This window comes from Ambystoma mexicanum, chromosome 2p (genome assembly GCF_040938575.1).
Source record: "Ambystoma mexicanum isolate Mex_15411 chromosome 2p, UKY_AmexF1_1, whole genome shotgun sequence".
In the NCBI taxonomy this organism is placed as follows: domain Eukaryota; kingdom Metazoa; phylum Chordata; class Amphibia; order Caudata; family Ambystomatidae; genus Ambystoma; species Ambystoma mexicanum.
The window spans coordinates 1469110973-1470264405 of record NC_090923.1 but is presented as its reverse complement, the minus strand read 5'-3'; the positions used below and the strand labels follow the sequence as shown (position 1 = coordinate 1470264405).

At 46.2% G+C, this 1153433-nt stretch overlaps 3 protein-coding genes across 8 annotated transcripts; 1 reads left to right on the top strand and 2 right to left on the bottom strand.

Moving 5' to 3' along the window:
• Positions 1–35184: 35184 nt before the first annotated feature.
• On the bottom strand, positions 35185–37215 carry LOC138567634 (hemoglobin subunit alpha-2-like). Its single transcript, XM_069646069.1, has 3 exons — positions 37060–37215; positions 36351–36555; positions 35185–35439 (listed from the first exon to the last, which is right to left on the bottom strand). The coding sequence occupies exons 1-3, from the start codon at positions 37155–37157 to the stop codon at positions 35311–35313; spliced, it is 432 nt and encodes a 143-aa protein (XP_069502170.1). The 5' UTR covers positions 37158–37215; the 3' UTR covers positions 35185–35310.
• A 278410-nt stretch (positions 37216–315625) lies between these two features.
• Positions 315626–1004491, bottom strand: LOC138567633 (zinc finger protein 10-like). Of its 6 annotated transcripts, none has more exons than XM_069646068.1 (10): positions 1004326–1004491; positions 997998–998124; positions 854103–854213; positions 813414–813506; positions 678920–679033; positions 621969–622082; positions 603305–603418; positions 479846–479956; positions 379949–380062; positions 315626–316156 (listed from the first exon to the last, which is right to left on the bottom strand). In XM_069646068.1, the coding sequence occupies exons 1-10, from the start codon at positions 1004365–1004367 to the stop codon at positions 316107–316109; spliced, it is 990 nt and encodes a 329-aa protein (XP_069502169.1). In that variant the 5' UTR covers positions 1004368–1004491; the 3' UTR covers positions 315626–316106. The 6 variants fall into 6 exon arrangements, with proteins under 6 accessions (XP_069502169.1, XP_069502163.1, XP_069502165.1 ...); XM_069646062.1 differs by lacking the exon at positions 315626–316156 and adding an exon at positions 355588–359478; XM_069646064.1 differs by lacking the exon at positions 315626–316156 and adding an exon at positions 355588–359478 and having other exon boundaries at positions 379949–380059.
• LOC138567632 (hemoglobin subunit beta-2-like) lies at positions 320784–322363 on the top strand. Its single transcript, XM_069646061.1, has 3 exons — positions 320784–320944; positions 321084–321306; positions 322103–322363. The coding sequence occupies exons 1-3, from the start codon at positions 320853–320855 to the stop codon at positions 322229–322231; spliced, it is 444 nt and encodes a 147-aa protein (XP_069502162.1). The 5' UTR covers positions 320784–320852; the 3' UTR covers positions 322232–322363.
• Positions 1004492–1153433: the final 148942 nt, after the last annotated feature.

Genomic DNA, 1153433 nt, shown 5'->3' with positions numbered 1-1153433 from the left:
GCACACTTTGAGCAAGCCAGAACGCACAAGAAAACAGCCATTCCGGACTGGCATTTCAAACGGAGGAGAAAGGCGGCAAGACCTGAAGGGATGACGAGGAGGCACCTTGCCCTTTTCAACTCAGACCCGCAAAGCCTCCGAAAGGGAAATCATAAGACCCGGAAGTGCAGCTGGCATGTGGTGTGACAGTTGCGCTGATAGCCAAAGTGGGGAGAAGCGCTTGCCGCCGTAGGGCCGTCCTTGACTCCTGAGACAAGAAGCTCCAACAGTTCAGCACAGGCGGTGAGTGGGATAAGACTGATAATAAACCGAACTGTGCTGGGCCCAAGGTTGCAGGTAGCAACATTGTTGAACAAAGAACTTGTGTAATTGAACTTAGAAGAAACCATAGTAAAAGGTCCATAATCAGAGTTTGTTTGTTTGTTTGTTTGTTTGTTTGTTGATACCCAAGGGTATCTGGGCACTTTTCATAGTACATAGTTACAAAAGTATGCAACAGTAGTAAGTGATACAATACACAATACAAGGTAGGTACAGAGATATAAAGAATTATACAGGTGCAGAATATGTACATAAATTACAGGATCAAGATATAGTTAGGGTATGATATTTGCAACAGGTCGAGGTGACCTGTAGGCATGCCTAAACTATGGGCAAAGTCAGTGAGGATGCTAGATCATGGTCATGATGGTGCAAAGTGGTCCTTAGTTCGATTGCAAGAACACCCAAGCTTTCACTTTGTTCCAAAAGGGTAGGAACAGGAATGCAGACCTAAGTGCCAGAGGTAGCTTGTTCCAGGTTTCAGCTGCAAGCACCGGAAAACTGGATCCACCTGCTTTGATAAGTTTAAATGTAGGGATGTTAAGGCAATGGGCATAGTTAGATATGGTAAGTCTAGTAGGTTCCTTTCTAGAAAATGTGTTCATCAGGTACTTCAGGGCTGATTTGTTAAGGCACTTGTGAGTGATCATAAGTGTTCTGAAAGTGATCCTATCTTGTTTAAGGAGCTAGTTGGTGTTTCGTCACGTTTGTGATATGCGGCTGCAACGGGGGATATTGAGAGCAGATCGAAGAGCATTATTTTGCAAGTCTTGTAGTTTGTGGAGGTTCTTCTGGCTGGTGCCCAGATAAAGAGTATTGCAGTAATCCAATTTGGACAATGTGAGGGCTCTTGCAAAGGTGATACAACTGTCAATAGCCAAGAAAGGTCTGCAGACATTTACACGTAGCATAAATCTGTCTTTGCAGAGTTAAGGCAGAATCAAGATAGAAGCCTAGGGTTTTTGCCTCTTTGTCAACTTTGATGAGGTTGACATCGATATTGAAGGGGGCATATTTGGGGCCTAGTTTGTTGAGTCTTAACTTAGATCCGATGAGAAGGAGCTCTGTTTTGTCATCGTTGAGCCAAAGGCCATGTTTGGCCATCCAGATTTGGATTTTGCTGTAGATTTAGTTTAGGAGAGTGGCATCTGATTGATAATCACCCGACAGAGTGATAAGTATTTGCGTATCAGCTGTGTAATTTGTGTATGATATGCCTAATTTGTCTAGGTGGTCAAATAAGAGCTTGGTGAATATATTGTAAAGGGTGGGAGATACACAGGAGCCCTGAGGGACTCCACATGTGATAGGGGAGGGAGTGGCTGATGCAGTGGGGGAAAATACCCTCATGGATCTATCCGCCAGGAAGGAATTGACCCATGCTGCGGCTTTATTAGAGATGGAGGCGGCTGTGGTGAGGTGGTTGGTTAGGATTTTATGCTCGACCAAGTCGAATCCTGCCGACAGATCCAGTAGCAGGAGAAGAGCAGGTTTTCCATTTATCCTAACCTTGTCCATTTGGAGTTTCAGATCCAGGAGGGCTGTTTCTGTCCCATGCCTTGGTCTAAAACCTGATTGTCTGAGGCCTAGGAGATTATTAGTCTCGAGATAATCTTGAATTTGGATATATGTGGCCTTGTCTAGAATTTTTAGGAAAAAAGGCACAGTGGTGATTGGGCTGAAATACGTAGGGATATTAGGATCTAGGTTGGATTTTTGGATAAGGGGCATGACCCAAGCGTCTTTAAGATTTTTGGGAACGGTACATGAGGCAAAGGACACATTTATAAAGGAGGTGATAAAAGGGGCACATTCTTTTGCTCTTTCTTTTATGATGGAGGCTGGGCAAATGTCTCCTTGGCACCTGGAAGCATTGAGACTTATGATGATGGACTCAATCTCTAAAGTGGTGACCGGGGTAAATTCGAATGCTTTGATTTGAGTGTTGGGTGTGGTATTTTGGGAGTTTAGATTAGGTTGTTTAGTGTTGGTATTACAGGTTTTGGCTGTAGTTGACAGGTTGGCTCTTTTAGCTTCCATTTTAGATTGAATTAGTGTAATTCTGTTGAGTAGAGCCTTTTGGATCCTGGTACATCAAAGGGCATCTTTCTTGCAGGAGTTTGGAGGGGTATTAGGAGATTCCATTTCTTTGAGGATGGTAAAAAGCTCCTTAGTGCTAGATTTGGCATTGCAGATTCTAGTATTGTAGTTTTCCCTTTTTGTTTATAGGATGGCTGTTTTGTAGGTAGAGGCGGCAATTGTAAAGTGTCCTTATTTTGCGTGGATGTTTTTTTTTTCCAGGACGCCTCTGCGTCTCTTTTAGCATTGAGTAACATTTTTAGTTCAGGAGTGAACCATTTATTAAGGTGTGCTAGCGGCACATCAGAAGCAGGCCGAAAATAGACTCCAAGAAAATGTTACTAGATTAATTGAATTGCAAGTGAGACCCTTACTACCACAGGGCGTACTTCAACCAAATCCTGAAGGCAAAGATTTAGGAAAATAAATTCTAAACTTCAAACACCGGGCCGAACAACCGGGATGGGAAGAGAACCATAAAAAATGCTTTTTGGGTCACTTGTTGAAAAGCAAACTACAAACTTCCTATCAACTACTTAACCTCGCACAGGGAGCCACCTTTCTATCCATCAAGGAAGGGTTGTTAAAAAGTGTGGGACATACCTGGAATTTTTATCAGCAGAAATTACAAGCCATTCAGTTAAACCTGGGAGAAACTCCTTTAGAGCTGGGTGAACGTGTCAAAAACACAGTGGCCCTATGGACTAATAACAAATCCCTAGAAGAACTGACGGCGATGATTACCCTAAAACAATTTACCAATTCCTTACCCCCTTTTTTGCAAAAATCCATTCTTCAGTTAAATTGACCTACCCTAGCCATGGGTATTGAGACTGCACAAAACCACTCTGATGCAGCTAAACACATCCACTTGGCCCCCCCATAGGAAGAACGGAAAGATCATAAGCCCATCCATCGACCTCAACCTCAGGGAATAGATAAACAAGGCGGGTCACATAGGATCAAGGAAGGGATGCCATGAGAGAGACAGTAAAAATCAGGAAAACTGATCCGAAGGCCAAGAAGGAAAGCAAAAGGGAGGAATTCAACGGAAGCAGACCACCTCCTCTGGTCTGGTTTTCCTGTAGAGAAACAGGACATTTAGCTAGGCACTGTACAAAGAACATAAATGATGAACCTATGGAAATAGGCTTTGTGAAGGGCAAAGAGTGTGAAGAACCAGAGGAAGAGCTAAAGACCTTTAGTATCTGTTTATGTCAAACTTCTAACGATTTTACATATGAAAAGGATTGGGTGAATGGGAGGCAAGTAAGGGCCTTGATCGACTCAGGTAGTAAGTAAACCACTCTACGGGCCGATTTAGTTACAACTAAAGACCTAGACAATGTGGCCCTAGTTAGAGTGACATGTGTACATGGAGACAAAGAAGTATACCCCAAAATACCAGAACACTTTGAAATCCAGGGTGAATCCTGTGTAATATCATCACCCATAATTCCCGGGCTTCCCGAAGAAGTTATTCTAGGGTGGGACTTCCCCATCTTCTCTACTCTCTTACAAGAATCTCCACCTCCCTTTTGAGATTTTCTACACCAGAGATCCTGGCAAGCAAACTACTACTCACAAAACTCTCCAATATGGGACTGGGAAAACTCTGAGTCTATGAAACCCAAAACAGCCCTTGAAACCCAATTCATAGGTTATTGTAGAGAGACCGGTAAAATCACACGACCTCTACCTACATTGACTAAAATCAACCAGTGGAATATGCGAGAGTTCCTGGACATCTCTCGTCTTTGTTCTCTTCTAGATCTTAACAACAGGGAACCTGGACAAAGTACATGCATGTTCACCTCGCATAGGGTAAGGGTTTGTGAGAAACCTTAAGGTGTCTCACTTATTAGTCCCCGAGGATCTGTCATCCAGGTGGCCAGGACATGGCCATCGCTATTGGATCCAGTTCCTATGGGTGGACCAGTGCGAGAGGATCACCTGGATGGGGGGTCCTCAGGGAGTGGAAGTGGGACGCTGATGGGCGAGACGCAGTACCCCTTCCTTACAACACCTTTTCCCCATCCTCCCCCATAGAATATTTAGAAGGTGTACCTCCCCCTTTTCCAACACAAATATTTTCTTACACCGTGAAAGACAAAGGACTAACATCAGAGCCGTTTACCTGACATGTCCCAACACAAGGGTCAGCCAGAGTGAGGCAATTGACAGTAACTACGCACACCTGACAGCCCTTTCCCTTCCCCACAGGGATAAAAGACAGAGCACGAGAGCACATTTTGAGCAAGGCCAAACGCATGAGGAAACAACCATTCCTATTTTTCTATCGGAGCAACGCAAAACTGACAGTGTTTGGCTTTCGGCAGCAGTCTCCCTTCACCCACAAGGAGCACTGTGCATTATTTGGCAGCAGAGGCAGCGGAGCAGTCTGCCTTCCATATTCATTGACACCACCACTCCTGCTTACACCCGCCTACATATCCACCATTGTATGTGGAGCATGGCTGAGTGTATAACAGTGTCTGGTGTCCGGAGTCGGGAGCCTGGATTGGCTGGACACTTATGACAACGAAGCAAGGGTGGTCCAATAATGAATTCTGGTTGGAACCCCTGATCATCACACCGAAGTGACTCCCACTTACCAAGTTCCATTGAACTACCCACAGACTGCGCACACTTTCGAGGATTGTCAACTTGTGGCTGTGTGGTTGGATGCTCCTATTCGAGTGACAAGGAATCCCAAGGTAAGAACGGGTAAGAATACACCTTACCTTGCATAGCGCGATACTTGTGAAGTGCCAAATGAAAAAAAGAGAAAATAATGCTGGTAGTGGTACTGCAGCAAACTCTACGAACTCGCAGAGTGAGCACCCCTTCCGCTCGATCCCAGAACAAGGGGCGAAGAGAAGCATACCATCACTAGACGACCTGGCTGATGGAAATCTACCTAAGAACCTGATTCCCGTGGGTAACGAGGGGGAGATGGAGAGTCACAGCGCGGAATGCGTTGCTAGTACAATGCCCCTAATTACAGACATTGGGAGGTCTGCAGCTCAGATTGAACAGCTTTAACAGGGGATCCATGCCGGAACCTGGGAATACCGCAAGTCCCCTTAATCCCAAATGGCCCGAGTCAAAACCTATTGCCCACGTCATTGTTGGTGCAGACAATGGAGACACCCTCAGAACAACAAAACGATAGGCTGATAGTGCCGGGAGCGTCTGGCCCTGGGGTGCTCCAGTACTCAGAATACCTGGATGGGTATAAGGAAAGGAGGGAAGGGAAGGAAACCTTCTCACAATCAATGTTCTCCCAGATGAAGACCTTGCTTACTGGGATGATGTTTTTGTTAGACCGGACTCCCCAGAATCTGCCTGCATAATGCAAAGCATAAATTTAAACAACTTGGAACTGCAACATTCGGCACTGGTGGCACGCCTCTCGCATGACATTGTGGATATCAAAACCATGATTGACTGGCAAAAAAGACTCAGTGGCGCCACCCATAAGAGATGCTCTGGTCCCATGGGTGATAAGCTAGCATCTTGAAAGATCAATTCTGCGCATGAAACTACAACAGAGGCTGAGGAGGTTAGGATAACTTTGGTTCAAATTCTACCAAAAAGAGGCTCTGAAGGCTTGGATCCAGACAGGGACCTGTCAAGAGAAAAAGCCCCCTAACTCCGTGATCCTTACTATCTTCATCATCGTCCTCCCTTCGAAGGAGGACCGCCTCCATGGCCAGTAGAGGCCATAATGACTTCCCTGCACCCCTGTCCCTGAGTCAAATCCAAAATGTGATCATGGCAGGCAAGGCAATGACATTGAATTGGATGCCTCCACACTTCCATCCGGAGACCCTGCAATGCTCACTTGCATTTATCAACTGCAGGTAAGCACTCCCTGGGCTCGATGGATCGGCGCATGATGCCACCGCGGCTGACATTTGAATTTGCTCTAATTAGTGGTGTGACATTAACAATATACCTCATGCAATTTTGGTGAATTTATTTTTGCAGAATCATGAACTGCTGTTTGTGCATAATGTGTTGGCCTATTCCTGCTCCACGAGGCTTGGCCATCTCAAGATGGCCCCTTCCTTTGTTTTTGCACCAATGTGCCTTCTTTTCTTGCTTCTGTTGAGGCCTGGGATTGGCCTGGCCTGGCCCACTACATCTGGGCCAATGAAAAGGCTGGCAGGCTTGGCTGGCCCTCCTCACAAGGCCCACTCCTAAGGCCCTGTCTACCCCTGTCCACCACGGGACACCACTAGGCACCCCTTTCTGTGTCTCGTATATTCCCTCACCCCCCCTGACCCCCACCAGTGTTTCCTCATCCCACCTTCCCCCACCAGTGTTTCCTCGTCCCCCTTACCCCCACCAGTGTTTCCTCATCGCTCCCCCCCCACCAGTGTTTCCTCATCCCCCAGTCCCAGTCAGTGTTTCCTTGTCCCCCCTGCCCCACCAATGTTTCCTCATGCCCCCTACCCCCACCAGTGTTTCCTCGTCCTCCCTATCCCTCTCCAGGTCTCTAGTCCCATCCCGCCACCCTGCCCTTTTAGTGTCCCTTTACCCCCTGCAATTGTCTCTTGCCCCCCTCTCCCCTTTCTTCCCTTTACATCCTGTTGCCACCCCTCCTTTTTTCCTCCATCTCCCTCACCCTATCCTCCCCTCCTTCCCTTTCTTTCCCTCCTTTCTGTCAAATTTTGGCACTACCCCAATTGCCATCAGGCATGGTAATTCATAGCCACCTGTCTTTGTAGTGCTCTTGTCCCCCTCGCCCCCCTCCACCTTTAAACGTTTTTCTTTGCACTTACTCTTATCATCGGTCCTTGACCTCTGATAACAGCTTGTCCGCCCCCCCCCCACCTTTCCCTCTGGTCCTCTCCACCCACTCCCTTCCCAGCACTATCTTGAACAGTCATTGACCTTTAATGGATAGTCACTTGTTTTGTTCCTCACCTTACCCCTTCTCTTCCCTCCACCTCCCCTTCCCCTCCTCCCCCCTCCTTTTGTCACTCTTGCACTGCAAGAATTGTCATCAGGCATAGTAATGTTACTGCTAGTTTTGTCTCCCCCCCCCTCTCCCTTATTGTTCCCTGCACGTGTATTATCTATTATGATATGATAGTTATTTTACACTTTCTGATCTGTTTCAAGGACTTGTTAGAATGTATCTGTTTTCTCCCATGCTCCCTCCCTCCTTGAAGGGCTTTGAAACACATTGTGTATAGGTGCTATACAAATAAACAATCAATCAATCAATCTATACCAAACAATGTGAAACCTTGAACGACGCCTTGAAAGACCAGGTGCCTCTTCTGGATATGATTGATACCAAATTAATATACCTAGAATCGGGTATGGCGGCAACACAAAAGATATTGGACAGAGAGGCGGATTTAACATCTCAGTGGCAAGGCCTCCTGTATGACAGAGCCAGAGGGGAAGATGCAGATAAAACTGTTTTAATGGCTGCAGTATTGGAGGCACTTAAATGGTCAAGGACCAACATACAAAGAGAGGGTATGTACCGGGAGGATAACATGGAAATAACCCCTGTAACCCTGAAGTCATGCAAATAATTGCAACATGGCAAGGGGAGATGAGGACTGCTGGTCAACTCAACAACCTGCCCTCCCAGTGAGATTGACAACCCGTCTGAGCTGGCAATCAGATATCAGATGCGGGCAATCAAACATCAGATGCATATACTGCAATCATACAGTACTACGGTTCCCACAATACACCACTGAGAATCCCATGAGACAAACCTAGTAACAATTGCAACGTGACTATGAGTTTTAATGCAAAACTCTTTACAAGTGATTTTCAGGCAAATTCTAACTCTTCAGAACTGTAACCAACACAGTACTAGGGTTCCCACAATACACCACTGAGAATCCCATGAGACAAACCTAGTAACAATTGAAACGTGACTATGAGTTTTAATGCATTTCGAGCTTCAAATACTCCTGTATGAATCAAAAATGGTAACACAAGATTCACACACAGCTAAGGAATAGAACGCTGTGATTAGCACTCAGTTCGTGTCTCCCATGAAGAGGTTATCACAAAGTACATTACAACATGGCCGACTCTAAACCTGTAGACAAACAGACAGTCGGCAATGACACAAACAAGGGACTTAGTTGCCAAGTCATCCCCTCATTACATGGCAACAAGCAGGGACCACAGCAATACTTCGCTTGAACGCGGGACGCGGCAATGATATTTGCAGGTAAGCCCTGGGGTCCTTGACAGACCACCCGCTCTCAGGACCAACCGCATCAGGATGCGCTTAATTCCAGCACATAGACGAATTATTACAAAGAGCAGCACTTGTTGAATCAGCTACAGTTATTGCCACATGTGATGTAAAAATCGGGTCTAAGCTATTTAAATCAACTGACAGCACACACGCCATTTGTGGCTTTCAATGTACAACCGCAAATATTAATATTAATACAAAGAGTAACACTTGTTTAATCAGTTACAGCTATTGCCACATGTGATGTAAAAATCGGGTCTAAGCTATTTAAATCAACTGACAGAACACATGCCATTTGTGGCTTTTAATGTACAACCGCAAATATTAGCAAATTAGTCTTAACTTCTATTAAAATGGAACCAACGGCAGCACAAGCCTTTTATCATGATGCAACCCGCATTAAAAGTAAAAGCGCCTTTTTGCAACATTTGCTGACAATGTGCATAGAAGTGTTCACAAACCGCCACCTTCTTTCCTTTCTCTCCCACGCCCTTACCTCACAGTTGGGATTGATCCCCGTTATTACACTTCCAGTAATGATCAAGAGAAATAAAGTTGGGTAAGAAATCTTTTCTCACATTACAGCACATTTAGCACGAGTTCGTTCAATCACAACCACTCACCAATTATTAATTTCTAATGTGTTTTCCTTTTTTTCCTTTTGACTTTTCCAAACCTAAACATCCATCCCTTATCCCCTACCCTCTCTCTCTGTGAATGGGAAACTGAAATGGAAATGCATACTTTTAAAAAATGCCATTTGCTTTTGTTTTCTTCTCAATAATGTTTGGTTGAATTGCTTAACTTTCTTTTCTGGATATTCCGTTTTACCTTGATTTTACGATGTGGTTTGGTACATGGGGATTGGATGGTGCATTTATTATTTTCACTTATGATGGGTCATAATTAGATAAGCCCTGATTTGAGAAAGGCACCTTGCCGAAACACGTGTAATCCATAGGGCAGATCAATTAAACTTTCTTATCACACAACAGCAATTGGACTTAGTCTCCAGCTTAATTTTTTTTCTGGCGCAGTAATAAGGTGTGACCACAGCAGCCTGGTTTCCTAATTAAACAAACAGAGTTGAGGAACTCGAAGTCTCCGTTCTATGGCACACCAATGCGACAATCAGGTCGCGGGGGTTCTAAGTGATATCAACCCGAAAGTTCCTTCAAAATCTGTCCACTATTATAAGCTGTTTGCAGGTCGCGATAATGTACACAAGAAGGGGGACCCAAAGACTAATAAGAAATGGCTGATTGACTTTGACAGGGACTATATTATAGTTCTGATTAAAAAGCTAAACTTATTGCGGGCAGCAGGCCCGGACAGTCCCAACAATGATATCATCAAACAGACACAGGAAGCATGGACAGATGTGTGTTGTTTTCTATTAAATCGAATACTAATGGAAAGAGCAGTGCTCACGTTGTGGAAATCAGCACTAATTGTCCCGATTCATAAGAAGGGAGATTGAGCCAACCCAATCAACTATAGACCAATCGCCCTTCTTGATTCACTGGGGAAATGTTTTGCATCAATTCTACTAAAGCCGCTAAACAAATGGGCCAAAGTAGCGAGACATATGGATGATAGGCAAACAGGTTTTCTGAAAGGGGTGGGCACAAGCCTGAACCTGTACTTGCTAAATACATTGAAACTAAGGGCCATTAGGAACAAACGCTAAATATACTTGGCATTTGTTTATCTCAAACAGGCCTTTGACAGCATTCCCAGAGACCGGCTCTGGGACAAATTAACAGACTGGGACTTCCCCACGGATCTCTTGGAGGCTGTCAAGGCTTTGTATGCTTCAACCTCCGTTCAGATTAGATTATCCATGGAGGGGGCCCTCTCAGACAAAATTCCAACATACAACGAGCTAAAACAAGGCTGCCCATTGGCAGTGACCCTTTTTAATCTGTACCTGTCGGTCATGGTGAGGGATCAGGTGGGGATCCACGCCTTTCCTCCAGAGATGTATGGGAAGCAATTACCATGGGTCATGTACTCGGACGATCTGGTCATAATGGACCAGACTCCTTTTGGGCTTCAGGGCCGCTTAGATCAATTGACAACATATTTCGCGAGAAATGGGCTAAGCATAAACATCATGAAAATCAAAATAATGGTGCTATCAAACGCTTGAGGAAAGAAAGCCCCAAGATTTAAATGGTATGTTGGTGTAAGGAGAGACTTGATTGTGTGGATTCGATGGTTTACCTGGGTGTCCCTATTAATTGCAGCATAATTGAAAAAAACTGGATGGAGACAATAAGGCTAAAATGTAAGAGACTTGCCTTGCAAGCCGTAATCTTTCAGAAAAAAAATGGGACGTTTTCCATAGCCCCTACCATAACATTCTACAAGCAGAAAGTAATTCCAATTCTCACTTATGGAGCAGAAGCAGCGCTGAAACTCCCTCTGGCATTTTGAGAGGTTATAGTGGGATACTTCTGGAAAAGGATGCTTTGTCTTCCTAACAGTTTGCCAATAGCCCTAATTTGATATGAACTGAGGTTGCAGTCTATCCACTCAACCATCCAATGGAAAACCGTGGTGCTCTATTGGAAATGTGTGCAAAAGGGGCCCATGTCAACTGTTGGCCATTCTGAAAAATAAACACATACGATTTAGTGATGACATCATTGACCAATGGAAGAAAGACTGTAAAATCTGACTAACAGGCCTGGATGTACCAGCGGATACCTTAATATTGAATCCAGGAAAAGTGAATACCCAAGTAGCAAGATTTGATTGGATTGAGACGCAATGCAAAAGATTATTATATTGCTCAGCCTTACCACTGACACATGAGAATAGAGCTATCAACCAACTCCGGGCATACCTGGTTAAATTCTGCAGCTTAAAGCATCAGCAAATGTTTCTGAAATTGAGACTAAATATACTGCCAACAAGAGAGATCTTGAAAAACAGAAGACTAGACGAGAACCAGGGACCATTCTGCAGACACTGTAAGGTCAAGGACATAATTGAATCCTCCAAACATCTGATGGTAAAATGTCTATCCCTTAGACTGCTAAGAGCCAAATTCCTGGGGACCTTTGCCTCGCAGTTTAAAACGTTGACACCAGACTAGTGGTGGGACATGTTCTCAATTGGGGAAAACCCTTCTATGATGCTTGCTGCCTTGAAACTCACGGAAGAGGCCTTGACGAAGCAGTTTATATAAGAGAAGAGCCCTTTTGGTTTCTTATCTGAGGCGATGAGGTCTTGACATATTAACGACGGATGATGCAATGATGTATGAATGAATGTAACTAAACAAAGGGAGACGTGATCACCTCCGGTATTTGATTCTACTGACTGAGTAGCGGAAGAGGCAAATAGGTTCTGATGAAATGATGCAAGGTAAAGATTGGAAGACCCAATGAGGAATGAGGTAGTAAGGATACCCTGATGAAATTACTTTCAATTCTATGTAGTGATGTACTGTAAAGCATGGAAGACCTAACTTGTTCTTAGATGAAAGGTTTGTAATAAACCAGTCATAATAAATTAAAAAAATACAAAATAAACAGCCATTCCGGACTGGCAGTTCAAACGGAGCAGAAAGGCGGCGAGACCTGGAGGGACGATGAGGGAATTGTCCTTGCCCTTTACAACTCAGAACCGCGAAGCCTTCGAAATGGAAATCATAATACCGGGAAGTCCAGCTGGTATTTGGTTTGACAGGTGTCAAAAGCACACAGGGCCCTCCCGTGCTGATACCCAAAGCAGGGAGAAGCAATTGCCGCCATCCTTAACTCCCGAGACAAAAAGCTCCAACAGTTCAGCACAGCCGGTGAGTCGGAAAAGACTGATAGTAAACTGAACTGTGCTGGGCGCCCAAGGTTGCATGCGGCAAAATTGTTGAACAAAGACATCTGGGGTCATTATGACCCTAGCGGTAGCAGTGCCAGAGTCATGAATTTTCTGGCGCCAGGGAATGGGCAATTACCGGGGCATTACAGCCCCGGCAGAACTCAGTAATTGCCCATTCCCGGGCACCGGAAAATATTACTCACCATTCCCATTTGAGTCCCACTGGACTCAATTGGAATGGGGAGGACGGATGCACCGGCACCATTCATGAATGGTGCTGGTGCATCCGTCAAGGTCTGCGAGCAGGTGCCGTTCCGCCTGCCAGGTCAGACCTGGCGGGCTGCAAGGCTCCTGCTCGCAGAACTCGTAGTTTGCCGGTCTGGAAACAATGGTACCGGTATGCTTGCCGGTACCGTTGTTTCCGGTCCGGCAAACTTATAATAAGTCCCATTGTGTAATTGAACTTTGAAGAAACCGTGGTAAAAGGTCCAGAAGCAGAGTGATCTGGCGTCAGGGGGGAGGCTCATTTCAAGGACTCTGACTGGAGCCTTTTTTTGTTGTGTTCTCTTGTTGAAACTACAAGAATCAAGAGGCCTTAGGAGAGGCCGGCGTAAAGAGTCAAAGTGGTCCTACAAGGGTTTCGTAAAACCCCTCGTACACTCGAAAGTCTCTGACATATTGAGGAAAACTGAGTGAACTGGGAAATTAGCAAACGTGAACCCGACTGAGGGATGCCTACAAATCAGGTTAACCAGTGACACACCCGAGAACAAGGTATTAATAGAACTGTGTGAAGCCTGGTTGTGGGCTTTAAGGGAAGCCTGGCTGGGGGCTTTAAAGGAGCCTGACTGGGGGCTGAGACTCGAACTTAGGTAAAGGGAAGAACCTAAGGGGTCTTGTGAACTGTGGCAAGTGTGAACCCAATGGAGGGAAGCCAGGAGAAAGCTAGGGGAAGGTAACCCCCAGTTTCTGATGAGATTGTGTACTTTGATATGGGCAATAGTGAACCCGATTGAGGGATGCCTTCGAAGACATTGAGACTTTTTTAATGTTACATTTTGAGTGAAAGGCCATAGTGAACCCGACTGAGGGAGGCTAACCGTGCAAGTGGGATCCAAGCCCAGCTGAGGGGATCCAAGGGGCGAAAAGCAATCGCTCAATGTGAAAGATTAGCAAAGGACCTTTTGCATGTTTATTGTTTATGGTCCAGGATGCCTTCTAATGCAAGAGACTTTACAGAAAAGAGACTTGGCCCCAGAAGGTCCTGGCATCGTTGAAAGGAACTGTAACCTTCTGCTGGCGAGGCCCAGGAGTGTGATGTGCTTAAAGGTCCTGCCTTGTCCTGTGCTACAAACATGGGCAAGGGAGACCCCAGCCATACCAACCTGACATATCATTCAAATAACACTTCTTTCTTTTCTTGTGAACATTATCCCACACTATTTTGTAACTTAGTTGTTAGGGTTGGCAATCGTTTTTCTTTTTTACTATAGGCTCTTTTTATTTGACAAGACGTCACTAGGGCTGCCTTATTCTTATTATTTGATGGTAATAGCTTTCTTCCATATTAGATTTAGGTTTTTCTCACCCATTATGTAATTTAATAAACACCCTTGAACTGTGATCACTTGTTTCTGTCTTTACTGTTGCCACCATGAGTTCCTTACACAACACATCACTCTTCCTCGTCAGAGTCCCCCATGAACACCTACTCACTGTTCTTCATCACAGTTCACCACTACCACCATGTCACTATCTCTTCCTCATCACAGTACCCCACTATCACCAACTCAGTGTTCTTCTTCACAGTCCTCCATTACCACCATGTCACTCTTCCCTGTCACAATACCCCACTAACACCAACTCACTCTCCCTATACACAGTCCCCCGCACCATCTCATCACTCTTTATCATCATAGCCCCCAACTTAAACCACCTCACTCTTCTTCATCAAATTCCCCCACTACAACCATGTCACTCTTCCTTATCACAGTGCCCCACTTTCACCAATTAATTTTTCCCTTCAACAAAATCCACTAACACCAACTCACTGTTCTTCTTCACAGCCCCCACTCACTCCACCTCACTCTACCTCTTCATTGTCCTGTACTACCAACAACTAACTATTCCTCATCACAGTCCCTAATACCACCATTTTACTCTTCCTCAACACATTCCCCCATTACCATCAACTCCCTCTTCACAGTCCCCTACTATCTCCACCGCACCAACACATCACATTTCCTCATCACAGTATCCCAAAAACACCTTCTCACTCTTCCTCATCACAGTACCCAACTACCATCAAATCACTGTTTCTCGTCCCAGTCCCCCACTACCACCATTTTACTCTTCCATGTCACAGTCCCCCACTACCACCATGTCACTCTCCCTCTTCTCAGTACCCCATTACCACTATCTCACTGTTCGGCATCACAGTCACCCGCTGCCACCACATCATTTTCCTCAACACAGTACCCCCACTACTACCACCTAAGTCTTCATCATCACAGACAATCACTACAACAAACTCACTCTTCCCTTTCAAAGTCACCCACTCCCACCTCATCACTCTTCCTTGTCACAGTAACCCATGACGACAACCTCATTAGTCCTCATCACAGTTCACCCTTACCATTAACTCTCTCTTCCACATCACAGTACCCCTCTACAACAACATCAGCCTTACTTGTCTCTATCCCAACTACCATCATGTCACTCGTTCTCATCACAGTACCCCCCTATCACCACCTCAGTCTATTTCTTCACAGTCCTCCATTACATCATGTCACTCTTCCCTGTCACACTACCCCACTAACACCAGCTCACTCTTATTCTCCACAGTCCCCCACTTCCAACAATTTACTCACCCTGGTCACAAAATCCACTAACACCAAATCACTCTTCCTCTTCACAGTCACAAACTACCACCAACTCACATATTCCCATCACAATCCCCCCTCTACCTCCACCTCACTCTTCCTCATGATCCTCATGATCCTCCTGCACTACCACCAACTAACTCTTCCTCATCACAGCACCTGCTAACACTGCTTCACTCTTCCTCAATACATTCCCCCACTATCACAAACTCACTCTTCCTGTTCACAGTGCCCGACTATCACCACCGCACTCTTACTCTTTACAGTCCCCCACGACCACCACGTCACATTTCCTCACCACAGTGTCCCAATAACACCTTCTCACTCTTCCTCATCACATTACCTCACTACCATCAATTCACTGTTTCTCGCCACAGTACATCACTACTACCATTTCACTCTTCCATGTCACAGTCCCGCACTACAACCATCTCACTATTCCATGTCACAGTCCCCCACTACCACACTGTCACTCTCCCTCTTCTATCCCAATACCACTATCTCACTGTTCAGCATCACAGTCACCCGCTGCCACCACATCATTTTCCTCAACATAGTACCCCCACTACTACCACCTAAGTCTTCATCATCACAGACAATCACTACAACAAACTCACTCTTCCCTTTCAAAGTCACCGACTCCTACCACATCACTCTTTCTTGTCACAGTAACCCATGACGACAACCTCATTAGTCCTCATCACAGTTCCCCCTTACCATTAACTCTCTTCCTCATCGTAGTACGCCACTGCCACCACCTTACTCTTCCACATCACAGTACCCCTCTAAAACAACATCAGCATTACTTGTCTCTATCCCAACTACCATCATGTCACTCATTCCCATCACAGTACCCCCCTACCACCACCTCAGTCTATTTCTTCACAGTCCTCCATCACATCATGTCACTCTTCCCTGTCACACTACCCCACTAACACCAGCTCACTCTTCCTCTCCACAGTCCCCCACTTCCAACAATTGACTCATCCCGGTCACAAAATCCACTAACACCAAATCACTCTTCCTTTTCACAGTCACGAACTACCACCATCTCACATATTCCCATCACAATCCCCCCTCTACCTCCACCTCACTCTTCCTCATGATCCTCCTGCACTACCACCAACTAACTCTTCCTCATCACAGCACCTACTACCACTACTTCACTCTTCCTCAACACATTCCCCCACTATCACAAACTCACTCTTCCTGTTCACAGTGCCCTACTATCACCACCGCACTCTTACTCTTTACAGTCCCCCACGACCACCACGTCACATTTCCTCATCACAGTGTCCCAATAACACCTTCTCACTCTTCCTCATCACAGTACCCCACTACCATCAATTCACTGTTTCTCGCCACAGTACATCACTACCACCATTTCACTCTACCATGTCACAGTCCTGCACTACAACCATCTCACCATTCCATGTCACAGTCCCCACTACCACACCGTCACTCTCCCTCTTCTATCCCAATACCACTATCTCACTGTTTGGCATCACATTTACCGGCTGCCACCACATAATTTTCCTCATTACAGTACCCTACTACCACCACCTAACTCTTCCTCATCAAAGACAATCACTACAACAAACTCACTATTCCTCTTCAAAGTCACCCACTAACACAACATCACTCTTCCTTGTCAGAGCCCCCATGACCACCACCTCATTATTCTGCATCACAGTACCTAACTACCACCACCACACTCTTCCTTATCACAGTCCCCATCTAACACCACACCACTATTTCTCATCGCAGAACCATCACTGCCATCAACCCACTCTTCCTCATCACTGTACCCAACTACCACCACCACACTCTTCCTCTTCACAGTCCCTGTCTAACACCACACCACTATTTCATCGCAGTACCCCCACTGCCATCAACCCACTCTTCCTCAACACTGAATCTAACTACCACCACCTTGCTCCTGCCTCTCCTGGCCATAGTCTCACACTTCTTCAACCTCCTTTTTTCTCGTCACTGTCCTGCACTTCCACAACCTCACTCTTCCTCATCATCGTCCTGCACTATGACCAACTCACTCTCCTCATCACAGAATAACTGAGTTGTTAGATGCTGCAGAGATGCAGGCTTGGATGCGAGCTCTCTTTTTAGTGTGGACAGAAAGTTGGTACTGCCTTTGGAGCAGGCAGCAGGCCAGTTTGTCAGAGGGTGCACAAGATGCCTGCCATTTCCGCTCAGCCACCCTGCACTTGCATTTAAGGGTGTCGAGGTCTGAGTCGTACCAAGAGTTGCACTTGCCTTTGGGCTTCAAGCGGATCCTCGTGACAGGGGCAAGTACATCAAGAGTGTCAAAGATAGAAGAATTGAGGTTGCAAAGGGCTGTGTTAGGATGTGAGTCAGCCAGAGGTGCACGAGGGGGAGAGAAAGTGGTGGCAAAAGCCTCAGCTGACACATGCTTTATGGGTCGGATGACCGAGTAGGTTGGCGGCATTGCAGGGTTTGGCTCGGCCTGAGGAGTGGTGAGAGGGTTAGAGAGTGGGAGGTCTGAGGAGATCGGAACTTCTAGGGTGTGCCCTGCAGAGTGAGTCGGGCCAGTGGGAAGAATAAAGAGGGAAAGAGAATCGCAGAGGTTGCGAAAGAGTCCAGAGGAGGGACAGGAAGCATCCAGGTATATGTTGAGATCTCCAATGAGGAGGTGTTGAGTGGTCCAGGCCAGGAGGGAGGAGGAGAGGTCTGCCCACTCGGAGAGGAAGGAGGTTACCACAGTGAGAGAGCGGCCAGGAGAGAGAGAGAACCTGCATACCAGGCATTCAAAGGAGGAATACACCTGCATAAGAATGATAGCGGCAGGGATACATTCCGGGAAGATCAAGGTGACACTCCTTCCAGGACAGTTGGATTTGGGTGCAGAGAGGATCTTGTAGTCATCAGAGAGGAGGCTGTCAAAACTCGTGACAGATCTGGCTGTGAACCATGTCTCGGTAAGACTGAAAACATCAAGGTCGAGTTCTTCCAGGAGACGGCAGATGTTGGAGGAGTGTTTGACAGCTGAGCGAGAGTTGACAATGGCAATGTGTAGAAGGTTTCCACCCTTGAAAGACTTCCATTTAGGGGTACAGGTCAGAGGTACGCCCTGCTGAAGTGTAGAAGGAGCCTGAGGGAGGGCAGAAGAGGAAGGAGGAGAGGGCAAGGTAGCCAAGGAGGAGGATGAAGGCACCAGAGAGGTGGCAGAGGAGGGAGGCAACAGGGCAGCCAGAGAAGAAGTAGGGGAAGTCAGAGAGGTGACAGAGGGTGGATGCAAGGGAGCCGGAAAAGGGAAAGAAGGGACAGCAGGAGAAGAAAGGAAGTTGATGAGATGCGGGAAGCGTCTATCAAAGAGGAGGAGGTAGGCCTGAGGGCCTTGGACCAAGACGGTGCCATTTAGGTAAACATTAATGATGGTCTTAGAGGAGAGGTAAGGGGGCCAGGAGGCCCTCCCATCAGGCAACCATTAATGGGAGAGGAGGAAAAAGGAGAGAGCACAGAGACTATATGTGGTGTCCATAGGTCTGGCGAAGTAGCGACGAAGAGGATGTCGGTGAGGGTCTGTCTGGAGGAAGTGCTGTGTAGGTGTCAGCGATAGGGAGGCCTGGGTTGGAGACCAGGATATCCTTTTTGAACTTCTTCCTACTTAGTAAGAAGTGCAGGATAGTCAATAGAGAAGCAGTTACAGAAGATAGGAGAGACAAAAAGCACCATAGAGGATGCAGAGGTAGGGAGAAGAGGAGGAAGGAGGAGAAGGGGAGGTAAGGGGAGGGGGAACAAAGGCAGGGTGGGAGGAGATCCTAAGGACGGGCACAAGAGGAGGGGTGCAAGCAGATGAGACAAGAACAAATGCATTACAATACACAATGAGACAAAAGAGAAGAGCAGTCAAGTAGATGTGAAAAGGAAGCCAGCTAACAGAGTAAGAACACGGGAACCAGAAAGAAAAAGGAACCCAATAGGGGACAACCAGGTAGAGCAACGGCAAGTAATAGAACAATGATCAAGGGAACCTTAGGAGAAGAGTGAGAAACATACAGAAGTAGGCAGTACAAGCTACTGCAGTCAAAGATAGCAAACACAAGAACAATATAGTCAAGCAAAAAGCATACGCGATCAAGGCTTGCGAGGGAGCCACGCAGGCAGAGGAAGCGCAGGCATGAGTTGCGCTAAGGGTGGAAGGTGTGACGCGGAACACACACGATCAAAGAGTGCGAGGGAACCACGCAATCAAGGATTGTGAGGGAACCGAGCGGGCGGGGGATGCAAAGGCACGGGCATAGCAGGATGGAGGGGGAGAGGAGCACACGCAATCAAAGATTGCGTGGGAGCCACGCGGGCGGGGACACGCAAGAGCGAGCACTCTTTTCTCACTTTTATCAATTCACTTGTCCCTGCAACAAAATTCACTAACACAACTCACTCTTCTTCTTCACAGTCCCCAACTACCACCACCTCACATTTCATCTTCACAGTCCCCACTACCTCCACCTCACTCTTCCTCATCATCGTACTGTACTACCACCAACTAACTCTTCCTCATCATAGTCCCTACTACCAGCATATTACTCTTCCCCAACACATTCCCCCACTACCACCAACTCACTCTCCCTCTTCACAGTCTCCTACCATCACCACCGCACTGTTCTTCTTTACAGTCCCCCATGACCACCACATCACATTTCCTCATCACAGTTCCTAATAACACTATTTCACTCTTCCAAGCCACTGTCTACCACTACCACCATCTCACTCTTCCATGTCACAGTCCCCCACTATCACCATGTGTCACATCCCGTTATGGGCAGTGGTCATGGTGGCGCCATGGCAGGTGCTGGTATACTATTGTTTTCACTCATTCTGTAATGGCCGCCAGAAAGTCCTGCTCCTGCAATACAGTTCTGCCCGTTTCAGCTTCTCCCGAGTCTCCGCTGCTATGCAGTCACATGACAGGATATAGACAGATCTTTCTCATGTTCCTGTGCGTCGCTACTCTCAGCAAAGACGCTTCGTAAGTGCGCCTACTAGGTATTCTTCTTCTTTGTTCGTACTAGCCACTTTACTAACACCCTTGTCATTTCCTAGATCCCACACAGTTTAGGACGGCTCCTTCGTTCGAGATAACCCACAGCTGCAACCTGCATCAGACCGCGCTTCCCCGCTTTCTGGCTCAGGGTTTCTCTCCCACCTCCCCGGACTATGTTATTCATGGTAGGACTCTTTTGAGTTCCATTCTATCTATCGATCACGTCTTTCCATACCGAGATAGTTTACACTGTGCTTACTTTTAAAGCTTAGCAGAGAATTCCGTGATCACGGACCAGGTGGCTTCCGACTCCGAACCGGCCGGTACAGACCGCAGAACCTTCACTCCTGACACACATACTTCATCAAGTAGGTGAATAGGAAGAATAAAAGACATATGCACCATACTATGAGTCGAGTATTCATTAATTCATTGTTTCATTATCCTTCTCTTAGTCTTGTTATGGTTTCCTGCAAACCCATCGGAATGTCCTCTAACCAGTCACAAGCTTCTCTCAGCCACCTCTCTTAACTACTACAGGTGCAGCTCCATCTATTTATTTCCTTCTCTGTGCCTTACTACCCCTTGATACTTACCTGTATCATTCTTACTATTAGGACTCGCTCAACCATCATGCCAGAGGGATTTCAGACTGTTAATCCTCGGATCACTACGTGAGACCCCACCACAGACCAGTGCTCTCAATTCAGCACAGGGTTTTATTCCCCAGGGGGTTTCCCTGGGGGTTTTGTCTTTCTCCAATCTCCTGTGCTCTATCAGGTGGAGGCAGGCACTAACTCTTCCTCATCACAGACAAGCACTATAATAAACTCACTCTTCCTCTTCATAGTCGCCCACTACCACCACATCACTCTTCCTTGTCACAGTAAAATATAACAACCACCTCATTAGTCCACATCACAGTTCCCCATTACCATTAACTCACTCTTCCTCATCACAGTATTGCACTAACACCAACTCTCTCTTCCTCATCCCATTACCCAACTACCACCCCCTCACTCTTCCTCATCACAGTCCCCCAATAGAACCATGTTGCTCTTTCTCTGTGCAGTGCCCCACTACCACCTACTCACTCTTCCTAAACACAGTTCCCTACTACCAGCATCTTACTCATCCACATCACAGTCCCCCTCTACAACGACATCAGTCTTACTTGTTTCTATAACCAACTACCACCATGGACTCTTTCTCATCACAGTACCTCACTACCACCAACTAACTCTTTTTCTTTACCCTTTTACCCTGTTCCATTACCACCACCCCACTCTTCCATGTCACAATCCACAGTCCCCACTGCCACCCTGTCATTTTCCTCATCACAATCGATCACTACCACCACCTAATACTTCCTCATCACAGTCAATCAGTACAACAAACTCACTCTTCCTCTTCAACGTCCCCCACTACCACCACACCACTCTTCTTCGTCAGAGTCCCCCATGGCGACCACCTCATTATTCCTTATCACACTCCCCCACTACAACCATGTCACTCTTTCTCTGTGCATTGCCACACTACCACCTACTCACTCTTCTTCATCACAGTCCTCCACTACCTCCATCTCACTCCTCCACATCACAAACCCCCACTACCACAAGGTCACTCTTCCTGGTCACTGTCCCCAACAACCACCATGCCACCCTTTCTCATCACAATACCCCACTACCACCAACTCAGTCATCTTCTTCTTCACAGTCCTCCATTACCACCATGTCCCTCTTCTCTGTGACAATACCCCACTAACGCCAATTCACTCTTCCTCTCCACAGTCCCCCATACAAGCAAATCACTCTTAATCATTGTAGCTCCAACATAAACCACCACACTTCATCACAATCCATCCCCCACTCCAACTATGCCACTCTTCCTCAGCACAGTACCCCACATCCAATAATTCACTCTTCCCTGTCACCAAATACACTAACACCAACTCACTCAACCTCTTCACAGTCCCCAGCTACCACCATCTCACATATCCTCATCATAGTCCCCCTCTACCTCCACCTCACTCTTCCTTATCATAGTCCTACATAACCACCAACTAACTCCAACCCATCACAGAACCTACTACCACCATTTCATTCTTCCTCAATACATTCCCACACTACCACCAACTCACACTTTTTCTTCACAGTGCCCTACTATCACCACTGCACTCTCCCATTTCATAGTCCCCCACGACCACCACGTCACATATCATCATCATCACAGTATCCCAATTAAACTTGTGAAATCTTCCTCATCACAGTACCCCACTACCTTTAACTCACTCTTTCACGCCACAGTCCATCATTACCACCATTACACTCTTCCATATCACAGTTCCCCACTACCACCATCTCACCTTTCCTTGTCACAGTCCCACACTACCGCCTGTGAGAAACCAAAAGGTCTCACCCACTAGTACCCAGGTATTGTCATCCAGGTGGCCAGGACACGGCCATCGCTTTTGGATCCAGTTCCTGGGGGTGGACCAGTGTGGGCATTTCACCTGGATGAGGGGTCTTCAGGGAGTAGGACGCCGGATTGTGAGATGTGGTATTCCCTTCCCTGTAACACCTTTACCCCACCCGACCAGGTAGGATATGTAGGGACTCTACCCCCCCACCCACCCTTTTCTTACACAAAAACGTTCACATGGACAGCCTGCTCTGGGAAAAAACAGACACCCGAGCAGTATACATGACATGCCTGAATAAAATGGTGAGGCGAGGTCAGGCAACTACTAACCATCACACACACCTGACTTCCATTAAACGTCCCCACATGGATAAAAGGCAGAGCACAAAAACACACTCTGAGTGAGGAAAAACACACAAGGAATTAGAAGCTTCAAGACGGCAGCTGAACAAAAGATGGTGAAGTACGAGGGGTTTGCAAGGAGGGAAATTCCCTTGACCTTTCCGTCAAGAAACCATTACTTTCATGAGACCTCCAGATTGGACAGTTTAAGGCCACGAAACCAGTCCGGAAAATCCTGCATTGGGTGTCGTGGGTACCCGCTCTCCTCCTACATGACTAATCGAGTCAGGGAGAAGCTGCTAATGCTGTGGTGTGGTCCTTGGCTCCAAGAACAAAGTAGCGACAACAAAATTAACACAGCTGGTGAGTTGGAGAGACAGATAACAGACAGGTCTGTGTTGAAGCCAAGCAGCAACATTGTATAACGTGCACTGGAATGAACATTGTTATAACTCATGTGATGATGGACGCGAGTAAAGGTAAACTGCTGATGAATGCTTGAACGTTGAAAGGAAAGATACAATATTGTTGACAGAGTGGTCCGGCACTGAGTGTGTGCTCAATCGAAGGTCTCAAGCCGTGAAGTGGCAGAAGTGAAAGTTAAAGAGTTGTAAGGAGAAAGAGTGAATCGAAGTGGTTGTGCGACAGGTCAAGGAAAACCCTGCGCACAGTTGAAAGTGTTCGATTTTTGATACAGAATGGAAATATTGGAAAATGAGATAAAGTGGTCAGGAGCCCGATCGTGGGAGGCCAATTGAGAAGAAAGGAAAGATTGGAAAATTAGATAAAGTGGTCCAAGACCGATTGAGGGAGGCCAATTGAAAAGAAAGGAACTGTTAAAATGGGTCTGAGCTCGACGCAGGGGGGCCGGGGTGAACAGTGAATCACCTGAGAAATGTTATATGTGGAAATCCTGAGAAGAAAGGAACATTAATGTTTGTTTGTCACATGGGGCCCTCAGTAATAAGAGATTTTGAATGGGAAAGAGACTTTGGCACAGAAGGTCCTGATAATTAGGTTTTGAACTGCATCCTCGTGCTAGAGAAGCCAGAGTTTGTGCTAAGTACGAGTGTGCCGCCTTGTTCCGTGCTGAAAACGTGGGGAAAAGGAAGCCACTGGCTCAACTATCCGGAAATATAATTTCTTGTTTCCCACACCATTTGTATTGAAAAGTAAGTATTGGCAATAGGCTTATTAGTGTAGGCCTTTTTATTTTGACAAGGCTCTACTAGGACTGCGTTATTATTATTTGATGGTCGAAGTTTGCTCCCATCTTTAAATTTAGGATTAGACAGGTGTTTTTCCAACCCATTTTGAAAGTTCAATAAACACCCTTGAACTGTGATCACTTGTGTCTGTCTTCACTGTTTGATACCATGCCTTCCTTACATGTGGTGTCAGGCGCAGGATATGTTTCAATTGATAAAAATTGACAATCTCTGATAATAATCATTGACCCACCAGAAGGGGAAAATAGGATTGTTGAACTCCTTGATTCTGATCATGTATTCACTCTTAAAGAGGTTTTTTTCCCCAGCTTTACATCCCAACTGGTCAACAAGATATGTTTTTCAAAACTCAGCTTTTATTAGATCCACTTTTACTCTCCTACTACACTCTTTTTCTTTACAGTCCTCCATTACCACCACACCACTCTCCCACATTACAATACAACAATTAGATGAACTAACTCTTCCTCTTCACATTCTCCCAGTACCATCACATCACTCTTCCTCATCATAGTCCCCAACTAAAACATCCTCAATCTTCTTCATCACAATCCCCCACTAACATTGTGTTACTTTTCCTCGTCACATTCCCTCACTACCACCAACTCACTCTTATTCTTCAGTCCCCCAGTACCACCATGTCACTCTTCCTCATCATAGTCCTTATCATAGTCCCCAACTACCACCACCTCATGTTTCCTCATCACAGTCCCCTATACCTCCACCTCCTTATTCCTCATCATCATCCAGCAATACCACCAGCTCAGCCTTCCTCATCTCAGAACCCAATACTAACATTTCACTCTTCCTCAACATCTTCCCCCACTATCACCAGCTTACGCTTAATCTTCACAGTTCCCTACTACCAACACCTCACTCTTCTACATCAGAGTGCCCCTCTACAACAATGTCACTCTTTCTCTGTGCAGTGCCATACTACCAGCTACTCACTTTTCCTCTTCAGAGTATCCCACTACCACCAAATCACTCTTCTGTGTCACAGTACCCTGCTACCAATACCTCAATCTTGCTCATCACAGTCCCCCACTACCACCATCTCACAGTTAAACACCAGTCCCCCACTACCTCGCCGTCATTCTTCCATGTCACAGTCACCAGCTACCACCATGTTACAATTCCTCATAACACTGCACCCCACCACCAGTGAACTCTTCTTCTTCAGTCCTCCACTAGCACGTCACTCTTCATCATCAGAGTACCCGACTACCTCTACCTCATTATCCTTCATCACAGTACCCAACTACCACCACCACACTCTTCCTCGTCACAGTTCCCATCTAACACCACACCACTCTTTCTGATCGCAGTACCCCCACTGCCACAAACCAACTCTTCCTCATCACAGTATTTCACTACTACCACCTCACTCTTCCATGGCACAGTCCCCAACTACCACCACCTTGAACCAGACTCTCCTGACCATAGTCTCACACTACTACATTTCCCTTTTTCTTGTCACTGTCCTGCAATACTACATCCAATGCCCCATTAACACCAACTCACTTTTCCTCTTCACAGTCCACCAGTACAACCACCTCACTCTTCCTCATCACAGTTCCCCACTAGCTCCACCTCACTCTTCCTTGTAATTGTCCTGCACTATGACCAACTCACACTCCCTTGTCTGTGTGCCCCTTACCACCAGCGTATTCTTCCTCATCACAGTCTCACACTACCACCAACTCACTCTTCCTCTTAACAGTCTCCCACGACCACTGTGTCACATTTTTTTCATCATAGTATCCCACAAACACCAAGTCACTCTTCCTCATCATAGACCATAACTACCATCACTTCACTTTTCCTCATCACAGTACCCCAATAACACCAACTCACTTGCTGAATCACAGTCCCTGACTACCACCATCTACCTCACTACCTCACTCTTCCACAGCAAAGTCCCACACTATGACTACATCACTGTTTCATGTTGCAGTGCCCCACTATAAACTACTCACTCTTCCTCTTCACAGTACTTCATGACCACCAACTCCCTGTCCCTCATTAGAGTCCCCCAGTACCACCATCTCATTTGTCCATGTTACAGTACCCCACTACCCCATCTCACTCTTCCTCATCAGAGTATCCCACCAACACTAAATCTTCCTCTTCACAGCCCTCCACTACATCCACATCACTCTTCCTCGTCACAGTACCCCACTACCACCACCTCACTATTCCTCATCACAGTCTTGCTCTACCACCATCTCCCTCTCTATATCACTCATCCACATCACAGTTCCCACTACTATGACATCACTCTTCTTTATCACAGTACCCTACTACCGCCACCTCACTCTCATTCTTCCTCATCACATTAACCTGCTAACACCAATTCATTCTTACTTGCTACAGTCGCCACTACCACCATCTCACTCTTCCATCTCACAGTCCCCCACTACCACCATGTAATTCATCCTCATCTCAGTACCCTACTACTACTATCTCATTGTTCTGAATCACAGTCCCCCACTATCACCACATCACTCTTCCTCATCATAGTCCCACATGACCACCTCATTATTCCTTATAACAGTTTGCCACTACCACCAATAGTCTCTTCCACATCACAGTACCCCACTACCACCACTACAATCACATCACTCTTTCCTGTAGGGGCCAACTACCACCCAAGCTCTCTACGCCAATATCCCCACTCTGTCTACCCCCACTCACCCAACCCTTGCTTTCTCTACCCCCAACCACCCGCCCTGAATGCACCCTCTCTACCCCATCCACTCTACCCCACCCTTTCCAAACCCACCCACCTACCCTACCCCAACTCTCTCTACCCTCAACCTCCTACCCCCACTCTCTCTACCCACTCCTTAGCTACCCCCATCCTCTCTAACCCCACCCTACCCAACCCCCACCCACTTTGTACCCCACCAACCCACCCTATCCCCATTCTCTCTACCTCCGCCCACCCTACATATACACTTTCTACCTCCACCCCCCATACTCCCACTCACCAACCTACTCCCACCCTCTCCACCCCAACCTACTCTACCCCCACTCTTTACACATACCCTCTCCACCTCCACCCCCATACTCCCACTGACCAACCTACTCCCGACCTCTCTACCCCAACCTACGCTGCCCCCACTCGCTCCACCCATCCAACCCACCCTATCCCCAGTCTCTCTACCTCCACCCACCCCACACATGCCCTCTCTACCCACACCCTCTCTACCCACACCCACCCTATCCCCACTCTCTCTACCCCAACTACCTACCCTACCCCATTCTCTCTACTCCTACCAACCCTACCCCAACACTCTCTACCCCATACACCCTAAACCCACTTTCTCTACCCACACACTCTCCCCAAACCACCCACCCACCCTACCCCCAATTTCTGGACCCCAACCCACCCTACCCCCACTCTCTCCTCCCCCAGCCACCCTAACCCCACTCTCTCTACCCAAACACTCCCCCACCCACCTACCCTAGCCCCACTTTATGGACCCCCCACCAACCTACACAACCCCCACTATCTCTACCCCTGCAACCCATGCTTTCCCCATTCTCTCTACCACCTCTCACCCACCCTACCCCCACTCTACCCCACTAACCCACCATATTCCCATTCTCTCTACCTCCACCCTCCCTACACACACCCTTTCTACCTCCACCCTCCATACCCCCACTCACCAACATATTCCCACCTTCTCTACCCCAACCTACCCGACACCCACTCTCTCTACCCTGTCAACCCACCCTACACATACCCTCTATAGCCCCACCCTCCCTACCCCCACTCTCTCTACTCCTACCCACCCTATCCACAGTCTCTCTACCTTCACCCACCCTACACATGCCCTCTCTACCCACACCCTCTCTACCCCCACCCACCCTATCTCCACCCTCTGTACCCCAACTACCTACCCTACCACCCACTCCCTCTACTCCTATCCAGCCTATCCCACACTATCTACCCCATCCACCCTAACCCCACCTTCTCTACCCACACCCTCTCCCCCAAACCACCCACCTGTCCTACCCCCAGTTTCTGAGCACCACCCACCCTACCCCCACTTTCTCCTCCCCCAGCCACCCTAACCCCACTCTCTCTACCCAAATACCCCAACACCCACCCTACCCCACTCTATGGACCCCTACCCACCTACCCAACCCCCACTATCTCTACCCCTACAACCTATGCTTTCCCCACTCTCTCTACCACCTACCACCACTCTCTATCCCACCCTTTCTACCCCACCCACCAACCCTATCCCCAACCGCTCTACCCCAACCACTGACATCACCCCCACTCTCTCTACCCACACCCACCCTATCCCCACTCTCTCTGACCCCACCTGCACTACCCCACCCTCTTTACCCACACCCTTGATAACACAACCCACCTGACCCCCACTCTCAAATCCATCTACCTACCCTACCTCCTCTCTCCCTACCCCCACCAACCCTAACCCCACTCTCTTCACCCCACCCACATAACCACCCTACCCCCACTCTCTTTACCACCCCCAACCCACCCTCTCCTGTGCTCTCTACTGACACCCACTCACCCTGCCCCCTTTCTCTCTACCCAACAACCATACCACCACTCTCTATACACCAATCCACCCTACACCGATCCACCCCAACCCACCCTGCCCCCTTTGGCCATTAGATTCATCTGATTAACATATATGCGACTTATTTTTGTGTCTGGTTCTCTTAATCATCGGGGTCAGCTCGCAGACCTGGTAAAGCAATCCTTTCAGTTATCGATAATGTGTGACTTGAGATTCGTTACAATGTGCCAGGTCAACAGAGGGGTAGCCAGGATTGTCTAGCAAATGGGGCCTGATGCTAATGTAGTTGGGCCCACTGCACTGACAAACATATCTGTAAATACCCACACACTGCTGCTGAGTGGGCATTTACAGATTTTGGGTGGGCATTGCCCCTCGGGACCTACCCTGCACACGCCTCTGCAGGTCAACGGTAAAAAGCACAATTTCTTTTTTTTTAAATACATTTATTTATATTTTAAATACATAAGTAAATAGTAACAAGATATGAGATAAGAAAAATGAAATACAACAGTTTGTTACAAATGTAATAATACATCACATAAAAACAAAAGCCCCCACCGCCACAACAGAAAAAGAGAAGAAAAAAAAGAAGAAAAAAAGGGGATTGGGGGTTCGAACAAATTATAACAAATCGTTAAACTTTCCCCAAATTCTATCATACACAGTCAACTTATTCTTCAGTTTATAGTTAATCTATTCCATTTTTGAAAGTGTGTGCATCTCCTCCACCCATTCGTCAAACAAAGGAGCGATACTCGTCTTCCACCCTCGGAGAATCAATCGTTTGCCCACAATCGAACCCCTGAAAATCAGTTTCTTCTGGCCAGTACTGAGTTCATCTAATTCAAAGTCATCTCCCAATATCACTGTTTTGAAGTCCAAGTTCAGATCCAGATCTAAAATCTTCACAAAAGCTTTGCACACATCAGTCCAAAAATCATGAACACGAATACAACTCCATAGGATGTGTTGCAAGGTACCGATTTCTTGTAAGCAGCCCCAACAATCATCACTGTTAGAAAGACCTCTTTTTTAAAAATCTTTCTGGGCACCAATAAACTCTGTTTACAATTTTTATTTAACGAGATCTCTCACCCAAATTAACCCGAACAGAGTAATATTTTTGCAAATATCTTGCCAAAGCTCCTGCGAGATATCAAGATCAATCCTTCTGCTCCATTCCTCCCTTAATTGGTCATTACCTTTAAAATGTGTCACCATCATTTTATACAATCGTCTTGCAAGCTCAACCTCACTCTTCTTTGGATGAGCAAGAAAGATGTCCAAATCCACAGTACTAGTCCATTCAACCTCCCCCACTGACTTTTTCAATCGCCTGTAGGGGGAATCAGATAAATTCTCAACATCCCACTTATGCCTAACCTCATTCGCCATCATCCAACGACCATCTATACCCAGATCACACATTTTGTAATACCACAGAGAAACCAGTCAGGCCAAAAAAGTGTATTGGAATTATCTCTGATCTTTGGATTCAACCAAATGGATGCCCTTTGGCATTTAAACGCATCTGTGCCCATTCGCTCTAACAGCTCACACCATACAGTACGTAAATATCCTGTCACAATAGATTTACTGCCACAATCTTTTGAATTTGTAGATAGTAAAGCTTCAGGACCAAGAGGACCAAAGGCACTAGATTCTGCAACAGCCCAAGTATCTGGAACTTCATGTAGGAATGGAATAAAAAATGGTGCAAAAAAGGCAAAGTGATATGTCTTAAAATTAGGCACCCCTAATCCCCCTTGATCTATTGGAAGTTGTAATTTCCAGATTTTAAGCCTAGGAGGCTTCCTGTCCCACAGGAATTCCTGAATAATACAATCTAAGTCTTGCCAGTATTGATTTTTAATTTTTAGAGGAATCATACCAGTAATATAATTTATTTCTGGAGCTAAATTCATTTTAAGGGCGTTGACCTTGCCCCACATTGACAGGTTAAGAAGTGACCACCTTTCCAAATCCATTTTACAATCACTGCAGACCACACGCATATTCTCTTCTACCAAATTAGAAACCGAAGGCATCAACCAAATGCCTAAATAGCGTAATTTGACATCACCCCATCTAAAACCCAAGCCAGTGACTAGAGTTTTATCACATCTGATAGTAAGTGACATGACCTCTGACTTAAGGCAATTAACTTTGTAACCTGAAGTAATCTGAAAGTTGGTTAAAATCTGCATTAGGCATGATAGAGAAAAGCGCAATTTCTTTGTTTATCCTTGGTAACTGAGTCGTTGGTAGAGTTAATAGAAGGGCAGATATTCACCAACAGGACAGTGGTGGGGGGGACAAAAGGGGCGGTTGCCCCCCTGATTTCAACCCTGGTGCCTGGTCCCCCGTGCACCTCCCTTTGGGGCTGGCTTCCGCAGGGCGGAAGGCGCTCCATTTGGAGAGTCGGTCCGACGAGAAGTTGCACAATGCAAATGCATTAAACAAAATGTTTAACTCGGCACACTAAGACGTGCTGTGGCGCGTTACTGCGGCAGCCCTTGCCTTGGCCCGGGACGATTGTTTTGAGTTACTTTCACTTTGGTTCTGAAGATCGCACTTTGCGCCAGATGCGGAAAACGGAAAGGTGCCCTCCCCTTCCCCATGCCAGCTAACACACACCTTTTTGCCAGTTAGTTTCGGCCTAGGCAGGCCAACTGCAGACTCCATGTGCGCCAGATTGGGGGGGGGGGGGGGGACGGAAAGAAGATGACAAGCAGGTGTACATGACAACGGTGGGTCCCAGATCCCTGGGACCAACCCACATCCCCTCTCTACCCACACTCTCTCTACCCCACCCACCCTATCCCACTCTTTCTACCCCAACTACCTACCCTACCCTACCCCACACTCTCTACCCCAGCCACCCTAGCCCCACTCTCTCTACCCAAACACTCCCCCACCGATCCATCCTATCCCCACTCTATGGACTCCTACCCACCTACCCAACCCCCACTATCTCTACCCCTGCAACCCATGCTTTCCCCACTCTCTCTACCACCTCTCACCCACCCAATCTCCATTCTCTCTACCTCCACATGCCCTACACATACCCTCTCTACTTCCACCCTCCATACTGCCACTTACCAACCTACTCCCACCCTCTCTACCCCAACCTACCCTACCCCCACTCTCTCTACCCTGCCAACCCACACTATCCCTAGCCTCTCTACATCCACCCACCCTACACATGCCCTCTCTGCCCCCACCTACCCTATCCCCACTCTCTCTACCAAAACTACCTACCCTACCCCCACTCTTTCTGCTCCCACCCACCCTACCGCCACTCTCTCTATCCCACCCTTTCTACCCCACCCGCCAACCCTATCCTCACTCGCTCTACCCCAACCACTGACATCACCCCACTCTCTCTACCACACCCACCCACACTAGCCCACCCTCTTTACCCACACCCTTAAAAAACCCACCCACCTGACCCCCACTCTCGAATTCACCTACCTACCCTACCTCCTCTCTCCCTACCCCCACCAACCTTAACCCCACTCTCTCTACCCCACCCACATACCCATCCTACCACCATTCTACCAACCCACCCTCTCCTGCGCTCTCTACTGAGACCCACTCACCCTGCCCCCTTTCTCTCTACCCCACATACCTACCACCACTCTCTATACCCCGACCCGCCCTGGCCGGGTGCAATACTGTCTTATTTATGCTCACTCTTTGCTTATATCACCTCACTATATTACTAACCAGCATGCATTTGTGGACCTCTCTGCACGCACACACGCACGCACCCTGCTCCCTAGCGTGTTAGTGTATTCTACGGTCGGTACACATCATTCAGGCACCTATAAAACAAGGCGCTATTTCTGAAGCTGCTTATGTACTATCAGAGGCCTGTTCACATCCCGCTGGGATATAATGACAGCGAGTTACGGAAATCAGCCGGGGCTTTCCTCCTTAGGAAAGCAGCTTTATTCTGGGGGTAAATCTGTGTTTAGAGGTCGGGATCCTCGCGGGGTGACCAAGGGGCACACAGGCTCCCCCCGAGGATAATTGCCGATATAAATGAGGGCTCGGCAGGGGCCGGGACTTCTATACTGGGGTGTTTATGCTCCTGCAATCTACTCTATGTGGCCACCAGATCATACCCCCAAACTCAATCTCCCACATATTATGAATTGGCACCATTGCCTTCAGAGGTACCACCAGGAAAGGGTGTGGGCAGGGGGCAAAACACCTGGGGCAAGAAAATTGTTGGGGGGGGGGTTGATCTGAGTGATAAACAAGAGCCCCCACCCCGCTACCTGCGAATCATATCCAGGGGTTCTTGTGACTAGTAGCATGAAGTCTGGGCGCCCCAATAAGGCCTCAGGCTGGACCCTGTGCAAAGTAAGGGGTGTAAAGGAGATCCTTATGAGGGCAGCCCAATATCACTTAGAAACAGGGTCACAAAAGAGATCCATAGATCCAGCAACAAAGGGATCCACTGCCAGGTCCACGATCAAGCGTGTATCTGTAACTATCCCAAGATAAAAATGCAAATAGCACTAATAATCCTGGAATAATGGGCAGTGGGTAACATGTGACCTACACACAGCACATGGCGACAGCACAAGAAAACACAGCGACCAATGAACACAGGATATAAATGCCACATAAAATAGAGGAAGGGCTGTCAATGGCCCAGTCTGGAGGCGCCAGAAAATACCAAACCACGCGGAAGTGCTGAGCTCCCACTCAAACCTGTGGGTGAATTATAGGATGTTTTTATATAGCACCTGTACCGCTGTAAATAATAGCTGTTACCATTACCCCATTTACCGGTAGCTGCCAGTAAAGGATAAAATGCTGAGTCCATCCTGCCACGAGACTCGCCTGTCATCATGAGCTGAACAAGTGCTTCACTCACTGAGCTGTAGGTTCAGCTGTCAGCGTCTCCAATGAGAAGCCCCAATGGGATCAGACCATACATTGCAAGGATCAAACCTCCAAAGACCAGTGACTTGTTCTTGTTTGCCGTGCTGATGGATGAATTCACATCTCTAGATTTCATTGTCACAATGAAATTACATTCTCATTGGACGTTCCCTCCCTAACAAGCGTGTGGTGTGTAACCGATCATAGATGTGGCTTGTAGTGTAAAGATTTATAAATTAAATATATACTGGGTCAACAGTTCCTAGTGATACCCACAAAATTAAGCAAATTGTAGTGCCACTTCGCCCCCCTGGCTGCGCCACTGCCTCAGGATGTATCCTGGGAAGGTGCGCCTTTAGCCAGGACCTCTTCACCTTCTCAAACAAGCCCGAAATTCGGGAGAGGTGCAGCCTGTGCAGAGGCCGCTACCAACTCGGTGAGCCAGCACAGCTAGCATTGGGGGGGAGAGATGCATGCAGGGAAAAAGAATACCTAGAAGGCACTGGTGTCTCTGGACGTCGGGTCTCCCGTGAACAAAAGGCAATCGCATCTCTGATGAGGACTCGTGGGTGAAAATGTCGCATTAACAAAATAGGGACAGTCAAATAGCAGGGCACTTGTGGTAGAATGTCGGGATGACACTTCCAGTCCTCCAGTGCACAGAGTAGTTAGGGTGTGGTGGATCCAGTGACATGTGTCACATTGATGTAGAATGCATCCCCGTATGCGCACATGGGCAACCCTTCTCCAGCATGGGGTTCTTAATCCGACCACAGCTCTCATGTTTTTCTAAATGAAAAGACTTCAGCATTGCACGATTTAGTCTGCATACGAGGTGAAATTGATATCATATATTCTCTAAGCACGGTTAATTATGGCGGCAAAGAGAATGTGTTTTCAAAGAGGTGCCCATGAGCACAAAACGAAGCTCAGGGGTGGTGGTGGGGGGGGGGGGGGGGTTAGAAACCAGGGCCTCTTGTTTAAGTGACTTCCCTTTGAGTGCAGGACTCCCTTCTCCTTTCCTACTTCTTTCCGGTCACTAAATGTTTAAATGTATCTTGTAAACTTTGGGAGCAAGAGTGAAAGAGTAAACTGGAGGCCAGCTATATGGTGCTAAATGAGTGAACACGTGACTTCTCTTATATTGCAGCAATGGCAATCACTTGTATGTCCGCATTCTGGAACGTTAAGGGCTGTACTTGCGTTAAACACTGATTATGTTAAAAACAACAGAATGTTTTGGGGCACAAAATCGCCACGACATGACGTCAGTGGTTTCGTGAATGCCCAAGCACCCACCTTCCGCCCTCCCCGACTCACACGCAAATAAAGCAGTAACACGTTTCAGTATCTGTTCAGTAAACCAGCCAAAGCTGTATTTATTTCACAAATGTGGCATGTCTAGGTATGACGTTGTTTTTCTCTTTACATTTAAGATGGGGCAGTTGTCGGGCCCTCAACTCCGAGGTCAGTTTTAACGGTATTTGCTAATCAAACAACGCATCACTGTATGCAAGAACTTGTCCAAAGAGCGGTGGTTTGCAGGTGTGAAGAGCTGGGGCAGGTGCATGGCAAGGACTGCCAGGATATGATGATTAAGAAGCTGAAAGACAAAAGATAACAAAAATGGCATTACGTAGGCATATTGTGCCACATGGCAAACAGTGTGTCTCTACAGAGTTCACCTGCAACAGGGAGTGGCAGACTTGCCCAAAGGAGAGTGTGTATCATTTCGTTAGCACCAGCCCAGCAAGACGTTTCCCTGCACGCTGCCCTACTATAAACGAACAGCAGAGGCACTAACTCTACTGTATGCATCCAATCATATCCTTTGAAATCTTCGGTATAGGACAAGCAGACACAGATGGCAAAACCTTCCTCTTTGCCTCCGCTTTCTCCCTCCCCTCTCCTAAATATTACTGAATCTGCTTCTGGGCCACCCACCAATCTCGGTCCTTGGCCCAGCCACTCTCCCCTGCACTGCCTCCCTGGCAACCCCTGCACTGCAGGACTGTGTCTGTATATCCCTACAGCCCCCTTCCCAGCACTTGTCTACACTTACCTTGCACTTGCCACCAGCTGGCCCTTGTTCTTTATCTTGTATGCTAATAATGCTGTACTGCACTTTCCCCTCTCCCTTCCACTTTACCCCCCCCCCCTTCCCATGCACTTGCGCGATCTGAATGACACCTGGCCTAGTAAGATCGTTGTGTCTCCCCTGTTCTCCCCCCCCCCCCCTGGGGGTTTGGATTGTGTGTTGGAGGGGGTGTGGCGATGGGGTTTGTGGGGAGCGGGGGAAGGCAAGCAGGAAACACAGTTCCACTACTTCTTTTCGACACTTCGACCACTGCTTGAAACACTTACGTATAGGCGCGTTACAAATGCCATATCATATCGTATCCTGTCATATCAATGGACATGTTTAAGAAAACGGCAATCGAACAAATACAAAGTATAGCTGTCATGTGACATCCTGTCGTTGAATGTGAGGCTAAGCGAAGGGCAGGGACTTACAACAAAGTTTGCAGGATCCACCATGAGGTCATGGGCATGTTTGTCGATCAGCTTGCTGAGGGCAGCCTCAAGGTCGTCGATATGGGCGACGGCGTTAGTTAAGGCACTCATCACCTTCTTTCCGTGACTGTGCAGAAAGGCCGAGCCTTCGTTCAGGTCCTTGCCTGGAAAGTAGGTCTGAGTCTGGCAGTCGATCTTAAAACACCTGTGAAGAACACATTAAAAAAATGAATAGCACATGTTCAGTGAAGGTCCACATCAGCCAGATACACAAGATCAATGCTGTCGTGGTTATTTAGCAGCCCCATCCTTCTTACGGCCTAATGGAAGGAGGTGTGGTCAAGAAAGGACTTTGTGACTATGGCAAACAGGGGTTTTACGTGTAACTCCTGTCCTCTCCACTTGAATGAATGATTTGATCCAGAAATGCACTTCGTCTGTACAAGGCTCGCTTTACTCAGTTCCCTTCTAGTGACTCCCCCACATAGTCTGAAGGCAATAAATAAAAAATAAAATCACCCGACCTCTCTCCCCAGGTTATCAGTTACGTTACTTGGAACTAAATACATGTATTAATGCTTTTAAAGCATCTCGTTAAGGCTATGCGTTTTGCGACCGCAATTTGAAACTTGTACGGCTCCATTGATCAGAGCACGCACTTGCGTAAACAAACGACTAAGGAGAGTTCATGCTCCGGTGTGATCCTTACCTGTGTAACGCATCTGCGCCGAAAGCCTCCTCGTGGCCCTTCACATGGTCCCAGACCGCTTTCACGTTCGTCTTGTCCCCTGCCGAGAGCGGCACCATGGTTGCAGTGTGCTTGATAGCGTGATGGTGCAATACATCAACCGAAGCCTAGCGCTGCCCTGTTTATACCATTTCCAAAAGGGCGGGCCAAGATACGATTGGCCAAGCCCAGCCCCTGGAACCTAATTGGCTATCCGTTCACCAAGGAGCGCGCTCCTAAACAGAGCCCTCCCTCGCCCCTCGCGCCCCCTCCTGCCTAGTCACTGGATTATCTTCAACTGTACAGTGCAGCAGAAATTACGCCGTTTACTTGATTGTATACAATTGTTTACATTTGACTCTTTCCATAAATGTTCCAAGTTTCCCCCACTTGGATATATTAAGGCATCCGTTAGAACAATTAACCCGTTTTATGTTGTACGGACGCCATATTGTGACATTGAACTAAACATACCTAATTCCCAGCGTTGCCTTTGTGGCAATGGACTGTTGAAGATGAAGAAATTCATGTCAAAACAGCCCTTTCACTGAAGCAATGCATTGCGACCAATAAAATGCTGCAAAACTGTCAAAAGGGTCAGTAAGAAAAGCATGTATCATTGCATTGGACAAGCAGCGACACGACGCCTTTGGACACGCCTTCACACTAACAACGCATCCGAGCTGACAAGCATCTTTTCAAATATTGTACTTTAGAATATCAATTTAATCTAGGACGAAGCACCAACAGACAACCTTTGAAAAAAAAAACCCTGCAACACAGCTGCTGAAAAGGGGCAGCGCCTGCCGCAGAGACCCTCCTTACATTACCTGCACACGTCAATTCAATGTTATTATTGAGTTGGGTCATTTATAGAATGGTGCATATGCTGGAGTACCTGCGAATAAGTAACAATACTTGTACAGAGCTCTCTATACCAGAAAATACGACGATTAGTAACAGGGCACTGCAAGCGGCGGTGGTTGATTTGAGCCCCAAGTCACAGTTACATTCTTTTAGTTTCTTTTCTGTGCAATGGTTCGTTTGAGTCGTGCTGCACCTGATATGACTTTCTTGGGTTTATATACTGAAACAAAGAAGGCCAGCCACGGCTTGCAGGGGGCACTGGCTTTCATTAGACTGAAGGGAAAAGTCAATCAATCCGACCCAAGAAGGCTGGTGGCAGAATCGACGACGAAGGTTGGTTTATTGCATGGCAACATGGAAGTCAATGCTTGAGGAACACATGTGTCATACGAGCTCACCCTCGCTTCTTCATAGAGTCTTGTTGTCAGACGTACACAGCTCCTGCTTTCAAAATGCAAATTAACACTGTGCAGCAAGTAAACAGCACAGCAGTGTCATAATACCATGACTAGGTGAAACATGAATGCATCATTGAGTACCTACATACATGCGTGAGTGCTTTCACTGTGAACAGTTCATGCAGTATGTGAAATATACATTAGTTGAAACGCATGGGAAGTCACAGGGGTTGTGCTAACATCTAACATTTTCAACAAGTGCATGGGCGGCTACAATTTCCTTTGACCAACTGTTGTCAAGGCAACACCAATACATATACATAGAGATACTTACATACACACATCGATTTAAAAGGTCGAACTGCATCACGTGTCTACCTACCCTTAAATGGACACCTCAGACGTCACAATGTTCAAAATGACTAGTACTTGTGTGAATCGATTGCATACAGCTAGCTCCTGAAATCACTTCCGGCCCAATGTAAAGTGCAATGCATAAACATCCCAACTATGACGTGCTCAATCTAGACCCGTTTGACCACACAGAGGCCCCAAACAACTCTACATTGCTTTATCAGATTCAAACCAGAGGGCCTTTTGCTGTGCAATATGCAGACAGGACACGGAGGTGTATTATTACTACCCAAACTGTTCTTTTTCTCATAGCAGCAAGTGAAACAAGCATTGGCAAAGTAAATAGTTTTGGTGTTTACAGATGCTCTTTGTATTTTGCTTTCATCGGTACCAGGGTGCAAGGAGGAGAGTGCAAAGTTTTAAAGGCGGATGCGATAAGGCGTGCAGGTGTGTAAGATCATGATGAGGGGAATAGAGCAAGGGAGGAAGCCATTGATAGAGGTTGCCATTAATGATGAGCAAGAGGAGATATGAGCGAGGAACTGTGAGCGTGAGAAGTTAAGAAATAAAGTGAGAGTGTGAGAGGAAGGATGAGAGGTGGTAGAAAGAGGAGTTAGGGTGGGAGAGTGGGGAGTTGGAGGGGGCAGGGTGGGGTAGAGTTGGCGGGTGAGGGGATAGCGGGTGGGGGTATGGTGCATGGGCTGGGTAAGGAGAGAGGGCTAGATTTGAGTAGAGAATGTGAGAGCGGGTAGGGTTAGATAGAGAGTTAGATGGTTAGGGTGGGAGGAGGTAGTTACAGGGGTATAGTGTCTGTAGGTAGCGGGAGAGAGGGTAGGGTGGGTAGGGGTAGAGGGAGTGGTGGTGGGGAGGGTGGTGTTAGAGGGAGGGGTAGTGGTTTGGGGTAGAGAGAGTTTGGTAGGATGTAAGGGTGGGGGTAGATAAAGTGGGGGTAGGGCTAGCGAGAGTGGGGGTAGGGTGGGTGAGTAGGACCAGAGAGAGTGGGGGTAGGGCTGGTGGTGGTAGAGTGAGTGGGGTTAGGGTGGTTGAATGAGGTGTAGAAAGTGGAGTTAGTGTGGGTGGGGTAGAGGGAAATTTGCTAGGGTAGGTTGGTGTGAGTAGAGAAAGGAATAGAGTGGCTGGGAGGTTGGAGAGAGACTGGGGTAGGGTGGGCTGTGGGCAGAGAGAGTGGAGGTAGGATGGGTGGGGCATAGAGAGAGTGGGATTCAGAGAGAATCGGTTTAGGGTGGGTAAATGGAGTAGAGAGAGTGGAGTTAGGGTGGATGGGAGGTTGTAGAGAGAGTGCAAGTAAGGTGGTTGGGTCGGGGTGGAGAGCATGGGGGTAGGGTAGGCGGTGGTAGACAGAGTTGTGTAGCATGAGTGGGTTGGGGTAGAGAGTGGGGCTAGGGTGTGGTGTGGAGGGTACAGAAAGGGTGTATAGTGTGGGTGGGGTAAAGAGAGAGTGAGGCAGGGTGGGTGAATTGGGGATATAATCAGTGGTTGGGGGTATAGATAGAGTGGGATTAGGTTGGCGGTGTGGGGGGCACAGAGACTGGGGTATTGGGTAGAGTGTGGGTAGTGTGGGTGTGTGGGAGGTAGAGAGAGTGGGGTTAGGGTGGGGGTAGAGATAGTTGGGTTAGGGTGGGTGAATTGGGTATAGAGAGTGGGGTTAGGGTGGGTGGGTGATGGCAGAGGGAATGGGATTAAGGTGGGTGGGGGTAGAGTGAAGGGGTAGAGTGGGTGGCATGTTGGAGAGGTGGGTGTAAGGTAGGTAGTGGTGAGTGAGTGGGCATAGGGTAGGGTGGGTGGGTGGGTTTAATAGAGTTAGGTTAGGGTGCGTGGGTGTAGGTAGAGTGAGTGGGATTAGGTTGGGTGGCAGGGGTGGACTGGCAAGGGGGGCAAAGGGGCCATTGCCCCCAAAGCTGGCTGGGCTGCTGCCCAATGGGCCAGAGCTCCAAAATGTAAAAATAATAATGGAAAGAGACAAAATGCTTCAGAATCTAGACTGCCACAAAGGAACCAAGTGCTGCAAAGCCTGCTCAGATTCTGTGTAAAAGGGGTGAGACATACGTCTTGATGTCAGCCATGTTGTAGACGTGCCTGGATGGCTCCCACACATGGCCCTTCAGAGTGAGAGAGGCATCTAGGCTGCAGAGGCATGTTCATACTGCCCAATGCCAAAGTATGCATTTAAATAACAGATTCTGTGTCCCTGGATGGTAATGTTGGCATGACTGCTTCCCATACACCATTGGGCAGTTACATGCCACAGAAGCTTATCACTCCTATTTGCTGAGGAAGTAAGGGTCCATATCTTATTTGAGTTTGTCCTTGGTTTGATTCTGTACGAATGCTTCCCCTATGTTCTGGTGAATTTCTTGATCACCAGTGTGTTCATACAAAAAGAGTTAAATAGAACCTTGAATAGCACCCATGGATGTTACTTACATATGTATTTAGTGAAATGTCATTCTGGTTGTATTGTACTAACACCTGCAACATGCACTTGTTCATAGCCCTCTATAGCATATGGCAAAAAATTGAACTAAAGCTGGGCCCCTTGATTTGAATAATGTATGCACTGTAAGGCGAAGTAAGGCATGCCACAGTGGGACTTGTTACTGGCATACTATAAACATCTGTCTATTTCATGATCTGGATGCGACTAGACTTGTAAATATGTATAGCATTGCTCAATAGGTATAAGTTTGCTTGGCACTTGAGTAACTGCTGAACCCATTTGCATGCATTAGTAATGGCCGAACCCCGAACCCTCACCCATAATGATAGGCTCACAACTTGTTTCAAGTGTTGGCAATAAAAAGGCCGTAGGATTTTATTGTACAGATATGGGTTATGACAATAACAATATCACATATCATGATGGTATCATACTTTTGGGCACCGGGTCCTGAGGTTACCCCCTCGGACCCGTGCCACCTTCTTGTGTCCCACGACTTGTTGTGGGCACCGTACAGTGCCTTGTACTTCTTTTTGTTCTTCTCCCCTTTTGTAGGGTGGGTGGGTTCTGTGGTAAAGAAGCAAGAAGATTTGGAAGACACTGAGTAAACAGTGAACCTCCTGTTTGCTTGGGTCCCCGTTCAGGGTCCACAAGCAGATTGTGTTTACTCTGAGCATGCTGCTCTCATTTATAGGACCCAGGGAGGCCCTGGGTCTTTGTTGTGTATGTGGTGGGGGCTGCTGTTGTCGGAGCCCCCGGCCGGATAGCCGACTGTCTGACACCCTGGTGGGGGCAGATCTTTTGAACCTGGGCCCTGCCTGACGGTTGTTTCCTTGTGGCGCTTTAGCACCATGCTGTTTGGAGGAAGGGTGCGATGACTGTTCGCACCTTACCCTTCTGTGGCTTTTGTGCTGCCGAGACTGCGTGTCTCCATAGCTGGGGGGGGGGGGGGAGCAGGCGCGGGGGGTTGGGGCTGCCCCTCTCACAGCTGCCGATGGTAACCGCAGTTACCCTGCCTCGCTTGTGGGATGCCCATGCAGCATTGCCCAGTAAAGATGGTAATATTGTTTATTCTCGATTTTTATATTTTATTTGAACATTTGATATATTATTATCTGTGTATTTAAATTTTTTTAATATCATTTGTTGATTATTGTGTTTATTGTTCTTAATGCTATTGCTATTGTTATTAACGAACAAATAGTTATTATGTGTAAAGTTTGAATTTTCTTTCATACTATATCACATTAAAGTTTAAATTAAAAAATTAAATTAAAATATGTATTTATTGATTTATTTATTACATTTATGTAATTCTCAGACCTGCGGGTATCACAGCGCTGGAATTGAGAACTGGTAGATGTGAGAGATCATAAAGGTTTAGTCGTATTTGCTGAACAGCCAGGTGTTTACCAATTGTTTGAAGGTTGTGTGGGACTGTTCTTTTCTAATAGAAGATGGTAAAGAATTTCAATGCGTGGGCACTGTCACACAGAAGCTGAGGCCACCTGCTCGCTACTTTCTTTTAAAAAAAATTGTTGTATTACCATTTCACAAATATACATAACTATGCCCCCGCCCTGCCCTCCCTTTCCCCGATCCACACCTCTCCTGTCCCTCGATCAGCAGTTCCTTTAGTACTAAAATAACATTAGTAACTATCCATCATTCTATTGTAAGTTAGAAAGGCCTTAGGTAATGTCCAAAATGCAAAGGTTTTGAGGGTACATTTGGATTCGATAGTCATCGTTTAAGTATTCAAATCATGTACCCCAATCTGTCCGAAAATTTCGCTCCTCCCCCTGTAGATTGTGCGTAACCCATTCCATGGCTAAGACATGCTAAAGTTTGTGTAGCCACGCGTGGTGGGTTGGGGTCACCTCTTTCTTCCAGTTCAGAGTGATCATGATTAGGGCTTCCAACATCAAAACCATAAATGCCTTTTAGGTGCCCTTCCTCATGGAGCCATACCCTTTGTCCAGAAGCCCAGAAGGCACTCCCCTACCCCCACAGGTATATTTGCCCCTACCACCTCCAGCAGTGTTTCAAACACCTGGCCCCAGAATAATTTCAGAGCTGGACAGGACCATCAAATATGGAGCCCATCCCCCTGCTCCTTGCACTTATGCCAAAAATCCAGTGATGTCTCCGTAAACATCGTTCAGAGCCTCACCAGAGTATAGTGCCATTGAGTGAAGTTTTTTTACCACATTCCCCTTAGTTGGATGGATCGAGTTAGCTTTGGAATATTGTACCAAACTGTCTCCCACTCCTCCTCAGATATTTGACTATCTAAGGTACCTTCCCATTTGCACATGTATGACCACTTTTCCCAGGGACCCACTTCAGATAGCAGAGCATACTATGTTGAGATAAGATGTGTGTGCCCTGTATAGCACGTGATATATTTCTCGAAAGCAGAGAGTTGTCTACCAGTCGAAAGTCTATTGAGGGGGTGTAAAACCCAGTGCTGAAGTTGGTAGTAGCAAAACCAATGCCTTTCCGTAAGGCCAAAAGATTGTTTGCATTGTTCGAACGTTTTAATTTATTGGTCATGCATTAAATCTTTAAGCCTTTCACAGCCTGCCTGTCTCCCTTTCCTAAAAGCTCTCGCCTCCATCCCAGGCGTGAACTGGGGGTTCCCAAATAATGGTGTAAAAGGACTCAGAATAGTTGAAATGTGTTTCTGCTTCACTGCTTCGTCCCATACCTCGCCCATAAGTGCGGTTATTCGCGAGGCCTTCGTCCTAGCTGGGCGATCTGCCCTGGAGAACCATAAGACCTCATCCAATGGACCACCCGCCTCTGCTCTATCCATAGCAACTCAATGCTTATTGTTTTCTCCTGAGAGCCATTCTTTCAGTACCCTCAACTGAGCCACCCAGCAATACATTCTGAAATCAGGGGCGGCCATGCCTCCCCTATTCCTTGGGGCCATTAAAGTCCGGAGAGCCACCTGCAGTATTTTATTTTGCCATGTGAAAGCGGTTAAAAAGGCTATTAAGTGACTTAAAAAAGCTCCTCAGGATAGAGACCGGCAACGCCTGAAAATAATAAAGAAAGCGTGGTAGGGTCACAATTTTTACCAAAGGCATACGACCCAACCCCGATATACAAAGAGTATTCCACCGTTTCAAATCCCCTCAGAGCTTTGAACAGCTGAGGATAGTTTGCCTCATAAAGCATAGCTACAGATTGTGTAATGTAGACCCCTAAATATGAAATTTTCTATTTTTCCCACAGACATTTGGTGTATTCCCTCTATAGTATCCCTTGATAATGTGAGAATAAGTATCTCAGATTTACGTGGATTAATTTTTAATCCTGAAACTTTCCCAAAAGATGCAAGTTCTGTGACAACCACTACAAGGATTCTGCAGGCTCTGATATATCCAGTAACATATCATCGGTGAACGCCATTATTCTATGTTCCGACCCCCAAAAGTGGACCCCTTTCACTCCTGGTGCTTCCCGTATACGCTGCAGGACAGGATCCAGATACATAGCGTAAAGCAAGAGAGATAACGGACATCCTTGCTTGGTTCCCCTCTCTAATCTAATCAGACCCAAAAGCTGTACATTGATGGTCAGGTTGAGGGTTGGGGTCTGGTAATTCGCTTGTATCCTATGAATAAAGCATTCGCCAAACCCCATTTTCTTCATTGTCTGAAAGAGAAAGGGCCATTCTACCCAATCAAATGCCTTTTTGCCATCTAATGTGAGGAGTACCACTGGGATCCCAAGCCATTCAACCTTCTCAATTAGGTGACCTACCCTCCTTATATTATAAAAGTTTTAGTGTTGTTTAATAAACCCTGCATGATCAGGCCCTATTAATATATGGAATCTGTGCTCCAGTTGAGAAGCTAATATCTCAGTATACATTTTAGCGTCAATGTTGATTAGTGCTATTGGGTGATACGACCCACACTGTGTCGGGTCTTTGCCCGGTTCCGGGAATACGACTAGTTTGGCCTCATCCAATGAGGCTGCAATGTGCCCAGTTTTTTCAAAGGAGTTATACAGTGGGGAGTCAGAATTTGCTGATATTTCTTATAGAAATCAGCTGTAAAGCTGTCTGGACCCGGACCCTTTTTCAGGGGAAGTTTTCCAAGGGAAGGTTTCTTATGGCAGAATTTACTTCCTCCTCTGTAATGTCCCCCTCAAGATCTTCCCTATCTGGTCTAGATAGGTTTGGAAGAGATACTTCTGCCAGATATGATTTCAGCGGCCCGTCCCGTATCCCATCGGAAGAGTACAACGTGCCATAGAACCGTTTGAAACACCTTATAATTCCCTCCATATCTGTCACATTTTCCCCTTCCCCTTCCCTGATTTTTAAGATTGTTTGGGCAGCTGTCCTCTGTCTTAGTTGCTGTATTAATAGTCTACACGCTCTATTCCCCTCTAGATAGTAATGTTGTTTGGCTCTGAGTAGGGTCCTTTCTGTCTTTTTTGCCCTTAGTAATTCAAGCTGTCCTCTAATTGCTCTACATGTTTTCATTGTAACCCTCATGGGGTAGTTACCCATTTTTGGTATTATATTCTTGAGTTGTATCTCTAAACCCTCTTCTAGTCGCCGATTCATCTTTTCCCTCAGGGCTTTGTGTGCAATCAGTTTCCCCCTGATTACCGCTTTAAAGGTGTCCCACCATATCCCCAGTGAGGTGTCTGCCATTACACTTTCCCCAGAATAGGCCTGAATTATTTAGTCTATCTCTACCGAGAAGACCGTGTCTGTGAGGATCCATTCCAGTTAAAACCCAATTCCAAAGCCCCCTATTATATGATACCCATATATAGTCTATTTGCAACTGAGTCCCATGAAGGTGCGAGTAAAACGAGAATCCCATATTAACTCGCCACACATCGACTAACCCCAACCATGTCAATTTGTCTTTAAGTTGTTGTGATGGTGTGCCCCGTGGCATGTGTCCTACTCGGCTACTATTAATCTTCGCTTCCCATATCATGTTGAAATCTCCAGTCAATATGACATGCCCCTCCGCAATACCTTCAAATGCCATCAGCGTTGCCTTCCGAAAACCTTCCTGACCCGAATTTGGTGCATACACCGTCGCTACAGTGAATATTTCCCTCTGTATGTGAAGTTTCACAAATAGGTATCTCCCCTGTTTATCATTCACTTATATTTGCCTGAAATATCTGTGGATAGCCTTGTAATGTAATACACGATTTGTCTTTCCTAGATATGTGGGTTTCTTGGTGCGTGAGAACATCCGGTTTCTCACGCCTCAGGAAGGATCCCAGCTTGCATCACTTTGCCAGCGAATTTAACCTTCAAATGTTATATGTGAGTATTTTGAGAGCCATGGTGAGTGCCTTGTTCATCCAGTCCCCTAGCCCTTTGCAGGGCCTTTACCCTTTGGGGTCCCAAAGAATCGAGACTGACCCTGTCCTCTCTGAGATAAAATGCATACATTTGGACAATTGAATTACATATATTCTTGCCCGGCTCCCCCTGCCATGTTTCCGCTTTAGTCCTGCTGATCTCCTTCTCATTCCTCCCTTCCCCCTCCCCCATTGCACCATCCCCTTCTCTCCCCTAATCCCTCCCCCAAACTTTGACCCAGGCTGGTACATGGGTCCTAGGGACAACCACAGGTAAACCCCGTCCATGGACCGGTAAACTACCTGGAACTAACCAACTGCAGATAGATAAACTAACCCTCTCCCAGAGATCCCAATCCGGTCCCCTGCTTTGACCCCAAAACATGTCCCAACCCACCATCCCCAACTCTGTTCTGCCTCAGAGGCAGACCCTCCCCTTTTGCTTCCTGATGGCCCACCTATACTCCTCAGTGTACCTGGTTTACCTGGTCTCCCTACCTTCATCCCTCAGAATGTGGTGTGTCCTTCAATTTGTCCCATGCTTTCGGAGCATAAGCTTTCTTGTCTCACTTTGCTGTGGACCACTCCTATTGCTGCCTCTGCTGGGAGGTCCTGCCTCCCGCTTCCGAAGTCCCAGGCTTAGCTCCACTTTCAGGTGCTACGATGTCCAAACCTTCTTCACACAATGTTATTCAAAACTGTCTACCCTTCCAGGAAAATAGCAAGCCACAAGGAAAAGTCCACCTGTAACAAACCAAAGAGTCTGAATCGAATGCTTCAGATCCTTGTCTGTGATCTCCTCTGGGACATTCTTAATGCAAATGTTTGAGCGCCTTGATCTGTTCTCGAGATCTTCGCACTGAATTTCAAGGTTGTGTGTCATCCATGTTTTTTTGTGCCAAAGTTTCATCTTTTTTCCGGGAGTCTACTGCCAATTCTTGTAGAGCTCGTTCAGCAGTGTCCACGCGCTCTCCTAATTTAGAAATGTTCCCTTTTATTTTGTGAACCGCTGATTTTGTGTTCATTCTTAAAGCAGTGAACTGTTCTTGAAAAGATTCTTGGAGCGTTTCTTTTAAGTGCTGTTGATGATCTGCCAAGCATTGCATAAATTCCTCTTTGGAGATAGTGATCGCGTCCCCTTGTTCTGTAATCTCAGTGTCTGGTGACCATGGTGTTGGAGATCGGGTCTCACTGGGCGTTCCCTTCACCTCTATTTGCCAGCACTTGCTGATCGTCCCCTTTACCCTCTGAGTATTCACCTTGGGGGGTGCCAGGTTGCCTTTATTACGCCCTCAACCTTTATCACTCAGCATATGCTTCCCTAGGTGCTTTCTACTCACTCTGTTGATTGCTTTAATCATAGAAGATCCCAACTCATAGTTGCCCTGCATCGCACCATGGTGTCTGCTTTCACATGCTGTGTTAATGCCCACTGGTTGCGTCAACAAAGTTCTGATCTGAACAGAGCAGAGTGCCGATGCCCTTCAGTCTGTTACCCTTCACTCCACTCTTAGACGGATTGCATACACCACAGTACTACCAAATCGAAATAAGGTTGCTTGTTATGTTGTGTCGTGTTTTCACCTAGGGCCATGTAACCTCCAAAACTGCCCCAGCCCACCCGAATACCCGCAGTAATGAGGGTCTTCCCCCTCTGATGGTGCTTTTAGGGGTTTGATAGGGATTGCATGGTTATCTGCCAAATTATAAAGTCCCAGTGGATGCCACACCTCTCATATATCCAGCACGTTTTAATCCTTAATTGTCCCAAACTCCAGTTCCTCCTCACCTTCACTACTCGCCTCTGTGCCGCTGGCCTTGGGGCCTAGTAGGCGCAGCTTTTTACACCCTACTCAGTCTTAACTCTGTTTTTATGATAAATATCGGTGTGTCTAGGTGCCGCCCCCTTCTTTCTGTGTATGTCGCCAGTTTAGAGGGGTTAAATACTGTTTTAGTCTCTGGAGGTCTGCCGTCTCTACCCCCCTTCCATACCCTGGAGGACACTGCACCTTTATGTCTCCTCCGTTAGGTGTTAAGCTCCACCTCCACTATTGGGTGTCTGCCTCCTGTCAAACTCATGCTCTTCGGGGGAAGGTGCTTCCTCTGCTGTCACTCCTCATCGACTTTCTTCTCTCAGCAGCTCAGTAAGCACTGCATTCCACACCAGCAAGCTTTCATCATGTCGATGCTCCACGTGAAGTGCCACGCCCTGCTCCTTCCTTGATCTGGCGTCCCGCCGCAGAAATACTTCACCTTCGGGTTGCCAGACTGATCACCCCTTTACCATTCTGGTGAAGGCTTCTTACTGTATTCGGACCCGCAAGTGGGGGGCGAAAGAGCATAGCAATCCACTTTTCAATTGGGGCTGGAGATGAGCGGTGATCAGCACGTCCTCCCTCTGCAGGTGGCCATCTTGGAATCCCCCTGCTCTCTACTTTCTGTAGCGAGAAATGCGTAATGCGGTATTGGAAGCTGCTCTTAGTCAGCGCACATGATGTTGCATGGTGATAATGTTGTTGAGGTATTTTGGAGCTTGTTTGTAGATGCAGCAGTGTGTGATAGTAAGTGTTTTAAAGTCAATACAGGCTTTAATGGGTAGCCAGTGGATCTCTTGTCTGGTTTCGGAAATGTGTTCTGATCTGTTTAGGGCCAGAGCAACGTGCATGGCTTTGTTCTGGAGGAGTTGCAGTTTAGAAAAATGTGTTGCAATGGTACCCATTAGTAGAATGTTGCCATAGCTCAGTTTGCTGAGGCTGAGTGCTCTGGCGGCTGTAAGGCATTTGCTGGGAGAGACAAATTGTCTGCTCAGGGATTTGAGTTTGGAGGTAAGGGCTGTGGCTGATGCTAGTGCATTAATATGTCTGGTCGTGGACAGCTCTGCACCTAGGGTACTACTGTACTTTAGGACTGTTATGTCACAGCCATTGATGCAGAAGGTGGAGAATGCCGCGACCCTACAATGAGCAACTCTGTTTTGTCATTGTTCAGATAAAGATTCTAGGAAGCCATCCAGTTCTGTATGCAACTGTAAATTCTGTTTATATAGAGGGGGTCGCAAGTGTGATTGCCTGAGATAGGAATGAGGATTTGTGTGTCATCTGGAACGTTAGTGTAAATGATTCTGAGGGAGTCAAGCAAACCAAAGAGTGGCTTTGTGTAGGTGTTGTAGAGAGAGGGGCAGAGACAGGAGCCTTAGGGGACGTAGAAGGGAAACAAGTTGAGATGGGCGGCAGCCTCACTAATGAATACCCTTGAGGTGCAATCACTGAGGAAGGATTTAATCCCGGTTGTGGCCTCAGGCGAAAAGTGGAAGTGAGCACTGAGGTGCTGGCAGAGGATGTCACGGCCCACAAGTCCAAATACTGCAGAGAGATCCGAAAGTAGAATGATGGCTAGATTCCCCAGGGCGCGGATGTTATTCATTTGGATTTTTAGATCAAGCAGTGCTGTTTCAGTCTGTTTCGGTCTGAAGCCAGATTATCTAGCACCTAGCAGGTGTTGTTGTTCTAGGTACGTTTGTACTTGGAAGTAGGATAGCCGGTCTAGAATTTGAAGGGGACCATGGTGATGGGATATAGTAGTCAAAGAGATGGCTGTTGGACTGTTTGTGGTACTTAACTTCGGACACAGTTGGAAACACACAGCGATGATGTAATGTTCAGGTATTAATAATTAGAAACAAACTGAGGGGATATTCAGTGTTGGACAGATTTTTTAATACCGCTGAAGAAAGTTACCAGCTCCGACCGTGGTACTTCTGAAAATCTGCCCTACTCAAAATGTACCACCAGAAAAGGTAGTATTTCTGGAATACCACCAATGATATTTGAGTAATGCCACCTTTGATGGTGGTAATGTAAAACTTTTTTTACATTTGTTTTCAGCCATTTTCAGCATCAATGTAAAGGGAGAAATGTATCATGTACAGGACTGGCTCATATCACTACTGTTGATTTTCATTATGCACATAAGGGTCAAGTCTAGCCCTTTTATTCATTACATGGGTAAGGTGGTGAGAGGAGGCAATTAGAGAAGCCCACCTTTTTACCACCTCAACATGGCCATTTGTAAAAACCTTTTTCACTCTATTGAAAGGAGGCACCTGTGCTTCCATTATGTACAGTAAAAGGATTTTAAAACTGTGGGGCCAGTTTGAATTGTTTACCTCCACCATCAAGTTGGAGGTAAAGATATGCGAATTTTCTGCAAAACGTCTGCCTAAAATACCACCGCCATTATTCCCATGCAATACCACTGATAGTATTTGATCAAACCCTGAATTGAGTGGTCGGTAAAATCCAGGATATTTGCCAAATACTGACGATTTTACTTTTACCACCCAACTCTGAATGCCCCCCTAAGTCTGTGATCGTTATTCATTGTCTTGTCCAGAACCCTTTTCTCTTATGTGGCCAACAAAAGACACATGTGCAAATCAACACCAGATTCAGATATATAGATACAAAGTCACATTAACACAGATACAGCCTTATATCTATACTTTACACATCACACATACTCTCAAACACATTAACCCAGTCACAGAAACTGAAAGAAACACACACGCACACACTCTCCACAAATATAATAGGTCACTCTTGTTCCCTCTCCATCACCAGGGTCAAGGCATATTCCCCTTGCAGTTCTCTCTGCTTCCATTAGTTGAAATATACAGTCGACTTTCTGAGAAAGTGCAACTTGGGAGCACAAAAAAACAGACTCCACTTGTTGTCTTTTTCTTTGCATTATCCAAGTGCGGACCCCATAGCCACAATTACCAGCAAGACACCAACTATGGGTTGTTGTCGTGTTAGGCAGAGGCTGACTGGCAAATCAAGGTGGTCCACTGTCTAGTTAGACCACCTTACCTGTCATTATCTTCTGTTGCCCTGGCTTATAAGGGCAACATAAGGCGGTGAGTGGCAAGGGATAAGCTTGGTGTGATGGACAATTAAAGCGCGTGAGTGGGACAGAATTGGTGACTGAGCAATGTGGGCAAGAGAAGGAGGTGTGTGCAAGATAAGGAAAGGGGACTGAATTAATAGTTAAAGGATGGAGCAAAAAGGGAATGGATGTCTGAAAGGTAATTGTAAGAAACAGGGGGCAATGAGAATGTGGTGCAAAGGAAGGACACCAGAGGGTGATGGCCAAGGAAAATAGGGTAAATGTGATGGAGGTACACATCTGGAATGGTAGGTCAGCAGGTTGAATGTTGCTAAGATCTATGTCTGATGTGCATGCCACTGCACCTGATTGTGGGATTGGATTGACCCCCTTTCTTTGTTGTGACTGGCTTTATGAATATGTTTCAGTTACTACTTCTCTTATATTATTTCAGGTTGCTTTATCATGTGACTTGGTGCTTTGAAATCACACCTTTGTACAGATTAAAATTATAATTATAGTACATGTTCATTATAAGTATAATATAATCTGTTCCCCAGATGTATTTACCTCTGGATACAGACGATTGATATGCTTTCCCCTTGTGGTTATATAGGTGCCCTGAAAACCAGATTTATTGAACAGTATACTAGTTTAGTCCTTGAATAACAACTTTGTAGAAAGCATTTGTTTTGTTTCTAATACTGAAGATGGAATAGGAGAAGATAAAGTCTCCCCTGCTTTCTGAATTGGATACTGTGGAACCAGAAACAAAGGGCTCAGATCCCCAGCTTCCACGCTTCATACATTGGGATCCTTTGCACATCACTTTTGATCACTGTGCCTTATTTTCCTTAACTATCTGTTGCGAAAGCCTCACTCATATGGGTCTATACTATATAGTGTTAACCTATAAATAATTGGACAATATATGTTAAACATACTAGTGAGGAGGCAGGATGACAATTGAGGGTCAATTGAGGTTATTTTGTGGGGGGGTGGGTACACAGGGTGCCGGTATGTGTCTACTTATACTGTCAAATGTTCCTTTTGGGCCTGACCATAGTTAGCCTTCTGGCTCCAGCAAGGCACTGAACACAAAAGGAGTGATTAGATCAATTAGCACCCTGCTGACTGCTGAAGTGCTACTGAATACAAACATTTGGGATGCTAATGTCACACTTTCTACGTATGGTACTGAGTAGGGATTAGACATGTGAAAAATGTCTTTTCATGAATAGATAATATGTTTCTTTCTTTTTTGGTTTGGGTATGCTTGTGGTGTTTTGGGGCATGGTAAAAGACACCAGACAAAAATATATAGGGAATGCAGAGTCTTCCATGGTTCTCAGCTAACCCCATAGGGAAAGAGCAGTGCTGATTTTCAGATCTTTAACTAGCATGTGCATGTTTATTTTACTTGCATGTTTATTTTACTTCTTTGTCTCACTTGAGCATCCATTTGATCCAATGTTTCTATCTTTATTACACAAGTATCCCTCTTTTTTAATTCTCTAATGTTGGGAGGAATATTGCTGCTGCCACAGACTGGGGCATTTTGGTTAACAAAATATTGCCACATTCTTTAGTAAAATCTGTCACTTTTACCTAATTGAAAGGGGTTCATGTTGGCAACATGAGAAAGTTGGAGTGCAGGAATTGTAACCTATGTTTTGATAAAATAAGCACATCTCTGCCACAGGCACACTTCTCACTGAGCCATCTTTTTAACCTTGGCCTGCAGGCTGAATACAGTTCTTTGCTGCAGGCCCACTATCCCCTGAACTATTTTACTTAGGGTTTGGACCTTCCTGGGATCTCTTCAACAGCTATATTAATCCACAAAATTCTATTATTTGGATTGGAAATTGTTGGGATTGGAACCTGTAACTTTCAGATTCCTCACACAGGTCATCAGCAAATCAATAAGCTTCTACAGAAAATATCATTTTCTGTAGCGACTTCATGAACTACTGTTCCAGCTCAGTGGTTTTTAACTGCAAAATACAGGGGAGTTCAGAAATAGATTCAAAATATTGAGAGTTTTGCTTCAGCCCACCCACCACCCAGCAAACCACAAGATGAAAGTCTGTCCCGCACAAAAAGGGCAGTGACTTTCTGCACACTTTCATACCTCCGCTCTGCCTGTAATCAGTCAAAAAAGTGACAGCAGCACTTGTTGAATGATCCTTTTAAAGGATAAACATGACATGCCTGAATGATTCCAGGCATACAGTAAAAGGAGCACTTAATGTATTATGTAGAGGAAACTATTCAGCTTCCAGTTATAATTAATAAAGTAGTCAACCAAAGACAAATATATCATATGGCTCAACATAATAGCATGTATTGTATTGTAGAAGTGCTCTTTTAACACTTCTAAATGAGAAAAAAAATATGTGTATCTACTATTTCTATAATAAGACCAATAGAAAATGCAAATCTGTACACTTAGCTTTTTCCAAACAATAAGGACTAAATATGTTGCTGGTATGATCTAGTCCTATTTATTTATTTTTTTATTTTACACATATCTAAAGTACATTTGCCACAATCAGTTGCAGTCTATGCAATGGTCTCTTTGCTTGCTGTTAAACTAAATTAAAGGTATTTCTATGATATTATATGTTTATATTTTTTATTTTAGATTTCATAATGTAATAAATGGTACAATGTGATTCTTAACATGCACCACATTTAGAAGTCTGAAGTTTGGCTTGCGTCACATCCAGATAGAAATGTGTTTGTTAACATGTGCCCCACTTAGAATTCTAAACTTTAGCTTGCATCGCATCTAGATAGAAATGTGATAGCATATGCCACACTCGTTTGGAATTCTGTACTTTAGCTTGCATCGCACCTAGATAGAAATGTGATTCTTAACATGCACCACTTTTAGAATTCTGAACTTTGACTTGTGTCGCATCTAGAAGAAATGTGATTGTTAGCATGCACCACTTTTAGAATTCTGAACTTTGGCCTACGTCACATCTGGATGGAGACGTGAATGTCAGCATACACCGCACCTAGATGGAATCCCATATTTGCAAGGAAAGCAATGCCAACTAACCAGTCTACTAACAATTGAATCCCTCTGCTTACACCTCTCAAACTCTAACCAAACACAACCACAAGCCTAAAACGCAGCAATCCGCACATACTTCACAACACTGCAACAACAAAACAAACCACACATAGACTTGCACAACAGCACACGATGGCTACCGACCGTAAAACATCTCAAGCCCAGCCAACGGACCCACCGGGCTGAGGCTGCCAACAGCACATCAGTGCTCTCTTGCACTTTTCCAGCTTATTCCCACTAACCCACCCCACTCCCCCCCTTTTTCAGAGCTGCCAGAGCGGCAGGGGACTACTCCGGTGGTGATAGCGTACTGTACAAATATCCTTTAACATTAACATTAACATTAACAAATGAATGCTCGACAAGTACTCATATCATACGAGTGTACCCTTTCATTATTCTATGTCATGTTCTTATTATTAGGTATACAGAAATAACATATTTACCTACATAATGAGTGATGTGATCAGTGTTGTCATCAGTGATGTACTCTCTGATGTTATTATAGTGGTCATACGCTGTGCAACAGGTGGTGCGTAGTTAAGATGACTTTGCTTGAGATGTCTGCCAATTTCAGACGGTTTGTTGCGTTAAATTTTCACCTTAACGTCTCTTTAACTAAGGTTTTTTCACTGCATTTCAAAGGTTGTGTTGCAATATATTGTTCACCTTAACTGTTATTTAACTAATGGTTTTGTCAGTAAATATATATAGGTATTTAAATGTAAGCATTTCTTTGCCTGAAGTTGCCTGTACAATGGGTGCAGTGTCATGCTTACAAGATAAGATTCAATACCACCCCAGAATGACAAGTATGATAAAATGATTACCATTTGAATCTCGCACCAAATGTTTTTATTAAAAAAACACCCTGTATGAACATTCAAGATATAGGCTTATTTTATTATCTGGTGGCAGCAGATGCTGACATGAAGTATCTTGTTCAAACCTAAACATGTCAAGGCAACAGGAACCATTCGACAGAAAAAACTGTCCCACGCATCTCACGGCATGTTATCATTTCCATATGTTCACATTTATCGAAAATCTAGTTTATTGACAACTAAAATTATTATTATTATAGAGCGCCAATCGTCCAAATTATTAAAGCTAGCCTTTTAAACAAATGAAAGACGAGTTTAACAAAACCGAAGGAATCTCAATGCGTTTTGCTAATTTCTCGATTAATATGATGGCATCAGATGCTCGTTTTTAAAGTTTTGTAACCACTACCAGTGCTATTCAATGTTTGTCCTTGGTATTATTATATTTATTCACCGTTTCTGGCTCCACTTTTCAGTTAAGAAGCTGTTTTATTTAGTAACTGTCCGTTCAAAGAACGGCAGATTTCATAGCTGTATTTCCAGGTCCTCTCAATGCAGTGTCATATCATGTCCACTTCTTTTGGCGTAAACTTCAGCTAAAGAAAAATGTTGCCACTGATACTGTGTTTATCCCTTTCAGACATAGTATCTTTCAATTCACCCAGTGAATACATATTTAATTCTCCTAACATCGTTTGTGCTCAAACCAATTGCTCGCCAATTTCGAACTGACCCAAAGCTGTATTTTTCATTATGGATATGAGCTCAACACCGAAAATAAGGCCCACAGAATTGAACACAATACTTAGAATAGTTCTCCTAAGCTTCATGTCACTCTATAGGGCATCTCTGCATTGGCCACATTACCACATATATGCCACCAGGAATTATAATAAATACTCGAAAGGAGTACACAAGAACTAGACCCAACACTCCAGATGGCATCTCCAGTAACAAACACAATACTCTGGAGAAATGAACTTAATATTCTACAAAAGACAAACAGAACATGAAAAAATATCCCGAATCAGAGTTGCAGAAATTAACGCAGTACTCCATCCAGACAAAGGGCCTCATTACACGGATGGCGGAGAACCATGGCGCTATTAAAATACCGGCACCGCCTTGGCGGAAAGGGGAATTACCGCCCCATTCCAAAGTTGGCGGGGGGTAATTCCCCCTTCCACCATTGCCCTTCCCCATTCTCATTTTAGCCCCATAGGGCATAATGGGAATGGGGAAGGCGCTATTTACGGTACCGCAAATTGCGGTCCCGTAATTAGCTCCCTGGGTCCCTTTGCGGGTTGGTTTTTAACGCCTGCAAAAAGCAGGCATTAAATCCCCCAACCCGCAAAGGGACCTCGAAGTAAGGCGGTAAGGATTTACCGGTACCGGTATTTTACCGGTACCGGTAAATCCTTACCGACATCCATGTAATGAGGCCCAAAGTCTCCAGAAAGGACCCACTTCTCCAAATGAAATCCCCTGCACTGGCTGCAATATCTAAGCTACTACACACCCTTACATCTTCTGATAGCATGCCTCTTCGACTTCGGCATACCAGCCTTACTGTTTCTCTTCTCACATCCCTGATTCACCACGTTGCTGTCATTCATTATGATTTCCTGTTAAGTGGCATCCCATCTCTGTTTATCAAGACTTTTCTGCACTAAAAGCATGCACTTGCTTTTTGCCAATGAACTTAAACAGTCATAGTCTAATTCATCTATTATTTTTAATTAGTTCATAGTTGTTCACATCGCTTTCCGATATCAAACCTTTTTTTAAGAAATGTGTAATGAACCTTTTTCTGCAATATCAGTTGTGAATGCGTGGAAGAGAATCATAGTGGTAACCAGCAGGGGCCTGTTTTTTCAACAACATATGTTATTGTTATTATGCATTATATTTAACAAACTCAGCCCGTAGTAAGTAATGCTTATTTTTGCAGTTTACACTAATGGCGACTTTTAGATCGGAATTAAGTAGGCAGCCAGGTAAAATGACGTTATGTTGTGTTAAGTTGACTTACAGCATGCACCATTATCATTTGTATGGTCTCCAGGCGCTCATATGGTACTGTAAGAACGAGGTTTGGGTAGGTTAGTGAGGGAAGAGAGAGTTGGAAAGAGGTTGTCCTTTTCTGTTGGTGTAGCATTTGTCGACTTTCTAGGTGTGTTTGGTTTGTGCACACAAGAGTTATTGTTACTGGAAGGGCAACATCCAGTGACTATGATGTTTGTTTGTGTCAGTTAGTTTGCGTGGTGGATGTGTGGGTTGTGTGTTTCTGTGAGGAGAGATTGATCCATTAGATCGTGTGAGGTATATGTGGGGTATGCTGGAGAGGAGTGAGTAGCGGGGAAGGTTCGTGGGTGGTGCGGTGTGTTTGTTTTATAGTTGGTTCCAGAATTCGTTCTGTCATTGGATTACCTCAGGTTCCCGGTAATATTGCTGGCAGCACCCGTTTTTATGCTAGTCACTGAGTTCTGTAGATGAGGTTGTCTTCTGTCATTCTTAACTCCTTCGAGATTGAGTTCCATAGTTTTGCAATTAGACGTGAGAATGCTGTTCCTCTGAATTTCCTTTTTTTGTATTGTTTTGTTTAGATTTGGAGGTAGTCACTTGATTCTAGGTTTCTTCCTGGTTGGTAGCGGTTGATCTTGGCTTGGAGGAATTTGACTCCATATCCGTGTAGTGATTCGTGGAATATTTTTTTTAACTGGTAGTCAGTGTAGGTTTCTCAGGGCTTGTGTGGTGTGGTCTTTTCTGTTTAATCTCACGAGTATCCTTGCTGCAGTATTTTGGATGCAGTGGAGTTTTCTAGTGAGCCGTTCTGGCATTCCAAGGTAGAGGCTGTTCATGTAGGCTGTTCATGTAGTGGATTCTTGATAGTACTAGGGAGATGATTGCAAGTGTTCTGTATGAGAAGGAGATGTAGGCGTGAGTATCCCTCTAAGTAGTCGCAGGTGGTAGAAGCATTTCTTTGCTATAGCGTTGACCCATGGTTCTAGTGAGAGTCTGTTGTCAATAAGTATGCCCAGATTTTTTATTACAGCCGATGATTCCGGTTGGGTTCCCATGCTAGGCGTCCAGTTCAGTTGTATGTCTGTGGTGTTATCCTCTGGGGATGAGATTGTTATTTCTGTTTTGGTCAGGTTTAGCTTTCTACATTGGTGAGGCAATTGTTGAGGGTGTTGTTTGGGACTTGGGTTGTGGCTATCCTGACAATGATTTGGGTATCATCTCTGAAGTTGTAGATGACTGGCCGTGGTTTCAAATGATTTTCATTAAGGGGGATGTGAAAAGAGTGGGAGAGGCTTGAGCCTTGTGGTAAGTTCTTTCAGTTCAGTTTGTGCGGAAACATTTCCTCCAGTACTTTCAGTTCAGTTTGTGCGGAAAAATTTCCTCCAGTCTCTCAGTTAGTGTTGTTTGGCTGATTGCGTCGAACGTGGCTGATCTGTCTAGTAGTATGAGGGCAGCTCATGTACTGTTGTCTGCAATTAATTTTAGGTTGTCCCGTATGGATAGACGTGCTGATTCTGTTCCTCTCATTGGTCTGAAGCCATCTGGTCTGACATCTTAGTTTCTATGTGATTTTCTTAATAATCAGCAATTCTTTCAGAATTACTTCTGGGATCAAAGATGTATTACTTCTAGGTAAGTAGTATTTCACATCTAGAACACATTTACTTGCTTCTCTGTCGTGGGTCAATGCCAGTTGTTGTTACCTTTTGCTCAATATTCGTCACCAACCCAATATCTTGTCAGGTCTGCAGGTGGGTTCCAATTGCCCCCTTGTGTAGGAGCACCATTGTGTTCATCCTGAGATTACCACAAAGTCCTAATTCCTGACCCCCCAGGTATTCTTTACCCCCCCACCTCTTAGTTACATCTTAACCTCTCATCTGCTTGCCTCTAACCTGCCTCTGTCTCTCACTTCCTCTGCGTCTATTCTAGCACTTCACCTAGTATGGTCACTTGGCAAGCACAGCTGGCCGTACTGGCTCCCTGCACTTAAAAATGTCCAATGTTGGTTGTCCATAATCTATGTATTTCCACTTATGTATTGTCCCCAGTGACAGTTGCATTTACTCACTGTTTTCTGTCAAATCTGATTTCTTATCTATTGTATGCTCTTTTATGATCAAAAGAACATTGTTCCTCCAGTTTATAAATAAACAAATAAATATGATCTACCCATACTTCTCTGTGTTGTGTTAAAAGGGTTGTATTTACCCTTAGAATGAACATTGATCTCTGTCATGCCTCTGGAGTGCCCACTGATGCCCGCAAAGTCCCCACCTGTTCCTTCAATTCACATAATCTAAACACACGCAAAGGCCTTTCTGAAGTTTTGATGATATAAGGTGCTGCTCTGTCTGATAGATGTACCTTGTCATGTATGAAATTCTCTGGGTGCCTTCTGCTGGTGAAGGGATGTCTAATGAAATTTAGGGCTTTATTTCTAGTAATGTTTCTTGTAAATGCATTCATCTAGGCTACTCTAGATCTGTCTCCTTCAAAGCTCTACTGGTAAGTGGATTGAGTGCTTTGGCAATAAGACATGGGAGGGTTTGAATGTGAGAGTGCTAGGAGCTATTTAGCTCCTGATTGTGGCCAAGAAGAGCCAGCCTTGGTAGCTGGACACCAACAGCTACTAGGAGTTACTTTTTCGCTCCCCAGGCCAACTGATGTCAAACAAACACACCTATATGAATTTCACCCTTTTTATTTGGAACAAACAATAAATAAATATTAAGACACATTTATATGACATTTAAAGAATGGTGGGTCATAAATAAAGGACAAAATGGTAAGTTTGCATCGTATGTGCAAGTTAGATTTGCAGAACGCTATGAACTAGCTCCTGGTTCTCCATTGGTAGCTCCAGGTCACAAGTTAATGCTGGATACCCAAGAGCTGGTTTTAGCTCCTGTTTATCCAATATCAATTTTGGTCCCTGCATGGACATTATTACTGACCAAAATACCTGTGCATCCTCCAGCCAACGAGTTAATGCTGTTATGGAATTACTCACCTTTTGCAGCAGTTATCACAGGAGGAATTCCACAAAACACACAGCAGAAGGTATGTTTCAACACCTTTGTTTCATTTGAGCTGCAGCAATTGCAGCAATTGCAGGAACACATATTAGAAGGGATAAATAAGGTCCATTGAAGGGCTTGTTCTAAGCACCTATTGTCCCGAATTCAATGGCCACTTTCTATGCTAAATCACAAACTCCCAGGCGTCCATACCCAGAACATTGTCAATGATAATACACAGAATTAGGGTTGCTGGAAGTGCCCAATTGCACTTCTTCATCTCAGTCAAGCCAGACCATCTCGATGTCAAGAAGTCTTCTGGGATGCTTTGACTTTTGAACTCCTACCAAGGTAAACCCCATGCCATTACCCCTCTTGTCCTAGGGGATCTCTTGATGCTTTACTGAATCAATACTTGTGTCCCCTCTTACCCACTGACTTCTCTGGTGCGTTACTGAGGTAAGAACTGGATCTTCTCCTCTTGTACCAGGTGTTCAGGTGTTCTTCTGAGTCGAATTTTATTTCCGTGGCTAGGTGTTTGCAGGCTTCATTAATTATGATCCCCCAGAAAAGTCTTTTTTTTCAGATTACTTTATTTGGCACTTTTGGGGTTGAGCTGTCAGCAGTATCTGGGGTAAATCCCAGGAGGCTATTCTCTAGCTTCTTCTCTGAATGCCTGATTTGTGCCAACCTCCAGGCCAATGCTATCAGCAGGTGCTTTATTCTCACCTTCCCCCTAAAATGTGGTTCTGCAGAGTGGCTTTCTTTTCTTAGCTATCTCCTATTTTGTATCTACCTTAGTATGCTACATTTCTGGCTCGGCCACTCCAGGTTCAGTCTCTCTAGATGTATTCCCCCTCTTCCTTTCTCTGCTGTACAACTGGTACTCTGGAGCCCTGAAAGACAGGAGGTTTGTGGATATTTTTGCAGTAAGGTTTTGCCAATGACTGCCTCAATGAGTGCACTATTTGGTGGTTGTGATTTCCCATTAAAGTGGGTTTTTGTGATTGGTGCATTACTAATAGTTTGACTTCCTGCCCCTTACATTCAATTGGTTTTATTTGTTATGCATGTTTCAATAAAAGCACTCAGAACTTGTGTAGCCCCTGGATTCCCGGCCCTGGTCCGTCTTCCCTTCCTCAGAGGAGAGACAGTTCCCATTAATACCACCCCCTGCCTGCTGGGTAGAGAGGGGCTGTAAACAGGAGATGGGCTACACCTTGAGTTCTTTGTTGATTAACAGACGCCAGAGTGAACATTTATAGGGATCCCAATGAGAACCCCTCTTTATTAAACATACCCATTCTTAAAATCTAGGCATTAGGACTCCCCTGACGTAAGCTCCATCTAAGCGAGGACTGGCTACGTCAGCTCACCCATCCTTGGAGGGCTCTCAGGGATCCTAAGGATGAGCTTGCGGCAACCAATCGCTTTCCTAAACTCAGGTGACGCCCACATGGACAGTGAGGCCAGAGGATGGCCTCTGTTTATGTGCCCATCATGCAAGACTGCCTTGGGCAGGCCGCCAACCTACCCCCCTTTCTCACGCCAGGGTACCTCCCCTCTACCCCAAGTAATAACAATGGCCATCTACATAATATCCTATCTATCCCTACTTAACAATTCCCTAACACCCCAGCTTCATAGCTCCCCCTACTTAACATTTAACCTACATAACATTAATCACATATCCACATAACTCCTCAAACATATATGCATAGACTCACAACATATATACAACATAAAACACTTTATTCCAATGGGTGACTGCTTCAGTCAGTCACCCCTTCACAGTACCTTGCAGGTTTGTCCTTGTGCAGGGCTGATTGCTCTTGATGACCCTGATGATAGGACCTGACCCCCTCCTCATCTTACAGGGTGGCCCTGTCCACCACGTGGGGCCACCACACAACACAAGCCCTTTATATTATCCTGGGCAGCCTCCTATGCACATGGGAGCCGCCCCCACTCACCGCTGCGACCCGCGGTATATATCTTAATTTAGGGTTGGCCCGTTGGCTGAGGGGCCCACCCGACATCACTGCTGAGACCTGCAGCATATATATTATTTTAGGGTGGGCCCCATTGACTGGGGTGCCCACCCGACATCACTATTGCAGCATCCTTTAAGACCATGGGTGGGCCCCGTTGGCTGGGGGGCCCACCAGAAGTCACGGCATGGCCCATTAACATGTTCTATTTTGGCAGCGTCCCCATTGCTATGGGGATAGCGCCATGCTCACGCTCCGGCCCTCTCCTGGTGTCTTCACCCAGGTCGCTCTGCTGGGCATCACGGGCTTCCTTCACCCGGGCCACTCAACGGAGCAACCCGGTACTTCACCACAGCCTCAATCTTCACCACTTCACCCTTCGGGGTGGAGAGGGCTTCGCTTCTGCGTGGCGTATTTATGCATTCCCTCCCAGGCTGCTCCTGACATACACAGCCCGGGAGGATTTCATTGATGACAGGCCCACCTCGCTGGCCATGAGACAGGTCTTTGGGGGCACAGCCGGGCAGCCCGGTCGGGGCTGCCCCCCACAAGTGGTCCTGGCTGGGCTGTTCTTGATGGGCCCGGACAGCCACTGCCACGCTGCCCGCGCCAAGAATGTCTCTGGGGCCCATCTGGTCTGGCTCCTGGGCGGACCTACAGGCGCCACGGCCCAGGGATGGCCAAGCTGCCTCTGACATAGCAGCTCGGCCCCCCTGCTCATAGTCCCTGAAGGGAGCGCAATGCGCCGCTCAGCGTTCATAAGAAGATTAAGGCCTCAGAGAGCTGCTCGAGGCAGCAACCCCCAGGTAAATCTCTCTCTTTCTTCTTCCTTTCTCTTAACTGTCTCCTCAACGGTCTCCTTTTTAAATCCTTCTGGCTTATGTTCTCTCCCCTGCCTAGCCCATTTCTGGGCAGGGGAGTTCCTTTCTATTGTTACTTTTTCTTGACATTCTTGCAAAACACAAACACAGACAAAGCACACACACACACACACACACACACACACACACACGCACACGCACACACACACTACACTTTTAATTAAACCTTTTAGTATTACACTGGTCTCTGTGTCTTTCTTTCCTGTGTGTTCCCTAAAAGGGCCAGCATGTAGCCCAACTAGCCGGGGCCCGTGAGGCCACGGGCTACACATGCCCCATCCCTTTGGCCTGGGGTCTGAAATAGTCAGTACACTCTCTTGGGATCAGGCAGTGGTGTCATTGGGTCATACGATCTAGCACTTGTGCAGGACATCCGGCAGTTACAATTATTCTTTCTTAGCTGGAGTTTGCGAGCAGAGCTCATATCATGTGTTCTTTGCTTTTCACAACTGTTCTTTCTTTCTCACTTACCCACTCCACACTAGGGCATTCATACCTGAGATGCCATTGAATTTGTGGTTGGCACCCAGTTTTGCCTGCATTCTGTTTATGTTCGATTTACGCTTAGAAAACTCACTTCAGGAAGGATTTTCTAGGAGTTGCCCCACCCCTTCATCTTCCTCATTGAATAGCTCAAGGGAAACGTGCTCGCCTTGGAAGCAAGACGACACGGAGCACCACAAATTCGATCCCCGGGTCCGCGCTTAGAAACCTCTGGGTATTAATAAAACCTATCAAAATCAAATCAAGTCTGAGCACCCTCCCTCTCTCCTCATTAAAAACATTTCCTTTTGGGGGGACACTCAGACTCCTAACAGGCAAGGATCACTGTGAGGTAAACAACCAGACTGCAGATGTAAGACTAGAAGAGCTCTGGGGGATCTCTGTATACACCCGACATTGGTTTCATGACAGAGCTGGTGGATTCCAATGGCCTCCGGAGTGCCCCAGTAGCCCCTGATGTTTCATATAATATCTGATATAAGGTTTGCAAGCATTTTCAAGCAGTGATCACATGTTATGTTATGTTATGTTATTTTGCATTTATATAGGGCCTTATATACCATTGGTATGGTCAGGCAGTTTCCAACACTCCTGGGGTGCGGCATAGTCTTATCCTTAGTATACCAAGCCAAGTGCCCTTAACATTCAAAACAGGAAGTTTGTTTGATCTGTATAACCTAAAAACCCTTGGATGGACTGAAATCAGAATTTGCATTACGTATTTTTGTGGTTTGCCAATTGTAAAGTGGATTAAAGAAAAAGTGTTCAATGAAGCAATTTTAGCTACATGATAATAATTGATGATCCAATGCCATTCTAGTGCTTTTGTCTTGAGAGATCTTAAAGATAGACCTTCACCTTCGTTCCAGTCTGACCAAAGAAATGCTCATTAGAAAGCTTAAATTCCAACAAAGCAGGGCTCACACTATTCACAATCCCATCCCTTAAAATTGCCAATACTTTGTTGGCCTCAGAACACATAATCATAACATATAGTTTTCCTCTGTTCATTTTATTATTATTATTTATTTATTTATTTGTTTTGATTCACTTAAGAACCTTTACAAAATTTAAACAGACATAATTAATAATTTACCAAAAGATTCATACAAATATTTAAAAACGTTTAAAAACATTTAGCATCCACAGCGTTTAACATGTTCACTTAAGAACCTATACAAAATGAAAACAGATATAATTCATAATTTACCAAAAGATTCAAACAAACGTTTAAAAACGTTTAAAAACATTTAGCATTCACAGCGTTTAACATTAAGACATATATAATACATTTAAAAACATATGACATTTAAAACATTTCAAGCATATTCACCATTTCTTCCCACGTCACATAATAAATCAATTAACATCAGTCGTTAGTGATCAGTGGTCTATGTAGTCAGTGTGAGCATACGGTGTACAGCTTAGGTGTAACTGTGGTTAGACCCTCAAGATACCCCACAGTGCACTACAGATTTTAAATAGCGCCAAATGAACTCCCCCCTCCAGTCGTTGTTCAGACAGTAGGCCCAAAATTCTTCAGACTTGATAGCATCGTAATGCCCCACAAACTGCCCCAGCACAGTCATATAAAGGGGTTTCAACATTAGTTTCAAGCATCCACATACTACATATTCTATTTTTTTCAGTGATATTCACGCGGCCCTCCTGCAGTGCCAGCACAGAAAGCTGATTGGTCCGGAGGCATAATCTGAAATCATGTACAGCAGGGCTAGGACAGTTCAATAAATAATACCGAGTCTTCAGGTATCAATGTACAATATTCTCAGGATACTTGAAGTTATGCAATGATGCTAGATGAGTATCATTTTGTATCCAGTCCCATTGCTGTAACTTATTCTTAAACAATACTTTCAGTGTTTTGAACCGTGTGCCCCGTGCAAAGTCAGGATGCCAATCAATTGGGGTAAAGCATGCCTCATTAAATTTGTTGTAATCGTCCCCGCTGCTGTTGCCTGTCCGATTAACCCCAGTTTTATTGCCCATAATGTGCAGAATCGGCCACTTAGGATCAGTTCTCATCTTGATGAAGAGTATGCCTCTTCTGATCAACACTTGGCTAGATAAGGACACCAGGCCCAACTCCAAACAGAGGTAAGCCATTGATGTTGATGGGGGCAGCATCAGGAGCGTTCTCCAGAAGAGGCCCTCAATTATGTCCATCCATGATAGATTGGGCAGTGCGAGGGCTTCTAGACCATATAATATTGCTGGGGCAAAGCTTTGTATAGTCTTATAATCCCTTCCATAGAGTAGCCCGAAGTGTGATGAGCAAATATATTAATAACAAATGTAAGCTGCCTGGCTTTACTCGGTTTACCATCAATACGTGGTCTATAGTCACCATCTGCTTGGAGAGGCATACCCAAATACAAATAGGTTGTGACATATTCAATGATTTGGATACCAGTGGCAGTGCTTACTTTACTGAATGACCTGTTAGTGACGACCATCATCTTTGTTTTCGTTATGTTAATAACCAGCCCGTTTTCTTTGCATATTCTGTGATGGCTGTGAGCTTGTTTTTTGCTCCACATATAGTGTGTTCCAACAAAATGAGGTTGTCTGCGTAAAGTAAACTAGAAATAGCGTTGTCACCTATTTTTACAGAACAGACTGATATGGCAAGCAAACATGCTGGGAGATCAGCCAGATATAATTGAAACAATTGGGGAGCCAGGACACACCATTGCCTGACACCCCTGTTGATCTCCACAGCCACAGACAGTAGACCCTCACTTGTTAGCCTTATTTGCACGCAACTGTTTTTATGAAGAAGTCTCAAGATTGAAATCAGCCATTCTGGGCAACCGTAGTTGCAAAGTTTCTGCCATAATCGCAAGCGACTTACAGTGCCAAATGCGGCACTTAAGTCCACATATATTATGTATAAACCCAGATTTCCTTTAGTAGAGCCTTCCCTAATCAGCAAATCCATAACTCTAATGTTATGTGCTGTTGCCGAACCTGGTCGGAAACCTTTCTGGGTACAGTATAGTATACTATTTTCATCTACCCAATGCTGCAGGACTTGCAATTCAAAATTACAGAAAAGTTTCCCAGCGGGGAAAGAAGCCTGTAATTTTCTGGGCATAGCCTATCTCCCTTTTTATATAATGGTAGCAAAATCGCCTGCTGCCATAAAGCAGGTACTCTCTTCGCCACACACACACCTTATCAAACAGCAGTTTTAACACTGTAGCCCATGCATCAGGGTCTTCTTTCAACATTGAATTAGACACACCCCTCGGGCGGGCCTTGTGTCCGAGAGCCCTTCAAACCCACGATGGCCTCACGTATGTCCAACCAGCTAGGATGTAGAGACCATGGCACATATGCTATTTTTCCAATATCTGTTTCCCCCACAGTAGTGTATTTGGAACCCATAAAAAGAACACCCTTCTTTTTCCTGATTTGCCCCACACTAGTTGGACCTTTAACAGCCTCATCCTGTGTCACACCTAGTGTAAAACATGCAGGATTCATGGGGTCAGGTATTTCAGCAATGACTGGCAAATTGTTACCACAAGCCCTCCTACGTAGCCTGGCCCGCTTGGCCAGTCACCTAGTTTTCTGGTCTTACACGGTAAGAGCACCATTAAATCATCTAATTGATCTTCCGCCTCCAACACATCCACCGGCACCTCCGTAGAGGAGCCACTTCCCACCAAGGATGTAGGAATGGCCGGGACAACATACATTGGTTCATTGGTGTTAAGTCAGCTCCGGGGGCTTGCAATCTTTTGTCCATTGTGGCTATAACCACCCCTTGATTTTTAACTTCTTCCAAAATTAAACCACATAATTTAAGTAACATTTTTATGGCGAAGTGTATCACTCCATCTGCAGGCTCAGAGGTGCCAGACAGGGAGCTTGCATCAGGAATGGGTTCATATTGAAAACTGGACTGTTGAGCACCAGACAGTCCCTGTGTGCCCGACAAGTCAATGGGTAAAAGTACTGGGATGGTTGAAAGTCGTTGTAGAATTGTCTTTGCTTCTTATGTGTTAATAGACGTGTCTGCTGTAGAGACTTCCGGGATCTCAGATAAGGAGTCAAACCCCCTTGTGCACGTAGACAATAGGCCCACAGACGGGCCTACTGTAGATTTCATAGCTTCACTTGTGTCAGACCTAGTAGGGGTGGAGACAATGTTCACAGGGGGCAGAGATACACATGCTGCCGCTGCTCCTTTCAGTGAATAACATTACCCCAGGAGGGAATTGTTGTCGATGTCTCTATAGTTACTTATAGAGGCCTCATTTGTCTTTGCTGCCCCCCCCCCCCCATGGAGTCATGTTGGCCATTAACTAACTGACCATTAGTAGCTCCCTTGTCGGTTGGCTGGAAATAGTCAGTCATTTTTGTGCTTGGGGGCAGAAGGGCGTGATTGTTGTTACTTCTGTTAGTTGCAATTACTGCGCGGGTCAAAACACAGGAGGCGGGGGCAGGTTGTAGAAGGGAGGGAGTGAGGCACAATGGCAATGGACCTTGAGAGTTTGTTTGTTTTTCCCAAGGTTTTTGGGGCATTTTTTAACAAATTATTATCTTTCCTTTGACCCTATACTTGGACGACACCTTGCCCGGCATGATAGTATTCATGGAGGGATAGGTGATGGATTTTGCAACAGGCGTCTTGTAGAGGAGGTCCCAAAGAAGACCTGCTCTCCAATCGTCCATTTTGAAGTACCAGGAACGTTCACACTGAGATATGTGACGTATGACGAGCAAATAAACCAGTTGTCATGGCCATTGGACAAAGGTCCAGGCCTTCCTCACCCCCAAGGTCCAAATGGACCCAGTCCTGGCGCCTCTGGCGCCAGGCTCATGGAAAAATGTGCTTTGCACACTCTGTGCCTAGGGCACATACATCAGGGCGTGGCCATAGAACATCATTGAAAGGCACGTGCAAGAGTCCCTGGGAGAGGCAAGGTGGAGCCACAAGGCGGGGCCAAAGGGAGGGCCCAGGGCCAGCCTATTTAAGGTCAACCCAGCCACATGTCTCTGCTTCGTGTTATTCTGCTTTCAGCAGCATAACACTTACCGTTGTCCTTACCTGTTCTTCATTTCGTCGTGCATCCACTCTATTCCAGCTGTTCCATCGCAGAAGACCATCTTATCTGATCCCGCTACTTCATCGCGGAAGGCGCATTTTACCAGATTCCAGCAACTCCATTGCTGAAGGCGCACCTTACCTGATTCCAGCTACTTCATCGCAGAAGGCGCTTCTTACCTGATTCCAGCTTCTCCATCGCTGAAGGCGCCTCTTACCTGAATCCAGCTACTCAATCGCTGAAGGCGCTCCTTACCTGATTCCAGCTACTCCATCGCTGAAGGCGCACCTTACCTGATTCCAGCCTCTCCATCGCTCTGCGTGCATCTTACCCGCATCCCATCGCTATCAGAGTCGGAGCCTTTCCTCACCGGATCCAGGCGTCCAGCAACACGGGAGCGCCACTTCTTTTCTTCATCTTCGCTGTACCTTCATCCAGCAGCCACGGAACTGCTCCCGAACATCCAGACTCAGCTCTACACCCCCAGCCTTCTCCTGCAAGGGAAAAAAACACAACAGGTTAGAAGCCATATAAATAACGAACGCTTGGCCGCGCCATACCTGAGTCTAGAGTTCCATTACAAAGGCCAACTTACCAGCTAATTCGGGTACTCCATCATCTTCAGGGAATCCCCGGACTCGCTCCACGACTCCGATCTGCCATCTTCACATCTATTGGGAAGAGATAAGACATTGCAAGAATTACTATTAATGATCAAGGCAAAGACATTATAATATAACAAACATTAATCATAACCAAAAGACTTACCTTCTAAGTGGATTGGTCGCAGCCAGTCTGGATCACCACTTTCATGGACTACTGAAGCAACTAGGTCCACTCTACATGCCCCTGCTACAAGAAGCAGGACAGAGAGCTCAACCTTACAAAACCATAGGTGAGTTTGCATGGGAAAACGCTTGCCCACTTCATTTTGGCACGAGAGGGTTGAGGGACTTCACGACACCACCACGCCATTCTCATTGCCTCTCATCTTCTCTCAGGGGCAATACCAGTATCCAGAACAGCAGGCTCAGCAGCAGCTGGGGGAGAGAGTCTATCCAGGGGAGCCAAGTCGAGGGAGGGCTCCAACCGTGTCCCAACGCCCCCGCAGAGACCAGGTGAGCTTAACACCAGCAGAGAGCCGCAGTAGGACTGTGCCCAGTGCCTATTAGAAGAACAGCACCTATTGAAGTACCGATACTCAGAAAACCATGGACAGTAAGGCATCCATTAAGAAAACCCTATCAACAAATGAAACTTAATGAAGATCGCCTAAGTACAGTCCCTGAAGAAACCAAAAAGGCCTTAATAGAAGACGAATGGTGACGTCACGAGGGCCCGGACTGCTTCACAGATAGAAGAAATGACAACCAGAGAATGATGCAAAGAGACGAAACGCCATGAACAAGGATATCGTGAACCTAAAGTGAAAAGAGGATGTCAAAATGCAAGAAGTTTAAGCTATAAGCAAGATGAAGATATTCGACCAGTTTACACCTGTAAATATGCTTGGAACCACAAAGAAGCTAAGAAAACAGTGCGGCTTGCTATGCTTATTAGAAGAATAATGCGGCAAGCGCCACTATACATAATCTACATCAAACAAAGCACTTCATTATAAGTTTATTTGTACTTTGCACAAGAAGCAGAATCAACCCAGGTTACTACAGGCCACACGAGAAAGCTTCATATTTAGCAAAAATGAGAAGAGACGGCTGAAACGAAACTCAGCAGAGGCAACTCGCGCCAGGAGAGCCAAGGTCATACCAATAGAAGAAACGAACAGTAGCTACATCTAGTTGAAACGAAGAACAGAATATCCTGCCTCTGAAAGGTCGAGATAAGAAGGCGAAGGCAGGTGGCGGGTGAAACGAATATCAAATACACAAATTGATGGAAAAGAGGCAAATTCACGGTGTCTGAATCACGTGACCAGCCGAGCAAGAAAGACTGAGGGTTCACACCTACGCATGGCACCAGGCCAGATGAAGATATCAAAACCTTTTCCAGACAGAAGATGCAGTTTCGAAGCCAACCACAGAGAACTAATTGACACATGGCTACTAAAGTTATGATTGATTGTAACAAGGACTGGAGGAAGGCCGGGTAACTAAGAGGCACCTCGCACCTGGCCGACCATTCTGCGTGCTGCTAAGCAAAGTAGAAAAGTATGCCTGGGGTTGGTGTCAACCCAATCGCAGTGGACCAAATAATCTAGGGTCCTGTAGTTAGTAGAACCAATGGGATGTCGTACTTTTAGTGACGTCTTTACTTTACTTTACTTTATTGCATTTGTACTGCGCAACAATGAACCCGTGGGCATGATGGCGCGGACAAGACTAGACAACAAAAAACATATATGCGCAGATAAAGCTGGGGGAGAGAACCCCTCTGCAGTAGTCATTTTTGAAGGAGAGGCTTACATACCCACCTGACAGTGTTTACCCAATCCCCTCACTCCATTACCATATACAGATATAGTACCTATAGTAAAGTTACCTTTTCCTAACCAATAGAATTGCATGTCAACTTTTGAGTGTTACGTGTCAATGATGACGAGTTTTGAGTATAAATGTTACAACTTGTATGAAGTTCATTGGAGTTGAAGCGAGAAGGAAGATCGCATCCCTGCTGACATCCATAACTCCCCGTTTTTGTACTTGTCATTAAACGGACTCCCTTTGCCAAACCGTTTGAGTTGTCCTTATTTATTGGTGTTGGAGTAATAAATATGCACCCCCATCCATCTCACGGTGCTGCTATCTTGTCTTAAAGTACTTCTGAGCAAACTCCAACTCTATGGGCCGGTCGGGGGTCTCGGAGTACAGTCTGTCACTGTCAAAGTACCACACAGGCAGTAGCTGCGTCTATTCTGTTTACCAGCAGCTTCAAACAGCAAGCATCACAATCAGAGGGGAGTTCAAAGGCAAATCCTGCCGTGGTCACTCCCGCCCTCAAACCGTTCATATCGTACGGTGTTCAGCAGATATTGACCAGTATAGGTTACCTTTAGTGCAGCAACTTGATCAATCAGCTGCCGGCTGCCGGCGAACACTGAACACTCGGCTCATTCCGCCATGCTCCGCTTCCAAGGGAGCTTTTGTAGGCGGGCTCCCGATAAGCACGAACATGAATAAAATCCTTCCAGTTAATGCTGCAGCAGTCACAGGAGCAGGTAAAGAGTATATGCCACCAAACACTCGTTTCACTTTTTTGGCGTTATTAGTGATAACAGACCAAACTCAAGATTCACAGCTTCTACTGGAGTCGCTCTTCGCAGGCCCTAAATACAACGCCAGATAATACCCTCCAAATGATTGGGCCATATATTAAAATCTGCAAGGGAGCATTCTAGGGCATAGGTTATGCTCGCAACCAACTTTTGCTTATATAGAGAGATTATACCACTGACGCTGTAGCCCGAATCACTCGTAACAAAGTTCTTAATTAACTGCTTAATATCCACAGCCTTTGTGTGTCACTTCTGCAACAACTCTACTTCCCCTTTGTGGGCATAGATCTGATAGCCCAAATAGCAATAATGCTCCCCTCTATCTATTTGGCAAAATTCTCTGCTTATCCCTCAGGACTTTACCAAATCTCCTAAACTTTGATTTTGACATGTTCACGTTTATAACATCAGCCTCTACCTACTCCATAATTGCCATAGGACTTGAGATTCCGATGTAGGTGGAATCAAAGATCGCTGGGTCGTCTGCATAGGCGATGTAAGAGATTGTAAGATTATCTAAGCATGGTGGCAAAGTACCCTTTTCTCAGAGAGAATAGCTAAGGTGAGCCATAATCAGATTTTAAAAAACTGGGGCGAGGCCGCACCCCTGCTTCACATCGATCTCAATTGGAACTGGGTTCGATAACTAGCCCTGTGCATTTAGTCTGACCCTCAACACATTATTTTTGTGCAGCAATTGACAAGCATCCAACAAATGACCTGGCATTCTGAGGATGTCTAATTTGGCACAGAGTATGAACCGATCAATGCCATCAAAAACCGAAGGTAAGTCTATAAACAAAACGTATAGTGGTACAGCAGCTTTTTCTCTCGATTACTGTATCAGCCTATTCGCTAGACATAGTGGACATCTCCCTCTGGAGCTTGTCTGAAAGCAACTCGAAATGTCGTTTTCAGCGATCCAGTTATTCATTTTTTGAAGCAACAGGGCTGCAAAGATTGTACTTGCAACACCAGCAGCGAAAGTACACTGGTGCAATTCCCATCCATTAAGTTACATTTTAAGGTTTCTCGGACCCACTCAGTAGACACATACATTGGCTCTATAATGGAATAGGTTGTATAAGCGTCAGTGTGTAATAGGAAAGACTGTGCAAGTCATGCATAAGCACTAGAGTGGATAGCCCAGAGACTGTAACGTTTCTGTTTTAGACTGATACCAAGTCAATCGTGAAGGTCGGTTTGACTGTCATTTTTCAGTAAGTGGTCCCCCAACCTCATGTATTACCTGACTAGGCCACAAATGTTTTGCAACTCTTACATGGTAGTGGGACTTGGTCCGTTCTTGACTGTAGGCACCTTTTACGGCCAGGGATGTACTAGACTATTTTCTGTGTAAATTGCAAAATGTTTTATTCTGGATTGGGTTAGGTGACACCTGGTTGGCTTTATAAGGCCTGGCTCACAAGATATAGCTGATGCATATGATCTTCCCTGATTGCATTATGAATCTTAATGTCATCTAAACAGGTTGCTGCAAATGACCAATGCAACCTCAGCACAGGGTCCGTAAGTAGCTGGAAAGTGGCAAGAGTCCTGTTCATCACAAAGGGTGGGGGGGAGGGAGGGGCAGTGAATTCAAAACATCTCTTGGGTTACGGGCCCATGTTCTCTTTATCCTTCAGAGCTGGGAGATCCTGCCGTTAGACTTGTGCGAGGCGGCCTATGATTGATATTTCTGTGAGAGGTCTGATTCACGCAATCAGTCTAACCATCCTGGGATAGTATAAACATCAAACAGTGACAACGCGTTGACCTTGTGAAAGTTCATGACAAACTCTCATTGGGTTTTTGTACTAAACCCATGGGAGAGGCCTACTGGCAATGGGATTGTTCTGCAACTTCAATGTCCGTCTACAAGCCTTTGAATCCGCAGGTTCTAAGTCAAACAGTTATTCCTGGGGAAACCATACTCGCCAATTCTGAGAAGACGTCATTGAAATGATTTGCACATTTTCTTAGGTCTTTACTTTATTAAACCGTAATTCAGCGCCACCTTCCCTCGTGTACTTTGAAACAGTCAACACTGTGACAGTGTATGGCAAGTAAATGACGCGCTCATCAGAGCTTCACGCCGCACAGAGCCAAGGCGCCACCACCAGCCTACAAGTGACCACAACAGAGAAAAAGGAATTTATGGTACCTAGGAAAACCGCACGTGCACGAGGAAAGAGCAGTTTAGGCAGAGGGAGCTGAGGGTGCTCAATGAAGAGCTTCCAACGTACTACATCAGGCGGTAAAGTCCAAATAAAGCCAAGGGTTTGAATTCTGAGAGGGAGAAAGTGTAGTCTGAGATAGCAAGTACAGTGAATGCCGCCAGTGATATTGTTCAATCAAAAGGCAATGTACATAATGGTGGAACGTGGGATCAAACTACACTGGGAGCTATCCATGACAGGTGGAAACACACCTTGCCCCAACCTTCTAGGAACCTCTGGGCACCATTACAAGGGAACAACTGATGAGGGTAAGTGATGTGACAATGAATTATTATATAAGTACAATGTCATTGAATGGATGAGATACACATTTTGATTAGCGCATTGCAGGTGTCACTGTAGATGCCAGCAATAGCATAGAAAAACATGCTACTTGTCTGTGCTGGCCATTTGTCAGTAGGCATCATGGACACATTTGCCATTTGATGGTATAGGATGGATTCGTGCATAACACACATGCCCTGGCCTACAAAGTGTGAGAGGCAACTTTAAGCCACTGTTTGTTAAATAACACGTACAATACTGTATCAATGGCAGCATAGTGCTACACTTTAGGCCATGAGAAATAACTGCAGGCTCACCAGTCCACGGGCTGTCATCAAAACCTCCACCCAAGTAAACACGTGATGTCACGTGAAGGAGGGAATGGATGGTGCAAATTGGGAGTTAGGGTTTGAAAGGGAAAATAGTCATGCAATACTTACTGAGCCCTGTGAGCACATCAACAAATGTGTGACCTCCGGATGACAATGTACGACATAGCGACATGGGGCCACATGAAATGCTAGGGCCAAAAAGGATTTTGTTTGGTTGAGGTATCGCATCAAGAGGTACGGTCTTAAAGGGTACCCACTTTCACATGTATGGGAAAACTGTTCATGGCTAGCGTTTAATTGTTAAATGTACAGTGTATCAACGTTATTTACAATGTAGTTATCCACACACACTTATGAGGCCTTATGATTGTGGGTGATGATTGTCAAATGTGTTATGGGTCTGCAGGGCACACCCACCCACAGCAGGTTACTATTTGTGCAGCGTGTCCAGACATATTATACCAAGACATCTTTCTAACTTGATACTTAGGAGCCATAACTGAAAAAACTGTCCAGCCTCCAGTTGGCCACACACTCTGCTTTTTTAAAATATGTATGAGCCATTCGTATATCCTGGCATCCAGATAGTGGTCCTGGTAAAGACCATGGGCCTCATCACAAGTGGGGCGGTGTGGTAAAAATGCGGCGGTAATAGCGTTATGTCGCATTACGGCACCGCCCACTCTTGAGTTTGAGTGAAAGTTGAAGCATTTACCTCCAGCTGTCAGCTGGAGGTGAAAGCGCCTAATGTCCAAGTCCAACCATTTTCAGCTCACTTACCGTAGCGCAATTACTGCCGCGGTAGTTGCACCAAAAATTCCCTATTGAGTCCTATGGACTAAAAAATAAATGGGGACTTACACTGCCACCGCCATTTGTAATCCGGCGGTAATAATGCCGGACCAAAAGGCAATAAAAGTAATTGCATTGGATGGTATTCTGGTGGATTTATCGCTGGGATACTGCCCAACTTGTTTGGGGTTTGCAGATTAGTTCGATATTGATTCTGTGGATGCCCTGATAATTTACATAAACATCTAGGATTTTTCAATGTGCATACATTAGTGTGATGAGAAATTCTGTACATGCCATGGAAAGCTTGCATTGGAATATGCTGCCCACCCTATGTGTGGCATGCGCACATGGTGCCACTGCTTGTGGGTGATGGCTTCTACCACTGTGTGGACGATGGTGCTGGAGGCATATTGTGATACACCTGCAAATTGTGCTGCTGTGGCCTGGAAACCGCCAGATGCCAATATGTGGTGGGTAATGGTTTGTTTAGGAAGTGGAAGAACCTCCTAAACAAGAACAAACAGGAAGTGAGCACGGTGTGTGGAACATTTGCGTCCCCCACACACCTTCTGCTACTGGGTACCAGTCAATATTTTATGTTTACAGGCAATTTTTCCTATAGAACGCTAGCTCTTCCTACCTTGCACCGTTTAAGCTCCAGCCAGTACCAGATTGTATGCATAAACCGCCTTATGTAAAGAATGGGACCCCTCTGGCAAAAACCACGCTCCTGTATAATTCAGTGGAGATAGATACTCTAAATGAAAGTAGAAAGTTATTCCAAATTAGGTGGCTCCTCGCTAGCATGAGTTCGGAAGACAGTCTAGTGTCCCTATAACTCCTTCAGATCTGTAAAATCCCTTACTTGCTCACCTGTGCAGATCAGCCACCTCTAAATTTCCACCTGGGCTGCCACCGAATGGAGCCCATAAGGTCTGTACCTATTTAAATGCCTGCAGGGTGGGGGCGCACCCTGATGACATCAGTGCTTGGGGTTCACTGAATGACAAATGATCTTGTGTGAATATTAAACTATTCATGTGTGCTGCCTCTTCTCTCCTCACCCAGTAGGGGCACGGAGTATGCAAACCCTTTACATTTGAAAAAACGAATGTATTCCCTGAAGGGCATGTAGAGCCTGGACACAGTATTATTTTAACTGTAAACAAACACAACGTGATGACATCATCACGTGTGCGGTGGAGTCCCGCATGTAAATTAAACACCAAATAGTGTAAGCACCAGGAGGTTTTAGAGTGTGAACGTAAGTATAAAGATTCTGACCGTGCAGTGCACGCATCGTTGTACACACACATTTATTCTGCATGCTCTATCCGTACCCCTACTGAGTGCAGAAGGCTCAAACCCCTAAGGGGCATGGTGTGAGTCACTGTCTCTGCCTCAAATAGATACACAGTCCGCATGAGGAACAAAACAACAAAACAAGCAACTGCGAGTTGGAAGATGAGAGGTAGGGTCGGTGTGGAAACTCAGACACTACCATAGCCTGTCTTATTGGAGGCAAGAACTTAAGGTCCAGTGGAAGCGCAGCTTAAAATTTCAGGACCGCTGTCACCCATTTCACATTCCTTAGTATGTTCGTTAGCTGGCTGAGAAATGGCTGAAACCTTATTCTAACATGGTATGGAGCTATCTATGTTCAGTGGCCTGCTGGGAATATTGCCTGTAAACGTGAAACGCGCACAACCTAACAGGTAAATCTCCTTCACCTCTTGGTATTGTGGGTAGAGGGCAGGCTTTACTCTTAAGGAGGGATGTAAGATAGCAAAGAAGCATTGAAAACAACAACTGGAACTGTGGTAGCAAAATAAAGGAAATGTCCAGTAAAGATTCTCCCTAAAATATGAGACTTTAAAGTAAAAAATACAAGTAACCAATAAAAAATTAAATAACCCACCCCTGTAAAAGAAGAGACAGAATCTGCAGAATTTGGAAAGAAAGGGGCACAACTGGGGGGATGACAGTCGAAGTTAGGCAAATAGTTTCTGCAGCAAATGTTCAAGTCCTATGTATTAAGTTAAACATGGTAATGGGTGTGGTCTTAAATGCCACTGGTACCTTTTAAACAGGTTAGGTGGACAGAACCACACAAAAAGGTCTAGGCATATTCTTGATTCTGAACAGTGTGTCGATACGTTTTCTGGCACTTTTCAGCAGTTCGTACGCCAACCCTGCCCAAATGTGCTACAGTGGTAAAGTTCCCGGGGGCCTGCAGCAGCTCAAAATGACTTGAAACAGATTGGAAGATGGATCAAGAGCTCAGAGCTGTCCCTTGGCATTTATGTTTCTGTGAGACTAAGTCCAGGGGCAAGGTGAGTATTATTTCTGCCCTTCCCAACCAGGAATGTTTCCAGAGAGCATTTGCAGGACCTTCCACATCCAGTGATCAGGAACCTGGTTACCAGTGTTCAGGTGGCAGCAGGTCTTCTCCAACAGTAGCTCACCCCAAATGGTCTTTTGGGATTGCTGTGGAGAGACTTGCTCCCTCCTTGGAGTTTTTATCTTCACCTCTATGACAGATGCCTTTGGGCAGACTGTTGCCCAGGTAAAGTTCCAAGCGAAACGTTCTCCTTATCTCCAATGATGACTAAATGATAGGGGGAGGCCTGTCTGTCACAGCATATTGGTCCATTTCAACCCTTCTAAAAGGATCCAATCCTGTCAGTTGTTATCAGTGTCCTTGCTTGTTTGTTTATTTATTTATATAGCGCTCCTCACCCAAAGGTATCTGAGTGCATTTACAAGAGTTTTTGAGTACAAGTTGAATAAAAGGATAGGGTTTTATCAGTGTCAAAGTGCTTCATCTGCAGGAAATGGGGAGGGTACATAGAAAGTGAGTGACCTTCGAGAGTGAAAAGCAGTTGGACCCCTCTCTTGACTGCAACTCCTCTCCTGGCCACGCTAACTCTGCACTCTCTTCTGCTTGTCCTGTAGTAAAGAGTCCCTGGTATGGTCCGTTCCTTTTACATTGGGGTATTTCTTATCCACTGGGGAAGAGGACTGAAGGGACTTCTAGGGCTGAACCCAAATGGTTTGTTTGATGTGGCCCACTGTCCAAGGTGGCTGATACACAAAGGCCCTGTCAGTGGAATGGGTCACTAGAAACCAGAATGATAATAAAATAGCATCAAAATGTGTTGACCGTATAATTGTACATTTCTAAGAGCCAACATATCAAACCAGACATGGTGTATATATAAAACTGTCAATAGTCCTGCAAAGTACACAGTTATGTAGAATTTAGATCAGGCTGCTGTGGAGACTTCTTGGATTAAGACACAGACAACAGATTCTGAATGAAACAATACAAGTTTATTAACTTAAAAGTCAGGATGGAAAAACGTCTATCTTGCCCTATCCTAAGGTGGGACTTCCATACCAAACCAAAACCAAGGAAAGTCAAAGTCCAAAAGTTCAGTTTAGGAATCTGTCAGTGTCCAAAACCTATATTTGCCCCCATAACTGATCTATACAATGTGTAGCGATGTCAGCAACCAACACAACAATGTTCAACACAAAGTTTGGAGCTCTGTCCTGCTCACAGCTTTCTTTCAGCTCCCTTACCCAATTATAAAGCAGTTCAAATAAATGTACCAGGATTGCCTTAAGTCCAGATATAAAGTTAAACAATACTCAGGGTTCTCTTCCCCACGTTCCAAAGCACAGTTCCAACCACAAAAGCACATTACACCTCAGGGTTCCCTTCCCCAAGAATTGCTTGCAATATAGAAAGATATTTTCCAGCTTTCTTAAAGGTCCACACCACACTTGCGCCCTATGAATGTGGTTAGTCTTGGTATAACAATATCATTTGGCAGAAAGTTGTAGTTCAAAAATGTTTTAGAGTTCATCTCCAACGTTCCATTCACTCTGCAGCCCAAAGTATTATTGGTTCACTTTGTTAATTTTTCTTTAAAGTTCACTTGTAAGTTCAAAGAGAAATTGTGCTTGTAAAGCTTACCTGAAAGTTGCATTCACAAAAAAAGTATTTTGATGCGGTTTTCATTTATGTCTATGATGTCATCGGTATTAAAGATCTTCATTCAGTTTGCCTTGGTGTTATGTTTCACTGTCTAATGTTTTGAAGAATGTGCCCAGTACTCAGAGATGATCGTAGTAATTAGCAGAGTTTTCATTTATTTCACACTGGCGTTATAAGTCTCTGTATGGTGCTCTGTATAGTGCCCAGCACTCGAAGACCTTTGTTACAATTAAAGAGGGTGTCATTCATTTCGTTTCCTTGTTAGAAGCTTGTGAAAGTTTTCTTTGTAACGTACAGTGCACTCAGAGACTTTCGATAACGTGCCTCTTGTGCACGCAACTACTCCGATATAAAGTATACTTATTAGTTCAAAGATTAATGAGGATTTCTTTCAGAGACCTTCAACAACATAACCTCTGTACGCGACCACTCCGATGTATAGTAATCCTCTGTGGAACATCAAATACTCGCACACAGGGTTTCCTTTCGCATAGAATCTCAGTAGTTGCTTCTTTCGGCGTTTCCACAGCGCAGACTTCTTGGCCCTTTGTCCTCAGCTTCAGGGCTACTCCTTCTGCCCCTCAAGCACTTTTGGGTCACCATCTGATTTCAGGAGCACGAGCACTGTGAACATCACACAAATGGACAGCCTCCAGGCACGGCTCCCCTTTGAATTTTTGCTCGGTCCCCTGGAGCCCCAGAACCCGGGATGAATGCCCGTGAACCGGTAGTGTGCTGCATGCATAGATATTCCCACTGCTTTCTCTGACATCTCCGCTGCTGCTCCCTCAACACCACAGCTTCTTGATCTGATTTTGAGGGATTTATATTGCGCTCATAACGGACCGAATCGTGGAGTGGCACAGCTGACATCAGAAATAGCCGAGCGGAATTGTATAAAAAAGGCATCCTCAGACATATACAGACATTCAAAACAGACAGGGCCTCATTACACGGTAGGCGGTAAGGGTTTACTGGTACTGGTAAGGGCACCGGTACCGGTAAACCCTTACCGCCTTACTACGAGGTCCCTTTGCGGGACCCGACCTTAACGGCTGGTTTTACCAGCCGTTAAGGAACGGGCCCGCAAAGGGACCTTGGTGCTAATTACGGTACCGCAATTTGCGGTACCGTAATTAGCTCCTTCCCCATTCCCATTGAGCCCTATCGGAGCAAAAATGGGAATGGGGAAGTGCCTTGGTGAATGGGGAATTACCGCCCCTGCTCACCTTGGAGTAGGGCGGTAATTCCGCCATCCACCAAGGCGGACACGGTAAAATACCGGCGGCAACCATGGCGCTAATAGCGCCATGGTTACCGCCTACCGTGTAATGAGGCCCAGAGAGTAGTACAAGTTTTGTCTGAACAGAAATGTTTTTAAGGCCTTGCGAAACTGGCAGAGAGAGTCAATAGTTCTAATCTCTCTGGGAATGCTGTTTCAAAGCCTTGGGCCAAAAACAGAAAATCTTCTGTCCCCCTTTGATACAAACATAGATGACGGAATAGTCAATAGATGTTTATTCTGTGAGCGTTAGCATTTAGAAGGCTGATAATAGCTGATCTTGTCCTTCAGCAATTCCAGTGCCAAGCCATTCAGGCATTTGAACACTAGGCATGCTACTTTAAACTTAATGAGGTGGTACTTTTGGATTTCTGCGGTAAGTGCCTGCGAGACAAAGATATAATCCAGGGTTGCCATCGACTGGCCTCTTTCCCAGGTCGGAATATGGTGGTCTCCGCCCAGAGTCCATTCCGCATTATATAGCCCTCTTGCTGCCATTAAGTTCATCCAGGCTTGCCCTCTGTGTTCAGCTTGCGTACTGGGAGCGTTTGCAAAAGCTTGTTGGTTAGGGTGGATACAATTAGCGTTAAGATCTCCGCAAATTATTGCAAAGGGAGTGTTCCAATCCAGCATAATGTCATCTATGGTTTCAGCCATGGTTTGGCAGAAATATGCTGATGTTGTTATTTGCGGGTTCCAATACGTAGTTATCAATGCTAGAGGGTGCCTGGGACGGGTCTTACTATGTAGGCCGGAACTGTCGGTCGCATAATTCCAATCGATACGGACAGCCAGGTCCCGTATGCCTTCTTCATCGTCTTGATTATTCTCTGGTTCGGCCCTGAACGTACCTCAATCAGAAGGCCAGCAGACGGGTGGCCCAGCAGGCCCTTTATAGCTGGAGAGATCTCCATTTCAAATCCATCCATGGACTGTTTCTCTTGGAGCCAAGTCCCTTGGAGACAGAAAATATCAAACAAGGCTAAATCGACAGTGCTGGCTTCAGCTAAGTGGGCGTGTCCTCTCGTATTCCATGATGCCAGCGTTAACTTCTTTTGGACACACATATCGCTGGCTTCAGAAGAATATACATTTATTTACAGAGTCAGTTTGAAAACATTACACTAGCAAGAGCAGCTCAATATCACACACTAATAAACCACAAATACATAACCGAAAAAGTAAATGAACAAGTTTAGCTCCCCTGAAGTGGGAGCAAAATGGCACTTCAGATACTTTTAAAAGGGGTAAAAAGACAAGGTTATAAGAATCAATAGCACAAATACTTGCATAGGCAGGGCAAAGGGTTTCAACCAGTAGGGGACGGTGTCCAAGCGGCTTACAAGTTGGTTGTTCCCACCAAACTCAAGGGAAGAAGTTAACCTTGAATGACTTCTCTGTCGATGAAGTTTCAGGCAATTCGGACCTGCAGCAGGGCTTCACCGGTCATCCAGGAGTTGTAGCAGTCCTCTTCCTTCAGCTTGTCTTCGGTTCTTTCGTTCCAGTGGTCGACTCTGCTTTCCAAGTCCGGAGACTGCTTTTAAACACTTTTCCCCCATTAATTCCAGCCTCGCTGTCACTCACACAGCAGGGTGGCTGTCCTTGCCAGACAGCCAGCCGACCAATCACGCCAGAGTGCATTCAGGTCTCCTAGGAGAATAAGCAGAGGGAGTTTCGGGCACCTCCCTCATATCCTGTCCACCCCAGACACCTGCCGCCAGAGGAGGGCTTCAGCACTGAAGCCCGCCAAAGGCCAATGAACAAAGTAACCAAACCTGGTTTGGCACGCATAGACGAACACAAGAAGGACCTTTCCTAAAAGAAATGGTGAAAAAAGTTGACCGGAGTCTGTTTTTACAGATAGGTCCTGGGCGCCATATTGAAAAGCATGGCTGACCCGATTTTTAGCTACCAATGTTCGCGGTCGGGAAAAATCATGGTAGTTTGATCTAAACCACTGCCACCAGCCATTTAAAGTAGGAAAGGGTAACATTTGACTGTTACATGAGTGTTTTGACTCAGGGCAAGCTAGGCAACCCCTCCAGCACTCTATAGGAAGATAGTGTGTGCTGGGTCAGTAAATTTAAAGAGACTAGTAAGAGACTAGTAAAGCCACATGCCTAGGTAGTCAGTCCCAGAGAAGGTATTTAAACCTTGGGAAGTCTGAAAGACATCCCTGTGCCACTGCACTGAAGGTGCTGTGTGACACACAGAAAAAGATGATGCCTATGGAGTTGTTTTAAAACTCCATAACCAAAGAAAACAAAAGTAAAACACACATCAAAAAAAGGCTCACACTTCCCAGGTAAATAATCAAATCCTAGAAATCCAGCAAAGTTGCTGGGGGTCTCAAACGGTAAAGGAAATTAGCACATTTTGTGAATTCGCTCCTACACTGGTGGTGGGCTGTTTTATCCCCCAGAGCCATATGTCTTCCTCTGGGCTCAGACGGTGACCAGAGATTTTTATTAGTCCCTTTGAACTTTGCAATTTGCTCTTTGAAGTGGGTGCAGGAAGGGCTCACACCTCCTGGTCATGCTTCAGCCACACTTTACTTTTTTTGAAATCTCTGAGCTCCTGCCTTCAAGTCTGCAGAACAGGGAACTATGACTCCCTCAGCAGCATCACATTTTATTGCGGGATGGTTATACGGTATGTGTGCTATCCTGCGGGAAGTGGGGCTTTGTCATTATGAAGTTCCAGCCTTCAGCCCGAACTGGTTTTTCCTGCAGTAAGTGTCTCTTCAAAGGTGACTGGAGTTTTGTGGGTTGGAACATAATGTACATTGCTTTGGTCAACTCCCCACACCATATTTCCCTGACATTTTCTCCGTGAGCAGTGCTAGCTTTCCACTGTGACTTTTTAAAGCTGTTTTCTTCTCACAATCCTGTCTTGCAGGTGACAGGATTCTTTTTTTTTTAAGGTTTTTATTTTTCAACTTCCACATGCAAGTACCTTACATCATATAGCTCTTTTGTTTTTACATAACAGTGTACTCAGGCCATTAACCCATGACCTGTAACATTTATACAACATACATTTCTCATTTCTTATTAACTTATCGAACGGATGACAATGACATCTCTAATCATTAAGGTCCTCATCCTCGATGATATTGTCGGCTAGATATTGCTTGTATCTTGCCCAAATGTCTCTTGGTCTTGAGGTATGGTGTAGTTGCTCAATATATGCTTCTTCATTTTCGTTTGCCCATATCATGTCTCTCTCCCATTCCTCTTTCGTAGGAGGATTCTTACTCTTCCAGTTTAACAATATTACCCTTTTCGCCAGGAGGAAACCAAAGTTCAACAGCTTCCTCCACCCCGGGTTAATTTTCCCTATATCTTCCAGTAAGCAGATCATTTGGGGACCATTTTATAGGTTGGTCTGCCATTGCATCCATTACATTCCTTATTTCTGACCAGAACCCCGTCAAGCGTGCACACGACCAGAACATGTGCAGTGTGTCTGCTTCTTCTGATCCGCATCTAGGGCAGCGATTATCTGCAGTGGGGTATATGCGTCTTAGCTTGGCCGGTGTATAGTGTGTCCTATGTATAATCTTATAGTGTATTAATCTATAGTGAGCATTACAGGATACTTCTTTAGTAAGGCTGCATATCCGTTCCCATTGGTTGTTCGTTATCGTATGACCCAGTTCCACTTCCCATTTTTCTTTCGCTCCATGAGTGGTAGGGGGGTGGGTGGTTATTATCAGTTTGTATAGCGTGGAGGCTTTTATTTTACCCTTTCCTGCCATAAACATGTATCCCAACTCTGGGTGCATCTTGGGTTCTGCAGGAAATGACAGGTCACACGATTCTTTGATTTCTCCTTTTTGAGTGAGTTTGCATTTGCTGTGGGTCCATTGATAATGAGGGGTAGGCCCCCTCCACATTGTTCTTTAATTTGACATGAACAAAAAGAAAAAGCCAAGCCGTTTTTCGTTTGCAGTGTTTAACGTGCTGCTGTTCAAGTGAAAGGGAAAGCAAAAGCCGTTTCTGGTTGTAGTGTTGAAATTCTTGCCCCTTATGTGCAATACAATTAAAGCAAGGCCATCTATGCATGCAGTGTATAACTTCTTGTCATTCAGGTGAAATAAAAGCAAAGCAGGGCCGTTTTTGGATGCAGTATATAACTTCTTGTCATTCAAGTGAAATAAACGCAAAGCAGGGCTGTTTTTGGGTTGCAGTGTTCAAATGCTGCTTTTCATGTGAAATAAAAGCAAAGCAGTGTTCAAATGTTTGGCACTCATGTGACAAGGAAAGCGAAGCAGGCCGTTTTTTGGTGGCAGTGTTTAAATGCTGCTTTTCAGGTGATTTCTGTTTGGGGCCTTTAAATGCACCCACAACAGAGCGTGGCTTAAGAGGTCGATTTTATTTAAAAATGACAACAACCATCTAGCATTAACTTCCTAGTAATATTAACAATCTACCATTGTTTCACTATGTCATTTCAGATTATATTATTGTAGCTTTTATGTATTGCTTTTTACCACAGGGTAATATAGAGGATTACTGCTGGCAAGATTCCTGTAGGATCGAATGCAAGTTTTGTTTGTGTGTGTTATTTATGTCATGAACTGTCTATATATTTTAACATTTGTATGCCTAATGATTTTATAACGATAAAAGGCTAATACATGAAAATTGATATAAGCTATTCTTGAGTTCAAGGTATTGTGGCTAATATCTCTCCCATAATTATCAAAACCACATAAAATTGAGCTCATACATGTGTCAGCATTACGAGCAAAGGCCAACTATTGAACGATTATGTGTATATGTGTATTCAGGTCAGACCGCCTTTTCTTGCCTACTTGCACGGCAGGAGATTGAATTACTTGGCCTCTTCTTTGATACTTGGTGAGGCCTTGTAACGCCTCTCTTCAGCAGGACAGCTTCCCAGCAGGAGCTGTCCTGGTAAACAGTAATCGAAGGTCATACTCCTCCCAAAAAGACTAGCTTCACACCAAGGTGCTGCTTACCAAAAGGGCCTTTGATGACAAGCGACAAGCGCAGAGCTAGTGTACACAGAGGTAGCACAACATAGCCAGAGACGTAGACAGGTTGGGGCCTTAGCGGGCACGGCCCTCACAAAATCTGTAAATGCCCAATCAGCAGCACTGTGTGGGCATTTATAGATGTTAATCTCACTGTGGTGGGCCCAACAAGATCAGCTGCAGGCCCCACTTGCTAGACAATCCTGGCTACGCTCCTGAACATAGCTAGAAGAAGATTCTGCTATTTTGTTTTGCTCTGTCCCTATCTTTTCTTCCTCTCTCCTCTACTTCCTTTAGCACAAAGCACTTGGGGTATGATGTCAGAAGACAAGGACCACTTGTCTCAAAAACAGGGATTGAACCCCAAAAAGCAGGCTTCCTTAGCCCAATCACCTGTGGATTTTTGCCTTCAAAAGAAGGGTTCTCCCACCTCTTCTCTGATTTACTCTTTAACAAACACATGAGGAAGAAGGAATTGGACCTCTGTTGGGAGAGTTGACTTTCCAAAGCTCTCTGCCAGCTAGGTGAATACTGAGAATCCAAAGCAGAGGTTAGATCTGCACCCTACCCAAACCCAGGGCCATTAGAGGTGGCATGCTGCTGGAACAAGACCTGCATCTCTGCAGGCCACACTGCTGTCCAGGTCCTCACTATGTTCACAGGCCCCTGAAGGGTTGTGATAGCCTGCTCTGAGCTTGGAAGCCTAAGAGCAGGGATAGCCTGAGACCCTGGAGTGAGACTGCCAGGATCCCAGTGTTTTTGCCAACAAATGACTGGGAACCATGATCAGAGCCAGTATGATCCCCATTGAACCAACAGCACTGTCTGGAGTTTCATTTGGTAATCAACCAATCTTTGAGCCACTGTTGCATGCTCTCAAACCAGTTTTCCAATGCACCATGCCAGATGAGGTCGTCATTGACTTAGCTCGAATTTGAAACTCTTCATTGCATCAAGGATGCTTGAACCACTTTTCAAAACATCAGCATCTTCATTGCCAATCTTCATCAACAGTTGAATCATCACTGATGGACTTCCCAAACCGTGACCTTCATAAGCTATATCGAATTGCCCAACACGAAATGTGCATCTAGTCATCAGCATCTTCACCATCGATCTGACTGTTGGCTCAACCATGGTGGCCTTCACAGTCCAACTTCTTCAAATGCTGCTTCGAACTGCAGCGATCTTCAGCTCGACACTGCTACCTGTTTGGAACAATGTGACTTCCATATACAAGCCTACTTTGAACCACACAAACAGCACCGAAAACCTTGGTTCACTGTTGTCGAACTGCCAAGACCAGCAAAAGGTATTATTGACTGACAACTTTCTGTTGGTCCATCTCTAGGCCCCTTAGACTGGTTAGGACACCTTTAATTCCTTTTTCGAACCAGAACATTTACAAATATTGTGGTTATTTATTGAACTTTTCCCCCTGTTTTGTTACCCAGTGGGCTGCTGCCTCTTTCTATCTAATCATAATATGTGTCCCTTCCACAGTTATGGATTTTGTGTAGTGTTTTTCATTTGTATTGCCTGTCAAGAGGTCAAAGAGGAGTTGTGTGTTGCAGACCATATGAGCCACCTCCCGACAGTTGGAAGTTATACAAGTATTCAGCTGGCTCTATGAAAATGTGAAGACCACTGTCCCCTAGAAGTTCTGCAAAACCCCAGAACATTACCCCAGGAGCTTTAAGGGGTTCAAAAAGAAGGAGAGTCAAACCTTTGAGGCAGTTGTTCATCAATCCTTGAAATATCTGAATGGTTGTGTCACAGGTAACAAACTTGACACTTTTGAGAGCATGTTTAATTTGATTGCTTGCAAGAGTATCCTTAAAAAGTGTGAGATGGAGTTAACCAGCATTTAGTGGACACAGAATCACAGAACCTAGAGAGTTAGCTAAGCCTGTTCATAGGCATTTGAGTTTTCGAGTCCACAAAAGGCTCAGTCAGCCTTATCGAAGCCAGGTAACAGGGGGCATGATACAAATAAACCCAAGGAATGTAAATAGAAAGGTTCTCATAGTTCTGTTAAGAAAGGGCCCCAAAAACATGAGTGTAAATTCCATCCACCTACATCTTCCACTCCCACAGAAAGGAAGAGTGAAGGCACCCCTAGCACTGGGGCACCCACATTCATAGATCCACAGGGCTGCCTTGTGTGTAGAGATTGGAGACATAGGAAGAGAGATAGTGCCTGCAATTGTAGACCCAAGCCGGCTGTAGTTAGTGTTACCCTGAGTGAGGAATAGAAGGTGATTAAAAGTGTGGGCATTTTAGCTGATGAATTCCTATAAGCCAGGGGCTGGCCAAACGTATCCTAGTGTCTCTGAGTTGGAAAGGTACCGGGTCTCCAAGCAAGGCCTCAATTACTTCTAATTCAGAGATATATTCTTGGAAAATATGTTCATAAATGGTACTACAGCCAAGTACTTTGATACTGCTGCAAGTGGGTGCAAAAGGACCAGATCATCCCTGAGCCTGAAAGGCAGCTAGGGGGTTCTATGGCAGTTCAGTTTGAGGGGGAAAACCTCTCAGCTCTGTCTGACTGCCTCGATGCAGTTCCGGTGGACTGTCTGCTAGGGAATGATTTGCCAGATAAATAAATGATTGCCACTATCACAATGTCTAGAGCCAAGGAAGGAACCATGGTGGCTATGAGTCCACAGGCACTTCTGTTAGGAGATGGTAAGAGATGAGCATCTTTGGTACTACCCAGTCCATATCTAGGGTCCACAGATGCGCCTACACCTGCTGAAGATGGTCCAGTGATCACTGAGGTGATGTGAATTTAACCTCTGTTGACCATAATCGCCTGCCCGAAAAGAAACTAACTTCCATTCAATGCTAAGATTACAAAATCCTTATCATAACCAGAGTGCCTATTTTCGCACTCAACCTGTCAGACTTATCAGAGAGGTTTGCTCAGTGAATGGTCTCTCATTGATGGCATGCACAATGTAGCTTATCCAGCTGTAAAAAAAAAAAAGAAGCAGAAAGCTTGCTTGAATCAGTGATTTGATCTCTAATTCCTTAAATCTTATATCACTTATTTCTTTATTTTTGCATGTGTTGCAACACACTGAACCCTTGGGTATCTAGGCGTTAGCTACATTGGGTGATGAGACACATAAAGTACAGTGGGGAGGGGAGGCAGGTCCATTAGACACGGATACAAATAAAGGCGGTGGTTTGTCCGTTTGGGAGAGGTTGCATAACCGAAATGTCTTAGATTACGGTGCCTTAGGTGAAAAGTCAGGTTTCCAGGTTTTTCCTGAAGGTCACGTAGGAAGGTTCTTTTCTCCGGGCGATGGGGAGATTGTTCCACAGCCTTGCCGGCAATGAGAGGAAAACTCAATCATCCTGCAGTCTTTCAAGTGAAGTTAGGTACTCTGAGGAAGTGGCAGTTCGTGGATCTTGGTAAGCGTGGGAGGGTGTATTTTTCCACACGATGTGAGAGGTAAACTGGGGCAGTGTTGGTGAGGCCCCTGTGTGTGATGGATAGAGTCTTGAATTTGATTAACACACAGATCGGAAGCCAGTGGGCATCTTTTCCTGCTTCTGAGACATGGTCGTGCTTGGACAAGCCTAGTGTGGCCCGGAGGGCATTGTTTTGTATAATTTGTAGCTTGCGCAAGTTTCGGTCAGAGGTACGTGCAAAGAGAGCATTGCAGTAGTCCAATTTGGCTCCGGTTATAGCTCTGGCAAGATGGTTAGGTGTAGTGAGGAAGGGCTTGCTGGCATTGAGTAGTTTGATGGTGTAGGCAGAAGAAGAGGCAATGGCATTTACTTGGCGTGCGAGGTCAAGGGTCGTGTCTAGGTAGCTGTCTATGGTTCTTGTTGCAGATGAGGTTCGGATCAGGTTTATGTCTATGTTGAAAGCTTTGTAAGCTGGATCCATGTTGCGGAGTGTGGTGTACAAGCCCACGGTTTTGTCGTCGTTTAGACATAGCAGGTGGGTCTTCATCCAGTTTTGAATAATGTCATAGACTAAATTGATGGCCGCAACATCTTGGTGGTAGATGCCTGAGAGAGGGAGGAGGATTTGGGTGTCATTAATGTAATTCGTGTCAAATATGCCAAGGACATACAAGTGGTCAAAGAAGGGTTTCGTATAAATGCCATACAGAGTGAGGGAGATGCACGATCCTTGTGGGACACAGCAGGCTACTGGCATGGGTGAGGCAACATGATCATCCATGAAGACCCGAGAGGATCTGTCTGCCAAGAAGGACCTGATCCAGCCTGCCAATGGTAATACTGTAGGTGCAATTAACGTTGACTGCCAAAATCACAAATTGTTATTACTGCCATATTACAAATTGGGATATGGAAAGTGGGCGGTAATAGCACCAAAGGTACAGTGCATTTACCTCCACCTAAAAGGTGGAGGCAAATGCATACATTTGATGAAAATTAAGCCACAGGTTCACCCAGCCCACACAGGAAGGGTTCATAAGGCCTACACCTTCCCCAAATACACTTTCCAACACCATCACTGGCTTGTGTGCACTTGGACGTGCAGCTGCTCCAGTTCCATATTGATCTGCAGAGGCTGGAAGAGTAGGACTCAGAGGAGAGGAGGAGGGGGAGGAGGAGGAGGCGCCATGTAAGGAGAGCGCACATACCCTGGGTCAGTCCCTCACCCTGGACCTTGACTGACAATCAGCTAATCACCCAGTACCGGCTGAACAGGAAGACCATCGCTAAGCTGCTCACCCTAATCCAGGATGACACAGAGAGCAGGATCAACATCAGCACAGGCGTATCCCCACTGCTGAAGCTTGCGTTAGTCCTGCATTTCTTGGCAGCAGGCATCTTCCAGCACACTGTCGGCATGCTGCACGGCCTTCCCCAGCCCACATTTCCAAATCTGCTCATGCAGGTGCTGGAAGCACCCCTGCACCATGACTCCCAGCACATCTCCCTGACCACCACCCTGGCACAGGAGAACACCATTAAGGCTCATGCCCAACATGACTGCTGCTCAGGACTGCACCTATGTGGAGTTGGTGGCACCCCAAGAATCTGAAGAAGTATACCGCAACTGAAAGGTGTACCACTCCATGAATGTCTAGGTCACCTGTGATCCTGACCTCCTCATTACACATTGCTGTGCCCGCTTCCCTGGTTCCACCCACAATGCCATGGTCCTGTGGAACAGCACATTACCTGGATACATGGAGAGGCAAAGAGGGCAACTGACCTAGATTTTGGGTGAGTACAAGTGCCAAACACACTATTTTTGCAACACAAGTACAATGCCATGTGAGGGTTGGATTACTACGACTGAAGAATGCATACCCTGTCGAGGCCCTGTACATGCCCTCCCCTCTCACTCCGCACATGACAGACTACAACCCACAGGATTAGGACATGAGTGATAATGCTGCAGTAAATCGCCAATGCATATACGCCCAACAGGTAACAACAACATACACATAGGACTACAGGAACCACAATATAACATCACACATCCATATATATGGAACTACACGTTTCAACATGACAACAAAGGAATACAACACTGGCATCAGTAATGCCATGTACTCAGGTGACCATGGATGTGAAGCCATCCAGGAATAGACGCAGGCAACCTGTACAAGTATAACTAAACACCCATCAGAGCAATGCACAGGCCCAGCACATGCACAATGGCATGTTGCCTTGTCAATCACAGACCCTGAAAGTGATGAGTGCTGGATGTGAACTCTGTGCATGATGTTCCAAGACTGAGAAAATGTACCCCCTGAGTGAATTACCCCATATGCATGTGCTGGCATCATAAATCGTTGTGTGACACTACTTTGAAATGCATGCACATTCACAATGCTCTGTGACTGACACCTATGACCTTTCTCCTTGCAGGTGACTCTGGATACCCTCAGCTACCAGGAGTTGGCCTTTAATGAGGCCCATTTCCAGACCAAGCCCTGCATCAAGCAGACCTTTGGCCTGTTGAAGGCTTGTTTCAACGCCTACACCGGTCTGGAGGGGCCCTAATTAATGTACAGGACAGAGAAGGTCGAACAAATTGTCCTTGTCTGTGCCATACTACACAACCTTTGCCTCCGGTGGAATGTTCCTCTGCCCCTTGATGAGGTCATGCCAGCCCCAGAAGTGGAGCCCACACTACCTGTGGGTGCTGGGCAGAGGCTAGAGATGGGTGTGTGGTTTGTCAAATAACTGATTAACAATTTCTTTTGAGGCCAATTGACATGCACTTGCTACACACCTCTTTATGCAGTCACATTATTAATTAAAAATGAACATGCAATAAACAATGTCCTAGCATTGTTTTAAGAATCCTCCCAGAACACCATCCCCAGTAAGCCGTGTAAACCGTAAATGCAGGTGCATTCTCTGGTGCATATTTACAGCTCGGTACAGCTCAGTATTTAGAGCCGAGGAGCCTCTTTCGTCTCCCTCTCACTTTTCTGTGTTTTTCATCTTTTTTTCATTCTCAAGTTAGGCTGGTTACCAGGCTATAGCCTGGGGTAGGGGCAGGAATGAATAAGGGTAATGTTTTGCCCATTGGAGGGGACACAGGCCTAATGCAGGGTCCCGTTAGCCACCTGCCCATGGTTTTGGAAAGGGTGGTGCCCCTGAAACAGTCACCAGTACGGACACCCCGCAGGAGTAACAACTGTCTGTCTGATGTTTTAGCAATGAGTGCTAAACGCAGACTGAAGTTACAACAAGAACAACTTGTTTGCTCTGAACTTGTGAATACCAGCAACGATTCCCAGAATGAGCCTAATTCTGAAGAACATGCTGTTGCTTCTTCGATATTAACGCCCAGGCCCACACAGCCCTTGACTGCTAAGGTTTTAGAGCCTTGGCGTCTTCTTCAAGAACAGTTATTGCAGAAGCTCAGGGCGTGTTTGAATATTATGGACTTCTAGAGATGGGTGGCATTAGTGGGTTCCAATGGTTTTACCTCCCATTTGCACAACCCAGAGAAGTCCAGTACGTGGGAAACTGTTAGTAAGGAAAGTCAAACAGTCCCTATTGAGACAAGTATTGCAGGTGGGCCCATGCAGGTGAAGTCTTTCCCCACAACAATTGGCCAAGGGGAAAACATATCACGAGCGGTTTCTACGCCACTGAGCAAGTCAGCTCCGCTAGCTACCTTTTCACTTGGTAAGGATTTCCGACAAAGGAAAGTGAAAATGGCCAATATTACGGATCCCATATTAAGGAGTTTTGGCTTGGACCCGCAAAATGTCAATATTACCAATGTTCCTAAACCCAATCAATACGAATCCAGAGAAGCCCTGAAAAATTTAATCTTGCCATGGTTCAACTCCAAACTAGGGACTAACTGTGTGAGAACACAAGACTTAAAAGTGCTGCGCAGACTTCAAATCACTAACTGATGTCAGAGTGGCAACACTGATTGTATCATCTTGGGATGTGGGTTTAGTAGTTTGCCGATGTACTTAAATAGAATTTCTCTTTCTCAGCAAGCAGGCTCACCTACAGCTTTGAAAATTGTATTGAATTGAAACAATGTTTAACTCTTTTGCTCCCTTAGTTGGTTTATATTTTTTAGTGGTACCGCTTTGATCCATCCTTCTTAGTTAGGTCTGTGCCACTATACAATTAAGTCTTTGTAATGTTATGTTTTCTCGATTTGTTTGTCTCAGTTGTCTGTTGCTATTATGTCCTGATCTTTCGTTATATGTATGATTTATGTAAACGCGCTTTGATGCCCTAGAGCTTTGGGGCTATATAAATATACAAATAAATAATAAAACACCATCCCTGCAGCACCTTGCCCACCCCAAAAACCCTCCCCAAAATCCTCCCAGAACACCATCCCTTCAACACCTCTCCCTCCCTAAAACCCTCCCAGAACACCATCTCCAAAGCACCATCCCTTTAACACCTCCCCCTCCCCATAAACCCTCCCTAAAACTCTCCCAGAACACCATCCCCAAAACACCATCAAATCAACACCTCTCCCTCCCCAAAAACTCTCCCAGACCACCATCCATAAAACACCCTTGCAACATCACAGAAATAGTCAGTTGTGATGCCTCTTGGACATATGAAGCCTGCTCCAGCACCTTATCTTTTGGGTTTTTCTTTTTGTTATAATGCGCCTAATTCCTTGCCTGAGTTCGGGTTCTAAGAGCAGATCCAGGATTCAAACCTCAGTTGCTCCGTGTGGTCTTGCTTCCAAGACCAGCGCGTTGCCCGTGTGCTGTCCTCTTATCCTGCTATCCTGCTATCCTGTGCTGACAGGTGAGTCAGGTGACGCTGTGAGTGGTGCCTTGGGGGCTAGGTTGTGAACCTCTGTGGGTAACAGAGGTGGAGGGCACTGTCCCTTGGCCCCAGATATGCTGCAGGGTCAGCAGCATGCATACACTGATGGACTCAGCAAAGGCTGACATAGCCTCTGTGTGTTTGCACATTCTCTGCCCAACTGGCCTGGCCGAGGGAACGGGGCTTCTGGCACCAACACCCCTGCTTGCCTGCATATGTTGTACCTGCTGGCCAACCAGTGTCTCAAGTGCTGCCTGCCGCCGCTCAATGGCATCTATTTGTGACCATATGGCTGACATATTGTGCATGGGCAGAGGTGGGGGGCTGTGTGGAGGGTTTGAGCTGAAACACAGGGAGTGGAAGCCCATGTCCTGCTCCTCCTCCTCCTTGTCCGCCTTCTTGTTGGTGGTGCGGATGCTGCCCGTGCCACAATGGTGTTGGGGCTGCACTACCCATGATGGTGAGGAGGGTATGCTGTGGTGTGGCTGTCACAGCTTCAGTGGCAGCTGTGCCACCTGCATGGCCAATTGAGCGGCCACTGGGCACCGCTGTGAGGATGGTGCTATCCAACGTACCTGCCAGAGGTTCCACTATTGTGGAATGTGGTGGCCTTGCTCTGCCACTTACTCCCGCTCCCTACTATTACGGCCTGTGCAGGGATGGAGGTGGATGGTGTGGCAGCAGTGGAGTGCCCAGCCTCTTCACTGTCCGTGAACTGTGTACCTGTTGGGAATACAATGTCATGCTGTCAGTTATCTTCCAGACATGTCAGCGGGCTTGCAACACACTCAGGTGACACTGTGTGTGTTCTACACACACACATTTTGTATATTTGGCATGGGTAGTATTAGCACAATGAGTAATGCTACTACTAGGTGGTGGTAGTGCCTTCTGAGGGTGTACACAGTGCATGCATGTGCATGTTGCCTGTTGGCCTGCCTCGCTCTCTTGTTTTTGTGTCTGTGATGGGGTTTCACTTTCCAACATGGACTGTCATGGCACACATGGGTGCTTGCCATGTTTCCATTTGTTGGCATGCACATTTCACTTACAGTGCACGTGCATTACTACATTTCCCTGCATTTGCTGTGATTGCCATGCATTTGCCCTTTCCTTTGTCTATTGTGCTCATCTATGCTGGGGGACACATTCTATTTGCCACTCCATCTAAATGTACGTGGGGTCTGATGGCCTTAGTGCCATTGTGGTGGCTTTCTACACTGGCCTCTGGGCTCCCGATACCCTCAATGCCATTCATGTGGAGGATGGAGCTGGCCTTCTCCTCCCACTTCATGAGGGTTAGGGGTTCCACTATGCCACCTCCTGCGGCAGCACTCTCCCTCCTGTGGCGTGAGATCAGGCTGCGCACCCAGGTCTTCAAGTTGTTCAAACCTTTGCAGCAGTCCTCTGCATCCTGTGGAATGGTGCCCACAGCTGTCACCTAGTCCTTCTCCCGAACAACTCATCAGTGTGGTCAATAGCAACATCAGCCAGCTCATTAAGCTCTGATTCAGTGAACTGAGGCTTACACAGCCTAACTTCTGGGAGGCAAGCCTTTCCCTTTTCCTGAGACATGATGATTCCCAAGTATGGTGTCCGGATGGCAACAGGAAATGGAAGATTTAGATTGCGTTGAGTTTTTCAAGATGGCCACTGCGCCGTGCTTCTCGTTCTGGCAGTGATGTTATTTCTGCCAGTGGTAATACCACTGGCACACGTAATACTGTTGCATTTGGGTGGTATTACTGCCAGATGACCATTGTTGGCGGTAATACCACCAGACGGTATTACCGTTACCGCCGGATGTTATTACTGTTACTAACAGGTCCGTCAGGTTATGATACAGCAGTAATTCCGCCAGTCTTTCCATCAGTAATGGTAATAAATCCGGGGTGGAATTATCACTGTATTTGCGCCAAACTCGTGATGAGGCCGAAAGAATCTCCACCTTTCAAGAATGTATTCTTCACAATAAAATACTATACAATAGTATTTGCAATTGTATTTCTAATTTGTTGTCATTTAAAACATTTCCTTTGTGCATTATTTGATTAAGGGAATAGTGTTGCAAAAAAGCATGCCTCCTTGTGCTGTGTTCACACGAAACAAATCACTTGTTCATCTGGCTGGTCTTGCCTGAACCATGCTGCTAATTGACTCCCAACTTATTTCTCTGAATTTATTTATCGGTTTCAATCAAATATTAAATAGAGGCTCATTTTATTCCTTTCATATAACTTTTTTAGGGGGCTAATTAGACGTAATATGAAGTGCAAATTGGTGTATTGTTTTGTTTAAGACTTACATTAGCTCACCGTACATCTACTTTGCGCCAGCGTGCAGTTTGCTTTTGACTAATTTTGCTGCTGGGCCTATGTTGTTTACCTTAATCGTAATTTGGCCTTACGTTAATTCCTTTGAACCAATTGGGTTTTTATCCATGTTCAATCTGCTGGACGGCTTGCTCCGAATGCTTCTTGAGCTTAGAGAAGAGAATTTCTTTAAAAGAGATTCGTGCCTTTAAGTAACATCAAATGCAGAATGACTGTAGGCCTTTCATTTGTGAAATGTCTTAAATCATACATCAAACATCAAATTACATCAAATTTTATGTATCGAATTCATATTTTCAATAAGAAAACCCTTTTTTTATAAGTGCTTTAGAAAGGGATACATGTGTGCCATGAATGCATTTAGCTACCAGAGGCCTTATGTCGGTGTTACAGAAAAGGTGATTGCATAACCTTAGTATATTACTAAATATATTAACCCCATTGCTTAAACTGGTTCTTGCCAATCCATACATATGAGAATATATACGAGGTGTCATTTGTATGCTGTCCATAATTCTAAGTTCTCAGATATTTTGTATCTCTATGTAGTTGTACATAAACCAAAAATGGGGACCTGGTAAGCTACTCCCCCACAGGGATTCTACACATTCATTCAAAACGCCAATCAGGGCTAGTAATGTCTCAATGTACTGCTCATAATTATTCTTTTTCAACAGGGAATGCTGGAACACCAGTAATTGTATTTAAAATAAATATCTCTGCTTTTCATCATATTTAAAAGTTATTAAAACATGATTGCAAACCAGTAATATCAAATTACATGTTCAAAACAAGTATCGTATCAAGAGTACAATTGTGGAGGGGGTTAGTATCAAGGTGACCAATTCAAAGAAAGACATGCATAAATCATTCCTCTGAATTCATGTCAGACTTGAACTGAACAAAAAACAATCTATCCTTTTTCTCACAGGTCTGTTTCTGAAGGCATGATTTATGTCTGCTGCCCTATTTTTTCACTGCCTTATAATTTTCGGCCCAATGAAGGCCAATGATAGAATGCAGGTGGTACCTGTCCCTAGATTGAATGACCAAAACACGGTTGTGACACAAGCATCATTTAGTGTGACCTCATAAACTGTGATGCTGATCGAGAATACCAGTGCGTGGGTTTCCATTTAACATTTGAGAGGCACTACCCTTGGGTATCTAGGCGTTAGCTACATTGGGTGATGAGACACATAAAGTACAGTGGGGAGGGGAGGCAGGTCCATTAGACACGGATACAAATAAAGGCGGTGGTTTGTCCGTTTGGGAGAGGTTGCATAACCGAAATGTCTTAGATTACGGTGCCTTAGGTGAAAAGTCAGGTTTCCAGGTTTTTCCTGAAGGTCACGTAGGAAGGTTCTTTTCTCCGGGCGATGGGGAGATTGTTCCACAGCCTTGCCGGCAATGAGAGGAAAACTCAATCATCCTGCAGTCTTTCAAGTGAAGTTAGGTACTCTGAGGAAGTGGCAGTTCGTGGATCTTGGTAAGCGTGGGAGGGTGTATTTTTCCACACGATGTGAGAGGTAAACTGGGGCAGTGTTGGTGAGGCCCCTGTGTGTGATGGATAGAGTCTTGAATTTGATTAACACACAGATCGGAAGCCAGTGGGCATCTTTTCCTGATTCTGAGACATGGTCGTGCTTGGACAAGCCTAGTGTGGCCCGGAGGGCATTGTTTTGTATAATTTGTAGCTTGCGCAAGTTTCGGGCAGAGGTACGTGCAAAGAGAGCATTGCAGTAGTCCAATTTGGCTCCGGTTATAGCTCTGGCAAGATGGTTAGGTGTAGTGAGGAAGGGCTTGCTGGCATTGAGTAGTTTGATGGTGTAGGCAGAAGAAGAGGCAATGGCATTTACTTGGCGTGCGAGGTCAAGGGTCGTGTCTAGGTAGCTGTCTATGGTTCTTGTTGCAGATGAGGTTCGGATCAGGTTTATGTCTATGTTGAAGGCTTTGTAAGCTGGATCCATGTTGCGGAGTGTGGTGTACAAGCCCACGGTTTTGTCGTCGTTTAGACATAGCAGGTGGGTCTTCATCCAGTTTTGAATAATGTCATAGACTAAATTGATGGCCGCAACATCTTGGTGGTAGATGCCTGAGAGAGGGAGGAGGATTTGGGTGTCATTAATGTAATTCGTGTAAAATATGCCAAGGACATACAAGTGGTCAAAGAAGGGTTTCGTATAAATGCCATACAGAGTGAGGGAGATGCACGATCCTTGTGGGACACAGCAGGCTACTGGCATGGGTGAGGCAACATGATCATCCATGAAGACCCGAGAGGATCTGTCTGCCAAGAAGGACCTGATCCAGCCTGCCAATGGTAATACTGTAGGTGCAATTAACGTTGACTGCCAAAATCACAAATTGTTATTACTGCCATATTACAAATTGGGATATGGAAAGTGGGCGGTAATAGCACCAAAGGTACAGTGCATTTACCTCCACCTAAAAGGTGGAGGCAAATGCATACATTTGATGAAAATTAAGCCACAGGTTCACCCAGCCCACACAGGAAGGGTTCATAAGGCCTACACCTTCCCCAAATATACTTTCCAACACCATCACTGGCTTGTGTGCACTTGGACGTGCAGCTGCTCCAGTTCCATATTGATCTGCAGAGGCTGGAAGAGTAGGACTCAGAGGAGAGGAGGAGGGGGAGGAGGAGGAGGCGCCATGTAAGGAGAGCGCACATACCCTGGGTCAGTCCCTCCCCCTGGACCTTGACTGACAATCAGCTAATCACCCAGTACCGGCTGAACAGGAAGACCATCGCTAAGCTGCTCACCCTAATCCAGGATGACACAGAGAGCAGGATCAACATCAGCACAGGCGTATCCCCACTGCTGAAGCTTGCGTTAGTCCTGCATTTCTTGGCAGCAGGCATCTTCCAGCACACTGTCGGCATGCTGCACGGCCTTCCCCAGCCCACATTTCCAAATCTGCTCATGCAGGTGCTGGAAGCACCCCTGCACCATGACTCCCAGCACATCTCCCTGACCACCACCCTGGCACAGGAGAACACCATTAAGGCTCATGCCCAACATGACTGCTGCTCAGGACTGCACCTATGTGGAGTTGGTGGCACCCCAAGAATCTGAAGAAGTATACCGCAACTGAAAGGTGTACCACTCCATGAATGTCTAGGTCACCTGTGATCCTGACCTCCTCATTACACATTGCTGTGCCCGCTTCCCTGGTTCCACCGACAATGCCATGGTCCTGTGGAACAGCACATTACCTGGATACATGGAGAGGCAAAGAGGGCAACTGACCTAGATTTTGGGTGAGTACAAGTGCCAAACACACTATTTTTGAAACACAAGTACAATGCCATGTGAGGGTTGGATTACTACGACTGAAGAATGCATACCCTGTCGAGGCCCTGTACATGCCCTCCCCTCTCACTCCGCACATGACAGACTACAACCCACAGGATTAGGACATGAGTGATAATGCTGCAGTAAATCGCCAATGCATATACGCCCAACAGGTAACAACAACATACACATAGGACTACAGGAACCACAATATAACATCACACATCCATATATATGGAACTACACGTTTCAACATGACAACAAAGGAATACAACACTGGCATCAGTAATGCCATGTACTCAGGTGACCATGGATGTGAAGCCATCCAGGAATAGACGCAGGCAACCTGTACAAGTATAACTAAACACCCATCAGAGCAATGCACAGGCCCAGCACATGCACAATGGCATGTTGCCTTGTCAATCACAGACCCTGAAAGTGATGAGTGCTGGATGTGAACTCTGTGCATGATGTTCCAAGACTGAGAAAATGTACCCCCTGAGTGAATTACCCCATATGCATGTGCTGGCATCATAAATCGTTGTGTGACACTACTTTGAAATGCATGCACATTCACAATGCTCTGTGACTGACACCTATGACCTTTCTCCTTGCAGGTGACTCTGGATACCCTCAGCTACCAGGAGTTGGCCTTTAATGAGGCCCATTTCCAGACCAAGCCCTGCATCAAGCAGACCTTTGGCCTGTTGAAGGCTTGTTTCAACGCCTACACCGGTCTGGAGGGGCCCTAATTAATGTACAGGACAGAGAAGGTCGAACAAATTGTCCTTGTCTGTGCCATACTACACAACCTTTGCCTCCGGTGGAATGTTCCTCTGCCCCTTGATGAGGTCATGCCAGCCCCAGAAGTGGAGCCCACACTACCTGTGGGTGCTGGGCAGAGGCTAGGGATGGGTGTGTGGTTTGTCAAATAACTGATTAACAATTTCTTTTGAGGCCAATTGACATGCACTTGCTACACACCTCTTTATGCAGTCACATTATTAATTAAAAATGTGCATGCAATAAACAATGTCCTAGCATTGTTTTAAGAATCCTCCCAGAACACCATCCCCAGTAAGCCGTGTAAACCGTAAATGCAGGTGCATTCTCTGGTGCATATTTACAGCTCGGTACAGCTCAGTATTTAGAGCCGAGGAGCCTCTTTCGTCTCCCTCTCACTTTTCTGTGTTTTTCATCTTTTTTTCATTCTCAAGTTAGGCTGGTTACCAGGCTATAGCCTGGGGTAGGGGCAGGAATGAATAAGGGTAATGTTTTGCCCATTGGAGGGGACACAGGCCTAATGCAGGGTCCCGTTAGCCACCTGCCCATGGTTTTGGAAAGGGTGGTGCCCCTGAAACAGTCACCAGTACGGACACCCCGCAGGAGTAACAACTGTCTGTCTGATGTTTTAGCAATGAGTGCTAAACGCAGACTGAAGTTACAACAAGAACAACTTGTTTGCTCTGAACTTGTGAATACCAGCAACGATTCCCAGAATGAGCCTAATTCTGAAGAACATGCTGTTGCTTCTTCGATATTAACGCCCAGGCCCACACAGCCCTTGACTGCTAAGGTTTTAGAGCCTTGGCGTCTTCTTCAAGAACAGTTATTGCAGAAGCTCAGGGCGTGTTTGAATATTATGGACTTCTAGAGATGGGTGGCATTAGTGGGTTCCAATGGTTTTACCTCCCATTTGCACGACCCAGAGAAGTCCAGTACGTGGGAAACTGTTAGTAAGGAAAGTCAAACAGTCCCTATTGAGACAAGTATTGCAGGTGGGCCCATGCAGGTGAAGTCTTTCCCCACAACAATTGGCCAAGGGGAAAACATATCACGAGCGGTTTCTACGCCACTGAGCAAGTCAGCTCCGCTAGCTACCTTTTCACTTGGTAAGGATTTCCGACAAAGGAAAGTGAAAATGGCCAATATTACGGATCCCATATTAAGGAGTTTTGGCTTGGACCCGCAAAATGTCAATATTACCAATGTTCCTAAACCCAATCAATACGAATCCAGAGAAGCCCTGAAAAATTTAATCTTGCCATGGTTCAACTCCAAACTAGGGACTAACTGTGTGAGAACACAAGACTTAAAAGTGCTGCGCAGACTTCAAATCACTAACTGATGTCAGAGTGGCAACACTTATTGTATCATCTTGGGATGTGGGTTTAGTAGTTTGCCGATGTACTTAAATAGAATTTCTCTTTCTCAGCAAGCAGGCTCACCTACAGCTTTGAAAATTGTATTGAATTGAAACAATGTTTAACTCTTTTGCTCCCTTAGTTGGTTTATATTTTTTAGTGGTACCGCTTTGATCCATCCTTCTTAGTTAGGTCTGTGCCACTATACAATTAAGTCTTTGTAATGTTATGTTTTCTCGATTTTTTTGTCTCAGTTGTCTGTTGCTATTATGTCCTGATCTTTCGTTATATGTATGATTTATGTAAACGCGCTTTGATGCCCTAGAGCTTTGGGGCTATATAAATATACAAATAAATAATAAAACACCATCCCTGCAGCACCTTGCCCACCCCAAAAACCCTCCCCAAAATCCTCCCAGAACACCATCCCTTCAACACCTCTCCCTCCCTAAAACCCTCCCAGAACACCATCTCCAAAGCACCATCCCTTTAACACCTCCCCCTCCCCATAAACCCTCCCTAAAACTCTCCCAGAACACCATCCCCAAAACACCATCAAATCAACAGCTCTCCCTCCCCAAAAACTCTCCCAGACCACCATCCATAAAACACCCTTGCAACATCACAGAAATAGTCAGTTGTGATGCCTCTTGGACATATGAAGCCTGCTCCAGCACCTTATCTTTTGGGTTTTTCTTTTTGTTATAATGCGCCTAATTCCTTGCCTGAGTTCGGGTTCTAAGAGCAGATCCAGGATTCAAACCTCAGTTGCTCCGTGTGGTCTTGCTTCCAAGACCAGCGCGTTGCCCGTGTGCTGTCCTCTTATCCTGCTATCCTGCTATCCTGTGCTGACAGGTGAGTCAGGTGACGCTGTGAGTGGTGCCTTGGGGGCTAGGTTGTGAACCTCTGTGGGTAACAGAGGTGGAGGGCACTGTCCCTTGGCCCCAGATATGCTGCAGGGTCAGCAGCATGCATACACTGATGGACTCAGCAAAGGCTGACATAGCCTCTGTGTGTTTGCACATTCTCTGCCCAACTGGCCTGGCCGAGGGAACGGGGCTTCTGGCACCAACACCCATGCTTGCCTGCATATGTTGTACCTGCTGGCCAACCAGTGTCTCAAGTGCTGCCTGCCGCCGCTCAATGGCATCTATTTGTGACCATATGGCTGACATATTGTGCATGGGCAGAGGTGGGGGGCTGTGTGGAGGGTTTGAGCTGAAACACAGGGAGTGGAAGCCCATGTCCTGCTCCTCCTCCTCCTTGTCCGCCTTCTTGTTGGTGGTGCGGATGCTGCCCGTGCCACAATGGTGTTGGGGCTGCACTACCCATGATGGTGAGGAGGGTATGCTGTGGTGTGGCTGTCACAGCTTCAGTGGCAGCTGTGCCACCTGCATGGCCAATTGAGCGGCCACTGGGCACCGCTGTGAGGATGGTGCTATCCAACGTACCTGCCAGAGGTTCCACTATTGTGGAATGTGGTGGCCTTGCTCTGCCACTTACTCCCGCTCCCTACTATTACGGCCTGTGCAGGGATGGAGGTGGATGGTGTGGCAGCAGTTGAGTGCCCAGCCTCTTCACTGTCCGTGAACTGTGTACCTGTTGGGAATACAATGTCATGCTGTCAGTTATCTTCCAGACATGTCAGCGGGCTTGCAACACACTCAGGTGACACTGTGTGTGTTCTACACACACACATTTTGTATAATTGGCATGGGTAGTATTAGCACAATGAGTAATGCTACTACTAGGTGGTGGTAGTGCCTTCTGAGGGTGTACACATTGCATGCATGTGCATGTTGCCTGTTGGCCTGCCTCGCTCTCTTGTTTTTGTGTCTGTGATGGGGTTTCACTTTCCAACATGGACTGTCATGGCACACATGGGTGCTTGCCATGTTTCCATTTGTTGGCATGCACATTTCACTTACAGTGCACGTGCATTACTACATTTCCCTGCATTTGCTGTGATTGCCATGCATTTGCCCTTTCCTTTGTCTATTGTGCTCATCTATGCTGGGGGACACATTCTATTGGCCACTCCATCTAAATGTACGTGGGGTCTGATGGCCTTAGTGCCATTGTGGTGGCTTTCTACACTGGCCTCTGGGCTCCCGATACCCTCAATGCCATTCATGTGGAGGATGGAGCTGGCCTTCTCCTCCCACTTCATGAGGGTTAGGGGTTCCACTATGCCACCTCCTGCGGCAGCACTCTCCCTCCTGTGGCGTGAGATCAGGCTGCGGACCCAGGTCTTCAAGTTGTTCAAACCTTTGCAGCAGTCCTCTGCATCCTGTGGAATGGTGCCCACAGCTGTCACCTAGTCCTTCTCCCGAACAACTCATCAGTGTGGTCAATAGCAACATCAGCCAGCTCATTAAGCTCTGATTCAGTGAACTGAGGCTTACACAGCCTAACTTCTGGGAGGCAAGCCTTTCCCTTTTCCTAAGACATGATGATTCCCAAGTATGGTGTCCGGATGGCAACAGGAAATGGAAGATTTAGATTGCGTTGAGTTTTTCAAGATGGCCACTGCGCCGTGCTTCTCGTTCTGGCAGTGATGTTATTTCTGCCGGTGGTAATACCACTGGCACACGTAATACTGTTGCATTTGGGTGGTATTACTGCCAGATGACCATTGTTGGCGGTAATACCACCAGACGGTATTACCGTTACCGCCGGATGTTATTACTGTTACTAACAGGTCCGTCAGGTTATGATACAGCAGTAATTCCGCCAGTCTTTCCATCAGTAATGGTAATAAATCCGGGGTGGAATTATCACTGTATTTGCGCCAAACTCGTGATGAGGCCGAAAGAATCTCCACCTTTCAAGAATGTATTCTTCACAATAAAATACTATACAATAGTATTTGCAATTGTATTTCTAATTTGTTGTCATTTAAAACATTTCCTTTGTGCATTATTTGATTAAGGGAATAGTGTTGCAAAAAAGCATGCCTCCTTGTGCTGTGTTCACACGAAACAAATCACTTGTTCATCTGGCTGGTCTTGCCTGAACCATGCTGCTAATGGACTCCCAACTTATTTCTCTGACATTATTTATCGGTTTCAATCAAATATTAAATAGAGGCTCATTTTATTCCTTTCATATAACTTTTTTAGGGGGCTAATTAGACGTAATATGAAGTGCAAATTGGTGTATTGTTTTGTTTAAGACTTACATTAGCTCACCGTACATCTACTTTGCGCCAGCGTGCAGTTTGCTTTTGACTAATTTTGCTGCTGGGCCTATGTTGTTTACCTTAATCGTAATTTGGCCTTACGTTAATTCCTTTGAACCAATTGGGTTTTTATCCATGTTCAATCTGCTGGACGGCTTGCTCCGAATGCTTCTTGAGCTTAGAGAAGAGAATATCTTTAAAAGAGATTCGTGCCTTTAAGTAACATCAAATGCAGAATGACTGTAGGCCTTTCATTTGTGAAATGTCTTAAATCATACATCAAACATCAAATTACATCAAATTTTATGTATCGAATTCATATTTTCAATAAGAAAACCCTTTTTTTATAAGTGCTTTAGAAAGGGATACATGTGTGCCATGAATGCATTTAGCTACCAGAGGCCTTATGTCGGTGTTACAGAAAAGGTGATTGCATAACCTTAGTATATTACTAAATATATTAACCCCATTGCTTAAACTGGTTCTTGCCAATCCATACATATGAGAATATATACGAGGTGTCATTTGTATGCTGTCCATAATTCTAAGTTCTCAGATATTTTGTATCTCTATGTAGTTGTACATAAACCAAAAATGGGGACCTGGTAAGCTACTCCCCCACAGGGATTCTACACATTCATTCAAAACGCCAATCAGGGCTAGTAATGTCTCAATGTACTGCTCATAATTATTCTTTTTCAACAGGGAATGCTGGAACACCAGTAATTGTATTTAAAATAAATATCTCTGCTTTTCATCATATTTAAAAGTTATTAAAACATGATTGCAAACCAGTAATATCAAATTACATGTTCAAAACAAGTATCGTATCAAGAGTACAATTGTGGAGGGGGTTAGTATCAAGGTGACCAATTCAAAGAAAGACATGCATAAATCATTCCTCTGAATTCATGTCAGACTTGAACTGAACAAAAAACAATCTATCCCTTTTCTCACAGGTCTGTTTCTGAAGGCATGATTTATGTCTGCTGCCCTATTTTTTCACTGCCTTATAATTTTCGGCCCAATGAAGGCCAATGATAGAATGCAGGTGGTACCTGTCCCTAGATTGAATGACCAAAACACGGTTGTGACACAAGCATCATTTAGTGTGACCTCATAAACTGTGATGCTGATCGAGAATACCAGTGCGTGGGTTTCCATTTAACATTTGAGAGGCACTGCCACTTTGCGTCTTTTCTTAGGCGTCTAGGACTTGAGATAGAGGTCAGTAAGGTTATCAGATAATCAGATGTTCTTCAGAACCAAGGAGGTTTCTGATCATGATGTGTGACGTGAATTTAGAGGAATGATTTATGCATGCCTTTCTTTGATTTGGTCACATTGATACTAGCCCCTGTCACAATTGTACTCCTGATGTGGTAATTGCTTTGAACATGTGATTTGATATTAGTGTTTTGCAATCATATTTTTAATAACTTTTAAATATGATGAATAAAGGAGATACTTTTTTAAAATATGGATACTGGTGTCTCAGCATTTCCTGTTGAAAAAGTAACATTATGAGCAGTACATTGAAACATTATTACTCCTGTTAGATGCTTTGAATGAATCACTATGTAGCTGGTCGAACTGCAGAATGTTGGGATTATAAGACTGTCTACTGTAAAATAAGCTAAATACATGACAGCCCCCAACATCGGCTTTTGAAACCCAACAAAGGCATTTAGGAACAGTCTTAGACATTATCCCCCTTAGCGATACTAAATATAAAGAAAAACATTCATAAACAACATGCATGAATTGTGCTAAGCATTACTAATAAGCAAACGTCAAGTAAAATCTTTGACTACGAAAAGACGTGTATTTGTCTGTCCCTTTTCTGCTGAGTGGTTCCTGCTTAAAAGACAACAAGGAGATGATACACCACAGTTTCTTTTTCAAGTTACTGTTTTTTATGTGTTTAATTATTTTCTTTATCTTGGCACATACACCAATTGCCAAATGGACAGTGAAAGGAAATGTGATCTCAAATGTGTTGAAATGCTACTGAACGGTTTTGGGTTAAATTTTGGAGACATTTATGAGGTAAATGAGATATGTTTTTACGCATAGTATTTCAGGTGAATTGTGTCTTTGCATTTTATAAGAATCTAATATAACTTTCAGGTAAGCCCTGGGGTCTCTATAAACCCGGTAAACATTACATTTTATTTCAGTTTCTTGGAATGCAACTTTTTTTTAATAAAAACAAGGATGGTGCTCAAATATTTCTCGACTAGGGACAATATATAAGTCAAAAAGCAGGATCGTGATTCACGTGTGTTCTTACACATAATATTTAAGAACAAAGTTTCGGAGTATTGGACCAATGTTGATCAAAAAAGCGACAACTCCTATTCCTTGGGATTCGAAAGACTATATCTGATTGTAGGTTCCATTCCTCAAGTACTTTTGTAATACTAGATCCCTTCTAGTGTTTTAAGGATAGTGATCCATCAAGTAAAAGATGACCTAACAGGAACATCCTTAAAAACAGGCAGAATTATACAAGACAACCACCAACAACACAGAGTCCCCTTTGTGAAAACTCTTTAGTTATGAATCTCTCGAAAGTCGTTCTCACACAGGAGCAACAGACACTTTTGGAAAAGGGCCTTTCATTTGTACCTACTTCACAACATGCCCCTTTTCAAAAAAGGATTGAGGCAGCTCAACTTATCCGCAAGATAAGACTAAAATAATATTTCGGTACCCTTCCAACTACAGGAACCGAGGATATGGTTGAGAAGAGTGCCACAAATCTGAGAAATAAGTCTATCTGTTACCCACCGCCTAAAGGGATCTCTCCGGAATTTATCACATTCGAAAAAGCGCTCTTCAAAAGTATAGAAAAACTTGAAAAGGAACAACATCAAACCTTTCACAACTTCACAAAAAAAGCAAAAATAGCCCTTAGAGCTCTGGCAGACAATGACCAAATTACCATGAAACCGGCAGATAAGGGCGGAGCAATCGTCATTCAAGATGCGAAGGACTACAACAAAATGGTCCTAACCCTTCTTGAAGACCGAACAAGCTATAGGCAATTGGGGAAATACCCCACTGAGGAAATTCAGAAACTGATCTTACCAGTTCTTGAAGAAGTCATATTTGAAGGTCATATCAGTCTAAAGGAATACACATTTTTGAGTCCAAAAACACAGAGGAGACTAACATTCTATGCCCTGCCAAAAGTCCATAAAGGGAGAACACCCATCCCGGGAAGACCAATTGTATCAGGTATAGGATCCGTCCTGGAACCTTTATCAGAATTTGTGGATTTATTTTTGAGACCAAGAGTGTGCAAAATGCAATCTTATCTAAAGGACACAACAGCTGCACTGCTACTTTTGAAGGATCGTAGTTTCAATCCTGAAACCCATATATTAGTAACTCTGGACATTGAATCACTGTATACTCATATCCCCCAGATGGCTACCCTTCAAGTCATTGACACAACTCTGGGAAATGTGGATCCATCTTTAGACACTCCAGTCAATCTAGTCATGCAGCTGGCGGAAATAGCACTTACAAAAAATTACTTTCTGTATGAACAAACGTTCTTTGAGCAAACATCCGGGACTGCCATGGGTGCGACCTTCGCACCAAGCCTCACCAATTTATATGTGGCTGCCTTTGAAGAAGACACTATATACCCCGACACAAATCCGTGGAAACTTCAAATAGAACTCTGGAAACGCTCAATAGACAAATTCTTGATGATCTTCAAAGGCACAGAAATAGAACTAACAACCTTCATGGCCTGGCTTAATGAACAAAACAGTTACCTGAAATTTACCGAAATACATAGCACATCTCAGGTACATTTTTTAGATCTGCAACACGAAGTACATAACAACATGATAACAACTGTAGTAGTCAACAAGCCTACAGATAGGAATTCTTTGTTAAACTTCTCGAGATTCCACCCAGCAAGCCTCAAAAACAACCTACCTTTTGGGCAATTCCTAAGGTACAGAATAAATTGCTCCAATACCCTTGACTTCGAAAGACAATCAGAACAACTGGCCAATAAACTGAAGAAAAGAGGATACCCGAGACGGACCATAAAACAGGCTAAAAAGAGAGCATGCAATGTACCATGCGAAAGCACACTGGAGCAACATGAAAAACAGAAGAACTCAGAAGATAAGATAACTGCAATTTTCACTTATTCTCCCCTTACAAACAAAATAAAAAAGAAGTTCTAAAACTATGGCCAATCCTGAATGTAGGTGAAACCAATCTGGCCCTGCCAAGATTTGCGATGAAAAGGAGCAAGAACCTGAGGGACTCACTTGTACACACCTACAAGGATAAAAAAAAAACCTGAGACATTGTGGAATCAAGAGAAACCGACAGGACATTGCCCCGTGTGGTTCATGTAGTGCTTGCCCCGGGACGAAAAGAACTAAGACCATAGACATTGGATGGCGTTACCCCTGGACGTAAAATGACATGAACAATTGCAACACTAGGAATGTCACTTATCTTATCATGTGCCCATGTGCCTTGAGATATGTGGGTATGACTACTCGTCCTATTAGAGTAAGGCTGGCAGAGCACTGCTCCTGTATACGGACCAAGAAAATTGCAGCACCAATGGTGGACAATATTTAGAAAAGAAACACAGCCCGACAGAAATCCAATGGACAATCCTTGAGAAGGTGAAGATTCCAACAGAGGCGACATTATCCACAAACTACTATTCAGACGGGAACAAATGTTGACTCAGAACAGACACGAAAGGCCTGAATAAATCCATGTGTTGGCAAACTCTTGCAACTCTGTAACCTCTTCTGCATTTGTTTTGAGCCATCTGAGAATTTTATAAGTGTAAATTGCTGCCCCCCTTCTTTCCTTTTTCCTTTTTCCTTTTTATTTTTCCTCTTTTACTCCTCTTTTACTCTTTGTGCATCAGTATGTTTGGAACTTCTAATTTGGATCTTTATGCACTTTTCTGTGATCCCATCTATACATAAGATTTGTTTTTTTCTCCCTTGCCATCAATATAGGGGAAAACCAACCAGCCCACAGTCTAGCATGTCCTCTAGAATACCCCCGGTGGTAGTTTCTTTTACAAAACTATAGCAGTGATAACATTGTCCCATTGGGTATTTGCATTCTGCCTTTACTTTCCCTCACTTTAGCTGGTGCAACTGGCATGGAATCACACTCTATGACTCACCTCGGCACATTCTCACTCTTGTCCCTCATACATTGATGTCAATACATAACAGTCCGACATTCTCCTCCCAGATCATATTAGGTCCTGTTTCATGATTTATCACATAGTGATTTTGAATGTTGGTAATAAGCAATAGTATTCTTAATACCATATTGTGTACATCTGTATAAGCGGCAGCAGTTTGGTAACTAACTAGTTGTCACCGGCGTTCGAGTATATGAACTCTCATTTGTTAGACATTTCGGAATGGTAGCACGGACTGTTTTGCACACTGAGTCCTGTACCCCCAAACCACACTAACATGTCCCCCCCCCCCCAGTTTCTCAAGTATCTGCACCGATCCTGCTACTCCCTCCTCAGTTTCGCTGACATTTTCAGCAATACGGTCGTAAACATCACCCATCACGTGACTGCGAGCCTAAATAGACACATATTTTTCCGGGATTTTCAGACCCGAATCGTGATTTACCAGGCAGCAAGACGAACCCAGAGGTAAGTGCCCAATTCAGTAAAACATTGCACTTTGAAAGCACAGATGTAACAGTGCATGAACGAGCGGCCTCATTCATGCACCGCGCACTAGGCGCATGTTATATTTCGACTCTGCTTTAGCTTTGACCTGCTTTGGATCGCATTTGGCTTTGGTCCTTTTCTGAATGGACTGCAGCCTCCTGTGCTGACCAAGAGAATGCATTGAGAGAAATTTCCTGCCAGAGCCCTGAGCTAGCTTTCTTTCCCAATAGTGTTCTCCTCCAAATATTGTTCTCTGTCCTAATTTCCACACAATTTCCTAATGGGCCACCTAGAATTGCCATTTACAGTTTTTCAGCACCCCTAGAGTTACAAAACAGACATATTGTTATTGCTTTGGTAATGTTTTGGACCAGCCCTTTGGTCTGATGTGTCTCTATAGGCCGAACCCTCAGAGTCGACCATTTTTTTAATTATCCAGCTTGTGTTTTTAATGGTGTTGAAATTAGGCCACATGCCAGAGGGCATGTTGTTCAATTCCCAAAATGTGCATCTCTCTCAGGAACTTATAGATACTACGCTTTGTCTGTAGGTTCCGAAGGATTGTATGAAAGTATACACGACATTGCAAAATAAGCCTGCAAGTATCATACGTGTGTCAATTAAGGACCATTCTACAGGGGAGCTCTCACGACTTAATAGGTAACACTCAGAACCATTTTCTGGCATTCCACCTTTGATGGGACTATGTGTATTTGTTTCTAACGGAAGCCTGCCTTTGTCTTCCCATCAATACCACATGTCCCACTCTCCCAATATACAGGGTGGCCTCCTATTGACTCTTCTAGATTCATCTCGACCTTAAGAAGCAATCTGACCACACACAAATTGGTGTGGTTTCCATTAGCCCTGAAAAGGGTGGTTCTACCTACTTGTTCACCACCACTGAAACCGGTCGGCTGTTTGTGTGCCCTGACTGTAAAAATAAGGTGGAGTGAGATCCACGAGCCAGGCCACACTTGGTTTCCCTTCTTAAAACACTAGAAGGAATATAGTATTGCAAAAGAACTTGAGGAATGGAACCTACAATCAGATATAGTCTTCCGAATCCCACGGAATAGGAGTTGTCGCTTTTTTGATCAACATTGGTCCAATACTCCTAAATATTACGTGTAAGAACACACGTGAATCACAATCCTGCTTTTTCGACTTATATATTGGCCCTAGTCGAGAAACATTTGAGTACCATCCTTGTTTTTATTAAAAAAGTTGCATTCCAAGAAACCAAAATAAAATGTAATGTTTACCTGGAAAACAACGATAAAAATCTACATCACACGGAAGAAATAGAAAAATGGGAATTTCAAAATATGGATACATTCCGCAACAGGAGTAATGTGAAAATAGAATTTACTTGAATCCAATTGTGTTACGATATGACGAAGGTAAGATCCTAGTATTAGAACCCCTTTCTGGTTCCGTTTTTGTAGATAAAAAAAAGTCTCTATAAACCCACCTTTAACTTCAACCAATAAGATTGCAATGCGTGAAAGTTGAGTTTTAGGAATGTTAATATGCAAGAACACGAATACCGCACCATGTAGCCCAAGCTTTTTTAAAGCATGGTTGATCTTATTTTAAGCACGCATGCCCGTAGGCGGGAAGTTGCTAAATACAAACTGCATTAATAATATCGTTGTACTAGCTGCAACCACGCTACGATTTACTTCCAAGCAACAATGCTTCTCCGCCGAAATGTATCTATATGCACGGTTCAAAATAAAACAAACATAACTTTACTCAAATTCGAAATTGTGAGCCAAAGGAATCGTTATTGCGATTTTTACAAGCTATTTTGAGTGGGGCGTTTGAATTTATATACGCATCACAAGATGACAGACAAATCGATAGGAAACATAAATTAATGTTTATTGCATCACAGGTGATATTTAACCCATGACTACCAACCATATTACAACTACGCAGAGAGACCTTCTTTGACAAGAACAAGGGTAAGAACAATCTGTAACATTATCATTCATCAAATAATCTCACACTACCAAGAAACGTACATCTTGCACTCAAACATTGCAGTCACGTTTTGGGGTCCCCCTTGATCTTGGATATATCGGCTTAAATACACCTTACGCATGCTAACGCAATATAACCAGTTGTTTTGCACTTGCACCTGGCTCTAACCCAGTATATATTAGCAAACGTATTCCTTAAAAATGTTTGTAAAAGTGAGCTAAATCGTTCTTGAATATTTGAATAAGCACATGATGTGACAATATGCTTACCATTTTCTTTCTATTTTTTTCCATCTACCATGTGTCTTGGTTTGAACAAAACCCTAATTGACCCTTCCTGATCCCCTATCCCGAATCTCTGTGTGTTCTTTTGGTTATTATTCTTTATGGTCTTTCATTATTATTGTGTATTGCTTTTGTTTGCTTTAATACGTACAATTGATCATAACGGGGCAATGGACCCATGGATATTCGTTTTGTATTCAACTTTTTTTCATGGTTTTATGTGTTTGACTTTTATACATACCACATTGTATGTCTTATCTGGATGGGTCGCAGAATATAGAGTGACAATTCTAAGGATAATCATGAGTACAACATAATCCCACCACCTTCATTGACTGCCACCTATAGAACATGCTAATTCCCCCTAACAGTCTCTTGACCGATTGGCCACATCTAATCTAAACCCATTCCCCTAGACACGTGGTCCCCTACTTCGTCACTATCGAACCCATGTATTTAATTAAAGGTTTCTCTTCATTGATAGGTTCATAAATTGAGACCATCACGTAATGTGCACCCACCTGTCTCAGATACGAGGCCAACTCTGCTTCGATAAGACTATAGTATTTCTCATGAACCCAGACACCATGGTGCACACAGGCTGAACACTCAACCTTGTACCAACTTTATTGACATCACCTCCGCTCCTACTCTCCCGAATCACAAGATGTTCCAGACACAGGTACCCCCTTATCTCCTTCCAAACCCACGTGCCCAAGTATGACTTGACCAGGGCCCCGCTCTTGAGTCTGAATTTCAGGGATTTGTTTGCTTAGGTTGTGGGTCTAGGTGCAGTTTGTGTGGGGTAGCCATTCTGGGCAGAGGGCAGTGGTGTTCTAAATCTTCGATGGGCCATTGGCATCACAGACCCTCATTCCCAATTCTCATGGATTTATCCCTCAAAGGGCACATCCCTTCCTGCTTGTCTTCCAACTAACATTCCATTCCCACTGCTTTCAGGCCTGCAACTGGATAAAATTAGTGCTTATGTGCGCACCATGGGTGCCTCTGACCTCAGCTTCTCTCATGGAGAACGGGAAAAGATGATTCTTTTTTTAGCTGAACTACCAGAACCACAGCTCCAAACCAAGGCCTGCATTCTCTTCTGTTCATCGTGTGCTGGGCCTTAACATTGAAAATGGCGACACTTCTGCCAAGTTAATGCCCTGACCTTGCTTCTAGAGGGGGACATAAGAACGTGTATTGATTACGGGCCCTAAATCAAGTCACCATAAAAAATAAGTACCCGTTACCTCTGATACCAGTACTCATAGACCAGGTGAGACAAGCAAAGATTTTCACCAAGCTAGACTTACGCGGCGCATATCACCTGGTACGCATGAAGAAAGGGGACGAGTGGAAGACTGCGTTCCGTACCCGCTATGGCTTGTACAAATACCAGGTCTTGTCCTTTGGGCTTTGCAATGCCCCAGCTGCGTTCCAGCCTTTTATGAATGTTGTGTTACGGGAACTCCTCGATGTCTGCGCAGTCGTCTACAACGATGACATTCTGATCTACTCCACCACTCCCCAAGAGCACGTACCCACTGTGCGACCTTTTCTCTTCAAACTGTGTGAAAACCAACTGTACTCAAAGCTAGTAAAATGCTCCTTCCACGTCACCGAAGTGGAGTTTCTGGGATATGTACTGACACTGCAGGGGATCAAGATGGACAATAGAAAATTGCAGGCAATCCTCACTTGGTCCTCACCCACATCTGTAAAGGGAGTACAGAGTTTCCTAGGGTTTGCAGACTTTTATCAACGCTTCATACCAGGATTCTCACATATTGTACATCCAATAAAGTCCTTGCTGCGCAAACACCGAAAGTTCAAATGGACACCAGCATCGGAAGAAGCTTTCTGAGCTCTCAAGGAAAAATTCACCTCAGCCCCAATTCTGCAACACCCACAGCCGATTTACCGTACATCGTAGAAACAGATGCTTCAAGCATTGCCATGGGGGCCGTATTGTCTCAACAAAATCCTGAAACCGGATGCCTTCATCCCATTGCCTTTTGGTCAAGGACATTTTCCCCAGCAGAATTAAACTGTGCAATTTCTGAGAAAGAACTCCTAGCAATCAAAAGCACACTGTGTGAATGGCGACATTACTTACTAGGAGCAAAACACACCATCACAATAATAACAGATCATCGGAACGTGCAATACTTATGCTCAGCAAAAACTCAGTCTTCTAGGCAGCTCCGTTGGGCCCTATCCTTAATGGAATATGACTTTGTAATCACCAACCACCCCGGAGTTAAGAACGGGAAAGCGGATGCGTTATCCCGCATTGGCAAAGGAGAGGAAGTCTACAATGCCCCTAACCTGGTGGAGATCATACCCAGCAATAAAATTCTCTGTCTCTCCATCGGCCCATCTCCGTTAAATACTCTGCAGGAAACAATAAAAGAAAATATCTCTGAAGAAGACCTACAGGCTTGGGACACGAAGGGAGATCAGTTCACCATTCAAGACAAACTACCATACTACCAAAAACACCTCTACGTTCCAACTAAGGATCTGCAACAAGCAATCATATCAGACTACCACGACTCGCTATTAGAAGACGATCCGGGTATAGCCAAAACCATGAAGAAAGTAAGCAAATATTATTGGTGGCCAACTTGGCGAGAAGATATTGCCACCTACATAGGTACCTGTGAGGTGTATGCACAATACAAAACGTCCAGGCAAAAACCAGCCGGCCTCCTTCAGCCAATCACCATTACGCCAGCGCCCTGGCACACAGTATTAATGGACTTCATCACTGATCTACCTCCTAACTCAGGTTATAATACCATCCTCGTAGTAGTGGACCACTTCTCCAAAATGGCCAATTTCATAGCTCTAAAAGGTATTCCCTCAGCTCAGTCCCTGGCGCAGGTTTTTCTAGACCGAATTGTCAAGTTACATGGATTCCCTACCATAATCGTTTCTGACAGAGGCAAAAATGTTGTGCCCTGGCAAGAGTAGAAGTCCGTCTATCTTCTAGTCACCACCCTCAAACGAACGGCCAAACCGAGCGCACAAACCAGACCATGGAACAGTATTTGCGCTGTCTATTACACCAAACAAGCCAAAGCTGGACAGAAATTGTATGGATGGCAGAGTATGCCTACAACAACTCAACACATTCATCAACCCAAGCAACACCCTTCTTTACTATATTACTATATATGGTCGAAACCCCAGAACATCGGTCTACGATCCGCCAGAAAAGATTGAAACGCCCGCAGTAAAGAATCTACATGCCAGCATCATGAAAGCAGCCAGAGAAGCCAGCAGGAACCTACAGCAAGTGAAAGAAACACAGAAAAGAAACGCTGATCCCCATCAACGAAAAGCCCCAGATTATCAAGTGGGAGACTCGGTCTGGCAGGCAACTAGACACATTGCTTTAAAGGGTCGCAAGAAATTTCAGCCTAGATACATCGGCCCGTATACAATAGAAAAAGTTATTAATGCAGCAGCCATGAGACTGGCGTTACCGCAACATATGCGTATACATCTCGTATTTCACGTGTCACTATTAAAACCAGCACACCCAGGAACCCGAACTTCCACACCTCCTGCACCCATACAAGTGGGTGAAGAAGCACCAGAATATGAAGTAAAGAACATATTAGATTCCAAACAAGTACGAAAGACCCTGTATTATTTGATTGACTGGAAGGGGTACGGACCCCAGGGAAGATCATGGGAACCCAGCACGCACGTGCATGCCCCCCGATTGGTATTGAAATTCCATCGGGACCATCCTGAGAAACCAAAGCCCTCATACACACCATTGGGAGGGGTCTTGAGGGGGAAGACTGTCATGGGTATCAGGCAGGTAGTTGGGGCAAGCTGGGTGGAGGCTTGGCAGGCCTGGCATAGACACACAAAGAACCCATAACAAATCCCTCCTTTCATTCCTTCCTAGTGTTTGTAGTAACTTCCTGGTTACCACTTCCTGTTGCCAAACAGGAAGTGCATGATAACTCATGAGCTCTCTAGTGTTTGGGTGTGGCTGGCTATATAAGCCACACCCAAGATTCTTCCAGTGCTTCGTGTTGCTTACTGTGAGCTGTATCAGCAACACACTTGTCGTGCTCTGGATCAGCCAGCATCTGCTTACCTGCTCCGATCATCCTGTTTCTGCTTACCTGCTCCGGATCATCCTGTTTCTGCTTACCTGCTCCGGATCATCCTGCTTCTGCTTACCTGCTCCGGATCATCCTGTTTCTGCTTACCTGCTCCGGATCATCCTGCTTCTGCTTACCTGCTCCGTATCATCCTGTTTCTGCTTTAACTGCTCCGGATCATCCTGCTTCTGCTTACCTGCTCCGGATCATCCTGCTTCTGCTTACCTGCTCCGGATCATCCTACTTCTGCTTACCCGCTCTGGATCATTCAGCTTCAGCTTACTTGGTTCTTATTCCACGCCGCAGCTATCTCCAGTCAAGAGGGGACTTCTACACCGGCACCTGTAAGAACAAAGAAGAAAAGCGTTAACGCGCGCACATCAGTAACGCTGCGCATACTCACTGAATCTTCCCGCGATGCTGGAATCCAGGTTAGTTGCACGAGCGCACAAACCCCTGTAAGAAAGAAGAGACATTATTCATTGTGCTCGCTCCAATAATGCTGACACTTATTTTACTGCGCTCTCTCTTTCTATGAGGTGCATACTTACCAAAAGCCTCTGTGCAAACTTACCTAACCACCAAGTCTCAAGTAGCGCTGAACCCGGACTCGAGGCGCTAATACCACATAATTTCTCCTGCAAGGAAAAGGGAGAGACATTACCAGGCGTGCTCGGATTGAAGGCGCTGCGCAAACCTACCAGCAGCTAGCTTCTACACGCAGCGCTAATCACCCACAAAAATACCAGCAAAGACAATACGGACACTTTTGGACACAACATTCTCTGCCCAACTTTCCCTTGTGGGAAGGACTTTCTAGCCAGTGAAGAAACTGGCGCCTTGAACTCTCGGCCTCGCTGTGAAGGCATAAAACAGCGTTTGGCATCTGAACTCAGCCTACAGACATTGGTACAAATCACATGAGTGAATCGCGCCGATGCAAATGCAGAATGGAGTACACACCCTACTAAAGATCAAGGTAAGACCATAGGGGGACATCACAGCACACAGTAAAGAGAAAGGAAGGGCCCAGAGGAATCGGGTGAATTCAGGTCTGAGTGTACACCTTGTATTTGACAGGTATTCCTCTGGGTGAAACAGGGGAAGTGAAGACTCTAGGTCAAAGGAGGCTCGTCCATCGCTCCTGCAGAGAAACAGGTGAGTGTGACAGTTCATAGACAGGGATTCCCTTTCCAGGCTATTAATCACTACTCTCCTTCAACCCTAGGCATGGATAAACAGCACACCTAACCTATTCTTCAATACCTCTTTTCTCAACCCGGACCTTCCTCCTCCCACTCAGGTTATCATAACACCAGTTGTTGTTTTCTGTTTTCCCATTGTTGATTGGAAATAACCTGTCTTTCTTTCTTTTACAGCCTGGGTCCTTCGTGGTGTTGCTACATGCTCTTTCGTTTGATCGACTCCTCTACCTGGTCAGTCCCAAATCCAGCAGATGTCAAGGAGTTCCCTCCTTCTCACCTGAGTCCGTTCTTTACCGGCGTCGTTGGTTGATGCCTTCTTACGGATGGAGCGGGTTTTGAAGAAGGTGGCCCGTGTCTCTGCCGAATCTAGAATGCGTTCAGTTTTCCAGGAGGCCGAACCCAGGAATCCAGGAGGCAATGCAAGTTCGCTAGTACTCAAATCGAGGAGGTAGATGAAGGGGGAGGACAAGGAAGGGAAAGCGGTAATGGAAAAGGAGAATAACCGCGAGCTACATAGCACATGTCTGGTCGCTACTCGGAATAGCATTGAGACGCGCGGAGCCGTGGAAGGCGTGGTCTAGAAATAGAGAAGGGCCACATCCAGCGCATGGAGCGAGAAGGGAATACGCTGAACGGCCATATTGGAAGTATTAATGTGAACAAGCCCGTTGTGACAGGGACCATGAAGCCCAAAAGGGGCGCACCCTGCGGTTCATGACAGCATGCCTCCTCCGAAGACCCTTCCCTCCTGGTTTGCCCATGTGGATGAGGTGGAACCTTCTGAGCAGCCGTGGGGCCTTGATGTTTGAGACAGGCTCCCAGGTTCTTTTGCTAGGAGGATATCCTTTCCATTCAACCAGGTATTGAAGCTGGCCCCTTCTATACCTGGAATCACAAATCCGAGATACCTCATATTCCAATTGGTCATCGACCAGTATAGGAGGAGGTCTGGAGGATTTTCGGGAGGATGGATAGTAGGGTTTCAGTAAAGATGTGTGAAAAACCTGGTGTATCTTCTTCCAGGATTCTGGCAATTTGATCCGATAAGAAACAGGATTTATAATTTCTTTAATGGAAAATGGACCATAGTACCGAGGGGCCAGTTTACTAGGCCGTAGATGCCGGGGTAGTAATTTTGAGGATAACCCGATCTGATCACCGACTGCATAAGAAGGGCCAGGTCTTCTTGTGGAATCTGCATATTTCTTGGTCTGTTTCCTGACCTTCTCCAAGAATTCCTTGGCTTCCTTATGTATGTTGACAAGGGTTTCGATCCAGGAGTCAACTGTAGGTACTTGTGTAGATTGAGGAAGAACAGAAGGCAGGACCGATGGATGAAATCCTTGACTGCAATAAAAGGGGCTGATCATAAGTACCGAATGGTCAGAATTGTTGTAGGCGAATTCAGCCACGGGTATCAGGAGTGACCAGTCATCCTGGACCTTTGTGGCGAAGCATCGAAGATACTGTTCCAGGGTTTGATGGACACGTTCTGTGATTCCGTTGGTTTGAGGGTGATAACCTGACGAAAGGGATCTTTGGATCCCTAAGCATTGACAGAGATGTTTCCAGAATTGTGAGATGTATTGAGGTCCGCGATCCGATATAATCTTGGAAGGGAGTCCATGCAAACAGAATATGTGTTCCAGGAAGATTCCTGCTAGTTCAGAAGAGGATGGTAATTTACGCAGGGGCGTAAAATGAGCCATATGAGTGAATAAGTCTATGGTAACCATGATGGTGGTGTACCCACGGGAAGGTGGCAGTTCCACAATGAAGTCCGTAGCGATAATCTCCCAAGGCCTTGTTGGCAGTGTAGGTTGTAGTAGAAGGCCCGCTGGTTTCTTGTTATCGTGTTTATTTTGGCTACAGACAACACAGGATTGAATGTACTGCCGTACGTCGGGTCTCATCCCAGGCCACCAGAATTGCCTTTGTATCAGACGGAGGGTATTGGTGACACCACGATGTCCGGAGTGTAGGGTATCATGACAGAGATTCATTATTCTCTGTTGTGGTTTTTTTGTAGGGATGACCAATACATTGTCCTTGAACAAATAACCTTCCCGGACCTTTATAGTCCATTGATTTCTTTTGGATGTGTCCTTCCGCAGATCAGAGGATTGGGTGTGGGCTTGGATTTCTTCAAGGAGGTTGACTGCCAGGCCCACAAAGATCGTGGGGGAAAACTGTCATGATGCATACCCCAGGGCATCCAGACCACGTCCATCAGCCCCGGAAGCAGGCATCATGTCGCCTTGAGAAAACCCAGCAATCCCTGCTAGGGGCTGTCTGGGTTCAGTCCTGGCGCCTATGGCGCCAGGCTCATATGGGACATCAGTCCTTGCGCCATAGGCACCAGGCTCATAGGTGCACACTTACCTGATGCAGACCATGCTGCAAGAAGATCCAAGCCCATGTGAGGCCTGGAAGGGACTACTTTACCGTAGGGACTATTTTGTTACTCGGGTGTGGTCGGGGAGGAATACCTACCTGGGACTACTTTGGAGGCTATTTAAACCACGCCCGAAGAGCAGCACACGCTTCGTGTTATTCTGCATCCAGCAGCGTAACGTTCACCGTGCCAGCAGCAGCATCCAGCCTTCTGCCACGCCCGCCTCGAACCTGGAGCACCTAGAAAGAAGGAAAGAAGCAAAGGTTAGAACAAGAGTATTACCTGATTTCTTACCTGATTCCGGATTCATCGCATCTTCAAACCAGAGGAAAGACTTTGTTTTAAACGCGTCGCATTGCCAGCAGCAGCACCACGCCATACTCACAGTACCACGCAGCATCTCTTCGATCCGGCGCTGTCTCCATCTTTACATCGCCGAATCCCGGCACCTAAGGGGGACAAGAAACAACAAGGTGAGCAGAAAGAACAGACAGAGACAATTTCTTTAGCCGCCATATGCTTACCTGATTTTACCGCCGGAGGTATAATTCATCAGCACGCCACATCTTCTTTTGCCACACCTGTAAGATAAGGAGAAAGCAGCAAGTTTAACCCTTGGCATTATTTACCGGACAGTGTTGGGTAACACAGACTTTTACCAGAGCGCTTTCAGCTGTCAATCTTCTTATTGGGTCAAAGCTGCACGATAAAAGAGGAATTGGACAGGAGTGAATTCCAGACATTTTGAACTCTTACAAACTATATACTTACGGTTCTTCGCCAGGACCCTTTGGAGTCAGGATTCGTCTACAACTCTTCCAATATCTTCAGGCCAGTGAAGTAACTGGTCATCAACGCGCCCCTGTGTGCTTCGCAGGATGGATGGCTCATCCTTCAAGAATATAAGGTGAGATTGCTGAGAGGGCGCTTCAGAGGTGATCAGTGGGGAGGACAGTGGGGGTGCTATCACTTGAATCCACAAGTGGCTAAATCCATCCCTCCACTTGTAGGGGAATATTTCTATGGGTCAAGCTGACAAGATTAGGAGGGCCGATCCAGTCAGTCATCGCTGCACTACGCATCACATGGGTGGAGGCCGCAGCAGTCCGGGTCCGACCGACTGCCCTGTGGGAGCCAGGTGAGCGTAACAAAAACATCTGAGGATATGCCTTGTCTTCAGTGGGCTCGTAGTCAGGTCATCGAGATAAGGCGTCAGCAATTAGGTTTTGTGATCTTGGAACATGAGTGATAAGAAACTGGCACTGGGCAAAGAAATATGCCCAACGCGCCTGGCGACTGTTCCTACACTCCAAAGACTGCAGAATCTGGAGGTTCTGGTGGTCCGTACGGACCTGAACTGGATGTTTAGCTCCCAGAAGTAAATGTCGCCACTGTGTGAAGGCTTGGCGAATGGCTAACAATTCTTTTTCCAGGACTGAATAATGTGTTTCACTGGGAGTCAGGGTTCGTGGGAGGTAAGCAATTGGGTGTTCCAGTTTATCTCCTAATTCTTGTTTCAGGACTGCGCCAATGGTGTAATTTGAAGCATCGTTTCTACCAGGAAGGGACGGCTAGTATCGGGTTGAGCCAAGATAGGAGCTTGTGTAAACTCTGCCTTTAAAAGCTGGAACGCCATATCTTGTGGTGTTGACCAGAGGAAGGGAGCGTCTTTCTTCAGGAGAGCAGCAATCGGTTGTACAATCTCAGAGAAATTAGATATGAATTTCCGGTAGAAATTGGCAAGTCCCAGAAAAGATTGAACTTGTTTCACGGAAGTAGGAGCAGGCCAGGTCAATATGGCTTTTACCTTTGAAGGATCCATACCAATTCCTTCTGAGCTAAGAATAAACCCTAGGTAATGAACGGAGGTAACATGAAACAAGCATTTTTCAGGTTTGGACAGGAGTTTATGATCTCGGAGTCTCTGCAACACTGCCTTCACGTGCTCTTCATGTTGTATAGGGTCCTTGGAGAAGATCAGTTTGTCATCCAGATATACAATAACAAAGAGAAACAGCATGTTAGAAAACACCATGTCCATAAAGCGTTGGAAAATTGCCGGGGCATTAGCCAGTCCGAAGGGCATGACTAGATACTCATAATGGCCAAAGGGTGTTCTGAAGGCGGTTTTCCATTCGTCCCCTTCCCTGACACGGATCAAATGATAGGCGCCCCTGAGATCCAACTTGGTGAATATTACTGCACCTCTCACGGCTTCCAGGATATCCAAAATCAGGGGTAACGTGTACCGATCTTTGAGGGTACATTGATTTAGCCCGCGATAATCAAGGCAGGGTCTGAGTTCCTTAGTATCCTTCTTGGGAACAAAGAATAGAGAAGCACCAGCAGGAGCTTTCGAAGGTCTTATGGTGCCATTTTCAAGGTTGGTATCCAGGTATTCTCTTAGGGCCTTCTTCTCGGGTTCGGAAAGAATGAACATCCTGCCAAAGGGAATCACTGCAGAGGGTTCCGTATCTATTGTGCAGTCTTCAGGTCTGTGTGGGGGTAAGGCCTGGACAATGGCAGTCGAAAACACATCAGCATATGCTTGGTAGGCCTCAGGAACTTGCATGACATTGGATACCATTAGTGGTGTCTATTGTTCCTTTGTTGGTTCCTTTGGGTGTGTTAATGGAGGTTGTAGGGATAGACAGTGAGACATGCAAAACTCAGAGCCTAGGAATAGAGAACCCGCAGACCAGTTGATATATGGGTTGTGTTTCTGTAGCCAGGGCATGCCCAATACCAAGGGGTAATGAGCTGACTTAATAATGTCAAACCTGATCAGCTCCTGATGGTGATTTATTGAAAGCCGATCTCCTTGGTCTGCAGGCTTATGGGCCCTGATGTGAGGGGTCTTCCGTCGATAGCTTTCACAGGTTGCATGGTACTTCGTGTTTCGTAGGGAATCCGATGTTTAACAACCCACTCATGATCGATGAATATTCCCATAGCTCCGCAGTCTACCAGGGCCAAAATGGAATAGTTTGTATTCTTGGATGGTGATAAAAAGGCCTGTAGTACCACCAAATTGTTTTGTCCAGGAGAGTTCAAGGATGGAATGGATGTGGAGCAAACATCTCTCTCCCGAAGCTCTGCTCCATCTAGGATCGTGAGCTGGCATTTCCCGAACGCCGAGGGGGTGCTGTAGGACATTCCCTAACCAAATGCTTACCTGAGGCACAGTACATGCACAAGCCCGTATGAATTCTCCTCATTCTCTCTTGTGGAGATATGGGTCCACGAAAGGCCCCATCTGCAAGGGCTCGGATTCCGTGACTGGGCTTGGGTTGATGTCCGGTCTGGGAGTACCCTCAAATGATACCTTGGAAGGAGTTCCCCTGGATTTTTTCTTTTCTGACTTCCTTTCCTGGATGCGGAAGTCAATCTGCATGGCAAGATCCATTAGTGCCTGGAACGAGCTTGGTCATGCCACTCTGGCCAGCTCATCCTTAATTTCTTCGTTCAATCCTCTCCTGAACAGGGTAAAACTCGCCTCAGTGGACCAGTCAGCTTCCTTTGCCAGTTGTTTAAATCGGGTCACATACGTGAGCATATTCTGGGTCCCTTGCTGAAAATCTAACAAGCGTTCTTGTGCGCTGAAAACCTGCTGAGGCCGGTCAAACATGCCTTTAAGGGCCCGTATAAACCCATCATAACCGTTCAAGAGGGCATCACTAGAGTTAACGAGGGGAGTGGCCCAAGTTAAGGCATTCCCAGAAAGGTGAGAGATTATAAAACCCACCTTGGCCCTGGGGGTCGCAAAGTAGTAAGGCTTGAAGGTAAAGTGAACCAAGCACGAATCCAGGAATGCACGAAGGGTTTTTGCTGAGCCGTCGTATTTATCCACGACGCCGCCCAGTATAACACTTTCTTTTGTAGCAGAATCCCGGGATAGGACCAATTGTTTGAGAGCGGCGTTCTCCGCTTTCAGATTCTGTACCTCGGTTGATAGTTGCTGCATACGACGCATCAGGTACTGCACGGCAGCCTCCATGTCGATATTGCTTTCGATCGGGTGGCATCTCAAACTGTCAAGGAGTTCCCTCCTTCTCACCTGAGTCCGTTCTTACCGGCGTCCTTGGTTGATGCCTTCTTACGGATGGAGCGGGTTTTGAAGAAGGCGGCCCGTGTCTCTGCCGAATCCAGAATGCGTTCAGTTTTCCAGGAGGCCGAACCCAGGAATCCAGGAGGTAGATGAAGGGGGAGGACAAGGAAGGGAAAGCGGGAATGGAAAAGGAGAAGAACCCCGAGCTACGGAGCACACGTCTGGTCGTTACTTCGCAATAGCATTGAGACGCGCGGAGCCGCGGAAGGCATGGTCTAGAAATAGAGAAGGGCTACGTCCAGCGCATGGAGCGAGAAGGGAATACGCTGGACGGCCATATTGGAAGTATTAATGTGAACAAGCCCGTTGTGACAGGGACCATGACGCCCAAAAGGGGTGCACCCTGCGGTTCATGACAGCAGAGGGGTATATCTAGAGGAAGAGTTCCTTCGAGAGAGGAGGCCTGGGCTAAGGAATAGCCCAGGCTCTACTATCAAGGTGGTCAGATCGAGAAGGCTGCTGAAAACAACCGATCACCAGCTCTTGGATAGTCAGTGAGTGACACCTGCTGATGATATTATCAGTCCCAAATATGCAATCTTTTTCTGACAATATTGAATTTTCTCCTTGTCTACCTTGTATCCTTTGCCTGCCAGCAATGTCAGTGGTGTAAATGAATCTGCTCTACACATCTCTTCTGTGGTGCTACATGCTAGAAGAGGTCCGCTACATTCTGAATGATCATGCTTGGTACAATGTATGTTGCCCAAATCCATGTGTAGTACTCTGTTAAAAATACTAGGGGATTTCACAGTACCCATGAGGGAGTCTTGTGTTTTGAAGTCTCTACCCATGGTAAATAAATGTGGTAAAATATTGACAATGGGGGTGTTATGCGATAGAAAAGAATTAATTTTTCAAATTGATGACAGTGAAATGCATGGCCTCTTTTGGTATGTTCAAAAGAATTGTGCCTGGATTCAGTACAAGTGAGAACTCAGCTTCCACTGTGCTATTCAATTAGCCTAAATCTTGTATGAACCTCTGACTTTACACCTTTGCTTTTTTGACAGGGTATTTGGCAATATTACATGGGCACTCTGAGGGCACTATAATATCCTGATACCATACCGCAACAATTGTCTCAGGTATCCCTTAATCTGCTTTTCTTGACAGTGGGTACTTTCATACTCTGGGCAACACTGCTCATTGGTTCAACTTAATGTGTGCTGCTCCTATGCGCTTTAAAATCCCTATGTCATGGGGGTTGTCTGTCCATAAAGTTCTTGGGACATGTAGCAGGTTCCCTTGTGTAAGTGTGCAGGCATGCTTTTAGCAATGAGTACAGGGCATGGGACATTCATATGCTGAATCATTATTTGACACATTATTTAAAATCCCTACGTCTTGGGGGTTGTCTGTCCATAAAGTTCTTGGGACATGTAGCAGCTTCTCTTGGATACGTTTGCAGACACACTTTTAGCAATGATTACAGGCCACGGGACAATCCTGTGCTGAATCATTATTTGACACAGAACCACACCTCTATAATCATCTCACGGCTGTTGTCAGCACCCTCAAACAACTGACTGTCTGATGCCCCACTCAGTGGTTGAGCAGGGTCAATACTCGAAACTGTTCATCACTTGCCTCCTTCTTCATCAGTCCCTATGAATACAATTTTATAATCTGCAATCAACACTCCCTTCAAATCTAGTGTAATAATGGTACCTGGGACATGGTCTTGGCGTACTGCTGGTCTAAATAGAAATTCTGACGACACTCTCCATGGCTTATTTTAGATACCTGGCACCCAACTCAACAACACTGTTAGTCCATACATAAATCAATCCAGGTGCATGTCTAGTCCCCTAGTAGTGCCATCACTGAATAATGCTCTTGTTACCGCTGGTGTGGAACACACTTCCTTTTTTTCTGAGAATGAAATGGTCATGTTCAATTTACTTAGCAAATCCCTTCCCAGCAAGTTTACCGGTATCGCCTTTGAGAACAATAATGGTGCTAATACCTCTTTGTTACCTACCTTGACGGGTACGTTTTCTGTGAATGGAACAAAATGTATTGCCCCAGAAAGTCCCTGCATGTCCATTACTTTACCTGATAGGGGCAAGTGCCCTTCCTTTATGCATGATTTTGTTGCACCTGTGTCAACCATAAAAATAAATGATTTGTTGCCTAGCAGGGTTTCCTCTTCCGGGTCAGCTGTGACTGGCAAGACTGGGCACATCAGGGCTCTCTGTGGGCTATCCAAATCAGGATAGGTGTTTGATCCTGGGAATACAAAGGGGTTACCACCCACCACACTTGCCCCTGTGTATATTGTCACTGTACCATGCGGCAAAGCATTTTTGTACCAAACTTGTGGAGCTGGCTGTTGTGTCTGCTGCTGGGCATATTCTGATGCAGTATTGGGAATTGGAGGCTGCATCTGCTGGGGTGCGTGTCTTTGATATTGATAGTGGGGCTGTTGTACCTGCTGTGGCGCTTCCCAAGCATCGCGCCATATGGGACACTTGGGGGTATCATCCCATACTGTTGTTCTTACGCAACTGGAGCTACCGGTCCACTGGAATACATGCAAGGTTTTCATGCATACGTTTACCTGCTCCTACACTCTCACAAAAAACGGCCCATCTTCCCACATGACCAACACAGTCCAGGTCTGTCAAATCTCAGCCCCATCCCACCAAATCCTCCTCGTCTACCTCTGCGTCTTCCTTGAAATCCCTCTCTTCGCCACGGGTAGTATAACCCACCCTGCTAACCACCCTGATACACTCAGTTGTCTGGATACCCTTGGTGCCTTTCTGTTTACTCCGGTGCCTTTCTTGCTTCTACCAGAGCCGTCCTTTGTTCCATCTGTACAGGTGAACCTGTAATCACTGCATCTTCTATACTCAACTTTGTCAACTTCTTCTGTACTAACTTCGCCTCCTGAGTGTTATCCGCTCATTCCTTTTCCTTTTCCTGACACTGCGTGCAATGATACACTTTAATTGCCTGAATCTCTGCCCATCCCTTAGTTTCATTCCATACTACCTTATCCAAATCCTTCTACATCTCTTTTGGAAGTCCTTTCTTTAACAGGTGGTTAAATATTGTTATTGTCTTGTCCCATGAATCTCCTGTCTCTGCTCTCCACATCTACTGAATCTGTAATACATACTGTGCTGGAGCTTCACCTTCCTTCATAGTACACGCCATAATTGAATGTATGTCCGGTGTATCAGGGTATGCCGTTCTCAATGTAGCCCACACTCCTGCCCGTTATTGCAAAAACATTGCTAAATCTCAGATCCTTGCCGAATCTGACATTCCCATCAGGTGAATTACTAACAATTAAGCGAGCTAGCAAAGCATCCCGAACTACAACTATCCACCTCATATATAGACCCCCAGGTCCTCTATCTTCCTTTGAGGAAGACATCTCCTTACTTCTCACCACAAATATTAAACCTGGGTTGCAAATTAATCGGCTAGGAGACCTCAACCTAGGACTGCATGACCTGAACAATGCCAATGCATCTGCGATTGCCAACACCATCTCAGAACTAGGCTTTGCACGACCCATCTCTCAACCTACCCACAACGAAGGGAGAGCTTTAGATTGGATCATAAACATTAACTGTGACATCAGTGTGTTCTCTGACCACCATGTGCGTGGTATGACCACCGCATCATTCTATTCACCAAACAGGAGTGTAGCTACCTTAACCACTGTAATCCTATCGCACCTCCTTCACTCTCTAGGAACAACTGCAACTTAACATTAGAAAATCTACTTCCCCTGTTACAACCCATTATTAATTACCCTAACACAAACACTGACCCATCTACACTAGTTGACATTTATAATGACACTCTCCTCAATGCTATTAACGCAATATCACCTTTGAAGATGCGAAAAGCTAAAGCTCGCTCTCATATAAATACATGGTTTACCCCTCACCTAAAACTCTGCGTAAAATTAAAAGAAATGCTGAAATACTCTGGAAATGTCTCCCTTCAGCATATAACAAAGACAATTTCGTAAAAGCCTCCCTCAGCTATAAAGCAGCTATCCACCAAGCCAAAAGTGACTCTTACAAGGAAAAATCAAGCACTAAAGAACTATTTAGTATCCTCAGAGAGTTGTAATCTCTCATACCACCACCTGAGACGGCCATTAAAGACAAAGCTTGGTGCACCAAGATTCAGAAAGCCCTCTCAGACAAAATTGAACTCCTCCAAGCCAAAATTGAGTCAAAAAAACATAGCCATTCTGCCGACCTCGCTTACCTGACCCCACCATCCTTACCTGACCCACTTAATCTGTTTAAATTCTCTCCTCTCTCTACTAAGGATGTTGAGAACATAATATTGAACATAAAACCCTCAAGATGTAAGGAAGATATCTGCCCAGCAAATATCATTAAAGAGGCAGCAAGTGAGCTTGCACCCTTTATCACCTCATTAATAAATGCCTCATTCGAAACATCCGCATTCCCCACCACTCTAAAGGATGCCAGGGTCCTTCCCTTATTAAAAAAAAACCACCCTCGAACATAACAGCCCTACCAATTTCAGACCAATCACTACAGTACCGTTCCTTTTAAAAATTCTTGATAGGGCAGCCTACCGTCAGATTCAGGAATACCTAGAAAATAATAATCTCCTAGGCCTTGACAGTCAGGCTTCAGGCCCAGACACGGTACTGAAATTAGACTTAAAAACACAAATGGATAACATAAAAGACAATGGCAACTTAGCCCTCTTATTGCTATTAGACCGATCACCTGCATTCGACTTAGTAAATCACAAAGTCTTTTGCAGCTACCTCTTATCTGCAGCTCACTTCTCTGACAAAGCGACCGCTTTGATCCGGTCATTCCTGGACAATAGAACTACAAGAGTATTCGCACTAACAGCATCAGCTAATCCTGCTCCAGTCAATTGTGGAGTCCCCCAGGGTTCATGCTTCTCCCACGACGTTATATAATATTTTCACAAAGCCCCTTTTTTGATGACCTAGACCATTTGGGTGTCTCCTACAATAACTATGCGGATGACACCCAAATACTCATCCTATCACAGGCGACTACCTCATCGACTCTAAACCTGTTAACAATATATACACACTGATACAAGCCTGGATAATTAAACATGGACTCTGTCTTAACGCCGAGAAGACAGAGTTACTCCTCATAGGCTCACAAACCAGACTCAGTAGATTAGATAAACAGTTCAACTCGTTTAACATTGCTGGCAACAAGATTAATATATCCAAGGAAGTTAAAACATTAGCCATATATCTCGACTCTGCACTAACTTTGACTAGACAAGTCAAAGCAATAGCCTCAGCCTCTGCATACACATGCAAATTAATCACTGCTTGCAGACCTTTCTTGTCTACCACCAACTGCATCATGATAGCTAGAGCTCTCATCCTATCGAAGCTTGACTATTGTAACGCCTTATAACTAGGAACTTCACGACGCAATATAAAAACAGCTCCAAATTCTTCAAAATAACGTGCTCAAAGCTGCAATGAACATCCCTAGATTGCACCATATTTCTGAGATACAACGCAACGTGCACTGTCACAGTCAGTCAGAGAATCACATTAAAATCCTTATTGCTTACCCATAAATGTCTTGGCAACTTAGCTCCCAAATACCTGAGTGACAAATTCTCCATACATCTCTCAGACCGACCAACAAGATCATTTCAACTTCATTTCCTCAAGATTCCTAGGTACAAGCTACAGAGAGCAGGGGGTAGCAGGTTCCCTGTCCTCACAGCCAAAACTTGGAACACACTACTGGTAGCCTTAAGAACAGAACTATCTTATAGCAACTTCAGGAAAAACACCAAAAGTTGGCTCATCTCACAAGAAACACAATCATTTGTTCTACTGTCGACAATTGTAATGCACTTCTTTCTTATCTCCTGTATTGTATCTACCTTATGTAATTGCGATATTAACTATGTTAATATGTATGTAAATATGTAACTGATGTAGCTCTAAGAAATGCGCCCAGATACCCAAGGTTTAGGCGCGCTATATAGATAAAATAGATACAAATACAAATAACACCCCTGTGGGGGTTGCAGGGTTGTGGGTGTTGTGGGTGCTTCACAGAGCACAGGCATTACACTGGGTCTGGGAGTGACACAAGGTACTTGTATTACTATTTCTCCCCTTTTGGGATCCTCTGGGACCTCTTCCAAATCCTCTGCCACCTTCCAAAGCTCAATCATACTCGTCCTATTTCTCAATTTCTTCCCCTTATATATTGACTCCAAATACATATATATTTGGGCCAAAACCTCCTTATTATTTATTTCTTCTTTGGGCCAAGGCTTTTACATTCCTCCCCTCTTGTCTGCGACCCACTCATTGTGGTATTTCATAATCTTTTCCTGGTACAGAGGAAGTGCTGTACACATATAATCGAGTGGTGTTGAGGGACTCATGGTGTATCCGAGCCTACCCTTGTAACACTATTTCACTGTTTTGACACTGAACCAGTGGTATCGATCTCCCTCGCCCTCCAACTATTGTCCACATTTCCCATTACCCCTCCCTTCCCTCATCGCCCCACAAACCACACACTAAATACCCCACACAACTCTTCACACAATTTAACATTCACCACTTCACACCACAACAATTCAATAAACACCTCAAACCACAAATCAATAAAACACACTCATATATACAATGGTTTAGACCCTTCCTCAATCTTCACTTCGAGATAAGGGAATTGACCTTCCTTACACCCCCTTGTTCTGGGCGAAGGGATCCCGGAACCCACCATATAATGGGCGCACACAACAAAATCGCACTTATTTACAAATGATGTAGACCCTTCCTCAATCCCCTTATCTCGGGATGGGAGTATTCACCTCCTCTCACTCCCTTTTGCCGAGTGGAGAGATCCCAGGATCCCAGGATCCCAGGTCCTCCATATAATGGACCTCAACTCTTTTTTAATGCTGCAGCACTGCCTTTCTTCACACAATCAGAGAAGTTCCCGTTTACTCTCTCTTCATCTCTTTCCTCATAATATATTGTTGAGTGAAAGATGAATATGTCATCCATAAGTATTGCCCCACCCCTGTACAATACTGTACAGGTGAGAAGTGCTACTCCTTAAGATAACACTACACCCCCCATCCCATGCAGGTACAACAAGGGATGCACAATCTAATCTGAAGGGTATCAGATAATATTATCCCCATAAATAATATCGTCATATATATTGTTGCCGGGAAACAGCATTGGTGATATTATTTATGGAGATAATTTATGTGGTAAATGGGAGCAGGGATCGCGGGGGGTGCCCCGCTCCGAAAAAAAGAAATATGGGGATTGCGGGGGTGTGCCCCCACTGATTCCATGGTTTAATATTGCTGCAAAAAAAGGCGCCATTTTTGTATGGTGACCTTTTTGTGGGGATATTAACACATGGAACCATCTGAAGATGGCGAGAACAACTACAACTGATAATGGAACCTTACATATGAATCCACGAAACATGAAGCACACATGCACTCAACATGAAGAGAACACACTAGGTCAAATATGCATTTATACATGAAGAATATTAACATTGCTACCATAAAGGCATGAAGAATACTAACATAAGCAGTATATAAGCTGAATGCAACATGAACAACATTCAAGTACAGTTCACTAACATAGAAACATAACAGTAATGGGCAGACATCTTTTCCGAAATGAAAGCTGCAACATGCTTCTGAGTAAATGAGAGGCCTTAAGGCGTCACGAGAATTCAAAATGCCAAATTATAGAAATGCAGATCCATGCAGGGCCCAGACAGTAGTTTGAAGCCAAGCCAAGGTTACCGAGAACTTGGGGTGGGGTTGAACGTTACAAAGAAGGCACGAGATAAAAATTCCCAGGACACAAGACGTATACTCCCAAATAAATTTAAGTCTGGAAAAAAACCTGTTGAATATTGTGAGCCAAGTGCAGGATAATTATAAATCAGAAGACTCCATGAAATGTAAGCTTAAATGAGACCCCAGTGGTAGAGGAGACCATAACACTCACATTAATATTAGGTAAAATACTCATAAATGCAGGGTAAAATTATTCCAAATGCAGTCCTCTCACAAGTGACCTGTAATTCCAGAACACTGTCTATTCATTAGCAATGAACATGGATAGGACACCTGCCTTAACTCCGTATGCATATTCCCAGACCCGAGGCACCACACAAGGCTAACTACAAAGGCAATCACTGTGGCTCATGGCGTAGAAATAAGGGATGGTATCTTTTTTAATTGAAAGAATGCTGCCCGTGGACCTCTCTCCCCCTACTCCTGTCTGGCTCATGTCTTGACGACCTGTTAGTTGTCAAAAGGTTGGTCAGTAGAATGCCAACCAATCGAAACCCCTGATGCTACGTCGCCCAGTACGTATTGCACCAACCAATAGTCAATTGAATACATTATGTTTTATTATTGTTATCAATTTAGAGGTGGTCACAAGAGGAGCCATCAGATAGGTATTGTTCAATCAGAAGTTTAACCCTTATAGATTATGTTTATAGCCAATTCCCCTAACTAATCCCCTCATCCCCATTTGATCTCAGCTTCTCTTCTGGGGAACTACAAAAGGAGATTTGATTTTTGGAGCAGCACTACCAGAACTGCAGCTCCACACAATGGCGTGCATTCTCTTCCGTTCATCGTGTGCTGGGCCTTAACATCCAAAATGGCAACACTTATGCCAAGTTAAACATTTAATTAAATTCAACTTTATTTGGAAATGAATCTGTAAAATGTACAAAAATATGCTGACCTTGCTTCTACCACACTACTTTGTTGACATCAACCTTTGCTTATTTCAATCATTCCTGCACATCACACTACGCTATGTCACTATCACTACAACAATTAAACACTGGGCCTCTGCAGCCACAGCATTAATACATTTGTTGCCCTTTCTGTGTTCTATAAGTATCTAATATGTGTCAAACCTACCTAAAACAAAATATCACTGCTGCAGATTTCTACCTTCTCCCATTATGTTGCTTCCTAACAGGTTTTCCTCAGTCTGAATCTTTTTGCCTGGCCGGGATGCTCTACATGCATCCCAACACCTTCAAGCTGCACATACACACAGCAGGAAAAACACAAATGGCTTCTTAGCAACTTTCTCTCCTGAAGAAAATCAGCCCTTCATCACAGAAAACAACTTCAGATCTGCTGTCCAAGCCTGGGTTCCCTCCCGCCTGGAGGGTGGTAATGCCCTTCTGAAAGGCCTTCCAGCGACTATCCTGGCACTCTTGATATGTGATCTACAAGCACATGCTGCAGCACAACTAATCAAAAGACTATACAAATCCGGTCACATCACTTTGTCCTAGGCTACGTTGCTAAGCATCCCAGCATCTCTGGAGATCTATGATCTACCAAAAGTAAGTACATGTGCTGACTTGAACTCTGTTTGTGCAGGAAGAAATAAACCAGAAGATATACATTTTTTGTCTATTGCCCAAGACTCTGGAGCCTCCTTCCCATAAGCTAGACTCACCGCCTCGCGTCTGTATTCCAGGAAGGCATTCAGGACCCTCCTCTTCAAAGAATGGCTCATCCATATCATCTAGGTCCACACACTTCCGCTTCCACCTGAACTGATGTGCTCACCATTGTCTCCTCCTCTGGTTGCTTACATATCCCTTGCTGCCAAATTGCCTGCCTTCCTCCCCTGTTGTTAGCTCCCCAATCCCTTGTATCATTGCTTCTGTCACAGTGTCCTCCCCCTATAACTTGTGGTGAAGAGCTCTGTTGCTTCCCTAAGATAGGTCCATGCTCATTAAATACCCTAATATTAATTGGTGTTTGTGTTGTAAAATGTTTTCAGCAATCAGATTGGTTAGTTGAGAAACATCTGATGTGACTGGTTGGGGGTAAGAAAAATGTGTCAAATGATCATCTTTGTTGTCCATGTACTCTTGCAGTTTCCTGCAGACCCGGCTCTGCAAACATTTTGAAAAGGAACATATTACAGCACTCTGGATCACCCCCAAGCAAAGGATAAATAGGTCCTAGATGGTTGTAATATGCCCCAAAGCTGGAATAAATAACCAATATTAATGCAGGGATTGCAGGCCCATGAGGCAGGTCTCAGACCCAGCCTCCTAACCCAGACATTACCTGTGGATTTCCTGGCCAGGGCCATGGCTAAAGGCCATGTCCAAGACAACATGAAAAGTGGCCCACGTACCCAAAATAAGGTATAGTAGAGAATACGCCTGGCCAGATGCATAGGCCAGTGGCCAGAAAACTGTAATAGGGGTACAATGGCCATTGGCCAGACCTAGTGAAACCTTTGGGTGGTTTGGGGGGGCCCAGGGCATGGCTGAAGGCCATTTCCTGGACACAGGGCCACAGGCCATGCCCATAGGCCATTACCACACTGGCCCTCAATGGGGGTAAAGTTGCCACTGGGCCTAGCCACAGGCAAGACCCAGTGGCTACTTTGGGTGGCTTAGCAGAGCATTGGACACATGCCGCAGGCAAAGTAGGCAGTGGTCCATAGAAACACAGTCATTAAAGTGGCCACTGTCCCTAACTGTCGATCCAGCTCAGTAGCTACTCTAGGTGGCTTTGTAGGAACTTGGGGTTGGCCAAAGGCCATGCCTCAAGTAATGTGACCACTGTCTAGGACCAGTGACTAATAGAACTGCAATGAGTGTTAGTGTGACCACTGGACCTGGTCACCGGCCATGACCAGTTGACCACAAGTCCCAAATGTGGGTAAAGTGGCCACTTGGCCTGGCCACAGGCACAATGTCTACTTCAGGTGATTGGTGTGGCATGCCCCAGGCAAAGTGGTCAATGGCCATGGCTTGTGGCCAATGAACCTGCAATGGGGAAAATGGCCACTGGGATGGCGCGCAGACAAGGATCAGTGGCTACGTCAGTTACTTAATAGGGTCATTGGTATGGATGAAAGCCATTACCCTGGCAAAATTGACATTAGTCCATGTTACCGGAATGGTTGGTAAAGGGAACCCCGCAAACAAACAGACACACACACACACACAGATACATTACAGCATTATCCCACTTGTTATATTTTATTTGCAATGCACATAAGAATATCACTTTTTGGGTAGCATGTAACTGGTGCTGTTCTACGAATTCACTTCCTTTAAAAAAAAAGAACACACATATGTTTTCTCTGTTTCATATTGTGTGATGAAGGTGGGGGCAAAATTATAGGGGCACCCAAAATGTATAGGGGGTCCAAAATATATACATGGGGTCCCAAAATGTGGGGGCAATAATTCCCTTAAATCGGAAAGAGAGGTGCACTGAAAAGGGATGCTGTGAAGACCCCGCTCAGGACCCCAGATTTTACCCGTGGACTTGCAAATCCTGGGACATGGCTCTGCCAATCCCCTTATTCCAGTCGTGCACTTCAAATAGGAAACCATATTCTCTTGATGAACATCACCATTCTCACAAAATGATGAAAATTATTAAAAATAAATATTTTCCCTGGGTCACCACAACCTCTCCAAACTTCCCAAATCCTACTGTTTAGGCTCCCACCATACTGCCTAGAGACAAACACCCCATCACCATTCCGGATGAGATTTTCAGAATGTTTTAACTTGTCATTCTGGTGACAATATTTGACAGAACGCCTCAGTTAACAAAAAAATGGCAGCTGTTTGTTTTTTATTTATTTATTTATCTATTGTCCATTTATGTGGCCCTTATACAACAAGTAAATTGTGTTTCAAAGCACCCACATGGCAACAGGGAGGGAACATGGGATTGAAAAACAATATATTCCCTGGAGGCTAAAGACAAACCTACCATGCCTTGTGAGTATTCAGAATGTGCAAGTGCAGAGAGGGAGGAAGGGAAAGAGGGGGGGGGGTAGGTGCTGAGAAAGCGGGAGTGCGGGTAGGTGCTGGAGTGTCTGTGCTCGTGGGTGAGCAGCAGATATAAGTGCCAAGTATAGTAAGTGCTTGGGAGCATTGAGCTGCAATAAGCGGGTATGTGCAGGTTTACAATGGCATAGGCAAGTTGCTGCCGAGACAAGTGCTGTGTGGAAGAAGAAGTTGAGGCGATTGGGTGTGGGAGGCCAGGGCTCGAGCACACATAACAAAAACATCAGCCTAACAAAAACATTGCCTCAAACAACACAAAAGAGAAACCTTTGTCTCAGGTTGCGCACAGCTGCTGCCACGACAAGGATTAATGTTGCGCCCCTCAGCCCACCTGCAGATACCATTGATACCAAGGCAAATGCACAGCTGCCTTCCATTAACACTAGTAACTGTACCTATAACTGTAATGTTGGTATAACCTCGACTATAGTATGCTCTGCTGCTAGCCCTCACCCCAGCCACATGGCAAGTCCTAAACACAATACTCCCCCACCCCTTCACAACCAATGGCAATGGCAAGCAGAGTGACAACCCTAAGCCTACACATGGAATGACAAGCCATCCTATCACCTCTCTACCAAGTAATTCCCACTCTCTTGCTGACTACAATGGTAACTCCAACAAGGAAAAGACAGCGGTCACACCACACAGTAGCCATCCCAACTGCCCCTCACCGAGATACCAGCCACCTCACATCCCAATTCACCAACCCCCTCCAAAAGAGGGCACACCCATAGACCCATTCACCTTAACAACAGACACTCTGCCCTTCCTGACTTGCACCCTCATCAATGGTTTCTCCCTTCCTGCCCATGCACTGGATATCAATGATCTCATCACCAAACACAACCTTGACGCACTAGCCATATCTGAGACCTGGCTTCATGAGGCTTCTGGCCCTGCCTTATCCCTAGACATCCCCCCTGCATATACTATCTTCCAGAATGACAGGCCCACCTCCAGAGGGGCGGCATCACCCTGATAGCTAGAGACTCCCTTCCACTAGGCGACTTAACACCTCCATCGATGGCAACACAGACCTATTATCTCTCAAGCTCTCACCTCACCCACATGCACCATCACCATCCACGTCATCGACCGCTCACCCGGCACCTCGCAAAATTTTGAGGTGAACTTCCTCCATATACTTCAGGATAACATAAAAACCTTCTCCAAAATTGTCTTATTAGGAGACCTAAAATTGGGCCTTCATAACCCTAACACCCACCTAGCAAATTTTGCTAACCAATGCCCTTGAAACTCTAGGCTTCGCAAAGTGCATCACCAACCCCACACACACGAAAGAACACATACTAGACTGGATTGCCGACCACAACTTTGAGATCTCTACCAGCGCCAACAACCCCTGTGCATGGTTGGACCACCACATTATCAACTTCTCCATCCCACAGCCTAAAGAAAACAAACCGTGCCCAATCCATACCTTCAGCAGTTACGCCTAGCTCCCGCAAGCTCACCAGAGATAACATCTTGCCTCTTGTGTGCACCCTATGCCTCCAGCCCCCTAGCAAATTTTGCTAACCAATGCCCTTGAAACTCTAGGCTTCGCAAAGTGCATCACCAACCCCACACACACGAAAGAACACATACTAGACTGGATTGCCGACCACAACTTTGAGATCTCTACCAGCGCCAACAACCCCTGTGCATGGTTGGACCACCACATTATCAACTTCTCCATCCCACAGCCTAAAGAAAACAAACCGTGCCCAATCCATACCTTCAGCAGTTACGCCTAGCTCCCGCAAGCTCACCAGAGATAACATCTTGCCTCTTGTGTGCACCCTATGCCTCCAGCCCCCTAGCAAATTTTGCTAACCAATGCCCTTGAAACTCTAGGCTTCGCAAAGTGCATCACCAACCCCACACACACGAAAGAACACATACTAGACTGGATTGCCGACCACAACTTTGAGATCTCTACCAGCGCCAACAACCCCTGTGCATGGTTGGACCACCACATTATCAACTTCTCCATCCCACAGCCTAAAGAAAACAAACCGTGCCCAATCCATACCTTCAGCAGTTACGCCTAGCTCCCGCAAGCTCACCAGAGATAACATCTTGCCTCTTGTGTGCACCCTATGCCTCCAGCCCCCTTTCACCACATACCCCAAGTCATTAGTGTATATATACACCTCAACCCTCTCAAAAGTAGTGAACACCATTGCCCTCTTAGTTCCTCACAAAACCAAAGCCATCAGACACTACAACTCTTGTTTATGATAGGTTATTTATAACGCGCTTAATACCCAGAGGTTTCTAAATGCGAACCCGGGGATCGAACCTGTGTTGCTATGTATCGTCTTGCTTCGAAGGCGAGCACATTGCCCCTGAGCTATCCTCCCGAGGTTTACCCCTGATCTTCTAAAACTATGCAATCAGAAACGCCAAGCCCAGCTAACCTTGCTAAAGAATCCCACTGACACCCTGAAAGAAGACTTCACCAAAATCTACAAACTTTATAAATCTGCAATAATCACTGCGAAATCGAATTCCTTCAATGCCAATTCTGGCTCTAAAGAGATCTTTACCATCTATACGGAACTGGAATGTCCAGCCTCAGCCCCTTTACCCTCACTTAAAACGAAACATGGTGCTCGGACATCCAATCAGCATTACTAGATAAAATGGACACCCTGAACAAGAACATTCTTTTACAACAAGCCAAATTCCACAAAGACCCCAAAGCCACAGGAACCAGTTTTGGGCCCCCCAATCTCTCCATACCCCAGTTCATCTCCAGAGACCTATCAGAAATAGAAGTCATAAACTTAATTAAAAATCTGAAACCCTTAAAATGCAGGTGATATATGCCCCACATCCCTCATCAAACACTGTGTTAGATACTAGCCCCCTTCCTCACAGCCTTCATAAATGCCTTCTTCACCAAAAGCACTGTTCCAGCCAGCCTCAAAGAAGCTTGGGTCCTCTCACTCCTAAAAGAAAACATCATTGGACCCAGCTATTCCCTCCAACTACAGGCCATTCACCACTGTCCTCTTCCTACTAATAATACTGGATCGGGTAGCCCAGAGGCGTTGCTAGGGAGGTCTGAGGGGGCTGTAGCTCTGGGTCTTTTGGTTGTAGCCCCAGATAGAAGCTCAGGGAGTACAACCAAAAGGCTATAGCTAGCCCCGAATCACGCCAGTCCCGACATCAGCTTAGCTCCTGATCTTTTCCAGACCTAGCAACACCCCTGGGGTAGCCTACCTGCAAGTTCAGCAGTTCCTTGAGAACGACCAAATGTTAGGAATGCAGCAATTGGGCTTCTGCCCCGGGCACGGCACCAAATCTGCCATTCTCGAACTAAAAAATCAGCTAGATTAGATTAGGGATAAGGGCAACTCTGCTCTTCTTCTCCTCCTAGACTTATCTGCGGCATTCAACTTGGTCGACCACCAAATCCTTGGCCACCACCTCACCAACTATGCCAGCTTCTCCCCATCAGCCACTGCTGGATTGCATCCTTTTTGGAAGGAAGAGTCATTAGGGTTTTCTTGGAGATGCCCAACGCCTCACCATGTCCCATCCCATGTGGTGTATCGCAGGGGTCATGTATCTCCCAGCCCTATACAACATCTTTACCAGGCCCTTATTCAACACTCGGGACTCGCTCGGCATAGCCTACACCAGCTATGCCGAAGACACCCAAATCCTGATCCCACTCTCAGGCAATTATGCAGATGATTCTGACAACCTCAATGACGTTTACTCCACAACGCAGGCCTGGATGGCAGCCAATCACTGAAACAGCGATAAAACTGAAATTGTAATTGTCGATCCACCGATTGCCCTAAAAACTCTCAGCAACCAATACACTGCCCTCCGGATTGACAACTGCTCAATTTCCGTCTCAACTATGGTAAAAACTCTGGGGGTTTACCTCGACGCCTCACTCACCATGTCCAGACAAGTGAGCACTATTGCCTCCCAGCAGCCTACGCCACCAAGGTCTTAAATCAGGCCAGACACATCCTCTATAAAAAATAGTTGCCTAACCATTGCCTGTGCAATCATCAGATCCAGGGTTGATTATTGCAATGCTCTATCCGTAGGCACCTCCTCTGGTAACATCCACAAACTCCAAGTCATCCAAAATAACACACTTAGAGCAGCCCTTAATATCCCGAAAAGAGAACATATCTCCAAAGCAAGAAGAGAAGGACATTGGCCCCCCATCCAGGAGCGCATCACCTTCAAAACTCTGTCCATTGGCTCTCAAACAGAGCCCTCCTGTATCTCTCTCAAAGAATTACCAAAATGTACTCCTCAAGACCCACCAGGACCCCCTATACTGATCGACTAATCTTGCCCAAAGTAAAGAGATCCAAAGCCAGTGGTTCAGGTTTCCCCTACCTAGCTGCTAAATTTTGGAATTGACCCCCCACAACCCCCCCCTCTCTGAGGGGAGAAAACCCCTGCTGGGTCTTCCGCAAAGTACTCAAAACACAGCTCTTCTCCTAACCCATAACTCCCCCAGACCCGTATTCGTACCTTGCCAGAAAGATCAACCACGTTACACTACTATTCTGTGTGATAATGTCACTTTGTTAAAATGGACCTGTGTTACCCCATTGTATTGTTTGACGAAATCCTGATTAGAAATTGTACCTGTAAAGGTGCCTCGATGCATCCAGGTTGTATGAGCACTATATAAATGAAATAAATAAATAGATATGGGCCCTTGTCACCAATCACAGTGACTGGTGACCAGTCTCACTCACTGAGATGAACAATTGCATATATATGAAATATTTTGCTGGTATGTTCTTTACAAATATCTACTGAGCGAATTTGCAAGAAAGTACCAAAAAGCATATCTGCTCTAGTTTCTGTCGGACTTGTTTCAAATTTGGAGCTAATCTGTCTAGCGCTTTCGCATGTTCAATGAATGGGCGTTTTTCCTACCAGAAAACCAATAAAAATCACTCCTTTTAACTTTTAAACGGTCGCACAACTATACACTAATCTTTCCAAATTCAAGGTATGTCAAACGAATCAAAGATTTATTAGAAATAACATTTTCGCAAAGTGATGTTACCATTTGTTTGCCTGAAGTGGCCTGTAGTCTGGGTGCGGTTTTAACTGAAAGTTCGTTTTGCCCACCCACATGCTTACAAAGTAAGATTAAATAGCACCCCAGAATGGAAAGTATGATAAAATGATTGGCATATGCATATGAAACTCGCACCCAATAATTTATAAAAGAAACACCCCGTCTGAGCCGTCAAGATTATTTTGTTATCGGGTTGCAGCACTTGCTGCCTTGAATCATCGTGTTCAGACCACAACATGTCAAAGCACAGGGCAACCAGTCGCCCGTCTCATGGCATAGTGTCCTTTCCATATTTTCGCGTTGTTGAATTCTAGTTTATTGATATGTAAGACAGTCACAATCATCCTACCTGCTAATGCTAGCCTTTTAAACAAATGAAAGACGAATTTAACAAAACAGAACGCCCCTCAATCCGTTTGGTTAATTTATCGATTAATATAAGACTGGCCGCATAGCCACTCCCAATGCTGTTAAATGTCCGGCCTGGGCATTATTACAAGTCTTCACCGTTTCTGACTCTACATTTTATTTAGGAAGCTGTTTTAGTTTCTGTCCCTCACAGAAGGCCAGAGTTCATAACTGCATTCCCAAATCGGTCCAATCTCATACGGGCACTTTTTGATAGTAACGGTCAGCTACAAGAATATTCGGCGCTGATGCTGTGCTTCTCCTTTTCAGATGTGTCATCTTTCAATTCAGGGTGTGTGTATAGAGCCCCCTCCCATGGTTCGTGCCCAAACCATTTTGTCCCCAGTGTCTAAACCGCCATAATTTGTATTTATCATTATGGATAGGAGCTCAGTACCGAACATGTGTTGAATAAAATACTATACTCAAGATAGGCCGCCTAAGCTGCGTGCACTGGGCACATTAGCACAGGTATGAGACCAGGAATTGCAATACATGTTCAAAATGAGTCTACTAGGACACGACGCAACACTCCAGACAGCACCTCCAGCAAGAGACACAATACTCCGAAGGAGCACTACAGAAATGGACACAATGTTCTTTCTACAAAAGAAAGATAAAACATGAACAATTATTACGAATGAGAGCTGCAGAACCTGGCGCAATACTCGGGCAATACTCCAACCAAAGCCTCCAGAAATGACACACTTCTACAAGTTAAGGGCCTAATTCACACTGTGTTTCCCAATGTGGTGTTGCCATTATAAACAAGCACAGGCAACAGCAGTTTGATTTGTCTCACTTTCCTGCTTGGTTCAGGGATGAGACGAGTTCTCCCACACATTTGTGTGCTAACTTGTATATTTTAGATCACCCTGCTTTATAATTCTCAATCTTGGTAATGCTAAAGGTACTTGTAACGCACACTGTTACCACCGGAGTGGTCCCCAGGCACTCTGGCAGATCTGAAAGGGAGAGTGAGAAAAAAGGGGGTTTGTGTGTAGTAGGAATTGGAAAGTAAGGTATGTGATGTTCTGTTGGCAGCTTCCGTTCGGTGTACACAGTTCGCTGAGCTTAAGTGTGGTTTTAGGGTCGGTGCAAACTCCCATGTGCTGTTGTCCGGGTTATGTGTTGTTTGTATGTTGTTGCAGTGTGGTGAAGTACGTGTCAATTGCTTTGCAGAGAAGTGGTTGTGTGAGTTTTCTGTATGAAGGGTGTATGTGGAAAATTGCGGTTTTATAGTTGGGTTATCAGGTTATTTCTTACCTCTTGGCTTTGCATTTCTGCGTTCAATATCTATGATTATCCTGTGTGATTGGAATTGTTGTTTGGCCACCTAGTTGGCAGGCATGTCGCAGGGTGGGAGTTTTCCTCTGTAGTACTCTAGTGGTATGTCTACATGGTTGCTGGAGGCCTGTTCCTCCCGCCTGGGGTTGGCGATGGATAGATCAGAGGATTCTGACCCCTCCACGCCCATCCTGGTGGGGTCCTTGCCTACCTAAGTTTCCTCTGTGGATTAGCGGTATGTGGACATGGGTGGTCGGGACGTCCTCCCCCGGCCCTCCAGTTAGGGAAGATTAAGGTAGGGGTCATGGGTTGCATCTCTGGGATTCTTATTTCCCGCTGAGTCTATGCTTCCTAGTCGTTTCCTTCTGGTTCTTGAGTAAAGTGCCACGTTTTTAGTAGTTTTCTGAATTCCAGATGATCCCTTGTGTTGCGTATGTTTTTTGGTAGGTCATTCCAGGTTATTGCTGCCAGCTGAGAGAAAGATGATCCTCTGAATTTTCTTTTGTTTTATGGTTTCAGTTCTAGGTGAATGTCGCTGCATGATCTGAGTGGTCTTGTTGGATGGTAGATGGTTATTTTGTCTTTTAGGAACTGTGCTCCTTGGCAGTGGATTGCTCTATGTGTTATGCACATCATTTTGAACTTTATTTGCTGTTTTACTGGTAGCCAGTGTAGCATTCTCAGTGCAGGGGTAGTGTGTTCTCTTCGTGGTCGTTTGAGCAGGAGTCTGGCCGCCGCATTTTAAATGCGCAGACGTTTTTTTAACAGTCGTTCCGGCGTTCCTAGGTATAGGCTTTTGGTGTAGTCTACTCTAGACATGAGTGCGATGATGGTGAGTGTTTTGTAATATATTAGTACGAATAAGTAACAGGTCAACCATAGAGAGAGTCGAAGCTAAGCATATTTCAACCCACACTGAGAAACTGAAGCTCAATGCGCTGAGCTATTTTGCCAGCACAGAAACACGAAGGAGCTGCTTTGTATAGCAGCTGGACTCTAAAGCCCCGTGAAAGGAACAGGAGACACAGTCTGTCACACCACCCTTCGCAAATCAGTGATAATTAGGTGCCTCTAACTGTAAGCCAGCACACATTTGTAACACAGACCCAAATTAGAATTAACGAGTGCACAAACACATGTGTTTAGTTTAAGAAGGGCTCAGGAGCCTCATGGAACAAACCTGGGTTCCCGGCTGTGATCACAAATTTTTGTACACAAAGAAACGAGGTGGGAATCTATGGCTCAATCTATGGCTCAAGTTTGTTTTACAGAATGCTCGCTCTGTCACCAGCCTGCCCCTCTTCTTTGGGGGACTACGGGTGTAAATGCAAAACTGAAGGGAAACCTCCAGATTGGAAACTACGGCCAACCTTCAGACTGATTGCACCTATTTCGGGGAGGTGAAGATCAATATACTATCACTCACAGGTTGACGTTGCTCTCTGTGCTCCCCTGCGTAAAGGGATGGGATGTGTGAGCAACAGTAGCTTAGCACGGCCTCCTGACTGCATCTCCCCTGCTTGCGTTCGAGGTTAGAGGCATTTCCAGTGGGATACTTTGTGGTATTTTGGGAGAATAATCCTTAATCTAAAAACAAAGAATGCTCTGTTCTGAGTCATTAGTAGCAGGTCAAAGTTCCGTCTTGCTTGAACTAGTCACAGGCACATATGAGGAAAAGACCAAGGTTATTTGTTATTCAAAGGAGTCTGACTTCATAGTAGTGTGTTGCAGTTATGTTACACCTGAAAACAATACATAAGCAACAAGTATACAGGCCACTTGTAAGTACTTGCCCATGATTTGTCAACATGATGCTCAGCCGCTCCTATTCCGTTCCGTTAGCAGCTCAGTCTGTATGGTGACATGCCAGGACTCGCTTTTTCAGGAATGGCCATGTTCATTTTTTATAGCTAGCCATGTTTCTATAACATCATCAAACTAGAATGATACTCTCTGCTATGCAGCGTAAAGGTGCCGTGTTTCACTGGGTCACATTAGTAGTGTCCTTGTCTCAATTTGAAGCAAATAAATAACATGTGGTTATGACTGCAAAAATGTATGATGTTAAATGTAGTGATTCTTGGAAGAATGAGTGGTGAGTCAGGCCTTTCTGGATTGGAAGATTGCCATCGGAGTGTTGGTGAGATTTTTTCTTTTTATGCCAAATCCCCTCTACCTGTGAGAAGTCCCGCACTTTTTAACTGGAATTCTGGACCTGTTCCTTATTCTCCTGAATGAGGGGAGCATTTTCCCCACATTCATTATTCGTCCTTTGACCATGGGAACCCTGTTCACTGTGTTTTTATGTGGTCTATGGAGTCTTGCTTTCCTCTATACTTTTTAAGGTATCTGTGTTTCACTTTTTCAGCACACAGCACCTTTTGTGCAGGGCTGCTGGGAGCTGTTTGGGCTCTCCTTTATATATTCTTTTATTTTCCTTAGGAACTACTTTTCTCAAGGTTAGGGGGATACTTTTTATCCTTCTTAGCTTTTCCTTTTGAGAGATCAGCACACACCACCCTATGTGGAGTGCTGAAGGGTTACCTTGTATACCCTTTCTCTCTGCCTCTGTAACATGTATTTTAAAGTGACAAGCATACAGTTATGGCTGGTGGCAGTGGACGTGTTCTTCTGATATTTGTGCAATTACTGCTCGCAGGCTGTCTTTACACCTGTGGCTGTGCACAGAAGGGTCCTCATTCACTCAAAATGCTGGCTTCTCTGCTTTATCACCATTTCTTGTGTGATTGTCCCTTCTTGGTCCTTCTTCAGCCATCCTTGGTGTGGAAGGCCCTGGTTTGAGTTTTGCCTTTGGCGGAAACCCTTTGTGTAGCCCACTGAGGCACCAGTGTGTCTACGAGAACAGGAAGCATAGGAGGATCACGAAACTCCACTGTTCTTTGTCTTCTGGTGTGCCTGAAAGGAACCAGTTCCCTCTGGGGAGATGGCTGTCCTGTTTGGACAGCCACTTGCCCTTTCTGTTAACTGCAGGGAGGGTTTGCAGAGAATGAGTGTGAAATCTTGATAAATCATGAGGCTTCTGTGGCAGAAGACAAGTTGACCACTGGAACAGAATAACCAAAGAAGACAACCAGAAACACCAGAAACACCAGCAATCGCAAAGAGACCACTGCTGCCCTGACCCCATTTTCTAATCGACAGAGGAGCTCCAAAGAGGACAACTCCTATCCCTTTGGCAGGTGGGATAGATCAGCCATAAGACGACCTGCAAGACGAGCCATCCCATGATGTGCTGTGACCTTCCTGGGCTGCAAACCACCAACACCCTGAGACTTCCAACCATATTTCAAAGCATTATCTTCCCGTGAACAAATCCTCCCAGAACTTTGGAGAGCTCCGGTTCGACCTCCAGAGACAGAATCCCCTTCCTCAAAGCCCCCTTACCAGATGGCAGGACCTAAGAATCATCATGGATTGACCGAGCGATAAACATTCCCTCTTGATGTCACTGAAAAGGCGCAAAAACTGCAGACCGACATTGCAGCACAAAGAATCCTTTGCCGGTAGTCCTTTCTCTTGACTGCTGCTGCTCCATCCCTTCCAGAGTCCCTCCTTTCATCATCACGACCAGGGAACAGGAGAATGGGTCCACTGCTGCTGCACCATGAAAGAATCCAGCTGCATCTTCTTCACAACTCACTACTCCTCAGGTATTTTGGGACTTGTGGTAGTACATACCTATAGTCATTCTGCCGCTCCTTTGCTTCTGGACTGCGGATTCCCGTGTTTGGGTGTTCACCCCATACTGTTCGTCAAGGCCTAATGCTTGTGCGCCTATAGGGAGCCTTTCCCAAATTCCCTGAAAGCATTTTGACCCACTGTTTACTAACCTGTAATAGATGAATCCTCTGAAACTTTGCCTTTTCTGCTGGTGTGCCTTACCTACTTTACCTCCAATCTGACTTTGAAGAACTCATACCTAGAAAGGGAGATTGGGCCTCATTACAAGTTAGCCGGTCTGGATTTAATGGTGCCGGTAAAGCCGTACCGGCAGCGTTTTCCCAACAGATTAACTACGAGATCTGTGGACGTGTGGTGTTACACCCGCCAGGTATGACCTGGCGAGCATAATGCCACCGGCCGCAGACGGACACGGAAACACCGGCACCATTACCACATGGTGCCAGTGTTTTCACTTCCCCATTCCCATGGAGTCCTATAGACCTTCATGGGAATGGGGATTTACAGAATGCTGGCTCCGGAATTACTGGATCAGTGGGGCTGTAATGCCCTGGTAATTCCGGCAAGTCCGGAGCCAGTAAATCCCTACGGGTCTGGCGGCAGCCTGCCAGGTTTACCCGCACGGATACCTCCGGACTCGTAATGAGGGCCATTGACTCTTTGTTGTACCTGTATCCAGATAGTTAATCCACAAGGCCGGTTTTACCTTAAACAGTAACTACTGTAGAACTCTAACATGGAAAACCTTAAAGCAGAGGCACTTTCAACTCTTATAGAAGAGACGCGTAAAGAGGTGTAAATCAAGAGGCCACAGTTGTAAATGGAAAAAAAGTGAATTGATCCAAACCTTCTTGAATCACCAAACCTCAGTGAGTAGGCCTATCACCCAAACTCTGAATATATTGATATGTGTGAAGATAATGCAGGTCAAGATATAGGTTACAGTCCTCACCTACGCGAGGGTGAAGAACCAGTGGAGGAGGAAGAGATAGCAATTCCAAGTAGTCCCCCTCCATCTCTTCCACCCCTAACAACTGTACCTTCTAACATGCCCTCAGAAGTTCTTCTGAAAATTGAGAAGATGAAACTCCACGTGGAATTCAGAAAACTGGAAATGCAGTCTGAAATAAGAGAAAAATAACTACAAAAAGATCTTAGACTCAGAGAAAAGGGGATGAGGCATGAGTATGACATGAAAAGGTTATCTCTTGACTCTTCCTCCCTTTCAGGGTCCTCTATGTCACAAGCCTCCAGGACCAGGAAGCCACGTTTGCATAAAGACTTGGTAAGTGTGCATGATCTGAAGACTGATATTCTTGACTGGTTAGAAACATTTGAGTTTACATGTAAGGTGCAAGGTATTTGTGACATTGAGTTAGTCCCATAGGTCATCTCTAGGCTTCCCCATAACAGTTGTGATGCTGTGATGGAGTTGAATGATGCTGATAGAGACGATTACCAGTTGGTTAAATTAGCTCTCATAGCCAGGTTTGGGAAGACCCCTTCCCAACATCTGAAAATATTTAGAGACCATAGAAAAAAGCATGTTGTGTTGTGGACAACTTGGGTGTGTGAGATAGGTGGATTAAGGTCCATAAAGTGAATATTGATGGCATGAGGAATTTTGCCATGCTAGAAAGCCCTTTAGATGCCTGTTCCCCAGAGCTGAGATAGCATATGGCTGACACTAAAGAACTTGACCACAAGAAGTTAGCACTAGCTGCTGACTTGTGGGTAGCCAACAGGGCTACTCACAAGGATTCTGGGCTCCTCACAAGAAGGAGGTGGAGAAGAAGCTTTAGAAAGATGAGAAGGATCATTCCACTACTCCCCCACCAAAAGAGACCCCCAAGTATCATAATGGTAAATTCCCCCATAAACCTCATAGGACTAGCGAACCCTCTGGAGCCAAACCAGAGGGTGGGTACCAGAAACCCACATTCCAAAGAACCTTTGGCAAATGTGTGGTCTGTTGGTCTGGTGACCATGTGAAGGGGGGGCCCAGATGTGCAGGTAATCCTTCAGGGATCCCACCTGTCTCTGTGGCCTACACCTAAGAGGGAGAAGCTACAATGACAGATGCCAACCTTCACACTGCAGCTGAATAACCCATTAGTGTTCAAACTAGAGTGTCTTTAGTGTCCGTGAGTCAGTGGAAACAACAGAATATAGATTTCTATAACTCCATACCTGATAACACTAAAGAATACTACAAGGACAGTGCACTTGTAAATGGGCAGAACACCCCTGCCACCAGAGACACTGGGGCCAGCATTACTGTGGTGAATTAAAGTTTTTCAAAGCTGAGGACGTAGCTAAGGCATCGAAAAGGCCCACCAAGCTTAAAGGAAGCCCGGTCCGAATGTGTCCCATAATGCCAGCCATCATTAAGTGTAATGATATGACTGTTGATATTCTTGTCAGTGTTCAGTCTAAAATGCCTGGTAGCATACTGTTAGGAAATGATCTGAAGACCCTGGGTGTAGTCTCCAGCACACACAAGTCCTCTAGCAAGAAGAAAGGGGAGCTGACCAGAAAGGCCATCGAGGCAACCTTAAGAGACCTTCCCACTGAGATCAAGGAGGAATCCAGTATATCGCCAGTGAAGAAAAGCCTATCACCCACATCTTCCAAAAAGGAGACCGAGGGGAAATCCAGGGTCTCCAAAGGAATGAAGGGCCACAAGCCCAAAACTTCCTCCAAGAAAAGAGCTTCTATTAACGAAACATTCCAGGTCACCCCACTGACCCCACCTGCAACTCAGCTGAGGCTGAGTTGGTGGAAGAAGAGTCACCCGAAAAGCCCCCTATTGGTGAAACAGAGATGGAGGAGATTCTACCCTGCCTAGAAGATCTGGATCCTAGAGACCATCCTGAGATGCAGACTTTACTTGCAAAAGGTGGACCCTCAAGGACAGACTTCTGTAGGGGGCAGAGAGATTGTCTCTCTCTTGAAGGTCTGCGTCAGCAGGCAGCTTCCCAGCTTGAAGGGCAAGAGTCAAGGAAGCATACACTTTACTGGGAGGATGGTCTTCTCGACAGTGAGCCTATGGAATTTACTCCAGGGGATCTTAGGAGGCTGGTGTACCCCAGGAAGTAATTTCTGCAACTAGCCCATGAGGTCCCTCTGGCTGGCCGTTCGAGTGCCGAAAGGACCAAAGAGAGATTCTCACTGTATTTCTAATGGCAAAAGTAGAAGCAAAAATGATGGCACCATCAGCACCCCTCCCAGTTTTTGGAGTCTCTTTTGAGAGGGTGGATATTGACATTGTTGGCCCCCTTGATCCACTAACCTCCTCAGGCAACCGGTTTACACTGGTTGTAGTAAAACATGCCACTTGATACTGTAGGGCAGACCACCAGACAACCAGATACGATAAAAACAATCTTCTAAGGAAAAGGGCTTGGTGCCCCTCCTGCAAGGATAACAAGGTTTATTTGGTGTGCAAAAATGTAGCAAGTGTCAGAGGGTGCTGTAGAACCCGACTGCCACAGAGATCTCTGGGTTAGTTCAAGGCAAACAACACATTATAAAGGACAGCGTCATCAATAATAGCGCAAACGGTATACGTTATTCATCACCCACTCTCATTAGCTACCCGTGTATGCATACTACCAGTCTCCCATAGTACCTTGACAGAATGGCTGCATTTAATCATTTCCAACCCCCGACACATGGTCTTCTGCCCTACCACCTTGAATTCTGTTGACCTAATTGGCGGGCATCTGAGAATGTTACCCTCCCCATGAGACTATCCGTGTGATGTGCACCTAGCTGCGGACAAAAGCTCAGTGGATACTTTCTAGGTCAAAATGGCCCTCTGGAATAAAGAACTGCTTCTCATGATCCCAGACATGTAGGTGCCCCCGGCATGCCCCTGAGTCGCAAAGCTGTATTTGTTGGCCTCACACCTTTCACCGCATATACAAATCACAGGACATTGTGCCCTGTGCTTCCCCATTTGGCAGATACCCCTCCCAGGGCTTCACCTGGGCCTTTTCAGGACCACACTGATCAGCCAGATTATAAAGGATTTAGATGGTCAATTGTGGGCATCTGCCAGTTCAAATAGGATGATTATCATTCTAGGAATGCTAGAACCCTAAATCTGAGTTGGATAATTTGGCAGCTCAGGACCCCTGCCCTAGCTCTCATGGATCCGTCCTTTGGGACGGCACAGCTCTACCCATGCTTAGCCATTGACATTCCTTTCTAGTTTCGCAGGCCTGTAACACAATACAGTTGGATATTATCTATCAGACCTGCAGCTTTCCTTGCTCTGCTTTCTCGCTGGGGCAGTGGCTTTGAATTCAGCACAGTGTGCTACTATTTCCCCCCACGGCCAGTAAACAAGTAGGCCTTACTCTAAAATGGCAGTGCTTCAGTATTCCCTGCAGTGGGACTTGGGGCTGGTTTGTCACATTATTCTGCCATATAGTTACTGTCATGGTACAAACTCCCAAACCTCTGGAGCTTATGGGCCTACCCCAGTCACTGTCACCCTTAGGGGCTTATCAAGCCCCATAAGTTTTTCCTAGGATTTTCTGGACTCAGTCCTGGCACCGTTGGCGCCAGGCTCATAACATGTGCTAATTGCATGGGACTACATTCACAGCCTAATAGGGCTGAGCCTTTCTGTATACCATGGGTGTGGCTGAGGGACTAGTTTACCTGAGATTGCACGGTGTGGCTGAGGGACTATTTTACCTGGAACTACTTACAAAGCTATTTAAGCCACACCCTACAGGCAGAACAGGCTTCACATTATTCTGCACTCCTGCAGCGTAACGCTCACCGTGTCTGCTCAGTACTCGAACTTCTACAGCCACGCCCGTCCTGAGATCCCGGTCCAGCGGCATCTGAGAGAAGGAAAAGAAGAGAACAGGAGTTAGTACAGCAACGAAGGCCTTACCTGCAGTGTTCCATCCAATCATCCGCGCCTTCAGCTGCTCGCCGGGCCGCCGCACCTGCAGAGAAGAAGGTATCTGTACGGACACCCAATATTCACCCGGGGTCTGCATTCTTCAGGAATTTCGTTGAAGCGGTTCTTCCCATCGCCGTCCCGGAGCCGCGCCGCGCCTGCAGAAAAGGAAAAGAAAACAGCAGGTTACTCGCGCACAGAAAAGAAACAGTTATACAGACATTCAGCGCCACTCAACCGCGATGATACTCACCTGCAGGAAATCTGCTCAGCATCTTAGGAAGAGTCAAATCTTCATCTGAGAACCGCTCAAGAACGCGCCTGGAGGAAAAGAGAAACACAAGTTAAAACTAGGGCAATAAGGACATTAAGCACCTATACCAAGCATCCATTGGCATAGAGACTTACCTGCTTAATCCAGCTATTCAAAACACTGCAACAGCCCCGCAGGATCAGTGAAGTAACTTGGTCCTGGGAAAGACTGTGCATACCGCGCCGCTGCTAGAGATTGCAGGACGGAGAGCCTACCATAAATAACTCCAAGGCAAACGCCTCCTGGGGTGATAACGAGGGAGAAGACGCAGTCAGGCATCATCACTCAAGCTGTGCAACACCAGTGCAGACATCATTTGTGCGGCTACGTGCTACGCCCCCGTGGAGACCAGGTGAGCATGACAGTTACTCTCTTCTACTCAAGCACACACACCCCATACTTGGGTCTGCTTAAGATTCTACACCCCACTACATGGATGCTCCACTTGTCACCGTTCTCTTACATGCTCACTCCCCGGCAGTCACACGCATCCATTTTCACGTGTGCTCTAATTTATCTTCCTCAACCTAAATCGCTTGGGACGACAGGGGAGTTGGACATGCATCCCAACATACCCCTCTTAGTTAATCCCATATTAACTAACTCAGCTGCTTCTCTGGCCCTCCAGGTACCTCCCATGGAAAACCATGCCTTAGACACATCAAGTAAGCCCCCCTCTTGGGCATATTGCTCCAGAGCGCCTGTAAGATAGATGCACCCACACAACCTGCTAAGTCGACCCAGTGCTCTGTGTAATTCTCTGGGTCTGGTGGGGGTGAGGTCAGAGTTCCTGGAGGATCTATAGCCCTTTTGATTCTCACCATGCAAGGTTTAGTTGGATCATCTGTTTGAGCATGCACATCTTTTGTACTAGGAGGTGCAATACTTGCCCCTATCGAAATCATCATCATATCACTGTTTGGGAGTGTCTTTATGCAGCACCAGAGCATCACTTGAAATGTGCAAGACATCACCAGCAGGATTACCATAATTGGGACCAACATCTTCACCACTGCTCCGAGCCATGTTAGCACCCACGAGAACATAATATTGAACCAATCTTCATATTCAACCCCTGCTTCACTTTCCATGCCTGTCTTTAGCTTATGAAGGGCCTCTATGATGTGTGACAGGGACCCACTTTCTGCATCGTTTGGGGGGACGTATGTGCAACATGACAACACTATCTTCTCGAACATGCCCTTGCATGGGTGTCAGCAAGTCCAACACATATCGATTCTGGAGAGTCATCAACTGCATCACACTCATTTCACTCTTGATCACGTTCAATCCTTTCTCTGTGTCATTCACCAACTTGATCATTTCCCACCCAATTATCTGGAGCCAATTTATATTGACTGTGGCCTAGACGCTTGATAGCAAAAAGGATGTGAAGAAGACCTCTGCCTTGGTATGCAGGCGATATTTGTCTGGAATTTCTTTCAACTGTTTGCAAGTCTTCAGAGAGGCCATTTGATCTCCTCTTCTGTCTTTTTATTCAGCGTTTCTTTCTTCTCACTTGCAGGGTCTGTGATGGGGATTGCTTTGACTGGGCTGTGGCAGGTCTTGATGCTATGGTTAAGTGAGCTTCAGGAACTATGAGAATGACTGAATGCAACGTTGCCAATGAATATGTCCCTCTCCATGATGGTGGGAGATGCATGTATGCTTGTTGGCCACACACCCAGTTTATGTCCATAAGCGCTGCTGTGCGCTTGCTTAGGTCAGGAATATATAGTGTCTTGTTGCATTTGCTATTGGTTCCCACTGGAACCGTTCCATGGCCTTGAAAACAGAATGATTACTGTTCTGCAACTTGTACTCTCACTGGTGTCTCTTTCGTTTCAATCCATGTCATTTTCGAGATGTATGTGGCCCATATAGTGAAACAGTTCTTGTTGGCATTCCATATTACTTCTTCATCAAGCCCCAACAACCCCCCTGCCGTGCAGCTCACTAACACCTGTTTGAGTCAAACAATACACTGTCTATTTTTAGCAGTGGCTGTGCCTTACACCGTGGGTCTTTGTTGTTGTTCACGCACTTGTTTACATCTTTGTCCATCAGCACAACTCGTACTCCATGCACCTGGAACAGGCTACGAACCAAACACTGGGCATCCAGGGATGGAATTTCTTGGCATACTAACATGTTTGGTGATCCCGACACATGGGGGATCAGAGAGCAAACATAGCAGCCACCATTAGCCCTCTGTTTCCCCACTGAGTGCATGTGGCTGTACCACACTTGAGTACATTCCGTATTGTGGACATCAAGCATTGTTCCAACTACATCCCCTTTATATGGGTCATATTCCCCCTCGTGATCCACCCCCATTTTCCCTCTATGTCTCCATTGCCAGGGGACTGTGTCAATCACCTGTGTTCGTTGTACATTTATGAACCTGTCCGAGGAATTCTCAGTGTGAACTGTGCCATACCCAAAAAGGTAATTGTCATCACTTTTTATACACCCCCTATATTACCTCATCTTTATATGCCTCAAACACATAACCTGGCTGAGAATGAAAATGCTAGAGCCTACTATAAAGCCAAAACATACATATATGAACATATTGATCACTCAGTGGAAATGAGGAGAAAGTTGTAGAGAGTGATAGATATTAGTCAAAAAATAAATTCGTATGGTGCTCATTATACATATTTGACTACAGCAATAATTGCATGACAACATTCGGTGAACATTGTAGAAGAAGAAATCCACAAACGTTGATGGCACGGTAGTATCTGCTGAACACAATGAGGTAGATGTACCTTGTTGAAGCAGTATGGTTGAGTTAATAGGATTGAAAATACTACAATGGAAAGGAATACTGTCTAAGTGGTAGAAATGGTACAAACAATGCAGAAAGCAAACAATTGAAAAGGAGAGTTTTTTGCATTGTGAAGAGAACAATAATGACGTCAATTAATACTGTACTGCAGTTTCAGGTGCAGGAGGTGCTGTATGGGGGGACCGTCGAACGTCCAATAGGTGCAGCCAGTACCTCAGATCCTTCAGTTTGACCGCAAATGGAGTGGCATAGATGGCAGTGAATGGGCCATTGTACTGTGGTTCATTCCACCTGCAGACAAAATTCCAAATGAAACCAAGGATGGGCAACCCCTACAATGTGGACCCGGGGAGAAAAAGCAAACCAGGTAAACAACCCAGGGAGGGATGGGTCACACGGAACAAAAACCTAACTCAAAAGAGGGATAAATATGACTTAAATCATAAGCACCAAGGAGGAGATAGGCCAAGTCAAGGAAAATATTAAAAAAGCATAGTTTATTAATCACATATCAAAAAAGCCATTAGAAAAATTAGCACATAATGCATAATAAACGTGCATGTAAATACACAATTCATATTAATACACAATTGAAATTAGATACGAAAAATTAAAGTACATGCCTCACAGTAACCCCTACTGAAGTTAGGGGTAGAAAACAGCGTAAAAATTATTGTGTACTGCTGTTCGAAAAAAGAGAGGGAGTTTTCTAAAAACACAAGGACTGACTTTACCAACCAACGCATTGTATATGCTACTACTTTTAGTACACATCACAAAGAAATTCAAAAAATAATTCACAGACATTGGCATCTTCTCCAACTTAATAATCGTGAATTAAAACAACCTTTGTTTGCTTTTAAAAAAGGCGACATTTTTAAAAATAGGCTTTCGCAGGCTGATCGAGCTAAACCTGTCCCCACACAGACAACCGTTAATTCTCAATGGGGCTTCCAACCTATAGCGAGACATTTCCCATGTGGATTTTGCAGTTCATGCAATTCCACCACAGCCTGCTCTACTGTTACCATCCATGGAAGAGTGTGGTCTCTTAAACACCATACCACATGTAATTTCACCAATGTGATTTATGTTATTGTTTGTCCATGTGAGAAATCCTATATAGGCAAAACATCCAGACCCATTAAAACTAGGAATTCTGAACATAAATCCAGGAAAGCCTCCCACCAGGTGCCACCATTAATGGGAGAAGAGGAAAAAGGAGAGAGAACAGAGAACATATTGGCTTTCCATAGGCCTGGTGATGGAATGACAAAGAGTATGTCAGTAAGGGTCTGTCTGGAGGAAGCACTGGTGTAAGTATCAGCGATACGGAGGCCTGGGTTGGAGAACAGGATGTCCATTTGAGCTGCTTCCTGCCAGAGAGGGATAGGATAGTCAATAGAAAAGCAGTTTGAGAATATAGGTGAGACAGACAGCACCACAGGGGGTGCAGGGAGGAAAGTGGGGTGAGAGAGAGGGGAGCCCAAGCAGGGGAGGAAGGAGTTATGCAGGGGGGCAGACAGGTGGTAGGCACAAGGTGGGACATGAAAGGAGGGGAAGTACAACAAAGAACACAAAAAGTGGACCTCCAAATCAGATGAATACAGAACCAACAGCAAAGCACAGAGCACAATAGAGAACCTAGAAGTAAAGAATGCAATTGCAATACAGAACCAAATGCAAAACACAGAGATAACCGGGAAGCTAGAAGTGAAGAATGCAGGCAATGTAATGTAATGCCACAAACTATGGAGAACAACACAATATCAGAACCGTAGAGAACAACACAAAGTCAATACCATCAACAAGACACAGAACACAAACAGGAATCTAGAAGAAAGAAACAGTGGAGCACAACACAGTGTCAAAAACAGTATGCAATAGATAGAGGAAGGGCAGAGCTAGGATGCAAGAGGAAGGAGGGGGCAGCGGGGGGCAGACTAGGATGCAGGGACCTACGATGCGAGGGAGCGCATGTGGATAGAGAAGCAGGGGAGCGCACGCGGCTAAGTTGTAAGGGAGCGCACGCATGTGAACAGGATGCGGGGACCTAGGATGCGAGGAAGCGCACGTGGCTAGAGAAGCAGGGGAGTGCACATGGCCAAGCTGCGAGGGGGCACATGCATGTGAACAGGATGCGAGACCTACGATGTGAGGAAGCGCACGTGGCTAGCGAAGCAAGGGAGCACACACAGCCAAGTTGCGAGGGAGTGCACGCACTCAAACAGGATGCAGGGACCTACAATGCGGGAAGCACACGTGGCTAGAGAAGCAGGGGAGCGGACTTAAGAGGGGGAAGACGAGAGCGCGTGGGGGAGGGGATATGAGGATCGGTTGCAGGGGCGCAACAGGTATGAAGAGGGAAAAAGTGCCAAAGGTCACGGGGTTGCATGGAGAGAAGCAAAGTTGACCCTCCTCGCACCTTATTATCTTGCAGCCGCATAGAAGAGGGTGAGGTAATCTGCACTCACAATCTGTGCCACTACGCCATTGCCACCAAACACCTGTGTCGCTCAACACTGTTGCCTTGTCCTGTGAAGGCTCTGCCGCAGAGGGTCTGAACCTTGGTTCTTATAGGCACAGAAGCGTGGACGTAGCGAAGCATGCTACGTATAATTGGGCAGTGTCTCGTGCGCACCAGATTCCCTCAACACTGTGGCCTTGTCCTGCAAGAGCTTTGCCGCAGAGGTTCCGAACCTCGGTTCTTATAGGCATGGAAGCATGGAAGTAGCGAAGCTTGCTATGTATTATCGGACAGCGTCTCCTGCGCACCTCTGTCGCCCAACACCGGGGCCTTGTCCTGCAAGGCTTTGCCGCAGAGGGTCCGAACCTCGGTTCTTATAGACATGGACGCGTGGATGCAGCAAAGCGTGCTACGTATAATTGGGCAGCGTATCCTGTGCACCTGCGTTGGTCAACACCGCAGACTTGTCCTGCGAGGGCTTTACCACAGAGGGTCCGAGCCTCGGTTCTTGTAGGCACAGAAGCATGGACGTTGCGGGGTGTGATAAGTATAATTGGGCAGCATCTCCTACACAACTGCATTTTTCAACACTGCAGCCTTGTCCTGAGAGGGCTTTGCCGCAGAGGGTTTGCACCTCGGTTCTTATAGGCACGGAAGCAAGGACGTAGGGAAGCGTGCTATGTATAATCGGGCAGCGTCTCCTGCGCCCCTGCATCGCTCAACACTGCGGCCTTGTCCTGTGAGGGCTTTTCTGCAGAGGGTCCGAACTTCAGTTCTTATAGGCACGGAAGGATGGAAGTAGCTACATCAGACAGCATCTCCTGTGCACCTGCATCGCTCAACACTGCAGCCTTGTCCAGCCTTGTCCTGCGAGGGCTTTGAGAACCTTCTGTACCTCCTTGGTAAGTCCTTTATTGACCACGAAATAGAAAAATGGGATTGATCGGTCCGATGGCTCACCCGTTTATGCCCTCCACATCTCTTGAGCCTGTAAAATATACTGGGCGGGATCATTATCATCCTGCATTCTGTGCTGCACTATTGACTGAAAGTCTGGAGTGTCCAGGTAGGCGCACTGCAGCACCGCCCACACTTGGGCCCTAATGTCATTAAAGTGGGCCCCATTGTGAATGTCATCCCCCAATCGCACCCGGGGGTACACTGCTTTTGCCCAAATGTAATCTGCCTGATCTCCTAGCATTGCAACAAATAAACTTCTCAAGTGACCCACGGCCAGAGTGAAAGCCGGTTGTCTGTTTTTCAAATGCGTAGATCCATTTCCCCTGCGCTGTAAAGGATGGCAGTACCTTAATCAAATTATATTTACCCACGTGCGGCCATGGTACATACTGTGCCCTCCGGGTCCTTTGTGTAACAGTGGGAACTGCGCTCCCACCATCTTTTTCACCTTCCTTTTTTCCAGCATCTTTCCCTTGGCCACCGCCATGCACCCATACCGGTTTCTCATCTGAGCCCTCATAAGCTCTCCACCCTTGGTGATATCACAGGCAGATCTTATTCCTCTTCCACCTCGTCCACTGTAACCCCCTCCTCATTCTCTGGTCCTCCTCCTCCCATCTCCTCTGATTGCACTGTCCCGTAGTCTAGACATCCTGCCTGCTGTCTTCCTCGTCTCCTATCCCAATTTTCAATATGAAAATCTCTCATTGGCAGTACTATCAAGTGTGAACAGAATATCTCCCACCCTCCATTTGTCCATCGCAACAGGTGACTTCTGTCTGCGCCTCCAATCCACTCTTAGGGCCTCATTACAAGTCTCACGGTAACCCTCCTGGTGCTACCGGTGAGTTGCCACTGTACTCATAACATTTTACTTGCGTCCGACTTCCCGGTGCCACTAGGAGATTCCAAGTCGAGCGGGCCCCGGAGGTCAGGCACTGGAAATTGTAAGTGCCTATTCTCATAGAGTCCGATAGGACTCTATGAGAGTGGGGACACAGAAGCACCGGCACTGTTGCTAACAGTGCCGGTGCTTCCATGACCGGTCTGCCTCCTGTGGCCACTGCGCCCGGCAGGGTCAGACCTGTCAGGCACAGCGGTGGCGGCAGGCAGACTCAGAGTTTGCCGATCCGGAAACAAGAGTGCCAGTGAGCTTACTGGAACCCTTGTTTCCAGACCGGCAAACTTATAATGAGGCCCTTAGTATTGCTAATTCTTCTTGAGTCCTCCTTAATGCTTTCTTCCAACTCCTTTTGTGGCTTACAATTTTGGCCCCCCTATGGTCGCTTGAGTGACTACAGCTGCTATAGTTTTTGGGAGGTTCTGATTCTGCACCTGTGACGAAGGAGGGGGTGGAGCAGTGGTGGGCAGAGGGACATAGTTTAGATTTGTGGATTTTGCAGGGTGATCCCAGGCCCAATCAATATATGGAGCCTCTACCCTTGTTCCTCTTTTCCTCTTAGTAATACAGCGCTGTCTTCTTCCCCCAATTTGGAAAGATCCTGTTACACCTTTCTCCTCTTTACTCCGTTTAATAATAATAATAAACAAAAATTAAGTCTAAGAACAAAATGCTATGTCGCATTCCAGCTTAACACTCACACCTCAGCCACCGTGTCACTACTCCCCTCCACATCCACCACCAGTCATGCTTTCCCCTTCCCCATCTATCCTAATTTCTCACGCAAAAGGTGAGCTTACATCTACAAGCTCTTCTGAATTCCTCCGTCATGGGGTCCCAACAACAGCCTGCTCAATCCGGAGCGGCGCCCCGCTCCATAGAACAGACAGGAATGTGTGGCCAGGAATCCTCTGTCCCTGAAAAGAGTCTGGGATCACATCGGGGTCACCAAATTCTGTAGGGCAGACCACCAGACAACCAGGCAGGATAAAAACAATCCTCTAAGGAAAAAGTCTTGGTGCACCTCTTGCAAAAATAACAAGGTTTATTGTGTATACAAAAAGGTAGCAAGTGTCAGAGGGTGCTGTAGAACCCAACTGCCACAGAAATCTCTGGGTTAGATCAATGCAAACAACACATTATAAAGGACAGTGTCATCATGCATAACGCAAACAGTATACAGTATTAATTACTCACACTCATTGGCTACCCCTATATACATACTACCAGTCGCCTATAGTAACTCAACTGATTGGCTGCATTTAATGAGTTCCAAAATAAGCACTTCTTATGATCCCAGAGAGGTAGGCACCCCCGCCATACCTCCCCATTGCAGAGATGGATTTTTTGCCTCACCCCTTGCACCTTATTGTACAAATCACAGGACATCGTTCTCTGTGCTCTAACCTTTGGTAGCTACCCCTCTCAGGGCTTCACCTGGGCCTTTGCAGGACCCCACAAATCAGTCAGATTGGGAAGGATTTAGATGGTTAGTTGTGGGCATCTGGCATTTCAAATATGGCGATCATCATTCTAGGGGCGCTAGTGCCCTAAATCTCAATTGGATTGTTTGGCAGCTCAGGACCTCGCCCACAGCTCTCATGGATCTGTTCTTTGGGATGGGCGCAACCCTACCACTGCTTGGGCCTTCACTTTCATTTCTAGTTCTGCAGGCCTGCAACACAATTCAATTAGCTATTATCTATCAGGATGGGAAAGTGGGAAAGTGGCTCGAAACTCATTATCTTAGTGTCCTGCTATTTTCCGCCTCGGCCTGTAACCAAGTAGGCCTTACTATAAAATGGTGGTGCTTCAGTATTGCCTGCAGTGGGACTTGGGGCTGGTTTGTCACGTTATTCTGCCCTTTCGTTACTTTCTTATACTCACAGAATCATACACACAGACACACACACACATCATACTTGTGTCTACTTAAAATACGGCACCCCACTACACGGATGCCCCACTGTCACCCTTCCCTTACATGTTACACCCACCTGCAGTCACATGCATCCATTTTCGTGTGCGCTTCATTATATTTTCCTCAACCTAAATCACTTGGGGGCACAGGGGAGATGGACATGCATCCCACCAATACCTTGAGTCCATACCAATGAGAACTGTTACTGGTCAGGCAGTTGCTAAGGCCCTTCCTGGTATTTTTACCAGAGTAGGTTTTCCTAAGGAAGTAGCTTCCAACACGGGGTCAAACTTTATGTCCCACTACATGCAAGCCATGTGGAACAACTATGGGGTCACCTACAACTTCTCAATATCCTATCATCCCCAAAGCAATGGGTTCATGGAGAGGTTTAACAGAACCATGAGAGCATGATAGGTGCTTTAGAGAAAACCCTTAGAAGAAAGTAGGATCTTTTACTGCCATGCCTTCTTTTTGCTTACAGAGAGGTGTCTCAAGCTGGAGTGGGCTTTAGCCTCTTTGAGCTCCTCTATGGTCATCCAGTCAGAGGCCCTCTCATGACCACTGTGAGGGGGCACAAGTTGTGCCACAAGCAGACTCCCACCAGGACCCTGAGGGCCTTAAAACCACTGCAAAGGGGCTCCTGGAGTCAGACCTGGCGCATTTGGAACCAAGCTCATATGTAGGAAGGAAGGGATGTTCAAACTAGGTCCCATGTATGTACATGGGCCTTTAAATCCAACATGGAAGCACCCACACAGTCTAGTTCTAAGAACCCAGCCATGCGATCTAGTGTTTTGGGTGTGGCAGGCCTGTAACTACTTTCCCTGGTACTACTTTACCTGGGCTATATAAACCACACCCTGCCTGCAGAACATGCTTCGTGTTATTCTGCAACCAGCAGCGTGACGCTCACCGTGTCCAGCTCCTGGTCTTCAGCATCTTCCTGTAATCCTGCAAGAACAAGATTATTCTGTCTTACCTGAGAAAACACCATCCAGCCCTCAGCATCTCAACTGGGCTGCAATCTGTGGAAACCGAGAGAAGAAGAAACATCACTCACTTGTGAGTACTAGCTTAAGGACTTCAGGCAAACCGCTACCACAGCTGCTGTTCGAACATTGCGACCTGCTATAACGAGAAAGGGAAAAACAATATTAGAACGCACACTTCAAAAACATCGAATTCCAAGAGTATTACCTGAATTCCATCGCACTATGCCACGCTTCCATCCGGAGCACCACAGCAACATCTGCAAAGAAAAAGAGACATATTCAGGTTCGCTTTCAATATTAAACAACCGCACAGCGCTCTACTACCTTAACTGATTCCGGGGGCCTGTTTTTCGATCGCGCTCTCATTCACTCGCAGGACCACATCGGCCTGTGAGGAGAAGAAGAAGAAAACACAGGTTAGCTTCAAAAGACAATAAATGCGCTGCGCTTCGCGCTTTTTCTTACCTGGAAACGTGCCTCTCAATCCAGCACGCCAGCATCAAGACCTTCACACCCGAAAAGAAGGAGACAAAGACATTAATGAATTCCCACCATAAACAGAACAAAGACTTACAATTAACAAACCTACCTGCCTACCAGCAGATTTGGGGTCACAGCAGGCCTGGGCCCAAGGAAGGCATACTGCACTAGTGGAGCAACTCGGGCAGCTCGTCAGCAAACGTCAAGCGCCCCTGCACAAGAAACGCTGGATGGATAGCTCACCCTACAAATAACTAAGGTGAGAAAAGAACCCAGTGGGAAGGCAATCGGTCAGAGGGTGGTGGGAGATTCACCCTCTAGAGACAGTTATCACAAATCCTCCCTTCTGTAATTGCAGATTCATTATTCAGCACTGGACAACTACGCATCCAGGGTTCCAGATCTCAGAGCCTTCCAGACAGCCCCGGGGATATCAGGTGAGCGTAACAGCCCTCTGGCTCTGATTAAGGAAGGGCTGGAGAGTGTTCCACTCTCAAAGCCAGTACAAATTACTGACTATGTGCTAGGCCTCAGGCAGAGTATGGCACACATGTTGACTGAAGCTTCAGAAAATATGAAGGCTGGTCAAGCCCTGGTCAAGCATTGGCATGACCAGAAAGCTAACATGCTGGAGTTTACTCCAGACCAGCTAGTTCTAGATATGGCCCAAATAAAACAAAGTGTTTTACAGGACAAATGGACAGGACCCTTCAAGGTTGTAGCCAAAATTAGAGAGGTCAATTATCTGGTGGACTTGGACAATCCCAAGGAGGCCCCTAGGATCTTTTACACCAACCACCTTAAGGCTCATGTTGTATAGGGTCCTTGGAGAAGATCAGTTTGTCATCCAGATATACAATAACAAAGAGAAACAGCATGTTAGAAAACACCATGTCCATAAAGCGTTGGAAAATTGCCGGGGCATTAGCCAGTCCGAAGGGCATGACTAGATACTCATAATGGCCAAAGGGTGTTCTGAAGGCGGTTTTCCATTCGTCCCCTTCCCTGACACGGATCAAATGATAGGCGCCCCTGAGATCCAACTTGATGAATATTACTGCACCTCTCACGGCTTCCAGGATATCCAAAATCAGGGGTAACATGTACCGATCTTTGAGGGTACATTGATTTAGCCCGCGATAATCAAGGCAGGGTCTGAGTTCCTTGGTATCCTTCTTGGGAACAAAGAATAGAGAAGCACCAGCAGGAGATTTCGAAGGTCTTATGGTGCCATTTTCAAGGTTGGTATCCAGGTATTCTCTTAGGGCCTTCTTCTCGGGTTCGGAAAGAATGAACATCCTGCCAAAGGGAATCACTGCAGAGGGTTCCGTATCTATTGTGCAGTCTTCAGGTCTGTGTGGGGGTAAGGCCTGGACAATGGCAGTCGAAAACACAGCATATGCTTGGTAGGCCTCAGGAACTTGCATGACATTGGATACCATTAGTGGTGTCTATTGTTCCTTTGTTGGTTCCTTTGGGTGTGTTAATGGAGGTTGTAGGGATAGACAGTGAGACATGCAAAACTCAGAGCCTAGGAATAGAGAACCCGCAGACCAGTTGATATATGGGTTGTGTTTCTATAGCCAGGGCATGCCCAATACCAAGGGGTAATGAGCTGACTTAATAATGTCAAACCTGATCAGCTCCTGATGGTGATTTATTGAAAGCCGATCTCCTTGGTCTGCAGGCTTATGGGCCCTGATGTGAGGGGTCTTCCGTCGATAGCTTTCACAGGTTGCATGGTAATTCGTGTTTCGTAGGGAATCCGATGTTTAACAACCCACTCATGATCGATGAATATTCCCATAGCTCCGCAGTCTACCAGGGCCAAAATGGAATAGTTTGTATTCTTGGATGGTGATAAAAAGGCCTGTAGTACCACCAAATTGTTTTGTCCAGGAGAGTTCAAGGATGGAATGGATGTGGAGCAAACATCTCTCTCCCGAAGCTCTGCTCCATCTAGGATCGTGAGCTGGCATTTCCCGAACGCCGAGGGGGTGCTGTAGGACATTCCCTAACCAAATGCTTACCTGAGGCACAGTACATGCACAAGCCCGTATGAATTCTCCTCATTCTCTCTTGTGGAGATATGGGTCCACGAAAGGCCCCAATCTGCAAGGGCTCGGATTCCGTGACTGGGCTTGGGTTGATGTCCGGTCTGGGAGTACCCTCAAATGATACCTTGGAAGGAGTTCCCCTGGATTTTTTATTTTCTGACTTCCTTTCCTGGATGCGGAAGTCAATCTGCATGGCAAGATCCATTAGTGCCTGGAACGAGCTTGGTCGTGCCACTCTGGCCAGCTCATCCTTAATTTCTTCGTTCAATCCTCTCCTGAACAGGGTAAAACTCGCCTCAGTGGACCAGTCAGCTTCCTTTGCCAGTTGTTTAAATCGGGTCACATACGTGAGCATATTCTGGGTCCCTTGCTGAAAATCTAACAAGCGTTCTTGTGCGCTGAAAACCTGCTGAGGCCGGTCAAACATGCCTTTAAGGGCCCGTATAAACCCATCATAACCGTTCAAGAGGGCATCACTAGAGTTAACGAGGGGAGTGGCCCAAGTTAAGGCATTCCCTGAAAGGTGAGAGATTATAAAACCCACCTTGGCCCTGGGGGTCGCAAAGTAGTAAGGCTTGAAGGTAAAGTGAACCAAGCACGAATCCAGGAATGCACGAAGGGTTTTTGCTGAGCTGTCGTATTTATCCACGACGCCGCCCAGTATAACACTTTCTTTTGTAGCAGAATCCCGGGATAGGACCAATTGTTTGAGAGCGGCGTTCTCTGCTTTCAGATTCTGTACCTCGGTTGATAGTTGCTGCATACGACGCATCAGGTCCTGCACGGCAGCCTCCATGTCGATATTGCTTTCGATCGGGTGGCATCTCAAACTGTCAAGGAGTTCCCTCCTTCTCACCTGAGTCCGTTCTTACCGGCGTCCTTGGTTGATGCCTTCTTACGGATGGAGCGGGTTTTGAAGAAGGCGGCCCGTGTCTCTGCCGAATCCAGAATGCGTTCAGTTTTCCAGGAGGCCGAACCCAGGAATCCAGGAGGAAGATGAAGGGGGAGGACAAGGAAGGGAAAGCGGGAATGGAAAAGGAGAAGAACCCCGAGCTACGGAGCACACGTCTGGTCGTTACTTCGCAATAGCATTGAGACGCGCGGAGCCGCGGAAGGCATGGTCTAGAAATAGAGAAGGGCTACGTCCAGCGCATGGAGCGAGAAGGGAATACGCTGGACGGCCATATTGGAAGTATTAATGTGAACAAGCCCGTTGTGACAGGGACCATGACGCCCAAAAGGGGTGCACCCTGCGGTTCATGACAGCAGAGGGGTATATCTAGAGGAAGAGTTCCTTCGAGAGAGGAGGCCTGGGCTAAGGAATAGCCCAGGCTCTACTATTAAGGTGGTCAGATCGAGAAGGCTGCTGAAAACAAGCGATCACCAGCTCTTGGATAGTCAGAGAGTGACACCTGCTGATGATATTATCAGTCCCAAATATGCAATCTTTTTCTGTCAATATTGAATTTTCTCCTTGTCTACCTTGTATCCTTTGCCTGCCAGCAATGTCAGTGGTGTAAATGAATCTGCTCTACACATCTCTTCTGTGGTGCTACATGCTAGAAGAGGTCCGCTACATTCTGAATGATCATGCTTGGTACAATGTATGTTGCCCAAATCCATGTGTAGTACTCTGTTAAAAATACTAGGGGATTTCACAGTACCCATGAGGGAGTCTTGTGTTTTGAAGTCTCTACCCATGGTAAATAAATGTGGTAAAATATTGACAATGGGGGTGTTATGCGATAGAAAAGAATTAATTTTTCAAATTGATGACAGTGAAATGCATGGCCTCTTTTGGTATGTTCAAAAGAATTGTGCCTGGATTCAGTACAAGTGAGAACTCAGCTTCCACTGTGCTATTCAATTAGCGTAAATCTTGTATGAACCTCTGACTTTACACCTTTGCTTTTTTGACAGGGTATTTGGCAATATTACATGGGGACTCTGAGTGCACTATAATACCCTGATACCATACCGCAACAATTGTCTCAGGTATCCCTTAATCTGCTATTCTTGACAGTGGGTAGTTTCATACTCTGGGCAACACTGCTCATTGGTTCAACTTAATGTGTGCTGCTCCTATGCGCTTTAAAATCCCTATGTCATGGGGGTTGTCTGTCCATAAAGTTCTTGGGACATGTAGCAGGTTCCCTTGTGTAAGTGTGCAGGCATGCTTTTAGCAATGAGTACAGGGCATGGGACATTCCTATGCTGAATCATTATTTGACACATTATTTAAAATCCCTACGTCTTGGGGGTTGTCTGTCCATAAAGTTCTTGGGACATGTAGCAGCTTCTCTTGGATACGTTTGCAGACACACTTTTAGCAATGATTACAGGGCATGGGACAATCCTGTGCTGAATCATTATTTGACACAGAACCACACCTCTATAATCATCTCACGGCTGTTGTCAGCACCCTCAAACAACTGACTGTCTGATGCCCCACTCAGTGGTTGAGCAGGGTCAATACTCGAAACTGTTCATCACTTGCCTCCTTCTTCATCAGTCCCTATGAATACAATTTTATAATCTGCAATCAACACTCCCTTCAAATCTAGTGTAATAATGGTACCTGGGACATGGTCTTGGCGTACTGCTGGTCTAAATAGAAATTCTGACGACACTCTCCATGGCTTATTTTAGATACCTGGCACCCAACTCAACAACACTGTTAGTCCATACATAAATCAATCCAGGTGCATGTCTAGTCCCCTAGTAGTGCCATCACTGAATAATGCTCTTGTTACCGCTGGTGTGGAACACACTTCCTTTTTTTCTGAGAATGAAATGGTCATGTTCAATTTACTTAGCAAATCCCTTCCCAGCAAGTTTACCGGTATCGCCTTTGAGAACAATAATGGTGCTAATACCTCTTTGTTACCTACCTTGACGGGTACGTTTTCTGTGAATGGAACAAAATGTATTGCCCCAGAAAGTCCCTGCATGTCCATTACTTTACCTGATAGGGGCAAGTGCCCTTCCTTTATGCATGATTTTGTTGCACCTGTGTCAACCATAAAAATAAATGATTTGTTGCCTAGCAGGGTTTCCTCTTCCGGGTCAGCTGTGACTGGCAAGACTGGGCACATCAGGGCTCTCTGTGGGCTATCCAAATCAGGATAGGTGTTTGATCCTGGGAATACAAAGGGGTTACCACCCACCACACTTGCCCCTGTGTATATTGTCACTGTACCATGCGGCAAAGCATTTTTGTACCAAACTTGTGGAGCTGGCTGTTGTGTCTGCTGCTGGGCATATTCTGATGCAGTATTGGGAATTGGAGGCTGCATCTGCTGGGGTGCGTGTCTTTGATATTGATAGTGGGGCTGTTGTACCTGCTGTGGCGCTTCCCAAGCATCGCGCCATATGGGAAACTTGTGGGTATCTTCCCATATTGTTGTTCTTACGCAACTGGAGCTACCGGTCCACTGGAATACATGCAAGGTTTTCATGCATACGTTTACCTGCTCCTACACTCTCACAAAAAATGGCCCATCTTTCCACATGACCAACACAGTCCAGGTCTGTCAAATCTCAGCCCCATCCCACCAAATCCTCCTTGTCTACCTCTGCGTCTTCCTTGAAATCCCTCTCTTCGCCACGGGTAGTATAACCCACCCTGCTAACCACCCTGATACACTCAGTTGTCTGGATACCCTTGGTGCCTTTCTGTTTACTCCGGTGCCTTTCTTGCTTCTACCAGAGCCGTCCTTTGTTCCATCTGTACAGGTGAACCTGTAATCACTGCATCTTCTATACTCAACTTTGTCAACTTCTTCTGTACTAACTTCGCCTCCTGAGTGTTATCCGCTCATTCCTTTTCCTTTTCCTGACACTGCGTGCAATGATACACTTTAATTGCCTGAATCTCTGCCCATCCCTTAGTTTCATTCCATACTACCTTATCCAAATCCTTCTACATCTCTTTTGGAAGTCCTTTCTTTAACAGGTGGTTAAATATTGCTATTGTCTTGTCCCATGAATCTCCTGTCTCTGCTCTCCACATCTACTGAATCTGTAATACATACTGTGCTGAAGCTTCATCTTCCTTCATAGTACACGCCATAATTGAATGTATGTCCGGTGTATCAGGGTGTGCCGTTCTCAATGTAGCCCACACTCCTGCCCGTTATTGCAAAAACATCGCTAAATCTCAGATCCTTGCCGAATCTGACATTCCCATCAGGTGAATTACTAACAATTAAGCGAGCTAGCAAAGCATCCCGAACTACAACTATCCACCTCATATATAGACCCCCAGGTCCTCTATCTTCCTTTGAGGAAGACATCTCCTTACTTCTCACAACAAATATTAAACCTGGGTTTCAAATTAATCGGCTAGGAGACCTCAACCTAGGACTGCATGACCTGAACAATGCCAATGCATCTGCGATTGCCAACATCATCTCAGAACTAGGCTTTGCACGACCCATCTCTCAACCTACCCACAACAAAGGGAGAGCTTTAGATTGGATCATAAACATTAACTGTGACATCAGTGTGTTCTCTGACCACCATGTGCGTGGTATGATCACCGCATCATTCTATTCACCAAACAGGAGTGTAGCTACCATAACCACTGTAATCCTATCGCACCTCCTTCAATCTCTAGGAACAACTGCAACTTAACATTAGAAAATCTACTTCCCCTGTTACAACCCATTATTAATTACCCTAACACAAACACTGACCCATCTACACTAGTTGACATTTATAATGACACTCTCCTCAATGCTATTAACGCAATATCACCTTTGAAGATGCGAAAAGCTAAAGCTCGCTCTCATATAAATACATGGTTTACCCCTCACCTAAGAACTCTGCGTAAAATTAAAAGAAATGCTGAAATACTCTGGAAAAGTCTCCCTTCAGCATATAACAAAGACAATTTCGTAAAAGCCTCCCTCAGCTATAAAGCAGCTATCCACCAAGCCAAAAGTGACTCTTACAAGGAAAAATCAAGCACTAAAGAACTATTTAGTATCCTCAGAGAGTTGTAATCTCTCATACCACCACCTGAGACGGCCATTAAAGACAAAGCTTGGTGCACCAAGATTCAGAAAGCCCTCTCAGACAAAATTGAACTCCTCCAAGCCAAAATTGAGTCAAAAAAACATAGTCATTCTGCCGACCTCGCTTACCTGACCCCACCATCCTTACCTGACCCACTTAATCTGTTTAAATTCTCTCCTCTCTCTACTAAGGATGTTGAGAACATAATATTGAACATAAAACCCTCAAGATGTAAGGAAGATATCTGCCCAGCAAATATCATTAAAGAGGCAGCAAGTGAGCTTGCACCCTTTATCACCTCATTAATAAATGCCTCATTCGAAACATGCACATTCCCCACCACTCTAAAGGATGCCAGGGTCCTTCCCTTATTAAAAAAAAACCACCCTCGAACATAACAGCCCTACCAATTTCAGACCAATCACTACAGTACCGTTCCTTTTAAAAATTCTTGATAGGGCAGCCTACCGTCAGATTCAGGAATACCTAGAAAATAATAATCTCCTAGGCCTTGACAGTCAGGCTTCAGGCCCAGACACGGTACTGAAATTAGACTTAAAAACACAAATGGATAACATAAAAGACAATGGCAACTTAGCCCTCTTATTGCTATTAGACCGATCAGCTGCATTCGACTTAGTAAATCACAAAGTCTTTTGCAGCTACCTCTTATCTGCAGCTCACTTCTCTGACAAAGCGACCGCTTGGATCCGGTCATTCCTGGACAATAGAACTACAAGAGTATTCGCACTAACAGCATCAGCTAATCCTGCTCCAGTCACTTGTGGTGATGAGTATTTGGGTGATGACACCCAAATACTCATCCTATCACAGGCGACTACCTCATCGACTCTAAACTTGTTAACAATATATACACACTGATACAAGCCTGGGTAATTAAACATGGACTCTGTCTTAACGCCGAGAAGACAGAGTTACTCCTCATAGGCTCACAAACCAGACTCAGTAGATTAGATAAACAGTTCAACTCGTTTAACATTGATGGCAACAAGATTAATATATCCAAGGAAGTTAAAACATTAGCCATATATCTCGACTCTGCACTAACTTTGACTAGACAAGTCAAAGCAATAGCCTCAGCCTCTGCATACACATGCAAATTAATCACTGCTTGCAGACCTTTCTTGTCTACCACCAACTGCATCATGATAGCTAGAGCTCTCATCCTATCGAAGCTTGACTATTGTAACGCCTTATAACTAGGAACTTCACGACGCAATATAAAAAAAGCTCCAAATTCTTCAAAATAACGTGCTCAAAGCTGCAATGAACATCCCTAGATTGCACCATATTTCTGAGATACAACGCAGCGTGCACTGTCACAGTCAGTCAGAGAATCACATTAAAATCCTTATTGCTTACCCATAAATGTCTTGGCAACTTAGCTCCCAAATACCTGAATGACAAATTCTCCATACATCTCTCAGACCGACCAACAAGATCATTTCAACTTAATTTCCTCAAGATTCCTAGGTACAAGCTACAGAGAGCAGGGGGTAGCAGGTTCCCTGTCCGCACAGCCAAAACTTGGAACACACTACTGGTAGCCTTAAGAACAGAACTATCTTATAGCAACTTCAGGAAAAACACCAAAAGTTGGCTCATCTCACAAGAAACACAATCATTTGTTCTACTGTCGACAATTGTAATGCACTTCTTTCTTATCTCCTGTATTGTATCTACCTTATGTAATTGCGATATTAACTATGTTAATATGTATGTAAATATGTAACTGATGTAGCTATAAGAAATGCGCCCAGATACCCAAGGTTTAGGCGCGCTATATAAATAAAATAGATACAAATACAAATAACACCCCTGTGGGGGTTGCAGGGTTGTGGGTGTTGTGGGTGCTTCACAGGGCACAGGCATTACACTGGGTCTGGGAGTGACACAAGGTACTTGTATTACTATTTCTCCCCTTTTGGGATCCTCTGGGACCTCTTCCAAATCCTCTGCCACCTTCCAAAGCTCAATCATACTTGTCCTATTTCTCAATTTCTTCCCCTTATATATTGACTCCAAACACATATATATTTGGGCCAAAACCTCCTTATTATTTATTTCTTCTTTGGGCCAAGGCTTTTACATTCCTCCCCTCTTGTCTGCGACCTACTCATTGTGGTATTTCATAATCTTTTCCTGGTACAGAGGAAGTGCTGTACACATATAATCGAGTGGTGTTGAGGGACTCATGGTGTATCCGAGCCTACCCTTGTAACACTATTTCACTGTTTTGACACTGAACCAGTGGTATCGATCTCCCTCGCCCTCCCACTATTGTCCACATTTCCCATTACCCCTCCCTTCCCTCATCGCCCCACAAACCACACACTAAATACCCCACACACCTCTTCACACAATTTAACATTCACCACTTCATACCACAACAATTCAATAAACACCTCAAACCACAAATCAATAAAACACACTCATATATACAATGGTTTAGACCCTTCCTCAATCTTCACTTTGAGATAAGGGAATTGACCTTCCTTACACCCCCTTGTTCTGGGCGAAGGGATCCCGGAACCCACCATATAATGGGCGCACACAACAAAATCGCACTTATTTACAAATGGTGTAGACCCTTCCTCAATCCCCTTATCTCGGGATGGGAGTATTCACCTCCTCTCACTCCCTTTTGCCGAGTGGAGAGATCCCAGGATCCCAGGATCCCAGGTCCTCCATATAATGGACCTCAACTCTTTTTTAATGCTGCAGCACTGCTTTTCTTCACACAATCAGAGAAGTTCCCGTTTACTCTCTCTTCATCTCTTTCCTCATAATATATTGTTGAGTGAAAGATGAATATGTCATCCATAAGTATTGCCCCACCCCTGTACAATACTGTACAGGTGAGAAGTGCTACACCTTAAGATAACACTATACCCCCCATCCCATCCAGGTACAACAAGGGATGCACAATCTAATCTGAAGGGTATCAGATAATATTATCCCCATAAATAATATCGTCATATATATTGTTGCCGGGAAACAGCATTGGTGATATTATTTATGGAGATAATTTATGTGGTAAATGGGAGCAGGGATTGCGGGGGGTGCCCCGCTCCGTAAAAAAGAAATATGGGGGTTGCGGGGGTGTGCCCCCACTGATTCCATGGTTTAATATTGCTGCAAAAAAAGGCGCCATTTTTGTATGGTGACATTTTTGTGGGGATATTAACACATGGAACCATCTGAAGATGGCGAGAACGACTAAAACTGATAATGGAACCTTACATATGAATCCACTAAACATGAAGCACACATGCACTCAACATGAAGAGAACACACTAGGTCAAATATGCATTTATACATGAAGAATATTAACATTGCTACCATAAAGGCATGAAGAATACTAACATAAGCAGTATATAAGCTGAATGCAACATGAACAACATTCAAGTACAGTTCACTAACATAGAAACATAACAGTAATGGGCAGACATCTTTTCCGAAATGAAAGCTGCAACATGCTTCTGAGTAAATGAGAGGCCTTAAGGCGTCACGAGAATTCAAAATGCCAAATTATAGAAATGCAGATCCATGCAGGGCCCAGACAGTAGTTTGAAGCCAAGCCAAGGTTACCGAGAACTTGGGGTGGGGTTGAACGTTACAAAGAAGGCACGAGATAAAAATTCCCAGGACACAAGACGTATACTCCCAAATAAATTTAAGTCTGGAAAAAAACCTGTTGAATATTGTGAGCCAAGTGCAGGATAATTATAAATCAGAAGACTCCATGAAATGTAAGCTTAAATGAGACCCCAGTGGTAGAGGAGACCATAACACTCACATTAATATTAGGTAAAATACTCATAAATGCAGGGTAAAATTATTCCAAATGCAGTCCTCTCACAAGTGACCTGTAATTCCAGAACACTGTCTATTCATTAGCAATGAACATGGATAGGACACCTGCCTTAACTCCGTATGCATATTCCCAGACCCGAGGCACCACACAAGGCTAACTACAAAGGCAATCGCTGTGGCTCATGGCGTAGAAATAAGGGATGGTATCTTTTTTAATTGAAAGAATGCTGCCCGTGGACCTCTCTCCCCCTACTCCTGTCTGGCTCATGTCTTGACGACCTGTTAGTTGTCAAAAGGTTGGTCAGTAGAATGCCAACCAATCGAAACCCCTGATGCTACGTCGCCCAATACGTATTGCACCAACCAATAGTCAATTGAATACATTATGTTTTATTATTGTTATCAATTTAGAGGTGGTCACAAGAGGAGCCATCAGATAGGTATTGTTCAATCAGAAGTTTAACCCTTATAGATTATGTTTATAGCCAATTCCCCTAACCAATCCCCTCATCCCCATTTGATCTCAGCTTCTCTCCTGGGGAACTACAAAAGGAGATTTGATTTTTGGAGCAGCACTACCAGAACTGCAGCTCCACACAAAGGCGTGCATTCTCTTCCGTTCATCGTGTGCTGGGCCTTAACATCCAAAATGGCAACACTTATGCCAAGTTAAACATTTAATTAAATTCAACTTTATTTGGAAATGAATCCGTAAAATGTACAAAAATATGCTGACCTTGCTTCTACCACACTACTTTGTTGACATCAACCTTTGCTTATTTCAATCATTCCTGCACATCACACTACGCTATGTCACTATCACTACAACAATTAAACACTGGGCCTCTGCAGCCACAGCATTAATACATTTGTTGCCCTTTCTGTGTTCTATAAGTATCTAATATGTGTCAAACCTATCTAAAACAAAATATCACTGCTGCAGATTTCTACCTTCTCCCATTATGTTGCTTCCTAACAGGTTTTCCTCAGTCTGAATCTTTTTGCCTGGCCGGGATGCTCTACATGCATCCCAACACCTTCAAGCTGCACATACACACAGCAGGAAAAACACAAATGGCTTCTTAGCAACTTTCTCTCCTGAAGAAAATCTGCCCTTCATCACAGAAAACAACTTCAGATCTGCTGTCCAAGCCTGGGTTCCCTCCCGCCTGGAGGGTGGTAATGCCCTTCTGAAAGGCCTTCCAGCGACTATCCTGGCACTCTTGATATGTGATCTACAAGCACATGCTGCAGCACAACTAATCAAAAGACTCTACAAATCCGGTCACATCACATTGTCCTAGGCTACGTTGCTAAGCATCCCAGCATCTCTGGAGATCTATGATCTACCAAAAGTAAGTACATGTGCTGACTTGAACTCTGTTTGTGCAGGAAGAAATAAACCAGAAAATATACATTTTTTGTCTATTGCCCAAGACTCTGGAGCCTCCTTCCCATAAGCTAGACTCACCCGCCTCGCGTCTGTATTCCAGGAAGGCATTCAGGACCCTCCTCTTCAAAGAATGGCTCATCCATATCATCTAGGTCCACACACCTTCCGCTTCCACCTGAACTGATGTGCTCACCATTGTCTCCTCCTCTGGTTGCTTACATATCCCTTGCTGCCAAATTGCCTGCCTTCCTCCCCTGTTGTTAGCTCCCCAATCCCTTGTATCATTGCTTCTGTCAAGGGTGTCCTCCCCCTATAACTTGTGAAGAGCTCTGTTGCTTCCCTAAGCTAGGTCCATGCTCATTAAATACCCTAATATTAATTGGTGTTTGTGTTGTAAAATGTTTTCAGCAATCAGATTGGTTAGTTGAGAAACATCTGATGTGACTGGTTGGGGGTAAGAAAAATGTGTCAAATGATCATCTTTGTTGTCCATGTACTCTTGCAGTTTCCTGCAGACATTTTGAAAAGGAACACATTACAGCACTCTGGATCACCCCCAAGCAAAGGATAAATAGGTCCTAGATGGTTGTAATATGCCCCAAAGCTGGAATAAATAACCAATATTAATGCAGGGATTGCAGGCCCATGAGGCAGGTCTCAGACCCAGCCTCCTAACCCAGACATTACCTGTGGATTTCCTGGGCCAGGGCCATGGCTAAAGGCCATGTCCAAGACAACATGAAAAGTGGCCCACGTACCCAAAATAAGGTATAGTAGAGAATAAGCCTGGCCAGATGCATAGGCCAGTGGCCAGAAAACTGTAATAGGGGTACAATGGCCATTGGCCAGACCTAGTGAAACCTTTGGGTGGTTTGGTGGGGCCCAGGGCATGGCTGAAGGCCATTTCCTGGACACAGGGCCACAGGCCATGCCCATAGGCCATTACCACACTGGCCCTCAATGGGGGTAAAGTTGCCACTGGGCCTAGCCACAGGCAAGACCCAGTGGCTACTTTGGGTGGCTTAGCAGAGCATTGGACACATGCCGCAGGCAAAGTAGGCAGTGGTCCATAGAAACACAGTCATTAAAGTGGCCACTGTCCCTAACTGTCGATCCAGCTCAGTAGCTACTCTAGGTGGCTTTGTAGGAACTTGGGGTTGGCCAAAGGCCATGCCTCAAGTAATGTGACCACTGTCTAGGACCAGTGACTAATAGAACTGCAATGAGTGTTAGTGTGACCACTGGACCTGGTCACCGGCCATGACCAGTTGACCACAAGTCCCAAATGTGGGTAAAGTGGCCACTTGGCCTGGCCACAGGCACAATGTCTACTTCAGGTGATTGGTGTGGCATGCCCCAGGCAAAGTGGTCAATGGCCATGGCTTGTGGCCAATGAACCTGCAATGGGGAAAATGGCCACTGGGATGGCGTGCAGACAAGGACCAGTGGCTACGTCAGTTACTTAATAGGGTCATTGGTATGGATGAAAGCCATTACCCTGGCAAAATTGACATTAGTCCATGTTACCGGAATGGTTGGTAAAGGGAACCCCGCAAACAAACAGACACACACACACACACAGATACATTACAGCATTATCCCACTTGTTATATTTTATTTGCAATGCACATAAGAATATCACTTTTTGGGTAGCATGTAACTGGTGCTGTTCTACGAATTCACTTCCTTTAAAAAAAAAAGAACACACATATGTTTTCTCTGTTTCATATTGTGTGATGAAGGTGGGGGCAAAGTTATAGGGGCACCCAAAATGTATAGGGGGTCCCAAATATATACATGGGGTCCCAAAATGTGGGGGCAATAATTCCCTTAAATCGGAAAGAGAGGTGCACTGAAAAGGGATGCTGTGAAGACCCCGCTCAGGACCCCAGATTTTACCCGTGGACTTGCAAATCCTGGGACATGGCTCTGCCAATCCCCTTATTCCAGTCGTGCACTTCAAAAAGGAAACCATATTCTCTTGATGAACATCACCATTCTCACAAAATGATGAAAATTATTAAAAATAAATATTTTCCCTGGGTCACCACAACCTCTCCAAACTTCCCAAATCCTACTGTTTAGGCTCCCACCATACTGCCTAGAGACAAACACCCCATCACCATTCCGGATGAGATTTTCAGAATGTTTTAATTTGTCATTCTGGTGACAATATTTGACAGAACGCCTCAGTTAACAAAAAAATGGCAGCTGTTCGTTTTTTATTTATTTATTTATCTATTGTCCATTTATGTGGCCCTTATACAACAAGTAAATTGTGTTTCAAAGCACCCACATGGCAACAGGGAGGGAACATGGGATTGAAAAACAATATATTCCCTGGAGGCTAAAGACAAACCTACCATGCCTTGTGAGTATTCAGAATGTGCAAGTGCAGAGAGGGAGGAAGGGAAAGAGGGGGGGGGTAGGTGCTGAGAAAGCGGGAGTGGGGGTAGGTGCTGGAGTGTCTGTGCTCGTGGGTGAGCAGCAGATATAAGTGCCAAGTATAGTAAGTGCTTGGGAGCATTGAGCTGCAATAAGCGGGTATGTGCAGGTTTACAATGGCATAGGCAAGTTGCTGCCGAGACAAGTGCTGTGTGGAAGAAGAAGTTGAGGCGATTGGGTGTGGGAGGCCAGGGCTCGAGCACACATAACAAAAACATCAGCCTAACAAAAACATTGCCTCAAACAACACAAAAGAGAAACCTTTGTCTCAGGTTGCGCACAGCTGCTGCCACGACAAGGATTAATGTTGCACCCCTCAGCCCACCTGCAGATACCATCGATACCAAGGCAAATGCACAGCTGCCTTCCATTAACACTAGTAACTGTACCTATAACTGTAATGTTGGAATAACCTCGACTATAGTATGCTCTGCTGCTAGCCCTCACCCCAGCCACATGGCAAGTCCTAAACACAATACTCCCCCCACCCCTTCACAACCAATGGCAATGGCAAGCAGAGTGACAACCCTAAGCCTACACATGGAATGACAAGCCATCCCATCACCTCTCCACCAAGTAATTCCCACTCTCTTGCTGACTACAATGGTAACTCCAACAAGGAAAAGACAGCGGTCACACCACACAGTAGCCATCCCAACTGCCCCTCACCGAGATACCAGCCACCTCACATCCCAATTCACCAACCCCCTCCAAAAGAGGGCACACCCATAGACCCATTCACCTTAACAACAGACACTCTGCCCTTCCTGACTTGCACCCTCATCAATGGTTTCTCCCTTCCTGCCCATGCACTGGATATCAATGATCTCATCACCAAACACAACCTTGACGCACTAGCCATATCTGAGACCTGGCTTCATGAGGCTTCTGGCCCTGCCTTATCCCTAGACATCCCCCCTGCATATACTATCTTCCAGAATGACAGGCCCACCTCCAGAGGGGCGCATCACCCTGATAGCTAGAGACTCCCTTCCACTAGGCGACTTAACACCTCCATCGATGGCAACACAGACCTATTATCTCTCAAGCTCTCACCTCACCCACATGCACCATCACCATCCACGTCATCGACCGCTCACCCGGCACCTCGCAAAATTTTGAGGTGAACTTCCTCCATATACTTCAGGATAACATAAAAACCTTCTCCAAAATTGTCTTATTAGGAGACCTAAAATTGGGCCTTCATAACCCTAACACCCCCCTAGCAAATTTTGCTAACCAATGCCCTTGAAACTCTAGGCTTCGCAAAGTGCATCACCAACCCCACACACACGAAAGAACACATACTAGACTGGATTGCCGACCACAACTCTGAGATCTCTACCAGCGCCAACAACCCCTGTGCATGGTTGGACCACCACATTATCAACCTCTCCATCCCACAGCCTAAAGAAAAGAAACCGTGCCCAATCCATACCTTCAGCAGTTACGCCTAGCTCCCGCAAGCTCACCAGAGATAACATCTTGCCTCTTGTGTGCACCCTATGCCTCCAGCCCCCTTTCACCACATACCCCAAGTCATTAGTGTATATATACACCTCAACCCTCTCAAAAGTAGTGAACACCATTGCCCTCTTAGTTCCTCACAAAACCAAAGCCATCAGACACTACAACTCTTGTTTATGATAGGTTATTTATAACGCGCTTAATACCCAGAGGTTTCTAAATGCGAACCCGGGGATCGAACCTGTGTTGCTATGTATCGTCTTGCTTCGAAGGCGAGCACATTGCCCCTGAGCTATCCTCCCGAGGTTTACCCCTGATCTTCTAAAACTATGCAATCAGAAACGCCAAGCCCAGCTAACCTTGCTAAAGAATCCCACTGACACCCTGAAAGAAGACTTCACCAAAATCTACAAACTTTATAAATCTGCAATAATCACTGCGAAATCGAATTCCTTCAATGCCAGAATCAGCAATGCCAATTCTGGCTCTAAAGAGATCTTTACCATCTATACGGAACTGGAATGTCCAGCCTCACCCCCTTTACCCTCACCTAAGACGAAACATGGTGCTCGGACATCCAATCAGCATTACTAGATAAAATGGACACCCTGAACAAGAACATTCTTTTACAACAAGCCAAATTCCACAAAGACCCCAAAGCCACAGGAACCAGTTTTGGGCCCCCCAATCTCTCCATACCCCAGTTCATCTCCAGAGACCTATCAGAAATAGAAGTCATAAACTTAATTAAAAATCTGAAACCCTTAAAATGCAAAGGTGATATATGCCCCACATCCCTCATCAAACACTGTGTTAGATACTAGCCCCCTTCCTCACAGCCTTCATAAATGCCTTCTTCACCAAAAGCACTGTTCCAGCCAGCCTCAAAGAAGCTTGGGTCCTCTCACTCCTAAAAGAAAACATCATTGGACCCAGCTATTCCCTCCAACTACAGGCCATTCACCACTGTCCTCTTCCTACTAATAATACTGGATCGGGTAGCCCAGAGGCGTTGCTAGGGAGGTCTGAGGGGGCTGTAGCTCTGGGTCTTTTGGTTGTAGCCCCGGTTAGAAGCTCAGGGAGTACAACCAAAAGGCTATAGCTAGCCCCGAATCACGCCAGTCCCGACATTAGCTTAGCTCCTGATCTTTTCCAGACCTAGCAACACCCCTGGGGTAGCCTACCTGCAAGTTCAGCAGTTCCTTGAGAACGACCAAATGTTAGGAATGCAGCAATTGGGCTTCCGCCCCGGGCACGGCACCAAATCTGCCCTTCTCGAACTAAAAAATCAGCTAGATTAGATTAGGGATAAGGGCAACTCTGCTCTTCTTCTCCTCCTAGACTTATCTGCGGCATTCAACTTGGTCGACCACCAAATCCTTGGCCACCACCTCACCAACTATGCCAGCTTCTCCCCATTAGCCACTGCTGGATTGCATCCTTTTTGGAAGGAAGAGTCATGAGGGTTTTCTTGGAGATGCCCAACGCCTCACCATGTCCCATCCCATGTGGTGTATCGCAGGGGTCATGTATCTCCCAGCCCTATACAACATCTTTACCAGGCCCTTATTCAACACTCGGGACTCGCGCGGCATAGCCTACACCAGCTATGCCGATGACACCCAAATCCTGATCCCACTCTCAGGCAATTATGCAGATGATTCTGACAACCTCAATGACGTTTACTCCACAACGCAGGCCTGGATGGCAGCCAATCACTGAAACAGCGATAAAACTGAAATTGTAATTGTCGATCCACCGAGTGCCCTAAAAACTCTCAGCAACCAATACACTGCCCTCCGGATTGACAACTGCTCAATTTCCGTCTCAACTATGGTAAAGACTCTGGGGGTTTACCTCGACGCCTCACTCACCATGTCCAGACAAGTGAGCACTATTGCCTCCCAGCAGCCTACGCCACCAAGGTCTTAAATCAGGCCAGACACATCCTCTATAAAAAATAGTTGCCTAACCATTGCCTGTGCAATCATCAGATCCAGGGTTGATTATTGCAATGCTCTATCCGTAGGCACCTCCTCTGGTAACATCCACAAACTCCAAGTCATCCAAAATAACACCCTTAGAGCAGCCCTTAATATCCCGAAAAGAGAACATATCTCCAAAGCAAGAAGAAAAGGACATTGGCCCCCCCAACCAGGAGCGCATCACCTTCAAAACTCTGTCCATTGTCTCTCAAACAGAGCCCTCCTGTATCTCTCTCAAAGAATTACCAAAATGTACTCCTCAAGACCCACCAGGACCCCCTATACTGATCGACTAATCTTGCCCAAAGTAAAGAGATCCAAAGCCAGTGGTTCAGGTTTCCCCTACCTAGCTGCTAAATTTTGGAATTGACCCCCCACAATCCCCCCCTCTCTGAGGGGAGAAAACCCCTACTGGGTCTTCCGCAAAGTACTCAAAACACAGCTCTTCTCCTAACCCCTAACTCCCCCAGACCCGTATTCGTACCTTGCCAGAAAGATCAACCACGTTACACTACTATTCTGTGTGATAATGTCACTTTGTTAAAATGGACCTGTGTTACCCCGTTGTATTGTTTGACGAAATCCTGATTAGAAATTGTACCTGTAAAGGTGCCTCAATGCATCCAGGTTGTATGAGCACTATATAAATGAAATAAATAAATAGATATGGGCCCTGGTCACCAATCACAGTGACTGGTGACCAGTCTCACTCACTGAGATGAACAATTGCATATATATGAAATATTTTGCTGGTATGTTCTTTACAAATATCTACTGAGCGAATTTGCAAGAAAGTACCAAAAAGCATATCTGCTCTAGTTTCTGTCGGACTTGTTTCAAATTTGGAGCTAATCTGTCTAGCGCTTTCGCATGTTCAATGAATGAGCGTTTTTCCTACCAGAAAACCAATAAAAATCACTCCTTTTAACTTTTAAACGGTCGCACAACTATACACTAATCTTTCCAAATTCAAGGTATGTCAAACGAATCAAAGATTTATTAGAAATAACATTTTCGCAAAGTGATGTTACCATTTGTTTGCCTGAAGTGGCCTGTAGTCTGGGTGCGGTTTTAACTGAAAGTTCGTTTTGCCCACCCACATGCTTACAAAGTAAGATTAAATAGCACCCCAGAATGGAAAGTATGATAAAATGATTGGCATATGCATATGAAACTCGCACCCAATAATTTATAAAAGAAACACCCCGTCTGAGCCGTCAAGATTATTTTGTTATCGGGTTGCAGCACTTGCTGCCTTGAATCATCGTGTTCAGACCACAACATGTCAAAGCACAGGGCAACCAGTCGCCCGTCTCATGGCATAGTGTCCTTTCCATATTTTCGCGTTGTTGAATTCTAGTTTATTGATATGTAAGACAGTCACAATCATCCTACCTGCTAATGCTAGCCTTTTAAACAAATGAAAGACGAATTTGACAAAACAGAACGCCCCTCAATCCGTTTGGTTAATTTACCGATTAATATAAGACTGGCCGCATAGCCACTCCCAATGCTGTTAAATGTCCGGCCTGGGCATCATTACAAGTCTTCACCGTTTCTGACTCTACATTTTATTTAGGAAGCTGTTTTAGTTTCTGTCCCTCACAGAAGGCCAGAGTTCATAACTGCATTCCCAAATCGGTCCAATCTCATACGGGCACTTTTTGAGAGTAACGGTCAGCTACAAGAATATTCGGCGCTGATGCTGTGCTTCTCCTTTTCAGATGTGTCATCTTTCAATTCAGGGTGTGTGTATAGTGCCCCCTCCCATGGTTCGTGCCCAAACCATTTTGTCCCCAGTGTCTAAACCGCCCTAATTTGTATCTATCATTATGGATAGGAGCTCAGTACCGAACATGTGTTGAATAAAATACTATACTCAAGATAGGCCGCCTAAGCTGCGTGCACTGGGCACATTAGCACAGGTATGAGACCAGGAATTGCAATACATGTTCAAAATGAGTCTACTAGGACACGACGCAACACTCCAGGCAGCACCTCCAGCAAGAGACACAATACTCCGAAGGAGCACTACAGAAATGGACACAATGTTCTTTCTACAAAAGAAAGATAAAACATGAACAATTATTACGAATGAGAGCTGCAGAACCTGGCGCAATACTCGGGCAATACTCCGGGCAATACTCCAACCAAAGCCTCCAGAAATGACACACTTCTACAAGTTAAGGGCCTAATTCACACTGTGTTTCCCAATGTGGTGTTGCCATTATAAACAAGCACAGGCAACAGCAGTTTGATTTGTCTCATTTTCCTGCTTCGGTTCAGGGATGAGACGAGTTCTCCCAAACATTTGTTTGCTAACTTGTATATTTTAGATCACCCTGCTTTATAATTCTCAATCTTGGTAATGCTAAAGGTACTTGTAACGCACACTGTTACCACCGGAGTGGTCCCCAGGCACTCTGGCAGATCTGAAAGGGAGAGTGAGAAAAAAGGGGGTTTGTGGTGTAGTAGGAATTGGAAAGTAAGGTATGTGATGTTCTGTTGGCAGCTTCAGTTCGGTGTACACAGTTCGCTGAGCTTAAGTGTGGTTTTAGGGTCGGTGCAAACTCCCATGTGCTGTTGTCCGGGTTATGTGTTGTTTGTATGTTGTTGCAGTGTGGTGAAGTACGTGTCAATTGCTTTGCAGAGAAGTGGTTGTGTGAGTTTTCTGTATGAAGGGTGTATGTGGAAAATTGCGGTTTTATAGTTGGGTTAGCAGGTTATTTCTTACCTCTTGGCTTTGCATTTCTGCGTTCAATATCTATGATTATCCTGTGTGATTGGAATTGTTGTTTGGCCACCTAGTTGGCAGGCATGTCGCAGGGTGGGAGTTTTCCTCTGTAGTACTCTAGTGGTATGTCTACATGGTTGCTGGAGGCCTGTTCCTCCCGCCTGGGGTTGGCGATGAATAGATCAGAGGATTCTGACCCCTCCACGCCCATCCTGGTGGGGTCCTTGCCTACCTAAGTTTCCTCTGTGGATTAGCGGTATGTGGACATGGGTGGTCGGGACGTCCTCCCCCGGCCCTCCAGTTAGGGAAGATTAAGGTAGGGGTCATTGGTTGCATCTCTGGGATTCTTATTTCCCGCTGAGTCTATGCTTCCTAGTTGTTTCCTTCTGGTTTTGGAGTAAAGTGCCACGTTTTTAGTAGTTTTCTGAATTCCAGATGATCCCTTGTGTTGCGTATGTTTTTTGGTAGGCCATTCCAGGTTATTGCTGCCAGCTGAGAGAAAGATGATCCTCTGAATTTTCTTTTGTTTTATGGTTTCAGTTCTAGGTGAATGTCGCTGCATGATCTGAGTGGTCTTGTTGGATGGTAGATGGTTATTTTGTCTTTTAGTACTGTGCTCCTTGGCAGTGGATTGCTCTATGTGTTATGCACATCATTTTGAACTTTATTTGCTGTTTTACTGGTAGCCAGTGTAGCATTCTCAGTGAAGGGGTAGTGTGTTCTCTTCGTGGTAGTTTGAGCAGGAGTCTGGCCGCCGCATTTTAAATGCGCAGACGTTTTTTTAACAGTCGTTCCGGCGTTCCTAGGTATAGGCTTTTGGTGTAGTCTACTCTAGACATGAGTGCGATGATGGTGAGTGTTTTGTAATATATTAGTACGAATAAGTAACAGGTCAACCATAGAGAGAGTCGAAGCTAAGCAAATTTCAACCCACACTGAGAAACTGAAACTCAATGCGCTGAGCTATTTTGCCAGCACAGAAACACGAAGGAGCTGCTTTGTATAGCAGCTGGACTCTAAAGCCCTGTGAAAGGAACAGGAGACACAGTCTGTCACACCACCCTTCGCAAATCAGTGATAATTAGGTGCCTCTAACTGTAAGCCAGCACACATTTGTAACACAGACCCAAATTAGAATTAACGAGTGCACAAACACATGTGTTTAGTTTAAGAAGGGCTCAGGAACCTCATGGAACAAACCTGGGTTCCCGGCTGTGATCACAAATTTTTGTACACAAAGAAACGAGGTGGGAATCTATGGCTCAATCTATGGCTCAAGTTTGTTTTACAGAATGCTCGCTCTGTCACCAGCCTGCCCCTCTTCTTTGGGGGACTACGGGTGTAAATGCAAAACTGAAGGGAAACCTCCAGATTGGAAACTACTGCCAACCTTCAGACTGATTGCACCTATTTCGGGGAGGTGAAGATCAATATACTATCACTCACAGGTTGACGTTGCTCTCTGTGCTCCCCTGCGTAAAGGGATGGGATGTGTGAGCAACAGTAGCTTAGCACGGCCTCCTGACTGCATCTCCCCTGCTTGCGTTCGACGTTAGAGGCATTTCCAGTGGGATACTTTGTGGTATTTTGGGAGAATAATCCTTAATCTAAAAACAAAGAATGCTCTGATCTGAGTCATTAGTAGCAGGTCAAAGTTCCGTCTTGCTTGAACTAGTCACAGGCACATATGAGGAAAAGACCAAGGTTATTTGTTATTCAAAGGAGTCTGACTTCATAGTAGTGTGTTGCAGTTATGTTACACCTGAAAACAATACATAAGCAACAAGTATACAGGCCACTTGTAAGTACTTGCCCATGATTTGTCAACATGATGCTCAGCCGCTCCTATTCCGTTCCGTTAGCAGCTCAGTCTGTATGGTGACATGCCAGTACTCGCTTTTTCAGGAATGGCCATGTTCATTTTTTTATAGCTAGCCATGTTGCTATAACATCATCAAACTAGAATGATACTCTCTGCTATGCAGCGTAAAGGTGCCGTGTTTCACTGGGTCACATTAGTAGTGTCCTTGTCTCAATTTGAAGTAAATAAATGACATGTGGTTATGACTGCAAAAATGTATGATGTTAAATGTAGTGATTCTTGGAAGAATGAGTGGTGAGTCAGGCCTTTCTGGATTGGAAGATTGCCATCGGAGTGTTGGTGAGATTTTTCCTTTTTATGCCAAATCCCCTCTACCTGTGAGAAGTCCCGCACTTTTTAACTGGAATTCTGGACCTGTTCCTTATTCTCCTGAATGAGGGGAGCATTTTCCCCACATTCATTAATCGTGCTTTGACCATGGGAACCCTCTTCACTGTGTTTTTATGTGGTCTATGGAGTCTTGCTTTCCTCTATACTTTTTAAGGTATCTGTGTTTCACTTTTTCAGCACACAGCATCTTTTGTGCAGGGCTGCTGGGAGCTGTTTGGGCTCTCCTTTATATATTCTTTTATTTTCCTTAGGAACTACTTTTCTCAAGGTTAGGGGGATACTTTTTATCCTTCTTAGCTTTTCCTTTTGAGAGATCAGCACACACCACCATATGTGGAGTGCTGAAGGGTTACCTTGTATACCCTTTCTCTCTGCCTCTGTAACATGTATTTTACAGTGACAAGCATACAGTTATGGCTGGTGGCAGTGGACGTTTTCTTCTGATATTTGTGCAATTACTGCTCGCAGGCTGTCTTTACACCTGTGGCTGTGCACAGAAGGGTCCTCATTCACCCAAAATGCTGGCTTCTCTGCTTTATCACCATTTCTTGTGTGATTGTCCCTTCTTGGTCCTTCTTCAGCCATCCTTGATGTGGAAGGCCCTGGTTTGAGTTTTGCCTTTGGCGGAAACCCTTTGTGTAGCCCACTGAGGCACCAGTGTGTCTACGAGAACAGGAAGCATAGGAGGATCACGAAACTCCACTATCCTTTGTCTTCTGGTGTGCCTGAAAGGAACCAGTTCCCTCTGGGGAGATGGCTGTCCTGATTGGACAGCCACTTGCCCTTTCTGTTAACTGCAGGGAGGGTTTGCAGAGAATGAGTGTGAAATCTTGATAAATCATGAGGCTTCTGTGGCAGAAGACAAGTTGACCACTGGAACAGAATAACCAAAGAAGACAACCAGAAACACCTGCAGTCCCTTCCAGCAATCGCAAAGAGACCACTGCTGTCCTGACCCCATTTTCTAATCGACAGAGGAGCTCCAAAGAGGACAACTCCTATCCCTTTGGCAGGTGGGATAGATCAGCCATAAAACGACCTGCAAGACGAGCCATACCATGATGTGCTGTGACCTTCCTGGGCTGCAAACCACCAACACCCTGAGACTTCCAACCATATTTCAATGCATCATCTTCCCGTGAACGAATCCTCCCAGAACTTTGGAGAGCTCCAGTTCGACCTCCAGAGACAGAATCCCCTTCCTCAAAGCCCCCTTACCAGATGGCAGGACCTAAGAATCATCATGGATTGACCGAGCGATAAACATTCCCTCTTGATGTCACTGAAAAGGCGCAAAAACTGCAGACCGACATTGCAGCACAAAGAATCCTTTGCCGGTAGTCCTTTCTCTTGACTGCTGCTGCTCCATCCCTTCCAGAGTCCCTCATTTCATCACCACGACCAGGGAACAGGAGAATGGGTCCACCGCTGCTGCACCATGAAAGAATCCAGCTGCATCTTCTTCACAACTCACAACTCCTCAGGTATTTTGGGACTTGTGGTAGTACATACCTATAGTCATTCTGCCGCTCCTTTGCTTCTGGACTGCGGATTCCCGTGTTTGGGTGTTCACCCCATACTGTTCGTCAAGGCCTAATGCTTGTGCGCCTATAGGGAGCCTTTCCCAAATTCCCTGAAAGCATTTTGACCCACTGTTTACTAACCTGTAATAGATGAATCCTCTGAAACTTTGCCTTTTCTGCTGCTGTGCCTTACCTGCTTTATCTCCAATCTGACTTTGAAGAACTCATACCTAGAAAGGGACATTGGGCCTCATTACAAGTTAGCTGGTCTGGATTTAACGGTGCCGGTAAAGCCGTACCGGCACCGTTTTCCCGACAGATTAACTACGAGATCTGTGGCCGTGTGGTGTTACACCCACCAGGTATGACCTGGCGAGCATAATGCCACCGGCCGCAGACGGACACGGAAACACCGGCACCATTACCACATGGTGCCGGTGTTTCCACTTCCCCATTCCCATGGAGTCCTATAGACCTTCATGGGAATGGGGATTTACAGAATGCTGGCTCCGGAATTACTGGATCACTGGGGCTGTAATGCCCTGGTAATTCCGGCAAGTCCGGAGCCAGTAAATCCCTATGGGTCTGGCGGCAGCCTGCCAGGTTTACCCGCACGGATACCGCCGGACTCGTAATGAGGGCCATTGACTCTTGGTTGTACCTGTATCCAGATAGTTAATCCACAAGGCCGGTTTTACCTTAAACAGTAACTACTGTAGAACTCTAACATGGAAAACCTTAAAGCAGAGGCGCTTTCAACTTTTATAGAAGAGACGCATAAAGAGGTGTAAATCAGGAGGCCACAGTTGTAAATGGAAAAAAAGTGAATTGATCCAAACCTTCTTGAATCACCAAACCTCAGTGAGTAGGCCTATCACCCAAACTCTGAATATATTGATATGTGTGAAGATAATGCAGGTCAAGATATAGGTTACAGTCCTCACCTACGCGAGGGTGAAGAACCAGAGGAGGAGGAAGAGATAGCAATTCCAAGTAGTCCCCTTCCATCTCTTCCACCCCTAACAACTGTACCTTCTAACATGCCCTCAGAAGTTCTTCTGAAAATTGAGAAGATGAAACTCCACGTGGAATTCAGAAAACTGGAAATGCAGTCTGAAATAAGAGAAAAATAACTACAAAAAGATCTTAGACTCAGAGAAAAGGGGATGAGGCATGAGTATGACATGAAAAGGTTATCTCTTGACTCTTCCTCCCTTCAGGGTCCTCTATGTCACAAGCCTCCAGGACCAGGAAGCCACGTTTGCATAAAGACTTGGTAAGTGTGCATGATCTGAAGACTGATATTCTTGACTGGTTAGAAACATTTGAGTTTACATGTAAGGTGCAAGGTATTTGTGACATTGAGTTAGTCCCATGGGTCATCTCTAGGCTTCCCCATAACAGTTGTGATGCTGTGATGGAGTTGAATGATGCTGATAGAGACGATTACCAGTTGGTTAAATTAGCTCTCATAGCCAGGTTTGGGAAGACCCCTTCCCAACACCTGAAAAGATTTAGAGACCATAGAAAAAAGCATGTTGTGTTGTGGACAACTTGGGTGTGTGAGAGCCTAACAATCTTAGATAGGTGGATTAAGGTCCATAAAGTGAATATTGATGGCATGAGGAATTTTGCCATGCTAGAAAGCCCTTTAGATGCCTGTTCCCCAGAGCTGAGATAGCATATGGCTGACACTAAAGAACTTGACCACAAGAAGTTAGCACTTGCTGCTGACTTGTGGGTAGCCAACGGTGCTACTCACAAGGATTCTGGGCTCCTCACAAGAAGGAGGTGGAGAAGAAGCTTAAGAAAGATGAGAAGGATCATTCCACTACTCCCCCACCAAAAGAGACCCCCAAGCATCATAATGGTAAATTCCCCCATAAACCTCATAGGACTAGTGAACCCTCTGGAGCCAAACCAGAGGGTGGGTACCAGAAACCCTCATTCCAAAGAACCTTTGGCAAATGTGTGGTATGTTGGTCTGGTGACCATGTGAAGGGGGGGCCCAGATGTGCAGGTAATCCTTCAGGGATCCCACCTGTCTCTGTGGCCTACACCTAAGAGGGAGAAACTACAATGACAGGTGCCAACCTTCACACTGCAGCTGAATAACCCATTAGTGTTCAAACTAGAGTGTCTTTAGTGTCCGTGAGTCAGTGGAAACAACAGAATATAGATTTCTATAACTCCATACCTGATAACACTAAAGAATACTACAAGGACAGTGCACTTGTAAATGGGCAGAACACCCCTGCCACCAGAGACACTGGGGCCAGCATTACTGTAGTGAATTGAAGTTTTTCAAAGCTGAGGATGTAGCTAAGGCATCGAAAAGGCCCACCAAGCTTAAAGGAAGCCCGGTCCGAATGTGCCCCATAATGCCAGCCATCATTAAGTGTAATGATATGACTGTTGATATTCTTGTCAGTGTTCAGTCTGAAATGCCTGGTAGCATACTGTTAGGAAATTATCTGAAGACCCTGGGTGTAGTCTCCAGCACACACAAGTCCTCTAGCAAGAAGAAAGGGGAGCTGACCAGAAAGGCCATCGAGGCAACCTTAAGAGACCTTCCCACTGAGATCAAGGAGGAATCCAGTATATCGCCAGTGAAGAAAAGCCTATCACCCACATCTTCCAAAAAGGAGACCGAGGGGAAATCCAGGGTCTCCAAAGGAATGAAGGGCCACAAGCCCAAAACTTCCTCCAAGAAAAGAGCTTCTATTAACGAAACATTCCAGGTCACCCCACTGACCCCACCTGCAGCTCAGCTGAGGCTGAGTTGGTGGAAGAAGAGTCACCCGAAAAGCCCCCTATTGGTGAAACAGAGATGGAGGAGATTCTACCCTGCCTAGAAGATCTGGATCCTAGAGACCATCCTGAGATGCAGACTTTACTTGCAAAAGGTGGACCCTCAAGGACAGACTTCTGTAGGGGGCAGAGAGATTGTCTCTCTCTTGAAGGTCTGCATCAGCAGGCAGCTTCCCAGCTTGAAGGGCAAGAGTCAAGGAAGCATACACTTTACTGGGAGGATGGTCTTCTCTACAGTGAGCCTATGGAATTTACTGCAGGGGATCTTAAGAGGCTGGTGTACCCCAGGAAGTAATTTCTGCAACTAGCCCATGAGGTATCTGTGGCTGGCCGTTCGAGTGCCGAAAGGACCAAAGGGAGATTCTCACTGTATTTCTAATGGCAAAAGTAGAAGCAAAAATGATGGCACCATCAGCACCCCTCCTAGTTTTTGGAGTCTCTTTTGAGAGGATGGATATTGACATTGTTGGCCCCCTTGACCCACTAACCTCCTCAGGCAACCGGTTTACACTGGTTGTAGTAAAACATGCCACTTGATACTGTAGGGCAGACCACCAGACAACCAGATACGATAAAAACAATCTTCTAAGGAAAAGGGCTTGGTGCCCCTCCTGCAAGGATAACAAGGTTTATTTGGTGTGCAAAAATGTAGCAAGTGTCAGAGGGTGCTGTAGAACCCGACTGCCACAGAGATCTCTGGGTTAGTTCAAGGCAAACAACACATTATAAAGGACAGCGTCATCAATAATAGCGCAAACGGTATACGTTATTCATCACCCACTCTCATTAGCTACCCGTGTATGCATACTACCAGTCTCCCATAGTACCTTGACAGAATGGCTGCATTTAATCATTTCCAACCCCCGACACATGGTCTTCTGCCCTACCACCTTGAATTCTGTTGACCTAATTGGCGGGCATCTGAGAATGTTACCCTCCCCATGAGACTATCCATGTGATGTGCACCTAGCTGCGGACACAAGCTCAGTGGATACTTTCTAGGTCAAAATGGCCCTCTGGAATAAAGAACTGCTTCTCATGATCCCAGACATGTAGGTGCCCCCGGCATGCCCCCGAGTCGCAAAGCTGTATTTGTTGGCCTCACACCTTTCACCGCATATACAAATCACAGGACATTGTGCCCTGCGCTTCCCCATTTGGCAGCTACCCCTCCCAGGGCTTCACCTGGGCCTTTTCAGGACCACACTAATCAGCCAGATTATAAAGGATTTAGATGGTCAATTGTGGGCATCTGGCAGTTCAAATAGGATGATTATCATTCTAGGAATGCTAGAACCCTAAATCTGAGTTGGATAATTTGGCAGCTCAGGACCCCTGCCCTAGCTCTCATGGATCCGTCCTTTGGGACTGCACAGCTCTACCCATGCTTAGCCATTGACATTCCTTTCTAGTTTCGCAGGCCTGTAACACAATACAGTTGGATATTATCTATCAGACCTGCAGCTTTCCTTGCTCTGCTTTCTCGCTGGGGCAGGGGATGAGAAAGTGGCTTTGAATTCAGCACAGTGTGCTACTATTTCCCCCCACGGCCAGTAAACAAGTAGGCCTTACTCTAAAATGGCAGTGCTTCAGTATTCCCTGCAGTGGGACTTGGGGCTGGTTTGTCACATTATTCTGCCATATAGTTACTGTCATGGTACAAACTCCCAAACCTCTGGAGCTTATGGGCCTACCCCAGTCACTGGCACCCTTAGGGGCTTATCAAGCCCCATAAGTTTTTCCTAGGATTTTCTGGACTCAGTCCTGGCACCGTTGGCGCCAGGCTCATAACATGTGCTAATTGCATGCGACTACATTCACAGCCTAATAGGGCTGAGCCTTTCTGTATACCATGGGTGTGGCTGAGGGACTAGTTTACCTGAGATTGCACGGTGTGGCTGAGGGACTATTTTACCTGGAACTACTTACAAGGCTATTTAAGCCACACCCTACAGGCAGAACAGGCTTCACATTATTCTGCACTCCTGCAGCATAACGCTCACCGTGTCTGCTCAGTACTCGAACTTCTACAGCCACGCCCGTCCTGAGATCCCGATCCAGCGGCATCTGAGAGAAGGAAAAGAAGAGAACAGGAGTTAGTACAGCAACAAAGGCCTTACCTGCAGTGTTCCATCCAATCGTCCGCGCCTTCAGCTGCTCGCCGGGCCGCCGCACCTGCAGAGAAGAAGGTATCTGTACGGACACCCAATATTCACCCGGGGTCTGCATTCTTCAGGAATTTCGTTGAAGCGGTTCTTCCCATCGCCGTCCCGGAGCCGCGCTGCGCCTGCAGAAAAGGAAAAGAAAACAGCAGGTTACTCGCGCACAGAAAAGAAACAGTTATACAGACATTCAGCGCCACTCACCCACGATGATACTCACCTGCAGGAAATCTGCTCAGCATATTAGGAAGAGTCAAATCTTCATCTGAGAACCGCTCAAGAACGCGCCTGGAGGAAAAGAGAAACACAAGTTAAAACTAGGGCAATAAAGACATTAAGCACCTATACCAAGCATCCATTGGCATAGAGACTTACCTGCTTAATCCAGCTATTCAAAACACTGCAACAGCCCCGCAGGATCAGTGAAGTAACTTGGTCCTGGGAAAGACTGTGCATACCGCGCCGCTGCTAGAGATTGCAGGACGGAGAGCCTACCATTAAGAACTCCAAGGCAAACGTCTCCTGAGGTGATAACGAGGGAGAAGACGCGGTCAGGCATCATCACTCAAGCTGTGCAACACCAGTGCAGACATCATTCGTGCGGCTACGTGCTACGCCCCCGTGGAGACCAGGTGAGCATGACAGTTACTCTCTTCTACTCAAGCACACACACCCCATACTTGGGTCTGCTTAAGATTCTACACCCCACTACATGGATGCTCCACTCGTCACCCTTCTCTTACATGCTCACTCCCCGGCAGTCACACGCATCCATTTTCACATGTGCTCTAATTTATCTTCCTCAACCTAAATCGCTTGGGGCGACAGGGGAGTTGGACATGCATCCCAACATACCCCTCTTAGTTAATCCCATATTAACTAACTCAGCTGCTTCTCTGGCCCTCCAGGTACCTCCCATGGAAAACCATGCCTTAGACACATCAAGTAAGCCCCCCTCTTGGGCATATTGCTCCAGAGTGCCTGTAAGATAGATGCACCCCCACAACCTGCTAAGTCGACCCAGTGCTCTGTGTAATTCTCTGGGTCTGGTGGGGGTGAGGTCAGAGTTCCTGGGGGATCTATAGCCCTTTTGATTCTCACCATGCAAGGTTTAGTTGGATCATCTGTTTGAGCATGCACATCTTTTGTACTAGGAGGTGCAATACTTGCCCCTATCGAAATCATCATCATATCACTGTTCGGGAGTGTCTTTATGCAGCACCAGAGCATAACTTGAAATGTGCAGGACATCACCAGCAGGATTACCATAATTGGGACCAACATCTTCACCACTGCTCTGAGCCATGTTAGCACCCACGAGAACATAATATTGAACCAATCTTCATATTCAACCCCTGCTTCACTTTCCATGCCTGTCTTTAGCTTATGAAGGGCCCCTATGATGTGTGACAGGGACCCACTTTCTGCATCGTTTGGGGGGACGTATGTGCAACATGACAACACTATCTTCTCGAACATGCCCTTGCATGGGTGTCAGCATGTCCAACACATATCGATTCTGGAGAGTCATCAACTGCATCACACTCATTTCACTCTTGATCACGTTCAATCCTTTCTCTGTGTCATTCACCAACTTGATCATTTCCCACCCAATTATCTTGAGCCAATTTATATTGACTGTGGCCTAGACGCTTGATAGCAAAAAGGATGTGAAGAAGACCTCTGCCTTGGTATACAGGCGATATTTGTCTGGAATTTCTTTCAACTGTTTGCAAGTCTTCAGAGAGGCCATTTGATCTCCTCTTCTGTCTTTTTATTCAGCGTTTCTTTCTTCTCACTTGCAGGGTCTGTGATGGGGATTGCTTTGACTGGGCTGTGGCAGGTCTTGATGCTATGGTTAAGTGAGCTTCAGGAACTATGAGAATGACTGAATGCAACGTTGCCAATGAATATGTCCCTCTCCATGATGGTGGGAGATGCATGTATGCTTGTTGGCCACACACCCAGTATATGTCCATAAGCGCTGCTGTGCGCTTGCTTAGGTCAGGAATATATAGTGTCTTGTTGCATTTGCTATTGGTTCCCACTGGAACCGTTCCATGGCCTTGAAAACAGAATGATTACTGTTCTGCAACTTGTACTCTCACTGGTGTCTCGTTTCAATCCATGTCATTTTCGAGATGTATGTGGCCCATATAGTGAAACAGTTCTTGTTGGCATTCCATATTACTTCTTCATCAAGCCCCAACAACCCCCCTGCCGTGCAGCTCACTAACACCTGTTTGAGTCAAACAATACACTGTCTATTTTTAGCAGTGGCTGTGCCTTACACCGTGGGTCTTTGTTGTTGTTCACGCACTTGTTTACATCTTTGTCCATCAGCACAACTCGTACTCCATGCACCTGGAACAGGCTACGAACCAAACACTGGGCATCCAGGGATGGAATTTCTTGGCATACTAACATGTTTGGTGATCCCGACACATGGGGGATCAGAGAGCAAACATAGCAGCCACCATTAGCCCTCTGTTTCCCCACTGAGTGCATGTGGCTGTACCACACTTGAGTACATTCCGTATTGTGGACATCAAGCATTCCAACTACATCCCCTTTATATGGGTCATATTCCCCCTCGTGATCCACCCCCATTTTCCCTCTATGTCTCCATTGCCAGGGGACTGTGTCAATCACCTGTGTTCGTTGTACATTTATGAACCTGTCCGAGGAATTCTCAGTGTGAACTGTGCCATACCCAAAAAGGTAATTGTCATCACTTTTTATACACCCCCTATATTACCTCATCTTTATATGCCTCAAACACATAACCTGGCTGAGAATGAAAATGCTAGAGCCTACTATAAAGCCAAAACATACATATATGAACATATTGATCACTCAGTGGAAATGAGGAGAAAGTTGTAGAGAGTGATAGATATTAGTCAAAAAATAAATTCGTATGGTGCTCATTATACATATTTGACTACAGCAATAATTGCATGACAACATTCGGTGAACATTGTAGAAGAAGAAATCCACAAACGTTGATGGCACGGTAGTATCTGCTGAACACAATGAGGTAGATGTACCTTGTTGAAGCAGTATGGTTGAGTTAATAGGATTGAAAATACTACAATGGAAAGGAATACTGTCTAAGTGGTAGAAATGGTACAAACAATGCAGAAAGCAAACAATTGAAAAGGAGAGTTTTTTGCATTGTGAAGAGAACAATAATGACGTCAATTAATACTGTACTGCAGTTTCAGGTGCAGGAGGTGCTGTATGGGGGGACCGTCGAGCGTCCAATAGGTGCAGCCAGTACCTCAGATCCTTCAGTTTGACCGCAAATGGAGTGGCATAGATGGCAGTGAATGGGCCATTGTACTGTGGTTCATTCCACCTGCAGACAAAATTCCAAATGAAACCAAGGATGGGCAACCCCTACAATGTGGACCCGGGGAGAAAAAGCAAACCAGGTAAACAACCCAGGGAGGGATGGGTCACACGGAACAAAAACCTAACTCAAAAGAGGGATAAATATGACTTAAATCATAAGCACCAAGGAGGAGATAGGCCAAGTCAAGGAAAATATTAAAAAAGCATAGTTTATTAATCACATATCAAAAAAGCCATTAGAAAAATTAGCACATAATGCATAATAAACGTGCATGTAAATACACAATTCATATTAATACACAATTGAAATTAGATACGAAAAATTAAAGTACATGCCTCACAGTAACCCCTACTGAAGTTAGGGGTAGAAAACAGCGTAAAAATTATTGTGTACTGCTGTTCGAAAAAAGAGAGGGAGTTTTCTAAAAACACAAGGACTGACTTTACCAACCAACGCATTGTATATGCTACTACTTTTAGTACACATCACAAAGAAATTCAAAAAATAATTCACAGACATTGGCATCTTCTCCAACTTAATAATCGTGAATTAAAACAACCTTTGTTTGCTTTTAAAAAAGGCGACATTTTTAAAAATAGGCTTTCGCAGGCTGATCGAGCTAAACCTGTCCCCACACAGACAACCGTTAATTCTCAATGGGGCTTCCAACCTATAGCGAGACATTTCCCATGTGGATTTTGCAGTTCATGCAATTCCACCACAGCCTGCTCTACTGTTACCATCCATGGAAGAGTGTGGTCTCTTAAACACCATACCACATGTAATTTCACCAATGTGATTTATGTTATTGTTTGTCCATGTGAGAAATCCTATATAGGCAAAACATCCAGACCCATTAAAACTAGGAATTCTTAACATAAATCCAGGAAAGCCTCCCACCAGGTGCCACCATTAATGGGAGAAGAGGAAAAAGGAGAGAGAACAGAGAACATATTGGCTTTCCATAGGCCTGGTGATGGAATGACAAAGAGTATGTCAGTAAGGGTCTGTCTGGAGGAAGCACTGGTGTAAGTATCAGCGATACGGAGGCCTGGGTTGGAGAACAGGATGTCCATTTGAGCTGCTTCCTGCCAGAGAGGGATAGGATAGTCAATAGAAAAGCAGTTTGAGAATATAGGTGAGACAGACAGCACCACAGGGGGTGCAGGGAGGAAAGTGGGGTGAGAGAGAGGGGAGCCCAAGCAGGGGAGGAAGGAGTTATGCAGGGGGGCAGACAGGTGGTAGGCACAAGGTGGGACATGAAAGGAGGGGAAGTACAACAAAGAACACAAAAAGTGGACCTCCAAATCAGATGAATACAGAACCAACAGCAAAGCACAGAGCACAATAGAGAACCTAGAAGTAAAGAATGCAATTGCAATACAGAACCAAATGCAAAACACAGAGATAACCGGGAAGCTAGAAGTGAAGAATGCAGGCAATGTAATGTAATGCCACAAACTATGGAGAACAACACAATATCAGAACCGTAGAGACACAGAACACAAACAGGAATCTAGAAGAAAGAAACAGTGGAGCACAACACAGTGTCAAAAACAGTATGCAATAGATAGAGGAAGGGCAGAGCTAGGATGCAAGAGGAAGGAGGGGGTAGCGGGGGGCAGAGTAGGATGCAGGGACCTACGATGCGAGGGAGCACATGTGGATAGAGAAGCAGGGGAGCGCACGCGGCTAAGTTGTAAGGGAGCGCACGCACGTGAACAGGATGCGGGGACCTAGGATGCGAGGAAGCGCACGTGGCTAGAGAAGCAGGGGAGTGCACATGGCCAAGCTGCGAGGGGGCACATGCACGTGAACAGGATGCGAGACCTACGATGTGAGGAAGCGCACGTGGCTAGCGAAGCAAGGGAGCACACACAGCCAAGTTGCGAGGGAGTGCACGCACTCAAACAGGATGCAGGGACCTACAATGCGGAAAGCGCACGTGGCTAGAGAAGCAGGGGAGCGGACTTAAGAGGGGGAAGACGAGAGCGCGTGGGGGAGGGGATATGAGGATCTGTTGCAGGGGCGCAACAGGTATGAAGAGGGAAAAAGTGCCAAAGGTCACAGGGTTGCATGGAGTGTAGCAAAGTTGACCCTCCTCGCACCTTATTATCTTGCAGCCGCATAGAAGAGGGTGAGGTAATCTGCACTCACAATCTGTGCCACTACCCCATTGCCACCAAACACCTGTGTCGCTCAACACTGTTGCCTTGTCCTGTGAAGGCTTTGCCGCAGAGGGTCTGAACCTTGGTTCTTATAGGCACAGAAGCGTGGACGTAGCGAAGCATGCTACGTATAATTGGGCAGTGTCTCGTGCGCACCAGATTCCCTCAACACTGTGGCCTTGTCCTGCAAGAGCTTTGCCGCAGAGGTTCCGAACCTCGGTTCTTATAGGCATGGAAGCATGGAAGTAGCGAAGCTTGCTATGTATTATCGGACAGCGTCTCCTGCGCACCTCTGTCGCCCAACACCGCGGCATTGTCCTGCAAGGCTTTGCCGCAGAGGGTCCGAACCTCGGTTCTTATAGACACGGACGCGTGGATGCAGCGAAGCGTGCTACGTATAATTGGGCAGCGTATCCTGTGCACCTGCGTTGGTCAACACCGCAGACTTGTCCTGCGAGGGCTTTACCACAGAGGGTCCGAGCCTCGGTTCTTGTAGGCACAGAAGCATGGACGTTGCGGGGTGTGATAAGTATAATCGGGCAGCATCTCCTACACAACTGCATTTTTCAACACTGCAGCCTTGTCCTGAGAGGGCTTTGCCGCAGAGGGTTTGAACCTCGGTTCTTATAGGCACGGAAGCAAGGACGTAGGGAAGCGTGCTATGTATAATCGGGCAGCGTCTCCTGCGCCCCTGCTTCGCTCAACACTGCGGCCTTGTCCTGTGAGGGCTTTTCTGCAGAGGGTCCGAACTTCAGTTCTTATAGGCACGGAAGGATGGACGTAGCTACATCAGACAGCATCTCCTGTGCATCGCTCAACATTGCAGCCTTGTCCAGCCTTGTCCTGCGAGGGCTTTGAGAACCTTCTGTACCTCCTTGGTAAGTCCTTTATTGACCACGAAATAGAAAAATGGGATTGATCGGTCCCATGGCTCACCCGTTTATGCCCTCCACATCTCTTGAGCCTGTAAAATATACTGGGCGGGATCATTATCATCCTGCATTCTGTGCTGCACTATTGACTGAAAGTCTGGAGTGTCCAGGTAGGCGCACTGCAGCACCGCCCACACTTCGGCCCTAATGTCATTAAAGTGGGCCCCATTGTGAATGTCATCCCCCAATCGCAACCTGGGGTACACTGCTTTTGCCCAAATGTAATCTGCCTGATCTCCTAGCATTGCAACAAATAAACTTCTCAAGTGACCCACGGCCAGAGTGACGCCGGTTGTCTGTTTTTCCAATGCGTAGATCCATTTCCCCTCCGCTGTAAGGGATGGCAGTACCTTAATCAAATTATATTTACCCACGTGCAGCCATGGTACATACTGTGCCCTCCGGGTCCTTTGTGTAACAGTGGGAACTGCGCTCCCACCATCTTTTTCACCTTCCTTTTTTCCAGCATCTTTCCCTTGGCCACCGCCATGCACCCATACCGGTTTCTCATCTGAGCCCTCATAAGCGCTCCACCCTTGGTGATATCACAGGCAGATCTTATTCCTCTTCCACCTCGTCCACTGTAACCCCCTCCTCATTCTCTGGTCCTCCTCCTCCCATCTCCTCTGATTGCACTGTCCCGTAGTCTAGACATCCTGCCTGCTGTCTTCCTCGTCTCCTATCCCAATTTTCAATATGAAAATCTCTCATTGGCAGTACTATCAAGTGTGAACAGAATATCTCCCACCCTTCATTTGTCCATCGCAACAGGTGACTTCTGTCTGCGCCTCCAATCCACTCTTAGGGCCTCATTACAAGTCTCACGGTAACCCTCCTGGTGCTACCGGTGAGTTGCCACCGTACTCATAACATTTTACTTGCGTCCGACTTCCCGGTGCCACTAGGAGATTCCAAGTCGAGCGGGCCCCGGAAGTCAGGCACCGGAAATTGTAAGTGCCTATTCCCATAGAGTCCCATAGGACTCTATGAGAGTGGGGACACAGAAGCACCGGCACTGTTGCTAACAGTGCCGGTGCTTCCATGACCGGTCTGCCTCCTGTGGCCACTGCGCCCGGCAGGGTCAGACCTGTCAGGCACAGCGGTGGCGGCAGGCAGACTCAGCGTTTGCCGATCCGGAAACAAGAGTGCCAGTGAGCTTACTGGCACCCTTGTTTCCAGACCGGCAAACTTATAATGAGGCCCTTAGTATTGCTAATTCTTCTTGAGTCCTCCTTAATGCTTTCTTCCAACTCCTTTTGTGGCTTACAATTTTGGCCCCCATATGATCGCTTGAGTGACTACAGCTGCTATAGTTTTTGGGAGCTTCTGATTCTGCACCTGTGACGAAGGAGGGGGTGGAGCAGTGGTGGGCAGAGGGACATAGTTTAGATTTGTGGATTTTGCAGGGTGATCCCAGGCCCAATCAATATATGGAGCCTCTACCCTTGTTCCTCTTTTCCTCTTAGTAATACAGCGCTGTCTTCTTCCCCCAATTGGGAAAGATCCTGTCACACCTTTATCCTCTTTACTCCGTATAATAATAATAATAATAATAAACAAAAATTAAGTCTAAGAACAAAATGCTATGTCGCATTCCAGCTTAACACTCACACCTCAGCCACCGTGTCACTACTCCCCTCCACATCCACCACCAGTCATGCTTTCCCCTTCCCCATCTATCCTAATTTCTCACGCAAAAGGTGAGCTTACATCTACATGCTCTTCTGAATTCCTCCGTCATGGGGTCCCAACAACAGCCTGCTCAATCCGGAGCGGCGCCCCGCTCCATAGAACAGACAGGAATGTGTGGTCAGGAATCCTCTGTCCCTGCGAAGAGTCTGGGATCACATCGGGGTCACCAAATTCTGTAGGGCAGACCACCAGACAACCAGGCAGGATAAAAACAATCCTCTAAGGAAAAAGTCTTGGTGCACCTCTTGCAAAAATAACAAGGTTTATTGTGTATACAAAAAGGTAGCAAGTGTCAGAGGGTGCTGTAGAACCCAACTGCCACAGAAATCTCTGGGTTAGATCAATGCAAACAACACAATATAAAGGACAGTGTCATCATGCATAACGCAAACAGTATACAGTATTAATTACTCACACTAATTGGCTACCCCTATATACATACTACCAGTCGCCTATAGTAGCTCAACCGATTGGCTGCATTTAATGAGTTCCAAAATAAGCACTTCTTATGATCCCAGAGAGGTAGGCACCCCCGCCATACCTCCCCATTGCAGAGATGGATTTTTTGCCTCACCCCTTGCACCTTATTGTACAAATCACAGGACATCGTTCTCTGTGCTCTAACCTTTGGTAGCTACCCCTCTCAGGGCTTCACCTGGGCCTTTGCAGGACCCCACAAATCAGTCAGATTGGGAAGGATTTAGATGGTTAGTTGTGGGCATCTTGCATTTCAAATATGGCGATCATCATTCTAGGGGCGCCAGTGCCCTAAATCTCAATTGGATTGTTTGGCAGCTCAGGACCTCGCCCACAGCTCTCATGGATCTGTCCTTTGGGATGGGCGCAACCCTACCACTGCTTGGGCCTTCACTTTCATTTCTAGTTCTGCAGGCCTGCAACACAATTCAATTAGCTATTATCTATCAGGATGGGAAAGTGGGAAAGTGGCTCGAAACTCATTATCTTAGTGTCCTGATATTTTCCGCCTCAGCCTGTAACCAAGTAGGCCTTACTATAAAATGGTGGTGCTTCAGTATTGCCTGCAGTGGGACTTGGGGCTGGTTTGTCACGTTATTCTGCTGTAACGCTCACCTGATTCCCGCAGAGGCGCCGGTCTTGACTGGGTGAATGCCGTATCTTCAAAGGTGATGTGTAACACACGGTTGGCTCTTTGTGCTGGACCTCTGTGCACTGTAGGTCTGACTCGAAGAGTAAGATGTCTGCAGATAGAAAATATGGGATTAATGAACTGGGGTTATTGGGTGCCTCTCTCCTCTTCCCTTTCTCTTCTCCTGTAGAACCCCAAAGGTTAACGCCCTCACCTTAGGTAAGTGAACGCCGAGCTCTCCATCTGCCTCGGGGCAGGGTGCCGTAACCAGTTTCTTCACTGGATAAGGGTGCAGGCCTCTTGACCTCAGAGGACCGCTGTCTGTCGTTAACTGCACGAACGGTAAGTTCTGGGCACTTCAAATGTCTTAAAAGTCTTTTGTAATGATATCTCTTGTTTTGCAGGGTTCCGGCGATGGCGGATGGCGGGCTGATGAGAGTTGAGGATCGAACCCGCGTGAGGAATAGAAGCGCCTGGAAGCACGTAAGTAAGTGCTTGTAGCCTGCTTCACGATGCGCACTAACTGTCCCTTTTATCTTGCAGGTACAAGTTCGGAGCTTTAGAGAAGCTGAAGGGTGCTGGAATACCCACTGGATTCGGCGTGGGAAGGAGTAATGGCACGTGAGTAATAAAGTTGCCCAATGTCTTTAAACGCACCTTCTTTTGTCTTTCAGATGTGGGATGCAGCGCCGAAGGCCTCCGGAGCGTGCGAAGAGCTGGTAAGCTTTTGTCTTTCAGATGCCGGAATGCAGTGCGAAGACCTCCGGAGCATGCGAAGAGTAGGTAAGCCTTTGTCTTTCAGATGCCGGAATGCAGCGCGAGGCGTTGGTGACAGCCGATGGACCAGGTAAGAGATGCGCTGCCACTGAAGACCGTAGTGCTAACCTGTTCTTTCTTTGTCTTTACAGGTGCTGCTGAAGACTGGATTCCAGGATGGTAAGCCTTTGTTCCCTTAGGCCCAGGATCAGAAGCAGAAGACACGATGAGCGTTCTGCTGCAAAGAATGCAGAATAACGCAAAGCAAGATTCTTCCATCGGGTGTGGTTTAAATAGCCTCCTGTAGTGCTTAGGTGTCTCCTTCCACAGCCACGCCTAGGTAAGAAAAGAGTTCCTGCTTTCCAGAAGAGTTCCAGTGTTCTGAACCTAGGGAGTGGCTCCTGCCCCACCCAACAGGAAAAGTAGTCCCAAACAGAAGAGGATCAGGGGTTCAACTGGCAGGTAAGTAAGCAGCATGGTCTGCTGCAGGTAAGTCCACCCAAGCATTATGAGCCCGGCGCTTCCAGCGCTGGGACTGGGCATCTTTATGAGCCTGGTGCCACTGGCGCCAGGACAGGGTCCAAAAGGTCCCAATTGGGACTGGCTGGCACTCGGAACCGGGGTTATGGGTCTGCTTCCAAGGGAGTCGGGCAAGTCCTGATCTTTTGGAAGCAGAGATCATGACAGCACCCCCCCTCAAGGCCCCTCCCAAACCGGGCTTCTCCGGGGGTTTGGGCTTGTTAGGAAATGTTCGATGAAATCTTTTGATTAGACGAGGCGCGCGGACATATTCTGCAGGTTCCCAGGATCTTACTTGGGGACCGTAGCCTTTCCAGTCAATCAGGTAAAATAGTTTAGATTTGGAGATCTTGGAATCCAGGATGCTTTTGACTTCAAACTCGAGTTCTCCATCAACTAGAATAGGTTTTGGAGATGTAGTTAGTCGGGTTTGAGGTTGCACGGGTTTTAATAGAGAGACGTGGAAGACCGGATGTATCTTCATGTGAGGGGGCAAGTCCAACTTGACCGCTACTGGATTTACTATGGTAGTGATGGAATAGGGACCAAGGTATCTTGGGTTGAATGTGCGTGGTCCTTTTAGAGGTAGATATTTGGTGGATAACCAGACTTGATCTCCTACTTGATATTGGGGGGCTTCCTTCCGATGTTGGTCTGCTCCTTTCTTGTATTGTTCTTTAGCCCTTTGAAGGTGAGAAACGGCTTCCTTAAAGGCTTGGGTGATTGTAGAATGCAGGTGGTCTACTGCTGGTGTTCCAAGATCTTGGAGTGGATCCAACTCCGAGGTTCGAGGGTGACTACCGTATAAAAGAAAAAACGGGGTCTTCCCAGTTCCCGAGTGGACAGAGTTATTGTAGGCATATTCGGCTATCCAAAGGATATCTTTCCAAGTTTTTTCAGTTTGTTGTAGCATGCAGCGCAAATACTGTTCCAGAGTTTGATTGGTCCTCTCGGTTTGTCCGTCGGTTTGAGGGTGGTGGCTGGTCGAAAGTCTCACATCAATTTGAGCCGACCGACAGCAACTTCGCCAAAAATGAGAAATAAATTGACTACCTCGATCCGAAATTAGAACTGAAGGAAAACCGTGCAGTTGGATGATGTTTTCGAGAAATTCTCGGGCCAGAGTTGCTGCTGTTGGTAAGCCTTTGAGTGGAATGAAATGCGCCATCTTGGAGAATAGGTCCACGATTACTAGGATCGTATTGTATCCGGAGCATGGAGGTAGATCGGTGATGAGGTCCATAGAAAGCGTATGCCAAGGGCGAGGCGGGATGTCAATAGGGCGTAAGAGGCCGGCTGGTTTTTCCTTTTGACTCTTGTTTTGGGCGCATACTCCACAGGACATTATAAAGTCTCTGATATCTTTTTTCCAAGACGGCCACCAGAAGTAGCGCTTGATCTTTTCCGAGGTCTTGGTCATACCGGGATGTCCTTCCATTAAAGAATCGTGATAACAAGAGATTACCTTTTTCTGTAAATCTGTGCTGGGCAGGTATAACCGTTCTTGGAAATATAATAGGTTGTCCTTCACCGTAAAGTCCTTTCCCTGCAGATGCCAATTCTGTATGTCTGCTGGAGTTACCAGTAGCCTGGCTTTATCCTTAACTTCCTCTATGGATTGTGTGGCGATTACACCTAAAATTCTTTGTTCGGGAATGATAGGTACAGGTTTAGGATTGATCAAATGTTCTTCCACTCCCATCCGAGAAAGGGCATCAGCTTTACCGTTTTTTGTACCAGGTCGATAGGTAATTATGAAGTCAAACTCGGCAAAGAATAGTGCCCAACGGAGTTGCCTAGAGGATTGAGCTTTTGCGGTTTTCAAATATTGCAGGTTTCGGTGATCTGTAATCACAGTAACGGTGTGTCGGGCCCCCAGAAGATAATGCCGCCAAGCCTTAAAGGCGGACTTGATAGCTAGAAGTTCCTTATCAGTAATAGTGTAATTGATTTCAGGAGGCGAGAATTTGCGGGACCAAAATGCCACGGGATGCAACTGATTGGTTACTGGGTCCTTTTGTGATAGAACTGCCCCCATGGCAAGGCTCGAAGCATCAGTTTCAACGATGTAGGGGAGTTCTGGGCGAGGATGTTTTAAGATCGGTGCAGAGATAAATCTAGTCTTCAAATTCTGGAAAGCTTGTTCCGCCTCGGTAGACCATTCAAAACGTTTGTTTTTCTTTAACAAGGCGGTGATGGGCTGGACTATTCGAGAGAATTTGGGGATAAACCTGCGGTAAAAGTTAGCGAAGCCTAACATGCTTTGAACACCTTTTACGGAGGATGGCGATGGCCATTTGAGAATTGCATCGACCTTCTTTGAATCCATACGCACTCCGCTAGGTGATAATATGAACCCCAAGAATTCAACTTCAGTCACTTTGAAAACACATTTTTCCAATTTAGCGAAAAGTTTGTGTTGACGCAATCTCTCGAGGACCATTTTCACGTGTTTCCGATTTTCAGTTTCCGATGAAGAATAAACGAGGATGTCGTCAATGTAAACAACAACACACACATCTATGAGCTCTCTGAGGACATTGTTCATAAAATATTGAAAGGCGGCCGGGGCATTGCAAAGTCCGAAGGGCATGACCTGATATTCAAATAGCCCATACTTGGTGCGGAAGGCCGTCTTCCATTCATCGCCCTCTTTTACTCGTACCAAGTGGTAGGCTCCTCTAAGATCCAGCTTTGTATATATGCATGCTTTTCTGACTTGGTCCAGGAGTTCAGGGATCAAAGGTAACGGATATCTATTCTTAACGGTGATCTGGTTCAGGGCGCGATAATCTATACAAGTTCTAAGGTCCCCTTCTTTTTTTGGAACGAAGAACAAAGCTGAGGAAGCAGGGGACTTGGAAGGACGAATAAACCCATTCGCTAGGTATTGATCCAGGTATTGTCGGAGGTGAAGATTCTCAGGCTCGGTGAGGGCATAAATTCTACTACAAGGAGGAGTAGATCCAGGTATCAGGTCTATCTGGCAGTCATAAGACCTATGAGGAGGTAGAGAGTTAGCCTGATCCTTCCGGAAAACATCTTGGAATTCTAGGTATTCAGGAGGTAACTGGGGAGCCTCTGAGGAAATTGCTGCCAGTGCAACACCAGGTCAAGGGTGACAAGTAGAGACACATTCTGGAAACTGAACCGTTCTTGCTCGCCAATCGATCTGAGGATTGTGCTTCTCTAACCAAGGAATTCCTAGAATAATCTGGAACTGAGGGGCCTTGATCACATCGAACACGATCTTCTCATGGTGTCCATCTTGACTTACTAGCGTCACTTCTTGGGTGGTATGCGTTACTGGTCCGGAGGCTATCTCCGTACCATCCACTGTAGTAATGACGTCCTTTACAGCCTTTGGACAAAGAGTCAGATTCATCCTCAAAACCATTTCATGATCCACATAATTGCCGATGGCACCGCTGTCGACGTAAGCTTCAATCGCATGTAATCGATCCGGATGTTCAGGGCTAATGAGGACCATACGTATCACGAAATGCGAGGTCACGGAACTGGTTTTAACGCTCGGCAAGAGGACCTCTATTCTTGTCGGGCGAGGTCGTTTCCCTGCTCAGAGTTTGTGACCCTGGTAACTGCAGCTCCTACTGCCTTCTTGGCTGGTTTCACCGGACAGTCTCGAAGAAAGTGCCCCGAGTTTCCGCAATAGAGGCATAATTGCAGCTGTTTTCTCCTTTCCCGCTCCTTTTGTGTTAGTGGTCCTTTCAGGCCCCCTATTTGCATGGGTTCCCCGGAGTCTACTCCTTTGGTAGGAGTTGGTGGTTTGGAAAATACTCGAGCATCAAACTTGGAACGATCGGCCTTCCTGTTCTGCAGTCTGTGGTCAATTTGAATGACTAAGTCAATATAGTCCGAACAGTCTTGCGGGGGATTCACTACTTGGGCTAACACATCTTTGAGCTCTCCACGTAGACCTCTATAAAACAGCGTAATCCTTTTGTCCTCAGGCCATCGAGTTTCCACTATCAGTCTCTTGAAAGACGCAATATAAGCCAAAAGGTCTTGATTACCCTGTCGCAATGAAAGGAGCTCATTGTCCAAGGCCTGCCCCTGTGAATGTCTTGCAAACAGTTTTTCCATACTGAGCTGAAAAGCTTGAAAATCATGGAGAACCGGATCATCTTGATTAACTAGAGGGATCGACCAGTCTGCCGCATTGCCACTAAGGTACGAAAGCACGAAAGCTACCTTAGCTTGATCAGTTGGAAAGGCTGCTGGCTGGCATAAGAAGTGCAACCGGCACTGATTAATAAATACTGCAAACCTCTTTGGGTCACCAGAAAATCGTTCGGGCGGAGCCAGAGGTACATTCCCAGGTAGGTTGATCTGCACTAGGTTCGTAGAGGATGTTGAAGGAAGATTTGCCCCTGATGCGGGTAACGGAGTTTGTCCGGCTTGTGACTGTAGCAATTGTCTAGCGAGATCGTCTGTTCGCTCCTTGGAAATAATCAGTTCCCTTCTTAGAGCATTCGTTTCCTGACGGGCTGCATGCACTTCTGCTCTTAGTTCCCCAAGTAACTGGGCTAGCTGGTCGGTATCCGAGGTTTCCATAGCGCCTGGGTGGGAGTTTTGCGGTAGGCTTTGCGTTCTGTAACGCTCACCTGATTCCCGCAGAGGCGCCGGTCTTGACTGGGTGAATACCGTATCTTCAAAGGTGATGTGTAACACACGGTTGGCTCTTTGGGCTGGACCTCTGTGCACTGTATGTCTGACTCGAAGAGTAAGATGTCTGCAGATAGAAAATATGGGATTAATGAACTGGGGTTATTGGGTGCCTCTCTCCTCTTCCCTTTCTCTTCTCCTGTAGAACCCCAAAGGTTAACGCCCTCACCTTAGGTAAGTGAACGCCGAGCTCTCCATCTGCCTCGGGGCAGGGTGCCGTAACCAGTTTCTTCACTGGATAAGGGTGCAGGCCTCTTGACCTCAGAGGACTGCTGTCCGTCGTTAACTGCACGAACGGTAAGTTCTGGGCACTTCAAATGTCTTAAAAGTCTTTTGTAATGATATCTCTTGTTTTGCAGGGTTCCGGCGATGGCGGATGGCGGGCTGATGAGAGTTGAGGATCGAACCCGCGTGAGGAATAGAAGCGCCTGGAAGCACGTAAGTAAGTGCTTGTAGCCTGCTTCACGATGCGCACTAACTGTCCCTTTTATCTTGCAGGTACAAGTTCGGAGCTTTAGAGAAGCTGAAGGGTGCTGGAATACCCACTGGATTCGGCGTGGGAAGGAGTAATGGCACGTGAGTAATAAAGTTGCCCAATGTCTTTAAACGCACCTTCTTTTGTCTTTCAGATGCGGGATGCAGCGCCGAAGGCCTCCGGAGCGTGCGAAGAGCTGGTAAGCTTTTGTCTTTCAGATGCCGGAATGCAGTGCGAAGACCTCCGGAGCATGCGAAGAGTAGGTAAGCCTTTGTCTTTCAGATGCCGGAATGCAGCGCGAGGCGTTGGTGACAGCCGATGGACCAGGTAAGAGATGCGCTGCCACTGAAGACCGTAGTGCTAACCTGTTCTTTCTTTGTCTTTACAGGTGCTGCTGAAGACTGGATTCCAGGATGGTAAGCCTTTGTTCCCTTAGGCCCAGGATCAGAAGCAGAAGACACGATGAGCGTTCTGCTGCAGAGAATGCAGAATAACGCAAAGCAAGATTCATCCATCGGGTGTGGTTTAAATAGCCTCCTGTAGTGCTTAGGTGTCTCCTTCCACAGCCACGCCTAGGTAAGAAAAGAGTTCCTGCTTTCCAGAAGAGTTCCAGTGTTCTGAACCTACGGAGTGGCTCCTGCCCCACCCAACAGGAAAAGTAGTCCCAAACAGAAGAGGATCAGGGGTTCAACTGGCAGGTAAGTAAGCAGCATGGTCTGCTGCAGGTAAATCCACCCAAGCATTATGAGCCTGGCGCTTCCAGCGCTGGGACTGGGCATCTTTATGAGCCTGGTGCCACTGGCGCCAGGACAGGGTCCAAAAGGTCCCAATTGGGACTGGCTGGCACTCGGAACCGGGGTTATGGGTCTGCTTCCAAGGGAGTCGGGCAAGTCCTGATCTTTTGGAAGCAGAGATCATGACATCTGCCCTTTCGTTACTTTCTTGTTTGTTTATTTATTTGGTAATGCGCTCCGAGCCCGTGGGCATCTGGGCGCAGCAGTACAAGAGGACTCGAAACTTAGTTACAAAGCCTGACACAGGCTATTACAGAAAAACAGAATCATACACACAGACACACACACACATCATACTTGTGTCTACTTAAAATACTGCACCCCACTACACGGATGCCCCACTGTCACCCTTCCCTTACATGTTACACCCCCCTGCAGTCACATGCATCCATTTTCGTGTGCGCTTCATTATATTTTCCTCAACCTAAATCACTTGGGGGCACAGGGGAGATGGACATGCATCCCACCAATACCTTGAGTCCATACCAATGAGAACTTTTACTGGTCAGGCAGTTGCTAAGGCCCTTCCTGGTATTTTTACCAGAGTAGGTTTTCCTAAGGAAGTAGCTTCCAACAGGGGGTCAAACTTTATGTCCCACTACATGCAAGCCATATGGAACAACTATGGGGTCACCTACAACTTCTCAATATCATACCATCCCCAAAGCAATGGGTTCATGGAGAGGTTTAACAGAACCATGAGAGCATGATAGGTGCTTTAGAGGAAACCCTTAAAAGAAAGTAGGATCTTTTACTGACATGCCTTCTTTTTGCTTACAGAGAGGTGCCTCAAGCTGGAGTGGGCTTTAGCCTCTTTGAGCTCCTCTATGGTCATCCAGTCAGAGGCCCTCTCATGACCACTGTGAGGGGGCACAAGTTGTGCCACAAGCAGACTCCCACCAGGACCCTGAGGGCCTTAAAACCACTGCAAAGGGGCTCCTGGAGTCAGACCTGGCGCCTTTGGAACCAGGCTCATATGTAGGAAGGAAGGGATGTTCAAACTAGGTCCCATGTATGTACATGGGCCTTTAAATCCAACATGGAAGCACCCACACAGTCTAGTTCTAAGAACCGAGCCATGCGATCTAGTGTTTTGGGTGTGGCAGGCCTGGAACTACTTTCCCTGGTACTACTTTACCTGGGCTATATAAACCACACCCTGCCTGCAGAACATGCTTCGTGTTATTCTGCAACCAGCAGCGTGACGCTCACCGTGTCCAGCTCCTGGTCTTCAGCATCTTCCTGTAATCCTGCAAGAACAAGATTATTCTGTCTTACCTGAGAAAACACCATCCAGCACTCAGCATCTCAACTGGGCTGCAATCTGTGGAAACCGAGAGAAGAAGAAACATCACTCACCTGTGAGTACTAGTTTAAGGACTTCCGGCAAACCGCTACCACAGCTGCTGTTCGAACATTGCGACCTGCAATAACGAGAAAGGGAAAAACAATATTAGAACGCACACTTCAAAAACATCGAATTCCAAGAGTATTACCTGAATTCCATCGCACTATGCCACGCTTCCATCCGGAGCACCACAGCAACATCTGCAAAGAAAAAGAGACATATTCAGGTTCGCTTTCAATATTAAACAACCGCACAGAGCTGTACTACCTTAACTGATTCCGGGGGCCTGTTTTTCATCACGCTCTCATTCACTCGCAGCACCACATCGGCCTGTGAGGAGAAGAAGAAGAAAACACAGGTTAGCTTCAAAAGACAATAAAGGCGCTGCGTTTCGTGCTTTTTCTTACCTAGAAACGTGCCTCTCCATCCAGCACGCCAGCATCAAGACCTTCGCACCCGAAAAGAAGGAGACAAAGACATTAATTAATTCCCACCATAAACAGAACAAAGACTTACAATTAACAAACCTACCTGCCTACCAGCAGATTTGGGGTCACAGCAGGCCTGGGCCCAAGGAAGGCATACTGCACTAGTGGAGCAACTCGGGCAGCTCGTCAGCAAACGTCAAGCGCCCCTGCACAAGACACGCTGGATGGATAGCTCACCCTACAAATAACTAAGGTGAGAAAAGAACCCAGTGGGAAGGCAATCGGTCAGAGGGTGGTGGGAGATTCACCCTCTAGAGACAGTTATCACAAATCCTCTCTTCTGTAATTGCAGATTCATTATTCAGCACTGGACAACTACGCATCCAGGGTTCCAGATCTCAGAGCCTTCCAGACGCCCCCGGGGATATCAGGTGAGCGTAACAGCCCTCTGGCTCTGATTAAGGAAGGGCTGGAGAGTGTTCCACTCTCAAAGCCAGTACAAATTATTGACTATGTGCTAGGCCTCAGGCAGAGTATGGCACACAAGTTGACTGAAGCTTCAGAAAATATAAAGGCTGGTCAAGCCCTGGTCAAGCATTGGCATGACCAGAAAGCTAACATGCTGGAGTTTACTCCAGACCAGCTAGTTCTAGATATGGCCCAAATAAAACAAAGTATTTTACAGGACAAATGGACAGGACCCTTCAAGGTTGTAGCCAAAATTAGAGAGGTCAATTATCTGGTGGACTTGGACAATCCCAAGGAGGCCCCTAGGATCTTTCACACCAACCACCTGAAGGCTTATGTCCCCAGATCAGAGTAGTAGAAAATAAAGCTTTATTTCGGTCTCAAAACAATATACAATAATAGTTATTCATTAAACATTGTTAAAACATAATAAAACCCTAAAAATATTATGAGATGGTTGCAAAAACATTACTATTAGTATATACAAAAAAAAAGTATTGAGGAGAGCCCTACGCACAGCCTCGATAAATCACAACAACAATATCACTTGCCTTTAACAGAAAAAAACGGTTTAAACTTAAGCAGTTATCACCGCATGCATTCATTGACTGCTCTTGCCCTCAAAAATCATGATCTGTAAATATAACGAGCTGTGGCAAATACAACAAAGGCACTTTGAGGGTTACTTAGATATAGCAATGCCTCACTTGTATTACGAATCCCAGCTGATGTTAAAATTGGTCTAAAATATCTGCGTCTCAACATCAAAGTGTTTGGCAGAGCAGCATGAAATGCATTACATATTCTATGGTGATCTTACAAAACGGGCAAATAGCAGACACCTGAGATCTCCAACGGTTAGTGCCGCGTGCAACCGCAAGTGTCCCTAATCTAAAGCGGAAATATAAGCATTTTTCATAAACCAGATTAATTAGATCGATATGTATGATACCAGCTTTAGACAGTTTGCTACTAATATAATCTGGTCCAACAGTCCATTTCGAGGCATCACAGATTAAATAATGTCTTAACTGTCTGGTAATGGCTAGATTTACAATCTTTCTTCCAACTGCCTGACACGAAGTTAGTTCATTCCAGAGATTACTCAAATTAAGATTAAATAGACACTTTTTAACAGGCTTAAGAAACATATGAACACCTCACAATAAGAAGTTAAGCCTTCCTGGCTCCACAATCTTATCCAGTATCTAGCTGGATCAAACTTCACCTTGATCACCACAGGTAAAATGCCTAACTCAAGTTATGTTAAGGGGGATGGGGTACTTGGTGGTAACAGTAACCACTTTTTAAATAATTTTCTCTCACAAGATTGCAAATTGTTAGAAATGGTATAACCCCATGCCTCTGTGCCAGAGGAAGCAGCTCGAGATGATTGTTTCTCGAATAAATTAAGAGTTGGAGAAACTGCTCCGCTACCATGGCGCACAAAGAAATAATTAATATATTTTTCCATATTAGTACTCGATTTTGCTATTTGTGGCGCCCAACTCCTCAATTCTTGTAATCGAATTCCCAGGTAATCGAAATGATTTACCCGTTCAAGCAGGGCATTATCAATTCTAAAAGAAGCTGACTCATATTTAGCTCCTATTTTGGATCTATTAATTTCAGCTCAAATGTTAGGAGGGCCTTTTCTAGACCTGCTGCGGTTGTTGATAAGAAAAGAGCCGACTATTTCACTGGTCCCATTTGTGGGCAATCGTGGCACTCCTTTAGCAAAACGTCAATAAGGTCTTTGATGTATATATTGAAAAGCAGGTGTGCCAGGACACAGCCCTTCCTCACTCCCCTCCTTACATTTAAGGCTTTCGTACACTCCCCTCAACCCCCCAGAATGAATCAAACTTTTGCCTGATTTAAAGAGTGCAATGAGGATATAAATGAAATTAGGTTTGAGGGAGCTTTGCAAGCTTCAAGTATCTGCCAAGGTATAATCCTCGAAGCGGAGTCAAATGCGGTCTTGAGATCTAAAAAGGCAACGTATAGTTTCATCTTAAATAGAGTAACATATTTTTTAATTAAGAGGAATAGAAGCAAACATTGGACAATACTGCCTCTGTTTTACCTGAAGTCTGCCTGATGAGTGCTTACTACATGATTAGAGTCAGACCAAACTGTAAATGGCCAAGAATAGTGTTGGCAAAAATTATCCCAGCCCCATCAAATAGTGAGATTGGACGATAATTCAACGGTAGATTTCCACAACCCTTTTTATATAGATGGATAATTTCTGCATGTCACAATCTGAAAGGAATTAGCCCTGTTGAAAGAATGGTATTAAAAACTCTACATAGAACCGGAACCCACACAGTTTCCTCTTCTCTGTAGAGATCAATTGGAATCCGATCGGGGCCTGCAGCATTGTCATTCTTCATGAATCTCAGTGCTACACCGACTTCAAACATACTCAAGCTTAACAGGCCGATTCATGGAATTAATGTGCGCTGAAAATTCCTGCGCAAGCGTGCGAAAGCGTGCGAATCGCAGCGCAAGTGCGAAAATCGCAGCGAAACCCACGCACAGCAATTCATGGAAGTTCGTGCGCATGTAAATCCATGGATGTGTGCCAAAATCCTGCGTGGCGCACACATCTTCAAACAGCATGCACTACGCGCACAGCGAAAGTGCACATAGCGAAGCGCACACAACAAAAGTAGGCGTAACACGGGACGTAACACGCGGAATGGGGAACAGCTCGTGAAAATGTGGGCGTCACGGGGGAAGTACAGGAGGCAAATGCGCGGAACGCCCACACGCGCGCCTACAACACGTATTCATGGAATCGAACGTGGCTAACGCATGCACCAAAAAGGACGAGCTAATCCGGAAACACGTACGCCAGCAGGAAGTAGGCGTACATGGACCCGCGCAACATAAAAGTGCGCGCAAACAACAAACAAGTTCAGACGCCAAGATGAATATACCGTTCCTCGCAGCAGTGGTCTTGGGATACCGCAGGAGGAGGAGGAGGATAGTTAGGCCCAGAATTTTTACACCCAGAACCAGCCTTTTTGCGATGCCTGATGACCAGGTGTATGGGAGGTACAGGTTCCCACCTCACATAATACTCGACATGGTGAGTGAGTGGGAGGATGACCTCACATCACCCACCCTGTGCTCCCAAGCACTGAGCCCCTTGGAAAATTTGCTCAATGTACTGCACTTCTTGGCCACTGGTTCATTTCAGCGGACTACTGCCATAGTGGGGGGGGGTCTCACAGGCCACACAGTCACGCTGCCTGCACCAGGTGTTGGCCATCATGACTGCACGCCCATCAGTCCGCAGGCACATATACCTGCCCAGAACACCTGAGGAAAGGCAGGCTGTCGTCCAGGATTTTTACGGGGTGGCGCACTTCCCCAAAGTGCTAGGTGCCATTGACTGCACCCATGTGGCTCTACGTCCTCCCAGGGCAACTGAGCACATCTACAGAAACCGCAAGCACTGACATTCCATCAACGTGCAGGTAGTATGTGATGCCAAGGGAATCATCACCTCAGTCTATGCCAACTATCCAGGGTCCACCCATGACAGTTTCATTTACAAAATGTGAACCCTAAACCGTGACCTAGAAGCTGGGCGGCATGGCGATACATGGCTGCTTGGTGAGTATAAATGCCCCTGCACATGCATGCATGTCAGATACTGAGTAATGTCACAACCCCACTAATGATACCCATCATCACCTCCCCAGGGGACGGTGCCTACCCACTGATCACCCACATGATGACGCCAATTCGGAACCCCACCACACCACCCGAGGTAAGATACAACACAGCCCATATTGCAACCCGGGGCATAGTGGAGCGCACATTCGGAGTGCTCAAGTCCCACTTTCGCTCCCTTGACCGCTCTGGTGGGCAGCTGCTATACACGCCCCCAGTAGTGTGCAGGATCATAGTGGCAGCATGTGTCCTGCACAACGTTGCAACACGCCGGGGCCTGCCCGTGAACATGGTGGTGCCCCCACACCCCCAACCACAAGCACGCCTGCTGCGCAAAAGGGAGGGGAAAGGGCACGTGGTGAGGCAGCCCGTACGCAGCTGGTGGCTAATTACTTCACCTAAAATCACACCCCTGTGGAGTGCACACAGCCCTGGCACATACCAGCTGACAATCAATGATGATGACATAAGGGACAGTCAACTGTCACAACCGTACCAGCCTGAGATTGGTCACCTGGAATTGTTACATTGTGTGCATCCCTACCTGCTGAAATACAACCAATGCTGTGTCACAAAAAAACACACATTTATGCTGCATGAATGACTACCCCCTTGCAAAATACAACATGAAAATAGCGCCATGTCACCCAACCCCTCCCCAGCTCTGCCACCCAACACACCATGGCATGTCATGCAATGTGAAAGCAAACAAAGCAATGCACAAGACCTGACACAAGTGTCACAAAGTGCACTGTCCCAAATGGAAACTGCCCACAGACAATATGCTCCCAGTAATCAATAACAAACAGCACACATGAACAAATACTTACCACCAACACAATACAGCAACACACCATGAAACATTGCAAACACATGACAGTACTAAGTCAAAGTAGTGGTAGTCTTACAACCTGAATAAGCCAGCACATCGACCCCTTCCAACTGTAGAGTGTTGCTGCCACGCAAATGTGTCAGTGTACTGCATACAACATGAACTCCATCTGCAAAGGAGACGGCCTTCTGAAGACATGAGGAAGGAACCTGCAAATTAGGAGGAAGACATGGATGCACAAGCAGATATCAATACACCATGCAGTGTACAATACAACAACAATACCCACTAGGGATGTACACACAGTATTGACTACAGACTGCCCACACAGCTCATGGGAGCCCAATGTCACTGTGTAAATCAGTGTCACTTGGTCACACCCTTTGCAAGCCCATGGAAACGGGAAGCAAGAGGGGTGTGTGTGTCACGAACCCAAACATCTAACCCAAACTCAGGACAAGCCTGCATGTGCCCAGCCGGAATACAGTGGATGCCCACGGGAGCCACAGAAGGCAACACACTGTAAAAAAAAGAAATATATATCAAAAATGCCCATGTGGGGGCCAGGGGGGGAGGCCACCCAGGAGGTTCGAGGACAGGGTACGCACCAACACCCACCTGCGTGGATGTTGTGAAAAAAAAAATACCTCCATGGGCTCATGGCCTGCACGGCTATGCCATTGTGGGAGAACTGCTGTCGGTCTCTTCACCCTCTGCTGCTGCATCAGGAGGTGGTGGCACTATGGGAGGCAGCCCATGCAAAGCCCTGGTATGGTCCTCCATGGCAGCAAGCATGCAGGTATGGAAGGTCTGATTCTGGAGGATTAAAGTGCGGAGATCCCCATGCAGCATGTCACGGGTTGCCTGCACTTCTGCATGCATGGCCTTTCGGGATGCCCGGATCTCCTCACATGTTGCCTGTAGCTCAGCTGAGAACAAACGTATGAGCTGCTCCAGCTGCTGTTCTGCCCTAACATTTCGGGAAGCCTCAAGTTCAAGCAGACTCTGCCTGAGGTTATGGAGTTCCACCCTCAGGGCTTCCTGTGTCAGTGAATGAGTACTGTCACACATCCATGTCACATGGACATGATGAGAAGAATAATGCAGAATAGTGTTGCCAAATATGCATGTGCCGCACACTGCAACACAACCAGTGTACAATTAGACAGTGATTGTAGGCAGACATACACATCAATGGTTGGTCACTTCAACATGACAGGAAACAACTATCATGTTCCACATGCAAACAGGCCCTAAAAATAAATTTCAGCAGGCCAATACTCCCTCGCCCTGAATGGTTTAAACATTCACATAACCAGGTAACTAAAGTGGCACAATGTGGGGTGTAAACAATGACAGAAGCATGTCACATATGTGGCATTAGGGATGAAAAAAGCATATGAAAAATGGGTTAATCTAAACAATCAGCCTGAATGAACACAGAAAAAATCAGAATAATGTTGTTGCAAGATGATAGTTCAAGTGCAACAGCAGTAATGTGGGGCAAATTGGCTACTGTGGGCAGAAGGGATACTGTCATACCCAAATCAAAGGCACATGAATGGATTGGAGGAAGCACATGGGTGACCCATTACACTCAGGAGTACACACCTTCACCTGGCACTCAACCAGAACCCGTCACCCAAACAACATACACATGGATTACACACATATGCATGGGCACTCACCGGACAATGCCTCGTAATCAGGGAGCTCTCCCACACCTTGGATCTGTTCCTCTGTAATGAAGGTCCCAGCAACAGACTCATGTTCAGTGAGTCTGTTGTCCTCTGGTGGAGACCCACTGCCAGTCACCAGAGTAGCGGCATGATTTGAGGCCAGCTTGTTCTTTGCTCTGCGTTTCAGGTCATTCCACCGCTTGTAGCAATCATCAGCTGTGCGCCTCACAATTCCAAGGGCACTTATGCGTTCCGCAATGGTCCGCCAGTGTGCCCTACGTTGACCAGGTGTGGTCTTGCACCCTGCAGTCACCACCATTTCGCGGCTATGTGCCGACACATACGTCACAAGTGCATCAAGTTCGGGGTCATTAAAGCTAGGCTTACTTGACATGCCGGACTGTGTAGCCGTGTCTGGGGTCTCAGCCTGTAGTGCCAGAGCACCCTTCTTCCTCTTTTTCAAAGGTGGAGCAGAGCCTGAGTGGCTTGCGCCGAACTGGTCAGTAGGGGCAGAAGCGCAGGTGGACTGGGTACTGGGAGTGTGCAAAGGCACAATGACCATAGGTCTTGGTGTAGGCATTGGCTGAAGTGTGATGTTGGCAGGGGCAAGGTCAGTTTGATGGACCAGGACCGACACTGTCCCGGCTGGGAGACTCAGAGCTGGGGTGGATAGAGCTGCAGCTGCCCCTGTAGCCTCCCCACCCTGCCTACTTGGGGCAGCAGATGACATCGCTGCCCCAGATCCACGTGGCCTGGTGACACCAACTTGCACTGGCACACGTGGCTTAAACTTGCTGACCTGGACGTCAGCCTGGGAGTCATCCTGTGCCGGGTCAGGTGCCACAATGGGCTGGTCCAACAAGGGCTGAGCTGGGATGGTGTCAGCCACGTTTCCCTCAACCATGGGGGGGGCATGGGTGTCCCTGATGGTTCCTCCACACATGGGGGTCTAAGGGCACCCTGCAAATCCTGGACACATCCCCTACCGCGCCCACCATGCCCATCTTTTGGAGGTCGGCCACCTTTGCCTCCCTTACCGCTTGGTCGCCTCCCAACCATGGCACTGATGTTGTTGTGCGTATGGGAGTTGTAGTAAACAATTGTCCTGGGCAATTGGGGGTCAAAGGGGTAGGGTGCTAGATGGAATTCGTACCCTAGTGCTCTAGCAAGGCTGACTGTGACCCCTGGGGGAAGGTGACAGGTCACGCAACGCACAGGCACCCCGAAAACAAAAAGTAACGTGCACGCAACCCCTCGTAGACCACGTGCGTGGAAAAATGAACCCGCACTACGCTGTGGCACCCAGAAACACAAAAATAAACGTATGCGTGTTACACGCAGCCTACAATGACCTCTGAAGGGGTACGCAACACATGGCCAAGCACAGTTGGTAAATGCCTGCGTGACTCACCGTCTGCCTGGAAAAAGAACGTGAAAAAAAGCACGTGTGTGCGTTGGCAACACCCCCACCAAAAGAAGAATTGTACGCTGTCTGAGGAGACAAGACAAAAGAAGAAGTGAATGCTGTTTGAGGAAAAAGGCCCAAAAAAAAATGAACGCTGTCAGAGGTAACAGGGAGTACGAACTTGAAACGATGTGAAGTAATCGCATGTGAACCAACAAGAAGTACAGAATTCACCCACTCGCTCTCCACGAAAAGCACGTACAAGGAAATGGGGTCCTACACGTACCTTTTAAAGCGGCCCACACGTACAGCGTCACTTACGCGTATACGCGCTAAGGCCCTTTCCTCCAATTACACGAGCTGACACTCGGACGTGGAGTTTTTGGACATGTACGATGAACATGCACCCGTGTTGATGGAAACGCCCACGTGCGTCACGTCACTTACGCGCATAGGCCCTTTCCTTGGATAACACGCATTCACATGCGGACGTGCAGTTTTTCATGCACGCTGTCACGTCCCAGAAGCGCTTACGCACTAAGGGCCTTTGGTCCAATGAAACCGCGTATGTGTGCTGACGCACTTACGCGCGAAGGGCCTTTCCTCGAATTACACGCTGATGTGCAAGATTTTCACTTGCCAAAACACTCCGTATCAAGCTGGCCACGCAACAACACACAGAAGACCACGCTCCTGCCCAGAAGGCCGAATTACTGCCCCCAGAGCCCCGAGCACGCTCCCACCTGCCATCTGCTGCTGCCTGCCTGCCTGCTGCCCACATGCCCTGGTATTTGGTGCCTGCACATCAGCCAGGGTTCCAGTTGCTGTGTCCACCCCTGCTGAAACAGAAGACTCCCGACTGGGATACCATCGCTCAACAGCCCAGCCCCAGGACCCAGTTGCCCACCCACGCCTGCCTCGGGGGTCGCCATGTCGGGGCAAACACCATCTGAGACCACTGGCGACCCCCAGCCAGAGAGGCAGAGGGCCACCAGCTTCAGTGTGAAGGAAGTTGGTGTCCTGGTGGAGCATGTCCTGGGGCAGTATGATGCCCTCTTCGGAACATCACGCGCCAACAAGGAAGGACGGGAGAGGATCTGGGACGACGTAGTGGTTGCCATCAATGCGGAGGGGGTGGCAACCCGCGACATCAAGCACATCAAGAAGGGAGGACTTCAGGTCCAGGACCCTCCACAAGGCCCGGCGCCTCGCGGAGGGGGGCCGGGTCAGCATGAGTGACATCCAGATGAGGGTCCTGGAACACGTATGACCAGCGCTCCACGCCCAGATCCTTCGGAGGAAGACCCGCCTGGAGTTGAGCGGTAAGTGGCCAAGCATTGTTGTGTGAGATAGGGCATGTTGCAGTGTGCTGGTAGTCTGATACTTGCCTGTATGTGTGACATGGGCCATGTATGGATGTGTGTGTGCAGGGACATCATGTTCATGCATGTGAGACCAGTAATGTGCGAACCACATGGTTGGTGCATGAGTTCCAATGCAACATGGGGAACTGTATGGCAAATGCACACATGAAAGCATGCCAGTGTCTGTTCTTGCACATGGTGGGGGTGTGAGGGATTGGTGCTGCTGTCATGTACATGTATGGTGCACATGTGTGTGTGTCTGAGAAGTGTGTCTGTGACTTTGATACGCCATGGATTCATGACACATGTCCGTGATGATGTGTACATTCACTCATGCAGTGCGGTCACCGTTGTATGCACTGTGTCTATCCAATGTGTCTGTGGTGTACAAGGCATGATGCATGACCCTCCGGTGATGTGTGTGCATGGGATCAGTGTGAGCCATGATGCATGTGAGTTTGAAGGCAACATTTGGATTAATAGAGGCCCTTGTACATGGATGCTGATGTTGTTTGCAGGCGCTGTGCCTGTTTATGCATGTGTGTTGCGTACATTCACCCATGTGTTGTGGAGGGACAGGATGGAAGTGACATTAGACACTGCCACTCATGTGTTATTGCTTACTGTCTAGGCAAATATTGTACTGTACCCTGATGCTTGTGTTCTATGTCTCCCTCTACGCAGCGTCAAGTGAAGAAGAGGGCAGAGACGGTGCTGTGGAGCCAAGCAGCGGGGATGCCTCCACTGGGCGGCGACGCAAGGCCCAGCCACCCTCCCAGGACTTGCCATCATCTGGGAGCGAGGGGGCTGGTGCTGCATCTGCCACTATGGCTGTGGCGGAAGGGCCGGAAGAGCCCCCACAGGGGCTTGCAATGGCGGAAGACGGTACGGAGACATCCAGGTTGGTGGTCTCCACAGAGGAGGAGGAGCCCGCTACCGAGCCGGACATGGGGCCTGGTGGGGGTAGTACCACTGGTGCAAGTGGTGCAGTCCAGGGCCAGGGTCAGGAGGCAGCACAGGTCACCACGGAGGGGCCTGTTCATGTCCCTGTCCTTGACCCTGCGACTGCACCACCATGCACCAGCAGGGATGCCCAGTCCCAGGTAGGGGAGAGTGCCATGTCATCTGCCTCTCCACTACCTGCGGACGAGGGGTCCAATGAACGTATGGGCTCCGTCCTGATTGGTGTAGCGTTGCGCACGCGTGACATTCGTGATGACGCGCGTTCTTCCTGGGTGGAGAACGCATGCCATCACGAACAGCAGCGTTGCGACGTGGCACTGTTGGGAGGGGCCCTGGTTGGTGGGTTCCTACATGTGACGCGCACTCTGGCGGACCTCTCCCCCTCTGTGGAGAATATGCACCAGTCATTCTCCCTGCCGTCTTCCGGCCCAGATTCCACCAGGGCCCCCTGTGCCCTGGCCTGACCAAGACAGCCAGCTTGGTGGAGATCCCATCCCTGCCACAGTCGGGAGTCAGCGGTCCAGCAGGGGTGGACACCACAACTGGAGACCAGCTGATGGAGGATGTGCAGGCATCATCGGACAGGGCACATGGACAGTAGCAGCAGCAGCAGGCTCTAGGTGGGAGCAATGATGGCTCGGGGCCATCGACATCAGGGGGGCAGGCATCGGCCAGAGTGCAGGAGAACCCTGGAATGGATGTGGCTTCCGTGTGGCTGCGGTTGGGCCAGCGTATAGGTGCGGAGCGGCGGCGGGCGGAAGAGGCGCGGCTCACCATGGTCAGGGCGGAGTTCTCCATGCGTCGGGCGTTGAGGCGGGCAGAGTGCCTCGAGGCGACTCGCAGGGAGTTGGAACAGGCCATGAGTGCCTCCCTGCGAGACCTCGGGGCCAGGGCAGCGGCCCGCTTCCAGCAAATAGACATGGAGTTCAATGATGCCCTGGCCGGAAACATCACTGAGTGAGCCGCAGGACTTGCCAGTCGCCATTGTAAATAGTTTATAGTGTTAGGTTTCCTTTTTTTCTTTATTTTGGGGCTTTCGGACTATGCCCCACACTTTTGTAAATAGTTTTTTGTTAGGTAGGTTATTAGATAGGTTTCATTTGTTTCGTTGGGCTCATGGACCCTTGGAAATTTGATTGTACATAGTTGGACGTTGGATTGATTTTGATTTTGTACATGGATTAATGGATTTTTCTTTTGGACAATGGATTGTACATAGTTGGACAATGGATTATTTTGAACTTTTTCTTTTGATTTCACCATGGGTCAATGGATTTTTTTTTACGTTTCCTTTGGATTTGCGTTGGTGGAGGGAGAGTTTGGACTATTTTTATTTTGGATTTCTTTGTATTGGTTATACTTTTCATGTACTCTTCTTTTGCACATGCTTTTCATTTCATGTTTGCTATTTTTTATGCTTTCATTTGATTGATTTATTTTTGTACATAATACATGTTCATATTTTAGTTCCATGTGTGGGATTTGCTCATTGGGTTAATGCATGTGAAAATGTGGGTTTACACAATCAATGCCAACGAGTGTGTGTGTGTGTGTGTGACGGACATGTGTTGATGTACATAGTTGACTTTTGGTTTGTGTCTTGAGATGGGCATGTCAGTGTGGGTTTGATTGGGAAATCATTGCATCTCAGTAATGGGGTGGCGTGCTGTGGTATTTTGGTGTAGAAGTGGGCCATGATTGTGCATCTTTATTTCATGTAGGGGGGACATGAGTGGGGGCCTGCTGGCAGGTGCCCCTCACTGCTGGGGGGTGGGGGTGCTGGGGGACATGAGTGGGGGCCTGCTGGCAGGTGCCCCTCACTGCTGGGGGGTGGGGGTGCTGGGAGACATGAGTGGGGGCCTGCTAGCAGGTGACCCTCACTGCTGGGGGGTGGGGTTCTGGGGGACATGAGTGGGGGCCTGCTGGCAGGTGACCCTGACTGCTGGGGGGTGGGGGCGCTGGGGGACATGAGTGGGACATGAGTGGGGGCCTGCTGACAGGTTCCCCTCACTGCTGGGGGGTGGGGGTGCTGGGGGACATGAGTGGGGGCCTGCTGGCAGGTGACCCTCACTGCTGGGGGTGGGGGTGCTGGGGGACATGAGTGGCGGCCTGCTGGCAGGTGACCCTCACTGCTGGGGGGTGGGGGTGCAGGGGGACATGAGTGGGGGCCTGCTGGCAGGTGCCCCTCACTGCTGGGGGGTGGGGGTGCTGGGGGACATGAGTGGGGGCCTGCTGGCAGGTGCCCCTCACTGCTGGGGGGTGGGGGTGCTGGGAGACATGAGTGGGGGCCTGCTAGCAGGTGACCCTCACTGCTGGGGGGTGGGGGTGCTGGGGGACATGAGTGGGGGCCTGCTGGCAGGTGACCCTGACTGCTGGGGGGTGGGGGCGCTGGGGGACATGAGTGGGGGCCTGCTGACAGGTGCCCCTCACTGCTGGGGGGTGGGGGTGCTGGGGGACATGAGTGGGGGCCTGCTGGCAGGTGACCCTCACTGCTGGGGGTGGGGGTGCTGGGGGACATGAGTGGCGGCCTGCTGGCAGGTGACCCTCACTGCTGGGGGGTGGGGGTGCAGGGGGACATGAGTGGGGGCCTGCTGGCAGGTGCCCCTCACTGCTGGGGGGGTGCTGGGGGACATGAGTGGGACATGAGAGGGGGCCTGCTGGCAGGTGACCCTCACTGCTGGGGGTTGGGGGTGCTGGGGGACATGAGTGGGGGCCTGCTGACAGGTGCCCCTCACTGCTGGGGGTGGGGGTGCTGGGGGACATGAGTGGGACATGAGTGGGGGCCTGCTGGCAGGTGACCCTCACTGCTGGGTGTGGGGGTGCTGGGGGACATGAGTGGAGGCCTGCTGGCAGGTGACCCTTACTGCTGGGGGGTGGGGGTGCTGGGGGACATGAGTGGGACATGAGTGGGTGCCTGCTGGCAGGTGCCCCTCACTCCTGGGGGGGTGGGGGTGCTGGGGGACATGAGTGGGGCCTGCTGGCAGGTGCCCCTCACTGCTGGGGGGTGGGGGTGCTGGGGGACATGAGTGGTACATGAGTGGGGGCCTGCTGGCAGGTGACCCTCACTGCGGGGGGTGTGGGTGCTGGGGGACATGAGTGGGGGCCTGCTGGCAGGTGCCCCTCACTGCTGGGGGGTGGGGGTCCTGGGGGACATGAGTGGTACATGAGTGCGGGCCTGCTGGCAGGTGACCCTCACTGCTGGGGGTGGGGGTGCTGGGGGACATGAGTGGGGGCCTGCTGGCAGGTGCCCCGCACTACTGGGGCGTGGGGGTGCTGGGGGACATGAGTTGGTGATCACTAGTGCAACGTGACACGTGGCCTGGCTGGGGGGCATGGCCATGGTGGACAGGCTGCCTGCGGGACATGTCCAGGGGTGGTGCAGGGTAGTCCCCTGTGGTGTGGGCTGCCTGCAGGGGCCATGGAGGGGGTAGAGGGGACACCTGGGAGGACCCACACTGCCAATTCACATGTAGGACTCCCCGCGCGCCACACTGGATACACATAACCCGCTCTGACAGCAAATTCGCGTGTGAAAGTTCCTGCGCACCCCAGTAACACACGTACCCCACTCGCACAGGGCCAATCGTGTGTGAAAGTTCCCGCGCACCCCAGTAATATACGTACCCCGCTCGCACAGGGCCAATCGCGTGTGAAAGTACCCGCGCACCCCAGTAACACACATACCCCGCTCGCAGAGGGCCAATCGCGTGTGAAAGTTCTCGCGCACCCCAGTAACACACGTACCCCGCTCGCACAGGGCCAATCGCGTGGGAAAGTTCCCACACACCCCAGTAACACACGTAACCCGCTCTCACAGTGCCAATCGCGTGGGAAAGTTCCTGCGCACCCCAGTAACACACGTAACCCGCTCGCACAGGGCCAATCGCGTGTGAAAGTTCCCACGCACCCCAGTAACACACCTACCCCACTCGCACAGGGCCAATCGCGTGGGAAAGTTCCCACGCACCCCAGTAACACACGTACCCCGCTCACACAGGGCCAATCGCGTGTGAAAGTACCCACGCACCCCAGTAACACACGTACCCCGCTCACACAGGGCCAATCGCGTGTGAAATAACCCACGCACCCCAGTAACACACGTACCCCGCTCGCACAGGGCCAATCGCGTGTGAAAGTACCCGCGCACCCCAGTAACACACGTACCCCGCTCGCACAGGGCCAATCGCGTGTGATAGTTCCCGCGCACCCCAGTAACACACGTACCCCGCTCGCACAGTGCCAATCGTGTGTGAAAGTTCCCACGCACCCCAGTAAAACACGTACCCCGCTCGCACAGGGCCAATCGCGTGGGAAACTCCATGTACATGTATTCGGAGGGGTGCGTGGGGAGTTTTACTGGCGTTTTCGTGGTTCGGGGCCTGTGCGATATGTACGGGATTTGTGCGCTGTGCATGACGCACGGGGAGGGGTTGGGGGCGTAACTGGCGCTGCTGCAGGGTCGCTGCGCCACGGCTGGTTTCGGAGGCTAAAATCCATGAATACGCGGTGCGCGGAAATGGATTTTAGCGCACGCGGCTGGCACAGAAAGTCGCACGCGCACACTGTGCGCCAGCCGCGTGCGCCACTTGTGCGCTGAATTCTATGAATTACCCTGTAAATTTGGTTCATACACATCATCTGTAAGTACCACATGACTCCCATTCAGTTCATCTCCTGGATGGGACTTGTAAAGATTGGAAAAATGAGACTCCCATTCATCAGCCAAAATGCAATAATGCAGTGCCTGGGCTCCATTCATCTCCTTACCTGCCACCATCCTCCAGAAAAGGGTATTAACCCCAGTTCTAGAGCATTATACATGGCTGACCATTTTTGACGGAGAAGCTCCCTTTTTTAAGTGATTTGTTCTTTGCAGCCTGCTCTCAGAGCGTGCAGCTCATCTTTAACAACCCCTACACTGGTTTTAACACAAGTTATAATTGTTTCTTTAGCTACGTAACAATCTCTATCATACCAATTTGAGTTTTACAGTAGCCGGTCTTCTGATTACAGCCGAGGGTGCAGTGACAAATGGGACAAGGATGGACTACATTTTTTCAAAATCGGTCAACACAGATGGAGATAAACTCTCCACTCCACAAATTGATTTCAATTTGCTCAAAATCGATTGATATATAACAGGTTTTAGCCCTCATTCAATTACCCTTACCCATTTTACGTGTTCCCGTGCATGACCAGATATCATAATATGCCTGGACCAGATTTAAATTCTGGGCTCATTCGAATAACAGCAGACAGGGGATAATGGTCACTCTCTGATCTAGCCCCAATTTCAAAGTCAACAACGTTATCCCATTGGTCACCCAAAACAAGAATATAATCTATCAATGAAGAACCATTTGGGTGTGCAAATGATTTCCTGGATGGCTGATCCTTAAGGAATCGATCATTGAAAGCTCTCAAACTCAAATTATGAAGCGTTCTCGCCACTTTAATTTCCAAGGGATGTGTGCTCTTCAGAACTGCGGCTTTCACCGCAGGAATGGAATTTCCCATGCCATATCCTGCTCTTCCCAGAGATCTGCAAGATCTTTTAATGGTTCCACTTGCATGTTTAGGTCACATGCTACTATGGCAATGACACTTTTACCCTTTCCCAGTCGTGTACTGGTTGTGTCATATAGCATATTGACTGTTGACATGCTATGCCGGCCTGGTGGTCTGTTGTATATGCTAAATAGCATCAATTGCTCACCACCTTTCATCTGCATCATCAGGGGCTGTAAGTCTACATATACAGAGATGTTCTACCACTTCCCCCCCCAGGGTGGAATCCGGGCATATCACCAACCCACCACTAGGTCTACCTTTTGGCCTATTGGTAGCTGGCACAGAAAAAGACCTACAGCCCTGGAATGAGAGAGAACTCACAGCCCACGTTTCCTGGAAGAGAACTATTTGGTGCCTTCTTATGAATTCACACCATCCAGGGATATACAACGACCTGCACAGGGCTGCAACATTCCACGATAACAAATTATGGCCAATACCATCATGCTCTCTGGGGCTTTCCCCGTGAAGTCAATCAACTTCATCGAGGTTCTGTGCTTCCCACCATGTGCCCAAAAGCCTAGTTTGTATATGACCTGCTCCCTGCCCTTTTACTACAGATGTTTGATACATAGTGTTATAACTCACACTAGTGCAGTATCTAGCATGCCCAAAGGGCAGGTTTTGCAAAGAGATATTACAAACAGGGAACAACGCAGTTTGAAAGGCTGAAACCACAAAACCCAACTCATATACATGTTTGGCATTTTTACAAATTAAATCAGCTACAATGCGAGAGCCCAGGGAGACCAAAACCCAGTTTGTTAAACTAGATGCTTTTGGCAATTCAAGGCTTACAACATCTCCAGATGAACTACAACACAAATCAGGAATATAATGCAACAATTCAAGTAGGCAGGAGCGATTCAGAAAAGGACTTGCATGGATAGATTATCTGGGGAGAGGGAGAGGTGCACTGGAAAGGAACCACCTTGCCTCTTGTATACTGCAAGTAACAACCTGCTACAAACAAAAAACCATGTGACGTAGCTCCTTCTGGGTTGAGGACGAGTCTGTTTTTGGGAGGAAAGTACTAGGAGATTAGAACGATTTATGGAGAGGGCCCTGTATCAAGGCCTTTCTCGTGGATCCATTGCTTAAATCATTGGAGATGATAAAATGTCCAGCGGGTAGCAAAGAGGCATCACAAACAGCAGTTTCTTGGATCGCTTTCTTTTTGTGAGACCTGAAAAATTCAACACGTTTGTTTTGCATAGACTGGCGGGGAGCTCGTTTACTGATTTTTTCCTGCTTGTTTTTGGGGGTTTAATCTGACACTGCAGCAACAGCAGGAGTAAAAAGCCCTGTTAAGTCAGTTTGCCCCTCTGTTCTCACTGACACCAGGTCTGACTCCTTGGGGTCAGCATGACATTGACACTGGTGACAATGTCCCCATGAAAAACAGGGTCTACAGACTGTCAGACCATGTGAGAAATCACATCAAAGATGAGGTCAACAAAATTATTGAACTTGAAGTTATTTAACTCTCCACAAGTCTATGGGCTAGTCCAGTTGTACTAGTGCCAAAAGCAGGAACCAATGAATTAAGGTTCTGCATGGACTATAGTGCCTTGAATTCAGTTACCAAGACTGATGCCCATCCTTTGCCAAGAACAGATGACCTTGTGGATATGCTTGGATCAGCTAAATTCCTCAGTACATTTGAGTTGACATCTGGTTATTGATAAATTGCCATGACTGACCATGCCAAGGAAAAAACAGCGTTTTGTACACCAGAAGGCCTATATCAATTTAAGGTCATGCCTTTTGGACTGAAAATGGCACCTGCCACTTTTCAGAGAATGTTGAACCATTTTCAGAATGGGTTAGAGAACTTCTGCATGGCATACTTGGATGACATAGCAGTGTTCAGCCCCACTTGGGAAGAACACTTTCCCCATATGGAACACGGGTTGCAGGCTATCCAACAGGCACATCTGACCATAAAGGTAAGCAAATGTCAAATTTGTCAGAGTAAAGTGGCCTACCTTGGGCATGCGATAGAAGGGGGTGAAATAAAGCCCTTACCCAACAAAGTACAGGCTGTACCACACTGGGCCACCCCAACTACTCAAACACAAGTGAGAGCCTTCTTAGGCCTCACAGACTCCTACAAGCATTTCATAGAAAACTATAGCTTCTCCTTTGAATACCATATCTTCTCCAAAATACCCCAAGAGGGTGAAGTGTAATGAAGACTGCGATAATGCATTTCCGGGGGTGAGATATGTCCTCTGTAAAGCTCCAGTGCTGAGAACTCCAGAATCACTCAGGCCTTCTGAGCACAGACTGATGCATCCAATTGAAGCAATCTTGAGCCAAATATATGACAAAGGCAGGGACTACCCCATCTGTTTATCAGTAGAAAATTAAAAGACAGAGGGTCTCCTCAGGAGTCCAGCGGTACTACTTCCAGAATAACTCTAGCGCAAATAGTGTTACCGCTACTCGGTCTGGCGCTATTAGCACTGTATCACGAGCAGTGGTACAGCAGTAAGTTTCATTCCCCATTGGGTCCATTGGATGTAATGGGTTTGGGGGCGCTCTTGCCGGCAGTAATTCCACCACAGTATTAGTGGCAAAAACATCTGAAAACAGGCGGTCAGGGGACATTTTTACCTCCAGCAAAAAGTGGGAAGTAAAACTCCCACTTACTGATCAACTCATGATTGAGCCAACCCTTAAATGAGGCGGAAATAGCGTTACTGCTGCATTTAAGGGTTAAGGCCCAACTCATGATGAGGCCCAGGGAAACAAAGTGGCAACAATTGAGCGTGAGTGCTTTGCCATTTTGTGGGCATTGAAGAAGTTTAGATCATACTTGTTTAGATCTACTTTCAGAATTCAAACTGACTACCCCGCCTTGGGATGGTTAATGCAGATGAAATCCAAAATTGCTCAGGTAGTCCGTTAGCCTTCAAGGTTTTGAGTTCACTAAAGAGCATCAGTCAGGTACCCAGCATAATAATGCTGACGGTCTCTCCAGAAAGTATGACCGACTGGAACCAGAGATCCATCCAGGAGTGGATTAGATTCTCCTGTCCCTTAGTCTGGGGGTAGGGGGCGAGGGTTAGGGAGATGTTTCATGTTTATGCCAAATCCCCTATAATTGTAAAACCCCCAGAAATGTTTGCTGGAACTTTTTCTTGTTCTCCTGAATGAGGGAAGCCTTTTCCCCCCCATTCATTATTTGTGCTCTGACCATGGAAACCCTATTCACTGTGTTTTTACTTTGGTTTATGAAGTCTTGCTTTCCTCCATACTTTTTAAGGCATCTCTGCTTCACTTTTGCAGCACACAGCACCTTTTGTGCAGGGTTGCTGGGAGCCCTTTGGAATCTCCTTTTTATATTCCTTTATTTTCCTTAAGAACTACTGGTCTCGAGGATAAGGGGATACTTTTTATCCTTCTTCGATTTTCTTTTGAGAGATCAGCAGACACCACCTTATGCGGAGTACTGTGGGGTTACCTTGCATCGCCTTTCTCTCTGCTGAGACAAGCATGCAGTTATAGTCTCGGGAGGATAGCTTCAGGGCAACGCGCTCGCCTTAGAAGCAAGGCAACATGAAGCAACACAGGTTCAGTCCCTGAGTCCATGCTTAGAAACCTCTGGGTATTAAGTGCGCTATTAATAACCAATTACAATTACAATAGCTGGTGGCAGTGGACATGTCCTACCAACGTTTGTGCAATTCTTGCTCGCAGACTGTCTTCACATCTGCTGCTCTGCACAGAAGGGTCACCAATGACCCATAATGGTGGCTTCTTTCTTTTATCTCTGTTTCTTATGTGGCTGTCCTTTCATGGTTCTTCTTCTGATGTCCTGGGGAGGGGAGGTCCTGGTTTAAGTTTTGTCTTCAGTGGGAACCCTTTGTGTAACCCACCGAGGCTCCAGTCTGTTTGTGATGACAGGAAGCATGGGAGAATTCCAAAACTCTGCTATCCTTTGCCTTCTGGTGTGCCCGAAAGGAACTAGTTCCCACTGGGAGGCTGCCTGTCCTGATTGGTGATCAGTGTGAATTCCTGATAAAAGGCGAGGATTCTGAGTCAGAAGACAAGCCAACCATTGAAAGAGAAAAACCAAAGAAGATGAGCATAGACACCTGCAGCCCCTTCCAGCAACCCGCGAAGAGACCACTGCTGTCTGACCCCGTTTTCTAATCGTCAGAGGAGCTCTGAAGAGGACGACTCTGTCCCTTTGGCTGGTGAGACCAATCAGCCATAAGATGACCTGCAAGACAAGCCATCGCATGTTGTGCTGTGGCCTTCCTGGGCTGCAAATGGCCAATACCCTGGGACTTTCAACCATATTGCAGTGCATCATCTTCATGTGAACGAATCGTGCCAGAATTTGGTGAGCTCCAGTTGGACCTCCAGAGACTGGATCTCCTTCTTCAAAGTCCCCTCACCATAGTGCAACACCAAAGAATTGAGGCGGATTGACCGGCAGTATATGTTCCATCTTGGTGTCTCTGAAAAGGTACCAAAACAGCAGTCCTATGTTGGAGCATGATGAATCATTAGCTGGGAGTCCTTTATATCGATCCCTATGTGACATCCCTTTCAGAATCCCTCCTTTCATCAGCACGACCAAGGAACAGGAGATCAGGTCCAGCACTGCTGCACCACAAAAGAAACCAGCTGCATCTTCTTCACAACTCCTCAGGTACTGTTACGCTCACCTGGCTCCCACAGGGGCGTCGATCGGACCCGGACAGCTGCGGTCTCCTCCAACGTGAAGCGTAGTGCAGAGATGACAGACTGGACTGGCCCGCCTAATCTCGTCTGCTTGACCCGTAGAAGTATTCTCCTTATGTATTTGAAGGATGAGCTCTCCATCCTGCGTGGAATGCAGGGGCGCGTATATACCAGTTACTTCACTGGTTCGAAAGCGTTGGAAGAGTTCCGGATGAATATTGACTCCGAGGTTCCTGGCGAGAACCCGTAAGTATAAAGTCCAAAGAGTTCAATATGTCCGATGTTCATTCTTGTCCCATTCCCTTCTTGTGTTGCAGCTGGGACCAAGAGAAGATTGTCTTGTGGCAGCTGATGGCGTTCAGGTAAGAGTCTGTATTACCCAACACTGTCCGGTAAAAGATGCGTGTATTTAACTTGTTGTTTTCTCTCTCCTTACAGGTGCGGCGTAAGAAGTTGCAGAATGTTAAAGAATAATGCCTCCGGTGGTAAATCAGGTAAGTCTATGGTGGTAAAAAGAGAGTGTATTTGTTGGCTCTCTCGGCTCACCTTACATTTCTTTTGTCCCCTAGATGCTGGAGTTCAGCGAGGAAAATGATGGAGGCAGCACCGAATCGAAAAATGCTGTGAGGACTGGTGAATATGGCGCGGCGCTGCAGCTGGCGATGCGACGCATGCAGAAATAATGTCCTTTCCAAGTTCGAAGACGTGATGGATCCGGAATCAGGTAAGGAATTAAAATAAAGTCTGTGTTCTAACCTTTCCTTCTTCTTTCCTCTTTTTCTAGGAGCTCTGGATTCGAGGCAGGCGTGGCAGAAGACTGGATGCTGGCTGCAGGCACGGTGAGCGTTACGCTGCTGGATGCAGAATAACGCGAAGCATGTGCTGCTGTTCGGGCGTGGTTTAAAGAGCCTTCAAAGTAGTCCCGGGTAAGAAGTTCCCCCTGAACCACACCCGAGTAAAAAAATAGTCCCTGAAGTAAAGTAGTCCCATTCAGGGCTCACTTTGGCTTGACTTCAATGCAGCATGTTCTGCATGAGGTAAGTAATGTACATGAGCCTGGCGCCTATGGCGCCAGGACTGATTTCCTCTATGAGCCTGGTGCCAATGGCGCCAGGACTGTACCCAGACAGCCCCTACCTGGGTTGCTGGGTTTTTAGTAAGCACCTGAATGCCTGCTCCCGGGGCTGATGAGCTTGGTCCGGATGCCCGAGGGTAGGCATCATGACAGCACTCCCCCCCAAGGCCCCTCCTAAAGGTGTTCTTCCCCTTGGTCCTGGTTTGTCTGGGAAGTTCCGATGGAATTTTTTCACCAACCGTGGTGCATGAACGTGGTCACTAGGCTCCCATGACCTTTCTTGTGGTCCGTAACCCTTCCAGTCGATTAAATAAAAAAGTCTTGATTTAACCATTTTAGAGTTCAGGATATTTTTAACTTCGAATTCGGGTTCCTCATCTATGAGGATGGGGTGGAGTGGTTTGGCTAGTCTTGTCCCGGGTTGAACTGGTTTCAGGAGTGAAACATGAAAGACGGGATGAATCCGCATATTAGAGGGTAATTCCAATTTGACGGCCACCGGGTTGATAGTGGCCTTTTATAGTGTAAGGTCCCAAATATCTAGGATTAAAAGTCTGAGTCCCTTTAAGAGGTATGTGTTTTGTAGCCAGCCAAACTTGATCCCCAATCTGGTATTGTGGAGCATCACTTCTATGTTAATCAGCATGTTTCTTGTATTTCTCTTTTGCTTGTTTCAAATGTTCTGTTGCTTCCTTAAAGGCTTGTGTAATAGTAGAGTGCAGATGATTCACTGCGGGCATTTCTAAGTGTTGAGGCAAATCGAGTTGTGAGGTTCAAGGATGATGTCCATATATGGTATAAAAGGGGCTTTGTCCGGTTCCTGAATGTACAGTGTTATTGTATGCGTATTCGGAAATCCATAAAATATCCTTCCAATTTCTTTCGGTTTGGTGTAGCATGCAACATAGGTACTGTTCAAGAGTCTGGTTGGTCCTCTCCGTCTGACCATCGCTCTAGGGATGGTGACTGGTTGATAACCTCACGTCGATTTGCGCTAATTGACAACATCTCTTCCAAAATTGCGAAATGAATTGACTTCCTCGGTCAGAGACCAATACAGAAGGAAATCCATGTAGTCAAACAATGTTTTTGAGAAATTCCTTGGCCAAAATTGAAGCGGAAGGTAATCCCTTTAAAGGAATAAAGTGGGCCATCTTGGAAAAAAGATCCACAATAACTAGAATGGTGTTAAATCCATTACATGGAGGTAGATCAGTAATAAAATCTAAAGACAAAGTATGCCATGGTGTAGGTGGAATATCCAAAGGTTGTAAAAGACCAGCTGTTTTTTTCTTCTGACGTTTGTTTTGGGCGCAGATACCACAAGATAGCAAAAATGACTTTACGTCTTTTTGCCAGGTGGGCCACCAGAATTGTCTTTTAATTTTAGCTTCAGTTTTTGCGATACCTGGGTGTCCTTCCATCAGAGCATCATGATAATTGGAGATAACTAGTTCTTGTAGTTCCTTGTGTGGTAGAAATAGATGCCCTTGATAGTAAGGTAGGTCATTGCTGACTGAATAATCTTTGCCTTTCTTTACCCAGTCCTGCAGGGCTGCAGGATCGAAAAGTTGTTGGATTTTTAAATGAATATCTTCTAAAGTCTGTAGAGTAGTTATACCAAGAATTCTTTGTTCTGAAATTATAGGCACCGGTTCCATGTTTGAATATGCTTCTCCCATCCCTATTCGGGATAAGGCATCTGCCTTGCTGTTTTTACAACCTGGTTGATAAGTGATCACGAAATCGAATTCGGCAAAGAATAATGCCCATCGAAGTTGACGCGATGATTGGGCCTTGGCTGTCTTCAAATACTGCAAATTCCTGTGATCAGTGATTACAGTGATGGTATGCCTGGCACCGAGAAGATAATGCCGCCAAGCCTTGAAGGCAGATTTGATGGCTAATAACTCTTTATCAGTAACTGCATAGTTTAACTCGGGTGCCGAGAACTTTCTTGACCAGAATGCTACTGGATGAAGTTGACCGGTTTCAGGATCCTTCTGGGACAGGACAGCTCCAATGGCTAAACTGGATGCATCGGTTTCAACAATGTATGGAAGCTCAGGGTGTGGATGCTTTAAGACAGGTGCAGACGTGAATTTCAATTTCAGCTCTTGGAAGGCTCTTTCAGCCTCTTCGGTCCACAAGAAGCGTTTGTTTTTTCGCAAAAGTGCTGTTATGGGGTGTACAATATGTGAGAATTCAGGAATAAATCTGTGATAGAAGTTAGCAAATCCAAGCATGCTTTGTACCCCTTTAACTGAACTGGGTGATGGCCACTTGAGGATTGCGTCCACCTTTCGAGAGTCCATTCGAACTCCTTTTGGAGTCAGGATAAATCAGAGGAATTCAACTTCTGTAGAATGAAAAACACATTTCTCCAATTTTACGTATAACTTGTGCTGGCGTAGTTTCTCAAAGACTGCACGAACGTGCTTAACATGGTCTGATTCTGAGGAGGAGTACACTAGAATATCGTCTATGTATACGACAACGCAGACGTCAATGAGTTCACGAAAGACATTGTTCATAAAATACTGGAAGGCTGCTGGTGCATTGCACAACCCGAAGGGCATCACCTGGTATTCGAATAACCCGTACTTGGTGCAAAAAGCCGTCTTCCATTCATCGCCTTTCTTTACACGTACCAGATGATATGCCCCTCGGAGATCTAACTTAGTGTAGATACAAGCATCCTTTACTTGGTCTAGTAATTCGGGGATCAGAGGCAATGGGTATCGTTTTTTTACCGTAATCTGATTTAATGCGCGGTAGTCTATGCACGTTCTAAGGTCACCTTCCTTTTTAGGCACAAAGAATAAAGCTGAGGTTGCAGGAGACTTGGATGGCCGAATTAAGCCATTAGCAAGGTATTCTTCCAAGTATTGTCGTAGGTGAAGATTTTCAGGTTCCGTAAGGACGTAGATCCTACTGCATGGAGGTTGTGCACCGGGTACGAGGTCGATTTGACAATTGTATGATCTGTGAGGTGGTAAGGTGTTTGCCTGTTCTTTTTGAAAAACATCCTGAAATTCTTGATATTCTTGAGGTAACTGCACGACTGGATTAGTGACTGTGGCCAGGCCTTTGTTCAAGGTTTTTTCCGGGTAACAGGTATGTGCACAATACGGGAAGGTCACTCTCTTCTCTCGCCATTTAATACAAGGATTATGTGTTTCCAACCATGGCATTCCCAGAATTATTTGGAATTGCGGGGCCTTGATTAAATCAAACACAATAGTTTCTCGATGCCCATCTTGACCCAACAGTGTCATCTCAGTAGCGGAATGAGTTACAAGCCCAGAGGCAATTTCAGTTCCATCGACTGTGGTGATGACATCCGAAGCGGTCTTTTTGCAAAGGGGTAGATTCATCCTTGAGGCCAATTCGTGGTCCATGTAGTTTCCTACGGCCCCACTATCAATGTATGCCCTTACTGCGTGCATACGTGATGGCTGCCTTGGATCAATAAGGGCCATTGGTATGATTAGGTGTCTGAGTGTCCTTCTTTAAGCTCGGAAAGCGGACCTCTACGCTTGACGGGCGTGGTTGTTTCCCGAATCAGGCTCTATTCGGCTTTTGTCAGCAACTCCTACTACTTTCTTGGGTGGTTTAATAGGGCAATCCCGTAGAAAATGTCCTGCGGTTCCACAGTACAGACACAATTGCATCTACCGTCTCTTTTCTCTTTCGTTTTGAGTTAAGGGTCCTTTAACCCCCCCCCCCCCGATCTGCATAGGCTCTGATGCATCTGTTCCTTTGGGGGTAACGTTGGGTTTAACACATACCCGATTCTCAAACTTTGCTCGATCAGCCTTTCTATTCTGAAATCGGTGGTCTAACTGGACCACTAAGTCTATATATTCTGCACAATCCTGAGGTGGGTTCACAACTTGAGCCAAAACATCTTTGAGTTCTCCCAGAAGTCCACGAAGAAATAATGTACTTTGTTTCTCCTCAGGCCATCCGGTTTCCACCACCAACCTATTGAAGGTTGCGATATAGGTTAGCAGATCCTGGTTACCCTGTCGTAGGGATAAAAGTTTGTTATCCAGGGCCTGTCCCTGTGAATGTCTGGCGAATAGTCTTTCCATGCTCCTTTGAAAACCCTGAAAATCCCGAAGAAGAGGGTCATCCTGGTTGACTAGTGGAATTGACCAATCAGCTACGCTGCCACTAAAATATGATATTACAAGGGCTACTTTGGCTTGGTCATTTGGAAAAGCTCCAGGTCTGCATAAAAAGTGCAAGCGGCATTAGTTCATAAACACTGCAAACCTTTTTGGGTCCCCAGCAAAGCGTTCGGGAGGAGCTAAAGGAATAGTCCCTGGTAGAATTACTTGCACAGGATTGCTCGATGAAACAGGAGTTGGGATCCCCCTGAGTCCAGGTAGGGGTGTTTGCCCAGCTTGGTTTTGCAGCAGTTGTCTAGCAAGATAATCAGTGTGTTCCTTTGACACAATCAGTTCTCTCCTGAGGGCATTAGTTTCTTGGCGTGCGGAGTGCACTTCCGCCCTAAATTCCCCTTATAATTGGGCTAGTTGGTCGGTTTCTGAGGTTTCCATAACGCCCGGGTGGGGATTTGTAGATAGGCTTTGCGTTCTGTTACGCTCACCTGGCTCCCACAGGGGCGTCGATCGGACCGGACAGCTGCGGTCTCCTCCAACGTGAAGGGTAGTGCAGAGATGACAGACTGGACTGGCCCGCCTAATCTCGTCTGCTTGACCCGTAGAAGTATTCACCTTATGTATTTGAAGGATGAGCTCTCCATCCTGCGTGGAATGCAGGGGCGCGTATAAACCAATTACTTCACTGGTTCGAAGGCGTTGTAAGAGTTCCGGATGAATATTGACTCTGAGGTTCCTGGCGAGAACCCGTAAGTATAAAGTCCAAAGAGTTCAATATGTCCGATGTTCACTCTTGTCCCATTCCCTTCTTGTGTTGCAGCTGGGACCAAGAGAAGATTGTCTTGTGGCAGCTGATGGCGTTCAGGTAAGAGTCTGTATTACCCAACACTGTCCAGTAAAAGATGCGTGTATTTAACTTGTTGTTTTCTCTCTCCTTACAGGTGCGGCGTAAGAAGTTGCGGAATGTTAAAGAATAATGCCTCCGGTGGTAAATCAGGTAAGTCTATGGTGGTAAAAAGAGATTGTATTTGTTGGCTCTCTCGGCTCACCTTATATTTCTTTTGTCCCCTAGATGCTGGAGTTCGGCGAGGAAAATGATGGAGGCAGCGCCGAATCGAAAAATGCTGTGAGGACTGGTGAGTATGGCGCGGCGCTGCAGCTAGCGATGCGACGCGTGCAGAAATAATGTCCTTTCCAAGTTTGAAGACATGATGGATCCGGAATCAGGTAAGGAATTAAAATAAAGTCTGTGTTCTAACCTTTCCTTCTTCTTTCCTCTTTTTCTAGGAGCTCTGGATTCGAGGTGGGCGTGGCAGAAGACTGGATGTTGACTGCAGGCACGGTGAGAGTTACGCTGCTGGATGCAGAATAACGCGAAGCATGTGCTGCTGTTCGGCCATGGTTTAAATAGCCTTCAAAGTAGTCCCAGGTAAGAAGTTCCCCCAGAACCACACCCGAGTAAAAAAATAGTCCCTGAAGTAAAGTAGTCCCATTCAGGGCTCACGTTAGCTTGACTTCAATGCAGCATGGTCTGCATGAGGTAAGTAATGTACATGAGCCTGGCGCCTATGGCGCCAGGACTGATTTCCTCTATGAGCCTGGTGCCAATGGCGCCAGGACTGTACCCAGACAGCCTCTAGCCGGGATTGCTGGGTTTTTAGTAAGCACCTGAATGCCTGCTCCCGGGGTTGATGGGCTTGGTCCGGATGCCTGGGGGTAGGCATCATGACAGGTACAGTGAGACCCGTCATAGTGCATACCTCAAGTCATTCTGTCGCTCCTTTGCTGCTGGAGTGCCGATTGCAGTATTTTGGTGTTTGCCCATACCCTTTGCCCAGGCCTAGGGCTAAAGCTTATAGGGAGCCCAACACTTATAGGGAGCCTTTCCCAAGATCCCTGAAACCTTTTTGACCCACAAAGCACTAATAATAAAAGAATTCTCTGGAACTTTGCCTTTTCTGCTACGGTGCCTTGTCTGCTTTACCTCCAATCTGACGTTGAAGAACTCACACTTAGATACGGATGGACTGCTAAAGCCTTAAGACCTCTGAAAAGTATTACATGTTTTTTAAAGTATTGAACTGCTATTGTTGGTGTCGAATAACCCTTTTTATTCCTACAACAGAACATTTTCTGAGTTGCTATAACAAATGATTTTACTTTCCGTTGAATGTATTTACTGAGTTCATTGTATTTACCTACAGCTCACTTCTCTCTCCTAGGAAAAGCCTGACTGCTCTGCAATACTACCCAAACTTTGAGTATTGCAGTCTTATACTTGAAGTTTGGGCCTGTATACCAAGTGATAGTTTTATAAAGTCTTCGACCACGTAGACCTTAGGAAAAAAGAAACTAAGACATTTCCCGTACCTTTTAATCATGCAATATCCCGTAGGATGGGAATAGATGGATGGAAGTGAAATTACTTGAAGACCTGCTCTTTTACTGCTTATGCTTGCCTACAACTAACCAGATTCAATGCCAGTTTTGACTCCGGGTGATTACCTCATATTGTTTCTTTTACTGCTTATGCTTGCCTACAACTAACCAGATTCAATGCCAGTTTTGACTCCGGGTGATTACCTCATATTGTTTCTTTTACTGCTTATGCTTGCCTACAACTAACCAGATTCAATGCCAGTTTTGACTCCGGGTGATTACCTCATATTGTTTCTTTTACTGCTTATGCTTGCCTACAACTAACCAGATTCAATGCCAGTTTTGACTCCGGGTGATTACCTCATATTGTTTCTTTTACTGCTTATGCTTGCCTACAACTAACCAGATTCAATGCCAGTTTTGACTCCGGGTGATTACCTCATATTGTTTCTTTTACTGCTTATGCTTGCCTACAACTAACCAGATTCAATGCCAGTTTTGACTCCGGGTGATTACCTCATATTGTTTCTTTTACTGCTTATGCTTGCCTACAACTAACCAGATTCAATGCCAGTTTTGACTCCGGGTGATTACCTCATATTGTTTCTTTTACTGCTTATGCTTGCCTACAACTAACCAGATTCAATGCCAGTTTTGACTCCGGGTGATTACCTCATATTGTTTTGTTTCTTACACCTCATTTAGATCATTTAAAGATGTCGACAGCCACAGGTACTGCTATGTTTTCTGACATTATAGAATTGCCACAAACGGACCGGCTCTCAACAGATCTTAATGCTATATTTCCTTTTGTTTTAGATTCTGACATTATATTGATGTCAGCACAGAGGTTTCCCTGAAGATGGACCCACACTGTTATATTAGTGCTGTCCTCTTCAGTTCAGAATATGAAACTTCTGTCCACTTTTTTATATCATGGAATGTTGTTTTGTGATGTTACACAGGCTGTTGTTCTCTTGAATTGTGTAAAGAGATGGCAAAGTTCCACTACGCTCATAGAGCATCCATGCTGAAGACAGAGTTCCCTAGTACTTGGGTTCCAGCATATATAATGCTGTATTAATCACTGTATTGCCCAGGGTCTCGACGCAGTGCTGCTGAGAAATGCATTCGACCTTGTTTGATTAAATCTAAATCTTTTGAAATATTAAGGGTGGTGCTCTCCGTCTCCAGCCTCCAGTCATTAATGTACTGCCCTTTCTCCCTTACAGGCGTTCTGTTGTCATAGTGACGAGTGTATTGTATGGTTGCGATAGGAAATGGAAATGTGATGCTGAAGTGGAATCTAATGGTGGGGGTGTGTGCATTGGCGTAACATGGTCATTTGCCGAGGCACCACGCCACTTGTCACCACGTGTTAGCACGTTCTACCCCATGCATCTTGGCTGCAGATCCGTGTGTGAAGCATCTGAATGTTTCTGTGAAAGGGTCTCTGTGAATGACGGCCACATGATGTCTCTAGTCTGGTGATATTATGAACCTGGGCAATACAGTGTGCTCATTGACCTTCTACATCAGTCCTGGCGCTGCATGATTGCCATCTCCCATATCAAAATGACATGGTTCTTTCTTTTGACAATATCAAGAAAGGAGTATAAGGCTGGATCCATCAAGTAATTGGTAGTTATCTCAGTCTGAAGAAGTATCCACTTCAAGGCAAATGTCAAGAAGGCAGCTACAACATATCCCAATAATGAGGTTTTAAAAGACTTAACTAAGATCGTGTCTAGCTCTTTGGAAGAGATCAACTTGAAATTACTCATGGGAAATGACAATCAGAAGTTTTGGTATAAGAACTTGGATAGCCTGGGAACAAAGAGCAGATTTATCACTTATAGCGTACAAGGGATGATTGTCAATAAGCCTTGCAAATATTTGTTAAAAGTGATTAATAGGGAGGTCAGTAAATTCATCATGCTTTTAAGGTTCAATATGCTACCTTGCCTTGAGTATGTAGGCTCTTGGAAGAGAATACCCAGAGAAACAAGACTTTGTAGACTATGTAAAATGGAGGTGGAAACCACGACGCATCTGCTCACGGCCTGTGATAAATTGCGTAGTTGGTATGAAGTAGGGTATAAAGATTTAGTATGGGACAAAAGAATGATTGAATCAGACCAGTTCTGGTCTTGCATATTCATGGCAGATCCATTGGTGTATATAGGCGCCGCTTTCTATATATGGAAGAGAATCATAACAGAGTGGGAAACATTGGAAGTAAACTGATGAGGAAATGAATTGTTTATAATGATTATATATGGTCTTTTAGCTCCGTCCCTTTAGACGTATAAATGTACCTTATTTGATCTGATTTTATTTCTATGAAGATATTTGAATCTTAAAATACCAGATTGCACTAAATAGAATGTATTGTAAAGCTTAAATTTAGACAATGATAATACAAAAGTTTGATATGCTTTATTGGAACTATTGTATGATGTATCTGGTTGTACTATGTATATATATATCTTTGAAAGTGTTTACGTTTTTTTATTAACTAAATGACACTATAAATAAAGAAAACAAATACCCCAACCACCTCATGCACAGCTTCCATTTTCACTAAAACGACATCAATCCAGTGTACTGCCCTGGCACCAGCAATGGACCTGCAAACACCTATTAGTGTGAGGCTTCAAGTAACATTGCCCTATGTGCTATTGTCATGAGAGACATCAGCGTGGCTGCCAGTAGGATATACTAGCAAACGAATAACATGACGGGAGCATGCACCGAGAGGAAATGGCACAAAGTAAATGAATGGACGCACTGTTACAACGTGTAGCCGTACATTTCAATCATGTCTAGGCACACAACAATAATCTGCTGGAAGTCCAGACGACCAATACACATGCATCACAGAATGTTCTCTGGGAGATTTATGTGCACAGCTTCTGCTGTACCTACCACATGTGGACTAGAACTGGGACAGAGAGTCACATCCACCAGATTGTCCAATGAAGGTGCAGTTGATTAGCGTACCTGGTAGATGGCACTTAGCAAATGCTGTTTCACCCTGGTGCCAGGGTTCTATTGGGTCAACATCGTCAAGGACCATAGGGATTTGGACCTCTCAACCTCTGACACGTGACCCTTAAATCCTTAGAGGACTTAGGTACGCTCCATGTCAGGCTGCACACAACTGAATGAGACACATACATGATGGCTTTGGAACCAAGCCACCTATGGAGTAAGGCAGTCTAACAGACCATGGCATGTTTACTTGCTACATATAATGCTTGTGTGATATGGGTCATGGTTTTAGCGCTGGTGTCAGTTAGGCAGGAGTAGGGTGACGGAGCACGTTGGGTGATTAGGGGAGGTTGGATTAGTGGGTATGTTGGGGCGAGTGAGGGAGACTGGATGACTCAATATGTTGGGGATAGTGGGTGGGGGTTGTATGACTGTTTATGTTGGGGGAACCGGGCTTCAATGGATATATTGGGTTTGGGTGTTGTTGCATTACACAGTTCAATACAATTACACAGCCGTTGCAAATCATGATATAATCTCAGATTCATATTTTAATTAAATGCATGAGCTGTATATTACATGATGTGACTGTTACCCCAATACAAAGGAGTAATTTCGCTGAAAGGGTGGAGGGGACGTACTAGCTGATGGAAAGTTGTGAGGCGGGTAAATGGTGGAATAAAGTATTTCATTTAGTGTGTTTCTCGCCAAAGTCTTTCTGGCGCCAGTCGTTGTATTAGACCTCAAATGATCGTTGGCAGAACAAGATAGCTCAGTGGGTTCCGCACATGTGATTAACATGCAGGTACAGCAATGGCCTCAAACCCAAAAATGAGTGGGGACTTGGCAGTGGTGGTGGACAATGTGAGGGGCCGGCACTGGTGCACTGCTAGATGATGTAAGGAGCTGTCACTGGGGGGACAGCATGTTGCACGTGCAATGGTGGAGACTGTGAGGAACTGGTGGTGGTGGGACTTCTGTCACTAGCCTCGTCAGTGCATTAGTTCTGCTGGCCCACAGCCACCTGCAATTGCACAGGTCGTCGTTTTGAATAGGACGTGCGTACTACTGAACATTATGCAGTTCATTCTCTGTGGCATTTTAAGATACCCACTTTTTGGAGAACGCAGCCCTATTTCTTCTTTCCCACCCGCAGATGTGCACGCTCAAAGATACATTGGCATCTTTTTTCAGATTGGCCCTGAATGACAATAGGATGTGTCCATGGAAGTGCCCCACAATCCGTTTTTGTCAGTAACTGTTGGGGAGGAATTGATGAATTGCAGTCGACATCTTTTGGAGGAATTAGGCGATCTCATTCTGTGAATAAGGTGTCCTGCTTATTCAGAGAATGTCTGTGCAAACACCACCAAACTCAGGTAATTCCCGCATCACTCGGTATGGGGAATTTACCACTGGATTATGAGGGTGGTAACAGCAGTGACAGTCCTCATTTTTGGAGCCGAAATAACTCCATTGAGATTTTGGCTGATTTACCAAAGGTGGTAATTCTGGCTGCGGTAAAAACAAAAAAATTGGCTGCAAATGGAAGGATTGTACATGCCTGGGGTAAATCCTCCTCTTTTCTACAAAATGCAGAATTTACTGTACCACCAAACTTGGGATAATCCGCAATGTATTTTATTGAAAATGTTACTCTGGGTAACATTACAGTGTGAAGAACTCCCTGCTCGTCTTTGTATTTTGGTTTCAAGAAAACATATTCAGTCAAGAAAATGTAATCAAAATGTTTCCACACTAACACAAGGGTCATACAATGTAGCTACTGGAGAGACACTGAATGCAAGCTAGCAAAATGTTACTTGAATGCCATTGCACAAAACATCATACATCATATCACAAATTACTATGCAATTAAAAAATGTGCAACTTGAAATATTAAATTAAAATCTCTACTTCTGTAACTGGTACAGCAAAATTTGAGGGGAAATAAACGAACACCTGCACTGTAGATGTGACTGACAGTGATATAATGCAAAGGTATTGTACTGTGGGATTATGGATGTATAGCAAGGCACTAAGGCTAGTTAAGGGTCCAGAAGTATGAACATACGCCGTTCAAATAAATGTCATTTCTTTTCTTGTAATATGAGATATTGCAAGGAGGAGCAGGTACAATGTTTCAATCTTCATGCTTCTAGAATTGCACAAAAATGTGTTTTTAATATGACATGTTTTTTAAAAAAAATATTCTCTAACCGTCAGCATTTTTGTGACATGCAATTCACTCGAAAGTGCTGTGCTGTGCCGATTAGAGTGGGGCGTGGGGCTTGGCCCACCCATGGACATTTCATAGCAAGATTAAATTACACCCAGGCCGCATATTTGATAATATGGTTACCATGAAGAAACCGAGCCAATTCCTTACTAAATGGCAGTACCAGCTAGCTCCCTCGATGTGCTGCAGAGTGATTGGCTTGCGTGTTTTATATCAGGAAACCCCGTCTGCAGAGTTCAGTGTCTGGCTCCACTTGATCTTCTCTTTACGAACAATTGCGCATTTTAAGTGATTGCTGAGCAACATAACTATCTAACATGTTCTCTTTCTCGCGTCGCTTTCTGTCCTGGAAACAGGTGTTTAATTGCTAGGGTGTGTTATATATGTGTAACATTTCCAACAACGTTGTTTCAGAGCGCAGCAGGTACCACCGACCCAAATGAAAAAGTGCAGCTCTGCAGAAAAAGGGCTGGACGCAATACGAATCTCACTACATTTCCTTCAAGTGCACTGCCTAATCTATCAAACACGAAGTGCACTTTTATAGCAACACAGGGGTCTTCTGCATTACATATACACCCATAGCTTAAACAGCAACCTGACTGATGTATCACGTGCTCCTAATCAGTCATTACTGGTCAATACTTGGATTGCAGGACGCCAGGGAGGTGACATGAACTTTCCATGCACTTCAATTCCATAAACTAAGCACGAATTCAAATACTGTATCACATTCAGATGCAAAATGTACCTTTAATAACACTTATTCGGTATTAAAAGTATTCGGTGTTCTTGAGTCGAATATTGCGTGCAGTAAAGTTTCCACATATTCCAAGGAGCACCGAACAAGTCTACGTGTACTGCTCCAAAAGCAGTGACACGACTGTGCACAAGGGTTACCTTTATAAAATGTACGTCGTGAGGTAATTAATGTTACCACAGGTGCACAATTCAAAAAATGGGTTTGCAGTAATTTTAAAAATACAAACCTCCCCGCCTTCTGAAAGCAACACTCCCCCAATAGAGATCTATTTGAACCAACAGCCGAGTGTTGTTCAATAGTACATTGCGCATTTAACCCTATGCTATGCGAAGGTGAATGTGCCTTTAGGAGGCCAACAATCTCCCTACAATTAAACGGTTCCCAAATAGGCCCCATGAAAAATATTTCCAAGTCTTGTAGGTAAAGGTCCTGTAATGGCAACCCCAATGATCATCTCCCCATGCACTCTCACCAGGAAGGGGGAAGCCGATGTCCAGATACCCAGCACCTCTAGCAGCTCACAAGGCCCGGTATAGGCCCCGCTGTCACGCCTCACCACCCAGGAGGCTCTCAGAGGTGGTCGGGCAATGAGCTAAGCCACAACTGGAATCACGACTCATCAGGTGCCACTGGGTGTGTTTGATGCGCTCCAGGCTTTCCTGTACTGGGAGAAGCATGGATATCAATAGAGCCTCATCCTACTACATTCCGCCATGTGCTGATGTGGGGCACACTGATGCGAGAGGGTGAGATCCAGGTTACCACTATTTGAATAAAGATGATGATGATGATGGTGTGGAGCTTATCCTTCGCACTCCAGAGGTCACTGACAAGGAAGGGGGCATGGCAGAAGGTGCTCACTTCTGTGGACCTGCTGTAGATATATCTTTCAATTCTCCAAAAACCCATCAGGCCATCCTGTGTCACGTGCAGACAGACGACTGAGGCACAGCTGAGTGCGCAAAGAAGAAAAGGGCAGGCATCAGGATGTTGCAAAGAGTAGCGGCCATGTGGCTCTTGCCACCGACAAGATGATTATGGATATATCCACAGAGGGGCAGGAGCTGGAACCAGGCCCTCATCTAGCTATTTGACATCATTGTGTGAAAGAACAGTGGTGTTTGTGAAGCCCGCGCAGACACCACAGAGGAATGTATAATCTTGCCCCAGACTTTAGATGCACTGGATCATTCCCCCACTCTCTTCTCTATGGTTTGGCAAGGGATCCAGGCACTCCCTTAACAACAAAGTCCACCTCTGTCTTCCGTAGGAGCATCTGCAGGAATATGTTTCTAAATCCAAACTCCACCCCCTCACCAAATAGGCCCGGAAAGCATCTATGTTATGCAACCACAACGCCTTGGTCCAGTACTGCAGCCTTAGTAACAGTGCCAAGCATCGACTGAAATGCCCCAGAGAACAGGTGTGCTCCTTTCTCTCTACGAAGCTCTTATACTCCATGTCCCCATGTCTGTCTAAAAGGAAAACAACAGAGCCTTCAGAATACCTCTACAATCCCGCTGATTCAGTTGACAACAGCTGAACACCATTACAAGTCAGGGCGAAACTAAGCAACTTGTTCCAAGCCCAGCTGGCAGAGGGGCCGTTCTCAATAACATTGACCAGACAAACCCTTTCTCATTACACTCTCACGAACATCCCACACACCAGGCCTTAGCCAAGCATCTAGGAGATAGGGTCTTTCTAGTTGGTCTCCATTCTCCACATAAATCAAGAACCTTCATAAAATACGGCAAATGCATATTCCAATGGCACAAGTAAAATCCAGAACAAACTTAAGCACCAAGAACCAACCTCAACCAACAAACCACCCATCCTTGGTAACATTAAACAGCCAGAACCTTCCTATGCCTGCTCCCAGAAACCAACATGAGCCCACACAATATGGCAGCCAAGCAATATCAGATACATTGGGTTCGGTCTCCCTGAAGCCCACGAATGAAGCCAGAATGGCAAGAGCTGTCATCACTGATGAGTACTGAGTAATTCCCTGGCACATGTAGAGCACGAAGGTGAGCCTGAGCGCATGCGACGAACCTCAAGCTGCAAACCCGCTATTCTCAGTGAACTCCACCAGATGGACCCTTTCTCGGCATTCGCACACGAGGAAGCCGCAAGCTGGCATGCAACGTGTCAATCAAGGAATGAAAGCGAGCAGACACTTTGAGATCAGTCTCCACGCACCCCTTAAATGATGCCGAAACACTCCTCATCACAGGCACAACACTACCAGAAAAAGCCTTTACTTTTTATTCCTGTATTGTGCTACGGTTTAGAAAACAAAATCCAAACCTTTCAAAGACAGTATTACTAAAAGACAATACATCCATACAAGCCCATAGAGAAATAATCATTTTTTAATGCAAGGTTTCACTCTTGCTTAAATGCGCTCCCAATCCCCACGGACAGAGACATGTTTCCTCGCTCACCACCTTACAACCCTCACACAGCAAACATGCACCAATATGAATTGACTTCTGAATGACTGTATATTATTATTTCAGCACCCTCCCTGAATGCTGTCAACCACATACACGGTTCTGCATGACTGTACTAGGTCTGGGCTTAAAAATACACATGTATGCGCCACCATAAAGTTATAAAACATTATGCTGCGTGGTCAACTGTAATCCGTCTCATGTGACATTATGTGCCCTTACAGGGAAAATAAATAGTAACGTTTGGTTAACACTTGGGTGCCATATATGTTGAATGTGTTGTACTTTTCACTGTATCGTTTAATTGTATTTTTATTTAATGTATCCAAGATTCATCCTTTGATTGACGTGGGGCTATGGTGATGTTAAATCATGTTTTGATGCTGTCATGTGTATTAATGGTCGCTTCATCCTTACCAACCTTTACCTTGACTGTAGAGATAGTATGCCTCACCCCAGCCACCCAGCATGAAGCCTTCATGCTGGATGAGGGGAAACCAGGCTTTAGCAGCGCTTGCTAGGGTTTAGCCCCCAAAGCCAGCACGCTGAAGCTAGGCGATAACTGGTGAACCCATATGCATGCATTAGAATTGGCCGACCCCCAAGCCCTCACCCGTAATAATTGGCTCACAACTTGTGTCAAGTGTTGGCAATAAAAGGCCGTAGGATTTTATTGTACAGATATGATTATGGAAGTACACAATATCACATATCATAATAGTATCATACTTTTGGGCACCGGGTCCTGAGGTTACCCCCACTGGCCCGTGCCCGCCTTCTTGTGTCCCATGACTTGTTGTGGGCACCGTACAGTGCCCTGTACTTCTTTTTGTTCTTCTCCCTTTTTTCTTTTTTTTGTTGTAGGGTGGGAGGGTTCTGTGGTAAAGAAGCAAAAAGATTTGGAAGACACTGAGTAAACAGTAAACCTCCTGTTTGTTTGGGTCCCTGTTCAGGGTCCACAAACCGATTGTGTTTACTCTGAGCATGCTGCTCTCATTTATAGGACCCAGGGAGGCCCTGGGTCTTTGTTATGTATGTAGTGGGGGCTGCTGTTGACACAGCCCCAGGCCAGATAGCCGACTGTCTGGCCCCCTGATGGGGGCAGGTCTTTGAACCTGGGCCCTGCCTGACTGTTGGTTTCCTTGTGGCGCTTTAGCACCTTGTTGTTTGGAGGAAGGGTGAGGTGACTGTTCACACCTCACCCTTCCTTGGCTTTGTGCTGCAGAGACTGTGTGTCTCTGTAGCTGGGGGGAGGAGAGGAGCAGGCTGAGATAAGGTTGGGGCTGCCCCTCTACCAGGCTGCTGATGGTAACAGCAGTTACCCTGCCTCGCTTTTGGGATGCCCTGCAGTGTCAAGTGTTGGCAATAAAAGGCAGTAGGATTTTATTATACAGATATGGTTATGGCAGTACACAATATCACATATCATTATAGTATCATACTTTTGGGCACCGGGTCCTGAGGTTACCCCTGCTGGCCTGTGCCGCCACACGCGGGCAGGTTGTGCGGCTGGCCGTGTTCCCCCAGAAATATGCCCTAAAGACAACCCCTGGAGGTGAGGGTGGCAGTGATTTCTCAAAGGAAATGCTCTATGCCCTGGTTAGATAAATGGGTGCGGTCGTGGAGAAAGAGGTCTGGGTTGCCTAATATAATGGCTGGGTGTTTTATGAAGCCCAGTCCTCTTGTCGTACAGAATCTCTCTATCCCCCTGTTCAATTTTCTTCTGGAGATGTCTACAGATTTGTAGCAGTTGGCCCCTAGCCATTTCTTTCTGGGTAGGATGGCTGAGAAGTATATTTCTGTACCCCTCCAATTGTGTGAAATGCCTGCTAGGGAGGAGCAGATTTCCTCGCATAGAATTCCTCTACCCGTGTTGACTAGGTCATTGCCCCCTAGATGGATGATCAGGAATTCTGGGGGGTCCCTATATGCCACTAGTTCTGCTAGTGGTTCGTGGATGTCGGCCCACCGTAGGCCTCTGTATCCCTACCATGAAGCAATGGTGTTTCTGAAAGGTGGTCCTTCTTTGGTCTCTTCCGCCCATCTGCCTGTCCTGAAAACGAATGAGTGGCCAACTATACATGCTGAACGGAGTGTGGTCCTCAGTTCGCCTGTTGTTTCTGTGGTGGGGAGGGGGAGGGAAAAGAAAAGAAAATTGAGGGAGGATGGCTATATCATTTGTGGTCTGATATATCTTTTATAACAGTCTGACTTCCATCCCTCTATGTTTTTTAGTTGTTGCGGTGCTGGGCCTCCCTGCCATGCTGCAGTGGCGGCACCTATTCTGAAGGAATGGTTGCCAAAGCATTTGGGTTCCGACCCTGCTTTGCTGATTGCTTTCATCAGCACCCCTTTAAATTGGTAGCGGCTTAGTGCCGATGCATCCTTGTGGATTAAGTAACTCCCCCCCACTTTGGGTCGTTGTGCGTAATAGAGGTTGGTGATGCAAACCGGACAGTTTGTTGCTTCATCAATGCAACAAATGTTGATGGTTCTTTTAGCACCCGTTTTTGACTGTTGCATTTCTATGTTAACACTCTCCTGTCTCACCCTGACCTCCATGACACCCAGGCCGTTTGTGGCCTTGGTGTTGGAGGCGATGAGTTCTCCTACCCGGAAAGGCCCAAAGTAAGCTAGGAAAAAGGCTGTTTTGAATAACATTATCTCGTATGGGTGCCAACATATGGCTTCCAACTGGCTTGCTATCTGCACAAGTTTGCTGAAATCAAGGGGTCGGCGGGTGTCCACTTGAGGACCCTCCATTCTGCCCCATCCTTTCATTGCATAAGAGATGAGGACGTTCTGGGTGGGGTCTGAATCGCCCCGTATTTTTGCAAAATATGAAATTGCCACCAGGTGTCTTTTTGCCCAATCTCTTTTGAACCCTTGTTCCCGAGCCCATTTAAAAAATACTTCTATGTCTTTAATCGTTATTAACTCTACATTGTTTAAACCTGTGTCATTAAATACTGTCTGTAAGCACTTACTGTACTGTGTTGCAGTAGTGCTTGCCACTGCACTCTCTGCCATTTCCGTTAGGAAGCCTGTGAGGTTGTTGGCACCTGTTGATGATGTGCCTGATTCTTGTTGGGCATCCCGGCTTGGGCTCTCTGGCGCTGTCGTTGATGCCAATGTGTTGTTGGCACCCGTTTTAGAGGTGCCTGTTTTCTGTTGGTCATCCTGGCCTGCACTCTCTGGTGCTGGCGTTGATGCCAATGTGTTGTTGGCACCCGCTTTAGAAGTGCCTGGTTTCCATTGGGCATCCTGGCCTGAGCTCTCTGGCGCTGGCGTTGATGCCATTATTCTTGTCTTCTCATTATTGCCCAGCATTCTGCTGGTATTGGCGTCATCTGTTCTTGGGCGTGTGGCGCTAGCTCTCGGAATCTTGTCCACTGGAAGCGAGATAAAGCATCAGAAATGTTATTATCTGCCCCGAAATGTGCTTCGCTTTGACTAAAATGTTTTCTTGTGGTGCGACTGTTGTAATGGCTCATAATACTTTCAGTACTAAAGGGCATTTTGTAGACCTTCTGTTTATGGAGCCCACTACAGCCATGTTAGTGCACCAGATCAAAAGTTCAGTGTTCGCTAGTTGGCTGCCCCAGATGTGTAATGTTAGCCAGATGGGAAATATTTCTAGGAGGGTGATGTTTTTTGTCCACCCTGCTGCCTGCCATGAATTGGGCCAGTGTCCTGCCACCCATTCAGAGTCTAGTATGGCTCCAAACCCCTTGCTCCCGGCTGCATCGGTGTATAGGACCCTGTTTGACCAGGTATTTAAAGGTGTTTGCCAAAGTAAAGACCCGTTGAAATCCCTGAGGAATTTTGCCCATGTTTCCAGGTCTTGTTTAACCTCCTTGCCTAGCCGGATATGCAAGTGGGGTTTGGTGAATGATTTGATTTTGAACTCTAGGTTTCTGGAAAATATCCTCCCTTGAGGTATTATTCTGGATGCGAAATTGAGACTGCCCGCTAGGGATTGTATTTCTTTTACTGTCCCCTTATCTTTCGTTATCAGGTTTTGTATTTTAAACAAGAGTTCTGTTATTTTTGTTTTGGGGATTCTGCAGAGCCCCTTTACTGAGTCTATTTCGAAGCCCAGGAAAATTATGTGAGTGTCTGGTTTGGTGGTTTTCTCCTTCGCCAGGGGAATTCCCCATTGGGCGGCCATGGGCTCCAGTTTTGCTAAAGCCCTGCCGCATTCTCCAGAGTTTGGTGGCCCCATAACCATGAAATCATCTAGGTAATGTACTATTTTTGTCCCTGGTCTCTGCTTTTGGAAAGCCCATTGAAAAAAGCAACTGAATTGCTCAAATAGTGCATAGGATACTGCGCACCCCATGGGGATGCATCTGTCTACATAGAATTTGTTGTTAAAAGTGAAACCTAGCCACTGCTGTGAATCTGGGTGGACTGGCAAAAGTCTAAAAGCAGATTCGATGTCCAGCTTGGCCATCAGGGCGTTTCTGCCACATTCTTGTATGAGACTTACCGCCTCTTGGAAGTGTGTGTAAGATACGGCAGATTCTGTGTGTGGGATGCCGTCATTTAAAGACTGGCCTTTGGGGTAGGAAAGGTGATGGATAAGCCTAATTTTCCTGGGTTCTTTTTTGGGGACCAGGCCTACTGGAGATATCAAATCGTTCTTTAAAGGCATGCAGTCCCAGGGACCTGCTATCCTGCCTAGTTGCAATTCTTTCTTGATTTTGGTTTTTACTATCTGGGGGTTGTCCCTGGCTGACTTCAGGTTCATCAGGACGGTCTGTGACCCAGGGCCCTTAAATGGGATGGAAAAACCCTTGGTGAAACCCTGCCATATTGTTATGCTGGTTTCCTTGTCTGGGTAGTTGTTAAGGGCTTCTCTAGTTGCCCGGGTTGATGGGTGTTCGTCCTGGTTCTAGCACTGGGGTATCATTCCTTCTTGGCTGGTAGTCTGGTGCAGTTGCTTGCTGCATGGTCACCATTGCAGTTTGTGCAGGTGTGTTTGTACCAGCATTCTGTGCCCCATGTACACTGGTTTTTCCCAAATTTCCTCCATGGGGTGTTGGATTTGGCAGCTTGATGTTTGTTCTGTCTGTGGGCATTATTTTTAGCCGCCCAAGGCTGGTTCTTCTGAAAGGGCTGCTCCCCTTTCTAGGATTTATCATTGTCTTTGGACTTGTTTCCCTGAGACTTTTTGCTATTTTTGGAAGAAGAATGCGTGGTATCTTCTTCCAGGGGAGGTTCCGCGTTGAGGGTGTATAAATCATTCTGGACTTCATCCCACTCAATGGCAGGCCTTTCTGACATGCTCCTCCTAAATCTGATGTCATATGCTAGCCATGTCTTCCCCCTCTGTGTTACTTTTACTTCCCTTATCAACGTATGCCCAGATTTTCCTACCATCCATGGGGAATTTTTCTTCGTATATTGTTGCTAAAATGGCCAAGGCTTGTAACCAGTTGTCCCAGTTTTGTTCCACCTGGGCGTTTCTGGCGATAGCTTTTTCTTCTATCTTTTTGGGGTCTCTGAAAGCATCTTTCCCTTTGCGCTGGGCTTCTATTAAAGAAAAGATTTCTATGAATTCCTTGGCCCATATGGCTTCTTTGATTGTGGTATCAATGTTCCATGTCAGGCATCTTTTGTATCTGTTTAATATCTCTGTTTGGAAAGATTTCATTTTTTGGTCTAACTGTGCATTACAGATTGTTACAATGTCTGTTGTACTGCTGCCGGGTGTCCATGTCACGCCCGTGTTGTCTGCGCTAGGAGTAGCCCATGCTTTTAGAGCACCTGCTGGGTCTGTTGCTGGAGCTGATGGGGCTGTTGCATTTATAGCTGTGGGTGCTACTGGCCACTGCTGTACTTGTTGTGGCGGGATTGCTTTAGATGGTGTTACGGGGGGTTGACTATCGTTGTTGTAGGTTCTAATGCAATGGTAGGGTTTGAGGCCCCAGGTTCCCTTGTCGGCGGTGTCTGTTTCCCCCTTACTTCTAGCATTAATTTCTGTAATTCCGCTACATTCTCGCATAGTTTTGACAATTTTTTGTTACCTTTTTTGGTGCCTTCTTATAGTTTTCTCCTTTTTGATGGTGCAATGCCCTCCTCTTGGCTGGGTGGGCTGACAATTCCTTCCCTGGGTAGGCCGTACATGTTTTCTCTAACCCAAGCCCATCCGTAGTGCTCTGCTGCTTCAATGGCTGCTAACAAATGTGGTGATTTGGGCTTTTGTACCGGTGTTGCGGGTGCCTATGCTTTCCGTTTGGGCCCCATAGACCTTTTTGTCTTGTTATAGGGAAAGGAGAGAGAAAACAAAAGAAGAAAACGTTTTATCAGGGAGTTAGGGCTGTTGCTATCGGTGTGCTCTTTTGAGCCTGTTCTATGTGTTGCCCGTGTTGGGTAACTGGTGGCAGGTGCCCTCTTGTTGCAACCTATGCTTTCCACTAGCTCTTTTGCTAAAGGAGATGCATCTCCTTTTGTTAAAACTATGGAGGGTTCCTGAAAAATGTCTCCTAGTGTCCACCATGTGTGGTTGTTTATTTTACTAAATGGGCAGCCCCCAGACTTGTTTCACTGATATTTAAATAATTGGTTTTGCTGTGAGGGCGCCCATGCAAATTTATAGAAATTATTTCTACTCTGCCGTATTTGGGTCCGCTGAGTTTGAACTTGCGTCCGCAAGCTCTGCGTGGATGTCAAAAAACAAGCTCCCTTCTCGCCGTGCCACCTGGCTGGCTGTGACTCTGCCTGAATTTAAAGCAGACTTGTGTTATCTTGCACCGCCTGCCTTGCAACGCGGATGTTCCGATCAAATGCAAACAAAATTGTATCTCTTCCCGGACACAAGTGTCTATTTTTTCTCCCTCGTAGTCCCAGCGCGGCGGCTTACCTGGAAGTTGTTGTAACTGACACCGTCTGTACTGGGCTGCCCGGGTGCCTCTCTCTCCGTCGTTCGAACTGGATTAGAAAGCTTCACGCGGCACGCGTCTTTGTTTGTTTTGTTTGGAAACGCTCGCCGCTCGCTTTTCCTTTATGCTGAAATGTTGAAATTGACGCTGTCCGCGCTGGCTGCTCGGATGCCTCTTCTTCCTTCGTTAAGGCTGCAATGCAATTGCTTTGAACAGTATAATGTTCAGGAAGGAAAAAGACGCTGCGAAGTACAGCGAACTTCAAGATTTGCTAAAGAAGCAAAAAGATTTGGAAGACACTGAGTAAACAGTGAACCTCCTGTTTGCTTTGGTCCCCGTTCAGGGTCCACAAACAGATTGTGTTTACTCAGAGCATGCTGCTCTTATTTATAGAAACGTAACTGGAGGGACTGCTCAAAGGAAGTGGTAGGACTTGAGAGCTGTAGGGATATGAAACAAAGGGGTGGCGTCCTGCCACATATATTTCTAACAATTGTTCTTTACATTTCTATTTGTTGCAAAGATGTTCACATTTCGCACGCTAAGTATCAGAGGAGCTATGTACTCATAGTAGTTTAAAGGGAGGGATACAAGAAAAAATGTCACAGGTGACTATTGGCTTATTTATTCAGCTAATGTCACAAAAGATCTGGGTTTAGTTTCCCATGGTGTTTAGATAGTTTTTTTGGACAACACTTGCCTAGCAGTTGGCAAACATGTAGAAAAGAGAACAAATAAAGAGCAGACTGAAGCCACAATTCAAATTTCTCAAATTTTTTGCTGATTAATGTGTACATTGGGGTAGAAGATAGGGATAAAGCATATTGGGAACAGCACTGATCCATGTAATGTTGCTCTTTTTACTCCAAACATATAAAACAAAAATCGAGACATGATGATGATTTACTGACAGTTCCTCAAGAGGGTGAAATCCCAGTGCACAGCCATGTCTATCACAAGTACACTGGTTCTGTTCCTGATAGTGCTTAGCCTGGGACTGTACAAGATAGCAATGATACCAACTCCATTGCTTTATGGAGCCTGGTCCAGTAGGTTATGGGACACTACATATTGCTGCAGCTTGAAGATTGCTGTACATTCTGCCAGTTTAGAAATGTGTGGAATATTGGAAATAGCCTGAACGTTGGACATCTCAGCAGGGTAAGCTGAATGCTTTTTGGTGGTCTGTTAATAACTGTGTTAAAAGTTTAAAATTAACTATGGCACAATAAATAAAAAAAAATAAAAAAGAATGCTTTTCCAATAAAGGTGTGACATTTGCTGAATTAAATGATTCTCAGACAGAACACGAGTCTAATGAATGGATGAGGCAGAGTATGTTTTACCATCACTGTTGAACACAGGTTGGTGGGAAACCTGGTGTAGCGGCTATTGGTAAGGTGATAGTCTGTAAAGTGCTCTTTTATAGTTCACCTCTGCCATTTTGGCAGTGTTGTTGGAAGCCTTTCTGCAGAACAAAGTGGGTCTGCTCTGTTAGTGGTATATAGGGGGAGGCAGATGTGATTCCTGAGGTCTTGATTCGTGCAGGCCGAACTATCCGAGTCCTGGGAACTAGTATGTTTCTATGTGGTTTGTTACCATGACACTTGAGCACGTTTCTTATCTGGAGGGTAGAGCCAAAGGTTAATCAATTGGAAGTCAGGGCTGCAAGACTGGGTTAGACACTGGCATGGGACATACGTATGATAGAGCTAAAGATGTGAGCAGAAGCATCACTCCATGAATGTTAATCTGCTGTTTATAGGCAGAAAGCATGTGGTGTGAGGCTGACCGTGGAAGTACTGCAAGATGGTAAAAGATGGGCAGTTGCGAGGCAGCTGTTATTTGTAAGGATGCTAGTCATAGGACTTATTATACCAAAGTGAACAATGTAAGTTACAGTTTGTTGTTGCCCTGGTTTTGGGAATATGTCATGCTGTTGCTCATCAGGATGCAAGGTTCTTACCATTTGATTCTCCTCTTATGGGAAGGTCAAAGGAGACTGACTCAATTGAGTCTGACTTCTCCCGTTCTTGACTTGTGAGCAGAGAAGAGAATTGATTGCTCCTTGTCTAGTCTAGGATATCAGAATCACTACCAGTTGAGGCTTTGAATGCATATGTAGCATTTCAAAGGGATTTAGAACTGCCAGAGCGAATGGTTCCACTTTAATGTTTACTTTTTTTGTTTTTCCAATTGTATCTTTCAGAATAGTTTGCAATATTGTTTCAATGTTTTCCAATTAGCAAGTCTGCTTAATTGTCATAGTCTCTGGATCTTGCAGTTCCTTTACATTTGTACACACTTCTTTATTAGGAGTGTTTTAGGACTTTGTGGCATTTCAAATTAGTCTTGTATTTCATTGTTAATAACTTCTAAGCAGCAGCAGCTCATCTATAGCCACCCATTATGGAGAGGCTGTTACCAACGTAAACGCGGGGAAAGCGACGGAAACAGGAAAACTCTCTTTCCATGCAGGAATACTGATCTATCGTGCATGTCCACTAGGCCATAACTGACTGGTGGGTACATCAAGACCGGTATGGTAAATGGACATGCTGCCTGGGTCCCGGCAGGCAAGGGGTGCTCTTTTGGGCACCCTCCTCACTGAGCAGCTAATTGTAAGAATCAGGGTGTTACAGTTTCAGAGGCCCTGAGCATGGGCAACAACGGCATGCACAGGGCTATGAAACTTGATTCTCTACCCCTTCCTGGTCTCTTCCTGTTGTGTGTTGTGCTCAATTGGATCAGATGGAGGTTGAGCAGAAGCCTGAAGGTCAGAGTAGAACAGGCAGGTATATAAAAAAACAAAAATGTGTATGTGTGTGTGTGGTGCAGGTGTCTGTAAGCATGTGTGTGTGCTTGTGCATGTGCGTGTGTGCGTGTGTGTGTGTGTGTGTGTTTATTCATATTTGCAGGTTTGTTTGGGTGTGCCTGTTTTTTTATGCTGGTAGAAAAGCAGACATAATTCTCTAAATATATAGTTAGTGAAAGTGCTGAGCATCATAGAAGTATTTCCCAGTGGCAATGATAGCATATATTTTGGGCATGGGCACAAGACTCATGAAAGTGTTTTATATTGGCAATGGTGACAGATATTGTTGGCACCAGCATCATGAAATGTTTAAATGTTTTACAGTGTCAACGATGATGTATATTGTAGGCAACTGTAGTAGGTGGCAATACTGATATATATATTTTAGGCATGAACACCTTGAACGTGTTTTACAGTTGCAAGGATGACATATATTGTGGTCACCAGCATCATGCCCATTTTTACAGTGACAACAATGGCATACTTTTTGGACACAATACCTGTTTTACAGTGGCAATGCTGGCATGGTGGGTACAGGCATCATGAACATGTGTATTACAATGGCATTGTTGGCATTTATTCTGGAAACATGTATCCAGATAATATGTGTTACGTGGCAAAGCTGGCTAACATTGTGGGCCCTGGCATCATGGAAGCCTTTTACAGGCAGGTGCTAGCATACACTGCAGGAAAACATATAATGAAAAGGTATTGTAAAGGCTTCAGTGTGCTGTTGATAACCCTGCATTAACAGGATTTTTTCATGTGCCGCTCTACATAACTGATTCTAAACTGAACTGTGTTTTATCAATTTTCTTGCATAGAAATGTGCTGTGAAAAGGTGCCATTTCAGCCCATATTTAAAAAATATTCATGAGCAGAACCTCCCCCTTCTCCCATTCCTTCCCAGATATATTCAGGCCCCACCATTATGATCAATCACTCATGCCAGTTTGAGATAAATATGTATGTCTCTGTACTGAAACAATATACAAGCTGCCAAACAGGTTCCATGAAACTATGTGCCAGCTCTGACCAAGGCTTATATGTGTTGTGTGTCTGGCAGTGTGTTTAGTAGCTCTGTATTTATATATCCAAAGTGTAGATTGCTAACCTCTACATGTTTCCTTTGACGATTAGGTGTGTTTTGTAAAGTGGTTTTTAACTGCTCTCTCAGTGATTGTGTTGTTGACTGGAAGCTGAATGATTAGTCTGATAAAGGGGAGAGGGGCTGCAGTATTCATAGTATAATGTGGACTAAAGATTGCATGTGGGTATACCTAACTTAATGTTTGGCTCCCGCAACTCTTTGGTCATCATGGTTGAAATATGTTTTAATACAAAATGTCATCCAATAATATGTGTATGTGTGTGTGGTGAGGGTGTCTGCAAGCATGTGTGTGTGAGTTGGGATCTCAAGGGAAATGTGTACTTAGGAAGTAATGCCTGGGTTATTCATTCATTATCCCACAAAGTACTTTCTATTTATGTAAATAGCCCATGGAATATCAATTTGTAATTAGACAGTCTTTTAAAAATAGAAGGTATTTACAATATAATACTACATATTTGTTACTGTTTACTCCAGACTCCTAATGAAGCCCTTTGTATTAAGTGAGGATCCTCAGTCTGACATAAAATGTCAAGGATGTATCTGGTTTTTATGGCTGATATAATCAGAGAAATTGTTCAGAATATGGAAGCGAATCCTCACATTTATCATGTGCATTACCGCCCATAGATTTAGAGAAAGGTTGCCACGCTGACTACATGGTGCAGTTTGTCAGGTTGGTTCTGTAGCCTTGAAGCAGGAATAACTCATTAAATAAGGAACCACACTCCTCAGAGATCAAAGTCGGAGCAAGGAAAACTATATCTATATTCTCAATTAATCAGTGCAAGCGGCCACTATCAAGATTAAAGCATACTTTAAATGGGTACAACAGAAATCGACCTCCACCTTTATTGGAAAATTGAACAAATACACCTGCAGAGTGTGGCACCTGAAGTCCCATGCACCCCTCCACTACTCATATTCCTCTATGGAGCTTCATGCCCCCACACCTGGCAGAGTGCCTGCATGGACCTTCACATGAACTGAGAGACTGGAAGTGGGACAGAAAGGGGATACCCTCCAGCAGGTGCTGAGCACTTCAGAGTTAAGCCACCCTCACTGTCTCATCATCCATCCCAGCACTGCCACATTTTTAGTGTCAGCTGATTAAAGTATTGCTGGAATCAGGTGTGGGGCAATGGATTCATGCACCACAGTGGCGACTAGCCTTCCGGTGAAGTCCCACATTGTTGAGCAGTTTTCTGTTGCAGCAAATGCCCCACGACTCTGACTCTTTGGCCTGCACCGCCCCCCGCAAGCTGCTGCACATCGCCTTTCCAGACAGACAGACAGACATGGCTGGTCTTTGTGTCAGGCAGCACAGGCGGCTGCCTGACGTCAGTCAGCCTCTAGGGGGCGCTCGCCTGAGCCACAAGCCAGTGCAAAGCCAGCCAGGCCCATAGGCGCATGTGCCCTCCTCCAGGCCAAGCGTGCGCGCACACAGAAGTGCACTGCTACTCTGACACGGATTGGAATTGGGGGCTGCTGGCGTTGGCGACGGCATGCGGTTGAAAAACCCTTTTTTTGCAAAGAGGAGTGGCTCGTGCAACCGTGCGTGCAGGTAAGTGTTTGGGGCGGGGGGCAGGGAGGCGAGCTAGCAGGCTGACCTACTTTCCCGGCACCCGGCGGTCATTAAGTTAAACAGTGGCACGAGGGAAAGGTAGAAAGAATTGATTGGAGGGGGGTGGACAGTGATTGATGGTCACGGACTGCAGACACCCGCATTTTCTTTCCAGACTGTGATTTCCTCTCCGGCCCACTTTCTCTTTCCATTTTCGCGACTCCTATTTATTTTCCGTTAAATTCCCTTCTTTTATCCGCTTTACTATCACCTCCTCTGCTCTCTCGCCCTTGGGCTATCTGCACTAGTGCATTGTGTAATATCACATACATTTCATTGCTGATGGTGGAGAGGCGTTATCCACTCCTGAAGCATAAAGTCATATTAAATATGATACGATAGGTTATTTATAACGCGCTTAAATACCCAGAGGTTTCTAAGCACCAACGCAGGGATCGAACCTGTGTTTGCTCGGTGTCGTTTTGCTTCCAAGGCAAGTACTTTGGCCCTCCTCCCGAGACATAGGCTCTTATTGCATGCTTTCTGTGATCAATTGGGGGTCTCCGCGCACCATCAGAATGGAGTGCCATGGAAAAAAATAATTGTGCTTCAAAAAATGCATCCAATGTATGGAGATCTGACCCCCACCTTGAAAACATAACGAGTGATTAGATTTTTGGAAAACCAGACGTGGACACACTTAATATACAATAAAGCGATATACAGAAATGCCATTGGGACTGCAAACCAACCTCTAAGTACATTCAGAAAAGAAAGTGTGTAAGAGCTCCAGAAACAGGTTCAGCCATACTACACACCACTCTGGGGTCCTCTGCACCCTAAACCCTCGTATGCTTAGCCCTAGCCCCATCACGTTGCCCCTCAGATCATGAAGGTTAGTGTCGAAGAGTGACTGGCCGACCGGCTTATTGGCATCTCAACACCGTACCAAGTACTCAACCTGTGACAAAATCTCCTGAAATTGTCATCGCTTAATTGGTTGCAATAATGACGAGTACAACAACAACAACTCTGTCGATAACATTCACAACTCAATGTCATAAATTGTGAAAACAGCAGTGACCCGGCTCTAATCTCTCAAGTGGTTCCCTGTAAACCAGTCTAATTCCTCAACACTATCACTCTGCGGGGACCCTGTGCCTCTCACCGCTATCACCTACCTCACACTACTCTACCCATGAGGTATACCAAGCATCAACTCACACTCAACAAACTCAGCCTCCTCTTGATCTTCACACCTCACACTCGGCCAACATGCCAGTCAACTCTGCTTGATTATGCTCAAGCATGAGGGAACTTTGGGCGGGGTTCTTTGGTATGGCCGTTTGTGAGGTAACAGTTACTGTAAGGCACTTGGGGGAACATCTGTCCGAGATGCAGCAAAACGGGTGTGAAAGGGCAGGCAGATTTTTCGCAGACGCAGATAATTGTATAAAATGTTTTCTACTCTGATTTCTCTAGTTGTTGTTTCTGTTCGGCACTGCACGCTGTTGCATTGTGTTGCTGCTAGTCCAGAATATCATTGGGTTCTCTCTTATTCTATGTCCCTGGGCTCTTTCTTTCTTTCTTTCTTTCTTTCTTTCTTTCTTTCTTTCTTTCTTTCTTTCTTTCTTTCTTTCTTTCTTTCTTTCTTTCTTTCTTTCTTTCTTTCCCCCTCATCCCCCTGTCCTCTTCGTGTTGCTGCTGTACATAGCTGGGTTTTCATCACGGGGGTCGGTGGTCATAGTGGGGGTTCTTCTAAGTCACCAACTGTACCCACTCTACAACGGGCCAAGGAAAATAAGACTGCGCAGGCCAGGGTTGGGTTGGGCGGGATTTAAATGTGTCCAGGCGCCGATGAAAAGTGAGCTACAATCGCAAAATTTCTTTTAGATACTTTTGGGGACAGACTTTTGGAGTGCTATTTACCTAGGGAGCGTTGTGACATATTGTGCATTTTAAAGTATATTTAAACAGACCCGTTTTGGCCCCCCAAAAAACTGCCCAACAGTAAGATGCTAAGCCAGCGCTTTTGGGCATTTATTGACCAATAGGCCAATTTGAGCCCCTGAAGACAGGTTTGGTGCCAAAAGTGCTGTACGCTAGTGGTGCCTACATTGGCCCGTTGATACTGGTCTAGCCAGTGGCCACCAAGCTCGCAAAGGCAGCCCTTGTCCCAAGATTTACCCCAGATAATAGTGGTGCCCACGGATATATAGAAGTGGCCCTCAGAACCCGCAGTGTGCCAGTACGGACAGTTTGAAACTGCATTCAGGCAAGGCCTTCCCGAAGAGCAGGTGACAGAAAAAACATTTACTTGGGCAGCAACAGCTGTGTTTTCACATTAGAATTCTTCTCTAAAGTACTTGAATTACAATGTAATGAAACTAGCTTCATTTATATAGCAATTATTTATTCATTTTGAGGAGGGGTTTTGTCGCACAACAGAGGTGTAGTTTGGGATTGACGTGAGCCAGTCGGGGGAGGAGGGGCGCATTCTAATGAATGGGGGGGGCACCAACGATGCTTCCCACCTGGGGTGCAATCTGGTGTAAGACCGGCCCTGCAGACAGATATGTCAGGTGTGCCATGCCCACATTACTCCCGCAGTCTCCAGATGCCCCAAGTGTCCTCTGGCAAAGGTGGAGGCCACCCGTTGCCATCTATCTGAAAGCAGTGGTTGGATTGGAATTAGGGCCCAGTAGTCAGGACACACGCCTTCTGATTTCATTGGGTACAAAAAGGCAGCGACTGCTCTCACTGGTGCCACCAGGCAATTCAGTTTGATGGTACGGCATTAATGAAGCATTGCTTTGGGAAACCAATCAAAATAGTACAGGGGCCAAAACAAATGTTATATCAGATTGCAGCGCTTCTCAGATTCCACTGAAGATGGCATCACAGTCCTCACCAAACTTACCAGTACCTATGCATTTGGCATGATGAGTTACCAACTCAGCAGGGTCCAACTAATAGTACATTGGCATGACCCCAAAATTTATGAAACACTCTCGAGGCACTGAGCTAAACCAGTTGAACACTTTCGAAAATTCACTGAATCTGGCAAACGTGAATACAAGGAAGAAGTACGAGGGGTATTGAAAAAAACATCCCTCCACAGGTACGCAGGAGGGTGAAGAGCAACCACGGCACCCTGAAAGGCATGAGAAGTATATGGCACAAAGGAGTGAGTGCACGCCAGTGTTGCAGGTGTGATCGCGTATTGACTATCACTAATCACTAGGCAAAACTGAATGCTCGAATTCATCCGAGGGCAGTGGCTCCCCTAGACATTTTTCATAGGGGTGGCCTGATGAGGTCACTGAAAATCTTGCGGTGGCACACAAAGTTGCATTCATTAGAGGCAAACGGGCCGGAGGGGGTATCCAGTGTTTTATAAGGGTGGCCGTGGCCCCCCTTGGCCGCGCTTCTGTCACAGGGGGACATTTTGCCAAAGGCTGCAACTTCAAATGTTGAAGGATAGTTGCAGCTGTTAAATATGACTCATGTCTAACAAGTGGCTGACCACACTTTCGTATTAAAAAATACCTAACCAAACGGTATGTTCTCAATGACTGGTAAACAGGTAAAGCTACTGGTCCATTCTCGGTCAGACCACATCATGATTCCAGAACATGGCCATCAGAAATTTGTATTTTTATTTTTTTATTTTTTTACATTTATAAAGCGCACAACAGCCCTTGCACATCGCGGCGCTGTTACAGAAGGCTTACTTAGTTTCATAAGTGCTTGAAAAAGATACATGTTGCCCAACCCCATGTTGCAGGGCGGCGGCAGCATAAAATGCAGAGTCAGTTTAGGTGGCACAAACATGTTGCCCAACCCCATGAAGCAGGGAGGCAGCAGCATACAAATGCAAAGTCAGTTTAGGTGGCACAAACATGTTGCCCAACCCACAATCGGGGGGCTCACACAGCCCACAGCGACCATGAAACTTTGTTTCAAGAACCCCAAGGCTCTACTACTGGGCATTTCTCGTGGAGCCTAGACAGGACACAACATACCCCAGGAAGACCACAGATTTAGTAACATAGTCTTTGAGCAAAGAAGTGGCAGGCCAGAGGCAACGTCTATGTCTCTATTAAAGGTGCATTTGTTCTGGGCTGGGGCAAAAAACATCTACTAAAAATCTAACTGGCTCTCTTTGCACCTGAGCAAGTTCTTACAGCACCTGATGAAATATGTGTCTGTCTTTTGTGAATGTCCAAGCATGCTGAAATAGTATTACATCCAGAGTCGAACCCGATCATGCACAAAATGTGTCGCATTCAGTCAACTGTTTGCAAAAACTCTCCAATCTGCTGCAATCACCGGTGGAAGATCATATCATTCAGCCGGTGGAAGACACGGAATAGCTCAGCCCAATAGTACTTATCTGAAAATCGTACCCTGTCTGATTGATCTCTTTATTATTATTATTATTATAATCATTGTATTCATTCAGTGCGGACCCAGCTTCGAGAAGCATTGTGCGCTTTACAGAGGTATACAACAAAACAGAGCACTTTACAAAGGTAACAACAGAAAAGATATACAGCGGGGGGTAGGATACAGAGGGGCACAGAGGAGGGGTTTAGCTGTACCGGGTAGCAGGGAGGAGAGAGGTGGGCAGCATCTACCGTTGTGAGGGGTGATGGCCTAGGCGTTGAGGAGGAGAGATTCCTTGAAGAGGTGGGTCTTGAGTTGTTTTCTGCATTGTATGAGTGTGGGGGTGAGTCTGATGCTGATGAGCTTCCATGCAGTGGCGTCACTAGGGTTGGTGACACCCGGTGCGCTAACTCATTGTGTCACCCTCTCTCCAAGAGGGATCAGGGGGGCGGTGGTCATGCCATGAGTAAGCGCATCGGGTGTCACCAACGTGTTTCCTTCCCCTAGTGTTGCCACTGGTTGGGCTAGGCCACTTTCTCCTCAATTATCTTTTGGAGACCAGAGCATACCACTTAAGGTTGTGGGGGTAAGTATCCCTGCACTTCTCTGTCAGCAGCAATAGCATCAGCAGAAGGCGTGAGGTAAATCACGTACCCATAGGCAGGCACTCCACTAGAATAACACCTTATAGTTTAGCTGTTGTCACTGGCGTAACAGGGGCCCCTGCACCCCGCACGGTGCGGGGGGCCCCGTAACATGTTCTGGAAGGGGGCCCCACTTGGAGTAAAACAAAAAAAAAAATATTTTGCAACATTTTATTTTTTACATTTTCTTTTTGAATTCACTCTGCATTTCTAAAGAAATGATTTCTGTAACAGAAATAATTTCTTTATGAAGGCAGAGTGAATACAAAAATTCCAGTGGCTACCCCCACCCCATGACAGGAAGACCCTAGGCTGGAGGCCTCCATGTCATTGGGTGGGGGAAGCCCTATGACTTAAAAAATAAATAGTTAATTTATGAAGTCACTCTGCCTTCATAAAGAAATTATTTCCGTTATGGTTCAGTCCTTAATGGAAATAATTTCTTTATGAAGTCAAAGGGACTTAAAAAAGAAACAAGTGGCCTCATTACGAGCATGGCGGTAGCCGTGCCTGTATGGCAGGCACAGCTACCGCCATGCTCGCTACGGCACCGCCTCGCGCGATTGGGCAATAACTGCCCCATTACGAGATGAATGGGCCTCTAACTGCCCATTCGTGGTGGCGGTATTGCCGGGCTCCCGATCCCCATTCTGCCCTATAGAGCAAAATGGGGGTGAGGAGCATGGTTGCGCCGGCACTGTTGATAACGTTGCCGGCGCTATTACGAGTTATGCTGGCGGGTGGCGCACAGCCCGCCAGGTTAGACCCGGCGGGCTGTCAGGAAGCCGTGAGCAGAACTCGTAATGCGGCGGGACGGTATGAACAGTGCCAGTGCCTTACCGGCACCATTCATACCATCACCGCCAGGGTCCTAATGAGGCCCAATGTATTTTTGAAGTATTATGGCTCCCACTCAACCCATGATGTGTGCATGTGTGAATGTATGGTGAAAGAGTGCACACAAATGAATGGGTGGCTGGGTATGCATGTGTGCGTGTACGGTGAAAGGATGCACACTTAAACGTATAGGTGGCTGTCTGGGTGTGCCTGTTTGGTGAAAGTGTCCATACTTAAATGTATAGGTGACTGTCTGTGTGAGGGTATGGTAAAAAGGTGCACACTTAAATGTATAGGTGGCTGCCTGTGTGAGTGTATGGTGAAAAGGTGCACACAAATGTATGGGTGGCTGGGTGTGCATGTACGGTGAAAGGATGCACACTTAAATGTATGGGTGGCTGCCTGGGTGTGCCTGTATGGTGAAAGGGTGCACACTTAAATGTATGGGTAGGTGCCTGGGTGTGTGTGCCTGTGTGGTGAAAGGTTGCACACTTAAATGTACTGGTGGCTGCCTGGGTGTACCTGTATGGTGAAAGGGTGCACACTTAAATGTATGGGTGGCTACCTGCATGTGCCTGTATGGTGAAAGAGTGCACTCTTAAATATATGGATGGCTGGGTGTGCATGTCTATATATGGTGAATGGTGTGTGTGCGTGTGTTCAGGGGTGCAACAAAACCTACATTTCAGGGGGTAACCCTTCAAATGTTGGGAGAGGTGCTAAATTCACGTGTGGTGGGGAGGAGAAAACTTATTTGTGTAGGGGCATCTAACTTCTTTACGCATTTTAATGAGACTATTCTAGTGCAGCTTCAATGTTACAAGCAGTTAACTCTCTCCTTTAGGTCTGAAAGCACCCACTTATGGGCTGCTGTGAGAATGACTGGTCTCCTGTTTCCGCTCTACCCTTCCAATCACTGCCCTGGCATGCAAGTACTAAACCCACATCATAATTTCAATTGCTTAAAAGATTTGGCATTTGAATGCAGGTACTAACAGTGAAAGGCTGTACATTAGTAATTGCTGGGCCGGGCCCTTGTTAACAGCAAAACCCAGGTGCCATTTAACATCTGTGCCCTTTTCTGTCCGGCAACTGCTCTGTAGGTCATCCAGGTCAAGTCAACATAGCCTACAATTTCAGTGAGAGGGGGAGTGCTGAAGCCCAGTCAGCTCAATGGTGTTGCACCACTACTTGTGTTTAATGCCTATTATAGGTAATCTTCTTTACACCTAGCCCTACTCTTCCTCATCCCAGTACTTGTCTATGAGGCAGTACTTGTGTATGAGGCACTATGCCTCATACACAAGTACTGGGATAAGGTAGAAGTACATGAAGGTAATGCCTGACTTAGCTACCTATAATCTTCATTATTCCTAGTCCCACTCTTCCTCATCCCAGTACTTACCAGTGAGCCTCATACGTAAGCACTGGGACAAGGAAGAGGGACGTGGAGGTAATTCTGGGCCAATGAGCTGATTTTGGAGGTTGAGGTAGTGGATGGGAGGGAGAAGGGATGTGTGGGGGTGGGGTTGTGCAATAAATCATAATGGTCGTCCATGTCCATGCTAAGCAGGCATGATATGTGGTATTAGTGGCTAGAGAGGCATTTTGGTGCAGCCAGTCTAGTCGTTCCTCAGTTTGGTATGACTTTTTTTAACTGGGCATTTCTGATAAAGCGGTCCTGCTAATTGTAATTACCTGGCTAGACTGGCATTTGGGTTCTGCCAGTCTAGCCGTTTCTTACTGCAGCACTGAATATTTTTCTGGGCATCTGTGATAAAATGATATGTTATGATATGATAAGTCATATATAACGCACCTGTACACAAGTGTTTTTAGGCACAACAAGGGAAGGGAAGGAAAACTGAGGGAGAACAAGACAAATGTTTTTTTCCGTTTTATTGTGTTAGTTGACACATCAACTTTTTCAATATTATCTTACATTAACATATGGTATTATAATACCTTAGCACAACCGTTACAGCATAAGAGCACTTCCACAGAGAATAGGCTTAATAAGCATATTTTAACAATATAAAACCCAAATTAAGACACATAAATAAAAGCATCAATCACAGCAATTTAGAATAAAATTCAACTATTATATCATCAACAAGACTAGTTTATCATAAATTAAGTTTCAAAATAAAATTTACAGTCGCAATTACTAATGAGACAGACGTAGCATTAAAAATCTCATGCCATAGTTGATCTTTTGTTAACAAGAGTCTTTCTTTAAAATAGCTAAAAAAATAGTTCTTCCTCAGGTCTATCAAGCCAATACATTCCGAGATTAAATGAGCACTAGTCTCAGGATGATTCAAAAGTTTACAGAATCTGCATTCAGTAGACAGAGCCAGATCTTTGGCATAAAGTGCCTTTTGAGATTTAGTAGGTAATAGATTTAAGCTGAAACGTAGAAAAGTGTCTGCGTAGGATCTATCTGGAAATATTTGGATATATAAAATTAATGATATATCATTCAGTGCTTTGCATGAAAAAGATCCAGCCTTGTATGCTTTATAATTTAGGCATCTATTTTCAGTATTAATCCAGTCAGTCCTATAAAGTTTTAATTTTGCTTTATCTGGAAATTGAATTAAACTTTCTAGTTTAATATCAGCTGCTGCTAGAAGAGCATCGCATTGCAGTTCCCATTTTGACAAGGGAGTATTCACAGTATTATTTAACAGATTTTTTAGTACTGGGAACAGATTTTTAGACAAATCCGAGGATAGCTGGATTTTCCTATACAGTGCTAACATTGCCCAGTGCACAGCTACTTCTAAGGATATTAACCCCATTTCATAGCGGATAAGAGGGATTGGGATACTTGTAGGAACAGGCAAGATCATTTTCCAAAAGATTCCTTCTACCCACTTGATATCTTTGTCCAGTAATTTAGACTGGGCACCATAAGTAATGATGGGGATGCTTTTTGTAAATAATATATTTGTGCAGGAAGCAAGGAGAATTTACCATACTTCCTCTGTAATGCCTTAGCTTGGATAGCCACCATTCGCATTCTAAGGTACAGTTCTTCTTTGTATGGTTTCTCACCTGAATGAGAGTTAACATTCACTCCCAAATATTTGTATGAGGTGACACATACCAGTGGGTGCTTAGCAAGGGTCCAGATGAATTTACTTTTGGATCTTTTATTAACATGACTAAATATCAGGACATTTGACTTTTTGGCATTAATCTCCATCTTATTTTGTTCAGCAAATGCAGACAGGGCTGATAACTTTCCTTGCAGCCCTATTGGAGTTAAGTCAAAAAGAACTAGATCTTCTGCATAGAGTAAATACTGAATATGATAGGCGCCCAATTTAGGCAAAAAAGTCTGGATATTCTTAAGAGCATTATACAAGTCACTGATATAAAAATTGAATAAAATCACAGCGAATGGACAACCTTACTTTTGTCTCAATAGATTCTGATAAAAGACCTTTAGTCGAGAGTTTAATTTTAATCGAGGTATTGGAATAAAATTGGTGGATTAAAAATATAATATCCAACGGACATTTAGCAGCTAGAAGTATGTTCCATAAAATAGTTCTCTGAACTGAACCAAAAGCTTGTTTTAAATCCACAAACGCTACGAAAACCGGTTGTCTGTTTTTTTATTGCTTGTGCTTTAATTGCAGCAATTAATATTAAATTTAATACTGTACCAATGCTGGCGACAAACCTCGATTGATGAGGATCCATTAGATTTTCTTTAATCAGCCATTTGGTAAAATCTCTGATTAAGAGTCTTGCTAGGATTTTGCCAGGTGCATCTAGCAGAGCAATAGGACGGTAGTTACAGGGATTTGTTCTGTCCCCCTGTTTGAAAATTGGTAATACTATAGCAGTCTGCCAGGAGGGTGGAATTGTCTTGGTCTTAATTATGATTTGAAAAATTTGATTTAGGATCTCAGCCCAGGCTTCCGGATGTGCTTTCAATATCAAAATGTGTGAGCACATCCAGGCCCGGAGCCCTTGATGAACTAAGCTTTTTAGTTATTAGCAGGATATCGAGAGGATCGAACTTAAATTGAGCAAGTTAGGAAAGATCGCAATCAATGGATAGTAGCTTTAAGTCTTGTTTAAACAGAAGCGATTGATAGTGGTCTTTCTAAGTTCTTTCATCGATACCATTTAGTTGTGTAGATTTACAACAATTCCCCGAAACAGAATGAATAGTCTTCCAAATCTCAGTGGCAGATTTTAGAAGCAAGGCATCAAGCATTAATTCAGCTTCTCTCTGTTTCACCATGTGAATTATCTGTTTAATTTTATTTCGATTGCCTTTTTTCAGGGCTTTTTTTGCATCTAGTTTACATTTTTAGGCAGCTTACGAAGGGCTTTACGTAAATCTTTTTTTAATTCATTGATGGATGAGTTCCATTTATATTTATGGTTGAAAGTTGGTTTAATGCCTTTACATGACTGGGCAATGATCTGGATACAGTCATTGTAAAAGGTAGGGGAATTCATTAATTTATTTCCAGCCAAGAGTTCAACTTTTGTTGTAAGCAAGAGATTGTATTAATATTCCATCTGATTCGATTCTGCGCATTATTTATTTCAAAGTCACCAATAAAGTTTGTGACTGGATCAACTGAGTGAGGAATCCAAATTACTTCCAGCATCTCATGATCACCGGCCTGAGTAGGAATCTCTTCAAATACAGAAACTAGATTGTTAGCATGTTTTGAAATATATACATAGTCCAAAACTGATTGAGAATTGGCTCTAGACCAGGTTGGGCGGGGAGGAGTATCTTTTATATGAGATCCATTCAAATATGTAAATTGTCTCAGTTTCAATAGCCGAGACCACTTATCCACTCTATTATCTGATTTGGGCGTAGTATTTGGCAGATTCATATTAAAATCCCCAGCAATAATGGTAAACGTATTGTTCGGGTCTAGCAGAAATTGATCCAAAGAGCTTCAATTTTACTTATGAACAGTGGTTCTGTTGGAGACAGCGGATTCCAGTATATATTCAAGACCATTATCATTGGAAAAAAAGGATGGTTTCTGTTTGGAGTACGTATAATGACTGGTTGTATCCCATAGTCAGGAGATGGCAACTGGATGTATAGCTGGGCATCAATACGGACTGCCATAAAAGACCTGCAGCTGGTCAGCCTCTGGCCGCCTTTGAGGCTGGAACCAGGGTTACCAGATGGTCAGGCCAAACTGGAGTTTGCATCAACCAGGTTTCTTGTAGCAGTATTAGATCATACTTGTTCAGTAGCTTAGAATTAGATGATAGTAAGTGCGAGAATCCCAGCGTGTTTCAGGAGACCATAGAACATTCGCGAAACAAGGCAGGGGCAGTAAGGTAGTGCTTTGTCGAAACAGCCCCCACATTCTTGGTTAACCAAGCCCATTTTGAGGGGACCAATTGAGGAGGAATAGGTGGACCAGAATTACATGAGTAGCATTTTTGGGGATCTTCTCTACCGGCATTGGGAATGATAGTACAGTCTGCTCTCGCTATCTGCGGATTTCTAGAAGGTGGAATTTCTTGAGGTTCAACAATCTCTAGATCTAAGCCTTTCTCTAGAAGTAGATGTCTCTGCTGCCATACATAGTTTTAAACTATTATCGATGGTATAATTATATTGACAGTATCTTGGTAAGCAGGCTTAGGGTAGGATACTCTACTTATATCGTCAGAATTAATATGTTGTAAAGCTGGAATTAGATGGAAAACAGCAAGAAGGGTAGCTCTAAATGGGAAAGGATCTGAGTAGACTCTATCTATCATAGTAATTCTAATGACTTCCTCTTGCAGATTCTCCAGACCACAAACATCCCCCTTGTCTGTACAGGCAGGAGATTCAGCACTAGACGTAGATAGGTCAGAGCCAGCAGCATTAAGCTGCAAAGGCTCAGATGAAGTGCTATCACCAGATTTTGAAACAGGAGACGTTATGAATGGTACTCTAGTAATTAGATAATTACGTTTTTGTTCAAGTGTTCTAAAAGCCAATCGATTGTAGCCTAAGTTGACACAGAACTTGGGGCTTGAGGGCTGGGGGTTATCAGTGTTTTCATTTAAACTTTGATGAACAGCATCAGGCAGAATTGAATTATTGTGAGACTAAACAGATACATTCATCAACTAATCTCTAGAAGGAGAAGCCTCTGCTAGGTCAGACACAACAGTTGCTAAATTAGCATTTACCGGGGGCTAGCAACCTTGTCCAGAGATCTCTCCTCAGACCGAGGTGGTCTTGGTGACAGGTACACATCCTCAGTGCCGGTAGGGGGTGAAATTTTATCTGCAACAATGATTTGGCTCGAGTCAGGAGGAGAGTTTGACTCTGAGAGATTAGCTACAAATGCTTTAGTTTTTTATTTCATTTTTTTATTTTTTTTTAGGGATCGGGAGATTTTTCCTTTTTTTCTTTTTGGAATGCTCCGTAGAAGAGTTAGAATCCATACCTCTGTCAGAGGTTCTTTTCCTGTTTCTTTTTCTCTTTCTCTGATTTTGCAAAGGATGACAAAACACCTCATATAATTGAATCTCAGGACCCGACTGGTCAGGGCATTGGTCAACAGCCACCTCCATATGTTCAGAGTCATTAACCTCAACTACAACCATATCTTTAGCCATTGTGGATGGTGAAATTACCATAACCTGCTTGGCCTGAGGAGAAAAGATCACCGGTGGCATATTTATTGCGACAGCATGACATGCACAATGATTTACGTTGTCCAACATCTGCGGTAAATTCATCGCTAACCAGTCTATTTTATTTGTCAGTAAAGTGATAGCTTTTTCCTGAACAGAAGCTCTAGTTTCAATTATTTCAAATAATTTTGTAAGTGTAAAAATAGAAGTGTTAATTGCAGTAAGAGCCAAGTCCAGAGCAAGGTTGTTAACTGCAGGAAAGCCAAAAGAAGGACGGGTCACAGGTTTAGCAAAGGAACAAATAGAAGAACCGTTAGAAGCTGTAGGAGAAATGATATCCTCTGGGCCATCAGTAGGATACAGTTCAGGTGAAATAGAAAGTCTCTGGTCATTGAAAGGCAGACATGACTCCTCCACCCCAAGGACAGGAGGAGCGGCCAATTTTTGAGTCGAGTGAGCTAATGGAAAATTACCATTTAGCTGATCTATTTGTTGTTGGGAATCAGGAATAGCAGACCTAAGCGCCAAATGTTGTGCCGACCGTTGCCCGGATAGGACCTGAGAATATAAAGGTTATAATTTGGGCTTACTTTCATCAGCCAACACAGAGGCGGCCGTCACGGCACGGACCCCCGCGTCTGGAAGGACCGGCATGACGCTAGAGGCAGATTGGTGCATAGTAAAGTCCGAGAGGAATTGAGTTAGGGTAACATCATTGGGGGGAACTGAAGCTAAGGAATTAGGCAACCTTTGATTCAGAGTGCAAGGCATGCCAAGCACCGGGCCACGAGATAGAAGTTCCATAGGCCCAGCTATATGAAGGCCCGGCCTAACAGTTAGAGGCATGCGGTACGGATGGCATAGGGGCATACCAGTTGTAAGTCTCATCATCATTTTGTTTTTTTGTTTTTTTTCTTATTTTCCCTTTTTTCTTCCCTTCCCTCCCTCGGTTTTATCACTCGCCTTTTCTTTTTATATCCCCCAATTTATAACTAAATTAGGTTAGCAGCAAATCCTGACTGACAATGACTTATAGGTACACAGCGCTTTATCCGCTGAATGTCAGCCAACAGTTTCACTTACAAAACAAATACATACTCCGCGCTAAAAGGCAGCCATTAGCAGAAAACCTTGCTCTTAAGACACATTATAAGTATATTATTTGTTGTGACGGGTAGAGCGCCCAACAAAAGTTAAATTACATTAAGGTGCTATAACAAAGTATAATCTAGCAGAGACATAAGCACCAATTTGTTTTACAATAAAGAAAACAAATAGCCACACTCACCGCTCATCCGCTCACCCAAACACCTGAACACCATACACTTGTCACACTAGATGCGCGCACTGATGCGCATGTGCAGGGGTAGATGAGGAGTGCTGGAGAGAGGAGGGCGGGGCGAAGAGAAGCAAAGGATCTAAATGGAGAAAAAAAAGAAAAGCAAAACTGAGCAAGCGTTTCGTTGGACAAGTGGGCTTCAACGTAATCCAGAGGAGGTTAAGCCGCGTCCAATCAGTTCATCAGCCCACAACACAGACCACTACCAGAGTCCAGCCCACTACCAGAAGCCAGCCCACAACCCACTGCACGTGTAGAAAGGTACTCGTAAAAGTACTTGCGTAGCTGGTTAAAAACACACTAATTACTTTGGGTCCAATAGTCCTCCGCACAGCGTTTCGCCACTTCTTATAGCTGGTGCTTCCTCTTGGCCATACACACGTCCGGGGGTGTTATGGAAAATCCCGTTGAACAGCAAAGCGGCAGCTCCAGTGTTAGTGAGAGGCTCCTCTCAACCTCAACACCTAACACTTGTCACACTTGATGCGCGTGCTGATGAGCATGTGCTGGGGTAGATGAGGAGTGCTGGGAGAGAGGGCGGGGCGAAGAGCAGCAAAGGATTTTGGGTCCAATAGTCCTCCGCACAGCGTTTCGCCACTTCTTATAGCTGGTGCTTCCTCTTGGCCATACACACGTCCGGGGGTGTTATGGAAAATCCCGTTGAACAGCAAAGCAGCAGCTCCAGTGTTAGTGAGAGGCTCCTCTCAACCTCAACACCTAACACTTGTCACACTGATACTCAAAATACAAACGCGTGGCAGAGTGCAGCATGCGTGTTATTATGTGTCTACACTGGTCTACATTGTGCAGCCAGTTGGACATGTTTTCATTGTGGCATGGCATTTTTAATAGCAAAGCATTAATGTTCATGTGCACTGTTGGTGACTTGCATGTATTGGATTGCTATTACCCTATACAACAATAGCAAACACTGTGGCTTTTTAGTAAATTATTCTCAGAAAATGTGCTTTTTATTGCATTAAACCACATATTTATATCTTTCTCCTAGTGCAGTGTGTGCCATACCCCTTCAGCAACACGTTTGTGCGTATTGCGCAAGCGTGGTAATCCCAGGCGGCCCAGAGTGTGGCGCGACTCGTGATTTGTTGCTGAGTTGGGGGGGGGGCCCTCAGCATGGTTTGCAGGGGGTGCCCCAGATCTTGTGTTATGCCACTGGCCGTCGTCTGTTAAATTCTAAGTAACTGCAACTGTACACCATCTACAAACTTTCAAATGAACAGTTTAGCCACTTAGAGGATTAAATAAAATGAAAATGAGTTATTCGTATTTTGGGACAAAGATTTAAAATAACATGCATTTGTTTAACGTAAAGTCTACTTAAACTCTCAACCATAAACATGAACATCGTTAGAACTTTAAACGTCTGCCTTCTTCCGAACTCTCACCCTTCCTGGCACCTGCCCCTCTGGGTAACCCCAACACTGCTGCTCTTATCCTTTTCTTCAGTCCACCACGCAGGCTGGAAGCCACCCCGCCATCGTCCACGTCTGTGTGTATCAGAGGGAGAGGGGAAAGCTAAAAAGCGCACATGGAGGGTGCTATCTAACCCTCCAATAGGCAGACCCCGGTCCTGCTCCTCTCCCTCCTTCTCCCCGGTGGCTGGACTTCCCACTAGTCCAGCCTATAATAGGCTGCACCTTTTAGCAATTAGGCTTCCTTATGCGTTTGATTGTCTCAAAGGTGCAGCCTATACAGTGGCATCACTAGAGGGGTGGCGAGGAGTACTCGGCGCCCCTGGTGTCACCCTCTTGTGAGTGGTGTCCCCCAGTGCGGTCTGCACCCCCGGCACCTCCCCTAGTGACGCCAAAGGTTCCATAGTCTCGGGGCATAGGCAGAGAAGGCTTGTTTTCTGGTCCTTTCCTTTTTGCAGCAGCGGATTTCAAGTCTGCACTTGTCCTGGCTTCTGGAGGTGCGCTGTCTGCCGGAGATGCTGAGTTTCTCCGCGCGGTAGCTGGGTGACTTGAGGGCGACAGTCACAACAGCAATAAAGGAAAGTTTTCCACTCCCTAGCTTTGCAGAATTAGTACTTCTTCATGGCAAAAAATCTTTACAAACCTTGACTAAAAAGTGTACGCTACTGGATTGGATTGTACTGGATTCGCCTGTACCCCCGCTTCAAGGCTCTAACGGCGTTTGTTAAGACAAGGGGGTACTCAAAACACCACAATGCCTTTTGTGCCCTCATCAGCTGTATCAGCTTTCCAAAGCTGACTACTTATCGATTTTCAGGTGCCATCTCCTTGTATACGATCACTCTGAAGTGTTACATAATGCCTCTTTGCACACAGTGCTTCCATGGATAGAATACAGTAACATTTCCCATTGTATCAAGTAGTGCAAATTCCTGCAAGAAAAATAGGATACCTAGCTTCTAAACGGTTATTCAATGCTGCCTTACCAAAAGTAACCCTGGTCAAGTCTATTGCGAATCCCCCCACACCACAAAGGATCAACTCCAATCATTCATGGAGCTCTCAGGAGTATTACTTTAAATTCCCATAAAACCTGAACCACTCCACACGTTCATGAAGAAGGGTCTCCGGCTATGCACTATGCATTCAGTGCATAATATCGGGCATTCTCAATGCCCTGTGTCTGTGACTGTTCAAGCAAGATGCCCTCGCCATAGTAGCCGTTGGTGCTGGCATCTACCGGTTGCAGGCTGTCATGCGGGGGAAAGCCTAGGCGCCTGACTCCCTTATGGATTTGGAAATAAAAACACTTTGTGACAGAGAATGAGATACACGCATGCCCTTGAGCCACAGAGTGTTTCCAACATATGCATGGGGTAAAATAATGTCACATGTGCACGGACCACAAACCCCTGGATATATATGGGTCCGTAATGGTACCATTTACGCCGGGGGACCCAGTGAAAATAAAGCTCAGCTAGAAATGCAGATTTTCTGCCTCTATATTCAGACAACGGCTCAGCATGATACATCTGATACACCATCCCAAGGTTGTGGAAGAATGGAAACTTATCCAGAGTAGCCTTATATCAATCAGAGAGCAATGCAGAGAACATGATGCCATGCCGTCCACTCAGGGCTAGGCTGAACCTTTAGCGAGTGCACATGAAAACCACAGACAACTCTAAGAAAGTACACTCTAGACGAGTGGCATTCAAGCTTGTTTATGCTGAGCCTGCCCCCAGAGCAAAAATATGGTTGCCCAACCTCTCCCCCGCCCTCCGAGATATCCATGGCTGGCTGCACTGTGCTCTGCTCTCCTGTGTTCTGCCTGAAACGCCGCCATCGGGAAGAGGAAGTTCACGTTCATTGGAAACGTGCCGTTTCAGGAAAACAGACTCTCTTCTGCTTTACGGCTGGCTCCGTCTCCTGCCTACCCAGCAACCCTATAACTACTAGCCTCCTCGAGCAACCACGCGCGCACCCGAAGGGGATCCTAAGTAGCTGTTTGGCTGCACTGCGTTCTGCTCTCATGTGTTTTGCCTGAAACGCCGTGGGGAAGAGGAAGTTCACGTTCATTGGAAACGCGCCTTGTCAGGAAAACGGACTGTAATTATCTACCCACATTCTCTAATCTGTAGAGTGGACTTTGTGCCCAGGTCTCTTATGGTGGAATTTCAGCTTTTTTTCGCCGCTTACCTCCTCTGTAGCTCTTCTGCTTTACGGCAGGATCCGCCTCCTGCCTACCCAGCAACCCTATAACTACTAGCCTCCTTGCGCACCCGCGCGTGCACCCAAAGTGGATCCTAAGTGGCTGTTTGGCTGTTCAGGTGTGCGGGCGTGGGTGCGGAGGTCCCCCACTGTTCTTCATGGTCTTCAGCAATGCGAAAGATATTGCCTTGCGTTATTATGATCTGACATGGCAATAAGGCAACAAGCTGCGCGTTTATGCATAATTTGGTTGGGAGCGGTATTTGGTGGACACTGCGAAGCTAACTCAGGGTTGCAAAGAGGAAGGTCTTATTAGTCAATTGATCTCAGGGCACGTATATAATACATTCAAACGAGTAAGTAATCTTCCACCTTGCACTGGTGAGTAGGACTGATTTGGTTTATTTAGATACTGCCCCCGTGCTATTGGGAGGAAAGAGTCCTACACCTAACCCCCTAATGAGTATAGCAAGCTCTTTAAGAAGTGGTAAATTGCGAACCACCTTGTCTCCAAAAAATGAAATGCTTAAGAATGATATTGATGAAACTGATGACGTGAGGAATATAAATTCACTGGATTATCCCATTGATAACACTCTTGGGCTCCAAAATGTTGACCCTATTCCTTGCATACTTTCGCCCAACTCTATATAAAAATAGAGCCTGCACAGTCCTTTAACGAAAGTATACCCTCTTGTGGGGAGCTACCTCATATCACTGTACAGCCCTCTGTGGTGCAACTAGAAAAGGGGATTATGAATACATTTCCCCTAGCATACGGTTTTGGACCCGAATTTATCTATTCATCGGAGTTTCCTAAGTGTAACTTAGGCCCCTTACCTGAAATTAGAGATATCTCCCCTAACCTTTCAATGATGGCCCCAGTAATAACTGCTGAATTGGATGAGCGGATTCGGTTTTCATTTGGTCCATCTACTCCAATACAGCAGAGGGGTGGTGGTATTGATAATGTGCATTTCCATAAATATAACTTGGGGAATACATCTTTGACCCCCCGACCTGGCCTTCCGGTCCTACAACAGTTAGGAAACTCTCTAAGAAAGAATCTTGGGCTGGAGGCACAAAAAGAATCCCTTCCGAAACTGGACCTAGAAGAACCAGATTTTAGAAAGCAATTGCAATCTTCTTCTAGTCCCCTTCAAATACATCCCTTTACAAACCCGCAGATACCATAAAGGGCGACCTCCTCATTGGAAGAAACATTCTTGCTAGAGCATCAGGAATCGGAAAGTACATTCCCGGTCCTGACGCATATTTTAAATCTCCTGGATAAGGGGCATGAACGTACCCATCAAGAAATCAAAGAGTTAAATCTGAGGCTAGTGGGCGTACTAACAATAGTAAGTAAACTGGAGGGCCTCACCTCTATTCAAGAACTCTTAAAAACTATTAGGGCTGTCCATGCTTTTATGTTTTCTATTCTGAAAATCTCTTTTAAATTTTGTAAAGGTTTGTTTTCAAACCAAACACAAATTAAAAAATAATAATAATTTTAAAAAAAATGATATATGGTTGTCCGACCGCTCCCCTGCAATCCGAGAATCCATATCTGCTTATATTTTCTATTAAAAGCAGACACCATGCTCCATTTCTGAAGGGCCTTGCAGCCCCCCAGTACCCAGGCATCCTTCATTGTGGGGCTAGCCCTGCAATTTGAAGACCACTGCTCTAGACAACCCCAGAGTAATCTCATAGCCCAACATCTTGATGGAGAAATAAACAGAAGTGAACAGTAAAGCGTCACGCAGAAAGATTGCAAAGAGCAAAAGCAAAGAGGCAGAATTTTGGAGCAAGCACTTAGACTCATCGAAACTCTCATAAGGAAGACTCCATCAATGTATACATGTTTTAAACTTATTAACTTCCCTGCTGCATAAAAGGAGATGAGGTAGCACCTCAGCACCTGTACTCTTCCCACCACTTCCCTGTGCATGCAACCCCATGCAGAGTTACATTTCAAAATCCTGCAGAGCACATTCATGGAGCATCACATTGTGATGAATTGGATTCTGCCTCAGAGGAGTACAAGGGTGAGCAGGGAGAAAATGGCTTGCTCAGCCCTCACACTTCTACAAACCAAAACACAATTCAATTATAAATGTAGGCGATATACCTCCTTCGTCCTTTTGTGCTAACGCAGGCCGAGGGCAGTCTATACTCCTAAGGGGGTTGTGAAGGTGAACCAGTAGTGACCCAAGCAACACATTATCACGGTGGTAGTTAAGGCACTACCAAAAAGGATATCTTGTTGAAGACAGGGACAAGCGTGATCTAACCAGTCTCTACGGCCCAAGTCGACCAGTGGGTAGTTCAGTGTCACAGTATCTGAATTTGGTTCTTGGTGGGCTGATGCATCACACCCGGGTTGAACATTTAATGTTGATGCAAGCTGATCAGGGTCAGCATGTAGGATGGCGGAGTCCCTGGCTGCAAGCAGGCATTGAGGAGGGTTGAATGTGGGTGGTCAGTGCGGTCAAACAGCAGTGGTTCAAGTGCTGCAGGCCAGGCCAGTCCCAAGAATGGTTCAACGTTGGTCCAGCCGAGTCAGGCTTTAGCCGCTGGAATAGGTCAGCGGGTGATGCTTCACTGGGTCTTGTCCGTGGTCAGCAGTCGTGAAGTGGTGATTAAGGGAGCGTTGAGGTGCAAGCAATGAGGTGGCGGTTCTCAGGCTACCTGGGCCAGGCCGTGTGGTAACCTCTGGGTAGGATAGGCATGCATTAAGCAGATGCTTCGGGCCTGGCAGTTGACAGGCTCTGCTAGGACACAATGCTGTGTCAGGCTGATGGAGATGCAGTGCAGTATCAGCACTTTCCCTCTCATTCCGGATGCAGGGAACACAGAGCGACTGCTTCGGTGTGGGTGAACAAAGCTCTTCGGCTGGTCTGCCCCTCTGGGTTGCAGTGAGGCCTTTGTAAAGGTCTCGAGGAGAGAATACTCAACTTCAGGGTCTTCTCTTCTGGTGCAAGGATCTGTTACAGATTGGTTGGTCCCGGTCCACAGCACTGGTCACTCATGTTAGTCCCTGGGAGTGGTTGGGGGACAAAACTTTATTCTGTCTTGAGCGGCTCCTTCTTCAACTCTGGCGGAGTGCTTTGTACAGTGCAACTGTCCCAAATGAAGTCTCTCGGTGAGAGCCCCCAGAACGTCTTTTCGGCTATAAAGGATCCTTGAAGAACTGAAGGTATTCTGTTGAAGGGGTGCTGGATTTCTTCTTTTCAGGGTATACGTTCTCAGGAGATTGGTCTGAAGCTAGCCTGCTTTAGGACACCAATCCCTTCTCCTGGCAGGAGTGGACTTTGCCATCTTGTTCTTCCACCCAAACTGCTTTGCTCCAGGGCAAGCAAAGGACACAGGAGAGGGAAAGAGAGACAGTGAGAAACAAGTTGGTGGAAGGGTTCTTTCATTGTCCAGAGCACTTCTGCCTACCCTACACCTGCCCCGTTGCTTTCTACTGACAACAAAAGACCTTCACACACGCAGCACCGTGGTGTGAGGCTACTCCTCCTGAACGGGTGTTCTCCTTTGATACCTGGGCCCAGGATTGCTGCCTGCTGTGCGGCAGCCTCTGTGGGAGGGCGTTACCGGTCTTCACAAAGAGAATCAAAGAGAGGGTGGGCCATCTGGGAGTCGGTCCTGCCAGGTGGCAGTATCGGCCTGTCTGACCCAAATACACATTAACTTCCACAGCAGAGCTAATTCACAGGAGCTGACACATGTGCAATATCAGTTGGTTTGTGGCACCACAATCATAAGTATTACAATCCACTATGCCTAAACTCAGGCATAGCTTATTCTTAGATATGACCCCCTGCCACCAGCAAGGGGTACTCATGTTTGTTGTAGTTTGGGAACAGGGGCCATATTTCAAATTTTACCCCTGTACTGCAGTGACTTTGCTGTCAATGGGGCGGTCGAGTTGGCTGCTTGTGACCTTTGAACCAGCTCTGCACCATGAGCAGAGTGGGTGCTGTGGATCAGGCTACTGATGCACCAGGGTACATGTGCACTATGCTTTTGGCATGGAGTTGCGACAAAGGGGGATCTGTTTAGTAGATTACCCCTTTGGAGAAGGAATCACCCACATCATTTCAGGTACTCAAAATAAAAAAGCCAGATGTCAATTCCTCACATGACCCCCAGACAAAAATGTTGATGCTAGCCCTGCTAAGGGTTTTGCTCATCCTCCTGCCGAAAGTACCTAGTGAGGCCATCTGCATTGAAGTGTAGCAGCCCTGTGTTGCGCTGGATATCCATGTCCAATCCCTGTAGCTGCAGCGATATTGCCCAATACAGTGGGCCTCATTATAAGGTTGCCGTCCGGTAACAATGGTACCGGTAAGCTTGCCGGTACTGTTGTTACCGGACCGACAAACTACGAGGTCTGCTCACGGGTGCCATTTCACCCGCCAGGTCTTACCTGCGGGCGGACCGGCACCCGTGAGCAGACCATGTCGGATGCACTGGCATCATTCAGAATGGTTCCAGTGCATCCGGCCTCCCCATTCCCATTGAGCCCTATGGGGCTCGAATGGGAATAGGAAGAATTTTTTGGGCAATTACCTGGTCTGCCGGGGCTGTAATGCCCCGGTAATTGCCCAATCCCGGACGCTAGAAAAAAAATGACTCCGGCGGCAGCCTTGCTGGTTTTACCACCACGGCTACCGCCGGAGTCATAATGAGGCTGAGTAACTTGGGGTTTTCTCCCTACATGACCATAAGTCACCTCAGAGGTTTGCTGTCCTTTTGGACAGTGAAGTGAGACCCACAATGTGCCGCCCAAACTACAGCAAACGCCTCCTTTTCAAGGGTTGCACAGTTGCGCTCTCGCTTGGTCAAGCTCCTCCTCAGGCACGCACATGGTTGTTCTACCCACTCATAGTTCAGGTGTGCTTAGACTGCACCGATGCCAAATTCGCAAAGCATCTGCCTATATAGTACATTCTTTGCTGAAATCCAGGATCTTAAGAACTGGGGCCTGGCACACTTCCTCCTTCAAGCTCTGGAAATACCTACTGAGGCCATCTGCATTGGAGTGCTGCATCCAAATGACCTTTTTTGGCAGCTTCTTGGAAGTTACATCGTTCAGGGGAATGGCAAGAGTCCCATACCCCTTAATAAATGGCCGGTACTAACCTGTGAGGTCCAGAAGGCCCTCACTTGAGTCTGGCTGGTGGGTACATTCCAGTCCATCACTGCCTGGACCTTGGCCTGGAGAGGCTGTTTCTTACCACCACAACCTGGTGTTCGAGGAAAGTTACAGTCGCCTGTGCTATCTCGCAATTGGACGCCTTGATAGTTCAGCCAGACTGCTGCATGGCATAAAGCACCTGTTCCAGGTAAGATAGATGATCTTCCTAGGCGTTGCTGAATACAGCAACTTCATCGGGGTATGAGACGCTGAAGTCTTCCAGCCTCATTAGGTCCTGGTTTACCATCCTCTGGTGGGCTCTGTGTGTAACAGACCAGGCAGAGAATCTGTCTCCTCCTCTGTCTCATCATCCATAACCTGAATCATCACCAAGTAATCCTGATTTCAGCCAGTTGACGTGAAAGATCTGATGCATCTGTAACTGGGCCTTCATATCAATGAGGTGGTTAATCTCACTGATCAATTCAGGTACCACGAAGGGCACAGCTCACCTTTTGTGCAAGGAATTGGGCTTCACAGGTTCCATGATCCAAACCAGCTGGCCTGGTGGGTATTCTGTCATGGTCACCTTCTGGTCAGGCCAGTGCTTCACAAGCTCCTGGCTGGCCATCAGGTTCTGCGTGAGCTGTTCCCTGTACATGGACACCTAGGATTGGAGGCCAAGCACATAGTCCACTATGTCATGTGAAGGAGTTCAGGGATTATTCTCCCATCCTTCCAACACCAGACTTAGTGGACCCCTAACGGGAAGACTAAACAAGAGCTTGAAGAGACTGAACTCGACACTTGCTGTGGCACCTCCCAGTAGGAGAACAGGAGGCATAGCAAGAGAATACCCCATTTTCTCCTAGTTGGTTCTTCCAGGCCATCTATCATGCCCTTGACGGTCTTGTCCAAGCACTCAATAAGCCTGTTAGTTTGTGGGTGAAAGGCTGTGGAGAACTTATAGGTAACTTCACTTTTATCCCACATCGCCTTCATATAGGTGGATATGAATGTGGATCCTGTAGCATTAATGATGAGACATAAACTTTAGGGTTTATTAATATATTTAAGTATTATGAATATGTATTTAAAGGGGATATAAAAGGAGTCTCTGAAAGGAGATGCTTCAGTCTTTCCAACTGTCTTTTCAGTGTTCTCCTCTCCACCTCCACATTCTCCTTCCAGAACCCCTGCAGATTCCACACCAATGTAGCAGCAGATGTTACCATGCTACACATCCCTCTTCTTTCTAGACAAATCTTTACTCTCCATAGTCTGTTAAGTATATCGGTCTCTGGTACTTTCTTCCAAACCTTGATACTGACGTTTTCATCACAGTTGGTACATATATGGAATTTACTGGTAAGGAAACTTTCTGGTTCTCTCTACTTTCACCAACATCAATTTTGTCCATACTCTCACCATTAGCTTTCCTATTCACTCCCATAACTCTTCCATTGTTCCATACCCTTCCATCACTTGTTCGTACAGCATGTTTAAACACTTCAATAACTTGGATAGGATCAGACCACTTAATGCCTTTCACTCTCAAAGCTTCCGGCAACTTCACTCTCACAAAACAACCTACTTCCAGTGTTTCATTACACCTAAATCTTTTCTTCTCATGCCATATTTTATTCCTATTTTGTCTCTGCCTAATCATATCTACAGCATTACTAGTTACTAGAGGTTTGGCGCTTGTTGGAAAGCCTTTTTTGGAAAAGAGTTCTGAGACTACCTTCATCCATTCCCATTGAATGTGTGAGAAAAGAACTGGGGTTAACCTCACTTTACATTGCAATGGTTTGGAAATCGCTAACTCTTTACAGCAAATGCCTGGACCCTCCGGAAAGAAGTGGATTTCGGGCCATAAATGAGGCCCTGTCTGGTGGATCGATTCCAGCCTTAAACGCATGGCAGACAACCTGTAAAGGCATTTTGGACACGATTGCTCAAAGCACAGACAGTTTAATGCAACACCCATTTAAGGTAAAGAAAAAGCTTCTAGACTGGGACTGGATTGCCACGATGGATAGGCTTAGTGCTCTTCCGTCTATAGCTGTGGGGAAGGAGGAACACTATAGCCGAGGTACAGTGCTTCCATACTTAGATAAATTCCCCTCTCACATGGAAAGACAGTCCTTTCTGAGATTCCGCCTAAACCTCCTCCCCACAAGGGAGGTATTGGGCTGAAGGATCAAAAAGAGAGAAGATCGGATTGTCGTGTGTCGCTGCTGTGGCCAGGAGGTAGAGACTCTCCAGCATTTGGTAATGAGTTGTGCAGCTCTTTCAGTCTACAGAGAAAAATGGCTGGGGAAGCACTTTGAGAATCCTGACCTTAAACTTCCTCAGGAGAGGTCGTCCATTTTAAAATGGGGAGGAAAGGTATCGTTAACCTTGGCCTTACTGAACTTTGTCAGAGAGATTTTTTCGATGTTGGACATGTAGAATTCTCTGATCTTCCTTTCCTCCCTATATAGTCATTGCATTTTACATTTATTCTTTTCTTGCGTTGAGTTTGTTCTGCATTTAAAGTTTTTCTGGAAACTGATTGATGCAATAAACATTTTTTTTTTTAAATGACTAGTTACTACTCCCATATTTATCACTTCACCCATCCAACCAGGACATAACTTGGTAGTTGCTTTTCTACCTCTGCTCTGTTCAAATGGTGATATACCTGTAGAACTGTGCAAAGTAAACCTGTGTGCCATAATGACATTTCTGACTGATTCTTTCCAACTCATTCCATTGGCCCATGCCCATCTAATGGCATCTTTGAGAATCCCGTTGTATCTTTCTACTACACCATTAGTTTGTGGGTGATAAACTGCACTAGTCACATGCTTAATCGATTTCTTCTCTAAATATTCTTCCATCTCTTTTGAGACAAATTGAGGACCATTATCAGATAGAATAACTCCAGGATATCCTTCCCTACCACATACCTCCTCCATGAAATTGATAATATTTTTAGTTGTGACACTAGGCATCATTTTCACTTCTGCCCATCTTGTTAAAATATCGATCATTACCACACAAAACGTTTGACTTCCTTCACTCCATATCAGACCCATTATATCAATCCCAACTTTCATCCATGGTCTACTTGGCACATCAGTCATAACCATCGGGTACTCACTACTCACACAACTCTTATCAGACTTATTACAAAGGATACAGTTTCTTATGATCCTCTCGATTTCCGCATCACATCCCAGCCACCAGTATGTATTCCTTATCCTGCACTTGGTTTTGGATATGCCTTGGTGGCCTTCATGTCCCAGCTCAATTATTTTCTTCCTGACATCTTCATGTGGAATTAATCTGTCTCCTCTAAGCAAATATCCATCTTGTACACTCAACTCATCTCTGATGCTCCATAGTCCTTGCACATCTGCCTCCTTGATTTTATTGAGAGGAACATGTTTATTGTTTATATTTTCCATCATAAACTGTAATTTTACGTCTTTACTCATACCTTCCAACCATTCTTCCTTAGCAATGGCTGTGTCCTGCAACATACATATAATTTCTTGTTGATTTTCTTCATCTTCACTCCCACTTACTTCTTGGACATTCGTAAGCCTAGATAAACAGTCTGCAGCATAATTCCTCACTCCTGGAATATACTTAACCACTACATTGAACTCCTGCATTCTATGAACCCATCTCCGTATCCTTGCCGATACTTTGTCCAGTCCCTTCTTCATGAATAGTTCCACAAGTGGTTTGTGATCCGTGTTTATCTCAAATTGTGTTCCCCAGACAAAACTCCTGAATTTGTTCACTGCCCATACAATGGCTAAGGCTTCCTTTTCAAGAGTTGCATATGACTTTTCTGCTCCCTTTAACAGCCGTGAAGCAAACGCAATTACTTTTTCCTCTCCATCATGTAGTTGCGCCAACACCGCACCTAGGCCCACATTACTGGCATCCGTTGTGATCACTGCATGCTGTCCTCTTACAAAGTTCTTCAGTGCCGACGCAGTTGTCAGGGCATTCTTTATGTAATTGAATTCCTTCTCACAATTTTCATTCCATTCATATTTGACATTCATTCTGGTGAGATCCCTCAACACCGCTGTGTGATCAGCAAACCTTCTAACATATTTAGAATAATACTCAGCCATCCCCAAGAATGTCCGCAATTGTTCTTTGTTGCTAGGTGTAGCCATATTATTGATTGCAGACATCAAGTCTGGCTTGGGCATAATCCCCTGCTCCGATATAACATGGCCTAGATATTCAATTTGCTTCCTATGAATCTTTGACTTCTCTCTGCTCAATGTCATTCCCATTTTATGCAATTTCCTCAATGCTCCATCCAAAATTATATCATGCTCCGCCTGATCTTTAGCAAATACAAGGATATCATCTTGAAAAAAAATAATGCCCTCATCACCATCAAAAATGTGATGCATGGTCTTCTGAAACACTGAAGCTGCTGATATAAGACCAAATGGCATTCTCTTATATTGATACAAACCCTCCGGGGTTATAAACGCTGTCAGATGCCTTGAGCCCTTGTGCAGCCGAATTTGGTGATATGCAAAAGTAAGGTCTAGGGTCGAAAACACTTTTGCTGACCCCATTGTTGATAACAACTCTTGAATGTTGGGAAGTGGATGTCTCTCATGGATGATACACTTGTTCAGTTCTCTGAGGTCAATACACACTCTCACCTTACCAGAACTCTTCCTCACTACTACCAACGGTGATACCCATTCCGAAGCATCAATCCTTTCAATTATGCCCTGCTCTTCCAGTTTCTTCAATTCACTTTTGACCACATTTCTCATGGCTAAGGGCACATTTCTCAGCTTCTGTGCAACCGGTTTACAATTCTCTCTGAGCTGTATCCTGTGCATAATCCCTTTTGCACAGCCTATTTCATCCTTGAATACCTCCTTCTTCACTGCCTCTGTAGACATCTCTTTGGATTCAATCACATATGTAGACTCCTCAGTACTTGCATCCAATCTGACCTTCAGCCATGCCTGATGCGTCCAGCTAAGTAGAGGCATTGTTCCTTTTCTTGATACATAGACTTTTCCTTTGGCAATTCCATCCTTGAAAGCTAATTTTGCCTCAAACCATCCAATAATATCTATTTTCACGCCACCATAAGACTGATTCATTAAGCCATCTTGGACCAATTCTTCTCCATATCTTTTCGGGCAGTAACGTATACTTCGCTCCTGAATCAGTCATCATTCTTACTGGAGCATCATTTATCATAATGATGGTCTTGGGACTCTCTAGTTCCGTGCCATTCGCAGTATCGCTAACAGCAAAGACACATTATTCCTCTTCATAGTCTTCTGGACCTCCAATCCAATTCATGCTTCTTTTATCAGCCCTACAACATTTGGCCATATGGCCCCTTCCATTGCAGTTTTTGCATATAATGTGGATAGCTGGACACTCAGGACTTGTTAGCCCAGTGCATGGGACTGTCGCACCTAAAGCATGTCCTAATCCTTCCTCTGCCTCTCTGACTCATTTGACTCATTTGAGGCCGTCTATTACTCATGAACCATCCTCTGTTGTATCCTACATATCCACGTGCAAATCCTCTACTTTTTACATCATTACTGTATCTGTAAGTGCTTTGCATCTTGGGTTCCTCCTACCATTTCACCACAGCATTTTCATTGTTCCCATTGTCAACTTTTGTCATTTGAATTGCATTGATAGGATTTTCTGGCTTTAGAGTAGTATTCTTCACCCTATCCTCAAGCGTCTTGACACAATTCTCCATATGTTCAACCTCTTTGGCTATACGCAGTACTACATCCAAATCAGGATCGTCCTCAGCCAAAGTCTCTCTCTAATTTTAGCGCTATTACACTCCAGCATGAATTGATCTCTGAGCCTTTCATCTAATTGTGGCCCGAATTTGCAATTCTTTGCTAACTTTCTCAGGACAGTTATAAATTGTTCCACGCTCTCTCCACTTTCTTGCGACCTCTCACCAAACTTATACCTTTCCAAGATTGTACTCAATTTCTTTTCATAGTGTTTATTCAATTTGGCAACACATTTCTCGTATTCATTCATATCCCCTTCATCATCATCAGGTAAGTTCGGCAAGTCCTCATACTTTTCTTGTTCTGCTGGTCCCAAACAGTGAAGTAACAGTGACTTTTTTCTCTCCACACTGTAACATGTTCCACAAACCACTGAAGCATAATGCTCAAATGACTTTAACAACCTTTTCCATGGTAGGTTTGGTTCTCCAGCTTCGAGTAAAAACATGGCCGGTGGTGTAACTGTGTGCATTGTCATGTTTCTGGCCACCGGTTGATCACCTGCCCCTCTGTTGTCTATGATTGCTGCAGACACACTTGTATAGACAATGGACAGTTCCTCTTTATTGAGAACAAAATATTATGTATTGCTTGTCCAATCTCTGTCTTGGTATGAGAATAATTTTTTTTATAATTTTTTTTTTATACTTGTAACATATACAGATACTGGGACGAGTAGGAGCAGATCCCTCGATCTTTGTTAGCTTCCTTTACTTTTATTTATTTCTTCCTCTTTTTTTATATATATATGAACACCGCGTGCAATAACATGCACAGATGTTACTGCAGTCTTTCACTGTATGGCGAGGCACATTTGCACAATTTACTTTTTTCAAATGACAGCTTTCGGACGCTGACACAGCGACCGTCGTAACTGCAATGGCTTTGTTATGCCGTTGCCACAGTTACCTGACCCAAAATGGCCGCACGCATGCACTTGCGTCACAACGTTACGGGTGCTTTCTTCAAAAGCGAAGTGATAAGCTTCCCTTCACACAGCGAGCTCGCGGTCAGCTCCAACAATGTTTAGATGCAATGCACAGCTCGAGGGGCTAGCGCGCATGGCAAACGGGAACCGTGAGTCACCAACTAAGCATATGCACATACAAAGCAAATGCTTTTCGTTCTTTGCAGCTACACGCTTGCTCAGTCCTTATTGAAGATGCACAACAGGGTTGTTTCACGCTCACCTGCCACTTTGACTTCTCAGCACGATCCGGTGACTGCTGTTCCTGACAATCAGTTCCTCTTACTTCCAAAGCACTTCCTCGTTGCCAAATCTAGCATTAATGATGAGACATAAACTTTAGGGTTTATTAATATATTTAAGTATTATGAATATGCATTTAAAGGGGATGCAAAAGGAGTCTCTGAAGGGAGATGCTTCAGTCTCTCCAACTGTCTTTTCTGTGTTCTCCTCTCCACCTCCACATTCTCCTTCCAAAATCCCTGCAGATTCCACACCAATGTAGCAGCAGATGTTACCATGCTACAGATCCCCAGTCAGAAATAACTTTCTTAGGAACTCCAACACAAGAGACTATCCAAATGAGAGCCTTGACGACCACGGGGACCTTGTTGATTCTCAGAATAAGGCCTCGGGTTACCGTGTGGCATGATCAACTATGACCAATATATACCGGTTTTTGGGTGAGGTTTTCGGATCCAAAGGACCCACAATGTCCATACCTATTCTCTTGAAAGGCCGCCCAACCATGGGTAGTGGAATTAAGGGGGCCTTGGTGGCTTCACCCGCCTTGCAGGAGACTTGGCAAGGTTGGCACAGACCAGGCAAACGCTTTTATTTTTTACCCCATCTGGGGCCAGTAGAAATGAGCTGACAGCAGTATGGCTGTTTTTGTCATCCCAATGTAACCTGCCAATGAAATGTCATGAGCCAACTCCAAGATGAGCCTTCTGTGGCACTGGCCTCCACTTCAGAAGTCTTGGGCTCACTGTACAAGAGTCTGTTCTCCCAATGTACCTTAAACATCCAAGGGGTTTCCCCCAGGGCTTGCTTCTCTGCCTGCTCAAGCAGATCTGCCAAAGGTGGACAGTCTCACAGCACTTGGCAAATGTCAGCCTGGCTTGAGCCCCTAGATAAAAACAAGTCACTTAGCTCAGGGAGACTCACAAGGTCTGAAGCTACAGTGTACCCCACCTCAGGTTTTGGTTCTATGCCTACAGGCAACCCTGAGGTCACTGAGTCATGTGCCGTTGCAGTAGGCACTTCAGTGGCCACTAGACTCTCTCTGGCAGGACCAGGGGTCTCTGTGGACTCTGGATCTGGACTGGTAATACCATTGGAGCTGGTGTTCTGCATCTTCAGCTGGAAGTGATCCTGGACCCATCACTGCGAGGTCTGCTTCCCGAGCTGCTTCCTTGGCCCTCAATCGTGTGACCTAACAGACAGTTTACCAAAATAGCACCCTTTACAGCAACGCAGAGTTGAAAGGCTTCCCCCCTTCAACTAAACTCAATGATAGCCAGTATACATTGGATGATCCCATCAAATCACCTGACCTGTCTGGGAGGACCAGGGATGATCTGGTCCCCTTGCACCCACCGTCCTCAGACAGAAGTGATACTTGTAGTAGTATCACAGAGTGCTGGGGCTTTGCCTCCATTAATGAACATGTGGTCCAACAAGATCTCTGTATTAGTGGGAACTGGAGCCTCAGTGGGAGACCCAGTACTTTTCCCACTGAGGGATACAAGGGTGCATTCAGCCAACCACAAGGATGCAAATCCCTGTAGCTCCAAATGCAATCCTGCACCTACAATGTGATCTCTGCCCAATTGAAGAACATGTTTTTCTCAAGCAACTTCAGTTTTGGTCGCATCTCTGGACATCACCAGATGTGCACAAGTACAGAGAAATGTCGCCCAGCTTTATGACATTGGAAAGTAGCAGTTCTACACCTTGGTTAAAACATGTCAAATGTTGGTCAAACAAACTTACCCCTTGCTGCTTTGTGGGACCAACCATCTGCCATGGAGAAAGGGTCCTCTGAACTGATGAATAAGGCAGGCATCGAGGCATACAGACGGGCCATCGAGGAGGCATACCTTAAATATTCATGCGGGTGGTCGTATCTGAGAATCAAAGACTTTTGCTTTGAGGAATACTTAGAAACTATTAAATCAGGTTATCCACGGTCACTTTAGCTTGATTTAAGGGCAGACACATTGGTGGTTGCTGTTTACAAAAAGAACTGGAACACATTGAATAGCCCAGAGTGCCCAGCCTGTGGAGCACCCCTCGAAACCATTCTCCATTTTATGCTGTTGTGTCATGGTTATAATGTTTTTAAGAGCTACATTTTTATTTACAATTTTGAGACTGACGGGCATTCGTAGGACAGCCGATGTATTGGGCCTTTGTAAAAACACTGGTGAGCGTGGTGTGGCATACCCTGTGGCTAAATATCTTCATACGGCACGGCTACAGTGGTCCAGAGGGAAAAACGCTTGGAAAACCTTTACATAAGATAATTTTCTTAATTTTATTAGCCTAAGAGTAATTTTAGTTACATTATTAACTGGACTTTTCGGCTGGTGTATTAATCATAAGATGAACATGAACAAGATGGACTATTGTGCATTTTGATAAATAAGTGTTTTAATGGGTAAAATTTTGCAATTATGTATTGGAATTATTTTTATTTTGTTTGTATGGCATGCGTTTTGATGGTACGAATACCGAATAAAGCTGGAAATCAAATCAAAGCCCTAGATTTTTTTATTTTTAGTATGTAAAATGATGCAGTTGATTTATTTTCCAAATGGGTAATCTAATAACCAGATTCCCCTTTGACGCACCTCCATGCCAAAAGCAAAATACACTTGTGCCCTGCTGCATCGGTAGACTGATATGCAGCACCTGCTCTGCTCGTGGTGCAGAGCAGGTTCAAAGGTCACAAGATGTCCACTAAACTCCAGCGGTGACAGCAAAATCCCTGTAGCACAGGTAACCAGAGTTTAGACATGGTGCTTGGTGATACCTTTTATCATGGTGCCCCAAACCGATAGGTATTGAACATGTGTCAGCTCCTGTGAGTGAGCTCTGCTGTGGGAGGGAATGTGCACTAGGGTCAGACAGGTTGATACTGCCTAAAGGATCCATCCTTCCTTTGATTCTCTTTGGGAGGCCGGTAAACCCATCCCCCAGAGACCCCAGCACAGCAAGCAGCAGCCCTGGAACCAGGTGTCAAAGGAGCATCCTCTACTCCCTCAAACATTGTCCACAATTCAAATATCCTTTGTCTACTCTTCAGTTTCTTTCCCTTGTGTATGGACAATAGATTGTTATACATATGTTCTAAAACGTCTTTTGCATGCATGCATGCCCTCTGCGGACCAGGATTTAAAGAAATGTCCTGCTGCTCCTTGTACCCACTCTGCGCGGTATTTTAATATTAATATTTTATTTCTATACTGCGGGAGTGCATCATAAATGTGTTGTAATGCGATATCCATGATGTTAGTAAAATTCCACTCCACTCTACTCAAAACCTATTGACAATAATCCAGCAGCAACGTATAATTGCAAACGTCTATGTCCTACCCAAAAATAAATGGACAAAACATTTTTTACCATCAAAACCTCAATACGTACCAACAATACATCGTCTCTACCAAAATACAATACAAAAAAAGTCCATTATAAAAGTCCATTCCTTTTCTTCTCAAAGGCACCAACACACACATCAAACTTAACTCTTCTTATACCAAACATTCCTCATATTCACCAAGTCGTTCCACATCCAAACCCAACAAAAACTCTGAAAACAGCATTCTAAACAAACACTAACTAACTTTCAACAAATAACATTTAAAACAATAGCTTCCTCTTGCCCCACCCATAGAGGGACTGATGGATCTCTTTCTACTTCTAAACAGTGCAGTCTTTCCACTTATAAGAGGAGATCCCACATTAATTCAAAATTCTACTCTACCTATAAAGTCATCTTTACACACAATGGAGGACATACCTTCAATATCTCATTAAAATATACAAATTTACTAACCAATTAAACAACAAACTAACCAACAACAATAAACAAAAACATCTACAACTCTGCGTTTTCATGCAAGAGTGCGCTTACATGATATGGGAACTCTGAGTCCCCTCAAAGCTGAGTCTCCCCTCTCAACTGCCTGCCTCAGCCGGATTGGGGGCCCACCTAAGGGATCAGGCAGACTTTCAGACAACTTGGCATTTGCTCACCTCCTTGGTTGTGCGCACACAAACTGGTTTATGCAGGCCTGTGCCACGCCCCCAAGGTGTGCAGCGGAGAGCACTCAGGTCTATGGGGGTACTGGAGATTTCGCTGAGGCCTCCAAATGTAAAGGTTTGGTCGCCCAAAGCAATCCAAGGAAATAACAATACAGTGCACAACTTGCAAGAATAAACAGCCCTTTATTCACAAAACTATGGCAGGGAGAATGTCAGACAGCTCCGTAGAACTGAACTGTAAATAAAACCAACACGCCCATTCAGGACTGCAATATTTAAGGCAGAAAACCACAGAATTTCAATATTGTACAAATGCAACATTAATTACAATGTAAGCGTTTTTCGTTGCTTAATCATCATTGACCACCCTAAAGAACACTATACATTGAAAGGTGTTATTGGGGGTCTTCCTCTTTCACGTGGCATTTAAAATACCACCCTGTTAGGAAAGATTTCGTAATTGTAGGTAATTTTCCTTCCATGTGGCAACCCCTAAACTTTTTGCTGTTGTTTTTCACCTTGTTCTCGACTTTGCCAGAGAAGTGCAGCCTTCTGCCGCACTCCTCTGGGCTTTCGCTCCTTTCTTACGGGGAAACTGACATGCCCTTAAGACAGTCAGTACCGGGGAATGCTGTTTCCCGTAGTTTCTTTTATCATGTTGCGGCTTTCGTGCAACATGACACAAGAGGGCACTGTAAGCTAAGTTACAGCTCTCTTGGGTCTCTAGCCTTCTACAGGCTCTAGATACTCGTTTAGGATTGTATCTGATCGGTGCAAGTGATTCAGGGACAGGAATGGTGGCAGCGATCGTTTCTTTGTATTTTGAGCTCCTTTTGGCGTTCTAAGCGCGTTTTCTGCGCTTAACCCAAAATGGTGGCCTGGCTCCCAAAATGGCCAGACCACGAGGCTCCTTTGTCCTGTCCGCTGACCGTCTTGCTCCCTTCACCTTCCCCAGGTCGAGCCGACCCGGGGCCTTCCTTATTTGGGCATGTACTTTCCCGCGAAACACAGATGCTTTCGTGGGCTTCTACATGTCTTGTGTGTGCCTCCAGGGTGTGGGCTGGGATGTCTGGTCCCAATACACATCCTGGGTGCCAGAGAGTCTAGGGTGGTGTGAATGCCTGGGACCACCGTGGTCCGTGATTGGTCCACGAATGGTGTGTGTGTTGATGAGCGGATCTCCCATTGGGTCCCCTCCGTTTTGGCGCGAAGGGAGCCGTGGATAAGAGGGGGCTGGAAACACCACTACCATGTCGATCTCCTGAGTTCTCACGAACGAAGGAATACAGGAGCCAAGTATCCTGCAACCAAGAGGCTGAACCGAGGAATCGCTGGTGACCCGCTGAAGGACTTCTCCTCTGCACTGCTGTCGTCTTGTGAAACCCTTTTCACCTTTGATCGAACCAGAAGGCCTGTACTGGTACTTCGACCCTTGGAATAGCGGGGACAGCTATTCTCGGCATCTTCATCATCTCCTGCCAGTAAGCCTTCGGAAGCGTCTCTGGGCCATCCAGCTGACTGACCAGCTTACACGGGAGTCTTGCTCTGTAACCGCTGCCAGGTTGTGTAGTATTTCGAGTCCTTGTCACTCTCACACGCTTCGTACACTTGGCGTTCCCAGGTCTGAAGTGAGTAGTGTACATTTGGCTCAGATACACACAGCCGCTCCGTTGCCCTGCTGTGGTAACAAACTGTGCAGGTTTCTTCGATTGGGACGTCTTTTTACTCAACACGACGACGAGGCGTTCCCTGCTCTTCTGAACCTGGCAGCTGCTGAAATTGACGCGGAGAAGCCTGGGTCTGCTTGCATCGGGGACCGGTGAGTAGCATAGCTAGGATCAGTTCGCCCTCCTGCAGAAGCCCATTGCTTTTCCCCGCTGTGTTAAACAGCACCCTTTTCCGTACTCGCACTCTGCTTCTGCCCACTGTGGAGGCTGCGCTTGAGTCGCGGAACTTGTTCTCCTTCATTTGTGCACTGAACTGAACTGCCTAATTTCCTTAGAAGAGACTCCCCTTTTGCCCATTGGAACCAGCGTGTGCAGGTACTTTTGAGCACAAGGCTCCACTCTTCGCAGGGCTCGGACTTCCATCTAGTTAGGTGCCTCTGAAGGCGAACTGGGTCTAAGCATTATTTCGCACTGCCTGTTTTCCTTCCCTTTTAGGTGGACTACATATTTTGTGCATATAACGCTTGAGACTTGTTGTATTTGTATATATATTGTATTGGTATGGTATGTGTTGGTTTACTTTTGTTATATTGTGATTTTCTCGCTACGGTCATTGTTTTAAAGGCCTTGAAATAAATGTGTATATATTTTTAATATAACAACTGTTTGGAGTAGTTTGTAAGTGTTCTTGCTTTGTGTGCTCATTGCGGGTTTTCAGTCACCCTCACCCCTCTTGAGACCTAGTCTTGACCGCCGCGATCGCTACCTTGATTGGTCTGGCTCGCCCTGTTCCAAGTAATTAGGTTGGCCTTCTGAACTTCTGCGCCACCAGGACAGAGTTCAGAAATCCGTCTTAACACACCCCTCATGATGACCTAATTTAATAGCCAACTAAAAATTTTGCACTCTCATTGGTTGCCAGTCTTCACAACACAATTGATTAAAAAAAAGCTCTGCCCTAACTAGATGGTGATACCTGAGACAGCTTGGGCCATAGCATCCCACTAAGACGGACCGATAATATTGTGAGTAGAAATCAGTGAGGTCAAAACTTTGTTGCATTCCCAGGAAACAATCCCTTCCCCATGATTGTCCCTTCGGCCTTCCTCCCCTGGCACCTGCAACTCCTGTCTCGAGACATGTTGCCAACTCTGGATGTGACCTCATTACCTTGTTCACAATGATGAGCTGCATGAAAAAATGGGTGTGCGGCCCTACTCCTGGAAATTAATTTCTTCTACTCATCTGCTTTAACATGGGAATTTTACCTACAGACCAAATGCTCTGTTCTCAGTGGGGACGCTGTGCTCTCGTCCTAATTCTTCCATTTGTCAATGCCACTGTGTGGACTTTCTTGTGTGTCTCACTGTGTCCTTCACAACCATTATATATTAATTCAGCTATCCTCTGGGAAGGCACCTGCTGCCTCAAGTCCCATTTAAGCTTTCTGGGAACTATCCACCTCGCACCAATTCACTGAACACTATTTGGCACCCTGTACCATTCTAACCTTGGTTGCTTACAACCTCCTGCCCAGCAGCAAAATGAAATTTCAAATAAATAACCAGAGCTCCAAAATGAGGCCCAGCATCCTAGAATGGCAGGATCTGTGGCCTGTAACAACCGTGTGCTGCAATATGGCAGGCCTCTAGCTCAATACAACACTTATACTTACTAAATATTTAATCTACACATACCAATTAAACACAACTTACATAACATCATCTAATAATATGAATGCAATAACAAGAAGTCAATGGGCCTCATTACACGGACGGCGGTAAGGGTTAAAGGTCACTGTTAATGGTACCGGTGACCGTTAACCCTTACCGCCTTACTACGAGGTCCCTTTGCGGGTTGGAGACTTTAATGCCTGCTTTTTGCAGGCGTTAAAAACCAACCCGCAAAGAGACCAGGGAGCAAATTACGGTACCGCAATTTGCGGTGCCGTAATTAGCACCTTCCCCATTCCCATTATGCCCTATGGGGCAAAAATGGGAATGCGGAAGGGCAATGGGGGAAGGGAGAATTACCGCCCCACCAATCTTGGAATAGGGCGGTAATTCCCCTTTCCACCAAGGCGGTGCCGGTGACCATGGTGCTAATAGCACCTTGGTCCACCGCCGTCCGTGTAACGAGGCCCAATGTATTTAAAAGGAGTTTTCTGCATGCATGTTCTTCTTTGCAGCACGCAGCCTAAAAACTCCCTGAAGTGTGGCAAAACTACATCTACTCTTCATACAATGTCACACTAAAAACAGCATGTGACATCTACGTCACCACCAGAAGTCTAATAATTTGCTAGAAAGTTTTCCTTATCTTATACTTATGCAGACCTGTAGGAACGTAGGGCCTACATATTTGCAGTGTTCTTGGGCTTCTTCCTGCTTTGCAGTGGTTTTTCTGTGTTCAGTTGCACTCATTTCATCTGTAAATGTTGTGGCATGCATGTTTATGTGTCTGCTTCAAAGGTTTTGCTCTACTTTTGAGCACATTTCTTGGTTGCATTTGTGTGGATTTGTACACCGTAATGAGGTGCAAAATGGCACAGGTACATCTTTGCATCATTGTACATATCATTGAGGTGCATGTGTTTTTGAGACTGTAGCCCTATATATTTTAGTTCCCACAAAAGCCACTCATCTGGGAATTTAGTGTCTTCAGCTTCAAATGTCGGTTCAAATGTGAAGACTGTGACTAGAGGTAACTATGCTGACCTTTTCAACTCAGACCCACAAAAGGAGGAGGCACGCTGGCTACCATTATACCATCCTTGACTCCAGAAGCAAGACAAGCCAATGAGTTCAACACAGCGAGTGAGTCGGAGGAAGTTGATATCAAACCGAACTGTCTTGAGCCCAAGGTTGCAAGTGGCAACATTATATGAACGCAAGGAACTTGAGAAGAAAGAACTTATGTGTGTGTTTGAACTTTTGGGAAAAGCCAAGACAAAGATCAGCTGCAGAGTGGTCAGGTGCTGCAGAAGTGCTCATTTGAAGGACTCTCACTGGCCCCTTTTGTGTTGAAACTGCAAGTACCAGAAGGCCCTAGGAAAGGACGACGTGAGATCTCAGAGTGGTACTACAAGGGTCACGTCAAATCCCTTGTGCAAACGAAAGTCTCTGACCCATTGCTGAGAGAAAGCTGGGGAATGGAAACCCACTTTCTGATAAGATTGTGAACTGTGGAATAAGGCAAGCGTGAACCTGATAGAAGGATTCAAAATAATAAAACATGAAAAGGGAACCCGCGCTTTCTGATGGAAATGAGCAAATCATGAACTGTGTTAGAAATTAATGAACTGTGTTAAAGAAGACCGTAGTAAACCCGACCGAGGAGGGCCACTTTGCAAAGAGGATCCGAGCCCAGTGGAGGGAGGTCCAAGGGGTGAAGAGCAATCGCCCAAGGTGCAAGACCACCAAAGGAACTTTTGTTTGTTTATTTGGATCCAGCAGGCCTTCTAAGGCATGAGACTTTGAGGAAAGAAACTTGACCCTTGAAGGTTCTGGTATCATGAAATAGACTTGTGTACCTCGTGTTGAAGAGGCCGAGGAGTGTGCTGTGCTCAGGAGCCCCGCCTTGTCCCATGCTAAAAACATGGGGAAGGCAGACAACGCCATAGCATCGTGACTTATCATTTTATGAACACTTCTTTCTTTTTGGGTGAATATTATCTCACACTTTTTTTGTAACTTAGTGGTAAGGATTGGCAACAGTTTTTTTTGTATAGGCCCTTTTTTGACAAGATGTTACTAGGACTGCCCTATTATTATTTTATGGTCATAGCTTGCCCCATCTTAGCTTTAGGTTTAGTTCAGGTGCTTTTCTCACCCCTGCATACAGTTTAAAAAAAACCCTTGAACTGTGTTCACGTGTGTCTGTCTTGACTGTTGCTACTATGGGTTCCTCACATGTGGTATCAGCAATGGAATGTGACTCAATTGAAACAAATTGGTGAACCCTACAATTTCAAAAACATAGTCATTGAGCTTCTATTGCCACAAGAGAATCAATAGGTTTTGATATTTGTAGCAGTAGGGAAGCTGTCATTCCCCCTGGGAAAAGAGGAATGATTCCTACCGATTTGGACCAATTTGGTTCTTATACCCCCTCCAGGGTGTTACATCAGATTAGCCCCAAAATCTGGCCTACCATGGAAGTTTGGTATAGACTTTTTTGAGCAGGCGTCATCAACCCCGACTTCTGAGGGGACATAAAGCTTCTGTTAAAGAATCATGGCGAAATCCCTTTTGAAGTACATCGTGGGGATCAAATTGCTCAAGTAATTTTTGAAAGACCACTGTTCCCTCAGTTTAAAGAAAATGAACCAGACAAAACAGAAGGAGGTGCATTGGGCTTTGGGGGAGCTGATAAACCTTCTAACATCGAAGAAACTAAGGGAGAGGAGCCTACCCTCTATCCTGATCTAGCTTTTGCCCAGCAAAATGATCCCACTCTCGCTGAATCCTTTCTACAGGTTATTCTGGAAGGAGAAGGTAGAAGAAAAGGGTGCCCCTGTTTCTTCTTAAGTCAGGGATTATTGTCTAGGAGGGATACATCGACCGATGGGTTAATAAAAACACAGTTGGTGATCCCCAAAACTCACCGAAAGGTTATACTGGAGATTGCCCATTCCCATCTTACTGGGGGCCACCTAGGACAAGCCAAAACCCAAGCACACATCAGTGGGAAGATTTACTGGCCAGGTATCCATGCCGATATAAAGACCTTTATCCAGACGTGTGAAATATGTCAAAAAACTAGCACACATGTCCCATTGTCTGCCCCTTTGAATCCGTTACCAATCATAGACATTCCTTTTTCAAGAATTGGAATGGACATTATCGGACCTCTAGAAACATCCAGATTAGGCAACAAATACATCCTTGTGGTCGTTGATTACGCCACTAGATACCCCAAAGCATTCCCAATGCGAAATAATACCACACAGCAAATCCTTTACCGCCTCCTACCATATTTTTCTGGGGTTGGCTTTCCCAAGGAAATACTGACCGATCAGTGCTCAAATTCTGTGAGCAGGCTCATGGCAGAGTTCAAAGAGCTACCCCAAATTACCACCTCACAAACTTCTGTGTACCATCCCCAAACTGATGGCTTGCTAGAAAGATTTAACATAACCCTAAAATTTATCCTGCGAAAATTGGTAGACAAGCACGGGAAAGACTAGGACCAAATGATCCCATGGGCACTATTTGCAGTGAGGAAACCCCCAGAGGCCTCTACAGGATTCTCTCCTTTTGAACTACTTTATGGCAAATACCCCCATAGATGGCCTGTACATGCTCTCGGAAACCTGGGAAGAACGAGAAGAGTCACCCATTCCCATCTCACAAACTGCTACCCGAATGCGAGAACATATGTAACTTTAAAAGAAATATTTTTTTTTTTAATTACATTTCTAAACAACAAACACAACACAAACTGGGAATATCAGCAAATGCAATATCATCAAACTGGCATTTCAACCCCTCCCACACTATTACCCCGCCCCACCCCAGTCTAGCCTGTGTAACCTATTCCTTTATACATTCGCAATCACAGTGCATCCACCTCGGCTGCCTCCTCACTGTATCTATTGGTAAACAATGTCACAGTTAGCGCTATCCAAGGTTGAATCTCTACTCCTACCTCGGCTTTTTGTTCCTTTAGTGCCCTCTCCTATGCCCCTGTCGCCGATCTAACCCATTTCTCCAACTCCCTCCACCATTTGGTTATGCACGGCTCCTTGGTGTCTTTCCATCTCATTGCTATGCTACGTTTAGTCAGTGTGTACATCAAATCTTTGATTTCAGTCAGCGGTTTGTCTTTGACATTCCTCTTGTATCGGCCTAGCATGCAAGCCTCTGGTGTCTGGATATATAGTTCTATCCCACCTTGGATGGCTCTGTTTGCAACTTCCCTCCAAAAACACTATAACTTGGGGCATCCCCAAAACATGTGTATCGGGCAAACCTCAGCCTCCATGCATTTGGGACTTTCCTGTCTGCTTGCACCCTTAAACGTCACAATGACAGCAGGTGTAAGGTATGCTCTCTGCGTAATTTACAATTGTATAAGTTACAGCCTGGCATTCCTGGAAACATTCTTATGGCACCTCACTACTTTCTCCCAATCACCATCCTCAAATGTTTTCCCCAATTCCCCCTCCCACTTCTCCCTGTATTTCAGTTCTGTTCACGAGGTGTGATCTTTCAATATGTTGTGAATCCTAGAGATGGCATGTCAAAAACTGCCCAGTAGGTATGCCCGTCCCTTCTTGCAATTCGGAAAATGACATCAACCCTCCTTCGTTCCGCACATCCCCCACCGTGGCTACCCCGCACTCTTCTCATATTGCTCTCACTGCTGCCCCGCCGTATGGTGTCCTATCAAGTATTGCCAATTGGGATTTGTGGCGAAAGCGGGTTCCGCTGCCCCATAATTTTGCAGGTCTTCCTCCATATTTGTATGCCCAGTTCCACCAAATATGAATGCCTCGCTTGTGCCTTTGTGGGGATCCAAAGGAGGTCTCTCAGATATCTACTCATGATAACCGGCTTCAGTAGTGCTGTTTCTGCCGTGGGATCATCCGCTATCCACTGTACTACATTTTGGAACTGACACGACAGGAAACACAAATCGAAATTTGGTACCTTTAGACCCTCTAGTTTGTATGGTCATTGCAGCGTGCCCAGGGCCACCCTGTTCCTCCCTGCTTGCCATAGGAACCCCCTGCACATACCTTCTAGTTCTCGGAAGAACCTGCACTGTATATTATACGGGACGTTCCAGAAACAATGCGTAGATCTCGGCGGCACCACCATCTTTAGTAGCGCTGCTCTGCCCATAACTGATAGGAACAGCTTGCTCCAAAATTCCATGGACTTTCCCAATCCCTGTCTGGCTTGCACTGTGTTACATTCATATTCTTTTTTGGGGTCATGGGGAATATATCTAAAGGAGTGTTTACTCCAAGGTAATGGTAGCACTGGCAGGTCCTCCTCCTCCTCCCTAGCCAGTGCAGTGAGTGGGTAAAAACAGGACTTACTCTTGTTTATTTTGATTCCTGTCAGTCTCCTCGAGTTATCTAGTACCTCCAATATGTATGGCAGATTTGTCGCAGGATTGCTCAGATACAACAGCACGTCATCCGCATACATGGACACCACATGCCTCACCCCGCCTATGTCTATACCCACATCGCAACATCGCCATACTCCTGCCGCAAATAGGCCGCCATGGGCTCGGCCGCTATGATATATAGCATTGGGGACAATGGGCACCCCTGTCTTGTGCCCCTATACAGTTGCCATGTCTCTGAGTATGTGATCCCCGTTCGGACTTTGGCCATTGGCTCAGTGTATATCAGCCAAACCCATCTCATGTAATATGGTCCGATCCCCATCTTTATTATTGTGGCGTATAGCCAATCCCAGCGTACCGAATCAAATGCCTTTGTTGCATCTAGGGAGGCCACTGCGCACTCCCTGGTGTGACCTTCTGTGCTGTAAATTATATGGTGCAACCTTCTAAGGTTCTCCGAAATGTTTCTCCATGGTACATACCTCGTCTGATCTGGATGGATCAGCACGTGTATAACCTTGCAGAGTCGATTTGCCAAGATGGCTGTCAGGATTTTGCTGTCTTGATTCAGCAGCGACAGTGGCCTGTAGAAACCACAGTCAGAGACCATTTTATCTGGTTTAAGTAAAGGGACTATCAAGGCCTCCCTCATGCTCCCTGGTAGCATGTTATCTGTGTATGCCTCATTGTATACCTTGGCCATCAGCGGTGCTAGCATATCAACGTAGGTTTTGTAGAATTCACTAGGGAGCCCACCCGTTCCCGGCACTTTCCCCATTGGTCGTGTCTTAATGGTGGCTGCTACCTCTTCTGGGGTTATTGGGGCCTCCAGCGCCTCTGCTTGGAGTGCGTCCAACTGGGGTAGGGTCATGAGGTCCAGAAAATCCTGTATGTCTTCCACCTCACTTCCTAGGGGATCTACGTAGAGTGCTTTGTAATATTCCGAGAACACCTCATGTATGCCTGTTTGTGTATTGACCTCTTCTAGCTCTCTGTTCCGGATGGAGCATATGGGAGCTCTAGCATCTTGACTTTTGTGCAGCCGGGCTAACATTCTAACAGGTTTATCCTTTTGTGCATGGCTCCTTTCCAGGTACTTCGCATAACTAAACTACCCCAACCTGTCCCACTGTGCCAGATATGCTTGTTTCAGTTCAATAACTTTATCCATGTGCTCTTTGTTTACTTTTGCTTCCCCTTCTAGCATCCTCAGCTTCTCTTCTATTTTCTCGAGGTCTCTGACGATGACCTTCTGCACACCTCCAGATTCCGCTATCATTACCCCCCAGATAACCACTTTGTACACCTCCCAGATTGTGCACACTTTCTGCACACTCTCCTCATTTACTGCCATGTATTCAATTGTGCTCTTCCGTATTTGCTCAGCGAAAGCGTTATCTAACAGTGATTCCCTCCTCAGCCACCATGTAGGAATGGGTGGGCTTGGAGCTGCCACCGTCCACCTCGCCACAAATGGGGAGGGATCCGACAAGACCCTGGCTAGGTACTCCAATTTAGTAAAGTCCATTTCATGTTCCACCCCAGTGTACATGTAGTCTATTCTAATGTATACTTTGTGCGGGACCGAATAGTGAGAGTATTTCTTTTCTTCTCCGTGCTTTACTCTCCATAGGTCTACGAGTTGGAAATGCTTCAATAGTGAGTTTAGTATCTTAGCTGGAGGAGACAGCCGTTTGTTTTGCATCTGATCTGTCCAAGGTCGCGTCAAGCATACAGTTAAAATCTCCACCCCAGATTAATGTGCATCCATGTAGGGTCACAGCCTCGTCTGCAGTGATCTAAAAAATGCTGTTGCATCATGATTTGTGGCATAAGTATTCACAATACAAACCTCCTGGTTTTCAATTACCCCATGTAATAATACTATCCAGCCTTATTGAAAGACTTCGTTGTCAACACTTTAAGTGGTATAGTGGGGTCCACCCAAATAAGGACTCCTCTTGCATATGTAGATTATCTGGAGCCCACCAATACACCTCCCCACGGTCCCACTAGGTTCTTCTGTTTTTGAACATCTAAGTGTGTTTCCTGAAACAGTGCTATCCCAACCTTATTCCTTTTGATATATGTATACACCCTTCTCCATTTCACATAAGCATTAAGCCCTCTGACATTCCATGTCATGACTCTAATCGTACTGGCCATCATCATACTCTTTCTGGAGTGTCAATGTGGTCTCCATCCCGTTGCCAAAATCGATAAGAGTTTGATGCAAGGTGTGAACGTACAAGCTAGGCTTTTTTCTACTAAACCCTCCCCACCCCCCAACCCCCCTCCACACAAACCCCAAACCAAACTTGTCCAGCTCTGCTACGCATGCTAGGACTTCCCCGTTTTCTGCTCCATTCAACCTAGTTGGTAGACTAGTCTCATGGTGCCCTATGAGCGGGTGCTACAAATAGCCCAAAAACTACTTCTCGGGGGGGGGGGGGGTTTGGGTCCGCTTCGGCTTTCCCTCTACCGGGTTTCCGTTGCTCTCTGTTCCGCTCTTGCAACTTACAGACATATCTTATCGCTTTCTATTTACCCTCTGCTCCTAGTGTTTTATAACTTGACCCCCACATTGCTCTATTATATACATTATTCATAGTCCATGTTCCTGAAGTAGACCGCTCCTAGAACTTCCCCCTTCACTTAGTCATCTTGGCTCTGTTCTGGAGCCTCTGGTATCTGAACCATGTCCATCCACTCCTGCGTTTGGTCCGAGGTCTCGAAGGAGAGGGCTTTGCCTTTATGTATCACCTTTAGTTTTGCCGGGTACAGTAGCATATATCTCAGGCCCGCCTTCTTGAGTCTGGCTTTCGTCACAATGAATTGGGCTCTCCTCCTCTGGAATTGAAAGGTGTAGTCGAAATATTAGCTGATGCCCTCTGTATCGTCCCATCTGCCCTGGAGAAGACCAGGATCTTCTCGTGGTCTCTGTAGTATAGTACCTTAGCAATCACAGGTCTTGGTGGTGAACCTGGCTGTGGCCGTCTGACCAGGGCACTATGTCCTCTCAATTGTGAACCCTTTTGTAAGTTCACCAGCCCCTATTTCTTGTATCAACATGTCTTCCATGTAGGTGGTGGGATCCGACCCTTCAGCTCCTTCCGGCAGCCCCACAATTCGAATGTTGTTTCTACGCCCCCTACCTTCCGCCTCCCTCGCCCTATATTCGAGCAGCTTGACCTTCTGCAGGAGGATGTCCACATCCTGGATCGTTCTCGCCCTTACTTCCGTGTTTTCCTTGACTTGCTCCTCCAGATTCCCTGTGCGCTCTGCTATGGAACGCAAATCTTTCAACAGTAGTCCCACATCAATGATCACTGCATGTATCTTGCTTTATAGTGTCATGTGTCGTGCCACAATGGCCTCAAGTAGCTGCTGATTGCCCACCACTGCTACATCTGCTGGTGGGGGTTATTTGCTCCTTAGATTTGACTCTGCACTCCTCCACCTGGCGACAGGTTGAGCACTTTGGAAAGATTTCCCATGTGGATTTCTTATGTTTTGACTTCTGGAAGGACACACTACCAGTGGCGCCCCCAGACATTTTTCATAGGGGTGGCCACACTTGAAGTCTTGGGGTGGCACACCAAAACAAACATACATAAACAAATCGGCCGGTGGGGGGGCAGTGTTTTTATAAGGGTGGCCATGGCCCCGCCTGGCCACCCCTTGGAGGCGCCCCTGCACACTACTCTCACAACCGCTGGTGCACAGTCTATTTTATTATAATGTCCTGGTATCTCTATAGTGGCCTGCTGAAAGATCCCTGCCCTTTGCCGTCTGCTCACTTGCTGTAACTTGTCAGTCAGGGCTACCACGGTGTGGGGTCTTCGCCAAGTCTGCCTCGTGGCACGCGTTGGCCTTTATTCTACAGAGTGCCTTTAATACTAAGGCGGACGCTGTATCTGTTCCCCCTTCCCGTTTCACAGTCCCTTTTGCAAAAAAGTATCAGAGCATTGGCTATTTTAGCCTGGTCTTCACCCGACCTGTGAAGGCGTTCCTCAGTGTCTCATCACTCTATCCTCCAATTTGCCCGCCAATGACTCAATCCTGGGGATCGCCTGACGTGGAAGTTTGTCCTTGCTTCCTCCTTTGCTCTACTCCTCAGCACAGGCTGCACACTGTCTTCCAGTATTCCTCCACCACCATGTGCACGGGGTTGTTGTTGTCCCCTACTCAGGGTTAGTGGGTCCAAGTATGGCCATGCACTGCAGCTTCTCTTCCCTGATTTCTTCACGTGGGGTCCGAGTCCTGTGCTCTTTCAGCTTGCTTAAGTCCCCAACTGTGGCTCCAGCTCAATGACGTACGTGCCTAAGATTGCATGCTCATTTCCTCCTTCTTTATTCGTGTCAACCCCTGTATGGTGAGGTGTCCCCAGCCTGGAGGGTATTTCCTTCCAGGAGCTGGTGCATGTGCGGATATGCTGTTGTGCTTAAAAACCCTGTGGGGTCTGTTTGGAGGCTGTGTCTCACATAGTTCGGTGCGCTCCTCATTCCATGTACAGAGCCTCCTCCCTTACTCCCCCGTCCCGCTATTGTCCAAGGAGCGGGGGGGATTTCACTGCCCTCCTTGTGGCGTTAAGTAACTCATATTGCCAGCCCGCTTCCAGCGTTGGAGCTTCCCAATGTCTTAAGGGTGGGGGGGGGGTTCCTATGTGGATGTGTTTGTAACTCTTGTATTGGCCTCCCTCCCTCCACTCCTTCCCGTTCACTCCAAAATGTCCAGGACTCCTGTGCGGGCTCCGTTTGTGAGCCGCCTCAATCACTGCCGGGGGGAATCTGTCATTTCCTCACCTCAGCAGCTTGATCTTACCCGCTGCAGATCACAGCATATTGTTGTTTCCGTCCAGCCCACATGATGCTCGGAGCTTCTGTTGGTGCTATTACAGGTGCGCTTCCAGGTCTGACCTCTTCCAGCTCTGCATACGCGACGTTGGTGTCAACTCGGTCCTGCTGCTTTGTGTGTCGGTTGCCAGGTCCTTTGTTCCTTGGTTCCCGTCACCGAGCCTTGACACAGCTTCCACACACAGGGGGTCCTTATTTGCTGTGACCGGATTCCCAAGCAGGTCCTATCTGCTGGACAGCTACAATTCGCCGTCAGCCGATTCCGCAGTGACGCTCCGGCACCTTCCTCTCTCTGCTTGCCTTAGTCCGCCATCGCCATTTTCTATTCCCCACTGCTATCTCCGCTCTCCATCTCTTGACGGAAACTTGCTGAGGGTGATATCTTGATGCTTCTCCTCTGACCCTTCACTTCACAGGTATTAGCTGCACCACCTGCGTTTTCAGTTGATTCTGGCTTCTTTTGAGTGGTAACCTGAACTTTTGTCATCGGATCTGCAGGCGCTTGGAGAGAGATCACTTCCTCCTCACATGGCTGTCGGCCACGTCCCCCTCACGAGAACATATGAGACTTGTTTGAGAACTAGGGGATAGAGAGGCTAGGGGTTTGTCTAGAAAACACTGGTGCCCTAATCTCACCACCTTTAAGTTTAATGTAACAAATTGTTGAAGAAAGACGGCCTGCTGTGTTATTTCTTCCACTGGGATCCCTCTAACAGAGCCCAGATCAATTACACAGTTATAGGATTGTTTTTTGGAAGTAGGGTACAACGCGCACTGCCTGTGGTTTGTTGTTGACAGTCAAAATTATCATCACAGATACAGTTCTATTGAGTAACCTGCCATGCGGTTAAAAAATGGAAATACGAACCCAGTCTGATAAATAGGTGTACAATTCCAATGTATGCAATAATAGCGCCGAATCGTAGGTACAGTTAAAGGTCATGTATTCAATAAAGGCGCCAATGCGCATAGGTAACCCAGTATAGTGCCTCAGTTGGCATTTGCGAGTATATTCAGAGTCCAGAAAGTAAAGGGTTCGATCCCAGCAAAGCGGCAACATTGGATACATTGGAATCACTCCTGATTTTCAATACTGTTACAAACGCCAATAAAGGCATGACCCTTAACTGTAACTGCGATTTGGCGGTATTATTGCATACATTGGAATTGTACGCGCACCGATTTACCAGTCTGGTTTCGCATTTCCCTTTTTTAACCGCATGCCATATTGAAACTGATGACCGATGGTTCAGAGATTTCAGCTCCACCATTTACTTCGCCAACATTGATCGACACAAGTATTTTACTTAGCCAAGCCGTTAGCCTTGAAAACGACCCACGTGGTCGAAACACGCGTCGGCTGTTCACTCCATCATTAAATCTACTTTTTGCTACTAAATAGAACAGTATCTGTGATGATAATTTTGTTCGAGATCTAGTCAGCACTCATATGGAAAAGGCCCAGAGCCAACAAAAATCTTACTACAACAGGAAAGTGAACTTGAGATCATTTTCTATAGGACAAAAAGTATTGGTCCTATTACTCACCTCTGAAAACAAGCTTGTTTCTAAGTGGCATGGGCCCTATGAAATATTAGACCGAACAGGAACCTGCACTTATGAAGTAGCCCAACTGGACAGAAAACAGAAGGTCCACTTATATCATGTAAATCTCTTAAAGGAGTTTAAAGAGAACCCGTCAGCCCCCCATGCCAAAGTACTACCATATTTGGTTCCGGAAGATATCGACAACTTTGAACTAATTCCTTGCGAGTTGCTTGCTCAACAACGAAAAGCTCTATGAGATGTAACTACATAAATCCCTGATGTATTTTCTGCTAAATCAGGAAGAATCAAAGGCACTTACCACTATATTAGATCTCCAAAGAGAAACATGGTACATTTAAAACTATATAGACTCCCAGTGGTCAGTTAACAGATAGTGATCGAAGAAGTAAAGAAAATGCTGCAAGCAAAAATTATCGAGACTTCTTCGAGCCCATGGTCCTCCCCTATCTAATTGGTCAATAAACCTGACAGTTCCAGGAGGTTCTGTATAGACTTCTGTCAAGTTAATGCGATTTCCGACATTGATGCCTATCCCATGCCACGCATCGATGACCTAATTTATAAACTTGGAGCGGCCACTTTTCTATCCACCCTAGACTTAACAAAACGGTACTGGCAGGTACCAGTATATGGGCCAGATAAAGAAAAAACTATATTTTAAACTCCCTTGTTTCAATTCAAAGTCCTCCTTACACGGCGCACCAGCCACTTTCCAACACCTAATGGATTAAACCTTATGTCCCTATTCTGATTTCTGTGGAGCTTATATTGACGATATCGTCATTTATAGTAAAACCTGGGAAGACCACCTTTTCCATCTTCATACTATCATCAGAGTCCTCAGATAGGCTGGCCTAACTGCTAATCCATCTAAATTCAGATTGGCACAGTCAGCCATAAAATATTTCTGTTTTTTTGTAGGGAAGGGAAACGTACAACACCAACATGAGAAAGTGAGAGCTGTGCTAGATACAGCTACACACAAGACTAAAAGGGATCTTAGAGCTTTTTAGGGTTAATAGGATATTACTGTAGGCTTATCCCAAATTTTTCAGACAAAACAGCTCGTCAGACAGATAAACTTAAGAATGCAGAACCCCAGAAACGTCATTGATCTGATGAGGATGATATATGTTATAACACCTTAAAGCAAACTCTTTGCCAGATCCCAATCCTGAAGGTAGTAGACTTGGTATTATACGATCGGACCGCAAAAAAAGGTCTGACCGTACAATACGACCGAAAAATGCTACCACCAAAGGTTCGAACACCAAAAGTTCGAGCCTTTGGTGGTAGCATTGCAGGTAAGTTAAAAAAAAAGACTGCGGGGGCTGCGGGGGTGTCACCCGCAACACCCCGCTCACTATACTGTGTGGTATAGTGAGCGGGGTGTTGCAGGGGACACCCCCGCAGCACACTGAAAAAAGAAAATTCAAATTAAAAAAATATGAAAAAGAAGCAGGGGCTGCAGGGGTATGCCTGCAACACCCTGCTCACTATACTTTATAGTATAGTGAGCGGGGTTTGCAGGGGAAACCCCTGCAGCTCATGTAGTATGTAAGTGTGTTCGCATGAGAAAGGTGCAAACTTTTGGTAGTTCGCACCTTTCTCATGCGAACTTTCTGGCCACGGCAAAATCAGCCGCAGTCGGATCACTTAGAATCATAGACTTCTCCAAAGAGTTTATATTGCAGATGGACGCCTCCCTTACCGGTTTAGGAGCAGTCCTATCTCAAGTTTGCTATGGATTAGAACATCCTATCTTGTTTACAAGGCGCAAGCTCTTCCCATGTGAAAGAAATTACTCTGTGCTGGAATTAGAGGCCCTGGCCATCAAGTGGGCCATTATCCATCTTGGATACTACCTCTTAGGCAGAAAGTTTACATTAGTCACTAACCATTCTCCCTTAGTTTGGATTAGCCAATGCAAAGACTCAAACTCACTTGTCATCTGATGGTTTCTAGACCTGCAGCCCTACTGCTTCACAGTGGAACACCGGAAAGGAAAAGAACAGGGAAATGTAGACTTCCTGTCCCAGTTGCACCGTGAGACAGATGCGGCAACATTGCATGGAGGAAGGGTACATGAGAAACCTGAAGGTGTCTCACCCGCTAGTCCCCAGAGATATGTCATCCAGGTGGCCAACACACAGCCATCGCTATTGGATCCAGTTCCTGGGGGTGGAATAGTGGGGGAGGATCACCTCGATGAGGGGTCTTTGGGGAGTGGAAGTGGGACACCGACGGGTGAGATGCGGAACCCCCTTCCTTGTAGCACCTTTTCCCCATCCTACCCTGTAGGACTTTTAGAAGCTCCATCTCCCACCCCATTTTCTGCCACAAAAACGTTCTTACATCGTAACAGACAACAGACTAACACCAGAGCCGTTTGCCTGACATCTCCCAACACACGGGTCAGGCAGAGTCAGGCAATTGACAATAACCATGCACACCTGGCAGCCCTTTACCTTCCACACAGGGAAGGCAAAGCATGAGAGCACTCTACGAGCAAGGTCAAACGCACATGGACACAGCTATACTGGACCGCCAGTGGAAACGGAAGAGAAAGGCGGCGAGACCTGGGGGGAAAACGAAGGGAGAACTGCCCTTGCCCTTTCAACTCAGACCTGCAAAGCCTCAGAAAGGAAAATCATAAGACCGGGAGTCACAGCTGGCGTGTGGAGGTACAGATGTCAACGGTGCATGGAGGCCTCCCGCATTGATAACACAGGCAGGGAGGCACGCTGGCTACCGTGGTACCGTCCTTTATTATTTATTTATTTATTTATTTGTAATGTGCTGGTAACTCGCGAGTATCGGGGCGCAGAAACAAGGACACAAGAGACAGAACGTATATGTGACAGGACAATTCAACTAGAGATATCTCAAGATCAGTGAGTCAAAGGTGGCGTTATCAGTCGAAGAAGTAGGTTTTCACTAGCTTACGAACCCTAAATCCAGAAGCAAGACAAGCCAATGGGTCCAACACAGCCGGTGAGTCAGTGGAAGCTGATAGCAAACCAAACTGTGTTGAGCCCAAGGTTTCAAATGGCAACATTATATGAACGCAAGGAACTTGAGAAGAAATAACTTGTGTGTGTGTGTTTGAACTTTTGGGAAAAGCCCAGACAAAGGCCAGCTGCAGAGTGGTCAGGTGCCACAGGAGGACTCTCGAAGCACTCTCGTCGGCCCCTTTTGTTTTGTGCTGAAACTGCAAGTACCAGAAGGCCCTAGGAAACGGTGGCATGAGATGTCAGAGTGGTCCTACATGGGTCACGTCAAATCCCTTGTACAATCAAAAGTCTCTGACCCATTACCGAGAGAAAGTTAGGGGAAGGGAACCCCGCTTTCTGATAAGATTGTAAACTGTGGAATAAGGCAAGTGTGAACCTGACAGAGGGATGCTGAAAGAAAGCTAGGAGAAGGCAACCCATGCTTTCTGATGAAAATGAGCAAATCATGAACTGTGTTAGAAATTCATGAACTGTGTTTAAGAAGGCCGTAGTGAACTCGAGGGAGGGAGGCCCATTTTTCAAAGATGAGCCGAGCCCAGCAGAGGGAAGTCCTAGGGGCAAAGAGCAATCGCCCAAGGTGCAACAACACTGAAGACACTTTTGTTTGTTTGTTGTTTGGATCCAGCAGGCCTTCTAATGCAAGAGACTTTGAGGAAAGAGTCTTGACCTTTGAAGGTTCTGATATCGTGAAATAGACTTAAGAACCTCGTGTTGGAGAGGCCCAGGAATGTGCTGTGCTCAGGAGTCCCGCCTTGTCCCGTGCTAAAAACATGGGGAAGGGAGACGCTGCAATACCATCCTGACTTATCATTTTGTGAACACTTCTTTCTTTTCTGGTGAACAAAATGTCACACTCTTTTTGTAACTTAGTGATAAGGATTGGCAATTGTTTCTTTTTAGTATAGGCCCTTTTTATTTGACAAGACGCTACTAGGACTGCCTTATATTATTTGATGGCCGAGCTTGCTCCCATCTTCGCTCTAGGTTTAGCTTAGGCGATTTTCTCACCCCTGCATAATACAGTTTAATAAACACTCTTGAACTGTGATCACTTGTGTCTGTCTTTACTGTTGCCACCATGTGTTTCTTACACCCAGCATTTACATACATGCTGAGTCGATACTGCATCTTTATAAATGATATAATATTGGAACAACAGCATCTACTATTGACTTTTTCTTTTGGTGCATTAAACTATATTTCTCATCTTGTGGACTAATACACATTTCGATTTAAATATGTGTATACTGACAAGCATTAGATAACTAGTCTTTGATGGATGTTTTTAATAGATACATTATGTGATGAAATGTGGACCATTGCATCATAATCTTTAAAGGTTTTTCTTAGCAAAATAAAACAAACTCGCATGAGCATAATCATTAGGTCCTTAGATAACATTGTTATGGTAATTATTTGTAATGTGCCCTGTGCATGTATAAAATCTTTTATTCATTCATGTGTTTTATATATTTACTTGTGCTTATATAGAGCTTTATGCCAAAGTGCTTAACAAGGTAAGGAACACCGGGATAAGTTAGTCAACGGAAAAAACATATGTAAAAATGTGATGTATTTATATAGAGGAAATAAATCGATTTTAAGAGGGAATTAAATAATGGAAATGAGTCAGGAGTGCGAATTGATAGAGGCAGAATTTAGGAACCAGTAAGGAGAAAGAGCAAAAATGTGATTGAGCACAAGGAGGACAAGGAACAAAAAGGAGGAAAAGGGATTGGGAACGGAGAAGGCGTGGTGAATAGTAACAGGAAACGAGAGATAAGGATGAGCCATACCATGAAGGCACTTAAAAACAATAGAAAGAAAATGATATTGAAGATGATGTTCAAATGAGAACCAATGGAGAGAGTTAATAGCAGTAGAAATAGAACTATGAGACGGAAGGGTACATACAGATAAGATGGACTGATAAATGATAAGTAGACTAAAATGACCAAGAGTGGAGACAGAAAGACCAAGAAGTAAAGAAAAGCGGTAATCAAGTCGAGCCAAGATGAAGCTAGAAACAAAGGTTTTGGTTGCTCTAAAGGTTAAGGAGGTTAAGGTGCGAGCTTTACTTATATTGAAAAGATGGAAACAGCAATCCAGGGCAGTAGCAAGGATGTGAGAGGAGAAAGACAAAGAGGGGTCAAATATAATGCCGAGATTCTGAGAGGAATTAGATATAGGTAGCAGTGATGGGGAAGAGAATAGAAGGGGGCGAATTGGAGACGGAATAAGAGAGGAAGGAAATAATTGAATTTCTGTCTTAGATGAGGTCAGACGTAGAAAGTGGAAAGACATCCAGGACTGGATAGAGGAATTCAAGCAGAACGTTTTTGAGTGCAGAGAGTTGGAAAAGGAGGAACGGGAGGATCAAATGTGAGTGTCATCTGCATCCAAATGGATTAGAAAGATTATAAGAAGAAAGAAATAATAGCTGATAGAGGAATTGTGTATAGAGAGAAAAGGAAAGGGCTGAGAACGGATCCTTTGGGAACCCCAAAGTGCCAAAGTGAAGAGAGAGAGAGTGTGAGAGAGAGAGAGAGAGAGAGAGAGAGAGAGAGAGAGAGAGAGAGAGAGAGAGAGAGAGAGAGAGAGAGAGATATGACAGCCCAGCCCAGGATACAGAACACGTTAATTGCGATAAATAGGAGCAAAACCAACTGTGAGCAGTGTTAGAGATACCAAGTTAAAAGAGTCTAGAGAAAAAACAGATTACAGAGGAGGAAGTAAATGGTGATGATTTAGAAAAGAAGAAACTTAAGAGTAAACAATTCTTTAAAGAATGTTGTAGCATTATAAATACAATTATTGTATAACAGTATACTAACAGTATACTAAGCATCACAATTCGTTTTTATCGCATATGTATTGTGTCTTGGATTTGTATCTTTTTTTAAACATGAGTGCACAGCAGAATGACAGTGCACAAATCACTTGTGTGCAGTGCCATGCAATATAGGAGATATTTTGGGACCAGAAATAATGGAACAAATAATAACATGGTTTGCATCGAACAAAAAAGAACATTATACAATTATATTATTAGACATTTGTACTGTGAACAAAAAATAAAAATGAAACTAAAATTCATATTTGGGAGTATAAGAAATTAAATTAACCATATTTTATATGCAGCTTGATTTGCCTGTATGTCAAAGAATCCTTTCTATTCACCAGTCACACTTGGAAACTCCTCCCTTATTGCATGTACAACACATGCTGGTATAGCTCTATGTACTCTTACTCCCAGTCATCCATGTGAAACCACCAACTATAGGTTCTTGATGCCAAAAGCTTTTACCATCTGTTTTTAAAAAAAAAAATCAAAATGTGTTCAATTGAACAATGAAGAATCATTTTTACATTTCTTTTTACATTTTAAACTCTGCTAGACCTGGGCAAGGCAAAAGTACTGAACATCAGGGTTCAAACACAAACAGATATAAAATAAGCAACATAACATGTAAATATGATGTATAAATCAGGAGAGGAGAGTATAAAAAGGAATATATTTTTCAGAACATAATGTTTTGTTGGGATTTTGTTTGTGAACAGAGACTTTGTAAGCTTATTGTAAAAGTAATGACATATAAACAATGATGACTGTAATAAATATATTATAAATATTAGATACCAAAGATAGAAAAAACGTCATATTGTTGGGCATGTAGATTGTAAAGTAATTTGAAAGCAATTGCAAGTCCGTTAATCAGTAAAATAAATAGGTACCCTACTTATTCTTTATTTATGATACATGGACGAACAGTGCCACTAAGTTCATGCACAAGGGCCATCACCATTCAAAGAATTGTGTGTGTAAGGCATGCTGCCCTGATGTCACCTTGCTGTGTTAAGCATAGTTGTAGAGTATTGTCTTCAGACATGTAGACCATGCAGGTGGAGTTTTCTCTGCAACATGTATTTTCTTCCAAAGTTGCCATCAATTGACACTGAGGCAGTGACACCAAGTGGAAGCGTCTTCCATTCTACCAGGTTCTGGATTGGGAGAATCTTCCTATGTATCAGTGATCACCTTAATTTTCTCTGGGCTTTGTCTTGATTGGATTTCTTCATCCATGTATTTTGCTTCATACATGAACCTATGAATACCAGGCATGTTTGTTGATGACAGAAACAAGAAAAAACAAAACTGTTGAAAAAGAAAAAAACAGGGTATTTTATTTAAAGTCAACATAATATTTTCAATAGGCGTTAAATAAAATGAAGCACAGTTAACTGTGTGTTTAAAAAAGCTTTGAGTTAGAAAGAGGCAGGGTAGGAAAAATGTATGAAAAAAAGAATTTTGGCAACAATAAACTTTGAACATAACACATAAGACATGATTGCATTGCATGGGGCACTTGACCTTAGGATCATCGCACTGCAGATTGCATTATCTCAAGGTTGGGGATGGAAAAAGGTGTGATTCATAGATATCCATTTTTCTGTTATGCTCCACAAAAAAAAAGTTTAATACATCGATATATGGTGTGACGTGGATGTCGCACCAATTTGTAAAATCAAACACGTGGGGGGCCCTTTCCTTTAGATCTATATAGGCATAATCCTGTAAAAAGGTTTGCATATTCATTGTCAGTGTGAAAACTGTCCCTTCTGTGATCCCAGCGCATCACTTATGGTCAGCCTTCTCCCCACTCAGTTCATGCGAGCCGAGCGTTTGGGGAGAAGCGAACCACAAGTTGTCAATACTTCTGCGCTGCAAGAAAGGCTTGAGTCGTTGTAGCCAATTTTCAGAGAAATCAGGTTCACACATCAATTTTGGGTGGTGACAAACAGAGACAGCTGTAATCGTTGACTTGAAAGTCTAGGAAAAATGGCAACCTACATCTATCAGGAACTGACCGCTCTAGCCTAACCTGCCCTCCAGACCTCAAACCTCTCTGTAGGTCACAGGTCACCTGACCACTTTGAAACCTAAGAACATTCTTGAACCCACCAGTAGACCTTTCCGGCAAATGTATCCTGCTGCCCATCAATTACAATAGATCCTTTCATTCATACTTAGTTGTTTCTCAATGACCACTTCCTACTACATCAAATGATGATTTCCTATCCATTGATTCCCGCTGAGGGTCGTAGGCATCTCTCCCACCAAATTAATTATTATTAGTTATGATGACTTCTGCTCCATAATAAGCAGTCAATTGTTCATACTGTATCTAATTATTCCAAGTAATGATGTGGATTTAAACGTCTGCAGCTCCAATTCTTACAGAACACCACCTTTCCAGTACTGTCACCTGCACATGCTCAAATTCCACGGAAAACAAGGGCAAAGTCAGACCTTCTACAATACATTAAAACCCAAGAGTCCGCTAGGAGTGAAAGATAATTCTAAGGACTTTACAAATTAGAGTGGGGGCTAAAGTGCATTTTCATTTGAGTATTCAATTATTGTTTGTTTATTTATGCTTTTATTTTTCTCCACCTTCCCCACACACAAAACAAGAACTAACGGTATTTTGAAGAGAAACTGTCCCCCTGGTCCACTTTAAGGGGCCTTAGGGACATTTAAGCCCCAACTTCGTTGTCTTTGCTAACCTTTCCATGAACATCGACATTGCTCCTAAGGCTTATTGGCTCAGAGTGCTCTGTTCTCACCAAAGACCACATTCTCTGTGTTTCTCTTACAGATATGGGTTTTTAGTGTTTTGAATTAGTTGGTTGGATTGATTGTTTTATTAAAGTTGCTATTTTTCTAGAACTTTGCTTGGCCATTACTTTATTGTGTATCCATTGTACTAAAGCCGGTTGCTACTGTTATCAGCACACATGCCTCCTGCGGATATAGACGGCCTTCGGCCTGCACAGATGAAGAACGTATGCCTAAGGGGCTGCGTCTGTTTCACCTTTCTGATTGGCATCACTGCTGGGTTAGTGGTACTTTGGTGAATAGAAGGCAATTATGTTTGTTCTCCTCCCTGTACTCCTGCAGAGCATTAGTCATTTCCTCACAGGGGTAATGTCCAGATTACTAAGGGACTAAGGGACAATCTTTGTTACGCCTCGCCCTATTCTTCCTTGCCCCAGAACTCATGGCTGCCTCATCCTCCCTGGATTAGGGAGCACTCCGTCGGCTTCCTAAGAACTTATATGAGGATGACTGTGTGTTAATACCTATTGATACCTATTTACAATTGGAGAAGGAAACTATGTAAGGAGGGCAGGCAGCCTTTGTGACTGCTAATAATACTCAGGCAATGAAGAACAGTACTTGGTGTAATGTGCAGATATTTCATTAAAATGGCACACTTATTCATTGGCGCTCACTAAGGGGGTTAAGAGTGTTATGACAGTGTGGGCCGGATTCATAGAAGCGCTTTATAATGGCACTATCCCATTGGAAAACGCTCTGTGATTCAGGCCCTTTGGCTCTAAAAGGTCCCACTGATAGGAACCTCATTATAAATTGTATATAGAAAATAAACATGACCATAAACACCCAATTAGATCAATATATGGCATTTAAAATGAATCTTACAAGAAATAAAAGCCTAGGTGTATGTTTGTCAGATGCAGTCATGTGCAGGAGAGACTGCCTGCTTTGCCTGTTGCCACCACTAAGGGGAGCTGTTGCCTATAGGCACATAGTGGTCCTACTGTGTTAAGGAAAACCTATTACTTAGTATGTATTATTATATCATTAATATTCTTCATGTATGTTTTAAACTTTATTTGACTTCATATTATGATCGATCTCATGTCTACTTTACTGTTTATATTTTTTATTCTTTATTTTGAAGAAAAAAAATGCTATTGGGCGTACATTCATGTTTTCGGCAATTTGCGTGACAACATTTCTGCCGGATACATGATTTTCATGTTACCAACGCTGGCGTGTTTAAAAATGTCATTTACCCGTTCGCACCACTGATGTGCGACTTTTGAGTTTTCGTCAAATAGTGTGGCGACTTCCAGAGTGAAATACATTTCTAACAGGAAAGTGTCGAGAATTTGTGTATTTCGAGTAATACAGATGGGCACTGTCTCAGAAGTAGTGGATATTGTATAGCGTTTTGTTTATAGTAATTTATTTGATGCGTTCTGAAAAAGCTATCACTGTTTACTTTAAAACATAGATTGTAATGTTTGTCTTCATAAATACAGATCCTGCGTTTTATTGTGCGTGTTATGTGTTGTGTTTTTGATTTAAAAAATAATTTTTAATAACAATAATTTTAAAAAAAAAGAGAGACTTTCGACCCAGTTTACTTCCTTCAGTGTGTGAACTTGGAGGTTGAGAACCCAACTGTTGGTTCAATAATTAGAATGTATCTCGCGTGTTACACAACACCCGTTCTGCCGGCCAAACCTGCACATATCCGTGCCATATGTAGAAACTGAAATGGCCTTATAGAGAAAAACGTGAAGGACCGAGCGCATGGCCGTCCCACAAAGCGTACATTCAATCTCAAAATGGCCGAAGCGTTCTGGTGTAATGTATTTTTTACTTGTCATTAATTGCGGGATCCTTGACATTTCGCCATCTAATCAAAACGAGTTGCCTGTTGCAATGTCTCGATCACGTTTCCCCTACACATTTTAGTTTTTCTGCTATATTGTCCCAAGCCCATTCCCTTGATTTTCTTGACATTTGCCACTAGGAGTGTTTTCCTGCACGGCGCCCAGCTGTGAACAGAACGTGTAATGAAAACGCGCAAAAGATAACAACCCTGCTTTCTTCCAGCAGAATAAGCCCCTCTCACCCCAATCAAAGGCATTATCAACGTCAATAACAACCAGTTATTGTTTAAATCGTTGACGAAGATGGTGCCAGAACAATGTTTCCCCGTACTGTAGCAGACCTCGTATTGTGAACCACTCTTCATAAGGACCCACCGAGTCCACAAATAGAATAGAGACATTAGAAAACGCGGTCCAAATGATTGCCCATTAGTACCTACGCCTGTCCCAACCCTGCTTGAGCCCACAGCAGTACGTGGCTTACTTTGAGACAAGTATAGAATCGTGTCGAAAGATTATTTTCCAACATGTTAAATGAGGGACCGGGCAGCTAAATAGGCGGATGTGTATGTCTGACTTCCTCCGGGTATCGAGTAAAGTGCCTGTTCTAATTGCTGTTTTAAAGAGCTGAGCTAGGAGGTGTCTCCATATTGCCGCCCTGGCGCGTCAGACGGAAAAAAAGCACGGGCCACGAAGTCAGATCCATCCGCCGTGTTAGTTTTCGCCTTCGCACGCTTTCTTTATATTACGTTGATGGTTTTGTAAACACTTCCTCCCAAAAAAGTAGATTGCGACTATGAAAATCAGCAAATAATCTCTTCTCTGTACACCATAAAGAACTTCACGTCAAGAATGACCGCGTGCTGTCAAAAAAAACAGCACTGGTAATAACCGGGATTGAGCCTTTAATAAATCCCGCGGGACTGTGATATGACTGGAAATGTAGCCCTAAAGTGGCGCCTACACAGTGCGCATCATGGGCGTAATTTTAGAGGGGGGCAGGGGTGTTTGTCCACCCCCCCCCCAACTTTAATGCCTGACCATTTTGTCTCACTCATTTGGCATGGGCCCCTTTCATTTAGATGTCATGCCCCCCCACCCCCCAACCAATATTAGCATGCTACTAATAAGCAATTAATTAATGGATGCAAGCAATTGTGATGGGTGAACATGGTATTATCGCGTAGAAGCAGATGCCGAGCAATGGCACGCCCCTTGTTCTCTGTTTCGTGCCAACTTCAGTCAGCGAGCAAAGTGGGTGTGGCTGCAAGTCGAGTATTTAAGCCTCGGAGCGCAGGCAGTCGGAGCATGCCCGAATTTGGAAGACGACTTCGCTATAATTTAACAACAGCGGATCCGCCATGGTTCACCTGACAGCCGAAGAACGCAAGGACGTCGGTGCGATTTTAGGCAAAGTTAATGTAGACGCTCTCGGAGGTCAATGCCTTGCAAGGTAAGCAAAGGGTGTGATGCCGGACCGCTCCTATCTTTATCTCACATGGAAAACGCCTATCAATGTGTAGAGATTAACCATTTGAAAAATGTAAAGCATGTTTTGATGAGCGCCATATCGTCTTTGCTTACCCGAATAGGCTGATGTGTGTGTATCCCTGGTCACGGAGATACTTCCCGGATTTCGGTGACATGTCCACCTGTGATGCTATCTGCCATAACGCGAGGGTCCTCGCCCATGGCGCCAAAGTGATGAGATCCGTCTGTGAGGCCACCAAGCACCTGGACAACCTCCAAGAATACTATGCCGACCTGAGTAGCACTCATTGCCTGAAGCTCTTTGTGGACCCGCAAAACTTCAAGGTGAATATACTATACACCTAGTGACCTATGCAGTGTGTACATCTCCCCGAGACAGCGTTCCTTATCTATATGCCACTGAGGCTTTTTTCTACGGGCTTCAATGTTATAGAATCCAGAATGTTCTCAGTATGTGAAATAAGAAAGTAAGTGTATGTACACACATACGGCTAATGCACGACACAACACACGGGTAATAGACAGTCGTGGGTACAAATCAGTGATTAAACTGGAAAAATACCCATATATTTGAATGTGAAAGTTTGAAACTTTCCCACCCGAGTGCATATTTAAGGTTCTGTATCAGTGTTAGCAATTGAGCACATACTTCAAACATGAGAAAAAGGTGATTTGGTGACAGAAATCGCATCATGTTCGATTGTTCCACATCCATTTAAACACAAGAGAAACGTGTTTGGGGAGGGGGGGTGGTGTCATCTGCATGGGATCCCCTAGAGGGGTGCACATTTAAGCATCAACCACATCTAGATATGTTACGGTGCCACAAAAAACAAAACAGTAAGTGTTGCACTAGGTACTGTCCAAAGGCACACGGGCCACACAGGGACCAGGGGCATTTCCTGGCACCCCTCTTTCATGAGTGGCCTGCGCGACCTCTGCACAGGTGATCGTGTGAGGGCGACTTACATTCTGAGCAATAGGTTGGAGGGATGCGCATGCGCTGCAAGTCTGGCGCAATATCGCTGTAGCTCTGACCCTTGTAGGATAAAAACTCGAAGCTAGATTTTACTTTCAGTACTGTATACTTTGAATAAACGTGTGTGTTTGTTTCTTTCAGCTTTTTGGCCGCATTGTGGTCGTGTGCCTGGCCCAAACCTTGCAGACCGAATTTACATGGCATAAGCAGCTGGCCTTCGAAAAGTTGATGCGGGCCGTGGCACATGCTCTGAGCCACAGCTACCACTGATGTAGTCGAGGGGGCGTGCATAGCAATCGAATGGCATTCGCATCATTGTGCCCGGCGATCGCATCATTGATTGTAACCATTGCTTTCACGTCGCAGCAAAACTGAACCCCAAATAAACTGACAACTGACTTATCTTTGGCTTTGTGTTTCCTTTAAGGTGCACGCTGTGGGTTAGACACGGCGCGTTCCCAGATCAGCAACTCCCCCCAGGTCGCCTCGCATAGCCCCAAACCGCGCATTGTACACATTCACAAAGCCCAGGGGGGAGACCCACCCTGCCCGCTTGTAGGGATACAACGAGGGGCAATAGATTATCGTTCAGCGTTGTTAATCCCTGATGCGTTTCCCATAAATATCAACAAAAGTCAAAGCAATATCTATGGATCACAACGAAAACGCTTGTTACGACTTAACTTCGATTTTGTCTTTGAACTGTCACTGAATTTCAGATGCCAGCATTTGCCTAGGTGCCCGCACCATTTGGCAGCTGTTGCCATTTTATGGCGAGGTAGTACACTCATTTCCCACTAATGACATCACATCCCTGGTAGTTCACCATGTAGGAGGCATAGTCCAGGAGTCGCCTCCATATGCCAAGAGTACCTTTAAACGTCCCAATGGTGCCACCATGTGCTATGTTTACTTCAGAACCTGGCCTCCCAGGGATGAAAGTGCAGGGACAAAATAACGGCCAGCTGGGAGACCCCAGACCTCCGAGGAGCCACACGACTGCCTACCGGCCCTCCAAATCGGAATGTGTTGCGTGTATTGACAGCTTGTGGCAAAGCAAAACGAGCTTGTTCTAGGGCATCCCGAGGGTTCTCAAATGGGCCAGGCCTGCACCCACATGTGCAGATGCTGCCAAAATATGTCAAGCGAGTGTTCAGATGCCTTACACATGCAATCCTATGGCTGCTATAGTTACCATATGTGTTGGTATATTCTCCCAGGTGCTGCCAATGTTCGTTAAGTAAGTGCAGTATCAAATGCCAAAAGGGGGGGCCGAGCCTGGTATCGTCACCATACGTGAGGTACACCGTCACATGCGGGCATGTTGCCATTGTAGGGCAAATGCCCCTAATAATCAAAATCATTGGCACTTGTAATATTATTTTGAGGCTTTAGTGGGGAAAGGAAGGCTTCACCAAGCGTTTTTCTTCTATGTCTAACTGGAGTGGAATATGTTTATTCAATACAAAAAAATACAAATTCCAGCAGCCGGGCGCCGTCAACCAGGAGAGGATTTCGTTTTTGCCACACCAGACGACTGGCAGCTTCTCGTTGTGGTTTCCTGTGCCTGTTTAGAAAGGTTCAGGGTGCGGGACTGCTGCTGGTGGCAGAGAAGGAGGCGATTTCGTGGCAGGTGGCGTCGAGTAAGGAACAAGGTAGTATGGAAAGGCGAGCGGGGAACGTTCGGGAACAGAGGCCAAGGTAGGAGCGTATGCAGTGAATGAATGCTAAACTGCTGAATCCTTACGCCCTCTGTGAGGGGGAAGGGGCCTCGGGCTTTATTGGATACCTCCTGCCAATTTGCGTTGCGGGGAATTAGCGGGTTAACCGCGCTATTTTAAAGCTGCGCTCAGATGGCCATGGGCATGCTAAGTGTTTTGATACTTGGGTTTTCACATGTACACGCGCGTTAGCCGCGTGTACATGTGAAAACCACATGCACATGCTGGGGGTGTGGTTGTGCATGACCTGGGGGCCGTGCGTTGCCGTTGTTGATTTTACTGTTCAATTGATGGCGAGTGGCCCATGGGACCTGAACAGTTCAACGAGTAGAGCATCAGTGCGCGGGTTCAAGCAACCTCTCGGGTATGTGAATACCCACCTCCCTTGGGTATCTTGACTTATCTACTGGCATTTCCGCTCAGCTGCGCAATTGTATCCATGCGGCAGCGGCCATTGCAGGAATAAACTGTGAATAGACGTTTTTTGCAGGCCATTCCCCATACTGGCTGGCGACTTGTTATGAACATGATGGCCGTTGTGATTAAGTCTCCCTGGCAAAGGAACCACATGATGTGCTGGAACTGCAGTCTTTTAGTGAGAAAGATCCCCCTTGGTTAGGTTACACGCACGGGGCAGGGAGGCATGCACAGCCCCACATAGGCATTACTATGTCTTGGTGTAAATTATTCCCGCTTGTTTTCCGCGGCGGGTGTGTGGGGGTTGGTGGAGTGGGCATCCCTCGGCCGTAGCTGCCAGCAGGCAGAATGGAGTTGGGTTTTAGGTCTGTTTGGGGATGCAACAGAGCGCAAGGGGAATTTGGGCACTGTTAAGGACAAACGGGATAAGAGTGTATTAACTGGTACGGGTTGCTCGCAACCATGCCACTAGTACAGAGATGGTCTAGTAGACAGGGGGACCGGGAATTTGCGGCCAAGGTGATCGTGATCGGCGGGGCGAGATAGCGCGGGCCAGGTCTAGCACACGCAATCCAAAGGGGGATGGTGGTGAGCTCTTAGCAAGCGGAAGAATGGTGCTAGCAATGAGATTGCATAAACTGGGAACGTGGACAGGGGGACGGGCGACAAGTTGGGAGGAGGGTTACTCCTTTACTCCCTAGCACATGCTCTGGTAATGCGCACAGGTCTGAATATGGATAGAACGAGGAATGGGCAATGTTTCTAATGGGGGGACTCGGTAAAACGTAACATTGCAATGTTTTTGCAGGATTTGTCCTAGAATACTATGTTAGGAAAGACTAGCAAGTGGGGTGGAGGAATAAAACACCAGTCCTCCTGGACGGTGTTTCACTTTGCTTGTTGTTCAGACTAGTAGGTCGCAATATGGCCAACATTGCCCCAAATAAGTCGTAAGGCCCGAGGTGGTGCACCACTAAGGTCGATCACTTCGGGTTCAGCTGTCGCTGGAGGATAGAACACGGCAACGTGTTTGCCTTCGACACAAAGCAACACAGGTTCGGTCCGCGCTTTGAAACCTCTGGGTATTTAAGCGCGTGCCAAATAATGAATTTAATTCCTGGAATTCCGTGGGTTGGGAAGCGCTTTAAAAACATAAATTAATAAATTAGCAGGTTAAGCGCTCGCTAGTGTGATCTGCAGGCCGCAGGTTCGGATCCCTGCAAGGCCAACTCAGTCTTTCATTATTACGAGGCCTAAGTACCAATTTCGGTGGGGTAATATGTGATGTAAGGATGTGCTTGGTGAAGAGCTTCGGATTAAGGCGCTATATAAATGACGCAGCATTATCATTATAGAAGTTTGCCCTGTTTTTTGAGCTCGAGTGCTAGTCACCTGGCGACGGTAAGGGTGTTTGAGACAGGCAACTTACGAACGAAGCAGTCGGGTGTCCGGATAGTACAACTGGTCGGGTGGCACAACCGGTTAAGGCATGTGGTAGAGTCCTGTAAGGTTGGGGGGGGTTTGGACCCCTCCTGCCACAGCATGAATGTTAATTCTATTAGGGGTTTCAAGATGGTGACTCACAGGGTGATGCACTACGGCAAAGGGTGCTGTGCGTCAATAGTTGGCGCAGGGAAAGGCACTGCGGGCAATCAATACTGGTCCTGTGATTCCAGCAAATGACTCTTACGGAATTCACGTGGGGCCCGTGAAGAGATGTTGCTGTAGCCAACTTTTCAGCGCAGCAGGCTTTTAAGCGAAGTTCCACGACAGGGAGGTGGTGGGTCTGGATCACGACAGGGTGGCGCAGGTCACGGTACAGTAGGTGAGGACAGGGTTGGTTCCCGGGCTAAGCAAGGGGGAGGCAATGGAAGGATAGCTTTTTTCCTCGGAGGGCCCCCGCAGGAAGGTTGGAACTTCCAGAAAATAGCGCCCCTCACAGGACTCAAAGGAGTTTGCTGCAGGAAGAACAACAGATAGGATGATAAGTTTGCTCGGCAGGATAGTCAGTACTACATTTCTGGTTCAACTGCACTGAGTTACGAGTGCGGCATGGCTGTAGTTCTTTGAATGAATGAGCATAGTGTCGGCTCGGAGTGTGTTAAACTAGGATACACTGATGCTAGCTTAGCATACCATGGCTTGTCATTAAGGGGTTGATCAGGGTCACACAACGTGACAGGAGTGGCTATGCTTTGCAAATTGGGAGGAAGAGTGAACATACCTAAGTGAATCGGTTTAATCAGGGAATGTTCAAAGCGTAGAGGGGAGGATAGCTCAGGGGGAGCAGGTTTGCCTTGGAAGCAAGACAACACAGAACAACACTAGTTCGATCCCTTGTCAGCGTTTGGAAACCTCGGGGTATTAAGCGCATTATACAAAACCTATCCTCATAACAACATTCCAAATGATATAAAGCAGGTTAGGAGAGGATGGGAGAACAGGCCGGGGAGGCAATAAGGGCACGGAGATAGATGGATACCCTTGTAGGCAACCATATCGGGGCAGATTCTAGTTTTCACGGTATGGGGCATATCTGAATTGGCCAGGTTGTGAAGGTTGCTGGGGCGCTCAGGTCAGTGGCTGATCCACCGAGGTGGATGCACAAGAGGGCATACCATACAAGGCAGGTCGACCAGGTTGCGGGCATGGTGGGGTACCTTATCACTGCATGGCCTGGTAGTTGCAAGGGCACTGATGCGGGGGAGAGGGCTCAGGCAATCCATTGGGCTGCAGAGGTGGCCACGAAGGATACTAATACACAACACAATTTATTGGGGCTCGTGCACGTGGGTCAGTTAAGTTGAGACAATAAAACACCAGTAGTATGAGGGAAAAAGTGGGATAAGTTTCGACCCCGAATACAAGTCAGTATGTACAGTAGCCTGGTGTATAGACTCCACTACTTGGGAGTCGGACCAGCGCCTCTTGGGAGCCTAAAACGGCAGGGGCGTCTGGTGGTGGCAACGAGGGCTCCGCTTCCTCAAACAAATGGCGTTCTCTCAGCCCAAAAGCACCTGCAAGGGCAGGGTGATATCAGGCACGGAGGGTTGAGAGAGTCGTGTCTACCAAGGAGATGGTTGGGCAAGGAACAGAGTCTGACCAGCGCCCCTTGGGAGCCTGAAACGGCAGGGGCGTCTGGTGGTGGCAACGAGGGCTCCGCTTCCTCGAACAAATGGCGCTCTCTCAACCCAAAAACACCTGCAGGGGCAGGGTGGTATCAGGCACGGAGGGTTGAGAGAGTTGTGTCTACGAAGGAGATGGTTGGACAAGGCAAGGAACGGAGTCGGACCAGCGCCTCTTGGGAGCCTAAAACGGCAGGGCCGTCTGGTGGGGGCAGCAAGGGCTCCGCTTCCTCGAGCAAATTGCGCTCTCTCAGTCCAAAACACCTGCAGGGGCAGGTGGGTATCAGGCATGGAGGGTTGAGAGAGTTGGGTCTACCAAGGGATGGTTGGAAGAAAGGGGAGGCAGTTGGCCTCAAAGCAGTGGTCGAACCGGGAGCCGGTTGTGCGAGAGCAGGTCAAGGTATGATGGAAAGGTGGAGGGGACTGAAGTATCCCTAGATCAGGCACAACCGGCAAAGGTCAAATCCCTGGTCAAAGGAGGATAGACAGAGTTGCACTGGGCAGCAAGGTGTACTCAGAACTGCTAGAACTACAAAATAGGAAAAGGGGGAGCCACGGTGGGCGGTAACCCACCTTTGGCGTGGCAGTGTTGTGGCGACCAATGAGAAGAGAAAGACTCCGAATGAGCCATTGCTAAACCGGAAGGGGCTTCGCCCTGTCTGGACAGCGCCTCCTGGGAGCCTAAACGGCGGGGGTGTCTGACGGTAGCAATTGGGGCTGAGCTTCCCGTCAACAAACGGCGCTCCCCCAGTCCGCAAATACCTGCAGGGGCAGATGGTTCTCAGACTCGAAGGTCTTGGGGGAGTTGGGCCTGCAATGGACATGGATGAAAAGGGGGAAGCAGGACAAGGAGCAGTCGCTACATCTTTGGAACTATTTTCAAGATCACTTTGCTGTGGTTGTATATATGTGAAAATAAATCTGCGGCCTTGTTACGCCAAACCAAAAGAAAATGTCTCATTCAGCACCTTACTAGAGGGGAAAGGAAAGGGGCTGGCAAGAATGAGAAATGGGTGATACACATGGCCTAACTAATGGACAAATGCCCAGGTTATGAAGGTGACGACGGAAATACAGAGAGAAAATGGAGGAGGCACCCCGATAACCGGGGCAGGGGCCTTCCTCCTTCTGCTCTCTCGTCCCCCCTCCTCCCTCGGGGGCAGTGGAGAGGGCGGCAAGAGTTCCAAAAGAGCGCCAAGCGCAACAGTAAGCCCGCGAAGGGCAACAATGGAAAGGGGAGGAGCAAGGGCTTCATATGCAGCGGGCGCCCGGCACAGGAGCACTTGCAGCTCTTCCAGCAGCCGGGCGCCCGTCAACCAGGAGAGGATTTAGTTTTTACACCCACCCACCCTACAGCTACGGCAGAGCATGGACGTCGTTGTCGCAGGATGACAGTGCGGTGTTGTGGCGACCAATGAGAAGAGAAAGACTCCGAATGAGCCATTGCTAAACCGGAAGGGGCTTCGCCCCGTCTGGACAGCGCCTCCTGGGAGCCTAAACGGCGGGGGTGTCTGGCGGTAGCAATTGGGGCTCAGCTTCCCCCCAACAAACGGCGCTCCCCTAGTCCGCAAATACCTGCAGGGGCAGGCGGTTCTCAGACTCGAAGGTCTTGGGGGAGTTGGGCCTGCAATGGACATGGATAAAAAGGGGGAAGCAGGACAAGGAGCAGTCGCTACATCTTTGGAACTATTTTCAAGATCTGTTTGCTGTGGTTGTATATATGTGAAAATAAATCTGCGGCCTTGTTACGCCAAACCAAAAAAAAATGTCTCATTCAGCACCTTACTAGAGGGGGAAGGAAAGGGGCTGGCAAGAATGAGAAATGGGTGATACACATGGCCTAACTAATGGACAAATGCCCAGGTTATGAAGAAGCATACAAATGAGACTGTGATAAACGTACAAGCGTACATACACTGAGCAAACACCTTCTAGAAAGTTCTGCCAATTAGCAACATTTGCACTGGCACATGTCACATGGAATGGATGTGTCTTTGACTTTGTGGGTGTATCAGGGTATCTAACTTACATGTTATTCACAAAGAATACTCAAGGTGCATAACTTTCAGCTAACCGTAGTTTGGGAGGTGAAAATGAGTGTGTGGAAATTAAGTGGGCACGTGTTTGAGAAACATTTTCTTTTAATGTGAGGCAATGGTTTAAGGCATTTTTTAGTTAAAAAAAATCCTTCCACCTCTGGCAAAATATACATCTGCATATGTTTCATTCATGGTTTGCAGGCATATGTACGCCATATTAGTGAATCAGACAGAATGTCCACCTCTTTTTCCAACAGTAGGAAGTTCTGTGTAGATTCACTCCGATGCTTAGTGAATAGTAGTTCCAGAAATAAGCCACGCAGCCCCATAGTACTGCCAGGTGCCACTAGTGCCAGCCAATTGTATTTTGACAGACTGACATCTGCTGAGGGTGTCAAAGCCCTGGCTTATTAATATAAAATGATATGTGTAATTTTGTTTCTGAAAAGGGAGTATGCTAATCTAACTCCCATTTCACAAAGCTCCATGCCAAAAACATAGTGCATCCATGTACCTATGATGCACCAGCCTCAAGATCTCTGCAGCTCATGCTTTCCAGTGGCACTGGGTGGGTTTGAAGGCCACATGTACATTCCTGACAGCTGATATGACCCAAAGTTATTGCAGCCAGAGGTTGCATATTAATTTTTGAACCGCCAAACTCAAATTGAATTTTTGTTGCCTTATCAGTCTGGTGCCAAAGTATTCTCTAAGAATAAGCCACATGCCGTTATGGTATGGTGACTGATAAAATCACCCAATTCATAAAGCCACAACAATTTGATATCAAACCAGTGTCAACCCTGTGAAGCCAGATAAGTGATGTCAAGGCAATGTTTCTTCATGGATAGCCTATTTGTCACCAATGCTCCTAGTAGGCAATAGCCATAATGCTGCCTTCCTTTGGTTCCCTGGGAGGAAGGGTAACAGGCCACATGAGGTCTCACTAGGAGATCTCCTGGTGAATCTGCTTCAAAGGGGCACTCACATAGCAAAGGCCAGCTTCACACCAGGGTGTTGCACTACAGTGGGAATTTAAAGTCAGCAGGCATAGGAAAGGGGCAGAATTAAAGTAGTCAGAGAGGTAAAGGTTGACCGGAAAAGTGTTTCCACCATCGTGCTTTTCTCTTAGAGTTTCTCTTTTGAACTTTCAAGAAGACAAGAACAAGTAATTGGACATCTATTGGAAGAGCAGTGCATTGCAAGGTCCTCCAACAGTGAGATTAAGATGAGAGGCATCCAAGGCAGAGGACAGCTCTGTCCCTTAACCAGGCATGTCATTTAGGGGTCACAATTGCGACCCATGAGGTCTCCCTTGCTGCCCCCGTGGTCTCCCTTGCTACACCTAAAAAAAAAATTAAAAAAACGTTTTTCTTTTTTTTCTTCTTTTTTTCTTCTTTTTTCAAATGCATCTTCCTGGGCTGTGGCCAGCACCACGTGGCTCTTTGCTTCAGGAGTGTCTGGCTTTCTTGCCCAGGCCTCTAACATTAAAAAAAAAACAGGGGTTCAGCAAGTTTAACACTTTCAGCAGTGACCCTAAATAAGAAAGAATAGGAATAACAAATAATTTGTCTTTCTGGAATTCTATACAATAATTGATAAACTCATTAAAGGTTTATTTCAGGAACACATTAGGGGGTCAGTCACTGATTTAGTCTGTTCTTAAACACATCAACTCAACCTTTCATTCGTCTGAAGTCGATAAATGAGTATCAACACAGGTTGGGTGACATTGTATGTATATTTGTTCTATATAAAGCGCTTAAGCGTAAGTGTTACATAATAACACATCATTAACATTTGGCCATGGACGTCTGCTTGCATTCACAGTCATTTGGTAATATGGGCCTATACACACTGATATTAACAATACATATGATGATCCATTCTTGTATGAAATGTATATCACATTATAGTGATATCATAACCATATTTTGAGTAATGTGATTAGGAACAATGCTATGTGATGCAACTTCCTGTTTTGTCAAGGGTTGAAAGGTCGTGTTCCATCGCTTCCCGAGAAATCACTTCGGAGTGGGGTCAAATGACATCATGTGATGTCACTTCTGCTACCCTTGGCATTTTGGTGAAATTATGTTCCTGCCCTTAACCATCCCTAGATTATGGTGGTGGTAATGGCTGCCCCTCTGTCTGCTGCACCTGAACCAGTCTCCTCACTGAATGGGCCAGCCAAAATGCATGGAGTGGGAGAGAAGAAGAAAAAGACTTACCAAGTCATTTAAACCACTGGATTGAGATTCCCAGTAACCAGAACGCCCACAGGCAGCTGTAATCCTGTTAACACAACTTTATACCCCATTTGACGCCCTTCAACCTGACCAGTATCTGCGGTGCTGATTTTGGAACCTTGCAACTTCGAACTGCTTGCCATCGCTTCAAGCCGGCTTTATGCCGCATCACAGCAGTAGCGTTGTTCGCTGCCACAACTCAAACATTTGCTCACCTTTGCAAAAGCCTTTGACTTACTGCTTTTTCAAGCACTGCATCAAACCAACAGGACCTCACTTTTACCCGACTTGAAAACAAACAGATTAGAACTCCTGGAAGCCATTGTGTCATGCGCTCACTCAACTCAATGGTAACATCGTCTCAAACTGACTCAACTCATCCTTTGAACAGCTAAATTGATGTAAATGCTTGTCTGAACACCCCCACTCAAGTAGCCAGATTGCCATGTAGTACTATCTGCATCTTCTGTGTTCTTTCTATGGGTTTTAATGGCAGCCCCAGGATCCCATTAACTAAAAGGCCATGTTAAGGCCCTAATGTGCTGAAGTACATTCTTGTCATGTAAAGGCACACTGGCAGATGGAAAGTCCAGCCTCAAAACATCAACACTGTTAAGGTGCCAAGTGGACTCAAAAATTCACCAACAAAATAGGGCTTGCATGCGAAATTCAAGGCCAAAAAAAAATAAAAGGCTTATTCTACATATGAATTGGAATTTGCCAACCCAGAAACTGTGATGTCCAAAAGTGTGTGTATTTTGCAGCCGGAAATAAATACAATGAGAAAAATGTACTCTTGCCAAAATGTACATATCATGAGAAGAGCCTTGAACAGTGATGGTGAGATGTAATTAATAAAAAAATAAATAGAAGGCCTCATTTGTAAAGATAAATGTAATATTCTAAGTGTGAGATTTCTGTGCACAGAAAAGGAAGGATCAAAGCAGGAGACATTGTCACCTTGCCCCATCAGGGAATAACAAATCTGTTCAACCTCTCCATCTGAAAGACAAGAGTGTTGAAGTTTCAGGGCCTGAGAGGATCTGCTTTCATGGATGACAGAACCATTTATTGATGTGCCAGATAAACAGAGAGACTTCAATTAAGTGGGCTGAACTTTGTAAAATTCCCAAAATTCAAGACATTTTCTTGAACATCTTTTGGGCTGGGGTGGCCTGCAAATCAAGATTGTTACATGGTGCCAGAGACCCATCTACCAGGGAGATAAGATCCCTTCAGCATCCATTAGCCCTGCATTTGACTTCGCAAGAATGATTGATCATTTTACACCAGGCTAATGTCAACAGAAAGCAAAGAGGCCTGGAACACATGTTTCAAGAGGAATGAAACCAAGATGACAAAGGAACTGAAAAATATGCATATAATTAAGAGAGGCCAATATGAGTATATGCAGAATTATACTTTAGGGTTTCTTTCAGCAATGATAAGTCACACAGAGACCATTCAAGGGTAATTTTAAAGCATATTCCAAGGCTGGTCTGCTGCCCCAACTTTCAACAAAATAGGAATTTCAGAACTCAAGTTACAATCAGAAATGTGATGGTAGCTTCTTAGAAAATGTAATGAGAATGAAACTCAGGGAGGTGGTAGATTTGGGAATCATGTAACTGTCTATCAAGTTTGGTGACACTAACTTTTATTAATTGTGTGTAAATGGCAAAAAACACAGTTCGCACATGCAACATCCTGCTGATACAGGTTATGCCATGAGTAGAGCAATAAACAATATCTAGGCTGTGATGTTTTGTGTAAAATGAATAAAGTTGTTATGAAGTGACTTTTTAGGTGAAACATTTAAGGTGTAAAAAAAATGTCAAATGAAAATGCTAGTAGGTGTGTACCTCTGTCCCATCAATTAAACTTCAGAACTCCAGGGGCCTATCCTTAGAGAGGGACTTTGCCTTGGGGGAGGAGAAGGTGATACATCTCCAATGAAAAGGCAGAACCAATAAACGTGCACCTTCTAATTTTAATATTTCAGAGGTGTAGCTTAGAGGGTGAAAAGGCCTCGCACCATGGGGGAAACGCAAGATCCCTGTGGAACCCCGCACGTGATGGGGATTGGGTCAGCGGAGGCTGAAGTAGAGAAGACACGCATGGACCTGTTGTTGGGGAAGGATTCATTCCAGGCGATAGCCTCTTGTGAGAAGTGAGCTGCTGAGTCTAGGTGTTTACAAAGGATTTTGTGGTCTACTAAATCAAATGCTGCAGATAAGTCGAGTAGAAGTAGTAGAGCAGTTTTCCCGTTATCTCTGAGGGTATCGATCTGAGCTTTAAGATCGATAAGTGCAGTCTCTGTCCCGTGTTGGGGTCTGAAGCCTTACTGATGGATTCCCAGGAGGTATTTTTTTTAGGTACTGTTGTATTTGTAGATAGGCTGTCTTATCTATTATTTTAAGCAAGAAGGGGACGGTGGTGATGGGTCTGTAGTTCGTGGGTATTGATGGGTCTAAAGAGGGTTTTTTGAGTAGTGGGAGGACCCATGACTCTTTGAGATTGCTGGGGATGGTCCCTGAGGTGAAGGAGGTGTTACTAACTTAGTGATGAAGGGTGAAAGGTCGCTGGCAGCGTCTTTGATAATTCGTGAGGGGCAAGGGTCGCCTTGGCAGTTTGAGGGTTTGAGGCTGAGAATGATGTTTTCCACCTCTAATGTGGAGACTTTGGAGAAGCTAAAGCAGAGGGGAGGTTTAGGTGTGGGATTTTGGGGGGGATGGGTGTTGGGTCCTAGGGCTGTGCAGTTGAGAGATGCTTTCTTATTATTGATTTTGGTTTGTAGTCATATGACTTTATTGGAGAGGGCATTTTGGACATTGGTGCACCATTGCTTGTCTTTCACGCAGGTGTCAAGGATTGGAGTGGGTGTTTCCAGCTCTTTGATGATGGTAAACAATTCTTTTATGCTCGAGTTAGCCTGTGATAGTCTCAAATTGTAGGACGCTTGTTTGGCCATAATAATTACTTTTTTGTAAAGCGCAGATATTTTGTTGAGGTTCAGCTTATTGTTGATAGAGGGTGATTGTCTCCAGACTTGTTCTCTTTTACGTTTCTTGAGTCTGAGAGATTTCAGGTGGGGTGAGAACCATGTGTTCAGGTGTTTTTTAGGTTTACTTTTTCTAAGTTTAAGTGGTGCGATGGAATCTAGAACTGAACTCATGATTTTGTTATAGTCATTTACAAGGGAGTGAGGGTTGGATGTAGAAGAGAGTGAGTTCAAAGTTGGGAGAATAAGTGGTATGAGATTTTCTGTTGTGATTTTTTTCTTATTTCTAGTTAGGATGGCTGGGGCTAGTGAATTGCTGGTAGTAGTGGTTAAGGCATTGAGGGTACAGGTAACGAGATGGTGCTCGGACCACGGCTGGGGTGAGATAGAGGTGATGGATGTAGAAGACAGTGAGTTCAAAGTTGGGAGAATAAGCGGTATGAGATTTTCTGTTGTGATTTTTTTCTTCTTTCTAGTTAGGATGGCTGGGGCTAGTGAATTGCTGGTAGTAGTGGTTAAGGCATTGAGGGTACAGGTAATGAGATGGTGGTCGGACCACGGCTGGTGTGAGATGGAGGTGATGGAGGTCGAGCAATTATAGTCTGCAACCCAGTCAAGAGTTCTTCCCTTGTTGTGAGTGGGGAGGGTCACTCTTTGGATGAATCCTAGCTTGGTTAGGGTGTTGTCAATAAGGATGGTCTGAGAGTCTTTGGGATCTTTAAAGCCTAGGTTGAAGTCACCAAGGAGTAGGCTCTGGGAAGTGTTCTTTGGAGAGGGTAGTTGTAAGGTGCTCCTCGAAGGAGCCTAGCGGGCCAGGGGGTCTGTAGAGCAGGTGTATGGTAAGTGTTTGTGAGTTGGCGATGGACAGTTAGCTATTAAGGATTTGCATGATGTGGAGTTAGTAGAAGAGGCGATTCTCAGGTTAAGGTGAGTATTGGCGATTATGGCAAGGCCACCACCCCTAGATACTATTCTGTCTGCTCTAAGGATGGTATAGTTGTCTGGGATGGCTAACATGAGGGCTGGGCCGGCAGCTGCATGGAGCCAGGACTCAGTGATGGCTAAAAAATCCAAGTTTCCTTCTAATATGGTGTCTGCTATGTCTGTAGCATGGGCTACTAGGGAGCGTGCATTTATTAGGGCGCCTCTGATGGGAGGTGCAGGTGTTTTAACGAGCGTTGGTGGAGTGGCTAAGTTGTGGGGGTTAGGCTTTGCAGCGGGGTTGGTTAGGTTATGCGTGAGTCTCTGCATATGCTGGATGGTGGGTGAGACTATGTGTTTGGGATGCTTCTCGTTGGTCTGCTTAGGAAACGGGGTGTCCCTGGCACGAGGTTCATAGAGTTTGGGTAGCCTGGCACGAAGCCTAAGATTCCTAGATGGGGGATTGCAAGGGAGAGATAGGTAGGGAAGTGTGGGTGGAGGGGTAGGCGGTGACGGAAAATAAGTGTGATTCATGGTATTGGGGGTGGGATGACTCTCGGGGCAAGACTAAGGGTGTGGCTAGGGTGGCTAGATACGTGAATGAGGTGAAGAATTACTCTCAGCAGGGCTGAGTAGATGCCTGGAAGGTACATTCCGTAGCTAAATAGGAAGTACCTGGGAAAAAACCAGGCCTAGCACTAGGGCGCATCAGATGAGGTTGTTCAGCTATAGTTTCCCTAGGCAGCGGAGTATAAAGCAATCAGGTATAAGCACAATACTCAGAAACTAGTTGTAGAGGCTTAGAACTAGGGAACATCAAGCAAGGTTGTTCAGCTATATCCTTCTGAGCACTGAGGTCTAGTCGTTTCAGTATAGGTACTAGTGCAATAGTAGAACAATGCGAAATCAGATGGAAACCGTACATGACAATTGGCAATCGAGGTAATTCAAAAAAGAACAGTTGAATTGGGTTTTGGCAGTAAGCGAGAGAGCGTTATGGTGGCTGCTTCTTTCAGCGTATAGGTAGGGCACAGTCTATTTGTGAAGCACATAGAAAAAAAGATGGGTATTAGGTGGTGCACAAGTCTATGTCATTACAGTGGAGGAATATTTCTGTACCTTGGAGATATGAGGAGATGTCCTTGACCTCAGAAATGGGTTAGGCGGTGAGCTATGCGTGGAGCACGGCGAGGCTTTTCTCCTGGGCGGCGTTTCCGCCTGGCGGCAACTGTTTGTTGAATGGGATTTGGTTGCCTAGTAATCTGACGACGAGGCTAGAGCTTCACTTTCATCCCACGCTGCGCCCGCCATGAAGCGGTCAGGCAGAAGATTGGACAAAGTCAGGCAGGCAGGAGTGCCGCTAGTCCAGGCAGGAGTAGCAGTAGGGGTGTTGGGTCAGGTCAAATCGCCACGAGAAGAGGGTTTGGGTGGTGGGGAGACACTCATGGGATTTGTTAGGAGCTCATGTGTCGAAGGGGGTGGCACGTAGGCACGTCCTGTTATGGACAGGCACCGACAGGCATGTGCCTTAAGAAGAGTGCCTTGCAAAGGAGGGCTGGCTCGCGCCTTCCGGCGGGGCCTCTCCAAACAAAAAGAAACGTTGCTCCAATGGGATTACAGTCTGGTTGCTAGGCAACCGAGTAAACAATGGCCCTACTGCGCATGATACAGTTACTGTATACTGGCAATGCAGCGAAAGTCAAACTAAATCCCACAGGAGAGCTTTCAAGGAGTATACCTTTGGACAAAGGAGTTCGCCAGGGCTGCGTTCTTGACGTAACTTTATTTAATCTCTATTTAGCAGATTTGTGGGATGAAAGCAAGACCTGCAGGGATACGCCCTGTTGAGAACTGGTGGGCAGGGGTGGAGTCTAGACACAGACCAGCTATGAGCCACTTGTTGTAGACACGAGGTAGGCTTTATTTACATATACACAGTTCCTGTTACTCTTGAGATATTTACATGACAGAGAGACATAGTACAGACCACCCACCAGCCATCCTCTAGCACACCCAGCTGAGGCCCAACGGACACTCTCAGAACACTCACACACAGCAACACTCACCAACATTCTACTGAGCTGCCAATCATTCCTACCACCAACATTCTCTCAGCATTCATAGGTGGCCAGCAGGGACAGGACAACATAAACACATCTCAAGTGTGTCATCTCAACAAGAGCGGACACACTTCCCTCTTCGCTCCATGGATAAGACACTGATTGGCTAATCACCTTGCGTCATGTCTGCAGACATGTGAGGTATTCACTGATTGGTTAGGGTAAAGCGTGAGGTGCATCACATTGTTTCGATGCGCCCGCCATATTGGATCCGCGGACAGCAAGTGAGCATAAATCCAATTTTAGGGAGTGTGTTTGTGTGTAGGAGTGCTTGGAGAGCGTGGGGGAGTAAGAGATGGGTCAAATGCTGTATTTGTTTAGGTGGGAGAAGGCCTTGATGGGTTTGTGGTGTCCACGGTCACTGCGGTTGTCCGCAGACATAATAAACACTGGGCGCACTACTGGCTATTTTACTTTAGTATGATGTTGGTTTTGGGTCGTTAGTAGAGCATTGGGTGAAGAGGGTATGTATTGAAGAGTTTGTGCGTTGGTTGTAATTATTTTTTAGAATGTTAATTGAAGTGGATAGGTTTTGAGGTGGATGTATTATGTTTTTGGGTTGTGGTCATTTGGTAGGTGTTTGCTTCTATGGGTGTGTTATGCTGCGGTGGTTGTGGCCAGGGCCTATAGTCCTGGATGCATGGCCTAATGGCCAACACACCCATGCTACCATATATTTTCACTGTGCTACGTGGGCTGCTTAGGGGATATGTTTTCAAAAATGTGTGCACTGATTGGCAGTAGTGTAATAGTGTTTATAGGATAGTGAGATGATGTGGGTTAGTTTGTTTGTTGGATTGTGTTCAGAATGCTGGTAGGACTCTAAGCATTTTGGGTTGTATTTATTGGTGAGGTGTTCATGTGCATGGCTGTGTTATGTTGCAATGTTTGTGAGTCTAATTATTATTATATACTTACTGTTTCCTTTGTTGAGGCTGTATGTAGAGATTTGACCAGGCCATGCAGTCAAGATTGTAGGGTTTGGCAACAAGCACTGCATCATAAGATACCCATGGAAGCAAACATTTTGGATTGTGGTCTATGGTCAGGTGTTTGCTTGAATGGGTGTGTTGTGCTGTGGTGTTTGTGAGTCCAATCATTATATACTTACTGTTTGACTTTTTGTGGTTGTATTCAGTTTTTCTATGACATGGGTAATTGGAGCAGACATACTTTTTCAATCTCTGTGATAAAAGAAAAGATCATATGTTAGTGTAGGTAGTTAATAATGAGTTATTGCATTGCATAGTAGACATTTCTGTATTTTGTCAACACTCATAGTTAGTACTTTAGAAGTACTATAGTTCAAACCAGTGTACTCTGCAATTTTCTCAGTTCCTGTGTTTGTTTATTAAATCATTGGGTCTGTGGGAAATAAACCATGCTGGATTAAAAAAAAACCTTTCTATGTTTTGGTACAATATATTTCTTTCATTGTTTTCAGTAGGAGGAATTGAATAGGTGTATGGTTTTTGATTTGGAAGTGGTGGTAGTATTGTTACAATTAGATAGCAATTGGTGTATTCTATTTGTTTATTTCCTTTTCCATTTTAGTGGTATTCATCTATCTGTTGGCTTGTTGCAGATTTTTGGGGCACTTAGATACCTGTTGGCATATTCTAACTGTATATTCCTTGTTTGATTTTAGTGGTAATCATTTATCGGTTTGCTTGTTGCAGAATCTTGGGGCAGTTAGATACATGTTGGCGTATTCTAACTGTTCATAGTTTTGAAGTTGAAGTTTTGATTATGTTCATACACAGATTAGTTATTACATTTTTGTTTTAAGAATATTAAGTAAAAGTTTACAAGCTTTGCTGGTAATCTCTGTTTTAGAGTAATGGTAGTTTCATTACATTTGAACCATCCACAATTCTTTTTTATATATGCAGTGTAGTGACCTGCATTGGCTGTGGCTCCTGCGTGGGAGATTATACCTATTGTGCAGGTTTTCTTACCAAGTGATACTTGACCATGTGTGAATCCAGTCAGCTTGCAGTGTTTTTGGTACCATCTACATAGTAACGTAAAAGCATTACTATTACGTATTTACTATGTGTCTGTATTTGTAAGGTCAAACGATTATCGGAATTGCAGGTAGTACATAATCTGCCATGGTTTGCATTTCATACAAGTTGCTGAAATGGAATGGATTCACAGTTAGGTATGGATACATACACAATGCGTTAATTAGGAACTTCTTCTTGTGCGACATGGCTGCATAGAGTGCATGTATGTTTCCACATGTATGAAATCTGGAAGATTTCATTTATAGGTATGTTTTTGTTTTCTAGTACTTGTAGTAAGTACATTGGACATTCTTGTGCGTTGATAGTGAATTTGACCATTCCAGCACAGTAGTCCAATTCCTGCCTTATTCCAGAAACACTGTAAGTTTTGTCAGGATTGTTGGTTGCATTTCTGTTAAGTACTAACATTTGCAAACACAATTGGTCTGTCCTGTGTAAGTAAATGTTGTCAATAATTGGTGGAAATTGGAATATAATATTGATTGCTACATTTGCGTAGCAATTTACACCAGTTGTATTTGAAAATATGAATGGACCTGACAGTTCTGTGTCCAAGTCATTTGTTCGGAGTGTGCGTTGCTTCTTTGAAGAGGTAGTTGAGTTAGTTTGAGCAGTAGATTTTTCTTTGGTTGGGGTCCTTGATAAAGTATTAGCTTCTTCTACTTTTTTTGGAAGAATTGTTGTGAGATCCTGCATAGTTTGAGTCTGAAGTAGTTTTCTTTTACTTTTTGCAGAACAGGATAGGTTTTTAGATGGGGGTGTAGAGCGAACGCAGTCTATTGTATTCTAGAATGCAAGGAATATCAGCATTTACTTTACTTGCATCAAAGTTGATTAGAAATAGTCTGTCAAGTGTACGTAAGCATGATAGTGCTACATAGCTCATGCCTTCTTTAAAGACTGTGCTACCAATATCTATCAATGCTTTATCTATGGTAAGACCTTGTGATTTGGGAATGGTGACTGTGTATGCTAGAGTTAGAGAACATTTTTCTCTGCGTACATACATGTCTTTGAACAGAAGGAAAGAGGTCGTGTCCTTATCCACGATGGCCACCAACGCCTCCCCCACCCTTTCCAACGAGGACTTCGTGGGGGTCTTCTCGATGGGCCTGAAAGACGACTCCCTCCGCGGTGGCAGGGAGACTCTGGTACCTGAGGGTGCCTCTACTGGTGTAGCCTCCACAGGCTGTGCCAGGGCCGCGGCGACATCCTCAATCGAGGTCTTAGCAGGGTGAATTAAGGCCAACGTCACCTTCTGTACGCCTGGGGCCTTCACCTTGGGGGGAGGGTCCGAGCCTTGCTCCCCCTCTGCCGGAATCTTCGAGATCGACCGGGGCCTCTCCAGAAGCTTCGCCGGGTTCTCGGACTTCCTCTTACCCGAGCCAGAGCGTTGGCTCGTGGTCGATGGCGCCGGGGAGGATGCGCCCTGCCTGGCAGCCAAGAAGCCCGACTGTTCGGCGCTCCCGGTGCCCGCGGACTCGCGGTGCTTAGCCTTTTGTTGGGCCCCCGTCGCCGGAGCACCCTCACAGGACTTAGTAGACCGCTCGGACTTCTTTTTCTTCTTCTCGCCTGGCGGGCTCTTACCTTCCAGCCAGTTGGCGAGACGGAGGTGGCGATCCTTCATGGTCCTCTCCGACATGTTCCCACAAAACTCGCAGTCCTTTTCCTTGTGCTTCTTGTCCTCATGTAGACAGTAGATGCATAACGAATGCTCGTCCTCCTTGAAAACGTTCTGAAGCTGGCATACAGGGCAGGTCCTGAACAGCTTCCCGGGCGTCAAGCTCCCTTTCTCCTGGGCCATGTCCGGGGTAGGCCTCGGAACTTCTGGAATCCTCCAAAAGCGTAACTCGACGAAATCTTCACCCTTGAGGGGCGTAGAAACTCCGAAACAGATCCCCGTTGATCGGAAGTAGAAACAGTGGAGCTTGAGGCTCTATTTAACCGAAAAAATGAGAAAATCTCCTGAAAAAAGCGTGAAAACGCAGCAAAAGCTCAAGAGCTACAGCACGAGGACTCCCAACACTTGAACGTGCGGTAAACATCTGAGGATGGCTGCCAGGGGTGGGGCTTAGGGAGAGGGCAGTCATTGGCTGGGGGCAGTATGACCCAGAGACCAGTGATTGGTTACTAATGAGAAAGACAGATCAGAAACAAAACTGATACTGATTTTTTCTATACCGAGGATTCCCGGCCTGACGACGGGGAATATTCATGAGCATGTGAATCCATGCCAGCCCCATGCTGGAGAACTTTAGCCATTTAGGATTTTTTTTTTTTACAAACATCTAGATTCGACTTTTATTATTTTTTAAACTCAATTTTTATTGTGTTTTCAAACATACCAAGAAGAAACAGCATACAAAAACATCACAACATTCTAGATGTTTCTATCTCAGTTACCCCTCCTTCTCCCCCCAATAACTGGTATGAAAAAAGACCACTAAAAACTATTGGCAGAACACGTTAGGATCCAGGGAACAAGACTTTCGCAATTATTCTCAACACTTCACCTTAACTGAAAGTCCACTCTCTGACTTTGTTCATATTTTTAAACAACACCAGAAGGGAGCCAGACTTCCTCTCCTCAAGAGCCTACACACATGAGGATCAACCGTCATTGTACTTACTACAAAATTCCCTGCGTTCTGTTTCTAATCCCCTTGGTCATGGAGAGCGGCCGTTATCCTTTCCATTACATATATATTTTTTGCCACACTGACCTATTCCCTCTTTGCCGGCAAGGCATCTCTCTTCCAGTGCATAGCCAGTCAAGCTCTAGCTGCCAACACCAAATAATGTACCAAATTAGATGAATTCAAATACTCCCCCTCCACTTCATCAAGGCCAAAGAGCACCAGCAACAGTGTCTGTTACTGTGTCACACCGTCTAACTTTCTTATCCATGTCAACACCTCCTCCCAGGTGGTATGGACCCTAGCGCATCCCAAGCACATGTGCCAATAATCTGCACGTATCCCACATCCATGCCAGCAAAGGGGACTCACTCCTGGGAACATTTTAGATAAACAAGACAGCGTCATATTGCCAGCGGTGTAATAATTGGGTGGCATGAAGCTTGTTGTGCCATGAGATAGACACCTTAAAAGCTCTCCTGCACATTTACTGCCATAACACACCATCTACTGCCCTCCCCAGATCGCTTTGCATCTTCCCTGCAACTTCTCTGTGCTTCCCCGGCCTGCTTCTACCAAGGCACCATACATTAACCAGATTATCCCCTTCATTTCGGTGTGTGAGTCCATGATCTTCTCTATGGGGGTCAGTTCCCGCTGTATCTTCTCCTTCCACCTGTCTGCCCCAATTACCCCCTTCAATTGTAGAAAAGAGAACACAGACAGGGGTCCAATTCCCAGGGCTTCCTCTAGCTCCCCCAAGGAAATAAACTGCCGATTCCACCACAGTTGACCCACTTGCGTCAATCCTGCCTCAAGCCAAGTCTGGAATCTTTCTAGATTTGGGATATATTTCCTCACTCCGGAAGCCCAAATGTGGCTCAATGGAGAGGGACAACTAGTCGCTCACCCCCTTAGACCATACTTACCAAATAGTACCCAACATGGGGTGCTCCCTTATCCTCTGAGGGATATCCTCCCACGGTTCCCAGAGCAACTCCCCCACAGTACCTGGATGAAGAAAATAGTTATTTATGCACACCCACTGACAATCTACCCGTTCCCTCAGGTGCGGCATCACCACTCTGATCTATGCAGCTTTATACTACAACTGGAGGTGCGGGAGACCCAATCCCCCTCTTTCATTCGGGAGCACTAACACATCATATGCCACACTCGCTTATTTCCCCTGCCATAAGAAAGTCGTCCCTTCACTTCCCTAAACATGGAGTCAGGGACATCTACTGGAAGGACCTGGAATAAGTATAACAACCTCGGGAGGAGGTTCATCTTTAAGGCATTTAACCGGCCTATCCAAGGCATAGTAAGCTTGTTACACTTGGTCATGTCACCGTATAACCGTTCCAGGAGAGGTGTGTAAACTCATATAGCCCTTCCATATCCCTCATAAGGTTAACCCCCATGTACCGCAAATTGTTCTCTGCCAGCTCCTTCCCTATTTGGCTGAACCTCAGCCTGTCCTCTCTCGTCAAACAGCCAAGCGGAAACAATACTGACTTGCCCTTATTAACCTTGAATCCCGAATAAACCCCAAATTGCTTGATTAACTCGAGCACTGCCGGAACTGATAGCAATGGGTTTCCAGTATGTAAAAGGATATCATTCACATACAAACCTAATTTATATTCTCGCCCACGCATTCTTATGCCCTGCACTGGAGTGTCTTCCCTCAACTTCTGGGCCAATTGCTCCAGCGATATGGTGAAAAGAAGCAGGGAAACGGGACAACCCTGTCTTGTGGCCCAGGCTAGATTAAACCATCTAGAGAACCTCCCATTCACTGCTACACACGCCCTGGGGCCCGAATACAGAACCAAAGTTCCCAGCAAATCTTAGGACCTAGTCCAAATTTGCACAACACTGTCTCCGGGAAGGCCCAATCAACTCTATCGAATGCCTTCTCTGCATCTATTGACAATAGCATAGGATCGTCCCCATTATTCCGTGCCCAATCAATTAGATGTAAAGTTTTTCTCATCGTATCCGCCCCCTGCCGTCCCCTTATAAATCCCACTTGGTCCGGGTGTACCAATCTAGGCAAATGCCCTTCTAGACGCGTCGCCATAATCCGTGTGAAGATCTTGGCATCAACACTAAGCAGGAAAATGGGTCTATATGAACCACATAAGGAGGGATCCTTGCCCTCCTTGGGTATCACTGTGATGAGAGGCCTTTCAAAAGACCCCAGAGCCCGCCCAGACATCAAAATATGGTTAAACAGTTTCACCATATGTGGCACTGACACCGATGCCAAAGTTCTGTAGAAGCCCGGCATATACCCATCCTCTCCTGGGGCCTTTCCCAATTGTAGGCGTCCCAGAGCATTCACTACCTCTTCCCCTGTTATAGGCCCATCCATAGCCGCAGCGTCATCGTGTGTCAAGGCTGGGAGGGAGACCCCATCAAGGTAAGCCCTCCTCCCGTCAGCGTCTACCTCCCACTATTCAGCAAATAGGTTCTCGTAAAAGTAGGCAAATCTGTCCACTACCACCTCAGCATTTGCCATTACAGTCCCATCCAACCCCTTCACCAAAGGCTCTCTGTCCCCAAAGGCGGGCCGCCAACAATGCATCGGCCTTGTCTCCTTTTTCATAATACCTCTGCTGTAGAAATTGAGGCTTTCTCACAATCCCACCCACATCAAGCAGTGGCAATTCCTCCCTCTTCACCTTTTTTTAAAACAGTTTTTATTATTTTTAACAACACACCAAACTTAACCAACATATAGGACATTTCCATATATTTGCTTCACATCATTACATTTGCATGTTACACATCAGTCCTCCCCCCTCCCACCTCCTTAGCTCGAGCAGCTACTTCAATACCCCAGAATTAGTTACTTAGGGTTTATCTCCTTCATTGTTCCCAAACGTGTCATCTTCACTTAGTTCGGCATGGGAGAGTCCTGACATCGTGGCCATCGTTTGTCTCCATGCTATCAGGGGTCCCGCTTCCTCCTCCCCTCCCCTACTGACTGCTTCATACCATGCTACCGTCTCAGCTCAGGCCCACTTCAGCAGGTCAGTCCACCACACCTCTAATCTAGGTCTTTGGGCTGCTTTCCAGCCCATAGCGATTCTCCCGTTTGGCCAAGATGTAGGCTAGGTCTTTCAGTTTACTAATGTGCTTTAGGTTACGTGGTCTAGCAAAACCCCCCAACATGCATGCCCATACTGAATCCACCTCCAACTTAATCCCCTTTTGAGACAGACGTTGTTTAACCTCCATCCAGAATCTTCCCACCTCCGCACACATGTGAATCATCCCGGCATCCACCTCCCCACACTTGGGGCATTTCTGTGTCACTAAGCTTCCAAACCTGGCGATTTTGCTGGGGGTCATATATGCCCTGTGGGTGACATATAACTGGATCTGCTGTAGCCTTGAATTCCGGGACACCTTCTTATGATACCTCTGGGCTCTTTCCCGTTCTCCATCTTGCATAGGTTCTCCCACCTCCACATCCCAGTCCCGCCTCAGTTAGAACAACTCCTTGCCCACTCTGGACATCAGTAATTCATAAATTCGGGATATTTCATGCCCGCCCTCCGAGATATCGTACATCGTTTCAATGACTGTATCTGGTTGTTACGCTAGTACTACCTCAGACCACTTTTCTCCCACTCCTTTGATGATTCTAGTTTAGTTAATGTATTGTCCTTTATGTACCCCGGTGTCCTCCATTATCTTCTGGAAGTCTAGTACCTCCCCCTCTTGCCATATGTCTCCCAGGGTCGCGAGGCCCATCGGTTCCCAGAATTTACGGATCCCCTTTATCATTTGCGCGTCCTCACCACAAGTGGCACCTGCGGGGAGCAAGGGGTCGGGTTTCCCACTACTTGGCATGCTTTGCACCATGTTTTCCAACCTAGTTCCAGCAATCTCACTCTTCCTTGCATCTCTGGTTTAGGTAGCCATACCAGTTGTTTTAGAAAGAATGGGGCGCAATCCGTCCTCAATAATCTGGCTTCTCTCGTCTCTTCTTCGGACAACCATCTGGCCACATACTGAAGCTGCCCCGCCAGGTAGTATATCTTGAAATTCGGTAGGTTTATGTCCCCTTTATCATACGGGTTTTGCAACTTCCATAGGGCGACCTTGTTTCTGGAATTATGCCATATGAAGCCCCTGCATAAGCTTTGGAGTTTCATGAAAAAGCGTTTGGGGGGCATGTGTGGGATATTCAAGAAAAAGTGTAACAGCCTGGGCAGAACCACCATCTTGAGCAAAGCTGCCCTTCCCACCATGGCCAGGGGGAGCTTTGCCCAGAATCCCATGCTGTTCTTGATGCATTCCACTGACCTCTCCGTGTTTTATTTATATTCGTCTGCAGCTGTGTGATATATGTTAATCCCCAAGTATCTGAATGTTCTGGCCTGCCAGGGTATCGGCAATATAGGTAGGTTCCCATGCGGGGCACCCCTATATCTCCCCAGGGGGAACATGCATGACTTCTTGGGGTTTACCGCTATGCTAGAAAGGGTCACATAACGTTCCATCACTTCCAGGACATACTGCAAGTTTTCCTCTGGGAAGCGCAGGTATAACAACATATCATCGGCGAACAATGATATCAAGTGCGGTCCCCCCTTCGTGTGGATCCCTATCTCTCCGTACTGTTGTCTGAGACAGATCACTTGTGGTTCTAATGCAAGAATATGTAGCATGGGGGACCAGGGGCAGCCCTGTCTTGTGCCCCTGCTAAATTACCATTTATCTGAGATTATCATGCCCGTTTTAACCCTAGCTATTGGGGAGCTGTATACCATCTTAACCCACCTCAAATACCCTGGTCCCATCCCGTATTCTTTCAACGCCGCCAACATCCACGGCCACCTCACGGAGTCAAAGGCTTTTATTGCATCCAGCGAGACTATTGCCATTTCGCCAAGGTCGCTCTCTGTCTGTTCTATGATATGGTGGAGTCTCCTGTGGTTGTCGGATATATTCCTGCCCAGGACGTAGCCTGTTTGATCATAGTGTATGAGTTTGCTAATTACCCTTTTGAGTCTGTTTGCCAACACTGCCGTGAGAATTTTGCTATAGATAGGGGTCTGTATGACCCACAATCTGTGCTTGACTTACCAGGTTTTAGGTAGCAGAATAATCACTGCCTCCCTTAGAGATTCCGGCAACCTTCCCCTCTAGAACGCCTCATTTAGCATGGCCAGCAGCGGGGGGAGTAGTTCTTGCCTATACGTTTTGTAAAATTCACTAGGGAGCCCATTCGACCCCGGGGCTTTGCATGTGGGTAGGTGCAGAACCACCGTCTCTAGTTCCTCTATTGTAATTGGGGCCTCCAGGTTCTCCCGTTCTTCATCGTTTAATTTGGGTAATCCTATATCTTCCAATGTTTCCTGAGTCTCCCAACCTGCCCCCTCCCCTGTGTCTTCATAGAGGCGTTTGTAGAATCTAAGGAACCCCTCGTTCACTCCCTCTTGGGTGTTCCAGCTCTGACCTTCTTCTCCCTTTATCTCTCTGACTACTGGTCTTGGTGTCTCATTTTTATATAACCATGCTAGCAGCCTCCCTCTGCGTGTTGCCTTTCGATATATTTTTTATAGTTCAGTTTACATAGCCTTTCCCAATGCTCCCTGCTAGTTTGTTGTAGTACGTTCACCTGTTCGGCATCCTCCTGTGAGGTGCCCCCCCTCTGCATCATTTCTTCCAGTTTATCTCTGTCTCTTGTAGCTCTCACTGTATGCCCCCTTGGAGCCCTCTGGAGTTAGATATAGCCGCACCTTTTACTACCACTTTAAACGCCTCCCATAAGGTTTCTTCTGACTGCACGCTCCCTGTGTTAGTGTCAAAGTACTCAATAATCTCCTCCCTTAAATCCTCTCGGAATACCGAGTCCTGCAGGGCCTCGGCTCTGAGCCTCCATGTCAGGATTCTTGCTCTGGGGGGCTGGTGTCTCCACTCCAAGACCAGGGGGGAGTGGTCCGATAATATTCTCGCCTTATATTCTGAGCCTATCATTTCCCCTTCGAGTTCAGAGGCGACAAACATATAATCCAGTTCCATACAGGTTATGCGGGGCGGCGTAGTGTTAATAGTGCCTATCATTCGGGTGTTGCTGTCTCCAGATATCCTCTAGCCCAAAATCTCTCAGCAGGGCCTGTAATGCTTTCGCGGCAGGGGTGGGTTTATCTAGTTTCATATCTGATCCGACCATTTTGGGGTATAGCGTGCAGTTAAAATCCCCTCCCAATATAATCGTGTCACCCAAGAGGGGGCTGATTTTACCATATAGAGTCCTGAAGTAGGCTGCCGTGTCTTGGTTGGGAGCATATGTATTTATGATACTCAATTCTCTATTCTCAAGCAGCCCGCGCATCAATATCATCCTCCCATATGGTTCCACCGTGGGCTGAAGCATCTGGAATGGCACATGAGGTGCCAGCCAGGTAACCACCCCCTAGCGTAAGCAGAATATGTCGCTCCCATAGTGGTCCCTCTCCACTTTTTTTTGACCACCTCTAATTTCTCTTTAGTGAGGTTGGTTTCCTGTAGTAATGCTATGTCCACTTTCAGCCTTCTCAAATACATAATTACTTTGTTCCTCTTCAGGTAACTGTTAAGGCCTCTCACATTCCAAGTTACAATTCTAAGACTTCCCATTGCCATCCATATTTTATCCCCCCCTCCCTCCCTCCCTCCCTCCCTCTTTGTTCTTCCCTCCGATCTTGTTTGGCATGAATGTGGGCTTGTTCCCCATCTAATTTCAACATTAACTCCCCAACTAGCCCCCACACCCCTTCTTCCCCCTCTATGTTCACTGCACACATTCCCTCCCCTCCCTCCTCCCTACTCATCCCCAACTGATGCCCAGCTCCATCCCTGGATCTTAGGCTCCCCCGCATTTGGTCCTATCTCTGCGTGCCGAGATCAGGAACCCAGGAGGGTGTTACCGATCTACCAGTAATCTAACTAGTCTATTCGCGAGGGTGTGAGAGCAGGTTCCATTAGGCTCTTACAGTTTGCACTATATTTCCATGCTTGAGGAATCATATTTATGCAGCCCATGTAACACCTGTCCCAACTGTCTTTGCCCTGTCTTATATTCTAGTCCCAGTGTCTGAGTCTGCAGCACTGTGAGTACTGCAGCCTCTGTTTTACTTATTTGCGCCGTCTTCGTTCTGGATACCAGTTTCCGATGGGCAGTTCTGTGTGTCAAGCCACTCTGACGCATCCTCTGGAGTGTCGAAGAACAATGCTCTGTTTTTGTGGTACACCTTCAGTTTCGCCGGGTATATTAACATGTACTTGTAGCCTGCTTCTCGCAATCTTCTTTTCACTGCTCCATAGTTCATACGACGTCTTTGTACTGACAGTGTGTAATCCAGGTATGCTGTAATGTTCGCTGATGCCCTTTGTATCGTTCCTCCTTTCCGGAAATGCTCTAGGATTTTTTCCCTGTCTCGATAGTTCAGGATCTTGGCAATTATTGGATTTGGGCTGGCTCATGGCGGTGGCCTCCTTGTCAAGACTCTGTGCGCTCGTTCCACGGTAAATCCTTGAGTCAGCACCCCTCCCATTATTTCTTGCAACAACATTGTTTCAATGTAATCCGTGGGGTTTGGTCCCTCTGCACCTACTGGCAATACCACGATGCGTAGGTTGTTTCTCCAGACGCCTGCCTCCGCTTCTTCTGCCCTATTTTCCAAGTTGCTCACGCTTTGTTCTAAGATGTGAATCTCCGATTTGTGAGACGCACATGCAGCTGTGTTCGGGGCCACTTCCTTTTCCAATTCGCCTCTGCCTTCTGCTAGCGTTCTGACACCCTGCCTGAGGAGATTCACCTCTTCCTGCACTGCACCTGCTTTAAGCTCCAGTGCCGCCTTCAATTCGACCATAGCCAATTCCAATTTAGTTTCCCACGCTATTTTCAAGTCCGCAATCGCTTCTTTGCTGATCTTTGCTCACTGTAACGGTGTCCGTGGTGGGGGGTCCTCTCCTTGCTCCTGGCCCCTTCTGCCATTTGCAGTGTTCTGGTGTATTCTTCCAGTGTGGGTTGTTTGCCTTTTCCCTTGGACTGTTTGTTTGCCATCTCAATGCTGCTGTGCATTTCTCTTCGGGCGATCCGGAGTTTGGTCTTTAGCGCCTCATGGTTAGTCCGTACTCGACCAGGTTTGTTGTGCAGGTAACTGTGGCGCCTGGGGAAGGCTTGGGTTTGGGTCCACTTATACTGTTTGTATAATCCCTCGAATGGGTTGTGCTCTCCCACGTCTCCTAGCCACTGCCACCGCTATTGCCTCTGTGTGCCGGCCTTCACTTGGCTGCGTCAACTTGTCCGCCCTTCAGGGTTCGAGGTCCCGTGTTGGCCTTGTGTCTGACCTGTCGTTTCTTTGAGTGCCGCAAGGCCTCTTTTTGGTGTGACTACCAGTGCCTCACATTGGCATCCTTATGTCCTTGTGCATGGATCAGCTCCCAGCCTCAGCACAGCATGCTCCATAATTGTCTCGCCTCTTGGCCCTACTGTGGCACGTCTGCCTGTGTCCTTCGTTAGGACCCTTATGTTTGTGCCTCTGAGCGCGCTTACAACTTCAGCTCGCCATGCTTCATTGTTGTGTGCCGGTCACTTTATTTACCAACGCTGGCTGCTTGCCTCCAGTTGGTTTCGGGACGTGCTGCGTGCTTGCCTTGTGTGATTTTTATTGTAGATCTCCTGGCAGCAGGTACATTATTTGTGTCCCCTTGTGTGCTATGTTGTGCAGCGTTCCAGGGCTTTGTTCCTCCTGTCACATGAGTTATTTTCTCAGCTTCCCCTTTTGCATTCGGTTATGCTGCAGTATTTGGGCTCTCCCCAGTGCCATGTACTCCCTTCTTGTGGCGTGTTATGTCTATGTGTACTTTGCCTACGGGGTCTGAGGGCTACACTGTGCCCTTATGCATGCTGCAGTCTTGTGGGCAATTGCGTGTTCTGGTCACATTTTAGTATTAGCCCAATCTTGTGGGGACTTCTGCCCTCTTCCACCGGCGGTCTGCACTGCGCGCTTGCTTGTAATTATAGTGCAGTTTACTAGATTGTGCTAGTCCAGCACCAGAGCAGCCCACCCTGCTCTTAAGTAGTGGGGCTCGACCTGTTGCCCCCCTACGGTCGGGTCGCCTCCGAGCCTCAAACAGCTACAGCCGCCGTGAGCTTCCGACGTGGTTTCCTGCTCGCGTCTGTGTAATAAAGTTATAAAATGGCACAATAAAAATACAAAATAAGTAAAGTTGTAGCTTTGCATTATTATTTTACAATGGAGCTGTGACAAAGTCACATTGGCTCAAACATCTGTGGCAATGAAATGGACTCTTGAAGAGCTTAGATGCCCACAAGTTAACTAAAGTGCTGCTTGAAGGCGAATATGAAACTGGGGGTTCCACCAAAGTACGTCCACCATTTCAAACACGTCAGCATGTTCTTTCTCAAGGAAAATGTCTCTTGATACTGTATAGCATAATCTACAATTACGGAAATGTGTCTGTTTTCCTGCTTTGGAAGTACTCAAGAGCCCCAAAATAGCCATGCCTAGCCTGGAAAATTGTATGTTGACGGGTTGTATTGGGTCTCACCCTACATCGACTCAAGCCATCTTTGACAAAAAGCCCATTCATCACACAATTTCATGAAATGATGGTAAATTCTGGTCAAGAAAAACCTGCTAAGAATGTGGTCTTGGTTCTCGGGGCAGCTTTTCAGTGTGAATGTGCTAGCTCTAGGACAGTATTCCTAGAGGGCGTGAAGGTGGTACTAAGAGCTGGTATTGACTCTGGCCATCCCTCTTGACCTTCTAAGCATGATAGAGCAAGCCTTATTTGTGGGCCCTTCCCACCCTAGCTCGCTTTCAGTAAAGTGGCTTGCATAAAAGCGGGTCAAAGGGAAGGGGCATATCTTTTTGCTATAGAACATTCAGTTCTCAGGGGAAGGGTGTCTTCTGGATCTACTTGTGGGGGCTGTACTCCATCTGGGGATGGGGTAGCCAGAATAGTTTATCCCGCCAGCCCCGAGACTCTCAGCCAACTCTATGATGTCCAACAATTTTGGCATGAACAACATTTCACAAACTAAACTGGGTCACTGGATCTGCAATATAAGCATATCAGTGCACCACTCAGAGTAGGTCCTTCCCTAAGCACAGTAATCTTCACCCACTACTGAACCCCGACATCTAAACCATATTTTATTGCCACCTCTGAATCATCTGCACACTGCTGATATGTCTCACTGGGCGACTGAACTTTCAAACCATTAGGTATTGGGACTTGGCCACTTGCTTTACACCCACATTATCTAGATCAAAGGCAGCCCAACATGGGATTGCTTTGAAGGGGAGAATCATCCTTCTGAAGGTCCTTACCACCTTCAATGGTGGGATGATGGTATGTTAGGGCCTCACACCAAATGTAATCTGCATAGTAGATCAATATGAAGCCAAGAAGACCCACATGTGTATTCAAACAAACATTTAATATGGATCTTTTATTGGGTTGTGCCAAAATATGTAAAGCCAACACACAACTTCAATTCCAGGATGGCTTTCTCTTGGCTTAGCCTGTTTTAGTCTTTAGTTTGCAAATCCCAATGTTGGTCTCCTCCATGGCTAGGTGCTGATCATAAATTCACAGACTCCTGGGGCTTCCAGTATCCCCACACTTTTTTCTTGTCTCCTTGTGTATAGGTCTTTGTAATTCTTGTTGTGCTCATCGCTGGGAAGAACCACCGGTTCCTGGGTCCATAGGCACCCACACAATAGACCCATAGATTGGTAGTTGCTGGGCTGAACTCCATCGCATCCACCTGGTGGCTGGTAACCTGAGCCATCTTATTAGCTCAACCTCCACTTCTCTGCCACCTGCCTATCTTACCGTCCTGGCTTTGTCCTCCATGTGACTGTCTCTTCTCCTTGGTGGGTCGCAACAGTTTCCTGCCTACAGGAACCTCTGCTTCACCTCCTCTCCACTTCTTTTGGTGCCCCCCCCCTCTTCCTCACCACAATCTTTACTCTATGAGGCGAGTCCTCACCTAGATGCTTTACCAGGTCAATAAAAACTTTGTTTCGTTTGTCACAATTGCTTTTTTATTTTTTTAAACCAAACTTCCTCCCTTCAGCTTTGCATAAAGCACCTCGGACTCACTGAGGTTTCATTACAAAGTGGTTTAAAACCACAAACGATATCAGGAGGGTGGGACCTCAAGGACTGACTGTGAAGTCTGAAAGTCGCAGAAAGAAATATTGGTAAGTAATCGGACTAGCACTCCAGTTTTCCCAGGTTTACTTCACTTCTCCACCATTTTAAATGGAATTGGTCATTTGGAACTATGCTAGATTGCCCGCTCAAAGCAACAACATATGGTGCTCCTTCACAACTGGTCAGGCTTGGTACTGACCAGTTAGGGGAGTTCATATGTATTACTTAAAGACCTTGAGAACAAGAAAACAGATGGCATTCTTTGGCAGAATTTGGTTTTAAAAGGCTCGGGGCTTTGTCGACAAAAATGAGTTGTTCCTTGAAAGAGTAAAATGGGAAGAAACAACTAGCAGACCCAACAGAGGTGTCGATCTCCTGGAATCCTCATTATAATGATTTGAACAGATGTATAACCTGTTCACGGTTGTAGCGTTTACCTGGTACGACATTACAAGCAGGTACCTCCCTGATTTTTTTTTTATAAAGCTTTTACTCAAATCTGACTTTGAAATAATGCATGCAGACCTTTCCTGTGACCGATGTGAACCCATGCATGCGGGATACTAGTTTTACTTGAAAATGGATGAGAGTGTGGCATGTAAAATAGATATTCTGTTAGGAGGTGGAAATGTCAGTTGGCTGTAGTGTCACTGCGAGAAAGGAATGTTCTACAAAGTACACACCGGGTCCTAGGATAGGGAAACCATGCAATACCAGTCAGGCGTTGCAATATGTAAGGTATTAGTTTGAACTACAACAGGAGGAAATCTGTAATATCTATTGGGCCTTATGCCATATTATAGAAATTAGTCAGGTACAACCCTGGAGGGGTGGGTGGAGGGAAGATTCCCACTTACCTTTTACTTAACCCAGAGTTTTGAAGGGTTTCTTCAAGTGGGTTCAAAGCACTGGCAGAACCCCCGTTAGGAAACACGGGACAGGCGAGTGAGCAATTGTTAGAATGGGAAAGTTGTACATTTTACAAAGTGCAAATAAAATAAATAAAATGAAAGAATGGTACAGTATACAGTTAAAACATTATGTTCCATTGCTTTTTCTGTGGTTGCACAGGAGGACTCTTCTATTTTGTGAGGATTCTGCAGCCACTTTGTTTCTTGTGTTATGTTGTTGTCAGGCTAAGAACAGATGCACACCACAGTAAAGTTCACTTTAAAGGAGCGGGACCATTTTTCCTACCAGGTCAATACTCTAGTTTACTTCGCTACAACCTGAATCCACACCATTTCCCCCTGGATTAGATGCAAAACATGTCTGAAGTCCATGAGTAAGTACTTGGCATTAAATGGATCTGCTGAGCAAAGTACGAATGACTGAGTGTCAGAGCAAAATGGTATTTTTCTGATCAACATCCTTCCCATGAACATGTGGACGTTTGCTTCTGAGTAGTAACAGAATCACAGTCTCTGAGGGGAGGCCTTGGGGTGAAAATACGGCCTGGCTGGAAGGAATTCCACAGAGCAGGTGCAGCCTAGCCTCCCAACTTCTGTGGATGGAGCCTGCGCGGCGAAACGATTCACGATTGCCCCATTGGTTCGTGCCTCGTAGCATCCATTAGGAAATTCTACTGTGGATGACGCAGTTGCCCCCAGAGCTCCAGTATGCCAACCGGGCAGGACAGATGAGCATGGAAAGCCTCCGGAGCAGTGCAGCATCGCAAGGTAGGCAGGACTGCAGACCCTAAGTAGGTGGCCATAGTACAGAGAGTTGGAAAAACAGAAATCTAGTTCATATTACAGAATGAACGTTTCAGGTCACACAAGGTCAAAGATGGAACTGCCAGAGGAACCTGAAAGTAGCCAATGCCACTATATGAAGCAATAAGAAAGAAAATCAGAAAACCGTTGCATAATGCTAAAAGGCTGTGTACTATGCCTGACACAAGTGATTAAACACCAAGCTGGATTCCCTCAAATTCTGAGAGTGAACGGAAATGAGCCTATCTGCCCAGTGGCAATGGAATGCTAGTCAATGCAACTTCTAAAATACGCAGAGTTAGCACCGGGGGAGGGGGGAGGGGGAGGAGATATAACAAGATAAGGACTGTGACAGCTGTATACCCTGGAATGAGGGACTACTGTTTTTGGAAGACAAATTCCCTGGACCAAATCAACTACTACATGGCACATTGAAGGACCGCAGACACTAGGTTGTGCACATCATTTGTACTTTATACAATTTCTGTTGTCAATGCAAATTAAATTTAGTGATATTAATTCTGTATTGAAAGGGAGTCGCATATCTAATCACATTTAACACCGAACCAGATAACTGTCATTTACAGAAACAAATAACACAATTACAAGCCAATTCCAATTAAATGAACACACACGTAAGATAAATAAACAACTTGTACTGTACACCAACAACGTAAATAAAGACATTTAGGAAAAAGCAAATTTGGGTAAAATTGTGCACTACTTTACAATGCACAGTCAACATTTAAACACTGATTAATAATAGCTCATACATATTCATATTAATATAAAAAGCTCCCTTTGCACTCCCAAATTTATGAACTGTATTGTTACAGGGTATTAAGAACATACTCTAATTCAATACATGTCCTATTTTATGACAAAAGCAAAAGCTTTGTTATACAGCATCTTTGAGGATTTAAGGGTAATGGATTATAATCTTCTGGGTGATAGAATGTCTGTATTTCTAATGTCAGAGAGCCATGAAATATAGCAAAGCATCTTGGAAACAAAGCATCCTGGACTCTGTTCTATTTATGGGCACACAAGCATCCATAATTCTCAGTAGTCCTGATTTGTAAGGATGCTGCTATGTTAGGAGGGAGGAAAACTGGCATCTTGCTATATGCCGATGATACAGTCCTAATTAGTAAGACCAGAGGAGGTATTCAGTAGGTGTTAAACTTGTTTGCCTCAATATCAACCAGGTTGGGTCTTGTAATTAATCTCAACAAAACAAAGGCTATGCTTTGGTCTAAAAGATGCTGGACATTTCTCGCCCCAATCTGCCTGGGGACAGTTGAGATCGAGAGACTCACATTTTATGACTATCTGGGAGTTTGTCTTGATGTAAGAAGATCTTGGGGAAGACAGAAAAATCCTTACTTAACTATTCAAGGCAAGGGGCGGCGGTGCGAGGTTTCATTAATTATTATGGGGTAATTTAGTGTCTCAGGCCCTGGAGGTTCTAAGGACTTGCGCAAACACGCCCCCTATGCATGGCGCTGAAATATGGGGCCACTCTGATCTTGATAGGATGGAGCAGAGGGAAATGGCAATGCTGAAAAAACTCCTTGCCCTCCCAAGGAGTGCACCATCTCTTCCATTAAGATTAGAGCTGGGCGTGGATGGCCTTGCTTTCGACGCTAAGCTCCGACCCTTAATGTACTGCTATGAATTGTGCCCCTCACTCGCCCTTCAAACCTATAAGAAAGCCATCTTTGATGTACTTGCGCAAGAAGTCACTCTCCTGTCCTCTCCTGTCACTTATATTTCAAAACCAAGCATTGTTTCTCAGGGAAGTGCCCCGGAACTTGAGTTATTAAGGATGAAGATTGCTTTTGAATGCTGGAGCTCTCCCATGGGTTAGTTATGTCTCCAACCTATGTCTCGGGAGGATAGCTCAGAGGCAACGTGCTCGCCTGGGAAGCAAGACGACACGGAGCAACACAGGTTCGATCCCCAGGTCCGCGCTTAGAAACCTCTGGGTATTAAGTGTGTTATAAATAAGCTATCATATATCATAACCTCACCAGAAAACTCGGCCTCCCCTCTATGATCTCATTTGAATCCCTGGAAGATATGGTAGCAAAAGACTGCAGCAAGCAGAGATACAGGGACTGGTACTACAAGATTAAACTCTCAGAGATTGGCTTGGTAGGTAAAAAAGCGGAATACATCAAGCAGAAGCACTTGTTCGGCCGACAAAATTATTTATCCCGTCCTGATGATAAGGAAGCAGGTACCTTGTTTTTAAAAGCACGGCTGGCTATACTTCCATTGGCAGCAGTTGTAAGCTTCTCGATCAAAGGCAGCCTACCCTTGTGTAAAATGTACGGGCGGGGAGACGAAGACCCTGAGCACTTCTTATTTATGTGCCCCCGATATAGGAGCATCTGCTATAAGTGGCTTGTCCCAACTTATAAAAAGTATAATTTAAGAGGCACGAAAGAGTCGTTGGAATTTTCCTATGTAACCAAAACCATGCTGAACTCAACTCATTTGGCCTTTTTGAAAAATGCCTGGCGCCTGAGAATTAAATGCATTTTGTAAATGTAAATGTTATGCCATTTAAATCACCCCCTTTTAACAGTGTTTTACGATTCAACCCTGTATTTTAAATGTTGTTTTACCTGATTCCTTGATATTCCTGTTTTTATGGTTATGCTGCCGAAATAAAGATTGTAGTACTGATTTGTAAACCTTAGTATCTGAAATTTTACTAGCCCAAAAGCTACTATTAATCGTCATGACAGGTGCCTGCTAATAGACCGTTAAGCACACAGAGTGTGTAATAACAAAGGTTTTGCTGTATGGAGTTCCAATAGGGATAAGTATTTTTGTTCATACTCTATTACTTTCTATGCATTTTGGTCCTACAATATTTTAAGCCTGATCAAGTATTTATTGGCAATCTTGGATATATTCCAACAAAGATAGTGCTTTCCTCTGCACCTGCAAAATATGATCCTAATGGACATTGTTGTGTAGATTAACCCTGGGGCATTTTTAATTAATTACTATAATAGAGTTATTCTAGACCATTATAGGAATTCAAAGTTGACCTATCTCCATGTGTATTCTTTGGGGACACTTGAAACCTGTAATGCACTCTTATACATTCGCAGAGGGATAGGTTCTTCAAGTTGGGGTTCTTTATGCAGACTTTATGATACAAGTAAAAACCATCAAAGAATCAGGGCAGTGTTCGGACAATATTTTGCAATACTTTTTCAATGTGCTTCTGAAGTGTTAATTTTAGCACGACCAGTGAGTCAAAAGCAACGTTTTTCATGCGCTCTTATTGAATCATTTACCGTTTCTATGTTGGCATAGAAATATTTCTGCATATGCCTAGTTTCAACTGAACTGACTGGCACTTTTCAGTCTTTGAATCCAAATGTTTTTACTTTTGACATGATATATTCACTTGCCTCTTCAGGTTGGATTACGTTTAGCAAAGGAAACCAGTACTCCTTTTGCACTTGAACCATGGGTGTGTTCATTTTGCCACAATCTCAAACTGTATTGCAACTAACAATTCATATGACAGTAATGCTATATGCACCCTAATTTCAGTGTGCTGTTCCATTCTGTTTGGGCGGTGGTCTTGTTTTCTCCCCTGTGCGGAACAGGGGCTTTGCCCAGCTTAGAACAGATCATTCTGCCAACTCTGATGTACTTGTGCATGTATTTTCTGGTGCCCAAGATAGTGGTCTTTTCGGTTGAATCCTTTTCCACATATATTGCACTGGTAGGGTTTTTCACCAGTGTGCATTTTCTGGTGTCTAAGAAGAACTTCTTTTCGATTGAAGCTTTTGCCACAAAAAGCACAATGAAAAGGTCTCTCCCCTGTATGTATTCGTTCATGTCTTACAAGGCTCGGAGCAGCAGTAAAGTTTTTTCCACACTCCGCACATGAGAATGCTCCTTTTACTTTATGTTGCCGCTCAAGTTGAGTAGGGCTGATCTTCTGGTAGGTTTTCCAACTTTCAGCATAAGTGTACGTTTTGCAACTTTGCAGTTGGTTTGAGTCGCATAGATTCATGGTGTCATTTGTTGTTGCGCGGTCAATGGTATTGTATTTTTCGGAGGTTCCTACATGCGGTGTTATCCGATGTATTTTGAAAAGTGTTGGTTGATTGCATGTGCTATTCCACTGTGCACCTTTCTCCTCAATCAGTTCCTGGTCACTTCCAGATATGCTCACACACCTTTTCTTCTCATGCAGACGTTGCACCATACTGAGTTTCAGCTTGTTTGCTGTGGGTTTGCACTGTGTTGCTTTATCATTACATTGTAGAGAATTACCAATATCTTTCCCTCTTTTCATGCTCTTGTTACCTGTTGGATTATAAATAAATTAACATTATTAATTTCCTACAAGTGAAATTGTGCACAACAACAATATTTTCACACCTCATAGATTGTAGTGTTCTACATTGCTATCAAGAAGATGATGATTCTGAGCCTGCAGTGTGTGCTCTACAGGTATAGGGAAGAAACAGGTTACTTACCTGTAACTGTTGTTCTCCAGCATGGGTCTGGCATGGATTCACATGCTCATAAATATTCCCCGTCGTCAGGCTAGGAGTCCTCAGTAAAAGAAAAAGAGTTTCACTTTCACTTACAAACTGTATTTCTCCTTTAAACCAATCACTGTCCTCTGGGCCATACTGCCCCCATCCAGTGACAGTCCTCTAGCTAAGTCCCTCCTCTGGCAGCCATCCTCAGATTTGGTAAGCACGTAAAGTGGCAGTTTGACCAAGAAGAGCCGAGGGAGGGGACGGTGGGAGGGTTCGCATGTGAATCCATACCAGACCCATGCTGGAGAACAAGTTACATGTACATAACTTGTTCCTTCTCAAGCATGGGGTCTGGCATAGATTCACATGCTCATGAATAACGAATACATAACAGTACAATATTACACAACCACAGGAGATGGCAAGGCTCAACAGAAGCAATTAACTCTTACCCCTGGAACAGACTCACCTCAAGCGAACAGGTTGCGTAGCGCTGCTTGGCCGACTCTGGAATCCTCCCTGGAATCCCTGTTGACGCAGTAGAATTTCATAAAGGTGTGCGTGGACCTCCACATAGCCGCCCAGCAGATGTCCATCAGATGTCCAGCAGGGGCACACCAGACAGGAATGCAGCCGTCGCAGCGATCGCTCTGGTGGAGTGGGTCTTCAGGATGGCCTGGCAGTGGTCGGTTCGCCAACCGATGACAGTGCATGATATAGCTGCAGAGGCCACCTTGAGATGGAAGCCTTGGACAAGGCATTACCATGGTTCACAGGACCAAAGTTCATAAACAGTTGAGAAGTCGTTCGAAAACTCTTTGTGCGTGTCACGCAGAACTTCAGAGCACAGCAACGTCCAGCAAGTGCAAGGCCCCTTCAGCTTGCAACGAAGGCTTTGGGAAATAAATAGGTAACACCAAAGTCTTTTTGAGGTGGGATTCCGACGGAACCTTTGGCATAAAAGAGGGGTGCGTCCGCAGCACCACCCTCTATTTGTGGAAGTCAGGTATGGCTGTTTGCAGGATAGGGCCTGGATGTCACCTACCCTCTTGGCAGAGGTGATGGCCACAAGGAAAGCCTTTTTCCATGAGAGGAACTTGAGGGGGGCCTGATGCATAGGCTTGAAGGGGGCCCCCATGAGCCTGGTAAGCACCACGTTCATCGAAACAGTCCCCTGCTGTACTTTAGAAAGACTTTTGTTCCATTTTTCTCATGGACTCAGCATCCCATTGGCACCTTCTCCCAAGGGGGCGGGGGGGTTCATCCTCAGAGGGAATCGTCAAGTGAAACCAAGAAACTCTGCCACTTTACCTGCCAAGTCACCGAAGGTACTGTGACGAGGAAGATCATCTTTTAGCATCAGGAGTCACCCAGGGGTCCCAGATTCGTCTTGGATCCTGTTCTTCTGTGGCCTCGGAGGTACTTTGGGGTACCTTTTAAAGAAAGCAGAAGGTTATTGAACATTAATGGACTGGGCTGTAAAAGGCAAGATAAGTTACTCAATAACTTTTCCATTACAGGTTGCCCAGGTGGGCGGATCTTCACACAGATTTGTATATCTAGTCTAAAGAAAGCATTTTACCACTGTTGACAACTAACCTGCCTTTCTTCCCTATTCTATGCCGATACACCTCACTTAAGTATTCACATGCCTATTTAAAACGGTTGAATAAGTATTTCCAGGCACAAAGTGTTATTTATATGTATATAATTTGATAGCAACCTTATTTTATATAAATACACTGTGTTATCACCTAACATAGTGTGTGGGCATTCCTTTGTGGGGGCTTGGGGATTCACTGTACTTTAGAACCTGCCTGCATCACCTCCTGAGAGCTTAAGTCTTGGTTGCTCGCCCATTCTATCAAATAGAGAACATTGGCTGGCGTTGCTCTGTGCCTTTGTCCCAACCATATAGAGGACAGAAGTACAGATACCCTCCTCCAGTCTTTACACTGGTGGCAGCAGTGGGATCACTGGTTTTAAGGCACAGTGTTTAACCTAGATACTACAAGATATCCACACTTCTTTAGTGATTTAGAGTTTTAACAGTGTATACTGATAACTACACTACAAGCAATGGAAACTATTGCAAATGGTCAATTGACCAGGATGAGCTTAAAGGCTCTCCGGAGTGCTTGTGAAGTGAGAGGAATAGATTCTGAAGATAAGTCTGGGGCAGAACTTATAGCTTCCCTTGTGGATTTCCAGGCAGATTGTGATACTCATGATGTAAATGGGGGTGCAGGACTTCTGATGGGGTCCTTACCACTGGTGAAGTCACAGATATTAACTGGGATTGCCACCTCTCCTGTCACTTATATTCCAAAACCATGCATTGTTTCTCAGGGAAGTGCCCCGGAACTAAAGGATGAAGATTGCTTTTGAATGCAAAATGTTAGAGACTGTAGCTGAGTTGAAGAATGAGGAGTTGGCACAACAAGTAATACTCAAAGAAAGAGATCTTAAACTCAAACACAGAGACACTGAATGTCAGAGAATCCACCTAGAAAAAGCTAAGGTGGAGACTTCAGTCAAACCAGTTGAGAGTGTCACGTCTCCAGCAACCAAGTTTATGAAAAATCTGGTTGGTATGTATGTGGAGAGTTCAGATATCCTCCAATGGATAGAAGCATTTGAGATGGCTTGTGGTATCCATGATGTTGACCATAGAGACTGGGCTAAGTGTTTGTTAAGTAGAGTTCCTCAGACTGGTTATGACTGTATTCAGTAACTGAGTATGGAAGAAAGAAGCCAGTATGAGTGTATGAAAGCTGATTTGTTTGCCAAGTGTGGCAAGACACCTGTCAAGTACCTTAAGAGGTTCAGGGATTATAAAATATGATGGGATGGGTTGATGGTTACAAAGTGAAGTCTTTTGTTGAATTGTATCACCTTCGTTCTTTTGGCTTGTTCACCAGAGCTGCATCAGTAAATTGCTGACGAGAATATCTTGGATCCCTTTAAGTTGGCCAAGTTGCCTGATAAGTGGGTCTGCCACAGGGTGTCCCCTAAGGATCCCAGTGGGAAGGACAAGTACAAAGAGAAAGGGACCACTCAGAAGTTTAAGGAGTCCAAGAAGCAGCCACATCCGAATAAACAAACATTCTCCCTCTAAGGTCCAAAGTTCTAGTGGTGATAGGTCTCATGGGGGTGGGAGTAAGAGTAGTGGTGCTCCTGCTGCAAGGCAAGCTCCCAGTGGATACAATTCAGTTTCCCGCATTCCTGGCACCTGTTGGGACTGTGGGGGCTTGGACCACAGAAAGGGTGACCCCAAGTGTAAAGGTAAGGCCCTTGTGTCGAGGGTGTCAGTCTGACTCTATGCCTGAGGTGGGGGTCACTATCCTCCCCTCCTCGCCAGGTATCACCTTCGGTGCTCCTGTAGAGGTTTCCTTAGTGTCTCTTGGGGATTGGGGCCAGTACTCAGAAGTACTGGCTACTGTTTCACAGAATACTAGAAGATTTTGGAGAAGTGTTCTCATAAATGGCCAGCCTTCCACTGGTTTGAGAGACACTGGGGCTAGCATGACAGTGGTGGACAGCCCACTGCTTAGGACAGAGGACTATGTAGGTGCTCCTCTGAGAACCACCAGGTTAGATGGTGGGTCTCCCAAACTTTCCCCTGTAGCCCTAGTCACCATTCAGATTGATGACAAGACAGCAAGGCTTCCAGTCCTGGTTCAGGGCAATGTGCCTGCCAACATCTTGTTGGGTAATGACTTGGTAGAGATGGGGTTAATTTCTGATAGGTCACCCCTGACTGCTGCTGCAGTCACTAGGTCACAGGTACAACAGGGTCTGACCGATAGCCAGTTACCAAAGCCAAAGGAGAGACCCAAGGATAAGAGGAAGAGTAAGAAGACCACCTCTGTGAAGGGGGCTCCTTCTCTTCTAGCTGTTTCAACAGCACCTACTATGGTCCCAGCTCCTGAGGGACTAGGCCCAGTGGTAACCCTTGACTCAACTCTTGAGGGAGAAGAGCCAGAGGACCCTCCTCAAGGAGAGGATCTCACCCCAGAAGGTCACCCCTCTGGTGCTTATTGGCTGAAGGTGGGCCCTCTAGGGTGGATTTCTGTAAGGGTCAAAGAGAGTGCCACTCTCTTGAGGGTCTAAGAAAACAGGCCCGGGTCCAGGCACACAGTGAAGTGCTTAGGTCTTTTAAGATTTGTTGGAAGGGGGAGCTCATTTACAATGAGCCCACTCAGCCTGAGCCTGGAGCAGTCAATAGGTTGGTTGTACTCCAGGTATATAGGCCCTTCCTTTTGTAGTTGGCATATGAGGTACCCTTAGCTTGTCATCTTGGGACCAAGAAGACTAAGAAAAGGCTTTTGTATTGGCCCATAATAGAAGTAGAAGTGGAAGCTCACTGCAATACCTGTCCCAGTGGTCAGTTGTCTGGCAAGACGGGAGGCAGTGTCATTGCCCCACTGCAGCCTTTGCCAGTGGTTGGCACACCATTTGCGAGGATGGACATCAACACTGTTGGCCCCTTAGCGCCTCCAACATCAGGTGGACGCAGGTTCATCCTGGTACTGGTAGATCATGCCACCAGGTACCCTGAGGGTATACCACTTCAGACCATAACATCTATGGTGGTTGAAAGGGCTCTCCTGATAACTTTTACCAGAGTTGAATTTCCTAAAAAGGCGATCTCTGACAGAGGAACCAACTTCATGTCTAGTTACATGCAAGCTATGTAGAAGGAATGGGGTGGAACCTATACATTCTCCACCTCCTACATCCTCAGACCAATGGTCTGATTGAGAGATTTAATAAGGCTCTCAAGGGCAAGTTAGGTGCTTTGGAAGAGCTTGGATCTCCTCCTACCATGCCAGCTGTTTGCTTACCGAGAAGTGCCTAAAGAGGGTGTTGGTTTCCACCCCTTTGGGCTCCTCTTTGGACATCCAGTGAGGGGGCCCCTTGCCTTAGTATGAGAAGGTTTGGAAGCCACCCCTCCAGTTCCTGCAAGCAAGTGGGGGACTATGTGTTAGGCCTCAGAAGGAGGGTGGCACAGATGATGCGCCAGGCAACAGCAAACCTTAAGACAAACCAAGAATTGAACAATACTGGCATGACCTTAAGGCCTCACAAATGGATTGGACTTGTGCGCAGGAGATCCTTGTGATGGAGCCTACCAAGCCTCGAGCTTTAGCAGATAAGTGGACATGACCCTTCAAGATAATCTCCAGGATGGGTGAAGTCAACTATCTGGTGGACATGGGTGTTCCTGGGGTAGCCCCTCAAGTCTTCCATGTCAACAGGCTCAAGCCTTTCCACAGGGGAGGATGAGTCTCATGCCTCTTGCTAGCTTCAGAGCAAGAAGAGAATGAGAGTGTGCCCCTTTCTGATTTACTGCATAGCAACCCTCAAGATGGCTCAGTGGAGGGAGTGCAACTCTCTCCGGATCTGACACCATAGCAGTAGAGGACCTGCAGGACTTTGCTCCAGCAGTATGCCCCTCTGTTTTCAATTATACCAGGCCTCACCCCATGGTGTAGGCATGATACTGACACTGGTGACAGAGTACATGTCATAAGCAGATGCTACAGGATGTCAGACACTGTTAAGAACCACATTCAGGCAGAGGTTGCCAAGATGTTGGACGTGGCTGCTATTGAACCCCCAACCAGCCCATGGTCCAGCCAAGTGGTCCATGTCCCCAAGGAAAGTTCCCAGGCAGGTACCAATTAATGGATGTTCTGTGTGGACTACAGAGGGGTCAATGCAGTCACCAAGACTGATAAACACCCATTGCCAGGGCTGATGAGCTTGCGGACAAAATAGGTGCTGCCAAGTTTGTAAGCACTTTTGACCTCACATCAGGCTATTTGCAAATAGCTCTGTCTGACCAGACCAAGGAGAAAAAGGCGTTCTCAACACCAGAAGGGCTTTCCAAGTTTAGGGTTATGCCTTTTGGGTAGAAGAATGCCCTTGCCACCTTCCAAAGGTTAGTCAATCATGCTCTCAATGGACTGGAGGCCTTCTTTGTGGCCTACCTGGATGAAATTGCTGTCTACAGTTCTACCTGGGAAGAGCATTTAGCACACTTGGATAAGGTGCTGCAGGCCATGAAAAGGGCCAACATCACTATCAAGGTAACCAAGTGACAGATAGCACAGGGGAAGGTTACCTACCTTGGTAAGGAGGTAGGAGGGGGTCAAACCCAACCTTTCCCTAGTAATGTACAAGCTGTACAAGGACTGGGAGACTCCCTCTACTCAAATCCAGATGAAAGCTTTTTTGGGCCTCACAGGGTACTACAGAAGGTTCATGATAGACTATGGCACCATAACTGCCCCTCTAACAGCTCTGACATCACCCAAGCAGCCTACAAAGGTTCTTTGGAGTGAAGATTGTCAAAGGGCCTTCGATGGCTTGAAGGAAGTCTGTGCAGGGCACCTGCCGTGTGTGCCCCTGACTACAGCAAACTATTTATTGTGCAAACTGATGCCTGTGACATTGGAACTGGAACTGTCTTGTCTCAGTTAGACGACAAATGGAGAGAACACTGCATCATTTTCATCAGTAGGCAACTCAAGGGTAGGGAATTTAGGTGGGCCACTATTGAAAAGCAGTGTTTAGTATAATTTGGACAGTTAGGCATTTTAGACCTTAGCTTACAGGGTCTGCCTTTAAGGTCCAAACTGACCATAAGCAATTAAAGTGGCTTATGCAGATGAAGGGTGAAACCCCCAAACTGCTCAGGTGGTCCATTAGCCTGCAAGTGCTAGACTTCACCATTGAGCATAGGCCCGGGAAGAGTCATGACAATGCAGATGGCCTTTCCAGAAGGTATGTTGACCGTCCAGATGGGGTACCGATCTCGTGGGAGATCAGTTGCCCTAACTTCAGTCTGGTGGGTGGGGGTGTATGTGATGCTGGAAATGTCTTATGGGGGGACAGAACCTCATAGTCCTTGTCCTACCACTTCTCTGTGTGTATTTTCTCTCTGTTTTCTGCCATTGAGATCCAGCCTGGACCTCTGGCAGTGCTGCTCTTCATTTTTCTTTTTATCTTTTATCTTTTGGTGAACAACACCCAAAGGGGTAAACTTATGGCACTGATGGGTGGGGGTACACCCTTGTACCCCCTATGTGTGTTTCTGGGCACCTGTGTGTTTCCACAGAGCAGTGGGCTGGGGGCCGCTACATGCTGACTTGGCAGTGGCTCTGAGTGTCCTCCATTTTTGGGATTCCTACACGAAGGCAAGATAGCCCCTGTGGCCTCTTGGTTTCTATTGCCTTTTACATTGTTTCCCAAAGCCATGGGAAGCCCAGACTCTGTCCCTTCCCCTGAATGGCTGTTGAGTGGAAATACCATATATTTCTCTGTTCCCTTTCCCCCTGACTGGCTGTTGGGTGGAAATACCATATATGGCTCTTGGGCTGCCTCCTGTCAGACTGACTGGAGCCTTCCCAGGGGCTTTGTGTTGTGGGTACACCGTAGGGGTGGGACCTGTGTGAATGGAGCTGGGAGACAACTCACATTCTCTGTTGCGGGTGCCTGGTTTCTGCGTGTGTGACACAATGAATGAGACAGCCCTGACTGGAACTGAAATGAATGCAGTGCAGTGTGCTAAAAGTGTGCTAAAAGGCTGGGTACTTGACCCAATTCACATTCTTTGTTATGGGTGTCTGGGTGGAGTGAATGGCCTGCATGCCTGTGAGCCTGATTGGCTGCCACCCTGCATGAATGCCCTTCTGCGTGATTGGCTGACTGAGCCTGGCTCAGCCAGAGTGACTGGAGTACAGATGTGTATATCTAGAGACCTCTCACTTACCAATTTGTTCAGAAGCTGAAGTTGAAACTGAAGCAAGTAGAAGCTGTTCCTTGAAGCCCAGCTGGAGGAGAAGTCTACTGCTGCATTTGTTCAACGCAATCCGAAAGCTGTTGTGTCTCCAAGGACTGATCCAGAGAGGACCTGCAAAGGAGATCTCTCACCGAGCTACGAGGGACCATTGTGCAAACTGCTGCTCTTCATCGAAGTACTCTGGAAGCCAGTCCTGTGTGCCTGACATCTGGAGAAGGGGTCTTTGTGAGTCCTGAAGAGAAGTGCCTGGATATCTTGAGGTGTAGAAGTCCATTGGTGTCGCCCAGGGTCCGGAGGTGCGTTTTGTGACCACTGGAAGTCGTTTCTGTCTAGCACCCAGAAGAGGGAGTACCCAGGAATAGTGAGGCTGAGCACCCGGAGCTGTGAAAGTTCCAGACTGCCTAAGAACATTTCAAGGGACATCTCACCATCATCACTGACCACTTTTCCCTGCCGAAGAGAGTCCGGAGTCGCTGAGTGCCAAGGAAGGTACGTCAGTGGGTTTCCCGCCACCAGAAGCTAACAAAAACGTACCGAGGATCCAGACTTGGTGAGGATCCGAGGTCAACTCCAGTGGCCGAGTCCAGGTTGCCAGAAGACGTCCACAAGAGCACGGTTGCGGCAGCAGCACTGACAGACCAAAAGTCAGAAAACCGCGATACCCTGAAACCCGACACCAAAAATGACCTATGCACTCGTCGCCACCAGAAGTCATCGAAGGATCCCAGGAGCCTTACCTTCATCTGCAAAGCCTTTAAGGAGTCCACAGCAAGTTTAATCTTCACAGGAATTCTACAGTCTGAGAAATCGTCGACTAAAGGAGAGCACTGAGAAGAGCCAAACTGCTGCACTTCAGAAAGACTTTGGTTTCTGTTTATTCTTGGACTCAGCATCCCAGTGGCTCCTTCTTCCAAAGGGGGTCGATCCATCATCGAAGGGAATCGTCGAGTAAAGCCGAGAAACTCTGCTACTTTGCCCGTCAAGGCACCAAAGGTACTGTGACGAGGAAGAGCATCTTGTAGCCTCATGTGTCGTCCAGGGGTCCCAGATACGTCTTGGATCCTGCTCTCTTTTTTTTTTAATTAATAACACATTTTTATTGATTTTATAACATACAACCGCTGGGCTTCCTGTGGCCAGCCTTTAGACAATGACATTACTAACGGTAATAGAAATAAAAGTAACATTGGATGGAAAAAGAAAAACTCTCATATGGAACACATACTACATGCTTGCATTTAACCTCGGATACACAGCGTAATGGGTTTCGGCACAGTAACAAGTTACTTGCTGTAATGTCCACAACACCTGATACCTGATATCACGATATTAGCGGTGCCAAACTTTATCCGCTTTTTCAGGACAGCCCCTGGCCCTGTAAACCCTGCTTTCTATCGCGATGCAGATTTCTACATCATTTATCCACTGCTCCACTTGCGGAGGTTCCGCAGCTCCCCATAAGCGTGCTATGTTCCTTTTGCATATTGCTGTTGTAGTCATGAGACAGAGTTTCTCATATTTCGACAAGTCTATCTCGCTGTCTACTCCCAGTATCAGGAGTTTGGGCTCTCTGGGAATCGTCTGGTGCAGTACCCTTGACAGTACATCGCAGCATTGCTGCCAGTATTGACAGATCACCGGGCATTCCCACCGTATATGAAAGAAGGTTCCTGCTTCCTCCCGGCATCGTAGACAGTTGGGTTCAGCTATTTTGCCCCGCCGGTATAGAGCTGCTCTCGGATAATAAATCCTGTGTAGTATCTTCAATTGTACTAGGCGTAGTCTGGTTGATATGGTGACTTCCCTGGGGTACATTAGGATCTGGACCCAGTCTTCAGGCATAATTTCACCAACGTCAGCCTCCCATCTCAACTTTAGTCGCTCCAGTTCTGGCGTGGCAAAGGAGGTGATGACACTATACATGACAGTAGTGACTTTGGCTGGGATATGGTCTACCACTATGTTCCTCTCCAGCGGGGTAGAGTCTGCCATGTCGGAGAGGGCTGGGAGGTGCTGCTGTAGAGCATGCTGAAGCTGTGTGTAGTGGTATCTCTCTGTTTCCGGAAGGCCGAAGGTCGAGACTAGTTCACCAAAAGGTGTTACGACTCCCTCCTTCAGAATGTCCTGTATTTTGTCTATACCGTGTCTCTTCCACGCTGGCCATTTCGGTAGTTTAGTTACTTCAGAGAGGTTCCTGTTATTCCACAGTGGCTGCAGTGGAGTGATTTTGTCTCCCCAGCCTATAAAGGTATGTGAGTCTGCCCAGATGCGTGGTATATGTGAGGTCATGTCTCTGGGGGGTGTTCTACGTGTTCCTGCGTACAGTTCCATGGGGTGGGGCGCTCTCACATGTGGTAGTGTTGGGTTGCTGTGTAAAGCATTGTTTATTATCGCCATCTGGCTGGCCCAATAGTACGTCTGCAACCTTGGTAGACCGATGCCTCCTTCCCAAATCGACCTTTGTAATGTTTGAAGGGCTATTCTCGGGTGTCCGCCTCCCCACAGTAGTTGCCTAAGCACACAATCTATCTCCTGGAATGTCCTGGTCGGTATGTGCAGTGGAGCAGCCTGTAGTACATACAAGTACCGTGGGAGTGTTAGCATCTTGAACAGTGCAGCGCGCCCTAAAAGGGTCAAGGGTAGGGACTTCCAATGTTGCACGTCCCTTGTGAACCTGTCTGTAATAGGTTGCAGGTTGTTTAGTATGTAGTCATCAAGATTTCTTGTGATCTGGACACCCAGATATCGGAACTGTTCATGCGCGATTTTGTATGGGCAGGGCTCAGGGGTCTCGTTTCCAAGATGATTCAACGCGAACAATGTAGATTTAGATCGGTTCACCCTCAGGCCACTAAATGTTCCGTATTCCTGCAGTAGCTTAGTTACCACTGGGCATGCTGTTTTAGGATGTTGGAAGTATATCAGTAGGTCATCCGCATATAGTGAGACTCTATCTTCCCATTCTGTTCCTCCAGGATTGCCATCCCAAGTTTGCATATCCCGTAGCCGTTGGGCGAGTGGTTCCATGGCCAGTGTGAAAAGGAGGGCCGAAAGTGGACAGCCTTGTCGCGTCCCTTTCCCTAGCACAAAGGATCGCAATGTCCAACCATACACCCTCACCTCTGCCATCGGTGCCTCATATAGCAGTTGGACCCAGGTGATGAAGCGTTCGCCAATCCCCATTTTACGCATGATCGCCCAGAGCGCCTCCCAGTGGACCGAGTCGAAGGCCTTCTCAAAGTCCACTGCGAGTACACCCACAGGAGCATCCAGTGTCCGGGCACGTTCAATGGCCAGGTGCAGTCTGCGTATGTTCATTCTTTTGGATCTGCCCGGCATAAAGCCACATTGATCTGGGTGTATTAGGGATGTTATGACCTGCTGCAGTCGTGTGGCCAGCAGCTTCGCTAGTACCTTTGTCTCGCTGTTTATCAGAGATATTGGCCGATAGGAGCTGCAGTCGTCCGGAGGTTTGTCTGCTTTGGGTAAAACAATTATTGTCGCCTTCCTTAAATCTGCTGGTAAGCTCCCTTCGTCTCGGGCCCGTAGATACAATTTAAGTAGATGTGGGGCCACCTCAGTTGCACCTATCTTCTTCCAAGTTTCAATGGGGAAGCCGTTCGGACCAGGTGTCTTTCCTGATTGAAGGTGCATCATAGCTGCCACTATCTCGTCTTCTGTGATGTCCACTTCCAGCATGGCTGTTTGTTCTGCAGTGAGAGAAGGGAGGACGATCCCATCCAGCACAGAAGTTTTGTAAGCTTCCCACATAGTGATGGGGGAGTCCACGGTGCCTTCATTCACTTCAAAGTATGTCGTGCTAGCGTTTTGTAGTCGTTCCACCAGTTCCGGGGATCCCAGATAGTAATTGTTCAATCTCCATACTGGGGGTGGGAGTGGTTTGTATGTTGCAATGGACATGAGCAGGGGGGAGTGGTCCGAGATGCCTCTTGGGAGGTATTCTGCCTGTGTCGCTGTATGAATTATTGATGCCGGTATAAAAAAGTAGTCCAGGCGTGACAGGGACGCATGTACCCCAGAGTGGTAGGAGAATTCCCTGCCTTCCGGGTGAAGATCCCGCCACACGTCTCTGATTCCAAAGGCTTCTACAAAGCTGGCTAGGTTAGTCCGTTGATTCGGATCTCTACTGCGCAAGAGTGTGCGATCTTGAGCATTATCCATTACATCGTTGAAATCTCCTCCCATGATCAGGATGTCTGCCGTGTCCATCGTCAGCAGTGGTGTTATGTCTGCTATCAGCGTGGCTTGTAGTGCGGGTGGGGCATAGATCGCCAGTAGGGAGATCGTTTTTTTCCATAGCGTGCCCGTGACATACGTATATCTGCCACCCGTGTCTTGATTCGTGCTCGTGAGTATGAGGGGAAGCCTTTTGTGAATCAGGATTATTACCCCTCTGGCTCCCTTTGTGAATCCTGCCTGTATTGCTGTACGGTAATTGGATCGTTTGAATAGAGCATTGGTTGTGCCAGCCAGGTGGGTTTCCGTTAAGAACGCTATGTCTGGGCTATGTCTGTTGAGAAATTGCCGCACTAATCGTCTTTTCAGACTGCTTCCCAGACCATTAACGTTCCAGGTGAGGAATTTTAAAGTCCGAGTTTTAGTGGTTTGTGAGTTCATTTAAGCGTTCATGGATAAGTGGCAACGGCGTTCCACTGGTACTGATCCTTGTGTGCATGCGCGCCGTGACATAGAGCGACTGTCCATTTCTTTCTACAGTCTGTGTTCTGAGTATTTTGATGTTCCATTGAGTTTGTCCATCCTTCAAACATAAAAACAAATACCCAACTCCCCCCTCCCTATACTTCACCCCCAACTGAAGCATCTGTCGCCCAATAGTAACTCAAACTAGCTTCTAAATGAGTTTTAGGAGAGGGTCCTTTTCAGGGGGGAGGGGGGGGTAGCCCCTCTTGCTTGCACCGAATGTTAGTGTTTTGCATAGTGAGGTGGTTCACATGCTACAGCTCATGGTGTAGCAACAGAGCGTTTATATAGTTTCGTGGGGCATTCCGTTCCTTCACTGCAGATTGTTGCTTTGTTCAGTGCACTACCGGTTCTGCAGCAGGGTCTGGAGCCTCTTGTTCGTTTCGTTCCGGATTTCTCCTTGGGGAGGCCCGTTGTGGTCCAGGCCTGGGTCTTCCTCTTCTTGTTCCTGGTCTTATGGACCAGTCTCCTTCGATATGGGTCTCGGCCCATTTCCAGGCCTCCTGCGGGTCCGTGAAGTGAACTGTCGATCCCTTATGATAGATCTTGAGTTGGGCTGGGAAAAGCAGGCCGTATTTCACTTTCATCTGCGCCAATTGTCTCTTCAGTGGCTCAAAGGATTGTCTTGCGCGTTGCATCTCTCGGGTATAGTCTGGGAAAAAGGCTATTCGTGATCCATTGTGTGTGACTGACCCATGTGAGCGCGACATTTGGAGGAGAGCGTCTCTGTCGCGGTAGTTTAGAAACCTAGCTATTATGTCCGAGGCGGGGTACCTGGGGCCGGTTTGCCAGATGGCATTCTGTGGGCTCTCTCTATAGAGAAAAACCTCGAGAAAGAGTGGGGGTCAAAAATGTCAGTCAACCACTGTTCAAGAAATAACTCCAGGCACGGCCCTTCTTCCCCTTCCGGCAGGCCCAAGATGCGGACGTTGTTGCGACGAGACCTTCCTTCTCCTTCATCCACTGTGGTTTCCAGGGTTTTCAAGCGGGACATGGCTTGGGATAGCTGTCTGTTTATCCCACTGATGTTGTCTTCCGCTTCTGAAATACGGTGCTCGGCTTCAACGGTTCTGGATATTAATTTCTGTAAGTCATGTCGCAGGAAGGAGACATCCGCTGTGATGCTATCCATCTTGATTTCCATGGCAGAGCGGGAGCTAGCGATGGCAGCCATGACGTCTCGTAAAGAGAGGGGTGCTTTGTCTAGCAGGGCGGTCGATTGTGCAACCACTCCCGTCTGAGACGGTGTGGCAGCGACCGCAAATTGGTCCATGCTGCTTTGGGTTGATGTTTTCTTTTGTCTGCCTTTGCCCATCTCAGCGTGCGTTTGGCGTTGCGGTGGAGGGATCAATACCGCATGGACAGTCCCAGCGTAGTCGCCGGCCTCCAGCTGGGATCGGTGTCCGCACTGGTGCCTCCACCCCGCGGTCTCTCCTTCGTTATGCAGTGTGTTTGTGACTTGTCTTTCACCGGGAGTAGCCGGTAGGTGGGGTCTGTATTACAGGAGCACCACTCATCTGGGATTGTAAGTGACCTCTGTAATGGGTCCGACGTCCACCCCAGACGGCGCGGCGTATCACTAGTCTTTCAGCCGGGCCCAGCCCTTACTACTGTGCTGTAGGGCCCCTCTGCTTCCCACACCTCCTCCTTCGTAGGGAGAGAACACCCCCTTTCGCTGGGTATTGATCCTTCAGGCGGTTCGAGAGGGTCTAAGGGGGGGGAGAGGAGGTCCCACTTACTTGCTGGGCCTTTGGGTTGTCTCCAGTGTACTCGCCGATCTTCACCCACAAACCGTTCTCCACGTGGTAGCGCAGGGGAGGAGGGTAGGGCTAGCCACGGGATCGCCTCCAGGCCTTGGCCGCCAACCCGTGGGCCAGCGGTTCACAGCGTGTGTTTCTATGCGCCTTCTATTCCCACGGCGTGTTATAGGTGCTCAATCAGTCAATGGTACCAGTTGTTTTGCGTATGGCTTGTGGGTCCCAGGCGGGCGGTTTTGTTGCTGGGAAGGGAGAAAGCACCGACCGCCACAGTCGGATTCCGCCAGGAGGATACTTCTCACCTCCGGTTTCCACCTCTGTCCCTCCAGCAACCAGGGCCGCAGTCCACAACGATCACGGCCGATGCCGCTCTCTACAGCTACCACGGCCCGACAGGCAGAACCGGTTCCCAGCCGGCGAGGATGACTTCGCCTCCGCTCCTCGGGCGCACTGCTCCTCCGGTCCCACAGGCCGCCACTGGAGGTCTTCGCCTTCCGAATCCAGGGAGGCCCCGGTCGCAGCCTCAGCGCGCTTCTCTTCCAGCGTACAGGCACGGAGGAGTTGGCTCCGCACGCCGCGCATCAGCCGCCGGTCGGAGGTAGCAGCTGCCGTTCGTTCCGTTTCACTGCGACACAGCACAGGCAGTCTCCTCTACTGTAGGTGCCAAGGGGTTCCGTCCGTTAGCAGAGACGCGTCGTGGCGGCCATCTTGGAGGCGGTCTTTGCGCTCCCCGCGCTGAGACTATTACTCGCTTTAAAACCATAAGACATAGGTTTTGCGGGCCGAAACTTCACCCGGAGCTGCTTCACATATTCACCCAAATATACTGCAAAATTCAGGTCGTTACGACCCGACAGACAGGATAGTGTTGTCAGGATGTTGTCGGCGGCAAGAGGAGCTTACGGGACTCACGTCCTCCGAGCTCGCATGCTGGCCACGCCCCCTTGGATCCTGCTCTCTTAAGTAATGTGTGGTACCACATAGAACGTATATATTTACCATTCTTTGAGTTAATATTCCAAGTACAAAGTGTTATTATTTATATGTATGTTTGGTATAGGTAGTAAACCTTCTTTTATATAAAGAAGCTGTGTTATCACCTAACATAGTGTGTGGAGATACCTTTGTGGGGGTGTTGCAGAAACACTGTACTTAAGAACCTGCCTGACTCCCCTCCAGAAAGCTTAAGCCTGGCTGCTTTTTTACAAAATTGAGAGCCTTGCTGGGGTGTTCTGTGTCTTTATCCTTCCATATAGAGGGCAGAAGTTCACATACCCCTCTCCAGTCTTTACACCTAACACTAGAAAAGTGCTGTAAAATCTGAAGCTAGCCACCAGGGGTGGAGCTGAGAAGGACGAATGTCATTAGGTGAGGGCAGTATGACCCAAAGGACACTGACAGGCTATAGAGGAGAAAAAAGTTTAAAACAAAACTGCTTTCTGTTTACAGAGAATTCTCAACCTGACAACGGGGAATATTCATGAGCAAGTGAATCCATGCAAGACCCCAGGCTGGAGTAGTAGAAATTCCTTCAAGATATTCTTCATTCCACAATTGGATTGGCAGAAAGCTTGACATAACATGCTGCATCACTGAGTTGTTAATTGGCCTCTCGTATATAGTCTCACCTGTTAATAATAAATATGTTCCTGCCTTTATCTGAAGGATTTATAATGCAATTAGGTAGATTTTGTAATTCAGCTAGCACCTTTCGTTCTTTTTTACTCAAATGTTCCTTCATGCCATATGTTCTAGATCAGATTTTAATAAAATCTTGAATGACTAGACTTTTGAAACTTCGATGTAACCGTTGGGTTGCAAAGGCAGATTAAATTTTGATTTTCATTGTGACCTACTTTTTTGTTTCAATCAACATAGTTGCCTAATTTGTCACAATTAATTGGAACAGTGGTGTCATCCGTGCCTAGTTGTTGTTCCAAATAAACCAGGTCTCTTAAGATGTGAATGTCATTGATAGCAATACCTTGTTTACCAGTTTGAGGTTCTCGTCATTGCTCATTATGAGGATTGGCACGAAGGACATCTCTAAGGTAATCTTGCACATGTAGAGATAAAAATCAATGCATGTTTGTTCATAGTTGTAGTGAGCTGTAGATGAGAAGTTTAGACCCCAACTTAGAACTTTGTGTTGTTCCTCAGAGGAAACATGATTTGACAAATTAATGATCTTCATCCGAGTCAGGTCTTCTACTTCCTGCCCATCCGTTTCCCATAACGTGTGGATCCCTCAGAGGTGTTGCTGACCTCTTTTTTGCTCTCTTTGCCACCGCCTGGCTTCATTCATTCGTCAGTTTCTTGACCTCAAACTCATCCTCTTATCTTCTTGTTTTGTCTACGATCTATGCATAATAGATGCATCTCTTCTAAAAACGTTCAATTTCACCACTGGTTCTTCACTTTCTCTTTTACCACGCTGAAGCGCAAGCAAGACCGGAGATGCTGGAGAGAACTGGTGAGTTAACCAGAAGCAAGTGGGGACCCCAGGGCATTCTGGCAACCACACCAATGACAATTTGAATGTAATGCTATTGTTAATACAGAGAACTCAAGCAGCTTGCTTGAATGCAGAAAAGGCAAAGTACCCCAATCAGATATGGATGCATGAGATGCAAGTGTGGGGCCAAGCTTGAACAAACATTACAGCAGAAAGATATACCGAGCCAAAAGCGGTATATGAAGTTTTGGTGATGTGATACAGAACTGTGAAACGCATAAGAAGTCCTGGCAAGGAAATGATACCAGGCAACTGAAACAAATAAGAAGTCCTGGCAAAGGAAAGATACCCGGCAACTGAAACACATAAGAAATTCTTGCAAGAGAAGGATACCAGGCAAGTGAAACCACAAGAGAAGTCCTGGCAGGAGAGTACACCAGGCAGTTGGAATTGCACAAAAAGTCCTGGCAGGGGAGTATACCAGGAGAGTTGCAAAGATACAAGAAATACTAAAAGAGGAACAGTGTTTGCTAGACAAAAGAGACACTTGTGTTAAAGAAACACTGTTGCAGAACATGTTGCCTAACAGGAACATTGTGAATCCAGGAGAATCACAAAAGGAAATGTTAGTAAAAGAGACATTGCCATCCATTTCAAATCCAGGGGAAGGGAGTCAGCCTCTCTTTGGGTCCAAGGTCTTTCACATTGGAGAACATTTTTATTGAAGTTATTCTAATCTTCAGTTGTGAACACTGTTTTGCCAATATCAGGTTAAAGACATTTCCTTGCACACTTTATTGTTTGTAGTGTGAGGGTCAGGATAGAAAGTTTTGGACACAAGGACCGCTTTTCAGTTATTGACATCCTGGCACAGACAGATACTTAGTTTTCGATTTTTATGTAGGAAAACTCCTCTATAGGGTCAGAGAGGCATTTTCCCAACTCATTTTCATTTCAATAAATGCCTTTAACTAAAAACATGACAACTTTGTGTCTGGCTTTCATTTCTGATCTCTCACGGTATACCTGGATACCTGGGCATTTTGAAGGGCAGAATCCAATATCCTTATTGTCGACCACCACCAAAAGTCTAAGCTGAAGGAAGCCAACCCTAATAGAAGTTAAAACGACTGTGTTGTAGGGAAGGTGGAAAACGAGAGAGAAACTCTTGTGCTGAGATTCTGTGAATAAACAGTACACCTAAAAGGGGCTCCTGTCATACTTCCCACATCTCACAGCAAACCAGAAAGGGCTGAGATAGTAGACTTACGAAGCAGGTGGGTAACTCCTCTCAAAAAAACCTGGTAAACTATTAGGTGAAATGCACCAGCGAATTCCCAAGAGAAGAAGATATATGAACATAGTCACTAGCTAGTTTCAGGGGCATGTAGTAGCACCTTCCGGTTCTCCAAGATATATATTATGCAGAAAGGCATCCCTTTTGTGCAGGAAAAAGACGTGCAGGAGGAGGAACTTGAAAAGTATGCCTGGGCATATTGACAATCATTCACCCCCTCATAGTTCCCACGGTCCTTTAAATTTCATCCCCTGACCTTGATTGTCCGAGACATTTCCCTCCTGTCAGAGCCAGCCCCTTCCATGGTGTTGTCCAATACCTGTTGTTGCTGCCGAGCCATGTGTGTGGTGGGAAGCCCCGTCCCACAGTGTCTGCCATGTTCCCATCTCCAGAACACAGCCATGGCGTGTTCGCAGGCCGCCGTCCTGACCAAGGACTCTCCCGTGATCGTTGTGGCCCTAAACAGTGCCTTCTGCCTCTGGTGAACAGGGTCCTTCAGCGATAACCGGGACAGCCCAGTGCCCCGCAACCTCCCTGGGAGTTTCCTGACACCAGAGACCGTGCAACGGCATCCTACTTGTGTCTCCCCAAGGCATTTCTCCCACCACCCTGCTGGTAAGTCTGGGGTTGCTGCCGCTGGAGTTTGTCACCCGGCCACACTTGCCAGGGATTTCTAGTGTTTATTAAATTGACAATATCCCTAAGACTGTTGATGGACTGTGGAGCTTGGTGATTCGCTGTATACTCTGTGCAGGGCCTGTATCCGAGTCCGGGTGGCGAATCTGCCCCAGGGTCAGAGTAATCTTTTCGCCCAATCTCCAACATGGCACTTCGTCACAATACACACATACATAAACAAATAACCACAGGCCCTTTACAGAAATAAAAAGTGTGATCTAATACCATCCTCTCAGTGTCATGAGTGTTGAAAGAGGAGGGGAAGCCCTGCACATATAATGCTTCCTCACAGAGGAAATCATCCCAATAATTTGTCTTTGAAGTATGTTACATTGAAGTCATCATTAAAAATAATGTTTCTTGTTTCTCTGAAAAGCTCTGTTATCTATCACTGTAATAGACTTTCAACACCTGGTTTATAAAATGCTAATGATGTATCAATTGTTACTTTCACAGTTGTAGTGTATGGTTCTACCAGTGTTCTTGCGCAATGTTCAACTTATCCACTGAGAACTATATACTTGGATTCAAGAAATGTGCAATTGCTACCAATAGGCAATTGAACAATAACAGATGACATATTTTAATCAAACAAAATGTTTTACTTAAGCAATATGCCCCGAGCGGCAGGGGCATTACCAAGTCAGGTAATGCCCCCGCCGTGAGGGGCATATTGCTATTAGTACCCCGGCCCGCAAGATCTGCGTGACCGGGGTACTAAAAGCAGTTTTATCTGTCCCGAAACGCTGCAGCATTTCGGGACAACAAAAAAAAAAGACCAAGAAAATGGGCACTGGGAAAAGGAAAACGGATTCTGTTTTCCCTTTCCATGGTGGCCATTGAGAGCGGACACGCTGGGAACAGAAGTGTTCCCAGCGCGTTTGCTCCCGAAAGACGACAGAGAAGAAGGTAAGTGGGGTTGGGAGGGTGGGGGAGAGGGAGGGAAAAGAAAAAAAAATAGACGTACCTGAATCCCCGGTGGGGGACGAAGGCAGCCTCCAGCCGTGTGGAGGCCCCGCTCCGAGCCTCTACACGGCTGGAGGCTGCCAAGCCGCCCGCCGTAGACAAAGGAGGCAGAAGGTAAGTGGGGTGGGGTGGGGAGGGCGGGGAGGTGGGAGGAAAGGGAAAAAAACACATACCTGAGTCCCCAGCAGAGGGCGAAGGCAACTTCTCAGCCACGTGGAGGCTCGGAGCGAGGATAGACTTGCTTCAAGCCTTCTCATTGGCTGAGGGGTTGCCACGCCCCCGCTGGGAACAATGGACGTGGAATCCCAGTCGAGGGATTCCCGGCCAGGTAATTGCCCGGCGAGGGCAATCAGAATGCTTGTTTCATTCTGATTGAGGGCTCGCCAGGTACTAATTTTTAATAAGGAACCAAAACAAAAATGTGCGGAAATGCCTAGACAATGTTTATCGTTTTCAATGCCACAGCTCCATTGGGGACCCAGAGTGCACGGCCTAATTATGTAATGCCTTGTGGGAAATCAAAAACACCTTTTGAGGGTGACAGCACTGAAAGATATGGGTTTTAGTGAGGTGATTCTAAGAGGTTTAAAGTAATCAACGCACCTTCATGACCAGTGACGTTTTCTCTTTTCTTACAGTCTTGAATGTCAATTGCATAGGTTTCTCCATCTTCATTAATACCGATTGCTGCAACAGGTGTAGCAACTTCAAGCCCTGCTAAGTAAACACATTTCAAAGCATTTCTTTACAAGTCAATTGAAATCTATAATAGTGTTTATAATGCAAATGTTCCCCCAAATATTTTCTTACATTTCAATAGATTTGCCATCAAATGTCCAATTTCATTGTCTAAAATAGATATCCCTGCTATACAACAGAACAAAAATTGTGATGACAACAGACTACAGAAATTACTACATCAGTAGATTGAACCCATTGTGAGTGGATCTGGCAAAAGTAGAGTTTATTAAAGTAGAAAGCATGTAAGGACAGGTGCTGGTCACACTGGCATCATACTAAGGACATTTAAAAGGATGTAGATGAGAAGAACGCATTCCCATTTTATGCCAGCATTGTTCCAGTTAAAATGCATTTGTAAACTGTGGCTGAAGTAAGGAGTACACTGTATGCAATTGGCACAGTGTAAACATGCAAGTTGGGATGGGCAGATGAACTTAGATGAATGACACAGCACTCCAAACATGGACACCTTCCGGAGTTCTAAAATTTTGCAAACTAGTAGTTGCTAACACAGAAGATTGTAAACAGTTGCTGACAAATGTGAAATTAATATATAACAGAATCACTGGAAAATGGAGACAGAAATCCCACAGTTGTGATTTGTCCCTAAACATCTACTTCCTACCTCTGAGTCTTCATATTCATGGTTCTTTAATTGCTTACGGTAAGAGAAACCGCACGGCAGTACAAATTGGAATATAATCAAATAATCATGGATTTTTACTGCCTACTCTCGCTATAGCATATGACATTTCTGGTCATTACTAGGCCAATCAAGATGTTTATTTTAGTACGCATACCATGCTTCATCGGGTCTAGATATTGCCATCACAATAAAACTCCTTTCTAAACTGAGCTGTACTGTCCTGAGTCCTTCACGAATGCTTACCAATAACTAATCACATTTAAGAAACATGCATCTCTACTTAGAAACCGTATCCCCTCATGTTCATTCTAATTGTTTTTCCGCTCTGATGTTGGTCATTCTATTGTCTCATTTCTCTTTCCGATCACCTCCTCCCGAACTCTCCCCTTCCTTTCCACAAAGTAAGGGCTGGCAACACACTGGCAGGGTCACAATATGCCACCTTTCGGAGAAGGTCACGCATTGTAAAACCACATTACAGTGGTGATGGGCAGAGCATAAATATTGGATTACATAACATATTCTACCTCCCTCTTTCTTAATGTCTATCTCTCTCTCCAAGCTTTTGTCCACTCATTGGGCCTCATTACGTATGGCAGTCCGGAAACAAGGGTGCCAGTGGCAACGTACTGCCACCCTTTCTGAATGCCAGTAGGAGTACGGATCCCCCGGCAAGCCTGACCTGCCAGGAAGTCAGGCCCCTACTGGCATGTCTCTCACTGAAGCACCGGCACCATTAGCAACAGTGCAGGTGCTTCAGTGTTCCCTTTCCCATGGAGTCCTATAGGGATTTACCGTTCTGCTACCACTTGTGATATCCCAGTGCCATCGGGATATCAGGTGGCGGAATCAGTGTTACAGGGTTGGCAGCAAGCTGCTGGTAGCACCAGCGGGTTACTGCCAACCTCGGACCATTGTTTTGGAAATTATCTTGTGTACTGAATTTCTAGAGAGGTTGGCCCAAAGGCGGGGTCTGTAACCTTTGGCTCTCCAGATGTTTCGCACTACAACTCCCATGAACTCTTACATTGACTATACGGGTTAGGACTGATGGGAGCTGTAGTCCAATTCTGAAATCTAGACATGTGTAATGAAAGACTCACACAGTTTCTTCCATACACACACATACACTGAACCAAATGCAACCAGGAAACTTACATTTGTTTGTGAATAATCAATGTTTTAAGTTCATTACATTATGTAAAAAAGTACATGGGTTTACAAATCCTACAATTGAATATGAAAACATGCAAATAAAATTAAGATCAAGATCACCTCTTTACAAACAAAAATGTTCGCAAATTCCTCGCCATGTTCAATAAACATCCTGAACAAAATCTGAATAGCTGATTTCACTAGTTTTATTTCCAGCTTTCCCCATATTGATATCTCAGGCATGAGTAATTGTGCAAATTCTGTCTTTCTAGTTTACTTGGTCGATATTGAAAATGCACTTTTCATTCTTCATTTGCCTGTTGGTACGTCCCGGGGGTTCCCACCATCACTGGGCCAACTCTCCGGTGTCTCAATGCGTTTCCGAACCGTGGCACGTTGCTGCGGCGATGTCATAGCTCGGGAATGACCTCTGCTGCTTTGCAGACCCTCTTTCAGATCTCCTGCCGGCCTCGCACTCACTTGCCGGTAAAGTTGCTGCTGTTCGCACATGTCTGCGTCCTCGACAGCCTCGCTGCTGCTGCCAGTTTCTTCGCGGCTCTTCCCTGGAGCCTGCCATGCTCCCCTGGTCCTCCCATTTCTCCGGTAAGAATTACTGACAAGTAGAAGCTTGAAAGCACCTGCCTGTTTCAGCACAGCTCGTTCCCATGCGTCTGCCCTCACTTGTGGTTCTGCTTCCTGGTTCAAACACATTGCTTCTCTTCTCTTTGCCTCCTGCTTGAAGGTGAAAATCATCTTTAAATGTCCTGCGCTGCTGATCTACATTGCAAACACTGGTCTGTGTTGTTTAGCTCAGGGTTTCTTGCAATCCAAACAAACTCATTTTTCCCCTTCTTCGTCTCAGTACTTGAGGCATTATGGGAGTTGGAGTCCATAGGAATGTTACTTAGAACAAAAACATCAGAGACAAAAGATGTTAAATGTGAGTTATGTGTATTTGAGGAATGGATGGTTTTTTGCTCAGAATGGCAAAATGCCATCAGCAGTTTAGGTGTTATAGTGCTGCCTTCAAAAGGGGGGGGGATACTGTGTCTCTCCTAAGGGAGTCATCACCTCCACCCAGTAATCATCCCCTCCCACATGATCCTCCCTCATAATACACAACCAGGGTTGGATCAAGTAGCGGCTGCCGTCCCCTGGCCATGTGGGAGGAGCGCATCACCAGGGAATCAGTGATGACACCATAGGATTCATCAACTGCTTATTCCTCGTGATGATTTATACTGGAGTGAATCAGTTTCAGATAAAGTGAGTACATCCATTAGTTACATTCTGCTTGTAATATTTTGATGAAACACAATGATAGCAATCATTAGTATTTTGCATCATAGAGCAGAGTGGGGACAAACATAATCTGGTAAGTGCTGTTCTCTTTTTTTTTTCTTTAAGTTTTATTGATTTTAAAACATAAGGGAAGTACATACAGGTATGTGCAAGTTATATTCACATTGTCACATTATTACATTGTGGTTGAACAGAAACAGCACTGTCGGCTAAATTGTCTATCCCTCCCCGTTTGGGTTAAGTTATCGTAATCCCTTTCCTCCTCTCCTCCCTCCCCAAGACGGCTTTTCTGTTTCTTACAGTTTGTTGGCAAAAATTCAGTTTGTGAGTAATGCAGGATGGGACATTTATCTCAGGTGGTCTGCTTAAGTTCAGGGCTTGCAACGGGCTTGTTTGCTTGTAACATGTCGGGTGGCATTCGCTTCAAGTTGGAGAGTGCAGTTTATGGGGATTCTTGATCTTTTGGGTTGTTTTGTTTCTGGCTTGTGATATGCTGGTTAGCGAAGTCGCACCAGGTTTCTTTGTGCCGTGCCGCCTTATCATGGAGGGCTGCCATAATTTTCTCCATTGTATAAATGTTTGTTGCAATATTAATCCATTCCTTTTTAACTGGGAGGTGTGGAGATTTCCATTTGATGACCAGGCCGGCTCTCGCAGCTAATAACAGTGGGGATGTCAGCCCCTTTATCCTGATTAGTTTGTCATCTTCCTCTTTCACGCCAAACAAAGTCAGGAGGGGCGATGGGTTTCTTTCGATGCCGTCTATTTGTTTAATCCATCCTAGCACTTCGTCCCAGTATATACAGACTTTAGGGCAACCCCACCACATGTGCCAGTAATTGGCGTCCATACCACATTGTCTCCAGCATTTTGGGCTGTTGGTCTGATACATTTTCGATAGTCTGTGAAGGTCGTACTGCCATCTGTGGAGTAACTTTATTGCATGTAGCTTGTATTGTGCAGCGATTGATATTCGAGATGGTGTTTTGCAAATTGTGTCCCATGCCTGCTGATCAAATTCTCTGTCGAAGTCCTTGTCCCATTTTTCTTTAAGGCGGAGGCTCGAGACTTGGTCTTTACAGATCAGGGCGTTGCTCATACGTGCTATCAGGCCTTTATTCGTGGTGGTCGTGTCTAGGATTTTCTCAAAGGGAGTGAGTCCTCTTCGTATCTTAGTCTTCCATTCCCTTTTGGATAAAACGCCTTTCAAACGTATATAGAGGAAGATCGGGATTGGATGCAATTGGAGAGCTTCTTCTAATTCTGCGATTGGTACGAATTTGTCTTCTCTCCATAGCTGACCGACCCTTTCTAGTCCTGTATCGAACCACGTTTGGTATCTGGGGTGTTCTGGGATTTCCTCTCTGATCCCAGGGGCCCAGAGATGGCTCAGGGGGGATGGCCATGTGGTCCCGCCCATCATCCCTTTCCCTTCCTTCCATATATTCCATATTGTCCCCAATATTGGGTGATTGCGTAGTCTTCTTGTGAGCTGTGGTCTGGGGACCCATAGCCATTCTGCAAGGGTTGCTGGGGTCAGGTTGTCATTGTCTAACTGGACCCGTTGCAGTTCCTTCCTGTCTCTTAGATGTGGGATGAGGATTCTTAGTTGGGCTGCCTGGTAGTATCGCTCGATGTCGGAGAGGCCGACCCCCCCCTTGATCTTTGGGTAGTATCAGTTTTATACTGTATTCTAGGTCCCTGCCATAAAAATCCAGTTATTGCCCTTTTCACTTGTTGAAAGAAGTGTTCTAGAACTGTCACGGGGAGTACCAGAAAGGGGTATAAGAAGCGTGGGAGACTAACCATCTTGATGGCATTCAGGCGTCCAATCCAGGAAATTGTGAGGGTTTGCCATTTTGTGAGGTCTGCGTTGAGGGCGGTGAGAAGTTGAGGGAAGTTTGCCTCATATAGGTCCGTGACATCTCTCGTTAGGTTGACCCGTAGGTATCTTAGTGTCGGGCCTCCGATGGTAAGTCCCAGTTGCCCGAATTCAGCTCATTGGTCCGGGGTGGGTTCATGAAGCGGGAAGAGGATGGATTTGGTTCTATTCATTTTGAAGCCTAACAATGCGCCGTATTCTTCGATGAGATGGATCGCTTGGGGGATTGATGTCATCGGGTTCTGCACACAGGGCAAGCTTATATTCTCTACGCCGTTGTTCGTTCTGAGCGTTTGTGCCAGTGGTTCCAGCGATAGTGCAAATAATATTGCTGAGAGAGGGCATCCCTGTCTTGTTCCTCTACTCAGGGGGAACCAGTGCGAGTACTGGGAGTTCACTGCAACGGACGCCCGTGGAGCGGTGTAGACAGCCTTGATTCCTCGTCGGAGAGCAGGGCCCAAACCTATTTTCTGTAGCGTAGCTTCCAGGAAGTGCCATTCAACTCTATCGAACGCCTTCTCTGCATCGATTGGGAATAGTGCGGGTGTGTTTGGAATTTTCTTGGCTTTGTGTATAAGGTGGAGGGTCTTACGAGTGGAGTCCGCTCCCTGTCTGCCGAGGATGAATCCCACTTGATCATTGTGAATTATGGCGGGCATATGCGTCTCCACCCATGCAGTGAGGACCCTCGTGTAGATTTTGGCATCCGTTTAGGAGAGAAATCGGGCAGTAGGATGCGTATAGTTTGGGGTCCTTGCCTTCTTTGGGGATGACCGTTATTAGAGCCTCAGAGAAGAATTCTGGGGCAGAGCCTGATTGAAGGATGTTATTGAAGAGCTCGGCCATGAATGGAAGGAGGGTATCCATGAAGGTCTTGTAGACCCTGCCGTGTAGCCGTCATTTCCGGGGGCTTTCCCTGTTGGGAGCCTTTTGATCGCTTCTTCTATCTCCTCTCCTGTGATGGGGACGACAATGGCTTGTGCTATGTCCAGGGGTAAGCTTGGAAGAGATATTTTATTCATGTATTCTGTAATCGCCTCCTCATGTGGTGTGGCGTCTGAGGTGTACAGTTTCTCATAGTAGTTGGCAAAGGTCTCTGGAATATTGGCGGGGTGGCCTCCGTGGCACTCTGTCTCACTTTCTATAGCTGAGACCCATCTTTCTCTATGTTGTCCACGGAGTCTGGTGGCGAGTAGGGCGTCTGCCTTGTCCCCTTTTCGTATTGTTTTTGTTTCAGATGTTGAAGTTTGCGCACAATTTGGTCGGTTTCCAATTGCCGTAATTCCTCTCTCTTGCTGTTCGCTTACTCTATTTTTTGGGTTCCATCAGGGCTGGCGGATTGGACGCTGCGATCCAGTTGAGTTATTTCGTTTCTGAGCTTGTTTTTTATGAGTTGGCGTTCTCTTTTCTTTGCTTCCCCTTCTTTGATGAGTATCCCTCTCCACGTGGCTTTCCCTGCTTCCCATACTGTGTTTACAGAAATTTTGCCTGTGTTGTTCTGCTCGAAGTACCGGTCGATGTCCTTCACAAGTTGATCTCAGAATATCGGGTCCCTCCAGAGTGTCTCGTTGCAATGCCATTTTGAGCTTCTGTGGGGGAGTGCCAGCCGACAGAGAGGCTGTGACCATGTCATGGTCTGACCACGTTATAGGGGATATACTGGATGTGGACATCGCCTCCATGAGTTCTGGGGTGAGGTATATATAATCGATTCTGGTATATGCGGCGTGCGGCGCGGAGTAGAATGTAAAGCCTGTCAGCCGTGGGTTCATGTGGCGCCATGCGTCTTTGAGTTTGTAGGCGTCCATCATGTCTGCTACCTGTGAGCGGCCTGATTCTGGTGGAGTAGTCGCCAGTGGGTTGCCGGTTTGTCTGTCCAATGCTGGATCTGTCCACATATTGAGATTGCCTCCTAAAATCACTTCGCCTTCTGCTTCAACCATGACTTTGGGGACTGTATGTTGTAAGAACCTGGAGTGTCCAGAGTTGGGGGCGTATATGGATGCAAGTGTGATGGCAGTGCCCTGTATTTTGCCAATCAGTATGAGTGCTCTGCCGCTTAGGTCGGCCCAGATTTTCAGAATTTCAAATCGAAGCTCTTTACTTATTAGGATGCCAATGCTTGCTTTCTTGAGTGGGCCAGAGCCTCAGTGTTCGGAGCCTGTCTTGGCATATAGAACCCTCCTTTCCTCCCCACTTCTGTATCTGGTTTCCTGCAAGAAGAGTATATCGGGCTTCGCCCTCTTGAATTCTCTGGACGCTAGTGACCTTTTGGTTGGGGAATTGAGTCCCTTGACGTTCAATGTGCCAATTTTGATTGTGCCTAGCCTGTTGCTTGCCGTGTCATGACTATCAACCATTTATATGTTTTCTTTGTTTGCGCATCAAGTCCCAACGTTCGTCGCTGGGTGCCGACGTAGTAGAAGTGTTCTGGTGAGTGCTCATGGCCATCTTGAGCTTTGGTGTTTTTGCCTGCCCTCCCTCCCCTTCGAGGTATACAACGTGATACCCCTTGCCCTCTGTTCATTTTCTTCGTCTTTCCCCTTATCGACAAGGGCTTGCATCTTTGCTTGGTGGTGTCCGGATTGGACTGGATGAAAACGGTCAGTCCAATGTCGGACCACCGGTGGGGACCGTTGCCTCACGGTCCTTATCATAAATACTGTCAATTGAATGTTTTGAGCCCCCTTCCTGCCCCCCTAACCCTGCAACACATTAGAACTCAACAATAACTGTTATAAACAAAAATATGGTGATACATGCGGTTTCACGGTTCTTCGTCAGCCGACTGTTCCACCCTTCACTTCAAGGGGGGGCCCTTCTATGAATCGGGCCCAGTGTCGGAGATGCGTGGGTCGCCTGGATCTTGACAATCGCCCATGCAGTGTTATCCGGTTCTCCATTTTTGGGATGTGGAACATTGGGGTGGGTTTTCATTTGTCGCTGTCTGGTGTGTTGTTGGTTCGCCTGTACTTTCTTGACCCCTTCACTCTTTTTCTCCTTGGTCCCTGAAGCTCCCATTGCATTCTATTCTGTTCAGGTTCCTCTTGATCTCCTTCCTTTGGACCTGTTCTGAGGAGGTCTGTGATACAGTATCGGATCTCTTCTTCATGGGTACATGGGTTTACAAATCCTACAATTGAATATGAAAACATGCAAATAAAATTAAGATCAAGATCACCTCTTTACAAACAAAAATGTTCCCAAATTCCTCGCCATGTTCAATAAACATCCTGAACAAATTCTGAATAGCTGATTTCACTAGTTTTATTTCCAGCTTTCCCCATATTGATATCTCAGGCATGAGTAATTGTGCAAATTCTGTCTTTCTAGTTTACTTGGTCGATATTGAAAATGCACTTTTCATTCTTCATTTGCCTGTTGGTACGTCCCGGGGGTTCCCACCATCACTGGGCCAACTCTCCAGTGTCTCAATGCGTTTCCGAACCGTGGCACGTTGCTGCGGCGATGTCATAGCTCGGGAATGACCTCTGCTGCTTTGCAGACCCTCTTTCAGATCTCCTGCCGGCCTCGCACTCACTTGCCGGTAAAGTTGCTGCTGTTCGCACATGTCTGCGTCCTCGACAGCCTCGCTGCTGCTGCCAGTTTCTTCGCGGCTCTTCCCTGGAGCCTGCCATGCTCCCCTGGTCCTCCCATTTCTCCGGTAAGAATTACTGACAAGTAGAAGCTTGAAAGCACCTGCCTGTTTCAGCACAGCTCGTTCCCATGCGTCTGCCCTCACTTGTGGTTCTGCTTCCTGGTTCAAACACATTGCTTCTCTTCTCTTTGCCTCCTGCTTGAAGGTGAAAATCATCTTTAAATGTCCTGCGCTGCTGATCTACATTGCAAACACTGGTCTGTGTTGTTTAGCTCAGGGTTTCTTGCAATCCAAACAAACTCATTTTTCCCCTTCTTCGTCTCAGTACTTGAGGCATTATGGGAGTTGGAGTCCATAGGAATGTTACTTAGAACAAAAACATCAGAGACAAAAGATGTTAAATGTGAGTTATGTGTATTTGAGGAATGGATGGTTTTTTGCTCAGAATGGCAAAATGCCATCAGCAGTTTAGGTGTTATAGTGCTGCCTTCAAAAGGGGGGGGGATACTGTGTCTCTCCTAAGGGAGTCATCACCTCCACCCAGTAATCATCCCCTCCCACATGATCCTCCCTCATAATACACAACCAGGGTTGGATCAAGTAGCGGCTGCCGTCCCCTGGCCATGTGGGAGGAGCGCATCACCAGGGAATCAGTGATGACACCACAGGATTCATCAACTGCTTATTCCTCGTGATGATTTATACTGGAGTGAATCAGTTTCAGATAAAGTGAGTACATCCATTAGTTACATTCTGCTTGTAATATTTTGATGAAACACAATGATAGCAATCATTAGTATTTTGCATCATAGAGCAGAGTGGGGACAAACATAATCTGGTAAGTGCTGTTCTCTTTTTTTTTTCTTTAAGTTTTATTGATTTTAAAACATAAGGGAAGTACATACAGGTATGTGCAAGTTATATTCACATTGTCACATTATTACATTGTGGTTGAACAGAAACAGCACTGTCGGCTAAATTGTCTATCCCTCCCCGTTTGGGTTAAGTTATCGTAATCCCTTTCCTCCTCTCCTCCCTCCCCAAGACGGCTTTTCTGTTTCTTACAGTTTGTTGGCAAAAATTCAGTTTGTGAGTAATGCAGGATGGGACATTTATCTCAGGTGGTCTGCTTAAGTTCAGGGCTTGCAACGGGCTTGTTTGCTTGTAACATGTCGGGTGGCATTCGCTTCAAGTTGGAGAGTGCAGTTTATGGGGATTCTTGATCTTTTGGGTTGTTTTGTTTCTGGCTTGTGATATGCTGGTTAGCGAAGTCGCATCAGGTTTCTTTGTGCCGTGCTGCCTTATCATGGAGGGCTGCCATAATTTTCTCCATTGTATAAATGTTTGTTGCAATATTAATCCATTCCTTTTTAACTGGGAGGTGTGGAGATTTCCATTTGATGACCAGGCCGGCTCTCGCAGCTAATAACAGTGGGGATGTCAGCCCCTTTATCCTGATTAGTTTGTCATCTTCCTCTTTCACGCCAAACAAAGTCAGGAGGGGCGATGGGTTTCTTTCGATGCCGTCTATTTGTTTAATCCATCCTAGCACTTCGTCCCAGTATATACAGACTTTAGGGCAACCCCACCACATGTGCCAGTAATTGGCGTCCATACCACATTGTCTCCAGCATTTTGGGCTGTTGGTCTGATACATTTTCGATAGTCTGTGAAGGTCGTACTGCCATCTGTGGAGTAACTTTATTGCATGTAGCTTGTATTGTGCAGCGATTGATATTCGAGATGGTGTTTTGCAAATTGTGTCCCATGCCTGCTGATCAAATTCTCTGTCGAAGTCCTTGTCCCATTTTTCTTTAAGGCGGAGGCTCGAGACTTGGTCTTTACAGATCAGGGCGTTGCTCATACGTGCTATCAGGCCTTTATTCGTGGTGGTCGTGTCTAGGATTTTCTCAAAGGGAGTGAGTCCTCTTCGTATCTTAGTCTTCCATTCCCTTTTGGATAAAACGCCTTTCAAACGTATATAGAGGAAGATCGGGATTGGATGCAATTGGAGAGCTTCTTCTAATTCTGCGATTGGTACGAATTTGTCTTCTCTCCATAGCTGACCGACCCTTTCTAGTCCTGTATCGAACCACGTTTGGTATCTGGGGTGTTCTGGGATTTCCTCTCTGATCCCAGGGGCCCAGAGATGGCTCAGGGGGGATGGCCATGTGGTCCCGCCCATCATCCCTTTCCCTTCCTTCCATATATTCCATATTGTCCCCAATATTGGGTGATTGCGTAGTCTTCTTGTGAGCTGTGGTCTGGGGACCCATAGCCATTCTGCAAGGGTTGCTGGGGTCAGGTTGTCATTGTCTAACTGGACCCGTTGCAGTTCCTTCCTGTCTCTTAGATGTGGGATGAGGATTCTTAGTTGGGCTGCCTGGTAGTATCGCTCGATGTCGGAGAGGCCGACCCCCCCCTTGATCTTTGGGTAGTATCAGTTTTATACTGTATTCTAGGTCCCTGCCATAAAAATCCAGTTATTGCCCTTTTCACTTGTTGAAAGAAGTGTTCTAGAACTGTCACGGGGAGTACCAGAAAGGGGTATAAGAAGCGTGGGAGACTAACCATCTTGATGGCATTCAGGCGTCCAATCCAGGAAATTGTGAGGGTTTGCCATTTTGTGAGGTCTGCCTTGAGGGCGGTGAGAAGTTGAGGGAAGTTTGCCTCATATAGGTCCGTGACATCTCTCGTTAGGTTGACCCGTAGGTATCTTAGTGTCGGGCCTCCGATGGTAAGTCCCAGTTGCCCGAATTCAGCTCATTGGTCCGGGGTGGGTTCATGAAGCGGGAAGAGGATGGATTTGGTTCTATTCATTTTGAAGCCTAACAATGCGCCGTATTCTTCGATGAGATGGATCGCTTGGGGGATTGATGTCATCGGGTTCTGCACACAGGGCAAGCTTATATTCTCTACGCCGTTGTTCGTTCTGAGCGTTTGTGCCAGTGGTTCCAGCGATAGTGCAAATAATATTGCTGAGAGAGGGCATCCCTGTCTTGTTCCTCTACTCAGGGGGAACCAGTGCGAGTACTGGGAGTTCACTGCAACGGACGCCCGTGGAGCGGTGTAGACAGCCTTGATTCCTCGTCGGAGAGCAGGGCCCAAACCTATTTTCTGTAGCGTAGCTTCCAGGAAGTGCCATTCAACTCTATCGAACGCCTTCTCTGCATCGATTGGGAATAGTGCAGGTGTGTTTGGAATTTTCTTGGCTTTGTGTATAAGGTGGAGGGTCTTACGAGTGGAGTCCGCTCCCTGTCTGCCGAGGATGAATCCCACTTGATCATTGTGAATTATGGCGGGCATATGCGTCTCCACCCATGCAGTGAGGACCCTCGTGTAGATTTTGGCATCCGTTTAGGAGAGAAATCGGGCAGTAGGATGCGTATAGTTTGGGGTCCTTGCCTTCTTTGGGGATGACCGTTATTAGAGCCTCAGAGAAGAATTCTGGGGCAGAGCCTGATTGAAGGATGTTATTGAAGAGCTCGGCCATGAATGGAAGGAGGGTATCCATGAAGGTCTTGTAGACCCTGCCGTGTAGCCGTCATTTCCGGGGGCTTTCCCTGTTGGGAGCCTTTTGATCGCTTCTTCTATCTCCTCTGCTGTGATGGGGACGACAATGGCTTGTGCTATGTCCAGGGGTAAGCTTGGAAGAGATATTTTATTCATGTATTCTGTAATCGCCTCCTCATGTGGTGTGGCGTCTGAGGTGTACAGTTTCTCATAGTAGTTGGCAAAGGTCTCTGGAATATTGGCGGGGTGGCCTTCGTGGCACTCTGTCTCACTTTCTATAGCTGAGACCCATCTTTCTCTACGTTGTCCACGGAGTCTGGTGGCGAGTAGGGCGTCTGCCTTGTCCCCTTTTCGTATTGTTTTTGTTTCAGATGTTGAAGTTTGCGCACAATTTGGTCGGTTTCCAATTGCCGTAATTCCTCTCTCTTGCTGTTCGCTTACTCTATTTTTTGGGTTCCATCAGGGCTGGCGGATTGGACGCTGCGATCCAGTTGAGTTATTTCGTTTCTGAGCTTGTTTTTTATGAGTTGGCGTTCTCTTTTCTTTGCTTCCCCTTCTTTGATGAGTATCCCTCTCCACGTGGCTTTCCCTGCTTCCCATACTGTGTTTACAGAAATTTTGCCTGTGTTGTTCTGCTCGAAGTACCGGTCGATGTCCTTCACAAGTTGATCTCAGAATATCGGGTCCCTCCAGAGTGTCTCGTTGCAATGCCATTTTGAGCTTCTGTGGGGGAGTGCCAGCCGACAGAGAGGCTGTGACCATGTCATGGTCTGACTACGTTATAGGGGATATACTGGATGTGGACATCGCCTCCATGAGTTCTGGGGTGAGGTATATATAATCGATTCTGGTATATGCGGCGTGCGGCGCGGAGTAGAATGTAAAGCCTGTCAGCCGTGGGTTCATGTGGCGCCATGCGTCTTTGAGTTTGTAGGCGTCCATCATGTCTGCTACCTGTGAGCGGCCTGATTCTGGTGGAGTAGTCGCCAGTGGGTTGCCGGTTTGTCTGTCCAATGCTGGATCTGTCCACATATTGAGATTGCCTCCTAAAATCACTTCGCCTTCTGCTTCAACCATGACTTTGGGGACTGTATGTTGTAAGAACCTGGAGTGTCCAGAGTTGGGGGCGTATATGGATGCAAGTGTGATGGCAGTGCCCTGTATTTTGCCAATCAGTATGAGTGCTCTGCCGCTTAGGTCGGCCCAGATTTTCAGAATTTCAAATCGAAGCTCTTTACTTATTAGGATGCCAATGCTTGCTTTCTTGAGTGGGCCAGAGCCTCAGTGTTCGGAGCCTGTCTTGGCATATAGAACCCTCCTTTCCTCCCCACTTCTGTATCTGGTTTCCTGCAAGAAGAGTATATCGGGCTTCGCCCTCTTGAATTCTCTGGACGCTAGTGACCTTTTGGTTGGGGAATTGAGTCCCTTGACGTTCAATGTGCCAATTTTGATTGTGCCTAGCCTGTTGCTTGCCGTGTCATGACTATCAACCATTTATATGTTTTCTATGTTTGCGCATCAAGTCCCAACGTTCGTCGCTGGGTGCCGACGTAGTAGAAGTGTTCTGGTGAGTGCTCATGGCCATCTTGAGCTTTGGTGTTTTTGCCTGCCCTCCCTCCCCTTCGAGGTATACAACGTGATACCCCTTGCCCTCTGTTCATTTTCTTCGTCTTTCCCCTTATCGACAAGGGCTTGCATCTTTGCTTGGTGGTGTCCGGATTGGACTGGATGAAAACGGTCAGTCCAATGTCGGACCACCGGTGGGGACCGTTGCCTCACGGTCCTTATCATAAATACTGTCAATTGAATGTTTTGAGCCCCCTTCCTGCCCCCCTAACCCTGCAACACATTAGAACTCAACAATAACTGTTATAAACAAAAATATGGTGATACATGCGGTTTCACGGTTCTTCGTCAGCCGACTGTTCCACCCTTCACTTCAAGGGGGGGCCCTTCTATGAATCGGGCCCAGTGTCGGAGATGCGTGGGTCGCCTGGATCTTGACAATCGCCCATGCAGTGTTATCCGGTTCTCCATTTTTGGGATGTGGAACATTGGGGTGGGTTTTCATTTGTCGCTGTCTGGTGTGTTGTTGGTTCGCCTGTACTTTCTTGACCCCTTCACTCTTTTTCTCCTTGGTCCCTGAAGCTCCCATTGCATTCTATTCTGTTCAGGTTCCTCTTGATCTCCTTCCTTTGGACCTGTTCTGAGGAGGTCTGTGATACAGTATCGGATCTCTTCTTCGGATCGCAGCTGTATCCTTCTGCTTCCGTGTTCGTAGGTGAGGGAAAAGGGGTATCCCCACCTCTGTCATGTGCCTTACTCTTTGAGCCATTTTGTTAAGGGACTGCAGAGACGTCTCAGGGCTAGGGTGAGCGAAGACAAGTCCTGGAATATGGTTATCTGGGCTCCCCCCAATGTGAGGGGACCCCCGGATCTGCCTTTCTCAAGTATTCTGGCTCTGTCCTGATATCGGTGGAATCTAGCGAGGACTGATCTTGGGCCGCCTGGCGGGCTCTTGGATGTCCTCATCTGCTGTCAGGATTTTGATGATGTCATGTATTGTTTTTTTGAGGTCTTCTTCTGTTTCCCCTTCGTGCTCTGGTATCCCGAAAAATCGTAGGTTGTTCCTTCTTTCCCTGTTTTCTAAGTCGTCCATCTTCAGGCAAATTTCTTTTTCCCTCTTCTCGATGTTTCGTATCCTCAGGTCCATTTGGGTTTTGAGGGTGTCTATTGAGGCTTGGTTGTTCTCAACGCCTTCTAGTCTCTCTTCAATATTGTCCATCCTCTGTGTGATCTTATCTATTTTGCCCCCAAGGTTGGCTCTCATGTTTTTTATTTCATTCAGGAGGGCAGCGATGTCGCCCATGGTGGCTGCAGCTCCGGTCACCAAGACTTCTGCCGACATTTTGTCTCTGTGCTCAGAACTCGAAGGGGTGGAGTGTATGCGTATCTGGCTAGTTTGCTTTTAAAGTTCATGAAGCAATTATTATATCAGAGGAGGCACACGCCCCTAGTGTGGGGGCCTTACCCTCTGTACTGCGGCGTGATCTGGTGTCTTTAGAATGATTCCAGGCCGTTGGGCTGTAGTGCAGCCTACCATGAGGGTGGGAAACTAGTTTAGGGCCTCTCTAAGCAACTTCTTGCGCTGTTGGGTCCGTCCGTGGTCAAGATAATTATGGGAGGCCACCCACTTCGGGCAAAAGTGTGGTGTGGGCTTCCTATAGGAGTGGGGCATGGGTCTTGATGGTGCGCAGTCTTATGCGTGCGGATTCAACGAAGGGTCCAAGGGGGACCTAGTATCTCCTTTTGATCCGTTGATGAGAAATCTCTTGGACTCCACTCCAGCACAGTTATGGTGCCGTATTGGGGTCCAGTTAAGGGTGTGCACCGGGAGTTTAGAGTGGAGGCCTGCTCCTCTCCTGCGTTGTTCTTTGCTGTATCTGGGTGGTGCTTAAACTGTTATGGATGTCGCCAGGTGGTATTGGGGGTCCTGGTGGGCTCGCCCGTGTGGACGCTATGAACGCGTGTGACTAGACGGACCTGGCGCAGTGTGCGGTGCCTGAACCGTGGAATGAGGCTTTCTTCCACAAGGGGAGGCGGACTTAAGTTGAGGGCTGAGGCGTTGTGAGTCCATACAATTTAGGAACTGGCATCAGGAGTATGGAGTATTCACTTTTTAATAATTTTTGTATTATTATTTTTAGGCATACATCGGTTCCAGCTTCGCTTTCCTCTCTGGGGCCCCTCGGCGAGCGCCAGTCAGCTCAGCCAGACACTGGAGCACTCAGAGCCGCGTGCAGCCGCTCCCCAGCCGGCCGCGTCCCGTGAAAGTCCTCTGTGACTTTGTCCTGGTTTGGGACGTGGACCCACGGGGCACAGCACCTCGGAGCACCGCAGCCGCAGTCGCACTCCACGGGTGGCGGGGGAGCGTTGCCCACTCCCAATGGCGACGGGGCCTCTCGTGTGTCTCGGCAGGGTGCAGGTTGGAGGGCACTTCCGGAGGGGCGCCGGCGGGCTGCTGCCGAGGGCTTCCGTATGCCACAGCGTCTTTGCCGTCACTCAGGGTGCATGAGAGGGGAGTGGCGGGGGGGCCAGCCGCAAGGTACCTCTTTGGATGCATGTTGTGTCTGGGGGTTTCACTCCAGCGTCGCCGCGCAGGGCCAAGTGCGCTTTTACTTTCACTTTCAGGCCGCGGCCAGCCCAGGACTTCTCTCAGTGATTTCTTCGGTTCCCCTGGACCGAAATTGCGTCGGGTTTTCTCCTGGGTGGTGGGGGTTCTTCAGATGAGCTATTTTCTATATACCTTCTGTGGGGGGCGTGATGTGGGGGCTCAACTCAGATCACAGAAGGTCGAGGACGGAGCTCACACAGGGAAGAAGGTCATCCGTGCGCCCCCGGTGGCCAGTGCTGTTCTCTTTTTAACTTGTTTTTTTATTGCACAGATTGACTGGGGAAAAGGTTCAGCAAGTTAGACCAGTCAATAAAATATCAGAAATGAAGATCACTTCTCCTTGGAATGGTGTAAGCAGTATTACACTCCCCTAGCCTATCAAGAGCGTCTTCTGAGCATGATATATCTGTCTTTCAAAGTCTTTGTCATCAGGACAGAAGTAATGGTTTCCAAAACCGGATTTAGTTGCTTCCAAGTGAGGAAAAATAGATCAGGATATCTCCTGAATAAAGGAAGAAAAATAACGTGTTTTGGCCACTTACAATCTTCTCGACCATAGACTCTGGTAGAACTGTGGTGTTCCTGAGGGGAGATCTTGTTGATTGGACTTGTGCTTATGCTTTGTATAAGGGTGGATCCTCTCCTTGCATCAAGTCCAACGGGATAGTACCCAACAGCAAGACCTAAAAGGCCTCTTCCTGCAAAGGCCAGTGTTTCCAGCAGGCACAGGCCACCTCCGATCTTCTACTTATGCTGGTTTAGGCTACTGACCAGCTCCTTGGCTTAGGGTCCTTGTACTGCTTCCCACCAGCCCACTCTACCGCACCTCATTGAGGCCTTGGAATGTTCTCTTTCCTAAGGGGCTGTGCTCTAGGTTTAGGTCCTGATTTGACCCCGTCTCCAACATTACCCTATTACTATTCATTCTCGTTTTTTCTTCTACAGATGTGCCATCCTTTCTTCTCAATTGTCTTTCTGAACTCCTTCTCCTTGTTTCGGTTCTCCTCCTCAACTCCCTTGTTTACCAACTCCTGCCTTACTATTACAACAATGTTTCTCTCGAACCTTCAGCACACGGCAATCAGAGCAAGTGCTGGTCAGAGCTTAGCATTCCACAGGAGCAGTGTCTGTCTTTCAGTGCCATTATGAAGCCCTGTTTGGGAACACTCTTTTCTGACAAAAAACAAAACAGATTTTCTACCCATATGGCCTGACTTAAGGAGCCCAAGGGATTGGCATCATTAACACTACACATTAGTGTATCTTGGTCAAATGTGGGGATTACCTGCCTTCGGCACGCAAAGTGCTACGGGTAGCCAGTGGATGCTCCCTATACCACTCTCAGGTCCAGTATTAGATAGCGGTTGACAGGACCCAGCACATTGACCCTTCAGTACCCTACAACCCACCCTAAGGGTCAGCATGGTGACTGTGTCAATGTAGGCAGCAAGTAGGTTATATTAGAGCACAAACATTGGTCATTACCTCATTAGTCACTCAAGTTACAACGTTCTTTTTTCAGGTTATTTTTTAGTCAATGGTCAACAAAAGTAGCTATCAATCAATTGTGCCCATAATTTCGACACCGGCATTCCAGAAAATGACTTTCTTTTTAACTATTTGTTGAAGCTTAAGACTTTCATGTTTATCAAAGTTACCACAAAGTCTGTTTTGTTTTATGAACTCCATTTAAGGGGTACTGATTCTTTGTAGGCCAATCTGTGCATCGTCCATTAAAGCCAGGTAATTGTCATGTGTAAAGACCACAATATAAACAAACATTAACAAGGAGAGAATGCGCCAACCTTTGAGATGTAATGTTTGTTTGTTTGTTTATTACTTTGTAATGCGCGCCAAACCCGGGGGTATCAGGGCACAGGAAGAAACACGAATACTTTCACCTTAGGTTGCACAAATTAAAGGTTACAATAATATATACAAGGCAGGTAGAAGACGGTGCCTAAAACAAAAAAATTACAAAGTTAGTACTCAGCAGGTTAAGGAAAATTACAGTGGCCATGAGTAACAGTATTGACTCAAGTACAGAGAACAGAGCAGTACAAATATACATCATTTACAATGTTAATATGCAGCAAAGTCAGGGATTTACAATAGAACTAATTAGAGTCAAAGGGTAATGTAGTGCTACATACATACATAGTTAATGGTCATTTTCTCTGATCCACTTAATGGTGTTGTATCTGAATTTGAGAAAGGTTTGGTCAGCCCTCAGGGATGGAGGGAGGGAGTTCCATAGCTGCGTAGCTTTGACTGGGAAACTACTTCCTCCAGATTTGGTTAATTTAAATCTGGGTATGACTAAACAATCTGAATTAGTGGTCCTAGTAGGACGGCTATTGGTTTTTCCATTGATTCTTAACTCAAGGTAGCGAGGGGCAGCGTTGTTGAGGCATTTGTGGGTTAGCGACAGTGTTTTGAGCCTGATTCTATCACTGATGGACAGCCGCTTGTTCTGTCTCCCTGATTCTCAGATGTGTTCTCTTCTAGCAATACACTGTGCTGACCTCAGAGCGTTGTTCTGTAGGATTTGGAATTTGTTAATGCTTTGCTTACTGGCGCCCAAATATAGGGAGTTACAATAGTCCAGTTTGGACAAAATTAGGGCTCGTGCTGGTATGGTGCAACTATTTCTGAAGGGTTTGCCAGCTCTAATCAGCTTGCCGGTATAAGTAGAAGCTGAGGCCATGGGTTGACCTGTTTAGCAAAGCTGAGGGTAGAATCCTAACGTTTTCACCTCCTTTGCGACCTTGATGGGTTTACCATCAATATTGATGGACGTGTAGTTTGAACCAAGTTTATTAAGGTTGACTGAGGTCCGCAGAATGAGGAGCTTGGTTTTGTCATCATTCAAGCATAGCCCATGGGTGGCCATCCATGCTTGGATGTTGCGATAGATCTTATTCACAAAGCCCACATCCTTATCATAATACCCGATAAGCGGTATGGTGATCTGGGTATCATCTGCATAATTAGTTTAGGTGACACCCAGATGGTCCAGATTATCGAATAGGGGCTTGGTAAACTTGTTATACAGTGTGGGTGAGACACAGGAACCCTGCAGCACACCACGAGTAATGGGGATAGAGTCTGGCACTGCAAATGGTGAGAAGACTCTCATGGTCCTATTGCTCAAGAAGGATTGGATGCAAATGATAGCATCCTGAGCGAAGTAGACAGCTGAATCAAGGTGGTTGCAGAGAACCTTGTGGTCAACCAGATAGAAAGCAGCTGAGAGATCAAGGAAGAGTAGCAAGGCTGTCTTCCCTTTGTCCCTGAGCTCTTCAATCTGGGTTTTGAGATCAATCAGTCCCATTTTGGTACCGTGTTTGGGCCTGAAACCAGATTGGCGGAGTCCCAAGAGGTGGTTGGACTCTAGGTACTCCTGAATCTGAAGATAGGCAACCCGGTCTAATATTTTAAGTAAGAATGGTACCGTCGTAATGGGCCTGTGATTTGTCAGTATAGCTGGGTTTAGTGATTGGTTTTTGAGGAGAAGAAGGACCCAGGACTCCTTTAAATTGCTATGGATAGTACCCGATGCGAAGGAGGCATTGATTAGTTTGGTTATGAATGGTTAGGGGACGCTAGCAGCGTCTTTAATAATTTTTGCTGGGCAATTGTCTCCTTGGCAGTTTGAAGGTTTTAGCAAGAGGATGATTTTTTCAACCTCAAGGATGGAGACTTTAGAAAAGCTAAAGCGTAGAGGCAGATTCGTGGAGGGCGTAGGGATACTGGCTAGAGTGTTTTGATTAGGTAAGTGAGCTTTTTCCTCAACAAACCTGTTCTGGAGAAGGGAGATTTTGTTAGATAGGGCATTCTGTATATTGGAGCACCACGGTTTGTCCTTCAGGCAAGTGTCTGTTGGAAGAATGGTTGTTTCCAGCTCTTTTAATATTACAAAGAGTTCCTTAGTGCTCGAGTTTGCTTGAAGAATCCGATTGTTATACACTTCCTGTTTGATGTGTATTATTTCTTTCTTATATAATGCTGAAATATTGGTAAGGTTAGTTTTGTTTTCCTCATTAGGTTGGTGTCTCCATGTGGCTTCACATTTCCTTTTTTTGGCTCTCAAGGTTTTAAGGTATGGAGTGAACTAGGAGTTCAAGTGGGCTTTGTGTTTACTTTTACTCATTTTAAGGGGGGCTATCATGTCTAAAGCTTTAGCCATGGTATTGCTGTATTCGTCTACTAAGGTAGCAGGATCATTGGTCTCAGGCAGTGCATTAAGAGTAGGTAATATAAGTGGTATGAGTTTGTCTGCTGTAATATTCTTTTTGTTCCTGGTGAGGGTGGGTGGAGCTGTTGGATTATTATTAGGGATGCTAATTTTAGCTGCGAGGGGTAAAGGATAGAAGGTGGTGGTCTGTCCAGAGTTTGGGAGTTGTAGACATGATAGAGGCCTTGCAGTGCAGTTCTGCCACCCAATCTAGAGCCCTACCATTATTATGTGTAGGTGCAGTGACCCTTTGGGTGAGGTCAAATTCGGTAAGTACATTGGAAATAGCTGTAGCATGCGGGTCATTGGGGTCTTTGAAGACTAAGTTGAGGTGACCTAATAACAGTATTTGAGAGGTAGTTTTTGAATTATCAGATAGGATCATAGATATGTCCTCCTCAAATGTGCCAATGGGGCCTGAAGGCCTACAGATGAGGTGAATGGTGAGCGTTTGGGAATCAGAGATGGGGAGTTTGCCGGTAAGTGATTCGCAGGATTTGATATCAGGTGAAGGGACTATTCTCATGTCTAGGTGGGATTTAGCTATGATAGCTATTCCTCCCCCTCTAGAGTCAATCCTGTCCACTCTAAGTATCACATAATTTTCTGGAACTGTGAGCTCGGGGTGCAGGGCCTGCTACTGGGTGCATCCAGAACTCTGTTATGGCTAGGAAGTCAAGGTCTTTGCCACAAATTAAATCAGCTAGCTCAATAGCATGTGCCACCAGAGACCTGGCATTAATTAAGGCACCCTTGATGTCTGGGGCGTTGTTATTGGACAGGTGGTTCATTGGGTTTCCCAGGCTAGTGTCTTAGCAGTTAGCAAATTGCGAGTTTACTCACTGGTTGTTTTTTGTGCGTAAACCCATCCATCTTTAAAGCCGGTAGGGTTGTTACATTGAAGTTTTTATATTTGTTTTTAGCATGGTAATTATCAAAAAGGCCGTCTTCTAAAGGGTGTATGTTGTTAGAGGTTCTAATGGGTGGCTCATAGAGTCTGGTCAGTCTCGAACGGAGTTTGCCGTTTCTTGTTTGCAAGTGGCATGGTTGGTTAGTTTTAATTAAGCCATAGTTGTGTGGGTTGTAGTTGAGTCGTTGGTCAGTGTTAACTGAATGGTGTTAGTTAGATTGGGATTTAATAGATGCAGTTGTCTCCATGAGATAACTGATATATGTACTGAGTTGGGAGCTGAATTTTAGCTGTAGTGGAGGAGAGGTGGATATAAAATCCATTGAATGTGCAATCGAACTTCCCAGCACTAAGCAGGGGTGTGGGGTTGTGTGATTAAGTCCTACAGTAATAGGAAGTAGTCCAAATGCAAGTAATGGCCACAGCAAGTATAGGCATGAGGTGGTAGTGGAGTACATAGTGTACTAGAGTGAGTTTCTATGGGGTAGTGACTGATCAAGTTTAGTACTTCCCCGCCAGAGTAATTTATGCACAAGAAGCAGTTTGAAAGCACCATTGAAGACAGTGCGCATTGTAGTTAGAACCTAGAGTTGGACTAGGCACATAGGTTAGTTGATCACTCAATTCAAATACATGTCAGGTAGCGCTGTTATAATGTGCCATTAAAGGAAGGTACATATTGCAGTTAGGCCAACGTTAGAATGAGCTTGTGGTGCAAATAGTCACTCAATATAGAAACATGTCAATGCAAATATATGTTGGGTAGCGCTGTTAGAAAGCGCCATTAAATGAGGATACATAATGCGGTTCGGACCAGTGTTAAGATGGGCACGTAATACGAGTAGTCACTCAATGCAGATATATGTCAATGCAAGTACATGTCGAGTAGCATGGGAGAGGGTACAAAAGCCAGAGACGGTACATAAATAATTTGGACTGATGTTAAAGATGGGAACATGGTACAAATAGTAAAATAGTCACTCAATGCAGATATATGTTAATGCACGTGCATGACGAGTGGCGCCGTTAGACTACACCAATGGAGGAGGGTACATAAAGCAATTCGGACTAATGTTAAAGATGGGCACATAGTAAATCAGAATAGACACTTAATTCACATACCGGTCAAGGATCGCTGCTTGCATGCTCCGTTAAACAAGGGAAACGTATTATGCTTTAGACACACAGGATGGTTAAGGCGTTTGGAGCAGTATTAATATATCTGTGTGGTTGAGGCGCCCCGTGATCTAAGTTATAAACAAAGTCAGGAGTGCGCTAGACTTAATTCTTGCAGTGGTGCAGGTGTTACAAACAGAGCCGGTGGGGGAATTAGCCTCAGGCTGTGTGTAAGTGTGATGTCACCTGCTCGTGACATCAGTCATCAAAGGCTGTAGTGTTTGGGAACATACATTCCACCGGGGTCAGTTGGGCAACTACTGAAGGTGTAGGAGGAATCAGAGGATCTTGCAATGTTACTACAGAAATACATTCCATGTAAATCAAGCTTGCCAAGTGCAGTGTATCATTGGTCACTCAAGACCACAACATATTGGCGACGAGTCTGAAAAAGCAAAGCTGTGAGGGGGAGCCGACAAAAGTAATGGAGTGAGATCCATCGCCCTCTGAGAGAGAAGCATCCACACCGAAAAGTTCAGCAGCAAACCAGCAACAAAGGGCCACCTTATTCTGGGGCATGGATTGCAAAGCTTCAATGAAGTTCCTGGTAGATGAACTCAGAAAAAGTGGCTGTACTCAGGCCCCGTCTTTATATGATGGTAAAGAGTTTTACCAGGATAATGGCTAAGGGCATTCAAGGTAGGAGGAGTTCCTTTCTCCATGGTCTTCACTGCCGAATGAGGACTTCACGGAGGAAAAACGTATAAGGTGGGTGCGATGTGAAAGGGGCCAACGGGACAACGCTAAGTGAAGAATAAGAGTTCAGAGCCAGAAGTAAGCACCACAAAAGAATCCTGCATCGAACGAATGAAGAAGGAACACATTGCGTTGGAAGATAATCCTTCAGCCTCCAGATGGGAGATAAGAAATGGAACCTGCCAAAAGGAAATGGAAGTCTGGTTGTAATGGATGTGTTATAGCACATACAGGTATTGTGAACTCCAACATGAAGATGTTAAGGGAACTGAGAGCTGCTAAGCACTTTCATCGAGAAGTTGATTGTGTTTTGCTGACCTTGTATTTAGAAATATGCCCACTCCAAGGGCCAAAAGGGCCAAAGACACTGCTTGCAAGGATAGCAAGTATTTATTTCTACGAAATAGAAGTGCTTCAGCAAAGAACTCTGCTGCCGCTGAACGTTCTGAGCACCGTCGGCATGTGTGACACGTTAAAAGCACAAATGATATCACTGATGATGTAATTTCATACAGCACAATTGTAATTGGAGGAGCCCTATACATGTAAGGCTTGCTCCATAGGGGATGCCAGGCGTTTGGTCCATCTTCATCTGTCCATCTTTTTTCACGTGGGTGCTGCTGGGCTCATCATCCGAGGTGAGATTCACCTAACAATGAATTAGCAACTTGGAAAAACAATGTTATTTTATCGTTGTAGCAGTGCGCCTGGCAGGCACAGAGATGGGCCAGGGGATAGAGCCGAGTTCACGCTAACTCACACACTTCACTCACTCCCAGACAAGTCAGCAAATTCCAAGGTCTTCAACCTTCGTTGTAGGCTAGAATTTGAAACCACCCTTAACCTTGGAGCGCAAAGCACGTGTCCCATTTGTGAAGGCTAGATAGCCTTGCTTTCTAATCTTAGTGATCGATCGAGGGGTGTAACAGTTTTATGGTCGGTGGTCTGGGTTTGGATGGTAATGAGGTATGCAGAAGTCCTAGGATAAAAGCATTGTAAAACTGTATTTCTCGTGTGGGGGTCATTGGGGCAGGAGGGCCTTGCTATTTGTTCCATGGGATGGTCTCAGACTCTATGGGTGAATCTTTGGTGACTATGCAGGCCTCCCCCTCCGACTCCTCGCCTGGTTCTTCTGGGGATTCGTCTGAGGACACGTTCTTCTTCTTCCCCCTTCGAGATACTGTCTTCTTCTTTCCCTTCTTCTGGAAGAGATAAGGGCGGGCTCCCCCACAGGCCACTTTGCCTAATAGGCAGACTACCAGGCACTGGGGACTCCGGGGAGCCAACCCCAGTCCAGGGAAAAGCCGTCAGGCACAAAAACCCTGGTGCCCTTAGAAGGTGTAGGCAGAATCAGCTTGGTAGTTGGGTAATCCAAGGTAACAAATGCCGCAAAGAATCCAGTGATGGTCAGGTTGAAATCCCACAGGGTAGTACTCTGGGCGAGGGCAGGATTCATTTACATCAGAAGGGAAGAGAACTAAAGGACTCCAGGTACCAGAATACAACAAGCAGGTAATCAGAGGCAATGTAAGAGTACAATAGGTAAGAGAATGAAATGAGAATGGTCTGGGACCGTACAGCAGCTCAGAACATATGCCGGAAAAAAGAAGTCCACAAAGGCAGAGGGAGAAGCAAGAGGCTGCCAGCAAAGGGGAAGCAGTGACGTGACGCTGAAAGTAGGAGGCAGCAGAGTAGCGCGAGATTGCGTGAAAGCAATAATAGAGAGAGAACAAGAGGATACCGTTTAAGAACGGATCAAGCTAATGGCTAGCAAGAGCTGACAGAAAGAAGCGAAACAACATGCGTCTCACCTAGCTGTAGAGCAAGGGTTGTGTGCACTGCAGTCTGGATATACATGACGGCGGCCATGCTGGTGGAACACTAGACTGCTGAAACACGTTCCGAAAGTTACGTATCGGGACATTAATTGAATCTCCAGCGATTCCAGATCTTCCAGGACCGCTTCGTGACAGATGGTAACTGCCAAGATGTGCTTGGTTACATGTGATTTTACCGAAGTAAACTTCAGAGTAGTAAGTTTCACTGAGGTACAAAAAACTGAAAAAATACTGAATTTCTTTTTTTTTTTATTTGGGGTACCCCCGCCAAGGCCACCATTTTCCTACCCTTTTAACTCCATCCCCACCCAGTTTAACCCCTTATCCCACTACCATATATATATATTTATTTTAAATGTTCAGTATTTTTTGGGTATTTTTTACTTCAGTAAAATTCACCACTCTGAATTATTTTGGGTAAAATGACTGGATACTGAGGCAGTCTTCTCCCTTCTCATGACCTTGCAGAACACATTATTTCCAGAGCATGAAGGCCTATAACTTCTAGGACAATGAAGGGTTTATGAATCTCTGAGACCTGCCCAGAGTGGAGGTGATGTCAACGTTCAGGCAGGGGAAACTAATGCTATCCTATTTAGTGCTTTTTGCAGCGCTTGGGCCTGTGCTCCAAAAGGGCAGCCCTTAACTAAGATGGCGTTCACACTAGCATCTACTATGTAGTGTCTAATGCATGCACTACCGTGATTGTGTACCTCTCCTTCGTGTGCACCCCCTTACCGTCTACTCCCTGGATATGCTTTCTAGCATTGGTTTCTCATTCGGTATCGCCTAGGGGGGTGGGAAGACGCTCTCGCCTTCCCAACAATAAGTAATAAGTGATTTAAATAGTTGTGTTGGTTAAGTTCTATTTTATTTTATGTGATTGATCTATTAAGGCTTCAGGAGGAGCGCTTGATACATTGAAAATGTAATTAAAGGATATGAAAGTATGAGTTATAAGAAGTACAAATAAGAGTACACTGTTGTGTGTATAGCAAGGAGTCATCATAAGCAGCACAGTTGCAAGTTGTTCTTGGGAAGTAACTTCCCATATAGAAATCGTTATTTTTGAATGTGTGTGTATTTATTAATATCTTTGACTCGAGAGTAGCATAGATTAACCGCATGCTTATATAGCATGTTACTTTTTACAGTTAAATATCTGTGAATGGGGAGAAACAGTGTTAGGCACATGCCAGTGTAACATGCAGCATTTCTTTACGGAAATGTGATATCTGTGACTGTAGAGTAGCACAGGTTGTATGAACGTACTAATACCATGTTACGTTTTACTTTCGATGTGAAGTCTGTCTAGTAAAAGAAAACGGTGTGCATACCGTTATGACCATGTCTCACGAATTTTAACTTTAGTTATAGTTGCTCTGAGTAAATAAGGCTGTCATTTATTTCACATTGATGTATTATTTATGATTATTATGCACCTACCTTTAAATGTTCACCAAGTAGGTCACAACACTAGGTTTCTATTGTTCTAAGTACTAAGTTGTTCTAGTTCAGCTAGTATTGAACATCTTCTGCATTGAGCTGGTAGTTCGAGTGCTATCATTTTGATTGTCATACTTTTCTATTGTTTAGATGTTTTTGGGCCACATATATCAAACAGCATACCTTTTAAGTTGCGCTACATCTAGATCTATGGAATTTCAAATAATGTTATACAATTATATACATATAAAAATTAGAAAATTGGAGGGAAAAGGGCCTGCAACAGTTTTCTATCCACTTTTCTGCCTATAAATTTCGAACAGCTTAATAAGTCTACATAGACACTGTTTTTTAGACATTGATTGATTGATTGATATTTTATTTCTATCACGCTCGTACACAAGTGTTTCAGAGCGTGACAAGGCAAGGGAAGGGAACAGGGGAGAACAAAACAGCGATCTTACTAGGCCCAGTGGCATTGAGAACGCGCAAGTGCATGGGAGAGGGGGGAGGGGAAAAGTGCATGGAAGTGGGAGAGGTGGAAAGTGCGAAGCAGAGGAGAAACAGATAAATAACAATAAATAAATAATAAAGGCAACAAACAGTGGTAATGCAGCCAGCAATTTGCAAGTGCTAGGTTTAAGGCAGCAGACAGGGTAGGTCTGATAAGTGCAGGAAGAAAAAGGGGGGGCTGTATGGGTACAGATACAGACCCCAGTGCAAGGGGTGGCCCGGAGGCAGTGCGGGAGGGTGGCAGGATGAGCAGGTACCTGGGCCCAAAAGACAGAGGGTGGCCAGGTGCACGGTGCCAAGAGAGAACAGATCAGCAGTGGAGAGGGGGAGCGAAGGCAGAAGAAAAGAGGAAGGTCTTGAGGTGCTTCCGGAACCGGAGATGGTTCTCCTCAAGTTTTAGAGTGGCAGGAAGGCTGTTCCAGAGGGAGGCCCCAGCCAAAGACAGAGATCTACCCCCAGCTCGTTTCTTAGAAAAATGACTCACCCTGAGTGAGTTGGAGGTAGAGGAGCAAAGAGCTCGAGAGGGGAGGTATTTGCGGAGGGATAGCTGAAGGTATTTTGGACTCAGGCCCCAGAAAGCCTTGTGGACAATGCAGAGGGTTTTGAATTTAATCCTTGCATCCACTGGGTGCCAGTGGAGAGATTTCAGAGATGGAGAGATACGATCCCAGGGCTTGAGGCCAAGGACAAGTCTTGCAGTCCTGTTCTGGATTAGTTGCAGAGGGCGGAGAGTAGAGGCAGGTAGATTTAGAAAGAGGCTGTTACAATAGTCCAAGCTAGAGAGAACCAGAGCTTGAGATACCATGAGCTTCTGGGAGAAGGAGACGAACGGCAAAGTACCTCTGAGGAGGTGCAGTCGGAAATTTGACTTTTTAGAGACCTCAGAGATGTGGGCGGAGAAGGAAATGGTGGAGTCAAAGATGACCCTGAGGTTCTTAGCCTCGCAGGTGGGGGTAGGAGGAGGGCCAAGGGAGGCAGGCCAGAGAGTGAGGGGAAAGGATGGTGAAGATGTGCCGATGAGGAGGATCTCCGTCTTGCTGGCATTCAGACAAAGATCGTTGGCGGCACACCAATCTTGAATGGCAGTTAAGCAATTAGAGATGAGAGAGGGAGAGGAGGTGGCAGAGGGCAGCTTGAAAATGAGTTGAGTGTCGTCAGCGTAGCACTGGAAATTTGAGCAGAAAATGGCAATGTGCTGGGCGAGAGTTGCCAGGTATTGGTTGAAAAGCCAGGGCGAGAGGTTAGGCCCCTGGGGAACACCACAGGTAGAGAGGAAGATAGATGAAAGGAAGGACCCAAGTTGGACCTGGGAGGGTCGATCTGAGAGGAAAGAGGTCAGCCAGGCCAGAGCCTGATCAGTGATACCCAGGTTTTCACAGAGACGGTTGAGCAGGATGGTATGGTTGACCGTGTCGAAGGCAGAAGAGAGATCGAGGAGGATGAGGACAGATGGAATGTTAGAGTCAAGGTTGGTGAGCAGATCTTCACGGATGTTTAGGAGAGCAGTTTCCGTGCTTCTGGCAGCTCTGAAGCCAGACTGGTGGTCATGGAGACAGCCAACCGAACTGGAACGAAGGTTAAGCTGAGAGATGGCCAACTTTTCCAGGAGTTTGCCAAGAAAGGGGACTAATGGAAATTGGGCGATTGTTAGCTGGACAAGAAGGATCAGCTGTGGGTTTCTTGAGAAGAGGATGCACAAAGGAGTGCTTCAGAGGGGAGGGGAAGGATCCAGAGGCAAAGGAGTGGTTGCAAAAATCAGCAAAGGCCGGAGCGAGGGTGTCAATGTGGTCCTTGATGGTTTTAGAGGAACAGGGATGAACCTATTTTGAAGAGGCTTTCATAGATCGGACTTGTCTAGCAACCTCATCAGGGGTGAAAAGAGGAAAGGACGAGAAGGATGGTGGGAGGGTGGCTAAAGGAGGGTCAGCAAGCACAGATGGAAGAGGAGGAGTGTGGGTGGAGAGGGTGGACAGGATGGCCTGGGTTTTTTAAATGAAGTGAGAGGCAAGGGCTTTGCAAAGAGCCTGGGAGGCAACAGGAGGGGTAGAGACTGCAGCAGGGTTGGCCAGCTCCTTGAGATTTTAAAGTGTTCGGCCGAGTTGTTAGATGCCGCAGAGACACGAGCTTGAATGTGGACTCTCTTCTTGGTGAGGACAGAGAGTCGGTATTGCCTTTGTAGCAGACGACAGGCCAGTTTGTCAGAGGATGAACAGGAAGTCCTCCATTTCCTCTCAGCTGCCCTACACCTATGTTTAAGTGTAGCTAGGTCAGAGTCTTACCAGGAATTGCACTTGGCTTTGGACTTCAAACGAATCCTCATGACAGGGGCAAGAGCATCAAGCGTATCAGAAATTAAAGAGTAGAGCAGAGACATGGCATCCAAAGGTGGAGGGGGGGAGAGAAAGTGGCTGCAAAAGCCTCAACTGACACACGCTTCATGGGCCGGATGTCCGAGAAGGTAGGTGGCAGTGTTGAGGAAGGCTTGGCTTGGGGGGAAGAGAGGGAGAGATGAGATGAGAGGAGGGAGTGATCGCTCCAGGAGAGAGGAATGGTTAGAGGGATGGAGAGGGGGAGGTCAGAGGAGATCAAGACATCTCGTGTGTGCCCTGCAGAGTGAGTCGGGCCAGAGGGGAGGATGGACAGGGAGAGGGAGTGGCAGAGGTCACGAAAGAGTACAGAGGAGGAGCAAGGAGAGTCTAAATGTATATTTAGGTCACCGAGGAGGAGGAGTTGAGTGGTAGAGGCCAGGAGGGAGGAGGAGAGGTCTGCCCACTCAGAGAGAAATGAGGTGATTTGACCAGGAGGCCGGTAGATGGTAACCACAGTAAGAGAATGGGTAGGCGAGAGAGAAAGCCTACAGACAAGGCATTCAAAAGAGAAGTAGGTCTGAGTGGGAATGATAGAGGCAGGAATCCACTCAGGAAAGATCAGGGCCATTTGTTAATTGTGCATGTGCCTTATATCACATTTTCACCAATATATATTTTGACATATGGTAACAAATGTTATGGCTGCAAGACCCTGTTTTCGGCCATTCCATTCGTTAATGGTGCAGGTGTCTTAAAATATATTTTCAATTATACTTTCCCTACTATATAGTTTAACATATATTAAGTTTCATGCATAAACCCTCAATTTTGAGACAATTGCTATTTTCAAAGGCAGAATTCTGCATGTTTCTGCTTACCATCATATAAACTGCAGGTGTTTTAGGAATGGTGCTTTCACCTAGTGGAAATATGTATTACTTGAATTAACGGAAATCCTTACAATTTCCCTAACAATTTTGACTCTGGTGTCTCTCTATTCTTCCAAAGACTAAGTGCACTCTTTGGTGGAGCCAAACGTTTGTTGTTATGGGTGTTAAATTGCTAGTGGAAACGTACAGTGGAAACATACTCCTGTTCGTGTTGAAGGCATGTGGGAATTATGGTTCAATGGAGAAGGATTAAGCTATTACGTAAAATCTATATAGTAGGTGTGCATGTGGCATGTGTTGCTAGCAATTACTAGCAAAAGTAAACCACAGGTTATGGTGTTAGTTAATGGGCAGAGAGCTTGTGTAAATTAATGTGTTTCACCCTTTCGAAAGGGAGGAGTGTGCGGATTAGCCTCAGGCTGTGTTAACACATGATGTCACTTGTTGTGACATCGGTCATCAAAGGCTGGAGTGTTTGGGAACATACATTCCATGGGTGTCAGTTGGAACAACTACTGGGGATGAAGGAGGCTCCAGTGAATCTCGCAATGCTACAACAGAAATAAACTCCATTTGAATCAAGCTTGCTGAGTACAGTGCATCATTGGTCACTCAAAACCACAACATATTGCTATGTATTGGTTACGACTCGAGGTCAGAGGCATCTCAGATCTGTTTCCCAGTTTTGCAATTTGGCCCACAGGCCATTTATATATTATGCTTGCTGCATAACACACTGTCCTCTGATAAATCGAGGCTTGTCTTGGTTAATGTAATTAAGCTAAAATCCTCCTTTACTATGTCACCCACCATGGTGGATCCCCTTTTGGTGTGTTATTCTGTTCTGGTAAGGCTGTCAGAACCCTGCACTGAAGAGAATTCTAATGATTACATTTGAACAATAAAGTTGATCCTGTCTAGTCTATGCTGGTCGTACATAGTATTTTGGTCCCAAAAGGACTCATAATATATTATATTATGTCTGAGTATAATTTATGTAAGCGGGTTTCTTAAGGTAGCTCTGATCGAAAGCAACTTGGTGTCAGCTTACCTGAGCAAGTGTCCATATACACATGGAGATCCCAACAATTTAGAATACTGTTTTCAAATATTTCTTTTAATAAAAATCAACAATTTCCATAAAAATATATCCTCCTATTTGCCATTTTTTTAATCAGGGCTCACTTTTAGTAGCACGAATATCTAAGATATCAAACAGAACCCTTGTTCTGCTATGTGACATTTGTAAAGCGCCATAACGTCCATTGTTATGGCATAGAAGCCATATAGTTGTCTGGCAATTCAGTAAACTGTTAGTCCAACATTACATGATGCACAAAAAAATGACATTGTTTTGGCCAAGATGACTAGTACTGAAAACGTATCTTTAAGAGTTGTTATTTGTTAGTGGGAAGAGTGTTTGCTCATGCCTGCAAATTAGTGATTTAGTGATTATTGGCATGAAAACATACTAAGAGTCGTCGGACTACGACTACGTCAGGTAATATGAGCATGTTGCGCTTAAAGGTGGACCAATCTAGCAGCAGCTTTTCTAGCCATATCAAAAGGGCATTTGTAGATGTACTTGATCCTAGACGTGCTCCCTCAGTGTGCTCCTCTTACCACCTGTCAATTTTGGAATGTTTGTTGCTTAACAGATTTGTTAGAAAGGCTTTTTCATCTACTTCTGTGTCAAATGCTCCCCCAAATTTGCATCTAGATTTGGCAATGTACTTGGTGAAAATAAGGATATAAGAGCCTTGAAAGAGACTGTTCAGTTGCATTGGACAGACCATTTATTTTTGCAAAAAAATCAATCATGAGGGGGGATACCTTAGGTGCAACGCATTTGCTATGATATGATAAGTCATTTATAGCGTGCCTGTACAAACATATTTCTAGGTGCAACAAGACAGGGAAGGGAGGACCGAAGGACGACAAAACAACAATCTTACTAGGCCTTGTGTCCTTCAGATCACGTAAGTGCAGGGGAGAGGGAAACCAAATTGCCAGGGGTGGCAGGGGGAGGGGACACCGCAGGGGAAGCAAAACAACACAGCGCAACACAGGTTCGAATCCCGATCCCACGCTGGTCTCTGGTATTAAGTGTGTTATAAATGAACAAGTATAATTATAATGAGTAGCTTATGTTGGGTTAAAGTTGAAAATGTAGATTTATGGAGTTGAAGTATACTAAATATAAATTAACCTCAGAGGAAAGTGTATCACAAAGCACAAAAGAAATCAGAGCATAATACAACAAGGAGATTCCTGGACATGAAGGGGTAGAATGACCTTTATAATGCTCTGGTGTGTAGGTGAACCTTTAAGTGGACTGGGCCACTAGGGACTGGATTGGTCCAGCTGCTGCCTGATGTACCTCGCAGAGGGTGGATGCATTGGGACTCTGCAGGCTAGCACCCTCTCAAATGTGGCAACCGTTCACAAGGGACATTCTGACAACTACCAACAACTGGAACTATAATTGTCGAACAAATTAAAGCCAGATGGACATCATCCATGGGCCAAGCCACAGAACTCCAAAGAAGTGCTCCACATCAGTTTGTGAAACCTTAGAGTTAATGGAACATGTTGTTGTGCTTCCTCTCACTTACCCGAAGGAAAGAGAAAGACAGCAACTTGACCGCAAATGGTGTTGTCAAGCTGAGACACTGGATCAGCGTGCACCCAGAGCATGGTGAGACTCAGAAAGAAGCAAAGTGGCACACAGCCACCACAGAAAATCAAAGATGGTACTACAGCGTGTATGAAGACGTGGAACCATCACATTACGCCTTCACAATGAATAAGCAATGTAGAGAAGTTGCCCACCAAACTATTAGGGCTCAAACAAGGGGGCTCATGAAAAAGACCAATCACAAGAAGCAGCACACATACAGACACCATCAAAGCATTATAAAAGAAGCAGGGTAAAACCAGTCGGAGCAGAAAAATGGGAGGCCAATGGTGTGTTTTATCACCACTCCCTGCCAAGACTGGAACCCACTACCCTGTGCAAAGCGGACACCTTGCAGAAAGCCTTCCTGAAACAAGGAGGTAAATATCACCAGAAGTCTGGGAGAAACATTGGTAAATGTTAGGAAAGTTAACTTTTAGGCAACTTTTCCTCTATATTTTATGAACCCCCACACTTTTTGCTTTTGTTTTACACCTTGTCCTGACATTTTACAGTGAAGTGAAGCCTTCAGCTTCATTCCACTGGCATTTTCCTCTTTTGTTATGGGGAAAATGACTAGTCCTTCAGACTGTCTGGGAACCTTTTGTCTACTGACTTTGTTATCTATTTGGATAATTTTTTCATACTGCACAAAGCATCTTTCAATGTGGTGCAGTGGGAATACTTTTGTATCACCCTAGACTCACACTGAAAGGATTTTTGGTTACTTTTAAATGTGTCTAAAGACAAGCTGGTGGCAGCAGTTACATTTTTACAATTTTTGCTATATGTTAAATTAGCTCTCTTGAGTTTACTGCGTTTGACTTCTAACTGTGGCTATGCCCTGATATGGGTGTGCCACGTGGTTTTTCGCTGGTTCTTTGTCCATTTTGTCCATTTTGTCCCTTGGCCTTCTTACTGCGTTATTGGATCAGGAATGTCCTTTTATGGTCATGCTTTTGCCCAGGAAAGCAGTGGCTTTCGCAGACTAGTGCATGCCATGTATGTTGGGACCCAAGAAGTGGGTTGGGACTGTCTGGTGCCAATCCACATACTGCTGCCGGTGTGTCTGGTGTGCATGCATGAGTCAAGCCCACAGGGATCCCTGATTGAACCACTACTGGTGTGCATGTGTGAGGAAGATCTTTCTATTGGAGGGCTGAGTCTGATCACTCACCTGAACTAAGGATAAAAAGAGGAGTCCTGCAGCCAATCCAACAGATCAGAAGAGGAGCCAAGTATCCTGTGTAGCTGTGCAGACGACGGAAGACCCAAGAACAAATCCAGAAGAGGCTTGGCGACCATTTCTTGCTGTAGTCCCCGGTGGAGCTCTGTCTGGCTACTGATCTCAGAAGACCCTTGCTGGTGCTTCGACTTTTTGGGCTGGTGGTACCAACCAGTCTCGACATCTTGTCGCGATCTAGTGGCCTGGAGCCTTCGGAAGCGTCCCTGGACCACCCGATGGACTGACTAGCTCTATTTTGGGCTACTGTGCTAGAAGCATTGCCATTCTGTGTTACTTCTGCTGTCACTGTGCGCAGTGACTGTTGCTGGAACCGGCCATCCCACCTCTGGTAGAGTTCCTAGAAGAATCCTGCACCAGTACCTGTTGCACTTCTACACTGGAAAGGATTGCACTGAGCTCCTGGACCCGACTGGTACATCGCTTGCACCCGCAGCTCGTGGGCATCTGCTACTGGTACCAACGGCGAGAAAACCTACCTCCAGCGACACCCATCCGACCTGTCAAGACTTTGGGAAAAATTGGAGTACGAGCGGTGAGTAATCACAATACGTCTTCCATTTGAAGTTTGTGAAGAACTTTGATTTATTACTCAACTCCCTTGCTTTTTAAACTGTTGAAAAAGCCATTCCAGAAGCTAAGAAAAGTACTTTACTCACTTATAAACCCCTTTTTCTGACTTCTAGGACCAATCTTCACATCCACCGGAACACTGCCTAACTTTTTCCCAACTTTATAAAGTACTTTGAAAACTTTTGGGCACAAGGCCCCATTCAACTTAGGGTTGGACTTTTAAAAGTAGATCGCCCATTCCTGTGGACTGTTGATGCAACTGCCTAACTACCTACCTTTCCTTTCAGGTATTGGGGTAAATTGTATGCATTGCATTGGCTATACAGTGACTGTATATGTTTCATACTGGTAGTATTTTGCGATAACATTACCTGCTGGATTCATTTTTCTACCGTGTTTTTGGGCCTATAATAGAGTATTCTTATGCTTATTGTCCAAGTTTAATCTTTGTGTCTTTCACTGTGTGGACTCCTAACCCCACTCATCTCTCTTGAGACTTAGCCTTGACAATTCTCCATACTACCTTGATTGGTTTGGCTAAACTCCCAGAGTTTCCCCTGTTCACTATAACTAAGGTGGCCTCCTAAACTCTGTCCACCAGGTGAGAGTTTAGAAATATAGTTTTACAGTAATATTGCCTTATTGCAATAACTATGGCACAAGTTAGAAATCCCCCCAGGGTGCACACAACACAATACACCCTTATGCTATGTGACATTAGCACAATCACTGGCATGACCACTGGAATCTGTGCAAGATTGTATTCCTGCTTCACATGCCTTGAGGCCTGGCTTATGCTAGATGATCCACAACTCTTTTATCAAAGCTGTCTTTGATCATTTTCACCCAACCCCACCACATGAGCTGCCACCCAGCCGTACAAAGAGCGAACAGGCATGGGTTTTCTGTGTTCCCTCTTTATTGGGGCATTAGATGTAATATCTGTTGGTGGTGGGGTGTGTGGTTCACCTGTCCCTATTTTGACATTTTTACTGCGATTGCAACTGCAACGCCAGGGCCTCTTAATTATATGGTTGGTACATATGTTCCTATTTGCATTTACATCTTTTTCTGGGTCTAAAAGTGTTAATAACATCTGTTGTAATCACTGAATATGCGGTGCTGCAACATGACTCTTGTTCAGTACAACAACAGTCTCAAACATCTTGTGTTATTTTATTTGGGGTATTTGTGGAGCCCAAACATAGCTTAGGAAACTAAGAGCAATGTACATCACTAGAGGTTACAGAAACGTGCTGCATGGTTAAAGTAGGGAATCCCTTACAACACAGCATTTATCACCATGATAGCACTTACAGTAGCATGGAATAGCTAATATTTCTATTAGTGGGTAACATTTAACGTTTCTAAAAGGGAGCTTGAAGGTGAGACAGGGTGGTGTGCTGTTATGTTATGTTAATGTAATTTGTACAGCGCAAGTTCACCCAGGGGTATCTTGGCGCTAGAGAGGGAGGTCGACAGTCATAGATCAATGGCCGGAATAAACTAAAACAAACATGTTTTGAGTGCTTTCCTGAACGACAGGTGGTTAAACAAGTTTTTTACTGTCAAAGGTAAGTCATTCCACATTTGTGCGGCGACAACAGAAAAAGCACGTCCTCCAATGCGTGACCTACGAAATGTTGGAACCAGTAGGAGACTGGCAGAGGCTGAGCGCAAGGAGCGGGTGGGGTATTACTGAGTACATTTAGACTGGAGGTACTCTGACCCCTGTCCATGCATGTCCGATGTAAAATGCAAAGTGCCTTAAACTTGATATGCTGCATGACCGGAAGCCAATGAAGAGTACGTAGAACAGGAGAAATATGGGCCCCATATGGAGACCCTGTAGCCACACGGGCGGCTAGGTTCTGTAAGCGCTGAAACCGTTGGATCATGCTTTTGTGCTGTGCAAGATATAGAAAATTACAATAATCGAGTCTGCTCAGCACCAAGGCAGCGACCCCGGGGGATGGAGGGTAACCGGTAACATAGAAAGCACCTTCTTTAATGTTTTGAGGTGAAAATGACCGGCTTTGCATACTACAGACACTTGGTCTTTCATAGACAGAGAGGATGATAGAATTACTCCCAGATTCTTCACCTTGGTCACGGGAACAGGAAGAGCGCCAAGGGAAGCAGGCCACAAAGAAGACAAAGAGTGGGATCAGGAGGGGCTCCTACAACCATCACCTCCGTCTTGACCCCATTCAACCTCAACCAATTGCGACTCATCCACTCACCCACAGCAGTCAGGCACTGATGGAGGCACGATGACACCTCAGTCCGATCAAGATCTAACCGTATCAGGATCTGGATGTCGTCGGCATAGGAATAGCACCTGATGCCAAGTGAGCGGATGAGACAGATTTAAGGCCAGATGTAAATGTTGAAGAGAATGGGTGACGAGGCGGAGCCCTGCGGAACTCCGCAGATAAGACGGCAAGAGCCTGAGAGAAAAGAAGCAAGAGAAAGCACCTGAGTGCGATTGGCCAAAAAGAAAGAGAACCAGGCCAACACCTGTCCCGAGATGCCAATTTCAGACAGGCGAGTGAGCAGGGTGGGGTGGTCTACGGTGCCAAATGTCGCTGACAGATCAAAAAGAATTAGGTCACCCACCCCACCTGCGTCAACCAGTCTAACCATGCCATCAAGTACCGAAACCAGTACACTTTCGGTGCCCCGACCAGGCCTAAAACCCGATTGGGCTGAGTCAAGAAGTTTAGCAGATTCCAGAAAAGAGGACACAAGAGGAGAAACCAAAGGAAGGAAGTAAAGAGATATGACGGAAATTGGAGAGGAGGGATGGATCCAAGGAGGGTTTTTTCAGAAGGGGAATAACCGGAGCGATCTTCAATTCCGACAGAATAACCCACGACTGACATGAGACATTTATGGCCGACATGAATTCCGTTAAAAGATCCCGGGAGATCTCTTTCATAATAACTAATGGAACCACATCAAGAGGAAAGTCTAATTTAAAATTTAATACGTTGTATGGCAGTGAGTTCCATCTCCTCGGTTAAAAAGCAGAAAGAGAACATTTTACCGCTGTGGCTAGGTTGCTCAGGCCTATCTGTTGCCTTTCAGAAGCAAGTGATGACACAGACACAAGAATGTTATTGCAAATGGACTCAATTTTAGACATAAAGAACTGAGACATGGAGTCACAGCGGTCCTGAGAAGGACTTAGCATAGGAGAAAATTTGTCTGACAGAGACAATGATTTGACTGCTGCAAAGAGAGCTTTGGGCTGGCATAGAACAGCCTCAATTTTCTGGGCTAAGTACAATTTCTTAGCTGCTGTTATAGGTAGGAAGTATGCTACTGAGCATGCTTTATTGTCAGCTCTGAGGTTACAGTCATACGCAGAACGCCATTTTTGCTCCGACTGAGTTTAAGACAAGCTGCTTTGAGATGTTCAGTAAACCAAGGTTCTGAGGGAATTCGACGGGGTTGAATAAGCCGTCGAGGAACAATAGCATCTGTAACTTCAAGGAGCAGGCCAGACAGAGTAGAAAGAGAAATAGCTGGGGTCACCAGGCACTTAGCTTAAACTAGTGCAACCAAGCCTGACAAATCAGCAGAGCGCTGTAAAGGGGGTGGGGGGTGGTTTTCAGAATGGATACTGAGCTCACTGGGTTCAGAATTTTCTGAATTGCATGAGGGCGGGTGAATCAGGGCTGTCACAAAGCCATGCAGAATCAATGAGGGATGGACACAGAAGGGTAAGATTATTTTAACACATATAAGTTTATTGGGGACAGTTAAAAGATGGTGCCATCTGATAACACAACAACAAGGATACCTTCTTCTTTAAAGTGCCAACAAAAGAACTCTCTGGATTCAAATGATAAAGGCCTCCGTGTTAAACAGAAAGTCTATCAATCAGAGGTCTCTTCCGGAAGCTTTTGTTAATTCACAGTCACTCACAATTGGAGGGTTTCAGTGTCCCTGCACTTCTTTCATGACTCCTGGATTCTTTACTACACTGCTTTGTTCTGGACTCCTTGGAGACCCATTTTCCTGGGTCCCTACGAAAGCTTGCAAGCCAGGTCTAGGCAGTGGCAAATATAGAGCTAGGTAATGCCATGCAAAGCTCCAAAGTCTCCACCAGCAGGCTAGCAACCTATGCATACCTACATGTTTAGTAAGGCTATGTCTTGTGGCCCTTGCTCTGATTCGAACACCCCACTCTTGCCTATCGCATCAATGAGTGATCAGAATCATGTGCCTAAGGGGTCCTCCCCTATCCTTCCTTCCATCTCGTCTCCACTACACTCCAACTCCACATTATCAATGCTCCCCCACATGCTCGTACCTCCAACCCTCCTCAACCTTTCAGGCTTGTGGCATGCCTACTTCTAAAGTATATCCCTGGCTGTCTAGTTTCTCCTATTCCTCCCCCTACCTCCCAAGCTCTGGTTCTCTCTAGCTTGGACTATTGTAACAGCCTCTTTCTAAATCTACCTGCCTCTACTCTCTGCCCTCTGCAACTAATCCAGAACAGGACTGCGAGACTTGTCCTTGGCCTCAAGCCCTGGGATCGTATCTCTCCAGCACTGAAATCTCTCCACTGGCTCCCAGTGGATGCAAGGATTAAATTCAAAACCCTCTGCATTGTCCACAAGTCTTTCTGGGGCCTGGGTCCGAAATACCTTCCGCTATCCCTCCGCAAATACCTCCCCTCTCGAGCTCTCCGCTCCTCTACCTCCAACTCCCTCAGGGTCAGTCGTTTTTCTAAAAAACGAGTTGGGAGTAGATCTCTGTCTTCGGCTGGGCCTCCCTCTGGAACAGCCTCCCTGCCAGTCTAACCATGCCATCAAGTACCGAAACCAGTACACTTTCGGTGCCCCGACCAGGCTAAAACTTGAGGAGAACAATCTCCGGTTCCGGAAGCACCTCAAGACCTTCCTCTTTTCTTCTGCCTTCGCTCCCCCTCTCGCCTGCTGATCTGTTCTCTCTTGGCACCATGCACCTGGCCACCCTCTGTCCTTTGGGCCCAGGTACCTGCTCATCCTGCCACCCTCCCGCACTGCCTCCGGGCCACCCCTTGCACTGGGGTCTGTATCTGTACCCATACAGCCCCCCCTCTTCTTCCTGCACTTATCAGACCTACCCTGTCTGCTGCCTTAAACCTAGCACTTGCAAATTGCTGGCTGCATTACCACTGTTTGTTGTCTTTATTATTTATTTATTGTTATTTATCTGTTTCGCACTTTCCACCTCTCCCCCTTCCATGCACTTTTCTCCTCCCTCTCTCCCATGCACTTGCGCGTTCTCAATGTCACTGGGCCTAGTAAGATCGCTGTTTTTGTTCTCCCCTGTTCCCCTCCCTTGCCTTGTCGCGCTCTGAAACACTTGTGTACGAGCGCGATAGAAATAAAATATCAATCAATCAATCAAAAACCTCCTTTTTTCCCCATCTCTGCCTTCTGCCATATATCTCAGCACCAATCCGTACCTGGGGCCTTTTGTAACTTCCTCCACTCGGTATTCCTCGTCCCCTCCCTTGCTGTACCTCCAACATCCCCCGTGCTCCTTACAACCTCTTTATTTTCCACCACATTCTTACTTTTCACTTCCTCCTTGATGTTCGCCACTTATAAACTCTCCTCCTACTCTATTTCCACCTACTTGCTTTCACCTTCTCATTGCTGTTCTGCACTTTCTCACTCTCTACCTCCTCCTTCCGCGTAATCACTTCCAACCTCCTCTCATGCCCTCTGGCCTCCTCTCGCCAGCTCCACCTCCTTATTGTCCTGCCTTTGCTTCCAGTATACTGTAACACCATTCCACTGCTACCCTCAATGCCTGCACCCCCCTGAAATGTCATGTGGCTTAAATAGGAGACTGGAAATTCCTCCTGAGAGACTTCTCTTGTTTAATTGTATTTAAGAATGTGTGACTATGTATCTTAAAGCATTGCTTAAGTTGTAGTATTCTGCAGCTTTTCTGCCGCTCTGGTTACCCCGCCCGCTTAATGGAAATGCTGGCCAAGCCTTCATATTGACAAGCTGCCATCCTGGAACACCATTCCGCGCATGTGCTGAGTGGAGCTGCCTGACCCAAGCGGCATGGTCTACAACTCCAGCCAGGATTGCCTAATCATGAAAGTGGCTCAGAAAGCTAAAGGTATTCCTCGGCATGAAGGCTTGCCTACAATGTTTGACTCCAAGATTCATTACTGCTTGCCCAATCCAAGCCCCTCTCGAAACATTCCCCCTTCATCCATGGGATTGGGAAGTTCTTTTTTCCCAGCAGCCTAAACATTCTCTGAGGAATCGAGGGAATTCATCCTTCTACTCAAGGGGGACCCCGAGAATGGGGAGGTCAGCCCGTTCCACAATAACCTCCCTAAGGGTAGAGTTAAGTGGGACCTCACAGGGAGAGACTCCCCCCTTAGGGGACAAAGACTTCCATTCCCAGGAGGAACTTCCACCAATGGACGTAGAAGATATGAACTGTTAGGATTGGCACAAAGAAAATCCTAAGGGATATTGTTATCTTGTGAGAAAAGGTTGTTTTCCTTTAAATCCAGACATCCATTTTACTTGGACGAGTATGTTAAAAAGCGTGCCTACGAACAGGGAGGAGAGAGAAGCCGGGGAAGGGAGAGAAGATCATAGATGCAGGCTGTGGGAGGTCCCAAGCTGTGCAACGCTCGACAAGAACCCAAATCAGGAAACCTGCAAGTTTCAAACTTGCTTACAGCTGCTTGTTAAGCTTCGGCAGAAAATGGTTCCCCTGCTAAGCACGTCACATTCGCAGACTTCCTTGTGGAACCGCTACAGGTTGCCATGGCGCCTGTACGAGCTCTGGCACAGTCCGTGTCAACTGACACACCTTGCACGTAGGAAACATGTATGCAAGCCACGCCCCCTTGCGGGATAAAACTGCCGGCTTCCGTGGGCTCATTGCTGCTAATTGAGCTTTGCTCGCCGCCACAGTTACGTCCGTTTGTGTTCGTGAAGTATTACTTACATTTCCTGATTGAATACCTGGTTTCGACCCTGGCCTAACTCCTGGATTGTTTTCTCTCCTGATTCGGCATTGTTTCCTCGACCGCTACGATACTGACCCGGACCGCCCCTGGACTGCCTTCTCTCTCTTCCTGATTACGCTCATCTCTCCTGGGATCAACACGGTCCGTGACTACATTGTTCACCCAGCTCCTACCTCCTCCCTGCAATTACTCGTAAAAGAGTATCCCGGGACGTCTCAACTGTTCCGGAGGCTGTGCCACTATACACACCAAGGTACACTTGCTTTTCCTGTTATTTTGATTGCCTGTCAGCGCCACCTATTCGCTACTGCTCCACTCATAATTACTGTCCCTGTTGGGAGTCCTTGAACCTTTCCAGTTTCGCTGAACATTTGGAATCTTACAGATTATCATTCTTCTGAACTGTTTTCTAAGTGCATATTGTGACGCTTTCCAGAGATTGCACCAACCCAGCTCTAGTGCAACCCTCGTGCCGCCCGGGGTATTACCCTGTACTAACTTAGGAACAAGTTACTTACCTGTAACTGTTGTTCTCCAGCATGGGTCTGGCATGGATTCACATGCTCATGAATATTCCCCGTCGTCAGGCTGGGAATCCTCGGTAAAGAAAAAATCAGTATCAGTTTCGTTTCTGATCTGTCTTTCGTAGTAGTAACCAATCACTGATCTCTGCGTCATACTGACCACAGCCAATGACTGCCCTCTACCTAAGCCCTGCCTCTGGCAGCCATCTTCAGATTTGGTAGCACGTGAAGTGGCAGTATGACCAAGTGAAGAGCCGCAGAGGGGTAGGCGGGAGGGTTCGCATGTGAATCCATGCCAGACCCATGCTGGAGAACAACAGTTACAGGTAAGTAACTTGTTCTTTCTCCAGCATGGGGTCTGGCATGGATTCGCATGCTCATGAATAAAAAATACAGAGCAGTACACACATGCACAACCACGGGAGGTGGCAAAGGCTCAACATTAAGCATTACATCAAACTCAACATTAAGCAATTCTTACCTCCTCACCCGGCTCACCTTAGGCGAACAGATTGCGCAGCACTGCTTGGCCGACCCTGGACTCCTCCTTGGAATCCCGATCGACGCAGTCGAATCTCGTGAAGGTGTGCGTCGACCTCCACGTAGCAGTCCTGCAGATGTCCAGCAAGGGCACACCAGATAGGAACGCCGTGGTAGCTGCGATCGCTCTGGTGGAATGGGCTCTCGGACGGCCAGGCAGCGGTCGGTTTGCCAACCGATGACAGTACATGATACAGCCGGAGAGCCATCTGGAAATGGAGGCCTTTGAGAGAGCCTTCCCCTGATTGACAGGTCCAAAGTTCACAAAAAGTTGTGACGTCTTCCGAAAACACGTGCGGTCCACGTAAAACTTCAGCACTTTAGCCACATCCAGCGAGTGCAAAGTCCTTTCGGCCGGCGACGAAGGCGACGGGAAGAAAACAGGCAACACCCAAGGTTCGTTGAGGTGGAGGTCCGACGGCACCTTGGGCATGAAGGAGGCGTGCGTCCTGAGCACTACCCTCGTGTCGTGAAAAGTCAAGTACGGGGGCTTGCAGGAAAGGGCCTGGATCTCTCCCACCCGTCGTGCGGAGGTGATGGCCACAAGAAACGCTGTTTTCCACGACAAGAACTTCAACGGAGCCGAGTGCAGCGGCTCGAACGGAGGTCCCATGAGCTTGGTCAGCACCACGTTGAGCTCCCACGCCGGGGCCGGAGCCTTCACCGGCGGGAACGATCTGAACAGTCCCTTCATGAATTCTTTCACCAGACGATGAGACCACAAAGACGTCCGCCCCGTGGTTCTGGTGTATCGGGAGATCGCAGCAAGATGAATCTTGATGGACGCGTGCGCCAGTCCAGCCTTGGCCAGCGTCAGAAGGTACGGCAGTACCTGGGGAGCCGTAATCCGTAGAGGGTTAATCTTCTGTGCGTGGCACCAGACAGAGAACCTCTTCCATTTGTGTCCATAGCATTTAAAAGTTGAGGACGCCCTGGCCTTTGCAAGAACCTCTCTGCAGTCGGCCGGTATGTCGTATCCTCCAAACTCTAACGCTGCAGGAGCCAGGCCTGCAAGTTCAGCGACTTCGGGTTGTGATGGAGGATGGCGCCTCCTTCCCTGGAGAGAAGATCCGCGTCCACTGGCAGCTTTATTGACGGGGACGCTGACAAGTCCAGAAGGTCCGGGAACCATATCTGCCTCGGCCACGCAGGTGCGACGAGGATCATCCTGCACCGTGACCTCTTGAGCTGGTTGATGAGCCGGATCAGCAATGGCAATGGAGGGAACGCGTATAGAAACAGGCCCTCCCAGGGGAACGAGAAAGCATCGCCCATGCTCCTCGGCTGGGGAAAACTGCTGGCGAACCTCCGGCACTTGGAGTTTGTCGCCGTCGCGAACAGATCGATCTGGGGTGTGCCCCACCGTCGGAAGAGGCGGTCCACTAGATCCTGACGTAGTTCCCACTCGTGGCACGAACGCAGCTCTCTGCTGAGCGAGTCGGCGATGGTGTTTTTTATCCCTGCCAGATGAAACGGCACCAGAAACATCCCTTGGGCGACGGCCCAATGCCACAGATCCTGCGCCTCCTTGGACAGGGCTGGGGATCTGGTACTGCCCTGCTTCCTGATGTAGAACATGGTGGTGGTGTTGTCGGTGAAGATCCTCACCACCTTGCCCTTGAGGGACGGAAGAAAGGACCTGAGGGCCCAAAACACGGCACGGAGCTCCAGGACGTTGATATGGAGGGACTTCTCCGTCGGAAGCCAAAGGCCTCTCGCGTGCAGATTTTCGGTGTGCGCTGCCCACCCTTCCAGGGAGGCATCCGTGGTCACTGTCTCCTGGTGGCCGGGGGTCTGGAAGTCCATGCCCGCTGTCAGATGTGCGCGGGTGCCCCACCACCGGATCGCTCGTCGGAAACTCTCGTCGAGTGTGATCCTCTCCTCGAAGCTGCCCGTCGTCTGGATCCAACGCGCGTCCAGGAACTCCTGCAACGGGCGCATCCGGAGCCTGCACAGGCGGATGAGATAAATGCAAGAAGACATCATTCCGAGGAGGGACTTGATGGACCTCACCCTGGCCGCGTCCGCAGCCAGCATCCGCTGCACCTTGCCCAAGATGGCCCTCGTCCTTTCCTCCGACGGAGAGGCCAGAAGCGACACTGTGTCGAGCTTCGCTCCCAGAAGCAGTGCGTCTTGCGCGGGCACCAGGTGGGACTTGGCGTAGTTTATGGAGAATCTCAGGTCCGTGAGTAGTTGGACGGTCCTTGCCGTGTGAGCCACGGCGAGCTCCTTCGTCTTTGCTTGGATGAGCCAGTCGTCCAGGTAGGGGTAGACGTGGATCCCCTCTCGGCGCAGCTGCGCCGCCACCGGTGCAAGGCACTTGGTGAACACCCTGGGTGCCGACTTCAATCCGAAGGGAAGGGCTTTGAACTGGTAGTGACGCCCTTGGACCACGAACCTGAGAAACATTCGGTGTCCCATTAGGATGGGAATATGGAAGTAGGCATCCTCCAAATCCAACGACGACAGGAAATCGCCCTCCTCCAGTTGACCCAGGACGTGTTGGAGGGTGACCATCCGGAACTTCTGTGCCTTGATGAATTTGTTCAGTCGTCGTAGGTCTAGGATGGGACGCCATCCTCCCGTCTTCTTCTTCACGAGGAAGTATCTTGAGTAAACTCCGGAGCCCCGAAGCCTCTTTGGGACGAGCTCGATTGGCGCCCTTCTTGAGCATCGCCTTTACCTCCAAGAGAAATTGAGGGACGTGATGTTCTTTCCTGGCCACAGGGGGGACGCCCGGGCACCTCTTTAGAAACTCGAGCGCGTGAGCCTGAGCTAGGGCGTCCAGCACCCAACGGTCGGTGGAGATGGACTCCCACACGCTGACAAAGCTCGCCAGCCGGCCTCCCACCGGGGTGCTTCGGTGGGGGCCCGACCCCACGGCCGGTTCAGTCCTGCTTCGACGAGGCTTTGCCGCCTTGTCCTCCTTGGCGACGGCGGCGGGGTCCGCCTGACTTGCCTCGTCCCCTGTAAGCTTCCTGTGACGACGAACGGGCCTCTTGACGGTAGGTGGAAAATCCGCCGCTGGAACCTTTGGAGGCACCCTGTTTGCCTCCGCCGCTCCGAAAGGGCGGCCGCCGTTGCTGGAGAACCCCAAGAGCCCAGGCCGTCTTCGTGTCCGCCTTGATGGCTTGAAGGGAATCGTCCACTGTTTTCCCAAACAGGTTGTTTCCGTCGAACGGCATGTCCAAGACTCTGGTCTGCACGTCCTGACGGAAGTCAGTAGCCTTGAGCCATCCACGCCGCCTAAGGCACACGCCGTTGCCCAACTGGCGAAATCCAGTGTCAGCGATGTCCGTCGCAATCGTAATGGCGTGGTCCGACGCCACCTCTCCTTCCTGCAAGATCTCTAGGGCTTCCGACCTCTTGTCGTCTGGTAGGAAGTCCAGCAGGGGGGCCAGTTTGTACCACAACTCCCTGTCGTAGCGGGCTACGATAGCCAAGGCGTTGGCCGCCTTAATCGTCATCGCTGCCGACGTGATGACTCTGCGTCCCATTGTGTCTAATTTCTTTCCTTTGCCGTCCGGCGGGGAGGTCGATGTAGAGGCCGCGCCCCCCCGCTTTCTTCCTGGCCGCCGCAGAGACGACCGAGTCCGGGGTCGGCTGTGCCCGAAGGCACAAGGGGGCCGCGTCCGGGACCCGGTACTTCTTCTCGTACCGATCCCTTCTAGCCGGCGTCGTGGATGGGTTCTTGAGGAGGGCGAGGCCCTCATCCCAAATATCGTCGAGTAGAGGTACAGCGAGGACCGTCTTCCTCTTGGTCTCGCGCCATTGATAAAGGAAACCTTCCTTCTTCTTCTCTTCCGGGCAGAGCTGGAAAAGCTCGGATGCCCTGGCGATCATGGAGTGAAACAATCCAATCTCGTCGGGCGGGGAAGCCCGGGTGGGAGGTGACGACGGGAGATCCTCGTCGTAAACCTCGTCGTCTGTACCCGTCGCGGCCGTGTCAGTCCCTGTATCATCCCCACGTGTCGTGTACGGGGAGGAGGGCTGAACAGGGCGCGATGGCTGAAAAGGAGGTGGAGGATGAATCCTTCTTCTCTTAGGGGGAGGGCTCCCAGAAGGGCCTGGCTCCGGGTCCCCCGTCGGGAGCGGTTCCTCCGTTGGTGGTAACGGCAGTCTCGTCCTTATCTCCGAGCATAAGGACTGGATAGCCAACAAAATGGCCGCCGAGTTGTCTTGCGGCGCTGGTTGAGGGGAGTCCGACGACGGGCAGTCAGGAGCCCCGTCGGCACCCTCGACGTTCTCGTCGTCTCCTACGTCGGGGTCCCTCCCGACGGGCTGGTCTTCTTCCACGCCAACGCTGTGGCTTAAGACTTCGATTAGCTCCTCCTCAGAGGTTGAGGCCAAATCCACGACGACCTCCTGCCCCCCCCTTTTTCTTCTCCGTCGGAGGTTTCACGGGGGTCCTGTCGATGGGCATGAAAGAGGACTCCCTCCGCGGTGGCAGGGAGACTCTGGGCCCCGAGGTCGCCACCACTGGTGTAGCCTCCACAGGCTGAGCCAGGGCCGCCGCGACTGTCTCGATAGAGGCCTTGGCCGGGTGGATTAAGGCTTTCACCACCTTAGGTGCGCTCACCGCCTTCTCCTTGGGGGAGGGTCACCGCCTCGCTCCCCCTTCGATGGGGCCTTCGAGCTCGACCGGGGTCTCTCCAGGAGCTTCGCCGGGTGCTCGGCCTTCCTCTTACCCGAGCCAGAGCGTTGGCTCGTGGTTGATGGCGTCGGGGAGGATGCGCCCTGCCTGGCGCCCGTAGAGCCGACCGTTCGGCGCTCCCGGTGCCAGCGGACTAGCGGTGCTTGGCCTTCTGTTGGACCCCCGTCGCCGGGGCGCCCTCAAAGGTCTTAGAAGACCGCTCGGACTTCTTCTTCTTCTCGCCTGACGGGCTCTTTCCTTCCAGCCAGTTGGCGAGACGTTGATGGCGGTCCTTCATGGTCCGCTCCGACATATTGCCACAAAACGCACAGTCCTTCTCCACGTGCGTCTTGTCCTCATGTAGGCAGTAAAGGCAAAGGGAGTGTTCGTCCTCCTTAAAGACATTCTGAAGCTGGCATCCAGGGCAGACCGGGAATCCTCGGTAAAGAAAAAAATCAGTATCAGTTTCGTTTCTGATCTGTCTTTCTTAGTAGTAACCAATCACTGATCTCTGGGTTATACTGCCCCCAGCCAATGACTGCCCTCTCCCTAAGCCCCGCCTCTGGCAGCCATCCTCAGATTTGGTAGCACGCCAAGTGGCAGTATGACCAAGTGAAGAGCCGCAGAGGGGTAGGTGGGAGGGTTTGCATGTGAATCCATGCCAGACCCATGCTGGAGAACAACAGTTACAGGTAAGTAACTTGTTCCTTCTCCAGCATGGGGTCTGGCATGGATTCAAATGCTCATGAATAAATAGCAGTATACACATGCACAACCACGGGAGGTGACAACAGGCTCAACATTAAGCAATACAACAACTCAACATTAAGCATCTCTTACCTCCTCACCAGGCTCACCCTAAGCGAACAGGTTGCGCAGCACTGCTTGGCCGACCCTGGACTCCTCCCTGGAGTCCCGATCGACGCAGTAGAATCTTGTGAAGGTGTGCGTCGACCTCCACGTAGCAGCCCTGCAGATGTCCAGCAGGGGCACACCAGACAGGAACGCTGTGGTAGCAGCGATCGCTCTGGTCGAATGGGCTCTCAGACGGCCGGGCAGCCGTCAGTTTGCCAACCGGTGACAATGCATGATGCAGCCGGAGAGTCATCTGGAAATGGAAGTCTTCGAGAGAGCCTTCCCTTGATTCACAGACCCAAAGTTCACAAACAGTTGTGACGTCTTCCGAAAACTCTTCGTGCGGTCCACGTAGAACTTCAGCGCTCTAGCTACATCCAGCGAGTGCAAAGTCCTCTCGGCCGGCGTCGAAGGCGACAGAAAGAAAACTGGTAACACCAAGGGCTCGTTGAGGTGGAAGTCCAATGGCACCTTGGGCATGAAGGAGGGGTGCGTCCTCAGCACCACCCTCGTGTCATGAAAAGTCAAGTATGGAGGCTTGCAAGATAGGGCCTGAATCTCTCCCACTCGTCGTGCAGAGGTGATGGCCACGAGGAACGCTGTCTTCCATGACAGGAACTTCAAAGGCGCCGAATGCACAGGCTCGAATGGGGCTCCAATGAGCCTGGTCAGCACCATATTAAAGGCATGGTCTAGTAAAATGTTTTATTAAAAAATAGATAGGCAACATAAAAAAAAAATACTAGCATTCTCTTTTTTAAAACTTCCTATGTAAAATTTTGAGCTATTCAAGCTCAAAATTCGCAAAAGCAAGCACATGGGCGCATCCATTTTGTGAAATGGATGCCCTCCTGTGCTGGCTTTTGCTTTTGCTGCACTAATGAATGAAAAGCCAGCCAGCTGTAGTAAACAAAAGCTACCGCTGGGTGGCTTTCCCTTCATTAGTGCTGTACGCGGAGGACAGGGACCGGAGACCAGAGCAGGAAATCTGCAGCTGAATCTCGGTAAGTGCTATTTATTTAAAAAAAAAAAATAAGCACTAGCTGCGGTTTTTTTTCTACGTTTTCCAGGCTGGAGGAGCCCGGAAAACTTAGAAATAAAACCGCAGCTTTAGAAACGTTGTATTTATGTTTGTGGTTGCTTTTGAAGCGACCGCAAACATAAATACAACGTTATTGTGTTGGAAAAGGCTGCGGTTTTTCTTTCCAAGTTTCTCAGGCTCCTCCGGCTCGGAGGAGCCTGAGAAACTCAGAAAGAACAACCGCGTTGTGTTTCTGCCTGCTGTGGCTATCACGTTGGGTCTCCGGTGCTCTCCTGGGGGAGCACCGGAGACCCAAAGTGAAAGCCACAGCAGGCAGAAACACAACGCGGTTGTGTTTACATGCCGCGTAGTGTTTCTGCCTACAGCTGATTTCCCATTTGGGGCTCTCGGAGAGCCCCAAATGGGAAATGCTAAATGCTGCGTTGTTTCTGCCTAAATCTGCTTTCCCATTTGGGGCTCTCGGGCTCCCCGGGGAGCCCGAGAGCCCCAAACGGGAAAGCAGATTCAGGCAGAAACACAACGCGGTTGTGTTGGAAAACGCTGTGGTTTTTCTTTCCGAGTTTCTCAGGCTCCTCCGAGTCGGAGGAGCCTGAGAAACTTGGAAAGAAAAACTGCAGCGTTTTCCAACACAATAACGTTGTATTTATGTTTGCGGTCGCTTCAAAAGCGACCGCAAACATAAATACAACGTTTTTAAAGCTGCAGTTTTATTTCTAAGTTTTCCGGGCTCCTCCAGCCCGGAAAACTTAGGAAAAAAAACCGCAGCTAGTGCTTATTTAAAAAAAAAAAATAAATAGCACTTACCGAGATTCAGCTGCAGCTTTCCTGCTCTGGTCTCCGGTCCCCGTCCTCCGCGTACAGCACTAATGAAGGGAAAGCCACCCAGCGGTAGCTTTTGTTTACTACAGCTGACTGGCTTTTCCTTCATTAGTGCCGCAAAAGCAAAAGCCAGCACAGGAGGGCATCCATTTCACAAAATGGATGCGCCCATGTGCTTGCTTTTGCGAATTTTGAGCTTGAATAGCTCAAAACTTTACATAGGAAGTTTTAAAAAAGAGAATGCTAGTATTTTTTTTTTATGTTGCCTATCTATTTTTTAAATAAAATGTTTTACTAGACCATGCCTTTAAGCTCCCACGCCGGGGCAGGAGTCTTCACCGGCGGGAATGATCGGAATAGTCCCTTCATAAATTCCTTCACCAGGTGATGAGACCACAGGATGCCCGTCCCGTCGTCCTGGTATATCGGGAGATGGCAGCCAGATGTATTTTTATGGAGGCGTAAGACAGTCCAGCATTGGCCAGCGACAGCACGTACGGCAGCAATCGAGGGGCCGTAATTCGCAGAGGGTTAATCTTCTGTGCACGGCACCAGACAGAGAATCTCTTCCATTTATGACCATAACACTTGAGAGTTAAGGACGCCCTGGCCTTTGCAAGAACCTCTCTGCAATCAGCCGGGATATCGTACCCTCCAAACTCTAGTGCTGCAGGAGCCAGGTCTGCAAGTTCAGCGACTGTGGGCCGTGGTGGAGAATGGCATCTCCTTCTCTGGAGAGAAGATCCGCGTCTGCCGGCAGCCTGACTGGCGGGGACATTGACAAGTCCAGAAGGTCCAGGAACCAGATCTGCCTCGGCCACGCCGGTGCGACGAGGATCATCCTGCACCTGGACTTCTTGAGCTGGTTGATGAGGCAGAGCAGCAACGACAATGGAGGGAACGCATATAGAAACAGGCCGTCCCAAGGGAACGAGAAAGCATCGCCCATGCTCCTTGGCTGTGGGAACCTGCTGGCGAACCTCTGGCACTTGGAGTTTGTCGCCGTCGCGAACAGGTCGATCTGGGGTTTGCCCCATCGTTGGAAGAGTCGATCCACTTGATCCTGGCGCAGTTCCCACTCGTGGCACGAGCACAGCTCCCTGCTGAGTGAGTCGGCGATGGTGTTTTTTATTCCTGCCAGGTGGAAGGGAACCAGAAACATCCCCTGGGCGACGGCCCAGTGCCACAGATCGTGGGCCTGCTTGGATAGGGCTGGGGATCTGGTGCCCCCTGCTTCCGTATGTAGAACATCGTGGTGGTGCTGTCGGTGAAGATCCTCACCACTTTGTCCTTGAGGGACGGGAGGAATGACTTGAGCGCCCAGAACACTGCTCGGAGCTCCAAGATGTTGATGTGAAGAGACCTCTCCACCGGGATCCAAAGGCCTCGTGCGTGGAGATCTCCGGTGTGGGCCCCCCAACCCTCCAGAGAGGCGTCCGTAGTCACCGTCTCCTGAAACGCCGGGGTTTGAAAGTCCGTGTCTGTAGTGAGGTGAGCCCAGGTGCCCCACCATAGGATCGCCCGACGGAGCTCTTCGTCGAGAGGGATCCTGTCCTCGAAGCAGCCCCTCGTCTGAAACCAGCGGGCGTCGAGGAACTTCTGTAACGGACGCATCCGAAGTCTGCAAAGGGGCACAAGGTAGATGCATGAGGACATCATCCCGAGAAGGGACTTGATGGACCTCACCCTGGCCACATCCGTGGCTAACAGGTTCCGCACCTTGCCCAGGATGGTCTTGGTCCTCTCCTCTGAAGGGGAGGCCAATTGCTCCACTGTATCGAGCTTCGCTCCCAAAAACAGTGCTACTTGTGATGGAACCAGGTGGGATTTGGGGTAGTTGATGGCGAACCCCAGCTCCGTGAGCAACCGGACGGTCCTCGCCGTATGATTGACGGCGAGTTCCCTTGACCTTGCCCGGATTAGCCAGTTGTCCAGGTAGGGGTAGACGTGGATCCCCTGCAGGCGCAGCCGCGCTGCCACTGGTGGCAGGCACTTGGTGAAAACCCTGGATGCCGACTTTAATACGAACGGTAGGGCTCTGAATTGGTAGTGGCGTCCCTGAACCACGAACCTGAGGAACTTCCTGTGCCCTTTTAGAATGGGGATGTGGAAGTAAGCATCCTCCAGGTCCAACGACGATAGGAAGTCGCCTTCCTCTAGCTGTCCCAGCACGTGCTGGAGGGTGACCATCCTGAATTTCTGCGCCTTGATGTATTTGTTTAACCGACGCAGGTCCAGGATGGGGCACCAACCGCCTGTCTTCTTTCTGACGAGGAAGTACCCCGGAGCCTCCTGGGGACGAGCTCGATGGCACCTTTCTTGAGCATCGCCTTTACTTCCAACAGCAGTTGAGGGACGTGATTCTCCTTCCTGGCCACGGGAGGAATGCGAGGGCACTTCTTTAGGAATTCCAGCGAGTGCCCGTTGGCCAGGGTGTCCAACACCCAACGATTGGTGGAGATGGACTCCCACACTCTGACGAACTTCGTCAGCCGGCCTCCCACCGGGGTGCTTCGGTGGGGGCCTGACAACCAGGCCGGGTCAGTCTTGCTTGGAAGCGGCCTTGCCGCCTTGGCCTCCTTGGCGACGACGGCGGTAACCCCCTTGCTTGCCGCGACCTCTGTAGGCCTCCTGGGAAGAGGAGCGGGCCTCCTGGCGGTAAGTGGAGGAGCCACCGCTGGATCCTTTGGAGGCACCCTGTCTGCCTCCAGGGCTCCGAAAGGGCCATCGCTGCTGAAGCACCCCAAGGGCCCGGGCCGTCTCTGAGTCGGTCTTGATGGCCTGTAGAGACTCATCCACCGCCTTACCAAAAAGGCTGTTGCCGTCGAACGGCATGTCCAACACTCTGGTCTGGACGTCCTGGCAAAAGTATGTCGCCTTGAGCCATCCTCGTCGTCGGGAGGCAAACTCTGTTGCCCAGTTGGCAAAATCCAGTATCGGCAATGTCTGTTGCCACCGTTATGGCGTGATCCAACGCCACCTCGCCCTCCTGCAGAATTTCTAGGGCCTCCGCCCTTTTGTTATCAGGCAGGAAATCTAGCAGGGGAGCTATCTTGAACCAGAGTTCCCTGTCGTAACGGGCCACGATCGCTAAAGCATTGGCCGCCTTAATCGTCGTCGCCGCCGACGCGATGACTCGTCGTCCCATAGAGTCCAACTTCTTGCCCTCGCTGCCAGGCAGAGAAGTGGAAGTTGAAGCCGCCGCGCCCACTGCCTTCTTCTTAGCCACTGCCGAGACGACCGAGTCCGGCGTGGGCTGGGCCCTGCGCCACAAGGGGGCGGCATCTGGGACTCAGTACTTCTTCTCGTACCTGTCCCTCTTGGCGGGTGTCGTGGCAGGGTTCTTGAGGACAGCAAGCCCCTCGTCCCAGATGTCGTCGAGTAAAGGCACTGCGAGGACCGTCTTCCTCTTAGCCTCTCGCCGTTGGTACAGAAACCCCTCCTTTTTCTGTTCTTCAGGGCAAAGCTGGAAGAGCTCGGATGCCCTGGTTATCTTGGCGTGGAAAGAGCCAACCTCGTCGGCTGGGGACGCCCACGGGGGGGTGATGACGGGATGTCCGCTGTGTCATCGCCGCCGTCATCATCCGTCCCCGTCGCCGTATCCGTCGCCGTATCCTCTCTAGGGTCCGGCGAGGGGGATGAGGGGTCCACCGGTCTCGCAGGCACGAAGGGCGGAGCGGGGTGGACTCTCCTCCGCTTGTTCGGAGGGCTTCCCGACGGGCCTGGTTCCGGCTCATCCGTCGGGGTGCGTGGTAATCTCGTCCTTATCTCGGTACATAAGGATTGGATTACCAACAAAATGGCCGCCGAGCTATCCTGGGGCTCGGGCAATGGCCGCGACGGACGGGATGGCCGCTCCACTGGGCCCTGTTCGTCGCCGTCGTCGCTATCTTCGATCACGTCAGCAGGGACCATCCCCGGGGATCGAACCTTCTCAAACCTCTCGTTGAGGTTTATGAACCTCTCGTTGAGGCCTATGGACCTTTCGTTGAGGCCCTTCTCGGTCTCCACCAGTTCCTCCTCAGAGGCTGATTCCGACTCTGTAATGGCCACCGCCCCCCCCCCTTCTTTTCCAGCCGGGGCTTTCACGTGGGTCTTAGCGATGGGCTAGAAAGAGGATTCCCTCTGTGGCGGCAGGGATACTCTGGGCCCAGAGGCCGTTTCCATTGACGTAGTCTCAGCCGGCTCTGCCAGGGCCGCAGCGACCACTTCGGTAGAGGCCTTAGCTGGGTGGATCAAAGCCCTCGCCACCTTAGGTGCGTCCTGGGCCTTCGCCTTGGGGGGAGGGTCAGTGCCTCGCTCCCCCTTCGAGATCGACCGGGTCTGCTCCAGCGGCCTACCCGGGTTCTTGGACTTGCTCTTCCCCGAACCAGAGCGCTGGCTCGTGGTCGAACGTGCCGGGGAAGTAGCGCCCTGCTTGGCAACCAAAGAGCCCAACCTTTCGGCGCTCCCGGAGCCCGCGGACTCGCGGTGCTTGGCCTTCTGTTGGGCCTCCGTCACCGGGGCGCCCTCAGAGGACTTAGAAGCCCGCTCAGACTTCTTAGTCGCCTTCTCACCTGCTGTGCCCTTCTCCAGACAGGTGGCGAGGCGGGAACGACAATCTTGTTTGGTCCGTTCCGAAAGGTTCTTGCAGAACGCACAGTCCTTCTCCACGTGCGTCTTGTCCCCATGGAGGCAGTAGAGACATTGCAAATGCTCGCCCTCCTTGAAAACGTTATATAATCCGCATCCAGGGCAGTTCCTGAACAGCTTGGATCCAATCATCGAGCTCCCCTTGTCCTGGGCCATGTCCGTTGAGGTAGGCCGCAGATCTTCCGGAATCCTCCAAGAAGTGTAAACTCGACGAAAACTTCACCCTTGAGGGGCGTAGAAGAATTCCGAAACGGGTCCCCGTTATCGGAAGTAGAAACGGTGGAGCTTGAGGCTCGATTAAACTGAAAAAATGAGAAATTCTCCTGAAAAAGCGTGAAAACGCAGTAAAAAACTCAAGAGCTACACACGAGGACTCCCAACACTTGAGCGTGCAGTAAAAATCTGAGGATGGCGGCTGCCAGAGGCAGGGCTTAGGGAGAGGGCAGTCATTGGCTGGGGGCAGTATGACCCAGAGATCAGTGATTGGTTACTACTAAGAAAGACAGATCAGAAACAAAACTGATACTGATTTTTTCTTTACCGAGGATTCCCGGCCTGACGACGGGGAATATTCATGAGCATGTGAATCCATGCCAGACCCCATGCTGGAGAAGGGATCCTTTTCAGCTTTATGGTTCTCTGTTTCTCTCTCTCTCTCACACACTGTACCCGCTCTGCGCTGTGAATGGGTCTGTGGTCTCTGCGTCGTTGTTGGACTCAACAGTCCACCGCCTTGCAGTCACGCCACCATCCTAGCTTTGGTTCCTAGCCTGAGGTTTCCTTCCCTCTGCTACATTCGCTGGTTTCTGCTATGTCGTCTTTACACGCCAGCTTCGTTCCATGCTTGGAAATTGCACGTACAGGTCTCACTCAGCTCTCTTCGCACAGCTGATCTGAAACTCCCAGGCTTCTCTCTCTTCAAACAACACTCTTCCTCATTGATTTATAACACGTTGCTCGGCTTTCTTCAGCGGAACATCAAAGTCCTTCTTCACTGTTTCCTGAGTACTTGGAATTGCTGGCACAATCATCTTCTCAGTATGACATATTCTTCCTCATGTTGATTTATTGTTTCTACATCACAATAACAAACATTAGCTTGTACCTCACGTCTTCTTCTGGTAGAAGCTGTTATTGGTGGGTTATAGGTGAGTGATTCAGAGATGTCCTCTTCGGAACAGGAGTCCTTATCCCCAAGGGTGGAGTCTCCCCCGATGAGGTCGTACTTGCCTCCACCTCTAGGGAGGGTATCTCGCATCGGGCTCCCCTCCCTAGCCTCACAGGGAAATGCTCCAACCTGGGGAGAAGTGACTGTATCCTGCGATTCATCACAGGGCACAGCAGTATTAATGTTCTGTGAGGCGCTGTGTTTTTTGCCTTTCTTCTACAGTTTCCCACTTTGAGAAACTGATATTGGAATTCATCCACTGCTGACACAAAAATGTACTTGGAGCCTATTATCCACACATCATCAGTTAAAGCAGAACAATTCTGACACTTCAACTGGGAGAAGTCCCGAGCCTACTTCCAGGGGTCCCTAGTGGGGGGGGGGGGCAATGAGGCTGGTTACCTTCCTAAACTACAAGATGATGGGGCTGGGGTGGTATTTGGTGGATCCCCTGGCATCCTTAATGGCACACCTGTATTGGGTCTTGCATTTGTGTGTGATGCATGGATGAGTTGTAATGGTAGAATGTTGATATCTGTGAGTGAATGTGTCATGCCCGCGCCACTGGCGCACGCATTGGCAACCATCATGGACTACTTGGTACTCATTGATACTGCTAATACTCTTTGAACAACTCCTATTCACGCCTTGGTCTTTTATTTCCATTTGCTAGATTGCTCATTGACTTCATTTAAGCTGGATATATCTGTTCTTATCTTCTCATGTGTCTTATGTAATCCCTTTGTACAGAGCTTGTCTGTTGGTTTCCGGCAGGCAACCTCTGCCCCTTCCCTTGTCGTGTTTTCAGTGTTACAGATACCCACTGCTGTTGTTCCCAGCCATGAGCATACAGCGTGGGCCTCTGTTATAGCAATCTGTGCAGAAGGCTGGAGTTTCCTAAGGTTCGTGGAACACTCTTCCCCATTTCAGCGTACACCCCAAGAGGGAATCCAGTTTGTTTGTACCTTTGTATCTTTTACCCCTTTTGGCTCACAGCTACAGTTTCCTACTCTTCTTTCTTGTTGAACTTCCTGCTGTGTGTGCTTATCTGCTACCTTACTTCAGCACAGCCACCCAAAACCTACCGGGGTACTCTGTGCCACTCTTGACAGAGTGCCATTCTTGACAGAATGCAAGACCTCTATGATGAATTTGTCTATCTGCATTATAAGAATCTAGCAAAGGGACACAATTTACCAGACCATCTGACACTATGTCCAACACCCGACATTCTGTCTTTAGAGTTTAACAGATTAAGGCCCGTACTGGTAACACAGAAGAGGATACAGACTTATACAGAGCAGTTGGAAGACCTGAACATGGCATATACATACGAGTTAAAGCTTGACACCGCTCATTCACTTACTAGCCACAGTAACACAGGCTGTAGTTCAGATAGTGAAGAATTGACTCCTCCAGTGGGCCAGATCGCTCACACGGCCATTCCACCAAAGATCAAGTTTAATCATCTGACTGGAGATTCCGCTGAGTCAAAGGATTGTTCCATTCTTGCCCTTGATGTCGGTCCTTTACTCCCCTTTACAGCCTCTACTGAAGTGACCAGATCTGAGATGTACTCTGCTTCTATGAACATTGGTACTCCTGACCATGAGTCACATCCTGAAACATACCCAGTACCTGTCTGGAATCCAACTTTGCCTACTGTCAATACCCCAGATCCATGTATCAACTTGGGCACACAAGACTTTGCAGGCCATCCTTCGGAAAGCTTACCCTTTCCTTGTCCTACATCCACCATGGTACTTGTTACAAAATCTGCAAGCCCAATCTCTGCTGCTCCCCCTGCTAGTACTCCTGAATCTGCTACTGATGCTGCATCTCCAATCACTCCTACTGCAGTCGAAGCACCCCCTTCCTCTCTGCCTGCAAGGACAGTACCTGTTGCAAAGCCAGTTAAAAGTTCTCCTATTAAGGCTACAGCTCCGGTAGATCCTGTTGGTGCCACTGCTGCACCTAAACTACCAGTCACAACGTCATCAGTCTCAGTTGCGTCCCTGTCCGCTGGTGCTCCTGTGACACCTATACTTCCAGCTGTTACATCATCTGGACTTCCTACTGCCATTCATGATCTCTCTGCAACTTATGGAGTTCCTGCAACATTTGTTACTCCTGAAGTCTCTGTCGCAAATCTTCATGTTGCCATTGCTGCTTCTGACTTTTTGGACGACCGTCCTAGAGCAACCAATTCAGCTGAATCTCTGGTTCCAGCTTTCAGCACTGTATTGTTGCCAGTCCTAAGGAAGACCACTTCTTTCAAAGCAATATATGCCATGGAGCCTGCAGCACATCTCCACAGTTCCTCAGTTCATGAACGCACTGTTGGGTTTTGGGTCCCTAAGAAGTTGTCTTTTCTGAATTCTACCTCAAAGGTTCAAAACATTGGTAATGTCTCCTCCCTTCAAGACTCTGACCCTGCAGCATTAAACAGTTTTTGGTGTTTCATGATGTGCCTTTTTGGTATAAAACTCTCTCGCGGTGTGACAGGCCTTGGACATGCTCTTCTTGTTGGTCAGTCTTCAGGGGGCCTGGAGAGGGGCATGGAGAGGGGCTTACTGTCATGTCCGCGCCACTGGCGCACACATTGGCAACCATCATGGACTACTTGGTACTCATTGATCCTTCTAATACTCTTTGAACAACTCCTATTCACGCCTTGGTCTTTTATTTCCATTTGCTCAACTTTGGTTCTTTCTTATTTTATTCAATTAACTACATTTACCATAATGCACCTGGCTACAGTCCTTAATTCCTGGCTATTCTCATTCATCGTTATTGGGACCACAATCCCCAGAAGCCCTAGCGGCCAGTGCTGCTTCCACCTGCTCAGGACCAGAGAGGGAGGAGGCAGATTGTCTTCAGGTGTGCTACTCCAGGTGCTGTCAATTAGCCTGCCTCAGAACAGGGCAGGGCTGTATATAAACAGCTGCCTGCAGGAGCACAGTGTCTTGCATCTTGAGATCACCACGCTCCTGTTTGCCTTGACCCTCTACTTTGTATGCTGTTCCTGTTGCTGCATTATCCTGTTTTGATCCAGTGCCCTTTCCGGGCTCCCTGCCTTGCAGCCGATCTCGCTCTGCTGCCTTCTACCTACAGCCCTTGTCCTCTGGGCTTCCTGCCTTGCAGCCTACTACAGTCCTCTGCAGCCCTCTACAGTCAGCGGCCCTGCTCTTCTGGGCTCACTCCTTGCTGCCCTGCTCTTCTGGGCTCCTTGCCTTGCAGCCTGCCTCACTCCGGCTGCCTACAGTTCTTGTCCTCTGGGCTCCCTGCCTACAGCCTGCCTCACTCCGGCTGCCTACAGTCCTTGTCCTCTGGGCTCCCTGCCTACAGCCTGCCTCACTCCGGCTGCCTACAGCCCTTGTCCTCTGGACTCCCTACCTTGCAGCTTGCAACCCTCTGCTGTCTCCAAACCCTTGTCCTCTGGGATCCCTACCTTGCAGCCTGCACCTCTTCGCTGCCTACAGCCCTTGTCCTCTGGGCTCCTTCCTTGCAGCCTGTCTCCCTCTGCTGCCTACAGCCCTTGTCCTCTGGGCTCCTTCCTTGCAGCCTGTCTCCCTCCGCTGCCTACAGCCCTTGTCCTCTGGGCTCCCTGCCTTGCGGCTTGCTACACTCCTCTGCCTTACAGCCTGTTTTACACTTAGCTGCCTACGGCCCTGCTCCTCTGGGCTCCTTCCTTGCAGCCTGTCTCCCTCCGCTGCCTACAGCCCTTGTCCTCTGGGCTCCCTGCCTTGCGGCTTGCTACACTCCTCTGCCTTACAGCCTGTTTTACACTTAGCTGCCTACGGCCCTGCTCCTCTGGGCTCCCTACCTCGCGGCCCTATTCTTTTGGGCTCTCTGTCTGTCGCCTACTACTAATCTCTCTCTGTCCTGTTCTTCTGGACTCCCTGCCTTGCAGCCTGCTACAGTCCTCCGCAATCCACTACAGTTTGCCTGCACCTAGTGCCACACTTGACTGCAGACCTGCTTCCTACTTTGCAGCCCTTCTGTTTTCCTGACTGCTGCTCCCTCCCTTGTTCTCTTCCTTGAGTCCTCTGTACTCCACCTTAGGTTATCTACTTCAGTCTAACTGCCTTTCCTTCATTTCCTTCTGCTAGATTGCTCATTGACTTCCTTTTCGCTGGATATATCTGTTCTTGTCTTCTCATGTGTCTTATGTAATCCCTTTGTACAGAGCTTGCCTGTGGGTTTCCGGCAGGCAACCTCTGCCCCTTCCCTTGTCGTGTTTTCAGTGTTACAGACACCCACTGCTGTTGTTCCCAGCCATGAGCATACAGCGTGGGCCTCTGTTATAGCAATCTGTGCAGAAGGCTGGAGTTTCCTAAGGTTCGTGGAACACTCTTTCCCATTTCAGCATACACCCCAAGAGGGAATCCAGTTTGTTTGTACCTTTGTATCTTTTGCCCCTTTTGGCTCACAGCTACAGTTTCCTACTCTTCTTTCTTGTTGAACTTCCTGCTGTGTGTGCTTATCTGCTACCTTACTTCAGCACAGCCACCCAAAACCTACCGGGGTACCCTGTGCCACTCTTGACAGAGTGCCATTCTTGACAGAATGCCATCTCAGTGAATGCTGGGTGTGTGATGATGCATGAATGTTATGTGAATGTCAGTTGGGGCCTGAGCTGTGATGACAGAGGATAGACCAGTGAGGGGGGGGGAGGCCTTCTAGGCAATTGACTGGAACATGTAACTATGTACAAAAAAGCAGCATGTTTTCTACATGTCAGGCTTAAATTATCTGCGCCTGCAATGTCACCTTTTCATTTTAGGGGTCGCTGTTTCCTTCAGTCTCCCCACAGCACCTGCTTAAGGGCTTTGAATGGACTGTGTAGTCATACATCTATGAAGTGTAGACCATCTGGGAGAAGGGAAATAAGGGACTTCTCAAAGCACAGTATTTCAATTCCACTGAAACTGTAGACTCTGTTGCAGTTGCACTCAGCTCGCAAATGGGTGTAGGAGTCCTATCGAAACCTACAGAGAAAGAGAGGTCCCTCCCTGAAGTGGGAAGAGGCACTTGACAGACAGTCGGTCAGTCAGTCATTCATTGCACAAGGCCTCCGCTCTCATACAGCTAAGTAGAGATAAATGAAGCTAGTCAAACCCAGGGGCAAGGTTATGCTGTGACAGACAGAGAGCTGGTCACCCAAGAAGAGGGACTAGTAAGCCCCAAGTCCCACATCAGAACTGAAATCCATCCCTAGGGGTGAGGCAATCTCTACACCAGCTGCCAGCTAACACACCTGAGTTCCCAAAACTCAGTGAGTGGCAGGAAGTCAGGGCCAAGGTATTGCAGGCAAAGGGAGTGACCACCCAAGGGGAGAAATTAGTCAAACCCAAGTCCCATATCTGGGCTGTAAGCCATCCTAGGGTGCACAGCATGACACAACACCCAACCCTGTAAAAGCACCTGAGAGACGATGGAAGGCGGGAACCCTGCATTATCCAAGTACACAGCCACAGTGTGTCAGTGCAGATTTTTGGAGTAGGAACTGGGAAACAGAGAGTGGAGACAGTAGCTTATTTGGAAATGGGTGGAGAGAGCAGCAGACTGCTCACGGCAGAGTACTGGAGGAAAGGTCCAGGTGACTAGGCAACACAGGAGCCTGGGAGATGGAGGAGAGACCCAGGAGACCAGAGTAAGGAGTGGTGAGAGCCGGGGTAAGAGGCAAGGATGTGGAGAGTACCAGCCAAAGAGGCCGATACCAGTAGTGCAGAGGTGGTTGGTGCCTAGAGTAGTGAAGCAGATTTACAGAGGGATACAAAACATAAGGGTAACAGTAGTGTGGAGGAGGGTTGTGCTCAGAAGTGCCAAGTGTGTGAAGAACATGAAGGTGATAGTGGTGCAGACGAGAAGTGGCTGGAAGTGGTTGCCGTGCACCCAACCCAAGGCCAGTAGGCAAGGGGTTCAAAGGCAATAGCTCGCACTCACCCCTTGCCAACACACTATGCCCAAACGAGTGCTGCCAAAGGTTGTGCAGAGATCCGTTTAAGCATAAACCAAGTTACAGATTCAGCAATCACTTTCGTCCACTTCTCCTCCACACCGCTCTCCGTGCCGGACTGAAGTTGATATAGATTGAACTTCAGTCCGGCGCGGGGACAGAAGTGGTTGCCAAATCTGTAACTTGGTTTCTGTTAAACAGATCTCTGCACAACCTTTGGCAGCACTTGTTTGGGCATAGTGTGTTGGCAAGGGGAGACTGTGGGCTATTGCCATTGAACCCCTTGCCTACAGGCCTAGGGTTGGGTGAACTGAAGATTTGAAGAGCTTTCCCCTGCCAAGTGTCTGATACTGCTACCCTTCATTGAGCGTGCTTCGGTGTGGAGTGGTTCTACTTAGACCCATTAAGTGTCTACTCAGTGGTGTATCGCCTCGTCAGGTTGCGGCATTCAAAGGTAAGCGGCGGCGAGACAAGTGGAATCTTTGTCAATTTATCCTGACTCCCTGGAATCAAATTTGCCAAACTTTGCCCCAATATTGATTGGCCGCGAGGACTCCAGTACGTTTGGTTTGGGAAATAGTTTGAAAACGTGTGAGCTAAACAGGGGTGGCCACTCAGAAGAATGGGGATTGGGGCAGAGACTCAAAGTGGCGCCTAATGTGGGAATGAACTTGCTGAGATCGGAGGGTGGTGACCGCAATCACTCAACTAACGTCATTGAACACTAACTCAAGCGTGGGTTCTGTAGTGACTCTGCAATCCCCTGTTGATGGAGGTTTTTTGGCTTCTGGGGCTGCCCATGAGGACGTTTTAGCCCATGACATTAGATCTCCGCTTATGAAAGCAACTGGAAACCTTAATTAAAACCTCCCGAATCCCCAGGCCCAGGGCTTAACTGAAATCATGCTTTTCCAGCCAGATTCTATGAACCCTAGTAGACTGGATGCTTCCTGTTCGCCCTTTACATTGAGATGTATGTGTGGGGGGTCTGTAGAGGGCGATAGAGAGCCCAACCCTGTGAACTCCAGGCAGAGCTCCTGCCCATCCTGAAAAAAAAGACGCCTGAGGCGGAAATATCCAACGTCGGACACAACCGTCTAATACCTTACTGACCATGCAGTGGTAATAAGCCGCCCGGTTGAACCTCCGAGGCAACGTGATCGCGCCGTAGACGTCAGTCGGGAAGGCAGCCTCTGCCCCAGCGGCATACCAGCAGCAGGCCTGAGGGAGGGGTCAGAGCCAGGGGCATACCCACATCTGGAAACCAACTGAAGGCACGCAAGGCAAGCCTCCCCTAACAGCCCACAGTGGTGGCGGAACGACCGTTGAGAGATCCTAACAGGTACCCAAAAAGCACTGCTGCGTGCACACCCCCGCCGTTGACCACCACGCGAAGAGAGAATTAACTCCAGTCGACGGTGAGCGGAGGCACGGGTGTGAGGGCTCTGACGCACCCACCAACCCTGCAACATCCCAAGTACAACCGGCACAAGGTGTGGAGTAAGCACCGCAGCACTGGGTGGAGGCACCCCCATACACCGCAGCCGCCGGGGACCACTTGAATCACCCAGCCGCACAACCGGGGAGAACCAGATACCTGGTGCACCGCTGCTCTTGGTCAAATAGTACCCACCAACAGAAGACAATTGCAGCCGGAGCAGAGGCAGTGTGGAGCCTGCTCCGGACCTGGGGACACAAGTGCACCCGTACATTGGGCGGGGCTGGGCAGGCACCAGGTGCGGGCCTGGAGCTCGCCCACACATCGGCTCAACCGGAATGACGGTGGCGCCTCAGCAACATCCCGGAAAATGCTGCAACAATATGCCTAACTGAAATGGTAGGGGACAGTCTGGGAAAAGGTATCCTTCACACCCGCCCTCTCTGCCCCAGGTAAACCACAGTTTTAGTGGAGTCTCGTTGCCCAAGATGAGGAGGGCTTTGTGGCAGTAGTGCTCTGTAAGTCTCCGCACCGGCCACGGCCGACACATCCGTGGAGCACTCAGCCACGCTCCCAACTGGGTTCCTCTGGCCCAGCCGGACATGCCATTTCGGACCGGGGAGGGACCTAGGGGCCACGCTGGAGTGCCCGTGCGTATCCTAACTTCAGGAAGCAGACACAGCAAGCATGCAAGTCGCGGCAGGCGTGCTCCTCCCCAGCACGGCAGTGCAACTGACCGCGCCACCTTGAGCAACATCAGCAGCAATTACGGAACCCGGCGCGCTGAGGTACGGGAACAGAGCGGCGAGCCCGCCAAGTCACCACAAGCCTGCTTTGGAACAAAGCAGAGGGGGGTCCCAATGCTCTACCCCTCTCCGGCCCACGGCGGTGCAGCCCTGTGTTGGGAGGGGGCAGCTGACAAGTGGACACAAATCCTTATCCAGTCACAAAGAAAGCCCAAAGTGGTGGACCGCTGCCGTGACGCCCCCGCTACTGTGTTTCAACAGTAACCACCTCGACAAAATAATACCCAGCTCAGGTCTAGCGTAAAGTACCGACTGGGGGCCAAGCCAGATCCTACTGATTGTTGACCCCCCACGACTGGGTCGCAGAGGAGTCGATGAGCATTCCAACCACTACCATAGTACATAACAACGGACTAATCCACGCCTTGCTCACTTTTCTCAGAGAGGCACAGCTCCACCTCACTGATGTTGCCCAACAAGGTTGAGACACGTGTATGGGGTTGCTGTTGGTACTCTTGTTCAGAGGAGAATTGCCTAGCATTTCGGTGCTGGACTGCCCCTGGGCAGGACAAAGACTGATATGCAGGGATATTTCTCCTCTGTGAAAGGGACAGTGAGCTAAAGACCTGGTTGAGATTCTCACGGGGGACATCCGCCCAAGAACACGTCAGTGGGCTGTGTTTGTGCCAGTCGAGAGACTCACAGAACCGCCTCTGTTTAACCCACACCAAAGCCAACACCAATCCCTCGCTCCGTAAAGACCTTCGAAGTACCAAGCTCACCACCAGACCGAGTACAAGCGAGTGTGGGGAATAATGAGTCGCAATCACCACAGAAGTGACACAGTGCACTGGGGCTTCCTCTGCGCGCCTGATTGGGGGAATGCAGTAGTAGAATCACCATCTGCCAACTTCAGTCGCAAAGCGTTTTGGTTCTACAATAAAGGCAATCAACCCCGACACTGAGCAGTCGACTCCCAAGTTTGACCAACAGAACCGCTCACAGGCGTAGGGCGGCACCGACCCCATCTACTGCCTCTCAGAAACCCACCTGTGTCCCCCCTGGCAGAAGTGACTGAGCATGGGCAAATCAGCCAAATCCCAGAGGAAGCAGAATTTCAGGACCAAAGCCAACAATGGACCAAGAGGAAGAGGTAGCCCAGGTCCCGACGGTTGATATTTGTGAAATTCTGCTCGAACTCAAAGCAGGCATTGGTAACTTGGACTCTAAACTGGACGCACTCTCATCAAAAGTCGATTGCAGCCCCGGCTCGACAAACACGGAGATAGATTAAACACAATGGAACAAAGGGTCTCAGACTTGGATGACAGTAGCACAGCATTAGCTACCAGAGTGACGGCATTGTAGGTGCAAATGAAAACAGTGGCAGCCAAGAATGAGGATCTAGAAGGGAGGGTCCACCGCAATAACATCCAGCTAGTTGGGGTGAGGGAGAGACAAATCCCACATAAAATTGAGGATTTTGTTGAAACAATGTGTAAGGAGTTGTTTGGAGAACCCTCACTATCCCAGCTTTTTGTGGTCGAAAAGGGCCCACCGGGTACCCACCAATCGCCCGATCCCAGGGGCAATCCCACGTCCCATCATAGCACAGCTGCTTAACTTCAAAGACCGTGACACAATCCTGAGACTTGCCAGGGAAAAGGGAGAATTGCATCACAACAGACACAAGATCCAAATCTACCTGAACTTCTCACCAGCAGTCCAAGCCTCGCGCAGATCCTTTCCTGGAGTGAAGAGACGTCTAAAGGACAATCAGATGCAGTACTCCATGCTATTTCCCGCAAAGCTATGGGTTCAGCACCCCGGGAAGACACAATTCTTCAGCACACCTGAAGAGGTAAATAACATTTTGGATGAGATAGGCTGCCGACCTCCAAATCACAGCCCAAGGCCGGCGAGAAGGGACTGCAACAGAAGGAACTCATCCTCACAGAATCTGGTATGTAGAGGATCCTGCGACACAAAGCATTCCCTACGCCATGTGGCAGAGGAAAACTATTCATACAAGGGGTGAAAAACCAGAATACCCTACTACACTTCCAACTCTTACATCGCAGAACAATACACCTTAGCGCAATCAAACAAACACTACAAAAGGGGGCTACTGAACCTGGATGGGCACTAGCGCCCCGAGCTCAGCACTGTTTGAAAGTTACCAGTTGTTGGGGGGGGGGGCTATAGACGGGCGGGTTGGGGGTTGCCCGTGGGGTTGGGAAAGGGAGGGAAGCTTGGCTGCACGTTAAAAGGAATAACACACAGCATGTTGGGAAAGGGAAGTTTGAAGGGAAATGCGCTATACATGGGCCTAGCCACTGCCGAAAGATCCTGCGGTCAAATTTTAACAGACAGCAGAAACATACATGCATCACTAAACCAGTACCTGGAAAAGGTGTACACATCCTGAACAGATATAGTAGAATTCAGTACCATTCAAGCTAGCAACATGGAACATTAGGGGGGGCAACAACCCAGAGAAAACCCGGAAGGCCTCCCAATACCTCAAGAGACACAGCATAGACATCGCCTTTATACAAGAGACCCACCTCCTTCCATCCTCCGAGAGCTTATGGGCACCCGACTGGGGTGCCATAGGTACTACTCATCGTATGCCAGGGGGGTGGCCATACTGATAAACAAGAGGGTAACGTTCAAACTACTGTCAGCAGCTAGAGACGAAGAAGGCAGATGTCTACTCATCTGGGGAGTGAGGGAGGGCAGTGCAGTCGTCCTTGTGAACTCTTATGGCCCGAACATTGATGGAGCAAACACCTTTGATTGGGTAATGACACACCTGGTGGGAACTGACACAGCCATGATCATATGGGGCGGAGGCCTAAACACCACACTAGACCCCAAATGGGACAAATCACACACAATCACCAACACGCCCTCCAAGGCGAGCCTGCAAGTTCGGGAAATTTGCAAGGCCTACGACCTGGTAGACGTGTGGAGACTTAGCCAGAAGGATATCTGTGATTTCACCTTTCACTCCTGGGTTCACAATACCAGCTCACGGCTAGACTACTTATTGGTGTATCGGGCGGGGGGTTTCCAATGGGGGGGGGGAATGTCAGATAGTCTCAAGAACACTCTCCGACCATACCCCAGTGAATCTAGAGTGTGTTCCCGCAGACAGTAGGAAGGGAAGAGCCAACTGGAGATTTAAATCGGGGGCAGTTCAAGATCAGGTGTTCGCCCAAGAACTCCGGGCTGAGATCATATCCTTTCTAGCCATCAATCAAGAATCCGTGCCATGGGCACCATGTATGGGATGTTTGTGAAAAAGTGCAGTAGCCTGGGCAGGACCACCATTTTCAGCAGGGCTGCTCTTCCTACTATAGCCAGGGGGAGTTTAGCCCAAAATGCCATGCTATTTTTTACACCCTCTACTGCCCTCTCCGTGTTGTATTTATGCTCCGCCGCTGCCGTGTGATAAATATTGATCCCTAGCTATTTGAACGTTTCGGTCTGCCAAGCTATCTGCAGGGTGGGCAGGTTCGTCTGTGGGGTGCCTTTGTATCTGCCCTGGGGAAACATGCTAGATTTTTTGGGGTTAACCGATATCCCGGAGAAGGCCGCATACCGTTCCATCACTTTTAAGATGTATTGCAGGTTCTCCTCCGGGTAACGCAGGTATATGAGCATTTCGTCTGCATATAATGATATTAGATGCGGTCTCCCTTTGGTACGCACACCTATCTCGCTGTACTGTTGTCTAAGGTAGATTGCTCGAGTGCGAGTATGTACAGCATCGGTGACCATGGACAGCCCTGCCTCGTGCCTCTACTTAATTGCCACCTCTCCGATATGATCTTTCCTGTTCTTACTCTGGCCGTGGGGGAACTGTACAACATTTGCACCCAGCGCAGGTACCCAGGTCCCATCCCATATCCCCTCAAAGCCGCCTTCAACCATGGCCATCGGACCGAGTCAAATGCCATGACTGCATCCAATGATACTACTGCTATTTCGTCTGGATCACCCTCTGTCTACTCTATGATGTGGTGGAGCCTCCTATGATTGTCGGACATGCTCCTGTCCGCAGCATACCCCGTTTGGTCTGGGTGTATTAGTTTATTTATCATCTGCTTAACTCTATTCGCGAGTACTGCCATGAGGATCTTACTGTCTTGGTTCAGCATGGACAACGGTCTGTACGAACCACAGTTCACGCTGGACTTGCCTGGCTTAAGGAGGGGAATGATTACCGCCTCTTTTAGGGATTCCGGCAGTCTCCCCTTTTCAGATGCCTCGTTCAGCATGGCCAGCAAGGGAGGGAGGATTTCTTGTCTGTATGTTTTATAAAACTCGCTAGGGATCCCATCTGAGCCTGGGGCTTTACACGTGGGTAGATGCTTCACCACTGCCTCTAATTCCTCCAGCGTGATCGGGGCCTCTAGGATCTCCCTATCCTCTGCGCTTAGTTGGGGCAATCCCATGTCTTCCAGGACCTCTTGCGTTTCCCTCTCCATGTCCTCCCCAGCATCTGCGTAGAGGTGTTTATAAAATTCGAGAAATCTCTCGTTCACCGTTTCTTGGGTATTCCAGACCTGTCCCGCCTCTCCCACTATCTCTCTAATCGCTGGCCTTGTCCTCATTTTTATATAGCCACGCTAGCAGCCACCCTGGTTTGTCTCCACCAGCATGTTGCTGTTCGACATATTTCTTGTAATTCAGGTTGCTGAGCCTTTCCCATAACTCCCCGCCCGCCACTTGCAGCTGGCTTGCCCCTTCCGCCTGTTCCTGCGAGGTCCCCTCTTTCCCATTATTATTTCCAGCTTTTTTTCGATATCCTGCAGCTCTCGCTCTATATCTCTCTGGAGCCCTTTGGATTTGGAAATGGCCACTCCCCCTTATTCCCACGTTGAAGGCTTCCCAGAGGGTGCCCTCCGATTCCACGCTCCCCCTGTTGAGTTCGAAGTAGCTTATTATCTCTTCCCGTACATCCTCTCGGAATGTGGCGTCTCTCACAGCCTCTGCCCTAAGTCTCCACGTTGGAATTCTGGCTCTCGGGGGGATGATGCATCCACTCCAGGACCATAGGGGAATGGTCTGACAGTATCCTGGCTTTGTATTCCGAGCCCACCACCTCCTTAGCTATACTGGGAGTGGTGAACATATAATCTAGTCTCGTGTACAAATTATGTGGGGCCGCATAGTGGGAATAGTGTCTTGCTATCGGATGCTGCTGCCTCCATATGTCTTTGAGCCCGAAGTCCCTCAATAGGGCCCACAGTGCTCTTACTGCAGGTGTGGGTCTATCGAACTTCGTGCCAGATCTATCCAATTTAGGGTCTAGTGTGCAGTTAAAGTCCCCCCCCCCCATATGATCGTCTCGCTCACGAGGGGGCTGATCTTTCTATACAGCGTTTTATAGCAAGCCACAGAATCTTGATTGGGCGCATATGTATGTATAATGCTAATTTCCCTCTTTTCCAGGAGCCCCCGGATCACCACCATCCTTCCATCTGGCTGCACCACAGTCTGTAATATCTGGAGAGGCACCTGCGGTGCGACCCATATGATTACCCCTCTGGCATATGCTGAGTATGTGGCACCGACCGTAGTACCCCTCCACTTTTTCCCAATTACCTCCTGTTTCTCCTTCGTGAGGTGGGTCTCTTGCAACAGGGCTATGTCTATTCTTTGCCTCCTCAAGTACATCATCACTTTATTTCTCTTCAAATAGGTATTAAGCCCCCTTACGTTCCAGGTTATCAATCTAAGGTCACCCATCCCCCTTACGGTCTCTCCTCCCATCCCTCCCTCCATTATTTACGGCCCGAGAATACTCCTCTTGGGTTGTGCGAAGAGGCGCGTGGGTACATGCCATCCCAACCCCAACTGTTGCCCAGCTCCATCCCTGGATCTCAGGCGATCCCGCATTTAGTCCCGTCCAGCTACACCGGTACCAGGCACCCAGCAGGTGGTTACCGCTCTACTGATAACCAAGCTAACCTATCTTCGGGGGTATAAGGTCGGGTGCTCTTCTTCTCCCTGTTACACGTCCCAATGCGCTGCCTTCCCATTATCTAACACGACTATAATCAAGTCCCATTGTTACATCTTTATACAGCACCTCGCTCACTGGGTCGATGTGTCATTTCTCTGCACTGCTTCCTTTCTGGTCTTCCTTTCCTTCTGAGCAATTTTGTGCATCCAACCAGTCCGCCGTCTCCTCTGGGGTGTCAAAAAACAGTGTCCTGTTCTTGTGAAAGACCTTCAGTCTCGCCGGGTACATCAACATGTACCTATAGCCCAATTCCCGTAGCCTCCTCTTAACTGCTCCAAAGTTGAGCCGTCTACGTCGTACCTGCAGGGTATAGTCCGGGTATGCGTTATTGAGGCAGAAGCCCTCTGGATTGTGCCTTCCTTGCGAAAATGTTCCAGTATCCTTTCCCTGTCGCAGTAGTTTAATATTTTAGCAATGATAGATCTTGGGGGGGGGGGGCTCCTGGAGGGGGCCTCATAGCCAGGGCTCTATGCGCCCTTTCCACAGCGAATCCCTGAGAGAGTGCGCCACTTTCTATCTCTTGTAGCAACATGGATTCAACGTACTCCGTGGGGTTCGCCCCCTCTTTTCCTGCGGGAAGCCCCACAAAGCGTATGTTGTTCCTACACGCTCTTCCTTCCGCTTCTTCGGCCCTGCTCTCCAGGTTGCCCACTTGCTGTCGCAATGCATGGATCTCCGAGGCATGTGAGGCACAGGCATCTGTGTTGGCACCCAACTCTTTTTCCAGCTCTCATGTGCGGTCCGCTATTGCCCTCACATCTTGTCTGAGGAGGTTCAGGTCTATTTGCACTGCGTCTATTTTGGATTCCAGCGCCACCTTGAGTGTAGTCATGGTGGTTTCCAGTTTTGTTTCCTATGTCGCTTTGAGGTCTGCGATAGCCTCCAGGATCTGTCGGTCATCCGGCACTGGTGATGCATCCTGTTCAACGCCTCTGTCCTTGCTCCTTCTGTTGGTTGCGGGGTCTTGGCGAGTCCTCTATCGTAGGCTGTTTCCCTTTGGTTTTGTTGAGCTTGGTGGCCATGTCTAGTGCTGTGCCGGGTGAGCGAGCCCCCTGTTCCGGGCGTTGCGTATTTCGGCTGTCGGGGGTCCCCCCTCGCATATGTAGGTGGCCCGGTGATTCGCACCCAGGGCCGTGGGCTCTTTTGGGCTCATTCAACCTGGTGTCAACCAGGTCAGTCCCACTTTGCTGCAGCGTCCAGCGTGGGTGGCCTCTGGTCATTTTGCACCCCCTGCGCCTCCTCTTTGCGCTTTAGCTGGTACCTGCCCTGGCGATGTTGCAGTGTGGGGCAGTCGGTGCGGTGCTCCATGTGTGCGTCTTGCCGGGGCCTCCCTCTTCCTTGTCTGCAGAGGTGGGCTCCAACACGTATGGGCTCTAGGTCTGTCTTCTGTTGTGGTCTCCAGATCATCTGGCCTAGCTGGGCCTCCCAGTATCAGCCACTGCGTACCTGCAGCCAGCACTTTTGTGTCGTCTGTCCTGCTCACATCTGATTGTCGTGCCCAACCATCACAGGTGTTGTTTGTCTACACGTGTCATGGAATGTTGTGGCTCCCTGCCCGTGTCCACTCCCTATTTGCCCTTGTTAGTATTGTGGTGTGGGCATCCGCGTTGCAACTGCTGAGAGGGCCAGCCTCTCCCTTGCCATCTTCGCTCTTGCCCGTTCTGCAGTGATGCTGTGGGCTGCACCAAGTGCCGGGCGGTACGCATTTCACTACACGTCCGCCCGGCGCCTTAAATCCCCAACACTCCTCATGGGGAGGGGCACTCCTGGACTCCGCACAAACCTCAGAGCGGCTCCTGTGATGTGCAGGCAGTCTGCAGCTCACCCTTGACTGAGTGCGCCGCCGGCACTGCCCCACGTCCTCCTCCCAGCCTGCTATGTTTCTTTCCAGGTCAGCTCTGTGCCAAGTCACCCGCAGCTACAGTGCACGGTGAGAGCCTGTCGGGCGTCCTGTGCCCCGATTCAGTGGGCGCTCGCCGCAGGCAGTTTGTGTCCCACACTATTGCTGATATGCACGTTCCGTGCGCACAGCTGGTGCTCGTGATTGATTCCTACTGGGTCTGACCGGCATCGATCGTCTCAGCCAAGGCTCTGCTTACCGCAAACCCCCTCCTTCTCCAGGGTCGTTCCAGGCAGAAGCCGCGTCTCGGGCCCTGTCTTGCTGCCCCCGTGTGTTCTGTGTCTATCATGCAGCATGCTCCCCGTGCAGGAGGTACTAGCTGGAGGATCTGTGGTTTTTAGCCTCGGGGATCGCCTCGCTCCCAGTTCCTTTGTTAAGAGGCACGGCAGCCATTTTTGATGCCGCAACCTCGGGTCCACAGGTCAGCAAAAAGTTAAATGCGGGACAATTCGTTTTCATGTGGTTTTGCTTCTAATGGCACTAATCTTTTGGGCCAGGATTAAGCAGTAGGGAAGGCAGGTTTTCGCAGGATGTATGCAGGATGTATGCCAGATCGTCAGGAGCTCCGGAGTCCCTCTTCCTCCTACATGGCTGGCTAGCCACGCCCCCCGGTACTTGGGAATATTAATGTCCAGAAACCACAAAGATCTTTTCCGAGACAACTATGGGAGGGTAATCGAAACACTGCGCAACAAAATCTCTAGGTGGAACCACCTAACACTCACACACTATGGGGCCGGGTCTCAATTGTAAAAATGGTCATACTGCCCAAACTGTTATACCTGTTCATAAACATTCCACTACTGCTATCAGGAAAATTCTTCCAGCGCCTGTGCAGCCTAATCCTTGAGCTAGTATGGGCAGGCAAACCAGCAGGGGTGGCCACGCAACAATTATACAACCGATAGCAAAAGGCGGACTAGCGTCACCAGACTGAGAATGCTATTACTGGGCAGCACATGCACAATTCCTGGGACACTGGTATGCTACTGAATTTTTCAGACCACACGTCCAAATTGAACGGGCCCTCATAACCCCCAACCTGCTGCGAGCGGCCATTATAGGTGAAATCCATGTAGCATCAAAAACCCTGAATATAGTACAGACTACATACGAGATATGGAAAATCGCAAGAAAAAGTAATGTGAAGACCAGGTTCTCCCCCCTTTCTTCCAGCAAGATTCATCTCAGGGATACCACTCAGAGCAGATAAAGTATACCTCCAGTGGGCCAACAAACTACAGATAGACACATTACACAACCTGTTTATAGACAGGAGTTTTCTAACACCCCAGCAAACACGAGGAGCAGCATATTTGTATATTTCCGACTCCGCCACACGCTCCGGTCACTATTCCCTACATTCCCGTTACAACAACCCACATGGCAACTCCTACATAGGGTGATCCAATCGCAAACGGAAGGTAGGCTAGTGTCTACTATCTATAAAGACCTGTTGATAAACACCACAAAGCAGCTCACAGCCCCAAAGGTCAGATGGGAAATATCTCTAGGGGACACGATACCAGTGGAGGATAGGTCATACATAATATGGCAGACACAAAAGGTCCCTAAACTCGAGATAAAAGCTCATACACTTTATTGTATACATCAGGTCTATCACACGCTGGCCAAGCTGTGCAAAAAACACCCAACCATATCTTTGGCATGTGAGAGATGCAGTGCATCCCCAGCAGAATTCCTACACTTAGCCTGGGAATGCCCGACAATTAATCACTTCTGGGAAGAAGTAATAGATAAGATCTCCTTGATAACAGGACAACACCTTGAGTGAAACCCTTAAACCCTAAAATAGCGGTGCTGGGCTAGAACTTACAAACCTCAGTGAAAAGATTGGTGGGTATACTGCTTGCATTGGCACGCCATAGGGTAGCCATGACCTGGGGGAAAGGTCACCCCCCCACACTGCAAGCGTGGCTGCAGGATGTAACGTATTGCAAGGACATGGAGTCGAATTTCATTAAGACCCTGCCCCTACACACAAGACCTCCAGACATTTGGGGACTCTACATCAATCACTTACTAACAGCATCAGACTGAACTTGGCCATATGGCCCACAATGTATGTATGGCCATATGGTCATACATACTATGGCAGACACAAAAGTGGCTGCAGAACCCTTTCCTTTTGACAACTGCCTTGTTCAATCTTGTCATACTAAAGCTTGTCTGTTGTGAAACCTTATGCTCAATCTATGTGCGGGGGGGCGAGGTGGCGGGTATCATAGGGCGCACTGTTGAATGTATGTTATTGTTATGTTCAAAATGACCAAAATAAAGATTTAAAAAAAATGTGTTGGGGGTCTGAGGAGGGGTACAATTGCAAGAGATACATGCTGCCCAGAACCCACCTGAGTCCTTATCCTCTCACGGTGAGTGCCTAGCTAAGAGGGGGAGACACAACTACAGTGGTAGATGAATTATCCTTCCCGATCTTGGTGCAACTTTTAGACTCCATGGATCGGGGTACAACTCCCTCAATTCTGAGCTCCGGGAGGTCAGAGAGATCCGAAAGGAACTGTCTGGGAAAGTCAGTTTCCTAGAAGAGTTTATCATAGCCTCATCTAAACCCCAGAGTGAGCAGGTGAATTATGAGGGAGTCGGGTTGGTACCTATCGCACATGTGGAAGGGGCAGGCCATCTGGGGCAGTTTGTGGCGGAAGTCCAGGTCTTGGTGTTGAATAATCCCCTATTGCTGTCAGTATCTGCCTTCGGCATGGACAGGGAGGAGGCAAACTTGTGTAGAAGTCTTATTGAGCAGCCTCCCTTGGCTAAAGGCTGACTGCCCAAAGGGAAAAATACAGCCCAAAAGAAGTCAACAAAAATGTAAGCTCCCTCCTAAACAGAACAACAGGGGATCTCGGAAATGTCTATCCAGACTAAAGAAGGAGGTTGATAAAGGTATGGCCCTTACAAAAGCGGAACACATTTTAAAAAAGACTTCTTTAAGATCAGGAAGGTAAAAGGTCCTCAAGGAACCCAGAGTGGGTCAATCCAAGGTTTAGAGCAGGGGATGGGAGTAAATGCCCTTCAGGTTGGTGAACAACTTACTAGAATAAAGACCCTAATTTGATTTGAGTAATATCTCGTTCTATCCATGCAAAGAAGAAATTCTAGACACAGTTCCAGGTGTGGGTCGTCAAGAAGATGCACACAGGGCTGTTTCAGTGATGGGGGCGGGGACACTTTTTGTTATGAGGGATTCAGCTCGAAAACCACTGATCGGAAATAAACAGTGTTTGCTCGTGGGGTTAAATTCGAAAGAAGGGAACTTGCAACCATCATCAAATAATCAGAAACTCATTTCAATATTTTCACGCAAGTGGTTGTAACTGGATTGGAAGGTGACTTGCAACCCCCATCAAATAATCAGAAACTCTTTTCAATATTTTCATGCCCAGTGGTTGTAAATTAATTGGATCCTTCTGTTGAGATCCTCCTGGGAGCTTTATCCAAAGTTCCCCCTTACATATGTCGTACCATCGAAGAAAAGAGATTCGGTCAGCCTAAAAGTTAGAAACTTCTATTAGGAATGGCCCCGCCTGTCCGCTTACAAGATGGGGGCAGCAAGGTAGTTAGAGAGCTCAGAGCAACAGTCTTAACAAGTGATAAAAAGAAGGTTGACAGTGCGCCTGAAATGTGCTCTTCCCTCTTTTGATCATATCACAGGTCTTTTTAGGTCTAAGACAAAAGATACATGTTCCCAGAATGGTTTTGCCCCTGTTTTATGTATTTTATCTATTTTGGGGGGTTTACTACCTGCTAGTCGTCTGAAAAAAGGGCTAGACTGGTTGGGTTCAATCATGCTTTTGATGCATTGGTTCCAGTGCACAAGAAGCAGATGCACTCTGAAATTTAAGCTATCCGGATGGGGAACTTGCCTGGAGAACCTTTAGAAATTCGCAAAGTGAAACCGAACTCCAAAAATTGGCTGAAAGGTCATACATTTGTGATGAAGATTAATGATGCAGATAAAATTCTGTAATAACACCAGCAAGTTTGGCAGCTATTCAAACCAGGTGGAATTGATCAGTTCTGTGCAGACTGAGCCAATATGTGAAAACGTCTGGGTGTAGCACTTGACGGCCCGATGGCCTCTCTAATTTTACTTTTAAATCAAATGTTTTGTTATGGTCTCACGTACTGTCTAATCTATTTGAGAACATTTTACGCAAAAGAGAGCTCCCAGTGACTTGGAGTTGTGTTGATTGTGTTAATTTCCGAGGGGCGAGATAGATTGTCCCCTCTACAATATAGCCCAATTTCGCTGCTGGATGCATCTAACAAGATTGTTACTAAAATTATTTTGAAGCATCTTCATACCTGGGCAGGGGGGAAGGGCAGGGGGGGGGATTGTTTAGACCTATGCCAGGCAGGTTTTAAGAAGGGGATAGGGACAGTTTTAAATAGCTTTGTACGATCAAGGCTGATCGATTTATCTGGCCTTCCTTGACGTACGAAAAGCCTTTCATCATGTCAACCGGGCTGTCTTATGGAAGACTTTACATGATAATGGATGCCCCCTGCCCTTTTTATACAATTTTTGGATTAAAGATATGGCTAGCTGTTGGGACCAAGTGAGGACAAATCCGCTGAAATTGGGGGAGATTAAAGAGCAGTATTTGAATTACGTGGATGACATTGTCATCTGCGATATGACCCCCATAGGACTTCAACAAGCATTACAGGCGGTTTTTGAATTTCTAGGTAACCTGGACCTCAATAAATAGCATCAAATCTAAAATCTGAATAGAGAAAGGTTCAAAGAGAAAAAATGGGTATGGTCTTTGAACGGTTATGTCTTGGATGTCGTCCATAAATACAAATTCCCTGGGCTCTGTTATCTATGATGTGAAGGGAAGGATTGGTCCTGACGGGGACTTAAAGTCTACATTTCTGGCAGCAGCAAGTCAATTAATACAATTTGATTTTAAATTTGGAAGATTCTCAGTTATGCCCCTGATGAATTTATACAGACACAAAATTGTGTCAAAGTTGATCTCTGGGGCACAGACTGCTATAGATGGGGTTCCTTGTGAAAAGTTGGAGGCAAAACTGTGGAGAAGGGTCTTGCACCTTCCAATATCCGTTCCATTGGCTAGGATTTTGTATGAGCTGGGCCAACTCCCAATACAAACCTTTATTGATTGGGGAAAACTGCAGATTTACACATAATCTCCCCCCCCTGCCCAATGCATCTTTTTTTGTCATTCTCTCTACCCTGGGGGTGTTGGGGATTACGGGGAAGGTGCCGAGGGGAATGAGACTATGTCGTTATTATGCTCAGGAGGATGGGATCCCAAAACACCTTTATACAAATTGCCCTGCTTTACGTTGCTTTTGGAAGGAAAAAAACAGAACTGTTTGTCAGTTCCTCGGGGGACCTATGGATTAGGATTTTAAATACAAATTAACTTTCTTTATCTTTAAGGTTTTTAGAATGTTTGCATGTGGTTTAAAATTTTTAACAATAATGTGTTGTATTAATTTGTGAATATGGAAATTGACATTTTTTAAATGTGTGAAAAGTTCAGTTTATGTACTAAAACGCTCAATAAAACAAAATAGTGGTGCAATGGTGGTTGGTGATCCTCAGAGGAGGGAAGAAGGCTAGCAGAAGGGTGAAGAAAGTTAATTGAAATACTGATAAGAGTAGTGTGTAATGGATCTAAAATTGCTGGTGATTCCAGGACTGGCAATTTTCCCAGACCGCCAAAACACAAGTTTGCCAGTGGGGGCACTGATTTCCCTCCAGCCAAGAGATGGAACAAGTTACTTACCTGTAACTGTTGTTCTCCAGCATGGGTCTGGCATGGATTCACATGCTCATGAATATTCCCCGTCGTCAGGCTGGGAATCCTCGGTAAAGAAAAAACCAGTATCAGTTTCGTTTCTGATCTGTCTTTCGTAGTAATAACCAATCACTGGTCTCTGCGTCATACTGACCACAGCCAATGACTGCCCTCTACCTAAGCACCGCCTCTGGCAGCCATCTTCAGATTTGGAAGCACGTGAAGTGGCAGTATGACCAAGTGAAGAGCCGCAGAGGGGTAGGCGGGAGGGTTCGCATGTGAATCCATGCCAGACCCATGCTGGAGAACAACAGTTACAGGTAAGTAACTTGTTCCTTCTCCAGCATGGGGTCTGGCATGGATTCACATGCTCATGAATAAAGAATACATAGCAGTACACACATGCACAACCACGGGAGGTGGCAAAGGCTCAACATTAAGCATCACATCAACTCAACATTAAGCATCTTACCTCCTCACCAGGCTCACCTCAGGCGAACAGGTTGCGCAGCACTGCTTGGCCGACCCTGGACTCCTCCCTGGAATCCCGGTCGACGCAGTAGAATTTCGTGAAGGTGTGCGTCGACCTCCACGTAGCAGCCCTGCATATGTCCAGCAGGGGCACACCAGATAGGAACGCCGTGGTAGCTGCGATCGCTCTGGTGGAATGGGCTCTCGGACGGCCAGGCAGCGGTCGGTTTGCCAACCGGTGACAGCACATGATACAGCCGGAGAGCCATCTGGAGATGGAAGCCTTCGAGAGAGCCTTCCCCTGATTGACAGGTCCAAAGTTCACAAAGAGTTGTGACGTCTTCCGAAAACCCTTCGTGCGGTCCACGTAGAACTTCAGCGCTCTAGCTACATCCAGCGAGTGCAAAGTCCTCTCAGCCGGCGACGAAGGCGACGGGAAGAACACAGGTAACACCAAGGGTTCGTTGAGATGGAAGTCCGACGGTACCTTGGGCATGAAGGAGGGGTGCGTCCTGAGCACTACCCTCGTGTCGTGGAAAGTCAAGTACGGGGCCTTGCAGGAAAGGGCCTGGATCTCTCCCACTCGTCGTGCGGAGGTGATGGCCACAAGAAAAGCTGTTTTCCACGATAGAAACTTCAACGGGGCCGAGTGCAGAGGCTCGAACGGAGGTCCCATGAGCTTGGTCAGCACCACGTTGAGCTCCCACGCCGGGGCCGGAGCCTTCACCGGCGGGAACGATCTGAACAGTCCCTTCATGACTCTTTCACCAGACGATGAGACCACAAGGACGTCCGCCCCGTGGTTCTGGTGTATCGGGAGATCGCAGCAAGATGAATCTTGATGGACGCGTGTGCCAGACCAGCTTTGGCCAGCGTCAGCAGGTACGGCAGTACTTGGGGAGCCGTAATCCGTAGAGGGTTAATCTTCTGTGCGCGGCACCAGACAGAGAACCTCTTCCATTTGTGTCCGTAGCATTTAAGAGTCGAGGACGCCCTGGCCTTTGCAAGAACCTCTCTGCAATCGGCCGGTATGTCGTATCCTCCAAACTCTAGCGCTGCAGGAGCCAGGCCTGCAAGTTCAGACTTCGGGTCGTGGTGGAGGATGGCGCCTCCTTCCCTGGAGAGTAGATCCGCGTCCGCCGGCAGCTTGATCGGCGAGGACGCTGACAAGTCCAGCAAGTCCGGGAACCATATCTGCCTCGGCCACGCAGGTGCGACGAGGATCATCCTGCACCGTGACCTCTTGAGCTGGTTGATGAGCCGGATTAGCAGAGGCAAAGGAGGGAACGCGTAGAGGAACAGGCCCTCCCAGGGGAACGAGAAAGCATCGCCCATGCTCCTCGTCTGGGGAAACCTGCTGGCGAACCTCCGGCACTTGGTGTTCGTCGCCGTCGCGAACAGGTCGATCTGGGGTGTGCCCCACCGTCGGAAGAGGCGATCCACCAGATCCTGCCGTAGTTCCCACTCGTGGCACGAGCGCAGCTCCCTGCTGAGTGAGTCGGCGATGGTGTTTTTTATCCTTGCCAGATGAAACGGCACCAGAAAAATCCCTTGGGCGACGGCCCAATGCCACAGGTCCTGCGCCTCCTTGGACAGCGCTGGGGACCTGGTTCCGCCCTGTTTCCTGATGTAAAACATGGTGGTGGTGTTGTCGGTGAAGATCCTCACCACCTTGCCCTTGAGGGACGGAAGGAAGGACCTGAGGGCCCAAAACACTGCACGGAGCTCCAGGACGTTGATATGCAGGGACTTCTCCGTCGGGAGCCAGAGTCCCCTTGCGTGCAGATTTTCGGTGTGCGCTCCCCACCCTTCCAGGGAGGCATCCGTGGTCACAGTCTCCCGGTGGGCTGGGGCCTGGAAGTCCATGCCCGCCGTCAGATGCGCGCGGGTGCCCCACCACCGTATCGCTCGTCGGAAGCTCTCGTCGAGCTTGATCCTTTCCTCGAAGCTGCCCGTCGTCTGGATCCAGCGCGCATCCAGGAATTCTTGCAACGGGCGCATCCGGAGCCTGCACATGGGAATGAGGTAGATGCAGGAAGACATCATCCCGAGGAGGGACTTGATGGACCTCACTTTGGCCGCGTCGGCCACCAACATCCGTTGCACCTTGCCCAAGATGGTCCTGGTCCTCTCCTCCGACGGGGAGGCCAGAAGGGACACTGTGTCGAGCCTCGCTCCCAGAAACAGTGCGACTTGCGCGGGCACCAGGTGGGATTTGGCGTAGTTCACGGAGAATCCCAGGTCCGTGAGGAGTTGGACGGTCCTTGCCGTGTGGACCACGGCGAGCTCCCTCGTCTTGGCGCGGATGAGCCAGTCGTCCAGGTAGGGGTAGACGTGAATCCCCTCGCGGCGCAGCTGCGCCGCCACCGGTGCGAGGCACTTGGTGAATACCCTGGGTGCCGACCGTAGTCCGAAGGGAAGGGCTTTGAACTGGTAATGACGCCCTTGGACCACGAACCTGAGGAATTTCCGGTGCCCCTTTAGGATGGGAATGTGGAAGTAGGCATCCTCCAAATCCAACGACGATAGGAAGTCTCCACCTCCAGCTGACCCAGGACGTGCTGGAGGGTGACCATCCGGAACTTCTGCGCCTTGATGAACTTGTTCAGACGTCGCAGGTCTAGGATGGGGCGCCATCCTCCCGTCTTCTTCTTCACGAGGAAGTATCTCGAGTAGACTCCGGAGCCCCGAAGCCCCTTTGGGACGAGTTCGATGGCGCCCTTCCTGAGCATCGCCTTTACCTCCAGGAGAAGTTGAGGGGCGTGAAGTTCTTTCCTGGCCACGGGGGGGACGCGCGGGCACCTTCTTTGAAACTCGAGCGCGTGGCCCCGGGCCAGGGCGTCCAGCACCCAACGGTCGGTGGAGATGGACTCCCACACGCTGACGAAGCCCGCCAGCCGGCCTCCCACCGGGGTGCTTCGGTGGGGGCCCGACCCCACGGCCGGTTCAATCCTGCTTGGACGCGGCCTTGCCGCCTTGACCTCCTGGGCGACGACGGCGGGGTCCGCTAGACTTGCCTCGTCCTCTGTAGGCCTCTTGCGACGACGAGCGGGCCGCTTGACGGTAGGAAGCGAAACCGCCGCCGGAACCTTTGGAGGCGCCCTTGCCTCCGCTGCTCCGAAAGGGCGTCCGTCGTTGCTGCAGAACTCCAAGGGCCCGGGCCGTCTCAGTATCCGCCTTGATGGCCTGAAGGGAATCGTCCACTGTCTTCCCAAACAGATTGTTCCCGTCGAAGGGCATGTCCAGGACTCTGGTCTGGACGTCCTGCCGGAAGTCCGTAGCTTTGAGCCATCCACGACGTCGAAGGCAAACGCCGTTGCCCAGCTGGCGGAACCCAGTGTCGGCGATGTCCGTCGCCACGGTGATGGCGTGGTCCGAGGCCACCTCACCTTCCTGCAGGATCTCCAGGGCCTCCGCCCTCTTGTCGTCCGGCAGAAAATCCAGCAGGGGAGCTATCTTGTACCAGAGCTCCCTGTCGTAGCGAGCCACGATAGCCAAGGCGTTGGCCGCTTTAATCGTCGTCGCTGCCGACGAGATGACTCTACGTCCCATAGCATCCAATTTCCTTCCCTCGCCGTCCGGCGGGGAAGTCGATGTGGAGGCCGCACCCCCCCCCGCTTTCTTCCTGGCTGCCGCGGAGACGACGGAATCCGGGGTAGGCTGCGCCCGGAGGCACAGGGGGGCCGTGTCCGGGACCCGGTACTTTTTCTCGTACCGGTCTCTTCTAGCTGGCGTCGTGGAAGGGTTCTTGAGGAGGGAAAGGCCCTCATCCCAAATGTCGTCCAACAGAGGCACTGCGAGGACCGTCTTCCTCTTGGCCTCGCGCCGCTGATAAAGGAAGCCTTCCTTTTTCTTCTCCTCAGGGCAGAGTTGGAAAAGCTCGGAAGCCCTGGAGATCATGGAGTGGAAAGATCCGATCTCGTCGGGCGGAGAAGCCCTGGCGGGAGGCGACGACGGAAAATCCTCGTCGTATGCCTCGTCGTCCGTACCCGTCGCTGCCGTGTCAGTCCCCGTATCATCCCCTCGGGTGGACGGGGAGGAGGGCTGGACGGGGCGCGACGGTTGAAAAGGAGGTGGTGGATGGATCCTTCTTTTCTTGGTAGGGGGAACACCAGAAGGTCCCGGTTCTGGATCCCCCGACGGGAGAGGTTCCTCCGTTGGTAACGGTAGCCTCGTCCTTATCTCGGAGCATAAGGACTGTATGGCCAACAAAATGGCCGCCGAGTTGTCTTGCGGCGCTGGCAGAGGGGAGTCCGACGGGCGAGCAGGGGCCCCGTCGGTATCCTCGACGATGTCGTCGTCGTCACCTGCGTCGGGGTCCATTCCGACGGGCTGGCCTTCTTCCACGCCTAGGCCGTGGCTTAAGACCTCGATCAGCTTCTCTTCTGAGGTTGAGGCCGAATCTACGACGACGCCCTGCCCCCCCTTCTTCTTCCCCACGGAGGGTTTCACGGGGGTCCTATCGATGGGCACAAAAGAAGACTCCCTCCGAGGAGGCAGGGAGATTCTGGGCCCCGAGGTCGCCACCACTGGTGCAGCCTCCACAGGCTGAGCCAGGGCCGCCGCGACCGTTTCGATAGAGGGCTTGGTCGGATGGATCAAGGCCTTCACCACCTTAGGTGCGCTCACCGCCTTATCCTTGAGGGAGGGGGCACTGCCACGCTCCTCCTCTGCCTTAGAGCTCGACCGGGGCCTCTCCAGGAGCTTCGCCGGGTGCTCGGCCTTCCTCTTACCCGACCCAGAGCGTTGGCTCGTGGTTGATGGTGCCGGGGAGGGTGCGCCCTGCCTGGCGCCCGTAGAGCCCGACCGTTCGGCGCTCCCGGTGCCAGCGGACTCGCGGTGCTTAGCCTTATGTTGGGCCCCCGTCGCCGGGGCGCCCTCAAAGGTCTTAGAAGACCGCTCGGATTTCTTCTTCTTCTCGCCAGACGGGCTCTTACCCTCCAGCCAGTTGGCGAGACGTTGATGGCGGTCCTTCATGGTCCGTTCCGACATGTTGCCGCAAAACGCACAGTCCTTCTCCACGTGCGTCTTGTCCTCATGAAGGCAGTAAAGGCAGAAAGAGTGTTCGTCCTCCTTAAAGACGTTCTGCAGCTGGCATCCAGGGCAGACCCTGAACAGCTTTCCGGGCGTCGAGCTTCCCTTCTCCTGGGCCATCTCCGAGACCGGGCCTGAGAAGCTTCTGGAGTCCTCCGAAGTGTAGCTCGACGAAATCTTCACCCTTGAGGGGCGCAGACGAATCCGACACGGGTCCCCGTTGATCGGATGTAGGATCGGTGGAGCTTGAGGCTCTTTTGACCGAAAGAATCGAAGTTTTTTTGTGAAAAAGCGCGAAAAATAGCACTAACGCTCGAGAGCAATAGCACGAGGATCCCAACACATGAACGTGCGGTAAAAATCTGAAGATGGCTGCCAGAGGCGGTGCTTAGGTAGAGGGCAGTCATTGGCTGTGGTCAGTATGACGCAGAGACCAGTGATTGGTTATTACTACGAAAGACAGATCAGAAACGAAACTGATACTGGTTTTTTCTTTACCGAGGATTCCCAGCCTGACGACGGGGAATATTCATGAGCATGTGAATCCATGCCAGACCCCATGCTGGAGAAGGGGTAAATCAGGCCCCCACCGGCAAATAAATGCCAGAATTACCTGTACTGGTATTCTGGCAATCTTGTCACAAAAACCATGAGACGAGAGAAAATGGAGAGGAGAAAAAACTGCAAGAGACCTGCTCGGTCCAGGAGAGCAGTAGAAGAGTGAAGAGAGTGGGAGAGAGGACGGACCAGTGATCTGTCCTCTCTCCCACTCTCTTCCCTCTTCTGCCACTCTCCTGGACCTGGCAGGCCTCTCGCAGTTTTTTCTCCTCTCAGTTTTCTCTTGTCTCATGGTTTGTGTGACAGGCCACCAAAGAGACTACAAAGTAGCTGGCCAACTTCTAACTCTCTCAGGCTTCTCTGATCCACACCTCAGACTTTGGGGGTTACATTGGCCCATGCGTATCCCTTTCATGACGCAGGTCCTAGATATTTCTGCTCTGGCCAATGATCCTGGCTAGACAGTGGGAAGCCCAACACAGACCACAGCCTCACAAGGAAAAGGTCTAACAGACCTGGAGAAGAAAAGGTCAGACATCTCCATAAACACAGTAAAGTGGAGGACAAGTCCAGACAAGGAAAGTCCCAGGTGCTGTTAACTCTAAAGACTTTGTTTTTGTAACTGAAGAGGAGACTGACATGCAGAGACTATGTTTTTCTGAGAGGAAAAGGGAACCTGGGAACGTTGCAAGGTCGATGGAAGGAGAGGGCAAACCTGTAGATTCTTTGAACTTTGTTATATGTAGCCATCTGAATCATTCTGACATTTTTTTCACTTTTATTCCACCCCATTTATTATTTTGCCCACACGCTGTAAGACTTCCCAAATAAATCAATTTGCTTTTATGTTTCGGAGTGTGACTGGTCCTTTGTGGCACATCACAGATGTGACAAAGCCTACTAAGCAACTCCAGCCAACATTATTGAATGAATAAAATGATGCCCTACGAACTCAGGGTGAAGTAAACCACTGAAAATCAGAGCCTTTCCACAAATGTGCTTGTGCTCCCACTTCGGTAGAGTCTAGCCCTTCCTAAGTGTAAGGAAGGAATGTTATCACAAGTATGACACTGACACAAGAACTACAAGTTCCAAAACCTTTATAAAATTCTTGGGGTTTGGAGGAACGCCTACTATGCCCTATAACCACGATGGGAGTAGTATTTACCATCAAATAATAAAGGAAACACAGTCCTAGTCGGTCAATGTCAAATCAAAATGGCCTATACTAAACAACGCTGTGTAAATGGGAGTGTCTATGCAAAGGAAAGTCAGTGTTATAGTAAAAAGGATCAGGGTGACTGAGTTAGCTCTCCTCCCCACATTGGATAACACAGAGTAAGGTGGCCCCCATAGGCAGGATGACACACTCTGGCTGAGGTTATCAAAAAAAGGCAGTTCAAAACGTGGGACGAGGCCTGCTTGGTCTTCCACGTTAAAGTCACTTATTTACAGTTCAACAAACGTTCACGTAGTTCTCCCTCAGCCGGGCTAGGACCTGGCAATCACAGTACTTGCAGGGGTTCCCTTCCCCTAACTTATTTCACATTCCAGGTCTCCCTCAGTCAGTTTCGGACCTTTCACTGATGTCGAAGACTTTCGAGTGTGTACGTTTTTTTTTCCATAGACCTCCGCAGGACCACTTCGACCTACACTTCAGCTCCCCCTTATGTTATTTGCACCAGTGTTTCTTGGTCTCGGTAGTTCCATTACACAATCAGAAAAGTTCAAAGAGATTTTTCTCTGAAGGCTTTCACCTTTTAACTTCCCATTTTGACAGGATTAGTCTTGACCACTGCACATTTCAGAGTTTGTTCACTTTGTCACTTTATGACAAGATATCAAACATTTTGCGCTTTCGAGTGGGCCATTTCCATTCGCCGGACCACTCCGCTACTCTCTATCACTCGCTTCACAATTATCAGTAAATTTAAAGTTCACTACTGGTTTACTTTCTTCTGCGTCTCATCAGCACAAACGCAACCTTCAATTGTGAGATACACCTTTGCGGCTTCAATCTTTCCTTGACACAAACCGGCCTTTCATGTCTTTTCACTAACTCACTGGTTGTGTGCATTTCTTTTCTCTGCGACTTTGATTCACAAGTCAAGGTTGATATCACAGACTTGGCCCCGCCTCCCCAACTGTGCCATTCACCCGGGAGGGTCGCTGGTGTCCTTGAAACACAACGCAGGCTTCTTCTTGTCTGGGATTTGGCTTTCTGCACGTATCCTTCACGGTTTCCCTGAGGCAACAACCTCCTGCAGTGAACTTCAGGGTTTCCCTACCCCTCGCTCTGGTCCCTCGATTGGTCGTCCTGCTCCAGTGGGTTTGCCTTTGCCCCGGAACATCTGCTCCTTCTCGTGTCTCACCTTGCTCAGAGTGTGTCTCAATGTTTCACCTTTTATCCGTGTGGGGGGAGCTAAAAGGTATCAGATGTCAAGTGCCTGACTTTGCCTAACCTTATTAACGGGACATGTCCAATGAGATATGCAAGTGTTAGCCTCTTTACTCTCAGTCCTCCTCTACCTCGGCCCAGTGTTTGTGTAGAAGGGAGTGGTGGTTGGAACGTTGGACAATCCTATAAAATAGAATGGGGTATGGGTACAGGAAAGGTGGGGATACCACATTTCACCATTGGTTGCCTCACACCCACTCCCTTAAAATCCCTCAACCAAATGATCCTCCCGGACTGGTCCACCCCAGGGTCTGGATCCAAAGGCGATGGCCGCGCCCTGGCCACCTGAGAGAGAGATCCGTGGGGACTAGCAAGTGAGACACCATTTGGTTCCTCACATAAGCCATCTACCAGGGTAGTGAAATCTGCGCTGCTTCTTGCCAGACAACACTGTTACTAATATACTGTGACAGGCTTCACAAATATAAAGACATATTTGGGCTGCAAAGCTTAAGCAGTATTTTCTGGGCATTTTCTGGCAAATATTTCAGGTTGTCATGGCTGTCTCTTGTCTTTGTAGTAAAGTCTTCACTGCTTCTTGTGGCAGTGGTGTATTTGTATGTGAGTGGCAGTTTTACTAAGGAAAAGATGGAACTGGTTTTATGTCACCAGAAAGTGAAACAGTGTCATGGTGTCACTCTATCCTGGTGGTGACTAGAACTGATTTCACCAAGAGGGCCACCAACAGAATTAATACAATCTTTAATAGCTCAGTTTTGATGGATGGTTTGAAATTTCTGATCCATAGGAAATAAAACCTATCAATATGAAATGTGACTGAAATGTGAGATGTCTACTTTATTTGAACTCGTCAAATAGGACTGAACTGCTGAACTTATTAATCTTGAGTGAACAATGATATAGCATCGTTTAATAGGTCACTAAATAATTGTGATCAACATAATCTTTGCTCACATCTTCTTCCCTGTTAAAGTCTGCTACGTTTGGTACAGTGTGAGAATCATTATTACTTCATATTTTCAACCAGACTCTCAGATGTCTATACAACGTAGATTACTTGCAAATTTTTAATTGGCGGAATACATCTGTTCTTTGTATATGAACATCTTATTAACTGCAGAAAGGAATTTGACATACATGGCATTTCACAGACACCACCACTTCACAGACAACAGGAGCTATTTCTCTGTCCTCCCCGTTCCATCCATGTCAAATGGGAGTGGTTGTTGGCCCTGACTGGTCATTTTAGTTTGAGATCATGACCTGTTAGATGAGTCTCTTCATTGTAAGTATGAAAGCAATTCTTGTAGGCTGTAACTTTTCCCAGCTCCACTATTTCTTTAAAAATAAAGTTCAGCAAAACTCTGCAAGTTGAGTTGTAAGGTTCTGTGCCCATAGACTTGGAAAATTAATGTTTCCAGGTTATCCAATATCCGCTCAGGAATTTGGTTTTGCATTTCAAGGGCATTAAGTACCAAAAGAGGGTCTTCAATCAGTTTAGTGAAATTCAGGTAATACATAAGCCTTCTAGGAGTCAGATGATAGGAATATCTCTGCTATTTCAATAATAAGTAGAGACAAAGTAAGACCGAGGGGGGGTTTTGAATACTTTCTTACAGGAAGTATGAAAAGATCTGTGCCCTGTGCTAATATATAAAGTTGTGTAGCTCCTTGTTCTGTGGCATTGACGGCATGAACAGTGATCTTTATGTATGCCTCTTTTTTTGTACAGCTAAGGCTGTCCAAAAATAATTTGATGCCGCCTCTTATATAAACCACTGCAAAGTCTTTCTTGGTCATTTGTGCACGCAGAAGCAATTTTTCGAAGGGTAAGCAGTTAATTCATTTTTTTTGTAAATATGTAAAAGTAGCTTCTTCATACATATAGATGTAGTGGTTTGGTGCAATTCCCTGTAGCACCCTTTGCCTTTCCATGCCCTGGATTGAGGTTTTTTGTAATTGTTAAAGGGCCTGATTTTGAACACCAGATGGTTTACCACTCCGCCATCTAGAGTTTCAAACTTAAAACTCATTACTGCATGTGGTAATTACCGTATGTAAATAAACAATTCCTATGGCGTCCAATAGGCTGCAAAATGGTGAATAACGGTTGGATGGCCATGACATGCTATCATGCAGAGCCATACATTTTTCCATTTTGCAGGAGTTGCAGAGGAAATTGGCAAACATTGTAATCAAGACCTCAGTGTATTTGATTATATGCCCAGAACTACTTTTGAACTTTTTTGTGGAATGCTTCAGCCAGATCCTTGCAGGTCTCAATGTTTTTAACGTAATCCAATGTGTGCACGTCTGCCATGCCATTTACAATGGCAATAGATAAGACACTTTTATCTGGAGTATAGGTCATTGCCGTTTTGGGGGGGGTTTGTTTGCTGTTTATTGCTTTCAAAGATGCATAATTCCATTTTAAATAAGCTGTGATCATGATACAGTAGATAATTCATAGAGCCCTCATTTCTCCCAAGAATGTACTTAACACAAAGGTCTGCTTGCAACAAGTAATTGGGAAAATAGTGATCTTTCTGCTATTAACTCTGTAACAGTACCAGACATTTTTATTTCTATTTTCCTCTTCTTGGTGCTTAAAAACATATTTAGTTTGCTCTTCTTGATAGGATCCTATGGATTTATAGTACTAGTTTCAGAAAGGCATCTCTGTCAGTGGATTATGCACATTCCAGCTCTTGATACAATTGTTTCTAATGCTTCTACCCTAGTAGACATTTCTGTACATGGATCCTTCTTGAAGAACACTTCCAGGTGGCAGGTATACAGTCCAACATTGTTGGCTTTGAGCTTCTTCAACACGTTTAATATGTTAGCCTGTGGTGGTTTGTTGTACAGTGCACTCACTGTATCAGACATCCCATATTTTAGAATTACAGAAACCATCAATGAAAGAGTCAATTGCACAAATTAATGCCATGCATGTGTACAGTTAACTGGCCGATAAGATAACATTGATCACAAAGACCCTGCTGAGACATTATTAGTTGCTGCATAGGACAGAGACACTCAAATCTTATGTCACACACATTTTGAGTCGCTTCCACACATACATTTAATAAAAGTTTCCAAGAAAGTCAACTGAATGAATTATCTGTTGCGATAGCTGGTATTGTTGCAAAAACACACATGCATGTTTTTTGCTTCAAAACGTCTTGCAACGTTGCAATAAAAATAGACCAGCTTGGAACACACTCCGGATAAGAACTTGTTTCTCTACATTCATTGTGGGAGATTGTAACGACTACATCTTCATCCATCCTGCTTGCAAATTCAGTGCTCTCAACATTCAAAGCAGTAGGATTTGCTATATATGTCGATTTGTATCAAAACCATGCTACGTCTACTTCTCAAAAGGATTTGAAATCCTTAGCTCTGCTGTTAAAATCAGATTCCTAAAAACTGTACTCTTCGGCTTTAGGAGCAATGGGTAATTGAAGGAGATGACATCCGTCATGCAGCAGGTTTCTGCAGTGAATGATTCAGCATACTTGTATCCTACAATGTTATTGACCGAAAGTTGTCTTTGTCTTGACTTTCTTGATAACAAGTCATCCTAGTTCCATGAACGGTCCCCTTTCATAAGGGTATGTCTTCAAGGCAGTCTGAAATAACTGAAGTTCAGTGGTATATATACTCCCTGACTATCTTTGATGCCAGAGAGAACGTCTAAAGCTGTTTCAAGCCACAAAACTTTATTACAGGCATTCGAGGAACAAGGACATGTATAAGCTTCACCAGGCTTTGAGTTTTGGAATGTATTGTTAGGCCAACAGCAATCTGGAGTGGATGTTCACATGTGTGTTTTAACTCTACAGAAGTAAAAATTGTATTATTAATTTTATTACAGTTTTAGCTCAGTGATGGTTCCACCCAGAGGGTCTCAGAGCGCCTTACAAGGTTCTAAGGTTAAAAGGGTAGGAGGTGAAACAGAAGTTACAACATTTTTCAGAATAGGATAGAAATATTAGGATAGACAAGTGGTAGCAGGGCACAATTATATATAAAACAATAAATACAAATACAATTTGAAGCCCGCCTCTTTGTTAGAAACTCATACACAAGAGTTTTTGACCAAAGGTTCAAATGTGTAGTTTAAACCTGCAAGCTATCAAACGTTCTCCAACCTACGCATTATCTGAAAAAGAATCACGCTTCTTGAGTTATTGCTTTGTGAACACATGCTTGATGTAAGCTGTGCACTTCCATTTCCCCTTTCGAGCAGTTTTCTCTAGTAATATAGAGGCCTGATAAGGATGTCTCATATTTGAAATCATGATTGGAACTTGCTTCTGCATGTGAAAGCGCATTATCACTAACTGATTTAAAGAAAATACACTTTGAATGATTCTTGGACACATGATTCCTGAATATTATGTCCATGTAAAAAAACAAAAACCTATTCAATAAGTATTTTTAGGGATTTTCACTATATTTTATCTTACTGTTTGGCATGTTTTAAGTGCCCCATTTCCTTGTAGTGTCACTCACAATGGCAATGGTATCTGCCATTGTGAGAGCTTTACCTTCCAAAACGGTCTCTAAAAACAGTCAATGGAGTTTTCCTGATTTGCAGATTCCGATACATTTGGTGGAGTTTTAGTTTGTTTTTCTGCACTTTGCAAGATATTTTGTGCATTGTTCTCAGCATTCCTTATCATATACTATATCATATCCAAGATCCTCTCTTGCATTGACGTACTGTGAAGGCATCACACATGAGACCGAGACAACAGATTAAAGTTTGACCAACAATGTTTTATTACCTAAAAATGCAGGATGGAATAAGGCCTAACTTGCCCTATGCTGAGGTGGGATTTCCCTACCTACAAAAAACTAAGGATAGTCTGTGTCAGGAAGTCCAATGCAATTTTCTGTCTAAGTCCAAAGCCTATACTAACCCTCACATCTAAACGCATGTAATGTGTATGGATGTCAGCATCAAAATAAGTGATGTTCAAATAAGAGTTCAGAGCTTCATCCAGCTCCTGGCTTGTAACTATCTTTCCCTTCACTAAGGTCAAGATAGTTCACAACGCAGAGGGGTTCCCTTCCCCTAGGGTTCAAGTGTTTCATCTTTCCAAAACAACACAATTCGTTGGGACACTTCCCAGTGCAGATGATATGGTTACCTTTCACCAATTCACATATGTCCGCACTAAGAAGAGAGCCCTTATCCAAGCCCACGTCTCTGCGGCATCCAAAAACTCGGCCAAACTCTTTAAAATCTGCAAGGAATTGCCCAATCCTGCTGCAGTCTCTACCTCTCCTATCCTCTCCCAGGCCCTCTGCACGGCCCCGGCTTCTCATTTCATCTCATTTCATCTCTAAAACCCAAGACATCCTGTCCTCTCTCTCTACCTCTCCTCCTCCTCTCTCTACTCCCCGCTCTTCTTCTGGCCCTTCTACGGCCACCTCTCCTCCCTCCTTCTCTGCCTTTCCCCTGTTCTCCCCAGACGAGGTCTCTAGACAGGTCTGATCTATGAATGTCTTGTCAAAAAAGGTTCACCCCAGTTCCTCCAAACTATCAAGTACCATATTCACACCCTGGCTCCTGCTCTGGCTGACTTCTACAACCATTCCTTAGCCACTGGAGTCTTTCCCTCCCCCCTGAGGCACTCCCTTGTGCAACTTCTCCTTACAAAACCCTCTGCTGACCTGTCCTGCCTGGCTAACTATCGTCCAATCCCCATCACTACTTTCTTAGGCAAACTCCTGGAAAAGCTGGCCATCTCCCAGCTTAATCTTCACACTGAATCTGTTGGTTGTCTCCATGACCATCAATCTGGCATCAGAGCTGCTAGAAGTACAGAAAAAGCTCTCCTGAACATCCGTGAAGACCTGCTCTCCAACCCCGATTCCAACACCCCCTGTGTCCTCATCTTACTTGATCTTTCTTCTGCCTTTGACAACCATGCCATCCTGCTCAACCATCTCTGTGATAACCTGGGTATCACTGATCAGGCCCTGGCTTGGCTGACTTCTTTCCTTTCCGATCGACCTTCCCATGTCTAATTTGGGTCCTTCCTCTCTTCTATCTCTATCTGTGGAGTTCCCCAGGGGTCTAACATCACTCCCTGGCTGTTCAACCAATACCTGGCACTTCTTGCCCACAGTATTACCGCTCTCTGCCCCAACTTTCAGTAACCCTCAACTCATTTTCAGACTCCATTCCGCCACCTCTTCTCCTTCTCTCATCTCTCTGACTGCTATCCAGGAGTGGTATGCCGCTAATGATCTCTGCCTTAATGCCAGTAAGACTGAGAGTCTCCTCATCGGCACACCTGCTCCCTCCTTTCCTGTCACTCTCTGACCGGCCTCTCTTGGCCCTCTAACTGCTCCCACCTGTGAGGCTAAATACTGCAGGGTCATCTTCGACTCCACACTCTCCTTCTCTCCTCACATCTCTGACATCTCTAAGAAGTCACACTACCAGCTGCACCCCCTCAGATGTATTCTTTCTTTCCTCTCCTTCCCCCAGAAGCTCACCGTCTCCAGAGCTCTGGTTCTCTCCAGGCTGGACTACTGCAGCAGCCTCTAAATAAATCTGCCTGCCTCTACTCTCTGCCCTCTGCAACTCATCCAAAACAGGACTGCGAGACTTGTCCTTGGCCTCAAGCCCAGGGATCGTATCTCTCCAGGACTGAAATCTCTGCACTGGCTCCCAGTGGCAGCGAGGATTAAGTTCAAAACCCTCTGCATTGTCCATAAGGCCTTCTTGGGCCTGGGGCCTCAATACCTTCAACTCTATCTTCCTAAATATCTTCCTTCTTGAGCTCTTCGCTCATCCGCCTCCAACTCCCTCCGGGTCAGTTGCTTCTCCAAGCAACGAGTTGGTGGTAGATCTCTGAAACTTGAGGAGAACCATCTCCGGTTCAGGAAGCACCTCAAGACCCTCCTCTTTGCTTATGCATTCTCTTCTCCTCTCCCCCCTGCTGATCACCTGGCTGCAACTGAAACTGCACTGCCCCCCTGGCAACTCTTGCACTCGGGGGCTATTTTCTGTATCCCTACAGCCCCTTGAAAGCTGATGTCTGCACTTACCCTTGCACTTGCCACCAGCTGACCGCACTTCTTATTTATTGTTTTATTTATTTTTTACTGTTCTCCTATTTACAGCATTTCCCCCTCTCCTTTCACCCTGCACTTTTCCCTTCCCCGCCTCCCCTGCACTCTTGCAATCTCAATGTCACCTGGCCTAGTAAGATAGTTGTCTCTGTCTTCCCTCTGTTCCCCCTCCCTTGCCTCGTCGCACCATGAAACACTTGTGTATAGACGTGTTATAAATGCCATATCATATCATATCATGTAGTTCAGTTCCTGGACTTCAAATCACATAAAAGTTCCTTTGCAATTCAAACACAAGAGGTTGTGGCTTTTCCATATAGGAGTACACTTGGTCTAGGCGCAGTTGTCAGAACACCCAACCCAACCATTACAGGTCACACAACTGATACACTTAACTTGCTTCTTTGCCATCACCACATGACCACTGCTTCAGCTCCACAGTGTTGCGTGATTCATTCACATATATCAACCCTCTTGACATGGTAGTGTAGCTTGTTTGGCCACCATGCCCTTGTTGCACTTTTTAATTTCTCCTGGCTCTTGTCAATGCTTGTTTCCTCATATCAGGCAGTTTCTTGAATTCTCTTGGCGCTTGCCAATGCTTGTTTTCTCATATCATAGAGTTCCCTGAATTCTCTTGGCTCTTGCCAATGCTTGTTCACCAATATTTCTTTTGTCTCTGACAATGCTCGTTTTCTCATATCATACAGTTTCTTGTATCAGGAGGTTTCACACATTTTCTTTCACCCTGATCGTTATTCAAAAGTGTTTAAACTTGCTTTCACTCAAATCGGTATTCAAAGAAATACTTGCTTTCATTCAAATCAATGTTCCATGTTCGCTTTGCATGCTCGCCTGCAATCCCGGTGTTCCCCCCTGGTAGACTCACAAGTCACAGTTTACAGCTTGCCAGCAAATTCTCCTGCAACCACAAGCTCTCTCTTTCCCGTGTGGAGCCTCCGAGGCTTCGCTCACCCAGCGATGCTTCTCCTGCAGCTCGAGATTCCTACGACCGCTTTGCTGGGTCACGCCGGTTTTCTTCTTGCATTCTGCCACCGGACTACATCGTCCTGCAGCTTCGCTTCCCACTGCATACGCGCTCTGCATCTTCCAAAGGGTCTTGCGCAGTCCGCTTGCCACATCGCTTCTCCAAAGATGTCTGCTTTCGCCCAGCAGTCTGTAGCGTGCTTCCACAGCTGACTCAATTTTCTCAATAGTTCTTGTCACCATAATTGGTCCAAAAAGGTCTAGGCAATCACTGTTGAAATGGTATTTCTGCATTACTCTTGCTGGACTCCTCCTCGTCCCAGTACACAAGTGATGTCTGTATTTTTGTGTGTTAATAGAGTGAGGATGTATTTCTCTAGTTGGTCTCTACCTCATCCCAGTACCAAACTGGTGTTTTTCTTGGGGAATGTTTTATGGGAAAAACAATGAAAGGATTGACAATAGCCTATAAAGGGAAATGGGGGATACCATGTCCCACCTAAGGACGACTCCCCCCCACTCCGCAAGTCTCGTCCACCCAGGGATCCTCCCTCACATCTTCACTCCCAGGGTCAGGATCCAAGAGCAATGGCCTTTCCCTGGCTATCCAAGAGGTGGATACATGGGGAAAAGAAGTGAGGACGCCCTCAGGAGCCTCAAATCGCCCACTCAACTGGTTTCCATTGGCTATTTTAAATCAACTTAACAGCATAATAAATCTTCTACATACTGTTTGCATTCAAGGTGCAGGTCAATCGATGCTTCCATTCTTCAAATCTATAGCAGAAGCTACAAGCATTTATTTTAATTGGAGCTCCAGTACTCTGGGATATTATGGGGGGAAGCTCCTTTCTGCTCACTGATCTAACACTAGCATCTTGTCCTGTACTTTGTCAAGAACACTTCTGTGTATGAACTTCTTTCAACAGGATGGCTGCCATTTTGCATTCCATTGGTGTATTTATTTATACACTTGCATTTTCAAAGTGTTCTGGAAAGTGTTTATGATCACAGTCTTCACATTAATTTCTAATTACTAAAGAATTAAGTAGCTTTTTCAATATATTTTGAGTTTCAAGCCAAAGCCTACTTTTGTTAGAGTTGACACAAACACAAATGAAAGGCTATGAGGCTCATTACAGAAAACTACAAGTCTGCCAGTAGGGGCTCTGATCTACCGACAGGCCTCAACTGTCGACAGATCGGGCCCCTACTGGCAGATAACTGCCTGAATCACCGGCACCGTTACTAATGGTGCTGGTGATTCGGGGAACCCCATTACATGGAGTCCTATGGTACCCCGTGGAATGGGGAGTTACCGGCGTATCCGCCACCCGCAATGTCCCGGCAGAGACGGTGCGGTAGTTCGCCAGTATCCTGCCGAAATTACCGATAGGAATACCGGAGAATTCATAATGAGCCCCTTTGTCACTCTAGTGATAGAGTTTGGATGACAATGGTTGTTGATCAACCTGCTTTACACCTTCCATACTGTCAGTGAAACGGGTGCACCTGAAATATACAATACAACTGAATCATTGAAATATATGATCGATCATATAACCATGGTGCTGCAATTTCATATCTATAAAATAAATATGAAACTTCTGAGTCGCCATTGACTTCAAAGTAAATGTTGTCAGAACTACTGTTTTAGGCCTGAAAGTATCTTTCCAATGAGAATTTAGATATTTAAATCAGTCCACACATAACACAGATTTTGGAGATGTTATGTTTTGTTTCTGGCCATCCTGATGTTGTTATCAATGCCACACATCATAGAATGAAAACAGAGAAATTATTAATCTATGGCTAGTTTCTGATGACACAAAACCAGTCCCACACTAAACTTCTATGCAGCATGTTTATTCTACGCATGCTCTTGTACTATTATTACCAATGTATTATTGCGGATTTATATAGCACTTCATGTCGGCTTTTCCAGCTTCGAAGCGCTGGACCGTAGGTCAAACCCATGGTGTACAGCATTGTTCTGTTTCCAAAGTAAGGGCCCATGAGCTATCTACATGGCTGGGTCTTTCTGGTAGGTGACTTCTACATCTATTGAGTACTTCAGCAATTCCTTCAGAATTACGAGACTCTCATTCCCATCATTTAGTGTTTTTAGGAATGTACAACTTTATCTATTCTGTCTAGGCTTTGAGGCTACCTTTCCAAGCATGCTCTGTTTATTTCTCTCTGTGCTTTTCGACTCATCCTCCCTTCATGCTTTGTTTCTTAGCACTGAATGTTTATCATTTCACTTTGGGCTTTGAGATTCACTTTTTTGGCATGCAGTGCTTCAGGCAATTCATTTTTATTAGTGCCCTTAAGACTTTGTGAATCACTTTCCCGGCATGGAGCTGTCCAGATAACAACTATTTTATCTGTTTTTCTTTAGGAGGCGAGGACTCCCATACCTAGTATGACGAATTTCAGACTGAATACTTTATCTTAAACACACAGAATGATTGCACCGTTCAAGCTCACCTTGCAAGGGTGATTTTGGGCTCGTCAGCATGTCATCATTCAGCTTTATTGGGAGTAGGTCACGTTATTGCAGATATGTTCCTTCAAAAGCTGTTGCTTCCTTTCACAAGGATACCAGATGAAGCAGAGTTATGGAGTGGTAAGGTGTGCAGTGGGAACCGTCTGCAGCAAGCGCAACGTGACATAGTAAAGATGGGGCCAGTGAGATGAAGAGTTGCGCGACAAGCAGCCAATAAGATTACCCTAATCCACTGTATTCCATGTCTGCCAACGGTTTGATCTCAAACTTGACTATTTCTTCTTCTCCCTCTTTCTCATTAGAATCTGCAGCCTCTCTTCCTCAACTTTAAGGAGACCTTTGCTGTTCTTTCTCTTCACTTTGTTTCCTCTTGAGCTTCATTAAGTAGCAACGGCTTTCTTTCAGATGCTTTGCATAGTCAACCTGCAATAATTTGCTCACAGTTTTGGTCAGCAGGCTTTTTGGTGATTCCGTCTCTCTGGACTCTCCAAGCCGAGCAAGGGTGTTCTCCTGTTATCTTAATTTACAAACAGCTTGTGTCATATGTCTAGTGGGACGCCCAGCATGAGTATTGCATCTCGGATCCACCCAGTATGTCAGCCAGTTGGGGAGAATGAGTTTCCCCATACATCATTCTCACAGCAGGTATAGAAGACCCCACCCTCCTCTCCTGTTGGGCCATTTAAGGAGTTTGCGAGGATGAATATCTGATCAGCTGACTATACTCAGGAAAGAAATATGGACTTCAAACCACCTCCCGCTCAACAAGGTTTTGACAGTGTGAGAAACCTGAAGGTGTCTCCCTAGCTAGTCCCCGGGGATCATCCAGGTGGCCACGACACGGCCATCGCTATTGGCTCCAGTTCCTAGGGATGGACCAGTGAGGGAGGATCACCTGGATGGGAGTCCTTGGTGAGTGGGACACCGACGGGTGAAATGCAGTATCCCCTTTCTTTCAACGCCTTTTCCCTATCCTACCACAAAGGATATTCCAAAATACTGCCCCATCCCTTTCCCGACATGATCACTTGCGCTCAAAACGGAAGACAATGGATTAACACCAGAGCCGTTTACCTAACGTGTCCCAATGCAAAGTCAGGCAACTGACCAGAATCACACAACCTAACGGCCCTTGCCCTCCCCAACAAGGATAAAAAAATGGAGCACAAGATGAGCAAGGCAGACTGCACGACGTGGGACCTAACTCAGCACAGCAGTTCAAGAGGAGGAGAACAACGGCGCAGACCGAGAGGGTGACAAGGAGAGAAGCAACATTGCCCGTTTCTGACCAATGCCTGGGAAACCTCAGCAGACGGAATCATAATTCTGCGAACAATAGCCAACGTGGGTTACAACAGATGCCAACGGTACACGAGACCCTCCTCTGCTGATTACCAACCCGGGAAGGGACACCTATCTCTGTGGTACCAACCTTGACTCCAAGGAGAAAGAAAACCAAGTGGTTCATCACAGCCGGTGAGTCGAGGGGAATGTCGATAAGAAACTGAACTGTGTTGAACGATAAATAACCACCGGCGAAATTGAGCTTTGAAAAACTAAAAGATACTATTGATGAAAGAGGGGGAAAACCAGCAACAGAGGAGTCCGGCACTACGTGGGTGCTCAGACAGGAACCTCTGGGCGATTACCGATGGTAGAAACTACTGTAACCAGAAGCCCTTGGGAAGAGGCGAGAAGAGGTCAAAGTGGTCATCCATGGGTCTTGTAAAATCCTCAGTACCGTCGAAAGTCTTTGACAGACAGATGATTGAGAAGCTAAGGGAAATGAGTCCCGCTTGGTGAAATTAGCATATGAACAGTGTGCTGTAAAAGTTGGCGAGCGTGAACCCGGCAGAGGGAAGCCGACAAAAGGGGCAAAGCCCGAAGAACTGTTTAAAAAGACATTAAGATTCGTGAAAGTAAGAAAAGTCACAGTGAAACCGAAGGAGGGAGGCTAACGTCTGAAAGGGGCATGAGCCGAAAGAGGGAGATCCAGGGTGGAAAGTTATCACCCAAAGTTCATTGAAAAAGGAACTGTTTAGTCGATTTGTTGAATACGACTTTGTGAAGGGTCTACACCCAAAAGAGGGGGGGGCCTTATTTTTTATTTGAACTCCCATCTTAAATTTAGGTTTAGTTTAGATGTTTTTCCACCCTGCATTTACAGTTTAATAAACACCCTTGTACTGTGATCACTTGTGTCTGTCTTTACTGTTGCCACCATGAGTTCCTTACAACATTTACTTCTCAAAATACATGAGGAAAATGTTTAGTTTTTCAGGGTATCACTTCAAGGGCTGACAATTAAGATGACACTCTTTAGTAGCTACTTTGACTGACTTACTACTTCCTGCTAATAGCAGGCGAGGTGCAAATTAATTGTTTTTACATTAACAATTACAATGGATTCCTGCAACTTACTGTACTAAAGAGCCTTCTCAAACACTCACATGTGCTACCTTGAGTAATAGAATAATAAAAGATCTTGGTTTGACTATGTTTTATGATCAAAGGAGGATATTTAGCTGTGGACTGACTATGCTTTGTATATAATGAATATTTCACATGCTGCAAAGAGCTACACATTGAATAACATACATTTTGTATACCAATATAAGCTACGAAAATCATACCACTCTTAATCAAAGCAGCAAAGTGTCAGAAAAGGTGAGAAAGAGGGGCAACTGCCCAAACAGAGATGATCTGTTTGAGCAGTTACACCAGCACCCAAAAAATGCTCCAGGGTGAGTGAGTTGATCAGATTGTGTATCATGAGGACTATATACTCACTTGTGGTACTGGGCAGGCTTTCTCTTTTCTCTTGTTTGATATGGTCGGTGGAATATGACTCGCCTTCTCGTTTAATGTTAATTGAAACAACTGGTGTAATATCTGCATGCCCTGTAATAATAATAAACAAAATTGTCTTCTTAGTAGAAACTGTGAAACATATAGATCTATAACTGCATGTATTGTTATAAAGATGACAAAACGTTTGTGTTAGAGAATGGAATAATCAAAAATAGCAGTCGCCTATAGGCAGAATGAGATAAGGAAAGGATACAACCTGATAGAGTGAGGGAAAAATCAGAATTAAGAGAGAACATTACCTGAAATGTTCAACCTTCATTTTTCTGAAGACAGAAATTAATGACAAATACTATTTAACTCTTTCACTAACTTTTTTATGCATTTTCATGGACAATAGCATTATTAATATAATTGTTCTTTTAGAACGTGCTTAATACCAGACATTGGTTTCTAAGTGCGGGATCCGCATTCCAACCTGTGTTGTGCTGCGTTGTCTTGTTTCCAAGACAAGCGTGTCGCCCCTGAGCCATCCCCCACACCCCTTTCCCCATGATCAATATTAATATTCTTGTGTATTGGTTATTATTCCCCCTTCCTCTACCCGTCACCCCTACATATCTCCATCAACCTTTATCACTTCCCTTTCCAATTCATTCTTATTAGTGAACATCTGGATGGCCAGCTCTGCTTGTGGTATAGGTAAAAATAAGTCTGCGTTCATAACAATGTTGGAAACTATGATATTGTCTCTAGCAGCTAAGTTAAAAGATGGGGAATGCAGTTCAGCAAATTGTTTTACTTGGTTGTGTAAAACATTCATCAATTTCTTCAGAAGAATAACATGCCAAACCTTCTGTAGGCGCTATTTGTTTTCACCATAATGAACACAACCTACTAATATGGCTCCTATTAGTATAGATTTACCCATTTGAGCAGGCTGTCTTCTACAGAGAATACTGTTAAAGATGGATTTCTAAATTCCACCCAGTGGACAGATATGAGGAGGCCACCCCTACTGATGCTGAACAGGGATCGCTGAGAGTTCAGCCAAAACAAAATAAAGTTAAAGTGGAAAGCAGTCAAGGCTTAGTCTCAGGAGAGTGTGAGTGGGATCAGGGGCCCTCAATGTGTCCACACAGGATAATACATAATAATTCAGTTTAGACACTCAGTTATGGAAATACAGTTATTTATTTAAACATTTAGACAGACTGAAAAATGAAACTAGCAGGTAGTAATATCACACAATACTATATAATACAAATACGCCTGTATGTTCATTCACAATGCATCATCAAATACCTAACCATGTAACGCAGATAAGTAATGTAAATGAAGTTCAAATGTTGAGAAACAGTCAAAGGTACAATTGTCTATACTTTAGAAGTCCAACACTAAGATATATGGGACCTACTGCCCAAAAGTTACAGGTTCCAACTCAAGGTTTCTCACAGGTATCTATTCTCTAAAGGGATGCAATGGACTTGTGGTGATGCTTCAGAATAGTTTCAAACGATTTAAAAGTTCAGCAACAATTTACCAGAAGACAGGTATGTTCTCTCTCTTTCAGACCCAAGGATAACCCACGAGCAGCCTTATCAAAAATGTACTGTACAGTCACATGTTACGCGTGAAAAGAATAGTGAGCAATCCAGAAGACTATGACAAGGAAGCACAAGAAATTGGCAACAAGTTCATAGACGGTGGGTATACCACAGATTGAGTTAAAATAGTGGAATCACGTGCGGCAAAACAGAAAAGGGAAGACCTACTGATGACAAAAGAAAAACCTAATGCAATTACACCTTTAGTCTTTGTATCAAAGTACTCAAAGCAGAGTAACAGAATTAAGGAAATCATTAAGAAAAATTGGAGGACATTGACATGTGACCATCTAGTGGAACATGTTTTTAAGGATTTCCCGACATTTGCCTAACAGCGTAGCAAAAATCGCAGAGTTGTCAGCACTAGACCACCAATAAAGAAGAAGATAACAAAGGATTGGAAAATGTTCCTGTTTGAACTGCAGCAATTGCAGATACATCCTTAAAGGAGAAACAATCAATCATCCCTACACAGGAGAACGTATCAAATTATGACATTATGCTACCTGCTACACCCAAGGCATTATTATTCGATTAAATTCCCTTGTGGGCTCTAATACGTAGGCCAATATAAAAGGACAGCAAAAATTAGATGGAATGAGCACAGATCTTTTGTATGCAACCAGAATCTCAATTCAGCAGTAGCCAGACATTGGCACGAGAAAAAGCATAATTTGACACAAATTCGATTTCTGATTTTGGAGGTAGTAGAAAGAAGGGCTGCATATGAGAATATTCAGAAAAAACTGGATCAAAGAGAAACATTCTGGATTGACAGGTTGTGTACATTGGCACCAAAAGGTCTCAATGAAGAGATTAATTATATGTGTTTTCTATAATTTTCCATAATAACACTATGAGCGAGAGAAAGGAGACTCATGGAAGGAGTGAAAATGATCTGATACTATGGTTTGTGATTCATTAATATGTACCTAGAGGAACAGGTCAACAGTATGGAGTGGAGAATGTCAATTTCGCATTTTAGAGAAATGGTGTAGAAAAACAGTTTTGTACGTTGTACCTTGTATTAGTTTTCAGGATACAAAATGAGTCCTTAACGTGCCTAGCAGAATTAAAACACTGGAATATCCAGTGCTTAAGCATAACGTGAAACATGGTACACAAACAATATGTTTTTTGCAAATTGATAACTTTGTTGTAATTAGAAACACATTGATGACTGAGTGGAGGATCTATGCAAGAATGATCTTTTTGTAAATCTTAATTACGGGGTCCCGTAAGAAATCCACTGAATGTTTACAGTTAGGCTGTTTGGTAACTCCGCGAGGAACACAATAATTTAATATACACATCACACTGTAATCCAATATGTTCGTTTGCAGGTTGATTCATTGAGATGACGGGAACATGAATTATGTTCCAACAGCAACAGCTCAGTACGCGTACGACCACACAAACAACATTGCGTAGCCATGGTGACTTCTCCCGCCTCCCCGTTGCCATGGGGAGAGTGGGACGCGAGGCGTACGTGCACTGGCTCCATGCAGCCGGAGCACGACGCCCCGCATTGTCTCCATGACTACCAATAAATACAGAGAGAAGCCCTTCCATTTGGTGTGGAGACAGCTGAACTTCGTGCTGCAGGTAAGAGTGTGAGATCAAAGACGCTCAGAGAAGTAACAACTTCAATCTATATGCCGCATACTGATAGATATGTATACATTTGTAGGTTACTGCATCCATGAATGAATTAGAATACGAGTTACACACGCAACGGCACAGACAGTGGGATGAGGTACGAACCAACTTATATGTTGACAGAAATTAATGTAATGGAGTTTACAACAATGCCGTTGTAATCATTTGATAGTCCAAGATTCTCTTGTGTTTTATGTGTTGTTTGGTTGTGTTCTCTTGTGAATACAAAAATGTATGCCAAATGATGGCATGTATTATATATTTTTTTGAATTATGAACACTATTTAGAAATTGCACAGCCCTGAAGATGGTGTTTTACACTGACATGCATAGGTTAAATGCAATTGTTTGACCGCTGTGTCTTGATTTCTGTCTGATAAATCACTTCTGTGTAACTGCAAGATAGGAATGTGGATTAAAACATTACCTATCATTTTAACACGTGATTTGGTGTAATCACAAATGAGAAGAATATCACATTAAAAAAAAGGAAAAAAGAAACAAAGAAACCAAATTGAAAAGAAAAATTACAAACAAGAGTTACCAGGATGATATAAATATATATAAAGTTTTGTAGTCTCATTATTTATGAGCAAACTGAGAGCGTCAGTAATTATGAGGTGGAGTCAGCTTGTTTTTCTTTTGGTCTGATTCATTTTAATCCTTGTGTCATAGGATTATTTTTCTGACAGCTCCAGGTCAAAGCAATTTGATATACCACAGAATTGAAAAAGTGCTGTGTTGAAAATAAGGATTTTGAATAAAATTAGTGGTGCCCATCTCTATTCTCTTCACAGCGGTGTAAGTCCCCATTTTTGGACTCCATGGGATTTTCGCTGGAAATGCCGTTAGCAGTACTTCTGCTGCGGTAATTCTGCCAAAAATTGGTGGTAGGGTTTCAGATTAACCTCCATCTTTTTGCTGGACGTAAATCCTCCACCCCACCACAGATTACGTAATTCGTTGGTGCCGGAATGTGGTGAGATTGTGGTGGTAACAGAATTACCACTGCATTGCTGCTGATTTTTCTGACAACGCCAACCTTGTCATGAGACCCAAAGAGTTTTGTTCCCAATATTATCCTACAGAGGACAGGGAGGCAGGCACAGTTATGCTTGCTTACCCCCCTGACTCCAATTTTCCCATGGATCCCAATGGTTCATCTGGTGGTTACTGGGAGTGCGATCTTCCATCCTTTGTTTGGATGAGAGGTTTCCAGGGGTTGCAAGTTTGAGGCTTCTTCCGGTCGGGTGCAACTACAAGATGCAAGCCTATTCGACGAAAGGAATACAAATTCCAACAATGCAGACCTCTTTAGAACATTTCACGGGATAGAGGAAGGTGAGTTTCAGCAACGGTCACCGTTTGTAGGCGGCAAAAGGCGTCCTTCCAATTGCGATAAAGAAGCAGCTGTGGGACAGGAGCTCTTCATGCTAGGAAGCTGAAAAATTGGGAAGAGACTTATGGCACAAGCTGCGTACATCAAAGTGCATGGCTTCAAACATGGAATGACGACGATTCTGGAGAGGTAGCCCATGAATGAGTTGGTCATTCTATTGGGCAGTACAGGGACACGTCTGAAGGCTCTTAGTGGCTGGATCCTCAAGAAGGTGTCAACACTAGTTGGTCTCACTAGTGCAAGGGCTGAAGCACCGACAAGGGTCTTCAGAGATTAGGAAGAGGAGCAGAGCTTCAAAGGGCCAATCGCTGGAGGGGATGCTGGTCCACAGCAGAGGTCGTCCACGGGTCCTCAACGGGCTTCTCTTCTTCAAAAGATTCTTGGCTCCAACGTATATCTGAAGAATGGCTGGAGAAGTCATCCTCCAATCCAAAATCTGAGCTGAAAGCACGTCCAAGCCTGCCAATGGTAAGGATCTGCACCATTCAATTAGCCAGTAGTTGTCCAATCAGACACAACTAGTGGTTTCACATCCGCTCTGGTAGCAGACTTTCTGGCACTAGTGATGTGGACTGGGACTAGACAGACCCAGACCACTTCCTGGGCCACACACACACAAAGGCTCAAAAGCCCATGAAAGCAGCAGCTTTCCTGAGCAAGGACATGATCTTATAAGGACTTTCCTGACCTGAGAAAGCAGGAAGAAGGCCACACTAAAATACGACCAAAGTACTAGCAGAAATCTTGTGGCACAGCTATTTTAAGGCACTAGCCATGTTTAGCAGTCCTACATGGTAAACGCAAATGTGCAAAAGTAAAAGGCTAGGGTGATACAAATGCATCCCCATTGCACAACACTATAAGATGATTTGCGCAATGTAAAAATACAAGATTTAAGAAGGGGAACAAAGTTTCCCAGTATTGATAGCCTGAAGGACTAGTCAGTTTCCCCATAACAAATGAGCAAAAGGCAAGGGAAGTGAAGTTGAAGGCTTGACGTGCCTTTGAACAGTCAGGACAGGATCAAAAAGAAAGCAAAAAGTATAGGGTTCCAAAGAAAACGATGGGGGGAAAGTTGCAAAATGAAAATCTTTCCCAACAAATACCATAATGTATTTTACTGTGGTACAGACCTCCAGCCAAACATCCATATGTTTGGAACAGTCCAACCAAACATACATACCTTGCATTCCACACCTCCACCATCATTTCACTGACTTGTGTTGGTAAATCTACATTGTTTGGATTTATATAATACCACCAGTTGTATATTATCTTAAAATGCAGCTCCCAATGCCTTGCTAAATTGTTTACCAATGTTATCCCAGTCTTCATCAACCAACTTGGTATATAATTCCTGTCTTATTGGTGCCTATACGCCAGCAGCACTGCTTTTTCCACTTAGGACGCAACAGGTTGCAGACAATGGAGCTCATTATAAGTTGGCCCGTCTGGTAAAAAAGTGCTGGTAATAACATTTACTGGCACTTTTTCAAACCGGCAAACTACAAGTTTGCTGGTGGGGGTTACTTGATTTACCTCCAGCCAACAGCTGGAGGTAAATCAGGCCTCCACTGGTAATAAACAGCCAATACTACCGGCACTGGTATTAACTGTACTGGTAATACCGGGAAATCCCCCCATGGAGCCCTATAGGACTATAGAACTATATGGAATGGGGATTTACCAGTATTCTGGATTTACTAGTATTCCTGCTGCTTGTAATATGCCGGTAATACTGGTATATTAGGCGGCGTGTACAGTAATACCATTTGCCGGTATCCCACCGGATTTACTGGTGTGATACCAGCAAACTCTTAATGGAACCCAATATCTTTGATTGAAGCTGTTCCTTGTTTCAGCTTCTCAAACTCTTTCAGTACTCTAACTCCCCCCAATTCGAAACGTACGAAGATCATCGTATACCTGAGCTTAATGTAGTGCATGCATTAGTTCTCTGATGCCTAAAACTCTAAATTCATGAAATGGCATTAGACTGTTGCTTTAATGCGTCATCCAGCTTTGTGTATTCTCCTACCCTAATGCCCTCCCACTTTCCAAATCTTGAACTCTTGTATTCCATTGCTGTCATTAAATGTTTAATGTGATGTATATCTGTAAAAGATGATGGGGATTTTTAAAACCCCTCTAAAGTGTTTATGTTCATGAACAATCCCTTTTATTGCATACAGAGCATACAATTGTTGCGAGAAACTAGGTAAGACTGTAGGGTGAATTGAGAAGGCATGGGAGAAGGTATTAAGAGAAGTTGGACATAGAAAAGGGGACCCGAAGAAGGGGGAGATGATGGAGAGGCAGCAAGAGGCAGTGAGTGTAGAATATGTGGGAAAGAAGGAGGGAGGGAGGGAGAGAACGAGAGGGAAAGGGGGAGCCCAATTGTGGGAAGGAAGTTGTCAAGTCGAGACATGGAGATGCACAAGACTGTGCAGTCATGTAACATACCTCTAATGCCTCCATTAATCACTCCATTAACTCTAAGCAACTGTGCTCTTCGTTGCATGTTTACCAATGGTGGCAGTCCTGTCGCATCGCTCAGGCCTTTAACACAGGCTTGAGCCATTAACTCGGGCACCGGCCCGTTACCACCCTTTCCAGCCCTTGGAACAGGTGGTTAACGCCATATTATCATACTATGCATATGAGAGATCAGCTGGAACTGGATAGTGTTACTGAGGCATTTGCTATATGATGGCAGCAACTAAACATGTGAGGGCTGCACCTTACATTTGGTGACAATGTTGAAACTCACCAATAAATCCAATAAGGAAACCAGGCAGTGTCAAGAGAGTGTGAGATTTATTTGCATATGGTGTGCAAAAATAAACAGAGAAAGTCGACAGAGTATTCCAGTCTGAGAAAAGAGACCCTGTACACTTAATTCCAAGATTTTTATAGGGTTTTAAACAATGAGGTTCATACAGAAAACCAGCCTAAAATATTAAGTTGGTTACATTAACAATGAACTTCCTAACAGAACGCCTTCTGTCCTTGTGCGGCATGACTTGGTAGCACTGTGCAAGGGCTGTTCAATTCTACTTGGCCTAACCACGAGACATTCTCTTACTGCAGCGAACCTCGCCATCAAAAGCAGGAGATACCGGTCAGGTGACAAGCACCTACGTGACCGATATTGCAGTTCTAAACAAGAATACCTTGCACTCATGCATGAAATGGCATGTGTCACTGGTGGTGTCTCAACCTTGGGCATAGACTAATGTCACAGCCACACAGCCTTATGGGTTTGCTGATTCCTATTAGCCAATCATTTAACTGCATGGCACTCACTACATCATATCACTAATCATGGCTTTGGTGTCAATTTGCTCGTGACAGGTGAATGGTCATTGCTTATAAAACAAAGAAAAATACTGTTGGTTTTGACAGCGTGCTTAAGACATTAACCGGTTCTAATGTGGTATTTGAAGATGTATGCAACATATGGTGGCAGCAACTACACATGCAAGACTGTACCTTACATTTGGTGATCAAATGATGCATATCAGACAATCAAAAGCATTGGATGGCATCACTGGGGAATTTGAGGCTGTATTTGTATATGATAGAATGTTGTGCCTTTAAAATACAATAAATATCAATTCAAAAGGCAAACCATAAGCCTTCTTAATGCTTATTTTTTCACGAAGTTGTCACCTCTCTCATGGGATATACATTTTTATTTTTCATTCTTGTTAGCTGTTCAAACTTACCACCTTTGACTGCAGCAGACTGACCGTTTGCCTTGACCTTGCAGTCGAAGGTGATGATACAATAAGTTGCGCTGTTTTTAGGGAGTAAAAGTGTCTGATACTCCCCTCATCTGTGGAGCTGATGCCTCTTATCAGCTTCTTCATGGCAGTGTCTAGCTTTTCAGCAGAGCAAAGGTGAGACGAGGGGGGCTATAGTAAAAGCTGTAAAGGGTCACAGGTGACCTGCAGGTCATATACAAGGTATCCCTAAAGCATCTAGGCCATCAAAGTAACATCTGCAAATAGACATCTTCTGATCTGACCCTCAGGATTACAGTTATGGTGAATTTCCAAAAACCACACACAAAGCACTCAAATAATTCCAGTTGAACAGGCATGTACAAATATACAATGATTTATTAGGCCTTTAAATTACACACTAACCAACAACACCTCTCGGTGAGTATTGTCACACAACTACTATGCGATAAACATATATGACAAACATTTCACACCAGTAATCGTCTTTCTGATGCTCATATCTGCTTAGATTCACATTCTTTGCATAGGCCCACATCTACTGCTTGGTGCAGAGTAATAAATGACTTGTTTTAGAAATCAAAATGGGACGTTGACAGGGCGTGTTTGCAAAACTGTGACGTGTACTGTACTCATGGTCCTTCACGGGTCGAGGTCCTCGGATTGTTTTATTTCTGACATGATGTTGCATGACATGTGTAGTAAAGTGATAAAAAAGTATGAAGAGGTGTATGTTATCTATGTATCTTCCCAATGAGGGGAGGAAATGTGGGTGCATGTGAATCTAAGCAGTGTGGCGGATCGGAAGAAGCAGTCAGACACATTAAAGACATTATGAAGTCTATTTAATGAAATTATATGAACAGGCCTAAAGAAACTAAGGGTGCTCATCTGTCATCACAAAGTCGCAAAGTAAAAAGGCCCTTGGTTCAAACCTAACACTACCTGACCCTTCCACTAGTTCAACTAACTTAAATTCAGCCAAGAAAAGACCTTTCTTCTACTGGGCTTCTCGTAGTTTCCAAAAGTCTATGTATGGAAATGTCTCTCTCTAACAGTTGAGTTTAATATAATGTTCTTTGGTAAGCTCTGGATATTTCCTCCCTGAGCCCTTGTAAAACACTTCTGGGCTCTGGTGCTCTCTTTAGGGTTATGCTGCTTACAGCTTAGCTTGTTCTGAGATAGTCTTTCACACTCTTGTCTTCACTTCTGACCCTTTCACAATCTCTCAATTCACCCTGACTACTTTGCATGGGACTTGATCCCCTTTTATATTCTCCCCTTCTGGGTTCTCTCTTTTATACTCTTTCGTCTATTATCTGGTTCTCTTGATAGCCTTAGATCATATTAATCAGAAGCCGTGCTTGGGTTTTGCTTTGTCCACTCTTTGGCCATAAGATATTTTCTGTTCTTCCCAGGGTAATAGTCTCCAGTCCCCAGTTATTCCCCTCACAGGGTTATTTTGTTATTTATTATTTGCTTTATGAGCCTTTCCCTTTGGCAATCAAACAACTTTATTCCTCGTTTCTCGTCTTTATGACTGGAACGAGTTGCACTCTTCATGTACTCTTGCCCCGGCGGCCTCCCGCTTTTCCTGTTCTCCCCGGTACCTTCATCTGCATAGGGGAACGTTGCAGGACTCTGCACTTTCTCAGGCATTCTTCTCCACTGGCGGTTTTGCCTTTTTGTTTTTGGCGGTAACTCGTTCTCAGCTTCCCCTCAGGCTCTAGCCGTCTACGGATGCGTGACAGGGAGCTCCTCGTGTTCCGAGCTGTGATCGCGCAGCATCGTTCAGCGGGCTTCTCACCCACCATTAGGCGTTCATGTTCACACCAATACCATCTCTTGGATACTTCTCTCTTCTCGGGCAGCGGGTTCCCCGTTGCTCTTCTTGCCAGTCTCCCAGCATCTCGGTGGCGTCCCTCACCTATTCCAAAGTCGGTTGCTCTGTGGCTTGTCTCTGCTCCGCCCCTCCTAGGTGTGATCACGTCAGAGGGCTTCCCCTCCATACCATACTCTTTCTCCCCTTCCTCAACTCATTTCAGTTAAATACATGTATTTTCTTAAAGAGACATTCTCTTTTTCTTTTTCTAATAGATACACTTCAGCATTGCCTGCTGCCAAATATAAAGAGATTACATTCTTCTTCCGAGCAGGCAGTCCCATTTATGCCGATATGTTGGGCAATCTAGGGAGTTCCTCCGTAGGATCCAGAGTCCTTGTCCACTAAGGGGGTGTCACTCCCAGTGAGGTCCTACTTGCCCAGACCTGTAGGGAGGGTATTACAAAGCAGGCTCAACTCCCTAGCCTCAAAGGGGGTGGCTCCCGCTTGAGGAGAAGGAACAAATACCATTGATTCATCACAGCAGATACAAGCTTCAGAAAGACAATTACAGGTATGTAATGTTGGTCCTCTGAGGCTTGTGGATCTGCCTAGAATCACATTCTTTGCATAGACTAGCGAGCAGGAGAAGGAGGTGGGTTGTTAGAAGGAACAGAAACAAATATATGTCTTAACACTGCTTGCCCTACTTGGGAGTCGCTCCTAGCTTGTGTCCACAAAGTAACATTGGGTAAACGTGTGAAATGAGCTCCATGTGGTTGCTCTACAGATTTCCTTAAAGGGCACATTTGCAATGAAGAGTAATGTGGCACCAGTACCACGTCTAGAGTGTACTCTAGGTGTAAAAGGTAGTTCCTTGTGAGATAACCTCTAACATTGCCTGAGTGCATTTAACAATCCATTTAGAAACGGCTGCTTTGGAGACCGCATCACCCTCCTTCCCAGTAGCTAAGAAAACAAAGAACTGGTCTGTCTTTCTGATTGGTTTTGTTTCATTGGGATAGTAGATGACAGCTCGCCTAACATCTAGTGTATGGAGGGCTCTTTCTCCAGAGTTTTGGGGGTCTTGAAAAAACACTTTCAATAGGTTGGTTGACATGGAATCTGGAAATGAACTGTGGTGCGAACTGTGTGTGTGTTCTAAGGACCACCTTGTTTTTATGTATTGTGACAAAGGGTTCTGAGTGGGAAATCACTAACTATTCTTATAGAGGTGATAACTATAAGGAAAACAGCCTTGTAATTGTGATGTCTGAGGCTTGCCTTGTGCATGCATAGGTTCAAAGGAGGGGACCCATGAGCTTGCTTAAGACAATGTTTAAGTCCCATCCTGGCGGTAAATTTGCAATTGGGGCATATAGTCTTTTTAACCCTTCCATGAAGGCTTTCACAACTGAAAGTATACACCATGAAACCTTGCTTTGTGATCTAGTGTATGCAGAAAGTGCAGCTAAATGGACTTTTAAGGAATTGTAATGTAGACCCGAGTCCAACAAGTGAAGTGGATAGTGCACTATGTTAGAAGGTGAACCGTCAATGGGATTCACATTAGGCTTTGTACACCACACTACAAATCTGTAGCAATGTCTAGTGGGCAAATGGACAATTTGAGTAGGTGGGAGTATCATATCTGATGTGCCCACATTGGAGCAACTAAGATCATTGTTAAGTGTTCCTGATGCCTTTTGCGGATTACTCTGTTCAAGGGTGGAGTTGGAGGAAAGGTATATTCAAATATCCCTCACCAACTGATCCACAGTGCATTTCCCTTGTACTCCGTCTGGTGCACTTTCCTTTGTGGCAAACACATCTGTGTCTGAATCAACCTATTTTGAAAAAAATGTGTTTACAATGTCTGAATGTAGTTCACACTTGTGTTTCTGCTTAGTGTTTCTGCTACGGAGTTGTGTTCCCCTGGAATGTGTTGTGACACAAGTAAAATATGTCTCTGGAGGCTCCAGTGCCAGATTGTTTGTGATAGTTTTGACAGATTTAGAGAATGTGTTTCAACTTGTTTGTTGATGTAAAACATGGCGGCCAATCTGTCCTAAATAATGAGTACATTCTTTCCTGCTAGATGGTGGTGAAAAACATCTAATGCTTTGTACACTGCTAGAAACTCTACAACGTTGATGTGGCTCTTTGCTAATGTTTGTGTTCACATGCTGTGCGCTGTATGTTGGAGGCAATGAGCTCCCCAACCTGTGTGGATGCAACCTTTGTTATTTGACTACTTTCAGTGGGTTCACAAAGGGTTTTCCCTTTAATAAATTCTCATTTGTCTACCATTGAAGCGCCAACACCACAGTTTGCAAAACTACCACTAGATTGTCCCAATTCTATTGCGCATGTGACCATTGTTTTGCTAACCATTCTTGTATTGGACGCATATAAAGCCTTGCCACTAGCACAATGAAGATGCATGGTGCCATCACACCAAGAAGGCGCATCACCTTTCTGACTGTTATCTGGTGGCCGACTGTATAACACGGGATCTGTAGAAGCATGTTCTGGACCCTTTCGTTGGAAGGAAAGACTAATGTGTATCTGTTTAAATTATTTCCCCTAGAAAGTGAGCGATTATCCCATGCTAGCGGTCCTCTGGGAGGTGTTGAAAAATAATGAGGCAAACAGGGCTTTTTCTTCTTGTCCCTCGCTGTTGTCATCGTTGTGGGGCCCCCGTTTAATTTGTCTCACCAAGGGATGAGATTCGTCCAGCAGTGGTCCAATAGTGGGCTCGAGAGAGCAGGTCAATTATTTGGAGATGGCCGTTTCAGGGACATGGAGGAGATTCAGGAAGTTCTGGGGAGGGACACGGTCTCGAGTTTTATCTGCGATTGAAGTGGATGTTTACAGACCATAAGTGGCGCGCCTTGCAAGCTAGAGATCTAACCCCATTTGAGAGAGTGTTGGATGCGTCGACAACCCGGAAGGGCATCCTTTCGAGTTTAAATAAAATCCTGGTGTCTACCACCATAGTAGGCAGACAAACCTTCAAAAGATACTGGATGGAATTGGTGGGTGGAGAAATCACCAATGAAGACTGGACCAGAATCGTCTGGGTGACCTGTCATGGAAATTTACTCACTGCCACTATGGAACATAACTCACCCTTGACATATCCTTGTTTTTCTCTATTGCATGCATCCGGCGATGTATTTGTATATTTCATGCCCATTTATCCGTGCATTTTAACAGCATCTTTACATATCTTTAACAGCCTCGCATTGTAACTACATCGAATTTGTGCCACCAACCTAGTGTGGTACTCTGCATTGTACCTGTTTCTAAGCCTTGCGCAGTATTTGCATCCTATATGCTCCACCTACCTCGCACTGTAATTTGCATTGTACTTGCATTTACTAGTCTCTGGCTGTGCTTGTAACCTCGCCTCCAATCACAACTAGCACCTACTCTTCACTGTTGTCTACCTGTTCTTCAGGCTTCTATGACGTATCGGTAACCTAAGCACAGGGATACGACTTATCTCGCAAAATCATTCTTGCACAGCTGCTGTAGCTGCCCGTACCAGGAGTTATGGCTTTACCAGAAAATGCACACCAACGGATTTTGTCTATTGCTTGTCTCATCACCTGAGGTAGCCCCAGTACCACTATGCATGGCTTTACCAGATGAAGCACACACACTGATTTTGTCTATTGCTTGTCTGCACACCTGAGATAGAACCCCCGTAACATGAGGCGAGACTCCTCTACTATGTGCACTCACTCTAACTCTCATGCACGTGCTCTACACTTTAATCTCTACACTGCACTTTCTGTAACTAGCGGTTGTGCGCTGAAATAAATGCAAACAAATAAAAAATAAATAAAACTAAAAGATGTTACAAGGATGGCATAGGGACCCCCTGAAGATTCCAAATGTTTTTGCGGGTGCTTCTCTACTCTGCCCAAGCGGCTGTGGTTGGGTAGGGTCCCTTTCCCATATGTGGTGGCACTGCCCCAGGATTCACATTTTTGGGCAAGAACTCCTTAGCTGGATTAAGGATATTACAGGTGCCCAGTTGAGCATGGACTCTCTTCAGATGCTCTTGGGGATCCCAGCAAGGGATAGGGAGGAAAATAGACTGCCCATACTATGAGAGGCAATGCTCAGGGCTGGAAGATTGGCGATAGCTCAAAACTGGAGGGGAGGAGGAGTGCCCACAAGGCTGGAGTGGGAACGGGAATGGAGTAACATGATGGTCATGGAGGAGTTAACAGCCCTGGTGAATGACTGCCTGGACGCCTGTCATGAGGAATGGGGTCCATTGATGAACAAAATAGAGGGCAGTTGTGCTTAATCAACAGGGATATTATGATATGATATGATTGCTCATTTATATAGCGTCTATACACAATGTGTTTCAAAGCGTTTCAAGGCAAGGGAGGGAACAAGGGAAAATACAACCACATTCTTACAGGCCATGAACAGTAAGGATGTGAAATTAACTATTGTACTCGGCCTGTCAGATAGTGCAAGAGCTAAGACATAGATAAGGAAGGTACGGGGAGAGTGGGAAGGAAATGGAAACAGACAGGCGACTACCGTACTAGGCCTGACGACATTTCTGGTAGAGCCGGAGAAAAACAAAAGGTGAAGGAGAGGGGTGCAGAAAGGGAGGGGAGGAACAAAACAAGCGACTATCATACTAGGCCTGACGACATTTCAGATAGTGCTGGAGGGGTGGTGGGGAGGAAAAAAACAGTAATGGGAGGGTGGAGGAAACAGACGAGGTTGCTATCATATTAGGTCCAGGGACAATTCTGACAGAGTAAGTGCATAGAAGAAAGTAAGGGGAGGAGATAGGAAAAGGGAGAAGAGAAAGGAGAGAACAGAGAGTAAGCAGTCAAAAAGAGTGGAGAAGCAAGAGTGGATAGTGAATACAATTGCAGAAGTCAGTAGTAACACATAATGTTGCAAGCCAGGATACAAGATGAAGATGGGAACAGCATGATTGTATTTGTATTTGTATTTTATTATTTCTATAGTGCTTTACACCAAAGCGCTTTACAGCTTAACAACCAAAATACATTAAACATGGAACACAGAAGCAATAAAATAAACATGATTCAAACCAGAAAAACAGCATGTAGAACAATTTGCATTTGGGAAGGAAGAGGAGAGGTATGGGAAGGAAGAAAGGGGAGAGGGAGTAGAGGGAGTAGAGGGGAGGGTGGACGTCAAAGGGGGGAGACAGGAAGAGATAAAGGAACAGGAAGGTGGAGTGGGGAGGAGAAGAAGAGGAGGAAGGGGAGAAGAGTCAGGGAGGGGGGTGCAGAAGGAGTGTTTTTAAGGGAGAACGGAAGGAGGAATAGGTGGAGATGGAGCGGATAGAGAAAGGAAGCGAGTTCCAATGTAAAGGGGCAAGGAGTTGTAAGGAGCGGAAACGAGAGGAGGCACAGGGAGGGGGGAACAGAGAGTAAAAAGTGATCAGCGGAGCATAGAGAGCGAGAGGGAGCATAGAAAGAGAGAAGAGAGGAGAGGTAAGGAGGGGCAAGGTCATGAAGAGATTTAAAAACAAGACAAAGGAAGTGGTATTTAAGTTGGGAGTGGAAGGGAAGCCAGCCTAGGTTGGCAAGTGAATTGGAGATGGAATCATAGGGAATCATAACTTACATGTGTAAGTTAAATGCTTGCATTAAAGATAGAAGTGCAGTTGTTTATTGTTTGGCCTGCGCAGGAGGTGGTACAAAGGGACAGAAAGGGCAGCCCAAGGGAGTAACCCCTGTCTCCCTCAGCTCCACCAATGCACTGCACTTCGATACAATGCAATTCAGGGCCACCATGAGTACAAGATGCAAAGGAAGATGTTCTAGCATATCCTTGCACACGAAAAATGTGTCATTGCCGTAGACCCCTCTCTGCATGAAGTTTATTATCAAACTGTCTAAGAGTTTTCATGGTCACATGCTCCTTTTTGGATCTCTAGGGGATCATCCAGTGCCTTGCTGAATAGAACATTATTCTCTATTGGCATGTTAATAAGCATGGCATTAGTTTCCGGCTTGAACGTCAAATTTCTGAGCCACTCTTCCTGGTATATCTGTCACATCAAGTGAATTTTAATTTTTGATAAAGGTATTGACGGTCTGCTTGCCTTATGCTAAGGTTTTAAGAATCTGAGAGCGTAGAGGCTCTTGTACCCCACTAAACCGGCTCTCCTGCGTGGTCCCATTGGGCTCTATTGAAGCTAGCCATAAGGGTTATATTATTGGAAATTGTGATGGCATCATGAAGCAAGACACAGACAACGGATTCAACGTTCAAACAAAAATGATTAATTAACTCAAATGTCAGGATGGTTATAGGCATAACTTGCCTTATGCTAGGGTGGGATTTTCCTACTTAAAGACACTAAGGATAGTCTGAGTCAGTGAGTTCAACTTAAAAGTCTGTCTGTGTCCAAAACCTACACTTGTCCTCACAACTACAGCTAAACAATGTGTTGGGATGTCAGCAACAAAAGAAACGGTGTATCCAAATAAAGTTCTGAGCTTCTCCCAGCTCTGGGCTTACTTATAAACTCCCCTTCTGCAGGTTCAAGATGGTTCCACTATCCCGGGGTTCCGTTCCCCAAGAAGACAACACAGTTCGAAAATTAGGGGTCTTGAGGTTCCCTTCCTCAAGACAATCACAAAGTCTCAGGATTACCTTTCCAGCAAAGACAACACTGTTCAAAAGGAATCTCAGGGTTCCCTTCCGCAAGAAGACAATACAGTTCCACAATGGCCTCAGGGTTCTTTTCTCTTAAGATCTCACCAACACTTACATGGTCTCGGGTTTCCCTTCCCCAAGACTTTAGCTTTTCCCCAAGAAGACAATATAGTTCCACAAAAGGGGTCTCGAGGTTCCCTTCCTCAAGACATCAGCTGGCTCAGCTTGCCAACTTTTACTTAGTTCATTCTCTCAACATTCAAAAACAGTTTCAGGTAAACTTTACACTCCTTCTGATTTCTTGACCGTCCATACCGATTGCTTTCTTTTGCTTCTCTTCAGTAATCTCTTTCATACACTTGGATTTGCTCTCTGTATGTTTCTTTGGCTTTCACAGATAGGACATCCTGGTCTATGCGCAGTTGTCAGACCACACGGTATACCCGTTACAGGTTCTCATGTAACTTCACCTGCGTTCTGGTTCACATTCACTAGGCTTTCTCCTTGCCAGCCTTTTAGCTTTGCCACAATGTTTTTTCCTCTTTGCCAGTCTTTTGACTTTGCAACAATGTGCTCTTTCATACAGTTCACTTCGTGGTGCTCGTCTTCTTTCACCACATTGCTTTCATACTCTTCAGCAATATTCAATCTTTGCTTTTCACTGCATTTCATAAGATTCTTTCTTTGCTTTCAATAGATAATACGTGTACTTCACACAGATTTCATCATCTGTTCATCGGTTTGTCAAAAACGTTCATTTAGTTCGATATTCAATGGTTCTGAGCTTTTATTCTGTTGCTCACAGTTCATCTTATTTGTAATTTTGATTACCACCCATTGCTTTGGTTTCACCGTACATTTAATATCCTTCGTTCACTTACAATTCACTTTTGCTCTCTAACAGTCCCCAGGAGCCCACTGGTTCAAGTGTTTCCTCTTGCACACTCACTGGTCCCTGGCGTGTCCTTCGGGCAGCTGCTTTCTCTCTTCTGCTTCAGCAATCCATTTCCTTTGGACTGTGAGCCCTGCTCGCACTTCGATCCACTCTTTGTGGGCTTGCAGACAGCTCTGCTTACTTCCAGCAGACAAAGCCATTAGCTTGCTGCTACCAGATTTCTTGTTTGTCCACTGCTCCTGCTACATACACCTGACCAATTAGGCTCAAACTGCTGTGGCCATCTCAGGGCCCGCCGGGCCTTCACTCCACAGCTCCTTCGGGATACTCGCCGGTGTCCTGGCTTCCCAGCTGGACCATACGCAGCCGTCTCCTTCCACACAGGATTCTCCCCTCAGGCTCACACCCCTCGGCCTGGCATTCACCTGCTGGTCTCCCCGTCAGATCCACCATTTATACACCTGGAACCATTTGACAGGTTGCAGGTGTGAGTCCTCAAGTCCAATTGCCTGACCACAGTTAGTGGAACACTCAGGACATGCCTGTCCCTTACAACAGTCTGCAAGTCTCTTCCTCGTCCCAGTACTATAATGGTATGAATGAGGTGAAATGAGCGGAATGAGGGGAAATGGTTTTGCAATAGCCTAAAAAGGCAGGAGGGAGAGGTTGACTCTCATAAGGAAAAGGGAGATACCATGTCTTGTCAGTGGACCTCCTCTTCTTCTCCCTCTTCCTAGTGTTCTTAGATTGATAATGTTATAGGTGTTATCCTGGCCAGAGGGAAGAAAGTAACAATATCCCATAACAGCGGCTGGGACTGAGGGTCCATCGTGGAATGGAAATTAGGGATACCACGGGCCTCATTACAAGTTTGGTGGTAGCCTTGTCGGTAAAACCGTAAGGCTGCCGCCGAACTTTCGAATTATTCCGGCGCCTGGCAATGGGGAAATACAGGGGTATTACAGCCCTGGTGGACCCTGTATTTCCCCATTGCCAGGCGCCAGAATGTATTACTCCCCATTCCCATTTGAGTCCCATAGGAGTCAATTGGAATGGGGAGGACGGTAGCACCGGCACCATTCAGAGTGTCTGCTTGCGGGTGCCGGTACGCGTGCCAGGTAAAACCTGGCAGGCGGGAAGGCACCCGCGAACAGAACTCGTATTTTACTGGTCCGGTAACAACGGTATCGGCAAGCTTACTGGTACCATTGTTACCGGACCGGCAAACTTGTAATGAGGCCCCATATCTCACCCAAGGACATACCCCTACCATTTCCCATGTCTCCCCTACCCAAGTGATCCTCTCATCTCCACTCCCAGGTTCGGGATCCAAAAGCAATGGCCCTTCCCTCTGCACCTGAGCAGAGGACGCTGGGGAGAAGGGAGTGAGGATGCCTTCAAGTTCCTCACACAATACACATATGAAATGAGGCTGTCGTTGTGACTTTTTTCCCGGGAGCTTTTATTATTTTGCTTTCCTTATCAGGTGGTGCTTTAGAAGTAGCTAACGGTGTGCAAGCTCTCTTGGGGGTAGTTACCACTTGAGAATCCAGCTTCAAGTGTCCCTTAATGAAGAGTGGACCTTTCGGTGCCAGTTTAAAATGCTTCTCTATGTGTGGATTGACTGTCCTGGTTTGTGCAAGTGTTGAAAGGGAGGGTAGGAGACATCTCCTAACTGATTATAACAACGGAATGTACGGACCTATTTGGTTTTGCTCGTTGAGGATGTCGTCAACGAAGTCAGTGGGCCTCATTACGTAACACCAAATCCGGCACCTGACTTCCCAGTGCCACCGGGACATTACAAGTCTGGGTGGCGTGGGAAGTCAGGCACCGGATTTTGTAAGTCCCCATTCTCATCGAGTCTATTAGGACTCCATGGAAGTGGGGAGACGCTGTTGCTAATGGTGCTGGTGCTTCTGCAACAAATCTGCCTACCAGGGCCGCTGTGACCGCCAAGGTCAGACCTTTCAGGCGCAGCAGCACTGGCAGTCAGACTCGTAGTGTGGCAGTCAGAAACAAGGGTGCCGGTGAGCTTACTGGCATCCTTGTTTCCGCACCACCACACTTGTAATCAGGCCCTATGTCTTCCTCTGACTCATGAGTGTTTACTTTAAAGAAATCAGCAGCAGGTCATCAGTGTCTGTGCCAGGGTCGTCTTCTAAAAAGGCATCCTCATCCTTGTCTGGATCAAGCTCAATAACAGACTCTCATAAGAACTAATGCAAAGGTGTATGCTGGCAAAATGCGCTTAGACTACAGACATCCAAACATTAAAAGAAGTCTCTCTGAACGGTATGTAGTTGCTAATGGTGAGATCTAACACAGCCGACACGTGTTTCGACCAGTGTTCGTCCTCAAGGCAACTTGTTGCATCAATTAGTTTCCCTAATAATGGTGTATGCCAAGTGCTCTTCCAGTAATGGTGCGAACTTCACAGAGTTCCCTAAGATCGTCAAACCAAAATCTAATCTAATATCGTTGTGTAATTCTTATGTTTCCCACTGAATCAATAGAATTGATCTATTCCTGTGTTGTTTGTGCTTGGATTCAAAAATTGCATCAGATATGCTGGTTCAAATCCTCCTTTACATTTGTGATGTTGGCACAACTGTAATCTTCATTTATACTCGTCAAGTAGGTCCCAATACCTATTTCTTCTCCACAGAATTTCGGGTTCAATCTCCACGTGGCTACCGTATCCAGTTTCCTCATAAGAACTAATGTGGTCTAATCTAGGGAATTTAGATGGGGGTTCCCCTTCCTCTGGAGAGGTGGGCTTGTGCTGTATAGGATGTTCTTCTAAGCACGCCGTAAATTAAGCCATCTTATTCGTAGTGTTGTCAAATTTACCTTTAAACCAATTACTGCCAAACTATTTCCTCCTCTTGCCTTGTCTGTTAATTCTTGTGAAGTGCTTCTACTAATGGGGAGGTAGTTCCCGTGCATCGCCACCTTGATGCTTGAACAGGCTCTGAAACAGTCGGTTTCGGCGACTGCAGAGGCTGGTTTGATGACTGTAAAGGCATTGTAGCGGATCCACTTTTGCACACGTATGTTTGGGCTTAAAAACTTGTGCCAGGCGGGGGGCGCTGTTGCGCTCGATCAAGATGGCTGCCTGAGCGCGACGCTCCATGATGAAGATGCTTCTTTAACGACCCTGCCTCAGTGCTGCTGCGTTTTTCACTTAAAACTTGCAGATCGTTTCCCTAAGATCTGCTGATGCTCCTGTTAAACCGACGTCTCCCGGAGAAGAGCTGACACGGAGATATCTGCATTGGATCACGACCCTGCCTGGACCCTCTCCAGCATCCCACCACACGCTTCCATAGGGAGCGGGCTCCCACATACGCGAGCGCCGCGGATTCTGGGGCCTGCTGGGGGAGGGGAGACCGCCACTCAGCGTGGCGCGCCATTTGCTGATCTGCTCTCTGCAATCGTGGCTGAGGTCCTGGACCCTTGACCCCCCCCCAACAATGTGGAATATAAACATACTGGGGCGAATTCCTCTCTTCGCTGGCTCCTGCTGAGCTCCCGCCTTCGACCCACCGCTCTGGAGCTGCGGTCTTGGAGTCACAGTCGGCGCGGCCACACACTCCTGCCATCCCAGGCTCTACTCCGACACCCACTGGGGCCCCGCGACCCAAGCGGAGCCCCTTGCAGTCGGCTCTGCTGATATCCTGAGAACCGGAGCTGCAATCACATTGACCCACAGCGGGACGACGCGCAGTGGGCGGCACAACCCCCTCCATCAAGACTCAAGGTATGGGGGCCCCTGCGTATATCACCACACGCCGAGTTGCCGCACTTACTAATTTGTACCTGTTACTATGCTATTGACACTTGTAGAGCACAGAAGGCAACATAAGAATTCTGCATAATGTTGCAGTGCTGAACTGGCCCTTGCTGCACCACGTGTTATTTAGGCAGCCTAGACATTACCGCTGCCCTGTTCTCAGCTCCCTATGACCCTGTGGGCCCACTGCCTATGGTGTTTTTCATGCATCCAAACAAACGGTTGATGCCTCAGATACCACTGGCCTGTTGGAACTGAGAGCAACCTGCACACCATCCCGGCCCGAGAGATCACGCTGCACAGCCTCTCCGTATTAACGGTATCTATACCACCCTGAACCCCAGTACTCAAGCGAGGAGGCCCCCTGAATCGGGTGGTGCCCCCCCTCAGTTGGCCCGCTGCTACCCTGTGATCCACAACAGCGGTCCTGCCGATTTACAACGGGACAACACAGAGAGGTACCACGCCATCCATTCACTGAGACACGAGGTGCGGAGCCCCACTACCAGCAATACCGCGAGCTGGGCAGGAGCATCTACTACTCTAAACCCACTACTGTACTGCCGGCATAAGGGGAGAGCAGAAGCTGGGATACAACTCCAACACCATAGAGTCACTCTGGGCTGAACCCACTGCACTGCGCATTGCGTAAAAGACTCACGCTTGGAGGGATGCTGTTGCACCTGATGGAACTGGCTACCTGAGGGCTGAGCTCCAGACTACGGAGTCCCTAAATAACCGGCTGGTAGTTATACGCATCTCTCCATTTCCCTGCATCTGGTTTGAGCCCTACCCACTGGCCCAGCCCTATATTAATCAATATACTGACCTGCGCATAATTGAACGAGACTTTCAACCCCAGCATCTGCCACAACGCCCCCAGCAGATAGAGCTGAGACACGACCGTTGCTACAGCATACTTACAACCCCCTGAGGGGGCTGGGAGGGCCCCTTCGGGGCCCTAACGAAATTCTCTTCGAAGTCTTGCAGAGGTGAGCCTGGATATCTTACCACACGCAAAGGGACAACAGTACTCAGGCATATATAGCCACTCACACCAGCCCACACCCCCTGGACCCCTCTCCGCCATTACCATGACCAAAGGAGCGGATGCAGGCAAGAAGCAGAGCTCCCTGAACATGTTTACAAAGACCCCAGCTAAGCCAACAGCGGAGTCACCTGATGAGGCCCCTGCAACATCGGCCACACTAGCCCCTGATGACTCGCAGAAAATGTTAGAATACTTCTGTGAGGGGTTCACCACTCTACATACCAAGCTGGAATACATGAATGGCACTATCTCATCCATAAAGTCGCATATTGAGAAAACTGATGGCCGGGTAGCAGAAATTGAAACAAGGGTAGGGGCCACTGAAGACAAACTTGGTTCCCTACGGGCCACGGTCTCCTCGCTCTCTACTCGAATGCTGGTGGTGGAAAAAAAGAATGATGACTTAGGGCCTCATTACACGGATGGCAGAGAACCATGGCGCTATTAGCGCCATGGTTCATGCCGGTAAAATACCGGCACCGCCTTGGCGGAAAGGGGAATTACCCCCCATTCCAAGGTTGGCGGGGCGGTAATTCCCCCTTCTACCACTGCCCTTCCCCATTCCCATTTTTGCCCCATAGGGCATAATGGGAATGGGGAAGGCGCTAATTACGGTACCGCAAATTCCCTGGTTCCCTTTGCGGGTTGGGTTTTAACGCCTGCAAAAAGCAGCCGTTAAATTCCCCAACCCGCAAAGGGACCTCGTAGTAAGGCGGTAAGGATTTACCGGTACCGGTAAAATACCAGTACCGGTAAACCCTTACCGCCATCCATGTAATGAGGCCCTTAGAGTCCCGTTCAAGACGCAATAATCTAAGCATAGTCGGAGTGCCCAAGGACAATATCAACGAGCCCATGGAAGACTTTGTGGAGCACATGTTGCTGTCAGTTCTAGATTCTCCGAAACTCTCTCCACAGTTCATGGTGGAAAGAGCCCATCGCTCCTTAACTGCAAAGCCCAAGCCTGGCGCACCTTCACGCCCCATCATAGCCAAAATTTTTAATTTCCGCGACCGGGATGCTCTTCTGAGAGCGGCAAGACTCAAGGGGGAGTTGCGGATGGGGGCAGCGAGGATCCATCTCTACCCTGACTTCTCTGTGACTGTACAGCAGGAACGTAAAACCGTTATGGCAGTAAAAAGAAGACTCTGTGATCAGGGGGTTAAATACTCCATGTTATTTCCTGCCAAACTGAGAACAGAACACTCTAATCAGACATTCTTCTTCACGATCCCAGAGGAGGCCTCAACATTCATAGATGAACATTTCCCAGGCTGATTCTCCACCACCGACATGGCACCGATGTAGCCTAATCTTTATGCGCCAACTCCCTGCCTGGAAACAGGCCCACCGATGCCCTCACGCATAGTTGAGGCTGTGTTACACGGAAATGCATTGACAATTTCATCTTGTTATTCCACCAAACTGCTGATCCTCTGTTTACGCAGACTATACCAATTACATTAAGTTAAAACTGCAGTATTGAAAATCTCCTCATATGTCCCCCAGTCAGGTGCTTCACCGCCAGGCCAGCTAACAGGCCCCCAGGCGCTGATGCAGTTGAGTTTTCTGTTATTATGGTTCTGTTGGGTTATCATTCCTAAGTTGGGGGAGGGATGTGGGTGGGGAGGGGAATTGGGAGTTATGTTAAAAAAGACTTGACGACCACAGAAGATGCCACACATACCACTGTATTATATTGTGGGCTTGCGGATGGCACGATTTACCCGCCCCAGTTGGGCAGGCATTGGCTACTGCCAATTCGTAGCCCGGAAATCAACCAACGCCCCCGAAGAAATGGCTGATAGTAGCTTAGCGTTCATGAGCTGGAATGTAAGGGGTCTGGGTAACTACAAAAAGATGAGGCAGATACAATTGCATGCAGAACGTCATGGCATTAAAATTCTATGCTTACAAGAGACCCACGCCCGCTCATAACAATGCGAAAAGTTCGCTAAACAATGGGGGCCACAAAGATACTTCACCAATTATTCCACCCAAAGTCGAGGTGTCCTAACTCCGATACATAAAAGCCTTAAGTTCTCATGCAGTCACTCACTGATAGACCCGCAAGGGAGGTATGTACTAGTCCATGGTAAACTGCAAGATCAAGAGGTAGCCATTTTAAATATCTATGGTTCGAACATGGACGACACAGATTTCTACCTGCACCTAGCTTCAGTGTTGGAGAGTTACCCCCTGGTCCAGATGATATGGGGCGGCGATTTTAATACAATACTTGCCGTCAACCTAGACAGATCAGGCTCTAGGCCCCGCCAACTATCCAGGGCAGCCCATGCAATTTTAACAATGCTCCCTCGCTTGGCGGTCGTAGACGCCTGGCAGCTCATGTACCCTGACTCCCGCACATACTCCTATTATTCCACAGTGCATGATTCACATTCCAGGATAGATAGGTGGCTTGTAACAGATATATTGGTCAGGTGTCTATCCCATCTAGCGATCCTCCCTAGAACTTTATCCGATCACTCACCGGTGATTATCTCATTGAACTGGGGTCAAGACTACAATAGAACGAGACAGTGGAGAATGAAACCACATGCCTTAATTGACCAAGTCTTCACATCTGAACTTGAATCCTCCATCGAGGAATTCTTTGAGGTTAATACTAACTCTGTCTCATCACAGGCCACCCTCTGGGAATCCTTTAAAGCATACATCAGAGGTATTGCCATCTCCAAAGGGTGTGGTATCCTGAAGGGAATCCATGCGGATATCGCTAGTAGCGAGTCGACCCTGGCTACCCTCGAGACCCAATATGCCCTAGATCAGGCTCCTGAAACGTTGGCACGACTAGGATCGGAACTAGACACATTCCGCACCCTGGCAGAACGGGAAGTCACATTTTTAGAAAGCCCTGACTCAGTTAGGAAACATGGCGAGTAGGAGAACGGCCAGGTCAACTGCTCGCCAGGTTGATACACCGAGAATTCGGAGCCCCAATATACCGGCGATAGAGAGACCAGACGGAACACTAGCCACGTCACCACAAGACATCAACTCGGAATTTCTATCATTCTACACCCCCTTATACTCTAAAGTTGATGACCCCCAGGTATCTGAAATTGACTCCTATTTAGAAAACCTCCCTCTCTCGGTCCTTTCCACCAACGCTAGCATTTACCTGGAGAGGCCGTTCACGCCAGAAGAGCTCACGGAAGCCATTGAATCATTGGCAATGGGTAAGGCCCCTGACCCAGATGGCCTCCCCATCGTCTTTTATAAGCGATTCAAATCTCTCCTGGTCCCACACCTATTGACCCTATGGGAAGAAGCGTGTGAGAGGGGCATACTCACTCCCTCGCTCCCAGAGGCGATGATAACAGTCCTTCTTAAAGCTGGCAAAACCCCCACCCGATGCGGCTCATCCCACCCCCTTTCACTAATCAACAGCAATGTCAAAATATATGCCAAAGTACTGGCTATTCGACTGGCCTCATTCATGCCCCATATCATCCATCCTGATCAGGCAGGATTTGTCCCGGCAGATCCACCTCCCTGAACCTGAGAAGACTCTTTAATGTGATCAGTAGGATTGGTCCAGAGGTCCAGGCGGTGGTGGCCACCCTAGACATGCAGAAGGCATTTGACTCAGTGTCATGGGAGTATCTGTGGCGACTCCTAGAGAAGTGCAAATTTGACCCCAACTTTTGCACCTGGGTTAAGTTGCTCTATACTGACCCATCGGTCAGGGTCCGCACTGAAGATAGATGCTCCTCCCCCTTTCAAATAGCCAGGGGAACACGGCAGGGCTGTCCATTTTCCCCGCTGATATTCGCCCTTGGCTGACATGATGCGCCAGTCACACTCTCATAGGGGCTTACATACTGCGGGTCAAGCCGATATTGTTTCCCTGTATGCCGACGATGCCCTCCTTTAAATTCACTGCCCAGAAACCAACGTTGCCCCTATGCTGGAGGATGTGGTCCGTTTTGGGTACATATCTGGAGTGAGAGTAAATTGCTCTAAATCCGTTCTATTCCCACTTACAGACTGCATGCTACCCCCCTCTGACCTAGGGGGATTCAAGTGGGCCCGATCCAACATTACTTAACTGGGGGTGGTAGTTTCCCGACACACGACGAAGCTTCGTGAAGATAACTAACAGAATTACCTCACGCACCTGGCCACTAAAGCTGATAGTTGGACTAGACTTCATATTTCCTTTGTGGGTCGGATAGGCATACTTAAAATAGTGGTACTGCCCCAACTCCTTTACCGATTTATTAATCTCCCCCTGTGGCCAGGCGATGATTTTTTCCGGTCGCTCCGCCACATAACCAATACCTTCCTATGGCACTCCGGCGCAGTCCGACTCAAATTAACAACACTGACCACACCTAAGGAGCTGGGCGGGTTTGGCGCCCCCGACTTTGCCAGGTATTGGTTGGTAGCCCAGGCCCAATTTGCTTTCTACTGGTTTTAACACCGCTGATCCCGCTCTGCATGTCCGGCTAGAGAAACTAACGGTCAGTGATCGAGAAATTGGTTCCCTTATTCTTAAACTGCCCCGGCTGACCCAGACTCGGCAGACCCTGTTGCTAGTACATCCTTGGCTCTCACTAAGATCTGGAAGCTGGTTGAGACACCTCACCCCTTCCACAGGGACCTCCCGCTCTGGAACTTCTTCCCCGATGTCCCAAACATCCCACAATCCATTGTATCCCGCTGGGCTGATGCAGGCTTCTTGGCACTCCGGGATGTCTATGAACAGGGCAACTTCCTTGAATGGGCAGACCTCCCAATTCCCCTCAAGCGGAAGCCTTCAGCATGGCTGCAATACTCTTCTCTCTGGAAAAATCTCAAGGCTAGGTAACCCAACTTCCCTACAATACCACCTGACGAGCCCATAATTGAAGAGATGTGCTCCTTTGACTCCTTTAGAGGGAAAGTATCAAGGCTTTACACCCTACTGCAGACTAGGGCTGCCCCCTCCTTCACTAAACTGAGACATAGGCGGGAGGAGGACCTCGGAGTTGAGATCACTGATGAACGCTGGGCCCGGATGTGTGCTCGCACCCACAACGTATCATATAACTCTCGGTTCAAATTAATATAATTTAAAGTGTTGCATAGATACCATCACACTCCAGACAGACTACACCATATGTTCAGTGAGCTCCCTTCCAGCTGTCCTAGATGCGGTGCGGATCATGGCCCCTACATCCATATGATCTGGTGCTGCCCGCGGCTCATGCAATATTGGACCGAAATATGCACCACATTGTCTGCCATACTGGACCATACCATAGACCCATCCCCAATGCAATGTCTCTTCCACGACTTTCCCCAGCTGGGTCGTGACTCGAAAAAGCTGGCTGGACTCTGCATGATACTGGCGGTACGCTGCATCTTGATGAACTGGCTTCGGCCCAGAGCACCCATGTATGCACAGTGGCTCAGGACGGTCACATGGGCACACGACACTGAGGAGGCCCGAGGTGTACTGCAACATCCGCACTCGAGGCCGAGGGATATTTGGCAGAGATTTCGTAATTATATGTCCGCCATGACCTCGAACCCGGACACCGAACCCTCCACCCCGGCCCTTTCGCCTCACAATTACCATCCCGTGAATAGCGACTCTTAAGCTTTATAACCATGATGTCACCTAGTTCCCCAACCCTCTTAATGTGCCCGGAGGCCAGCACTTTACTGCAAAGTATGCATTATGTAATGATGTATCTTGTTGTTATGCTGTGAGCATCTCTGTCTGTTTGTGCGTTGTCAAGTCAAATAAATAAAGGTTTATAAAAACAAAAAAAACGTGTGCCAAAATTCGAACACTGGTGTAGAGGTTTTATGAGCCGCTGAGCTGCATGCTGAAGGGACAGGTTCCACAACTGCATTACTTCTTTACGACCGTTGTGCCAGAATGTGTGGTGTGGGTGGGTGTTGTTTGTGTTTCTTCTGTGTCGTCGCCTCATGCACCACTCTCGACCCCACTGTGTGTTTCATATTTTTGCCCTTGTCGCCAGAGGAAGCCTCAATAGCAGTGCAGGGTGCCTGCCTTCCGGAGCTGCGGATGGGCATCCAGGAATCCTCTATCGTATGCCTCCTCAGTATCACTTACAGCGCTGGGACTGCCCTGCTCTGACTCAGATTCCTCTGCGCCAGTGGGGTATTCCAACAATGCTTCAGCTTGCAATGCATAGGCTTCCCATCGCTTTAACCACCAATCTTTGAGTGTTTTGGGTCTGAAGAGCTTACACGCTCAACATCTAGTTTCCTGGTGGTCTTGAGGGAGACAATGGTTACACAAGTTATGTGTATCCTTCCAGGGAAACTTTCTATTACACGACAGACACAATTTAAAAAGGAGTTTTCTCCATTGTAGGTGCTGGAGGACAGTGAGATTTTACAATACATGGGGAATATAAATGGAGACATTCTCTAAAAGATGTATTTGACCATTTGACGCCCCCCAACCTTCCTGAATCTGTAGGCCGAATTGAGAGGGATGGTAGGCCGTCAGCAAGGCTCTTGGATCTCCAGACGATATGTAGTCATCATCGAGAACCACAGGATGCATCAAGTGAACTTGCCGAAGCCGAGATATGACCAGTAATATTAATATATAGATATTATAGGCTTGGTGATGAGCAATAACTACGAAATTGGAACTATCCAAAACGGGACAACACAATGGCGTAAAAACATCTGAGGACCTCGACGTGTAATGGGCCATGGGTACAGTACATGGATAGTATTACAAACACACCCTGTCGACGTCCCTTATGTAATAATCCACACTAACCACTAGATGTTGGCCCCTGCAAAGTATGTGATTCTAAGAAGATCCACAAGCCTCAGAAATACATATGCACACACATTAATTCTCGTGAGAAGATGGAAAACATTTGATTCAAAATCAGTGCAATACAGGCAAGTGCTGAGATGTATAACACACAGTAGAAATACTTGAGCAGCAATAGAATAGTTCCCTAATACTTAGTAAGTCCATCTCTCAGAGAGAGTAGGCCTTAGCGTCCTAAAGTCATCAGTCAGTTTCAAAAGATCTACTTTTCAGGTTTACTGTTGGATTTGGACAATGATAGTGGGTGTGATTCAGAGTTCCAAAAGTTAAGGAAAGTTAAGGTAAGTAGTTCCCTCAATCCCACTTCGCTAGGTAAGGCCCAAGAAGGGACCCTTGGCTAGACCACCAGCGATCTAAGTCAGGAAAGATAGGGATAGGGACAGGACATTACGCCTACATAACCCTCGAGTGGATTGGGGGGAGGAACAGGTGTGTTATCAGCTTTCTCCAGAGACCACATCAGAGATTCCGATTCCATTGGTGACACGTCCTTCTGTGCTTGATCTGGTCAAGGCAGGCACAGTTGTCACGGGTGCAGAGGTAGGTTTCGAACGTGGGATTTTGTTAAGGTTGGTCGTGGTACCTGTGTTATGGTTTCAAAAACTGACCAGATGGTTAACCACCTTGCCATGAAAGGACAAAGGGCCTAATTACAAGTAAGGCGTTGCAGTAAAAAACACAGCGGTAATTCTGTTACCGCTGCATTACTCCACCGCCATACTTGAAGTGGAGGATTCACCTTCAGCAAAAAGCTGGAGGTAAATCTGCCTATTTACTGATGTAAATCGGCAAAATCAGAGGAATTATGAACTCCAATATATGGGGACTAACAATGCCTACCTCCATTTGTAATCCACCGGACCAAGTGGCGGTAACAGTAATTACGTTTGTCGGAATTCCGAAAGATTTACTGCCGGAATACTGACAAATTTATAATGAAGCCCAAATACTCCTAAGGAGCAGGCGACCTCAGGAAACCTCTAGGGAGTGAAGGAGACGGATTGCAATGGGAGTCAGCATGGGCAGGCAGCAACAGGCGATCTTTGATTAGTGCACAAAGGAGCATACCCTGTACTAATTCTGTTGGTACAAGAAGGCAGAAAGTACAGTTGAAGGAGTCTTGCAGCACAAGCTGAAGACCCTCCATGTTCCAAGGGCACATTCTGAATGGCAGCAACTGCAGCGAGGTAGCCCAGGAGAGAGCTGGCCAGTCCACCGAGTAGGGGTCAAAACTGGTTGTTCCCACAGGTCTAGGGGTTGAAGTACTGATGGGAGCCTTCTTGAGACCAGGGCAGGGGAGCAGGGGTTCATGGGGACTTGGCTGGAGGTGATCCTGGTGGTTAGAGGCAAAGGTCAGCAATGGGTCATCAGTAGGCTGTACTCCTTCATAGGGGTCTTGTCTCCAATGATGATCTGTCGAATGACTGCAGGAGTCCTCCTTGTACTCAAGATTTGGACTGGAAGCACACCTAGGTCCCGGGTGGATAGTCTAGGGGCAACATGCTCATCTTGTATGCAAGACGACACGGAGCAACACAGGTTCGATCCCCGCGTCCGCGCTTAGAAACCTCTGGGTATTAAGCGCGTTCTAAATAACCTAACATATCACATCATAGGTCCACCAATTTTAAGGATCTGCACCATTCACACTGGCAGGGGTTATTCAATCAGGGGTAGCCACTGGCCACACAGTCTGTCCAGCAACAGACACCATGTGACCTTGATTTGGACTGGGACCAGCCCTTACATCCAGCCACACAGGCAGACTGCCACATTGCCCAGGAAGGGCAGACGCTTTCCATTGGAAAAGGCATTGCATATGGCGATTCCATACCCAAGAGGGCAGGAAAAAGGCCAAAGGACAACATGGCCAAAGGACAGGCAAAAAACTTGTGACATGGCCATTCTAGAGTATACTGGCTGATAACGCCAGCGTGGCCCGGGCTTTCATTCCCTCATAGGTAGAGGTAACTGTGCAAAATGTGGTGCAGATTGGTGAAACGGTGTGGAACAGCATAAGGAACAACGATTCGCCAAGCCACAAGCCCACAAACAAATTTGGACTTCTGCTAAAATACAGGAAAAGAGGTCGGGTGTCCAAATGTCATGTAGCCAGTAATGTCTGGAGGGTCCTAAAAGGTGACTGTGCAAAATGTGGTGTAGCTTGGTGAAGGGTGTGGCATTGTATAGGGTACTTATGTAAAGCCACAAACTCACCCATACATTTTCACATTTGCTGAAATCCAGAGAAATGGTTGGGGTGTCCAAATGTCATGTAGCCAGTAATGTCCGGATGGTCATAACAGGTGACTGAGCATAATTTGGTGCAGATTGGTGAAAGGGTGTGGAATTGCATAGGGAACATACGCAATGCCACAATCCCACAAACCCAGAAACTTTTGCTGAAATCCGGGGGAAGGGTTGGGGTGTCCAAATGTCATGTAGCCAGTAATGTTCAGAGAGTCCTAACAGGTGACTGTGCAAATTGTGGTGCCGACTGGTGAAACAGTGTGGAATTGTATAGGGAACATACACGAACCCACAAACCCACAGCCAAATTTGCACTTTTGCTGACATCCGGGCAAAGGGCTGGGGTTTCCAGATGTCATGGAGCCAGCAATATCCGGGGGTGGAGGGGCAGGGGGTTTTGGCATTATGTGGTAAAATGTAAGAGTGCATGAGTAAAAGGTGAAACACATGGTAGAAAATATCCACTACAACCTGTCGATGTTCTAACTGCAACACTCACAGTTAGACCCACAAGCTTCTTTACATTTACCTCTAGTTCTTTCATTTTCCTTCTAAGGACAGGTGGTGACTGCAGCGCTTGTGTGGCATAGAAAATATGCAAACGTGATGGGGAGTCACTTGTAGTGATCTGCGCTTTTCAACTGTGAATTGAATTGAACATTTCAAAAAATAGTCTTAAACTCACTCTTCATTGAATCATGAGTAATTTATGTGGCTAATATAAATTCTTCGTTGGATGTTAATTCACATCTATCTGGATGTTTAATTCACATCAAAAGCAGATACTATTTATAGAAATTGGGCACACAATAATTCAAAGGGAAAACCCTTGACACGTGTTTCTCCAATAACAATCTTATTGGTTCCTCAGGAGGGTAAGTCTAACGTTTAGACATGTTATTTCTGTAAATAATGCGTTATAAATGCCATATCATATCATAAACAAAGAGAAAACAATGACATTTGTAAGCATTTTTGCCATGCTACTGGAGTAATGACTACTTTTGAACCAATATGAATATGAAGTTAGCAACCAGAAGGGACAAACAGCTCGTGCGGTCTATGTTGTCATTCGTGCGCCATCAAAAATGTAGATCAGTAAATATGATATTTACTTACATATTTTGGATTCTAGATGGTATTTTGTTGTTGGGTTGTTTCTTATAAATGTTTTATAATGTGGCACTGAATCTCAATTCAAAGTGTTGTGGTGCCTGTCATTAAATGATTGTGCCATTAGATGCTGAATAGGGTTTCCCATATTACCTGTTCATGTCAAAAAATATCGGATTGTTACATATAGATAGTCTGTGTCTACTTAGAAGATATGTTAAATACCTTCATTATAAGTGTGACCGTATCTGGATGTTTTAATCAGGAACGCACTGCATTTTCAATACATTTCGGAATTGGCATGATAACCGTGGCTGTATGCACGGTAAAAACCAAATATGGATGCGTTTGTATAACAATGTGATGACGCAACGTGTTTTTTTTACGCGATGATGTCATCACATTGTCCGCCATCTTGGTTAGGGTTAATAGCAATTTTTCAATGGTGTTGATACAGTTAGTGGTTTTTTACAACTAATTAATTTGTGAATTCTATTGGATATGTGTAATAAACCTGATTTTGAACAGTAATGTAAGCACTTACTATTTGAGAGCTATATATTGGTTTAAGACCTGTGGTATTAATGCTATTGTTGTGTTAATGTTTATGTATGGTACATATTCAAAGGTAATGGTGAAGATGATAACACAGAGAGAGAATGATGGTGATGAATAACAAAATCATACAAATTGTTTTAAAGAAAAAAGAAAACGATGGAATGGTCATAGGAAGTGACTTAATTCTGAGTCTGAATTAAGACCTGTAAAACAACAATCTGCTAAACAAATCCATTTCGCCTCACACTGCCTTTGTCTTTTTTCTCTGTTACCCCCTCTTGCTGGTTTAGCCACTTTCTGAATACCAAAAATGTTCACTTGTTCGTCTTCATTTGCATGTTCATGATAGAAATGGTAGGCAAGTAGGTACTTAATGTCTTTATTTTTCAGTGCTCTGAAATGTTCAATGACCCTTGTTTTCAGATGGCGAATGGTACTGCCTATATATAGTTTTTGGCAAATGCATAGAATTCCGTACACAACAAATTTGGAGTTGCAACTGATGAAATCTCTTATTTTATGTTCTTTGCCATTTGATAGTTTCAAATTCTTTTTCCATTTGCTGAGAAAACACACACTGTACAAGATCCACATTTATAGATTCCTCTCAAATTTTGTTGATTCCATAGTTGTGGTAATCCTTTCGGTGTTGTCTTTAGTTGAAAATGTGATGGATATTATAGATTTTTGAGGTTTTTGGCTTTGCGGTAAGCTATAACTGGAGTATCACTTAGGTATTGTTGAAGGTCTTCATCTACCGTGAGTATTGTCCAGTGTTGGTGCAATATTTCTCTACGTTTTTGTGCCTCCGAGTTATAAATGGTGATGAATCTGACCTCCTTAGGAATTACTGATCTTGATTTTATTTTATTTTGCAATAGTTCTGATCTTGTTCTTAGTAGTGTTTTTTTATATGCTTTGTTGAGGTTTTTGTTGTCATATCCTCCTGCTTGAAATTTTTGTTTTGAATGTCCAATATGTTTGATGAATTCATTAGATCTTGTACAATTTCTTTTAATTCTTAAGAATTCTCCATATGGAATATTAGATTTGATATGTTGAGGATGGTTGCTGGTTGCATGTAACGTGTTATTTCCCGCTGTTTGTTTCACGTAAAGGGTGGACTGGATGGTATTATTCTCTACGTACAGTTCCAAATCTAGGAATTGTATTCTCTTTGTGCTTTCCTGCATAGTGAGTTGCAAGTTGTAAGTATTCTTGTTGAGGTATGCATGATAGTCATTTAGGTGTTGTTGAGAACCATTCCAAATAACTAGAATATCGTTGATGTATCTAACCCAGAAAATGATGTTGTTGTTGTCAGTGGACGCTGGATGTTGTCAAGCGTGTTGAAGTTCAAAATGACCCAGGTAGAGGTTGGCATACAGTGGGGTGAATTTAGCCCCATCTCTGTTCCCTATTTTTGCCTGTAGATGTCATTGTTAAACGTAAAGATGTTATTCTGTAATGTGAAGTTGAGCATCTCCAATATCATTTGATTTTGTTGATAATAAGATACTGAACATGTCTTTAAAACATTATTTGTGGTGTCAATTCCTTTTGAATGTAAAATGCTAACATATAAAGATGTGACATCAAATGTGCGAGTCAGGTTTGGGTCCCAAATGACGGTGGTTAATTGGTGGATAATGTGTTTTGTGTGTTGTATAAATGAAGATAAACCTGCTGCCAAAGGTTGAAGGTGTTGGTCAATGAATTCAGATATGGGATCTGTTAAGGAACCTATTCCATTAATTATCGGTCTGGTTGATGGCAGTTGAGAAAAGACTTTGTGGATTTTTGGGATGAAATAGCCTGTTGCAATGATTGGATTTGATGTTTTCATGAAATCTCTTTCATCATAGGATAGTAGACCTTGTTCATGTCAATGATTATTCATGATATTCCATTTTTAGTTAATGCAGGCAAGGGATTGTCGAGGAGTTTATCATAGCAATTGTTGTCACGCAAATGGACATTGGCCATTGTAATGTAATCTGTAGTTGAAAGCCATACTATTTTATTGTTATTGCTAAGTTCCTGGATAGCTTTTGTCTCCTGATATATCAAATTTTGTTTGATCGTTTTTTTGCTGTTGCCTGACAAATAATGTTGTCTTAGATCACTGGTAACAAGTTTCTGAAAGATATCTATTGAATTTTCCAATGTTAAGTTTGGGTTGAATGCTGATTTGGCCGTGAGATGTGTTTCCTGTGCGAAACCCAAATCTATATTAAGTTCTGATGCAAGAGATTCCAACGTTTGTTCCTCCGTTGGGTCCTCTATACTTAAGAGTTATTGTATGTCCAGCAATCGATGCTGTTAAAGTTGATAGAATAGATACTGCTTCTTCAACATTTCTTGTGATTTTTGTAGAAAAGTATTTCTTGAGTCTCAAGCTTCTACAAAATTTGAATAAATCCACATTAGTTTGAAAATAGTCCAATTTGTTGGACGGGCAGAAGGAGAGACCCTTGCTTAAGGCTGAAATTAGGTGGGGGGGAAAGGAACTTTCCCATTAAATTCATAACTAAGTTTTCCTCGATTGAATGTTTTTGGACCTTGTTAAGATTCCCTGTGAACTGTCAGTATCTCTTTTAGCTCCCATGGCCCCTGTACCCTCTTCTTGTTGCCTTCCATTTGTGGATGTAGTTTCTTTTGCTTTTGGTAAGATTGATTTGAATAGTGGATAGGTGCAGGCTAGCCGGTATCTTTGGTATTCTTCTAAAAAAGGAAAAGAAGTTTCTGCTTGTGGTGTATTTGGAATAGTAGAACTTGATGGAGTTGTGCTAGATGTATCAGTATCGCATTCATTGGCTGGCTCGGGTTCAGATGATCGTGGTGATGTGGATGTAGGTCTTGATGATTTGGAGGGAGGTTTCTTAAAAGGTTTAGGGTTTCTCGAAAATTGTGTTGGTTTTTGAAATGTGTGCACTATGTTGTGTTTATAGTCCATTTCGTCCCAAAAAAACTTCCTCTGTTTTGAAGCTTTAAGTTCATTTGTATAGATGTTCAAAAAATTGTCTAGTATTTGACTTTTTTTTTAACGTTGCTTCTAGTATGTTGGGATCTGTAATTTGTTGTTTGATACTTTCTATTTCTTTGAGTAAACTAGCATGAGCTTAGCTTGATCTATGAACCTGCATATCATCTCTTTTGAGGTGTAGATCAGCAATTGTTCTCAAACTTGAGTGCTTCCACCTCTTCTTCCTCAAAAGATGGGAAGAAGCAAATACAGAGCCCTCTTGGTATTCTGTTGACAGTATTTTTCTAAAGTTGCTACCTCCCACAATCTTGAAATTTCTCTTTTAGATAATTGTTCTAATTTCTCAAATAGTGCTTTGAGGGAAGTCGTATCGGTCTTATTGCTGGTACCTCCGGTACCTGTTGTGGTGTGAGATCCTGCGAAAAGTAATTCTGCCTCTTAGGATCTTGTTTTGAATATTTGTGACATATTTGATCTTTTAAGTTATAAATTATTGATTTTGTGCTCTGCTTAGGTTGCTGAAGGAAAAACTTGAAAAGAAATTAACTTGTGCAGCCTGATGGCAAACTTTGGCGAGCACTATTGTTGTGAATTATATCGATCTTTGTAAATGTTGAGGCTGCAAAATTTAAGTGCTCTCACACTGAAGCTGCCCAGTGAGCTGAAGATATGAAAACGTGATGGGGAGACACTTGTAGTGATCTTCGTCTTTTAACTTTGAATTGAATTGAAGATTTCAAAAAATAGTCTTAAGCTCACTCTTCATTGAATCATGAGTAATTTATTTGGCTAATATAAATTCTTCGTTGGATGTTATTTCACATCTGGATGTTTAATTCACATCAAAAGCAGATAATGTTTATAGAAATTGGGCACACAATAATTCAAAGGAAAAACCCTCCACACGTGTTTCTCCAATAACAATCTTACTGGTTTCTCAGGAGGGTAAGTATAACGTTTAGACATGTTATTTCTGTAAACAAAGAGAAAACAATAACATTTGAAAGCATTTTTGCCCTGCTACTGGAGTAATGACTACTTTTGAACAAATATGAATATGAAGTTAGCAACCGGAAGAGACAAACAGCTGTCTATGTTGTCACTCATGCGCCATCAAAAATGTAGATCAGTAAATATGATATTTACTTACATATTTTGGATTCTAGATAGCATTTTGTTGTTGGGTTGTTTCTAATAAATGTTTTATCATTTGGCACTGAATGTCAATTCAAAGTGTTGTGGTGCCTGTCATTAAATGACTGTGCCTTTAGATGCTGAATAGGGTTTCCCATATTACCCGTTCATGTCAAAAAATTATCGGATTGTTACATATAGATAGTGTGTGTCTACTTAGAAGTTATGTTAAATACCTTCATTATAAGTGTGACCTTACCTGGATGTTTGAATCAGGAACGCTCTGCATTTTCAATACATTTAGGACTAGGCATGATAACCGCGGCTGTATGCACATTAAAAACAAAATGGCTGCGTTTATATAACAACGTGATGACGCATAGCGTTGCTTTTTGACTCAATGACGTCATCACGTTGTCCGCCATCTTGGTTAGGGCTAATAGCGATTTTTCAATGGTGATGATACAGTTAGTGGTTTTTTACGACTAATTAATTTATGAATTCTATTGGATATGTGTAATAAACCTAATTTTGAACAGTGAAAGCAGTTACTATTTGAGGGCTATATATTGGTTTAGGACCTGTGGTATTAATGCTATTGCTGTGTTAATGTTTATGTATGGTTCGGTACTACCTAATACATATTCAAAGCTAATGGCGAAGATGATAACACAGAGAGAGAATGATGGTGATGAATAACAAAATCATACAAATTGTTTTAAAGAAAAAAGAAAATGATTGAATTGTCATAGGAAGTGACTTAATTCTGAGTCTGAATTAAGACCTGTAAAACAACAATCTGCTAAACAAATCCATTTCGCCTCACCTTGCCTTTGTCTTTTTTCTCTATTACCCACTCTTGCTGGTTTAGCCACTTTCTCAATACCAAAAATGTTCACTTGTTCGTAATCTTCATTTGCATGTTCATGATAGAAATGGTAGGCAAGTAGGTACTTAATGTCTTTATTTTTCAGTGCTCCGAAATGTTCAATGATCCTTGTTTTCAGATGGCGAATGGCACTGCCTATATATAGTTTTTGGCAAATGCATAGAATTCTATACACTAAAAATTTGGAGTTGCAATTGATGAAATCTCTTATTTTATGTTCTTTGCCATTTGATAGCTTCAAATTCGTTTTTCCATTGACTGAGAAAAAACACACTGTACAAGATCCACATTCATAGATTCCTCTCAAGTTTTGTTGATTCCATAGTTGTGATAATCCTTTTGGTGTTGTCTTGAGTTGAAAATGGTTGAAGGTTTTCATCTACTGTGAGTATTGTCCAGTGTTGATGCAATACTTTTCTAAGTTTTTGTGCCTCCGAGATGGTTCTCCAGCAGAGGAGGGCAAGTGTGAAAGAGACCTCTTTGAGCGGATGCCCCCAAATGGGAGTGTGGGTCATTGGGGCTGAGAGAGGACAAAGTAGGAAGCTAACGTGTCTGAGTGGGTGCCAACGTCTTGCGTGGATAAGGAGAGACACAGGTTGATGAGCTGGAGAGGAGGTCTAGCGCAGTACCGTTATCAGAATGGTGAGGAGATGGTGAAGGCCAAGGGCGAGGAGGGGGGGGCACCCCTGCTCAGCGGAGACTGGAAAAATCAAAAGTGATATCCAGGTCATCTTGGAGGAGGTCAGAGGAATGCGGAAAGATATTGGGGCTAAAGTGGCTGACCTCTAGGCAAAGATGGTTACGCTGGAAGCAAGAGCGAAGGAAGTGGAGACAAACCAGGCCTCGATGGGGAGCTTAAAAGACACAGACAGAGGTCCACTTTGTAGAGGTGGAAAGGCGGGAAGAGGAACTCCGTGTTAAGGTGGATGACATCGAGAACCGGGAGAGGCTGAATAATCTCAGATTCTTCGGGCTGCGAGAGACCGAGGAGGAATCCCCCACGGGGCCTGGAACAGAAGATCCAAGAAATAATGGGAATGGTCCTGGGCTCCAAAGAGGGCGAGCGGATGACCCTGGACACAGTGCATCGTGCCGGGGGTGTGGGGGAGGGCTGTAAGGAACTCATGGTGGCAACAGTAAAGACAGATAAAAGTGATCACAGTTCAAGGGTGTTTATTAAACTGTATAGGTAGGTTGTAAAAACGGCTAATCTAAACCTAAATCTAAGATAGGAGCAAGCTACGACCATCAAATAATAATAAGGCAGTCCTAGTGGTGTCTTGTCAACTAAAAGGGCCTATACTAAAAAAAAAGCTAATGCAAATCCTTACAACTAAATACAAAAAGAGTGTGGGATAGTGTTCACAAGAAAGAAAGAAGTGTTCACAAATGATAAGTCAGGATGTTATAGCCAGGGGTCTTCCTTCCCCACGTTTTGAGTACAGGACAAGGCAGGACTCCTGAGCGTAGCACACTCTCGAGCTTTCCCAGCACAAGACTACAGTTCCATTCTCAGGTATCAGGATCTTCGGTGGATAAGTCTCTTTTCTACAAAAAGTCTCTTGCCTCCGAGGATCTGATGGGTTCAAAATAATGAAAAAAAAAGTTCCTTTCTGTATGTACGGTGGGTGATGGCTTTTCCGGGCTCGGATCCCTCTCGAATCGCAGCCTCCCTCTGTCGGGTTCACTACAGCTTTTATTCACAAGATTTCTCCTTTTCAATTCACAAATCTTAATGTTGTTTTAAACAATCCACTGAGGACATCCCTACGTCAGGTTCACTCTTGTTAACAAAATGTTCTTGGGGCATCATGCTTGGCCCAGTTCTGTCAGCATCTCTGCATCGGGTTCACTCTTGCCAAACACACAGTTCGTTCCTCTTTCTCACTATGCGGGATTCCTCTCCCTTAGCTTTCCAATTACGTGCCAGTCAAAGACTTTTTACTGTCCAGGGTTTTTGCTAGACCCCTGTATGACCACTTTGTCCTTTTCCTTGCGGCTCTCCTAGGGCCTTCTGGTATCGATAGTTTCAACAATAGGGGAATCACCCAGAGTCTATCGAGTGAGTACCCACGTGGTGCCGGGCCCCTCTGCAGCTGGTTTTCCCCTTAATTAGCCATTCGCAACTTTCGTTCAACACAGTTCGGTTTTTTTATCGGTCCTCCCTTCGACTCACCGGCTGTGATGAACCGCTTGGCTTTTTCTTGTCTCTGGAGTCCAGGACGGTACCACGACAGCACAAGTGTCTCCCGGCCCTGCTTATCAGTGTAGGAGGGCTCAATGTACTGTTGACATCTATTGCAACACACGCTGGCTATTGTTCGCGGTCTTATGATTCCTTTCACAGAGGCTTTGTGGGTCTGGGTCGAAAAGGGCAAGGTTGCTTCTCTCCTTGTCACCCCTTCGGTTCTCGACACTTTTCTCCTCCTCTTGAACTGCCGCCCTAGGATAGCTGTCTCGTTGTGTTTGCCTTGTATGTAATGTGCTCTCGTGCGCCACCCTTTATCCCTGTGGGTTGGGAAAGGGCCAGTAGGTGTGTGTGGTTCGGGACAATTACCTGACTTTGCATGACCCTTGTGTTGGGGCATGTCAGGTAAACGGCTCTAGTGTTAGTCTGTTGTCTTTCAAGGTGTAAGAAAGTGTTTGTGTTGGAAAAGTGGGGGACGGGGGGGTGGAGTGTCTGAGTTTCCTATGTGGTAGGATGGGGAAAAGGTGTTATAAGATGGGGGATACTGCGTCTCACCCGTCGGTGTCCCACCTCCAATCCCCGAGGACCCCTCATCCTGGTGATCCTCCCGCACTGGTACACCCCCAGGAACTGGATCCAATAGCGATGGCCGTGTCCTGGCCACCTGTATGAGACTTCAGGTTTCTCACAGGGCCACTCTCAGTCTTGTTGCGACTTCACTACTAAAGTGACAAGGCGAGGATCCTCGAGAAGGGGGGGTGTATGGGGGACATCGACTATAGAGACTCCAGGGTGGCCATATTCCAGGACCTATCAGCCCACACGTTATTGAGACGCAAGACATGTGGAACCCTCACCAGGTGGCTTCAAGAGAAGGGGGCAAGGTACTGGTGGGCCTACCCATTTGCATTGGTGTTTGAGTGGGAGTAGGAGAGATACCATTTGGTCACGGAGGAGGAGATCAAGAGTGTCACCGAGGAGCTGGTGGGGGCCCCTAGTGGGACCCTCCAAGGGAAGGACAGTAATGGGGTGGCCGAAGCCCGCATAGGGAAGGCATAAATTCCAGGGGGGGAGAGGAAGTACCAGAAGCTTAACACCCCATTGCCCCGGAAAATCGACACATGAAGGGGACATGGAGGGCTGTTTTGCTAACTATGTTTTCTGACGGGCCCCGGGCCACGTTCATGGTCTCCTCCCCCCTTTCCGGCTGAATGGGAGGGGGGCCATTTGGACATTGCAGGGGTTAGAGTTTGGTCTCTTGATGTTGGGGCTGGAAGAGATGGGAGGGAAGGGAGGCGAACAGGGAGTTGTGATGGTGTTAGGGTGTTGTTGGTTACGTGGGAAGGAAGTCCAGGGGGGAAGAAGTGGGGCCGCAGGAGTAGGGGAGAGACAGGTGGTGGTGAGGAGTTGGTAGGGCGAACAGGGCAGGGGACCTATGCCTGGTGGTTCAGCTGGTGTGACCTCAATGTTTGGGACACCTGGTTGAACGCTTCAGTTAGAGGGAGGAGGAGGAGGAGGTGGGGGGGAGGTGGTGGAGGAAAGGGGGAAGGGAGGTCTTCCATGCAGTGGATGTTACTGACAGAGAGTGTAGGTTTTTTATGGGGGAGCTGGAAGGACAAGCGGCAAAAAGTAATGACGGGCTACGGTAGAGTTGAGGGCAGCCACGTTAAAAGTAAAGGGAATGAACTCCCAAAACAAGAGATCTTTAACTAGTAACCTGTTCCATAGGCAACGCCTGGGGGTTCTCTTTCTCCTGGAGACCCACTATACGTAGGGGCAGAGTCTGTAATAAAGGGCAAAGACATAGATGAGACCTATTGGGCCTCAAATGGGGACCGCAAGAAGGAAGGGGTGGGTATCCTGGTAGGAAGGATGGTCAGGATGACAGAAGTCCAGGTCAAGAGAGGGTTTGGAGGCCGGTTCCTGTGGGTCAAGGGTATCTCCTGGGAGAGATGAGGGATAAGAGACAGGAGCTCCATTCGATATCAATAGGGGAGGTGGTGAAGAGGATGAGATTCACGCGACAAAGGTATTATGAGCGGGGGTCTGTGGTGGGCGCGTTCCTGGCAAACAGGGTGTGGGGGTGCAGGGCTTGGCAGAGAAGAGAGTAGAATTGGTATGAGGGGCTGAGAGGGTTATGGTAAAGAGAAGGGAGGACACCCCGGCCCACTTTGCTGAATATTACCGGGGCCTGTACACCAGGCCGGCAGAGGTGGCGGGAGAGGAGATGCATAGTTATCTAGACCATGTGCAGCTCCACTAACTCACGGGGGCCAAAAAGGAAGCACTTGTGGATGAGGTATCAGCAAGAGGTGTTATGGGCAACACAAAAGCTAAAGGTGGGAAAAGCCCCAGGAGAAGATGGATTCACTGCAGATTTCTACAAGCAGTACCAATCCATTTTGGGGACGCCACTGGCCAAGTTGTTTAATTCTATTGTGGGCAGGGCACCATACCGCCGATGTTCCGTCAGGCCTTAATAGCAGTAATCTCAAAACCAGGGAAGGACCTGTTTAACTGTGCGTCGTATAGACACATCTGCCTACTGAATGTTGAAGCCAACATTTTCCCACACGTGCTGGCGTCCCAGCTGGAGAAGTGCCTCCCTCGACTGATACATCCGTACCAGAATGGCTTCATTATGCGTAGGCAAGGAACCGACAATCTCTGTAAGGTGCTATTCTCAGCACTCCCGCAGTGGCAAGAGAGGGGGCCCTACTTCTGGCTTTAGATGCCGAGAAGGCTTTCGATTGGGTGAGTTGGGCCTTCAGGGGTGAAGTCCTCTTGACCATAGGGATGGGCCCGAGATGGAGGGGGTGGATAGCAGCATTATACTCTGAACTAACGGCTAGAGTGGTGGTAAACGGAGGACGTCACAGGCCTTCCCATTGCAGCGGGGTACAAGACAGGGGTGCACACTCTCCCGGTGCTCTATGCATTGGTGATGGAGCCGTGGTCTGTGGGGGTGAGAAAGGATGAGGGAATAGAGGGAGTCTCAATATGGGGATTACGGTGCAAAATTTGTCGCTTCGCGGATGATGCCCTGCTCTACATCACTAAACCTATGCAGTCGGTGCCACATTTACTGGAGAGTCTAGTAAGATATGGGGAGCTGTCTGGCTTTAAAGTCAACCTGGAGAAATCTGTGTCTTTCACAGTCAGAGGGTTGTCAGGGACAGAGAAGGAATACATAAAGGGAAGCTAACGTGAATGGTGCGCGTAAACTGCATCAAAATGGTTGTGTTGCCCAAATTCTTGTTTTCATTTCGGATGCACCCGAAGGAGGAGGGGGCAGTGGGGTTCCCGGACCTTGTGACTTTTTACAGGGCGGCCCAGCTTTGTGTATTAGTGGATCACTTGGATCTGTTCACGATAAACAGTGGATGCCGATGGACAACTCAATTCTCACAGCGGTTTCTCTTGGGGATTGGCTGTGGGTACCTAAGTCCTGCATCCCGAAGAAGGTGCTTATTCACCCGGTTTTAGAAGTCCTGTGCTCCCTTTGGAAGGTATGGGTGGTGCATAGGTGTCTGTCCACATGGCAGTCACCCCTGAGCTGTATTTAGGCCCCACCCCTGCAGGATCGGTACAAATTTTGGTAAAATTTTTTTGGTACAAAGCAGGCTGTGTAGGGCTGGCCAAATGTGTGAAGGGGTTTTTCAATTTGCTGGGTGAGCTGGAGGAGTGTTTGAGTGTTGGAAAGCTATCGGTCTTCCGCTAGCTACAGTTGAAAGGGGTGTTAGTGAATGGCAAGTGGGGCAGAATTTAAGGAGAGGTCTGATGAACTTTGAGCAGCTCCTACTAACGAGGACGGGCTTGAAGGGGCTTATCGCGTGGCTGTATAGGACAACATTTCTGCCGGAGCCTAGGGAACCACTCCCAGCCAGAATTAAATGGGGGCAGGATCTGGGGAAGGGCACAGATGAGACCATGTGGGCGAGGATGTGTAGAGAGGTTTCTCGGTTGACAGCTTCCCTGCAGTATAGGCATCAGGTCCTGAAATTGTTGCATAGGTGGCACTACTCGCCAGCGATGCTGGCTAAGGGGTATGACTCGCATTGTTGGAAGTGTAACCGGGTGAGGGGGGACTACAGGCATATCTGGTGGGGCTGCACACCTACTGGAGAGAGGTGTTATGTGGAAGAGTCAACGCGTGCCATTGGAAAAAGATTGGGTGGCTAATGTCTGTGCCATATATCATATGGAGGTTCTCACACATCTTCTGGATAGGTCCCAGACTAATATAGAAAGCAAGTGGGTGGCCTTTTTTGAGAGGTATGGAAGGTGAGCACTTGGTAGTGATCAGATCCAGAGGGGGTTAGAGATTATATTGCTATGAACCTCCTGGAGTTTATCAGTATCTACTGCAAGGGAGGGGGGAGGCAGAGCGGGAAGGGTGGGATGAGGAGGGTGGGTTAATTGGCGGGGCTGGGGTTTGGATGGGTCGGTTGGTTTTTGAAAAGGGGAATTGTAATGTTTTAAGTGTTTTTATAAAATGCCAATCAAGTTCAATTTCGAAAAAAAAGAGATATGCAAACATATAAAGATCTATGCTTTGCACACATCACTATGAACCAAAATCACACAATAAAGCTCAACCAGAGGTTTCTAAGAAATTGTGGTCAGCAAGGGTCAAGCATGGCTGAACCATCATGGGAGGTCACTGGCTCAGCTTTTCCATAGTTTCGGATGTCTCTGCATGTTCCACTGAGTCTCTATGTTCAGGCGAGATGGGGAAAAGTGGCTTGGACTAACTCCAGAATCTGTGCTCCTTCATCGCAGGACCCAGAGATTGTGTTATCCTTCTACTGGTGGTCCCACGTACAGTCTGTCCTGAAGTCAAAATTCGAGGTCCAAACGATAAGCTGGTTTCATGCCTTTTTCTACATCGAGTTATCAAGAATATTTATTGCTTGATTGTGTTGTGATTTCCTGGACATGATATGATAGTTTATTTATATTGTGCTCATACACAAGTGGTGTGACTGTGAGGTGTTTTTCTATCAAGATATATTGCAGAGGCATGTCTGTATCTTTTGTCAGGCAACCCACAATACTAACTCTTCTGCATGTCACGTGTCCAGCCTACCACCCAAAGGCTCACTTTCCTTTTGGCAGAGGCTACGCCTTCTGTGAGTGCTTCAAGGTCATGTTAGAAGATATCTTAAAGTTCTTCTTTCAGTATGCAAATCTATTTTTTTATGTTGTCTTTGTGAGGATGAGAGTTGCCTTCTTCGTTTCTTGTGACCTTGTGTGTATTAGCTCAGCAGCACCCCACATGCTCTGCTTGTCTGGCTGGTCTCCAGTTGCAAGGCTGTAGGAAGACCTTTGTCCCTATATTTGCTTCCTTCTTTTTCTGGTGCTAGGAATTCCGGGAGCGGGGTTCCGGACTAAGTCAGTGTTAGACCTGCTCTCCTCACCAAATACAACACCTCGAGACTTGACTTTGGGAGATTTTCTTTGCCTTACTTTGTTCGAATGTGGGGTGATCATCCCAGGTGATTGATCCACATGCCTCCTCTCACTGTAGTTTGTTCTGTGATTTCCCGGAAAACCTCAAGGGACAGAGGTCTGGATAACAGGTGGAGCCCTTACACTTGTCTCTACTCCCCTCGCTTTCCTCTCACTGGCCACAGTCCCCAAAGCAGGGCTTTATGTGGTTTTATGAACCATGGTTTGTGAGTGGACATTTAGTTTGGACTGTTATGGGTGGTTCAACATTTGTTTTAAACAATGTTATTGGGGGGATCCCCGCAAACCCTGCCTTAACCCCCTCACACTGTGCCCATCCCCATACTCTCCTACATATAAATACATATTATATTGGGTCATTCTACCCAAACACATCAAACTAAATATCCACTCACAAACTGTGGTCAAAGAAAACACTATATACCCCAAAGCAGATGTGTCTCAGACTACAAAGAAAAAATGGCATCAAGAATGTCATCAGTAGGAATCTAAATAATGTTAAAGCAATTGATTTAGAATGCTGCTCAAAGAAACATATGGCTTCTACTACCGATGATGATACCGATGATGATACATAGTATGATGATGATATATTAGCGTTTCAATATGAACAGAGTCTTACCATGATATTCGATAAGATAGCCCCTCTAAAATCTAAGGTTGTAAGAGAGAAATCTAATAGACAAAAATGGTACACAGCAAACTTTGCTACATGTAAACAGATAAAAAGGAAAGCAGAAAGAAATTGGATAAAGTTACGGACACAAGAGAGTAAACATAAGTGGAAGGTATTAGAAAAAATACACCGGAAAGACATTTTTAAAGCTAAACAGGTTTATTTTAATACACAAATATTAAATGCAAACAATGAATCAACAAAAACTGTTTTAAGTCCTTAAGAACCTTGAGAAACCACAGACCCAAATAAAAAAGGCAGATCCTTTACAAGAGGATTGTGAGAAAGTCCAAAGAGCTTTCTCTGATAAAGTCAAGATAGCCCAAGCTAGTATTGCAAATAACCAAGCTATACTTTCATCTAAATCCATGCCCATAATTGCAGGAATATTAAGATGTACTATCACCCCTGATTTTGCCTTTAAAACTATCACAAGAAGCGAGTTAGAGAAGGTTCTTAGAGAAATGCACCCTACTACTTGCTTGGAGGATTTCATTCCAGCGAAAATTATTCTAGAATTTTGGGAAGTTTTTATTCTCTTTCTTCTGCGTTTTGCTAATGCTACATTTGCTTATAATCATGTGCCCGCCCTGGTGAAGAAGGTGACTGTCACCCCCTTGATTAAAAAACCTGGGCAGGACTACACAAATGGTAGTAATTTAAGACCCATAACAAATGCACCTTTTTGTTGAAACTGGTAGATAAACTGGCAACTATCCAGCTGCAAGAATATGTGGAAAGTCAAAAGATTCTTCATCCTAAGCAATCAGGCTTTAGATCTGCCCATGGTACAGAGACTGCCCTCCTAAATCTGCAATCAGAAATACTCGACTTTATAGAAAGGAGCAAGTTGGGGCTGCTGATGCTATTGGATTTGTCAGCAGCCTTCGACCTTGTAGATCAGGAAACATTGTTAACTAAACTTGCAGATCAGGGAGGGTGCTCTAGTGGAGCTATTGAGTGGATTAGGTAATTTCTTCTTGACAGGCTGTCAAGAATAGTCTGGGGCGAGTTCGAACTAATTAAGTGTGGTGTTCCACAGGGGGCATGTCTCTCCCCTGTTCTATTCAACATATTCTGCCGCAGCCTATGCAATGTTTTGGATGCATTGGGGGTGCCATTTTCAACTTATGCAGATGACACTAAGCTCATTATAGAGCTGAGTGGGGTCTACAAGAAAGATCTGGAGAAAATAGAAAAAGTGCATGAGGCCATCCAGGCATGGATGATAACGAACGGTCTCTGTCTCAACGCCAATAAAACTGAGTTCTTGATCTTTGGCTCTATACAGGCACGCGCTAAACTTGCAAACTTGTACGAGGGCTTTACCATAGAAGGCCATTACATCAAAGTTGTTCCTAAGGTGAAGACCATGCGAGTGATCTTGGAATCATCACTGGGTGCCAAAACTCATGTAAATAATGTAGTTCAGAAAGCCCAATACCATCTAAGGCTGCTTAGACTAGTGAAGCCGTATGTATCTGCAGCAAATTGCACAACACTAGTGAGAGCCGTTGTTATGCCAAACTTGGACTATTGTAGTGCCCTACTTGCTGGAGCTAGTGAGGGATGCATCAAAAAACTCCAGATACTCCAGAATGATGCAGTCCGGGTTATTAAGGGCACCACAAGACGGGGCCCTGTATCCACACACAGGAGAGAGCTTCATTGGCTCCCAATGGATGCTAGAATATGTTTCAAACTAAACACTATTGTACACAAGTGCCTTATGGAAAAGCACCTCAATACTTGTAGGACAGACTGGTTCTGGAATGCATTACTAAAGTAACTCGGTCAAAGGACTACATGCACCTAACTCAGCCGAGATGCAAAAGGGTCCGGAGTAATGGACGTTCCTTCGCTTCATAGACTTGGGTGATGCGGAATAAACTCCCTTTGGAGATGTGTCGAGAAGTAAACAACTCAGTTTTTAGAAAGAGTCTTAAAACACTACTGTTTGTCTAGATTGCAAAGTTATAGTATTGTTTGTGTTCCCCGTTTCTGTGTTTGCCCCCTGATGCTTGCAGGCTCGGTGCAAAATAAGCAAATAAACATAAACATTACAGGTGCGATATTTGAATAGAGAAGAATCCTCAAAACCACTCACTATGCAGTGAGTATGCTCTACTAGCAATTTACAGCATCTGTCACATATGGGCCATTGGGATAACACTCCAGCCCTGCTGTCACCACATTCAAGGGCTTTTCTCCCATTATCCACTCCTGTCTGCCACCTCTTTGACTGGTTTATTGAAAACGAGACGTCTGTTACTGAAGACTGGACAGTGAAATACAGAGGAGTGTTCTTTGCCTTTGTAACCTCTCAGCTCTCCCTTTTCTAACTCAATGTTTGTTTTAATGTGTCATAGTATATGTGGAGTTTAGTATACCATTGTACCGTTGGAACTAAAAACATAGCTTATATCTGTGCTACAGTTGTGAGATAGAAATACCCATGTTTTAAGCTCTCGTTATGACTTTGGTGGTGAATTTTGATGACAAATTACAGCATGCAATAATTTCCAGGAATCTTAGGGTCAGCGCAGTATTGTGACTGCACCACACTACCGGTAGTAAAATAGACTAAGTAGAGTAGCATATCACATTGCCACTGTACCATGAACATTAAAGCACAATAGGGTCAGCAATAACTCAAAATTACCCTTGGTGTGAGTTTAAACTCTTGTAGACTGGATTAAGGTCCACTAGACTTCCCAATCTACATCCAGCGTGAGTGGGCCAGTATATTTAACCGTTTATAGGGCAAGCACGATTGGCTGACAGCCAAATCTTTGTGTGCTTGAACCTGATTGGAGAGCTACTTTAGGCCAGGCCATGGGTGAATGTATTATCATTGGGAGACTCTGCATTTGGCAGATCGTGTACCTACTTGTACCTAAAATCCAGGGGAACCTGCTGCTGAAGATGGGTTGCCGCCGAAGTCTGTAGGTTGGCCATACTCACTGTACCATGGCTCCTTTGTTTTTTCAAAAACAAAGAGGTGATGGCTGGAAGGTTTAGAATGAATCTTAACCACAGGCAATGCTCTGGGCAACCCTCCAGACCACCGTTCTTCGCCTGCCAAGCCATTATAGAAGAGGAAAGACCATGTGCAAATCAGGCTTAGCCCCGACCCAAAAGTCACAGTCCAGCCCGAACTGCTGGGCCACATCCTTTCTGCACAAGACCACAAGCATCCCCAAACATGTTTCGCCCTTGTTGGGGCTCATCAGTGAGGAGTAGCTTGGGTCTCTAGGCCCAGCAGGCACGGGACCCACGTCTGGGCATACCCGTCCCACTCGGGGTAACAAAGCAAAAACAAAGAGGTGATGGCTGGAAGGTTTAGAATTAATCTTAACCACTGGCAATGCTCTGGGCAAACCTCCAGACCACCATTCTTTGCCTGCCAAGCCATTACAGAAGGGGAAAGACCATATGCAAATCAGGCTTAGCCCCACCCCAAAAGGGGCAGTCCAGCCCGAACTGCTAGGCCACATCCCTTCTGCACGAGACCACAAGCCTCCCCAAACATGTTTCGCCCTTGTTGGGGCTCATCAGTGAGGAGTAGCTTGGGTCTCTAGGCCCAGCAGGCACGGGACCCACGTCTGGGCATACCCGTCCCACTGAGGATGCCCAACAAGGCCGAAACATGTCTGGGGTTGCTTGTGTTTCCGCGCAGAGGGGACCTGGCCTAGAAGTTCGGGCTGGGCTGCTACCATTGGTGGCAGTACCAGACTGATTTGCACATGGCTGGACCCCTTTTGCAATGGCGCAAACGGGCTAAAAAACGGTGGTGTGGAAGGTTGCCCAGAGCAACGCCAGTGGTACAGACTGATTCAAAACCTTCCACCCATCACTTTTGTGGTCACAGTTTGTCTCTCTATGTGAGAGAGGGTATGCCCAGACGTGGGTCCCTTGCTCGCTGCGCCATAGGGAACCAAGCTGCACCTCACTGAGGAGGCCCAACAAGGCCGAAACATGTCTGGGGTTGCTTGTGTTTCTGTGCAGAGGGGACCTGGCCTAGCATTTCGGGCTGGGCTGCTACCATTAGTGGCAGTACCAGACTGATTTGCATATGGCTGGACCCTTTTGCAATGGCGCAGACGGGCTAAAAAACGGTGGTGTCACTTTTGTGGTCAGATCCTTTGTTTTTTCAACTATCCCTCCTTCTCTGCTGGTTAAATCTCATCCCATGCTCTTCCTCAGTTTCCAGTTATGCTCCTAGCAAGTTGGTCTGGCTATTCCGCCTTGGGACATCTTTCTAGCTGGCTGGCTGTCCCATCCTGATCCCCTGAGATATCCTGGAACCGTGGTTGTGCTGCTATATGCTTCCATCGCCTTCTTTTTGTGAATGCTGGTACTTCTGCCTTGAAGGTCTTCCTTGCAGGTTTGTTGCTCTTCTTGGTCATCTGGAACCTTTCTTGATTGTGTGTCTGAGATTTCAGAAGTCGGAGGTCTCAAATACAACTAGCCCAACATACCTTTGGTGACCAAACTCACTATTAACCCACCGTTCATGGGCCAATTCTCCACATCTAGTGCTGTGAGTGCTTGGTTATTTGCCCTTCAGTTGTGATATAGTCTTTGGTTCTCCATCACGTTTCTTCTCAGTCCAGGACTAGTGAGGTTTGAGGTCCCAGACCTACAGCGATTTCCATTGACTGAATCAGCTTTGGGCTCCCTCTGCCACCACCTCTTCCTGGCCTATTGGTTCTAGAATTCTGGAATGGGACTTTTCCTGAGAGCCCCTACCAATATTTCATTTGGCTAGATTCCTGCTCTGCTGCAGATGTGGGTAAATTAAGAACGTATCTTACTTTTCCTCATAACTGCAGCAAACATATTGGGTTTGTCTCGTTTTTTTCTACAGGAACTGGCTCTAACTGGCACTTATCTGGACAGCAACATTTTTCCTAGATCCCCATTGGGTTCCTCGAATTTCCTGGACAGTTTGGAATGTTTAGATAGTACTAGTGATGTGACACTCCTTTCAGAATAATACGTCATTGCAACTAACACTATGCTCTTGAGCAACATTTTGGTAATGTAATTTTTTTTTTGTACAATCTCTTTTGGCACAAGGCTGTGTTATCATGTAATAACCTAATAACTATTATGGTGTAGCCATGATTCTTTAAAGCTTTTTTTGCTTAACCAGAGATGTATGGTAATAATTCCTTGTTAGGTTTTTTCTGATAAACTAGTTGTAGGGTATGAACATTACACTGTTCATCCCATGTTTCGGCAATGGTTTCTTGTGCATATGTGTATGCAGCTAGCATATGTCTTGGAATCCCTTCCTCTTTCCTTTTGCATTACAAAGTATAGAGTATTCTGCCATCAGGCGGTTATCCCCATTCTAGTTTTAGTTATGGGAAAGATCTAGCCCAAGCCCCTTTACTCTTTTTATGATATACCGCCTTGCTCTTGTATCTCCCCTTTCGGTCAAAAAGATCAAAGGAAACAAAAGCTGAATGCACATTTGGTGCGCATTCGACATTGGTAAAATAGACCAAAGCCCATAATACTGAACAAGGGGAGCAGGGGTTGGGAGGGTATGCCCCGTTCCCCTAGTTCGGTATTATGGGCTGCGGGAGTGCCCCCTGCATACATTAAATGCAAAGCGGAGGACAAACAACCAAAATCCCATAAGCTTGAGTTACAAAATGCAAACAAGTGGGCTTTGCAATTTTGTAACTTGAGCTTTTGGGATTCGGTTTTTCAACGTACATCCCTTGTATATCACCTACTACTTAAGTAAATGTCATGCTACCTATGTGCAATGTACTAATACAGACTATATATGTTTCAGTATATCTATAAAGTGTCCTCTCTTGTGTAATATATTGGGCCTAAATGTGCATAGCTGCCAATCAACACCTTCCAAAGAGTGAAGCATGACCGCTTTGCTACAATATCAACTAAAAGTTATGATTTAACTTGATGAACAACCTGTTTTCCCCACTAGGATCGATCTCTTCACACCCGCACCCGAAGGCTATAGTAAATGCTCTGTAATAAAGTGGGGTGGCAGCAGTGGGATGCATGATACTCAGTGACCACCCATGTAGATGCCGAAAAGACCACCTACACCTCTAACCACAAGTATACTTAATAAGTTACTTACAATTTGTAAGCTAATTGTAGCTGCAAAGGCTAGGTTACTTACATGCACCTGGTTAAGATATTTTTTGATGTTGCACAACTTATATTCAGCAGAATATTAGTAACTTTATATAATTTGCCATTCCATGCAGAAAGCTATCCTTAATACAAAAGTATATTTTCAACATTTACTTTAGTGTGAATTGTTGATTGTGATGGATAACCGATCTGGCTTTTCTGTGAGTTACAGTGAATAAAACTTGATATGCTTACCTGTAGGTGGATTGTTGTAATGTTAAGTAACTTATCTTTTTCTTGTGTGGGTTGCTTACTGTTTTTAAGGTTTTTAAGCATTTGTATTGCCTGGGGCCTCAATGCTACATGTACAAAAGGTGAGTTTATAAAAGCCATTCTATCATACCAAACTGAAAATCATGCTGCTGACACTGAAGGGGTAGGCTCTCCTTCCTCCACTACTGTGCAAACCTCTCCCGCTGAGATCCTCTATATCCCAGGGAGGTAAAGAACCTCAGAATTAGGACTAGAAAATTGACCTTAAAATGGCATGAGAAACTGCTGAGTCTAAAGCTTATGATATAACTTGAGAATGTTAAAAGCAGAGCTAGCTTGCTCTGTGGTTGAGGAAGATGCTAACAGATTACACCAGACTGTACTCAGGAAACTGTAGTGAGAGACTTCTAAGTTCCCCAAGAACTTGCACAGTGTGCATCTTAAAGGTATTCATAATCTTGGTTGGATGAATGGATTTGAGTTTGCTTGCAAGGTGCAGAGAGTGACTGATGAAAGTGAAGCTGCTTTTCTTCTCTCCCATTTTCCCCTGAGCATATGTTGTGCTATTCTGGAGTTAGATGAGTCTGAGAGAGTAAAGCATGAGCGTATGAAAGCATCTCTCAAAATGCAATTGTTTAAGTCTCTGACCAAGTATCTGAGAAACTTTTGGGAGCTAAAAAAGGAGGCTGATGGGTAGCTTGGGTGAATTACTACATGAAAAACGTAAATGGAGGGTGAAAGGTTACAAGCTGGACTCATTTGAAGGCATCATTTAGTCAGGCTGGACAATATCATGAATGCTTTTCTATTAGGTTGTGTCAGCACTTGTCAGATTCTAAAGAGATATGGAAACTCCCCACAGCGGTAAGAAACAAAATAATTTTGATCATACACTTTATCTTTCCCCACGTATTCAAAGTAGAGGTTGCTAAGCCACATGGGTTTGAGTCCCACATATTCAGTGGCACGACTACTACAAAGCTAAGTGCTGGGTCCTCAGGCAATCTCTGAGGTCATCCTACATGTCCCAAGAAAGCAGTACAAGAGAATGTTTTATTGCATGACTGCTGACTCTGAGGAGAGTTGTGTTATGCAGCAGGCATCTGAGAGATTCCCTATGCTTCTAGTCAAGTGTGGGAACTAAGTCTGAATGGGAAGTTTTGAATCCTCACCGTATCAGCAGCACCTTCATCCAATTCAATTAGATGACAAAGCAACCACTGGAATAGGGGCACTGCTTCGACTATGCTTGTTGTAAACAGTGCTTCCTTTGGGCCAGAGGTAGTGGTGGAGAAAAGGGGGCGGTGGCCCACCATGGAGTCTTCCTTCACATCTGAAGCACCTCAAACTGCAATCCGATTTACTGCAATGTGGCTGGTACCTCTCCCTCTGCTCAGATTGTACAGTCCTGGAAAGGAGGTGTGGGTCGTATGCATTTCTGTAAATTGCAGACAGTGAAGCGGAAGAGAGAAAGTGTTCACCCAGGATGGCATGTTTGTACGCGCCTTGCTGTGTGCATGATCGAGTCAGGTCTTTGCCCCGTGACTACCAGGCAAGTTTCTGCATCGTACCTGCTTGGGGCAAGGGCAGAGGGTGCAGCAACATCAGGTAGCCTGTAGGTTCCACGGCTGACCTGATAGAGAGGAGACTATCCCCATACAGAACACATTAACATTGGTTGTTGGCAGGGGGGGTGTGTGTGTATATACACACACACACACACACATGTACCACACATACAACTCTCCCCCAACTGAGTAGCTACTTTCAGGCCTGCTGTGTCCATTCAAGTAGGTTTTAATGAAGCCTGCATCGATTGTCACCATAATGAAGTAATGGCTCTAGTGGCCAATCTCTCTGAGGGAAGCAGAACTGGGTCAGCCTGTTTGAGAAACAGGGACTCATTACAAGTGTGCCGGTCCGGAAACAATGGTGCCAGTAAGCCTACCAGCACTATTGTTTCTGGAACTGCACACTACAACTCTACGGGCGACCTGCCGGAAGGGACGGCACCCACTCGCAGAGTTCTCACGGGAGTACCAGCACCGTTGTCAAAGGTGCCGGTGCTCCTGAGTCCCCATTCCCATGGAGTCCTATGGGACTCCATGGAAATTGGGACTAACAAAATTGCCGGCGCCTGACTTCCCGGCCGCCGGATGTTAAGACAGATTTCTGAACTTTGACCTGGTGGGCAGAGGTTCAGAGGACCAGCCTAGTTTCTTGGAACATGGTAACCTTCTGGACAAGCCAGACCAATCAAGGTAGGATTGGCGGCAGTCAAGACTAGGTCTCAGGAGGGGTGAGGGTGACTGAAAGACCTCACTGAGCACATAGAGTAAAGGAAACTTACAAATCACTCCCAGTCAGGTGTGTATATATATTAACAATACAAATACCTTTATTTCAAGGCCTTTGAAAGTTCACCACACAATAACAATCACAGTAATACTTTTAGATCAATACAATCCTATCTAAATACATATATACAAGACCAATGGGGTCTAAAGGGTTAAATCACAAATTGGGTCCACAACCTAAAAGGGGAAGGAAGCAGGCAGTGCAAATAGTCTTTAGTCACTTCTGCATCAAACACAATCCTAACTGAGAGGCAGTAAAAATCCCTAAGAAGAGTGGAGCCTATTGCTCAAATGTACTTGCAATGCTGGCGCACGTGGTAATGCAAATGGGCAAAACGGGGTCTCTTCAAGGGTCTGTAGCAGCTCAGGAAGGTGGGTGAGGTGATGAAGAATAAGTTCCCACTATTCATGGAGGGTCTCCCCAACAGGGCAGAACAGGTTCCAGAGTTCGGGAATAGTTTGCTAGTTCGCAATAGCAGTGGAATGGAGAGGGGCCCTCAGGAGCCACTTGTGCGTAAAAATAGATGGAGGCGCTAGTGGCCAGCGGTTAGGGTTGCAATTACTCACCGACCCCCGGTGCACTCTGGACCAAACTTTGGCAGTTGAGTCCACTTCGGTTGCAGGTTCGAGGCAATTTAGCAGCTCTACGGCTTTCAGCGACAAAGCTACAGTGTTGATTCCCAAACGGGACAGTGGCGATTTCTACGCTCCTGGTGGATGGATCAGGCCTGTTTCACTGCAGCAGGCTTCAAGTGCAAGAGGGGCACAAAAGCAGCGGACCGGCAAAGTTCGTCACCACGACTGGGTGACACGGTTAACGCGTATGCTCCGGTTCGGGCGCACTCACTTTACTCCAGACCTGAGAACGCCAAGTGTACGGAATTTGGTGTGAGAGTGCCATGAACACAGAGCTAGCGACGTACCATGTTTCGAGTGCCTCCTCGAAATGGCGGCGGTATCAGGGCAAAGGTCCTGCGTAAGCTGGTCAGCCCACTGGTTGGTCCAGGGATACTTCCGAGAAGGCTTACTTGCAGGTTATGATGAAGGTGCAGAGAATAGTGGGTCCCACTATTCCAATGGGTCGAAGCATCTTTGCAGACCTTCTAGGACGACCAGATGCAGAGGTGTCCAGCGGGATGACAGCAGAAGGCTCAGGGTGCCAAACCTTCCAGCGGGTCACCAGCAGTTCCTCGACTCGTCTTCATAGTTTCAGGATACTTGGATCCTATCCTTCGTTCAGTGAGAACTCCAGAGATTGACATGGTATGGGTGTTTGGAGCCTTCTCTTATCCAAAATGTCCTTCATGCCAAAACGAAGAGGACTCAATGGGAGATCTGCTCACATACAGGCATACCATACGTGGACCAATCATGGGCCATGGTGGTCCCAGGCATTCATAGCACCTCAGACTCTCTGGCACCCAGGATGTGTATTGGAACCAGACGTTCCAGCCCACATCCTGGAGGCACACACACAAGGGAGGCAGAAGCCTGCGAAAGCTAGGCGTTTCGCAGGAGAATACATGCCCAAATAAGGACTGACCCGGGTTGGCTCGACCTGGGGAAGGTGAAGGGGCAAGATGGCCAAAGGACAGGACAAAGAACCTCGTGGCATGGCCATTTTGGAGCAAGGCCACCTATTTGTGCCAAACGCGGTAACCACGGTTTACCTGGCAGGAAAGTGTTACAAATATGCGACGAAAGGATAAGCTGCCACCAGCCCTGTCCGAAACACATCTGCACTTCTAAAAAAATCCTTCAAGAGTATCTAGGGCCTTTGGAAATGACTGTTAGACCCAAGTGCACTGTTCTGTGAGGTACATGGTACACTTGTTACATGTTGCAGAAATGTTGCAATATGGACAAGGACTAAGGGAAGCAAAGTCTCCCAGTACTGACTGTCTTTAAGGGCAGGTCAGTTTCCCATAACAAAGTGAGCGAAAAGCCCAGGGGAGTGCAGCAGAAGGCTCTGCTCCTCTGGTAAAGTCAGACTATGGTGTTTTAAACGAAGCAAAAAGTTGGTGGGTACACAACTGGAGGGAAAATTGCACATTGAATGGAAATCTTTCCTAACACCGGACTTGGGAATTCCGGTGCCAGTCATTTTTTACGGGTCCGGCGGCAACCCGCCGGTAGCACCGGCAGGGTTACTGCCAGACCCGTAATGAGGCCCACAGACTTTGTTTTCACTCAGCAACTACCCTTTGTGCCAGCATGGCTCCATATTTGTCACTACTAGCATCTGGAATATGCTGTACCTTGTGGGTAGCTTTACATCTTCAGAATCTAATGGCTGATGCAGGAAAACAGTGAGAAGCGCAGGGGACTCCCACTACTCACTGTGACGAGTCCAAGGAGTTAGTCACCTCTCCCCAAGGGGGAGCTGCCCAATTTGGGACTAAGGAGGGGAGCCTGCAATGTTTAACACCCTAGGGGACAGGGTAAGCAGGACCCCTCTGGCATGTACTCCCCCCTTAGGGGACAAGAAACACCCAGAGAGGGACTTAAGACTAAATCCCCCCCCCCCAGACACTAACACCTTTATGGGGTATATAGGACATAAGGTGTATGGTAAACCAGTACTTAATCCGTGCAGGGGTTTTCCAGGGATCAGCCCTGGCATTTATTTTTGAGTCCTGGCACTTATTCTCTCAGAATCACTTTAATTATAAAGTGATGATAGGTAGTGCATCCATCAACCACGACGAGCACGTGTGAGCTGAAGTGTAACCCCAAATATGTCAAGCCTGTGGGGAGCAGCTGTGGGGGGTGACAGTAGTGGTGCCCACACTCAGTGGCACAGGAGTGCTTGAAAATATTTGGGCCCTGCACTTATTTTATTTACAAATTAAGCACTTATGGTAACCCTATGACCTCCCCAATAGCTGGCATGGCTTCCAAACGACATTATACTAAATCCTTATGGAAAATCACAAAAACGCTGAAAGAACAGCTTCCTGGAGGCACATCAGCGTAGGGACCAAACAAATCCAAGGATCTGCAAAGCACAAGGAAGCTACAGCGCACAAGTACAAAAACAGGGTGTGGCCAGCAGAAGAGAAGGAATGCCTGACAAGGCATCACAGGCCACAGTGCGCACCTGGCAAGTGCAGTGGGCCCTTTCAGACGGGTGATCGAAGACAGACTGCAGTGCAAAATGAGCAAGTGCAAAGTGTATTGGAGGATTGAGGCAAGTGCCAGCCAAGAAACCATCCACCGGTCCGGACGCACAGAAACTTTAAGCAGACGATTTGCGTAAATGGTGCCATGGAGTGAGGAGCGCCACACAGAATGTACCAGCCTCCCCGGGACTGCCACCCATCACAAGCAGGAATGTAGTGGTTCCAAAAGATCGGAAGGTTGGCAGTAAAGCAAGAAAGAGAGAGAAAAGCCCCAGAACGGTGAGAGACCCAAGCTGCCCCAGAGTGGGGAGGAAAAGGGAGGAAACCCCTGGAGCTGGGATACACCTAAGAAGCCCCAGAGTGTGGAGGAAGAGTGAAAAAACCTTGGAAAGGGGAGTACACAGAGAAGCCCCAGAGTGGGGAGAATGAGTGAGAAAAGTCCCAGAGAGGGGATTACTCTGAGAAGCCCCAGAGTGGGGAGAGCGAGGGAGAAAAGCCTCATAGTGGAAAGAGACCCAAGAGTCCACATAGTGGGGAGAGAGTAAGACAAGCCCCAGAGTGGGAAAGAGTACCAAGAAGCTGAAAATGGAAGACTGGGGGTGTCAACCCACAGTGATGACTGCACACTTATGAAGAACACTAAATACTGTGATCTTTAACAAAACATGGTTGCAATGTCAGAAATCAGCATGAAGACATGTAATAACAAGCAATACGTCCAATTTACAGTGAGTGGTGGAAACATTATTTAATTAGTGAACAGGTAGACAACAAAGGCCAGTGCTTTTTGGACCCCAATTGGTCCTTCATGAGGGCAAAGTCTGTGTGATAAAAGAAAGCAAAGATACAACGAGAACCTTGTGAAAGAATAAGAAATGAATGATTGGAACAGACTCAACACTGTTTCCCTCTCTTATGCAGTTACATTTTGTTTTACGATTTTATTGGGTTACTGGATTTTTTTTCTCTCGATTCCTTGATTTTTTAATGTTTTTTCTTAAGTTTTTCTACTCTACCACTTTTTTTATTTTTTCTGTTTTTTATTGTTTTTACATTTTTTGTAATTTTTCATATTTTTTGTTATTTGTTTGAAAAACGTTTACAATTATTTTCTCATTCTTTGGATATTCCTATTTATTCAGGGCATTCCTGATTTCTTTATCCCATCTGTTCCATGTCTATTAGGCCTCATTGAAAGTCTAGTTCTTTTTTGACTAACCCATCTCTGCGCTTTGAGACTGTCATCTCGCTGCATAGAGCGGCACAGGCATCGCTCACCTGAAATGTCTGTGTGCTTGGTGTACTTTTGCATTTAAGTTTGCTTTACAAAACATTGCAGCCATCTCTGCTGCCTCTTACGGTCGTACATCTTCACTTCGCCTTTGGAGATAAGCATCACAGAGCCTTTGAGTCATTGTACAGTGCATAGGCTTTTTCTTCATACTTTTTATTTACTACAACTCGTTTCTACATTAACGAACTGCTACCACCCTAGGTACACAGCAGCCTTGACTGTAACCAAACCAGTGTTTAATTTCTTTTTCCACTTTTGGAACACACTTCATTTGGCTACTTCGAATATACATTTTTGGTGGTTTTTACCTTCCATTTCACAGACCAGGTATGGTCCAGTTTTGACTCTCTTCTCATGCTTCATTTCTTATATGTCTTATTCTTTCATTTATCACACAGGCTTTGCCCTGATGAAGGACCAATTGGGTATCGAAATGCATTGGCCACTGTTGTCCGCCTAATGTAATCAATCCAATGGTGTCATCACTCCTTTCCCGTTGGTGACCTCTCTTCATGTGGCCAAGGGACAGCAGCCGCTACCTGATCCTGACCCTAGGGGTGGCTATATGAGGGAGGATGACATGGGGGGAGACAACCTCCGGGGAAGTAGCAGGGTAACATCGAACAAGGTATGGTATTCCCCTTCCTCTCTTGAGGATAATCCATCCATATCCAATGCCTTAATGGCAGGTTGTCACACCTCTGCTCATCCTTCAGAAAGATTACAGAAGACCTTTTCTTAAGATCTGTATGGAAGTGTCAATAAAACACATTTTTAAACTGTACCTTCAAGTCATTCAAAGCTGACCTGCCCTTAAAGAACACTTACCCAGAATTTGTCTGCTGACTGGAAGGCGATGCTGGAAGGAGAAAGCTGCTTCTCTCGGAGTGGACCGAGAGACCTTGGGGCAGCAGAGAGTGCTGTGGAGCCATATGGCTTAAGGAGGCAGAGAATAAAACCTGTCTGTGAGAAAAAACATGCTACGGGAACGTCAGGAGCCAGTGCAGGGCTCCTGGACATTTGCAGGTGTTGAGCGGCAGCGTTTACGTCAGAGAAGCTGGACAAGAAGCAGAAGAGCCCAACAGGAACAGCGTAAGGTGGAGAAGCAGAGGAGTGAAGGCGGCGAGACGGGAAGAGACGCTGAACGACCACCACCGGCTTGCCACAGGAAGAAGGAAATACGCCAACAAGAACCGCTGAGTCCCCAAAAAGGAAGCATGGGCACTGGGGCGTATTGGCAGTCATGCCACATGCGAATAAACATAAAGAAAGCAAATAAAGTGCTGGAAAGAAAAGAAGCCAGTGAGCATTTTGTTGAAAGGGAAAATAGAAGAAAAGTAAGAGACTATCAAGTCTGTGAGTGTATGTAATACACTTTTAAGAAAAGTCCTGGCAGAATAGTGTACCAGGCAGACCCAGCATTAGACAAATCAAATACACCGTCATGAGAAGGATATATCATGACTAGCAAAAGGCTGAGTGAAACCAAAGAGAAGAGGAGTGAAAACCTGGCCGGAGAGTACACCAGATATCCTAACAAAACAAAGACAAAGAGCTAAGTTGTTTTGTGTACCAGTTGAATTGTTAATCAAGAAAGACTCAAGGAACCAATTTCGTTGAATATAGTACAAAGGGAAGAGAAATCTAGGGGAAGAGAACTACCGTCTGGAATAAGGAACTCTATCCTTCTGTGACTTTTGTGTTGGAGATACATATTTTCCATTTTGAATATTATTAAACTACTCAAGGCCAAAGACATTTCCCTTTTCATCTTAGAGTTTATTTTGTTAGACAGTGAGGGCCAGAAAAGTACTTTGGACACAGGATGGTTTGCTTTGGACATTCTGCTAGCGACAAACCCTTATTTTTGGTTTTAGGTAGGGAAACAACTCTAGTGTAGGGACAGACATGCACTTCCCCACACCCTTTTATTCTAATAAAAGATTTTGACCAAACCATGAATCTCTTGTGTCCGAGTCTTATTCCTGGCTCCTCACACTAATCAGTTTTTACACCATTCACTGTTAATTGCACATAGTGCTTGTTATTACATGTACTCCTGCTGAATTTTGACATTGTAACCATGTTTTGTTAATGAACACAGTAGTTAGTGCTGTTAATAAGTGTGCAGCCATCTGTTACTCATCAAGTACCTGGCGAGCAATGGGATTCGGAATTCAGAGGCTCGCTGGAAGGAACAGTGAAGAACAGTAGTCCTGTAGTACTTGATCTGTGAGCCCAAGGTTTCCCTAAACCTGGGCCTCCTCAACTTGAGGGAGCTCTTTTCTATGATACGCCCCTCTGCTGATTATGAAAAAACAGACAGAGAGGTAAATCAAATAAAAGAGCGGGGAACAGGCACACCGCCAGGAAACCCAAGCTGTAAGGGAAGAACAAACAAGGTTAATCAAGCCACACAATGGAAAGTTGCTTTCTACCTCCTGTTTTCCCACCTTTTGCAATACCTTAACTAGCTTAGGCAGGGCTTGAAGGAGTACGGTTCCTGTGAGAAAACAATAACCTGGATTACCCCCTAATACTAGGAAGAGAATTAGAAGTGCAAAAAGAAAGGGGAGACCAGCTTACCAATGTAGGAAAGGGATAATGGTACTGAATGGTGTATGAGTCCGGAAACATCGGCGGGAGAAAATAATAAATGGGTAGTAGGGTAAACACCCCGGGTGGCATGAGGGTCGCACTCGAGACGGGTTGGTGCACTGGATCCTGCAGAGTATCCTTAGTGCACTACTCTTCTGGGAGATAATGGATGTTAATATCCATTTTTGTGGAATCCGAATGAAAAGCAGAGTTGGAAATGGGTACGGAAAGTTGTTCTGGGTGAACTGACAATAGGTGATATGGAGTGGAGAGCTGTGTGATATTGATAGATCCGGTATGAGGTATTTGAACCCCGGATGTAGAGCAATAATCAGGAAGTTTGCAAGAGAAACGGAACCGTTCAGTATTGACTACCAGGTACCTGAGTGAGACATAGGAATCCATTAGGCAGGCCAAGGTCAGCAGCAGCAAAGGCAATAGAAGCAAAACGTGTGACAGAGGAATCCGCTAGGCAGGCTGGAGTTGGTAACAGCACGGAGCAAGGAAACAGGACGTAAGGGAAAGGAAGTCCGGGTAGCGGTCCAAACGTCAGCAACTGCAGGTCACAACGGTACAAAAACACAAGCAAATGGGGTCCAATAACAATGCGCAATCAATCGTACCGGGAAGCAAGGATACAGGCAAAAGGTGAGGTAAACGCTACAAACGGAAGCAGCAAGTGAATGAGATATGCTGCATTTAAACACACTTCCGGGGGCAGAGTTTGTGAGGCAAAGTAGCGGCTATGTACACGTGACGTGCCGCGTAACGTGCTGTCCGTGTAGGCACCATGGAACCTGATGCTGCAGTGCATCGCCATGGCAACCTCCACCGCTACAAGAATGGAGCAGCCATGCAACGGGGTGGAAGCAAATCATGTACACGGACGCGGGGGTTCCGGGGACCCCGAAGTGTAACAGCATCTGCCCCCAAAGACAGAAGCAACCCCTTGGAGGCAGGACAAGACCGGAGAAGGGCCGGAGATTGTATGTGAGATAAAGGCTCCCAGGTCCTATCCTCGGGGCTGTACCCCTTCCAGTCCACCAGAAAGTATGGAGAACCCTGCCAAACTTTATAGTCCAATATACGTGCTACTACGTACTCCTCCTCCACATTCACAAGGATGGGGCCCAGATGAGATGGCACCCGAGTGGCCTGGAGGCAGGGTTTGAGCAGGAAAACGTGAAACACTGGATGTACACGCCAGGAAGCGGAAGGGACAGCTTAACTGCCAATGGGTTGATGACAGACACGATCTTTAGGGTCCCACAATGCGAGGGAGCAAGGACCTTTACCGGGCATACAAAGGTTACGAGTGGACAACCACACCTACATACCAGTGCGATAGTCAGGGGCTGGGGCGCGACAGGCATCAGCGTACTTCTTGGCCCTCACCTGAGCTTGCAGAAGATGCAAATGCACATCCCTGTTCAATTGATCCAAGTCGCGAACACAAGCCTGAGCGGCGGATTGGTGTCAGGAAGGGATGTATCCAACCGCAAACACTGTGGATGCTGCCCATACAGAGCGTAGAAAGAGGAGACACCAGTAGCCGAATGCACTGAATTGTTGTAAGTGAATTCCACCTGCTGTAGCACAGACAACCAACTGTCCTGAAACTGAAGACATAGGCACCTTAGGTACCGCTCTAGCATGGCATTGGCCCTTTCAGTCTGTCCATCTGTCTGAGGGTGGTGTAACTGTAAGACCATATATGGAATAAAGGCACAATAACCATATACTAATGACACGCCAATCGTGAGGTTCGTTTCCCAAACAAGTCTGTTTTATTTTCAGAGTATCTCAGTCAGCCGACCGGGTCTCAACACCTCACTACTTGTGTTCACAGACACTGTGAGAGGAGAGAGAGCGAGCATCGGTAAAGCAGTAATATATATACATTACACATCATCAATGTACAGCATTATTTGGTCCGCCCATATACATGACATACAAGCTAGGGTTCAGTAATTGACAGTTATGCACGTAACTTCATTCAGTCTAAACATTTGGTATTTCTAGCCGAGGCTGCAGAGACAGCTTACTGTTTTGGGGAACACAGAGCACTGGCACGGGGAAGGATATCATGTTCTAGCAGGGAGACATTCCAACTAATGTTATCAATTCGCTGCGCTCATGGGCTAAGGGTCAGACAGTTCTGAAGCAGAGAAAATACCATCTTTCATGGAGGAGCACTGTTCGTTGCATATCATTCTGATTTAACTGCCTTCTACAAAAGTGTTTGCAAGACAGGCTGGCACCTGGGTTGCTGATTAGTCGATGCTTATGTACAGCTTCAAGGCTTCACAGAATAAGAAAAACAATGTATTTCTGCAGGGTTTCACATTCCTGCCTACGTTAGCATTCAAAGTTCAATCTGTGGCCTTGCACCCTGTGTAGAACTGAAGCACAGAATATATTTGCAAAAGCGTTGAGAAAGAAATGGCAGGCAATTACAAAATGGACTCCCAATGGTCACATTCAGGTTTCGTGGTTCGTAATGTTTGTTACATGATGCGATTTGCTTCGGGCCAACATACTATTCATATCATTCGGGCTGTTTGATTGCATTACAGTTTCACATGACAATGAATACCGATTGTCTATTAGAAGAGATGCAATCAGAGCCCTACACAACCGGGAAGTGAACTGGGTGCCACGATCTGAGACAGTGATGGAGAGTAGACCAAAGTGCCAGAATATGTGTTCAAGAAAGAGCCTGGCCAGAGCGGGCGCTGGCAGGAGACCCAAAAAGGGAACAAACACTGCCACTTTAGTAAAATAGTCCACAACCACCCATATAGTGTTGAAACCGTTACCTGCAGGGAGTTCTACCACAAAGTCCATCAAAATCATCTGCCAAGGTTTGTATGGTACTGGGAGTGGCTGTAGAAGGCCCAAGGTGTTTAGATTTGGCAGATTTATACTGCGCACAGATGGAACATGTAGAGAGGTAGTCGTTGACGTCACGGGAGATGGACGGCCACCACGACCAGTGACGTAGGGATTCCAAGATCTTTTGTCGACTGGGATGCGCCGCCAGGATGGAATCATGAGCCCAGCGAAGAGCGTGAGTGGGGTCCTCTCTGGGCGGCACAAACACCCGAGCCTGAATGTATGGTAAACCTTGGACAATGTCCAGATTGAATTCCGTGATCTCATTCTGGTGCGACAACACCCATTCCAAAATGAGGGACTGAAGAGATGGTTGTAGAGTGCACCCAAATACCACTCTGTTAGGCAGAAGTAAAGCATTTCATGGATTAGAAGGTCAGGAGGCTCCTATGGTCACAATATACCGGAATCGGATGGAGAGCACCCAACAGGCGGTGTCTCCACTCCGAGAAGGCATCTCTAATGGCCAGGACTGCTCGTTCTGTGATAGTATAATTCCTCTCGTATGTGATCAGCTTCCTTGAGTAATAAGCAATAGGATGGACCTCCCCTGTATGAGGACAAGGTTGGAAGAGGATGGCACCAAACGCAAACCCTGAGGCGTCAGCCTCCACAAAGAACGGTAGCTCAGGGTTAGGGTGTTGCAACACCAGAAGCCGAAGATAAGGCGGCTTTTAGTGCTTTGAACGCAGTCTGTGCCTCAGAAGACTAAGTGAATGGGATTTTAGCACTGGTCAAAGCTGTGAGAGGCGGTGAAATAGACGAAAAAGAGTGGATAAAAGGCCTGTAAAAATTGGCGAATCTGAGGAAGGACTGCAAGGCTTTCACCGATTTAGGGACAGGCCAGTCTAAGACTGCCTTAACTTTAGACAGGCTCATGCAGACGCCCTGGTTAGTCAGGTCGTAGCCCAGAAACTCCACTTCAGTAACATGGAAAGGTCACTTTTCTGCCTTCACATACAGATGGTTTTCCCGTAGGTGTTGCCAAACTGTGGTAGGCTAAAGGAGCTATGTAAACAAAGCTATTTCAAATGTTTACATAGCTCATTTAGCCTACCACAATTTGGTTTCTGTTACATTTCATTCCCTAATTCCCACTATCTATCTGGATGTTTACTATCCACGTAACACGCCGCTAGCGTGTGACGTCAATGCGCTGCCACGTCACTTCCGTAACATAGAGGCAGATATATACAGTTTCAGATGGCGCTCGTGCTTGTGACTGTTCTACGTGGGGATTTGACCCCTTTACTTTTGGCATGTCCGATTTACGGGTAAGCAATGTTTTACGAATGGTTGTGCCTTCCCATTATGCACAATGCTGCGTGTAATGTGGATACTTCACATGCGGATACACGCTGTTACTAAAAAATGTTGTTAAGATGTAACCTACATTAAACTGCAAGCAATGGAGCTACACACGCGCATGTCGCGTTTGAGTGTACTTTAATAATGGCTAGGGGAAGCCTTATTATAAATACCTCTTTATTATTTCTCTTGTTATTCCATGCTAACTAATTCGGAACACGCTTTATTTTGCATTCAGGTATATATTTATTTTCAAGCCTATAACGACTGGCTGAAACCAGGCTGGGTTACAACCAGCTAACCCACGATCACACAATCACGCATTTATGCGTATCCTAACTATCGTTTCTTTGTGGAACTTGGATAATAATATCCACCTTCAGTAGCAATTTGCTGCTTAAGAATTAACATTCGGGTAAGCACACTGAGTCCCTATCAAGTTCATGGTGCATTTGTGGGAAGTGGTGCACAGTTATTCCTGTACTGAAACTCAGGATTTATTGATTTCTCATTCAAGCTAAACAAGTGTTTATTTTAAAGTTCATAAACTCTCATTAATTGATAATAATTATCTTTTTTTGTTAATCTCTTCTCGCTACACAACGGGTCGGGTGTTTCTGGTGGCAAATCCAGTCGGACACGAAATTGGTCACAAGATTGAATGTGTGATATATAATGCAGCTATATGTTTGAATAGGGTTTCAGGGTTAACAATATACCCTGTTTAGAGGGTTTAGGATACTGTCTTTTAAAATTGATTTGGACCCGTTAACCCTCATTATCCATTCTAGCTTTGTTACTCTTTGTTTTTCTTCCAATATTATTTTGATTTATCAACGTTCATCATCAGTTACTTGAATCCTCCCTCCTGCTTTCGAAATATGGTATGTGCCTTATGATTACTATCAATGTTTATCTTTGACCACTACTGGTAATGGTGATTTTCTTACCTCATTTTATTGTTGGAAACTTATCTTTTACAATTAACTTGCTGATGATTTATCTGTGGGTAATCCTGTGTGCTTTATTTTATACTGCAATTTGGGATTAATACAGCCTTGAGAACGACCTAAAGGTGGAAACACGTGTCGGCTGTCCAATTCTCTGAATAAATATCTTCACTGACAACAATGGAAACATTTGTATTGGGACATCACTTATTGGTTATTGAATGACTCTTCTTGGAATCTGAGCGCAACTCACTTCCCCATTTAAATTGCTTCTGATATTATATTTCAACTCTGGTGGATGAGTTGGATGGTTCAGATTGGTTACTGCCATTCCACAGTGCTAATACTAACAAACTGTACATTTTCATTCTGCTTATGTACTTGAAGAGTGGTCAATAGCGCACAGTACCTGTATATCTAATCCACTTTCTTCAAATTTCATTATTACCAGTCTAGGACAGGATTGTGACTCTGAAGCCAAGGAAGGCCCAGAATGATTTTATCTTGAGTTACCTTGATGAGATTAAACAAGATATCTTCCGTATGGCCCTCTGATGTACACATGGTAATGGGTGCAGTTTGTTGTGTCACCAGGCCGGAAACAAGCGCAGTGCCGTCTACCGCATTGACTGACTCAGGATGTGTTTTGGGCACCACTGGAATACCCGAAGTAAGGGCGAATTGATGGTCCATGTAATTGCCGGTGGTCCCGGAATCAGTGATCGCCGAAGCAGAAAACGGAACCCCAGCTGCGATTGCAAACACCACAGGGAGATAAAAAGGAATAGCGGGACCAGTAGAGGAAGAGTCCAATGTGGATCTTCCCAGCGTAGGGACTCCTGCTACTGCCGGGATTTGGCGTTTCCCACCTTCCTCTTAGGCTTTTTTGTTGCATTCTTGTAGTAGATGTTTAGATGATCTACAATACATGCATACATTGTGGATCTACGGTATTCCCTTTGTGCCGGAGTCAGAGGCCCTCAAATGGACCCGACATGCATAGGCTCTGGAGCAGGTAACTGAGGCACAACAGATTTGTGTGTCGTGACCACCGCTACTGGCTTTCTCCTCTTCTCTCAGCCCTGCGGGCATCAATCTGTAACACTAGATCGAGGAAGTCCCTAAAGCCAGTAGGAACAACATGCACAGTGCACAAAGTATCTTTGAGTTCTTCAGATAGACCCTGGTAGAAGACAGCCGACTTCTTTTCCTCGGACCAGTTGGTCTCTACAGTCAATTGGTTAAACTTAGCCAGGTAGGTTAGAAGAGGAGTGTTCCCTTGTCTAAGTTTCAAAAACTCTAAGTCAGTGGCTTGGGTAGTATAACGGGTGTCGAATACTGTGTTCATAGCCGTGATTAAGGCGTCACAGTCGTATAGGACATAACTATTGGTCTCTAATAGAGGTTTGCCCAGGCAGCTGCAATCCCCCCCAAGGTAATACAGAACAAAAGCCGCCATTGTCGTAGAATTAGGGAAGGCGGATGGACGGCAAAGAAAATGTAGTTTGCACTGATTGATAAATGTCCTGTATTGTTTGGGCTCAACCGTAAAGCGTTCTGGTGGAGCCAGTGGGAATTGTGTAGACATTAAGACGGGGTGAGTTATTGCTGGGGAAGCGGAAAACCTGAGCCAGAGGCGGTTGTGTAAGTGGGGTAAAGCAACTGCGTCTTGGAGGGAGTCGATGCGCTGACGTAAAGTCTCATGTGCAGAGGGCATATCTGTCCTAAGGTCAGCAACCATCTGCATGATGGTAGCCAAGGTGTCTGTTGACTCCATCGGCTTTTTGTTTTTGTCAAGGCTTCTGTTTCTGTTACTCACCAAGTACCTGGTGATCGATGAGATTCAGACTTCAGAGGCTCGCTGGAAGGAACAGTGAAGAACCGTAGTGCCGTAGTACTTGATCTATGAGCCCAAGGTTTCCCTAAACCTGGCCCTCCTCAACTTGAGGGAGCTCTTTTCTATGATACGCCCCTCTGCTGATTATGAAAAAACAGAAAGAGTGGTAAATCAAATAAAAGAGCAGGGAACACGTGCACCGCCAGAAAACCCAAGCTGTAAGGGAAGAACAAACAAGGTTAAACAAAGCGGACAATGGAATGTTGCTTTCTACCTCCTGTTTTCCCCATTTTGTAATACCTTAACTAGCATAGGCAGGGCTTGGAGGAGTATGGTTCCCGCGAGAAAACAATAACCTGGATTACCCCCTAATACGCGGAAGAGAATTAGAAGTGCAAAAAGAAAGAGGGGAGACCAGTTTACCAATGTAGGAAAGGGATAATGTCACTGAATGTTGTATGAGTCTGGAAACAACGGCGGGAGAAAATAATAAAATGGGTAGCTTAGTAGGGTAAACACCCCGGGCGGCACGAGGGTCGCACTCAAGCCGGGTTGGTGCACTGGATTCTGCAGAGCGTCCTTCGTGCAACACCATCACTGTGAGTTAACACCTCCAAGCTTCCGGGAGATAATGGATGTTAAAAGTTGGAAATGGAGACGACCAGGGGGCGTGGAGCATGTCAGACGTGTAGCTCTCGCGCTCCTCCAGCACCGCAGGGCCTAGTGAGCCATCCAGATCCCCGGTCGGGATTAGTGCGTGGCGCAGGGGAGGACCCGAGCCCCATGGGGGCTGCCGAGCTGTCCGAGGTCCCCCGGGGACCTGGCTGAGACTGGTCCAGGGTCGAATACCCAGAGGAGCACTGCCAGGAAAACGCTTGCGTCAGGACTCACTGCGGGGCAGAGCGTGGGGCAACAGCCCGCCCCACGGAGCCACCGGCCCCGGAGATTACCGCTGCGGGCCCGAGTTGCCAGAGCCCTCCCCCACAGCATTCGCAGAATGATTCGCGGAAACAGGACCGGGGACCTGGGGTGGAGATCCCCCGCCTGCCAGTGCCCAAACATTTGTGCTGAGGGTGCCGGGGTGTGCCTTCCGCTGCTGAAGGCGGACAAGGGCTCGGCTTGGACCCCCGGTGCCTGGAGAGGACTCGGGGGGCGCCCGGCGGACCCCCGCAGGACACCAGTTGTGCGGGTGACGGAGGCCCGACAATCCGCCTCCCCCAGTGCCCAGAAGGAGGAGCGCATTCATCGGGGCCCACAGTGAGGAAGCCCGGGCCGGGTGCGCAGACCCATGCGGATGACGCAGAAGTGCATCGGACCCCGCCGGGCCCAGGAGAAGTAAAAAACGAGCCCTTGGAAACAGCTTCCCCCTCCCCCCCACGCACCACAGAACAGAATCGAGGAACTAGGGGTGGGGCTCCCCCTCCCGCCCCGATCCCCAGGGCCGAGAGTGGGGGACACCGGGACACGCTCCCTACAGAAGCAGTGTACCCCATAGGCCTGGAAGGGGGGAAGAGTCCAGTCCGGACCCGCGGCGCCTGGAGGCTTCCTAGAGCGGCGCATAGCGGGGGGACACTCTGTGGGCCCTCAAGAGCCAGCGATTGGGCAAGCGACTACACCACCTCCCGCAGGCGCCAGACCAGGAACCGGCACACTCCAGGGCCAACAGTGGAGGAGCCTGGTGCACCCTAACAGGAGGCAGGAGAAGGTGAGGAGGGAGTGAGGGGAATCTGTGCAGAGAGATCATATCAGGAAAAGTGGGGCAAGCCTTACTCACCACTGGAGGGCCCACAAGCCTCCCCTCAGATTTGACAAAGGAGGCTTGCCCGGAGAAGCAGGCCCCAGCCCCGGGAGCTGTGCCCCACCAGGAAATCCTGGGGTCCCGCTGAAACCCCCGCCTGTGGACATTGTAACCGGGAAATAGGGAGGGGCAAGGCAGGTGCATTTAGCACCCCCACGGCAAGGCACATCAAAGAGACGGAGCCCTGGAGCAGACCTTGGCTGCCAGCGCAATCATCTCCCTCCAACGCTTTCACAGGTCACACACTGCCTCGAGCGAGGCGCTCAGAGCCACCATGCCCACAAGCCTCGACCCCTCCTCGGCAGTGCTAACGAAGGATGATCTCAAGGACATCCTACAAGAAATTAAAGCAATCCGAACGGATATTCAAGCCTCAATAGTGGACCTCAAGGGGAGAGTGGATACGCTGGAGGAAAAAATGGAAGGGATGGAAAACAACCACCTCCAGACAGATTTGCTGGACATGAAGTACGAGGCGAGGCTGACGGACTTAGAAATAAGAGAGGAGGACATGATCTTGAAGATGGATGACCTAGAAACCAGGGAACGCCGAAATAACCTGCGTATCATGGACGTGACACAGCAGAGAGGGGAGACAGCCGCCGAATTGGGAAGGAAAATCCAGGGACTCATAAACCAACTCTTCACATTGGAGGGGGGCAAGGAGGTCCAGCTGGAAAGAGCACATCGAGGAGGGGAGGCAGAGGGGGAGGCCCAAGGTCCATCGTTGTGCGCTTCCTCAGCTACCGAGAGAAAATGGAGGTGTTGGAGAAGGCAAGAAGACTGGAGGGTTTCATCTTCGAAGGCGACACAATTCGGATATACCAGGACCTCTCAACCCTCACAATCACCCGCAGAAGGGAGTGTCGGCTGCTCACCCAGTGGCTCACGGGCCAGGACATAAGATATAGGTGGTCCTTTCCATTTGCCCTATCCTTCAAACGCACTGGTGTAGACTACAGAGTCACTAGTGGTAAAGAGGCCTCGCAGGTGCTGCAGGTGCTTAAGGGCGATATCCCAGGGGAAGGAATCAAGGTGGACATACAGGCAACGCCGGATGACAGGAGAGAACCAGAGGGCCCTTGGTCCACAAAGACGACGACGAAGGGCAGGAGAAAATTCAAGAAACTAAAAACCCCCCGCCCGGCGGAAGCTGGAGATGACTAGGTGGATAAAAACCCTCCAATAAAGAATGTAAGGGCTCAAACTGAATACCCCTGGCCGGGGACACGGAGCTCATCGAGAGAACTGCGGTGAATGGATAGGTTTTCACCCTGGTGGCTTGCTTGTTGGCAGGCGTCAAGAACAGGGGTGGGAGGAGGGAAGGGGATAAGGGAGGGGGCTGGGGAAAGGGACTCTCGGACTCAACACTGATTCAACCGCGTTTGGGAATGGAGCAGCCCACACGGAACCGGGAAGAAGATACACTCAAGACAAAGAATCAATGACAGGCAATGAGAGAATGGGCCGGGTTGAGACACTGAGGATAGGCTCGCTTAACGCCAAGGGGCTAAATTCACCAGCGAAGCGCTCCCTCCTGGGGAGGGAAATGACGAAGGCCAATTTAGACGTCCTCTTCGTCCAGGAAACCAGAATGGTGAAGGGGGAGGAGAGGGCCATCCCGGGATCCCAGGTGGGCCAGATCGTCTGGGCATCCGCACACACAAAGAGAGGCGGAGTCAGGATCCTCCTACACAAGAACCAGAGGCTCACTGAGGTAAATAAGTGGGGAAGGGAGGATGGGAGATCCCTGGTGGTATCGGGTAACTTACACAACTCCAGAGTCACCCTAGCGGTCATATACTGCCCTAATGTGGGCCAGATCTAATTCATCCAAGAGGCAATGGGGGTTATAATGACCAAAGTTGAAGGACTACTGTTGCTGGGTGGGGACTTTAACATGTGGGCGAACCGGGAGCTGGATCATAGTGGAGAGGTCATTCTGCTGGGCGGCAGAGGAGGGCTACCACTTGGGAAATTTCGGGACCTGATGTGGGATCACAGGCTGGTAGACATGTGGAGGGAGCTACACCCGGCCACAAAGGGGTACACCTTCTACTCTGCAGTCCACAGCACTAGGACTAGAATAGATTATCTCTTCACAGAATACCAGAACATGAGCAGAGTGGAGTCCTGTGATATCCGCCCGGTCAGCTGGTCGGATCATGATTTAGTCTGATCAGATTTTAGTATCCTAGGCCTGAAACCCAGGGAATCCCTATGGAAATGTAATGACTTCCTACTTCGGGACATAGTCTTTAAGGAGGAGATGGGTACGGCAATTAAAGAATATTTTGAGATGAACGACACGGGTGAGGACAGCATAGAGACGGTATGGGAGGCGGCAAAGGCAACCTGGAGAGGCAGACTGATCGGGGAGGGAGCCTCCAAAAAACGGATAAGGATCCTCCTGACCCACAGATTGCAGTCAGAGATAATAGCGCTGGAGAGGGCCGGAGGGAAGGGGGAGGAGGAGAGGGAGAGGGACCTGGGTGAAGCAAGGGGGAAAAGACAAGAGCTGAGAGAACTTTAAATGGGCAAAATCGTAGCGAGCCTCCAACAATATTATGAAAAAGGTGATAAGGCTGACGCTATGTTGGCATCCAAGCTCCGAAGACAGAAGGTGGACAGGTGGGTGGCAGGAATTGCAGGCGGGGAAGAGAGGGAAGAAACGGATCCGGAAGGCGTTGCAGAGAAATTCGCTGGGTTCTATGAGACCCTCTACGGCAGGGAAGGGGAAGCAGATGAGGCTGCACTCAAGACATACCTTGATGGGGTCACCCTTCCCGCCCTTGGTTCCCCGGAGGCGTTGGCCCTGGACTCCCCAATAATGGAAGAGGAGGTCCTCAAGGCAATATCGGGACTAAAGCTGGGGAGAGCCCCAGGGGAGGACAGGTTCACTGCAGGCTTTTACAAGGCCTTTGGGGGCAAACTGGCGGGTTCCTGGCAGGCCTATTCTCCAGCATCATGACGACGGGGAGGGCACCCCCGTCCTTTGGCAAGGCACTAATCACTGTGATCCCCAAGGAGGGTAAGGATCCGGCCGATTGTCGGTCCTACAGACCAATCTCCCTCCTAAACGTGGATGCAAAACTATTCACTAGGATAATTGCCACGAGACTTGACAGCCACATGCCGGGACTAATCCACTCCGATCAGGTAAGCTTCATACAGGGAAGACAGGGGGCCGACACCCTCCGTAAAACCCTGCACATTATGAGGGAAGCAGCTCCCAAGGGGGACAACCCAGTCCTGGTGGCCATCGACGCTGAAAAGGCGTTCGATCAAGTGGACTGGGGATTTTTACACGGCGTCCTTGTGAAGTTGGGGTTCGGAGTGGGGATTAGGCGAGCCATCAAGGCCCTATAAGTGGACCCGTCAGCAAGAGTTATGGTTAATGGGCGTCTGTCATGAGTCTTCAGCCTTCAAAGAGGGACCAGGCAGGGCTGTCCCCTTTCCCCGCTCCTGTTTGCCATGACCATGGAAATACTCGCAGAATATCTCAGGGGTTCCCCGTTAGTTCGCGGTATAGATGTGGGAGACCAGACCTTTAAACTGGGCCTTTATGCGGACGATATCCTGTTACATCTGAAGGAACCCGCTAGGTCAGTCCCAGCCGCCCTACAGGTTATAAAATGTTTTGGTCAGTTCTCAAGTCAATGATCTTCCCATTTGCGCAAGACACAGAAAGGAATTTGGGTGAGCTGGCTCCCCTGGGACTCCAAATCTGCACTGAGGGGATAAAATACCTGGGGATTAATATCGTTAGACCGCACAAGGACTTAAATCAGGCGAACTACCCCAGCTGTTTGATAAACTATACAGAGAAATGGAGGGATGGGGTAAGGGGCAAATCTCATGGATGAGAAGAATAAACGCCATAAAGATGAACCTCCTCCCCAGGGTCCTATACCTTTTCCAGATGCTCCCATTGGAGGCCCCGGAAGCCCACCTCAAAGAAGCCCAAAAACGCATAATGAAATTCATATGTCAGGGCCAGAGAGCTAGAATAGGATACAAAACCCTCACCCTCCCCAAACAAAGAGGGGGGTCTCCCTCCCGGACCTGCGCATATACCACAGAACAGCCCAACTCAGGGCCCTGGCCCCACATCTTAGAGAGGACCCGGACAAACAATGGGTCTATCTTGAGAACTCCCTCCTGAGTCCAGTCACAGTCGGAGAATGGTTATGGGTCCCAATGAAAAAGCTTCCAAGAAGAATCAGGGAACACCCAATACTAGGCACAATGTGGAAGGCATTGGAAGGGAAGGGGCACGGGAAGAAGGTGACCACATGGCCCTCCCCCCGAGCCACATTTGGTCCACGCCAGTACTGGAGGAAATCTCAGGCCATGAACACTACCAGTCCTGGTTTGAAGCAGGCCTCTGTAGAGTCGGCCAGCTGGTGAGGGAGGACTCTTTTATAAGTATTCAAGAGCTCGAGGAGGCACTGGGAATCGGCAGGCTCTCCCCGCTCCTTTGTCTACGGCTTAAGGGTATCCTAATGCAACAGAAACATAAGCCCCAAATTCAAAGAAAACTTACCCCAGTAGAGAAAATCCTAGACACCCACGTAGAAATGAATGGGCTTATCTCACTTCTCTATGCCGCCCTCTTGGCCCCCCGGGAGGGAACAACCAAAAGCCTCAGGGGAAAATGGGAGAAGGACCTGGGCTTTGGAATCGGGGACAGTCTCTGGGGGCGACTCTGCAGCAGAGCATTTAAAACATCAATCTCCTGCCAATATAAGACACATGCCATCAAACTGCTTCACAGGTGGCAGTACGACCCGATCACCCTCTCTAGGATGTTCCCAGATGTAGTTCCATTGTGCTGGCATGGATGTGGGGAAAGAGCCAACTACTGGCACATGTGGTGGTCATGTAGGAAGGTCCAAGCTTACTGGCTGGAGGTGCTCAGCGGGATCAAGGAGGCGGGGGAGGGGACATTCCCACAAGACCCAATTCTGGTACTATTTGATGTGCAGCAGAACGATGATCACTGGGAAAAGTTGCCAGACCTCACACACTCGCTATTGCTCGCAGCCAGAGCTGCTAGGGCTAGAACTTGGAAGAGGCCCGCCCTTCCCAAGAGAAGAGAACGGATGGCAGTGGCCAAAGACATCTACTTTATGGAAAGACTCATCGCAGCTGTGCACGGCTCAAGTGCCCAGATAGAGACTGAGTGGCTGCAATTTAACGAGGTGTTTGTTAACAGGGAGGATCTGCCCGAAGGCTCCCAGGGGCACTTGACCCGGCCCAAATCACGCCCTGGTAGCGAACAAACTGACGCAGAATCAGAAGAGTCGGTTAATCACTGATGGCCTGGAACCTGGTCGGAGCTGCCCCAAATAGCTCAGCATGGACAAACTGATTGAGTCCCCGCGAAAATTGGTTGGGGGGAGGTTGGGAGAACGTATTAAGGAACAATGGGATATCGTTTTTCTGGTTATGGGCTAGTGCCCAGAAGTTGTGTTCTAATACATTTGCTGTTGTTCTGAAAATCCAATAAACATTTAATTAAAAAAATAAATAAAGTTGGAAATGGGTACAGAGAATTGGTCTGGGTGAACTGACAGTAGGCGGTATGGAGTGGAGAGCTGTGTGATATTGATAGATCAGGTATGAGGTACGTGAACCCCGGATGTAGAGGATAATCAGGATGTATGCAAGAGAAAAGGAACGGTACAGTATTGACCACCAGACATAGGAATCCATTAGGCAGGCCAAGATCAGCAGCAGCAAAGGCACAATCAATCGTACCGGGAAGCAAGGATACAGGCAAAAGGTGCGGTAAACGCTGCAAACAGAAGCAGCGAGTGAATGAGAAATGCTGCATTAAAACACATTTCCTGGGGCGGAGTTTGTGAGGCCGAGTAGCGGCTGTGTACACGTGACATGCTGCGTAATGTGCCATCCGTGTAGGCACCATCGAAACTGACGCAGCAGTGCGTCGCCATGGCAACTTCCACTGCAAGAATGGAGCAGCCATGCGACGGGGTGGAAGCAAAGCACGGACATGGACGTGGGCGTTCCGCGGACCCCGAAGTGTAACACCATCACTGTGAGTTGACACCTCCAATCTTCCATTATCAGTAGTATTTTATCACCCAGTGCATGGATGAAATTGTTGGCTGGCACCTTGGAAACTGGTTCATTATCTACAGTAATATTAGCACCATGCATTATCTTAATAGTGCTGCCCCATCTCCCTCTGTCCACTTTCGAGAGTACCAAGAAGCCCCAGAGTGGGGATAGAAAAAGAGGAAAGCCCAACAGTGTGGAGGGCGACTGAGACAAGCCCTGGTGTGGGGAGAGAAGCAAGAATCGGCACAGTGGCTAGCAAGAAAAAGAAAAGCCCCAGAGTGGGGAAAAGAAGGAAGGAACCCCTAGGGTGGGGAGAAAAAAGGAGAGGAGCCCAGAGGATGATAGAAAGGGGCTTATTTTGAGAGACAGAGAGTAATTATGTCCGCTCTTACTAATCTGGAGGAGCCATAATGCCATTTGGTGCTAGCACCAGGGCTCTGTTGAATTGTGGTAGATTGTGTAGTAATCTTCCAGTGGATCCAAGGTTGTGCTTTGAAATCTCTCCCAGTGTTGTAAGTAGCATTGCATTTGGTTTTAAGGTTGCGCTGAGCCCTACTGTCTGCATTGCAGAATGATTTAGTATGTGTCCTGTCAGTCACTCACTGTTAGTAGTACAATTTGTTGTCCTTGTGGGAGAATAATGGTGCTGTGTATGTTGTCCCTATAACTGCAAATAAGTTATTTGTTTGGGTTAATGGTGGTATTGTACACTGGTTACCAGATAGCTTGAAAGAAGTGCTGTTAGCCAATTTGATTGTGGCACTTACACATTTGTCCTTGTGGCATTGCATGGGTTTCTAGGCTGTGCACTGCTGTTCCTGTGACACTATCAGAACAGAAGTGCTGTGTTTTCTATGTCAGGGTTAACGGCCATGATGTGAACTGCTGGTCCGTAACCATTTGTGTTAAGTTTTGTGTACCTGTGGTGAACGGTTTCTCTCATGACTAGGTACTATTTGCAGTTTCTTTGGTTGGCCTCTGAATGCATTCCCAGTGACTTACCAGCGGTCCTGTGAAATGCAGCTCCAATGGCTGGTAGCAATGCTCTATGCACTTTGTCTGGTTTTACTGCTGCACTGTCCAATGTACCCTCGTAGCTGGATAGTGTTTTTGTTTTAGATGATTTTTGAGTCCATGCTGGCATTGAATACATTTTCCCCAACATTTGTGAAAAGACCCAATTTTAGCCGCACTGTGTCCACGTAGGTATTCTCAGATGCCATATACACTTTCAGACATTGCTTATAAATAAGGACTTAATGTTCAGGCACAATGGCTGGATAGCAGACAGTGATTTGGTCATGAACAATTTTTCAAATAGATGTTTGAGCGGACATAAAAGGCAAGACAAATAAATATTTGTCCCTACACATATTCTCCCTATTTGTCAAAACACCTCGATCACTCTTTACATGAACACTCTTATCTTCCCTTTCCTCCTGTACCCAAGAGCCCAATTCATTTAACATTGAGTCCCCATCGAGACAATCAGAGATTTCAACTCTTTTTGCAACCAATCTGAATCATGCTTCAGGCTCACTCATTGTGTCATTTCCTACAGCCAAACTGAATTTCGCTCTTCTGACAGCCCATCCGACCAAATTGTGTATTTAATGTCTCCTTCTGTAATTGATGTGGCTCATGGGTTTATCTCCCCTCTGCTTCTAACACTTGCTATGAAAAAATGTATCTGTTTATTGGTGTGCTTAATTATGCATTTGCTTGATTGCCTTTCCTTCTATTTTCTGTGATAGTCAGTGTTACTATTATAAAGAACCTCTGGTACTCAATTAAACAACCTTGGGAGAATGAACTGCTGAAACTTGTTAAGAAAGAAAGGGTGTGAGATCTTAAATAAACAATATTACATGGACATAAGCACTTAGCTCAGCTACTGTCAAACATACAATATGAATATGTATTTTTATAAAGAGCTCAACTTCTCTCGAGCTAGGTATGCGTTATAAGCAATAAAATGAAAATAAAATAAATATTTCACTTATTGTGAGGAACCTGAGGGCATCCTCACTTCTTTCCCCTGTGAGATATATTGACCCACTCAACGGCATTGCCCCACATCACTAAGCTGCATTTGCGCAGAAACGATCACAAAAGGATTGCGCTGGCTCCTGTGAGTACCATGGCTCAAAACTGCGTTGTGCAACAACAACAAAAATGGCTGCACCATCCTGCCAAGCACAAATCGGACAGGATGGAACCAGGGGGCACATTAAAGGAGATTTCCAGTGGGTTCCCACATAAACAAAGGGAAGAAAGTGGAAAAAGCAGCGTTGCTTTGCTGCAAAAGCCAAAATATCGATTGAAAAGAAACCATTTTTCACCTCTAAAAAAATGCAGCTTTGTGTGTTTCATTGTGCCTCAGCAAAAGCAGGCATGATTCTGAATTGACAAGCCCAGTCAAACCAACTCTAAAAAAATCCACCAGGAACTTTACTTTTACTTACACAGGAAACGCGTACACGGGAAACGCGTTCCTTTTCTTTGCAAAAGTATCCAAAACTCAGCTATTCAGAGAGAAACTCTAACTAGCTGGGCCATATCTGTGTCAATGTATTTGTGCTGCAGACTAACTCCAACATTCAAGAGAATAACTATAGCTGCAAGACATTGTATGAATCTGCTGGAGATGAAAAGTTGAATTTAAGAAGGAAAGGCCAGCTGCACCACGTGTAAAAAAATTGTTTTTTGCAAATTAAAGAAAAACAAATGCCTGTGTTTTGGAACAGTACACTGGTGAATGAAAGCCTGCCAGTCTTTAGTAATATGAAGGGGTTTCTTGACGATGAGACTATATAACATGGGTTATTTTATGCAACCGGCTTGCTTTAATTTTGGATCTAAGATCAGAAATTAAAGATTAAAACTATGGTGGCTGGAGCTGCAAGTTGAAAAACAGGTTTTCTGCTTGGAGGGGTGGCACCAAAAGGAGGGCTCTCTCTCAGCAGATACTAATAGCCCTCTGATAATTACGGGGTTGAACAGACTTTCGTCTCTGCTAGGACCCGGACAACAAAGCTCCCAAGGAAGGAAGTCTGAGGTGTGAAGGGGCATAAAAAACTTCAATTAAGCTCGGAAACCCCCACCATGCTCTAAAGAAAATGACAGTTGGCAGCAGTAAAGGACAGAAAAACATGGACCCAGAAACAAAGAGACTGCCATTTTGTCCCAAAGACTATTTCAGGAATAAACTTTAAAGACTTCCATCTTTGCAGCAAGACTTCGAAAAATTGTAAAAATGTCACAGTTTAAAAGTGATTTTTTTGTGCTTTCTTTTGAGACGTGGTAGAACTCACTGACACATTGGGGGCAGAAAGGGCAAAGTATTGAGGATAAATCAAAAAGTATCAATGTTGCAAATATAGAATTGTGTACATACATCCCTGGGGATAATTTGCATCTGTGTATAAAGTTTTAGAATTTTAGGCCGAATCTTTAATGATAAAAAGTACCAAAATGTATCAGAAGGGCGAAACAAGGTCCCACAGACTTGAGGATTGGACTAATATGTGTTGCACATAATATGTAACCTGTGTATATAATTTGATAAGAGATTGTAATTGTAGAAATGTATGTTTTTGGCAAAATCTGATTTTAAGTAAAGAAAATGTGGGAGTTTTTGGACATTGTAAAACTCACCTCATAAACCTGACATCATTCCCTTAGAAATCCAACCAGTTGAGAGCAAGGTGGAGACTAGCACCTCTGCCCAATCCAAGTAGTTTAGGGGCGTGATTAGTTAACCCCGCCAGCCTATACTTTGATGATGTCATTATGCACTGTAAATAAGGGTCCCTGACAAGACACTAGACACACACACTCTTCCTGATTTCCTGTGCTGCGTTCCTGTACCCGTCATCTTCCAGATCCAGACTACAACTACAAGGCCAAGCATTGCTGATCCTACTCCAGGGCCCACTGCAGCACCCAAGCAGTGCTGACCCCATTCCCAGCAAGGCCTCCAGTATAAAAAAAACACAAAATCTCCCATTAACAAGGAGAAAACTATGGTATGTTTGGCATCCTGATCCAGCTTGGCTTGCTGCTACTCACTGCATGCTGCTGCAGTCCAGCTATCCTGATGACCCATGATATCCTATGACCAGAATTGCCAGTCCAGAAGTGCTACCTGGTAACCAGAACTGCCCAGCTGTTTGCCAGGCGCCCTGCCGTGTAGTGACCAGAACCTTTGTCCAAAATCCAAAAACTAAAAAGTAGACTGTGAGTATCAATTGCCATCCCACCTAAACCCATAGCCTATCTTGTCTTTGTTCTTATATCAAGCTCAAACACTGACTGACTCTATATCAGTAATATCCGTGTCCAAAACCCCCTCCTCATCTGTGTCTTCTGATGGGGCCTTGTGTTTGCGCACCCTCCTTTTTGTCGGTTTCTTTTTTGTGAAGAGATAAGGCCTTCCACGGTTAGAAGCCACCCTGGACCCTGATAAAACAGGGAAGCAGAGGACCCCTTCCTGAAGAGACCAGTCTGAGAGGAAAAAAGCAATTGCTAAAAAAAACCTCTCTTGGATGCGATGTCTTGAATGATGAGTTGTTTTTAAAGAAAGTCCAGGACAGGTATGAAGTCCTATGGCCAGATCTTTAGTAACGTGATGCCAATGATGGAAGCAGTCCTTATCCGAGGAAGACCCCGGAATGAATATATTCTTGAGGGAGATCGCCAATATCCAGGAGTGCAGGAAGGAGACCCTGTATCAGGTGAGAGAGCGCCTTGAAACAAGAGGAAGGAAGATTAAGTAATGCGGAATCAGAAACGGGAACAGAACAAAGGTAAGAAGGAGTACCAGAGGGATCCGGTAAATTAGAAGAAAGGAAAGGGGGATATAAGCAGGGAGGAAGAGGCAACAAGGAAGAAGGTGGCCGGAGCCGTACAAGAATTAACAGAATCGCAACGAGAGGGGAAAACAAGGAAAGTGATGACCAGAGGGGCAGAGAAATAATCACAGAGCAGATTAGCGGAGAGCGGAAACAAGGAAAGCAGAGGAAAGCCGGGAAAACCCCCCCCGTAGGAAGTAATCAGAAAGCTAGCACAGCACGGCAGACGGAGCGAACAGCAAAAAAGTTTCAACGCGCCGAGCGAAACAAAGGGTGTGGCTAAATATGGAAACTGAGAGACAGGCAGAGACAGAAAGACTAGAACGGGCAGCCAGGAAGTAACAGGAAGAAATGGAACATCCTAATGGCGGCGCAAGCGACATGTATTCCATAGACGCCAGTGATGTTTGCGAGAAGGTGGCATGACATCTTATCCCACTCACTGAGTCATCCTACCCTTATCCTGATAACTTGTAAAATTGTCAGAATCATTCTTGCAACCCTGTCATTGATTCCTAGTGCTAGCGCCATCTCTTTAGTAATTTTGTCTTGTGAAACCCTAAGCCATTAATCCTATTCCGAGTGATCGGACTGGTGCCGCCAGGGTGGGTGCTAGGGCAAAGGGGTTAAACTCGCGAATCAACCCTGGAGCTTACTGTGTCCCTCTTTGGTGGCCTAGCCTGAATACTCTAGTGTAGAGTTAAACTATTCTTTCCACAACTGATTTTCTTTCCTTTCTCGCGCCTTCATTTACTCAAAGTGCACCTTCTTACATCTAGCATTACTCATTTTAAGGTTTTTCACACACATTCATTATTGATTTATCCATTTCCGAGTGTTCTTTCACCACATTGAAAGGGGTTTAAAATCCGTTTTCTCTCTTATTTGTGGAGGAAAGGTCAGGTTTAGATTCCGGTTTCAGTTTCTTATTTCTTAGTACCTGCTGCCTCTTTGTATCCACTTAGAATTGGTTATTTGTGGGTTGAGGGAACTTTGCAGGGGGAAATCCTAACTTGGGTGATATCTGTCCCAAATCAAAAGTACTCCTATCCTGTTGTGCTGTGTATGTGCTCCCCTAAAAGGTCAAACCCTTTGCTCATATTCTCATTGTTACCATCACTCCATTGGTGATTGCTGCCCTATATTAAAAGTGTGTGATTTCTTTTGAATTTTAAATAATTAAATAAATATTGCATTTTACCAACCAGCCTCGTTCATGGTCCATCGTGACTCAGGGTATTTGAAAAGGGGGTGTGACATGAGTGGTTTACCATCCCAAAATTGAATCCACATAAATAATGTTGCCTGATTGAAATCCTTAACAAACTCCTGGATCCTCCACTCATGTGGGCAGGGAAAGGCCATCGCTTTTGGATCCTGACCAAGGGGTGGATATGCAAGGGAGGATCACCTGGGTGGAGGGAATTTGGGGAGCAGGGAGAGGACGTCCTTAGGTGAGAAATGGTATCCCCCATTCCCGTTTCAGAATTAACTCTCTGTGCCTGAAGCCTTTGTAGGCTACTGTCAGCCCTTTCCCTTTTCTACCCCCCACCCCCAAATGTTCCCCAGACACACTACCTCAACATTGGAACGAGGAAAAGACCAACTAGGGGGACACATCCTCATTTGGGTGGAATAAATACATATCAGCCTTATATTTTTAAATGCACACACGCATCAGCCAGGTACCAACACGAGGAGGCGACAACAGAGTTATACACACTTCCTTTATTAAGTCAGACAGCCCCAAACACAACTCTGGTACTGAGGCAAAGAAGAGGGATATGGAGGCATACAGGTGGTAGGACCAGGCATGTCCACCTAATGGATTTTCGCCACGTCAGGCAATTACCCTTCATTACCCACACCTGTGAACACTAAACATGCCAAATGGAGATACAAATATTTGCTGCACAGTACAAGGCGAGCGAGAACCGGGGTGGGGCAGGAGCTGTACGGGCTGGCACGAGAGGGGCTGGAGCCAGGGGAGCTGTGTTGAGCCACAAGTGGGTCTGGAAGTCCTGAAGCCCTCCTTGTTCGGTGCATGCAGCAGGAGCTGTAGGGCCTCGAAGCAATCCAGACACTGTGAGATTCCAGGAGAGCAAGTGGTGCTCTCTGTGGCCTCTTCGAGGGAAGAGCGGAGTTAGTACTGGCCGGAAAGCAGAACAAAGAGTGGAAAGGGATCAAAGGGAGCTGCTGTAAGCAACCAGTGAGTGGAAACAGGGAAACAGTCATACTGCGGCGGCTCCGGGAATTTGAACGAAGCACTTTTGAATACTCAATGTATTGAAAGGTATTGTAAGCACTTTTGAATAAAGCAAGTTATGAGCACTTGTAAAAGCAAGGTGATGCAAGTAGCAGATTCGACAGACTGAATTGTTTGAGACACAAGTGTTGACAAAGCCAAGAGAATACAAAGAAGAGTATGAGATGAGAAAGCGAGTATTGGCCAAAAGCTAAAAGAGTTCAAGGAACTGCAGGTTAAGATGAAACCTGTATTGACCGGAGCCATAAGAGTACAGAAAGTGTTACAAAGTGCGTGGTGGCCAAACAAGCCACAGTAAAGTGCACTGATGAAAGAAACTAGCTCCACTCTGAAAGGAAGGCAGTGGCCAATTGTTAATGGAAAGCAGTGAAGAAGGGGTATAGGTTGCGTAACCTATGATGGGTGGAATGTGTGATCTGACAACTGCGCCTAGAACGAGTGCCCCCCTTTATGGATAAAGCCAATGAAAGTATACATATAGAACTGTGTGTTTTGCAACAGCCGCTTGCGTGATTTTAAATTCAAGAAACAGCACAATCTATGTGAACCAGTGAAATGTACTGATGACAAAAGAGCTGGGAAGTGTCCTAAGGAATTGTGCTGTTTTGAAAAGCTAGAAAATGTGAACTCTTGGGCAAGGGAACCCCAATATATTGTGAACTGTTTTGAACTTGGGGAAGGGGAAGCTGATCATAAGCCAAGAGCTGGAAGAAGCTCTGCACTTTCTTTAAAACACTATTCATTTTGATGCTGACATCCCCACACATAATATACAGTTAGTTGTGAGGGCAAGTATAGGTTTTAGACACAGACAGAATTTTTATTTGGACTTCCTGACACAGACTATCATTAGTTTTCATCAAGTAGGGAAATCCCACCTTAGCATATGGCAAGTTAGGCCTCATTCCATTCTGATTTTTAAGTTAATAAAACTATTTGAGAACCAAGCTTGAAACGCTTGTCTGTGTCTTACTTCATGATACCTTCAGAATATTAGGACACTGTGGACATGTAAATGTCATGCTTAGGCAAACTGAAAACCTGTCTATCCTGGCATGTCCAAGGGTGCAGAAGTAAGGCTCAGACACAACAGTGGCGTATTTTTTGATACAGTCTTTTATTAAATAAAAAGGGTAGGAAACAGGACTCTCTATCCTTTTAGCTAAGAGGGGATTCTCTAACTCAAAGGAAACTAGTGACACCGTCAGGAAGTCCAAAACTAAAAAGTCTGTCACTGTTGTGTCTCAAAAACCTACCTCTGTCCTAAACGCTAATAATCTAAAGCAACCGTGCAAGCATGATCTCTTCTCAAAGTAAAATGTGTTCTTTGCGTTTTCAATCAACAACAAAGTTCCCTGTCTCTGGGGCAATACAAGTGATGCAAAATGATGTTACAAAATGCAAGGTTCCACTGCTAGGGTTGTGCTCCTTTCCCCTAGACTTCTTATTTTATGGTCCTTCCTTTAGGGCCCCTGAGCCCTTTTTATTCTTTTTGATAACGAGTCAGTGGGCTATTCACAAGGGATTACGTCTTGTGTTCACAATTCATTATCCTACCAAGTTGACACAGTTTGTAATCAAGTATAGGATTCCTTTGGTCAGTTCCAGGGTTCTTGACCCTCTTGTTCTCAACCTCTCATTCGAATGCGAGTCCCAGACTTGCAATACTTTACATGGCTTGGTTCACTCCCCTGCCAAGCAAGTGTTCTCTTGTGAAATGTACCTCTTTCTCTCAGAGGGTGCCAAACCCTCATAATCTTTGTGACTTTAAGGTTTGGTTTCTCATATGGGTGCGGGTCCCCAACTCGCACTATTGCATTGTATCCGTTTGGTTCACTCTCCTGCCAAGTATACAACTCTTCTTGACTTGCTTTGGTTGGAATCATGGTCCCACACCCTCTTATTCTTGACCTTTTATTTGGGGGTGGGACCCAGACATGCACTGTGGCACTGTATCTCCTTGGCTCACTCTACTGCCAAGAATACAACTCTTCCTGGTTTGCATCAGGGTCCCAGACCCTGTTCTTCCAGCTTCTGGGTTCACTCTGTTGCTTTCCCAGACCTCTCGGACCTCTGAGGAGACGGTGTATCTGTTTTTGTTTCTTTCTCATAGGTACCATTGGATCCTGGGCAGTGGCGTCCTTTCACGAGGCTCCGGTGATGTTCGGGTGTCTGGCAGGGTCTGCAGCGGCTTTGCAGTATATTGACCCATCCCAGCTGCGCGTTCACTATCACCCATACTTCGCCGTGGCTTTGGGTGCCTAAAGGATTTACACGGCAGCAGTCGGGTTCTCCTCTTCCTCTGGTTTCGGCTGCCCGTGCAGCTCTCGCCAGCTACACATGTGCATGGCTCCCGCTGTTCCTCCCAGAGGATCGCTCGCTCCCATTCGCGTCCCAGCTGAGCTTCCCTTCAAGCTTGAGCTTTTGCTTGAGATTGACCTTCCTTCAAATTCCTACGTTGGATTGTTGTATTGCTTTGGGCCAATAACTTCCCTTGAGAAGCTAGACCACTCACTGTGCTTCTCTATAGTGATCCTTTGACTCCCGGTCATCTTCTTCGTCACAGTACCAGTTTCAAAACTATATGCAAGATACTTTGCACTTTATGGTCTTTCAGTTTCGTCATGTATGTTAGGTTGACTGACTTCACAACAGAACAAATTGGCTCTATCTAGAGAGGGGGAGGGAGGGTTTAGAGTTGGAGAAGGGGTTGGAGAAAGGGTTGAGTGTATTGAAGTGGGGTCACAACACATTCTTTGATGATGGCCGCCCCCAATCCGATAGAGGGATCCCTTCTCCGTGTGATCCTCCCTCAGTGCACCACTCCCAGGGGGACTATTGTACTGGAGGTGATGCATCGCCCTGGCCCCATGGGAAAGGTCTTTCCTTAGGGGAGAAGGGACATCCTCAGATTCGTCACACAGGGCAGGGAGAATAGTGCAGATGATTGAAGTACTCAGGTGCAGAAGGGAGAAGGATACAAGCAAATGATAAAAAAACATACAGAAAAGTGCCTTTGAGAAACCATGCCAAAACCATACACATACTACTAGTCACTATATCACACATGGCCTGCCCACACCAATTATGCTGTGTTTCATTTGAAAATTGGCCAGTCTACAACATAAGCTCCTTTCCATGATAAGCTCTGTCAAGATATGCAGGCTGTGTTTGCCCTTTCTGTTGCTTGAGTAGGAGGAACCATTCTTGTGTTGGTGGTGGATGCTGTGTAGTCTTTCAGTTGTGCCAGACAGAACCTCTTGGTTGTAGGGGGGCAGTGAGTGCATATTATCTGAAGGCTCCAAAAATATTTCTTGAAGGACTAGCTTGTAGGTTGCAATAAAGAAAGAAAGGAAGAAAAGGAAAGAATGAAGGAAGAAAAGGAAAGAAAGAAAGAAAAAAAAAGAAAAGGGAAGAAAGAGAAAAGGGAAGAAAGAAAAGGAAAGAAAGGGAGGGAAGGAAAAAAGGGAAGGGAAGAAGGGAAGGTGAGGAAGGAATCAAAAAAGAAAGAAGAAAAGGGAAAGGAAGAAACAAAGAAAGAAAGGGAGGGAAGGAGAAAAGGAAAGGAGAAAATGAAAAGAGTACAAGAAAGAAGGAAGGGATGGAGAAAAGGAAGAAAAGGAGTAAAGCAAGAAAAAACAAACGAAGGGAAAGAAGAAGGAAAGAAAGGAAGGGAGGGGAGTAGAGGGGGAGAGAGAGAAAGAGGGAGAAGGAGGAAGAAAGGACTTACTTGCTCCTCCTTTCTTACTCTAGTAATAAAGACCAGCAGGTTGAGCACTCGCTGGCGCTGCTGCGCTCTATGTGATTAGCAGGTTCAAATCCTGGCAAGGCTAATTCAGCCTTTAATTAATTTGAGGCTGATAAACGAGTACAAACTACTTCAGTCAGAAATTATTGTATGTAAAGATGTTCTATGTACAGTGCTTTGGCAAAAGCGCTATATAAATAATAAATCATTATCAAATGCCAGGGCCATGGCTACTGTCTGGAGTACCTGGATGGGTCACTCACAAGTCAAGTATTCACCTGATGTAGTCGCTCACGATGGAGCCAGCCTGCACTTCACAAGTACGAAGCCTGCATCTGAGCCCATTTGGCCTTTCATATTTCTCAGGTTGTTGGTTCATACACTGACCACTATTTATTGGAATAATAGCACCTGCTATTACAGCACTTAAAAGCAGGAGAAATCGTGTGCAAGTATAAAACACACTATATAAGAATGCAATAATTATATGATGGTTGGAAGTAGGAGCCTGAAAACATTACAGCAACAAACACCATTAACAAAATATAAGCAGCATTATCTGTAAAGTCGTGAATTGACACAATTGACGGATGAGGGCCACTTTTTTTCTAGAGTGAGGGCCAATTTGTGAGGTGTCTGGGCCTATTTCTTGTCCCAGTCCGAACCTGGGGCCATTATGTTAGCACTGCAATATAAACAGCTCCCTGCCACCAAATGTTCATTCTTTTTTTTTTTTTTAAATTTCTTTTTTATTATTATTGCGTTAACTACGAAAAAGCAAGTACAAGTCAACAATGACGAGAACATAAATATAAAGAAAAGGAAATAAGTTGAACAACCCCCCACCCCCGTGTCACAGCACCCAAGGGCCTCACTTCGCAGCCGCCTTTCTCCCTTGAGTTCTCAAACAAAGATGTCCAGGAGTTTAAGTCTTTGCGGGCACCATTGTTTTCGGAAGTCCCCCTTTAAGTATTCCAAGGTCTCTCCTCAGTTTGCGCGGAAAGACTCCAGTTTATTATCCGCGGCATATGTGGCCCACTCTAGCGAAACGATGTCCCACATTTTCCTCAGCCAATCTTGCTCCGTAGGGATCGCGGCCCCCTTTCACCTCTGCGCAATGAGGGACATCGACGCCAAAGTGAATATCACTGACGCCTTGGTGCGCCCGTTTCCTACGCCCTCCTCCTCCAGCCCACTCTTCCCCAGTAAAATCTCCCGAATGGCACCCCCCCCCCCCAGAGCCTGGGCTGTGGCCCGTTTGATTCCGTCCCAGAATGATTGGATGATGGGACAATCCCACCAGATATGTGAGGCCGCACCCCTCTCCCCGCACCCCCTCCAACACTCCCCCGGGGTAGCAGGGTACATTGCATGAATACGGGCGGGGGTGTAATGCCATCCCATCATGCACTTATACCAAACCTCCCGCACCTGGATGGCATTCGCGATCCTGGGGATCCGTGCCGACAGTCTCTCCCAGTCAGTCTGCTCCATTCGGACCCCCGAATGCTGCTCCCAGTCAGCCATATAAACCCAACCAGTGCATGGGCGACCTTTCTCTAACTGCTTGTACAAGGCTGATATAAGGCCCTTAGAGCCCTCATGGGATGTTAAGAACTTTTCAAAGTGGGTTAGATCCCTAGTCGCCGCCCGCCTTATGACCGGAGACATCACCCAATGCCTAATTTGGGAATACCGATGCCTCTCCCTCTCTCCCAAACTGAACTCTTTTTTGCATTCCTCAAATGTTTTCACTCTATCTCCAATGAACATGTCCTTCAAGGTCTTACATCCCCCCTCCTCCCAGACCAGAAACGCTCCACCCTCCATTCCCGGAGTGCAATCCCCATTCTGAAAAATAGGGGTGAACGGCGATGAAAAAAGTCGTGGTCCCCCACCTCCCTACAGCCCGATCCCAGCTATCCGCTACGCTTTTCGTAATATCGCTCAAATAGAGGTGCTGTCACGCTCACCTGATTCCCACGGAGGCGCAGGTCTGGCTTCGAGTGCTGATGCTTCTTCAATGGTGAAGCGCAGGACTCTGAAGATGGACTCACTGGCTCGCAGGAATATTCCCCTGTGCGTGAAAAGGGAGTATTACCTACTGACGGAATAATGCTCAAGCCTCCCACTCCCTTCCAACCCTCCACGATACCCTTCCGCGATTCCCCGTGAAGTCTCACCTTAGGGTCAGGAAGGATGAGCTCTCCATCCTGCTTCTGATGCAGGGGCGCGTTGAAACCCAGTTACTTCACTGGATTGAGGTTTGATGGGTGTTCAAATAAGCTTGACTATTCAGGTAAGGCGCTGTAAGAGTTCTGTAGCAAGTTCAAAAGTTCAAGCTTAATAATAATGTTCATTGTCTTATTGCAGCAAGCGCTAACGCTTATGTCTTTTTCCCCTTAGGGGCCGGGGTTCGGAATGCCGGAGATATGGCGCCGACCTGAAGTGAAACGTGCAGTTCCAGTAAATGACAGGTAAGTTCTGGATGAGTGTTCGGGTAATGTCTTTGCATTCGCTCATTCAATGTCTTTGTCTTTTTTCCCCATAGGGGCCGGGGTCCGGAATGCCAGGAAGCGGCAGGACCCGAAATGAAATGGGAATTACCCAACAGGTAAGTCTTAGAAGGAAACTGAGCTTTTCCTATTCCCTTCCTTCTCTCACCTTGTGTTCTTGTCTTTTTCTCTCTAAGCTCTGGGAAGTGGCTGCGGATCTGGATGATCGCTGCTGAAGATGGAGGTGCCCAGGAAAGGTGAGTGAAATGCAGCGCTGCAGCGATCGAAGCGAAATGCTTTTAAAATGATGTCTTCCCTTTCAGGATTGTCGGTGTGATGTCTCCGTGATGCTGCTTTAGCAGGTAAGGTCTTCTTTCTCTCCAATTCTCTCTTAGCAGGTGACTCAGGATGCTGACAGGCGTGGCTGAAGTCCAGAAGTAGGAACTGACACGGTGAGGGTCCAGCTGCGAGGAGCAGAACAACGCGAAGCGTGAGTTGCTGATCGGGTGTGGTTTAAATAGCTTTGGAAGAAGTTCCAGGTATGTATCCTTCCACTGATCAGTTATGTATCCTTCCCCGACCACACCCAGGGAAAGTAGTCCCACAGGTAAAGTAGTTCCATTCAGGCCTCAAGAGTGCCTGGATGTAGCAGCATGGTCTGCATTAGGTAAGTGCACATTAAAACACTTGAACACATGTCTAGCTTTATGAGCCTGGCGCCTAAGGCGCCAGGACAGGGGTCCAACATGAGCCTGGCACCTAAGGCGCCAGGACTGTGTCCAAAGGGCCTCAGCTTGGGCCCGCTGGCACTTCCCTGGGGGAAATGATGCCTGCCTCTGGGGTTGCTGGGTCAGACCTGGCTCCTTGGAGGTAGGCATCATGACAGTACCCCCCCTCAAGGCCCCTCCCAAGGTTGTTCCCTCCGGGGGTTTTGGCTTGTTCAGAAATCTCTGGTGGAACCTTTGTATTAATCGAGGTGCGTGAACATGGTTACTAGGCTCCCACGATCTCTCCTGAGGTCCATATCCCTTCCAGTCAACAAGATAGAAGAGTTTGGACTTTAACACCTTGGAGTCTAAAATGTCTTTAACTTCGAATTCTAATTCCCCTTCAATTTGAACTGGGTCTGGAGGCTTGGACAGTCGGGTCCCTGGTTGTACTGGCTTCAAAAGTGATGCATGAAAAACTGGATGAATACGCATGTTAGACGGTAAATCCAGTTTAAAGGCCACGGGATTGATTATAGCCTTGATGGGATAAGGCCCTATGAATCTGGGATTGAAGGATCGCGGGCCCTTGAGGGGTAAATGTTTCGTTGCTAGCCATACCTGATCTCCTACTTGGTAAGGAGGAGTTTTACTTCGGTGCAAATCAGCGTTTTCTTTATACTTTTTCTTGGCTTGCTGTAAATGAATTGCAGCTTCTTTGAAGGCTCGGGTTATTGTGGAATGCAGATGATTTACTGCGGGCATGTCCAGGGTCAGAGGTGGATCTAGATCAGAGGTCCGAGGATGGTGACCATACAAAGTATAAAAAGGAGTTTGTCCGGTTCCAGAATGCACTGAATTGTTGTATGCATATTCTGCGATCCAAAGGATGTCTTTCCAATTTAACTCGGATTGGTGTAACATGCACCGAAGATATTGCCCGAGAGTCTGATTGGTTCTCTCGGTTTGTCCGTCGGTCTGGGGGTGGTGGCTGGTGGATAGCCGCACATCTATTTGTGCTAGTTGGCAACACTTCTTCCAAAAATGGGAGATAAATTGACTTCCACGATCCGAGACTAATATGGAAGGGAAACCATGTATGCGAACTATATTCTCCAGAAATTCCTTGGCCAAGGTGGAAGTTGAAGGCAAACCTTTTAAAGGGATAGAGTGGGCCATTTTGGAGAATAGATCCACAATTACAAGGATAGTGTTGTAACCAGCACAAGGAGGCAGGTCAGTTATAAAGTCCATTGACAAGGTGTGCCATGGTGCTGGTGGAATGTCCAAGGGTTGAAGTAGGCCGGCTGGCCTTTTCTTTTGACCCTTGTTTTGGGCGCAAATTCCACAAGACAATACAAAAGACTTTATGTCTTTTCTCCAAGAAGGCCACCAGAAGTGGCGTTTGATTTTTTCCTCCGTTTTAGCGATACCAGGGTGTCCTTCCATTAATGATTCATGATGATGGGCAATAACAAGTTCTTGCAATTCTTTACTAGGCAGAAACAACCGCTCCTGGAAGTAGGGTAAGTCATCCTTAACGGTGTAATGAGGACCCTTTTGACTCCATTCCAGTAAGGCTGAAGAGTCTAGAAGCTGTTTTACTTGCGTTTAGATGTCCTCAATAGTTTGCAATGAAGTTAGGCCTAAGATTCTTTGTTCAGGTATTGGCACAGGTTCTAAACTCGAATTGGGTTCTTCCATGCCAATCCGGGATAAGGCGTCCGCTTTACCATTCTTGCAGCCAGGGCGATAGGTAATTACAAAATCAAATTCCGCAAAGAATAGAGCCTATCGGAGTTGTCGTGAAGATTGAGTTTTGGCTGTCTTTAAATACTGTAAATTTCTGTGGTCCGTAATTACAGTGATGGTGTGTCTTGCCCCGAGAAGGTAGTGACGCCAAGCCTTGAAAGCAGATTTAATAGCCAGTAACTCCTTGTCGGTAATTGCGTAGTTGATTTCAGGAGGAGAACATTTCCTGGACCAAAAGGCCACAGGGTGTAGTTGGTTAGTTTCTGGGTCTCTTTGCGACAGGACAGCTCCCATGGCCGAACTGGATGCGTCGGTTTCCACAATGTAAGGGAGATCTGGGTGCGGGTGCTTCAATATAGGTGCAGAGGTGAATTTGGTTTTCAGGTCCTGTAAGGCTTGTTCGGCCTCAAGAGTCCATTCAAAGTGTTTGTTTTTCTTTAGGAGAGCTGTGATGGGTTGGACTGTTCGGGAAAATTCCGGGATGAATCTTCGATAGAAATTGGCGAAGCCGAGCATGCTCTGAACTCCCTTCACCGAGCTAGGAGATGGCCATTTGAGCATGGCGTCCACCTTTCGCGAGTCCATTCGGACTCCTTGAGGTGTCAGGATGAATCCGAGAAACTCCACTTCTGTGGTATGAAAAACGCATTTTTCGAGCTTTGCAAATAGTCTGTGCTGGCGCAATTTCTCAAGAACTGCCCTAACATGTTTTCTGTGATCGGATTCTGAAGAAGAGTACACCAGGATGTCGTCAATATAAACAATGACACAGACGTCGATAAGTTCCCGAAGAACATCATTCATAAAGTACTGAAAGGCGGCAGGTGCATTGCACAAACCGAAGGGCATCGCCTGATATTCGAAGAGCCCAAATTTGGTGCGGAATGCAGTCTTCCATTCGTCGCCTTCTTTTATACGCACCAGGTGATAAGCTCCTCGGAGATCTAACTTGGTGTACACACAAGCGTCTTTCACCTGGTCGATAAGCTCAGGGATCAGGGGCAGAGGGTAACGATTCTTAATCGTTATTTGATTTAGGGCGCGATAGTCTATACATGTTCTAAGGTCGCCCTCTTTTTTCGGCACGAAGAACAGAGCTGAGGAGACAGGAGACTTGGACAGAAGAATAAAACCATTGGCTAGGTACTGATCTAAATACTGACGCAAATGTAGGTTCTCAGGTTCCGTAAGAGCATAAATCCTACTACAAGGTAGTTGAGCATTGGGTACCAGATCGATTTGGCAATCATAAGACCGATGGGGAGGTAACGTGTTAGCCTGTTCCTTCTGAAAAACATCTTGGAATTCTTGGTATTCTGACGGTAGCTGTACAGGGGTGGAAGTTGCTGAGGCTAGACCCATAACTGGATTTCTTGGGTAACAAGTTGGTTCACAATCAGGAAAACTTATCTTCTTTGCTCGCCAGTCAATTCTGGGATTATGTGTTTCTAACCAAGGAATTCCAAGAATTACTTGAAATTGTGGGGCCTTGATCACATCAAACACGATTGCTTCCCGATGTCCATCCTGACCCACCAGTGTCATTTCAACAGTGGAATGTGTTACAGGCCCTGAGGCTATTTCAGTTCCATCTACTGTAGTAATGACATCTTGGGTTACTTTTGGGCGGAGAGGGAGCTTAATCCTGGAAGCCAATTCACGGTCTATGTAATTTCCAATAGCTCCACTGTCGATGTATGCTTTTATAGCATGCAACAGCTGAGGCTGTTTTGGGTCCACGAGCACCATTGGCATGACAAAATGCGAGGTCAAAGAGTTTGTTTTCAAGCTCGGCAAGCGGACCCCTACGCTTGTCGGGCTAGGTCGTTTCCCGAATCAGGTGTCAATAAATCGTTATCAGTGGCTCCAACCACCTTCTTAGGTGGTTTAACCGGACAATTTCGAAGAAAGTGACAGGAAGTCCCGCAATACAGGCAAAGTTGCTTTTGCCGCCTTCTCTCTCGTTCCTTCTGCGTTAATGGTCCTTTAACACCGCCGATTTGCATAGGTGCGGATACGTCGGTACTCTTGGAGTTAGCGTGGGTTTTAATCGGTACTCGGGTTTCGTACTTGAACCGATCTGCTTTTCTGTTTTGAAGTCTGTGATCAAGTTGAACCACCAAGTCTATGTAGTCTGCGCAGACCTGGGGTGGATCTACTATCTGAGCTAGAACATCCTTAAGCTCTCCGCGCAGGCCTCGATGAAACAATGTGATCCTTTTGTTTTCTGGCCATCCAGTTTCCACAACCAGTCTATTAAAGGTGGCAACGTAGGACAAGAGATCCTGATTACCTTGTCGTAAGGATAGCAGTTCGTTATCAAGGGCCTGTCCTTGAGAGTGTCGAGCAAACAATCTTTCCATGCTGGCCTGGAAACCCTGAAAATTCTGGAGAATGGGATCATCCTGATTTACCAATGGAATAGACCAATCGGCAGCACTGCCACTGAGGTAAGATAGTATAAAGGCTACGTTGGTCTGATCGTTAGGGAAGGCCCCGGGTCTGCATAGAAAGTGTAAACAACATTGGTTCATAAAGACAGCATATTTCTTGGGATCCCCCGCAAAACGTTCTGGCGAGGCCAAAGGCATGTGTTCAGGTAGATTGATTTGTACCGGGTTATTCAAACCCATTGATGTGGAAGTACCTCCGGAATTAGGTAAAGGAGTGTGCCCTGCCTGGGCCTGCAATAACCTTTTGGCCAGGTCATCTGTTCTTTCCTTGGATAGGATCAGTTCTCTTTTGAGAGCGTTAGTCTCCTGGCGGGCTGAGTGCACTTCTGCCCGTAATTCCCCCAAAAGCTGGGCCAGCTGATCTGTCTCGGAAGTCTCCATAGCGCCCGGGTGGGAAATTGTGGGTAGGCTTCGCGTTCTGTCACGCTCACCTGATTCCCACGGAGGCGCAGGTCTGGCTTCGAGTGCTGATGCTTCTTCAATGGTGAAGCGCAGGACTCTGAAGATGGACTCACTGGCTCGCAGGAATATTCCCCTGTGCGTGAAAAGGGAGTATTACCTACTGACTGAATAATGCTCAAGCCTCCAACTCCCTTCCAACCCTCCACGATACCCTTCCTCGATTCCCCGTGAAGTCTCACCTTCGGGTCAGGAAGGATGAGCTCTCCATCCTGCTTCTGATGCAGGGGCGTGTTGAAACCCAGTTACTTCACTGGATTGAGGTTTGATGGGAGTTCAAATAAGCTTGACTATTCAGGTAAGGCGCTGTAAGAGTTCTGTAGCAAGTTCAAAAGTTGAAGCTTAATAATAATGTTCATTGTCTTATTGCAGCAAGCGCTAACGCTTATGTCTTTTTCCCCTTAGGGGCCGGGGTTCTGAATGCCGGAGATATGGCGCCGACCCGAAGTGAAACGTGCAGTTCCAGTAAATGACAGGTAAGTTCTGGATGAGCGTTCGGGTAATGTCTTTGCATTCGCTCATTCAATGTCTTTGTCTTTTTTCCCCCATAGGGGCCGGGGTCCGGAATGCCAGGAAGCGGCAGGACCCGAAATGAAATGGGAATTACCAAACAGGTAAGTCTTAGAAGGAAACTGAGCTTTTCCTATTCCCTTCCTTTATCTCACCTTGTGTTCTTGTCTTTTTCTCTCTAGGCTCTGGGAAGTGGCTGCAGATCTGGATGATCGCTGCTGAAGATGGAGGTGCCCAGGAAAGGTGAGTGAAATGCAGCGCTGCAGCGATCGAAGCGAAATGCTTTTAAAATGATGTCTTCCCTTTCAGGATTGTCGGTGTGATGTCTCCGTGATGCTGCTTTAGCAGGTAAGGTCTTCTTTCTCTCCAATTCTCTCTTAGCAGGTGACTCAGGATGCTGACAGGCGTGGCTGAAGTCCAGAAGCAGGAGCTGACACGGTGAGCGTCCAGCTGCGAGGAGCAGAACAACGCGAAGCGTGAGTTGCTGATCGGGTGTGGTTTAAATAGCTTTGGAAGAAGTTCCAGGTATGTATCCTTTCACCGATCAGGTATGTATCCTTCCCCGCCCACACCCAGGGAAAGTAGTCCCACAGGTAAAGTAGTTCCATTCAGGCCTCAAGAGGGCCTGGATGTAGCAGTATGGTCTGCATCAGGTAAGTGCACATTAAAACACTTGAACACATGTCTAGCTTTATGAGCTTGGCGCCTAAGGCGCCAGGACTGTGTCCAAAGGGCCCCAGCTTGGGCCCGCTGGCACTTCCCTGGGGGAAATGATGCCTGCCTCTGGGGTTGCTGGGTCGGACCTGGCTCTTTGGAGGTAGGGATCATGACAGGTGCGGAAGTCGCAACAGTCGCGGGAGCCAGAGAACTTCCCCCAGATGATGCCGAGCCACCGCTCTATCCATCTTCACCCAATGCTTCAGATAATCTTTCGAAAACCATTCTTTGATAATCCTGAGCTGTGCCGCGTCATGGTAGCGACGAAAATCGGGGAAGGCCAGGCCCCCTCTCTCCCTGGAGGTCATTAGAAGCTGTCTGGATAGTCGCGATACCCCCCAACCCCGCACACAAAAACCCTAGTCAACCTATCAAGCCTCTTAAAGAAGCTCTCCGGGACCCTCAACGGGATGGCCTGGAAAAGGTAGAGCACCCGGGGGAGTATCACCAGCCTAAGAACAGCCCCCCTACCCAGCCATGAAATAGGGAGAGCACCCCACCTCCGTAGATCTTTTTTAATGGCTAAGAGCATCGGCTCGTAATTTGCGCCGTACCAGCCAGCCAGTGAGGGGGTGATCCTCCCTCCCAAGTACCGCAACCCAGAGGGGCTCCACTTGAATGGGGACATCTCCCTTACCTCCCTCGCCTCCCCTCCACCCAGGGAGAGATTCATCAGCTCAGACTTCTGGAAGTTAACCCGCAAACTCGAAACTTCTCCAAAAGTAGTTAGCAGCGCTACGCAAGCTGGGAGAGATTCTCTTGGCTTGGTTAATGTAAGCAGCATATCATCGGCGAAAGCCGCTACTTTATGTTGCCCCCCTCCGAAGAGGATCCCAGTGATTTCTGCTGTCTGGCGTATCGTCAACAGAAGTGGTTCTAAGTAGATAGCGTAGAGTAACGGGGAAAGGGGGCACTCCTGTTTTGTCCCCCTCCGAAGCCTAAAAGACCGGGACATCTCCCCATTAATTAGGATGCGGGACGTGGGATTTTTATGGTTTGCAGCAACCAGGTTAATGAATCCCTCCCCAAGCCCCATTTTCTCCATCACCTGGAATAGGAACGACCACTCCACCCGGTCGAACGCCTTCTCGGCGTCTAGCGCCAAGAGGATCGCCTGGGTGGCCGTCTTACGGGACTTCTCTACTAAATGAGCCAGCCTCCTAATGTTATCAGCGGTTTGCCGTCCCACTACAAAACCCGACTGATCTTGGTGGATCAGAGAGGGAAGGTGCTTCTCTAGCCGCCTCGCCGAGATCTTTGTGAAGATTTTTGCCTCTGTATTGATGAGGGCGATAGGACGATATGAGGTACATTCCTCCGGATCCTTCCCAACCTTATGAATAAGGGTGATCTTAGCCTCCTCCATCGTCTGTGTGATTCCGCCCTCGGCACAAAACGAGTTGAATAACTGCGTCGGTTGCGGGACCAAAAGGTGGGGAAATGCTTTATAAAAAGAGGCGGGGTAGCCATCCGGGTCCGGAGCCTTATTCCGGGGGAGAGAGACAATAATTGATCTCACTTCATCCTCAGTGATAGGGCGGCCCAGCTCCTCTGCCACCTCCCTGGAAACCCACGGAAGGGGCAAGTTCCCCAAGAACTCCCTCTGCGGGAGAGGGGCCGGTCCCTGAGAGGAGTAAAGGGCCTCGTAAAACGCCACTACTCTCTCCTTTATCTCTTCAGCATGGGTAAGTCGCCCACCCCCTTGGTCTCTAAGGGCCATGATTACCCTCTGTTCCCTTTATCCCCTCAAGAGGCGGGCTAGGAGCCTGCTTTATTAGCTTTAGCGTAAAAGGTTTGCCTCACCCTCAGCATGGCTTCTTCCGCCTTCTTATTTCTCAAAATCCCTAGTGGACCCTCTGCCAGCCTATACGCCTTAAAGACCTTCCTCGTGGGGGTTTCCCGCAGTTGGGCTCTAGCCGCCTCCACCTCCCGCTCTAGCTGGATCTCCAGTTTCCTCAACCTTTTATTCCTCTCCGCCTTCAAGGCGATGAGGTCCCCTCTCAGGGTAGCTTTGAAAGCATCCCACCCAGTGTTCAAACTCGTGTCCGTGGCCGTGTTCCGCACAAAGAAACCCTGAATCTTGTCGTCCAGCTCTTTGCATATCACCGGGTCCCTTAAAAGCTCCCCCGGGAATTTCCACCCCCACACCCCGGGCCTGCGCCTCTCCAGCCTCAGGTCCATTTGTACCACCCTGTGATCGGCAATTCCGAGAAGGCCCACCTCCACCGACTCCACCCTTCCCATTAGACTGGCAGAAATCCAAATATAATCAATTCGGGATTGTGTCTTGTGAACATCAGACAGGAATGTGAAGCCCTCCTCGCCTCCCCGCAGTGAACGCCAAACATCGCGGAGGCCAGCCCCTGCCCATCTTTCCCTCAATTGGGGGGAGGCCACACTGCCTCCCCAACCATCTCCGCGTCCAGAGCGGTCTCCAGCCCTATCCCAGGTCAGATTAAAGTCCTCCATCAAAATCACCTGGCCCCTGGCGAAATTCTCGATGGTGCTCAGGGTATCTCGTAAGAACTGGTCTTGACCCACATTCGGTGCGTATATAGACGCAACGGTGTAGCAAGAATCCATTATAGTCCCCCTTACCACCACATATCTACCGTTACTATCCCTGAGAACCTCCTGCAGCTTAAAGTCAATACTCCTTCCAAAAGCAAGGGCTACTCCCCCCCTCTTCGTAGGGCCAGACGCGAACCATATCAGGGGAAAACCCTTAAGACGCAGCCGAGCCTGATCCTGCCTCCTCAGGTGAGTTTCCTGAAACGCCAACACATCTGGCTTGTGAGACCTAACAAATTGTTCCAGATGTGTGCGCTTAAGGGGGGACTTGAGCCCCCTCACATTATGTGTTTGCCACTTAAAGGTATCAAGCGGGCATATTGTGCCGTTACCGGTCGACCTTCCAGAGGCTCAGGAAGGCATCCGGCCACTATCCCCTCCTTTCTGTCTGAAACGGGACCCCGGTCCCTGCCCCACTCCTCCACACTCGCCCCCCTCCCCCGCTACCGGTACCGCTGGGCATCGCTTCCCTGTTGGGTGCTGTGACCACCATTGAAACCTCCCCCCCTTCCCATCCCCCCTCCCCATTCGCCCAAAGAACACCCTTCCCCTTCCCAACCCTTCGCCCTCCCAACCCCAACTTGGAGGGCGGACCGAAAACCCCCCACATACCCCCGGACTCACTTGTCCTTGCATGATCCAAGAGATGCTCCTCCGCTACCCTCCCATCTCCACTAATAGCCAACATCCCACCACCCCCTTTTAGTATTCCATCCTAGTTCATATCTCCAGAGTCATCCTAGGCCGGGCTCCCTCTCCTCTTCCCCTCCTCGAGCGGCCACCCCTCCTCCCTCCTGCGGCCACCTTCGGGCCATTTTCTTCCTTGCTTTATCCCCTACGGTCGACCAAGCACAAGGTCTGACCCTGTCTCCTTGAATCGACTGAGTCGTGTGGGCTCCCCCAGCGCCCCCCCTCTCCCTCAAGATCAAGGTTGATGAAAGCAGCCGCCTCCTGCAGAGAAGTGGCCCTCCTTTGAACACCATCCCACTCGAACACCAGCCCAAACGGGAAAGTCCACCTGTACCTGATGTTTTTCCTAGCGAGTTCTCTGAGGACGAGTCGCATGGCCCTCCTTTTCAGTAGGGTACTGTTTGCCAGATCCTGAAACAGAGTGATCTCCTGGCCCTTATATTGGACCGGTTCACAGCGCCTTGCAGCACCGTCTCCTTTTGGGCGTACCGCGCAAACGCAGCCAGAACATCCCGGGGTCTAGCGTCAGGGCCGCGAATGAGCCAGCCCACTCTGTGCACCCTGTCCAGCTCTATTGCCTCGGGGTCCTCTTCGCCCAGCAAGTCCATGAAAATTCTCTGAACTTCTCCCTTCAAGTCCCTGTCCGCCACCGACTCCGGCAAGAGTTTAACTCTAACATTGACCCGTCTCGACCTATTTTCAAGGTCCTCCAGTTGGATTTCTAGATTGCGAGTCACTAGGTCCAGGCGATCGATAGCCTCCCCGTTGGCCGTACCATCCTTTTCCACTTCCTGCAGGCCCCTTTCCAGTGTGCCCGTTCTTTCACCCAAGTGGGCCACCTCCTGTTTCAGCTCCCCCAGAGCCATATTCAGATCGGATCGCAGCAACTGGAACTGATCCTGAAAGGTTTTGGCTAAAGTCTCGCTTAGGGCATGCATCTCACCCTTGAATTCCCCCCTCGTCAGAGGTTCCCGGCTCCCGGTCTCTTCATGAGCTGTGTGCATGTTGTGATGCCCATTAGCCACTCCATCATTGCCCGTGCCTTCCATCACCGACCACATGGAGGGGAGGGTACCCAGGGGGTCCCCCGACCGCTGGCTGGAGCGCAACGTTCTACTCCTAGGCTTGGAGGGCATCAGCTCCTTCGCACTCCTGGGGGGCCCGTCGACGCAGGAGAAGGAAGTCCGCCCCCTCCCAAGCAGATCGCTGCACACCCCCAAGTCCCTCTCTGGATGCTGTGAGCGACTCCCCTCCACAGCCAACTCACCGGTCGGGGCAATAATTACTGCAAGCGGCGGTCGGTAGGGTCCCCCCCTCCTGCGGCAGTCCCAGCCAGGGGATTCCAGACCCCAGCTCAATTCCTCCGCCAAAGCCGCTATCCCCCAGGGGAACTCCGCAGCCGTCAGGGTGGAGAAGGAGCCCTGTATGCAGCTCTTCCGGGCCCCCCCCCCCTCAGTTCACGCACCGGGTCAGGGCCTCCAGAAGTCCGTTCTCCCGCTGTAACGCTCACCTGATTCTCGCAGAGGTGCCGGTCTTGACTGGGCGACTACCGTATCTTCAAAGGTGATGTGTAGCACCCGGTTGGCTCTTTGGGCTGGACCTCTGTGCACTGTATGCCTGACGTGTAGAGTAAGATGTCTGCAGATAGAAAATATGGGGTTAATGAACTGGGGTTATTGGGGTGTCCCTATCTCTTTCCTCTTCTCCTCTCCTGTAGACCCCCAAAGGTTAACACTCTCACCTTAGGTAAGTGAATGCCGAGCTCTCCATCTGCCTCGGGGCAGGGTGCTGTAACCAGTTTCTTCACTGGATAGGTAGCGCAGGCCTCTTGACTTCAGAGGACTGCTGTCCGTCGTTTACTGCACGAACGGTAAGTTTCGAGTCATTCAAATGTCTTTAAAGTCTTTAGTAATGATGTCTCTTGTTTTGCAGGGTTCCGGCGATGGCGGATGACGGGCTGAAGTGAGTTGAAGATGGAGCCCGTGTGATGAATAGAAGCGCCTGGAAGCACGTAAGTAAGCGCTTGTTGCCTGCTTCACTATGCGCTCTAACTGTCTTTTTATTTTGCAGGTACGAGTTCGGAGCGGCTGCAGGGTGCCGGAATACCCACTGGATTAGATGTGGAAAGGAGTAATGGCACGTGAGTATTAAAGTTCCCCAATGTCTTTAAACACACCTTGTTTTGTCTTTCAGATGCGGGATGCAGCGCCGAAGGCCTCCGGAGCGTGCGAAGAGTTGGTAAACTTTTGTCTTTCAGATGCCGGAATGCAGTGTGAAGACCTCTGGAGCGCACTAAGAGTAGGTAAGCCTTTGCCTTTCAGATGCCGGAATGCTAACCTGTTCTTTCTTGTCTTTATAGGTGTTGCTGAAGACTGGATTCAGGATGGTAAGCCTTTGCCTTTCAGATGCCGGAATGCTAACCTGTTCTTTCTTGTCTTTATAGGTGTTGCTGAAGACTGGATTCAGGATGGTAAGCCTTTTTCCTTAGGCCCAGGACCGGATGCAGAAGACACGATGAGCGTTCTGCTGCAGAGGTTGCAGAATAACGCAAAGCAAGATTCATCCACCGGGTGTGGTTTAAATAGCCTCCTGTAGTGCTTAGGTGTCTCCTTCCACAGCCACGCCTAAGTAAGAAAAGAGTTCCTGGTAAGAAAAGAGTTCCTGCCTTCCAGAAGAGTTCCAGTGTTCTGAATCTAGGGAGTGGCTCCAGCCCCACCCAACAGGAAAAGTAGTTCCAAACAGAAGAGGATCAGAGGCTCAACTGGCAGGCAAGTAAGCAGCATGGTCTGCTGAAGGTAAGTCCACCCAAGCATTATGAGCCCGGCGCTTCCAGCGCTGGGACTGGGCATATTTATGAGCCTGGTGCCACTGGCGCCAGGACTGGGTCCAAAAGGTCCCAATTGGGACTGGTTGGCACTCGGAACCTGGGTTATGGATCTGCTTCCAAGGGAGTTGGGAAAACCCTGACCTTTTGGAAGCAGAGATCATGACAGTACCCCCCCTCAAGGCCCCTCCCAAACCGGGCTTCTCCGGTGGTTTTGGCTTGTCAGGAAATGTTCGGTGAAATCTTTTGATTAGGCGAGGAGCGTGGACATATTCAGCAGGTTCCCAGGATCTCTCTTGGGGGCCGTAGCCTTTCCAGTCAATTAGGTAGAATAGTTTAGATTTGGAGATCTTGGAGTCCAGAATGCTTTTGACTTCAAACTCGAGTTCTCCATCCACTAGGATAGGTTTTGGAGATTTGGTTAGTCGGGTTTGAGGTTGCACGGGTTTTAATAGAGAGACGTGGAAGACCGGATGTATCTTCATGTGCAGGGGCAAGTCCAACTTGACCGCTACTGGGTTTACTATGGTAGTGATGGAATAGGGACCAAGGTATCTTGGGTTGAATGTGCGTGGCCCTTTTAGAGATAGATATTTGGTGGATAACCAGACTTGATCCCCTACTTGATAGTGAGGGGCTTCCTTCCGATGTTGATCTGCTCCTTTCTTGTATTGTTCTTTAGCCCTTTGAAGGTGAGAAACAGCTTCCTTAAAGGCTTGGGTGATTGTAGAATGCAGGTAGTCTACTGCTGGTGTTTCAAGATCTTGGAGGGGATCCAACTCCGAGGTTCGAGGGTGACTGCCGTACAAAAGAAAAAACGGGGTTTTCCCAGTTCCCGAATGGACAGAGTTATTGTAGGCATACTCGGCTATCCAAAGGATATCTTTCCAAGTTTTTTCAGTTTGTTGCAGCATGCAGCGTAAATACTGTTCCAGAGTTTGATTGGTCCTCTCGGTTTGTCCGTCGGTCTGAGGGTGGTGACTGGTCGATAGTCTCACATCAATTTGAGCCGACCGACAGCAACTTCGCCAAAAATGAGAAATAAATTGACTACCTCGATCCGAAATTAGAACCGAAGGAAAACCGTGCAGTCGGACGATGTTTTCGAGAAATTCTCGGGCCAGAGTTGCTGCTGTTGGCAAGCCTTTGAGCGGAATGAAATGCGCCATCTTGGAGAATAAGTCCACGATTACTAGAATCGTATTGTATCCGGAGCATGGAGGTAGATCGGTGATGAAGTCCATAGAAAGCGTATGCCAAGGGCGAGGTGGGATGTCAATAGGGCGTAAGAGGCCTGCTGGTCTTTCCTTTTGACTCTTGTTTTGGGCGCATACTCCACAGGACATTATAAAGTCTCTGATATCTTTTTTCCAAGACGGCCACCAGAAGTAGCGCTTGATCTTTTCTGAGGTCTTGGCTATACCGGGATGACCTTCCATTAAAGAGTCGTGATAACAAGAGATTACTTTTTTCTGTAAATCTGTGCTGGGTAGGTATAATCGTTCTTGGAAATACAATAAGTTGTCCTTTACTGCAAAGTCCTTTCCCTGCAGATGCCAATTCTGTATGTCTGCTGGAGTTACAAGTTGCCTGGCTTTATCCTTAACTTCCTCTATGGATTCTGTGGCGATTACACCCAGAATTCTTTGTTCGGGAATGATTGGTACAGGTTTAGGGTTGACTAAGTGTTCTTCCACTCCCATCCGAGAAAGGGCATCGGCTTTACCGTTCTTTGTACCAGGTCGATAGGTAATTATGAAGTCAAACTCGGCAAAGAATAATGCCCAACGGAGTTGTCTAGAGGATTGGGCTTTTGCGGTCTTCAAATATTGCAGGTTTCGGTGATCCGTAATCACAGTAACGGTGTGTCGGGCCCCCAGCAGATAATGCCGCCAAGCCTTAAAGGCAGACTTGATAGCCAGAAGTTCCTTGTCAGTAATCGTGTAATTGATTTCAGGAGGCGAGAATTTGCGGGACCAAAATGCCACGGGATGCAACTGATTGGTTACCGGGTCCTTTTGTGATAGAACTGCCCCCATGGCAAGGCTTGAAGCATCAGTTTCCACGATGTAGGGGAGTTCGGGGCGAGGGTGTTTTAAGATTGGTGCAGAGATAAATTTAGTCTTCAAATCCTGGAAAGCTTGTTCCGCCTCGGTAGACCATTCAAAACGTTTGTTTTTCTTTAACAAGGCAGTGATGGGCTGGACTATTCGAGAGAATTCGGGGATAAACCTGCGGTAAAAGTTAGCGAAGCCTAACATGCTTTGCACACCTTTTACGGAGGATGGTGATGGCCATTTGAGAACTGCATCGACCTTCTTTGAATCCATACGCACTCCGCCAGGTGATAATATGAATCCCAAGAATTCAACTTCAGTCACGTTGAAAACACATTTTTCCAACTTAGCGAAAAGTTTGTGTTGACGCAATCTTTCGAGGACCATTTTCACGTGTTTCCGATGTTCAGATTCCGATGAAGAATAAACGAGGATGTCGTCAATGTAAACAACAACACATACATCTATGAGCTCTCTGAGGACATCGTTCATAAAATATTGAAAGGCGGCCGGGGCATTGCAAAGTCCGAAGGGCATGACCTGATATTCAAATAGCCCATACTTGGTGCGGAAGGCCGTCTTCCATTCATCGCCCTCTTTTACTCGTACCAAGTGGTAAGCTCCTCTAAGATCCAGCTTTGTATATATGCATGCTTTTCTGACTTGGTCCAGGAGTTCAGGGATCAAAGGTAACGGATATCTATTCTTAACGGTGATCTGGTTCAGGGAGCGATAATCGATACAAGTTCTAAGGTCTCCTTCCTTTTTTGGAACGAAGAACAAAGCTGAAGAAGCAGGGGACTTGGAAGGACGAATAAACCCATTTGCCAGGTATTGATCCAGGTATTGTCGAAGGTGAAGGTTCTCAGGCTCGGTGAGGGCATAAATTCTACTACAAGGAGGAGTAGATCCAGGTATCAGGTCTATCTGGCAGTCATAAGACCTATGAGGAGGTAGAGAGTTAGCCTGATCCTTCCGGAAAACATCTTGGTATTCTAGGTATTCGGGAGGTAACTGGGGAGTCTCTGAAGAAATTGCGGCCAGTGCAACACCAGGTGGAGGGTGACAAGCAGAGACACATTCTGGAAACTGGACCGTTCTTGCTCGCCAATCGATCAGAGGATTGTGTTTCTCTAACCAAGGTATTCCTAGAATAATCTGAAACTGAGGGGCCTTGATCACATCGAACACGATCTTCTCATTGTGTCCATCTTGACTTACTAGCGTCACCTCTTGAGTGGTATGCGTTACTGGCCCGGAGGCTATCTCCGTACCATCCACCGTAGTAATGACGTCCTTTACAGCCTTGGGACAAAGAGTTAGATTCATCCTCAAAACCATTTCATGATCCACATAATTGCCGATGGCACCGCTGTCGACGTAAGCTTCAATTGCATGTAATCGATCCGGATTATCAGGGCTAATGAGGACCATAGGTATCACGAAATGCGAGGTCACGGAACTGGTTTTCACGCTCGGCAAGAGGACCTCTATTCTTGTCGGGCGAGGTCGTTTCCCTGCTCAGAGTTTGTAACTTTGGTAACTGCAGCTCCTACTGCCTTCTTGGCAGGTTTCACCGGACAGTCTCGAAGAAAGTGCCCTGAGTTTCCGCAATATAGGCATAATTGCAACTGTTTCCTCCTTTCCCGCTCCCTTTGTGTTAGAGGACCTTTCAGACCCCCTATTTGCATGGGTTCCCCGGAGTCTACTCCTTTGGAAGGAGTTGGCGGTTTGGAAAATACTCGAGCATCAAACTTGGAACGATCGGCCTTCCTGTTCTGCAGCCTGTGATCTATTTGAACGACCAAGTCTATATAATCCGAACAGTCTTGTGGGGGATTCACTACTTGGGCTAAAACGTCTTTGAGCTCTCCACGTAGACCTCTATAAAACAGCGTAATCCTTTTGTCCTCAGGCCATTGAGTTTCCACTATTAGTCTATTGAAAGATGCAATATAAGCCAAAAGGTTGTGATTACCCTGTCGCAACGAAAGAAGCTCATTGTCCAAGGCCTGCCCCTGTGAATGTCTTGCGAACAGTTTTTCCATACTAAGCTGAAAGGCTTGAAAATCATGGAGAACCGGATCATCTTGATTAACTAGAGGGATCGACCAGTCTGCCGCATTGCCACTAAGGTACGAAAGTACAAAAGCTACTTTTGCTTGATCAGTTGGAAAGGCTGCTGGCCGGCATAAGAAGTGCAACCGGCACTGATTGATAAATACTGCAAACCTCTTTGGGTCACCAGAAAATCGTTCGGGCGGAGCCAGAGGTACATTCCCAGGTAGGTTGATCTGCACTGGATTCATAGAGGATGTTGAAGGAAGATTTGCCCCTGATGCGGGTAACGGGGTCTGTCCGGCTTGTGACTGTAGCACTTGTCTAGCAAGATTGTCTGTTCTCTCCTTGGAAATAATTAGTTCCCTTCTTAGAGCATTCGTTTCCTGACGAGCTGCATGCACTTCTGCCCTTAGTTCCCCAAGTAACCGGGCTAGGGGGTCAGTATCCGAGGTTTCCATAGCGCCTGGGCGAGAGTTTTGCGGTAGGCTTTGCGTTCTGTAACGCTCACCTGATTCTCGCAGAGGCGCCGGTCTTGACTGGGCGACTACCGTATCTTCAAAGGTGATGTGTAGCACCCGGTTGGCTTTTTGGGCTGGACCTCTGTGCACTGTATGCCTGACGTGTAGAGTAAGATGTCTGCAGATAGAAAATATGGGGTTAATGAACTGGGGTTATTGGGGTGTCCCTATCTCTTTCCTCTTCTCCTCTCCTGTAGACCCCCAAAGGTTAACGCTCTCACCTTAGGTAAGTGAATGCCGAGCTCTCCATCTGCCTCGGGGCAGGGTGCTGTAACCAGTTTCTTCACTGGATAGGTAGCGCAGGCCTCTTGACTTCAGAGGACTGCTGTCCGTCGTTTACTGCACGAACGGTAAGTTTCGAGTCATTCAAATGTCTTTAAAGTCTTTAGTAATGATGTCTCTTGTTTTGCAGGTTTCCGGCGATGGCGGATGACGGGCTGAAGTGAGTTGAAGATGGAGCCCGTGTGATGAATAGAAGCGCCTGGAAGCACGTAAGTAAGCGCTTGTTGCCTGCTTCACTATGCGCTCTAACTGTCTTTTTATTTTGCAGGTACGAGTTCGGAGCGGCTGCAGGGTGCCGGAATACCCACTGGATTAGATGTGGAAAGGAGTAATGGCACGTGAGTATTAAAGTTCCCCAATGTCTTTAAACGCACCTTGTTTTGTCTTTCAGATGCGGGATGCAGCGCCGAAGGCCTCCGGAGCGTGCGAAGAGTTGGTAAACTTTTGTCTTTCAGATGCCGGAATGCAGTGTGAAGACCTCTGGAGCGCACTAAGAGTAGGTAAGCCTTTGCCTTTCAGATGCCGGAATGCTAACCTGTTCTTTCTTGTCTTTATAGGTGTTGCTGAAGACTGGATTCAGGATAGTAAGCCTTTGCCTTTCAGATGCCGGAATGCTAACCTGTTCTTTCTTGTCTTTATAGGTGTTGCTGAAGACTGGATTCAGGATGGTAAGCCTTTTTCCTTAGGCCCAGGACCGGATGCAGAAGACACGATGAGCGTTCTGCTGCAGAGGTTGCAGAATAACGCAAAGCAAGATTCATCCACCGGGTGTGGTTTAAATAGCCTCCTGTAGTGCTTAGGTTCTCCTTCCACAGCCACGCCTAAGTAAGAAAAGAGTTCCTGGTAAGAAAAGAGTTCCTGCCTTCCAGAAGAGTTCCAGTGTTCTGAATCTAGGGAGTGGCTCCAGCCCCACCCAACAGGAAAAGTAGTTCCAAACAGAAGAGGATCAGAGGCTCAACTGGCAGGCAAGTAAGCAGCATGGTCTGCTGAAGGTAAGTCCACCCAAGCATTATGAGCCCGGCGCTTCCAGCGCTGGGACTGGGCATATGTATGAGCCTGGTGCCACTGGCGCCAGGACTGGGTCCAAAAGGTCCCAATTGGGACTGGTTGGCACTCGGAACCTGGGTTATGGATCTGCTTCCAAGGGAGTTGGGAAAACCCTGACCTTTTGGAAGCAGAGATCATGACAGTACCCCCCCTCAAGGCCCCTCCCAAACCGGGCTTCTCCGGGGGTTTTGGCTTGTCAGGAAATGTTCGGTGAAATCTTTTGATTAGGCGAGGAGCGTGGACATATTCAGCAGGTTCCCAGGATCTCTCTTGGGGGCCGTAGCCTTTCCAGTCAATTAGGTAAAATAGTTTAGATTTGGAGATCTTGGAGTCCAGAATGCTTTTGACTTCAAACTCGAGTTCTCCATCAACTAGGATAGGTCTTGGAGATTTAGGGTTTGAGGTTGCACGGGTTTTAATAGAGAGACGTGGAAGACCGGATGTATCTTCATGTGCGGAGGCAAGTCCAACTTGACCGCTACTGGGTTTACTATGGTAGTGATGGAATAGGGACCAAGGTATCTTGGGTTGAATGTGCGTGGCCCTTTTAGAGGTAGATATTTGGTGGATAACCAGACTTGATCCCCTACTTGATATTGAGGGGCTTCCTTCCGATGTTGATCTGCTCCTTTCTTGTATTGTTCTTTAGCCCTTTGAAGGTGAGAAACAGCTTCCTTAAAGGCTTGGGTGATTGTAGAATGCAGGTAGTGTACTGCTGGTGTTTCAAGATCTTGGAGGGGATCCAACTCCGAGGTTCGAGGGTGACTGCCGTACAAAAGAAAAAACAGGGTTTTCCCAGTTCCCGAATGGACAGAGTTATTGTAGGCATATTCGGCTATCCAAAGGATGTCTTTCCAAGTTTTTTCAGTTTGTTGCAGCATGCAGCGTAAATACTGCTCCAGAGTTTGATTGGTCCTCTCGGTTTGTCCGTCGGTCTGAGGGTGGTGACTGGTCGATAGTCTCACATCAATTTGAGCCGACCGACAGCAACTTCGCCAAAAATGAGATATAAATTAACTACCTCGATCCGAAATTAGAACCGAAGGAAAACCGTGCAGTCGGACGATGTTTTCGAGAAATTCTCGGGCCAGAGTTGCTGCTGTTGGCAAGCCTTTGAGCAGAATGAAATGCGCCATCTTGGAGAATAAGTCCACGATTACTAGAATCGTATTGTATCTGGAGCATGGAGGTAGATCGGTGATGAAGTCCATAGAAAGCGTATGCCAAGGGCGAGGTGGGATGTCAATAGGGCGTAAGAGGCATGCTGGTCTTTCCTTTTGACTCTTGTTTTGGGCGCATACTCCACAGGACATTATAAAGTCTCTGATATCTTTTTTCCAAGACGGCCACCAGAAGTAGCGCTTGATCTTTTCTGAGGTCTTGGCTATACCGGGATGTCCTTCCATTAAAGAATCGTGATAACAAGAGATGACTTTTTTCTGTAAATCTGTGCTGGGTAGGTATAATCATTCTTGGAAATACAATAAGTTGTCCTTTACTGCAAAGTCCTTTCCCTACAGATGCCAATTCTGTATGTCTGCTGGAGTTACAAGTTGCCTGGCTTTATCCTTAACTTCCTCTATGGATTGTGTGGCGATTACACCCAGAATTCTTTGTTCGGGAATGTTTGGTACAGGTTTAGGGTTGATCAAGTGTTCTTCCACTCCCATCCGAGAAAGGGCATCAGCTTTACCGTTTTTTGTACCAGGTCGATAGGTAATTATGAAGTCAAACTCGGCAAAGAATAATGCCCAACGGAGTTGTCTAGAGGATTGGGCTTTTGCGGTTTTCAAATATTGCAGGTTTCGGTGATCCGTAATCACAGTAACGGTGTGTCGGGCCCCCAGCAGATAATGCCGCCAAGCCTTAAAGGCAGACTTGATAGCCAGAAGTTCCTTGTCAGTAATCGTGTAATTGATTTCAGGAGGCGAGAATTTGCGGGACCAAAATGCCACGGGATGCAACTGATTGGTTACCGGGTCCTTTTGTGATAGAACTGCCCCCATGGCAAGGCTTGAAGCATCAGTTTCCACGATGTAGGGGAGTTCGGGGCGAGGGTGTTTTAAGATTGGTGCAGAGATAAATTTAGTCTTCAAATCCTGGAAAGCTTGTTCCGCCTCGGTAGACCATTCAAAACGTTTGTTTTTCTTTAACAAGGCAGTGATGGGCTGGACTATTCGAGAGAATTCGGGGATAAACCTGTGGTAAAAGTTAGCGAAGCCTAACATGCTTTGCACACCTTTTACGGAGGATGGTGATGGCCATTTGAGAACTGCATCGACCTTCTTTGAATCCATACGCACTCCGCCAGGTGATAATATGAATCCCAAGAATTCAACTTCAGTCACGTTAAAAACACATTTTTCCAACTTAGCGAAAAGTTTGTGTTGACGCAATCTTTCGAGGACCATTTTCACGTGTTTCCGATGTTCAGATTCCGATGAAGAATAAACGAGGATGTCGTCAATGTAAACAACAACACACACATCTATGAGCTCTCTGAGGACATCGTTCATAAAATATTGAAAGGCGGCCGGGGCATTGCAAAGTCCGAAGGGCATAACCTGATATTCAAATAGCCCATACTTGGTGCGGAAGGCCGTCTTCCATTCATCGCCCTCTTTTACTCGTACCAAGTGGTAAGCTCCTCTAAGATCCAGCTTTGTATATATGCATGCTTTTCTGACTTGGTCCAGGAGTTCAGGGATCAAAGGTAACGGATATCTATTCTTAACGGTGATCTGGTTCAGGGAGCGATAATCTATACAAGTTCTAAGGTCTCCTTCCTTTTTTGGAACGAAGAACAAAGCTGAAGAAGCAGGGGACTTGGAAGGACGAATAAACCCATTTGCCAGGTATTGATCCAGGTATTGTCGAAGGTGAAGGTTCTCAGGCTCGGTGAGGGCATAAATTCTACTACAAGGAGGAGTAGATCCAGGTATCAGGTCTATCTGGCAGTCATAAGACCTATGAGGAGGTAGAGAGTTAGCCTGATCCTTCCGGAAAACATCTTGGTATTCTAGGCATTCGGGAGGTAACTGGGGAGTCTCTGAAGAAATTGCTGCCAGTGCAACACCAGGTGGAGGGTGACAAGTAGAGACACATTCTGGAAACTGGACCGTTCTTGCTCGCCAATCGATCAAAGGTTTGTGTTTCTCTAACCAAGGTATTCCTAGAATAATCTGAAACTGAGGGGCCTTGATCACATCGAACACGATCTTCTCATGGTGTCCATCTTGACTTACTAGCGTCACTTCTTGAGTGGTATGCGTTACTGGCCCGGAGGCTATCTCCGTACCATTCACCGTAGTAATGACGTCCTTTACAGCCTTGGGACAAAGAGTTAGATTCATCCTCAAAAACATTTCATGATCCACATAATTGCCGATGGCCCCGCTGTCGACGTAAGCTTCAATTGCATGTAATCGATCCGGATTATCAGGGCTAATGAGGACCATAGGTATCACGAAATGCGAGGTCACGGAACTGGTTTTCACGCTCGGCAAGAGGACCTCTATTCTTGTCGGGCGAGGTCGTTTCCCTGCTCAGAGTTTGTAACTTTGGTAACTGCAGCTCCTACTGCCTTCTTGGCAGGTTTCACCGGACAGTCTCGAAGAAAATGCCCTGAGTTTCCGCAATAGAGGCATAATTGCAACTGTTTTCGCCTTTCCCGCTCCTTTTGTGTTAGAGGACCTTTCAGACCCCCTATTTGCATGGGTTCCCCGGAGTCTACTCCTTTGGAAGGAGTTGGCGGTTTGGAAAATACTCGAGCATCAAACTTGGAACGATCGGCCTTCCTGTTCTGCAGTCTGTGATCTATTTGAACGACTAAGTCTATATAGTCCGAACAATCTTGTGGGGGATTCACTACTTGGGCTAACACATCTTTGAGCTCTCCACGTAGACCACTATAAAACAGCATAATCCTTTTGTCCTCAGGCCATTCAGTTTCCACTATCAGTCTGTTGAAAGACGCAATATAAGCCAAAAGGTCTTGATTACCTTGTCGCAACGAAAGAAGCTCATTGTCCAAGGCCTGCCCCTGTGAATGTCTTGCGAACAGTTTTTCCATACTGAGCTGAAAAGCTTGAAAATCATGGAGGACCGGATCATCTTGATTTACTAGAGGGATCGACCAGTCTGCCGCATTGCCACTAAGGTACGAAAGCACGAAAGCTACTTTAGCTTGATCAGTTGGAAAGGCTGCTGGCCGGCATAAGAAATGCAACCGGCACTGATTGATAAATACTGCAAACCTCTTTGGGTCACCAGAAAATCGTTCGGGCGGAGCCAGAGGTACATTCCCAGGTAGGTTGATCTGCACTGGATTCATAGAGGATGTAGAAGGAAGATTTCCCCCAGATGCGGGTAACGGGGTCTGTCCGGCTTGTGACTGTAGTAATTGTCTAGCGAGATCATCTGTTCGCTCCTTGGAAATAATCAGTTCCCTTCTTAGAGCGTTCGTTTCCTGACGGGCTGCATGCACTTCTGCCCTTAGTTCCCCAAGTAACTGGGCTAGTTGGTCGGTATCTGAGGTTTCCATAGCGCCTGGACGGGAGTTTTGTGGTAGGCTTTGCGTTCTGTAACGCTCACCTGATTCCCGTAGAGGCGCCGGTCTTGACTGGGCGTATACCGTGTCTTCAAAGGTGATGTGTAACACACGGCTGGCTCTTTGGGCTGGACCTCTGTGCACTGTATGTCTGACTCAAAGGGTAAGATGTCTGCAGATAGAAAATATGGGATTAATGAACTGGGTTATTGAATGTCTCTCTCTTCTTCCCTTTCTCTTCTCCTGTAGAACCCCGAAGGTTAACGCTTTCACCTTAGGTAAGTGAATGCCGTGCTCTCCATCTGCCTCGGGGCAGGGTGCTGTAACCAGTTTCTTCACTGGATAAGGGGAGCAGGCCTCTTGACTTCAGAGGACTGCTGTCCGTCGTTTACTGCACGAACGGTAAGTTTCGAGTAATTCTAATGTCTTTAAAGTCTTTAGTAATGATGTCTCTTGTTTTGCAGGGTTCCGGCGATGGTGGATGACGGGCTGAAGTGAGTTGAAGATGGAGCCCGTGTGATGAATAGAAGTGCCTGGAAGCACGTAAGTAAGCGCTTGTTGCCTGCTTCACGATGCGCTCTAACTGTCTTTTTATTTTGCAGGTACAAGTTCGGAGCGGCTGCAGGGTGCCGGAATACCCACTAGGTTAGATGTGAAAAGGAGTAATGGCACGTGAGTATTAAAGTTCCCCAATGTCTTTAAACGCACCTTGTTTTGTCTTTCAGATGCGGGATGCAGCGCCGAAGGCCTCTGGAGCGTGCGAAGAGTTGGTAAGTTTATGTCTTTCAGATGCCGGAATGCAGTGTGAAGACCTCCGGAGCACACGAAGAGTAGGTAAGCCTTTGTCTTTCAGATGTCGGAATGCAGCGCGAGGCGTTGGTGACAGCCGATGGACCAGGTAAGTGAAGAGCTGTCACTGAAGACCGTAATGCTAACCTGTTCTTTCTTGTCTTTATAGGTGTTGCTGAAGACTGGATTCAGGATGGTAAGCCTTTTTCCTTAGGCCCAGGATCAGATGCAGAAGACACGAGAGGATGCAGAATAACGCAAAGCAAGATTCATCCATCGGGTGTGGTTTAAATAGCCTCCTGTAGTGCTTAGGTGTCTCCTTCCACAGCCACGCCTAGGTAAGAAAACAGTTCCTGCTTTCCAGAAGAGTTCCAGTGTTCTGAACCTAGGGAGTGGCTCCTGCCCCACCCAACAGGAAAAGTAGTTGCAAACAGAAGAGGATCAGAGGCTCAACTGGCAGGCAAGTAAGCAGCATGGTCTGCTGCAGGTAAGTCCACCCAAGCATTATGAGCCCGGCGCTTCCAGCGCTGGGACTGGGCATATTTATGAGCCTGGTGCCACTGGCGCCAGGACTGGGTCCAAAAGGTCCCAATTGGGACTGGTTGGCACTCGGAACCTGGGTTATGGATCTGCTTCCAAGGGAGTTGGGAAAACCCTGACCTTTTGGAAGCAGAGATCATGACAGCACTTGTGGGAGACTGTGCTCTGCTTGCTTAGAGTGTCCGCTGCCGTGTTCTCTTCTCTGGCTAGGTGAACTGCTGATAGGGAGATTCCTTCTTGAATTGTCTAGAACCAGAGCTGCATCACCTCTCTTCACAGTGGAAGTAAACCTACGCCTCCTCTTGTGGAGGTAGTACATGGCCACTGTGTTGTCCGTCATTATCAGGACATTCTTTCCCCGTACAGATGGCAGAAAGACTTTCAGTGCTAGTCCGATAGCCCTCAGCTCCAAAAGATTGATGTGTAGTTTGGACTCTGATGGAGACCAATGACCGCTGATTGTCAGATTGTTGGCGTGGGCTCCCCAGCCCGTAAGAGAGGCGTCTGTCACTACTGTCATCTCCGGCCATGGTTGCCAAAAGGGTTCTCCTTTCAGGATATTGTCCTTGCAGGCACACCACAGGAGGTCCTGTGCGACTCTTTTCGGAACCTGAAGAAGGTTGGTTATCGTGGCTGAGAATTGGGACCACTGTATCCTAAGAGCCCATTGGAGGGATCTCATTCTCAGGCGAGCCTCTGGCACATGGAAAATGCAGGATGCCATGGGACCGAGCAACCTTAGAAAGTCAAAAGCCGGGAGATACTGGGCATTCTGGAATTTGGTGACCATCTGCAGAATGTGCTGAGCCCTCACCTCAGTGGTGAGGCTTTTCCCAAGGATGCATCCAAGACCGCTCTGATAAACTGGAGTTTTTGAGATGGTATCATGTGGGACGGTTATAGTCATAATGTCTAAAAACAATGTCGAAAGTCAAAAAGTCGAAAATATAATGTCGAAAAAAAAAATTGAATGTCTTTTTTACTTTGTTTTTTGTTCGAAATGGGGGGTTCTCGCCAAACCCCCTTTTTTTATTTTATTTTCTGTTTTAACCTTTTTCTTTACATGCGGAACCCAAAAAAAACATACAAATAAAAAAATAAAGCATTCAAATTTTTTTCTTTCGACATTATGTTTTCGACTTTTTTGTAATTCGACATTATTTTTTCCACATTATGACTGCACACCATGTGGGACTTCTTGTAATTGAGGGAGAAGGCCAGTCTGTGGAGAGAGTGGCAGGTGATGCTGAGATGTTCCAGGGCTTGTTCGGGAGAACGTCCCCCGATCAGTCAATCATCCAGGTAGGGATGGACGTGAAGCCCCCCTCTCCTGAAATACGCTGCCACCACCACCATCAACTTGGTGAAAAACCTCAGGGCGGAGGTCAGCCCGAATGGCAGAACTCGAAACTGATCATGAGAACCGCTAACAGCGAACCTCAGGTACTTTCTGTGCTTGGCTGGATCTGCACATGAAAGTAAGCATGCTGAAGGTCCAATGACACCATCAAATCCTGGAGCTGGAGGGTCTGAAGGATCTGAGAAAGTGTAACCATCTTGAACTTGTCTTTCATGAGGAACTTTTTCAAGCATGTCAAGTCCTAGATGGTCTCAATCCTCCATCCTTCTTGGGGATTAGAAAATAAGGAGAGTACCACCCACCCTTTGTTCCTTTCCATCACAGGTACTGGTTCTATAGCAAATTTCTCTAGCAGGCTCAAAATGTCCTGCACAAGGAACAGATCTGAAACCTTGAAAGAGTGGCTTCCCCAGTGGATGGTCCTGAGGCCTTTTTAGAAAGGTGAGGCAGTTACCCTGGGCTACTGTTTCCAATGCCCATGCATCTGAAGTAATGCCACGCTATTCTTGCAGATGCAGTGAGAGTCTGCTTCCCACCAGGTTCTTGTGGGCTAAAGTCTCAGAGAGGTTTTGAGGCGGCTGAAACAGCAGCTGATGGTAAAGTAGCCGTTGCTTGGGCAGGCTTTGCACCTCTACCTCGTCCACCATGAAGGAATATTCTCTTGTTAGTGACATTTTATTTGTATCGCACTCGTACACACGTTTTTCAGAGTGCAACAAGGTAAGGGAGGGGAATAACGGAGAACAAAACAACTATCTTAGTAGGCCCAGTGACATTGAGAATGCGCAAGTGCATGGGAGGGGGAAAAGGGAAAAGGGCATGGGAGGTGGGGAGAAGTAAAAAGTGCTGAGCAAAGGAATAAAAATTTTTTAAAAAATAATAAAAAGCAACAAACAGTGGCAGTGCAGCAGCAAGTGGCAAGTGCTAGGTTTAAGGCAACAGACAGGGTGTGTCTGATAAGTGCAGAAAAAGGGGGCGGACTGTAGGTTACAGATACAGACCCCAGTGCAAGGGATTGCCAAGAGGCAGTGCGGGTGGGTGGCAGGGTGAGCAGGCACCTGGGCCCTAGAGTCAGAGGTTAACCAGGTGCACGATGCCGAGACAGAACAGATCAGCAGGGAAGAGGAGGAGCGAAGGCAGAAGCAACAAGGAAGGTTTTGAGGTGCTTCCGGAACCGGAGATGGTTTTCCTCAAGTGTCAGAGTGGCAGGGGGGCTGTTCCAGACAGAGGCTCCAGACAGCTAGTCCTCTCGCACTTCCAACTGAGGAGTAGAAACAAAAGGACTTACCCCTCCAAGATGATCCACTGGTATGAGAGGGTTGAGGCTATCTGATAGCAGCGCCAAGGGACTTGGCCGCTGCCTTTGAGGTCTGCAGCTTCTCCAGGCCTTCATCAGCCTTGCAGCCAAACACCTGGGTGCTGTCAAAGGGCATATCGAGGAGCCTGGACTGCACGTCCGGTGCGAAACCTGACTTCCTCAACCACACAAATATGCATATTACTCTGCTTGCCACCATGGCTCTGCTGATGCTATCAGCTGAGTCCAATCCTGACTGCAGAGACTCGCACATTGCCTCCTTGCCATCTCTTACAATGATCAGGAAGCCATCTCTCTCTTCCCCTTCGGGAATATGGTCAGCCGCCATAGCTACTCAGTTCCATAGGGTCGATGTGAATTTTGCTAATGCACAACAAGTGGAATTTGCAGACTTGAGTGCAATGCTTCCTGAAGAAAATACTTTTCTTGCCCGAGCGTCGAAACGCTTATCATCCCTATCAAGTGGGATGATAGGTTATGAAGTCTGTTTCGAGGTGGACATTGCTGCTTGAACAACTAGGCTTTCAGGTGTAGGATGTTTGGACAGGTAGCAAGGGTAGTTACCGAATGGTCTATACTTTCTGGTGAGATTCTTGTTCACCACAGGGTTCGTCTTTGGAACCTCCTAATTTGCTATGACCCTTTTCTGTAGAGCTACATGAAAAGGAAATAAGGGATCCTTTTGTGGATCTTTACCCAAAATATATGTTAGGTCGTCCTGGTTAAATGGTGGAGGAGGCCTGCTCCCTCCCATGAAGTCAATTTCTCTAGTCATTAGATGCCTATAGGAAGAATAAGCATGGTCTGCCGGGTCTGGCTTGCCAAACTCCATCGCAGGTGAAGTGTCGACCCCACTAGCACACTGAAAATTCTAATAACCCTGGATTCTTGTGAAATTAGGCTTTCTGTGATGATAGGTGTGCTTAAATCCAATCCAAATGGTGGTGCATCTGGATGTGAGGGCTCGTATTCCTCATAAATTGAGGTAAAGACTTAAAGAAATCTTTCTTTGGTAGAGGCTTATAAGATTTTTGAATTTCTTTTGGTTTGGTGGGTAAAGGAGTAGATGGCTTCGACAAAGGCGTCAATGACCTAGACACTAACGTTGTTGACGACTTTCACATCGACGTCTTCAGTGTCTTTTCCTTTGATAGAGCACTAGAAGGACTTGAACTTCGACTCGAAAGAGTCTTTGATGATTTCTCATTGTGTCGAGATCTCGAAGTATCTCGAGGGGTCTCCAACTTACGTTCCAGGCTTGACGGTGCTCGGAATGTAGTCTTTGGTCTTTCCAGGTCTGCCTTATGCAACTCGACAGGAGCATGACATACCTTTTCCTTCGAGGGGGCTAGGGCCTCTCTCTCGAAGAGTTTCATAATTTTCTGTCTGCAGCTATCCCACTCAGCCAAAGGTAGACATTTAGTAGGACAGGCTAAACTTCTCCCCGGTGAAGAATCAGACTAACTCAAAGAGGGCGCCTTGTAATGCCTTTTCTTCAACTTCCTCGAAGATGATGAGGAATGGTGGGACCCGCTCCTGGAGAGTGATAGTTTCTTTGATCGCTTTGTACCAGGTGTATCATCTCTGGAAAAGTCGGTCGAGCTTTTTCTCGATGGAGTCATAGAAGGGGATTTAATAGGGGTCCTACCCACGGCTAGTTTCCCTTTACGCTCTTTCAGAGCCTTACCAGTCATCTACTGACATGATTGACAGCCCGCTGTTTCATGTTCGGCGCCAAGGCACCACAGACGTCCCTGATGGAGGTCCATGAGGGACATCTTGGCACCACAGTTGTAGCACTTCTTGAACCCGGTCTTCGGGGTTGAAGAAGCTGAAGACGAGGCCATTGCTCGAGCAAAGTTTTCTCACAAAAACTGAAGCGCAATGTATTTCTCGAATCGAATGCGGTCATTGAAAAACAGAACTGAAGCAAAAGTGGGCTGCGCGTGCCATATATACCGACGATGGGGTAGACTGCGAGACGCAGGCCCCCGAGGACATCGAGCTGACCGCATCAACGCAAAGTGGCCTCTGCCAAATTCTTTTTTCTGAAGCAGGTGAAGGATATATCATAAGATGAAGAATACGTGAAAGGACGCAATCCATTCCAATGGAAGACCAATGAGTAAAGTACAGTGTGAGAAAGGCTAAGGCATAGTCAGCAAGAATAGGAAGATGTGTTCCTCTCCCAACAAACTCCTTGAACTGTCCCACTGCTTGTCTGGAATGCTGTCAAGCATTAGCTTTTGTTGTTCGGGATCCCCAGAATCCCTGCAACTACCTTTCACCAACTTCCACAATACCCAATGGAGCAGGGAAGGAATTCCTCTTTGAATTCCATGGATTGGGATTTGCACTCCAGAACTGAAGGACCAGACAACCACAAATGGAGGGAAAGACACTTACAAGAAGAAGACCATCCTGACTGTTTCGTTTTTCTGATTACATTTACTTTTGCTTGGGAAGTTCCCCATTAGCTTTTAGTTAGCACACTATACATAGTTTGTTCAGAGGTGTATTAAGGACTAAGCGGTTTTGCAGTCCTTCTTGGTCCTCCACTGCCCACTAAGTGACAGAACGAGCGGTTCTAATAAGTGGTAATCCCTGCATCCGCAGGCAAAACCAGGATTTACAGTCCCTGGCCCTCCTTTCTGCCCTCTTCTTCAGCTTGAACCGATGAGCCATGCTTCTGGTACTTCAACTCTCAGTATTGCACACATGGATATTATTAAAAGTAGAAGTACTAGTAGCACTGGCAGTAGCAGTATATAGAGACTCTCCAATGTTGATAATTTTGTAGTCAAACTACACAGTTATAAAAAGTAGTGTGTCTGCAGATTGGAGGTGCCAACTTTGAAAGACAATTTACTCCACAGACTGCAGTCATCCCAAAAAACATCAGATTCAGTTTTGGAGATGATTAGGTCAAGAGGTGTTGTTGCAAAGTAGACAGTAATCTGTTCAGTGTGAATGATGTTAGTTCCTTATGGCATTTTGTCTGATCCTTTCTGATATTACTTGCAAGGAACCACTTAGGAAATTATGCTGCAGCAATATAATAATTTGATTAATTGAAAATGCATGGTTATGCTGGCATTTGGTCTTCATTTAAGTAAACAGCTGTTTGATTTATGCTTTATGGTATAGTACCTACATACAAAGTTCTGGGGTTAAAACTGTGCACACACTGTTGTTTGTAGAGCCCACTTATGGCGTATCCTCACTTGGATTAAATAAATGGTTCTAAATTCAATTGGAGGTAGCACATAAAATAAATATCAACTAAGATTATAACATGGTTTTAGGCAACATAATATGCATAATGTGAGAAGTCTAAAGGTGTCTCACTTACTAGTCCCTGGGGATCTGTCATCCAGGTGGCCAGGTAATGGCCATCGCTATTGGACCGGAGAGTGGAAGTGGGACACTGAAGGTTGAGACGCGGTATCCCTTTCCTTTTGACACCTTTTCCCCATCCTGTACAGTAGGATACTCAGAAACTTTAACCCCCCCTCTTTCCAACACAGACACTTTCTCGCCCCGTGAGCAACAACAGAGTAATATCAGAGCCTTTTACATGACATGTCCCAACACAAGGGTCAGGCAGAGTCAGGCAATTGCCGACAACTACAAACACCTGACTGCCCTTTCCCTACACCACTGGGATAAAAGGCGGAGCACAAGAGTATACTCGGAGCAGGCTGAATGCACAAGGAAGCAGCTATTCCAGGACAGCAGTTCAAATGGAGGAGAAAGGCTGCGAGACCTGAAATGACGTCAAGGAGGGAGCTGCCCTTGCCCTTTGCAACCCAGACCCGCAAAGCCTCAGACCAAAGAAACATAAAACCGGGAATCGCAGCTGGCGAATTGTGTGACGGATGACAGCGGTACAGGGCACTCTCCTGTACTGATAGCCAGGGCACAGAGACACGGTTGCCATCATGGTACCGTTCTTGACTCCAGCGGCGAAAGAAACGCCAACGAGTTCAGCACAGCCGGTGAGTCAGAGGAAATTGGTAGCGGGCCGGACTGTGTTAGACTGAAGGTTTCAGTGGCAACATTAAGAAGATTAAGAGACAGAGTTCTTTGAGAACGAACTTGGTACCAGAGATAGAGTGGTCCGGTGCCACGTGGGCTCTCATTTGAAGGCCTCTGGCTGGTACCCCTCTCCTGAACAAAGAAGGTATTGAATGGCAAAATAGTGAAAGTACAAATACCAACAGGCTATAGAGAAGGCCGGCATGAAGTGTCAAGGTGGTCATACAAGGGTAAAGCCAAGCCCCTTGTAAAATCAAAAGCACTTGACACGTTGTGGAAAGTGTGAACCTGACTAAGGGAATTGTGAGACAGGTGTTTGCACCCAGCGGAGGAGAATGCTGTGTGAACTGTTTGTTGTAAATAAACACGTCCTTGCCATAGGCTAACAAAGTGACCCAGCGAGACGTAATCGCCCTTCGGAAGTCTTTGTGTTAAAAGTGGCAAGTGCTGTGGAAGTTCTGACCCCGGAAGAGGGGGATCTAACAAAAAGTGGTTGTTTAAAAAGACATTGAGACTTTTGAATATTACGAATAAGGAACTTGATTCAAAGAAGATAGTGAACCTGACTGAGGGACGTCAATAGAAGAGTGTAAAGAAGCTAACGGAACAACATTGTGACAACAAGTATGAACCCGACTGAGGGATGTTCACAGCGAATGGTTGGTCTGAGCCCGATTGAGAGAGGCTAACAATTAAGAGGAGGATCGGAGCCCGGCTGAGGCGAATCCAAGGGTGAAGAGTAATCACCCTACGTGAAGGTTATCAGAAAGAACTTTTGGTTTTGTTATTTTTGACATATCAGGCCCTCTGAAGCAAGAGACTTGCATGAGGAGAGACTTGGGCACAGAAGGCCCTGATATAGAGGAATTGAACTGTGAGCGTGTGCCCAGAGTGTACTGTGCTCAAGAGTCCCGCCTTGTCACGTGCTAAAAACGTGGGGAAGGGAGACCCCAGCCATGACATCCTGACTTATAATTTTGTGAACACTTTTTTCTTTTCTTGTGAACATTATCCCACACTATTTTGTAGCATAGCAGTAAGGATTGGCAATAGGTTTTCTTATTATAGGCTCTTTTTATTTGACTAGGCGCCACTAGGACTGCCTTCTTTATTATTTGATGGTCGTAGCTTGCTCCCATCTTACATGTAGGTTTATATTAGGTGTTTATCTCACCCATTTTACAGTTTAATAAACACCATTGATCATTTGTGTCTGTCTTGATGCCTTTCTGACAACACACACACGCACAAACCCCAACTCCCCGCCCCCCCTCCCCAAACCTATGTGATTTGTTTTCTTTGAGGACTAAACAAATGCGTTAACTGAGTTACTCCACTAATTCCAAATGATGGTGTCTTCTCCGCTATGGAGGGGACACTCACAGTGCAAACCAGAATACATACCCTAACCACCTAACCAGTACAATATGAACTCTACCTGAGCAATGGCCAGTACTACCTTCTCCTCTTTCAACAGTAGAATGGTCCATCAACTCACACTCCAACTCTTCCTGTAGTCTCAAATCATTACCAGGATAGTAAATGTGGTCTCCTGTTACAAAAACACAAACAGATACCGTCAAATTCTAAGCACTGCTGGCACAGAAAACAAAACAAGTAATTTATTACATATTGGTTCCCAGTATTTTATAAACCAACGTGTTTTTAGGCAACACATCTGCCCTGGCAAACATACAGGCATGTTATTAGTGCTGCTTTGTGCTTATGCAGAAATCTGTTACCCTAACGTGTCTGTGCGTCATCCTATTCTTTAGTGTTTGAGGTGGATCGCAACTCCTGACAGGAATAATAAGGCTTTTTCTGATTCTTTTAACAAACTTCTTCTTCCTCAAAGGAATACACTGGCTCTCATATCCATTCCTCTGTATAAAAAAAATGTTTTCATTGTTTTTATATCACTGAAAAAGGTTACCCTTGGCGTATATTCATGCGCCCAATTTCTTAATTCTTTGTTTCTTTATTGACAAAAATACTTCACACAGCTTTGATTCAAATAGAAATGTAATGCCCTTTGGTGATGACACGTGTTTCGACATATAAAGCGTCTTTCTCAAATCAGGGCTTCAAAATCAAAAAAGGGTTTGTAATGGACATACATGATTGTTATTTGCAAAAATTAACAAAGCATAGTGAGTTGCAATTATTGCAGCATTGCCATTGTTTTTCATATAACAAAATGAAAACATCAAATGAACAGTATAAAAGTAATTGTTTGTTCATACATGAAATCAAAAAGGGCAGTTTGTTGGGATAAGGACCATGAACCCCTTCCAGCAACAGTGAACGCACACATTGGAAAACATTTAAAATGTTGAATTTACTGTTACAATATGGATTAAATAACTGAGAGCATGTGGGTGCATTTTTCTATAGGACAGGGGATTATCCCAACACTGGTTTGAGAGACTGTGAGGATATTTGCATGCAACGACAACTACTGGGTAAGGACTATTTTTGGATTCAAACGTCACTTATTATGAGGATGACAATGGGCCTCATTACGAGGTGGGCGGTAAGGGATTACGGGCACCGGTAAGGGCACTGGTGCCGGTAATCCCTTACCGCCCTACTACGAGATCTCTTTGCGGGTCGTCCCTTAACGCCTGGTTTTTCCAGGTGTTAATGACGGGACCCGCGAATGGACTCTGGAGCTAATAACGGTACCGCAATTTGCGGTACCGTTATTAGCGCCTTCCCCATTCCCATTGAGCCCTATGGGGGCTCAAATGGGCATGGGGAAGGGCCCTGGTGAATAGGGAATTACCGGTATCGCCAACCTTGGAAAGGGCCAGTAATAGCTCCATTCACCAGGGCGGAGCCGGTAAGGTTTTTGAGGCAGCCATGGCGCTAATAGCGCCATGGTTACCTCCAACCTCGTAATGAGGCCCAATATCTCTAAGTTCCACTTACCAATGTAATCATATTTATTAAAAAAAAAATCTCTTCTCTTTGACTTCCCACAAACATCCTACCCCTCCCCACCCTCCCCCAACATGGCCATGTCTTTTTCCTTTTTGATTTCATATATGAACAAACAATTACTTTTATACTGTTCATTTGATGTTTTAATTTTGTTATATGAAAAACAATGTGGCAATGCTGCAATAATTGCAACTCACTATGCTTTATTAATTTTTGCAAATAACAATCATGTATGTTCATTTGAAACCCTTTTTTGATTTTGAAGCCCTGATTTGAGAAAGACGTTTTATATGTCGAAACACGTGTCATCACCAAAGGGCAGTACATTTCTGTTTGAATCAAAGCTGCGTGAAGTATTTTTGTCAATAAAGAAACAAAGAATTAAGAAATTGGGCGCATGAATATACGCCAAGGGTAACCTTTTGCAGAATTTACGTTTCTGAATGGAGTAGAGGAATCAAGGAGTCCATTGTTACCCGGGCCAATGGGACCTTCAAATTTAAGTGCTTGAACTAATACAGAGGGCGCAGAGTTCTACTCTTCAAGTACCTCGAATAGATTCCTCATTTTTTTCATATGTTTTTATATTACACTTCATGTCGGATATCAGCCTCTAAGCACCGGAACGGGATTCGAACCTGTGACACTTTGCGTTGTCTTGCTTTCAATACATCGCACTGCCGCTGAGCTATCCGACAGGCCGGTGGGATAGGGTGGAGGCATGTCCCATAATCCTCTTGTTTTGTTTTCCGTCTCAGGCAGGAGTTCTGTTACTTTAGGATGCAGGTCCCTGCTGGATTTCTACCTCTAGGATTTAGCTACACCCATAAATTCCTCTACCTGCCTGGCAAGGCATGTGTTCATGGAGGGCATCAGCAACAGGGAGCAGGCCCCCTGGGTCACTGCTCGTGAGGGTCCCAAGCTATATAGGTTTTGGAGAGCAGGTCAGTTCTCAAGCTGGTACGCACAGAGAAGCCTGTGACAGGGCTAATGGTGGTCTCATCATTAGATGAACTGAGGCTCCACAATGGATTCCCTTTTCCAGCAGCAAAGGTTTCTGATTATGAGAGAGAAATTGCAACTGAAACAATTACACTTGACTTTCACCAGGGCTTAATGCTGTATGCTGCTAACCATGGTATTCCTACCAGAAGTTTGAGAAGCAAGACTCGGGTATAATTTGCAATGGTCGCTTGCCCATTCTCAGGTCAGGTTTCCTCTCATCCCTTTAAGGGCGCACATTAAATCACATTGGATTCCCCCGGTCTCATATCCTTGTCATGTTAGCCCTAAATCAGGGTCACTTGTTTCCGGGTCAACTTTCTGTATTGTCACATTCCACAGTGAATGCTTCCTGCCCCTCTCTCCCACTTACGTTTGGGCTCATTTGTGGGCCACTGAGGGTTCCCTTCATTGGAATGGGAAATGTCCAGACCACAAAAATCTTTACAGCAAAAAAACATATTTCCAGTGAAATAACCTGGTTCTGTCGTTTCCAGTTTCCTACTGTGAAGAATGCCTTGGGCCTCATTACAGGTTTGCCGGAAATATCGTTACCGGCACATGTCTACAAGTGGCGGTATTCACAGTAGGTCCCCATTTTAGGGTTATTTTGCTGCAATTATCGGCAACGGTTTTACCGTGCCGGTAATACACGCATTGTTTTGCCGGTAGAGGTCAGATTTACCATCAGCTCATATCTGGAAGTAAATCTGTCACCCCAACCGGGACAATGTTGTAGTTGGCCGGTCTGGCAAAAGTGCAGTAAACGTTATTACCGGCCCTTTTACTGTGTACCGCCCAACTCTTAATGAGGGCCCTTTTGTTGGTGAAAAATTGTCAATAAAATAATCATATGGGTTGCTTTGTGTCATTCACAAAAGCATTCAATATTAGGGTTATGGTGCTAGAGATTCAGGGTATCTGGAGTTAGGTAGACAGGTAGAAGTTTTTAAAGTAGAAATAACTCGCAGCAGCATTCAAAGCACTCTATGGCTTTCTTCTGTTGCTATGGAACCAGAGTTAATTCTCACAACACACAAGTGTGTGATCCCGAGACATGCATAGCCGTAGCAGAGGTGGCTCTGTAGCTGGGTGTCTGGGCAGAGCAGGCAAGAAGGGGGCTGATAGGCTGAGTAGAATATTTCCCTCTTCACATGATTACTCTCCGATTCCTGGCATTCAGGGGCATATGATGGAGATTGGAAACCCTGAAGCTGCATCTGTATCTCTGCATGAAAACAATTTAGAAGTCCAGAAATTCCGTTTGGGGTTCCCAGCTATATTGTCATGGGGGCACAGAAGCTCTAGTCCATCCATAGCCAGAAGACTAGGCGTTGTGGGACTTTCAGCCTTTTGCCTTGATAAAAAGTGTTGACACAGGCCAGGGCGGCGGAAGGCAAAGGTTACCATTTATGGTTCCTTTTACATGCTGCAGTTTTTTAAAAGCTTTTATTTGTTTTTGGTACAAAACCTTTACAAATATATATAAAAAACAATTCATTTTATAGATCTTTAACAGAATTACATCAAATATAGAACCAATAATAGGCTATTCAATCAAACATTTAAAACATAATTGAGTGTGTTAGCTCGTAATCTCAAGTTCATTCACAATAACATTTACCAATCTTACAGTCGTAAGTATAGAAGAGTTAGTGGTGCCCCACATACATTGCAGCCAAATCCAGTTTCTAGCCGAAACGGAGTTTGCCTGATCAGATGAATTTATTATTATGCAACAATCATTTTCAAAATATGTACAAAATAGAAAGAGATGTTTTAGTGATTCCTGAGTTAAATTGCAGAATCTGCATATGTCATCACCTCTATCCAATATATTATTATGCCAATACTTCATACGCACCCTTGTGTGAAGCAGATCTAGCCTGAACAACATGTATGCTCTACGTACCTGCGAACATGGACAGAATGTTATATGCGCGAGACGGGGGGCTTGTTTATGGCAGAATTTAGCATATTCTGCAAAGGATGGATATCCTTGCAATTTCAGGCAGCAATCCGCCCAATCATTTTCAAGAATTTCTTTTTTGACCTTTACTTGAAACAGTTCTAAGACCGCAAAAGACATTTTGATTTTATCCAAAAGAGATAACAAGCGCACTTTGTATTTTACCAGCGAAGGCAGATAATTGCTGGCAAGCATATGATTCAAACCAATGTATAGCGAGTATTTAGGGGGAAACATCATTTTAGAAAAATTAGAAAGAAGGCGCCAATTGTATCTTGCCGAAAGGCCATTAGGGCCCAATTCATGCCTAAGAATTGCATTTGGCATAGATGCAGGCAGGCCCAATGTATACTTCCATATGGCGCCCTGAAGTTTATCTAATAGGGGACCAAGATTGTGTAGAAATAATTCCACTCCATGGAGCAAAATCGGCCTCGACTTTTATTGGGTAAAATTCCAAAAGAGGGGATAGCGAAAATGTGCAGATTTTATAAGGCAACATTTTCATTTGACCCTTCAGAGGAAGGACTTTTACCATAAGGAGATCTTTCATTCTTTTGTAAGAGATATTATTTGTCAATATTAGTCCCAAGTATGGTAGATTTATAGATACAGCTATAGGCAAAGATTTAATTGTCCAGGAAAAATGCCAGACTTTTTTCCTGTTGCAAAATACAATTATGTTTGATTTCTGGGGATTTACAGTTAGGTTGTTGATATTTCAATAATGTAATAAACTTTCCAATTTCATTTGAAGGCCTGCTTGAGTTCGATCGAATAGCAGGATGTCATCCGCATATGCTAGCCAAGACAGGGTCCAAGACCCTATACGAACTGCAAAAGATTTTTCTGAGTGCCAAATCTCATCTATGTCTGCCAAATAGAGGTCAAAAAGAATGGCTGCAAGGTTGCAGCCTTGTTTGACACCAGTCCAACTTGGTATAGCCTCAGTAAGTGATCCTGCGCGATTAATGCGCACCTTAAAGTTAGTATTAAAGTGGAGCATTTCTACTAAAGTAATCAAATATTGAGGGTACTTAGCTTTGCGCATTTTTTGCCAAAGTTTGCCTCTTATAACGCAGTCAAAAGCTGCCTTTAGATCAAGAGATGCGACAAAGATGGGACTATAGTCAGAACAATTAGCAAACGCAATAATGTGTGCAAGAATGCAGGCATTCTGTGGGGTTACCATACCTTTTCTAAACCCTACTTGAGCAGTACTAAGACATGAGTTGTTGCTAGTGAATGTTTCCAACTCTTGAAGAATTAAAGCCGCACATTTTTTTGCTGGTACGTCAATAATAGCGACAGGCCCATAATTATTATGATCAGATATAGACCCCTTTTTGTGTCGGGGAATAATTATCGACGTAAGCCAGGAGATGGGAAGCTTTTTAGAGGAAAAAATGTCTTGAAATGTAACACTCAAAATCGATGTCCAGAATAACGGATCATCTTTAATCAAACAGGGTGGTAACCCATCTGGCCCTGCACATTTTGATCACTTCAATTTATGAACTGCAAGAAGTATGTCTGCTGATCCCCAGGGACAAACATTTGGAATTAGATGACAATCAGGCGGACGTTCATATGAACTAAACTCAACTGGGAGAGCAAATTTGGGGAGAAAGAATGAAGTCCAGGTTGAACTATCAATACCAGAGTCAACATCACAGGAAACTTCCTTATCTATTGATCTAATGATTTTCCAAGTATCTTTTGTTTTACAATTGTATAACATATTCACCATTTTTTGGTTTTGTTTTAATTTGTCAAGCGCCCGGATTTGACGTAAAGCGCATTTAAAGTTAGATATGATTTTGTTTTTCCTTGTTGCATACACAGAGGTAGTAATAGTCAATCTGGACTTCCTCACCTCTCTGAGGTCAGCATTTTTCTTTTGCTTGAGGGAGGCTAGTGCATGCGATTGTTGAGCATACTCATTTTTATTTATGTTATTTGTACCACACATATTAGCCATTTTTAGAAGATGGGAGGCAATCATGTGTGAATTCCATATTGGTATTTCTGCGTTTTTATGGTGATCTATACCTTTGCTCTTCCATAGATCTCTATTTACTAGAGCAGTGAATTTTCTGCAAATAGAGGGAGCCAGTTAATCGACACTCTGGGCCTCATTACGACCCTGGCGGTAAGGGGTTAACGCCAGCGTTAGCTGCGCCGACCCCTTACCGCCAACTACGAGGTCCCTTAGCGCCATGGCGCTTTTAACACCTGCTTTTAGCAGGTGTTAAAATCCATGGCGCTAAGGGACCATGGAGTTAATTACGCCACCGTAATTTACGGTAGCGTAATTAACGCCTTCCCCACTCCCATTATGCCCTATGGGGCAAAAATGGGAATGGGGAAGGGTAAATGGGGACTTACCGCCCCGCCGACCTCGGAATGGGGCGGTAAGTCCGCCAACCACCATGGCGTAAACGTAGTTTACGCCATGGTGGTAAAGTCACGGCCCAGGCGGTAACTTACCGCCTGGGTCGTAATGAGGCCCTCTGTCTCTATCGATCTGAATTAGGGCTAAGTGTGGTTCCTGAGGACGAGCTTTCAAATAGTATACTATGGAGGCTGCTATCATTAAGTGATCGCCCATATGAATTTCTATAGTGCTTACTTTAGAGAGCATAGCTGATAAACATGTGGAAGCACACATATGATCGATCCAGGAAGAATGCTCCCCACGTTTCCAGGTAAAATTCGACTGTTTGCATTCAGATTGTAATATGTGAACATCCCAACATTTTAAAAAAACGTTCCATGTGTTTCCCTTTTGAATAGCATTCTGAAAGTAAGCTGAACAGTAGGAGACATTGCTAATCTTTGTACAACATGCTGCAGTGAAGTCCCCTCCAAGTAGGATTTCAGCAAATGAGGACTTCTCATAAGCCTTAATGAGAGCAACATTTAGTATTTCACATGCTATTTCAATTGTGTATCGACTCGGGTTTCAATATAGTGAAATTATAAATACATTACCACTATGGAGAGCCTCAAATCTTGCATCCACCATTAAGAAAAGGTCAGATTCATGTTCGTGGTTAATTGTGAAATTCAATTTGGTGTTAATCAATATGGCCAAACCCCCTGCTGGTCTACCCTCTGTGCCTCTAGTAGCGTGATGGGTGTCCAGTCATCTGGTCGAAAAAAAACTGGTCGACTGCAATTTGGTCGACGCAATTTGGTCGAAAACCAAATGGTCGAATTTTTTTTTTATTTATATATTTATTTTTCGGGTTTTCGTTTTGTAAAAAAAGGGGGTTTTAGAGAAAAAAAGGGGGTTGGGGGGGACCCCCCCCAAAAAAAAAAAAAGGGTTAAAAAAAAAAAAAAAAAAAAAATTCGACCATTTGGTTTTCGACCAAATTGGTTCGACCAATTTTTTTCGACCAAATGTCTGGTAACCGCGTGATGTACACAGGAAAAAAAAAAACATCTACTTCAATCTCTGCCATAGCCATGGTCTCTTGAACCATCAAGATGTGAGGAAGAGCTTCTTGGTTTATCTTTTTCCTCCATTTGGTAAGATTCAAGAGGCCACAGCAATTCCACGAGACAACCTTAAGATCAGGAATGTACGATTGTACATGAGGAGTTGTTGTGTTAACAGCTGTTTTAATAAGAGGTTCAAGCCATTTAAGACCATTCAACGCATTTATAAGCGTTGACAGTTGTTCCAGCATATTTTGAGAGGGCTGTTAGAGCCCGGTGTCTTTTTGCATTTGCTGTCAACAGTTATAACAGGAGGTGGTTGAAATTCTAAGAATTCCATAGTTTCTTTGATGTTCGTAAAAGCGTGCATTTTGAGCCCAAGGATCTCTAGATCACTTTGATGTTCCCATATCAATTTCGCAATTATTGGGGAAAACATTTTAGACAGCATACGATTATTGTTCTCATTTGGGAGCCGAATCTATTCAATGTCATTTGTGACAAGGCTACGAAGAGGAGGAATATTAAAAAGAGCGTTCATTAAGAAAGAGCGATTTATGCGAACAGTCCCATTCATTTTTACATCGCTCTTCCATCCGATGGTATTTTTAATTTGATTCGAAACTGAATGAAAGGTATGGAAGAAGGTTGTGTTGATCGTCACTGGATAAGCATCTAACTCTTTATTATTTTTATAGTCATCACTTGACTGTTCAACCAAGTTCGCAGGGGGATTATTTGTTTGATTTCCTAATTCTAGCTCTTCTTGCGCCGCTTTCATTACAAAAGAATTCAGATGGATCTCTAGACTTTCCTTGGGGGAATTTTAGAAAGCAATGACGTTAACTGTGGTGGTACCAAAAGATTAGAATTCTGTTCAGGGACCTGTTTTTGCTTGCAATGATGCTCCAATCCGGCATCTGCACAAATGGAATGTGGTTCTGGAATTAAATTATTTTATTTAGCTTTTTCGACAAGTGATTTTGGGTTCGAGCTTTCCTCCTGAGAACTCTGGGGTGAAGACTTTTTCACCACAGTTCCATCTTTTTCTTTATTTTTTTCATTTTTCACATAGCCATCCGTTTTTTTCAATGTTACATCTGTGAAAAATTAAGTTAAATTTGGTTGTATCATTGGGAGTGTGCTTATCGTTGTCCCTTTGTGTATTGAAAAGATCTCTTTATTGGCCAACAATTCCAATTTAGGAGCCATTGGAATTGACTCTGTTTTTAAGCTTGCCAATTGTTTAGATGTTTTCTCGTGAGTATTTACAGAGCTTAATTTGTAAAGCTCTTTTACTTTCTTCATTCAAATCGCTCAGGTACAGAATATGCTCAACAGGTGAAGCATTTTGAGAACCTTTGTCATTATTTGATTGAGATCTAAATGAATTTGTATTATCGACAGAGATCCCTTTTGACGCTTTCTCAACTTGTGAGAGACCCCCTTTATTTTTATGTCTTCTTTTCAAAGCTTTTTGATGGAGTTTTTTAGCCCTTCTTGATGTAAAATAGAAATTATCTTTTGCGATAATTTCTTCTTTTTGTGATTCAAGGCATTTGTCTTGTTCAATGATTTTGATGAGGATCGTTGGGCTGTCAGGCGACTCTACAGGCACGATCAAGTTAGTATCTGCTGCCTCTGCAGTCGCAAGCATCTCAAGAATTTTTTCTTTAGGATTCATCTGCGCTAATATATGTTCGACCTGCAGTAGTCTTTCGTGCTGAGATTTAGCGACCTCCAGATAATCAATTTGTTCACTCACAGGAGTGCTCATGGTATCCTTCGTAGTGTTTTCTTTGCGATGGATTATTTGCGCAAAGGTCAGAGGTACTCCATTTAACAGAAGGGGCTCTACCAATGTTTGAGATCCCACATGTTTTTTGTCTACATGTGAGGAGCAAATTAGAAGCTCTTATTTTACGATTGAGGCTGCTCTTTCGTGACAATTCAAATGATGTTTATGGCAAGCCTCCTGGGCTAGGATGTAGCCTTCCATTTTCATTAATTGTGCAGCATGCAAAGACAAATCGTTTTTTATCTCTTGCAATAGCTGATGGGAGTATTCATGTCCTCGATCTAATAAATGTAAAATTCTCGTGAATACAGGCAGGTCTTTTATGTTATGTTCAATAAGATCTTCTTCTAAGTTTTCTTGAGAAAGAGGTACATCAGGAAGATTTGAAAAATTAAACATTGGCATAGATGCATTCAAATTCCCCTGTGCAGGAATTAGTTTATGAGATTTTGCTTCCATTGAATATTTTGCAATAGGAGAACTAGTAGACGGAAGTTGCAGTTTTTGGGGGAGATGATGCTGTTTTTGATCGAGACAAGATTGTGATCTCAATGGCTCCTTTATATCAGACTTATGAAAGTGCACATGTTCTCTATAAATCCCATTTGTTGATACGGGCGTCAAGGGACCAAGAGATAAACGTACTCTCTTGTCTAGATCTGCCATAATTATTGGAGCAAGCATGGAGATATCTGCCATAGGAGAGAATTTTTGTTTGTGTATCTCTGCAACAATTTTTTTGTCCCTTAGTAGATAATCGGCTGTCGCAAACGGATTTCTAGTAATATCCTTGTTTACCTTTTTTTAGAGAACATAGATCGTCTGGGACAGTCTTAATATCCTGTGTTTCCAACATGTTGCTGTTTTCAATTGGAGGAATATGTTCCTCAGCATGATCAGCAGATATGGAAAGAAAGGAACGTTTTCCATTTAGGGAAAGAGAGGGACTATTTTTTTTTAATTGGCATTTTTTGGGGATTCAAAGGTTGGTTGTCCTTGGAGGACAGCCATCCTGCTGTGCGAGTGACAGCTAGGCTGCGAATGAATGGGAACGACTTGCATAAAAGGCAAGGTCTTTTGCAAGGAAGGCAGAGTCGGCCACTGGACGAAGGAACCGAAGAAGACACCAAAGAAAAAGTTTGTTGCACCCTCCTGGACCGTTGGTTTGCCCGGTGAAGCCCTGCTGCAGTGCTGAAGCTCAGAATTTCTAATCGACTAGAGAAGCCCGTAAAGGACAACTTCTCCCCTTGGGTTGGTGGGACCAATCTGCCCCAAGATGAACTCGACTGGAACCCCTCTCTCTGCTGGCTGTGCTTCATTGCTGCTGCAGGAACCAAGTTCCAGGGGACAGGAACACCAGAATCGAGTGCATCGCCTTTAAGCCAGACCCGAGCTCCAGGAAGATCCTCCGGACTCTCTTGAAGCAGGACTGACCAAGCCTGAGCCACCTCAACAGCGTGCTGGACCCCAGAAGCAAGGAAAGTCCACAAGGTGTCCAAGAACTATGGTTTGCTATTTGCAAGTAGCTGAAACCGCGAAGTGCCGCTGATCTGAATTGCGCCTATTGCTGCTAACGCGACCTTCGAATCTTAGTGCAGGAGTCCCCAGAAGTACTCCCTCTTGTCCCCACGACTGAGGTCCAAGAACAACAGGATCTGCAGGACTGCAACGGGAACAGAAGCTAGCTGGAACGATTTCTTCTGAACTGTGAATCAAGGGGTACTTACCTCTTGTTGTGTGTAGCTTGCTCGCTCTCACTGGAGACTTGCATTTGCTGCCCTTTGCAGAGTTGCTTGCAGCTTTGCACTTCACAAGCCTCACAGCTTGTGGGCCTACAATGATTTCCTTTTACAACAAAATGTGCTTTAACATTGTGCAAGACTTTTGTGCTAATCTTCAAGAAGTGCCTCAGCTCCCCTTGAATTTGCTCAATTGACATTGGCTTCCCTGGCTCCCTGAAGACTCTTGTTACCCTCTGACTTTGTGTTGAACTGTCCCTCCAAAAGGTCATACATACCTTACTTGTATAGCTGGGAAAGGGTTAACCTATATTGCATTGGGGATTCTAAAGTGCTTACCTGTTTGAGAAACTTGTTAACCATCGGTTCCTTCTCCAACCTTTTCCTTTGTGCCACAACTTCAGTATTACCAGTTAAGTGTGAAAAGTGATATATTAATGTCCACAGTGTCCCAACTATTGGAATCACCTCAGGGTGTAGGAATGGCTGTGTGCCATCCCAAAAGGGTGTCTACTTACTTTATTGAACTGAAGGAGTGTGCTGTTTTGAATTGTATTTTAAGTGTTGCATATTGCTCCCTTCTAAAGAAGGCTTATTTTAAAACTGACTGTTAAATTAATAAATAATTATTTTAGCAAGAAACCTTTGAGTATAAGTGTTATTTGAATACATGTCACTGTGAACCTCGATTTTACAACCCTACAGCTCACATTGACCCCTCTTGAGATAAGTCTGGCTGCTCAGTCACTATACCAACTTGTGTAGTACAGGCCTATACCAAAGATTAGGTTACCTATTGCCAAGAGGACAGGGCCGGTGTAGTCTCCCACAGGGTTACTACATAACATTTTTCCTAACAGCATCTATCTTAGGCTTCTGCTTGGTCCAATCACTTGGATGGCTTTTCGTTAAGGGGCCTCATTACGACCCGGGCGGTAAGGGATTACCGGTACCGGTAAGGGCACTGGTGACCCGCAAAGGGACTTTGGAGGTAATTACGCAATTTGCGGTACCGTAATTACCACCTTCCCCATTGCCATTGAGCCCTATGGGGCAGAAATGGGAATGGGGAAGGGCCATAGGTGAATGGGGAATTACCGCCCCGCCAACCTTGGAATGGGGGGGTAATTCCGCCATTCACCATTCAACGAGTGGGTCGTAATGAAGTTCTTCAATATGATAAAACAGTTCAAAACTTTCCTGTAATCCTTGATGGTCAAAACAAAGTATTTTCCGTATGGTTCCCTCTTCCTCTGTAAAACAAGGTTTTTTTTCAGAACCTATACAGGTTCCCCTTTAAAATGCGCGCACCCCAATTGGACCAAGTGGCTGTTTGGCTGGAGACCCTGCGTTCCTGTGATCAGTGTCGTCCTCGAGCTGAAGCTTTGAACTGCGGTGAAACTGCTTTGGAAGTTTTCTGGAGTAAATACATTTACTTCCTGCTTTGCTCTGCCTGGATTGTGGACTTTACGTATGGACTTTCTTGCTTACTTACTTTCTTCTCTCTTCTCATTGTAGTGCGCCAACCGACCCGATTGTCCCACCCACTGTCCCGCCCACAGCCCCGCCCACAATCTTCCCAGCAGCCCTACTTGAGGTCTTGTGCTCGCGCACCCATGCGTGCGGTTCCATGACATTTCATCGCAGAATGTTTTTTCGCAGGGTTTTTACCGTGATTTTTTTTCTGAAAAAACCCATTGAATGTTTTTTTTGTGGGGGGGTTACCCCCCGCAACCACTCCATTTTCTACAAAATTGGATGGGTTTCTTTCGAAAAGAAATTTGCGGTAAAAAACCCTGCGAAAAAACATCCCGCGACGAAAGGACGTCGTATCACGCGCGCACCCCAAGTGGACCAAGTGGCTGTTTTGCTGGAGATCCTGCCTTCCTGTGATCAGTGCCATCCACGAGTTGAAGCCGCGCCGCTTTGAACTGCGGCGAAACTGCTTTGGAAGTTTTCGGAAGTAAATACATTTACTTCCTGCTTCGCTCTGCCTGGACTTTATTGTGGACTTTACGTATGGACTTTCTTACTTACTTTCTTCTCTCTTCTCATTGTAGCACACCAACCTGCCTGATTGTCCCACCCACAGCCCCACCCACAATCTTCCCAACAGCCCTACTTGAGGTCCTACGCTCACGCACCTGCGCGCGCACCCCAAGTGGAGCAAGCGGCTGTTTGGCTAGAGACTCTGCGTTCCTGTGATCAGTGCCGTCCTCGAGCTGAAGCCGCGCTCCTTTGAACTGCAGCGAAACTGCTTTGAAAGTTTTATGAAGTAAATACATTTACTTCCTGCTTCGCTCTGCCTGGATTTGATTGTGGAATTTATGTATGGACTTTTTACTTACTTTCTTCTCTCTTCTCATTGTAGCGCGCCAACCTGCCTGATGATCCCGCCCACAGCCCCGCCCACAATCTTCCCAGCAGCCCTACTTGAGGTCCTGTGCTCGCGCATTCGTGTGCGCACCCCAAGTGGACCAAGTGGCTGTTTGGCTGTTCTGGTGGGTGGGTGAGGCATAGGGTGCTTTAATTATCCCTTATCTGTGAATTCATGTTCAACTGCAACCGCGCTTGGCAGCACTGTACATGACTGTGTAGACTTGGCCTGTGTAGGACACACTGAATAACAAGGGGTGGTTTTGCTTGAATTGCATGCAATCGTACCGTCACCCTTTAGAGTAAGGTATTGAACAGGGGCGGGTCCATATTAGTGACCATCCCACAGGCCCTTATACTGCAGCTCGCGCCTGGATCCTTCAGCGGTCACCAGACTGCAATTCTAATCAGCAGTGCCAAGTGTGGTGAGTTGTTTAAGCATGGCAAAAAACATGAGAAGCGGCAAACGCCTCCAAAAAGGCTAATTTAGCAGTACACCTGATGCTGCTTCAGCTGAAATAGCGTCCAACCAGGCCCAACTTGGCAAGGACTCATTAGGGGATGGGGAGGTAAGCGAGCCCTACGGCACTGCCAAAATAACCGAAGGCACAGTATCGCCCAGTACCCCCAAATATCAGCCATTTCAAGCGCTTGCTACGAGCCGGCTTGTAGCAATAAATGGAACTCGCAAGTGCTGTCCGCCATCTATGGGAGATATGTATACCCTTAATCCTGTGAGCAATGTTCCAATTAAGGACATCTCGCTTCTTGCTTGGTGGGTGATGTTTCGTGCATTCCTCCGTCTGATACATCCTTAGTGGCGCCTGCTGTGTTGGCTGAATTACACCGACGCATACGCTTGTCCAATGGACTGTCAACACCTGCCGCAAGCTCCAATGGGGTTCGAAACAAGTGCATTTTCAGGCGGCTGTAGCATCTAACCTCAAACAACTCATGTCGAACGGGGAAGAGGGTCTAGAAGCCTCATTAAGTCGTAATCAAATCAAGGCTAGTTCCCCTGCATTTGATGTAACTGCTAACCCCAGTGAGCCAATTTACCTACAGTCCCCGGTGTCACTGTTTGACCTTCAGCCGCCCAAGGTGTCTGTGGGCTAAAGGCGACCCCCAAATTCCTCACTTCACCAATATCCATTGGAAGACACCCTTATCGACTTAAACCAACAAGAGCTTCAAAATGTTCCTGTCCTCTCGCGGATACTAAACTTGCTAGATAAAGGACACAAATATACACACACTGCCATTAACTCCTTGAGTCTAGCAACCACTGACATCTCGATCACAATGAGCAGAATAGAGGGGTTTTTGCTGGCCCAGGAAAAATGTCACTCTTTCTGCCCTGCAGTCCAACCTTGCCTCTTCTGCCTGTCTGCTTGTCATTCCTACATTCCCTGCCATCGCTGCCTGGTTGTCTTTCAACACATTACCTGGCCACGGTCTTTCTGCCTTGGCTCCTGTGGAAATTGCCTTGAGGTTTGCTGCCACTGGATTCTGCATCTCTTGCTGTGCCTCCCCTATCAATGTTCGCAGTGTCCTTGCACCACGAAAATACAGGAGAGTTCTCCACATGTTGTGGGGAGTTGGGTTGGCCACACTCGGTCATATATTCCTAGGGCTTTGCCAAGTTGATTTCCCGCATCAGAAAGGCAACTCATCTGACTACACATTGTCGCAACGGATCACCACGCCATATCAGATATGCAACTCCGGCAGTACGCCGTCCTTGACAGAATAAGACTCCAGCAATCTCCTGACATGGAAGCCAAACAAGAACTCTGGCATGAACTATAGAATCTGCAATTGGAAGTGACCGCTTTAATCAAGAGAATACCACGCTGAAACAAATAGTCACCCAAGGTGCTACTGCCTCATACACGGAAGGTGCTGTGGCGCATTGGTTCCTTGATGAAATTTGATGGGGATTCCTGCAAGCTTACAGAGTTTTGCAATCACTGCCCGATGCACTTCCTTCCAACGCATTTCCAGCAGGATAAAATCGGGTATATTCTGAGCAACTTAACAGGTAATGCACTCTCCTGAGCTACCCCTTATGTGGCCGCCAATAGTCCCATGTTAGACAGTTTTGCAGACTTCAAAAAGGTATTCATGGAGGTGTTTCAATCGCCTAACCTTGCCTCACCCACCCAGAATCAGCTGTGGATATACGCCAAGGTTCCATGGACTTGGTTGCTTATCTTGGACGTTTTCATTTGCTGGTAGCGGAAGCTCAGGGCCCAGAAGTAACCCAGGAAACACTGTTCAAACGTGGTTTACGGGAAGAAATAAAAGATGAACTTGTACATAATCCAGACCAGACACCTTGCAAGCCTTAATTGAACTTTCCTCACTCCACAACAATGATGCCTGCGACACCCATACCAAGCAACAAAGCATCAGAACCTATGCAGTTGGGGGTTATGTTTGACCCTCTAACTGAAGCTGAACGGAAACAAAGAAAACAAAACCATTTGTCTATGTACTGTGGGTGCACAGGAAATTTTCTTGGGAAATGTCCTTTGAGACCACCCAAACAGTCGGAAAACTAGCTGGTCTGTTGTCTGTAGGGAGGTTGTCAACAGGCTCAACTACCAATCCATCCTTCCTGAAAAAGGAACCGATAACGGCCGCTCCACTGTTTATTTTGAAAGTACTATTGACATGAAACACCAAATCCTTTTCCACAGAAGCACTTGTGGACTCCGGGGAATCAGGGAATTACACTGATTGCAACATGGCCTTAAGGGCGGGTATCCCGATTGTCGATAAAGCTATCACCACACCACTGGAGGGAATTGATGGAACACCCTTGGCATCAGGTCCCATCAGACAACATACCCATCCATTACTGTTGCATATTGCCGACCATCAGGAATCCATTTCTCGGGACAGAATACAATCACCTTCCTATCCTGTGGTGCTGGGCCTTTCATAGCTAACCAGACACAACCCCTACATCAATTGGGGAAACACGTACCATCATTTTTTGCTCCACCCTGTGTACCACAGTCTGCTCCAAGCCCATTATTGAACAAATACATATCAGTACAGGTGATACCCAAACCCATGGGACCATGAACATCTGCTAACTCACCACGATTCCTATTGTTTATCAGGATTTGGTGTCATTTTTTCTAAACCCGAAGATATACCATTACAGCCTTACAGGCCATCCGATGGTGAACTCACCCTACTACCTGACAAACAGAAACCTCACAGACTGATTTATTCCCTAATACCGCAGGAAAAGGAGGTGTTACAGAAGTATATCCAAGAAGGTTTGGACGAGGGCTACATCATGCCCTCCAAGTCCCGAGCCGGGGCCCCCCTTTTCTTTATCACCAAGAAAGAGGGAACTCTACGACCATGTGTGGACTATTACGATATAAATGAAATAACCATGAAAGATCGCTACCCATTGCTGTTGATCGGCAAGATTATGGAATCACTACAAAAGGCAAATCCTTTCACCAAATTCGACCTGAGGCGCGCATTTCATCGTGTCAGGATCAAAGAAGGAGATGAATGGAAGACAGTGTTCAAGTCACCATTGGGGCATTTTGAGGATAAGGTGATGCCCTTCGGCATGTGCAATACCCCGGCCATCTTCCAACGATTTATGGACCATGTGTCCTCAGACTTAATCGGATTGATGGTTTGGGTACACCTGGACGGTATTCTCATCTTCTCCACCACTCTTGACCAACATGTTCTCCACGTCCGTGGTGTCTTGCAGCGGTTAATTGACCATCACTTATGCACCAAAGCAGAAAAAAGCCAGCTCCACAGATCAAGTTTATAGGATATTGCATCGATCAAAATATCATCCAAATGGATCCTAGAAAGATACATGCAATAGTGAATTGGAGGAGTCCACAAGATATCAAAGCCACCCAGTGGTTTTTAGGGTTCGCCAATTTTTACAAGCGCTTTATATCTAGATTTGCCCATCTTACTCTGCACCTGACCTGCCTATTGAGCACAAAAACAAGTTCCTGTGGGACGCTCAAGCAGAACAGGCATTTCAGCATGTCAAGCAATCCTTTTCCTCAGCTCCCACATTGTGTCATTCCGATGATGCCCAGCCATTCATTGTGGAAACCGATGCTTCAGACGGAGCCCTCAGTGCCGTGATTCTGCAATCAGCACTGGATACTAAAGAAGAACATCCTGTGGCCTACTATTCCAGGATGTTAACCTGCAGTTAACAGAACTATTCAGTTATAGAGAAGGAACTGTTAGCTATAAGGGAAGCTTTTGATGAGTGGCACCATCATTTACAAAGAGGTCAGTTTCAGGTAAAAAGTGAGGACTAATCACAAGAATCCACAGTACCTCCGTTCTTTTTAAGTTCGACCATCAGACAGGCTACATGGGCTATCTTCTTTTCCCTTTATGATTTTCACATCACATACATTCCTGGCACTCTGAACAAGAAAGCTGATGCCTTGTCTCGATCCCTGAATGATCAGCCTGGAGATAGGTATTTTGGCACATCAAGTCTTTTAGACCCATCCAAATACTTCCTGGGAGCAATCTGACCCTACCTGCAGTGTATACGTTAGGATCTAGCTTTCGATCCAGCAACACAGACACACGCACAGACACACGCACAGACACACACACAGACACACACACAGACACAGACACACCAAACAACCTGTGTGAGTTTTTTTTTTAGGACTATACAAATGCTTTAACTGGGTTACTCCACTAATTCCAAATGATGGCGTCGTCTCTGCTATGGAGGGGACACTCACAGTGCACACCAGAATACATACCATAACCGCCTAAACAGTGCAATATGAACTCTACCTGAGAAATGGCCAGTACTACCTTCTGCTCTTTCCACAGTAGAACTGTCCATCACCTCAGACTCCAACTCTTCCTGTAGTCTCAAATCATTGCCAGGATAGTAAATGTGGTCTCCTGTTACAAAAATACAAACAGATGCCTTCAAATTCTAAGCACTGCTGGCACAGAAAACAAAACAGGTCATTTATTAAATATTGGTTCCTAGTATTTTATAAGCCAATGTGTTTTTAGGCAACACGTCTGGCCGGAAAACTTACAGGCATGTGATTAGTGCTGCTTTGTGCTTATGAGGAAATCTGTTACCCTAACATGTCTGTGAGTCGTCCTATTCTTTAGTGTTTGAGGTGGATCCTGTTAAGACAGATTTCTGAACTCTGTCCTGGTGGCGCAGTCCACCTAAAAGGGAAGGAAAACAGGCACTGCGAAATAATGCTTAGACCCAGTTCGCCTTCAGCGGCACCTAACTAGATGGAAGTCCGAGCCCTGCGAAGAGTGGAGCCTTGTGCTCAAAGTACCTGCACGCGCTGGTGCCAATGGGCAAAAGGAGAAGCTCTTCGAGGGAAATCAGGCAGTTCAGTTTAGTGCGCAAAAGAAGAAGAACAAGTTCCGCGACTCAAGCGCAGCCTCCACAGTGGGCAGAAGCAGAGCGCGAGTACGGACACGGGTGCTGTTTTACACAGCGGGGAAAAGCAATGGGCTCCTGCAGGAGGGCGACCAGATCCTAGCTATGCTACTCACCGGTCCCTGATGCAAGCAGACCCAGGCTTCTCCGCGTCAGTTTCAGCAGCTGGCAGGTTCAGAAGAGCAGGGAACGCCTTGTCGTCGTGTTGAGTAAAAAGACGTCCCAATCGAAGAAACCCGCAGTTTGTTACCACAGCAGGGCAACGGGGCGGCCGTGTGTATCTGAGCCAAATGTTCACTACTCACTTCCGACCTGGGAACGCCAAGTGTACGAAGCGTGTGAGAGTGACAAGGACCCGAAATACTACACAACCTGGCGGCTGTTACAGAGCAAGACTCCCGTGTAAGCTGGTCAGTCAACTGGATGGCCCAGAGACGCTTCCGAAGGCTTACTGGCAGGAGATGGTGAAGATGCCGAGAATAGCTGTTCCCGCTATTCCAAGGGACGAAGTACCAGTACAGGCCTTCTGGTTCGATCAAAGGTGAAAAGGGTTTCACAAGGCGACAGCAGTGCAGAGGAGAAGTCCTTCAGCGGGTCACCAGCGATTCCTCGGTCCAGCCTCTTGGTTGCAGGATACTTGGCTCCTGTATTGCTTCGTTCGTGAGAACTCAGGAGATCGACATGGTAGTGGTGTTTCCAGCCCCCTCTTATCCACGGTTCTCTTCGCGCCAAAACGGAGGGGACCCAATGGGAGATCCGCTCATCAACACTCACACCATTCGTGGACCAATCACGGACCACGGTGGTCCCAGGCATTCACACCACCCTAGACTCTCTGGCACCCAGGATGTGTATTGGGACCAGACATCCCAGCCCACATCCTGGAGGCACACACAAGACATGTAGAAGCCCGCAAAAGCATCCGTGTTTCGCGGGAAAGTACATGCCCAAATAAGGAAGGCCCCGGGTCGGCTCGACCTGGGGAAGGTGAAGGGAGCAAGACGGTCAGCGGACAGGACAAAGGAGCCTCGTGGTCTGGCCATTTTGGGAGCCAGGCCACCATTTTGGGTTAAGCGCGGAAAACGCGCTTAGAACGCCAAAAGGAGCTCAAAATACAAAGAAACGATCGCTGCCACCATTCCCGTCCCTGAATTACTTGCACCGATCAGATACAATCCTAAACGAGTATCTAGGGCCTGTAGAAGGCTAGAGACCCAAGAGAGCTGTAACTTAGCTTACAGTGCCCTCTTGTGTCATGTTGCACGAAAGCCGCAACATGATAAAAGAAACTACGGGAAACAGCGTTCCCCGGTACTGACTGTCTTAAGGGCATGTCAGTTTCCCCGTAAGAAAGGAGCGAAAGCCCGGAGGAGTGCGGCAGAAGGCTGCACTTCTCTGGCAAAGTCAAGAACAAGGTGAAAAACAACAGCAAAAAGTTTAGGGGTTGCCACATGGAAGGAAAATTACCTACAATTACGAAATCTTTCCTAACACTCGCCCCTCCCAGACTATGGACAGGGGGGAACTAATCCACCCCTGGATGAGTCTCTTGTTCAGGTCGGTTAAACATTCTGGACAACCCATCAGCATTGCTATGTTGGACACCTGGCCTATGCTCAATAGTGAAGTCGAAGCCTTGTAGACTTATGGACCACCTAAGCAACTTTGGATTCTCCCCCTTCATGTTCATTGGCCACTTTAACGGCTTATGGTCAGTTTGTACAGTGAAGTGGGTCCCATAGAGGTAGGGCCTCAGCTTCCTTAGGGCCCACACAACAGAGAAACATTCTTTCTCTACCGTGGACCATCTGAGCTCTCTGTCCTTAAGCTGGCGACTAATAAAACCGATAGGGTGTTCCTTACCCTTCTCATCTACTTGTGATAGTACAGCTCCTATCCCAGTGTCAAAGGCGTCCGTCTGCACGATAAAAGGTCTTTGATAATCAGGGGCCCTGAGGACAGGGGCCTGGCACAAGGAGTCTTTTAAGCCATTGAAGGCCTTCTCACACTCGTCGGTCCAAGTTACCTTCTTGGGTTTCTTCGGAGTTGTGAGGGCAGTCAGAGGGGCAGCTATGGTGCCATAGTCTGCCACAAAATTGCGGTAATACCCCGTGAGTCCTAAGAAGGCTCTCACTTGGGTTTGCGTAGTGGGGGTAGGCCAGTCTTGTACTGCTTGTACTTTACTGGGAAGAGGCTGTATCCTCCCTCCACCTACTTCATGTCCAAGGTAAACCACTGAGCCTTGTCCAATCTGGCATTTACTTGCCTTTATGGTCAGGTGTGCTTTCTGAAGAGCCTGGAGCACAATCCCGAGGTGTTTCACATGGACTTCCCAGGTGGCACTGAAAACTGCTATATCGTCCAGATATGCAAGACAGAAAGTGGCAGGTGCATTCTTCAACCCGAACGGCATTACCCGGAATTGGTAAAGGCCGTCTGGAGTAGAAAATGCTGTCTTCTCCATGGCATGTTCTGCTAAAGCTATTTGCCAATAGCCAGCAGTGAGGTCAAACGTGCTGAGGTACTTGGAGGCACCCAAAGTATCCACCAGCTCATCTGTTCGAGGCAAGGGGTGTGCATCTGTCTTGGTGACAGCATTCAGAGCCCTGTAATCCACGCAGAACCTCAATTCAGAAGTGCCTGCCTTTGGAACCAAAACCACAGGGCTGGACCAAGGACTACTAGAGGGTTCAATCACCCCAAGGTCTAACATCTTGTTGACCTCGGTCTTAATATAAGACCGTACTTTGTCTGACATCCTGTATCCCCTACTTTTGGTAGGTACACTGTCTCCTGTGTCAATGTTATGTTTGCACCAAGGTGTCAAACCAGGCGACTGTGAAAACAGGGGGGAAAACTGCCTAAGCAAACTTTTCACCTCAGCCTGCTGATCAGAAGTCAGGTGAGGGGCCACTCGGACTCCCTCAAATGAGCTATCTGAAGGACCGCTTTGGAACAGGTCGGGGAGAGGTTCAGACTCCTCTTCCTCAACATCTGAAGCCAGTAGCGGTGCTGCGATTTCGACTCTTGGGACGAAAGCCTTCAGCCTATTCACGTGAAACACTTTTGGAGCCTGTCCAGGCCTTCCAAGGTCCACTAAATAGTTGACCTCACCCAGGGGCTCCACCACTGTGTAAGGGCCTGACCATTTGTCCTGTAAAGCTCGAGGCCTTATGGGATTCATGATCAGGACTTGCTGACCAGGTGTAAAGTTGATGAGGGAAGCTTTCTGGTCGTACCTATGTTTCACCAGCGCTTGTCCTGCCTTCAATTTATCACTAGCCAAGCCCATCAGAAGTACCATCCGTTTTCTGAGCCCTAGCACATAATCAACTACGTTGGTAGTAACAGGGGGAGTGGGCATCTCCCATCCCTCCTTGACGATGGCTAAGGGTCCCCGTACGGGATGACCGAACAGAAGTTCGAAGGGGCTGAAGCCAACACCCTCCTGTGGTACCTCTCGGTAGGCAAACAGTAAGCATGGTAAAAGAAGATCCCATTTTCTTCTCTGAGGTTCCTCCAGAGCCCCAATCATGCTCTTTAACGTTCTGTTGAAACGTTCCACCAGACCATTGGTCTGGGGGTGGTATGCAGAAGAGAACTTGTAGGTGACCCCACATTCTTTCCACATAGCCTGCATATACTTCGACATAAAGTTGCTGCCACGATCTGACACAACTTCTTTAGGGAAGCCAACCCTAGTAAATATGCCGAGTAAAGCTTTTGCAACTGACTTGGCAGTTACAGTTTTCAATGGGATGGCCTCAGGATATCTGGTTGCATGGTCGACCAGCACCAGGATAAACCTATTGCCTGAGGATGTTTGCGGGTCAAGGGGACCAACGATGTCGATCCCTACCCTTTCAAATGGTACCCCCACAACTGGGAGCGGTACCAACGGAGCTTGGATTGTCGCGCCAACCTTACCAGACAACTGGCAGGAGGCACAACTCCTGCAGTGACTTTCTACTTGCACACCCATCTTGGGCCAGTAGAAGTGCATGGATAACCTTTGCTTGGTCCTCTTCATACCAAGGTGACCAGCAAGGGGAACTTCATGCGCCAACTGCAGGAGGAAGGGCCTAACAGCAAGGGGAACCACCAACCTCCTATGGTCTCCTTCTGTAGACTTTGTGGGCTCACTATACAGGAGTCCACCTTCCCAATAAATCCTATGCGTCCCAGGAGGTTCACCCTCAAGCTGGGAGCAGGCCTGTCTCCTTAGGCCTTCCAGAGATGGGCACTCACGTTGGCCTTTACTGAATTCGTCCCTATCAGGACCTCCTTCAACTAACAAGTCTTTTAGTTCAGGATGATCGTTGGGGTCAAATACTTCAGGCATCGCCACCTCCTCGTCAGGCCCGGGCGATTGAAAAACTTCCTCCACCGCAGTGGTAGGCGAGCTCGGGGGAATATTCTCTTTCCCTCGTCTTGACTTGTCGACTCCTTTCGCCTTGGGTTTCCCCTTCGGCTGGGGCAGCGTATTGGACTTGGCCAATGCTGCCCGTGCTTGAGACCGTGTGTAGGGTCTTTCGGCAGTGTCTCCTTTGAGCCCTAAAGCTCTGAGATCATTACCTAACAAGACCTTTCCCGGGACGTTTCTCTGAATGCTCACTGGAATCCTGACTGCTGTACCATTTAAAGTAAGATTTACAGGTATTACTGGAAACATACGGAGGGGGCCGTCAGCCAACTTAGTGGGCATCAGAGTAGCTCTGGCAACTTCCTCTGAGTCTACCAAGGTAGAATCCACTACAGTGCGACTGCACCCACTATCCCTAAGAGCTGGAGTATCTACTCCATTGATCAGCACACTGTCTTTAAAGTAGTGCTTGGTATTATCCGGAATCCTAGCATAAGCCTCTGCGACTTTAGACTCCCAGGAACCCAGGGACATTAAAACTACCTCAGCCTCTATCCCGCTGGGAAATGAGTCTGAGGAGAAGGATGCTCCTGTAATCTCTTCTTCCACGTAGGAGGAGAAGGCCAGATTAGCGGAGTGGACCCCCAAAGGTCTAACCTTACACCGGGGATCCCCCTTCACGTGGTCAGTTGCTCCACAAGCAAAACAAGATCCATTGGTTCTGTTTACATAGAGAGGCTTATTGTAACCAGAGTTCTGTTTCGGAGGCTGACCTCCACTACCCTGCGAGTTCTCTTGTGTCTTACCCTTATTTTTCTTTTTGTGGCCCTTATGAGAAGAAGATTTAGCAGATTCTCCACCCTCCATATCTTTGGACTTTTTCCCTTCCTCCTGCTTACCAGGATGAGTTTTGTCCTTATGGGACACTCGATGTGACACCCATAATTCTGGTGCAATGGCCAGCTTCTTAGGATCTATCTCCTTCGAATCGGCCAAATGCTGCTTAAGCTCCGGGGAAGAAGATTCAAAAATGTGTTCCAGCATGACAAGATTTATCATGCCTTCGAAGGTAGAAACCTTATAACCTTCGACCCAGCCAGTTAAGTTTTTCAAGGATTCAGTGACATAAGATACCCAAGTACCACCTTCCTTTTTCTTATACTCTCTGAAACGTTTCAAATATTGGGCCGGAGTCTTCCCAAACTTTAAAATGAGAGTTTGCTTTAACATTGCGAAATCAGCTCGCTCAGCCTTCGACATTTCCATAATGGCACTACAGCCAGAATGGGGCAGTCTGCTGAGTAACCATGCAATCTTATCAGCATTGTCAACTTGTTGAACTTCGCATGCATACTCAAACGCATTCAGCCAGTCCATAATGTCATTCCTTTCTTCATACACACTGAGCAGATCTTTCGGAAATCGTGGATGAGAGGAGGCCCCAGACCCATGTCCAGGACCCTGGGACCCATTTGCAAACTGAAGCTTGGCCAGTTCCAACTGGTGATCCCTGTCTTTTTGTTTTTCTGCCTGTTCGATTTTTAGTTTGGCTATGCTGAATTCAAGCTCCTGCTGCCTAAACCGCAGCTCTTGCTTCTTGAACTCAAGCATAGCCTCCCCATCAGCACTGGCAGAGGAAACATTAGACATCTCGCCCTCCCTGTCCTCGTGGTCGCGATGGATCAGTGCAGCGGCAGAACCGCCGGTTCTACCAGTGAGAGCAGCCCCACCACCTTCCGCACTGTCCTCAGAAGTTATAGCGTCAAGCTGCGCTTCTTGCCACGCCACGATTCTTTGGATCATTTCCAATTTCGTGCCTTGAGAGGAAACACCTGTCTCCGCACACAACTTTTTCAGTGTTTCTGATTTGGAAGCATTTAAAGTTAACAAGGTATTTGTTTCCATACTGTTAGATAGGACTATGGCCTTTTTAAAGTTATACTACAACAATTCACTATGTGTCCCGGTTGGAATAACCTGAAATGCCTTAGTTCGTGCGCAACACTGGATACCTTCAGTTGTATCCCACCGCTGTACACCAATTTGTTAAGACGGATTTCTGAACTCTGTCCTGGCGGCGCAGAAGTTCAGAAGGCCAACCTAATTACTTGGAACAGGGTAACCTCTGGACGAGCCAGACCAATCAAGGTAGCGATCGCGGCGGTCAAGACTAGGTCTCAAGAGGGGTGAGGGTGACTGAAAGCCCGCAATGAGCACACAAAGCAAGATCACTTACAAACTACTCCAAACAGTTGTTATATAAAAAATATATACACATTTATTTTAAGGCCTTTAAAACAATGACCGTAGCGAGAAAATCACAATATGACAATATTAAACCAACACATACCATATCAACACAATATATATACAAATACGACAGTCGCAAGCGTTATATGCACCAAATGTGTAGTCCACCTAAAAGGGAAGGAAAACAGGCAGTGCGAAATAATGCTTAGACCCAGTTCGCCTTCAGCGGCACCTAACTAGATGGAAGTCCGAGCCCTGCGAAGAGTGGAGCCTTGTGCTCAAAGTACCTGCACGCGCTGGTGCCAATGGGCAAAAGGAGAAGCTCTTCGAGGGAAATCAGGCAGTTCAGTTTAGTGCGCAAAAGAAGAAGAACAAGTTCCGCGACTCAAGCGCAGCCTCCACAGTGGGCAGAAGCAGAGCGCGAGTACGGACACGGGTGCTGTTTTACACAGCGGGGAAAAGCAATGGGCTCCTGCAGGAGGGCGACCAGATCCTAGCTATGCTACTCACCGGTCCCCGATGCAAGCAGACCCAGGCTTCTCCGCGTCAGTTTCAGCAGCTGGCAGGTTCAGAAAAGCAGGGAACGCCTCGTCGTCGTGTTGAGTAAAAAGACGTCCCAATCGAAGAAACCCGCACAGTTTGTTACCACAGCAGGGCAACGGAGCGGCCGTGTGTATCTGAGCCAAATGTTCACTACTCACTTCCGACCTGGGAACGCCAAGTGTATGAAGCGTGTGAGAGTGACAAGGACCCGAAATACTACACAACCTGGCGGCGGTTACAGAGCAAGACTCCCGTGTAAGCTGGTCAGTCAACTGGATGGCCCAGAGACGCTTCCGAAGGCTTACTGGCAGGAGATGGTGAAGATGCCGAGAATAGCTGTTCCCGCTATTCCAAGGGACGAAGTACCAGTACAGGCCTTCTAGTTCGATCAAATGTGAAAAGGATTTCACAAGGCGACAGCAGTGCAGAGGAGAAGTCCTTCAGCGGGTCACCAGCGATTCCTCGGTCCAGCCTCTTGGTTGCAGGATACTTGGCTCCTGTATTCCTTCGTTCGTGAGAACTCAGGAGATCGACATGGTAGTGGTGTTTCCAGCCCCCTCTTATCCACGGTTCCCTTCGCGCCAAAACGGAGGGGACCCAATGGGAGATCCGCTCATCAACACTCACACCATTCGTGGACCAATCACGGACCACGGTGGTCCCAGGCATTCACACCACCCTAGACTCTCTGGCACCCAGGATGTGTATTGGGACCAGACATCCTAGCCCACATCCTGGAGGCACACACAAGACATGTAGAAGCCAGCGAAAGCATCCGTGTTTCGCGGGAAAGTACATGCCCAAATAAGGAAGGCCCCGGGTCGGCTCGACCTGGGGAAGGTGAAGGGAGCAAGACGGTCAGCGGACAGGACAAAGGAGCCTCGTGGTCTGGCCATTTTGGGAGCCAGGCCACCATTTTGGGTTAAGCGCGGAAAACGCGCTTAGAACGCCAAAAGGAGCTCAAAATACAAAGAAACGATCGCTGCCACCATTCCCGTCCCTGAATTACTTGCACCGATCAGATACAATTCTAAACGAGTATCTAGGGCCTGTAGAAGGCTAGAGACCCAAGAGAGCTGTAACTTAGCTTACAGTGCCCTCTTGTGTCATGTTGCACGAAAGCCGCAACATGATAAAAGAAACTACGGGAAACAGCGTTCCCCGGTACTGACTGTCTTAAGGGCATGTCAGTTTCCCCGTAAGAAAGGAGCGAAAGCCCAGAGGAGTGCGGCAGAAGGCTGCACTTCTCTGGCAAAGTCAAGAACAAGGTGAAAAACAACAGCAAAAAGTTTAGGGGTTGCCACATGGAAGGAAAATTACCTACAATTACGAAATCTTTCCTAACAGATCCCAACATCTGACAGGCACAATAGGGCTTTTTCAGATTCTTTTAACAAACTTCTTCCTCATAGGATGACACTGTCTCTCTTACCCCTTCCTCTGTAAAAAAATAAATAAATGTAAATGTTTTTATATCGCACTTCATGTCGGAGACCAGCCTCTAAGCACCGGACCGGGATTCAAACTCGTGACACTTTGCGTTGTTTTGCTTCCAAGACATCGCACTGTCCCTGAGCTATCCTCCAGGCCGGTGGGATAGGGAGGAGACATGTCCCATAATCCTCTTGTTTTGTTTTCTGTCTCAGGGGGCAGGAGTTATGTCACTTTAGGATGCAGGTCCCTGCATAAATTCTACATTCAGCTACACCCATAAATCCCTCTCTCTGCCTGGTAAGGCATGTGTTCATAGAGGCCATCAACAACAGGGAGCTGGCTCCCTAGGTCACTGTCTGGTGAAGGTCCCAAGCTATACAGGTATTGGAGAGCCGGTCAGTTCTCAAGCTGGTATGCAGAGTGTAGCCTGAGACAGGGCTAATAGTGGTTTCATCATTAGATGAACTGAGGCTCCACAACTGTATTACATTTTCCAGAAGCATAGATTTCTGAATATGAGAGAGAAATTGCAACTGAAACAATTGCACTTGACTTTCACCAGGGCTCAATTCTGCATGCTGCTAACCATGGTATTTCTACCATAAGTTTGAGATGAAAGACTCAGGTATAATTTGCAATGGTTGCTTGCCCTTTCTCAGGTCAGGTTTCCTCTCCTCCCTTTAAGGGCGCACATTAAATCATGTTGGATTCCCCTGGTCTCATATCCCTGGGCCTCATTACGAGTGTGCCATTCCGGTAACAACGGTGCCGGCAAGTTACCGGCACCATTGTTATCGAAGCGGCATACTACAAGGTCTGCAAGCGGGTGCCTTTCAGCCCTCCAGGTCTGACCTGGCTGGCGTAACAGCACCCGCTCGCAGACCTTGACGGATGCACCAGCACCATTCGCGAATGGTGCTGGTGCATCCATCCTCCCCATTCCCATTGAGTCCAATGGCACTCGAATGGGAATGGGGAGTCATTTTTTCCAGCGCCCGGCAATAGGGAATTACCAGAGCCGCCGGGGCACTACTGCCCCGGTAAGTCCCCATTGCCGGGCAGCAAAAAAGAAAATGACTCCGGCGGCAGCCATGCCGGTATTTACTAACACGGCTACCGCCAGACTCATAATGAGGCCCGTTGTCATGTTAGCCCTAAATCAGGGTCACTTGTTTCCGGGTCATCTTTCTGTAGTGTCACATTCCACAGCTAATGCTTCCTGACCCTCTCTCCCACTTACTTTTGGGCCCATTTGTGGACCATTGCTGGTTCCCTTTATTGGACTGGGAAATGTCCAGGCCGCAAAAACCTTTACAGCAAAAAAAACATATCTCCAGTAAAGTAACCTGGTTCTGTCGTTTCCAGTTTCCTACTGTGAAGAAGGCCTTGGGACTCATTATAGGTGTGCCGGAAATACTGTTACCGATTTCTGGGGTATATTGCTGCAATTACCGGCAAGGGTTTTACTGTGCCAGTAATACGCCATTGTTTTGCCAGTAGGGGTCAGATTTACCATCAGCTCTTATCTGGAGGTAAATCCGTTACCCCAACCGGCAAAGTTGTAGTTGGCTGGTCTGGCAAAAATGCAGTAAATGTTAATTTTTACTGTGTACCGCCCAACTCTTAATGAGGGCCCTTTTGTTGGTGGCATATTGTAAGTAAAATCATCATATGGGTTGCTTTGTGTCCTCCACAAAAGCAGTCAATATCAGGGTTAGGGTGCTAGAGATTCAGGGTATCTGGAGTTAGGTAGACAGGTAGAAGTCTTTAAAGTAGAAATAACTTGCAAAAGCATTCACAGCACTCTATGGCTTTCTTCTGCTGCTATGGAACCAGAGTTCATTCTCAGAGCATACAAGTGCGTGATCCAAAGACATGCATAGCCGTAGCAGAGATAGCACTGTAGCTGGGTGTCTTGGCAGAGCAGACAAGAAGGGGGCTGATAGGTTGAGTAGAATATTTCCCTATTCACATAATTACTCTCCGATCCCTGCCATTCAGGGGCATATGATGGAGATTGAAAACCCTGGAGCTGCTCCTGTTTCTGTGCATGAAAACAATTTAACAGTCCAGAAATTCTGTTTGGGTTCCCAGCTAGATTGTCATGCAAGCACAGAGGCTCTAGTCCATCCTTAGCTAGACTAGCCTTTGTGGGCCTGTCAGCCTTTTTCCTTGATCCTTGATCAAAAGTGTTCACAGAGCCCAGGGTGGGGGAAGGCATAGGTTACCATTCATGGTTCATTTTACATGCCGCAGAAGCATGTCCCCACTTCTTTTCTAGATGTTGCTCGCCCCAAATTTCATGTTACTGGTCCATCATTGTCTGGGTTGTCTAAAGAGGGATGGTGTGACATTCAAGAAGCTCTTGGTTGCTCCAAATATTTCAAGTCATTTGAGAAATGGTGTGGTGTGCACAATTTTGAGTCCGATCCATTCCTCTTAATGCTTCTTCCCCCAGATCCTGCAATTCCTTTAATGTGATGTTTTATAAAAGTGTCCACTCGGAGGCATTAATTGTCAGCTATTATATTTGTAGGAGAATCCTGGCAAGGGGTTGCTGTGGCAAAGATCTTGGTGGCTTGGCTTTTGAAGGGATTTCTCCTATCCTGTCTCTCAGTCGAACCATAGGTGCTTCCTGGAATATCTGTTTCACTTTAAATGTTTGCAACCGCAGGCACAATGTTTGACTCAATAAAAGGGATTTTTTTCTGATTGCCATTGCCTGCGGTTGAACGGTAGAGGAGTTGAATTATTTGCCCTACAGCTGAGTAGTGTCTCCAAAGAGGTAGGACAAAATTGTAAGGTTAAAACAGATTTTATTTAACACACAAGTTCACTCCTGGATGAAACTCAAAAGGGTCAAGTCTCGGACAGTCTCGTACAAAATGTTCCAACACTCTAAAGGTTTCTTTAGTGTTCACAAGGTTTGGGGTACTTCCTCTTTGCCCCATGGCAAACCAGACAAAGGACTCGGACCAATGTTATTAAAAGTAAATGAAAACTCCTAGCTTGCCCTTTCTCCATGAGAGAAGTTTCCTACCTAAAACTAAAATTAATGCTGTTCGTCAAAAGTAAACAGTAATTGGTCCAAAATCCTATCCAACTAGTCTGGCCCTACCACTTTGGAAAACTTAACTAAAAGAGGCTGGAACAATGGCATCTATCCTAGGCTTCTGCCTGCCACAATCATTTGGATGGCTTGACGTTACAGTCAAGTTCTTCAATATGATAAAACAATTCACAACTTTCCGAATGGCTCCCTCTCCCTCAGGAAAACACGTTTTTTTTTCAGAACCTATCCAGGTTCGCCTTGAACATAGTTCTCTTTATAAAAATTTTGTGGCTCTTGGACTCCCTGAAGTCCTTTGGTAGACTTGTGTTCTCCCAATCACTAATTCACATAAAGCGTTTGCCACTTTGGGCTTCTCAGGATCCCGTAACCATGTTGGCTTTCCTAGCCTTGAATCAAGTGTTCTTATCTCTCAGTGGTACTCTCTCAATGGGAGCATTTGCTTCCATGTTGCTGCTTGTCTCTGCAGATAACATCCTTCTGGCCTAGAGCGCTGGAATCCGTGCTCTGCGCAGTGATCTGGTCTCAGTATTGGTTACCGGGTCCAAGGCTTCTCGGAGGTCACACCACCAGAGGAAACGGGTGCTTCCCCATCTCCACCTCTTACCCCAACCTCTGCTTCTTAGTCGGACTGGATGCCAGCCTTCCGGCATGCGTATAGCGCTAGCCTTGCCATCCACGCTACCGCAGGCCTTTGCTGCCGAGCGCAGCTCCGCCCTTCCAGGACAACCCCCCTTCCAAAGGATCGCTTCTGCGGAGGAATCACTCTCCTTCCTACATAAGAGTTTCCTCTCCATTCACAGTTCCTTCTAGATTTGGGCATGTCATCACAAACAAAGATGGCGTGTTCATCTTCTTTGACTGTGGTGCTCAGACGAAATCCAGCATTGCCTGAAGCCAAAGAGTTGGGAGGAATGTCACTAGTTTGTGTAGTCAAAACAGAAGCAAAAACTGTTTTTCCAAATCACATGTAGGCACACAATGTATTCTGGACTGGGAGGTCCTTATCGGACTGGCAGTTCAGAGAGGGAAGTCACTTTCAGTGAGATCCCACTTGCCCAGACCCTTAGGGAGGGTCATGCAGAGCATCCTCACCTCTAGCCTCACAGGTAGAAAGGACGAATTGACCAGATGCGTGACAGCCCACAGTCTTAATGGTATTCTCTCTGCCCATCTCTGATTGCTGGTCCGATAAGCTTCTCTGGGTCCTGGGTCCTGCAGTTCTTGTAGATGTCACTTGGTCTCTGTCCTGGGCTGTATGTAGTAGTTGATATTATCCTCCAAGTTGAGACCAGAGCAGACTGGGTTTGACTTCTCCAGTTTCCACAGGTGGGCTTACAAGGCTCCCACTCACCACCTCTCTCCTCCAGCTCGGATCTTGCACCTCCTCAATGCCACATCACATGCTTGCTGCTTCTCCTACTGTGGGCATGACCCCTTTAGATCTGGAGTCACTTCTAGCCTTGGATGCCCGTGTGCCCTCTCATGCTTTCCTCATCTTACTGCCTACCATATTGCTAGCCTTCTGCACTTCCTTTTGCTGTTCTCCTCTTACCTCCTCCTGGTATCTCAAACCAACCTGATCTTGATGTTTCTAACCAAAGGCCTCCTGCTCTGCTAGCCCAACACCGTCCATGTATCTCCAACTAACCTCATCCTGACTTATCTTCCCCTCTTGTCTTCAACCTCTTCCCATCTTTAGTCTCACTCCAAACTGCTTCCTCGCTCTATAACTTGCTACAAACTCCTGCCACCAGCTCCTACTTTAAACACCCACACTGCCTGACTGTGACCCTGGGCGTAAATAGCCATGTGACCACTTCCCTTGGGTTGGACTCCCTGTAAGGTCTGCACCCGTTATATGAATAAATGAAGGGTTCTAACTGGCTAAACGTAACTTCATCACCAGTGTGTCCTTTGGGACTTTGGGCCTGGGCCAAGCATTTGAAAGGCTAACCTGCATTTTGGATTTCTCTTCGTTGCCCTGGGCAGCCTCAAGCTCCTTGTGGCGCCCCTCTGACGTTTCACATTAATGTAAGAAGAGTGAAAGCATTTTTAAAGTTGGCACATTTCGAGCATGCTCTTTCTGGCTTTGTGCCACCTGGAACGAAGCATGGTGTTAAAATGTAACGTGGCCTGACCACGCGAGTAGGGTTTAAAAGTCTGTTGTGACACATGTCTCACGGCGGGGTACCTTAGGCAGCTCTTGTGTGTCTGATGTATAAATGGACCAGCAGTGGTTCCACATAGTTTTCATTCTGGCTTTGGCTGGTTTAGAGTTTGTCGATCATGCAGACAGATTATGGGACCATCAGTACTGGGGATGGATGGGTGGAGGGAAACAATCTCCCAGGTGGAGGAGGAAATTTGTTCACAGAAGACAGAAAAAGAAGGGTTATCCCCCTCATGAGGTAAATAGTAAGCACTGTGAATGTGCAGATAGGATGAGTAATATTCGAAGTAACTGGGATTATGGGTATGTAATTAGGCATTTGTCCCTTCACCAGGCCCCACTGTAAAGGTCTGGCTTCAGCCAGAATCTTTAAAGACTAAATGCAGAATGTTCAAGTCTGTGGAAGGCTGTTCTTCAAGTATTGTGTTTCTCTATAATCGGGTCATCACCTAGTGCAACATTTGCTTAGCACATCATGTGCGTTTCATTTGTGGTGTACTAGAAATCTATTCAAAATTGGCCATGTTGAGGTCAAGCTCCGTGAACCAGCCAACACCTTAGGGCTCTCTAGCCATGTCAAATGAGTAGTCTGTTAAGCAGTCTTTTCCACCTCACACCTGCTGTTTGGTCTCTCCCTGTCACGCGCCCACGCCAGACACACACCCCCATGCCCCATAACCACCCCCCAGAGCCATGCACAGTGCTCCCACTTACCTGCCTGATGTCTTTCCTCATGGCACCTGTATCCCCGTTGGCACTGGCCCCCTTGGGCGTAGGGTGGCCCATTTCGGTCTTGGGGGTCACATTCCGATGGGCACTGCCATGTTCCTGGTACCTTGCATGTGCTGTGGCCCGGCTCCAGGGTTCAGCGCACGTGCGTTGTGGCAAAGATGGCAATGGTTGGCAAATTTTGCCAACCAGGCACAAAGAAGCCTCTCTTTCGTGCCTTGGAAGTAATTTAACCCCTGGTCACAGTTGTCAGGAATGCCTTAATGCGCTCCAGCAGCCAACTAGGTTGCTGCTGTTTCCTTATGTTCCTTGCCTGCCTTCCCAGCTCTTGCTGTCTGTTGTCCTGCCTTTGCCTTCTCACTGATTCTTCTGCCCTCCAGCCTTTCCTTGCCTTTTTCTGACTGTCTGCTTGTCATTCATACCTTCCCTGCCATCGTTGCCTGGTTGTCTTTCAGCCCATTACCTGGCCACAGTCTTTCCGCCTTGGATCCTGTGGTCAACGCCTTGAGGTTTCCCTCCATTGGATTCTGCTTCTCTTGCTGTGCCTCCCCTGTCAGTGTTTGCACTATCCTTGCACCACAAAAATACAGGGGAGATCGCCACGTGGTTTGGGGAGTTGGGTTGGCCACACCAGGTCATATATTCCTAGGGCTTTGCCAAGTTGATTTCCTGCATCACAAAGGAAACTCGTCTGACAACACATCGTCGCAACGGATCACCGCGCCAGATCAGATATGCAACTCCGGTGGAAAGCCACCCTTGACAGAATAAGACTCCTGCAATCTCCTGTCATGGAAGCCAAACAAGAACTCCAGGATTAAACTACAGAATCTGCAATTGGAAGTGACCGCTTTAAATCAAGAGAACACCGCTCTGAAACAAATAGTCACCCAAGGTGCTACTGCCTCATACATGGAAGGTGAGGTGACGCATGGGTTCCTCGATGAAATATGATGGGGATCGCTGAAAGCTTACAGAGTTTTGCAATCACTGCCCAATACACTTCCTTTACCGTCTGATGCATTTCCAGCAGGATAAACCTAAAATCGGGTATATTCTGAGCAACTTGAAAGGTAATGCACTCTCCTGGGCTAACCATTCTGTGACCGCCAATAGTCCCATGTTAGACAGTTTTACAGAATTTGAAAATGCATTCATGGAGGTGTTTCCATCGCCTAACCTTGTCTCCACCACCCAGAATCAGCTGATGGATATACGCCAAGGTTCCATGGATGAACTTGTACATAATTCTGAACCAGACACCTTGCAAGCCTTAAAAGAACTTTCCTCAATCCACAATGATGCTTGCGACACCTACACCAAGCAGCAACGCACCAGAACCGATGCAGTTGGGGGTTAGGCGTGCCCCTCTAACTGAAGCTGAACGGAAACAAAGACAACAAAACAATTTGTGTATGTACTGTGGGGGGCACAGGACATTTTCTTGGGAATTGTCCTTTGAGACCACCCAAACCGGCAGACAACTAGCTGGCATGTTGTGTATAGAGAGTGTGTCAACAAGCCCCACTAGCAATCCATCCCTGCAGAAAAAGGAACCGATCCCGACCGCTTCACTGTTTATTTTGAAAGTTCTATTGACATGGAACACCAAATCCTTTTCCACAGAAGCACTGATTGCAACATGGCCTTAAGGACTGGTATTCCGATTGTCGATAAAGCCATTGCCACACCAGTGGAGGGAATTGATGGAACACCCTTGGCATCCGGTCCCATCAGACAACATACCCATCCATTACTGTTGCATATTGCGGACCATCAGGAATCAATTTCTCTGGAAATTAATCCAATCACTTTCCTATCCTGTGGTGCTAGGCCTTCCATGGCTAACCAGACACAACCCCTACATCAATTGGGAAACACGTACCATCATTCATTGCTTCACCCTGTGTACACACAGTCTGCTCCAAGCCCATTATGGAACAAACACATACCAGTACAGGCGATACTCAAACCCATGGTACCATGAACATCTGCTCACTCTCCATGATTCCTACTGTTTATCAGAATTCAGGTGTTGTTTTTGTAGAACCCGAGGATATACCATTACCGCCTCACAGGCCATACAATTGTGAACTCACCTTCCTACCTGACAGATACCTCACATACGGATTTATTCCCTAACACAGCACGAAAAGGAGGTGTTACAGAAGTATATCCAAGAAAGTTTGGACAAGGGCTACATCTTGCCGGGCCCCCCTTTTCTTTGTCCCCAAGAAAGAGGAAGCCCTATGGCCATGTGTGGACTATCACGCTATCAATGAAATAACCAAGAAAGATCGCTACCCACTGCCGTTGATCTGCAAGATTATGGAATCACTACAAAAGGCAAAACTTTACACCAAATTCGATGTGAGGAGCGCATATCAACTAGTCAGTATCCAAAAGGAGACGAGTGGAAGATGGCGTACAAGTCACCATTGGGGCATTTCGAGTATAAGGTGATGCCCTTTGGCCTGTGTAATGCCCTGGCCATCTTCCAACAATTTATGGAACAATGAATTCTCAGGCTTCATCGGATGGACGGTTTGAGTATACCTGGATGATATTCTCATCTTCTCTGCCACTCTTGACCAACACGTTCTCCACATCCGTGGTGTCTTGCAGCGGTTAATTGACCATCACATACGCGCCAAAGCAGAAAAATGCCAGTTCCACCAATCCCAGATCAAGTTTCTAGGATATCGCATTTATCGAAACATCATCCAAATGGATCCGAAAAAGATACAGACAATCATGAATTGGAGGCGTCCAGAAGATATCAAAGCCACCCAGCGGATTTTAGGGTTGGCCAATTTTTACAAGCACTTTATACTTAGATCTGCCCATCTTACCCTGAACCTGACCTGCCTATTGAGCACAAAGACCAAGTTCCTGTGGAAGGCTCAAGCGGGACAGGCATTTCATCATCTCCAGCAATCCTTTTTATCAGCTCCCATATTGCATCATCCCGATGACACCCAGCCATTCATTGTGGAAACCGATGCTTCACACAGAGCCCTCAGAGTCATGCTTCTGCAATCAGCACTGGATACTCAAGAAGAATATCCTGTAGTCTACTATTCCAGGAAGTTAACCTGCAGTGCACAGAACTATTCGGTTATAGAGAAGGAACTGTTAGTTTAGTTTATTATTTGTATGGCGCGCCATGCCCTGGAGCATCAGGGCGCAAACAGACAAGGATATGCTCAACTTGGTTACAGTTACATAAGAATAAAACGAGGGTGCAGAAATATGCTGAGCTAGGTTACAGATATGCTCAGCTCAGCTAGTTGCACGTACATGAAATAAGCAGATAGTTTAGGCATCGACAGTGTAACAGTAAGCAATTATGTACAAGGAGCGATCAAGGAACAGGGGAGCGGGGAGCAATCTCCTGCGTAGTCAAGGTCGCGAAATATGAATTATATACAGTTATGTACAGTGTGGCATATAGGGTCACGCGAGTTAACTTAGTTGGCTGTCCTTGGATCTTAACCATCTAGTAAGGTTCAGTCTAAAGTTTGCGAAGGGCTGGGGTTCTCTGATGTCATGAGGGAGGGAATTCCATAACTGCGCAGCCTTAACCGGGAAGCTATTTCCTCCTATGGTGGAAAGTTTGAAGCGCGGAACTTGGAGGCAATTGGCATTGGCTGATCTAGTAGGTCTGGAAGAGGTTCTTTTGCGTAATCTGTCCATGAGGTAGGGTGGAGCTTTGTTGTTAAGGCATTTGTGGGTGAGGGAGGCGATTTTGAGATGAATTTTGTCTACGGTGGCGAGCCATTTGTATTCTCTTCTTATAGAGGATATATGCTTGTTTCTATTCATTTTGAGTGCTGCTCTCAAGGGATTATTCTGAAGGACTTGAATTTTGTGGATGGTCTGTTTATTTGCCCCAATGTAGAGTCCATTACAATAGTCTAATTTGGAAAGTATCAAGGCTCTGGCAAGTGTAATGCAACCATCTGTGGAGAGGAATTGTTTGCTCGCTCTGATAAGTTTGCATGTGTATGCAGTGGAAGAAGCTAAGGAGTTAACTTGTTTGGTAAAGTTCATGGTGGCGTCTAGGTAGAATCCAAGGGTTTTCACTTCGTTAGCTACTTTTATGTTGTTCCCGTCGATAATGAAATTGTCATAATCGGGGCTAAGTTTGGATAAGTAGGAGGTGGTGCCTAGGATGATAAGCTCAGTTTTATCTTCGTTCAGGCATAAGCCGTGTGTGGCCATCCATGCCTGAACGATGCTATATATTCTGTTCACTAGGGCCAGGTCCTTGGCGTAGTCTCCCGAGAGTTGGTGTAGGCGATACCCAGATGATCCATTTCATCGAAGAGGGGCTTCGTGAAGACATTGTAGAGGGTGGGTGACACACAAGACCCTTGTGGTACACCGCAAGTTATGGGAATAGGATCTGCTGAGGCTGATGGAGCGAAGACTCTCATGGTCCGGTTGCTTAGGAATGACTTAATCCAGATTATGGCTTCTTTAGAGAAGTGGGCTGCAGAGTCCAGGTGACTACAGAGGACTGTGTGGTCCACTAAGTCGAATGCTGCTGATAGGTCCAGAAGGAGAAGTAGGGCAACTTGGCCATTATCTCTGCATTCGTCTATTTGGGCCTTAAGGTCTATTAGCGCTGTCTCGGTCCCATGTTGTGGGCGGAATCCTGATTGACGGGTACCAAGTAAGTGGTTAGACTCTAGGAAGTTTTGTATTTGCATGTAAGCCACTTTATCTAGAATTTTTAGAAGAAAGGGCACGGTCGTGATGGGCCTGAAATTGGTCGGAATGGCAGGGTCAAGGGTTTGTTTCTTTAGTAATGGCAGTACCCAAGATTCTTTTAAGTTGTTTGGGACTGAGCCTGAGGTAAAGGATGAGTTGATTAGTTTAGTTATAAATGGTGCCAATTCTCTTGCAGCATCCTTGATGAGTTGTGCTGGGCATTGGTCACCTTTGCAGTTGGACGGTTTAAGTCCCAGGTTGACCTTTTCTACCTCTATGGTCGATACCTTAGAAAAGCAGAATCGGGCTTCAATATTAGGCTGTGGAGGTGGCGCTGCGCTCTGAGGGATGTGGGGCGTTAGCGATGCCTTCTTGATGTCAATTTTGGTTTGTAGATTTGCTACTTTATTTGTTAGAGCATGTTGTATGCTCGAGCACCATTTTTTATCCTTAGTGCAGTTTTCTTGGGGTACAACGGGCGTTTCCAGTTCTTTCAGAATGCTGAACAGTTCTTTGACACTGGATTTTGAATTAGATATTCTAGTATTGTAGGTTTCTTGTTTGGCTAAAAGTATTTCTTTCTTGTATTGGGAGGAGGCTTTGGAGAGGTTGAGCTTGTTATTGACTGATGGGGAGAGACTCCATATAGTTTCAAGTTTTCTTTTAGCCAGCCTGAGATTTTTTAAATGGGGAGTGAACCATGAATTGTGGTGTTTTTTAGGTTTGCCATTTCTAAGCTTGAGCGGGGCTATGTGATCAAGGGCTGAGGTCATGGCTACATTGTAATGTTCAACTAACAGATTTGGGTCCATACTGTCTGGTAGTGAATTCAATTTAGGTGTTATAACAGACATCAGATTTTCCGCTGTCATTAGTTTTTTGTTTCTCGTGGGCAGGGGTGGGGCAGGTGAGGACAGGGCAGTAGCCCGGCTAGTTGTCACTGTGAATAATAGCAGGTGGTGGTCAGTCCAGATCTGTGGTATAGAGTCCGTAATATTTACTTCGCAATTATGTTCTGCTATCCTATCAAGGATACAACCTTTGTTATGGGTAGGTAATTCCACTTTTTGGGAGAATCCTAGCTCTTTCAAGGTCAGAGCAATCGCTGTAGATTGGGTATCCTTGTTGTCATTGTAACCTAGATTAAAGTCGCCTAGCACTATTGTTTGGGATGTATTTTTTAGGTTATTGGACAGGGCTGTTGAGATGTCCTCGGCAAATGTTCCGATGGGACCTGGGGGTCTATAGATGAGGATGATGTTTAGGGTTTGGGAGTTGGCGATGGCTATTTTGACCGTGAGGCATTCACAGGATGGTATAGTGGTAGTGGTGATGATCCTCATGTCCAGGCTAGTTTTAGCTATGATTGCTAGACCTCCACCTCGGGAGGTTAGTCTGTCCGCTCGCAGAATTGTATAGTTATCTGGGACTGCTAGTGATAGGGCAGGGCCTGTGTAGTTATAAAGGAAGCCTTTGATGAGTGGCACCATCATTTACAAGGAGGTCAGTTTCAGGTGGAAGTGAGGACTCATCACAAGAATCTACAGTACCTCCGTTCTTCACAATGTCGGAACAGCAGTCAGGCCAGAGGAGCTTTCTTCTTTTCCCATTATGATTTTCACATCATGTACATCCCTGGTATTCTGAACAAGAAAGCTGATGCCTTGTCTCGATCCCCGGATGATCAGCCTGGAGATAGGGATTTTGGCACATCAAGTCTTTTAGACCTTTCCAAACACTTCCTGAGAGCCATTTTACCATACCTGCAGTGCATACGTCAGGATCTAGCTTTCAATCCAGCGACTGAAGAACTGACCAGAACACCTGGGATTGAAATCATGGATGGCCTCCGTAAGAAACTCATGGTGGCAACAGTAAAGACAGACATAAGTGATCACAGTTCAAGGGTGTTTATTAAACTGTAAATGCAGGGTGGAAAAACGCCCAACCTTAACCTAAATGTAAGATGGGAGCAAGCTTCGACCATCAAATGAAAAATAAGGCATTCCTTGTGAAGTCTTGTCAAAGTAAAAGGCCTGTAAAAGAACAATTGCCAAATCGTTACAACTAATTACAGAAAGAGTGTGGGATAGGGTTGTCAATAAAGAAATGTGTTCATAATAAGTCAGGATATGATTACCAGGGGTCTCCCTACCCCACATTTTAAGCACGGGACAAGGTGGATCTCCTGAGCACACACTCAAGCTTTCCCAGCACGAGCTGACAGTTCCGTACCAGCTATCAGGTTCTTCGATGGTTAAGTCTCTTTTCTATTAAAAGTTTCTTGCCTTCGAGGGCCTGATATATTCAACAAAATAAACAAACAAAAAGTTCCTTTGCAAATGGACTTTGGGTGATGACTTTCCACCCCTGGATCTCGGACTCAGTCCCCTAGGCTTCCCTCGATCATGCTCATGTTTTTCATTCGGGATCACCCTCTGCTAGGCTTGGATCCAATTACCAAGGGGGACAATCCACTTCCCCTGGTCTTACAATACTCCGTGCATTCACGAATCTCAATGTCCTTTCAAACAGTTCACTGTGGACATCCCTCGGACGGGTTCACACCCGTCAACACACTGTTCATGGGACTTCAGGCTTTGCCCCCTTTTGTTAGCATCCCTCCGCCGGGTCCACTTTTGGAAACCTTTGCAACACACTGCTCATGCGCTAGTTTCACGAAATGGGATTAATTTCCCTTAGTTTCGCAATCATCTGTCGGTCAAAGACTTTCGACTGTACAGACGATTTTACAAGACCCCTGAATGACCACTTTCATGCTCTTTCGCCTTTTCCCAAGGCATTCTGGTTGCAGTAGTTTCTACCATCAGGTAATCTCTTAGAGTTTCCTGCATAAGCACCCACCTGTTGCCAGACTCCTCTGTTGCTGGTTTTCTACCTTTCACATCAATTGCTCTTTATGCTTTCAAAGTTCAATTAGCTGTTTGCTACTTTACATTCAACACAGTTCGGTTTCTTTTCGACTTCCACTCGACTCACCAGCTGTGATAAACAGCTTGGCTTTCTTTCTCTTTTGAGACAAGATTGGTACCACGGAGTCAAGCGTCTCTTCCCGGCTTGCTTATCAGCAGAGGAGGGTCTTGTGTACCATTGACACCTGCTGCAACACACACTGGCTATTGTTTGCAGTCTTACAATTCCTTCTGCAGAGGATTCCTGAGCTTTGGTCAGAAAGGGCAAGGTCGCTTCTCTCCTTGTCACCCTCTCGGTATGCGCCTTCTTTTGCGACATGTCAGGTAAACGACTCTGGTGTTAGTCCGTTGTCTTTCGTTTTGTGCGAAAGTGTTCGTGTCGGAAAAGGGGGCGGGCAGTGTTTTGGAATATCCTACATGGTAGGATGGGGAAAAGGTGTTGAAAGAAGGGGGATACCGCGTCTGACCTGTCGGTGTCCCACTCCCACTCCCACTCCACAAGGACCCCCCATCCAGGTGATCCTCCCTCACTGGTCCACCCCCCAGGAACTTGATTCAATAGCGATGGCCGTGTCCTGGCCACCAGGATGACAGACCCCGGGGACTAGCTAGGGAGACACCTTCAGGTTTATCACATCTTCTCTTCTTGCATGGCAAGTTGTACGTTCCCACTGCTGAGCTTCGTACTGCTGTAATGGTGTGTTTCCATGACTCTAGGGTGGGCGGTCACCGAGGGGAAAAAGCCACATTGGAACTAATGTCAAGACAGTTTTGGTGACCCAAAATGACTCAACATGTACAACAATGCACCTCCAGTTGTCCGGTATGCGCTCAGAACAAAAGCAGTAAGACCAGACCTGTCGGATTGTTACAACCCCTTTATCGTGGAACTCCCTGCTCCTAATGGATGTACTTGCATTATGGTTGTGGTCGACTGTTTCAGCAAAAAGGCCTATTTCATTCCTCTACCCAAACTCCCTACTGCTACACAAATGGCAAATAATTTTTTAGATGACATATACCATTTACATGGTCTCCAGGAGAAAATCATTTCTGATAGAGGATCCCAATATGTCTCACACTTTTGGAAAGATCTATGCCGTCATCTGCAAATTCTTTGTGCCCACAGTTCCGGCTACCATCCGCAGATAAATGGCCAAACAGAACGCACTAATCAAACATTAGAGCATTATCTGTGTTGCTATGTCAATGCCACACAAGACAATCGGGCAGAACAACTTGATGTGGCTGAAGTGGCTTACAACAACACCTTACACACTGCTACAGAACGGTGTCCCTTTTAAAAAAAATACTATTTTTATTCATTTTTCAAACAAAATAACAAACCGAATTTGTAAATAACCTCCATTGATACATCACACTGTTCGTCTATTCAAACCTCCCCACACCCATCCTCCCCCCTCCCCTCAGCCTATTCCACTTGCAATGTCAACCTATAGTATGTTTTAAACTGCTTGCACTTCTTGCCATATTCCTATTCCACCGTTTGTGATGATGTATGTATCTAATTCTGTGTGTCATTATGTGCAGGGGGCGTCAGTTCCTGTATCATGTTTCCAGGACATTAAATCTGTGCTCTGCTCCTTTTGGTCCCGGTGGGATGCTTCTTGCCACACAGCAGTTTCTGCCAGACGCTTATAACTGGGCCTTTACATGCTTTCCATCCCACTGCTATCCTACGCTTCACCAAGATGTACGCTAGATCTCTCAATTTACTAACGTGTCTTGCCTGCTTTGGTCTCTGAAAAATACCTAGCACGCAAACTTTGGGGGAGACTGAGTCTGGCGATAGGCCAATCCTGGTTAGAGTCTGGGACACTTCCTCCCAAAATCAATGTATTTCTACGCAGGCCCAGAACATATGTATCAGGCCTGAGTTGATCAGGCTACATTCCGGACAAGCTTGTTCAGTTGCCTTACTAAATTTTGCAATTTTCTTCGGGTTTAAATATGCTCTGTGAGTAAGATATAATTGGATCAACTGTAGTTTTGCATTTCTGGATACCCAGGGTCCTACTCCAAGCTGCGTCTGGCAGCTGCTCTTGCAAATCTGCTTCCCCACCATTGCCTAATCTGTTTTAGATTGCCATCTGGCTTCGCCATCAGAATCTCATATAGTCTTGGTATTGCGTGATATTATAGAGTGTTTCTATCGTTTATCTTCTACCAATACTCCCTCCGTTTCTGGCCATTTCAATTTCAGTCTATGGAGAAGTGAGGTGTAGGTTATGTGTTGTCCCTCCCATACTCCTGATTCCGAAGCAACCTCATTAAAGGTCCTAGGCCGTCCCTCTTTCAGTATATTGCCCAATGTCATCAACCCACTAGGCTCCCAGTATTTTCTAACATTCAGCCTAAGCTGCGCATCATCACTCTTTAGTGTCACCAGTGGGATCTGAGGCAAATAGGGAAGTGGCAGGCCCTTTGCCACATTGTCATGTCTAGCTTCAGCAACAGAGGGGGCCTGGGATCCTGTGAAACCGTAGTCCATACCATCTCTTTCAGAAAGAATGGGGTGCATGCTGGTTGTAGTAACTCTGTGTCTTGGGTCTGTTCATCAGATAGCCAGTACGTGGCAAACTGTAGTTGGCACGCCACAAAATACCCCTCAGAATCCAGTACTTTTATCCCTCCTTGTTCCTATGGTCTCTAATTTCTGCAGCAACAATCTACACCTCGAGTTGTGCCATAGGAAACTCCGGCAAGTGGTGTTCAGTGTCCTAAAGAAGGCTCTGGGTATATTATATGGGAGGTTCATAAAATAATAAAGCAGCCTTGGAAGCACTACCATTTTTAACAACGCGGCGCCTTCCCATTAATGAAAGCAGCAGCTTGGCACAAAATTTCATGAAGTTCTCTATTTTAGTCACCGGCTTCAATGTGTTCTGCTGATGTTCTACTTTAGGATTATGGAAAATGTCAACTCCCAGGTATCTAAATGTGTCAATTTCCCATTTAATCGGTAACACTGGTAAAGCGCTTCAGGGACTTCCCATGTACCCTGCAAGGGGGAATAAACTTGACTTCTGTGGGGGGGCGTGGCTTGGCGGCCATGCGAGCGTGAGCAGATCTTGAGAGCTCCCGTTCGATCCAGCGAGTGAGCCTGGAAATGAGCCGAATATAAGCAAGGAAGAACAAACAAAACGAGAAGAAGGAGGCACCGGAAGGTTCGGGGCACAGACGAGCGAAAGCCCGAGGAAAATCGGTGGACGAGGACGCCGGAACGGAGATTGCAAGAGTCGCAGAACCGCTACACAAAATGGCAGGCGTGACCTGCTGAGCGATCGCCCGCGCACCAGGACAAAGGAAAGCTGGAGGCGGAGAGGACCGAGCGCAGTGGCGTGGACAGCCAGCAAATAGCCCAGCAGACATCAGTGACACATCCAGGGGAGCGACAGCTCGGCTCACCTCGTCGAGGGCGGAGATAGCGAGAAGCGCACTACCGTGCCGGGACAGGCAGAGGCACGGGAATCCACAGCTGCGAACAACAAGCGGCAGCGCCCGGTGGCCCAGAACACAGACGAGGCATCCCGGCACGCGGCGGACCAAAAGCAGCAGCGAGGGAGCCCAGCTGGAGCACGCCTGGGCAGCAGCAGAGAAACCCGGTGAGACCCTCCCCCGAACACAGGCGGCCGCTGCACCGTACCAGATACGGGATGGCAGCCAACAGAAGAGCGCCCGAGGGGACCCACAGAGGGACCCAGCGAAACAAGCAGGAGACTCCGAGGGCAGACGGCCTGGGGGACAACCGGAGAGCCCAACCCCAGGCCTAGAGGCAACCAGGGAGCCACAGGATAAACGTAGGAGGACACAGCCCACCCAAACAGCACCCAAGCCGTTAAAGGAGCTTTCCAAAAGGGGAGAAAGGGAGCGGAGCCACGAACCACAATACGGGCGAAGAAAACAGCCCACAAATGGCTAGCTTCCATCTAGCACGTCAGAGCAGATGAAAGTGCCAGGAACAGTCTCACCGGCTGGCCCCCACGGTGAAGGCAAAAGAAAACAACGCTCCCCCCTGTACAACAGCAAAACGGCATAGACACAGCCGCCAGACTACACTGAGGAAGAACAGGGGGTAGCCACTTAACCGAAAAAGTACAAGTGGGGGACTGTGAAAGGGGTCTTAGCCTAACAGGAGTCAGCAAGCACACACCTCCAAGAGAAGGCACAGACTTTGCACGCACAGGCAAGATCCATACAGTGGCAAGGAGCAACGGAAACAGGCATGCCTGATAAACAGAAGAGTGGCAGGGGGAGACAGACAATCATGGAGTCATTTACCCGTAAATATGAAGATCTGCAGCCCGGGACAACAGGGGCAGACACGGCCGAGCCATATGCCACGCAGGGAGAGATCAGACAAGTGGAGGGCAGTATCCTGGAGGCCATAGAGGTGCTAAAGACATCGATAGAAGGCAAGCTAGATGCAGTTATCGTGGATGTGGGGCTCCTCCGACAGGACACGAGGAATCTAGCAGAGAGGGTGACAACAGTGGTACAACAAGTGCAGAGTAACACAGCGAATGTGACCACCTCCCAATCGCAAATGACAGAGGCGCTGGAACGGATCAGCACACTGGAATGCAGGGCCGAAGATGCGGAAGGCAGGGCCAGACGCAATAATGTACATATTGTGGGGCTGCCAGAGGGAGAGGAAGGCAGAGACCCCACAAACTACATTGAGAACCTACTGATCCAAGAGGTGGGCGCAGAGATCCTGTCTGAGGGTTTCGTAGTGGAGAGGGCACACAGAGCACTAACTAGAAAACCCCGCCCGGGAGCGTCACCGAGACCTAGGATCGCAAAGATCATGAATTTCAAAGACACGGAAAAAATCCTGACATTTTCAAGGGAGGGTGGGGTGATAACCCGAAATGGAGCCAGGGTGACCTTATATCCGGAATATACAGCGCTCGTGCCGGACTATACAGCGCTCGTGCAAAGACAGCGAGCCCAGTTCTGGCCAACCAAAGAGCACCTTCGGGCTGCGGGTGTGAAATTCATGCTGCTATATCCGTCCAAGTTTAAAGTGTTGCACAATGGGAGGACACAGATCTTCGAGACTACAGTGGACGCTCAAGAGTGGATGGACCAGCAAGGGATCCCGCAGCCAAGGGAGGGGAATGAGAGGAACAAAGAGATACCCCGGCGAGATAGGGAGTGAGAACATGGACTGTACACATGACCCAGAAGCTCAATAAGATTGGGCAAGGAGAAACTCGAGAGATACCCAAGTTAACCGCCAGATGCCATAACACCTCGCAGAAACAAGAACTCAGGGACGCCCCTGTTGGAACAAGAATTAGCAGAACAATCAGCAGATTGAGAGTCTAAAGGCCCAAATCAATGGTTCATAACGGGAGCCCAAGACCTCCGGAACTGGACCGCCAAGACCCACAGTAGAGACCCCAAGTAGAGACAATGTTTGCAGTGTCAGTTTTAAGACACTATGCCGCAATGAGTGTGCCTGTGGGAAGAAGGGCGACACCTGGAATGCGGTGGGGCCCGAGCAGGGGGTGGGAGGCTGGTTGTTTGTTTTTAGTAGTAGTAGTTGTGTGGTTAAGTTTGCGAGGAGAAGGCATGAGAGAAAGAAGACATAATGGACAACGGGGACGCGGCAAATGCACGGAAGAAAGACGCGCGTGGCCGCACCCAAACACGGGAAGCCAGCGGAGAACACTGAGGGAGAGAGTCAGCAAAAAACAACCTAGTAGTCGCAGGATCAGCCGAGCCAGGGGGAAACACAAGAGAAGGTGGACACGTAAATCACCAAAGGCACAGCAGAGGGAGGGCGAAAAGCCGATCCCCTAAAGCGAAATACCAAGAGGATATAACAGTGGGCAGGCCCATGGGAACGAGAGGGCCACTGAAGGCAACCGCCACAAGGACCGAGATGAACTAAACGTTGTTACATGGAATGTCAGAGGGCTAAATGCCTACGTCAAGAGGCTAAGAGTTTACACCTGGTTAAACAAAGCAAAAGCCCATATCGCAATGTTACAGGAGACACATCTGACGGCCGAAAAACAAGCCAAGGCGGCCAAGAAATGGCAAGGCCAGACGTATAGCTCAACATACTCCAACTACGCAAGGGGGTGGCGACCTGGATTGCCCCGGGCACCCCATTCCAACTCATCAACCAGGAAAAGGACGCTGAGGGCAGGGTCCTGATCGTTCATGGAATGTTAGAGAACCGAGAGGTTTGCCTGGTCAACACATATGCCCCCAATCACGACGCAACAGCGTTCTTTAAGTCACTTACACCTTGACTGGCCCTGAACGGGAACGCCACAATCATTTGGGCTGGAGATCTTAACTGTACCCTGGGCCCCCGACTAGACAGGTCGTATGACAAACATAAAAGAGCGGCGTCACCAGCACGGGTACTACAGAATATACTGGACCAGCTCGAGCTAGAAGACGTCTGGAGAAAGGTACATGAGAGGGAGAGGGGATACACACATTACAGCACCCCGCACGGGACATTCACCCGGATAGACTACCTTTTCATGAGCAAAGAGACACTGGGTGAATTTACTGGGGCACACACACACACACACGAATCCTGTCCGACCACGGCCCCCTGAGAGTAACATGGGCACACACATACAGGAGAGCCCCCATACCTACATGGAAACTAAGGGCAGAAGCACTGTGGGACGGGGAATTTCAGGAACATATCCAAAGCATGATAGATGACTATTTCGAGCATAACACGGGTAGCGTGGATAGTACGGGAACGACGTGGGAGGCTTTTAAGGTGGTGGTTAGAGAAGCGGCAATGGGGAAGACAGGAGGTCTTAGACAGGAAATCCTGGCACAGCTGGAGGAGCTAGAAAGGAAGATCGAGAGAGCTGAAGCACAGGCAGGGGAGAACAGAAGAGAACAGGGAGACCTTATCACCCTGCGACAACAGTGTATAGCAGCCTGGGAGAGACTAGGGCACCTAGATTACGGGAAATATATACAGAAGCACGCAGAAGGGGACAAGCCCAGCAGACTCCTAGCCTGGCTAACTAAACAGGAGACTAGGAGGGAACTGATAAACGCAATCCAAAACAGCTAGTGGGAGGTGATAAGGTCCCAGGAGGGTATAAATGCGGTGTTCTCGCAATTCTACGAGAAACTATACACCAAAGTCCAAGAGGCGGAAGAGGGAGACTAGAAGATGCCTTTGTGGAAATCAGGCTCCCACAACTGACAGAGGAGCAGGCCCAAATGCTGGATGCCCCCCTCACTGTGGAGGAACTGGCGGAAGTTATCACCCAGTTACAGACGGGAAAATCGCCGGGGCCCGACGGGTTACCAGGGGAATTCTATAAGAAATACAGAGATAGCTTAGCCCCAAGATTACTGGAAACACTGGAGGAGGCATATCAGAGGGGGAGGCTCCCGAACAGTATGTCAGAATCCATAATAGTGCCCATACTTAAAGCAGGGAAACTGCCCCTTGAGTGTGGGTCCTACAGACCAATCTCCCTGATAAATCAAGACTCCAAGATTCTAACAGCAGCATTAGCTAACCGACTCAAAAGGGTGATACCCACACTGGTCCACACGGACCAAACGGGGTACGTACCGGAGCGAAACATGGCATGGAATCTCCGGAGACTCCTCCATGTCATTGACAGGACGAATCAAGTAGAGGGGGAATGCACCGTGGCCTCACTAGATGCGATCAAAGCATTAGATTCGGTGAACTGGGACTGGCTCCTGGGGGCACTCGCTCACTTTGGGATATGGCAGGGATTCCTACGCTGGATAAAGTTGCCATACAAGGACCCGAGAGCAAGGGTTAAGACAGGCATACACATTTAAGGGGAGTTGGGCATAGCGCGTGGCACGAAGCAAGGGTGACCGCTGTCCCCGATGTTATATATTTTGGCCCTGGAGCCGTTCACGGCCTTCCTAAGAACGGAATACAGGGACGCAGGCATTATGATAGATGGGGAAATACACCAGATATCGATATACGCAGACGACAAACTGCTCTACGTCCAAGATCAACGCACCCACCGGCTGGACCTGCTCGAGGCGCTGGGTGCGTTTGGCAGGCTATCAGGAATCACCATTAACAGGGAAAGATCCTCGCTGTTCCCCCTGGAAAGCCTGCGAACAGCGGCATCAGATCAACTACCACACCTGGGCCTCACATGGACCCCGATCACCTTTAGATACCTGGGGGTAGACATCTACCACGACACCACTGAAACACACATTGCCAACACACAGGCGGCCCTGGACAAAATTGGGAATGCCATGCAGTTCTGGAAAACATTACCATTGGGAATGATAGGCCGAGCGGCCCTTTTGAAGATGACGGTCCTACCCCGGCTACTATATTATTTTACCAATATCCCCTACAACATTCCAGGGTCCTTCTTTAAATACTTACACACCTTGGTAAGAACCTTCTTTTGGGGCGGGGGAGAAACAGGGTAGCACTGAGTACACTACAAAGGGGCTACGAGTGGGGGGAATCAAACTCCCGGACTTTGAGCGATACTATCTGGCGGCACAACTCCAGTTTGTGGTGCGATGGCTGGGGGAGGAAACCTCTATAGACACAATACTCTTTTGGCCAGCGTTCCAGCAATACTATCTAAGAGAACTCCCTAAAATGGCCCAGCTGGGCCGAGCATTATGGAAAAGAGCGGGGAAGGCACAGGGCATGGGAGACCCTTGCTCGAGGCAAATCCTGCTGGCGGGATTAGTGGACACCCGAATCCAAGCTTAGCAACGTTCAGAACACAGTGGGAAGACAAAGGAGTGGCCCAAATAGGGGATCTGTGGCAAGATGGACAATGGGTGGACTTCCAGTCCCTGGCAGAGGAGCAAGATGTACACAAGGGCCAATTCATACTGTATAATAGCATAGTTCAAGCAATAAGAAAGAGATGGGAGATCCTACCAGAGGAGGAAGACACTGGGGGTGCGCTAGACGCGTGGTACGATGCCTCGGAAAGGGGGACACACCGTGTCCAGGCTCTACGAGCAAATGTTGGGAACCATCAACACAAAGACACTAAATACGCAAGCGAAATGGGAGGAGGAGCTTCAGCAACCTTTCAAAGATGAGGAATGGAACAAGGCCCTCCAGTACGCGAAAAAAGTCTCCAGGAACGCAAGGTTCAAGCAGTTGCAAATCTATGTTGTGCACAGAGCATACCTAACTCCCAAGAGAATGTCGAATATGGGTGACAGACAAACCCAGAGCTGCCCACGCTGCCAAAAAGAACAAGCAGACATGGTACATGTGTTCTGGTCGTGCCCGAGAATAACGGATTTCTGGAACATGATAAAAGAAAGAGCGCTAAAAGCAGGAATCCATATGCATGCTTGGTTACCGGCGTCCTAGGTACTGGGCCTGTTTCCGAGAGGGGATAAGCAGAGGAAGCATGTGGCAAAGATGAAAGATTTGATGACAATATTGGCAAAGCGCCGCATTGCAATGGTGAAACAGCAGTCTGGACAAGAGCCACGCAAAAGGGAGAAGGTAACAGCGGAGCCGGAGTACTCGCGTGGAACACTCTCGTACAAGATCTGTTTGGGAACGGAAAAGGAGACAGCACGAGCGATTCAAGTGGCCCAGAGGAGGAGGGACACTGACCCGCTCGTACCGGGGGGCGGTACATAGGCCAGTGTGAAGACAACACAACCGGGAAGGAGGAGGCCTGCTGTGGCCCGAGTAGACAATGAACATTATGGACCTAAACTCAAAAGTGCCAGCGCAAATGTGTGGTGAGGATTTGTTTATTTGTTTTTGTGTTTGTTGGTTGTTAAATGAAAATAAAAAGGTTTAAAAAAAAAAAAAAAGCTTGACTTCTGTGCATTCATTGTAATCCCAGAAGGTCTGCATAGCGCTCAAACATATGTGTTGTAAATTGGTCTCTGGTTGTTTTAGGTAAAGAAGCATATCATCTGCATACAGAGAGATCGGGTGTGTGCTGCCCCGTATTCTAATGCCTGCCTCATGATATTCTTTCTGTAAGTATACCACTAACGGCTCCAAGGCCAATATAAATAACATAGGAGACCAAGGACATCCCTGCCTGGTGCCTTTGCTCAACTCCCATTGCTCTGATATTGTGGTGCCTGTCTTAACTCTCGCCATTGGGTTGCTGTACAGTAGCTTTACCAATTTGATATATGTAGGGCCAAAACCGAAACTTCTCAACACCGCTAGTAGCCATGGCCACCTGACCGAGTCAAAATGCTTTGACTGCATCCAGCAAGGATACTGCCATGAGCTGGGTGCTATCTTGTGTAATCGTCTTAAATTACATGTGATAGTCCGATTTGGGACATAACCTGACGGATCTGGGTGTGTGAGTTTGTGAATTACTGTCTTCAACCTGTCAACCATCAGAGCCGTCCGTATCTTCCCATCTTGATTGAGCAGCAAGATGGGTCTATAAGAGCTGCATTCGGTATCAGGTTTGTTAGGCTTCAGTAATGGGACTATAATTGACTCCCTTAATGACAGCAGCAAAATGCCTTTATCTAGGGATTCATTCAGCATTGCCAACAATGGGGGTGTGATCTCAGCCATAAATTCTTTATAGAACTCACCTGGTAATCCGTCCGCACCTGGAGTTACCCAAAGGCAACCCTCTTATGGTGTGTTCCAACTCCTCTTTGGTCATGGGGGCTTCAAGCTTGTCCGCCGCCTCTGCATCTAGCTTTGGGAGATCTATCAGCGCTAAAGCTTCTCCTATCTCTGACTCCTGGGTTTCTGACGTCTCCTCACATAACATCCTATAAAATCACAAAAACATTTGTTTATATCCTGTTGTGTCTCACAGATCTCCCCAGTCCTCGCTGTGATTATTCCAATCATGCGCCGCTCTGTTTTGCTTTTGTACAACCAGGCTAGCAAGCGTCCCGGTTTGTCCCCTTCGGTGTGCTGCCGTTCCACATATTTCCGATAACTCAGTTTACCTAATCTATCCCAGTGTGCTAAGCATTCCTGCTGCAGGGCAACAGCCTCTCGGGCACTCCCGCTGGGGAGATCTGTCTGCCCATTAATGGCTTCTAATTTTATTTACGCCTTGCTTAAGGCATTCTCTATTGCGGCCTGAACCCCGTTCGCCTTGGCGATTGCTGTTCTTCTCATCACCACTTTGAAGGCCTCCCATAACGTACCTGCTGACTCCACACTTCCTGTATTGTGCGTAAAGTAATCCTGCACCCCTTCTTTTAAATGTTCCCGGAATGCTTCGTCACACAGGGATTCACTCCTAAGTCTCCATGTTGGGATACGCACTATCAGGGGGAGCTCAACACGTAACGACCAGCGGGGCATGATCCGACAACACTCATGCTTTATATTCCACCCCTCAAATTCCCCCAGGGTGTCCTCTCCTGTAGAAATATAGTCTAGTCTAGTGTACAGGTTTTGGGGAGCAGTATAATGTGAATATCCTCAGGCCTCTGGGTGTAGAGTCCGCCATATGTCTGAAATCTTAAATGCTTGCAACAATGTGCACAGGGCTTTGGTGGAGGGGGCATGGTGCATACATTTATCATCCGATCTGTCCAATGTAGGGTTAAGTGTGCAATTAAAGTCTCCATCCCATACCAATGTTCCATCTCTGTGGGTATAACGTGTGAAAGTAAGCTGCAGTCTCTAGGTTTGGTGCATATGTGTTGATTATAGAGAATTCTCTGTGTTCAACCCGACCTCGCAATACGAACATCCTGCCCTCTTTATCTTGAAAGGTCTCGAGCACCCTCAAAGGTATCGACGGCTCCACCCATATTAGTACACCTCTAGCATAAGCAGAGTTTGACGAGCCCAGCGTCGTGCCTCTCCATTTTTTCAAGTGCAGTCTGTTTCTCTTTTGTGAGGTGAGTTCCTTGCAGGAGTGCAATGTCAATTTACTGATGCCTTAAGTAAGTCATAATTGAGTTACGTTTAATATAACTATTAAGGCCCCTGACATTCCAGGATACTATTCTAAGCTCCCCCATCGCACTTAAAAACTCTGGCACATATCAGCAGTCCAATGTTCAAGTTCAAGTTCAGCATACACAGTGTGGACTCATAGGCTAACTCCCAGCTAACTACCCCAAATCCCCTGCCCCCCCCAACAACTGGCCAGCTGAATACCTTGTGCTCAGGCATCCCCGATTCTTGCCTCCACTCCAGGGTTTTGTCCTGGTGTGTGGGGCGCAGTAGGCAGATATGTAACTGCTAGTATCCGAATACACAAATCCATTCTTAGGGGTAGGGTGCTCCTGTGTAGTGCGCTCTTAAATAAGCACCATGTCATGGGACGCTTGCATTTGGCAATTCTTGTTTTCCTGAAGCTTCCATATGGGGGGTCTTCCCGCAGCTTTATCTTGTATTTACAGTCCTCTGCTACCTTGCAGTTGTCATGGTCTTCTGCATGAGTCTACTCGTTGCTACTCGGACCAGCCTCTGCTCCGGTTGCCAAATTCTGCATGTCCATCCATTTGTATGCATGTTCTGGGTTATCTAAGAGAATGGCGCAACCTTTGTGAATCACTTTCAGTCTGGATGGTTACAGCAACATGTACATCTAGAAATAAAATATCAATATCAATACTTCAGGTTAGCCGCTCGTAATCTCCTTTTAACCGCTATGCAGTTCATCCGTTGCTTCTGCACTTATTGAGTGTAATCCGGGTATGCAGTTATCATGGCAGATGCTCATTGGATCATCCCCCCGTTTGCGGAAGTGTTCGAGGATCTTTTCCCCATCCCAGTAATTCAGTATCCTGGCTATTATTGGCCCTGACGGGGCAGCAGGCGGTGGTTTCCTCATCAGTGATCTATGCGCTCTTTTGACCGTGAAGGCTTGAGTGAGGGCACCTAGACTGATTTCTTGCTGCAGCAGGGTCTCTATGTAGTCCGACAGTTTCGTGCCTTTCACTCCTTCTGGGAGCCCAATTATTCTTACATTATTGTGCCTAGCTCTGCCTTCCGCATCCTCAGCTCTGTCTTCCAGATTATGCATTTGTTGTTGCAGTCCCCTGACTTCTTCAGTGGTGTCCTTTAGACCACTTGTATTCTCTGTAACTGCCTTTTCAAGTGTTCCCATCCGTTCAGCAAGTGACATCACATCTTGTCTTAACAAGTTCACATCTATGCTGATTGCATCAATTTTAGCCTCAATATATTCTTTCAGAGATGCTATGGCTTCTAGGATCTGTTGATCTCCTTTCTCGCGCATCTGCTCTCTTTGAGGTGTCTTTGACCCTGTATTTTCTCCCACAGTAGTGGGCTCAATGAAGGCTTAGGTTGCTTAGCCTTGGTTTTCTGGGACTTGGATGTCATGACTACACTTCTGCGTCAGGATCCTGTTCTTTTCAGTGTCACCCTACTCACGTAGCTCTCAACTATGACCAGACGGCTCTCCAGTAGGCGGTCGCTCGTATCCAGGGATGTTGTGTGGATACTAGTGGTATGGTAGCAGCTTGTCACAGCGTCTCTGCATGCAGATGTCCTCCTTTACGCATGTGCATCGCTTTGAGTTTATGCCGCCCAAGCTTGCCACCAATAAGCTACTTATGACTGCTGAGGGCTATCTGTTGTATCTGAATGCACCAAATGGTCCTTTTACGAATTGACACCTGGGGTGCCTAAATATGCCCAGGACTACTACGCAACCACCAGTTTATGTACCGGTGCAGCCAGGGAAGCCGGCAGTGTTCACTCTCCTTCAATGCGTAGCCCTGGTTTATAAGGGATGGCACCCAACAGTGCCCCGTGTTGACCTACTCATCCGGTCACCAGAGGGCGCATGTACATAGCAGCCTTGTTCCTGTTGAGTCCCAACTTCAGCATGCATTGCTGCAGTCGTGCGGTTCACTCCTTCCACAGCTGCTGTAGTCGTTACTCCTGAAATGTATTATCTGTGACTCTGGCTCTCATCTCCCTTCAGCTTCTGCCTTTGTGGGCCTTGGCCTGACCGCAGTGGAAATTGCCCCCATTCTGTACGTATGCACTTTACGTCAAGCGCCCATCAGTGCGGGCTGGGCCACAGTGTGAACCGCATTCAACTGCATCTCCACGTTTGTTAGGCAACACTCCTCCTTATGGGCCGGACCGCATTGGAAACCTTTAGCACAATGTATCGCTCGCTCTGAAGGCAGCACTCATTGACGTGTGCCAGACCACTGTGGAAACTCCCATGCAGTTGTTGCTATGCGCTCCTCTGCTTGGGCCGGACCGCAGTGGAAGCTGGTCAATAGCGTATGTTCACTCACTTCCTCGTATTCCCTAGTTTCATCCACTGCCTAGTGCGGTCTGACCCAGCTTTGTATCAGATTCATCCGGGACTGCCTCTTTGTGGGCTTGCACTGAAATTCGCTCATACGCTGCATTCTGTCCCTCATAGATGTGGATGTCCTCGGCGCTCTGACAGCGTTGATCCTGTACCTGCCTCAATCGACCAATATCAACTTTCTCTTATACATTCCAGCACTGCAGCTCCTCCGGTGCCATCCATCTGGGTACGTACCTGTGCAGCTCCCACAGCTATGAGTACGCTTGAAGAGTCGCTTATAACGTTGCAGACAGCTTGCATTTGGGTCTTCTATTTGGCATCAGTCGCCAGCCAGGCCAGATCCATTGCAGCCACAGTCCCACCTGCAGTACGACTCGCTGTTATCATGCCGTGCTGAATTAGTTGGTATCTGCTCAGCCCTCTGTTACGGCATCTGCCATCTTGTTTCCCCCACGTCTTGTCGGGCTGCCAACTTTCCGCTTCCGGTTTTCAGTCGGGCCTCCTTCTTCCTGCAACCTGCTTGCATGCCTGTCTGCACAGCCTCTTCATGTGCACTGGCATCAATTTAAGTGCACTAACGCACGTTGTAGCCTCAGTTATTACCCAAGATCATACCGGATCAGCAGGAGCCTTTCAGAAACGTGTCCTACAGTATGGCTCCTTAGCCACGCCTCCAAACGCAGTCCCTTTTTGTGTTTATTTGGTCAGCACCCGAAGATCGTTCCTATGGACAACCCCATGAATAGTGTGGACCCCTCGGCAGATGTTTTGATGGCTCGGAGGCAGGAACAACACCGCCTGGCATAATCCGCTCTCATGAACACTAAGCAGAGAGATAAATGACACGCCGACAAACGCAGGTCCCCAGGGGTTGACCTACAGGTGGGTTATAAGGTCAGACTTTTGGCGAAGAACCTACCTCTTTCTAACCTATTCACTAAGATGGCACATCGCTTTCTGGGTCCCTTTCACATCACACATCATGTGAATCCAGTTTCCTTCTATCTCCATTTACCACCTTCTTGGCGGGTGCATCCAGTGCTTAATGATTCTCTGTTGAAACCTCATCTGCCTGACTGCTCTGGGCGCACACCTTCTCCACTTAAGTCTCGGGAGGATAGCTCAGCGGCAACGTGCTCGCCTTGGAAGCAAGATGACACCAAGTAACACAGGTTCGATCCCCAGGTCCACACTTAGAAACCTCTGGGTATTAAGCGCGTTTTAAATAGCATATCATATCATATCACCTCCTCCTGTCATGTGCAGTGCTCATCCGGAATACATTGTATGCAAAATTTGCAGTTGTACTGTCTGGTGGACTGGGAAGGTTACGCCCCCTGTGATCATATCTGCAAATCTGTCACTTTTGTTCATGCCCCTCGCCTTGTACGTGACTTCAATCAGCAGTTCCCTTGGAAGCCCGGTGCTAAGGGGCTCCCTGGGAGGGATCATAGTGTCACGCATCCATGTCAGACACATGCCACGGCGCCTAACCACCCTCCAGAGTCATGCACCTTGCCCCCACTTACCTGCAAATGTCTTCCCTCATGGCACCTGTATCCCCGTTGGCGCTGGTCCCCTGAGCATAGGTGGCCCATCTCAGTCTTGGGTGTTCCGATGGGTGCCGCCATGTTCCTTGTACCGCGCATGCGCTGTGGCTCGGCTCCAATATTTAAACCCCCGGTCACAGTTGTGAAGCACGTCTTATTGAGCTCCAGCAGTCAACTGGGTTGCTGGTGTTTCCTTAAAGAAATAGTGCGCTCAAAAATGTTTTTGTCCCGATCGTTCAGGCAAGTCGTTATAAGCATACAGTGATCGATCGTAAAAAGAATTCCTATGCATCTTACCTTAGTTTTCCTCACTTTTACACATGTGAAAACCACATGTTGGGTGTGGCCATCTTGTGCTAATCTTATCCGTGCATCGATCGCCGTAAGTTCAAGTGCGCTCGCGGCAATAAATCAAAACACCCGCCCCCGATGCTGACATCACTATACGAGTTTGGCCCTTTTCACAACGCCAATTTGGCAGGACGCCGCTTTCCTCATGAAGTATAAACAGACCCTTTCGGATCAGACAACACTCTAGTTTCTTAGTCAACAGTTTCACTGTATTTAGTTATATTTAGTTTAGATTCCCCTGTGTCTTGTTTCTGCTCGGTTGAGCGGTTTTACTAGTACGAAGCCCCTGCAAACCGTTACTTACAGGAGCAGAAGGGATTTCACTCGTTATTTGCATTTTGGTTAAATCTTTGTCGTACAATGTCAACAATACAGCCCTACCAGTACGAGCCTGAGTATTCAGAGGCAGAACTGATGGAAAGAGAAGGCTGCTGAAAATATGGGGAATCAGACAATAGTTTGCAAGATGAATCACCCAAGCATGTGCCGCAGCCGAGTCGCATGGAAGATATTTCAACGTGATGTACCTGCAATTGTTGCAAGGTCATGCCAACCGAGGTGGAGAACTTCTGCTGCCGAGAAATGTCAGGATTCCTGCCCCTCATGTCCCCAGCCCTCCAAGATGTCAGGCTGGAGCCAGGCCACGATCACCTACATGGCCCTCAAGGGCCTCTCCATCCCTCCAAAGACCCACTTGGTGTCAGACTTGGCGCTTGTGGCACGAGACTCACTTACTCCCATAGGATAACATGGGGATTGGACTTGTAGTGCATTGATGGGGACAAGATGGATGCCCCCACATATTTCGGTTCCCAGAACTGCATGTGCAGTCTAGTCTTTAGGGTGTGGTTCAGCACAGAGACACCTGGGATACCCAGAGACTATTTAAGCCACGCCCAGGCTGAGAAATATGCTTTGTGTTTTCTGCACCTGCAGCGTGACACTCACCGTGTTCGGATCAGTCTCCAGTAGGCCTGCATCTTTCTTCTGCGCTCAGCTCCTGCAAGAACAAGAACACTGTTAGGAACAGCCTTACCTTGCAGCGCTTCTGCCCATCATTCATCGCTTCTTCTGTTCTTCGGGCATCTTCAGCGGTGTCATTCCCATCACGGCATGCCGCTTCCTAAGGAAAAGGGAAAAGAACAGAAAAAAGGCATTAGTAAGCATTCAGCAAATCTTCGCTTATTTTTAAAGACTGTACGAGCTTCAAATGCTTACCTGAATCCGAGCCGCTCTAGGGGGAACTCTGTCTCGGAGCTTCTCATCCATCTGCAAGAGGGAAAAGACACTCCAGGTTAGCGTGGAAACATCTAGAGGCGCCGCATACCGCGCTTACTGACCACATTTCTTCTTCATAACCGGCATCCACGCTGAAAATGTTACGCCACCTAAAAGACACAGAAAAAGAAGTCAGTTCAATACAAATACAAAAGGGTCACATCGCGCTCTCACTCAACCTTCAGCGCTACTCATCTCAGCAGCACGTCGCCATCCCCGGATGCCGGCCATCATCTAAGGAAGGAAAGGAACGAAGTTAGAGAACTGTTCAAAAGACTCATTATACTTACCTGTCGGACTCTTGCCAGTTAAGTAACTAGGCAGCAACAATCCTGCATCAATCAACGCGCCCCTGCACTGAAAGCAGGACGGAGAGCACACTTTCCAAGAAAACAAGGCGAGCTGTGGATCAAAGGGAAGGGTTGGACCCCGGGGAAGAAGGGGTTCAAGCACACAGAGACAATAGGGAGTTAAACTCTACCAATCCTGTGTTTCAGGCCCAGTCTCCGGTCAAGTAGACTCAAGGGAAGGGTTTGAGGTCGAAAGAGGTCAGAACAGGCTGAGTGACGATGCCTTGGATACCAGGTGAGCGTTACAGAACACAAAGCCTCACATCAAAATCCACCTGGGCGTCATGGAAACGTCTGAAACCGACTAGTTAGCCCATATGTTGGGGCAGCTACGTTCCGAAATACATGCAGCCAGGCAGGAGACCAACACCCAGAGGAGAGAGCAGATAGTAGCTAAAGAACGCACTGATGATTTAAGCAAGCAACTTCTCCAGTCACAAGCAGGGCCAGCACCATCAGCCAATCCCATTCAGATAACCCTTCCTGGGGCAGTTCCCTTGGCCCCGCCGAACGATTTACGGGGGATCCCAAGAGGTTTGCAATGTTCATGAACCAGTGCCGCCTGCACTTCCTTTATTCGACCAGGGGCCTTTTCGAATAACCAATCACGGGTCGCTTCTGTGCTATCCTACCTGAGTGGTAGCGCCGCGGACTGGTCTGTACCCTTTGTGGCCCAAGACGATCCTTTGCTGCATGACTTCAGGGGCTTTCAGCAGGAGATGGAAAAGCTGTTCGCCCATCGTACTCATGGGCAGGCATTAGACAACAAACTTCTGTCCCTATGCCAAGGGAATCAAAACCTATTAACATACATAGCCACGTTCAATAGGCTCGTAGTTGAAGCAGAATGGCCGGTGGAGAAGAGAACCACGTTATTTCATCGGGGGTTGCAGGGGGAGCTCAAGGATGTTCTTGCACAAGTAGTGAACCCCCCGAAAGACTGCTCAGAATTCATTGACCTTGTTGTTCAACTGGATCATAGGTTGCAGGACCGAAGAGCAGATCGAACCAGACCGGACCCTCGCCCTATGTATGTGCGTTCAAAGGACAATATTGCCCGCACAACGGAAGGTTCAGGAGCACCAATGCAAATCGGGGGGGTCAGATCCCCCCTTGACTAAAGCGGAAAGGGATAAAAGGAGACAGCAGCAGTTATGTCTGTACTCTGGAAGGTCAGGTAATTTCCTTAAAGAGTGCCCTGTGAAGCCACCGAGAAGGACGGTAGGGGCCACGGACAATGAAGATACCATCAAGGAATTGGAAAACTCCTCAGCCCGGGAAGTGTAGGGGTCCACTTGTCGAGCGAGAAAGTGAACTACAGACCTCCCATTTTGCACTATCTGTGGTCTTGATCAATCACCAACAACCATCTCGGATGCACGCAGTAAGAGCGTACATTGACAGTGGAGCCATTGGGAATTACATCGACCAGGATCTTGCAGCAAAGATGGGGCTTCCGTTACGCCCTAAATCAACCACCGACACTGGTACCACTGTCGATGGCACGGAAATAGCTTCTGGTCCAATATCCCGATGCACTGCAGCTTTAACCCTTCTGTGCCAGGATGGACACCAAGAATCTATCGTTTTCGACGTCATTAAGGCACCACAGTTCCGGTTGATTTTGGGAAGGCCATGGTTGGTAGCTCACAATCCTCAAATCGATTGGCTAGCAAAAGAATTGGCCTTTCCCGAGACTTGCGCCCACACATGTTATCACCAAGAGAAACAACCAATAGACAAAAGAACCTCCACGCTTGCGACTGTGGCAATCGGCACCCTACCAAGTGAATACCAGGACTTTCAAGATGTCTTTTAGAAAGAACAGGCTAATACCCTGCCACCGCATAGACCATACGATTGCCAAATCGACCTGATACCCGGCGCACAAATCCCTTGTGGGCAAATTTATGCACTCACGGAACCAGAAAACCAGCACCTGAAAGCCTATCTTGACCAATACCTGGCCCTTGAGGGCCATGTAGGTGATCGTGGCCTGGCTCCAACCTGACATCTTGTATGGGGGTTCCCATCATACAAACCGCCCGGTATGGGCCCAGGAGGGAGTTCTGAACAACTGGGAGATCTCCCCACATGCTGTCTCAACAAAGCGTTCTCTTGTTTTAGGGATTGTACTTCGGCCGTCAATGACTGTACGGCTGCAATTAACTGTTGCTGTTGGGCTGGATCCATGACTCTACCCAATCTGGTGTGTCCCGAGTTAATGGAAGCACTATTTCCTCTATTATTTTTTAGGGCGTTGCTAACTGTAATAATCTATTAAATTGGAACTTCATACAATTCATCTCATTACATTCTATGATAACAAAGGACTCACCAATGGGTAGTGTTTCACGTGATGGTTCTAATGGAGGATAGGTATGAAGTAGGTGAGAATAGAAATCCCCCTGCATTCCCTCGCTCTCCCTTTGAGGTGAAATAAGCCAGGCACAGAGAAGGAACAGAGGGAAACCCTCTGGGGATAAAACACTGTCTTCTGAGTGGTGATTGCCTCGGATCTCTAGGTGCAGGCGTACTGTCTTGCTGGGTCTCCCACTGTCTAGACAGAAAAGTAAGTAAATAAAATGAGTATAATTAGAATGAAATTAAATTCAGAATACAGGATAGGAAAAGAACATTAACAATATAAAGATTACCCCTTTAAAGGACGGTTGAAGCAAAGGTGCTAAATAGCGGGAAGTGGAGGTTCGTCTCAGTCACTGTTGAATAATTTGTAGATTAGACAAAAAGATGGAAGAAAGGACTAAGAAAAATGATAAATAGATGAGGAATATACCTGATAGAAAAGGCGGTGTCATCTGGCTGAAATGAAGGCAGCAACGAGAATCCCAAATTGTTCCTGAATACTGCCGAGCGCCGTAATGTCTCAGCGTTCGCCATATAAATAAATGGGTAAGGTGTAGCTATTCGTAAGATATAATTGGGGACAACAAGGAAGAAATCTATATTACGTACCACAGCGTTGGGAATCAGAACACAGAGCATGGAAAACCTGGTTTGTCTGGGGCACGAGAGAGAACAATTCCGATTTAGCTCAAACTGTTTCCCTGATGCTTAATCAGGTCGTAGCAACGATCTGGGGTAAGGAGGTGAAAGAGAGATTAGTAGAAAGATTTCAAGAAAGTGTAAAGTAAGAATGTAAGCCTAGTATCGCACTTACGAAGCATTGTTTGAGAACAGTAGCAACGCGTCCGCGCGTTGGGAAGGAAGCCTGAAATGCAGTGCTCTGCAAAGGGGGCGTAACCTCACGTTCCTCCGACGCCTGATAGACTAAAACATTGCATGTAGAGCCAGCTGCCATCTTGGGAGAAAGTGTGAATGAAACGTTCCTTCGAGCCCAACGATGCCAGAGGGACCAGTGCCTTCTGAGAGATATGACAATTATGTCTTGCTGGGTGCTCTGGATCACCCCCTGATGTAATTCTGCCTAAAACATTTTTCTGCTGTTTAATTTAAAATGTGGCAACATGCTCTACTCCTCTTAAACATCTGGATGGATTCTTGTGCACTGGAGGAAAGCATTGTCCCAACCGCTGATAAAAGGATAAACCCCTTGATGGATCCAAAACACTGTAGCAACTTCTCGCTAATCTCGCAGCTATCCTAACTGGCCAAAAAGTTGGAATGAGTTGTTGGAATTCAGCTTTTGCTGTTTTCTGAGGATTCCAAATTGCAAGGCTGTGCACAGTTTGTCTCAAGGCCCGGCTGTAGCACATAACTAGTGACAACAATTATGCTCAATCAACTAAGGATGGAAACTGGTGGAGGAGGGGTCGGCACCCTGGTTCTTTTGGAATTGTCTGCAGCAATGGATATAAAAGACGATGTGATTCATTCAAGTCGTTTATGATGATATGTAATTATGGCATCACCTATAAATGACTTAAATCCTTTCTAGTCTTCCGTTCACACAATGTCCATATGGGGCCTTTTCTCTATATGCCTAAATCAGTGAAATGTAGTGTACTCAGCCCTACAGATAAGGGGCGTATCATAGACTTTTACCGCTAACAATTGGCAAATACTCCCAAAAAATTAAAATAGGGAATACAAATACTCCCAACAAAAAATAGGAAAGAATCTTGCACCCCTGCTTTCACCCTCACAGCTCCACAGATATGTTTGGACCGGTAGTGCATGTAGTGCCACAGAAAGAAACTACTATTTTATCTGACTGATTTTAAGAAATAAATATGTATATTTTAATGTGCATGAATAACTGGGTGCAAAATAATACATATTACAAAAACATTTCTGTTTTTCAGTTTAAACATTTTTACTTGTTTATAAATTATTCTCATTGGGAATTGTACTTACATTTTTACTCGCAAAAAAATAATTTTACTCCCAACTTTAAAAAAGAGGGAGTAAAATAGTCCCACTTTCAAGTCTTATCTGGAGCACTAGGTGTACGTCAGGAATTATCACTATTGCCTCCCCTTTTTAGAATCTATAGTGTTCCCCTAGCCCACTTGTTTAAACAATTTGTTCTTTTTTTCTGAATTATATGTGTGGTGTGTGCATTCTGGCTAAACTGTCTGCTAACAAAGACATGGCATCACTTAGAAGCAGAAAGTGCCTACTGAACTTTTTAAGTTGGATAGAGTTAAGCTCTTTGAAAATATTCTGCAGCAAATCTGAGGTGTTGGACATTCATTGATGCTCATGTTTTGGCCAGCATATTTTGGTCTCTGCCAGGCACCAGCCTTTACAGTGAGAAAGCTTGGTATCATTATGGATTCTGCCCTTAATCTTTAGCATCAGATATCGAGATCGAGATCTGTTCTTTTTTTCAGCTGAAGCGAAGGCATTTAACTGCCTTTCCTATCTATTCCCCAAAGGGTCATGAACGTGCATTCCTTTCTCTCGTCATGGTTTGAGTTTAGCAATAGCATCTGTTTAGAGCTGTCTGAGAGGTTCATATCCAAATTGCAGAGGAGGCAGATTGATGCAGCCAGCCTGCCACTGATATCTAAAAAATATGAGCGGACCTTGCGTGGCTTGGTCTAGCTGCACTGGTTGCAGGTTATATTGCCATATTAAATATAAAACCACCAGAAATCTTAAGATCAAATGTAGACGACTCACTAACTGTGGCACAAATCAGTAGAATGCATACAGGAACATGGTCCTTTTCCTTTCAAGAAGCATACAAATGGAATTCTCTACCGTTCGATTCGCGGAACAAGACTGACCTCCTTTTTGTTCATAGGAACCTTAAGCTCTAGCTTTCTCGCCTGACTGCATATTCAACAGCGCCATAATGCCGTAGAGGTGAATATGTATGCTTAACAAAACACACCACACATACAAAATGCAAATATAGTCCACTCAGTATTGTTTTTCTGCATGTGACCTCTTAGGTTTCAGTCAAAAAAACTTTCACCCCACTCTTATCAGACTGTATGCTATAATGAGGCAGATTTGTTTATGATCCTTCTGTCCAGTTGTCCAATATACGTATCACACCACATCAATATCTGGGGTCCTTGTTTTGGAGGGAAACTCTGGAAAGCGACATATCCATAGATGTGTGGATTAGGTATTTTTGTTATAGGAGAAACATTCATGTCTGCCAAAATTAAATTAACTCATTTACATCATAAATGTGTGAACAATTTGTTTATTTCCTCCCATTGAGCTCTTCTTATCACTGTACCACACTACAAAATGCAGAAATGTGTTTGTTGAATGGGTTCCTACTGGTATTTCTTATGTATATAATTTGATCCTCTGCGTTCCAGTGGACATATCGAGGTTCCCCTAAACACCTTCAACTCTGGAATATAGGCAAAACTCTTGCTAGAATATTCTCTCTACCTTCTAAAAGAGCAAGAAATCTCATTCTTGGTGCTAAGGTTGTTTTTATATATTTGTAGGCAGAGCCTTGGGTAAGAATTTGAAGTAGGAGTATTTTAATTAGCTTTTTTTCAAGTTAGGAGTACAATTATATTGAGCAGTACAAGATTAATTACATTTCTCACAGTTTTCATGTTTAAATGATTAAATATATATTTAACTAAAGGCCTTTATTGAGGCTTGTATGGTTCAATTTTCATTTAAAACCGCCTTTTTCCACAACGATTGTGACAAAGTGGGACACATGATATCCAATCTAACTGACCCTGCCTTGGCCTCAGTCACACCTTTAGTCACTACTAACAACCTTTATTAGATTCCTATCCTGCTTTTTTGAATAGCCTTAAAACCATGTCTGGCAGACAGGAGATCACTGTGTCAGTGCAGGAACAATTGTTAGACTTTAGACAGGGATCACAAGACATATTGTCCTATATCAACAAGTTCAAACAATCAGCAGCAGGAACTTCCTGGGCCAACGATGCTCTGATCACTCTTTTCCGCAGAGGTTTAAACGAGGAGCTTAAAGATGAGGTCTCGCGAGTTCCTCGTCCTCCTAATCTGGCAGAACTAATTTCCATGGTCATGCAAATGGATTATCGTTTACAAGAATGGGGGGCGTGGCTAACTAGCCATGGAGTAGGACATGCTCCTGGGCAGCAGCTCCTGGTGATCCGACGTCGATCCGTCACACCGCACCTAAAGGGGACTAAGAGTTCCAGAAATGATAAACTAAGGTGTCGGAAGGTGTGCCCCACGGCCGTAGCAACTTGCAGAATAATTGAAGTGAGCATGTCCGAGATATTTGTGTTTATATGCGCGACTTGGTGGGCGTGCAGTCCTACAAAATGGCGGACGACAAAGGAATCGGGATCCTCGGCAGTCAGAGTCACGGAGCGTGATTATACATTACAAAACGAAAAGCTCGCTCCGGGCTGGGCGCCCGACGGAGCGTTTGCCTGCTGGATTGTAATCCATATGGAACAGCTGATGTGTGGAAGCTGAGGAGCGGCGAACCGAAGATACATTGTTCTGCGGGTGGGGCTCCCCCGGGGGATCCATCGATGGAGCGGGCAGCGTTGATCTGATCTGATGCTGTCGGGCGCAGACGGAGCGGCCATTTGAGTGCCTCAGTAATTAAGAGCCATGCATCAGGAATGAAAGAAACATTGATTGTTGCAGGCGCTCGACGCAAGGTCAACAGCTGATGCCTGGACTAGATACGGCAGTTCGGGATGGCTGCACGGGAGGCAGTAGAGCGTGTGAGTCGAGCCGACAAACATAACGTGGAGTTTAAGCAGCATGGGCAGCAGAGGTAAACGAAGGCTGCTTATGGAGTGATAGCGGCTGGTAATGTCGGAAATGAGCCCCTGGTAGCAACGGCTACCGGAGGACACAATCAAAGAGAATTGGACTGGTAGCAAAGAAAGTGCTTCATTGCACCGAGGGACAAGGAGAAATACAGCAGTGGGAGCAGTGGATATTCTAAGGGGCTGAGGATGCGCAGATGACCCCTGTGGAGTCAAAGGGGTAAGGAGTGGATGCCACCACAGGAAGGCACGAGGTACAGAGTGAATCCTAGCGGATGTAGATGTAAGAGGGACTTCTGTGGAAGCAAACAATGATGTGCAGCATGCAAAGAGCCTGCTAGACAGGTGATCATAACAAGGGAAAGCGCAGCCTCTAAGACGAAATAATACAACTCGAAACGTGGGAGGACACAATCCACTCAAGGACTAGCCCAGCAAACACAAGTCTATGCGGGGGCCCCTCTGAGATAACTGCCCCAGAGCCGGGGAGATGCACTGGGGACGTATCAAATCTGAGGAGCAGGATCAACGCACCTGAGACCAAGCAACCTCAGGCGCATAACTGAGGCTGCAAGATGACGGGGCGAGGGGCCGTAAGCAAGAACAAGCAATCCACAATGGAGGCATTTGCCAAAACACAACAGTCTCCTGCGGCCATAGCGCCCAAAGGCTTGACAGCGCCAGTGGAAAGCACCGTGGGTACTGACAACCACCACCACCAAATATTAGCGGCCATCACGGAGCTGAGAGACTCATGGGGGACAGCGATGTCGGACCTGCGCACTTCACTGGAGGCTAGAATAGACGCAGTAGGCATAGAAGTCACCCTGCTAAGGCAAGACGTTAGGGCGTTGGCGGAGAGAATGAGCTCCCTGGAGAGCGCAGTGCAAATCAACACGGACACTAGCACCAACAACGCTAAGGAGGTTCATGTGCTGAAGCAACAGGTAGCTAACCCAGAGAACTGGGTGGAGGAAGCAGAAGGGAGAGCAAGAAGGAATAACATCCGCGTGGTCGGCCTGCCGGAAGGGGAAGAAGGACAAGACCCGACAGACTACGTTTAGAATCTACTTCTACAAGAAATAGGGGCGAAAAACTCTCGCAAGGATTTGCAGTGGAGCGTGTGCACATAGCCCTTATGAGGAAACCGAAACCTGGGGCTCCTCCCCGGGCGATAATCGCGAAAATACTGAACTATAAAGATTGTGAGAAGATACTGGAATATTTCCGTAAAGGGGGAACGATTGAAAGGGCTTCAAGCACCATTACAGCGTATCCTGACTACACAATGCTGGTCCAGAGGCAACGGTACAGCTATGTGGCGATCAAAAGGAGGCTGCGCATGGCTGGCATAAAATACATGTTTTTGTACCAGGCGAAATTGAAGGTGCTGCACAAGAGTAAAATGTACTTTTTTGAGACACCAGAGCAAGCAACGACATGGCTGGACCTGCATGGCTGCCCGGAACGGGATACGGAGCAGTCTCAAGAGGAACACGATAAGTGACTGGGGTACTGTATGTATATTGATATGGCACAGAGCGAGCACCCCTGCGGCGCCTATGATATAGATTAAAGCTAAGGGGAGCCACTAAGTAAGGTTGATATTTGACTGGGATACCATTGACTGTAACGAATTTAAGGAACTGGAATATAGTAGCGCGTATATGTACGCAAGTTGTGCAGCAATGTGCGGTTGAACTGATACAAGACAGGAGCGGCAGGGCGAGAGCACCCTAACTCCCGAACATTATTTGTAGTTGCGGTAGGTTAGCCACTAGGAGCTTCGAGTACAGGCGAGAGCCAGAAAAGGCTAGATGCGGGGGTGCCTGAGATACAGGGATGGAGCCGGGCAACAGTTACAGTTGGGGAGGGTGTTGTTGGGATGGGACAGGGAGGGGGGAGGGTGGCAGATTGGGGAGGTTGTTGTGTTAAGGGTGTTTGGGGCGTTTGTAGTTAGGGGAAGTTTGAAGTGGAGAACAAGCCTACATAGACAGGGATGGTGTACGAGCCTACATGGAAATGTCGAACAAAGCAATGGCATCAGGTAATCTCAGAATTGTGACCTGGAATGTGCAGGGCCTTAATAGCTATTTAAAACACAATAAGGTGATGATGTACCTAACGAGGATGCAGATTGACATAGCCCTGCTACAGGAAACCCACCTCACGAAGGAGAAGTTGGAGGTGATTAGGAGGAAATGGAGGGGTAATGTCATAGGGGCCACATTCTCGGCATATGCAAGAGGGGTGATTACGTGGGTGGCACCGCATGTGCCATTTCAGCTGCTTAGCTCGACAATAGACCCAGAAGGCAGAATGGTGGTGGTGGCGGGACTCCTGGAGAACAGAGAAGTGAATATCATAAACTTGTATGCCTCTAACCATGATGCAGCGGCATATATTAGGTCTTTACATGGTAAAATTAGCCCCCTGGTGGGCGGCGCGATGGTGTGGGAGGGGACTTTAATTGCACTTTGAACCCCAGGATAGATAGGTCAGATGAGAAATCAGAAAAGCCGGCGCCAGCAGCTAAAGCACTGAGGACACTGTTGATGGACCTCGGTCTAGAGGATGTGTGGAGAAGGCTACACCCAATGGATAGGCAATACTCGCATTATGCAGCACCACATGATCTGCACACAAGGCTGGATTACGTGTTTGCATCTGCCGGGATGGAGGGAGAAATGGTGGGGGCGGAATACAAGGCCCGGGTTCTCTTCGACCATTCGTCCTAGGTCATAGAGTGGCGACATCAACCCCCCATAGCGCGGATCCCGATGTGGGGGCTCAGAACTCAGGCTCTACAGGACGCGGGCTTTCGAGAGGATTTGAGAGAGGCCATCGAGGAATACTTTGAAATTAACACAGGCAGTGTACGTTCTGTGGGGACAGTATGGGAGGCATTTAAGCTAGTGGTGCGGGGGGTAGCTATATCTAAATCCAAAAGGCTCCAAGGGGGTATCGAAGGGAAAGTCAAAGTGGGCCTGGGGAGGTCTATAAAAGCCACGCACATTAGAAAGTCTTCGACATCAGGTAAAGGTCCGAGCTCGACTGAGGGAGACCGGAAGTGTGATACGTTAGGGAAGGGAACCCCTAAATGATGTGAATTAAGCTTGGGGAAGGGAATCACTGCAAGTGTTGTGTTTGACTGAGAGAGACCTACATGAATGTTTTGCTTTGAAAAGACTTTGCCAGACTGAGGGAGACCGGCATGACATTTTTGTTGTTACTGTGTTTTGAAAGCTGGAAAGAGAGACTTACGTGGAAGGCCAGACTGCCCTCAATCCACGATTTGGACTGCCTTTATTCTGAGAACCTGAACCAGAGTGTGTCATCCTTTCTACAGAGGCCGCCTTTCTCTGTGCTGTTCAACGTGGGGAAAAGAGCTGACTCAGCCACATTGATTCTTTATATTCTTGCATACTACTCCTTTTTCATACACATTTTCCCCACACATATTTTGTTACATTAGAGTAAGGGCTGGTAATAGGTTCTGTTAGCATAAACCATCATGTTTTGACAGACTCCACTAGGACTGTGTAATTTATTATTTGATGGTCGAGCGTGCTCCCATCCTAGACATAGGGCAATATAGGCCTTCTTCCAACCTCTTTTCGAGAACAATACATTTTTCCAAACGTATCTTTTATGTCTGTCTTGCTTTTCATACCATGGGTTCCTCACATTTGCCAAAGAGAACAAAGATAATACACAAGATTCCCACAACAATGCTCTGGACAGCCGAGACAAACATATAGCATTTTGGCCTCATTGAGAAATGGTAAAACCAAACACAGTACTCAAACAGAAGAACCTTTTTCCAACTGTCAATCTTGGTGGCGGTGGTTTGATGGTGTGCGGCTGCTTTGCTGACTCATGGACTGGACGGCTTGTCATCATTGAAACCACTATACATTCTGCATTATGTAAGATCTTTCCTAAGGACCATGTTAGCCCATCTGTTCCTAGTTGAAGCTGAACCACAAGTGTCATACAGCAATCGTAACCATACCAACACATTGATAAAAACATGGCAGCCGATGAAGAAATTCTGTGTTTTAGAATGACTTGTCAAATTCTATATGTAAACCTAAAATAAATGATGTAGAAGAACCTGAAGATAGCTGTCAATGCAAGCTAGCTGTCAAATCCATTCGAAGAACAAGTTATTTACCCCTGGTAACATTCTTTTGGCTGGATGTTCCTCCAATGTATTCCTCATTTTTGACAGACTCCCAAAGCAGTATCCAAGATAGGAGGAGGGTGAAGAGTTTAGATATGCATTTTCAAAGGGCAGAGTAAAGTACTGCCATACCAAAAGCAACAGCCTGAGCATGGGAAGTCTCCATGTTGCAACATCACAGATGTTTCTAATAGGGACACCCCTTTGCAGAGCTGTTGGAGCGGCCATGCCTCTGGTGGAATGAGCATGCAAGCCCTCAGGAGAGTCCTTGCCGGCAAATCTATAGCATTCAGAAATAGTGAGGATGATCCACCTAGACAAGGTCTGTTTAGAAAGGCCTGGCCTAGTTTGTGTCCTGTATTCGCTACAAAGAGCTGGTTGTCCACTCTCACTTTGGACATTCTGGAAATATAAAAGCTTAAAGCTCTCCTAGGGACCAACCTATGTAGCCTTTCCTCTTCCTTACTAGGATGCGGAGGAGGATAGAAGGCTGGTAGCACAATTTTCTGACTTAAGTGAAAGTCCGAAACTACCTTAGTTAGGAAGGAGGGTTTGACCCTGTCCTCATGGGATATAGTAAAAGGTGGCTTGGAAGAAAGTGCCTGCAACTCGCTCACTCCACGTGCAGATGTTATAGTAACAAATAGTATAGTCTTAAAGGTCAACAACCTCAACAGACATGTGTGCAAAGGTTCAAATTGAGCACACATCAGAAACTTCAAGACCAAATTAAGGTCCCAAACCGGAACCTGAAAAGGCGAAGGTGGGAACACATTTATGAGCCCTTTTAGAAACTGAGTAACCAGCGGTATCTTGAAATGGGAGCATTCCTCAGAGAAGTGCTTAAAAATGGAGATCACTGCCAGGCAACATTTAATGTTTCCAACCTGAAGACCCTTGTGTGCAAATGAAAGCAAAAAGGATAGAACTTCCGGAGTCGAATACTGAAAAGGATTAACATTCTTCTCTCTGCACCAGTCGCAAAACTTATTCCAATAGCAACGGTACAGAGAATTTGTCGCTGGCCGCCTGGCCGAAAGCAACACCTCCATCACGTCATCCAGGAGGTCCCAATCCTTATATCTCAACCTTTCAGAAACCATGCGTGAAGGTCGAGAGTTTTGACCTCTGGATGGAGAACCTAACCTTCCTCTTGCGAGAAAAGATCCTCTCTTTGTGGAAGACGTATCAGGGAACTGATGGACATGTCCAGAAGGTCCGGGTACCACAGTCTCCTGGCCCAATCCAGTGCAATGTGGATCAAGTGGGTCCCGAACCGTCTTAACCTCCTGATAACTTGAGGAATGACGGGGACTGGAGGAAACGCATACAGTAGCGGAAATTCCCAATCGACTACGAATGCGTCTCCTAGAGCTCCTCTCGGGGGAAATTCCCTTGAGCAGTACTGCTCGCACTTCCGGTTGGCACCGGTCATGAACAGATACACCTGAGGGGTTCCCCAAAGGGCGAAGATCTCTTGAAGGACTTCCTGAGCTAGTTCACACGCGTGGGACATGGACACCTTGCCTACCTTGAGCTTCCCCTTGCGTTTCCTCAAGGCCTTTCCGGTCATAGACTGACACTTGAGCAGGTATCCGTGTCGTGCGCCTCGCCGAGGAACCACAGGTAGACTCGCTGCAGGTTTGTGATAGATATCTTGGAGCCGCAGTACCAGCATTTCTTGAATCCGGACCGAGGTGTCGTCGGTGTAGAAGACGAAGGCATAACGAAAACCATAACAGCAAATACTTCAGAAGTATGGGGTGCGCCGAGTTTCATGAAGCAAACATGTTTGCGGAAAAACTGAACTGAGGTAACGGGCGCTGTACGTGCTACTTATAACATCCGATGACGTCACCCTCGACAGAGGCTTTGAGGGACATCTACCCTACGCCATCGGTAAAGGGCACCCTCTGCCGAAACATTTCCGAAGCACCCGAAGCTGGACACTTCATGTCAAAGATGAGGAATACGTTGGAGGACACTATCCATTCAAAGGCACTATATTGAAGAAGAAAGAAGAGGTGGCAATGGCACCATTACATGTTATGTTATGCTATTTTGCATTTGTATAGCGCCTTATATACCATTGGTATGGTCTGAAGGCGCTGGTAGGTTGAACGCCCTTGGGAACCGAAGTTCGGGTCAGTAGAGAGATTAGAGAGAGTCCAAAGGTGCGTGTGCGCACCAGGTATGTGTGCAGCGGGTGCGGATTCATGTGGTAGCTGCTTCTTAGTGGTAGGTGTGGTGGTTGAGAGATCAGGAGTATGTGTTCGGTCTGGCCGGAATTATCCAGGCCGAGTGTGGCAGCGTTAGGCCTGAGGAGAAACGCCTGGCTGGGGGGGTGTGAAACCAGTGATGTTTACTTAGAGTGATGGGGAGTGAGCGGCAGATTTTGATATGAGAACAGTTATACCGAATGGTGTCATAGTATCTCTGTGTTCTAGTTGAGTGGTGGTGTAAGGAGAGAGTAAGCGTGGGGTGTGATATGAAGTATGCTCTTTCAAAAGTTCCTTGCATTCCAAAGCATAATATATATGTCACGCAATTCTGAGTGGTCGGGTCCGTTCTATGCATTTTGTTTCTCATCCGTTCTATGCACTATTCATCTGCTCTACGTACTCGTCCGTTCAGCATACTCGTCCGTTCAGCATACTCATCCGCTCTATATGTCCATCCGCTCCATACACTCATTCGTTCTTTGCGTTCATCCGCTCCACAGACTCATCTGCCACTCATCTGCTCCGCAGTCATCCGCTCCACACAGTCATCCGCTCCGTATACAATAATTCGCTCCATATACACTCGTCCGTTCCACATACACTCATCTGCTCCAAGTACACTTGTCCGTTCCGCATACACTCATTCGCTCCACGCACTCGTCCGCTCCACACACTCTGCTCCTCAACACAATCGTCCGCTCCAGACATTCGGTCAATCTATACACTCGTCCAATCTACCCACAATTGGGCACACTTCTAAATTTAACTTTTCTCAGAGAGGCTATTGGGCGCAACTTCAAAATGCAATTGGGCACACTTCTAAATTCAACTTTCTCAGAGAGGCTATTGGGTGCAACTTCTAGCTGCAATTGGGTACACTTCTAAATTCAACTTTTCTCAGAGAGGCTATTGGGCGCAACTTCAAAATGCAATTGGGCACACTTCTAGATGTAACTTCCTCAGAGAGGCTATGGGGCGCAACTTCAAAATGCACTTGGGCACACTTCTAGATGCAACTTTTCTCAGAGAGGCAATTGGGTACACTTCTAAATGCAATTGGGTACACTTCTAGATTCAGCTTTTCTCAGAGAGGCTATTGGGCGCAACTTCTAAATGCAATTGGGCGCACTTCTAAATTCAACTTTCCCAGAGAGGCTATTGGGTGCAGCTTCTAAATTCAATTGGGTACACTTCAAATTCAACTTTTCTCAGAGGGGCTATTGGGCGCAACTTCAAATGCAATTGGGCACACTTCTAAATTCACCTTTTCTCAGAGACGCTATTGGGTGCAACGTCTAAATGCAATTGGGCACACTTCTAGATGCAATTGGGTACACTTCTAGGTTCAACTTTTCTCACAGAGGGTATTGGGCGCAACTTTAAAATGCAATTGGGCACACTTCTAGATGCAATTGGGTACAGTTCTAAATTCAACTTTTCTCTTAGAGGCTATTGGGCGCAGCTTCAAATGTAATTGGGCACACTTCTAAATTCAAATTTTCTCAGAGACGCTATTGGGTGCAACTTCTAAATGCAATTGGGCACACTTCTAGATGCAATTGGGTACACTTCTAGATTCAACTTTTCTCAGAGAGGCTATTGAGCGCAACTTCAAAATGCAATTGGGTACACTTCTAGATGCAACTTTCTCAGAGAGGCTATTGGGCGCAACTTCAAAATGCAATTGGGCACACTTCTAAATGCAACTTTTCTCAGAGAGGCTATTGGGTACACTTCTAAATGCAATTGGGTACACTTCTAGATTAACTTTTTCTCAGAGAGGCTATTGGGTGCAGCTTCTAAATGCAGTTGGGTAAACTTCTAGATGCAATTGGGTACAATTCTGAATTCGACTTTTCTCAGAGAGGCTATTGGGCGCAACTTCAGAATGCAATTGGGCGCCCTTCTAAATTCAACTTTTCTCAGAGAGGCTATTGGGCGCAACTTCAAAAAGCAGTTGGGCACACTTCTAGATGCAATTGGGTACACTTCTGAATTCGACATAACGATAACCTTTATTGGGCCAATGCTTACTTTTCATTTCAACAGATCATCAGCTGTGCCCTTCCTCCCTCTTGGGCTGAATGTGACCTCTCAGTGGGTAATGCATTGGCTATGAACACACAAAGCGATTTTGGACCCATTATCAATTATACGTCCTTGGTAGGAGAAGGTCCGTTTACACCTTAAACATTGTAGACAAGTTGAGTAGCTATCAGATCTTATTTCGAAAAGTCAAGGACAAGTAGGAATATTGACAATAAAGAACTGCAAGTTATTCACACGTTCACCATGGCCTCTCCAATCTCTGCCTCACATGCCAGTTTGTCATTTCTGTTTTTACATGAAAAGCAATTAACACCTTCCATTTCGTTTTAAATGTATACCCCATATTGTTTCCATAATTTTATTGCATTTCTATACTAAATTGTATTGTTTAATCACTGATCCCCTATTGTGCACAACCTAGATATCAAAGGTGGAACAGTTTGCTGGCTTTTTAGAAGTTGCTGTCCTATTACCAGTCTGATTGAAACCTGATTGGGTTAAAGATCTTCCTATAGTTATCACATTCTTTAAATGTAAGAAAAACTCACAATGCTCTCTGGAAAGGCGTCCACCCAGCTGCCTAATTTCGGCTGTTGGGTTCATCTCAGGATTCACTGTACGCAAAACAAATGCATACAACCACCACCTTTGGATTGTAAAACTTACCAGATCCAGAGTCAGTGCTGCTTTTTACTCCTTCTACTCCATAGCAATCCACTGTATCCAACAGTGGCTCCTCCTCCTTTCGCAAAACACATCCAGAGCTCTGTGTGTGATCGCCTATAAGAAAAACACAAGATGTTTTCCGTTTATTTGTGTTTATACTGTGAACACATGTATTTGGTACATTCAGTACTTTAATGCTGGTTTGGGATACGTAGAAATTAATTGAATGTGAAAACATTTATCAATCAATATGGTTATTTAGGAAATAAAATCCATAAAACAATAGGTCATCATACAATTCATTAATACATGAAAATAAAGTATTTTAAAAGTGCAATTAGACTATTCCTTGTGCACATAGCTTGTCTGAGATATAGCAATATACCCCATCCACTTCGAGGTGTGTCTGCCCACAGTAAGTACAGCAGTGCCGGGCAACATTGGGAAAAGCATGCATCCCTTAATATAGGCTTCAAAGTTCTAATCCTAATTTTTGAATAGGCTGGGCAGAAAAACATAAAATGCATTAAATCCTCTTCTGGTTCATTACACACTAAACAGTGTTTTTCATTTGCCCTGTCAGAACATACTGCTGTCACAGATCTAAGAAGCAGTCAATGGTGTTTGCATTTACCCTCATATGAATGATTTGACCATATTAAATACTTTTGTATAGAATTAGAAATTAAAATGACATGCCTTCGGTTAAATAGTTTTAGTAATTCAACAGACTCACACGATTCCAGCATATAAACAGATAATTCTCCTTCAATTGATTTACCATGTATTGGTAAATTGGTTAGCGCAATAAAGTGATTCAGTGCATTTATTTTCAAAGGAATGATTGTAGGTGCCGAAGCCAAGGCATGCAAAGTGCTCCAGTTTTATCTAATACGGCCTTTCAAATAAATTGTGTTAGCATGGCCTTTTCATTACACCATATAAGAAGCCAATGTGTGGTTGGACTGTCATGTCAGTTTCCACGACAGTAAGACCCAGCTCCAGGTGAGCACCATAATTAGAAGCAGAATGTGACAACCCAAGCTATTTCTTGATAAAATCATTCTCCACTACTTATAAAGCTTCTAAATTCGAAAACAAACCACATGGAGGCCCCATATATAGCGACTGCCCTAGCTTTTTACTATTGTACACTTTCACTATTAAATTGAATGGTTGAGCCTTGCACATTATTTTCATAAAATGAGCAGCCCCACCCAGTGCATGCCTCAGCCTACTGACTTGCATCGTTTGGACCTTGATTTGTCGATTGCCTAAGTGGTAAAGCATAACTGCAGACCTAAGCCCATTGACTTGTAAATCGAGATTGTTGATAAAAAACGTGTATGCCATAATTAGAGTTTGTAAATCACCTGGCATGTAGGCAAGTAATACTGTGTCATCGGCATAAGCCAATACGGGAAAAGGCATGTTCCCTAGTTTGGGTAGATCTGCACTGATCTGAGCTAGCTTGTTATATAGCCCATTGATATACAAGGAGAACAAGAAAGGGTGCCAAAACGCATCCCTGTTGTACACCTGAATCAACAGCAAAATACTGGGTACAATGGCCTTAATCCCCACTCTTCACACAAGCTTTAGTGTCTTGGTGGAGAATAATAAGCAAGTTCAGAATTTCAGGTGGACAAGTTAGTGTGAACACCAGACACAACATTGGACGATTGACTTCGTCAAATGGCGTTCTCAGTTTAATGAATGCCAGATAAATTGGTTTTTTCTTTAAATAAAATGATTTGACCGCAATCAAATACAAGTTTTAGGCTTTTTCCCCACATACCCACACAAGGACAAACCCCTAATTGGATGCCAAATAAAATACATTTACTGGTTAGCCATTGCTCTAGTTTTGTGGGAAGGGCCTGTTCGAAAATTTTAAAACAGGACCCAGCAATGAGATTGGCCTGTATGACGCCAGGCTATCCCTACCCCACTTATTGTATATGGGAAAGATTAGTGTTATTTTCTGCATTCATCCTGGTCCTGATTATCGCATTAAAACGAATAGCCAAAACGGGGGCCCACAAATCCATCTCTGCTTGAAACAGGCCAGTCAAGATTTCATCCAGCCCAGGACAGCAGTTAAGCTTTTGTTTGGCTATTGGGTCCACTACTTCCTTGATAGAGAATTCAAGGCTGGGTAACCCAACCTGATCTAATGGCTTAGAATTCCCTGTATCAACATTACTTTATTTTAGAAAGTTCGCTATATAGTGACACCCAGTGCTTAACCTATAGTTGGTCAATGAGTGTACACCATTCCCCTTGCTTTTGCATGGCAGGCCTTACTCGCCAGTTGCCAAATTTTCTTGGTACCCTTTACACTCGCAGCATCTACCAGCTCTTCCAAAGTGATTTCATTCAGTTACAGTTTACGGTAGCAATCACTCTCTCATAGTTTTCTTGTGGAGTTCAGATTTCTGATTTCGGTGTCTTGGGTTTCTTCAACAGCAAGTGTAGTCTGCCTTTTGCAGTACTGCGCTTCCTGTTGGGCCATTCCCTCACCACAGTACGTTTTGAAGTGGACTAGATACCGTGAAATACTTTAGATAGATTAATCTGGTATCTAGTCAATTTATCTAAACCCATTCCATCTAAACCCATTCCATCGAAATGTTTCCATCTAAAAAATGGCCATCTAATGCATGTTTTTTGTGGGTAAAGGTTTAATTTTTGTTCAGGTGCATTTTAAAGGGTAAAAAAACAGGGGTTGGGGGGGGGCAAAAGAAAAGAAAGAAAAAAAAATAATGCATTAGATGGAAACATTTCGATGGAATGGCATTAGATGCAATGGTTTTAGATGAAATGACCATAAATCATTAATCTGCAGATCGTCAAACTTTGTGAATACTGCATAATCCTTAGACTCCAGTTCGAAAATGGTGTTGATCTGCAAAGGGTTGGTGGTAATTATATTGTGCTGCATTAAAGTTTTATCAACTGTCGCCTATCTTAACTTTTTTTGCATTGTATTTGTGTATTCATTTTTGCCATCATTAAATGGGAATAGTTATTTTGATGCTGGAAATGCTTTTGGAGGGACAGGGCCTCCTCGACCTTGTCCTGCCCCTTCTCTGTTGGTATTTGTTGCACAGTAGTCTAGTTTGGACCCCTGGCAGTGCAGCTCTTACTTTTTTCCTTTTGATGAACAGTACCTATGGGGTAAACCCTTGTACCCCTAGTGTATGTTTTTGGGCACATGTGTGTTGCCCACACAGCTGGATATGGGTTAGTGGCAGCTACATGCTGACTTGACAGTGGCTCTGGATATCCTCAATTTTCAGGCTATCCAAGGCCTGCCATAGGAATCAATGGATTCCTGCACAAAGGGAAGATGGCCACTGGTGGCCTCTTGGTTTCCTTTGCCTTTCCCCCTTGGTTCTTAAAGTCCTGAGACGCCCTGGCTCTGTGCCCTTCGCCTGAATGGCTGCTGGGTGGAAGGACCATATATGGCTCTGCGGCTGCATCCTGCCAGACTGGCTGGAGCCTTCCCAGGGCTGCTTGTTGTGGGTACAGCTTTGGGGTGGAGCCTGTATGCATAGAGTATTTATTTTAGTTTCACATGTGTGCCAACGCAGATACCCAAGGGTATCACAGCATTAAGTACAGTAAATACAGTAGAGACATTCACATGGTGGTGGTGAGCGCCAGAAACAGTGTTAATCAAATTTGTCAAAACACCAGGTTTTTAATCTTTTTTTTAAAGTAGTGTAGGATTGTTAATTTCTAATGGGTGCTGGTAAGGAATTCCAGAGAGACAGAGCCAAGACAAAAAAACGGGGGCCCGCCAGAATGACCCAAAAAAGTGCTGGAGCTAGATCTTAGCTCCGGAGTGGGGTTGTTCTGAGTGATCAGTTGTTGAGGTAGCTGGGTGAGTCCTTGTAGAGACATTGGTGTGCTATAGTCATTGTTTTGAAAGTAAGCCATGCGTTGATGGGGAGCCAGTAATACTTCAGTCTAGGTGCTGTGCTGTGATCAGAACATTTTAAACCAAGGGCTGCTCGAAGTACTTTATTCTGTAGTAGGACATTGCAATAATCCAATTTTGAGAGGAGAAGTGCTAGATCGAGTGTGAGGCAATTGGCAGGTGAAAGGAATTGCCTGCTCAGCAAAATGAGCCTTGCAGTAAAGGCAGTGGAAGAGACAAGTGTATTGATGTGCCTGGTCATGGAAAGGTCACCTTTGAGGTGCACCCCCAAGGCTTTCATGTGGTTTAGGACAGGGATGGTAGTGTTATCAATGCAGAAGGAGGAAAAGGAGGTATCCATGTGTTTGAGGCGGTATAGGGAGCCAAAAATGGGGAGCTCCATTTTCTCATCTATTCAGGTAGTGGATGGTGTGAGAAACCTGAAGGTGTCTCCCTGGCTAGTCCCCGGGGATCTACCATCCAGCTGGCCAGTACACGGTCATTGCTATTGGATCCAGTTCCTGGGGGTGGTCAGTGAGGGAGGATCACCTGGATGGGGGGTTCTTCGGGAGTGGGACACCGATGGGTGAGACACGGTATCCCCCTTCTTTCAACACCTTTTCCCCATCCTACCACTAGGATATTCTAAAACACTGACCCCACCTTTTCCTACATAAACATTTTCAAACAACATGACTAACACCAGAGCCTTTTACCTGACATGTCCCAATACAAGGGTAAGGCAAAGTTAGGCAATTGACCAGAATCACACACACCTGATGGCCCTTGCCCTTCCTCACAGGGATAAAAGGTGGAGCACAAGAGCACAAGATGAGCAAGGAAGACCGCACGACGTGAGAGCTAACTCAGCACGGCAGTTCAAAAGGAGGAAAAAGACGGCGCAGACTGAGAGGGTGACAAGGAGAGAAGCAACCTTTGCCTTTCTAACCAAGGCCTGTGAAACCTCAGCAGAAAGCATAAAACCGCGAACAATAGCCAGAATGTGTTGCAGCAGTCTAGGATACGCAAGACCCTCCTCTGCTGAGGACCAAGCTGGGGAAGGACGCTGGTCTTGGAGGTACCAACCTTGACTCCAAGGATAAAGAAAGGCAAGCGGTTCATCACAGCCGGTGAGTCGAGGGGAAAATCGATAAGAAACCGAACAGTCTTGAATGAAAAGTAGCCAACGGCTAATTTGAACTTTGTAAGAATTAAAGATATGATTGAGGAAGGAGGGGGAAAACCATTAAGAGAGGAGGCCGGCGCCGCGTGGGTGCTCAAGCAGGAAACTCTGGCCAATTACCCAAGGGCAGACACCGCTACTGTAACCAGAAGCCCTTGGGAAGAGGCGAAAAGAGGTCAAAGTAGTCATACAGGGGTCTTGTAAAATCCTCTGTACCGTCGAAAGTCTTTGACCGGCAGATGATTGAGAAAGCTAAGGGAAGTGATTCCTGCATGGTGAACATTAATACATGAACTGTAACTCGTAAAGATTAGAAAGCGTGAAACCGGTGGAGGGATGCAAATGAGATCCTCTGTACCGTCCAAAGTCTTTGACTGGCAGATGATTGAGAAAGCTAAGGGAAGTGAATCCTGCATGGTGAACATTAATACATGAACTGTAACTCGTAAAGATTAGAAAGAGTGAACCCGGTGGAGGGATAAAAATGAGAGGGAGCGAAGTCTAACGTCCCATGATGAACTGTCTATAACCATCGGCAAGGGTGAACCGGGCAGAGGGAAGCAGACATCCAAAGGTTGATGAGAGTGAACCCTGTAGAGGGAAACCAACATCAAAAGGTGGCAAGAGTGAACCCGGAAGAGGGAAACCAGTAACGAGGGACAAACCCCAAAAACCTGTTTAAGAAGACATTAAGATTTGTGAAAGCAAGAAGTATTGCAAGACAAGGGGGAAGGAAGTGCAAACCCTTGTGATTTGGGATCCTATTCCGGCCGAGGAAGATCCCGGGGTTGAAAATCATCACCCAAAGTTAATTGTCTAAGGAACTGTTCAATAGATTGGTTGAATACGATAATTGAGGGGTCGGCGCCCGGAAGAGGGGAACCCTGCGGTGAAGCCATCAGCCAACATGAACTGTGGAAAGGAACTTTTTATTTGTATTTGTTTGTTGGATACATCAGGCCTCGAAGGCAAAAGACTTTTTAATGCAAAAAAACTTTCCATCGAAGAACCGGATAGCTGGAACGGAATTGACGGCTCATGCTGAGAAGACTCGATCGTGTACTGGGCCAGCTGGAACGGAACTATCGGCTCCAATTGAGAAGGCTCGAGCATGTGCTGTGCTCCAAGGACCCAACTCGTCCTGTGCTGAAAACGCAGGGAAGGAAGACCCCTGGCAATCAAATCCTAACTTATTAGAAACACTATCCCACACTCTTTCTATAATCAGTTGTAAGGATTTGGCAATAGGTTTTTCTTAGTATAGGGCCTTTTATTTTGACACATCGCCACTAGGACTGCCTTATTTTTCATATGATGGCCAACGCTTACTCCCATGTTAGATTTAGGTTTAGCTTAGGTGTTATTCCACCCTGTATTAATTGTTCAATAAACACCCTTGAACTGTGATCACTTGTGTCTTTCTTTACTGCTGCCACCATGAGTACCTTACAATCGCCATCCAGTTTTGGATAGTGCTATACAATGAGTTCATAATGGCAGAGTCCTGGGAGTGATTGCCTGAGATGGGGATGAGTATTTGCGTGTCATCCGCTAAGTTGGTGTAAATGATTTCTCTGGAATCAAGGCGATCGAACAGGGGTTTTGTGTAAGTGTTGTATAGTGTGGGCGAGAGGCAGGAGCCTTGCAGGACACCTAATGTCGCTGGGATAGTATCAGTAGCTGAGCACCCAATGAATACTCTGGTGGTACGCTCATTGAGAAAATATTTCATACAAGCAGTGACTTCAGGAGAGAGGTGGAATTGTTGGCTGAGCTGCTAGCAGAGAATGCTGTGGTTGACTAAATCAAACGCAGCTGAGAGATCTAGTAGGAGGAGGATGGCAAGGTTGCCGGAATCACTGATGCTGTCCATTTGGATTTTTAAATCCAGCACGGCGGTTTCAGTGCTGTGTTAGGGACAGAAACCGGATTTTCTGTTACCAATCGGGTGCTGATGCTCCATGAACTTTTGGATTTGGTATAGGCCAGGCTGTCCAGAATTGTAAGTATGGAGTCAAATCACATTTCGTGTTGTGGGTGTCTGGTTTTGGTTGTGTGACGCAATGTCTGGGCCAGCCGTGACTGAAACTGGAGTGAATGCAGTGTAGTGCTCTGAAAGGCTGGGGAGTTGCCTCCAATTCACATCCTGTGTTGTGGGCGTCTGGTTTTGGGTGAATGGCCTGAATGCCTGTGAGTCTGATTGGGTGCTGCCTGCATGAATGCACTTGTGTGTGATTGGCTGGCTCAGCCTGAGTGAATGGGGAGTGCTTTGTATAACAGGGGACTTCACACACACCTACTAGTCAGAAGCTTATACAAGAAACCTGAAGCAACAAGCTGAAGTCATCTTAAGCTTCTATCCTGTGTCCATCTGAAGGAAGACGTCTGTGGCTGCAACGCTTCAAGAAATCCAATGGCTGCTTTGCTGACTCAAGGACTGAACCAGAGAGGACCTGGATAGGCAACCTCTTCCCATAGCAACAAGGGAACTTTGTGCAACTTCTGCTCTAAACCCGAAGTGTACTGGAAGCCACTCTTGTGTGCCTGCCATCCGGAGAACTGAAGAAGGGATCTTCGTGGGTCCAGAAGAGGAGTGCCTGGAAGTCTTGAAGCCAAGAAGACCTTCTGTTTCACCGTGGGTCTGGAGGAGTGTTTGTGATCGCTGGAAGCCAAGTTGCTGAGTATCGCCCAGAAGAGGGGGTACATTGGCATACAGCTGCCAAAATTACAATTAACTGAAGAAATATTCAAGTGGCACTGCACGACAAGAAAGTGTCGCTAGGGTCCAGACTTGGTGAGGGTCTACAGTCCAGTTCAATGCTCAAGTCCAAGTCACTCGAAGCCACATTGTCATCTCTGCTGCCACTGTAGCACCAAATAACTGAAAGGTGGACAGCCACAAAATACCGAAACCTGACACCGGCTACTGCCACTGTACCCATCGCCACCTAAACTCATCAACAACTACCAAAGGACCTATCTTCTTCGTCCAAGCCTTTTCAAAGTCCACAGCAACTTTCATCTTCATAGGACATCCACAGTTGGCCTAGCAACCCGACAACGGAGACTACTGTGAGAGACTTGCATTTCTGCCTTTCCAACACTGCTTGGTTCTGCCACTGTAGCACCAAATAACTGAAAGGCGGCCAACCACAAAATACCAAAACCCGACACCTGCTGCTGCCACTGCAGCCATCGCCACCTAAAGTCATCAACGACTACCAAGGACCTATCTTCTTCGTCCAAGCCTTTTCAATGTTCACAGCAACTTTCAACTTCATAGGACATCCACAGTTGGCCTAGCAACCCGACAATGGAGACCACTGTGAGAGACTTGCATTTCTGCCTTTCCAACACTGCTTGGTTCCCTTCTTCTGCTCTACACCGACATCCCAGCGACTCCTTCTTCCAAAGGGGGTCCATCCTTGAGGGTTCTCATCGAGTAAAGCCAAAAAACTCCACCACTTCGGCTGCCAAGGCACAAAGGTACTGTGACGAGGAAGAGCATCTTCCATCTTAACGATTCATCCATGGATCCCAGATTCATCTTGGATCATGTTCTCCTGTGGCTTCCCAGGAACTTTGGGGTAGTGGTATCTGTGGAAAGAGAAGCAGAGTATTACTGAACATATTTGGACTGGCTGTAATATAGAACATAAGGTACACCTTAACATTTTTTTACAGGTTGCACAAGTGGGGGGATCCTCACACAGTAATGCCTTTTTGGTCTTAAATATAGCGTTCTGCCAATGTTCTGAATATCACCTACCTTTCTAAATTAATGTCTATGAAGTATGCTTAGTATATCGTATGCTTTTTAATAACTGTCAGCAGTTGGTGCATTTTTTACTGAATCATATTATATTGTGGTACCACATAGAATTGCATATATTACTGCCATTATTAGAATAGTGTTGTCTGAGTACAAACTGTGTTATTTATTTGTATATATTCATCTGAGCCTGACTTATCTAAACCTACGTTAGTCAATAAAAGATCTAGAGTAGCACCTACGATAGTGTGTGGACATTCCTTTGTAGGGGCTTGGCGATTCATGGTACCTAAGAACCAGCCTGGGTTGTTCATCTATTATACCAATCAGAGAACCTTTAGTGAAATTCCCATTTAAATTTCAGTACAATAGGATGGTGGTCACTCAGAACACTGGCAGTAAAGAAACCTTTGATTGAAGCTCAGTCAGAAAGCAGGAAACAAAAATAATCAAAAGTAGAGTTGCTTTGCTTGCCTCAAAATGTGTAATTCCTAGGGGTATCTGTTGGTGTTAACCCATTAATAGACCTAGGACCTCATTCCTACAGCCAAGTACAAACCTTAAGCCCATTTGCACACAAACAGGAATGTAGCATGCCGGGATACCTTTCCACCTCTCTTCTGTAAAATCAAAGAGGTCAGGTAGAGGCCCATTGCCTATTTTTAGGTTGAAATCCCCTCCCAGGATGACTATATTGAGAAAAAGGCATTTGAACGCCATTAAGCAACTTTTTTGTTGTACTTATACAGACTGTTGTGCAAATGAACTAATACCAGTTATTCTACATTGTCAGCTCTTATTTTTACAACTTGCTGAAGATCTACTGACACAACGTTACACTAAAGTGTAGATTTAATTAATACTGCTATTGAACAGAAATGTCTACCCCTCGAAGTTTTTAGGGCCTTGATTTGAAAGGAGGTGTAATAACCATCCAAAATAAGATCATCTATTGACCAGGTCTCATGTAGGAGAATAATGTGTGATGAATCTGATGATGTTATCACTCATTCCCCAGAGGTAGTCTCTCATCATGTGGCCTGGGGATGGCAGTCACTACCTGATCCTGACCCTGAGGGTGGCTATGCGAGGGAGGATCACATGAGGGGTGTTAGGCAGAAACCTGTGCAGCTCCCTTTGGGAACACTGCAAAAGATTTAGGACTACAGGTGTTAGCAGTAAACCCACTTGGTAGCAGTCTGTACCACCCAGATTTACCTGGTAGCTGTGGCTGAGCAGTCAGACTTCCCTCAAGAAGAGTTAGGCAGTATGCAGAGTATACACAATAGGCACTCAGATACAACCATACAAGCAAACACTGACCAGAGCTTTGGTATCGAAGTATATAATTATTTATTTAAAAACACACTGTTTGAAACACCCCAGCACTCTTATCGTAAAAATACTCTAAACACAGTTACTATTATAATATATACAACCCTTGTTCCTTATCAGATAAGTCTTAATTAACACCACTTATTTTCATACAGAGGTGAGTGCTTAACTATAGATGGCACTCCAACAAGTTCATGAAGAAGGGAGGGAAAAAGACAGAATATGGGAAGGTACACCACTCTAAGCTTTAGGAACACTATTAGCAAGGCAGAAGAGCAAAAGTCACTTGTGAGCCAAAGTCCATAGGCTGGGACCACTCTTAGAGAGAGCAGAGCACAAATGTGCCCAAGATCACACAGTTACCATAGGCTTAGAAAGTCTTGCAGAGAGTTCGAAAAGTGTTTAGAGAGGCTCAGAAAAGTTTAGCCAGGGTGTCCCAGGCTAACCCAGGTTCGAAAGCCGGGGGCTAAATCTACCCTGTACAGTCGGTGGCAAGGGAAGCCGGGCGGGACACGGTACCTTAAGTGGGAAGGATCCTCCAGCGGTGGCAGTTGTTCCTGGCAGTGGGTGCAAGTCTCGTTGTCGTCCAGGGGAAGAGCAGATCTCGACTTGGAGGAAAGATTAAGGTCGTTGCACTGCCAGGGAAGAAACCAGCCGCAGAGTTTTCCGGTTAAAGGTATTACCCTTTAATTTGCGGTCGTGGTAAAACGTGGTATCCCGGTTGCCGGGGTGCTTGGCACAGGCAAGGCAGCCACGAGATACGTCGTGAAACTGGTTATCCCCACTAGTCAAAGGAAGAAGACTCTCCGGCGGGAGATCTCCTCTGTCGTTGGGAAAAGTGGTGAGACGGTCCCGAAGGGCTCCATCGGTGGTGTCGTCGTAGCAGGTCGGCTCAGCTTCTCCCTCGTCGGATTCTTAGGTCCTGTGGCGACTTTTGAAGTTCCAGTCCCCAAAGCCCTGCTTTTATGAAGAAAACCCCCATTCACTCAGCCTAGCTGTCACTCAAACATGCTAAGTGGTGAGCCGGCCGGCTCACCACTTGGGCCAATCAGGACGGAGTGCGACTTGAGTTGCCTAGGCAACTCAGTCCAGGGTGCCTAAATCCCCCTCCACCCCTCCTAAGTACCCTTGACAGAGTGGCACCACTTTGGAGGGCTTCTGTGGAGAAGCCCGCCAAAAAGTGGAACAAAGGGCTCGACTTGGGTTGGAGTCACAGAAGAGAACACAAACGCCATTTTAGAACCGAGTTTTGGCAAAAAACTCCAACCGGAGAATTAATATTAATTAAATAAACCGGCCGTATGTTTGAGGCTATCGTAATTAAATAAATAAAGATAGTAGCCTCGAACAATGGGAAAATCCCATAGAGAAATATTCGCGGTTGAATATAAAAAGTAGTATCCACTGCCACCAGCCAAAACTCGATCAGGGGGGACGGAAACGTGCCCCCTCGACTAACAGACCCCGGGGCAATCGAATTGCCCCAGCCAGTACGTCCACAATATGATGGTTTGTACTGGTTCTGTTCAGAATTTAAGAATAGTAAAGTCAATGGTGACTTTACAGACCCTGGGAGACAGTAGTCAGTCCCAGGGTATGGAGTCTATACTGAGGAGTCACTATGACACCCCTGTGTTACTGCACTGAGGGTGCTGTGTAACACACATCACAAAAACACATGAAGCCCTATGGAGTAAAAGACCCTATAGCCCATTAAACACATCTAGAGTCAAAGGAACACACTCAAATCATGTCCAAGAGTGAGGGTAAAAGAGTCTCACTCTTGGCAGGAGAAAAAGATAAACCCCAAAAAATCCAGCAAAGCTGCTGGGGGACTCACTAGGTTAGGAAATTCAGCCTAAACAGAGAATTCTCCCTAGCAAGGGGAGGCGATCCTCAGTGGGATGGACAGGCATCATCAGATGAGACATGGTATCCCCACTTTAATTTTAGGGATATCCCCTCCGTTCCCCATGCATTGATGGCATATTGTGACAATCCCTCTCAACGTCCTTTAAAAGCTACTGACAGAACTCATGAACATTTTACAGCTTGTGAAGCAACATATACTCAAACGAGAAAGAGGACTGCAATGAGCAATAGTTTCAACCATAATGCGCAGTCTAGTGTTGTGAAGAAAGTGATTGGTTCATAATACTTCCCAGCCTGGAGGTGGGAGTTCAAATGATCTGCTGCGAGAAAAAGGAGAGACCTTCCTTTTCCAAACGTCATGTTGGAAACTGAAGAGAGAAACAGGGTGCAATCAGGGCAGACTTTGTCCCAATACGGGAACGAGCCCCGTAAGGCAGGCAAGTGGAGGTGGCGAGAGAGGGAGATGACCCAAGCACTCCTGGCTGGTTGGGCAGCCAGCAGGTTGACGGAACTGTGAGCCATGGCTGCAGAGCACTACCGACAGTGGGAGAAGCACAGAGGCAAACTCTGGACCAGCTCCGTAGGGAAGCGGTGCCGGTTGACCAGTGAACTGCCACAAGAAGAAAGTTGTGGGAACTGGAAACCAGGGCGGGCTTTGTTCAGATGCGAGGAGCAAGAATGCACGTGCCGCTAATTGGGGAAAGCTACTTGCGGCCAGCAGATATCGAGGCGAGTACGATAGGAGTGAAAGAATGCAGATGTTGTTGGTGAACCCGGAAGGGAGATGGGAATGCCAAAACTGAGGCAAAGAGAAACTGAAAGAGTGAATTGGTTGCCAAGAGTGGGGGAGAGCGTAATCCTTGTTGGAATGAGTGTCCTTTTCATCATCACAGTACTGTGCCATAAAGTAAATTGGGGTAGACCCAAGCCCCCTGGTACTGAATGAGAAAGAGAGATTGCAATATAAAGTCCTGGCAGGAGAGCATACCGAGTGAAGAGCGGATCTGGGATTCGCACCCAAATTATACAAAGGAACTGTAAAAGAGAACCTGGAAGGGGAGTATACCAGGTGTTTTTGAGAGTCTGGGACTCAAACCCAAGTTGTGGTATCTTGGTAGGAGAAATCTAAGGAAGACCCATATCCTTAAGACTGGAATTGCTTTGAATGTGGAAAAAGGCATGGGGAAGTGGGTCAATTTCCCTGCAGTGAGTTGCAACACAAGTGGAGAGTTAGCACCTTGATTTATACAGAACTTGGTTATTATTTGAACTTTTCTTTGGTGGAGAGAATCCTGTGAAAGGGAGTCATTCCCTCTGGAACTGTGAACATTATCCATTTGGAACTTTTGTTGTGGAGTTATACCTTTTGTTGAACTTGAACATGTGTGCACTTACTCAACAAAAGACAATATGCAACACCTTAAGCGTTAGCTTTTGAATACGAAGGCTAGGGTAGGATTTCGGACAGGATATTTTTGCTTTGGACATCTTGACTCTTGGCATGCCCTTCAATTTGGTTGAGGTTGGGAAATACCTCCTCGAATATAGATGGTGAGGCACTTTCCAACCCCTTTACCATTTCAATAAAACTTTAGAACAATCAGTATATGTTCTTGGTGTCCGCATCTCATTCCTGGCTCCTCACAAATGTCAAATTGTTTCAGAAAGTTGCCAATATCTGACCATCACATTTTCTTGTTGCCCCGGCTTTATTCCAAGACACTATAGTAATTGAAGTTAGTTCAGGATCTCCCAAAATGACCCCTCAGTGATAACAGGAATTTCCACAATAGAAGTAGTGTCATTCTCAGGAGGGGAGGGGTGGGGATGGAAGGAAACCAATGGGTCCCCTCTACAATCACTAGGTTGGACGGTAAGTCAATCTATTTCTTTCAGAGCAGATAAACAAAACGTGTTCTAGTTGGTATAGTAACTGATTACACGAGCGATCTGTGCTCATTATTAATCGCCAAATGTATTCTGATGAGGTGTATTAGGGGTCCTCTAAGGCTTGCAATAAATAAATTACCACTAGTAGTTCAAAAAGGAGCGCACACCAGGCAAGAAGTAACACTGTTTATTACAGCTGGACGAGCACAAATCAAACAGCACAGTGGAACAGAACTGATATGATGAGAGCTGACAAACTGGCTCACAGCGAACAGTAGTTTTACAAATGAGTACAATGTTTGTACAGTTAGAAATAGTTTCACTGCAAACTTCACGTCTTCTCGGTTCTCAAGAAGCTGACCGGCTAAACTTCGTCTAAACATACGTTAGTTAGACATGATTGGAGCAAACCCACCTTTCCCCACGCAGCTCATCTACTTCCTGTGCGGTGCCACATTGCTTCCTGCTCCTCCCGGCAAACACAATTAGTAATAACATAATTGTGCTCACCTCTGGATCATTATTCATCTGCCATTGGTCAGCACTAGAAAGGAAGGAACATGAAACACGATGAAATAGTGGGAAGGGAGACATTCACACAGCACCTGTGAGATTGTAACCTTTGCAAACACTGTTGTGGACACTATGAGGGCTTGTTGCTTTCCAGTGACACCAGAACTTACCATCTGATTGGTTCTTCTTGGAGCACCCCACCATTCCACATCCTTGTTCCCATACCCGCTGGCCCAGGGGTGATTTTACACTGCCTTGGTACCATATGAGTGCCTCTCTGGGTCAGGTCAGTTTGCCCAGCTCCCACGAGTAGCCGTGTGACTGGCTCGCCAGCCTCGATTACATCATCCGAAGCTGCTCCAAGCATCTGCGGGCTGCTTGAGACGAGCACCCTGAATTCAGTTTTTCCCCCTCCCTTAGCCGTGGTGCACAGGCCATGTGTTCAAAGTCTGCGTACGAGGTGGAGCCCACCTGCGGCACCCGTTGGAAAGTGCTTACCTGTGGTTTCACCTTTCTCACATTTGTACAGCAGGTCCCCTTGTATCCATGATGTATTATATCTAGAGTGCCCCCCTATTTGCATTCCATGCCTGGTCCTTGGTGCTGGTTACAGCTCCCAGGGGACCTTGTTTGCCCCCTAGGAAGTATCCCAGCCCATCCCCCTTAATCCCACAATTGGTAGGTGTGCCCCCCTGTCTGGTGCTGAATCAGAACCTTCATTGCATTCCCCCCTTCGATTGATCTTTCTAGCAACACCTTCTTCCCCATCATCTCCCTGCTTTGTTCTTTGGGCATCCATAGTCATGTTACCCTGTCCATGTCCCCTAATTCTTCCTCATACCCTTCCAGTGTGTCCCCAATTATTAGACAGTCATGTCCATTTAGTGAACATGCTACCCCAAAAGCATCATAATCTTCTGCATTTGCTGGGGGTACTGCAAAAATCACATGCACAGCATCCTCCCCCTCGTTCACCCTGGGTGGTTGCCTCTCTTGTCCGCTATCATCATCAATTTCATTAGCAGACATTGTATACTTTACTCTTCCCTTATGACAATTGGACTGTTTGATTATCCATTGTCCAACACAGAAGGCGACGAGCATCACAACGAGCACAGGGACACTTATTTTGAACATAGCTGCCAGCCACTCTGGCAACCAGGCAAATAGTGTGTGCAGCCAAATGTCCAAGGCGGGATCATGTGTTTATTTTAGCATTTTTTCATGTAGGGACGTAGCTCCTCGACAGCCTCTGTGAGAGTTCCATTGGCAGCATCGTTGGCGGGTATTGCTGTGCAACAGCTGCTTCCAATTTTGTGGCAGACCCCTCCCTCCATTGCGGTCATTAAATCAAGAACACATATCTGTAGGGCCACTAGGCGCAGGGCACGGATCTCTTCCCGCACTGCGTTCAGTCCTTTTTTGGTTGCATTTGCCAACTGTACCACCTCATAGTGTGTAATCTGCAGCCCTTTGCCGTTGGCGACTGCTTGTACCCCCGGAAGCAGGAGGGATGTGAAGAAAACTGATGCTTTAATAAAAAGTTTTAAATGCTGTGGCATTGAGTCCAAACTGTGTGCTGATTTGGCAGATATGTAGTTGCTGCTCCTTTTCTTTCTTGCCACTTGCTTCGGCTTGTCTCCTACCTCCTTCTACTGTTTTCCCTTTCTCGTCTGCTGTGATGTAGAAAGATCATTGAAAGGGAACAGGTCTGCCCGGGGCACGACCAATGCAGGGTTCTGGAGGGTTACAAGTGCGGATACCCCTCCCCAGTCTGGAGGCAATTAGGCATAACCTTTGAATCCACATGTCCACCAGAAATCCATCAGTACCGCCGTCCCTTTCTGCAATGCCGGGATGCTCATGGTCCTCTTGCAGCCAGTTTTTACCCCCTGTATGAAACACAAGGAATGCTGTGTGGGTGGTTTTATGTATACTGGGCAGTGTTTCTCATCTATCCATGTCATGGCATGTACATTGTCATTCAGTATTCCTCTGCAATTGTTATTTATTTTCTTTACCACCCCTTCTTTATATCCCACCAGTCCTTCTGCGTGGCACAGCACCATCCCCCTTTCTCACTTCCCATTGTGAAACAATGAAATCCCTATTCACATAAGGGGTCTGATGTGGCACCACGGAACATCATGTCCTGTCCTGTTGAGTTTTTGCAATATATTCTCCTGTGGGTAGCTGCCAATTGTTCCCCCCTTTGCGCCCCTTCTACATTATATTCCAGTATTGCATGCTTTGTTGTCTCTTTCCTGGCCATGCTTTCAAGCTGTATATAATGATCTGTATGCACCTCTTCCCTTTTGTCTATCCATTGCACTTCTACTCTGAACCCCTGAAACAGGCCCTGAGTTCTGCATAAGGACAAGTGCATCAGACATCCCACCTTTTCTGCTGCTACCTCTTGTGGCAAGAATTGTTTTGGTGTCCCTGTAATGTGCAGGATTAGCGAGCACACAAAGCAACTGCCATTAGTGCTCTCTCGCCCCACCCATGTCATTTCGTCATACCACATGTTCCCAGATGCCGTGTCTCCCCCCCTCCCCAATAGAATCATAAAACTTATCAGTGCTTAATATACTTCCCTTCGTATGTGTTTGCTTTCCATTGTCAGTGGGCATACCCCTGCGTTCTTTAAATAGTAGAAACCAGAGAGGTTGAAAAGAGAAACAAGAAAGAGACAAAGCCATCCTACCCCTATATTTTTCATCATATTTATATATTCTACCATTCCCCTATTTGTGTCCTGCCCACCTCCTTCTCCCTCTGTGGGATTTCAGTAAAGTCTGATAGCTGTACAAAATGGCAATGATAACTGTGTTATACTTCCCATCAAGTTGCCTTTCACTCTTTCCCTTCCGTAGTGCTGTTGTTGTACCCATGCCCTCCTTTTTTATGTTTACAGTGGTGGGTGTTGCGTACTCTACTTCGTAAGGGACAGTGAACCTTGGCTCCTGCCATCTCCGTACGATGTTACGGACGAGTGGTCTGTCCCAGGGTAAAGAAGCTGTACTTGTGGAAATTGTTCCTCTCAATTTGCGCTTGTTTCTTCTTCAACTTTGGCCGGCCAACTTGTTGAACCTGGTGGGAAATGTATTTGAGAGCAGCTGTCATTTCAGTTAGGTAGTTTGTAGCTCTTTCCCCAAAACCTGTGCCATGTTATTTGCATCTGAAATTGAACATGCTGGAGGAATAGGCGCATGCATTCTCCTGCCAGTTACAATTTCGAGTCAAATGGTGATCCGCACCGGGTGAGTTACGAAGGGCAAAAAGCACCAATGGGAGGCAATAAATCCAATTTTTGCACAATGTGGTGGTTAGCTTTGCTCAGCGTTCTTTAAGCAAGTTGTTTAATCTCTCAAACATCCCATTCACTTGCAGCCCGTATGCTGTGCAAAGCACGTGTTTTATTCCCAGGAGGCGCATTATTTCTTTGAAAAGGTAATTGGCAAAATGTCACCCATTATCAGACCTTATTTCATTGCATACCCCCTACATTGAAAATACCTCCCTGTACTAGGAACTTTGTGGCCGACTTTGCGTCATTTTTAGCACAGGGCCCCGCCTCAAGCGAACTGTGAAGACTACCCTGTGATCCCACAGAGTAGTCCTGCTCAGGCAGTTGAACCCGTTGTGCAGCCGATGAGTTCTTTCTGCCAATGTACCCCTCAGGAGTACGTAAGGACTACCTGAGGAGTCTATTGACCCAAAGATGGAAAACCCTCAGGAACACCGCTGACCTGCAAAGGAAAACAGGCTTATAGCATAAGACAGCAAGAGTAAGCACAAGATAACCTAAATAAGGTAAAGAGATACCTTAACAGTAGTGCATGAAGACAACTGCAATACTCTGTTTAAGGCACAGTGGGTCGTTATCCTGTGATTAAGGACAACAAAGTACCAAAAACAGACTGTGATAACAATCAACAGGTAGCAAGAAGATGCAATGTATATAAGTGTAAGAAGTCTTACCAAGGAGGTGAAACAGCATAGTAAAACAAGAAGGTCTGAAGAAGTCCAGACAGGAAATACAATCCAATGAGGCCTGATACCCGCCGGCACGAGGACGCCTGAAAAGTCACACAAGACAGTCTCTAGTTCAGTGCAATCCAAAAACCCTGAACCCGACGACACGAGGATGCCTAAAAGCGTTCACAAGGCTGTCTCTAGTCCAGAACGCTAAGTCATGTGGCAGAAGTTGCAGGTGAGTAGACCGATGTAATGCTGGCAGGCAAAAAAAGAATTATGATGGCAGGCAGCTGCAATATAGTTTGATTCCAGAGGACTTTCAGTGAAGGGAGTGGTCAGCAGGGACTCAAGCAATAAACAGGTCTGATGTTGATGGGAAAATAAACGAACCGAGTCACGAACAGAAAGCAAGATCACAAGGCACTCAGAGAATCCTGGTAACGTTCGGGCAGAAAACGTGGACAAATTCGAAGACAAGCGGTATCCAATATTCGTTCCGAGGTCAGCAACAGTAGAGTTCAAGACAAGACAGGAAAGGGCTAGGCAAAAGAGTAATCCAATAGAACGTAGCAAGAAAGCAAAAAACAGTGGTCACAAAGCGTAATGTAGCTGCAGAATACAAATTCAGAAGCAGCGAGTGGACTGTGGGAGGAGCCTAAGAAGCAATGAGGTTCCCTCATGACCATGGGGAACGGGCAGACAGCGGCAAAACATGTGACCTATGAAACGCAGAATGCCAGCATTTCCAGGGCAACCCCCAACGCTCCCTGAAGGAACGATGGAGCAATGCAGTAGAACAGACTGCCCTAATCAGACGCCTTTTCTGCTTGCAACAGGGAAACTGGGCAGCAGCAGCAACAGATAGCAACTTCTGGGGGCGATTCAAACGCCAAAAGCCAGCATCCCACCGTGGTTTCTTGACACCAAAGTGAAAATGGACAGACAACTAGCATGTAACTATAAGAGGTACATCTGTTTTGCATAACAACATAGTCGATATGCAAGTGAGAAAGGGCCCTTCCAGTCGCGGAAAACATTCCTCTGAAAGTTTTTAAAGTATGACCACACAAAAACTGCTGACACATCAGATACTTTCCTGTAAACTCTGCCACTTGCTCATGCAAATTGGGTACATACCACCCTTCATTTATTTCTGCTGCTATATTTTCTTTGGACACATGGGTAGGAAAGTGCAGACTTTCTAATGCTACACTTAACAATCTTTTGAACTTTGCACTGCATGTAACCTATGTACCTTCTTGTAAATATATCTACCTTTTCAAGAAACTGTGGCTTTTGTAAATATATATGTACCTTCACGATAGCATTCCCTCGTTTTCTATGCCTAGCACCTACTGTACCTTTGTAAATGCTGTACCAATTGTTATCTAATGTTCTTATCTATGTAACTAATTGTACCTTTATTAAGAAATGCGCCTAGATGCCTTCGGGCCAGGCGCGCAATACAAATAAAATAAATACAAATACAAATCACTGGTTTCCCTGTGCTGTTTGGCCTCCATATCAAATTGGTGGGTAAAAGGGAACAACCTCTTTGAATCCATAAATCTTTTTCTTCATGGGGGCCCTCTCCTTGCAGCCCTATTATCTGTACAGTCTGTATTATGTTGAAACGTACCCCGCTTTCTACCTGTTGACCCTTTCTTCTCTCTATCGCCATTATTTGCATTCTCCCTTTCTCACCCGGGTACAGTCTCATACTTCCCTCAGGTAAGTACGCCGTTTCTTTGGCTGCTCTGTCGGCCATTGCGATCCCTAAAGATATTTGGTCCTGCTCCACTGTATGGGAGGCACATTTTATTATGGCACCAACACTGCAGTTTCAGTGCTTCAATCAACTGGCTCAAGCAACTCAGCATGTTGTACCAGAGACTCGTCACTTCTCCTGAACCCCCTTCTCTCCCACCGCGCCAATCCTGAGTGTATTGTGGATGCTGCATAGGTTGAATCTGAAAATATGTAAGCTGCATGCCCTTGCGTCATGTTTAATGCGCTGATTATGGCCACTAACTCAGCTACCTGCTGGGATGCTATTACATATTCTCCATTCTTGTAGCACATTTTTGCAGCTCCAGTATCTTTCCCTCCCATGTTGCGTCTAATCTTGACGACCCGTCAATGAAGACCACATCTGCCCCTATTTCTTTTTGCTTTGACCCGTATGTGCCCTTCCATTCTGTCCATATGTGCTGTGTAGCCATGTACGTACTCCCCTTCTTGCACAGGTTCTGCTATGAATGTTGCTGGGTTTACCACATGGCACTTCACTAACTCAATGGCTGAGTTTGACCTTATTACCTCATACCTCAGTGGCCTTTGTGTCGTTAATGTGCTTTTTCATTTTTCCAAAATGCCAAATAATGAATGCTCCACGTACAATACTACGGGACAACCCATGGTAATTGTTGCTGCCTTTTCTATTGCAAACGGTGCAGCTGCAAGCTCTTGTTCGCAAGGAAAATGTCCCTGCATGACTGGGTTTAGAATAGTGCTATAGTGAGCAAATTATTTGTGTCCCTGTGGCTTCTTTTGCGTGAGGACCGCCATCATCACTGAGCCATCTGAGTGGGAGAACAAGTACAACTTCTCCTTGTAAAGTAGGCATGGCCCATACTGGCGCATGGGCCAATGCTTCTTTTTGCTCTGTGAAGCTTGCATTCATTTCTTGTGTCCATTTTAGTTCCCTTTTCTCCTTCTGAACTTCCCTGAGGGCCTGCAGTAAGGGTTTTGTGAATACAGAGTAATAAAAAGTAGTTGCACAACATCAGGAACTTCTTCATTTCCTTCACTGTGCGTGGACGTGCAGTCAAGTGAATTGGCTCTACCCTCTCCTGTGTTATCTTGCGTCCTCCTGGCAGTATTGCAGTTTTGCCTTGTCCACATTATACCCGTTGTCTGCTAGTACATCAAGTACACATCAAGAGATGTACCAAATCAGCCCTACACTCTTCCCCAGTTCCGCTGCATACTAACAAATCGTCAACATAATGCATGACTGTGCTTGATATTTGTAAGTTGCTCAGGTCCATTTGGATCAAAAACCATATATTAGTTTAAAAAAATTGATTAGCAGAATTTGCTAATTAAAATGATTTTGATTAGCAAATGTACTTATTTGATTAGAAATTGTGTGCTAATATTTAATGTCACCAGAATTAGTTGTACCCCAAGGCATAGAATGAGCAAAAATGCAGAAATGAGTTCTGTGTACCTCTGAAGTATAACATTAGTGCAATGTCTGTAAAATGTAAAGGTTTGCTGCATGAATGGCCAAACAAATACAGATAAAGAAAGCTCTAAAAACATTTTTCAGTTCAAGGCTGTGTGGCTGGTCATGCAGGCAGTGTTGCAGCACAGTTCTGTGTCCTTCATATTGTTAACAAGATATCAATAAAGACTCAATAGTGTGTGCATGTGCAATTTCTATTTTATTATATCAAGTTACATATAGCTAGTGTTTGGCATAAACAGTCACAAGCAACTTTACTGCTTGGTTTAAAATTGGGATTTTTTTTTTAAAAAAAGGAATGTGTAGGACTAAGAAACTGTGTCTTGAGACATGTTTGGTGGGCATCTGTTCTTTTTGGGAGAACTAGGCCTTAAGTCATAATCGGCAACACCAGGACGTCTTGGTCTCGTGCAAAAAAATACAACCTTTTTGGATTTGAGTGTTTCAGCAGTCTCTTCTGACAGGGATACCCTCCAGTCAGTTTTAACTTTGTTCATGCAGGAAAAGCAGCGTTCTACAACTGCAGGGAAATCCCTCAAGATGTTTATGAGCTTCACAAGCTGGTGATATGAGGTGCCATAGAGGGTTGCCAGTTTCACCAAGATCTCTTTTGGTGGCAGTTTACAAAAGCTGTTATGGACAAATACTTTTAACTCTTGCCACTGAGACAGAATTGTTCCAGGACTTACTACTGAAAAACTGCAGTCAACAATTGAATCAGTAAAGTGTTCTGCCATTATAACAATTTAATTATTTCCATATTTTGCCAACTCTTTTAACTCTGATGGCCATAATCTTGTGTCTAACACTTTTGCAAATATATAGATACTGTCCTCAGTAAAAGACAGTGGGCCTCATTATAAGTTTGCTTGTCCGGTAACAACGGTACCGGTAAGCTTGCCGGTCCCCTTGTTACCGGACCGGCAAACTACGAGTTCTGCTCGTGGGTGCCTTCCCGCCCGCCAGGTCTGACTTGGCGGGCGTACCAGCACCCGCAAGCAGAGCATGTCGGATGCACCGGCACCATGCTGAATGGTGCCAGTGCATCCGACCTCCCCATTCCCATTGAGCCCTATAGGGCTCAATGGGAATGGGGAGCATTTTTTCAGGCACCTGTGAATGGGCAATTACCGGGTCCGGCAGGCCATAATGCTGGGTGCCGGAAAAAAATAACAAGTTTGGAGGAAAGTTTTACTGGCAAAGCTACCGCCAAACTTGTAATGAGGCCCAATATATTTCACAAGATTTGTCAATGTTTGCAACATATTGTGTACACTATTGCTTGAAACATTTCAGAACTTTTGCACTCATGTGTTAGTTGGACCCCACGATAGGAAACAGACTCGCAGGTTCCAGACAATGTATCCGCCTCACTAGTAAGAGTATCAAGCTCACTTCCTACCAAGGCAGTCTCTCCCCTTAAGGTCTGCAGTCATTTTTTTTTTAACATAGATTTTTATTGTGCAATTATATAATTATATAATGAACATTGCATAACTGAGCGATTAGTACACAAATATGAGTTTGTGTACTAATATGAAAAGGCGGGTTTGGACCATGGCTAAGAAAGGTACCTGGCACACTGGGCTCTATGTAGGAGGTGTATTTCTTGGTTCGTATCTCCGGTCAGATTGAGCGAGGGGGGACTAGGGATTAGAATAGCATATGGTGACGTGCACACATTACATTTTGAGGGCTTGCCACCCTTCTTTCAACAGTACACAGTTTCTGTCCATCAGGAATGAGTCCAACGTGTCATTTATCATCGCTGTTAGCTTTTCGTACACAAAGATAGACCATAACTTGGCAAGCCACTCCTTCTTGGACGGGGGTGCGATAGCTTCAATTTCTGCGCTACTGCAATTCTGCCCGCTCTCAACATGGCTTCCCATTGTTCTAAGGATGGTATGTAGGCCAGAGTTAGTAGTGGGGGATCCAAGCAAGACCTCCCAGGGATGGAGCTCTGGGCAGAAGCCTATCATGTCTTTGATCCAGCTCAGGAGCTCGCTCCAGCAAATTTGAATGGCAGGGCATTCCCACCACATATGTAACCATGTCCCCCGCTGGCCACATTCCCATGGACAAAGTGGTGAGATTCCCTCAAACATCTTAGGCAGTCTATCAGGGGGGAGGTGCCAAGCGTGTACAATTTTGAAGTTGTGCTCCATTGCTGCTGTGTAGAGGGACCCCGCTAACACTGTTTTGCAAAGAGAGCCTCAGGTTGCGTCGTCTATTTCTTCCCCCACCCTCTCTGGCCAGTAAGATTTAAAATTCTGCCACCCCTAGATTCTGGAGAGCTCTCCTTTTCTAGTAGTTTTCTGGTAGATTATCTTCTCAAAGGGGGCATGGGGGCTTGAGAGTTTGTTGGACCATTTGGGGTATGTCAATGTGCCCTTCGCACAGAGATATTCGAAAACTGATAGCAGGGGCCAGCCCGGAGACACAACCAAGGACACATAATCCAAGAAGGTGTGCTCCCTAAATAGATCGGCAGCCCGCACCAGGCCCCCTTCCAGCCCCAAATTGCCCAAATCAATGGCAGGGCCCCACAGCGATGTTAAGGACTAAGGCCAGGAGAAGATGCGTGTGTTTGCCTTGTTGGAACGCCTTTGTTCCCAGAGGACTGCCAGGGTGGAGTGGGCCCTAACTAATTAACACATTTTTCTCCTAGCCCCATTTTCTTCAGTACTTTCCCCATATACTGCCATTCAACCTGGTCGAATGCCTTTTCTGAGTCTATGGTCAAGAGGTGGGCATCAAAGTCTTTCTGTGATGCTTCATGCATTAAGGCTATGGTCTTTCTAATGTTATCTTCCCCCTGTCTACCTGGAATGAACCCTACTTGGTCGTCATGAACTAACACGGGGGGTGTTGGGCAAGTCTGTTGGCGAGTGGCGAGAATTTTCACATCAGTGTTTAGGAGAGAGATGGGCCTGTATGAGGAGGAATGAGTTGGGTCCTTTCCTTCCTTGGGAATAACTACGATCAGAGCAGCTGACAGAGTGGGGAAGGGAGCCAGTCTCCAAGAATGCGTTAAATAATCTGGCCTTAAAGGGAGCTAACATGGAGCAGAATACCTTATAAAAAGCTACAGTGAATCCATCGTTGCCAGGGGGAGTGCCTCCTTTCATTCCACTAATGGTGTCTATTATTTCCTTGGGGGGGGGGCGTGATCGGAGCTTTCAACGGGTACGCCTGATCTTGGGAAAGGTGCGGGATGGGGAGGGCGTCAAGGAAACAGTCGGCTTCAGAGCCATCCCTGCTACATTCTGATGCGTACCAAGAAGAGAGTCCACATTCAAGCCTTTGTCTCTGCAGCATCTAACAAATTGGCCGAACTCTTTAAAATTTTTAAGGAGCTGGCCAATCCTGCTGCAGTCTCTACCCCTCCCCTTGCCTCTCAGGCTCTTTGTAATGGCCTGGCCTCACACTTTATCTAAAAAACCCAGGACTTCCTGTCCGCACTCTCCTCCACTCCCTCTCCTCTCCCCTCTCCGTCGGTACTCACTGACCCTCCTCCAGCCACCCCCCACCGTCCTTCTCTTTCTTTCCTCTCTTCTCCCCTGATGAGGTCGCGAGACAAGTCCCATCTATGAAAGCCTCGTCAAAACAGGTTCATCCCTGTTTCTCTAAGATTCTCAAGGACCACACTGATACCCTCGCTCTGGCCCTTGCCGACTTCTGCAACCCCTCCTTTGCCTCAGGATCCTTCCCCTCCCCTCTTAAGTACTCCCTTGTGCATCCTCTCCTCAAGAAACCCATAGCGGATCCCTCTTGTCCAGCCAACTATCGCCCAATTTCCATTACCCCCTTCTTGGGCAAACTCCTTGAAAAGCTGGCCATCTCTCAGCTAAACCTTCATTCTGATTCTGTTGGCTGTCTCCATGACCATCTGTCTGGTTTCAGGTCTGGCAGAAGCACGGAAACTGCTCTCCTGAACATCCATGAAGATCTGCTTTCCAACCTTGACTCTAGCATTCCCTCTGTTCTCATCCTACTCAATCTCTCCTCTGCCTTCGACACGGTCAACCATACAATCCTGCTCAACCGTCTCCGGGATAACCTGGGGATCACCGATCAGGCTCTGGCCTGGCTGACCTCTTTCCTCTCTGATTGACCCTCCCAGGTCCAACTTGGGTCCTTCCTATCATCTATCTTCCTCTCCACCTGTGGTGTTCCCCAGGGGTCCAACCTCTCGGCCTGGCTTTTCAACCAATAACTGGCAACTCTCGCCCGCTGTATTGCCATCCTCTGCTCAATCTTCCAGTGCTACGCGGACAACAGTCGACTCATTTTCATCACTGATTGCCTAACTGCCATTCAAGATTGGTGTGCCGCCAACGATCTTTGTCTTAATGCCAGCAAGACGGAGATCCTCCTCAATGGCACACCATCACCTTCCTTTCCCCTCACTCTCTGGCCGGCCTCCCTTGGCCCTCCTCCTATCCCCACCTGCGAGGCCAAGAACCTTGGTGTCACCTTTGATTCCACACTCTCCTTCTCCGCCCACATCGCTGATGTATCAAAAAGTCAAACTTCCTACTGCACCTCTTCAGAGGTATTCTTCCTTTCCTCTCATTCCCCCAGAAGCTCATTGTCTCCCAAGCTCTGGTTCTCTCTAAGTTGGACTATTGCAACAGCCTCTTTCTTAACCTACCTGCCTCTACTCTTCGCCCTTTACAACTTATCCATAACAGGACTGCAAGACTTGTCCTTGGCCTCAAGCCCTGAGATCGTATCTCTCCAGCTCTAAAATCTCTCCATTGGCTCCCAGTGGATGCAAGGATTAAATTCAAAACCCACTGCATTGTCCACAAGGCTTTCTGGGGCCTGGGTCCAACATACCTTCAGCTATCCCTCTGCAAATACCTCCCATCTCGAGCACTCCGTTCCGCTCCTCTACCTCTAACTCCCTCAGGGTTAGTCGTTTCTCAAAGAAACAAGCTGGGGGTAGGTCTCTGTCTTCAGATGGGGCCTCCCTCTGGAACAGCCTCCCTGCCACCCTAAAACTTCCAGAAGCACCTCAAAACCTCCCTCTTTGCTTCTGCCTTCTCCCATCCTCTCCCCTGCTGATTCTACTCTCCCTCGGCACCATGCACCTGGCCACCCTCTGTCCTCCGGGCCCAGGTACCTGCTCATCTTGCCACCCTCACGCACTGCTTCCGGGCCACCCCTTGCAATGGGGTCTGTAGCTGTACCCATACAGCCCTCCCCTTTTCTTCCTGCACTTTCAGACCTACCTGGGCTGCTGCCATAAACCCAGCACTTGCCACTTGCTGGCTGCACTCCCATTGTTTGTTGTCGTTTTACTTATTATTTTATTATTATTATTTTTTTTTCTCCTCGCTCCGCACTCTCCTTTTGTTCCCCCTTCCATGCACTTCTCCCCCTCCCCCTCTACCCTGCACTTACGCATTCTCAATGTCACTGGGCCTAGTAAGATCATTGTTTATTTCCTCCCTTGTTCCCCTTCCCTTGCCTTGTTGCGCTCTGAAACACTTGTATGAGCGGATAGAAATAAAATATCAATATAGTCCAGCGTAAAAGCGCTGAAATTCCTTTGCTATCTGGGTGTCGTCCAGGAGCTTAAAGCCCTTGGCCGAGGTCAAAGTATTTACCGTACGACTGCTCCTAAGCTCCCTTAGTTCCCATGCCAGTATTTTGTCAGCTTTTGTATCCCTTTTCCATATACCTTTGTTTCAAAAAGACCAGTGCGCGTTCTGTTTGGGCTGCCATAAGGGATCTCAATTGATGTTTGAGATGTTGGAGTTCAGCCAATTTGCCCGGGAACATCTGAGATCTAGGATTCCACCCCGGCTGGATGGCCCCAATCTTCTCCCTGAGGATTTTCTCCTCCCTCTCCCTTTTTCACCTCGCACCCATTCCGATGAGAGACCCCTTATCGTTGCTTTGAAGGCTTCCCAGACTCCAGCTACACTCACCTCCCTGTTGTCATTTATCTCGAAGAAATCTTTAATAGAGTCGAGAATGGAGAGAGCTAGGGGTTTGTCCCGCAGCAAGTGGTCGTTACATGACCATCTTGAGTTGTGTTGGGGCTTCGTGGGGGCACCTATTAATGTTTTCACTATGTTGTGGTGAGACCACGGAATCATCTCTAGCGATGAGTCAAACACTTTCTCCCGCATGGCCGAATGTACTAGGATGTAATCGATCCTTGAGAATGTGGAGTGGGCTTTGGAGAAGAAAGTAAATAGGGGTCGTGACCCTGTTTTCTCATGTGGGTGTCGGCCCAGGTATTCGTTGACCTGCTGAAATCGGGCCGCTAGCCGCCATTGGGACGGAGAAACCAGGTATGGGCCCTCGCTCTTCCTGTCACTTTCTGGGTGTAGAACCAGGTTGAAATCACCTCCCACGATCAGGGTTCCTTCCGCAAACATCATTATCTTGGCACCCACCCTTTCCCAGAACTGGTCCCGTGCTTTGTTCGGAGAGTATACAGAGATTAATGCAACCACTGCTCCCCTAATCTCACCCTTGATCATTAGGTTGTGTTCCTCCTGGTCTTTGCGCTGTGAGATCAATGCAAAATGGACCTCCACAGACACCACCAGGGCCACACCCTTTTTTTGTAGGGCTTAATACATGGAACACTTCTTGTATTGTTCTGGCTCTCAATGACGGTTCCCAACCCCGAGCCCAATGGGTCTCTTGTAAGAACAGAAAATGTAGCTTTGACCGGTTAAATTCTCTCACCACCAGAGATCTTTTGTGGGGGTAGTTTAAGCCCCTAATGTTGAGAGAGCCCAGCACCAGTCTAATTAGCGTGTCATTTATTTAAGGAGGGCCAAGTACTTGTGATTGCCTTAGCCTATGCGTCTAACCCAGTGATTTGGGAATCCGTGGTCCGAGGACCAATGCCTGCCCCTCCAAGACTTGGCTTCAATGCAGGTAGTGTAAAAAAGGAAATGAACCAAAACCTTAACAACCCCTTCCCCCCCCGAGCGCCTGGCCTATCTGCGATGAGGAAATTGTCACTGTGCCAGGCCACCAGCCTCTTCCACCTCCCGGCTGGGTTGCTACCAACAAGCAATCATCACTGAGCCCCCCTCAATAAACATTGCAACAGTAACACATAGATTGAACCTCCTCCCCCCTCAAACCCTCCACAGACTGAACAGAGAGCAGCAATGACATTAACTCTCATGCATCAAGCGGGACCCCAGGGTTGTGCTTTCCCACCAGGGCCTCGTTAGGCGTTGTGTCTTGTGGGCCTGGGTGTTACGCTCACCTGACTCCCACGGAGGCGCTGGCCAGGATCGTGCTGCTGTGACCTCTTCTAAGGTGTTGCGCGGGGCTCAGAAGATGGACTGGACCGGACTCCCAACTCCTGCTTGTCCGGCTTGCAAAAGTATCCTTCTGTAGGCGAGAATAAGGGATTAACTGTCTGCGGGGAATGCTACCAGCCTCCCCCTTTCCCCTTTCACCCTCCTCGAAACCCTTCTGTGCTTCCCGTGGCGTCTCACCTTAAGGTCTTGAAGGGCGAGCTCTCCTTCCTGCTTCTGATGCAGGGGCGCGTTGGTATCCAGATACTTCACTGGATTCTTGGTTTTATGAGAACCAAACTTGCTTGGCCTCCAGGTAAGTTCCTTGAAAGGTTCCCCTTTTGTCCTTGCATCAATATGCTAATGTCAATGGCCCTCATTACGACCCTGGTGGAGAGGGGTTTACGCCAGCGTAATGCATGGCGTACCTCTCCGCCAGACTACGACATTCCGTAGCGCCATGGTGATTTTTACGCCTGCTTTTTGCAGGTGGAAAAATCCATGGCGCTACGGGACTTGTTGTTAATTACGCCACCGTAATTTACGGTGGCGTAATTAACGCCTTCCCCACTCCCATTATACCCTATGGGGCAAACATGGGAATGGGGAAGGGTAAATGGGGATTGGGGACTTACCGCCCGCCAACCTCGGAATGGGGCGGTAAGTCCGCCAACCCCCATGGCGGTGTTGGCAGCTCTGCGCCATGGTCCATGGTGCAAATTGCACCATGGACCTCCGTCAGGGTCGTAATGAGGGCCAATGTCTTTTTCCCCATAGGGGCCGGGGTACGGAATGCCGGGGAAAAGGCACCGACCCGAGATGCGAGGTGCAATCCCTGTAGAAATCAGGTAAGTCTTGATGAGCGTTTTTGGGTAATGTCTTTTCTTTCGCTCATTGACGCTAATGTCTTTTTCCCCATAGGGGCTGGGGTCCGGAAACGCCTGGATGCGGCGCGGACCCGAAATGAAAAGGGAATGACCCAACAGGTAAGTCTTAACATGGAGGTTTAGGTTTCCTTATTCCCTTCTCTCTCTCACCTTTGCTCTTGTCTTTTTCTCCCTAGGCGTGGAAGCGTGGCTGCGAATCCGGGTGATCGCTGCTGAACATGGAGGCGCCCTGTGAAGGTGAGTGGAATGCGGCGCTGCGGCGGTCGATGCGATGTGCTTTTAAATTAAGTGTCTTCCTTTGCAGGATCGTCGGCGAGCTGACTCCGGAATGCGGATCTTGCAGGTAAAGTCTTTTCCTTCTCCTATTCTCTCTTTCTCTTCCTTTGTAGGTGATCAGGATGCTGGCAGGCGTGGCAGAAGTCCGAATGCAGGAGCAAACACGGTGAGCGTCCAGCTGCTAGATGCAGAACAACGCGAAGCATGTGCTGCTCTTCGGGTGTGGTTTAAATAGCCTGTAAAGTAGTTCCAGGTATGTATTCTTCCTCAGACCACACCCGAGTGATAAAGTAGTCCAAAAGATAAAGTAGTCCCATTCAGTCCTCAAGAGGGCCTGGATGTAGCAGCACGGTCTGCTTCAGGTAAGTGCACATTAAAACACTTACACACATGTCTTGCTTTATGAGCCTGGCGCCTAAGGCGCCAGGACTGGGGTCCAGAATGAGCCTGGCGCCAAAGTCGCCAGGACTGCGTCCAAAAGGCCCCAACTTGGGCCTGCTGAGACGTCCTTGGGGAAAATGATGTCTGCCTCTGGGGTTGCTGGGCTGGGCCTGGCTCCTTGGAGGTAGGCATCATGACAGTACCCCCCCACAAGGCCCCTCCCAAGGTTGTTTCCTCCGGGGTTTTGGCTTGTTCGGGAATCTACGGTGGAACCTTCGCATTAATCGAGGTGCGTGAATATGGTTACTAGGCTCCCACGATCTCTCATGAGGTCCATAACCCTTCCAGTCAACAAGATAGAAGAGTTTTGACTTTAACATTTTGGAGTCTAAAATGTCTTTCACTTCGAATTCTAATTCCCCATCAATTTGAATAGGATCTGGAGGCTTGGACAGTCGGGTTCCTGGTTGTACCGGTTTCAAAAGTGATGCGTGAAAAACGGGATGAATACGCATGTTGGAAGGCAAATCCAGTTTAAAGGCCACTGGGTTGATTATGGCTTTGATGGGGTAAGGCCCAATGAATCTGGGATTGAAAGTCCGTGGGCCCTTGAGAGATAAATGTCTAGTTCCTAGCCAAACCTGGTCTCCTACTTCGTAAGGAGGTGTTTTACTTCAGTGCAAATCAGCGTTTTCTTTGTACTTTTTCTTGGCTTGCTGTAAATGAGTTGTAGCTTCTTTGAAGGCTCGGGTTATTGTGGAATGCAGATGATTTACTGCGGGCATTTCCAGGGTCAGAGGTGGATCTAGGTCAGAGGTTCGAGGATGGTGACCATACAAAGTATAAAAAGGAGTTTGACCGGTTCCGGAATGCATAGAATTGTTGTATGCATATTCTGGGATCCAAAGAATGTCTTTCCAATTGTACTCGGATTGGTGCAACATGCACCGAAGATATTGCTCGAGAGTCTGATTTGTCCTCTCGGTTTGTCCGTCGGTCTGGGGGTGGTGGCTGGTGGATAATCGCACATCTATTTGTGCTAGTTGGCAACACTTCCTCCAAAAATGGGAAATGAATTGACTTCCACGATCTGAGACTAGTACGGAAGGGAAACCATGTATTCGAACTATATTCTCCAGGAATTCCTTGGCCAGGATGGAAGCTGAAGGCAATCCTTTTAGAGGGATAAAGTGGGCCATTTTGGAGAACAGATCCACGATTACTAGGATAGTGTTGTAACCACCACACGGAGGCAGGTCCGTAATGAAGTCCATAGACAAGGTGTGCCAAGGTGCCGGTGGAATCTCCAAGGGTTGAAGTAGGCCGGCTGGCCTGTTCCTTTGACCTTTATTTTGGGCGCAAACTCCGCAAGACATCACAAAAGACTTAATGTCTTTTCTCCAAGAAGGCCACCAGAATTGGCGTTTGATCTTTTCTTCCGTTTTAGCGATACCAGGGTGTCCTTCCATTAACGATTCATGATAATGAGCAATAACTAGTTCTTGCAATTCCTTACTTGGCAGAAATAACCGCTCTTGGAAATACGGTAAGTTATCCTTAACGGTGAAGTGGGGACCCTTTTGAGTCCATTCCAGTAAGGCTGAAGGGTCAAAAAGTAGTTTGACTCGAGTTTCAACGTCCTCGATGGTTTGCAATGAAGTCAAACCTAAGATTCTTTGTTCAGGTATTATCGGCACAGGTTCTAAACACGAATTGGGTTCTTCCATGCCAATCCGGGATAAGGCGTCCGCTTTGCCATTCTTGCAGCCAGAGTGATAGGTAATTATAAAATCAAATTCTGCAAAGAATAAAGCCCATCGGAGTTGTCGTGAAGATTGGGCTTTGGCCGTCTTTAAATACTGCAAATTTCTGTGATCCGTAATTACAGTGATGGTGTGTCTTGCACCGAGGAGGTAATGACGCCAAGCCTTAAAAGCAGATTTAATGGCCAGTAACTCTTTGTCGGTAATTGCGTAATTAATTTCAGGAGCTGAGAATTTCCTGGATCAAAAGGCTACAGGGTGTAGCTGGTTAGTTTTCGGATCCCTTTGCGACAGGACAGCTCCCATGGCTAAACTGGATGCGTCAGTTTCAACAATATACGGGAGATCAGGACGCGGGTGCTTCAACACAGGTGCGGAAGTGAATTTGGTCTTTAGGTCTTGAAAGGCTTGTTCGGCCTCTGGAGTCCATTCAAAATGTTTATTCTTACGTAAAAGAGCAGTAATGGGTTGGACTATTCGTGAAAACTCTGGGATGAATCTTCGATAGAAGTTGGCAAAGCCAAGCATACTCTGAACCCCTTTCACTGAACCGGGAGATGGCCATTTGAGGATGGCGTCCACCTTTCGTGAATCCATTCGAATTCCTTTAGGAGTCAGAACAAATCCGAGGAATTCAACCTCAGTGGTATCAAAGACACACTTTTCCAGCTTGGCAAATAGTTTGTGCTGGCGCAATTTCTCTAGAACTGCTCGAACATGTTTTCGATGATCTGACTCAGAAGATGAGTACACCAGGATGTCGTCGATGTATACTATGACACAAACATCGATAAATTCTCGCAGAACATTGTTCATGAAGAATTGAAAAGCTGCAGGCGCGTTGCACAAACCGAAGGGCATAACCTGATATTCGAAGAGCCCGTATTTGGTGCGGAAAGCTGTCTTCCACTCGTCACCTTCTTTTATTCGCACTAGGTGATAAGCTCCCCGGAGATCTAACTTGGTGTATATACGAGCATCTTTTACTTGATCAAGAAGTTCAGGGATCAGAGGCAGGGGATAACGATTATTTATCGTTATCTGATTTAAAGCGCGGTAGTCAATACAAGTTCTAAGGTCTCCTTTTTTAGGCACGAAGAACAAAGCGGAAGAGACCGGGGACTTTGATGGGCGAATAAAGCCATTGGCAAGGTACTGATCCAAATACTGACGCAAATGCTGGTTTTCAGGTTCAGTGAGAGCATAAATCCTACTACACGGCGGTTGAGCATTGGGAACTAGATCGATCTGGCAATCGTAAGAACGATGAGGGGGTAGCGTGTTAGCCTGTTCTTTCTGAAAAACGTCCTGGTATTCAAGGTATTCTGCCGGTAGTTGAACAGTGGCGGGGGTTACTGTGGCTAAACCAATAGCTGGATTTCTAGGATAACAAGTGGGACCACAATCTGGAAAAGTTATTCTCTTTGCTCGCCAGTCTATTCGAGGATTGTGTGTTTCTAACCAAGGAATTCCGAGGATTACTTGAAATTGTGGAGCCTTGATTATATCAAACACTATTGCTTCCCGATGTCCATCCTGACTCACAAGTGTCACTTCTGTGGTGGAATGCGTTACCGGCCCAGAGGCTATTTCGGTACCATCAACCGTAGTAATGACATCCTGGTTTATTTTTGGATGCAGAGGAAGGTTCATCCTGGAGGCCAATTCGCGGTCCACGTAGTTTCCGATAGCTCCGCTGTCGACGTATGCTTTGATGGCATGCAACCGTTGGGGCTTTTTTGGATCCACGAGCACCATTGGCAAGACAAAATGCGAGGTCAGAGAGTTCGTTTTCAAGCTCGGCAAGCGGACCTCTACGCTTGTCGAGCCAGGTCGTTTCCCGAAACAGGTTCCATTAAGTTGTTGTCAGAGGCACCAACCACCTTCCTAGGTGGTTTTACCGGACAATCACGAAGAAAGTGACCGGAAGCCCCGCAATAGAGGCATAGTTGCTTTTGTCGCCTTCTCTCGCGTTCCTTCTGAGTTAACGGCCCCTTAACTCCCCCTATTTGCATAGGTTCCGAAGCTACGGTATTCCTGGGGTTTACGAGGGTTCTGATCGGTACTCGGGTTTCAAACTTGGACCGATCTGCTTTCCTATTCTGAAGTCTGTGATCCAGTTGTACCACAAAGTCAATATATTCTGCGCAGCCCTGGGGTGGATTCACTACTTGGGCCAGAATGTCTTTTAGCTCTCCGCGCAGACCCCGGTGAAATAAAGTGATCCTTTTATTTTCAGGCCATCCGGTTTCCACCACCAGTCTGTTAAAGGAGGCTATATAAGACAAAAGATCTTGACTACCTTGTCGTAGAGATAGCAGTTCGTTGTCAAGGGCCTGTCCCTGCGATTGTCGAGCGAACAACCTTTCCATGCTGGCCTGAAAGCCCTGAAAATCCTGGAGAATTGGATCGTTCTGGTTCACCAAGGGAACAGACCAATCGGCAGCACAGCCACTTAGGTACGATAACACGAAGGCCACTTTGGTCCTATCATCAGGGAAGGCTCCTGGTCTGCATATAAAATGTAAGCGACATTGGTTCATAAAAATGGCATATTTCTTTGGGTCCCCCGCAAAACGTTCAGGCGGTGCTAAAGGCATGGATCCCGGCAGATTGATCTGAACAGGGTTACTCGAACCCAACGAAGTGGAAATTCCCCCGGGACTAGGTAAAGGAATTTGTCCAGCCTGACTCTGTAGCAATCGTTTGGCCAGGTCATCAGTTTGTTCCTTGGAGAGAATGAGTTCTCTTTTGAGGGCATTAGTCTCTTGGCGAGCTGAGTGTACCTCTGCCATTAATTCCCCCAACAGCTGGGCCAGCTGGTCTGTCTCGGAAGTCTCCATAGCGCCCGGGTGGGAAATTGTGGGTAGGCTTCGCGTTCTGTTACGCTCACCTGACTCCCACGGAGGCGCTGGCCAGGATCGTGCTGCTGTGACCTCTTCTAAGGTGTTGCGCGGGGCTCAGAAGATGGACTGGACCGGACTCCCAACTCCTGCTTGTCCGGCTTGCAAAAGTATCCTTCTGTAGGCGAGAATAAGGGATTAACTGTCTGCGGGGAATGCTACCAGCCTCCCCCTTTCCCCTCTCACCCTCCTCGAAACCCTTCTGTGCTTCCCGTGGCGTCTCACCTTAGGGTCTTGAAGGGCAAGCTCTCCTTCCTGCTTCTGATGCAGGGGCGCGTTGGTATCCAGTTACTTGACTGGATTCTTGGTTTTATGAGAACCAAACTTGCTTGGCCTCCAGGTAAGTTCCTTGAAAGGTTCCTCTTTTGTCCTTGCATCAATATGCTAATGTCAATGTCTTTTTCCCCATAGGGGCCGGGGTACGGAATGCCGGGGAAAAGGCACCGACCCGAGATGCGAGGTGCAATCCCTGTAGAAATCAGGTAAGTCTTGATGAGCGTTTTTGGGTAATGTCTTTTCATTCGCTCATTGACGCTAATGTCTTTTTCCCCATAGGGGCCGGGGTCCGGAAACGCCTGGATGCGGCGCGGACCCGAAATGAAAAGGGAATGACCCAACAGGTAAGTCTTAACATGGAGGTTTAGGTTTCCTCATTCCCTTCTCTCTCTCACCTTTGCTCTTGTCTTTTTCTCCCTAGGCGTGGAAGCGTGGCTGCGAATCCGGGTGATCGCTGCTGAACATGGAGGCGCCCTGTGAAGGTGAGTGGAATGCGGCGCTGCGGCGGTCGATGCGATGTGCTTTTAAATTAAGTGTCTTCCTTTGCAGGATCGTCGGCGAGCTGACTCCGGAATGCGGATCTTGCAGGTAAAGTCTTTTCCTTCTCCTATTCTCTCTTTCTCTTCCTTTGTAGGTGATCAGGATGCTGGCAGGCGTGGCAGAAGTCCGAATGCAGGAGCAAACACGGTGAGCGTCCAGCTGCTAGATGCAGAACAACGCGAAGCATGTGCTGCTCTTCGGGTGTGGTTTAAATAGCCTGTAAAGTAGTTCCAGGTATGTATCCTTCCACTCAGATATGTATTCTTCCTCAGACCACACCCGAGTGATAAAGTAGTCCAAAAGATAAAGTAGTCCCATTCAGCCCTCAAGAGGGCCTGGATGTAGCAGCACGGTCTGCTTCAGGTAAGTGCACATTAAAACACTTACACACATGTCTTGCTTTATGAGCCTGGCGCCTAAGGCGCCAGGACTGGGGTCCAGAATGAGCCTGGCGCCAAAGGCGCCAGGACTGCGTCCAAAAGGCCCCAACTTGGGCCTGCTGAGACGTCCTTGGGGAAAATGATGTCTGCCTCTGGGGTTGCTGGGCTGGGCCTGGCTCCTTGGAGGTAGGCATCATGACACTGGGCTCCACCGCCGGCAAAAGAGGTGGCAGCCCGGCCGGTTTTAGAGTCCAGGGCGTAGAATCCAAGCAAACGGGTCCCCTGGAGTTTGAAGAGCTTGTGCACTTTAAGGGATTCTCAGGCTTTCACCCTAGTTTTTTGACGATGATGGAGAGGTTGGGGCCACCCTCCTAAATGTTCTGTTTTCCCGGACTCAGCGTCTCTCCATTAGGCTGTTTGCCTTTTGTGATTCCGTCAATTCCCTTCCGCTGGTTTGTGCTGTACTGTTCCCCTGGTAGGGGTCTCCCAGGAGTTCCTGGGTTACCCGCTGTATGTCCTCTTCTGTTACTAGTGAATGTTGAGGGTGAATGCTGAGAGGTCCTGGTAGATAGTTATCTTAGCGCCCCCCGCCATTCTATTGTAGCCATTTTTTGTGCTACCTCCAGTATCTTGGACTTCTCTGTGAAGTAGTGGAACTTTGTTAGTACCGATCTTGAGCCTCTAGTGCTTGCTCCCACGCTATGTGCCCTGTCAATTGTGGGCTTTTTGATGCTATCTTCTTTAAAGAGCTTAGCGACCACTGCATTGATGGATTTGAGGATGTCTGTCTGGGTCTCCCCATCTCGCTCTGGAAGGCCGAGGAATCTAAGATTATTGCGGCGCTCATGGTTTTCCAGGTCATCCAGTTTGAGAGAGCATTTCTCCTCCTTGAAGTTCTGCAAGGCTCATATCAAACTGCATCTCCAGGAGCTCCACCAACATTCAATTGGCCTCTAGGCCCTGTACACGGTCGTCCATGTTGTCGATCTTCTTGTCTATTCCATCAAGCCTCGTCCCGATGTCTGCTCTGAAGCCCCTAATTTCTTCCATTAGGGCCGCCATTCCCCAGTTCATTGCTTGGGCTTCCCCCGTTTTCACTGGTGGTGAGTCCGACATGGTTAGTTGGGGCTTCGTCTGGGGCTGGTCACGTCGGTAACGCTGGAGGGCTGAGGCCTAGGACATATGCCCACTCTGAAGGTTGCTCTAGTTGGTCTACCAGGAAGGTCTTGTGGATGGTGTGCGGGGAGAGTGACTCGTCAGAGGCTGGTTGAATGAGGAGCACTCCTCTCTGACCCCCTAATGTGGTGGAAGATGAGGGAGGCACCACTTGTCATGATTGGGCCAGAGAAGCTGGTTTAGCTGGTCCCACACCTCGGTTTGAACAATACGCGTTCTCCGTAGCTCCTGTTATTCGGGTCAGCTACCTTCAGTAAAAGTTCAACTTAGCTCTCACCTGGAGTTCCGCGAGGGGCTGGTGGCGAGTGGAGTTCCTCCTTGTTCCACTAGTGGAACAGCTTCCTGCCAGGATTCCCACCGTTGCCTGTTAGCCGGGGGTGCCATTCACCAACAGTTAGAGGGGAGGGGGTGGACTTACACTCATTGTGTTGGGGGGCACTGCTCCCCCATGGAGCGATCCTGCTTTAGTGGTCGCCACACTCGTTTCTGCAGTTGTGGTGGGCTCTCCCGCTCCCCAGGTGTCTCCGGTCCGCAGCTCCAGGGTGGGGGGGGGCAGGAGGCCCACTGGAGGCCCCACGGGTCCACTGGTGCCCTTGTTGTCGTCATGTCAGGCGAGGATCGCAGTAGCGATGGTGTGCACCTGCTGAGCTCTCCCAGGCTGGTGGGCGTTCTGTTCAAGCTGAAGTGGCCTGGGCTGGCGCACACCCCCACCCCTGAGCCGCGGGGGAGGCAGCTGCGTCTGGTAGCAAGGGCTGCAGAGAGTACCTCAGTCCTCGGCTCGGACGCCCAGTGGCTGGAGGGATTGTCTGACCCGGGAGGAGCAGCAGGGATGATCGAGTGCTTCAGACGGGGATCTGGGCTTCACTCACTGTCTCACCGTGGCCTTGGTTCATGCAGCTTGCACCTCTGTCATCTGGATGCGTTGCTGGTGCTCGGTGGGTGCGGGCCCGGCCGTCTTCCACGGAGGGGGCGGTGGGGCATGCACCGCTGTTGAGGTTCCCACTTCTTCAGAGCGGATCTGCTCTCTGGCGCTGCCGGTGCCCCGAGGGTGCGGGCTCGACCCCTTCCCAAGGGCGGGGGTGGGGTGGGAGCCACCCCTGTGCTGAGTCTCCCCAGGTGTGTCCATTCTGGTTGAGAATAGCCAGCAAGGGCCGCTAGTGCTGGAGGCTCAGCTCAAGCAGGGATCTCTCTCAACTCCTCAGCAGTCCGTTTGTTGCTCGAGGCCCTTCCCCCTCCGGGCCCATGCTGCATTCACTTGGAGGCGAACGTCCGCGCACACTGGGCCTATGATACGCCGTATTGGGTAGACGTGAAACTTCAGATTCCCAGGGCCTCCAGAGATCTTTTTTGGACCCAGGGGTGTGGGGGGTGGCCTCACAGTGTTAGCTCTCTTGTGGGGGGGTCGGCTCAACTATCCAGACGCTGCTAGGAGGGGATCAGTCCCTTAATATCAGCCTCTAGGTGGAGAGCAACATTGAGCTCAGCTCATGTCCGCGCCCCTGGTGGTCTCTGCAAAGTCATTTTTAAAGTAGAAATACAGCTAATGAGAACCACTTCCTACTGAAGGGCAAGAGAAAATCTAGCAAGGGGTTGCAGCGTCTGCAAATGTTTTTTTTTTTTTTTTAAGCAGATGGAATACCATCTGAAACCGTGTTATAAGTTGCAATACTCCCTTGGCTTTTGCCTGGTCATGACTTAGATCAGCTGCCATACTTTCTAAATGTGCACAAACAACGGGGAAATATTTATTCAGGGCCTGAGTAGCAAATTATTTATGTTGCAGCAAACAGGTCACATGAGCTTCCCTTGGTTTCTGAACAGACTGTTCTGTGGCTAATCCCAGATCACGCAATTCACAAAAGCTTTTGGGGCTTTTTTGATACAAATAAAACAATTGCATTAACATTTTGGACACATTACTAAAGTAAGTCTTATCCAACGCATCTTTCATTGCCAATTCAAAACGGTGAGAATAACAATGGACTTTAAGGTCTTGTCTGAGCAATGTAGCAAGACCTCATTTCACACCCAAATTAACGGCTGCCCGGTCAGCCCCAAAACCCACCATTTTCTTTTACGAGAGCCCTGTTTCATTTAGGACTTACAATAGAAGTTTTTTTAATCCCTTACTGCGACCATCACTAACTGATTTTATTTTGAGAAAAGAAACCTCCAATTTACCACTTTGTGGGTTTACGTATATAACGTACATCAACTCCTTCTCTACTACACCGCTATCTGTGCTATCATCCATTACAACAGAAAAAGCATCAGCAGTTTTGAGAACATTAAATAGTTCTTCCTCAAGGTAGCATCCAATACAAATTGTAAGCTCCCGTTCTCTTACAGCATTAGTGTACTTGGAGCCCATGTCAACACGATGACGCTTCTCCTGCTCAGCCAACGCAACTTTTTAATAGGAATGTCCTCCTTTGCCATTGTATAAAGGATATCCATTCGCTTGCCCACAGTGAGTCTATGCCGATCCTCTGCTGTAGCCAAAGCTCTCCCTTCTTTAACAAATACAAATCATAACATCAATGACTATCAAAAGCAGCTTGCAATTGCTCGAACTAATCACAGCCCTAAGAAAAATCTTCACTAACTTACCAATTGGAGTGTGGCGATAGAAGGTTCACAGCACTGCATTGCTTTCCGAATTTCTTGAATTTTTCAGCTTTTCAGTGTTGCTCTGTTTCCAGGTGCTTGAGGAGTGTGTCTACTTTCAGTTGGGAGCCACTGATTCCAGACATCAATGAGGCTTTGAAATTCCTCATAGAAAGCAAATCTGTTTGAAACTCTGCACAAAGTGTACATCTTTTACACATGTCTTCCTCTTCATAAATGTCTAGCCATGTTTTGCCTGGGTCGTATTTTCTCTGCCACCGCAATGCTGTGGCCAATTTCACAGTATGTGGTTTCAAGGTGGCCATGACTAACTGAAAACAATTAAACATTAAAAGTTCCATCAGCTGAGTGTGAACTGCTCAAGATGAAGACCGCAGCTACAAGGAGTTTGTGACAAACTGGGGGCAACAACTTGGGGACCGACATAATTAGTTCTCAATCTGCAGCACCAATACCCAGATTTCAGTCTCTTGGTCTGCACGTGTGGGCGCGGCCCTAATGCTGCACCAGCCTGTTAGTGGCAGAAATTCTCATTTGTGAGACAATAACAGGCTTAGCAAGTTAACATCATGCAATCATTCATTTGTGGTCTGGCTTATTGGAAGTCAGAAAAAACTAAGATGATCTAAAAGATCAAAATAAATTATCAAAATTGGGCATGTAGCCGTTCCAAATGCCACTTAATTCCAATTAAAAACATGATCCGGGTGCCCAAGAGATCGGAAATCTGTTCTCTGAACCTATGGGTCACAGGTGCATTTTGGGAAGCACTGAGTGGCAACAGTTAGCAGCAAATTTTGCAATGTATTGCCCATCTGGGCCACCCAGTGCTCCAGATAAGATTTGAAAGTGGGATTATGTTACTCCCTAACTTTTAAGAACGGGAGTAAAATGACTTTTTAGGGAGTAAAACTGTAATTCGACTGTAATTCCCAATGAGAGTATTTTATAAGTGGGGAAAAAATGTTTTACCCGGAAAATGAAATTGTAATATTTCTTTGCACCTAGTTATTCATGCACAATAAAAGCTACAGCTTTAATTCTGATCAGGCAGTTATAGCAGTAGTTTATTCCTGTTGCACTACTTGCATTACTGTCCAAACATAATATACATGGAGCTGTGTGGGCGAAAGTATGGGTACAAGGTCTTTTTCCTATTTTTTTGGGAGTATTTGCCTTTTTTTAGGGAGTAAAAGTGGACGATAAACCCCTGATATGTAGGGCTGAGGCCACTGACATTGCCTATGGATAAAATGCACATTTCTGTTCTTTCCAGCACTGGTGTGGTTGGGTTGGGTCAAACGATTTGCCAAGGATCACATACTTTGGTTACGCAGCGAAGCCAGAATATGCCAGCAATTTAACTTACCTGCCACAAACGTCCTTGCTCTAATTAGGGCGCATTTTTTGGGGTTTCAAGAATCACAATGGTCTTGTTTATTTGCAAAAAGCACCCAGAGCAACCTCCTTGGAGTATCCGCACCACCCTGAACAGAGGACTATACATCTCAGAATGCAAAACCATGTTTGAACTCATGGATAAACCAAGCTTTAAAAATTAATAGCTTCGAGTCACTTTCTGTGTAAAGGTGGTGTTTAAGGCATCTAACTTCTTTACACCTTGTGGGACTCTTCACAGTTAGCTTTAATGTTAAATCAGCGGGCCTTTGTTATCTGTGAAGCGAACCAACAGGAAAGAACAAATGATTTAGCCTTCTGCAGGCTTTGTTATTAGTGCAGAGCTGCATGCTAGCAACTGGATTTGGGACTAATATTTTGCCCACACAATGCACGCATCCCTGCAATTCTAACACAGCCTGCTGGCAGAAAGCATTCTAAATATTCTTTAAATTGTGATTGAAAGAATATTTAGAAGGCGTTCTGCCAGCAGTGGCTGTGGTTTTAGTGCAGGGCTGATTGCAAGCAAGTGGCTGGAATTGATATTTAACACATCCTGCTTGCAGAAGGCCTTTGAATGTTCTTCTATTCTCGTGATTAAAACGTTGCTCGTGGCACCAAACACAAAAGATTTTGCTTTTAGAATAAAAAGGTGGGCTAGGCTTTGCTTGCCTCTCGGGCCCGTTGTTATCAAAGTCACAGTGGGAAGGTCCACGCTGCCTAAACTTCCTCTACACTGCAGACCAATGTCTCCAAAATAGGCAAAAAGCAACTGATTACCCACAGCAATGTACACTCATTATGGGGGTTGGGGGGGGACTAGAGAATCGACAGCACCCGATATGGAGTGGAAATATTATTTCTCCCACCCGGATGGGATAAATAAATGGCAGCTCCGCCACTTGCTAACAACCAGCCCCGCAGTCGGGGACAGCGTTGGGGCCTGTCAACCCTTACAAACAATAGAGGCCTCGAGCCTCTGGGGGTAGGGGGCCCAGCAACTGCCTCCAATGTTTCCAGTCCACAGTCACTTAAGCACAAACATTATTTTCTTAATTTTCGTTCTGGGCCTTAAAATATGCGCTTTGCAGTGCTCACATTAAAGCTGTTGTCAGTTTGTGTAATGCTCCCTGCTGGCTGACTGCCTGCCTCGTGATATTCGGCAGCAATTAACCTCCATGCACCCCACAGGTGCCTTGCACTGTTTTCGCTCTCAACAGGAGGAGGTGGGCGACACACAACTTCAGCCAGGCATGTTTGCACATAACAGCCTGCTCGCAGAAGCCCTTTGGAAAGGCCTTTTGCAAGCAGTAGGCTGTGTTATTACTGTGGGATTGGGTGTAAGAAAGTGGCTGGAAATAATATTCCTCCCACCCAGCCACTTGCTAACACCCAGTACTGCATTCAGGGACTGCATCAGGGCCTTTCTACCCTTACAAACAAAAGAGGCCTCTAGTCTCTGGGGGTGGGGGGGGGCAGCAACTGCCCCCATGTTTCTGCAAAAATAGCAAACAAAGTCTACATTTTCGTTCTGGGGCTTGTAATATGCGCTTTGCAGTGCTCATATAAAATGTATGGCCAGTGTAAAGCTTCCTGCTGGCTGTCTGCCTCGCGATCAATTCGGCAGTTGATCTCCATGCACCACTGCAGGCTCGGACTGGCATATAGGGCAATAGGCCATGGCTGTACCAAAAACGGAAAATGCTTGTGTGGGCCAGTTTTTTGGGTCAAAGTGGGGCACTTTATTTGGCCATTGTGGGCTGATGAGTTATTGGACTATGCGGCTAATAGTTTTGACCAGTGTTGCAGAATAAATATTCTTTAAAATGTACAATTTGCATCACATTTTATCAAAAACCTCCCCCTTTGGCACCATTCAAACAGCATTACAAAAATAATTAATTCCCATTTGTAACTGTGGGACATTTTCTTGTTGGTGCCCGAGAAAATTGTATACCCCAGTCTGACCGTGCATCACTGTATTAACTCTCAGTAGTGGGGGGCCGGGAACCAAACATCTTCAGCGGGGCTTGTTTGCTGCCCACAGAAGCCCTTTTGAAAGGCCTTCTGCAAGCATCAGGCTGTGTTATAACTGCTGGTGTGGGTGTTAGAGAGTGGCTGGCAATAATATTTCTCCCAAACAGGCAGGAGAAATATTATTGCCAGCCAGTTGCTAACACCCTGCGCCCGCAGTAATAACATAGCCTGCTCGCAGAAGACCTTTTGAAAGGCCTTCTGCAAGTAGCAGGCTGTGTTATTACTGCAGGGCCTAGAGAGTGTCTGGCAATAATGTTTCTCTAAAACGGGCGGGAAAAATATTATTGTCAGCCACTTGCTAACACACAGCACCCACAATACTAACACAGCCTGCTCTCAGAAGCCCTTAAACATTCTTTAATTCTCGTGATTAAATCTGCACTTGTCACAAGAATGAGAGCCTTCTACAAGCATGCTGTGTTATTACTGAGGGGCTGGGTAATAGCAACTGTGGCTGGAATTAATCTTTCTCCCATCCTAAAGGGCAGGAGAAATATTTCTTCTCAGCACGGCCACTTGCTAACACCCAGCCCCAACAAACACATTTGCTGCAGAAGGCACAATCTTTATTTTAATCTTCTGTGGAAATCATATTGATGGTGCGACATGATTGTTCAAATGCACAGCAAAACCACAGTACTATATTGCAAATTTCGATGCAATACCGCTTATGTTATGCCTTAGGATCATCAGTTGAAAATGCAAGATGATTCACAGTACCCTTGGGGCAATCTAGTGTGTTCGAATCTGGTTCTCTGATACGTAAACTCTGTTAAATATCTAGAGTCTGGATGAAGTGGGATGAGAATAAGGCATTCTTCAAGTCAATGACTGTGAAGTACTGTGCCTTTGTTGGGATGTTGCATAGTATTGTAGTGGGGTTCGGTACCAAGGGAAACTGCTTCAACTACATCGTTAAGAGGGCATAAATCTTGTATAAATCTCCACGACCCACTATTTCTTTATTGGGTATATAGCTGTGTTGCATGAAAATGTGGATGTCTGTACGATGCCCTGCTACCATAATTCATGTAGAGTCGAATATTTTCCCTCATCTGCTTCTCTGTACAATGGGCCCCCCTTCAGTTAACTGTATCTTCACCACCCCCTCTCCTTTCAGTAACCCTACATCATGGGGCCCTTTGTTTCATAGTTTCTCAGGAACCCTTTTGAGATCTTCATCTGTGTGTTTGCTTCCCGTTTTTACTAGCTGTGTCAGTATCCGCACTAGCGTCTCTACTACTTTTACTGGGTAGGGTATTTGTAGCTGGACTACTATCTCTCCCTCCTTCTCCCCACCGGAGAACAGTTGTTCACCCATTACTCCTGTTTCTGTCAGTGTTGGGTCGATGCATAGCACTGTACGCTACTCCACGTTGTCGTTGTCTATCCCGCATAGGATCACCATGTCTTTGCGGATCACTACCTCTTCAAGCTGTGGTACTAACTAGTGTGGTGCCTTTTATGTCTTCCTTCTGGCACTGTGGCCTGATTAAGAATTGTGACGCCAATATGAACACCTTCCCTTGTATTCCCAGTAGTATCTCAACCCCATACAAGAACATGCTAGGGTACATGGGGTGGCCTCTTAGTGTGCTCCGAGCGTGTGCTGATAAAAGGAGTGTAGCCACTTGTGTGTAGTAAATGCCTGGCATTGAGCACACATCCCCTTTTTCTGTGAATGATATTGTGAAGTTCAGTTTGCTGAGCAAAACTCTCCCAGTATATTGATTGGGGTATCTTTGGAATAAAGTAGTGGCGCTACAATGTGCTGCGTCCCTATTGTTAGTGGTAAAAATGTCATTACATCAACCGTCACTGCCGTCCCAGAGAAGCCCTGCGTATCAATCAATGTTTGATAGCGGGAATCCACCTTCACTTATACAAGATTTGGTTGCTCCTGTGTCTATAAGGAATGAGAACTCGTACTGCTACCACAGGTTCTACTTCGGGGCCAACTTACTGCTAGGGCTGGACACATATTAGCTTTCTGTGGTCCTCCCTATTGTTGTGAGTGTGTGTGTAATAGCACCTGGAGTGTTCCAAGTGCCTAATGGGATTAACACAATAAATGATCTCAGGCCCAAATAACCGGAAATACTCAAGGAATATGGCAAAATACTACTTTATTATCAATTCAATAAAGTAGGGAGACCTGGTGAACAAACAGATTGCAGCTCACTGTGAGAAACTTGAAGGTGCCTCACCCGCAGTTCCCTGGGGATCTGTCATCCAGATGGCCAGGACATGGCCATCGCTCTTGGAACCAGTTCCTGGGGAGGGCCAGTGCGGGAGGATCACCTGGATGGGAGGTCTTCGGGGAGTGAAAGTGGGACAATGAAGGGCAAGACGCAGTACCCACTTCCTTATAACACCCTTTCCCCATCCTACCAGGTAGAATAACTAGAAACTCCAACCGCTCCTTTTCTGATACAAACACTTTCTCACGGACAGTTCATTGTGAGCGACGACGGACTGACACCAGAGCCGTATACCTTACACGTCCCAACACCAGGGTCAGGCAGAGTCAGGCAATTACTGATAATTATACACACCTGACTTCCATCACACTTCCCCACACAGATATATGGCAGAGCACAAAAGCACACTCTTAGCAAGGCCAAAGCAGCTATTCTGAGACGGCAGTTTAAACCGAAGAGAAAGGCGGCGAGATCTGAGGGGACGATAAGGAGTGAATTACCCTTGCCCTTTTCAACCCTGAACCGCGACTTTCAAGAAGCCTAAAGGAAAAGAAACATAAGACCGGGAATTGCAGCTGAGGAATGGTATAGCGTGTGTCAATGTACGCAGGACCTTCCCATAATTATAGCGAAGGCAGGGAGAAGCGATTAGCACCATGGTACCGTCCTTGACTCCAACGGAAAAGAAACGCCAACAAGTTCAGCACAGCCGGTGATTTGAAGAAACTGATAGCAGACCGCACTGTGTTGTGCTCAAGGTTGCAAGCGACAACATTGTATGAAGAAAGAGAACTTGAATATAATTTACTGTTTCTGAAACTGAAATAGGTACCAGATACAGAGTGGTCCGGCACCACGTGGGTGCTCCCACGAAGGTCTCTGTTTGGTGCTCCCCCACCCCATTCTGAGCAGGGAAGAATTGTTGAACTGTAAAATCGAAGTGGTCCTGTAGCGGGTTGAGTTGAATCCTGTGCACAACAACACCCGAGAAGATTGTTGTGGCAAATGTGAACCTGACTGAGGGATGCCTGAGAACAAGATTGTTGTGGCAAATGTTGGGTGGGTGGCACGTACTAAAATCTACAACTACTACAGCTGATCATCTTCCCACCTCGCGGATGCATCCTAAACACTATAAAACACAGTACCTACCCCCTTCGTGGGCATGCAACCACGATGCAGCGCTTTCTTGCACAGTGCCACTCTCGTGGCCAAGAGATCCTAGAGTCCCCTCGGGACTGAGCCTCCCGTGCGGGCTGAGTCCTCCCCATGAGCGCGGGCGGCGCTCAGGAACAGGCAGACCTTTGTTAACCTGGAAGCTGCAGGGCCTCCTCAGTATTGCGTGTGGATCAAGTCTGCAGGGAGGGCGGCCGGAATACCTTCAGTTGACCGAGAGAACTGAGGATCTCGCTGGGGCCTCCAAATATGTTTAGGGGTCCTCCAAGGCTTGCAATAAATAAATTACCACTAATAGGCCAAGAAGGAGCACACACCAGGCAAGAAGTAACGCTGTTTATTACAGCTGAGCAAGCACAAATCAAACAGCACAGTGGAACAGAACTGACATATGAGAGCGGACAAACTTGTCTTACAGCGAACAGTAGTTTTATACGGCTAATACAATGTTTGTACAATTAGAAACAGTGTCACTTCAAACTTCACATCGTCTCGGTTCTCAAGAAGCTGACTCGCTAAACTTTGTCATTCCCCTATAGCTAAACATACATTAGTTAGGCATGATTGGAGCAAACAGACCTTTCCCCATGCAGCTCATCTAGTCCTCATGTGGCGCCACATTGATTCCAGGTCCTCCCTGCAAACACTTTGCAATTAGTAATAACATAATTGTGCTAACCTATGGGTCTTTATTTATCTGCCATTGGTCAGCACCAGAAAGGAAGGAACACGAGACACCCTGAACTAGAGGGAGACATTCACACGGCACCTGCGAGATAGTAACTTTCGCAAAAACTGTTGTGGACACTCTGAGGGTTTGTTACTTTCCAGGGACACCAGAACTTACAGTCTGATTGGCTCTTCTTGGAGCGCCCACCATTCCACATCCTTGTTCCCATACCCGCTGGCCAAAGGGCGATTTGAGATCGCTTTGGTACCATGTGAGTGCCTCTCTGGGTCAGGTTGATTTCCCCAGCTCCCACGAGTAGCCTGGCTCGCTGGCCTCGATTCCATCGCCCGGAGCTGTTCCCAACGACTGCGTTCTGCTAGAGATGAGCAGCCTGAATTCAGATTCCACCCTCCCTTAGCCACGGTGCACGGGCCATGTGTTCAAAGCGGGTCTAGGAGGTGTAGCCCACCTGCGGCACCCCCATGGAGAGCGCTTACCTGTGGTTTAACCTTCCTCACATTTGTAGAGCAGGCCCCCTTGTATCCATGTTTTGTTATATACAGAATGCCCCCCCTTGTTGCATTCCATGCCTGGTCCTTGGGGCTGGCTACAGCTCCCAGAGGCCCTTGTTTCCCCCCTAGGAGATAATTCCAGCCCATCCCCTTATTCCCACAATTGGTATGTGCACCCCCCCTGTCTGGCGCGGAATCAGCACCTTCATTGCATTGCATTGGGCTGAACCTTACCCCCATTGCCATAACTGAGATTTGCCGCCAAGAGTGCTCATCCCAATGGAGTAACTATTCTTCACTAAAATTGGCTGGCTATTACTTTCTGGCATCTGAGGTAAATAAAACTCTGCAGGTTAAAAAAGTATAGTGGAAGAATCCTTAACCGATTGTGGCATGTTTGCCTCCCTACAATGGAGTTAGTGATAAAATCCACAATTCTTGGGTTATCAAAGGTTACTGAAAGGCAAGAACCCTGGACACATTTCCTAGTACTACCCACCCAGTCTACCCTTCCAGCCATCAATATATTTTGTGGACTGACCTCAGGACCTTCCAATTTAGTGTTAATCCAGTGAGTAGCTTTATTTATCAGTGAGATTCCATATAGGCACTTGGCAGGGGGCCCACCTTGACAATAACTTGAACTAAAGGTAATTCAGCATAGAGCAAACAGTCTGGACAAGGGCATTTTATTTTGTGCCAGGCTCCACGGATTTGATAGTTGGGGTGGCAACATATTCATATCGTCAGCCTCTTGTGTTATTGCAGTTGTTGAGTTCACAACATTCTTGAACATACAATCGGACACAGCAAGGTGAATCCTGGACCCTTTAATTAAAATGTTTACATTTCTGATTTTACGCTGCTACTTTTCTATCCTGTACATGGTTTGAAATTAATTTCATTTATTTGTTTACTTTCATGATTTTTTTTTTTACTAATTATAAGTTGTATACAATTGTTATTATGTTATGTATTGATTATTAAAGGTTGATTGTATTAACCAAATAATAATAAATGAAAAGAAATATCATCAGACATAGCATGAACTTCAATATTAGCCTTTGGTAAAACGTAGGGTAGAACTTCTTCCACCTGTGCAAATGCCCAACCTATGAGTCCAACCAACCAATATAAGTGTAGTAGACTTGTTTATTTATTTCATTTTATTTATTTATTTTTACATTTGTATAGCGCGCAAACAGCCCCAGGGCATCGTGGCGCTGTTACGTGAGGGGAAACTTAGTTACAGGGATGGTACAAGCGGGTTATGCATATACATGTTTGTACATTAATACCTTTGTGCACAGAATATAAATACATTTTGCATGATATAACAGGAGATGCAGTTAGCATTCGCATGAGGATGACAGCCAGTTAGAGGGGAATGTAGCTAAAGCTTAAAACCTCAAATGCCGAGGACAATAGGTTCAGGTAGAGTGAGAAAAAGTAAAGCTGTGGTTATGCAATGTTTACTCAGGAGACAGTATCCTCCGCTCACTTCTCAATAGGGAGCAGAAAGCCAAAGAAGTAAGATCCAAAAGGGTCCAACAAGGTCCAGCAGTTTGGGACAGCTGTTTCGCCAGGGTACCAAACAGCCTCAGTACTACCAAAGTCCAGGCGGACCAGAAACACAGAGAGCAGGGTAGAGCAAATTTAGAGATGAGATGTTCAATAAATAAGATAATAAAAACAAAACACAATTGCACGGTATCTATCCAGTTATAATATCGAAAAAAAAAGTTGAATGCAAAAATGTTGAAAAAAATAATGTAAAAAAAAAATTAGAATGTGTTTTTTTATTTGTATGTTGTTTTTGGGTTTAGCTAGTAAAAATAATTAGAGGGTTGGGGGAAGCCCCCCATTAAAATTTTTTTTTTAAAAAACATTCAGAATTTTTTTTCCTACATTATTTTTTTCGACATTTTCACTATAAACCCAATTGCACACCTAAACATGTATATATGTGATTTATGGAAGATTGAGTAAAGTAAGAAGGTGCAGAGGAGAAATACACAACCATTACACTAGGTTGTGATGTTCAAAAGAGCAGAAACCATAATATGTATTGTTGCTATAGTAAAACGGTATCATCAAATTAAGAGAGATTGTGAGCAGAGGTGCCCATAGGTTGCATTAATCAATATATCTTGACGCCTAAAATAGTATTTCTGAGAGATCTTGTAGATTTCAATAACATTTTTTTATAGTCTAGAGCATTATCACTCATCTATAAAATGAATACACCGCTTGGTTTCAAAAAACATTATCAAGTACCATCAATATAACCAAACATTGATGATCTGTACCATCTCTGGTACATGCAATCCTGTAAACAATCTTTTTAACAGCTCAAAACAAGCCCACCGGCATTGACACTCATGAATAGTACGTATAGATCAACATGTGACGTGATGACGTCTTATGTATCCATCTGACGCCATCGAGTGCAGGCACTCATATATAACAATATACATTAAAAACAACTTTCTAGTTAATATGATTTCCCTTTTTGGACGTGTGTACTCGTAAAAAATAAAAAAAATTAAACAATTCTAAATCATCCGATTAGTATTTACACTCAATATCTGTCATTCCAGATTTAAACATCAGACACGCGTGAGGCGTGATGACTTAGCATGTTTACATGTGACATCATCATGCTCACGCACAAATCAGTTACTATGATCTCTAAAGCTTTCCCAGCATCCTGTGAACGCACACCCGCGCTTTACATCTGACTCGTAGCAGCGCGGAATCCGTTCTCTAATGACTAGGTAGGAGATATACAGGTTGCGCTATTATCCATTATAATATAGATACGAACAGAACCATGAACTTAGTCTTATCACATCCCCCTTTTTCCGATTACTCCCAAGGCACAGTACTATCTAGATGACATCACTGACTGATTACAACCACAGTGAGAAGTGCAGGTAAGCTGCGTCCAAACGCGCACTTAGCCCTTCCCTTGGATTTCTCTTAACAGACCGTAAGCCTGTTCCTGATACTTTATACCTTGTATTGATTAGGATTAAACAGCACTTAAGAAAGAGAGCTACCACATTAAGAACAATATATCTACCACCGGAAAGATGTACTTTGCTTCCTGAGGACAAAATAACAAGGTGATTATTTACAATTATTTACACCTATTAGACTTTTGTATGAGGAATTGGATTGACAAAATGGCAAACATGAGCAATATGTTCAGCAACAATATATCTCTTGCAGGGAAGGCGCATGGTGACCACAACATTCAGTGCACGTTGGAAAGAATTTTTGCCTGATAATATCAGAAGCTGATTGTTATCTTGGAGTAGTTACACTCAGGAGGTAGGCTACCTTTAGTTTCTGAGAATATTAGGATTATTAAACACGGAACAACATGGTAGTGACCCATTTAGTTACAAACACAGTTATTATTTGAACATACCTAGATCATCATTGCAGGTGATTGTTAGTGTGACTAACAGAACCCGAGATTTGATCTCTATCACCACGGAAATTGTATTTAAAGAGATGACCTCGGGGCACTGATGCAAGGTAGGGCATTGGACAACTGGTGGATAAAATAATGACAAACACTGACTTCCCTATAAGACTTTTGAAAAACATTGATTTATTTATGTCATTTTTCATAGATGCCCATGAAGAATTTTAGAATATTTTCATCTGATGTAAATTAATAAAAGTCACATATCTACTCCTGAAGACAGGAAAGTATTTCCCGAAACGCATTGAGTTGTCACATCAATGGTCAACACAACCATATACAGAGAATGTTATCTGCATATTACAATATTAGGGGAATATTGTAAAAATATGGACTATTACAAATTACTGTTTAATTGAAAAAAGTATTTGAGTTACATTGATTGTAACATGTATGAATAAAATATTAAACAATTTTGAAAGTTGTTGATCATACATTATCTGAAGAAGTGAAAGATATGTTTGATTTTTACTCTTTGACTGAAATATATCTCTTTATATACCAAACGAAGGTTAAGAGCAGAAATTCGACAAGCAAAATACACTAGCACATCTCCCTGGGCCTATCATGGTGCCTGCAGAGCTCTAAAAAATAAGTATAGAGCGTGGATTAAAACTAAAAGGAATGAGCAAAAGATTAAACGATGGCAGAAGATGGTTCAAACCATATGCTCCAAAAATACAAGAAGCATATGTTCTATCCTCGGCCAAGCAAGGAGTAGCGGTAGAATGGAACTGATCAACCCAATAAGCTCTAAACAATGGGCAGACTTCCTTATGTGCCGCAATATCCCTACGAAGGAAGTGGGAAAGCCGGTAGGAAAAGTTACACCTTGGTTCGTTCCCATTAACATAACAATTGAGCATTTAATCTGGAAAATCAAAAGGCTCAAATCTTCCAGGGCTCCTGGGCCTAATGGACTTTCGAATGCTGTGTTGAGAAGCCAACAAGAGTTCTGGGCTAAATTACTAAGAATATTATTTGGAAAAGTATTAGCGGTTGGAAAAATCCCCAAATCATGGCAACAGGCCTATTTAATACCAGTCTATAAGAAAGGTGACAAGAAAGATCCCTGCAACTTCAGGTTATTATCAATGCTTGACTGTACAGGGAAACTTTTTGCATCACTGCTACTTGAGAAATTAGAGGAATGGGCCGCCAAAACCGAAATACTTAATACTTTTCAGAGCGGCTTCAGGAAGGGATATTCAACGATTCACAATTTAATTATCCTCGACACCTTACGCTCAAAGGCTTTGAGGAAAGGATATCCGCCATTGTATGTACTGTTTGTCGATTTTAAGGCAGCCTTTGATTCGGTCCGCAGGGAAAAATTGTTGGCAAAACTCGAGTTATTAGGCTGTCCTGAGATACTCTTGTATTATCTAAAATTATTACATGAGGACAACAAAGTGGCTTGTAGACTTAATAACCAGGGGGACTTGACAGCTTGGATCCCCCAGAATCGTGGAGTTAAGCAGGGCTGCGTGACGGCCCCATTTTTGTACAATCTTTTTACCTATGATCTACCAGGCGTCATCGCAAACGAACGTAATTGTTCTCCTGTAGTCAGCTCTATCCATTGTGCTGTGTTAGCGTACGCCGACGACTTGATAATCATGGATCATACGTTCAGCGGCCTACGGAGGTCTGCCTTGAAGCTGTGGGATTATGCTGCGAACAATGATCTAATTATCAACAAGGAGAAAACTCAGGTGATGGTTTTTGCAAGCAAGAAGATTGCACGACCTAGGCTTATACTGCACGAAACAGAAATCAAATACACCCAGCAATATAAATACCTTGGGGTCGAAATGGATGCTAAGCCTGGTTATAACTCGTGCATCCAAATAAGGAAAAACCGGGCAACTCAAGCAACGGCCTTGATTAGCCAATTTTCAAGTCGGAATTGCGGACTGAGCCTGTATGGAATCCGTCAAATATACACCCAGGTGTTAACTCCTATGGTGGTTTACGGACTGGAAGCTTTGCTGCAAATGGATTTAAACTGGTTGCAAGTGATAGAAGGGAAGTTTTGGAGAAGAATCCTAGGTCTCCCTCAATCCACCCCAATGGCGTTGTTAAGATTGGAAGTTGGGGTTTCCTCTCTAAGAGCCATTGACCTAAAAAGGAGAGCTGAACTTTATCTAAGGATTTCTAATCATCCAGAGAATCGGTTGCTAAAAGAACATGCTTTAGAAATTACAAAGGAAGCCACCAAATGCCATCTTATAAAGGAAACCGAAACCTTCCTGAGGGTAATATGCTGGACCAAGAGAGGAGAGAAGTTTGCTGATCCCCAAAAAAAAAGCATTGTCCAAAAAAATCGATCTTTGGGACTGGCTTGAAAATTACGCACATCTGGAGAAGCTCCCAAAATACCAATTTATCCATTACATGCTCTACTCTTTTAAACAAATGCAGCCGTATCTAACCCTCTGTCCCTCAAGCCGACTCAGGCGATTTTTACTTCTGATGAGGGTTGATAACTTGCCATTAGTCTCCAACAAAAGCAGATTTAATGGTCTATCTTCCACAGAGAGGTATTGTCGACTATGTAAGGACAATGGATGCAAAGAAACTACTAACCATGTATTAACTAAATGTACAAAGATGATGGATATTTACCTAGTTAATTACAGCAATTTTGTCCATGATATAGTATCTATAGGAGAATCTACATTCTGGCAACGCCTTATGAACACACAAAGTCTGCAGTAGCAGATTGCTACTTTTAGAGTATGGTTGGAAATAGAAAGAATTTTGAATATTTTTATATGAATCTGTTCGATACTACAATACCGCCCCTAGTAGAGGACTGCGATATTTGTATATGTAATTTTAGTAATGATTAGAACAATTGGCTTACCAAGTTTGAATTTAGTTTAATTATAACTTAAACCTTTTTCTTTTTAGTTAGGTAGATGAGTAACAATATGAGATTGTCCTTGCCTGCAGTTCTAGTATTGTTTTTCTAGTTTTAGTCTTTCTTTTTCTTTTTTTTCTTCTTCTCTTTTGTGTATCGATTGTTTGTATATGTGTAAATTATTATCATGTGTAAAGTTTAAATATAAACTGTAACACATTATTAATAAATATATAAATATTAAATATATACAGTAAGTAATTCCAAAATTGTCTAACCAAAATTACTGTGAACTAATACATTGAAACTCGTTTATGTATGTCTGTCCTTGACAGAAATTTGAGTGTGCAGGGGACGCAAGGGTTCCACAGCCCGTGGACACCCTTTCTTTCAGCTCTTATATTCAATAAATAAGCCATGAGCAGCATCGATATAAAGAAGTTGTAGGGTCTTCAATAATCTTTATCACTTGTCCCTTGATGAAATACCCGCCACTTCTAGGGTTTCAACAAGATCAACACGATACAACAGCAGCAGCTTCTCTGCTCCACTTCATGAGCCAGCGCCTCCTGGACACAGCGTTCAGCACTCAGCAGTGTGCTTGGCAGAGTACTTCACCCTCCGTCCTCCACCAAGCTGTGAGCAATAACCGGTATTACTGGTAGCGGCTTCCAAATAAAATAAACTTTTTCTCAACAAATGAGTGCAGCGAGACAGCAGGAACAGAGAAAACAGCCCGCTCCTGGCCTGCTCTGCTCCACGTAAGGCAGAAGTACTGCATATCACTTCATAACTTTATTACAGACCAGGGTGTGAATATATCCACAGAGTGAGAGATAAGAATCAACAGTACAACAGGAGCAGATAAAATGGACCTCAGACCCAATAGCATGATTAATGAATTCCTCTGTGTATTAGACATTGGGGTAAATTAACTAGCTCGAGCAGATCTGCACTGAGAATACCTGTGCTTTTGAATGCTCAGCAAATCCACCTCACCATGATGTGATTGCAATCACAGACCCACGTTATATCAGTAATTCATTCATTAGAAAGCAAGCACTGAAAAAAGGCAATTCTTCTCAGCGTTACTTCATTATCCGTAATGTAATCAAATGTGTTGCCTAACGAGTAGGTGGAGCAGTCTGTGGCAGGTGGTGAAGCTCTTTTCAGATCCTGATGTCTCCAACCCCAATCCTGCCACCTACAAAGTACTGAAAGTGTACCTACCGGTGCCCCATGAGTATCCCTTCACCACCAAAACGTACGTCTAGCACTGCGAATGGTACCAAATAACTAAAAGAGCCCAGTCATCTTTTTTCAAACGTCATATGCTTCTCAAAATTCTCCCTTATCTATCTGAGGATGCCCCTGTCACTGTGGTTGGGACACTAATAAATTCCAAACTCCATTATGGTAATGCTCAGTATGTGGGTACATGTCTTCAGAATGCAGCAATCTGTTTGATCTTTCCTGTTTCCAAAAATATTTCTGTCTCTTCTCTGTGACAATCACTGCATTAACTGACTGTAAGGTAGAGAGGTTTTCTTTTGAGATCCTTTGCTCGCCTTAAAAATATTGTTAGGGTTTAGCACCAAAGTATTTTGAAAATATGATCAAATGGTACAAACCACTTTGTTCCCCGACATCAGAAAATGTCTTCTTTTTGCAAATTCCTAAAGTAAAATGTAAGACAACAGGTGGGTGTAGTGTCTTGGTAAAGACCTCTCTTTTATTGAACAACCTCCCTTTGGCCTTTCACACAATTGAATCTTTTGATCCACTTCGAAAAGCCTTCTCCGCACATTTTTACTGTTAAATCTTTGATACCTTCTGTTCTTTATTCCTCATTTGTTACATTCTTTCGTGCAAAGATGCAGCAGCATCCTGTGCCCGATTGCGCATTTCAAATTATTCCTCATCGAACCAGAATGGAGTGTACTTGTGTGGACATTTTACAGAAATAAATGTATGCCTAGACAATTTGAAATCATGGCTGAGAACGCCTGTAACATTTCGTAAGAACTCCATTTGTAACTTTGCTCTTGCCTCACAATGCTCCATTCCCCAATATCCCCATCGGTGGTAAATGAGTCCATTCTTTTTTTTTATTAAAGATTATGAAAATGGGTGTGGCCGACACTAGCCAGTTCTTGATCTGCACTGTTATATTAATTTCATAGCTATTTTGATCAGTCTTCTTAGTTATTAGTCTTTTAGTGTAGTACTAGAAGCTTGATCATATTTGAAAAAGGCTACCCTACCCGACTCCACTCTTGCCAGCATGAAAAAGTAATCAGATTAGGTTAAAATTATTCGTTGTTCACTAGTCCTTGTTGGTGCCTTTACCTTAGGCTACCTTTTTCCTGTGCTCTTGGTAACAAAGCCCATCACACTTCGCATGAAGCACAACTCATGATTTAGGTTCAAATAGGTTTGTTTGTGACTATAAACAAGATTGCTATTCTATCCACTTTCTTTGCCCAAAAAGGTCTTCTTGCATCGAAAGGTATCTCCTAGAATCTCCTAGAATCTCCCAGGTCTCTCCCTGGTTTTAGTCATAGTCTTTAGGTACATAGTTGCTCTGACGAGTGATGGACTGGTCAGGGGTGGCCTTTGTTCTGTTGGCTGCAAGTATGGCAGCACAGCTTAAGTGTTCTAGGACTTCACATTGCATCTCCCGGCTCAGATGCAGCAAATTACAGCGTTTCGCCCAGAGGTGGGGTGCTAGAAGGGTCTCTCAATGCGTGGTTTGGGTCTAGCTCACCTCCCATTCTCAGCGTTCTGAGCATATTACCACCCAATACTGCTGCACTTCGCTCCTTGGCACCTCGTGGTCATTAGTGGCTTGGGCTTGTCCCTGTATCTCGGCGCTGTCCCTCGAGCTTCCCGTTGTCTAACATCCTCGATGTTCCACTACATAATTGTTCTTCCTCCCCCTTCTGCCACACAATCCATAGACTGGTGTTCTCCTAATGCCTGGCTTTCACTGTCCCAGCACCTCTTAGGGGTCTCCTACCATTGTCCTTTCTTGATTTGTTTCTTCTTTGATCCCCCTGCAACCCTTCTCACCTCCTTGTCACTTATCCACTATCCTATCTTCAGTCCCTTTGTCTCTCCCTCCCTTTCTGCCCTTCTCCTCATCCTCCATCCTCCTTGATGTTTAACTCTCTGCTCCTGTACTCTACTCCTGCTGCACCTCTTCTACACCTCCACCTGAACATGTCCCTTGTTCTGCACCTTCACCTTACCCTGCACGTTTGCCTCCTCCTGAACCTTTCACTCTTCTATGCCTTATTCTGCACTGGCATCTTCTCCACACTCACTACTGCACTACTCCAACTGCCCACCACTAACCATTCACTCTCCGGGTTTACATACATGTGTTTCCTCTCCTCTTGGCATGGGCATATCATATGGCCCTGGGTAGTATATTTGACACACTTTGGGAACTGGCAGGTGGGTGATTTAGTAATTAGCTCAGCTGTGTACGACCGAGTTTCCCAACATTGCCAAGCACTGCAGATCAAGCCCACATAATGCTAAACCGCCATCTCGTATTCTGACTCCCTGTGCATGCGCACACCTCCAGAGTGCGGTGCAGGCGCCAAAGTATATGCAGTAAGAAACTTTAGGGGTGTTATGTAAAAGGTTATTTTTTTTAAATGTCTGCCAGAGGATAACGGCAAGGGTCTGTATGACAAAGACAGATGGGATCAGCATGCATATTGCTAAAGGTCCATCTTTAAGGGGCCATAGAAATAATGTGATGATCCCACACAAGCCAATCTCCTTGCTGTGGGGGAGACTAGGGATCCTCGACAAAATGCCCATGTGATGAACATCAGGTAGCAGGTGGTGGGTTCCGGTCCTCTCAGAAGCCAGCAGTTAGCTTTAGGCAAGGGGACATAATCATAGCTCCATTTGCAGAGGAATCACAGTTGTCATTGTTCAGTCCTCTCCAGCAATTTCTTAATTGGGTCACTTGTTGCTTTAACTTACCTGCCTGAGAAATTCAGGATGTGGTTTACCTAGACCAATTTTCTGGTGTGTTCCCACCATTCTCTGCTACCCCTTTCTCTAGCACTCTGTTTACTTATAACACATTCATGAGCTCAATCTGGGTCTCATTGATTTTGCGTTCTTAATTAAAAGGTGAAGCGACATATTCATTCAGTAGTTGTGTTGCCTGTTAGTATGAATAGTGGATAAGTAGTCAATATCTGCCTACTATATTTCTCAGATTTTACTGCAGTCCCAGAAAGTAACATATTGCCTGCCTTGCTGCACACATTGTGGCTCTGCTTTTCAAACTGCTCAATGTATGTTCTTCTGCTCAATGCTTATTTTCGCTTGAAATATTAATTCAGTCATGTAGTTACTATTAAGTGGCTTTTCTACGACTAACAGCTTCTTGTAATCATCGTTTGAAATAAAACATCATCTTGTTCCTATGCATAACGTGCATAACATTGTCACATACAAGCGGACAGGCACTAGTTCGTTGTATAAAGTTGATTTACTTTATGATTCAGTTTGCTGAGGAAGAGGTACATACTGAGAAATGAACTGCTGGCAGGCCCATCCGAAAGTGAATGACCCACAATTAACACCTACCAGGAGCTGAAACTTCACAGAGAACATACTGCTCACTCTGTGCTATGTTTTGCTGCAGCCACTCAAATTACAGTTTATGAATTTGCCTATCAAAAATGGATTGCTTAACAAAAGGACAGTGAAAATAAATGATGCTTCCAGCCTAGCATAAGGTGGACCAGGTCCAGCGGGGCCACATTCTTGGTGGCAAATATTTTAATGTCGACACACAAAAAACGAAAAAAGAAACATACTTTTCAAACAAGGAATCTGTTGAGCTATACCTACAGGTGCAGTGGCCAAAGTCCCTAATCTGCTAGTGTTATTTATTTTTCTCCATTCATATTTTGACTTGCGCTTCTGATGAGACAGATGTCAACTACATTGCCAGCGCCATCCTTCTTTTCAGTCTCTTCTCAGCCATATACAGATCTACATTGCATGTGTGTACCAAATCCCACAATACTTTGGTCAGAACCACTGAGTCACATCCTTCTTTCCATGATAAAGGACCAGCAACTTCTGGCGTGGTGTGGTGCACTGTGGTGCAAATATCTCAAACAGTGCGTCCAAGGGCCTTGAAACCTGATTTTTGAGGGGACAACTTTGAGTTGTGTTCCTCGCATCGAGACACTTAAAATGAGCTTTGCCCGGTCCGGTCCTTCTGTGACCACATTGATGTTTAGCTGATTTCAGGCAATGTGAAGGGGCTGAAATCCAGGGAAAGGGGTGGGGGGGGTTCAAATGTCATGTAGCCAGGATTGTCCGGAGAGTCTCAACAGGTAACCATGCAACACGTGGGGCAGATGGTGGAACGGTGTGGAACAAAGGAACAAACTAACAGATTTTCTGCTTTATATATAGAGATTACTGAAAGATGTACTCTGAATTTAAATCCTTTATCTGTGCACCATCTGTTCTGTTCATTGATCCATTGTCTGGATACGTTGGAGGATAGTGGTAGTAATGGGTAACTTAGATTCAAAAGGTCTGCAACACATATTGCGGCCTGGTAAAGTAAAGCAGGACGAAAAGTCCACTGTGCAATATATGGACACTGAAAGCGGCCAGGCCAGGTCAAGCAGGCGCAGAGGGAGAGAGAAGCTGGGAGGATTTGGTCAGGGAGGAGGGAGACCGGATTGGGGAGTGGTGAGGGTTATGTGAGCAGGGAAACAGGAGAATGAATGAAAGTATGTAGGGGGGTTCTAGGGCTTCCCCCAGAGAGGCAATGGAGGCAGCGGGGAGAGGTCAGGAGCACAAACAGAGAAATGTAATCCATTTCACAACTCCCATTGAGGAAAAGAACCGCACAATGGCGGGTGCAGAATGTATTCATTAATTTCACAGTGACAAGCAAGAAGGGAAGAGGCTGCCTGGTCTAGAATACAATATTAAGGTTGTCCAGCACCTGCACAGGATGAGTTCCACACATGCAGGCAAATGCAGCAGTGCCAGCAAGGTGTGAACCCACACTGCTGCAGAAAGCGGACTCAATTCGCAGGTGAAAGTCAGTGAAAGTCACAGCAGGAGGAAATCCTGACCTTCAGGTCCAGAAGCGGTGTGAGCCATCAGTTGACATAAGGGACTATTGATGAGCTTGAGCACTTCGTAGCCACTGGCCGGCGCAGGGTGCTCTACACCATACGGGACAAAGCTAAGCTAGCGGTTCTTATAGGGCCACACCCCTTCATTACAAGACATCAAGTGAAAGAAGAGAGGGGTAGCAGACTCTCAACGGACATATCCTGTATGCAAATCTATTTTTTTTTAAAACAGGTGTCTAATTCTGTATAAGCACGTACTACTGTGTTTATAAGCACTTTCAATTTTTGTAGAAAAGGAGCTGTTAAATATTAATTCGCCCGGAATCACACAATTTAAACAAATCAAGGAGCCTGGATTTGAGCCCATGTCTCCTCATTCTATAGGCATATATTAATCTGAACTAAAGTAGAAGGAGGAAAACGTGCAAACACAGGCCAACAGATGATTGAGTTTGCAGCAAGGCAAATCAGCTGCAATAGAGCTGCTCCTCCGCCTTACCAAGCGTCATACCTTCCTGTCACCAGCAATTCACCTTTAAGTTTTCACATCCCTAAAACAATACTTCCTGCTTCCTATGAACCATGTGTTCTGGCTCGGCTTTGACATTTCGAATATATTATTTTGTCCAGTTTTTCTTAAAGGGGACATCCGGAAGGTTCGAGGAGCAAGGGATAATTCACTTAAATCCTATCAGAAAAGTAGGATGGTAAAAACACGCGAAAAGAAATGGAAAAAAGTGACAGGGCCACAAATCTGCTATATTCAGAAGATTAGTGCTGAAACGAAAATATTGCTGAGGTACTTACTGTATCAGCAAATTACACCACAGCCATGATGACTTGTTTGAGAGACCCTCTTGATTTGATCGTGTGACAGAGGGCCTAAAGAGAACTCCCAGGGAGCTTTCAAGGGTTTTTACTGAATTATTTTGCAGGGCGCTAGGGCCATCGCTCACTCACTCGTCTAGTTGCAGTTTCATTGTTGTTAAGACGGATTTCGGAACTCTGTCCTGGTGGCGCAGAAGTTCAGAAGGCCAACCTAATTACTTGGAACAGGGTAACCTCTGGACAAGCCAGACCAATCAAGGTAGCGATCGCGGCGGTCAAGACTAGGTCTCAAGAGGGGTGAGGGTGACTGAAAGCCCGCAATGAGCACACAAAGCAAGAGCGCTTACAAACTACTCCAAACAGTTGTTATATCAAAAATAGATACACATTTATTTTAAGGCCTTTAAAATAATGACCGTAGCGAAAAAATCACAATATCACAATATTAAACCAACACATACCATATCAACACAATATATATACAAATACACAGTCGCAAGCGTTTAAAGCACGAAATATGTAGTCCACCTGCCAGGGAAGGAAAACAGGCAGTGCGATAATGCTTTCGACTCAGTTCGCCTTCATAGGCACCTAACTAGATGGAAGTCCGAGCCCTGCGAAGAGTGGAGCCTTGTGCTCAAAGTACCTGCCACGCCGGTGCCAACGGGCAAAAGGGGAAGCTCTTCGGAGGAAGTCAGGCAGTTCGGGTTAGTGCACAGCAGAAGAAGAACAGGTTCCGCAACTCAAGCGCAGCCTCCACAGCGGGCAGAAGCAGAGCGCGAGCACGGCAAAAGGGTGCTGTTTTTACACAGCAGGGAAAAGCAATGGGATACTGCAGGAGGGCGACCAGATCCTAGATATACTACTCACCGGTCCCCGAAGCAAGCAGACCCAGGCTTCTCCACGATAGTTTCAGCAGCTGGCAGGTTCAGAAGAGCAGGGAACGCTTTGTAGTCGTGTAGAGCAAAAAGACGTCCCAATCGACGAAACCGGCACAGTTTTGTTGCCGCACAGGACAACGGAGCGGCCGTGTGTATTCAAGCCAAATGTACACTCCTCCCTTCAGACCTGGGGACGCCAAGCGTGCGAAGCGTGGGAGAGTGACAAGGACTCGCAATACAACACAACCTGGCGGCGGTTGCAGAGCCAAACCCCTTTGTAAGCTGGTCAGTCAACTGGATGGCCCAGAGACGCTTCCGAAGGCTTACTTGGCAGGAGATGGTTGAAGATGCCGGGAATAGCTGTTCCTGCTATTCCAAAGGTCGAAGCACCAGTACAGGCCTTCTGGTTCGATCAAAGGAGGACAGGGGCTCTCCGGACGACAGCAGTGCAAAGGAGGATTCCTTCAGCGGGTCACCAGCGATTCCTCGGTCCAGCCTCGTAGTTGCAGGATACTTGGCTCCTGTATTCCTTCGTTCGTGAGAACTCAGGAGATCGACCTGGTAGTGGTGTTTCCAGCCCCCTCTTATCCACGGTTCCCTTCGCGCCAAAACGGAGGGGAGCCAATGGGAGATCCGCTCATCAAAACACATACCATACGTGGACCAATCACGGACCACGGTGGTCCCAGGCATTCACACCACCCTAGACTCTCTGGCACCCAGGATGTGTATTGGGACCAGACATCCCAGCCCACACCCTGGAGGCACACAAACGACATGTAGAAGCCCGCGAAAGCAACCACGTTTCGCGGGAAAGTACATGCCCAAATAAGGAAGGCCCCGGGTCGCCGGACCTGGGGAAGGTGAAGGGAGCAAGACGGACAGTGGACAGGACAAAGGAGCCTCGCGGCCTGGCCATTTTGGGAGCCAGGCCACCATTTTGGGTTCAGTGCAAAAACGTGCTCAGAACGCCAAAAGGAGCTCAAAATAAACAAAACGATCGCTGCCACCATTCCAGTCCCTGAATGACTTGCACCGATCAAATACCATCCTAAAAGAGTATCTAGGGCCTGTAGAAGGCTAGAGACCCAAGAGAGCTGTAACTTAGCTTACAGTGCCCTCTTGTGTCGTGTTGCACTAAAGCTGCGACACGATAAAAGAAACTACGGGAAACCACGTTCCCCGGTACTGACTGTCTTAAGGGCATGTCAGTTTCCCCGTAAGAAAGGAGCGAAAGCCCAGAGAAGTGCGGCAGAAGGCTGTACTTCTCTGGCAAAGTCAAGAACAAGGTTAAAAACAATAGCAAAAAGTTTAGGGGTTGCCACATGGAAGGAAAATTACCTACAATTACGAAATCTTTCCTAACACTCGCCCCTCCCAGACTATGGACAGGGGGAACTAATCCACCCCTGGATGAGTCTCTTGTTCAGGTCGGTTAAACATTCTGGACAACCCATCAGCATTGCTATGTTGGACACCTGGCCTATGCTCAATAGTGAAGTCGAAGCCTTGTAGACTTATGGACCACCTAAGCAACTTTGGATTCTCCCCCTTCATGTTCATTAGCCACTTTAACGGCTTATGGTCAGTCTGCACAGTGAAGTGGGTCCCATAGAGGTAGGGCCTCAGCTTCCTTAGGGCCCACACAACAGAGAAACATTCTTTCTCTACCGTGGACCATCTGAGCTCTCTGTCCTTAAGCTGGCGACTAATAAAATCGATAGGGTGTTCCTTACCCTTCTCATCTACTTGTGATAGTACAGCTCCTATCCCAGTGTCAGAGGCATCCGTCTGCACGATAAAAGGTCTTTGATAATCAGGGGCCCTGAGCACAGGGGCCTGGCACAAGGAGTCTTTTAAGCCATTGAAGGCCTTCTCACACTCGTCGGTCCAAGTTACCTTCTTGGGTTTCTTCGGAGTTGTGAGGGCAGTCAGAGGAGCAGCTATGGTACCATAGTCTGCCACAAAATTGCGATAATACCCCGTGAGTCCTAAGAAGGCTCTCACTTGGGTTTGCGTAGTGGGGGTAGGCCAGTCTTGTACTGCTTGTACTTTACTGGGTAGAGGCTGTATCCTCCCTCCACCTACTTCATGTCCAAGGTAAACCACTGAGCCTTGTCCAATCTGGCACTTACTAGCCTTTATGGTCAAGTGGGCTTTCTGAAGAGCCTGGAGCACAATCCCAAGGTGTTTCACATGGTCTTCCCAGGTGGCACTGAAAACTGCTATATCGTCCAGATATGCAAGACAGAATTCGTCCAACCCATTCAACACATGATTCACAAGCCTCTGAAAAGTGGCAGGTGCATTCTTCAACCCGAACGGCATTACCCGGAATTGGTAAAGGCCGTCTGGCGTCGAAAATGCTGTCTTCTCCCTGGCATGTTCTGCTAAAGCTATTTGCCAATAGCCAGCAGTGAGGTCAAACGTGCTGAGGTACTTGGAGGCACCCAAAGTATCCACCAGCTCATCTGTTCGAGGCAAGGGGTGGGCATCTGTCTTGGTGACAGCATTCAGAGCCCTGTAATCCACGCAGAACCTCAATTCAGAAGTGCCTGCCTTTGGAACCAGAACCACAGGACTGGACCACGGACTACTAGAGGGTTCAATCACCCCAAGGTCTAACATTTTGTTGACCTCGGTCTTAATATAAGACCGTACTTTATCTGACATCCTGTATCCCCTACTTTTGGTAGGTACACTGTCTCCTGTGTCAATGTTATGTTTGCACCAAGGTGTCAAACCAGGGGACTGTGAAAACAGGGGGGAAAACTGCCTAAGCAAACTTTTCACCTCAGCCTGTTGATCAGAAGTCAGGTGAGGGGCCACTCGGACACCCTCAACGGAGCTATCTGAAGGACCGCTCTGGAACAGGTCGGGGAGAGGTTCAGACTCCTCTTCCTCAACGTCTGATGCCAGTAGCAGTGCTGCGATTTCGACTCTTGGGACGAAAGCCTTCAGCCTATTCACGTGAAACACTTTTGGAGCCTGTCCAGGCCTTCCAAGGTCCACTAAATAGTTAACCTCACCCAGGGGCCCCACCACTGTGTAAGGGCCTGACCATTTGTCCTGTAAAGCTCGAGGCCTTATGGGATTCATGATCAGGACTTGCTGACCAGGTGTAAAGTTGATGAGGGAAGCTTTCTGGTCGTACCAATGTTTCACCAGCGCTTGCCCTGCCTTCAATTTATCACTAGCCAAGCCCATCAGAAGTACCATCCGTTTTCTGAGCCCTAGCACATAGTCAACTACATTGGTAGTAACAGGGGGAGTGGGCATCTCCCATCCCTCCTTGACAATGGCTAAGGGTCCCCGTACGGGATGACCAAACAGAAGTTCGAAGGGGCTGAAGCCAACACCCTCCTGTGGTACCTCTCGGTAGGCAAACAGTAAGCATGGTAAAAGAAGATCCCATTTTCTTCTCTGAGGTTCCTCCAGAGCCCCAATCATGCTCTTTAACGTTCTGTTGAAACGTTCCACCAGACCATTGGTCTGGGGGTGGTATGCAGAAGAGAACTTGTAGGTGACCCCACATTCTTTCCACATAGCCTGCATATACTTCGACATAAAGTTGCTGCCACGATCTGACACAACTTCTTTAGGGAAGCCAACCCTAGTAAATATGCTGAGTAAAGCTTTTGCAACTGACTTGGCAGTTACAGTTTTCAATGGGATGGCCTCAGGATACCTGGTTGCATGGTCGACCAGCACCAGGATAAACCTATTGCCCGAGGATGTTTGCGGGTCAAGGGGACCAACGATGTCGATCCCTACCCTTTCAAATGGTACCCCCACAACTGGGAGCGGTACCAACGGAGCTTGGATTGTCGCGCCAACCTTACCAGACAACTGGCAGGAGGCGCAACTCCTGCAGTGACTTTCTACTTGCACCCCCATCTTGGGCCAGTAGAAGTGCATGGATAACCTTTGCTTGGTCCTCTTCATACCAAGGTGACCAGCAAGGGGAACTTCATGCGCCAACTGCAGGAGGAAGGGTCTAACAGCAAGGGGAACCACCAACCTCCTATGGTCTCCTTCTGTAGACTCTGTGGGCTCACTATACAGGAGTCCACCTTCCCAATAAATCCTATGCTTCCCAGGAGGTTCACCCTCAAGCTGGGAGCAGGCCTGTCTCCTTAGGCCTTCCAGAGATGGGCACTCACGTTGGCCTTTACTGAATTCGTCCCTATCAGGACCTCCTTCAACTAACAAGTCTTTTAGTTCAGGATGATCGTTGGGGTCGAATACTTCAGGCATCGCCACCTCCTCGTCAGGCTCGGGCGATTGACCAACTTCCTCCACCGCAGTGGTAGGCGAGCTCGGGGGAATATTCTCTTTCCCCCGTCTTGACTTGTAGACTCCTTTCGCCTTGGGTTTCCCCTTCGGCTGGGGCGGCGTATTGGACTTGGCCAATGCTGCCCGTGCTTGAGACCGTGTGTAGGGTCATTCGGCAGTGTCTCCTACGAGCCCTAAAGCTCTGAGATCATTACCTAATAAGACCTTTCCCGGGACGTTTCTCTGAATGCTCACTGGAATCCTGACTGCTGTACCATTTAAAGTTAGATTAACAGGGATCACGGGAAACATACGGAGGGGGCCGTCAGCCAACTTAGTGGGCATCAGAGTAGCTCTGGCAACTTCCTCTGAGTCTACCAAGGTAGAATCCACTACAGTTCGACTGCACCCACTATCCCTAAGAGCTGGAGTATCCACTCCATTGATCAGCACACTGTCTTTAAAGTAGTGCTTGGTATTATCCGGAATCCTAGCATACGCCTCTGCGACTTTAGGCTCCCAGGAACCCAGGGACACTAAAACTACCTCGGCCTCTATTCCGCTGGGAAACGAGTCAGAGGAGAAGGATGCTCCTGTAATCTCTTCTTCCTCGTAGGAGGAGAAGGCCAGATTAGCGGAGTGGACCCCCAAAGGTCTAACCTTACAACGGGGATCCCCCTTCACATGGTCAGTTGCTCCACAAGAAAAACAAGCCCCAGAGGGTCTGTTTACGTAGGGAGGCTTATTGTAACCAGAGTTCTGTTTCGGAGGCGCACCTCCACTACCCTGTGAGTTCTCTTGTGTCTTACCCTTGTTTTTCTTTTTGTGGCCCTTTTGGGAAGAAGATTTAGCAGATTCCCCACCCTCCATATCTTTGGACTTTTTCCCCTCCTCCTGCTTACCAGGATGAGTTTTGTCCTTATGGGACATTCGATGTGACACCCATAAGTCTGCTGCAATGGCCAGCTTCTTAGGATCTATCTCCTTCGAATCGGCCAAATGCTGCTTAAGCTCCGGGGAAGAAGAAGCAAAAATGTGTTCCAGCATGACAAGATTTATCATGCCGTCGAAGGTAGAAACCTTATAGCCTTCGACCCAGCCAGTTAAGTTTTTCAAAGATTCAGCGACATAAGATACCCAAGTACCACCTTCCTTTTTCTTATACTCTCGAAAACGCTTTAAATATTGGGCCGGAGTCTTCCCAAACTTTAAAATGAGAGTCTGCTTTAACATTGCGAAATCAGCCCGCTCAGCCTTCGACATTTCCATAATGGCACTACAGCCAGAATGGGGCAGTCTACTGAGCAACCACGCAATCTTATCAGCATTGTCAACTTCCTGGACCTCGCATGCATACTCAAACGCATTCAGCCAGTCCATAATGTCATTCCTCTCTTCATACACACTGAGCAGATCTTTTGGAAACCGTGGATGAGAGTAGGCCCCAGACCCATGTCCAGGACCGTTGGATCCATTTGCAACCTGAAGCTTGGCCAGTTCCAACTGGTGATCCCTGTCTTTTTGTTTTTCTGCCTGTTCGATTTTTAGTTTGGCTATGCTGAATTCAAGCTCCTGCTGCCTAAACCGCAGCTCTTGCTTCTTGAATTCAAGCATAGCCTCCCCATCAACACTGGCAGAGGAAACATTAGACATTACATCCTCCCCGTCCTCGTGGTCGCGGTGGAACAGTGCGGCGGCAGAACCGTCGGTTCTACCAGTGAGAGCAGCCCCACTACCTTCCGCACTGTCCTCAGAAGTAATAGCGTCAAGCTGCGCTTCTTGCCACGCCACGATTCTTTGGATCATTTCCAATTTAGTGCCTTGAGAGGAAACACCTCTCTCCGCACACATCTTTTTCAGCGTTTCTGATTTGGAAGCATTTAAAGTTAACAACGTACTTGTTTCCATACTGTTTGATAGGACTATGGCCTTTTTAAAGTTATACTATAACAATTCACTACGTGTACTGTTTGGAATAACCTGAAATGCCTTAGTTCGAGCGCAACACTGGATACCTTCAGTCGTATCCCACCGCTGTACACCAATTTGTTAAGACGGATTTCGGAACTCTGTCCTGGTGGCGCAGAAGTTCAGAAGGCCAACCTAATTACTTGGAACAGGGTAACCTCTGGACAAGCCAGACCAATCAAGGTAGCGATCGCGGCGGTCAAGACTAGGTCTCAAGAGGGGTGAGGGTGACTGAAAGCCCGCAATGAGCACACAAAGCAAGAGCGCTTACAAACTACTCCAAACAGTTGTTATATCAAAAATAGATACACATTTATTTTAAGGCCTTTAAAATAATGACCGTAGCGAAAAAATCACAATATCACAATATTAAACCAACACATACCATATCAACACAATATATATACAAATACACAGTCGCAAGCGTTTAAAGCACGAAATATGTAGTCCACCTGCCAGGGAAGGAAAACAGGCAGTGCGATAATGCTTTCGACTCAGTTCGCCTTCATAGGCACCTAACTAGATGGAAGTCCGAGCCCTGCGAAGAGTGGAGCCTTGTGCTCAAAGTACCTGCCACGCCGGTGCCAACGGGCAAAAGGGGAAGCTCTTCGGAGGAAGTCAGGCAGTTCGGGTTAGTGCACAGCAGAAGAAGAACAGGTTCCGCAACTCAAGCGCAGCCTCCACAGCGGGCAGAAGCAGAGCGCGAGCGCGGCAAAAGGGTGCTGTTTTTACACAGCAGGGAAAAGCAATGGCATACTGCAGGAGGGCGACCAGATCCTAGATATACTACTCACCGGTCCCCGAAGCAAGCAGACCCAGGCTTCTCCACGATAGTTTCAGCAGCTGGCAGGTTCAGAAGAGCAGGGAACGCTTTGTAGTCGTGTAGAGCAAAAAGACGTCCCAATCGACGAAACCGGCACAGTTTTGTTGCCGCACAGGACAACGGAGCGGCCGTGTGTATTCGAGCCAAATGTACACTCCTCCCTTCAGACCTGGGGACGCCAAGCGTACGAAGCGTGGGAGAGTGACAAGGACTCGCAATACAACACAACCTGGCGGCGGTTGCAGAGCCAAACCCCTTTGTAAGCTGGTCAGTCAACTGGATGGCCCAGAGACGCTTCCGAAGGCTTACTTGGCAGGAGATGGTTGAAGATGCCGGGAATGGCTGTTCCTGCTATTCCAAAGGTCGAAGCACCAGTACAGGCCTTCTGGTTCGATCAAAGGAGGACAGGGGCTCTCCGGACGACAGCAGTGCAAAGGAGGATTCCTTCAGCGGGTCACCAGCGATTCCTCGGTCCAGCCTCGTAGTTGCAGGATACTTGGCTCCTGTATTCCTTCGTTCGTGAGAACTCAGGAGATCGACCTGGTAGTGGTGTTTCCAGCCCCCTCTTATCCACGGTTCCCTTCGCGCCAAAACGGAGGGGAGCCAATGGGAGATCCGCTCATCAAAACACATACCATACGTGGACCAATCACGGACCACGGTGGTCCCAGGCATTCACACCACCCTAGACTCTCTGGCACCCAGGATGTGTATTGGGACCAGACATCCCAGCCCACACCCTGGAGGCACACAAACGACATGTAGAAGCCCGCGAAAGCAACCACGTTTCGCGGGAAAGTACATGCCCAAATAAGGAAGGCCCCGGGTCGCCGGACCTGGGGAAGGTGAAGGGAGCAAGACGGACAGTGGACAGGACAAAGGAGCCTCGCGGCCTGGCCATTTTGGGAGCCAGGCCACCATTTTGGGTTCAGTGCAAAAACGTGCTCAGAACGCCAAAAGGAGCTCAAAATAAACAAAACGATCGCTGCCACCATTCCAGTCCCTGAATGACTTGCACCGATCAAATACCATCCTAAAAGAGTATCTAGGGCCTGTAGAAGGCTAGAGACCCAAGAGAGCTGTAACTTAGCTTACAGTGCCCTCTTGTGTCGTGTTGCACTAAAGCTGCGACACGATAAAAGAAACTACGGGAAACCACGTTCCCCGGTACTGACTGTCTTAAGGGCATGTCAGTTTCCCCGTAAGAAAGGAGCGAAAGCCCAGAGAAGTGCGGCAGAAGGCTGTACTTCTGTGGCAAAGTCAAGAACAAGGTTAAAAACAATAGCAAAAAGTTTAGGGGTTGCCACATGGAAGGAAAATTACCTACAATTACGAAATCTTTCCTAACAATTGTTTAAAGCACTTTTACCATATTAGAGATGAGTGGGGTGATTTTTTTTCTTCAACATATTCTTTATATTTTATTTGAACAATTAAGGAACAAACAAACAAAAAGGAAGCAAAAACATAGAGGTGTCATTAGACAGCAAAAGGAACAATCACATTGCCAATCAAGAGCATTATATCATTTCATGCACAGTACAGCGATTGGAATAGTGAGGAGTCTTTAGCACTGTCTATTCTGCTACAACCCATGGTGCCAGCTTCTTTGGTCTCGCCCCTTCCGACCAGAATTTAGTACTTCATGCACCACCTGATGGTCGGCGGCTTACGCACTGTCCCTGGGAACTGCTCTGCATACTAAAAGAAGGGGGACCAGGTGCTGTGAAACTTTCCCATGCTCCCCATGCATAATGCTGCTGTGATATTTTCTCTGCAACTGCTCTGTCCCAGAATTTTGCTCATCACAAGGTGATCACGGGGGCCTTGGGGCATTTGCAAATGCGCGTTATGGTAATCTTTGCTGCCGTGAGGATGTGAGCGGCTAGATCGGCCATAGGACTTGTCAGGGGAAACACCCCGTCCCCTGTGCCACACAGCAATACTATCCCGGATCCCAAGGGATCGTCAACTCTGTTATGTGTTTGACCTTTCAAAATTAGGCTGATTTCTGGCAGGACCCCAGCAGGTGCGAAGAGCGAGCCAGTGGTTTTGCACAACCTCCAGCACATTGGTGACAGCACTTGTTAAGGATTCTAAATCGGGCGTCACACACCGGACCGACCCTTGTCCTTAGCCTAGGGGGTAGCGCTCAATTAGAATACTTTTTCTTTATTTCCTACAATTCAGATTGAGCTGGCACCCAACCCGTCTCACACCCTCTTTTACAAATACCCCGGGTCACAATAGACCATGAACCAGGCCGGTTGGTGGGAGTGCAATATTTATTTATTTTAAATTCAAAGAAAATCACACAATTTTAATATTGGGCAGCAATCACCAATTGGGTGATAATTACAATGTAAACTTATGAAATACACTTGGTTGACCTTCTACTAGAACATATCCAGAGCACAGATGAATAGGAGCAATTTTACTGTTCCGGTAGATAGCACCTGAGTTAAGATTTCCCCCCTGCAATGCTCCCTCAAACCCCAAAAAATCTGACCTTCCCTCACGAAATGGGAGGCAAATCCTGAAAACCTTTGCAATTGCATAAAAGACACTCGGAATTGCTAAATAATTTATTTACATGTGCGGTTAAATAAATTGAGTAAATATGATTTCTAACAGCATCAGCAAGGTAAGAACACTAGCAACTACAAGGCAAGGTATCAACAAAGAGCATACAGTTCAAAAATCAACCTGAAAGTAAGACACAATGCAGCCAAAATCACACGTTGGAAAGTTGCATTTTCTGCTTTTTACATGTCAAAAACGGATTTAAAAAAAAACGGGTGAAATAGACACTATCGGAATGCGGTTTTTAGGCTGAGTGGTAGATGGACATCACAGGTATAATATAGAAGTGAAAGAGTGACTCTAGCCGAATAACTCGATTAGATTTTCAATGTGGAAGGAGATTCGGTTTGGGAAAATAAAAGCAGTTAACAGAGAAAATCGGTTTAGAAAGAAAGGGCAAGTTTGACTTAAACTAGATTATCAAGAAGATAGCGTTGCCCATGAAACAGGTTAGGCGGCCGTCTTAACCCCCTTCACGCCATGCGTCTCGTTATGTGGAAATTAATTAAATAATTCAAAATATGACTAAGGATTTATGCAAGACAGAAATTAATGGAGGAATTGCGCTAACACTAGAAAATCAAGAACAGAATACACAGAGGATTCAGACTATCTTCAAGTTACCAGGGTATGGATGGGATTACTTAGAAGGTGGAACAAATACAAGGTATCAAGTTGGGGTATACTATGCGTTGCTATGGGATGGGGTAATACTCACAGTCAGCGCTTGAGTCTGGGATTTTGGGACAGCCAAGTTTCTGGACAGCGAGGCAATATCTGGTCACTGGTTACAGTGGCGTGCTCTCATAACAGAAGACAGCTGGGCAAAGGTCTGGTCATGGCACAGCAGCACCTCAGCTAGATGGAGCGGGTAGCAGGGCAAGCAGGCGGCACTGGAGAATCCCAAAGCGGATTCAGCCACTTTTCACATTTCTCCCTGAATTTAGTGGGATTTTGTTATGGGGTTAGTTCTGAAGGGTGGTTCTGCCTGGATAGGAGGGCCTGAACCAACTATCCCTTTTCTGGCAGTGGAGTCTGGAATCTGCAAGGTGGATCTGGAATGTCTGGATACACAGGCGCTGGAAATTTCAGAAGAGAGTGTCCTTTGTCTCTGTGAGCTCCCACTTTTTATAAGGCGGATGACATCACAGGATTTATTGTTGGGCAGAACTAAGCTAGACCTAACCCTAAGAATCGTAAGGTCAGCCTATGTTATGTCGCCTCCTCCTTAGGGGCTGAGGGGGCTGAAGGAGGGAACTCAGTTTATGGGGTTGTGTTTTATAAGGTACAAAGCCATCACACAGTCATTTTTGCCAAACATCCATTATGACATAAATCGCTTCTTTTTATAGTTGTGGCACTGTTGAAACTTACCAAGGCAGATTACATATTTCACACAGAGCATGGCAGTCCAACTCCCCAGTTTGTAGGACTTTGTTTCGTCCGTCTAATCATTTTTTGTCATTTTCAGTGAGAAATATTTTACATAAAATTTTATAACTTTATACATTTGTACATATTAGCATAAGGCATGTTAGTATTGAATTTCAAAGTGGCACCATATACACTTTCCTCAGAATATCCAATTCTCTGCCATTTCCGTCCCCAACATGCCAGTGAAGGCTACCCTGTCTTAATTTAAATCCACCAAAATTGCATCTAAACTGTGAAACTTTTGCATTACTGCGTTGTCCAATTGCAGAGTTAAAAGTTTTAAAGTTTATTAATAAAATAGTCTTTTGAGCCAGATGGCCAGCATTGTCTACCAAATAATGGCATACTTCCAAGGGTGCTCTGGAGTTGGCTTTGAAGACCCCCAGTTGAAGTTGAAGGGAGGTGTTTTTGCAATTTCACACCTAAGTGTCCTGGAATCTATTGTAGCAGGGTAGAGCCCGGACAGAAAGTCTGACGAGCATATTACATTCTCCTCTTTAGTCCATTCAGAGTTTCCAAGGGGCTGGCCGTTTGGTGGGCAGTAAATTATGTTCCCAGAAAGCAAGTGTCCTTTGAAGCCAAGGGCATAAAAACCTATTTTGCTAGTTCCCCAGTACAGCAAATGCATTTCTTTCCTGAGCCAACAGCAAGGCTGTTGGAATAAAACCTTATATTTGATTTCAAACAACCCCCCTTACATTTCTAGGCAAGGACAGTGCCTTATTCAACATTAAACTTTTAAAACAGACATTTTTCTTGTTTGCAAAAGCAACCCTTTTTACACATGGTGAATTCTGCTGGGGTGTCACTTTCAAATGCAGCCTTCTTACTTCCATTTTCTGAATCTTTCCAAAGCCCCATTCATGTTTTTAATGCACAAGCATATGTCAAAATAAAGATCTCTTGAAACTGACATATGCACAGAGAGATGGGGTTTCTTTTGAAGAGTTGATCTGGGATATTTTGTAGCAAAAAGTCAAGCGTTTTTCCATACGGCTGGGAGTAAAGTTGTTTGTGATTTTACCGATTTTTCCTGCCACAGCATGTCATTCAGTGAAAAATGCTTTCTTTTGCTGGGGTACAACCTGAATATAGCTGGGCATAGCTGGGTCTCACTGGATCAGAACTTTGTATTGTTGAGCAGATGAAAAAGGGCCTCAGGGCGGCATCATTTTAAATGTAAAATATTTCCTTTTTCAATGGGAACTTCTGAGCTAGCAGCAAAGCAGCGCTGCTTTTCAATTGTCTTCTTTGGTGCGCATAAGGAAACACACTGGCAGCATTTCTTGGAGTGTTCATCTTGCCCCATAGGTGCTTGGCAAAGACAGCACAGCCATTATTTTGGTGACTGCAAAATGCAGTTTTAAGGCAAGGCGATAGTGCTCAACAATGCCAGTGCAGCCATTTTGCTGGTTACTGCTGAAGTGCAGATTGGTGATAGAGGGGAATTCTGCTGGGTGGGTAAATGTACCCCACACACTGGATTACTCTTATGCAAGGTTTCTGGTGTGATTGCCACCTATAGCACACCTTCGCTAACCCCTCATTTGTGACACACTTGGAGCTTCTAAATATACGTGCCCAGATCCGGCTTCATTCTTCTACCCCTACCTCTCTCCCAAAATCCCTTTCCCAGCTGGACATGTAACTCTCCTTCTTAGCAGGGACTGATCAGTCTAGGAGCTTGAAGAGGGTTGAAACTTTGCCATTGAGTGCTACAGCAGTCATGGTGTATTCTAGAGCATTGAGCGCCCTCCCACCCTTTACTTTTGTGCTGTGCTGTGACATCCAATGTAGAAGCTGAGTGTACCTGAACCTTTCTTCTTCTGGAATTTGAAACTTAGCTTTGCATTCCTCAAAGGATAGGGCGACCGCATTGCTAAAGAAGTCTTTCACCTGAACTAAGCCTCCCTCCTGCCATCAACGGAACCCTGCCGATTTGTATCCCGGTGTGAATTCTGGGTAACCCCAGACTGGAGAGAGAAGGCCCATGGTAGTGCTACCACCCCATTGATTGACCGCCCTCCTCCAGCAGTGGATGGAGTTCTTGGTGGAAGCCAGTGAGTCTGACCCAGGGGCTTGGCGTGTCGGCCTAAGGTGGGCCAGGGCTGAAAGGGGGGCTGGGGCCACTGATTTTTCTATCTCCTTCCAACGGGGTGGGTCATTGGCCTTGTGCCATGCAAAGGAGGAGGATAGTTGTGCTGCTAGTCCATACCTGGAGACGTCTGGGACTCTGAGGCCGCCCCTGGAAACTACCATGAGCATAACCCTCTTGGCAACCCGTGGCTTCTTCCTGCCCCATATGAACTTCATCATTCCCTTCTGCAATTTCCCCAGCTCTTTTTCAGGAACCATAACGAGAAGTGAGAGGCAGTGATAAAGGAACCTCGGTACTAGGTTCATTTTGAGAGCGGTGATCCTCCCAAACCATGACAACTCTTGCTTATGCCAACGGTCTAGGTCACCCAGCATGTTGCTAAATAGGTGCGAGAAATTGGCTGACACTGTCTGGTTAGCAGAAGGTCTCCGGTTCGGATCTTGAGCATGGGAAAAGAAAACATAACATTTTCTTGCTGTTGCGAGTGGTGGCTGACTACATTTTAAATGCATTTAAATGACCACCATTAGTGTGTCATTGTACCCCGCCACATGCAATTTTATGCTGTCTCCCCTTAGGAGGATGAAACTGCATGCTGTGGGGATGATGACACACTAATCTAATGCTGGTCATTTAAATGCATTTTCTTCCAGCTCTTTCCACGACTGGCATGACATGCAGAGCACACTCAAGGCCACGCCCACCCTTTAGACCACAGACCATTATTACAGCACCCCCTTGATTTCTCACCCCACTTAAAGCACTGGTGTTATTCTTGAGCTTCGCTTGCTTCTTTTCCCAGAGCAACTTGATGAGAATAAGAAGTTTGGTTGATAAGGGGTTGTACTTTTTGAGATGTAGTCTTATCTTATTCACAGAGGTTTGTCACAAAGACATTACAACTACCGACAGCCCGGCATCCACAGACAGACCAGTGCTGGAAGGAAATGAACACTAGGCCGCTCATTTGCATAAGCGGAAAGAGCATTTTGGGAGGGAGTAAGAATGATCATCTTATTTAATATTTGAAATATGTCAGATAGTAAGTCGCATGAAACCCTTTTGAGCAAGTAAGGACAGTTGGGCTCTTTGCTCTTTTTATTTGTGACAATTCTAACCCTAGCATAAAAATGTGCTCAAGACTCTTTTGGGTGTTCTTGAAAGCGGATTGGGAGACTCTGGGCTGTTTCTTCACAGACCTTCAGTAGACTTGCCCAGGAGAAAAAGGTTGTGGGAGCCTGAGCGCTGCACCCCTCTTCTGTAGCGGTATGAAGTGTCAAAGCAGCGATGCATGCTCTTCCGTGGTGGTAATTGATTCAGCACTTCTCATTCTCATAGCCAGCTGTAATGAAAGGCTCTTAAGTACTCGGCAGTGGCAGCTTCATCCTCTGCTTAAAGAAGCTTCCACACATGCGGCAGCCTCATGTAATGAAACGCTTCATAATGCTCACATTTTCATTTCATTCCCACTGTGATTGGCTCCTAAATAGGTTTACAGAGTGCACACTATGTACTGAGCACTCTGACTTGAAAATCTTTGCAAAACGTGCCATTTCACCTTTCTTTTCCCAGGCTACATTGGTTTGAGTGAGTGCCATTGAATGGTTTGCCCAGGATCACACACTTTGCTTAAGTGGTGAAACCAACATTTGAGCCCAGTCGGCCAATTAATCACTTGGCCACATAGCTTTCCATCTACAGTTGATATAAGTATTTGTTAATGTTTGGGATTGAAAAGATTACATAATGTGTTCATAGCAATGCATTCAAAAGTACATAAATTATATAAAAACACTAACCTGACATTATATGATTCGTTTAAAAAAACACATTGAGCAAGAATAGGACTATAGCTTTATTTTACTTATCCTGACTATATCACAGTAAAATCCTATACAACGCAATGTAATGTCACCTGTTTTAAGTCTTTTTTTCACACAGCATGCAATCTGTGTCGTTGGCCTGGTTTACAGTCGCTGGTCCTATGCATTTCTCTCCTGTGACCGTGCTGTTTAGAGTGGTGTCTGCACCTGGGCATGGTCAGAAATGTCCTCCCTCTCAATCCAGTGGGTGGCAGGTCACTGGGGCAGGGTAGGGCGCTAGACCATTTTCAGCGCCCTGACCATAGTCTGGTATGCCCCACAGGTGAAGGGGGCACATGGTCAATAGGATCCGTTTTGCCTGGGCGAAACCCACAATAGGGTGCGCGTGCCCTTGCGAGGTGCCTTTGAGAACAAGCTCGATCGTACCTTTGTTCATGAAGCAATTATTCCTTTATGTTCCTATGGCAGTGTTTCACTGTAGGTCTTCTCCCAATGTGAAAGCCTGCATAGAAGAGAACACCCTGAAAGTGCACAACATGCGTTGCTGGGAGTGGCATGCATGTGACTACCACAAACAGTATAGACAGCAACTGTGTGGGTCAGTGAAGCAGAAAATCCCTGGACAACCTGCCCAGCGCTTGAACCCATTGAGCAAGGGACACGAGGAAGTATCAATTAATTTGAGCGCAACTTGGTGCAGCACTAGCAGTTGGCTCTATCCTGTCTGACGCAGAGAATGGCGCAGATGAGCAGCTGAGATGCCACGCTTGGGCGCAGTCAGGGCCCGCCCAGGCTTGTTCTTCCAGAAACCTATAAGTGCATGCTGGGCAACAGCAGTCTCCAGGATGTCCCTAAAAAATGTCCCTTGAAAATTGAGGAAAGATGATGAGGCGTAAAAGTACAGGTTCTATAGATTTGACTGTATCTCTCCAGCACAGGTAATCTCCTTTTTTCTGGGACCTAGAAGCTATCGGCTACTTAAGCATAAAGATTCCTTTGACATATAGCAACTTATTCAGGCTCAGTCTTCCTCTGGTACATAGCATAATGACCAATATTGATAGGTGGAGCAAGCTCAAAATCTTCTGGTTGGGTTACAGAACAGTGATTATTATGAACATGATCCCACGCTGCTGTACTTGTTCCTTACCCTCCCAATCAACATTCCAGTTTCCACAATCTCAATGCTACAGCACAAACCTTTTTAAAAAAACCTCTTTATTTACAGACCAGTGTACAGGCCCGTGTACACGTGTGTGTATATATATGGGATACATTACTCACCGTAATCGTATTTCTGATGCTTGTATCTGCTTAGATTCACATGCTGTGCATAGGCCGACATCTAGTGGAAGCTGCGGAGTATTACAGTTTGTTTTTCGAAACTCGAAAATGGGCGTCGACACAGGCGTGCCAGTAATACTATCCCTAGTGTGACGTCCACTGTACCCAAGATCCCTCACGCGTCTGGGATCCTCAGATTGTATTTTTTCTGACATGAGGAAGCATGAGGAGTAGCGTGAGTACAGATAATCCAAGCAGATAGACAGAAAGGTAAGACTACAAGCAATCATGCGCCTTCTCTCGGAGGGGAGGAAGGGTGGGTCGCATGTGAATCTAAGCAGATACAAGCATCAGAAATACGATTACGGTGAGTAATGTATCCCTTCTGAGGCTTGTGGAATCTGCTTAGATCACATGCTGTGCATAGATTAGCGAGCAGTACCCGAAGAAGGAGGTGGGATGTGAGAAGGGTCATGAGCAAACAGGTGTCTTAGAACCGCTTGTCCCACTTGTGTATCTGTCTTGGAATGAGTGTCAATGCAGTAATGCTGAGTAAAAGTGTGAATAGAGCTCCAAGTAGCTGCTTTGCAAATGGTGTCGAGGGGAACATTTGCAATGAAAGCCAGAGTGGCACCAATGCCTCTAGTAGAATGGGCCCTTGGCGTAAAAGGCAGAGTTTTTCTAGAAAGAGAGTAACACAGCTGTATACAGTTGATAATCCACTTCGAGATCGCGCCTTTAGAGACACGATCCCCCTCTCTGCCTGTAGCTACGGAGACAAACAGTTGATCTGTTTTTCTTAGCGGTCTGGTCTTATTTACATAGTAGAGGACCGCCCTACGCACATCAAGGGTGTGTAGTTTCACCTCAGCCGAGCTTTGCGGGTTCTGGAAGAAAGCCGGAAGCTCGATGGACTGGTTTACATGGAATTTAGATATGAATTTAGGTGAGAACCTAGGGTGTGTGCGTAAAACCAGTTTGTCTTTGTGGATAATAAAGAAAGGATCCTGCACTGACAGAGCCTGAATTTCACTGACCCTTCTTATGGAGGTAATGGCTACTAAGAAGGCCGTTTTAGAAGTCAGGTGTTTGAGACTACTTTTATGCATGGGTTCGAAAGGGGGGCCCATGAGCTTAGCTAGCACCACATTGAGGTCCCATCCTGGCGGTGGGTTCGAAATAGGAGGGTGAAGTCTCTTTACTCCTTCCATGAAGGCTTTAACTACTGGTACTTTCCACCACAATACTTTGTTATGGGATGTGGTGTAAGCCGAGAGGGCTGCCAGGTGTACTTTCAGAGAGTTAAAAACCAAACCTGCGTCCAGCAGGTGGAGCATGTATGTTATCACGTTGGAAGGAGTGCAATCAACTGGGTTGATTTGTTTATTCTGGCACCAAATAACGAATCTCTTCCACTTGTCAAAGTAACAGTGCCTTGTGTTTGGTTTCCTGGATTCTTTTAGGATGTCCATACACCTCTGTGGTAAATTGAGATGCCCAAACTCTATGACCTCAGGAGCCATGCTGCCAGGTTCATTGAGTTGGGTTCCTGGTGCACTGTTAGACCTTGTTGCTGGGACAGTAGGTTGTACCAGGCTGGGAGTTTGATGGGCTCGCACAGCGCCATCCTGCGTAGGTGTGGAAACCATGGTTGTCTCGCCCACATGGGAGCAACTAGGATGAGCGTCATCGATTCCTTGTTCATCTTGTACACCACCTTTCTGATGAGAGGAGTTGGTGGAAAAGCGTACGCAAACATCCCTGACCAGTTCATCCACAGGGCGTTCCCTTGGGAGTCTGGCTGGGGGAACCTGGATGCAAATCCTGGGCATTGTTTGTTTTCGCTTGTGGCGAATAGGTCTATAGTGGGGAAACCCCACTGAGAGAAGAGATCTTCTACGATCTCTCTGTGAAGGACCCATTCGTGTTCTTCTGGAAGGGAGTCTCTGCTTAGGGCATCCGCTAGGGAATTGAGCACCCCTGGAACATGTTGTGCTGATAGGAAGATGTTCCGTCTGAGTGCCCATATCCAGATTTTCTGGGCAAGCTTGGACAGATTTGGCGAACGAGTCCCTCCTTGTTTGTTCAGATAGAACATGGCTGTCGTGCTGTCCGTCCGGATCTGCACCGACAAGTTTAGTAGATGCGGCTCGAACGCCCGAAGCGCTCGGAATACTGCCAGAAGCTCTAGCAGGTTGATGTGGTTCTTGGCTACTGAGTGAGACCAGAGACCCTGAGTTGTGTGGTGGAGATGGTGAGCTCCCCACCCAGTCAGGCAAGCATCTGTAGTTACCACTGCTTGTACTTCGGGATCGTAAAAGGGTTTTCCCCTTGCGAGATTCTCTTTTGTCCACCAGTGTAAGCTCTGTACGAGTGTTGGCGAAACGACCACTAGATCGTCCCACTGACCACTTGCCTGAGACCACTGTTTCGCCAACCATTCCTGCATGGGACGCATGCGCAGACGCGCGTGGGGGACCAGGTAAATGCATGACGCCATCATGCCCAGTAACCGCATTGCTTTGCGTACCGTTATTTGTTGACCTGACTGATAATGTGGAATTTGCAGTAGTATATTCCGAATTCTCTCTTCCGAGGGGAAGGTCAACCCTTTCTGAGTATCTAGGATTGCTCCTAGGAACTGTTTTGAGGTGCTTGGCACCAGACTTGACTTCTTCTCGTTGATAGAGAAGCCTAACTCGTGGAGGAGGTCGATAGTCCTCTGAATGTTTGACCTGCCGATTCTTGGGGTTTCCCCCGTTATGAGCCAGTCGTCCAGATAAGGGTACACTGGGATTGCCTCCCTGCGTAGGTGTGCAGCTGCCACCGCCAGTACCTTGGTGAATACCCTTGGTGCTGAAGCTATCCCGAAGGGCAGTACCTTGAATTGGTAGTGGCGACTGTCCACTTTGAAGCGCAAGTATTTTTTGTGCGCCGGGAGCATGGAAATATGAAAATAAGCATCTTTCATATCCAAGGTTGCCATGTAGTCCCCTCTTTTTAGGAGGGGGATTACCTCTTGTAGCGTGGTCATACGGAATTTTTGGGGCTTGACATACTTGTTGGCAGGCCGTAGGTCCAATACTGGGCGCATTGTCAAATCTTTCTTTGGCACAAGGAAGTAAGTTGAATAGATACCCTTGTTTACCTGGTGTCCTGGGACGAGTTCTATCGCGTCCTTTTCTAGCAGAATGGCGATCTCCTCGAGAAGGATCTTCTGATGTTCTAAGGAGTGTATTCTTTGTCGTGGAGGGTGGTTCCGGGGACGCTGCAGTAATTCTATACAATATCCTGTGGACACTGTTGACAGCACCCATCTGTCTGAGGTGATCCCTTCCCAAGCCTGGGTGAAGTTGGAAATGCGTCCCCCTACTGGGGTTGCGTGAGAAGGGACCCTGAACTGAGCGTCACTGCTTTGGCGGAGGCGTGCCACCTCCTTTGTTGGGGCTGCCTCTGCCTCTTCCACGACCTCTCTTGTTACCCTTGCTGTAACTTTGGGTAGACTGCTGGTTGTTGTTCCATTGTGTACCCTGTCCTTGGGCATAGTTGCCTCTTTGTGAATTTTGGCCGCGTGGGCGACGAAAATTACTGTTCCCCCTCTGGTTCGGGGGTTTGTTGGTAAGCTGGCCAAGGGATTTGAGAGTCTCGTACTCGTCCTTGGCATTCTTAAGTGCGTCTTCGACCGCTTTCCCAAACAATAGATCTGGTTCCACCGGCTTGTCTATTAATGAAGCCTGTGTTTCTGTTTTGAACCCCGACTGCCGTAACCACGCATGTCTCTTGATAACAGTACCTTCTGCTATCAATCTTCCTGCGTTGTCTGCAGCGTCGAAAGTTGCTTTTAATATGCAACCAGACACGGCTCTCCCTTCTGCCGAGATCCGAGCCAACTGGCCCTTTAACGGTTCAGGAGCAGAGGCTATGAGCGCCGCGACCTCTTCCCATTGATGGCAGTTGTAACTTGCCAACAGGGTGGTGGAGTTTGCAATCCTTGCTTGGTAGGCGGACGTTGAGGCTACCTTCCTGCCAAACCCGTACAGTCTTTTGCTCTCCTTGTCGGGAGGAGCTTCTGACGACGATAAGGGTGTCCCAGCCCTCTTCCGAGTGTTGGTAACCACTAGGGAGTCTGGTTTAAGATGACCTCTTATATAAAGAGGGTCAGACTGGGCTGCCCGAAAAAGTTTTTCGACTCTGGGGTTGACGGCTCTGGTGAGGTTAGGATTCACCAGGGATGGATCTATTCTACGTTGGATGGATTTAAGGATAGGGATGGTCTGAGCGACCGGCCTCCTCTCTCCCACCAACTCTTCTGCGAAGTCCCTTTCCTCCTGTACACCGTGGGTGTCGATGTGAAAATGTTCTGCTGCGCGAGCAAGAACTTCATTAAGGAGGGGTTGGTTATCGACTGGCGAGTCGGTAACTGGGGCTTCGCTCTCTACCGGGGAATCTACTCTGTAAATTTCCTGCTCATCTTCTACCTCCTCCAGGTCCTCATCCTCCGCATAGTATTCAGACCCGGTTCGTTCCTCCATAATTGAAAACTCCTGGTCCCCTTCAGGGAAAGGTTGTCCTTGGTATCTGGGGTGTGGAGTAGAGTATGGAGTAGAGTAAGGCTGCACCTCGAAGGGGTCAGGTCTTTCGACCCGGGCCTTTTTACTTAGGGGGATAGGATCAGAGGAGCCTGAGGGTGTGGCCCCTTGAGGGTCATACGAAAGGAAATGTTCTGGGTTTTTGTCATAAAAATCCGCTAAGGAAGACATCCTTGACATGACCCTGTCTATGTCCTCACTGGACCATTCTTTGGAACAGGGTATGACTTTAGTAGGCAACTTAGAGGACTTATCAAGGGTACCCTTGCTGGATGTTGATGTCCCAGTAGATTTATGTTTATCTGTCTGCTTGGGGTGGAAGGATGGTCTTACAGGAGTGGAAGGCTGAGCTTTCCGCTGTTTCCCTCCCTCCCCGTGCGTGGAAAAATGTTTTCCCTGCCCCTTGGAGGCCCCAGAGACTTTCGACGCCTGGCGCCGAGGGTCGGGAGAGGTATCTTGTTTCGAGCGTGGGGCCTCGCTGGTGTTAACTGCGCTCTCGGTCTCTTGGAGCGCGGCCTGGGGGTGGAAGTCGTCTTCGTCTTCCGACGATCGAACTTCCGTTAATCTAGGGAGCGAGGCACTCTTGGCAAGAGTGGATGATTGCCTTGCGTCATGAGGCGATCTCGATCGAGAGCGCCCAGAGGACACCGAGTCGGACCGTTCTATCCGTGCCTCTTTCCGAGAAGTCGACGTCGTCAAGGTTCGGTTGGACTTAGTGTGCTTAGTGTGTGTAGGTGTAGCGCTTGCGTCGCCGGGGGTCTTCCCCATAGCCGCCCTGCCGGACAACCTTCCGAGGTCGGGGACCTGCGCTCGGCAGTCTTTCGACGCCGTAATGCCCTCGCCGTCCGAAAGTACGGCGTCGCTGCCATCACTGAAGGCGCCCTCCGCTGCCATGGCTGCCTGCCTGGCGTGGTGGGCCCAACGCTTTGTCGAACGGTCCTTAAGTGTTTTAGGTTTAAACCTACTACACGCTCTGCAGTTCGCTTCGGGGTGGTCCCTCGGCAAGCAGAGATTGCACGTGGCGTGCCTGTCGACCCAAGGGTATTTGCGGTTGCACTTGGGGCAGAATTGGAAAGGGGTACCCTCCATACGCACCTTGAGGCAGCGGGCTGGTAAGTGTAGGAAATATATAAGGTGTACCTATATACCAAGAGTGAAGAGTATGTACCACCCCCCACTCTCCCTACTTGCAGGGCCGAGGCCAGCGGCCTACTAGGCCCGGGCCGAGGCCAGCGGCCTCCCGAGGCCCAGATCCGTCGTGCAGCAGCCGACGGTCGATGTCTTCTCCAGCCGTCGTCGAGTGTCGATGGTCGACGTTGGGGTGGGGAAGGATGTCAATAAATAATTTTAAATTGCAATAATAGCAAAAGTATGGCTAAGGCCAGGGGACTCCGCAAGATGCTTCCGACCAGTATGGCGGAAAAAAACAATCTGAGGATCCCAGACGCGTGAGGGATCTTGGGTACAGTGGACGTCACACTAGGGATAGTATTACTGGCACGCCTGTGTCGACGCCCATTTTCGAGTTTCGAAAAACAAACTGTAATACTCCGCAGCTTCCACTAGATGTCGGCCTATGCACAGCATGTGATCTAAGCAGATTCCACAAGCCTCAGAAATATATATATATATATAAATATATATATATATTATACATTACTCACCGTAATCGTATTTCTGATGCTTGAATCGGCTTAGATTCACATGCTGTGCATAGCGAGGCATCTAGTGGAAGCTGCAGAGTGTTACAGTTGTTGTTTTCGAAATTTGAAAAGGGACGTCGACAGGGCGTGCCAGTAATACTATCACTAGTGTGACGTCCACTGTACCCATGGTCCTTCACGCATTGAGGTCCCTTAGATTGTTTTGTTTCTGACATGGGGTAGCATGAAGTGTAGCGTGAGTACAGGTGTATACAAACAGATATGTATCAGACAAGCTCATAAAGCATCCATGCACCTTCTCTCCAAGGAGTGGAAGGGTCCGCTTGTCCCACCTGTTTATCTGCTTTGGAATGTGTGTCAATGCAGTAGTGCTGAGTGAAAGTGTGTACTGAGCTCCATGTAGCTGCTTTGCAAATGCTATCTATGGGGACATTTGCAATAAAAGCCAGAGTAGCACCTGTGCTCCTTGTGGAGTGAGCTCTTGGCGTGAAAGGCAGTGTTTTGTTTGACAGAGAATAGCACAGTTGTATGCATCTGTCTATCCATCTGGAGATGGCATTTTTGGAAAATGCGGTCTCCTTCTCTGCCTGGGGCTATGGAGACAAACAGTTGGTGTGTTTTTCTTAGCGGTCTGGTCTTGTTTACATAGTAAAGGACCGCCCTCCTTACATCTAGTGGAATTTTACCTCAGCTGAGCTCTTTGGGTTCTGGAAGAAAGCTGGTAGCTCTATGGACTGGTTCACATGAAATTTAGAGATGAACATAGGAGAGAATCTAGGATGTGTACATAAAACCAGTTTGTCTTTGTGTATGATAAAGAAAGGATCCTGTACCAACAATGCTTGTAATGCACTAACTCTTCTTATGGAAGTAATAACCACTAAGAAAGCAGTCTTGTAAGTCAGGTGTTTAAGACATGACTTGTGCATTGGCTCGAATGGGGGCCCCATGAGTTTTACGAGTACTACATTGACATCCCATCCTGGCGATGAGTTTGAAATTGAAGGGTGGATTCTCTTTACTCCCTCCATGAAAGCTTTGATGACTGGCACTTTCCACCACAATACTTTATTGTGGGAGGTGGTGTAAGCCAAAAAGGCCACCAGGTGGACCTTTATAGAGTTGAATACTAACCCTGAGTCTAGCAAGTGGAGCATATAATTTAGAATGTGGGATGGGGTACATTCTATGGGGTTTATTTGTTTAGACTGGCACCAAATTACAATTCTCCTACACTTGTTGAAATAACAGTGTCTAGTGTTTGGTGTTCGTGCATCCTTGAGGATATCCATACACCTTTGTGGTGGGTTAAGATGTCTGAACTCCATGACTTCAGGAGTCATGCTGCCAAGTTCATCGAGTGAGGTTGAGGGTGCACTGTTAATCCCCTGTGTTGAGTGAGTAAGTTGGTCTGGCACAGGAGTTTGATGGGATCGCACATCGCCAATATGGATACCATGGCTGTCTTGCCCACACAGGAGCAACTAGGATGAGCGTCACTTGTTCCTTGTGAATCTTGTTCACCACCTTGTTCATAAGGGGAGTTGGGGGAAAAGCGTAAGCAAATCTCCCTGACCAGTTCATCCATAGTGTGTTCCCCTAGGAACCTGGTTGGGGGAACCTGGACGCAAAGTTTGGCCATTGTTTGTTTTCGCTTGTAGCGAACAAGTCTAGCGTGGGAAACCCCACTGAAAGAAGAGGTGGTCTACGACCCCTGTGTCTAGTTGCCACTCGTGTTCCTCTGGTAGGGGATCTCTGCTCAGTGAATCGGCTAGATAGTTGAGTTCCCACCCTGGAACGTGTTGTGAGGATAGGAATATCTTCGTTTGAGAGCCCATTTATTTCCAAATTTGTTGTGCTAGTTTGGACAGATTTGGAGAACGTGTGCCCCCCTGTTTGTTGATGTAAAAGATCGCTGTAGTGCTGTCGGTGAGGACTTGCACCGACTGGTTCGCTAGGTGTATCTCGAATGCTTGAAGTGCCTTGAATATTGCCAGTAGTTCCAGCAGATTGATGCTGTTCTGCGGTGTGGCTTGAGTCCAAAGACCCTGTGCTGTGTGATGAAGGTAATGAGCCTCCCACCCGTCAAGTGACACGTTTGTTGTAACTATAGCCTGTACTTCTGGATCGTGGAAGGGTTTCCCCTTCAACAGATTTTCCCTTTTCCAACAGCAAAGGTTTTGTACCAGTGTTGGCGAAACGACCATTAGATCGTCCCACTGACCGCTTGCCTGAGACCACTGTTTCGCCAACCATTCTTGCATGGGGCGCAGGCGTGTGTGCAGTACCAGGTAAATGCAAGATGCCATCATGCCTAGCAAACGCATAGCTTTGTGTATGCTTATCTGGCGGCCGGCCTGATAATTAGGTATTTGCACAAACACTGGACTCTTTCCTCTGACGGGAAGACTAACTCCTCCTTTGAGTCTATTACAGCTCCTAGGAACTGTTTGGTTGTGCTTGGCACTAGGCTCGATTTTTTCTCGTTTATTGAGAAGCCCAATTGAAAGAGAAGGTTGATAGTTCTTTGAGTGTTTTTCCTGCAAATTTGGGGAGCCTCCCCTGTAATCAGCAAGTTGTCCAGGTAGGGGTACACTGGGATTGTCTCCCTGTGCGGGTGCGCTGCCACCATTGCCAGTACCTTTGTGAATACCCTTGGTGCGGAGGCTATTCCGAAGGGTAGCACCTTGAATTGGTAGTGCTGGTTTGCTATCTTGAACCGCAAGAATCTTCTGTGCGCTGGGAACATTGAAATATGAAAATAAGCATCTTACATATCCAATGTTGCCATGTAGTCCCCCCGCTTTAGCAGAGGGATTACGTCTTGTAGCATAGTCATGCAGAACTTTTGTGGCTTGACATAGGTGTATGCAGGGCATAGGTCTAATACTGGGCGCATTGTTAGATCTTCTTTTGGCACAAGGAAGTAGGTTGAATAAATACCCTTGTTTACCTGGTTCGCCGGGACGACTTCTATGGTGTCCTTTTGGAGCAGCGTTGCGATTTCCTTGAGAAGGATGCGTTGTTCTTTCTTCGAGTGAGTCTTTTGACGCGGGGGATGGTTCCGGGGTCGCTGGATTAGCTCCACACAATAACCGCCCGCCAAGGTGGATATCACCCATTTGTCTGAGGTCATTCCCTCTCATGCTTGGGTGAAGTTTGAATTATGACCTCCTACTGGAGAGGCATGGGAGGGCACCTGAAGGGGGTAGTCACTGTTTTGGAGGTGTGGCTCCACCTCTAGAAGAGGAGGACATGCCCCGGCCGCGAGATCAGCGATGTCCCCTTTGGTAACCTTGTGAGGCCTGGCCTTGATTGTTACCCCAGGACGATCCCTGATTCTGACTGTAGCCTGAACTCCTCTGTGAATTTTTTCTGCGAAAGCGACGGAAATGATTATTATTACCTCTTTGGCCAGTGGTTTTATTTGTAAGCTAGCCCAAAGACTTTTAGGTGTCGTATTCATCCATAGCAGATTTCAGGGCGTCTTCAACAGCCTTTCCGAAGAGGACGTCGGGCTCAATAGGCATATTTAGAAGCGTAGATTGAGTCTCTTGCTTGAAGCCGGACTGGCGTATCCACGCATGGCGCTTAATAATTGTTGCTTCTGCAATAATTCTGCCCGTATTGTCAGCAGCGTCTAGATTACTTTTCAGAATGCAGCTAGAAACTGCTCTGCCTTCTGCTGCTAACAGGGCCAATTGTGTTTTAAGGGGTTCAGGAGCTGATGACAATAATGCAGACACCTCATCCCACTTATGGCAGTTATAACTCGCCAGAAGTGTGGCATTGTTAGCGATTCTCACCTAAAAGGCAGCCGGAGAGGCTACTTTCCGCCCCATAGTGTAAAGTTTCTTACTTTCCTTGTCCGGTGGTGCCTCCGAAGAGGCTAAAAGGTGTCCCTGCTCTCTTTCTTGTTGTTGTTACTACAAGAGAGTCTGGCTTGAGCTGTCCTTTGATATATAGAGGATCTGTGGGAGCAGTGCGCAAGAGCTTCTCGATGCGTGGATTAACTGCCCACATCTGGTTAGGTGTCTCCAGACAAGGCTGGTTCCTTCGCTGAATAGATTGCAGAATGGGAATGAATTACGTGACGGCTTTCTTGACCCCTAAAATGTCCTCAACAAAGTCCTTGTCTTGTTGAGCTTCCTGTGTTTTTATCTGAAAGTTCTCAGCTCCCTTGATGAGCATGTCGTTCTGAAGTAGCTGGTTGCCTATTGGCGAATCTGCCACTGTGGGGTCTAGGGTGACGGGAGAGGATATGTTATGCATATCTTCTTCCTCATCGTCATCGTCCGGTTCTCTGCCCTCCTGAACTGTATAGGTGTCTTCAGTGTCGGTATCTGGGTCATACAGATCAATGAAGTGTGGGTCCTGCTGGGATGGGATAGCCAGGGTATTAGGATGAGACCTTTTAGGAGGGGGCTCAGAGTAGGGGCATCTGCAGGGGGGGTTTTAGAACTAGAGGCAGCTGTAGTGGGAGGGGTGGTTTGAAAGCTTTGGAAAGAATCTGGGTTCTTTTCGAAAAGATTTGCCATAAAGGTCATCCTTCTCATGACTCTATCAAAGTCCTCACATGTCCATTGGGGCGAGCTTGGAATGGACATAGGGCCTAGTGGAAAAGCATGACCTTGAGGTGAGGGCTGTTCCTTGTTTTTTAGTGCTGCTGACAAGGTTTCTCCTCTTCCTGGGGATGTGAATCCTTTTCTTTGTGTGGATGGGAATCCCTCTCACTGGTTGTTGTAGGGGATCTTTCCTTATGACGGGTCTTAGAAGAGTGCTTCTTGGACTCCTTCCCCTTCAGTAGGCTCTTAGCGATGTGTTTTCTAACCAGGTGGGCTTTTCCCGACTGTTTCGAATTTTTTGCTGTCTTCGACGAGGCATGTCGAACTTCGGCTGTGGAGTGACCCGACGTCTCGTCTGCTGACGTGCGACGTTCGGGAACAGATTTAGGCACGACGTCTGTGCTGTCTTTTGACAGTCGGAGCCTGTCATGCGGCGATCGGGACCTCGAATGCCCAGATGACAGGGATTCTGTGGACCTCTCCCTAGACGTCGTGTGTGGGCTCTTGGTCGACGAACGTGTGGAGTCACGGCCCTTGGTTGTGTGTTTAGTGGTCGGGGCAGTGTGAGCGCTGATGCCACCAGGGGTCGTCCCTGTAACATAACTGCCGGCCTGGCTTTTGGGGTCGGGGGCTTGCGCTTGGGAAACCAACGTTTCCCATCACCTTCGCCATCCAAAAATGCAACGTTGCTGCCATCGCTGTAGGTTCCCTCCCCATCGATGGCGGCCACGGCCTGCATGGCGTGGTGGGCCCAGTGCTTAGTTTTACGGTCCTTTGACGTCTTAGGTGTAAAGAGCCTACAGGCTCCACAGTTCTCCTCGATGTGATCTCGTGGGAGGCAAAGATTGCACACCAAGTGCTTGTCGAACCAGGGGAATTTTTTGTTGCAACTTGGGCAGAACTTGAAAGGGGTTCTATCCATAATTAAATGAAATGGCAGCTAGGTAAAGATAATGTATGAAAAGGGGTAAATACATTCTCCAATGTCCTCCCCCCTCTCTCCCTACTGTGTGGGCCGAAGCCCGAAGCGGCCCTCCAAGGCCGATCGGATCAGTCGATGGGAGTCTTATTCGACGGTCGTTCTCTTCACCGCTGTCGGAGATGTTATCGATAGTCGGTGATCAAAAGATATAAAGGATAGGAACAGTAAACTAACTCTAATTTGATTAATCAACAGCGTTAATGCCGAAATCAGAACTCCGCGATTTAGCATCCGTCTACGATGGTGGAAAAAAAAAATCTGAGGGACCTCGACACGTGAAGGACCAGGGGTACAGTGGATGTCACACTACGCATAGTATTACTGGCACACCCTGTCGACGTCCCTTTTCCGAATTTCGAAAACAACTGTAATACTCTGCAGCTTCCACTAGATGTCCGCCTATGCACAGCATGTGATCTAAGCAGATTTATTTCACAAGCCTCCGAATTTATATATATATATATATATATATATATACATATATATATATAAAACATGGCCTGCGGTAGCGGCCATGTAGTTATGGTTAAGTTGCTAAACCCATAGGAAGAGCACTTCTGGGCGGCTTATAACTTCGCTCCCCCTGTAACTGCAAAGAAAAGTATATGGCCCACTCTGAATCTTTTTGCAGGGTTTTGAGGTTTGGTTTAGGGGAGCAAAGTTATAGGGGGGGTCCCAAATGTCTTTTTTTCCCATAGATTGAATGGAGAAAAACTTTGCTCACGCCTACAGCCCAAACCGTTGGATGGATTTTCACCAAATTTGCAGCAGGAGCGGCAGCTTGGTCCCGAAAGCGTGCGTTTGTAAATTTGGTGGAAATCCGTCCTGTAGTTTATTAATTGAAGTAGATAGGTTTTGAGGTGGTTGTGTTGTGTTTTTTTGGGTTGTGGTCATTTGGCAGGTGTTTGCTTGCATGGGTGTATTATGCTGCGGTGGTTGTGACCAGGGCCTAGAGTCTTGGATGCATGGTCTAAAGCGTAGGGGCCTTCGGCCATGCACCCAAGATTCTAGGCCCTGGGCACAACCACCGCAGCATAACACACCCATGCTACCAAACATTTTGACTGTGGTATGTTGGCTGATTAGGGTATATGTTTTCAAAGGTTTGTGTATTGATTGGTAGTAGTGTAATAGTGTTTATAGGATAGTGAGGTGATGTATGTGTTTGTTGGATTGTGTTCAGAATGTTGGTATTGAAGACCTAGGCATTTTGGGTGTGTTATGTTGCAGTGTTTGTGAGTCTAATCATTATATACTTACTGTTTCCTTTGTTTAGGTTGTATGTAGAGTTTTGGCATGCAGCTAAGATTGTAGGGTTTGGCAACAAGCACTGCAGCATAAGATAACCATGGAAGGAAACATTTTGGATTGTGGTCTATGGTCAGGTGTTTGCTTGAATGGGCGTGTTATGCTGTGGTGTTTGTGAGTCCAATTATTATATACTTACTGTTTGACCTTTTGTGGTTGTATGCAGTTTTTTCATGGCATGGGTAATTGGAGCAGACATTCTTTTCCAATCTCTGTGATAAAAGAAAAGATAACATGTTAGTGTAGGTAGTTTATAATGAGTGCATAGTAGAGATTTCTGTATTTTGTCGACCCTCATAGTTAGTACTTTAGAAGTACTATAGTTAAAACCAGTGTACTGTGCAATTTTCTCAGTTCCTGTATTTGTTCATTAAAAGATTGGATCTGTGGGAAAAAAAATCCATGCTGGATTAAAAAAAAACTTTCTACATTATGGTATATTTCTTTGGTTGATTTCAATAGGAGGAATTGAATAGGTATATGGTTTTTGATTTGGAAGTGGTGGTAGTATTGTTGCAATTAGATACCAGTTGGTGTATTCTAATTGTTTATTTCTTGTTCCATTTTAGTGGCATTCATCTACCTGTTTGCTTGTTGCAGAATTTTGGGGCCGTTGGCGTATTCTAACTGTTTCTTTTTTGTTGCTTTTTAGCAGTATTCTTTTATATGTTTGCTTGTTGCTGAATTTTGGGGCAGTTAGATACCTGTTGGAGTATTCTAACTGTTATTTCTTGTTTCATTTTAGTGGTATTCATTTATCTGTTTGCTTGTTGCAGAATCTTGGGGCAGTTAGATACCTGTTGGCGTATTCTAACTGTTCATAGTTTTGAAGTTGAGGTTTTGTTGATGTTCATACACAGATTAGTTATTACATTTTGGTTTTAAGAATATTAAGTAAGCATTTACAAGATTTGCTGGTAATGTCTGTTTTAGAATAATGGTAGTATTACATTCGAACCATCCACAATTCTTTTTTATATATGCAGTATAGTGACCTGCATTGGTTGTGGCTCCTACGTGTTAGATTACACCTATTGTTGTGAAGGTTTTCTTACCAAGTGATACTTGTCTATGTGGGAATCCAGTCAGCTTGCAGTTGTTTTTGGTACCATCTGCATTGTAATGTAAAAGCATTACTAGTACGTATTTACTATGTGTCTGTATTTGTAAGGTGGAGCAGCGATTATCTGAATTGCAGGTAGTACATAATCTGCCATGGTTAGCATTTTGTACAAATTGCTGAAATGGAAGGATTCACAGTTAGGTATGGATATACACACGAAGCGTTCATTAGGGACTTGTTCTTGTGCCACATGGCTGCAAAGAGTGCATGTATGTTTCCACATGTATAAAAACTGGAAGATTTCATTTATAGGTATGTTTTTGTTTTCTAGTACTTGTAGTAAGTACATTAGAAATCTTGTGGATCTTCTTGTGTGTTTATAGTGAATATGACCATTCCAGCACAATAGTCCAATACCTGCCTTATTCCATAAACACTGTAAGTGTCGTCAGGATTGTTGGTTGTATTTCTGTGAAGGACTAACATTTGCAAACACAATTGGTCTGACCCGTGTAAGTAAATGTTGTCAATAATTGGTGACAATTGGAATAGAATATTGATTGCTACATTTGCATAGAAATTTACACCAGTTGTATTTGAAAATTTGAATGGACCTGACAGTTCTGTGTCCAAGTCATTTGTTCGGAGTGCGCGTTGTTTCTTTGAAGAGGTAGTTGACTTTGTGAACTAGATCCTTCTTTGGTTGTGGTCCTTGATGAAGTATTAGCTTCTTTTAATTTCTTTGGAGGAATTGCTGTGAGATCCTGCATAATTTGAGTCTGAAGTAGTTTTCTTTTACAAACTTTTGCTTTCTGAGGAACAGAATAGGTTTTTAGGTGGGGGCCTAGAGTGAATGCAGTCTATTGTATTCTAGAATGCAAGGAATATCAGTGTTTGCTTTACTTGGATCAAAGTTGATTAGAAATAGTCCATCAAGTGAATGTAAGCGTGATAGTGCTACATAGCTCATGCCTTCTTTAAATACTGTGCTACCAATATTAATCAATGCTTTATCTAAGAGACCTTGTGATTTGTGAATGGTGACTGCGTATGCTATGAGTTGGAGAAAATGGTTCTCTGCTTACATACATGTCTTTGAAAAGAAGAAAGTGGGCTGTTGAGCTTCCTATCCTTTTAACTTCTGATAGTTTGCCAATGAGAATATTGACACACTGAATGTTGTTGTCATGTGCGTATGTTTGAAAGCCAATAACTGTACCAAGTGCTCCATTAACTAGTCCTTGGTCCACGTCAAGGTTATGTTTAAGCATTACTCTACAGTTTAAAGATAATTTTAATATTTTCTCTGAACCAGCTGTGTTAGAGAGAGTTTTCTAAGGTATTTAGCCTTGTTGCGGGTTGACGACACATGGGTAATGTCATACCATGCACGTCCAGTTTGTCTGTGGAGCAAATTTGAACTATTGGTTGCATTTCTTTTTTCAACATTGTTTCATTGAATTGTGAACAGCTTACAAGAATTGGCATCAAGGTCATACAGTTTACATTTATGTGTGCTAATTTTTCCATGACATCAGTAGCACATGACTTATGGCCATAGAGTGCATGGATATGCCTGGTTTTTAACATAGATTGTGCTTCTTGAGATAGTACACCAACTCTAATACTTTTAAAAATGTTGGCGTATGTGAGGTCTGCAGACTGACGCATGTTTTCAATTAATTCTTTGTATTGGAAATGTTGCCAAAGGTGGACATTTCCAAGAGTTTTACGGCATAGTTTGTGCCCTAAGGTGTTAAAAATAGGTTCACCTTTGACTTGTGTTAATTGAAGAAGATCTCCGAAAACTATAATGTGTTTTCCTCCAAAGAGTTCTTCACAGTCTGTTCTCAGGACCTCTTGTAATCTGAGGTGAATGAAGGCTAACATTAGATTGGAAACCATGCTTACCTCAACTATTAGCAGCATTTTCATTTGTTTGAAAACTCTGCGTAGTTTAATTGCAGCTTCTGGAGAACATTTGTAGTAGTCTAATTTGTTTTGGTGTTCTACTGGAAGGAGTAGTAATCAGTGTAAAGTGACACCACCTATGTTTAAGGCAGCAAAACCCGTGGGGGTAGTTACAACAGCTGACAGTTTGTTGTTTGTCAATTGTCAATTAGGAACCTGCTGATGATTTTGATTAAGAATGTTTTGCCTGAACCAGCTTGACCACTCACGTATAGCAGTATAGGATTGTAGTCTTGGCAGGTACAATTTTTAATTTCATGCTGCACACCATGTTCAATGTGTTTTGTTATTTCTTGGAAAATGCTAGGCTGCTTATTGTCTAGTTGTGATTTTAGTAGAGCAAAGTCTTCTGTAGATTGCTCATACTGACACATGGTGTTTTCTACTTCAGTCATTGCAAATTCTGCCTCATTTGCTATTAGTGGCTGTCCAAGTGGTTCTTGGTTTCCTGTTACAGAAGGCTGACTACTATCAGGAGTGTCCACATCTAGTTGCGCCTGGAGTTCTTCTTCTTGTTGCTGTTCATTGTGCAACATTGTTTTGTACTGCTGTGTAAAGTTTACGTCTGTTATATTGCTTTTATTTGCTTTGAAAGCATCTTCATAGGAGTCATAGGTATCTAGTAAATCATCTTCTTTTCTCCGTGGTTTAAAAAGTTGTAGCAGGGACATGTAATACAGTGCTTTATGTTCGGGAGTTTTTAATGACAATTTGATATGATTAATTAAGCTTCTTTTGGTAAGTTTCACTAAGCTGCCTTCACAATTTTCCACTTTGTATCTACCTTTCATCTCATCTGTTTTAATATTATTTTTATATGTGCAATTTTGTGCTATCTGGTATAGACACATGGGGCCTCATTACGAGTCACCTGGTCTGGAAATAACGGTGGCGGTAAACCCGCCGCCACCGTTGTTTCGAGACCGGGTGATCTCGAGTTCTGCAGGCGGGAGGTATCATTCCCGCCAGGTCTGACCTGGTTGGTTTAACACCACCCACCTGCAGGCGGACGTGGAAACACCGGCACCATCACGAGATGGTGCCGGTGTTTCCACTTCCCCATTCCCATTGAGTCCTATGGGACTCAATGGGAATGGGGATTTACCGAAGTCCGCCTCCGGAATGCCCCAGTAATTCCGGGAGTCACGGAAGCGGAATGGTAATACGAGTCCAGTGGTAACCTGCCAGAATTTCAGACACAGTTACCGCCAGACTCGTAATGAGGCCCACGGTTTCCAAAGTGGTATTTCTGTTTGGGTAGTATTGTCTAGTAAGTTGTTTTTCAAAATGTCTTGGCTATTTGGATCATTTTTGGCTATTGTTTCTATGTCTTCATATGTTTTAAGAACTCTTTTTCTAATTTAGCAGGACCAAGGCTTAGCTATACTATATTTTCAGATTTTGCATACAAGGCAGTACCGGTTAAACGGTCTGCAGCTTCATAGCAGCCACATTCTCTATGGGAGAGCATTTTTATGCCTAAACTGTACAATTTCTGTGTTTTGTCAGATGATATGTCATCCCAGAGGTCTTTGAGCTCTGTTTTTTCTGCTTTGGTTAAGTAGGCTGTGGCATATCGTACAACTGCAGTGGAATTGTCTGCAATATACTGCACATCTATATTTGCGTTCCATAAAAGGGCAATGATTGCATTGTAATCATTGATGTATTTTGATCCTTCTGTTCTTTTTATGTAATATGTGTTCTTAGGTGATTTACCTTTGACACTATGTCTAATTGAAGACATGGAGTTGTTTATTTGACCTATTGTTGAAACTGGTCTAGGGAAACCACAGCGGCATTTGGTGTAGTATTTCCCTTTGTTTTTATATTTGCGACGACAATACTTCCCACATTTCTGTCTTTGAAATTGTAAAATGTGTGCATGAAGGTCACTATGTGTCGTTTGTGAAGGGATTTCACAAGTGACATTTTTGGATGAACTGCAAAGCAGTGGCATCACTGTCCTGACCAAATTTAGGAGCATCTTTAATCCACAGAAGCATGTGGCTGTGTGGTGCTCCTCTGGCTTGGTATTCGTTTCTCCAAAAGAAGTGTTGCACTTCTCCAAGGGGAGGAACAGTTTTATTACAAATGAAGTGTAGCATAGCAATGAAGCGATGATGGAAATATCTTGATACATTTACAGGATCTAGAGAGCAGAGTTCTCCTGGTGTGTTCATATCTATATTTGTTTTGTTTTTGTTTGCTATGCGTAGGAAATCATATAAATCTTCCCATGCATAATCTGCACAATTTAATGTCACACACCAAGTGGGTGGGGCAAGGTTTCTTATCATACAGCGTACATCTGCATGACGTTGGAACCAGTATTCTTTTGTACCACGCATGTTTGCTAAAAGATTTTTAATGCTCGACTGTAAAACCACATCTTTTTCTTGCAGTTTTTGTAGTAATTGCGTAGGATTAAGATCCATTTTGCCTTGCACACACAAATTGGTTGTTATGCCAGAAAATGTTTGGCCTTGTGTGATGTAAAAAAATGTATTGTCTGTACTATCGGTTAATTACCGTTTGACGTCATGTTTTCAATACGCGGTTTACATTGATTAATACAACTTTATATAAAATTAATTTTTCTCCAGAAATATATCATGAGAAAGTGATTTCTTCTTTACATGTGCAGAGGGTGAAAAGGAGTAAGATAATACTTGAGTAGAATTTTTCTTTGGACCTATTCAATTGTATTTTTTGTTTTACATGGATTTTCCCTGGGTAGAATAGGCCCCAAGCCAGGAGCCCTATTTTTGAACGTAATTGCGTAGCTGACATATTTTGAAAATTGGTACCTGATTTTAATGTGTGTGCAACTCCGTAGCATAGAGTTCCTAGTTCACTTAGAAGAGAAGGTGGAATATGTATTCCACGTTTTGTCTGAATCTGGGGTCTTCACAATATATTTGTAAAGAGCGGTAATTTGATGCTGTAATTTGTGTGGGTCTTTCATCGTACCTTCCTCCTTTTCCAGTAGAAAAGAGTAGACGAAAGGCTCATGCTTCTATACTTTTTTCCCATATGCTGGTTGGAGATCCTTTGGATTGTCGTATTTGGTAAGTTTCCAGTGCATCATCTATGGTGTCTTTAGAGTGTAATGGGTGAATTGTATAATGGTCTAAAATATTGGATTCTGTAACAGGATCTAGAAGTTGAAATTGGCAAGTTCCTGACGAATCTAGAATTATTTCAGTGGTTTCCCTCAGGTTTTCTTCAATATTTATTTCTTTGCAGTATTCATTGTTGTCTTTTAGATATTGCAGGGCTTCTCTAACTTTATGCAAGTCCACGAGTTGTTGCCAAATTATTTTGTCTTGTCTTTTGTAGGTACACCATTTATTAAGATAATCAAAGAGTGATCTATTGGACATTGCACTCCCAGAGTGTGTATATTTTCTTTGAGATCTAATGGCAAATAAACTACTTTGCCACAAATGCCTTTCAGTAATTCAGAGGGAGGTAGTTTTGCTGTTTTTGGTTGAAGGTGTATTATTGCGTGAAATGGGTTCACAGTTTGAATCATAAAGCTCTCATACAAGTTAAGTTGTTGCAGGGGTTTTGGTAGTGGGTATAATTCCAAGTTATTTGTGATAGCACGTGAAGGTATTTGGTTGTTGTCAAGTTTTGCAGTGCAGTAACTGCAAAGTATTAAGGGGTCAGTAATTTCGAATTTGTTTTCTGCTATAAAATAGAGAGCTAATTGGAACCATTTGGAATCTTCATTGTCTTCTATTTTGCACATTATGTCTACAGTTTTTGAACTATTCTTATAAAAAGTCCTACGGCAACATACACACACTTTAGTATTTCTTTTTTGTATGTGTGTAGTAGAAGGTTGCCATCTGTAAAGTTGTTGCTAGTCTGTTGCAAAGCTATCGGATTTTGCAAGTGGCTTTCACTTCCAAAATATTTTCTCTGGATGTGTTCTATTTTTTCGAGTAGTTCTTTGGCTGTACCATGTAGAAGATTGTTATTTAAATTGGCTAGTGCTAAAGCAGGACTTTTGGCATAGTGCAGTTTATGAACCAGATTTCTTATAGTTGAATGGTGTGTTGATATGAGTTTGATATGGTGGAAGGTGCTTTTGCAAATAGGTCCAGAAATGCAGGCTAATGAATGTCCTTGTAGTCCTGTTATTTTCGCACTGGACAGGAGTCCATACTTTGTAATGGTTTTATTTTGAATTTGTCTTTGCCTTTCACATACTGATTGAGGAACTGGCGTAAAGATGTGAAAGATTTTTTGCTTATGTTACACATTGATGTGCACAGCCATTTGTAGACTGGACACTTTCCTACAGTAGAATGGAGAGTTGATACTAAGTTTTCTGGGGATATTTTTGTGAGCAGCGTTTCTTGTTCCGTAATGGTATTATTAAGTTTTTCATACCCTCGTCCACTACTATGTACGGAAATTGGGTTTCTTTGCTTTTGTTTGTATGCTTCTTCATTGAAATATGGTTATATGCCGGTGCTGTGACTGCACTCACCTCCACATATGTTTGCAAAGCTATCTTTGTTGATATTCCGTTTACTGAGAAGTCTTTTTTGTAGTTTAGTAGTTTGTTTTGTTAGTGGTTTCATTCTGTTTAAAACTAAAATAAATAATTTCCTTTTGAGAAGAATTGCACTGTCTATGACAGCTTCCAGGATTAATTTTCTGCGGTAGGTTTTAAGGGTTGTGCATGATTTATTTCTCGCTTGTTTTGATAAGGATCTGAAGGACTCTGTGGCGGAAATTTGTTTGTAAAATAATTTTTTTGGTATGCTTACTTGTGGCTACATCGAGATTTATAGCTGCAGTGTTAGCACTAGTGTTAGCTGCAGTCTTTTTAATAACTTTCTGTTTAGTTTTACATTTTGAAAGAGGAGGCAACATTTCTTTACTGGAAGCTGCTTTCGTTTCGCTTAGTGACTGTATTAGCTGTTTTGTTTGAACTTTTTGTATACATTCTGCTAGAGGTGGATGCTTATTTTGGACACTTATTTTGATTTGCGCTATTTCTGTGTTGTTTTCTATGGAGTTGCTTCTTGGTAGGCATTCTTTGGGGTCAGTTGGAGAAAAAGTGTGCGTTGGGACGTTGTGCAATGTATGTGTGCATTGTGCATGAGTGTCTGAGTATGATGGTAGGCATGTATGTAGAGGTGTGTGATTGTGCAATGGGCTGTTACTTCAGGTTGGGAAAGCTATTCTCATATTTGTGTGTTACTATACTGGTGTTCAGATGACAATACAAAGTGTGCACCTACTGAGGGGCAATCAGTAATACTGAATCTAATGCTGCAGGGTTAATACAATTGTTTGTTCTACAATACTAGAATTGTACAGTGTTTGAGTAACAGTTAGAACATTATGGCAGTATTGCACTTACTTTTTTGGATGCAAAGAGTAGGTTTCTTCTGAGTTCTGGTTTGTACTTCAGACGCTGCTGGTTTTCAGGATAGTGGTCTTCAATGCAATTATGAAAGAAATAAGTTAGTAAATATGTGTGTTAATAGCACTGTTTTAATGTAGATATGCATTTGTTTGTTTTTGCAGTAGTAGTGCTTTCTGATAACTGAGCATAGCATGTAGATCCAGTTTCCTTTGTCTATGTGCATTCTTTATATTTTACTTAGAATCTGTCAGTTGAACTTGCCTTAGAAATGTATTTATTTATTTTGGATTTGTAGAGCGCACTACAGCCCACGGGCATCGGGGCGCTATAAGGAAATTTAAGAAGGCTTGCTTGAGGGTTACAGGAAGCGGCCCAAGGTCATATGCTTAAAGACAGTTGATAGGTTACAGTTGCTCATAGATTTCATTACATAGTACAGTGAGTGCATAGCATAGAGTGGCAGACCCATTCATAAATACAGTAGATGGGCGAGGGGATGGTTACATATGCAATACAAGCTCTTTGGGACTGGCCCTTTCAGACAAACAACCTGGTTTTTATGGCCTTGCGGAAGACTGCATGAGAGTCAATCGACCTGATCTGGGCTGGGAGGGTGTTCCAAAAGGTTGCAGCCATGGTTGGGAAGCTGGAGCCTCCAGCATGCACTCTGTGTGTGTAAGGAACAGTGATACAGTTAGCATATGCGGACCTCAAGGGTCTCGAAGCTGTCTGTTTGTTGATCCTCTGAGCTAGGTAAATGGGAGCCAGGCCGTGAAGACATTTATGTGTGAGGGCAAGTGTTTTGAAGACAATTTTTTCCTTAATGGGTAGCCAGTGTACCTGCCTCCTGACCCCCGAAATGTGTTCCCTGCGTGAGATGCATTATTCTGTGCTATCTGGAGTTTAGCCAGATTTTTTGGGGAGGTTCCAACAAAGAGGGCATTGCAATAGTCCAACCTTGAGCCAATGATGGCCCTGGCTAGGGTGATGCAGTTCTGTTCGACAGGAATGGCCTAACAGCATTGATCAATTTAGAGTGATAGGCTGCAGAGGAGGCGATAGCATTGACCTGCCTATCCATGATAAGGCTAGGTTCAAGATACACGCCCAGTGTCTTGATTGCTTGAGACACTGTGATGGGTATGTTGTGAATGAGCAATACTCCTTGTCAAGTTTACCCAATGTGGAGGGGGATCCAACCAGCCAATTATCTGCCATCCATGATTGAATTGTTGAGTAAATGAAGTTTAGGGTGTTCATATCATTTGGATAGTCACCCGGGAGTGGGATGAGCACCTGGGTGTCATTTGCATAGTTGGTATATGAGATGCCCAGGGCGTCAAGGATTCTGAACAGGGGCCTGGTGAAGAGGTTATAGAGATCAGGGGCTATGCAGGAGCCCTGTGGGATGCCACATTTGATAGCACTGGGGATGGCACTGGAAGAGTCCAAGAAAACCTTCATCACTCTCTCCTGAAGGAAGGAGGTTATCCATTCACATGCCTTCGGGGAGAAGTTGGCTGTGGAGGTAAAATGGTGGCATAAGGTTTTATGATCTACCAGATCAAAGGCCGCTGAGAGGTCTAAGAGGAGGAGGAGCGCAGATTTGCCTGCGTCTCTCAGTTCATCCATTTGATTTTTTAGGAAAAGTAGTGCCATTTCGGTGCCATGAGATGGTCGAAAGCCAGACAGGCATAATCCAAGAAGGTGGTTGTCCTCAATTAATTTTTGAACTTGCAGGTAGGCTGCTTTGTCCAAAATCTTTAGCAAGAAGGGAACAGTGGTGATGGGTCTGTAATTCCCTGGGACCAATGGGTCCAGATACTTTTTTTTTTAGGAGCGGTCAAACTCAGGCTTTCTTGAGTGAAGTCAGTACATGGGACGACTGGAAGGAAGAATTGATGAAGGCAGTGAGGAAGGGGGGAAGGCTGGGGCACAGTCCTTGATGATGTGTGCCGGGCAATCATCACCTTTACAATTGGACAGCTTGATAGACTTTATGAGGGCGATGACTTCAAATTCGCTCATGTAAGAGAATTCAAACTTTGGCATCTGGCTTGAAGTGGCGTCAGCTGAGGGTGCTATAGGGCAGGAGGCTAGCAAAGAGGCTAGAGCTTTTTGGTGAGCTAGGATTTTGGTATGCAAGGAGTCGAGTTTGTCAAACATGGCAGTTTGAATTTGGTTGCACCATGCCTCGTCCTTTTTGGGGTGGATGGAGGGGCTGAGGGAGACTCCAGCTCCCTAAATATAGCAAAGATTTCCTTTGTCCCAGAGTTGGCGTTGTTAATCCTAGTGTTGAAAGATGCCGCTTTAGCCTCTGTGACGGCTGTTTTATGTTCTCTAGCAATGGCCTTAAAGGCTACTTTGGAAGCTTCATTAGGGTTTCTATTCCAGGTAGCAAGCGACACCCTCTTTTTGGTGCGAAGGTCCATGTGTTCTTGTGAAAACCAGGCATTGGAATGCTTGGTTTTCTTCGCTTTTTTAGAGGTGAGGGGAGCGATGGTGTCTACTGCATGGGTTATGATCTGGTTGAAAGTACTGGCTAGGACGGCAGGATCATTGGGGAACAGGGACTGGAGAGCTGGTACGAGTAGGTGGGGTAGGAGATTATCTTTAGTCAACTTCTTCGAGTTCCTGGATAGTGCAGCAGGGAGGATGATGGTAGGCTTAGATGGTCCTTTGGAGGTATTGATGTGAAAGTTAAAACAGAAGTGGTCGGACCATGGGATAGGGGAGATGTCAGGGAGGAGAATGGGGCAATTATGTTGTTGTGTGGCTAGTGCTTTTTGAAGGGCAGAGGCTTTAGCATCGTTGGTATTATTTAGCCCAAGATTAAGATCTTACAATTGTAAGCACACAGAACACACTTGGCTTTTTAAGGCAGTGTTATTTGATGTTAGGAGATAGGAGAAATAACTGTATGCTTTTCTTCCTATTTATACAGGGTAAATGGCAGGAACTGTGGTGAAAAGCATGCAATGTATGTATTTGTAAAGGTGTGAAATAAAGTAAGGGTTGCAATGAAGGGTCTGGTGCTTGCGTTGCAGACTGAAGGGAAGAGGGGAGGGGGAGATGTCATATGTGTTGGTTTACTACACTGTTTGTACATATTGTACATGGTGTGATAGACATCATTGCACCTGTGTATAGTTGAATGCTGTTGTAAATAAACGGAATGGGCAACCAGCGGAGAGCTGTCTAGATTGGAAGAACAGTTGTAGAGGCAGTGGTGTTGTTTCAGCTGGGAGCCTTTCCAATGATATTGCCTATCTGTGTGCACGAATAAAGATGCATGTACTCATCCTGGCTGCGCCTCACCTTATAACACCCCACAAAGCCTTCTCCCACAATCATACTGTTATTTCTCCCATCTTTTAACATAAAATGATACTTTGTTCGACAGCTGTGTGTGTTGTGTCTGATTACTATTATAATCATTCCTAAAGGAAGTTCAAATGATAGATTGTATGTAAAATATCCAGAATGTATAGAAAGGAAATTGTATGTACATCCTATGCACTATAATGCATGAAATGCTATTCTGGTTGAAATGTGGATAAATAGGTGGCAGTGGTTACACAAATGACAGAATGAATGACGAAAATAACAGTTTGCACATTACACTTAGTAATATGGGTAAATAAAAATGGGGAGAGCACACAGCTTTGCAAGTGACACTTGATCATAGCAGATGGGAGAAATGACAGTAAGCTTGTTTACAGGTTATACAGGGTTAAGTGTCAGTTACCCTGTTTATAAGCATTTATACAAGAGCTGTACATGTACTGTGCAGAAAACTTTCATACCTGTAGTTTGTGTTAATGCATGTGGATGTGCATGAATCTGCAAGCAGAAATCTTGGAGAGTTTTATAGTAGTTGTTGCTGTAGGTGCTTTACAATCACAGCAGAATTGTACTCAGAGTGATCAACAGTACATCTAAAGTGCGGAACTGTGATGATGGAGTTAGATCTAGAGTTCTATGATGTGACTGGTGGCTGGTTGTGTGAGTGCTTAACAGTATCCAATGAGGGAATGGTGCAGTGAGTGAAGTGGAAAGTGGAACTGCCCCAGTGTTACGCGCTCCGTGGACACCGCGGATGTTCGCGGACAGGGCGTGCCCCATCCGGGGCTTCTGAGCATGAAATGGGAGTGTATTTTGGGGATTAGCCAATCAGGTGTTGAGGTTCTGCTTTGTATTGAGAGGGGCTGTGTGTAGTGAAGATGGCAGAGGTGGAGTCTGGGTGTTGGTGGTTGGAGATATATTTGTGAATGGTTTGGAGAATTATGCTAGATCTAGGAATGTGGCTAACAATTTTGATATAAAAGGAATGGAGGTGGTGTGGTGCGGTGTGGTGCACTGTGCCTGGTTTTTGCAGCGAGTGCTGGAAGTTTGTCAGGATAGGACTAGGTTCAATAGTCCAGATGTAGTAGTCCTGCACTGTGGTGCTGTGCATTCGGGCTATGTCAGTGCCCCTACTTTGTTGCAAGATCTGCAAAAATTGGTTCAGGCAGTCATGAAAGTCCTTCCAAATGCCAAGGTTATTTTTTCTGCTTTGTTACCTAGGGCAGTATGGGACAATAGTTATGTTTGTTGTCCTCAGAAAAATGGTGCTAGGTATTTACTTAACCAAGGCATATTGGCTTTTATGATTAGAGCTGGGATGTTCTTTTGCAATAATGACAACATTGAATCTGGTTATGTTGTTTACTTTAAAGCAGATGGCATGTTTTTATCTTACATAGGAAATGCCATGCAATGTTGGAATCGAAGGATTACTTTGGAGAAGCTAATGTGAAGATATTTGGGGGAAAATAAAAAAAAAAACGAAAAAGGTATAAAATAAAAAGGTGTTTCTGAAGCATCTTTAACAAAAAAACAAAAAAAAACTCAAGGGGAAAGGGGGGCACATTATTTAATTTTCATTCCCCACTCTCAGATTTTACGATTTGTCCACGGACAGCGCGTATTACATACAGGGATTTTGAGGCTGAGAGTCATGCAAATGACACTTAGCAGGGCAAGGGATTGGTGAATAAGGTTTACTGGGTGTGATGTGTAAGGAGAGACTTTGTCAGAAAGTCTTTTTCCTGAGAGGAGAGCAGATAGCTATGGCTGTGTCTTTCAGAAGGCAGAATGTCTGGATTTTGTGAGACTCGTGGATAAATTGGTTGGAGGTGCATGCAGATCGCTGTGGAGTGGCTGCACATCTTGTATTCTCTCACGTGGAAGTGCACTGGCATGGAGTGCGTGGAAGGAAGTAGCTGGATTTGGTACCTCTTTGTGCTACTTCGGTGACACAGTGTCATCCAAACATTATTATTATTATTCATTGTGGAGGGAACAGTTTAGGACATGTCTCTGGAACTTCTTTGCAATTTGCAATGAAAGAAGGACTTGGAAAAGTCAAGGACATGTTTCCAAACTCCAGAGTAATTTTTTCTCGCATTGCGCAGAGACAAATGTGGCTGCTTCTACTTCATTTGATCCACAAATGGAGAAAGTGAGGTGCAATGTCAACAAGGCTGTTTGTGCCTTTTTGAGAGATGTTGGCATGTCCTCTTTTCACAATGAAAATATTATGTTTCGTAGTACACACACTTTTCGCAGAGATGGAGTACATCTTACTTATGCTGGCAATCAGATTTGTCTGCGAAATATACAAAATGCATTGCAAAATATGTTGGAATTATAGCAATCCTTTTTCCAGTAGGTGTTGACCATTTGAAGTTTTTGAAACACAAAAAAACACAACAAAAGGCTCTTTTCAGAGCCCCCACTTCCTCCCGGAGAAGAGTGCAATGGTTTTGATAGGGCAGCACCCCAAAGATTTTAAATGTCCGCGGACTTCTAAAAATGCACAGGGCCCTGCAGCATTTCATTGGCACTTCTATTTTTGAACTGTGAAAGGCAGCTCTGAAAAGAGCCTTTTTTGGGGGGGTTTTGTTGTTTTGTATTTTTTTGGGGGTTTTCAGACATCACACGTAAGGAAAGGAAGGGAGGGTAAGGAAGGGGCTACAACCATGGGGATAAGAAAGGGCAGTTGGAGAGAGGAAGATGTAGGGTGGGCCTTAATCAGGTAGGTGGCAGCCATTCTCATGCTCCAGGACCGCAGCCTCGAAAGCACTTCGAAGAGTCTCCCCCGTGCAGAGTACTGCGTCGCAGTACATATACAATACTGTGGCCCTCGAAAGGTAAGGGTCTACAGCATCACGTATGGCTTGCGAGGCAGCTGGAGGGATGTGCTGCCCCACAGGAGTGCCTCTTGTGGTGGCAGGAGCAGAAATGGAGGATGCTGCAGAGGAACTCAACCTACTACGTTTATCGCAGGGTACAACCTTACGAATAGCCCCACTGTGGAACGACTTTAGGTGTTGCTTCATTGAGGTAGTATCGTAGCTGTACAAACCTGGTTTGCCACGACTAAGCACCAACTGTCACTGAGTGCAGCGCACCTTGTTTGCATAAGCTTTCGGTACTCCATCACGAGTGGCAAACAACCTCCACACCCAAGATTCACGGTGACTGCTAATAATAGGGACGTTCACCACCTCATCCTCGTCATCCTCTTCATCCTCCTCTGCATCCTCACACCTGTTCCCCCTCACCAGGCCCTTAGGAAGGTGGTGGTGGTGGTGGAGGTGGTGCTGAAGCCAAGGCAGTAGCAGCAGAAGCAACTTTGGATGCCATCTTGAAGGTTAGCTAGAACCAGGAACCAGGAACTAAGAACAGCAGGAACAGAACAGAAACCTGCACCAATTGTCCTGTTGTAAATGCTCTGAATGAGGAGCAGCTCTGGGGTGTGGCCTTTTATAGGGGTGCTGGTTTGCGTCTTTGCGGACACCCACGCTGTCCACGAACACTTCTAACACCAAACGGGCTCAAAAAGTTCCAAAAAGTATGCAAATCGCTAGGGACATGGTCTGTGATATGTGCAAGGGTGAAGTTTCACAGGAAAATGCCTTGGATTGCTTAAAAAAGCACTTTTTTGTTGTCCGGGGGCCCGTACTGTGTTCGTGAACAAGGACCCACGCTTAGCGTGGGTGCGGTCACATGATGACGTTGCAGACACGTTCACGAATGGGACGGATGTCTGTAGGACACCAAATGCGCAGGGTCGGGTGTACACATGCGTGCGGGTGTTCTACGTACTGTGTTCGTGTCGCTGAACTAATTAAAAGTGCGACACATGTGCGGCCGACAGTTACAGACAGGCGCGATGTTCGTAGGACCGAAGGGTGTGATACGCATGCGTGCGGGTGTTCTACGGACAGTGTTCAGGTCCCCGAACTAATTAAATGTGCGTCACAACGTTGCGGACAGTTGGACGGGCTATGTGTTCTATGGACGTATTCATTCTGATTGCGGACAATGCGAACAGGGGGGATGTTCTTAGGACACCTTATTTTGAATAATAGCGGACATGCAGACAGATTTTGTGTCCAGTGGACACCTCCATTTTGATTGCCGACAGATGTGGTGTCTTTAGGACACCTCCATTTTGGTTAATTACGGACATGCCGGACAGTCGCTCCATCCGCGGACACCCTAACGGCCTTTAAAAAAAATAAAAACACATAGAAATATAGTACAGTATACATAAAATGTTATTATTGTGCAAAAATATAGAAATTATGAAAGCGAGGGGGAAGCAGAAATTGATACAAATACAGGACAATTAGGGGTTTCACCTTGTTGGATGGTAGGGGAGGAAGGGATTGTAGTCGCATCATAACGTTTTTCGTGATGGGGATTTTTTGGGGATAGTTGGCTGGGACATGGAGAAGGGGTACAGGTACATGTGGGACAGTGATATTTAATTTTTTCCATGATATGGTTCTCTACAAAGTTTTTCAAAATAATAAAATTGGTCATTAATTGATCAATTTATTGCTCTAAACGCTGCAGATGATTTTCCAAAGTGTCTGTTTCAGTATTATTCTTATTGTCTGTATGTACTAAATGTGTTAAATACACATAAAATAATGTTTATTAATTGGCTTATTTAGAAAAGTGTAGTGTCTACCATTAGTATCACTGTTCTGACTCTTTTCATCCTGAGGAAAATTTTCTTCTAGCCATTCCAAAGTACTAGACATTTCTGTCTAAAAAAAAATATATAATTTTTCAGTGTATCCTACTACAGAAAGTTTATAAATATAGGAATTAATGTAGTGTACTTACCAGTTTTTTTTTTCCATTTACTGCTATGTAGGTGTTCTGTTGATATTTGTTGTGCAGTTTCTGTATAAAGCATCAGTGAGGTAATTCTGTTGGAGGCATATGTTATTTTATTTTGGTTTGTTCCGTTATGTTTCATATGCTATGTAATTAGACTGTTGGTGTCTTACATATACAGTTTTCACTTCTTATTTTTTCAATGTAATTTATTTATATGCTGCTCTTTGAACATGTTCAGTGTGTTTACTGCATGATACAACAATGTAGGATACCCCCTGAGTTTTTGGATAGTGTTGATGTTGACCGAGTCCGTCCGCAGACATGCGCATGGTCCGCGGACATCAGAACTACTACTGTAGGAAAGGGGGTTCAATATGTTGCATGGTACATGTATATAAACTAAGGGAATCCTACTAAAAACCTATCAAATTCCAAACGGGATATGACCAAAGATGAAAGACCAGTGCTTAATAAGGGACTCTCCTTTGCGCCATCCACTAATTTCAATCACATCGATGTGCATATTGTCTTGTTCAAGTTCGTTCAGAAAATAAAATTAAAACATTTTTATGCAACCAAAGCATCAGAGAGTTTTCGAAAAGCATGCCAATACCAATCGATGAAATAACGATTCAAGAAATCGAGGACACCTTCATTTTGCGGTCTTTAATGGAAACAGAAGAATATGAAATGAGAAACTTACTACAAGAACTGAACATCAAATCAGACACCCTTACCCCAAAAGAACTCAAAAATAAATCCAGATTCCTTCCACAATTATCAACCGATAACGTGATTGACACTTTCTACTAAGCAGTTTCGGAAGAACTATACAAGATTTCTGACAAGGAGAGGAATAAGAATCGAAGAAATGGAAGCAACAATGACAATCTGACACATTAAGAAAGGAAAGCTTTGAAAGGATTAGCAGAAGATGTATCGATAACAATTAAGGAAGCGGACAAAGGAGGGAACATTGTTATTATGGACCGGCAGGATTACTTGGAAATGGCTTCGAACCACTTAACTTCACCAGGGTGTTACAAAATCGTAACAGAAAACCCTAGATTGATGATCATCAATGAATTAGAACAGTGCATCACCACATGGCACAGAAGGGGTCTGATAACTGATGATGAAAGAGCATATCTAATGATTAAAGAACCCATCACACCAACAATGTATTTCTTACCTAAGATACACAAGGCATACGATTGGATCCAGGAGGGGCATCCAATCCTCAGTGGAATCGGATGGGCAACAGAGAATATCTCGCAATATTTGGACAACATTCTTAGACCAAGAGCCAGTCAGGTCAAATCATATTTAAGAGATACAACAAGTGTTATCAACATCCTTCAAACAGTCAAATGGCAAACAATTTACCAATTAGCCACCTTAGATGTTAAGGCTCTGTATACGTCCATACAATACAAATGGGCAATTACTACAATTGATTATGCTTTCAAGGAAGACTCGGCGTCGTACTATCAGCAAACACAAATGATAAAAGAGATGCTACAACTCACATTGGACCACAACATCTTCATATTCAACAACTGCACATATCAACAGACAAAGGGTGTGGCCATGGGCACCAAATATGCCCCAGCCCTGGCCAACCTATTTATGGGCATGTTTGAGGGGCACGTTGTGTACAGGGACCCAGACTACAGCAATAAGGTCAAACCTTGGACGTAGAATATTGACGATGTCCTTCTCGTTTGGGAGGGAACTTCAGAAGAGTTCTACAGATTCATAAATCGACTAAATTCTAATACATTTGAAATTGAATTTACAGGTCCATGCAGCAAGACAAATATCAATTTTCTAGATCTCACCATTCAGGCAGAGGGTTACAGGTTGGAAACATGGATTTATAGAAAGGACACAGAGGTCAACTCCAGACTACATGTCAAGAGCTGCCATTTTAAACCAACCATTAACATTCCAATTGGAGAATATACGCGAGCCAGACGTAACTGTCAGAAAGATGATCTATTTGTAGAAGAATTCAGCCTTTTGAGAGCCAGATTCAAACAACGAGGATACAAGAAAACTGTCATAGAGAGAGCATATAAAATGCCACAAAGATCAAGAAGCAATCAGACACACTTCAGAATAAAAAGAAGGGACCACCTGAAACAATGCCAGTGAGATTCATTACCAAATACAGTCAGAACCACTATGTCCTACACAAAGACTTGCAAAAACACTGGTATCTTCTCCAATTGGACGAACACATCAAGAATTATATAGACACAAAACTGAAAATGATATTCAAACGTTTGGCCACTTTGAGACAGATTATGAGTCCTTCGTTACTACCAGATACGCAAGACAAAAGAAACAAGACTTGGTTGGAAAGTGATCACATTGGATTTAGAAAATGTGGCATATGCACTATGTGCAAATATGCGCATGTGCAAACAAAGGCATTTTGCAACACAAATGGTCTAACCCTCAAGATCAAGCGGGAAGTAAACTGCAGAACCAAATTTGTGTTATATGGGATTATTTGCATCTGCCACAAAATATATATTGGCAGTACAAAAAGAGAGCTCCGCACAAGGATCAGAGAACATTTGGCAACAATTGGGAGCCAGGACCAAAGATTCCCTCTAGCTCATCATTGGTAGACACACCACCAAATGGATGATAAAACAGCAATGAGATTTATAGGATTGCAGTACATTTCTCAAGCCAGAAGAGGGGTTGATAGACTCCTAAGATTACGACAAGCTGAGGCAAGAACAATTTGCCTCTTGAACACTACAGTGAACGGGTTGAACTTGGACAACGAGATGATCAATTTCCTTTGAAAACAGCAGCCACATATTATCTCTTACAACAGGAGCCAAATATAGAATGTAGCATTTGAAATGATATGTGTACACAAATCTTGACTCATTTGTATGTCTTAAATTGTTTTATGCCATATCTTTGTCCATTTTCCATACTTTACAGCTACTCTGCACATCCGATGCACACGCACATAGGAGACTAATGAACCACATGCAAGTATTCATCTTGCCCAGTTTCAATCAGTATTTACTAGAAGCTCTATTTACATAATTACCAGGTTATTTAATGGAGAAATGTTAGAAACTAACAGATAAATGGGGGATTTTTGATTCCCCATTTTTTCCCATTACAACTAACATTCAAAACAAAGTCAATTCCACCCCTTACAAATCATATTAGATTAGTAATCACTGACATCACATATAATACTTTTCAGAATACTCGAAACCTAATATATTCTCAGGTTCCTAAATCATATCAGATTAGGATTCACTAACTTCAAAAATAATATAGCTTAGATTTTACGAAACCCAATATATTCCCAGGTTTCTAAAATGATGGGACGTGATCAAGCCGAATTGCAAGAGCAGACCCTCCGCTACAAGATGGCGGATAATTATCTAAGCGAGAACAAGGAAAAGGGACTGTGGATAACGCGACGCGTTGCGCTAGCAACATGGTAGCCTTGCGTTTGATTACCTAGGTAACCAAAGTACACAAGTTTAGCTATGGCGCCAGGTTCCAGAACAGGACAAGCCGACGCTCATTAGAGCTTGGATTAGCAAGGTAAACTGCTGTAGAGAAGTACCTCTCATTTAATGTACTTCGCATAGATACCAATCCAATTTGATGTGTTCAAGCGCAGTAACTTTGACAGATTGAGACATCTCCTATGAGGGAGCGGCTCCGAATTCAGTTGTGGCGATTAATGCCAGACTAGGAATCACTGTTAAAGGAAATACATATCCACACGCTACTTCTTATGACTATTGGGGGTTTTACTGTGAACTTAATATCGTATCGCAGAAAAAGCGTGTTTTTCTTCATAGAACCGCTGATCCTAACTTTTTAACCCACATTAATGGACAGTTTACAGTTATTTACAGGAACTAAGGGATCTAACCCAAGATACACTATGCATCTAAGCATTGGTAAGTGCATGCTTAGATTATATTTGCTAATTGTATACATGCTTTGCATATGACTAAATACTAGTGAACTCTCAAAACACGTTTGTTTTTCTTCTTTTTCTCTTCTCTCTCACCCTACACTCCCCCTACACCAACCTATATTTTCTGTCTGCCTTAATATGGTCGATTTACCATCATTACAAACTGTGCAAAATCAACTGGTTTGTGTCTTACAATGTCATGATTTATAACTTATGTTTGTCATGTTATATCACCACCATACTTGATTCAGACAATATGTTTTGTATATAGTAAATGCATTTGAATCCAACTGCACAAACGGAAAAATCACAGATTATGCCCGGTTTTGAGAAAGGCTGGAATCACCAGAAACACGTGTCAGCTTAAGGGCACTGTCAAATTAAATAAAAATAAAAATGAAACTTTGCTAACCAGTTAAGCAGTCGTGCTATATCACTTCGGCGCAGTCTTGAGAAGTTAGACTTTAATTGGATTAGCTCTTAGAACTTTCCCACTATCGGCCCTAGTATTCACTTGAGATCACATTTATCTTTTCACATCGTGAGAACTCAATCTGTTGTCCCCAAGACAGCAATGAGTAAAAGCCTAACACATTTTCCTAAAAATGAGGAATATATTGACGTAGCCACCATAAATACTGATGTTGCTACATTATACATGTAGGTCTGACCCCTGTCCCCTTCTCGCTCGAGCCATGTGAAATCACAGTCTGAGTTGGAATGTAAATGAAGCTAAAACTGAAATTGAGTATCCTACACAGAGAAGTCTTCGCACAGTGTGAGAAACCTGACGGTATTCTCAGACCTACGCCCTCATGATCTTCAATTCAGGTGGTGAGGGAAGGGCCATCGCTTTTGGATCCCGACCCTGGAGTTCGACACCGAGGGAGGATCACCACCTGAGTGGAGGGTCACAAGGGATTGGGCGGGCGGATACCAAAGGGCGAGACATGGTATTCCCCCAGTCCCAGTAATAGCCCAGCCCACTCTCCCTCAACCTTCATGGGGTATTTTCAATCTCACTCCATCTCTCCCTCCCCATTTCCAACAAATACTGAGACGGGGAGGAGGCAACTAAGAGCAGTAAAGATCATCCATAGAACAACCTACTGTAGAAATAACTCAAATTGTCCCACTAATAGAGCCAGGAAGGGTCAGGCATTTAATAATGAACACTCACACCTGACTCCACTTGACTGTTTTTTTCAAATATAAAAGGTGTGGTTTTTCACAAGAAGGAAAGCAAGCTAGGGATGCGGTCAGGACCCAAGGAGCCAAGGAGCAGAGAGCAACAGGTGTAAAAGCCTGGAGGAGACCGGCATGCCGAGAAGCTGGCCCAGTGTTTGTGAGGGGCTGCAGGGTGGCTAGGGGGCTGTGCCTCCAAGGAGCCGGAGTAAAGCAGCCTGTATACTGCTGGTGTCGTTTGGGAAAATACTTGTTCCCTTGGGACGTGTGCCGGTCCCAAGGGTGCCTGCGCGGCAGGTGTTGAGACTCTGACCTCAACCCAACCCAGTGCATCCAGCCGAACCACTTGTCACCACAATGCTACCCAGTAAAAGAGACTCAGGAGCGTGCGTTTTACAGATCCCTGGTGGTCCAGTGGCATTGCTGAGCGCGGATCGAGCGCTCTGCACCCGATCCGCGCCCAGCAATGCTTTCACAAAAGGTGTCGTTGGAAAGGGGAGATTCTCCCCTTTCCAACGACACCTCCCTCGATCTCCGGCTTGAAATACAGTCGGAGATCGAGGCAGAGAAAGGTGGACACTCACCTTCTCTTTTCATCGCGGCAGCCCAAAATGGCTGCCGCAGTGAAAATACTTTCAGTTTCACGTTGGCGTGCATTACGCACGCCGACGTGAAACTGAAGGTAGTCCAACCCCTAGGCAGTGAGGCGGGACCTCCCCCTCACATAGCCCGGGGGTTTGATTACTGTTGTGAGCGATCCCTGCTTTGCAAACAAAGTGCCGAAAAGGACGAGCTGGCACCTTAAGAGGTTAAAGAGCTTGAACCAGATAAAACCGAAAGAAGTAGCTTAGGCTTTGGGGACACTGATAAATCAATTTACATCAAAGAAAGAAAAGGAGAAGAACCCACCATCTAGCCCGACCTAGCCTTCGCCCAGCAAAATGATCCAGCTCTCACTGAAGTGTTTTTACAAGCAATTCCAGAAGAAGAAGGCTTACAGAAGGGAAGTCCCTTTTTCTTTCTAAAACAAGCATTGCTTTAAAGAAGAGAAACCTCCCCAGAGGGTATGGTAAAAACATAATTGCTAATACCCAAAAGCCACCAAAAGGTTGTATTGGAAATCATACATTCCCATTTTACTGAGGGAGCATTTAGGAAAATCTAAAACCCAGGCGCATATTAGCGGAAAGTTTTACTGGCCAGGTATCCATGCCGATGTAAAAACATTCATCCAGATGTGCAAAATATGTCAAAAGACTAGCACGCACATCCCGTCACCTGCCCATCTGAACCCACTGCCGATCATAGAAATCCCCTTTTCAAGAATTGGTATGGACATAATTGGACCACTTGAAACATTCAGATTAGGTCATAAATATTTCTTTGTGATACTGGATTATGCAACCCGATATCCTGAGGCATTCCCAATGCGAAATAATACCACCCATCAGATCCTTTAACATCTTCTACAGTATTTCTCCAGGGTCGGTTTTCCCAAGGAAATACTAACGGACCAGGGCTCAAATTTTATGAGTAAGTTAATGGCGGAAGTGAAAGAGCTAGTCCACATTACCACCTTGAAAACTTCTGTGTACCATCCCCAAACTGATGGCTTGGTAGAAAGATTTAATAAAACCCTAAAACTCATTCTTCGAAAAATTGGTAGACAAGGACGGGAAATATTGGGACTGAATGATCCCATGGGCACTATTTGAAGTGATGAAAACCCCCCAAGCTTCCACAGGTTTCTCTCCCTTTGAATTACTCTATGGAAGAGAACCGAGAGGGTGTCCGGTCATTTGGTCGACAACAAACTGGTCGACTGCAATTTGGTCGACACATTTGGTCGAATGCCAAATGGTCGAATTTTTTTTTTTTATTTATATATGTGTTTTGTGGGTTTTCGTGTGGGGGAAAAAAAAGAAAAGAAAAAAAAGGGGGTTGGGGAGGGGGACCGCCCCAAACAAATCAAAAAAGGGTTAAAAAAAAAACTCGACCATTTGGCATTCGACCAAATGGTGTCGACCAGTTGTCCTGTCGACCAAATGTTTTCGACCAAATGACCCGCAACCAACCGAGAGACGTCCTGGAGAAGAGGCACCTATTCCCACCTATTCCCAGCTCACAAACCGCCATCCGAATGCAAGAACAAAAGATGGAAAAAGCCCTGAGCCAACAAAAGACCACTTATGACAAGAAAGTGAGTCTAAGATCATTCTCCGTAGGACAGAAAGTACTGGCCCTTTTACCAACTTCAGAGAACAGGCTTGTCTCGAAATGGCACAACACAGACCTTATGAGATAGTAGAACAAACAGGAAACCGTACTTATAGAGTAGCCCAACCAGACAGAAAACAGAAAATCCAATTATATCACGTAAATCTCTTGAAAGAGAACCTGTCAGCCACCCATGTCAAAGTATTAGCCTGTCTGGTTCCCGAAGACACAGACAAATTTGATTTAATTCCTTCCGAGCTGTCTACTCAACGCCAAAAAGTTCTGAAAGATGTAGTAATTTTATTTCCTGATGTATTCTCAGAAACACCAGAATTCTGCATAGTCTTCCGTCAAGTTAATGCCATATCGGACTTCGATGCCTATCCCATGCCACGCATCAACAACCTAATCGATAAACAGAAAATCTAATGATATCACATAAATCTCTTCAACAACCGCATTAACTTCCGTCAAGTTAATGCCATATCGGACTTCGATGCCTATCCCATGCCACGCATCAACAACCTAATTGATAAACAGAAAATCGAATTATATCACGTAAATCACTTGAAAGAGAACCCGTCAGCCACCCATGCCAAAGTATTAGCCTGTCTGGTTCCCGAAGACATAGACAAATTTGATTTAATTCCTTCCGAGCTGTCTACTCAACGCCAGAAAGTTCTGAAAGATGTAGTAATTTCATTTCCTGATGTATTCTCAGAAAAACCAGGAAGAGTAAAAGGTACATACCACTATATTAGAACACCTAAACGTAAAGTGGTAGACTTAAAACCATATTGACTCAGAGAAGCCTGTAAACAGATAGTGATCGAGGAAGTCAACAAAATGTTAAATGCCAAAATGATTGAACCCTGCTCAATCCATGGTCCTCTCCTATCGTGTTGGTCACTAAACCTGACCGCTCCTGGAGATTCTGCATAGACTTCCGTCAAGTTAATGCCATATCAGACTTCGATGCCTATCCCATGCCACACATCAACAACCTAACTGATAAACTCGGAGCAGCCATCTTTCTATCTACCCTAGATTTAACCAAGGGATACTGGCAAATTCCCGTATATGGACCAATAAGGAAAAGACTGCGTTTTTCACGGTGCTAGGATTATTCCAATTTAAAGGCCTCCCTTTCAGTCTACACAGTGCGCCAGTCACTTTCCAACGCCTCAAATTCTACAACCCTATTCTGATTTCCGTGGAGCTTATATTGATGATATAATAATTTATAGTAGGACTTGGGAGGACCATCTCTTCCATCTTTATATCATCATGAAAGTCCTCAGAAACGCTGGCCTAACTGCTAATCTAGCTAAGTGCAGATTGGCCCAAACAGCCGTAAAATCTATTGGCTTCTTCATAGGGAACGGGAATGTACAACCCCAACATGAGAAGGTAAAAGCTGTGTTCGATACACCAACTCCCAAGACCAAAAGAGATCTTAGAGCTTTTCTCGGATTAATAGGATACAACTGAAGATTTATCCCCAAATTTTTTGGACAAAACAGCCTGGCTGAAAGATAAAATTAAGAATGCTGACCCCCAGAAACTCCATTGGAATGATATGTTATAACACCTTGAAGCGAACACTTTGTCAGAACACAATCCTAAAGGTAGTCAAATTCTCTAAGGAGTTTGTCTTACAGAGAGATGCCTCACTTACTGGGTTAGGAGCCGCCCTGTCCCAACTTTGCGATGGATTGGAACATACCGCATTATTCACCAGCCGCAAGCTGTTCCCACGTGAAAAAATGACTCTGTGTTGCAACTGGAGGCCCTGGCCATCAAGTGGGCTATTATCCATATTAGATGCTACCTATTGGGACGAAGGTTCACGCTTGTTGCAGACCACTCGCCTCTTTGTTAGATTAGGCAAGTGTTAGGCAGAAACCTGTGCAGTTCCCTCTGGGACCACTGCTAAAGATTTAGGACTACAGGTGTTTGCCAATAAACCCACTTGGTAGCAGTCTGTACCACACAGATTCACTTGGTAGCTGTGGCTGAGCAGTCAGACTTCCCTCAAGAAGAGTTAGGCAGTATACAGAGTATTCACAATAGGTCAAGAGCACACAATAGAACAAGTAAACACTGACCAGAGCTTGGTGTAAAAGAGATATAATTATTTATTTAAAACCACATCTAGAAAAACACACAGGCACTAATAGTAAGCAATTCAAAAACACGGTCACTAAAAGATATACACTCCCTTAAAAGAATATTAGACAAGTCTTAAGTAAAGCCCCACTTATTTTCAGACAGCGGTGAGCGCTTAACGTAGATGGCACTCTAATAGTTCGTTTTAAAAAGGGAGAGAAAAGCAGAGAACAAGTTGAAACAGATCCCAATGCTTTTACGAGAACATAACAAGAGAGGAGGCAAAGTAAAACCGTGAGTTCAGAGTCAGTAGGCTGGATCCGCTTTAAGAGGATTGAAACGAAATGTGTCCAAGGTCACACGGTTGCAGTGCACAAAAGTCTTGAAAAGGTTCAAAAAGCAGTTGGACCAGAGAAAGGGACCAGTTAGAGGGTCAAGACGGCCAGCCCAGTCCAGAAGGTTAAGGAGTTATTATTACCTTGTAGCAATCTTTAGAAAGGGAGGCCTGGCGGACACGGTACCTTAAAGTGGTGAGAACGCTCCAGCGGGGGCAGTTGTTCCTGGCAGCGGGTGCAAGTCGGTGCTTCGTCCGGGGGAAAGAGAGAATCTCGTCATGGAGGAAGACAGGAGTCCGTTGCACTGCCAGGGAAGAAACCAGCCGCAGAGTTTCTCAGGTACAAGGAGCGGTCCGGTGATTCGCGGTTCAGGGGTGAGTGGCTATCCGGCCGCCGGGGTGCTTGGCACGGGCAGTTCGACCACAAACCGGGCTGGGGTGCGAAGAAAGAAAGAAAAACTGGTTGTGCCCACCAGTCAGGGAAAGAAGACTCTCCAGCCGGGAGATGTTCTCTGTCGTCGGGAAGTGGTGAGTCGGTTCTGCAGGGCTCCACCGGTGGTGTTGTCGTGGTAGGTCGGCTCAGCTTCTCCCTCGTCGGATTCTCAGGTCCTGTGGTGACTTCTGAAGTTCCAGTCCCCAAAGCCCTGCTTTTATGCAGAAAACCCCCATTCACTCAGCCTAGCTGTCACTCAAACATGCTAAGTGGTGAGCCGGCCGGCTCACCACTTGGGCCAATCACACAAGAGTGCGACCTGAGTTACCAACGTAACTCGGTCTAGGGTGCCTAAACCCCCTCCCACACCCCCTGTGGTACCCAGACAGAGTGGCACCACTTTTGGAGGCTTCTGTGGAGAAGCCCGCCAAAAAGTGGAACAAAGGGCTCCACTTGGGTTGGAGTCACAGAAGAGAACACAAACGCCATTTTAGAATCGAGTCTTGGCAAAAAATACCAACCGGTGAATTAATATTAATTAAATAAACCGGCGGTATGTTCGAGGCTATGAGAATTAAATAATTAAAGTTGGTAGCCTCGAACAATGGGAAAATCCCATAGGAAAATATTTGCGGTCAGATATAAAAAGTAGTTTCCACTGCCACCAGCCAAAACTCGATCAGGGGGGACAGAGACGTGCCCCCTCGACTAACAGACCCCAGGGCAATCGAATTGCCCCCACCAGTACATCCACAATATGATGGTTTGTACTGGTTTCTGTTAATAATTTGGGACTAGTAAAGCCAATGGTGACTTTACATGCCCTGGGAGACAGTAGTCAGTCCCAGGGTATGGAGTCTATGGTGGGGTGTCACTATGACACCCCTGTGTTACTGCACGGAGGGTGCTGTGTAACACACATAGGAAAAACACATGAGACCCTATGGAGTAAAGGACCCCATAGCCCATAAAACACATTACCAGTCAAAGGAATACCATTAATCATGTCCAAGAGTGGGAGGAAAAGAGTCTCACTCTTGGCAGGAGTAAAAAAACAAACCGCAGAAATCCATCAAAGCTGCTGGGGGACTCACTAGGTTAGGAAATTCAGCCTAAAGAGAGAATTCTCCCTAACAGTGAGGATCGTAGACTACACAAAATTATGTATTAGATCTATAAAATACACACTAAGCAAATTAATTGGGAATAAATAATCATTTTGTTGATGATCATTCATTTTGAACTACACTCTGCGTAGACAAATTCTTTTTGGAGAAGGTCTGAGTACTCCTTCCAGCATGACACACAGTTAGACTCTGAACATGCTTTCCGTGGATGGGGCTCAATACTCAATGTCCTATTGGATGGGACCAAAAGGACACAAAAAAAAGGTGGATGGATTGAAAAACACTCAGTTTTTTTCTCTACTGTAAAGTAGGAAATGTGTAACCTAGGAACAGAGCCTGGTGACAGGGAATATTCAAAGTGTGTGAATCTACGAAAGATCCAATTCTGGAGATTTTTCAGCACCACTGTGCTCTTGGCACTAAGGGTTAGAGCCAAAATGTCCAGAATTCAGTTATTAGGCTTGTTTTCCTGGATGCCTTTAACTTGTCAAAGTCACCAAATGAGGCTCTTAAAAAATTAAATCCTAAGTTCCCAACCTATGATATTTCTCCTGGTCCACTGAGTTGCCAGCACTGCTGCCGTGTAGTCGGAGCCATTAGAATTAAAACAACTAGCATGCAGCGCTCCTGGATCAACTTCTGTTGACATGTATTAACAAAATGATACTGTGTTATGGTAAGGCATTTTAAAACCACCACCCTCAGCCTGTATCCCTTCTCGATTACTGGTGCTAGAATTTGGAACTGTTGGAAACACAGCTCTCCAATATGTAACTCCTCTAGACTCTATTCTGTGTTCAGTGCCACAAACCTAGGATCACGAATAGTTAGCTGCACAACTAGGAACATACATGTACAGGTTTTCCACTTTGTAGTACCCAACTCACTTTTTGACTTCAGACCCAGGGATATAGCACCAAACTGTTGCCTTTACTTAAGCTACAAGGATATATTTCTCCCCTTCCTATCAGTACTAGTTTGGGCATAGACATTATCACCCTCTAGTTTTGGGTTTCCCACCTCAACCAGTACCAATACCTTTGACACAATCCTACCAGAAAGTATTTCTTCTTCCTCCTTAATTAGGGTATTTTTCAGGATGTGTTATTTAACTGGGGTCATTCACCTCATCCAAGGTCTTCCCTCAGTTTCTGGTATATAGTCCTCACCAGGCTGGTGGCTTTCTCTCCTCCTCTGGGTCTTGCAGCTGCAAGTGTCTGACTCCTAATCGTAAGAAGGCTTCTGGCTTTTTCTCTAGGGCTCTGGTTCCACCTTTGGGCTCCCTGTCTCTTCCACCTGCCTGGAAGTTGATAATCCGGTCTGACACAATAATGTCCCTGGTTGGTGGTTCTCTAGTCTCTCCCCTTTTTCTTCTTGTGATTGGGGTTCCGTTTCCCACTTGTGTGGAAGGCTGATTATCCATGAGAGTGCTTGCACTTCACAGTCTCTGAGTTTCTATAAATAAGTGCTTGAGAAAGTGGGGGTAACTATACAGCCTCCCCACTTGGCTAAAAAAGGGGGTCAAGGGCTTTCTTCTGCTGCTCTATTGACTTGGGATACTAGATTTTCTAGGACTCTGACCCAGAGGGACAGTGTGCGGAACAAGTCAAATTTACTGTACCATATGAGAGCCCTGAGCCATTGTTCTTCCCCATATTACTGTATGCCGGCGAGTTAGAGTTCACCCCTTTTACTAGGAAGCATGAGAGTTTGGTGCATGTCGAGGGGCTCTGAGCAACCCCCTGTATACCACATACAGGTAGCACCTCACAAACTGGTGGGGCCTCCATGATCCCTCGAACCCCTTAGAACGCCAGGACTTGGCCTAATATAACTTTGACACATTTTAAATGTTGATCACAATGCTCTTTGTTTTTCTCTTGCATGCGAGCACATCAGCGCTAGGCTCTTGGATTGTTAAAACTACAACTCGCAAAATGTAATAGTTTGTGGTGCTCTTTTGCTTGTCAGCATCTTAGCAGAATGCATTGGCAGTGTTAGAATGACTTCCAGAATGTACTTCTTTCGCTTAACAAGGCCTGCACAATATTGCCATTCACTGCCAAAGCCCCGCTCTCAAACCTCAGGCTTCCTGACTCTGTTTTCCCCATCTTCTGCCTTGTGGCCACCTTCCACTTCCTTGTTTGACCTCCACCACCTCCCTATCCTTTCAGAGTATTGAGGATGCTTTTGGTCCCCTTCCACGTCCTCAATCATCCACCAATTCCTCACTCCACTTTTGAGCAACTTTAAGTTCACTAGCATGTGTTTGCTGACACTATGTTGGTTCACTCAGTGTTAGTCACAACCACAGTGTCAGACACTTTGAGGACATCTTCTCCTCCTGGCTCCCAAACAGGCTTCCTACCCCTTCGCAACTCTTGTTTGCTAGCTCCCGCTTACGTGTTGACAGCTCTAATCTACAAGCAACTTCTCAGAAATATTCTTTGCGCTCATTTGACTGTGATGGGAGTTCGTGTTAGAGCAACCTGTTTTTATTCTTTCCATATGCCCTTCAGCAGTGCGATGTGATCTGCCATGTACTTCCGCTCTGTTGCACAACCCCCAGTCTTCTTTGGCCGTACCTATTTCTTTGCATTGGTGCTCCGCGCGCAGCCATAGGCATGAAGAAGACTCCTCTTTTCCAGATCATAGTGTGGGAAATAGGTCTGCTGCAAGTCATTCTTTTTTTTTTTAACACTTTATTTATGACGCACACAGGTAAAACCAATACATACATCTAATACTTGTTGCTTCTTACATTGTACAATATCAATTTCCTTCTGAATCTGAGTGTTCATGTTCAGCCTTTTCCAGTAGGTATAGTTTGTACCTCTCCCATATATTCTTTGGTCTAGATGCAAGTAGCACAGAGTCTATGTACAGTTCTTCAACATCACTTGTCCATACCATATCTTTGTCCCAGTCTGCCTTGGTTGGGGGGTTTGCACTTTTCCATTTCATCAGGATCGCCCTTTTGGCTATGAGCAGACTCAAGTTTAACAGTTTACGCCATATCGGGTTCATTTTGTCGACCACACCTAGCAGACATATCTTAGGGGACATAACAGACATAAATAACAAAAACTAGCCTAATATGGCTGAATATTTAGAAAACAGAGAAGATGCTTTAAATCTTTTTGCCCCAAAAGGCAGCAACGCGCAAGCATTTGCATCCAACCTACCGAAACAAAGAGAGGATTTAAGGTACAAATTTGTGAAATTGGAAAGGTTATCAAAAAAGGAAATAGATAAATATTGGGAAATCAAATCATTAAACAACTATATTATGAAAAAACAGATCCCTAGAGGCTTTAGGATACTGACCTTCCCAGATTTTACAAAATATGATGACAAAAACCTAGCAGAATCTTGGGAACACAATTTGAACCAAAGTTCCAACGTGATGTTAGAACTCCTAATAGAACATGCTTCTTGAGAGCACAAACGGATAACAAATCAAATAGAGGAGGTAAAAAGGGAAATACAAGAAGCAAAAGCACTAGAAGTGACGAAAGTGAAAAACTATCAGAAAATGTTCGAGATGACAAGGTGTACACTTTCCAGGACAAATACAAACAATTAAGTAAACCCAGTTCGAAAGAAAGTACACCAAACACTTCCCCATGTAGTTCAGATGCAGATTCTGAAGGAGACCAAGACAAAGACACACCTAATACTACTGAAACTCAAGAAGGACAAGGTTTTTTAAATCAAATAAGGAGATATAAGAAGGGAAACAGACTCACCTACCAAAATCAGAAACAAGTGTGTTTTTTATTGCCACAACAGGCAACCCAACAACAACCGCCAACAGGAGGAGGGGGAAATGTGGCAATAGTAGACACAGGAAATCCAGAGGTGTTAGAAGACTCCAGGAGACTAACAAGAGCAAGAGCCAGAGAAGCAGTGAAAAAGAACAAGTGAAAGACCTGGTTCTGAACATATCCAATCACCAACTCAAACCGGAGGAAATATCACTATTAAACAAAGGATTTACCTTTGCACCAACCACAAACTTCAATAATACAGAAGTACATATAGATCTATTTAAATTTGTGAGAAAGCTGAAATTGAAAAAGTATTTTGATACCCAAATCAAGGTATCCCATACCAAAGAACCACCGGCACAGGAAAGTGGGATAACCATTGAAGATTTGGACAAAATAAATGCACTTAGATCTTTACAAGAAACAGAAGAAAGACCAATCCATGAGACATTATATGAACTTCAAATACAACAAACCAGCCTTTCCGCCAAGGACTTCAAACCCAAATCTAAGTTTACGCCACAGCTTATGCCAGACAATTTAGTTGATACCTTTTACAAAACAGTTACAAAGGATTTAAACGACTACAATGACGCTAAAACGGCAAACAGATTTAAATTGAAATACCAATATGACAAATTAACAAGGATGGAAAGAAAAGCACTTTTTGAACTCAAAAAAGACCACCTTCTGGTGATTAAAGGAGCTGACAAAGGAGGAAAAATAGTAGTAATGGACAGAGTGGATTATGTAGAGATGGCAATGACTCATTTGAATACACCTAATTGCTATGTCAAACTCAAAAAGAATCCCAAAATGGAGATACTAACAGAACTGAAAGAAGTGATATCATTGTGGCACAGAAAAGGATTAATCACCGATGATGAAAAAACATTTTTGGAAATAAAACAACCTATATTACCAACAGTATATTTTTTACCTAAAATACACAAAGAGTACACAAAGATTCCGGAAGGAGGACCCATTCTAAGTGGAATAGTTTGGGCAACCATGAACCTGGCACAGTATACTGACAACATCTTAAGACCCATGGCGACCAAAACTAAATCCTATTTGAGGGATACAACTGAGACAATCAATAAATTAGCAACGATAGAATGGCAGCAAGGCTATCGTCTGGGTACCTGGGACGTACGTTCCCTATACACATCAATCAGACATCAATCAGACATGATATCGCCATAGAAACTATGGACTACATTTTTTCAAAGGAAACTGCATCCAATTATCAATCTGTAAGCATGTTGAAAGAAACGCTCTTATTGACATTACAAAACAATGTATTCATCTTCAATGGCCAATTTTACAAGCAGACACAAGGAGTGGCAATGGGGATTAAGTATGCCCCAGCCCTTGCCAATTTGACGATGGCAATGTTCGAAGACAAATACATTTATACCGATAAAGATTATGACGCAAATGTAATACTATGGACACGGTACATAGATGATGTACTTATCATTTGGAAAGGGGAGGAGGGACCCCTGGAAGACTTCAGAAGCAGAGCGAATAAGAACACGATGGGGATAGAATTCACAGGAACTGCCAGCACTAACGAAATAAACTTTTTAGATCTGAACATTTATGTAGAAGACAACCATCTTAAAAATATAACCTTTAGAAAAAGCACTGAGGCAAATTCCACCTTATTCTCCACAAGTTGGCATGTTAATTCCGTGATTAAGAACATACCAAAGGGAGAATTCATCAGAGCTCGGAGGAACTGCTCTGAACAAAGAAGTTTTGAAGAGGAATGCAAACTGCTAACAAGCAGATTTAAAACAAGAGGCTATGGGAACAAAACAATAGCATAAGCCAGAGATAAGGCTTCCCAAGTTGACAGGGAGAGCACCCTAAAGCCAACAAGATCCAAACATGATGAAAGACAAGAAATCAGTTTCATTACCAGTTGCTGTGCAGACAATAAAGTATTGAGAAAGATATTAAGGAAAAATTGGCATTTTTTACAAATTGATGAAAATGTGAGAAAGTACATAGGCGAAAACCCTACATTAACTTACAGACGAGCCAAAACTATCAAAAATATTTTGAGCCCTTCACTTCTTCCAGAAGAGAAAAAGAAGTTCCAGCTACATGGCTCCCACCACCACCAATAGGGTTTCGTAAATGTGGAACATGCACAATGTGCAAACATGCCCTCAACAACACAGTGACCTTCAAAGATAAACATGATATATCCCACAAGATAGTGGATCAAATCAACTGTAGAAGCAAGTTTGTGGTTTATGCAATTATCTGCCATTGTGAAGAAATTTACATAGGTAGTACCATTCGGGAACTCAGGACAAGAATACGGGAACACATATCAAACACCGGAAGTCAAGATACCAACTTACCTCTAGCCCAACAATGGCAACGCAAACACCAATTAGTTGACAAAAAGCAATTGAAATTTATTGGACTTAAAAAAGTGACCCTGGGACCAAGAGGAAGAGACCTTGAAGCTAAACTGCGGCAAGAAGAAGCAAAATTAATTTGTAAATTCCATGCAGTGGAAAGAGGCTTGAACTCAGATCATGAGATGGCCTCATTTCTTTAAAGACAATTGAAAGAACAATCTTCAAAATCATATCAGCACTAAATGGTCAACAATTCTTGTATTCATCATTGCCATTTTCTAAAAATGTTTTCCTTAAATAGGGTTTAAATCGCATAAGTATTTTTCATATACCAGGTCTTGAACTTTAACATTGACATCCATAAATCATGCACGTTTTACAACTTTGCAACATGCTTAATAACACACACTAGGTCAAAACCTTTAACATAAGGGTTTTGTGAACCAATTCAATATTAAACACCGGTCAATGCTGCAATTCGCACAAAACCTTTTATAAACATGTGTAACATGCAAAAAGTTCTCATACCGAGTTTTTCAGACCTCATTTTAATTTATATAAAGGTCAGTAATGAAACCCGCCCTGCAAAAAAAACCCTCACAAACGTATGCCCATTGTAACATTTCTCAAATCGGCACTATGCCCCTATGCATCAAGAGAGCGTGATTCTCACACTAAATAAACATTGTTCTCCCAAAATATGGCCGCAATATCAGAAACTAACAAAGGACCACTAGAGATGCTGAGGCATCCGTTTTCAAATTTTGTTTTTTGTCATACTCCTTACTAAATTTGTATTCACAAACAACACAAATTATACACTTGCATTATGACAATGTAGCACATGGTAATGGTATTTACCTGCAATACGCCAGCAAATTGAGACTCGTTTCAAAAACTCATCACATTTGGGAATTCAACACCTAAAATACATCTAATACACGAGCAAGTCTTTAATTACATTCAGAAATGCCCTATTATCTGAAATCCGCCACAAATCAGAAAAAGGAATTGGACGAATATGGTAAAAATAGTAGTAGGACTAAGCTGTCTAGTTACTATGGTTACAATATCAATAGTAACCTGCCTTCAGAACGAACGGGGACTCTTTGAAACGGCACACGCTGACAAACAGGTAAGCGTGCTGAAGGGGCTTTCGCAGGGGGGCTCACTCACACAATGGAATGACACGTGGAATACACGTGGTGACACGATCGCTACTGTTCGAAACTTTAGACCGCGAAACATGATTGTTAACATTAGGAAAATCAATACACCCGCTCACTTGGAGTGTAAATACAGTTTGGAAGACCATGGTGATAAAATGGGAACCTGGTCCCTTGCCTTTCTATTTAGCTTCAACCATTAATGGATTAGCCATTTGTGACAATTCACAACGGCAAACTTAAAATCGCCCACAAATTCATGTGCACTTTAAACAATGTATAGCCCCATTGACCAAAGGTACTTCATTAACCGTAAGCGGGAAAGCTTATTAATGGGACACATGTTGTTTTTGTTTTAGGGATTTAACCCATGACTATCCAATCTAAGTATTCAACTTATGAATTGTAAACCGAACTGACTAGGTAAGAAGAAATCGAAACCCCCATTTTTCTGGTTTCAAATACAAATTTATATTATATATGTCTTGCAAAGTGGAATAAGATATCGTCAACTAACCAAATTTCTCATGTATGTTTTTCTCTTTTTTCCGTTTCGGTTTTATTACTTGTTGCATTCTTTCTTTTGTCAACCACCCTTAACAATCCCACCCTACCCCCTCCCTCAATGGCCATCTTTTAACATATGTGCATAAAACTGTTTGTGTTTGATTTACAACATGTATACAATGTTTATTCCTTTTTCTTTTTACATCTGTAATGAATATGATATTTCTTTTAATGGAATTTGATCAGCCCTGATTTGAAAAAGACGGAGACGTCGAAACACGTGTAATCTTAAAGGGCAACCTTTCGAATCAATGCACAATTAAAAGCTCAAAGCTTACAACTTGGAGAATAAGAGGCAGTGGTTGTCTTTCTTTTTCTCCTACATGATAAAGGCGCATGATACTAGCTAAAGTAACACAGTTTTTTGCATATCTTAGGAGACCACTCCACTGGTTGATCGGCCATCCCATCGAGGGCCCTGCATATCTCAGCCCAATAACGTCTCAGTTTTACACACGCCCATAACATATGATAAATGTTCGCATCTTCAGCATTGCATCTTGGGCATTTCCCCGACATGGTTGGATATATACGTTTAAGCTTTTTCGGGGAGTAATGTGTCCTTTGTGTTATCTTGAAGTGGATTAGTCTGTACCTGGAATTACTTGATATTTGTTTGGTGAGTTCACAGATCTGGGACCATTCCTCGTCGCCAATTTGTTGTCCCAGGTCTAGTTCCCACTTGGTGTTAGCTGTGCGTTCCTCTGCTGGGCGTGTCTGGAGTATGATCTTATACAGTGCTGAGGCCGAGACCTTTTGTGAACATGTTTCCCAGTGCCATATTCCAGGCCGGTTCATTAGGGAAGGTAGGGCATGTGTTTTGTATTACTGATTGTATACAGAAATATTGTTGTCTGTGTCTATATGTGTTCCCCACTATGTCCCTAATGTCCTCCCACTGAATGAAGCGTTTTCCAGGAAATAGCTGGCCCCATTGGGTGATGCCCCTAGATGTCCAGTGCCGCGCCACCTCGCCATCTATACCAAAGGGTGTTTGGGGGTCGCCCCAGAGCGGCATACTCGGGTGGTACAGTCTGTCGGTGGCAAATATATCAGTTATTTTAGCCCATGCCGTAGTCACCACTTCCCTAGGTTCTATAGAATTATAGTGTTTAGTGGCCGATCTAGTCATTTTGTGGAGCGCCCTGACGGCTTCCTTTTCTGCCCGCCCCGGTAATGGACCCTCAGGGTTCAGAAATAGCGTAGCCCACTGGGCGGCGTGATGTGCCTGAGTGGTCAGATAGTATAATTCCAGATCTGGAGCCGTCAAACCGCTCCTTGAATAAACATCGGTTAGCATCTTGCAGCTCACCCTCGGATGTCCCCCCTACACAAATGAGACGCATACACTAGAAATGTTGGCGAACAGGGCGCAGCCCAGACAGACCGGTATGGAGCTGAATAGATAGAAGAGTTTTGGAAGGATTATCATTTTTATTAATGCAATCTTTCCCATCACTGAAATAGGGAGTGTGCTCCAGCGTTTCATTTTAATACATAGCTCGTCTGAAAAATAGATTATAGTTTAAGGCTCGTGTGAGTTGGGCCATTCTAGCAATGCGCGCCCCTAAATACAGAATATGTGTTGGGCTCCACAGTAGGCCATGCAGGTCTTGGGGTTCAGTTGTATGTTGACTGATAGGGAATATTTCCGATTTGTTGGGGTTTAAGCGTAGGCCCGAATATCTACCAAACCGTTCAACCTCTGCCAGAACCCTGCCCAAAGATCGGTCTGGATTCTTTAGATATAGCAAGATGTCGTCTGCATACAGGGTTATAATATGTAATTTGCCCTCTAGCCTAAGTCCATATGCGCTGTATCTTGACCTCAGGATATCCGCCAGGGGTTCTATTATTAGGGCGAACAGTAAAGGTGACAATGAACATCCCTGTCTGGTGCCCCCTCATAATTCAAATTTATCTGTTAGGGTTCTGTTGATTCTGATTTGGGCCTGGGGACATTTGTATAATAATTGTATCCACTTCAAGAAGTTCGGGCCAAACCAATAGTTTTGTAGTACCCCAAAGAGAAAGGGCCAAGAAACTATATGAAATGCTTTCCACATATCAAGCGAAATGGCTATGGCCTGTTCCTCGGGGGGCGTTGTGGTTAGGATTTCGTGGCATCTTCTGATATTAGTTGCTGTGGATCTCCCCATGATAAACCCTGCCTGATCTTCATGGACCATGAATGGCATCAATGGTGTTAGCCTGGTTGCAATTATTTTAGCTAGGATTTTTGCATCTGTATTGATTAACGACAGCGGTCTATATGACCCGCAATCCTCCGGGGGTCTCCCCGGTTTGAGCAGTAGCGTAATTACTGCCTCCCTTGTGGTTTCAGGGAGCTCTCCCTTATGCAGGGCCTCCGTCCACATCGCCAGTAGCCTGGGCACCAACAGCTTTTTGAACTCTTTATAGAACTCAGCGCCCAGACCGTCCGTACCAGGGGCTTTCCCGTTGGGTAATGCCTTTATCGCTTCCTCTATTTCTGTTTCGGGTTATCGGCGTCTCTAAGGACTCCCTAGTATCGCCCGCCAGAAGTGTCGTTGGAATTTGGGAGAGATAATGTTCAATCTCAGCACCTGTGGCGTCGGATTGAGGAGAATAAAGTTCCTTGTAAAATGCTTGGAATGTATCCTCTATTTTACCCCGGTCAGTGGTAACCGAGCCGTCTGGTGTTTGTATGCATGGGATGATTGTTGGTCCCCTCTCTCCCCGCACTGCTTTGGCCAGCAACCTCCCCGGGCGTTCACTCTCCCCATAGCGACATGCGGCCGCTGGTTTATCAAAGTATAGGATCTCCTGGTCCGCTGCCTCAGTAAATTCATCCAATTTACTCTTTATATCTGAGCTAAGTTGTGATGTTGGACTAATCGCATATTGATGTTGTAATGCTACTATTTGCGTTTCCAATCGGTGCAGTCTATTTCTAATATCTTTAAGGATTCCACTTTCTGTAGATATGGAGCTGCCTCTTATATATACCTTAAAAGCTTGCGATAGTGTCGCAAGACTAGATACAGAGTTTTCATTAAGATCGAAATATTCGTGTATTTGCTGTTCCAGTGCGTTCCTGTAGACCAGGTCTCGCAATGCAGCGGGTTTAAATCTCCATGGTGGTCTATTCGCAGTGGTGCCAGGGATTTGTAGTGTCAGCTGTATGGGGGAGTGATCCGAATATGTCCTAGGATGTATCTGAGTGTTCGAGACCCACGAGAGAACTGTGTCATCTACCAACCACATGTCTATTCTGGAGTGCATGTTGTGCACCGTTGAATAATACGTATATTCTCTTTTAGAAGGATTTGGGGTCCTCCATGCGTCCTTCAGATTCATATCAGCTATATGTGTGATTATTGTCTGTGCTGCCTTGGTCAATGTTCTTGGTTGTGTTGACGTGCGATCAGTATGTACATCAAGAATGGTATTAAAGTCTCCCCCGCATATCGGATGGGCCACGGGGTAGTTCGCCAATTTCCCAAAAATCGTGGAGTAGAATTCCAGGTCGTCTATGTTTGGCCCATATATGTTGAGGAGAACTATCTCTTTGTCATGGAGTGTGCAGTGTAGTATCACATATCTCCCTCCAGGGTCACATAACACATCTTTACATGCGAACTGTAAGGTTTTATGTATTAAAATGACTGCTCGTCTTGCCCTTTTAGAATACTTTGTAAAATATTGATGTGGTCCCCAATTTGGTACCATTTGTCCTCCCTGTTCTGGCCCTATATGAGTCTCCTGTAGGAAAATAATCTTGGGGGTCTGTCTGTTAATGTATGCTAAGATTTTTCTTTTCTTGACTCTGGAACCTAGGCCTCGAACATTCCAACTCAATATTTTAATATTATCAATGCCTGATTCAGCCATTTTCTAAAAAATAATCGTAAGCATGTGTATGTAGATGTAGTACTACTATACTTTTGATATTTCTAGTGTTCATTAACTGTGTGCTTTTAGTTTTCATCCCCTCCCCAATGTAGCCCCTTCCCAACATTTCCAACTCCTCCCCTCACCCCACACTCACAGTTCCCCTAACTTTAACTATGCTCTTAGGATCCCGACCCTTCCCTCCCTGCAACTGAATGTGCACCTGCTACAGGGGGGCCTGCGGCGATATCCAGTGCCAATGCCTTGTTGGATCACATGTGAAGTGGACCCGTTCAGTTGTTGCTCTCACTCATATTGACACCTGTGGAGGGCGTCATTTTGTATCACACCTTACATAATGAAACATTTTTACCCTCACAGAGGGCTACCTCACAGGGGGGAGCCGTCGCTTCTGGATCTACATTTTATAACATGAGCATGTTTATTGTTACGTGTCTGTGTAGATTACCCAGTCTCGGTCGTACCAGGCTGCCCAGACAGGGCAAGGATGTGCATTTCAACAAAATGTGCAGCTTCCTCAGGAAAAGTAAAGAAGTGGATCTTATTCTGATATTGAATTTTAAGTCTCGCCGGGTAGAGCATGGCTTACTGGATCTGACGTTCCCGAAGCAGTTTTTTGACCCCATTCAGCTCTCGTTTCTCCCTTGCCGCTTTCAATATCAAGTCCCTGTCCCTGTAGTTCATTACACGGGCTATGATTGGTCTGGGGTATGCTCCCGGCTTCGGCTTAGGGGCTAGCGACCTATGAGCCCGTTCAATTATGAACATCGGTGACCATCCCGGGTCCCCCAGCAGCGCATGGAGAGCTTCCACTGCCTTTTCCATAGAGCCTTTCATTGCTTCCTCCGGAACTCCCACTATGCAAATGTTATTGCGTCTTGACCTCGCTTCTAAGTCTTCACATTTGTATTTCACTGTCCCTAACTCTATAGCCATCGTGGAGACCGCACTTTTCAAGGCTTCAAGAGCGTCCTCAGTGCCCGATATTCTTGTCTCTGCTTCCGTGATGCGTGACGTTGTTTTGTCTAGTTTAGTTTTGATGGCTGACACGTTTGCAGTTATCCCGTCCAGCTTATCATTGAGAGCTGAAAAGCCCTGTTGCATGGCGTGGAAGACCGGCTGGGGGTCCATCAACGCTCCCGATGGAACCTGTTGATCTTGTGGGGGCGTTTCCTCCTCCATCTCGGGTCCCGTCTCTTTCTGTATAGGTGTCGTATATTTATCAATGGCCCCCTTGCCCTTCTTGTGAGCTAAACTCTTGGGCATTATTCTCTTCCAGGTCAATTGATGCACGAGCCGGGTGGGCTATTCGTCTGCTTGCTGCTCTTTCTTTGGTGAGTAGGTGCAGGGTACAGCCAGGTTTATCTCGTGTGGGCCTTACCGGCAGCCATTTCGGGTCTACACTCCTGCTGATGTCAATATGTTAAATTTCTCCGCTCTGTATCCAACCTTTCTTGCGCCTGGTGTGGGGGTCTGTCTTTATGTATTTTTGCTGCTGTTGCGGCTCCAGAACCGTGTCGCGTTCGACACTATGCGGGGTCAGTGTGATCTGTGGCACAGGCACGTTTATCACGGTTGTATTTAGAGGTGTATCTCTTATGTCTCTTCCTGAATCTATTCCTCACAGTGTTCTGATGAAGTGCCGTGTCTACATGTAGCCCGTTTCAGTTACTATATTTCATTCGAGGTCCCCGTCGCCCGCAAGGAATTGACTGCCCTCACAACTCGACTTCACTGCTAGAAGTGCCCAACTGTCCACATTCAGTGATCTTTTCATGCAGAGTGTTCATGTCCTGTTGTATATCCCTGTGGTCGATCGCTTATCTCGTAGCACCTCCTTAAGTGGCGATATGCTGATCCACTTAGATCACAATAGTTGGCCCCCCGTGGTCTGGTATGCAGCGTATGAAGCTCCGGTGCGCGGTGCCAGGTCATAGGGGGTTCCGCTCGTGCCCCGCTCCGATTTATAGGGGGGGAACGCAGCGCGCGGCCCGTACCACCCCATATCTCGGATGGAAGCGGGGGACCACGATTGTTATTGTGAGCGCCGGGACCGCGCCCAGCCGCGCCCCCCTCCAGCCCTGCAGTGCCCCACTTAGCTGTAGTGTGCTCGCCGCGGGCCCTGGAACGTTGTGGTGGGGGCTCAAGAGCCGCGTGGTTCACACCTTCTTTCCGCTGGCTCTGTGCGCCTCGCCTCGGCGCCTGCTTCCCTATATTCAGGGTGTCCGGGATGGGAAGTGGGGAGGTGGCGGGGAGGTCCGCAGGCGCTCAACGAGGAGCGGAGCACCTGCAGGTTGCTTTAGAGTCAGGAGGCCGCCAGTGTTCCGGCCACCACTCGCGTTGTTATCGCCGGGCTCCTCCCCTCGATCCCGGTTTGATCGCGGGTTCTGCTTCCCGCCACCCGGGGGATTCGGATGAAGCTGTTACTCGTCGGTTCTGCGACCTGCGGTCCCCAAAGTTCGTCAGCCTGTTCCTCAGTGGTTACAGCTTAGTGCGTGCTCTTCATATGCGGAACCGGTCTCTGTAAATGCTTATCACATTATCGCGGCCCTGGTCCTCGCCGGAGCTCACACGGGAGCGGCCATCTTCTCACATGCGCAACAGCGCTCCCCCCTACTGCAAGTCATTCTTAAATTATTAGATTATCTAACATGTTTCTAAATTCAGACTGATGAAGCTCATTCCAGGTTCCAAATGAACAAATGTGAACATAGCACACTACATTGGTTTGTGCCAATGACCATTAAATGTTTTGCATGGGACACGATATTCCCACAAACCCACCAGAATATCTTTTTTGTAAACGAGAGAGTTATTTTCTCTTTTCCATCAATTATCAAAATAGATCAAAGTAGATAAAAATGTATTTTTTTCATCAAAAAGAACATATATTTTCCATAGATTTTTCCTTACCTTTTCTGGAACCATGACAGCTTTTCCGGTCTTCTGTATTCTTCAGATGCTGGTTTCCCATTAATGACACACCAGACTCTGCTGCCATATGTCCTGTTAAATAAATACAACATTTGAGATTTACCCTTTGAAATGTGGCAGTTTTATTGACATAGATCAAAAAGTATGCCTCATTGGTGCAGACACATCTGTAGAAACACATACCTTTTACTTATGCATTCAAAGTGAACTAATATCCATACTGTAGGTACATATAGCACAAACAATGCTATTTGAGTAGTATACCGAAAGAAGAGAAAAACACAGTCTATACTGAGTTAAAAGTAACTGAAACGCAGACAAACATATGTATATTGCTTTTCTTTTATAGAAAAATGAATTGGTACCTAGAGAAGTCTCTATACCACCATGCACCAGTAACAATGCACAATGAAAAATAATTACATCAAGAGCCGGTCCTTCAATTTTTTCTCTTAACTACTAACTCCACCTACATAGGAAGAGAGACATTAACACCCACATAACATGGTTGATTTGATTTTTTGATCACACGTTATACAAAAGCCTCTCTGATATGATCCAATTTAGGATAGGCCTGGCTAACTGACGGAGGGTGATTATGATGATGGAGCACATCGAATACCATTTGCATCTTAGGAAAAAGCTGAGGTGTGTTGAGCTTGTATGTAAGAGCATGTTATCAAGTGCTCCTGTCAGGTGTGCAAGTTTATGCATTTGTGTACTGTGAGGAACTCATGGTGGCAACAAGTAAGACAGACACAAGTGATCACAGTTCAAGGGTGTTTATTCAACAATGAATGCCGTATGCAGGTTGGAAAAACGCCTATTCTAAACCTAAATCTAAGATGGGAGCAAGTGTCGGCCATCAAATGAAAAATAAGGCCGTCCTAGTGGCGTTGTGTCAAAATAAAAGGGGCCTATTGCCAAACCTCACAACTAATACAAAAGGGTTGTGGGATAGTTCTCAAGAAAAGAAGAAGTATTCTCAAATAATAGGCCAGGATACGATAGCCTGGGTCTCCCTTCCCCATGTTTTGTGCACAGGGTAAAATGGGAGTTTGGAGCACAGCACAGTCTCAGGCTTCTCCAGCACGAGACGATAGTTCCAGTGGCAGTTCTCAGGACTGTCGATGGCCAAGTGTTGTTTCATTTGAAAGTCTCTCGCCTTCAAGGCCCGACGTGTTCCGATAACAAAAACAAAAGTTCCTTTAACCAAATGAAAATTTGTTAGGGTGATAAGGGTTGACCCCTGTGTCCATCTCTTCTGGGCACTGACCCTTAACGTACCGTATTCCTCAATTTATATGTCAGTTCTCTTCTTATTTGAAGTTTTGATAATAGCTACACCCCTGGTTTTCCCTCCATCGGGCCCCGACTCCTCTTGACTGTCAGTACTCGGGAGATGACTTCACCGCTGGATCTCCCTCCGTTGGGCTCGGATCCCTCTTGACTGCTAGTACTTGGGTGATAGATTCATCTCTGGCATCCCCCCTTCGTGTTCACTCTTGCCGTTTCTTAACATGTGCTTTCACTTTTCTCAATCTTGTGGTGGCAACTTTCACCCATGGATCCCCCTCTGCCAGGCTCCGACCCCTCTCGATTCTTAGCCTCCCTTCACCAGGTTTACTCTAGCTCTCGATCAGGGTGATAGTGCTCACCCCTCGGTCCCCCTCTTCTGGGTGCTGACTCCTCTTTACTTTCAATGTTTAGGGATTTTGCTCGACCCTCAGTATGACCACTTTGACCTATTCCACTGGCTCTCCTATGGCCTGCTGCTTTCTGTAGTTTCTCTCAGATGGGGATCGACCAGAGTCTCCAGAGTTAGCACCCATGTAGTGCCGGTTTCCCTCTGCAGCTAGTCTCCCCTTTACACTTTAGAGTTCTTTCACAGTTCCTCGAACTTGGTTCAAACTTGCCACTTTGCGACGATCAATGAACACAGCCAGGTTCTTATCGGCTCCCCCCTCGACTCACCGGCTGTGATGAACGGCTGGGCCTTCCTCTTCAATGGAGTCAAGGCTGGTACCATGGTCGCGGGAGCTTCCCTTGATCCTGCTTATCGGCATAGGCTTGCCCATGGTACCGCTGACATCAGCTGCAAGACACTTGTGCTACTGTTCGCGGTCTTAGGCTCTCCCCCACGAAGGTTCAGCGGGTCTGGAACGAAAAGGGCAAGGTCACTTCTCTCCTCGCCACCCTCTCGATTCCTGCCGCCCTTTCTCCTTCTCTTTAACTACTGCACCTGCGTATCTGTGCCGTTGTGCTGTCTGCCGTGCTCGCCTTGCTCTTACTGTGCTCTCTTACTCCACCTTTTATCCCTGTGGGGAAAAGGAAGGGCTGTCAGGTGTGTGTGATTTAAATTAATTGCCTGACTTTTCCTGACCCTTGTGTCAGGGCATGTCAGGTAAACAGGTGCATTACAAGTCTGTCGTCTGTCACAATATGAGGAAGTGTTCAGGGTGGAAAAGGAGGGTGGTAGAGTTCCTGAGTGCCCTACGGGCTAGAATGGAGAAAAGGGTATTTTCAGATTGTCCTACAGGATGTGATGGGGAAGGTTTGCGAAATGGACAAGAATGACCGGGATGGAGAACAGAACATAGGGGATTGTGGGAACGGTAGTTATCTGTCATATTAGATTGGGGTTTCGAAAGATGACAATCAGAGAGACGGGATTGGTAGGGTTTGTGAAGCAAATGAAAGTAACTGGGATCCTAGAGGGAACAGAGGGGATTGTGGGAATCGTAGTGTTCTGTAAAGCACTATACTGGGTTTTCAGGGAAGAATAATTAGAAGGACGTGAGGAAGAATAGGAAGGGCAATGACCAGGAGTATTTGGGTAGGGAACAAACAAACAGAGATTCTGGGATGGATAATCTTTGGGTGCAAGCGGGTTTGACATTTTTTGGAATTGGTTCTGTACGGAGGGGTCATTGTATCCAGGTAGAAGAGATTTAATGGGAGGAGGTGAGGCAGATGTGTTATAGCCTATAAAGGCCTCAGAGATATTTTTTTTCTCTCCTTCTTCCTCGGCATAGTACCGTGTCTCACATTGAGTGTTCCACAAAGCATAACGCCAGGTCCACCCTCCAGCCCCCCGGGCACCGGAATAAGAGTTTCATGAGGTCTACTTGGGAGAACACCCTCAGGTTTCTCACAGTACCCATCACTGAGTGTTCATGTTGATATGTCTGTGTGTACAAATGGGTGTTATATCAGGTGAGTGGATAATTCTCAATAAAGTGTAATATTGTGATAGCTAACAGAAGACCTTTCGTTCATAGTGTTCACCTTCAATGGTCCTTTTTTATAACAAGGTTTATGAGTCACTAGCTCGTCCCTTAAGGAAAGAGGAGTTGGAAGTCACCTTGGAGGAAAAGCTGCTCAGCAGCTGGAACTGCATCGAAGATTGTGTGCGAAGTTGGACCGACTGCATAGATGCGGACATGAAGACTTGTACTTCATCAGTGGAGAACAGCAATTCGCACAGCATGGATGTGAAAGGGCTGCGCATTTGTGTGCTTTTGAAGCCTGATGGCTAGATAGCACATACAGGTGCATAGGATGGTGATGTCGTCCAATGGTTGAAGATACGAGGAAAGAAAGCCAAAAACATGAAATAACAGAAATAGGGTGTAATGTAACAGTTTCTTGAATCGCGCAGATTCTGTTTTGACCAACATTAGGAGGACTCCATTAGTTAGAGGCCACTAAAATGGCAGGTGTACCTACTGTCACAAAGGCAAGGGGAAAACACAGCCAGACAATCAAGCAGCATTTTGGACCTACAGACTATTTATACTCCAAAGGAAATGTGCCTTAATGCCAGATGAGTAATTATCTCAGGATTAGAAAACAATGAATAAGAGTAGAAACAATCTTAAGGATACATCTCCCCAGCAACCCTCTTCCATAAGGCTTAGTTAATTCTCTTGTCAGGATGCCGGTCAAGTGGCACAGCGAGTAGAGCGCCCGCTTTGACACCCGTGCAGAGCCTGTTAACGCAGGTTCGAATCCCGGCAGGGCCAAACTCAGCCTTTCATCCTTCCGAGGTCGATAAATGAGCACCACACACCGTGGGTAATAATAAGCAGCGCTCAGATACCTGAGGGTTTGTAGCGCTATATAAAAGCCTAATTATTATTATTATTATTATGCCTTTAGTGAAAACAAAAGTCCCTCCCGGGATCCTTTTCCTAGGTGATGCAGAGTCTGGGTGCAGTGTGCTTGCAAAGTTTCTGTGTTAGGAAAGATGTTCCCTTTTGCACCTTTCTCTACATTGATTTCAATGGTGCACCCTTCTTTTTGCCGATTTATTAACCTGTTCTGACATTCTGAAATGAAGCAAAGCCTTCAGCTTCACTTCCCTTGCCGATTGCTCATTGTTATGGGAAAACTAACCAGTCCCTCAGACTGTCAGCACTGAGAAACTATGATTCTCTTTGCAATTCTTATATTCTGGCAATTGCACACACTACACCTTAAAATGCAGTGCAATGGGGAAACTGGATACTCAGAATCCCCATAACTTTTAATATTTTGGGGTTTTGGTCACTTTTTATATGTGACCAAGCCAAGATGGCAGCAGTACATTTTTCACGTTATTTCATTTTATCTTACTTGTGTACTTTTTGAATTTATAGTAACGGCTACTAAAAGGTGGCTAGCATCCAAAGATGGCCGCGCCACAAGGTTTTGAACTTGTTCTTTGACCATATTATAGTTTGGCCTTTTTACTACCTTCATATGTCAGGAAATCCCATATAATGTCATACACTTGCCTGGGAACGCTGGTGCTTTCGTGGGCTAGTGAGCCTTTGAGTGTGTTTGCCCAAGGGAGGGGTCTAGGAGTGTCTGGTCCCAGTCCACATCCCTTGGTGCCAGAGAATATGCCCACAGTGGATGTAAAATCCCACTAGTTGTCGCTGATTGCACAACTGCTGGCTGTTTGAATGTGACAGATCCTTTTCCATTGGTGGGCTTGGACTTGCTTCCAGCTCTGAGGCCCATATTCTGTACTTGGCGCAGCATGTTTCATTGCGCCAGAAGAGGACGCCCAGGCTCCAATAGTATTCTCAAGTGGGCCTGGCATCCGCATAGAGCACGACAGTGCACTGTGTGGATTGCGCCTGTTTTTAGTTGTAACGGGCGCAATCCAATCTCGGCAGCATTTTTGTAAAATAACAACATATTCGTTATTTTACAAAAATGCTGCCGAGAACACAGTTCCTATACACCGAAGTGAGCAGCTTCAACATTGCAGGATGTTGAAGCTGCCTACTTTGGTGTATAGGAAAGTGTTCATATACACCTGTGTGGTGTATAGGAACACTTTCATTTAAAGCGAGCAGCTTCAACGTTGCAGGATGCAACATTGAGGCTGCTCGGTTTGGTGTAAATGAAAGTGTTCATATCCACCCGTGTGTTACATATGAACACTTTCATGTACACCAAAGCAAGCAGCTTCAACGTTGCAGCAACGTTGAAGCTGTTTGCTTTGGTGTACATGAAAGTGTTCATATACAACACACGGGTGTATATGAACACTTTCATTTACACCAAACAAGGCTTCTTGTGGCACTCCTCCAGTTTAACACCACCAAAAGGGTACGGTATATGTACGCTAGTTTAGCACACATATTAAACTGGCAGAGTGCCACAAGAACTTCCAAAAAGCCCGTTTACAAATGTGGCGGTTGCTAGGTTGGTTTCCAACCCATCCTAGCAACCGCCACATGTATTTCGAAAGTGGCGCATTCCTTCTGACTTCGGAAGAATGGGTCACCTTCAGAATAGGTCTTAAGTACCAAAAAAGTTGTTAACCCTTTTATTGTTTCTTTGTCTATTTTATTTATAACGCGCACCAGACACGGGGGTAACTAGGCGCTTATTTGGAAGGTAATGGTTACAAGGCACAGTGAGTACATTATACATGGTTATGCGGATGAATGCAGTTTGCATTGACAGGATGATATTACATGACAGAGTATATACATTTATACATCGAGGCATTTCTATGAACTGGATACAAGTACATACATAGGTAATTTTGGTAAGTCAGTATACATGGAAGATATGTCATAACAATAGTCCAGGCAGTGGAAGCCACAAAGAGTAACGTTTAGGTTTTGTTGAGTATCCATGCAATGGCGTGGCTTCTAAATTTGTCAAAGTCTTGGATAGTTTGAATGTTGTAGGGAATAGTGTTCCAAAGCTGAGCGGCTAATACTGGGAAACTGGCTCCACCAGCTCTTTTTAAGTTAAATTTGGGTACCACCAGATAAGGTGTGTTGGAAGATCTTGTAATTCTATTGGACACTATCCAGGTGAATTTGTCTGTGAGATAGGGCGGGGCTTGATGATTAAGCGCTTTGTATGTGAGGTAAATGGTTTTGAGGTCGATTTTTCTTGTACAGAGAGCCACTTGTGTTGCTTTCTAATTACTGAGATGTGCTCTCTTTTGGGGATATTTAGTGCCGCTCTAAGCGCATTACTTTGCAAGATCTGCAGTTTGTTTGTAATGGATTTATTGGCACCTAGGTATAGGCTGTTACAATAATCCAATTTGGATTGCATGAGGGCTCTTGCCAGTCTAAGGCAGCTTGTGGGTGATAGTAAGGGTCTACAAGCCCTAATCAGCTTGCCGGTATAGGCGGTGGCTGAAGAGGTCATATTTACTTGTTTGATTAGGTTAGACTGGGCATCAAGGTAGAAACCTAACGTTTTCACATTTTTGGCAATGGGTATGTTATTTCCATTGTTGAGAATACTTGTGTAGTTAGGACTCAATTTAAGAAGGTTATTTGGTGAACCAACTAGCAGTAGCTCGGTCTTATCATCATTCAGGCAGAGACCATGTATAGCCATCAATGCCTGAATGATAATATAGATCTCGTTGATCCATGCAACATCCTTGTCATAGGTGCCTGATAGGGGTAGGAGTATCTGGGTGTCATCTGCATAATTAGTGTAGGTGACACCCAGACGGTCCAATTTGTCGAATAATGGCTTTGTAAAAATGTTGTACAAAGTGGGCGATATGCAAGATCCTTGTGGCACACCACAAGTAATGGGAATGTGATCAGCAGCCGCCGAAGGTGAGAACACGCGCATGGTTCTATTCACAAGGAAGGATCGGATCCAAGTGACTGCTGAACTAGAGAAGTGAGCTCCTGATGATAGTTGGTCACATAATATATTGTGGTCCACCAGATCAAAAGCAGCTGAAAGATCCAATAAGAGTAAGATGGCCACTTTGCCTTTATCTTTCAATTCGTCGATCTGGCTTTTGGCTTTTGAGATCAACAAGGGCAGTTTCTGTCCCATGTTGAGGTCTGAAAGCAGATTGGCGGGTTCTGAGTTATTTATTAGTTTCTAAGTAATCTTATATTTGCGGGTAAGCAATTCTATCCAAGATCTTTAGTAGGAATGGGACTGTTGTAATAGGTCTGTAATTGGTAGGTATAGCCGGGTCTAGAGTCTGTTTCTTCAGTAGTGGGAGAACCCTGGACTGTTTCAAATTGCTTGGGACAGAATTACTGGAGAAGGAGGCTTTAATACGTTTTGTGATAAATGGGGATAGATCTCTAGCTGCGTCTTTTTTAATTTGCGCAGGGCAACTGTCACCTTTGCAATTAGATGGTTTTAGTGATGCAATGACTTTTTGAACTTCCAATGTAGAGACTTTGCTAAATTTGAAACCTGAATTAATGTGAGCGATGGGAAGTGGCGTAGGGTTATTGGAAGTTAGTTGTGTCCTTTTGTCAGCTATTTTAGTCTGGAGCTCCTTAATTTTATTGGCTAGGGCGTTTTGAATGCTGGTGCACCAGGGTTTATCCTTGGTGCATGTATCTGCCGGTGGGTTGGGGTTCTCTAGTTCCCTTAAGATGTTAAATAGTTCTTTCGTGCTGGATGCTGCTTGGCTTATTCTGACATTAAAGGTATCTTTTTTAGTCTGGATTATCTTATTTTTGTAATTAGTGGTGATAGTGACGAGGTGAGTTTTATTTTCTGGTGTAGGGGTGGATTTCCAACGTTTTTCCAGTTTCCTCTTTTCTGTACGGAGTAGTTTTATTTCTGGGGTAAACCATGAATTTAGATGGGCTTTGGGTTTACTTTTGCGCCATTTTAATGGGGCAATAGCATCAATCGCATTGGTCATGGTTGCATTGTAAACGGCGATCAGCGAGTTGGGATCATTGGTTTCCGGAAGGGCATTTAGTAAAGGGGCTATCAAAGGTACTAAGGTCTCTGCTGTAATATTTCATTTGTTCCTAGTTTGCCACGGGGGTGCAATCGTGGGTTTTTCCTTTTCCCAGTTATTTATGTTCAATTCTAAGGTGATAAGGTGATGATCAGACCGCACTAGTGGTGTAGGGTCTGAAAGCGTGATGTTGCAGTTAAGATCCGCTACCTCGAGTATTCTGCCTTTCTCGTGGGTAGGCTTATTACTGAGGATGGTGAAATCTTGTTCTGTTAGTGCTGTAGCGAGAGCAAGGGCGTGTAGGTCGCTAGTGTCATTATAACCAAGGTTGAAGTCACCTAGAATGATACTTTGTGCCGTAGGTTTGGTGGTGTCTGCTGCTAGGGAAGTTATGTCTTCCTCAAATGACCCAGGGGGTCCTGGAGGCCTGTAGATAATGTGGATTTTGATAGGATTGTTAGGCGTTGTTTGGAACTTGACAGAGAGAAGTTCACATGATGGCAATAAAGAAGGGGTGGCTAGTCTTATGTTAAGAGTAGATCTGAATATGAAGGCTATTCCTCCTTCTCGAGCATTGGGCCTGTCTGCTCTGAGGATAGAGTAGTTGTCTGGGACAGCTAGGGTAACAGAGGGGCCTGCTGCATCGTGCAGCCAGGTTTCTGTCACTGCAAGGAAGTCGAGGTTGTTATTCGAGATAATGTCTGCAATCTCTACCCCGTGCGCCACAGGGGACCTGGCATTCAGTAAGGCTCCTTTGATGGGCTGTGACTGTGTACCCTTCGAGGATAGGCTAACATCCTTTTCTGTACTTAACACCTTGATGAGAATATGGGCCTGAATCTGGATAAGAGGAGGATGCCTGCAGACATTCTTGAGATCTACGTTGGAGCCAAGAATCCTACAACGAAGAGCAGCCCACTTAAGACTCGAGGACGACGTCTGCAGTGTACCACCACCCTCTCTGGTCATTTGCCGGATGAAGCCCTGCTCCTTTGCAAGATCACAAAAGACCCTCATTAGTGTCTCGGCCCTTGGACAAGTGGGAAAAACTAGTCTCAACGCCTACTCGAGGGTGCATGCCTCAAGAGCCTTCCAAGTGTCCCTGGGCTGCTTGATGGACTGAATAGCACCCTTGTGGGCTACTTCGCCAGAGACATTGTGTTCAAGGTCGGAACTTGGCTGGTTGCCATCTTATGCCACAAGTCGCCTTCTCCTGAAATGTTAGCTTCCTAGCATCAAGGGAACCTGTCCTGTAGCTGCGTCTGTGACTGGAAGATTGCCTGTCATCACCTGCAATGGGTGGCCGTTGCTGGAACTCACCTTCCTCCATTCCGTGAAGTGTCCTGAAGGGGTCTACACAGTGAAAGTCTGCAATCTTCATCCTCGGGTGGTGCATCTTGAAGTTGGTGCAGACTGAAAGAAGCACTCGAACCTGCAACCCCTGAGAAACCCTCACCCAAACAAAGGATGGAAGATTGTATCCCCAGCGACCCCCAGATGATCCATTGTGTGACTTGGGAAAATTGCAGTCAGGGGAGTAAGTAAACGTAACAGTTCCTGTCCCCTCCCTGTCTTCCATAGGATAACATTGGGTGCAAATCCTTTTTGTCTCCAAACTCCACCTTAACTTACCTTTGGTCGTCGAACCTGGGTCAAGTATCCTATTGCTGGTCTAGCCATGGGACTGGAAGAGAGAGGAGAACTTACCTGTCTGTGGACAAATACTTATTCCACTTTTAAATAGTTTTGAACTGTTTGAAATCCCCACCATAAGCTGATTACATCCTTTTAGAGAATATCTTCCCTGGAGAAACCTATCTTGGAACCTATGACCTTTGGGTACTAGGTCGCATACATCTTAGGGTTGGACTTCTTAAGTGACAGAGAATTGTTCTGGTTCTATTCATTTTTACTGCATCTGAATGCTTACCTGACTTTCCTGGTTACATTATTGACTGAAGCACTGTAAGTGAACCTACTGGTGACAGTATATATTTGTGATATATGGTTTTGTGTGATAATACTACCTGCTAGTTTAATTTTATAGTGTGGTCCTAAAGTCCTAATAAATAACTGTATTTTTGTGCATACTCTGTAAGACAATGCATTACTTACTGTGAAAGCATTTCTGATGGTTGTATCTGCTTAGATTTACATGCTGTGCATAGTCCGACATCCAGTGGTCACTGCAGAGTATTCTGATCCTATTGGTTCCCTAGACCACTCTCACTCACTCCTTAGATGAAGCCTTGACCGCTCTCCCACAAAAACTTGACTGGGTTTTGGGTAAACTCTTAGAGACTCCCTGTGCACCATCACAAGGGTGGCCTTCTAACATCTTCCCCCATGGATGATTTCAGAAATCCATCTGAACACCCAGAACCCTCTGTTCGTACTGCAGATAGGTGAAACAGTTGTGCCTTTGATGATGCATGCATTTTAGCACATGTTTAGACCACACCCTAATGAACATTTCTGGCTGGTTTTTCCTGTAACAAAGTTGGCAGCCCTTTTTAAAAAAAGATTGTGTCTAGTTCTCATTTAGATATCTTAATTTTTGTAGATATTCATTGTTCAATCATTTCCTTGTGATCACGCAATGCCTATTGTACACTTTAGAAGTATAAAGGAAGCCTAATAGTAAATACTATTTGTTTTTCCATAATTTATTGCAGCATATATAAATTCATTGATTTAGTCAAGGGAAGAAAAACAAAACCATTAACACTTATTGATTGATGTTTATATAATGCAAACACCACCAATGTGGGGGAACCCCTTTTCCCAATGGTGGCTCGGGTGAGAGCTAAAAAATATATGCATAAAAAATCCAACACTGAGCTTTGTAAATTCTGACAATAGGACAATAACTTATATGTGTATGGCTATCAATGATATCCCATTTGGTAAGGATCCCAAAATGACACTGGGCTCCCAAAGAACTGTGTGTGCCTGAAAAGGTGCCAGTGCAATGGCGTACTAAAACTTCAAAATCGGTTTCACGAATTAAAGTTTATTTTGCCACTATATCAATACAGGGGGTCAACACCTAAAACAAACTTGCTTCATGTTGAAACTAATAAATGAAATGGCCCTGCACTTACACCCGCACCCACCTGCGAAGCAAGAAACCTTGAGGTCATCATTGATTCCACTCTCTCCTTCTCCTCTCACATTTCTGACATCTCTAAAAAGTCTAACTATCAACTACAGCTTCTCAGGGGTACTCTACCCTTTCTAACTACCCCAGAGGCTCAATGTCTCCATAGTCCTGGTTCTCTCCAGACTGAACTATTGCAACAGCCTCTTCATCAACCTCCCTTCTTCTGCCCTGCGCCCTCTGCAACTCACCTAGAACAGAACTGTGAGACTTATTCTTGGCCTCAAGCCCAGGGACAGCATCTCTACAGCTCTGAAATCCCTGTACTGGCTACCCGTGGCAGCAAGGATCGAATTCAAGACCCTTTGCTGTCCACAAGGCTTTCTGGGACCTGAGACCCATCTACATTCAACGCTGCCTACCTAAATACTGTTCCTCACGAGCCCTCCGCTCATCTACCTCCAACCTTCTGCGAGTGAGCCGGTTCTCCAAGCAAATATTTGGTGCGAGATCCTTATCCTCAGCAGGTGCCTCCCTCTGGAAGAGCCTCCCTGCCGCCGTACGTCTTGAGCCAGATCTCCTGAAATTCCGGAAACTCCTCAGGACCTTCCTCTTCTCCTCTTCCTTCTCCCCCTCTACCCTTCTAACCAAGTTCTCTGTCCTTTCCCTCTCTCCCTCCTATCCCTTACAGCATGCTGACTGGCCACCTGGTGTACCTCAGAGTCTCACTGGTCCCCGGCAGTCCTCTCTCGCACCTACCTCAGGGCCCTAGACCCCACCCACACTCAACGCACTGAAAAATTAACCCAAGCGAGTGGTTCTCTCTGCACTTACCCCAGTCTCAACCGACCATGTGCATTTGACCCTCCCCCTCCCTTTGACCCTCTGTGCTCTTGCTCGATCCGTACGCACCACGCCTGAAGATGGTTTGCCTGTTTCTCCCCTGTCCTCACCCCTAATTGTACTGTTAAAATTGCAGAATCGCCGTCAGGCCTATTTTTTTTATATCCCATACTGTTAAATGTATTTTATGCACTTACGCTGCCTGTGAAGACTATCATCATGTGAGATTTTCAAGGGCTCTGAGCAACTGTTGTATTTTCCCTGTGTTCCCAGCCTCCTTAAGCGCTTTGAAACACTTGCCTGTGTATAGGCGTTACATAAATAAACAATACAATAAAATACAAAGGTTGAATGGGCAAAAGTGAGGGAAGAGATCTCACAATAACCCAAAAAGGTCAGGGAAGGGGTTGGTTGGTCACGATTAGGGAAAAGGTCATACCATGTCTTGCCTGAGGGTCACCACTCCCAAACTCTGGAAACCCTCCACCCAGGTGATCCTCCCTCGCTTCTCGACCCCAGGTCCAGGATCCAAAAGCGATGGCATTTCCCTGGCCACCTGAGAATAGGATCCAGGGGGTTTAGGAGAGAGAATACCCTCAGGTTTCTCACAGCCCGTATAGCTCGCCCTGTCCCATTCAATGCCTTAGTATCATTGGCTCTTCAAATTGATTACTGAGCTCAAGAAAGACGTGCTGAAAGGTGAAAAAATGCATGGTATGTAAAAAGTCAGCTATCTCCTGCTACCCCACAAATGCCAATAAAAACATTTAAATATAAAACAGTCATCTTCTGTTTCTGAACCAGAACCTATGCAGTTGGGGGATGCTCGTGGTCCACTGACTTCAGAAGAATGTAACCGAAGAACATCCCTGGGGCTTTGTATGTATTGCGGATCCCGTAATCACTTGCTCAGGAATTGTGAGGAAGAGTCAATCAAGCTCCAAAGTACCAGTGCCCTTAGCTAACATCACAAGACCTTCTCCAATAGTCTTGCAGGTTACTATTAGTAGCAGGAACTTGAAACCTACAGCTTTGGCCTTAGTGGATTGTGATGCAGCAGGATTGTTTATAGACCAATCTTGGGCTCAACAAAATTCCATACCTAAACAACTCAAGCATTTCATCCTAGATGTTTCGGGATAGATGGGGAACCTCTCTCTTCTGGGCCAATTGCGGAACAAACAGCGGACTTTAAAATGGTAATAGCCCAACACACTGAAATCTTATGCTTCGATCTGATAAAGGCTGCTCACTTTCCAATGGTGTATGGGATACCCTGGTTGCAGAAACAGAATACCCACAACAATTGGTCCGATGGAACCTAATTTGTGGGGTCGGAATTCGGTGTTCATAGCTGCTCTAAAAAGAAAAGCGTTATTGAACAATCCACTGATCATCCAAAGGATGACCATTTAACTGTGTCAGTATTGCGTTGTTTTGCCAACACCAGTTTTTTTCGTAGTAATTTCAAAGTAATTTGTAATGAAAAAATTACTTTGAAAAAACTCAGCGAAAAATATCTAGCGGGGGTAAGGGGATAAAAGGGGTAGGGGTAATAGTGTGGGTAAAGAGGAGGCCCCAAAAGATGAAAAAAAAAAGAAAAGAAACATTTGTTAAAAATTACTTCGAAAAAACTGGTGTCAGCAAAGGAACATGAAACCAGTTTGTCCCATCTGCAACAAGTACCTAAAGAGTATCAGGAATTTCAGGACGTATTGTCTGAGAACATCAAAAAGACTGTGGGGGTCATTCCGAGTTGGGCGGTAGCCATGGTGCTTATTAGCACCATGGCTGCCTCCCATACCGGATCCGGTGTGGCTGAATGGGGATTTACCGGGTCATTCCGACTCTGGAGGACCCGGTAAGTCCCCATTCAATCAACCATTCCCCATTCCCATTTGAGCCCCCATAGGGCTCAATGGGAATGGGGAAGGCGCTAATAACGGGCCCGCTAATAGCAGGCCCGTTATTAGCGCCCTGGTCCCTTAGCGGGACCCGTAAAGGATGTGTGGTCAGACCACACGTCCTTTACGGTTCCCGCTAAGGGACCTCGGAATTGGGCGGTAAGGGATTACCGGCACCGGTCTCCTTACCGGTGCCCGGTATCCCTTACCGCCCAACTCGGAATGACCCCCTTTTCCTCTGCACAGGCCTGAGTACTGTGCCATTGATCCTTTTCCCAATGCCATTATACCCTTAGGTAGAGTGTTTATCTTGTCCGTGCCGGAGAAACAGGCCCACAAGGAATACCTGGAGATTAATCTATGTAATGGTCTTATCAGAAAGTAAAAAATCTCCCACTGCTGCTTCTTTTTTTTGTCCCAAAAAAGAGACTTCTGAACTTCGGCCATGCCTGGATTACCATGCTTTGAATCGGGTCACTTTTACGGACACGTATCCATTGTGAGAAACCTGAGGGTATCTCACTTTTACTCACCTTAGATCCTCTGCGTAGGTGGCCAGGGAAAGGCCATGGTACTTGAATCACGACCCTGATGGTGGAAAAGCAAGGAAAGATCACCTGGGTGGAGGGTCCTTGAGGATTGGGAGTGGGGTGCCCTTGGGATATACATGGTATCCCTCTTTTACTATTGACAACCAATCTAACCTTCCCCCAACCTTTATGGGTGATTATAAACCAGCTCCCCGAATGTTCCCACATGTGACACTTGACAGTACTGGGACGAAGAAGGGAGTGATGAAGATTACACCTTTTCACCACTTTGGAACTGGGACAAGGAAGATGCCTGCAAGAAGCTGTGAGAGTCAAGCATGTACCTTTAATTCAAAAGTCAAAAGGAAGGCGCAGGAGCAACCGGGAAGAGGCACCAGAGGCTGGTGAGTGTCAGGAAGGCTCTCCAGCAGTGGGGCGCTCCCACAGGACCGCAAGGGAACAACGGTCCATGAAAGTAAGCAAACAAATACTTATCGAATATCAAACTAAGTGGAAACTTCACATTGAAATTAACAAATGCATATTGAATACCAAACTAAGTGGAATCTTAACATTGAAATTAACAAATGCATATTGAATACCGAGCTAAGTGGAAACTTAACACTGAAGCAACATAAGTGTACATTGAACAACAAACTGAAAGTAAACAATATTGACTGTATGTTGCACCACAAGGCCACAGTTTGGCTAGAGGTGTGTGACACATGGTGGCGCAGCTATGAGGCTATTGAGGAGAAGCCAAAGGAGTGCATGTTCACCCATTAAGCCAAAAGTCCAGTAAAAGGAATCACGTGAAGGTGACTTGGTGCACTGGAGAAAGTGCCACGGAACCTGTGTGGGCTAAGGAGCCCATGGATCCTGGTTGCGCCACCTGTGATGGGTGGACCATGCGGTCGGATAACTGCGCCTAGAGCAGAGAGCCCTGAATAGCGAAAGATAAGAACAATGTGAAAAAGCCCAATGAAATCACTGCAAATGAACTGGCGAAGTAAGCCAGAACGAGGATCAGGTTGACCTGGGGTTTTGTTAAGACTTTTTGTAAGATTGAAACAAGTATAAGTGGCGAAGTTGACGTCTTGGGGAAGGGAACACCGAGACCTGAAGCAACACACTTGTTGTCTTGGGAATGAAATCTCAAGGCCCTTTTGTTTTGTATTGTGTTATGTTTGAAACTTGGGGAAGTTAACCCCAAGGATTGGTTCTGAACTATATTACCTTGAACAGGAGAAAGGTAAACTCAGACTTTTTTGTGGAACTTTCCTATGCTTGGGGAATTTAAGTTAATAAATATCTTTTGTTTGAACTTTAAGTCTGTTGTTTGTGTCCTACTGAATGATGCCTTCACACCATTGTTAGGTAGGAATTAGTGCAATCCAACTGGTGTGGGACTACACAAGACTTGTCTCCTTGGTATTAGGTAACCCACCTTTTAATATAGGCTTGTACTACACAAGTTGGTAGTGTGAGTGAGTAGCCAGTTTTATCTTAAGAGGGGTAATGTGAGCTGTAGAGCTGTGCAATGAAACTAGTAAATACAAGTATCCAATTAAACACTTACACACTTAAAGTTATAATAAATACATTATTTATTTATACACAAAGATATTTAAAGCATTCTTTAACAAGCAGTAATTAGCTGTAACATGAATCCCGAATTAGGATTCAATTAAAAAAGTGAACAATAAAGCAGGTGAGTAATTCATTCATATGTTACACATGTTTCAGCACCTGGAGGTGACGTCATTTGAGGTCAGTATAGCATTTATATAGTATCACCTTTGGAATATTGAGTTTTTCAGGAAGGAAAGGTTAGGGTTAGATAACAACAGACAGGTTATAAGAACAGTTAGATTCTCCCAAAGGGATGCAAGCAGTCAATTATCCCAGCATTAAATTGTTCAACATTTAAAACCTGTAACGGAACACACACTGCCAAAGCCAATAGGTTCAGAAGGAGGTCTTTAGGGAGCCAGAACAGCCAAAGTCAGTGGACAAAGTCAAAGTTCTGATCCTCGTCTTCTTAGAAAAGTTTTCTTAAATAGTCAGTGTTCAAAAGAGAAATCACAGCAACTCAAGAGGAGTCACCTTTAGAAAGCACAAGCTCAAAGGCCAATGAACGTAAATTGGGGTCAACTTAGTGTTGGGTTAAATCACACTCCCAAAGGAAGGAAGCACCAAAAGGCAAAAGGATAAACTACCCAAGCCCCACAGTACCTTGAAAATTAAGAAAGTGTTCCAGCTGGTTGCCTTCTCGATGCAATGCAGTAGACCCTTGTTCCTGGTTCTTGATCGTGGTGAGGAAAAGGGAGGACGTCTGATGGGCTCCTGCGGCAGCACTCGAGAGAGGGACTCGGCAGCAATGGATTTCCGTTGATTCTGCAGCTCTTTGTCATTTTGGCGCCTTTTTCTCAGCGCCAGTGAAGAACGAAAAGCTCCAGTTAGGATTTCCTTGATCCCTTGGTCCCGGACTCTGGTGAGAGGACTCTGGATGCAGATTTCTTGCTTCTGCAGGGTCCTCTGGATTCCTACGAAGATCTGGCCGGATTCAGACTTAGGAAGCCAATTCACTCACAAGTGGTCGAGGTACCCGGGTATTGGGCTTCTGTAGCCTAGGAAAGTCTCAGCAAGTCGTGGGGTTGCGCCAAAATAGAGCTTGTCAAGAGACTAGTTGGTCCCACCAGCCTAAGTGAGGAAGTTGTCCTTTACAAGTCTTCCCTGTCGATTCGAAAACGGGGTCAGCACAGCTACAGGGCTTCACTTGGCACTTTGCAGTCCAGGAAGGTGCTTCTGGCGTCTTCTCTCGTCTTCTGCTTTGGATTCTGTTCTTCAGTGGTCGACTCTGCTTCTAGTCCCAAAAACCTCACTTTTTATTTGCAAGTTCCCATTCATTCACAGCCCTAGGCTGTCAATCACACAGCTGGGTGGCTGACCTCCAGGACAGCCAGCCAGCCAATAGGAACCGGTTTCACTCGGGCACACCTAGAGACAAAGGGCAGGGAAGTTTCGGGACCCGCCCTCAATTCCTGCCTTTCCAGACACACTGGAGCCTGGGCGGGCTTCAGGGCCAAAGGCAAACTACACAAATGAATCAAACCTGATGCAAACAACAGAGTAAAAGCCTAGAAGAGACTAACTAACAAGAAATGGTGAGAAAAGAAGACGGGCCATTTTGGGAAAATGGTCACCCTTGTGTGCAGCACTGCAGCTTAGGTATCGGCCTGCAGATACATGCCACTAGGTAGTACAAAAGAAACCACTGCCACCAGTCATTCAAGTGAGTTAGTGTAACAAAATGTTATATGAGGAATAGGTTAAAGGAATTACTAGGTAATCCCCCCGCACACCACATAGGGTGGGGTGTGCTGGACTCATAAAGTAAAGGTAAGTAAGACAGGGGTCATCTTACTATTCTTGGGAACAGTAGTTCACCCAAGAAAATGTAGTTAGACATTAAAGAAGTCCAAGGGACTTCTCAGTGGCACTGCACAAAAGGTGCTGTGTGTCACAATGCAAACGCAGATGCCTATGGAGTTTACCACACTCCATAAAACAGTAAGAAACATGGAAAATCATAGTCAGGAAAACACACGAGTGAATGAAAAAAAGGTCCCACTCAGGAGTAAAATTTAAGAAGCCCCGAGTCCAGCAAAAGAGTTGGGGGTCTCTAAGGTTAAATGGAATTGCCACAGAAATGAAAATTCTTCTTAACAACCATTACCTTTCATTGCAGACATCTTACAGGGGTGTCGTGATTTTCTCTAAATTGCATCTACCAGGTGCCTAACATTTACTCTGTATTCGACAAGGCGACGAGTGCAAAGCAGCTTTTCGATCATCATTCAGGTATTTCGAGTACCCTGTGGTGTCCTCTGCCTTAATAAATGCCCCAGCCATTTTTCAGAGGTTCATGGACTGCATATTTTTGGACATTCTGTTCCAGTTTGTTATCTATCTGGATGTGATATGATATATGATATGATAAGGCATTTATAACGCGCCTATACAGAAGTGTTTCAAGGTGCGACGAGGCAAGGGAGGGGGAACTGAGACAGCGATCCTACTAGGCCAGGTGACATTGAGATTGCGTAAGTGCAGGGGAGGGGGGAAGGGGAAAAGTGCAGGGGGAAAGGGGAGGGGGCAGTGCAGGGCAGAACATAGGAAAGCAGTAAAATAAATAGACAATAAATAAAAGTGCAGACATCAGGTGTCAAGTGCTAGTAGGGGCGGTAGGGATACAGAAACAGTCCCCGAGTGCAGGGTTGCCAGGGAGGAAGTGCAGGTGTGCAACTGGCGGGCGGGGGACCTGGGCCCGAGATCAGAGGGTAGCCAGGTAACCAGAGCAATTTCAGGTTCAGCAACGAGGAATGTCTTGAGGTGCTTCCGGAACCGCAGATGGATCTCCTCAAGTTTCAGAGAGGCATGGAGGATGTTCCAGAGGGAGGCCACTGCATAAGAAAGAGATCTACCACCAACTCGCTGCTTGGAGAAGCGGCTGACCCTGAGGGAGTTGGAGGCGGATGAGCGAAGAGCTCGAGAAGGAAGATATTGAGTTGAAGGTATTGAGGTCCGAGGCCCCAGAAGGCCTTGTGGACAATGCAGAGGTTTTTGAACTTTATCCTCGTCGCAACTGAGAGCCAGTGCAGAGATTTCAGTCCTGGAGAGATACGATCCTGGGCTTGAGGCCAAGGACAAGTCTCAGTCCTGTTTTGGATGAGTTGCAGAGGGCCAAGAGTAGACACAGGCAGATTAAGAAAGAGGCTGTTGCAGTAGTCCAGCCTAGAGAGAACCAGGGCTCTGGAGACAGTGAGCTTCTCGGGGAAGGAGAGAAAAGGAAGAATACCTCTGAGGATGTGCAGCTGGTAGTGTGACTTCATAGAGACATCAGAGATGTGAGATGTGAAGAAAAGTGTGGAGTTGAAGATGACATAGAGGTTTTTAGCCTCACAGATGGGAACAGGAAGAAGGCCAAAAGAGGCCGGCCAGAGAGAGACAGGAAAGGAGAGAGTAGGTGTGCCGATAAGGAGAATCTCGGTCTTACTAGCATTAAGGCAGAGCTCATTGGTGGCACACCACTCCTGGATGACGGACAGACAGTCAGAGATGAGAGAAGGGGAAGGGGTGGCTGAAGGGAGACTGAAAATGAGCTGAGTGTCATCCACATTGCACTGAAAGTTGGGGCAGAGAGCAGCAATACGGTAGGCAAGAAGTGCCAGGTATTGGTTGAAAAGCTAGGGAGGGAGGTTAGACCCCTGGGGAACACCACAGGTAGAGATAGAGGAGAGGAAGGACCCAAGTTGGACCTGGGAGGGTCGCTCATAGAGGAAGGAGGTCACCCAAACCAGGGCCTGATCGGTGATACCCAGGTTATCACGGAGATGGTTGAGCATGATGGCATGGTTGGCCGTGTCAAAGACAGAAGAGAGATCAAATAAGATGAGGACACAGGGGGTGTTGGAATCGATGTTGGAGAGCAGGTCTTCACAGATGTTCAGGAGAGAAGTTTCCGTGCTTCTAGCAGCTCTGAAGCCAGACTGATGGTCATGGAAACAACCAACAGTTTCAGAGTGAAGATTACGCTGGGAGATGGCCAGCTTTTCTAGGAGTTTGCCCAGGAAAGGAGTGATGGAGATTGGACGATAGTTAGCCGGACAGGAAGGGTCGGCAGAGGGTTTCCTATGAAGAGGGTGCACAAGGAGTGCTTCAAGGGGGAGGGGAAGACTCCAGTGGCGAAGGAGTGGTTGTAGAAATCAGCCAGAGCAGGAGCCAGGGTGTCAATGTAGTCCTGGATGGTTTTGGAGGAACAGGGGTGAACCTGTTTTGACAAGACTTTTATAGATCAGACTTGTTTAGAAACCTTGTCTGAGGAGAACTGTGGAAAGGCAGAGAAGAAGGGAGGAAAGGTGGCTGAAGACGGGCCAGAGGAAGAGTACGGAGTAGAGGGAGGAGGAGGTGAGCAAGAGAGAGTGGACATGATGTCCTGAGTTTTAGAGATGAAATGAGAGGTCAGGGCCATGCAGAGTGCCTAGGAGGGGGCAGGAGAGGTAGAGACTGCAGCAGGATTGGCCAGCTCCTTGCAGATTTTAAAGAGTTTGGCCGAGTTGTTAGATGTCGCAGAGACACAGGCTTGGATGTGGGATATCTTCTTGGTGCGAACATAGAGACGGTATTGCCTTTGGAGCAGGCGGCAGGCCAGTTTGTCAGAGGATGTACCAGAAGTATGCCATTTCCTCTCAGCCACCCTGCACATGCATTTATGGGTGACGAGGTCTGAGTCGTACCAAGAGTTGCACTTGGCTTTGGGCTTCAAGCAGATCCTCATGACAGGGGCAAGAACATCAAGAGTATCAGATATAGCAGAGTAGAGCATGGAAAGGGCTGTGTCAGGGTGTGAGTCAGCCAAGGGGGGAGGGGGAGTGAGAAAGTGGCAGCGAAAGCCTCAACTGACACACGCTTCATGGGTCAGATAACCGAGAAGTTAGGTGGCAGTACTGGGGTTGGCTTGACCTGAGGGGTCAGATGGGAGGAAAGGAGAAAGTGGTCACCCCAGGAGAGAGGAGTGGTGAGAGGGGTTGAAAGGGGAAGGTCTGAAGAGATCAGAACATCAAGAGTGTGCCCTGCAGAGTGAGTTGGGGCCATGATCTATTCTTCCAGTCTGTCCGAACAGAAAGATCATGTCTCACAGGTGTTGGCCAGATTACGTGAGAACCAGCTTTTGGACAAACCTGAAAAAACATCAGTTCCATCTTACTTCTGTCCATTATCTTGGCTACATAATTTCGCAATCCGGAATTTCTATGAATCCCAGAAAGGTCTCTGCTGTTTTAGATTGGCCGAGAGAGAGTATGAGATTTAAAAAAGACTTAGTACTCACATTAGTTATCTTAACTTGTTTTTCATTCTTAGATTTTCTCAACTGTTTATCTTTCTTTTTTTCAATTCATTTAGCGGGAGGAGGAGGCACCAGGGAACCAACCCTCACCATTTCTTTGATCGGCTCCACTAGAATTAAATCATCTATACTAGAATTAGTATTAACATTCATATTAGTCATTCCATTAGGAATTAATATAACTTTCTCAGCCGCAGGTTCCATCATATTACTGGTCTCTTGTCTTTTTCCTACATTAACTGTGCCCATTATTTTGACTTTACCCCATATTAAGTCTAGTGAAGCCGCGTGATTGAGAGTCAAAATGTAGATTCTCAAATAATGGCAATAAAGCACCTAATTCAGTTCTAACAAAATAGGGTCTGTGGTTCCAGTCACTGATTGATCCAATTCCTAATTCTTAGTGGTGAATCTGTGATGTTGTGCTGGGGCGGGGGTATCAGCCTAGAAGGTAATGTATGAGTCTGAGTCAGTATTGGGTGCTTCTAAGAATATTGGAGGAGTGTTAAAAAAGAAATCGTCATCATTTCCAGCCCCTCTTCATTCACCTCCGCTACCAGCATAAGTTCCTTATCCGTAATTATGACTGATTGTTGGAAAGCAACTAAAGTCTTTGGATTTAAGTCAATCACTGCTCCTTAAGTGGACGGTTGTTGAGAGTCTCAGTTGTTATTATTTTTTGTAAGGTAGTGAAGTAAGAAGCTATTTATTTCTTAACACTTTTCTGCCCAATGACACCCACCACCTCCAACTCCCGATTTTTAACCTTCAAGTCGATGTTAGGTAGAAAGGATTCAACATCTTGGGCAGATTAAATCAGAATCGGGGAGATCGGCAGTCGTAACTCCACTGCAAGAGTCATTACAGTTGAAATGTCTGATTCTGCAACCATAAGTGAGGGACCAACATTTGTTAACTCAACTACAAGCGAAACTGCGGCTGAGGTATCCAGTTCTGTGGCCATTATTGAAGGACCGCCTTTTGTACCACTCCAAAGGTCGTATTTAGAGTTTACAGTCTGTTCTGCCATGTTTTAATAATAATAATAATAATAATTAACATTATATTAATACAATAATAATGAAGAAACAGACTTGATACCCAATACCGTAATGGCTTACTACCATGCATCTAACCCCCCTTTAGGGAAACTAGATGAACCTTTTCCCAAAACCCTTTAGGCCAAATTTACATCCCTGGTCTAAAAAGTAAAAGCTCAAAGAATACCTTTTTAAGTTCTAATTCATATAGAATTGGCTTATCATATGGAACCATTGAAAGTGATTTCCCAAGTAATCTGCATCGGTTAACATCAATGGACTCCAATTCCCACAACCACCCAAATACTGGGACGAGGAGAAAGAAGGGAGCAGAAGGAGCCTCAAGCTCAATGAGTGTGCTAGTTAATTTTATAAGGCACCTGTGCGTGGGACATTTAAAGATGGAAAACAAACTATTGGAAGCTGCTGTTCGAAAGAAGGCGTTGCATCTCTCTGGGAGGCGTGTGGAAGCTGGAAGCACGAACCGGTGTGGCTGAGCCAAGGGGCTTGCCAGCAAAGAGGAAGAGGAACGTTGCGCAAGCAGGATGTGCCACAAAGACGCCAGGGACCAAGGGAAGATTCCTGGGCGTTTGGCAGATGGACAAAGTAACATTACATTTACCGGGACCTACGGGAAGGCAAGCGTGCAGAAGCGGAGCCGCAAAAGAAACTGGAAAGACGTGGAAGCAGTCCAGAGTGGAAAGCAGGCAGCAAAGCTATGCCATGCAAGCGTGAATGGGACCAAAAACACCACACAGAGCCGGTGAGTCAACCCAAGCAAAGTGGGGACCATGGGGTGTTTCGGCAACCACACCAAACACAGTTTGTAAACTTGAAAGCACAGAGACAGAAACAGTAATAAGACTGTTTGCAAATCAAGAAGGCATATTGCAAAAACGACCCCCAGCAATATATGAGTGCATGGAACGCAGATATGGGGGAAACTCAGAGCGAATGTTGAAACAACCAGATATACAGAACCAAGAAAGATATATGCAATTGTGGATATAAAAGAGGAACTGTTACCGATGGAAATAAGAAGTCCTGGCAGGGGAGTATACCAGGCAGTTGGAAATGCATTAGAAGTCCTGGAAGGGGAGTATACCAGGAAGTTGAAAATCTACAGGAAGTCCCAAGAAAGGACTATTTGTTGAACAAAGACAGAACTTTTTGAAAGAAGGAACTACAAGGCTAAGTGGCTTTGTAACTAACAGAATTGTTGTGGGCCAAGAAAGACACAAATAACTGTTAGACCAAGAAACATCTACATAGCATTAAAGAATCCAGGGGAAGGGAATCACCCTCTGTAACCAAGGTTCTGTTACCTTGGAGAACCTTTGATGCTGCTCTATTTTTGATTCATGAACACATTTTGCAATCACCAGGTTAAATGCATTTCCCTTTTCACCTTATCATTTGGTTTGTAGTGTGAGGGTCAGGATAGAATGTTTGGATGCAAGGACGGTTTTGATTTTGACATCCTAACACAGACAGATTCTTAGTTTTAGGTAGGGAAATTCCTCTTAGAGCAGGGTCAGAGAGACTTTTCCATAACCCGTTTGTGTTACTAAAAGTCTTTAACCAAAAACATGGTAACTTGGTATCTGACTTTCATTTCTTACTCCTCACAGAAGGGAGGCAAAAAAAAAAAAGATTTGGACAGGAAAGCATGGGAGAAGAAGCACAAAAGTAGAGCATTTTGATGTTGTTTTAAGTAAAGGGAATTTGTGTTCATCCAGAGCTTGCATAGTCTAGAAACAGTAAGAGATAGTAGAATGAAGATGTTCAGAAAAAGAAGAAGATAGAGCATTAGGGTAGAACGATTTGGGGGTATTGGGAAGGTAAAAGCAGGCAACAGATGCCAAATGAAGATTTAATAGGAGCGAGAGGAATGGTATACATGGAGAATAGAAGAGAACTAAGAATGGATCGCTGGTAAATACTAAAATGGCAGGGAAGAGAATAAGAAAAAGATGCTGCCCAAGAGACGGTCTAGTTGTCAGGACCGGCGGGTGGAGGCTATGAAATCGCTGGAGGCATTAACCAATTCAGGGTAGCGCTCTAGTCCTCATCTAACATGGCGGCCTGCACTATAACTTCCGGCTCCACCCCTTCAGCCAGTGCGTTGTATCTGTTACCTCTTGTTACTTCGCGTATTTTCTTGTGTGTACTACCGTTCTCTGCTTCCCAGACTTCCGGGATCCCTCTCTACGGTGTCTTGTGTTTTTTGTCCTTTCATACTTATACGGCATCCTGCCGTTATACCCCGCTGCCCTGTTTCTGTTCGCTTGTAACTCTCGCTATCCACGCTTTCATTTTCCTTGCTTGCATTCACGGCGCCTTGCCGGTTAAACCCAGCAGCTTTCATTTTCACACGCGAGCTGCTCCGTTTCTTTTGTCTTGCACGCAAGCTGCTCTCGCTACTTCCATTTCCACACTGTACTTTCACAGCGCCTTGCCGTTCTGCACGGCTGTTGTCATTTGTCTTATTTGTCTTACACGTGAACTGCTTTCGCTATTGTTTACTTTCATTTTGATCCTTAGCTTTAGCACCCGGCACCTGCCCGTTCCTTCTTGACTTTTGCTTTCATTTCTTACGGTGTATGGGTTCATAACCACAGGTATTTTCTATTGCATTTTCCTGTCTGCTCTAGTGCTCATTCTCCTAAATTTCCGTTCATTCTATCCTTTCCGGTTCCTTCATCATTATTGAGCCCTTCTCATCTCGTTGGACAATTATCATTGCTGGACATTGGTCTTTGGAAACTACTTTTCATTACCTCTGCAACGCACCAGAACCAGGATTTTTTCTGCCTTCCGGCTTTTTCCCTGGGGCGAGGCTGGCCCCCCTGGGGGTTCCCCTTGGGCAGGTTCTCATCTCTGTCACGGTGGCCTCTGTAGGGGCCAGACCTTATTTGCACGAAAGAAGAGGTCGGGAACTAAAAGACAACCAACCCAAGGAAAAGAAGAAGGATAAAAAGAAGCCTGAAGCTGCACTTAAGGATAGCACCTCCAAGGATTCAGGTGAGGAGAAGGGGGAGTTTGAACCAGAACCCGACACTAGTAAGAGAAGTACTAAAACTAACAGGAGAGGCAGAGACATAAGTACTACGGAAGAAAAAGGAAGAACCGAAGAAAGAGTGGTCAATCATGCTGAAAGCTTGAGGCTGGTCAAGAAAGAGAAGCTGTGAAGGCCTTGATGACAGTGGGATAGATGGAAAGCAGTGGGCATCCAGAACAAAGTAAGAGACAGAGCAAAGGCTGCCATGCACTGGGAGCAGGCAGCTGGCACATCAGTGAGGCACAAGATTATAGGGTATGCAAAGATATTAACGAGTGCTTGAGTCTAGATGGGGCACAATTGAATTGTTGAGGGAATTTCAGCAGGAGTCCCAATCCATTGGGTAATAATTTGCGAGCTGCATTCTGTGATGCTGTTTTGTGGAGTGCCCCACCTAAAGCACTGATGTGATGCAAATAATAGTGATTCTCGAAAAAAAGAAATATAAACAGAAAATGTGCTTTGTTAGAAGCCCATGGGGAAAGGGTTCAGGTGTTTGCTCCCCCATGGCGGCCACTGGCTTGGGCTTTCTTCGCTGCCTGCCTGCTGCTGAAGCCCCGCCCCCCCCACTACAATTGCCACTGCATCTCCCTGCAAGGGTGAAGCCCGCAGGGAAAGGGTTCAGGTGTTTGCTCCCGCGGGGCCACTGGCTTGGGCTTTCTTCGCTGCCTGCCTGCTGCTGAAGCCCCTCCCCTCACTACAATTGCCGTCCACATCTCCTTGTGAGGGTGAAGCCTGTGGGGAAAGGGAAAGGGTGCGGGAGAGGGTATGGGTGTTTGCTACTGTGGGGTGTTCGCGTCTGGTCATTAAGACATCGCTGACACCCCTCAAAAGTATAAGGGGGAAGACAGGGGCGATGCTCTTGGACAGGAGAATGGGCCCAAGAAAGCCACCCATCTCCCAACAGGTTTGGTGATGGACGAGGAGGTCCTATCCAATCCATCCAAGCTAAAAATAACCAATTGTGTCCGTAATTAATATGTTTTTTGTACCTGCCAGCCCTTTATGTTGTACCCTCTGGGCTCTCATATAGGTAGTGCTCCTAGGCCTGCTATCACCTCTGGAAGGGAAATATCCCAGATAGTCTACTCAGTGAATGGTCCAACTGACAAAAGAAAGGGGGTGCCGTTATTACAGGCAGGGGGATCATTCTACCTTCATTGGGTCCCTAAGCTTGCCCTAAACAATCGTGAACCCAGAGATGCTCTCTTGAATAAATGCCTTTATAAGATTCGGGTGGTGAGGGGTTGTACTTTTGTCAGGCGGGAGCAAATTGCACATTGCACTAGGCTCTGTCGACAGGGAGCCTCCACATATGACTCCATTAGAATTGAGCTCAGAGACCACGCTCTTTTTGAGGCCATAATGAACTGTAATAAGACATGTAGCCGACCATCTAATTCCTTAATAGTATCAAGTCTCCTGCCCTTTGAAAGAACATCACATTTGTCTGTGCTTACTGGAGCCAATGCTACGCCTCTGGGATAAAAAAAAAGTACCCTAGCAAGATTTTGCTGGAACAGTATACTGACAATTACTTGGTCCCTCTGCTCTTAGACATGGCTGCTGGTTCTCAACTGACCACCACTATGTAATAAATAAGGGCAATCTCGACCACTTCAATCTCTAACCAGACCAATTTATTTGTACACTCATAGGAAATGTGATGCCCTTTTTACCTGTATTTTGTATTTCTGGATGTTGTGTTTATATACTTTGATGGCTTCAAGCCGAATAAAGTTGTGTTGATTGATGATGTTAGAAGCCTGATATTCAAAACAGGCATTCTGCTCTGCCATACACTGTCAGAGCTGTGATTGAGGCTTTCACCCCGGCACGAAGTGTGATATTATAAGGTGGCTGCTCCCGGAACGGAACCGCGTCTTGGAGCGGATTCTAGAAAGCAGAACGAGGTATCAGACCTCGCCAGGCAGGCAAGAGGAGGAAACCCAGGCCTTACGATGAGCGCAGGAGATGACACCACAGGCCCCCCAGGGACTGGGGAGTGCAGGAGTCGATGGATTGAGAGGGTACACCCCCTCCTCCATCGAGCTATTGGGAGCGGGACAACGGAGGACCCGTTAGGCAGTGTAGGCCACTGTAGGTGAGGAGCGGGCCTGGGCTGCGGGAGGCGGTACCCATCAACCTGGCTGGGTGGAGAGGAGTCGCTCCAAGGCGAGACCTGGGTCGGAACGCTGCCGGGTGAGAGGGGGACAGGAGGAGGCATCGGGGCTGTACCGCCCATGAAAGGTGCACAGATACTTGCGCAGCCCCGAAATACGCAGCAGAGAGTCGGGCACGCAGCTGGAGGCCCAGAGGGGTCTGGAACACGGAGGAGGGGCGGCCCGGGACAGGAGTGGGTAAACATTGAATTGACGTTTAAGAACGGCCCTGGCCCCAGAGTGGTGAAACTCCCATATAACGGTACCTCGGATGAGGCCCGGAAGTGCCGGCGCAAGGCCCCCCAGGCAGTGATATACAGGCCCTGCAGATCAGGTCCGAGAGGGACAAGACCAGGACATGGGGGTTGAAGGGAAGGAGGGCGGAGACATCCTGGACATGCTGGACACCTGAGAAGGGGCCCTATACGTTAACTCCCTCCAGGGAGCATAGCGAACTGCCAGCAGGGACAGGGCTTGAGGCGGCTGAAACAGGGACTGGGTTGATATAGGTCGGGGTAACGGTGTGGCTCAGAACCCCCCACAAGCTCAAGACAACGCAGTTCCCACAATTGGACTCTGGCAACGCTGTTCAGGGAGCCACGAAGGGCACATGCTGATGATATTGGGCCATGACAGGGCATAGGAGGATATCCACAGCCAGTGAGCATCCAGTCCCAGTCACACAGGCAAACCACAAATTTGAAAGGGGCGGCACACGCAAGCAGCAGGGAACAGGGACAGTCACAGGTCAGACCAAACGTAGTCCTGCTGCACCCAGCCCCACTGGAGTGCCTCCAGAGCCAGGCCCCACAGCGGAGGAGTTCAGGGCTGGAGATAAGTTCCCTACAACATTTCAGGAGACCCAGAAGGTTACACGAGTGGGAAGGACGTCATGGCGGAGGGAGGCAGTGCCCTGGCCCTCACCATAGAGGACTTGAAAGAGATCTTTTTTTATATTTTTTTTATTTATTTATTTTTTATTTATTTGTTTTGGTTACACAGTAACCTTTACAAAAAGAAAAAAAATATTAATATAAGAACATTTAAACAAACATTCTAAATTCAAATCAAATTAACATAAAGAAAGTCCACAAGGAAAATACAAAGAACATACACAGCCTAGTTGTTAAAACAAATACAAAAACATAAAACAGTTCATAAAAAACTGTATAGCTAATAATGCCCGACCTTACGGGCCCGACATGGCTACAATTCATTCATTTACCAGTGGTGATCTAACATCACAGTCCACAATTTAGCTTAAGAAAGCGAAGAACTGCTAAATGAAGCCTAACTCGCTTCCCATGTAGCATCTCCTGCCAGAGAGCTTTAAGATCAACACATTCAGTGTTTGGTACAAATTCAGAAAAGCACTTAATGCATTCTTGTCTTAAACTAACGCATTCAGTTAAAATATGTTCCAGAGTTTCCTCCTGGTCCTCATTTTTACAGAATCTACATTGATGGAGAGCATCGGGGTCACCTAACCTAATGTTTAGTATCACACCTGATTCTAATACATTAGACCCAAGTCTCATGTAGGCTTGTCTCCACGCCTTACCTGGGAATTTAAGTAGATAGGTTTCGGTGACACACAATTTTTTATTGGATACCAATTGGCAATAGAGTTTCTTATCCAAAACATCCGTAACCGTATTATTCCAATCACAGTGCTGAAGTAAGCTCTTAACCTTCATTGGATTTAGAATCAAAAGATCCCTAGAGACCCCAACTTTAACAAGAGAATCCAATGCCTCCCTTTCCAATTCCTACAGAACAATAGATATTGCATTGCCATTGACAAGCCCCCTGCTGATGATTCCATACAAGTTGTTTTCATTAGCCACCAGCAATTTCCTGTATAATGAGACACGTCGCCACTCAATTGTGCAGGATAAGGAAAATAACCCCAATTCATATCGTATAGCAGAGGCTGGGATGCATTTTGGTAGGCACCAAATCATAGATCTTAAAAAAAGGGCTTCATATTTAACAATATCTATCCTGCACCAGAGCGGCGCAAGTTCAAGCCCATAACTAAACTGAGCAACAGTTTTGTGCTTAGACATATGAAGGCACGATAAAAGGGAGAACTTCCCATACTTGTTGTCTATTTTACGCAGCTGAGCAATCAGGGGGCTGATTTTCTTGTCTAGGTAATTACGAAAGTTGGCCTTTTTTGTGTCCTCAAAGATGGGATAGCCGAGGTATCTAAATGCATGGCACACTGTTAATTTCACATGATCCAGAAACCATGTAGACCTCATAGGGGTTTTCCTGTGGCTTAGACATAGTATAACGGTTTTAGTTTGATTAATCATTAAATAATTGGTCAGGGTGTAGTTCTTAAACGAGACCAATAAGCGCTGCAGACCAATAGGTGTATGATCATACAAGATGGTATCGTCCGCATACGCTGTCCAAACAACCTTAACGCCTTCTCTTTTTGGTGCTGTAAAGGAAGCTTCTTCCAAATTGGGCCAACATCTGAAATACACACATTGAAAACGGTTGGGGCAAAGATGCAGCCCTGTCTCAGGCCATTACCGGCCTTAATTTGCTCTGACAATGATCCATCAGTGCTCAATCGCACCCTTTTTACGAGTCTACATGAATATGATAGAGAATCGAAAACAATGGCGCAGGCATACCCATTACATACAATTTGCCCCAGAGTGTGGTTCTGTTGACTAAGTCAAATGTGGACTTCAGATCGATTGACGCTAAGAAGATAGGAGAGCTTCCCATGACCTGGGTCTGTTGCTGCATGATATTTATCAGAAGGCCACCAGCATCCATGCCCACATACTTTCTAAACCCAAATTGAAAGGGGGAAAGGATCCTATGAGCCCCCATCCAGTTCTGTATGTGCTCCAGGATTAAGGAGGCACAAATCTTGGAATCAGCGTCCAGCAGGGCGATAGGTCTATAGCTGGAGGGAATAGACCTATCTAGGGACTACATATGACATATGCCAACTCTTGGGGAAAAACCCTAGTAAATAGGATATCTTTAAATAGGAAAAACAAAATTCTTGCCCACAAGACTGAATTTTCCTTGAAGACTGCATTTTCAAGCAGGTTTGGGCCCAGAGCCTGGGATGCAGAGCACCGAGTGATCAATCTCTGAATATCCGTAAGTGCAAAGGGAATAATCCATTTACATAGCCCAATGTCTTGAGGCGGCTTCCACTTAGCATCTGGTGGGCACCAAAGTGCCCTGCCCAAATCTCGGAGGAAATACAAACTGTTTGTGCATGAACCTGAACATCCCCTCTCTTATTAATAAGAGTCCAGAAATTACATGTGTTTACGTGCGCAAGAGCCTGAAGCATATTTTCAGCATCCCTCTGATAAAGCGAGGCTCTTAAGATTTGGGCTATAATTTTCCATTTATTTTTTGCTCTATTTAACATACCATTGAGTAGATGAATGCCAGGTGTTTTTAATAGGAGACGAATCTCCCTATTCCTCTCTTTCTTGAGTTTGTGCATAGATGGATTGAATACGTGGGAATGGGTATGATTTACTGCCATGGATTTCTTAATCCCTAAAAGTCCCAAAATGACACCTTTTACATACCTCTCAAACTCATCGTGGGTATAGATTAGTAGTTTATTGTCATAATCATTAGTTTCAAAATCCTGAAGAAAAGTCTTGTTAACTTTCAGGATATTATCAATGTGCCAATTAATTCTATTTCCAGCTTTATTAAGCTCCAGCAATTGACTAAAAGTCATCATACTGGGAGCTGGAGTGGCATGTATAGAAACTTAGAGCAATCTGTGATCACTATCGTCAGAGGGTATTATACAAAATGCTGAGATTGTGTTAAATATGGTCATGGTGACAAAAACGTAATCAATGGTGGAGCAGTCAGTTCCATTCGTCCATGTAATACAATCCTTGTCGGCACCCAGAAGCTCATTTACACAATAAAGTCCCCAATCAGAGAGGAATTGAAACCACAAGGCACCCTGAACTTTTTTGCGATAAGAACACTCTACAGGATTAGTGCTTTGTCCCTTATGTACTTCAAATTTCTATGGGCCAACTTCAGCGTTGAAATCCCCTGTTGTAATAATATTCAGAGTTTTACAGAGCACTTGACATTCCTGAATAATAGCGTCTATCATCTCTAGGAATTCATTCAGCTCAAGATCAGGGCACCAGTACAAATTTATGATCAATATGTGGCCCAGAGGATCTGGATGCAGAAAGTTTAATAGCATAGCAATACACCCCCTATGGATCGTAAAGAGTTTAGTACATTTAAATGAAAGAGAGTTTCTTACTGCAATGAGCAGGCCTCCAGAGGGTCTGCCTTTGGGTTTTCTTTGCAGCAAGTACTTGATGTACAAAAAAAACATCCAACACCAGCGGGGACAAAGCACAAGTTGCCTGCAAGCAAAACATGCTTGCATCATGTAAAAGTGCAGCACTGGAAGAGGTCTGCCGGAGGGCATGATTACCCCTTGAGTTCCATGATATTAGGCTATATGGGGGGGGGGGAATCTATGGCTTTTCTTGTAATCCTTGAATTTTTGCTAGAGACTCTCTGAGTGACTGGGCAAGCCACCTAAGATCAGTCTCTGTTGTTAGGGTCTGTTGGGTGTCCTGCGCATTACTTTTTTGCTGTAGTGCCACATGAGTCTTTTATGGTCATCCCCTGTATGTTGGCCCCACGCCTGAGAAATCTATCATTACAGAGTTCAAGATCAAAGCCATAGCAGTGCAGAGCATCAATTTCCGGCATAACAAGTTCTAAAATCATTTGTGAGTAAATAACCAGCCTAACATAGTCAAACCTAAATGGGTGAATATAGTCAACCAATTTAATGTCTCCGGAGGAGATCAAGGATAGTCTTGGCACCTCTCTGAAGAGGGATACAATTCTCTCACGATTTAAACACTCTGGGCCTCCTTGTGAGAACATAAAACTTAACATGACACTAGGATAATCAAGATAATGGGGAGGCCTCCATTCCACTCTGTTATTGGGTTCACCTGAGCGAGCTTGTTCTCCAGAGGTGTAGATATTGTTGTTTCCAACTTCATCTGCACACTCTTCATGGGGACCCTCTTCCCACTCCTTATACTGGGCATAATTCTTACCCCTTACATGAGAGCCTCTCCCATTTTGTGGGTACACCCTGAAGGTTCGTGGTTCACCACAAGATTTCTGCAATATTGAGCTTGATTGATTTAGCATTGCGTCAGATCCTAACGGCTGGTGCATGGTTTCCAGGTTATGTGCGAGCCGAACATCACTCATTCCCCCATGTTTTAATGGGATGATGGTTTTGGAAGTCAAATGGGTCCCTTTAGTTTCTGGGTCAGTCGTGAGAGGTGGATCAATAGAGCCTATTTTTCTGTCACATCAATATTGCCTGAGGGCATGATCTTTTCAAAAGCCCAGTTCGGGTGTGGCAGAGATTGAGCGCCATGCTTCCTTGAATCTTCCAAGAGATTCGAAAGGGCCTGTTGAACTAATATTTTAATGTCCTCACTTGGAACTAAAAATGGATTAGGGAGTGATCTGGGCTTCACCCCTCCCCTCCCTCCCCACAATCCCTCTTATTATTGTGTCGTCGTTTTTTTCCCCCAAAGATATATTAGTGGGGCAATTTGAGTGTGTATATTTGGGGGAGGTCATTTGCGTAGACTACCCTGGCTTATCTCTTCTGACAGAGTAGTAATTGACGTTGATTGGGTTTGGGTGTAAAAAAATTGCGTGATGTTGCGACTGTCACTAGAGCATTCAGTTTTTACATTTTCCATTTTAGTAGACCCAACTTTTTTTTTATTAGAGGGATTTTTTTTATTCTTCTGTGTGTCTATTGGTGTTCTTATGCTCTGTGGGGCCAGTACCCTAGGGATGTTTTCTTTTTTTTGTATGTCTTTTTTTGTTGTTGTTTTTCCTGAGTGTTGCCCTTATGCCTCATAGCCTCTGTCAGGGTGTTAGAGGCTTCTCCATACTCATTTTCCACTTCCCAAGCAGGAGGAGCATGGGGGGGATCACAAAAGTCATTAGTTCCTTCTTTATTTATTGGGGCCGGTGCCGAATCCTTTAGCTCAAGCGCCTTTTGACTTTCTTCATCCAGCTGAGAGAAGTCAATGCCTCCTTCAACAGATAGGGCACAAATGTCTCTTATATTTGAGTTGGTATTGGGGACCTTGTGAGAGGGTAGATTGTTGCTTTTTTTGCATGGATTTTTATTTGTTACGCCAGAGATAACAGCCCTGGGCTCTTGCCCTAATTTTCTTATCTCTTCGGGAGATGTGCGGTATAAAAGCCGCAGCAGATTCCAAAGAGGAATCCTTTTCCCTGTAGCCGCCCTCCTCCAAAGGTAATGTGCCCCCATTATCCAAAGCCCTTAATAAAGCAGATGGACTATCTAAGGTGGATAGGTTCAATGGATTGTCGGAGTGAGACACACTAATTGCCTGATTGACAGATCCCAAATTCGGTGCGAGATACGCCAGGATCATTTGGGACTCCAGACGTTTGGTTTGTTCAATATTATTCGTAACCATGGACTTTAATTCGTCCATGCTACTAAAAAGAGCGGAAAGTGTATCCATATTGCCATTTGCCAGGGCCTCAGCATAGGATTGGATCCTGCCCTGTGTCTTATGATCCGTTTGGGAGATCTGATGGGTAATTTTTCTGTCTGGCACAGTGTTAAAACCCGCAAACAGACAACCTCTTTCCACAGCGAAAACTAAGCCCTCCAATTTTCTTATTTTCTCTGAACTATCCAAAATGAGAAACCTCAATTCTTGGATATCCATGTGAGTTCTCTCATGACCCCTGTCCAGTAAATGTAATATTCTTGTTAGAACAGGGAATGTTGCGTATGTCGAGGCTAAATGCTCTGTGTTGAGGCCCTCAAAGGACGGGCCTACTGGCGGAGCTTCATGTTCAGGAGGAGAAGAGTGAAGCGGGGAAGCTGGGCTAGAACCTTTCTGAGAGATATGAAAGGAACTGCCCTGCCTGGCCCCAACCCCGCAGTCCACCCCGGCCTCCCCCACCTTGAATGTCTCACCCAGATGTGACCCTCTACGATTATTTTCTGAATGGGGCAAGGTACAGGCCAGAAGGGGAGCTTCAAAAAGATGGACATTATCAAAACCACCCCCTCTAGCCCTGGCGAGAGTAGAGGGACCCCTTGACAGGCGTACCCTTCTGTCCAACTCAGCCAAAACTACTGGGGCCAGTAAGGAGGTATCTGCCCCAGTTTTAGGTTTAAAGCCCTCTTCAGTATTCCCATGCGGCAGAATGCCCTGATTCTCATGCATACTAAGAAACTTTAAGGAGCAATTACGCTAGCTAATGTTTTGGGAGTATCACCAGATACCTCATTATGCAGAAAAGTAGACATATGGCCTTAGTTCATGAGGCTGGTATTTACCAGTTACTCGTCCTTGTCACTAGACATGTTTAGAGGCATTCCCAGCCGTACCGGGGACAGAGTGCCGCCGGAGAGGAGGACTTCACTTTTGATACCAGATGTAGATTTGGTCAGTGAATAGATTTTTTTCTCCACGACTGGTGAGCGTGCCACTTTACCAATGCGCATCGAACCAACCATATTCTAGATGCCAGCGGCCCACACCCCTTTTTTAACACCAAAGCATTAACAGTCTGGGCCCACAAAAGAATGAAAATGCGTAGTCTACTTATCTCTGAATTGTAGGCACTTCACATGCAACTTTGCATAAACCACACAAAAACAGAATTCTCTAAACACTTTGCAGTGGCAATAGGGTGCCCTAGATCTGGAGGGCGAGTATCACCTGTAAAGCCAGATGGATTATCCCACAGCCGTCTCTCCGCTCCTCCGCACCGCCAAACAGCCCAACAGCCACTTGTGAGCCCACTTCGGATGTGCGCGCGCGGATTCCTCTCACTGATGGCGAGAGCAGTAGCTCGTACCTCGCAGTAACTTGAAGCAGAGCGAAAGCAGAGCAGGTCCCAAGTCCTCTTAGCCTAACAGCTACTTGTGAGCCCACTTCAGAGCCCACTTTTGAAAGAGATCTTCTAAGAAATTAAGGCAATCTGGACAGACATCCAAGCGTCTATATGCGACCTCAAGGGACGGGTGGACAAGCTTGAAGATAAAAAAATTGAAGGAATGGAAAACAACCATCTACAGGTAGATCTCCTGGACATGAAAAATGAGGCGCGGTTAAGAGATCTGGAGTCTAGAGAAGAGGACACACTCCTAAAACTGGATGACCAAGAAAACAGAGAACGTCGAAATAACCTGTGAATTCTGGGAATTACAGAGCAAAGGGTAGAGACGGCCGTAGATGTAGAGGGAAAGGTCCAGGGCCTGATTAACTACATTTTCACGGAGGATGGAGGGAAAGATGTCCAGTTGGAGAGAGCTCGCAGAGGTGGCAGCCGAGGAGGTAGGGGTCTGAGGTCTATAGTGCTCCACTTCCTACGATACAGGGAAAAGATGGAAGTCCTTGAGAAGGCCAAATGTCTGGGCACCATCCAATTTGATGGTGCCCAGGCCATCCAACATGGTCAAAGTGTTGCAGGACTTGTCTCGTCTCACTCTATCCCAGCGCAGAGACTGCCGCCCGCTGACTCAATGGCTCGCAGTGAAGGGCATTAGATACCACTGGTCCATCACAAGGGGGGGCGTCTCGAAAGGTGGATGGGGGCTCTGGTGGGGAGGGGGACTTGGGGAGGGAGGCAGGCAGGGAGATGTTGGGGGGGATGGTCCGGTGGAAGCTTACATATAGGGTTTCTCAAGATCTACAGTGGTCAAATGTGCTGAACAAGGCTCAGAATTATACACATTGATGCCGGGACCCGAACCGGGGTTCTTAGTATGGGGACCCTGAATCTCAAGGGGCTGAACTCACCAATGAAGCGATCTTTGTTGGGAAGGGAATTCCGTAATAGGGACCTGGATGTTCCGATGGTGCAGGAGACAAGGTGGAGTCAAGAGGCAAAAAGGCACATCCCTCGGGCACAAGTTGGTCAGGCGTTTTGGTTGTTAGGGCTAGTCAAAAAAGGAGGAGTGGGCATCCTTTTTATTTTCAGAATTCGGCTAGGGGACCCACGGATCTGGAGGAAGGTGGAAGGGAGAGCCCTTGTGGTCTCAGGGACGATTGAGGAAGGGCAGGTGACCTTTACCACAATACATGGTCCCAACGTGGGCAGTCTCAATTTTTGGTGGTGGCTACGAGAGAGATACTCTCGAGGGCAACGGGCCTCCTCCTGTTAGGTGGGAACCTATGTGGGAAGATAGATCCATGGACCACAGTGAAGGTGGAGGCCGTGAGGGAGGGGAGGATATACCAGGGGATGAAAGCCTCCTAGGATATATGACTGATCAGGGAGTAGTGGATATATGGAAGGAACTGCACCCGTCCACAAGGGGTTACACCTTCTACTCCGCAGTACATGGATCTCGGACACGGATCGATTAGTGGTCTGTGCACTAGCAATATGTGCAGAGTATAGATACCAGTGAGATCATTCCCGTAAACTGGTCAGACCATGACATGGTAAAGGTGGGCCTAGTGTTGACTGACCTAAGGGCCAGAGACTCATTATGGCGCTGCAATGACACGTTGCTAAAGGATGTGGCCTTTAATGAAGAAATGAGGGGAGCTATAGAGGAATACTTTGTTCTTAATGACACAGGGGAGGTCGAACTGGGAACAGTCTGGGAAGCGGCTAAAGCAACTTGCAGAGGTCTCATGATAAGGGAGGGCGCAGCCAATAAGAGGGTTAGGAACCCCCAGATTGAAATGTTGTGCAGGGAAATACGGGTGCTGGAGGCGGGAGGAACGGAGGGAGGTAAGAAGGATGTGGACAAATTGAGAAGGGCAAGGGAAAAACGGGGGGACTTGAGGGAACTGGAGGTGGGAAAGGTGGTTTCTGGTTTACAGTTTCTTAAACAAAGGTATTATGAGAAGGTAGACATGGCTGATGCTTTACTGGCGGCGAGACTGCGGGGGCAGAGGGCTGACAGGTGGGTATCTGAAATTGTGAGTCTAGAAGGGCAGTCACACTCTACGGCATGGGAATGACCAATGTCAGGCCAGGAGAAGACCACTACTTGTATGATTTGTTTAGAGCGTTTATTACCAAAAAATGTATGTTTTATAGGCGACATTCCCCGGACAAGTGGAGGGGGTTAGGGGGCGGAGAGCAGGCAACTGGGGTGGACAGAGGTTAACAAGAATAACCTGGAGTTCCTGAGTTTGAACCACCAAAAAGAGGGCTCTGCCCTACAGTTGTTTTGTATACCTTCAATGTTTTTCTTTAAAACAATAAAATTCAATTTACAAACAAACAGGCATGCTAGAGAAGGTTGTTTTCCAGTTTTAGGAGCTATTAGCTAGATCAACCTTCTATGAAGCAAACTGAAGACATTTTAAATAGACCAATAATCAGCACTTACTACAGTTTCTACTGCATTTCAATGTGTATAACAATTAAATATTAATATTTATCATTGTATTTGTTAATAAGGGAATAATGCAAGGCCAAAATACTGAATAACAACAATTATTAAACAAATCATTTTAATTGGGCACCTTATTACTCGCATTATACATTTTTGAAAAGAAAGATCTTGGTAGTCCGCAAGCATGGATGCTACTCAAGTGCAACTTGCCTTTGGAACAGGATGATGTTGTGCATCACGGGTTTGATACCCTTTTCGCACCCTCAACCCAGCAATCCTGCAGGTTGACGGATTAAGTATTACATTATGGGGAATATTGACAGTAATAAATTACCATGCATTCTGAAACTAGATTTGTGGTAATAGCGGTGCTATGTTAACACCAGACTTAGTACTATTATTATAAGTTATATTCAGTTTGGGGAGAATGTGTGCATTAGGGGAAGCAAGTTACACATGGTGTAAACTAGACTGATCATAAAAGCATATACTATGTGCACTGAACATTTGAACAATTATTTCTGAACATTTCTGAAATTATTTAAAAGCTGCCAGATGTAGAATTCACTGGTCCATTTTTTTAATGAATATGTGATAGAATAACCCTGTGAGGAATTGTCGTCTGGCAAGGGTGCTGAAGTCCTGGCTTTTTTGATTTTTAATAATTAATAAAATGCCAGTAATTCCATCTCAGAAAGGGTGGCCTGCTAATCAGACCACCCTTTCAAAAGCACCATGACACAAGCATATCATATACCTCTGCCCTGCTGCATCAGTCTCCTGATCTGTAGCCCCTGCTCTCCAGTGGCACATAACAGATTCAGAGGTCACAGGTTCCCTGTTTGACAGCAGCTGTGACAGTTAAGTCACTGCAGAAGCTGCATTTACAACTGCGCCCCTGTACATAATTATGGGAATTACTATCCTGATGGCAGTTATAAACTTTAAATATATGTCATACCTTAGTTTTAATGTATGGTGGCTAGAATGTATTATATATATATATATATTAAAGCCACATCTGATTGGTATCACACATGTCACCATGTGGACAGGCTATGTGTATTCCTCTGACACAGTTTGTCTCTGCTGCATCCAGCAGGACTGTAGCCATTGGGGCTGCTTCTCTTTGATCCTTTGTGAGTTCAGGTAAAACCTCTCCTACGCAAGAAAGCCCCTCATCGTGAGCTGCAAACAGGAATCAAAGAGCATACCCTACACAAAAGGACAAGCTTCACACCATAGTGTTGCATATCACATTGCCTTTGATGCTATGTGTCTCAGAAGGGAGCAGGGTTACTGAAGCAAGAGGAAGCTTAGCACAAGTTTGGAAGGTTTCTACCAACTTGTTTCCCTCTCTACCTTCCTGTCTTCTTTCTCTATGCTTCCTTCCTTCTCCATCTCTTCCTTTAGCACAAAGCACTTTGGGTATGAGTCAGAAGGCAAGGACCACTTGTCACAAGGGTAGGGATTGGACCCCTTAAAGCAGGCTTGTTTTTAAAAGAGGAGATTTCCCGCACCTTCTTTGATTCATCTTTGGACTTCAAGAGAATGTGTTTGCACCCGCCTGAGAGAGCAGTCCTTGCCAATGTCCTTGCCAATGTCCTTCAGTTGTGAGGTTAAGGTAGGTGTTCCAATGCAGAGATAAGTAATGCTCCCTAACCATCCCCAGAGCACATTGGGGATGATCTGCTGCTGGAGCAAGACCTGCCACTCTGCCAGCTATTCTGGTACCCAGGACCTCACTGTAGGTCAAGGATCCCTGTAGAGGTATGCCAGCCTCCCCTGTGTTTGGGAGCGCAAGAACAAGGACGTATATTGTCCCGGAGGCTCTGGACTGGAACTTACAGCAACCAGAAATCTACATTAGCAAGGATCCCTGTTTTTCGCTGATCTGCTTCGAGACACGTTTCAAGCCCGTTGGACACCAGGACCCTTTGGTGCTGCATTTGGAACGCTCTTGATCTTTGAACCACTCGCAGTGGCAAGAAACCTGGTTCAGCAAAGTTGTACTGCCAAGAACTGTGAGAAAGTATTGACTCCTAATTGCCCCCCTCATCGAACTTTGGGCTTAGAGACTGCTTAGGTGACATTTGATCCCTTGTTCTCACCCTTTGCATAGGGTGTGGTTAATTAAAGTATATATATATATATATATTTATATAGAACCTTGATTGGATTTTCCTCTATTTTGGACTGTTGTACTTTGCTTCATTGGGTTGCTACTATTTCCTCCCCCTCTTGAGAGTATAGCCTGCCCTTGGCCCACGTTACCACAAAAGGCAAAGGAGAAAGATCTCTTAATTGTGCCTGTTTCACCTTTATTATTGGGATCATTCTTGTTTTGTAGGAGTGTGAAGGCTGAGTAGGTTGTTTAGCCACTACTCATCCTTATACTCCTGCTGTGCAGATGTAATTTTGTCAAAAACCCTACTTATTTATCTCGGGTGTCAACAATCCCTTTCGCTATATCGACTTACTTAAGGATGAGCTTGTATTGCTATGTGTCTCGAAGTCCTGAAGTTCATCGGAGCACAAATCTTCCATTTCTTTATGTTGCAATGAAAAGACAGAGGTGGCAATCAGAGGACCTGTTAGGAATAGAAAACAGATTTTAATAAAGGTTATTGTAAAAATAACAACATTACTGATTTGTGCTACTATGGATAAAAATTAGGAATCTGCACCCTGCCTCAATTAATGTGCAAAGAAGAAAATATCAATGGTAGGAAAGGCTCCAACTAGGGCAAACTGCTTTCATCCTTATATGAGCTGGTAGGTTTCCAGAGGTGCCTGCTGTATGATACGGCTACTGTCACCACACAAATGACATTTCCCAGACAGAGGGGCTCATTACAGTTTCCCCGGTCCAGAGAAAATGGCAGTAACAATTCTGGTAATTCTGGCACCAGCATTTTTACTGGACATGGGAAACACAAGTTTGTTGCAGGGGGCCAAGGATCTACCTCCTGGTCTGACCGGCCGGTAGATCAGGCCCCCACTGGCAAAACAATGCTGCAATTGCCGGCAACGATACTACCGGTGCCAGTAATTGCAGCAATCCCCTCCATGGAGTCCTAAGAATGGGGACTTACCGGCATTCCTGCCGCCTGCAATATCCCGGTGATATCGTAATATCAGGAAGCGCGAAGGCTAATTCCGTTTTGGTGGCATCCCGCCGGAATTACCGGCGTGATACCACTAAACACCGAATGAGGGTCGGAGTGCCTTAAAAAACAAACTTGCAGATGTTTTGTGCCTTTGGTTCTCTTACCCATTGAGGCCCCTCAAGCATAAAGTACCTCAGTGGGCAAAGAATAAAAATAGCATCCACCAGAATCTAGGAAACTGCCCTTTTTCATGATAGGGTAAAAAGGGTGGAGAGAGTTGCATGGGCAAATAAACATTTGAGATGTTTATGTAATGATTAAGCAATTAGAACTTATTCCTCACTCTTTATGAACAATTAAATCAGTGGAAGCAGTTTTCCAACCCTGTTATTTGGCACCACCTCTTAATACTCTAGGAATATCGACATTCAGTGCTTGGGCCAAACAGTGCTAAATGTTTTTTTTTAATTTATTTTTTATTGATATTGCTGATATTTATCAACTTGTCAATATTGAAATACAAAATTACAAAATTAAATAAAATCTAACACACTACAATGATACATTAAAATACTAGAAAGCAATACAATACAGTACAAATGATCTAAGAAACAAACAAGAATAGAAATAGAAAATAGTCAAGTGAAGAAAGAATAAAGAACGAAACATATCTCATAAATCATATAATGGCAAAAAAATGTTTGTTCTTAAACCTTTTTCATTGCCTCCTAAAATTATAGTGTTACATTGAATTTGTGTTCATCTAGTTTTAACTCATGTAAAAATGCACCTGCTCTTATTGATACAGGTGTAGAAATACCAGGATAGATTGTTCTCCACAATGTGTCAGATGTAGATACACCAAAGGTTCCATTATTCGTTTGAAATATTTCACTTGATGGGTGAGGAGTGCATCGCACTCGGTCAACAGATGTTTTAATGTCTCTACTCTCTCTTGGTGGTTGCAAAATCGACAGTTCTTTTGATCTCTGTTGATGTGTTTTCGCCGAGCCATCACTTGTCTTGTTGGCCAAAGATTGAGGCAAAGTCGAAGCAGGTCATTTTGATATTGCATAGATAGGGACCTAATCAAATATTGTTCTGGGTAAGTATGTTTTTTTATTGTGATCATAGCTGGATCAAAATCACAATAACAGGAGCATTTCGCTCATGTATTTTCCCAGTCCATAGCAAATATCCTAGTTTTTATCATCGTTGGGTTTTGAAAAAGTGTTATCAGAGTTGCATCTATCGACGCTAGAATATGGATAACTCGATTTCGCCATTTACATATAAAGTTATCTTTGGATGCAAAAATGTAAGCGGCCAAGGTTCCTAATACTGTGTCGGAGTTCCAGGCTAATAAACATTTTCTAAACATTGCTATTATTAACCATGTGTATCTCATATTAAGGGAGATCAACCTCAGCTCATATCGAATAATGGGTAATGGGTTGATATTGGTAGGTGAAGAACTCCCCGCCAGTACTTCCCCTCAAGATTATCCCAAAACATCTCATTTATAATGGGTCTCGTTTCTGAGGAGTACAACAAAACAGTTGATACTTTTTGGTAATAAAATGATAACAGTTGGACTAAGGTTAACTTCCCATATTTTCTTTGTATGAGCTTGGTTTGATGGATGAATGTTATTACCCTGTCCTGTTGCTGTTGTTTAAAAGCAAGATTTTGATTTTGTGTCAGAATCTGAGCTCCTAAATATGTATAATGTTGAACCACTTGGAGGTTCTGGCCCATAAGATTCCATGCAAGTGATTTTTTAAATATTTTTTGGGTCACATTGAACATCATCATTTTCGTTCTGTCAAGATTTGTGCTTAGATAATTAGTGTTGGTGTAGGTTGCCACCACATCCAGTGCCTTCTGTAGGCCCATTGGGTTTTTTGACATGATGACTAAATCATCTGCATATATTAGGAATTGGATGCCCTTGTTTAATAATTTCGGCGGATCTGTACAGATGTTTTTGAAAGCCTCTCCCACATCTGAAATGAAAAAGTTAAATAACGCTGACGCAAGCGTACAGCCCTGTCTCAGTCCCTAAATGTTCTGACCACTTGGGTTAATTTGCCTTCATTTGTTAATCTTATCTTTATGGTGTTGTCTGTATGTAAATCATCAATGAGATGTATAATATATTTCGGGCAACCTTGACGTGTTAATTTTTTTGCTAATAGCTCCCATGAGACAGAATCAAATGCTGCTGGTATATCTATATAGGTCATATATAACGGCTGTTTGATTGCATTATGGTGTTCAATAACTGCTGTTAGCGTCAAGAGATTGACACATGTTCCCATCCCGGAAACAAATCCGGTTTGGAGAGGGTCTCTGGCTCCTGATTATTTTGTCCATTGGTTAAAATCCCTAAGAATGAATCTTGAAAACAGCTTGCCTGACACATCAAGCAATGAAATCGGTCTGTAATTATTAGGCAGCTTTCTGTCCCCTTTTTTAAATATTGTGATAATTATCACCGACTTCCATGTAGCTGGTATTCTGTTGGTAGTTATGACCTGCTTAAAGATGAGAGTAAGAGGGTGGGGGAATTGACCATCTAAAAATCAAAGAGGCAAAGGGAAGAGGGAAGAATTGAAATTACTGGAACATGAACAAATAGTCCGCAAACTCAGAATGTTGAAATAAACCTTCTATGAAAAGGGGGATAAGGCGGATGCACTACTGGCTGCTAGGCTCCGAGAGCAGAGAGCAGAGCGGAAAGTGGTGGAGATCGTCGAAGATTACCCTAAAACAACACACACTCACCCCACCATTCCCGAATGCTTTGCTAACTTTTATGAGAGCCTATATTCCTCAGAAACAAACCACGACAAATCAGAAACAGACTCATACCTGTCCCTGATCAATATGCCCAAAATACAGAGACTAGATTCAGAACAGCTGGAATCCCCTATATCTGAACAAGAGGTCCAAGACGCAATAAAGAGATTAACCTTGGGCAAATCCCCAGGGGAGGATGGCTATACAGCGGGATTCTATAAAACATTTAGCACACAACTCACGCCATTTATGACCAAACTCTTTAATGAAGTAATAAAAACTGGGAACGCCCCGGATTCCTTCACCCGTGCACCGATTACAGTGATTCCTAAGGAAGGGAGGGACCCCAAAAAATGTGGATCATATTGCCCAATTTCCCTGCTCAACCTAGACGCAAAAATATACACGAGGGTCCTAGCTGCGAGGTTGGAAACATTAATGCCACAGCTAATACATTCTGACCAGGTTGGGTTTATATTAGGGAGACAGGGAGCAGATACAATGCGTAAGACCCTTCATCTTCACCACACATCATAGACATTAAATAATGACCCAGTCCTCTTCTCGATTGATGCAGAAAAAGCCTTTGACAGGGTAGAATGGGGATTTCTGAAAGCAGTGCTAAGTAAAGTAGGTATAGGCCCAATATTTTGAAGAGCAATACACTCAGTGTACACGGCCCCCAAAGCATCTATTTTTGTGAATGGAGAATACTCCAGATGGTTTAACCTGGGATGTGGAACCCGTCAGGGATGCCCTCTCTCCGCTATTCTTTTTTCACTCTCCCTAGAGCCCCTTGCACAAGCCATGCGAACAGACCCCATGCTAGAAGGTATTCGTCTAGGAACAACGGAATATAAAGCAGCTCTCTACGCTGACGACATACTCCTGCATATCACTAACCCCATGACATCCATCCCCCGAGCACTATCAATGCTACAAGAATATGGTTGGCTCTCAGGGTTCAAAATAAATAAAAATAAATCGATACTCTTTCCCTTACAAGGACAAAAAGAAGAAAATGAGGTAAAATTCTCCACACTAGGTTTTAAGATTGAATATACTAGATTACAATACCTGGGTATACAGATTACCAGACGTATAGATGATCTTTACAAACCAAACTTCCCCCCTCTCCATCAAAAGTTTCGTGCAGACCTAACTAGATGGAACAAACTGACGATTTCTTGGCTGGGACGACTTAACGGCATCAAAATGGTATGCCTCCCCCGATTTCTATATCATTTCCAAATGTTACCCATTAAGATGCCGAGAAGCTTTTTTACAGAAACCAAGAAAACCATTGTTAAATTCCTCTGGCAAGGGAAGAAAGCGAGAATCCCGTATGATACCCTAACACTCCCAAAAGATAAAGGTGGGGTAGGACTCTCAGATCTACGAAAAATACTATGAAGCATCCCAACTACAGGTACTGATCCCTCATTTACGTAACCACAAAGACATCCAGTGGGTTCAAATGGACAACCATTACCTGTCAGCTGCCACAATATCTGAATGCCTATGGTCCCCCAGGAAAAGGCTTCATATTAGAACCAAAGGCCACCCAATCTTGAGTGTAATATGGGACATCTGGAAACAGGGCACAAACATGCATAAAATCACCACATGGCCAAACCCCCTAAGGCACTTATGGTCTCCTGGTATCAATAACCACATCCCTAATGTAGAACGATTTCAATCATGGTACGAGGCAGGCTTGGAGAGAGTAGGACAATTACAAAGAAAAGACTCCTTTATAACATTACCAGACTTGACGGAAGCTCTGGCAATAGGCCCTCTGTCCACATTCCAATATATACAAATAAAAGGTATCCTAACAAAACCAATATGGAAGCCCAAATTAATGAGAGACCTCACTCCCCTTGAGAAGATATTGGATACGAGAACAGAAATGAAGGGCCTAATATCGGCACTGTATAAAGAGTTGATCATTGCAGGTGGAGGGTCCACAGAAACGCTCAAAGGCTGATGGGAAAGAGACCTAGGCGAACAGATTAGCATAGACACGTGGGAAACGATATGTGACGCCGCCACCCACACATCTATTGCAAATCAATACAAGCTACACGCTATCAAGCTCCTACACAGATGGCAGTATGACCCTGTCCGGCTTTCCAAAATGTTTCGAACAGCTAACCCAAAATGTTGGCGAGGGTGTGGGGAAAACACCGATTATTGGCACTTGTGGTGGGGATGCGCCCAACTAAAGATTTTTTGGGATGATGTCCTGGGATGGATCACGGACATAGATGGCATATCCCGGGTGGCTGACCCCTACCTTATACTGTTTGGTCTCGAGAGGGACGAGGAACACTGGAATAAGATTTGAGGCGTAGCGCCTCAGCTGTTATTAGCTGCCCGAGCAACACTTGTAATGAAATGGAAATCCAAATCCACCCCCACCAAGAATGAATGGATTAATGTTGACACCAATATATGTATAATGGAACTGATTACTGCATCATTGCATGGGAAGTCATCACAGTGTGAGGCCATATGGATGGACTATAAGAATGAACACCTCCCTAACGGGCTGTTCCGTTGACCAGCCAAAATCTACAACTGCAATGTACACAAGGCGGCTAGGTGATCAAAGCGAAGAAATGTGACAGCCTCAGAGACAATTGCCTTGAAACAGATCCCTACATTTTGAAAACATTCAAAAAGACTGTGACCCTTTAAAAGAACACGCCAAGACGATTAAGAGATTTGTTATTCAACCTGTAGGAGGAAGGGAAAATGGGAGGGGGGAAAAAGTCATGTAAGACTACAATAGCTGGATGGAAGAAACATGTAAAAATAACTGTAGCATTATTGGAATTCCTGTTTTCACTATGTAACTCTGAGATCGTAATTGTGTTATGTAATGTGACTTTCAATTTAAAAATGTTAATAAAACCAAATTTACAAAAAAAAAAAAAAAAGATGAGAGTAAGGATCTCTGACCATTGGACTGGATTTTGTCTTAATACGAAATTGCTCATACCATCGGGACCTGGTGCACGTGAATTGGAGAGTTTGTTTATATAATATAAAACATCCTCTTCTTCAATTTTAAGTCCTTCATACTTTGAACGTTCTCTTGGCTCTACATCCTCTTCTTCAATTTTAAGTCCTTTATACTTTGAATGTTCTCTTGGCTCTGGACTCGATTGGGACTCTTCCTTCTGATAGATTTTACTGAAGTATGTAACCCGTTTCGTTAACCCCAATAAGTTGTACTACTTTTTGAGTGGCATGGTTGCTGGTATTAATCAGTGCCCGTATCTGTCCCATATTTTTATTGAGACTACTCCTTAACATGGACTCTCCATCCTTTTGTAGCATATACATACGGTGAGCTTTTAGCCAGTTTTTATATTGGCAATTTAGTGTTTTTAATTTCTGATTTTTATCTAAACAATTTGTACTGAGAATCAATCTTCTGTTTTTTCTTAGTAGTGTTTTTTATGCTTGTACCAAAGCATCATATTCATGGCATGGTTTAGAAAAATCTAAATTGCGCTCCCTGTATGATATACGATAAAGATGGAGAAACGATGTGTAGTCAGTTGATGTCTGTTGACTATCTTGCACACTGAATTCTATTTTTTTTTTGGAAGTCAGACAGAGTATGCGTGTCCCACTTTAATCTTGTTCGGGCATTGTTTACTGTTAGCAAATATGAGAAAGTTTGACTCTTCTCCTGAATGAGTAGATCTGCCAAATACCATTTTAGGTTCAAGATGTTATGGTCACTATATGGCTGTGGAGAAATTTGAAAACTCACGGCTCTATTGAATGTGTCAGGATCAAGAAAGATTATGTAGGATACTGCCCCTCTTCTCCAAGTTGTATTGGGAGTGATATCTCCCAATAGGGAACCATTACACATAACCAGTGTGCGATCCTTAACCAGGCGCATCCACCTAAAACAGGTTAAATTAAATTTCGTGTTATGGGCTGGTAAGAGTTGCAAATGTATGTCCCCTGCTACAATCACTGTCGTAATCTCCGGGGAATCCACAATGATGTTTAGTAACAGTTCTAACTCTAGAAAAAAAACATCATCAGGAATAACTTTTGAATTTCTGTAGACATTAAGTATAGCCATTATTCCACCTGGAAATTCCAACCTAACTAGTTGCAAAAAAGGATTCGGAGTTAGCCAGAGGGAAAGGTGCCACCTCCTATGATTTTTGATTATCACCATTAGGCCAGATGAAGGTCTCCCACGATTCGCTAACTTAGCTGGGTTTAACAGAATAGTATGGTCTTCCCATGTTGGACTATTTAATAGCCATGTTTCTTGCAAAATTATGTCGTGGGGGGCTAAGACTTTTGCACTAGGGCCCAGCAAATGAGAATGGCCACAGGTGTTCCAGCTAAACAAGGAGATGGCATCCCTCTCTCATTCCCTGACTGGTTATGACTTAGGGATCTACTCTCTCTCTTGGTTCTGTAAGTGCGACATCATTGGTCTGCCTGAGTTGTCGTTTATGTTGGCATTGTGCTCATGTCCCTGCTTGTCGAGATAACTGTCCTTCTTTTCCATCGTGATGTTTCCTTCCACATCCATACACAAAGGATCTGTGGCCAGTATGAATCCTAATGCAAATATCTCCATTCTGGCTTGCCATAGAGCATTTCTAGTTAAGTTAGATTGAATCCAAAGCCTTACTATGGAATGATAATTTTCTTTGAAGAATTCAACCTGTTCAATGTCAGTGGTGGATATGTCTTGTAAAGTGTCCACTTCCTCACAGATCGCCAGTATGCTTGTGCGATTTAGCACATATTCTGGAAATGGAGCTGGACGACATTTGATGATTAGCCTATGATACATTTTCCACGTTGTTGCTAATAGCATTGCTTTGTGATGGCCCTTTGATGTTGTTCTTTTGCTTTTTGTCTTTCTCCTGTGCTTTGTTAAAGATGTTGAATCTATTTTGTGAACATAGTACTGGTTCGCAATTTCCCTTTGGGAAGTCTTTATTTGGTTGACTTTGCTTGGGCATATTGAGTTTAAAATAATTCTCAATTGCCCTTGCAATTTGATCTTCCATTCCACCAGATTTTGGTTGTTGTGTTGATGTAAACAATTAACTTCCTCTCTCATTAGTTTGATGGCAATAGCTATTACCTCTTGACAGTTCCATATGCTCCAAGGTCTCCTGCTGTGGTTGACATCCAACAGTCATTAGTCTTGGTTGGATGTTCTGTTGCTGTTCTTTATATGAGAGCAGGTGATTGTTGTTGCAGTTGTTGTACCTCTTGTTCATACAGTGCTACCTGTATCTTGTTGTTGTTTTGAGGTTGTAGTTTTTGTGTTGTGCTTTTTTCATTATTAGTCTGCATTTGTGTGGCTATCGCAAGCAAGTTGTTGTAGTTCAAGATATTTCTTTATCGAATTTTCAATCTGGGCTCTGACGTCCGCCAAAATCGAAAATTCTTACCCATTTTGTTTTAGATCTGACTTCTCCATGTTGTTACCACTCGTGGTAACTGGTTGAACATTCGATTTTTCAGACAACTTGTTGATTGCATTGCCAGTAGATTTCACCATCTGTAGACCCGCTGTAGAACTGGTTTTATATGCAGCATCTTCCTGCCGTATCTCCAGTTGATCGACGGTATGGCATATTTGGCTTCGAGTCTATTGGACTTGGGTTGTTAACTGGAGCCTCTACTACTTCAATCGTTGCAATCAGTTGGTTTAATGGTGGGTAATCATCAATGGTGGGCTGATGGTGCAGCTGTTTTTTTCCCTCTTTTTGTTATTTTCTTTTGCATCAAACTGGATTTGTTGGTTTCTTTTAATTTAGGCATCAGCCGTTTTATTAAATGCTTAATATTGGCTCTTGATGGGAATGGTAGGGCCTCTTGATTTTTAGACTTTTTCTTGTTTGTGTAAACACATTTCATGTCGTTTTTCTTAGCATTTGCATTTTGAAATAGATCATATATCATTGGTACATCAGCAGATGAACCCACCACCCCCTTTGGCACAGTCTGCGCCTTGTCAATCTTAGAGTACTCATATCCGCATTTGCACCCATCTCATGTTGTGATATGTGGATAACGTCCAGAGTCTCCGCTTGGTCTATGGACACCCTGTTATCAATATTTTGCACAGAGTTGTCAGCACCAGTATCAGGAGGGATATCCTCAATTACATGACTTATTTCTGGAACGTTCGCAAAGTCTCTTTCCCTAGTACAACCTTTGGCTAATGCCGTTCCATTGCAACAGTTGATAGAGCCTTGCGTTAATGTCAATTGGTTCATCCAATGTGCTAGCTGGTCGAGTTGTTTTGCTTGTAGTGTTATTTTATTGTCTAGGGTTTCAAACAATTTTGTTAAAGTGACCACCGTCATATACATGGAGTTCAAAGTGATTTCCAGTAATTTGCATTGTGATTGGGTTTTAGCCGCTGCGTCGATGTTCTGCATCAGTATTTCACTTTGTCTGCGTGACGATTGGCCTTCCGTCCCCAGACCCGGCAATGACATATGTACAGCGTGAACAGAATTGTCAAAGAGACTTGGTGAATGGTATAAACTATTATCCCTCGATGAAATCATGGACGAGGAAGCTATGAACGATATTTTTTCTAGGTTAATACTTGAGCCCTCACTTTGGTGTTCTAGATCAATAGCTATAGGCGAGGCAGGAGTGTCTTGAACCTCGTCTGTTAATTGTTCTTTTTCCAAGTTTTCCGGCTTTGTTAAATTCGAAGTTTCTGGGCTTGATTGCACCTCTGGTGTAGTTCAGTATTCAGTTTGTATTTCCGGGGCGTGTTGCACTATTCAGTTTATTTTGGCCATCAACTGAGAGCAACTGGGTATCCATCAAATCTTCAATTCGTGTTTACGGGCTTGTTGCACTATTCAGTTTAGTCTGGCCACCAACTGAGAGCAACTGTGTGTCCGTTATTGAGTTGTTAATTGGAATAATGTCCTTTTTACAAGTTAGTTCAGCCGTCACATTCTCACTGCTTTTAGCTATCGGAACATTGCTACATAACTTAGCTTTGCAGAATTCACGGATATCACCTTCACAGTTTTTTTTTCCACAGTAGTCCAGGGATTGGTTCTGTATTTTTCTTTTCAGAGTGGTAACCGACGGAATTCTATTGGGTGTCGATTTTAATGTTAATGAAGTGCTAGAAATTTGGAGATTCTTTGCCATCTTAAATAGTAGCATCCGTGTTGCATGAATAACGTCCTTCAGAGGGTTTTATTGAGAGTTTTATTTTTACTAGGAACTGCTTACGGGATTAAGCCTGCTATTAGAACAACCTCACACGGGTTGTATTCGATTGCAAACCGTTGTGTTGCTCAAAGGGCTTAGCCCTACAATCGAAGTTGCCCCACAATGGTGGTTGTCTTCAATATCAATTTGTTTTGCTTTTCAAAGGGCTTAGCCCCGCAGTCACAGCTGCACCACAAGGTTTGTGTTTAATTTAAATTCGTTGAGCTGCTCAAAGGGCTTGGCCCCGCAATCTCAGCTATCCCACAAGGTTTGTGTTTGGTTTCAATTCGTTTAGCTGCTAAAAGGGCTTGGCCCCGCAGTCGCAGCTACTCTACAAGGTTTGTCTTTGAATGCAATTCATTTAGCTGCTCAAAGGGTTTAGCCCCGCAGTCGCAGCTACCTCACGTGAATTATGTTTAGTTCTGGAGTCGTCCGACTGTGCACAACACACATTAGTTTGAAAGCTCTCACAATTAATGAAAATGGACCATTTCATAGCATCAGAACGGCTTGTAAGTTTGTTTAGAAAGCAGTATAACTACCCGCTTAACTATAATCAAACTTGTGGAAAAAGGTGGCTTCTCGTTACCTGCTGTGCGCCGGACACCTGACGCATTGCTAGCACAAGCATGTGACAAGGGGGGCCCCCACTGCGCCGCACACACCGGCGCACCCCAAGCAACACAGTCAACACACTCGCCGCACTCCGCGACGCTCCGCGTGTGGATGTGGTATTTGTTATGAAAGCTCCTCCTCCACACCAATAGAGAGTGAAAAGATACTCTGTAGCTGCAGCTCCTCTAGGGTACAGACACATTCAACACACTCCCCGCATTCCGCGACGCTCCGCCTGTGGATGTGGTATTTGTTGTGAAAGCTCCTCCTCCACACCAATAGAGAGTGAAAAGATACTCTGTAGATTCAGCTCCTCTAGGGTACAGACACAGTCAACACACTCGCTGCACAGTGCTAAATTCACATTGTGAGAGGACAGGGATGAGTATTCTTTTCATTTACGTTTGTTTTAAAAGGAAATGCAAAAAAAAAGGCAACTGAACAATGACTTCCATACGGGTTATGTTTGTTAATCCATAAGTACATAATTGCACCCGTATATGTACCTAAAATATGCAAATCAATTAATATATGTATACACAATAATTGTTGATTTGAAATAGAGGACTAAAAAACAGCCGTAAATATTGATTAGCAAGGGGCAATACTGCTGATTCGCAATACTACATATACTCACTGCAGTTACAGCGATAAATCAAACAACCTTTTCTTTACTCTCTCTTTGAATGTAAGGCAAATAAAAACGACCCTCTTCCCGGTATGAAGAATGTTCTGTACATGCTGAAGGGCGGACCACAACTAAATATCAATGAGGCTAATTAACGTAGGCGGTGGAAGTGGGGTCAAGAGATAACATGAGGACAGTGTGATGGCGTAGGGAGTAAAGATGTGTTTTCCTGGAAGAAAACGGTATGAAAGTTGGCATGATATGTTTGAGTTACAAAATATGTAATTTAAATACTAGCTGTTCCCCGTGTAGTATACGCCATTCTAGCATATCTTTAAGATCAATATTGGTCAGTAATTAATAGGGTCACTTCTGTCCCTGTGAAGTATTAATGGTCATTGAAATGAATTGATGTTTTATTCATATCACGCTCGTACACAAGTGTTTCAGAGCACGACCAGGCAAAAGGAGAGGGGAACAATGGAGAAATAAAAAAACAATGAAATAAAAACAGCGATCTTACTAGGCCCAGTGACATTTAAGAAAGCACAAGTGCAAGGAAAAGGGAAAAGGGCGAAAATCCATGGGGGGGGGGGGGCGGCGGGAGGGGTGGAAAGTGTGGAGCAGAGGAAACAGGATAAATATTAAATAAAATAAATAAATAAATAAGGGTGATAACCCATGGTAGTGCAGCCAGCAAGTGGCAGGTGAAAGATAGTCAGATAAGGTATATCTGATAAGTGCAGAAGAAAAGTGGGAGGGGGACTGTATGGGTACAGATACAGAAACCCTAGTGCAGGGGGTGGCCTGGAGGCAGTGCAGGAGAGTGGCAGGGTGAGCAGGAACCTGGGCCCGAATGGCAGAGGGTGGACAGGTGCACAATGCCAAGAGAAGAAACATATCAACAGGGGAGAAGGGGGGCAAAGGCAGAGGCAAAGATGAAGGTCTTGAGGTGCTTCCGGAACCGGAGATGGTTCTCCTCAAGTTTCAGGTAGAGATCTACCCCCAGCTTCTTTCTTTGCAAAACGACTAATCCTGAGGGAGTTAGAAGTAGAGCAGCAAAGGGCTCGAGAGGGGAGGTATTTAAGGAGGGATAATATTTTGGACCCAGGCCCCAGAAAGCCTTGTGAACAATGCAGAGGGTTTTAAATGTAATCCTTCCATCCACTGGGAGCCAACAAAGGCATTTAAGGGTTGAAAAGGTTAAACATATCAGATGGAATGAGAGGTATGCGCTGCATTTATTTATTTCATTGGACATTTGTATGGCACCTAGACACAGGTGTTTCCAGGAGCCACAAGAAAAGAGGGGGGGCATGGGAAATCATGAGAATATCAACAAAGGAACAGTTATATTGGTCTTGTGACAATCCTACCATGCACTGCATGAAAAGGTGATAAGTGCAAGGCGGAGGAGGGGTAGAGGGAGAAGTGCAGAAGTGGGGTGCCCCCATGTGTGGGGGAGGGCAACTGCAGGTTGGACCGAAGCAGCAAGAGCCAGGGGAACAAGGCGGGGAGAGCAGTGGACAGGAGGACTAAGTTGGGATAGTCTGGGAAAGGGAGCCCAAGGGCAAGTGCTGTAAGAGGATGATGGGGGGCTGGTGGGGGGTGGTCTGACCCCTATATGACTCTGAAAAGAACTGGCCCCAGTCCAGTGGCAGAGGGAGTGTTAAGCACGGGAGGGGGAGAGTGAAGGAAGAGGAGAAAAGGAAGGTCTTGAGAAGTTTACAGAACTTAAGAAGATCCAGTTCAAGTCTGAGCGGTGTGGGGGGAGGCTGTTCCAGAGGGAGCCGAGGAGATGGATCTACCTTCCACTCTCTGCTTGGAGAAACGTTTGACCTGCAGAGAGTTGGCACCAGAAGACCGAAGGACTCTGGCTTGATTTTGATCCTTGCAGTCAGCAGGAGCCAATGGAGAGATTTTAGGGCTGGATAGAAGTGGTCGCTGGGCTTGAGGCTAAGGATAAGTCTTGCAGTCCTAGTCTGGATTAGTTGGAGGGAGGAAAGAGGAAGGTTGAGGAAGAGGCTTTTGCAGTAGTCAGGCCTAGAGAGAACAAGGGCTCTGGAGACATTGAGCTTCTGGGGGGAAGGTGAGGAAAGGTACGAAGCCCCTGAGGAGATGAAGCTGAAAATTGGACTTCTTGTCAAGGTCCATTATATGTGGAGAGAAGGAGAGAGAGGAGTCAAAGATGATCCCAAGGTTTTTTGCCTCACAAGTGGGTGAGGGGAGGGGACCCAAGCAGTCTGACCAGAGAATGAGAGGGAAACTAGGAGCAGTGAGAAGTATCTCTATCTTGCTGGCTTTGAGGCAGAGATCATTGGCAAAGGACCATGCCAGAATAGCAGTCAGGTATGAGGGAAGAGGTAGGTGAAGGCAGCCGGAAAGAGATTTGTGGGTTGTCTGCATAACACTCGAAATTAGTGGATTAGGTGGAGATCAGGTGGGCCAGAGGGGCCAGGTAGATGTTGAAGAGCCATGATGATAGGATACAGCCGTGAGGGACGCCACAGGTAGAGAGTGAGGTAGAGGAGAGAAAAGGACCCCTTTGCACTTGGGAGGGTCTGTTAGAGAGGAAAGAGGTAAGCCATGGCAGTGCCCTGTCCGTGATGCCTAGGGTATCACAGAGGCAGTTTAAGAGGATGGAGTGGTTGACAGTTTCAAAAGCAGAGGAAAGATCGAGGAATATCAGAACAGAAGGAGTATTAGAGTCCAGATAAGAGAGTAGTTCTTCTCAGGTATTTAGGAGTGCAGTTTGGAGGCAGCCACTCCACCACTTGAGTGAAGGCAAACATTGTTTGAGTTTTATTTGATAATCCAACTCTGAATAATGCAACTTTTGAATGCAGGTAAAGGAAATTCCTACTTATAATTAGAAAAGTGCTGTATTAAAAAGGTTCAGGTATGGGGGCGGTGTGAATCAGGCAGGTGGAAGGGGCTGGTTGGATCCCCTGCATGAGGTAGTGAGAAGGAAGGAATTGTACAAATGGTTCATGGAGGATGCAACATTGGGTTGAAAGTAGACAGGAGCATAAATAAGGCTCATTGGGAACAATCAAACGAGGAGCAAGCAAGGAAAACGTCAGCCATACTGGTGGAATAAAAAATGATGTATGCTGGTATGGCAAGAAGGATAAATAAAAACAAAAAATGTGTCAAATGGGGTAAAGAGGCCCCTGTTGACATCAGCCATCTATGCCAAATAAAAAATATGCACAGAAAATAATTGATGAATACAACAAGATCTTGTAGCCTGTATACAGATACAGAAAAGACAAATAGATCATCTACATAAGAGTCAATTATAATGCGCCTGTACACAAGTGTTTCTAGGCACAGCAAGGCAAGGTAGGGAAGACAGAGGGTGGACAAAACAAACGATCGTACTAGGCCTTGTGTCATTCAGATCATGCAAGTGCAGGGGCAAATGCTATTCTATGACAACCAGTACAAGAAATAGAAAAGTAGGAAGCAGAAAAGAACCTATGGCACGCTACTAAATCACAACCTACTACCTAAGCATATAATTCAAGAACGCTAGGCAAAATGCAAACGTTCAGTAAATGGGTCTACTTTATAAGCCTTACCATCTTGGTTTCCCTGATGCACTGCTGAAGCCACCTCTCCCTCAGAACTCAAATGATCTGCCATTGCAGGCCATGTCTCAAAAGCAGTCCAATGAATTCAAGTGAATTACAATTACAGCCTCATTTTACATGGAATCTAAATTGTATGCAGGGGACCAACAACATTAGCACATATGTGCTGTTGGGTGCGGTTGCAAGTTTACACATTCAAGAGGCGGCAGGGAGAAGGCAAGAGTAAAAACGGGGAGAATTAGCTTTTACTCTTTCGTTTGCCTCTCCATCTTGTGAAAAGATAAATGCTGCTGGAAAATATGCTTTGCAGGTGGTGTTTACAAATGGGTTGTTATGGGATCTGCCTGGCACTCACCAGGTGCAAAACCGACGCGGATTCCACAGGAATCCATTCATTGCGCACCTAAAAGAAAATCGTGTGCAGACATCAGAGACACACTGATGACATGGAGGAGTCAGCAGCAGATATGTCATCTCCGCTCCACGTCTCACTTCCACCTCGTCACTTCTCATAAATGGGACAGTGAGTTAAATGGTGGCAGAAAAGCATTACGCCTTGCTTTTCAACCTCCATTTAAAATGAGGCTGTTGATGTCCAGTGGGCCTTTCTTTCCACAAACGTGCACTTCCTTCCAAACTCTTCTTGTGCTGTCCTTTTGCTAGTACAACTTTCCTTTCGATCTCACATACAATTACTTTTTTCTACAAGGAACAAGGAAACACTGTAGCACACTGGCAAGCAGGAATGTTTATTGTATCTGAAAGATGCTAACCACCAATCTGTTGCCTCAGGAAGAGGCCCACTGGGAACGAAGACGTTGTCCAATCAAGCCAAATTGTGCCCAAAGGCTGAAAGTGACAAACGGGAGATACCTTGACGGATGGAATATTTTGGATAAGGACTTCGGCTGGTCTCTTCTTTCCTGAATAAAAGCATTAAACGACTGGCCCCTTTATTGAAACTTTGTCAATTTCTTTCACATGAGGGCAGAGAGGTACAACCAGAGAACCCTATTGCAAGAACGAGGATCAGTTATGGTCCCATGAACCTGACAAACCCCTTAACACCAGAATTCCTTATTCCGCAGCCCAGGGAACGGAACATGTCAGAGATGTTTTCCTTTATATTAAACCACCACCTGAACAGAGTCTTGAATGAACTCTACAGTAAAAGGTGGCAAGAGAGACATGTTGCCAAAATGGTTAGTTTGGTATCCATGTTTCTAAATGTTGAGAATGATCCTTTGTAACAAATATCGAGTAGGCAAAAATGTAATGAAAGGCATGGTGCATTTAAAAATAACACACTTTTATGCTCATGCCATCTCTACTCTCAGGGGCTGATGCCAGGCAGCAGTGTTACCAGCCAGCCTGCCTCAGTAGCTTGGGTGCTAACAAAGCTTATGAGTAAAAACGGCAATGGTCGCCCTTTCCATCAGACGGTTACTCAAGGGAAAGGAAACCAAGTTGATGGGTATGTGTGGTGATGGATGGACTAGTACACACCTGCAACATGTGCAAGTTACCTTACAGGTGTTACGCTGCAATAACATGTTCATTGTAAGTCACCAGAAAGTTCAGTCACTGTATCAAGTCTGTAGAACATCTATTTTAATAAGGTTACACAACTCTGATGTGAGTTTCAACATCTGTATAGCTTTCTTCTGCAAGCATTTTAATCTTTAAAATACATTGCTATCAGCAGCACTCATGCTATAATGTAGCTCCAATCCTTTATTCCTCCCATTTCCTGTGGTTTTCATTCGCCCTGCATTTTAGTCTCTCTCATTTTTTTTTTAAATTTATCTTTATTGACAATTTACAATTTAGGTTGGGCCTAACGGTCGACCCAACCGGCAAAAACAGCAAAATGAACCACATTGTCAGTAACATTTTCTTTTTCATTACCTTAACTCCCCTCCCCATTTCCCCCCTCCCGTCCCTCCCCCCCCAAACGATCAACATGCCAAGTTTAGAAGTGTTGCTAGTAGTTATAACATAGGGGGGGACGCTTGCGTACCACATGGTTGCTAAGAGCATTCCTTGAAACAGTGGGGTATAACCGGGAAACCATTAGGTAGGGGCCAGACCGGGACTTTGAGGGCTATGAGGGAATGTGCCATGCTCTCTCTCGTTCAATCTCTCATTTACAGGCGCATGGAAATACAATCATCATGCAGTAGAACTGCTGTCCATTCTTGTGCAAAATCAGACAAGGTATCATTTGCTATTGCTGTGAGTTTTTCATATGTAAAAATCACCCTGAGTTTGCAGAGCCATTCCTCTTTGGAGGGGGCCGAGACACTCTTCCATTTTTGGGCTAGCGCCAACCTTCCTGCTCGCAGCATGGCACCGATGACCTTGGGGTAAACATTTACTTCCGACTCCGGCATGGGGATGCCCAATAGGCTTTCCAGTGGGTGCAGGGACGGACCATACCCCTCAATATCTTTGATCCAGCTAAGCAATTCCGTCCAGTAAACCTGTATAACCGGGCAGCTCCACCACATATGAAACCAGGTTCCCCTTTGGTGACATCCCCTAGGGCAGAAGGGGGACACTTCCCGAAACATCCTGGACAACAGGGCCGGGGGGCGATGCCAGGAATGGAGGATTTTAAAACTGTGTTCCATGGCAGCCGTGTACAGGGATCCCGTAAAGATGCATTTAAAAACCGCCCTCCAAGTGTGATCATCCAGTGTCATCCCCAATCTCTCCTCCCATATGCGTTTGAAGGGTTGTCTACCCTCTAGATCTGATGTTATCAGTACACTATAAAGTTTGGATAGCGAGCCCTTTCGAGATGTACTTTTAGCCAATATGAGTTCAAATGGGGTGAGGGGGCGACTAAGTTGTTCGGTCCACCGGGGTTGGGACAAAATCCCTTTCAACCGCAGGTATTCGAAGACCGTGGGGGGCCTATCCACCAGAGCCTCGGCCAGGTTGTCATACTCTATGAAGCCCTCTTCACGTGTGAGTTGGGAGACTCTTTCCAACCCCATATCAGACCAGGCCCGAGTGTCGCGGAAACCCTTTGTGCCAAGGTCAATGGGAGGCCCCCAGAGCGAAGAAAGCGGCGAAGGCCAAGTAGTCAGTAGTTTATTAGCTTTACTGGGTTTCCATAGCGCCCACAGGGCTGATAGGGTAGGATGCCTTCTGAGCTGTAAGGGGATAGCCCTAGGAGCGGTCCAAAAAAAATCCCTAACCTTTCTCGGGTGAGCGTGAATGTCTTCGACATATGTCCAATACGTTCGCATGTCGTCCCGCATATGCTCCAACATCACCCTGAGCTGCGCTGCTTTGTAATATATCCTGAAGTCGGGGAGTCCAAAGCCACCATGAGTCTTTGGGAGGGTCAGGGTGGATGTTTTAACCCTTGGCCTTTTTCCGTTCCAAATAAAGTGGAGGATACGGGATTGGAGCACCTCGAAAAAGGTCTCGGGTATCACAGCGGGAAGGGCTGTGAAAAGATAGAGTAGGCGTGGCAGGATATTCATCTTCACCGTGACCATACGCCCCAGCCAGGTAAGCGTGAGGGGTGCCCATCTCTTAAGATCGCTACTGACCTGGGCGAGGATCCCCGGGAAGTTGCACTGGTATAGTTGTGTTAAATCTCTGGGGATGGTGGTGCCCAGGTATCTAGTGGATTTTCGTTCAATTTTGACCCCCAGAATCTCCACTTTGCTCCCGATGTCTTGGTCCCCCGCACCCATAGGCATGATACTTGATTTAGATGTGTTTATTTTCAGCCCAGAGAAGGAGCCAAAATAATGTATGAGATCGAACAACCGCGGTAGGGATTTTGGAATATTGGTTAAATAACTCAGTATGTCGTCTGCAAATAGGGAGAGTTTAAAGTCACACTCCCCACACTGTATTCCCGTGATTTCCGAGTCGTTCCTGACCGCTATGGCCAGGGGCTCCATTGCCAGGGCATACAATAGAGGCGACAAGGGGCAGCCTTGCCGGGTGCCTCTGGAAAGGGAAAAGGGCTCTGAGGGACCCCCGTTAACCAACACTCTCGCCGAAGGCGAGTTGTATAGTGTCGCAACCCACCCACAAAAGTTTTCTCCCAGACCCATCTTCCGGAGAACCTTGCCCATGTAAGGCCACTCGACACGGTCGAAGGCCTTTTCTGAGTCTAGCGAGAGGAGGTACCCCTCCACTCCCTGTCTAGTTGCCTCGTGCATAAGGTCGAGGGTTTTCCTTATATTGTCTGACCCCTGGCGCCCCGGGATGAAGCCCACTTGATCCCCATGAACTAGGGTTGGGAGGTGCTTTGCTAATCTATTCGCCAGGAGCTTGGCCAGTATTTTAACGTCGGTATTAAGGAGTGATATGGGGCGATACGATTGGCAATAAGCGGGATCCTTGCCCTCTTTAGGTAGGACTACAATTAATGCTGACATCATCGTGGGTGGGAGAGTACCTTGGACCAGTGCAGCATTGAACATTTTAGCCAAGAATGGGGCAAGTGTAGACCTATAGGTCTTGTAAAACTTGACTGTGAAGCCATCATCTCCCGGGGCAGTGCCGCTCTTTAAAGAAGTTATAGTATCTACTACTTCTTCGGGGGAAATGGGTATTTCTAGCGCCCCAGCTTTGTCGGGGAGGAGGCCCGGGACCGGGAGAGAATCCAAGAATCTGTCAATGTCCCTCCCATCCCCCGAATATTCTGTGCAATATAGTTTTTCATAGTATAGCCTGAATTGTTCTGCTATTTTGGAGTCCCTCGTGGTTGAGTCCCCTTCCGGGGTGTGGATTGAATTCACCCTCCTGCTTTTCCTAAGTTCACGGAGTCTCCAGGCCAATATCCTATCGGCCTTTTCCCCCTTTTCCATGTACTTTTGTTTTAAAAATGAGAGGTTCCTTTCCACTTGACCCACCTGAAGGTCGGCCAACCTGTCTCGCAGCCCCTGCAATTCCTCCCACTGCCCAGGAAACATCTGCGTTTTCAACTTCCCTCCCGGTTGAATAGCCTCTATCTTGCCCTTAAGCACCTTCTCTTCGCAGTCCCTCTCCCTCTTTCTCCCCGCCCCTATGCCTATAAGGGTGCCTCTAATAGTTGCCTTAAATGCCTCCCATACTCCCATGGTGCCAACCTCCCCGTTGTCGTTAAGGGTAAAGTAGTCTTCTATGGCTGTTAGGAGGGTTTGGCGTATCTCCCTGTCCTGTAGGAAAAGGTCGTTACAGCTCCACCTGGATCCGGCTATCGGGGGAGGGGGAAGGCCAATCCTAATCTTTACCATATCATGGTCCGTCCAAGGGACGGTCTCTACTCCTGAGCTCGAGACCTCTCCCTGCAGCGAGGAATCTACCAGGATGTAGTCTATACGTGAAAAAGCAGCATGTGGTTTTGAATAGAATGTGTAGCCAGGGTGCCGACCCTTCTTAGGTGTACAAGTATCACTTAAACCCAGCTCCCCATTCACTTCCAGAAAGGTCAGCGCCATCTTTTTGTAGTGACAGATGTTAGGGCAAGGATTCACGGATTTCCTTTCATAATTTCCCAGAAGGTGTCCTGCGCTTCGTTTGGGGCGTATATGCAAACCAAGGTGAACAAACGGCCTCGTACATCTCCCTTTACCATGAGATACCGCCCCTCAGGGTCTGTCTTTGAGGCTTTAAACCCAAAATGGGCCCCGGGGGACACCAGTAGAGCTACTCCTCTTTTCTTTGCCTGGGTAGAAGCCATATACACCTGATCTATTGTTTTGGCCTTGAGCTTAGGCTCCTTCCCTCGAACCCAATGAGTCTCCTGCACGAAGAGGAAGTGTAGCCTCGTCCTCACAAATTCCCTTATAAGTAGCGACCTCTTCGTAGGCGAGTTTAGTCCACGGACATTCAGTGCCCCCCTTGTCAAGGATTGGAGTGAATCATCCATTAGAATGCGGATCGAAGCTCATACCTCCATTTTCAACACAGCAAGCATTATTACTCCCCCGATGCTTTAGCATCCCATAGCCGTCTCGAGACAGCCCCTGGGGTGCAAGAGAATCCCTAAAACTTGGCGCACCATAACTGTACCCCCAACAACCCAACTCCCCCTCCTCCGCCCCCCTCCCCCCTAATCGCCTGGTTGTGTCGTGGCATTGTCCAGAAACCCCCACCAGGCCACCAATGTGTCCCCCCTCCGGGCTCATTAACTCTGCATAAACAACAACTTGAGCCCCCCCCACCCCCAGGATCAATGCGATTCATGAATTGTAACATCACCCACCCTTCACAGTGTCAATTGCGGAGTTATTCGTCGGGCTCCATTAGCGCTCTTCAGCTACCTTGCTGGTCTGGCGACGTTGGGGCCACCCTCCTGAATTTCCTCTGGCCTCGGACTCTGTGCCTTTCTTTTGGAGCTTTCTTCCCTTTTGGGCCCGTCGGGCCACGCTCCTGGTCCCGGTCTCCCAGCTCCGTGTTTGCATTGTCTAGTAGTTCGCCAGATACTCTCTGAATATCGCCTTCAGTGATCAAGGCGTATTTATAGCCCTCGAACTCGAAGGAGAGTGAAAATGGGTACCCCCACCTGTATCGGATTCCCTTGGCTTGGAGCATTTTTGGCAGCGGGGAGCAAAGGCGACGTCTTGCAAGGGTGAAGGCCGACAGGTCTTGATACACCGAGATCTGGGCCCCTTCCCATTCCACTGGGCCCTTTTTGCGGGCCAGTTCGAGGATCCTGCTTTTTTCAGAGAAGTAGTGAAAGCGGACCAAGACAGATCTGGGGCCTATGGAGGATGTCCCCGGTCTGTGGGCCCTGTCGATGGTAGGTTCGTTGGTGTTGGCCCCCTCAAACAGCACTCTTATTACCTCGTTAACGGCCTTGATAATGTCCGTTTGCGTTTCACCGTCGTGCTCCGGGAAGCCTAGGAAGCGCAAATTACAGCGGCGTTCCCTATTCTCCAAGTCGTCAATTTTTAAGGAACATTTCTCTTCTCTTCTCTCGAGCTCGGACAGGCGCATGTCAAATTGTGTCTCGAAGATGTCGCTCGAGGCTGTAGTGTTCTCCAATGCCTGGACCCTGTCATCGATATTGTCCACCTTTTTGTCTAGGGTGTCCAGTCTTAGGGTAATATCTGCCCTGAAGCCTCTGATTTCCTCCAATAGGGCCGCCATACCCCTGGTAACCGTGCTTGCATCCGCGGATTCCCGTTGCGTTTGGGCCTCCATTTCAGGGACTGTCAGGGGCTCGGGAGGCGGGCGGCGGAACTTTTGCAAGGTTTCTCTCCAGGTCATAGGCTCTCCCCGTGTTCCTCTGTTCTCCGGGGGCTACCCCCCGGTGTTTGTGGGCGATGCGGCCTGCTTATCTCCCTCTTGGGGGCGGGGGGGGCCCTGTCTGCCTTGGGGCAAAAGGGCAGGGACGCAGCCTCGGGAGATTCGTCCCCCCAGGGATCCCCCCACACCTCTTGATCCTCAAATGGCTCGACTTCCCTCCCTTCGAAGCCGTGTCGGTGTTTGTTGCCCCCGGGGGCGTTCGCGCGAAGGAGAGATCTCAGGGCCCGTAGCCTGTCCTTTCGCGCGGCCTGCTGGGGGTGCTTTCTTTCAGCCGGGCCTCAAGCGCGCGGCTGGGGAGTGCGCTGCACGGGAGAAGCCTCGTTGTCCCAGGCCCCTTCGGGGTTCGCCTGCATGCCGGGGGCTCACCCCCGCCTTTCTCCTGCTTCCCCCTTGGGTAGTCTCACTCTCCCGGAGGTTGCCTAGCCCCAGTCCGGACCTCCTTACCTCCCCGTGGGGGTTTGCATGTGGTACGTTCTGACCTGCGAGGGGCACCGCCTGTCTCCTGCGCCGCCGCCTGAATCCGCTCGCTCCTTTCTCCTTTCTTTTATTTTTTTCCTTTATTTTTTATTTATTTATTTTTTTTTTAAAGCGGGGTCCTCCGCTTTTCCGGTGCGGCCACCTCCCGAACCCGGGGCTGCCGCGTCTGCCCCCAGGGTCGTCCCGCCGCCGCCAGGTGGTTCAGGGCCGGTACGGGAGCTGCCGGCCAGGAGTCGCAAGGGCCTTCTACAGGCCTCGCTCGGGCCCGGGCTCGCCTTAGATCTCCGCGGAGCCGCAGGGCCGCAGGGGGGAGGGACTTCAGTCCTTCGAGACTCGAGGGTTCCAATCTCCGGCTCCGCACCTCGTTCGAGGCTCAAATCCGAACCGGGGGTGCCCGGCACCTTCGTACTGGCGTGGGTGGTGTCGGCTCTTCACTCCGGGGGTGTCGGGGGGGGCTCAGGTCCCTCAAACAGTGCCCTGCTGGGGAGGCGAGCCGAGATGCGTCAGTCCATCTCTGCGCCCCCTGGTGGATTCCGTCTCTCTCATTTTTATCTTTCTTTTGCTAAGCCACGTCTGGGTGATGGCACTGCGAGAGCACTTGTCCAGGATGGCATTTTAAATTATATTGACTGCGTTCCCCCTATTAATCATGTTCGACTCATCTGCAGTTTTGACATAGTTAATTCAGGTATCTTGTTGTCTATGTTGTTGTGGTGTCCGAAAAGAGCTTGAAGTGGTTCAAGTCATTTGTAAATGATCACTTCCAACAGGTGACAACTGGCAGCTTCTGTTCTGAGCCCATGCCAGTTACCTGTGGGGTCCCCCAGGGCTCTTACTTGTCCCTTTCTTTTTTAATATTTATATGAAGCCTCTCATGTCCATCTTTTCCAACAATAATCTTGCTTATGCCGATGACACTCTAATCTACATGCAGATCAATAACTCCACTGGCTCTTTCAAACTCTCATAGAATGTGCCTTCAAAGTTAAATAATTGATAACGAACAACAAATTGCAACTGAACCCATTCAAGACGGAACTCATCTTATTCGGTCCTAAGCATCTAATGAACAATTTGTTGTGTACTCCACCCCCCCTTCACTGTTTAGTCTCTCAGGTTCCTTTGTAACTAAGGTAAAACACAAATGGGGTGCTACTGGTAAGCCAATCTTGATGCATCATTCTGAGCAAAGTTCTGTATTTCTCTCTGCCTCAGTTGTCCCATAGGGAGTGCTTACATACACGCCAAACTTAACTATTATATTTTAAATAAAATAAATAACTGGACAATTGCATATTGTGCTGTGCCTTCACTGTCGATTTGGTGCAAGGAAAATGCAAGTGGAGTAGATAAAGAGTTGGAATTAAAGTGCGCTCTACAAAGGGAAACTGCCTTGCTTGCATTCACTTCTACCAGAAGTTGTTCCGAAAAAGGTGTTGAGGGTACTGCCAGTAGAAAATACCACCATTGCTGATAGCTGACAATTACTGAAGGGCCAAATACTGCAGGTAGACTGAAGCATCTGACCTGCCCGGTTATAACTGGAGGTTTGATTATTACATGTTGGCGAATGGATTCGATCTAGCGGGTCTGGGTCACAGAAAAACATGGGCCCTTACTCCAAAGGAAATACTGCAAATTGCCACTCCACCACCATTACAACTATCCAGGGTGGTAATGGTGGAGGTATCAGTATTCTGTTCTAAGATCATCAATATATAGTTACTGCCAGCGCAAATACTGCGATTGAAAGTTATTTTTCAAGATTTCCACAGCACCACGAGTCCTGATGGTGATAAAAATTTACCACTGGCTGTAATACAGTAGTAAAATACGGAACATTTCTGCAGCGGGAAAAGGGCCCACTGATACAATACCTTCCTCCAATTGCATGCATTAATGGGAGCTGCTCACTAGTACAACAATATTTAAGGAAAGGTCAGACTTCATATGATTTTCTGTGATAATTACCAATTTTAAGAGGTCCTAGTTTTCGGGGTGGTTTTTGCTTGTGGTAATGCATTTATGATTGCCAGTAATTTGACCCTCAGCATCAGAACACGATAAGTAGGCGCTCAAAGGGGCTGCTGAACATCCAGTCTGCAACTGTCTTAGCTCCATTTACATTTATAATACTCCCAGAGGAAAGGGGAATCGGATACAAAATAAACACCATGAATCTCTGTCGCCAGCTTGGATCTTCAGGGATCTGAAACACACGAAGACTGGTCACCTGTGAGCTTTACCAGCTGCCCTAGCACCCAGACACCCTATCTGGATTATTACAGTACATGGTCACCTCTGCCAATTGCCGGGAGGTGGGCGCAAGGTGGTCTCCAAATGTTTGATGAGCCCATACCGGTTACATATTCTCGGTTACAAACGCCCCACTTGAGCTCCAGCAGCGCCCATTGTGGAACAGTTGTGGCTCACATTTCGTTGTGAGAATCCATTTGGAACTATATCCATCTATACGTCCAGCTTTAAATTCTGTTTGGAAAGCAGCGGATCTGCCCTATTACTTTACCCACGCTTTTCCATAATGCATGTTTTGGTAGTTTTAGAAACCTAGCTATTCCAATTCAGCAGTCTGAGAACTGCAATCCCAGAAGCCGCACAGGTCAGTACTGTTTTCACTTTCCCAGATCCAGGGATAGAGGAGCTAGATTACCTTCAGATGTGACACTCTAGGTACAGCTAACCAGCCTGCTTCAGCACAGTACTTAAGCAGCAGTACACTGTTTTTGCATTGCTTTTACATCCAGCACCTATTGGTTAGAAACTTGATTTTCTGCTGTGTTTTGTTGTTTTTCTTTCCAGAACCAGCTCCAGTTCCAGTGTCCCGTGCTGCCTGCTCCTCTGTCTTGCAACCCTGCTTAAGTCTGCAGTACTTTGTTCTCTGTCTGCAACCATGTGTACTCTGCATGCAGTTCGCATGCTTCTATGTCTGCAATCCTCTGTTCTCTGGCTGCTGTTCCTTGCTGAATGCCACTGTTTCTCTTGTTTCCTGCCCAAAGTTCCTTGATCTGTTCCCATAGTTGGGGTTACCTACGCAAATCTAGCGTGACAAAAGCAACCTTGAACAACACAATACTCGTCCAACCAGCTGAACCCACCCTTAAATGACAGGCAGAAGATGCCTCCCGTCAACGCATGTTCTATCTCCAAGCTCTCCTTGAACATTTTTTTACTTCTCGACAAGGACCAGATAGAATTACTTTACATCACAGAAAAATGGCTCTCCGATGATCAATCCAGGGTTATCCACAATCAATCCAGGGTTATCCACAAGAGTATCCAATCAGGGTTTAAGGTCATCTGTTCTACTTGCAACAATAGGACAGAAGGTGGCATAGCTTTGGTGCACAGACACACCTTCATAGTGTCAACGCTGTCCATTGACATTATTCCAGATTGTAAATCGCTCACTCAGACATGCTCCATCTCTCCCTGTCAGGGACACTGGGGGACAAGACCCAACACAGACCCAAAAGGCATCCATAAACCAGTGCCATAAATGTTATACAAGGCTTCAGTATTACCAAAGAAGGCTCTAATCCCGAAAAGCATCATAGGAAGAGCAAAACCTAAAAAAGACGCATATCTACCGTCGCAGTGAACCCTGAGTACTGGTCCCCTTGGCTAGGCAGGGGGCACAGCAGGTTAAGCTTGTTAGTGAATTATGAAAAGCCTTTAAGAGTCTGTGGGCCTCATCAGGGGTTGAGCAGGGCGGTATAAATGTGGCAGTAACAGCGCTACTGCTGCATTACGCGCCGCTTATTTCCGGGTTTACCCGGAAATGTTGAGATGTACCTCCAGCTTTAAGCAGCAGGTAAATCTGCCCACTTTCTGCCCATTTTCAGAATTACCACAGCGCAATTTAAGCTGCAGTAATTGCGACGATACTGCCCCATAGAGTCCTATGGACTACTTAATAAATGGGGACTAACAGCATTACCGCAATTTGGGATCCAGCACTAATAGCACCGTACCGAGTTGCAATAATGCTATTTGCATTGGGCGGTATCCTGTTGCATTTACCGCTGGGATACGCCCAACTTCTGATGAGGCCCTGTATGTCAAAAAGCAAGTAGGGTAAAACAACATCCAGCTTGCTAAGCCAGTGGTTATCTTGGAGGGCAGGGTTGAACTATACAGAAACAGCCATGCCCTGAGCATGCCACTTGCAGGAAAGGAAGCCACCGGGGAGAGAGCCTCTCTCCCCTCCGCTGCATTAGCAGGACCATCCACCAAGAACCACAGCGACAGTGGGAAGGAAGAGTGAGGAGAATCCAACAAACTCGCTGTCAGGTCCCAGAAATCAATTCTCGCAGGAGATGCTGAACCCCGCAGACCACTCCAGAATCTCCTGACTGACACTACTAAATCTACGGTGGCTTTCTAGACGCCCACAGGAAGGGAAGGGGGAAGTCTATAAATTAATAAACACCAGGTAGCAGAGACTGATGCCGATTCCTGCAAAACAAACAAAAACACAATTTAGATCACTCTTGTTCTACTGAAATATTTAATGCTTCCCCACCAACCCGGACCGTTTTTCTCTTCATTACCTGATAATCACTGCTGAAAGCCAAGAGGCTGGTGCTAAGTTCATTCGTTGAGTATCCTCAGTTCACAATAGTCTTATTTACCACTTTTGAGTATTGGTCTTCTTTGTTATTTTGGTTCCTTTTCTTTCCCTTTAAATTTAAAATAATTAAACCTAACTTAGCTGTTACTGAACTGACTCTCCCTTCTCTAACATATAAACTAGTTGTCCTATCTAAATATGACAGGTTGAACTTGTCAACAATGGTTGACTGCTCCAGAAGTAGTCCGGGGACGTTATGTCCAATTGCCGATTATTTACAACAGTGTGTAAGGGTGCAGAAGTAAGATTCTGGCACAGAGGGGTCATGGTGATTATTAGAACATTTTATTCAAGTGCGAAAAGGAAAATACCCTATCTCGCCCTTACGCTAAGAGGAGTTTCCCTGCCTCAAATCAAGCAACTAGTGTCAGAATGTCAAAAGCAAAAGTCCCCATGTCAAATGTCAGAATCCTAACTCTATCCCTCACACTCAAAGTTTAAAATAAATGAAAAGAGGGTCTTTCTAGTCCAAACGGGGAGGCACCATTGCTCTGGACAAAAGACAGTTCTGGAATCTTCAGACCTTGAAGTATTGGGGAATATCTCCCTTTTTCCAGCCTTGATCAAGCTTCTTGTAAAGTTCAACAATTGCTGAAGGAAACTCCATCCCCTTGTTGGACCTTCTTAGGCTTCTTTTCTGTCCCTGGGTCCCTGAACTCAATTGGCAGACCTGGTTCCTTTTCACCAGGCACAGTTTCAAAAACAAAAGGAGTTTGGATGTGTTTCCAAATGGGAGTGGTTCCTTGACCCTGTTTGGCAGACTTGGATTCCTCTCTACCAGGGAATGCGACGAAGAAGAGCAACCTCTTTGGACTTCCAAACGGTGGTGGGTCTCTGACCCTGGTTGACAGACCTGTTTTCCTCCCACCAGGTACTGCGACGAAGAAGAACAGCCTGGATGCACTCCCAAACTATGGCATCACACACAGACTTGGTTTACTCGCCTGCCAAGTAATGCATGTACCATCTACCATTTTCACACAGCTCTCTTAATATGGGTGCAGGTCCCAGACTCGCACTGCGAGTTTCTACCAATACTCTGCTGAACTTAGTTTGCTGTTCTGCCAAGTATGTTCAGCCTGGGTGCCTTTGTCCGCAGTAGGCACCCAGGCCTCCTTGGGTCTGCAACACCCTGATTGGGTGCTGCCTGAATTTGGAGTCCCTACCCCCCGAGCCGGGAAGCGAAGCCGGACCCCACAGAAGACCATCACACAAGGCCGAAGTCTGTGGTCTCTGCCAGTCACAGCCGCACTGCACGCAATGTTACACATGCTGCGCACGATGTCGTCAGACCGCCATCCATACTTCAGTGTAAGCCAAACCGTCATCATAGACCTGGCCACCCATTTATCACTCCCACTGCCCTTCATCCCACCAAATGGGTGTTACACCTAACATGCGCATCGCACATCCCAATACCGTGCCCTTCAATCTTCCTCATGCCGGGCCGCAGCACTTAATGTCTCAGAAAACTCTGGCTGTGCGCTCTGCAACACGAGGAAGCTGCACTTCAACCCAGCCCGTCCTCCTTACAAGCCTGCAACTAATGGTCGCCACCCGCTCCCCTATCTTCATTCCTATGACTGCTGCCTGTTCCGATTTCTCCTCGTTCTGAGCGTTCACCACCTCAAAGCATCAGGCGCGTTGTTCTCCTGCGTCGCATTCTTGCCCGATGCAAGCTCGCCTCACACGCAATCACGGCAAACAGACTGAGACGCCCACAACATGCATATCAGGGCTGTCCAAAAACCGGATGATTTACGGAACGCCACATCCGCCTGGCTGTATTCCTCCCCATATTCCACGGGACAAAGAAACACAAATCTCCAGTGCAGAACAAGTAATGAACTATACTCTCGACTGGGCTAGCCACCACAACTGCTCCGTTCGCCTCACCGGCAACACTCCCATCCCTTGGTCTGACCACCACTACTTACAGTTTGACCTTAATACCCTTACAGGGTCTCCCGGTCCTGTGATCCCACTCCCCGCTGCCCTCACCAGAAGCGCGCGCCAACTAACTGCAGAAAAGATCTCCGCCCTCGTAGAAGTGCCCACACTGCAGTCTCCCTTCTCAAAGGACCCCGATATCCTCTCCACGGCCTTCAAAACCGCGCTTGCCCAGGCCGTAAACACCATCGCCCCTCTTACTATGAGGAAAGCTAAGAAAGTTGAACATTCCAATACCTGGTTCTCTCAAGAGCTGCTAGAACTTCGCTCTAAGAAGAGACATGCACTCTCTGCATGGAAAATAAACCCCAATGAGTGCTCTAAAAAGGCCTTCAATGCCATATCTAGGTAATACAAATCTAGCATCATCAAAGCCAAAGCAGCATCCTTCAATACGAGGATATCCAACGCTAAATCAGAGACCAAAGAAATCTTCAGCATCTTTCGGGAGCTGGAAAAGCTGTCATGCCCTCCCCCCACTTTCTCGAAAGATGACAAATGGTGCAACAACATCCAATCTGCCATGCTCGACAAACTGAACACCCTTCAATTAAAAATCCTCGCCCATCAAAAAGCACTTTCTCACCTTCTCACTGAGCCTCAAAATGACCTTCCTGAAACCACGCAAACCAAATCACCAATTCTCTTTGAATTTAAGGAAATGAGTGAAACTGAAGTCGCTGCCCTCCTCAAAACCATTAAACCCTCGAATTGTAAAGGCGATGCGTGTCCAGCACAGCTCATTAAAGACTGTGCCCCCACCTTAGTACCCTTTATCACAGCGTTCATTAACACCTCCTTCCAATCCGGTCATGTCCCGTCTGACCTTAAGGAAGCCTGGGTCCCCCCACTCCTTAAAAAACCATCCCTCGACCCACTGGTCCCAGGGAACTACAGGCCCATCACCACAGTCCCGTTCCTCCTAAAAATTCTGGACCAAGCAGCCTATCTGCAAGTTCAGAAATACCTTGAGGACAACTGCCTTCTAGGTCTTCGGCAGTCTGGATTCCGTCCCCACCACGGCACTGAAACGGCTCTCCTTGACCTTAAGAATCAAATGGACGACCTTAGAGACGCAGGCAAACCTGCGCTCCTCCTTCTCCTTGATCTGTCGGCGGCGTTTGACCTGGTGGACCATAACACACTTTGTCACCACCTTGCCAAATCTGCCAACTTCTCCCCCAAAGCGTGTGAATGGATCACCTCATTCCTGCAAGATAGGGCTATGAAAGTCTTTTTTCCGACTCAACCTGTGCCACACCGAGCCTTATCAAGTGCGGAGTTCCACAAGGGTCCTGCATGGCACCCACCCTGTACAACCTGTTTACCAGGCCACTATTCAAATTGCTGGACGCCCTTGGCATCTCATATACAAACTATGCAGATGATACTTAGGTACTCATTCCCCTCTCGGGTGACTACCAGGCCGACAGCAACACCCTCAACTCAATCTACTCTAAGATCCAATCCTGGATGGCCCAGAACTGGCTATGATTGGATCCCCCCATTGGAACTTCTGCTGATTGGATCCCCCTCCATCCTCAGCAAACTAGGCAATCAATACTCCAACTTCGCTCTCGACAATATTCCCATTGCCGTCTCCCAAACGATCAAAACACTTGGCGTCTACCTTGATTCAGACCTGACCATGGATAGACAAATCAGCGCCATTGTTTCTTCATCTGCCTATTTCTCCAAACTACTCAATGCAGCAAGACCCTTCCTTTCCCTGCCTAATTGCCTCACCATAGCTAGGGCAATCATCGGCTCACGACTTGATTACTGCAATGCCCTCCTGGCAGGGACCTCCAGCAAAAACATTGCCAAACTACAGGTGGTCCAGAACAACGCACTCAGGGCCGCCACTGGGATCTCCAGGAGGGACCACATCTCCACTACAAGAAGGCAGGTGCACTGGCTGCCAGTTAAAGAAAGGATAATCTTCAAAACCCTCTCACTCGCCCATAAGTGCCTCCATGACCTAGCTCCTCCCTACCTGACCTCCAGAATTCAGAAACTCTCTTCTCAAAGGCCTACTAGAATGGCTTACACCAACATGATCTCCACTCCCAAAAGTAGGAGAGTGTGCGCAGGTGGCACTAGCTTCCCTTCCATGGCCGCCTCATTCTGGAACTCCCTTCCTGCTCACCTCAGGATGATTGACTCCCATCTGGCATTCCGTAAAGCCATTAAAACCAGACGATTTGTTTGATCTGTCAATTGTAAACCTCAGCCTATCTTTTGCTTACTTAACATGCCTGTAACTAAGACTGTATCACTGTTTTAACAATTAAGCTTTCTTTCATCGACTTGCAAGCACCGCGATGCCTGTGGGCTGTATGTTGCGCTATACAAATACAAATAAAAAATAAAAAAATATACCACTCCCACCCACGCCTGCTCTCATCGAGAAACACGCATCTCAGTATTCGCACCTCTTGCTCCCAAGACGCCCATCTCACTAACATGCTCTACAGTCTGCACACTAGCTACTTCCATGAATTGCCACATGCTACTTGAACCATGCACCTCCTCCTACCACTAGGGATGTAACGGTATAACGGTATACCGTTAAAGATACCATGAACCACTTAATTGAACAATAATAACCGTCACATTGTTTATACCGGTATACCGTTTATACCGTTAAGTGTGCTTTTCAATCTGATTTGGAAAGGCTGAAGTAAGCAAGTGCTGCACAGTCTTGGTCTTGCACTGTTGGATGTGCCATCTGCCAAGTAGTTTCAGTTGGAGCAGTTTTTAATGCCATTCCATAAACCACACATGCCTGACATAAAATCAATATATTAGCAATAGGAAGAATAAATACAGTGCCAAGAAGGAAAAGGGTTTACTTTGGGATGGCGGCTTTGGGATTTATATATTTATAATGGATATTGTTTGCTAAACATATGACAATGGGGGATTTCCCTGGTTCCATCATTGAATTTACATATAATAAGTCACACTGCGAAATTCACTCAGCTCTCTGGGTATTCCCTGCTGCCATACCAAAGGGTAACATGTCCGTGATTACTGAACACCTTTTGGCCCGCAAGTAAACTAAAGGCTGTAAAGTAAAGAGAGCGTGTGTGCGTATGCGCACAAGCGTATACTACCATCAGACTCCATTGATCTGTGGCATGCAGGTTATCAAGATGGCAACATGTTCATCTTCACCAGTAGCCAGTGGGAGAGCTAAAAGCCTAAATGACCACTTAAGAAAAGCTATTCAGTTTGCTTTGCCAGTCGCAGCAGGGCTCCCCCCACAATCCCCTCCTCCTCTTCACACGTGTGTTTGGTGGAAGCAAGGGGTGGCATTTAAGTGGAAAGTATGTTGAAAAGCCCAATTCTGGCCCTGGGTGCCTGGTTTTGTTTGTGATGATAAATCTGACAATTTATGACCTTTTAGAAAATATTTGTTAAGATTAGTTAACTCCACCTGCTATACCGCGATAACCTTGATATACCGTCATTTGGCAAGAAGGTTATCGTACCGTTATAAAACTAATACCGTGACACCCCTACCTACCACAAATGTCTGCCACATTCATTAGCAACGGCTGCTATGTTCACTTCCTCGCCCAATCACGACCCGTCATTAGGAGCCAGCTGCCTTGTTAAGGACGCATCTCGTCCCATACTTCAAGCAACCAGCATGTTGAGAGCAGCACCTAAACACCACTAACTCGCTTACTGCCATTGTTGTATACCCAGTTGACGCCACTGCACAGGCTATCTCCAGTTCCACCCTAACTGCACCGAGCACTGCTACAAATGGTGCAAAACATAATTTTCATGGAAATGACAGAGCTATGCAAAACTGCCCTGATGTAAACTCTGTATGCCCCGCAAATGCTATTACTGGTGCCTCTAATGTTGCCAACCATGCTTATATTTGTGCTGCCTTTAGTGCTGCTAACCATGACTGTCATGTAAATTACACTGCTGTGCTGCCAAACAGCCCCTATGTAACCTCGGTATATCCCCTATATGTCACTGCCTGACTTCATATGATTTTCTGTGATAATTACCAATTTTAAGAGGTCCTAGTTTTCGGGGTGGTTTTTGCTTGTGGTAATGCATTTATGATTGCCAGTAATTTGACCCTCAGCATCAGAACACGATAAGTAGGCGCTCAAAGGGGCTGCTGAACATCCAGTCTGCAACTGTCTTAGCTCCATTTACATTTATAATACTCCCAGAGGAAAGGGGAATCGGATACAAAATAAACACCATGAATCTCTGTCGCCAGCTTGGATCTTCAGGGATCTGAAACACACGAAGACTGGTCACCTGTGAGCTTTACCAGCTGCCCTAGCACCCAGACACCCTATCTGGATTATTACAGTACATGGTCACCTCTGCCAATTGCCGGGAGGTGGGCGCAAGGTGGTCTCCAAATGTTTGATGAGCCCATACCGGTTACATATTCTCGGTTACAAACGCCCCACTTGAGCTCCAGCAGCGCCCATTGTGGAACAGTTGTGGCTCACATTTCGTTGTGAGAATCCATTTGGAACTATATCCATCTATACGTCCAGCTTTAAATTCTGTTTGGAAAGCAGCGGATCTGCCCTATTACTTTACCCACGCTTTTCCATAATGCATGTTTTGGTAGTTTTAGAAACCTAGCTATTCCAATTCAGCAGTCTGAGAACCGCAATCCCAGAAGCCGCACAGGTCAGTACTGTTTTCACTTTCCCAGATCCAGGGATAGAGGAGCTAGATTACCTTCAGATGTGACACTCTAGGTACAGCTAACCAGCCTGCTTCAGCACAGTACTTAAGCAGCAGTACACTGTTTTTGCATTGCTTTTACATCCAGCACCTATTGGTTAGAAACTTGATTTTCTGCTGTGTTTTGTTGTTTTTCTTTCCAGAACCAGCTCCAGTTCCAGTGTCCCGTGCTGCCTGCTCCTCTGCCTTGCAACCCTGCTTAAGTCTGCAGTACTTTGTTCTCTGTCTGCAACCATGTGTACTCTGCATGCAGTTCGCATGCTTCTATGTCTGCAATCCTCTGTTCTCTGGCTGCTGTTCCTTGCTGAATGCCACTGTTTCTCTTGTTTCCTGCCCAAAGTTCCTTGATCTGTTCCCATAGTTGGGGTTACCTACGCAAATCTAGCGTGACAAAAGCAACCTTGAACAACACAATACTCGTCCAACCAGCTGAACCCACCCTTAAATGACAGGCAGAAGATGCCTCCCGTCAACGCATGTTCTATCTCCAAGCTCTCCTTGAACATTTTTTTACTTCTCGACAAGGACCAGATAGAATTACTTTACATCACAGAAAAATGGCTCTCCGATGATCAATCCAGGGTTATCCACAATCAATCCAGGGTTATCCACAAGAGTATCCAATCAGGGTTTAAGGTCATCTGTTCTACTTGCAACAATAGGACAGAAGGTGGCATAGCTTTGGTGCACAGACACACCTTCATAGTGTCAACGCTGTCCATTGACATTATTCCAGACTGTAAATCGCTCACTCAGACATGCTCCATCTCTCCCTGTCAGGGACACTGGGGGACAAGACCCAACACAGACCCAAAAGGCATCCATAAACCAGTGCCATAAATGTTATACAAGGCTTCAGTATTACCAAAGAAGGCTCTAATCCCGAAAAGCATCATAGGAAGAGCAAAACCTAAAAAAGACGCATATCTACCGTCGCAGTGAACCCTGAGTACTGGTCCCCTTGGCTAGGCAGGGGGCACAGCAGGTTAAGCTTGTTAGTGAATTATGAAAAGCCTTTAAGAGTCTGTGGGCCTCATCAGGGGTTGAGCAGGGCGGTATAAATGTGGCAGTAACAGCGCTACTGCTGCATTACGCGCCGCTTATTCCCGGGTTTACCCGGAAATGTTGAGATGTACCTCCAGCTTTAAGCTGCAGGTAAATCTGCCCACTTTCTGCCCATTTTCAGAATTACCACAGCGCAATTTACGCTGCAGTAATTGCGACGATACTGCCCCATAGAGTCCTATGGACTCCTTAATAAATGGGGACTAACAGCATTACCACAATTTGGGATCCAGCACTAATAGCACCATACCGAGTTGCAATAATGCTATTTGCATTGGGCGGTATCCTGTTGCATTTACCGCTGGGATACGCCCAACTTCTGATGAGGCCCTGTATGTCAAAAAGCAAGTAGGGTAAAACAACATCCAGCTTGCTAAGCCGGTGGTTATCTTGGAGGGCAGGGTTGAACTATACAGAAACAGCCATGCCCTGAGCATGCCACTTGCAGGAAAGGAAGCCACCGGGGAGAGAGCCTCTCTCCCCTCCGCTGCATTAGCAGGACCATCCACCAAGAACCACAGCGACAGTGGGAAGGAAGAGTGAGGAGAATCCAACAAACTCGCTGTGAGGTCCCAGAAATCAATTCTCGCAGGAGATGCTGAACCCCGCAGACCACTCCAGAATCTCCTGACTGACACTACTAAATCTACAGTGGCTTTCTAGACGCCCACAGGAAGGGAAGGGGGAAGTCTATAAATTAATAAACACCAGGTAGCAGAGACTGATGCCGATTCCTGCAAAACAAACAAAAACACAATTTAGATCACTCTTGTTCTACTGAAATATTTAATGCTTCCCCACCAACCCGGACCGTTTTTCTCTTCATTACCTGATAATCACTGCTGAAAGCCAAGAGGCTGGTGCTAAGTTCATTCGTTGAGTATCCTCAGTTCACAATAGTCTTATTTACCACTTTTGAGTATTGGTCTTCTTTGTTATTTTGGTTCCTTTTCTTTCCCTTTAAATTTAAAATAATTAAACCTAACTTAGCTGTTACTGAACTGACTCTCCCTTCTCTAACATATAAACTAGTTGTCCTATCTAAATATGACAGGTTGAACTTGTCAACAATGGTTGACTGCTCCAGAAGTAGTCCGGGGACGTTATGTCCAATTGCCGATTATTTACAACAGTGTGTAAGGGTGCAGAAGTAAGATTCTGGCACAGAGGGGTCATGGTGATTATTAGAACATTTTATTCAAGTGCGAAAAGGAAAATACCCTATCTCGCCCTTACGCTAAGAGGAGTTTCCCTGCCTCAAATCAAGCAACTAGTGTCAGAATGTCAAAAGCAAAAGTCCCCATGTCCAATGTCAGAATCCTAACTCTATCCCTCACACTCAAAGTTTAAAATAAATGAAAAGAGGGTCTTTCTAGTCCAAACGGGGAGGCACCATTGCTCTGGACAAAAGACAGTTCTGGAATCTTCAGACCTTGAAGTATTGCGGAATATCTCCCTTTTTCCAGCCTTGATCAAGCTTCTTGTAAAGTTCAACAATTGCTGAAGGAAACTCCATCCCCTTGTTGGACCTTCTTAGGCTTCTTTTCTGTCCCTGGGTCCCTGAACTCAATTGGCAGACCTGGTTCCTTTTCACCAGGCACAGTTTCAAAAACAAAAGGAGTTTGGATGTGTTTCCAAATGGGAGTGGTTCCTTGACCCTGTTTGGCAGACTTGGATTCCTCTCTACCAGGGAATGCGACGAAGAAGAGCAACCTCTTTGGACTTCCAAACGGTGGTGGGTCTCTGACCCTGGTTGACAGACCTGTTTTCCTCCCACCAGGTACTGCGACGAAGAAGAACAGCCTGGATGCACTCCCAAACTATGGCATCACACACAGACTTGGTTTACTCGCCTGCCAAGTAATGCATGTACCATCTACCATTTTCACACAGCTCTCTTAATATGGGTGCAGGTCCCAGACTCGCACTGCGAGTTTCTACCAATACTCTGCTGAACTTAGTTTGCTGTTCTGCCAAGTATGTTCAGCCTGGGTGCCTTTGTCCGCAGTAGGCACCCAGGCCTCCTTGGGTCTGCAACACCCTGATTGGGTGCTGCCTGAATTTGGAGTCCCTACCCCCCGAGCCGGGAAGCGAAGCCGGACCCCACAGAAGACCATCACACAAGGCCGAAGTCTGTGGTCTCTGCCAGTCACAGCCGCACTGCACGCAATGTTACACATGCTGCGCACGATGTCGTCAGACCGCCATCCATACTTCAGTGTAAGCCAAACCGTCATCATAGACCTGGCCACCCATTTATCACTCCCACTGCCCTTCATCCCACCAAATGGGTGTTACACCTAACATGCGCATCGCACATCCCAATACCGTGCCCTTCAATCTTCCACATGCCGGGCCGCAGCACTTAATGTCTCAGAAAACTCTGGCTGTGCGCTCTGCAACACGAGGAAGCTGCACTTCAACCCAGCCCGTCCTCCTTACAAGCCTGCAACTAATGGTCGCCACCCGCTCCCCTATCTTCATTCCTATGACTGCTGCCTGTTCCGATTTCTCCTCGTTCTGAGCGTTCACCACCTCAAAGCATCAGGCGCGTTGTTCTCCTGCGTCGCATTCTTGCCCGATGCAAGCTCGCCTCACACGCAATCACGGCAAACAGACTGAGACGCCCACAACATGCATATCAGGGCTGTCCAAAAACCGGATGATTTACGGAACGCCACATCCGCCTGGCTGTATTCCTCCCCATATTCCACGGGACAAAGAAACACAAATCTCCAGTGCAGAACAAGTAATGAACTATACTCTCGACTGGGCTAGCCACCACAACTGCTCCGTTCGCCTCACCGGCAACACTCCCATCCCTTGGTCTGACCACCACTACTTACAGTTTGACCTTAATACCCTTACAGGGTCTCCCGGTCCTGTGATCCCACTCCCCGCTGCCCTCACCAGAAGCGCGCGCCAACTAACTGCAGAAAAGATCTCCGCCCTCGTAGAAGTGCCCACACTGCAGTCTCCCTTCTCAAAGGACCCCGATATCCTCTCCACGGCCTTCAAAACCGCGCTTGCCCAGGCCGTAAACACCATCGCCCCTCTTACTATGAGGAAAGCTAAGAAAGTTGAACATTCCAATACCTGGTTCTCTCAAGAGCTGCTAGAACTTCGCTCTAAGAAGAGACATGCACTCTCTGCATGGAAAATAAACCCCAATGAGTGCTCTAAAAAGGCCTTCAATGCCATATCTAGGTAATACAAATCTAGCATCATCAAAGCCAAAGCAGCATCCTTCAATACGAGGATATCCAACGCTAAATCAGAGACCAAAGAAATCTTCAGCATCTTTCGGGAGCTGGAAAAGCTGTCATGCCCTCCCCCCACTTTCTCGAAAGATGACAAATGGTGCAACAACATCCAATCTGCCATGCTCGACAAACTGAACACCCTTCAATTAAAAATCCTCGCCCATCAAAAAGCACTTTCTCACCTTCTCACTGAGCCTCAAAATGACCTTCCTGAAACCACGCAAACCAAATCACCAATTCTCTTTGAATTTAAGGAAATGAGTGAAACTGAAGTCGCTGCCCTCCTCAAAACCATTAAACCCTCGAATTGTAAAGGCGATGCGTGTCCAGCACAGCTCATTAAAGACTGTGCCCCCACCTTAGTACCCTTTATCACAGCGTTCATTAACACCTCCTTCCAATCCGGTCATGTCCCGTCTGACCTTAAGGAAGCCTGGGTCCCCCCACTCCTTAAAAAACCATCCCTCGACCCACTGGTCCCAGGGAACTACAGGCCCATCACCACAGTCCCGTTCCTCCTAAAAATTCTGGACCAAGCAGCCTATCTGCAAGTTCAGAAATACCTTGAGGACAACTGCCTTCTAGGTCTTCGGCAGTCTGGATTCCGTCCCCACCACGGCACTGAAACGGCTCTCCTTGACCTTAAGAATCAAATGGACGACCTTAGAGACGCAGGCAAACCTGCGCTCCTCCTTCTCCTTGATCTGTCGGCGGCGTTTGACCTGGTGGACCATAACACACTTTGTCACCACCTTGCCAAATCTGCCAACTTCTCCCCCAAAGCGTGTGAATGGATCACCTCATTCCTGCAAGATAGGGCTATGAAAGTCTTTTTTCCGACTCAACCTGTGCCACACCGAGCCTTATCAAGTGCGGAGTTCCACAAGGGTCCTGCATGGCACCCACCCTGTACAACCTGTTTACCAGGCCACTATTCAAATTGCTGGACGCCCTTGGCATCTCATATACAAACTATGCAGATGATACTTAGGTACTCATTCCCCTCTCGGGTGACTACCAGGCCGACAGCAACACCCTCAACTCAATCTACTCTAAGATCCAATCCTGGATGGCCCAGAACTGGCTATGATTGGATCCCCCCATTGGAACTTCTGCTGATTGGATCCCCCTCCATCCTCAGCAAACTAGGCAATCAATACTCCAACTTCGCTCTCGACAATATTCCCATTGCCGTCTCCCAAACGATCAAAACACTTGGCGTCTACCTTGATTCAGACCTGACCATGGATAGACAAATCAGCGCCATTGTTTCTTCATCTGCCTATTTCTCCAAACTACTCAATGCAGCAAGACCCTTCCTTTCCCTGCCTAATTGCCTCACCATAGCTAGGGCAATCATCGGCTCACGACTTGATTACTGCAATGCCCTCCTGGCAGGGACCTCCAGCAAAAACATTGCCAAACTACAGGTGGTCCAGAACAACGCACTCAGGGCCGCCACTGGGATCTCCAGGAGGGACCACATCTCCACTACAAGAAGGCAGGTGCACTGGCTGCCAGTTAAAGAAAGGATAATCTTCAAAACCCTCTCACTCGCCCATAAGTGCCTCCATGACCTAGCTCCTCCCTACCTGACCTCCAGAATTCAGAAACTCTCTTCTCAAAGGCCTACTAGAATGGCTTACACCAACATGATCTCCACTCCCAAAAGTAGGAGAGTGTGCGCAGGTGGCACTAGCTTCCCTTCCATGGCCGCCTCATTCTGGAACTCCCTTCCTGCTCACCTCAGGATGATTGACTCCCATCTGGCATTCCGTAAAGCCATTAAAACCAGACGATTTGTTTGATCTGTCAATTGTAAACCTCAGCCTATCTTTTGCTTACTTAACATGCCTGTAACTAAGACTGTATCACTGTTTTAACAATTAAGCTTTCTTTCATCGACTTGCAAGCACCGCGATGCCTGTGGGCTGTATGTTGCGCTATACAAATACAAATAAAAAATAAAAAAATATACCACTCCCACCCACGCCTGCTCTCATCGAGAAACACGCATCTCAGTATTCGCACCTCTTGCTCCCAAGACGCCCATCTCACTAACATGCTCTACAGTCTGCACACTAGCTACTTCCATGAATTGCCACATGCTACTTGAACCATGCACCTCCTCCTACCACTAGGGATGTAACGGTATAACGGTATACCGTTAAAGATACCATGAACCACTTAATTGAACAATAATAACCGTCACATTGTTTATACCGGTATACCGTTTATACCGTTAAGTGTGCTTTTCAATCTGATTTGGAAAGGCTGAAGTAAGCAAGTGCTGCACAGTCTTGGTCTTGCACTGTTGGATGTGCCATCTGCCAAGTAGTTTCAGTTGGAGCAGTTTTTAATGCCATTCCATAAACCACACATGCCTGACATAAAATCAATATATTAGCAATAGGAAGAATAAATACAGTGCCAAGAAGGAAAAGGGTTTACTTTGGGATGGCGGCTTTGGGATTTATATATTTATAATGGATATTGTTTGCTAAACATATGACAATGGGGGATTTCCCTGGTTCCATCATTGAATTTACATATAATAAGTCACACTGCGAAATTCACTCAGCTCTCTGGGTATTCCCTGCTGCCATACCAAAGGGTAACATGTCCGTGATTACTGAACACCTTTTGGCCCGCAAGTAAACTAAAGGCTGTAAAGTAAAGAGAGCGTGTGTGCGTATGCGCACAAGCGTATACTACCATCAGACTCCATTGATCTGTGGCATGCAGGTTATCAAGATGGCAACATGTTCATCTTCACCAGTAGCCAGTGGGAGAGCTAAAAGCCTAAATGACCACTTAAGAAAAGCTATTCAGTTTGCTTTGCCAGTCGCAGCAGGGCTCCCCCCACAATCCCCTCCTCCTCTTCACACGTGTGTTTGGTGGAAGCAAGGGGTGGCATTTAAGTGGAAAGTATGTTGAAAAGCCCAATTCTGGCCCTGGGTGCCTGGTTTTGTTTGTGATGATAAATCTGACAATTTATGACCTTTTAGAAAATATTTGTTAAGATTAGTTAACTCCACCTGCTATACCGCGATAACCTTGATATACCGTCATTTGGCAAGAAGGTTATCGTACCGTTATAAAACTAATACCGTGACACCCCTACCTACCACAAATGTCTGCCACATTCATTAGCAACGGCTGCTATGTTCACTTCCTCGCCCAATCACGACCCGTCATTAGGAGCCAGCTGCCTTGTTAAGGACGCATCTCGTCCCATACTTCAAGCAACCAGCATGTTGAGAGCAGCACCTAAACACCACTAACTCGCTTACTGCCATTGTTGTATACCCAGTTGACGCCACTGCACAGGCTATCTCCAGTTCCACCCTAACTGCACCGAGCACTGCTACAAATGGTGCAAAACATAATTTTCATGGAAATGACAGAGCTATGCAAAACTGCCCTGATGTAAACTCTGTATGCCCCGCAAATGCTATTACTGGTGCCTCTAATGTTGCCAACCATGCTTATATTTGTGCTGCCTTTAGTGCTGCTAACCATGACTGTCATGTAAATTACACTGCTGTGCTGCCAAACAGCCCCTATGTAACCTCGGTATATCCCCTATATGTCACTGCCTGACTTCATATGATTTTCTGTGATAATTACCAATTTTAAGAGGTCCTAGTTTTCGGGGTGGTTTTTGCTTGTGGTAATGCATTTATGATTGCCAGTAATTTGACCCTCAGCATCAGAACACGATAAGTAGGCGCTCAAAGGGGCTGCTGAACATCCAGTCTGCAACTGTCTTAGCTCCATTTACATTTATAATACTCCCAGAGGAAAGGGGAATCGGATACAAAATAAACACCATGAATCTCTGTCGCCAGCTTGGATCTTCAGGGATCTGAAACACACGAAGACTGGTCACCTGTGAGCTTTACCAGCTGCCCTAGCACCCAGACACCCTATCTGGATTATTACAGTACATGGTCACCTCTGCCAATTGCCGGGAGGTGGGCGCAAGGTGGTCTCCAAATGTTTGATGAGCCCATACCGGTTACATATTCTCGGTTACAAACGCCCCACTTGAGCTCCAGCAGCGCCCATTGTGGAACAGTTGTGGCTCACATTTCGTTGTGAGAATCCATTTGGAACTATATCCATCTATACGTCCAGCTTTAAATTCTGTTTGGAAAGCAGCGGATCTGCCCTATTACTTTACCCACGCTTTTCCATAATGCATGTTTTGGTAGTTTTAGAAACCTAGCTATTCCAATTCAGCAGTCTGAGAACCGCAATCCCAGAAGCCGCACAGGTCAGTACTGTTTTCACTTTCCCAGATCCAGGGATAGAGGAGCTAGATTACCTTCAGATGTGACACTCTAGGTACAGCTAACCAGCCTGCTTCAGCACAGTACTTAAGCAGCAGTACACTGTTTTTGCATTGCTTTTACATCCAGCACCTATTGGTTAGAAACTTGATTTTCTGCTGTGTTTTGTTGTTTTTCTTTCCAGAACCAGCTCCAGTTCCAGTGTCCCGTGCTGCCTGCTCCTCTGCCTTGCAACCCTGCTTAAGTCTGCAGTACTTTGTTCTCTGTCTGCAACCATGTGTACTCTGCATGCAGTTCGCATGCTTCTATGTCTGCAATCCTCTGTTCTCTGGCTGCTGTTCCTTGCTGAATGCCACTGTTTCTCTTGTTTCCTGCCCAAAGTTCCTTGATCTGTTCCCATAGTTGGGGTTACCTACGCAAATCTAGCGTGACAAAAGCAACCTTGAACAACACAATACTCGTCCAACCAGCTGAACCCACCCTTAAATGACAGGCAGAAGATGCCTCCCGTCAACGCATGTTCTATCTCCAAGCTCTCCTTGAACATTTTTTTACTTCTCGACAAGGACCAGATAGAATTACTTTACATCACAGAAAAATGGCTCTCCGATGATCAATCCAGGGTTATCCACAATCAATCCAGGGTTATCCACAAGAGTATCCAATCAGGGTTTAAGGTCATCTGTTCTACTTGCAACAATAGGACAGAAGGTGGCATAGCTTTGGTGCACAGACACACCTTCATAGTGTCAACGCTGTCCATTGACATTATTCCAGACTGTAAATCGCTCACTCAGACATGCTCCATCTCTCCCTGTCAGGGACACTGGGGGACAAGACCCAACACAGACCCAAAAGGCATCCATAAACCAGTGCCATAAATGTTATACAAGGCTTCAGTATTACCAAAGAAGGCTCTAATCCCGAAAAGCATCATAGGAAGAGCAAAACCTAAAAAAGACGCATATCTACCGTCGCAGTGAACCCTGAGTACTGGTCCCCTTGGCTAGGCAGGGGGCACAGCAGGTTAAGCTTGTTAGTGAATTATGAAAAGCCTTTAAGAGTCTGTGGGCCTCATCAGGGGTTGAGCAGGGCGGTATAAATGTGGCAGTAACAGCGCTACTGCTGCATTACGCGCCGCTTATTCCCGGGTTTACCCGGAAATGTTGAGATGTACCTCCAGCTTTAAGCTGCAGGTAAATCTGCCCACTTTCTGCCCATTTTCAGAATTACCACAGCGCAATTTACGCTGCAGTAATTGCGACGATACTGCCCCATAGAGTCCTATGGACTCCTTAATAAATGGGGACTAACAGCATTACCGCAATTTGGGATCCAGCACTAATAGCACCATACCGAGTTGCAATAATGCTATTTGCATTGGGCGGTATCCTGTTGCATTTACCGCTGGGATACGCCCAACTTCTGATGAGGCCCTGTATGTCAAAAAGCAAGTAGGGTAAAACAACATCCAGCTTGCTAAGCCGGTGGTTATCTTGGAGGGCAGGGTTGAACTATACAGAAACAGCCATGCCCTGAGCATGCCACTTGCAGGAAAGGAAGCCACCGGGGAGAGAGCCTCTCTCCCCTCCGCTGCATTAGCAGGACCATCCACCAAGAACCACAGCGACAGTGGGAAGGAAGAGTGAGGAGAATCCAACAAACTCGCTGTGAGGTCCCAGAAATCAATTCTCGCAGGAGATGCTGAACCCCGCAGACCACTCCAGAATCTCCTGACTGACACTACTAAATCTACAGTGGCTTTCTAGACGCCCACAGGAAGGGAAGGGGGAAGTCTATAAATTAATAAACACCAGGTAGCAGAGACTGATGCCGATTCCTGCAAAACAAACAAAAACACAATTTAGATCACTCTTGTTCTACTGAAATATTTAATGCTTCCCCACCAACCCGGACCGTTTTTCTCTTCATTACCTGATAATCACTGCTGAAAGCCAAGAGGCTGGTGCTAAGTTCATTCGTTGAGTATCCTCAGTTCACAATAGTCTTATTTACCACTTTTGAGTATTGGTCTTCTTTGTTATTTTGGTTCCTTTTCTTTCCCTTTAAATTTAAAATAATTAAACCTAACTTAGCTGTTACTGAACTGACTCTCCCTTCTCTAACATATAAACTAGTTGTCCTATCTAAATATGACAGGTTGAACTTGTCAACAATGGTTGACTGCTCCAGAAGTAGTCCGGGGACGTTATGTCCAATTGCCGATTATTTACAACAGTGTGTAAGGGTGCAGAAGTAAGATTCTGGCACAGAGGGGTCATGGTGATTATTAGAACATTTTATTCAAGTGCGAAAAGGAAAATACCCTATCTCGCCCTTACGCTAAGAGGAGTTTCCCTGCCTCAAATCAAGCAACTAGTGTCAGAATGTCAAAAGCAAAAGTCCCCATGTCCAATGTCAGAATCCTAACTCTATCCCTCACACTCAAAGTTTAAAATAAATGAAAAGAGGGTCTTTCTAGTCCAAACGGGGAGGCACCATTGCTCTGGACAAAAGACAGTTCTGGAATCTTCAGACCTTGAAGTATTGGGGAATATCTCCCTTTTTCCAGCCTTGATCAAGCTTCTTGTAAAGTTCAACAATTGCTGAAGGAAACTCCATCCCCTTGTTGGACCTTCTTAGGCTTCTTTTCTGTCCCTGGGTCCCTGAACTCAATTGGCAGACCTGGTTCCTTTTCACCAGGCACAGTTTCAAAAACAAAAGGAGTTTGGATGTGTTTCCAAATGGGAGTGGTTCCTTGACCCTGTTTGGCAGACTTGGATTCCTCTCTACCAGGGAATGCGACGAAGAAGAGCAACCTCTTTGGACTTCCAAACGGTGGTGGGTCTCTGACCCTGGTTGACAGACCTGTTTTCCTCCCACCAGGTACTGCGACGAAGAAGAACAGCCTGGATGCACTCCCAAACTATGGCATCACACACAGACTTGGTTTACTCGCCTGCCAAGTAATGCATGTACCATCTACCATTTTCACACAGCTCTCTTAATATGGGTGCAGGTCCCAGACTCGCACTGCGAGTTTCTACCAATACTCTGCTGAACTTAGTTTGCTGTTCTGCCAAGTATGTTCAGCCTGGGTGCCTTTGTCCGCAGTAGGCACCCAGGCCTCCTTGGGTCTGCAACACCCTGATTGGGTGCTGCCTGAATTTGGAGTCCCTACCCCCCGAGCCGGGAAGCGAAGCCGGACCCCACAGAAGACCATCACACAAGGCCGAAGTCTGTGGTCTCTGCCAGTCACAGCCGCACTGCTTGGCAATGTTACACATGCTGCGCACGATGTCGTCAGACCGCCATCCATACTTCAGTGTAAGCCAAACCGTCATCATAGACCTGGCCACCCATTTATCACTCCCACTGCCCTTCATCCCACCAAATGGGTGTTACACCTAACATGCGCATCGCACATCCCAATACCGTGCCCTTCAATCTTCCTCATGCCGGGCCGCAGCACTTAATGTCTCAGAAAACTCTGGCTGTGCGCTCTGCAACACGAGGAAGCTGCACTTCAACCCAGCCCGTCCTCCTTACAAGCCTGCAACTAATGGTCGCCACCCGCTCCCCTATCTTCATTCCTATGACTGCTGCCTGTTCCGATTTCTCCTCGTTCTGAGCGTTCACCACCTCAAAGCATCAGGCGCGTTGTTCTCCTGCGTCGCATTCTTGCCCGATGCAAGCTCGCCTCACACGCAATCACGGCAAACAGACTGAGACGCCCACAACATGCATATCAGGGCTGTCCAAAAACCGGATGATTTACGGAACGCCACATCCGCCTGGCTGTATTCCTCCCCATATTCCACGGGACAAAGAAACACAAATCTCCAGTGCAGAACAAGTAATGAACTATACTCTCGACTGGGCTAGCCACCACAACTGCTCCGTTCGCCTCACCGGCAACACTCCCATCCCTTGGTCTGACCACCACTACTTACAGTTTGACCTTAATACCCTTACAGGGTCTCCCGGTCCTGTGATCCCACTCCCCGCTGCCCTCACCAGAAGCGCGCGCCAACTAACTGCAGAAAAGATCTCCGCCCTCGTAGAAGTGCCCACACTGCAGTCTCCCTTCTCAAAGGACCCCGATATCCTCTCCACGGCCTTCAAAACCGCGCTTGCCCAGGCCGTAAACACCATCGCCCCTCTTACTATGAGGAAAGCTAAGAAAGTTGAACATTCCAATACCTGGTTCTCTCAAGAGCTGCTAGAACTTCGCTCTAAGAAGAGACATGCACTCTCTGCATGGAAAATAAACCCCAATGAGTGCTCTAAAAAGGCCTTCAATGCCATATCTAGGTAATACAAATCTAGCATCATCAAAGCCAAAGCAGCATCCTTCAATACGAGGATATCCAACGCTAAATCAGAGACCAAAGAAATCTTCAGCATCTTTCGGGAGCTGGAAAAGCTGTCATGCCCTCCCCCCACTTTCTCGAAAGATGACAAATGGTGCAACAACATCCAATCTGCCATGCTCGACAAACTGAACACCCTTCAATTAAAAATCCTCGCCCATCAAAAAGCACTTTCTCACCTTCTCACTGAGCCTCAAAATGACCTTCCTGAAACCACGCAAACCAAATCACCAATTCTCTTTGAATTTAAGGAAATGAGTGAAACTGAAGTCGCTGCCCTCCTCAAAACCATTAAACCCTCGAATTGTAAAGGCGATGCGTGTCCAGCACAGCTCATTAAAGACTGTGCCCCCACCTTAGTACCCTTTATCACAGCGTTCATTAACACCTCCTTCCAATCCGGTCATGTCCCGTCTGACCTTAAGGAAGCCTGGGTCCCCCCACTCCTTAAAAAACCATCCCTCGACCCACTGGTCCCAGGGAACTACAGGCCCATCACCACAGTCCCGTTCCTCCTAAAAATTCTGGACCAAGCAGCCTATCTGCAAGTTCAGAAATACCTTGAGGACAACTGCCTTCTAGGTCTTCGGCAGTCTGGATTCCGTCCCCACCACGGCACTGAAACGGCTCTCCTTGACCTTAAGAATCAAATGGACGACCTTAGAAACGCAGGCAAACCTGCGCTCCTCCTTCTCCTTGATCTGTCGGCGGCGTTTGACCTGGTGGACCATAACACACTTTGTCACCACCTTGCCAAATCTGCCAACTTCTCCCCCAAAGCGTGTGAATGGATCACCTAATTCCTGCAAGATAGGGCTATGAAAGTCTTTTTTCCGACTCAACCTGTGCCACACCGAGCCTTATCAAGTGCGGAGTTCCACAAGGGTCCTGCATGGCACCCACCCTGTACAACCTGTTTACCAGGCCACTATTCAAATTGCTGGACGCCCTTGGCATCTCATATACAAACTATGCAGATGATACTTAGGTACTCATTCCCCTCTCGGGTGACTACCAGGCCGACAGCAACACCCTCAACTCAATCTACTCTAAGATCCAATCCTGGATGGCCCAGAACTGGCTATGATTGGATCCCCCCATTGGAACTTCTGCTGATTGGATCCCCCTCCATCCTCAGCAAACTAGGCAATCAATACTCCAACTTCGCTCTCGACAATATTCCCATTGCCGTCTCCCAAACGATCAAAACACTTGGCGTCTACCTTGATTCAGACCTGACCATGGATAGACAAATCAGCGCCATTGTTTCTTCATCTGCCTATTTCTCCAAACTACTCAATGCAGCAAGACCCTTCCTTTCCCTGCCTAATTGCCTCACCATAGCTAGGGCAATCATCGGCTCACGACTTGATTACTGCAATGCCCTCCTGGCAGGGACCTCCAGCAAAAACATTGCCAAACTACAGGTGGTCCAGAACAACGCACTCAGGGCCGCCACTGGGATCTCCAGGAGGGACCACATCTCCACTACAAGAAGGCAGGTGCACTGGCTGCCAGTTAAAGAAAGGATAATCTTCAAAACCCTCTCACTCGCCCATAAGTGCCTCCATGACCTAGCTCCTCCCTACCTGACCTCCAGAATTCAGAAACTCTCTTCTCAAAGGCCTACTAGAATGGCTTACACCAACATGATCTCCACTCCCAAAAGTAGGAGAGTGTGCGCAGGTGGCACTAGCTTCCCTTCCATGGCCGCCTCATTCTGGAACTCCCTTCCTGCTCACCTCAGGATGATTGACTCCCATCTGGCATTCCGTAAAGCCATTAAAACCAGACGATTTGTTTGATCTGTCAATTGTAAACCTCAGCCTATCTTTTGCTTACTTAACATGCCTGTAACTAAGACTGTATCACTGTTTTAACAATTAAGCTTTCTTTCATCGACTTGCAAGCACCGCGATGCCTGTGGGCTGTATGTTGCGCTATACAAATACAAATAAAAAATAAAAAAATATACCACTCCCACCCACGCCTGCTCTCATCGAGAAACACGCATCTCAGTATTCGCACCTCTTGCAACCAAGACGCCCATCTCACTAACATGCTCTACAGTCTGCACACTAGCTACTTCCATGAATTGCCACATGCTACTTGAACCATGCACCTCCTCCTACCACTAGGGATGTAACGGTATAACGGTATACCGTTAAAGATACCATGAACCACTTAATTGAACAATAATAACCGTCACATTGTTTATACCGGTATACCGTTTATACCGTTAAGTGTGCTTTTCAATCTGATTTGGAAAGGCTGAAGTAAGCAAGTGCTGCACAGTCTTGGTCTTGCACTGTTGGATGTGCCATCTGCCAAGTAGTTTCAGTTGGAGCAGTTTTTAATGCCATTCCATAAACCACACATGCCTGACATAAAATCAATATATTAGCAATAGGAAGAATAAATACAGTGCCAAGAAGGAAAAGGGTTTACTTTGGGATGGCGGCTTTGGGATTTATATATTTATAATGGATATTGTTTGCTAAACATATGACAATGGGGGATTTCCCTGGTTCCATCATTGAATTTACATATAATAAGTCACACTGCGAAATTCACTCAGCTCTCTGGGTATTCCCTGCTGCCATACCAAAGGGTAACATGTCCGTGATTACTGAACACCTTTTGGCCCGCAAGTAAACTAAAGGCTGTAAAGTAAAGAGAGCGTGTGTGCGTATGCGCACAAGCGTATACTACCATCAGACTCCATTGATCTGTGGCATGCAGGTTATCAAGATGGCAACATGTTCATCTTCACCAGTAGCCAGTGGGAGAGCTAAAAGCCTAAATGACCACTTAAGAAAAGCTATTCAGTTTGCTTTGCCAGTCGCAGCAGGGCTCCCCCCACAATCCCCTCCTCCTCTTCACACGTGTGTTTGGTGGAAGCAAGGGGTGGCATTTAAGTGGAAAGTATGTTGAAAAGCCCAATTCTGGCCCTGGGTGCCTGGTTTTGTTTGTGATGATAAATCTGACAATTTATGACCTTTTAGAAAATATTTGTTAAGATTAGTTAACTCCACCTGCTATACCGCGATAACCTTGATATACCGTCATTTGGCAAGAAGGTTATCGTACCGTTATAAAACTAATACCGTGACACCCCTACCTACCACAAATGTCTGCCACATTCATTAGCAACGGCTGCTATGTTCACTTCCTCGCCCAATCACGACCCGTCATTAGGAGCCAGCTGCCTTGTTAAGGACGCATCTCGTCCCATACTTCAAGCAACCAGCATGTTGAGAGCAGCACCTAAACACCACTAACTCGCTTACTGCCATTGTTGTATACCCAGTTGACGCCACTGCACAGGCTATCTCCAGTTCCACCCTAACTGCACCGAGCACTGCTACAAATGGTGCAAAACATAATTTTCATGGAAATGACAGAGCTATGCAAAACTGCCCTGATGTAAACTCTGTATGCCCCGCAAATGCTATTACTGGTGCCTCTAATGTTGCCAACCATGCTTATATTTGTGCTGCCTTTAGTGCTGCTAACCATGACTGTCATGCAAATTACACTGCTGTGCTGCCAAACAGCCCCTATGTAACCTCGGTATATCCCCTATATGTCACTGCCTGACTTCATATGATTTTCTGTGATAATTACCAATTTTAAGAGGTCCTAGTTTTCGGGGTGGTTTTTGCTTGTGGTAATGCATTTATGATTGCCAGTAATTTGACCCTCAGCATCAGAACACGATAAGTAGGCGCTCAAAGGGGCTGCTGAACATCCAGTCTGCAACTGTCTTAGCTCCATTTACATTTATAATACTCCCAGAGGAAAGGGGAATCGGATACAAAATAAACACCATGAATCTCTGTCGCCAGCTTGGATCTTCAGGGATCTGAAACACACGAAGACTGGTCACCTGTGAGCTTTACCAGCTGCCCTAGCACCCAGACACCCTATCTGGATTATTACAGTACATGGTCACCTCTGCCAATTGCCGGGAGGTGGGCGCAAGGTGGTCTCCAAATGTTTGATGAGCCCATACCGGTTACATATTCTCGGTTACAAACGCCCCACTTGAGCTCCAGCAGCGCCCATTGTGGAACAGTTGTGGCTCACATTTCGTTGTGAGAATCCATTTGGAACTATATCCATCTATACGTCCAGCTTTAAATTCTGTTTGGAAAGCAGCGGATCTGCCCTATTACTTTACCCACGCTTTTCCATAATGCATGTTTTGGTAGTTTTAGAAACCTAGCTATTCCAATTCAGCAGTCTGAGAACCGCAATCCCAGAAGCCGCACAGGTCAGTACTGTTTTCACTTTCCCAGATCCAGGGATAGAGGAGCTAGATTACCTTCAGATGTGACACTCTAGGTACAGCTAACCAGCCTGCTTCAGCACAGTACTTAAGCAGCAGTACACTGTTTTTGCATTGCTTTTACATCCAGCACCTATTGGTTAGAAACTTGATTTTCTGCTGTGTTTTGTTGTTTTTCTTTCCAGAACCAGCTCCAGTTCCAGTGTCCCGTGCTGCCTGCTCCTCTGCCTTGCAACCCTGCTTAAGTCTGCAGTACTTTGTTCTCTGTCTGCAACCATGTGTACTCTGCATGCAGTTCGCATGCTTCTATGTCTGCAATCCTCTGTTCTCTGGCTGCTGTTCCTTGCTGAATGCCACTGTTTCTCTTGTTTCCTGCCCAAAGTTCCTTGATCTGTTCCCATAGTTGGGGTTACCTACGCAAATCTAGCGTGACAAAAGCAACCTTGAACAACACAATACTCGTCCAACCAGCTGAACCCACCCTTAAATGACAGGCAGAAGATGCCTCCCGTCAACGCATGTTCTATCTCCAAGCTCTCCTTGAACATTTTTTTACTTCTCGACAAGGACCAGATAGAATTACTTTACATCACAGAAAAATGGCTCTCCGATGATCAATCCAGGGTTATCCACAATCAATCCAGGGTTATCCACAAGAGTATCCAATCAGGGTTTAAGGTCATCTGTTCTACTTGCAACAATAGGACAGAAGGTGGCATAGCTTTGGTGCACAGACACACCTTCATAGTGTCAACGCTGTCCATTGACATTATTCCAGACTGTAAATCGCTCACTCAGACATGCTCCATCTCTCCCTGTCAGGGACACTGGGGGACAAGACCCAACACAGACCCAAAAGGCATCCATAAACCAGTGCCATAAATGTTATACAAGGCTTCAGTATTACCAAAGAAGGCTCTAATCCCGAAAAGCATCATAGGAAGAGCAAAACCTAAAAAAGACGCATATCTACCGTCGCAGTGAACCCTGAGTACTGGTCCCCTTGGCTAGGCAGGGGGCACAGCAGGTTAAGCTTGTTAGTGAATTATGAAAAGCCTTTAAGAGTCTGTGGGCCTCATCAGGGGTTGAGCAGGGCGGTATAAATGTGGCAGTAACAGCGCTACTGCTGCATTACGCGCCGCTTATTCCCGGGTTTACCCGGAAATGTTGAGATGTACCTCCAGCTTTAAGCTGCAGGTAAATCTGCCCCCTTTCTGCCCATTTTCAGAATTACCACAGCGCAATTTACGCTGCAGTAATTGCGACGATACTGCCCCATAGAGTCCTATGGACTCCTTAATAAATGGGGACTAACAGCATTACCGCAATTTGGGATCCAGCACTAATAGCACCATACCGAGTTGCAATAATGCTATTTGCATTGGGCGGTATCCTGTTGCATTTACCGCTGGGATACGCCCAACTTCTGATGAGGCCCTGTATGTCAAAAAGCAAGTAGGGTAAAACAACATCCAGCTTGCTAAGCCGGTGGTTATCTTGGAGGGCAGGGTTGAACTATACAGAAACAGCCATGCCCTGAGCATGCCACTTGCAGGAAAGGAAGCCACCGGGGAGAGAGCCTCTCTCCCCTCCGCTGCATTAGCAGGACCATCCACCAAGAACCACAGCGACAGTGGGAAGGAAGAGTGAGGAGAATCCAACAAACTCGCTGTGAGGTCCCAGAAATCAATTCTCGCAGGAGATGCTGAACCCCGCAGACCACTCCAGAATCTCCTGACTGACACTACTAAATCTACAGTGGCTTTCTAGACGCCCACAGGAAGGGAAGGGGGAAGTCTATAAATTAATAAACACCAGGTAGCAGAGACTGATGCCGATTCCTGCAAAACAAACAAAAACACAATTTAGATCACTCTTGTTCTACTGAAATATTTAATGCTTCCCCACCAACCCGGACCGTTTTTCTCTTCATTACCTGATAATCACTGCTGAAAGCCAAGAGGCTGGTGCTAAATTCATTCGTTGAGTATCCTCAGTTCACAATAGTCTTATTTACCACTTTTGAGTATTGGTCTTCTTTGTTATTTTGGTTCCTTTTCTTTCCCTTTAAATTTAAAATAATTAAACCTAACTTAGCTGTTACTGCACTAACTCTCCCTTCTCTAACATATAAACTAGTTGTCCTATCTAAATATGACAGGTTGAACTTGTCAACAATGGTTGACTGCTCCAGAAGTAGTCCGGGGACGTTATGTCCAATTGCCGATTATTTACAACAGTGTGTAAGGGTGCAGAAGTAAGATTCTGGCACAGAGGGGTCATGGTGATTATTAGAACATTTTATTCAAGTGCGAAAAGGAAAATACCCTATCTCGCCCTTACGCTAAGAGGAGTTTCCCTGCCTCAAATCAAGCAACTAGTGTCAGAATGTCAAAAGCAAAAGTCCCCATGTCAAATGTCAGAATCCTAACTCTATCCCTCACACTCAAAGTTTAAAATAAATGAAAAGAGGGTCTTTCTAGTCCAAACGGGGAGGCACCATTGCTCTGGACAAAAGACAGTTCTGGAATCTTCAGACCTTGAAGTATTGGGGAATATCTCCCTTTTTCCAGCCTTGATCAAGCTTCTTGTAAAGTTCAACAATTGCTGAAGGAAACTCCATCCCCTTGTTGGACCTTCTTAGGCTTCTTTTCTGTCCCTGGGTCCCTGAACTCAATTGGCAGACCTGGTTCCTTTTCACCAGGCACAGTTTCAAAAACAAAAGGAGTTTGGATGTGTTTCCAAATGGGAGTGGTTCCTTGACCCTGTTTGGCAGACTTGGATTCCTCTCTACCAGGGAATGCGACGAAGAAGAGCAACCTCTTTGGACTTCCAAACGGTGGTGGGTCTCTGACCCTGGTTGACAGACCTGTTTTCCTCCCACCAGGTACTGCGACGAAGAAGAACAGCCTGGATGCACTCCCAAACTATGGCATCACACACAGACTTGGTTTACTCGCCTGCCAAGTAATGCATGTACCATCTACCATTTTCACACAGCTCTCTTAATATGGGTGCAGGTCCCAGACTCGCACTGCGAGTTTCTACCAATACTCTGCTGAACTTAGTTTGCTGTTCTGCCAAGTATGTTCAGCCTGGGTGCCTTTGTCCGCAGTAGGCACCCAGGCCTCCTTGGGTCTGCAACACCCTGATTGGGTGCTGCCTGAATTTGGAGTCCCTACCCCCCGAGCCGGGAAGCGAAGCCGGACCCCACAGAAGACCATCACACAAGGCCGAAGTCTGTGGTCTCTGCCAGTCACAGCCGCACTGCTTGGCAATGTTACACATGCTGCGCACGATGTCGTCAGACCGCCATCCATACTTCAGTGTAAGCCAAACCGTCATCATAGACCTGGCCACCCATTTATCACTCCCACTGCCCTTCATCCCACCAAATGGGTGTTACACCTAACATGCGCATCGCACATCCCAATACCGTGCCCTTCAATCTTCCTCATGCCGGGCCGCAGCACTTAATGTCTCAGAAAACTCTGGCTGTGCGCTCTGCAACACGAGGAAGCTGCACTTCAACCCAGCCCGTCCTCCTTACAAGCCTGCAACTAATGGTCGCCACCCGCTCCCCTATCTTCATTCCTATGACTGCTGCCTGTTCCGATTTCTCCTCGTTCTGAGCGTTCACCACCTCAAAGCATCAGGCGCGTTGTTCTCCTGCGTCGCATTCTTGCCCGATGCAAGCTCGCCTCACACGCAATCACGGCAAACAGACTGAGACGCCCACAACATGCATATCAGGGCTGTCCAAAAACCGGATGATTTACGGAACGCCACATCCGCCTGGCTGTATTCCTCCCCATATTCCACGGGACAAAGAAACACAAATCTCCAGTGCAGAACAAGTAATAAACTATACTCTCGACTTGGCTAGCCACCACAACTGCTCCGTTCGCCTCACCGGCAACACTCCCATCCCTTGGTCTGACCACCACTACTTACAGTTTGACCTTAATACCCTTACAGGGTCTCCCAGTCCTGTGATCCCACTCCCCGCTGCCCTCACCAGAAGCGCGCGCCAACTAACTGCAGAAAAGATCTCCGCCCTCGTAGAAGTGCCCACACTGCAGTCTCCCTTCTCAAAGGACCCCGATATCCTCTCCACGGCCTTCAAAACCGCGCTTGCCCAGGCCGTAAACACCATCGCCCCTCTTACTATGAGGAAAGCTAAGAAAGTTGAACATTCCAATACCTGGTTCTCTCAAGAGCTGCTAGAACTTCGCTCTAAGAAGAGACATGCACTCTCTGCATGGAAAATAAACCCCAATGAGTGCTCTAAAAAGGCCTTCAAGGCCATATCTAGGTAATACAAATCTAGCATCATCAAAGCCAAAGCAGCATCCTTCAATACGAGGATATCCAACGCTAAATCAGAGACCAAAGAAATCTTCAGCATCTTTCGGGAGCTGGAAAAGCTGTCATGCCCTCCCCCCACTTTCTCGAAAGATGACAAATGGTGCAACAACATCCAATCTGCCATGCTCGACAAACTGAACACCCTTCAATTAAAAATCCTCGCCCATCAAAAAGCACTTTCTCACCTTCTCACTGAGCCTCAAAATGACCTTCCTGAAACCACGCAAACCAAATCACCAATTCTCTTTGAATTCAAGGAAATGAGTGAAACTGAAGTCGCTGCCCTCCTCAAAACCATTAAACCCTCGAATTGTAAAGGCGATGCGTGTCCAGCACAGCTCATTAAAGACTGTGCCCCCACCTTAGTACCCTTTATCACAGCGTTCATTAACACCTCCTTCCAATCCGGTCATGTCCCGTCTGACCTTAAGGAAGCCTGGGTCCCCCCACTCCTTAAAAAACCATCCCTCGACCCACTGGTCCCAGGGAACTACAGGCCCATCACCACAGTCCCGTTCCTCCTAAAAATTCTGGACCAAGCAGCCTATCTGCAAGTTCAGAAATACCTTGAGGACAACTGCCTTCTAGGTCTTCGGCAGTCTGGATTCCGTCCCCACCACGGCACTGAAACGGCTCTCCTTGACCTTAATAATCAAATGGACGACCTTAGAGACGCAGGCAAACCTGCGCTCCTCCTTCTCCTTGATCTGTCGGCGGCGTTTGACCTGGTGGACCATAACACACTTTGTCACCACCTTGCCAAATCTGCCAACTTCTCCCCCAAAGCGTGTGAATGGATCACCTCATTCCTGCAAGATAGGGCTATGAAAGTCTTTTTTCCGACTCAACCTGTGCCACACCGAGCCTTATCAAGTGCGGAGTTCCACAAGGGTCCTGCATGGCACCCACCCTGTACAACCTGTTTACCAGGCCACTATTCAAATTGCTGGACGCCCTTGGCATCTCATATACAAACTATGCAGATGATACTTAGGTACTCATTCCCCTCTCGGGTGACTACCAGGCCGACAGCAACACCCTCAACTCAATCTACTCTAAGATCCAATCCTGGATGGCCCAGAACTGGCTATGATTGGATCCCCCCATTGGAACTTCTGCTGATTGGATCCCCCTCCATCCTCAGCAAACTAGGCAATCAATACTCCACCTTCGCTCTCGACAATATTCCCATTGCCGTCTCCCAAACGATCAAAACACTTGGCGTCTACCTTGATTCAGACCTGACCATGGATAGACAAATCAGCGCCATTGTTTCTTCATCTGCCTATTTCTCCAAACTACTCAATGCAGCAAGACCCTTCCTTTCCCTGCCTAATTGCCTCACCATAGCTAGGGCAATCATCGGCTCACGACTTGATTACTGCAATGCCCTCCTGGCAGGGACCTCCAGCAAAAACATTGCCAAACTACAGGTGGTCCAGAACAACGCACTCAGGGCCGCCACTGGGATCTCCAGGAGGGACCACATCTCCACTACAAGAAGGCAGGTGCACTGGCTGCCAGTTAAAGAAAGGATAATCTTCAAAACCCTCTCACTCGCCCATAAGTGCCTCCATGACCTAGCTCCTCCCTACCTGACCTCCAGAATTCAGAAACTCTCTTCTCAAAGGCCTACTAGAATGGCTTACACCAACATGATCTCCACTCCCAAAAGTAGGAGAGTGTGCGCAGGTGGCACTAGCTTCCCTTCCATGGCCGCCTCATTCTGGAACTCCCTTCCTGCTCACCTCAGGATGATTGACTCCCATCTGGCATTCCGTAAAGCCATTAAAACCAGACGATTTGTTTGATCTGTCAATTGTAAACCTCAGCCTATCTTTTGCTTACTTAACATGCCTGTAACTAAGACTGTATCACTGTTTTAACAATTAAGCTTTCTTTCATCGACTTGCAAGCACCGCGATGCCTGTGGGCTGTATGTTGCGCTATACAAATACAAATAAAAAAATATACCACTCCCACCCACGCCTGCTCTCATCGAGAAACACGCATCTCAGTATTCGCACCTCTTGCTCCCAAGACGCCCATCTCACGAACATGCTCTACAGTCTGCACACTAGCTACTTCCATGAATTGCCACATGCTACTTGAACCATGCACCTCCTCCTACCACTAGGGATGTAACGGTATAACGGTATACCGTTAAAGATACCATGAACCACTTAATTGAACAATAATAACCGTCACATTGTTTATACCGGTATACCGTTTATACCGTTAAGTGTGCTTTTCAATCTGATTTGGAAAGGCTGCAGTAAGCAAGTGCTGCACAGTCTTGGTCTTGCACTGTTGGATGTGCCGTCTGCCAAGTAGTTTCAGTTGGAGCAGTTTTTAATGCCATTCCATAAACCACACATGCCTGACATAAAATCAATATGCTAGCAATAGGAAGAATAAATACAGTGCCAAGAAGGAAAAGGGTTTACTTTGGGATGGCGGCTTTGGGATTTATATATTTATAATGGATATTGTTTGCTAAACATATGACAATGGGGGATTTCCCTGGTTCCATCATTGAATTTACATATAATAAGTCACACTGCGAAATTCACTCAGCTCTCTGGGTATTCCCTGCTGCCATACCAAAGGGTAACATGTCCGTGATTACTGAACACCTTTTGGCCCGCAAGTAAACTAAAGGCTGTAAAGTAAAGAGAGCGTGTGTGCGTATGCGCACAAGCGTATACTACCATCAGACTCCATTGATCTGTGGCATGCAGGTTATCAAGATGGCAACATGTTCATCTTCACCAGTAGCCAGTGGGGGAGCTAAAAGCCTAAATGACCACTTAAGAAAAGCTATTCAGTTTGCTTTGCCAGTCGCAGCAGGGCTCCCCCCACAATCCCCTCCTCCTCTTCACACGTGTGTTTGGTGGAAGCAAGGTGTGGCATTTAAGTGGAAAGTATGTTGAAAAGCTCAATTCTGGCCCTGGGTGCCTGGTTTTGTTTGTGATGATAAATCTGACAATTTATGACCTTTTAGAAAATATTTGTTAAGATTAGTTAACTCCACCTGCTATACCGCGATAACCTTGATATACCGTCATTTGGCAAGAAGGTTATCGTACCGTTATAAAACTAATACCGTGACACCCCTACCTACCACAAATGTCTGCCACATTCATTAGCAACGGCTGCTATGTTCACTTCCTCGCCCAATCACGACCCGTCATTAGGAGCCAGCTGCCTTGTTAAGGACGCATCTCGTCCCATACTTCAAGCAACCAGCATGTTGAGAGCAGCACCTAAACACCACTAACTCACTAACTGCCATTGTTGTATACCCAGTTGACGCCACTGCACAGGCTATCTCCAGTTCCACCCTAACTGCACCGAGCACTGCTACAAATGGTGCAAAACATAATTTTCATGGAAATGACAGAGCTATGCAAAACTGCCCTGATGTAAACTCTGTATGCCCCGCAAATGCTATTACTGGTGCCTCTAATGTTGCCAACCATGCTTATATTTGTGCTGCCTTTAGTGCTGCTAACCATGACTGTCATGCAAATTACACTGCTGTGCTGCCAAACAGCCCCTATGTAACCTCGGTATATCCCCTATATGTCACTGCCTGACTTCATATGATTTTCTGTGATAATTACCAATTTTAAGAGGTCCTAGTTTTCGGGGTGGTTTTTGCTTGTGGTAATGCATTTATGATTGCCAGTAATTTGACCCTCAGCATCAGAACACGATAAGTAGGCGCTCAAAGGGGCTGCTGAACATCCAGTCTGCAACTGTCTTAGCTCCATTTACATTTATAATACTCCCAGAGGAAAGGGGAATCGGATACAAAATAAACACCATGAATCTCTGTCGCCAGCTTGGATCTTCAGGGATCTGAAACACACGAAGACTGGTCACCTGTGAGCTTTACCAGCTGCCCTAGCACCCAGACACCCTATCTGGATTATTACAGTACATGGTCACCTCTGCCAATTGCCGGGAGGTGGGCGCAAGGTGGTCTCCAAATGTTTGATGAGCCCATACCGGTTACATATTCTCGGTTACAAACGCCCCACTTGAGCTCCAGCAGCGCCCATTGTGGAACAGTTGTGGCTCACATTTCGTTGTGAGAATCCATTTGGAACTATATCCATCTATACGTCCAGCTTTAAATTCTGTTTGGAAAGCAGCGGATCTGCCCTATTACTTTACCCACGCTTTTCCATAATGCATGTTTTGGTAGTTTTAGAAACCTAGCTATTCCAATTCAGCAGTCTGAGAACTGCAATCCCAGAAGCCGCACAGGTCAGTACTGTTTTCACTTTCCCAGATCCAGGGATAGAGGAGCTAGATTACCTTCAGATGTGACACTCTAGGTACAGCTAACCAGCCTGCTTCAGCACAGTACTTAAGCAGCAGTACACTGTTTTTGCATTGCTTTTACATCCAGCACCTATTGGTTAGAAACTTGATTTTCTGCTGTGTTTTGTTGTTTTTCTTTCCAGAACCAGCTCCAGCTCCAGTGTCCCGTGCTGCCTGCTCCTCTGCCTTGCAACCCTGCTTAAGTCTGCAGTACTTTGTTCTCTGTCTACAACCATGTGTACTCTGCATGCAGTTCGCATGCTTTTATGTCTGCAATCCTCTTATCTCTGGCTGCTGTTCCTTGCTGAATGCCACTGTTTCTCTTGTTTCCTGCCCAAAGTTCCTTGATCTATTCCCATAGTTGGGGTTACCTACGCAAATCTAGCGTGACAAAAGCAACCTTGAACAACACAACACTCGTCCAACCAGCTGAACCCACCCTTAAATGACAGGCAGAAGATGCCTCCCGTCAACGCATGTTCTATCTCCAAGCTCTCCTTGAACATTTTTTTACTTCTCGACAAGGACCAGATAGAATTACTTTACATCACAGAAAAATGGCTCTCCGATGATCAATCCAGGGTTATCCACAATCAATCCAGGGTTATCCACAAGAGTATCCAATCAGGGTTTAAGGTCATCTGTTCTACTTGCAACAATAGGACAGAAGGTGGCATAGCTTTGGTGCACAGACACACCTTCATAGTGTCAACGCTGTCCATTGACATTTTTCCAGACTGTAAATCGCTCACTCAGACATGCTCCATCTCTCCCTGTCAGGGACACTGGGGGACAAGACCCAACACAGACCCAAAAGGCATCCATAAACCAGTGCCATAAATGTTATACAAGGCTTCAGTATTACCAAAGAAGGCTCTAATCCCGAAAAGCATCATAGGAAGAGCAAAACCTAAAAAAGACGCATATCTACCGTCGCAGTGAACCCTGAGTACTGGTCCCCCTTGGCTAGGCAGGGGGCACAGCAGGTTAAGCTTGTTAGTGAATTATGAAAAGCCTTTAAGAGTCTGTGGGCCTCATCAGGGGTTGAGCAGGGCGGTATAAATGTGGCAGTAACAGCGCTACTGCTGCATTACGCGCCGCTTATTCCCGGGTTTACCCGGAAATGTTGAGATGTACCTCCAGCTTTAAGCTGCAGGTAAATCTGCCCACTTTCTGCCCATTTTCAGAATTACCACAGCGCAATTTACGCTGCAGTAATTGCGACGATACTGCCCCATAGAGTCCTATGGACTCCTTAATAAATGGGGACTAACATCATTATCGCAATTTGGGATCCAGCACTAATAGCACCGTACCGAGTTGCAATAATGCTATTTGCATTGGGCGGTATCCTGTTGCATTTACCGCTGGGATACGCCCAACTTCTGATGAGGCCCTGTATGTCAAAAAGCAAGTAGGGTAAAACAACATCCAGCTTGCTAAGCCGGTGGTTATCTTGGAGGGCAGGGTTGAACTATACAGAAACAGCCATGCCCTGAGCATGCCACTTGCAGGAAAGGAAGCCACCGGGGAGAGAGCCTCTCTCCCCTCCGCTGCATTAGCAGGACCATCCACCAAGAACCACAGCGACAGTGGGAAGGAAGAGTGAGGAGAATCCAACAAACTCGCTGTCAGGTCCCAGAAATCAATTCTCGCAGGAGATGCTGAACCCCGCAGACCACTCCAGAATCTCCTGACTGACACTACTAAATCTACAGTGGCTTTCTAGACGCCCACAGGAAGGGAAGGGGGAAGTCTATAAATTAATAAACACCAGGTAGCAGAGACTGATGCCGATTCCTGCAAAACAAACAAAAACACAATTTAGATCACTCTTGTTCTACTGAAATATTTAATGCTTCCCCACCAACCCGGACCGTTTTTCTCTTCATTACCTGATAATCACTGCTGAAAGCCAAGAGGCTGGTGCTAAATTCATTCGTTGAGTATCCTCAGTTCACAATAGTCTTATTTACCACTTTTGAGTATTGGTCTTCTTTGTTATTTTGGTTCCTTTTCTTTCCCTTTAAATTTAAAATAATTAAACCTAACTTAGCTGTTACTGCACTAACTCTCCCTTCTCTAACATATAAACTAGTTGTCCTATCTAAATATGACAGGTTGAACTTGTCAACAATGGTTGACTGCTCCAGAAGTAGTCCGGGGACGTTATGTCCAATTGCCGATTATTTACAACAGTGTGTAAGGGTGCAGAAGTAAGATTCTGGCACAGAGGGGTCATGGTGATTATTAGAACATTTTATTCAAGTGCGAAAAGGAAAATACCCTATCTCGCCCTTACGCTAAGAGGAGTTTCCCTGCCTCAAATCAAGCAACTAGTGTCAGAATGTCAAAAGCAAAAGTCCCCATGTCAAATGTCAGAATCCTAACTCTATCCCTCACACTCAAAGTTTAAAATAAATGAAAAGAGGGTCTTTCTAGTCCAAACGGGGAGGCACCATTGCTCTGGACAAAAGACAGTTCTGGAATCTTCAGACCTTGAAGTATTGGGGAATATCTCCCTTTTTCCAGCCTTGATCAAGCTTCTTGTAAAGTTCAACAATTGCTGAAGGAAACTCCATCCCCTTGTTGGACCTTCTTAGGCTTCTTTTCTGTCCCTGGGTCCCTGAACTCAATTGGCAGACCTGGTTCCTTTTCACCAGGCACAGTTTCAAAAACAAAAGGAGTTTGGATGTGTTTCCAAATGGGAGTGGTTCCTTGACCCTGTTTGGCAGACTTGGATTCCTCTCTACCAGGGAATGCGACGAAGAAGAGCAACCTCTTTGGACTTACAAACGGTGGTGGGTCTCTGACCCTGGTTGACAGACCTGTTTTCCTCCCACCAGGTACTGCGACGAAGAAGAACAGCCTGGATGCACTCCCAAACTATGGCATCACACACAGACTTGGTTTACTCGCCTGCCAAGTAATGCATGTACCATCTACCATTTTCACACAGCTCTCTTAATATGGGTGCAGGTCCCAGACTCGCACTGCGAGTTTCTACCAATACTCTGCTGAACTTAGTTTGCTGTTCTGCCAAGTATGTTCAGCCTGGGTGCCTTTGTCCGCAGTAGGCACCCAGGCCTCCTTGGGTCTGCAACACCCTGATTGGGTGCTGCCTGAATTTGGAGTCCCTACCCCCCGAGCCGGGAAGCGAAGCCGGACCCCACAGAAGACCATCACACAAGGCCGAAGTCTGTGGTCTCTGCCAGTCACAGCCGCACTGCTTGGCAATGTTACACATGCTGCGCACGATGTCGTCAGACCGCCATCCATACTTCAGTGTAAGCCAAACCGTCATCATAGACCTGGCCACCCATTTATCACTCCCACTGCCCTTCATCCCACCAAATGGGTGTTACACCTAACATGCGCATCGCACATCCCAATACCGTGCCCTTCAATCTTCCTCATGCCGGGCCGCAGCACTTAATGTCTCAGAAAACTCTGGCTGTGCGCTCTGCAACACGAGGAAGCTGCACTTCAACCCAGCCCGTCCTCCTTACAAGCCTGCAACTAATGGTCGCCACCCGCTCCCCTATCTTCATTCCTATGACTGCTGCCTGTTCCGATTTCTCCTCGTTCTGAGCGTTCACCACCTCAAAGCATCAGGCGCGTTGTTCTCCTGCGTCGCATTCTTGCCCGATGCAAGCTCGCCTCACACGCAATCACGGCAAACAGACTGAGACGCCCACAACATGCATATCAGGGCTGTCCAAAAACCGGATGATTTACGGAACGCCACATCCGCCTGGCTGTATTCCTCCCCATATTCCACGGGACAAAGAAACACAAATCTCCAGTGCAGAACAAGTAATAAACTATACTCTCGACTTGGCTAGCCACCACAACTGCTCCGTTCGCCTCACCGGCAACACTCCCATCCCTTGGTCTGACCACCACTACTTACAGTTTGACCTTAATACCCTTACAGGGTCTCCCAGTCCTGTGATCCCACTCCCCGCTGCCCTCACCAGAAGCGCGCGCCAACTAACTGCAGAAAAGATCTCCGCCCTCGTAGAAGTGCCCACACTGCAGTCTCCCTTCTCAAAGGACCCCGATATCCTCTCCACGGCCTTCAAAACCGCGCTTGCCCAGGCCGTAAACACCATCGCCCCTCTTACTATGAGGAAAGCTAAGAAAGTTGAACATTCCAATACCTGGTTCTCTCAAGAGCTGCTAGAACTTCGCTCTAAGAAGAGACATGCACTCTCTGCATGGAAAATAAACCCCAATGAGTGCTCTAAAAAGGCCTTCAAGGCCATATCTAGGTAATACAAATCTAGCATCATCAAAGCCAAAGCAGCATCCTTCAATACGAGGATATCCAACGCTAAATCAGAGACCAAAGAAATCTTCAGCATCTTTCGGGAGCTGGAAAAGCTGTCATGCCCTCCCCCCACTTTCTCGAAAGATGACAAATGGTGCAACAACATCCAATCTGCCATGCTCGACAAACTGAACACCCTTCAATTAAAAATCCTCGCCCATCAAAAAGCACTTTCTCACCTTCTCACTGAGCCTCAAAATGACCTTCCTGAAACCACGCAAACCAAATCACCAATTCTCTTTGAATTCAAGGAAATGAGTGAAACTGAAGTCGCTGCCCTCCTCAAAACCATTAAACCCTCGAATTGTAAAGGCGATGCGTGTCCAGCACAGCTCATTAAAGACTGTGCCCCCACCTTAGTACCCTTTATCACAGCGTTCATTAACACCTCCTTCCAATCCGGTCATGTCCCGTCTGACCTTAAGGAAGCCTGGGTCCCCCCACTCCTTAAAAAACCATCCCTCGACCCACTGGTCCCAGGGAACTACAGGCCCATCACCACAGTCCCGTTCCTCCTAAAAATTCTGGACCAAGCAGCCTATCTGCAAGTTCAGAAATACCTTGAGGACAACTGCCTTCTAGGTCTTCGGCAGTCTGGATTCCGTCCCCACCACGGCACTGAAACGGCTCTCCTTGACCTTAATAATCAAATGGACGACCTTAGAGACGCAGGCAAACCTGCGCTCCTCCTTCTCCTTGATCTGTCGGCGGCGTTTGACCTGGTGGACCATAACACACTTTGTCACCACCTTGCCAAATCTGCCAACTTCTCCCCCAAAGCGTGTGAATGGATCACCTCATTCCTGCAAGATAGGGCTATGAAAGTCTTTTTTCCGACTCAACCTGTGCCACACCGAGCCTTATCAAGTGCGGAGTTCCACAAGGGTCCTGCATGGCACCCACCCTGTACAACCTGTTTACCAGGCCACTATTCAAATTGCTGGACGCCCTTGGCATCTCATATACAAACTATGCAGATGATACTTAGGTACTCATTCCCCTCTCGGGTGACTACCAGGCCGACAGCAACACCCTCAACTCAATCTACTCTAAGATCCAATCCTGGATGGCCCAGAACTGGCTATGATTGGATCCCCCCATTGGAACTTCTGCTGATTGGATCCCCCTCCATCCTCAGCAAACTAGGCAATCAATACTCCACCTTCGCTCTCGACAATATTCCCATTGCCGTCTCCCAAACGATCAAAACACTTGGCGTCTACCTTGATTCAGACCTGACCATGGATAGACAAATCAGCGCCATTGTTTCTTCATCTGCCTATTTCTCCAAACTACTCAATGCAGCAAGACCCTTCCTTTCCCTGCCTAATTGCCTCACCATAGCTAGGGCAATCATCGGCTCACGACTTGATTACTGCAATGCCCTCCTGGCAGGGACCTCCAGCAAAAACATTGCCAAACTACAGGTGGTCCAGAACAACGCACTCAGGGCCGCCACTGGGATCTCCAGGAGGGACCACATCTCCACTACAAGAAGGCAGGTGCACTGGCTGCCAGTTAAAGAAAGGATAATCTTCAAAACCCTCTCACTCGCCCATAAGTGCCTCCATGACCTAGCTCCTCCCTACCTGACCTCCAGAATTCAGAAACTCTCTTCTCAAAGGCCTACTAGAATGGCTTACACCAACATGATCTCCACTCCCAAAAGTAGGAGAGTGTGCGCAGGTGGCACTAGCTTCCCTTCCATGGCCGCCTCATTCTGGAACTCCCTTCCTGCTCACCTCAGGATGATTGACTCCCATCTGGCATTCCGTAAAGCCATTAAAACCAGACGATTTGTTTGATCTGTCAATTGTAAACCTCAGCCTATCTTTTGCTTACTTAACATGCCTGTAACTAAGACTGTATCACTGTTTTAACAATTAAGCTTTCTTTCATCGACTTGCAAGCACCGCGATGCCTGTGGGCTGTATGTTGCGCTATACAAATACAAATAAAAAAATATACCACTCCCACCCACGCCTGCTCTCATCGAGAAACACGCATCTCAGTATTCGCACCTCTTGCTCCCAAGACGCCCATCTCACGAACATGCTCTACAGTCTGCACACTAGCTACTTCCATGAATTGCCACATGCTACTTGAACCATGCACCTCCTCCTACCACTAGGGATGTAACGGTATAACGGTATACCGTTAAAGATACCATGAACCACTTAATTGAACAATAATAACCGTCACATTGTTTATACCGGTATACCGTTTATACCGTTAAGTGTGCTTTTCAATCTGATTTGGAAAGGCTGCAGTAAGCAAGTGCTGCACAGTCTTGGTCTTGCACTGTTGGATGTGCCGTCTGCCAAGTAGTTTCAGTTGGAGCAGTTTTTAATGCCATTCCATAAACCACACATGCCTGACATAAAATCAATATGCTAGCAATAGGAAGAATAAATACAGTGCCAAGAAGGAAAAGGGTTTACTTTGGGATGGCGGCTTTGGGATTTATATATTTATAATGGATATTGTTTGCTAAACATATGACAATGGGGGATTTCCCTGGTTCCATCATTGAATTTACATATAATAAGTCACACTGCGAAATTCACTCAGCTCTCTGGGTATTCCCTGCTGCCATACCAAAGGGTAACATGTCCGTGATTACTGAACACCTTTTGGCCCGCAAGTAAACTAAAGGCTGTAAAGTAAAGAGAGCGTGTGTGCGTATGCGCACAAGCGTATACTACCATCAGACTCCATTGATCTGTGGCATGCAGGTTATCAAGATGGCAACATGTTCATCTTCACCAGTAGCCAGTGGGGGAGCTAAAAGCCTAAATGACCACTTAAGAAAAGCTATTCAGTTTGCTTTGCCAGTCGCAGCAGGGCTCCCCCCACAATCCCCTCCTCCTCTTCACACGTGTGTTTGGTGGAAGCAAGGTGTGGCATTTAAGTGGAAAGTATGTTGAAAAGCTCAATTCTGGCCCTGGGTGCCTGGTTTTGTTTGTGATGATAAATCTGACAATTTATGACCTTTTAGAAAATATTTGTTAAGATTAGTTAACTCCACCTGCTATACCGCGATAACCTTGATATACCGTCATTTGGCAAGAAGGTTATCGTACCGTTATAAAACTAATACCGTGACACCCCTACCTACCACAAATGTCTGCCACATTCATTAGCAACGGCTGCTATGTTCACTTCCTCGCCCAATCACGACCCGTCATTAGGAGCCAGCTGCCTTGTTAAGGACGCATCTCGTCCCATACTTCAAGCAACCAGCATGTTGAGAGCAGCACCTAAACACCACTAACTCACTAACTGCCATTGTTGTATACCCAGTTGACGCCACTGCACAGGCTATCTCCAGTTCCACCCTAACTGCACCGAGCACTGCTACAAATGGTGCAAAACATAATTTTCATGGAAATGACAGAGCTATGCAAAACTGCCCTGATGTAAACTCTGTATGCCCCGCAAATGCTATTACTGGTGCCTCTAATGTTGCCAACCATGCTTATATTTGTGCTGCCTTTAGTGCTGCTAACCATGACTGTCATGCAAATTACACTGCTGTGCTGCCAAACAGCCCCTATGTAACCTCGGTATATCCCCTATATGTCACTGCCTGACTTCATATGATTTTCTGTGATAATTACCAATTTTAAGAGGTCCTAGTTTTCGGGGTGGTTTTTGCTTGTGGTAATGCATTTATGATTGCCAGTAATTTGACCCTCAGCATCAGAACACGATAAGTAGGCGCTCAAAGGGGCTGCTGAACATCCAGTCTGCAACTGTCTTAGCTCCATTTACATTTATAATACTCCCAGAGGAAAGGGGAATCGGATACAAAATAAACACCATGAATCTCTGTCGCCAGCTTGGATCTTCAGGGATCTGAAACACACGAAGACTGGTCACCTGTGAGCTTTACCAGCTGCCCTAGCACCCAGACACCCTATCTGGATTATTACAGTACATGGTCACCTCTGCCAATTGCCGGGAGGTGGGCGCAAGGTGGTCTCCAAATGTTTGATGAGCCCATACCGGTTACATATTCTCGGTTACAAACGCCCCACTTGAGCTCCAGCAGCGCCCATTGTGGAACAGTTGTGGCTCACATTTCGTTGTGAGAATCCATTTGGAACTATATCCATCTATACGTCCAGCTTTAAATTCTGTTTGGAAAGCAGCGGATCTGCCCTATTACTTTACCCACGCTTTTCCATAATGCATGTTTTGGTAGTTTTAGAAACCTAGCTATTCCAATTCAGCAGTCTGAGAACTGCAATCCCAGAAGCCGCACAGGTCAGTACTGTTTTCACTTTCCCAGATCCAGGGATAGAGGAGCTAGATTACCTTCAGATGTGACACTCTAGGTACAGCTAACCAGCCTGCTTCAGCACAGTACTTAAGCAGCAGTACACTGTTTTTGCATTGCTTTTACATCCAGCACCTATTGGTTAGAAACTTGATTTTCTGCTGTGTTTTGTTGTTTTTCTTTCCAGAACCAGCTCCAGTTCCAGTGTCCCGTGCTGCCTGCTCCTCTGCCTTGCAACCCTGCTTAAGTCTGCAGTACTTTGTTCTCTGTCTACAACCATGTGTACTCTGCATGCAGTTCGCATGCTTTTATGTCTGCAATCCTCTTATCTCTGGCTGCTGTTCCTTGCTGAATGCCACTGTTTCTCTTGTTTCCTGCCCAAAGTTCCTTGATCTATTCCCATAGTTGGGGTTACCTACGCAAATCTAGCGTGACAAAAGCAACCTTGAACAACACAACACTCGTCCAACCAGCTGAACCCACCCTTAAATGACAGGCAGAAGATGCCTCCCGTCAACGCATGTTCTATCTCCAAGCTCTCCTTGAACATTTTTTTACTTCTCGACAAGGACCAGATAGAATTACTTTACATCACAGAAAAATGGCTCTCCGATGATCAATCCAGGGTTATCCACAATCAATCCAGGGTTATCCACAAGAGTATCCAATCAGGGTTTAAGGTCATCTGTTCTACTTGCAACAATAGGACAGAAGGTGGCATAGCTTTGGTGCACAGACACACCTTCATAGTGTCAACGCTGTCCATTGACATTTTTCCAGACTGTAAATCGCTCACTCAGACATGCTCCATCTCTCCCTGTCAGGGACACTGGGGGACAAGACCCAACACAGACCCAAAAGGCATCCATAAACCAGTGCCATAAATGTTATACAAGGCTTCAGTATTACCAAAGAAGGCTCTAATCCCGAAAAGCATCATAGGAAGAGCAAAACCTAAAAAAGACGCATATCTACCGTCGCAGTGAACCCTGAGTACTGGTCCCCCTTGGCTAGGCAGGGGGCACAGCAGGTTAAGCTTGTTAGTGAATTATGAAAAGCCTTTAAGAGTCTGTGGGCCTCATCAGGGGTTGAGCAGGGCGGTATAAATGTGGCAGTAACAGCGCTACTGCTGCATTACGCGCCGCTTATTCCCGGGTTTACCCGGAAATGTTGAGATGTACCTCCAGCTTTAAGCTGCAGGTAAATCTGCCCACTTTCTGCCCATTTTCAGAATTACCACAGCGCAATTTACGCTGCAGTAATTGCGACGATACTGCCCCATAGAGTCCTATGGACTCCTTAATAAATGGGGACTAACATCATTATCGCAATTTGGGATCCAGCACTAATAGCACCGTACCGAGTTGCAATAATGCTATTTGCATTGGGCGGTATCCTGTTGCATTTACCGCTGGGATACGCCCAACTTCTGATGAGGCCCTGTATGTCAAAAAGCAAGTAGGGTAAAACAACATCCAGCTTGCTAAGCCGGTGGTTATCTTGGAGGGCAGGGTTGAACTATACAGAAACAGCCATGCCCTGAGCATGCCACTTGCAGGAAAGGAAGCCACCGGGGAGAGAGCCTCTCTCCCCTCCGCTGCATTAGCAGGACCATCCACCAAGAACCACAGCGACAGTGGGAAGGAAGAGTGAGGAGAATCCAACAAACTCGCTGTCAGGTCCCAGAAATCAATTCTCGCAGGAGATGCTGAACCCCGCAGACCACTCCAGAATCTCCTGACTGACACTACTAAATCTACGGTGGCTTTCTAGACGCCCACAGGAAGGGAAGGGGGAAGTCTATAAATTAATAAACACCAGGTAGCAGAGACTGATGCCGATTCCTGCAAAACAAACAAAAACACAATTTAGATCACTCTTGTTCTACTGAAATATTTAATGCTTCCCCACCAACCCGGACCGTTTTTCTCTTCATTACCTGATAATCACTGCTGAAAGCCAAGAGGCTGGTGCTAAATTCATTCGTTGAGTATCCTCAGTTCACAATAGTCTTATTTACCACTTTTGAGTATTGGTCTTCTTTGTTATTTTGGTTCCTTTTCTTTCCCTTTAAATTTAAAATAATTAAACCTAACTTAGCTGTTACTGCACTAACTCTCCCTTCTCTAACATATAAACTAGTTGTCCTATCTAAATATGACAGGTTGAACTTGTCAACAATGGTTGACTGCTCCAGAAGTAGTCCGGGGACGTTATGTCCAATTGCCGATTATTTACAACAGTGTGTAAGGGTGCAGAAGTAAGATTCTGGCACAGAGGGGTCATGGTGATTATTAGAACATTTTATTCAAGTGCGAAAAGGAAAATACCCTATCTCGCCCTTACGCTAAGAGGAGTTTCCCTGCCTCAAATCAAGCAACTAGTGTCAGAATGTCAAAAGCAAAAGTCCCCATGTCCAATGTCAGAATCCTAACTCTATCCCTCACACTCAAAGTTTAAAATAAATGAAAAGAGGGTCTTTCTAGTCCAAACGGGGAGGCACCATTGCTCTGGACAAAAGACAGTTCTGGAATCTTCAGACCTTGAAGTATTGGGGAATATCTCCCTTTTTCCAGCCTTGATCAAGCTTCTTGTAAAGTTCAACAATTGCTGAAGGAAACTCCATCCCCTTGTTGGACCTTCTTAGGCTTCTTTTCTGTCCCTGGGTCCCTGAACTCAATTGGCAGACCTGGTTCCTTTTCACCAGGCACAGTTTCAAAAACAAAAGGAGTTTGGATGTGTTTCCAAATGGGAGTGGTTCCTTGACCCTGTTTGGCAGACTTGGATTCCTCTCTACCAGGGAATGCGACGAAGAAGAGCAACCTCTTTGGACTTCCAAACGGTGGTGGGTCTCTGACCCTGGTTGACAGACCTGTTTTCCTCCCACCAGGTACTGCGACGAAGAAGAACAGCCTGGATGCACTCCCAAACTATGGCATCACACACAGACTTGGTTTACTCGCCTGCCAAGTAATGCATGTACCATCTACCATTTTCACACAGCTCTCTTAATATGGGTGCAGGTCCCAGACTCGCACTGCGAGTTTCTACCAATACTCTGCTGAACTTAGTTTGCTGTTCTGCCAAGTATGTTCAGCCTGGGTGCCTTTGTCCGCAGTAGGCACCCAGGCCTCCTTGGGTCTGCAACACCCTGATTGGGTGCTGCCTGAATTTGGAGTCCCTACCCCCCGAGCCGGGAAGCGAAGCCGGACCCCACAGAAGACCATCACACAAGGCCGAAGTCTGTGGTCTCTGCCAGTCACAGCCGCACTGCACGCAATGTTACACATGCTGCGCACGATGTCGTCAGACCGCCATCCATACTTCAGTGTAAGCCAAACCGTCATCATAGACCTGGCCACCCATTTATCACTCCCACTGCCCTTCATCCCACCAAATGGGTGTTACACCTAACATGCGCATCGCACATCCCAATACCGGGCCCTTCAATCTTCCTCATGCCGGGCCGCAGCACTTAATGTCTCAGAAAACTCTGGCTGTGCGCTCTGCAACACGAGGAAGCTGCACTTCAACCCAGCCCGTCCTCCTTACAAGCCTGCAACTAATGGTCGCCACCCGCTCCCCTATCTTCATTCCTATGACTGCTGCCTGTTCCGATTTCTCCTCGTTCTGAGCGTTCACCACCTCAAAGCATCAGGCGCGTTGTTCTCCTGCGTCGCATTCTTGCCCGATGCAAGCTCGCCTCACACGCAATCACGGCAAACAGACTGAGACGCCCACAACATGCATATCAGGGCTGTCCAAAAACCGGATGATTTACGGAACGCCACATCCGCCTGGCTGTATTCCTCCCCATATTTCACGGGACAAAGAAACACAAATCTCCAGTGCAGAACAAGTAATGAACTATACTCTCAACTGGGCTAGCCACCACAACTGCTCCGTTCGCCTCACCAGAAACACTCCCATCCCTTGGTCTGACCACCACTACTTACAGTTTGACCTTAATACCCTTACAGGGTCTCCCGGTCCTGTGATCCCACTCCCCGCTGCCCTCACCAGAAGCGCGCGCCAACTAACTGCAGAAAAGATCTCCGCCCTCGTAGAAGTGCCCACACTGCAGTCTCCCTTCTCAAAGGACCCCGATATCCTCTCCACGGCCTTCAAAACCGCGCTTGCCCAGGCCGTAAACACCATCGCCCCTCTTACTATGAGGAAAGCTAAGAAAGTTGAACATTCCAATACCTGGTTCTCTCAAGAGCTGCTAGAACTTCGCTCTAAGAAGAGACATGCACTCTCTGCATGGAAAATAAACCCCAATGAGTGCTCTAAAAAGGCCTTCAATGGCATATCTAGGTAATACAAATCTAGCATCATCAAAGCCAAAGCAGCATCCTTCAATACGAGGATATCCAACGCTAAATCAGAGACCAAAGAAATCTTCAGCATCTTTCGGGAGCTGGAAAAGCTGTCATGCCCTCCCCCCACTTTCTCGAAAGATGACAAATGGTGCAACAACATCCAATCTGCCATGCTCGACAAACTGAACACCCTTCAATTAAAAATCCTCGCCCATCAAAAAGCACTTTCTCACCTTCTCACTGAGCCTCAAAATGACCTTCCTGAAACCACGCAAACCAAATCACCAATTCTCTTTGAATTCAAGGAAATGAGTGAAACTGAAGTCGCTGCCCTCCTCAAAACCATTAAACCCTCGAATTGTAAAGGCGATGCGTGTCCAGCACAGCTCATTAAAGACTGTGCCCCCACCTTAGTACCCTTTATCACAGCGTTCATTAACACCTCCTTCCAATCCGGTCATGTCCCGTCTGACCTTAAGGAAGCCTGGGTCCGCCCACTCCTTAAAAAACCATCCCTCGACCCACTGGTCCCAGGGAACTACAGGCCCATCACCACAGTCCCGTTCCTCCTAAAAATTCTGGACAAAGCAGCCTATCTGCAAGTTCAGAAATACCTTGAGGACAACTGCCTTCTAGGTCTTCGGCAGTCTGGATTCCGTCCCCACCACGGCACTGAAACGGCTCTCCTTGACCTTAAGAATCAAATGGACGACCTTAGAGACGCAGGCAAACCTGCGCTCCTCCTTCTCCTTGATCTGTCGGCGGCGTTTGACCTGGTGGACCATAACACACTTTGTCACCACCTTGCCAAATCTGCCAACTTCTCCCCCAAAGCGTGTGAATGGATCACCTCATTCCTGCAAGATAGGGCTATGAAAGTCTTTTTTCCGACTCAACCTGTGCCACACCGAGCCTTATCAAGTGCGGAGTTCCACAAGGGTCCTGCATGGCACCCACCCTGTACAACCTGTTTACCAGGCCACTAATCAAATTGCTGGACGCCCTTGGCATCTCATATACAAACTATGCAGATGATACTTAGGTACTCATTCCCCTCTCGGGTGAATACCAGGCCGACAGCAACACCCTCAACTCAATCTACTCTAAGATCCAATCCTGGATGGCCCAGAACTGGCTATGATTGGATCCCCCCATTGGAACTTCTGCTGATTGGATCCCCCTCCATCCTCAGCAAACTAGGCAATCAATACTCCACCTTCGCTCTCGACAATATTCCCATTGCCGTCTCCCAAACGATCAAAACACTTGGCGTCTACCTTGATTCAGACCTGACCATGGATAGACAAATCAGCGCCATTGTTTCTTCATCTGCCTATTTCTCCAAACTACTCAATGCAGCAAGACCCTTCCTTTCCCTGCCTAATTGCCTCACCATGGCTAGGGCAATCATCGGCTCACGACTTGATTACTGCAATGCCCTCCTGGCAGGGACCTCCAGCAAAAACATTGCCAAACTACAGGTGGTCCAGAACAACGCACTCAGGGCCGCCACTGGGATCTCCAGGAGGGACCACATCTCCACTACAAGAAGGCAGGTGCACTGGCTGCCAGTTAAAGAAAGGATAACCTTCAAAACCCTCTCACTTGCCCATAAGTGCCTCCATGACCTAGCTCCTCCCTACCTGACCTCCAGAATTCAGAAACTCTCTTCTCAAAGGCCTACTAGAATGGCTTACACCAACATGATCTCCACTCCCAAAAGTAGGAGAGTGTGCGCAGGTGGCACTAGCTTCCCTTCCATGGCCGCCTCATTCTGGAACTCCCTTCCTGCTCACCTCAGGATGGTTGACTCCCATCTGGCATTCCGTAAAGCCATTAAAACCAGACGATTTGTTTGATCTGTCAATTGTAAACCTCAGCCTATCTTTTGCTTACTTAACATGCCTGTAACTAAGACTGTATCACTGTTTTAACAATTAAGCTTTCTTTCATCAACTTGCAAGCACCGCGATGCCTGTGGGCTGTATGTTGCGCTATACAAATACAAATAAAAAATAAAAAAATATACCACTCCACCCACGCCTGCTCTCATCGAGAAACACGCATCTCAGTATTCGCACCTCTTGCTCCCAAGACGCCCATCTCACGAACATGCTCTACAGTCTGCACACTAGCTACTTCCATGAATTGCCACATGCTACTTGAACCATGCACCTCCTCCTACCACTAGGGATGTAACGGTATAACGGTATACCGTTAAAGATACCATGAACCACTTAATTGAACAATAATAACCGTCACATTGTTTATACCAGTATACCGTTTATACCGTTAAGTGTGCTTTTCAATCTGATTTGGAAAGGCTGCAGTAAGCAAGTGCTGCACAGTCTTGGTCTTGCACTGTTGGATGTGCCGTCTGCCAAGTAGTTTCAGTTGGAGCAGTTTTTAATGCCATTCCATAAACCACACATGCCTGACATAAAATCAATATGTTAGCAATAGGAAGAATAAATACAGTGCCAAGAAGGAAAAGGGTTTACTTTGGGATGGCGGCTTTGGGATTTATATATTTATAATGGATATTGTTTGCTAAACATATGACAATGGGGGATTTCCCTGGTTCCATCATTGAATTTACATATAATAAGTCACACTGCGAAATTCACTCAGCTCTCTGGGTATTCCCTGCTGCCATACCAAAGGGTAACATGTCCGTGATTACTGAACACCTTTTGGCCCGCAAGTAAACTAAAGGCTGTAAAGTAAAGAGAGCGTGTGTGCGTATGCGCACAAGCGTATACTACCATCAGACTCCATTGATCTGTGGCATGCAGGTTATCAAGATTGCAACATGTTCATCTTCACCAGTAGCCAGTGGGGGAGCTAAAAGCCTAAATGACCACTTAAGAAAAGCTATTCAGTTTGCTTTGCCAGTCGCAGCAGGGCTCCCCCCACAATCCCCTCCTCCTCTTCACACGTGTGTTTGGTGGAAGCAAGGGGTGGCATTTAAGTGGAAAGTATGTTGAAAAGCCCAATTCTGGCCCTGGGTGCCTGGTTTTGTTTGTGATGATAAATCTGACAATTTATGACCTTTTAGAAAATATTTGTTAAGATTAGTTAACTCCACCTGCTATACCGCGATAACCTTGATATACCGTCATTTGGCAAGAAGGTTATCGTACCGTTATAAAACTAATACCGTGACACCCCTACCTACCACAAATGTCTGCCACATTCATTAGCAACGGCTGCTATGTTCACTTCCTCGCCCAATCACGACCCGTCATTAGGAGCCAGCTGCCTTGTTAAGGACGCATCTCGTCCCATACTTCAAGCAACCAGCATGTTGAGAGCAGCACCTAAACACCACTAACTCGCTAACTGCCATTGTTGTATACCCAGTTGACGCCACTGCACAGGCTATCTCCAGTTCCACCCTAACTGCACCGAGCACTGCTACAAATGGTGCAAAACATAATTTTCATGGAAATGACAGAGCTATGCAAAACTGCCCTGATGTAAACTCTGTATGCCCCGCAAATGCTATTACTGGTGCCTCTAATGTTGCCAACCATGCTTATATTTGTGCTGCCTTTAGTGCTGCTAACCATGACTGTCATGCAAATTACACTGCTGTGCTGCCAAACAGCCCCTATGTAACCTCGGTATATCCCCTATATGTCACTGCCTGTACCACCTCTATAACAGACAACCCCTCATTAAATACAAACAACCATATCAAGCTAGCTTCACATCCTGTACTGCCATTAAACAATATACAGGGAAAGATATTCAACACCTCTTACAATACAGTGAGAAAGATATGCAAAAGCATACAAAAAGATCCAGGACATTGCGCCTTTATAAAGGTAAATGCAGATGTATTTTATTCTCATCTGTAGTATGAAAATTGCCCTTCTAATTACATGTGTTTCGGCCCCACTTTCTCACTATTTTTTATGGATTTCTTGTGGCTTACCGTCGGTCCAGTGGTTTGCGACACATAAATGAATGTGAGGAACAGAGAGGTGATTCCTGTCCCCAGTTTGGATTTGCTTACAACTATTTTTTGCATTAAGTTAATGTTGAACAAGTCGCCCAACAGACCAGCTGTAACCCTAAGCCCAGCACTCTTGTCTTAACCTCTTACAATACAGTCTGCACCACTCTGCCAGTAAATAGCACCAGCACACTGACCTCTCCATTCCCACAAGCAATCACCCTGGGGACCTGTTTTGCCCACTCTGAAAGTACCATGACCTGATACCCTCAGCAGTAAAGACCTCCACAACAACTCAATGGTTAAGGCACCCACATTGAACTGAGCATTAGTTAATGCACGATCCGTAACTGCCCACACCCTAGACATCCAGGACCTCCTCACGTCTCGTGACCTAGATGCCCTGACCATCTTGGAAAACTGGCTTCCTGAAGCCTCGGGCCCAGCGCTATACCTAGCCATCCCCCCAGGTTACATTATGTACTGCAAAGATAGACTAAATGCTAGAGGGGGAGGATTTGCGCTATTGGCCAGAGATTCCCTCTTCATAAGGCCGTTTGATAACTCCTTAGAGGAGAATGGGGACATCCTCGAACTTAAACTGACCACCTCACCCATCAGCACTATCACTATTCACATCATCTACCGCCCACCAGACCCAATCCTAACCTTTGAAGAGAACCTTCTCCATATCTTAGGAGACAATATCAAGGCTACATCGCAAATCATTATCCTCAGTGATCTTAACCTAGGCCTCAATGATCCTTCCAACCTCCAGGCCGCCTCAATCTCAAACTCCCTCAAGGCTCTGAGCTTCGGGCATCACAAAGACTCCACCCACTCTAAGGGCCATACACTGGACTGGATTGCAGACCTCAACTGCCAGATCACCATTAACTTTAATGCCCCATGCCCAAGGATAGACCATCACATCATTGCCTTCAGCATTCATCACCCCAAGAAGACCAAAACCACTACGCTAACTCTACCTCCGTCCTTGACCGCAGCTCACGCAAGCTCACCAAAGACCACATCTTGCCCCTGCTGGCCATGCCAAATTTAGAGCCACCACACACAAGTGAGCCAAATCTTTTGCCAGAACTCTACACCACTGTCTAAGCATCAGCAGTAGACACTGTTGCTCCCTTAACCGAACAAAGAGCCAAACCTGTAAGACACCTGTACTTCTGGTACACCCCTGACCTTGAAGGTCTCAGACAAAAAACGATCAGCAGAATCATGCTGGAAGCATAAAAAAAACTTGGGCTCTTCCAAACTGGAGTTTTCCAAGGCATCTAAAACCTACAAACAAGCCATCATCTCTGCTAAGTCTACCACATTTAACTCCAAAATAGCCACAAGGGAAATCTTTACTATTCTAAGAGAGCCCAAACCCCCCTCTACCCTTCCCTTCACCATAAGGATGAAGCGTGGTGCACCAATATCCAAAATGCCATGCTCAACAAACTAGACACACTACAAAAGAAATCCACGCAAAATTAGCCACTCTACAACCCCACGCAGTCCCACTGCCAATTCCTCCACTCCAACCTTCCCACAGTTGCGCTTTCATCCAGTCACAGAGCCAGAAGTCCTATCCATCCTAAAAGGCCTAAAACCATCCAGGTGCAAAGGCGATGTATGCCCAGCCACCATTATCAAGAGGACTGTGCTGAAGACCTAGCACCCCTCAACAACACCTTCATCAACCGCCTCCTTTGCCACAGGTATAGTGCCCACCACTCTCAAGGAAGCCTGGGTTCTCCCACTTCGAAAATAACCATCACTTGACCAAACAGCCCCCAATAATTAACAGCCCATCACAAACGTCCCATTCCTTCTTAAAATCGTAGACAGAACAGCATACCTACAAATCCAGCACTACCTGGAAACCAACCACATTTTAGGAATGCGCCAATACGGTTTGCGCCCAGGCCACGGTACAGAATCAGCGCTGCTCAACCTTTGAGGTTTAGAGACTAAGGGAAGCCAGCCCTCCTTGATTTGCCAGCAGCGTTTGACTTGGTAGATCATAAAGTCCTCTGCCACCACCTTACCACCTCAGCCAACTTCTCCACCAAAGCCACCGCGTGGGTTACCCCCTTTCTAGTGGGGAATCATGACAGTGTTTGCCGACACGCTAGCACCCTACCAGCCGCTATCGCATGCGAGGAACCACAAGGCTCTTGCATTTCCCCAACACTCTACAACATTTTTACCAGTCGCTCTTTGACATTCCTGACTCCCTCTGCATAGCATACACCAACAATGCTGACCAACATGCAAACTCTACTACCACTCTCAGGCAACTACATAGAGGACTCAAACACCCTTGATTCCGCCTACACAACCATACAGGCCTGGATGGCAACCAACCACCTCTGCCTTAACAGGGATAAGACCGAGATCTTGTTGATTAGACCTCCCGCGGTGCTGAATAAGCTCAATCCCCATAAAACAGCTTTCAAAATTTAACGACATCATGATCCCTAGTTCCACATCAGTAAAGACATTAGGTGTCCATCTAGATTCCACCCTCTCAATGACCCACCAAGTGAACACAATCATCTCATCTGCTGCCTACACGTGGGGGGCTCAAATGGGAATGGGGAATGGTATTTGGAATGGGGATTTACCGGGTCTTCCAGGGTCGGAATGACCCGGTAAGTCTCCATACCGCTTACCCGGACCAGGTATGCGTTAAGGGAGTAGCCATGCCGTGACTAGCGGCATGGTTACCTCCTACCATGTAATGAGGCCCCATGTCATTACTCACAGATGCCAGTCCAACACTGCAGCCCCCTACCTCGCTCAGAAAATCACGAACGTTCAGTCTTCAAGGCCTTATGCGCACCTCCTCCGTCAGCCCAAAGTCAGAGGTACAAAATCAGGAGGCTCAAGTTTTCCATCCATTGCAGCCAAACAATGGAACTCTCTTTCTCCCAACCTGAGAGCCGAACACTCTTACTGGGTATGCCGGAGATCCCTCAAAACGTGGTTGTTCACCTAATCCAGTCACCACTACCAATGATATTCTACACATTGTCCTGCTTCATTGTATTGCCTCACCTCTTCACCTGTATGTTTCTTGATCTCCTCTGCAAGTAACTGGCTCAGTGTAACAGCGCCTTGATGCCTACGGTTGCTGTGTGCTTTATAAATGAAATAAATAAAATACATATTTTTCACTGTATTATGACTTTTGCTAGGGTTCAAGACCCATTCATGCAGCTCTGTGGATTTACCTCCTTGGACTCTGTCTGCTACTTTGCAGGGCCTCTGGCACCTCCCCGCTCATCCGCGTACCTTGTTTAGTGGTCCACAATGTTCTCGGGACGCCCTGTGCGCCTCCTGTCAGCGGTGGGGCTTCCCCTGCTTCCGGCTCTCATTTCTCAAGCCCGTGTACCTGCTTCACTCTCGTCGGCATAGGATCGTTCCTCCATGGCTGCCAACCTTTGGGGATGCCAGGAGCGGCTTCCCTGCTGCTCACCGCGCCGTCCCTGCACACTGGACCAACTTGACAGTGACGTACCCCTTGCTCAGCTCCCCGGTCTGCATTTTTTCTTCCCTGAGTGTTCTCCGTCTTGCGGTTCCTCCAGGGCGGGCTTAAAGGATAGTTCCGGGACTTTTTTTTTATTGTCCCTACGGTTCGGCCATGTGTTTTTAAGCATAAATCGGTAGATCGTAGAAAATTTTCCTATGGACCTTACCCGACTTTTCGTCCATTAACGCACTCGAAATCAGCCGCCATTTTCTGATAATCCTATCATTTCCCCCCATCGACCTGGCTCACCTGCTTTTGCGGCACTAAATCAAATCCCCCGCCCCTGAAACAGACTTTATCAAAACATTCATATTCCCCGCCTCTATCCGTGACGTGACTGTGCTGCGTAGGCAAACGCGCCCAGGCGTTTTCTACGCGACTCCACACAGAACCCGGAAACCAACACAGATCAGCTCACAACACAGCGTGCCACAATTCGGAATATGAAACTGTACTTTTAAATCAAACCGCAAGATTGTAAATTTGGTAAAGTACATTTATTTGACATCAAATGTTTAGAGAATATTCAGCGATTTGCATTTTTCTTTGCTCTCGATCCAAAATAGTTCGTCTTGAGGCAAGCGATGTTCCTTTGCTGTACACAGGGTCTTAGATCATCTCACAATACAGCGCCACAATTCGGAATATGAAACTGTGGTTTAAAAGCAAACGGCAAGATTGTACATTTGGCAAAGTACATTTATTGGACATCAAATGTTTAGAGAATATTCAGCGATTTGCATTTTTCTTTGCTCTCGATCCAAAATAGTTCGTCTTGAGGCAAGCGATGTTCGTGTGCAGTACACAGGGTGTTGGTTTACGATAAAATAAGCTCTTCGGTCGCACTGATAATCGCATGGCTGTTCCAACAACGAGGCACTAGGCCACCACAACGGTCTGTATGTTGCATCTAGCCGTTAGTACCGCGTAAGGGCATACTTGTACTTGGCGATCGTCCCATAAAATGGTCAGGGTGGTAACGTTGTTCACGCGGAGAAGCAACTGGCGGTTGAAAAAGCCATCCGCCGGTGTCTGGTACTCGTGACACATACAATAATGAAGGATGTACCTGTTTTAAAAACATAAAAAAGGAAATTAGTCTCACCATCAGATCTTTATAAAAATTATTCATTTTATATATTAGGTCGGGAAATTATTTCATAGCTAGGACAGTGCAACTGGGTATTATACGTCAAGGGGGGGCTGTAGGATACTGAGACAGTCCCCCAGTGCAGGGGTTGACAGGGAGGCAGTGCAGGTGGAGAGTGGAAGGGCCCAGGACCGAGGTCGCAGGCAGTGGACCAGTTGTAGCAGGGGAGAGGGAGAGAGAAAGCAGAAGCAAAGAGGAAGGTTTTGAGGTGCTTCCGTAAAAGGAGATGGTTCTCCTCAAGATAGTGCGCGGTACAAAACAATATGCCACATAGAACAAACAAGTACAACTTAACCCGTCTTTAAAGCTACTGTATAGTAATTAAATTGCGGTATAAACTCATCTAAAGAGTTACTTACATTATATTTGCATTTTCCATTGTGTCTGTGCGTAGGGCAGCCCCGAAATACCATTCCTTCTATGCCGACGTTATTTCTTCTAATGAAAGAACATTAAATGGGTTTCGTTTCTGAAATTATATTCATTATCGTTTCTTACGTTATTGCCCCACACCCCCAAAAAGAAGTCTTTCGGGATGGTCCCGGCCTGTCAAGGTCAAATAACAATAGAACCTTATACTGAGTCGTGGGCCATTCCGGGACCCGAGCAAAAAATCAAAGCAGCTGACCTTCACTTTGAACGAGCACACATTCCTAGTTAGCTACATTCAGTGTAAGGCCATCTCACAGGACTTGAAATTTACACTCCATCTTTGCATTTTGTCTGCGTGCATTTGCAGCCCCAGCGAACCATAAATACGGAGACATTCAATATTTTTTGAAAAATGATTTATATTACTGTTTGGTTTAATTTAATGCGCAAATGAACAAGGGTGGAGAGACACATTGCATGTACACTGAGCAATCACTTTTATTTACACAATACATAGCTACACATATTCAATGGGCCTGCGACATGAGGAGACTCCAGAGCAAAGTCACAGGTGACACCCGGGTGGTTCGCACTACTGCACGGTGAAGGGAGGGGCAAGGGTGGAGAGACACATTGCATGTACACTGAGCAATCACTTTTATTTACACATTACATAGATACACATATTCAATGGGCCTGCAACATGAGGAGACTCGAGAGAACAGACAATCAAATTACAATCATTTAAACCGTGATGTGTATTTCTCAATGAGCTCTGCTTTAGGTGGACATGGAACAGAGGCAATGTTGGGTGGCAATGCAGTTGTCACCTGCACAGGTTCTTTCACAACTCCATGTATGTGCCTATCTAGGACATCAACAATAAGTCTCTCAATAAACTCATATTGCATATCCTCAAACACTGGTTTGATCACCCATTGTTTACTTCTTTTAGTGAAGGCCTTATTGTAGCGAAGCGTCCCTAAAGTTCCGGTCGTCCTACTTTGTTGACGGCCAACATTATGGTTATGTGCCAAGACCGCTAGAAGAGTCCGATTTATCATGCCCTCCATGCCAAAATGCAATCGTTTTGGCCTGTACTTTAGGCACATATTGTGGAACACCTCCAAATCTCCTGTGTGGCAGAATTCCGTGAGTCCCCTCAAATCTCTTGTTATAGTTTTATCAAATACAATCTTTTCAATGGCTTTGTGAGTGGGTGATGAAGGAATCAACCACTTCTTCTTCCGTGCCTCCTCTGTGGACAAATGGCCATGTTCACAATTGTGGAAATGTTGGTTTGTGGTCCAGCGGTGAACGTTGCTACAGTGTAGCATTACTGACCGCCATTTTTCCAGTAGAATTTCCAACGACCCTCCACATGTTTTTGAGCTCCACCAAAGATGGTTGCTGATTGACTTGGACCACTGTGAAATACCTTGCATATCTTTTTTTTTACCTGCAGCCAACATTTTTTTATTGATTGTTTTTGCAAGATGCCAAACGTCAAATTGGTGATTTATATTTTTGTACTCTTCTCTCATTGTCTTGGCAATTGAAACGTGTCTGTCCGTGGCTATCAGGTCGATCACCATTCCACGCGATTGTAGTTCTTGCAATGATGCTACAAAGCCAACTTTCTCCATGGCCACTGAGGATGTACTTTGTGACACCTGCACGACCACCGAACTCACAATTTTCTTACTTTCCATGTCCTGAAAGTGGTAGGTGCAGTACTTGGCTGAAAATCCTGGGCTGTCGCACTGTCCATCACCGGCTAGCCTGAACCGTTTGCCCGCGAATGTACTATCGATAGACATTTTTTCCATTCTCCAAGCTTCGCTAATGGCTGGAAATAGATAATCGGTTTGGTATTTGTAGAACTGAGTTTTCGCAATGAAATGGATTCCCACAAACTGAAAGAAAGACTAACTTTTTAAAACTTGAACCACTAAAAAGTGCAGCCGCTGCACAAAGTAGATTGCCTGCTGGCAGTTGCCCCAGCATGGGTTGTGCAGACCATGAGAAAGGATGATATTTTGTACAGGTGGCATGTATTTTAAGGTTAGTGCCTCGAATTGCACGAGTCACATTAATCAATGGCTCCCCACATACTTCCCCACCAACCGAATGCCCACATTTCATCCGAATAATAATATCAATCAAACAACTATCGAATACAATGAATTTGGCCTCTTTCCTTATACTGTCACTCTGCATCCCAGCTGGTTCGGCCTGTAACGTTGAGGACATGTCACTCACATGAAAGGTAGAATCTCTGATATCGTCTTCCGCTATGTTCAGTGATATTGATGGTGTTTCATTGTCGTCCACTTCATTCTCTTCCATTGCAACATCTGTTCCTTCTCCGGCGATGGGTGAATAAAACAATTTCTTCAACTTTCTCGCGGTCTTAGTTTTTGCGGGTGTGGATTCTGTGAATTGATCTCCGACTGCATCCGAACTACCAGGAGGACATTCACTATCAATGGCTGGTGGTGGTATAGCTCTGTTGTCAATCACTTCATATTCTTCCCATTGGCACGATGCATCTCCAGTCTCAAGTCCCTGCCAAAAGGTTTGACAAGCAACATCTCTCGTTCGCTTCACTGTCTGTGTAGATCTAGTTCGTACACCCACTCGCAACTAGAGGACAGATTGGAAAAGGGATGTTCAGTTTAAACACAATTTACAGTATTGAACTATTAACAGTGAAAAACAACATAATATAGTGACCAGGACACTAACCTTCTTTTGCTTTCTTTTCTTTGAAACTTTCTTGCCTCGAACTTCAACATCAGGACGCTGTTGCTCCGACTCGTGTGTGCATGTCTCCACTTCCTCTTGCGCTGCAACGACTATATTTTCATGATAAGCACATCCATCACGCACTGACGCTCCATCGACTCCCTGAAACATAGAACTTTCATTAGTATGTATAATAATATTGAAAACACAAAATGTACTTGCGGACCAATACCCACGTACATCTCAATAGCAAAACACGAATGAACGCGTTGTGTAGAACATTCAAACGACAATTATTCACGCATTGTTGATCTAGTTAGATGGAACTGTCAAGATCCATACCTCGGGCTCCTCATAGACTTCCATTGATGATATTATTGAAGATGATGCTTCAGTAACTCCCTGAAACACAGTAATTGCATTAGTATGGTTTTCTATTTTGTTAAAAAGAACATAAACTTTGTGCAGGCGTCAACGGCTCATCTAAATAGACCTGCACAAATGATCAGTTGTCTAAAATAAATAATGGATATGTAAATATGATTCCATTTGCTCGATCGTTGGAAGTGTCACCACCCAGAGATCTGCATCAACTACTAGGGGTGATGTTCTTGTAGAAGAAGCTCCGTTATCTCCCTGAAACATAGTACTTGCGTTAATAAAGAAGGAAGTATAGCGGATGTAATCACGTCATATGATTTCGCTTGATCGAACTGTCAGTATCCATACCTCGAAATGCATAAGAACATCAAGGGACGATGTAACTGCGGTGCACACTTCTGCAAGCTGTTGCGCCGACCCGTAACTGCATGCTCCCCCTTCTTCTTGGACTAATGCTCCATCGACTCCCTGAAACATAGGACTTTCATTAGTAATGAACACAATATTGAAAAAAGAAGACACATAGGAGGGCGACGACAGAAGGACATATCAATGGCTAAAAACGAAAGAACATTGTGTGTAACAATCACGCTACAAGAATGCAAGATCTGATGATCTCCATCGATGGAACTGTCCGGAAACGTACCTCGAGCATCTGAGTGACATCAACGGTTGTCGTCAATACGTTGGACTCCTCAGCATCTCCCTGAAAGACAGTACTTGCATTATTTTGGATAACAATAATTATAACTGAAAACAAAGACTAGAGGACGAGTACAAGGGTGTACCATTAGGTAAAATAATTACCCGATAAATTAAAACTATTGATTTACATGCCTAAAACAAGTCAGTGGCAGAATAGCCAAGTAAGATTACCCGATAGGCGCTTGAAGTGGCTGATGACTGCAATAACGACACGGATGGAGAATCTTCCGCCTTCATATTGAGTGGATACATAAATGGGGAAATTATTGTTAGCTAATGCTACACACTACCGCAAGGCCGAGAGATAAATACGTAAACTTGACTCACCAGTGGAGGGATGTGGACGAATAGAGTGGGAATAGCGGTTGAGAGCAATTTTCGCCTCGCTCGCGGTGTGTTCTTCTTTATTAGCAATGATGTGGAGTACATGTCTGAGCTAAAGTGCCTGCTGCAGATGCGGTATCGATCACCCCTCTTGTCCGCAAAGACTTCTAGGACTCTACTTTCAAGCTCAGACGGTGGATATCCGCAATATCGGACCCATTCTCTTATCTGATCTATTGTCTTAGGGAAAACATGCATTATAGTACCTTCAGATTTATTATGGGTCTTCGAAGGGCAACCGTCAATGGAACAGGCAGGCATTGTGGAAAGTTCTGAAAAGTAAAGATCAACAATTCTCTATGAATACCAATGTGTTAAAAAATTAAATGACACATAAAAGGTTCAATGCAAGGTTCGTTTTGGTTCTTGGAACTATACACGTTATTCACATGCGGATAAGTATTTGAATAACTTTAAAAAAATAGAAAAATAATTTGACTAAACTCAGAACATGTGACTAGTTCCATGCATGTACTGTCTTGAACGAAAAGAAATTGGACGCAAAATGATTATGGTACATGGCCTTACCTTGACGAACAAACAGTTAGATGCAGGGATCAGAGTAGTTTCTTGTCGTAGAACAGGGAGCAGTTCACAGGTTGCAAACTGACGAGTTTCCTCGAAGTGGTCACGGAAGTTCACAGAGACGAAGAGCAGATAACCAGCACCTTCACGGGTTGACTAGCAAAGCGCAAAGAAGTTCTCATTAGAAATATGAAGTGGGTTATAAAGAATTCGAAACAGGGGTGTGTTTGTGAATGAATGACGTGTATATGTCGTGGCATTATGTGGATTGCAGGGGGGCGTCCAGCGTGAGGGGGGATGCTTGGCAGGAGACACGGGGTCTGGAGGTAGACATGGGAACAACAACCCATGCTCTATAGACCACTTTGAAGTGTACATGGTCTTTGGCACCTCTTGGCCTTTATAGCTCCCTGACAGCTCCACTTGCCAGCACAAGTACCCCGGTGCGAACTGCCTTTGATAGGGCGGGGGGTGGATTGGGGCGGTGGTCGTGCAGACAAGACACAGGAAGACTCGTGAATGGAGACACACTTATGTGGATTGCAGGGGGGCGTCCAGCGTGAGGGGGGATGCTTGGCAGGAGACACGGGGTCTGGAGGTAGACATGGGAACAACAACCCATGCTCTATAGACCACTTTGAAGTGTACATGGTCTTTGGCACCTCTTGGCCTTTATCGCTCCCCGACAGCTCCACTTGCCAGCACAAGTACCCCGGTGCGAACTGCCTTTGATAGGGCGGGGTGGTGGATTGGGGCGGTGGTCGTGCAGACAAGACTCACCAAGGAGAGGCCATCTAACTGCATGTAAGAGGCAGGCTGCAGGATCTAGTACATGGAAGGCAGCGGGGTGAGTTTATAAATACCTCACCCTCCCAGGAGAATATATGGGTGCAGTTCACCCTGGAGACCCTGGATGCCTAGGCAGTTAGTCAGCAGCAGGCTGTCCTGTGGTGGCAAGGCGGCACGGGCCAGAGGGGGTCATCTCTGTACCCGGTGCCCAAAAGGATGATTTATTATGATCAACTATATTGATTATTTACCTATAACCATGTTTTGTATCAATAAAATCCAACAGCCTTTTATTGCCAACGCTTGAACAAAGTGGTGTGGTAAGTATTTTTGGGGGAGGAGGCAAGGCCGGGAGGCTTGATGCCAACCCGCAAAATAACATATGTATGTCTGCTGCATATGGGTTCAACGGTTATGTGGATTGAAGGTGGGCGGCCAGCGTGAGGGAGGATGCTGGCCGGAGACATGTGGTGTGACAAGACAAGGCACAGGAAGACTATTCAATGGAGACACACTAGATTCATTTAAAAAATCAAAACAACCATTGTTAAAATATATGTTGGGTTTTATTTTAGATCTTAATTTCAATTGAACATAAATAATAAACATTACACATTGTAAAGTTCCGGTTGCAGCACATCCAGGGAAAATCCGCGGTATTGTCCACTGTCGCTGGGGAAATGTTGTCTAATGGCAAGTACCGCACAGGCAGGTATTACTCTCCGAACGCGGTGTCCGAGCCTCCCGTGAAGCCACCAAGTGAAGCAACGATAGGCCACCAGCCTGTACCACCTGTGAAAATGAAAGATGCAAACTGTATTAAAATGACAAAACTTTCTTATCACTGTCGATTCAGGTAAAAAATGTCATTCTGCTTTGAAAAAAATTCGATCTAGAAAATGCACAATATGGAACCAATTTACATGCATTCGAATGATATGTAGATGTAATTTTATATGTGGGAGACGACCATGAAATAGTAGTGGCATCACTGACATCACAACCAGAGTATACTTACTCGTTACTCGGATTACGCGGACGAACAGTGCCGCGAAGTTCGTGCATAAGCACCATCATCATCCTCAACACGGTCCGTGAGAGGCAGGCTTCCCTGAACTCTGGCAGCTCGATGATGCATTGCGGACTTGGCTCGCCTTCCGAAATGTAGGCCAAGCACCCGGAATTTTCACGGCAGCAGCAGTTCTCCTCCTCAGTTGGCATTAGCTCGCACCGATTGCACGTGCACCAGGTGGAGACGCCGTCCATGCGACATGGTCCAGGCTCTTCATCCGTTGACTGGTCCTCCCAACTGCCGTCCGAATCCCCATCGTTTTCGCGTGCTTGCCTTTCCAGTAGTTCTTCCTCGGTGTACTCGGGCTCGTACATATACGGCATTATTGTAGCCATTGTGTGGTAAAGAAAGTAAAATAATTTACAGAGATGGTACAGGTGTTCACAAGGCCTAGAAGCGGCGAAGGTAGCTGACCAGAGCACAGAAACGAGTCACAGAATACTCAAAGTAACACAGAGAGAGTAATGGAATCGAAAATCTGCTGCTGTGTGTTGTGAAACGGTGTGTTTATACTTATTGAGGAAAGAGGCGTCCTGCCATTTCCATGGCGACACTTCATTAGCTGAGGCGCAGCGATTGTTGACACGAAACGTGCTTTGGCGTTGGGAAATGGGCGGTACGCGTCTGCTGATGTCAGGCTCAGGGGCGGGGGATTTGATTTAGTGCCGCAAAAGCAGGTGAGCCAGGTCGATGGGGGGAAATGATAGGATTATCAGAAAATGGCGGCTGATTTCGAGTGCGTTAATGGACGAAAAGTCGGGTAAGGTCCATAGGAAAGTTTTCTACGATCTACCGATTTATGCTTAAAAACACATGGCCGAACCGTAGGGACAATAAAAAAAAAGTCCCGGAACTATCCTTTAACATTTTATCAACTTCTTCCAATTGGCTGTCGAGAACCACTAGAATGAGTAAAATGGTTCTGGTAAGTATTATGTACTGCTCCGCGCCTTCTCCTCATCCCAGTGCTGAGTGAATTAAGATGTTGTAACTCCCTAGAGATTTTCCTCGTCTCAGTATGCTCTACTTTTGTTGGGCTACAGAAATACATGGTATATGAGGGTAGGGGTGGAAAGGGAGGCGGTGAAGGACAATTGTACTGCACACTATCACCACTGAAGTGGTCCCCTGGCATTCTGGTGGATCTGAGAATGAAAAGGGGTGGGGTGAGTTTAGTAGGACAAAGCAAGAAAAGATCAAGAAAGCAGTGATGTGCTGTTGGCAGCTTTAGTTCGGTCAACACCGTTCGCTGAGCTTGGGTGTGCTTTGCGGTTGGTAGCAATTGTGTTGTGCGAGGCTATGTGTGATTTATTTTGTTGTTGCGGTGTAGTGTTGGTTAGAGTTTGAGAGTTGTATGCAGAAGGGTGGCATTTTTAGTGGGTTGGTTAGTGGCATTGCTATCTAGTTGAGATGCGTGCTGTAGGGGAGGGTTGGTCCAAGAGACCCCCCTTGCCTACATCCCTTCCCCAGGTGAGGGCCATGGCTCATTGGGCGTCCCCTCATACCACCCGGGCCCAGGTGGTGGAGGGCTCACATGCTGTAGACATTGCCCACACGTATCGAATTTAGCTAGGCCTCAAGAAACCATTTTGTCTGATAGCCTCAGAAACCATTTTGTCTGATAAAGATGGTGTGAGCTCAGCGCGCTGTAGCGCGGCCCCCACCCTCAGAGTTTCAATTATCCCTGTTGCCGCAGCACCCTGGCAGATCCGCTGTGAGCCCGTTCCCACGAACAAGACGGACATGAGCTAGCATAAGACACTAACACTGTAACATTTTACCTTCCGCAGTGTATCACTGCTCCCAGCATGACCCGGTCAGCGAGGCCTGGGTGATGGGGAGAGCTGTAAAAGGGGCATCCGATAAAAGTAGAAAAATACCCAAATACGAATGCCAAAAACTACTTGTAATACGCGTATTCTCTCCACAAAACTACTTCTACTAAAGAAACCTGTAAAAATGTGTAATTATTGTAGAAACGCATGTTTACATGACACCAGCAATGAAGGACACACACCCCTGCAGGTGTGTGCAAATGATAAAAAGCATTCCGGGAAATTATTCTTTGTATGTATTATTGAAAAACGTACGCCCCGTGGTCCCACGCCATAAATGAACTAATGCTGCTAGAGTATAGGGGAGGACGAATGCAACTATACATAGGGCTCGTGTGAAAGATGTGTGCGAATGCGCCAGTCATGTGTATATGTCTAAGCCCTTATATGTCATTACCGCCACGCACGGTGGCGGGTCTCGTTCTTTGTGCTCCACCAACAATACTACTACCTCACGTAATGCAAATGTATATGCATATAACTAAATGCTGTAGTTGTTAAAATATAATGTACTAATAAGGTGCAAAGACTGGCTATATTCGAGAAACATGTAGTTAAGTTGAAATATATGTTTTCAAGTGATCCAACTGAGTATTATAAGAGTGTTCAAATGTTTATGATGTTCTCACTTAAAGTCGGCAACACACGAGAAAAATACCTTTGTGAATATGTGCAAGGCCATTTCCCCTCCCACCCTGCAAAGTCTGCCAAACAAGAGAGCTGAGGCCTGCGCCGCGCTGCTCCACCTCCCCCAACTAGGCTGGAGCCGCTTCAAAGATTTGTAGGCCCCTCTGCAGCACCCAAGGCCACGGCCTGCCACCTGCATTATTTACAACCCATCAGTAAACCTCCGCTCGAATACACAAATCCAAAGGCGCCCCCCCTTGAACCCCACAACCCACCGGATCACCTTAGACTTATGGCCCGGTGCAATGAAGATACCCAATACTGTGGCAACATACAGCAGCCCATTCATAATAACTTCTAACGAGACAGCAAGACATGTACCGCCCGTCCCATGCCCGGAGACTTAGCCCCTCGACCTATGGTACCGGTCAAACAGGACACTGGTAACCATGCACTGATGAATCACCATCAAACCCCTCACAAGGTGCATTCCTCCTGTGTTGCATTAACCTGTAGAATAACCTATTGATAGATTTACTAAAGAAGATAACATTGAAATGACTGAATGACTGCGGTGTGCATGGCATAGGGCAAATAAGTCAGGAAAAGACATTCATCTCTGACACTGGCCACAATGGCACAACAACACAGCCCGGATGAACTCAGCTGACCTGCCAGGCCCAGCCCAACCCACGAGGCTGACCAGTGACGTCCTCCAGCCAAGGCCAACCACATCGCAGCAGCACCTATAGCTAGTCATCGCCACCCAATCCCATTGAACTTGTGCCCCTTATAGTATGTAGGTACTGATGACGTTTTTTGTAAATATATACGCCTGTCTTTGCTATTGTCAGACAGAGCGCTCTCGGAGTTTGCAGAGTTCTTTGCATGCCCTATTCTGATTGATAAACTCCCATTTACGCTCACCCGCACTCTGTCTTGGCTTTATTCCCATCCTGGGAGAGTCCTTCATTGTCTCTCATTGCGGGGAGGATAGTGCTGGTTGGGGACGCTTGCCTTCAGTGGTGACCCCGAAAGCGTGATTTTTATTATTATTTCCTAACCTATAACTACCGTCCCCTTTTGGCACGAAAATCTCCGGTCGAAAAGGGATACGCACGGTGGGCCGGCTCCGGGAGGCTGCCCGCCAACGGCGACCGGTACACTTAGAAGTGCGCACTCAACAGAGAGAGGGTACGGCATCCCGGTTGAAAAATCCCCTTTGAGTACCGCTCGCCGGAGCCGGGGCTGACTGTTGAGCGGACGGCGACACTGTATGGACGGACCCAGTTTCGGAGACTATCGGTTCAAGACGGGCACGTGAGTATTGAGTGCGAGCAATCATAAAGGGAGTGGAGGAGAACATTTAGGACAGGGAACGAGGAGGGGTAGACAAGAGGGGGGGCGCGCAGGTCTACTAAGGACTATCTTAGACTTTCTTTGCTCTTTTCTTTGCATATGGCCATTAGGATTAAGAAGTGAATAAGAGATAAAAGTGACGGGAACCTAGCTCCGAAAGGGGGTGGAAGGCGGCGCCGCATAGTGCTATCTTGACTAGTACTGGGAATATATGAAGAAGTGGATAACAAGATAAAAGTGTCTGGCAAAGGGGGACACGGAGAATATATTAGTGACTGCTACTCTCTCTATTCTTTTTCTTTAGGGTTGGGGGAAAAAAATAAAAGTGAGATTTGTGCAAAACCACAGAGATAAAATAAGAGGCAAAGAATCCTACTGTAAAAGTAAAGATTAAACCTATAAATATACATATGCCTGCATATGGCCAGGGAGGAAAGGGAGGATAAATCGAATTGTGCATAGAGTGTTACAGAGAGGTGTGTGCACATCGTATGCGTCAGGAGATAATTTGGTGTTGCGGGTGTGTAAAAATGGTCATAAATGTATAGCCATTGAATGGTCATGGTAAGTGTGGCCGGACAAAGCTTCATAAAGACAAAAATAATAAGGTGAAGTGAGTGTGTACCTTTTTGATTTCTGGGTGAACATTGTCAATATCACTGATGGTTTGCTCTTGTATGTGCCCTCCAAGGAGAATAGAATAGAGACTGTGTATAGCCATTCCTGTTGTGTGCAGGCAGGGGGAAGAACACAAAAGGTGCCCATTATTAAATAAAACACAGAATACGAGAACTCACATGGTGATACGTTTGCATGGTAATTTTGGGATACATAGAGACACACAGGTACCAGGAGAGCCCAAAATATGGGGGCAGAAACACCCTTATCACATATTTGCAAGAACCTACCGGGGTACGCAGAGCGGATTAAAAAATATCATGACCAATGGATCACAGAGTTGAAGGGAGAGGGGTTGCCCCAGATATGGCCCGAGGGGGGGTCATTTGACAAAAGTGTCCTAGATATGGTAGCCACATGCATTTGTTTGAAATACAAGGGGAAGCAGTTGCATAATAGGAGAGAAATATGGATCTGGAGGTTATTTGAAGAGATACCACCGCCTAAAGCACCAGAAGTAAATCCTGACCTACCATCTACCACTGACAATCCACTAATGATACAGAAAGATGCTAAAGAATTGGCAAATGCAGAGCCACCAATAGAGGTAATAAGTTTGTACCCAATATTGAACAAGCCTGTGCCCGCAGAGGGGTACAGTGACCCCACTTATGTGTCTCCCCCGACAACTACTACACCCCAAAGGCCAACGGCACCCCCGCCATACGAGAGTACTAGGGAGCGAACCCAGGTAAGTACACCAAGGGTGGACATAGAAAAGCTAACAGACGATCTGGAGTCAAGACTCTCAATAGCCAAGGATGAGCTCTCGAGGATAAAAAGCATATGTGAGCGAACAGCACTCAATGCAGCGAGATCAGAGCACAGGTCTAGAGTGCAGAGCGAGAGTAGACCACTTGAAGAGGGGTGGAAAAAAGGTGAGATACTGTTCAGAATTCAAGAAGAACCAACACGAATAATTGAACTAGGGACAAGAGAGGGGTGTGCTGATAACGAAGACAGGCCTATAGGGGACAGGGATGATCTACTATGTGATGTAGGGGACGATTTGGAAGAAAGCGACAGGTTGAGCATGGCAATGGGAGGGGGAAGTGACGGGGTGGATGGTGCATGTTCAATGCGAACACTGGATGACGAGTGGACGGGGCGATTAAGGAATAGGGTGGGGAAAATGGCATCATTGGGAACAGCAGGAGTGAAGACGGGTACAGATACCACGATGAAAGGAAAGTTACAGCTCCCGCTGATACATAGGGGAGGAGGGAGGCCGAATTACATCCCATGGGCTCAGATGGACAAGGCCAATTTATTGAAGTTATTGCCCCCGTTATCGGGTGGGGCGAGCAAGTGGATATACGCCTTTGAGAAACACACTGCCGGGGTACCCCTAGCAATAGGGGATGTGAAGAGCTTACTTGTATCAGCAGTGGGGGATCAGGCTGATTGAGTATGGGTAAAGGCTGGCTTCCCGGGAGTGACATTAGACTGCGACCGCCATGATGGGGCCTCCTTTAACACAGTGCGTGCGAGGGTGTGGGATGCCTTGCGGGAAACATTTCCGGATACGCCAGACCTACAGTCAGTAATGCAGTGTACAATGAATGATGGGGAAGATGCTATGGATTACATTTTTCGGGTCCAAGAGATGTGGAGAGCAGAAACGGGTACGCCCTGGTATCAATCGACATCTTTATTTTACTTCATTATAAAAAGAGGGCTCCCAAAAGAGGTGCAAAAGGCGCTCGACAAAATAGCAGGTATTGAAGCTAAAGGATGGCCTGAGATTCAGAGCATAATAGTACACCACTGTAAGAGGATCAAAGAAAGGGAGAAGGAGGTGGCGCAGAAAAGATTGGCAGACGAAGCGAAACTAGTGCAGACAAAGTTGGTGAAGGTCGCAGAAGCAGTAGCCGCGCTCCCACACAGCAGGGAGGGAGATGAGGAGGAGGAGGGGCTGGTAGCAATACAAGGAAGGATGGCAACTAATTGGGCTGGAGCAGGACAGCGGCAGTGGAACGAGCAGGAGCAGGGCGGAGGACCGCAGTGGCAAGAGTGGACCCCTCGAGGGGGACGAGGTGGGTACAGAGGCCGAAGAGGAGGTGGACCGGGGTACGGAGGAATGGGAGGAAATGGATGGCAGGGGCCTAGAGGTGCGCAAGGGAGTTGTTGGAACTGCGGAAGATGGGGACATTACTCTAGGGAATGCAGAAGTAGACCCAACAACGGGTTCCAAGAGGCAGAACATTATGGCCATCCCCATCCGGGGAGCCCATATGGTCTCCCAACGGGACAACAAAGAAACCCAGGCCAGGGGCACAATGAGCAACAACAGGGACATCAGTATAGAACACAGAACCACACACAAAACAATGACAATATGCAGTACACGCCAGGCAACCCTTTTGCGACAACAGCAAACGGGGCCCCCGCACCAGCCCCCTATAGTGGCGTGTCAGTGGTCTCAGGGAGCGTCTTCAATCAGGGGGGGGAAATGAGACACCCCGCATAGGACAGCCCACAGAGAACACTTGCGTGTCCAGTTCTATCTACCACCTACAATGCATCAGAGGAACCATTGGTAGGGGCGCAGATAGGAGACAAGCAGTTCATATTCATGGTGGATTCGGGAGCGGAGAAATCATGCATTAGAGAGGGCCGGTTTCCGTTATCTAACCGGAAGTTAGAGATGCAGGGGTTCTCTGGGGCTGTAATTGAAGTTCCTTACACAGAAGCATTGGATGTAACAGTGGGGGGCAAAACTGTAAAGACACCCTTACTGTATTATGAACACTCACCCATAAATTTATTAGGGAGGGATCTCCTAAGCAAACTCAACATGACCATATCTTTCACTGAGAGAGGTATAGTGTGTTCAACGCCCGGAATATGCCCATTACGTGTAATGTTGGTAGTACAGGCGCACACAACCACACAAGAAATACGAGGTTTGCCGGAAAACGAGGAAATGTTTATTGAGGGACTAAAGACATTGGCCCTCATAGTTCCAGAACTGAGAAGGATGGATTGGAGGATTCCCGCGGAGTTTCTCTTCCGCCCAATAGTGTGCCCTGACACAGCACCAGGATCAGTGGTATCATTAGATTTGCATGCTGTACAGATATCTGCAAAAAGAATTTCTGTGATTGGAATAGATATGGAAGGATGTGAGTGGCTTACAGTACTGTGTACAAATGCCAATATCGCCCTAAGAGACTTAACAAATGAGGATCTCTTCTCAGATGGAGAGGGGGACGGTGAAATAGTAATGGAAATAGCGATGCCCTGTGACATTTTGATTCAAGCCAGGGAAATCCCCGTTCAGCTGATGGCAGTGGTAGGAGCACCGCCGTCATTCTTCGATGACGACATGAGGCTCGTACCAAATAATTTGTGGACAACAGGCCCCCATGATGTAGGGCTGTTGCATGGAGTACAACCTGTGATAATTAAACTAAAACAAGGAGCAATTCTACCCCAAGTGAAACAGTATCCATTGTCCCGTGAAGCTGAAGAAGGGATAAAAGAGACAATAAATGCACTACTAGCACAAGGGATCATAGTGCCTTCAAATTCACCATGTAACACATGCATTTACCCAATCAAGAAAGCAAAGGGAGGTTCTTGGAGGATGATACAAGATTTACGCCCCTTAAATGATGTAATTCAGAAAGAGTTCCCTTTGGTCCCGAACCCTGCATCAATACTGTGTAGCATCCCAAAACCGGCATCACATTTCACGGTGGTCGACTTGAAAAACGCATTTTTCTCCATCCCCCTGGCTGAAGAAAGTAGATACCTGACAGCATTCACACTAGGGGGAAAGAGATATGAACATTGCAGATTACCACAGGGATACTGCGAGAGCCCGAGCATATTCAACCGCATATTACATGAAGACCTAGGGAACATATCAGTTGAGAGCACCATAATTCAGTACGTAGATGATTTACTCGTCTGTGCACAAGATGAAGAGGGATGCAGAAATGATTCAATAACACTCCTGACTCTATTGGCCAATAAGGGGTACAAAGTGGACAAGGGAAAGCTACAGTACTGTCTGACAGAGGTTCTATACCTGGGACAGTTAATATCAAAAGATGGGAAAAGAATAATCCCTGACAGAGTAGAAGCAATAAGATCAGTAGGAGAACCCACAACAGTAAAAAACATGCAGAAATTCCTGGGGATGTGCAACTATTGCCGCGCATGGATATTAGATTATGCAGCATACACCAGACCCCTATTACAAGCACTCAAGGTGGCCCAACAGGAGAACAAAAAGATAGAATGGACAAAAGAGATGAGCGCCTCCTTTAAAGTATTAAAGGATTTAATTTCAAGTGCTCCAGTACTCGCGAATCCTGATTATGGACAAGAATTTTACCTGTTCTCACACTGCAAAGGAACACTGATGACAGCTGTCCTGACACAAAAGACGTCCTTAGGACACAAGCCTTTGGCTTACTATAGTGGCACTTTAGACGCTGTGATGCAAGGACATTTCGCGTGCGAGCAATCACTCGCTGCAGCCGCGTTCGCAATTGAGAAAAGTGCCACAATAGTAATGGGATGCCCCGTGACATTGTTTGTGGAACATTCTTTATTTGCAATACTTGAGAGGTCAAAAAGCACACTGACAACACAGCGGGCAACCGCCTATGAAATAATATTGTCCAGCGCCAATATCCATGTGGTGAGATGCAAGGCAGTGAACCCAGCAACCTTCATTACGGAAGCGTGCACACTAGAGGACATGCAGGAACACGATTGTGCAACGTACAGAGGAGAAAGAGGGGAGGACACAGTGGTGTGTGAGGATGCTCTGAGCGAGGGGGAAGTGTACTTCGTAGACGGGTCACCATCAATTGACATGGACACGGGGGAGAAACATGTGGGTATGGCAGTGGTGAGACTAGAAGACGGTGAGTATGAGACACTAGTGCAATACCGCCTCCCATCACATTACTCCGCACAAGCAGCAGAACTTATTGCACTGATAGAAGCACTACATGCAGCTAAAGGTTGTGCAGTGACAATATACACAGATTCAGCCTACATGACGACAACAGTACATGGGGGTTTGGCAAGATGGGGGCGGAGGGGGTTTCGACGAGCAGATGGAACTCCAATGCAGCATGCAGAATTGCTGAAGGAGTTGATTGAGGCCCTGCAAGACCCCACAGCGGTAGCAATTGTGAAGTGCCAAGCACATACATCCAACACAGATGTTGTGTCTTTGGGAAACGCGGCAGCGTCCGCCGCCAAGGAAGCCTCCTACTTTCAGAAATATGAAGCAGGTGAGTACATGCTGCAGCACAAGATAAACGAAGAGCTCCCAGAAGGCTACAATATGATGCCTATATCACAAATACTAGAACTACAGGAAGGAGCTAGTGTAGATGAAAAATTGATGTGGACCAAACGAGGATGCAGCAAATCGGCGACAGATTTACTGTGGCGACAAAATAACTCAGGAAAAGTGGTAATGCCAGTCAAGTTATTGGAAATTGCATTTCAACAACTACACTTCCCCGCACACAATACGAAACAACACATTGCAGCAGAGATACAGGAAGAATGGTTCGTGCCCTGTCTTCAGGAGCACATATCTCGGTTAACACTGGAATGCACAACATGTCAGATATACAATTCAGGAATGACACTACGTACACTCCGAGGAACAATTCCAAAACCAATTGGGCCATTCAGAGAGCTACACATCGACTACGCGGACATGGGGGAAAGGTGCAATGGGGCCCGTTACATGATCGTGGTTGTATGCCCATTTTCAAGGTGGGTAGAAGCAGGCCCATGTGCAAGACCTGATGCTAAAAGCGCTGCAAAGTTCTTAGTGAGGGAAGTGTTCCCGCGCTGGGGAATTTGTGACGTGATTCGCTCGGACAACGGCTCTCACTTTGTAAACGAGCTCTTCAAGGAAGTAACTACATTATTGGGGATAAAGCATAAATTGTGCTCGATTTATCATCCTCAAAGTAATGGCGTAGTGGAAAAGATGAACGGACTATTGAAAGGAAGGTTATCAAAACTATGCTTTTCACTAAAAAAGAACTGGATTTACTGTTTGCCCCTCGCACTATTTGAGCTGAGAAATCAGCCAAGCAAAGACCACCATTTGTCCCCGCACGAGATCGTGACTGGGAGACGAATGCACACAGCACACTCCCCATTGCGCGAACACTCAGATGCACACAGGAGCGCCGCTATATTGGGAGATGAGTTCACAGACTATCTGTAGAAATTGACAAGGGCAGCGCGCGCAATATCAAAGCAGCTCTCTCCGCCATTCACGCGAGAGGAAGGAAACACAACAGGGTCAGTTCCTGAACCTGAACCACAGCTACAGCTGATGCCGGGTGAATTCATATATGTCAGGAGTTTCGTGCGTCGGTGGAATGCACCACGGTTCCATGGCCCATACGAAGTAGTGTTTTGCACGCCCACAGCAGTAAAAGTAAGGGGCCTGAAGTATTGGGTGCATTTGACAGACGTACGAAGGGCATATAGTAATGTGCAGGAAGAGGTGGATGAGGAGGCACAGACAACAGCAAACAATACAACTGAGCAGAATGTCTGAATATGAACTTGTGTGTGTGACAGTAATACAGATGAATGAAAGAAAAAAAAAAAATGGCTGACAAATATAATTGCTTTATATTACAAAAAAAAAATGTGTTTTTCACTTGTGAACGTATATATATATATAAGTAATGACACGATAAAATTGCGAAATGTTTACACCCCTGTCTGTGAATACCCTTCCCTGCTACCCTACCCGCTTCCATTCCCTGTCAATATATAATTGGCACTGGTAGTGCCAACAAACTGTTTACATTCATGCACTTAATGCACTTTTATATCTCGAACAGGAGCTACCATGGCATCTAACGGGCAGCCTGCAACGGATAGAATTACTAGAGTTAGAGAGTGGTTAACTGAGAAATGCAGATATTCGTATGAATGTGGACTACCTGTGTGTATTACATTGTTTTTTGCAATAATGTTTGGCCTGGTTACATACTGGATCATAGCGTTCATCTCTATTGAGATGAACGAGGGGGGAGGGACTAACAGCACTACTGCAATTAATGCAACCACGAGTGTAAATACGAAGGAGGGTGACTTCTTGGTATGGGACGGAACTAAACTTGTATGGGGTTATTATACAACACCATCCAATGCTGTCATCTCAAAAAATGAAGGGCTACAGGGTGAAACGCAAAATAACACAGTGTCTCCGTCAAAGATTTCTAATTACAATGCTCACAGTTTAAATGACCAAAACCCCTCCGCCATATCCTGGTTGTATAACACCCCTACCAGCCAACCTGCCCCCATCGCTATAGACACACTGTCAGATAACTGGATGGAAGAGAATGAAAGAATGAAAGCGACACATGAAATATTATATGATGATTGGGTGAAGGGGGGCGGGAAGGATAAAGGGGGGTCTACTGTGTCTATCGCCCATCAAGCCGGAAAGTACATTAGGAAAAGAAATAACAGAAGAAAAAGGGGAGCAGAAAGGAGGAAGTATGATGAATACTATGGGTTAGGATTAGATAAAATGGAAGACCCCCGACGCCCCCACCAGACGAATAAATGGTATGCGGATATGAGTGCAACAGCTAAACAAACAACAAACGAGAGCTGCTATGTCTGCTCCCTCATTCCCCATGCTTCAGGCACACCCAAGGTATTGTTGCCTAAAGAGTTGCCTATTGTAGATGCCCAATGTCTCCTTCATCTCACGTTATGCAGGATTAAGAACACCTTCCAGGCACATGATGTTACTTTTAGAATGCTGCAGAACGAGAAGACTTGCTACCCAAAGACAGTAGGAGTGATATGTCTGGAAGAACCATTTTTTGTGATACAAGGAACATTTTTTTCAGACAACAAGTGGAAGGATGAAGAAGTACTGTGTAAAGGTGAAGCGCTGAGGGGTGTGGCACCAGAGAAATTGCAATGGATAGAAGAAACGTGCACACCAGTATGGAAGGAACACATTTCAAAATTAACTTGGGTAACAGCCATTGAAAAACCCTTCAAACTGCAGAACGAAATAGACCATGAACTATGTTTTAAAGGAGAAGGAAAAACCCCTATGGGGACGAACAAAAACTGTAACAAGACCCTCACTATCCCAGATCTGAGAAAAGGAACAGCGGCCCTGATGGACACGTATTGGGTATGCGGCAACGAGGCATACCTGCACCTCCCCCAGTCATGGAGTGGTAGCTGCTCAATGGCCACTCTGCACTCAGCCCTAATGGTGATACCAGAAAGCCACATTAATGGAAGCAAAAGAACACGAGAAAACACCCAACAAAGCGAGCCCCAGCTGACTGCAGAATCACAAATCTATGTCTTATCTTCCGGGAGCGAGGAAGAGGTGCTGTCCAGAAACAGACAAGCATCAAACTACATATCAAAGGCATCATCGGAGTTGCTGGCGCAGATCCCAGACAGATACCGATTATTCAGCTCGGCAGAGACATTCTTCGCCTCACTCATCCCAAGTATCCAGGCCAGAGCAAATGCAAAATGGCTCCAGATAACACGCTGGGAGCTGATCCAGTTGGCAAATGACACTGAAGAAGGGTTTAACGTAATAAAAGTGGAACTAAGAGCTTTACGATTGATGACAATGCAAAACAGGTATGTCCTGGACCTGTTGACGGCGATGGATGGAGGTGTTTGCCGAAAAATCGGAAGTGCCTGCTGCACTTTCGTACCTTCTGAAGACGCAGAAAACGGCTCGCTGTCCCATGTGATCGAAGCAGTACACAAACTAGGAGAAAGAATGAAAATGGAAGGTGGAACAGAAGATAGCACATGGTTCGACAATATCTTCTCCTGGGTTCCCTCGTGGCTGGGAATGACTGTGAAATTTTTAATGCCAACTGTGGTGTTCCTCCTCTTTATTTTTTGCCTGTGCCAGGTGGGTCTTCGATGTTGTGCTAACGCAGTACCTAATGGTGCAATGATGATGGTGACAATGGGCAACACCCGTGGTACAATACAAACTATGCAGGAAGTGCAGGTACAAACCGGAACTGATGATGCACCAAGATATCAATTAGTGCCTAGGTATCATGACAAAGATATCGTAGACAAATTATGGCACACCACCATCAGAGAGCCCCGCATACTAGAGTGGTACCAGGAGGTGTGGGTAGACTTGGAAGGAAAGAGCGGATGTATATACCTGACCTGTACCCCAGATGAATATGCTAGGAGGGGTGAGAGCTTAAGGGGAGTGTGCAGAGCCTGGATGCCCATAAAAGGCACACCAGCATGGGATGAGGCAATTATGGACGAAGAAGAGTGTAGGAGATTGAATGAGTTAAAGAATTCGTTACTTAAGTAACGAAAGGGGGGAAATGTAGGGGAGGGTTGGTCCAAGAGACCCCCCTTGCCTACATCCCTTCCCCAGGTGAGGGCCATGGCTCATTGAGCGTCCCCTCATACCACCTGGGCCCAGGTGGTGGAGGGCTCACCTGCTGTAGACATTGCCCACACGTATCGAATTTAGCTTGGCCTCAAGAAACCATTTTGTCTGATAGCCTCAGAAACCATTTTGTCTGATAAAGATGGTGTGAGCTCAGCGCGCTGTAGCGCGGCCCCCACCCTCGGAGAGTTTCAATTATCCCTGTTGCCGCAGCACCCTGGCAGATCCGCTGTGAGCCCGTTCCCACGAACAAGACGGACATGAGCTAGCATAAGACACTAACACTGTAACATTTTACCTTCCGCAGTGTATCACTGCTCCCAGCATGACCCGGTCAGCGAGGCCTGGGTGATGGGCAGAGCTGTAAAAGGGGTATCCGATAAAAGTAGAAAAATACCCAAATAGGAATGCCAAAAACTACTTGTAATACGCGTATTCTCTCCACAAAACTACTTCTACTAAAGAAACCTGTAAAAATGTGTAATTATTGTAGAAACGCATGTTTACATGACACCAGCAATGAAGGACACACACCCCTGCAGGTGTGTGCAAATGATAAAAAGCATTCCGGGAAATTATTCTTTGTATGTATTATTGAAAAACGTACGCCCCGTGGTCCCACGCCATAACTGAACTAATGCTGCTAGAGTATAGGGGAGGACGAATGCAACTATACATAGGGCTCGTGTGAAAGATGTGTGCGAATGCGCCAGTCATGTGTATATGTCTAAGCCCTTATATGTCATTACCGCCACGCACGGTGGCGGGTCTCGTTCTTTGTGCTCCACCAACAATACTACTACCTCACGTAATGCAAATGTATATGCATATAACTAAATGCTGTAGTTGTTAAAATATAATGTACTAATAAGGTGCCCAGACTGGCTATATTCGAGAAACATGTAGTTAAGTTGAAATATATGTTTTCAAGTGATCCAACTGAGTATTATAAGAGTGTTCAAATGTTTATGATGTTCTCACCTAAAGTCGGCAACACACGAGAAAAATACCTTTGTGAATATGTGCAAGGCCATTTCCCCTCCCACCCTGCAAAGTCTGCCAAACAAGAGAGCTGAGGCCTGCGCCGCGCTGCTCCACCTCCCCCAACTAGGCTGGAGCCGCTTCAAAGATTTGTAGGCCCCTCTGCAGCACCCAAGGCCATGGCCTGCCACCTGCATTATTTACAACCCAGCAGTAAACCTCCGCTCGAATACACAAATCCAAAGGCGCCCCCCCTTAAACCCCACAACCCACCGGATCACCTTAGCCTTATGGCCCGGTGCAATGAAGATACCCAATACTGTGGCAACATACAGCAGCCCATTCATAATAACTTCTAACGAGACAGCAAGACATGTACCGCCCGTCCCATGCCCGGAGACTTAGCCCCTCGACCTATGGTACCGGTCAAACAGGACACTGGTAACCATGCACTGATGAATCACCATCAAACCCCTCACAAGGTGCATTCCTCCTGTGTTGCATTAACCTGTAGAATAACCTATTGATAGATTTACTAAAGAAGATAACATTGCAATGACTGAATGACTGCGGTGTGCATGGCATAGGGCAAATAAGTCAGGAAAAGACATTCATCTCTGACACTGGCCACAATGGCACAACAACACCGCCCGGATGAACTCAGCTGACCTGCCAGGCCCAGCCCAACCCACGAGGCTGACCAGTGACGTCCTCCAGCCAAGGCCAACCACATCGCAGCAGCACCTATAGCTAGTCATCGCCACCCAATCCCATTGAACTTGTGCCCCTTATAGTATGTAGGTACCGATGACGTTTTTTGTAAATATATACGCCTGTCTTTGCTATTGTCAGACAGAGCGCTCTCGGAGTTTGCAGAGTTCTTTGCATGCCCTATTCTGATTGATAAACTCCCATTTACGCTCACCCGCACTCTGTCTTGGCTTTATTCCCATCCTGGGAGAGTCCTTCATTGTCTCTCATTGCGGGGAGGATCGTGCTGGTTGGGGACGCTTGCCTTCAGTGCACATTTTCAAATTCTTTCTAGGTGAGGCGCGTGAATATCCCCACATTTCTGACTGGATTTGGTGCAAGCTAATATTCACAATTCTATCTAAATGAGGCACTGGTTAATATTCACAAGCCTGTCTAGATGTGACACAAGCTAATATTCACAATTCTATCGAAATGTGGCACTGGCTAATATTGACAAACCTGTCTAGATGTGACGCAAGCTGATATTCACAATTCTATCTATATGTGACACTAGCTAATATTGACAACCCCGTCTAGATGTGACGCAAGCGAATATTCACAATTCTATCTAAATGTGGACTTGGCTAATATTCACAGTCCTGTCTAGATGTGACGCAAGCTAATATTCACTATCCTGTCTAGATGTGACGCAAGCTAATATTCACAATTCTACCTAAATGTGGCACTGGCTAATATTGACAAACCTGTCTAGAAGTGACTCAAGCTAATATTCACAATCCTGTCTAGATGTGACGCAAGTTAATATTCACAATTCTATCTAAATGGGGTACTGGCTAACATTCACAATCCTGTCTAGATGTGACACAAGCCAATATTCCTAATTCTATCTAAATGTGGGACTGGCTAATATTCCCAATTCTATCTAAATGTGCCACTGGCTAATATTCACAATCCTGTCTAGAAGTGACGCAGGATAATGCTTGGAGTTCTTTCGGGAGTCGCTAGCACAGTTAGGGTACAGTTCATCTAGAAGTGAGGGATGGCTAGACAATACAGTTTACAGCTTAGTGGATATATATGTGGCTAACAGTTGTCAAAAGTGATTGTTACATCATGCAGGCTTCAAATTAATGGGTGGTGAGGAAGATAAGGTGGCAGCGAGGTGGGCCAGTTTAGTGGGGTGCAGTGATGATGTGCTCCCTGTCTCCACCACACCTACTGAATGAAACTGTCATTTCACTTTAACAAACGCGGTCGCGCGACACTACTATTTAAACAGCTGAACTGTCATCATTTTCCGTAACAATTGTAAGCGCAAGCAACTATTATTGAAGCAGTCACCTATGAAAGGTATTGTTGATATTTACTATGTGTGTTGGTTAGTCTAAAATAGTATGTTGTCGGTGTGGAGGCACAACGTTATCTTTCTTGCTGCAGTCTGTTCGCTATGTTTACTGCCGAGGAGGAGGTATTTCTAGCCATAAACCGCTCTGTGGAGAGGAGGGAGCGGAGTGTGCAGTGTTGTAAGTGTGGAGGCACAACATTATCTTCCCTGCTGCAGTCTGTTTGGTGTGTTTACTGCCAATGAGGAGGTCTTTCTTTTCATAAACCGCTTTGTGGAGCGGAGTGAGCAGAGTATGCAGAGTGTTGTCTGTGTTTTGGGTGCTATTCAGGGGGATAAAGAACTTGACCAAACTGTAAGTACTGCTGATTTCATATACCATATATCAAGGAGACTGACTGGCAATAAGCGTTATTTCACGTAACCATGCATAAGCACGTGGGTGCTGTTGACTAGTCAGTCTCTATGCAGTACGTTGAAAATTGCCCCCCTCTTCCGGGCCAGAGCAGACTGAAGTTTTACTCTTTGATACAACACTGCTTTTCTTAGTGGCACCTCACAGTAGTACTGTTGTCAATAGGGCTCAGTTGCCTCTTAATTGTGACTATAAAACCAAGTAAAACACACTTACGACCAGTCGTGACAAAGCATAAACCATAGTGAGAGTGCAGTAAATTGGAAATCTCGAATCATCGACGAACCGTTCGAGTAGACTAATTGCGCACCCGAACTGTAACCAAGTTAGTGTTGCCCTTCAATAGTACTTTAAACTGTCACTTTTAAGAAAGCCTGGAAAAACGTTAAATGAAAACAAAATTACCAGAAAGCATCCGCAAAAACCATACAACAAAATGCTGACTACAAGATCGCGTGCAACTGCAACAGAGCCCCCATATGGCACCCGGTACAGAAGGGGGAAAGGAGCAGGGCTCTGAGGAGACAACTGGCGCTATAACTCAAGGAATGATCACAGCGTTCTTTCCTCCGGGAGGCTGGCCCAAGTCTCGAAGTAGCAAACCTTGATCTGACACGTACAGACTTCGGTAGCATTGATAACAATTCTTTGCCCGGCCTGTGCTATTCTTTGCATGAGACATTACAACCAGGATTCCTTCAGACGAAAATACAAACGGATATTAACCTCTCTAAATCACATTAAGGCGCTCAGCTCCAGCACAACTCTGCTACACCTGTATCAGGTAAATTACCTGCAACTACACACTCACCAAGAATGTCTACCACCCCTGAGTTGTACCCACAGACTGGTGACCTAGAGTGTCTGGAAACATCTAAAACAACAAACGCCAACTACAAAGCCTATAGTCTTACTGGGAACAGAGATAGTATCGGGCCATTGCAGTTAAGGTCCTATTGAAGCTATGTGACACCATTCTTCAAGAGCTAAATTTACAGAGTGCCATAATTCAATCAGTGGCAGAACAGCTCAAAGAAAAACCTCTCAGTGACGATAATAGTGGGAAAGCTACAGTTCAGTACCTGTGTACAACAAAGGATAATTGTGTTTTGGAAACTAACGGGGCAAATGGACAACCAGGACTCAGCAGATGAATCAACTAAGTTTCTAACTCGAAAACAGCGGAGAATGGGCAAACGTCGGCTGCACAGTCAAAGGAAGCCCGATAAAGGGGAAAAACCCATGGTCCTATTGCCTCCTAATAGGGCCAGACTGATTTAGCCTTTAAATTCAACCATAAACTCAGAAACATGTCCCAAGACACAGAAAACGAAGAAGAGGGAATCCCGATGCAAGAAAAGGACATAAAGGTACTTTAGGACCCTGACTAGCTGGTTATTGAAAGATAAAAGAACGGCTTCTATAGAGGAAATAGTGTCTGATGAAACTGGAGCATCACACAAACCACCACCAAACGACACGAGTAATCCTGCTGGTGCCGTAGTCATAGAAGCAGTGGTACGAGAATGTGCAACCTCGGACCGAGTTACCAGCCACCCAAAGGAATACCTAATTCAGTCCCAGAAGCACAATCTCCGCTGGACTCCCAAGAATTTAACAATAGCTATCGACCTTCATGGTAAAATAAAAAAGTGGATTAATCATAGCAAGTTGATTCACATTCTCCATAGAGTTCCTTGAGAGTGTTGAATTCTACCGACTGAGTTTGTAGAACCCCTAGAAAACGTCAGCAGTAACATATTGTGTATACATTTTATTTTGCCAGAAACTGCTCAACTAAAACAGTCTCATAAAACCACATTAAGTTTGGGTTACATGTTAGACAAAGAAATTGTTCAAGAAGCGCCTATGGGGTATTGTGTGAAATGTCAAATGTGTGTTGTTAATGCCAGACGTTACAGTCCCACAGAAAAAGTCGCTCCCTTGCTTATCAATAACGATGACGAAAAGGGATGGGCTTGCTGAAGGGTCTTTTACGCACGCAGGATATTGAGCTCAAGTGAAATATTAGAATTGCTTGTTGGAAAACAAGAGGCCACACACATTTGTTGGACCAGCACAGTTCTATCGAGATGTTGATTTCAACGATTGTAGTAGATGGGTTTCAGATACACAAAGTATTAGCCAACAAAGGCACGCGGGGGAGGTCATTCGGAGGTCTCATTATTGGCGTCTCAAAATCAAAAAGCCTGTCCTTGCCGACACCAAATGGAAACGTGATGGCAGTTGAAGTGCAAACAGGAAATGCAAACACCAATGACAAATTACTCATTATCAACGTATACCTTACACCCAACATTAGTAATGTTCAGGAAAACCACAAAGACATGATGCAGATTTACTCAACGTGGGAAGGTGGGGTCGGGGGCGTCAGGGGAAGGCACTATTTTGGTAGGAGGCAACCTAAAAGGTGTATAGATGAAAATAAGTGTGCTAAGTACAAAATCTTTGCAAGTGGAAGTGTTATGTTACAGACTAATGGAAATGGCAAAGGAAAGCGATGGGTGGCTTTCATGCGTGATTGGGAGATGTTCCTAATAAATGGTGGAGCCAAGTGTGACGTTCCAGGACAGTTTACCTGACGTAATGGCCAGGCCAAGGCCACTCTTGACTATTCTTTTGGTAATACTGCTGTCCTGGACCAGACTCTGGAACTTGAATTGACCCCCTGAACTAGACAGCGAATCCCGCAGTGTTGTCGTTATCCATAGATATTCAACCTATAGAAAGCCAGCCCAAGATAAATGGAGGTATTGACTGGAATTATGCAGGAAAATGCATTTTTTGGTCATCAGCAAATCTCCAGAGAGTCTCACAAGCCGTACTCTGTGTTCGTAACTATGACACGGAAACCTTGGCGAATTAACCCCAGACGAGTTTGAGGGCTGGTTAAAGAGGCTGGCTGAAGACAGTGGGGTTATTAAGGGTAACCGCTTGGCCATCGCGGAGAAAGGGCACACAAAGATATTGTCCTCTGCAACGCAAAACGTACCCCAAGAAGAACAACTAGAATTATCAAGGGCCCCAAGATAGCTGCGCAGGAGAAACTCATACTGGTAAAAAGGTAAAAAAACAGATATCACAATTGGCTTAAGCATTGGGGTTTCTCCATGAAAAACGCACAATGGCAGCAGATGCTTGGGGCACATAAGTCTAGGAATATTCACTCTACTTAGCAAATACTATCGCAAGTAAAGGGCGAAAGGGATAAATCCATCGGAAACCCTATGAAAAGTGAAGGTTGGGAGGGTTATCTAAAAGCAGGAAAAGAAAATGCCCCCTTGATTGTCCCAGAGGACTCCGATTCTATACAAGCAGGGCCTATGAAGATCACACTTGACATGATTGTTGAGGCCATAACTAAACCAAAAATCACCAGAACACCTGGTCCTAACGGGCTATCCAATTTGGTATTAACAAATTCTCCTGAAGCTTGTGCAGCTATCCTCTCTGTATTGTTTTAGACAATTTGTACCACTCATCAAATACCAGCATCTTGGCAGCAGTCTGTGTTGGTTCCAATTTACAAGAAAGGGGATAGGAAATTCCCAGACAACTACAGGCTGCTGGCAATGCTAGATGTAACAGGAAAATAGTTTGGAACTTTTCTGTTGAAAGAACTGCAGAGTTGGGTTGAGACTTCCGGAACGCTCTACAAATATCGAACAGTATTTCAACCCGGTTCTGCAACAACCCCTAATATTAGGTTGTTGGATAGGTTGCTAAAAAGGACTGTCGATAAAGACAGCACTTCTTTATATGCAACTTTTGTGGATTTTAAAGCTGTGTTTGACCGGGTGGATCGTGAGAAATTGTGGCACAGGTTATGGGTAATGGATTGCCGAAAATGGCTAATATATACGCAATTCGGCTTCTGCACAATGAAACCCAAGTCAGAGTTTGTTTGGACAAAGAGGTGAGTACATTAGGGTTGACAAATATATGCAGGACAGTCAAACAAGGATGTGTATTGGTACCCCTGCTATTCAATCTCTACCTCACCGACCTTCCGGCTTGCCTCTTTGTGAGGTGAAACTGCCAACCTAAATTAGGGACTGAAGACAAGAGCATGTTGTACGTAGACGACCTAGTGTTGTTCGACCACACACTTAGTGATATGAAAAACATGCTAAATGAACTTTGCGATTAGGCACACAGAAACAGACTCATGGTAAGCTCCACAAAGACTAAATGCATGCTTCTAACAAGTAAAAAGGTGTATAAGATGGGCATGATTACTACATTGGGCAAGATTGACCACATAGAAAATTATATCTATTTGGGGCTTGAAATGAATAACAAGAACTCTTATGTGGGTATAACTGAGGCCAAAATAAGGAAAGCACGATAACTGATGCTTCTACTTTGGAAATGTGTCACCAACACTGCGGGGTATACGATTCAGGGTATCCTGATACTTTACAAGCAATGTTATAGCCCTGTGATACTTTATGGGTTGGAGGCCATATCAATGATGGACCTTGGTTGGCTAGATCATTTGGAAGGCAGGCTCTGGCGCACAGCATTAACTTTAGCGGCCACCACTTCCATGGAGTACCTAAGACTCAAACATGAGATCGTGACTTTAAGTACCCAATTGCACAATTAAAGAAAGGCCTTATATGAAGTCTAAAATGTCCCCAACATGCCCACTACTAAATGAGTTGGACAAGAACTGCAGACACGAAGCGAGTGTAGGCAGGAAAAACTTTGAAACTTTAAGCTTAGATTTCTTTCATATTATCAACTGGGCAGCCAGACCGGAAACTTGGTCCAATTTCGATCTAGTAAAGGCCTCCTTCTTTAGAACGGCTAACAAATAGGATTGGATCAGAATTTACACCCATTTGACAATCCTCCGTAATCACAGAACTGTAGTTCAGGTTGTACATAGATATATGAAGCAACAAACATACCTTCTCTTGGGCCCCAGTCGTGCAGTACTTCATTTTAAGCTGAGACTGAAAATTAATCAATTGCAGTTACGGACAATTAGCAGCCGGACGGAGGGAGCCAGCCAATCAGGAGGCTAGGACCGCAGGCTTGAACCGCTAGTTTAAACCCGCATTCCAAGCCACCTAACGGCCGGCTCCTCCAGCCACACCTTCCTATCTGCTCCTAATGACCTCCATGGAAAGGGAAGAGGGGCTCTGTACGCCCCGCCTTCCCTTTCCATGGTGGCCATGTTGGTAAAGGCTTTTCCTTCATACAACGGGACGCTGCGCGCATCCCATTGTAGGAAGGAAAATCCTTTTTTTATAGCACCCTGGGTTGCCGCTTTGGTAACCCGGAGTGCTAATGGCCTTAACACCCGATCAGGCCCGCAGGATCGTGTGTTATCGACCGGAGGCCTCTTTACACGCCCTCGCTCCACTTGTGCTTTTAACTCAGACCCCGGGCCCATAACACCCGATCCGGCATGCTGGATCGGGTGTTAACGCCACATTAAAGGCCCACAAATGGACATCCCAAAAGAGTTGAGGCTGTGCCGGATATGTAAATCCCCCAACACTTGGAAACCGCGAGACACATTATGATAGAGTGTAGTCCACTTGGGTCAATCCATATGTGTCTATTAGGTGAAAGACTGCATAATTAGGATTCAATCAAATCAGTCAGACTCTTTCTGGGACTATTGTTTAAACTGGGAATCAAATCAAATACATATTGCACGTTATCATGTTTGGAAATCAATAGAAAATTGCTTGGGTAGTAAGATATTGCAGAAAATGAAATAACGGATGTTGCTGGGTCTGAAGAGTAGATTGGATAGAAGGTAGTCTTGAATCTTGTGAAATTGAGAATTCAGGTTTGAGGTTAGACAAAACTTTAACTTTGACTTGGAAAATTCTCTTAAGTATGTTAAATATCCTATTTTTATACCAATACTTTGGGGGTCATTACGAGGTAGGCGGTAAGGGGTTAACAGTGCCGGTAAAGGTGGCGGAGCCGTCAACCCCTTACCGCCTCATTACGATTTCTGCTCACGGGACCCGCAAAGGACGTCTGGTAAAACCAGGCGTCCTTAGCGGGGCCCACGTGCAGACCAGGGTGCTAACAACGGGCCCGTTATTAACAGGCCCGTTGTTAGCACCCTCCCCATTCTCATTGATCCCTATGGGGGCTCAAATAGGAATGGGGATGGGTTCCTTGAATGAGGAATTACCAGGCCCTCTAAGGTCAGAATGGCACAGTAATTCCTCATTCAATGAACCCGGACCCGGTACCCGGTAAGGGGGTAGCCATGCCGCTAATAGTGGCATGGTTACCTCCTACCTCGTAATGACCCCCTTTGTCTATTTTAATTGATTCACGTGTCAAGGAATCTTAATTGTACATGTAAAGTATTAGCATTGTTTAACACTACTCAATATTAATGTGTTTAACATATGGATTTTTAACAGGAATTATTTGTAGTTTTATTTAGATTATTTATGAGACGATACTTGTATTTTAAATTTGCAGAAGTTCTTTTGAACTGTAAACAAATAAAAGATAAATAAATAAAATAGTATTTACCTACCTTGCCTTATGTATATAAAATAAATGTATATTTTATTATAGCTTCCAGTGTGTGAGTTTCATTGGGCTAATATATTAACTGGGTTCATTGTACTTACCTACAACTCACCTCCTCCTCATAAAATAAGCCTGGCTGTTCTGCCATTCTTATAGTACGAATTGGGAACCTGTATACCAATGGATAGTTTTATAGAGTCTTACCTCCAGGTGGACTTTAGGAAAACTCCCCTAACACTGGTGTTGCAGCTGGTGGGATTGAGTAGTGTTGGATTACATTGACTCTTGGTAGTACCTGTGACCAAAGAATCCATCCACAAGGCTAGTTAACTATACTGTGACTACTAAACCACTGTAACATGGAAAACCTTAAAGAAGAGGCTCTGATAAATCTTACAGTAGATGAACTAAAAGAGAGGTGTACAAATAGAGGCCTCAGTTGTAAAGGAAAGAAACGTGAATTGATCCAAAGCGTGATGGGTCACCAAATTGTTGCAACTAGGCTTGTAACCCATACTCCAGGAATTGAAATGTGTGAAGATGATTTAGGGCAAAGTGTAACACTTAGTCCTCTTCTTCCAGGAAGTGAAGAAGACGACGATGTGGCTAGAGGAATGCCTGTTGATCGACCTCCAGCTCTCTTAAACTCATTCATGCCTACACCTAACATGACCCTAGAACTTGTTCTGGAAATTGAAAAAAATGAAAATGCAGCAAGAGTTCAGAAAACTGGAGTTACAATAACAAATGCAGGAAAGGGAACTGCAACTCAGAGAGACAATGATGCAGCATGAGTATGAAATGAAAGAGTTGTCTCTTCAGCCCCCATCTGTTTCAGAGTCCTCTTTGGCCGATGCCTCCAGGTTCAGGAAGCCTTGTCTCCCCAAGGATATGGTGAGTGTGTATGATTTGAACATTGATATTCTGGATTGATTGGGAACTTTTGAATTTACATGTAAAGTGCAAGGTATATGTGAGAGTGAACTTGTTCCTGTTACGCTCACCTGGCTCCCACAGAGGCGTCGATCGGAACTGGACAGCTGCGGTCTCCACCACTGTGACGCGTAGGGCCGAGAAGACGGACTGGACTGGCCCACCTAGCTTCGTTTGCTTGGCCCGTAGGAATATTCTTCTGCAAATGGAGAAAGGGAATTAAACACCCGTGGAGTTGAGCGTAAATCCCACCACCCCCCGCTGTTCTCCCCACAGATCACCTTTGATGTCCCCTCTTATAGTCTCACCTGCTGGTTTGAAAAGATGAGCTCTCCATCCTGCATTGAGCGCAGGGGCGCGTTGATAACCAGTTGCTTCACTGACTCGAAGGAATTGGTGAGTTCCAGAACAATATCGACTCCGAGATTCCCAGCAAGACGCCGTAAGTATAAAGTTCGTAAGAGTTCAAATGCCTGACTTTCACTCTTGTCCGATTCCTTGCAGGTTGCAGCTTGATCCTAATGAAGAGTTCCTCGTGGCAACCGGTAGTATTCAGGTAAGGATTTGTATTTTCCAACACAGTTCGATAAAATAATGTCAATATGTAACCTGTTGCTTTCTCCCTTATTCAGGCACTGAGAGAAAGTATGAAGTCTCGCGAAATAATACCTCCTGCGGTAAAATCAGGTAAGTCTATTGTGGTGAGGAGGGTTCCCCTTGTTAGTCCCTTTGTTTCACCATGCTGTCCTTTTGTTTCCCTTTAGGGGCCGGGGTTTGGCGAAGATACCAAAATAAATAAAATAAAACCTGGGGGTCGCCTACACATTCTCTAAATCCTACCACCCTCAAACCAATCTGTTGAATGGCTGCATGTGCCAGGGGCCACCGGTAAGGGTTGCAAGTAATCACTGACCCTCGGCGCACTCTGGACCAAACTTCGGCAGTCGAGACTACTTTAGTTGCATGTTCAGATCCTGCAGTTGTGTGGTTCTGTGGCTTTCGGGGCTGCATTCCAGGGATGATTCTGTGGCGGAACAGTGGCAATTACTCCACTCCTGATGAAGGGATCAAGCCGATTCTGCTGCAGAAGAACTGAGGGCACAGGGGGGGGGCACAGCAGCAAGGCACCCACAAAGTTCATCACCACAGCTGGGCAACACGGCGACCGCGTATGTTCGGGTTCAGGCGTACTCTCCTAATTCCAGACATAGGAATGCTAGGTGAACGAAACTTGGCAGAAGAGTGCCTTAGACCCAGAGCTCCCAGACCTCCAAAGGCTGAAGTGTCAACTCGAGACGGTGGCTGTTCCAAGGCAAAGGTCCCGTGCAAGCTATTCATTTGACTGGTTGGCCTTCCGAGAAGGCTTGCTTTCAGGTTAAGTTGGAGGTGCAGAGAACAGTTAGTCCCACTATTCCAAAGGGGCAAAGCCCTTTGCAGACCTTGGTTTAATCAGAAACTGGGGATCCAACGGGATAACAGCAGGCTCATGATGCAAAACCTTCCAGCGTGTCACCAGCAGTTCCTCGGCTCTGCTTCTTGTTTTCAAGATACTTGGCTCCTATCCTAAGTTCGGTGAGAACTCAAGAGATTGACCTGGTACGGGTCTAAGGGGCCTTCTCTTATCCAGAATCTCCTCACCACCAAAACAAAGAGAACCCAATGAGCGATCTGCTCACATTTAGCCATCCCAGACGTGGACCAATCACGGACCACAGTGGTCCCATTCATTCCCAGCACACCAGACATCCTGGCACCCAGGATGTGTATTGGAACTAGATAGTCGAGCCCACATCCTGGAGGCACACAGACAAGGCATGCAGAAGCCCGTGAAAGCTTTGGTTTGCGCAGGGATCTGCATGACCAAATAAGGGTTTTCCTGGGTCTGCTCGACCTGGGCAAGGCAAAGGGACAAGATGGCCAAAGGATAAAACAAAGGAGCTTGTGGAATGGCCTTTTTGAGGCCAAGCCACTGTCCAGGGCCAAACGCAGTGAATGCAGTATGGACCACCAAAAACGTTTAAAGATATATGAAAAATAACAGCTGCCACCAGCTCAGTCCAAGGCACATTTTTACTTCTACCGAAAAATCCTTTGAGGGTGTCTAAGGCCTTAAAAATGAAAAGAAGACACCAGCGCACTGTACTGTAAGGTACTTTGTGCACTTTTATAATGTTGCTAAGAGCTCTCACCCCTCCTGTATGTAATATTCCTAGAACCACTATTGACAAGAACACGGGAGTCACAACAAATAAAAGGCATTCCAATGGGAGGAGAGGAACACAAAACGATGGCTGTCGTATCTAGAGAATCTCTTCCAGCTCTATTAGAAGAATTAGACCACTTCGGGTCCATCTCAGGCCTGAAAATAAACAGGAACAAGTGGGAAATATTAAACCTTCGACAGACCCTGCAAAGGTGGGCGACCTGGCCCACTCTACCCAAATGAACAAGGCAGCAGACAACATTACATATCTAGGGATCAGGCTAACACCCTCTGTGAAGCAGCTATACACTGCTAACGAGCCAAAGCAAACTGAAGGCAGACCTAGCAAAATGGAACCCCTTCAAAATACCATGGTGGGATAGGCTGACGGTCATCAAAATGTCAGTCCTACCTAAATTGCTCTATTATTTTCAAACGCTTCCGATAAAAATGCCGAGAACATTTTTCAGGTCACTCAACAAAATGGTCTCCACCTTCATATGGCGGCACAAACCACAAAGAGTAGCAATGGTGACCCTAACAGCGCAAAAGAACGAAGGAGGGCTTACCCTCCCCCACTTTTGGAAATAGTATGAAGCAGCACAATTGCGAGTCATCAAAGAATGTGTCGAGCAGCCTAACCAACACATCTGGGCATACCAGGATGCAGCAGTGGCCGGAGCCCCCCTATCAAACATATTATGGCAGCATAAGTGCTATAGACACCCGAACACCAAAATCGGCGAGGTGATGGGGCTGGAATAGATGCATGGGACAAGCGATCAAAACGAGGCACTCTCACGACGCACCCCCCCTAATAAAGATACAGCCACAAGACAGTTGACCCCGTTCGCAAAATATATGACAACTGACAGAGGCTCGCGCAAACTGATCTCATACCTATACAAGCTTCTAAATGCACAAGGCGAAAACATCCAGTGGAAATATATGAAAAGGAGGGAGAAAACACTGGGAGAACCAATAGCATGGGGAACGTGGCAAGAGGTGTGGAACAAACTCCCTAAGCTAACACGCTCCATACAGTGGAGAGAAATGTGGGAAAAAATCCTCCTACAATGGCATTACACCCCGCAGAGACTTCACACTATGTACCCAACTACCGATCACAATTGTTGGCGAGGATTCTCAGTAATGGAGATTGGCAGCATATATGGTGGAGCTGTCCGGCCATATCGAACGTTTGGGAGGAGATTAAAGAACAAGTGGGGAACATGGTACAAGGTCTGGAAGACAAAATATGGCTGGCAGGTATGTGGGACCCAAACCAAAGAGCATACACAAAGACGCAGCAGAGAAGAATAATGACACTGATCATAGCGGCATGGCTGACGATAGGTCAGAATTGGAAACAAAAGAAATCACCCACAAAATTTGATTGGCTCCAGAAACTGTGGAGATTCGTTTCTATGGAATGGATGACATGCAAAATCCAAGGAATCCCGGAAGTCTTCCGATCAGAATGGGGTAACGTCCTCTCATACCTACAAAGCGACTATATGCTCTAATGGTGCCCGCACAGCATCAGAATCCTGGACATCCTGTGACCTGTCGAAGAACAATATGCTATGGACCCATGTTTACCATTCAAGGGGGCAGGGGAAAGGGGAGTTCGCGACGGGGGGTTGTATTGTTGATAACAAAACCTGTAAAACCAATAAAAATATCTTACAAAATGTTGCTAAGAACTACCAACAAAGTGAAAGACTAAGGGAAACAAAGTCTCCCAGTACTGACTGTCTTTAAGGGCATGTCAGTTTCCCCATAACAAAGTGAGCGAAAATCCCAGCGCAGTACAGCAGAAGGCTGGGCTCCACTGGCAAAAGTCAGGCTAAGATGGTCAGACAACAGAAAAAAGTTGGGGGTTCACAACTGGAGGGAACATTACACATAAATGGAAATCTTTCCTAACATCCCCTAGGGTCTTTCACACCAACCGACTGAAGGCTTATGTTTCCAGACCGGAAATAGCTTTGCTTCTAACTTCTTCTCAAGAAGAGGAGGGGAGTGAGCCTCTCCCTGATCTTCTAAGGGGAAACCCTTCAGTAGGGTCTATAGAAGGAGTCAAGTTCTCTTCTAATTTGACACTGCAGCAACAAGAGAGTGCAGATCTCTGTTAAGTCAGTTTGCCCCTCTGTTTTCACTTACACCACGCTTGACTGCTTGGGGCAAGCATGATATTGACACTGGTGATAGAGTCCCTGTGAAATGCAGGGGCTACAGAATGTCAGCTCATGCAAGGAATCACATTAAGGAAGAGGTGAACAAGATGTTTGACCTTGGAGTTAATGAACACTCCACAAGTCCATGGGCTAGCCCAGTTGTGTTAGTACCAAAAGCAGATACCAAAGAACATAGGTTCTGCATGAACTATAGGGCCTTGAATTCAATTACCAAAACTGATGCCCATCCCTTGCCAAGGACTGATGAACTAGTGGATAAGCTATGTTGAGCTAAACTCCTCAGTTCATTTGACTTCACAAGTGGTTATTGGCAAATTGCCATGACTGACCATGCCAAGGAGAAAACAGCTTTTTCTACCCCCAGAAGGCTGTACCAGTTTAAGGTCATGCCTTTTGGATTGAAAAATGCACCTGCCAATTTTCAAAGAATGGTAAATCATGTTCTGAATGGGTTAAAGAACTTCTGCATGGCATACTTGGATGAAATAGCAGTGCCTTGTGAATATAAAATATATACGTATTTTATTATAACCGCCAGTGTTAAGAGTTTCTTGGGGCTAATGTATTTACTGGGTTCATTGTACTTACCTACAGCTCACATCCTCCTGTGAGGATCTGATTGGTGACAACAAGTAAGACAGACACAAGTAATAACAGTTCAAGGGCGTTTATTGAACAATGACTGCTGTATGCAGGTTGGGAAAACGCCAAATCTAAACCTAAATCTAAGATGGGAGGGAGCAAGCGTCGACCAACAAATGAAAAATAAGGCAGTCCTAGTGGCATTGTGTCAAAATAAAAAGGGCCTATACTAAGAAACCTATTGCCAAACCTCACAACTAATACAAAAAGGGGTGAGGGATAGTTCTCAAGAAAAGAAAAGAAGTGTTCTCAAATAATATGTCAGGATCCGGTAGCCTGGGTCTCCCTTCCCCACGTTTTGGAGACTGGGTAAAATGGGAGCTTGGAGCAGAATATTGTCTCAGACTTCTCCAACATGAGACGACAGTTCTAATGGCAACTTGCAGGACACACTCTCGAGCTTTCAGCTATCAGGGCCGTCGAGGGCCAAGTCTTGTTTCACTTGAAAGTATATTGCCTTTGATGACCTGACGTGTTTAAATAACAAAACAAAAGTCCTGTTAACAAATTAAAAAGTTTGTTTCCAATATTCACTGGGAGATGGGTTCACCCCTGGTTCCCCCTCTCCTGGGCACTGACCCTTCTCAATTGTTTATCACAGTTTCATGTAGGTTGATGGCTTCACCCCGGGGTCCCCCTCCTATGGTCGCTGACCCTTCTTGTACCGTTTTCCACAAATCTTAATACCCTTGCAAAACAGTTCCAAACACATCGTTTCTTGTGACTTAAGACTTTGTCCCTCTTGGGATTTGCTTCCCTTGTTTCGTCTCACTTTGGGATTCACTTCCCTTTCTTTCACTTAGTTTGTAGATCAAAGTCTTTTGATTGTACAGGGATTTTGCTAAACCCTCAGTATGACCACTTTGACCTATTCTGCTGGCTCTCCCACGGCCTACTGGTAACTGTAGTTTCTCTTATATGGGGCTTGACCAAAGTCTCTCTTGACTTAGCACCCATGTGGTGCCGGTTCCCCCCTTTAACATTTGTTACAGTTCTTTCACAGTTCATAGAACTTGGTTTAATCTTGCCACTCTGCGATTCTCACTCAACACGGCCCGGTTCTTATCGTTTACCCTTTCGACTCACTGGCTGTGATGAACTGCTTGGCTTTTCTTCTTCATTGGAGTCAAGGTCGGTACTGTGGTCGCAGGAGCTTCCCTCGCTCCCGCTTATTGGCATAGGCATGCCCCGGTCCGGGACAAAAAGGGCAAAGTCACTTCTCTCCTTGTCTCCCTCTCAACTCCTGCTGCCTTTCTCCTTCTTTTGAACTGCCGCGCCGCGTTAGCTGTGCCATCATGCTGCATGCCGTGCTCGTACTGTGCTCTCTGGCTCCACCTTTTATCCCTGTAGGGAAGTGAAAGGGCCGTCAGGTGTGTGTGATTCTGATCAATTGCCTGACTTTGCCTGAGCCTTGTATTGGGACATATCAGGTAAACGGCTCAGGTGTTAGTCTGTTGTCCTTTGTGTTGTGTGATTGTGTTTGTGTTGGAAAAGGGGGGGCAGTGGTTTACAATGTCTAATGTGAGAGGAGGGGGAAAGGTGTCAAAGAAAGGGGGATACCGCGTCTCACCCGGTGGTGTCCCACTCTCCGAGGACCCCCTATCCAGGTGATCCTCCCTCACTGGTCCACACCCAGGAATTGGATCAAATAGCGATGGCCGTGTCCTGGCCACCTGGATGACAGACCCCTGGGGACTAGCTAGGGAACCACCTTCAGGTTTCTCACACTCCCCTTGAGATAAGCCTGGCTGATCTGCCATTCTATCAATCCTTTAGGTAGTATAGACTTATACTGCGAGTTGGGGACCTGTATACCAAGGGATAGTTCTATAGAGACTTATCTCCAGGTGGTCTTTAGGAAAACTAATCTAGCACTCTCATACAAACTACAACAGTTAAAAAGGGTCAGTAACTTCTTCCTTTTACATGGGACCTTGCAGTATTACTTTGAACTAAAACAAACAAAATGATAGCAAATAAATAGAAAGTTCCTACCAGGCTGTTTTCTTGGAGGCTTGAAGTATGTTTTTTTCCTACACTGTTCTGCTTTCTTCTCCGCGAACCAATAATTCTCCAGAGAACCTCGCTCCATCTAGGGCAGGGACTGAATACTTTTCCTAATATTAAGTTTGGTCAAGGGAAATCTTCCAACAAATCTGACAATCACTACTCATACAAAACACTCATCCATGCATCACCATCACAACCTAAATTGCTCCCTTAAGTCTCCCAACAGTGAAACATACACCCACACTATGAGTCACCAGTGGCTGCTTATACTTTCCCATGTACCGAGAGGACCTGGCACTCGCTGGCGCCAGCGCCATCCTGGCCATAGATCGGCAACTACTAACTGTACAGGAGATTTTAACATCTGGCTAAAAAAAAAAAAATCTTTACAAGTCACTTAAAGGGAACCAGGCCACATTACACATCAAACAGATGATTAACAGCCCGCCCACATACCCAGACACACTCTGGATGGCATTTTCAGTAATTAAAATATAACCATTGTCTGTTCTCCAGTACACCTATCCTGGGGAGACCACTCAGCTGTCCCTTTCACAATAATCACTGAGACAACAAGCCTGGCAGAACTGACCATGACCAGACCATGGAAGGAAATGCACTACTAGTAATACTAGAAGCAACCAAAACTACTATCCCCACAAACTAACTAAAACAATGCTGGATGCAAAACTCCACAACATTCAGTACTGGATTATTTCCGTATTGGACTTTATTGCCCCTAAGAAGCCTTTCAAAAACTCTCAAAAACGAAACAAGCTAAATGATTCACCGCCAGACTAAAGTACTTAAAAAAAGAAAAATCGAAAACAGAAGAAAATCTTGTGGAAAAACAATCTATACACTAGTAAATGTGTCTACCATTAACAGTCACACCTTTACATGGTAGTCAAAGCAAAGAAAATACACGTCTCCTAAACTGACCTTATCAAGAGGAGATGGGGATTTCTCTCACCATAGGGTGTGAGACCTACAACGGTGGATGCAAGAACCATTCCTATCACAGCGGGTTGGTGGCACTTGGGAGGACCCTGTTCCTGTCTCCCACTGAAGTGCCTGCATTTGTTTAGCCAGTACCACTGTAAATCACAGATACCTCTTCATAAATGAGCCTGCCAATTTCTTTCTTTTTATTGGAGGCCACGAGATACAGCAATGGTCTGGGTAGACCGCCCGCAACATAATAGCCCACCGGAGCCTCCAGACAGACTACTCCAGTTAACATATTGATTCCACCAGTGGGAAAAAAGAATCTGCTATGTGAAGCAGCAGAGACCTAGCTAAGCCACAAGGAATGCCGCACCCCACCCGCTGACAACAAATGCTGCAAACCAGATGCTGTCATGGAGCGGAACTATAAGCAGGAGCCCAGGGACTTTTTGATATTTACCTTAGACACTGCCGCGGTGCATCTCACTGATACGAACTTGAACACTTCACAATGCGGGACATGATTACATTGACAGGGTGGCCCCGCAAGGGAAAAAGGGGCTGGTCTTTGCCCCCTTTTTCTGAATTCTAACATCTGTAACCCCTCCCGAGCAGAGAATACAGGGTGAGATTAGCCTGGGGAAGAAGACCTATGTGAGAGGAAGAAAAGGGGGAGGATGGAGGGAGAATGAGGAAAGTGTGGGTTGCTCGGGTGAAGACAGAGGAGTAAGAGGTGGCAAACCAAAAGAACAGGAGGAGGAAGGACATGTAAAGGAATGTGAAGGTGATTTAGAAAGAAGGTGTTGGTGAAAGCATGTGGTCCTGTGTTGTGAGTGTGTGATAGATGAGCATGTGAGTGTTAGAGAAATAGCAGGGGATGAGTTCAAGGTGACAAAGTGTGAATTGAGGGTGACTGAGTGGCAGGTGGGCTGGAGTAGTAGTGAATTAGAGAGGGGAGGGGAGGGTAGTAGGGGAGTTGAGAGGGGAGACTAGAAGTAGAGTGGAGAGGGAAGAGTAGTAATGAAGTGGAGAGGGGAGAAACATCTAAGGGAGGATGTAACCTGCTTCACCCCCCTCTTTGTTGCCATGAGCTCAGTGTAGGCCACACCACTGTCCAACCTCACCCTTATGCTTGTATTGGAGTGCAACCTCTTGACCAAGGATAGCAGATCTTCCGGGCAACCCAACGCAGCCAATTTTACCCACAGTTTGTTCCGATTGACCGTGTTGAATGTAGCAGGAATCTTTAAATGCTGCATACAACACTGGGTTTTATTTCACTCTGGCTTCGCGTGTGATATGATCGATCAACAGCAAATTACGTGCCATTGAGCTCCCCTCTCTGAATCCTAACTGCATATCGTCTAGAATATTTTCGCTGTCGACCCATTTCTGCAGTGCTTTCATGAGTACAGAGAGCTTGCCAGTGACATCCAAAATCGTCAGGAGCCGGTAATTAACCGGCTCATGTCGATTGCCTGCTTTGAAAATTGGAACCAAAAGGGACGTACACTATGATCGAGGGACGCATTTTGTATGATCCACCCTATCAATGTGTCGCTCGAACACTACCGCCCATGGCTGGAGTCCGATTGAATGACCACGCTCGACAATCAATTTGGTCCTGGTGCCCTTGAGAATTTCAGCTTTTTTAGAAGCCCAGTTAACATTTTGGCATCATATTGTAGAATTGGAGCTTCAAAATTTGCTGCGACTACAGGCACTTCACAGTCACCACCCCTGCCAAACTGCTTGGTAACGAAATTCACCCACTCTGTTTCTTGTATAGGGTTAGTAACCTTCTTAGGTTTTTCACCTTTATATGCATTCAGTTGTTGCCAAATCATTCGGGAGTCCCCTCTTGCTAAAACCTACACCATCTTTTGCAATCCCTGATTTGTAATGCCAAACTTCCTCCTCTTCACCCAGTTCCTATATCGGTTTTTGATGACTCTGGTATGTCCTAGTTTCTTTCCTGCCTCCAGTGAGCTCCTTGCTATCAGTCTAAGCTCTCTTCTAACGGCCCGCGTGGTATCTCTTACCTCACGATCGTATCTTTTAATATCTCCCTTGCCATCAACGACTGTATCATTTCCTTTCTGAAGCCCAAATCCATCAGTTAACTGCCTTATCCAGGTCCCCAATTTCTTCAGAGGATTTATGTTAAATAACTTTCAATTCTTTATAGTGAAGTTTAGAAAAATGTGCTTTCATACCCCTAATATTCCCAGCAGTCCATGAAATCCTATTATTTGCAGCATTAACATTAATATCCCCAATCAGTTCCTGATCTGCTCTTTTCTCCATCATAGGCAGATTAACTGTAATTAATATGTAACTGTAAGCACTATGTACAACAGTCATACTACTGACCATGACTGCTAGTTCAAGGTAAACGCAGACATAATCACGAGTTAAGCTGCTATTGCCATTTACCCATGTAGCTTTGCCTGGTACATCGCCCACCGTTCTACCATTTAGCATCAGCAGTCCCCACTCGTTGAAAACCCTTACCCAGGTTTTACCCCTAGGGTTAGGTATCTTGAACTGCATCAGTGCCTGAACTTCCAACGTACCTATTGGTGTCTCTAACGGTTTGTCCAGGCAGCGTGCGTTTAAGTCACCCACAAGAGGAATTTGGTACTGATGGTGAATTTACAAAGCATAAATAAAGTCAGTGGTACTGTCAGTCTGTGACCCATCACTAGGATTATAGACGTTATTTATAATGGTTCTCCTATGCTGACAGCCAACTTTCAACTTTAGTTGCACATTTTTAGGTAGATCTTAAATCCATCAATGCACACATTCTTAAATAGCCATGTCTTTTGCAACAATAAAATATCCTTTGCTTCCAGCAACTTAAATGAACCAAACCATCTTATGCAAGCCAGTGATTAAATCCTCGAGTATTTCAAATGACGATTGTACGCTTGCTTCATCGTAACAATAGGTACCATGCTTGACATCCATTTCAGTACCTGCTGTATATCTTCTGGTTTAGGATAGCCAGTGGGCATATTTGGGACATAGGGTTTCTTGTTGGGAATGACTCCTTTTGGGTTTGTCCGAGGAGTGTATTTTGACTAAATAGTTGAGGTAGAGTCCAAATCATAGCCTAAAATCAAGAAGCTTTGTTATTGTTCTCACATGGCAGTAACCGTCTCAGTTCTGTGACAATGAACTCTGGATTTAGGCACAGATGCTTCATTGAAAGGTTCAACAAAGTAGCAGTCACAAGTGTCGTAAATACACAAAGATTGTATTAGCTGAAATATTTGTGGCAGGTCTGACCAGTTTATTCTCTTGTGGTCATTCTCTGGAAAGATACTCCGAATGGTGAATGTCTTAACATCCAGTGGAAGTTGCGTTTTAACTGTCCACTCCACCATCAGAGAATTAGCAACCACAGTGTTATCATTCTCCACTAAAGGCTCCTCCAGAGAGATCATTATTTCAGCCTCTTGTATTTGGTCTCCGAAGTCTACCTCTGTGCGCTCATCTGTTTTCTGCTTCTCAGCATCGTAATTACTCACTCCAGGGCATTGAAGTAACCTGCAAGTCAATACTCCTGTATCTTTAAGCTGTTTCTGCCTGCTGTGTTTTGGCTTCTTTTTTCCTATTTTACTGCTTGATTTGTCTGAACTTTGCATTTGGCTAACTACTGTAGGCTCAGGGTCAGTGGCCCTTAAAGTGACACTGTTGTGCAGACTTTGCCGAATTCAAAGTCAGGAGCTTCACCAAATGACTGCCTGCTCCAGATACTACCAAACATGTTGTGATTACACTTCGTGCAAACTCCTATTGATGTGCGCCTCCTAGCAGATACATCACCACTGTATGCGGTTTGGCGCTCTCCTGCCCGGCACATGGGAGTCAGGCAGGGCAGATTAGATGAACATCGGCACTCACAGAGGACACATGCTTTCCATTAATGCACCAAGCCAAATGTATCTTTACTTTGTTCCTTGATTCTCTTTTCTATTCTGCCCCTATTGAGCAGATATGGACAGCAATCAGTGTTCTGGCAAACAAAAATGTTTTATGTGTGCAACACAGAGTGACCTGCCGATGGATGTATGTTTTTTGTTACTACTCTCCTTTCTGGCCAGAACTACCTTGTACTGCTGATGAGGGGAGAAGACCCACCATGCTCACCAGACTGCCACCACCTCCCTCCAGTTGGAAGTTCATACATTGAGCGAGGCTGCCCTTTGCCCCTGGGCAGCCAGATGACCCAATTAAACCCACCAACCCAGACAACACTCAATCGTGATATGACCGTAATAGGAGGATTCAAATAAAGGCCTGCTAAGGGATTCTGCGGGAACAGCCATGATTGTAATTGCAACCTTATCGATGGGGACACTGGAGTCAATACCTCATAGTCTTGCTTATGTGGGGACAATTGAACCATGAGATGGACCATTAGAGGCATTATGCTCTACCCCCAAAGAGGCCACCTTGTAGCCCTGTGCCTTCATCCAAAACCTTGCTGATGAGAGAAAGAGGAGAGAGAGCAGTGTCAACAGCAGGGCACTCAGAGTGGCTGCTCACTTCTGCAAGCATAAGTCTGGCGTCTGCTGTGTCGAGGTCTGTTCCTATAAACACCAGTCATTGAACTGGAATCAACTGGGACTTAAGATGATTTATCAGAAAACCCAGTGGCTACACGAACTGCCAATTCATACAAATTGTTTAAAGGGTCCCTCACTTTTCAATCCCCATCCGGGTTACCCAGTCGCTTATGTTATTCTTTACTTATACTATAACATACCACTACCTTCATTCTGTATCAAAAAATATCAATTTATTTAATCTCATAAAACTTCATTACTACAATACATTTGTTATTTTTAGATGCATTTCACATTTTATCTTAAAAAGTTTTTTCTTATTGACAAGCTAGTGTCAGTCACAATCTGTTGTCAAGAACATTAAACCTTTAAGCATTGTATACTATATAGCACCCGTTTTCACTAAAGATCTATTGTGAAACTCAATCCTCCATTGGAGAAAGAATACAATAGTCTTCATTCCTTCTTTTCTTACATACCACTGTCATTCAGTCAACCATACTCTCAAACATCTAAAAATTCCCAACATGTTTCTTTCCTTGCTTAATTACACATTTCTAAAGGAAATTCTTCGGGGGTGTTCTATAGAAGAGTTTCTTGTGCAAAAACAATGCATGTCTTCTTCTTCGGTATGCAATATCTTATTTTACTCCCTTCTATCATTCATCTGGGCCAAACCAGGGGTGGGTACCTATGAAAAGTAAGTTGACATAGAATGGCTTCATTACTGAACCACTCACAATGTAGTTTCATTATTACACTGATTACATGTTAATTATTCAAGAAAAGGACAATTCATTTTAGCCTCCTTTCTTTCTCTTGCCATACATAGTCCTCACTTTTTCAGGTAATAGGTAACATCTAGATAATCTCTCTTTTTGCCTTTTCGACATCATTTATTTAGTAACACTGTTTCTATTCTATACATATCCTTAAGAATTTTAAATCAATCTCTAGTTCGGATATGTAATTTTAAGATAATGCATTATTTACCTTCCTGGATGGAGTCACAGTTCTTCATTTCCCCATTTTATGCCTTTTAGGTTCTGAGCGGTTCAGTTATCCTGAAGTAAGTATTCCTTTTGGTATACTTCCTAGATGAAAAACACATATTTCATCCATCGTTTATATCTTAAGTCACTATTTTATAATGTTGGTATACAACTCTGTCCACATATCTACTATAGTTATACCTTAGTATCTTTCCACCATTGTGTGTATTAAATTCTTAATTTTTATGGACATCTATCCCTCTGTTCGATTGGTAGTACTGTCCAGGTCTTCTACTACCCACATTTTCAAAAGTTTCCCCATTGTCTGTTCTTAGCACTATAAAAAACGACAGTGCCAGATGTACATTATTAGGGTTCTCTTAATCCGCCGCTATACCTCGTGTTAACTTTCCCTTCATATATCTGTACTTTTAAATCGCAAGTTCCGCTCCTCTTGCTTACCTGAGTTTCACTGTGTTATTACACTCTGGAGTCTTCCTATTGCCACGATCCTGCGTATCACAGTAGGCATCCATGAGCTGCGCGCTCCCGCCGTCAAACGCCAGTCCGTTCGTCCGTGATTCGGCTCCTTCACTCTCACTCATTTCTGCGACCGGCTTTTTATGCTGGTCGCTCTATCTTTGTCGTCACTGCCGTCCCGTTGTCACGTGAACGGTTATTGACCCAAGGTACTCTCCTATAGTATTCCTCGTTGGCTGTCCTATTGTCATGGCAACCCGTCTACCTTTTCCTTTGTAGATATCTAAAGAACCAATATTCCTCATTATTATATTCGAGCCCGAGTCTTCACCCGATCCTTCTGATGTTTTTACACCATTCCCGTTGGGTATCATGTCATAATTTCACTAAGATGTTTTTTCATTTTTACAAGGGGATGCATATTCAGTTCTTCTCAATTAATCAACCGCAACGTGACTCCTTGCAGTTGTATCTAAGAAATATTTTCGAACTGCGTATTTTAACACGCATCACCTCATTCTGGTCTTTCATTCAGACCTTCCTCTATGCTTTTCGTTAGGAATATAAATTCCTTTTCTTTTAGCATGAGTTTCCTCCGGTCCATATTGATATCACTGCTGCTTTTTACCTGGTGGACCACAGACCACCTTAATTCATCTGCTTTGTGTATTCTTTCAATATAGTGTGGTCCACAGTGGGGCCATCTGAGTTCTATTTTTTATACAACTTTTATGTTCCGTGATCCGGGTCTTCATTTTTTTCTCCGTTTTCCCTATATAAAGCTTGTGACAAGGGCGCCAGATACCATATACTACACATTTAGAGTTGCAATTTGTTAGAACCCTCTGCTTCCATGGGCTCGTAAGGCCTAAATCTACTTCTGTGTTTTTTTTGTCTGTTGGCAGCAGGAACAGTTACAACACGGGTAATGTCCCACAGGTGCCCGCATGCCCCAGGTTTCCATCAGTGTTGGCTGGAACTTAGCTTGTCTTGTGATGTCATTACGCATTATTTGATCTTTGACTGATCTACTCCTCCTAAAGGCAACCAATGGTCTTTCTATTGGACATTTTCCTCTTTCTAGGATTCTCCAATTCCGGTGGATAATTTTCTATATCCGATTTGATAGGCCACTGTAGGTATTCACAAATATCAGACTGTCTTTCTTCTTCTCTTTGTCTCTCGACTGATGTTCAAGTATTGTCTCACAGTGATTGTCATGTGCCCTTTTCATTGCCTTTTTTGTTAGGTTAACTGGATAACCCCTTTCATGTAGGTTTTTTCTTAGTTTCCTAGCTTCTTCTCTGTAGTCCTCCCTGTTAGTACTATTTTTCATTTTCCGAAGAAACTGTACAAAAAGGCAAGTTATCGCGTGTATGTCTCGGATGGAACGTATAATGCAATAATGCATTTCGGTCTGTGGGTTTTTTGAAGAGTTTTACATACAGCTCCCCTTTGTTGGTATCCACTCTGATTCTAATATCGAGGTAGTTTACTTCTTCCCTAGTTTTCAGTGAACTTTAGATGTTGGTCTTGTAGATTTAACCATCCAAAGAACAAGACGGCTTCCCTTTCTTCCCCCTTTCAAACCAGGAAGACATCGTCTATGTACCTTCTCCAGGTCTGGATATTCTCTTTATATGGATTAGTATCTGAATAAATATAGTTCTTCTCAAAAGCCTCCATATAAAGATTAGCGATACTCGGGGCTAGTGTTGCCCCCATCGCTATTCCCTGTATCTGCTTATAGTAGCGTCCATTGAAATGGAAGTCATTTTCTGTGAGAGCTACCTCAGCGCACCACATAATAAAGGATGCTAGGGTCTTAGTATCTCTACTTTCTATCAATAATCTTTCTTCTAATACTTCCAGCGATGCCTTTTGTGGTATGTTGGTGTACAAAGGCACTACATACAGACATATCAAGAGCTCCTTAGATGAATCGAATGGTCTACCCCTACCTCATTTGTTATTTGAGTGCTATCCTTTACATACGAGGAAATCTTCCTTACCATCAGTTGAATATAATGATCTGCAAATTTCGATAATGGCTCCAAGACCGAATCACATCCCGACACAATCGGTCTCCCCGGTGGTCTAGTGAGGGATTTGTGTATCTTTGGGAAAACATAGAACTGGGGTATTCTGGGCTTCTCTACTTTAAGAAAATCAGCTTCTTTCTATGTGATCCAACCTCTCTCCTGGGCGATCTGCCAACCGTCCAAGTACGATTCATGTTCCACTGTTATGGCTGCAATTAGCCAGCGTTCAAGTCAGGGATGGATTTGGATTCCTTTCCTGTGCATACAAGCGTCACTGGAGCAAACATTTTGATAAATATCCTGATGGCAGTGGCCAGCCCAAATAAGATTGCCATGAACGGGAAGTGTCTGTCAAACACAACAAAGCACAGCCACTTCTGGTTAGCCTTGGCTATCGGTACATGGTAGCAAGCATCTTGAAGATCTACCGATGTCAAAAACAGGCCCGGTTCTAACATGGGAATCACCTTCTGCAGGAATTCCATTGTAAATCATGTGTACAAGTCTACATTGTCCATTTGTTCAAGTTCCTCAAGTTGAACACCAATCAGATACAACCCGATCCAGACAAAAGAGCTGTGAGAGTAAAAGCCCCGATACCTCACATGGCATGGGGCTAAGACTATAGCTCTATCTATAAATAGAATGTGAATGGGCCCCTGAAGAGTGGTTCTGCAAAGCAGATCATGAGCAGAGTTTGAAATATGGACTGCTGCAATGGTATCGTCATAAATTCACATTGATAATCTTGTCACAATGTCTGTGGTCCTGTAATCCTGAAAGGTCTGCTGGTGTCTCCCTATAGGCAGGTCTAGTTGATATTTAGGAGCAATTAGTGTTCAGCTGGGATGACTCATGGGTAGATTGAGATTTCTATTCTCTGAACCCTTGCCTCATTCCAGGAAAACCTCTAGTGGCTCAAAGACTTCTATTGGGAAGTAATCAAAAAGGTGCATTCTCTTGGGGGGCGCCTTGCAAAGATGACCAATAACTTTCGTCCTCATAGGACTTCTTGTCCATATCGTCGAACTCTGGTCCGAACAGCCTATATCCCAAAATCGGCATGTGAAACACCATACTCTTGAGCAGCGTCAGCCTTCCAGTCCCATATGCAGATTTGACAGCGTGTGGATGTAGTGGCACATCCAGCTACAGCCGAATCTGAAATCATGCCCATGGCGATGTTTGACATCTGTTATGTCAGCGGCTTACTCTGTAGAGCAGAACATCACTACAATCTTCCTCCTTCTCCATAGTTGCATACATATTCTGGAGATCTTTCAGCAAGGCTTAGGCAGCGTAAACCTGATAAACAGCAGCCAGCATTGCAAACATTTGAGCCAGCATAGCTCTTTTTTAGTTCTGCTTCTACCTTGCTGTCAGTTGGATCATATAGGGCACCATCTCCTCGCCTTTTACTGTTAATCAAGTTATCATCCAATCTACTTTTACAAGTTCTGGTAGGGCCAGCTCAGAGGCTTTGTCAATTTACCTTTTTAACATAAACCTAAGTACCTACTGTTTTTCCAGATCAGTCCTTTTCATTTTAATTGACTTTTTAATAGCTTGATCATTGGGATGTCAGATTTTGCCATTGCACTGTAGCTTCTCAGGAAGCCGCTCTTCTCTTGGAACCCCTGTATCCATTGGAAACCCAAGATTTTGCAGGTATGCAAAAGTAATGCTGCTATTGCCCCCTAGGAGATGTGCAACTGGATCGGCCTCCGAGTCCTCTGCTTTTGTGAGGGGTGGTTCTTTTTTACAGTGCAGCAGCAATGGCCACGTCCATTAAAGGATAGTTCCGGGACTTTTTTTTTATTGTCCCTACGGTTCGGCCATGTGTTTTTAAGCATAAATCGGTAGATCGTAGAAAACTTTCCTATGGACCTTACCCGACTTTTCGTCCATTAACGCACTCGAAATCAGCCGCCATTTTCTGATAATCCTATCATTTCCCCCCCATCGACCTGGCTCACCTGCTTTTGCGGCACTAAATCAAATCCCCCGCCCCTGAGCCTGACATCAGCAGACGCGTACCGCCCATTTCCCAACGCCAAAGCACGTTTCGTGTCAACAATCGCTGCGCCTCAGCTAATGAAGTGTCGCCATGGAAATGGCAGGACGCCTCTTTCCTCAATAAGTATAAACACACCGTTTCACAACACACAGCAGCAGATTTTCGATTCCATTACTCTCTCTGTGTTACTTTGAGTATTCTGTGACTCGTTTCTGTGCTCTGGTCAGCTACCTTCGCCGCTTCTAGGCCTTGTGAACACCTGTACCATCTCTGTAAATTATTTTACTTTCTTTACCACACAATGGCTACAATAATGCCGTATATGTACGAGCCCGAGTACACCGAGGAAGAACTACTGGAAAGGCAAGCACGCGAAAACGATGGGGATTCGGGCGGCAGTTGGAAGGACCAGTCAACGGATGAAGAGCCTGGACCATGTCGCATGGACGGCGTCTCCACCTGGTGCACGTGCAATCGGTGCGAGCTAATGCCAACTGAGGAGGAGAACTGCTGCTGCCGTGAAAATTCCGGGTGCTTGGCCTACATTTCGGAAGGCGAGCCAAGTCCGCAATGCATCACCGAGCTGCCAGAGTTCAGGGAAGCCTGCCTCTCACGGACCGTGTTGAGGATGATGATGGTGCTTATGCACGAACTTTGCAGCACTGTTCGTCCGCGTAATCCGAGTAACGAGTAAGTATACTCTGGTTGTGATGTCAGTGATGCCACTACTATTTCATGGTCGTCTCCCACATATAAAATTACATCTACATATCATTCGAATGCATGTAAATTGGTTCCATATTGTGCATTTTCTAGATCGAATTTTTTTCAAAGCAGAATGACATTTTTTACCTGAATCGACAGTGATAAGAAAGTTTTGTCATTTTAATACAGTTTGCATCTTTCATTTTCACAGGTGGTACAGGCTGGTGGCCTATCGTTGCTTCACTTGGTGGCTTCACGGGAGGCTCGGACACCGCGTTCGGAGAGTAATACCTGCCTGTGCGGTACTTGCCATTAGACAACATTTCCCCAGCGACAGTGGACAATACCGCGGATTTTCCCTGGATGTGCTGCAACCGGAACTTTACAATGTGTAATGTTTATTATTTATGTTCAATTGAAATTAAGATCTATAATAAAACCCAACATATATTTTAACAATGGTTGTTTTGATTTTTTAAATGAATCTAGTGTGTCTCCATTGAATAGTCTTCCTGTGCCTTGTCTTGTCACACCACATGTCTCCGGCCAGCATCCTCCCTCACGCTGGCCGCCCACCTTCAATCCACATAACCGTTGAACCCATATGCAGCAGACATACATATGTAATTGTGCGGGTTGGCATCAAGCCTCCCGGCCTTGCCTCCTCCCCCAAAAATACTTACCACACCACTTTGTTCAAGCGTTGGCAATAAAAGGCCGTTGGATTTTATTGATACAAAACGTGGTTATAGGTAAATAATCAATATAGTTGATCATAATAAATCATCCTTTTGGGCACCGGGTACAGAGATGACCCCCTCTGGCCCGTGCCGCCTTGCCACCACAGGACAGCCTGCTGCTGACTAACTGCCTAGGCATCCAGGGTCTCCAGGGTGAACTGCACCCATATATTCTCCTGGGAGGGTGAGGTATTTATAAACTCACCCCCCTGCCTTCCATGTACTAGATCCTGCAGCCTGCCTCTTACATGCAGTTAGATGGCCTCTCCTTGGTGAGGCCCTGCGGCAAACGAGTCTTGTCTGCACGACCACCGCCCCAATCCACCACCCCGCCCTATCAAAGGCAGTTCACACCGGGGTACTTGTGCTGGCAAGTGGAGCTGTCAGGGAGCGATAAAGGCCAAGAGGTGCCAAAGACCATGTACACTTCAAAGTGGTCTATAGAGCATGGGTTGTTGTTCCCATGTCTACCTCCAGACCCCGTGTCTCCTGCCAAGCATCCCCCCTCACGCTGGACGCCCCCCTGCAATCCACATAAGTGTGTCTCCATTCACGAGTCTTCCTGTGTCTTGTCTGCACGACCACCGCCCCAATCCACCCCCCGCCCTATCAAAGGCAGTTCGCACCGGGGTACTTGTGCTGGCAAGTGGAGCTGTCAGGGAGCGATAAAGGCCAAGAGGTGCCAAAGACCATGTACACTTCAAAGTGGTCTATAGAGCATGGGTTGTTGTTCCCATGTCTACCTCCAGACCCCGTGTCTCCTGCCAAGCATCCCCCCTCACGCTGGACGCCCCCCTGCAATCCACATAATGCCACGACATATACACGTCATTCATTCACAAACACACCCCTGTTTCGAATTCTTTATAACCCACTTCATATTTCTAATGAGAACTTCTTTGCGCTTTGCTAGTCAACCCGTGAAGGTGCTGGTTATCTGCTCTTCGTCTCTGTGAACTTCCGTGACCACTTCGAGGAAACTCGTCAGTTTGCAACCTGTGAACTGCTCCTTGTTCTACGACAAGAAACTACTCTGATCCCTGCATCTAACTGTTTGTTCGTCAAGGTAAGGCCATGTACCATAATCATTTTGCGTCCAATTTCTTTTCGTTCAAGACAGTACATGCATGGAACTAGTCACATGTTCTGAGTTTAGTCAAATTATTTTTCTATTTTTTTTAAAGTTATTCAAATACTTATCCACATGTGAATAACGTGTATAGTTCCAAGAACCAAAACGAACCTTGCATTGAACCTTTTATGTGTCATTTAATTTTTTAACACATTGGTATTCATAGAGAATTGTTGATCTTTACTTTTCAGAACTTTCCACAATGCCTGCCTGTTCCATTGGCGGTTGCCCTTCGAAGACCCATAATAAATCTGAAGGTACTATAATGCATGTTTTCCCTAAGACAATAGATCAGATAAGAGAATGGGTCCGATATTGCGGATATCCCCCGTCTGAGCTTGAAAGTAGAGTCCTAGAAGTCTTTGCGGACAAGAGGGGTGATCGATACCGCATCTGCAGCAGGCACTTTAGCTCAGACATGTACTCCACATCATTGCTAATAAAGAAGAACACACCGCGAGCGAGGCGAAAATTGCTCTCAACCGCTATTCCCACTCTATTCGTCCACATCCCTCCACTGGTGAGTCAAGTTTACGTATTTATCTCTCGGCCTTGCGGTAGTGTGTAGCATTAGCTAACAATAATTTCCCCATTTATGTATCCACTCAATATGAAGGCGGAAGATTCTCCATCCGTGCCGTTATTGCAGTCATCAGCCACTTCAAGCGCCTATCGGGTAATCTTACTTGGCTATTCTGCCACTGACTTGTTTTAGGCATGTAAATCAATAGTTTTAATTTATCGTGTAATTATTTTACCTAATGGTACACCCTTGTACTCGTCCTCTAATCTTTGTTTTCAGTTATAATTATTGTTATCCAAAATAATGCAAGTACTGTCTTTCAGGGAGATGCTGAGGAGTCCAACGTATTGACGACAACCGTTGATGTCACTCAGATGCTCGAGGTACGTTTCCGGACAGTTCCATCGATGGAGATCATCCATCAGATCTTGCATTCTTGTAGCGTGATTGTTACACACAATGTTTCTTTCGTTTTTAGCCATTGATATGTCCTTCTGTCGTCGCCCTCCTATGTGTCTTCTTTTTTCAATATTGTGTTCATTACTAATGAAAGTCCTATGTTTCAGGGAGTCGATGGAGCATTAGTCCAAGAAGAAGGGGGAGCATGCAGTTACGGGTCGGCGCAACAGCTTGCAGAAGTGTGCACCGCAGTTACATCGTCCCTTGATGTTCTTATGCATTTCGAGGTATGGATACTGACAGTTCGATCAAGCGAAATCATATGACGTGATTACATCCGCTATACTTCCTTCTTTATTAACGCAAGTATTATGTTTCAGGGAGATGACGGAGCTTCTTCTACAAGAACATCACCCCTAGTAGTTGATGCAGATCTCTGGGTGGTGACACTTCCAACGATCGAGCAAATGGAATCATATTTACATATCCATTATTTATTTTAGACAACTGATCATTTGTGCAGGTCTATTTAGATGAGCCGTTGACGCCTGCACAAAGTTTATGTTCTTTTTAACAAAATAGAAAACCATACTAATGCAATTACTGTGTTTCAGGGAGTTACTGAAGCATCATCTTCAATAATATCATCAATGGAAGTCTATGAGGAGCCCGAGGTATGGATCTTGACAGTTCCATCTAACTAGATCAACAATGCGTGAATAATTGTCGTTTGAATGTTCTACACAAAGCGTTCATTCGTGTTTTGCTATTAAGATGTACGTGGGTATTGGTCCCCAAGTACATTTTGTGTTTTCAATATTATTATACATACTAATGAAAGTTCTATGTTTCAGGGAGTCGATGGAGCGTCAGTGCGTGATGGATGTGCTTATCATGAAAATATAGTCGTTGCAGCGCAAGAGGAAGTGGAGACATGCACACACGAGTCGGAGCAACAGCGCCCTGATGTTGAAGTTCGAGGCAAGAAAGTTTCAAAGAAAAGAAAGCAAAAGAAGGTTAGTGTCCTGGTCACTATATTATGTTGTTTTTCACTGTTAATAGTTCAATACTGTAAGTTATGTTTAAACTGAACATCCCTTTTCCAATCTGTCCTCTAGTTGCGAGTGGGTGTACGAACTAGATCTACACAGACAGTGAAGCGAACGAGAGATGTTGCTTGTCAAACCTTTTGGCAGGGACTTGAGACTGGAGATGCATCGTGCCAATGGGAAGAATATGAAGTGATTGACAACAGAGCTATACCACCACCAGCCATTGATAGTGAATGTCCTCCTGGTAGTTCGGATGCAGTCGGAGATCAATTCACAGAATCCACACCCGCAAAAACTAAGACCGCGAGAAAGTTGAAGAAATTGTTTTATTCACCCATCGCCGGAGAAGGAACAGATGTTGCAATGGAAGAGAATGAAGTGGACGACAATGAAACACCATCAATATCACTGAACATAGCGGAAGACGATATCAGAGATTCTACCTTTCATGTGAGTGACATGTCCTCAACGTTACAGGCCGAACCAGATGGGATGCAGAGTGACAGTATAAGGAAAGAGGCCAAATTCATTGTATTCGATAGTTGTTTGATTGATGTTATTATTCGGATGAAATGTGGGCATTCGGTTGGTGGGGAAGTATGTGGGGAGCCATTGATTAATGTGACTCGTGCAATTCGAGGCACTAACCTTAAAATACATGCCACCTGTACAAAATATCATCCTTTCTCATGGTCTGCACAACCCATGCTGGGGCAACTGCCAGCAGGCAATCTACTTTGTGCAGCGGCTGCACTTTTTAGTGGTTCAAGTTTTAAAAAGTTAGAGTCTTTCTTTCAGTTTGTGGGAATCCATTTCATTGCGAAAACTCAGTTCTACAAATACCAAATCGATTATCTATTTCCAGCCATTAGCGAAGCTTGGAGAATGGAAAAAATGTCTATCGATAGTACATTCGCGGGCAAACGGTTCAGGCTAGCCGGTGATGGACAGTGCGACAGCCCAGGATTTTCAGCCAAGTACTGCACCTACCACTTTCAGGACATGGAAAGTAAGAAAATTGTGAGTTCGGTGGTCGTGCAGGTGTCACAAAGTACATCCTCAGTGGCCATGGAGAAAGTTGGCTTTGTAGCATCATTGCAAGAACTACAATCGCGGGGAATGGCGATCGACCTGATAGCCACGGACAGACACGTTTCAATTGCCAAGACAATGAGAGAAGAGTACAAAAATATAAATTACCAATTTGACGTTTGGCATCTCGCAAAAACAATCAATAAAAAAATGTCGGCTGCAGGTAAAAAAAAAGATATGCAAGGTATTTCACAGTGGTCCAAGTCAATCAGCAACCATCTTTGGTGGAGCTCAAAAACATGTGGAGGGTCGTTGGAAATTCTACTGGAAAAATGGCGGTCAGTAATGCTACACTGTAGCAACGTTCACCGCTGGACCACAAACCAACATTTCCACAATTGTGAACATGGCCATTTGTCCACAGAGGAGGCACGGAAGAAGAAGTGGTTGATTCCTTCATCACCCACTCACAAAGCCATTGAAAAGATTGTATTTGATAAAACTATAACAAGAGATTTGAGGGGACTCACGGAATTCTGCCACACAGGAGATTTGGAGGTGTTCCACAATATGTGCCTAAAGTACAGGCCAAAACGATTGCATTTTGGCATGGAGGGCATGATAAATCGGACTCTTCTAGCGGTCTTGGCACATAACCATAATGTTGGCCGTCAACAAAGTAGGTCGACCGGAATTTTAGGGACGCTTCGCTACAATAAGGCCTTCACTAAAAGAAGTAAACAATGGGTGATCAAACCAGTGTTTGAGGATATGCAATATGAGTTTATTGAGAGACTTATTGTTGATGTCCTAGATAGGCACATACATGGAGTTGTGAAAGAACCTGTGCAGGGGACAACTGCATTGCCACCCAACATTGCCTCTGTTCCATGTCCACCTAAAGCAGAGCTCATTGAGAAATACACATCACGGTTTAAATGATTGTAATTTGATTGTCTGTTCTCTCGAGTCTCCTCATGGTGCAGGCCCATTGAATATGTGTATCTATGTAATGTGTAAATAAAAGTGATTGCTCAGTGTACATGCAATGTGTCTCTCCACCCTTGCCCCTCCCTTCACCGTGCAGTAGTGCGAACCACCCGGGTGTCACCTGTGACTTTGCTCTGGAGTCTCCTCATGTCGCAGGCCCATTGAATATGTGTAGCTATGTATTGTGTAAATAAAAGTGATTGCTCAGTGTACATGCAATGTGTCTCTCCACCCTTGTTCATTTGCGCATTAAATTAAACCAAACAGTAATATAAATCATTTTTCAAAAAATATTGAATGTCTCCGTATTTATGGTTCGCTGGGGCTGCAAATGCACGCAGACAAAATGCAAAGATGGAGTGTAAATTTCAAGTCCTGTGAGATGGCCTTACAGTGAATGTAGCTAACTAGGAATGTGTGCTCGTTCAAAGTGAAGGTCAGCTGCTTTGATTTTTTGCTCGGGTGCCGGAATGGCCCACGACTCAGTATAAGGTTCTATTGTTATTTGACCTTGACAGGCCGGGACCATCCCGAAAGACTTCTTTTTGGGGGTGTGGGGCAATAACGTAAGAAACGATAATGAATACAATTTCAGAAACGAAAGCCATTTAATGTTCTTTCATTAGAAGAAATAACGTCGGCATAGAAGGAGTGGTATTTCGGGGCTGCCCTACGCACAGACACAATGGAAAATGCAAATATAATGTAAGTAACTCTTTAGATGAGTTAATACCGCAATTTAATTACTATACAGTAGCTTTAAAGACGGGTTAAGTTGTACTTGTTCGTTCTATGTGGCATATTGTTTTGTACCGCGCACTATCTTGAGGAGAACCATCTCCTTTTACAGAAGCACCTCAAAACCTTCCTCTTTGCTTCTGCTTTCTCTCTCCCTCTCCCCTGCTACAACTGGTCCACTGTCTGCGACCTCGGTCCTGGGCCCTTCCACTCTCCACCTGCACTGCCTCCCTGTCAACCCCTGCACTGGGGGACTGTCTCAGTATCCTACAGCCCCCCCTTGACGTATAATACCCAGTTGCACTGTCCTAGCTATGAAATAATTTCCCGACCTAATATATAAAATGAATAATTTTTATAAAGATCTGATGGTGAGACTAATTTCATTTTTTATGTTTTTAAAACAGGTACATCCTTCATTATTGTATGTGTCACGAGTACCAGACACCGGCGGATGGCTTTTTCAACCGCCAGTTGCTTCTCCGCGTGAACAACGTTACCACCCTGACCATTTTATGGGACGATCGCCAAGTACAAGTATGCCCTTACGCGGTACTAACGGCTAGATGCAACATACAGACCGTTGTGGTGGCCTAGTGCCTCGTTGTTGGAACAGCCATGCGATTATCAGTGCGACCGAAGAGCTTATTTTATCGTAAACCAACACCCTGTGTACTGCACACGAACATCGCTTGCCTCAAGACGAACTATTTTGGATCGAGAGCAAAAAAAAATGCAAATCGCTGAATATTCTCTAAACATTTGATGTCCAATAAATGTACTTTGCCAAATGTACAATCTTGCCGTTTGCTTTTAAACCACAGTTTCATATTCCGAATTGTGGCGCTGTATTGTGAGATGATCGAAGACCCTGTGTACAGCAAAGGAACATCGCTTGCCTCAAGACGAACTATTTTGGATCGAGAGCAAAGAAAAATGCAAATCGCTGAATATTCTCTAAACATTTGATGTCAAATAAATGTACTTTACCAAATTTACAATCTTGCGGTTTGATTTAAAAGTACAGTTTCATATTCCGAATTGTGGCGCGCTGTGTTGTGAGCTGATCTGTGTTGGTTTCCGGGTTCTGTGTGGAGTCGCGTAGAAAACGCCTGGGCGCGTTTGCCTACGCAGCACAGTCACGTCACGGATAGAGGCGGGGAATAGGAATGTTTTGATAAAGTCTGTTTCAGGGGCGGGGGATTTGATTTAGTGCCGCAAAAGCAGGTGAGCCAGGTCGATGGGGGGAAATGATAGGATTATCAGAAAATGGCGGCTGATTTCGAGTGCGTTAATGGACGAAAAGTCGGGTAAGGTCCATAGGAAAATTTTCTACGATCTACCGATTTATGCTTAAAAACACATGGCCGAACCGTAGGGACAATAAAAAAAAAGTCCCGGAACTATCCTTTAAGCTCTGCAAGTCTACTTTAGTCTTTGATAAAGCCGGAGAAGGCTCTCTAAGCCCCTTCTGCCCTCGTTTCCTTGAGGGTCTGCTATCATCAGCCGAATGGGCATCTGTCACTTGCAGGTGACAGCGAGCTTGTGTCAGATCTCCCTCTTTTGGCTGAACAGGAAGTGGGACCTCCACCAAGGCGACTTGCAGTGGTGAGATTTACAATAATGGTTTCCTATTCTGACAGCATCGAATCAAAATCAAGTCTGGGCATCTCAGTCCGCTTACACAATCATCACTTACCAGAAGTGCTCTTTTTGTGGCTATGCCCATCTGATTCCTGCATACTCCTTTCCCATTATCAGGAGCGCTAGAATGCTCAGTACCATTTTCCCTCTGGCCCCTTCTGTATGTCCTCTGCGGGGGACCAGGCCATCATCACCCTTCATGTCACTCTCAACCCCTCCCGTGGGGCGAGTGATGTGGAGGTTTGAGTGGCGGGGTCTGCCAGTACCTTCAGTGCAGGCTTTATGGGTCCCATAAGGGGAGGGGATAGGATACCCCAGCAGCACAAGCAATACGAAGATCTGAAAAAGGGTTCTGCAGGGAGGTAAGAGAACCTCATTGAGAGGAGTGTGACGAGCAAGGCCAGTTCCTTATAATATATATAATATATGTAACAATACAACAACACATCAGAGCGATCAAAAATCATGATTATGCATACCCGATAGCAAAACACTTCTGGGAGAGACATGAAGGGAAGTTATGTGACTTTTCATTTATTGGGTTACAAGTCAACATTGGACCAAGGGGAGGAGATAGAGAAAAGTTGTTGAGACAACGGGAGACCAGATGTATTATCGATTTTGAGAGCAAATACCCGTTAGGACATAACATCAACGAGGAACTTTATACATTTCTGGGTGAATGAGATATGAAGTAAACCCAATGCCTGTACCAATTATGTGGAATGTCAGGACATTTTTTGTTCGTTAACCATCTGTATGTCTTTTCCCCTTCGATTGCTCACATTTGGTGAGTGTTTTATCACTCCCATCGATGGATATTGAATGGGATATTGTTTTTAAGTAAGCATCAGACACCCTGCTTAAACCTAGACACCGATCTGGGATCCCTTTCAGTTTTCCCCCCCTCCAAGATGGTACAGTAGTTTAATTTTACAGTAAAATTGGAATTATGTTTTTTTTTAAGTAATTTTGTATGTGGCCCTGTGGAGGTAGAATGCACTGTGCACTTTATGGTTATTACATAGGAAGATCAGATAACTGCCCAACGGACACACAGTAGGGATTTGCACCATGCAACTGATGAGAGAAGGTGAATTAACCAGGGTTGTTGCTGACACTTTGATAACAAGCACCATGCACTTTATGGTATCCTGATACATCTAATTGACTCATTTTGCTGTCATGAGACTCCGCAGTAGCCCTGTTGTATTAGAAGCCGGGGGATGCACTGTGCACTTTATAGTTACCACATAGGAAGACCATATCACTGCCCTGTATGTACACGGCAGAGATTTGCATCATGCACTATGAGGCAGGGAGTATCAGCAAGGACCAATGCTGGTACCGAGAAAGTATGCACTTTTGTACTTTTTGGTGTTCTAAACATAGTCAAATGATAGGAACAAGCAACTGGTTCGGTGTTCACATGTGTCCATAAGCATCTTCCAGCATTCAAATGCCATTGAGGCGCGATATCCTCCTTTTACGTACCTACCACTTTGCAGTGAGAATACAGGGCTCACGCATTCATCCGAATGGAAGAACCATTGAGGTTTGTTCCATTACCCAGAGTAAAAACCACATTAGACAACTAAACCACTCCATAATGGCGGGCAGCTTGGAGAGGGAAAGCAAGTGTATTGTGCAAATGGTCCCAGTCCTATTTCTATCTTGATTACCATTCAGAGGAAGTGATTGCAGAAAAGGTTTAAATGGTGTGTCTGTTTGTAAGATGAAATCATGTGACCAAGCTACAAGCAGTAGCGAAACGCGTCATCGTCATTGAATTTTCTTTTTGGCTGGGCGAGGGCTGGAGGTTTCCACACAGATTTTTTAAACATTTGTTAAAATAAAGAAGTACTTTTAATTCTACTTTTGGCTGTGGCAAGTTTTGTGAAAACCAAAGTGGGGACTTTAAAAGTGGCATGCCACTCCGGGAGTGCGGCTCAAGACTGCGCCGTGAAGGCGGTGCGGAAGATTGTGCATATATATATGTATATATATATATGTATATATATATATATATATATATATATATATTCGACAAAGGGGGTATAATGATGCCATCACCATTGTCTTTTGATTGCTTTGTAGTAATCTGCATGGTATGACCAGGAAACTGCCTTGTAGGCTTTTTTTGGAGCAGGCATTGAAGAACATTTTGTCAAATAGAATAGGGGGACATTTCCCTTCAATAATCAGGTTTTAAATCACCCTTGGGTGTGCTAATTCTCTTAGAAAGACAAAATTATCCCCGACGATGAATCTTTGGTCCGGAATATATCAGCTATTGTCTCTGCGACCACAGTCATGAGAATACTACAAATGCACCAATAAAGGATGCTCATAATGACTTTTGCATTGACAGAGATGATAATGTTTATCTTGCAGTAGTTTTTACTATAGAAAGGTGCCCCCAGTTCTAATATGTAATCATTCAAATGTTGTTTTGCTGCTATTTTCCCTATCAGGTTACTGGAGGACGCTTATAAATTGTAATTACCATTGATAAAGATTTTGAGAGTTGTGGTGCGCGCCCGTTCCCCCACACACCAGCACCATTGCAACCTGCTGAGTGGTAATGGTGGTGGAGTAGTAATTTACTACTGGAAGTATTTCTTCCAGAATTAGATACACAATGTTCACTTTAAATCATACATTTAGAAGAAATGTATATTAGAAAAATAACTACGTATTATTTGAGCAAATTTAAAAACCGTTAAATAAAAACATCTCTACAGAATCGTGTGAGGACTTATTTGTACACTGGAGGCCAAGAAACAAAAATAATAGAGTATTGTTACCCAGAGAATGGAAGACCTGTTGGATTTCTTTCATCAAATTATTGTAGAGTTCCTGCTGCCAGTGCTGTAAAAGTTTCCACTCCTCTTCAGAGAAACAGGCAACAACATCATGGAAAGTAAGTGGTGCCTGGAAAAGTAAGGTTTAGAGATACACAGTTTTATTATCGACCCATGAATTTCTGCTACCTTAATTCCCCTTCAATCCCCACAGCCAAAACATTAATATGTACTCAATTTCTCCACACCAATATATCAATACAAAAGTATCCATATCATGTCCAACCATACCATCTAGCATTTGCCCCCAGCTAACAAACTAGGAAAGGCAATCCAGGCGTAGAAATACACAGTTTTAATCTCAGCCCACCAATTTCCCCTGTTTTAATTCCCCTCCTGTTACCACTACAAAAAATAAATAGGTACTTAATTTCCACATGCTAAAATATCAATAAAACAGTATCTATGCCATGGCCAACCCTACCACAAAACACCTGCACCAACGTAATAAACTAGCATTAGAATCACAACGGTAAATTAATCCAGGCAAATAATAACTAATACCTAGGAGGTTCTTGATGGTGGTCCATTAAATAGAAATTAAATAAATGTGGAAAATAAATGCTCTTTGATGTTCAAAGCATTTTGCAAAATTAACTTATACAAACTACAAGATTTAACACCAATAAATGATAATGCCTACGCTTAAAAGTTTTACAGTAGGTATAGCTAACTATTTTGTTGAACGTACAACTCATGACAGTTATACATATGTTTGCATGTTTCCTTAATTCAGGATTGATATTAAAATGCACTACTAATGAAGCCTGTATCTGTGAACCAAAGGTTTTGTCGGGAGCAGCCTCACGAGATCACGGCATCCATGAGAGGCACGGCATGCGTAGGACAGTGGACTGAGAGCGAACACCTGTACATCGGCTTGCAGCCTGCCTACATGATAGCAGGCAGGACTTCAAAGACCCATACATATATATGCTCCGGTTGCAGCAGTGAAGTAACTGCTGGGTAAGATCCAGGGACCATACCTTCATCCTAAATGTTATGTTTTCAGTTGATGTCATCCATAAATAAATCCCTTCATCCACAATTCGAGTCCAGTCATCTGTACACCACTACATAATTGGCGACGAGGACCTGAGAAGGAACCTGATGCAGGAATCATGCATGGGGCTACACCACCTCCAGCGTTTCTCCAGTCCCCATATAGGCCCGGGATACCATGGTAGCAGTGGGAACCAGTGTTTACAACATATCTGGAAGCTATGTAGGAAATGGATTATTCAGCAGGAAGAAAGAAGGCCATGTTACTCAATGCAATGGGCGCAGAAGGTCAAAGGATATTTGCAGGCCTCAAACCAGAGCCTTAGATCATGACGAGGACGATGTGTTCAAGGGGGCTATTTGTTGCATCGTGAGACGGTTCTCGAACAAAGAGAATGTGGTGCTACACAGACTGAAGTTTTACACCAAAAAGCAAGACAACGGAGAACCAGTGGACAACTTCATCACCAGCATGAGAGAGTTAGCAGCACAGTGTGGGTTTGGTGACAGTGTAGAGAATGTCATATGTGACATGTTGGTTGTGCACACCAACTGCAGGAAAGTACAAGTCAAATGTATCCTAGAAACGGAGTTGAACTTGGACAAAGCTGTTCAGATTGCTCATGCAGAAGAGGAAACCTCATGCAGGTGGAGAGAAATGGTGGGACCAGCGCCATCCACCAAAGTGTCCGCTGTACAGTGGAGAGAGCAGCGTGATAGACTTAAGAGGGATGCTGCTGACAACAAAAGGATGAGAAGAAGAGAAGCCCCAAAATGTTACAGGATTACCAAATAAAAACACCAGGCCAACGACGAACACTGGCCTACGAGTAGCAAGGAGTGTTTGAACTTCAGGAGGTTCTGCCATATCGCAATAGCTTGCAGATGGAAATTAAAGAAAGTCACTATGATTGTAGGTGTAAGATGTGCAAGCGGAGATGAAGAGGACGATGACAGACCGACGGTCATCATGGTAAACTGTTCCCGAGCAAGAAGAGAAAAACCCCATTGTGTAATAAGGGTAGATGGAAATGAGACCTAGGTAATGGTCGACTCGGGCTCTGACTTGACAATCTTGCACATCCAGAAGTACAAGTGTATGGTGGGATACCAGACTGTGGAAGTCAGAAGAACTAGATACAAACCAACCATTTTTGGGAGAGCGTCAGTGGATCTTCTGGGATACATCATTGCCAACATAGAGTCCCAAGGCAGACGGACCACGTTCAAAGTATACTTCTCTGAAGAAGGTCCAGCGGTGTTGGGGTGGGATGATCAACCCAAACTGAACCTAAGACTGGACCCCAGCACCGAAGATCAAGTACTATTGGTCCATACAGGTGAAGCGTCAGGTTTGAAAGACACATTTTCCGCCTTGTTTTCTGAAGAACCTGGAAGGATCAAAAACGATGTCCACAAGATTCGGCTGAAGCACAAGGTGAGGCCGGTGCCGGCCAATGTAAGGAGCGTGTTACAGGATCAACTAGACAAGATGGTCAGGGAAGGCACAATCGTGACCGTGGAGTCATCCTTATCAAAAAGCAGCATACAAAAGACATAAGGGTGTGCACTGATCTACGCAGCTTAAATATGGAAATGATAACAGATAACTACCTCCTTCACAGCATTAATGAACTGATACTTATGATGAAGCAAGCTAAGTACTTTTTGAAACAAGACATGCGTGATGCTTATCACCAGATAAGTCTGCAAAAAGATTCCTGACCCCTCACTTTCATTACAACCTTTGGCTCATAGCAGTAAACTCGAATGCCGTTTGGTCTGTCGTCAGCTGCTTCAGGGTTCCAAAGAATGATGGACTCCTTGTTACGCAATATAGGAAATGTGTCAAACTTTCAGGACGATATCCTCATCTACGCAAATGACGGTGAAACACACGACAAAGTGCTACAGACAGTGTTGGAGAAGCTTCAAGAAGCGGGGGTAAGGCTGCAATAGGAAAAATTTGTGTTGGGAGCTCATGAAGTAGAACAGAATACTTAGGGTACACAAACTCAAAGGATGGTGTAAGTAAAGACTTCTTGCAGGCCATAGTCAAGGGTCCCAGCCAAGGATCAAAAGAAGTGTTGTGTTCCTTCCTGGGACTTGCAGAGTACTACGCAAAGTTTGCACCCAGCTCTCAGAGTCAACAGCCCCGTTAAGAGAATTACTGAGGAAAGGAGCAGAGTACAAATCGGGTTGAGAACAAATCAACGCCTTTGAAGTAGTAAAAACAAGGATAATCAGCGCGCCAGTTCTTATGCCATTCAATCCCAAGTGCGAAACATACATCACCACAGATGCAAGTGCATACGGACTGGGGGCCACACTCTCTCAGAAGAAAGGAGGAGCAGAACACATAGTCAGGTTTGCATTCAAAGCCCTTTCTGATGCCGAAAAGAACTACTCCAATGTCAAAAGAGAAATGCTTGCATGCGCCTGGGCCGTGGAGTACTTATGTACATATGTTTGGGGCACGAAGTTCCGTTTGGTCACCAATCACAAACCCCTAGTGCACCTGCTAAACCCAGGGGGGCACAAAGACTTTGATGCCGAGACTGGCACGGACAGCAGCCAAACTGCAAGAATATGCCTATGAAATATTGCACATAGCAGGATGGAGGAACGCTCAAGCTGATTGTATGTCTAGGTTACTGGAAAGGGGAACTCCCACCACCACGTTTCTCCAAGACGAATACTTGGTAGCATCCGTCCTTGATCTAAGAAGCCTAGAGTTCCTGGAAATGACAGACACACTGGAAAGAGGAGATGGACAAAGATGAGTCGTTGCAAGAAGTAGCCAATTGGGCTCCAAACGGGTGGCCCAATGAAAGAGCCATACCAGAGGGACAGCGGCCTTACTGGAAGATAAATGAAGGCATTTTCGTAACCGATGGGTTTGTGATGAGAGGGGATCAGGTGATACTGCCAGTGGGAATGAGGAAGGTGATCTTGTGCAGGACACACGCAGGCCATCTGGGTGGCAACATGACCAGACGAAGAGTGCGAGAAGCATACTGGTGGCCGTGCATGGACCAGGATGTGAGTCATGATAGGAAATGCCACAAGAGTATGAACAGCGACAAGAGGCTCAAAGTACGGCATGCACCCATGATCCCCACTGAAATCCCATCAGGAGTATGGGACAAGTTGGGCCTTGACTTTATAGTTTCACTGGACACCATGTCACCCGACCACAAGTATGGGGTGGTCAGTGTTGATTACCTGGGGCAGAATTTGTACCCAACATCACCACAGCCACAGTAATAGAAGTGTTGAACGCTGTTTTTCAGAGTGAAGGCCTACCCAGAGAATTGGTCACGGACAATGGTGTCCAGCTTGTCTCAAGAGACATGGAGGAGTTCCTACAAAGAAAGAACATCGGGCAAATAAGAGATAGCTTCTATCACCCACAAGCCAATGGGCTAGTAGAAATGACTAATAGGTTCATTAAGGGAGCTCTAAAACTAGCTAGTGTAGCTGGGATGGATCCCTATAAAACAGTAAAGAAGGCCATAGCCTCGCACCGCCTAACTCACAACGCGATCACCAGTTTGTTGGCCTTTCAAATGCTGGCAAGGTGCAGGGGGCTGCTTCCACCTTAGTACCTCCATGGTTATCCAAAGTAAGGCCGGATGACACCATAGATATGGAGGAAGTCGTTTGGAGGATCCAAAAAAACAAAGAGCAAATGATGAAGTGACATCCGCAGAGCAGTTAGGCGAACAAAGGTAAAGCAAGGAGACATTGTGAAAATAAAATTACCTCACTAGGATAAAGTAACGGGATCCAAATACAGTCAGCCAGTGGAAATTGAGAAAAAGGGAACCAACCACATATACACCAGAGATGGGAAAAGGTGGAACTTGGAGCGAGTTACAGTGTTCAAAAGACGTCCCATGGAGAGAAGAGAATCATCAGAAGAGGAGACAACGACAGGATATCAAAAACCATGTGAAGAACCAGAAACAAGAGAAACAGAGAACAGGTTAGAGGAGAGTCAAGAAGGAAGCAGCAAGGGAAGTGTTAAAAGAGGAGAAAATGACCACCAAGAGTAGAGAACCATATTGCTGCAGATACGAGAGGGAGCAAGAGATCCCGAGACCACATATGTGGCCACATCCACATGAGTGTCACTCAGTGGAAATCATCCCCAGTGAGAGAAGCGTAGACCGATCAGGTAAAAAGACTTCGAGATGGAGTAGGACCATGCTGCCTGACAAAACGAGGTATGCCGGGAGCAGCCTCGCGAGATCGCGGCACCCACCGGATCACGGGAGTGGGCATGCGTGAGAGGCGCACGTGCGAAAAGGACAGTGGACTGAGAGCGAACCGGGAGAGAAGCAGGGCTCCCCGGCGCTCCTCCTGCACATGGGCTCGCAGCCTGCCTACATGGTAGCAGGTGGGACTTCAGTGACCCATATATATATATATATATATATATATATATATATATATATATATATATATATATATATGCTCTGGTTGCAGCAGTGAAGCAACTGCTGCGTAAGATCCAAAGAACATACCTTAATCCTAAATGTTATGTTTCCAGTTGATGTCATCCATAAATAAAGTCCTTCATCCACAATCCGAGTCCAGTTATCTGTACACCACTACAGGATTTCTACTTACTTGTTTTAAGTAACAAGGGGGCTTCATGTCGACTAATCAAAGAATTGACACAAAACGACTGCTTGTTAAGTCCATGTAGAAAATTAAGTTAGGGAATCTTAAAGCATGAAATACCAACGTTGAGGGCATTGAAAAAATAAATAGAACTATTTTAGAACACAGATCAATTTATATCCGACCGCAAATAAGCTTCTAGGGAATCCTCATGCAATGTAGTATACTATGTTTATTTACCTTAGAAACACACTGATCTTTCTATCAAGACAAGAAAGATAAAGTATTTGCATACACTGCGTACTGCTTTTCACGTGACGAGTAACATTGGACTCGTTGACAGAGCTACTGAAACCCACTTTAACGTGTTTTATATAATGTGGCATCCCAGTATCCGTTATTGTTGTATGTTTAACCTTGCCACAGCAAATAAACAAGAGTACATGAGCCGTTCTAAACAGCCTTAAATGAATCAACCCTAAATAGAAATGCTTGTAAAACCACCATGCCGTTGTATAAGTATAAATATCGGCGCAACGTCTAAATAAAAATGTAACATGTGCACCATGGTGTGGTCCAATCCTGCCCAAAAGGGTCATCCCTGTGCAAACGGCAAAGTCCATCGTAGTGCGCTACTCACCCCATCTAAATCTTTATGGGACATTTCTTTTCTGGTTTTCATTCTGGCAAAGACCTCCTACCCAATATACAGAAATCAGTCCAGACGGAAACAGCTCCTCTTTATTAATACTGTTAATAACAGCGATGTCGGCTCTTTTCTATTGTGAAGTACAAGTGATGGCTCTTCAAAATGAACGCGCATGCGCAAAATCAGATACTATTCTCTAAAGCATGCTCATTCCTTGTTAAACTAGACGCTTCCGGTGTTGTATTATACAGGAGGCAGCAGGAGGAGGCAGTGTTTGGCAATATTCGAGACCACGCCCCGTTGGATACCACTCCCACCCACAGTGGATGGGGAAGCGCCTGCGTGGGTCTGCCCACGTATTCGGTAATTTAGAAGAAGAAGAAGGCTACAGCCATACAAACAGCGTAAAAATGAACATATGAAAATACAGCGTGATAGCCCACCCTCCAACAGCTCGGTTCCTAGGATTGGCAGTGATGATCTTTATAGCTCCCCCAGCCCATTCCTGTGATCAATGGGGGATGCAGAATATCATACAACACGAGGAGCCAATGTCATTGAGCTGACCAGGCTGAAGCCCCGCACAAATGTTAGCTGAGGGCAGAGCTTTAAATGGGATTGGAAATCGAGGGGGAGGGGGGTCCTAGTTAGTGGGTGTGGTCTAAGGACTCGCCCTCAACTAGAACCCCCCCCCCTCTATTAAGGGGGCGGCTTGTAAAAGTTGGAGCTGGGGCACACTGGCATTATTATCTTTAATGCACCCAGCCCCTCCTTTTAAACAAAAGAAGGGACTGGGCGCACCAAAGGGTGTGACACCAGCATGCCCAGCCCCAGCTCACAAGCAGCAGGCAGTCCTTTCATTGAAGGAGCCCACTTTAACCACCATGGGCTACTTGAATGAAAGGTCTGTACTTGAAACAGGAGGAGGGCTGGAGGGCATCATGCTGGTGATGACTAGTTAGTTACTTGAAACAAAAGGAGAGCTGGGCAGTCCAGCCCGCCTCCTGTTTCGAGTACATATATCAGGCAGCCCACACTGCACGGTTACACGAGCTGCCTGCAGCTGTCAGTACTTGGGTTAGAAAAAAGAAAAGGTGATGCCTTTTCTTTTTTCTCAACTGAAGTGCTGACACATGCAGGCAGCTCCTGTAACCGTGCAGCCTCTTACAGTGGCTGCCTGAGATGTCGGCTGGCTGGGGCTAGTCGGGGGTGGGCCCCAGCTCGGGAGCCCTTTCTGGAGACTGCCGGGGCCTGGCACCAGCAGGCCCCGCCCGCTTAAAGCCCTGGCTGAGGGGTGGGGCTTCCATGCCTTTTAACAGTTCAAAAAATCAGGAACATGCTTCTGGGCACATTTTGTTTCTTCTGAGGCAAATCTACTATCTGGTCGGCTCATCAAGCACTATGATATAAACAAAGCCACCTTCTTCATAGAACAAGAACCACCAGAAGGTATGTTTACATGTAAGTTTATTCTCAAGTTATAAAGTAGAGAAAGCACTGGGACATCCATCCAGCCCAGCACATTAGGTCCAACTGACACCCGTAGAACCCAGCACTACAAACCTCCACCAACACTCCACATTCTATGTCAGTGACATCACTACTCATCATAATCACACATAGCACATAATCAGGCCCCATCAAAGATTATGACACATGTCCCTCCTTACCACTGACACAACCCTAAAACCAATAATCAGGACCCAGTACAGATACAATATTGCCAGAAAGGTTATGACACACCACCCACCTTACACCAGCCAACAACAGCATAAACTAGCAAACAACACTTTGATTGCAACACTGCTCACCAACCACAAAGATAGAACACCCCAATCGTCACAAAGAAATACACAGCTCACACAAGCTCAGAATAACTATCACTGAGACAAACTGCTGCGCCACCAAAATCTAGCCAAGATCTTAAATGGAAAACACAAGAAAACTAAACCCAAACCACAGGCCCTCCCCGAAGCCTGAACACCTACACAGCTATAAAACCCGCTGAGGAACAACAACAATGGAAGGAACCAAACAACATATCCTTCCCCGGTGAAGACCCTGCACACCACAACCAAAACTAACCCACTCAACTTCTAAGCTCCACACAAACATTTGGCCACCATGTCTATGTCCAACTCAAAAACTCCAAACCAAAAAACCCACAAACTCAGAACCAAAACTCTGATCCTACCGCCAGAGATTAACATCAACACACTATCCCCATAAGCATAATCGCACCATAGACAGCACCTCACTGCCCCTTAACCACACCTTAGACAGCAACTCACTGCCACTTAACCACACCTTAGACAGCACCTTACTGCCCCTTAACCACACCATAGACAGCACCACACTGCCCCTTAACAGCACCATAGACAGCACCTCACTGCCCCTTATCCACAGCATATACAGCACCTCACTGCCCCTTAACCACGCCCAAAACAGCACCTCATTGCCCCTTAACCACAACATAGACAGCACCTCACTGCTCCTTAACCACACCTTAGACAGCAACTCACTGCCACTTAACCACACCTTAGACAGCACCTCACTGCCCCTTAACCACACCATAGACAGCACCACACTGCCCCTTAACAGCACCATAGACAGCACCTCACTGCCCCTTATCCACAGCATAGACAGCACCTCACTGCCCCTTAACCACGCCCAAAACAGCACCTCATTGCCCCTTAACCACAACATAGACAGCACCTCATTGCCCCTTAACCGCACCCTAGAGAGCACCTCACTACCCCTTAACCACAACATAGACAGCACCTCACTTCCCCTTAACCACAGCATAGACACCACCTCACTGCCCCTTAACCGCACCATAGATAGCACCTCACTGCCCCTTAACCGCACCCTGGACAGCACCTCACTGCCTACAAATTAACTAGGAAACACTTAAATAACCATAACAACAATACCCCAGTGTCAACCGACTAATATCACAAAACTGTAAACCTAAAATAGGCATCACTACCCCCCAACTCCTCCAGAGCCCGCCCGGCCGCCTCAGAGATTACCAGGGGAAACCTCCCCTACAAACAAACACAAACACCACATAACAACATATAAAATCCCAAAATAACCAATAACCTTATAAAGTCCATGGCAAAGTCCCCTGCGCCAACCCTGCACCCACGTGTCCACAAAAATACACAAGAGATAATAACATGGCACCAAAATCCAAGCACCAGTCCCGCTCCCCCAAGACATGCAGCCATGCAGCCAGTCCTGCATTTAAGAAATCATAGTCACAAAATGACCAGCACACTAGAGAACACCCAGGGCATACACTAGACATCAGGCCACGACACAGAGACAACAGCCTTAAACAAAATTCAATGATTCAGGCCCAAAACCAATAACATTAACCCAGGGCCCAACCCAAAAGCAACTACCCCCCCGAGGCCACAACGTAAACAAAACACCAAAATTACAGGCCTCAACACACCTACCCGACTTAGTCCTCCGCCACGGTGCACATCTTGATCCTCCAGCATATGCTCCAAAAATCCTTCTCGGTGCACACCTTCATCCTCCTGAAAAGACCCCATAGATTGGGATCCAACTCCCTCAAGCTCTGCGCAAACATATGGCATTTGTTCCCGCATCCGCCGTCCTCAGCACCAGCCGCACATTTGTTCTTAATTAAACCAATTCCTCCAAGCCCCACCGACCGAGCAAAGTTCAAAAAGCACTCCTCAGTTCTTATGGTTTCCTGCAACTGCTCCACCCTGGCTCGGAAAACTAACGGGACCACGCCGACATCACTGCCAATGCTGCGTTCCAATTGAACGCCACTGCTACTTCCAATGCTGCGTTCCAACTGATGATGCTGGAACGCCAGGCCTCCGCCAACCGACGCCGGCCCACCTCCAGCCGACTTCATCACAATGAACAAAGGCACCGAAGAAGCAACATCTCCTACCAGCATACCTTCTTTGGCGTCTCCCACGTCACCATTCCGCTTCTATTGCACCGCCCTACACATATCCTCACAGAAATGGCCCACTCCATGCTGGAGCCCCTCCCAGCCCTGTGCGCCAATCCTGCACAGGACCCAACTTGCACCAGGACCGCAGCCGGCAGCTTTGGCACAGAACCCGACCCGCACCAGAACCGCAGCCGGCACCTCACTAGCCATCTCCACCACTGAACAGCTCCTCCTCCGAACTCCACAATGCCCTCCTTGTTAGGCCCCTCCGCTCCTTCTGCAACCGCCCGGCTTGCAGGATAATCACAGTCACAGCTCTGGCTACCAGGACTGAACTCTAAGAATCCTCGACCTGGACATTAACTGGACTGGACTCTCAGGATCCCCGACCTGGACACTGACCTGGACCTCCACTACACCGCCCGGCCTGCAGCTTCTTACTACTGGTTGGATGTCTCCCTGGAAGGCAGCACTTCTCATTTACTGCCCCTTCCAAGGCAGCAAAGAAAACATCCTTGTCGCCAATGATATAAACAAAGCCACCTTCTTCATAGAACAAGAACCACCAGAAGGTATGTTTACATGTGAGTTTATTCTCCAGTTATAGAGTAGAGAAAGCACTGGGACATCCATCCAGCCCAGCACATTAGGTCCAACTGACACCTGTAGAACCCAGCGCTACAAACCTCCACCAACACTCCAACACTCCACATTCTATGTCAGTGACATCACTACTCATCATAACGACACATAGCCCATAATCAGGCCCCAGCACAGATTATGACATACTACCCATTTCCCACAGTCACAGCCCCCTTGGGACACACAGGATGCGTAATGAACTCGACAACACATTTCTTTTGTCATCAGCAGCATAGCCTTTCTTATGCATGATGGTGAATTTCAAACTGAAAGACCACCAGTCACCTTGCAAATCTGTGATAGTTAAAGTGAGCAACACAATAAAGCACCCTTTGAAAATGTGTTGCTAAAAAGTAAAGTTTGCTTTGATGTCCTAAATTGAATGTTCTTAAAACCATACATAACTAACAACTCGCTGGACGTTTGTGACAAATCTCCAAACCTAAGTGAGTTTATGACACAACTTATTTTATTGTGTCTAAAAATAAAGTTGGTAAATAGATATTTTGCCTTTTGCATCTTATAGTTTTCCATTCAGGATGTGGAAAATAAAGGTAGACTGATATGATTTTGGCCCAACATGCTGCTATAAGGATTTACATGTTGTCATGATGCTTTACTATGTAATTTGTAGATTTTGCAAGTAAACTCTCTAGGACAGTATTATTGTAGGTCTTGATACTCACATCTTAAATATTTGTTCCAAGTAAAGCGTGGAAGAAGGTGGCCATGCCCAAACTGGAGAGTGGGTTAACATCCCTGCTTCGCTGTTTAGCATAAGTGTGTGATCCCGGGCAAATAATGGAATCTCACGCTGACATCAACTGCAAAAATTGGAGTGCTTATAAGTGATTGATAATGATATTGTATTTGTATCACGCTCATACACATGTGTTTCAGAGCGTGACTAGGCAAGGGAGGGGAACAAGGGAGAACAAAAACAACTATCTTACTAGGCTAGGCCCAGTGACATTGAGAACATGCAAGTGTATGGGAGAGGGAAAGGGGGAAGTGCAAGGGGCAGGGGGAAATGGGAAGTGCTGTGCACAGGAATGAAAAACAACAAACAAGATAGTGCAGCCAGTAGGTGGCAAGTGCTATGTTTAAGACACAGACAGGGGGGCAGGGAAAGGGGGAGAGGCTGTAGGTTCACAGATACAGACCCAAAGTGCAAAGGTTGCCAGGAGGCAGTGCAGGTGCGTGGCAGGGTGGGAAGTACCTGGGCCCGAATACTGAGGGTAACCAGGTGCACAATGCCCAAGCAGAACAGATCAACATGGGAGAGGAGGAGAGAAGGCAGAAGCAAAGAGGAAGGTCTTGAGGTGCTTCCCGCACCAGAGATGGTTCATCTCAAGTTTCAGAGTGGCAGGGAGGCTGTTCCAGAGGGAGGCCCCGGCCAAAGACAGAGATCAACCCCCAGCACGTTTCTTTGAGAAACGACTGACCCTGAGGGAGTTGGAGGAGGAGGCGCAAAGAGCTTGAGAGGGAAGGTATTTACAGAGGGAGAGTTGAAGTTATTTTGGACCCAGGCCCCAGAAAGCCTTGTGGACAATGCAAAGGGTCTTGAATTTGATCGTTGCAGCCACTGGGAGCCAATGGAGAGATTTCAGGGCTGGAGAGATACGATCTCAGGGCTTGCGGCCATGGACAAGTCTTGCAGTCCTGTTCTGGATGAGTTGCAAAGGGCGGAGAGTAGAAGCAGGTAGATTTAGAAAGAGGCTGTTGCAGTAATCCAGCCTAGAGAGAACCAGGGCTTGAGATACAGTGAGCTTCTGGGGGAAGGAGAGGAAAAGCAGAATACCTCTGAGGAGGTGCAGGTGGAAGTTTGACTTTTTAGGGACATCAGAGATGTGGGCAGAAAAGGAAAGCGTGGAGTCGAAGATGACTCCGAGGTTCTTAGCCTCACAGGTGGGAGTAGGAGGAGGGCCAAGGGAGGCAGGCCAGAGCATGACAGTAAAGGAGGATGAAGGTGTACCGCTGAGGAGGATCTCCGTCTTACTCGCATTAAGGCAGAGATCATTGGCGGCACACCACTCCCGAATGGCAGACAGGCAGTCAGAGCTGAGAGAAGGAGAAGAGGTGGCCGAGCGAAGCCTGAAAATGAGTTGAGTGTCATCCGCATAGCACTGTCTCAGGAGGATAGTTCAGTGGCAATGTTCTCGCCTTGGAAGCAAGACGACATGGAGCAACACAGTTTCGATCCTCGGGTCCGCTCTTAGAAACCTCTGGGTATTAAACGCGTTATAAATAACCTATCATATCATATCATATCACTGAAAATTGGAGCAGAGAGAGGCAATGCGATGGCCAAGCGTTTCCAGGTATTGGTTGAAAAGCCAGGGAGAAAGGTTAGATCCCTGGGGAACACAGCAGGTAGAGAGGGAAATAGAGGAAAGGAAGGACCCAAGTTGGATCTGGGAGGGTCGATCGGAGAGGAAAGAAGTCAGCCAGGCCAGAGCCTGATCAGTGATACCCATGTTGTCACGGAGACGGTTGAGCAGGATGGTATGGTTGACCGTGTCGAAGGCAGAAGAGAGATCAAGTAGGTTGAGGACAGAAGGGATGTTAGAGTCAAGGTTGGGGGAGTAGGTCTTCACGGATGTTCAGGAGAGCAGTTTACATGCTTTTGGCAGCTCTACAGCCAGATTGGTGGTCATGGAGACAAACAACAGAATCAGGGTGGAGGTTAAGCTGCGAGATGGCCAGCTTTTCCAAGAGTTTGCCCAGAAAAGGTGTGATGGAGATCGGGCGATAGTTAGCCAGGCAAGAAGGGACGGCTGTGGGTTTCTTGAGAAGAGGGTGCACAAGAGAGTGCTTCAGTTGTTGGGAGGGCTCCCGAGGCGAAGGAGTGGTTGTAGAAATCGGCTAGGGCAGGAGCAAGGGTGTCACTATGGTCCTTGATGGTTTTGGAGGAACAGGGAAGAACTTGTTTTGATGAGACTTTCATAGATTGGACTTGTCTAGAAACCTCATCAGGGGACAAAATAGGAAAGGGAGAGTAAGAGGGTGTGGGTGTGGCTGCAGGAGGGCCAGAGTTTGCAGATGGAGAAGGGAGAAGAGGGGGGAAACGAGAGGGTGGACAGGATGTCCTGGGTTTTTTAGATGAAGTGAGAGGCAAGGGCCATGCAAAAGGCCTGGGAGGCGACAGGAGAGGTAGAGAATGCAGCAGGGTTGGCTATCTCCTTGCAGATTTTGAAGAATTTGGTTGAGTTATTAGATGCCGCAGACACACAGGCTTGGATGTGGGCTCTCTTCTTAGTATGGACAGAGAGTTGGTATTGCCTTCGGAGTAGGCGGCAGGCCAGTTTGTCAGATGAACAAGAAGCCCTCCATTTCCTCTCAGCCACCCTGCAGTTGGTGTTTAAGTGCAGCTAGGTTAGAGTTGAACCAAGAGTTGCACTTGGCTTTGGGCTTCAAACGGATCCTCATGACAGGGGCAAGAACATCAAGGGTATCAGAGACAGAAGAGTAGAGCATGGAAAGGGTTGTGTCAGGATGAGAGTCAGCCAGAGGAGGAAGAGGGGTGGGAAGGGGGAGAAAGCCTCAACTTACACACGCTTCATGGGCCGGATGCCCGAGAAGGTAGGTGGCAGTGTTGGGGTTGGCTTTGCCTGTGGGGTAGAGAGAGTGAGATGGGAGTAGAGGAGGGAGTGATCGCTCCAGGAGAGAGGAGTGGTTAGAGGGATGGAGAGGGGGAGGTCAGAGGAGATCAGAGCATCAAGCGTGTGCCCTGTAGAGTGAGTCTGACCAGAGGGGAGGATAGAAAGGGAGAGGGAATAGCAGAGGTCATGAAATATTACAGACAAGGAACAGGTAGAATCGAGGTGGATATTGAGGTCACCAAGAAGGAGGAGTTGAGCGGTTGAGGCGAGGAGGGAGAAGGAGAAGTCCGCCCACTCAGAGAGGAAAGAGCTGACCGGACCAGGAGGCCCATAGATAGTAGCCACGATTAGAGAGTGGCTAGGAGAGAGAGAAAGCCTGCAGTCAAGGCTTTCGAAAGAGGAGTAGGTCTGCGTGGGAATGATAGAGGTAGGAATCCACTCAGGAAAGATCATGGCTACACGCCATCCGGACCGGGTGGATCTGGGTGCGGAGAGGATCTTGTAGCTGTCAGGGAGGAGGGTGTCAAAGCGTGTGATAGAGTTGGTCTCAGTGAGACCGAGGACATCGAGGTCAAGTTCTTCAAGGAGTCAGCAGATGTCAGAGGAGTGTTTGACAGCAGAGCGAGAGTTGAGAGTGGCAAGATGAAGAAGGTTTCCAGACTTAAAAGCCTTCCGGGGAGGGGTGCACATCAGAGGTCCGCCCTGCGGAGGCGAAGGAGCCCGAGGAGGGAAGAGAGGGCAAGGTAGCCAAAGGGGGGTATGAGAGGAGACAGGGAAGCAGGAGAAGAGAGGGAGGGGACAGCAGGAGATGAAAGGAAATTGATAAGGTGAAGGAAGCACCTATCAAAGAGTAGGAGATTGGCCTGAGGGCCTTGGACCATGATGGTGCCATTTACGTAGACATTAATGATGACCTTATAGCAGTCGAAGGGGACAATGAGGGCTTCCCTGCGGGTGCCGCCATTAATAGAAAAGGAGGAGATAGGACAGAGCACAGAGATCATATGAAGAGTCCATAGATCTGGTGAAGGAGCAACAAAAAGAATGTCGTTGAGGGTCTGTCTGGAGGAAGCGCTGGAGTAGGTGTCAGCGATAGGGAGACCAGGGCTGGAGGCTGAAAGGGCAGCCCAACGTACAGTGGTACCCGTTAATTATACGGATGCCCTAATAACGCTCACACCAGAATGAATGCACCACTCTATTGAATTAAGGCCAAGAGTCTATCTTGCCAGGATAACGCATTTATTCTTTACAGAGGTGAGGATAGGAGCAAAGAAGTCTGCTGCCTGAACAGTGTCCCTCAACTGTCCCATTCTCCTGCAGACTGGAGCCAGACAGGAGCTTAAATACTCAAGACTTGGTCACTGGATACTGGCATGGCTCCATCCAAAAATGTCCTTCTTCCCTAAAAGGGATACTGCAGTCTTCCTTCCTTCATGGTTGGATTTCCATTTAGGACATACTACTTACCATACGCTAGCCTATGCAAGAATACACTGTAGCTCCTGTTTTTCATCATTTTGCTAATTCTGAAAATGTATATATAAAAACATTTTCCTGTCATGCTCTCCATATTTCATTCACTCGACTGATATTTTGATCTGGTCTTATAATCTCGTCATAACCTTGTTTTCCATAATTCTGCATTGTGTGCATAAGCCTTAGCCTGCTGCCAGACAGCAAACACCTGCTTAGTTACGTGCTGGCCTAGCTAACACCACAGCAATGCCTGTAGTCTATTTTTAGCACAGGGCACATTCCTTTTGGCAGAGAGCCTGCTTCTACCGTGCTTTTTAACATTTGCCAATTTTTTCAGCTAATAGTTATTTGCACCTTATATTTCAATAATAACTGCCTTCTGTTAGTGCCCACGCATGTCTGTGTGTGTGATTATATTTGCATGCAAAAAGCTTTCCTCAGTGTTTGTCAGGAATCAGGGTTGGCACAGGCGTGGAGTACTAAAATACGCCTATTGAGACATTATGTGCTGGAAGGATAAGGAAACTTCAGTTCCCAGCATCCTTTGTGTTATTTTGTAGTTTGTCCCGTGCGCGCCTTGCCAGCTGTACTGCATCAAGAATCAAGGCAGCTTAAAGGCAGGCAATGGCGGTGGGCAGGTGTGGCTTATTGTTGATTGGGAGCAGGAGTCAGGCTGCCGCGTTCGGCAACAGGAGGAAGGCGTCCGCGTGCGACGAAACGAGAATCAGAGGAGGAACGCTTGATCGCACGCGTTCACAGTGCGGTAGGAGCAGGAGGGGCGCTGAGTAGCCGGCAGAGACAACGTTTGCTGTTCTTCGTCTGGGAAGTCCCACGGGGCTCCCAGACTCAAGATAAGTACTCGTGAGGGCAATATATTTCCTGAACTGCTTGGAATGATTTACCGCTGTTTCATTATTTGTCTGGGAAGTCCCACGGGCTCCCCAGACCTGAGATAAGTAACGCCCTAATCACTTTGAATTCAATCCGTATGAGAAATGAAAGTGTGTTTGTTACTCGTATAATTCAAGAACTTTGCCAATCTCGTATGGGTTAATGCAGGAAGTACTGCATATGGACAACGACATTTCACTAGTGCCAGGAACTAAAGGAAATGCATTTATGTTGTATGTTGCTAACGCTGCCCGAAGGGCCATGTGTATTGTCTAATCATTTTGGGAAGCTTTCCCTTATGTGTGGTCATATTGCTTGCTTATGTGTTGTATGGGAATGATATTTAATAGTAGGATACAGTACACGTATTAAGGTGTGCTATTCAGGAATCAGGTATATGTTAATTGTGCAGGTGATTGTTCTGTTCAGTCTATGTGAGTTAGAGTAGGGTTTTCTCCTGTGTTTCCCCAGTCCCATCCACCTTAGGAGTTTCCTTATCCTCTTTCCGGTGTTCCTTATTTCCCCTCCCTATCCACAACCTCTCCCTAACCCCTCTTCCCCCCATTGGCTGCCACGTGGCGACCTGTTTACTAACTCAGGCGCCTGTGCCAACCACGGTGGGAGAGTCAAGTTCATTCGGCTTCCGTGGTTCGGGGGAGAGTGTCAATCTCTCTTCCTTCCAGTTAGTGTGATTGTGACATAATAAGCCACCCCCAAATTGGGATACTCACAACCACCTAAGCCAAATGGTCCCGACACCTCCACTTTTAGCAGATGTGCTAAAGGTTTTACAGGATATTCAGTTGGAATTAGCACATGCTAGGCAGGAAGCTACCACCTTGAAAGCCCAGGTACAAGGGTTGGTAGCACAAGGTACCCCTCTGGAGGGGCCCAGTACCTCCACTACGGAGGGCACTTCCATGAGGGGCAATCCTACGGTCATTGTCCAACCACCGAGTAGTGTACCATTGGCCTCACCAGAACGTTTTTCAGGCGATCCTAGGAAATACATGACCTTTCTTACCCAATGTAGACTCCATTTTTTGTGCAAACCTGCGGCGTTTGAGACCATCCAAGCCAGAACCACTTTTGTAATATCCTATTTGACAGGGGATGCAGCAGCCTGGGCGATGCCCTTAGTACAGAAAGATGACCCCTTGTTATATAACTGGGATTATTTTCTAGGAGAATTTGGTAGACTGTTTGATAGACGGGAGGTTTCATTGGCCCAAGACAAGGAGCTGTTAGGGTTAAGACAGGGATCACGAGATTTGGTTACATATGTGACACAGTTCAATAGATTAGTGATTGAAACTGAATGGCCAGAAGCAAAACAGACGGTACTGTTTTATCAAGGGCTACGGGAAGAAATGAAAGATGCCATTGCGCAGGTAGAACCGCAACCCAGTACTTGTACAGCGATGATAGACCTAGCCCTTAGGTTAGATCATAGAATGGATGAGAGAAGGGGAGACAAGAAGAAACCAGAAGCAGTCCCGTTTGTGAGATTGGACAGGAGTAGAGGAGGAAGGAGTAGTGATGTAGAACCAATGCAGATTGGTAGTATCAAAGGTCCGTTATCAGAGGCAGAAAAAGAACAACGGAAACTTAATAAATTATGTTTGTCCTGTGGACAGGCAGGTCATTTTATTCGTACCTGTCCTAATACTCCGCAAAAGAATCTTGGAGGGGAACGAGGCAAGAAGGAAGCGGGAAAAGAGTTGGGCCGACCTTAGGGGGAACTCAGGTGACAGGCCCGAAGGAAGCAAGGTTCCCCAAATTAGTGGCAAATACAGTTGGGAGGAAGACATCTCATTTGTATATTCTGGTGACGTTATGTTGGGCGATGTCTAAGCAAGTGGTGTTGGCTATGGTGGATTCAGGAGCCACAGGTAATTTTGTGGACATTACATTGGCACACCAGTTAGGACTACCTGTACAAGATAAACCAAGAGTGGAAGGGGTTCAATCAGTGGACGGTTCTCCGTTAGTATCTGGTCCTATCAAACAACAAACGCATAAGTTACAGATGACATTTGCATCAGGACACAGAGAAGACATTGCTTTTGATTTAATAGCTGCACCACAGTTTGGTTTAATTTTAGGAATGACCTGGTTAGTGCAACATAATCCCAGGATTGATTGGGAAAAGCAAACTGTAGAGTTTACGGAGCAGAAGTGTCAAGGACACATGATATCTGAGATGGAACCTTCGGATGGTTGGTTGATCAAGAAAGAAAGGATCAAGTGGTAGGAGCAGTGGAAGCAGGAATTCCCTTGCAATACCGAGAGTTCGCAAAAGTATTTGACAAAGGTGGGGCAGAGCAACTACCACCCCATAGACCATATGATTGTGTCATTGAATTGGAGGAGGCGGCGAAGTTTCCTTGTAGCAGAATCTACGCCCTGACAGAAATTGAAAATTAACATTTAAGAGTGTATCTGGATGAAATGCTGGAGAAGGGGTTCATTAGACATTCCACGTCCCCTGTCTCCTCTCCCTTGTTTTTTGTCCCTAAGAAAGAGGGGACATTACGAACTTGTATTGATTACCGCGCATTGAATAAGGTGACCATTAAGAATAGGTTTCCCTTACCTCTAATCTCAGTATTATTGGATCAGGTGCGGGCGGCAAAAATATACACGAAATTGGATTTAAGGGGGGCATACCACTTGATCAGAGTGCGGGAGGGGGATGAGTGGAAGACGGCATTCCGGACAAAGTTTGGTTTATTTGAATACTTGATTATGCCGTTTGGATTATGCAATGCTCCTGCGGCATTTCAATTCTTTATGCAAGAAGTTTTGAGAGATTTTATTGATGTGTTCGTCATAGTTTACATTGACGACATTTTGATTTATTCAGTTTCACCAGAACAACATGTTCAGCATGTGAGGGCATTGCTTCAGAGGTTACAGGAGTATCAGCTCTGTGTAAAATTGGAGAAATGTGCTTTTCACAGTAGGCAGGTGGAGTTTCTAGGGTTTATTCTCACTCCAGAGGGTGTAGTAATGGATGCAAAGAAAGTACAAGCTGTGACAGATTGGCCATCTCCTCAATGTATCAAGGACGTTCAATCATTTCTAGGATTTGCCAATTTCTATCGGCGTTTTATTAGTTATTTTTCAGCCATTGTAACACCAATTACACGATTGCTTAAGAAGGTAACACCATTTGTTTGGGGTCCTGAAGCAGAAAAGGCTTTTCAGACTTTAAAGGTAGCTTTTACCACTGCACCAGTGTTGAGACATCCAGACACAAGTCAAGCCTTCAAGGTGAAAACTGACGCTAGTAACTTGGCGGTGGGGGCTATTTTGTCACAGAAGGATATGGAGGGAGTGTGGCATCCAGTGGCATTTTATTCTAGAAAGTTATCGGGTTGTGAACAGAATTATTCTATCACGGATAAGGAGTTGTTAGCTATTCGATCAGCTTTTCTAGAATGGAGACATTACCTATTGGGGGGTAAGCATCAGGTAGTAGTGGTGACTGATCACAAGAATCTGCAATACTTTAAGACTGCTCACAAACTTAGTCCCAGACAACTCCGCTGGTCTCAGTATTTCAATGAATTTGATTTCGTAGTAACCTTCAGGCCAGGAAAGAATAATGGCAAAGCAGATGCACTGTCTAGGCAGCAAAATTTGGAGAGTGTGGAGAGTGAAGTAAGAGCAATTATTCCCTCAGAGAAAGTCACTGGGGTAATTACCACCAACTTAATTGGGGAGGTCAAGAGAGCATTACCACCTCGGCAACTCCAGAAGTGGCGGGACAGTCATCCAGAAAGAAAGGTGCGGCAGGGGTTGCCGTACCATCAAGGCCGATTATTTCTACCTACTAAAGAAGTACAGAAAAAAGCATTATATTGGTGTCATAATTCTCCATTAGCGGGACATTCTGGCCAAAGAAAAATGCAAACTATGCTAGAAAAGTATTTTTGGTGGCCTACATTGAGACAGGATGTGAGCAACTATCTACTAAAATGTGAGAATTGTATGAGAAACAAAGCAGATCATGTAAATTAAAAGAGGGTTACTTCAACCATTACCCACTCCTGAGAAGGTATGGACCCATATATTAATGGATTTCATTACCGACCTTCCACCTGATAAGCAGTTTGACACTATTTGGATAGTGGTGGATTTCTTGTCCAAACAAGCGCATTTCATTCCTTGTGAAGGAATACCTGGAGCAGGCAGGTTAGCAGAGTTGTTTCTTCAACATGTGGTTAGACTACATGGTTTACCAAAAAGTATTGTCTCAGATAGAGGACCTCAATTCACCTCACGGTTTTGGCGAGCTTTCTGTCGCATGTTGGGAATCAACTGTGCTCTCTCTACGAGTTATCATCCCCAAACTGATGGTCAGACAGAACGGGTCAACCAAACACTCGAACAATATTTGAGAGGCTATTTAGGTGATGGCCGAGAGTCTTGGGTACAGGCACTCTGGTTGGCTGAATTTACATATAACAATACACTGCACACGTCATTGGGTATGTCTCCTAATGAATGCTTATTTGGGTATGAGCAAAATATGATACCAGAACATTTACCTGAAGTGGAGAATCTACCTGTGTTGCAAGATCGAATACAGTTGCTTCTCAAGATCCGACAGAAGGCGCACACCAATTTGGAACAGGCTAAGAAAGCCTATAAAAGACATGCTGATAAACACTGACAGGAGAGTCCACATTATAAAGCAGGAAACAGGGTTTGGTTATCAACCAGAAATCTCTCCATAGTTGGATCTCGTAAATTTATGCCTAGATTTATTGGACCTTATGAAATCATTGCATGTGTATCACCAACAGCTATGAAACTGCGTTTTCCTAAAACTCTACAAATACACCCGGTATTCCATGTTTCTTTGCTTAAACCCGCAGCTCCAGGGACAACTACGAAGAAACCCCCAGCCATAGTGAAAGATGGGAACATGGAATACGAAGTAAAACGCATTGTGGATTCCAGAAAAAGATATCGACAACTATGGTATTTGATCCACTGGGAAGGTTACGGCCCTGAGGATTGTTCTTGGGAACCAGCTAGAGAGGTTCATGCTCCCAGGTTAGTGAAACAGTTTCATTTACGCAACCCAGGTAAACCAGGTCCTGGGAGGAGCCCTGGAAGAGGAGGTAATGTCAGGAATCAGGGTTGGCACAGGCGTGGAGTGCTAAAATATGCCTATTGAGACATTATGTGCTGGAAGGATAAGGAAACTTCAGTTCCCAGCATCCTTTGTGTTATTTTGTAGTTTGGCCCGTGCGCGCCTTTCCAGCTGTACTGCATCAAGAATCAAGGCAGCTTAAAGGCAGGCAATGGCGGTGGGCAGGTGTGGCTTATTGTTGATTGGGAGCAGGAGTCAGGCTGCCGCGTTCGGCAACAGGAGGAAGGCGTCCGCGTGCGACGAAACGAGATGCAGAGGAGGAACGCTTGATCGCACGCGTTCACAGTGCGGTAGGAGCAGGAGGGGCCCTGAGTAGCCGGCAGAGACAACGCTTGCTGTTCTTCGTCTGGGAAGTCCCACGGGGCTCCCAGACTCAAGATAAGTACTCATGAGGGCAATATATTTTCTGAACTGCTTGGAATGATTTACCGCTGTTTCATTATTTGTCTGGGAAGTCCCACGGGCTCCCCAGACCTGAGATAAGTAACGCCCTAATCACTTTGAATTCAATCCGTATGAGAAACGAAAGTGTGTTTGTTACTCGTATAATTCAAGAACTTTGCCAATCTCGTATGAGTTAATGCAGGAAGTACTGCATATGGACAACGACATTTCAATAGTGCCAGGAACTAAAGGAAATGCATTTATGTTGTATGTTGCTAACGCTGCCCGAAGGGCCATGTGTATTGTCTAATCATTTTGGAAAGCTTTCCCTTATGTGTGGTCATATTGCTTGCTTATGTGTTGTATGGGAATGATATTTCATAGTAGAATACAGTACACGTATTAAGGTGTGCTATTCAGAAATCAGGTATATGTTAATTGTGCAGGTGATTGTTCTGTTCAGTCTATGTGAGTTAGAGTAGGGTTTTTTCCTGTGTTTCCCCAGTCCCATCCACCTTAGGAGTTTCTTTATCCTCTTTCTGGTGTTCCTAATTTCCCCTCCCTATCCACAACCTCTCCCTAACCCCTCTTCCCCCCATTGGCTGCCACGTGGCGACCTGTTTACTAACTCAGGCGCCTGTGCCAACCACGGTGCGAGGGTCGAGTTCATTCGGCTTCTGTGGTTCGGGGGAGAGTGTCGATCTCTCTTCCTTCCAGTTAGTGTGATTGTGACAGTGTTCCTCCTCCCCCCTGGTCTCTTTGTAGTGCCTAGAAACAGTCAAAAGAACTCTTGTCTAATGCTAAAGCGCTTGGGAATAAAGGAAGGCGCTAGCTCCTTCCCAACATTCCCCCTTTCATTACTTCTACAGTAACAAACTCATACCCATCCAACATATCTACAACCCCAGAAATATCAGTTTTGAGTTTTGCTGTTTATTGTATGGCAAGGTGTTCTAGATCTCCCAATTGATACCATCATCTTTGCACTATTAGGGACTATATTAACACAACATTCAGAGACCCAATTGGCACATGCAGAAGAGGACCAAGAAGAATTCGATAACAGGCACCAGTATTTTTACTGCTGCCCCCAGCCATGACGGGACTCAATCAAAGGCAAGCGATAGCCAAAACGTGTTATGAACTCCACCTTCTTTCTTCATTTGAACAACTAGATTGTCCAACACCTCAATGAGGTGGGATAGTGACCCATTCTCAGCATCCTCCGGGGGTATAAAAGTGCAGCAGCTGCTTGTACCCAAGGAGCCAAAAAAGATGAAAAGATAGTCTCTGCTGAGCGAAAAAAAGTCGATATTCATCAGGTATTCCTCTGAGCAGTGTGCAAGAGTCTTTTGAGACATAGTTTGATCTCTTCTTTCTTCCCCGCTGTTGAAATTGTCTTTTTTCTGGCCGCATACCGAATTCTTGTTTGATCTGCAAGCTTCTTTCTGCTTCTTTAGGTGCTGGAGTGGCTGTTGGCACCTTGACAGGCATTTCTTCTCCCTTCAGGTGTTCTTTCAGGATTACTAGTAGCACTGAGTGTAGGGTGGCCAGTGAACGCTTGCCCCTCCATGAGGGTGGGAGGTGCAAGTAGGCTTGTTCGCAACAAACACAGTATTAGGCCATCACTGCTGCTGTACTTTTCGTCATATCAGGGATCACAAGAGTGTGGCAGCACTGTGTGTTTGCGCGAACAGGAACTGTTCATTCATTTCTAAAACAAAGTTCATAGTCTATGTCTCTGTGTATTCACACTGGTTTGCATTGTTGCAATCCATGTGTGATGTATTGGGACCATAGGCTCTATTTGGCTATTGCTTCTCTGCTGTACTCAATCAGTTCATCTGCCGGGCATGTCACATGGTGCCCTGCCATTTGTCGTTGCCATTTGAGTAACCTCTCAAGGAAAAATATGGTACTTGTAGACACTGGCGGTATTTCGAGTTGCCATTGCATAATGCTGGGTCTAGATCAATGCTCCTCAACTGCACGCTGTGTGCCTGGAATGTGCCCTTTATCCTTCATAGTGCAAGATGTACCAGGCATTGTGCCTCTATAATTGGGACTGTATGTGGAACTAAAACCTTAGGAGCCCCTGATGCGTGCGGGATAAGTGCACACACGTGACAGCTTTCATTGATTATATTCCTTCCTGCAGTGCGCATATCAGAGTACCAACAATTCAATGTTTCTAAATGCTGGATGTCAGAAATGGCATCAAAGCCCAACCCGTTATATAAATTACACGTCATTCGTACTTCCCATTTCATAAGTCTAAGAAAACTTGTAGGAGTGGCCAGAAAAAAGTGAGCCATTTGTTTATTTCTTTTTATAGCCATATTCATATTAGCATTATTTTCCAACTGTCCACCCCCCTTTATATGGCCACCCCATATAACAGAAATACCTTTGTCCACTCCAACTACCACGATCAGTGTCACACACAACAATATAATACTTAAAAAACATATACTGGATAATTTCTAGAACACATGACATTCTTATTATCATTATGCCTGCATAACAGAGAGGTTTGAACATGTCGGTCAGGCATCCTTGCTTATTCCTGGAGAGGAGAAAAAAAGTTATCAAGAAAGAGAGAAAGAGAGAGACTGATAGAGAGAGAGAGAGAGAGAGAGAGAGAGGGAGAGGGAGAGAGAGGGAGAAAGAGAGAGAGAGAGAGAGAGAGAGAGAGACCAATAGAGAAAGAAGGAGAGGGGGAAAGGGAGAGGGGGAGGGAGAAAGAGGGAGAGAGAGAGAGAGACCTTTTTTCCACCATGGCCGACCGGGTTCTGGACCTTCAAAAAATATAAAAATTGAAAAAAGATCAATAAAAAAACAAGAAAAAAGGAAAAAAGAAAAGAAAGAAAAAAGACAAAATCAGGCATGTTCCACTGCACACCATGCTGGTATGGATCCTTTATCTTACTCTGTTGATTGAGCTTTGCTTTCTCTCAGGCGCTCTTCAGACATCCGAAAGATGCACCCAATATCTAACTCCTTCATACGGATGGCGAGAGGAGTACAGAACACCACCTCATATGGACCTTCAAACTTGGGGCTGATCAGTTCCCCAGGTAATAATGGTCCAGTTGTAATATGGGCAATACTCTGTATGGAACTATGGTCTTGCTTTCTACAGTGTTGGGCACTATTTCTCCCCCCCTTTAGCATGCCCCACTACCGCCTCTGTGTGCCTCCGTCCGTCACCTGGTCAATTATTTATGGCCCATCAACATATAGTATTTCTCCTTCCATCAATGCATGAGCCGTTCATCATGGTGGGAAAATAAATAAAACTCCTGTGTATAATCCGGAGTTGCAAAAACAGGGGCCGTGCAAATAGCTTCTTTTAAGTCCTCAAATTGTCTAGTCATTTTGTCAGTCCATTCCAATTTACTTTTAAGTCGTCTGTCCTTCCCTGAGACTTTGTAGTCTACAATCCATGCCCTACAATAATTACATAAGACCAAAAAGCTGCTACATTTTCTTCACAGTACTGGACCCACGGGTGGCACGTACTGACGCCTCCCTATCTGGTAATACTTTTTTCCCATTTGCAAAAATATTTTTTTCCTGTTTGCAAAAATGAGTTGTCCCAAGTATAGTACCTCCTGTTGGCAGTATTGTAGCTTTCTTTTTATCTGCCTTGTACCCTTTGTGAGCCAGCAATTGCAATAATACAACAGAATCCCTTGTGCACTATTGTTCATTTTCACTACATACTAGCAGATCATCCACATACTGGATAATTGTGATAGGCACCTGAATTCAATGTAATCTGTACTGGGGTTACATCTCTCAGTAACCCAACATCATGTGGATTAACAGTCCATAATTGTGCTGGCACATATCCCATGTCCTCCTCCTTTAATTGTACTATCAGTTCGATATATTATACTGTGCGCCACTCGCACCCATCCTGGTCTGTTCCAATCAGGACTACTCTTTTGTCTGACACTACTAGTCCTTGTAAATCTAATGACAATATTGTCCCTGCCATCATCTCGGGTGGCACCATGGGTTGGAAAATAAAATCTGTGGGCACTCGCCAACACTTTGTCTCAATAGGGAGGCACTGCTTTTACTAATACCTTGATATCATAGACAAATATATCCGGGACTGCGGGAACCCCACAAACTACTGACTCCCTTGTCATTGCATTGATTATTACCATTGCTCAAGCTACTCACATCCCTGGAGTGGAACACACTACCCCTTGATCTGTAAATGATATAGTTATATTTAGTTTACTGAGCAGATCCGTACCCAACAAGTTCACAGGGGAACTCTCTGAATATAACAAGGGGGCTTGTACTACCTTCCCTCCCAATTTTATATCCAGCTCCTCAGTGTATGGAACCATAGACATAGCCCCAGAGAGTCACTGTGTGTCAAGAGTTTTACATGATAATGGAAATTTACCCTCCGTAATGCATGATTTAGTTGCACCTGAATCTACCATAGATACAAATTGCCTGTTTCCTATTTTCACCTCCACTAAGGGCTCCTTTTCAGGGTGTGTGGTTGTCAATAGGATTGGACACGCATGCTCTCTGTGGGCTGTCCTAATCAGAATATGTATTTGTCCCGGGGAATGAAAAAGGGCACCCTCACCACTGTAACTCCTTGGAATGGGGTACCTGTTTCCCCTGCCATCCTGTTGAACTGTGTTCCCTCACCCTGCTGTGGTTGTTGCCCAAATTGCCCCTGTCTGTCAGCCCCATAAGAGAACTGATTTTGACCGCCTCGCCCAAATTGCTGTTGTCCTGTTCCTTGAGGCCCTTGGAATCCCTGCCCTGGAGGTGATGGCCCATAATTAAATCCCATCCCAGGCCTGTTCCTGCACTCCCTTGCGAAATGCCCCCATCTCCCACAATACTAGCACTGTGATGTTCCTAATCCTCCTCCCTGGGGCCCTATCCCCCAAAGCCTCCTGCTCTTGCGCCTCAAAATCCTCCTCTTCCTCTTGGTGCTCCTTCATACTTCCACTGTGGTTTGGGGTACTGTTTCCCCCACCCCATTGTCCATGTCCTCCTCTGGCCCACAGTACAGCAATTGTGGCATTCACAATTTGTTGAGTGTCCCCTGTCCTTTCCCGCTGAATAGGTGCCGTCACTGGTGCTTGTACGACAACCTTATTTAGTTTCTTTTCCACTAGTTTTTCCTCGCCCGTTTGCCGCTTCCGGGCTGTCTCCTTGTCCCGCTCCTTGATTCTCTTATAGTGGTGGACTATTATAGTTTGTATCTCTCCCTGCCCTTTGGCTTCAACTCCCACAATTTTATCTAGTGCCTTCTGGACCTCTTTTGGTAATCGTCTCTTTACGATAAAATAGAAAAATGGTACCGAATGATCTTGTTGCCCTCCTGCCTCAACTCTCCACATTTCCTGTAACTTAAGAATAAACCTAACTGGGTCCTCATCATCACCCATTGTATATTACATTAAAGAATATAAGTCAGGGGTATCTTGGTACATCCTTCGTAGAACTCCCACACCCTTGCCCTTACCTCATTAAAGGCTGCTCCATCATGTTAATTATCTGCAAGACTTACCCCAGAGTAATCAGCCCATGTCCATATCTCCTCAGCCTGTTCCCCAACTATGGTGACCAGTAAACTCTTATGTTCTCTTAATGCTAAGGCTAGCCCCGCTGTTTGTTTTTCAAATTCATAGATCCATTTACTAGCTCCAGCTATAACCTGGGGGAGAGTTTTAATCAAATTATTTTTGTCCATTTAAGACCATGCAACAAACTGCGTTATCCCTACTCCTTTATGAATAAGATGCATCTGCATATCTATTTTGTCTTCTACCCCTTTTTTCTTCTGATTTTGTACTACCACCATTAAATCTTGTCTATTTCTTGGTCTGTCCCTCCTCGCTGCCTCCTGTGGCAGGGACGGGATTCCCGCCGACCTCCTCTCCTTGATCTTCTTGACCTGCCTCTTCATTATTTCTACCACCTTGATCTTCCGCTCCATTTTCCCATGCTTGTTCTACTTCTTGTCCTAGGACTGTCCATACACCCTGCCCATCATCTTTTTCAACACAAGCATTTCTTATTGCCCCTGGGTTGAATCCAACCAAAAAATCTCCTGACTTCCAATCCCCTATTTTCTGCACTGGTACCCTTTTTTCTGTTGACACTTCTAAAGGTTCTTGTAACCTGACCAACCTTTCCCCTAATGCTCTTAGCTCATTATTTATATAAACGTGTGGACCTGTTGACACTCTCTCTACCACTGGAGGCTTATAGACTGGATTTGTATACCCTACTGCAGGTTTAGGCGTTACGGGGTATATCCACTTACATTGGATCTCTTTTTCACCTTCCTGATCTTCCCTATCCTCAAGTAACCACCAGAGATCTATAATCTCTTTTCTTTTTTGGAATGTGTTCCTTTTATGTTTTGCTGCTAAACAAGATGGGCATTTTTTCTAGCATGTTTATGTTATGGGAGCTTATCCATTCTTTGTGGTACTTGTCTATCCTGTCACAATACAGTGGCAGGACCCTATGCATGTGTTTAATTGGAGTTTCTTCCTCCATAATGTTACGTGTGTCCCTAATGCTTCACTTAGACCCTACTGCTATGATGTGTACGCTTCTACTAGTTACACAAAAATACAGATCAACCCACTTTTTCTCCCACCCATTTTTTCCACATTGATTTCACCCACACACACACTCTGACTCATCCACCTTCCTTCCATTTTTACCACAAAAGACAGCAAGAGAAAAAAATACAAAAATAATTGACTAAAATCCATGCCCATTCCTTATACAGAGCAACTATTTGTTTTCCTTATATCCTTTGTAATACCGCCTTCCCAGCATTTTTTAATATGCTGAGGATCCAATTGCTTTTATTGTCATAAAAGAATAATGTGTGGTAATACCTTCTCAACCTATTAAGGCTGAGGATCCCTTACTTCCCAGCCTTACTTCCCAGCCCTTGTAAGCTTGGGCTCCCTTTCCTCTCAGTCTTTATACGCTGAGGTTCCCTTTTTCCATTATAAAAAGTAGAAAAACAAAAATACGTGACAATTTCAATACATAACCCAGCTCCTATCCAATCAACTCCTTAACACATCACCTGAAATCCTATCCAATCTATTCCTTAACAGATCACCAAAAATCCTATTCCATAATACATCACCAAAAGTCATATTCCACAATGCATCACCAAAAATCTGATTCCATAATACATCACCAAAAAGTCCTATTCCATCTATTCCAGTGACTTTGTACATCATCCACAACACCATACTGTTAGAAGGCCTTCAAGGTCCGTCTGGATGCAGTGGGAACAACATCACCCATGTTACTTGAAATGGAATCCAAGAGGGTGCCTCCTCGGCTCCATTTCAGAGAAACCTATGTGCAGGTCTAGTCTTTTCTAAAATGGCTGTGATCGCCTCCTCCCGGTTCTCACCTCTAACCAAGAACGGGTAGGTGCGTCGCTTCTGTGTTCTGCTCCTTTGTGCCTAAGCTTTTTGCCACAGCTTGACTTACTTAATCGCTACAACCTTGGCAATCCTGCTATTCTCCCCGCTTCTCTTGTGGTCCTTAATTTCTCCACTCTCAATCTCCTCTGGGTTTTTGGAACCCTTCTTCTCCCTTCCTTCTATTTTTCTTGTTTACTTTCTTTCCTACTAATTCTTTCTTCTCACTTTTCTCCTTCCCCATTTTTTGGCACAGATTTCTCACTGTGTATCAGCAGCTCCTGCTTCCGCGACTCCATGCGGCTCCTCCTCTGTTCAGGCTGCCACGGTCGGTGTGACTTCACAGCGGCTCATCTCAGTCCTGACCGCTGCACTGTTTGTTATTTCTTACCCACCTGGATTGGCTCCTCTACTCCACGCTCTTCCAGAAGTGATCCCCTTGGAAACCTTCAATAGTGGTTATACTCTGCATTCTGCAGCTCCGCATTCTACATTGTCTTCATTTTCAAGGCAGCTTTCAAGGTATCATCATTTCTACAACTTGCATCTTCATTGTAGCTGTTTACACCGAAAGTCCTGTCCGTCGGGTTTTATTCCCCATGAGGGTGTCCCGAGGGTGCTGCCCCCGAGGTGCACAGAGACCATTAACTGGCCTCTGGATGCCTTGTGGGAAGTATTCTAATACTACATCTACAACAGAACAGCACCACAGCACCTGCAAGGACTGAAGACAGCCATTGTGAGTACCAAATTCCTTAATACCAGAAGATCATTACATATAGCGACGCCATGGATCAGAAGGTGCAACAACTGGTGGCAGCTGTCCAGAACCTCAATAATGAGGTTTAAACCTTGAGAACTGAGAATACCAAACTCAGACAAATGGTTACCTCCCGTACAGAACTACCCCCGGGACCTTTACCATTGGAAATGTATGATGGTAACCCCAAGAGATTAAAAGAGTTCTTGGACTCTTGTACTGACCAATTTACATTGAAACCTATGTTCTTCCCAACGGATCGTGCTATAGTCAGTTTTCTGATTTCCATATGTCTGGGAGCGCCCTGGCTTGGGCCACTCCCCTTGTTACTACCAACAATCAGCTCATGGATTCCGTGGTTGGATTTATAAACAGTTTACAAGCAATGTTTGGAAGGTGAGAATTGGGTAGTTACTGCCCAAGAAAATATCCTTGATCTCAAACAAGAAAACATGGATATCCTCATGTTTATAACACAATTCAAACAATTGGCCTCTGAAACTGCATGGCCAGATGATGCTCTTCTGACTATATTCAGGAGAAATCTATGTGAAGACCTCAAGGATGAGATTTCCAGAGCCCCTCGTCCACAAAACTTGGCAGAAACGATCATGTTAGTCCTACAAATGGACTACCGAATACAAGAAAGGAACCTAGAAAGACGCAAAGGAAGACCATGTTTACTACCTACAGCGCTCATACCAGAAGGCCCCAAGACTTGCAGAAACCTAGAAGAAAGTGAACCTATGCAAATGGGAATGGCTAGAGGACCCTTGACTCCTGAGGAAAGACTATGGAGAAGGACTTTAGGGCTATGCATGTACTGCAGCTCTGATAAACATATCCTGAAAGATTGTCACTTGACACCCCCACGACGTCCGGTAAACATCTCCACCCGTCCATAAAGAGAACCGTGAGCGGGTCTTTTGTAAAGAGTTCCATGGATTGTCTTCCACCACAACAGAACATGGTGGTCCTACCAGTTACTCTCGAAATTTAAAGATATCGTATTGAATCAAGTCTTAGCTTTGGTGGACTGTGGAGCTGCCGGTTCATTAATGGATTCCGAATGGGCTTCACAAAATAACATTCCTCGTATCACTAAGACTGTGGTATTGCCTGTCGAAGTAGTTGATGGAACTCCACTTACTTCGGGACCTAGCAAGGAAAACACTGCAACACTTACCATGAAGATTTCCTCTCAGGAGGTAAAAATCTCTTTTGATTTAATAAAGGCAGCTCACTATCCATTGATCCTAGCACTACCATGGTTAGTCAAACACAATCCCTATATAAGCTGGACGGCATGCACCTTATTTTTGGGTTCAGAAAATTGCCTTTTTTCTTGCCTTCCTGAAGGTGCAGTAGGACTATTTGCGGCACCTCACCAAGAAAAGACAACCTCCAGGCCTCCGGCCATTTCTAACATTACACTTTTGCCTGATTGTTACAAGGAATGCAAAAGTGTGTTTTCCAATGAAAAGTTCAAGGAATTACCTCCTAATCGAAGCGATGACTGTTCCATTGACCTTCTACCTGAAGCACACATATCATTTGGAAGGCTGTATGCCTTATCTGGTCCCGAAAAGGAAGCCTTGAGAAAGTATCTTCAAACAGACCTACATCACAGTCTTATAACAGAATCTAAGAGCCCTGCGGGAGCCTCTCTTTTCTTTATACCAAAGAAAGATTGCAAAGAACCAAGACCTTGCATAGAATACCGGGGCTTGAATGAAGTAACCCCCAAAGATCGATATCTGTTACCACTCATTCATGACATCCTGGAGGCAGTCAGAGGAGCTTCGGTCTTCACAAAATTAGACCTAAGAGGAGCGTACCACCTTATCAGAATTAAAAATGGAGATGAGTGGAAAACCGCATTCCACACGCCCTTTGGGCATTACGAATACCACGTCATGCCCTTTTGGTTAGCTAATGCTCTTTCAGTTTTCCAACGTTTTGTTGAACACATTTTTGCGGATTTGCTTCTACATTATCTCATTGTCTATTTAGACGATATTCTTATATTCTCGCGAAATCTACAAGAACATGTACAACATGTAGCAGAGGTCCTATGCCAGCTCCAAGCTCACCACCTTTATGCCAAGATCGAGAAATGTTCCTTCCCTCAGTCTAGTATACCTTACTTAGGATTTATCCTTTCTGCTGAAGGAGCAGCCATGGACCCAAGGAAAGTAAAAGCAGTCATACAATGGAAACCACCTCAAAATGTTAAGGAGATACAAAGGTTCTTAGGATTCTCCAATTTTTACCGCAAATTAATTCCCGGGTTTTCTCGGATCATCACGCCATTGACAACCCTATTGCAAAAAGGAAAGAGCTTCTGTTTGAACCAGGAAGCACAACAATCCTTTGAGAAATTGAAAAACACCTTTTCCTCTGCACCTATTCTAAGATTACCAGATCAATTCAAGCCCTTTATTTTGGAGACAGATGCCTCTGACTCCACAATAGGAGGAGTCCTCAAACAAGTTTCCATTAAAGGCATTAAACATCCTATAGCCTACATGTCCAGAACGTTTACCTCTTCAGAATGTAACTACACAGTTCTTGAAAAAGAATTATTAGCCATAAAAAGAGCATGTCAGAAATGGACACACTTACCTTTGGGAGCTCAACATCCCGTTCAGATTCGGAAAGATCATCAAAATCTAAAAGTGTTACAGAATTTGAGTGCCAGAACAGTCACCAAGCCCAATGGGCTTCATTTTTTTCTTCCTACGACATGGTACTCACTTATATACCGGGACCCAACAACCAAATAGCAGATGCTCTGTCCCGAAGTTCCTATGATAAAGCACCTTTTATGCAAGAGAAGATACTGCCTCAAGCTTCATTCGTCTTTTTTGTATCCTCATTCCTGCAGGAAGTTCAGAAACAAAGCAAGAGTATCACTCCTAAGGATCTAGGCAAACAGCAGTTGAAACAAGAAGATGGGTTGTACTACCACCTTGAACAGCTGTATATTCCTACAGTACCCATCAGGCAACAGGTCGTCCACATTTGTCAGAATCACAAGACAGCAGGACATTGAGGGATCGCAACTACACAAGGGTTCATCAATCGATATTTCTGGTGGCCACAGGTAAAAGACGACGCTAAAGAATATATATCCTCTTGCACTACTTGTTATCAATCCAAGACCCCCAGAAAGTTACCCATCGGCAAACTAGTACAACCGGCTATGCCTACCCGTCCATGGGAAAGGATTTCTACCGATTTCATCGTGGAACTTCCACCTTCATCACAAAATACCACTATAATGGTAACAGTTGTCTCTTTGACCAAACTAGCCCACTTCATCAAGATACCTTCAGCAGCACAGTGGCTTCTTGTTTCCTACACACAATCTTCCGTCTACATGGTCTGCACAAGAGGATCCTATCGGATAGAGGACCACAGTATATCTCCGCCTTTTGGAAACACTTGTGCCGGTCTATAGGTATACATCGTGACCTAAAATCAGGGTAACACCCTCAATCCAACAGCCAAACAGAAAGACTTAATCAATCTCTAGAGCAATACTTTCGTTCTTTCATTTCAACTTCACAAGACAACTGGAGCTCGTTGTTACCATATGCAGAATTTGCATACAACAACCCACTACTGTCATGATTCCTGCCCCTCATGTCTCCAGCCCTCCAAGATGTCAGGCTGGACCCAGGCCACGATCACCTACATGGCCCTCAAGGGCCTCTCCATCCCTCCAAAGACCCACTTGGAGTCAGACTTGGCTCTTTTGGCACCAGACTCACTCATTCCCATAGAATAACATTGGGGATTAGACTTGTAGTGCATTGATGGGGACAAGATGGATGCCCGCACATATTTCGGTTCCCAGAACTGCATGTGCGGTCTAGTCTTTTGGGTGTGGTTCAGCCCAGAGGCACCTGGGATACCCAGAGACTATTTAAGCCACACCCAGGCTGAGAAACATGCTTTGTGTTTTCTGCACCTGCAGCGTGACACTCAACGTGTTCGGATCGGTCTCCAGTAGGCCTGCATCTTTCTTCTGCGCTCGGCTCCTGCAAGAACAAGAACACCGTTAGGAACAGCCTTACCTTGCGGTGCTTCTGCCCATCCGTCATCGCTCTTTCTGTTCTGCGGCATCTTCGGCAGTGTCATTCCCATCCCGGCACGCCGCTTCCTAAGGAAAAGGGAAAAGAACAGAAAAAAGGCATTAATAAGCATTCTGCAAATCTTCATTTATTTTTAAATACTGTACGAGCTTCAAACGCTTACCTGAATCCCAGCCGCTCTGAGGGAACTCTGTCTCCGGAACTTCTCATCCATCTGCAAGAGGGAAAAGACACTCCAGGTTAGCGTGGAAACATCTAGAGGCGCCGCATACCGCGCTTACCCACCGCATTTGTTCTTCATAATCGGCATTCACGCTGAAAACTTCGCGGCACCTAAAAGACACAGAAAAATAACTAAGTTCAATGCACATACGGAAGGGGTGCATTGCGCATCGCGCTCTCACTCACCTTCAGCGCTACTCATCTCAGCAGCACGCCGCCATCCCCGGACGCCGGCCATCATCTAAGGAAGGAAAGGAACGAAGTTAGAGAACTGTTCAAAAGACTCATTATACTTACCTGTCGGACTCTTGCCAGTGAAGTAACTAGGCAGCAACGTGCCTGCAGCAATCAACGCGCGCCTGCGCTGAAGGCAGGACGGAGAGCACACTATCCAAGAAAACAAGGTGAGCTGTGGATCAAAGAGAAGGGTTGGACCCCGGGGAAGAAGGGATTCAAGCACGCAGAGACAATAGGGAGTTAAACTCTACCAATCATGTGTTAAAGGCCCAGTCTCCAGTCGAATAGCCTCCAGGGAAGGGTTTGAGGTCCTAAGAGGTCAGAACAGGCTGAGTGACGTCCCCGTGGATACCAAGTGAGTGTTACAGAATGCAAAGCCTCGCATCAAAATCCACCTGGGGGTCATGGAAACGTCAGAAACCGACCAGTTAGCCCACATGTTGGGGCAGCTACGTTCTAAAGTACATGCAGCCAGGCAGGAGACTAACACCCTGAGGAGAGAGCTCATAGTAGCCAAAGAACGCACTGATGATTTAAGCCAGCAACTTCTCCAGTCACAAGCAGGTCATGCACCATTGCCAGGAAGCTTCCCCTCGATGCCAGTGCCATCCGCCAATCCCGTTCAGATAACCCTTCCTGGGGCAGTTCCCTTGGCCCCGCCCGAACGATTTACGGGGATCACAAGAGGTTTGCAACGTTCATGAACCAGTGCCGCCTGCACTTCCTTTGTAGGCCAGGGGCCTTTCCGAATGACCAATGACGGGTCGCTTTTGTGCTATCCTACCTGAGTGGTAGTGCCGCAGACTGGTCTGTACCCTATGTGGCCCAAGATGATCCTTTGCTGCATGACTTCAGGGGCTTTCAGAAGGAGATGGAAAAGCTGTTCGCCCGTCGTACTCATGGGCAGGCATTAGACAACGAACTTCTGTCCCTACGTCAAGGGAATCAAGACCTATTAACATACATAGCCACGTTCAATAGACTTGTAGTTGAAGCAGAATGGCCAGTGGAGAAGAGAACCACGTTATTTCATCGGCGGTTGCGGGGGGAGCTCAAGGATGTTCTCGCACAAGTAGTGAACCCCCCGAAAGACTGCTCAGAATTCATTGACCTTGTTGTTCAACTGGATCATAGGTTGCAGGACCGAAGAGCAGATCGAACCAGACCGGACCCTCGCCCTATGTATGTGCGTTCAAAGGACAATACTGCCCGAACAACGGAAGTTTCAGGAGAACCAATGCAAATCGGGGGGGTCAGATCCCCCTTGACTAAAGCGGAAAGGGATAATAGGAGACAGAAGCAGTTATGTCTGTGCTGCGGAAGGTCAGGTCATTTCCTTAAAGAGTGCCCTGTAGAGCCACCGAGGAGGACGGTAGGGGCCACGGACAAGGAAGATACCATCAAGGAATCGGAAAACTCCCCAGCCCGGCAAGTGTAGGGGTCTATTTGTCGACCAAAGAAAGTGAACTACAGACCTCCCATTTTGCACTATCTGTGGTCTTGATCAATCACCAACTACCATCTCGGATGCACGCAGTAAGAGCGTACATAGAGAGTGGAGCCGTTGGGAATTACATCGACCAGGATCTTGCGGCAAAGATGGGGCTTCCATTACGTCCTAAATCAACCACTGACACTGTTACCACAGTCGACGGCACGGAAACAGCTTCTGGTCCAGTATCCCAATGCACTGCAGCTTTAACCCTTCTGTGCCAGGATGGACACCAAGAATCTATCGTTTTCGACCTCATTAAGGCACCACAGTTCTGGTTGATTTTGGGACTGCCATGGTTGGTAGCTCACAATCCTCGAATCGATTGGCGAGCAAAAGAATTGGCCTTTCCCGAGACTTGCGCCCACACATGTTAGCGGCAAGAGAAACAACCAATAGACGCCAGAATCTCCACGCTTGCGACTGTGGCAATCGGCACCCTACCAAGTGAATATCAGGACTTTCAAGATGTCTTTCAGAAAGAACAGGCTAATACCCTGCCACTGCATAGACCATACGATTGCCAAATCGACCTGATACCCGGCGCACAAATCCCTTGTGGGCGAATTCACGCACTCACGGAACCAGAAAACCAGCACCTGACGGCCTATCTTGACCAATACCTGGCCAACGGGTTCATCCGTCCCTCGAAGTCTCCAGCAGCCAGTCCTCTATTCTTTGTACCGAAAAAGGAGGGGGACTTGAGAATGTGCATCGACTATCGCGCACTGAACCAGATTACCGTAAAAAATCGCTACCCCCTGCCACTGATCCCTGAATTGCTTGATCAAGTCAAAGATGCCCAAATCTACACAAAACTAGACCTGATGGGGGCATATCACCTTGTTCACGTAAAATAGGGGGACGAATGGAAAACAGCTTTTCGCACCAAATACGGCTTGTACGAATATCAAGTAATGCCCTTTGGCCTTTGCAACGCACCTGCTGCATTTCAATACTTCATGAATGATGTCCTACGGGAATTCATTGATGTCTGTGTTCTAGTGTACATCGACGATATCCTAGTATATTCCGCATCAAAGCAGGACCACGTTAAACACGTCCGATCCGTATTGGAGAAACTCAGTCAACACCAGCTCTACGCCAAGCTCGAAAAGTGCTCATTCCACGTCTCCAAGGTGGAATTCCTGGGCTTTATTCTCAGCCGGAGTGGAATCCAAATGGATGTACTGTTACGCTCACCTGGCTCCCACAGAGGCGTCGATCTGAACTGGACAGCTGCGGTCTCCACCAATGTGACACGTAGGGCCGAGATGACGGACTGGGCTGGCCCACCTAGCTTTGTTTGCTTGGCCCGTAGGAATATTCTTCTGTAAATGGAGAAAGGGAATTAACCACCTGTGGGGTTGAGCGTAAATCCCCCCACCCCTGCTGTTCTCCCCACAGATCACCTTTGATGTCCCCTCTTATAGTCTCACCTGATGGTTTGAAAAGATGAGCTCTCCATCCTGCATTGAGCGCGTTGATAACCAGTTGCTTCACTGGCTCGAAGGAATTGGTGAGTTCCAGAACAATATTGACTCTGAAAATATGTAATTCGTAAGAGTTCACATGTCTGCCTTTCACTCTTGTCCGATTCCTTGCAGTTTGCAGCTTCACCCCAGCAAAGAGTTCCTCGTGGTAGCTGACGAAGTTCAGGTAAGGATTTGGCTTATCCTACACAGTTCAATAAAATAAGGCCAGAATGTAACCTGTGGCTTGCTCCCTTATTCAGGTGTGGAGAGAAAATATGAAGTTCGGGAATAATGCCTCCGGCGGTAAAATTAGGTAAGTCTATTGTGGTGAGAAGAGTTCCCTTTGTTTGTCCCTTCGTCTCACCTTGTTGTCCTTTTGTTCCCCTTAGGGGCCGGGGTACGGCGAGGATGCAATGGAGACTGTGCCGACCCGTGAAGAGGAATAGTACCGCCAGCGGTAATCAGGTAAGTCTATGGGGGTAGTTACTATTGCCTCTGTTTATTCCCTTGGCTCACCTTTGCTGTTCTTGTGTTCCCCTTAGGTGCCAGAGTGCGGCGGGAACGTGCAGAAGGATGCGGTGGATCGTGAGGATGCTGTGAAGGCCGGTGAGTTCAGCGCAGCGCTGCAGCAGGCGAGGTGGCGCGCGTAAAATACTTCTTTCTTCCGGCTCGAAAGCGCGGTGGATCCGGAATTCAGGTAAGGATCGAAGGTTTTGCTCTTATTCTAACCTCTTCTCCTTCTGTTCCTCCCTTTTTCTAGGAGCTGCAGACTCGAGGCGGGCGTGGCAGAAGACTGGATGCAGGCTTGCACACACGGTGAGCGTTACGCTGCTGGATGCAGAATAACGCGAAGCGTGTGCTGCTCTTCGAGCGTGGTTTAAATAGCCTCCAAAGTAGTCCCAGGTAGGTATTCCTCCCCAGCCCCACCCGAGTAAAAAATAGTCCCTAGGTAAAATAGACCCTTCCAAGCCTCATTTGGCTTGGAGCTCTGCAGCATGGTCTGCATCAGGTAAGTTCTACTCTATGAGCCTGGCGCCATAGGCGCCAGGACTGACTCTCCATATGAGCCTGGCGCCATAACTTGATGCCTGCTTCTGGGGTTGCTGGACCTGATCTGGTTCCCCCCAAGGCCCCTCCTAAAGTCGTTCTTCCCCGTGGTTTTGGATTGTCTGGGAAATTTCGGTGGAATATTTTCACCAATCGAGGTGTATGCACGTGGTCACTAGGTTCCCAAGACCTTTCCTGTGGTCCGTAACCCTTCCAGTCGATTAAATAAAAAGGTTTTGACTTCACCATCTTGGAGTCCAGGATGTTCTTAACTTCAAATTCGGGTTCCCTGTCTATAAGGATGGGGTCTGGTGGCTTGGTTAGTCTTGTCCCTGGTTGCACTGGCTTCAAAAGTGACACATGAAAGACGGGGTGAATTTGCATATTAGCAGGTAAGTCCAACTTGACAGCCTCTGGGTTGATAATGGCCTTAATAGAGTAAGGTCCCAAATATCTAGGGTTAAAGGTCCGCGTTCCCTTGAGAGGTATGTGTTTTGTGGCCAACCATACTTGGTCCCCTATCTGGTACTGTGGAGTATCACTTCTATGCCGATCAGCATCTTTCTTATATTTCTCCTTCGCCTGTTTTAAATGTGCAGTTGCCTCCTTAAAGGCTTGTGTAATCGTAGCGTGTAGATGGTCCACTGCGGGCATTTCAAAGTGTTGGGGTGAGTCAAGGTCTGAGGTTCGAGGGTGGTGCCCATATAGGGTATAAAAGGGGCTTTGTCCAGATCCAGAATGTACTGAATTATTGTATGCATATTTGGCGATCCAAAGAATGTCCTTCCTATTACTCTCAGTCTGATGTAACATACAACGCAGGTATTGTTCAAGAGTCTGGTTGGTCCTCTGCGTTTGACCATCGGTCTGGGGGTGGTGACTGGTTGATAATCTCACGTCGATTTGCGCCAATTGACAACATTTCTTCCTGAAATGTGAAATGAATTGACTGCCCCGGTCAGAGACCAACACGGACGGAAATCCATGTATGCAAACAATGTTTTCGAGGAATTCTTTGGCCAGGATTGAGGCTGAAGGTAGTCCTTTTAAAGGAATAAAGTTGGCCATCTTGGAAAAAAGATCCACAATAACTAGAATGGTGTTAAACCCATTACAAGGAGGTAGATCGGTAATAAAGTCTAACGATAAGGTGTGCCATGGTGTAGGCGGAATGTCTAAAGGTTGTAAGAGTCCAGCTGGTTTTTTCTTTTGACTTTTGTTTTGGGCGCAAATGCCACAAGACATCACAAATGATTTATTATGCTTTCGCCAGGTGGGCCACCAGAATTGTCTTTTAATTTTAGCTTCAGTTTTTGCAATACCTGGGTGCCCCTCCATTAGGGTATCATAATAACGGTAAATGACTAGCTCTTGTAGTTCCTTATGTGGCAGAAATAGCCGCCCTTGGTAATAAGGCAGATCATTGGTGACAGATTAGTCCGGGCCTTTCTTTACCCAGTCCTGCAGGGCTGTAGGATCAAAGAGTTGCTGGATCTTTACCTGAATGTCCTCTAGTGTCTGCAGAGTAGTCATGCCAAGAATCCTTTGTTCGGAAATTATAGGTACTGGTTCTGGGTTCACTTCTGCCTCTCCCATCCCTATTCGGGATAAGGCGTCTGCTTTACCATTCTTACAACCTGGTCGATAGGTCATCACGAAATCGAACTTGGCAAAGATCAATGCCCATCGGAGTTGACGTGACGATTGGGCCTTGGCTGTTTTTAAATACTGTAAGTTCTGGTGATCGGTGATCACAGTAATGGTATGCCTGGCACCGAGAAGATACTGCCGCCAAGCCTTGAAGGCGGATTTAATGGCTAATAACTCCTTGTCGGTAACCGCATAGTTTAACTCGGGTGCCGAGAACTTTCTGGACCAAAATGCTACTGGGTGAAGCTGGCCAGTTTCAGGGTCCTTTTGAGACAGGACAGCGTCCATGGCTAGACTGGATCCATCAGTTTCCACTATGTATGGAAGTTCAGGGCGCGGGTGCTTTAACACAGGTGCAGACGTGAATTTCGCTTTCAACTCTTGGAAGGCATTTTCAGCTTCTTCAGTCCACATAAAGCGTTAATTTTTTGCAAGCGTGCTGTGATGGGATGTACGACATGTGAAAAATCTGGGATGAATCTGCGGTAGAAATTGTCAAAGCCGAGCATGCTTTGTACTCCTTTAACTGAACTTGGTGATGGCCACTTAAGGATTGCGTCCACCTTTCGTGAGTCCATTCGGACTCCCTTTGGGGTCAGGATAAACCCAAGGAATTCAACTTCTGTGGCATGAAAAACGCATTTTTCTAGTTTTGCATATAGTTTGTGCTGGCGCAATTTCTCAAGGACTGCTCGCACGTGCTTCACATGGTCAGATTCTGAAGAGGAGTATACTAGAATATCATCGATATACACGACAACACAAACGTCAATGAGTTCACGAAGGACATCGTTCATGAAGTATTGGAAGGCTGCTGGTGCATTGCAGAACCCGAAAGGCATCACCTGGTATTCGAATAGCCCATACTTAGTGCGGAAAGCAGTCTTCCATTCGTCGCCCTCTTTTACTCGTACCAGATGGTATGCCCCCCGGAGATCTAATTTAGTGTAAATACAGGCGTCCTTCACTTGGTCTAGTAGTTCAGGGATCAGAGGCAACGGGTTTCGGTTCTTAACAGTTATCTGGTTCAATGCGCGGTAGTCTATGCACGTTCTGAGGTCACCTTCCTTTTTGGGTATGAAGAACAAAGCTGTAGATGCAGGGGACTTGGACGGGTGAATAAAGCCATTGGCAAGGTACTGGTCTAAGTATTGTCGTAGGTGAAGGTTCTCAGGTTCCGTAAGGGCATAGATCCTGCTACAAGGGGGTTGTGCACCGGGTATGAGATCGATTTGACAATCGTACGATCTGTGAGGAGGTAAGGTGTTTGCCTGTTCCTTTTGGAAGACATCCTGGAATTCTTGGTATTCTGGAGGTAGTTGCATGACTGCTGTGGTTACTGTGGCCAGGCCTGCATTCTGATTTTTCTTTGGGTAACAGGTTTGTGCACAATCCGGGAAGGTTATTCTCTTCTCACGCCACTCAATACAAGGATTATGTGTTTCCAACCAAGGTATCCCCAGTATTATTTGGAACTGTGGGTCTTTGATTAGATCAAACACAATAGTCTCTCGATGCCCATCCTGACCCAATAGTGTCATCTCTGCGGTGGAATGAGTTACAGGCCCAGAGGCAATTTCAGTTCCATCGACTGTGGTGATGACATCTGAGGTGGTTTTTCGGCAGAGAGGTAGATTCATCCTGGAAGCCAATTCATAGTCCACATAGTTTCCTATGGCCCCGCTATCAATGTATGCCCTTACTGCGTGCATACGCGATGGCTGCCCTGGATCTACGAGGACCATTGGTATGATGAAATGCGAGGTCTGAGTATCCTTCTTCAAGCTCGGCAAGCAGACCTCTACGCTTGTCGGGCGTGGTCGTTTCCCGAGTCTGACTCCATATGGCTTTTATCAGCAGCTCCTACCACCTTCTTGGTTGGTTTTACAGGGCAATCCCGTAGAAAATGTCCACAAGTTCCACAATATAGACACAATTGCATTTGCCGTCTCCTTTCTCTTTCCTACTGGGTTAAGGGTCCTTTAACCCCTCCGATTTGCATGGGTTCCGAAGCATCTGCTCCTTTGGGGTTAGCGTGGGTTTTGACCAACACCCGATTCTCAAACTTGGCTCGATCAGCCTTTCTGTTCTGAAGTCTGTGATCTAACTGGACCACTAAGTCTATATATTCAGCGCAGTCTTGAGGTGGGTTCACGACTTGAGCCAAGACATCCTTGAGTTCTCCTCAAAGCCCTCGATGAAATAACTTGATTCGTTTTACCTCAGGCCATCCAGTTTCCACTATTAACCTACTAAAGGTCGCGATGTAGGATAGAAGGTCCTGGTTACCCTGTCGTAGGGACAAAAGTTCGTTATCCAGGGCCTGTCCTTGGGAGTGCCGGGCAAATAGTCTTTCCATGCTAGTTTGAAAGCCCTGAAAATCCCGAAGAATTGGGTCATCCTGAGTAACTAGTGGAATTGACCAATCAGCTGCACTGCCGCTGAGATATGACAATACAAAGGCTACCTTGGGTTGATCGTTTGGGAAGGCTCCAGGTCTGCATAAAAAGTGCAAGCGCCATTGGTTCATAAACACTGCAAACATTTTGGGATCTCCGGCAAAGCGTTCAGGTGGGGCTAATGGAATATTTCCTGGTAGGTTTATTTGCACAGGGTTACTCGATAACACAGGAGCTGGATTTCCCCCGGAACCAGGTAGGGGTGCTTGTCCAGCCTGGCTTTGCAATAGTTGCCTAGCAAGGTCATCAGTTCGCTCCTTTGACAAAATCAGTTCTCTCCTAAGAGCATTGATTTCTTGACGGGCGGAATGCACTTCAGCCCTCAGTTCCCCTAGTAATTGGGGAAATTGGTCAGTGTTTGAGGTATCCATAACACCCGGGTGGGAATTTGTGGGTAGGCTTCGCGTTCTGTTACGCTCACCTGGCTCCCACAGAGGCGTCGATCTGAACTGGACAGCTGCGGTCTCCACCAATGTGACGTGTAGGGCCGAGATGGCGGACTGGACTGGCCCACCTAGCTTCGTTTGCTTGGCCCGTAGGAATATTCTTCTGTAACTGGAGAAAGGGAATTAACCACCCGTGGGGTTGAGCGTAAATCCCCCCACCCCCGCTGTTCTCCCCACAGATCACCTTTGATGTCCCCTCTTATAGTCTCACCTGATGGTTTGAAAAGATGAGCTCTCCATCCTGCATTGAGCGCAGGGGTGCGTTGATAACCAGTTGCTTCACTGGCTCGAAGGAATTGGTGAGTTCCAGAACAATATTGACTCCGAAAAGTATGTAGTTCGTAAGAGTTCACATGTCTGACTTTCACTCTTGTCCGATTCCTTGCAGTTTGCAGCTTGACCCCAGCGAAGAGTTCCTTGTGGTAGCTGACGAAGTTCAGGTAAGGATTTGGCTTATCCTACACAGTTCAATAAAATAAGGCCAGAATGTAACCTGTGGCTTGCTCCCTTATTCAGGTGTGGAGAGAAAATATGAAGTTCAGGGAATAATGCCTCCGGCGGTAATTTTAGGTAAGTCTATTGTGGTGAGAAGAGCTCCACTTGTTTGTCCCTTCGTCTCACCTTGTTGTCCTTTTGTTACCCTTAGGGGCCGGGGTACGGCGAGGATGCAATGGAGACTGCGCCGACCCGTGAAGAGGAATAGTACCCCCGGCGGTAATCAGGTAAGTCTATGGGGGTAGTTACCATTGCCTCTGTTTATTCCCTTGGCTCACCTTTGCTGTTCTTGTGTTCCCCTTAGGTGCCAGAGTGCGGCGGGAACGTGCAGAAGGATGCAGTGGATCGTGATAATGCTGCGAAGGCTGGTGAGTTCAGTGCGGCGCTGCAGCAGGCGAGGCGGCGCGCGTAAAATACTTCTTTCTTCCAGCTCGAAGGCATGGTGGATCTAGAATTCAGGTAAGGATCAAAGGTTTTGCTCTTATTCTAACCTCTTCTCCTTCTGTTCCTCCCTTTTTCTAGGAGTTGCAGACTCGAGGCAGGCGTGGCAGAAGACTGGATGCAGGCTTGCAGACACAGTGAGCGTTACGTTGCTGGATGCAGAATAACACGAAGCGTGTGGTGCTCTTCGGGCGTGGTTTAAATAGCCTCCAAAGTAGTCCCAGGTAAGTATTCCTCCCGAGCCCCACCCGAGTAAAAAATAGTCCCTAGGTAAAATAGTCCCTTCAAAGACTCATTTGGCTTGGAGCTCTGCAGCATGGTCTGCATCAGGTAAGCTTGCAGCATGGTCTGCATCAGGTATGTTCTACTCTATGAGCTTGGCGCCTATGGTGCCAGGACTGACTCTCCATAAGAGCCTGGCACCATAGGCGCCAGGACCGCACCCAAACAGCCCCTAGCAGGGGTTTTTGGGCTTGCTCAAAATAACTTGATGCCTGCTTCTGGGGTTGCTGGACCTGATCTGGTTCCCCGGGGGTAGGCATCATGACATGTACACAAGGTAGATGCTATCCTGAACTGGCCATCCCCAAATTCATTCAAGGGGGTTCAAAATATGTTGCGTTTTGCAAACTTCTACCGCCGGTTCATTCCAGGATTTTCGCAAATCGTGCATCCCATCACGTCATTACTAAGGAAAAGCAACAAAAAGTTCCAGTGGACAACAGAAGCCGAGGAGGCTTTCCAGGAACTCAAAGCAAGATTCACATCTACCCCAATTTTACGCCACCCTCACCCTGATCTCCCATACCTGGTGGAAACGAACACCTCAAGCATGGCTATGGGAGCCGTCCTCTCACAAAAGGACCCCGAAACGGGCCAGTTACACCCTGTTGCCTTCTGGTCGCGTAAATTCACACCCCCTGAACTCAATTACGCTGTCACAGACAAAGAACTCCTGGCCATTAAGTCAGCCTTTAAGGCATGGCGGCACTACCTCTTGGGCACCAGACCCACAATCACCGTAATAACTGACCACCGGAACCTCCAGTACCTAAAAACGGCAAAGGCCCAATCCTCACGACAACTATGTTGGGCTCTTTTTTTTGCTGAATATGACTACTTAATTACATTTCGACCAGGGGTGAAAAACGGGAAGGCTGATGCCCTTTCCGGTATGGGGGTGGAAGAGCAAGGGTATCAGACCCCTGACCCAATAGCAATCATCCCGAGTGACAAGCTCCTAGGAATCACAGCAACCATAACTCAGAAAGAATTACATGAAGAAATCCAAAACCTGATGAGTCCGGAGCAAGGAGAACATTACATGATAAAAGATCAGTTGCCCTACTTCAGGAATCGTTTATTCTTACCAAACCAAGAACTACGAGAACAAGTCATGTCCGGTTATCATGATTCCTTAATCGAGGGCCACCCCGGAATCGCTAAAACCCTAGCCAAGGTAAAACGAAATTATTGGTGGCCCACGTGGCGTAAAGACATTATCCAATTCATCCTATCTTGTGGAGTGTGTGCTCAAAACAAGTCATCCAAGCAGAAACTGGCTGGGCTATTACAACCATTGGAAATCCCACCAGCACACTGGCACACGTTGTCCCTCGATTTTATTACTGACTTACCACCCAGTCAAGGGTTTAACACTATTCTTGTGGTCGTGGACCTATTTTCAAAAATGGCACATTTCATTCCTCTTAAGGGGCTCCCAAATGCTTCCACTCTGGCAAAGGTATTTCTTGAAGGCATCGTACGGCTCCATGGGTTTCCTTCAGTTTTGGTCTCAGACCAAGGTACTCAATTTGTATCTAACTTCTGGAGAAAATGCTGCTCTATGGCCCAGATCGACATCCGGCTATCCACCAGTCACCATCCCCAAACGGATGGTCAAACTGAGAGGACAAATCAGACGCGCGAGCAGTATCTGCGTTGCATGTTACACCAAGCTGTGTCATGATTCCTGCCCCTCATGTCCCCAGCCCTCCAAGAGCCATGCCACGATCACCTACATGGCCCTCAAGGGCCTCTCCATCCCTCCAAAGACCCACTTGGAGTCAGACTTGGCGCTTGTGGCTCACTCCCATAGGATAACATTGGGGATTGGACTTGTAGTGCATTGATGGGGACAAGATGGATGCCCGCACATATTTCGGTTCCCAGAACTGCATGTGCGGTCTAGTCTTTTGGGTGTGGTCAGCCCAGAGGCACCTGGGATACCCAGAGACTATTTAAGCCAAACCCAGGCTGAGAAACATGCTTTGTGTTTTCTGCACCTGCAGCGTGACACTCACCATGTTCGGATCGGTCACCAGTAGGCCAGCATCTTTCTTCTGCGCTCAGCTCCTGCAAGAACAAGAACACCGTTAGGAACAGCCTTACCTTGCGGCGCTTCTGCCCATCCGTCATTGCTCTTTCTGTTCTGTGGGCATCTTCGGCGGTGTCATTCCCATCCCGGCACGCCGCTTCCTAAGGAAAAGGGAAAAGAACAGAAAAAAGGCATTAGTAAGCGTTCTGCAAATCCATGAAGGGCGCATTTGTACGAAAGAGAGTCTCCAATTCTAGTTTTCAATATAGAGGTTGAACTGGGTACTTCTATCACTCTTGCCAAATGCGACATTTACAATGACAAGTCAGGTTTCGAAAAACTAATCTCAGGTCGCAGAAGGTTAAGTTTGGCATCAATCCACTCCACGACGTGTGTTCTGGAAATCTTCGCTTATTTTTAAATACTGTAAGAGCTTCAAACACTTACCTAAATCCCAGCCGCTCTGGGGGAACTCTGTCTCCGGAACTTCTCATCCATCTGCAAGAGGGAAAAGACACTCCAGGTTAGCATGGAAACATCTAGAGGCGCTGCATACCGCGCTTACCCACCGCATTTGTTCTTCATTCGTCGCGGCACCTAAAAGACACAGAAAAAGAACTCAGTTCAATGCAAATACGAAAGGGGTGCATCACGCATCGCGCTCTCACTCACCTTCAGTGTTACTCATCTCAGCAGCACGCCGCCATCCCCGGACGCCGGCCATCATCTAAGGAAGGAAAGGAACGAAGTTACAGAACTGTTCAAAAGACTCATTATACCTACCTGTCGGACTCTTGCCAGTGAAGTTACTAGGCAGCAACGAGCCCGCATCAATCAACGCGCCCCTGCGTTGAAGGCAGGATGGAGAGTACACTATTCAAGAAAACAAGGTGAGCTGTGGATCAAAGGGAAGGGTTGGAACCCGGGGAAGAAGGGGTTCAAGCACACAGAGACAATAGGGAGTTAAACTCTACCAATCCTGTGTTTCAAGCCCAGTCTCCAGTCGAATAGCCTCCAGGGAAGGGTTTGAGGTTGTAAGAGGTCAGAACAGGCTGAGTGACGTCCCCGTGGATACCAGGTGAGCGTTACAACTACATTCCGCCATACAAATGTCACCATTCTTTTGCTCTTATGGTTTTCATCCTTCAGTATTTCCAACAGCCACATCAGCCCCAACCAAGCCTTCTGTAGACACTCTTGTGACTTAGATACAAGCAAGCCATCTTACAGCAATCGCAGCGCTCTCAGACGCTAGACAAAAGGCTAAGCAACAAGCAGACAAAAAGCACTCACAGGAACCCATCTACAACCCAGGGCACATGGTATGGCTTTCCTCTTAATTCCTTTCAAAGCGTATTATACCATCTAAGTTGTCTCCTAAGTATTTCGGATCATTTAAAATACTCAAGGCTGTAGCAGAAGTCGCTTATTGTATTCAACTGCCCGCATCCTGGCATTGGATACACAATGTATTTCATGTTTCACAACTGAAAAGACATGTTATGGACAAATTCAGAGGAGGCAATCATCCATTCCTCCACCGATCGACATTGCTGATGGGCCTGAAAATGAGGTTGCAGCCATTTGTGACTCCAGGTATTACCGGGGATCATTGCAGTACCTTGTAGACTGGAAAGGCTATGGTCCTTCCGATCGTACATGGTAACCTGCAGTCACAGTACATGCCCCCACACTGGTAAACAGATTCAATCGAACACATCCCTGGAAACCCGAACCAACTACCCCACGGAGAGGGCATACTGTTAGAAGGCCTTCAAGGTCCGCCTGGATGCAGTGGAAAAAACATCACCCACGTTACTCCTCGGCTCCATCTCAGGGAAACCTATGTGCAGGTCTAGTCTTTTCTAAGATGCCTGCGATTGCTTTGTCCCGGTTCTATATCACCTCTAACTAAGAACAGGTAGGTGCATCACTTCTGTGCTCCGCTCCTTTGTGCCTACATTTTTTGCCACAGCATGACTGACTTAATCGCTACTACCTTAGCGATCCTGCTATTCTCCCTGCTTCTCTTGCGGTCCTTAATTTCTTGCACTCTCAATCTCTTCTGGGTTTTCGGAACTCTTCTTCTCCCGTCCTTCTATTTTCCTTGTTTACTTTCTTTCCTACTAATTCTTTCTTCTCACTTTTCTCCTTAACCATTTTTCAGCACAGCGTTTTCACTGTGTATCAGCAGCTTCTGCTTCCGCTGCTCCACGCAGCTCCACCACTGTTCAGGCTGCCACAGTCAGTGTGACTTCACAGCGGCTCATCTCAGTCCCCACCGCTGCACTGTTGGGTATTCCTTACCCACCTGGATTGTCTCCTCTACTCCACGCTCTTTCAGAAGTGATCCCCTTGCAAACCTTCAATAGTGGTTCTATGCTGCATTCTGCAGCTCTGCATTCGTCATTGTCTTTATTATCAAGGCAGCTTTCAAGGCATCATCATTTCTACAAATTGCATATTAATTGTAGCTGTTTACACCGGAAGTCCTGTCTGTCGGGTTTTATTCACCACAAGGGTATCCCGAGGGTGCTGCCCCCGAGGTGCACATAGCCCATTAACTGGCCTCTGGATGCCTTGCGGGAAGTATTTTTATACTACGTCTACAACAGAACAGCACCACAGCACCTGTAAGGACTGAAGACAGCCATTGTGAGTTCCAAATTCCTTAATACCAGAAGAGCGTTAGAACTGTCATACATTCATACATACATACATATCCCATTGTTGTTATCACTTGCAAGAGTATACTCACATGGGCGTGTTTCACTTGAGTTTTCCTCCGTTATGAAGCTGGCCTGTCTTTCTGGTGCCACGTCCTGCTTCAGTGAGCGGAGAGGATTTCTTTTAAAATGGCTCCTACAAAAAGGATACTTGCGTTTTTGATTTAGGGGACCAGTCACCATAGATGGGCGTGGTTGACAGGCCTGGGTCTTCACAATGTACGGGGGCAAAAAACTAAGGTCACGTTGGGTCATCACCACTGAAAGCATAGCCCAATTTGCAGGTGAACCCCTAAATTATATGGGTACCCCTACTCACGCTCACACCAGAATGAATGCACCCCTCTAGGGAATTAAGGCCAAGAGTCTATCTTGCAAGGATAGCACATTTATTCTTTACAGAGATGAGGATAGGAGCAAATAACTCTGCTGCCTGAACAGTGTCCCTCAACCGGCCCATTCTCCTGCAGACTGTAGACAGACAGGAGCTTAAATACTCTCGACTTGGTCACTGGATACTGGCATGGCTCCATCCAAAATTGTCCTTCTTCCCTATAAGGGGTGCTACAGTCTTCCTTCCTTCATGGTCGGATTTCCATTTAGGACATACTACTGAACATACTGCTAGCCTATGCAAGAATACACTGTAGCTCCTGTTTTTCATCATTTTGCTACATTATGAACATTTATATATAAAAACATTTTCCCGTCATGCTCTCCATATTTCATTCATTCGACTGATATTTTGATCTGGTCTTATAATCTCCTCAAAACCTTGTTTTCCATAATTCTGCATTGTGGGCATGAGCCATGGCCTGCCTCAGCTCTTTGACAGACAGCAAACAACTGCTGAGTTACGTGCTGGCCTGCCAGAGCTAGCAAAAACCATAGCAATGCGTGTAGTCTATTTTTAGCACAGGCCACATTCTTTTTGGCAGAGAGCCTGCTTCTACCGTGCTTTTTAACATTTGCCAATTCATTCAGCTAATAGTTATTTGCACCTTATATTTAAATAAGAACTGCCTTCTGTTAGTGTCCACGTATGTGTGTGTGATTATATTTGCATGAAAAAAACTTTCCTCAGTGTTCCTCCTCCCCTCTGGTCTCTTTGTAGTGCCTAGAAACAGCCAAAATAAGTCTTGTCTAATTCTAAAGTGCTTGGGAATGAAGGAAGGCGCTAGTTCCTTCCCAACAAGGCCAAGTGGGCCTCATCACGAGTCTGGCGGTAACCCTTAAATGCGGCAGTAGCACTATTACCGCCGCATTTAAGGGTCCGCCAGATCATGGCTTTGGCGGATTTCCCCCCATCCGCAGCAAAATTGACGATTTTTGGCGCGATTACCGCCGGCGGGAAATCGGCTGGCAGTAATAGCACGAATTTTCCCCATTGGGCCCAATGGGGAATGAGGAATTCCCAAATGGGCCCAATGGGGAATGGGCAATAACCCTTCCGCCAAAGCCGTGATCCGGTGCTAACAGCGCCGGGGGTTTGGCGGTAGGGCTATTAGCGCCGGCGCTAACAGCACCAGAGTTACCGCCCAACTCGTGATGAAGCCGTCAGGGAAGGATAGTCAATGCAGAAACAGTTGGAGAAGATAGGAGAAACAGAAAGCGCCATGGGAGAAATAGAGAGAAGGGTGGGGTAAGGGAAAGCAGGTAAGAGTAGACAAGTATAACGGTCCAGTCACTGGGCCAGCAGATTACAGAAGAAGCACGTAATACAAGTAAAGGGCACAGCAAGTTTGCAAAACACAGCTAGATTTTAATTTTAAACAAAATGCAGAAAACACAGCTAGATTTGAATTTAAAGCCAGATGCAGAAAAAACAGCTATTTTTAAAATTACAACCCATGGGTACCAGTAGGTGCAAAACGCAATGAAATCAAGAGTGAAACATGGGATACAAGCAGAGAAGGAAATTGAAAGTCAAAAGAGGGAAGTAGTAAATCCAGAAGGATTTGCAGCCCTAGATGATAGTGTGAAAATTAAAGTTGCTTGCAAGCAGCCAGGCGGAAGTTCACATAGGAAAAATAAATCCTGCTGTGCGAACAAGTGTGCCTTGAAGCGCATGGCATCCAAAGCCCTGGGCGCTCGCCTGCTCTACCCCACCTTCCTTCCCAAACTACAGCTGGCTGAGGAGCACATTCCACCATGACTGGAATCCAGCGGTTCTACAATTCACCTTCCGGACAATGTTAAATGGTAAACCACCTGCTGCAGGTAGGGACCAGGCTCGGACTAGCCAACAGGGCAACAGGGTAGCCCCGCACACCCTCAGATTCTTAGAGCCATAAATACAGCATGAAAATTAAAATACAGCTTGGCCACCCCGATAGACCCAGACCTCCAACAGCACTGTCACTGGGATTGGCTGATTATCTTCTTTCACTACAGATCCGCTTATTATAAGCGACTTTGGGCTTCTTTTTGCCCAAAGTCACTTATCATTGTTGCAGGTTGCTTGTTGGGGTTTTTGTCTGCTTATTACCTATATTAAGCGCGTATTGTTGTGCTTGTTCAGTTCAAGTGGACAAAAAACACAACAAGCAGATTCTACAGGAGCATGAATCTACGTTTTGCACCTTTCCACAGTCCACAGACAGGACCCTGCTTAGCCGTGGAATACCCTTGGACACTACATGCAGCCCACCTCTTCCTGCCCAAGCCAAGTCTTCACAAACACCCTAAAATGAGAAAATTAGCCCATTTGCTGACCATTTTATTTGTTAATGTGGTGTTCCACTCCCCTTATCGATTCCCCATTGTGAGAAGCCAGAAGGTCTCTCACGCACTAGTCCCCGGGGATCTGTCATCCAGGTGGCCAGGACATGGCCATCGCTTTTGGATCCAGTTTCTGGGGGTCGACCAGTGTGGGAGGATCATCTGGGTGAGTGCTCTTCGGGGAGTGGGATTGGGACACCGGATGGTGAGACTCAGTATCCCCTTCTTTATAACACCATTACCCAATCCTACCAAGCAGGATATTTAGGAACTCCAACAACCCACCCCATTACAACACAAACACTTTCTCACGGACAACCCGCTATGAGAGAAAACAGACTAACACCCGAGACGAATACCTGACGTATGCCAATACAATTGTCCGGCAAGGTCAGGCAATTACTGACCATCACACACACCTGACTTCCATTAAGCTTCCGCACACGGATAACCGGCGGAGTACAAGAGCACACTCTGAGCGAGGCAAAGCACACGAGGAAACAGTCGTTCCAAGATGGCAGTTTAACAGCAAGAGAACAATGGCAAAACAGAAGGGTATTGCAAGGAGGGAAGTTCCCTTGAACTTTTCGACAAGGAACTGTTGCTTTCATGAGCCCTTGAGATTGGAAAGCGTAAGACCAGGAAAACAGGCTGAAGAATCCTGCATTGTGTGTCAGAGATACTGTCAAGAATCAAGACGGGGAAAATGAACCACTGTGGTACGGTCCTTGGCTCCAAGAACAGAGCAGCGTCAGCGCCGGCCCCTGCTGATAAGTATATAATGTCTAATGAAACTAAGCAGCAGGGGTCAGCACCGCAGGTGAAGTGAAGAAGCACAACAATTTAGCCACGGGAAAGTTAACTCCTTTTTCAATCATGTGCTAGGAGTTACTGTTGTGCTTCTTCACTTCACCGCTGCAGCATTGACCCCTGTTGCTAAGTATATATAAGTGCTATATAAGGGCTATATAAATATAATCATAAAAAAATAATGCATGCATAATCTATTGCACACAGCACACTGGGTCAACTGCTGCATTTTCTGGACACAGTGCAGGTTTTTTTATGAGCTGGCGACAACGCCTTTTGCAGTGATTGTTTTGAAAATGATGTATATAGTTTCTATTTGATCATGTCTTGACAATGCCAGGCTACAAATCACTACGGGGGACAGACTTGCTTTAAAGGAAGGAAAAGGAACTGAGGAAATTGCAGAAAAAGTATTACTGGACACGCTTATACTTTTCTGATTCTGGACATCTATTGGTCTGGCAAATGTTTAATACATATAAACAAGCCAAAAACTGCTGGCTTTGCGAATGCTTTTTTTTAACAGGACTTCACTGAAGGACATGCAGAGTGTTTATATATCGATTGGCTGAAGGTAGGCCTGGTTAAGACATTTGTACTACACCAGTAGAGTTTACAGCACAAATTAAGACATTAACTCGCAGAAGACTGCTTTGAAAAAAACACTGCCATGCATTTTAAGTGCAAAGTTTGACATTAAGGCTATATTAAATAGAGCTCAAAGAGTTCCCACGAGAAGGGGTGTTGGGCAGGAACTGGTTGGGAATGGCCATAGGGATTAGCATGGCAATGAGAGGTCAATGGGTGGGCTATTAACCAAACAACACCTACAAGCTGTGTGTCCCTCGTATACCATTTCTTCCTATCTATAGTCTAATGCAATAGTTTTGGCTTATAATAACCTAAACTGAAAAGGACAATTCCCCTTTTAAGCTGAGGAGGCAAAGGGGGGCAGGAGGGCACAGCTTTACACAGGCATATACGGGATGTAGCTACATTATGACAGCACCTATGGATATAAAGTTTTCCCTAGCATGTGAACAAGTACCAGACACATGATGGCAAAGCCTGAGCTTATGACGCTGTAACAGGGCATATGGCATTAGAACCTGTGCTTACTTATGTAAACATGGGCTGCACTTAGACATTTGATGGAAACATCTGACCATACAATAGCTGTACCTCTTTGTGTAATGGCCATGGATGGCTATTTGACAGTGTGCTGGTGTAATATGCCAGTACATGGTACAAAAAGGCAATATCTGTCATACTATGTTGCCCAGGCATACAAGTGTACATACAGCATATTATAAAAACAGGACTATTGCATTTGACAATTCTTATTCTACTGGCTGGGTATGATTCTGTCTTCCTGTGTGTGCTTTTTTTCATTTGTTGTTATTCTTCCTGTAGTTTTAATTTTCCTTCTTTCTCAGTACATTGACAGGCCAACTCTAGGTGCGAACCAGATGACTGAGTCTTTTCACCAGTACTGCCATAGCACCTGGCTAGTTCCATTGGGGAGTCCAAGTGGACGCTTTGTAAACATTCTGCATGGCTATTCTTTCTCTATTTCGCCAAAAGTTATCCTCTGTAACCATCCAGGTATTTTATGATTACATCAAAATGTAAGGAGTGATAGACTAGAGGAGCAACTCATTAGGGAGACATTGACCAGAGGGGTGATGGACCATATGAATCAAGGACTAGAGGAGAGCGATCAACCAGATTGCCCAAGACCAGAAGGGTGACTGACCAGAGGAGAGTAACTCACAAGGGAGTCAAGGAGCAGAGGGGCGACAGAAAAGAGGAGCAACTCACAAAGGCATTGCTGCCAAGTGGGAGGCCCATGTCATGCATGATGCCATGAGCCAGTCCTGGATTTTCACTTTGCATACCTATAATGCAAAGAACAAAAATACCAGTCCTGCAATTTAACAGGAAATGCCTGGGCTGGCTCAGTGTCATGAAGGACATGGGGCTACCTGGCAGTATGCAAGGGAGCCAAGGACCGGAGGAGAGCGACAAATTAAGGACCATTTGGAAGATGGACCAGAGAAGCCAAGGATCCCACACACAGAAGAAATAAAAATAGACACTATCTGTTAGAAAAATAAAATGCTATTTTAATGAATGCTTTTTGTTCTAAGATATTGTGTTTGTGTTCTCTCTATGTATATTTCCATTATTGTTATTTTTCTTACTTTTGAGACCTATCCACAGTGTTTTAGAGGTGTGCTGTTCTTTCAGCTTATTTCTTGGGAGTCAGCTTGTTTTGGGCTTGTTTTGAAGGGGCATTCAGCTTATTTTTTCCTTCTGACCTGGCAACACTGACTCCGGAGTTAACCATGCCTGTGTGTATGTGTGAATTGGGGCAAGGAAAATACATGTTGGGGTGCTACATGTTGGGGTGCTGCTTGGGACATATGGGGACATTTGGGGTTCGATAACACTTTGAAAAAGTTTAAACAAAAGGAGGTTTCTTCCTGAATAAAGGAAGATGATCATCATGCAGTGTGCAGTGTTACCGCGTCTAACTCGGATCAGAGCGGCCTGACAACCCCTACATACTGCTCTGCAGGAAAAAAGCTGAGGGTACATGATTATCACATGCATCTCTGGACCTCCCACAACAGTGGGGCTTGTACCTGATATGCCGTTTATTTTCTCATATCCCCAATTTTGTACCCTTAAAGGGTCCACAAGTGTATGGCCCAATGTGTGGGGTGTGTGATGAGCTAGAAACGTCCCTAACAGCACAGCACTGCAGCTCGTATACTTAAATGTTCAAAGCTGGATCACAGTCTGACCCCAGATGTTCATAGCTATCTCTGAGGCAGAAAATCCAAGTAGAGGCAAGGGAGGCAGGGGCCTATATCTGAATCAGGGATTAAAGGAAAATAAAAAGTCATTTTTGTGGTTATCTGTCTGGGAATCACTTCATTATGTAATCTGATGAGTCAGGGGGATAGGACATAACAATATATGTTTTTCTTTCAAGTGTTTCCTCTTGGGGCTTCTTAGTGGCAAGCAGTGGTCAGTCTTGTTGGTCAGCTGAGAGAAAGGTGATACAGCATTCATCCCTACAGATGGCAGAGGCACAGTAGCAAGTGTTCTGTCATAAGTGCCCCTGGGGGACTTGGCACCCTGGGGCATATTGCAGCCACATTTTAAAATGTTCTTTAATATGAAGTAAGAAGACTAAAGTAAAACCTCTGGAAAGGCCTTTGGGCGAGCAGTGCAATACAAGAAATCCTTAGATAGATAAATAGATAGATAGATAGATAGATAGATAGATAGATAGATAGATAGATAGATAGATAGATAGATAGATAGATATGTTTGTCCTTTTCCCCTTGAATACACTAGTAGGATATAATGTGGTATTTCCACTCCAGTTCTAGAAAATGTGGGTTAGGGTTTGGATTTTGGAACCCTGTAGGTAGAACACATGAAGCCCAGTGGGGTGGGTGGATTTTCCAGAGAATACTTAGGTCAACTGTGATTGCAGAGCTTTACCTGCTGTCATCACGTACCCTGGGATGCTGACTGACAACTGCAGTGACCTATCAGAGTACATTATTTTGCAGGTTTGTTATGGCAGGGCTTGTTTCAGTGCAAAAGTGAGCAGAAGGCACAAGTAGAAGTTGTTCTGGGAAGAGGTCCCATACCTATATTCTTTCACAAGGCATTATTTTATTTCTAAATTTCAGGGAGGTAACCTCATTTAGGTATGGTAGAGGGAAGCCCATTTCATACAACTATTGGTGCCGATATGCAATGTCTGTATGGCTCATTGATTCATGAGCAAAGTCCTTGAAGAGGTGGAGTGTTTCTGCATCAGGGATAGCGTAACCCCTGGTGAACTTTAGACACAAATGATCAGTGAGTGGACAGACTTATCATAACAACAGAAATGACCACTGAGGGGTTGGGGTAGAAACACATTGGTCTCTTGGACTGCCCTTCAGATAGTTTAACCAAACCTTGCTGTGCTAACAACAGACTATTTATGGTGTCAAAAGGGTGAACTGCCCCTCGAGTAAGGTACGTACTCCCAAGTCCTGGCATTGCATTGCTTTGCATGCCTTTGGGTTCTGTTTAGTTATGCCTCCCCATAGACACACACTACAGTCTACAGGACATAGAAATGCCAAAGACCGTACCCATGGGATCATACTGGGAAATAAAAACAAGGGTATGCAGAGGAATGAAATTGCTAAGGTCAAAGATTGAGGACATTAAACAAAGACAATTCACTTTTACAAACGACTGCTAGAGTGGACCAGCTGCTGTGGTGGGGCACTGTGGACATGTTGGAGAAAAGCTTGAGCCGCAGAGCTGTGTGTACTTACTCTGAATGCCCAGGTACTTAGAGGAGCATGGGCAGGAGGGGAGTCAAGTTACCATTCTCCTCTCCTTTTGTGTCCATTAAATATTTTATCACCTTCCCCTTTCCCTTCCTATCCTTTTTAGTTATTAGGTAGCACTTAAGCTTCGTAAAATCATCCAGGAGTCTTCGAAAACGACAAGCTGGTACCTAATTTTCAATGTGTACTGGAATCCTAAGGCCATTGCTTCAGTGTATTGGTGGACTCTTTGACGGACATTATTGATACTTTTACTATCAGATTTAATAACTTATTCAGGTTTATTTGTGGGGTACGTTCACTAATGATGCTAGCAGCTTGGTGAACAAGGGACACGAGAGATTGGAAACATGATGTAATGCAACGAACACCAGGGATTTTTACATGCTTAATGGACAAACGGCTTGTAACATCCCAAGTAAGCCCACTTGGTGCAATGGGAATCACTCAAGAGTTTTGGATTATTTCTTTTTTCAAGGAACGTGGTAAATACCGTAAAAACCTTTGAGGTGACATCCAGGGGCTAAAGTGACCATGTGTTAATGGAAATGACTTGGGCTACGGGTTTAAAACAAGAAATATAACCTGGTGGCCAAATGTGGACATCTCTCTGTGAAGGAATCCCCTATCTCTGAAACTGCAGGAGGTCGACGAACTCCTGACAAAATGTACTAGGCAATTACAGAGTAGCCCAAGGGAGATAAATTATACTCCACTCCTCTGGGATTTTAGGGTAACTCTGGGTTGCCTGGTGACTTCCCTGTGCCACCTGTAGAGATCGAGATAAGAATTGCGGACCCGTCACGGGCCCCGTCCCTCCTTAACAGTCCCTTTGCACCCTTTGGCCATTTCTTTTCTGTTCATTTTTTCTTTTCATTTTTCTTTTAATTTCCCATCTCTATTTCAGTGCATTTTCTTTCAATGTCTTATTTTCGTTTCATTCTCCATTGTCCGCTTTGGCTCCTTTTTTAGGATGCGTCCAGATCTCTTCCCCCGTGTGCTTCTCTTTTCCCCTTTCATTTCCTTGTCACTTGTCCGCTTTGGCTCCTTTCTTAGGATGCGTCCAGATCTCTTTTCCCCGTCTTGCTTCCCTTTTCCCCTGGATTCCCTCTTCTTCCCACTTCCCCTTTTCCCTTGGTGGCTCTCTATTCCTTGCCAAATTTCCCTCTCCCCCAATGATCTTCCCTTAGTCTGTCATGCCAGGATTCTTCCCCTTCTGCCGAAACCCTGGGCTGCCCTAGCTCCCTCCGCCTTAGTTGTCCCAATCCTCTTGGTCCCCTCCTTCCCCTTCACGCCCTCCATGTTCTCAAGAGCCCCATCCAAAGCTACTTTCACCCCAGAGCCCAACAGCCTTCACTTCCTCACCCTCCTCCCCTTACCCATTGCTTAAAAGGGTCCTCCCCAACTCTCCCCCCTGCTCCTCTTAGGCCACTTCCCACCACATTCCAAGGACCCCCCTCTGAGGTGTTTTTTCTGTCCTCCTTAAGCTGTCAATTGAAAATGCCCCATTTCTCTTACTACCCCCCCTCCCTGACCCATAATTCCAAGTGCACCCCCTCCCCTCAACTTTCCCAACCTACTTGCCAGAGCCCCATTTACTCTAAATCCTTTCATTCCCCGCCCACCCCCCTTGTTGACTTGGGTTATTTTCTTGACTCACTTAAATCATGCAAGAGACAGCAGTCACCACCACTCCTATGTGCTTGGGAAAACCATTTCTCTATGGCAGGACTCTAATATGCAGTTTTGCCTTCTCAACACTTACTCCCTGGTTAAACATTGCGTTGAGCTCTTTGACCATCTTACCAAGGCACCATGTGATGTTATGGCCATTACTGAAACATGGCTAAATTATACTATTCCCATAGCTGCGACCCTTGCAATCCCTCCTGACTACTGTATTGTCAGAGCAGATTGCCCTGGCCGTAGAGGGGGAGCAGTAGCTATTATCACCAGAAAAACTCTCGATATTGATGTGAACACCCATTTTTCCCCTGAGCGATGTGAGAGTCTGGTTGCTAAAGTCAAACTAAATGATAACAGATCCCTTACTATCATGGTAATTTATCGACCACCCTATGTTACTCCTCTCTTCGAGGAGCAGTTTACTAATTTACTTATGAGTGTAAACAGGGCAACCCCCCCAATCATTGTTCTCAGGGATTTTAATCTGTGGGCAAATGATGCACATGACAAACTGGCTATCTCACTGCTCTCAGCCCTTCATACCATGGGCTTTTCCCAGAGGCTACTCGCTCCAACCCACAGAGATGGACATACAATTGACTGGGTGCTTACCCATCAATTAGTCAACAGCAATTGCAATATCATACCATGCCTATGGTCCGATCACTTTTTGGTGCACAGTACACTTTCTATGGCTATTTACCTTTCATCCGCAGAGTATCATCCTAAACACTCTGTCATTATGAGAAACCTTAAAAAATGTTACCCCTGCAACTCCTAACCACTCATCTGCTAGCTAAACCTTCTCCAGTTAGCACCTTTTTGTGTGCTGACAGCCTTGCATCCCATCTCACTAATACCATCAATGACATCATTGATATGTTAGCTTCTAAAAAGCTGAAACATGTCAAGCTCAAAGTCAACAAGAGTGACTGGTTTGGATACTCTATTACTTTTCTATGCCAAGCCAAGCGTAGAGCAGAGAGAGTATGGAGGAAACATTCCTCTCCCCTCTTGTTAGAGCTCTCTAAAAACTCAGTTAAAGCCTTGAAGTCTGCAGTTGCTGCAGCTAAATGCCAAAACAACAACAACAGAATTGCTTTGGCCCATTCAAACTCACATGAGTTCTTTACCATTCTCAAAGAGTTTGAGAGGAACATTCCAAAGACGACAACTGTTCCTCAGGATGAAGCTTGGTGTCAAGCTATTCATGATGAATTTAATACCAAGACTTTAGTGCACAAGCAATCTATATTAGCTCAACAACTGAAGTCTAGGTGTATGAGCATTGGTCTTCCTTGCTCTTTTCAACCTAAGGTTTCCCCCATATCTGCCAATTCTCAGAGGGCCTTTCAATTTCAGCCTTGTACAGAAGTGAAGATGTGTAAAATAGTGACTGCAATAAAAACCACATGCTGTCTAGGTGATAGCTGTCCCTCAGCTATCTTCAAGGCATTCATTGATACCCTTGCTCTATGGGTAACCTCTCTGATTAACTTATCCTTTGCTGAATCCTCCGTTTCCTTGATCTTAAAGCAGTCTTGGATTACCCCTCTCCGCAAAATAAATTACCGGACCCCAATGTACTTAAACTTTATCGACCCATCACTAATGTGCCTTTTTTATTAAAAATCCTTGATCGTGTGGCATATATACAGCTTCAAGTTTTCATTGAAAATAACAGTATCTGAAACCAGCGGCAATCAGGTTTCAGGAAAATGCATGGCACAGAAACGGCACTGACCGATCTTAAATCCAACATTTCCAGCATTATTGATTAAGGAAAAACAGCTTTTGACCTGGTTGATCACGCCTTGGTGATCACCAGGTTAGGTGAACAGGCTCAGTGCTCCGACATGGCTTCTCAGTGGATTCTGCCCTTCCTTGGCCCCAGGAGCACAAGAGTTGCACTACAGAATGTTAGTTCGGTACCTACACTTACCACTTGTGGTGTCCCTCAGGGGTCTTATATCTCCCCTTTATTATTCAATGTTTATATTATGTCACTGCTTACACTACTGGATGACCTTGGTGTCAAGCTGGAGAATTATGCAGATGACACAAAAATTGTCTTTGAGTTAACTGGCTGCCATAGTATGGATTCTGACACTATTAATCGTATATACAACATCATCCAAGATTGGATGATAATGAATTCTCTTGCCCTCAATCCCGAAAAGACGAAACTCCTGATTTTAGCATCAGGACAAAGACTACAAGAATTGTCTCCAGAATATACTATTTTCTCAATAGCTGGTAATCAAATTCAGGTATCCAGTAAGGTAAACACATTGGGAGTGACATTGGATGCAGAATTGCCCATGAAACCCCAAGTTGCTACTGTTCGGGCTTCCTGTGGTTATGTTGCGAAATTATTGAATGACATTCGCCCGCTTAGCTCATAAAAAAACAGGTCTCTCCTCTGCTCTAATCAACTCGCGCCTTGATTATTGCAACACTTTGTTGTTGTGGGGGACTTCCAAGGCGAATCTTCAGTCATTGCAGGTTGCCCAAAACAAAGCTGTCAGAGCCGTTTATGGGCTATCTCATGGGGAACACTTCATGGACGGCAGACATAGACTACACTGGCTCCCTGTTAAACAATGGATTACACACAAGCTACTACCCTTGACCTATAAATGCATTCACAACAAAGCCCCCAATATATTTTAAACTGGCTCACTACCCTCCCAGCAGGTCGTAATTTGCAATCTTATGACCCACTAAAACGTATTCAACCAAGGTATAACCTAAAAACCTTTGGCGGTTCCACTTTTTTAAATTTTTTATAACTCTCTTTATTGTGTCTTGAACAATACATAGCGACTTTAAACAATCAACAGGTCACATGTCAAAGATATAAATACAGCGTTTAACAACATGAAGCATTTACAAACTAGCCTGAGAGCATCACAGGGGGTCTCGAGGACTCATCTCACAGAGTCTGGCTTCATAACTGCAACAAGAAGCACCGTGGGGCTACCGGGCCCTCAGCTACAGGCTATCATCAGAGTCCTCCCATTTCCCCCAGACCTTCCGGAACGTCCTAGGGCACCCGCTAGCTTTATAAATGCGCCTTTCCAGGGATGCACATCTGTCTACTTCATTAGACCATCTGTTTATACTCAGCCTATCAGCCGAGCCACAGGTTGCAGCGGTTTGCCTCTTCCCTACTCCCAGTGCAACCACCAGGAAGGTCTTCTCATGTTTAGTGAAGTCAGTCTCGCCCGATATACCCAGCAATATCAGTTTTGGATCATGTGGAACCGGGGACCCCATGACTGTAGAGAGTTTGCTAATACATTTCCTCTAGAAGCTTTCGATTACATCAAAGCCCCACATCATATGAAAGAAAGTACCTTCCATTCTTTTGCATCGCAGACACTCCCCACTGTCTGCCCTCCCCCAACGTGTCATCGCTGTTCGGGAATAGTACACTTGGTGTAATATTTTGAGTGGAATCAGTCTTAGCTTAGCATCAATACCAATATCCTGTCGGAACATTAGTGCCTCAACCCATTCCTCAGTTTTCAGTGGACCCTGGCCCCTTTCCCATTTCCCTTTTAGCCTAGCCAATTCTTGTGTTCCAAAGGAGTTGAGGACCTGATATAACGTGGAGGTGACTTGGTCGGGATTAGCTCTGGAAAGACATTGGTCTCAAGAGGGGAACATTTGGGAAGTGTCTATAGTAGTCGCCAGGTTGGACCCCAAATTTCCCTTGCAGAGCATCGAAGTCCAGGAGGTGTCCATCTTGCACTATGTCTGCAAATATGCGTATGCCCTGTCTCTCCCAAGTCATGAAGTGTCTCATTTTCTGGATTTCAGGGAGGTGTTTATTATGCCATAATGGTTGCTCGAGTGTCTGTATTTCCCTCCACCCGACATGTTGGTGAGCCTCTCCCCAAACCTGGCGGATGTGTAGTGTCATCCTTGATATCCCCACCATTTTTTTGTTTACATCGTACAATATCTGAAAGGGGTGATCGTGCCTGCTTTGCTCATCTCAGCCCCTATATGCGGGAGCGCAAGATCTCATGTATCCAGTTGTTTACCAACCATATTTGTGCTGCCCAGTAGTAGGTGCAGAGACATGGTAGCCCTAAACCGCCCACCCACACTCATGGTTGCCATACACCTCCCTCCCACACTGAGTGTTGCAGAGTTTTAAGGGCAATGCAAGGTTGATTCTCACCCCACAGCAACCCATGGAGGACACTATCTATTGCTACAAAAGCTGCGTGGGGGATGGAGAGCGGGGCATTCTGGAGGACGTATAGAAAACACGGATGTACTACCATCTTGAACATGGCTGCTTTACCCATTAGTGTTAAGGGGAGGGTTTGCCAGTGGGCAGTCTATTAGCTAGGATCCGTCCAATCTGTGGGGATTTTGGCTTCCCCATTAATTAACGATATGGGCCTATATGATGCACAAAGTTCTGGGGGCTTCTCGGGTTTGGGAGTCACCACTATACATGTCCTCCCAAGGTTCAGGGGAAGTCGTCCCTGTTCCTTGCTTCGTAGGAACATGCGATGCATATGCCAAGTTACTGCGCTCACGAGCAGCTTCCAGGTTTCTATCGGGAAGCCATTGGGTCCGGGAGTTTTCCCTGATTGGAGTTGTGACAATGCTGCCGCCATTTCTTCTTCAGTGATCTCGGAATCAAGGTCTACTGCCTGTTGCTCTGAGAGATGAGGGAGTTCAATCGACTCCTGAAAGTTTGGGTCGCTTCTCTCGGTCGTCCTCGCCGAGGGGGGGAATAAAGTTTTTCATAGAAGGCAGCAAATGCTTCGACAATGTCGGAGTACGCAGTTAACAATTCCTTGCCATTCCTAAATATAGCCCGTACCTGCCCTTTGCTACAGTTTCACCTTTCTAGCCAGGCCAGAGTCTTGCCGGCTTTGTCTCCAGTCTCATATATTTGACTTCGGACTGACCAGTGGGCAGTCTGTGCATTATCTAATGCAAGTTTTCTTAAAACCTCCTGTGCTGTAGTTAGGGCCTCCTGTGAGGCCTGAGATCCTGACTCCAAGAGCTGCTCTTCTGCCCTGGTCACTTGTTCCTCTGCTTCTGTGATCTCCCGAGTGTGTTGCCAGCGGTACGCCAATATCAGGGAAATGGCTTCTCCCCGGAGGACCATCTTATATGGTTTCCACATCGTTACAGGGGAGTCCACCGATCCCTTGTTCAGGTCAAAATAGTCTGTGGTATTATAAGAGAGGCCCTCCATAATCTCTGGTATTCCCAGATAATATGCGTTCAAGTGCCAGGTTGTCTCGGGTTTAGTTTGCCAATTTTTCCAGTGTTATCAGTAACGGGGAGTGATCTGAAATGCCTCGCGCGAGGCATTTCGCAGACAGCAGCCTGTTAGCCATGTTTCGGGGGACAAAGGAGTAGTCTATTCTGGAGAGTGACTTGTGTGCGTTAGAGTAGAATGAGAACCCGGACTCTGGCTCATGTAGTACTCTCCACGGAGCTACCAATCCCATTGCCTCAGCAAAGGAGTATAGTTTGGTCGAAGTATCTCGGTTTTTGTTGCCCCTGTGTGATCTATCCTTGCTCACCTCCGTGACTTCATTAAAGCCCTCTCAGGAACCACGTTGCTGCCTGTTCAGTGAGTGTTACTAGTTAGTGATCGTTCAGAAGTCCCTTCGTAAGTGGTGGGGGAGCATAGGCTGCAAAAATACCCCAGCTACTTCCCCACATGTCCCCGAGAACCATCACAAATCTACCTTGTGGTCTGCGTATACCTTCCTCAACCAGAACAGAACCCTCTTGTGCATGAGAATCATCGTGCCCCTAGCCCATTACGAGATCCCAGCATGATATGCCTGTGAGTAGTTGGATCTCCTAAAGAAGTGGCAGTTGGTATCGACTAGGTGTGTTTCAGTGAGGAGGGCAAAATCGGGCTAGTGCCGGTTGAGAAACTGAAGCACCAGTCTCCGTTTATGCTAGAGCCCAGCCTGTTGACATTCCATGTCAGTAGAGATATTTCCCTGTCACATGTCATGCGTATCCTTGTGGTGTTCTGCAGGGTCCTGAGGGGTGTCATGAGTCTTGGACCCAGCCCGTCACCCCTTGTCTCAGTGTACTCTCGTTGCATGTTTCGCTGCCAGTGAACACTGATCTTGCGTCTGCCATGTGACCAACCCACGTAAACGATGGGTAATAACTAACCGCAATCGCTCCTTTTTGGGCTCATCACACCCACCATTTCCCCCCGCCCTGCACTGCCCCCCAACGTGAAGTACCTGTCGCCCAAACTTATGGAATTAAAAACTTATAAGAACGTGTACGGGGCGCCTTTCGGAGCCAACTTCAGTCCCCTCAGACAACTCTACCGGTGGGCCCGTTCAAAAAATTGGAGAAGGTCTTGCACGCAAACGTGTCCGTCAGCCATTGCTCCAAAAAAAGTTCCATGTTTGACCCTTCTGTCTTCTCGGACAGACCCAGGATGTGGACATTATTGTGTCTTGATTTTCTTTCTCCCTCTTCCACCCTTTCCTCCAGTGTTTTAAAGCGTGCCATCACCCTGGCTACTTGTTGGTCTGCGGTTCTGAGCCCATCCTCCATCTCAGATATATGGTGTTCCACTTCTCCCGTAAGGGATGTCAGCTTTTGGAGGTAATGGCGCAAGAGGTAAACATCTGCGCTGATTCCGTCCATCTTTATTTCCATGGAAGCTCGTGAGTTGGCGATGGCAGTCATTACGTCTTTCAGGGAGATGTTTTCCTCTCCCACCGCCATGCCATCTGATTGTGTATACACAGCGACTGTAGTCGTCGCAGGCGTTGCATATTGCTCCATCCGACTCTGGGTGGTTATTTTTTTGAGTTTATCTTTGACCATGATGAAGTGTTTAGGTGGATCGCTGCTTGATAATTTTAGGTGTGGTCCCGATATAAGCACCAGGAGAGACAGTGCAGTTGGAGTGAGACGTGCAGTGAGTCGTATGAGGGTCCCAGGTGCCTGCCGGAGCATCCTTGCCTGGTCAATCTCGGCTCAAGTCTTCTGTTCCCCCGGGGGACCTATTCAGCATTAGTAGGTCTCCCGAGTATTCTAACCAGGGAGGTGGCTTGTCTTACCGAGCACCTCAGATGGCGCCAAAACTGTGGGTGTACACGCCCTTGTAGCTCTTGCAGGTCTGGACCCTGTTGTCCCCGCACCGCCAGGCAGGCTGGCATCTGTTTCGTTCCTCTGTGACTGTAGGTTAGGGGTTTCAGGGCGAATAGTCAGGATTTCGGTGCCAGCCTCCTCTGGCCTCCAGTGTATGTATGATGTGCTAAATGCTCCCAGATTGGATGGGAGCCTCTCTCATCTGCGTGTGCATGTCCATTAACACTCACAGGTCCCTCAGAATCCCACCAATTCTTCCCTGACCTGTACCTCTGTGTGGAGTTTTCTATTCAATGTTTATAATACTACTGTCCCACTCCTCACCTGGGAGGGGGGTCCGCCGTGTTCTTCAAGTGCCAGTATTTAGGGGCTTGACAGAATGTCTATTGGTGGCGTCCCTAATGCAGCCGTCACTGTTTATTACAATCTCGAATGTTCCTCTTGTCAATTGCACAGTTGTATCAAGCCTGCCAATCCGTGCAATGTCCTGTGTGGAGCATCTATTTTCTGGGTGCCAGCCTGGGCTCCTGTCCAGTGGCAGGGATGCTGGGAGTTGGGAGAGAGAGATATACACAGCCCACCTGCTTCAGCATGATATTCACTGTTCGCTCATTTTATGCTCCCTGAAAATTAATGGTGGAGGTAAGGTGGTTGGAGCATCTGGGGCTGTGAAGCATGTGGCACACATCGCTGGTCGGTGGAACAGTGAGAGCGTGTCCCTTGTTTCACCTTCTTAGGTGCGTAGGTTTGCAGTGTGTACTTACTCTATTACAGATTGGTGGTATGGGCTCTGGGTAGTGTACTGGGTCCCATCCGTCCAGCTCTCAACCGGCATACGACATTGTTCCCAGTGGCAGCCTTTGTTCTTTCTCTACGGAGCATCCGGTTTATGTTCTCCCAGCTTGGCCCCGCCACAGGGACGTCTGGAGGAGCACAGCGTCACGAAGGAGGTGAGGGGGGGCCCATGAAGGCATCACTTGATCACGCCGTAGACTGGGCCATGGTCTGTGTGGGAGGCAAACCCTGAGGGGCCAGCACTCTAATTCATCTCCTCAGTGTTCTAGAGTAGGTTGTGTCCACTGTGGGAGCATCCAAACTGAGCCAGCCATCTGTTCCTCTCAGACCTCCTCCGTTGGCACCCAAAGGATCGAAGCACGCCTCCCTTGCTCGTCCGACCACAGCAAGTCCCAGAACGGTCAGTTGTATTGGGCACAGCAGTTCCCAGTAGGTCTCTCTTTCAGCTGGTGCTTTTTCTGCAGGTTATATCACGAAAAGCAGGATATTTCAGCAGGATGTTCCTGGCAGCTACGAGAGCTCAGAGAACTCACGTCTCCATAGCTCGCCTGTTGACCAAGCCCCCCGGCGGTTCCACTTTTGAGGTTCAAGCTCCCTTGCACTGGAATTCAAGAAAAGACTGAAAACCCATTTGTTCAATCTTGACCCAGATTATACTTTGTATCTATACTGCTCCCTTTTCTGATCGATAGACTGACTGCCGTTCCCTCTGGCTCTTTGTTCGTAAGTCTTGTCTCTGTTCCCTGTGCGCTTTGTGACCCACGGGCGAGTAGCGCTATATAAGAATTACAAAATAAAATAAAGTGAGAAGAGCAATAAAAAAAAAAACCAACTGGCTGTCACTTCACAAGGCTCAAATGTTACAGTCTGGCTCCAAGACGATGTTAAAAGCCATCAGGGACAAAGACTGGCGACAAACGTAGCAGCTGATTAATAACCAGATCTCTACTCAGGTAGCTGTCTTAACAAATTCAGTCACAGAGAAAGATTGCGTTTCATTTTATGTTAATGTTAATGTTACAGATCATTTGTACCGTGCACTATCACCACCGAGGTGGTCCCCTGGTGCCCTGGCAGATCTGAAAGGTAAGAGTGGGGGGGGGCGTATTAGTAGGGTATATCTGGAAAAGGTGGGGCAAGGGTTCTGATGTCCTTTTGAGAGCTTCAGTTTGGTTTGCACTGTTCGCTGAGCTTGGGTGCAATTAACGGCGCGGTAGATTCCTGTGTGCTGTTGTGCAGGGCTTTGTGAGGTTTGTTTTTCGTTGCAGTGTGGTGAAGAGCATGCGGATTGCTATACAGAGAGGTGGTTGTGTTTGTTTTGCGTTTGAGAAGTGTATGCAGAGCTTGAGGTTTTTGGGGTTGGGTTAGTCAGGGTTATTCTTACCTTGTTGCTTTGGACTTCTGTGTTCATCGTCTCTGTCCGTGCTGTGTGTTGGGTGATTTGTAGGTTTTTTTTCGCCATGTATTGCGTGTGGTGGTGGCTTTCCTCTGTAATTGTCAAGTGGTTTGTGGGCATGAGGTTGTGCAGGCCTCCTTTGGAGATGGCTAAGGGATTTGGGGGTTTGGTTGTATCCCCAGCTTTCTTGTGTGTGATCCCCACCCTCTGAGGACTGGGTGCACTAGGCCTCGTGGGGGGTACCCGTTATTGGTTAGTGCTCGCCGCCTGCTCCCCGTCTGCAGCTGGGGTTCCAATTATGGGATAGTGACTAGAATGAGATATTGAGGGAGTGGTTCTTTTTGGGCTCTCTTTCCCTGGCTTGTTCCTTCCATGTATGCTCTTTAGGTTGTGCTCCATTTACAGTGGAGTCTTTGTTTTTCCTAGTCGCTCCCTTCTGATTATGAGGTGAAGAGCCAAGTTTTAAGTAGTTTTATGAATTTGCGGTGATCCTTTGTGTTGCGTATGTCTTTGGGGCGCAGTTTCATTTGCTGCCGAGTGGGTGAAAGACGACCCCCCCAAGCTCTCTTTTTTTGTATGGCTTTGGTTATAGGCGAATGTTGTTACTTGATTTGAGCGGTCTTGCCGGTAGGTAGATGTTTATTTTCTTTTGTAGGAATTCTGCTCCTTGGCCGTGGATAGCTCTGTGCGTTATGCACATTGTTTTAAATCATATTTGTTGTTTGATGGGTAGCCAATATAGCATTTTTAGTGCTAGGGTGATGTAGTCCCTTTGTGGTAGTTTAAGCAGGAGTCTGGCCGCTGAGTTTTGGATGTGTTGCAGTTTCTTTATTAGGCATTCCAGCATTCCAAGGTATAGGCTGTTGGCATAGTCTAGTCTGGACATGATGAGGGAGATGATGGAATGTATTTATGGGTAAAGGAGAAGAAAGGTAGGATCCTTTTTACTGTGTGCAGAAGTAAGAAATATTTCTTGATTATTGCTTTTACTTATGGTTCTAGTGTTAGTTCGTTATCCATCACGACTCCAAGATTTTTGACTGTTGTTGACAGCATCGATACAGTTCCTAGTTCTGTGGGCCATGGGATGTAGTGGTTATTTTCTAGGTTTTTGGGTACCACCATTATTTCTGTTGCCTGGGTTGAGTTTTAGGCTGTTTGTGTTCATCCTTTCATAGAGTTCTTGTAGACAGCCTTCCATCGTTGTGTTTTCTTCTTGGGTGTCTTCTATTTTGTAGATGATTTGTGTGTCATCTGCATAGTTGTAGCATGTAAATCCGTGTTTTTTAATGAGCTTGATTAGTGGAGTCAGGTAGATATTGAAGAGCAGTGGGGATAGGGATGATCCTTCTGGTACTCCACAGTTGGTGTATCTTGGAGTGGATTTGAAAGGTTTAATCCAGACGGTTTCCGTTCTGTCTGTTAGGAATTATTTGATCCAGAGTAGGGCCAGGTCGGTGATTCCTATTTCTCCTAGTCTCTTGCTGAGGATTTCATGGCTGACTGTGTCGAACACTGCGGGAAGGTCCAGAAGAATCAGAGCTGAACTTGTTTCGGAGTCTGCATTTGTCTTTAGATCATCCCAGATTGAGAGGAGTGCTATCTCAGTTCCTCTCTTTGGTCTAAACCTGACTTGTACCTGGTCCAAAAGTTGGTGTTTTTCTATATGTTCCTGTGTTAGTCCATAGACGTAGGTTTCAAGTAGTTTTACTGGGTCGGGATGTTCGAGATAGGTCTGTAGTTGGAGAGGTCTACCACGTTGCCTGACGTGTTCTTGAGCAGTGGTTTGATGTACACCGATTTGAAAGATCGCTGCACTTTCCCTGTTGTGAGTGATTGGTTGAAGAGGTTTCTGTAACATTCCAAGGATGTGCTCTGTGTGAGGATTGATTTGTATATGTCTGTAGGGCAGGGATACATGGGTAGCCTGCTTTTTTGCTATTTTGCGGACTCCATGGGCCTTTCAATTTGATTCTAGGGTCCCAGATGGTCTTACTAATGATATGGTCAAGAAGGCCCCGGAAATATGGATTCCTTTTATTGGTAAACCTTTTGACCAGATACTACAACTAAGAGCCGCACTGGAATCCTGGAAACTAGCGATAATAGTGCCAATATTTAAGAGGGGCAATAGGGCTGATCCTGCCAACTATCGCACTATTACCCTTGTGGATGTTTTGGGTAAACTGTTTGCAGCGCTAGTTCTATCCTTCCTGCAGAAATGGGTTAAAGATACAAAAAGATGTGACCCGAGGCAAACAGGATTTACGAGGGGCGTTGGGACCGACTTGAATTTGTTCCTTTTGAATATCTTAAAATTGAAAGCTTTGAAAAACAGTCCAAAAATATACCTGGCCTTTGTTGACCTCAAAAAGGCATTTGATAGCATAGAAAGAGAACTCCTTTGGTCTAAACTAATGGCCTGCGAATGTCCGGCAGACTTTTATCAGCAATAAAGTTGTTATATAGTAGCACAAAAACTCACATTAGACTGAACACCCAAGATCTTTTATCCAAGGAGATAAACACGTATAGAGGGCCGAAACAGGGATGACCGCTGGCCCCAATGCTTTTTAATTTGTTCTTGTCTGACCTTGTGGACACTCTAAACCCTATTAGATCCTTTTTGCTAGTGCAACTTAACCATAACGTCCCTTTAACAAGGTTTTTGTTAGTGAATATATATATATATATGTATATGTAACGAGTTAGAGGCAGCACAGTAATTTTAATCTCTTTTTTATATCACTTTTAATCTTTTTTGTACAAACTTTTTACTCTATAGGTGGTTGTTTTTCATTTCAGGTTTTACACACGTATGATATTCGATTTCTTTTTAACAGTGGGTGTAGAGTAGTCTTGTAAGCTGTCGAATTATAAGCGCAAACAACGTATGGGGATGCATTGAAGCAGAGAAATACACCAATAGCGGTAGATAAATGCACTAGGCATTAGAAATTTAATGCAGAAATGTAATGCTGGTATTAATAACCAACACATGACTGCGTTGGTACTATGACTCTTGCACTATGCACTTTATTGTGATAGATGCACTTTATTACGTAATTGCACTGGATATTTTACAGCATTTCGTCTGGCAGGTCAAAAGCACTAGGCGACTGACAACAGATGCCCATATTGAATAGACATGTGACCCCCCCCCTTGTTTTGGCAGCACAGCTATTGCACTATGCACTTGATTGACAGTTTTTGTATTTTAGGATCTCTTGCAACTTTGCACCTAATGACTATGCTGCTAATAGTGTATGATGTTGGTCATTGTTATTTGTATGCACAACGCACTTTATGCAATTTGATTACCTCAAGAAAAGGATCTTAAACCTAAGTAGCAGTCTTAGCATTATGCTGTTGATTGGCTTCCAACGTACTGCATAACTAGCTATGACTCCATGATATAATGGGAGGCAGCACCATTTGATCATTCCCAAACACAACAGCATGGTGAAATGATTATGCCCACGTTGCATATTACGCACTATGGGATTGCTATGAGATGCTACAACATGGGCACATGTTCAGCGAAAAGTAAAGTAAATGCTGTACTAAGAACTACAAAATGCTTTCAAAGACACATCAGGTATTGAGGGGCTACACGGAGGACGCACTCGGAAACAGCAAAGGCCAAAATGATGATTTTTGTAGCACACATATTTACAAAGCCATGAAACATTGAGCAATTGCACTGATTATCAACAATGGTCGCTGATAGGGACTGTCTGTGTAGCTTACACAGAACAGTAGTACTAAACTTACCCATACAATATCAGCGTTCCAAATGTGCAAAGATGGCCACCATGTTTTTGCTGCGTAAAGAATGTTCCAACCAAGGAGTCCTTCTTCTATTTTGGTGAAAACATCCACCAAACGCTCTACACCATTGTTATAAACTCACTGGTTAAATGGGGATTCGTGGTTGTGATTAAGCAGCGAGTCGTGCCGCGAAACGCGTTAACCTCCCCAACGCGCACCTTTACTATGCACTTTGGGAGTGCCACATAGTGATGGCTTTTTAAACTTTTTTGCCAAGTTGTAAGGCATTAATAAAGAAGGTAAAAAACTGTTTACCAAATCATCATTTGGCTTCCGGATTTGTTTATTTCCATGGATATGGAGAGTGCTACTCGCCTAGCCTGATGTTTATCAGTGCCTTGAAGATATATATATGTATATATATATATTCACTAAAAAAAAGCTTTATTGAGGGGACATTATGGTTAAGTTGCCCTACCAAAAACCTGTGTACTTCATTAAAAAAAAAGAAATTTCTACCTCCCCATTATGGGTCAAATTAAAACCGAAAAACCCTGAAATTCGTCAGTTATGGTAAACTAAGCCCCCATACCTGCCATCACCACTGTGTACTGCTAACCCTAACACCCAGAACATGAAAGATGGCATCACAAATGTTATTGATGACATCACTGATGACATCACATGTTTAGCCCCTTTGTTTTCGTTCCCTGCCACATATATATATGTACATTCAGTACAAAAACTTCACAGTGAAACCAAAAACACTGCACATTCCCCCATTATGGTAAGCTCAGCAAGCATAACTCACAGCATCTGTTCATTGCTAAAACTAACACCCAGGATATCAAATATGACATCACAAATATCATTGATGACATCACTGATGACATCACATGTCTGCCTCACTTATTTTGGTGCATTGAAAAATCTAGACCAGGTGGTTTTATTCACTGACAATCACAATATAAAAATTGAAAAGGTGCTGTGTATATCAAAACGGTAACCTTGTTGTGTGTTCTTAAAGTACTTTCCTTTGGGTCTGGTCTGAGCTCATGATGGCCATGCATGGGGCAATAGCAGGCCTCAAAATCACAATTAATTTGCATACAGGAAGATAAACTTTCTGATAATGCTGTTTCTTTCTTCCTTACTTGAGTTTCCTTGTATATGCCTCTGATTTATATGCATTGGGTCTTCATATGTATTGTTTGTACTAGCACAAGTGTGTATTAAGTCTTGAATTGTTAGCTAGTTATTACACATTTAACATTACACAATCACCCCTGACATCTTGCTACCAACATAATAGAAAGAACCCCTTGTAGGTAGGGTCTTTTCGTCAACATTATTTTCACATGTGATGTCATCAGTGATGTCATCAATGATATTTGCGATGTCATATTTGATGTCCTGGGTGTTAGTCTTAGCAATGGACGTAGATGCTGTGAGTTATGGTTGCTGAGCTTACCATAATGGGGAAATGTGCAGTGTTTTTTGGTTCCACTGTGAAGTGTAACATCCCTTTAACAAAGTATTTGTACTGAATGTACATATATATATATATGTGGCAGGGAACGAAAACAAAGGGGCTAAACATGTGATGTCGTCAGTGATGTCATCAATAACATTTGTGATGCCATCTTTCATGTTCTGGGTGTTAGTGTTAGCAGTACACAGTGGTGATGGCAGGTATGGGGGCTTAGTTTACCAGAACTGGCAAATTTCAGGGGTTTTTCGGTTTTAATTTGACCCATAATGGGGAGGTAGAATTGTTGTTTTTTTTTTAATGAAGTACACAGGTTTTTGGTAGGGCAACTTAACCATAACGTCCCCTCAACAAAGTTTTTTTTGTAGTGAATTTTACAGGTTTTTGGCAGGGCAACTGTGATGCTGGAAATGCATCGGAGGGACAGGGCCTCCATATCCTTGTCCTTTACTGCTTTTTATCGTGTGTTCTGTCGGTTTTCTGCACAGGAGTTCATGTGGGACTCCTGGCGGTGCAGCTCTCTTTCTTTTGGTTTGGTGAACGGACCCGTGGGATACCCTTATGGCACCCATGGGTGCGGGTACAACTCTGTGCCCGTAGTGTATGTTTTTGGGCACCTGTGGGTGGCCGACAGAGCAGGGTATGGGCTGGTGGCAGCTCCATGCTGAATTTGACAGGCGCGCGGAGTATCCTCCATTTTGGGATACCCCGGCCCTGCGATTGGGATCAGTTGATCCCTGATGGAAAACAAGATGGCCCCTGTGGCCTCTTGCTTTCTATTACCCATTACCTTGTTTTCCCAAAGTCCTTGGAAGCCCTGACTCTGTCCCTTCCCCCTTACTGACTGTTGGGTGGAAATGCCATATATGGTGTTGTTGTGAAGGCCCGGCCAGACTAGCTGGAGCCTTCCCGGTGATGTATGTTGTGGGTACCTCCTGTGGGTGGGACCTGGGTGAATAGAGTGTGTGACGAATATGCATTCTGTGTTGTGGATGTCTAGTATCTGGTGGTTGACACAATGACTGAGACAGCCCTGCCCGAAACCGGTATGAATGCGGCTTGGAGTGTTGAATGGCTCGGTACTTGTCCCAATACACATAACTTGTTGTGAGTGTCTGGAGAGAAGTGAATAGCCTCAATACCCTGTGTGCCTGATTGGCTGCCTGCCTGCATGAATGCCCGTAGTCGTGATTGGATGCGGGAGATCAACAGTATATCTGGGGACCTCTCACTGCTAGGAATCCTGTTCAGAAGCTGAAGTCCACTACGACGAGTAACTGGAGTAACTGGAGCTTGACCTTGAAACCCCGCTGGACGAGAAGGAGTGCTGCGGCTCTCCCTCGCAATCTGAAAGCTGCTGTGTTTCCAAGGACTGACCCAGAGAGGACCTGGTAAAGCACCCTCTTCCAGAGCTACGAGGGACCATCGTGCACAGCTGATCTTTGCCAACGCTCCCTGGTAGACAGATCTTCGACAGGCTGCCGACCCGATACGGGGACTGCTGCAGAACTCCAAGGAGAAGCAGTCGGACTGTTGTCCGCCACTGTCGACGACCGCCGTCGCCGACCGGAGCCGCCGTGCTCCCGTTTGCCTAAGAACTTCAATTGATCATCGGACGCTCTCGTCTGCAACGTCACCCGCTTGTCTTCGCTGGAGAAGGCCCGACCGTCGACACGCCGAGGAGTATCCACCGGTGGGTTTCCTGCCACCTAAAGACCACAGAGACGCCGACGACTCGACGCCCTTGCTGGGCCACAGTTCTTCATCATCTCTTTGCGGTCCAGAACTATCGTCACCGAGGTGCCCCGCACGCCTCTTCCTTGCAGGACGCCAACGCTCTGTCGTCGACGAGCACCGCTAGGAACGAAGCTGCCACTTCACAGCCATAGTTCAACCTGTTCGCCGTCGGACGTTCGACGACCCGTGACTCCTGCCTTAAAGGGAGGGCACTCAAGAAGGGCCGTCTATTCCCCGACACCAAACGCCGAGGTCCTCGACACCTCTCGACGATCCGTGGCTCCTGCCTGAAAGGGAGTCACTCAAGAAGGATCGGTCGACGCATCGTCTGAGACCTCTACTCCACCAGGTACATTGGTGGGGGTAAAACCTTAATAGGAAGAAGTGAGACTATTGATCATATGGACTGGGCTTGTGCGATATATTTTTATTTACAGGTTGCCCAGGTGGGGGGATCTCCACACAGAACTGTGCCTCGTGGTAGGGGTCAGTATTCTGCCTATTGTTTCAACCATCTTACGTTCCTGCCTATCTCTATTGCTGGTTTCCTCGTTATTAATCTGTGTGACATTTTAACCGTACAGTTGATGCACTTTAATGAGATTGGATAACGTTAGTGGTACCACTTTAGAACTGTATATATTTATCATTATTGACTTCCGAGTACAAAGTGCGTTATTGTGATCGTGTACATACTTTTTGAATATTAATTATATAAAGACTGTGTTTTCAGTAATACAGTGTGTGGACATTCCTTTGTGGGGGTTCGGGGACTACACTGTACTTAAGAACCAGCCCGCATCACCTCCTGAGAAGCTAGGCCTTGATTGCTCATCCAATGCTACCTTATAGAGAATCTTGGCTGGGGTCCGCTGTGCCTTTCCTCTACCATATAGAGAGCGGAAGTACAGACACCCCCTACCAGTCTTTACAGCAACGTAATCATAACATCTCTGTAGCAAAGTTTTTTAAGTGAATGCCATACGGCTGAAGAAAAGAAATCCTTTGTCAAGATGGCCACCATTGAAAGGGAAAACAGGTGTAGGATAGAAAGCCTTCTTCGCTTTCCATTACAGAAAGCAAAAAGGAAACGGTGTCCCTGTAATGGGAGCACCACATTTGTGTTCCTTGTCAAATTTGTGGTTATGAGCAAGATCTTTAGCACAAAGACAGTGCCTGGTGGACATGGTGACCTAAATGCCATGTTTTGTCCCTTCCAGTAAAGACCAGTAGCCACATCCCCAACAGTGTGGCCATTAACCATACATAGAGGCTCCCCCTCAGAGACGGAAGCTGTACCATTCAGTTGTTATGTACATGATGACACTTGTTAAAAATAAGAACACAATGACATGCACAAGACAAAGCTTTTCGGTCGTTGTCAATGACCTTAACATACATGTGTTGTACATGAAGTAATTTTTTTCTATAAAAAGGAGTGTAAAAAACTCAAAGAAGTACTGTACTTAAGTTAACATAAAATCCCAAAGAAACTGTGTGATGTGAAGGATAATGACGTCAGAAATACTGGCAGCAACACCATTACCAATCACCTTCCCACATATAATGTCGTAAGTGGAACAAGTCGAAAGGTGATATGTCTATTTTGAGGGTGTAACCATGTATTATTTCACAAAATGTCTGTCCATAGGGCATCTGCGTGACAGAAATTGTCCTGATGGTGACAGAAAATGGCCGAATGGCACTAAAGCATATGAGATGGGCCTGACCCTCCCACACCCAATGCAAGTGGTGCGCAGTACCTATCCATGTTCCTTGGCTGCTTAAACAAATGCGTCCATGTGGATGTACTTGTCGTGATGGAGCAACTATAAAAGAACACATTGCGTCCTGCAACGTAACATACCACATTGTAAAAACAGAGAGTAAATTTGTCAAGAAAACACGAACATATAAGAATTAGTACATAAGTTTTATTTCACAATAAAGTGAGCGAAATTATCACTCTATGTAATTAGTAAAAGGGTTTGGTTTCATAATGACCTGTGCGAAAGGATCGCCCTATGCACATTTTCATAGAAGTGGAATGGTTGTCTCTTTGGGTGACAATGACAATTTGAAAGGCCATGTTCTTTTCTCACACACAGAAAGTTAGCAGTGCTGGCAAAGTAGTCGGTTTCCTCCCACAATCATGTGCAAAACAACGTCAACCGCTCTGATGTACACCAGCGGAAAGGATGGAACGTTACTTCTTATGACGACAGAAGCGTGTCTCTTTGGGTAACAATGGAAATTTGAAAGGCCACGTTGGTTTTTCACACACAGAAAGTAAGCGGTGCTGTCAACAAAGTAGTCGTTTTGCTCCCACATTGATGTGCAAGACGACGTCAACCGTTCTGATCTACACCAGCGGAAAGGATGGAATGCTACTTCTGATGACGACAGAAGCGTACGGACACGGAGGGCCGACACGATCATCCCAGTGAATTATGACGCTCAGACAACCGGAGATGAACAATTGGAGTTGACGGGTGCAAAATCCGTCACTCGGTAGCTGTAATCCATGACAATGACAATAGGGAAGGAAATATCTGACGGGGAAAAAGGGGAAAAAAAATGTATGAATACGCAACCTTTGGATAAACTAAATTTATGACACATAACATTTTTATTGAAAATTTAATTCAATAGGCTGAAATGCAGTGGGACCCTATATAAGGTGACAATGTGCAATGTCCATATTAGGGTTAGAAAATGGAACGGTACTGAAAGCTGGAATGTCGTTATTAATAATAAAATTATTGTTTGGAGGTAGCAGCGCGGTGGAATACCAAACAAAACGTGTATCACCACGCAGCCTTTCTACAAAACAACATTTTAACACATACTTCTTTTAGTAAAAATTATTATAATTTGGCGTAATGTAGTGGTATCATACAAACGTCAACAATGTGCAATGCCATAATGGGCAAAAACATGACACCGGAACATTATCTTGTAAATCATTATGGATTTTTTTTTTATGCGGGCAAAGCGAAGAAATACCGTCAGTGTGCTATATAGTTTGCAGACAGAGGCTTACATGATTTGCACAGGCTCCATTGCTTGCGCTGCAGGCAAACAGTAGTGTTTGGGGATCAGTGGCTGTTCGGGAACTAATTTTGCATGCTCGGAGCAAATGTTTTTGAAGCATAACCTTATCAAGCGATATGTTTTTCAAACTGTTACTCCCTAAATTCTTTCTACTCTTTCCCTGTACGTCAAGGTTAAAAAACAAGGGACCCTTATGGGTGTCGACAAATATGCGGCCGTACTGAGCTCATAGTGAAAACAGAAAATGCAGTGGCCTTCACTCCGAATGCAAATGCATTCTCATTTTGCAACAACATATCAGTGGCTATTCATGAGAACAGCTAATCATCGACACGTGCAGAAGAGCTGTGTGTACGAAATAGTGCAGGTGGCAGTCCCAGATTTCAAACAGTAGGATGCCAGCCTGACTGCAGTAATGATGTAAGTGTTGTAAAAGGAACGCAATAAGTTCATTTCGTACAATGAGTTGTAAGGCGCACTGTACGGTATGACAGTGCTAACAATAATTATTCCATATTTCTTTTTTGTCTACCACGTCTCTCTAAAGCTCACCTTTCCAAGCAGTGTTCCATAAGTGCAACAAATACATTGGTGTCTTCTTAGGGTAGGTTTGTTACCGCCGATGTTTGCGTTCAACAGAAAACGAAGTAAACATGGCGGCTGTACCGAAAGATTACAACGCACTTCACGCTGTGCCACAGCCAATCGATGCAAGCGCAACATGGTTGCGGGCAGCACGCCACAGAATAGCCAATTGCAATCTTGTCCACGGAGCAAACAGGGAAGTGTGTCCGCGGAGCGGACATAGATATCACACATTTTTACATACATACTTTTTGTTGGTTTTTCAGGGAACTACTGAATGGATTGTCACAGAATTTACAAAAGCACGCTTTCGCGCCCAAGCCCCTGCCACTGGTGCAAATTTGGTGCACATCTGTCAAGCAGTTTGCCCTGTATCCGTGCGCAAAGTTTTCCCCCATTCAGTCTATGGGAAAAAAAGACGTTTTGGAAACCCCCCTATAACTTTCCCCCCCCTGGACTAAACATCACCAAAATTTGCAAAGAAATTCAGAGTGGCCCATATACTTTTTTTGCACAGTTTGGTGAGGATTAGTCCAGGTGGAGCGGAGTTATAGGCTGCCCAAAAAGTGCTCTTCCTATAGAAACAGCAACTTAACCATAACTACACGGCCACCACTGTGGCCGTGTAATATAATATATATTGGCTACAACTTTGCAAAAAAAGTATATGGGGCGCGCAGAATTTTTTGGAAAAGTTGGGTGAGGTTTCGTGGACAGGGGGAAAAGTTATAGGGGGGGTCCCAAATAATTTTTTCTTCAATATACTGAATGGGCAGAACTTTGCGCATGCCTACAGCCGAAACGGCTGGATGGATTTTAACCAAATTTGCGGCAGGAGCGGGTGCTTGGTTCCGAAAGCGTGCTTTTGTATGTTTGGTGGAAATCCGACCAGTACCTTTGTTGCAAAGAACTGAAATGCACATCTAAAAAATTAGTGATAGCTGGCTCAGCTCTGCGGACCCATTTCCCTGTTCGCTCTGTGGTCACAAGTCTCATTGGCTTGCAGTATGCCGTGATGTCAGTGAACATTGGACACGGCCGGTGGTTGGCTGGAGGGAAGCGTCCTGTGCGTGAACATTTTTGGGATTCACCGCCATGGTGTATCAGCGGATAGTGCAGCGCCGGAAGGGGCTGCAAAACATGGTTTGCAGGATCGGTGGGTGAAAGAGGGGATGAAAAGTTTGGGGGAGTGAAAAGCGGAACATATGATATATTTAGTTCAGGTCGAAGAAGACAGTGGTGTGCGAGTGGTGTCTGCGAGCACTGCAGCATTTTGCGGGTACCTCCTCAGGTGACTACCTTCTGTGACGACAGCGCGGATGCTCCGTTGGGAATGGGGGCTGCATTGCAGATGATACAAAGATATTGCTAATGTGTTGTGGGTTTGGGTAGGGATACCGGTGGTTATGTTGCCTTTGTGGGTTCCCATTGTGTTCTGGCATTGGATAGGGGTGCCGGTGGCTGTGGTACGTTTGTCAGTTACGGTACGTGGCCAAATGTTCCCATGCATGGCTCCTTGCCTTGTAGTGGTTGTGGCCAAGGCCTTCGCTCTTGGGTGCATGGGCAAGGCCAGAGGCCTCCGCATATATCCAAGAACCTAGGCCTTGGGCACAACCCCCTCAACGTAATGCGCCATGCATGGGATCAGTGTGATTCTGGTATGTGGATTGCACACATATGTATAAAGAGTGCTTTGCCTTTTCCTTTGCTCGTTTGGGTAAGTTATTAAAACCATACGTTGCTCCATCCCACACACTTTTAAATATGTAACTGTCCTAAGGTAGTCACCTTTGCAGATCCATTGTGGAGGAAATGTTAGACTTGTTACAGCAGCAGCAGTGAGACATGCCACCATTTGTGTTTGGAATGGTGTGGCCATGAACACAGCATTGCTTCAGGGAGTGCAGTGAGACATTGCTACATGAAAGGATTTTTTTAGCATCACACTTTTGTGATATGGACCATTTACAGAGCCACTCACATATACTTCATTGTCGGGTAGCTGCACATGCGTACCTTCTGTGGGGAGTGCAGGCAGACTCCATTGGGTATGGAGAGTGCATTGCAGATGATATCAGGATATTTCCATTTGGTGTACCATGTTGTGTCGTGAGTGCCAATTCCCTACTGCTTTGTGTGCATGGCTAGGGCCATTGGACCTAACATTCTAGCCACTTGTTGGAAGTAGGTTTCAGATTGTTGCCTTCTTTGGGTTTGTTCCAGTCCCCATACGTAATGCCAGTGTACACTCTTGGAAATATGCATCTGTCCTGTGGGTGGTCACCATTACAGAATGGTTGTGGAGAACATTTTAGACTTGGTACACCACCAGAGGTGGCTTGAAGTGCCTGGATTTGCATATGGTATATGCCATTGGACTTTTTGCCGTTCACGGACTGACATGCCACGATTTTTGTTTGGTATGGTGTGCCCCTGATCATACCCTTTGCTTTGGGAGTGAAGGAAGACATTGCAACATGACATGAGTTACTTAGCATCACACATTGAAAATATGGATAATTTACAGACCGACCCACATACATTTGCACCGGACAAAACCATCTATGCGGTTAAGTCCCACCATATACAGGACGGCAGGCCATCTCAGTGTTAGCTTTCTTTTGTGTACTTTTTGAGATGGCCAACGGACGCGGTTGACATTCCTATTGTGTGCAATTGTCATGTGTGCATTGCTTGCATTACCTTTATGTGTAGGTGTGAGACACCATCACAACACTCACTTCCATAGCTGACATTAGTTGTGGACAGTCGTTGCTCACGCCGTGCACTCAAGGTACTTTCATAATGTGCGTGCCCAGCGTAGCCCTCCCTGTCATGTGAGCACCGAGGTCCAGAAACCAACAACATAAACAGAAGCAAAAGCAGACATGCGCACATATAGCATACAGTTACAGAACATTTCAATACTTTACGAACAACACTGTGAATTGTTGCAAGTGCTTTATTTTGCTACAGAATGTTCACGAGAATGCGTAAGGTGGCTGCAAACACCGCTCTTTTATTTTGCAAATAAATTCCAGTGTGCAATGCCGTCTGTTCATTTCTGTACTTCTTTTGTCATCTGGCAAAGTTGGAGAAGGATTACTTTATGGTCCTTGTTGGACCGTGTGAAAGAACACATTTTCTTTGCAAGGTAGGAAAGATACCAGCTGTTATCTCTGTGATGCCTAAAATCATAAAGGTTTGCAGGTTGGTTCTTATTGCCAAAAGCGCAAATGGACATACAGGCCCATATTGCTCAGCCCAGATAACAACAACGGAAAACACATCGCTTATGGTAATCTTGCAATGATTTCGTCTACCCCTCGTCTGTTGGAAAGTGGAAGGAGTGACACGCGCAGAAGGTGCAAGGTATTTGTGAAGAAACAGAAATAAGAATACATGTAAGTAGCCGTTATTAGTGGCAGTGTACAGGACAAGAGTTTGCGTGAAGGATGTCGTAAACGGGCTCTAGGTGGCTGCCTCATGGACCTTTGGGTGATCTACTGTGTGTTATTGAGTAGCGTCATATGTTTACCCACTGCCTTGCTCTCTGCTTTGTAGGTCATACTGTCCTTTTACAGCTCCACACATGCTAAATATCTTTTCAAACGTTGCCAACAGACCCTCCTTTCGTGTGTTTCCTTTTTACAAAAGATGACAGTGCTAGCGAGTGTCGTTAGACCCACGGCACAATCTCTCTCTGTGTGTCCAAAGAAACATAAAAAGAAAAGAAAACCCTCATGGGGGTCCCCTCCGATTGCATTAGAATGTAGGGGCTGTTTTGCTAAAAAATGCAACACTAAAATATCACCTGTCGATGTTTTTCCTCGTGTGGGCCACACATGGAGAAAGCGTGGCGCAATGTGAACAAGGCTGTTTGCGCCTTTTTGCGAGACATTGGCATGTCCTCCTTCTACAATGAAAACATTACGTTTTGTAGTAGCAACATTTTTCGTTCAGATGGGGTTCATCTGGCTGATGCTGGTAATGAGCTGTTTCTGCATAATATCCAAAATGCACTGCAGCGCGTCCTGCAAGTTTAGCAAGCATTTCCCCAATGGGTGTTCACCACTTCCAACCTTACAAATGCAAACAGCACAAAAAAGCTCTTTTCAGTGCCACCATTTTGTTTTGGGAATGCGTAGAATGTTTTTGATGGAGTCGTGCAGCGGATTGTTCACCACCCTGTACGCGCAGTTTATAGGCTGCGGGACGGCCTGCATGCTTTCATTGAAATTCTATTTTTGAACAGTGAAAGGTGGCTCTGAAAAGAGCCTTTTTCTCCCCCACCTCCACCACTCCTTCTGGTTGTTTTGCCTTTTTCCTGTTCTTCTAAGACACGCCACAGAAGGAAAGGACTGGAAGGGAGGTTTGGCAAAGGGTACCAACCACAGGGATAAGAAACTGCAAGTGGAGAGTGGAAGATGTTGGGTGGACCTTACTTGGATAGGGGGCACTCCTTGTCATGCTCCTGGACCGAAGCCTCGAAAGCATTTCAAAGTTGTTTCCCCCTGCAGAGTACCGCATCGCAGTACATGCACAATACAGTGACCTTTCAAAACTACCTGCCTGCTGTGGTGCGTATCGCCGGCAAGGCTGGTTTTGGGATGCGCTGGCCCATTGGAGTGTCCCTAGTGGTGGCAGGAGCAGATGCGGAGGATGCTGTAGAGGAAATATACCTACTGCCTTGTTGGAAGGGAACAACCCTCCGAACTGCTGCCTTGTGGTTCAATTTCAGGTGCCACCTCATGGAGGTAGTGCCGTAGCTGTACAAGTCAGGTTTTCCGCGACTGAGTACTATCTTGCCCTCAGTGCATTTCACCTGTTTAGCACGAGATTTTGGGACCCCCCTATAACTTTGCCCCCCTTGATGAAACTTCACCAAACTTTGCAGAATCAATTTGATGGGGCCATTTACCCTTCTTGCAAAGTTCGGTAAGGATACGTCCAGGGGGAGCAATGTTATAAGCTATCTATATATATATATCACCGACAAAAAATGTTGTGGGACGTTATGGTTCAGTTGCCCTAAAAAAACCTATCAAATTCAGTGCAATAACTATTTGAAAGGGAAATTATAGTTACTTTGCACTAATAACAGCCTATCCATATTATGGTTACAAGTAAAACCGAAAACCCCCAGAAATTCGCCAGTTATGGTAAGCTAAGCAACCATAACTCATCCTACCACTGTGCACTGCTAAGACTAACACCCATGACCTCAAAGATGACATCACAAATGTCATTGATGACATCACTGTCATGAGGGCTCATCGAAGTGTCTTTCATTACACAGAATTTGCGGTGATGGTGGGCTGGAAAATGGGGAATGGGACCACGTGCAGGTGGGGCAGTGGTATTTTGTTTTCTCCATAATATGTCCTTGTATGAAATCTTTCAAGGCAGCAAAATTGTTCAGCAATTCATAGATTTTGGCATCCAGGCTGTCTACTTTGTTACAGAATTTCCTTCAGTTCCTGTGGCCGTATGTTGTTGTGGAAGAGGTTCCGTTTGTGGTGTATTCCTTTCAATTCCCGTATGTTCTGTATAAAGAAAAACATATTTGTTTGCTATACATGAAGCAATTTATAGTAATTGTGTTACTTTTCACACTGTGTTCCCTAGCAATGGGGTTACTATGGTCACTCATTTCATCATGTGGGAAATTCTCTTCCAGCCATTCTAGGGTGCTTGCCATTGCAGTAATTCTTTTACTTTTCACACTGCGGCGCCTACCAATGGGGTTACCATCGTCACTCATTTTGTCATGCGGGAAATTCTCCTATAGCCATTCTAGGGTGCAGTTCTTTTCATAGACACAATGAAAAAAAACATTGCTCACGTCTACAGTCCAAACCGCTGGACAGATTTTCACCAATTTTTGATAGGAGCAGCGGATTGGTCCTGAAAGCGTGCTTTTGTAAATTTGGTGTAAATCTGTCCAGTAGTTTATTAAAACGGGCCAACAGTCGATAAAAAAATACTGATATCTGGGTTCGGTCCATGGACTCACTTCCCCGTTTGGCCTTCGGACGGGCCTTTAGAGGGTGACGTGAAGTCCGCAGACAATGCTCGAGCCCACTGACCGGTCAATAAAAAACATGAGGTGTGTCATATTTTCTTAAATGCCCGCCATCGATGGATCGGTGGGGAAAAAGTCTGGAAAACACATTTTAAGTCATTTGGTGTTGGAAAGAGGGGCTGGAAAAATGGGGGAGTGGAAAAAAGATGATACAGGGCTCTTTGTATAGGTAGAAAAAGAGCATGCGGGTGGCACGGCAATCCGCGGACACCGCAGTAGTCCTTGGACAGAGTCTTGGGGGGACAGCTTGAGAAACACATTTAGGGTTATTTGGTGACTGAAAGAGGGTTTTGTAAGGATAGGGGAGTGGAATATAGATGATATGAGTATGTTTTCATAGGTGAAAAATAGGGTTGGCGGTCCATTTCAGTGTCTGCAGGCGTCATTTGAATTGGGAGGTGGAGGTTCAGGGTGAGTTGTGTTATTCCAATATGTATTGTATGCCCTTGTGGTTTAATTATGCTGTGGTGGTTGTGGCCAGATTCTTGGGTGCATGGCCACTGGCCACAACCACCACAGCATAATACAGCCATGCACCCAAGAATCTGGCCACTGGCCACAACCATTATAATAAAATCTGTATAGAAATTGAATCTGGCCACTGGATACAACCATTATATTAATATGTGTCTAGTAATTATAGATAGTGTAGGGGCAGTATAAAGTATTTGTAACATGGTGACATAATACAATTGAAGTGCACTTATGATTGCTGTACCATTGAGGGGATAGGGTGAGTTTGAGTTTTTTGTACATGGTAATGAGGGATAAATCTTTGCTTCTTTCACTGTGAAAAAACACAGTATAATATGTTAGGAAGGATTTCACTGCATACAATGTTTCAAATGATCCCAACAGCCAGGACATTTCAATGTCCTGGCTGTTGGGATCATGTATTGATTATGAGGGTTTAGACCCTCATAATCAATACATTCTAAGTTCCATGTTTGTAACAACAGTACTGTGTGTTCGCACAGTTGCTGTTTCTGTTTGCATAATCATTGGATCTTTGGGGAAAAGATCCATATAGGATTATAAAAAAACAACTACATTTATGTGAGTTTAAGTTTGACAGTATGTTTGTTTGAAGTGGGCAGTACTTAAGGGAATGATTAAAGTGCACAGATAAGTGTATTTGTTATTACAAGCAGTGTTGGAGTAAGAAGAATTGTGATGGTGTATTTGCAATGAAGTGTAATGAAGGGTATTTTTGAAGTACCTAGATACCTGTTGGCATATTAAAATGGTTTTGCATTTTAAAAGCAGCATTGCAGTAGTATAGATGTAGTTAGATACCCGGTGTATTCTAACTGTTGATAGTTTTATAGTTATGAAGTGTATTTTTTGAATCAGTTAGATAGTATTTGAACTATTTTGCTATTCAAAAGTAGCATTGCAGTATTATGAATGCAGTTAGATACCAGTTGGCGTATTCTAACTGTTGATAGTTTTATAGGTCAGTGACTAAATTTAGGTTTAAGGAATATTAAGTAGGCATTTGTTATACTTGCTGGTAATCTCTGTTTTAGAGAAACAGAAGTGTTGTTGCATTCAAACCAACCACTTCTTTTTTAATTTATGCAGTATAGTGACCTGCAGTGGTTGTAGCACCAGTGTGGTAGATTATGCCTACGGTTGTGAAGGTTTTCTTGCCAAGAGATACTTGCCTGTGTGTGAAGCTAGTAAGCTTGCAGTTGTTTTTGCGCGGTACCATAAAAACATTAGTATCAGATATTGGCTATGTGAGTTTATGTGCATAGTGGAACGATTGAATTGCAAAAAGTGCATAATATGCCATGATTTGCATTTTGCAACAGCTGATGAAATGGATCGGTTTCACAGTTTGGTATAGATACATCCACAAATCGTTCATTAGGGATGTGCTCTTGTAAATACATTAGACATTTTTGTGGATCATCCTGTGGGTTTATGGTGAATTTTACTATTCCTGTACAGTAGTCCAACTATTGCCTTATTCCTGAGACACTGTACGTGTTGTTAGGTTTATTTGTGGCATTTCTAAGAAGGATGAGCATTTGCAAACACAACTGGTCTGAGAAGTTAAACTAAATGTTTTGAAAAATTAGTGGCAATTGGAACAGAAGATTGATTGCTACATTTGCATAGCAATATACACCGGTTCTGTTGGAAAATTTAAATGGACCAAAGAGTTGTGTCTCTGCGTCATCTGCTGGACATCCACTTATTTTTTAGAAGAAATATTTGCCTTTATATCTGCTGATGGATGTGCAGTTGTGTTTGCATTAGATAGTTTTGTGGTTGTACTGCTTGATGGAGTAGCAGGTGTTTTTTGTTTCTTTGATGGTATAGTTTGGAGATCTCTTATAAATTCTGTTTGCATTAACTTTCTTTTTTTAAACTTTACCTTTTGAAGGAACAGGGTACATAACTAAATGGGGTGTGTAGAGCGCATATAGTCTGTTGTACTCTAGGATGCAAGTAATGTCAGCCTTGACTTTGTTTGCATCAACATTGACTAGGAATAGTCCTGTGAGTGTACATAGAAGTGAAAGTGCTACATAGCTCATACCTTCTTTAAAGACTTTGCTGCCAATGTCAATCAATTCCCGATCTAGGGTTAGACCTTGCGATTTGTGAATAGTGACTTTATATGCAAGAGACAGAGAGAATTGTTCTCTATATACATACAGGCCTTTGAAAAGAAGGAATCGTGCTGTCGAGCATACTATCCTTTTAACTTCTGAAAGTTTGTCAAATCGGATGTTGACAAACTCAATGTTATTGTCTTGTGGATGCGTCTGGAAGCCAACAACTGTACCAATTGCTCCATTGACTAAACCTTGCTCTACGTCAAGGTTACGTTTAAGAATTACTCTGCAGTTTAGGCACAATGTTATAATTTTCTGCAATCCAGCCCTGTTGGAGATAGATTTTTCTAAGCTATTTAGTCATGCTGTTGCTTGTTGACACAGAGTGTGATGCCATGCACTTCCAGTTTGTCTGTGGAGCTAATATGCAATATTGGTTGCATTTCTTTTTTTAACATTGTCTCGAATTACATGACTACAGCTTGCTAGGGTTGGCATTAAGGACATGAATTTTACATTTGCTAATTGTTCCATGACATCAGGAGCAGATGTGTTACGTCCATGTAGCTCACGGGTGAGTCTGCTATTTAAGATGGATTGTGCATGGATTGTGCATCTTTAGAAAGAAGACCAGTTCTAATGCTTTTTAAAATGTTAGCATAGGTGAGGTTGGCAGACTGACGCATGTTTTGAGTTAGTTCTCTGTATTGGAAATGTTGCCAGAGATTTACATTTCCTATGCTGCCAAGTGTGTTGTAGTGCTGTTTGTGCCCTAAGGTTTTAAAAATAGGTTCACCTTTCACTGGTGTTAACTGTAGGCGATCTCTAAAAACAATAACGTGTTTTCCTCCAAAGAGTTATTCATAGTCCGTTTTTAGGACTTCTTGCAATCTGAGGCGAATTGAAGCCAACAAGGTTGAAAGCCATCCTTACCTCATCTTTAAGGAGCATTTTCATTTGTTTCTAAATCCTGCATACTTGAGAAGCAGCTTCTGCTGATAGTTTGTAGTATTGCAATTTGTTTTGGTGCTCTATTGGAAGGAGCAGTAGTCGGTGTAAAGTATCACCTCCTATGGTGTAGGCAGCTAAAGCTGTGGGGGCTGTTACAACAGCTGATAGGTTGTTGTTTGTTAAGTTTTATAGAAATTTGCTGATGATTTTAATTAAGAATTTTTCCAGAACCAGCTTCACCTCTTACATAGAGGAGCAGAGGTTAATAATTTTGACTGCTACAAGTTTTACATTCATGTTCAAGCCATGTTCAATTTCTTCAGTCACTTCTAGGTGAATGGTAAGTTGTTCATAATTTAGCTATGATTCCAGGACTGACAAGTCTTCGATTGTTTACATTGATACATGGTATTTTCTACTTCAGTCATGGCTATTTGTGCTTCATTTAGAATGAATTGTTCTCCAAGTGGTTCTTGGCTTCCTGTAAGAGAAGGTTGACTGCCCTCAGGAGTGTCTTCATCTAGTTGTGCTTGAACTTCTTCCTCTTGTTGGCGTTCATTGTCCAACATTTTTTTGCATTGATTGAATTTGACACTTGTTATACTGCTTTCATTTGCGTTGAATGCAGCTTCAAATGAGCCATGGTTACCTAATAATTCTTCTTCTTTATTCCATGCTTTAAAAGGTTGCAGTAGGGGCATGTAATAAGGTTCTCTATGTTGAGGAGATTTAAATGTTAATTATATATGATTAATTAGGCTGGGTTTGCTAAGTTTGATGAGGCTTCCTTCACAAGTTGAGACAACATATTTTCCAGTTCTTTCATCTGGTTTGACATTATTTGTGTAGGCGTAGTTTTGGGCTATGTGGTATAGGCCCATGTTTTCCAAAGCAGTACTTCTGTTTGGGTATTTCAAAAAAGGTAGCAGGCGCTCCTCTCCAGAAAGAACATGGCATGATAACCTTTTCTGAGATGAGAGTTTGCAAAACACGCTTTTTGCTCACTGTACCTTTCACAGATGAGAAATATCCATTTCCATCTCAGTCTTTGTCCTGCCCACATGGGCAGTCCAGCACTGAAATGCTATGGCAATTCCTCTCTGAACAAGAGTGCCAACAGCAACCCCATACACGTGTTTCAGCCTTGTTGAGCCTCATCAGTGAGGTGAAGCTGTGCCTCTCTGAGCACAGTGAGCATGGAGTCCAAGTCTGGTTGCCCCCAGGTAACTCATGGTGACCAACCCCAGGTTCCTTGCAAATATTTCCAAAAAGCTAGCAGGCACTCCTCTCCAGAAAGAACATGGCATGGTAACCTGTTCTGAGATGAGAGTTTGCAGCACACTCTTATTGCTCACTGTACCTTTCACAAATGGGAAACATCCATTTGCATATCAGTCTTTGTCCCGCCCACATGGGCAGTCCAGCACCGAAATGCTATGGCAATTCTTCTCTGAACAAGAGTACCAACAGCAACCCCATACACGTGTTTCAGACTTGTTGGGCCTCATCAGTGAGGTGAATCTGTGCCTCTCTGAGCACAGTGAGCAGGAAGTCCACATCTGGTTGCCCCCAGGTAACTTCAGACTGCTGCCTACCCTCCTGAACCTGCTCCTCACCTGCACCTTCAGATGAGCTGTTCCGGAGTTCGGAGGTCCTCTTCTGGCGTGGTTTCCTGGTGTCTAGATCCTTCCTTTCCTTAGATCTTTTGTCCTTTTTGTCATGCAAGTAAGGTCTGGCTCCCTCAGAAGCCACCTAGGCAGGATTTGGGTACCTGCCCTTGGAGGACTCCGAGGAGCCAAACCCCCAGACCAGGGAGAAAGCTGGTTGGCAATAAAAAACCCTGGTAGTTGGAATCTTATAAATCTAGAGTCTTGTAGAATGACCAGTTCTTGGGTTGTGTAGCGGTATCGATTTCCACAGCAAGCAAACAAATGCAGAGTGTATGTAGCCCACTCAATGTTGGGAGTTGGAGTCCTACTTCAGGTAAGAATATGATTTCCACAGTAGGCAAAAAACGGATGCAGAGAGAAAGTGGCCCACTGGATGTTGGAGTTGAAGTCCTGCTACAGGTAAGAGTATGTTTCCACAGCAGGCAAACGGATACATAGTGAAAGTGGCCAGCTGGATATTGGAAGTTGAAGTCTGCTCCAGGAAAGCGTACAGGCAAGGGCAAGAGGTCTGTAGAACTGCCTGTTCACCAAGAGTGCGAACAAAGACTGATAGCAATTCCCCAGAACAGCTGTCTGCTCCGTCAAAAAAGAAGAAGGAGTAGCAGCACAGAAGAGCAGAGACTGGAAGAGGATCTAAGAAGCAGATAGCTATGAGTACAGAAAGTAGAGAGGATAGCAGAAGGCAGCGGTAACGTCCGCCAGGAAAAGGAGAGAATAACAAGGTAAGAAAGTCAGAGCATTCTCTAAGAAAGCAGAGTAGCAAGGCGCAGGCAGCACCAATGCAGAGACGGTGAGGCGCAAGGACGAAGGAAGCGATAGGGACAGAAAAGTTAGGAAGATGATAGCAGAATGCAGCGGTGATAGTCTGGCGGGAAAGGTTAAGCGGAACGGAAAAAGTAAATGAGGAACCTTAAGTAGAAGTACCGGCACGAAGGATGCGAGTGCTGACTGGAAGGGGAAAACTTCACAGGAACAGACGAGCAAGGGAAAAAATCACAGGCAAGACAGGAAACCAAAGGTGAGCCCGAAAAATAGACTATGAGACACACAGCAGTGTTGGAGAGTCAATGTGCCACGCGCCATAGAGGGGGCGTGGCACAAAGATATACCTACGGTGGCCATATTGGTGGAAGACTAGACTGCTCCGTCTGGTTCCCCATAGTAGACCCTAATGTTTCCAGGAATGCCATAATCTCCAGGTGCGAAGCCTGACAGTAACTCAGAGTGACCAACCCCAAGTTCCTTGCAAATATTTCAAAAAAGGAAGCAGGCGCTCCTCTCCAGAAAGAACATGGCATGATAACCTGTTCTGAGATGGGTAGTTTGGGTCTAATTTTTCTTTAAAATGTCCTGGCTGTTGGGATCATTTGTGGCTATTGTTTCTATATCTTGGTAGGATTTCAGCACTTTTTTTCTGGATGCAGCTTGACCAAGGCTTAGGTCTTCAGATTTGCCATATAAGGATGTGCCTGCTAAACGGTCTGCAGCTTCGTAGCATATGCATTCTCTATGGGGGAGCATGTCTTGCCAAAGCTGTACAATTTTTGTGACAGTGTTTTGTCAGATAATATGTCATCCCAGAGGTCTTTTAGCTCTGTTTTATCAGCTTTGGTGAGATAGTATCAACACTGTCAGGTTCGTCACTTAAATCAGATAGCAATCCCCGTTCATCACCTGATTCTTCCTAACTTGATGAGGACTCCTTGTTCCTTCCCTTCTTTTTCTTCTCTGTGGACCTTTTCTTCTCAAAGAGGTATGACCAGCCTTGAAGGGAAGCTACTATGTCTGCCTGGGCAACTGGTGGACTCGTGGCCCCTTTTACAAGACAGCCAGTCAGGGGAAAGCCTACATAGGTGGAAGAACCCCTGGGAGTCCTTGGCGTCAGGAGAATCCAACCAGAGATCTCCAGAAAGCTTGGAGGTATCAAAGGCATCCTCGGTAGGAATGGGATTCAGTGAGGAGTACTGGTAGGAGTGAAAGAGACCCAGGAGACACATAAGTATGCAGCATGTCCTCTTGTAAGGAACGCCAGAGGAATCAGCGAACCCAGGAGGGGAGAGCCAGGGGAGAGTCAGGGACCCGGGAGGAGTCGGTGAACCCAGGAGGGGAGAGCCATGAGAAGGGGAACCAAAGAAATCAGGCGCAGGCCGAGAGCCAGTAGAGGAGCAGAGAGAGAGCAGGATAGAGAGCTCAGCCCTCCAACTAGCCAAGGAAGAAAGGGGAGAGCAAGCGGAGCAAGCAAGAAAGCAGGCAAGCTCAAAGGAGCAAAGGAGGAGCATGAAGGACCTAAACACAGCATATAACCCGTAATAAGTCCTGAAGGGTTGCAATGCAGCGCCGCCTGGGATCAGGGAGTGTTTATCCGACACTGCAGTGGCCATGTTGGAAAACATCTAGACTGTCACATTGCGTTTATGAGAAATGTAATAGGCAAATCAATGGCGGAGAGTCCACTGATCCCATAGGTGCCGTGGCTTGCCGTGCTTGACAGTATACCCCCTTCGATGCCGGGTGGCTCCCGGTTTTCCTGGGTGCAGTCAGTGAAATCTTCGCAGTAGTTGAGGAGCACAAATATACGAGCTGGGTTCCCATGAATTTTGGGAGAGTGGGTAGCCCTTCCATTGCACCAGATGTTCCAGTCTTCCTCTTTGGTATTTTGAGTCACACATTTGTGATGCCTCATATTCCTTGGGTTGGACTGAATGGGGAACTCAATGTTTAGTTTGCTGCCGTGCGAATGGATCAGATACCCAGAGACGTAGAAGGGAGGGATGAAATACGGGGTGTAAATGATTGAGGGCTCTTGCTAACTTGAGCTTGAAGGCTACCGGGTTGTTCTTAGCTGAGATCTCATAGGGTCCAATATAGGGGTGGAAAGCTTAGACGGGCAAACCCATCTAGGTAGAAAGCTGGTAGACAACCAGACCTTGGACCCTTTTTCCCAATCAGGAATCTTTCTTCTATGACGGTCAGCTTGGATAGGGTTTCGCTTCTTATTTTCTTCTAGACTCTGATATACGATCTTGTGGGCTTCTGCAATATCAGACAGTATGGAGTCTATGGAAGACATATTAGAAGAGGGAGACACTGAGGTAAGCGGACTGTGGGTATGAAGTCTGTACGTGCAATAGAAGGGGCTAAGTCTCACTGCTGAATGGATGGTGTTGTAGTACGAGAACTCAGCTGTTGGCAATAGTTCCACCCACTTGTCCTTTTGAGAGTTGATGAAGCACTGTAAGTATTGTTCCATGGTACTGTTCAATCGTTCCGTCTGCCCATTGGTTTGTGGATGGTATCCAGATGATAAGGCTCTTTGGATGCCTAGGATCTTACATAAGGCACTCCAGAATCTGGAGGTGAACTGAGTACCACGATCTGACATGATGCACTCAGGTAGACCGTTGTCAAAAACATGAGGGAAGGGTATTGAAACCCACTCCCTAACCACAGAAGCCGAATAAGTTCGACCCTCCCACTGTAGTTGGAACAGTCTCCTGATGTTAGAAATGACAGGGGACCACGTGGCAGCCAATCAGGGAAAGAGGGATTAGGGAGCGGTTGTGGATAGGGAAGAGGAAGTAGGGAAACTGGAAAGAGGATTATGCTAACAAAAGTGGATGGGTAGAGGGGAGTTAGGGTAAAAACACACCTTAATACCTTTGCACATGCACCTTGTAACCTGACCTCTCCTAGACTTGACCAAACCTGCCTGATAATGCCTCCTGCCTCTCCATATTACTATTAACCTGCTATCCCGATGACCTCAGTGGACCCAGAACATTCATAACTTACAACATGAATAACCCTCACAGCATGACATGGCAACATATGGAACACACAACAGGGGGCTCCCCTTATGATTGACAAAACGCATGGCCTGTTAGGCAAGATGCACAGAAAACAAACAACAGGGTTCTTCCCTTATGATAGACAAACTCATGGCCTGTGAGGCAAAATGTACATAAAGACACATAGCCCTTAACATGCAGCACAACAGAAAATAAATGTTTGCCCAGCGCACCTGCACTGGTTAACTCTCCATGACAACTTCAATGGTTCAGAGCCAAAAGAATATTGTCCATCCACTAGTATGTGGAAGTGGTGTAGCATTCAGGTGAGTATTCAGTGGTATAAATAAGATAAACTCCTACCACAAACCCACGTTAGTAATCACACAGGGTTGACAATGGCATGCACTAAACTGAAGTCTGGGTGCCTAGTGAGAGCACATGGATGCTGTAAAAGGTGCCTTGCACCCCGGGCTTCCCACCGTCACTGCTCGCAGCCCTAGTCCTCCTACTGTTCTCCCGTGTCCTCGCCACTGTGTACTGCGGTGTATTCCTCCTCCTGCTGCGTCCGCCCGTACCGGAAATCATCTTCAATAAACCGCACCTGGCACAGGCGGAACAGCAATTTTATGCTGACTTCTGTCTGCGTAACGTGCGCAGGTCACATACCCCCAGCATGCTGGGAAATGTAGTTTGCAGCAACCAAGCCGCATTCTCTACTGCTGCCTGACCCTTCCAAACCATTTCCTGACAAACCTGCAGACAGGAAACCGCCTTAAGGAACAGTTTGGCTATTTCTGAGGCTGTTGGTAATCCTGAAAGTGGGGTGAAGTGAGCCAACTTTGAAAAAGAGTCCAAGGTTACCATGATAGCCGTACATCCCTGGGAGAGAGGAATGTCGACTACAAAATCTGTGGAGACGTGACTCCAGGGCCTTGAGAGTAATGGGCTCTGTTCGAACAGTCTGATGGGTTTTTGTGTGCTGTATTTGCCTTGAGCACAAGTCGGGCAAGACCGAGTGTAAGCTCTAACATCTGCACGAAGACTAGGCCACCAGAAGCTTCATCGGATGAGCTCTAAAGTGTTGGAGAAACCTCTATGACCTGCTAGTTTGCCATCATGGCACCATGACAAAACCAGTTGGAGTATTGACTCTTCCGGAATGTACAGATGGTTATTAATGAAGACCAAGCCTTCCTTCCTTTCGACCATGTACATTTTGGTGTGGTTGAGTTCGGGAGGCAACGTGATGGAAGCTTCTTTCACCTCTTGGAGAAAAGAGGACACCAAGTTGACGAACGTGTTTCTCGGAAACATGTGTTCCGATGTGCGGTTTGGGGAAAGGTCTGAAGTGTGGCATCTGCAAGAGTGTTCTGACTTCCCGGAATGTATGAAACTGTGAAGTCCTACTGGGAAAAAAAATGTGCCCACGTAGCTTGAAGAGAATTGAGACATTCCATCTGCTGCAGGACCTTCAGGTTTCTGTGGTCGGTGCGGATAACACATGGATGTGACCCTCCTTGTAGTAGGTGGTGCCATTCTTGACAGACTAGTTTCCTTGCCAGGAGTTCCTTTTCGATAACAGAATAATTTGCCTCACTTGGAGTTAGGATCTTGGATAAACAGGTCACAGGATTTTCGGTTCCTTTGATCTCTTGTGACAGTGCTGCTCCTATTGCAGCTACTGAAGCATCAGTCTCGATAACAAAGGTGAGTGTTTGATCTGGTTGGCGTAACACTGGAGCTGAACAAAACAATGTTTTGAGGGGGTTAAAGGCAGCATCAGCTGAATTGTTCCACTGAAAGGTGGTGTCCTTCTTAAGAAGGTCGGTGATAGGGAGAACCACCTTTGAGAACTCGGGGATAAACTTTCAGTAAAAGTTGGCGAGTCAGAGGAACCGCTGAATATCCTTTATCGATGCTGGTATTGATGCTGGGGTAGGCCAACTGAGTATTGCAGTGACTCTGTCATCGTCCTTCTCACTCCCTTGACCAGACAGCAAATAACCCAGGTAAGACACGGTGGTCACATGGAAAAGGCACTTTTCGGGTTTAACCAGAAGTTGATTGTTTCGGAGTTGCAACAGCACTTCTCGAAGATGTTTCTGATGTTCCTTGTGGGAGGAAGAGAACACGAGGATGTCATCTAAGGAAACGATTACCGAATAGAACAATAAATCTGAAAAAAGACTGTCTTTGAACGACCGCCGGAGCATTGGCCAGTCCGAAAGGCATCACTCGATACTCATAGTGGCCGGAAGGCCGTCTTCCACTCATCGCTGGCCTTGATGCGAAGGAGGTGATAGCTCGACGTAAATACAATTTAGAAAATACCACCGCTCCCTGTACATCCTCGAGGATGTCTTTGATGAGGGGCATGGGGTAGCGGTCACAAATCGTAACCCTGTTGAGTCCCCGGTAATCGATGCAGGACCTGAGCTCCTTTGTTTCCCTTTTGTGTATGAAGAACAATGAAGCTCCTGCTGGCAAACGGGAAGGTTGGATCAGTCCATTGTGCAAGTTAGAATCCAGATATTTCTTAAAGGCCTTCTTCTTAGAGAGGGAGAGAGAGTACATGCATTCGAACGGTACCAGTGCCCCCGGGGTGAGTTCTATAGCACAATCCTCTGGGCAATGAGGTGGGAGATCCTGGGAGACTTTGTCAAGGAGGACATCACCAAATTCAGTAAGATCTGATGGTACACAATGAATACTGACAGTATCCATCTGCGATGTTGTTATAGCTTTCACTGGCTCATAGATGGTATTATGTAAGCATTGTTTGCGACAGTAAGCAGAATTGAATTCCAGGAAATTCTGGGACCAGTCTATGGATGGGTTATGCTTCCTTAACAAAGAGATTCCCAATATAATTGGGAAGTGGGGGCTCGAATGATATCAATTCTGGGAATCCCTTCCTTGTTGGCCCAGATGGTATCGATAAGGTTTCCTTCGGCTCCGCAATCAATAAGCGCCAGGGTGTCTATCTCTTTTCGGTTGACAGTTAACTGGATTGAGACCACCATCAGTCGGGTGTCATTAGTAGGTGAGGATACCGAAAGGGTGGTAAAGAGACTGGATCAAGAACCTCAGTAGCCCGTCCCTCCTGGGATCAAGGTCGATCATATTCCGATAGGCGAGGTGGTACTTCGGGACAATCCTGTAACAAATGGGAATCTGATCCGCAGTACATGCACAGCCCTTTGTCCCTTCGTCATGTGAGAGGGGCTCGAGCGGCAGTGATCTGCATCGGTTCATTCTTGGGTGTTCTGGCCTGAGGAAGTGAAACTGGGGTGGATTCTGCAGGTTGCAGAAAAGGACCTCTTCCCTTCCTTCTTTCTGTTCTTCTCTCAGCCAGACGGTAGTCTATTTGCAGTACCGTCGACAGTAGGTTGGCAAAGGTGTTAGGTCGGGGAGTGCAAGCCAGCTCGTCCTTGACCTCCTCTCTCAGACCCCTCCAGAAGATGGTGTACCGGGCCGATTCCGGCCAACCCGCTTCAGAAGCGATGCGCTTCAACATGGTGATGTATGATAGGAGGTCCGTGGATCCCTGCATGATGTCCAGTAATTCCTTGCAAGCGGAATAGACGATTTCAGGTTTCTCAAAGGTTTGTTTCATGAGGTTCAGAAAGGAATCGTAATCTTGTAGGATGGGGTTTGCGGAAGTAACCAGGGGTGTCACCCAAGCTAGCGTGTTTACCACCATGTTGGATATCATGAATCCAACTCGAGCATGGTCAGATGCATAGGTACCAGCCTGGAAGGTGAAGTAGACTATGCATGCTTAAATAAACTCTTTAAGTTTCTTAGGTGAGCCGTTGAATTTCCCAGAAGCCAAGCCCATTAACGAAGATCTGTTGGGTGATGTTCTCGAGCGGTGGGTAGCTATCGTAGTAACGTATTCTCTGTCTTGAGATTCTGGACCTCAAATGTGAGAACCTGGACTGCAGCAACCAGCTCCTGCACCTAATCTGCAGTTGCCATATCCAATGCTTGGCGTTGCAAACTGTCAACACTGTCAGGTTCGTCACTTAAATCAGATAGGAAACCCCATTCCTCACCTGATTCTTCCTGACTCGATGAGGACTCCTTGTTCCTTTCCTTCTTTTTCTTCTTTGAGGACCTTTTCTTCTGCAAGAGGTACTGCCTGCCTCAAAGGGAAGCCACTATGTCTGCCTGGGCAACTGGCGGACTAGTGGCCCCTTCTCCGAGGCAGCCAGTCAGGGGAAAAGCCTAGGTAGGTGGAAAAACCCCTGGGAATCCTTGGCATCGGGAAAATCCAAGCGAAGGTGGAGAAATCCGGAAAGCTTGGAGGTGTCAAAGGCAGTCCTCGCTAGAGATGGGATTCAGTGAGGAGTACTGGTAGGAGCAAATGAGAACCAAGAGACACAGAAGTATGCAGAGCGTCCTCGTGCCGGAGGAGTTGGCGAACCTAGGAGCGGAGAGCCATTGGAGAGTCAGGAACCCCAGAGGCGTCAGTGAACCCAGCAGGGGAGAGCCAGGAGACGGGGAACCAAAGAAATCAGGTGCCGGCCGAGAGCCGATAGAGGAGCGGAGATAGAGCAGGAGAGAGAGCTCTGCCCTCCGACTAGCCAGGGAAGAAAGGGGAGAGCAAGGGGAGCAAGCAAGAAAGCAGGCAAGCTCAAAGGAGCAAAGGAGGAGCAGGAAGAACCTAAACATAGTGTATAACCTGTAAGGAGTCCTGAAGGGTTGCAACGCACCGCCGTCTGGGATCGGGGAGTGTTTATCATACACAGCTGCTGCCATGTTGGAAAACATCTAGACTATCATATTACCTTTAAGAGAAACGTGATGTGCAAATTAATGGCAGAGAGTCCATTGATCCCATAGGCACCATGGTTTGCCGTGCATGACAGTTAGGCTGTGACATATCTTGCAACAGCAGTGGAATTGTCTGCAATATATTTTATATCTATGTTTGCATTCCACAAGAGGGCAATGATTGCATTGTAATCATTGGTGTACTTTGAAGCTTTGTTTCTTTTACTGTTGTGTTTTTAGGCAATTTGCTTTTCACACTTTGTCTAACAGAAGACATCAAGCTGTTTACTTGTCATTTTGCTCAAAATGGTCATGGGAAACCAAAGCAGCATTTGGTGTAGTATTTACCTTTGTTTTTATACCTACGTCAGCAGTATTTGCCACACTTATGTTTTTGGAAGCGTAAAATGTGTGTACGTATGTCAGTATGTGTGGTTTCTGAAGGGATGTCACAGGATATGTATTTGTGAATAAACTGCAAAACAGTGGCATCACTGTCATGGCCAAATTTAGGATAATCTTTTATCCACAAAAGCATGTGGATGTGAGGTGCTCCTCTGGATTGATATTCTTTTCTCTAAAAGAAGTGTTCCACTTCTCTGAGGGGAGGGGTACTTTTATTGCAGATGAAGTACAGCATGGCAATAAAGCGATGGTGAAAGTATCTTGATACATTTACAGGGTCAAGAGAACAGAGTTCTCCTGGTGTTTTTATGTCTATTCCTTCTTTATTTTGGTGTGCTATTTTGGTGTGCTATGCGTAAGACGTCATGCAAGTGATCCTACGCATATTCTGCACAACTTCACAAACCATGTGGGCGGGCCGAGGGTCCTTAGCATAAAATGTACATCAGCGTGACGTTGGAACCTGTATTCTTGTGTACCACGCATGTTTGCCAAGAGATTTGTGATAATTGACTGCATAACTTCATCTTTGTCTTTTATTAGGAGTTGGGTAGCAGAAATGTTTACAAATTTAGAGACTGTTTTTTAATTTGTGTGCAACTCCGTAACATAGATTTGCTAGTTCACTTTTGAACAGGAGGTGGAATATGTATTCTACATTTTGTCTGAATCTGGGGTCTTCAGAATTCATTTGTAAAGAGCGATATTCTGATGCTGTTATTTGTGTGTATATTTTCATCATATCTTCCTCCTTTTCCTGTAGGAAACAGTAGAGGAAAGGAACGTTCTTCTACACTTTTCTCCCATATGCTGATTGGAGATCCTTTGGCTTGACACATCTGATATGTTTCTAATGCATCATCTATGGTGTCTTTGGAGTGTAGTGGGTGAATTATTTACTGGTCCAAATATTGGCTGCACTAATAGGATCTACACATTCAAATTGGCCAGTTGGTGATAAATCCTGAATTATTTGGGTGGTTTCTCTTAAGTTCTCTTCTATGTTTATATCTTTGTAGTATTCATTGTTTTCTTTTAGATATCGCAGGGCTTTTCTAACTTTATTAAAGTCTACTAGTAGTTGCCAAAAGAAATTATTTTGTTGGTACACCATTAACTAGGATAATCAAAGATTGATCTATTGGCCATTGCACTCCTAGAGTTTCTACATTTTCATTAAGATCTAATGGCAAATATACTACTTTGCCACAAATGCCTTTTAATAATTCAGAAGGAGGCAATTTGGCTGTTTTGTGTTGAAGGCGTTTTATAGCTTGAAATGGTTGTACTGTTAGGATTATAATGCTCTCATACAAATTAAGTTGTAGGAGAGGTTTTAGAAGTTATTAGTGACAGCACGTGGTGGCCTTTGGTTATTATCAAGCTTTGTATTGCAGTATGTGCAAAATATTGAGGGGTCACTTATTTTGAATGTATTTTCTGTTGTAAGATATAAAGCTAATTGGAACCATTGGGATTCCTCATTGCCCTCTATTTTGTAAGTCATAGCTACAATTGTGTGCTCTTTTTATAAAACGTTCTGCGACAACAGACACATACGTGGTTTGGTAGTTCAGCAGATAAGTTTTTAAATGTTGTTATTTCTTTTTTGTATGTGTTTGTTAGAAGGTTGGTGTCTGTATGTCTTTCACTAATGTTTTCTAAAGTTAATGAATTTTCTAAGTCATCTTAACTTCCAAAATATTTACTTTGTATGTGTTCTATTTGTTGAAGGAGTTCTTTGGCTGTTCCATGTGGGAGACTGTTATTAAAATGTTGCAGTTGTAAAGCAGGACATGTTGCATAGTACAGTCTCTGCAGAAAATTCTGTATAGTGGAATGGTGTGTTCCTAACATTTTGATGTGGTGTAAGGTGCTTTTGCAAGCAGTTCCCGAAATGCAGGCTAATGAATTTCCTCACAGTCCAGTGTAGTTGCACACTGTATAGTAGTTCATGGTGTGTAAGGTTTTTAATTCTAAGTTTGTCTTTTACTTTTACATAGTGATTGAGGAATTGGCGTAAAGATTTGAAGGATTGTTGGCGTACGTTACACATTGAGCTGCATGGCAATTTTCGAGACTGGATGGATTGGTTGGGTGAAAGGAACAGTTGGTTGAAAGTTTGTTGGGGACATTTTTTCTATAAGGGCTTTTTGTGCCATAATGGTGTTTTCTACCATTTCATACCCTCAGCCATTACTTTGTATCGCAATTTTGTTTTTGTTCTTATTTAAAAGCCTCTTCATTGAAATATGGTTCTGTGCTGCTTGTGTGAATCCATTCACCTTCACAGAAGTTTGAAAAGGTATCTATATTGACATTGCGCATGTTTAGAAGTACTTTTTGTAATTTACAGAATCATTTTGTTAGTGGTTTCATTCTGTTTAAAATCAATATAAACACTTTTCTTTTCAGCAGAATTGTGCTGTCACTTAGAACTTTGAGGATTAGTCTTCTGCAGTAATTTTTAAGTGTAGAGCGTGACTTTTCAGCTGCCTTTATAAGATTGTGAAGTACTGTATGGTGGAAACATTTTTGTAAAATAAATTGTTTTGAATGCTTAACTGTGGCTGTTATTTTTAGTTTTTGGAAGAGGGGTCCTAGTTATTTTAGTGGTTGCTGGGTTCGTTTTGTTGACTGATTGTATTAGCAGTTTTGTTTGAATATTTGCTATAAATTCTGCTAAAGGTGGATGAGTATATGCCTTGCTTTTATTTCTATCTATTTTTTCTTGTTTTCTACGGCGTTGCTATTTAGTAGGCATTCTGTTCTGTCTGTTGTCCAAAAAAAGTGTGGGTTTGAAAGTTGTGGAATATATATGGATGTATTGTGAATGAGTGTGAATATGATGACAGAGATAAATAGAGGGCTGTATGATTGTGTAATGGATTGATAGTTGTGGTTAGGAAGAGTAGCTGTGTGTGTAGATGTGTGAAGGGCTTGGGTTAGTGCATAACAGAGTGGTAGTGTGAATGAATAGGTAAGGACATTACGATGTTTTCAGGATAATAGTGGGTGTTATAATGATGCTGTTTAGGTGAGAAAAGAAAGAGTGTACATGTTGAAGTCTAATGAGTAAGAGTGAAATAAATGTTGATTTGAATGGAATTTTGTAGGCTACTATGCAGCTAAACTATACTGTACGAGTAACAGAAAGATTAATACTACAGTAATGCATTTACTTTGTAGGATGTAAAGAGTAGTTTTCTTCAGGTGGTTGTCTTCCTGGAGGTTGTTGTTTTCTGCAATTGTAAAAGAAGGAAAGTAGTGGGTATATATGGTAATGGTGAAGTCATTTACTACAAGAAGACATTATTTATGAATGTACAAGGAGCTGTTGGGAAGAAGAGTTAATAACATTGGTCCTTGTTACGAGTATGGCGGCAACCCTCTCAGTGCTGCAGGTGGGTTGCCACCAGATTCGTAATAATTATTTAGCACCTAGCTTCCCAGTGCCACTAGGACATTACAAGTTCTGTTGGCCTGGAAACTCAGGTGCTGAAAAATGTTAGTTATGTTATGTTATTTTGCATTGATATAGCACCTTATATACCATTGGTATGGTCTGAAGGCACTGGTAAGTTGAACGCCCTTGGGAACTGAAGTTCAGATCAGTAGAGAGAGTAGAGAGAGTCAAAAGGTGCGTGTGAGCACCGGGTATGTGTGCAGCTCGTGCAGTATTCGTGTAACAGCTGCTTCTTAGCGGTAGGTGTGGTGGTTGAGAGATCAGGAGTATGTGTTAGTTCTGGCAGGATTTATCCAGACCGGATGTGGCTGCATTAGGCTTGAGGAGAACGCCTGCCTGGGGGGTGTGTAACCAGCAGTGTTTACTTAGAATGATGTGGAGTGAGCGGCGGATGTTGGTATGAGAACAGTTATACCGAATGGTGTCATAGTATCTCTGTGTTCTAGTTGAGTGGTGATGTAAAGGAGAGAGTAAGCGTGGTGGGTTATATGTTCTTTCAAACGTTCTCTGTTTTCCAAAGCATACTATTTACGTCACGCAATTCTATGCGCTCCAGTCTGTTCCATGCACTCCTATCCACTCCGTGCACCCCAGTCTGCTCCATACACTCAGGTCCGCTCCACGCACTCATGCATTTGAGTCCACCCCGCGCGCTAGTGTTCGCCCCGCGCACTCAAGTCTACCCCACGCATGCACTCTTGTCTGCTCCACGCATGCACTCAGTCTGCCCCATGCATGCACTCTTGTCTGCCCCACGCATGCACCCTTGTTTGCCCCACGCATCCCCTCCTGTCTGCCCCACGCATGCACTCCTATCTGCCCATGCTCTACGCATTCAGAAGCTCTACGTACTCCTCCATTCTACGCACTCATCAGTACTGGATGCAATCTGTGCTTGTTTGTTCTACGTACTCGTCCGTTCTACCCAAAACGTCCGTTTAGTCTGGGCACTCGTTCGCTCCAGGCACTCGTTCGCTGCAGGCACTCATCTGCTATATGCGCTCACATGTACTATGCATTCATCTGTTTTACGCACTCACCCCCTCTACGCACTCACCCCCTCTATGCATTCATCCCCTCTACGCACTCATCTCTTCTACGTACTCATCCCTTCTACGCACTCGTCCCCTCTACGCACTCGTCCCCTCTACGCACTTGCCCCCTCTACACACTCGTCCCCTGTAAGCACTCGTCCCCTGTATGCACTCGTCCCCTCTAGGCACTCGTCCCCTCTACGTACTCGTCCCCTCTACGCACTCGTTCCCTTTAGGCACTCGTCCTCTCTAGGCACTCATCATCTCTAAGCGCTCATTTCCTCTAGGCGCTCATCCCCTCTACGCGATCATCCCGTCCACGTGCTCATCCCCTCTACGTGCTCATCCCCTCTACGCGATCATCCCCTCCACGCGCTCATCCCCTCTACGCACTCATCCCCTCTACGCACTCATCCCCTCTACGCACTCATCCGCTCTACGCACTCATCACCTCTATGCACTCATCACTTCTACGCACTCATCACCTCTATGCACTCATCGCCTCTACGCACTAATCCCCTCGACGCACTCATGTCCTCTACGCACTCATCCCCTCTACGCACTCATCCCCTCTACAATCTCATCCCCTCTAAGCTCTCATCCCTCTACGCACTCATCCCATCTACGCTCTCATCTCCTCTACGCACTCATCCCCTCTACGCACTCATCCCCCTCAAATGCACTCATCCCCCCTACGCACTCATCCCCTCTATGCACTCATCCGCTCCCCGCACTCATCCGCTCCCCGCACTCATCCGCTTTAAGCACTCGTGCTTTTCACGCATTCAACTGCAACATCCTGGTCTATATATTCTTTTCTACACTCATCCGTTCTATACCTTCATCTGCTCTGTACACTCATCCTCTCTGTACACTCTTCCGCACCATATACTCATCCCCTCTATACACGCATCCGCTTTATACACTCATCCGCTCTATACGCTCATCCGCTCTATATACTCATACGCTCTATACACTCATCCGCTCTATACACTCATCCACTCTATACACTCTTTGTATTTGAAAGGGAAATTATAGTTACTTTGCACTAATAACAGCCTATCCATATTATGGTTACAAGTAAAACCGAAAAAACCCAGAAATTCGCCAGTTATGGCAAGCTAAGCAACCATAACTCATCCTACCACTGTGCACTGCTAAGACTAACACCCATGACATCAAAGATGACATCACAAATGTCATTGATGACATCACTGTCATGAGGGCTCATCGAAGCGTCTTTCATTACACAGAATTTGCGGGGATGGTGGGCTGGAAAATGGGGAATGGGACCACGTGCAGGTGGGGCAGTGGTATTTTGTTTCCTCCATAATATGTCCTTGTATGAAATCTTTCAAGGAAGCAAAATTGTTCAGCATCCAGGCTGTCTACTTTGCTATTTACAGAATTTCCTTCAGTTCCTGTGGCCGTATGTTGTTGTGGAAGAGGTTCCGTTTGTGGTGTATTCCTTTCAATTCCCGTATGTTCTAAATAAAGAAAAACATATTTGTTTGCTATACATGAAGCAATATATAGTAATTGTGTTACTTTTCACACTGTGTTCCCTAGCAATGGGGTTACTATGGTCACTCATTTCATCATGTGGGAAATTCTCTTCCAGCCATTCTAGGGTGCTTGCCATTGCAGTAATTCTTTTACTTTTCACACTGCGGTGCCTACCAATGGGGTTACCATCGTCACTCATTTTGTCATGCGGGAAATTCTCTTATAGCCATTCTAGGGTGCAGTTCTTTCCATAGACACAATGAAAAAAAACATTGCTCACGTCTACAGTCCAAACCGCTGGACAGATTTTCACCAATTTTTGACAGGAGCAGCGGATTGGTCCTGAAAGCATGCTTTTGTAAATTTGGTGTAAATCTGTCCAGTAGTTTATTAAAATGGGCCAAAAGTAGATAAAAAAAATACTGATATCTGGGTTCGGTCCATGGACTCACTTCCCTGTTTGGCCTGCGGACAGGCCTTTAGAGGGTGACGTGAAGTCCGCAGACAATGCTCGAGCCCACCGATCGGTCAATAAAAAACATGAGGTGTGTCATATTTTCTTAAATGCCCGCCATCGATGGATCGGTGGGGAAAAAGTCTGGAAAACACATTTTAAGTCATTTGGTGTTGGAAAGAGGGACTGGAAAAATGGGGGAGTGGAAAAAAGATGATACAGGGCTCTTTGTATAGGTAGAAAAAGAGCATGCGGGTGGCACGGCAATCCGCGGACACCGCAGTAGTCCTTGGACAGAGTCTTGGGGGGACAGCTTGAGAAACACATTTAGGGTTATTTGGTGACTGAAAGAGGGTTTTGTAAGGATAGGGGAGTGGAATATAGATGATATGAGTATGTTTTCATAGGTGAAAAATAGGGTTGCCGGTCCATTTCGGTGTCTGCAGGCGTCATTTGAATTGGGAGGTGGAGGTTCAGGGTGAGTTGTGTTATTCCAATATGTATTATATGCCCTTGTGGTTTAATTATGCTGTGGTGGTTGTGGCCAGATTCTTGGGTGCATGGCCATATTTTGTTGTGGTGGTTGTGACCAGTGGCCAGATCCTTAGGTGCATGGCCACTGGCCACAACCACCACAGCATAATGCAGCCATGCACCCAAGAATCTGGCACCTGCCACAACCATTATAATAAAATCTGTATAGAAATTGAATCTGGCCACTGGATACAACCATTATATTAATATGTGTCTAGTAATTATAGATAGTGTAGGGGCAGTATAAAGTATTTGTAACATGGTGACATAATAGAATTGAAGTGCACTTATGAATGCTGTACCATTGAGGGGATAGGGTGAGTTTGAGTTTGTTGTGCATGGTAATGAAGTATACATCTTTGCTTCTTTCTCTGTGAAAAAACACAGTATAATATGTTAGGAAGGATTTCATTGCATACAATGTTTCAAATGATCCCAACAGCCATTGTTGGGATCATGTATTGATTATGAGGGTTTAGACCCTCATAATCAATACATTCTAAGTTCCATGTTTGTAACAACAGTACTGTGTGTTCGCACAGTTGCTGTTTCTGTTTGCATAATCATTGGATCATTGGGGAAAAGATCCATATAGGATTATAAAAAAACAACTACATTTATGTGAGTTTAAGTTTGACAGTATGTTTGTTTGAAGTGGGCATTACTTAAGGGAATGATTAAAGTGCACAGATAAGTGTATTTGTTATTACAAGCAGTGTTGGAGTAAGAGGAATCGTGATGGTGTATTTGCAATGAAGTGTAATGAAGGGTATTTTTGAAGTACCTAGATACCTGTTGGCATATTAAAATGGTTTTGCATTTTAAAAGCAGCATTGCAGTAGTATAGATGTAGTTAGATACCAGTTGGTGTATTCTAACTGTTGATAGTTTTATAGTTATGAAGTGTATTTTTTGAATCAGTTAGATACCTGTTGGCGTATTTGAACTATTTTGCTATTCAAAAGTAGCATTGCAGTATTATGGATGCAGTTAGATACCAGTTGGCGTATTCTAACTGTTGATAGTTTTATAGGTCAGTGACTAAATTTAGGTTTAAGGAATATTAAGTAGGCATTTGTTATACTTGCTGGTAGTCTCTGTTTTAGAGAAACAGAAGTGTTGTTGCATTCAAACCAACCACTTCTTTTTTAATGTATGCAGTATAGTGACCTGCAGTGGTTGTAGTACCAGTGTGGTAGATTATGCCTACGGTTGTGAAGGTTTTCTTGCCAAGAGATACTTGCCTGTGTGTGAAGCTAGTAAGCTTGCAGTTGTTTTTGCGCTGTACCATAAAAACATTAGTATCAGATATTGGCTATGTGAGTTTATGTGCATAGTGGAACGAATGATTTGCAAAAAGTGCATACTATGCCATGATTTGCATTTTGCAACAGCTGATGAAATGGATCGGTTTCACAGTTTGGTATAGATACATCCACAAATCGTTCATTAGGGATGTGCTCTTGTAAATACATTCGACATTTGTGTGGATCATCCTGTGGGCTTATGGTGAATTTTACTATTCCTGTGCAGTTGTCCAACTATTGCCTTATTCCTGAGACACTGTGCGTGTTGTTAGGTTTATTTGTGTCATTTCTAAGAAGGATGAGCATTTGCAAACACAACTGGTCTGAGAAGTTAAACTAAATGTTTTGAAAAATTAGTGGCAATTGGAACAGAAGATTGATTGCTACATTTGCATAGCAATTTACACCGGTTCTGCTGGAAAATGTAAATGGACCAAAGAGTTCTGTCTCTGCGTCATCTGCTGGACATCCACTTATTTTTTAGAAGAAATATTTGCCTTTACATCTGCTGATGGATGTGCAGTTGTGTTTGCATTAGATAGTTTTGTGGTTGTACTGCTTGATGGAGTAGCAGGTGTCTTTTGTTTCTTTGATGGTATAGTTTGGAGATCTCTTATAAATTCTGTTTGCATTAACTTTCTTTTTTTAAACTTTACCTTTTGAAGGAACAGGGTACATAACTAAATGGGGTGTGTAGAGCGCACATAGTTTGTTGTACTCTAGGATGCAAGTAATGTCAGCCTTGACTTTGTTTGCATCAACATTGACTCGGAATAGTCCTGTGAGTGTACGTAGAGGTGAAAGTGCTACATAACTCATACCTTCTTTAAAGACTTTGCTGCCAATGTCAATCAATTCCTGATCTAGGGTTAGACCTTGCGATTTGTGAATAGTGACTTCATATGCAAGAGACAGAGAGAATTGTTCTCTATATACATACATGTCTTTAAAAAGAAGGAATCGTGCTGTGGAGCATACTATCCTTTTACCTTCTGAAAGTTTGTCAAATCGGATGTTGACAAACTCAATGTTATTGTCTTGTGGATGCGTCTGGAAGCCAACAACTGTACCAATTGCTCCATTGACTAAACCTTGCTCTACGTCAAGGTTACATTTAAGAATTACTCTGCAGTTTAGGCACAATGTTATAATTTTCTGCAATCCAGCTCTGTTGGAGATAGATTTTTCTAAGCTATTTAGTCATGCTGTTGCTTGTTGACACAGAGTGTGATGCCATGCACTTCCAGTTTGTCTGTGGAGCTAATATGCAATATTGGTTGCATTTCTTTTTTTAACATTGTCTCGAATTACATGACTACAGCTTGCTAGGGTTGGCATTAAGGACATGAATTTTACATTTGCTAATTGTTCCATGACATCAGGAGCAGATGTGTTACGTCCATGTAGCTCACGGGTGAGTCTGCTATTTAAGATGGATTGTGCATGGATTGTGCATCTTTAGAAAGAAGACCAGTTCTAATGCTTTTTAAAATGTTAGCATAGGTGAGGTCGGCAGACTGACGCATGTTTTGAGTTAGTTCTCTGTATTGGAAATGTTTCCAGAGATTTACATTTCTTATGCTGCCAAGTGTGTTGTGGTGCTGTTTGTGCCCTAAGGTTTTAAAAATAGGTTCACCTTTCACTGGTGTTAACTGTAGGCGATCTCCAAAAACAATAACGTGTTTTCCTCCAAAGAGTTATTCATAGTCCGTTTTTAGGACTTCTTGCAATCTGAGGTGAATTAAAGCCAACAAGGTTGAAAGCCATGCTTACCTCATCTTTAAGGAGCATTTTCATTTGTTTCTAAATCCTGCATACTTGAGAAGCAGCTTCTGCTGATAGTTTGTAGTATTGCAATTTGTTTTGGTGCTCTATTGGAAGGAGCAGTAGTCGGTGTAAAGTAACACTTCCTATGGTGTAGGCAGCTAAAGCTGTGGGGGCTGTTACAACAGCTGATAGGTTGTTGATTGTTAAGTTTTATAGAAATTTGCTGATGATTTTAATTAAGAATTTTTCCAGAACCAGCTTCACCTCTTACATAGAGCAGCAGAGGTTAATAATTTTGACTGCTACAAGTTTTACATTCATGTTTCAAGCCATGTTCAATTTCTTCAGTCACTTCTAGGTGAATGGTAAGTTGTTCATAATTTAGCTATGATTCCAGGACTGACAAGTCTTCTTCTGATTGTTTACATTGATACATGGTATTTTCTACTTCAGTCATGGCTATTTGGGCTTCATTTAGAATGAGTTGTTCTCCAAGTGGTTCTTGGCTTCCTGTAAGAGAAGGTTGACTGCCCTCAGGAGTGTCTTCATCTAGTTGTGCTTGAACTTCTTCCTCTTTTTGGCGTTCATTGTCCAACATTTTTTTGCATTGATTGAAATTGACACTTGTTATACTGCTTTCATTTGCGTTGAATGCAGCTTCAAATGAGCCATGGTTACCTAATAATTCTTCTTCTTTATTCCATGCTTTAAAAGGTTGCAGTAGGGGCATGTAATAAGGTTCTCTATGTTGAGGAGATTTAAATGATAATTATATATGATTAATTAGGCTGGGTTTGCTAAGTTTGATGAGGCTTCCTTCACAAGTTGAGACAACATATTTTCTAGTTCTTTCATTTGGTTTGACATTATTTGTGTAGGAGTAGTTTTGGGCTATGTGGTATAGGCCCATGTTTTCCAAAGCAGTACTTCTGTTTGGGTAATTCAAAAAAGGTAGCAGGCGCTCCTCTCCAGAAAGAACATGGCATGATAACCTGTTCTGAGATGAGAGTTTGCAAAACACGCTTTTTGCTCACTGTACCTTTCACAGATGGGAAATATCCATTTGCATCTCAGTCTTTATCCTGCCCACATGGGCAGTCCAGCACCGAAATGCTATGGCAATTCCTCTCTGAACAAGAGTGCCAACAGCAACCCCATACACGTGTTTCAGCCTTGTTGAGCCTCATCAGTGTGGTGAAGCTGTGCCTCCCTGAGCACAGTGAGCATGGAGTCCAAGTCTGGTTGCCCCAAGGTAACTCATGGTGACCAACCCCAGGTTCCTTGCAAATATTTCCAAAAAGGTAGCAGGCACTCCTCTCCAGAAAGAACATGGCATGGTAACCTGTTCTGAGATGAGAGTTTGCAGCACACTCTTATTGCTCACTGTACCTTTCACAAATGGGAAATATCCATTTGCATATCAGTCTTTGTCCCGCCCACATGGGCAGTCCAGCACGAAATGCTATGGCAATTCCTCTCTGAACAAGAGTACCAACAGCAATCCCATACACGTGTTTCAGACTTGTTGGGCCTCATCAGTGAGGTGAATCTGTGCCTCTCTGAGCACAGTGAGCAGGAAGTCCATGTCTGGTTGCCCCCAGGTAACTGTCAGACTGCTGCCTACCCTCCTGAACCTGCTCCTCACCTGCACCTTCAGATGAGCTGTTCCAGAGTTCGGAGGTCCTCTTCTGGCGTGGTTTCCTGGTGTCTAGATCCTTCCTTTCCTTAGATCTTTTGTCCTTTTTGTCATGCAAGTAAGGTCTGGCTCCCTCAGAAGCCACCTAGGCAGGATTTGGGTACCTGCCCTTGGAGGACTCTGAGGAGCCAAACACCCAGACCAGGGAGAAAGCTGGTTGGCAATAAAAAACCCTGGTAGTTGGAATCTTATAAATCTGGAGTCTTGTAGAATGACCAGTTCTTGGGTTGTGTAGCAGTATCGATTTCCCCAGCAAGCAAACAAATGCAGAGTGTATGTAGCCCACTCAATGTTGGGAGTTGGAGTCCTACTTCAGGTAAGAATATGATTTCCACAGTAGGCAAAAAACGGATGCAGAGAGAAAGTGGCCCACTGGATGTTGGAGTTGAAGTCCTGCTACAGGTAAGAGTATGTTTCCACAGCAGGCAAACGGATACATGGTGAAAGTGGCCAGCTGGATATTGGAAGTTGAAGTCTGCTCCAGGAAAGCATACAGGCAAGGGCAAGAGGTCTGTAGAACTGCCTGTCCACCAAGAGTGCGAACAAAGACCAATAGCAATTCCCCAGAACAGCTGTCTGCCCGTCAGAAAAGAAGAAGGAGTAGCAGCACAGAAGAGCAGAGACTGGAAGAGGATCTAAGAAGCAGATAGCTATGAGTACAGAAAGTAGAGAGAGAGGATAGCATAAGGCAGCGGTAACGTCCGCCAGGAAAAGGAGAGAGTAACAAGGTAAGAAAGTCAGAGCATTCTCTAAGAAAGCAGAGTAGCAAGGCACAGGCAGCACCAATGCAGAGACGGTGAGGCGCAAGGACGAAGGAAGCGATAGGGACAGAAAACTTAGGAAGAGGATAGCAGAATGCAGCGGTGATAGGCTGGCGGGAAAGGTTAAGCGGAACGGAAATAGTAAATGAGGAACCTTAAGTAGAAGTACCGGCACGAATGATGCGAGTGCTGACTGGAAGGGGAAAACTTCACAGGAACAGACGAGCGAGGGAAAAAATCACGGGCAAGACAGGTAACCAAAGGTGAGTCCGAAAAATAGACTATGAGAGACACAGCAGCGTTGGAGAGTCAATGACGGTACAACGCGCCATAGAGGGGGCGTGGCACAAAGATATACCTACGGTGGCCATATTGGTGGAAGACTAGACTGCTCCGCCTGGTTCCCCATAGTAGACCCTAATGTTTCCAGGAATGCCATCATTTCCAGGTGCGAAGCCTGACAGTAACTCAGAGTGACCAACCCCAAGTTCCTTGCAAATATTTCAAAAAAGGAAGCAGGCGCTCCTCTCCAGAAAGAATATGGCATGATAACCTGTTCTGTGATGGGTAGTTTGGGTCTAATTTTTCTTTAAAATGTCCTGGCTGTTGGGATCATTTGTGGCTATTGTTTCTATATCTTGGTAGGATTTCAGCACTTTTTTTCTGGATGCAGCTTGACCAAGGCTTAGGTGTTCAGATTTGCCATATAAGGATGTGCCTGTTAAACGGTCTGCAGCTTCGTAGCATCCGCATTCTCTATGGGGGAGCATTTCTTGCCAAAGTTGTACAATTTTTGTGACAGTGTTTTGTCAGATAATATGTCATCCCAGAGGTCTTTTAGTTCTGTTTTATCAGCTTTGGTGAGATAGTATCAACACTGTCAGGTTCGTCACTTAAATCAGATAGCAATCCCCGTTCATCACCTGATTCTTCCTAACTTGATGAGGACTCCTTGTTCCTTCCCTTCTTTTTCTTCTCTGTGGACTTTTTCTTCTCAAAGAGGTATGACCTGCCTTGAAGGGTAGCTACTATGTCTGCCTGGGCAACTGGTGGACTCGTGGCCCCTTTTCCAAGACAGCCAGTCAGGGGAAAGCCTACATAGGTGGAAGAACCCCTGGGAGTCCTTGGCGTCAGGAGAATCCAACCAGAGATCTCCAGAAAGCTCTGAGGTGTCAAAGGCATCCTCGGTAGGAATGGGATTCAGTGAGGAGTACTGGTAGGAGTGAAAGAGACCCAGGAGACACATAAGTATGCATCGTGTCCTCTTGTAAGGAACGCCAGAGGAATCAGCGAACCCAGGAGGGGAGAGCCAGGGACCCGGGAGGAGTCGGTGAACCCAGGAGGGGAGAGCCATGAGAAGGGGAACCAAAGAAATCAGGCACAGGCCGAGAGCCAGTAGAGGAGCAGAGAGAGAGCAGGATAGAGAGCTCGGCCCTCCAACTAGCCAGGGAAGAAAGGGGAGAGCAAGCGGAGCAAGCAAGAAAGCAGGCAAGCTCAAAGGAGCAAAGGAGGAGCATGAAGGACCTAAACACAGCATATAACCCGTAATAAGTCCTGAAGGGTTGCAATGCAGCGCCGCCTGGGATCAGGGAGTGTTTATCCGACACTGCAGTGGCCATGTTGGAAAACATCTAGACTGTCACATTGCGTTTAAGAGAAATGTAACGTGCAAATCAATGGCGGAGAGTCCATTGATCCCATAGGTGCCACGGCTTGCCGTGCTTGACAGTATTCCCCCTTCGATGCCGGGTGGCTCCCTGTTTTCCTGGGTGCAGTCAGTGAAATCTTCGCAGTAGTTGAGGAGCACAAATATACGAGCTGGGTTCCCATGAATTTTGGGAGAGTGGGTAGCCCTTCCATTGCACCAGATGTTCCAGTCTTCCTCTTTGGTATTTTGAGTCACACATTTGTGATGCCTCATATTCCTTGGGTTGGACTGAATGGGGAACTCAATGTTTAGTTTGCTGCCGTGCGAATGGATCAGATACCCAGAGACGTAGAAGGGAGGGATGAAATACCGGGGGTAAATGATTGAGGGCTCTTGCTAACTTGAGCTTGAAGGCTACCGGGTTGTTCTTAGCTGAGATCTCATAGGGTCCAATATAGGGGTGGAAAGCTTAGACGGGCAAACCCATCTAGGTAGAAGGCTGGTAGACAACCAGACCTTGGACCCTTTTTCCCAATCAGGAATCTTTCTTCTATGACGGTCAGCCTGGATAGGGTTTCGCTTCTTATTTTCTTCTAGACTCTGATATACGATCTTGTGGGCTTCTGTAATATCAGACAGTATGGATTCTATGGAAGGCATATTAGATGAGGGAGACACTGAGGTAAGCAGACTGTGGGTCTGAGGTCTGTACATGCAATAGAAGGGGCTAAATCTCACTGCTGAATGGATGGTGTTGTAGTACGAGAACTCAGCTGTTGGCAATAGTTCCACCCACTTGTCCTTTTGAGAGTTGATGAAGCACTGTAAGTATTGTTCCATGGTACTGTTCAATCGTTCCGTCTGCCCATTGGTTTGTGGATGGTATCCAGATGATAAGGCTCTTTGGATGCCTAGGATCTTTCATAAGGCACTCCAGAATCTGGAGGTGAACTGAGTACCACAATCTGACATGATGCACTCAGGTAGACCGTTGTCAAAAACATGAGGGAAGGGTATCGAAACCCACTCCCTAACCACAGAAGCCGAATAAGTTCGACCCTCCCACTGTAGTTGGAACAGTCTCCTGATGTTAGAAATGACAAGGGACCACGTGGCAGCCAATCAGGGAAAGAGGGATTAGGGAGCGGTTGTGGATAGGGAAGAGGAAGTAGGGAAACTGGAAAGAGGATTATGCTAACAAAAATGGATGGGTAGAGGGGAGTTAGGGTAAAAACACACCTTAATACCTTTGCACATGCACCTTGTAACCTGACCTCTCCTTGACCAAACCTGCCTGATAATGCCTCCTGCCTCTCCATATTACTATTAACCTGCTATCCCGATGACCTCAGTGGACCCAGAACATTCATAACTTACAACATGAATAACCCTCACAGCATGGCATGGCAACATATGGAACACACAACAGGGGGCTCCCCTTATGATTGACAAAACGCATGGCCTGTTAGGCAAGATGCACAGAAAACAAACAACAGGGTTCTTCCCTTATGATAGACAAACTCATGGCCTGTGAGGCAAAATGTACATAAAGACACATAGCCCTTAACATGCAGCACAACAGAAAATAAATGTTTGCCCAGCGCACCTGCACTGGTTAACTCTCCATGACGACTCCAATGGTTCAGAGCCAAAAGAATATTGTCCATCCACCAGTATGTGGAAGTGGTGTAGCATTCAGGTGAGTATTCAGTGGTATAAATAAGATAAACTCCTACCACAAACCCACGTTAGTAATCACACAGGGTTGACAATGGCATGCACTTAACTGAGGTCTGGGTGCCTAGTGAGAGCAGATGGATGCTGTAAAAGGTGCCTTGCACCCCGGGCTTCCCACCGTCACTGCTCGCAGCCCTAGTCCTCCTACTGTTCTCCCGTGTCCTCGCCACTGTGTACTGCAGTGTATTCCTCCTCATGCCGCGTCCGCCCGTACCGGAAATCATCTTCAATAAACCGCACCTGGCACGGGCGGAACAGCAATTTTATGCTGACTTCTGTCTGTGTAACGTGCGCAGGTCACATACCCCCAGCATGCTGGGAAATGTAGTTTGGAGCAACCACGCCGCATTCTCTACTGCTGCCTGACCCTTCCAAACCATTTCCTGACAACCCTGCAGACAGGAAACCTCCTTAAGGAACAGTTTGGCTATTTCTGAGGCTGTTGGTAATCCTGAAAGTGGGGTGAAGTGAGCCAACTTTGAAAAAGAGTCCACGGTTACCATGATAGCCGTACATCCCTGGGAGAGAGGAATGTCGACTACAAAATCTGTGGAGACGTGACTCCAGGGTGTTGAGAGTACTGGGCTCTGTTCGAACAGTGTGATGGGTTTTTGTGTGCTGTATTTGCCTTGAGCACAAGTCGGGCAAGAGTGTAAGCTCTAACATCTGCACGAAGACTAGGCCACCAGAAGCTTCATCAGATGAGCTCTAAAGTGTTGGAGAAACCTCTATGACCTGCTAGTTTGCCATCATGGCACCATGACAAAACCAGTTGGAGTATTGACTCTTTCGGAACGTACAGATGGTTATTAATGAAGACCATGCCTTCCTTCCTTTTGACCATGTACATTTTGGTGTGGTTGAGTTCGGGAGGCAACGTGATGGAAGCTTCTTTCACCTCTTGGAGAAAAGAGGACACCAAGTTGACGAACCTGTTTCTCGGAAACATGTGTTCCGATGTGCGGTTTGGGGAAAGGTCTGAGGTGTGGCATCTGCAAGAGTGTTCTGACTTCCCAGAATGTATGAAACTGTGAAGTCCTACTGGGAAAAAAAATGTGCCCACGTAGCTTGAAGAGAATTGAGACATTCCATCTGCTGCAGGACCTTCAGGTTTCTGTGGTCGGTGCGGATAACACATGGATGTGACCCTCCTTGTAGTGGGTGGTGCCATTCTTGACAGACTAGTTTCCTTGCCAGGAGTTCCTTTTCGATAACAGAATAATTTGCCTCACTTGGAGTTAGGATCTTGGATAAACAGGTCACAGGATGTTCGGTTCCTTTGATCTCTTGTAACAGTGCTGCTCCTATTGCAGCTACTGAAGCATCAGTCTCGATAACAAAGGTGAGTGTTTGATCTGGTTGGCGTAACACTGGAGCTGAACAAAACAATGTTTTGAAGGGGTTAAACTCAGCATCAGCTGAATTGTTCCACTGAAAGGTGGTGTCCTTCTTAAGAAGGCTGGTGATAGGGAGAACCACCTTTGAGAACTCGGGGATAAACTTTCAGTAAAAGTTGGCGAGTCAGAGGAACCGCTGAATATCCTTTATCGTTGCTGGTATCGATGCTGGGGTAGGCCAACTGAGTATTGCAGTGACTCTGTCATCGTCCTTCTCACTCCCTTGACCAGACAGCAAATAACCCAGGTAAGACATGGTGGTCACATGGAAAAGGCACTTTTCGGGTTTAACCAGAAGTTGATTGTTTCGGAGTTGCAACAGCACTTCTCGAAGATGTTTCTGATGTTCCTTGTGGGAGGAAGAGAACACGAGGATATCATCTAAGGAAATGATTACCGAATAGAACAATAAATCCGAAAAAAGTCCGTCTTTGAACGACCGCCGGAGCATTGACCAGTCCGAAAGGCATCACTCGATACTTATAGTGGCCGGAAGGCTGTCTTCCACTCATCGCTGGCCTTGATGCGAAGGAGGTGATAAGCTCGACGTAAATACAATTTAGAAAATACTGCTGCTCCCTGTACATCCTCGAGGATGTCTTTGATGAGGGGCATGGGGTAGCGGTCACAAATCGTAACCCTGTTGAGTCCCCGGTAATCGATGCAGGACCTGAGCTCCTTCGTTTCCCTTTTGTGTATGAAGAACAATGAAGCTCCTGCTGGCAAATGGGAAGGTTGGATCAGTCCATTGTGCAAGTTAGAATCCAGATATTTCTTAAAGGCCTTCTTCTCAGAGAGGGAGAGAGAGTACATGCATCTGAACGGTACCAGTGCCCCAGGGGTGAGTACTATAGCACAATCCTCTGGGCAATGAGGTGGGAGATCCTGGGAGACTTTGTCAAGGAAGCCATCGCCAAATTCAGTAAGATCTGATGGTACACAATAAATACTGACAGTATCCATCTGCGATGTTGTTATAGCTTTCACTGGCTCATAGATGGTATTATGTAAGCATTGTTTGCGACAGTAAGCAGAATTGAATTCCAGGAAATTCTGGGACCAGTCTATGGATGGGTTATGCATCCTTAACCAAGAGATTCCCAATATAATTGGGAAGTGGGGGCTCGAATGATGTCAATTCTGGGAATCCCTTCTTTGTTGGCCCAGATGGTATCGATAAGGTTTCCTTCGGCTCCACAATCAATAAGCACCAGGGTGTCTATCTCTTTCCGGTTGACAGTTAACTGGATTGAGACCACCATCAGTCGGGTGTCATTAGTAGGTGAGGATACCGAAAGGGTGGTAAAGAGACTGGATGAAGAACCTCAGTAGCCCGTCCCTCCTGGGATCAAGGTCGATCATATTCCGATAGGCGAGGTGGTACTTCGGGACAATCCTGTAACAAATGGGAATCTGATCCGCAGTGCATGCACAGCCCTTTGTCCCTTCTTTGCTTTCCTTCGTCATGTGAGAGGGGCTCGAGCGGCACTGATCTGCATCGGTTCATCCTTGGGTGTTCTGGCCTGAGGAAGTGAAACTGGAGTGGATTCTGCAGGTTGCAGAAAAGGACCTCTTCCCTTCCTTCTTTCTGTTCTTCTCTCAGCCAGACGGTGGTCTATTTGCAGTACCGTCGACAGTAGGTTGGCAAAGGTGTTAGGTCGGGAAGTGCAAGCCAGCTCGTCCTTGACCTCCTCTCTCAGACCCCTCCAGAAGATGGTGTACCGGGCCGATTCCGGCCAACCCGCTTCAGAAGCGATGCGCTTCAACATGGTGATGTATGATAGGAGGTCTGTGGATCCCTGCATGATGTCCAGTAATTCCTTGCAAGCGGAATAGACGATTTCAGGTTTCTCAAAGGTTTGTTTCATGAGGTTCAGAAAGGAATCGTAATCTTGAAGGATGGGGTTAGCGGAAGTAACCAAGGGTGTCACCCAAGCTAGCGTGTTTACCACCATGTTGGATATCATGAATCCAACTCGAGCATGGTCAGATGCATAGGTACCAGCCTGGAAGGTGAAGTAGACTATGCATGCTTAAATAAACTCTTTAATTTTCTTAGGTGAGCCGTCGAATTTCCCAGAAGCCAAGCCCATTCACGAAGATCTGTTGGGTGATGTTCTCGAGCGGTGGGTAGCTATCGTAGTAACGTATTCTCTGTCTTGAGATTCTGGACCTCAAATGTGAGAACCTGGACTGCAGCAACCAGCTCCTGCACCTAATCTGCAGTTGCCATATCCAATGCTTGGCGTTGCAAACTGTCAACACTGTCAGGTTCGTCACTTAAATCAGATAGGAAACCCCATTCCTCACCTGATTCTTCCTGACTCGATGAGGACTCCTTGTTCCTTTCCTTCTTTTTCTTCTTTGAGGACCTTTTCTTCTCCAAGAGGTACTGCCTGCCTCAAAGGGAAGACACTATGTCTGCCTGGGCAACTGGCGGACTAGTGGCCCCTTCTCCGAGGCAGCCAGTCAGGGGAAAAGCCTAGGTAGGTGGAAAAACCCCTGGGAATCCTTGGCATCGGGAAAATCCAAGCGGAGGTGGAGAACTCCGGAAAGCTTGGAGGTGTCAAAGGCAGTCCTCGCTAGAGATGGGATTCAGTGAGGAGTACTGGTAGGAGAAATGAGAACCAAGAGACACAGAAGTATGCAGAGTGTCCTCGTGCCGGAGGAGTTGGCGAACCTAGGAGCGGAGAGCCATTGGAGAGTCAGGAATCCCAGAGGCATCAGTGAACCCAGCAGGGGAGAGCCAGGAGAGGGGGAACCAAAGAAATCAGGTGCCGGCCGAGAGCCGGGTGAGGAGCGGAGATAGAGCAGGAGAGAGTGCTCTGCCCTCCGACTAGCCAGGGAAGAAAGGGGAGAGCAAGGGGAGCAAGCAAGAAAGCAGGCAAGCTCAAAGGAGCAAAGGAGGAGCAGGAAGGACCTAAACATAGTGTATAACCTGTAAGGAGTCCTGAAGGGTTGCAACGCACCGCCGTCTGGGATCGGGGAGTGTTTATCATACACATCCGCTGCCATGTTGGAAAACATCTAGACTATCATATTACCTTTAAGAGAAACGTGATGTGCAAATTAATGGCAGAGAGTCCATTGATCCCATAGGCACCACAGTTTGCCGTGCATGACAGTTAGGCTGTGACATATCTTGCAACAGCAGTGGAATTGTCTGCAATATATTTTATATCTATGTTTGCATTCCACAAGAGGGCAATGATTGCATTTTAATCATTGGTGTACTTTGAAGCTTTGTTTCTTTTACTGTTGTGTTTTTAGGCAATTTGTTTTTCACACTGTGTCTAACAGAAGACATCAAGCTGTTTACTTGTCATTTTGCTCAAAATGGTCATGGGAAACCAAAGCAGCTTTTGGTGTAGTATTTACCTTTGTTTTTATACCTACGTCAGCAGTATTTGCCACACTTATGTTTTTGGAAGCGTAAAATGTGTGTACGTATGTCAGTATGTGTGGTTTCTGAAGGGATGTCACAGGATATGTATTTGTAAATAAACTGCAAAACAGTGGCATCACTGTCATGGCCAAATTTAGGATAATCTTTTATCCACAAAAGCATGTGGATGTGAGGTGCTCCTCTGGATTGATATTCTTTTCTCTAAAAGAAGTGTTCCACTTCTCTGAGGGGAGAGGTACTTTTATTGCAGATGAAGTACAGCATGGCAATAAAGCGATGGTGAAAGTATCTTGATACATTTACAGGGTCAAGAGAACAGAGTTCTCCTGGTGTTTTTATGTCTATTCCTTCTTTATTTTGGTGTGCTATGCGTAAGACGTCATGCAAGTGATCCTACGCATATTCTGCACAACTTTACAAACCATGTGGGCGGGCCGAGGGTCCTTAGCATAAAATGTACATCAGCGTGACGTTGGAACCTGTATTCTAGTGTACCACGCATGTTTGCCAAGAGATTTGTGATAATTGACTGCATAACTTCATCTTTGTCTTTTATTAGGTGTTGGGTAGCAGAAATGTTTACAAATTTAGAGACTGTTTTTTAATTTGTGTGCAACTCCGTAACATAGATTTGCTAGTTCACTTTTGAACAGGAGGTGGAATATGTATTCTACATTTTGTCTGAATCTGGGGTCTTCAGAATTCATTTGTAAAGAGCGATATTCTGATGCTGTTATTTGTGTGTATATTTTCATCATATCTTCCTCCTTTTCCTGTAGGAAACAGTAGAGGAAAGGAACTTTCTTCTACACTTTTCTCCCATATGCTGATTGGAGATCCTTTGGCTTGACACATCTGATATGTTTCTAATGCATCATCTATGGTGTCTTTGGAGTGTAGTGGGTGAATTATTTACTGGTCCAAATATTGGCTGCACTAATAGGATCTACACATTCAAATTGGCCAGTTGGTGATAAATCCTGAATTATTTGGGTGGTTTCTCTTAAGTTCTCTTCTATGTTTATATCTTTGTAGTATTCATTGTTTTATTTTAGATATCGCAGGGCTTTTCTAACTTTATTAAAGTCTACTAGTAGTTGCCAAAAAAAATTATTTTGTTGGTACACCATTAACTAGGATAATCAAAGATTGATCTATTGGCCATTGCACTCCTAGAGTTTCTACATTTTCATTAAGATCTAATGGCAAATATACTACTTTGCGACAAATGCTTTTTAATAATTCAGAAGGAGGCAATTTGGCTGTTTTGTGTTGAAGGCGTTTTATAGCTTGAAATGGTTGTACTGTTAGGATTATAATGCTCTCATACAAATTAAGTTGTAGGAGAGGTTTTAGAAGTTGGAATATTTCCAAGTTATTAGTGACAGCACGTGGTGGCCTTTGGTTATTATCAAGCTTTGTATTGCAGTATGTGCAAAATATTGAGGGGTCACTTATTTTGAATGTATTTTCTGTTGTAAGATATAAAGCTAATTGGAACCATTGGGATTCCTCATTGCCCTCTATTTTGTAAGTCATAGCTACAATTGTGTGCTCTTTTTATAAAACGTTCTGCGACAACAGACACATACGTGGTTTGGTAGTTCAGCAGATAAGTTTTTAAATGTTGTTATTTCTTTTTTGTATGTGTTTGTTAGAAGGTTGGTGTCTGTATGGCTTTCACTAGTGTTTTCTAAAGTTAATGAATTTTCTAAGTCATCTTAACTTCCAAAATATTTACTTTGTATGTGTTCTATTTGTTGAAGGAGTTCTTTGGCTGTTCCATGTGGGAGACTGTTATTAAAATGTTGCAGTTGTAAAGCAGGACATGTTGCATAGTACAGTCTCTGCAGAAAATTCAGTATAGTGGAATGGTGTGTTCCTAACATTTTGATGTGGTGGAAGGTGCTTTTGCAAGCAGTTCCCGAAATGCAGGCTAATGAATTTCCTCACAGTCCATTGTAGTTGCACACTGTACAGTAGTCCATGGTTTGTAAGGTTTTTAATTCTAAGTTTGTCTTTTACTTTTACATAGTGATTGAGGAATTGGCGTAAAGATTTGAAGGATTGTTGGCGTACGTTACACATTGAGCTGCATGGCAATTTTCGAGACTGGATGGATTGGTTGGGTGAAAGGAACAGTTGGTTGAAAGTTTGTTGGGGACATTTTTTCTATAAGGGCTTTTTGTGCCATAATGGTGTTTTCTACCATTTCATACCCTTAGCCATTACTTTGTATTGCAATTTTGTTTTTGTTCTTGTTTAAAAGCCTCTTCATTGAAATATGGTTCTGTGCTGCTTGTGTGAATCCATTCACCTTCACAGAAGTTTGAAAAGGTATCTATTTTGACATTGCGCATGTTTAGAAGTACTTTTTGTAATTTACAGAATCATTTTGTTAGTGGTTTCATTCTGTTTAAAATCAATATAAACAATTTTCTTTTCAGCAGAATTGTGCTGTCACTTAGAACTTTGAGGATTAGTCTTCTGCAGTAATTTTTGAGTGTAGAGCGTGACCTTTCAGCTGCCTTTATAAGATTGTGAAGTACTGTATGGTGGAAACATTTTTGAAAAATGAATTGTTTTGAATGCTTAACTGTGTCTGTTATTTTTAGTTTTTGGAAGAGGGGTCCTAGTTATTTTAGTGATTGCTGGGTTAGTTTTGTTGACTGATTGTATTAGCAGTTTTGTTTGAATATTTGCTATACATTCTGCTAAAGGTGGATGAGTATATACCTTGCTTTTATTTTTATCTGCTCTATTTTTTCTTTGTTTTCTACGGAGTTGCTTTTTAGTAGGCATTCTGTTCTGTCTGTTGTCCAAAAAAAGTGTGGGTTTGAAAGTTGTGGAATATATATGGATGTATTGTGAATGAGTGTGAATATGATGACAGAGATAAATAGAGGGCTGTATGATTGTGTAATGGATTGATAGTTGTGGTTAGGAAGAGTAGCTGTGTGTCTAGATGTGTGAAGGGCTTGGGTTAGTGCATAACAGAGTGGTAGTGTGAATGAATAGGTAAGGACATTACGATGTTTTCAGGATAATAGTGGGTGTTATAATGATGCTGTTTAGGTGAGAAAAGAAAGAGTGAACATGTTGAAGTCTAATGAGTAAGAGTGAAATAAATGTTGATTTGAATGGAATTTTGTAGGCTACTATGCAGCTAAACTATACTGTACGAGTAACAGAAAGATTAATACTACAGTAATGCATTTACTTTGTAGGATGTAAAGAGTAGTTTTCTTCAGGTGGTTGTCTTCCTGGAGGTTGTTGTTTTCTGCAATTGTAAAAGAAGAAAAGTAGTGGGTATATATGGTAATGGTGAAGTCATTTACTACAAGAAGACATTATTTATGAATGTACAAGGAGCTGTTGGGAAGAAGAGTAATAACATTGGACCTTGTTACGAGTATGGCGGCAACCCTCTCAGTGCTGCAGGTGGGTTGCCACCAGATTCGTAATAATTATTTAGCACCTAGCTTCCCAGTGCCACTAGGACATTACAAGTTCTGTTGGCCTGGAAACTCAGGTGCTGAAAAATGTTAGTTATGTTATGTTATTTTGCATTTATATAGCACCTTATATACCATTGGTATGGTCTGAAGGCGCTGGTAGGTTGAACGCCCTTGGGAACTGAAGTTCAGATCAGTAGAGAGAGTCAAAAGGTGCGTGTGAGCACCGGGTATGTGTGCAGCTCGTGCAGTATTCGTGTAACAGCTGCTTCTTAGCGGTAGGTGTGGTGGTTGAGAGATCAAGAGTATGTGTTAGTTCTGGCAGGATTTATCAAGACCGGATGTGGCTGCGTTAGGCCTGAGGAGAACGCCTGCCTGGGGGGTGTGTAACCAGCAGTGTTTACTTAGAATGATGAGGAGTGAGCGGCGGATGTTGGTATGAGAACAGTTATACCGAATGGTGTCATAGTATCTCTGTGTTCTAGTTGAGTGGTGATGTAAAGGAGAGAGTAAGCGTGGTGGGTTATATGTTCTTTCAAACGTTCTCTGTTTTCCAAAACATACTATTTACGTCACGCAATTCTATGCGCTCCAGTCCGTTCCATGCACTCCTATCCACTCCGTGCACCCCAGTCTGCTCCATACACTCCGGTCCGCTCTACGCACTCATGCATTTGAGTCCGCCTATACACTCATCCACTCTATAAACTCAACCGTTCTATACATTCCCCAGGTCTGTACATTCATCTGCTCCAGCGATCTACACATTCTCTGCACTTCCGTATTCATCGCTATCCACACTCATGCGCTCTACATACTCATCTGCACCACATACTCATCTGTTCTATGCACTCGTCCGGTTTATGCTCATCCGTTCTGCACATTCATCTGTTTTACGCACTCCTGCGTTCTACTCGCTTCTCTGTATTTACGCACTCATCCGCGCTACACGCTCATCCGCTCCACACACCCAGCCGCCTTACACACTCATCTCCTCAACATGTACATCCATTCTATACATTCATCAGATCTACATATTCATTCGATTTCCACACTCATTCAAACTATATAGTTATCCGTTCTTCGACTCATGCATTCTTCCACTTAGCACATTCATCTGTTCCACCTGCTTCATCCATTCTAATGATGTCATCCACGCCATTCACTTCGTTCGCTCCTTATGCATTCTGTCCATTTCAGGAGTTTAAATCTCTTTACTGTTTCTGTTTAACTTACTCTTACTCACCATTTCACTGTTTTGATCTATTTAGTTGTTTTATTCTGTTTATCCTTCTATTTTATATTAGGGGTTATTAGCTGTCAATTTCTCACATCAGGTAGTTTGTTTGATTGGTGTCATTGAGTTGCTGTTAGTATGTTTGGGTTAGTTTGGTACGGGTTGGTTTTAGGGGAAGAGCCAGGTTTTCAGCAGTTTGCGGAAAGACGTTAAATCCTCAGTTAGGCGGATGTGGGGTGGGAGTGAGTTCCTTAGCGTGGGGGCCAAGGCTGAGAATGATGATCCACCTAACCTGACTGAGTTTGTCTTCGGTATGACTAGGAGGCCGGCTGAGCTTGATCTTAGAGTGCGTGGGGGGTGATAGGGTTTTAGCTTGTCTTGAAAATATTGAGGTCCGGTTTTATGCAGTGCTCGATGGGAGATGCATACGGTTTTGAAAGTCACCCTTCGGGCTACTGGAAGCCAGTGCAGCATCTTAAGGGCTGGTGAGATGTGGTCGCTTGGGCCGAGCGCAAGTAGCAATTTGGCTGCCGCGTTTTGTGCTCTTTGGAGTTTGTTCAGTTGGTAAGCGTGGACTCCGAGTTATAGGGGGTTTGCATAGTCCAGTCTTGATATAACGATTGATTGGACGGCGGAGAGTCTGTTGGGAAAGGAGAGATATGGAAAGATGCGCCTTAGGGTTTTAAGGTGGTAGTGGCAGGACTTTGAGACATTGTTGACTTTGCGCGAGAGTGTTAGGTCAGAGTCAAGGGTGCATCCAAGATTTTTCACTGAGTTGGAGGGGGTCGGTGAGTTGCCCGTGGCGGATGGCCAGGGTAGTGGGTGCGGAAGAAGTTCAGAGTTGCCACATAACATGATTTCCATTTTGGAGGGGTTTAACAAGAGGTGGCTTTGGGCCATCCAGAGTTCTATGTCAAGGAGGCAGGAGGCCAGGTCAGGTCGGGAGTTGGGTTTTGAGTTCAGGAGTTTTAGAATTAGTTGAGTGTCGACGGCGTAGTTGTAGCACACTATTTTGTGTGAACGAATTATTGGTGGGGGGTGATCAAGTAGAGATTGAACAGGAGAGCGGATAGGCATGCTCCTTGTGGGACTCCCGTGTCTACTGATCGGGCTTGGGAGTTATAGGTGGAGAGTATCGTTATTTGATACCTATCTTTGAGGAATGAAGCTATCCATTTTAGAGCAGTTCCACGAATTCCTAGGGCATGGAGGCGGTCTAGGATTATTGAGTGATTGATTGTGTCAAAGGCGGTAGATAGGTCAAGAAGGATTAGTGCGGCGCATCCCGCGGTGTCTGCCGTCATTTTAAGGTCATCCCAGATTGAGGTTAGGGTGGTTTCAGTTCCGTGACGGGCTCTGAAACCTGATTGGGCGGGGTCTAGGAGATTGTTGGCTTCGACAAAGGCATTTAGTTGGGAGTAGGCGGTTCGGTCAATGAGTTTGGCAAGAAACCTGGTGTTTGAGATGGGGCGGTAGTTTTTGGGCTCGAGAGGGTCGAGCGAAGGTTTTTTAATTAGAAGTTTGACATGAACCATTTTGAATGCATCGGGAAAGATACCAGAGGAAAGAAAGGCATTTATGATGGATCTTGCATGTTCTCCTGCGCAGGTGAAAGCGAACATTTCTTTGAGGGTTGTGGCTAGGCAAGGGTCCAGCGGCGAGCCAGATGGTTTGCGGGCAGATAGAAGTTTTAGAAATTGCTCTGGTGATATTGGACTAAAGGATTCGAACGTTGGATGCGTAGTAGTCGCAGCTGGTGGGCTGGCCGGTATGGGGGAGGATTGCCTGGTGGATGTGAGAGAGCCAGTTTGGTGGCTAGAGTATTTGTTCTTTCGAGAGCTGTGGTGTAAAAGTGGAGGGAGAGTGAGTCGCACAGTGATTGTGAGGGGGTCGGGTCGGTTGTGGTGCAAGCTGGATTGGTGAATTTGGAGATGATTTTGTGGAGTTCTTTGCTTGGGTTTTTGCAGTTTAGGATTCGGGAGTTGTAGTGGGCTTTTTTTGCTTTCCGGATTTCGGCCTGTACTGATAAAGGTGTCGGGCCAAGGTGGCCCTGCTCTCCTGGGTTTTGTCTTTCTGCCATTTGCATTCTAGGTATTTATATAGTTGTTTAGTGATCTTCAACTCAGGAGTGAACCATCTGGGGAAGAGGCCACGGCGGGTTGATGGTTTGCAAGGGGGTGTGAGCCTCATCAGGGCTGTGTTGAGCCAGGAGTCAAAGGCGTCAGGGATTAGTCCAATAGGACTCCACGGGAATGGGGACACATTAGCACTGGCACCATTGCTAACGAGTCCGGTGGTCTCGTGATAAGTATGCCTAACGGGGCCGCAGCAAGAAAGTGTGACATTTTTATAGAATGCAAAATGGAAAATGTTGAGCGTTTAAAAAGCTCTTCTTTTTGGGAGGCTATAACTTCTTTATTAAAAAAAGAAACAGAGATGGAAATATTTGTAGAACACTTTTAAGTGGCGCTTGCGTGAAAGTTTATTATATTGTCAGTACATGCATACTTGCCAATGTGATGCATTCCAATGTGAAGTTGCTTATTAAATGATGTTTGTTTTGTTTGTATTGTGGGAGTTGTGGCTGCACTTTTTGCATTAGAAAAGGTGCACTACAAGTCCCAGAATGCAGACAAAAATTTAGGAGACAATAAGCACGTACAGATTCGAAAGGGAAATGTTACCAAGTATGTATGTATGTATGTGTGTATGTGTGTCCAAGTTAATAAAATTGCACACCTTGAGTGTCATTTCAAAATGTTGCACAAATCGTTTCCATTTGCTTTCATTTTTTTTCAATTACACACAGTAGTGTTGTAAATGTATACATGTATTTATTAGTTTTACTTGAAATGGTGCTGAAATAAATATTTTTAAATGCATTGCATTTTACCATTTTACATTCCATGAACATGCCATGCTTTAGTAACTTATATGCACTTTTCATTTTGACTTTGCATTGTGGGAGTTCTAGTGTAACTTTCTTAGTCAGAGAAGTGGTATTAAAAGTGACAGAATGAAAGAAAAATAACACTTGGTAGATATTAATGGGTCATATTGGCAAATATGCATGTACTGCCAATATATTGAACTTTCACACAGCACTTGTCATTTAAACATGCTGGTTTTCTTTTCTTTCACAAAAAGGTCACAGACAGTGCTGCTGGAATTGCAAATATGCATTTTTAAACTGTTATGAAAATGCTCATTAAGAGAAAACTTTGTAAACACACAGCATTGTAAGTAACTGCCACTTGATGTCAGGAGATGGGACAAAAGAGAATATGATTATTGAGTAAGTTAATTCAGGGTAAGTGGCAGGAACCCTGTTTAAATGCATTTTTAAAATTGTTGAAAATATAATTTTAAAAAAATAAGCATACCTGTACTTTGTCTTGATAGATACAGATGTGGTTGAATCTTCAAATAGAAATCTTGGAGATTTTTATGGTTGTTTTTGATGCAGGTGCTTGTGAATAACAGGAGACATGTATTCTGAGAGTTTAACAGTACATCTGAAGTGTTGTACTAAGATGACAGAGTTAGATGTACAGTTTTTGGATGTTATTGGTGAATGGGTGTGTGATTTATTGAAATCAGCCAATGAGGGAGTGCTACAAAGATTGAAGTGGAAAGGGAAGAAGGGCTGCTCTGTCTTACGGGGTCCATGGGTAGCGCAGTAGTTCACGGACAGGGCGTGCCACATCCAGGTCTTTTGAGGATGCCTGGCATGAAAATGGGACTGTGCAGCCCATGGGATTAGCCAATCAGCTTTCCTGTGTGTTGTATACAAGGAGAGAGGGTGGCAGAAGCTTAGCTTGCTGAGGACTGCAGATGATTATGGCTATGTCTTTCAGGAGGCAGAGTGTATGGATTTTGTGGGACTCATGAATTCATTGGCTGCAGGTGTATGGTGAGCACTGTGGAGTGGCTGAGAATCTTAGATCTGATGCTTTTCATGTAGATTTGTATGGAGTGCATGACATGAAGTGGGTGGACTTGCTCCCATTTTGTTTAAACATAGTAACACTAAAACATCCAGACATTATCATTGTTCAATGTGGAGGGAACAGTTTAGGGTATGTGACTGGAATCTCATTGCAGTTTGCAATGAAGGAGACATTTGGAAAGTTGAAGGAAATGTTCCCCAATTCCAGAATGATTTTTTCTCGCATTGTCCAGAGACAGATGTGGATGCGCTCAAGTTCATTTGGTCCACAAATGGAGAAAGGGAGGCGCAATGTCAATAAGGCTGTGTGTGCATTTTTGGGAGATGTTGGCATGACGTCTCTCCATTATGAAAATATTAAATTTGACATTGCCAACATTTTCCACAGAGATGGTGTTATGCCTCAATTGCTTACTGCGCTCCAATAAGTTGGGAGACGCACATATTCACCCTCACGTGTAAAACACAAGTACAAGAATACGAAATCCTACCTGATCTTTAAATGATAGATTGTGGACAGGAGTGATTCACCTGGCGTTCTTTCACTGTGCAGGTAAAGAGAGCACAGTGTGAAAACACCAGGCAAACCCTTGAGGGGAAGAAAACCCTTGAAGAGAGTGATCGCTGGGAGCGGGACGGAGCTTGCTTCTGGTGTGTGTCTTCAGGGGGTAGCTAGTCGCCGTCGGCTCGTCCTCAAGACGTCAGAGCGTTCTATCCAGTACCAGCAATGGCTACAACAAGAATGGAAAAATTAACCCGGATACAAGAGAAAATAGGAGACAGGTAAGTTTTATCAATGGATAAATATCCTATCCTTGAAGCTAGTTGTTGTCGAGGCTAAAGTAGGTTAAATCCCCAACGGAAGATGGGAGAGAGGATCTATGTGGGAATACAAACACTAATCAGATAAAGAGATGACGAGGAAATTGAAGCAACTAGTAATGGGAAGTCCTCATACCGAAATCCTGAATGGAGATTGGAAAGATATACCCGGGGAAACGTTCCGCGAGTGGGTTGTGATGGCGGTTGGGAGATGTACTCCACGTAACCGTGAGATGCGTGTGGTGCTAAATTAAAGGAGGGAATAAGATGGTAAATTTGTGTATCCTAAATCAGCTCTTTATGGATGTAAAGTAGATGTATGCCTACTTAAGTTGTGAAGTTCCCAGGAAGTATCCAGGTTTGATAATCCTCTGATTGGCGAGCCTTTGGACATGGGGGAAATTAATGAGTTCCTGATAGTTGGAAAGAAAGGAAAGGGACAGTGTATCAAGGGTTTAGAATATAAGCAAAAGTCTAGGAGTCCCTAGCTGCGATACCCACGAAGCGTGGCTTCTGTAATCATTAGCAACGCGATGCCGTACTGTATTTGATACCAGAAGTACTTTCTTAGCACGGATGGGAGGAGCATGATCTACTGCCTTCAAAACCACTGTACCGTCACCCTGCAATACAGCGGCCATCTTAGGTATGGGAATCTGAATGCTCGAGATACAACGCCAACAGCACCACAATGACCATTTCTGAAAGATGCCCTGAGGGTTTGTAACACGTAACACCTCTCGATGTAGGTCCTTGTTGGGTATGAAGATCCTTTTGTCCTTGAATAGCTGTCACGATGCCCGCTCCCGGGGAGCCGGCTCAGGCCCTGCGTCCCCGAAAGCGGACATCAAGTTCCCGGGGAAGGTCCCAGCAACCCCTTATAGGGACCCTTTGGACAGCGTCCTGGCGCCTATGGCGCCAAGCTCATAGAAAACGTCAGTCCTGGCACCATAGGCGCCAGGCTCATTATGGAAGTGTTTGGGTGCACTTACCTGATGCAGACCATGCTGCAGAACCCCGGCCTCCTTGAGGCCTGAAAGGAACTACTTTACCTGTGGGACTCATTTACCACCCGGGCGTGGTCGGGGAAGGATACATACCTGATTGGAGGAAGGACACATTCTAGGAACTTCTTCCAAGACTATTTAAACCACACCCGATCAGCCACACGTGCTTCGCGTTGTTCTGCATCTAGCAGCTGGACGCTCACCGTGTCTGCTCCTGCATCTTGACTTCTGCCACACCTGCCAGCATCCTGAATCACCTGCAAAGGAAGGGAACAAGAGAACAGAAGAAGGAAAAGGCCTCACCTGCTAAATCTGCATCCCAGAGACATTTCGCCGACAATCCTGAAAAGGAAGACATTTATTTTTAAAAGCACATCGCATCGATCGCTGCAGCGCCGCATTCTACTCACCTTTACAGGGCGCCTCCATGTTCAGCAGCGACCATCCGGATTCGCAGTCGCGCCCCCGCGCCTAGGGAGAAAAAGACAAGAACAAAGGTGAGAGAAAGAAGGGAAAAGGGAAGCTAAAACTCCATGTCAAGACTTACCTGTTGGGTCATTCCCTTTTCATTTCGGGTCCGCGCCGCATCCAGGCATTTTTGGACCCCGGCCCCTAAGGGGAAAAAGACATCAGCGTTAATGAGTGAATAAAAAGACATTACCAAAACACTCATTAAAGACTTACCTGATTTCCACAAGGATTTCACCGGTCACCTCGGGTCGGTGCCTGTTCCCCGGCATTCCGTACCCCGGCCCCTATGGGGAAAAAGACACTAGCATTAGAACATTAATGCATGGACACCAGGGGAACCACTTATAGAAAAAACTTACCTGGAAGCCAAGCAAGTTTGGTTCTCACCCATCCGAAAATCCAGTGACGTAACTGGATACCAACGCGCCCCTGCATCAGAAGCAGGATGGAGAGCTCGTCCTTCCAGACCCTAAGGTGAGACGCTACAGGGAAGCACAGAAGGGTTTTGAGGAGGGTGCGAGGGGTAAGTGGGAGGCCGATTGCATTACCCCGCAGACAGTTAACCCCCTATTCTCACCTACAGAAGGATACTTCTGCGAGTCAGACAAGCCAGATCTAGGGCCCGGTCCAGTCCGCCTTCCGAACCCTGCGCATCACCTTAGACGAGGTCACAGCAGCGCGAACCAGGCTAGCGCCCCCGTGGGAGTCAGGTGAGCGTTACAGAACGCGAAGCCTTCCTACAAATTCCCACCCAGGCGCTATGGAAACTTCTGAGACTGATCAGTTGGCCCAATTACTGGGCGAATTACGGGCCGAAGTACATGCTCGTCAAGAGACTAATGCCCTCAAGAGGGAATTAATAATATCAAAGGGAAGAACTGATGACCTGGCCAGACAGCTTTTGCAAGGTCAAGGTCAAGCTGGACAAACTCCTCTACCCTGTTCCGGAGGGAACCCCGCTCCTGTGGTTCCCAGTAACCCTGTGCAGATTAATCTACCTGGAAACATGCCGCTGGCCCCACCTGAACGCTTTGCTGGGGACCCAAACGATTCGCCGTATTCATGAATCAGTGTCGTTTGCACTTCCTATGCAGACCTAGGGCCTTCCCTAATGATCAGACCAAAGTAGCCTTTGTATTGTCATATCTCAGTGGCTGCGCTGCCGATTGGTCAGTTCCACTGGTTACTCAAGATGACCCGATTCTCCGTGATTTTCAAGGATTTCAAGCAAGCATGGAAAGGTTATTTGCTCGACACTCTCAGGGGCAGGCTCTGGATGACAAACTTCTATCCCTGCGACAGGGCAATCAGGACCTCCTATCCTATATTGCAACCTTTAATAGACTAATTGTGGAAACGGGATGCCCAGAGGATAAAAGAGTCACGTTATTTTATCGAGGTCTACGCGGAGAACTTAAAGATGTCTTGGCCCAAGTTGTAAATCCGCCCCAAGAATGCACAGAATATATAGACTTAGTGGTCCAATTGGATCACAGACTTCAAAACAGAAAAACAGATCGGTCCAGGTTTGAGACCCGGGTGTTGGTCAAGACCCACGCTAACCCCAAGGGAGTTGATGTCTCTGAGCCTATGCAAATTGGAGGGGTTAAAGAACCCTTAACTCAAAAGGAACGTGAAAGGAGGCGGCAGTTAAAATTATGTCTTTATTGTGGGAACTCTGGACACTTTCTACGAGATTGCCCGGCAAAACCGCCCCGAAAAGCGGTAGGAGCCGCTGATAAAAACCAGGAAGACTCTGTTTCGGGAAACGACTCAGCCCGACAAGCGTAGGGGTCTGGTTGCCGAGCTTGAAAACTAACTCTCACACCTCGCATTTCATTGTGCCAATGGTTCTCGTAGATCCAGAAAAGCCTAAGCAGTTGCATGCAATAAAGGCATACATCGATAGTGGGGCTATTGGAAACTATGTGGATCGTGAATTGGCCTCTAGGATTAACCTCCCTCTCCGTCCTAAAACCAGCAAAGATGTCATCACCACAGTCGATGGAACTGAAATTGCCTCTGGACCGGTAACACATTCCACTACTGGGGTGACTCTTATTGGTCCTGACGGCCATCGGGAGGCAGTTGTGTTTGATGTAATCAAGGCTCCACAGTTTCAGGTTATTCTTGGAATTCCTTGGTTAGAGACACATAATCCTCGAATTGATTGGCGAGCTAAGAGAATAACCTTCCCGGATTGTGCACAAACATGCTACCCAGAAAACCTGAAGATTAATCTAGCATCTGTAACCTCTGCCGATTGGTCAGTTCCACTGGTTACTCAAGATGACCCGATTCTCCGTGATTTTCAAAGGTTTCAAGCAAGCATGGAAAGGTTATTTGCTCGACACTCTCAGGGGCAGGCTCTGGATGACGAACTTCTATCCCTGCGACAGGGCAATCAGGACCTCCTATCCTATATTGCAACCTTTAATAGACTAATTGTGGAAACGGGATGGCCAGAGGATAAAAGAGTCACGTTGTTTTATCGAGGCCTACGCGGAGAACTTAAAGATGCCTTGGCCCAAGTTGTAAATCCGCCCCAAGAATGCACAGAGTATATAGACTTAGTGGTCCAATTGGATCACAGACTTCAAAACAGAAAAGCAGATCGGTCCAGGTTTGAGACCCGGGTGTTGGTCAAGACCCATGCTAATCCCAAGGGAGTTGATGTCTCTGAGCCTATGCAAATTGGAGGGGTTAAAGGACCCTTAACTCAAAAGGAACGTGAAAGGAGGCGGCAGTTAAAATTATGTCTTTATTGTGGGAATTCTGGACACTTTCTACGAGATTGCCCTGCAAAACCGCCCCGAAAGGCGGTAGGAGCCGCTGATAAAAACCATGAAGACTCTGTTTCGGGAAACGACTCCGCCCGACAAGTGTAGGGGTCCGCTTGCCGAGCTTGAAAACTAACTCTCAGACCTCGCATTTCATTGTGCCAAAGGTTCTCGTAGATCCAGAACAGCCTAAGCGGTTGCATGCAATAAAGGCATACATCGATAGTGGTGCTATTGGAAACGATGTGGATTGTGAATTGGTCTCTAGGATTAACCTCCCTCTCCGTCCTAAAACCAGCAAAGATGTCATCACCACAGTCGATGGAACTGAAATTGCCTCTGGACCGGTAACACATTCCACTACTGAGGTGACTCTTATTGGTCCCGACGGCCATCGGGAGGGTGTTGTGTTTGATGTAATCAAGGCTCCACAGTTTCAGGTTATTCTTGGAATCCCTTGGTTAGAGACACATAATCCTCGAATTGATTGGCGAGCTAAGAGAATAACCTTCCCGGATTGTACACAAACCTGCTACCCAGAAAACCTGAAGATTAATCTAGCATCTGTAGCCTCTGCCTCCATGCAACTACCTCCGGAATACCAGGACTTTCAGGACGTCTTCCAAAAGGAACAGGCCAACACGTTACCTCCTCACCGATCGTACGATTGCCAAATCGATCTGGTGCCCGGTGCACAACCCCCTTGTAGCAGGATTTATGCCCTTACCGAACCTGAGAACCTGCATTTGAGACAATATTTGGATCAATACCTCGCCAATGGTTTTATTCGCCCGTCAAAGTCCCCGGCATCCTCGGCTTTGTTCTTCGTGCCTAAAAAAGAAGGCGACCTTAGAACTTGTATCGATTACCGCGCATTGAACCAGATAACGGTTAAAAACCGTTATCCTCTGCCTCTGATTCCTGAGCTCCTTGACTAGGTGAAGGACGCTTGCATATACACCAAGTTAGATCTCCGGGGGGCATATCATCTGGTGCGAGTAAAAGAAGGCGACGAATGGAAAACAGCCTTCCGTACAAAATATGGATTATTCGAATACCAGGTAATGCCTTTCGGGTTGTGCAATGCGCCTGCTGCCTTCCAATTCTTCATGAATGATGTCCTTCGGGAACTCATCGATGTTTGTGTTGTCGTCTATATCGATGACATTCTAGTGTACTCCTCTTCGGAATCTGATCACAGAAAACACGGTAGGGCAGTTCTGGAAAAACTGCGCCAACACAAACTATTTGCTAAACTGGAGAAATGTGTTTTCCATACCACAGAAGTTGAGTTTCTCGGTTTCATCCTGACACCCAAAGGAGTCCGAATGGACTCAAGAAAAGTGGATGCCATCCTCAAATGGCCGTCACCTAGCTCTGTAAAAGGGGTTCAAAGCATGCTCGGCTTTGCCAATTTCTATCGCAGGTTTATCCCAGAATTTTCACGCATAGTACAACCCATTACTGCACTCTTAAGGAAAAATAAACGTTTTGAATGGTCTGAAGAAGCCGAGCAGGCCTTCCAGGATTTAAAAGCTAAGTTTACCTCCGCACCTATATTGAAACACCCACGTCCAGATCTCCCGTATGTCGTTGAAACGGACGCATCCAGCCTAGCCATGGGAGCAGTTCTGTCTCAAAGAGATCCTGAAACCAACCAACTGCATCCCGTAGCATTTTGGTCCAGAAAATTCTCGGCACCAGAGATTAATTACGCAATCACTGACAAAGAACTGTTAGCCATAAAGTCCGCTTTTAAAGCCTGGCGGCATTACCTGCTTGGCGCTCGACATACCATCACGGTGATCACTGATCACCGGAATTTACAGTATTTGAAAACCGCCAAGGCTCAGTCATCACGGCAGCTCCGATGGGCTTTGTTTTTCGCTGAATTTGATTTCGTGATTACCTATCGACCTGCTGCAAGAACGGCAAAGCAGACGCCTTATCCCGAATTGGAATGGGAGAATCTGATACAAACTCAGAACCAGTACCAATAATTCCCGAACAGAGAATTCTAGGCATGACTTCGTTACAGACGCTTGAAGACATTCAAGTCAGAGTGAAACAACTCCTGGACCCTACAGTCCTACAGGATTGGATACAAAAGGGATCAGACTTTACCATAGATAATGGTTTACCTTATTACCAAGGACTCTTATTCCTGCCGCACAAGGATTTACACGAACTAGTTATTTCAGGTTATCATGATACATTAATAGAGGGACACCCCGGTATTGCCAAGACAATGGAAAAGGTGAAACGACAATTCTGGTGGCCCTCTTGGCGAAAAGATGTTAAATCTTTTGTGGTGTTTGCGCCCAAAATAAAGGGCAAAAGAAAAGACCAGCCGGTCTCCTTCAACCTCTAGACATTCCGCCAGCACCCTGGCACACCCTATCAATGGATTTTATTACGGACTTGCCTCTTTGTTCGGGATACAATACCATTCTGGTAATTGTGGATTTGTTTTCCAAAATGGCCCACTTTATTCCTTCGAAAGGTTTACCTTCAGCTTCTGTCCTAGCCAAAGAATTCCTCGAAAATATTGTTCGGCTACATGGATTCCCATCTATACTAATCTCTGACCGGGGAAGCCAATTCATTTCCCACTTCTGGCGCAAATGTTGTCAAATGGCACAAATCGACGTAAGATTATCGACCAGTCACCACCCTCAGACCGATGGTCAGACCGAGAGGACAAATCAGACCCTTGAGCAGTACTTACGGTGTATGTTACAGCAATCTGAAAGCAACTGGAAAGACATTCTTTGGATAGCCGAATACGCATATAATAATTCGGTACACTCTGGAACTGGCCATAGTCCTTTTTATACCTTGTTTGGACATCACCCTCGAACCTCAAACCTCGACTCACCTCAGAACCTCGGAGTGCCCGCAGTAGAACATCTGCATTCTACCATTACCCGAGCCTTCAAAGAGGCAACCACGCATTTACAATAAGCCAAGAGAAAATACAAGGAGAATGCTGACCTACATCGGAGTGAAGCACCTCCGTATCAGATTGGGGATCAAGTGTGGTTAGCTACCAGACATATACCGCTCAAAGGGCCTCGAACTTTTAACCCAAAATATCTGGGACCTTATTCTATTACGGCAATAATTAACCCAGTAGCGGTTAAACTTGATTTACCAGCTAATATGCGAATTCACCCTGTTTTTCATGTGTCACTTCTGAAACCAATGGTCCCCGGAACCCGACTACTCAAACCTCCAGAACCTATTCAAATAGATGGGGAACCCGAATTCGAAGTGAAGAACATTTTAGATTCAAAAATGTTTAGGTCAAAGCTTTTCTACCTAATTGATTGAAAGGGGTACGGACCTCAGGAGAGGTCGTGGGAACCCAGTGACCATGTGCATGCACCTCGATTAGTCAGGAAATTCCACCGACTCTTCCCAAACAAACCAAAACCCCCGGAGGGAACAACCTTGGGAGGGGCCTTGGGGGGGAGTGCTGTCACAATGCCCGCTCCCGGGGAGCCGGCTCAGGCCCTGCGACCCCGAAAGCGGACATCAAGTCCCCGGGGAAGGTCCCAGCAACCCCTTATAGGGGCCCTTTGGACAGCGTCCTGGCGCCTATGGCGCCAGGCTCATAGGAAACGTCAGTCCTGGCGCCATAGGCCCCAGGCTCATTATGGAAGTGTTTGGGTGCACTTACCTGATGCAGACCATGCTGCAGAACCCCGGCCTCCTTGAGGCCTGAAAGGAACTACTTTACCTGTGGGACTCATTTACCACCCGGGCGTGGTCGGGGAAGGATACATACCTGATTGGAGGAAGGACACATTCTAGGAACTTCTTCCAAGGCTATTTAAACCACACCCGATCAGCCACACGTGCTTCGCGTTGTTCTGCATCTAGCAGCTGGACGCTCACCGTGTCTGCTCCTGCATCTTGACTTCTGCCACACCTGCAAGCATCCTGAATCACCTGCAAAGGAAGGGAACAAGAGAACAGAAGAAGGAAAAGGCCTCACCTGCTAAATCTGCATCCCAGAGACATTTCGCCGACAATCCTGAAAAGGAAGACATTTATTTTTAAAAGCACATCGCATCGATCGCTGCAGCGCCGCATTCTACTCACCTTTACAGGGCGCCTCCATGTTCAGCAGCGACCATCCGGATTCGCAGTCGCGCCCCCGCGCCTAGGGAGAAAAAGACAAGAACAAAGGTGAGAGAAAGAAGGGAAAAGGGAAGCTAAAACTCCATGTCAAGACTTACCTGTTGGGTCATTCCCTTTTCATTTCGGGTCCGCGCCGCATCCAGGCATTTTCGGACCCCGGCCCCTAAGGGGAAAAAGACATCAGCGTTAATGAGTGAATGAAAAGACATTACCAAAACACTCATTAAAGACTTACCTGATTTCCACAAGGATTTCACCGCTCACCTCGGGTCGGTGCCTGTTCCCCGGCATTCCGTACCCCGGCCCCTATGGGGAAAAAGACACTAGTATTAGAACATTAATGCATGGACACAAGGGGAACCACTTATAGAAAAAACTTACCTGGAAGCCAAGCAAGTTTGGTTCTCACCCATCCGAAAATCCAGTGACGTAACTGGATACCAACGCGCCCCTGCATCAGAAGCAGGATGGAGAGCTCGTCCTTCCAGACCCTAAGGTGAGACACTACGGGGAAGCACAGAAGGGTTTTGAGGAGGGTGCGAGGGGTAAGTGGGAGGCCGATTGCATTACCCCGCAGACAGTTAACCCCCTATTCTCACCTACAGAAGGATACTTCAGCGAGTCAGACAAGCCAGATCTGGGGCCCGGTCCAGTCCGCCTTCCGAACCCGGCGCATCACCTTAGACGAGGTCACAGTAGCGCGAACCAGGCCAGCGCCCCCGTGGGAGTCAGGTGAGCGTTACAATAGAAGGCCTTGGCTAGGTTTTAGCTGGTATTTTGCTACCAATTCTAGATGCGAGGATTCCCAATCCTTTGATGTGACTTCGATCTTTTGTAAGAAGTCTCGTACCACTGGCACACAAACCGTCTTGGGGAACATCGGTTCGGATTTGAACGGAGCATCTTCCACTGGATCTCTACGAGACAAGGCATCTGCCATTAAATTTGTTCTGCCAGGGATAAATGTAAACGTGATACGGAAGGGTGAAAAAAATGAGCCCAACGAGCTTGGCGGCTGTTACATGTATGAGCATATTGTAAGATGCGTAAGTTGTGGTGGTCTGTTCTCACTCCAATAGGGAATCGGGCTCCTAATAGAAGATGTTGCCATTCTTCGAAGGCACGTTTTATGGCCAACAGTTCCTTTTCCAACACGGTATAGTTGATTTCCGCCTGAGATAGTGTTTTTGATAAGTAGGCAATTGGTTGTTTGATGTTATTAACCCCGAGTTGGAGGAAAACCGCTCCCAGTGCCTAATGAGATGCATCTGATTCCATAATTAACCTTTTCTGTTGATCTGGCATGATCAGTATTGGGGTGTTCGTAAAAGGTTTCTTCAGTTCTTTAAATGAGTGTTGAATCTCCGATGACCAGTGAAAAGAAACCCCCTTTTTAAGGAGATGTGTTAAAGAATGTGTAAGAGATGAAAAATGGGGGATAAAACGTCTATAAAAATTGGCGAATCCCAAGAATCTTTGAATGTCTTTGACAGACTTAGGAGTTGGCCACTCTGTGATAGCAGAGATCTTGGTGGGATCCATGGAAATGCCCTCTCCTGACAGTATGTATCCTAAATAGGCAACCGAAGGCTTATGGAATTCGCACTTCTCTATCTTGCAGAAGAGATGATTTTTTTGCAGACGGGAGAGGACTTCCTGTACATGATGAATGTGCTCAGCCAATGATGATGAAAAAAACATTATATCATCGAAATAGATGATTACGTAGTGTAGGGATATATCTGCGAATATGTGGTCCATAAACCATTGGAAGACGGCAGGAGCGTTGGATACACCAAACGGCATGACTCTGTATTGGTAGTGACCGAATGGAGTACGGAAGGCTGTTTTCCATTCATCTCCCGTCTTGATGCAGATTAGATGATAAGCCCCACGTAAATCGAGTTTGGTATAGATGCGTGAGCCCCGTACTGCCTCCAGAATGTCCGGGATGAGGGGCATCGGATATTTATCCGGCCCCGTGATCTTATTTAACCCTCGATAGTCAATACACGGGCAGAGTTCTGTGGTGTTCTTTTTTGGAATAAAAAAGAGTGACGCTGCCGCCGGGGTAGGTTGACTCCATGATAAGACCATTTTGCAAATGTGTTCGCAAATACTCCTTTAGCACTTCTTTCTACTTGGCGGAAAAGAATATACATATGTCCGAATGGAAGAGGACTGTTTGGTACTAAATCTATGGCGCAATCATCCCTTCTGTGTGGGGGTAACTCGGAGTATTCAGTGGGCCTCATTACGACCCTGGCGGAATTCAAAAAACGATGGCGGAAATGCAATACCGCCATCGAATAGCGCTCGGTGCGATTATGACCCGTCACCGTAAAGTACGATGCCATTAGCGACACCGTAGTGAACGCCAACGCTAACTGCACCAAGTACGCGCGCGCGCACCATGCCAAACCGTAATGAGCACCATGGCGCAAGGGTACGCGAATTCCGACCCTAGCGGACATGTACTTAACGCCATCAAGCACGGCGGAAAGTACCATTCCGCCATGGTGAGAAGTACGGCATCGCGAATCAACCGTAAACGGCCCCACTGAGTGCCTGTACACCGCTCCCTGGCCACATAGTACAACTCCCCGTAGGTGCAACGAAGTCACAATGCAACCAGTGAAATGTACAAGTCACCCATGCATGCCAACGAACAAAAGAATCACAAGAGGGGCCAATGGGAGCTGCAGGGCACAGATGGCACGAACACAGAAGCTATTCCAATGGACATGACCTCAGACTCCCACCAAGAAACGCACGCAAACACAGGCACCTGTGACCAGCAATATTCCGACAATCACATCATTCCACCAATCCACCTGGCTGACCGGCATCTGTTACACAAAACCTAATCCCCCGCCCCTGAGCATGACATCAATCAAACAGTCATATTGGCAGCCCTCACCCCTGACCTCACTGGGCTTCGTAGGCAAACGCGCCCAGCACAGTACCACGCAACTATACTCCGAAGCTGGAACCCAATGCAGATCTCCTCACAATACATCGCCCCCCAAATCGGAATATGCCACATCACTTGCAAAGAAGAACGCTACACGGCCCATATCAGAATAGAAATTTAATGCACAACAAATACACCAAGCCCATACAGCCATTAGGCCATGAACTCCAAGACACATTTCACCATTGTGGGCTGCATCGGCAATAAATGACCAGCTACTTCTTGTGTGACGCCCTGTTCCTTCATGGTACACAGGGGCTACATTCTCGTACGAAAAGGCAACATGGAAGCGCCTAGAACCGCAGGGCCGTCCCAATAGGGAGGCACTAGTCCAGCTGGAAGGCCGAAATGTTGCTCCGAGCCACTAGTACTGCGTAAGGGCATGTGGCCCATTGGCGATCGTCCCATAAGATCGTAATGCTGCTCCACTGATTAACACGAAGCAGCAGGTGTCGGGAGTAAAACCCATCTGCAGGAGTGGCATACAGATGGCAGTGGCAAAAGGGGAGGAGATACCTGTCAACCAAAAGAAAAGTAAAAGAATAGAATGGCCATCAGAACTACATTCGAACAACTCACTTCAATGATCACACTAAATCCACAGCCATATGCATGCTAGCCCACTCCAAAGGATCATCACCACCCAAAAACCACTTGCGAATCATAACTATCTATATCGAGGTGAAAACACTATCACAAACGAGTGTACCTGTGCATGCGTCTGTTAAAACAGAATCCATCTGATGGGATTGGTAACGTGTATAGACACAAGTGACTGAAGGCGCGTCGAGACAGGGAGGGCTCAACAAGGCCAGATAGACGATGGTCCCACTATGGCAGCCCTGCATCACATAGCGCAGGGGAGGCGGATAGATTCCAAGAATCCCTGTACATGGCAAACTCTGTATCAAATCATCTGTCCATGCATCCATACATCATTCCCTCATCCCGGAATGAAAACGCCTGTTTCCATACTCACATGACATGTGAAATTTCCATTGAGTCTGTGCGTCATGCAGCCTGCAAAATCCACTGTGCCCCAGCCCGTAATTCCAGTGTTGTGAAGTAACATGTATCTGGGAACGTCCGGCCTCATCGCCCACGTCGCTATTGCGCATCCCAAACTATTCATATCAATCATTGCATCCTCGCCATGGGCCCTGTCCCAAGGACATTGAACAATAGAACGTTATATTTGCAGTCAGACCTGTGGGCATCTCCTCGCCGCTAGCTGAAAACCGAAAGCGCCGCCCTTCGAATTCCTCATTTGTAACATCACGTCGAAAAGGCATCTGTGGCCGCTTGTAATCACAAATTAATCCATCTAGTGCGGCTGTGCGTGAAAATGGCAACTGCCTTCACTCACAAATGGGACGCCCCGCCCGTCGGTGAACCCCGGTGCAGTGATGCATGAGGGTCCACCGTTACTCGAGTACTACGTTCCACTGACCCTTCACAAGTCTGTTCGCGACTGCAAAGAATGTATGTGAAACAATGGGACCATAGCCGAATGTACATATCAACCAATGTTACACGGCCATCGGGTACTAATACATGATTGTAATAGCAAGATGCCATTCCTCGAATTGCAGCGTTGTGTGCGGGACGTGCTCGCCCAAAGGGGAGAGCAGCTTGCACAGGTGGAATGAATCACCACAGGTGGAGGCCATACAGCCTGAAAACACATAAATTGCACGCCCAGTCTCCTCCCACAACCACTCCGAAATGCTACCGGCAGGACTCGCGATGTTGGCCCTGGGGGACCTGATAGCACTGCAAGTACTCCAACTCCAAGAAGAAGACGAACACCAACTACAACCGGCCGCACGGAGGAGATGCAGGAGGAGGAGGAGGGCAAGGCAGGGCCAGCAAGGGCCGCCAGCACAGCCACTACCACCACGCAGGCAGCCCGCAATCCCACGCCTCCGAGCACATCCATTCAACCTCACTGATGAGCAGATCCACACCCTCTACCGTTTGGACCGGGACACCATAGCCGCCATTGTGGACATGACACAGGCTGACCTTGTCAGCATGATAGATAGCCCAACCGCCATCCCACCCCTACTGAAGGTGGTGTCTGTACTACACTTCCTGGCCACAGGCACCTACCAGCACACAGTCGGACAGTTGCATGGCATTTCTCAGCCACTGTTCTCACGGACACTATTGCAAGTGCTCGATGCCCTCCTGCAGCACGCAGACGACTACATCTCTCTACCACGCTCGGAGCAGGAAATTACCAACACAAAAGTGGGATTCCATGCACTTGGCGGCATACCGGGTTGCCTTGGTGCCATCGACTGCACCCATGTGGAATTGGTCGTCCCACATGCCATGGAGGCCCAGTACCGCAACCGAAAACAATTTCATTCTCTGAATGTACAAATGGTGTGTGACTCCAACAGGATCATTACACATTGTTGTGCCCGATTCCCTGGATCAACCCATGATTCTATGATCTTGAGGAACTCTACAATACCACGCTACATGGAGCGACACACAGGGAACAGATCCTGGCTACTCGGTGAGTCTCATTTCATGCATGATGATGTGGGGTATGTGATGCGGCAATGACCTGGCAGGAAGGGGGGGGGGGTGCGTACGTAGCAATGGCATTCCACATTATTCGTTTATCGTCCACATACAGGTGATGCCGGATATCCACTGAAGAGATGGCTCCTCACACCAGTCCGGAACCCACGGGACCAGCATGAGGAGGACTACAACCATGCCCACTCACGTACCCGTGTAGTCATTGAACAGGCATTCGGCCTACTGAAGACCCGTTTCCGGTGCCTCAGCAGGTCTGGCGGGGCACTCCTGTACCGCCATGAGAAGGTTGCAAAGATGGTGATGGCATGTGTCATGCTACACAACATGTGCGTACGTAGAAATGTGCCCATGCCCCCTGACGCAGAACTGCAAGCACCTGAAGATGGTCATGATGAGGGTGGGGATGTGGCAGCACCTCAAGGAGTCTGCGAGGCACAGGAGGGCCGTGAAATTCGTCAGCATCTCATTGATGCATGCTTCTAGCACTCACGCCTGGTGGCTGATACATGGACACGGGACTCGTGGCACTGTGTGTGTCTGGTACATGCACAATATGGACTGTACGCCTATGATGGCCTAGTACACAAAGATCATTGTCCACACATCTCATTGGTTGATCGTGCATTGTTTATGGCATATGTGATATCATGTTGAACACCCTATCGACCCGCCACCCAAGTGAGCCCAACACACCCCCTCCACCCTCCTACCTCCCCCCCGAACACCAGTGTCCAAAGATGCTCATTGTCAGTGGGCAGTCGCTATTGCAAGCCCCCTCTGCGGGTATCAGGGGCACCCCTGCCTGTGGAGCGCAGGTTCCTCCCAGATCTACGTTGGGGGCTGCCCTGGACGGAACTTGCAACGGATGATGTCTCTGCCTGCTCACGTCCATGCATGTCCCTAAGGGTTTGTGAGAGCTCAGTGAGCACACGGCGCACTGCGGCAAGTTCGGCACATACGTCTTTGCACATCGCATGCAGTTCCCCCCTCAGGCTCTCGGTGCTTCTCTCCATTTGGACTCTCAGGCTCTCGGTGCTACTCTCCATTTGGACTCTCAGGCTCTCGGTGCTACTCTCCATTTGTGCCCTAAGTGTCTCAGTTGATGTTTCTATGTCTGCCTTAGTGCCCCCACATCCATCGGCATGGTCCTTGAGGAGCGTGGCCAGTTGCTGCTGTTGCACGATTAACTGGTCGAGGGACTGTTGCCTGTGCTGTGCCATGGCCATTTGCGGTGGTGTCACAGAGGGGCTGTTCGCCTCATGTTGCCCTGCCACAGGGCTTGTGGGGGATGGCCAGTCGTCGTCTTGTGGGTGCCCCTGCGTGGTATCCTCATGGTGTACGGAATGGAACAGACAGGGGGATTGGGACAGGTCATGGATGGATCTGACTTCGACATCCCCGTCTTCTGTGTCGGAGCATGCTGCCATTAATGGGGTGTCACCTATGGTGCTGCTGCCACCAGAGGCAGTACCTTCTGTGGCATCCATTGGGGGGACCTGTGGTGGTGCTGTTGTGGGCATGCTGGCTGCTGGGGTGCCTGTTGATGTTCCCTCCTGTGTGCTGCCACTTGATATGTGCTGCTGCCGTGTCTTGATGCGTGCAGCTGAGGTGGAGGGTCTTTGGCCGTCGGTCTTGGCCCTCTTTGCAGGTGTGCTGGTAGGGGTGTCCTGGAGCTCGTCGTTTGGATCGGACCCTGTGGTGGAGTAAAGGAGGGCGAGCGTTATTCATGGGTCTGTGGGAATTGGAATGGCAATGTATCACATGCATTGGGGTGGTACCTGAGGGTGATTTGGGTCGGGCCTTGGAGGTGCTTTCATTTGTGTGTGGAGTGAGGGTGCAGTTGTTTGGCAGCCTGCAGTTAGGGTGTGCCTGCTGCACGTGTAGTGGGTGTTATTGGGGTTTTTACTTATTTATGTATTTATTGTGGTTTTAAAGTGCGCTATCAGGCAAATGTGTGTGGACGTTCTCCTGGCCATGTGTTGCTGTTGCGCTATGTGGACACATGTGGATCACATGATTGGACATTGTGGATTTGGCATGGTTTTCTTTGGGCCACCTACCTGATTCTCCGGATGTCTGCACTCCTTTCTCCATCCCTCCGACTCCCTCTATGCTCTCCATTCCAATGGTGGAGGCACAGATTTCTTCCCAGGGGGTCAACTTGATGGGTGATTCCGACCCTCCCCCGGTGGCTGTGGCAATGTTGCGGTTGGCAGAAAGTATGCTACGGACGCGTATCCGCAGGTCGTCCCACCGCGTCCTGCATTGCTGTGGGTTGCGGGGTGCGGTCCCCAACGCACTTACCCGCTGTGCCACCAGGGCCCATATGGCCTTCTTGTTCGCAAGTGCCGTCCTGGTCATTTGCGTGGAGAAGACGGCGGCGGCATTCTCCTGGAGGGTCTCTGTTAGCACGGTGAGTTCCTCACGGGAGAAGTGGACCTGCCGCTTGCGGTCGCACGCTTTCTTCGCTACTTTTCCCATTTTTCTTGGTTTCACTGGGGTGGATGACGGGTTGGGATGTGTCTCAGGGTGGTGTTTTTAGTGGTTGTGTGTATTTAGTGGTTTTATAGGTGTACGGCGTGTTGTTTCCCGTTCCGGACCCATGTTTTTACTTCCGTTTCCGTATATTTACGGTCACCGTACTTTCCGGTTGGCACTCACTGCGGTGTCCGCTATGATGGGTGGCGGTATTGCACCTAGGGCGCCGTACGGCGGCGGTGTGGGCCGTTTTGGGGTCATTTCCGCCATCGCGGACTTTGCACTTCCGCCATGCCGTGGTGCTCGTGCCCGATGGGTCGGAATGGGCCGCACTTTGCTCCATCGTGCAATGGCGGAAACGCTATTTACGCTGTGGCGGTCCGGTCAGTCACTTTCCGCCAGGGTCGTAATGAGGGCCAGTGTGTGTAAATACTGGTTGAAATTGTTGGTATTCAGGAGGTAGTGTAGAGACCTGGTTTAATAGGGTTCCCACAGGACTTGAATTCCCTGGATCTCGATCCCCTCCGTACTGGGGGTTAACCTTTTTTAAACAGTGTCGGACACACATCTCTGAGCCCAAGAATAGAGTTCCTGCTGCCCAATTGATGTAAGGGTTATGTCTTCTTAACCAGGGTAGTCCTAAAATGATGGGATAATGTGCTGTCTGTATGATATCTAACTCTAGGGCTTCCTGATGAGAGGCTATAGTCATAATCAGGGAACATGTATGGTCCTTCATGGGACCTAAAACGAGAGGACTACCATCTACACTTTCTACTGGGATGGATATTGTCTTGGTGGTTCTAGGAATGTTATGCTTTTGAGCCCATGAATCATCAATGAAATTTACGCTGCACCACAGTCTACCAGAGCAGGAACATTCTCCAGTCGGATGTTCTCCCATGAGAGGTACACTCCTAAAACAACCATTCCGTTGTCTGATTGTGGGCTCTGGGAATCAGAAAAAGCACTAAAGGGGGAACTGTTTGTGGATGAAGTACCCTGCACCGTCGTTCCCTTTACGGCCGGGCACTGGCGTTTTCCGCCTTCTTGGTAGGAACTAAGAGGCACTCTTTGACGGTATGTGTATTGGCTCCACAATACATACAAAGTTCAAGAGACTTTCGTCTAAAGCGTTCTTCTGGTGAGAGAGGACCGCGAGTGGCTCCCAACTGCATGGGTTCTTCCGTTGACACGGGTTTACTAGGCGTCACACACCCTTCATTCTGTGGTCGACTGTTTTTTCCCTTTCTTTTCTCGCGGTTTCTTTCCTGGAGTCTATAATCCAGTTGCATCACTAACAATATGCATTCACCAAATTGTGGGGACGAGGTACCTGTGAAACCTCATTGTCACGCCCTCTCACACGACCTTTCCCTCCTCACACCTCTCCTCCTCAGGCGCCTCGCGCCGTAGTATTTCCCATTCGTACCACCAGCAGGGAAAACACGGCAGGCGGAATACCATGTTGGGCGGTTCTGCCTCGTTTCGCCCTTTTCCGCGTTGGCGTCTGCCATGGCGCCTCTTGCACAGCCGGCAACGTCAGAATACCAGGAAGTGCCGGCAGCTCCAATCGCTGGCCGCGTTGCGCGCCATGCAACGTACGCGAGCAGTCACGTGATACGTCACGTGATACCACTCGCCCCTTCAAAAGAAGCCGGCAAACAAGACTCTTTGCTTCACAGCTACTTCAACTTCTACGGAGGACTGTCACGCATTACCCTTGCTCTTGTTTGCTTCGACCTTGGAACTCTTTTCGGATTTGCTATTGGATTACCCTTGGATTTTGGCGTGCTCTCTGATTTTCTGGACATCCGACCCCTGTTATACTCTGGACTTGCTCTTGGATTGCCCTTCTGTTTTGCAACCTTCGGATTGCTTCAAGCCTTGTTACATATCTTGCCACACTCCACGAGGTACTGGGAAAGAGTGCCTATTACATCATTCCAGCTTGCCGTGGATTTCCCTGCGTAGGTTTTCTACCTACATTCCATCTCTATTAGGTAAGGTGGTGTCACTGCATCTTGTTTAACCCTTTCTATCAATTGCCCATTGCCATTATAGAGTATATTCCTGATTATAACCTTTTGCCTTACAGCACTCAGGGGTCCTTCCGGCGTTCTCAATACCAGGCTGACGACAACACTCCTTCCTGTGGCCTCAAAGATTGCTCGGGCAGTGTTTATATTCTGCTCGAGCGGTACTTGGGGACGGAGGCATTTTATAACTGCACGACCATCAAGTCGGACCCATCAAGTTAGAACAGACTGTGAAGCCTTATGGTCGTCCAGTTATGGATGTTTCAGCCGGGGACCCTGTGACTGCTTTAATGCAAGCAGTGACATCGCTTAGGACAGATAAGGCAGTTGCTACCACTGCCCTCCGCACTGATTTAGCCTCTGCCACCACTGCACTGAACCATCGTCTTGATGCCATGCAAAGCACCCGACATCCCTTACCTGCTGACGCTGAGTTCGGCGATGCTGCCTCATCCCAAAACACCCCCATCACTCCACTTACTTTGCCAGTCCCGTCTGTGGTGGTTCAGACTCCATTTCCTCTAGCAGCCCCTGAGAGGTACCAGGGAGATCCTTTGAAATATCGCACTTTTATAAATCAGTGCAAACTACATTTCTTATGCCGACCTCAAGCTTTCTCTGATCCAGTCTCTAAAGCGGCTTTTCTACTCTCCCATTTGTCGGGTGTAGCAGCCACATGGGCTAATCCGTTTTTGGAGAGCAATCATCCCGCTCTGTACGATTTCGAATTATTGACTCAAGAAATGGCTAAGGTTTTTGACACTAGATATAAAGCCCAATCCAGAGACATGGAGCTCTTAGACCTCACTCAAGGTCGATCTACTCTCATTGAGTATATTACCAAGTTTAATCAACTCGCCACCGAGACTTCATGGCCAGAGAATAAGAAGGCAGTGATCTATTATCGGGGTCTGTGTGGTTCCATGAAGGATGCTTTGTCTGTAGTGCCCTCCCTTCCCTCGCTTTATCTTGATCTGGTAGATTTAACCTTGCAAATCGACGCCAGGCGGGCAGAACGTAAGGGGGAAGCAGGGATATCCCAGAGCTCACCTTCAACCTCATCTAGCACCTTATCTGAACCCATGCAGATCGGCGGGGTACGCAGTCCTATTACACATGCCGAACGGGAGCGCAGGAGGGCAGACAACGCTTGCTACTACTGCGGACTCAATGGGCACTTTGTAAAGGAGTGTCCCCGTCGACCAAGAAACAAAGCTCCGGGTTTTCCGAAGACTCACCCTTGAGATCAGGGGTTGGGGCGAGTCCTATACCTAATACCTCTGATCTTACTTTTGGCCCCGTTCGACCTGTGGTGGTGCAAGCTTCCTTAAACCTAGCTGCAGGAGTTTCCCATGCAATACAAATAGTGATCGACTCTGGTGCTACTGGTTGCTTTATAGACATAGCGCTAGCCAGCGCTCTAAACTTACCTCTGGTCCAAAAGAAACACCCCGAACCAGTTCATGCAGTAGATGGGACGTCATTAACCTCTGGGCCGATCTTACACCAGACAGCCCCTTTGGAATTAGTCATACAGGAAGTCCATAGAGAGACCATGACTTTTGACCTCATAGCTACGCCTCAGTTTGGTGTTATCCTGGGCATTCCTTGGCTAAAGAGGCATAATCCTTTGATTAACTGGGGTACAGGTCAGGTACTCTTTGAATCCGAAACATGTCAATACTACTGCCTGCTTGAGACACCTCAGGTTTCCAGTCCCGCAGACATCCTAGGGATAGTCGCTTCATTAGACATAGAAGACAGGGACGATTCCCCAGACACACACATGATAGGGGCGGTCACAAATAACATACCTCCTGAGTATTATGAATTTCGGGCAGTGTTTGACAAAGGCTCTGCAGAAGGCCTTCCTCCACATCGATCTTACGACTGCCCCATTGATTTAATCCCAGACGCCCCTATCCCAAAGGGGCGGATATACTCCTTAACCCAAACAGAGGAGCGGGTCCTTCAGGATTACATACAGCAGGCTCTGCGTCTAGGTCATGTTCGCCCATCAACCTCTCCAGCTGCAAGTCCCATCTTCTTTGTGCCAAAGAAGGAAGGGGATCTCCGTCCCTGCATTGATTACAGGCGTTTGAACGCCATCACAGTAAAAAACCGCTATCCTATTCCTCTTATTACCCCGTTGTTGGACAGACTTACTCATGCCACAATTTACACCAAATTGGATCTACGGGGTGCATACAATCTCATACGCATACGAGAGGGAGACGAATGGAAGACGGCTTTCTGCTCACGACAAGGGCTGTTTGAGTATACAGTTATGCCGTTTGGTCTCTGTAATGCTCCTGCTACGTTCCAGCGCTTCATGGATGACATATTTGGCGATATCCTGAACACATACGTAGTAGTGTATTTAGATGACATATTGGTCTTCTCTTCCTCTCTCGATGAACACATCAAACACGTCAAGGAAGTGTTGTTACGTCTGCAAGCCAATGCACTATTCGCTAAACCTGAAAAGTGTATTTTCCATACCAGCCAGGTTGAGTTCTTGGGGTTCCATATCTCTCCTGGAGGCCTCTCCATGAATCAGTCCAAAGTTCGGGCAATAAACGATTGGCCGATTCCGACCACACTCAAGCAATTACAGTCGTTCTTGGGTTTTGCCAACTTTTACCGACGGTTCATAGCTGGGTTTTCTTCTATTGTAACACCACTCACTGCGCTCACTAGTCCTTCAGTCCCCTATGTCTGGTCCGAAAAACAACAAAATGCTTTCGATTCTCTGAAAACTATGTTTACTACTGCTCCGGTGTTACAACACCCTGACTCTGAACTCCCGTTTGTCCTTGAGGCAGACGCATCCTCTTATGCACTTGGAGCTGTACTGTCCCAGCCATGTCCTGCCACTGGTCGGCTACATCCGGTGGCATTCCACTCTCGCAAATTCACAACAAGTGAATTACACTACACAGTCACAGAAAAAGAACTATTGGCCATTAAGGACGCCTTACAGACCTGGAGACATCACCTTCTAGGAGCAAAACACCAGACGGTGGTGTTCTCAGACCATAAGAATCTCCAATACCTTGCCTCCTTGAAATGTACCAATAGTCGACAAGTACGTTGGCATCTTTTCTTTGCCGCGTTCGACTTCGTGGTCAAACATAGACCTGGTGTAGGGCATGGGAAAGCAGACGCCCTGTCTCGTTCTCCTGGGGGGGAAGTTCTACCATCCTTCCCTGAAACCTTGTTGAGTGATTCTCACGTAGTATGTGTTTGCACACCATCACCTTCATTGCAGTCCACCATACGACAATGGGTCTCCCGATATCCACAGTCACTAACAGAATGGGATCCCGTTATGCAGGATGGGCTGCCCTTTGTACATGGGAAGCTTTTTCTTCCCACGAGTGAAACCAGGAATTTGGCGTTGGAATGGTCTCATGATGCTGCCATTAATGGTCACCCCGGGCAGCATCGTACCCTGGAATTACTCAAACGATGGTGTTGGTGGCCGGCTATGAAACGAGACGTACAGAATTATGTCAATACCTGTCCAATCTGTGCTCAGGGCAAGTCACGTAGGGGCCGGCCTTTGGGTCTTCTTCTTCCTCTCCCGGTTCCTCCACGTCCCTGGCACACGGTCTCAATGGACTTAATTACTGATTTGCCACGCACACAGGGTTTCGATACTATATGGGTTGTTGTCGACTCCTATACCAAAATGGCTCGTTTTGTACCATGTAAGGGAGTACCCTCAGCCCCGGTTTTGGCCAGGCATTTCTTTAAGTCTGTCTTCTGTCTCTTTGGCCTGCCTCATGTTTTGGTGTCCGATCGAGGCACACAGTTCACCTCTCGTTTCTGGCGGGCCCTCACCTCTCTGTTGGGAATTGATGCTCATTATTCCTCTGCTTACCATCCAGAGAGTGACGGGCAGACTGAGAGGGTTAACCAGTCATTGGAGCAATACCTACGTTGCCTAACGTTACAATATCAGGACGCTTGGCTTAATTTATTGCATCTTGCCGAATTTGCTTATAACAACTCTTTGCATTCTGCTACTGGTTTTTCGCCATTCTTCGCTCTCTATGGCCAACATCCTCGTACTCTTCCTCTGCCAGATTACCCCTCTTCTGATAACCCCGCTGCCTCGGCCTGCGCTAGGGATTTAGTGTCAGTACATGCCCAGACTTTGATCCATTTGCGTGAGGCCCAATCTTCCATGAAATCCACAGCTGACAGGAAGAGGGCGGATGCTCCTGCGTACAAGGTGGGGGACAGGGTTTGGCTCTCCACTCGTCATTTACACATTCCTGGTTGTCGCAAACTTCTCCCTCGCTTTGTGGGTCCTTACAAGGTGGCCAAGGTTCTGAATCCGGTGGCTATGCGTCTGGCGGTACCTCCTGCTTGGCGAATCCACCCAGTTTTCCATGTCTCCCTGCTTAAGCCCTGCCCTGGTCCTACCCGATTAGTTGCCCCTCCTGCTCCGGTCTCTGTCTCTTCTCCTGATGTTTTTGAGGTCCAGGGAATACTGGGTTCCCGTGTACACAGGGGTGGGCTACAATATCTGGTGGATTGGCGGGGTTATGGCCCTGAAGATCGCTCCTGGGTTGCTGCTCGAGTTGTTCACGCTTCTCGCCTGGTGGCCAAGTTTCATCGAGAGCATCCTTCCAGCCCACGCGGTCGTGGGCCTTTGAGGGGGGGCTCTGTCACGCCCTCTCACACGACCTTTCCCTCCTCACACCTCTCCTCCTCAGGCGCCTCGCGCCGTAGTATTTCCCATTCGTACCACCAGCAAGGAAAACACGGCAGGCGGAATACCATGTTGGGCGGTTCTGCCTCGTTTCGCCCTTTTCCGCGTTGGCGTCTGCCATGGCGCCTCTTGCACAGCCGGCAACGTCAGAATACCAGGAAGTGCCGGCAGCTCCAATCGCTGGCCGCGTTGCGCGCCATGCAACGTACGCGAGCAGTCACGTGATACGTCACGTGATACCACTCGCCCCTTCAAAAGAAGCCGGCAAACAAGACTCTTTGCTTCACAGCTACTTCAACTTCTACGGAGGACTGTCACGCATTACCCTTGCTCTTGTTTGCTTCGACCTTGGAACTCTTTTCGGATTTGCTATTGGATTACCCTTGGATTTTGGCGTGCTCTCTGATTTTCTGGACATCCGACCCCTGTTATACTCTGGACTTGCTCTTGGATTGCCCTTCTGTTTTGCAACCTTCGGATTGCTTCAAGCCTTGTTACATATCTTGCCACACTCCACGAGGTACTGGGAAAGAGTGCCTATTACATCATTCCAGCTTGCCGTGGATTTCCCTGCGTAGGTTTTCTACCTACATTCCATCTCTATTAGGTAAGCTGGTGTCACTGCATCTTGTTTAACCCTTTCTATCAATTGCCCATTGCCATTATAGAGTATATTCCTGATTATAACCTTTTGCCTTACAGCACTCAGGGGTCCTTCCGGCGTTCTCAATACCAGGCTGACGACAACACTCCTTCCTGTGGCCTCAAAGATTGCTCGGGCAGTGTTTATATTCTGCTCGAGCGGTACTTGGGGACGGAGGCATTTTATAACTGCACGACCATCAAGTCGGACCCATCAAGTTAGAACACTCATCTTTTAATTCTTCTGACAGGCCTCTCCTGAATATGGTTATTTGGGCATCATCTGCCCAAGCAGTATCAGCTGCCATCTCCTTGAAACGGGTGATATACGACAGGATATCCTGTGAGCCTTGTTTGAGATCTAGAAGATGTTCTTGAGAGGCTATGGTCACTTCTTGTCTGCCAAACATATTCTTTACGCTATTGCAAAAGGCGGTATAGGAGTCCAGTATGGGATAATTATTTGTGACTAATGGGGTAGCCCAAGCTAATGCGGCTCCGGTCATTTGGGAGATCATGTGACCAACCTTATCCCTGTCTGTAGGGAAAAAAGCTTCTTTAAATGCAAACTGGACGGTGCAAGATTCTAGAAATTATTTAACCAGATGGGGGTTTCCATCGAACCTACTGGAGGGGAGGGGTCCAGGAGGTACCTCTGAACTCTGAGCCGATCGGCCTACTTGACTCTTTAAAGAGGCATTTTCTTGTTTGAGAAACTGTACCTCTGCTGACAGGTTCTGCATGGTTGCCACAAGTTGTTGAACTTGTTGTTCCATATTCGTTCTTTCGTATTCTTGTTACCCGTGAAGTGAGATGATTTGTAATAATACTCTTTACGGGCGTTGCTAGCTGTTATGCCTCCATTGCTTACTGCGCTCCAGTAAGTTGGGAGACGCACATAGTCACCCACACGTGTAAAACACAAGTACAAGAATACAAAATCCTACCTGATCTTCAAACGATAGATTGTGGACAGGAGTGATTCACCTGGTGTTCTTTCACTGTGCAGGTAAAGAGAGCACAGTGTGAAAACACCAGGGAAACCCTTAAGGGGAAGAAAACCCTTGAAGATGGTGATCTCTAGAAGCGGGACGGAGCTTGCTTCTGGTATCTGTCTTCAGGGGGCAGCTAGTCGCCGTCGGCTCATCCTCAAGACGTCAGAGCGTTCTATCCGGTTCCAGCAATTGCTACAACGAGAATGGACAAATTAACCCGAAAATAGGAGACAGGTAAGTTTTATCAATGGATAAATATCCTACCATTGAAGCTAGTTGTTGTCGAGGCTAAAGTAGGTTGAATCCCCAATGGAAGATGGGAGAGAGGATCTATGTGGGAATACAAACACTAATCAGATAAAGGGATGATGAGGAAATTGAAGCAACTAGTAATGGGAAGTCCTCGTACCGAAATCCTGAATGGAGATTGGAAAGATATACCCAGGGAAACGTTCCGTGAGTGGGTTGTGATGGCGGTTGGGAGATGTAGTCCGCGTAACCGCGAGACGCGTGTGGTGCTAAATTAAAGGAGGGAATAAGATGGTAAGTTTGTGTATCCTAAATCAGCTCTTTATGGATGTGAAGTAGATGTATGCCTACTTAAGTTGTGAAGTTCCCGGGAAGTATCCGGGTTTGATAATCCTTGGATTGGTGAGCCATTGGACATGGGGGAAATGAATGAGTTCCTGATAGATGGAAAGAAAGAAAAGGAACAGTGAATCAAGGGTTTAGAATGTAAGCAAAAGTCTAGGAGTTCCTAGCTGCGATACTCACGAAGCGTGGCTTATGTAATCATTAGCAATGCAATGCCGTACTGTATTCGATACTCAAAGTACTTTCTCAGCACGGATGGGAGGAGCATGATCTACTGCCTTCAAAACCACTGTACCGTCACCCTGCGA

Bases quoted from the DNA above. Each gene is read 5' to 3' on its own strand.
- LOC138567632 (XM_069646061.1), top strand. From the start codon at position 320,853: ATGGTTCACCTGACAGCCGAAGAACGCAAGGACGTCGGTGCGATTTTA. The intron at 320,945-321,083 runs GTAAGCAAAGGG...TTACCCGAATAG, and splicing joins GGAGGTCAATGCCTTGCAAG to GCTGATGTGTGTGTATCCCT. The intron at 321,307-322,102 runs GTGAATATACTA...TGTTTCTTTCAG, and splicing joins TGGACCCGCAAAACTTCAAG to CTTTTTGGCCGCATTGTGGT.
- LOC138567634 (XM_069646069.1), bottom strand. From the start codon at position 37,157: ATGGTGCCGCTCTCGGCAGGGGACAAGACGAACGTGAAAGCGGTCTGG. The intron at 36,556-37,059 runs GTAAGGATCACA...TGTTCTTCACAG, and splicing joins GGCGCAGATGCGTTACACAG to GTGTTTTAAGATCGACTGCC. The intron at 35,440-36,350 runs GTAAGTCCCTGC...TTTGTCTTTCAG, and splicing joins TGGATCCTGCAAACTTTGTT to CTTCTTAATCATCATATCCT.
- LOC138567633 (XM_069646062.1), bottom strand. From the start codon at position 1,004,367: ATGAAAACCAGAAAAGAAATGTCCCATAAAGATTTAGATGGG. The intron at 854,214-997,997 runs GTAACAATACTC...TATTCCTAACAG, and splicing joins ACAGGTCTTCCATTCTCTGG to GTCCTCTGATTGCCACCTCT. The intron at 380,063-479,845 runs GTGAGTATATAG...GTGTTTACTTAG, and splicing joins AAGCCTGCCCAGTACCACAA to CAGGGCTTGAAGTTGCTACA.